Source organism: Ursus arctos, unplaced genomic scaffold (genome assembly GCF_023065955.2).
Source record: "Ursus arctos isolate Adak ecotype North America unplaced genomic scaffold, UrsArc2.0 scaffold_1, whole genome shotgun sequence".
In the NCBI taxonomy this organism is placed as follows: domain Eukaryota; kingdom Metazoa; phylum Chordata; class Mammalia; order Carnivora; family Ursidae; genus Ursus; species Ursus arctos.
In genome coordinates this window covers 103,883,743-104,936,894 of record NW_026622763.1, presented here as the reverse complement: position 1 = coordinate 104,936,894, position 1,053,152 = coordinate 103,883,743, and the positions used below count along the sequence as shown (strand labels likewise).

At 50.0% G+C, this 1,053,152-nt stretch overlaps 4 protein-coding genes and 1 pseudogene across 14 annotated transcripts; 2 read left to right on the top strand and 3 right to left on the bottom strand.

The window, feature by feature from the left end:
• The first annotated feature begins 30,695 nt into the window (after positions 1-30,695).
• ASB18 (ankyrin repeat and SOCS box containing 18) lies at positions 30,696-92,340 on the top strand. The gene is made up of 6 exons (XM_026491628.4): positions 30,696-30,940; positions 50,553-50,672; positions 54,185-54,452; positions 73,308-73,812; positions 90,167-90,280; positions 90,997-92,340. Exons 1-6 carry the CDS (start codon positions 30,724-30,726, stop codon positions 91,180-91,182), a joined length of 1,410 nt encoding a protein of 469 aa, XP_026347413.2. The 5' UTR covers positions 30,696-30,723; the 3' UTR covers positions 91,183-92,340.
• Positions 92,341-110,061: 17,721 nt separating this feature from the next.
• GBX2 (gastrulation brain homeobox 2) lies at positions 110,062-111,697 on the top strand. Its single transcript, XM_057316118.1, has 2 exons — positions 110,062-110,675; positions 111,589-111,697. Exons 1-2 carry the CDS (start codon positions 110,062-110,064, stop codon positions 111,695-111,697), a joined length of 723 nt encoding a protein of 240 aa, XP_057172101.1.
• Positions 111,698-135,377: 23,680 nt separating this feature from the next.
• On the bottom strand, positions 135,378-659,293 carry AGAP1 (ArfGAP with GTPase domain, ankyrin repeat and PH domain 1). Of its 9 annotated transcripts, none has more exons than XM_026491633.4 (18): positions 659,066-659,293; positions 481,917-481,975; positions 474,551-474,638; positions 453,316-453,401; positions 450,394-450,535; positions 445,765-445,899; positions 405,908-406,035; positions 404,591-404,746; positions 397,806-397,898; positions 335,840-335,944; positions 314,719-314,887; positions 295,390-295,548; positions 263,275-263,436; positions 212,254-212,408; positions 208,874-208,964; positions 201,523-201,745; positions 144,684-144,939; positions 135,378-143,178 (listed from the first exon to the last, which is right to left on the bottom strand). In XM_026491633.4, the coding sequence occupies exons 1-18, from the start codon at positions 659,226-659,228 to the stop codon at positions 142,975-142,977; spliced, it is 2,574 nt and encodes an 857-aa protein (XP_026347418.1). In that variant the 5' UTR covers positions 659,229-659,293; the 3' UTR covers positions 135,378-142,974. The 9 variants fall into 9 exon arrangements, with proteins under 9 accessions (XP_026347418.1, XP_057161770.1, XP_026347419.1 ...); XM_057305787.1 differs by lacking the exon at positions 659,066-659,293 and adding an exon at positions 514,098-515,085; XM_026491634.4 differs by lacking the exon at positions 295,390-295,548.
• Positions 659,294-898,616: 239,323 nt separating this feature from the next.
• On the bottom strand, positions 898,617-899,015 carry LOC113247920 (60S ribosomal protein L23-like; annotated as a pseudogene).
• Positions 899,016-968,791: 69,776 nt separating this feature from the next.
• Positions 968,792-1,050,871, bottom strand: SH3BP4 (SH3 domain binding protein 4). Of its 3 annotated transcripts, XM_048214253.2 has the most exons (7): positions 1,050,688-1,050,871; positions 1,013,857-1,013,932; positions 986,108-986,280; positions 984,358-984,603; positions 977,737-980,093; positions 971,582-971,770; positions 968,792-970,859 (listed from the first exon to the last, which is right to left on the bottom strand). In XM_048214253.2, exons 4-7 carry the CDS (start codon positions 984,473-984,475, stop codon positions 970,635-970,637), a joined length of 2,889 nt encoding a protein of 962 aa, XP_048070210.1. In that variant the 5' UTR covers positions 984,476-984,603; positions 986,108-986,280; positions 1,013,857-1,013,932; positions 1,050,688-1,050,871; the 3' UTR covers positions 968,792-970,634. The 3 variants fall into 3 exon arrangements, with proteins under 3 accessions (XP_048070210.1, XP_026347421.2, XP_057161765.1); XM_026491636.4 differs by lacking the exon at positions 986,108-986,280; XM_057305782.1 differs by lacking the exons at positions 986,108-986,280; positions 1,013,857-1,013,932.
• Between the last annotated feature and the right edge of the window lie 2,281 nt (positions 1,050,872-1,053,152).

Genomic DNA, 1,053,152 nt, shown 5'->3' with positions numbered 1-1,053,152 from the left:
CTCATGGCACACCCACACTGAGACGGGATCTCTCCTGGTCACATGGTCTCCTCCCAAACTACAGCCTCCTGCCTCTCATGGTACTAGATTTTCCTTGAGTTCCCCATGGCTTGACCTAGCCCGCTCCACCTCCTGGTTCCCGAGAACGACGATGATGCCTCCCAGCCCAGCGAGTCTTGCCCCGCTCACAGGAGCCCTCTGCTCTGCACGAGCGGACCCCCCATATGTCACTGCCAATTCCACGGAGCCCGGCACGCTGTAGCCCAGCACAGGGGGTATTCGCACCACAGCTCCTGCTTTGGATGTGTGGCAAGATGTGTATGTGCGTGCACGTATGCTCACACGTACGTAACCCCACCGTTTTTACACAAAGGATTATGTATCATATCTATATGGTTCTACCCCCTTGCTCTTTTCACTTAATAATATGTCTTGGCTATTGTTTTATATCAGCACACACAGATTGACTCATCTTATGTCAGCTACACCATGCCCCACCTTGTGGATACAGCATAATTTAGATGGATGGATGGATGGATGGATGGATGGATGGATGGATTGATCAAATACAGCACAGTTACTTATTTATACGACATAACCAGTCTCTGACAGACATGGGGATCATGTCCACCTTTTGCTGGTCCATCAGTGCCCAATGGATACCTCTATACATTCTTTTTTTCAGTACGTATGAGGGGAAAAAAATCTGTGGGATAAATTTGTAGAAGAGATGTGACCGGATCAAATACCTGCACATTTAAATCAGTAGCTTTCACCAGGCTGACCTCAGAAGTGGTGCCCAGGGGCACCCGGGGGGCTCCGTCGGTTAAGCGTCTGCCTTCAGCTCAGGTCCTGATCAAGCCCTGTGTCGGGCTCCCTCCTCAGCGGGGGCCTGCTTCTGCCCCTGCTTCTGTCCCTCCCCCCGTTCATGCTTGCTCGCTCGCTCTCTTTCAAATAAATAAGTAAAATCTTAGGAAGGAAGGAAGAGAGTGAGTGAGAGAAAGAAAAAGAGAGAGAGTGCAAAAAAGCCCAAGTCCCCAGGAAAGGTGATGCAGCAATGAGCCACCTCCCATTTCGAACGGACAGAGACAGGGGAGAAATGACGTGAGGAAAAGGAAAGGGGGTGTGTGCGGTGGAGGGTGGAGGGGCTGGCGGAAAGAAGAGTGATAGGCTCTTCTGGGGAGTTCTGCTGGGGCCCGAGCTATTCCTGGGCCATTATGTGACATTTAGCTCCTCTCGAGCATGTTCTTAAGTGAAGGGGACAGTAATTAATGTCATTAACCCTCATTAAGGGAGCGTTCCATGGAATGGAATCTGATTAAAGTAGAATTAAAGCTCTTGGTGGCTCTGCCCTGAGGAATGAGCGGGTTTCAGGTTCAGGGGCCTGATAACACGGCGTTTCCTAAAAGGTCCCCGAGAGCGTCGGGGCTTGCACAAACACCTCCGTTTAGAACTAGCAAGTTAGAACACCCTCATGCTATTTGGAGACTCTTCCTAAGCCCACGTCCACATGTAACACAAAGGCAGTCATTGAGGTAGGCATCACAGGGCTATTTCACAAGAGTGACACTATTTTCAGCCACTAATGACACCAGGGGACCCGAACCTCTGAGAGAAGTGGCTTCCGATGTCCTTGAAAGCCCAGACTTGAAGAGACGCATGGGGCGATGCTAACGACAGCAGAGGAAGTAAGAGACAGTGGACTTGGAACCGAGCGAGCAGCCGCCGAAGCAGTGGGATTTGGAAAACCAAAAGGACCTCGGCCCAAAGCACTGTCTCCCAGCCCCCGAAACCGCTCCCTTAGAATCACCCGTGAATGCACGGTCCTGAACAATTCCGTCTCATTAGAATTCACAGCTGCAGCAAAGCAGCGTTGCTTTGCTCATCTCCCCAGTCTTGCACGGAGCGCCCTCTATGTGCGGCACCCGGATTGCAAGGCGAGCGAGCCGCTTTGCAGTCGAGCGGGGGAGGAGAGACAGGAATCAAATGGTTGTGCAACGAATGTGCAAGGCCAGATCGCACAATGGGTGTGTGTCACCGAGAACCCGGGCTCGTCTCTGGCATCGGGCTTGCGCTGCCTGGCTTCGTCCCTGCAGGGACTCGCTGGGATGGAGAATCTGAGACTCCAGGCAGAAGTGGCCGGTCTGTCTGATGCTTTAGCTCTTGCCAACGGCTGTGCTTCGTGCCTATGTAATGACTTAAGACAGTGTGTTTCAGGGCCCTAGCACGTGGGATGGCCTCAGTAGGGTTTGCAGCCTTGACTTTGGGGAGGGAAATGGGAGCCCAGGAGTCGGGGGGCGGGGTCATTCTGGCCTCCCCCACACTCTGATTTGTGGTCAGATCACTGTCTTCTTGCCTGAAGCCGTTAGCCCAGTTCCCCCGCATGGCAACCAGGCGCAGGGCCCCACTGCCGTCCAATCTAGTGGTTTAGGGCAAAGGCCCTGGCAGACCCCAGGGCAGAGTCTCATCCCGGCTCTCGCCCTAACTGGCTGTGCACACTCTGAGTCCCCAGTGGGCATGCATTTAGTTTCTGCCTCACTGAACTGCCGGGAGGAGGAAGCCCAGCTATGCACACTGCACCTGCCACAGTGTCCGGAACCACCTATGTTCTCTGTGAGCATTGCTTGCTGTTCAATTGCTTCTGATGCTCAAGCTAGACCTTGCCCAGCAGAGCAAGTGCTGCAGTGGAGGCCTCTACCTTCGTGAGATAATAGTGCTGCGCTGTGCTGCGCTGAAGGAGGGGAGGGGAGGGGAGGGGAGTTGGGAAGCTCCCACCTCCTCGGGCCAGCGTGAAAGAAAGGGTCCTGGGAGAAGCCTGGGACACTCTGCAGGGTCCCCCCCACCACCCTCCATCTCCAACCCTTTCACTCAACTCTGTTTCCCTTGTTGGGGGCCAGTTTTGGGGTCTGGTAGACTTCCGTGCATGGCCTCCCCGGCTTCACCTCTAGAGTCCTTGGCCGCCTCGCCCCAGCCTGCCTGGGAAGGGGCGTGGCTTCTTGGGGAGCAGCCCAGGCCGGCTGGGCTGGGTCCAAGTCCACAAAGCCGCTGCATGACCTTGGGCCAGTCCAGCCACACACGCACATACATATACACAACACATGTACACACAACACACAAACACACGACACCAACATACAGCTCATGGCACACATTAGACATACAAACACACACATAGAGACATATAGACACACTTACACAGATACGTGTATACACACACGCCACACCTATCAACCCATACACGTACCCCCCCACACACACACCCATGCACACACACAGGCACATACACGCTATACACGCACCTCCCACAAGCCCGCATTTCCTCAGCAGGGCTGGTGGCACCCACGCATCCCGAGCCTCAGGCCTCTCCCGGGGCTGCAGCAGGGACGGGAAGCCGCAAATGGGGGAGATCCCCAGGCAGGTGCTCCTGGCCGCAGAGGGGCGGGGGTGGTGAGCTTACACCAAGTGAGTCCGCCATGAAAACATCCGCTTCCTGCTCCTCAAAACAGGAAAGGCTGCGCAGACCCCCGACGGCTCCCACTCAGCGGCACCTGGCGCGGGGAGAGGCAGGAAGGGCCGGCTGCTGCAAGCCAGGAGCACACCGGGGACGGTCACCTGCCGGAAGTGCATCTCCGCTGAAAACCAAAACCGTTATCCCCACTCTGCAAGCAGGGCTCAGAGAGGTCAGGGGTGTGCCCGAAGTCACGGAGATGCGCCCCACTGCCACAAGACCGCGCATGTGACTCAGAGAAGTAGGAAGCTGACTGAACAGGGGGTGATTCCCGGCCCACCCTATGGGCCCCTGCGGTGCCGTGTGTGCTTCCTCATCCATAAAAAACCCGGGGCGGACTCCCTAAAAGATAAAGATCCTTCTAGCTCCAAGTTCCTACTGCCCTTAGGACAGAGGCATCCCAGAGACAGGAATCTGTAAACCCTTAACCTGTGACAGTCATCAAGGACACTTGTGATAAAAGGACCATGGCCGGGTTCACCACGTCTCCCAAACAACTGCCAGATGCTTCCTTGAGAAGGCAGCCAAACCGTCACAGCACAATGTCCTTGGCCCACCACCGAATGGTCAGCGTATGCGCAGCAAACGGCCCCAGGGTGCCAAGGTTTTTCTCCTGAGAGACGCAAGACCCAGTGTTTATGAATAAGGTAAACAGCTAGAGCTCAGAGCTGCTCGCGCCAGAGCACGCTCAGTGTAGGAGGCAGTCCTGATTTCCCCATGCCACTCCACGACCTTCCCCAACGTGGCGTGGCCGGCCCTGTGGGTGGTCACCCCTCGGGAGTGGGTGTCCTGGCACCAATCGGTGCCTTTAGCTGCCTTCTCCCGGCTGACCGCCGAGGTTGCTCACCTTTCTAGACGCTTAGGGACCGTTTGGATCTACTCTGTTGTGCGATGCCCAATAAGGCTCTTGCCCGTTTCTCTGCTGGGTTGTCTCTCTCTTCCTTAACCAGCTTTGGAGTTCTTCCTCCGTTCTAGAGAGAAGCCGTTTGCAGGTACATGGCGGCAATACCGTCTCCCACTCTCCAGCTAACGCTTTCACTGCCTTCCTGGCGTTTTGATGTGACTTCATGAGACTGTAACCAAGCTTATTGATTTTTTTCTTTGTGGTTACACCTTTTTTGTGCCCTATGTAACAGCGAGTTGATTCTTTGTGTCCTTTGCTACCATCTTTCTGTCCCATTTATGTCCCATTGCCACCATGTTATAATTTACTTGTCCTGACACATGGGTAGTAACTGTTGTTTTGAGTGTTAAACTGGCCTCACATTTTCAAATAAAAGGTTGCGTTTGAAGTGTGTTTTGTATAATGATTGTATTATCTTTGTTTATATTTTGCATAGAATATTTCCAGCTCTGTTCTTAAATAAAACTGCTCTATAATTTTCTTCTCTCACAATGTTCTTGTTGGCTTTTCATATCAAGACCTCATTAAATCAGTAGGAAAGAATTCTTTCTTTTTCTAGCTGCAAGAATTTGTGCGAGATTAGCATTACATCTTCTTTAAAGTTTTGGTAGCATTACAGGTGAATTGAGAGGTTTTTTTGTGGAAAAGATTTCCGTTTCCAATTTAACATCTGGAAGTATTATACAGCAATTCAGAATCTATTTCTTCCTGTGTCAGTTTTGTAAGTTGTATAGTTTAAGAAATGTGTATAATTTATCTAAATGTTCACGTTTATTGGCATAAAGTTGCTCCCAGTACCCTAACAATCCCTGAAGTCTGTAGGACCTGAACAGGTTCCCCTGATGTCTGTTATTGATGCCTCTTCTCCACTCCCTCGGCTCGTCTCTTCAGGGCTTCATCATTTTCAAGGAGTTGGCTTTTGTAATGTTTTTATTGTATTAATTTCTGAGCTTATCCTTACCACTTCCTCCTTTCCACACTTCTTAGGGATTAATTTGCTATTCTTTTTCTAAGTTTTTGAGGACAATTATCTCATTGATTTTTAGCCTTTTTTCTTTTAAATATACGCTTTTAGAGCTACAAATTTCCCTCTGAAACCTCCCCTTGGTATTTACCGTGTTTGACAAAATAGCTCCAAGGATGAAATACGATCAAGGGTGATGCATGTTAGGGAACCCGCACATATGCACAGAATGAGAAGAGCAGGTCCCTCCAGGAAGTGGGGTACGAGAATGCTTCTTTTCTTTGTCATTTGCAGTTTTTCCCAGACTTTTCTCATTTACTGCATACCACAATTAATTAACTAATGCATTTGCAGTTAATTAACTAATTCATCTGCAATTAGAATAAAATATTTTTTAAAAGAGTTTTATTTATTTGACAGAGATAGAGACAGCCAGCGAGAGAGGGAACACAAGCAGGGGGAGTGGGAGAGGAAGAAGCAGGCTCATAGCGGAGGAGCCTGATGTGGGGCTCGATCCCATAACGCCGGGATCACGCCCTGAGCCAAAGGCAGACGCTTAACCGCTGTGCCACCCAGGCGCCCCAGAATAAAATATTTTTTAAAAAACTGGGACGAGCAAGTGTAAATTAAAATAAATGAGATCAAAATCTAAACATGGCGGCTCGGGCCTCTGTCGTGCTCTGTGTGAAAGCAGGCTAGAAAGAGAATAGCTCTAAAACGCCATAAATTTAAAAGATTTGGTAAAGAAGATCCTATAGCATCCCTGATGTGTTGTCCATTTTAATTACGATTTTTGCACTAAAAACCTTATCTCTGTCTATGTCCTTAGGGAGCTCATCTGGAATCCTACAGTATGTTTTTAAAAAGCAGGTAACGGGGGCAGCTGGGTGGCACAGTTGGTTCAATATCAGACTCTCGGTTTCTGCTCAGGTCTGACGCAGGGTCTTGGGATCAAGTCCCACTGAGCCCCACACAGGGCTCCATGCTCAGTGGGGAGTCTGCTTGGGCATTCTGGCTCTCCCTCTCCCTCTGCCCCTCCTTCCCACACTCTCTCTCACTCCAAAATAAATAAATAAATCTTTCAAAATCAATAAAAATCAGATCACATTGAACAATGAAAAATGTAAGTTTTTTTTAATGATTTTTTTTTATTTATTTATGTGACAGAGAGACAGCCAGCGAGAGAGGGAACACAGCAGGGGAGTGGGAGAGGAAGAAGCAGGCTCCCAGCGGAGGAGCCCGATGTGGGACTCGATTCCGGAACGCTGGGATCACGCCCTGAGCCGAAGGCAGACGCTTAACGACTGCGCTACCCAGGCGCCCAAAAATGTAAGTTTTAAGCACTCGATTGTTGATGAAAAATATCACGGGAAACAAGCATGCTTGGCTCGGCAGAATAGAGGCCCAGGAGGTGAGGGGGCAGAAGTACCTTGCAGTGTCCACAGAGTGGAAATTCTAGAGGAGAAGAAATAGACATGGGGGGGCTACATTGTTTACTGGTAACCCCCACCTGCACCCCAGGGAACAGCCACTGTCCCCTCCAGGCCTGGCTGGGCATTATGCCGCACTCCAAGACCTGTGGTTGGGCATCCAAGCATCAGTTGGCCTCAAAGAAGAGACCCAGGGAGCCCCAGTGACCACCCCCCACACACACACATCCGACCTGCCAACCCCTCAGTCCCGCTGGTCTTCCTCATTCATTTTGTTCTCCATGTTCTCTTCACTCTGAGTCAAGTAACCTCATATCTGCTAAACTGTGACCACTGCCACCTGCCACGGCAGCCCTTGGGCTTCGGGGACCCCTAGGGAAGTAGGAATATTGGATCAAAGCAGAGCCAGTTCAGCTGTGGTCTGGAGAAATGTGAACGATGTAGGGGAGATGGACAAGCTCATCCTTGGCAAGAAGGCTGGGAGGGAGGGCCAGCCGGGAGGCAGGTGCAAGGCACCCACTCTGAGCCCTCTGACCTGGAACAGAGAGAAACTGGGGAGCAACACTTCACGTTAGGTATGAAGTCGCATGGGCCACTTCCGACCCATCCTCCGTGAGATGTGGCTCTTCACCCCACCAGCCAGACTCCAGTGTTCGTGAAGTTCAGAGGGCGGGGGGCTCTCATCATGCTGTACTCCGGCAGCACCAGGCCTGTGCAGAAGCTGATACCAGCCCAACACCTGGGGCTCCCCACGGCACACACGGGGAGCCCAGACCCGCAGGAGTCCCGGGGGCTCCCAGGGTCCTCTGAACACAGTACGTCATCCCCACAGGTGAGTCGGTGCTTGATCAAACAGCCAGAGAAAGGATGACATCTTCCCTCTTGAAAGGTAGATTTTACTCCGCATGGAAATTAATTGATCCTGCGTGAATTCTGCAGCCGGCAGACCAGCTGATGGGGAATGTTACCTTTATATAAAACAGCCTCCTACTTCAAAGTGTTCTCTAAGGTAAATGCAATTACATCTTCCCCAACAAGACATCCAAAATACCCACGCTTAGCTTTTGTGTGTGTATTTATTCGGAGCACAATGCCCACGTCCTGTGACATTAGTATTTCTCTTCGCATCATTGAAAATATGAGTACTTTGGAACTAGTCGGAACAAATTATAATGCCCCCAGCCAGGCCCTTTTGTTACGCAGCTTTTCAAAGGGGGGCCTGCGTGGACCTCTGAAAGCTGTGGGTCCCCTGGAGTTCATTTGCGAACACTCTTACCCAAGTCGGCCTTGCAAATTATTTCTGCCCTATGCAGAGTTTTTATTTTCCTCCTGGCATCAGGTGACTTTGGATCTTGCATAATACATACGCACACATACACAAGGGAAGGATTATTGTGCCATCGGATTAAATAATGCTTATGGAAATGAGCGGATGGGAAATGGCATGACTGAGGTTTTGTGTCTGTCCCTGGAGCGTGGTGGGACCATGTCCAGTGGGCGGAGAACTTCGGGACTGCCGGGGTGCGTATTGCTCCTACAGAGGCTGGCCTGTGCCATCTTCCAAATGCTCAAAATCTGGCCTTGGTGAGGCCTATTTCTAGTTTTTCTCCTCTCTCCAGGAAGGGAAGGAATGATAGGTCTTCCTGAGCTCAACTGATACTATCAAGATGACCCCAGGATGACAGGATTCCGCTGCTGCTTTTGGGCCTGGCTTCCTAGGCTGGGCCCTCCACCCAGGCCCTCAGCCCTGCAAGGAGGGTAGACCCAGTTTCTGTCCCACCCATCACGGATCAACCTGGGGTTAGCCACCGGTGCACTGGCGGCCCTAGAGAACTGACCACCCCTGCAGAGACTGGACTAACTCTTCTCACTCACATGGCTCCCCAGGCTAAGGACATCCGATGTTGTCTCTGTGCAGAGACAGCGGGCATGCCAGTCAGTGGCCTCAAGGCCTCCATCCTTGAGGAAAATGGAAAATATTCTCATTTCTCAACCAGCACATTGAGGGTTTGATGAAGAGATGGACCAGGTGGTCGCCAGCCCAAGGGCCCAGTTGAAGGGGACACCAAAACAATTCTGGGATCACAGTGCCCTCAAGTGGACATTTGTAAGCACCGCTGTAGCTCAAGGGGCAAGAGGCCCGCGCTAACCAGCCTCCGCCTTTACCCCTCCCCCCACTCCCGGGATGGTGCTCTACGCTCCCACGTGCAGTTATGACTGGCACAGGATAGGACAGAGGAGATGCTGGAGGTGGGTGCTCCAGAGGGTGCCTCTTGTGCTAGATGCTAAAGAGGCAAATCCTTAGCACCAAGAATCCAGGAGTAGATGAATCCATCTTAATGCTCCCCCTTGAGTCCTGAACACCCTAAGGGACCGGATGCTTCATGTAGGCAGCCCTGCATGCACAAGGCGGAAGGAGGACAAGACTCGCCTCTGAAAACAAACACTGCCGATGGCCAAGTGAGGATTCCATTGCAAGCTCAGTCCCCCAGCTTCATAAAGATGCCACACTTTATTACGGAGACATGCGTCATAATGGTGGAGAGAATGGGGTGCGAGATGAGAGGGGGTTACGCTGTGAGGAAGGGGGTATTACCTATTTTAACATCTATGATAATTTACACACAGAGTAAGAGTAGCAAGTTAAGGCTGCAAAGACCCAATATTTCAAGAGATGAATATTAACCAGACAGGCTTAATATTCAAACAGATTTAGAAGAAATGCAGAAGAACAGAAAACTTGACATCTGCTCCTTCTCCTTCTCTCCTCATCAAAACTAGGATTGGATGGGACTTCTCCAGAGCCAAATAACCGTGTTTGCCCACGATTTTCTTTTTGTCTTGGCCATTACATTGGGGTATGGCCACTGCATGTACCTTTATCACACCATCATCACTGCCGAATGTGGACGCATGTGCACACGTGTACACGCACACACGTCTCAGCTGACATACATCATTTGGACGTGCTAAATCCTAAAGACTTCCATCACGTGTGGAGGGAAGAGCTAAGGCCCCTGTAATAGGAGACATTTGTCAAAGCCTTTGTCCTGGTTGCCTTGATGCATCCCTACCAAATGGAGGTTGTCTTGGTGATAAGAAGGGAGCCAAACCGGGAGAGTAGAGGGGATATTAGTATATTGGGGCCAATAAAATCTTCTTGAAAGTTGGCTACTTGGAGACACATAGGAGACTCCACAGTGCTTTCAACCAGGTGTCGTGCTGGCATTATTAGGTCGATAAACTCTCCTAAGATTTCTTCCTGCACATCATCTCCAGAGCCCAGAGCCTGACTTCTGTGAAGGGAGACCTGGGGGTGCTGGCCGCTGAAACTAGATGACGTTGTCATGTGGCTGCTTCCAGGGCGCCTTCGGGTGGCTAGAGGTCAACAAAAATATCCTCAGATCCTGCCACCAGACCCCATCTCTGCCTGGGGTCCCTGGGATTTTAAAGAACATGCATAGTAAGGTGGGGAGAAGGCCCAGTGCACAAAACAGGTGCTTGTTAAGTAGGAAGAGTTCAAGGTGGACCGCAGCAGACTTGGAAAGTGTTTATGCAACAGGAAACAGACCGCCAGGGAGGGGAAGGGAAGGGAGGGGTGGCGGGGGATCAAAGTCACCTGAACGGTAAGGGAGGAATGATCCAGATTGGTCTCAAGGGGCTTGCACAGCACCGGTGCGTGAGAGGGCTCTGCCAGCTGCCCCTGTGTCTGGTCGCCCGCACTGCTGTGTCCCTGAGCAGAGCCCCTTCCTGCTGGCTGTGCGCTTGAACCTCCGATGAATCTTGTTAACATGCAGATTCTTTATCAGCAGGTCACGATTGGGGCCCAAGATTCTGCAAGTATGACAAGCTCTCAGAGGATCCTGACGCAGTTGGTCCCCAAAGACATTATTGGAAATACATCATCTTAGGCTCCACCCCAGACCTACAAATCAGAATCTGCAGCTTATTACATCCCAGGCGACTCAAAGGCACATAAAATTTCAGGAGTTCTGTTCTAGGCGCCACTTACGCCCTGGGAATCAGAAAGGGGGCAAACCAGAGATCATTGTGGGCATTGTTGCCATTAGTTAAATAGTCAAATGACCACATGAGTGGGCCACACCCAGGAGCACCTGATACCAAGTATATACCCACATGCCCTGCCCGCCCGTGTCCAGTTAGATAGCCATCTGACTAGCAGCATCTTCAGGATGATGGACTCACTCCCTGGCAGAAGAAATGCCAAGATAATGGTCCATATGTCCCATAGTTCGCTTGTTTCAAAGGGACCAAGTCACAGTACTCAGGCATTCGCCAGAGTGAAGACAGTAACTGGAGCCCAATGGAGACAGGTCAGTGGCCAAGAAGAAGTGGGTTCTGCCAAGCTTGGCACCACCTGACATTGAAGACAGGTTCTCCAGGTGGCAGGGCCTGCAGGAAACTGACATTCTACTCAGAAAGAACCCTCAGAGTGCTCAGATCTTCCCAAAGATCACCACTGCGGGGAACAGAAGAGGTGGGGCAGTGTTGCAGGCTGTGACAGGTGACGAGGTGCTAGAGGCCACTGGCCTGTGTGGCTGTGGGGACCAACGGCTTAAAGGAGACCCAGTGATTTTGCCTGGTGGAGCTCAGAGCTAATGATTACTTTCACGATTAAGAAATGTTACAGAATGTGCGAAAGAAGCTACAAACTCCCCGGTATAAATGCACACGTCCTGGGGTGCAGTGCACAGTGTGGTAATGCGAGTTACTAATACTGGATTGCGCATCTGAGAGTTACTAAGAAAGTAGATCTTAAAAGTTATCATCAGAAGAAAAACACTTTCTAACTATGTAGGGTGACCCGTGTGTACTAGTCTTACTGTGGTGATCATTTTGCAAACATCAAGGCATGATGTTACACACCTGAAATTAACAGGATGTTAGATGTCACTTACGCCTCATGAAGGTATAAATTCTGCTTGGCCTCCCCCTCAGCGCAAAAGCCGCAGGGCTGGCAAAATGCCCTGTGCACGGAGCCCTGGGCTGCCGGCTGAAGGCCACCTGTCTCCACTCCCATGCACGTTATACGTCATGGTGTGTGTTCCTCCCCCGTCTTTCCCCCAGCTGGGAATACATGAGGTCCAAGGTTTGCAAACAATCGATTGGCTCCTTGTTGAATCTTGATAATGAGCAAGGACACATTTTTTATAACTCAGAGCAAGTATACAATCTTAACTTGCATGTGGCTGATTGTCTCTAGGTAACATGAAAAAATATGGAAAACTTTACTGGAAATAGGCATAAGTTATAAATCTCTTCTTACACACTTCACTCAAAAAATGATACTGTTAAGATCAAACAATGGTTCTATCTGGAAATGGTGCAAATGAAAACCTATTAGGTTGAACCTTATTAGATGCTATCCTCAACCACTTTGACCTACAACACTGATTTCATAGGAGTGTACCGAAGAGGTTCCATAAGCCGCAGCAGAAGCATCTGCTTTTCCCCCTCCCCCCACCTGTCCTCATTGAAGAAGTAGAGAAAAGTGTCAGGAAAAGGCCAGACTTTCATAATACCACCAATTAAAACACTATATTAAACAAGAAGTAACGATGTTGTGAAAGGTAATCATTCGTATATTGTGGTGCCTTTTCTCTCCAATTTTTTCATAATGTTATACTATCATTTATCTATTTATATTAATAAACATATCTCAATAAAGCTGTTTATGAAAGTGAAAGAATGCCACAATACGCCTGTATCTATTTTCTAAGCTTTGAATCGGCATATAACATGAAGAGAAAGGAGCCGTGTGGCTACTGGACGGCTCAGTGAGTGTTCACCAGCCGAAGCCCCCTGTGTAAGCAGCGCCCAGAAGCCCCCTCGTGCCCCTCTCCAGTTACCCCCCTTCCAAGCGTAACCGCTGCCATGATTTCTAACACCGCCACTTACCTTTGCTTAGTTTTGAACCTTACATAAAATCACACTCCGTGTACTCTTGGTTCTGGCTTCTTCTGCTCAAACGTTCTGCAGGATTCATCCATTCTGTGCATGTATTTGCAGACTGTTCATTCCCACTGCTCCAGACTATCCCATTACGTGAACACGTTTATTTAACTGTGCTACTGGTGGTGGGTGTCTGTGTGATTTCCAGCTCCTTCTTCATGTCACGGAGAGCATTCTTGTAGAAGACTTTGGGTTAAAGTGTGTATGTGTACGACGGACATACACCCAGGAGTAGAGTTGCTGCGTGAATGCTTTCTTCTTTTTTCAGTGTTAGTAGATACTTGCCAAACAGTTTTCCAACCTGGTTATTCCAATTTATGTTTGACCAGCAAAGCTTCTGAGTTTCGGGTGCTCCGTACTCTTACCTGCACTAGGATTGTGCGTGTGTGTGTGCGTGTGTGTGTGTGTGCGTGTGTGTGTGTGCGCGCGCGTGTGTGCGTGTGTGCGTGCGTGTGTGTGTGCATGCGTGTGTGTGTGTGTGTGTGTGTGGTTTGTTGTTGTCGTTTTGAGCCACTCTGGTGGCTTGCTATTTGCCATATTCTTTTTTTTAACCCTGTCTTCATCCATCTGGGCTGTTATAACAAAGATATCACAGATTCAATGGCTTATAAACAACCCCCTTATGAGCTGATCACCTGCCAAAGACCCCACCTCCCAATACCATCACATTAGGGGGTAGAGTTCGACGCCGGAATTCTGGGGGGACACGGACTTGCAGTCGATGGCCAACCCCAATCGGCAGAATATTATGAACAACTTCACCAACAACATGAAACGATCCCCAAGGTTCTCCAAGATCTTCCTCTGCGTTAATCGAGTCATTGAAAGGCTGAGTGGACAAAATGGCTCCAGCCTCTGCAGAAATATTTCTCCCTAAACATCTGCAAATCCCGGAGAGAAACAACCCCATTCCTGGAAGTTTTACCCATTGGTGCAAACTGTCCGTAAGTCTTTCCTTGTCTGCTAAGTCAAATGCTGACTCTGACCAGGCTTGTCCCAATTCCTTGGTGACTTTAAGGGCACCGTGAGCACCTGAATGGGCGGGGGCCACCCTCGGGTGAAGCAAACGTCTATCTTCAGTAGAGTGAACGAAGTCTGGCAGCTCAGCCCTCTCCTTTTTTTTTATATATTAACCTTTTCACTCTGAGATCATCGTAGGCTCACATGCAGTTGTAATAAATAATACAGACAGATCCTGTGCGCCCTCCCCCGGGTCTCCCCCAGTGGTAACGTCTTGCAAACTTATAGTACCACGTACCATGTCACAACAAGAACACTGACAAAACAATCCACTGCGCCTATTCAGATTTCCCCAGCTTCACCTGTTGTCGTGTGTGTGTGTGTGTGTGTGTGTGTGTAGTTCTATGCGTTTTTTTCACATCCACACTGCTGCGTCCACCACTACACTCCGGACCCAGCACATTTCCATCGTGACCCTCCCTCGGGTGGCCCTTGTGTGACCCCAGCCCCCTCCCCAGCCCCCTCCTCCATGCCTAACCCCTGGCAGCAAGGGTTCAACAATGACTCACCGCCTGTGTGGACAGTTCGTTCCTTTTCATTGCTGAATAGCACTCCGTGGTGGGGCTGTGACGCCACTTCCTTACCTCCTACCTGTTCGAGGACGTCCGGGTTATTCTATTTCGGGTTATTACCCTCCTCCCCCCAAAAAAGCTGCTATGAATATTTGTGCACAAGTTTTTGTGTGAACCTACGTTTTCATTTCTCTGGGATAAACGCCCCAGGAATGAAATCTCTGGGTTGGTGAAAATGTCATGTTGCGTTTGACAGGAAATGGTCATTCTGGTTCCCAGAGTGGCTGCATCGTTTTAGATTCTCAGCAGCCACGGCTGAGGGACCAGCTTCTCTGCAGCCTCACCAGCATTTGGTGTTGTCACTATTTCTTACTTTTGCCCTCCTGATGCGTGTGCAACGGTATCTCATTGTCACTGCAACTCGCGTTTCCCTGAGAGCTAATGATGCTTAACCTCTTTCCATGGGCTTATTTGCCATCTGCATCTCCTCTTCAGGGAAATGTCTGCTCGCGTCTTTTGCCCACTTTCCCTCCTTTTAACTAAATTTAATTAACTAAAAAACTCAGTGCTGCTTTTAGAGGAATAGCAAGCACGCATCCCCGCCAGGGAAAAAGAATCGGGAAATGTGCGTCCTCAAACATTCACAGAAAGATCTGCAGAAACAGCCTTGAGAATAAGCTGCACTTGAACAACTATTGTCAAGAAGGGCGTCCAAACACACAAGCCAAAACCTCGGTTGTTTCTGCCAGATTTCTGAAGGCTCTGGAAGAATATTTCTGTACAGTGCTCTTCACCAGATTAATGTCTCTACTTACAGGAAGGAGGGTGTGTTCCTCACTTGGCTAATGTGTCCTGGAGGCTCCATTAGGACGCGGTCCTAATCCTAATTCCCAACGCTGACTCTAATACGCGGGGCTATCAGCAGCCTATTAAGACTCTATTTTGGTAGAAATGGACATTAAGGAATTCCTGGCTTACGATTTTCCAGACCACAGTCATTTCTTGTCTGCTCTAAGTTGCAGCATTTTGGAAGATACCTGGGTGTTTGAGAAAGTAAACAGATCGGAATTACTTTGTTGGAGAGAAGCCCCAGCTCTGGGATAGGAACTCCTGCAGCCCCTCTGAGCAGGGGTAAGGGCCCAGGGTGGAAGGAAAGCACAAGACGGGCTCCCAGCATGTCCACACCCGTGTTCTCAACAGCGATATTCATGAGAGCTGAGAGGTGGAAGTAAGCCAAGTGTCTCTCAACAGATGAGTGGATAAACAAACACGGTCTATCCATACAATGGAATATTATTCAGCCTTACAAAGGAAGGAAATTCTGTGCCATGCTACCATATGAATGAGCCTTAGAGACCTGATACTAAGATAAACCTGTTATAAACAGGCAAATATGATTCCACTCGTATGAGATCCTGGCGTAGTCAAAGTCACATAGACAGGGAGTAGAAAGGTGGTCACCAGGAGCTGGGGAGGGGGGATTAGGGAGCTAGCGTTTACTGGGTACAGAGTTTCAGTCTGGGAAGATGCAAGAAGTCCTGGAGAGGGACGGTGGGGATGGTGCATAACGGTAAGAATATATGGGAAGCCACTGAGCCATAGACCTCAAGATGGTGAACATGGCAAATTTTATATTATGTATATTTTGGCATATTTTTTTAATGGGCTAGTTCCTTTCAGATACACTTTGATCTGCTCTTCTTGGTTACAGCCTTGTGTCGATTCCCCGAACCTCCAGGAAAGAGCAAGTGTAACAACCTGGCAGCCGCTTCTCATTACCTTGTGCAGCGAAGACTGTCTGCTATTTGCCAGCAGTTGGGTCCAGCTCGATGAGGTCCACCTGGCAACGCTTCTCTGGCCTTGGAGCAGCAGGAAGAGCTGGCTTTGGAGCAGGGACTTCACGGAAATCCAGGTATTGTTGGCAGGGAGATACTCGCTGATTTTTTTTATCTTCGCCATAGCTGGTGGACGCTGCCGTGGGAGTGCGGAGTACAAACCCTGTGCAGATACCAGGGGCTTCTGAACTACAATGAACCCTAGAGATCCTTCCATCCAAGCCCACCCAGGGAGGCAGGCCACACACCACAGCAGGAAGGGACAGACCCGGGCCACCGCCCGTGTCCTACAGCCACCCTTGGCTATTTTGTGCTGTTTGTTACCCTTCCCCCCCCCCACCCTGCCCCGGTGAGGTTGTCACTACAGCCCAAGAACCCTGGGAAGACAGTGCCTGGACTTCTTACCTGCGGCCGCCCAGGAATAAGTACGGAGCGCTGTCGTGCATTTGAGCTCTTGGCCAAATAAGTCCGCTGTCCCCTGCAAGGAAGCAGAGAGGCTCCCGTAGTCCCAAAGGTCCTGATATGCCCACTGTACAAAGAGGCTGCCACGTTCATGCCTCACTGCACAACGTTCACAGAACCATAAAGGAACATTCACTGAGTCCTCGTCATGGGCCAGCACTGTTCGTGTAACAGAACAAGAAAGGCTACATTCCTCCCATTGTATGGATGAGACAACTAAGGCACAGAAAATCAGTTGACTGCCCAGGGCTTGTGGCTGGTAAACCGCTAACCTGGACTGGCTCCAAACACTAAGACCACAAGGCTGCTGCCCCATCTCAAGCTGACTGATTGAATCCCAGGTCCTTGTGTTTCCAACTCTTACAGCTAGCCCCACTCCCCTTCAGACGGACAGACAGCATCCTGCTGGGTGTGCCCCGTCACCACCTCAAAAGCCTCTCCTACCAGGCCTTCGTGCTGAGCTACTGAGCCTGGGTGTGAGCGGGGCTGTCGGCGGCAGCGGGTCCGTTGGCGGTAGCAGGTCCATTAGAGGACTGACCGCTGGCCCCTGCTGCCCCCTGCTGGGCGGCCTGGGCTCAGCAGCCACGTCCGTGGGGCCCACAGCCCCAGCCAGCGGCTGTGGGCAGGTCTGGGCGTGGCCAGGGATGGGGGTCATCTGTCCCCACTGTTGGCCAGAGGCCACCGGGGAATGGGGGAAGGAGCTGTGAGTGGATTTCAGAGCACCCTGAAGACATCCTCCCCTGCTCCCCACTGAGGCCTGCCCTTCTCAGGGAGCCCTGGACGGGAGCCCTCGTTCTACTCTGGGGAAGGGATTCCATCTCATGTCGCCTCCGTCTTCCACCTGTATCCAGATCCCCAACTCCTGCCGTCTCCTCCACAGCCAGTGTCCCGGTCCACACCATCGGCTCTCCCCTGGATTACCGCAGTAAGTTCCTACCGGTCTCCCTGCTTCCACCCTCGTCCCTGCAGCCTGCCCTGAGCTGCGCAACCGAGGCAGCGAGTCACCTCTCCGCTCCAGACCCTCCAGGCACATCCCGTCCCTCCCAGCAGAGCAGCCGGCATCCTTCCAATGACCGTCAGGCCCCTCGGGGACTTAGCTCCCCAGCACTCTCTCCCCGGGGGCCCGCTGCCCCTCACTCACACCCAGCGTGTTCCGTGCTCAGGGACCTTCGCACCTGCTGTCCTGCTAGCCTGGGACGCTCTTCCCTCCGCTGTCTGCGAGGCTCTGCCTCCCCCCACCCTCCCCCCGCGTTGCTCAATGTCACCTCATCAGAGCCGCTCTCCCAATCACCCACGGCAAACAGAAACCATCCTTGACACCCACGCCTCCCACCCTGTTATTTCCTCCAGGGCACACTGCACCCTCTGTCTCCCGCACTGGGGACGCCCACCGAGGGTGGGGACCTTGCTGCTTTGGTTCGCGGCTGTGCCCCCACCCCCGGGGCTCGACCAGAGGATCACTGGTGGAGTTCATGAACTGGTCAATCAGTGCTGATCCCTCCTATGCCCTCCACCCTGGCCCTGCTTCTGTCCAGGCGTCCCGACCAGGAAGCCCTCCCCTCCGTCTCTCCAAACCTTGCTCTGCTCTCAGGTTAGGTCCACTCTCACCTCCTCCAGGAAGTCCTCAGAAAAAAAACCCAGAATCGCATTAATCTTTCTTCCTGTGAATTCGTTCACTTACATATCATCTCAGCCACCTTCCCCTTTGACGTAGTCTGTTAAAACCATTCTCTAGATTTACGACTAGCTGTCTAGCTGTCTTGTCAACATGTTAGAAAACCTAGGGAGGAGAGACTGTGCGGTTTTACCGTCTCCTTCCTCCTACAGGGTCAGGAACAGAGAGGGCATGGAGTGCAGACTCATGAAAGGTGTTAACTCTTTATTTTGCCCTGACCTCCACACATGGGTGGTCCCAAACTCGGGGGTGAGGGACTCCCACTCAGGGAGAGCTATCCTCGGCAGCGAGTGGCCCGGATCCCTGCAACCCCAGACCATCTGGCTAGACACCAGGAGAAAGAGCCCCCTCTTCTTTCCCAGCACACACGTCTCCCTGCAGTGGTAGCACCGGTGAGGCAACGGGATTCCCACGGCGTGACGGATTAGCCCCTGGCCCATCGGTCTGCAGGGAAGCAACGAATGGGCACAACAGCAAGTTCTCGCACGCACGGGGGGCTCTTGTACATTTATATGAAACCAGTGTCCCCTCCTTTCTGTGTGCCCCTCTGATTCTACCCAACTTTCCCTTCGGGGAGTCTGAACCACCCATAGAAGTTCAATGGTGCTGCTCCTTCCCCCACCCCCCAGCTGGGTATGGATGTCCCCTCCCTGATGGAAAGATGTCCTGGGTGACCTTGGTTGGTGCCCGGAAATCCTTCTTGGTGATCCTGGGCTCCTAATTTCCTCCAGACATGGAGACCCCAGAACCGTACCATGCTCAGGATGGACCCTGTCGTGTTCTCCTCCAGCGCCCTCGCCGGCTGCAGACATGATGGGGGTGTGGGGACGGGCGGAGGGAGTGCCGCTAAGAACACAGTTCAGATCCTGGAATGGCAACCTCTCGAAGAAGGTCGAAATCAGCCAGGATGGCAAATGGCGGGGCCAATTTAGCAGATGCGATGCCTGGGCAATGGCTGAGGCCTTTGGGGCTCTCTGGTAGAAAGTACAGATAATTCTGACTGTTGACTTGTGCTCACCTCCCCTCCGCCCTCCTCCCCTCTCGCCACCAACGGAGAGGGGGCTTCAAGCCAGAATACATTTGAATGGCAAAATAATTTATGCTTAATTAGGGTGCTGGATTTAAAATTAGAAGTTTAAATGCATAATCACACGGATTGTTTAATCTCATTGTTTTGCCACTCATTAGCCACTCTTTCTAGATGTCTCTGACACCAGGGCCTGCCCCCTCTTCCGAGGCTCCCCTTCCTCTCCTTCCTATAAACTATGACAAATTAATCTGCCTAAAGCACCACTCTGGTCATTTCACAAACGTCCTCTAAATAATGGAAGAGCTGCTCCTAATAGCCAATCCCTGGCACTTAGGACCCTGCATGCTGACCCATGCCCCCTGCCCGTGACACCATGCCCACCCACACCTTCCACCCCTGCTGTTCTGGTCTACACACCTAGCGGCCCCCCCCACATCCCTTTGCTCAGTCTCTTCCTCCATCTGGGAGGGAACCTTGCTATCTACCAAAAGCCTCCCCATTCTGTAAGAATCCATTCGGGTGCCAACCCGCCCATAAATTCTCTGATGATTACAGCAAGAAGTCATCTCCCCACCATTACTGGTTGGGCTGATCAAGTTCCTTATTCTGCATTCTATCTAGCTGGCCCCAGAACCAGGAGCCTGGCTCTACAAGCCTTTCCGTAGCCTAAAATAGGGGATCCCTGAGCCAATGCTTTTGGATTAAAGATTACTGAGAGAGACCACATCCCTCCTTAGCCCTTCCTGATAGATCAGAGGAGAATAAGACATGACGAGCTCAGAGCAGGACGCTTCCTCCACTGTAGGTGCCATTAAAACTCACAGGCTTGCAGGGCCATCCACCAACCTTCCCTTTGCTCCTGACCCACCTCTTCCATTAGCCACAACAGATATTTCTAATTTCCACTGCTGTGTTCACACTCCCCCAATCCCCTCTTCCCTCTCTCAGCCACCGCCTCTCACTCTTATTTCACCCAAAGACAAGACACCGTTAGACCTCCTTCCACAAGAATCTGGACTCCAGGGACAAACTTACCTCGTCTTTGGGCATCTGTCCCATCCTCCCTCCCCAGCATCAGGAACGTTCCCGCTCCTCTGCAGCCGAAGCCTTACCCTCACTCTGTCACCAGCCCTTGTGCTCGTCACCGGCCCCAACTCAGGCCCCTCACCAGCCCTTCGCCCTGTCACCAGCGCTAACTCACTCATCACTTACTTCCCCTTTTGGGAGTATTTTCAGTATTTCTCTCTATACAAGGTTTTACCTCCTAGCATATAAAATGCTCGAATCTCTGCATCTCACAATTGCAGATCCAACCTTGTGAAGGTTAATTTTATGTGTCGACTCGATTGGGCCCAGATAGCTGGTTAAACATTACTCCCGGTGCGTCTCTGAGGGTGTTTCCAGAGAAGATCAGCATTTGAATCCAAAGACTGGGGAAAGACTGTCCTCCCCAGTGTGGGTAGGCTTCATCCACTCCGTTGAAGACCCCACAGAGCACAAAGGCACAGGGAGGGAGAAGCTGTTCTCTCTGCTGGAGTGGTTGACCTGGGTCGTTCGTCTTCCCACCATCAGTCTGGAATTTGCCCCAGTGGTTCTCCTGGTTCTCAGGACTGGACACATACCCCCAGCCTTCCTGGGTCTCCAGTCTGCCAACCACAGACTGTGGGGCTTTTCAGTCTCCATAATCATGCAAGTCATTTCCCTGCACCAAATCCAGAGAGCCAATGGGGTGATTGAAATGTGTCATAGCACCAGGCTATGGTCCCATCGAGCTTCCATCTTGAAAAGTAGATGGAATGGCCTATAGGTCTTTAGTATTTGGGGTCCAGAGGCCAGAGGTCTTCTCCCCTGGGCAGGGCTTGGTGTTAGCATTTTGCCTCTTGTCTACTGGTAATCAACCCCCTTCTAACCAACTCCTTCCTGGATGTATTAATTCATCGGGTCATGTTAGAGATGAATCTTGCTGACCGGAAAACCATTCTTCCTTTTTACATTTTTATATAAACTCTGTCTATTGTGTGTTCTCTTCTGAAAGAAATAGATGCTCATTATACCAAAAAAAAAAAAAAACAGCAATTAAGTGAGCAGAATAAAATACGTTCTTCAAGTCTTTAAATGAATGCATGTTTTTATAAATATTGGTTCACAATATGCATTGTTTTGAAACAAGATTTTCACTAACAATAAACTGTAAACAAATTTCCATGCCATTAAATATTCTACCATCACAGCATTTTTATGGCTTTGTACAACTCCCCTGAATCAATGTACCATAATTTATTTAGCCAATTCCCTATTGTTGGGTATTTGGGTTGTTTCCAATTTGCAGAGTTTCACCAAGTGGACCCTCCCAAAGAAAAATCCCACTGCGGAAATGGCTCGCAATCCTCCCAGTGACGGTATTTCAGCTTCGACAGTTTTAAGATCTAACATCCACTAAGGACTACTTCTCCACCATCTTCCCCGCTCCATTGGTCTGTGAATTCCCACACTGCACCGCGCTTCCAGTCACTGTCCTTGTGTGCCTTCTGGGGAAGCTCTTGTCTTTCACTCGTTCCTCAAAGCTTCCTAAATTAGCACACCTGTGTATCCTTTTCTTTAAAAAAAATAGCTTTTTCAGCATGATTACAAAAGTAATCATTTCATTGTGGAAAACAGGAAATCCAGATAAAAATCTAAAATACTGATTTAGAGATAACCACTGTTCGTATTTGAAATCCGTCTTTCCAATCTTTCTCTAAGCATAATATCATACATACTTTACCAAAAATGAAGTCACACTATACATTCTGACCTCCAGAAATTTTATACCTCCCGGAAGTGTTTGTAAATGCCCCTTTTCTTATCGTCACCTCAACACACAAACATGCATGCTTTTGAAACCTTGCCAACTTAATATCTTGTTTTGATTTACATTGTTCTGAATATTTGTGAAGTTTAACATCACTTTAAGCAATTTATTGGCATGTTAACTTATTTTTTGTGAAACATCCGTAATGTTCTTGGGCTTTTTTTTTTTTTGCCACTGGAGATTTGGGGTTGTGCTTATTGACTATTTAGAAGTCCTTTACATATGAAGGTTTGATCGTCTTTCATATTTCTCACAAGTGCTCTTCCCATTTGTTTTTAAGGCTTTTTGATATTTAGAAGTTTAAAGTTATTTGTTTGGGCAAATCTATCTTCTTTCAGATTCTGCCTTTATTTTACTATTGAGAGAGACCCTTTTCATCCCAAGGTAATGAAAGTGTGCATCTATATTCTCCTTTAATGGTTATGCAGTTTTGTTTTCCTTATTTAAATTTTTAGGGTCACTTGGGTGGCCCAATCAGTTAAGCATCTGCCTTTGGCTCAGGTCATGATCCCAGGGTCCTGGAATCGAGCCCCACATGGGGCTCCCTGCTCAGCAGGGAGCCTGCTTCTCCCTCTCCCTCTGCCCTTCGCCACCCCTACTCCCTGCTTGTGCTGGCGCGCTCTCTCTCTCTCAAAGAAATAAAATATTTTTTAATAACTAAATAAATTTTTAAATCATCTGGGATTTCTTTTGGTGTATACTATGACAGATTTTACATCTTATTTTTAATTATCTCAGCTCTATTTATTGAAATCCTTCCTTTCCTGGGGATTTAAATGCCTGATTCCATATTCTAAACCTTCTCACTGGTTCTGTTTCTGAACTTTCTATTCGCTTCCATTGATCTTCCTTAAATTCTTCTACCACAACCACACTTTACGAATTACTATGGCTTCTTGGACATCGGAATGAATTTATTTTTCCAGAATTTCCTCCTCTACACCTTGCCCAATTTTCTAACTTTGTTGGACTATATAAATAAGCTATTAGTTTTTTCAATTTGGGAGGACAACAGGCCAGCTTACTGGACATTTTTTGAAGTTCAAATGAATATTTTTTTCAGTTGATTCACTTAGGTTTTCCAAAGAGCTGCGTCATCTGCAGATAATAATTGGTCATTCTGATTTATTTAAAGATATTTATTGTTCTTATTTCTTTTTCTGCTTATCACACTGGCTAAAACTTCTTGAGGAGTACAGAATACTGTCAGAGGTCCCCTTGGCCTCATGCTTCCACATGTAAAACTTGAACTTTTATCTCGCTCCTGGCCTCCCTCTCATCTCCTATCTTTTCCCTTGGGAACATTTTACTGGTATCTTTGTGGGGGGGGGAGAGCTCCCATGGCTTAGCCCCTTCTCGATTCTCCATGGGTCTGCCCGTCTGGGAGGGTACTCTCTGCTCTCTCTGCTTCCTGGGAAGGGTCAGTGCTAGCAGGGTGTAGGTGGGGAAAGGAGGGTCAGAGCTGCCAGGGACTGTGCATCTTGCCTAATTCAGGGATTGCCAGCCAGCCTCTCTGGCTTCAGATCTGAAGCTTCCTCCTTCAGCGGCTTTATCATAACGAAGCTGACATTTTGGGCCGCATCTGTTCGATGCCTCCACTCAACTGATTCCAAACTGAGACAGGGGAGAAGTGATGATAGTGAGCTTGCCTGGTTTTTTCTTGATCATAGTAAAAACATCTGTTTCAGCATTAAATAGGAGGTTAGTGGTTACTTTTAGAAAGATAACCTCTATCATGTCGGAGAACATCCTTTAATTCTAGCTTACTAGGAGTTTTAATAAGAAGTGGGTGTTGGTGATGGGTAGTAAGGAGGGCATGTATTGCACGGTGCACTGGGTGTTATAAACAAGTAATGAATCATGGAACTTTACATGGAAAACTAGGGATGTAGTGTATGTACTGTATGTCACTAACATAATATAATAAAAATTAAAAATTAAAAATAAAATAAAATAAAATAAAATAAGAAATGGGTGTTAGGCAGCGCCTGGCTGGCTCAGTCAATACAGCATGTGACTCTTGTTCTCAGGGTCCTCAGTTCAAGCCCCACACTGGGTGTAGAGATTATTTAAAATAAATAAATAAGCAAATAAAAGTTTTTCTAAAAAAAGAAATGGGTGTTAAATGCCATTAAATGTTATTTTAACATCTATTGAGATAACTATATTGTTTCTCCTTTGAAATATTATGAGATAAAACATATTCGTAGATTATTTAAAGCTAAATTCTGCAATCCTACAATAAACACTGTTTGGTCACACGTATAATTCCTTCAATACATTGGTGGATTTGATTTGTTGATATTTTGCATGGCATTTTTATAATTGTATTCGTAATTGATGTTGGTCTGCCTCCCTTTGCTGTCCCTGCTATGATTGCTATTATGTTTGTTGTGTTTTCTCTGGGCCTTTTGTGAATATTTCTGTGACGGAATTTTTTAGTTTCATCAACAAAATTGATGTGCTTTGTTTTTCTGCCCTTTCCTTATCTCATTTTTATTTCTTTTCATTTTCCTGAAAAATCACTCGTTTCATTAAGACTTTCAGATGAGTTAAAATATACTTTTCTTGAAGATTGAAACCGATGTCCTTTCGCTGGAGAGAGCTCTTTTTCCCTGGGATTATGTGTGTGTGCTTGTTCTCTTCGTATTTTATTGACCTTGCTAGAGGTTCTTTTAATATTGTCTTTTCAAAATATTGTTGAGTTTTTAAATTATCTTGACTATTTTTCTATTTATTCTGCGTCATTCTTTTCTAAATCTATTAGTCCTACATTCTTGCCTTCTTGGTTTTACCTTTATATTGCTGTTGAGGTGAATGCTTAGTTCTTCTACTTCCCTTCCTTCTTGTGTCATAATAAAAACACTGAAGGCTATGAATTTTCTTCTGAGGATGGCTTTGGCCACCTACGGTAAATTTCATTATACCTTGCCCTTGTTGTCATTCATCTGAAACAATTTCTTATCACTGATTTATAACTTCTGAGCTCCTCATCAAAAAAGGTTTTTGTTTGTTTTTAATACCCAAGTGCTTTGATGATCTTTGCTTGTCCTAATGATACTGTTATATTTTCATTTTATACACTTGTGGTCAGAGAATATAAATACGTTTCTCTGGAAATTTATTAATACTTTCTGTATGGCTTTGGATATGAACAAATGTCTGTGCATAAACAAACATTGCAGAGGCATTTGAAAAGACTATGTGTTGTCAATTTACATATTGCAAAGTGGGCAATACGTATCTACCGCATCTATTTCTTTGTTATATAATAGTGGCCCACCCAGGATGTTGGGCAGTTTCCGACTGGTTACTATCCAGTCTCATCTTGGATCAGAAGTGTTTATCTTCACGCCACAATTCCATCACAAGTCTCTTGTCCGCTTTTCCACTAGGCTGCCTACCTTTTTCTAATTGATTTGCAGGGGCTCCCTTTTCAGTGGGATTGTGAGCATTCGGACCACTAAGAGTGAGTTTCCCACAAGTGACAAGTCAATGAGAGGGAGAGGAAAAAACTGGACAATGTTGGAAACACCAAATACCATCCAAACCAGATGTTGATTGGCTGACAAGTTGACCTTTGAAACACTGGGTCTAGGAGATGGACTACGGGACCCTTCGGCCCTGAATCAGTCCCCATGGAGCTTCCTGGTGTTCTTACGGGAAGTCCAGTTCTCATCTGTCTGGGGGCAGATACTGTCATCCATACTCCACCTCTCCTAGCCCATCATTTTTTGGTTTCAAAGTATGAAGAAAGTCTCAACAAAAGCTCTTCAAACTATTTCTGTCTTGTATCTATGTCAGCTGCTTTTCTCTTTGAAACAGTCTATTTCTATCTTTTTTATATTATAAGGTACAAGGTACATAGAGAAAAGTTCACACACACACAGACAACATCACAGTTCAGTGAATTATCACAAACACCCCTGTAGCCATCAAGCAGTCCAAGAAGTAAAACACTGCCTGAAATTCCTCTATGTCCCTTCCCACTCGCTACCTCCACTTTCTCGGGAAAAAGTCATCACCGTCTGGACTTCCATCCCTATAGTTTACCTTTGCCTGTTTTTAAGTTTTATGTGAATGGTGTCCCACAGCATTTATTCTTTTGGGTCTGGCAACTTTCATTTATTCAACATTGTATTTGTGAGAGCCAAGCACTTGCTGCAAGTAACTGTGGTATAGTCCTCCCGGTTACTCTCTCTTTTCCCCTGCAGGAATATACCAATTTTTTCTATCCACTCTACTGTTGATGACATTTGGATTGTTCCTAGTTTGAAATGGCCGATATGGGGCCCCCTTCCGGAAACATGCATGGCTGTCCTCCCAAGAAGCCCCCGCTGCCTCTGCCTGTGTGTGCCGGGCATCAGGAATGGAATGTGACATGAGACTCTGGGGTTCTGGATGCACTGTGGTTCTCGGGGCCCCTCTCTGAACCTGCGGATGAGGCAAAATCAGCCCCATACTCATCCCAGGACTCCTCTCTGCATTTCCTCCCAGTCACGCCCATGGTGAGCTGGTCAGCCCTTTCTCAATCTTGCCTGCTCTGTTTTCACAGGAATTGCTCAAAATGTTTGTCATGATGAAGCACTCTGCCTTAAGTTCCACCGTGGACACAGATTGTCTCCATTTCTCTCCTTTTCCTTTATTGCTAAGATTATCTGACCTGGGAAGAGTTAAAATTCGAAAGCAGATTACTGCCCTCAAACTGTCCTCCTGTACCCCAAAGTGACTGCGCTGTCTGCTTTCCATCAGGTTGGCTTCACGTTTCTCAGAAGGCAAACTTCTCACCTCTCATCATTGTGCTTGATGGATGCTTCACTGTCACCCAGTCACTGGCAGTGATACACGGAATTAACTGTTAAGACTCCTAAAAAGCCATGACCCCGTGGTCCAGTCTCAACACAATGTCTGGCTTAAGGGAACACAATCCAGCAACCAAAGATTCCTTCTTCCTTTGTCCACTGCCGGCACACATGAAAGATGCTCCTCGTCCTTTTTCTCCCAAAGTTCCCCAAACACTCCCAGTCCATGCCTTGCCCTTGTGCCTTTCTCCTTCCTCCCACTGTTCCCTCACCTTTTCTCACAAGACTCCATCTCAAAAAAGATAAAAGAACAGAAAGGAAGGATGAGGAAGAAACAGACTACAGGAGAGCAGAAGGGGACCTGCAGGGAGGGGTCAGACAGCCGAGAAGCTCGACCCGGAGTGTCAAGGAGCACATTAGGATGCACGTATTTGCATCTTAGTCTTGCCACTTAGCAGCCGTGTGGCTGGACGCAAATTGTCTCACTGCTCAGTTTCTCCGTCTGCCAAGGGGCGATAATGAGAGCACTACCTCGCAAGATTCTTGCTAGAAGGAAACGAGTTTATACATGCAACACCTTTAAAAGAGTGCCTGGTATGTGTCACGAACCATATAATCGTATTAGTTTATAGTATCTTACACTCCCAGCACACGGAGAAGCGCCTGGCGTACGCTAGGGCTCAAAAAGTGTTTATTGCATGAAACTCATTTGTTATTTTGTCTTTGAGGGTTTCATTAATGGAAATGTCTGCATCTGCAACTGTACAACTCCATCCTTGTGCCATCATAAATCATGCCGCAATAGGGAAAAAAAAAAAAAAAACCTTGCAAAAGTTGTAAATGGCTTTCATCACATCTCGTTTGTGCCCACATCCCATTGTGTTGTTTCAAGCCTTCAAAAATGCAAAGGAAATGAAAGGGGCTTCTGTTTTCTCCTTGCTCAAAGAGCTGCCCATAAAGACCACATAACAATGCCACTTTACAAAGTGGCTCCCCGTGGCCTAATAGGTTGATGGACAAGCCAGTCCAGCCACACAACAGTAAATACATTCACACAAATGTCCTGGTTGAAACCATCAGGCCCAAAAAGCTATGAGAGACCCATTAAAAAGGGATTTAGAGGAAACTTTAGCCAAATTAAAAAGCTTCTGACCACAGGGAGAAGCATCTGTGTTGCTGGAGCAGAGAAGTGGGAGACTCTGGAATCAAGATGCAGGAACCAGAGAGAGGACAGAATCGTGAGAGATAGGAGCATGGCCTGGGAAGGGAGCCCCACGGCAGCCCTGAGCTGGGAGGGTCCACAGCTGGATTCAAAGTTGAGGTACGAGCTAAGAACACTCGGGGGCCTACTAGTGGGGAACCTATATGTCAAAGGAACAGCTCTCTAGAACCTCAGGAGACAGCAGAGGCATTTCAGGCTCGAAGAAGTGGATCCACTTCATGGTCACTTTGAGTTAATCCAAATATGCCCAATGCTTGTCCCTTACCCTGAGGTCACAATGGGGTCTGAGTATTTGGGACTGGCCGTTTCTCCCAGACCACGACCTTCCATTGGCAACTGTCACTCACGTTCAACCCTAGCATGGTGCTAAGACTCAATTAGGCCCACACTGTACCCATTTGTTCAACAAGCATTGTTATTTTGCTGGAAAATAATTCAAAACCAAAAATATTCATTTTTTTTGAAAGCTCTATGGCTGGCAGTCTCTGAAGGCCTGCCGGCGGCTCTGCACAGCTCCACCAACTTCTGTGCCAGCCTGACCTCATTTGAATGCAAGCTCGCGAGACATAAAAATCTCTAGATAATGTTTGTGCTCTTCTGTGAGGATCTGTGTTATTAGTTCTCAACTAAACACATTTGTAAACAAATCGACATAAGTCACATACAATATACCACTGAAAATACATGAATTATGGTACCTCTGGTGATTATTTAAACATTAAGACAGAACAATGAAGCAATCGTTATCCGATTTGGAGAAAGCCAGTGTCTGTCTGCCATTGATTGCTTAAATACATTCCGCACCCTTCAAGGACAATCACTGAAGGAGATAGTCACGGATAAGATTTCCAAGAAGCTGGGGGGGGGGGGGGAGGGGGTTGTATCGGTGCTGGGCTCCTTTCTCCTCAAATAATAGTCAGGTTGTAGGGCACTGAGTCAGGGTGGGCAGTGAAGGGGGTGGTTCTCATGGGCTCATCAAAAAAAGGAAAGATAAAGAAATAGAGATTAGAAGATTTCACACTGAAATAAAGAAATTCATGTTGCCTTAAATATAATTTGTGTTAGTTACATTTCAATTCCTAATTTATACATAGCAGGGTTGATAAAGAATTACATTATAACAAAATTAGCCGGAATAATTAGCATAGTATATGTGCTACTGATTAAGCACCCAGCAGATAGCTTGGTAATTAAGATCAGCGAGTGCCATATTTGAGGCTTTGTCATCTTATTATCTGCCTAACAAGTGCTTCATCTTTACCTCCCTTCTGATTTGAAGTTTAGCAATCTCTAATATTTCTCGGGTTTTTTTCTTTAAATTACCTTACCCAAATTCCAAAAATTTTCCTATGGCCACTACCCTCCCTATCTTTGTATTTACACAAATGGTGCTGGTGTTGCTGTATTTCTTTCTAAACATAAGGCATTTGATACAGCCACGCATTTGTGCTGGGAAATTCAGGTTCAAAAATCTCTCTCAAAACTCATAATTCTTTGGCCGAAGGAAGAATCAGAGGCCAACCCCCCTCTCTGCAAGTTGGTCAGACATCTGAACTGAAGACTGATCCATTGAGTTAAGATCTCCCTTCTGGGAAAAACCCATTGCCAGGGATTCCCAGAATGTTTCCAGCGGGGTCCATTTTCAGTTCCTGTGACACCGGGAGGCAGTCGGTCAGGTGGCCCTGGACACTACTGATGACTCTGGCCCGCAATGCCACTGTTCCTCCTTCAAGGATTCTGGGGTTGGCTGCCGTCCAAGCAACATACAGTGGGATTTTATCATGCGAGGCCAGAGCTCAATTGCCAAAGACCAGAAGACTTGGGGAGATCATCCACATCTTTATGACAGGCTGAGCCACTTCTGAATCGCTGTAGACTAACCCAGGCCATTTCCATGATTTTAAAGGTAGGGTGAATACACTTCGAGCTGCAAGTCATCGAAAACTCGTGAACAGTGCTTAAGGAATAAAGACGGGAAGTCTGGTGGTTGCCAGCCCAGAGCTGAAACAAAGGTCCAGAAATATCATTGAGAAGCCATCTCTTCCCCTCCTCGTGCTCCATTCTCCTCAGTGTTGCTCCTTCACTCTTGACTGTCACCTCATGGCTATAATATGGCTGCCACGTCTCCACATATCGTGTCCATTTTCAAGGAAAGATGGAAAGGGGAGCGCCAGCTACTGCTACTTCTTTCAATCAGTTTCGGGATAGAATCTCACTTTTGCTTAAAGAAGGCATTGTTCAACAGTACCTATGAGAGTTCTGTTTTAAAATATTGTCCCCTTTTCTTCTTCCCCCACTTACCGACCTGTCTACTGCCCCATCTCTAGGATAATCCTTAACAGAGACCTTTAGGAAGATTGATTCCCATGGCCCGGTGAAGAAAAAGGCCGCCAGCCAGTGGCCCTCCCCAGCAGCCGAAATGGGAGCCAGGTTTTTTCTATTTATAGCAACGCCCACAGTGCCCTGCGCGGCGCAGCTGCTGCCTTTGGACTCAGTTGAGAAGAGAAGTTTGGTCGAAACACAAACAACAGCACAATGTCCAACTCCGATCGCCTTCCGGATTACCCACTCAACTCCGATTTAGTGAGGAGATTAAAGTCTGCCCTGGACGCCAGGGATGAGGACAGAGTGGGCCACCTGATCTGCACCGAAGTGGGGCACGTGGACGCCGTGATAGAGCTGGCCAATGACGACTGGATGAAGGAGCCCTCGGCTCGGCTGCCCGCCGGCGTGCTCGTAGGTAACCGGGACCGTCTGCCGCCGAATTCCCACCACGAGCGCGTGGGAGGGGGGCCGTTCCTGGAGGCGGAAGGGTGAACGGGTGAAAAAGGCACCTGATGCGCGCTGGCCTGTCCGGTGCCCGCTTATACACGCGGCGTGTACTGCGTGTTGCTATGCAACCGCGCAACCGGGGCGCGTGACGCAACTTGAAAAGAGGAAAGGTATTTCCAGGCGCCGCCGTCCTGCCCCTGCACGTGCACCTGCTTCCATTGCTCCGCTTCTTCGGTGTGTGTAAATACCCCCTTATAGCCGCGCCGTCGAGGTAATGTTGTCTTCTGCTCTGTGGCGTTAATATAGCTAAAGTATTTTCCACGATGCTACATAGTCTTCTTCATTTCAATCACCTATTGAGGTGATTAATCACAAAATACTTAAACCAAATGCCTACAAGAGAGGCCTAGCTGTTTACATTTTTACTACTATCAGTAATGCCACAATTAGCATCTTATTAGCATTCGTATGGCTTCTTTCTTATTCAGGTTATAGCCTTCAAATAAATTCCTAGGAGCAGAATTACAGGAACAAGGACAGAAAAGTTACCAAACCATTTTCTGAAAGGGTTTCTCTTTCCTCTGACAGTGAGTGTGTGTCTCACCACACCCTCAACATTGCCAGGGATGAGTATTTGTCCTTGAGCCACCAACTGAAAACGCGCGCGCTGGTCCTTGTCCACCGCCTACCCACCCGTCCTTCCTTCACTGCTGGGGACAAAGTCTTAGCCACAGGGCTTTGTTTTTCTTTGTAGACCTTTTCACACATGGCTTGTCTATGCAGGTGGGCAGTCTCTCCCCGTTTTTCTTTTCTTTTTCTCTCTCTCTTTTTTTTTTTTTTTTTTTTGGTCATTTTGCAGAACTTCTTTGTATAACAAATGGAACTATTTGCGCTGGTGCAAGATTTACTTTAAATTGCGTGGTGCTGTGTTCTAGCTGTCAGATGTGCTTGGCCCCGACGAAGTGTACAGAGGGCTCTTCTCCACCCACCAGACTGAGTCCCTCCTGACACATGTGTGCGTGCATGTGTCACACACACATGCTCCCACGTGCAGAAAAGTATACCAAAAGGAAGTGTGCATGGGACACTGGTGCTAGCCAGTGGGGCTTTTGTGTGAAGAGGGAGATCCAGATCGGGACTGCAAGGGGGTGACAATCCCTCCGTTCCCTCCTGGTGTGGGTGTACCCCCTGGGCTGCCTGTCACTGGGGACTTAAGCAAGCTGCATTAGGCTTTAGGGAGAAACCGTCTCCTGATTCTTCTTTCCCTTGGTTTTCCTAACACCTGTGGCCACGATCAGGGTGAGGGCCCAGGAGCCGCAAGCCCAAAGAACAACACGTCTTTGTTCTGACCTTAGCTTTGCGTGGACAGGCACTCGGTCTCTCCAAAGGAGGGAATTTCTCATCATAAACTGCAATTTGGCCAGGAGCGTGGAGCTCTATGCCTTGCATTTACCCCGCTGCCCCCTGCACACTGCCTGCCCTGTGCTTGCCTAGGAGGCTGACCTTATGAACAGCATCCCCTGCCGCGAGCTCTCTGACGCCTGTTGGATGCAGCTAATGGGAGGTGCTAAGAGGAGCACGGAAGGTGGGGTGTTTGCTCCAGAGTCCCCTCCCTGCCAGATCTCTGCTGCCATGTGGCTTCATCCTCGTGCCGAAGGCTCAGCTCCTGGCTGACAACTCTCACCTCCCTGCTTGCCCCTTCAAACACAGGGGTGAGGGTTCCCACTTGGGCTGTGCCTCCCCTAGCTGGCTTCCCTGAACCCTGCCTACCTTTGTTGCCCTCTGTTTTCTGCTATGCTTAAAAGCAAGTCCCCCCTATCCACGTCCCCCTTTACGAAGCCGTGGCAGCTGGTTGGGGATCCGTGTATTTGGAATCCCCAATTTAAAGTATCATTCTTTTCGCGTTACTAATTGCCCTGCACCATCTTTACTGCCCCGCCCACCACAACTTTGCTGAACACTGGAAATCAATGAAATCTGTGTTGAGAATTTCATTCCTTCCCACAATGAGCCCATTACATTCTAAATCACGTATGTATATACTTCTCCCCACCGAACTGCATCATCCAGAAAGGCAAGACCTGTTCGTTGCTGATGACATGTTTTAAGGGCTTGGGTTAGTTCGGGGTTGTTTTCCTTTCAGGATGATCGTACCCTGAATGATTAAAACATCTTGTTACCAGTGATTCTATTATAGGGAAAGCAGGCTGGCCTTGAACTTGGGGCAGAGAGTACGGCATGCTCAGTCTTGTGTATGCCGCTCTGGGCACGATGTGAAAGCAGGATTTGGAGGAAACAAGAAAGGGGAGGAGAGCCCGCTTAGGGGGTGACTGAAGGCAGTTTCCAGGTGAAAGGTGACAAGGGTCTCAACCAAGAGAGCAGGATAAATACAAAGATAAATGACCAAGATGAGAACTGCATGGGTGTGTCCATGGGAAGGTCTTGGTGACAAGTAGAGGTGCCAGTGCCACCAACCAAGATTGACAACCGAGGGACTGCTGGAGACTGTGCGGAGCCTGTGCTGTGTGCTTGCAGTACAGAGAGTGGAGAATGCAGACAGGGGTAACACGCGTGGTGCCTCCCAGGCTCGCAGCCCAGGTGACGTCAGCATGGGGAGGTTATCAGGGGTCTGAAGAAGCTCCTGCCGTGGAATGGAATGTTCCGGAAGGAAGCTTGGGCTCTGCCACCCATGAGCTGTGTGACCTTAGGAAAGTCACTTTTCCTTTCTGGGCCAGTGACGTGAGATTCAACGAGGGCTTCCCAAACAGAGGTCCGTGGTGGAATGAGCTCGGGAGATGCTTCCTTTGGGGTCACCTGCTTGGACTTTGGCACAAGTATATTAAAGGCTCGGTGTGGCTTTGCCACCAGGGGACTTGGTCGCTTGTAGGTGCTTTTTGGGAAACGCTGGCTCGGATCAGTGCTGAGGTCCCATCCATCTCTGTGCTTCTCTGAGGCTATGATCCCCAAAACTCATTGTCACAGCCTGCAATGGAGCGTGAGTTCCTTTTTGCTGAGTGTGGGAGCAAACGAGCTCTTTCTCAAGGCAACTGTGAGTCCTTGGAGACCATCCTTGGCAGGAACAAGAGCTGTTTGGGTTTAAATATACATGTGGGATCTTTAGAATGCTGGAAGAGTGGTCAGAACTTATGGCAATACCTTGAAATGTAGCCCATACCGGGAATGGATACTGTGAAGAATTTAAAAACTCCAGGGGAGGAATATGAAGATGGGGAATGGGGCTAGGCCAGCAGGACCAGCACCGGGAATGCCCACTCAGGCTGGGAGAGCCCGGAGCCAAGTGGCATGCTGGCAATGCATATAGGGGAGAGGAGGAAAGTTTCCATCCCAAGGACAACCCTGGTTGGCAGATTTTTGAGTATTGTTCAAAGATGACGATTTGCAAACATAAGAAAAAGAAAAGTAACCATTCTCTCTTGTGTGCTTGTCACTGTGAACACACAAGGACCTTGTATCTGTCAGTGAAATCCCCATGTGTATTGTAGTGTGAACTCATTATTCCACCAAATGGAACACACAAAAAATAGTAATAATTTATTCCAATTCATCCATGTCAGCATCACAATAAAAGCATAGAGAAAAAGAGGCACCGAGCTGAGAAAATGGTGGGAACGGCTTTTCCTAGAGAAGTCTCCCCAGGTGTACATGTCCCCCCTTGAGGAGGGTGGAGGTCAGAGGAACTTGAAATTTTAGCCCTAGAGGATCATGGGGCAAAATGCAGCATGTGTCCTCCCTACACAGTTGGCAGACAGGCAGGGAATGGTCATCGACTGGGATTCTCCTAACGACACAACTCACAAGGCCCCTGCAGAACCACCAGCTGCCCCGCAAGAATGGACTGTGAGTGGGGCATGGCCTCTCTCTCTCTCTCTCTCTCTCTCTCTGTGTGTGATAAGCTGAGCAGGGCTGAGCACGCAGATCCCCCATAACCAGCGCCCCCATCTATCCCATCCACCCCATTCCAATAGGAGCCTCCCCACCAGGGCTGCACCCAAATTCTGAGGCAGTGAGGACCTCCTCTGCTCAGGCCACCCCTTCCTTCCAGACCCTGCTCGGTGGACGGCCTCCGCTGGAGGACCGCCCCTGCTCAGCTGGCCCACAGATTCTCCTCCCTCCACGAGGACATAAGGCCCTCAGTCTCCATTAGTTACAGAAACACATGGCCTTGCTGGGCTAATCGTTATACCCACCAGATATTTAAAACTTAAAAATGACTCCTTGAAGGTGAAATCCTTGCCTAACGCTTATTGGTATCCAGAGCCTCATGGGGTCTCTGCCCTGAGAAGGAGCTCAAAGTCCGTGTGTCCTGCCGGGCACGGACGGGCTAAGCTCCGTTGCTGACCTTAAGGTGGGTTTGCACAGACTGCCTTCCCATGGACACTACTGGGGTTAGTCTTCCTGCGAAGAAATATTTAATTCTACTTTCTGCTAAAACCAAGGCTCTGCTGTGTAATACCAGTGACAGTTGCGTCATTTGTCCTTGCATCTCTTCAATGCCTGTCAGCTCACTAACCACCGAGAACATGGGAAGGAAGAAAGGAGGGCTGGGGGAGGGGTGGCGAGACCCTTCTTGCCCCCAAATGCAGCAACTGTACAATTTGGTAACTGGCGTAATCAAACTACTTAAGAAACAACTGATTACTAATTGCTATTATTAAGGATGTCAGCATTCCATGATTTTGCTGCTGATATATTATATACAAGTCAAGATGCTACTTGAATTCTTGATTGAAACAGAAAACTAGAGACATTATGTTGTGTTTGGGGTAATGGTATTTAAGCATCTGGAGGCAAGTTAAAGAAATACTAATTGGGTTTTTATTAAGAGATCGCGCCGAGCAGCCTGTATATAGGTGGGAACGAGTGTGGGGAGCGCGTGATAGGCATGCGCGTACACGTCAGGATGGGGTCTGTTTGCGGAATTCAGCCTCTCACGCAACCAGCACCCCTGCAGGCTTGACCCTGAGTCCACCATCACATTAGGGCCACATCGGCCACCCCTTCCCCACGCACGGAGGAGACCATCACCCAGGACAAACCAAACAGTCACATGTCAGATGAGCACAGCCCCTCCCTTGTAGGACTAATGACAGAAGCCCGCGCACCGCTGGTGGCTCTGAGACGTGGTGTATCGGGAAGGCGAGAGACTAACAGTGAGATGACCCGGGTTCTTGCCTTGGCTCTAGCACTGCCTCTGTGGCCTTGAACTTGGCAGTCCCTCTCTCTCTGAACCTCCATATCCTCACTTTAAAAAAATGGGATTGGTCAGGTCATCTCTCAGGGTCTTTATAAATTGTGCTAACTAAGGTTTTGAGACCAATGACTTGTGTTTGTGGAGGACGTTATCAAAACCCCGTTGCCTTCATAAGTGCGGTGCACCCTAACAGAGGCCTGTGTAGACCCCACCCCACCTTCAAAGGAATGGCTGTCTCCACACCAACGGGGGAAGGAAGGTATCTCCTGGAGGGGCTGGTGGGAGACTGGTTCGTGAACTTGAATGCACCAAATAAGCAGCAGCTTGGCACAGGGCCAGCCTCTTCTCATTGTTAGGGAGAACACGTCCCCAACCCAGAACATGCTAGAACTGGAGCCAGCCCCAAGTGGAGGCAAGGAGAGAGGAATCACAGGTAGCAAGGACCTTCCTGAGGGCTATTGTCTTTCCCGCTTACCCAGCTGAGGGAAGCGAGGCTCTAAGAGGTTATGTTACACGCCCGAGGTCCCACAGCTGGTAGAAAGTATAAATCCAGTGCTCTTCCCAGCATTCCCTGAGGCCCGTAGTTGTCCGTCTTACAGCTCCATTTTACAGATGGGGACACTGAGGCTCACATTTGTTCTTCCACTGGCCAATAGCCAGTTCGCAGCAGGGTGTAAACAAGGTATGTTTCCTGAGTTTTAGTCAAGGGCCCTTGATACCTCCCCACCAGACACATTTTGCAGGAAGACCCATGAACAAATTTCCCCACTGAAACTGCATACAACCCTTTTACTTTACACACATGTATACTCATGCCCACACGCATCAATAGCATGGAGTCTCGGGCTTCAAATCATTCAAATAAGAGTATTAAGAAAAAACACGGATGAATAAGTGGGGTCCTTGGCTGCCGAATAAAAGAGAAATGGAAAGCATGAGGTCAGCGGCAACAGGGAAGGATAGAGAGGGAAGCACTCCGCCATCTCGGCTGCACACCCTGAGCAGACAGTGTGGGGGCAGGGAGACCCTGCTCGAAGCAAAATGAAATTAAACCTTTCTAAGTACTTATAAATCAGCACCTAATGACACTATCCCACCACCAGCCGGAGCATTGCTCTTATTACTTTGATTCACAAGCCAGGAAAAGATCCGGAATTATGCACAAATTATTGTCCCATCTTCTTAATTAACACTGATTGCAAAATTCTTGCTAAAGTCCTTGCTAACAGACTCAATTATGCGCTGCCTGAATTGATTCACCCAGATCAAGTGGAATTTATTAGAAATACACTTTCCTACAATAACATCAGATTATCTTTGAATATAGTTAAATTATTTAGGAATAAAATGGCTTCAGTCTTTGCTTTAGATACAGAAAAATATCGCCCACCACCTAGAATAAAGATATTTCTTTGCTTTCAAGCAGATACACACCCTAGGCTCTCTTTTTTTCCCAGAAGCAGGTTGAATCACTGTGATGAGATGAGATGCATGTCTTAGAGCTAATGGTCCAGCTTCAGAGCATATGGGGCAGGAAGAAAAATCCTACAGGGTCACGTCTCAGCTCCCCCCAGTATGAATTGTCACTGCCTGTGAAACACAGTGAAATTGCAATTAGACTAAATCAGGATATTTTCAGAATCAAAATTGAGAAACAGGCTAATAAAGAAATAATGTATGCTGATGACATACTTCTATTAGCATCACTCCCAAGCACACTGGAGAGTTTTGAAAGAACAAAAAGAAATGAGGATGATAGCAAAGAGGCTTTTCTCCTTCCCAGGAGGATGATGGTTCCTGCAATGGTGTGCTCTGCTCAGGAAAAACATTCCTAAGGCAGTAATTGGAAGTGGCAAGTGCATTACCTGTAGCCTGGGTTTACTTCACTGTCCCATTGCCCCTTATCTTCCAATACCAAATTCAGCAACTGGATATGAACAGGGACTGGGTTTGTCCTGTTCACCGTATCCTGGCACACGGTAGGTACATAATAAATATGAATAGACCAAATAGCATATGGGGTACACTAAAATTCTCTTGGGTTGGCCCTTGATAGATGGACATGTTGTTAACAGGCTATGATCGAGAGGAAGGGAATCCAAATGGAGGGAGGAGAGTGGGCAAACGTGGAGCACACAGGGGCATACCGCCCTGTGCAAGGAAGAGGGACCTGCCTGGAAACGAGGGTGTGTTCATAAGAGCAGAGGGAGGAAAGTCAAAGCAAGTAAGACCAAGAATTCTAGACAGGTGTTTACACTTATCTGGAAAGGCAGTGAGGATCCATTCAACAATGGAATGAGATCATCTAATTTGGAAAAAACAAAAACTCTTTTTACATAGGAAGGATGGCAGCGGAGAGATTGGTACCAAGGAGGTGCCTCCTTCTTTTTTTTTTTTTTTTAAAGATTTTATTTATTTATTCGACAGAGATAGAGACAGCCAGCGAGAGAGGGAACACAAGCAGGGGGAGCGGGAGAGGAAGAAGCAGGCTCATAGCGGAGGAGCCTGATGTGGGGCTCGATCCCAGAACGCCGGGATCACACCCTGAGCCGAAGGCAGACGCTTAACCGCTGTGCCACCCAGGCGCCCCGAGGTGCCTCCTTCTTTGCTGAGTCCCTAAGGCAATACAACACCCCCACCGCCCTTGAAGCTAGAGTTGGCTTTGTTCTAACCAACAATGGGCTTCACAGAAGAAGGTCTGTGAATTTGAAAACAGATCAACAGAAAGTATCCAACCTGAAGAACAGCGAGTAAAATGATAGAAAATAAAATGAACAGAGACTGTGCGACAACTGAAAAGATCTAACGTATCCAACTGGAGTCCAAGAAAGAGAGCAGGAAGATAATGGAGCAGAAAAAATATTTAAAGAAATAGATACCAAACATTTCCCAAATTTGATGAAAGACATAAATTTACAGATTCAAGAAGTTCAGCAAACCAGAAGCAGGATATAGGTGAGGGAAGTCAGTCAGATGTGTGTCGGGTACCTGGATGCGCTGCTGACTGTGAAAATAGCAGGGTCACTGGAGTGAGGGCTGGGAAAGGCACACGGAGAGAAGAGTGCAATGACAGCTTCCTGTTTGGAGGTGCATGCCTCTCTCCTTCCCACAGACCTGCAGTGGCTCCCTACTGCCTGCAGCAAAAGTCAGCAAACTATGGCCCGAGGGCTGGCTGCCTGTTTTTACAAGTAAAGTTTGATTGACCATGCTCATTCATTTACGCATTGTCAATGACTACTTTCATGCTATCACGGCAGAGTTGAAGAGTTGCCACAGGGACCGTATGACCTACAAAATCTGACACTTTACAGATAATATTTGCTCTCTGGCACTTTACAGAAAAAGTCTGGTGACCCCAGCCCAACAGCTTCCAGTTCATATTTTATAGCAAGCGTTCAAGGGCCCGGAAGATACGCCAGGAGCTCACTTACCCCACCACTTCTGCCAGCACCCTTTCACCCACTCTGTACCCCAGGGAGGGATGGGTGACAGCACTAGCCAGAGCGCGGTGGGAAGCAGATGATGCTCCGCCAAGTGTTTGCCATGGAAATTGACAGTAAGCTTTTAAACATATTGACAGCAACTTGACCATTAATACGACAGCGTGTGATTACTGGACTTTTTTCTATTGTATTTTTTCTTATAATTAATTTTAATTATATTTTTAAGAATTAGCCCATGGCAAATTGAGACCAAAAAAAAAAAAAGTCCCGGGTCCTTTACCAGTGGTTAGAAACTCTGGTTGAAACCGTACCCCAATGACACCATCCGTCCCTTACACTCTTCTTGGCTCTTGGACAGGCCATCTCTCCGCTCTCCTGTCTTCACGTGCTCTAAAAGCACATCCCCCCATCCTTCCGGGTGGCCCGAGAGCCCCAGGGGCTCACGGTCTGATGCTGAGTGGAGTTTGCCTCACAGGGTATTTGCAGGGCACGAACGCCTGAGAAGAGAGGGAGGAAATCAGACTGGCAGAGGAGAAGTTGACCTGTGACGCAGGCCCCATGTGCTATGTGTGGCCTGCTCTAGGGGACCTCTGGCGCTGAGATCCCTCTCACAGTTTTCCCGCATTGGGTCAAGACGGCAGGACCTCTGCACACACCTGATTGGTCATGGGAGGTGTGTTCTGGAGGGAGGCGGCTCTCTGCAGCTGAGTTATACCCCGAAGGGTTGCCATCTGGGGCAACAAGTCCTCCCTCACGTGGGGTCTGGGTGGCCCGTCTCCATGTCCACCAAAGGTCTAGTTCCTGCCACTCACCTCGGCTCTGAGTCCCTGGGCATGCTGGCTGCTGCTTCTTTTCTACCAAATCCCCCCCTCTGCCTGACCCCGCTTCCAGACGCACCCAGGGCCCCGTGCGATGTAGCCCTGTTCCTCTCCCTGGCAGGGATCTGTCCTGCTCACTAGTTACCGGTTGCCTCATCTACCTCTCCTAAAGTGTGACACTTCCCAGAGGCAAGGACTTCGACTCTTGGCCTCTGTAGGCTGCTGGCACCTGAAAAATCCCCCGTACAGATAAGCTCAACATAGAATATTTCCGAATTGCACAGAAATTTACCCTTCCACCTACAAAATAAGAAGCATCAGTTTCGCTGAACTTCTCCAAAATTTGACTTTTAAATAATCTTGTTATTTTAACTTGCATTTGAAATTAGTAACATTGTATAACGTGGATGTCTTTGATAGTCACTCTCATTTCTTTTAATGCCTTTTTTCCTGTCTTTCTGCTGGAAGCCCGACGTTCTCATTTTTCACCAGCAGAAAAATAAGTGAAGTCGAGTTTAAATCCACTAGCTAAAACTGGCCACACTCTGCTCCATGCGGAGCTGCAAAGCAACCGAGCGAGCCCACCAGGAGCCCTCCCTCCTCACTTGCAGGATCAGTCACGTTCTCGTTCCTAGAAGGGATATGAAGGGTGACAGGACATAACGATCAGATCAAAGCAACTTCAAGAGAGAAGTATTTTGCTCCCTGTGTGAGATTCATAAAAAACAATCAGTCTTAACATGCAATTTGTCTCAAGAGGCAGGAGCTGCAATTTTATCATGTAATTAAATCCCCATGACAGTCGTAAAGAAACTTTGTCACCTTTATCAGGGAAAGCTTCCATAATATGCTTTCCAGCAACGTCCCCAGAGTCTATAAATGTCCTTCCAGGGCTATTTACTCGTGGCCGTGCGTGTGAGCGTCGGGCCGCTCGGTTTCCCACTCCACCACGGTGGGTACGCAGCACTCAAGGGCACCTTTGTTTCTGAGCTTCCAAAAAAGCCCTCCTGGGCTATGGATGAAAGCAGCACTTGACCTTTGGATAAGATCGCATTCATAATGAGAAGTGACTTTGTTGTTTTGCGTGATCTGCGTTGGGCTGGGTGGCAATGTCGGGAAAATAGGTTAGCGAGGTGTTCCCCCCGCCCCCCCTGCCATATTGTGTTCTTCCGCATGATGGGAATGAGATTTCTTAATAATGTGAAATCAGTACAGACAATTTAAGTCATTATTAATAGATACACTTGATCTGAGGAAGTAAAATGTTTTAATGTTTTGTTAAATGAGGTGTGCTGTGCTAACATTGTTATTCAGAGAAAAGGTTGAGATATTTTAACATTTTTTATATTAATGTCTGTGTGACTAACTCTGGTAGATGGGTGAATGTGTCCTGGAGCTCTTAAAAGCAGAGCCTTACACACCCGCCTAGCTTATTATTCTAAAAACTTTTTTTTGTTATTTGAAAAGCTACAGGGAGTGGGGATGAAGGAGGAGTGGCCTTTAGAGATTAAATGGGAGAGTGGGGACCAAAACAAGATAAAATGATTTACAAAAGTAGATTCACTGTAAGACCTTAGCTATTGGCCAAGCGGTAGGAATGTGAGTATCCTATGGTCTGATCGGATTTCATACATGGCCATTTACAGAAATGATTCATGTAGGAAGTACGAATTGACCAGGCTAACAATATACATTCACATATTTGAGAAAGTGCTCAGAGTCTCACAACGTCCACCTTGTGGGGAATGACTTGCTGCCCTCGTTTGTCCATTTACCTGGACACTTGACCCCAGAAGGAAGCAGACATTTGCCCAATGGCCCAGGAAAGAACCCACACATTTGGCTGTCCCCAAGAACACAAAGAAATGACAGGGCATCTTCCAGCCTCCACCTCGTGGCCTGAACACACGGAAAGTCTCTGTGCTGGAGAAATAGCAGCCTGACCCTGTAATAAAACCCACATTTCAAGCTCAACTAGATTCTTCCACCGAGTACCAGCAGGGCTCATCGTCAGACACTTCTGAGCAGAAGAAAATCATTCATCAGTTCAATGGCAGGATGCAAAGATCTTGACATCACTTGAGAATAATAACCACCATTCATTCAAACACTATCATTATGATTTTAAGGTGGATTTTACTTTTTCATCCCATTTGATCTCGAGGCCAAAACTCCCTCTCATTAGCTGCCTGCCCTTCAGTTTTCGTGTCTCCTATGGATAAAACATTATGTTTATAATTTAAGTCCCATAAATATTCTTTGCAAAATTACATTCAAATCTGGTGACCACCTGGGTAGTTATTCGAGAGATATAGTTCATTCACTGAGTTGTCCAGAGAGAAGCTGGGTATCCACCCCTATTTGGATCTTTGTCCTTCTTTTCCCAAGATGACTCCACCGTGGGCAATAAAAGCCCACCACAATCAAATTTGTTTAGTACTCTGAAATAGTCCACAGATACAAGAGAAGTTCCTCCATCAAATAGGTGCCGTTTGATAGTTCTTCTGAAGAACTAAAACTAAACAAGATTATTTTCATCAGAATCCCTCTCTTTCAAGAAGAGCGCTGTATTTGTTCAGAAGAATTTCCTGGGGGCGCCTGGGTGGCACAGCGGTTAAGCGGCTGCCTTTGGCTCAGGGCGTGATCCCGGCGTTGTGGGATCAAGCCCCACATCAGGCTCCTCCGCTATGAGCCTGCTTCTTCCTCTCCCACTCCCCCTGCTTGTGTTCCCTTTCTCGCTGGCTGTCTCTATCTCTGTCAAATAAATAAACAAAATCTTTAAAAAAAAAAAAAGACCAGGTCCCTGGACAAGAAGCTGAAACTGGCAGGGCCTGAGAATTCGTGGAACCACAGTGAAGGGGAAGGGGGGGGAGTTAGGTGTCTGCGCCAGAGACAGAGGAAGTGCAGATGGAGGTGGGGTAAGTCTGCACACGGTGCCAGGCCCTTCATATCTTCAGGAGAGTCGCCAAACTGCCTACAGGATGTTGGTAGTGGCCTTAAAAGCAAACAAGTGACACAGAAAACCTAAGGAGTTCATTCTGTGCCCCAGGGTGGGGGCAGACAGGGAGGCCACGGAAAACACCGGGAGACAAAGCACAGGTGCCCTCAGGGTCCCAGGGAGGCCTCCGGGTCCCCTGCAGCCCAGGGTCCCGGTGAGGAAGGGAACTCAAATTAACACCTGACTGACGCAAGTTACTCTGTACCAATGTGCTCTATGAATGGTTTAAAATACTGTCAAATAATCTGCTGTATTTATGTCACCGAAATGTGGCTATAACATCAACAGTAGCCCCACTAACCCCTGACTCTAAAATCAAGAAGAAGAAAACTCTAGTACCGCAAATGGGAGCCCCCAGCAGCATGCAGAGGTCTCAGCCCCCTGACGCAGAGGACCATGGGATCCTATGTGCCTGGGCTTTGAATGTCACCTTGGGGCACTGGCTGAATCAGCCCCTGGCTCTGGCCTCTCGAGATACTTTACGATTGTGATAGGCTCCATGTCACCCACCAATCTGATGTCCACCTTTCCGTAAGTTCACCTCAACCACCCATAAGCATATATCGTACGGGATCAGAATGAAAACCTTGTCTGCACATTAGAAGCGCCTGTGCTGGGGGGAGGGTGTCTAACAGACCCAATGCCCAGGCTACACTCCCCAACCCATGCCACCAGGTCCTTTCAGGTTGGGATCCAGACATCCGTATCTTTTTAATGCTCCCCAGGTGGTTCCATTTTACAGCCAAGATTTGAACCGCTGCTTGGCACATACCATGTGTATTATTTCTCAAGTGGGAGTTTTCAGCAAGACTTTCCTATAAGAAGACCCATATTTTTTCCCACCTTCTCTAAAAGGTTTCCAGGAAGCTTTCTGCCGCAGGTAGAACTATACCCCTGCCTGCATCCCTCTACATAGTCATGAATAATTCCATGTCGCAAAGGAAACTTCTTTTATCCACCGTGACTGGTTCCTAGTGACCCACAGAGCTCCAAGTACCCCACTCCCTTTTCTAAATGTTCCCAAGCCATCTTTTTCATCCTTCTTAGGGGTCTTGCCCAGCATCGATGTCAATTCAGACTTTGAGGAACCAAATTCTTATTTGGAAACTACAACTCTCGTCTTTCTGGTCCTTCTGTTTTATCACAACTCCTCAAGGGTTTGATAATTGCTCAGCAACATCGTATACAGATTCACTCTCGGAAGAAGTCGAGTTTTCCTATGGACTGAAATAGGCAGAGAAGACAAAGTTCAAATTGTATCTTGAAGCTTATGCATTGGCTCTGACTGAGCTGAGAAGGGTGAGGACAATGAAAATGAAATTAAAATGGCCTGACCCAAGCAAGGTATGGTTGGAGAGAACTGTCGTACAATGGGCCAGAAGGAGCCCGGTGCTGGATCAGGAAACAGAGCCGTTTACCTGTCACTAAGAGACACTGTTCAGCTGGTAGGGAGGAGGACTAAAAAACTCCTGCGTGTGAGGGTCCTGTGGTCACTGCACTTTCCTGTGTGATCCTTGGGGGCGGGATTATTGTATTTTTTGTCTCTGTATCCCCAAAACCTAACCACACACCCTAGAGAGTAATAGTCCATGAATGTTCGTTGAAAGAATAGATGAACGAATGGATTGGTTTATAAGTATTTGTAGGGGTTTTGGTTTTTATTTTGTTTTTTAATGTAATAATAACACATGTGGCTATTATTGCTCTTTAAAAAAACGAAAACAAAAACAAGTTGCCTCTGTCGTGCTCCTGAAGTAATCTACACGTCCTACTTGTAAAACCAAAGCTGTCGCCCACGAGCTATTTTTAAAGCTCTCGCAAAGAACCACGTCTGTTTCTGGACTACTACTCCCTACCCCTGAAATCAAGCTTGGATATTTAGGGCACCGTTGACAAATACAATGCATGGAAAGCTAAATTTACCACAGAGCACAGGCCAGAATGGCTCTTATCCCTGGACTCACCTCCAATTTTCCCACCCCTTTTAAAAATAATCCGTGACAAAACATATCAGGAACAATGGAATTCTCCAGTTCAAAGTAAAGTCCAGGTTGGATCATATTATAGTTGTGTATGAGTAAGTCCTTCAGAAGTGGATCTAATCACAATCCATCTGAGAAAAATAACATGGCAAAATGGCTAAGCGGGTAGAAATGCAAAATCCAAAGAACTATAGAGTAACTGCAGAGTCTTTGAATGAAGCGGGGACAGCGGCTGGCTTTATTCCAGTGTACAACTGATAAGGGAAATGGTCACGTAGTGTTGCCTTTCGTCGTTTTCTGTACGCACAAGCCTCTTACGTCTGACGGAGGCTGTGGGTTGCTTGCAAACGTGGTTATGTTCTTTACCACTGCATTGGCCATAGCACCCAGCAGTGTTTTAGGCACACAGGGGGCCCTTGAAAAAAATCTCGGCTGTTCCACTGATGACACTGATTCTGTCTTTGCCGCTGCTGATGGAGACAAGGGAGGTAAAATGTAAAACATGCGAAATGAGGTTTTAAAGAGCCCTCATGGCTCCATTGTCATGGATTGGGAGAATCAATATTGTTAAAATGTCCACACCACCCAAAACAATCTACAGATTTAATACACTCTCTATACAAACAACATTTTTTATAGACCTAGAAAAATCCTAAAATATAGAGAGAACTTCAAAAAAAAAAACACACAAACAAACAACAACAACAACAACAAAATAGCCAAAGCAGTTGTGAAAAAGAAGAACGAAGTTGAAGTGGAGGCATCACAATCCCAGATTTCAAGATACCCTAGAAAATGGTAGTAATCAAAACAGTATGGTAGTGGCACAAAAACAGACACATAGATCAGTGGAATGGAATAGAGAACCCAGAAATAAACCCATGTTTATATGCTTAATTAGTCTATGACAAGAAGGCAAGAATATCCAATGGGAAAGAGAGAGTCTCCACCAAATAATGCTGGGAAAACTGGTCAGCAACACGCAGGAGAACGAAACTGGAGCACTTTCTTTTTTTTTTTTTTTAAGATTTTTTTTATTTATTTATGTGACAGAGAGACAGCCAGTGAGAGAGGGAACACAGCAGGGAAGTGGGAGAGGAAGAAGCAGGCTCCTAGCGGAGGAGCCCGATGTGGGACTCGATCCCGGAACTCCGGGATCACGCCCTGAGCCGAAGGCAGACGCTTAACGACTGCGCTACCCAGGCGCCCCTGGAGCACTTTCTTACACCACACACAAAAATAAACTCAAAATGGATTAAAGACCTGAATGTGAGACCTGAAACCATAAAATTCCTAGAAGAAAACACAGGCAGTAATTTCTTTGATATCAATTATAGAAACATTTTTCTAGATACGTCTCCTTTGGCAAGGGAAACAAAAGCAAAAACTTTTGGGATTACACCAAAATAAAAATCTTCAGCACAGCAAAGGAAACCATCAACAAACAAAAGGCAGCCTACTGAATGGGTGAAGATATTTGCAAATGATATCTCCGATAAGGGGTTAATACCAAAATATATAAAGAACTTATATAACTCGACACCATAAAATAATAATAATAATAATAATCCAATTAAAAATGAGCAGAGGACTTGAACAGACACTTGTTCAAAGAAGACATACAGATGGCCAACAAACACATGAAAAGATGCTCAACATCTCTAATCATTAGGAAATGCAAATTAAAACCACAAAGAGATATCACGTTATACTTGTAGAAAGACTAAAATCAAAAACACAAGAAATAACAAGTGTTGAAAAGGATGTGAAGAAAAATCAATCCTCGTGCACTGCTAGTGGAAACGCAAATTGGTGCAACCACTGTAGAAAATAGTATGGAGGTTCCTCAAAAAATTAAAAACAGATTTACCATTTTATCCAGTAATTCCACTACTGGGTATTTACCCAAAGAAAACAAAAACGCTAATTCAAGAAGATATATATATAGACCCCTATCTTTATTGCATCATTATGTACAAAAAGATATGGAAGCAACCCAAGTGTCCATTGTTGAATGAATGTATAAAGAAGATGAGATATATATAAACAATGGGGTATTAGCTATAAAAACCTTGCCATTTACAACAACACAGGTGGACCCAGATGGTAAAATGCTAAGTGAAATAAGTCAGAGGAAGATAAATACCACATGATTTCACTCATATGTGGAATTTAAGAAACAAAACAAACAAAGAGACAAACCAAAAAAGACTTAAATCCAGAGAATAAACTGGTGGTTGCCAGAGGGAAGGGGGTGGGGAGACGGGTGGAATAGATAAAGGGGATTGGTAGTGCACTTACAGTGATGAACACGGAGAAATGTACAGAATTATTGAATCATTATATTGTACACTGGAAACTAAGGTAACGCTGTGTGTTAATTCTACTAGAATAAAAAAAAAGAGCCCCCATGAAGCATTCAATAGACAGTCATGAAATTTGGTAAGGCATCTTGACATCTGGGGAAAGGTAGCGCATACAGTGAAGCTCCCAGATCTGAGGTAGGACCCCATCCCCAGCATCTGAGTCCCTGTCCTTGGCCAACCAAGGGGCCAGGTTACCCCCTAAATTCCCTAAGGGAAAAAGGTAGCATGTGGTCAGGAACAAGAGGAATTTCAATGCACCTGAGCAAATTTCAAAGAGATCAGTCCATTTGTTCCTTCACCATCTGCACTGAGGACCAGATGAGGACCACAGTGACAGCACTGTGCTAGGTACTAAGTACCCCCGTGCAGATGAAGAAGCAGAAGCTCGTGGTCAAGTAGGCACACAGACAAGAGCAGTACCCAACAGTGAGCCAGGTACCATGGACAGAGTGCCAGGACAGACATCAGGACTAGCCATGGCGGTGAAGGGAATCTAAGCTGAGCGTTGAAGAATGGGTGGCTCCCGGAAGGTGGCAAGGGGAACACCAGAACGCCAGGCACAGGGGACAGCACGCGCATACACCTGGAGGCCTGAGACACTGTACACCATCAGGGGACTACCGACCCCCGTGCTAAAATGTGTCATGGTCGACGGCAGCAGTGAGGGCGAGGTAGGAAGTCCTTGTGCCCACAGTGAGGGGTTTGGGTGCTGACCATCTCTGGATCGAGAAACCTTGTGCAAGTCACCTGAATCTCGGAGTTCCGGTGTCCTCCTCTGCACCTGGCACCTAAGGTGGCCCACCTACGGGGCCCCTGGACAGAGAGCCACTTGCTGGGGATGTGTGGGTAGAAGGAGCCCCCTCCTGCAGCTCACCCTGAGCCCCGCGAGCTGAACTCCACGGCCCTTCTGCACCCTCTGTACTGAGCCTCAGCCCGGGCGTCAGACAACCGCAGTGAGGATAATAAACCCATGGCCCCATGGCAGCCAGCTCAGGCAGCGACCAAGTCCCTCCCACCCCCACGCTCTCGTCACCAATGAGAGCCCTTCAGCTTTGGGGACATGGTCCACACTGCTTACCTGCCTGCATGAAGGTATCGCAGTGGCCAGACATGTGAGCACATCTCCCTCTTCCCAGCACCCGCACAGCCCTCTTCCGCGGAAGAGACGTGAGTTCTGCCACGTAAGGGAGCCTCCAGGCCCTGGGTCAGTCCGTGCAGGTACATTTATGCCGCACATCAGCTCTGCAACCAGGGTAGAAACATATCTTTATTCAATGATAAATGCAGGCGATTTTGCCTCCACTCCTACCTCTTCTGAGGAAGATCAAGGGTACTCCGCTGGGCCCCCTGTTGTTGTGGAAAGTCTTGGTGAAAGGGGCCCTCCAGGGGCCAAATTACTGTTCAAAACAAAGAGCCAACACGGAGAGCCTGCTCAGGCTGGGGGGGTGGTCTGTGCTTAGAAGAACAGAGCGAGTCGAGGGGCGCTTTGAGGCACAGAGATCAAGAGACAGGAACATGGGGAAGAGGGTGCTTAAGAAGTTTGGCGGTGACCAAGGATGTGCTTCCCCTGTGACCTCTATTCCTTGAGTTTCTGTCGTCTCTGTCATGGCTTTGATTGCAACACCACATAGTGACAGGATCCCACGGGTGCGTGTCCAGCGCTGGCGCCGTGTGGACAGTGGCTGCTGTTCTTACCCCTCCCACAGCATCTCTGTGCGTAACTGTCCCAGGCGTGTGCTCCACCGCGTCCCCTTGGCCCCTCAAGGCAGCACCCTCCCGGAGCCTCCGTCCTCCTCCTGGGAGTCACACAGTCACACAGACATGACAAAGGATGCTATAGCCCCACGACAGGGGACCCTCCCAACTTCCCAAGAGGAGAAAAACAAGAATTGGAAAAAAGGGTGTAAGAATTGTGTATTACCTATATTATGAGAAAAAAATGCTTTTATTAATTTTTAGACAATAAAATAAAGCCCTGCACTAAACTGTAACAACTAGTAAGTTACTAATAAAAAGCTGTTACCATCCATTTAGGAAACAGAAATTGTGGCATTTCCCATCTTCAGCAAGGGATGGGCCTTTGGGGATAAGTTCTCAACAACTGCAAGAAACTCAGAGGCCAGAGGAGCCCCAGATGATGCCTTTGGGAATCCCTGGTCTGCCCTGTGGAGCCTCCCCCCGAGGGACCCTTGCAGAGAGCCTGGTCATTTGCAGTGTCAGGCTGGGGCTCCCTTATACGTGCTCAGAGCCCACACAGCCCTCAGAACACACGTCCACCCACCCTTGTTCACAGCAGCAAAGAAAGGGATAGGCCAACAAGACACCCGACAGAGCAGGAAAAGACGGCCCGCCCATTTTCCGTGTCTGCCCTTGTGTGGAGAGCTGTTTTGGAGATAAACAGATGGGTCCGTCTCTGGAAGTCGCATCTATATAATCACAAGGGGGCGGCTGAGCACTCTGGCATGTCAGTGGTCACACGATGCTGGTCATATCAAGTAACCACGATCACATCGGAGCCCGCAGGAGTTATAAATACACCGCCACCGAGCCCTAACTGGATGACAATTGAGTAATGACAATAGAAATAGCTCACCCTCCGTGAGACCATCTTTCCCCTTCCTGAAGAACTTCTCTGAAACCAACAGCATTGCAATGGAGAGATGGCCAGAGCCAGCTAGAGGAAAGCTTCACATCTTTCAGAAGATGGAAAAAGAGCCTCAAGCTGGAGCTGGGTCCCCAGTGCTCGAGTACCATGCTGCCTTGGTCATGGGAGACCTGAGCCGTCTGGAGCGGCTCATGAACCGCTACTTCCAGAATGCCAACGTGGTGTTTGAGATCAAGAAGGACGAGATGGAGTGGCAGGTGAAATCCCCAGCCACATTTGGACTGTCAGGTACCCTTTTTCCTTTTAAGCTTGGCTATTAAGTTTTAAGGAGCTACTAACACGCCTCTGGATGCGTGCCTCGGGTGTGCACACTGCTCACACAGGCGCTGCACTGAGCGAACACGAGCGAGGGACGTCTATAAATGAAATCTGGTCCGCACAAGGTTTGAGAGGATGACATGCGAGAAATCAAATTGCGAAGGCCAAAATGTGCTTGAGAAGTGCCCATCTGATGCTGGAAGGTGCCTCTTGTCTTTAAAAGAGAGCGTTGGTCTGGGTGCTGATCTGCCAGTGGCGGCATTTGGCAGCCAGGGAGGCAGCTCCCCTGGCATGCAGCTCTGCTTGAGGTCCTTCTGTGAACCTGTGAACACCACAGCGACAGCAGGGTGGCCGGGGCACAGCCAGCATCCACAGAGGGAGAGCCCTCGGCAGGTGATCCTCCCGGAACCCAGGGGAGCCTGAGAATGGGGGAGGGAGGGGAAGAAATCGGAGGTCCCGGAGTCATATGTCTGAAGGCATTCTTGCAGCCTGGACACCACTATGTGCTGGGCTGGCAGGAGACCACACACACCGCCCGAGGAGAGAGACAGCCCCGTAACTCCCACCTGGGATGTAGAGACTTGCCGACCACCAGGCTGCAACCAGGGCTTTCTTGGCTGGCTCTCTGCATTGGGCACCCTTCCCCCCGGGTGTCCAGATGCAAGACATTTACCAAGAGGGTTCATGTGTTGGAATCCACCGCCGCTCTGCCAGACCAAAGGATTTGAGACTCTGTGGTCAGTGGGTCAATGGCCAATGTCCCGTGTCCCATGTGCCTGCCTTGTGGGTTAGGGCAGGCAAAGAATGCGTAAGATCGGCTTCCAAAGAACAGACACCATCCCGTTTGTACTCCATGCGGGGAGAAGGAAATAAACCCAAAACTGTCAAAGGGCTAAGCATCTCATAGCAACCAGTGAGGCGGCAGGGGCTTCAGGGAAGGCAAGTGCAGTTGTGGTCTGGGCCACACCACCCCCAGCTCAGTGGGTCCCGGAGCCTTTCTGGCCTCCCCTCCCTCATCTGTCCCAGACAGGGGCACACATTCCTCCAAGGAGCTGGGTGGTGATTCAACCAAGAATGCCAACTGCTTGCATGCTCGATCGAGGATTTTTTTTTTAATCACATGCCTCCCAGCCCTGGACACACTTACCCACGCTCAAATGTTGCAATTTCAAGTAGGTATTAATGTTAACCCGCGGTCTGAGTCCGAAGGCTCCTTTATTCCACCTTAATCTTTCCACCCCTGAGTTCTGCTGTTTTTCTACGGCACACCCGAACCACAGAAAGTTAGGGCGTGCTGACCGCCAAGGCGACAAGCTGTTGTGGTGAAAGGGGCAGACCTGAGAGCCAGTGCTGGCCTATGGCCTCCATGCGGACTGCGAAGAGAGGGTGGGTGGGCTGGGGACTGCTGCATTCCTTGCTCTTTTCTGCTCAGCACTCCACTTTCCCTGCAGCTGACCCAAGCCACAGAAATAACCAAACACAGCTTGGGAACAGCACCTTCTCTCATATGAGGACTTTCTGGTGGCCGGTCCCACCTTCCCTGAAGAGGGCCACGGGCCAGGGGGTAACACTAGCAGGTTCATAGTGCCAGCCCCCAAGTCCCTCTGCACGTCCGGGATGGAATGCTGGCCCCCACCAGCTCGCAGTCTAAGGAGAGTGTTGGCATGAGGAGCTGATGGTTAGAGGGACGTACCCCGTGGGGAGAATCCTATGTCCCTGTTCCTCCTGGTGGCAGAACCTGGACCAGGGAGTGGGGGTTATAGGCAGCAGATTCAAGCTTTCTGATCCAGACAGCTGCCTCAGAAGTCGGGTTTTCCTGAAGGCCTTGTGGAAGCTTATCAGCACCTCCCAGGACCTGGACAGGAGTGCTGACCCTACGCTGTGGCTGAGCTAAAGGTCCACCCGAGACCCCTTCCATCAGTCCACCGGGAAGTCTCAGGAATCCAGGGTGGATAAACAGGGCTGCTGGGGGTGCGTGGAGTTGGTCTGGGAACTTGGTGTGCCCTGGAGAATGGAGCACCTCCTTCCTAGCCCCCCACCCACCCAGTAAGTAGACTTCCTAGCTCAGGAAAGTGAGTACAATGAAAACCAGGAGCTGGCCCCTCTAGGAATGTAGACCACTGCCATCACCAAGGGCTATATGCATCCGTCCCCCACCAAATCAGCCCTAGGCTTCGCTGGCCCACATCCCAGGGCCTCTGGCCACCATCATCCACCGCCAGGACAATAGGCCCCACATCCCCCACCAAGTGTGCAACAGCCCGCAGGCTGGGCCTTGGGGACACAGGGCAGGCTGGAACTCCGCACCACATGCAGCTAGGTAATTATGAGTGGGCTTTCAAAACCTGCTCAGCATGGGTCCCAGCAAGGAGGTGGCCTGTGAAAAGGGTCTCCTCAGCAGCTCATTATAGCCATGGTATCGATTCTTCCATCATTATCAGAAGGCATTCCTGCCATGTGAAATCCTGTCCCTTGAAGTGTATTCACCGGGGACCGCTTCCCCCATTTCCACGAGCGCTCCTGGCCGCTAACAACCTTCCACGGGCCTTTTGAAAACCCAAAGTTTTCAGACAAGTACAATGTATAGCACCTGCTTCATTCATCCACCAAGAAAGAGCAACCCTGTACACACACACACACACACACACAACCCTAAAAAGCGCAAAGAAACAAACCAGAATTGTGCTGAATGTGGACACCACATCAAAGAGCCTCTGAAACCCAGCGCTTCCAAGAGGACTAAACTTTCTAAGGCCTTTCCTTGAGCAACCTTGGCTCGGCGGGTCAGTTTGTTCTGTGTGCTGTCTTCTCCTGTTAATGATAAAGGGACAAGTTTGGGGTTCAATGAGAGAGAGCTGGATTCCAGAAAAATCCACAGCTCACTTTCCTGCCTCAAGCTGTCCCTAATGCAGAGCCTGGAAAATGTGATTTCCTGGCTTCCATTCTCCCACATTCACCCGCTGGGTCAGCCCTTCACTCCTCAAACCCTAGCCGAGTCCCCAGTCACCCCCATATTTGGCAAGGCCCTCTTGCTTCTCAATACCCTTCATTCCCTCTGGCTCAGTGGTGGCCCTATCAATCTCTCTTCTATTCCTTTTCTCCCCCTTGCTTCTCCACCTCCTTCCTCAGGGTGCCTCTCCCGGGCCTGGAGACTCTCCTTCTTCCAACTTCCTACCCCGGTTTTCCCTCAAGATCTCTCTCTGCCCCTCTCTTCCTTCGTCTTCCCACCTCCATCTCCCTGGCTCCCTGCCGTAGGAGATATCCACCCCCTCCCTCATTTGTGGAACTCACTGGGTTTCACTGCGTTTCTTGGTCCCAACCCTCTGCGTGTTTATATACCTCGATATGGTCTATGTGTATCATTATGAATCCACGTGCCCACCTGGTAGCTACTTCTAAGAGACGGTTTCACCCTAGAGCGGCCTTAATGGACACCGCCCCCCACCGGTACCCCCACTCACTTTACCTCTCCTCTCCCCCAGGCCTCTGGACCCTGGAGTACAAGCGCGAGCTCACCACGCCCCTGTGCATCGCCGCGGCCCGTGGCCACACCGCCTGCGTGCGCCACCTGCTCAGCCGTGGCGCGGACCCCGACGCCAGCCCTGGCGGCCAGGGAGCCCTGCACGAGGCCTGCCTGGGGGGCCACACGGCCTGCGCCCAGCTGCTGCTGCAACACGGGGCGGACCCCGACCTGCTCAGCACCGAGGGCCTGGCGCCCCTGCACCTCTGCCGCACGGCCGCCTCGCTCGGGTAAGGACACGCGGCCCGGCCGGCCCCAGACCCGGACCCGACCTGGGCCATTACTCCAGAAGCCGGCCACGCCCCTCCGCCCCTGGCCCCGCCTCCGAGCCGACCCCCAGACCACGCAGGTCCCGGCTTAGCACCTAACGGGTCCCCGCCCCATCCCTGGGCCCTGCACCCTGCCTCGGCCCATGCCCCAGAACCGGGGCACACCCCGCGTCCTCACCCTACCCCGAATCCGGACCCGGGCCGCTGTCACCGCTCCGAGACCCAGCCCGCTCCACCCCACCTCCAGACTCCGCCCCCAGACCCTGTGGGACCCACACCGCTGCAGAACCCAGCTGGTCCCGGGCCCTGACCGCGGACCTCAGACGCCACCTGCGCCCTGACCCCACCCAGACGCCGGACCCCGCCTCGGTCACCGCCTCGCGGTCCATCAGAGCCCCGCAGCGGCCACACGGCCCGCTCCACCCGGTCACCTGCCCTGACCCTGGACCTCGACCCGCCCTTGGTCCCTACACCGGCCCCTGCCTTGCGACTCAGACGGAACCCCTAAGACCCCAGACCCAGACCCCGCCACGCCTCGGGAGAGTACTGCATCCTCCTCCCGGCCCAGGGCCCCGGACCCCGGACCTCGACCCCCCGACCCCCGGACCCCCCGACCCCCCGGCCCCGCGGCCCCCGGCCCCCGGGCGGGTATAATTAGCGCTTGATTGCGAGCGCGAGGCGGGAGGCCCCACACCGAGGTAATGAGCGCGGTGATCACAGGCCTGCAGACGCCGGCGCTGAAGAATGCTAAAAGGCCACTGGCGGGGTTGGAGGCTGAAAAATTAGGGTTTTTAATGATAATTTTATGCAGAATAATTGTCACAGTGTGACATAAATGGTTAGCTCCTCGGGCGGGGCTTCGGAGTCCCACAGGAAGCCGAGCTGTGCCCGGCATTTGCGGGGGCGCCTCGGCCCACCGAGCCCCCCGCCTGCCCAGGCGCCGGGGTTCTGCACGATCTGCAGCTGCCCGTCCAGCCCCGGGGCTGCCCTTGCAGGGTGTCTGTCCCCACGGAGCCCGCGAGGGCCCGGGAGAGGGGGCAGGGGGGCCACCGCGTCGTAGCCTGGGACTTACGCTTGGGTTTCTCAGCTGGCATTTTGTCATCTTGACACTTCCTTAGTCTAAATGTTCTAGTCCCTGCCCTTGGGATTATCGTTTCTTCTATCAATGGGGTGAGGAGTAAATAAAATCACCGTGGTAAGAGCAGGCAGGGAGGGCTGCGGGGCTTTCGGTGAGCGAAGCAGGGGCACCACCCACCAGTGTCACTGGAGAGGAGAACAGGGACTCAGAAAGGCACGAGGACCACCGGGTCTTCAGAGTGACTGAAGAAAACAATATTCTAACACTATTTTTCTAAGTAGCTTGACGCAGGTGTGGTTGGCATACGGTAAACTGCACGTTTTAAGTGTGCAATCGGACAAATGTGGACATACGTATGTATTCATGAAACCAACCCCACAATCAGTGCACACCCCCACCCCCATCAGAAGGTTCCCTGCCCACTGTTACCTCTTCCATTATCCCACTGATCTGCTTTCTGTCACTGTAACTGAGTCTGAATTTGCCAGACTTTTGTATTTTGTCTGGTCTCTTTTATGCAACATAATTACTTCGAGATGCATCGCGTGGTTCCACGGATCCATAATTCACTCCTTTTCCTGGCTCAGTGGTGTTCCATGGTATGGGAATACCACCACGTGTTTATCCATTCACTCGTTGAAAGGCATTTGATTGTTTCCCGTCTGGGGCTATTACAAATACAGCTGCTACGGACATCCGTCCGTGTACTAGCCTTTGTACGGGTGTATGCTTTCCTTTCTTCTGGATGTAGGCAGTGTTGGAATGGCTGGCTCCTATGATATGATTAAAAGACAACCTTTTAAGAAACTGCCAGACTGGTTTCCGAAGTGGTTGTGCCATGTTCCGTTCCCACCTACGGTGTTCTGGTTGCTTCACACACTCACTAGTCCTTGGGGTGGTCACTCTTAAATCGTGGACATTCTAATAGGTGCATAGAAGTATACTGTTGTAGTTTTGATTTGAAATCCCCTAATGACAAGTGACAGTGAGCATCTTTTCATGTGCCTGTTTGACAGCCATATATCTGCTTTAACGAAGTGCCTGTTCAAACCTTGTGCCCGTGTTTTTCAGTTGGGTTGTTTTCTTCTTAAATTTTGAGATTTCTTTATATGTTCTGGCTACAAGTCCCTCATCAGACATATAATTTGTTAATATTATCTTCCAATCTATGGTTATATTTTCTTCTCTTAAAAGTGTGTTTTAAAGAACAGCAATTCTTAATGTTGGTAGAATCCAGCTTATCAATTTTTTCTTTTAGAAATTATCTTAGGTTATCATATCTAAAAAAAAAAATCTTTGGGGCGCCTGGGTAGTGCAGTCGTTAAGCGTCTGCCTCTGGCTCAGGGCGTGATCCCGGCATTCCGGGCTCCTCCGCTGGGAGCCTGCTTCTTCCTCTCCCACTCCCCCTGCCTGTGTTCCCTCTCTCGCTGGCTGTCTATCTCTCTGTCAAATAAATAAATAAAATCTTTTAAAAATAAATAAATAAATAAATAAATAAATAAATAAATAAATAAATAAATAAAAAATAAAAAAATAAAAAATAAATCTTTGCCTAACCCAGGGTCACAAACATTTCCTCCTGCATTTCCTCTATAAATTTAATAATTGTATATTTTACGTTTAAGTCTGTGACCCATTTTTAGTTAATTTCTGGATATGGTGTGAGGTATGGATTGAAGGTTTTTTCTCTGCATGTGAATGTCTGATTGTTCCAACACCATTTGACAAAAGCCTTTTCTTTCTCCACCGAATTGCCTTTGTACTTTTGTCTAAAATCAACTGACTATACATATGCAAGGGTTTCTTTCTGGACTCTCTTGTCATGTACACACAGGACAGGACAAAGGTCTGACTGTTTCAGTTGGACCCAAAGAGCCACCCTTAACTTCAGACCATGTATCACTTATAGAAACAGTGAAGACACGAATAGCCAAAGGTGCCAGCCCCTCCTCCCACACAACGGGAAGGACAACACCTAAATGAAAGGGGCCAGATGATAGCGGTGTGAGTTCTAGGATATCCAGTTATCCAGTTGCCGAGCAGCCCACTATAGACTTCAGCCAAATGGTTCCATAGTTTGCAGCTCTATTCTGAGGAGGCAAGGCAGGAAGTCCCAAACCTCATCAGAACCCAAAATATGATGAAAAACTATCGCATGATAGGGAGGACAATGGACAATGGCCTTACAACAGCACCTTACAAGCTTCCCATCTATAAAGATCAGAGTGTCCTGCCAAGGCTTAGATCAACAACGGGTCAAGACTTTTGCTTGCATGGCCTATGTGGATACACGCAGGGTTGCTGGGGCTCCATGGCAGAGCCATTCCTTATATTCGTACTCTATTCCATTGATCTCTTTGTCAATGTTGACACCAATACCACCTTGTATTGAATACTATAGCTCTAGAAGAAATCTCGAAGTCAGGTAGTAGAAGTTCTCAGAAACTGTTCATTGTCAAAGTTGTTTTGGCTATCCTAGCTCGTTGCATTTCTATATAAATTTTAACACCAGTCTGTCAATTTCTATTAAAAAGGCTGCAGGGTTTTCACTGGGATTGCCATGAATCTATGGATCGGTCTACAGATTTGGAGAAAATTGATAAAACAAACACAATAAAGCTCTCCATTGCTTTAGGTCTTTAATTTCTCTCTGCTGTTTCTTAGTTTTCAGTGTATGTGGCTGGCACATATTTGTCAGATTTATCCCTAAATATTTTTTTTAATTTCTTGGTGCTTCGTAAATGGTATTTTTTCATTTAAGTTTTTATCATATGTAGCTATTATATAGAATAATAATTTATTTTTTTGCATATCGATCTGTATCTTGCAACCTCGTTAAACTCACTAATTGTTCTCATAACCCATTGTAAATTCCGTAAGGTTTCTATGTGGGCAGCCGTGTGATCTTTGAATAAACACAGTTTTACTTCCTTTTCTATTGATGCATTTTATTCCCTTTTCTGGTTTTATTGCATTGGCTAGAACCCCCAGTGCGATGATGAACAGAAGTAGTAAAGAGCAGAAAGCTTTTCTTATTCCTGATCTTAGAGGAAAGCATTAAGTCCTTCCCCATGAAGTATGATGTTAGATGTTGGATTTTGTAGATGAACTTTTTCAGATTCTCCCTTCTATTCCTAGCTTGCTGAGGGTTTTTATTATGAATGGATATTGAATTTTCTCAAATGTCTTTTCTGCACATTTAGAGATGATCATGTGGTATTTTTTTTAGTCTGTTAATACGATGATTTATAGTGATTGTTTTTCAAATGTTGAACCAACCTTGCCTTCTTGAGATCAAGTACACTCAATCATGAATATTATCCTTTTTAATAAATCCTTGGGTTTGATTAGATAGAAAAAAATTTAATCTGTATCTATGCTCATGAAAGACATTTGTCCGTAATTTTCTTTCCTTGTAATGTCTTTATCTGGTCTTGGTGTCGTAGTAATGCTGGCCTCAAAAATCAGTTGTAAAGTGTTTCTCTTCCTTATCTATTTTCTGGAAGAGCTAGTATAAAATTGTTATTTCTTTCTTTAGTGTTTAGTAGAATTCATCAGTGAAGCTATCTGGGCCTAGAGTTTTCTTTGTGAGAAGGTTTTTTAACTATTAATTCAATTTCTTTAATGGCTATAGTGCTACTCAAAATATTTCTTTCTTTTTGAATGAGCTTTGATAGCTTGTATCTTTCAAGAGATTTAGCTCTTTCGTTTACATTGTTGAATTTATCTGCATAAGTTGTTCCTTATTATCCTCTTAATCTGTAGAATCTATGGTAATTATCACCACTCTCATTCATGATATTGGAATTCATTATATTGTTTCTTTTATTTTCTTCCCTGATCAGTCTTGCTTCTGATTTCATTGGTTTGTTTGTTTGTTTTACTGTTTTCTATTTCACTAACTTCTCCTATGGCCTTTATGACCCTCCATTTTTTGATTATCTTGAATTTCATTCGCTCTCCTTTTTCTAATTTCTTAAGATAGAAACTAATGTCATTGATATAATGATTCTTAAAATTTTCTAATATAGGCTTGTGGTGCTATACATATCCCCCCTATGTATTACTTTAGCTAAATCCCACAAAATTAATGTCATATTTTCACTTTCAATTAGTTTTAAATTATTTCTGATTTCTCTTTTGATTTTTTTTCTTTGAACCATAATTATGTAGAAATGTGTTAGTTTTCAAATATTTGGGTATTTTCCAGATATCTAGTATTGATTTCTAATTTTATGCCACGTGATTAGAGAACTCACTTTGTATCACTTTACTCCTATTAAATTTGAGTCTTCTTTTATTATCCAAAATATATTCAGTCTTAGCAAATGTTCCATGTACACCAGAAAGGAATCTGTATTCCACAGTTGTTGGGAGAAATGTTCTATAAATGTCAACTGAGTCAAGTTGCCTAGTAGTGTTGTTTAAGTCTTCTGTATCCTTACTGATTTTCTGCCCACTTATTTTACAAGTTACTGAAAGAGATGTGTTGAAATCTCTGACTACAATCATGGATTGGTCTATTTCTCTCTACAGTTCTATCAGTGTTTGCTTCAAATATTTTGAAGTTTTGATATTAGGTACATAGATGTTTAGCAGTTATGTCATCTGGAAGAACTGACCTCTATCATTATGAAAGATAATCTTTTTTTTTAGATTTTATTTAAATTCAAGTTAGCTAACATATAGTGTATTATTAGTTTCAGGGGTAATATTTAGTGATTCCTCAGTTGCATATGACACCAGTAATATTCCTTGCTCTAAAATCTACTTAGTCTTGGGGCACCTGGGTGGCTCAGTCAGTTAAGCGTCCAACTCTGCTCAGGTAGTGATCTCAGGGTCAAGAGATCAAGCCCCATGTCGGGCTCCACGCTTGGTGTGGAATCTGCTTGAGACTCTTTCTCCTCTCCCTCTGCCCTTCCCCACCCTGTGCTTTCTCGCCCTCTCTCTTTCAAACACATAATCTTTAAAAAATAAAATAATTTAAAAAAATCTTAGTCTCATATTAATATATCTAGTCTGATGTTAATATAGATTTCTTCTGAATGGTGTCATCATAGTATATCTTTTTCCATCTGCATTAGTTCTCTATTGCTGCATAACAGATCACCACAGGGGTGCCTGGATGGCTCAACTGTTTAAGCTCCCAACTCTTGATTTCAGCTCAGGTCTTAATCTTGGGTCATGAGTTCAAGCCCCATGTTGGGCTTGGAGCCTACTTTAAAAAAAAAAAATCACAACAAACTTAGAGACTTGAAACAATACACATATTACCTCAAAGTTTCTGTGGGTGAAAAGTTTGAGAATGGCTTAGCTGGATTCTCTACTTCAGAGTCACTCACAAGACTGCAGTCAAAATCCCATCTGAAGAATCAACTGGAAAAGAATCTGCTGCCAAACTCATAGGGTCATCAGCAGAATTCGGTTCCTCGGGGACTGTGGACTGAAGGTCTCAGGGGTCTATTTTAAGCTTTATTTATTTATTTTAGAGAGAAAGAGAGTGCTTGGTGAGGGGCCAGAGGAAGAGTGAGAGAGAAACTTAAGCAGACTCTCCACTGAGCAAGGAGACCAACACAGGGCTCCATCTCAAAACCCTGAGATCACAACCTGAGCCAAAACCAAGAGTACAACGCTTAACCGACTGTGCCACCCAGGCACCCCTGAAGGTCTCAGTTTCTTGCTGACCATTGATTGAAGGCCAAGCTCAGTTTGTGTCTTTATTTTTAAAGTGGATTTCTTGTAGGCAGCTTATAATTGGATCTTTCTTTAAATCCAGTCCGATAGTCTCTGCCTTTTAATTGGACGCTTAAATCATTTACATCTAATGTAATTTTGACGTGGCTAGGTTCAAATCAAACATCTTGCGACTTTTTCTATCCATTCTTTGTTCTCTTTATCTTTTTCGTACCTTCTTCTGTATTAACTGAGGATTTTTTGTGATTCCATTATATCTCCTTCTTTGCCTTATCCTATACAACATTTTGTTGTGTTATTTTAGTAGTTGCTTTGGTTTACAGTATACGTGTTTACTATCAGTCTGCTCTCAAGTAATACTATACTACTTCACATATAGTACAACAGTATACTTCCATTTCTCTCTTCCAAACCTTTGTGCTATCGGTATCATATATTTCACTTCTACATATAAGTACATATTTTAGTTCTACATATAATAAATTGTGAGTTTTTGTTCTAATAGTCAATAATATTTTAAATACATTGAAATAATAAGAAAAAAGTTTTTATGTTTACCCAGGGAGTTCCTATTTCCAGTTTCTTTCTTCCTTTTGCATAGATCAAAGGTTTCATTTAGTATCATTTTTCTTCTGCTTGAAGGGCTTTCTTTAATATTTCTTATAGTGAAGATATGCTGGTGATGAATCATTTCAGTGTCTATGTTTGAAAAGGTCTTTATTTCACCTGAGTGTTTGAAAGGTGCTTTTTTAGGTAGAGAATTCTGGGTTGACAGAGTTTTTTTTCCTTCAGTGTTTTCAACGTAGCTCCACTATCTTTTAACTTGCATTTTTAAATGAGAAATCTGTGTTGTTTATCTTTGTTCTTTTGTAACTATGTCTTTTTCCTAGCTTATGTATTTTCTCCTTTTCACTGATTATAAGCAATTTGATGATAATGTGTTTCAATGTTCATGTTTCCTGTCCTTGAGACTCAGTGAGTTTCTTGGATCTGTGGGCTTATACTTTTCATCAGATTTGGAAAAGTTTTGGCAATTATTTCTTCACATTTTTTTCTGTACAATCCCCTCGTCTCTTTCAGGGACTCCCATTACATGTATGTGACACCATTTGAAGTTGTTGCATGGCTCACTGATGCTCTGTTCATTTTTTTTCTTCTGTAATTCGTTTATCTTTTGTTCTAAAATACCTGATCTGCCATTATTCCCATCCAGTGTATTTTTCATCTCAGTCATGGTTTTCAACTTTAGAAGTCCAATATTAGGTCTCTTTTATGTCTTCCACACATTTACTTAATATATTCTGTCTTTCCTCTACCCTTTCCAACATATGGAAATAATTGTAATAACTTTTACCTATCTACTAATTCTGTCATCTAGGTCAGTTTTAATGGACTGAGTTTTTTTTTTTTTCTTTTGTCTATTTCACTGGGGGCTGGGTATTTTTGTATCCCTATCAATATTCTTGATCTCTGCTCTGGAATGTAAAGTTACTTGGAAGTACTTTATCATCTTTTGGGGTATTGCTTTGAAGCTTTGTTAGGCAGGATCAGAGCAGTATTTAGTCTAAGGTTAATTTTTTCCCACTACTGAGACAACACCCTTCTTAGTACTCTAATCCATGCCCCATTATTTATGAGGTTTTACACTCTGGGTGTTGAGGACAGGCACCATTCCTGAACCTGTACATACTATGGGTACAATTACCTCTCACCCTTTTGGGGGGCTACTTGCCCAGTCTTGAGTAGTTCCCCTCACACACATACACTAATCAGTACTCAAATGCATACTCAAGGGGGCCCTCTGCAAAGCTCTCTCTCTGTGAAGACAGCTCCTGCCCAGTACTTTGGCTTGCAAACGCCACCTGCCTTGGCTTCCCCAGACTCCTAGATCCAGCTCCTCAATTCTGAGAGTCCACTGAGCTCTTAGTCTAGGACCCCTTCACTGAGCTGCAGTCTGGGAGCCCAGAGGTCCTTTCAGAGGTCAAACAATTCAGTGTTTGCCAATCACATTGGTAAGTTCAAACTTTGTGATCCATTTCTGTCCTCAGCTGCAGGCATTCTCCACTTTCTAGCTTAACTTTAGGGGAAGCTGGGTGAGAGGCATTTGGAAATTCTCTGTGCTACCTTCGCAACTCTTCTATAAATCTAAAATAATTTTAAAATAAAGAGTTTTTAAAACCAAGTTGGCTTCACACCCTAGGCTCCAACCACCCATTTGATAATATTAGAAAAATATTGCTTTTTACTACGAAATGAGATAGAAACACCTACTCAGAGTGCAAATTATTGTGAATCCCACCAGTAGCTCTTCCAATAAGCCCATGAGCTCACATCTGGATGTCATAAAGAGCTGAGATGTATGCGGACCATTAGAGCGACAGCTTATACGCTGTGTGATAGAAACTAATTTCCTGGCTTGAGTTAGTTTTTCAGAAATCATACAGGTCCAGAACATGGTTTAATAAGGACTTTTTAAATGCCTTTGTATTAATGTGGAGCTTTTTAAATCTCTTTTCTTTTGTCTTCCTCTCTCTCCTCCTCTTCTTCTTCTCATTTCTCTTCTGCCTCTACGTGTCTCTGAATGCGAATCTTTCTCCCTGCTGCTTTCATTTGACAGTCTTGACTTATTTAAATCCTGGTTAGTGGAAGAAAGTTTGAGATAAGTGATGAATACACCAGAAGTTCAGGCTGAACTATGCAACAGCTGACTTAGAATCCCTTCGATATCAATGATTATAATGGGAAATGCTGGCGGAGTCCATTGAACACCTGTACAATAACATAGCCAACTACCTTGAAGGATAAAAAGGTAATAGATGTCAGAAAGGGCTTGGGGTTTCGACCACAGCTTTTCAGCTCTAAAGAGTCCCCCTAAAGTTAGACTCCGAGGAGGTCTGGCTTCAGGTAGTATAAACATATTATCACTTTGACAAGAAAGAGCTACTTTCTCCAGAATCTTTTTATACATAGTAGATTTTAGGTCATCCTTAATTTTTTTACCTTACAGTAGAGAGGGGGTCGTTGACCTACATACAGAGCCATTTCATTTTCTTACTCTTGATGACAATGGTCTCCACACCTAGGGACCCACTTCTGCTCCAACCCCTTTTAGTCAGCAATTCACCATGGGTGCAGGACTTTAAAACCTTTGAGTCTCTGAGTTCCTGGGATTAAAAAAGAAAAATTATCTGTGCTTCCTTCCAACCAGCAAGCTTCAGAATTCAGAATTCAACACACAAAAAGGGATATCGAAGCTTTAATCTAGGAGCCTTTTGAAGAGATTTTCCCAAAAAGAAAAGTTCCAGTAAAGTTACTCTCTTCACGTTAGTAGCCTGCATGTCAGCCTCGCCCTATTTATTATCAGACTCCTCTCCTTGACCCTTTTTTAAATTCTGAAATAATTAAAATGAGAAAAGAATTAGTAGAGTCCTGATTCTTTTTTTCATGTAAAGTTATCTTGACTTGAATAGACGTGAGGAGGACTCGCTTCCTTCACGAACGTATTGGTAAAAAGCACACATGTTTACTTTCTCTGTCCCAGCTGGATGAACTTAACTTGATAAAAAATAATTCATAAGCCAGCGTTGGACCTGTGAAAGCAGCTAATTACCTTACCAATCATTCAAGAAAATTATCAGACAGTGCTCTTCTAGTTCAGACCAGGCAGGCTGAAACCCGAGCAGAGAGAAAGAGGGTATTACGTTTTCTGAGACAAGAAAGGCACTCCCTGGTCAGGTTCAAGCACAGATAACTGTTCCAAGTCCCCACACCAACCCCAAAAGTCTCCACCAAATAGCAGGCAGAGTTACCGCATAAGGCACCAGGGTCACGGGCATTGATACATAACCCAGAAATCTGTCCACTCTTTGCACACCCTAGATGAGTGAGGGATGTATGGAGGGGAGAAAACATGTCCTGATCCAACAGGAGTCTGAGGCATCAGAAGGATATGGAAGAGCAAGGTATCAGACAGGGGCCGCCCCCATCGAGTGATAGGATTATTTGTAGAACATCGCTCATTACTGAGCACTTGCACCTGTCTTACTTCCTACAGTCCTCAGGCAGACCTGCAAGGCACGGTTATCCCCAGTCTGCAGATCAGGAAACCGAGGCTCATCAAGGACCCATATTTTGCAGTAAAATGGCACACAGTGGAAATTGTCAAAAGCCAAGTGTTGTAAAGAGAGACCAACGCTGAAAGATCACCTCTCCCTTGTTCACCTAAGTTCTTCTCAAAAACTCGGTATCTAGCCATCCCTTTCAGACATGTACTGTCACAGCTTTACGCCCCTTCCCCGACCCTGGACGGCCTCTCAGGCCGATTTGTCAGCTTTCTCGTCACTTGCCAAGCCCTATTTGAACATCTACAACTCGTTGTCAGGAATGAAAAGAGGTAATGCGGGCCAAATCAAACCTTTACCCTCTGGGCAAAAGCCTTGATCAGACACCTCAAGAAAGATATACAAATGGCCAATAAGCAAATGAAAAGGTGCTCAACATCATTAGTCATCTGAGAAATGCAAATTAAAACCACAAGGAAAAATTCACTGTTTCACATCCATTAGAAAGGCTAAAGTCAGAAACACTGACAAATACTGAACATCAGCAAGAATGCCAGATAACCAGAACTCTTGTACGTTTTTGTTGGGAGTGTATAATAATATAATCACTCAAAAAATGTTTGGCAGTTGCTTTTAAAGTTAAGTATACACCTGCCAACAATTCTACTTCTAGATATTTATAATAGAAATCAGAAAATGTGTCCTCAAGAAGACTTATACAAAGGTGTTCATAGCAGGACACCTGGGTGGCTCAGGTGGTTAAGCATCTGCTTTCAGCTCAGGTCAAGATCCCAGGGTCCTGGGATTGAGTCCTGCATCAGGTTCCCTGCTCAGTGGGGATCCTGCTACCCCCTCTTCCTCTGCTCCTCCCCCTGCTCATGCTCGTTCTCTTTCTCTCTGAAATAAATAAATTAAATCTTTTTAAAAAAAGATGTTCATAGCAGCTTTATTCATAATAGCCAAAAAACAGAAATATCCAAATGTCCATCAATCTCAATAGAAGAGGGAATTTGAAAATTGTGGCATATCCATACAATTAAATATGATTCTGAAATAAAAATGAATGTTACTCATACATACAACAATATGGATGAACGCTGGAGACATTATGCTGAGCAAAAGACATCAGACACCAAAAAGGAGAAACTTCTAGAAAAGACAAAACTAAATCATGAGAGAAATCAGAACCGCGGTTGCCTGCGGGGGTGATGACTGGTAGCAAACACAAGGGGATTTCTTGGCGAGATAGAAACATTCTATATCCTGATTGGGATGTTTCTTACACAGGTGTATTCCTTTGTCGAAATTTATACAACTCTAATCTTAAGACCTGTGCATTCCTCTGTCTGCAAAGTTTCCATCACGTTAAAATCCATCCATGCATTCACGCACGCACGCATACATACGTAAAACTATTCTCTCATCCGGTTCAAAGCCTCCCCGCCTTATCCATATGCCTGCTTCAAAAGGGACTCCAGTCTTGCCGCCTTTTGCTCATTCATTTCGCTCATCATTCTGATCCTCCTGGGTGTTCCTCTCCAGCCAGTGTATTGGGACCTGGGGAGGAGAGAGAGGTTGTCCATTTCTTGTTGAGGAAGGGATCCTAGTGAAGCTTCTAGAAAGTCAGACACTACTTCAGGGGCAAGTGAAGCCAACAGTGGAACGGAATTCCCAGTTCGTTCCTTAATTCATTTCTCAGTTTGCCGAAATGCAGGGTTTCACTAGCAATCTGGGGAAAATTTGCCCAAAATATCATCACCAGCCACAATCATCGATCACTTTAGAAAACATGCAAGTGATGGCCATGGCACCGAGAGGAACCATAAGGATGGAAATGGCGCCGGTTTCTCTCTCAATCTCCCCCTGCCCTGAAGGATTTGTCCATTCACATCAGCCATTTCAGCTGTAAACACGCGTGCTTGTTTAATCTCACAGCTTAGCATCCCTGAAGAAAGAGGCAGAGAAAAAAACCACCGAACAGAAAGGGGCGGGTGGCAGGTCCCCAAAGGAGGGCCTCAGCAGAAGGCCGGGGAAATAAAGTGGAACTGCTCCTCCATCAAAGTCTTGGGGCAGTGGCTTCCCCGTCCTTCATCCGGAGCCAGCTGGGGAGCCGATCCACAGGAGGGAAACGCCTTGCAACGGCTTCATTAGAAAACACGGCTTATTTTCCTCCCAGTCTCAACCCCACGTCCCCTGCCCCCCACGGGCTGGCACTTGCCCAGCGCTCAGACGGTGGCTTCCACCCCCACCCATGGACCCAGCCTTGGGGTTCCAGCCACCCTGCCGCGGGGACGTGTCTCCAGCCCATCAGCCTGCGTGTGGGCTCTGAGGAGCGAACGTCAAAGCAGCGACGATCCAGCGAGACTGGTTCATGACACTGCGCACATCATGGAGCATGAAACCCCTTCTGCCTGTCAGAGGGACTGGACCGCAGTCCTGTAAGGAGACTGGTGAAGGGCAGTCGGGATGGTCCAAGGAGCCCGGCGACCTCCGGCCGTAGGAAACGCTGTGCAGGAGGCAGATGCTTAGCACAAGAAGTGCTCAGAGCCATGTCTGTTTCCTGCGAAAAAGACTAAGTGAGGTTTCTGAACCCTGACTTCCACGTGATTTTGAATAGTTCCTTCTCACGACTGCATTGCTCTCTCAGTGCCGGTTTTTCGGGGTTGCTGAGTCATGCTATTATCCAATGATAGCTGGGGTTCACGCCCCAACAGGATGTGCCAGTGGGCTCACCATCATCTCCCATGTCCCTACCCTTGAGATCATTGCTCAGACCTCGAAAACTGAGCCCAACTGGGAAGAATGAGATCTCACGTGCAGAGTTGCTGGCACGACTGGGTGAGAAGCAGGCTGCTGTCACCTGCCCCAGAGCACCAAGTCCCCAAGGCCAGTGACCTTCCTCTGCCTTGTCCTGCCTTCCGGGTCCTGCCGCGGGTCTGCCCAGAAATTCTTCGGAAGTGCTCAGACAAGGCATACTTCTCCCTGTACTGCACACAGCATGGACGGTGTTCCCCATTTACTGAATGAGCAAGCAAATGCATGAAGCACTGACAGAAAAGTCCAGAAATAACTTACGGAAAAATGCCTCGACCCGTGCCTGGCTCACAGAGAATGCTTAACAGACGATACCAATGGGAGGAGGCGGCAGGTGGGTGGCATGGCTGAGAGCTTTGGAGCCAGAGGAGGAAGACTTTGGCTGTATGGCCTTATGCAAGTCACTGGTCTTCCCAGCCTCAATTTTCCCACCTGCAAATTCTACCCAGAGGGCAGATTTGTTGCGAAAACCACAGATAACATTTTTTAAAAATAAATTAAAAAATCAAGTACTGGGGACCTCTCAGCTCAGGTGCAGAGGCTGTGAAATCCCATTGTTGAGGGCTTTGTGTAAACCGAGTAATGAGGAGGAGGGAGGACGGAAGAAAGAAAGCCTTGAGCAGGCGCCGTCTCACAAGATGTAGGGAGGCTTGGCAGGTGCTGCCAAGCAGGACGGGAGCAAGGAAACAGCAGAAAAGCCCTGGGTGGAGGAACCGTGTGGACTTCCGCACTTGGGAGGTAACCAGGTGGTGCCTCGGGAAGATGCCAGAAGGTAGATGGGAGCTGTGTGTGGGACGTGGGCTCAGAGCCCTACTTCCCCACTTAGAAGTAAGTTAAAATGACACTGATTCCACAGCCCTTGACGTGCTCCTATTAACTCCTGCCTTTCGGCTCCAGCTACTTTTTCTGTGTACTGGGAACCTCGGGCCCCTGTAACAGCCTGTCACCACGATCATTATCAAAGACGGCAATGAGGGATGGGGGTGTTCGCGTTCGCCCCAGCTGCTTTGGATCAGAGGCTGTCCAGACAGCACAGTGTCTCCGTAATCCCTCTAAGACAGAGACAAGTCGTTCTGACATGCTTAGATGGGAATGTACCCTTGCTTCCTGACGTGACCGCTTGACACTGGCCCCAGGCCTTCCTGACTTGCCTGTCTACCAGGATAGCAGGAAACCTGCTCACAAAACCTGCCTCCGAGGAAAGGACTCGGCCAAAGCTGAGTCGCCCACACAGTCGTGCAAAAGCTTGGGTGGGGCTTTCCTTGCTAGGCCATTTCTCCTTCCGCTGGAGACCTTGACACCTGCAAGGTCAGGTCTAGGAGGTCCCCTAGACTGTTGCCACTTATCACTCTGCTTATCACGGCCCCTCACCTTCTCGGGGGTACTGCCACACATACTTTCTGAGAGCGCGGCTTGGACCTGGACAGAGCAGTGGAAACTTTGAGCTCATTCTGGGAACCTGGAAAGCTCAGCTGACATTCTTAGAATCCAGGAACTGTCACAACAGCCGGCGGGGGATGGGTTTGTTATGATCAGCCTCTCTTGCTCCCTTTTCAAACTGTAACTGTGATTCATTATGGAAATTTTGAAAATACAGGCAAGCAAAAAGGAAATCAAAGCACCCCTCACCCCATCAGCCATAGGTAAACACACGTTGGCCTCCCTCCTTCCAGGCTTGCTTGCTCTCAGTGCCTATGTGTCTCTGCTTTTTTTTTTTTTAACAAGGCTGTTCGGTGCTGTTTTGTACCTAATCTTTTCACATAGCCACTGCAAATAGCTTTCCAAGTCATTAAACAGGCTCCCACACCTTCATTTTTGATGACTGCCCAGTGTGCGCCAGCAGAGACCTGCCCCCAGTGAATTGTTTGTGTCGTTTCTCTCGTGCATGTGGTCTGCAACTTACATCATTACCTGCTCGAAGGAAGTGCCAAGGTTTAGCCAATTAGAAGCTCTTCATTAAAAACGAAAAAGGGCACCTGCAGCCCTCCAGAGGGTGGGCTGGTGCCCTCGTTCTTCTGAAGGGTATCCTTGCTGCAAATAGCCACCTGGCCATCTGCCAGTTAGGTTCTGGATGGCGAAAAGAGGCCCGGTTGTATTTCCCGGCAGACTTCTCCAGAGAGGCCGGGCTGCTTTAAAAAAAAAATAGTAGAAGAAAATGTTTTGTGATTGTTTGTGAGAACACACAGGCTCCTCAGCAAAATGAGACAGAGCCCTTGATTTCTCACCTCCTGCTGCACTGTTCAAAATGCCTCCCAGAGAGGCAAAGAGGAAGCAAACGTGAAGCACTGATTGTGAAATTTGCATCCTCTCTTAGCTGGTTATTGTCCCAGAGGACATTTCACATCAAATTGTACTTGTTTGTAAAGATTTTTCACCCAAGACAGACCACTTCTCCAGATACTGCTGTCGGGAGCTGGAGAAATAGACAGAACTAAAAATACTGAGAGACCCAGGGTAGAGATAGGAACGGATTGAAGGGCAGCAGACACTTCCAGCCTGGAAACCCTCGATGGGGGCTCTCGTTCAGAGCCCCAGCCGGGTAAATAACCGGAAAAACAGCAGCCACAGGAAGGAGAGCTGAAAGATGTCCATTAACCAGATGCGTTGGTGCGACGTGCTTTCCGGGAATACCCATGGCAGGCCAGCTCTGCCATGGGCACCAAAGCACAGAGACCAATGAAACCCCCGTTTCGACAGTCAACGAGCCACCCGTCTTCAGGGAGGCATCAGACGAGCTGGTGAACCTGAGAAACGTGGTGTGATAAATGTGAGGCCCGGGCACTTCATGTACGCGGTGTGCGACAACACCGGGGTGTGACCCTCTGCCAGCGGTACCGGGAAGGCATCGCAGAGGAAGAGGAGGGGAAGTTAGGAATGTGTGCTGCCAGGGGAGACACTGCTCCCCAGGAAGGAGCGGCATGCAGAAGGCATGAGGGCATGACACGGCAGGTGTGTTCTAAGACCCGCACCTGGACGGGCAGGACTGACGCACAGGATGGGGGTCCAGGAAGTCAAGCCGGCGAGGCCCACACGAGCTGGGTCAGACCACAGCCTGCGTCCCGGGGGAAAGGAGCACGGGCTTTGTGCAGTGGGCAGAGGCGCCCTCGGGTTCTCAGCTGGCACACGTCTGATTCACACTGCAAAGGCTCTTTCTCGGTAGGATGGAGCTTGTTAGATTAGAGCAGGGGGCAGGGTAGGAGTCCGTGGCTAAGGCTAGGCTGGAAATGATGTGGGCCCCCGCAGGGCGGTGACTGTGGCAGCGGAGGGAGGAAGCATTTCCGGCGGTGATTGACGAGGTGGAGTCCACGGGGCTGAGGGACCTGTTGAAATGTGGGGCAGCTGGGTGACAAGGAAAGGGCAAAGAACAAGTGACTTACAGAACAAGACGTCCACGGAGGCAGAAGAGGATTAAATCTGGGGCCAGACGATCAAGAGGGAGGCCCTTCTCCAGACATATGGGGGAAGGACAGAACAGTGGTCGCAGAAACAGATCCTAGTGGGTGTCAGGGTGGACCCAGGGACAGAAGGCAGGACGGGTGGCCTCTCCTGAGAGAGCCCGAGCTCGGAGTGAAGCAGGACTAGAGGGCAGATGGAGAAGACAGGAGAAACAGAGAGGGAGCAGAGGCTAACGACCCACATTTGGAGTCACCATCAGTGGGCCAGGAGGGAGGAGCTGGCCTTCGACACCGGACTGTCGGGCAAACGCAAGTTCCCCAAGGCCCAGGGAAGCCTGAGGCCAGTCTCCAGGAGCGGTGTTTCCTCCGACGGCACTCAGCAGCCAAGTGGCAAAGAGTAGGTGGATGACCACTGGCTCCCCGTGGAAGACCCCGGCCATCTGGCGTGGGGGATGGCCAGTCCCCTCGGTCCCAGGGAGCTGGGAGGCCGAGAAGAGTGACCACGGTGCCGCCCAGGAAGGAAGGAAGCCAGGAAGGGCTGAGACATGAGGGGCCGACAACTCAAGTCTCAGCAGGGCGGCGATGAGAAAGGGGCCAACAGGCGTGCACGAGCTAGAGGGACCAGAGGCTCGGCCTGAGGCCGGCATGCTGGAGTGTCAGCCTCCACGGGTGAGGCAAGCCCATTCATGGCTTGACCAGAAGGGAGCGGGGGTCTGAAGTGGGGCTGGTGTTTGGGCAGTGTCCACGAAGGACAAGGGCCAGCCGCATGGTGGAGGGTCTGTGTGACTGGCCTCCTGCTTTCAGCTAAGAGTTTCCCACTGGGGCCTGAGGCCCCAGGCCCAGCGTGAGCCTGGCCTGGTCAGCAGCCGGCCATCTGCCCTTAGGTGGGTGTGTGCCGTTCTCCCGGGTGTGAAGAGGCTCTGAGGAAGCCGCTCTCCTGAGAGGGGCACTGGCGTTTGGGGAAGAGGACACTTTGGCATCCAGCTGGTGGACCTGGAGGGCAGCAGAAGACTCCCACCCCTGGGGGAGACCACAGTGCCCCATGAGAGTCTAGGACCCCCAGGAGACCACTGGGGTCTGTACCCAGATGGGCCCAGCCAAGATTCACAGTCTCCAAGGAAAGTCTGATTGAAACAAAGGGAGCCCCACAATTAGATTGTGTGCTCCACCCCTTCTTCCAGCCCTGTCGGAGGACACCCAGTGCCAATCCGTGTCACTGCCTTGAAGGTCCCTCTGTGGGAGCAAGGCAAGCCTTGCCTGATACCATCACCAAAGCCACACAATTTACATCAGAGATACCTGCGGGCTGAGAAAGAGCCTGACGGTCTAAGGGGCCCTCTTTAGAACCAGGACTCCCAGCCCCTCTGTGACTGCTGGCTATGACAAAGGGCCCAGGTAATTAGTGCTTCGAGCACTGTCATTGGAACCACTTAACCTTCTAAAGTAGCACAAAGCAGTTACAAATTCCTCGTAAGGTCCAACTCTGCATGTGGATTCTTAGGCAACGTTCCTAGCTATTTCCACCATTGTAACCCCCAGGGTTGGCCATAGTCTCATTTTCTCCCCCAGCTCAGTCTGAACTGCCATAGCCTGGGCAGGGAAAAGCTGAACTCAGGGCCGCCCCAGCTTGGCAGGGAGCCAACTCGCCCCCCCCCCCAGGGGTGGCAGCCGCAACAACCTGGAAACAGCGGGCGGTGGGGGAGGGGGGGGCCGTTCGGGGCTGTCCGGGGGTCGAGCTCCCGCCTCGGGCTGACGCGCCTTGGCCTCCCCGCAGGTGCGCGCAGGCGCTGCTGGAGCACGGCGCTTCGGTGCACAGCGCGGGCGGCGCGGGCCGGGACACGCCGCTGCACGTGGCGGCGCAGCGCGGCCTGGACGAGCACGCGCTCCTCTACCTGGGCTGCGGCGCGCGCGTGGACGCGAGGAACGGCCGCGGCGAGACCGCCCTCAGCGCGGCGTGCGGCGCGGCGCGGCGGGCCGACGAGCACGCGCGCTGCCTGCGCCTGTGCGCGCTGCTGCTGCGGCGCGGGGCGGCGGCGGACGCGCGCGACGAGGACGAGCGCACCCCGTTGCACAAGGCCTGCGGCCACGCGTGCCCGGCGCTGGCGCGCCTCCTGCTGCGGTACGGCGCCGACGCGGGCGCGCTCGACTATGGTGGGGCCTCGCCGCTGTCCCGCGCGCTGCAGACGGCCGCCTGCGCCCCTGAGCCCGCGCCGCAGCGCACCGTGCAGGTGCTGCTCAACCACGGCTCCCCCACAGTGTGGCCCGACGCCTTCCCCAAGGTAAGAGGGCCCCCGGGAGGGGACGGGCCTGCAGCCCGGGCTCCGTGTGCTTCCTAAACTTTAAGGGGCCCCGCAAGCCCCTGGGGACCTGTCACAATGCAGCTTCTGATTCCCAGGTGCAGGACGTGGGGGAGTGCAGCTCTACCAGGTTCCCAGGTGAGGCCGAGGCTGCTGGACTCGGAACCCCACTTGGAAGCGCAGGGCCCAGAAGCCTCCTGGCCAGAGTTGCTAGAAAATTCAGTTGCCAGGGGACCTCGCTGGTGCCTTCCATGGAGCATGTGGCTCTTAATCCCAGGGTTGTGAGTTCCAGCCCCACGTTGGGTGTGGAGTCTACTTAAATAATAATAATGACAACGATTAAGAGAAAAGGAAAGAAACTGAGTTACACTGGGGACGCGAGGCACTTAGTTGGATGATGCCATCATGGCTCAAAATACTTTGGCAGCTTATCTAATTGGTTAACAATGAAAGTTGGTCCAGTGTTTGATCTGAAACCCAATCTGACCACCTACCTTACTAAAGACATTAATGAAAGCATGTGACACGTTTGCAGATCTCTGTCATTCAGTCCAAACCACGCTCGTGCGATATTCGCCAGGCTCATGACCCAGGCACATGAGGTTCTCCTACCTGGGTTTCAACCAGGTAAAACCCCCGGTTCAGGGTCAGGGCTGTGTCGAGACCTCAGCCCCACTTTGCAGACTTGACTCTGAGCAGCCTGCCACTTTTTCCACATGTCAGATCTACCCTGAAATGACAAAGATGAAGAGTAAAGATTGCCCATCAGAGAAAGTATTTAGAAGATGGAATATGTTTCCAAAAGAAAAGTCCGCCAAATATTGGTTGGAATAAGGGCTTGTCCTCCCAGAAAGACTTGAAGGGAATTGAGTGTGCTCAACTTAAAAATTATCCCCAGACTCACCGATTATATGTCGGAGAGATACTTTGGCCAGGTAGGTTTTGAACAAATAGCTGCAAAGTTTCTACTTTAAAAGGACGGCACTCTAGATGGTCTGAAGTAGTGAAATCCACACATCTCTCTCAAATGCCAACTTCGCCTTGGAGATGCCAGCAGAGTAACGCTCGTGTCTACTAAAACACAGGTGAAAGACGGAAAATCCACCCACAGGACTCCCGGGTGTGTCCTTACCTCACAAACGCTGTGACAGGATTCTTCCCCTCGCTCTCACAGTATCTTTGAATTTCTCCATGGCAGTCCACTAATGCAGGATTTCAATATGGCGGGCTCTTGAAAGGGAACACCCGCATCTGTATATTCTGTGACACTTACCTTTCATAGTTACCATTTACGTTGCAATGTGTCCCAATATTGGCGGTCTTAGTTCATCAGCCGAGACGATGGAAACAGGACACCCCTGCTGCCCCTCCAGGTCACAACACGTTTGCATTAAACCGAGATGCTCACTTCACCCCTCCTGGCACGAAACTGCTCAAAGAAGGAACAAGAAACAAACAAAACAAAACAAATGGCTTTACGTGATGGGCCAAAAGTGAAAAATATTTGGGGCAAATTCTTCAAAAGAAAAAAAAGTCAATATATTTCAATAGTGACTAGTCGTAATCCTTTGTTAGCCTTGGAGTCATGCAATCTGAGTGAACTCTGCAGATTTCCAAGTCCTAGGTGCAGCCCCACAGACATCATCCCTGGGGACAGGACCTCTCGTACCTGAACTCTGTCTTCAGAGCTGTAAGAATTACCCTCCCCTCACCTTGAGATGCAGGAGAAGGCACAGTGCCTCCCGTCTGGGCCTCCAGGGGCCCTCTCCTGGGGCTCCCCCATGCTTCATCAGCCACATGGGACTAGGGCATGGTCAATGAGGGTACAGGCGGCAGGTAGGTTTGAATTTGGAGGCCATTTGTTATAAAGCAGGGACCAAGAAGCCATGAGAAGTTCTTGGCTCCTAGAAGTGACAGTGAGTCAGCAATTTCACACCATTTGGGAAGGGATTGGTGCTTCCTTTAGAAATCTTACTACTTGGAGGCATTCACAAAAGAGCATTGCCACCTTGTCACCCCCACCCCCCCAGTTAGCGCAATGCCTGCACCTGCAATTCCATAGTCGGTGTTGGTTGAATGAATGAAGGGGATTCCAGCCATGCCAGGTCTCAGTGGCCTGCGGGTTAAATCTTAGGAAATGGGATCCGACTTCTTTGTGCCGAGGTCCCCCACACCTCTAGGGGGCACCCCATGAAGGAGTGCTGATGGGGTCCACAGCCACCAGCCCCTGGCGCTGGGGTCTGGAGCAAGTTTCAAAGGGGAACGCATTTACAGCCACGTTAAGAATCCTGTAAACAAAGACATAAGCACGGTGTTTGTTCTAGCCTTGCCCCAGGACAAACAGGGCAAACTCTGGAAATCAGGCAGCAGCCTGCCCCTCCCCCCCAAGCCCCTGCAAGTGGTCCACCAGGGGAGGGGTCTAATCACCACGCAGGACATCAAAGGGACAGACCCGACTCTGCTCAGCAGACTCGCGGAGTGCGCGGCAAACACTGAAACAAGCCACAAAGATGCTCTGCAGGCAGGACTCAGCGCCATGGCGGGGCGTACAGAGAGGCACCAGGGAATGTCGCAGAGCACGCCGTCCGTGGGCAACAGCCGTGCTTTAAATAGATGTAAAGAGACACCCACGGAGCTCAGAATTACTGAGGCAAAGGTTTCACAGCGAGCTTATGACATAAATCACAGCTCCCCCATGCCCAGACAAAGGCACCGTCACGGCGGCAGGCGGACTCGAAGCATCCATCGGAGCCGTGCGCAGTGCTCTGCCCCGGAAATCAAAGTGGTGTCACAGCTCGGGGAGCAAGCGTGTTGACAGTGCCAGGCCTTTCTGCCCGGCTGCCCGCTAGTTAACACCGGAGTCAGCCGTCGGGGCACGAGGGCAAGTGCAGGCGCAGTGGAAGGCTGCAGCCAGGTTTGAATCCTGAAGTTGTCGGCATAGGCGGGGCGGGGGGGGGGGGGGGGCTGCGGGAGAGCAGGCAGGAGGGCAGGGAAACACACACACACACACACACACACACGGGAACCCAAATTTATTTTGCAACTGCCACTCGTTGACTATGGGTCGGATGCTTGGTCTGGAATAAAAGATTTTGCTCACGTCTCTTGCTCCTTGTGCCCCTGGGCTGGGCTGTCTAACTCCTTCAGACCCCCCCCAGCGCACACGGGCTGTTTCCCACTAGCGCGCGCTTACGCGTGCAGCAGACGTTTCTCGGAACTCCTGCGCTCAGTGCTGGAGTCCGTGTTGGACCGCAGCACGCGAACGTCCTGCTCTCGTGGAGCTGCCAGTCACCTGAGTGGAGGACAGCCTTGACTCAGACCACCACACACTCAGTGTGAAGTTGCCATCGTCAGACAGCTGCTCAAACAAGGCCCTTTCCGTCTCGGAAGTGCCAAATAGGGGGCCTGAGCTGGCTGGGGCGGGGTGAGAGGCTCCCCCAAGCACGTGTGGAGTGAGCCCAGACCTGAAGGCTGAAGACTCAGCCTCGTGAAGAAAGGAGGGACCATTCCGGGCAGAAGGAACAGCAGGGCAAGTGTCCTGGGGCAGAGGGAGTGCAGTGATGGGTACAGTTGAAAGATGACCCAGTAGCTAGGAGGAAACCCTAAGAGGGAGCAAGAGGAGGGGCTTCAAGGGTTAAGGGTTTTAGCCTTTGTCTTAAGAACAATGGGAATGTATTACATCATTTGAAGCAGGAGAGGTGACATAATCAAATGAGTACCAGGGATGACTTTTCTGCGGAAGTATGGAGAACGTGCCAGGGCAGGGGACTGGCAGAAAAGCACAGACCGCTGTGGCTATCCAGGCAAGGCACGCAGATAGCTTCAGCAAGGGGATGATGGTGGGCAGCGAGAATGACAGATTCTAGGAGCATCTGAAGAGCTCTGGTCTTGCCTCACCCTCTGGGCACTGACCACGCTGAAAGGATGGACCTTGAGTTTTTGTGTTTTCATTTTACCTAATTACAGAATTAGGTAAAGTGACTTCACAGTACTTCCAATTTCACAAGCTCTTTAGTGGGAGAATCCTGGGGTTGCAGTAGTCAAAAACCAGGCTCCATTTCCTGCCTCGCCAAGCTGCGTGTGCCCCCCTCCCCAGTGGGAGGAGGGAGGTGAGCTCTCGTAAGTGGTGCACCTCTGTTTTTCTTGCTCTTGTTTTATTTCTCCATCTACATATAGAGCAATGTGCCTGTGTGATTTTCCCCCTTAATTTTCTTTCTGCCGCCTCATTAGCCGGGGAGAGTGTGCGCGGACCCTAATGGCGCCAGGATGTCAGGGTAGCGCGGCAGCCCCATCTCCACAGACAGCAAGGAGAAGCGGAGATTTTTAAACTGTGTTGGCATAAAAATAATGAAAGCAGCCAGCTGCCTGGCAAACATGAGGGGGCACAGTGCCGGGGGATTGGGGAGGGCTGGGGAGCCCCAGAGAGGTGGAACAGAGGAGAGACAGGAAATGAATTCCCAGAGACAGGCAATAAGACTTGGTCACAGTCTGTGACCCGGGGAGGAGGGGCCCCAGGGAGGGGGGCACGTCTGCTGAGGGAGAGCAGCTCTTCCTGGGGGGACAGTGCCAGAGAGGCCTCCCTGTCGCGTGCAGTCCCTAGGGACCATTTAACATTTTGCAGAGAGAAGGGGGAGGGCCAACGGCAGGGCCCCTGGCCAGTGGGGGGGCGGGGGAGGTCTGAAGAAGCAGGGATGGCTTAGGAGACTAGATCTGGAGGGGTCCAGTGTGAACCGCTCCTCTTAATGGCGTGGTTTCCTCCCTCTGCCGAAGGGGGACAATTGAAATCAGAGACTGCTATGCTCCAGAAAATGGCACGTTAGTGGTGGCTCGTGGAAGCCAGAACTATCCACACGTGGGGGGCGTACCGTGCGGTGGTGAGGGGATAAGGTTGGGCGAGGCTCGGGTGGGAAGCGCTTGCCTGCCTGGCTCTCCCTCTGCCACGCTGTCTCTCTCCTGCTCTAAAGCGCACTGACGTCTGACTTTGAAACAGTAATGGATTGGGACAAAAAACAAATTTCGGGTAGGGAGGGGCCCAGAGATGATCGTTCTTACAACGGTAATGTGATTACCAGCTTTTGAAGGGCAGCCGTTCCCGTCTTCCTACTGTCATATCTGCAAAGACCGGCAAGAGGAGGAAAGGGAGACAGGAAGGGAGGGGAAGAAAAAGCAAATCCGCAGCAGCAACACGGTGGCCTCTGGCCTCGTGTCTGAGTCCGGGACCTCCCGCTCCTCCGCTGCAGCGCCCTGAGTTTTCGGGCACTCGGGCAGACAGGACAAAATGTTTGTAAAGTCGACCGGGCAGTAGGGGATGCCTTTGGAGATGCTCTCCTTCTAGGAGATGCAGAAAAGTGCAGAGGTGCAAACCGAGGACCCTGGGTTGCATAGCAACCTGCTAACTCTCCCGGAGAGGGTAGGAGAAGAGGCCTGGGGGGGGGGGGGCGCAGTCACCAGGTGCGCGTGAGCCTCCCCCACACGGCCCCTCCGCAGGCTCCAAGTGGAATGAGAACGGCACCACGGACTTGCCATGCATCGTAACAGACCTCGCGTCTGATCCTGCCTTCAGCAGAGATGAACAGGGAGATAAATAAGTGGATCCAGGACGGGGGAAAGGGGGCAGAAAAACGGGGACAGCATCCAGAGAACAGAAAGGAGATCCATACCTCCCATCGGAAGATCCAGAAGAAAATCTGAGAAACTGTGTGCCATGGGTGCCATCATCTACAGAGCGCAAGAAGACATAGCCTCCAAGTCCCTAAAACAGAGCCGGTTATGGGACAAGGCAGTAGAATGACGTCAAAAGGAAGATGGAGGAGACAAGGTTACACGGTGGGAGGGTGGAGAGCACACGAAGGGAAGCAAAAAGCAGAACTGATTCATAAACAGAGCCAGGGACCTAAGTGAGGGAGCCGTGCTGTTGGCACGTGTGCCTTCAGATCCCCTCCCCGGTGTCCCCGTGTCTGCTCTGCATGTGGAGGGGGCGGGGGCAGTGCAGCTCGACCTTTCAAGCTGAGCTCGGTCCCATACTGCTGGCTTCTGGCCGGCTTCAGCAAAAGGAGACACCACGGAAAACTAGGTGTGGAGGGAAAAAGAAGCCAGGATGTTTCTCCTCTTTCTCTGCCTTGGTAGCTTTGCCAGCAGCACCTGTATGTCCAAGGCTCTGGCGCCCCGACGGCCCCTCCTCATGGCCCACTGGACAGCCGCTGACTTGGCTCCAGCCTCCGCTGTATCTCCTGTAACAAGAAACTGAGAAGCAAGGCCGGCTTTGGGATTGGTCGTTTCTGTGTCCCCAGGATGCCATCAAGGAACCAGATTTTTCCAACTTCAGTGAGTCAGCTTTGCCCTCAGAATGGCTCATCTCTTGGTCATAAGACGGCTTCCAGCAACAACTGGGCCAGCCAGCTTCATATCCAATTGCTTTTCTCGGGAAGCCCCAAGGAGGCCCTCCTGTGTTTCACTGGCTCAGACTAACTTAAACATGCACTTCCCCAAACCAGTGATGGCAAGGGGCATGGAGTTACCATGACTGAGTTATACTAATCCTTTGGAGTGTTGGAAAGTCAACCACAGTGTGTTCACTACAAAGGAGGACTAATGTTAAAAGCTTTTCTTAAGTGCAAAAGGAAAAAACAAAACGAAGAAATAGAAGAGAAAGTGGTGGTCATGGAGGGCAGAGGGTAGAGAGCCAACCTACAGGAAAGCGATGGTACTGAAGAAGAGCCTAGAGCAAATGGGTCAGAAATAGTAATCAAAGACATAACAAGAAAACTTAGCTGCACTAGAAGTCTTAACTCCTAGAAGTTGAAAGGATATTCTCTGCAAATCAATGATAAGAGACACATTTGGGGGTTTTTTTTATTTCTTTTTTTTTAAGATTTTATTTTTAAGTAACCTCTATGCCCATCATGGGGCTTGAACTTACAACCCCGAGATCAAGAGCCTCGCGATCTACCGGTGGAGCCAGCAAGGCGTCCTGAGAGACACATTCCTATATACGTTCTAGCCAAAGTGTTCTAAAAAAGCACGGAAAAATCTTGCGAAGTATCTGAGCGGAAAACAGGTTATTCATAAAGGAATAAAACTCAGGCTGGACTCTGATTTCTCTGCTGCCATAGTCTCATGAGACAAGGAAATACCATCTTCAGATTTTTAAAGAAAAAGTTTGGATGCTAGAATTTCAAACTCAGCCAAGATGTTTTCATTTTGATGGCGAAAGTACGACACTTTTAGGTGTCAGGGGATCATAAGATATGCCTTCCTAATACATCAAAAAATACTTCTATTTATTGATTATTTACTCAATAGCTATTTCTTGAGCACCAGCTGTGTGTCAGCAACATACTAGGAGCTTTGGATACATGAGTCAGCAGTTCAAGGGGAAAAAGTATTCCTGCCTTCATGGGGCTTACAGTCTAATGGGAAGACAGTCCTTACACCATGAGTATAAGTGGGCCAATAAAATGATAAGGACTGGAAAGAAAATGGGGGGAAGGGGGGGCAGTCGCAGTCGTACGTGCAGTAGCTGGGGTGGGTGGATTTGAGTCTAGACTTGAGAGAGGCGAGGGTGTGGGCATTGCAGGCATCTAGGGGAGAAGGGGCCAGCCGACCAGCAGCCAGTATGCGGCCTGAGGCTAGAGTGGGCCTGACCTGGGTGCAGAACGAGGGGACCAGTGTGGCTGATGGTGGAGAGAGTCAGTGACAGTAGGAGAAGAGACCAGAGGTGGAGGAGAGGCTCGGATGGTGTGGGGTCTTGCAGGGCACTGTCGTGACTTTGGCCATGCGAGGGCTTTGAGCAGAGCGGCAGGACCTGCTAACATTTGATGGGCACCGTCTGGCCTCCGTGCTGAGGAAATGCGTCAGGAGGAGGAGGGCAGAAGTGCAGGGACAAGCCAGGAGGCTGTGCCAGGATCCACGCGAGGGGCGCCGGTGGCAAGCGCGAGCGGGGGAGGCGCTCTGATTCTGGATGTATCAGGGGGGATGGAGCCACCAGGATATCTTGGCAGATGGGATGTATGATGTGAGAGAAGGAGAGGGGTCAAAGGTGACTCCAAGGCATTCAGCCCGAGAGGCTGGTTAGATGGGTTTGCTGTCAGCTGAGGGAAGGTTGTGGGTAGAGTAAGTAACAGAACTGGGGGGTTGTTTTGATACCAAGGAAGCCCTTGTCTGTTCCAGTCCAGAGCTTGACGGAAGGATTTGACTGACCTGGACACACACTTCTGAGTGCCAGTGGCATGTGGGTGGTATTTATTTATTTTTAGTCAAGTATAATCAACACCCAGGGTTATAGTAGTCTCAGGTGTACGACACAGGGATTCCACAGTTCTGTGCATTCGTCCGTGCTCGTCACGAAGAGTGCACTCTCAGTCCCCGTCACCTCCTTCCCCCACCCCCCTCACGTCCCCTCTGGTAACCACCTGTTTGTTTTCTATAGTTAAGAGGCTGGGGGTTTTTTGTTTGTCTCTTTTTCTTCTTTGTTCATTTGTTTTGTTTAAATTCCACATAGAAGTGAAATCATGGTGTTTGTCTTTCTCTGACTTATTTCACTTAGCGTTATACTCTCTAGCTCCATCCATGTCGTTGCAAATGGCAAGACTTCAGTCTTTTCTATGGCTGAGCAACATTCCATTATGCATACATACCACATCTCCTTTACATACGATGGTATTTAAAGCCAGGAGACTGGACGGGATCACCAGAAAGTGAAAATACAAAGAAAAAGAAAAGGAACAAGGGCTGATGCAGGGGCGTTCCAACATCCAGAACAGGGAGAGATGAGAAGACCATTGAGGAAACGGGAGGGGCCAGTGAAGGAGGTGGAATGAAAGCACATCTTTACTGGAAACCAGGTAAAGAACGTCTCATAGAGGAGGACCCGACTAACCGTGTCAGACGTGGCTGACGCTGCACAAGGCGAGGCAGAGCAGTGAGCACCGGATGCAGCCATCCGTCGATGCTCTCAGCAAGGGCAGGTTGCCTGGAGAGCATGGGGCTGAAGGCCAACTGCCAAAGAGATGAGGTGAAAGACCATCTCAGGGATGGGAAACTCGAGTCCACAGATTCCCTCAACTCCACCTCCTAACTGTCTCTCAGGCTCTTCCTCCACTTTCCATCCTGACTGCCCCCACTGGGTGTTGGCTGCCACCATCTCTCCTGGCCTGTGGAAATGTCCCCTGAGCTGCACTCCGTGTCTCCAATATGGCCCCTGGACACTGTTCTCAATGTTGTAGCCATGGTGATGCTTTTGAAATTAAAATCGGATCCTGTTACTCCCTGATTCGCAATCCCCCGGGGATCCCTTGTGTCCCCAAGGTCATGTCCAGGCTCACCACAGTGGTTGCCGTTCCTCCCGCCCATGCCCTGCCTTCGTCCCCAGTCTCCGACTCCATACCTGGCCAACATTTTCAGCCTCCCAGGCTTGGTCACTGTTTTCTCCCCCTGGAACACTCCTGTCCTCAGAACTCTCCATATTTTTGTAACTCCTCCTCCTTAGCAGGTCTTAGTGCCAATATCGCTCCTGCAGAAATCTTCCCTGACCAACCAGCGCACCACCCACTGCAAATCCAGGTCTCACTTAGGTACCATTTCAGGTACCTTGTGATTCCCCCACACAGTACTGTGGCACCTGTTTTCTATTGTTGTTGGGTTTTTCTTTTACTTGGGACTGTAAAATTCTGTGAAGGCAGATCTTGCCACTGTGTCACGCAGACATCACACAGTCCCCAGCTTCCAGGAGGAGCTTGGTAAATATCTAGGGTGAATGGCTTCATGGACGGGGGGGTGAGTATACAACCCAGGAAAATAGAAACAACTTCAGTAATTGAAAGGTAGGTTGTAAAACTAAACGCTAATACCAAAAGTTATTTCTGGAGGAGATACATAACGTAAAATATGATCTCGTAATAATCATAATCGGGACTCAAACTCCAGATGTTATGAAGGAAGGAGAAGAATTGGTTACGAGATATGGGAGAGAAGAGACAATGGCACATCTAGGACACAAAAGATACAATTTTGATGTTTAGAAAATATAGGCCGTTATTTTTTATTTTGAAGGTAAGCACTAGTAGAATTTTAAATAGGATACATACTTCCAAAATATAAAAATAAACACAAGGGGGGCGCCTGGGTGGCTCAGTCAGTTAAGTGTCTGCCTTCGCCTCGGGTCATGATCGCAGGGTCTTGGGATCGAGTCCCGCATCGGGCTCCCTGCTCAGTGGGAGGCCTGCTTCTCCCTCTCTCTCTCCCCCTGCTTGTGTTCTCTCTCTTGCTGTCTCTCTCTCTCTCTGTCAAATAAATAAATGTAATCTTTTTAAAAAATAAAAATAAACACAAGGAAAATACGAATCTTTATAACAGAAATCAGACAACAAAGGAAACAAGCATAAAAAATCATAAAGAATAAAATGAGGGGCACCTGGGTGGCTCAGTTGGTTGAGTGTCTGCCTTCAGCTCAGGTCATGATCCCGGGGTCCTGGGATCGAGCTCCTCATCGGGCTCCCTGCTCAGTGGGGTGTCTGCTTCTCCCTCTCCCTCTGCCTCTCCCCCAGCTCATGCTCTCTCTCTTGCTCTCTCTCTCAAATAAATAGAACCTTTTAAACGTTTTTTTAAAAAAAGAATAAAGTGAAACAGAAGTAAACCCAAATAGATTATTTATAACGATAAATATAAATTTCTTAAACTGCCCTATTACCAATACAGAGACTCTCAAACACCTTAAAAAATGAATAAAAAAAGGTTAAAATTAAAGAGCAGGCAGAGGTAATTGTAGCAAAAACACACGAAAAATAAAATGATGGATCAATATCAATTTGCAACATAGAAGAATTCCTGGGGGACACACAGACTGAAGGGGAGAGAAGATTCACCGACAGAGATAAAGAAATGAAGAGGCAACATTAGGAACCTACCTGCCAAAGAGACATGATGTTAAAACGGAGAGACTAACTGAAAAAATATTAATTCCAGGTGATTTTTAATTCATATCTCAGTCTTTCACAGATCAAGTGGGCAAAGTAAAAGCTTCAAATGCCAAACGAGACAAGTGCATGTTGAATTTTGAACCTGCAAACAGAATACAAACTTTGGTACTCCAGGAGCAGGCATCGTTTAAAGCCATAATACAACATGCCAGAAAATTAATAGCAAACAGCTAATTTTTTAAAAATAATCTTTTGAAAATTGCATGGCACACACCCAAATAACTATGGCATCGAAAGTTAGGTAATTGCAGAATATTCAAGAAAGAACACTGTGCCTCAAAACTTATGGCTATGACCATACCTATGTTCAAAGGAAAATCCACACCATTTTAAAAGTTGTTTGTATTATGACTCAGAGGGAAAAAGCGTTACTAAATTAACTGAGTATCAATCCAAGGAGTCAGAAAGAAACAAAGGAATTCATAACAATAAACACAGTAATTGATGAGTTAGAACATTTTAAAAGAGAACGGGTCAACAAAAGCCAATAGGGGATGCCTTGAATTAGCAAAATTAGCAAAATTCCAGCAAGACTAAACAAGGAAGAACACTGGAAATACAATTATAGTAAATTATATATATATAATATATACATTCATTTCAAATGAAGAAGTGTGCTTACTTCTGGATATAGTGGGGATATCTCCCATCCAGGTTGGCTCTCCACCTGCGTGACACATTGACAAGGCTCTGGGCCCTCTGCTTTTTTGTATAGTCTCCCAGCAGACAGCCAGAGGACGGTGAGGTCAGAGGATGGCTCCGCTTGGACACCCCCTCTGCCCAGGCTGGCTGCATGTCCCCAACCCAAGATCATTACTCCTGATAGACAGCCCACCCGACTCTCTGCTCTTCAGGCCCAGAGATGGAAATAGCTTTGCTACCAGCTTCACGTTAGTGCACTGTCTCTTGACTTCCCTGTACTCACACCTGGCGATAGAGTCCCTTGGCAATAAAATAAAATAATAAAATAAAAATCAACAAAAAATTTAAAAAATTCCTCCTGGAAGGATCCTATATCAAGGTGTCACCTGCTTCCTACTGGAACCCTGACGGGTACATATGCGATGCTAAATTTCTTTAAAATGAAGATTGTTGCCATTTACAATAACGTGGATGGATCTAGAGAGTATCATGCTAAGTGAAATAAGTCAGTCAGAGAAATCAAATACCATATGATTTCACTCACATGTGGAATTTAAGAAACAAGACAAATGGGGGCGCCTGGGTGGCACAGCGGTTAAGCGCCTGCCTTCGGCTCAGGGCGTGATCCCGGCATTATGGGATCGAGCCCCACATCAGGCTCTTCCGCTATGAGCCTGCTTCTTCCTCTCCCAGTCCCCCTGCTTGTGTTCCCTCTCTCACTGGCTGTCTCTCTCTCTGTCAAATAAATAAATAAAATCTTAAAAAAAAAAAAAAAAGAAACAAGACAAATGAACAAAGAAAAGAGACAGAAAAAAAAAAAAAAGACTCAGCTATAGAGAACAAACTGATGGTTACCGGAGGGGAGTGGGGGGAGGGTGAAGCAGGTGAAGGGGACTGGGGGCGCACTCTTTGTGATGAGCACTGAGTATAGAATTGTTGAAGCAGCATACTGCACACCTGAAACCCGTGTAACACTGTGTGTTCACTGCACTGGAATTAATTTTTTAAAAACAAAGAAGATAAAATGAAGATTGTGTTCCAGGAAAATATAGATTAACAAAATTGATTCAACAAGAAATCAAAGGGCACGTGACTGACTCCATCGGTGGAGCGTGCAACTCTTGGTCTTAGGGTTGTGAGTTCAAGCCCCATGTTGAGTGTAGAGATTACTTAAAAATAGAGCCTTTAAAAAAAAAGAAGAAATCAAAACAAAGTATAGTAATAACCACGGGAGAGAAAGTGATAATAATTTGATATTACCTGTCGCTTAAGGCCAGGCTTAGATAATGTTAACTGCAAGATCTGCTGTGCCTTCTTAATTCCCGTAAGTATGTACTTTTTAAATCTTCCAGGGTGTTAAAAAGATAGAAGTTTTCCCATTGACTAATTTGGCATAAAGTCACATTAAAACCTGGCAAAATTAGCTTAAAAAACTGAAATGTCAAACCATATTTAGTTCTTAAATACAGAAATCTTAGCAAATTGAATCTGCCAAATATGGTCTCTTCCATGAAGACAAAAATGGGTCAGTATTGGAAAATCTTGTATCAACTTGGTTAGAAAAAGGCAAAAAATAAAATTAAAACCTTAAATTTGTAGTAATTCAGGAATAGAGAGATACTTCCTTAACTTAGAACAGATTATCTATCTGAAACTAATATCCAAGGGGAGAGAAGATTCACCAACAGAGATAAAGAAATGCAGCCCGTAGTGAAGAGGCAACATTAGGAACCTACCTGCCAAAGAGACATGATGTATTTATAGTGAAACATTAGAGATAATCTTATTAAAATTAGGAATGAGATGATGATGCCTGCTATCAGTATTTTTATTTAACATTGAACTTTAGGGGCGCCTGGGTGGCTCATTCAGTTAAGCATCCAGCTCTTGGTTTTGGCTCAGGTCATGATCTCAGGGTTGTGAGATGGAGCCCCTGGTCAGGGCTGTTTAAAGATTCTCTCCCACTGACCCTCTCCCCACTCGCACATGTGCTTGGTATCTCTCTCTCTCTCTCTTTCTCTCGTAAATAAATAAATCTTTAACATTGATCTTTAAAGCTCTGGTCAATGTAATAAGAGAAGAAAAATAAATGTGAAATATTTATACTCAGAGGAGAAAATACTATTATTTGCAAAAATGACCATCTGACTAAAAAATAACCTTAATAAAGTGTATTTACAAATCAATGGAAAAAATGAACATTCTATGGAAAAACTGAGCAAAAGACATAATTTAGCAATTTATAAAGGAAGAGAAATGGTCAAACAAAATGTAAATATTCCATATATTATCTATCAAATTTAAATAAATAATGAGATGATTTGGGTAGGGGAGAAAGAGGCACTCTCATACTCATTTCTTCAAAAAGTGTGATAATTTACACAATTACAATTTGACAGTATGTTTTAAAACCTTTGGGGCGCCTGGGTGGCACAGCGGTTAAGCGTCTGCTTTCGGCTCAGGGCGTGATCCCGGCATTATGGGATCGAGCCCCACATCAGGCTCCTCTGCTGGGAGCCTGCTTCTTCCTCTCCCACTCCCCCTGCTTGTGTTCCCTCTCTCGCTGGCTGTCTCTATCTCTGTCAAATAAATAAATAAAATCTTTGAAAAAAAAAATAAATAAAACCTTTAAAATGTACATACTCCTTGACCCTACATTTCTACTTCCGGGAATTCAGTGTCAGAAGGGGACAGAATTATCTTGTTATCTAAATAAGAACGGTTGGAGGCAGAAAGAGAGAATTATATTCAAGAGTGTTCATTGTTTATAACATCTGTTTACAATAGTCACTTCATTGACTACATTATAATATATTCATAAAATATATGGCCCCTGAAATGATGTGAGGTGCTGATTTATAATTTCTGAATTCACAATCGATTTTTTTTTTAAGATTTTATTTATTTATGTGACAGAGAGACAGCCAGCGGGAGAGGGAACACAGCAGGGGGAGTGGGAGAGGAAGAAGCAGGCTCCCAGCGGAGGAGCCCGATGTGGGGCTCGATCCCAGAACGCCGGGATCACGCCCTGAGCCGAAGGCAGACGCTTAACGACTGCGCCACCCAGGCGCCCCAATCACGATCGATTTTGAGTGGACAAAAATCAAGTTTCAAAATAACGGGCAAAGTATAGTCCACTTTTACCGTATATATTAATTTTTTATCTAAATGCATAAAACAGTATTATATACGAAATGCTAATAGTGCTTATCTCTGTACAAAGAGATATTAATTTCCTGTTTTGTTTTAATATATTTAAAAGGGGTTTCATAACTGCAGGAAGCTCAGCAGAATGTGAATGGAGCAACCATACTGGGTGATTTAGGCCTGTCTTTGATTTGACTTTGTTCAGAGAGCCCCAGTGAGCTCAGCTGTTGGCCCTGCCTGTAGATATTTGGTGCCTGATCTTAAGAAAATTGCTTAACCTCAGTTCTCTCAATGAAGAAATACTAATTTTACAACACTTGTTAAATCTTAAACCTCAAAAACAGAAGACTATCTTGTACAGAAGTTGCCCTGCCCCTCCCCAACATCAAATCTGAATTTGATCAATCTCCCCAATCTAGTGACTGATTTACAAAAAGCAGAAGAGAATCATGTTCCAAAACCCTACAGGAATACCAGGAGCAAAATCCCAACACCCAGAAACTCTGCTGGACAAGTAACCCAGTTTCTTCCAACAAATGGATAACACAAAAATGAGAGAACTGATGATACACCATATCAACCAGTCTCAACCCTGTTGGCCTTTATTTGGATTCTTGTTCAAAAAAATTTTTTTTTCATATAATGGCATTTAAGAGAAATTTGTGAATTTAAACACTGGCCATGTATTAGAAGATGCTAAGAAACTTGTTAATTTCTCAGGTCTTATAATGATGTTGTGTTTCCCCTATAGTATCCTTTAAGAGTCACACTGAAATATTTACAGATGAAATGACAGGATACGTTGCATTGGCTTTAAAATAATACTGGGGAAGGTGACAGGGGTGTGGAAGGGGCGGGACTGGCCATGGGTGGATGGTGGGTACATGGAGGTCATCATATCATTGGGGCTTTTGGGCTCATTGACATTCACCATCACAAATTTATTTTTTAAAAAAGCAAATAGTGTTCTCATCTTCATGATGAAACTGATGAGCCTGAATTGTAAAATTTGCTAATAAGAAAACAGGAATCCTTTGCCAGTGGGGATGGAAAATAAAACAGAAAGGCCAAGCCAGGAGGAAATTCAACAACAAAGCAATTCTTCTCCCTCATCGTCCTGACGTGTTAGAAAGTTGAGATAAGAAATTACAAACACCATCCTTGGACCAAACTCCCACCCACCCCACCCCCCACCGGCAGAACCTCCCTCCTTTGCTCTGAGCAGCAATGCAGAGGCCAGGAGAGCCCACGGAGCCATGAGCACGCTGCTCCTGGGCAAAGGAAGGAGCACACCATTCCCAAGCCCAGACTTGGGACGTGCAGCCATCGTGGTGCTAGATGGCTAACCCTCCCAGAGCGCTGCCTGGTGCTTGTTGGGAGCTAACTCCCACGGCCCTGCTGTCCTCTTACGGTCAGGGCTGTCGTTGCCCATGTGCCTGGGGCATAGGGAGGTCCCATGGCCAGGAAGTGACCAAGGTGAGACCCAAACACACCCCCATCTGCTGGCCCTTTCCCCACCTGGACCCAAAACCCAGTCCACGTGAGCTTGGTCTCCCACCACTTCCAAGCAGGTGCTGAAGGCCTGTGCGGTGGCTCCCACGGTCATCGAGACACTTTTCAACGCCTACCCTCAGCTCCGCGTGTCTGAGTCCTGGAGGGAAGTGATTCCCGAGGAAGTACTGCAGGTAGGGGGGCCACCCTTCCTTACCCCTCAGTACGAGAGCCCTGTGTTTCTGCTCAGCCCTGTGTGTGCTTGGCCACGGTCCCCAGGCAAGCGTAAAGCATCTGAAGAAGGACAGAGAAAGGGAGAGTGTGGGAACGTATCTGAGCATCGCTGGTTTTCATCGGGAGGAATGACTGCAGCCCAGAGCTGTTATCACAGTCGGGGCTGCAAGGAGCAGAAACCCGACCCACCGGCTTGGCTTGGGGAGCACCAGGGCTTGAGTAGCACCCCGCCCCCAACGAGAAGGGTGGGCACCTGACTCCACAGGCTCTGCTCCTGTGTGTCCGCTTCCTCCCCGAGAGCTCAGAGGTGTCCAAGGCAGCGGCGGGCACCACCTACGTACCCAACAGAGTCCACGGTCCCTGTCGATTAGGAAACAGGGAAGGCATTTTTTTCCCAGAAGCCTCTGGAAGATGCCCCCTCATGTCTCATTGACTTGAGTTATGTGCACATGACTCAACAGCGAATGCACCATGCAGGGGGGTGGGGGGCAGAGCAGGATGGGAGGAGATTACCTGTGTTGTCTTACCATCCCGAATGGACTTCCCTGGGACCCCCACAGGAACTGCACCTCCGAAAAATACGCACACCCTCCTGGGGGAGGGCACTGCACACACGGGGTCTTCCGGCTGCCGGGTCCCTGTGCGCGGGTTTACGTTCCATCTGCCTTCCTTCCAGATGCACCGGGCCTTCTACCAGTCCTTCTTCGCCTTGGCCCACGCCCCACGCTGTCTGCAGCATCTTTGCCGCTGTGCCATTCGGAAGTTATTCGGCAAAAAGTGCTTTCACCTCGTACCCCTGTTACTGTTGCCGAAGTCCCTGCAAAATTACGTCCTTTTGGAACCAGAGGGTGTTCTGCACTGAAACCAGAGCGTTCGGACTACGGCTCTAGTTGTCACCGCTGCCGTCTGCGGAGGCTGTGTGTTGAGAGCACCAGGGGTGAAGAGGGGCAGACCCGGCTGGCACCTCCCACGTTCCCTGGCGGAGGCACCCGCCTCGCCAAGCTTCACAGTCACTGTGGAATGGAACTGGTAACAAAAGGCCTTTGTGCCCCTGGGGGTTGTTGTGAGAACCATGATTGCGAATATCGTAGTATGTGTATCAGAAAGGACTTTTCAACAGAAGTTGAACTAAAAGGTGCACATAGTCCCCTGGAGCGGGTTACCCGCATCCACGCTGCCCCTCAGCCTTCAGACGGTCTGCCTCCCAGGAGCGCCCCACCCCGCCTGCAGCCTGGCCGCCTAGAAAGGCTCTGTCCCCAACACATGACAGGGTACGTTTTGAGAGAAGACACCTGTTTCCATAACAAGAGCGCCCTTCTGGGCCCACTGGTGCTTCCCAGCACATTACGGTCCAGAACTCCCTAAAGGACATAGGAGGGCTGGCGGGTCCAGCATTGTGGTCCCGTGTGAGTCTTCTGACGCCCTCACCAAACCCCCACGGATTCAGCTGCGGCCAGCAGTCCAGGAAGCCAGATGCCAGGAATAGACAGGCGGGTAGAGGCTGCCATCAGGCCAGCCTCAGCATCACATAACAGGAGAGATGTTCTAACGGTCAAGGACTGTATAAACCATGTCTTTTATTTTCTGTATTCTGGTGCTTTGATATCCGGGGACTTGCTGACCCTGGAGGTACTGCCCCTTCCAGAGTTAGCCAATTCCTAGAGACAACAAACAACTCACCTCCAAGCATGCTTTTCAAATGCAAACCAACCAGTCCAGAGCTCGTAGCCCCCAAACACCCCCTCTATTGGGCTGTCACACTCTGGGCTACCTTCCACCTGCCCTAATCGTCCCAGGGCCAGGTGCCAAACAGGTGGGGACAGCCCTTATACCCCAGAGCCCTCTGACAGATAAGCTTGTCTATCCTGCCTGGCCTGTTCCTTCCACGGAAGCCACAATAAAGGCTTCTGTCGGCATCCCCTCTGCCAGCCTCCTAAGCAGTCCTGGTGCGTCCCCAGGTGGCCCCCCCATATTATCGTGCCCCTTCTCTTGGGAATGGTGAATAATAAACTGTATTTTCCATGGCAATTGTCTCTTGATCTGTTGGCCTTACTAGACCTCAAATTTTCTATTAATACACCATATATTTTTTTGAGAGAGAGAGAGAGAGAGAGGGACCATGAGTGGGGGAGGGGAAGGAGAGAGAGAATCTTTTTTTTTTTTTAAAGATTTTATTTATTTGATAGAGAGAGACAGCCGGTGAGAGAGGGAACACAAGCAGGGGGAGCAGGAGAGGAAGAAGCAGGCTCCTAGCAGAGAAGCCTGATGTGGGGCTCGATCCCAGAACACTGGGATCACGCCCTGAGCCGAAGGCAGACGCTTAACGACTGCACCACCCAGGCGCCCCAGGAGAGAGAGAATCTTAAACAGGTGCCGCTTTCAGTGCAGAGCCCCACACAGGCTCGATCTCATGACCCTGAGATCCTAACCTGAGTCTAAATCAGGAGTCAGACATCAAACTGACTGAGCCACCCGGATGCCCCTGAAACTGGAACTCTTAAAGATCGTCCTCTGTGGATAAGGAGTGAGTCCAGTTTTTCCACTTTGAGCCAGTGCCAGGTGCTGCTGAGACACACCTGGGGGGCAAGGCGTGCCTTCTTCCACTGCCGCATTCTGGAAGGGATCGGACAGCCTCGTGAACAACTGCCGCACAGGTGGGACGGTGTGTGCACCATGACAAGGCCCACAGTGGAGCTGGAAAGGGGGCCGGCGGGCAGGGCCTACCCAGTGAGGGCAAACATCCCAAAGTGGGTAGCCAAGGTGAGCCTTGATTTCAACACAATGGGCAAGGGGGTGATAGGACCACATCCCCCAGCACCTGCAACTAACCCACCCACACCCCACCCTTTTTTTTAAAGATTCTATTTATTTTTATTTGCGAGAGAGAGTGGGGGGCAGGCAGAGGGAGGGAGAGAATCCAAGCAGACTCCCTACTGAGCGGATGTGGGGCTCAATCTCATGACCCTGAGATCGTGACCTGAGCTGAAACCAAGAGTCGGACGCTTAAACAACTGAGCTACCCAGGCACCCCTGCCCGCATCCCACCCTTTCAAACAGACAACACCTGACCTAGAAAAGGCCCGTGTGCACGTGGCTTCAGGACTCCTCACACCCCCACCCCAGGCAGAGGGCAGCATGCTGGAAGCTACAGGGCATGAAGGAGGAACAGAGATTGGTCCGCCTGGAGGGCAAGGTCCCCACGCGTTGGCAACTAGAAGAAAGGACTGGACAGCAGGGGGCAGACTGGGAGGGCCTTGGCTTCCAGACTGGGGATTCCGAACTTCACTGGAGAAACCAGGAGGATCCACGGAGCGGGTGAGTAAATGTGGTCATAGTGGGACTCTGGGGAGATGGCTTTGTCCTGGAAAGGCATACAGCATGCTGTGGCCCAGGTGGGAGCCCCCAGTGACCCCCCAGAGATGGGGCTGCTACCCTGAGCAAGAACAGTCAATCAGATGTGATTTTCTCAGCTGGAAGTGCAAGTATGTGCGCCCCTCTTGTTGGGTCAGGGTCCCGCCAGAGGACTGATGGACGGTGGGGCTTCTCCAACTCTAAAAGGATCTTGTTGAATTGGAGATTGTGACTCTGGGGGTCTGGGGGGGGCAGGTTGAGTGGGTCACAACCGTGGGTGACACCCCTGCTCCTGGTGGGCTGTCCCCACTGAGTGTAGAGATCGCCAAGACCCCAGTCCAGAGCCAGCCCAGAGTAGGAACTCAATAAATGAGTCCTTCTGTTATTGTGATTGCATTATTTTTAGAAGAAAATGGCCTGAGAAAGGGATAAAAAGTAGAAAAGCAAAGTCATGTTATTTATAAGAACAAACAGGAAGGGCGAGAGTACGGGGTAAGAAACACAGCCACAGCAGCTGTGGGGAAGCCCTGTCCTCACTGGATTTTGCAAATGAGAAGCTGAGCTGTCCTTCCAGGAAGGATCTCCAGCCACCCTCTCCATCCCACCCCCCAAGCCCCCCACCATAGAAAAGAGTTCGGTTGTATTTCTGAAACGCACTCACATTTACAGAGGTTTTAGCGTCCTGGAACAAAGTAGAGCTCCCTTAAAACATACTGACCTTCTATTTCTAAAATTCTGATAAGTGATGGTGAATTATTAGGTTTCCCAAAACATGGGTTTACAGCTTAAAATGACAACAGGATTCGCAGAAGGAAGCCTGGATGGTTCCCTATAGCGGCCTGGAGGAATTTGTCCTTTTTCATTGCTTTCACCTCCAAGAACTTTCTTTGAACATGTAGATGTTTCCAGAAGAGCTAATCCTTAAAGTTCCTCGGGTTTATCATTCACTCATTCAGTCATTTGCTCATTGCTTTAACCCACCCGGACTGAGCGTGGGACTGAGGGCCCGTCCTCAACGAGGCAGGCTCACGGGCGCCTCCTCCTGGGGCAGCTCACAGCTGAGCAAAGAAGACCCACTTGTCAGGCAGGCTCCTGGCCAGACCTGGCACGTGGTGGGCTGGGCTGTGGAGAGGAAGGGCTCGCTTCTCCGCCACTCTCGCTCTGGCTTTGCTCTGCATCAAATGAGAGATGCTTATTTATTCCCAGGGCAGGTGGAAGTTCGGCCACGTCCCCATCCCTCACTCTCCCCGCTGTGTCCTACACACCATCGGGGAACTTCCATGACGAGCGCCCTCACCCCACCCCACCGGCCAGTCCCACAAGCTTGGCCAACCCGCACCCGTGCACCACAGGAACCTAGGAGTGACATCGGGAGTACTCCAGCTCATCAGGAGCGTGGCCTCGCAGCTTCAGGAGAAAAGCAGAAAATTGGCACTAGAAATTCATTCAAGCCCCCGGGTTCTAGTGGCCATCCACGGGTCCTAAACAGTGCTCCCAAATGATGGCCACGAATGGGACAAAAGTGCCTCGTGTGGTTGTTTGGAGCGATCTTAATCATCAAATGGCATGGAAGTCATTCGTAGCTTTCCAGAATGCAATTACTGCTTGCAAGTTGCTTTGCTCGGCCAAAAATAAAATACCTATCAAAAAACTTGTTGTTTTGATGACTATGTCTAGCATGCGTTACAACTATTAGGAAGTTCTCAAATCAAGGGGACTTGCATAATTCTAACATAGATAAGAAAGAGAAAGAAGGGGGAGGGGGAGGACAGGACTAAGAGGAGGGAGAGAGGGAGGGAGGGAGAGAAGTAAGCTAGGTGAAATAAATATCCAAAAAGACATTCTACTTTACTTTTTTTAAGTTTTTATTTTTAAGTAATCTCTACACCCAACGTGGGGCTCAAACGTACAACCCCGAGATCAAGAGTCGCAGGATCCTCCAGCTGAGCGAGCCGGGCGCCCCAAGACATTCTACTTTAAAGCTAGAATTATCCTGGCTGACTTCTCTTCCAGTGAACAAAATGTACCCTGGTATTTTTTTATTAAAGGATCTAAAAATGTTTTCCATTCTTAAGCGGTTCCTATGGACATCATTACTTTTCTCTTTGAGTATATTACATAAACTCAATTCCATAAGACCTAAATTGCTTTTTTAACTTCATATTTAGTTTTTAATGATGGATTCACACGGTTCAAAAATCAGAAGGTAACAAAAGAGTAAATGCTGTTTCCACTAAAAAAAGATTAACAGAGGAATAGTTTCCTTCTGCTTTTATTGAGTGTCTTTGACAATACTACTTGTCATCCGACCCCTGAGAATTCAAAAATACACAAGTGAGGTTCTCCATCATCAGTGGTCCTGGAAGGTCCGCCTCCATGCGTCCTGGCGGTGCCCTGCGCAGGACGAACTGTCCAAGGCCCTGGGGTGTGGCCAGACCCAATCCACAGTCCACAGGCGCTCAGTACGTGGACATGGCATCCTAGGACAAGTTCCATCTAAAATTCTGAACACGGGGTGCCTGGGTGGCTCAGTTGGTCAAGCATCTGCCTTCAGCTCAGGTCATGATCCCAGGGTCCTGTGATCGAACCCCGCATTGGGCTCCCTGCTCAGGTGGAAGCCTGTGTCTCCCTCTCCCACTCCCCCTGCTTGTGTTCTTTCTCTTGCGTGTCTCTCTCTGTCAAATAAATAAATAAAATCTTTTTAAAAAAATAATAGAATAAAATAAAATTCTGAACACGGCATTGGGCTGGTCTTTTAGTATCTTTGTGTCTGTTCAATTTTAAGTTACACAATAATCATCAATATAGGATGTTTTGAAGGAAATCGAAACCACTGACTCTTAGGCTAATCCCAGGAACTATGTATAATTGTCACATTTTCCAACCTCCGAAATAACCCTTTAGACACACATCGACGGGGCAGGCTGTTGAACTTTTGCAAAGAACACTTAACCCTCTACAAAAATGGTATAAAATATAGGCTTGGCGAATGAGCTGGTCTGCTCCAGTGACCAGTCCTGATGCAGGGCAGCTGAGGGAAAGCTTAATCACTGCAATCGCAGATCCTATTAGCTGGCCAAGTGCTTTTCATCTCTTAAGGGCTGCCCAAGGACCAAGTGATACACCAGGACTATTGCATCTTTTATCCCATTATCTCAAGAATAAATCATTCCTTCGTCAAATTTTCAATGTGCCCTTGGGATATTCAGAAACCCCAAGGTATCAACTGTGATCAATACCGCATCTTACTTGTGGATTTAAGTATACTTTTCAAACCCCGGGATTTTGTCTTGAGACTGTCAACAGCGTTCTGTTTTAAAACAAAAACTAATTTCACTGAATTGCTAAAACAAGCCTGAGGTTGCATTTCTAGAGCCCAGCAGAGGAGCGCCAAGGGTTGAAACTCATTTTCATAGAATCCTGCAGGTGGCGCCATAAGCAAACGGTCTTACCCACGTCCACCAACCCGCTCTCCCCAGAATTAAAGAAAACAAGATTTTAGCTCACATGAAAAAGGGGAGGAGAGTAGAGAAAAGCTACAGAATTGTGACGTATCATATAGAATTGCACCGCTATAATAAAAATTTCAGTAATTAAAGTATTGATTATGGAATTGCCTACTTCCTTTGTATTAAATATGCACGTTTTATAGGCAACGTGTTTATAAATAAATATAATTTTAAGATGACTCTTTTATGATGCCGTAATGACAGCCAATCCTCATTTGCGTGTTAAACGTGTTCTTTAACAAAATTATACATTCACCATGGAATGGAGTTAGCCTGGCTTCCAGCCCCCATCTAATCTAACAGAATGGTATTTCTGCAGTCCTAACACTCTGCTTAATCACGCCAATAAAAAGAGTAGATTTCTTTGTAATGCAATTTGTAAGCAATAAACATGATTGAGAATGCAGTATTTGCTGTCGACTATGTTTAACGCAGGGTTTTAATCTGGTGTGTAATTATTCATTTAGTAGGTACTTTCTCCAATCACACGCCTTTGCCCTGCTCTGGAGAAAGTTGGGAAGTTTGCAGAACATTGGGAAAACAGGGTTTCCACGTACTTTATGCAAACCAGAGCTGGATGCAGATGTTATGGAAAAAGAATATTTTTTTTATCAGCTAAAGACAGGAGGTCACATTAACTCGTAATACAGACACATAAAAATGTGATTATGGGTTCTAAACTGAACGCAGTAGGCTCCTAGTTAACACAATGAGATTTCTAGGAAGTGATGCATAAATTCTTCAAAAATGACACATTTCTCACGTTTCATTCCAATTAAATTACTGAGGCAGCTAACAGCGATGAGCACAAAGTACCGGGGTAAAATGAGGGTTTCTTCTTGTAACTGTATCACTGTGAAAGTATATTTTTATGAGAAGCAGTTAATATTAAGCTATTATTTTTCAACTGTGCTGGAAGGGATGTCTCTAGCCTTCCTAGCCGAGCTCTCCCCAGAAGAGTCCGCTCCTTTGTTTCTTGGGTGTGCTAATAGGAAGAGAGAATTGCTGGGGCCCGCCCCTGCCCTCCTCTCTGGAGTCAGAGGGGCCAGCCAGGAAAGGGGTCCCGAGTGTCCGTCCCCAGGGTCGGGCCCAGTCGCCGCCCAGAGGCCTGCGGCCACGAGACTCCAAAGTGCGCGCGGTGCCCCACTCGCTCCCCGCGGCGCCCGGCCGGGGCGCGAGCTGCAGGGCCGGGCACCCACCCGCGATCCGCCAGAGCTTGGGGCTCGGCCCCGCGCCCCGCTCAGGCCACGAGAGTCCTGTGCGCCCGGTGGCCGCGCGGGGGGGTGTCGCCCAGAGTTGGGGGTCTCCAAGGCTGGCCTGGGGGGCGCGGGGGTGGAGCTCGCGGCGCGGTGGGGCTCGGGACTGCTCCCCCCAGAAGGAGGACAGAGGGGCGCGCGGGGCCGCCCCGGGGGAGGGGGAGGGGGAGGCGGGAGGGGACGTCGGAAGACAAAAGGATGTGCAGCTTTAAATTCAAAAAGATGTTTTTGAAAGCCTCGTCCTGGGGTTTGAAAGGCGCACCGAGGACAGCGGCAGAGCGATCCCAATCAGAAATGCGATTTCAAGTCCTAATGAACTTGATTGCGTGAACATTTATAATCCCCCATGGCCCTAAATGAAATCAGATATAATCAGAAGATACAGGGAAGGGAGTGTTTACAGCCGACGCCGGGCGGCTGCGGGACGGGGAGATGCGGCCCCGGTATTGATGTCGAAAATGATGGATAACGCGGGAATGGCAAATATACTATTTGTCTAATGGCTCGGCAATTAAATTCCCCTGTAAATGACCCATGCCTCATTTCATCCTAATCTATGGAATTTTGATTGAATTCGTCAGCTCTAATTGAAAAATACTGCACTTTAATGTCTGCATTGCAGTTTCAGGACGAGAGTGGTTTTAATGAGACAGTGCCCCCCTGACCCGGGAATATTTGAGACTTTTATTCGGAATTTAAAGCCAGAAGATTGCTCAACTGAGCGCTGCGATTTCCTCTCCTGTATCCAGGTCCATCTATCTCCAGACGCGATTTAATAAACGCACTTGGGGGATAAATGCACCCCCGACCTTCGCGCCCCTGTGGCATCCAAGGGGCGGCCCCTCCCTGGGACGAGAGCGGGCAGGGGCCCGGGGGCGGTGCAGAGGCCGCAGGCGCGGAGGGGGGCGCTCCGAGGAGGGGCTGCCCCCTCCCGGGGGCTCAGATGCCCGGCCCCCGCTGCTGCTCCGGTCCCCGGGTCCAATAGCGGACCGCGGCCTCCGCCTTCCCGGGCCAAACCCAGGCGTCCTCCCCGGAGAAAGAGGTGGCCCAGCTGCCTGCGACCTGGGCACCCCAAGAGGGGGCCGGCCCCCGGCGCGCTTTATATGCAAATGGCGAGGCGAAGCCATCCCTGAGAAATTAGCTACTTGCTGAAGCATATTTACTAGATTGAAATGAGTTAAAGAGAAACATTTTAAGTCGTTTAAACGAGATAATTGGGCCACATTAAAACTGGAGATGTTTGCTCCTTTCCAAAAAAAAAAAAAGAGAGAGAGAGAGAGAGAGAAGCCGGGGGGGGGGGGGGCGGTAAAAGCGTCCCCTGCACACACAGCCGAAACGAGGACTCGAGGTCCCCGCTGCTCAGAGACCAGAAGTGCGGGACCGCGCGGGACCCCAGCCTGCCGGGACCTTGGCGGGGCGCCCCTCCCCATCGCAGTCGCCGCATCCTGGCTCCCCCGCTTCGAGGGACCGATCCCGACCGCGGCCCGCAGGGGGCGCCCTCGAGCCAGGGTCCTGCAGAAAAAAACCGAGCCAAGGAGCGTGAAGGGGCTGTCAGCCCTTGGTCCTGGTCTCGCACCCGCATCGGGCCCTCCAGCTTCGTCCACGCCAGCCACGTTCAAAACTCCGACGGTGGGAACGCGATGGGAGCCCTGGGGACATGGAGTCTGGGGGGAAGCAAGAGGGCAAAGTGCACGGGTTGCCTATCCCCTCCCCAAAGAGTTGAGGATTTGGGGTTTGTTGGTTTGGGTAGCACGTTAACGGAATTTACAGAGCTTTTATTTAAAATAAAATCATCTAAAATGACATAGAGGCCATCTCCCTGGGAAGATAGTGCTTTATGCCCTTCTGATGCTCAATTTGGTGATGAGAGCCCACTGCAGAGGAAGCTCCCAGGGCCGGGAACTGCCTCTGCGCCTGTCTCGGTGAGTGCAGGGGGGCCGACACCGAGTCAACCCGGGCACTGTGCTTTGGGACCTCCAACCCCCCACCCCCCAGTAGCCGTGTGTGTTAAATACTACACTACATCCTGTTCTGTTGGTGGCCTTTAAATGCTCGAGAGTCTTGTGATCAGAGGTCGCCCTCAAATTGATGTTCTCCCTCTGAGCGCACAGGCTTGCGCCCCACATCCATCCAGCACTCTGCAACGCCCGGGGCGGGCGGTCGGGAGCGCAATTCAGCTACCCTCCGGAGCAGCCACTCTGGGCCAGGCCCCCTGCCAAGGAGTGCTACGCGATCTAATTCGACAACCCGTGGCAGAAGCAGAAGCGCTAGATTAATTACCCCGGATTTAGAAACGCAATCGGGCCGCTGGTGGGAGAGAGCCCGGGTTCCGCCCATTACGCGGATAGGGCAACAGAGGCCCCGATGAGCTCGGCGGTGCGCCCATACCGGTCAGGCCCAGGTGTCAGAGGGTTTCTTATCCATCCACTTCCGGGATGAGACTGCTCGGGCTGAGTCAGTCAGGAAAACTTGGGTTTTAAAGAGAGCCGAGGTGGGGTTTCTATTATCGCATCCAAAATCGGATCATACTTCCTAGCACCGTGTGTCTGATTTTCCCCCTTGTTTGTGACAAAGGCTTCTCTTGTGCCCTAGACGTTTCTAATGAAAAGAAACTGGGAATCTTTTTCTTATGCCATTGTAGGCATGAAAAAAACAGACGTCTCAGCCCTTCTTATTCCCGAGAAGGGGAGCCCAGTATCCGTCTACTCCCCCGGTACCGCGGAGCCCAAACAGGCTCTAAAGCAGATGCCATTACTTCCATGGCCCATAGGGGGCGATGCGGATCCCTGAGCGCGCTGCCTACCCACGTCGCTTTTCAGGCTGTTAATCCCTTGGAAATTGTGACTCCTCAGATAAAAATGTTTCCTGTCATTCCCTCATTAATTTATTAAAATATATAATACACACTTGAATTCTGTTTACAGATAGGAAATAGCCTTGTTACATCATTAAATTGAAAATGTGCAATGTGAAATTTGTGTTGCAAAATACAAGAAAGTATTCAGTTCACTACATTTTAAAGTATAGATTTCCAAGTAACACTCAGTAATACAGAATGAACTGAATTTGAATGTTTTTTGGGTTAGAATGAAGTTGAACTTTAAAAAGTCTCTCATTTCGTACGTGTCCTGGGGTTTTCTTGGGTTTTGGTGGTGGTGGTGGTGGTGGTGCAATTTAAGTGGGTCTGAGAGAAACTTAGAACACGGGGAAATTATAATAAGCAAAGGACTCTCACAGCACAATAACAAACAGATTCTAAAATACTCATCTTCTCAAAAACAAAATTAATGACTAGAAGGAGAAGACATGGTGGGGGAGGGGGCAAGTCCCTGAACTCAGTGAGTGCATCAAAATGGTCACATGATGTCAATCGCCCTCACTCTCTGAGCCATAATGATCAATTTCTGCTGGTGCTGAAGCTTCCCGTTCATTATTGTCCCAGACTTCAGAGAACAGAAGGTATGTCCGGGTGGAGAGGAACAGGATTGCTTCTGGCTTTGGCTCATTTCCCAGCAGAACCTAGTTTTTCACACATTCCCCGGGGGAAGGAGAGCCTGAGGCAGAGGCCTGCAAGAGGCCCGCTCGCCAAGCCCTGCCCCTACCCCACCAAGTCTGTCACCACTCTGGACGGCTGCACTGCTGTGGCCTGGTTTGAACAGGCATCGGACACCCACAGCGGCCCCCAGAAGCAGCCTCCGAACCCTTCTCCTGGTGTCTGTGGCAATGTCCCTGCAGGCAGCCATCACCCTCAGTGTGGACACCCACGCGAATAACTTCCCCTTGAAGGGTGTTTCAAAGTCACTGTGCAGAATAAACACTAAATAAGGTATGAACAACAGGCTTTCTGTAACCTTGAGGAAGGAAGGAAGGAGGGAAGGAAGGAAGGAAGGAAAGAGAGGAAAGGAAGGAGGGAGGGATGGAAGGAAGGAGGGAGGGAAGGAAAGAGGGAGGGAAGGAAGGAAAGAGAGGGAAGGGAGGAGGGAGGGAAGAAAGGAGGGAAGAAGGAGGGAAGAAGAAGGGAGGGAGGGAAGAAGGGAAGGAAGGGAGGCGGAGGGAAGGCAGGCACTCTCAGCACACACACACACAGGAGGCCAACATGCCCCCTCCCAAAAAAATGTTTTCATTTCCTACGAAACCCAGACGTGTCCCCTAGGACAGTCTGGGGACAGCACTGGAGTTTTCTGGGTCTTTCCCACTGGGCCTCACGGAGTTCCTCTCTCCTCAGTCCCCATTTCTCCTGTGTGATCCACAGACGCTCCAGCAGGTTGGCCCCTGAAATTATTTTCAGACATTAGAGTTTGCTCTCTATCCTTGCGGTTGGTCCCTTCTTTCCCTAAAGTTCGGGGACTTCAGGTTACACTCACAAGGGAGATCATTGTTGGCAGGAAAGTCAGGCAAATTCAGTTCCCCTGTATTTTTTCAGATGACAAGGGGGGGGGAAATTCCAAGATTCTTCTGTTTCCAAGGCCTGGTAGGTCAGCATCTCCAACTATTTCTCCAATCACCCCATACAACGAGGGGTTGTATAGTCAGGGAACCTGAAAAAGGCCTAAAAGCAAAGACGCTGTCCTTCCCGTAGGGCTGCGAGCTTGTCAGGCTGTAGCAGAGAGCGATAAAAACAGTGAGTGTGCGGGATGTAACTAGGGAACGGTTTGAGATGGTCCCTGCCTGGCAAATAGGGGTGCCTACCGAACATTTCACTTCTCAAGCCTCACTGGAGGAAACTGGCTCACTCCCTTATGGCAAATGGCCTACAGCTAACCTCAGGTCAGTGAGCAAAGGGGACAGGTGAGTCAAAGAGAGTGGACAGGAGTGCTAAGTCCTGTGGCCAGTCTCTCCTGACCGCCCTCCTTCACTGACTGATGCTCAATGTCTTTCCAGCCCCTCAAACAAGAGTCAAAGGTCTGCACTGGGATCTTTCTCCAGTGTGGAATGCGTCCATCCCAGTGGCTTCGGAGCAAACATGTTTCTTTTCCCTGGTTCTGCAAGGTGGGTGCTCTGTTGTAAGACAAGTGTCCCTGTCTGCCTTTTTAGAAGGGGTCGGCATCTGTCCTTAGCTTCCTCCAAGTGTGGGCTAATAGGAGGGCTCTCCCCAGCCCCCATCAGCACGCAAACCTTCCACCCTCTCCTTGGGAAAGCCTGACATGTAAGGTGGCCCGCCTTGAGTTGCTGTTCCTACTGGTCACAACTGTCCTGGGAAACCTCAGTGGAGCTAGTTTGGTCAAGTACACGCATACCCACCTGGAGTTTTTCTAGATGAGCTTAATTCTAGAGACCTCTCCCCACTCCCAGAAATCCACAGGAGGGACAGAGGCCATTCTCATGCTCCCTCCCCAGTTGGCCAACTTCTCTCCCCTGCGTTTACACCCAAAGCCTTGCCCCAGTCTGGGGACACCTTCTCTAGGTTCTGTTTTCTGATCCGAAGGGGCGGTAACCAGAGCAAAGCGCGGGCTCCGCTTTGCAAGTATTACTCTAAGAAGAGGAAACGGAGTTCCTCCTAAAAGCGACGGCTGCTTTTTGCTCATCCCTGCAGAAGCTAAAGTTGGAGCGACGCCCCTGACGTGGGTAGCTGTTGATCCAAACACTCCATTGCTCCCTCCAGGGTGGTATCGGAAGGGTTAAATGGATGAAGTCGAGGTAAACCGCATCTTTTTAAAAAGACAACCCGCCTACAGGGGTCTGGGCTGTCGAGGGGCGGCGGCAGGGGCCCTGCTTTGCGAGGACCTGGGGGGTGTCACGACTCCCAGCCATCGGGGAGACAGACGCGCGCGAGTCCTTGGCCGGCCTCTCCCCCGACGCACGGTCTCCTCTCGCGGGGCGCACCGCCGAGCCCGGGGCCCTCCGTCGGCGGCCCGACGCTCCCGACTTCAGCATGCATCGGACGCCGGCCGCGTCCAGCCGGGGACCTTCCAGGAGAAGGCAGGCGGGGAGGGCCGCGGGGACGGTAGCGGACCCTGGAGACCCAGGAGGCCTGCTTGTCAGGCGGTCCCCGAGGCCCCAGCCCGGGCGGCGCCCCTCCTCACCCCTGCGTGCCCTCTGCCCGCCTCCCAGGCCGCCGGTTTCGCGGCCCCGGGATTAGCATATCTGTGAAGTCCCGCAAACAATGCCCGCTGTGCGGGGAGATGAAAGTCGGGCGCCGGGTGGCGGGGGGTCGTTTGAAGTCCCTGAAAGGTGGGGCCGCGGGAATCCGAGGGGACAGATGGGAGGAGATAGAGCCAGGTGAGAAACGCCGCGCGGCCTGCGCCTCCCTCCTCAGCGCTCCAGGGCCGAGGTTTCGCGGACCGCACGGCCTCCCGGACCCCGGGAGCAGCGAGCCCCGGGCCGGACCCGAGTGGACAGTCCTCTTGTGCAGCCCGGACCGAGCCCTCGTCGTCCCTTGTTGCCCGCGCCTCAGCCTCCGTCCCCCGACTGCAGCCTGGGGCCCGGCTCGCGCCTGGCCTCCACCGGACGCGCCCTCTTCCCAGGCTGGGAACCCCGGGGAGGCCGGACTCAGTCCCTGCAGAGGATCCCCCCACCCCCACCCCCGGGCTGGGTGCTCCCGGGGCGATTAGCGCCGAGCGCGGGCACGGGGCTTCCCGGGCCATCCAGTACCCAGAGTGGTCACGCACTCCCCACTCCAACCTGTAGGGCTTTCTGAAAAGCAACTAGGACCCCTACCTGAGTCCTCCGACGCCTAGGGCCCGGGCCTGCAGCCGAGCCCAGGATGGAGTGCCAGGTCGGCGAGTCCACGCCTGCAGCCCTTAGGCTCCCGGGCGGTGCAGGAACCCCCTCACCCCGGACCCTAGATCCCACCAGGGCACGGCTCGCAGGCCACGAGGCCGTGGCCCCGCCTGCTCCTCCGCGCTGGGGTGGGGAGGGAGGCGCAGGTGTTAAGGGTCAGGTTTCCGGGCCTTCAGGCCTGCGGGGAACATTTTCCAACTCCCCCAAGAAAATGCACACACACACACACACACACACACAAAGTCTCCTTCCCTTCACATTTCTGGTGTGTGGTTTTGTTTCTCCTACTTTGAGGGTGGGGGACAAAAAAGCAAAACTTTCTACGTAAGAATGTCGCCGCACACACAGTCCCGCCAAGTGTTTCTTCTTCAGGGCGCTTTAGAAAACCCCCTGTCCTGCTTTCTGCATGGTCAAGAAGGAGAATAATGAAACCAAAGACTTTCATTTTATAAACCACTTGATCTTTGCTTGGGAAACTCTATTAATTGAATGGGTTTGCCTTTTTTGCCCGTCCTCTTTATCATTATTTATGGGCTTTAAATTGTTTAAAGTTCCCTTGACGTTCAATTTACAAGTTTGGGGACTTTTTTTGTTCTGCCTTTTGTCCTGGAGAAAGACATCGTGTTGGAAGTGCTTTGAAAAGCCAAACAGGAGAGGTTGGCAATGAAAGGGAAGCGGGCGAGATCCCTTTTAATTCCGTCCTGTTAGTGAATGGCTCTTTTACATAATTGCAGGAGCGATTTCAAAGCCAGCCAAGGGCTGACTTCACTTAGAACCACATGGAGTCTATTTTGGGCTTTCAGATTTAAAAAAAAAAAAAGGCTGAATAAAATAGTTAAAAAAGATGAGGCTTCAATGCTTTCTGCTACTTGCAAATTGGTGTGTCTGATGGGGAATTTTACACAAGCACCCCTTTGTAAGTGCGTCTTGGGCTTGGGAGGGACTGTTGTGGGTTTGCTGGGTGTGAATCCCAATTGCCCTTCCATAAATAAAACCCATCCCAAGCTATTTCCCAACGATTGCCAGGAGCAAGAGCTGCTGCAGTGACCGAATGATCAGGTCACTCAAAGTCTCTATAAATAAAAACAACACGGTTGCCGGAGAAACCAGCCTGTCTCCTGGGACTGGGTGGCGGGCAGGAGCACCCGGCCCGCTAGGTCTGCTGGTGTCTCCGCACCCACGGAGACCTGGAGACCCCACGCTGCCCCTTCTCCACGACCGCCCGCGCCCTCCACCCTGGCGGCCGCACGAAAACGCGCGGTTCGCGCGGCTTCCTCCACCGGGCTGGACTCGGCGGGCCAACGCAAGTTTGCCACATGAATATTCATTGCCTTGGGCATTTAGCATTTCATACTCGGTCTCCATACACCTGCATGCAAACGTTGACTGGGACAGCCCCGAAGCGTGGAGACAACTTAATTACCATCACTTTTACTGACGTCTGAGGTTTTAAGTGGCTGAATACGATCTTGACACCAGCCTGGCACCGGCCGAGGAAAGTGCCCAAGGGGTGGGCCATCTTCCTCCCCGCGGGAGCCTTCCCGGGGGGACAAAAAAAGTTCGCGGAAGTTGGCTGGAGTTGGAGGACCTAGATGTGCCTGCGGTTGTATCCTTCCTTCTTCCTAATCCGAGGGAGCTGGGGGTGGGGGACCTTTTAAGGCAAAGTTGCAAAGATCTGTGCGGGGTGGTTTTCCTGCGCAGCCTGGGCCCGGCCGAGTCACCCCAAGGGCTCTGCAGTTTGAGGCAGTTCCGAGGTAAGCAGGTAGGAATCCAGAGGATGGATAAACAGGTACCTGTCGCTCGCTACCCATAAATCTCTCCGAGGAGACGAGGAAGAACTCTAGGGGCTTTTATTATCCGCAGTCCCCGCTTTGCAGGTAGCTGAGGTGCCCCGAATGAATCTTGTTAATCACGGCGAAACACAAGAATCCTTTTATGACGCGAACAGTCGTTTTCTGAGCAGTTAAGCATTAGATGAGAAAATATTACTGCATTGCATTCGAGAAAAAGCACACTAGTAAATAAAATTCATATTGATGAGAATTCTCTGAACTCACTAATAAAAGAAGATTAGTATTATAACCCCCGCAGTCAATACTTTCCAGAGCAATTTATGGATGCAAATAATATGCCATCAAATTATTTCAAGTGTAGCTATAATTCAACGGACCTAAATCTTCTTGCTGAACTTTAAATGTAGAATTATCACCAAAATAATCAAAGGAATCCCTGTCTCTCGGAGGGTAATCAGGTGACAGAAGTCCCTAGAACAACATTTTTACGGGGAAATAGCAAAGTGGATGGCAAATCTGCCTAGGTAAAATGAGTAACAGCTTACAGAGGCACGCCAGTGTCGAGCGGCGCAGAGACCCGGCTGTAGCAACGTAAATCAAGCAAGGAGTCGAACATTTTTTTCTTAGTATTCAAAAAACAAGGTAACCATACCAGAGACTGTGTGCCTGTAACTATCTCATAATGAGAGGGAGTATTTATTATGCTCATAAAGAAATCAGCCTTTTGCCCTGGGCTTCGATTGTTTTTTTCCTTTTCCTTTTCTTCTTTTTCTTCTTTTGGAGGAGTGGAGAAAGAGGGATAGAGCTTAGAGACCCCACAGACACTTCCTGCCCCGCGCATTCCAACGATTCCCCCTCACACCGCCTAAGCCACCTCAGGGTCTGGGCGTGAAGGGAGTGCAAGCGGTACAGTCAGCAGCGTCCTAATGAATTCCTTTCAAACCGCCTGCCGCCGGAGCCATCTATTACTGCGGCCTGGAGTGGGGAAACGCGCTCGAGACGTCTTTGTCCGGGTGGTGGTGGGGCGGGGGGGGAGGAGGCGAGCAGGAGGAGAGCGGCTGGCGGCGGGGCCAGCGAGTTTTCCCAGCACTCGGGGGCGCCGGGGATGCACCCTCCTTGCTTTCCTCCAGGGCCCTTTGGGTGGGCAGTGGGTTCCTGGCCAGACTCACGGCTGAAGAGGTGGTCTGGAATTAAGACGTCCCCCTGGGGGCCTTGGGGTTGGAGCGGGAGAAAGAAGAGCGAGAAAGAAGAGCTTCAAAGAATAGGGTCGATAAATTCATAAAGATCGATTTATCTTTATCTCCCAATTAAATGTGCTTGTAAGTGATACATAACACACGTCCAACACGGGCCAACTCCCCAACCACTAGCTCCTCGGCGTGAGCTGATTTTTAATGACTGATGTAACAATGCCCTTCTCTCCTCTCCTCGCCAGCCAGGTGCTTGTCAGCCGTTCCCGGCGAACGTCTAGATCCGGGAAGTTGGAGCCGAGGCCCTGGAGGCGCGTGGAAGCCCCGCGCGCGCTGGCGCGCATTGCACGGGCTGCCCTTGCAACGGAAGATTCCATTTTTAAAGAGAAATTCAAGAACTGGAAGTTCTTGTTTTTGTCACAGGGAAAGGGATAAGCACCTCCCTAGCTCCCACTCCCTCCCCTCCAGTTCCCTTACTCCCAAATTCTGGGGTTTTACCATTGTCGAGACAGGGGAAACGTCCTGAGGGAACGGGCTCCATCCTGCTGTAGGCAAAGGGGAACCGCGCGCCCTCGAGTCCTCGCTCAGGAAACCGGGTGGCGGCGCCGGGGTGAGCGCTCCCTCCGTTCTCAACGTGCTTAATTAGCGCCTATTTACAAAACGCAGCTTTTATTTGAGCAAACATCATAAAGCTTTCATCAGGATAATCTCACGTTATACAATCTGGAGGCACAGCAACTCCCCCTTCCTCCCCGAGGATGGAGCAGATAAAGGACTCGCTTTATTATCATAATTATCGTGGTTGTTATTTTGGTGCGCGCAGGCAAAGTGTGTAAATAGGTGCGATGATTAAGAATGTCATGAAAAATGAGAAGGGATCGCTCACAGGAGGGCCCAGGTCGGGATGGGGTAACCAGCAGCCTCCCCGCCCCGCCCAGGAGCGCGGGGGGCCGCGGCGAGCAACCCAGCCGGCTTCCGCCGGTGGCTGGGGCATTCCGGCTCCCGACCAGCGCCCTTGGGGCGGATGTGAAGGGGCAGGACCTTATTCCCAACTCCAGGAACCTCTTCTGGACGACGGGCGCAGCAGCAGCACCCAACGCTAGGGTGAGCCGCGGCCAGGTTTGTTCCAGTGCATTTGAGGAAGAAATAAAACGCCCTTGGCCCAGCCACGGTAGGTCCTAACCCCGGAAGCTGCCCTGGGAGGCGGCCTCGACAAAGCTGTCGGGCCGCGGGTTTCGACCCTTGGAGCTTTGGAGCCAACAGTCCCTTTCAAGTTTGCGCGGCGCGGGCCCGGCGCGCAGGTCCCGGCTCTCGGGCCCGCGCGCTCCGCCGGTGGCGCCCGCAGCCCGCTCTCGGCCAGCCCTGGTGGAAGGGGTGGAGCCCCGTTTTCACCCTGCCCCCTCCTTGCGCAGCCAATAGGCGGCGGCGCCCGGCCCCACGTGAGGTAAGACCGGCCGGGCAGCAGGCAAAATGTGAATGAGAAAGAGGAGCGCGATTTAAAGGTGCTGGCGGCGCCCGCCGAAGACAAGTGCGCCAGCTTCGCGCGCTCCCCAGCAGCCCGCGGGAGGCGACGGACTGCGGATCCGACAGACGGACGCACCGACGGCTGCGAGCCGGGGCCGAGGGTGGCAGACGAGACGCGCGCGGGCTCCGACGGGCAGGCGGCGGGCAGCGGCACCGGCTAGCCCGCGGGGCCCGGGTGCCCTCTCCACTCCGGGGCGCACGGCCTCACCCCTCGCACCGCCCGCACGCGCTCCCGCCGGGCATGCAACCCGCCCAGGACTGAGGGTCGGCGGCGCCTGCTTTCAGGGTCCTGCTCGGCCCCTGCCCGGCGCACCCGGCTGTGCTCCCGGCGCCCGGCGGGCTTCCTGGCGGCGGCGCGGGGACTTTTCGCCTCTCGCTGGCCTCTCCCGAGCGCGTCTATGAGCGCAGCGTTCCCGCCTTCGCTGATGATGATGCAGCGCCCGCTGGGGAGTAGTACCGCCTTCAGCATAGACTCGCTGATCGGCAGCCCGCCGCAGCCCAGCCCCGGCCATTTCGTCTACACCGGCTATCCCATGTTTATGCCCTACCGGCCGGTGGTGCTGCCGCCACCGCCGCCGCCGCCACCCGCGCTGCCCCAGGCCGCGCTGCAGCCCGCGCTGCCGCCCGCTCACCCTCACCACCAGATCCCCAGCCTGCCCACCGGCTTCTGCTCCAGCTTGGCTCAGGGCATGGCGCTCACCTCCACGCTCATGGCTACGCTGCCTGGAGGCTTCTCCGCGTCTCCCCAGCACCAGGAGGCGGCGGCCGCCCGCAAGTTCGCGCCGCAGCCGCTGCCGGGTGGCGGCAACTTCGACAAGGCGGAGGCGCTGCAAGCCGACACTGAGGACGGCAAAGGCTTCCTGGCCAAGGAGGGCTCGTTGCTTGCCTTCTCCGCGGCCGAGGCTGTGCAGGCGTCGCTCGGTGAGTCGGCGGCGCGCGCGACCCGGGCGCGGGGGCGGGAGGGGGCGGGGGCGAGCCAGCTCCGAGTTCCCGCTGGGGCCGAGGGGGCGAGGCCGAGCCCCCTCCCGACCCCCGCCCCGGCTTCCCCCCTCCTGAGCAGCAGGAGGACGCGGCCAAGCTGTGCCGCTAGGCCTCCGGGGGGCATTTAGAGCCGAGCAACAAGCTAGGGGGTGGAGTGGCATTTAGCTCCTGGGGCCAGCTGCTGCGCGGGGCGGCTTATCTGTCTGGCGGCGAGTTTGGATGAGTCTATCCCCCCTCCCGCGCGCCGTGACCTGGGGTCCCGGAGAGGTTTCAGCCTTTAGGGGTGGCGGGTTAGGCTGTGCGTCTCAGCAGTGCGTGTGCTGGGGCCGGGGGCGCCCAGACCTATTAAACCCCTTCACTGGGCTTGCCCGGGAGAAGCGGATTCCTGGGAGGCTGTGCGTCTGCGTGTGTGTTGGGGTGTCTGGTGGGAACTTCTCCTAAGGCTACAAAACTTCCCTTTTGCCAACATTATCTGTCTCAAAAAAAAAAAAAAAAAAAGACACGGTCTGGGATCTGTACCTCCCTGTGTCCCCACTTTGACTGCAATGTAACTGAGGTTCACTAAAATTTCACTGGATCATGAATTTCCCCCTCCATCCTCACCCAGCCCCTACCGTGGGGACAAAGAGGACGCTCTCTTGGGCCTCAGGCCTCCTGTTACTTCTGCCTTAAGCTGCCGGAGGCTGGGAGGGTGCAGACGTGGCTTGGCGGCCCCTTGAGTGATGGTTCTGGGCAAAGGGCCGTTAGTCTGTACTGTCTTTCCTCCTTTGAGCTTTCTCACGCCCCCCCCCCTTCTCTGCCCCTCAAAGGCCAGGAAATCACAATGTGTTAATGTCATAGAAAGACAATCCGCTAAGGGGGGAAAAGGCCCAAGTGACGGTGGGAAGGGGAAAGGAGGGCCAGTGTGCGAAATGTAATAAAACGCCGTTTGGTTTTGCTTTCAGTCGGGGCTGTCAGAGGGCAAGGGAAAGACGAGTCAAAGGTGGAAGACGACCCGAAGGGCAAGGAGGAGAGTTTCTCGCTGGAGAGCGATCTGGACTACAGCTCGGATGACAATCTGACCGGCCAGGCGGCTCACAAGGAGGAAGACCCCGGCCACGCTCTGGAGGAGACCGCGCCGAGCGGCGGCGCCGCGGGCAGCACCACGTCCACGGGCAAGAACCGGCGGCGGCGGACCGCCTTCACCAGTGAGCAGCTGCTGGAGCTGGAGAAAGAGTTCCACTGCAAAAAGTACCTCTCGCTGACCGAGCGCTCGCAGATCGCCCACGCCCTCAAACTCAGCGAGGTGCAAGTGAAAATCTGGTTCCAGAACCGGCGCGCCAAGTGGAAACGCGTGAAGGCTGGCAATGCCAATTCCAAGACAGGGGAGCCCTCCAGGAACCCCAAGATCGTCGTGCCCATCCCCGTCCACGTCAGCAGGTTCGCTATCAGAAGTCAGCACCAGCAGCTGGAGCAGGCCCGACCCTGAGGGCCCAGGGAGAGCCGGGGCCTGGCCTGCCGTGGGGAAGCCGCAGCGCTGCAGGGAAGCGCAGTGGCCTCTGCCATGTTTGAAGCAAACTCAAAGTCACCCCCCCAACTTTGGACATCCCAAGCACATTGAGAGTATATTCATTAAAAAGGCTTACAAGACTGCTTTTGAAGGGGCTACAGCTACACATGAAGATACACTAAATATTTATTATACTGTCCTACTTTGTACATAGATATCTATATAAACTGGATCGCAGCTGCAGTATTTTGAAAGTTATAGGACCAAACTACCCAGTAATATTCTCCACTCACATTCCAGAAGAAAACAAAACCTCTGCTGTAATCCGCCGCGCTTAGCAGCCTCCTTTCCATACTTTTCCAAAGGTAAAAACATGACACTCAAGAACACACCATGGGGCTTACGCTTACTTTTGTTTCTATCTTGTTTTTTGTTTTTTGTTTTAGTTGACCGAAAAGCAGATGTTTGGGGGCAGGCTGGAAATTTGCTTTGCTTTGGTTTTGCCTGGCTTTCTTTCCTGGGGTTGCACATCCTATCTGAGCCATGTTCGAAGCACGTCTCCGTTGTGTTTAATTTATTTCAATGTCGCTTATTTTCTTATAAGTTATGACATTTAAACAATCTCAGTCTTGTGAATAATAAAAAGGAGAGAGAGAGAGAAGGAAAAAAAGACCAATCTCTGGGTCTCGTAAGTGTGTCCAGATTTGACTGTTTAGATGGCACTACTAGGGAATGGCCAGGGGACTGGTCCCGGGCCAGTATGGGATAAAAGTCCCCTGTCCTGGTCTCTGCAGGCTGGCTGGACACGAGCCACCCTGCACCTTACCAGGTTTTTAAGTGGAGAGCAAGAGCTCTAGTTGGGTTATAAATTTAAGGAAGCCTAATTTTCCTCCTAGAAAGCTGGCATCTCCCCTTTCACATGGTCGAATCAATACCTAGGAGCCTGGCAAACTCCGGTCGGAGGAGGAGGCGGGCGCCCCGAAGAGGGAAAGCGAGTGCGGGTATAGGTGGCTTTTCACAAACTCCTGAGGCTCTAAACCCACCACTGCCGGGGAGGAAACGCGTTTCCTTCCAAACGTCCCTGGTCGGAAAAGGAGCGGTGCTCGCTCCCCAAGCTGACCCAAGCGCCCATAAATCAGGCTCCGGGCGTTATCTTGCGACGGGAGCAGAAACCCACCCAACCGGGCTGGGCTCGTCGAGCCGGGAGCGCCGGCGGGCCGGGCACCTCCCTCTCCGGGCGGGGTCGGAGGGGCGGGCCCGGACCACCGCCCCACCCCAAAGGCTCTGGGGCCGGCTGCAGCACAAAGAGGGTAGGGGAGAGGAACGCAGGCGGGGTGGCGGCCGGTCCGCAAGGGTGCCTGAGAGCTGGGCAGCTCCCGGCCTCGGCGGGGCGGCCCCCAGGGCGCGGGAAGGACGTGCCCGGGCCCCCCAGTCCCACTGCCCCCACACCCGGGTACCGCGCGCCCGAGCCCTGCCCTGACGCCGGCTCCTTTCCCGAGCCCGGAGCTCCGGGCCAGGCCCACTGGAGATTGTCGTGGACGGGCCCCGGGCGCTCCAGGGGCGTGGAGCGGGCGAGCCCCAGTGAGCGCGGCCCGCCAACCTGCAGCCTGAAGGGCGAAGAGAAGCCAGAGGCTTCACCAACCTCGGCCTTCGGCTTGGGGAGCAGGTTCCGAAGCAGCCGCGCGCCGTACCCGCCGCGGTTTTCAGCCCTAGAAGCGGAAGCACGTCGCGCCTGGTCAATACTAGTATTGACTTAATTTACACCGCTGACCACCCGTCACCTGCCTGCGGCGGAGGGCCTTGGGGACTGAGGCCTCGGCCAGCACTTCAGGCACAAGGTGAGGGACGGAGGCGACCGAGTCAGCGTTTCCCGCCGTGTTCCCAAGATTTCCAGGGGCGGAAAATGGCCCAGACTCGGTTTTCGAGCACAATGAAACGGAGTGGCCCGTCCTCCGAAGGCCTCAGCCGGCTCTGCGGGGCGCGGAGAGCTTGGGGGCTCCTTGCGGTCCCTCCCCCAGAGCCCTGGGGCCTGCGGTGGGCGCTGCGCCGGGGCCTTTCCCTGCACCCGCACCTGGTCCGCCAGGCCCGGCGGCTCCGCCTGACCCCTCCAGAGGCCCGCCGTGAGCGCACCCGGATCGCCCGCTGGCGTCATCTGCTCGAGGCAGGTTTCCCCGGCCACACGCCGGTACCGCGCATTGGAGGCTAGCGGAGACGCCGCCCCCACCGCATCCCATTCCCCCACCCCCACCCCCCACACCTGAGCCAGTCGGTCCCCGGGCGGGATGGATATGCGCCCCCGGCGGAACAGTGGCTGGTGGTGCAGGGTCCCAGCCGAAGGAGCGGCGGCCTCCCGGGCGGGGGCGCCCCCACCCGGCACTCTGGGCCTGCGGGAAGAACCGTGGGTGTTGAGAGCGGGGTAGATTCTGGAGTCCCCCCGCTTCCCATATACCCTTACACCATAACAGGTGTAACTCTTACGCATCTTCGCCCAAAGCCCATGGTAGGGAGAGAAGGCACTGAGGGACTCAGAGCCTTAGCTACGCAACCTCGCGGGAAAATGAAGCTCCCTAGAAACTGGGGGGCCACCTTCAGGAATCCCCACCCCGGTGGGGGGTGGGACCGAGCTGCCCGGCCCTCCCGCCCTGTGGAAGCACGAGGAGAGGGCCAGGGCTCCCCCAGCCTGCGGACTTGGAGCCACCACCCTAGCCCCCTGCTCTCTCAGGAAGCTGCCCCCCCAACCCCTGAATGCCGGGGCGCCCCCGGGAGCCTGGTGAGGAGGCCGCGGCCCGGGAGACAGGCCGAGGGGAGGAAGATAAACAAGCAGCGCTTGATGGCCGCTGTCATCATGGCCGTCATCATGGCTTTCATTTGGCTGCCTAATGAGTCACATCACAGGCAGAGAGAAAAATTGTCAATCGCCCGGGCCCTAATGAATTTTTTTGCAAATTGTAATCAAGCCAGGCCGTCTCAGCTGGCTGATTAATGAGACCCACGAGGCTCGGCCAGCACCTCAGCTTTTTATTCCATCCCGTCCTCCCTGCACTAAATTAACAGCAACTTGTCTGAGCTTCAAATTAACTCCCAATGATTAATTCTGATGGGGGGGCCTGAAGAATAGCTTCTTCTAATAGGCTCTGGCCTGAGATGCTGCTGGAAATTAATACACTTCCCCTTTGGCTGCCGGCTTTAATCCGAGGCTGGGTTTTGACATCACTATATTTGTTGTTACAATAAATTCCACTTACATCTGCAGATCAAATAATTACGCTTGGGAGCTCCCGGCCCTGTGCCCCCAGCCATCCGCTAGAGCCCCCGGGGGCTGCCAGCACCCCTTGTCCACCAACCTGGGCAGGGGTATGTAGTAGGGGGGTGAAGGAACAGCCACCCTACCGGGGACCCTCTGCCCTAGTTCCCCGGGGAGTTGGGTGCCCCCCCCCCCTTTGGAGACCCAAAGGTGCTTTGAAAACACATCTACACTTCCTTAAGCAGAGCCCTCTTGAGATTGGTCTTGAGCCCCCAAGCAACCTCTCCCGCCCTCCCTGCAGGGGCTGGGGATATCCTTGGGGCAGTCTGGGCCACCAACACTTGGACCCTCCCCAACCCCCACCCACGAGGGGGGGTATTTCTGAGATGCAGCACGTGCTTCTACACCCAGCTTGTGCTTCCTGGTCTTCAGCCCCCTGGGTGGTTCCTTTACAGGAGCTTTTCAGCAAAATAGGGTGGACGGGGTGGGGTGGGGGCCCTCCAGGTCTGGTGCGCCTCCCAAGACCATCCCGAGTCTATGGCTGTCTGAGCATCAGCGGTTCCCACTCGGCCTATGGCTGTGGCCCAAGCACCTGCATTCCAAGACTGCGGTTGCTCTAGGGGTCAAAGCCCGCTTAGCCTCGAGTCTGTTTGTTCGAGCTTAATTGGCTTAATCATTTCAGCTGCGTCTGGCAAGCCTCGCAGAGGGCCCCTGCGGCTGCTCCCTCGGCCCGGTCCCAAGTGGAGTCGTTTGCTGTCCCCTCCTTGGCAGGGGCTTCTGGATGCACTGGAAGTCAGGAGGGGTCACTCCGGTGGACCTCAGGATGTGGTCACCACCTGCTCGGATCCTGAGCTTTCCCAGATCTCATCTGCGGCCCGGGAAGCTGGAGGTGGCTTCCCGAGGCCCAGCAGTAGAATCCACCTCGACTGGCTCTCCTCTAGCCTGCGGGATACTGGAGTGACCATGCAGCCAAGCGGCCTGCCCACGTCCGGCCGTGGCCTCCCTGGGAAGGAGGCTCCTGTATGTGCGCCCTGTTTCTGTACCAGAGACCCCAGGCCTCTGTTCCAGCGCACAGTCTGAGCAGGTGGCCTACTTGGACCCTCTGCAGGGCCCACACTTCCTGGAAGGCCCTGAGGCCAGGGCCTCTTTCTCCCGAGAAGCTCGAAGCTCGGCGCCAGGGCTCTTGGGGAGTCAGGCTCCGGGAGTCTAGGGGGAAGCTTCGGTCTGGGGTCTACCAGGAGCAGCCCCCGAGAAGGCAGGAGGCATTAATCTTCATTTTGGGCCCTTATGGTGTAAACAGGAGAAATATGATCTTGGTAACCTAACATGAATGCAAATCACACCGTCAGAGTAATAAAGCACCTGAAACCCCGACACACAAAAGCAACACCATATGTATGAAGACAACCTGCATAAATTATAAATTACATCATAAAAATTGATTGCCTATTTGAGTAGTTCAGAAGTGAGAGACCTAAGCTGACTTCCGCCCTCCGTGGCTTTGGAGAAAGGTCAGGGAGCGCATTGCCCCCTCCGACTGGCCGCAGACTGGGGTGACTGGGCCTAGAGGCTCCGGCCAGCGTGGCGGACCAGCCTGGTGGCGCCCGGGGCGGGAAGTGCACTTTACGCAGCGCGCGCGCTTTACGCAGGCGCGCACTGCCAGCTCCGCGCCACAAGGAGGGGACAGGCCCGCAACTATGCACGCGAGGCCCGGTGCCCGTGGGGCGAGAGGCGCTACGGGCGCTGGGGCTGCTGCGGGTCATCGCCAAGTCTGGGTCCCAGGAACCCCCGCCTCCGGACCAAGAGAGGTTGCCCCTTAATCCCAGCCCCTGAGGCCGGCCCGTGCTACCGCCGCCCTGAAGCCGCTCAGATTTCTAGCTCCGACCCAAAGGTCCCTGCAAGCGCCTCCCTCCCCACGGAGAGGGCTCTGTGGCGAGCACGGGTGTGAGTGTGTGCGTGTGGGTGGGGGTGTGAGCGCGTGGAGAGGTGCGATTCCCCGCTACGTCTAAACCCGCCTTGCGGTGTTTCTCCGTTTCCCTGGATCCCCAATGGCCAAGAGTCCCACCCCACTGGGGGAACCAAAAACGCCGTTCAGAGGCGCCCACTGAAGTTGAGCGGCCCCCCCGACTTGGGGACCATACCCTCCACCGCCACAAGGCCCTTGGAGGGGGCTGCGCCTCTGTGTTCCACCCTATTTCTTTGCCACTTCGTGGAGGCCCAGAGTCTGGTCTCTGACCCCCCCACACCCCACCCCGTATTCCGTGTCCCCTCACCGCATTTGGCCTCTGTGATCTCCCCACACACCCCCGACCTCTACCGTGCGGGCACCACCATCCCCCTTCTAGTCTCTGGGATGACCCCTCCCGAGGTCCATGTCCGGCCCAGCCCCGCCCCACCCCATCTGGCCTTTGAGCTACCCCCGAGTGTGGACTCTGGGCTGTCCCTCCTTCCCAACCCCGCAGTCCACCACCAACACCCCACCTCCACCAGTGCGCTGACTCTGACCTACCCCTTCCCATCGTGCTCTTCCGAGGGGAAAGCCGAGGCCAGGGCAGCTCAGGGAGGGGTCGTGAGACCGCGAGGAGAGCCTGTTCTGCCCGAACCATCGTGCGCTCCATGCCCCATACCCCAAAGGAGAGAAGAGCAGGTCTGGTCTCACCGCACCCACCCCCCGCCGCTCTCAGCTCGATGGAGGCAGGCAGGCCGTCGGTGGGCGCGGCCTCCCATCCAGCGTGCGATTCTCATTCTCGACCCTAACCGACTTTGCTGGGGTAACTCTCCCAGGCCCTGCGCCCAATATCGCGGGCCCTGCCCAAGCCTAGAGACAGCGGCCTGGTGTCCAGCCTAACGCTTGCGGCAGGGCCCAGCCATGGAGGCGGACGTCACGCTGGGCGCCCACCCTCCCTCTTCACCGCCTTCATCTCCTGATTTCCCGCCACCGGATCCCTCGGGGCCTTTGTCGTGCTGGTCTGTCTCTGGTGTGGCCGCGCGTCGTCTTAAAGGGCCCGGCCCCCCAGCTCGGTCACTGCGGCTGCCCGAACGACAAAGGCTGAAATGGGATTACACCAACATGATCCCATTAAGCCTCCCACCCCCACCCTCACCCCTAACCCTGGCCGGAGGGCCCAGACTCCAGCCGACTCAAATCCGCTGCCCGATCCCCCCACCCCCAGGCCGACTTCGGCCCAAGCACCTGGTGTGGTGACCCCGCAGCGAGCCGAGCGCCTTGGGGGTTTGGAAGTGGCCGCTTAACCCCAGGGTGGGAGCACAGCCCTGGCTTTGAATGACAAAAACCAAGCGCCGCCACACCGAGGAAGGAAACAAGCCGCAGGGGTGGGGGTGACCACACCAGGCCTTGGAGGGGCCTCCCTGCAACCTGCAAGCAGGGTCGATGCAGCCCAGCCAGTCTGAACCCAAGCTGGGTGGTTCAGCATTGAAGCTTCCGGGACCCCTCTTCCACCGCGCCAGCCAAGATAGCTGGGGCCTAGAGTGCAAATAGAATCAGGAATGACAGCACCCCGTACTCAGGGCTTCACCTGCGCACTCAGAGCTCACAGGCGCTGGGGAGGCAGGGGAGAGGCCCCCTGCTGGCGGAGGCAGTAGCTAGACCACTAGGAGAAAGGCGCCTAGGCTGGGTCGAGCTTGCAGTGGGGTCTGTCCTGGATCACTGCGAAACCTGATCTCTGTCTCTGCACAAGCCTTGGGTACTCAGGACAAGACCACTGGCCCCCTGGTGGGGGGGCCCCTAGTGGGCCCCTTGGGGAAAAGGGGGGAGGTGGAGGCCAGTGGAGGGAAAGGGCTTCCAGACAGCACTCTTGCTAGTGGATAGGCAAAGGTGGGGTGGTTGCTGGGGGCGCTTTGGTCCTGTTTCAAGTTTCCCTTTCTCTTCACAGAGTCCAGCATCTTTATTTGGAATTGGCTAGATCCTGTGGTTGACGGAGCACAGGGCATTGCAAAGGGCACAGGAAGAGGGAGGGGCACAGATCCCTGGAGAGAGTCTTGCTAGACTGGATCAAACCAGTTCACCCCACTGAACCGTTGTTTCTTCACCTGATGACCCTGCACAAGGGTCGAACCTTCAAGGTGTCTTGGTCTCTGGGGAGGTTCATGATGTCGCACAGACGAGGTGCATGGTGACGCCCGGCCGCGGTCGCAGCCTCCGACTTGCACCGCCTGGGCTCCCATCCTTGGGCAACCGGCTCTCGGACCTCAGCAGGCTGCCTCCTCTATTAACCGGCTAAGACCATCTCAGCATGTGCGGGGATACCTTAGCCCCTGAGTGGGGAGCCCCCCGGGGGGGCCTGGCTGTCCACGGGAGTCCTGCTCCAGCTCGTTCTCAGTCTTCGGCTGGGCGCTGGCAGGGGAGGTCTCAGGGATGCGTAAATCATGACTAATGACGTGAAGTCTCATTTCAGAAAGGCCTTCATCATTCCTAATATTTCCAGTTACTCCTGTGCACAGACACCCATCTCCCTCCAGAGGTGTCTGGAGGGATTATTTAGAAAGCTAGTAGGAGCCTGAGCATTGAAAAACGCAGAATGCAAACGCATGGTGTCCTGACCCTTGTCAGCGAATCTGCGGGCTGTGTACCATCTGGCTAACTCGCCATTTGGTTTTCTAGTAACGCGGTGCTCTGTGCCGTCCAGTGTTGACCTTCCTGGGGTCGTCGGGAACACACGAAAGCAGCCCCTTCACATGTAGGCATGGGATTTTTGCTTTCAGACTTTAGAGTATGGAACGTTTTTTAAATGTTTGTCAATAGTTTTGAAGTGGATTCCCATTTTCCATGACCATGGCTGGAATTTTCTCGCCAATAATTTTCATATTTCAGCATTTTGAAAGCTATAAATTGCCAGAAAAGAATGATAATCGCCCATCTTTAAATGAGAAATTGTTAATTTGGGATTTATAAAGGACTTTCCTTAATGAATAATAGTGAAGACAGATTTGTCTTCCTGCCTCATTTTGCAAAGTCACATTTGTAAAGTCAGGAGATTTCATTCTTTCCCCTAATTACTCTCTCCCTCCAGAAAGGAGTTCTGCAATGAAGCGGAGGCGGCCGGGGGACGAGATGAGGGGATGCTACTAGTGGTCTGGTTCCCGAGAGCACCTCTGGAGGCTGCCCTCTGCCCACCCCGGCACCACCTGTATGCAGAGCGCCTCCACGCGGACGGCCAGGCATTGGCGGCACAACAGTCTCTGTGGTGGTGTGGGACTGTCCCACGAAGCCAGTGGTGTGACCAAGTCATGTGACAGCCAAAAGTGCCCTCAAGGAGAGGGGAACGGTCCCCGGTTGAGAATACTCCTGTTGGCTCTGTGCTAGGCATGGGGGACCCGACAGGGCGCTGGGGGCTGTATGCTCCCTTGGGCGCTCAGAGCCCAGGGTAAGACAGCCACTTCGATCATGGGGAGACCAGTGTGCCCCGAGGTTTAAGGCAAGGCCCTCATCCCCCGCCAGCGTGGACAAGAGGGGTACGCGGGGTGGGGGAGCCTGGGCAGAGGCCGTGGGATGAGCAGGTCTTCACCAGCCCCTCTCCCAGCTCCCCGGACAATGAGTCTGTGGAGGGGCGGCTCCAGGCCCCCCAACCCACACAGCAGGGCTTGTGTCCAAGCTTCTCCCAGACTAGCTGCCTAGAGCTCAGCGCCCTCGGGGCCACCCGGTTCCTGCACGCAGACGCCCCCTTGACTCCTGTGTTCCCTCTCTGGATAAGCCTCCGGATAAACCTGCTGGGGAAGCTGTAGGAAGCTGTCACCGTCTGAGCTGAGCGGCCCGGCTGGCTCCTGCAGAAACACAGCTCTCAGGGCACCTGGGCTTCGAGCTGACGATGAACCCGCCTTGCGGGTGGTCCCCCTCTCTTCAGAGACAACCCCCACTCTGCAAAGGTTGAGACATACTTACTTGGTCAGCATCTCACTTCCGTGGACTTAGGACAACAGGGCCCTCGGTGTATCTTGGGGACATGAGGGGCTCTGTGGTGGTCTACCCGGGCAGCCCTGAGCTCTTGGGGGCTGTGCTGGCCCTGTTCCCCACTTGGTCCCTTGGGCCTTTGGGAAGTTTTCTAAAAATGAATGAATAATAACAATACTAATACTAATGGTAATGGTCCTTCAACCCCCCATTACCCTGCTCCAGCCACCTGACAGCCAAGTAAATGGAGGGGTTTACAGCCTAATTTGGAGACATTTAGCCAAGTCCTTGGTGAGGTCAAAGCCCACAAATTCTGAGCAATTCAGTAATTAAACCTGTAGCCGGCCAACATCCCTGCAAATTCGGTGATGCTTTCAGGAGATTTTCTCACTGACATGATTTCTTCCTGACAGGCTTGCCTTGGTCAGAGCCCCCCCCCACCCGAACTCTCCCTCCAGGCCGGAGAATTCCCAGATGTTTCACCCTGTTCCCCCCCAACTCTGAGCAGAAACATGGGAGGAGACTGGAGTCAGCTGGAGACCAGCCCATGGCTGGGGAGAAGACAGGAACCTTAAAGCCGCCAGCGCTCCCCAAATGAATTGATTACCTCCATGCAGTCCCAACTGGAGTCCCAGAAGACTTATCGGAAAGTGAGCAAATGATTCCAGTGTACATCTGGAAAAAGAAAAAGATGAATGTGGCTGGGGAGTTTTTAAAGAGAAGCGTGATGAAGAGGGGCACTTGCTCTAACAAGAGCAAACAACTGACGTCCATGGGCGATGGGACGTCCTCTGAGTACTTGACGTTCATTAATTACTTGACTCCTCACAACAACCCGATGAGGCAGGTGTCATGTTTAACCGTAGGAAGAGGCTGGTATTTGCTAGCGTTTTGGACCTACAAGTGGCAATTATTGTCACCCACATTTTGCAGATGGCAAAACCATGGCACAGGGAGGTTAAGTATGGTCCCAAGTTCACGCAGCTAGCAATCGATAGAATCAGGATTTATATCCAGACAGACTGGCTTAGGGTTAGTGCTCATGAGATTAGATTATATAATTGACAGACTAGATACTCGGAAATAGACTCTAGAATATATAAAGATTTAATGTATGATAAAGAAACCTCCACAAATCTGTGGAAAATGAAGAATTATTGCATATATGGTATTTGCTAAAACTGGCTAATTGGGGAAAAAGAGAAGATCTTCACCTCCCACCTTACCATGGATCAATTACAGATGGATTACAGAATTCACTGTATAAAAGGAAACCTTCAAAACCTAGAAAAGAGGATTAGCCAAATAATTATCTGCTGAGTGGGGAGGACACAAGGAAAGAATAGCAAAGCTGTCTACATAAAAAACGGAAGCTCCTGTTCATTAAAAAGATCATAAAACAATTAAAAGTATCAGGAACAACTGGAAAAAATTCTTGTCGGAAACATGTTTCCACATCAATGACTAGAATAAAAGGGAAAGGGAGTTGGGAAGGGGCTTGGATAGGCCTTTCATGGAAGGTTAAAAGCAAACTCATTGATCCCGCAAATATTTGTGGGGACACATTACTTGTCAGACACTGTTCTGGTCTTGGGATGTAGCTGACATTCCAGGGGTGAGAGTGACATTAAAGAAACCAATAAGTGAATGTCCTATAGTACCAGGTGCTATGAGACAAGTAGGTGATAAGAAGGAAAACAAGGCCAGGTAAAGAGGTGGGGGCGGGAGGCGCTATTTTAGATAAGAAGGTCAAGGTCAACCTTGTTGATAAGGTGACAGTGGGTAGATCCCTGAAAGAAGGAGGGAGCAAGAAATGCACAGATCTGGGGGAAGAACATTCCAGGCAGAGGGACCAGCAATGAGACCACTGTGCCTGGAGCAAACTGGTGAGGAGGAGAGTGGTGGGTGGGACACTGGGGTCACAGTGGTAGTAGCCAAGCATCTGATCATGGAAGGCTTTGGAGGCTCTGGAAAGAAGTTTGGCTTTTATTTCAAGTGATACAAGAAGCCACTGGAGGGGTTTGGGCTGAGGAATGCATATATTTTTTTTTCTTTAATTGCTAATAAACATGTAAAACTGGTCAAACTCAGGGGCTTTAGGGTGGCACAGTTGGTTAAGCATCTGCCTTCAGCTCAGGTCATGATCCTAGGGTCCTGGGATCGAGCCCCACATTGGGCTCCCTGCTCAGCAGGGAGTCTGAGTCTCCCTCTCCCTCTGCCTCCCCGCTCCCAGCTTGTGCTCTCTCTCTCTCTCTCAAATAAATAAATACAATCTTTAAATAAAATAAAATAAAATTGGTCAAACTCCCAAGAGATATAAATTAAGACCAAAATGAAGTAACACTTTAATCCTTTAAAAAAGTGTATAATATAAAAATAATATAAGAATTTACACTATAAAATGTTTGTAAGACCAGACACTGATACAGTACAGTGAGGTGGCACTCATTCATGGCTGGAGGAAGCATATCCATTCAATAAATAATGCCTGAGCAGCCACCATAAGCCAGACAGTCTTTAAGGAGCCAGAGAGGTGGTTGTGACCAAGAGAGACAGGGATCCAGGCTCAGGAGGTAGGGCAAATTTTTCTCCCAGTCTACTTTAAATTCGTCAAGCAATAAACTTTACTATCAAAAAACGAATAAGAAAACCACTATTACTACTTTTAGTCAGCATTGTAACCAGAGGTACTAACCAAAGCAGTAAGATAAGAAAAATTAAAAGGTGTAAGGATGAAGAGGGGGAAATGAAAGCATACATTTAAAAATAATAAAAATATAAGGTAATTGGGGAAAATTACAAACTTTTCTTGAGAGACATTAAAGAATATAAAAACAAATGGAGAGAGGCACCATGATTGTGGATGGAAAGATTCAATGTCATTTATAATAATATAACAATAAATGTGTCAATTATTCCCAAACTGGTTTATAAGGTTCAAAGTCATTCCTATCAAAACCCTGGGAGGATTTTTGAAGAACTTGGGTTGAGAATAACCATGATACACCTGAGGAAGAAAATAGGTGGAGTGGAGGGTGTAGCCTATAGGATGTCAAGTCATATAAAGTTCTGGTAATTAAGGAAATGCAGTATTGCCACAGGGACAGACAAATTGAGCAGTGAAACAGAATCGAAGGCCCAGGGCATATCATACCCCATGTATATATGGAAACTTGATTTATCACAGAGTTTTAAATAAGTAGTTCTGAAGCAATTGATTATCTCTCCAGAAAAAAAAATGAAACTGATGCTTCCCTCATACACCATATACACAAATTACAAGTAGATTGAAGATATTGATGTAAAAGACAAAATTTTTTAAAAAATTAGTATCAGGGGCACCTGGGTGGCTCAGTCGATTAAGTGTCTGACTCTTGATCTCAGCTCAGGTCTTGATCTCAGGGTCATGAGTTCAAGCCCCCTTAAAAAAAAAAAAAGACACAAATATAGAAGAATATTGTTTCCTAAAAGATTTCTTCAACAGGTTACAAAATGCACTGTTCATCAAATAAGAGCACTTTTTTTAAAAAATCACAAACTAGAAGAAAATCTTTGTAAGGAATTGGTATAAAGAACAATAAAAGAGGTGCTACTAGTGAAAAAGGAAGAGATTAATCAGTAAGAAATAAGAAAAGTACATATTTCATAGATGAGAAACATGACTGGCAAACAAACATATGAGTATATGCTCAATCGAATTTGTAACCAGGTAAATTTGATTAAGACCACTATGAAATATCATATTACATCTATCCGATTGGCAAAAATTTTAAAGCCTGACGATACTAAGTGGTAGCAGAGGTATGGGGACCTGGAAGCTTCATTTACAGATGGTGGGGATGTAAATTCATACAACCATGCTGGAAAAGGATTTATCTCTTGTATTGTGAGGTCAAACACGCACACAGCAGCATGGTGATTTTACTTTCAGGTATTTATTCTAGAACAGTGGTGCATACAAAGACTTTCCAAGGAGTAATGAGAAACTGATGGTTTTAAGGAAACCTATTTAATCAAACTTCCAAATGTCCTCCTTTCTACCCATTCTGTTTTCACCAAGGCACCCTCTTCCGCTTTCCCTCCACCATACCCAGTTTTAGGTGCATCACCCCAGGTTGTAAAGAATATTCTAGACTGTCAGCCAAAGGTGCAATGAGAGATTCTGGTGCCAATGTTGTAAAAGAGAATGACTAGTGATTGTCTAGTAAACCTCCTGCAAGTCGTTTCCAATTTATTGTCTTCAAAGACACGGAGGAGAGCCAATCCGGTTATTAGCTGGTACGTTATTAAAAATAATGTTTAACAAGTAAAGAAATAAGGTCATGGGAAGTTAAAACAATTAAAAATTTGTGTTATAAACATATCTGCATGGCAGAGACGTGTAATAAGGTGACCAGTAAAGGACCTTTTAGGATACAAGTATTAGGATTAAATTTTGTGGGGAGAATGAATGGAAGGACAACTGCAGGGAGAAACGGGGAGAAAGGGAAGATTTCTGAGCTTCGAAGACCCTAGCCATGTAATTTTAAATGGGATGATGACTGATACAAAATTGTTGAGTTGTTTGCATTCCCCTGGACACATTTCTATTTTTACCAATCTGTTTTTTATTGAACTATAATTAGCATACACTGTTATATTAGTTTCAGGTGTACAAAATAGCAGTTCTACTCAACAATTCTCTCCATTCCTCAGAGCTCTCCAGCATTAGCTGGAAGAGCTATAAGAACTAACTCTAAAACGAAACAAATAACAACGGATTTATTAGCCATTCGCCATCAGATTAGATATATTACTTCTCTGTATCTTCGACAAAATTCCTTATTTTTTCTATTTTCCTTATAAAATAGGAATGATGTCAAGGATAGGGCACTTGGAATACAATGAAATAAAACTACTTTATCTAAAAAATCCTGTCATTATTTTTAAACTTAATATTTGCAATGTACCAAAATTATATCCTTTTCAACTCTTAAACTTATGATAAAAAGTTGAGATACCAACTTTAAAAAAATGGGAGAGGTGGAGTGCCTGGGTGGCTCAGTTGGTTAAGCATCTGCCTTTGGCTTAGGTCATGATCTCAGAGTCCTTGGATCGAGCCCTGCGTCAGGCTCCCCACTCAGCAGGGAGTCTGCTTCTCTCTCTCCCTCTGCCCCTCTCCACTACTCGTGCTCTCTCTCTTGCTCTCAAATAAATAAGATCTTCAAAAAGAAATGAAAGAGGATACATAATTCTTCAAATTCTTTTAGAGAGTAAGAGAGGGAAAACTTGGAAACCACAGACCTGCAGGAACTCTCAAACACCTGTGCTGGAAAAGTGAGAATATTTCGGGCAGCCTGTTTGGTGATGGTGAAAACTGGAATCTCAAATCAGGAGGAGGATGAATAAATAAACCATGGTCTGTTCACATTCTGGAACAGTAGAAATGGATGAACTTCACAACACGCAGCATAGATAAATCTTAGAAAATCAGTTGAGTGGAAAAAAATAGGATTTCAGATTTGTAAAGCTCAGAAACGAACAAAACCAATGTGCTGTATAACTCAAGTATTTTTTTAAAGCAAGGAAAAGATTAACACAAAACTAAAGAGAGTGGTTCCCTCCGATGGAGGCGCTGGGATGGTGGGTGACTTTATTATTTGCTTTCATAGCTGATTCCATCTACTCCATCCCACTATCAGACCTCATCTAATTACAAATGTTCCCCAGTTTTTATTTTGGAAATCTTCGAACGTATAGAAAAGCTAAAAGAACGGCAAGTGAAGATCTGTATACCCTTTGCCTACATTCTCTAGTTGTTAACAATTTATTTTTACTATTCATGGCTGTTGAATCACTCTAAACCTTTGTGCAACTCCTGAGAATAAAGACACTGGCCCACATTACTCAGACCATCACTGACCTAAGAAGACTAACAGGAATTCTCGAACATCATCTAATGTCCAGCCTGTGATTGGATTTCCTCAACCGTCTCACTTAAAAAAAAAAAAAAGATTTTATTTATTTGAGAGAGAGAGAGAGAGAATGCGTGCACCAGGACCCTGCGATCATGACCTGAGCCAAAGGCAGACACCCGATCGACTGAGCCACCCAGGCACCCCCCATTTCACATCTGATAGCTTCGTGAAAGACCAGCATCCGATCAAGGTTCATACATTGCGCTTGGTTATTATAGATGTTAGTCTCTCTTACTCTACAATTACACACCTGACACTGACTTTTTTTTTTTTTAAGATTTATTTATTTTAGAGAGAGAGAGAGGGCGCAAGTGTGAGGGGCAGAGTGAGAAGGAGAGAAAATCTCAAGCAAGCTCCATGTGAGCACAGAGCCCAACACGGGGCTCGATCTCATGACCCTGAGATCCCAACCTGAGCCAAAATCAAGTCAGATGCTTAATCGACTGAAGCACCCAGGCACGCCCTGACATTGACTTTTTGAAGGCAAATATTCTTACAGAATGCCTTCCTGACCAGAATTGTCCAAGTAGTGTTTCTTTCTCTGTCCTATGTGTTTCCTATAAGTAATTAAAATCCTTGGGGCATGGGATGGCTCTAAGAAAAGAAAAACAATGCATTTTATTGTATAAGAGTCTTTCATTTTTATGTATCAAATCTGTCCATTTTTCTAAGCTTTTGGTTTTTATATTTCAATGAGACAAGACTTCTCCAGGATTATAAAAATATTCCATACATTTCTAGTATTTTTGTACCTTCTGTTTTTATGTTTTGCTTCAATCTATTTGGAATTTATTTTTGCATATGGTGGGGTAAGAGTTGAAGTATACTTGCTCCTAAATGCATAGCTGATTGTCCCTCCTCATTTATTAAATGGTCCATATTTTCCACTGATGTGAAGTGGTACTGTTATATTCTAAATTCCCATCTGTCTCTGGTCCATTTCCTAGAACCTAGATAAAACTTGATCTCTTTGTTACAGGACAAGGAACAGAATGGGAGAGGGAATGGCATGTGCAAAGATGGGAAGGCCATCAGAGGGCACATTCGAGAAAGAGCAAGGCCAGGGTGCCTGTGCGAGGGCAGCTTGTGGAGGAGAGGTCAGAGGGGAAGAGGGCCAAGATCTCATGCGACTTTTGCAGGACAAGGTAAGCCACTGGATTTTATTCTAGGGATACTGGAAGCCATCAGCATTGAGAGCTCGAGTTTCAGGAGCTGATCTTCCCTTGTAGGACCTATCTGTCTACCTTATTCTTTTTAACGGCCAATTATTAGTCCCTTACATGGAAATTCCATAATTTATGTGTCATTCATGTAATAAGGACTCTCCTCCTGTTGTTTACAAATGGAATTGGTAAAAGAAAAATGAATGGAATTGGTACGATTAGCTAACCATTTAGAGAAAAATACAATTTTCAAAAACGGACGAGGGATGAGAAGTTTACCTGTGACGAAGTACCAGAAAACAGAGTGTGCTAGGAGAGGAATGGAGGTGAGGAAGGACTTTCTAAGTGTAGCACTAAGGCCAAGAACCATAAAAGTAAATGCTGATTTGAGGTCGCAAGTGTCAAAATTCTGCACACTAAAAATTTGCAAAGTTTAAAAGGGAAATAAAGCCATAAGAAACATTTTATAACATGTGACATGTAGAGGGTAATGCCCTCCAAGTTTGCACATCATTAAGAGAAAGAGAAATACTCCAGAAGAAAAATGAGCAGAGAAGATGCAGGGGAGCAATGACGACATGCCAGGTGGCACAAAACATAAAAAATTGCAAGCCAGTGGTGTTGAAATGCAGAAAAACCAAGAGATCCTAATTTTTGCCTTTAAAATTGGAGAAACGTAAATAAAATGTTAGTCTTGGTGTTGGTGAAGTGCGGGGAACCAGGCAGCCTCATTCCTGGCTGGGGAGTGTTTAAATCATATTAGCTATTTTTTTTTGACATGAAAAGTTGTTCATGCTCATTTAAGTTTAAAGAAGTAGGTTATCGTGACAATTAGGGCTCTGTGTGATTATTGATTGGGTCTTGGATGAGAGGAAAATCAGCTATAAAAGACATTATTGGGACAATTGCGGAGATTTGAATATGGACTGCATATTATATCATATCAATGGTAACTATCTGGGGAGTGATAATGGTCTTGTAGTTACGACAGAGAAAGTCCTTGTGCTTATTTATTTAAGGGTGAAAAATCATGAAGTTGGTAATTTACTTTCAAATGGCTCAGCCCAGTGTCTGTGCTCATTGTCATCTGTGTATCGCCCGTGTATCGTCCGTGTATCGCCCGCCTGCACATCACCGAGATGCGAAAATGGTACCTGGTGAATGCGGATGACGTTTCCCTGGGCGTTCGCTGAAATACTCCATTCTTCCACTTTCCTGTTGGCCTGAAAACCTTCAAACAAACATCTGATGGGAAGAGTAGGCTACAAAATAGTTTGAAGAGTGTTATTTAATGTTTTAGAGATTTGTTTGAGAGAGAGGCGGGGAGAGGCAGAGGGAGGGAGAGTGAAGGACCTTAAGCAGATTCTGTGCTAAGTGTAGAGACCAACGTGGGGCTCGATCTCACGACCCTGAGATCATGACCTGAGCTGAAATCAAGAGTCGGGCGCTCAAGTGACTGCGCCACCCCAGCGCCCCTATTTACTGTTTTAAATAGAGGTACACATATATATGAATGGAGAAGGCTGAAGGACACACATTCAAGTGGGGAGTGACTATCCTGGGGGGTGGTCATTGTTCATTTCATTTTCTTTATTTTAAAACTAGTTACGGAAGTCATCAACGTTCAGATGAATCAGAAAATCCAAACAAGCGGAGAACAAATTAAATTCAAGGTTAACCTCCCCGAGAACTCCCGTGAACACTGGCTGCACGTGCTTCTGGACGGTCTCCATGTGGAAGCATGCTTACATATATGTAATTCTGCATATTTTCCTGCCCAGGGAGGACTCACGCTACCCACGCTATCTGATAACTTGCTCCTGCGTCTTCTGCCTCTGCTTTGTGCACATCTTTCCAGGCTGGGTAACACTTTTTTTGCTCGCACATGGATTAGGGGGAGTTTTAATGTTATATATGACTTTGTTTACTTGGATGTTCCCGATTTTCTGTGACAGTAATGATGATGATGAGTTTTAATACTTACCATGAGCTCCTTAAGGACCAAGCACGGTTCTATGTTCTTTCCATGTGTTATGAACGCATTACGTCTTCACAAATTACACCCATTTTACAGATGAGCGCTCAGAGGGCCTGGGAAGCCCGGGGTGTGTGGGTGCGCAGCCCAGCGTGTGGCTTCGGCGGGGCGCGTGGCCTTCTCCTGATCAGAGGGCACGTTACCTTTTCCACCCGAGAGCTCCGGCACTGGGAGAAGCTGCAACCCCAGCTCCCTGGGGACTCGTTGCCCCCGCCATCGCTCGTCTGCGGGAAGTTGTGTTCCTGAGCCAGGCTTGGCAAAGCCGGGATGGATGGGACAGAATGAAAGTGACAACTGTCTGTGCATTTGGAAGTCTGCACAAGCGGGGCCACTCTCCCCAGCCCGCCCGGTGCAGAGTCACCCCGACAGGCTGCCCGGGGGCCGGCGGCCGCTCTGCTGACTGATCCATTGAGGGTTTCACGAGAGCGCCCCGGACACACACTAGTCACTGAACTCCGCAGCCAACAGCAGTGCGAGGCCAATTTCCCATCATCCCTGCTAGTGTGTGTGTGTGTGTGTGTGTGTGTGTGTGTGTGTGTGAATCTGTGATGTTTGTGGTGTGTGTGTGGGGGGCATGTGGTGTATGTGTGTGTCTGGGGTATGTGTGTCTGTGAGGTACGTGTGTATGTCCAATGTGTGTGTGTGTGTATGTGTGTGTGTGTGTGTCTGGTGTGTGTGTCCAGTGTGTGTGTGTCTGGTGTGTGGGTGTCCGGTGTGTGTATGTCCGGGGTGTGTGTGTCTGTCTGTGGGGTATGTGTGTGTGTAGTGTGTGTGTGTCTGTGATGTGTCTGGGGTGTGTGTCCAGGGTGTGTGTGTGTGTCTGGGATGTGTGTGGTGTGTGTGCGTGTGTCCAGGGTGTGTGTGTGTCTGGGGTGTATGTGTGTGTGTCTGGAGTGTGTGTGTCCGGGGTGTGTGTGTGTCCGGTGTGTGTGTGTCCGGGGTGTGTGTGTGTGTGTGTGTGTGTCTGGGATGTGTGTGTGGTGTGTGTGTGTGTGTCCGGGGTGTGTGTGTGTGTCTGGGGTGTATGTCTGTGTCCGGGGTGTGTGTGTGTGTGTCCGGGGTGTGCGGCGGATGGGTGTGCGTTGGTAGTGTGCTCCGTCTAGCGTGGTAAGTGAGCTTCGCGTCCCTCCGGCTTTGCAAATACACAGATCTTGACCGTGAGAGGGGCTGGCGATTGGTCGATACCATATGCAAATAAATAAGTGGCTAATTGCCTGCAGTGTCTCTGGGTGGCAGGTGCGGTTATTGGGCCACATTTATGGGCCAATTAGGCGCCTTACTGGACTTGCGAGGTGATAAATTGCGGCTCCGCGGCTTCTGGGAACGTGCTGGGGACGTGGGGCCACCGGAGCTCCGTGCTCACCGCTGGCATGCATGGCGAGCGAGGCTTTTGTCCCTGCCCGGGCTGCAGTGGGGGGCAGGCCGGGACCCATGAGCGGCATCTCTGGGGCCGGGCTGGGGGCCTCGTGGGAGGGCACACACACCACACACACACCGGACGCACACACACACACACCCTGGACACCCGCCACGACGGACGTCCCCCCGAGTGCCGTGGGCTGGCTGTGGGGCCGCGACAGGCCTGCCGCCTCCTCAGACCTTTCACGGGGATGACGAGGCTCGGTTTCCTGAAAAGCAGAAAGACTGGAAGGACACTGTCGGCACAAGGGGACCCTGGGCGTCCAGGTGCCCCGGGCGGGGCGGGCCCCGGGCGACTGGAGTTTATTCTTCCTTCATGCACGCCTCGGTTCAGGGGACATCTGGGCGGGACCCGTACCCCAGACCTGGGCAGACCCAGGGCCCTGGAACCAAGCGAGGCGCAGCCGGGGACTGACTTGTCCCACAGAGAAGTGCACCATGAAGGTCAGGGACGGTGCCACGAGCAGGTGCAGGGAGGCCTGAGCCGGCGTTAGGGCGGGGGACGTCTCTCAGAGCATGTTTCATCTAAGACCCCAAAGATGAGAAGGAGCTAGCCACACACAGTGGGGTCTTCCCAGGGCAGGGCAAGGTGGACAAAGGTCCGGAGCAGGAGAGGCCATGAAGCTGGGGCATGGCTGGAGCTGACCTCGAGGGGCAGAGGGGAGGAGGAGGCAGGTGAGGGCGACAGGAGGGCAGAGCAAGCAGACGGTGGGCACCACCTTTAGGACTGTGGACTTGCTGTCAGAAGTGGGGAGCGGGGGCGGGGGAGCGCCTGGGTGGCTCAGTTGGTTACGCATCAGACTCTTGGTTTTGGCTCAGGTCATGATCTCAAGGTCGTGGGATCCAGCCCCACATAGGGCTCCGCACTCAGTGGGGAGTCTGCTTGTCCCTCTCCCTCTCCCTCTGCTCCTCTCCCTGCTCTTTCTCTAAAATAAATCAATCTTAAAAAAAGGAACGAAGTGGGGAGCTGTGGAGGGATCTCATGCAGGGAGTAGTGAGATCGGATCCCCAGGACTGTTGGAGGGGTGACAAGAGCAGGCAGGGGGAGCAGCTGTGGTCCCCTGGGGGCAGGGCTGAGCAGGCTGAGAGCAGAAGGAGAGCATCTGGGAAGGGAGGGGAAGAGGCCAGGGGGCTTGGGGTGGCTGGGCCTTCCAGAAGGTTCTATCTGCGGAGTCAGCAGTGAGAGGTCTCTTTGAACTTTGTTCCTCTGGATTCTGTGAATTATGGTTAGCTCCTAGCCCGAATGCTTCCTAATTTTTAATCAATTTGTTTCAGGCATTTATTAATCAATTAACCAACCATTTCTCCGATTTTAGTATGAGCAAAAAATGTATTAACAAAAAACCCAACCACTTTCTTCAAAGTCAATGGCAAACTATGAAGCTTTAAAATGTACCTCAAAATAACTTTTTTAAAAATACTTATGGAGAAAAGGTGACCATAAAAGGAGGAAAATAGACACCACCCAGAACTCCCCACAGAGGCGGGCGGTACTGCAAACATTTTGGATTTTTTTTTCTCAATGTGAAATAAGGATATAAAAATACCTTTAAGACACCTTATATACATCTTTTATTAATAGAGTCTTATGTATATTCTGTATGCTAATTTTTAATTTACATGGTATCGTTTCCCCATGCGATACACACATTTGAAATGACTCATCTTTCTGTTTATAGATGTACACTGATTTATTTCACTGTCCCCTCCTGTGAGACTTCGGGCTTCTTCCCCATGCGTTGTTGTTATAAATACCGTGGTCACCAATGTCTCTTAGGCAGATGTCCAAGCAGCCACGCTGCTCCTGGGCCAGATTCTAGGCATCAAATTCATTCATGGAACCAACACATATTTACAGGATGGAGGTGCCATCCAGGCCCTGGGCTCCTGGGCCTGAGGGAAGGTTTTCAGAGCCTTAGCACAATTCCACACGGCTTTGCAGAAATGCTGTTCGACTTCGTTTCCCCCAACCGCGCGTTAGCACCAGTCCCCGCAGCTGGGCCAGCGCTGAGCACCATCACTTCGAAAGAATCTTGGCGGTAAAATCCAGAGCTTCAGCCTTGGTTTATTCCCTGGCCGGTCTGACCGGGCACTTTAGGGCGCCTGGTGCCAGCACCTTGGGCTTGCCACCTCCAGGGCCCGGATGGACCCTCTGACACGGACTCAGGGGCGCTGCCTGGAAGGCGGTGACAGTCACCCGCGGGGCCGATGGGAGGTGAGGAGTGGCTGAGCCCCAGCAAGGCCCAGGCAGGCAGCCTGCCTGGCATGTCTCTGGGGGAGCCACTGTTCTGGGTATGCTGGAAGGCGTTTTGGGGAACCACAGGGTGGACGGGCGGGACGGTGCGTGCCTGTATGCACCCGCTCTCCCCCTCTTCCTTACCACCAGACCCTGCCCCCTCGAGCCGCCAGGTCCCCCAGCCTCCTTCGCAGCCCCGAGTGACCCCGCCCAGTGTGGCCAAGGAGGTGGGGGGGTCAATGGAGTCACGAGTGGGGCTTCGGGGAGCGCTGGATAGGAGAGGCCTGCCCGCTGCCTCTCCCCTTGCCTTTTCTCTCCTTCCCGGAGGTAACACGCGCCCCCGGACCGCGGTTGACCAGATGGTCGGGAGGAGGTGGGCCCGGGAGGCCTTTCGGGTGTCCGTGCAGCCCTGGCTCGCTGCCCAGTCCCTTACTTCATGTAAGCCACACGTTACCAGATCCAAGAGAACCAACACGGGTGGAAGTGGACTGGATTCCTCCTCACTTTTTTTGTCCTCTTTTTGCTTTGATTCCCCTGTAAGACAAGGAGCCTTTGTCACATTTCGCATGTGGCCTGCTGGCTGTTGTGGGACCACGCTGCCGGGGGCCGTGTGACCTCAGGTGGCCGGGTGGGAGGCCATGGCCCCCTGTGCCGTGAGAAAATCTCCGCAGCAAATGTCGGTACGGACATGTCGTGGGATCACAGGGCTTTATGTTTATTGCCTGCGGGAGTAGGTGAGGGGGAGGACACCTGCCTGTCTGCAGAGAGAAGCATCTAGAAGGTGTTCACCGAACTGCTGACTCTGGTGATGTCTGGGTGGTGGCAGTTGGGTATTTTAATTTTCTGAGTTTGGGGGTGAGGATACAACCTGTTTTGTGTGAGAAAAGCGTGCTTCTACTCATACTGGGTATTGATAAAGGCATTCCGGAACGGTTTTCCTTCCTGGCCGCCTGGGAGACCTTATCACACATCTGGGGCAGTGTGGTCCAGCGCAAAGACGCTTCACAAGCATCTGGAACTTGGCTGGGCAACCATGGCCCCTCGGAGTGGCTTGGAGACGAACAAGAGGGAAGAAACGCTCGTTATCCCCCCGACACCATGACTGCAGCACGTGTGCGCGTTTCCTCAGGCGAGAGGCGGCCCGGGCCTAGCGCCTCCCTCCGTAAGCGCCTCTCCTCTCTGATTTACCTCGCCCGAGCACACACATCCAATTAGTCGTGACAAATGACCACCACCCCGCGCCCCCCAAACCCCAACAAAACCTCCACAGAAGCAGTGTAGACATATTTTCATTTCTTTATTAGAAAGAGGCCTCTACACTATAGCCACCTCTCTCCGTTACTTTACACATTTTTCTTTTTCTCTTTTTTTTCCCCTTAGAATACTGTACAGCAGACACAAAAAATCCCAATGCAGGAAAATACAAACTGGCATATTTAATCAAAACAAAATCATATGAAAGAACAAGCAAAGTGAAATGTCTGTCAATGGTTTTAATTACAGTACAAACAATATAAATAAAGCATTGTTGAGTCGTTGTGAAACAAACTTGCTGAATGAGGTAATATAAAAACAACCAAAAAGAATCCCCAAAGAAACCAAACCCATCCCTGGATAAAGCCCGGGCCGCTCCTCCGTCTTCTATACATCGCTATTTACAGAAACAGAAAAATGTGCTGAGAGGTGGGCAGAGACTCGGCCTTCCCTGTTCCCTCTGACAAACGCCTCTCGGTTGTCACTTGTGACCCGCTCGGACTCCCGTTCAGAAACACGCCCGTGGCCCCATGAGAACCCTGTTCAACGTCACAGGCAGGAGAGTGGGGGGCTGTCTGGGGGCAGGAAGCACTTCCGGAACCCACGTGGCTGTGCCTGGGGCTGGAGCGGCCACCACCTCCAGCCCTTGCTGGGGCAGCCCGCTCAGGGCTCCCAAGGCTCTGTGCAGGGTCCTTGGTCAAGGCCTCACGGCACCCTCCCCGGACATGGGTGCCCAAACCTGGACAGGGGCTGCAGCCCAAGAGTTTGATAGGTTTTACACAAAAGCCCAGTCGGAGGAGGGAAACCATGATGCTTTTCAAGGTTTGGAGAGGCATTATTTCTAACCTCGAGACGTGTGACGTGCCCGAGAGCAGTTTCTAAACATACCCATTGCCTGTGCCCCGTGGAACAGCGCGGTCCTCGCTCAGGTCTGCCTGTGTGCCCTGGGGCGGGACAGGGAGGGCGTGATGTGCTCCTGTGAGCGGTCAGTGAGGCTGACTCCCCGCTCTGGCTCCGGCTCATGCACCCTTGGTCCCCTCTGTCCTCTGACCCTCGAAGAGCCCGGGCGGGATGAACCTTCCCCCCAGGCCCCTCAGTGGAATGTCAAGTGCAGAGCTGGGTGCGGTGGTCATCAGCTGGGCTGCCCCCAGGGTCTTTGAAAGAGGCTGTCACTCAGGCTTTCCCCATCGGGGTGCTAGATGAGGGGTGGAAGTCCCTGCGACGTCCTTCGTCAAGGCTGGACGCTCACCATCTTACACGAGGAATCACTGACTGCGTGAGCATGCGGGGTTGGGGCCACAACCCGTTGGTCGAGTTTGGGCCAGCTCAGATATTCGCTTCCTGGGCCACTGCGGACACCATCTGGCACGGGGAGACCAGGGCACACTGATTTGGGGGGTGGTTCCTCCCAACACCTGACTGTTCCGTTTGGAAGATGCCCCAGAGCTCCCCCATCTAGTATGGTTCCTTTCTTCCACCTGCGTCTCAAGATGAAGGCCGTGGCATTCTCACTGACCGTGACTGCGGGGCTAGACCTCGCGAGACTTTGACAGGTGGGTCTCGGCCCTATGGCTCCATCCTGACCCTCAGGGGGTGTTCTCCACAGCAGCCAAACCAGGCCCAGATAAAACACAAGCCCTGAGCTGACCTCTCGCACCCGACAAAGGCGGCTTGCCCCACACGGACCTCACAGCCGCTGGGTGCAGGGTGACACCCAGCCAGACCCCGAGCTTGTCAGTCTGCTTGGAAGGGGTGGCTCACGGCGGGTCGCTGCTGGGCACGCCTGCCTCACCCTGCCCGCCTCCGGGCACCGCAGGCCCTTTGGATGGGATAAGGGCCTCGGACAAGGGCGTTTTTACCAACCACGTGCGAACCCCAGAAACAATGCTGTCATCTGAGAGCAAACCCAGCCCCCCCATAAATGAAATGCGGAAAAGAGAGACTTGCAAATCTACGGTCCTGAATCCTTGCTTTGGGAGGGCGTTTCCAACACAAGTGAAACCTAATTACTTCTAGAACTTGGGCGTTTTAAAAATCATGGACTAAAAACCAGCCTTTGTGGTCTTATGGAATCCTGTGCTGATGAAATGTCCTCTACTTTCCACTCTGGCCCACACTGAAAAACTGGAACTGGAAAGAAGCGTCAATTACGTTCCAAAAGCCGCAGACATCCGAAATGAGACGGGGAATCCATTAATATTGCTTAAAAACACCTCTGTTAGGACAGCCTTTCTCCTCTAAGGGGAAGAACATTTGTGTTTTTGAAATACGAGTTCTAAGCCGTCACATGTCCCCTCTGCCTGGCAAGGGGAGAGGGGAGGGTCCGGTGTGGGCCTGCGGACCCCCGAGCGGCACGGCACGGATGCTCTCTCCTCCCGAGCGGCCTGGCTTCCAGGGATCACCCCCGGCCGCGGCGGGAACAGAAGCCTGACGCTGCTGCGGTCTGCTCGGGGCATTAACCCACTCCCCCTTCTCTCTCCTGCGTAACGGGGAGCAAGTCAACGCTTTGGCTGAAAGGCGACCTGCTTGAGATGCTTGAACCACGAAGGACCCATCAGGGCGCAGGGCCCGGAGCAGGGCGGGGGGGCCGACCCCATCCCTCAGCGGGCCAGGCGGGGAGCCAGACCCCTGCCCGCCGTGAGCCGCACACCTGGGGGGCCCGGCCTAGCCGTGGCGGGGGCGGGGCCCACAGCGAAGACTCACTGGCCACAGAGCTTCTGGAAGAAAGCCACTTGGGAATTCAAAAAAGCAACGTGTCGATAATGGCCCAAAGTGAAAAATCCAAGTCTGGATGCCAAAGGCCCTTATTTAGCTTTTTGGTGAAGGATGAGGGTAAAAATCACTTGAAGACAGGACTTCACAATGTGTGAAGCCCACGTTTGACGCGGCAGTTAGAAATAAATTATATTTCCTGGGAAAGAAAGATGTGTATCTTCAGCACATTTCTATTTGAATTCCTTCCTGCTTTTCAATTTGTTTGCTTGAAGGACATAAATACAATCCAGGGGAGTTCTAGAAAGTCATGCCGACCTTGTGGGGCGCGTGAGGGATGGAAATAGAGCAGGTGGGGGAGGGGAAACAGCCCATGGAGGGGTGACGGATCTGCTTTCCAATTATCTTCGCCTTCTGAGAACTTGCGGAGCCCTGATCACACTTACTCGTAGAGGCTCCAAATTGCTGCAAAGCTTCTCAACCTCCCTAGGTGGGAATGTGGATTTCTTATTTCCAGAACATTCTAAATGCAAGGAGGAAGGGTTGGCAGAGCTGGAGCCATGGGGACCCGTGTCACCCTTGAGCACAGCTTGGGCTGGGCACCGGGCAGGACCCAACGGCCACCCTCGAGGGGGAAGCCACGTTCACCGAGCGCAGGCCCAGGACGAGCCAAACGCCAGCCTCGAAAAGGAAAGCAGCTCTGGGGAGGCACAGGCTCACCCTCCGGCCGTCCAGGCTAAGCGAGAGGGGCCAAAGGGCCTAGCGCTCTGCCAGCCAGCACGCTCTTCAGCAAGCTCTGAGGACCAAGAGTGGACAGCAGCCTCCTGGTGGCTCCTGGCGGGAGGGAGGCCTGTCTGAGCCAGTAACACAACAGGGTGTCGGACAGAAGGGGTCATCTTGGGCCTCAAGTGACCTTACTGAATGCACGAGGATAAGACTCAACCTTTTCTTTGCCTCTGGAAAGTCAAACCCAGACTACAAAAATGGGGGATAAGCGTCAGGAAGTGGGCAGTATGGGGGGAGGGGCACAGAGCACCTCTGCCCCCTCCTGACACCGCGCCCCGCCAGCGGCCGTGGGGGAGGGCACCGGCTGGCTCAGCTGGCGGGGGGACTGGCGGGCCTGCTGTCACCAACCCCCCGAGGGCAGCTCTCCGGGCGGCTCTGGCTTTGCTGCCCTCAGCATTCCGGGTCTTCGCGAATACCGGCATTTCCTGAGCATCCAGCCCCTGGCGGCGGGTCCGGCTGGCCGTGGTCACATTGGTTGGAAACCAACCGGTCATCGGAGCCTGCCAGGCCACCCGTTTCAGAGCTGAGGAAAGACAGCCCCGCAGCTGGGTACCTGGCCAGGGCTGCCCAGCAGGGGCAGCAAGGCCAGGTGAAGCCGGGTCTGCTCAGCCGCAGGGCTGTCTTTCTCACCGTGGACCCTGCTCTCCCCTCACGGAGTCAGTGACGTTACGAAACTGGGAAGACTGGTCCCTAGGCCAGACGGCAGAGGCTGGGTAGATGGCACGAGGCTAGACAACACTTCAGAAGACAGGAGGAACAGCCAGGCCCTGCCTCGGTGCCCGGGTTCACAGGCAGAGAATGGCTACTTTCAGGATTCTGGTCAAGAGTAATCCACCGAGAGCCCCAGCGCCTTCCCCTGCTTTCTGGGATAATCACACACTGTGCTCTTCCTGGGAGACATGGACCCGCACCTGCTCGTGGGGCCCAAGACTCATAAACAGCCCCTCACTCACCCTCGAGCGGCTCGTCTCCTGGGACGACAGGAGACAGAAGGGGCCGGGGCCCCATGACTGAGGAGACAGAAGGGGCCGGGGCCCCATGACTGGGGCTCTGGGCTTCGTGAACCACCCAGTCCCGGACGTCTGCTCTCACGGGGTCAGAATCGAGGCTCCTTCCTCTGCAGGGTTCCTGTGGCCACAGAAGGAATCTGGCCAGATCGTGACGCTCCCCTCGCAGGGGACCATGTGCACCTGTGCCTCCCCCAGCGGGTGGTTTCCAGTGAAGGGAAACTGACTTCTGGACAGAAAAGGCTCTGCGGATAATGCAGTGGTGTCTTCTTGTCACTGTCACTTCACAGAACTTTCATGGGGATACACAGTGACGACTCAAGCCCCTTCCCAAGCTGGTCGTTTCTAACACCAGCCCTTGTGGCTTCTGCTTCCCCGCCTCAGTGTTAGCGAGGCTTTAAGCTGGGAATGAGAGCATTATGGGTGAAGAAAGGCCTTCTGCGTTGAAACTGGAATACAAGCAGATTAGCTATCAGCCACCTTTATTTTCGAGGAAAACCCTTGAAACCCACCACGGCCTCTCCTCTGCTGCCGAAACTCAGGCTCAGGAAAGCTGGCCGCCTCCTGGCCCAGAACGATACTGCTACAAACAGCAGGAGGGGGGTCAAGCTGTCTGGGAAGGAATCACGGAAGTCCCCGTGCCGGAGAGAAGGAAGGGAGGAAAACAAAACAAACAAAGAAACCGATCTAGCATTCAGCTTGTGAAAGGCTAAGTGAAGAAAGTCATTTGGGAAAATATTATATTATAGACGCATATAATAATATGTACACCCTCATATACATCTCAGAGAGAAGCCTTACAAGGAATTCCGTTTCTTTTCAAAACAAGGCTTCACTATATGATAGAGCATTCCTATAGTGGGAATTAACTACAATGAAATAATTTAAGAATTTCATTTATACTATATCTGTGTTCACTACGTAAGTCTACGCTAACGGCTGTGCAGAGGCGAATGTGTATAGCTCGATTAGAACAGTAACGCGTTCTTCAAAAATAGGCAATGACATTTTTTTTTCTATTCACATTTAAAATAACTACACAGTGATGAAACACAGAATTAAAAATTGCGGGTGGGGGTGGGGGTGAGGATTAGGGACCTGTTGTCAAGGCTCTCAGCCTCATGGCTTCTGTACCTGCTGTTCCTGGGCCTGCTGGGTTCCACGCAGCTGAATCAAAGTTACAAATGTCCATGAAACACTGACCCATGTAAAAATTCTGTGTAAAGCTTTATTTTTTCCCCACCTACTTAACGTTTTTTTTCTTAGAAAGTAAAAGAAGAGGAAAAACTCTTACAAAATAGAAGGTTTAATATAGGAGAGCAAGGGCCCTGCCTGGAGGTGGCCGGGTGGACATGGCCCCGCTCCTGTGCGACAGCAGGTCCAGAGTCTCCTGCCAAGGGGACCACCCTCTTCTCGGACGGACTTGCTAAAGGGCTCCAGGCACAGCCACCCCTTCCTTTTTAACCTAAGGTGTCGCGATCTGGTTTTTACTGTGTTTGGCCACCACGCGGAAGGTGGCTGAAGTCTGAAGCAGCCCCATGTCACGGGGATGGCAGGTCAGGTGACAAAGGAAACGAGGACATGGCCACCAAGTGAAGCGACGCCCGCGGGCCAGCCGGTGCCGCCGAGCTGTGGGCGGCCAGTCGCAACCTGCCTCTGCCCAGCACCCGGGGCAGGACTGAGAAACTCATCCCTGGCTTCCCCGTTACCCCTTCTCTGGGTTGGCAGAAGTGGTATCAGATCTAAATAATGAGAAATCACAAGCTTCCTCCCCTCCTTCTCTCATAGGCATCTAAGTGTCTTTTTTTCTTTCTCTATTTTAATAAGCAAATTGTACCACCATCTTCTTCTGGTATGTTCCTTTTTAAAAGCTGTCGATCACATTAATGGAAGTGTTTGCTGCTGGGAGTGCTTTCCATGTACAATGATCTGTAACCCTCTTATCTCAACTAGTTGCACGTTATTAGTTCACATCCAGTTCAATTTATAAATTAACAGAGGTGCCATTTGTCTGTACGAAAATCAATGCATATTTATGAACTTCTTTTATTCAAATAGATTTTCACAATCTAAAGACATAACACAGAAGCCTGTGTGACACTCCCGTGTGGCCTGGGAGTGACTGAGACCCAAGACAGCCACCTTGGCAAAAGGAAGTAAAATGTAAAATCTCTCTTATGTTTGGAAAAAAAAAATAGCCTTTTATGCATTTACTGACTTTAGAACATGGCCTCGAAATGTTATTATTAGCTAGAATTCGTGATTTCCTTTTGAATTTCCGACTTACTCTTATTTATTTTTTCCATTTTGTTTTTGTACCAAGGAGACTCCAGTCAAATAATACTCAGCAACTGATTTCCTCTCTTTGGACTGAAAAATTAAACAGATACTAAATTATGACAGTGAATTTAGAAAGGAGGGCTCCAAGGGCTCGAAAGAACATGTCTGGGATAATATGATGCTTCTAAGAAGTATTGCAATCACATCGTGGCAGTCATCAGAGCGTGCTGCGTAACTACCTCCTCGGCTAATACGCCTTCTCCTCGGCGATGAGTAATCATGTTCTATTAAACAGCGGTAATGCGGGAAGAACTCAACTATACAAGTGTAATGAAGCCGGTATTCTCCCCGGACAGATTAGCCACAACTGATTTGACACATACCATCATAGGGGCTTCAGACCTGACAAACTCTGCTTGCTTCTGATTTATGCCGTCAAGCTCCTCGGAGAGGAGATGAAATCCGAGTGTTCCGTTTGGTAGAGGTGAAATGTACTGATGTGCTTAACTGCCAGTTAAGGAGAGTCTCCCTGCTCCCGGCGCCTCGCCTCGCCTCCCCTCCCCCGCCCGTCCCGTCCCGGCGCCTCCTCGGACGGACGGAGGGCAGCGGGGGTCCCTCGCCGTGTGCTATGTCAGTAAACCGAGGCCCACCCGGAGCGCCTGCTCGGCAGCCTCCTGGCCTCGTCTTCGCCCCGGGGCCGGTCGGGCTTTGTGATTGCGCGCGGGGTGAGGGTGGGCGGCGAGCCACCAGCGGGAGGAGAGCGGGGCCGCGACGGGACTCACGTGCGGTGCCTTCGCAGGGCGGTGCCTTCGCAGGGCGGGCGCGGCGCGCGCGGGGGCGTCAGAGGATGGCGGGCGCGCGCCCGCTGCTGTTGTTCCGGTTATTGTTCTTCCGGGACAGGTTGGGCGTGGCCATGAGCACGAAGCGCTCGTCGGGGCAGCCGTACTGCAGCAGGACGTCGATGCACTCCTGGCTCGAGGCCTGCCGCGCATACGCCAGCGCCGTGTTCCCGTGGGCGTCCCGGGCCATGACGTCCACGCCGTACTGCGGAGGCGACAGAGGGCAGTCATTGCACCGCCGGGGACCCGCACTGCAGACCGGCTGCCGGGGGGCGGAGGGCCGGTGCCGCACCTCGCCCCAAGGCATGTTCTTCGAAAGAATGTGTTTTGGGGCACCTGGGTGGCTCAGTGGGTCACGTGTCTGCTTTCGGCTGAGGTCATGATCTCAGGGTCCTGGGATCGAGCCCGTGTGGGGCTCTGTGCTCAATGGGGAGCCTGCTTCTCCCTCTGCCTCTGCCCCTACCTCCTGCTCAGCCTCGCTCTCGCTCTAATAAATAAAATCTTTCAAAAAAATGAAGACTGTGCTTTTTGCAACGTAAAGTCCCTCCTTTCTGCAGCAGACCAAAGATAATTCTCGTGTTGCTATGTCTATTCATTTTTGTTTGTTTTTTTAAAAGATTTTATTTACTTATTTGACAGCGAGAGACAGCGAAAGAGGGAACACAGGCAGGGGGAGTGGGAGAGGGAGAAGCAGGCTTCCCGCCGAGCGGGGAGCCGATGCGGGGCTCAATCCCAGGACCCCGGGATCATGACCTGAGCAGAAGGCAGATGCTTAACGGCTGAACCACCCAGGCGCCCCCGCAATTTCTATTCTGACTATCCAATTGTAAAAACAAAAAATAATCACTTCTTGATCTCAGACATGATTCCTTTCCATTGTAGGAAAAACATGTCCTACATAAGAGCACAGAAAAGTCAGCTACTAGCACGCTGTTTAGTCCGACCACTGGTGAATGTTTCCCTCTGCACCTGCCAGGGACTTCTCGGCAGCAGCTTTCTGCCACCCTTTCACGGGGACCCACAGTGACAGGAACCCACAGTGGCCAAGCCCCAGAGGCGTGCAGGCTGCCACCACAGGGTGTGGGCTTCTCAGAAGCACCCCCGGCAGCCCAGGCAGTGCCCTGCTCCACACACTCTTCCCTGTCCCCATTCAGGCTTCATAACAAATGCTTCCATAGCAATTTAAGAAATAATTTGCCTAGTAGAAGTTAACCAGAACTGTCTAGATGAAATGCTTTGGTAAAGTCCTACCGTATCAAACATCGAACTTTGGGTCCAGTATTTTTGTGTCTGGTAAAGGGAAAACCACATAAACTAGCTGTGTCCTTGCTCTCCACACTTCTCCAAAACAAAGACGCTGGGACTCTGTTGTAAGAGGAACAAGAGGGACACCTCCAGCCACGCTTGACCCAGAGGGGTCATGAGAAATGCGAAGACTGCAGATACTCTGGCCCCTGGTGGATGGACCGTGTCCCGCTCACCTCCTCCCTCCCTTTACTCAGTCCCCTGGGGGTATCCTCACACACCCATCTTCTCCTCTGTCCTCACGCAGGGGACTGAGAGCCAGGGGCTCCATGCTGAAATCCTCCCTGCCCTGCCCGCACTGCTTCCCGCCTTCAGACCCGTGACCTTCCACCGGAAAGATGCCCACAGAGCAGAACAAGGCGCCCCCAGCATCTCGGCGCCACACGGGGCACCTGGGTGACCTACCCAGATCAGGAGCTGCGCCAGGACCACGTTCCCCTTCCGGCAGGCCAGGTGCAGCGCTGTGCGGCCGTCCCCCTCTCCGCAGGTCTCGTTCACCTCCTCCCGGGAGCCGTGCGCCAGCAACAGGATGACGGCCCGCAGGTCCTCGTCGGCGGTGGCCCGCAGCAGGTGCTGGCCCAGGGACAGCTCCGTGCAGGGCAGCGGCGCCAGGAAGAGCTTCTGCTCGTACTTGGCCCGGATCCACCGCTCCTTCTCCTCCCTGCAAGAGCCAGGACACGGGCGCGGTCACGTCAGGAAGGACAGCCGAGGCCGACCCCCACCCCACCCCAAACCTAGGTGGTCTGGAGGCCTCGGGGAGGAAGCTCAGTAGCAGGAGACGAGTGTCTTCACAGAGCACAAGGAAGCCCCCTGAGGGGCAGGGAGATGTGTCCTAGAGCGGAGCCCTGGCCAGCAGCATCAGCACCACCTGGGAACTTGTCAGAAATGCAGATTCCCAGGCTCTGCCCCAGACCTCCTGAATCAGAACCTCTGGGGGAAGGGGGTTCTGACACTTGAAGGTGCGCAGAGGCCCAAGGCCTTGAGTTCTCATGTGATTTCTTTTGGTTTTAATGCAGAAGCCGTGGCCAGGAAGAACCACCTTCCTGCTCGGGGTCCGACGCGAGGCAGGGTGGCCCAGAGGCCCGCTCTACTGTGAGCAATGACAGCTTTTAGTTGGGATGAGAGAACACTGCTGGAGTTCCGGGCCAGGGGACAGGAGGGCCGGTGGGCTCTCCCCCTACCTAGGTGTGACCTTGAACTCTTAGCTCTTAACTCCTCACCCTGGAACTCTTAGCTCTTAACTCATAACCACGACATTAACCATGTTGTGAACTCTCCGGGGTCTCCCTATACTTCCATTAAGGAACATCTTGTTACAGACCCACATATGAAACTACAGAGACCCCAATGGGGAGATCTGGCAAAGATAAGCAAACTAATTCAGTTACTACTTGAGTTTGTAATCTCTCTGGAGACCCGGGGAAGGCTGAAGTGGAGAGCGTCAAGGTGTCCTAGGGCCCAGCCCAGGAGAGACAAGGCAGGTGGCTCCAGACCAGAGCTGAGCTAGGGGTGCAGGAGAGGATGACTCCAGGGAGGACAGGGGAAAGGCCTGGGAGCTCAGATGGCAACATGCTGCAACGGGTGCCCCTCCCCCAGCAGCTTGGCCTGCTGGGAACATGCCTCCTGAACTGGGGGGGGTGTCCTAGTGGGACCGGATGCCGCCTACAACATCTGGAAGGAGGGCTGGGCATAGAGAGGAGGGAGGAGAATGGGAAGAGAAGGTAAAGAGAGGAAGGAAGAAACCAACTGCAAGGCGTGTTCGCGGGTTTTGGTTTCGCAAACGGGGTGCAAGAGACACGGCAAACAGCTCAGAGCAATCCTCACGGCTCTGCGGCACTGCCTGGGGCACGACGCAGGAGCCTGAAGGGAGAGTTCACAGGCAGCTCTGGAGGTGGGCAAGTCTGGGGGGCGCGCAAGTCGGGGGGGGGGGGAAGGCATGCTGCGGCCGGGGGGAGGGGTGGCGCCGCTAGCCGGACAGATGCTTTTTGATGAGGATGATGAGAGATGAAAGGACAGCCCTGCAGAGCAGAGTGACTGTCATTACCAAGACTTGAATAATACACTGCTTCACAACTGCCCCCTCCTAAAATCCAGCGTTTCCTCCCGGAGAAGAATCAGGGTACATAGCTACGCGCTACACAGAGAATCACTTAGGGCCTCCGTGATACTCTAGAAAGAAAACTCATTATCCATGACATTTTTTCTTCCGAAGTACAGAAGAAAGGCCTTGTTTACACCTTTTACCCGTGTTTACACTGCTCCTGGTGATCTAGTGTCGGGTTAGCCCTAATCTGTTTTTAAATACTTAGGCAAACAAATTCTTCCAGGACTAAATCTGGATTAGTTTTGCTTCACTTCCTGGTACATGCGAGTGACCCCCGACCCTTTTCATGCGGAGATTTCCAGGACAAACACTCAGCTACAGCTGAGAACCCACCCCACACCCCACCCGGGACTCTGCAGCCTATAACCTGTCCCCACGTGGGACAAAATACGAGCACAAAAGCAAGGGGCAGGAGAAAGAACACCCCCAACAAACCGTGTTTCTCGTGGTATTAAAAAAACCTTACTTAAAATGTATTTAACATATGTTGATGCATTTCATAAATCAGCAAAAGGAAGGAGCAAAACGTGAACGCAATGAAAAGGGACAGTGGTGAAGGATGCGTCCAGATTTTCAAGTTCCAATTTGCTAACCCTCGTTTTTGGGGGCAGGCATTAAAATCAGAGCTGTTTTATTCTGCTCTGGTGGATTTTAACGCGCATTGCCAAATCGCCCAGGGATAAAACAGAACCGAACACAGTAACTCGTCCTCACTGTAATTATCCAATTCTCTCTTTAATATTCGGATGCCCCAGCCGAAGACTGAGGACGGCCCGTAGCTTCCGAGTCCTGTCCGGCGGCCGGTGTGTTCTCCGGGGCAGTGCGGGTGACTTTCTGGCCAGGAGTCCGGTCAGCCCGCAAGCGAGCTCGCCTGGCTTCATGGGAATTGACGTGCGTGTTTATTAAACTGCTCCTTGCTTTGCAAAGCCGGTGCTGCTCACAGAGTCAGTCACAAGGGCGGGTCCAGACTTCAGGGGGCCGAGTACTATTTCGGGAGCTTCTTCAGGAGAAAGACTCTAATGTTCCGTGTGTGACATCAGCAACAGGGTCTTGGAGAGGGTTTCTGCAGGGAAGGCCCGAGGCTTGACCTCTTCACAGCTGGTCCACCTGTGACCCCGGAGAGCTGGAGGGAGGTGACTATTACCAACAGGCCTTCAGGACCTGCACCCACTCAAATACAGAGAACAGGCTTGCTACGGGGGGCCGTCCCCGAAGGAGCACCGCAAGCACTGGATGGGGACTGCCTCTTCTAGCCCCACTCCACCTGGTCCCCCCAGAACTGTTTTAATGTGTGGCTTTTGTCGTGTGGTGGAACCAGGGCTCTTCATCGAAACTTCTCTGCTGTTTAAAAACAGAAGCTTCCCACGCTGGCTCCTGGGACCCGCAGGATTGCAGGACGTCCGTGTTTTTCTGATACCAGGAGGGACTAGAAAGCTAAGGGAGGCCACCGGGCTTCGTGCCTGCACCAGCACACCCCAGCCGGCAGGAGCGGAGGGCTCCGACAATGCCACGGGGGTTCGCTAACTCAGGAAGCCCCATTCATGCTCGAGCACTTCCCGTTATCTGGAAGCCACGTCCCCTGTCACTGTGCACCCTGGCAAATGGGGGGTCACCTTCACCCCGTGCACATCCATAGTGGCCAAGGGCGGGAGAAGAGAACCACCAGTAGCTAAAAGGCCCTGGTTTTCGGCAATGGAGACTTGGCATGTATGTGCCTGCTTTGTTCCCCCTCCTCGTGGTGTAGACTGCCACACCTTCGCGGACCCCTCGGGCCCTGACTTCCTCGTCTGTAAAGTGGGCATAGTGACGTCTGCAGCAGGCAGGGCGGTGTTGGGGCTGAGGCCGCTGAGTCTGGAGGGTGTGCTGGCCACAAGTGGCAGCTGTTGGCGCTGTCACGATGGAATCAACTAGTGTCTGTAATGTACAACCGCTATCAAGCCCCCGTGAACTCACCTGTGGGAGTGATGTGTGTGACAAAGGGAGGCCGATGGCACAGGGGTCCGTGGGGGTCAAGTGCCTGCTGGATGCTTTAGGTTTCTAAATCTGGGCTGTCAATGAGCTGGGGAGGGTGAGGTGGGGGCCCTCGTCCAGGGGCCCTGACAAACCCATCAGCGCCCTGTGACTCCCCCGCACCCTACCACGGGGCAGGGGGGCTTGGAATGCTGGGCGAGGGGTGCCCAGCTGGTCTGAAGTACCCCGTCTGTGGCTGTCAGGGTGTCCGGGGCCAAGTGTGGGTAGCCTCTGGCCACAGCCTTGAGCTGTCTGACGTCTTCCTGGGTACTACGGACTGAACCATGTCCCCCCAAATTCATATGCCAAAGCCCTAACCCTGATGTGTTTGCATTTGGAGACCAGGCCTGTAAGGAGGTCACTGAGGTTCAGTGAGATCATAAAAGCGGGGCCCTGTTCCACTGGGACTGGTGTCCTTACAAGACGAGGAGGAGAGACAGGGATCTCTGTCTGTGTGACAGCACCATCTGCAAGCCAGGAAGAGCTCTCACCGGAAACCAACTCTGGCACCTTGACCTTGACCTTGCAGCCTCCAGAGCTGGAGAAAATACATCTCTGTCATTACAGCCACCTGATCTGTGGTCTTCTGTTCGGGCAGCCCAGTTCGACCAACATCCTGGACGACCACGGTCTCCATCACCATCATCTGGCTCTCGTGCCCACCATTAACATGTGAAAGACGGACATTCTGGTAGTGACTCCTTTGCTACAAGAACATTCTGTCTAAAACCATTTGCCCCAGGAAAGCAGGACGCCGAAGCACAAACACGCCAATTGTTACTCTGATGTCCCAATCTTACTTCTGGGATCCCCCGCTTGTCTTGGCCAAGCCTTTCATTTTCCCCAAGGAAGGCCAGTTCAAGAGCAGCGTGGCTGGCTGTAGATCACGTCACCTCATTCCAATCCCCTGGAGGCCCGCTGCTCACAGGCTCCGTTAGCTAATGAGCTAAAAAATGACTTATTGGCATGGCCGGCCGTCAGCAGAAAGGAGGCCCAGCTCCTCATTTGAGCCTCGTGCTGACACACCTTTAAATAAATCAACTGCACAGGAGCGAGAGAAAATGAGAGAACGGGCAACGAATTAGAAAAAAGACACTGACCCAATCCCCCAAAATAAAGAGATACAATCAGAGGTGCAGTAGTAAACATTTTCTTCTCTTCCTGTCTGAAATGAAACCCCTTTATGAGCCGGCTGGCCACTTCCTCCTGCCCAGGGGCCAGGAAACTGCCTGGTGCGCGAGCTGAGCCATGGGCCGGCCAGGTACTGAGCACAGGATTTGGGGATCAGAGGACAGGTGGAGCCCCGGTCCCCGGAGTCATGCGTCCACAACATCTTACAGGGTCGGGTGGGCTAGGATGGGCCCTGGTCCTGCAGCCCGACAGACAAAGCGTTGCCACACTTGACCTTGACATGGCTGAGGCTCCACGTGCCCCCCAAAGACCATCCCTGGGACACGTCCCACCTGCAGCCTGCATAGGTGGCACCCGCCAGAGGGAAACAGCTGTCCGCACCAGTAAGGACCGGACCGCCGGGCACAGCAGGTGAGGGGCAGGCTCTGAGTCCCGGGAGCCCTGCTGTGGCGACGCTCAGGGTGAAGATGATATGATGATGACAACGGAAACTAGCTTTCTTGAGAACTCCTGGTCACACTGGGCTCTTTAAGGGACCCTGAGCAGATGACATGTTTTCACAAAGGAGCTACATATCAAACCCTGAGCAAAACGCATGTGTGATGCCAGAGTCGTGGCCGTATTTTGAGAAATCGTGACAAAAAGGAAAGGCCGTTTCCTGAGAAGCTTCAGGAAAAAAGACATGGGTCAGTTTTGTCCCAAGGTTCAGAAGAGGTGAAGGGGTGGACGGTCTGCGATGGACGGCTCTTCCTATTTGGAAGTAGGGAGGCTGGGCCGTGAAGCCCCAGGGAGCCCGGAGTCGTCCAGTAAGGACCGGCCGCAGGACGAAGCTGCCAGCTGGTGGGCCACAGCGAGGCTCCCATGCCAGCCCTGGCCTTCGAGACGGGCTTTACGGCACCCACTGTGGCCGGGACCTTGGCTGGGCCACAGCCCACCCCCTTTGGCCTGTGAGGGGACCGGATGGAGCGAGCAGAAGGGCTTTCCAGCCCGGTGTGCCCCGTGAGTAAGTGCTGACGCTGGTGCCATCCCGCCAGCGTGGCACCAATAACCCCCGGGGCCTACGAATATAAGCCAGGTGACGCACAGGTGGCAGCGGGGGCAGCCAACTCCGCGGACGACAGAATCAAGGCTAGAGGCAAGAAAAGATGATCAAGAAGGGGGCAGGGCAGGGGCAGAGATGAGCACTTCGGCTTGCAAAGGAAAATGTGCGCGGTCGGGGGTGTGGGAAGTAGGGCTTTACTGCAGCGTCTGGGGCCAGGACCCAGGGCTGGGGTCGTTCAACGTGTGTGGGCTGCACTGGGCTCCGTCTTGGGTTCTGGGGTCCAGTCATGGAGGAGGGCCACTGTGCCCGGGGCTGGCAGAACACTGTGGTGCTCAGCTCCGGAGGAGACAGGAGGATCGCTGATGAGCCAGAGGAGACTGGGATAGAAGTGTCTGGAAACGAAGAATGCCACCAGGGCAAGACACGAACGGTGCTGATGACGATGATGGCAAAGACATCAACTGTGAGGGTCACCCGTCCTCGGTAACTGAAGGGGTGTCCTGGGAAGCACTGTGCGTCCCCGGCACCTGGAGCTGCCCAATACCGGGCTGGTGCCTTTCTAGCCACGGAACGTGTCCGCGTGAATCCGCTAGACCGCCACCCTCCACCTTTGCTACGTGAAGCAAACCTTGAGCCCCTCACCCTTTCTCCACCATCGTTTACAAGTCTGCGTGAGCCACGTGGGGTCTTTGTTGATCGGCCTGGGCACACGTGTTTACACACAAGGCAAGAGTCACTACTAAAATGGCTTGACCCTGTTGCCCAGACTAGGAGCGTGACCACTAAGGTCACAGCTACTATTCGGTAAGCACCTCTGGTGTGTCAGCCACTGGGCTGAGCTTTTCATAAACTATCTGGTTCCACTCTGACGACACCTGGTGACGTACGCTGGTCTTACCCTCTTTTAGAAGTGGAAGAAGTTGAGCCCCAGAGAGGCCAAGACATCTGCTCTGCGTCCCCCACCTGTGAGGGCCAAGCAATTGACCCCGGGGGTCACCGCCCGAGCTCCTCCTCCAGGCTCCGCTGCCTCCCGCAGGAGGAGACCTGACCCCGGCTCAGCACCTGGGCAGTGGACGTGCGGCACCACTCTGCCCGCGGTCTCTCTTGGGCCATCTCTGTACCCGCTCCCTCTCCTCGGGGAAGGGTTAGGGGTGAGTCGTGTCACCCCAAGGGGCAGCGTGAGCCACACGCTGGTGTCTAAGTGTAATGGAAGTAAAGCATGGAGTTCTCTGCTCAGTTCCTCTAGACGTCCCGCACCCCCACCAGGCATGCAGCAGCCACACAGAGCTGGCGGCTGTGGTCTTGGACGGTGCCCGTGATCTAGAACATTCCCACAGCTGCTTGCACAGGACAGCACCCTTCTAGACAATCTATACTTTCTTCCCTCCCATTTTTTTCCTTACCAAAACTATTTGGCATTAACGATACAGAATGGAGAAAAGGAAACGACACAGGAGAAAAGTGAGTGCAAACACCGCAGATGCCAGGACCCCCGACAGGAGTGCGGTGAGGTGAGATGCCCCGGGCGGCTGCGTCCCAGAGGGGCCCTCGGTCACTGTCAGCGAGGAGCAGAGTGCAGGGCAAGGCTCCCAGGCCTGTGGGGGGACCCGGAGAGCAAGGGACGGCTAGCCACCGTCCTCAGAGAAGTGTTGTCTTGCCGCGGTGCCCCCGTCTCTGCTCCCCACGCGTCGGAGAGCTGCGAGGACGCAGCCACACGTAACTGGCATCCTGTGCACTTGAAGTCTGGCAGGGAGGGCTCAGCAGGCTGCCAAGGGGGAGCGAGGTTAATGGGTTGGATTCCCAGAAAAGGCAGTTTTTAGCAAATAACCACAAAGCTTCTGATTGGCTCTCGGCACCGTTCTGTGGCACTCACTCCGGGAGCTGAGTCCTGTGGGTCACAGACACCGGCGTGGTGACCAGATGCCCCGCTGGGTCCTCAAGGACCTGCCACCCTTGCAGGATCTGGCTCCGGCCTTCCACTCGGCACGAATGAGACTTTCCCTAAATGCCTCCATAAGACGCGGACCGTCAATGGCCTTTCCCGAAAGCCCCCTCTGTGTCAAGTCTAATGTGTTCATTTTTATGGGAACCCCTCCCCCCAAATGTTAAAAGGCCAAGAACTTTTTTTGGGGCCTGTCACTTGTCACATGGTTCTTTTCGGAAACATCTCTCTTCGGCCTTCGTGGGCTGGGAGAGGATTTGTCCACACTGATTTTAAAGGAGATTCTAGAGCCCAGTATATGGGAGCGAAGGGCCGTCCTTAGCGGTGACGAGGAGATGCGCTCGACACACAGGGGGCCGGTGACAGTGACGGGAGAGGGAAGACAGGGCTCGCTAGCAGCCAGGAATTTCCAAAGTGTCTTTCTGCCTCAAGCAAAGCAGGAACTGGGAGGGAGGCACGGAAGGGGGGCTGGAACAATATGTTAGGAAAACAGGGGGCTTCCTCTCTCTGCAGGGGAAGACCCCGGCCGCTGCAGGCCGGGCACTGAGCACTTGGCTGCCCCTGGCCTGCATGCCTTCTCCCCCGGCCGCGTTGCTAAGGGAGGACGGCCAACAAAGACCAATGGATATTTATTCCTTAATTACCGAAAGCTTTTAAGAAACCGGCCACTGTAAATCCCGCATGCAGAGAGCAGGAGGCAACGGACGAGGATTTATGCTCATGGGGCAAAGACAAAATAAATATCCCGCCTGACTTCTGATCAATATTATGAGTGTTTTTGCCAACCTGCAGGGTGTTTTATGAGCTCGGAGGAACAGAACAGAATCATTATTAATTAAATAAAGTCAACTGTATTAGGCTTATTACTTGTGTGAGTCATAGGTGAGTGTGCCCCGCTGCAGGTGTCGGGGGCGGGCGGCTCCGTGTGCAGGTGCCGCCCCGGGCAGCCCAGGACGCGGGAGCATGTGCTCAGGTGCACTGTGTGCCCAGTGTGCGCCGGCTCAGGCCCACCTCGACCCAGAAGGCAGTGCACGAGAGCGCGAGTCGCCACGAGCAGAGCTGGGTCTCACCCCCACACCTCCGTCTGGGCTTCAGGCTGAGTCCCGGGGCCCCTGTGGCTTTGCTGGCATTAGCACTGGGCACCTCCCAACACCCGTCTGTTCGGAACCTGGCCAGGCTGAGCAGAAATATCAGGGCAGATACAACATCACCCCTCTCAAGATTTGGGACAACCTGCAGGGATTCTCCTTGGAAATCTCAAAGGAGGCATGAAGGAGAGATGTCAGGCTGGGTCCCAAGCTTGCGTTGGCCTGGGAAGGGCCATTCAGCTAATTATGGACCAGACCCAGCTCAATCTTCACAACCTGTTGGTTGTCTATTATGGGCCAGCTGGTCACGAAGAACAGACCTGGGCGTCTCTGGGAGGACCATGGCTGGCCCTGACGCCCTTTACCAGGCACCCACCCTCTCCCGGGCCTCCATTTCCCCTCTGGAGAGGCTGGGTGATTTAAAGGCCCACTGACGCTGAAATTTAAGGTTCCGAGGGAACATCAGCTTGAGAGGTCGTTGTCAGTGATGGGACAAAGGTGGGCATTGCCTCACTAGGCTGGGAGAGCCCCACCTGCTGGGCTGGACGTCCACCCAGGCTTTCTTCCTCTCGCTGTGTCCACTCGAAGGAAGGCCTCAGCCTAGCTTTCCATCTGGACCAATGTGCCTGTGCACCACACACTCACCTGGTGTGGCCTTCTTCCAACCGTCCATCTGGGGCCAGGCACACTCACTGCCACAGGCAGCAGCGCCATCGGGCCTCTCCGGGAACGCTCCCGTACGACCTGCTGATGCCATATTGCTGCCACCAGCCCCGTGGCCTGCGAAGCTTGAATCACCGGCCCAGCCTGCGGCCCTTGCTTTCTCAGGCTCCATTCGTGGGAGATTAATCCCAGAATAGGAGAATATGCTCACGTTTACTTTCTGGTCCCTGGAATTACTGCATGGACCCCAGGGACCATGTCACTCCAATCTTTAACTGCCTACTTGGGGGGCGACCAGTTAGAGAGGGTGGGTGTGGCTGGAAGGGGAGGCGGGCCTGGAGGGGCTCTCTTCCCAGAGTCAGGACAGAGCTGGGGCCAGTTCACTGGGGCTGGCCCTGGAGACAGGAGAGCAGGCATGGGAGCAGGTAGAAGGGCAGGGGGTGGGCACTGAGGGCAGCTCAGAGCACGTTTGACTTTCAAGAAAACCCTTCTGAAAACCTGGGATACTATGAGAGAAAGGCAGAATGCCCAGACTGTTCCAGAAGCAGCCACGATGTTTTTATTTTCAGGACTCCCCCCTATTTTCTCATCTATTATAAAACAACCCAGCAAAATGTGGGAGGTTAAAGGAAAAACCACGGTAGTTACAACCACCTCAACTCACAAACTCTTCCCGTTTCTGTGCTCCCATGTCATGTTCCACTCCCAGACATTTTATCCTGTTGGAATTTTAGCAGACACCTTTATTATTCTGTGCAAAGCTAGTTTGACAAATTAAGTTTGTGAATTAATTTGCAAATCGAGTGAGTGTTTTCACATTGTAATCACAGCTCAGCTACGGCAGCCACACACACTCGATGTTTCCGTACTTCAACATGAGAAAAAATGTGAACTGTTTTAGAGCATAAATCCCGATAAATCTGTGCCAAGCGAGAGGGAGCCTGAGTAGTCAGGTGAGGTGGTCCTCCATCCCACGTAATGTGGCATGAAACGGGACGCGCCTCGGCAGCCCTCGCGGCGGCCCTGGTGGTAGGACCCCCATCACAGCGAATTAAGTTCACCATAACAGTGGCTGATGGGATCCGCTGTGGAACATATCGCATCATAAACAGATAAGGGGAGAGAAATGGCCCTTTTCCTCTGCTCGGAATACTGTAAAACGGATGTAAGCCTCTGCTCCAGTGCCCTTTAAACACCAGGGAGCAGAAACTCCAGGGCTCTTCGTAAACGCAAAACCAAGGGGCAGGACGGGGTAACTGCAGAGGGCCAAGCACGACCTGGTGGCTTCTCAGAGACCCGTCCGCTAAGTGGTCGTTAAACACGGACAGGAACAGGGAAGGCTGCGGGTTACTGACTGGAGACACTCTTGCAAAGCGATGTAGGCTCTGAGCGGGTTTCTAGTGAAAACAGCCAAGTGGCTTTAAGAACTGCAGCCTTTAGCAATATGATGTTTCTGAAGACCTAACACGGATGATTTTGAACAATGAAGAGTCTTAATGTAGTTTTCCTTTTAATTTTGGGGGGAAGGTGGGGATTGGAATAGTCGCGTGGTTTCTCAACAGCCACACAAACAAAACACTAAGAACAAGAACAAAACAGACGTTACAATGGGAAATGCACTCCAGAGGCTACGCTAATGGAAAAGGCATGTAAGGTAAGATGAGTTTGCACGTTAATTTTTTTCAAAACACGAAAATGTAAAAACGTGCTGAAAGATCCTAACCAGATCAGCCGTCGGCTTGACTGACACATGCGGGACAGTGGGGCTGGTCTGCCAGCGAACCTTCACACCAGCCAACGTGGACTCCATTCCAACGTTAACGGCAACTGAAAATCTATTAAAGACTAGATGTCCCTTTTAGAGAAAACCCAACGGAGAGGTAATGGCTGTTCACTTTCTCAACTGATCTTAAATATTGACAATATTAGACCCAATCTACACCCCCCCAGGTACAATTTTTTCCAAGTTTGGTTACATGTGAGGGTAGAGGTGACTTGGGAATGATTCACCGCAGCGCATACACGAATTCTCTAGAGTTAAGGAAAGCATGATTCTTTAACAAGCTAAAGTTAATTCTTTCATGAAAATCACCAAACATCTATCTAACTAATTGGATCGAGGCAGAAACTGGTCAATGTTTTATTTTCCACAATTGACACAGCATTTAACTTGCCCAATGTCATTGTCTTTGCTAATGCCACGTAAACATTCTGCCCAGCTTTTTCCTGGAGACGGAGTCCTAGAACATTGGTACAGGGAAGCCGTCAGGGGTTCACCAGCCCAGTCTGGCTTTGTGGGGTTGCACACTCTGCAGACACACAGGGCCCTCGTCTCAGAAGGGGCCCACGCTTGGTTTAATGTTTCACTGTTTTGAAAATTCCTGATGGTTCCTGAACAAAGGCCCCACAAAATCTCTAGTTTGTCCCAGATAGTCTAGTTGGTTAAGATTGATTGATTGATTGATTTTAGAGGGAGAGAGTGTGAGCAGGGGGAGGGAGAGAGAATCTGAAGCAGACTATGCACTGAGCAGAACCGGATATGGGACTCGATCCCACGACCACGAGATCATGACCTGAGTAGAAACCAAGAGTTGGACACTTAACCAACTGAGCCACCCAGGCGCCCCCTGGATAGTCCCGTTGCTTTAAAGTATCAGTTGGTGGGGCGCGTGGGTGGCTCAGTCGGCTAGGCGTCTGCCTTCGGCTCAGGTCATGATCTCAGGCTCCCTGCTCAGCAGGCAGTCTGCTTCTCCCTCTTCCTCTGTCCTTCTGCCCACTTGTGCTCGTGCTCTATCTCATATAAATAAATAAAACCTTAAAAAAAATAACCAGTTGCTCCAAAGCTATCGCCGGTTCACTGAGAAAAGGCAGAACGTGAACCACATAATGGAGCTTTCATAAAGCTAAATTTACGTATTTGTAGGGCACTTCCTTTTCTGAGGTTATGGCCTTCCTATCTTCTGGCTGCTAACGTCCTTTTATGAAATGATGGTGACAACAAACAATTTATTATGTGTCCTTAATATGACAAAGGTGGGAATCAGCCACCCTCCATCTTAACTGGGAAGCCCTGGTCCACCCAGCCCCTCTCTGCAGAGAGCCTCGCCCACGGAGGAACTGCACACTGATGCAGCCCTGTGCTCCCCCGAGCATGCCCCTCCCCCTCTGTCCTCATGCAGTGGGACGTCTGAGGCCTCTAGGACAGGCTCATAGAAAAAAGGATTTCTATGAGACAGCCAACATTCACCATTTAAATGTGTCAAAAATCTAGAGTCTGGGAAACAGTAAGGTAGTTCCTCAAAAGATTAAACATAGTATCACCATATGACCCAGCAAAGCCACTTCTGGGCACACAGGCAGAAAAACTGAAAGCTGGACGGTGAAGAGATATTTGAACACCCAGGTTCACAAGAGCATTAGTCACAATAGTCAAAACATGGACGCAACCTAAGTGTCTACCAGTAGATGAATGGATAAGCACAAGGTGTCTATCTGTACCATGGAATATTATTCGGCCATAGAAGGGAATGGAATTCCGTCCCACGCTACAGCACTGATGAACACGGAGGACATTATGCTGAGCAAAATAAGCCAGTCACAGAAAGACAAGTATTGCATGAGTCCTCTTCCACGAGCTACCCAGAAGAGTTGCACTCAGAGACAGAAGGTGGAATGGCGGGCACTGGGGGCTGGGAGAGGGCGATGGGGTGTTTCTGTTTAATGGGGTCAGAGTTTCAGTTTGGGAAGGTGCGAGGAAGTTCTGGAAATGATGGGGGTGATGGCTGCACAACAATGTGGACATATTTAATGTCACTGAACTGTACACTTAAAATTGATTAAAATGGTAAATTTTGTCTATTTTGTCTCAATTAAAAAATACTCTAGAATCTGAGTGCTGTCTTGTCCACTCCACCCCCCCGCCCCGGGCACCACTGTGTGAGACTCAGGTGGCGTGCCTGTACCGTCACCGCTCCTACTATGAGACCCAAGAAACTTCACATCAATATAACGAACGCAGTTACCGACGCTATGCGGTCCATACCCCGTTTCCCCCAAACGATCCCCGACACCCTCGAGAGCCGAATGTCTCTTCCAGCCACAAGTCGTTCCATGAGCGTGCTGCACCCGATCGCCCCTCCAACTCCTTGACTCTGGCGGTCCTCCCAAACCCCTCCCCTCTGTCTGGTCTTGAATTGCATGGGGAGTCTTGAGGAGTCCAAGCAGTTTGGATTGTAGCCTGTCCCCCAGTCTCATTTTGTCTGACTCGACTTGGGTCACTTACTTTCAGTGAGGACACTAGACACGTGCCCACTGCTCCCCCCATTGCATTGGGAGGTACAGCCTGGGGGTGCTCCCACTACCGAGTCTGAGCACTGGTGAAACAGTGGCCCCACACCTGTCCTCTGCCCAGAACCTTCTCCCTTTTATAACTAACAAGTGACCTGGGGCTGATCCCTTGACACGCCGAACCTCTGGTTTCTCAAGACATTTCCCCAAAGCCCATGGGCTGACAACACCTGCGGAGTCAGCTGGTATGTCCTTGGAGGCAAGACAGAGGCTTTCCAGTTCTGTCAGTCCTTCTCTGATTATCAGCTGGAATTTTCTGTAAAGAAGAGCCACCCACCCCCCATACCTCCTTTTGGGAGTATCACCACAGACCCACAGGCCTTAAAAAAGTCACCGTGTCCTAGAATCTACGACCACCATTATTCTGACGATTACACTGCTCCAGGGTTGGCCAGGGGCGCCTCCCGGAGCTGCCCTTGCTCTGTACGACAAGCCCCCTCGGTCCCCGACAGCGTCGTGCTTCCTGGCACAGCAGCATGTCCCAGGCCGACCTTGTCCTCTCCCTCATCGGGGATGAGCCATTTCCCTACGGAGTCCTCATCTTTTTACTGATGCTACCATTTATTTTGCTTTATTTTACTTACACTTTGAGATTCATACGTAGTTTCAGGACATAACGTGGGGGGAGCCCATGCACCCCTTAGCTAGCTTCCCCCAATGGTACCATCTTGAGAAACTACAGTCCAGCCTAACAACAGGATATATCTTGATGGCGACACCATCCAGCCACCTCGTTCAGATCTTCCCGCTCCGACGTGCAGTCATCTGTATCTGTGTGCGCACCTGCTTAGTTCCACGCAGGTCCCCCTCACAGTCAAGGTAGGGAACTTGCCCACGACCGGGGTTCCTCTTGTTCACTCTTCCATAACCACACACCCCTCCCCATTCCCTTCATCCCTAACCCCTGGCAACCACGAACCTGTTCTCTCTGTAATTCTGTCATTTCCAGAATGCTCCATAAATGGAATCATACAGCATGTAATCTTTGAGGATGTGCTGTTTTCACTCAACGTAACTCTGGAGAAACCCTCCAGGCTCTTGTGTGTGTCCGTTGCTGAGCTGCGTTCCGTGGTAGGGATGGACCACAGCGTGTCTAACCATCCCGCTGAGGGACGTCTGCACCATTACAAAAACAGCCGCCATGAGCATTAGATAAAGGTTTTGGTGTGAACTTAAGTTTTGATTTCTCTGGGATAAATGCCCAAGAGTGCAGTTGCCGGGTTGTATGGGACTTGCGTGCTTGGTTTTATAAGAAGTTGCCAAACTGTTCTCCAGAGTAGAAGTGATGAGTTTTTAAAAACATTATTTGGTAAAACTAAATTCCATTATGAGAAAGGAACGGAGGGAGCGCTTACGATGGAGAGGAACGCGGCACCGCCTGCGCGCGAACGAGAGCACAGCGTGCACGGTTACCGGGGCCACGGCAGCCTCGGTCTGCAGCCGTCTAAAATTCCTGGACACAGAGGCTCAGAGGACTCCAGTTTTCTTTCTGCAAGTGGACGAGACCTAAAACCGAGTGCAGGTATGCAAGTGTGTGTGTGTGTGTGTGTGTGTGTGTGCGCGCGCGCGCGCACGTGCGTGTGTGTGTGTGCGTGTGCGTGTGTGGAAGGCGTGGCTAAAGATACGGGCACGGAGCTCGGAAACTGTTCCTAACACTTAAACGTGAGGATTGCGTTTACAAGTCGGGCCAGCACAGACGTGAGAAGCCCCATGCTGCTAGATTTTGAGAGAAAAAAGTGACGAACACAGAAATCTGGACGACTGAAAACAGAAGGGTCTCCCACACCTCACTGTCCTGAGGTCTTGGCCAAAACAGGGGCCTCACACCGGCCTGGCAAAGCTGTGTTTGCTTTTCTACACCTTTCTTCCGTTCCTTCCCAGTCTCTTCGGGGCACATTTGGAAATTATTTAAAAAGATAAAATGCCTCTAATCTGTTACCAATTAGAAGACACATGTGAATATTATTTTCTAATTTGTGACTCTTGAGTGTGTGTCTCAAACACCAGAGAGAAGTAATTGAAATAATTAGGTCTGCTCCTGAATATTTCTATTATGTTCCTGAAATAAGAGGGTAGATGTGTCCTCTTTGCATGATGTGCCCGAGGGTTGAATGTATCAATAAGAACATCAAAGCCCTGGATGTGAACGACCACAAAACGGCAATTTCCAGCCAGCCCATCGGTGGCCTGAGCAGCTGGAGCCTGGGGCGGGGGGGGGGGGGGCGGCCAACGGGTCAGCAAGACAGTGCCAGCCAGCGGTCTTTGTGGAGTGCTCGAGGGGAGTGGGAGCAGGGGTGCAGAGAGGCGGTGGGCTTCCTTGTGAACACGGGCTCTTCCCTGCAACTCCACTGGTCCCAAACTTCCCTCTCCCAGTGATAATTGCAGCCGGAGGGCTGTGCCGTACGAGGCATAAGCCTGATTTATAACGTGAGCGGCGTGCACTTTTTTTTTAAACCTAGTTATAGTGCGACTTGAGTGACTAACTCCTGAAAATTGGTAATTTCTTGGTGGTTAACAGTAGAAAGTCCACCAATGACAGGCGAGGCCCGCTAATAAATTTATAGGGCGTTCTATGCCAATTAGACCTCGTCAGCCATTCAAAAGGCAGGGATGCCAATCAGGTCATCATTCCACAAATGCACTCTTTATTGCTGACATTCCTGCAATTCAATCCCCCATTTCTATGTTTGAAAAGCAGCATATTAATGCTGACTATACAGGAATCTGTAATTTCCAGGGAGCCTTTCTGGTTAAACCACCTCCCTCCTCTTCTGTGCAAACTTCTCTTTGTTCTCGAGGGGTCAACAGGGACCCGAAATGACCACGAGATCTACAGAGAACAAGATTCATTCCACACTTTGGGTTTCCTCATCAGGCACCGGCCGGCAGAGAACCTTCTGGTTTACTGGTACGGCTACCTTCAGTGAGGCACCACGTCCTCCTCTGCCAGGCCCCGAGGCCCGGGACGTGCTCATCTCCGTCACGGAGCCGGTAGAAAGCACCTTGGGCTCAGCAGAGCCGGCGTCCCAGCAACAGGCAAACCCAGAGGCACAGTAGTAGTATCGCCCTTTCTGGAACAGTGAGGATACGTGTGGACCTGCCCAAGGAAAAAGTGTGGACGTTTGCTCTTTGCGTCAAAGCAACCAACCAGAGGAACTTTAATTTTGTATGTGTTCTTTGGGGAAAAAAAAAATCACAAAAGAAGCATATGATCTTTAAGAAAAAGTCAACTGTGAAGAAATGGACAATGTGAACTCGGGTGTTACCACCTGCGTGAGCGGTCTGCCTTCCACCCTTTCCTTCTGGGCATTTCCAGCTCTGCACGGCACCCCAAGTATGGTCCCCCCACCCTTTGCATTTCGTTCCTCCGAGGGATGGCCGTCGACATCCCTTCCACCTCTGTACTTTGAAACATATAATTCTTTTTTTCTCTTAGTTGGAGTTCCTTGAATTTGATTTGATTACCACCATCACCCAATGCCCTATTAAGCATTCATTCTTTCAAGAAATATCAATTGAGCACTCACGAGGAGTTAGGCACCGCGCCGAGTTAGGGTCTGGGCTACAGGGTGAACAGAGGCATATGGAAAAGTAAATACAGCACAATGGGGAGAGAGCCGCTGCTGTGATTTCACAGGAACAAAACAAACTGAGGAAGAGAGAGAATCCTTCTCCTCTGGGTTTTTATTACATAGACAGCCCTGGATTTAGTTTACAAAATTCCAAGTGTTGCCAACCCAGATAAGGAAAACATACTATTTCTTGCAGATTAAGAACACATAAGGGGGGCCCCGGCTGCCTCAGTCGGTGGAGCGTGCGACTCCTGATTTCAGGGCTGTGAGTTCGAGCCCCAGCTGGGGTGTAGAGATCACTTAAAAATAAAGTTTTAAAAAAACCCCACATAACACACCAGTCCGTGTTAGCGCATCTACAATCTGCAGACAGAACGACTAACACAAATCTTTTAAGCTCACAGGCATCAATTTCAAGATGCAGCTACCACCCACTGACTTAATAGCACGGGCAGCCTTTCCGGAAATGCCAGCCGACCGACTCGTGTGCCAGAGCGTCTCATGTTTCAAGCTGATGGTCAGAGAGGTGGCACCCGACCCAAACCTCACAGGTGGGCCCTTCCATTTTCCAGCAGAGCTGGAGTCACGTAGCCTCTGCGTCACGGTGCAAGGAAACTCCTTCAAAGCATGGCCTGAGGAAACTCCTCCTTTGCTAATTCCAAAGGGGACATGCTCATGGACTCTCAATGAGGTTAATAAAGGCCACCACCATCTGAGGACAGCCGATGCCCGTGTAGGAATCAAGGCGAGCCACACCGGCAGCAGGGTCACTCTGAAACCACCAAACGCAGGAGGAGGACTTCTCCGAACCACTCTTGCCTGCCTACAAACAGTTCTTCCATCACGAGGAACTCAGACGTGGGAAATCTCTGTCCCAAGAGGTGCATCAACCAGGGAAGGTGAACCCTTAGCACCGGAGAGGCCAGAAGTCGGCAACACACCAAACTCCGTCCCGAGCTATCAAGTCTCCCACTATTCTCCTAAGGGCCTCTTGATCCTTTCCAAACATCAGCTGCTCTCCCAGGAGTGGCCTTTCTCCCCTTCCCTTCCCCTGTGAAGACAGCATATAAGCGCTCAAACCTCCCCATCCCTTCGGTATTTGCTTCTCTCTCTGATGAACCCCGTGCAGGTACAATTAAAAATCCATTAACTTGTGGGGCGCCTGGATGGCTCAGCCGGTTGAGCGACCGACTCTTGATTTCAGCTCAGGTCGTGATCTCAGGGTCCTCAGATCAAGGCCCGCATCAGGCTCTGCACTAGGCATGGAGTCTACTTGAGATTCTCTCCCTCTCCCTCTGCCCCTCCTCCCTGTGCTCTCTCCCTCTCAGAAAACCCCCAGTAAATTTGTATGATTTTCCTCCCATTTATCTGTTGTCAATCTAATTGACAGCAACCCCCCTGACCCCACACCAACCTCAGCCACTGGACCTAAGAGGGTGGAAAAGTCCCCCCATCCCCCACTCTTGGTTCCACTGCTTAGTGGAGTGGCACTCTCTTGAGACCTGGCAAGGCTGGGACTGGTACCCACGAGAGGGGGCATCGCTGGAGACCCAGGAGTGACCAATAGGGGTGAGGTTCAAAATGAAAGGACAGTGGTAACTCTCCTCAGCTTTCTGGAATTGACCATCATGGAGTCCCTCCTGCCCCACTCAGAAGGGAGTCTTGTCAGCCCAGCATATCAACAAACTGGACAACCAGGCCTTTGTGACCTGTCCCTCAGGCCAGCGGACACTGGGCAGGTCTCGTTTGCCTTCCCTAACTCTGGCCTGTGCTTGGTGCTGATGCTGAATCCGACTGGCCATGTCTGGTCACCTTCCTGTGGGAAAGCCGACCAGCTCAAGGTCTCCCCACACCTCTGAGCAGGTGGAGGGTCTCAAGCCCAGTAGACCGTTGTCATGCCCCTCCCAGCAGAGGGGGCTGGCCTACCACGTCCCAGGGCCCGGTCTAGAGTCCTGGATAATGATTAATCCATCTCACTTCACTGAGGCCAACTTGCCCTCAGTGTGGTCCGACGTGGACAAAGAAAACAGCCCTCTCTGGTTGTCTAACAGATCTGCCCCTGTAACTGGCCTTAACTAACTAGCCAGAGCAACACACACACACACACACACACACACACAGAAAAAAGCTTTTTAAAATGCCCGTGATCATACTGTCAGCCTCCAGGAGGACCCTAGTCCGGAACAGTGAACTGGTCCAGGTGGGCATGAGCCATAAGCCGGCCAAGCTGGAGAAGCATGCTCCGCGGTCCTGTCTGGTACCGCAACCCACCATTGCAGCAGGCTCTCTCGGGAAAGACGCTAGGGAAGGTTCTGGTAGATTCGTGACGGGTGGCAAGCAGGATGTGCTATGACAGAAAAGGGACGTGCTCCTGTAAGATGAGGTTCTCTTTTCTTGTGGTCTTTTCTTGGAGGGGGGGTAGCGGGGGTGCACGGCTCTTTCAGTGAACACAGGACGACCCCCCACCTGGGGCTCTGGCTCCCTGGCTCCCACCTCGGCCCCTCAACAGCACTGAATGCCCCGCCCCCTGATGGGCTCCATAATGAGAAGTGCTGTCAATCACAGCTCCATTAGCCTGGACAGACTTTCACTTCCTGAAACAATTTATTGGATCCCCAGAAGCAAACGGGTCTTCTTCCTTTTCAGCTCTGCTTTTAGGGAGCTATTCAGAGGGAGTGTGTGTCCCTTCTGTTCCTGCTGAGCGGCCTTTGTTTTCCTTCATTTACTCATGAAAACAGTTTCCTGACTTTACCCGGCCTCCTCTGTCCCGGTTTCCGAGTGTTTGCCAAAACTGTGTCCCCCACTGCTCCCCCGCTGCACAAAACCCACCAGCTGTTTCCAGCTACTGAACCAGGGAGGGAGCCGCGAATTTTATTTGCAGATGTTTGCAGGCAGGCAGGGTGGGGGGTGGAGGAGGGGAGGGGGGAGGCACATACTTGAAGAAATTAAATTCAGGTGAAGAAATACAGAAATGGGGCAGAAGGGTGAGTGGCCGAGATGCCCTCCTTGGAGCAAGTCTGGGATCTGGCCCTTCCCACAGTCCCCCCTTTCTGGTCAAGAATTTAACCAGCTCTATAGAAAATACTTCAAGACGCCCCGGCTAAAATGTGTCTTCAGCGTCTCTAAAAATTTTTGGACAGTCTTCACACTTGGAAAGTCTATGGAATGAGTTGATGGTTTTACTGTGATAACGTTTCCAACTATTTGAAAAACCGCATGCAACTTATGAGAGATATACGGGCCAACATGCTTAAAGGGTCTGTATATCTCTTAGTCTCTGAACAGAAAAAGATGATCCAAAATTACATAAAATAACATTTTTCCTCTCCAGCTCTTCTTAAAGAATAACATACACCGTGCAACCACACTTGAGCAATAAGGCAGTACCCTTTAAGCATCAATCAGTTTAACTCTTAACCTGGGAAAACAGACTGAAGAAGGCAGAGTTATGTCTCGCCTTCTGAGAATTTCACGTCAATAGCAAACGGGGGCCGAAGGGGGGGGGCGGCAGACGTTAGGGCCTCGGAGATCTGAGCAGGGTAAAATTATGCAGCCACGTAAGAAATAATATCTATTAGGCTAATTTAATCACCGAAGACTTTACAGATGAATTAGAATTTAGAATCCAATTATTTCCAACATTCAGACTGTCAGAGCCTGTTTCTAAGCAGGAGGGAAAAAGGGGAAGATTAGGGCAGGTTTTCAAGACTCAGCGAATGGAATGGACCCTCTCGAGCTCCAAGGCTGCAACGAGAGCAGAGAAATGACAACAGTGATCAGGGTTTTTGCCATCACCCCACCCCACCGGGCCCAATGAACCCAAGGCCAGGACATGGGATTTGTTACCCCTGACGGACAGCCATTGTCCCTGCCAGGAGCCGCCCTCGAGGGCTGGCAGGCCTTCACAAAGGAAGGCGGCTGGGCCACATCCTGGGGTGGCCCACAGAGCAGGGCAGCTCCCCAGGCCTGGAAAACCACAGGGTGCCCTCAGGGGCCACCACAGGGGTCTGGTCATGCTCTGGGCCTGCCTACCCCTCCTCCAGCAGCCTTCCCTGGGCTCTCTTTAGGGCAACATTGCTTTTTAGGGGCAGTAAAGGCCACCAGGGGATGATGCCCTAAGAGGTAAGAAGGGAACAGTCAATATTGAGCCTTCCGGGCCTCTGGGATCTAGTTCTCCCACCTAGGATGCGGTCTGTTGTTCCATGTGTGGGGAAACTGAGGCCCGAGGTTAGCATTACAGACACTGCAGCCAGAACAAAGGTAGCCTTGTAGAGTGTTCTTCTGCAAATAGATTTATCTACCAGCTTGGAGGTGGCGGGTGGCGGGAGGGGGGGGGGTTCCTAGAGGAATACAAGAATTTTCTGATTTGTACTTCAGTGTTCTGAAGGGAAAGAATTAGGTGTTTCTGCCTCCCTTCCATTTCTATGGCTGGTTCAGGCAGTAGTGGACTTGGGCAAACAAAAATTCTTATAATGGATATCCAAGTTATCACTGGAAAGAGAGATTTGTTCCAGGGTTTGCAATTACTTGAATCCAAAGAGGTTTCTCTAGAAAAAAAAATTTTTTTTTTGAGAAGAGAAATCTGCAGAAGACCCTTGCATTATGGCTGTTTCGCAATTCTCAACAATCTCCATGCTCCCAAAAGCAGAGTGGGAACGTTAGGGAGGAACCTCCACTTGTAATTCATTCCAGAACAATCTTTACAGCGTGAAATGAATGCATGTACTGTGCATTTAAATTTTAGTATGCCAGCGGGTCATGGGGCTGGCCGTCAGGACTGAATACACTTGTTTAAGGACCACGAGGACCCCGCCTCTTCAGGAAGACAGGACTAAAGCCAGCCAGCATTAGAACCATCACCGCGGGGGGCCTCCCCAGCCCCGTTCCCTGGAGGAGGGAAATTTGGTGTTTACGGGCCATGGGGGTTTTATGATGGGGGTGCTTCCTGTCTGGCTGAACAGACAGGTCCAACCCTACAGACTTTGTGAGTTCTCCTGAACATTTTCTTTCACCTGGCACACAATGCGTCCTTATTATCCCTTTAATTACTGAGCTGGACCGCCCTGCTCCCTCTCGACTAGAACCTTTGTGTGTGTGTGTGTGTGTGTGTGTGTGTGTGCGCGCGCACGCATTCACATTTGTCTCTTTGATTCATTTAATTGAGGGCAGGGCATTGGGTAGGATCTCAGAAGAGGCAGTCCTTGTTCTAGGATGATTTATTACAGCTCTTGAAAACACCTGCTCATCAATTTCTCCTTTTGTACAAAACTTGGACTTACTAATCAGTTCTTTAAAAAATATCTTCTTATGTAATATATTAAGTTAAAAAAACACATAATTATGAGAAAAGAAAGTCTATTTAAGAATAATCGTAAGAAAGCTTCCCATATTTGGGTGATTATTTCTCTATGTATGTACACACACACACACACACACACACACACACACACCCGATTATGTGGAATCCCAGTGATGATTTCTTAGTAATGGATATTCTCTATGAAGGAAAGGTGAGCTGGAAACCACTTGAAAACCAACAGGCTCTTCAAAGCAATGGGAGAATCACTTGAATCACCGAGGCACCCATATCCATGGGTACAGACGAAAAAAGTCACTTCCTTGTGATGTAACCAAAATAACTCTTTCATCTTCCCTCCAGGGCAAAAGTCGGCCTCCAAAGTCACAGTAACGATGTCATGAGCCCGTGAGGAAGCCGACACTTCCGTGTCACAAACCCAGCTCTGCACAGTGACGTCTGCGTTACTGGCAGCACGCAGCCTGATTGAAAATCCCGAGACCAAAGGTGATCATCGGCTGCCACTTTCGTCCCCTGGTCCACAGGCCAGTCTAAACGGAAGGTGAGGCCTTTGCTTCTTTTCCTGCTCGAGCTTCCCAAGCCTATCACCACTGCGGGTCAGCTCTCTGCCCTGACAGGTCCTTTAGGAGCTGTCTTCCCTTCTGGAGGGGACGGAGCAATGTTTTCCCCACCCCTAATCCTGCCTGGGTGCTTAGGAAGAGCTCTCCCTCCCGGAGAGATCACATGGGCAGCAGCCTGGAAGCGGGACCTGGTCGGTGAGCTACCGCCACATGCCTAATTAATGACCCTGCTGGTCGCAGCTGGAAGAGCTGAGCTGGGGGTGATTAATTAAATTAGCTGGCAGAGGAAATTACAGTGGAAAAGCCAAAGTTTGATTGCTCCATAATTAACCGCAGTGCAAATAATATCTGCATCTATAACTTCCAGCGATGAGATCAGAAGCCAATTGAATTTGGCACTGATTGAAGCTGTAAATATCCCGTGGCGAGAAATGATAGGTTTGTTCTAGAGGGAAAACTTACAGAAATGGACATCTAGCAAATGTGATCAGGGGAAAAGGGCACCAGTGGAAACTGCAGGAAGGAAGCCCTACCTTTCAAGCTGCCTCTTTCCAACATGAAAACAACCCACTTTTTTCCTATCTCTTTTGGATTAGTGACGAGGCGGGCTACCCTATACATCCTGTCTCTACATTTCAGATTTGACTTCCCATGTGTGGAACCTAGGTTAGGGTTCCATTTCCCTTCCTTGTTCCAGGGATTAAAACTCAATTCTACAATAATTTCCTAGGCTGATACAGAGGGACCACTTTCATCTCCCCTAGAAGAGGAATATTCTATGTAGACCTTCAAATGTGAGAGCTATTGCTGATTTTCTGGATAATGACATTTTTTCTCCTTTGTAACAATTTCATGTTCAAAATATGGTTTCATTAGCAACAGGATTCTACTTGTGGAAAAAAAAAGTATTTTATACAGATAATTGCCTGGCAAAAACCTGCAGAACTTTAGGTAGATGGAAACATTACATTTTCTACCAATCACATATTTTTCAAGTAAGTTGTTCCAAGGTGGGAGGCGTGCAACTCTATGACAGAAGCTTTAATTGATGACTTGGTGGCTTTTGACTAAGAGCTGTGGCACCTGCCTGGCGACTGGTCAGCGTTTACCCCACTCTAGACACCCAAAAACTTGCAGTTAAGTGGAGGGAACAGAGCGAGTGGCAACATTTTAAATGCAGTATATAGTTCAGAGATCCATCCCTGGGCATTTTTCATTTGAGCTTCACAAACATCTAGTGGGTAGACAGGGCAAGTAGCGTTACTATTCTTTTTCTTTAGAGGGAGAGACCACGCACGCATGAGCCGCGGAGGGGCGGAGGGAGAGAATCTTAAGCCCAGCGAGGAGCCCGACGCAGGGCTGGATCTTACAACCCTGAGATTGTGACCCGAGCCAAAATCAAGTCAGACCCTTAGACTGAACCACCCAGGTGGCCCCCCCTTTTTTTTTAGTAAGAAAGTCAACAGTCTGGAAGAGTTTGACCCAGCTCTCCTGCCTGGTGCCCTTATTCTAGCCTCGGATGCTCCTTGTCCTGACTCTGCATGGTCTTCCCTGCAACAGACGGTTCCCTCTGCACCCCAGACTGAGATATGTCCACAAGCACTGCATCTGGGTGGAGAGAAACATGCAGACAGGGCCGTGTCTGGGGCGGGGGTTTGATGATGTGGGCCGCAGCGTCTAGAGAGGACAGAAGAATGTGGCAGACAGACACAGTCTCCCCAAAGACGTCCATGTCCTCACTCCCAGGAATATACTAGCCCACATGGCAATCCCACGGGGAGGCGGGAGGGTCAGAGAACAGGAGGATCAGGGCCACGGGGCAGGGGGAGTGGGTGGCCTCCACAAGCAAATGGACCCCCCAGGAGCCTCTACGAGGGACCCAGCCATGTCTCTCGATGGGCTTCTGGCTTCCAGATTTGCAAGATAGTAAAACTGCTACTTTAAGCCACCGAACTTGTGGGAATTTGTCTCAGCAGTGGTGGGAATCCAACTTGCACACTATCAGGAAGAGAAGGCGTGGATGAGCCACGTAGAGGACGCAGGTTGGCTGGCCTCGACGAGCTCGCTCGGAGTGCGGCCCGCTGGACTTGACATCGGGCAGCAGCAGGCCTCATGAAACCCTTTGCCTTCAGCCTGGGGATTCCACAGGCCCCCCGCCTTGTTCGGCCACAAGCCACCCTCACTTGCCCCCTCCTGCCCGAGTAAGGAGGTTCTGGGCTCTCACAGAATCTGGACTGGAGACGTGATGAGAGAGGCAGTCTGACCCTGTCTCCCTGCCTCTGTCTCCCAGCCTCTTGTTGGGAAACCAGTCTTCAGAGGTGGCTGGCATCTCTGCTGGTCTTCCCAGCAGAGGCTCAACGGCCTTTGTTTTCAATTCTCCTTCCAAGAATGTTTGCAGAGGGAGCTCCTTGCACCACAGAGCATCTCCCTCGGAGCCGAGGCCAATGTGCTTTCTGTCCATCACTGGTTTCTCCGAGCTCAGGGCTCTGCCCCTGCAGTGCAGCCCACCGGCCTGCCCAGATGTCCCCTGGCCCTGTCCCATCACCCTACGGGGAATGGGCCAGGAGGGCTGGGGACCCACACAGGTGTTGATACTACGGCTACGGATTTTGCCCTGAGCGATAAGCTTTTCTTTGTCTTGGACGCAGGAGTTGCACGTGCTTGGCTTTGCGGAGCGGACTTGCCATAGTCAGAACAATTTCACTCTCCCCTGCTACTCCTTGCCCAGTCTGCCAGTCTTCAGCAACCACGAAACCCATGTTTGTGTGTCCCATTGGGCCCTCTTCCACACCTCTGTACGGGCAGCTCCCTCTGGCTGTAGCTGCCAGGCCCTGTCCCATCAGCTTCTTGTCTGCCGTTCCCGGCTCTCCTCGGTGAAGCCTCCCTGGACTTCTCTGTTCCCCTCTGCCTGCCTCAGTGTTTCCATGCGTCACACCAATTTTTTTAAGGGGGGGGTACAGAGGGAGAGGGAGAGACAGAATCTTAAGCAGGCTCCACATCCAGTGCAGAGCCCCTCAATCTCACCCTCTGAGACCGTGACCCGAGCTGAAATCAAGAACTGGATGCTCAACTGACTGAGCCACCCAGGCGCCCCATCAAACAATTCTGAGTGCGTCTGTCTCCCCTCCGGGCTGTGAGACCTCAGAGGGCAGGCATGGTGTGCCTGGGCGGGGTATGGCTCAGGCTGCTGTCCTGTGTCACCCCCTCATGGGGACAGGACTCGCTGCCCAAGCCCTGGGGTTACCATGTGTAGCCAGACCTCCTGCTGGAAAGAAGCGCAGGGTGGGGGGTGAGGAAGGAAAGGCGGAGGGTGTGGTCACTTGTTTGAGCTCACGGGATGAGGGGTGCCCCAGGTGGAGAGAAGGACACAGCTGGGCCAACGGCAGGAGATGAGAGCCTCTGCAGAGTGGGGCTGAGTGCAGGATTCCACAGTGAGAGGGGGCTGGCGGGCTGACTGTGTCCAGTCCATGAAAGCACCAAGTCACAGGAGCCAGAAACGTAGGACACCTGTCTGGTATCAGGCGATGCCATTAAGTTGTTCAAGGTGTCATTTAGTGGTCACACTTCTCCAGGGAAATTATCCTTGAAAAGGCAAAAGGGCCAATAAAATGCACTGCTCCAGGACAGAGAGCGTGTGGCTTCTGCTGGGAAGGAATCCTCTGGGCAGCTGGGGCCACGGCAGGTCTAACGGTCAATTTCATGTGTCAAGATGTCTGCACTGTGGCGCCCTGTTCGTCAAACACCTGCCTATGAGTTGCTGTGAATGGCTGACATCATCTCTACTTGGTTGCTATGAAGCAGCGGAGATTGTCCTCGACAACGCGGGTGGGGCCCCATCCACCTGCCTCGGGCTCGGGAGCCAACACCTGCGGTTTCCTGGAGAGAACTGTGCCCCACGCCTGTGGCATGAACTTGTGCCCGAGTTTCCAGCCCGTCAGCCTGCCCTACAACTTTGCCGGAGCTCAGAACCTGTGAGCCAATTCCTTAAAATATATCCTTCTCTCCGCACGTGCGTGTGCACACACACACACGCGCACACGCACTTACACACGCACACACGTGCTGTGCGTTCCGTGTCTCTGGAGAAGCTTGACAGAGCAGACCAGTGAGCGGACAAGCGGCCTATAGAATGCTGTAGAATCATGAGCCTGGAGGTCATACGCAGACCAGCTTCGAGGGACGAGGGGCATCGGGTGCACGGGCGGTGGGGATGGGTGTGTGGCCCCGGGCACCACCTTCCTGGAGGGCGATGCAATGCCCCTGTTCCGTTCCCCAGCAGGCACACAGCCCTTCCTGGAGCCGGACTCCTTCTGGGAAGCCATCCTTAGGAGAGGACCAGTCGTAAGCCCCTGAGACGCACACACAGGGTGTGCTCCCAGCCTGTTCCAGTCCCTCGGGGCGACGGCTCCCAGTGGCCAAACCGAATGACTGAGGGACGGCTCAGCCACTGGATGGGTTAGTGTGACACCATTAAAGAGTGTCTTAAAAGAAAAACATGACACGGAGGGCAGTTCATGATCTACTGCTAGCCTAAAAAGGGCTTTAAATTTTTTTGTTTTGTTTTGTTTTTTACAGATTTTATCTATTTATTTAGAGAGTGTGAGCAGGGGGAGACGGAGAGAGTCTCAAGCAGACTCCCCGCTGAGCATGGAGCCTGTCACAGGGCTCAATCCCATGACCCTGAGATCATGACTTGAGCTGAAACCAAGAGTCAGATGCTCAACCCACTGAGCCACCCAGGTGACCCTGCTTATCAGTGTTTATGAGGGGCGTCTGCCTTCAGCTCAGGTCACGATCCCAGGGTCCTGGGGTTGAACGCTGCTCAGCAGGGAGTCTGCTTCTCCCTCTCCGTTTCCCACTCTACCTGCTTGTGCTCACTCTCTCAGATAAAGAAATAATAAATAAAAAGGTTTTTAAAAATTTACACAGGAAGACTACAGGTAATACCTAAGCCCTGACTGGGGATGAAATCACAGATGGGCTGTATGTGTGCTTAGCTCTCCACAGAGCAGTCACTCCCCGAAACACGGCCCTTGGCCTGTAGTAGGCATCTCTTCAGGAAGTGTTCTGTTGCCGAGTCTGGGAGACCCTGCGCTTGGCTGGGATGTCCTGGCGCTGAGCGTCACCCCTCCCTGGTCTGCGAACTGGCACACGTCAGAAAGAAGCCTCGCAAATTTCATTTACTTCGGTTCTCAAACACAACTCTTCTCCCAGAAACATCTGCTATCATTGGCTGGAATTTACATTCACAGGAGTACATTCTGGAAATTGGGGCTTTGATATGGCACCCTGGCTCCTTGCTGAGAAGGTCTGGACCATTTATGGATCATGTCTGAAACATTTAGGAAATAGATGTTCTCAAGACTTAAAAAAAAAAACCCCACATAATATTCTCCTGATTGTGAAAAGAATCTTACTTTCACCTTCTTGATCCTCCTGAGAAGCTCATACGAGGGTGGGTCTTGGTGAAGAGCAGAGCGGCCCAGGGTCCCGAGGCCTGGGTGATGAAGTTAGGACACGACCACGAGGTTAACTTGACCCTGCCTCCCCAGGCTGCGGCTGGACTCTTCTCATTGAGGCTCCCTAGGAATGCTTTTCTTCTCCAAATACATGTCAGATTCTTCTTCTTCTTCTAAGTTCATTTATTTTTAGTAATGTCTACACCCAACACGGGGCTCACACTCACGACCCCGAGGTCAAGAGTCGCGTGCTCCTCCAACTCACCCTGACACAAGCTTTCAAACCCCGAGCCCGCGGTGGCATCTTCATGACACACCAGACATTTGCATGGCTGCTCCTGGGGCCGAGGCCCCACCGGGAGCCGTGAGAGATGGAGGTGCGTCTGCGGGGCTGGGGACAGCGTGCTCCGCGACAGGCCTGCCTCAGGGCCTGAGGATGGGAGCCCCTGGCGGGGCCCACGAGGGACCTCAGGCCATTTCCAGTCCTGAGGAGGCCCCCAGCAGGTTCCACATTTGCCAGAAAGGCTTTGAAAACCAGGGAAGAGAGGTCCTGCCTTCTCCTTGCAGGCGGGAATACCGGTCACTGTTATGGCGGCAGCAGGGGACCCCTTTGTGGCCTCACCCTCATTGATGCTGCCTCTTTGTTTTGTGTTTACTTCAGTTTTCTTCATAAGCCAGAGCCCCCTGGGGTGGGGGAGGGCACTACGTCTTTTGTTTCTCTCACAGCTTTATTGAGGTACAGTTCACATACCATAAAATTCACCTGTTTTAAGGATGCGAGTCAACGGTTTTTCGTAAACCCAGAGAGCTGTGCGACTGTCCCTGCTCTTGAGAACACCCCCGTTGCCCCCAGAAGATGCCTCACGTGCCCCTGCAGCCAGTCATCGGTCCCACACCCAGGACCCAGGCCACCTCTCATCTGCCTCCCGTCTCTGCAGACTGGCCTCCTCTGGGCAGCTCACAGAAATGGGGTCATGTGCTAGGTCGGTCTTTTCCGTCTGGCTCCTTTCCCCGAGGACCTGAGTCTTTACCTCACTCCGTAGAGGACAATTAAGTAAATAAACACAGGAAATGCAAATGCAAACCACATCTGGGAAAATGTGTGGCACCAGGGTCCTTTGGGGTCACTGTTCAACATGATGATTCATGAACTTTCTACAGGTGTATTTTGGCTCAGTGTGGTGCTACTGTATTTAGGGGCTAGGTTTTGTGTAGATTGTTGTTTAGTAAGATGAATGGACTCTTTCAATATTTAAAATGAAATCCCCAAGTTTAAGCTTTCAAAAGTTAGGAACAGCCTGTGTGGTCCCAGAAGAAACGGACCATGAGCATTCCAGAGTGCAGGATGTGAACGAACAGCTCAGTGTCTTCACACGTGAACCCCACGACACAGCTGTCCCATTCCGAAGTGTGAGGGGACTCCATGGAGAATCGGAAAGTCGTTTCTGTATGGGATATTAGTCTACACTAACTCACACCAAAGAAATGTCTAGGCCTTCTGTAGCTGATTATAAATGGGGAGGGAGAAAAGACAGGTTCACAGACTCTCCAAGCTGAAGGGGTTCCTCGATGGTCTCAACACCTCCCTTTGCACAGTGACACAGAGTGAACGGACCTGTACCAATTTGTGCCCAAGTGGGCCAGGAGTCCACAGATTCTCACCAGAAATCTGGGGTTTCCACGACGTCAGCTGTTCCCTCGCCATCAGCTGGTATGCGAGTACTAGTTTGGAAGGACTTACTGTCAAGGACATCAGGGCAAACCTCTAATGAAAACTGTCACTGGCTCTTTAATGAGAAGGAGGGTCATCTATTCTAAAGGACCGTCTGGAAGTAAAAAATCATGGGCTATCTGTTCCCGCGGAAGTCTATAACCTTCTCCACAATCTCCTCCCACCTTCTTTGAGCACGGCTCTGAGTGACTCTGGGAAGCTGGTGGCTCTGGTTTTCCTGGAAATGAGTCAGCAGGGACTTGCACCACCTGGTCAGTACTGGGGCTGGGGAGCCAGATCTGTGTTTGGGGCAAGGGCTGGGGTTTGAAGGTGGCTGTCGTCAGGGGCAAACAGACTGAGGGGAGGCTCTGCTGGCCCAGGAGAGCTGTGGCCACATAGGGCTTCGCGTCTGGGCAGGTGGCATTGACATGGAAGGTCTCCTAAGAGGTGGCAGTGCTGACATACGTACACACTGCCTATTGACCCAGGTATTATGACGGGGTTTCACTCACTTCTAGAGCTCTGAACAGCCCTGCGAAGCAGACATCTCCTCCCTGGAATCCAGACAAGGACACAGGCTGTGAGAGGCTGACGGCCCTGCCCAAAGCCACACAGCTCATGAGTGCGGCGGGAGGCAGCATTCGGACCTGGGCACTGCGCAGAGGAAGAACTCTCGCTAACCTTGCCCTGACTGCACCGCTCCCGTCGATCTATCCCGACAGCGGTTACAGCTGCGGGGCAATCTCAACTGCAATGAGGCCACTGAGGTCAAAGGACGAAGCTGTGCCTCCTCCAGAGCCGGACGGCTGGGGTGACCTTGCCTGGTCCTCTCGGTGTGGGCAACGCCTCGTGCTCTGCGAACGCTTACTGTATACCGCGGAAACGTGACTTTTTCCAGTTTCACTTAAAACTTCAGAGCCTGCTGCCTTTTCTTTCTCTTGTCACTTAGAACGGGTGGTGTATTTTTTTTTTTTTTTTAATCTCACGGCTTTATAGAGATGCAGTCCACATACCATATGATTCACTCATTAAAAGCGTACAGTTCAATGGTTTTCAGTTGTGCGATGGTCAGCACAATCAAGTTTGGCCCACTGTCTTCACCCCAAAAAGTGACCGCGCTCCCGCCAGCAGAACTGCCCATCTCCCTCTGCATCCCCCTGCCCCTGGCCACCAGCAGCCCACTGTCTCTGCGGAACTGCCCGATCCTGGGTGTTCCATACAAACAGAAGCCCACAATATGGGGTCTCTTGTGACTGGCTCCTTTCGCTTAGCACAGTGTTTTCAAGGTCATTCATGCCGTACCGCGAATCAGTACATCGCTCTTTCTAGGGCTGAAAAGAGTCCATCATATGGACAGACCACATGGTTCCTCGGCTGATGATGTTTGGTTTGTGTCCACTTCTCGACCACTGTGAACAGCACTGCTGTGAACACCGGCGAACAAGTTTTTGTGTGGACGTACGTTTTCGTTTCTCTTGTGTCTATGCCTGGGGGTGGAAATCCTGGGTCCTGCGGGAACTCCGTGTTTACACTGAACCTTTTGAGGAATGCCCCTCACCTGCCAACAGTCCTTCAGAATCAGTCTATTTAACTAGGGCTCATTCTCATGATTAATCACGCAGGTGGGTGGATGTGGCATTCTGGATGCCACCCCTCGCCACCTGCCCTGTGTCAAATCCAGCCCATGGGAACAAAAAGAGAACAGCCAGGTTCTCCTACAAGAATGGAAACGGAGACCCGGGCCATGCTTCACGGCTGCTCGGCTCAAATCCAAGTACAACGCCCTCCCCCCCCCCCCCAGCTTCACTGCTCCTAGCACTGGGCACAGCCAGGGGATGCTGGGGCCCCCAGTGTGGGGGAGAGAGCTATCTGAGGTGCTGCTAGACAGCTGATAGTGTGATACCCTGCTCACACCCGGAGCCTGGACATTTAGAGAAGGACCTGAGCTTAGGATGCCCGTCCCGAGTTCCCACGTGGCTCTTTCCTGGCGCCTTTTAAAATAACCACTTAGAGCTGACCATGAGCAAAGTTAGTGATCTCAGCCCCAAACAACTTATGTAACAAATGCTTGCTACCCTGCTGTCTACCTCCCGCTGCCTTGTGACCTGGGACGGAAAACTGCCCTTCCCCTGGCTCACCGCCACCCCACCCCATTCCTGGGATCTGTAAGTATCAGTACATCTTACAGCTCTACTTCCCTTGTTGGGGTGCACTGAAACTGTGCCTTCAATCAAAATGACCTAAGGTTTTCCCTTCCCCAAAATGGAAGCTTGGATGCTGAGGGAGCCACCTGCTGACCCTGTGTGAGGGTCTCATGCCTCCTCACTCAGCAAGGCTTAATCTGCATACTCTTAATTTAATACACCAGCTACGGGCCTCTGGACCCACCGGGCAAGTGCGCCCTTGGGGTGGTACCAATCTCACACCATCTGAGAAGCATGGTCAACGACACGATGTTCACGTTAGTAACAGAAGCCCAGTCCTTCTAATAAGGCTTCAATCTCAGAAACCTTTTACAAGATAGTCAAAATTAGCAATTTGGGGTACGTTCTAATTATAAGATGCTTTTAATTTAACGCACTGTGACTACCCCTCTGTTACTGTATTTTTAGTGGCATCATTTTTTGAAGGCTTCAAAATGCTTCCCTGTGTATCCTCTGTACTCTAATCATATACGCATTTTAGGTTATGTAAATAGATACCTTATTTGTATACAAAATAAATAACTTATATAATCACCTATTGGAATCCTGCTTCATTTAAAATTTTTAACTTTGCAACAACGATGCAATGAATACCTCTGCCATGAAATCTTTTCTTATAGCCTCATTGTTTAGAATAAATGCTAGAAGTACTGCTAGGTCAAAACGTATGTTGTTTTGAAGGCTGTTTATACATATTGCCAAGTCCCTTCAAAGAAGATTTTGGCAATTTTGCCAATTTTCACTGCCACCAGTGGGGAAAGGCGGGGGGGGGGGGCATGGGCACATTTCTATGAAATCCAGATAACACTAAGCATTATTATTTTAAAACACCTAAATATCTTTTTTACCCGTAGGTTGTCACACATTGATTTGAAGCTAATTATTCGATTTCAGTAAGAGCCGCCCCATCTTAGAGGACAGCACACAGCCCGCCTTCCCCTTTGCTGGCCCAGCCAACCCCAGACAGGTGACCGCGGTCTGGAACAACCATGCCCCGGGGGTGGTCTCCGCTCTCTGGCCCCCGTGACCACACAGGACCCTCACTCGCGGTTCCTGAGGCTTATCTTACAGGCTCGGAACATGCGGGCTGCAGAGGATGAGGAGGAGTTCTCTCCCAGGGACCAGGCTGACTCCCCAGAACTGGAGAGGAAATGTCACTTTACTCTCGTCTTCGGATACGTGGCCTCTTGTAGTCTTAGCCACAGCACCGAGTGCACAGTGATACAGACTATTCTATATCATGTCATAATAACTGCATTGTCTTTTCAGAAATATTCTTCTGGTCTGTCCCCAAGGGGGTGGCACAGTACCGCGCGTTACAGCAGATGTGGAGGAAATGTGCTCATGGCCGACTCAGGACGCTGTAGCAAACAGGATGTGTGCACACGGTCATTTTTAAATGAGGCCGTTGAACCAGACCCCGAAGTATCTGAGTTCTCTGAATTTTTCCCCTTTCCTGACAAAAACTAATACTGACATTTACCTAGAATTCTGACTTTTATTTAGAAGATATGGCATTCAGCCCGCATTACATATATTTCTCATTTACTTCTCAAAATCTTCCTACGGGGCAGGTACTGTAATTACCCCTATTTTGCAGATGGGGCGACGGAAGCACAAACAGCCCAGGACACACGACAGGTCAGTACAAACTAAGAGTCGAACCTCAGTGGGACCTTGAACTACAGCTTCAGAACCCACCCACCCAGAGTGTACCCGACATACACTAAGCTCTTAGGTCTTAGTGACGGAAAATTTATAAAATGGGAAAAACGGTTGATGAGAAACTATATTCTAGATATTCTTTTGGAAGAATAAGGAATGCAAAAAATATATATACCACTGATAGAACCATAACACTTTTCAGTATTTTTTGAGGGATGACTTCTATCCCTCAAAACAGTACATACCCTATAATACTATTTATGTAAATTTCTAGAAGAGGCAAAACTAATCTGTCCTGACAGAGCTCAAATCCATGACCGCTTAACAGAGAGATTAGCTGGAAGGGGTACGAGAGTGAGCTTCCTGGGGTGACTGACAGAGGGATACCGACAGGAGTGTGAGCTTCACAGGGGTATGTGGTTGTCAAAACTGGGGGAGGGGGGGGACTACATCTCTGTTCAGCAGAGATATTGGCCTGTCCTTCTCTTTTCCTGTGGTGTCTTTACCTGGTTTTGGTATCAGGGTGCTGCTGGCCTCATGGAATGAATTTGGAAGCTTCCCTTCCTCTTCTATTTTTGGGAACAGTTTGAGAAGAAGAGGTATTAACTCTTCTTTAAATGTTTGGTAGAATTTGCCTGTGAAGCTGTCTGGTCCTGGACTTCTGAATGTTGGGAGTTTCTTGATTACTGGTTCAATCTCCTTGCTAGTTATGGATCTGTTCAAATTTTCTATTTCTTCCTGCTTCAGTTTTGGTAGTTTATATGTGTCCAGGAATTTATCCATTTCTTCTAGGTTGTCCCAATTTGTTGGTAACAAAATAGGTTTAGAGGGACTATACCTCAACATACTAAAGATGGTATATGAAAACCCACAGTGACCATCATACTCAACGGGGAAAAACTGAGAGCTTTACCCTCTAAGGTCAGGAACACGACAAGGATGCCCACTCTCACCACTTCTGTTCAACACAGTACTGGAAGTCCTGGCCACAGAAATCAGATGACAACAAGAAGAAATAAAAGGCATCCAAACTGGTAAGGAAGAAGTAAAGCTCCATTTGCAGAAGATGTGATATTATATATAGAAAACCATAAAGACTGCACCAAAAAACTACTAGAACTGGTGAGTGAATTCAGTAAAGTCGCAGAACACAAAGTCAATATGCAGAAATCCGCTGCACTGCTATCCAGTAATAACCAAGCAGCAGAAAGTGAAATTAAGAAAACAGTGCCATCTATAATTGCATCAACACCAAAAATATCTTGGAATCCGCTTAACCAAAGAGCTGAAGACCCATACTCTGAAAACTATAAAACAGTGATGAAAGAAATTCAAGATGATGCAAAGAAATGGAAAGACATTCCATGTTCACAGGTTGGAAGAACAAATATTGTTAAAATGTCTGTACTACCCGAGGCGATCTACAGATTTAATGCCATCCCTGACAAAATGCTAACATCATTTTTCACAGAACTAGAACAAACAATCCTAAAATTTTTATGAAACCACGAAAGATCCCAAATAGCCAAAGCATCTCGAAAAAGAAAAGTAAAGCTGAAGGCATCACGATTCTGGACTTCAAGCAACATTACAAAGCTGTAGTGATCAAGACGGGATGGTACTGGCAAAAAAGAGACACAGATCCATGGAACAGAACAGAAAGCCCAGAAATAAACTCACAATTATATGGTCAATTATCTTCGATGAAGCAGGGAAGAATATCCATGGGGAAGAAGTCTTCAACAAATGGTGTTGGGAAAACTGGATAGCTACATGCAGAAGAATGAAACCGGACCACTTGCTTTCACCATTTACAAGAATATACTCAAAATGGATTAGATCTAAATGTGAGACCTGAAACCAGAAAAATCCTAGAAGAGAGCACAGGCAGAAATGTCTCTCACACTGGCTATAGCAACATTTTCCCAGATATGTCTCCTGAGTCAAGGGAAACAAAAGCAAAAACAATTGGGACTTCATCAAAATAAAAAAGCTTCTGCACAGCAAAGGAAATAACCAACACAATAAAAGGCAACCTACTGAATGGGAGAAGATACTTGCAAATGACTTATCAGATTAAAGGGTTAGTATCCAAAATACATAAAGAACTTACACAACACAACAAAACCAAATAACCCAATTAAAAATGAACACCACCACAAAACTAACCTAATTAAAAATGAACAGACATTTCTCCAAAGAAGACATCCAGCTGGCCAACAGACACATGCGAATTTGCTCACTCATCATCAGAGAAATGCAAATCAAAACCACGATGAGATATGACCTCATACCTGTCAGGATGGCTAAAATCCTCGACACAAAAAACAAGTGTTAGCAAAGATGTGGAGAAAAAAGAACCTTGTACTACACTGTGGTGGGAATGCAAACTGGTGCAGCCCCTGTGGAAAAGGACCCTCCAGGGTCCTCAAAAAGTTAGAATTAGAGTTACCCTATGATCCAGTAATGGCACTATTATTTACCACAAAGATACAAAAACATTAATTCAAAGAGATCTATGCACCCCTATGTTTACTGCAGCATTATACAATAGTCCAACTATGGATGCAGCCCAAGTGTCCACTGATAGATGAATGGAGAAAGAAGATGTGGTGCACACACGTACACACACACACACACACACACACACACACACACAAGAATATTATTCAGCCATAAAAAAGAACGAAATCTTGACACTTGCAATGACATGGATGGAACCAGAGTGTATTAGTCAGAGAAAGATGAACACTATATGATTTCACTCATGTGGAATTTAAGAAACAAGACAAATGAGCAAAGGAAAAAAGAGAGGCAAACCAAGAAACCGACTCAAACTCTAGAGGACACACTGATGGTGGCCAGAGGGGAGGGGAAACAGGTGATGGGGAGGAAGGACGGCACCTGTCGTGATGAGCACCGGGTGATGTATGGAAGGGCTGAATCACTATATTGCTACACCTGAAACTAACCTAACACTGTATATTAACTAGAGTTCAAATTCAGAAAATGAAAAAAACCCAGTGGAACCAATCACACACTCAAGATGCGTGCAATGCACTGTGTGTAAGTTTCACCTCAAAGTGTATTTTTAAAAATTACCCCATGCCCTGCCTTACTACAGAATCTAACGATTCCAGGAGTCCGTGATTCACCTCCACAACCTCCAAGGGACTCTCCAGTTTCTACCTGGACTTCAGAATAAGGCATTCGTATTTCTGGCCTTTGCACGCTCATGTCAGCACGCACGTCAAAGCTCATAGTCCCTGCTTTTCGTAAATGGACCTGCAACGCGGGCGGCCTCCCTGAGCTTGGGAGGGTGGCCGTACGATGATGATGAAGAAGGGAGAGGGGACCCCTTTCCCCAGGGGAGAATGCAACCCTGAGATCTCAAGACCTTCCCTGGACCAGGGAAACCACCAAGGGGAGTGGAGTGTTTTAGGACGCACAGCCAAGCCACGCTCGGGAGCACAAGGCCCCTGAGGTTGAACAGCGACACCGACGTTGCTGGATGCGCACCAACCACAGGACGGCCATTCCATAGGATCTCAGCAGAAGAGACACGCGGAAAGCCCCAGAGACTTCAAAGTTCATATTTAAGCGCAAAACGAGTATCACCGCCGGTGAGGAGTTTGATGGACATGCTCCTGGCTTTGGAGGGCCACGCGGACCCCACTGCTGGTGCGGGGGCCCCAGGGCTCTCGCGGAGCAGGCAGCCCCGCTGCTCATGGCAGGGCTCTCAAACTCAATCCGAGGCAACCATGAAAAATCCTCCTTCTAAAAGGATTAGTGAGATGAACCGTTCCAGCAACAATGGGACCCACTCCCCCGACCTGGGAACCAGGACTTCACTGTCAATATGGACATTAAAGGGGTTCCTTTTCTACTCGCTCTGCAGCCCCTGTGTGCCTCCCTTCGATCACCACCCAACTGCCCACGGGCTCGCCAAACCCCATTCCCGTTCCTGAGAGCCTGCCCGAGCGTTAGCAACATGTCAGCAAAGGTTTCCAGGCTGTCGGCGAACAGAACATTTAGGGTAGCTTCCTTTGATGGCTGCTTCACAGCCAGATGAAAACCAGCCACGAGCAGAGCGCGTTTCAGAAATAAAGCGCAGCCAGTGGACGGCAGGTAACAAGCGGGTGCGACAACAGGGCGGCGGGCGCCGGAGGCACCGTGCCGACGCTCCTAACTCAAAGCCAACGCGCTCGACGAAGTGATTGCGCCTCACCCGGCTCGAGACTGCCAAGCCACACGTGCGAACAGCAGGGACAGGGCCTTTTCAACACCGCCGGCGCCAGGGGCTTTTCGGGAAGCCTGTGATTAAGTTGGAATGTTTGCGTCTGTCTCACCTGAACGTTATCCACCTCGATGAGACGACCCGCCTGGCTGTGCGTCTGCAAAGGGTGCCACTGAGGCACGGTAAGCACTGCTGGGTTTCCCCGTGCGCCTCCACCAGCTCCCGCGCCTACGGACGAGGGCTGGTGCTCGGGCCGGGGCAGCTGTCTGTTCCCCGTGTTGAGCGAGTTCCCTGGCCACCCCGAGGGACACATGGGCGTCTGGGGCTGGCTCTGAGGCCCTTCCCGTGGGGACCCGCTCAGTGGGTTTTCGGTGAGGGTAAGTGTCTAAAGGGACGTTGGGAGGTTTCGGAACAGGTGTAATTAGTATTTACAGATGAGGGCAGCCAAGGCCCAGGACTGGGGTCCAGCTGTCCTGTCCTGTGGCTGCACAGCGCACCCCTTCACCCACACGAGCTGCCCGGGGCCTGGGGAGAGCCGGGAAAAGCGGCCCAGCAGCCCCATCCAGCAGCCGCCGCTCAGGCTCTGCACCGGCTAAGCTCACCGTTCCGGGGGTTAGTGAGCAAGGAGAGCAGCGCGCCCCCTGCCTCCCTGGAGAACACACAGGACAAAGCGGGTGTCAATCGAGACTCCCCACCTCTTAGCAAACATGGTGCATTTGGCAACGTAGCTGGGTTAAAGGGGCTGTTTAGGAGGGCGGGAAATGACTCTGGAGCAAGCTTGGTCTTCCCTTGGCTTGAAGACAACTTTTTCCATTCACCCTATCCATAACCAGAGCCACAGCCCCTCCCCTGGGGCTTGGCCCATGACCTGGGGGTGGCCTCCACCCTCCTGGCCCTGCTGGGCCACCCCTCAGACCCTGCAGGGCAGGACAAGGACTCACCCCATGCCCATCCCAGAACTGCAGGTCTGCTGGGAGGGGCTGAGTGTCCCCGAGTCCTACCCACGCAAGGCCATCAAACTGTTCACTGTTTTGGGAGACGGGGCCCAAGGGATGGTCAGGTGGCCTAGATTGACCCCAGGGGAAAAACAGGAGGCGACTTCCACCCCTCAACCAACCAAGCCAGAGACTAGGGTCTGGAGCAAGGCTGGAAGGATGCTTGAAGGCGCCTGATCTACCCCTCATCCCGCCTCAACCCCTCTCCTGCTGAGCCCAGGGCCGGTCCTGCTCCTGCTCACATGTCCTGGCAGGAACCCATCGTGGGGCAGGCGGGCAGCCTCGAGTCCATAGCAACCTGTACGGCAGTGACTCTCCCAGGCTCTGAGGGCCAGCCGAAGTGCACGCGTCTTCCCAGACGACCTCCCACATGCTGCCCGCTTCTGTTCCCTCCTCAGGCCTTGGCACTAGTGATATTTGGGGCCGGATAACTCTCTGGGGTGGGGCCTCTCCTGCGTGCTGTAGGGTGTTCAGACTATCTCCGGCCTCTACGGCTAGATGCCAGAAGCCCATCTCCCCCCTCCAGCCGTGACAACAGTGAACATCTCCGGACACTGCCAAACGCCCCCCACCTCGGACCGCCCCTGTTGAGAACCCCACTCTGGTTCCATGGATCATCTGACGTCCACGTCAGCATGGAAGACAGGCGAGCACCTCTGCACTTTGCCGGCATCTTCCTGCCCCGGGAAGCTGCGTGGACGTTCCCAGATCACAGACGCCAAGCCTGAGGCGTGGGCCTGGTCTGCGCACCTGCCAGCGGGGGGCAGCTTGAGAACCAGAAGCCAGCCTGGGCTTTTCCCAAAGTGACTTACTGCTTCTGTCCCCTTCCAAGCTGCCGTTTAAAGCTTCCATGACACAGCAGAAAAGCCATTATGCTTGCTATCTTGGTTTACCTTTAAAATAACATTCAGAAAGCACCTTTCCTAATCAAGATACGTTGAGAGACTGCTCTGTCAGGAATCAGTGCTCCTTAAGTCACAGCAGCATTACTGTCTGGGCCCAGCGAGTTGATGTATCACCTTCTCGAACCCTCTCCTGGCAACAGGAAGCGCCTCCTGGCCTTCCCTCGACTCCAGCCCTCCAGGCGGCTTTTTCACCTAAGGACCTGCTGTCTGGAAGACAGTCATGCAAGCCTGGGTTGCACGTTGGAGCAAAATCACTATTTCCAATAAGCATCACAAAGCATTCCTCTTTTCTGCTCTTTCCTCCTACAAAGTGCTCAACGGACCTGTACCCCCTTCCCCAAAGCAGACGTGGGTATCCAAGCAACAGGAAGGCCGTAAGCTTCCTAAAGCCGACCTGTGGTTCTTCACCTCAAGGACGGCGGGTACAACCCACCAGGCCTCGGGGGAAATCAGAACCCAGTGTACTGAGATGCCGACTTTCGAGATGAACTGGTTGTGTCTCAGTGTTTGTTACACCTGAAAAATGAAAAAAAATTTTCAGATACTGTGTTTTTGGCCATGTGTTCTCCATAGTGCTCAGACGGTACTGTGGTTGCCAAGCATGGGAAAGAACTGGATGTGTCATGCGGCAGGGGGGAGGGGCGTGGGAAGCAGCGAGCGCCCTGCCCCAAGCGGTCTGTTCTGTACGGGTGGGGCGAGGGGCACAGGCACGGACACACTGCCTTTCTGACGTCCCACATCCTGCAGCCCCCAGTGGCCGCTGTGGCATGTCTCACTGCTGCTGCCCGGCGTCACACGCAGCTACCCTCGGTCATCCATCCAGCAGCCCAGCACCGAGGTGCAGAGCACGCCCTGGGTTCCTGGTCACGGACTCCATGTACCTGCTGTGTGACCTTCGTGTCCTCAGTTGTAACATGAGGACAGAGGCTGCCCCTCTTCAAAGAGTTCTTGGAGACCTAAGTAGCAGGACTGGGCTACACGAAGAGGCCGTGCATCCCTCCTGCTGGGAGGGCCAGGTGCTGAGTGCCACGACTGCTGCTAGGATGGGGTGGGAGGGGTCCCCAGAAGTGAGGAGGCTGGGGATGGCCCCGCACATCTGGCCTTTGTAGCATCCATGGATCTCCCTGTTCCTGGAGGTTGCAGGTCATAGAGGGAACGCCTGCCTTGTCTACCTACTTAGCCAAGTGCTCCTGGTGGCCCCAGGCCTTTGGGACCTGTTCAGCTTACTCCCGGCCCTGATGTCCTCGGTGTGTTGGACCTGAGAGGTGAGGTGCCAGAGGCCAAGATGTGCGCGTGTGTGTGTGTGTGTAGGGGGGGATCAAGACCACCCTCAAAGTCACCTTGCTTTGGGCCACAGATCTTCCGTTGGGAAGACCTCACAGTGACCACGGAAGAAACAATGGCCTTCGTGAATCACTGCACATCCGTGGTCATCACCAAACACGTGGACCAACAGGGGGCACTTTACATCTTCTTCCAACTGTAGGACATTATATGACTGCACAGAACATCCCGGCCCCTCCTGACTTGAGCCGTTTCTCCCCACTGCTTCTTAGCTCTTGGTGCCTTGCCGTCTTGGAAATCGTTTTCTCAGTGTAACCACGATTACATTTCAGTCCCCTGCTCCCTTCCTGGAGGCAGAGACACGTAACCCCTGGCACTGACGTCACCTGGAAAGGGTGCTCTGCTTTGTCACAACTGAGTCTAGAAGAGGCACCCTCACTTCGTACGCGTGGAGCTGTCGCCTCCACCACGATGGCTGGTGACGTCATCCTCAGATGCCACCTCACAGTGTACCACTGGCTTTTGTCACACTTTGGAAAACAAGGTCGATCCCAGCAGATTAAAAAAAAAGCTCACACGTGCTTTGTCAAGATGAAACATGATTGCTGAGGAACAAGACTGTCTTGGACAGGAATGCAACACGGGAATGAGAATTTTCAAATCGTGAGTAATTTTTTTGAACTATATGGTTACTTATGACAGAAAAATGACATGACATCCCACCATTCTTCCTAACGCCAAGTTTACTTTTGATTACGCACTTAAGCAATTTCCTGTTCATCTGTACTTGAGCCGCAGTACCCCTCAGTCTTGTGCTACTGTAGCCCCACGGGGTCCGTTGTTCCCCCTAGATTGGAGCCCCCTGCCTGGGACCTGGATCCCGATTCTACTTCCCACGGTCCCAGAAACACTGTTTCATCCACAAGTCTCAAGATACCCTATGCCTTACACCTGTCTCCTGAGCTCTTCAGTGTGCATCCTACACAGCTCTAAGTCGCTGCGGCACACGGCTCTGCCTCGTCACCTTCTCCAAGGACTGCCATTCACGCTATTTTGCATATGGTTTCGTCCACGGGATGATACTCCCTGGGGCCTTTGGCTGGCCACTTACTTCCACTTCCTTTTTACTGATCATGTATCATAGCCTGAATTTTAGTTTTGGGGGAAAAAAATTAAAAAGCAACGCAGTCTCTCCAATATTTACTGAGCAACTACTATGGTTCCTCTGGAACTTTATGGAGCATATTACTATCCTCACTTCATCTAATGCATTTAGAAAGGTACAGTTAGGCATTCTGGAATGAGAATGCGTTCATCTTTCTGAGTTCATCCACTGCACACACCAAGAAGTAATCTCCCGGGAGGGGTACTGGCTCCCCAGAGGCCTCTGCTGGTCTGGAAGGGTGTGGGCAGTCCACAGGGGAGGGCTGATTCTGCTCCGTCCGAGCAGCCGGGGTTCCCTCCATGGCCGGCTTGACCGTGTCCCTCCGTAGGCATGCTACAGTCACTCTGGGCAAAGCCACTCCTCCTCTCCCGGTGTCAGCATCCCAGGCCCCAGTCCTAACACCTGCCCCACGGTCCACTCCAAATGTCTCTGGGCTGAAAGCCACTGGAGTGGAGCGGTGGGAAGGTGTGGCTCAAGGCTGTGGTCATTCGTCGACAGAATTCCACGCTTGCAAGCCATGTGGCCAACTTTTCTTAGGGGCCCCTAGATGGTAAGTCCATGAGCTAACCCTGCTCCAAGTCTGGGGTAGGTTCCGGGCCAGGCATTCTGCCTGCCTGCGGGTACCCTTCTCTGATTTCAAACAGGTATCTCCCAGGCTCATTGAGATCACGAGGATCCGTGTGAAAACACACAGGGCGGCACCTGGGGGTCCTTGAGGAGAAAGTCACGGTAAGTCATCATGATTATGTATTTATCCCCCAGGGTCATTTGTATTAAATCATGCACGTTAGAGATGCTTTTTATACGAGCGAGTCCCTAAGAATGAGTGATGTGTACTCCAGGTAATGTTCGTCTTCTGGACCCCAGGTTGATGAAATTTGGTGTGGGTGACAAATGACATTTCATTATTTCAAGCTTTAATGGCACTGCCACTGCTGCTCCTACTCTTTGGGACCACAACCAGCTTCTCGGAGAGATCAGGGCTCCGCAGAGGGGGAGGCTCGCTCTGTCTGCTGGTTTGGAGGGTATGGCCCAGAGATCCTACTCCGAAGCCACGACAGGACGGCCACGGCTGCGCCACGGCCACGCTGGGCAGGCTGCGTCACCACCTCGTCAGCTTCCAGTGCAGCTTTTACCTTTACTACCACGAAATCTATCCATCAGGGTCTTGTGACTCGTTGCCTTGTTTGTTCTGCTTGTCAGTTAATGGCCTCGGCCGTCGTCCTGTCTGTCCCAGGCCCCACATCCAGTTTGGGTGAGAGTCCAGATGAAGGGACGCCCCTGGGTCCCTTTGGTGTGACTCTGACTCTCAGGAAGGATCCTGTCACCAGCAGGACGTGGCCTGCATTCTTGATTCTGCCCTCAGGCCGCTTCCCTCACCAATCACGAAGGAGAAGGACGTCGGTCTGGCGTTTGGATTCCGTGACATGACGGCTGGGCTGCGCCTGGCCTTGCACAGGTTCCCCGAAGGCTCTGGCAGGGATGATCACTGATTCAGACTTGATTGTTCGCCAGGACGTGAGGCACTGCCTTCTTCCTGGACGCATCCTCCTCTGCTCTACCCTCCCAAGTGCAGGGGCTCCTGGCTAAAGTGTTCAACGCATCACCCTGCCTAAACTCCTCCACGGTCTCCCTGTGCCGGACGAGGGGCAGGCGTGCTGGCCGGGCCAACCTTCCCCATCACACATGCCTCTGCGCCTTTGCCCAGAATGTTCTCTCTGCAGAATGTCCTGCCCCATCTTCCTCCTGGGAAATTCCTCCTTGTCCTTTTTTTTTTTTAATTGACATAATTTATATGCCATGAAATTCATCCTTTAAATGTGTACAATCCAGTGGTGTTTAGGATGTTTACAAAGTTGTACAACCATTCGCACCGTGGAAATCCAGGTCATTTTCAGTATCCCCAAAACAAAGCCACGCCCTAGGCCTCGCTGCCTGGGCTCGCCAGCCCCCACAGGCACTGATCTGCCTTCTATCTCCACGGATTTGCCTGTGCTGGTTGTTCCGTATCAACAGAATTCTACAACGTGCGGCCTCTTGTCTGGCTCCTTTCACTCAGCGTTTTGATGTCAAGGTTCCCCCGAGTGGCAGCATACGTGGTACCTGATTCCTTTTTATGCCTGAATAACATTCCATTGTACAGAGAGACCCTGTTTTGTTTAGCGATTCATCAGTTGATGGACCTTTGGTGTTTCCACTTTTTGGCTATTATGAACAGTGCTTCCACGAACACACAAGTGTAAACTTTTGTTTGGACGTGTGTTTTTATTTCTCTTAGGTATACACCTAGGAGGAGAATTGCTGGGTCACATGGTAATTCTGTTTCACTTTTTGAGAACGTGCCAGGCTGTTTTCCAAGGCGCTCTGTCATTTACTGTTCCCACCAGCAGTGCAGGAGCACTCTAATTTCTCCACATCCTTGCCAACACCCACCACTGTCCATCTCCTTGATTATAGCCGTCCTAGTGGGTGTAAAGTAGTCTCTCAACATGGGTTTGATTTCCATTTCCCTCGTAAGTAATGACACTTGGCATCTTTTTGTGGTTTGCTGGCTATTTGTACATCTTGCTTAGAAAAATGTCTCTTCAGAGTCTTTGCACATTTAAAACCCGGGTTATTTGTCTTCTTACTGTTGCGTTCTGAACACCGTTTCTATGATCTAGAGATCAGGTCCTTATTAGAGACACAGTTTTTAGATATTATCACCCGTTCTGTGTGTTGTCTTTTCTTTCTTTTTTTAATAGTTTTTTTTTTTTTAAGATTTTATTTATTTATTTGTCGGGGGTGGGGGGGGGGGGAGCGCGCACAAGCAGGGAGAGCGGCAGGCAGAGGGAGAAGCAGGCTCCTTGCTCATGTGGGACTCAATCCCAGGACCCTGGGATCATGACCTGAGCCGAAGCCAGATGCTTAGCCAGCTGAGCCACCCAGGCGTCCCCCGTGTGTTGTCTTTTCACTTGCTTGGTATTGTCCTTTGAAACACTGAGATTTTTAATTTCCACGACGTCCAATCTATTTTTCCTTCTGTTGCTTGTGCTCTAGGTGTCGTATCTAGGAAACCACTGCTAAATCCAAGGTCACAAAGATTTACCCATGTTTTCTTCTAAAAGTATTATAATAAAGTTTCAATCTTTACACTTAGGTCTTTGATTCATTTGGAGCTAATTTTTGTATATGGCATATACAGATAGTGGTCCAACTTCATTCTTTTGCATGTGGATACGCAGTTGTCTCAGCACCACCTGTTGAAAAGACTGTCCCTCCCACCCCTACTGAATTGTCTTGGCATCAGTGTTGAAAATCAACTGACCATAGATGTATGGTTATTCCATAACTCTCAACTCTGTTCTGTTGATCTATGGGTCTATTCTTATGCCAGTATCACACAGCCTTAGATTATACTTTTGTAATAAGTTTTGTGTGTGGGTCCTCCAACTTTGTTATTCTTTTTCAAGATTGTTTTGCCTCTCTTACATTTCCATACATGCTGTAAGATCAGCTTGTCCATTTCTGCAAAACAAGAAAAAAAGCAGCTGAGATTTTAAAAGAGCGATTTTGTGTTGAATCTACACATCAATTTGAGGAGTACTGATATCTTTACAATATTAAGTCTTCCAGTCCATGAACATGGGATGTCTTGTCAATTATTTAGGTCTTCTTTAATCTCTTCCAATGATGTTTTGTAATTGTCAGTACACAGGTTAATGTATTTCTAAGTATACTATTCTTTTTGATATTATACTAAATGGAATTTTGTTTTTAGTTTTATTTTGGATTGTTCATTGCAAGTATATAGAAATACAACTGAGTTTTGTATGTTGATTCTGTACCCTTCAATTTTGCTGAACTCATTTATTAGCTCTAATAATTCACTGTGGATTCCTACAGATTTCTGATATACAAGATCACGTCATCTGCCAAGAGACATAGTTTAACTTCTTCCTTTCTAATCCGGATGACTTTGGTTTCTTTTTCTGGCCCAATTCCTTGGCTTGAACTTCCAGTACAATGTTGAATAGAAGTGGTGACAGTAGATATCCTTGCTCTGTTCCTGATCTCAGAAGGAGTACCTTCAGTACACGTTACCATTCAGCAGGATGCTAGCTGTGGGCTTTTCACAGATGCAGGCTAAGTTCCCTTTTACTCCCAGTTTGCTAAGCGTTTGTGTCATGAAAGGGTACTGAATGTTGTCAGATTTACTTTCTGCATTTCTTGAGATGATTGTGTACGTTGTGTCCTTTATTCTATTAATGTAGTGTTTTACATGGATTGATTTTTTGGTGTTGAACCAACCTTGCATTCCAAGGACAATGATATTTGATCATAGCATATAATCCTCTTATACTGGGGTAAGACACAGAGATGTCCTCTGTGGATGGCAGCACCTGCTGGGTTGACATACTGGATATACCAGTCCAGACAAGCATCTGGTGAACAAAGAGGACCAACACCTGTGTCTCAAGAAATGAGAATGAGGTCCAGGGACTTGGGTTGAGATAGGGAGTGGACTCCAAGAAGGGCTGTGGACACTTGCTTATGCTGCTTGGTGTAGACCAATGCTTCTCAAATTCTAATGTGCATAAGAATCACCTAGAGGGTTAAAGCACATCGTGGGCCCCACCCTAGGAATGCTGACTGGGTAGGTGTAGGGTAGGGCCTGAAAACATGCACTTCTCGGTGATGCTGATGCTGCAAGAAACCACTCTACAGACGTAAAGCAAAATAACAAAACCACATCGCCTACGTCAACAGACTCTCGCCAGCACCAGAGATGGCATGGGCCACTTGTCCCTCTCACCATTAGCCTGCAGCACCCAGGTACACAGCTGATTGTGTCTTCCAGGTAAAAAGGAGCCCAGGAGGGGCGCCTGGGTGGCTCAGTCGGTTGAGTGTCTGATTCTTGATTTCAGATCATGATCTTAGGGTCCTGAGATCGAGCCCCATGTCAGGTTCCATGCTTGGTGGGGCATCTGCTTGAGATTCTCTCTCACCCTCTCCCTCTGCCCATTCCACCCCCTGCTCTCTCTCTCCCTCAAATAAATAAATACATCTTAAAAAAAAAAAAGAGTCCAGGAGACTTCATAAATTGTTTTCTTTGAGAATTAAATCTACAAAATCAAGCAGGTAGAAATAATGGCTAGTCTCATCTTACAAAGGAGAACATACCCTGTTTTTTGTTTTAAATCAAAAATCTCAGAAAATGCTGGTCATGAAACCCAAACTAGAAATCTTCTGGCCTGCCTGTGTATTTCATCGTGTAGATAATAAATGTGATTGTGAGGCTTTTTGGAAATAGAAGCTGAACGTTTTCACCGGGCAATGCTGGGTCAGGACACGGACAGAGGCAGGAGAAGGACATAGTTACGTGAAATGTTGGGGCTCGAACCACACATCTGCGGTGGCTGATCCAGGTACTTAGAGCCCTCAGGATTAGCACCAACTGCAGAGAATTAAGACTTTAGGATCATGACTGCATGGCTTAAAAGATCAGGTCTGCCTCATGAAAGCAAACTAAAACGAATGATGCTTTATTATACCTAAGTTACTATGAGCGAGGCCACTGGATTTCATGAGTGGCGAGATGGTGGCTACGTGATCATCTATTATCACTTTACACTAGTAACACATACACACACAGACACCGTGCGAACAAGAGTGTGAGCTGGGGCCTCGGGGAGGAGAGGAAAGGGACACTGGTATCTCTAGATGCCACAAGCGACTGCTGGATTTGGCCACGTGAGGCTGAGCAGAGCAAGGACAGGAGCAGCAGAAGGACCAAGAGTAGGTTCCAGGGGTCCGATCCTGAATTCATGTGATCTGACCCACAGTCCTGTGTGACCCTGGACAAATGACGCCTAGGACCTGAACTCCACATTCCTCTCGCTTGGAGAAATGGGGGTCATCCTGCATCACAGGATGGCTCCGTGCTAAGGAAAAGCACATGGCATGGAGCAGAAACTTTCCCCAGAAGAGAGAAAGTTTCTGGTGCAAAAGAATCAAAACAACACTGAAAGAAAAGACCCTTTGGAAAACGTTCTACCGTCACAGGAATCAAAACAGAGGCAGTTGTTCTAGAAAGAATTCATAGGCCCATTGTTTAGAATGTCTTCCATGAGAGGTAATTCAAGCCCCAAGAGGTCAATCTTAGCATGACATTCCCTTATATACACTCATAAACGGACAAAGGCCCAGGCGTGCCCAGGACACCTGGAGGCTGTCGGCTCTGGCCACTGGCCTGCATTTTCATCTACCGGTGTGATAAAAATTCTTAAAAATAAAAAACTCCTTAATTGTCTCCATTGCTCCATTTCAGAGAGTAAATGAGAGGGATTTTCAACTCGAGACAGCTCCCTGGTAGCCACACTGGCTCCCAGGACACATCTGGTTTCCTGCAGGATCAAATAAATCCCAGGGTTCGTGTGCAGCAGGCGGCCGCAGTACACCAAGAGTCCTACATCCCGGGGTTCGTGTGCAGCAGGCGGCCGCAGTACACCGAGTCCTACATCCCGGGGTTCGTGTGCAGCAGGTGGCCGCAGTACACCAAGTCCTACATCCCGGGGTTCGTGTGCAGCAGGCGGCCGCAGTACACCAAGAGTCCTACATCCCGGGGTTCGTGTGCAGCAGGCGGCCGCAGTACACCGAGTCCTACATCCCGGGGTTCGTGTGCAGCAGGTGGCCGCAGTACACCGAGTCCTACATCCCAGGGTTCGTGTGCAGCAGGCGGCCGCAGTACACCGAGTCCTACATCCCGGGGTTCGTGTGAAGCAGGCGGCCGCAGTACACCGAGAGTCCGACATCCCGGGGTTCGTGTGCAGCAGGCGGCCGCAGTACACCGAGTCCTACATCCCGGGGTTCGTGTGCAGCAGGCGGCCGCAGTACACCGAGAGTCCGACATCCCGGGGTTCGTGTGCAGCAGGCGGCTGCAGTACACCGAGTCCTACATCCCGGGGTTCGTGTGCAGCAGGCGGCCGCAGTACACCGAGTCCTACATTGTCCACCCAGTTCAAAGGCAAACGGAAGGTACAGTTCTCTTGTAAAAAGCAGATCCTATTTTACTTAACCAAGTAAGGAGAGAATCTTCTTAAATTCGCCTTTCTTACAATTGGAGCGAGTCTGTTAACAAGAGCTTAATCGGAGACCACTACAGCTGAGCATAAATTCCCGCCAAGCTCCCTGACCACGGTTTACTGCCTGAACTGCCGTATCTGTTGTCAACTGTAATCTACAGGCATTATTTTTGAGGCCGTGTTAATGCACTTCTCATTTGTACATTTTCCTAATTGGCTTAATATTTATAGTGGAATATTTCTGATCCGGGAAGAGCTCCGGTAAACTCGAGCATGTTTAGCCATGTGCTAATGAGGACCGGCCAGTCATGGAGGGGCGCTCAGTGAGTTATGGTTCTCACAGTCTGGTTCCAAGCTGGCCTGCGACGAGAAGTTGCTAAAATATCTTGAGTAAAATCTGAGGTCCCCAAGCAGCTGTTGGGCTTGCAGAGCCGTGGCCATATACACTTTACTGGCAGTAAACGCCATTCCTGCGCGCAGACGGCACGCCTGTAAACCCACAGCTCCTCCAGGTCTGCCCCCGTCCCCGCGCACTCAGGAGCCTGTCCCCGCCTGGACGGGGAGGGCGGGCCGCTCTGCCGGCTGGGGGCCAGGGCCGGGGCATGCCCGCTGACAGGCACACCACGATGACAGAAATTCACTCTGAGTTGCAATTAGTGGCACTGTCATTTTCGGGGGCTCCTGCCAATTAATTAAGCCTGTCAAACAGAAAAACCATAGCGCTCACATGATAATTTATATTGGAAGAGACCAGCAGCTTCCTCCACACAGAATTCTCCCTCAGAGCGCTGAAATAAATGAGAGAAAATAAATAAAACAACAAAAAAGTGTGGGTGAAGTGGGGGGGGGCTCCACACGGGGAAGAAGAAAGTTAAGCTGTCCTTGTTATAATTGTTAACTCTGATCGCCGGAGTAGGAGACAGGCTGATTAAAACTCCAAACGAGCCCCCAGCTCCCTGAACCCTCTGCGTCCGTCCGGGATGATAGAATCAGAGGAGTTTATTCATACCATTAAGCCCCAGAGAACTTAATTGAAAGAAGAGCACAGCCCGGACCTTGACAAGCGGGAGGTCACAGTAATTGCTGCCGGACATATTTAACATTAAGATAATCAGGCCATTAATTACCCTTTGGATCATTAAATCAGCCAGTTGCAAAATGAAATTTCTGCCTCTATTACTCACTTGAGAGACCACAGGGGTGGCCTTTAATTTATCAGTGAGCTTGAGATACAAAGGCTGGGGTTGGGGGAGGGCAGGCGGGGAGGGGGCCGCGCGGGTGGCGGCGGTGGCGGGGGCAGGGCATCAATCCGCCATGCTTGGTGATCGTGGCAAATTAACTAGGTAAGATAACCTCCGCTTCCAAAGGCAGAAGCTGGGGGTATGTAAATAGATGAGGGCAGACAGGGAGATCAGAGTCTGCACACCACTTAGCAGGATAATAAAGGAAATCATCCTTGATTATCAGTGCTAATTTGGACACTGCCGGTAGCTTGTTACGCGTGTTCTGAGTAGCATTTAATTAATTCAATTGCTTGTTAATGAGGGAAGTGACATGTGGGGAGCAGATGCCGCCCAACTGCAGATGGGGTCTGGTCATCACTGTAAAGTCCTTCTCCCCCATTCCTCCCCCTGCCCATTTCTTTTTTTTTAAAGAAAGAAAATAGGAAAAGGTGTCAAGCATAGAGGAACACTCAAAAGAGACAAAACACTGACCTCAGCGGGCCAAGAACTGTTGAAAAATAATAAGATGAGATAATCCTGGGGCTGTGTGGGTACTCGTGTTCCCTGAGGCCACATTTGGAACAGTGCATCTTTATGCCAGAAATTTGAGCCTGAGATTACTATATTGTGATCTTATGATCAAACCTAACGAGACAAAGACGTGGCCAAGTGGTACTGCTTTTAATATCTCAGAGTTAACGGTAGGGATCCAATTATTTTCAGTTTGGATACATTTCCCCTTTATCAATATCTCCATGTGCATAAATAAGATGAAAGTGGCGATCCCAAATCAAAAAGGACCGGGACTCGTGTCACTGGGCAGACTCGCTCCATCTGGAAGTGCGCGCCCAGTCTCTCCCACGCAGATTTCTGACGTCCGGCCCCAAATCTTCCTCCCGAAGGTGGCATCTTTTTATAGGTTAAAGACAAGAGGGGAGTTTGGATGTGCAGGTGACAATGACAGAAGAAAAAGAGCGCTCAAAGAGGCAGAAGAGTGTATCCTAAATCAGCAACTCGGCTCCCTTCCAAGTGGGATCAGAAGGAAGGGGATTTCGGTTGGGCTTAGAGCTTCTCCCAAGGGCTCTTCGACAGAAGGGAAAACACACATCCAGGCTCTTTTGATTTCCGAGACCAAATCGGCTGGCTCCCAGACCACCGTGTAAATAGGCTACCTGCCCCGAAATGCCAGCCGCGAGGGGTCCCTGCAGACCCTCGCAGGCCCGATGCCTTGACGCGGAGACCCAAAGGTGGGAGATGGGAAAACGAACCAGGCAGCCGAGTGGAGTCCAGCTTCTGCCAAGAGGAACACAGACTGGAGGCCTCTGCTCGGTCCTGGTAGGAAATTACGGTCACCGCAGGCAATCCGAAAAGCTTCCAAAGTGAAACGGCGACAGGACTGGAGAACAATGCATCACAGTGACACAGAGACACAGAAAGTAGCCCCCCCAAACACCCCCGCGGGGCCGAGGAAGGGAAGAGGTCCGAGGTCTGCCCAGACGGCTTCGCTGTATGCTGCAAATGTGAGAGCCCCGATTTCATCCACGAACACGCGAGTGATCCCCAGGCCCTGAGGCAGCAAGAGCACTGGCACGTGGCTTCCACGCGGCCCCATTCCCGCTTCCCCCCATCGGCTCGCTCCTTCGTTCATTCGCTCCAGAAACACGCTCTTCGCGGTTTTGCTAGCTCTGCCTCCAAGCCTGCTAGTCCTTGATGTGAAAGGGGCACCAAAGAGCTCCGTGACTTCGCCCTATGGTCACAGCGTGCGTCCTAGCACTGGAGCCAGGGCCCCGCATCCATCCGCACACGACACACTGCACGGGGCGACCTGCACACTCACATGCTCCGCGTCATGCCCGCACCCCTCACAGCCCACTGCCCCTGCTTTAGCCCTGAAGATCTAGCACATCCCGTCTGCTGTCCCCACAGCCCTCCTGCTTCAGCATCCCCATTTAAAATCAATATTTTAAGTGTGTGCTTAAATGGTATCAATAGCAATTAGAGAGGGGAATTCTGATTCCACCCCAGATGTAGTTAATTGTTGTAGCATCGATACCCTCCACCGGGCTCCTTTCTCTGAATTAAACCTCCATGACTGAGGGGGATGAAGGGCATCCTCTCCCCTCCTGCGACAATAAATTTAATATCGAATGCACTGGAAAAAAATGGCAGTTGTTGCAGAATCCATCCAAAAAGATTTTTTTTTCTTCCTGGTAGTAATTAAAAGATGCTTTTCTTGACTAATGATCCCGGCTTAGGAATGGGAAGTCAATACTCAATACCGCTTCACCACTGCCAGCTTCGACTGATCGCAACGCTGCTCGAGGTGGAACGGCGGGTCTTGGGGCAGCTGAGAGTCACTGGAACCAATTACGAGCCGTCCGAAGCCGCCCTAATCAGGGGCGCAGGGACAGCAAGCAGAAGGCCAGCCAGCTGGTCAACCGCGCCTGTTCTCCTAACTCACCCCTGGGCCTGGGCGGCACCGACACGCGGTGGTTTCAGGGGACTGGCTGTTTCTTTGGAAAAAGATCTGCTGTGTTCCACTTCCCCACGGTCCTAAATGAGTGTGTGCGCGCGTGTGTGTTTGGGGGAGGAACGGCACATTTCTAATTATATTCCACTGTCAGAATGAATCTTCTGAACAAGATGGAATGGACCGAGCTTCTCGGGAAAACAGCTGGGCCCTTTTCCAAAGAATTAGCCGGGATATATTGCACTTGGCCCTTCCTTGGATAGGAATAAAAATTTATTAAAATATTTCTTTTTAGTATTACCTTAGGGCCACATTAAGAGACCCCTCCAGCTGTTTGTACTAACAATCACAGGTTCTGCCGAGAGACCAGAGGGGGTGGGCGGGAGGGGGCGTCTTTCCTTGTCTTCGAGAGGCAGGATCCAGGCTGCCTAGCCATTCTCACGTCGCAGACTGAATGCCACGTGGAAATTCTAGCCCAAACTTTGGGTTTTTCATTTCTGCTTGAGGAGACCGCATGAGGCAGCGGAGACGGTGGGTGTCTGACTATTGTTGCACTGTTATGCAGAGTTGTTTCTTCATGGTTTTGACAGTGCATTTACAGCCTTCAGAAGATCCACCAGGACCACAGCCTTCCAACTGACCTCCCTGCCTCGTCTCCATCCTTTCCAGCAATGCTGCTGGCTGCCTCTAGTCCTCTTGGGAACAGGCGGATCAGAAGTGAACGCAGAAACCCGCACCCCTGCCCACCCCGTAATACCCTCCTGGCTCCAAGGCTTGGCCGGGCCTTTGCTCTCCTTTGGCCTTACCAGCCCCTACCCCTCCTCATTTACCTGAAGGCCCAGCCCCGTGGCTGGTGACTCCCCAGTTTTTGCACTCCTCCACAGGCTGGGCGTAGCCTAGGCCACGCCCCCCCCCCCAGGCCTGGACATCGCCCCACATTTTAAAGTCTAGCTCAGATGCTGTTCGTCCAGTGCTCCTTCCCTGGATCACACTGGTTGTAAGAACCCCGCCATGCCGTGAATTCTTCAGAGTCCTGGCACCCTCAGCGGTGGCCCCGAGAACATTCACCAACCGCTGGGGGGCGATAATCACCACGTATCATTTCTTTTCTATGAGAAAGTGCTCGATGAATATTTGCTGAATATTAATTAAAAACGAAACTCCCAGAGAGAATGACTAAAGGCACAAAGAAACATGCAATTCTCAAAGGCGTTCACGTTCTCTGGAGCCGGTGACATAGCTCACCGTCGCCACAGCTTTGCGGGGGGGCCGCAACTCGGCACGGCCCCTTAGGACAGCGAATGTGAGCCACGAAGAGCTGGGACTTCGCTGCGATCACCCCATTTGTGAGAAAGGAAGACTCCAACACGTCTCTAAAATATAAAGATGGGACGCGCGTAGTGCCGGAGAGGAGAGAAAGGTACGCACTCCACAGCTTACATGCCCAAGTCAGGACGATCGAGGACCTGTAGGCCCGCAGCCCTCACCCAGGAATGAAGATGAAATTCATATAAAATATTTACCAGTTAAAAATATCAACCCCTATCTTTGTTACCTACACACTCTAAATGGTGGCCAATTATGACAAGATGGAAAAACAAACTTTTTCCAACTCCGGATATAAAAATAATACACACGCTCCTTTTACACACGAACAGTGAACTGCAGGATTAATTTCCCCTAACTTATTTCAATGTTCTCTGCACTCCTACATGAGACTCCATCCAATTTCCAATCATATCTCACGGTTAGGCCTACATGTCCTCCGAGGAAACCACACCCACGGAAAAACAGGTATGAAAACGCAAACTGGTCTTTTAAGAATGCTCCTCGCTGATGGTCTGCTCATTTCTGCGTTCGTGTTAAACAGGTCGAGATAAAGAATTTGAAGGAGTGTATTGTTCCTTCGGTTTGTGGAAAGCTGCCCACACGGGTACTGCGTCGTCGAGCTCACCCAGCAAGCGGAGGCGATGCCAGGCAGACAGGCTCGGGGCGCCTCCTGCGACCCTTGCCCCCTCCCCCCAGGACGCTGTTACACGAGCAGGTTAGGAACACGCCAGCTTCATTCTCTAAAGTGAACCGAAGGTGGCACCACAAATTCATTTTTCAGCGATCATGAAACAGAACCCACCAACTCTTCGCACAGGACCGTGGCTTAGCGGCAGAACGCGACTTCCTCCGCGTCACGGGGGCTGGCCCGCGGACCGCCGTGCGGACCCTCACGCTGCCTCGCCGCCAGCCAAACAAGCCAGAGGAACTGGAGAAAGTGCTAATGACGAGAGACCCCTTGTCTCCCTGCACCTCTCCACGTACCCGAGAAGCCACAGTGCAAAGGGAGCCCCCGGCCCCTCCTCTGGAGGCGGGGACGCGACCCTGGGCCCCTCCTCCTAGGGGCAGCCGCAGGGACCCAAAGGCCCGCTCCGCGTCTGTGAAGCAGGCTTTCTCGGAAGACATGCCATTTTATCACCTCTTAGGTACATTAAATATGTATGTGTACTCAAAAACGGTTTATAATAGCTGTAAATGAAAAATGAGAAAATAAATGGGCTCAAAATAAATGCGTTTTTTACACTGCGTAACAATTAACATTAATGAGGAGTCACCATACGTTACGCGGTACTCGGCTGATTAAATGTGTTGGAAGTATATTTTAGAAAATAAAATATATTGTGTTACTGTAAACTGGCTTATTGTGGGTCTGTGGGGGTGGGGAGGGAACCCAACTGAGTAGATGCTTTTCAACGACAGAAGAATCACAAAATTAAAGAATCAAAAATTCATAATTAGTGTTCACAGCACAGCTTACTCCTATTAGAAATGTATTAATTAAAGTGATCTATTCATAAGGTTGGAAGCTTAATACATTTCTAAGAGGGGGAGAGGAATCCCCAAGGTGTAAAAACAAACATCAAAAATTAAGGAGTCTGAATTATCCACGCCTGCTGAAAACCAATTTTACAAACAGACGTCCCCGTGCCGGGCTCCTTGGCATTCCTACAGGTTGTGAGGCAGCTCGGGGGGAGGCTGTCGTCAGGGTCACTTCCTGAGGTCTAACCACGGAGCCACACACCTGCCCACATCCCTACCTTGTGGAGTCCAGTGAGGGCTTCGTCCGCCCCTGGCTGCTCTCTTCCCAGACGCTGTTGGCCAGCTCGTTCCCGATGGATGACATCACCTTGATAAGCTCGATGGGCCAGTCGTCGAGGTCCAGAGACCGGACTCGAGAAAGGTGGGTGCCAAGGTTCCGGTGGATCCCTGAGCACTCGATGCACATGAGGGCTCCCAAGTTCAAACTGGCCCAGTTCGGATCTGTGGGAAGAGGAACATCAGACCATCATCACTCACTCCCACGGCCCTCAGGATCTCAGGAACAAAAAGGCCGCTTATTGGACTTCACATCCAGCGGTCCTTCCCTAGAATCACTGGGCCTGAACACGCTCCCCGGCCAGTCCTCCATGCTGTTTTAGGCATCTTGGAAGGTCTGACACGCTGGGGACACCTTCTAAACATCTGACTTCAGCCAACGCTTAGGAGTTTCCCACATGATAAACAGGTGCAGGACCGCGCTGGACACAGAAAGGCACGTTCCACCGGAACAGCAGCGTCCTCAGGCGCGCAGATGCACGTGGACAAGAACCGTATGTGACCTGGCATCCACGGTGGATGGCTGCTGACAGAGGGAGAGCGAGGCGGCGCTCGAGAGTATTTCCAAACCTACACTGTCCCTCGTAACCAGCCATCTCTGCAACTCCAGGCACATCCGAGTTTTCATCAGTCATATGATGGACATGCCTGCAAATTTCAAAGCCAAAAGCAGGCACGCCACGATGAAAACAGTTTTCAGTGATCTTACGTGAGGGCAACCAGTGGAGCAACTGCCGCCATCTATCACTGCGGCAAGATGGTGGGCAGGGTCTGCCGGTCAGGTTATGACCCGGCTGGATCAACCCCGCCCTGCAGAATGAGTTAGGTGGTGATCACGTACCAAGGACAACAAATGAGTTTAGAGAACACGACTGGAACCTTTGAGCTGGATTGTTCCCTGTGTGGAAGTGGTCGGCAGCACCAGAACACGGACGACTCAGACCCAAGGTTGGCTTCGTGCCCGAATCCACAGCTGATTTGCAAAGACGGGGCTCACCTGGACAGTCAATGGCTTTAACCACCAACAGACGCAAGGGGATAATCAGTATTTACTCCAGGTACACTTGAAGAATCAACAAAAAGCCAGGAATGGCCTTGTGCTAATTCACCAGAAATCAGCCAGCCACTTTCTTCATATCTAATACAGACCGTGGGAGATGGATACCATGGGGGTACAGGAGAAGAGATGGCTGTGATTCGGAGATATTCTGGGTGGGAAGAGGAAACATATGTCCCAAATAATAATAATACAAATAAACAAGGAAATGCAGACTAAATGCTGAAGGGTAGAGTCAAGGGAATAAATGTGCAGGCAGCGTGAGAAGCAAGAGGCCAGGAGGGCAGGCTGCATGGAGGAGGGCAGGCTGCATGGAGGAGGGCAGGCTGCATGGAGGAGGGCAGGCTGCATGGAGGAGGGCCGGCCTGGGCCTTGTGGGTGATCAGAGAAGAGGGTGGGGCGGTGAACAGTTTGTGGGACACCCCTGCGGTGCCCCTTCATAGTCCAACTCCCACACTGGCCATCTCTGAGGCTGCACCTCTCAACCCCAACCTGGCCCCTACCCCCACCTTTCCCCTGGAGCAGGGCAGGTCAGGCAAGATCAGGACCGTGTTTAGCCATCGTTTTAACTCGACTTCTGGATACCTCTTACAACACAGCCTTTCGATGCCTTTTCGGTCAATACCCTCTCTGGATTTTTCTAGCACTGGTCTGGCTCCCCAACTTGATGTCCTTCCCAATTTTTCCACCTGCTCCCTGCCCTTACCTCAGGGGTTTCTGCAGGCTCATCTGTTGATTCCAAACTCGCTTTCAAGCAAACTCTACCCAACCCATGGATCCCACGGCGACCCAACTACTAACAACTATCGGCAGACACTGCCCGCCTCAGGAGCGAACACGCACCTGTAATCACCACTGTTCATCTGCACTTGGAAATCTTGCAGGTACCTCCCTGTCGCCATTTTGCCCTTGAACGTTGTCTCCGGCAAGGGACAGCTCCGTCCCAGCAAAGGGCACTGATTCCCCCGCTTAATCAAGCCGGGATTCTGCGAATCAACGCCGATCCTTCCATCACCCCCCAGCCCATCACCAAGTACTTCAGTCTTGATGTCCCCCCCTTCTTGTCCCCACTGCTCCCGCCCTGGTCCATGCCACCGCCACCACGAGGACGCAGCAGCCTCCCACCTGCAGCCTCGCCTTCTAACGCCCTGCAGCCCGCGTGCCGCACATCAGCCTGCGGTCTCAGCGAATCTGACCGTGTCACGCCCCTTCTCGACACCCGTACGAGGCTGCCGTTTGCCCTTTGGATCTGACCTACAATCCCAACCACCAGGATCAGAAGCGAGCCTGTCCCTGTGTGCGTGTCTCTTTTTATGTCTGTAAGAAAATGCAAGCAACAGAACTGAGAGATTGAATGTGCTCCTGCTACAGGTTTTGGCTGGGATATCTACAGACTGGGCAAGGGAGAGGGGAGTGGAGTCCCCTGCTGTTGCAGGTCTGGGGTCCACAAAGATAAATAAGACAGGGTCCCGGACATCCAGTGGGACAACAGGAAAGGTGCTTCCAACATTAATACAACATGGTGGGAGGAGTTCACACCAGTGATTTCCACCCAGGGCTTTGGGGACCAGCCAGGAAGGAGGGCTCAGCTCTACCCAGGCTAGCAGGAGGGCCTCACGGACAAGGGGTCCTGGAGCGGTGGAAAGGCTGCACTGTCTCTACGGGTCTGTCCATGAAGGTCAGGCATAGTGGCGACAGCCATGCCAGGGCTCCAAGCTCTTGGGTTCTCAAGAGCTCCGGAGGATGGACTTTTCTGAACCTGTTCCTGGTGGAGAGTTGGCAACGGGTACCCTGAACAAGGCTTCACTGTCCGACGGGTCTGGGCCATGCTCGTTAGCTTTACGCCAGGACTTCCCAGAAGCACAGATGTCCAAAGGCTGTGGCTCATCAAGGGGTGGATGCCGCGGTTCTCCAAACTCTCTGCACCACAGCCTCCCTCCAGAGATGGGCGCCCTGAGCTAAGGAAGCTCAGAGCCCGCTCGGGGGTCTACCAGGTGTGGACAGGCGGCTCCCAGCAGCCTGGTGCATTCTCTGGAAGAACAGCTCCAAATCCCATGTGTCATGGAAATGCCCAAGCCCCACTCCCCCACCCCAGGTGGACACAACTGAACTGGGAGGACAGTGCTCACAAGCCCGTGGGAATCACCCACAGAGGTGTCTGGCATCCGGAGCCTGAGGTTCCTCCCACGTGACCACCAGACACAGGACCGTGAAGCAAAGAGCCCTGCTCTCGAGGGGACAGAAAGCCATTTCAGGAGCCCACACCTTCAAGTCCTCAATCCTCTCTTAAGATCCCTTTATAATGATAAAAGGAATAGGCTCATTTAAGACAGGCGTAAAGTACAAAGAACAAGGAAAGATAATCTTTGGAACTACCACCCACTTCAATCACGGTCAACTTATTTTTTATCTGTGCATATTTACAAGACTCTCTCTTGCTTCTGTTCACCGAACAATCTACATACGCGTGTTCTGTTAAAAATAATTGGTGTTGGACACTTCACTCATTAGCTAATTCCTTCACTGCTGGTGCCGGAGCCGATGGCCACCTTTGTCCCCGACAACGTTAGGGAGGACAGGAGCTCATGCTTTGTTCCTGCTTCTGTGCTGCCCGTCACGACTGCGAGAGCAGTCACTGTGCCCTACCTTGATTCTGTCTCCACAGAGAACACACCAAGAAAGTCATCTTATTCTCAATTTCTCCTTTCTAAAAAAACCAAAAAACGAGAAAACAAATAAAAAAGAAAGCCCCTCAATCAGTAAGAAGGACAAAAACCCGCCTAGGGTACGTACCAACCGGAGGCCCTGGGCCCGCTTTCCAGGACCCACAGGCAGAGGGCGGGGTGCACTTTCCTGCGTCTCGGCTTCAGCAGCAGAGCAGGAGAGCCTCAAGCCCACTGGCGCCCAAGGAAGCACCCCCGCCTTTTGTGGCCTGGTAGGCTCACCCGCTCCTGCCGGAACCTTCTAGAAGCATGAGGGATGACCTCCCAGCTGTGATGCTGGGGGTTGCAGAGGTGTCCTGTGCGCTCTCCAGGAAGATGCAGGCAGGACCAAGTCCCTGGATGAGATCAAGCTCTCCGGGGCCCCACAGAAAGCAGCAACCTCTTCTTGACCGTGTTTCTTCTTCAACACCCAGAAACCAGAGCCTCTCCTTACATTTAATGTTTGACCACTGTGTGTACTTGCACACGATAAAATACAGGCCCCCTCAATATCCAAGTTCTTAAGACACAAGTGCTCCCTACACAACAATTAGACGACCTGCATCACCAGAGACCCTACCACTTTCAGAGATATGTGGGGTCAACATTCTGGAATGCATTCTTACAGATCTTTTCTGCCTGAGTTCCTAAAATGGTTCACTAGGGTCTCTTTGACTCACTTCCTCAATACCTTCTCGTTTCCAATGCATTATAAAGTTTCTCCATCTCAATTAATATATTTTTTTACATAACTATATTTTTTAATTTTTAACATCACTTTTTAAGGTTGCACATTATTGCACCGAGAAGACGTCACCATTAACGGTTCTTCCAGTTTTGCACATTTGGGATGCTCTGTGAAGAGGGCTGTGATGAACACTTCTGAAGCTACGTCTCTGTGCTCCTTTGCTCATTGCCATGGGGTTGGTTCCTGGAGGACATGGCTGGAGTGGAGGGCGTCCACTTGCCCGAGGCTTTTTATGTACACTGCCAAACTGCCGGGGAAGGCCTTATAGGTCATTATCAGTGTGTGGGTGGTGCCCTTCCCAGCATTTGCACCAAAATTGGGTATTTTGATATTAAAAAAAAAAACACCTTTGCCAATGTGTTCTGGTGTCCTTGTTCTCTGTTCCCTGATCTTGCTCTCCGAAAAAATACAGCAGGGAGGCAAGGAGCTCCACTTGCCATTTCTGCGACCCGGGATATGTAACTCAATATAACTTGCCCCTCGACTCCCCATTTCCCCCCCTGTAAGTGGGGCCGACCGCAGCACCAACATTCAAAGTCCCGAGAATTAAAAAAGACTGTGCACGAGCGGGTTTGGCACAGGCCCGACGGAGACAGAGTGTTTAAGGAATGGGAGCTCATGATCTCTTTTTCCTCTGTAATTGTCACACTCGGCCTCTCCCCACTCCCTTCGTCCCTGCGTGTCTGCTCAGGGGCCTCCCTTCCCCACTGCTCCGCACCCCCAAACCCACACCTCGGCACTCGAGCGACCCCTCTGCTCTCAGAAAGGACTCCTGACCTCTGATGTGCCTCGTACCACGAAGCCTATGAGCCATGGACTCGTCCCTCTTAAGGGACCCCAGCTGTATGCTGGAAACAATCGTAGGCGCTTCTCCTAATGGAGGCTCTCAAAGCTTTAAAAATTCTTACTTTAACAACTTTTTGATAAGAACACACACTTAATAAGTACTCTCTTGTAACTTCATTTCATGACACATTTTTAAAGTAAAATTTAAAACTTCAAACCAAAGAAGATACTTCAGAGAAGTTCGTCAAGACACTTGAAGAGGAGACCCTTTCTCTCACCTGGGGACCACAGACACTGGCTGGTGACCTTTCCCGTTCCTGCCCTTCAGCACAATGGCTGCTGAGAGGAGGCTCCCCCTTCCCTTTAATTGAACCACCTGAGTTAGTGCCCGCCTCCTCCTGTTTTCGTGACCGCCCCCACAGTGGCTGCCTCCTCCCTCCACAGCTCTGCTCCAATCTACGGGAGATGGTAGGGCCAGGCTAATCTCCCCGAGCACAGCTTGGATCCATCTCACCCCTGCTTTGAAACTCGGAGGAGTTCCACTGTTTACAGATGAAGGTAAAGGCTCTAATGTTCTCCACTTAGCATCCTCAGCTCCCCCCACTCCAGCATCCTCACCTCCCCCCACTCCAGCATCCTCACCTCCCCCCATTTAGCATCCTCACCTCCCCCCACTCCAGCATCCTCACTCCCCCCATTTAGCATCCTCACCTCCCTCCCCACCACTTAGCATCACCTCCCTAGGCTCCAACCAGCCTCCAGGCTGAGCTGCAGGTGCATGTCCTGCTGCTCCCCTGACATCCATGACTCCTTCAGCCACCTGTTCAGATCCCACCAGCTTCCAAAGCCCTTCTAAACGCCAGCGTCTGCACAAAGTCTGACTGAGTTGCTTTGTGCCCTGTAACAGCCCTTCTCCATGGTGGCAGGTTCTGTGGTCTCTGGGTCCCGCCTTGCCCACTGGGCTCGGGCTCCAGGACGGCCAAGGACCACATCACATGCCTGTGACATTCCCAGGTGGCACTGAGCCTGGGTCCAGTGACTTTCACCTAGTCGCAACTGGATCTTCCTCTCATCAAAACTTTGTGGGTTTTGTTTCTTTTTAAAAGATTTTTATTGATTTGAGAGAGAGAGAGAGAGGGCACAAGCGGCAGGGAGAGCAGCAGAGGGAGAAGCAGACTCTCCACTGAGCAGGGAGCCCGATGTGGGGCTCGATCCCGGGACCCTGAGATCAGGACCTGAACCGAACGAAGGCAGACACTTCACCAATGGAGACGCCCAAGCGCTCCGCATCAAAACTTTGTTTTTTAATAACAAGACAAAAAATATGACTGGGAAAAGTTTACTGAATGAGCCCAGCACTGGGCTAAGGGCTGGGACGTAAAGTAAAAGTCAGTCTTTACCCTCAAGGATGACAACAACATGACTTTCTCAGAGGGAACAGAGTATTCCATTCTGGACAGCAGGAAGCATGAAGGAAAACTGGGTCACCCCCAAGGCATGAAGCAGTCATTATGAAGTCTATTCAATCAGAAGCTTTAGTGTGCAGTGAATTTCACATTAAAAAAGAAAGACCATTTGATGCCAAAATCCAGAACATATGATTTTGAAATTAAAAAAACAAACCCCAAAAATCTCTGGACAGGAATTAACAACCGTGCTGTATTTTTAAGAAAAAGCAAACAAGCACATGATCACTGATGAAGCACAAGGTTAATTTCTGGATACGGCACGGAACATGGGCACGCGGCCGAAGCCTTCGCGCCTGCATGGCTGGTGTGACCGCTGCGGCCGGGGGCCTGAGGCAGAGGGCAAACCTAGGCTTTCCTGTGTGGGGTACTGTGTTGAGATGAAATCCAAACACGAGTATTTCAATTCTTGAAAAGTCATCACGTACATGATAAACCTTACTCGCTGGATGACCGACGTGGGTCCATTGTGCCCGGGCTGTCGCCAGACCACCCCGCCTCCCGCGTCCGGCCCCCTCCCCGGCCCACACTTACTCTGGGTGTCACAGTCCACGCAGTGGGAATTGCCGCGGATGTTTCGTATCGACTGCAAGGCCATGGCCTCACTCTGGCTCGTCAGTCGGGACTGGGCATAGAGGAAGACAGACAAAGGCAAGAGGTAAGAACCCGGGAGACACAACCCAGTAATGTCGGGGCAAAACCCAGCTGTCAGCAGATACGGGATGAGGGCCGTCTGAAGCAGCCGCTCCTCTTCTGAGGTCTTTGGGGAAAGAGCGTAACCGCCGGAGAGCGTGGCCTGTGTTAAGACCTGTCAGGTGACAGGACTCCACCAGGAATGAGGACAGAGGTAAGTTCTGGATCATTCGTGAGGGAACACAGACCAAGCGCCACCCGGAGAACAGAAGTGGTTAATGTGCCCTGTCGTGTCTGCTTGCTCTGAAGATGGAAGAATGGGAAATAATCTGCTTATGAGCCATGGGTCAGGGCTTAATCAGCGCCACGAGACACAGCTCATGATTCCCCGCCAGGAAACCACGTCCACGCCACACTTCATGTCTTAGAGATGCACTTTTCACATTAAGAGTCTCTCAGTTGCTATAGCAACAAAGTCACTGAGGAGGGTGGAGGGCAGGGAGGGGAGTTTGTTCTTAAACTGGAACTTAACCCTGTTCTCTCTACAAGTTAAAGAACTACAGAAGGGGGAAAGAACAACCTAAGACTGTATAAGCTAAGATGTGATCATCCATGCTTAAGTTTTATCAACACTATGATATCTATTCTATGAGCCGGTTTTTTTTTTTTTTTTAGATTTTATTTATTTATTTGACAGAGACAGACAGCCAGCGAGAGAGGGAACACAAGCAGGGAGTGGGAGAGGAAGAAGCAGGCTCCCAGCGGAGGAGCCTGATGTGGGGCTCGATCCCAGAACGCTGGGATCACGCCCTGAGCAGAAGGCAGATGCTTAACGACTGTGCCATCCAGGCGCCCCTACGAGCCTGTTTTTTAAAAGCACACCTGTACACATACGTGTACCTAGAAAAAAAAAGCCGGCCTGTATTGCTTTGGAACCTGTGCTTTTAGCCCCATGACACACGGTCACTTCTCAATGCCAGCCCGCGTCTCCCACGTCATCGTTTTGACTGGCTGCACACTATGCCACTTACAAGAACTTTCTGAAGCTTTCTTTGATGGACATTTAGGTGGTTTCCAATTTTTCTCCGCTGTAGATAGTGCTGTAAAGAACTCACTTATGGCTAAAACTTTGCCTGCGTTCGTCATTACTTTCTGATGACAAATTTTTGGTCTGCAGAGGTGCTAGGTACAAGGGTATGTCCTGTTCTTAAGCTAACTTTTTTTTTTAAGTAAACTCCATGCTCAACATGGGGCTCGAACTCATGACCCCAAGATCAAAACTTTCATGTTCTGCCGACTGAACCAGTCAGGCGCCCCAGGATACGTACTGTTTCTAAAGGCTAACGATGCATACATTTAAGAATGGTTAAACCCAAACGAGTTATCGGAGGACACTTAAAATAAGCTTGATTTTTATGTCAGAATTCATAAATTCAATCATCTCATGTCAAATTGTTTGATGTGGAACAACTGATTGCTTACTACCTAATAATATAAATTATAATTTATTCATTTCTATTCTCTCATTAGCATAATGTATTATTACGATTTTACTCCCTTTGGTCGGATACCCCAGTATTCAAAGTGTATTTAACCATTCACGATGGCATCTGGAGTATGTGGGTATGTGCACACAGAGGGCTGTGTCTGTCTGTCTGACTTTTACAGCATATGTACGTACACGTGATACCCATGCCTGAATTATCCACAGGCAGCCAAAATTTCTTAGAGCTCATTCTCAACTGAGCCTGTATTTTCCCTCCAGCTATTCCTTGGATGGGACTTCCATGCTGTGCGCTGTGACACCTATTCGGCAAACACCCGAGGTGACCAGGTATGAGTGTGTCTTCCCTGGTGCTCCTGAGTCCTCCCAGGGAGAGGGCCCCCTGGGCACACGCGGCTAGCGAAAAGAGACAGCACTGTAGGCCGGTGTTTGCCTCAGGCCCAAAAGTGATGCTGTCTGTCTTCCCAAAGAGCTGGGAAGAGTCCGGCAAGGGTATGGAATGGAAACAAGAGACAGGACATCTAGACCTTCCTGACTCCGGAGGATGTGGCACGGATTCAAGCCTGACGTGAAATACCGTGATCGTGTACAAAATCTGAACGATGCATTTGTCTGTTCGGCCACGTGCTCTCCCCACTCCTGTTCTGCAACTAGATTCCCATGCTTTGTGTGTGGTATGTGTCGCCAATCCCTGTCTGTGGACCCGAGTCAGTAAAGCCAAGGGTCTCTGAAAGGAAAGGCACGGATTCTCCCCACCTTGGGTAAAAAACATCTTTAAAGAAGAGAAGCAAATTACATTATGATAATGACAGCTATGGTCTGGTTTACCCTGGTTAAAGAGGTAATAAAGACACTCCATCTTTCTGAAAGACAGATTCCCTTCTTAATGACGAAGCTGAATTATTGGCAGAGATTTCTTCAAATCATCACAAATGAAGTTGTAGGTTGGTGGGCAATGCTCTTTCTCTCCTTTTCTAGTCAGAGTTTGAAAAATCAAAATGCTCTTTGAGACTCTATGGTGGCCCAGAGAAGAGGGTGAGAACATCCAAGCTACTAAAGTAATGAATGAGAAAAAGGCCATAATGGGAAAAATGACTTTTCAATGAGGAATGTCACCGGCAGCCATCTCGAAAATGCGGCTTACAGTTTCTTCTTTGTTTTGTTTTTCTGGCTAAACAATTGCAAAGAATCACCTCTGATTACCGAATAAAACACACAGTAAGCTTTATCAACGGAGTTTAGAGAATGGACACTGTCTCCTCCCCAAACGCCCGGCATGCTCATCTACGTGCCTCTGCTTTTCCTTCACATCCGTAACAAGAGTCAGTGTTCTAACTTGACACGGGTTTGAATTTTGTGCATTTGTGAGAAGAGAACAGTGCATCTTTAAGTCTCCCTCTCCTCCCCTGACTGTATTCTGTGTAAAACAAACTAAGTGTCAACGCATGAGCCACAAGTGTCTAAAAGATCCCATCATCCACCATAAAAAGGTCAATGCTTTCTCTTTGGGATTAGTTGAGAGAGTCAAGATTTAAAATGGGATGTTCTGACATAGGAACATGGTTAGGCTAGGATACTCTTACTTGATACATATCGACACAAAGTGTTTTTTATTCTTTTCAATTATTTAGCTTTTCGCTCAGGAAGAATACCTGGGTCTTGTCAATCACACACATCATATGATGCTTCCCCTCCCTTGGGCATTCCTCTGGGCCTCCATTTCCCTTTAACGATCAGTGGCTCTTGATTTCGGGGGGCAGCCTGCTAAGGGTCTTACCTTATTCTTGCTGCTCTCACATGACTGTAAGCTGGCTAGGATCTGGCTCTCGATGGCTTGGACCCACGCGTCTCGCTCTTCATACGTGGTGGCTTCAAAGTGCCACGTCTGACCAGTGAGGGACACAATGATAAACTCAAAGTTTTCTTCTTGTTCTGAAACACAGAGTGGTGGGGATGAAGAGTTTAGCTTTCATGAGACCGCAGCCCCTCTGCCCGTCCTCGGTCATAAAAGTGCCTTTGGGTTCAATCGCGCCTGCATGGGGCTGACAGCGCACACAGGACCGGCCGACTACACAGCGGAGATCTGAATCCACAGACCTCCAAACACGCAAGATTTGGTTCCTAAAGCCAGCATGGTTTAGCTGGGTTTCAATCACCGCTCGGGGGATGAGGAAAAATGAAAATCAGTGTGTGCTGTCAGCGTCTCTGTGTTGGGCACAGAGGAAGCCACTCGGGAAAATAACACAGTCACTCACTGCACCATCGAGGTATCTGTGGGGGTGAAAATTAAGTTAATAGCACTAATCTCGGGGTGGAGTCTTGGTTTTCCTCAGGCACCTGTGTGTAGACCCATAGATACCCCAACGGTAAACAGGGAGGCCTGGGGTTTTCTGTTCTTTAACGGCAGAAGACCTGCTCCAGTGAGGAAGGCTTTAATTCCATCATCTTCTGCCTGGAAAGTGAGCGGGACTCCAGGTGATTTGAGGTGACATCACGGTTGCCACAGGGCGACCGTCTGCACGGGGAAGAGTGGGACCTGCAATCAAATGCTGCTGTCCCTCCCACCTGCCACAGTGGGGTCTTCGGACAGATTCTTGACTCCGCCGAGGCTCCCTTCCTTACCCTTAACGTGGGGGAAAAGGCCGCCTACTCCAGTGTTACCCACGGGCTCAGTGATGTGTGCTGCTCAGGCTGACGCAGCCTGGGCCATGGGAGGCCCTCTGTCTAGCCCTGCAACTGCCACAGAGACGAAAGGGACGGGGGCGCCACATACAAACAGACGACCAGTTACCGGTAACCACGGAGGGATTCGAACGGGAGTTTAAGGCACAACATCTCATTTCACCCGTAGTTCCCAGTCCCTGGGCGGTGAAGCAGCTGCACCACGATCGCCCTGTGAGCAGCCATTAATCATATTGAGAACCGCCTATGACCTGCCGAGCTGACCACTGCTTAGGTGACCACTCCACCATCCGCGTGTGGTCACATCTCCCGCACCAAGCCCCAATCTTCCACCCTCTCGGTTCCTGGGCACCCCTCACAGCCCCTGACCTCTGGCCACTGACCTTCATCCAGCTCCCTGCTGCCCAGGTCAGCCCCACGCTTCTCGAGGCTGCTCTCCCAGAGCCCTGCCTCCCCGGGAGCCCTTCAGCCCCGACAAGGAGGCTATCCCGCATGTCAGGTCCTTCCCTGCTTCCCTCTGTCTCAGGAGAGGCGCAGCCTTGGCCCCTGTGGCTGACGGACCCCTCCACCCTGATCCCAGGAATGGGAACGTTCTTAACGCATAGCCAGCTCTGGGGAACCACTTCCCTAAATGAGCGCAAACTGCCAAGGAAACAGGGCCACGCCACTTTGACATAAAATCTTTACGTATTCTGATGATGATGGTATCGTGCTCTACATAAAATCACTACTTTAGAACTTAGCCCCCTGGGGAGCTGGAGCCTGCTCTGAACAGCACCGAAGGAGGGAAGGTGGGCAGGTCCAGTGGCCAAACCACTGCTGAAGGCCTTCTATTAACGCACCGGGTCTCGGGGAACACGAATGACGTCTGTGTGACAAGAGAGTCCAGTGCTTCTTCTCAAAGGTCTACGACAATCCTGGATCTGTTAGAAGCTTCTGTGATGCGGGTGCATTGTGGGGCGTGGGTGCCAAGCACACAGGTCAGGCCTGACCTTGGCTAAACCAAAGCCCCCCCTCCCCTGCTCCAAAAGGGGCCAAGCTGGGCTTATGTGGAGAGGACCTGGCAGAGCTTGGGGCAGGGGCTGAAGGGGATGCCCCATGAAGGGCAAGGGCAGGGTCCCCGGAAGGCATCACGAGACGTGGGGCCTCAGGCGGGGGGTGGTCTCCTGTTTGCTTGGAGGGTACACGTGAGCATTCCACGCTCCCTGACTCTCTATGGCTTGAGTTCTAGAGAGATGGTGATAAGAGTTCAGAAGTGAGGGAGCATCGGAAATTCTACCCCAATCTACTGTGCTCTTGAGCTGGAGAACAAACGACCCCACAGAAGAAGAGCAGTGCACCTGCTGTGGAACCGGGGGTGGGGGGCAAGGCCGGGGTGTCTGATCCGCCCCTACCCCGGGATGCCCTTGGACACTCACGGCCTTGTTGGGATTTTCATTTTAAAAACTAGCTGTGGGGCGCCTGGGTGGCTTAGTCGGCTGAGGGTCTGGCTCTTGATTTGGGCTGGGGTCATGATCTCGGGGTCCTGGGATCAAGCCCCGAGTCGGGTTCCCGGCTCAGCGTGGAGTCCGCTTGGGATTCTCTCTGTACCTCCCCCTCTGCCTCTCTCTCTCTAAATGAATAAATAAAATCTTAAAAAAAAAAAAAAGAAAACCAACCAAAACAACACCACAAAACCTTGCTGTGACTTTCACACAGGTCTCCCCATGACTGACCCACAATCATACCTCACAATTACTGGCTGAGACACTACATCTGTGGATTTTTAAAGGTCTAGCTTCTTGATCCATGGGGTTTAATGTCCGAACACTATAAATTACAATCTCTTCTACACTGAATTTTGTAAGACAGTACCCTGAATTCATGTATTTTATGCAAAACCACCCCAGTGAACTGGTAGGCGAGATGAGAAAGAATGACCTAAGTCACAGTGAGGCCATCGGGAAAACTTGCTAACTCACAGAGGCAATGTGACAACTGTTGAGAACATCTGCCCAACAGGCTCACGTTTTTTTAATCTGTGAAATTCAAATGCACAACAAAAGCTCCGCCTGATCAGGATTTTTTGAACCTCTCAGCAAAAAAAAAAAAAAAAAAGTACAACCATTAGCTTCCCAGTTAAATTTCTGCACAACTGGTCTGCCAGAAAGCTTTCCAGCCAGAATCACGAGCTATATCCCTTGGAACTAAGGGAAAGAATGGAGCTTGCTTTACGCTGATGACGGCTCCGGCACGCAGCTGCCGGTGGGCACCGTGCAGGGGGCGCGCGTTCCAGCACGTGGGAGACATGGTCCACGGGGCACCGGTGCACACATAACCTCAGATGATTCGGCACAAAGCAGCGAGAACAAGGATGGGGTCTGTGGCACGGGGACACTAACAGGTTTTGTTTTGTTCTAATGCAGTAGCTGTTACAGAGCGTTCGCCACTGAAACACTAGTAATAGCTCGTGCAAAGACCAGACTTTCAAATTCAACTGCCAGAGTATAGTTTGGCTTTGTCCTATTAATTATGTACACAGAACTTACCTATGTATGCAAAATCTACTCACGGGAATAAACGTAGTTAAGTGTTCACAGGAACGTCAGACTTCATTTCTTGCAAATCTCCAAATGGAACTCTCCCTACAGCATCTCCTCTGTGGCTTCTCAATCACTTTCAAAGCCAATCCCACCACTTGTCTTCCCCCTCTACTTATACTGGACTCAAGTTTCCTTTTCTAGCATCTTCTATGCCACCAAACATTCCTGTCTGTACTTGCAGCAGATTCTCTCTGCAGACAAAAAGCCAACTATGGGACGCCAGGCCCTTGAGAAGTTAATCCCCTGTTGCGTGTGGTCTTCAGAGGGAGCCTGGAGGAAATTCAGCTTCTCAGAGATGACCTGTAGGCCGTTTCTACCCTGAGATGCTATGGGAGGGACGCAGGACAGTTCTCAACAGCTTTGAGCAGCTGCCAGGAATCCGTGTGGAGGATCCCAAGGCTGGCTTCAGGCTCTTGGAGAATGAGTGCTACACTCAACTAGCAATGTCTGCCCGGGGGAAGGAGGGGTGCACTCGGCACGCTTGCCACAGCCTTGCCATGCTCACCTAGAGTTTTCTTTCTAGCTTGTAAGTCACAGCTTCTTCTCCCTGGCCCTTCCTTCACCGAGTGCTGGGGAATACATACCCCAGGTTCAGTTCACGGCCTCTCCACCCCTCATTGCTTCTGAGGGTTCATTTCCTTCCAAAGCATAGGCAGCCACTTCTAATGTATGTGGACAGTTCTCTGATCTGTATCTCTGACCTCCCCAGACCCAACTATCTGGGGGATTTAAAAAATGCCCACAGATATTCTTCCAATATTTTGTCCTCACATCAAATTAACATGCCTGAAATAGATCCGTTATTATCTCCAAATGCTCTTTGGTTTTCACTACCTCTGTTAATGGTTACAATGCTATTTCTAGTCCTAAACCTTCAAAATCGCCCAGATCCCACCTTTCTCTCCTCTGGCCACGGCCATCTCCTCAGTTACAACACTGCTTACCGATCTCCCTGCTCTGTAGGATTCTCTTCATCCCCTACCTCTGGCTCAGAGTTTACGCCCTAACAACTGTGTGCCACACTCCTCCCAGGGGAGCATCGGCCTGGACATGGCTTCCAGACTCTTCCAACCATACCGCTCTGCAGCATGGCGGACAGACGTGTGCAGGGCTTCTCCTCAAAACGTACTTGTCATCGCACCGATGCCTAATCTCCCAGCCCCTAGCCTACCCTCTCTCACCCTCCCCGAGTCCCCAAGAATTAAGACACCAGGACATCAAGCACTGAGTGTTAAAGGCCTACAAGTGACCACCACCCGAAAGGGCAAATAGCTCCGGTGGCACAACAAATAAGATCATAACAAGGTGGGAGAGAGAAGCTTGAGAGAGACCCCTCCCACCAGCAGTCAGGACGGGAAGGGGATAAGGGCCCCAGGTTTGCAGAGCCTCCTTGGCTCCTGGCATCTCCTCGCAAGGAAAGCATTCCACAAAGATCCATCACGTGTGAACTCAAAACCAAAGACACTGAACACGCAGGAAACGGGGCAGCAGATTAAGATCCAAGGGATTATAGATACAGAATTTAAAGTGACAATGCCTGAAATGTATAAAGAAACACAAAAAATGGAATCCTAAATTTTCAGGCAAAAGGAAATCATGAAAATTGATCAGGCAGATCAGAAAAAAGGATATAGCTCTTTTGGAAATTCAAATGATAACTGTTTTTTTTTTTTTTTTAAAGATTTTGTTTATTTATTCGACAGAGATAGAGACAGCCAGCGAGAGAGGGAACACAAGCAGGGGGAGTGGGAGAGGAAGAAGCAGGCTCATAGCGGAGGAGCCTGATGTGGGGCTCGATCCCATAACGCCAGGATCACACCTTGAGCCGAAGGCAGATGCTTAACCGCTGTGCCACCCAGGCGCCCCTAAATGATAACTGTTAACAGCACCCCGGGGGACAGGGTGAAGGAGGAGCTGTGAGGGGGTGGCGTGGGGGGGGTGAAGAGCCAGACGACAGGACAGACCTGGAGAGACTGAACAGACGAAGCAGTGAGGACGCCGTGGAACAGAAATGACGGGGTGTGTGGAAGGTGTGATGCTTGCCTGACTGCTGGGCAAACGGCGGGAGCCTCACAGGACTGTGAATGATACGGGGCTTTAGACATGGGAAACAGCATCTACCAGGAAGGATCACAGCCATGGAAACCACACCAGAAGCTTAAGAAACTGGAAAACCAAAGACACAGAAAGGCCCTTAAAAACACAAAGCAAAGAAAGGCAGACTGCTCTTAAAAAAATGGCAGCCTGGGGGCACCTGGGAGGCTCAGTCGTTAAAAAAATGGCAGCCGTACGGATGACGGATATCTCAAGAGCAACAGTCAAAGCTCCAAGACAGAGGGATAACGTCCTCGAGTCCTGGGAGAAAGTAATGTCAGTCTAGACGTGGAACCTAGCAAAACCTTCTCTGGAGAAAAAGAGTGGGATATATTTTATGCAGGAAAAAAAAAAAAAAAACAATGGAAAGGGTCTGTTACCAATAGACCCTCGCGAAAGGAGCTGCTAACAGATATGCTTCAGAAGCGTCTAGAAAACAAGGTTGGAGCTAGCGAAGGATTGGTGAACAGACAGAAATATAGATGAATCTAAGCAAAGATTATGTCAAACACGACCTCTGAGAATAAAGTCTCATTTGAAAGTACCAGAGACAGGCTGGCAGGGTGAGGACACTGGAACCGACATGCTCTCGGGTGGTGTACTCTTCTGCCAGGGGGTGAAGGACAAACATTAGGCACACATGACAGAGTATCAGGGCCAATCTCTACAAGAAGTAGAATGTGCACCTTCCAAATCAGGAGGGGGAAACATTTAAATAAGAAAAATAACTGTAACCAAAATCTTTTATCGAACTAGGAATAGAAGGGAGCCCCCTTACGTTGGACAAAGAGTACCCATCGAACCCCAGAGTATCATTACTCTTAACGATGAACTGTTAGAAGCAATCACTTCTAACAGTGAAAGGGTGCTCAAGGCCAAGATGCTCCCTGTAACAGCCTTTGTTCAACCCCGGCCAGCCGCTGGCCAATACAGTAAGACAAAACAGGAACAGACGATCTAAACTCTGGAAAGACAAAAAATTCATGGACTGCAGGACTGTTTACATAGGAAAACACAAGTAATTTAGATTTATGAGAAATAAGAAGAGTTAGTAAATGGACAGTATACAAGGCCAATATGAAGAAATGTTAGCTGTACTTCTGTACATCAGAATAAAACGAATCATACGTATATATGTATATATATCCGTTAACAAATACATTTCTTTCCATCTGTGAGATAGGAAAGGAGACGTACAAAGAACCATGAATAAGCCGAATCAACGTCACTGTGAAAGTGACGTTATGGAGGCCCGCTGGAACGCGCACAGTCACTCATAACAGGTGGCAAAGAGCAGACCCCACCCTGCGTTTCGAGGTGATGAACGAACCAGAGTGTGCAAGTGGCCAGAGCGGGTGGGTCTGCTCATTGTAATGAAACACCAATAAGGCTCAACAAAGCAAAGAGCAAACGGATGCAAGACACCCTGTGACCCAGGCTGGTGGGCCCGGGCTCTGGAGGAGAGGTGCGGGATTGGCCAGGTAAGGCCAAGGGGTAGCCCCGACAACCCTGGAAAGCACAAGGAAGTTTCATGACCCACGGTGCAAACACTCAAAACTCCGATCATGTGAGACACTGTGCTTTGTCCGGGGGAAGGCCTGTGGGGTGACCGGAAAGGCACACAATTACAGAAGTAATGAAGCCACGAATGAGAACAAAGTGTGGTGTCACAGTAAGCGTGGTCACTGTGACACCTGTGTGTGTGTGTGCTGTTTCTAAGGTGTCTGGAAGCACGCACAGAGGCCCCAGCAGTCACAGGACAGGTGTGAGGGTCAGGACCGGTCCCCGATGTGACGCTGAGCCACAGCTCAATATGCAAACACTGACAAAAACTTCTTTGGCGAACTTTTCTCTTTTAGTCCAACCGCTGGGCCTACATGTGGCAGAAGACGGGCCCTCTAGTCTTGCCCATACAGGCTCCAGCAACGGCTCCCAAATGGAGATGATGGTGCCTTTGGCACTGGGCCGGCCTCTGACAGGGGGGCCACGCTGATGGGGCTCCTGGCTGAACTGTGAACGCAAACCTCTGGGCTACGTGGGGGAGTCCAGCTCATGTAGAGAAAGCAGATGGAACCCCCGCGCTGTCCCAGGAAAGAGGCACCCCCACTGGGCGTGCCACTCTGAACCTTCTTTTGGATTTGGGGCCCTGGTGAAGATGTCTTCCTAAGGTGCTGGGCGGCTGGGATGCCCCACTCTCTGAATAAGGGGTTGAGACCTGTGCACGGGGCCTACCTACGGTCCTCGCACGGGGTCCAGCTGATGCTTACGGTATCACGCGCTTCCCCAGAGAGAACTGTCTTTACGCGGGTTTATGTTTTGAGGGAGGGTAATACGTTAACACTCAGAGCTAGTTAGAATTTCAGAACTGAATTATATCTGCCATATGACTTTTCTCTGCCTTCCAAGATTAAAACAAAATAAGAACAAGGACTACAGAGCAACTGCATTTTTAATCATGTTACGTATAATTTCCATGAAGGGATACTTTGTTTTTTGCAATAAATCTACTGCATGGAATAGTAAATATAAAATGCAGTCCTGTTGGGCTCTAATTCTGTGTCAGGAAAAATACTAAGAGCCAACTGGCATCATCTCATTACCTTTAATTATTCCTCTCTCTTTAAAGCGGCCAGAAGTGCTCTTTGTTTCTCGAAAACAAACATCTAAAGGAAAGGAACTCTTGGGGGGTGTCCGGTGGGAGCTGGAAGGGTCTCCCCTCTTCCCAGCGCCCTTCCTGCTACTTTTCCTTGCTACCTACATCAGACGAGCAAGGTGGATGTATTTTAAAAGGAAGTTTCCCAGGAATCTCTACCCAGCTTGTCACTAGTGTCGATTCTTTTAAGCTGGTCACGCCTGGAGAATGTCAGGGGACGGGACGACTGGCATCTGCCCTGCTGGTATCACAGCTCCTGTGACATGATGGCCTGGATGTGGCAGTCGTAAGCTGGGGATGGTCCAGCTAGCACCGGGAGGAGGGACAGTCCCATCTATACCAGGACCAACAGTGCATGTGACAGTCTTGGCTGCGGTGCTCTGTTCTGGTGGTGGTGGGGGGGCACGTGTGTCAAGTTTTCTTCTCCAGGTTTTTACACCTGGGCTGGAGTCACAGAGCTCCTTCCTCTCTTATCTGGGACCTGTCACGACGTGTCCCACAGGTGCAGGCGCCTTTGCCCCCTCCGTGCCGATGGAGGCCCACTCCCGCCCGACCTGCGGGAGGCAAGACAGCTGCTGACCAGCACACTGGAGTAGGACGGGACGCGCCCGATGCCCTTCAGGCTCCCCTCTAGCCAGCTGTAGCCACCGGTTTCCAAACCCAGTCTCGACTCATCCCGGGGACAAAAGACTCTGGTAGGAGACACCAACCTGCTAACTGGCCATCCTAATAGGGTCAATGTCTAGTAAATCTCTAGACTTAACCCTTGCTTATAGAAGTGACTGTTTACACCCATTAAGTAAATAGCAGATTTCTGGACCCAAATATTTTCCCTTCCTCTGTATGGACGGACATGAATATGTTCCTCTTCGTGGCCTGAAATGAACTTCTATCCAACGATAGGGCCTTATTCAAAGCACCAATGGACTGGCAGGATTCCATCCCATAATGAAGTGGCACGGTGATATTTTAGTTATATGCAACTAGATAAAAAATGATAAAAGCAATAATTGGCAGGGTGAGGCCAATCAGTCAGAAAGACAGACCCGAATATTACTCTTCACCGTCGCCCTCATTTAAATGTGAAGAGCGGGCATGTGGACCCCGCGGACACACATTTCCTATTTTTCCTTTCCCTAATACAAACCGACCCTGTGCCACAATTACAGTGGCTTATATTTAATTCATCCTGTACAAACAGAACTCAGGTTGCCAGAAGGCCTGACGGCACGGACATCACGAGTGGGCTTCCTCGTTTCGGATGCACACGTCACCCGCGACCTTCTGTACCCGGCCCTGGGCTGGGAAATCAGAGCGCCGCGGCACCCCAGCCTGCGATGAAGAACTCTGTTGTCGTGCGGCGTGACATTCCAGGGCTGAGCTGTTGAATAAAGTTTTGTGATTGGGCTCGCAGGGATTTGAACAGTTTTCCGTGTTTAACAGTTAGCTGCGGAGAGGTCCACTATAATAGTATTTTAGCGCCATGAACCTGTCGAAATCAACCTGCCCAATTATTCCAAACGACATTAATAACACCGGATATTACACTAATTGCGTCCAGTTTCTATGCAGACGAGGCCCCGTGGGGCTAATTTTGCCTCCTCAGGGGCAAGCAACTCAGCCATCAGACTGATTTCACGAAGAATCCCTCCTCATTACACAAGTCTGGGCTGTCAAACTTTTTTTTTTTTTAAAGGTTAATGGGCCAATCAGTCATCAATTATTTTTGCGCAGTCTTAGCAGACAAAGGGTTAAAGGACTCAAAGCAGCTACAACCGCTCTACATTTGGAAGCTGTTTGCAACAGGAGACGGCTTGGACAAGGGGTGCATTTTGGGCGAGCGGGTGCAAGGGGAGAAGAGCCGGACAGATGTGTGCCTGCCTCCGGGAGTGGACGTGAGCACTGGGCTCTTGCGAAGGCCCAGGCGATCCGGACCCCTGTGCCCAGGGGATGCACGATGGCTCGAAACTGTGAGAGGCAGGTGACACGAGCAAGGACACCTTCTCTTCTGAGTTTAGAAGGGCTCAGCATGTCTGTAGCTGTCGTCACTGGCGGGACAGAGAGTCCATCCCCCGGGCGCTTCTGCCAACCTGGAACCCAGTCCCCCACGCTCAGCGCTACCCATGAGGCTGTGCGTCCTTCCGGACACAGTTCACGACAAACATGTGATGAGAATGTGTTACCTAAACTGTGCAGGGCTGAGATGTTCCGCATGGAGGACAGACATGTCCCCTGGAAGAGGCGGCCGAGAGCGGAGTCCAGGATCCACAGAGCCCGAGGGTTCCCAGGTGCTCACCACTTAAAAGTGCCCTGATAGTAAAAGAGCCAAGACTTGCAAGGAAGCAGCTGTCTTCTCCGCTCCCAACTTCCGCTGATAAGATCTAGGACTTCTGTTTCAGGTTATGCCCGAGTGCCCGGATTAACAGGTTAATAATAGTGACTTCAACATTTGGCCCAGCCATTTTTTCCCCTCTTTACCAAGTGAGCGTAGCAATGGGTTTCTCCCGGTTTCTGCCTGAAACTCCACATTGTCTTTTCTTCATGTCCTTCCAATATCGAGGTCCTCTCCGGAAATGCGTTTCCCTCTCCTGCCCTTCCTGCTCGGCCACCTGCCAACTGGGAGCCACCAGCTACCCATCCCACCCTTTGATCTCAGCTTCAAGTGTGAGGGACGCACGAGGCTGGACCGGGATGACGGAGGCGTGCTGTCCCTCCCTTTCTTCTGCCAGGAAAGACATCCGTAATGGATCCCAAAGAGCCTGACGCAGCCTCAGAATCCTTCCTAACGCAACTCTCCACACAGCCATTGTCAGTTGGTCAAAGCCGGGCGGGGATGCATTTGCCGTTCTGCCCCCTCTCTGTAAGTCTTCCGCGAGCTGCGAGACGACTCCAGGCTGTGCTGTACGCAGCCCCAGGCTTTTATGCTACTTTTCTGAGCCATACATTTGTAAAGTCCTAAGATACTTCTGCTTCCAGAGCACGCATTACATAGGCATGTGGTTTAGTTATTTTACTCCATTACGGAAACCACACGTGTTTAAGGTTTCAGCCAAAATCTACCATAATATAAAAAGTCAGTTTTAATTTATTTTCAATATTTCTCCCATTTTCATAGGACACAATAAACGTGAAGGAAAGCCTAAAGAATACGGTCCAGGACTGCGCAGAACCAAGTGTGTGGCCACTAAATAATACATAGAAAAACACTCCCTCCTCCTGCTCTAGAAGTTAATTTTAAGCAGTAAGGAAAAAAAAACACCCATTATTTCTGGTTGTTAAGAACACACGCAGTTTGTGGTTCTCAGGTAAATATTTTTGCAAGCTCTGAATTTGGTAAATATCTTTGTTTAGCCCAGAGTCCAACAGAGGTGCTGTGCTGTGGCTTTAATTTAGGACAAGAGCAGAATTCATTCTGTGAAGAAGCGAGTCCCCAGAGGGAGGTCACAAAGTTAGGGATGTTTACCGCTGTTGTCACGGGCAGATTCTCATGAAACACAAAGGAGGTTTTATTTCCCAAACACATTAGAGAGAGCCAGGGGAGCCGTCTGAGAGCCGGGCATCACGAAACTCCATTCCAGTAGCTCTGGCTTCCAGGGCTGTGGGGCGCCAGGCACTTCTTAAATTAGGGAGAGCACCTAAGACAAAGCTCCTGAAAAAAGACACGGTCAGATCCAAAACTGCGAATACTTCAGGACGGAGAAGACGGATGTGCGAGCACCTTCTTGGCACCTGCTCACGGCCCAGGCACCATGGCAAAGCCCGAGGCCCAAGCTCTTGGTGTAGAAAGAGGAAGGGAAACCGGACACATCTGTTGTGATTCATGTGGTTCCTGAGCAGAGCTCTGTGCGTTTACCATTTGTTACTCATTCTAACTTACGTCCATCACTTTCCAGGGTCCTCGATCTCCTGGCGGAAGGAGTGTGGGCTCCGCTGTGTTGGGTGGGCCCTGTACTGCCCCGGGGCCGCCCCCCAGCTACTGCTCGCCGCGGGGATGGTCGGCAGTGTCTCGGTCACCCTTTGAAAAGTCGAGGGCTGGAAAGACAAGCAACCCCGCTTCTTTCCCCAGAAACTCAGTTCTGGAGTTACTTTCTGTGAAAGGGTCTCTCCAATCTTAATTTATCTGCATGAGTTCTTCATCTGTGCCACTCACCACTGACCAGCGTCTGCCCTGGCCGACTCTGCCCTCAACAGTCCTAAAGAATGGTGCCAGGCATACTCTCCACAGACTGTGTTCTTGGAGTTGTCCTCCTGTTAAGTAAGTCGAAGAATTTAACAGCGACCCCTGTGGTCACCCCGACCGTGGGCCCAGCTCTGTGGTCAGCCCTTTGTGCGTGTCAACTCATTGCTTCTCCACTCATCCTTCGAGGCAGGTTTCATTGTCTTCATTCTGGAGAAAGAAAACGAGGCAGGGGAAGGAGAGACCCGGCAAGTCATCGGAACCCACACAGCTGGGACGTGGCAGAACTCGGATCGGCTCAGGTGTGTCCATTCCCAAAGTCCAATTTCTGTGCTTTTCTGTGACTCCTTTGAGGACGACAGTGAGTGGAGCTGGGGGAGGGGTAGCTTTCAAAGTCTGGGAAAAAAGAGGTTTGATTTTAAATCCCCTCTTAACTTTCAGGGAAACATGTCTTGCTGAATCTCCTGGCCACGTCAATGTTGCTCAAGCTCTGAGTTTTCCTTGATGACAGGCTCTGTGGAGCTCCTGAGACGAGGCACGGACTGGCAGCGGCCGGTGTGGACGCCGAGCGACCTGCCTCTGGAGATGCGGACACACTGACTCCCCAGCCTGCAAACAGGGGCACCAAGGTGCCGTAGAGACTCCGCAACGGGGCCCAGACCATCTGGCTCAAGAGTCTGGACTCAGAAGCACCGTCCACACCGCCGCTTAAAACCCACAGTCTGCAGAACTTCTGATCATCACGGGGGACGGCAAGTATCCAAAGTGACTTACAGCAGAGCCCTGTGTCTGAGTGTCCAAGGCAGCCTCGGGTGATGGCGCCCGGTCGGGGATGGATCCAGAGATCACAGGCCACAACAATGGGTCACACCCACTACGGCAGAGCAGCCCCATCCCCTCTCTGTGGTGAGCGCAGTCCTCGGAGGTCATGGCCGAGCAGGGTGTCCACACCTCTCTGCTCGAGCCTCCGTGTGCCCCACACCTGTTACGGACCCACGTCCAGGGTTCAGGCTGTGGCCACGACCCCAGTGCCCAGCCCAGTGTCCACCTGCCAGGGTGCTTTCTGGGACCACCTGACTGCCCTGCCCCATGCCTCAGTTTCTCCCTTTGTCAAATGTGGAGGATATGACCACCCCGGGGGTTGCTGGGAGTCATAGCGCAGGACGCCAGGGAAGTGTTCAGTGCTGCAGTCCCTTGTGGCTCCTGTTGAATCCCAGACCATGAAGCCTTTCCGACCCCCTCCACTGCATGGGGCTTCACTCTCCATTAACCCGCAGGGCACCTCGGGCCTCCTCTGCAATGAATCTTCCCTCACTCTGTGCCAGGGTCTTCGTCCAGCATCCCTGGCCTACCTGCAAGCCCTTCCCCTCTCCCTCTGCCCCGGACCCACACAGGGCAAGGACCCAAGACCCCAGCAAGGTTGTCACTGTCTCAGGCAGGAGTGTGTAAGCACGTGCTTGTCATCTATTTGCCTCGAGCTGAAGGAGATGGTTGTCTCAGCACCGCAACCGGGAGCACTGGGTGGTGGACAGGGCAGTCGCAGAGTTAGCCCTGCTCATGTGGACCGGGAGCGCCTTGGCCATCCCGTGCAGGAGGGACACGGATGGAGGTCCAAGGCGAGCAGCTGTGCTGGCTGGTGCTCTCCAAAAGGCTTGTGTTTCTCCACGTGGGGCCTGTTAGCGACCACGGTGCCTGGGACCTCTGGGTCCCTCCGTCTGGCCCACTGTGGCGCAGGGAGGCAGTGCAAACAGGTTTCACAGGCCCGTCTCTGGGGCAAGTTCCAGATACACAGAAATGCGCCTCACGACGGGGTTGAACGAGGTCTTCAGGCTAGTACTGATCCTGGGCTGGGTCCTGGGCTTGAGTTCACAAAATGCGGGTGGGCCTCGCACCCCGAGAAACACCCCTTGTTCCCCAACACATCTCTCCTTTACCCATTTATGCTCTGTCACGTGTCCTGGAAGAGGCCCTCTGTTCCCCGGTCTCGCAGGGGATGATAATCCCACCTGTCTCCGGGTGTGCGGGAGAAGACAGCGCAGGATTCTGTGCGGCCCCGCTCCGGGGTGCTGCTGCTCACACAGTCCGACAGGCCTTCCTTCCGCATCCCTGACATAGCATCCTTCTCTCAGCCCTCGCTGTTCCTCCTCGGAAACACGCTGGCCATGGACCTGAACGTTCCCGAGTCTGGCCTCAGCTGTCCGAGTGGAGGTGGCTCTCCCTTGGGCTCAGAGGCCGCGATGAACTGGAGGATCCATCATCAATAGATCTTCCATCCCATTCACAAACCTCTGAGACGGCAGAATGAAAGTTTGTTCTTGTTGAAGGAACTTAAATTTCACCAACCCTGGCAAAGAGTTGAATTTTTATATAGTAACAGAGATGTAAAAATTAGTCCGATATCATCCATATACATAAAAAATCAGGTTTCCATCTCAGTTTCTGAGATAACTAACCCTAATGGACAGAAAAAAGTAGAAGAGCATATTTTTGCTTGTTTTCTAATCTCGTGTCTTTCCGTCATTAGTTCTGGATAATTGTCTTATCCACTCCCGACTTCTATCCATGTACCTTTTCCATGAGGATCCAGGAGCAGGTCCTGGAGTTGAGCCACTGGGGCGTGCACTCTGCCTCCAGAACTCCAATTTCCCGTCTCCAACAGGATACCTACCAGCAGGGTACTGTGTAGATTTGCTAACATAATGCAGGCCAGGGGTCAGCAAAGAGTGGACACAGGAGAGAAAGGGCTTTGGAGTGAGATCACCAGTTCCAATCCTGGTCCTGCCTGTCTCCCGCCAACCTGAGTCTCCAGGCAAGCCCGTGACACCTGAGCTGCACTCCCTGCATCTGGAAAGGGGGATGTGGGCGCCCCTGTCCCGGGTCACGCTGAGAACCGCTCGGAGGAGTGGACGCGTGCCTCGCACAGTGCCTGGCTCACAGTGCGTGCCCCCTCCCCCAACTCCCGAAACTCAGGTTCCAACTCTCTCCCCAGGGATCTCAGGAGGCAGCTGTGCTTTTGGTGTTTGGGGCACCTCTGAATACATCGCACAAGTGGACTTGATCACACTCTGTCTGGGGACGGGAACATTTAGTGGGACACTCAAGGCCTCAGGTGACGACACACCCTGGAATGTTCAGGGTATGAATTTTCACAGAGGATCACTTCATACACAGAGAATATGTGATGACATCACACAGCAAAAGACTGGAGGTCAGAAAGGCATGTTGATAATTTATAGAACTACACGGATTCAGGAATACACGACTGAAAGTGGTATGAAATGAGCCTGTGTGCATACAGAATTAATCTTAAACCCAAAGTAAATGAAGAACGATCACGTCACTTAATTGAAGATGCACAGACGTAACTCAACGCTGAACGGAAATGAGAGAAAATGGGAGGGAGGACCGGCTTTGCGGTCATGATGTACTCCGATGTCCCCAGGACTGCACTCTGTAGCTGCTGGCAGTTGGCCGAGGGGCCCTGAGACGCAGTGTTCTCTGGCATTTACAGACTCCAGGGAGCAGCGCCCAACACTGTGCGGTCCCAGCCAGGGGAGCTGGGCAGGGCAGACGCCGCAGATTACCTGGTTGGTCAAGGTGAGAAGCTCCCACTTGCGCACATCGTCACACCTGTCGTGGGCTACAGCCCACCAGGGTCTCCAGGAAGGGCCGTCAGCAAGTCCCAGGGGAACTGTCTGCCTGCCTCCTCACTGTCCCCCAACTTTGTATACGACCACATGGAAAACCAGACGTTACTTTTTTTTTTAAAGGCCGGAAGTCAATAAACAAATTTGTTGTGACAAATGCATACACACACACAAAAGAAAAACATATTTGAAAAGGACACAGGGAAAAGAAATGATATGCAGCCTAAGTTGAAAAACTAACACTAAAAAAGTGAACGAGTATATTTAACACCCTTAAAAATACGACAAAAAATGATATTGCGTGTGACTGTTCCTAAAATTCTATTACTTTTCCCTCTCATTTTGTCTTTCTTGAATGAATGCTTTGAAAGAAGATACCAAGGGGGTCAAGCTCCACTGGTATCTTAACAGACAATAATTTCCCCTTGAGGAATGAAAAAAAATTATGATTAAAAAATAGGTCTTTAACAAGCCATCGTGAAAATATACTTTTGTTTTTCAGATTCATTTTTTTTTTTTCTGGCTGAGAGCAGGGCTTTCAGCGGCAAGACAGGAGTAATTGTGGAAGGAAGAAAAAGAGGATGGTGATATAAATCAGCAAAGGTTAATGATCGGGATGTGAAGAGAGGGACTTGTTTACAGAAATAGCGTGCAATTTAAAATTTACAAGAGATTTAATGCCACTGCTTGGCAATCGCTAAAATCAACAGCCCAGAAAACAGTGACATTAAGAAAAATATTACAGTTATAATCATCCCCAAATAAGTCAATTAGTGTTAGGGCACGAGCTTGCGATTACTTGACCCATTTGGCTTGCACTTAAGTGAAAAAAAATGTCCCCCTATTATACCAAGATCGCTGGATTGTGACCTATTTTGCATCGTACACATTGTACACCAGCCTCCCTTACAAGCGCTTGGGCTGATGGTGGTTTTCCTTTGCCTGGCATCAAAATAATTCTGACCCTTGACATTTGTAATCATAAAAAAAAAAAAAGGCAATTTATAATTGTGTTGTTCAAATGAAGGTGGGAAAAATTCAATCTGCTATTATACAAAAGCAGCAGCGGCTGTCTCCGCCGGAAAAAGCAACGCAAGTCAATTTGTGAACTTTGGCACCAGACGACCTTTAGAAACACAACAATATACTGAATTTACAAGCGAGAGCAGCCCATGCAAATGACCCGGGCCTGGCTGCCGCTGGATTAGAGCCGCACAGAGCATTATGGCGTATGCGTCCACAAAACAAATTAAGACTGTTACTTAAATGTCACGGCACACTATTGTATTTGGCTACAGATCATTACACCTGATACTCACACTTTTAAAAACTGTAATAACTTGGGAAATATTACATTGAGTGCCCGCATGTATAAAGGGAAAGAAAAAAGAGGAGAAAATAGGTTTCTAAAGTAATTTAAACATCGCTACTCTAGGACTGAAGCGAAAGGTCAAAATTTAAGTAAGCTGAAAGGAACATGGATGGCAAAACCAAGCACACGGACGGGGGATGGAGAGACGGCGGGGATGAGTCCGCGAACACAACGAGGGGGCATGCGGCTCCGGGCGGCGCGGCGTTACCTTCGGTGTTGGTGCTGCTGCTGCTGTAAATATTTCGCAGGCTACCAACACGGTTTAGTTTCCAAGCCTTGCGTTTGGCTGCATCCCGAGAGCAGGGGGAGGGAGGGGGGGAAGAGAGAAAACAAAAAGGAAAAGAAAACAAATGAAAAGGGGAGAAAAGAAATGTCAAAGCAGCTTGTGACGTCAGCCCCGAGCCGGGCGTCCCGGGAGGCAGGTGCGCGCTGGGCCTCGAGCCCCACCCCCCACCCCCGCTGTCCCCCACGGAGCTCAGGAGGGGGCAGGGGCGGGTCAGCCAGCGTCATTAGGTTTGCACAAAATCAAACCACCAGGCAAGGAAGTCCATGCATCCTTTCTGCCCTGCTGGGTTGTGCACGCGGCTCTTCCAAACGGTGCCACGCCGGCCTTCTCCTTGGCGACAGGCGGCGACTTTGGAAGGACCTAGGACGCCAGCAGCCATAAGCCCTTTGATGTGGCAAAACACTGGGAGCAGGTCAAATCAAGAGACCCCGGTGGCGAGCAGGGCATGCGTATGGTGCAGAAGGTAGGTCGAGAACACCCAGGACCGCCAACGGTGAGGTGGTTTCTCCCCACGCCTACTCTGATCTGGACGGTAGCCTGCACCAGCGAAACTGCTAGCACCATGCTGTCGTCCAAGGGGGGAGTCCCTTCTCCTCTGGGGGCTGTTGGAGGCTCTGAATGGAGCTCCGAGGAACCCAGAGAACACGTGCCTCAAGCTCTCGGCTCACACGAGAAAGAATCCAAGAAAAAAAAAAAAAAAAGACAAATAGCGAGTTACCCACAGAAGAACCCTGGGTTTGGGAATGACGTGCAGAACAAATTTAACACTGTGAGCAGTGACTGGGGAGGCGGGTAGGGGGATCCCCGGCCTTCTCAGACACTCTGCTCCAGGGACGCATTCTCAGCTCACCTGCGCTCCCCCCCGCCCCCGGGCTCAGGACAGCAGACACCTGTAGCAGACAGGCTGGTTCCCGCCAGCCCTGTGGAGAAGACGTTTCATAAACAGCGAGAAGTTAAGTCGGGAGGTCCTTGCGGTGCAGGTCTTCAGGCAACGTAGCTGAAGATGTGGCCACAGACCCAAGGGCTGTGTGCCCCCCCGCCCCCACGCACACATATCAGTGCGTAGGGCCGGTGTCCACCCACGTTCCTGAAGAAGGGACGCCAGACCGTCCCTCTCTCTCCACCACCACAGCCAGGAAAGGAACGCGGTCCAACCTGCCAGGGGGCCCTCTTTGGGTAACTGTTCCACGCGGGTAGGGAAGAAGCGCTCACCGGGGGAGGGCAGGTGTTTGCATTGCCACAGGTGTCTGAAGCTCACCGCGGGGAACTGGCCGACGCCGTGGCCCACGGACCAAGGCAGAGACAAGGTACAAGCTGGTACCCCAGCGCACTCCTGACTGACGACGGGCGGGCTGTGCTTGCCCGCTGTCCCGCCAGAGCTCAAGTGTCCCATCTCAAAGGGTGCACCAAGTTCTGGCGGCAGCAGGTGACCCACGGTGACGACCAGGTCCCCACGAGGAGCTGCGCTATGGATCTGAATCTCAAGCACTTCCATGCGTACTGGATTCATTTGGAGGGACGACAGAAGCTACGTGTAAGAAACAGGGACGTTTAAGGAAGCAAGTGCAACTCTTAAACACATACCACATATTCAGGATGCAAACTGTATGTGAATGATGACACCAAAACACGAGCTGTAACTCAGTTGTCACCTGACTTAAAACCAGAAAAGAGTAAGCCGTAACTAAACACCTAAGAATGACTTTGTAGCTTGAAAACCAACAAATAATTTAACAAGAAAGGCAATCTCTAAAGTCGTGGGCATTAAAGGTTGGTGACTCAGGCCCTTCCGCAGGAGATGGGTCTGGACTTAATCTTGCACGCCTGCAGAAGCCCCCCTCACCGCTACACCCCCAAGGTTATCACCCATTACAAGGGGTTTGTCCCGGGGAACAGCACGTCTGGCAAAGACAGCTAGCTGCCAGCACCCAGCCATGCAAACGCCTTGACCTCGAGACAAGGGACACCAAACCAGTCACGGTTTTCCAATGTTTACTTTAGAAATGTTCGATGAATATTTACCCGCTTCCTCAGGTATAGCCAGTGTTTTCGTAGAATTAATTGTGTGTTTAATTATTTCAATAGACGAAGCCCTGGTGTCTTGGCCCATGTTTCACAAGTTCCGGAAAGTAGTAGCTGCAGAAGAGGCTACATTCCTCAGCATAAAACTTACCTCTTTCTCAAACATTTACATATAAATAGGCAGAGTCTAGGCTGGGCACCCCTCTGGAAGGGAGCGACGCTCTGGTGCGAACCTCTTCCCTCGCTTTATACCCTGCATTTTTCATGCTCCAGTCTCCCATTACCGCATGGAGGTATAAGCAGGAAGTGAGCTCGCAGTCTGGTTTTCTATTAACCTATTGATGAAATAATCAATTTTAATGTATAAAATGTCATGCCTTTTCTTTGCCCGTAAACAAATGGACTTTTTCTGGAGGATACCAAGGTCCTGATACGTGCATTTGTCTCCTGAGGCATTGATTGCTCTGGGTCCACTTGTTTAGAAGCTTCTCAAAGAGAAAATACGATCGTATTATCATCGATAAAATCTCCGGGTATGCGCAGTGCTCCTGCCTGGGCTCCCTTCTAAAGGAAATGGAGATGTTGCGCTGGGCGGATGCAGGAGCACGGCAGCCCGCCCACCGCCGGCCGGGCGTCCCCTCCACGCCAGCCCCCTCCACACCACCACAACACGCCACGGGCACCACCGCTGCAAAAGGTGGTGATGCTTGAGGGCTTCCCGTGGACTAGTTCAGACGTCTAAAGGTTCTGAGTTATCTTTACTTCAATGAGAAAATTTACTTAAAAAAAAATTTTTTTTTATTTTTCAGGGATATAGTTTCTTCCATTAAACATAGGCTGGCTTGTTTGATTTTGTCACTAGCGCTCCTTCACAAAACTACTGTTTGAGCATCAGAGCTTCACGTCACTGGACAGAAGGGCGGCAGGGTGTGAGCCCCCATCGATGATTTCCACTCTGCTGGTGTGCTCACTAGATACGCAAGTGTCTCTTCGCAAGGGTTTTCAGTGCCTTCCAGGGCTGTTTGAACGGCATGTCTGCACACGGTCTTAACTGTTGAGAACAGAAATGCAAATCTCCAAGGCTGTACAGGCCGACAACACGTAATTTCAAAAGTAATGCAAACTAACGGTCAGCCCAAACGCAGACGGTGAGACTGAGCTCTTCTCACTTCGGTCTGCAAATTAAATGGGACGTTCTGAACCCCAACGTGGGTCGGCCCTATGGTGAGAGTTGGCGGAGCCTAGGGAAAGGAAACCAATGGCATTCTCCCCATGATGGCATCAAAACGTGAACCATGAGCTCATAGCGAATACCAGAGTGTGACATGCACGCCACAGCCAAGGCGTGGTACAGGGGACACACGGCTGATGGCTGAGAATTAAAACAGAGAAGGCTGTGGAAGTCATCATTAAACTGGCTGGAACGTGTTTGCTAAGGATGAAAAGATCAACATTTTAAAAAAGAGGGTAAGAGAGCAGGGACTCATCCTCTGAACTCTAAGACAGAGTGCCACCTTTTAATAAACAGTGGCATTGTCAGATTCCCTCTACAATTAACAAAGAGCCCACCAGCAGAGGAGCACTGACTCACATTAGCCAAGGGAATTTTAAGGTAACTTCTGAATTACAAGCAAAGGCAAAGAGCAGTGACTGTGGTAGCTCTGGTACCCAAACCCCAACGCTGACGGTGTACGAACACGCACGCTGGAGGTCGAGCGACACGGCCCGTCCTGAAAGCTGCCCCACGGAGATCCACATTCGGAGGTGACGGATTTTCTTCAGTAGTGGGTGATCGCATGGGTGGGTGGGGTGGTTGGGACCCAGCTCATCCGGGTCTCAAATGCTGCTTATCCTGAGTCACACATCTAAAGAAGGGAGGCTGGCATAAACGTCAGTTCACAGACTATTTCTTTAAGGAAAGGTCTGATAGTTATAAATGACGAATTCTGTGTCCCGGTGTCCAAAATGAGGTATGGCACAATATACTCAACTCGTAATTACTAACAGACAGTCACGATCTTTTCAAAGGAGAGCAAGCCAAAGGGAAAATGTGCAAATTATGGCTCTCTACTAAGTCAGAGTAGCTGGAATCATTTAGAGTTAACAGCTCCCAATTATGACACATCTCCTTATTTTTGCAAACTGTACCTTTTCATAGGAGTTCACATGATCATGAGGGGCTTAAAAATTTTAAAGGAAAATTTGTTATTCTGTTTCTCTAAGAAAGAATTCTTCTTTTTTCCCCCTTAACTACAGCATGTGAATGGCTGGCCGAGAACTGATCACACACAGCAGGAAAACCTTCTGAGTAGCTCTCTACAAGTGGAATAAAGCTACCGCTTAGTCTGTTGGCGTGCTCAGACGAGCAGGGTTTTATCCTCAACTCTTCCTCCATCATTGTACCAGGAGACCACAGACTTATATTAATGTCACCTCTGGTCTCCTTCTGACAGCGCTCTTTGTTGATTAGATAAATATCCCTCAGATAGCTGATTAAAAAATGATGCAGCCGTGAGGCTGTACGTCCAGGCCTTGTCAGCCATGTTGGATGTTCGAGTGCGCATGAATTACATCCCTGGCGTGAACCGAGCAGGGCCCGCTAAATGAGGCACGCGGCAGCCCTCAGAATCAATTATGAGAACTAATAGGATCTTTTTACCTACACGGAGGAAGGGGCTGGGTCGGAGAAGGTGTGTCACTCATTTCTAAGAATGTCTTGTCTCGGAACGAAACAAATAACCCCCTCCATTCATACAAGGGATTGTAAACTTGTACCTCTTAGAGGAGCCAAATGATAACCTTGTCAGATAGCACTGCTCCCCGTCCACACCAGACGTGTATTTATTTATTTTTAAAGAGGCCATCGGTATAAATGCCACTTGTGCAGAAGGGAGCGCCGCTGTTCCTCGGAGCCTTCCGGGACGGGATGCCGGATAAAGAGCATCCCCCAGGAGCCCCCGCGGGCGGCCGTGGGTCTGGCTGGGGTTCTGTGTCACTTCCAGTTTCACGCACCCGGTACCCCAGTGATCTTTTGTTGGTGGCGATTTCATTGTGAGGTTAGAGATTGGAGATTTCTTTTGTGCTGGCCATTTAAACGTTCATTTGCTCAACAAGACTGTGTAAATGTTCTGTTCTCTTATAAAAAGGCAGTGAGGTTTTTTTTTTTTTTTTTCCCATAAGATGCAGCCCCGAAGATTCCTACGCGATGGGGACTCACTCCTTGAGCTGTGAAGGGGCTTGACATAACGGTCGCTTCCTAGAGGCTGCCACACAGAGAAGTAGTCATGTTGAAACGTCCATTAAAAGGGCCTTTGAGAGGATTAAACAAAACCGGAGGCCAGGCAAATATAGGACGTATGTTCAGGAAGCAAAAGAACTTCGTCGTTACCAGTTTCTAGCAAGCCTGGCATTCTTCTCATAATCGGGAGTTATACAAGGTGGAAGATAAAATACCCGAAATCCAGTCACTGACCCTTAATTATAAAATTTTAATTCAATTTCCAATAAGTCATAATGGCTTTCGTTACAGCAAACACAATTTCTGTAGCGGCGGCTTCTTTAACGCGGCTGGGAGAGGCAAGCTGCCGAGGGCTTCCGCATAGCGGGTAATGCAGATGCGCACGGAAAATACCATTAACCCCAGAAAACAGAGAAAATAAAAACTAAGCGAAAGCTCCGGGATCCACCATAAAACCAGAAGTTCCAATTAGGTGGAGAGCTGGATTTCCTCGTGGCCTAGAAACACACTGCGCTGCAGAGCAAGGGTTCAAGTGAACCCAAAATTAATTGGGTATTTCAGTACGATGCCAAGAGGATGACTTTTAACAGGGACGAGAATAAAATAAGAGCTGAAGTCGAACGCACCTTCGTGGGAAATCTGCGTGTAGGTCTTGGGTTTGGCACATTCTCAGATGGAGACAGGAAACACACACGATACATAACGTTAACCCCTTTCCCTGGCTTCATGGAGCAGCTATTCATTTTGAGAAGGAAAGGCTTTTTTTTTGGGGGGGGTGTGACTTGTTAGGATCCTATTGGCAATGGGCCCCTCAGCTTCACTCTCTTCTGGACGGGTGATCGGGCTACGAGAACAGACAGTGGGCACAGTGCACACTGCTGGGTCCCCACCTTTTTCTAGGGCTAGTTACTTAGTGAACGGCATTTCGTACTATAGGACTGGATACCTGGCATTCCAAACAGGAAGAAGCAGCAAACCAAATCCTCACTTAAGATAAAATGAGGCTCCAATGAGTTTTGCTGAGCTGAACGATGTGTGTGTGAAACACACATTTGTGAGGTCGGTTCAGCTGTGCTCACACGGGCAAGCAGTGATAGGGCAAGGGCTGTGCCCCGGCCGCAGCTCCGGCCCCTCTCCGAGGACCAGCCCTGGAGGGCCAGCTCCGGGCTCGGAGAAGTGGGCGGCAGGCAAGGGGCCAGCCACGCGGGGAGGGAAGGGGAGGCTGGGCACCAGGCTGCCTGAACTTCTTGCCACGGAAAGGAGTGATAATGGGAAACATTCATCCCCCCCACCCCCACTTTCCTTTCTTCTTCATTTTTTCTTCTCAATCTCCTCCAAGAGAATGTATTGCGGGCTTTTCTTTGGATTTTTTTTTTTTAAACATACTTTCTCAACAATTTCAGAAAAAATAGTTTTTTAATAAAACTTTAAATTGCACTATCACATTTCAAAGGCGATGACCAGTTGAAGCAACTAATCACAGGCATAATTATTGAATGATGGCTGCTGGCGCTCACTCGCGGGCTGTAATTGAGGGGCTGTGATCACTGGACCGCCAGCCTCCACGAGGGCAGACCCGCATTTGATCAACCATCTTTGTAGTTGACTTCCTGCACCTGCCTGAGTGAAACGGGACACCTCAGGGTGACTCTGTCCGTCACAGTCCCCTTAGACGTGGCCATCTGTATAGGAGAAGACTAGTGTAAATATCTTCCAGGAGACACTTGCAATCTCTGGCATTTCAGGAGAACGTCCCCAGAAATTCCCAACAGAATTCTGATCTGTAGCTTCGGAAACCATGGAAGCTGTGAGACACGAGGGTACCTGTTTCATCAATGGAGTATAAAGACCACGGTGGAAAACAGAAGAATTCTCAACCCTGGATTCTTCTCACTGTTGTGGACATGGCTGCCTTGGAACACGGACATACTGCTTTTCGTGAAACTGCTTCGACCAACTCTACAACTTTGCAGCTTGCCTCCTGGCTACTGTGAGTGAACAAGGTCATGATTACCTCGGGAGGGCCTGGGAGAGGGCTGTACTCACACAGCAGAGCAACCAACAAAGCTCTCATTTCTTTCACAAAGCTCTCATTTCTTTGGTAAGAATAATTTAAATACACCCACTTTTATTCAGCCTCAAGCAAGAACATACTGGAACACTGCTTCAATATTATTGCAGAAATAAAGTTAATTTCATAGTGGTTTAATAGTAAGAACAAACCATGAGCCCTCTGACTATCCTTCCCATTGTCCCCTTAAAGTTCTTATCCATATATGTGCATAATTACCCCACTTACAGGTATGGCTTCTACAGAGACCTGTGTTACTTTTGAACGCAAGGCGTTTGGTTACCATACTTTTCAAAATTATCCTTTTTCACGGTTGCATCATGGTGTAGCATATCACAGTTGTAACTGTTCCTTATTGTTAAGCATTTAGTTTGATGCTACTAAAAATACTATCTTGTTTGATTTAATATAGATACAGATGGTCACAAATAGAAGTGTTTATAGATATGCGTACAGACACGTTAGGATACACACATACATCTCTCTTCTCTGCCGTGTCTGTGGACAGAGCCAAGGAGAAATGACAACTGCCATAACAAGCAAATCTAGCCCACAGCTCTTGGTTCCCAATACCGTTCTCCTACGAAGAGAACCAGCGCTCCTCGGAGAAGTGGCTCATTCTAGCACCGGGGCAGGAAATGCACAAGATGGGCATCTTGTGGTCCGAGGAAGTAAGGAAGCGCTAAGACAGATAAGCAAGGCCCATTCTACATTGCTGGCGGCATGGGGCAGGCGACAAAGGGCACAGAAGCCAGCTGGAAGGACTTCCAATGGCGAAAACTGGGATAATTTGACCACAGAAAAAGCAAATAAATACAGGGGAGAAGAGACAAAGCTTCCATGCAGAAGAATCCCAAATAATTTATGTCGATACCAGAACCTAGAGGAAGAGGAGCGTAACTCCCCACTCCTCAGCGACAGCTGAATAAGAGGCTACTTCCCAGGAGGACAGTGTGGAAGTGGGGAGGGCAGCAGGGGTAACTTCACAGAGGGGCACCCGACAAACACAACCTCAAGCCGGGGATCAAGGTCAGCACTGGTGGTCACAAACGGCAGTGGGGGCATGGACCCTTGAGACGGGCGTGATAAAAATAGCCTTTAAAAAAATCTTTAAAAAAAACATTTTATTTACTTATTTTTAGAGAGAGAGAGAGGAGCAGAGGGGAAGGGAGAGGGACAAGCAGACTCTGCACCAAGTGTGGAGCCCAATGCCGGGCTCGATCTCATGACTGGAGATCACAACCTGAGCCGAAATCAAGAGTGGGATGCTTAACCGAGTCACCCAGGCGCCACCCCCCCATGACCCTTTACCTCCGTGGCGTTCCTCCCCAAAACCACAGCCCCAGACTAATCCTAAGAAAAACATCAGATGAATTTCAACAGCAGGGGATCCCACAGTATATCTGACAGGCACTCCTCAAAACTGTCAAGGTCATCAGCAAGAAGAAAAGTCAGAAAATGTCCCAGCCAGGTGGAGCTTAAGGAGACACGAAAGCTACGTGTCATGTGGTATTCTGAACGGCATCCTGGAGCAGAGACAGCAGCAGGTAAAAACTAAGGAAATCCGAAAAAAAGTACAGACTTAAGTTAATAATGTGTCAATGTTGGCTCATGAATACACCATACTAATTACAGATGTAAATAATAAGGGAACGCACGTGTGCATGTGGGTACGTGCAGAGGTCATTTGGGAATTACCTGCAATAGCTCTCAATTTTTCTAGACGTCTTCTCTAGAAACTAAAACTTTTCTAGGAAATAAAGTCTATTAAAATACTATAATAAGCATTTGTGGGCAGGAATATGAATTTTTTCCCCAGTCATTTTAATTGTTTGCTCAGAATGAAATGCCATGAGTAATATTACCAGGGAAAGGATTATCCTGGAATACGTACAGAGGAAACAATTCTCTCATTGTAAAATATCGCTTATTCTTACTAAATCAACTTTTACAAATTAAAGGCAATTTGAAATCTTTGTGTGGCATGAACAGTATGTGTCACACGTGCTCTGGAAATTCTTTTTAAAGACTTTATTTGAGAGAGAGAGAGAGAGAGATAGAGAGCGAGCACACAAGCAGGGGGAGCAGCAGAGGCAGAGAGAGAAGCAGGACCTCGGGATCATGACCTGAGCTGAAGGCAGAGGCTTCACCGACTGAGCCACCCAGGTGCCCCTGCTCTGGAAATTCCTAACACCTTGAAAGCCTGCTCCCGCTGGCGGTTGTGCCGAGATGTGCTGTTTAATTTCTGATTGTGAACATGAGTTTCAAGGTATGTTTGTGAACTAATGCTCTCTAGAGGAAGCAGTTCACCAAGGCCAGCTCTTCTGGATACTACACTGTCTCCTTGTACTTCATTTGGAATTGCTGACCTTGAAATTCCAGTTTTCTCCCCTTTAGGGAATTACAACATATATTTAACAAAAGTGTACCATGCTTGAACAATTCTCCACTTAATTTTCCGGATTAACTTGTACGAATCAGAAAATGAGTTCAATCCATTGAGAAAAATTGTTTGCTCCCATGCTCAATTTAGATCTTTGCTTGTAATCAGCACAAGAAACTCACCTTTTTAACTAAAAGTGGAAGAGTTTCATAAAATTAAAGGCCAGAGTCATGCTAAGGTGGTTTCATGAAATTCAGGGAGGCACAGCTGGGTAAGTTATCTGCTCTGGGAAGGCCTGAACTCTGATTCCCAAGTGTCAGGAGACAAAATCAGCAGTTTGTAATCACAAGTGCGTCTACAAAATATTGTCCCCAGTAGGCATATTTTACTTGGGCACAAGATGTGAGGTGCAATTGGCTAGTCTCACAGAAGCCCATTTCATATATAAAAACCCCAAACCAACCGCGAGAAAAAGGAATACAAAAGTGGCTCATTCCACAGAAGCACTGAGTTCGTGGCCTTACGGTTTCCAACCAACGGTTTTGTGATGAATATGGAACATAGAAATCTGTACCACAGATGCATTATTTGGAGGTTTTATTTTATTATTTTTTCTAATTCTTTTTGGGAAAAGAAGTGGTATTTTATGGAGTATGCAGGACATGCAAACTGCCAAGAAAAAAGTCTCAGGATGGCAACGGACCGTTCCCTTCATAGAGGAGACATGGTCACAAGGTGTGGCGGGTTTCAGTGGGTCAGTGGCCCAACCAGCTGGCATGGTGAATGCCTGCCCTCTTCCCAGGGGTGCAGGTGCAAGGTAAGGTAATGGACAACAGAAAACAGGGATGGGGCGGGAAAGCTGGTGCTCGGGAACCCAGGCCACCCCATCTGGCAGAGGCACAGGGTGGCCAAGGGGTGAACTGGGGTGGAAGGCCATGGTCCCCTTCCTCCTCCACCCCAGGGCTGCCACGAGGGGTGAAGGGGACACGACACCAAGAGGGGCACAGTCAGCCTCGGTACGCACTGGCGTCCTCCCCTTCCTGCGTGCACGAGACCGAAACCATGTGAAGTACACAGATCCACAGAAAGAAAGCTCAAGCAGCATGAGCAACACGAGTGAGGGAAATGCTGGTTGAAGTGCTATCTGAGTAATTTCCTAGTGACCTTCTGTATTAGTTCTCAGAGCCTCCACTGCTCTCTCCCAGTTAGCCACTCATCCACGAAGGACAGGAGGATGCAAAGAGTTCCACCTTAAAGGCCAAGAACCTCCAATGAAGAGAAAAAGATGAAATTCTTTTTCCCTAAGAAATTCTTTAACAAGAGCCAGGGACCTCGTGGGGGTGGGTGTGCACACACAGTGTCTCACATGCGCGTGAGGAAGACGGTAAGAAGGGCGGAGGAGGGGGATCTCAAGAGACAGGACTGGACTGGTACAGATCACAGGGAAGACCAGAACCTTCCGACTGAGTGGGCTGTGAGCGTTCCAGTTAGCAAGTACGGAGGTTTGTACTGGTTATCTTGCAGACTGACTACACTGGGGAAGCTGGAGAAGTTCTCCAAATTACTTCTTCTTAAACAATAAATTGGACAACGTAACAGGTATCAACATGTGACAAACCACGAATCACACAGTGCATGCAGTTATCCTGACCTGATGCTATGGGGACTGAAGGAACAAGATACAGTCACAGGCCTCACAAAAATGTACAACCATGGAAAAAATACATTAGATTAGTCTTCAGATGGTATGGAAATATTTTTGAAAGTAGTAGAAATACAATTCAGAATGATATCTAAAATTACAGTATTTTAGAAGTCTCGGGGTGCCTGGGTGGCTTGGCTGGCTGAGTGTCCATCCCTTCGTCTCAGCTCAGGTCCTGATGTCAGGGTCCTGAGACTGAGCCCCGTGTTGGGCTCCGTGCTCAGTGCGGAGTCTGCCTGAGATTCTCTCCCTCTGCCCTTCCAGCTTGCGCTCTCTCTCTCTAACATAAATAAATAAATCTTAAAAAAAAAAAAAAAGTCTTCACCAGGGGCGCCTGGGTGGCTCAGTCATTTCAGTGTTCAACTCTTGGTTTCGGCTCAGGTCTCGATCTCAGGGTTGTGGGACTGAGCCGAGCATCGGGCTCTGCACTGGGTGTCGAGCCTGCTTGGGGCTCTCTCTCTCCCTCTGCACCCCCCCCCAACTCATGCTCTTCTTTTCTCTCTTAAAAAAAAAAGTCTTTGCTAAAGTCTTTGCACATATGTGTGCACACACACACAAACTCACACCCTTCCACTCCTGGCCAAATAGCACTCCAACAGAATAATCAAGTAGGGTCTTGCGGATACACAAAGAAACTAAGTGATTTTTTCCCTCTTCTACATTTAGCTAGTGGTAGAATTATATTTTCTGATAGACTAGACTTGAATGAAAAAAGCAAAAAAAAAAAAAAAAAAAAAAAAAAAAAAAGCAAAGATCTCTCTCTCTTTTAGTAGCCCCCAGTTTTTAAAAAAATATGCAGGCCCCTTTGATAACCATGATTTGTCAACATTCTAGAATGTTCCGCAATATCAGCATACACTGACTTCTGTCTGGGCAGGCACAGTCGCGGACCACAGGCCCCTGATATCTCCAGAGGGCTGGTTACCTGCAGGCCTGGGACCGCAGCCCCACTCTCTGTCCTCCCTCAGGATGAACCGGGCTCTGGAACGGGCAGCCAAAGGGCTCTGTCACACACTCATCCTGACATCAAGGACTTAGGCGTGTCAGCATGAACACCAGCACCTGACTTCTCCAATCAAGACTTGACATTTAAATTAAAAGGCAAAAATATTTTAAAGAAAACACCCACTGGGAGGCAAAAGAAAAATGCCCACCTGTTTACCAATCTCACAGCCGCGGCAGAAAGACTGTGGGTCAAAGCTTAACTTTCGGAAGTTAGGAGATGCGCGTCAGACACTAGCTCTGTGTAATCCGTCCGGCGGCGTGACCAGCAAGAGGACAGCGGGGAGAAAGGCCCGCACATCAGGGCCGGGGACCGGGAGCCGCTCAGCCAAGCAGCAGCCCGGAGCTGTGCACGGTGGATGACTGAGTGACGACAGCCGGCTGCTAATCGTTGATTGAATAATGAAACTGAAACAACTGATAAAAGGTTTCAATCTTGAGAAAAATGATTTATCGTTTTTCAGTTTACTGGCACCGCTATTTGTGTGACAAACGGCTGGAAAGCCCCCAGTTAATCTCTGCACACTTCCAGTCCGACGCGGCGGCAGCTTCGGCTTGCGCAGCCAGATAATCAGCAAGAGCTAATAATGCGGCTGCACAGAGGCTGGGGGGGCCACACGGCGGTGTTTTATCAAGCCCCGCTCTCCGAGTCCATTTGCACAATGGAGTTTTTGGGCGACGGGCAAGGGAAAGAAGAGATCGGGGAGAGAAAGAACGAAGCACAACAAGAACAAGGATGGATGAGCCGTGCAGAGAGAGCATGGTCCTGACACGGAGACACGGCATCGTCGGGAGGAGGACAGCAGAGGACCTCCCGCTGGCTCCGGCCAGCTTACAGATCTTCTCAACAGGGACATCGAGGCTGCGTGTCCTCTGCTGGCATGGGGCTGCCGTGCGCGGCCGGCCTGCCTCCTGTCCACGGTGCCCAGAGGGTACGGCTTCTCGAACCACATCTTCGTTCCTTGCCCCCCAACCCTGCCGTCCTCCAAATGGGTGGGTGCTAGGTAGCATGGCTTTAAGTAAATTAAGGATTTTCCTTATAAACAACACTGAAAATAATACATTTATTTCTAAAGCACCATATGCTGAGTATCATTCTGATTCTGAGTATCATTTAGTCCTGATTAAAACCAAATCCATTCATATACTCTCTCTCCCCAAGAAAGTCACATAACATGGAAATCAACACAAACTGGTGTTTTGAGCCCTCTATCCTGCTTAAAGCCGGTGTCATCAGGTCGGGGGGGAGGGGGAGTCAGGATTAAAGACGGTAACGCACAGAGGGCAATTACAGTATAGTTTGGCAGAGAGTAAATAATAAATATGAAATATCATGATGATGATTTCTTTTTCAACTTACAAAACAGAAAGAAGCAAGCTTCCATTTACAATATTCTTCTGTCCATCGATAAATTCGGTATGTACATAAGCACCAGCACTGAAAGACTCCATTATCTCCATCCACTATCACACAGCAATGAGAAAGTCGGGGAACATTCCTAAGTGTAACTAGCTTGCAGGAATACATAAAAAGACACGTGTGGAAAAGCTGCTAAATGCAAGGGGTTCAAGCAGAGACAAGCATTCTCGAAGATTACTTGAAATAAGAAAACGGAAGTACACACTTTTTAAAAGGACACATAAGGAAAGCGTGTTGTATAATTTCAGGTGATCTATAAAGCGAGCCTGGAGCTCTATGGGAATTGGGGGCCAGGGGCCACGGGGAGGGGTCTGCACCAGAGCAGTCCTGGGACTGCAGCTTTCCAGAGCTCCACAAACACCCAAGACCTCTCTGTGCCTCTAGGAATGTCCTGATTTTCACATGGGTGAAATCCCACGTGCTCACTCCCTCTTTCCCAAATCAGCAGTGACGAGGTTTCAGGACTTCCCACACGCTGTTGGATAAGCAATTAAAACACTGTCCTCCTGAGACGCCTGGCTGGCTCAGCTGGTGGAGCGTGAGACTCTTGTTCTCAGGGCCGTGAGTTCGAGCCCCATGGTGGGTGCAGAGATTATTTTAAAAAATATAAAAATCTTAAAAAAACCACACTTACTCTTTGGTTGAAACACTTCCCAAAATGTGTTCCAGAATGGAATAATGGTCCTGAGGACTGAACTAGAGTTTAGATGGGTGTGGCCACACACGGTTGGTATCACAGTTTAAATAAGTTAAATGAGGTCTCTGTTTTCCTTCGTTTCAATGGAGGGCTTCGGAGAGCCTTCAATTTGCGGACGCGCGTCTAAAACTCCCAACAGGGAAACAGACTACGTGATGCTCTCCGAGCTTCTTCCTTCAGACCGTCTTGTTGGATTCATACTCCATAACACAAACTTTTGGGTTTAAATCACATAAAACCAACCTGTACAAAATAAATACTTTGGAAAACCCTGAGTACTTCCATGTGGGCCCATGGAGGTGCCCTCCCTCCTCTTCCCGAACCACCGTACGTCCGCTGCACACCCGCACGTGCATGGTGCGGCGTGTCCTGTGTTTTCAGGCTTTCAGTAGAGTTGCAGGGGCAAGACTGACCCGAGTGAAATGTTTCCAACACACGGGTCATGGACACAGGACAAGCTGCCCCAGGCAGAAAGTAACTGTCCCCCCGCAGTGTAGAAACATGAGAAATCAGTGCGTCCCCCGCCCGCCCCCCATAGGCCCAGTCTTTTCAGCTGTCCCACTGTGACCTGGGGGCGTTCCAGACCTGCTGCGGCCAATGCTGAGGGAAAACAGCCCCACTGGAGTCTCGAAGGCACAGAGTCCGTGCTAAAGTCATTGACAGGCCGTACACAGAGAAATCCACGTCTGAACATTGTCTTTCTTCACCTTTAATGCACTTTTGCCACTGTTTTAATTAGGGCATTTCCAATGTTAATGGCAGCCATGACAGTGCACAGCCGCCAGTTCGCCTCGGTGGCCAGAAAGGCTCCCCGGAGGAGGTGGCGGACGGAGCGTGGCTGTCATCTGGAGATCGACTGTGAGAGGCTGAGCGGAGTCTGAGGAGGGGGGTCCTGCAGCAACACGCCGTCTGCATGTGGAAACAGCTCTGTCCCCCTCACAGGGCCACGGAAGGGCCACAGGAGGGCCACGGGCCGCTCTGTGCTGCTGCCCACCGTGGGCAGGGAGATCGGGAGCAGGCAGGTGCTCTGGGTGTTGAAGAAGCAGCTTAAAATTTTTGGTCAATGTTATTTTGTGGATAATCTCTGACTGTTACTGTCCCTGACACTGGAAAAAGCACAACTGAACGAGTGGCCTCTTAAGTTGGAACATAACAGGGCCCTGGGCCTCTCCGGTGAGTCAGTATCATCTCCAAACACACGGCGAGGAATCTGGCTCCCAAGAGTAATACTGCGGTAGGTAAGAACCGAATCCCAAGGAAGGAAGGAGGGGCAGGCTCTGTCCTACGTACTTGGCCTGCGGGAGCTCGGTGACTCCTGACAGCAGATGGACGGCACGGTCGTCTCATCTTTCGAGAGTGCTGCCGTGGGAGGGGTGAGGAGCCTGCCCCGGCCACCCTGCCAGTAAGAGGTAGACTCAAATTCAAACCCAGCCCGCGTGGCTGCTCGGCCTGAGTCCTTAACCGGCTCCTATCTGCCGGGCCCATGACTTCCACCATCACGCCCTCCCCGTGCACGGCCACCTGCCTGTCCCGATTCACCACGCCCTTGGCAAAACAAGCAAACACCACAGGCGAGCAGAGTGTGGCTGGCACCCGAGGGAAAGAGAGGAATCTGGGCACTTGCCATGCTGTCTGTTTCCCTTTCACGGACACGGAGATTCTAGGCGTTTTTTTTTAAAGTTTGATTCTGTGCAGAATCTTTACTTTTTTCCCCCTGACTCACAATTCAATAAGACATTATAGGAGACAAGCTCAAGTAAAAGGAACATTTTCCAAAGTCGGAGCAATGAGTAGAAATAAAGCCCTTGCAAGAAATAGTTCAGCAAAAGAGAAATTTCTTCCTCATTAGAATAAGGGATTGCAGAGTGAAATGTCTTAATTACCCACGAAGCGAGATAACCTTACGTGATTGCCTTCATTTAAAAGCACTAGAAAGGAGAATACCCACCAGTAAGTGCTCATGTCTTTCTCCCACTGTTGGAAAACTCCCAATGCCATTCTCCCAACTCTGAAAATAATTCTATGCAGAATGAAATACTAAAAAACTTTTTTTTTGTATTTCATCTTATTTTAAGCGGTTAAAGTGGTATGCAAAAAATGATCATTTTTCTTGAGTATCCCCTTGTATTTGGTGGGTGTCTGGATCACCTTTAAACACGGTACACTTTCTGATGCCTAGTGCTGCTTGGTAAGGATAAATCCCATAATACTGTAATATAATTTTATGTGGGGAAGAGGCTAGAAGATAGTGAAATATTTTTATATTGACTCTTCCATTAAAGAATGGAGAAATAAATGTATAACAACTCCTCAAAAATAAAATTCTTTCTCCTGTTATTTTGCCACGAAATATTTACAACATTGAACTCGAGGGACAAGTCAGCAATACAGAACATGACCATACAGAGAGGTCAGTATGCTGACTAGGGACAAGCACTCAGTTTAACAAGGTGACCGTAACTCCAGCGAGAACACGATCCCTCTGCCCGGAACACACTGACCCCAGAGGACCACCTGCTCCCAGCCTCACCTCTGCTGGGTCTCTGCCCCAAGGTCTCCTCAGTGAGCCTTCCTGGCCCCTTCACCCACCTCAGAAAATAATCTTGCCCTCGCCTGGGGGTCCCGAGTCCTCTGCTCTGCGTTCTCTCATTCCAATGCATTGATCACAACCTGACGTATCTCGTACTTACTACCCACGGCAATGTTTCCATAACGAGAACAGCAATGTCTGAGGTTCACATGCTCTTCTAGAACCCTGCCGCACTCCAAGCAAGAGACAGAGTCTACTTCCCTACCTGGAACTCAGGTAGGACTCTATGACCGTGCTGACAGTTTACAGGAGAAGTGACACTGCGTGTCTCCTCTTGGGCACAGAGTGAAACATGGCTTCCCCCTGGCTATGCGCCTCTCCTGAGGTGCTTGGCCACCGCGACGGGAGGAAGCCCTGCCCGTGTGGAGAGGTCACGTGCAAGTGTTGTGGCTGACGGCCCCAGCGAAGGTCCGCACAGGCCGCACCAAGTAACTGACAAACATTCCAGAGGTTTCCAGCCTCTGGACTTAGTCTTCTGGGTGAGGCCCTAGACACTGTGGAGCAGAGACAAGCCGTCCTCGCGGGCCCCCGTCCTAATGCGTGAGCCACGGAGGCTGCTCTGGAGGGCCGACCCCGCGCCTGTTGGCCTGGGTGCCCGGATGCGGGGGCAGGCGGAGTGGAGAGGGAGGGACGAGGGCTTTTCAAGGGCTGTGACTTGTCCTGAAAACAGCAGCTTCTACTCTAATAGTAACTTTGGTTGACAGAACAGATAACAGCATTTGAGCTTGTACAGAGAGAAACATGCAACCACGGAGCTCACAGCAACTGGACGCATTCTTTTGCCGACCTGGACGGGAAGTTTGGAAGGACGCGCAGGCGGACACGCACAGGAACTAGGTCGCCAGCGCCCAGCCCCACGTCGTCTTGAAAATTAAATGACAGGTACCAGGGACCAGAATTCGAGTCCTGGGAAGTGCTGGGAGGTGGACAGGGAAGGTGGTGGCCGGGACACCCAACCCAGCACCCAGGGACGCCACAGCGAGATGAGAGGCAGACAAAGATGAACTGCCAAGGTTGCTAATTTGGAAGGGAAGCGGAAAAGCTCATTTTGGCCAGAGTGGAGTCGGCACAAGTGAGGAGGAGTAATTTCTTGTCTTTAAGGTTTCATGGACCTACCAGGCCGCTCATTACTGGGAAGTTACAGAGGGCATGCTGGTGTTTTGGAGACAAGGGAGGAAGCTGGCCTCTGCAAACAAGTGACCACGCTGAGTAATGCCTGTGCCCAGACGGACAGATGGACAGGTAGGTGGACACAGGAACGCGCCCTCTGGGGACGCTGCCCTGCAGCTCCGAGTCCGTGTGGTCGGAAGGAGCATGTGGGCTTAGGATGCTGGGCGGTGTGACGCAGCCAGGCAGCGGGCGTGGGGAATCCATCAACACTCACACACCAGTGAAAGGAGCTTTCAACTAAAAATCACTTAGAGCTTCTTAAAAAGAAAAATAGAAAAGATTCAAACACATGTTAAAGTCATATACATCTAGCTTTGTAATTAAGAGGGAGACAAAAGCTGATTCACTCAACCGTGGGAGGCTCTTCAAGTCCGTAGTACAGATGAGGAAAAAAAGCAAAGGCAGAGCAATGCAAGGAAGGAGGGACTCTGGCTACTCTCGAAAAGCTAAGTGCGCTCTTCCATACACACCACAGGAAAAGGGACAAGAGGCACTCAGATATTTTATGCCAACGTTCACTGCGACACTATGCAGAAACAGTTCAAGTGTCCATCAACCGGTGAACACGGAAGCCAAACGTGGTCTGTGCACACGGTGGGTTATCACTCAGCCTTAAAAAGGAAGGGAGCGCTGACACGTGTGCGCACGGGTGAGCCCTGAAGACAGGCGGAGTCCACGGAGCCCGTCACGAGGGACACACACTAAATGAGCCCACTTACAGAACATGGCCACCTTGGGCAGATCTGCAGAGCGAGAAAGTATAGGCTAGAGGTCCCCCGGGGCTGGGGGAAGGGGCTGGCTATGGGGGTCTTTCAGGGCGACGAAAAAGTTCTGGAAATCAGCAGTGGCAATGGTTGGACGATACTGTGTGACTGATGTCAACAAACTGTAAGCTTAAAGCGGGCAAATTTTTTTACATACTTTCTTACAATACACAAAGTTAAAAAATTAACAAAACACAAGGAAAGAGAGTAAGAAAGTAAGGGAGAAAAAAAAGTCGATTAAGGTGTAGATGGGAGAAGAGGGAAAGAGAAAATGAGAAAAAAAGTAAGAAAAGTCCCAGATAGAGGACACCTGAGAAAGAAAGATAAAGAGTGAAATGAGAAGAGAAGAACGAGGGAAAATGGGAGGAGTAGCTGGAAGCGAAGGATGGAGCCCAGTGTCACTCGCCCACGGAGCAGCCTTGCCTGGACAGAGCCCCTCCGAGCCCTGGTCCCCCGCAGCATCTCAGCTGCGACTCCAGCTCCCCTGCTGCGGCCCCTAGGTCCCACCCCCGCGCGGCCCCAGCATCCCCGGAGCCCTGACTCTCCGCCAAGGTACACTTGGTCTCCAGGCTTCCTTCCCCGGAGACTGCCCGCAAATGGCCTTGCAGTGGTGAATGCCCTTCCTTGACGCAGACCTTGAGCACTTATGCAATGTTCCATCACAGTCACACAATGTGCTCGTTGATCTCGACGGTGTGGAGGGGGGATTCGGAACACTTGGGGTTTGGGGAAAAAGTTACACCAAGAACTAGATTTGGCTTATAAATGAATGGCTTCAAATCATGTCTTAGAATTCTTCAAGCAAAGGAACTTGGGACAAAGAACCCTCTTGGGTGAACTAATCTGATCAGCTGTGATCAGAAGTAGAAGGTAACAAGTTACTGATACTGGCAACATAGGCATCTTCAAATGTTCAAAACGTAAGAAGACGAAAGGCTCTTCACCACCATTCTGGAACCAAGCACAGTTTGGAGGAGACGGTGGCTAAGGGCTGGCTTCGTGTCCTCCTCTCCACGAGTGCTCATGGTGGGGGCATTTCTGTGCTGCTCAAAACAAAACGGCCAAACCAGGTCTATGTCCCTTCACACCCCCACTGGCAGAACTGGGAGGGATGCATCTTTAGTACTCCCCGAGAGCCAGTGACAGCACGGGTTCCAGTCACTGTTACGAGTTGTTCAAGGAAATGGTCCCAAACCACCAACCACGAGATGCATCCTTCTCTCCCTCCTTCTCGTGCCCCCGCTTTAAGAGCCTGATCTCCCAACACTGCGAGGAACCGATGTTTGTGGGGGTGGGGGGCAGAATTCAAGAAAGCAGTTGGTCTTACATTGTTTACACCAACGGATTGGCCCGTTTACGGTAAATTTCATGTTCATTACAAGAGATATTCTGCATCCACGGAGTAAACCATGCAAGTTTAATGACTCTTTCTCTTTAAATGCGAACATTAGGCTCACCTGTTCAGGTAAAATTACCAGGCTGAAGGAAGATCATTATACTATATGCTGCACCTTTCTAAAATTACAGCCTTTAAAACCTGCATTATTTGCTAACTGTGGGTTTGATATTTTCCAGTTGTTGTACAAATACATTTTGTCAACCTGTTGAAATGTAGCCATGGGTATGATGCCAAAAGTCTTTAATGGCTTGAATAGTAACTTATCAAAATCAAGGAATATCCTTTTGACAGCTTATTATAAAGTCCTTTATTTTATATGAATTTATGCCTTAGGAAACGTCCTAGATAAGCCAAGGTTTGGAGTGAGGATATGAATAAGAGGTACAGGTCCCCATGGGGGTTGAAAGACTGCAAACAGAGCTGAATCGCCCACACCGTGCAAGGGTCAACAATTCTGGGTGTCAATGATTTGATTTTCTGTTTTGTGGTTTTCCCTTTTCAAGAATCATTACTAAATCTACACTGAGAGAAAATATTTTATTTTCACAAAACTGAGAAAGGAAAAAACCCTGTGTGTGCACGCACAGAACATGGAGTTAGGGATTCTGGTAAGTTCTCCTAGGGCTGTTTAGTAACCTTGCCTACAGAGACTCATGGCTTCTGCAGAGAGCCACTGAAGAGGAAAATTATTCCCACCTGCAGAAAGCAAGCAAGCTCTAAATGAAAACCAAGTAAAAGAACAAAGATACCTATTTACTCAATTAAGAAGAGTCAAGTCAGGTTACTGAGGTACCCTGTGGCGAAATGGCACAGTTCCCATTTCCCGTGTCAGTCACCTTAATGGCTGGAGGTGGACTCAAGACAGATTTCTAGAAACATCTAACGAACCCCTGCTTTGGCATATCCAGCTCCTCGGTCTGGCACACAACATTGAACTCCCAGTTCAGAAAAGAACTTTGAGATTTTCCTATTTGATGATTCTGAGACCATCTACACACCAAAAACCTGAACTTTGAGGTTTTCCTATCTGATGATTCTGAGACCATCTACACACCAAAAACCTGAATCCAGAGGATAACGCAAGGAAGCAAAAACCCTGGTTCTTAACCGTGTTCTCTTAGGCATATTATCATTTGCTTAACTGTGTCAGCTTCATAATGGACAATATCAAGTGATCATTCTGGTAGGAAAAATCCCATCCTTTCAAATATCACTAGGCTTCGAGATCCATAATGGGAAGTACACAAGTGCATAAACCATGAGCTAACGGCCCTCTTGGGCATCAGGCAGCGGAGCGCGCCCACCCCGGCCGCGGTGACGCGTGCGCCACAATTACCTGCGACGAGCCAGGGAACTGCAGGACGAGCCCACCACCAAATCTCTCCAGGTAATTAATGCCTTCTGGCCAGCACGGACGCTCACTGACGGGGACCCCCTCGGAGCGTGCAGCCACACCCAGACGGGCCTGGGAACCCGCACGCGGTGGCCACGCACTACCCGCCCTCGACACTCCACATGTGTGCTTGGCGGCAAAGGACGTGGAATACCTTAAATATTATCAAACGTCGTATCATTAAACAGAAATTAGACAGAAACAGGGGAAGCCTCAGGATCGACTGGGAGTTCAGATGCTCTAAATGGCTAATACGTCCATTTTTCACCTGAAGCCCTCTCCAAATGCAGTTTTGCTATTAAGCAAAACCCAAAGAAAGGTAATCAATTCCAACTAAAAAGCACTTATCCTGGGATGATGGTGTGCAAGGCACTTCAAACCCCTGGCTGCCTGCCAAAACCCAGACAACAGCCATCAATGTTTCTGACTATCCGAGAGCACAGGGGCCATGCATAATTGACTAGAAGATGGGCTAAAACTGTGCCCAATCAGTGTGTGATCAAAAACGCGTGGAATATTCAGCACCACTTGATTACACGGAGGCTTGTCCTTTCTCTCTCCTCATGAAATCTCTTCAAGGTCCAGAGTACTGTAATAAGATCATTACTGTCGAGCGCTACGAATCGCAGGCAATGAGTCTTGGGATAGGAAGTCATACTTCACAAGCTCCCCTGGTCTCTCTCTCTTTTTTTTTTTTTTTGTATTTTACTGCATGCAGAGGCAGCAAGGCGACGAGGTGGCAGATAATGATCACATCACTGTGTGGCAACTAGAAAGGCACTTTTAAAGAAAAAGCAGAGAGAAATCAGCTTAAGAGAAACTAAAACATTTTCCCTTTTGCTTTTTCCCCCTTAAAAAAATTAAATAGAATTAAACTGTGTGCAGTTCTCGCTCCTCATGAACTCTGATATAATGTCATTGAATTTAACCATTTGAGAGATTTTCATATCGCAGCAGAGCCCATTACCCCACAGACAAATGGCCAATTTTCTCCATGTCCCGAGTACAAAAGAAGCCCTTGATAAGTTGTGTGTGTGTGACTGGCAATGCCCGCCATGGGGCTCCCAGGGCCTGCTGCTTTCATCGGTGATGACACCCCGGGCTCAGGCCTGGCGCCTACCGCACGGCTCCGACGGAAAGGGATGCACTTGAAAGCGGGAGGGCATTAGTGCAGATTACTAAGCAAACAGTTTACCTCACACCCCACCTGCTCCGGACCCACTAACACACGGCAACACCACGGAGCGTGCCACGATCAGACCCCGCAAGCTCGCGAGGCAGACATTTGATTAATACTTGAATCCAGCAAGGCGGGGCTCGAGCAAATGGTGGGGGGCTTCATCCACCACTTCCGTCCGCCCTCCATCTTCAAACTGTGTCACTCCCCTCACCCCCTCCAAAAAGGGTATCATCCTCAGAACGAACATAAAAACATGGATTCGTCGTGTCTGAGTTAAACATCCCTATCTAAGTTTTAAGAAGTTTCAAGAGTGATGTCCCCTTGTCACAGACAGGAGACAGCCTGTCCTCGAGTCCGGCATGTCCCAACTGTCTGCAGGGTGGCTGATGCAGTGACTCCCAAGTCTCCCTGGAATGTACTGGAGTGTGCACGCACACACGAGAGTTTGCCAAGAAGCTGCACCACCACAGCGGTCCTGAGGTCAAAAGTGGCAAAGGGATCACTACTTCTGAGTTTTTTTTTTTAAAGATTTATTTTTTATGTTAGAAAGAGAGTGCCCTCCTCATTAAGGAGGGCACGTATTGCATGGTGCACTGGGTGTTATATGCAAATAATGAATCTTGGTTTACATAAAAAACTAAGCATATACTGTATGGTGACTAACATAACATAATAAATTATAAAAAAAAAAAAAGAAAAAGTGTGCGCACGCATGAGTGGGGGGAGGGGCGGGAAGGGGGAAGCACATCCCCTCCATTGAGTGCGGAGCCCAATGCCGGGCTGGATTCCAGGACCCTGAGATCACGACCTGAGCCGAAACCAAGAGTCAGAGGCTTAACTGACTGAGCCTCCCAGGCAGCCCACTGCTTCTGAGTTCTTAAAGGCCACGGTGGGGAGTGGCAGGCGTGGCCCCGCCTAGCGCTCCTCCTCCCGCCCAAGCCCCCCGAAGTTCTTGCCAGGTGGCCAGCATGAGTCCCAGAGGCCGGAGGCAGACCCCAAATTCACATCACCTGCAAATCTTGGGCAATTAGTTCACTGAACCTTGTCCCTCACCTGAGAGAACCGACACAACAGTGCCACCTGCCACCACCACCACCAGGTTGTCTGGAGGCTGCAGTGAGGTCACGTTTAAGCGTGGGCACCGAATCAATCCTGGTTTCCTTCCTTTACACCTCATGACATGTCCTAACAAGGGACCCAAGGCCCAGGGAAAGGTGTGGGGAGAACGGACATGGTCTGAGTGACCGAGTCCGTGGAGTATCTTCTTCCTTCAGGGCACAGGAGTGCACATCCCAGCCCAGACAGGAACAGGGAGTCACAAGGTTGTATGGCTTGAATGTTTATGTCCTCCCAAAATTCATCTGATGAAGCCTACGGTGCTGGAGATGGAAATGGTGGGAGGGGACCAGGGTTGATGTGGAGCGGGCAGTGCCTTCACGATGCACTTAGTGGCCTCACAAGAAGACGAAGAGTGAGCGCGCACATAGAGGAAAGGCCACGAGGACACCCTGGAGGGTGGCCTCTGCAAGCTGGAAATCAGGTCCTTGCCGAGAACTAGATGGGCCTTGCCTTGCTCTTGGACTCGCAGCCTCCAGAACTGGGAGAGATAGGCTTCCACCATCTAAGCTGTTAATCTGTGGCTCCATCATGGCCTCAGCTGACTAAGACACAAGGTGCATGCGAATTTTACTTGTACTTCCCATTTAGCAAGTTGTTTTTACAGACCTAGCTTTGCACTCGGTCACCATCTTTATTCCATTTTGTTTTACATCCTTAGGAATGAAGTCCCCTAGACATGTGTGTTTCACTACTGCCAGTGCTGTGATCCTCAGCTAGAATCTTCCAGGGGCCAGTACGCCCTGGGGTCCTCTGGATGGACGCGTCTGGTGCAGAACGCACCCGCATCTGAGGCCCCCGCAAGGCTGAGACACAGGAGGGTCAGACACATTGTCACATCTTTCTTCTGAACGTTACAGTTTCAATTTGCCTCCTGTACTTTTTGTGACAAACTACACGTAGCGAAGTAAAAGTATAAAAAGTACCCAAGCGACCAGAATGGCCAGGAACGCCCCCGGCGGAACCGCGCTGGCCCTGCCTGTCCTGGCTCCGGAGCCCTGGTCAAGCACCATGCAGCACAGAGGGGTCTCCGTTTTCTCACAGACGTTAAGTGGTAATCAAACATCCTGACAGCTCTGACGTTCTGCGAACGTCAAGAATAGGACCCTGAGGGATTATCTTCAGGTGACTCAGTGTCCCCAACTACACAGCATTCCAATCCCAGGGAGCCCAGAAGGAAACGTGCCGTCTCTCGGTCTGGTGACGGACCCTGGAGGCTGTGGGCAGCTCATGCCGACTGAGCCCCACTGCACAACAGCATCCCGAAGTCCAGGGAAAGCAGAGCCACTGAGGTCTGTCCCATCCCTGTCCTTTGGGACAGGCACCTTGAAAGGAGCTTGCACTCTTTGCAGTGAGCCCATCCATGCATGCAGATGGCACGAGACCCTGGGACCCCCGCGCGGCCTTCTAACGAGACTTTTCACCGTTCCCTTTCTGGAGCAGCGGAGATTTCCTTCTCTACGTAGCAGGACGCGAACGAACGGCTCGCCTCTGCAGAGCCTCCCCAGGCACCCCATGTGCCGGGGTGCCTTGGGGTCCCTGCAGAGGCTGCTCGGCGGCTGCGGCCTGTTTACGGACGATGTGTGCGCTCCACCTGACGGTGGGCATCCTGAAGGCAGGGGTCGCCTCCGTCACTTTGACAGCCAGCAGGTGACCAGTGCACTTGCAGGGAACTCAATCTAACTCTTTAGTTTGTGTGTACTTGAAAAAAAACCTATCAGAAACCCTTCTGTTGTTGTCGACGCATCATGACGGGGGTCCTCTGTTCCGGCTCTTCCTGCTGTGGTCAGCTCATCTGTGTTTATTTCTGACCCGCCGACTTCCACAAAGGAGCCGTGGGCGCCTCCAGCCCGTGTGTGTGGGGAGGACTGGACCCTGCAGGACGGCTTTTGAGTCCACCGTGCCCCCTCTATCATGTCAACGTCTAGAGTAAACCCAGAGCTACTCAAATCCAGCAAGTCTGCTCTCGCGGGAGCTGGAGTTACAACCTGAGAACTCGCTTTGGAAAAACGACCTGGTTTGTGGGGGGCAGCAAGTCCCTCTGAAAACGTGGGGTGTCCTTTGATTTCCAGCTCAAGAGCGAAGGAATCCAGCCACCCTGGCTCCCTTCTCCGAGTTCTGAATCTGAGGAGTATCTTCCAGGAAGAAGTTCAAACTCTCGGTTTTTCACAATCACTCTGATTAACTGCTCGACTCAACGATTCAGATGCACTAACTACTTTAATAATGAGGGAGTTCAGTTAGGAAGTCCTTATTGTTATAAAAGATGGCTGGTGATTATGGAGTCTTTGTGGAGTCGATTACGGAGGCTTCTCGTTCCCTCTCTTTTGACTCAGGGCAGCTGCCAAAATTAGAACAAGGAGCAGACACGAGGGGTGCTGCTGGAATGTTCTTGAAGATTAAAAGGAGGAAATTCAAGGTGATGTGTGCTGGTAATGCCTGCTCGGGTTTCATAACCACCCTCCCCAGCCACCTCCAAATAATACGAAATTAAGCGAGAAAACTGCACAGACAGGAAACAAACCGGGAAGACAATTCCTTGGCCCTGACCCCATGCTTGGCCGCATGTGCCGTCACGGGCAACACGGAGTGACTGGCGTGTTGGCTGTGGCCAAGGAGAGAGGAGGGACGAGAGCATCATGGCAATACGACACTTCCGTAACAAAAGAAACACACTGCCCCCCCCACCATGTGTGAAATCCCCAAATGACCCCGCGATGCCCCAAACTGCACGACAGTCAATACAGCCCAATGGTCACAGACTACTGGAACTTGTACTGCCCCCGGATCTTGCTTTCTTGTAACCCTAGGTGTGCGGGAACGAGACTGAACGATGCGCGCACGGACCTTTCTTTCCTCCCCGGACTGCCTTCCAAAACCTCACCTCACGAAGAAAACATCTCTCTTCTGAGGTAGGAGCTGAACTAGCTGATCAGGAACAGCAACAGCTGTTTCGTTCGGAGGAGCCAAGTGAAGGGGGAGACGGAACTCCGTTTCGCAACAAATTCAGTCACCACCACTGGGGTTTTAAGTGGTGCACGGAGGACGTCTGATGAAAATGTGATGCCTTCTGCGGCGTTTTATTAAGTGAGAGAACCGTACGTACTCAGGGTGCGGAAGACAGAGCTCGGCAGCTCGTGACCTTCCCCTAACTCTTGTAACTCAGCGCTCCTCCGTCCGGCTTCACCACGACCCACGCACGCCTTTCACACCTGGGTGGAAAAGGTAGGTCGGCCCTTGGGGCTGACCTTTGCCACTGGACTTAATGAAATTTGTAAACAGGCTCAGGCCTCGCCTCTGATTGCTTATTGAGTGCAGCTGGGATGGGCAATTCTTTTCTTTTTTTTATCCTAACGGAGAGAGGCCATTTGTGACTTTTCTTCCACAAGATATTTCAATATCCATCCAGGATCAACCATACATTCTGGGTTGTATAAAGACCCAGAATGAACAAACCAAGGGATCAGGATAAGAAGGATAAAATAAATTCCCTTCTGAGACCTTTGGAACAAAGCACTGTGAACCCAAGGGGACGGGGTGGGGGGAACAACGGGATTTCTGCATCCCTCTTATATAATAAGATTGGGTAAATCCAGACTGGCTCTGCATTTTTAAAGAAAGATCTTTGCTACACACCTTCTAGATGTTATGATCCATATAAAAGTCAGTATCTTTACATGGAATCTGAGAAATATCAAGGAAGCTACTCTGTCTGCCCCACTCCTAGATTCAAAAGCCGCTCCACATACCTCAAAGACTTGATTTTTGCCTGGTGGAAAGAGTTTGAGGCAGAGAATCAAGAGACAGTTCTGTCACCTACCAGCAACCTGACCCTGGACAAGAAAGCCACTTAACCTCTCTCTACTTCCACCTTTTCACTGGGGAAACAGGGAAATTAACACCTGATGCAAACTTGCATGAATGTTATAAAACTAACGAGACCCACCAGATTTGGGACCACAGAGAATGCAGGGCTTCTTTGTTTCATTTCTGCAATGGTAAGCTCACTACTGGACCCTGGATAAGAAGACGCCTAGATAGTATCTCGATTCAGAGACAAGCCCAAACATGGCAAGTCCTTAAAGATCTGCATTGTTCCCACTGTCCAAGGGTTTCTGGGCACCCGCCCCTCAACTTGGTTCTGGGAGCTAGTGCCCTTCCAGAGCCGAGCTCCACTCCAGCCAGTGCTATGGCCACTGCAGGGGACAAGGTGTCCTGCCTCTTACAAAGTTTTCCTTCTAATATCTGAACCAAAATCCATCTCCTTGAAGCATCTACCCATCGGTCCCAAAGAAATCCACCTTGGCCCCCCAGGACAGGTGAGTTCACATGCCCCCCAGGCCCCTGTCCTTACCTACAGCTCTTCTAGGTACTTCAAAGATTCCCTCCACGTCATGGGCTTCAGTCCCCACGCCCATGCTTCCTGTCCACATCCGAATTGACCTCCATTGGTCTATCATCATCGTACAGAGCCCAGATCTGAACATACGAGGTTTTCCTAAATGTAATTAATTCTGAGCAAACCAAATCCAATTTAAAATCAAGATCACCAATATTTTAATATCCAATGTTCTCAAGGGTCTATTAAATAGAAGTACAAGTAGAAATGGGATACGTGATTTATTTTTTTTTAAATGTAACGACCACCTGCACTTTTTTTATGGTACAGCTAGAGGATGTTGGGTTCTATGAGGCTCGCTCTTCTCCAAACTAAACTCACTGAGAAAGTGTCCTATTCCTGCCCAAAGTTAGCTTCAGAAAGCAGCCCTGGGAGCAACGAGGCAACCATCGCCTTTCTGGAGCACTCTGCTTTCAATGACATATGAAGATATTCTCACAAAGTCAGAGCTCACTGCCCTAGCTTGTACCTCACACTTCCTCCACACCACAAGGAGGGGGCTGGATTATTTTTTTTATTCTTTTTTTCCCCCTAAAGATCCATACATTTATTTTAGAGAGAGAGAGAGAGAATGCACACGTGTGCACACATGCGAGTGGATGGAGGGGCAGAGGGAGAGAGAATTCTGAAGCAGACTCCCCACTGAGCACGGAGCCCAACTCGGGGTTCGATCCCAGGACCCTGAGATCATGACCTGAGCTGAAATCAAGAGTCGGCTGCTTAACCAACTGAGCCCCCAGACGCCCCTAATTTTTGACTCTTTAAATGATACTAACAGTTCTGGATAAGCCCAGTGACTGGCTTGATCACCCAGACATCTTCTCCAGTGCTCACACATATACATACACACCTAATCAAGTTACGACGTTAGAACTCAAAATATCTATAAAGGCAAGGAATTGCTATGTTTCTACTTATAAAGATCACAGTTTCTGCTTCTATAATTTACCAGAGTCACTCCATTCATTTTAAGTCATACATATAATCAAATGACTGTTCAACCTAAGCTAGGTTATAGCATCTGCTGCCATCAGGTGTTGAGTTTAAACACCAGTCTTCAGTGCAAGAGAACAAGGACAACTACCCACGAATGCTGGTACCGCGGGAAACTGGCTGGATGGGATGCCCTTATTTCCGTCAGGTGCACCCAGAGCCCCCGCGTGGGCAGAGTGTTTCTGGCTTGTGAGCAGCACAGATACTGAGAATATTACACTTGCAGCTCGTACTTTCTGGACAAGCATGCCACCAAGGTCAGAATCATCTGGCACCAGAATCCACGCTTGGCAGAGCGTCTAGACAACTGTGTGGCGGGCTCCCGTGTGGCGGGCTTGGCTGGGGAATGGCACAGAGGTGCATTCGGGAAGCTCTGACCACCCCCCAGCTGGGCTCCGGCCAGGCCCCTGGGGGACAACAGTGAAGGCACGCACTTCTGCCCTCTCGAGAGGCTTCTGGTCTACTGCACGTGTGTCAGGGCCCGTGGCACAGACTTCCCCAGGGATGTCTCAGAGGCACCGTCAGAGGCATGGGCGACCACCTTGCTTCTGTGCATCTCTGCCTTGGGAGGCAGACCGTGTGGCTGGTGCCCCCTGGCTTGTGCTTAGGTTTAGTCAAAGAGGGGGGCAGGCAGGAGATCAGAGGCAGGGAGGGGAACGAAGTGAGGGTGGTCCCCCTGGATCCCTCCCCTTCTGGGTCACCACAGCCTAGACAGGTCCCTCTGTTGAAGGCCACAGCTCCTGACCGAGGCCTTGCCCAAACAGCTCTCTCTCTGGGTCCTGATAACTGGCCCCTCTGTTGCCCATTACACTCCTGGGGTTCTGCACCACCCCAGAGCTCTTCCCACACCTCCAAGACGGTCCCATGGTGAACTCCCCTCGATGACCTTGGGAGTGCCATGTTTCCCCCAGGACCCTGACTGAAGTAGCCAACTGTCAATGGAATTTTATTTTTCTTATACTCTGAAGAGGTTTGAATCTAGTCATTTGTTCCAATGGGTTATGTCAAAACCCATATAACTCCACTACTTTTCAAACATCTTCTAGAGAACTTTTTATATCTCCAATTCCAACTTTTCAGCATGAGGTCAGTCAACACAGAATACAGTGGAAGCAACCAGTCAGAGTGCCTTGCAGGAAAGATAAACAGAAATATTTTCTTATAATTAAAATTAAACAATATCCTCTGAAAATAAAACATATCCAACTAGCTTTAATTTCAAGAAGAGATGTTTAATTTAGACGGTTTACGCGGTTTACTTAAAGGAGGTAATAGCCGTTAAGACTATTACAAAATATTGTGTGTCACCGAATCGAAAATGACCTCAATTGTAGGATGTCTTATGACTTCAGAGATGTTAAAATGTGAAAAAAATGTGTACCTTAGAATGAAATACAGTGCGTCTCACAAAAATGTGTACCTTAGAATGAAATACAGTGCGTCTCACAAAAATGACTCATTTACTGTTTTGTATGTAAGTAACCTTTGCTAGGGAAAAATTATACATTTTCTTTTTATAGAAAATCTATTGCCTTCTTTCCCACTGGAAAGATGTCATGGCCATTGGTATTACAGACACAGTAATCTGTTAACTAGGAAGCGAGGGGCAGCTTCCCTTCTGATCACTGGTGTTGAATTTCTGGACACACGTCAACCATTACTCATCATCCATGCTTGAGGTACTGCGGTGATTTCTAATTTGGGTGTCTCTATGGTGCCTGGGAGTCTGTCTTTCTGTCTGTGTCATCACGGCAGCAGTAAGGACTTCTAATGAGAGGGTCCAAGGTGGTTTTTGAGTTGGGGATCTGTCTTAGCCTTATTATAAGCTATTGCTCAGTGCACAGGACACAATCCCAGTAACTCGGGAAACGGGCTGGGAGCTTCTCAGGTGTCCGACAAGCTCATGGACGCCTCTCGAACCTCCTTCAATTCACCGCTGGCTGACTGGGACACTGGCTCGCAGCCACAGTCCAATTAAACACGCAACCACTGATTGACTTGAAGGCTGTAACTTACAGTCTTCGCTCTGTCAGTAGGTGGGTAGCATGTAATTAGAAAGTGTAATAGAGGTGTAATGTACTCACGGGTGGACCTGTGAGTCCAGCAGGTGAGTCCGGCAGGTGAGTCTGAGCACCAAGGGGTGCTTCTGAAAAAAGTTGTCAGCTAGAAACACGACATAGCCAGTAAGATGTTTACCTGTGACACGGACAGGAGGCCTTTCCCTACAGCCAATCTCGCTCTCCCCCGGGGTACGTGTGGCACGTCACCCACCCCAGTGAGGCGCCAGGCTTCTTCCTGCTTTTAACCCAGCCTCCCGTTCGGGTGGGGCGTGGCCGCCGGTGCACGGCTGTGGCTGCGCGCTTTGCTGAAGGGGTGCTGGAGAGTCTCAGCAACGCACGGCCTCTGAGGCTGATTCCTCCCCACTGGGACGGTCAGACATGTCTAGGTGGCTGTTCTGATCCATATCGTCATTTTTCACCACTGATATAATAGAATCATCCCTATTTATCATAATGGGAGAAAATCGGTTTTTATTAGCTAAACTTGTTAGCAGGGAGCCTATGGGAGGCAACACGGTAAGAGATGTAAAGAAAGGCTCTCAGACTCTTCCCTGCGCGGCCACCGCGAGAGCCCCGGCAAGCCACCGGACACTCTGAACCTCCGAGATGCGTGAAACATGCCGCCACTCAAGTCACAGAATCACGTAAAAACAAGCTCCCTGCACATGCCATCAACTGTGTCCCTTCCTTGCTAATGCACGCACTGTGGGCTCACAGGCTCATGGCTCGATACTAGGAGGGAAGAAGCCACTTTCTCCAACACTGCAAACTGTAGTTCTGAACAACCAAGGAGAGGATTCAGAAAAAGCATGGCAGAAACAGAGAAAGAAAAAGGGCATAAGTCAGAGAATTTCTGGCGCGTGTGGAATGTGTGTGGAAGACAGACTCTTACCGTTGATGGTGTCACAACTAACAATTCATGTTAAACAACAATGCTGCCAAATTTTTATTTTCCTCTGACGTATTTCTTGAGCTTGTTTATTACAACTGCATTAATTTCACGTCTCATAATGGGGGGGTGTGTGCACCCACATCTCCACTTTGTGAAACAAAAAAATGTAAAACCACCCAAAGGAGCGACTTCAGAAAGCTCCCGTCTGGCCATTACTGAGAATAAAAACTAAGGGCTCAACAAGGCAAAGGAGCACCAAGACAGACCGTGACAAGCCGTGACAACTGGAACATCAATAGAACCCACAAGACAAAAAGAGCGGGTGGACGCTCACAGAGGAGCGTTTGTCACAATGTGTTGCTGAAAGCCAGGATCGGGGCAGCTGTCTTGTAAGAATTAAGACCAGCTGATACCAGAGAAGACTCCTAGGGTAGGAGAGGCAACCGTCTTTATTAGAATGAAACAATATGGCGCACTTCCCAGCGGGAGTGGACGCTGTGGACCCAGGGTGCGGAGGGAGGGCGAGACCCACCACCTGACCGGGTGGGTGACAGGGAAACCAGATTTACCTTCTACTAGACGACAACTGCCAGAAGGTGAGAGCGCTGAGCTGCTGGAATGATCTCGAGAATCGGTCAGCGAAGAGGCGGCTCCAAGGGCCCCCGCTGGTGCCACCTCGCACACAGGAAGTACACGCGGGGACCTGACTGCTGTGCGTGTGTGGGCCTAAGGGTGTGGGACTTCCCCAGTTTGGAGAATAAAAATCACTTTGCAGGAACGCGGACCCTGACCCTGAACTCCCGGGAAACCTTACCTTCCGCGGTGCCAGAGAGCCCGTCGGCTTTGAAGTTGCTGGTACTTTTCTTTCTTCGGTGCTTCTTTCTGTTGGCGTGAGGGGAGGGGGGCGGGTCGAGCTTGGGGCTGGTGGTGCTGGAGATACTTGGGCTGGAGCACACGGAGTCGCCCAGCCCCGTGTCTGCCATGGGACCGGAAAAGGCAAAAGAACGCAAAAGTTAACACTTACAAAGTAGACGCTGCAGAAAAACGAAAGCAATGCTCCTCCAATATCCTACCAGGCCCCACAGGGACCGTATTAAGCTGAGATCACTGGACTGGAGACCCCAGAGCATCCAGTATTAAAAGTTCACGGGGCCATTTGCTCTAATGTAACACCTGCCATTAAAAAAAACCACAAAAACCACAAAAAAAGGACTTTATTTCTGGATCATCTGTAGGCTGTGGGGAATTTAAAGTTCTCCACTTCACATGATTGGTGTTCTGGAAAAGCAAAGTGAGGAGTCCATGCTTTTTACTAGTTTACTTTTCTCTTCCCACGATTACCCTGATACATTAGGAGGGAAATCAAGATGTCTGTGAATGCACATGAAGCAGGCGTCCTGGGGGCGGCTCTGCGTCCGTGCGCGCGCCCTTCCACCCTCAACATCACATATGACCACGGCATCGGTTTACTGTCCGTGAAAAACGGCACGCCATGTCTCTCTCCATAGCAGACATGCCAATTACTGATTCACCGAAGCTATTTATAAAATTTTAAGGCCGGTGCACACATGTGCGAATTCACTGTGAGTGAAACTCAATTTAGTACGTCCATCTTTCTCTTTATCCAAGAGAACCCCAGAGTCGTGCTTAAAAGAGCAGGGAATGAACATGGACTTCAACCAGAATGAGAAAGTCCTCCCAAAACGTGAAGAGAAGCACCATCCGAATGCCCGCAGGGCCTGAAGAATTCTGTATTTCACGACTCAGCCCCTCTGTAAACTCGAACGACACCGAGCGCTCTGCAAGGCACTCCATTCGTGCAATGAGTGTTTTTTGAGCGCCTACTATGGGCCGTTTCTCTAGGTGCTAGGGATCCATCACTGAGAAAAACAGATAAAGAATCCCTCCGAGTGGCCACAGTCCAGATGCAGCAGAAGGTAGTGAAGTGTCAGAAGAGGGAGCGGGACTGCGTGGAGGCCCGGCCCCCCAGAGTGCCTACAGGGTAAGCTGGTGTCACCGGATGGCACCAGACCCCAGAGACTGGTCAACGGGTCCACGGAAACACGCGTAGCCCTTTTAAGGAGTCTCAGAGTGACAGCTGGGTGTCTCAGGGACCTTCCCTCCCGAGACCGACTAGACTTGCACCCTCCCCCGGGTCAGGCATCTGGGAAACCTCTCTGGGTAACTTTAACCCAGACACAGCAAGCAGGCCTGAGTCCCCTCTCGGCTACTTCTGTGGCTGTCCCGGGCGGGAGACAAAGGCTGGAGATGGCTGGGGATCTAAGAGGAATCTTTATTCACAAAGTCACCATTTCTTTTTGGCCCTGCCTCTCCACAGCTTGCCCTTGCTCTGGTCCCTGACCCCGGGTCTGGACCGAGCAGCCGACGTGTCTGTTTTTCCAGGATTCAACCTTCTTTTCTCAGAATTTTTTTTTTTTAACAATACTAATTCTCTAAAAGTAGCGTTTCTCATACATATTTTAAAAATACTATCCGACTGGATAGCCGATGAAAACTGCAAATATCCCAGAGAGAAGGCTGCACGTCACTGTGCGCGTGAACAGGGGCACACCATTTCTGAGGGTTCCGAGGCCGCCTGGTGTGGCTAAGGGATCTTCGGATCCGAGAGCGTTAGCTGGTCCCAAAGCACCGTTTCACAGCGTTACTCAACGCTCATACTTTAGAAGGGATTATGTTTTGTTCCCGTCAGATATTTTCTGCCCAGGTTGCAAGCCTTCATTCCCTCTCTGACCCATCCTCTCTGACTATTTGGGACCTACCCTGTGTCAGGCACGGTGACAGGTGATGGGAGAACAGCTGTCACAATGACCGTCCCCCAGCCCTACCCTTGAGGAGCCAAAGCCTCACCACGGAGGCGGACGAGGAGAATAGGCAAGGACGACCGGCCTCTGCGACGGCAGGGCTGGCCTTTTGCTCTTTCATTCTGTCCCTTGGGCATCCACTCAATTCAACGCACCATTTTCATTCCCAACCATGCGTCCTCATCCTTAGTCGCCCCACTGCTGTAATGTTCTCTCCCACACGCGCATTTCTCATCTCCGCACTAGGATGTCTGTCAGTCCTCTGGCTCTAATCGGGATGCCTGCTCCCCCGGGCAGCTGCAGAGGCCCACTACCCCGGTACGAGGCTGAGCGCGGAGTGGCCGTGCCATTACCACAGAACAACCCCAGGTCCCTCCCATCACCCAGTACCTCTTTTTTAAGGCACGCAGCAATATTTCTTTGCAAGATGCTACGAATAGACACTTGGGTTACACGGAGTCATGTCCCAGCTGCCATCCACGTGGGGTGGCTCTGCGTATGTGCCCCTATTCCCTTCCAGGACTCTTTCTGTCGGTCTGTCCTGTAACTGCATGTGGCCTCGAATGCAATGGCCAAGGCACCCTGGCGCCTCACACGACAGGGCACGCCCCGCACACTGTCGATGCTTCACGACTGCTTTGGCTATTCATCCTGAACACACACCTTGGGCACCCGAGTCACCAGAGAAGACGTTACACTGGGAGGAGTCAAAACAGAGCCTCCAACTTGCAGACGCAGCGACGCACAGCTGCTCCCGCGGGTCGTGCAGTGACCTCGCAACAAGCGCCGGACGTACCACGTTGTCCGCGCGTCCCGCTCACAGATCCTCGGACTCGCCTACGAGGAAACTGCCCAACACTCTCGTCAAGTTCTTTGCTGAAGGGCTACGTGACGGCCACACGGACAGGTGTATTTGATAATTTTTACACAATAAAGGGGAATCCACTTCGTGTTTTCTCTCCTTATTGAACTACCCTGTTTAGTCGAATCACTTTCCTTCTCTATATACACCTCAGCCTTTCTCTAACAACCTAATTCACAACCCAACCTGGGAATGACCTTAAACTCACTGCAATACTAGTCATAATTCACCTTCCTGGGGAATAAGATGATGTGTGTCTGTGTCTAGGGATCTCCCTCCATTCCAGATGCAGAAAACTGTTCCTAAAGTCATTAACAGGGACTCGGTGATTTCATTCCCAGCTTTTCTGGGTATCTTGGAATACCTGTAATTCAGAGAGAAATCTCTGACTCACTTGAACCAAGTAGATGCGTGGCATCCTTGAGCCAATGACACCCACCTTTCCCCAAGGGACCATGAACAGCCTCCCCAGCCTTCTTGTGCACGGGCACCCTTCCACACCAGCGCATCCACCCACCTGTGGCTGCCGAGTCCCACTAAGACACTGGTTCTCAGCTGGAAACCCCTGCCCAGGGGCAGCTGGTAACGTCCCCAGACATTTCTGGTTATCAGACTGAGACAGCTGGAGGTGTACAGGCATCGAGCAGGTAGAAGCCAGAGACACTGAAAAATAGCGCACGACACACAGGACAGCTCCCCAAAATCGACTGCTCTAAAACGGCAACATGGAGAGACCTGCGGGATCTGAATTGCTCCGTCCTCGTCACCTGCTCAGTCCCCTCCTGGTCTGTCTGTGCAAACTCCCTCATGAGAGCAAGCCTCTGGGAACACTCGCTTCACCTGCTATGACCTGGCTCTCCCCCCCGGGGTGGGGGGGACACACCTCCCAGGTGACAGCACTGGCGTCCCACCCCCAGGAAGCACACAGGTGGGGGCAGCTGTCCTCCCTGCCCCTGGTGCTGCTTGCAGACCACTCCCCCTCCAGGCCCACCCCCTCCTGCAAGCTTGCTCACACCCACTGACCCCTGGCGTCTGCCCCTTCTTTGCTCACTGTTTCAGCAGCAGCTCACCCCGTCCTCACTCAGGAGTGATGACATCCAGCTCCTCCTCGGTGCTCACTTCAGTGTCCTGGCCTCTCGGGCCTCTGCCTCCGCCTCACTAAGCTCCCTCCTTCCCTCCAACCCTCACGGTCCTGACCCAGGCCTGCTCCGGGGAGCCAGCTCACTTACACCAGGACCCACACTCTGACACTCTGAGGGTTAACCTGGGGACACGCTTCTCCCTCTACATATCTTGACCATTAGTCCAACTTGACTGCCAACGTCCACCCCCGACCTGCCTGGCACCTGCACTCAGGCCCTGCTGGCGGAACACAGCCTCATGCCCACCGGGCCCGGACCTCTGGCCTGCCCTTCCATCCACTACATTTCCGGAGTAAAGACGCTCCCCACTCTCCAAGAGGCTGTATCCCACACCTCCTCTGTTCTCCTCAAATGCCCCACGCGTCATTCCGTCCCCCCACAAAGACATCATTTTTCATTTTGCTGAAGACAAAAAAACCCCCCAAAAAGCAGCAATCAGAAGAGAGCATCCTCCTTCCTGTCCCTGGTCCCCACGGACCTGTGGCCTCCTCGCCCTGGGAGCTGGATTCCGACCCCTTTTTGCCCCCAGAACGACTCTGTCCCCAGCCTTTCATACCCTCTCCAGCCTGCATCAAACGTGCTGTATTATTGTACTGTCTCCCGTTTCTAACAAAACCCTCTGTGACCCCATGCCCTTGCCCAGCCACCACCTGATTTCTGATCCTCTTTAAAGCAGAGCCCTGAGCCTCTCCCCTCTTTGCTGCTTGTGTCTGGTCACGGCTGACCCCGCTCCAGTCAAGCTCGCCCCACCAGCTGCTGCCATGCCCTCGCTGTGGCCGCCAGCACTGCCACAGCCCCATCAGTGGACAAGCCCCGGTGGGACTGCGAGGGTCTTGGCAGCACCCCACACAGCTCACAGCGCCCTCCTCTGTGGGGAAGCCACAGTGAGCTTGACGCTTGTCAGATCACAGGGAAACTTGGGAGGTGTGGGTCTTAGAAGACAAATGAGAGGCCCCCAAGAGCCTTCCCCCACTCTGGCCACTGCCCACGGCTGCCTGGCATCCAGTCCCACTGCCTTGCGTGGCAGGTGGTGCTCCCCACGTGTGACGCCCCATCACCCAGGCGTTTGGCTCCCTGTGGACGAACGCCTTCCTGGCAAGTCCGTCCCTTATGGAGGCAGGGACTTGCTTCAGCCTCTTCACCAGGACACAGCCCGGAACACATCTGGGATGAAAATGGGAGTTGTGTGCATATTTGTGGCATTAAGTTTTATGAAGAGTTGCACTCCCTTCGAGAGGTGCTCACACAGGTGGATGGCACTGTTTTCCACTGTGAGAGAGAAGCACTCGGGGACGTCGCCGTAAAAGCACCAGCGTGCAAGTTTCCAGCCGCCCGGGACCTGCTTTAAGGTGAGCATCTAACTCCGTGAACGAGTCTATTTACGCTGAGAGTATTTCCCTTGAAGAAGCCTTAAATACGCCACATACGCCGCGTGAGCGCGGACCGCCCCACGAGCCAGCTCTGGCGAGGCACCTGGGATTCATCACCGCAAAAAGGTCAAAATCCCTGCCCCACGGAGCCGATTTCTGTGAGTGAAGGAACGCCAATCTAATTCCTTGCTCAATGCCTTCATGAAAGACTGTTTTTCTGGGGCCACGCTACTTGAATAGAGAAGGAAGGGAGGGGCTCATGTTAGAGTGAGCACGTCAGCTACACGATGTAACTATGTGTTCACACAAGCGCCCCCCCACATGCAGACGGCAGTAAGGTAAGGCACCGTCTGCACGCCCCCCTTCCTGCATCGAGCTGGCCATGTGGCCGGCCCTATGGACCCCCCCCTTGAGAAACAAAAATGTGACTTGGGACCACTGGTTGGGCCATCAGGACTCAGAGAATGGAAGTGTGAGCGTGACAGGGAGACAAAGTACCACGGAGTCAGGAGAAGGCTCTGGGGTGGGGTGGGGGGGAACGGAACACACGAGCCCTAACCTGGCCTCTGGAGGGAGGGATGGAGACGAGCTTTTAAGGTGACACAGGGTTGTCATAATGAAAACAGAAAAGCAGGATCAGCATTTGTAAGCCCCATAAATTCTATTTCAGACAAGGAGGAAGATGAATAAAGTAACCGATGGGCACAAAGCACGTTGGAATCCGCGAGTCACTTCCTACCCGCTGCCGGATCTGTGGTGCACGAGGCCCAGGACCCACCGAGAACTATCCTTGCCCGGGTTTAGAGGTGACGAGCTGGGGCGGTGACTTTCCAGGTCGCCCTGCAGGTGAACACGGAGCCCCGTCTCTCTGGTCTTCTCCCCGCCCGTGTCCGTGCCTCCACACGCTCTGGCCCTGGCCCTAGGAATTTACTTCCACAGGTAGCAACACCGTGGCCACCTAGAGGCTGGGTGTCTATGGTGGGGGGGCCGTGGGGGAGGGTGTGGAACGGGGACACAAGTATTTGAGAAAACCAGAGGCACCGGGCTGGGGTCCATGGGAGAGGGAGAGCTCCGGAGTTCACGGCCGGGCGAGGAGGCTGCGTGTGCTGGGACCAGGAGGCCTGGCCGTGGGAAGGGCCCGCTGCAGCGCAGGGCACCCACCGCTCAAGGGAGCCACAGCCGTGGCACAGAGAAGGTGATGGTGACAGAGGTCAAGGAGGTGGGCGGGGAGGGGGGGCCAGGAGGGCCGTGGCGGGAGACGGGACTGATCTGGAGGCTGGGGGTGGGCCGTGCGGAGAAAGCTACGTTTCGAGTAGCTGGGTCCTCAGCTGCTGTATTAATGTCCCTGGCTTCCAGATCTTGAGAACTCCCTTCTTAGAGGAGTTGTTTAAATTCCTCTGGTTTAAAATATGAGCAATCAAAACGTACTAGGCTTCCATGCTGTGCTTTTCCATTTCCGACGACTCCTCTCGCCTGACAAGGTATCCCTCAAAGTGAAGAGGCCCGGAAAGCCCAGCCTCCGACGCTGTAAATGAGCTGCAGCCGCAGCCCCCGGAACGCGATCCGCGCCTCCTGACTGAATACAAATAATGCATTTTATTTTGTATCAATTACGGGGCGCCGGGACAGCCGCCGACCGCGACAGGGCCAAGTACGGGAGGGTGGACGCCAAGAGAAGAAAGGCATGCCAAATTAAAAAAGCAAGCACCTCATTACTCCACATCCAAACCGGCTTTGACGGAGGGACTCGGAGTCCCCCGGACGCGGGCGCCGAGCGGGGATGGGCCGGTCTGCTGCCATCCCGCGCGCTCAGTGTCAGCCATTAGTTCTTCCCAATCGGGCATCAATGTTCAACGCACACCCCAAAAAATATATAATATGAGCAATAATGATAACAATCTGCAGTCTCTCCAGGCTCCGGTACGTGAAGTATGAGTCAGAGACGCGCCTCACTTTTCACTCGGAGAGCTGACAAGCATGACCAGAGGGGAATAAAATAACATTCCGTTCGCATAAATATCAAGCAGCCTGCTTGAGACGGATGGCCAGGAATGTATTCTTAGCTATCATTCCGGCAGACAGGCCCAAGGACACTCATAACTTATTTTACAATCATTTAGTTTCAGCTCAAGTGGAAAACGTGACAACTTATCTCTGCTGACAAGATGCCATATCGAACCTTACAATTAACTCTCCTCCGATTATCTGCCCAGCCGATCATTAGCTGGGCCATTTCTGACGAACTGCTGCAGGGAGCTTGCCTCGGTGATAGCCGTCACTGCCAGGTGTGTAGATAGGTTTTTGATATCCTGGCTGATATTCAAATACGTGGGGCTCTATGCATGGGGCTCTCAAGGCCCTGCTGCTCGCAAGCGCCTGGAGGTGCTCTGCCGGGGGAGGCATCCTTTGGCCCGGCGCTGGAAGGGGGCGGTGCACCCCCCCAACCATATGCCAGCAACGGCTACTGCTCTTACTGCAGCTGCTGGGCCCGCTGTCCCAGCACACATCCCCGGCCTCCCCTAAGGTCAGAGGTCAGGCCCTTCCCAGACTCTGGAGGGAGCACCTCCCACCACTCTTCCTTAGTGGGCTTTGGAGAGAGGGGACATCAAGAACTTGGTGCGGGAAGCTGCCCACATGACCAGAGGAGCCGCCAATGTCTGGTAAGTTCCGACGTGTTGAAGACAGATATGAAAACCTTCAAATGCACGTTCGTAGGAAGTATGCATCTATGTAAAACAAAGGGAGCAGGAGAAAGGAGAAGGACAGGTGTGCATACCAGCCCCCCCTATCTCCCGCTGTCACACCCGCCCTAACTTACTCATTTGGCAGTATGAGGTAGCATGTATTCCTAAAAAGCCTTTTTTTTTTTTTGGTATTAAAAGAATACAAAATGATCAAAGACAGGGCTATTTGTCGGTGCTGGGCTGGGGGCAGGGGGCATCAGTTGAGGGCTAAGACCTTCTAAAAACCCAAGATGAGGTCACGTAGGAGCCAGTGAATTAAAACACATTTCCTTCGAGACAAGGCCAACATATAAAGCTCATTTGGATCTTTAAGAAGGGCTCTGTTCTTTCTGAAGCTCAGAGACATGTGCGGGCTGGTAAATAAAGAACAGGCCACCTCTGCCATCCAAGGAAATCACAACATCCCGGCCTCTGTTAAAAGGTGAGTGTGAAGTGAAGTTCAAAACCTCGCCCCTTCTCACAGTCCTTTTGACGGGAGCTTTCAACAGGAGGAGGTTTACTTGAATCCCAATCTCTGAAGATGTTTCAGAGACTGGTATATTGTCCGGTTCCCTTTGCCGCTTGCGGCGCTCACACAGAGGTACACGGTGTCAGAAGAAGGGGCAGCAGGGACACGATGGGGGTTCGAGGAAGATGACAGGTGTTGGGGGAAGGAAGAGACACCACAGTGTTAGACTGAGTTACAAAGTGGGGAGGAAAGGAATACAATAGGAGGGGCCAGAATGGACAGAAAATGTGGGGGAGAACCATCTCCTACCTGGGCCGCGTTCAGTCGCACCAAGATGTCTCTGTAAATAAAGCTGAAGTACTGGAATTGAGCTTCTTTACGTGAAGCCCTTACCTACTGAAACATGTGTCTGTGATAGCCTTAGAAATAGAAGCACAAATGCTGATCACTAATCAGGGTGCAGGAGGTGTTTTTTTTTTTTTTTTTTGAAGTGATGGAAACATTCTAGAAAGGACTGTGGTGATGGCTGCACATGTCTGTGAATCTGCTAAAACTCCTAAATTATACGCTTTGAGTGAGTGAAGCGTATTGCTGTGTGAGTTTTATCTCAATGAAACTGTTAAAAAAAAGAGAAAGAAAAATGGGGGGATGGTCATTGTGTCAAGTGCTACAAAGCAATCAAATAAGGAAGACCGAGACAACGTCATAGTCCAGCAAGATGCAGGGACGGTATCAGAGTGAGGGTCAGAAAGGGGCCTGGGGACAAAGTTCAGCCAAAGTTGCCATTCACTGGACTTGGGCCCCAAACCTGAGTGGGGGGTGAGGGATCAATATGACTGATGGTCTGGGCCTCCAGCCACCTGCCAGGACCTGGATCTACACTGCAGGTGAATGGCAGACCCCGGAATGTTGCGTCCTTCTCTGAGGCAGCTGTCCCAGTCTCCCCCTCTTCCCGCAGAGCACAGCATACGAATGGCCTTGCTTCCCTCAAGTCTCTCTAGCTTTCTCAGGCCGGATGGCCAGCCTGCACTGAATACCATGATCTGATCTCAGGGGATGAAATGCAGAACATGTTGTGGTCGAGTGAGGCCGACAGCCTGAGGAAGTCAATGTGGAACATGCTGGGAAGGAACATATTAGGGAATGCAAGTCAGGATTTCACACTTGAGGGTCAAAAATCAAATTGTTCTCTAGTTGATTTTTAGCGGAATTAATCCAGCATACTCTGAAAAATGTAAAGGCGCTCGGAGCAGGGCCGTTAGGTGGAAATGAAATCATTTCAAGAGATGTCTGCCTTTTCCGGCCTTCTCTCTTTTTACATAATCAGCCACCATTTCTCAAGTTCGGTGCTTATGACTAGTAACTGACAAAGAGATCCAGTTCATGTGGGAGGCTCCACTGGCTGCGCAGGCTGGGGAAGGACTGAGCATGTCTAGAGGAAAACTCAATTAGAGAAGTTAATTAAATGCACGCTCCCTTCTTCGATAATGTAAATTTCCCATCTTTAGGAATTTAGCTGTTTCTTTTTTTTTTTTTTAATGTTTTTTTATTACATTATGTTAGTCACCATACAGTACATCCCTGGTTTCTGATGCAAGGTTCGATGATTCATTAGTTGCGTATAACACCCAGTGCACCATGCAATACGTGCCCTCCTTACTACCCATCACCAGCCTATCCCAATCCCCACCCCCCTCCCCTCTGGGGCCCTCAGTTTGTTTCCCAGAGTCCATAGTCTCCCATGCTTCACTCCCCCTTCTGATTACCCCCCTTTCTTTATCCCTTTCATTTAGCTGTTTCTATTAAAAGTCACATGGAGTCTAATTACCAACTGCTGCACAAGAAAGCATCCTGTCTGAGGCCGGAAAAATCTCGCTTTTTAGGTAGGCGGGGCCACGGGGCTCTGTCTAGGGTCCTGAACACAGTCACTCAGAGCACGGTGTTCAAGGTACGGAAACACACCAAAATAAGGCTGCTTCTTCACGGCACATCCCTGTTCTCAACCTGCTGACATCATGTGGTTTGAAGAAGAAGAGTGCTGGTGTCCTCAGCTTTAAGAAAACCTGACACACAGACATCCACACTGAAAAAAGGGGTAATTTGGTTGTGACATATCCCACTGCTCCAGGGTCAGTTACCGGTTTAAAACAAACAAACAAAGAACAGAATATGTCTCTCACTTTAATTATTTCTCTCCTGCTTAGGATGGATTTCAAAATTTTGACCAAAACCAACACTTCTGCATATATTTTTAGTATTTGGAATTATGGCATTAGGGCAGTTTTCAAGGTGTGGGGACAAGAAAATAAGTCTTTGTGGGGCTCTGGATACACGCTGCCAAGCCACTTCTGGAAGCTCTGTGCCTGTCTCACCAGCAGTGTGCAAGGCCATCCAAACCACCAAGTCCCTGAAGCCTGCATTTTGTCCGCTGGCCAATTTGTATTTCAGCTCCCGCTCTGCCCACCTCCACGAAGCAGCCCGTGGTCCTCGGAATGGCCTACATCACATGGCATAAGATGGAAGCATATCGAGGGCAGGGAGAAAACCACGACGTGGTCCGTGAAGAAGAGCCAGCACAGCTGCAGAGTTCAAAATCCTAGCCTGGACACTTGGGAGAATTCATGTCCATTAGCCTCAATTTCTTCCCATGTAAACTGGGCAGAACAGCCGTCCTGAACACCTGCTCTTGGCCTGCCATGCCCCAACATGCTCCTTCTCCATCTTGGTCAACAGCGACCGCACCCTCCTGCCGCTCAGGCCAGTGGCCCTGGGCCGTCCTGACCCCTCCCTTCCTCTCACACCCCATGCCATCCACAAGGACACAGAGCCACACACTGCTTCGGCCGTGTGCTCAGTGTGGTGGTAGGCCAGCTGCCAGACAGATGGACAGGCAGAACCGCTCACCAGCATCCAGCTCTCTTCTGGAGCTGGAACAACACAAGTACACAGAACACAGCTCCTGCCCTAAATGGCTTACATTCTAGTGCAAAAATGTGACCACCAAACACACACAGAACACACACACATTCACAGCATGGAGGAAGGATGGTGCATGCTGCGGACAGACATGAGGCACAGAGGGCGGAGCGCGGATCCTGAAAACCACGCACACATGGCCACAAAGGGCAGTCAGGTTTTCTAAAACAATAATCATCCAGTAAGTCGAAACTGAGGGCTCTCGACACAGAAAACCACACACGACTGATACCAAAACATTACAGACATAGGGGGAAGTCTGGTAACTATTAGAAAGGATCCTGGGAGATTGACTTTGAGATATGCCATGACCATAGCTAGACAGACCACAGTGCTGTTGACAGGCCGCTCGAGGGTTCCTCAGCGGTGGGAGCGCGAGCACCAGACAACCTTCACTGTGACCTCCCGGCCCCGCTTCCCGCTCCCTCTCAACACAGGGCTCCTAGCACCGCCTTCCTTCCCAGTGCTGATTTCATTTGTGTGTGTTTCTTGTACGTAGTAATGTCCCTCTCGTGTTTTAACTTCTTTGCGTGTGCCTGGTAGCCAGAAGGCACCAACCGGCAAAAGTAGGTGCTCAGTAAAAAGGTCCTTGAAAACAAGAAGGTTCCAAGACTTAACTAGCAGCACAAAGAACATAAACACAAGGTTGTTTTTTTTTTTCTTTTTTCAATGCCAGACGGAACAAAAATCCAGTGTATCTACAATTGTACGTTTAAGACCCGGAGACTTTAAATATTACTTAAATGCCAGCTGAAAGATCTGTATTAAATATCCTCACAGTTTTGAGCACTTTGCAGAATAAATTATTACCACACGAAGATGATAAATTATATCTTTTTAAAAAGATCTCAATTTCCCTCAGGCATCCCATGTAACATTTTGTTATGTTTCAAGTCAATGGTGGTTATTTTCATTTTGAATGAAATCAAATGCTAATTTGCAAAGTCAGAAAAACAATGTCTTGTCATTAAAAATAATACTTGAAAAACTTCTTGTTCTGTGTTATTTCACTACTCTCTCCTAAGCCATGGGACAGGCAGCTTGCTTATGAAAAGGGACCCTTGAGCTTCCCAAGCGTTTATTGCTGGTGGGCGGCAGGCCCCATCAGGGGAGCGAGAGAGCTCCGTGGTATCAGGTGCCTCAAACAGAAGGCCCCGCCACTTGAAAGAGAGTCCCCGCCAGCCTCCGAAATTTCATTCCCTTCCGCCACACCTGGGCCCTAACAATAGCTCCAGTCAGTGGGCTTGAGGTTACTGACTGGGACTCCCTTGCTCCCTGAGCCCCTCGGCCCATGCGGGAACTCTGAACGGTCCATTCCAAAAGCCTGGAGCTGATGGAGGGTGACCCGCAGCCCCCAGGACCACAGGTGACGAAGCCCAGCACTCAGGGGGCACGACCTTGACGATACACTCAGGGAGTGTGTGCACGTGTGTGTGCAGGCACCAGACCCTTCCTGACTCGACAATAACGACCCAGTGCCTGCTTTGCGGGGCGCACTATTCCAGGCCCTGGGGAAAGAGCAGTGAATAAAACAGAAAGATAGGATGGGTTTACAACACAGAAACAATTAACAGTGCAACACCCTCACTGACTAATCCGACTGTAATCCCGAACGGCTACAGACTGACGTGTGCGGTGCTGAAGGTACCAAGGTACGTGAGCCTAAATCTGCATCACGAGCTGCCCTGGGCCCCCGTTCTGTACTGAGTAACCTGCTAACAAAATAAACATGTTTGGGAAAAATATAGAAACTCCCATCCCCATATTTCAATGTGAAGATTTGTCCCATGAATTTTTTTTTTAAGTGTGAAAGGACCCCTTTAACAGCCACTGAAAAGAGAATATTTCTCTTTCCTGCTGTTTCAGAATTTTGCTAACCTGCTGCTGATGACTAACGGCTGTGCTACATATTTTATGTAGATTCCAAGGCTGGGGTTGACCTCTAACTCCTCTGCCTGCAAACTAGATATTATCAACCCACTCATGTCTCTAACTAGTGGCAGGTGAGCGGCCGCAGCACACTCACTTGAATGAGGAAGTTGAGACAGTAAGGTCATCCGTTCATTGAGCACTGGAATCAATCTGGTGTGACGTTAATGAGTAGAGCAGGTTAATGACTTCTTACTTTTGACACACTATTAGGACACTGTATTTAAAATATTTACCGGGTCACAAATAGGTAGCAGGTGCACACGGCCAACGAGATCAGAGTGGGCTGCTTGGTTTCCAGCCAGAATCTGTAGTGAAGGTTCCTCCTCGTGGCGAAGGAGCCTGCTGGTTTCCCACATTTGGCAAACTCTAAGTTCTAGGGGTGGAAGCACAGCCCAGTCCGCGAAGGGGTGGCGGGCTGGCGTGGTGTGACACATCTCAAGGCCAAGATTCTGATCGTGCAACATAAGAGGATATTGTGGATTTTGTGCTAGCATAAAATGAGCGATTCCCGCGGGTGCCACCCGTGAGAAGCCAAGGCTCCCCCAAGCTCAACTAGGGTGACATTCATCCTGCTTTGCCTGGGACAATGCCAGTTTATGCCTGTTTCCCGCCATAAGTATTAACACATGGGCACCTCAATCTTTTTTTTTTTTTAAGATTTTATTTATTTATTTGCGAGAGAGAGAACACACACACACACACACACACACGCACGCACGAGCAGGGGGAGGAGCCGAGGGGGAGGGAGGGGAAAGAACCTCAAGCGGACCCTGCACTTTGTCTGGAACCCGAAGTGGGGCTTGATTCCATGACCCTGACATCGTGACCTGAGATGCCCATGGGTACCCCCACCTCAATCCCACTCCGCGGTCCTTTCCAAAGAACAAAGCTCAAAGGAACTCTAGCGATTAGTACTACTAAGACTTGGGCACGCGAGAGGCTTCCTGAAAGTGGGAGAGCCCCTCTGAAAACCTGCCCTCAATGTTTGTGCTCCGTGCGGCTGGATCTCATGACAATCTTGTGTCAGTCTCAAATCAAGAACCCCGCCCGGACTGCTAAGTACAGGAAAAGTTTGTAACATGACAGATAATTTTAACCTGACTGAAAATCTGTCAAATTTTATACTCGGGATAACTGTCTCCACCAATAACCCCATGGATAAAGAGAACATGAGTAATATCTTAGTTCAGAACCGCAGTCCAAAGATCATTTCATTTCTGAAGCACAGTTTAAAGTACAGCCTTTTTCAATAGATAATAATATTGGTCAAGTGAGTGGCTCTTATTTTGTCTTTGCCACAAAAATGACAAATCACTGTAATCTCTACAATTAATGATGGTGTGTAAAAACTAAGATTAAACTTGCTTCTGACAAAAAGCAGTTAATTCAGCATTAATTCTAGAACATTCTTTTAAAGAAAAGAACAGACTTCACTGCTACTACCACAGTTTTATCGTATTACTTCCAGCACTGTCTTAGAACTTGGGCTTTGTCCTGGCAAAAATAAAATAAAATGCAACACGATAAAGTGTTTGGAGATTCTGAGCGGGATCTGCTTTGAGTTTAAAGCATTTTCTTTATCGTGGCTAAAAATTTTGTCAATATGGTTCAATCGGACACTATGGTTGATCTTTGGGGAAATTGCTGTAAAATAAAATGAAAGATAAGATTGTGTTCCCAAACATAATAACTGACATTTTTCTCTTTTTCCTTAAGCAGAAGCCCAGCCCCCTGTGGCTGACGGAAGGGTCAGTGGAGGGTGCAGCAGCCCCAGCACGAGAAGTGGAATCTGCGGCTTGCTATTCATCAAAGAATCGCTCATTCCCATTCTTCCCTACTGCTGCCTTTTATCCCCTGGGGTGAGGTTAAAAGAAGCAACTACCCACCAGCCTCCCCAACCAGGATGTGGGCCTCCTCCCTGCCTCCGCAGCTCTGCCCACCCCTTCCCTCAGGAATATATTTCTTTTCCTCTTCTCCCCCCACTTCTGCAGAAGGTTCCCGATGATCCACAATTTTCTCCTGAATACACTCTTGCCAGTCGTCCCTACCCACACACCCTGGGATGGCCAGCCATCCGGCAGCGGCCAGGACTGACTGTCTCCAGTCTTTGGGATTCTATGGCTCACGGGGTGCGGGAGACTGAGTGGCCCCCAGGAAGCGGGGCCTTCCAGGTCATCTAGGCGTGAGACGGAAAGGATCTCTCACTCCATGTGTATGCAGACCCCAGCACTCACCCCATTCCCACAGTCTCCAACTCCGGCCTCAACTGGTTTTTACCAGTAAACACCTCCCTCTCCACTCCCGCGGCCAAGGGCTCTCAGGAACGGTCCCATTGCTACTTCGGGTGCCCTCTCTGATTCCCTGGCTCTGGCCAAAAGGAAAAGATGTATGTATTTTCTTCTGTGAAATTCAAGGTCATTTTCTCATTCTAGACCCAGGGACACTTCTTCACAGGGGAAGCTGTCTCCCTCTTTCGAGCACACCTTATCATTCGGCTTGACCCGAGACCCTGACCTTTGGAGGTGCAAGTGTCCGAGGGACGAGGACACCCCACGGGCCAGGAGGGGCAGCCCGGCCGGGGCAGCTCAGTTCTTGTGTGCTGTGCGTGCAGCTAGGGAAACTACAGAGATTTTGCTCTTATTTTATAAGGCTGAGTAGGAAATAGAAAAAAGGAGATGCTGGTATTAGTGAAGATAGCATGCATGTACAAGCTTCATGCAAAATGGGCACAAAAATGGAATTCACTAGGCATGCTCAAAGTAGCAAATCTAGATAGCCTTGGCTACGCGGGGGATTTAAGCGGATCTGCTCAATTGTGAAGAAAGAACAACATGATGACATGGAGACAGCATGCAGAAGAACAGGCTGAGATGAGGCATAATTAGGACTTTCACAGTATTTTCTAGCTCCTCTGGGAAAGCACGGCCCTCTTGTGAAGTGTTACAGCTACGATTCTTACGAATCCAACTTCAATACACATTTGCAGGAAGAAATTAAAAACGCAATCACACACAGAAGTAGGGGTCTGTTTATATCTGACTTCGGTCTGGTACTTCTCAGAAACAGGCATACTTGTTCAAGGCGTGCTTCGCGGCCGGGAGAGGACGGGGCCGGCAAGAGCAGGATTCAGAACCTTGCTCCCTGTCTGGGCAGACAAGAATATTCACGGACTACGAAACCCTGTAATTTGGTCAATATAATTAAACTCTAAGCTGAGACGCACCCTACTGTAGCCAATTCATGCTTGTGAACAATTCTGCTTCCTGTTGGAATGAAGTCTGCCCTCCAGGAGACGGGGCGGGCTCTGCAGAGCATCACCACGATTTGACCCAGTTGCTCTGTATGCAGTTGGGTCCTTCCATATCTCTAATCTTCCTCACTGTGTGGCAAGGGGCAGAATGGGGGTGAGGACTCAGGCGTCCCGGCTCTCCCATGGCTGCCCCCGCCCGGGGCCCCAAACGTCCACCCCCAGCTCTTCCCCCTCCATAGCCAGGCAAGGACCACTTTCTATTACCACAAAGAAAGACTCACTGCTTTTGGTTTTTGCATAAATTAAGGTTTCAAATTGAATATATCTACTGACAAGTGGAAATTTGCAAATGTTAACCTCTTTGTGTCTTCTAACTACAGTATTCATATTTGAAATAACTTTAACACATTTTTCCATAAATAATATGTATTTATTGCTGAAAGATGAAAAGAGAACAGGGAAAAGCATGTACGATTCTGGAGAAGTCTGTACTCGAAATTTCCATTCAGGTGGTTTTTACACATAGGCACGCAGGCGGGGCCCAGGCTGCGAGCCCGGCTCCGCCCCCAGCCCAGCTCCACCTCTAGCCTGGCTCCGCCCCCAGGGCCGGGTTTCCACCTGTGTGTCACATCACACATAACACCTGCCAGCTGTGTGACCCTGGGCAAGTTATTCAAACTCTCTAAGGCTCTGTTTCCTCATTTAAAAATGAGGATAACAGTACCACCTCACAGAGCTGTGCAGTAAAATTCAATGCGCAATATAAAAAAAGCACACAATCTAGGCCCACCACGTGGCAAACAACAACATTCAGCTGTTCATCCCATTACCAAAAACCTGAACGAACGTTCACTGAGCGGATACTGACCTAGGTGGCAGACCCTGTTCTAGGCCAACGACAGAGCCGTGAACTTGGCTGAGTCCTCCCCCTCACATTCTGGTGGTGGAAGGCAACAAATTAAAGGGAGGTAAAGGAGGAAATCACAAAGGTGATTGGGGATACAGAGCAAGTAAGGCAGGGAAGAGGGGTGGGGGCACTTTTAGGTGGGGGTCACCAAGGCCTCATGGATAAGATAGTCTCTGCTGGGAAAGGAGGGCAGGGAGGCCACATGCACAAGGAAGAGGTCTCCCAGCCCAGCAGGTGAAACGGTGCTGAAGTGGGAGGGGCACAGCTGGGGTGGGCTGTAGGAAAGCAAGGCTCAAGCCCCTCCACAGGACAAGGACACCTAGGAATGTCTGTCTAGAGACAGCGACATTTTCATGGCTGCGTAGTATCCCCTTGCAGGGGTTTACTGTGATTTATTTAACCAGTCCTCTACTGCTGGTCATAGAGGTTGTTTCCAATTTCTGAAGTGTTTTTAGACAGAGTGGAAAGTTAATGTATTTATAGTTAAAGTCAGTTACGATATAATCCAACTTTGGAAATAAATAAGAATACAGACACAACTGGAAGGGTGTATACCCCCCCCCCCCAATGGAAAACCTGGTGTTAGAGAGTTTGTTTTTAAAGCAAAAAACTTCTCTGCATTTTCAAGTTTTCTAAACTACCATGTTTTATAATTAGGGAAAAATACAAAGTTATTATTGTAAAAGTCAACGAAGGGAAATGGTAGTTAGCCACATGCCAGAGGGAAGGCAGCAGGCTTACCAGAATGGGGTGACAGGGGTGTAACCGACACCAGGGCGATACCGTGTTCTAGCCACAGGACAGACGTCACATCCATTTACTGGTAGCACTTTCATACTAGTGCATCTATTATCCATGTGTCTAGAAATCAAAGAATCTTTTAAATGAGAAACAGACTATCAGTAACACAATTTTAAGGAAAAAAAAGCAATGTCGAATGGAATAATTTTTTAAAAACAATTACTTGTCCAGGGACTGGTATTAAGGTGATCTGGTTGCTAACACTGTGGTTTAGAGTTTGCCAGTGCCCCCAGAAGAAAGTCGTGTATAAAAACCAGGTGCTGGGGCGCCTGGGTAGCGCAGTCGTTAAGCGTCTGCCTTCAGCTCAGGGCGTGATCCCGGCGTTCCGGGATCGAGTCCCACATCGGGCTCCTCTGCTGGGAGCCTGCTTCTTCCTCTCCCACTCCCCTGCTGTGTTCCCTCTCTCGCTGGCTGTCTCTCTGTCACATAAATAAATAAAAATCTTTAAAAACAACAACAACAACAACAAAAAAAACCAGGTGCTGGCTCAGGTAATAACCCACACCTTGACTGCTTTAGATGGTATCATATGATGATGATTTTTCTAGAATGCGTGGTCTGGAAGGATGCTGTTGCCGTACAAATCTCATCTGGGGGCCTGACCCGTGTGTCTGGCAGGCGCTGCCACTGCCTTCTGATTGATAGGGGCTGACGTGCCCCCAGACTTCAATTTCCCTCTGTCCCCCCACCGTAAAGGCATCTCGCGTGGAGATGCTGAAGTAGTGTTTCTGGACACAGGCTTTCCCGGACATTCTGATGTCAAACGAAAGCAGTTGCAAGGTTTCTGAGGCGTTGTTTTAAAGAGCAGAGATGCTTATTTGACTTTTTGCACTAATGCAAAGCTGGATATGAAATGAGAGTCAACAGCTGGTTGAAAGCTGAGTTTCTGATCTTGGAAAAATGAGCTTGACATTCTGAAGTACATTAGGTAATTCTATTTCTTATTACACTATACACAGAAAATATTTCTTAAGTAGTAATGCTTATTTCAGTTATGATTTGAGTCCAGTTGGGGACTACTTATTTACAAACACTCTGAGAAAGTGGCATCTGAAAACTGGCAAGGCTGTGAGCTCCTGCAGACTAGCTAGAACGGGAGAGCAGAACTCCCGGATGGCAAGCCAGGGTGGGGGAAACGCATACCACGTTCATCGACAACGCGTGCCCCCACACTGGACCTCAAATATACTTACAATTGTTTTCCTGTAAATAAGTATACATTTTAAGAAACTCAACAATATACACAGAAACATTTCCCTGCAACTGTAGTAAGATTTTAAAAACCCCACTGCAGAAATAATGTAGCAATTAAAATAGCATTTATAACTACATATGTTTAAAATGTTTCTTCATATAAAAGAATAAAATTTTAAGTCATTTAAAATAACCATCTGTTTCCTCACGATATAAAATTTTTAGTATCATTGTATAATTAATATTAATATCACTTTCTGTTAATAATCTTTTCTGTCAGATAATAAAGCAAAGATGTAACAAAAGATATATATTCATTGAAAGAAGTTTAAGAATGCAAAACCAAAGCAATATACAAAAGCTAAAGGAGGAAATACAGAAGGTTTGAGGATGGCACTGATCGACCACTACACGGCTGTCAACTGTATCTATCACCTATCTACCTACCATCTATCACCCTACTTACTACCTGCCCATCTCATCCTTCTCCCCAACTGCTCGCTCTATCTATCTATCTATCTATCTATCTATCTATCTATCTATCTATCTATCTATCTATCATCTATCTCCCTATCTACCTACCTATCTCATCCATCCACCCACCCATCTGCCCACCAGTCCGTCCGTCTGTCCGTCCATCCATCCACCCACTCAACCCACCTGATTCATCTCCTTCTAACCAACTCACAATTACTTTTATTTTTATAACAACTCCTTCCCCACTCATACTTCCACTCTTTTCTTCTTGGCACCTGAAATATTTTAAGCCCTTTAGGTCTTTCCATTTTTGCATGTACTTATAAATTCTGTAGTAGGGAGCACGGAAGACACTGAAACAGATCTGACCAAATTTTATTCTGATAATGAACAAAGTCACCAGGAAGATAGTATCACTGAAGTTTCTTAAGCTACTTGATTCATAGGCTGAGAACCTGAGCAAAACACAGAAATATAAAATGAACATCTTCCTGGCTCAAAGGTGATATAAAACCATGAGAAATAGTCTTAGACTGTTTAAAAATATACAATGTTACAAATTAAGATGTTTTAATGTGGCAAATACAAAAGATCGCTGAAAGCTTTCTTTCTAGTTGGAGTATCAGCATATATATTTGACAAATCTTTATACTGCTCTATCTATATATGATTGGACACTGGGGCAGTAAACGATGCTTTCTATATTTTTTTAAAAAATACACTTAAAATTGAAAGTTGGCAACTAAAACTGCATGGACCAATAAGCAAAAATAATAAAACACTAAATAATTTCACAAAATTTTAGACTTCCATATTTTAGGGAGCTTTAAAATTTTAACAACACATTGTTGTGTTCAGGCCAATGTGAAATGATGTTACTAAAAATACCCCACTGACAAACGCCAAGTCTCAGTGTCAATTCCAGCAGAGACGTCTCGACTTCCTGGAGAATCATAGCCTGTCTGGACTTGGGTGTCCCCTCTCTGAGTACACCTCTGCCCCACCTCTCTATATGTGAGCTGTCGAGAGGCAGCTTGTCAAGTCACATCACCCTCCTCCTGAAAACCACAGGGGCGCCCAACTGCCCAGGGTCAATCCCAAACCTTTTAGGACCCTTGCTCTTATCCTTCTTGATGGAACTTGAACTCTCCTTCCAACCTCGATGCCTCAAACTGCTCCCACCCCGCTCTTCCCCATGGTCATACCACGGCGCTCCCTGACGCTGTGCACCTCCTCGGCTTTGCACACACTCCTCCCTCCGCACCGGGTGCACAACCCCTCCAGCCTACTGGTTCTTTCCAGCATTTAAGCTCCGATCAATGAATCTGTCTTCCTTGGGACCACTTCCAAATACACATGGGGCACTGCCCCACGTGGAAAAATGCTTACTGCGTATTTGCTGAATGAATGAATGCATAATTTGCTTTCACAGGTTCTACTGGAAAAATACTTAGTAATTTACACATTAACGCCCGACCTGATTTCAGAACCCAAACATGCATGTCTTAGTCACCCCTTACCCTCAATCTATTCTCACCACTTGACAAAACATATTTCAATATGTTCACTCATTGATTACCCGTCTTTTTCCCTTCCCCTCCACAGACCAGGAATTCTGTGTGGATCCCTGGATCTCCCACCAGGGCCAGGGAAGCAGCCAGTACAAAGTAAGTGGTCAATAAATATTTGTGAAATACATGAAGTTGAACAGAAAATTAAATAATTGCTGTGAAGCACACCTAATCTAGATTATCCCTCCTGAATTCAGCACTGACTTTGCTTGTGATTCTGAAATGGGTTAACTGAAGAGAAGAAACTCAGTTGTAAGCTCTAACTGGTAAGTAATTGTAAGAACGTGCACAACAGGCTTCCAGTGGTCCACTCGGAACGCTCTCTGCTGGCACCTGTGTACGTCTTGGTCCACGTACTCTGTCCTAGGTGAGGGGCATCAGCTCTGTTAGCAAACAGTTTCCAGAACACCATGCTAAGCATCTTGTTTAAGAAGAGAAATCTTAAATACTCAATGAATTTTATCACATGGGATGGGCAGAGGCCTTGGCCCTCCTGCAAGCCCACCATGCTGTCCTGTCGCGTGGGGCTGTTCTTCCCTGGGGGTGTTCTGGTGCCTGTCTGGGTGTGCTCATTCATGGATCATGAGTGAGACCAGCAGTTTGGGGAGAAAACACTGGGACAGCGTGCAGGGCGTGGCCCCTGGTACTGCAGGATGGAGACAGAAAGACTCTGAAGACTCTATCCTTGTGGAGTTTCTTTCTTGCAAGAGAAGACAAACGAGAAAACGAGACAGGATGACTTCACACAGTTTAACACGGTGACTGGTTAGAAAGTGGCAGGGGCAGGGAGACAGCTTTTGATTGGGCAGGAGACAAACAAGCAGGTGCACACTGTAAGCTAGGTCCCAAGAAAGCCAAGAGGAGAAGAAGTCTAGGCAGGGCTTGAGGGGGAAGAAGCAGAGCCATCTGGGGTGACGAGGACATGCAGGGGCTCACCCAGCTCTGAGCAGAGCAGCGGGCAGGAGCCAAGGACAGGGAGATGGGAGAGGCAGGTGGGACATGGGATAAAGAAACATGAGGGGCCAGACCAGCTGGGGCCTTGTCAGCCAGAAATAAAACATCAGGAACACAGGCCCTGTGCAGGGGGGAAGCCACTGCAGTGTCATGTGGGGGGCGTGGCAATCTGATTCATGTTTGTTTTTTTTAGACGATGAGTCTGGCCAACCTCAGGGAAGCAAAAACACACGGCAGGAGATGAAACAGGGTCGACAAGGCAGAGCCGCGGGCAGAGGAGAGGCAGGTCAGTGGGCGGCCTGGTGCACATTCAGGAAGAGCGCAGAGAACCAGCCGTGTGAGCTGATTCAGCGAGGTGAGGGTACGAGAAACTGTGTGGCCTGAGCTCCCAGGAGGATGAGACAGCGGATGGCAGACTGAAATCTGGAGTCCCCTTTGGAAATGCTAAGTGTGAGCTGGTCAACAGGCCTTCGAGAAGGTGGCTGGTTACACGTGTTCAATGGAGGAGAGCGTGGTCCCTGGGGTGTATGAACTTGGGCGTCCTCCGTTTAGACAGATAGCGAGGCCCCCTCGGGAGGACAGGGGGCGTGCACTGAGGAGAGAAGACTGCGTCCAGAGCAACATCAAGGATCTGAGGTCTGAAGGAGAAGATGATGGTTCCAAGAAATAGCCAAGAAAACAGCAGGAAGACACAGAGAATGTTCATGGGAGAAGTCAGGAGAAGAGTTTCCAGCAAGGAGATTATGAAGGGAACCATGGAGCGTCCCAGGGTTGGCAGGGGGAGGGTCTGGCCACGGGTGAGAGCAGTGTTCCAGAAGAGCTGGGATGGAGGATGATGGGGACGGGTCAGAGAGGAAGTGGCTGGGGAGTACAGATGGCAGTCCTGCGCAGCTGTACTCAAAAGCACAGTGGACCCAGGCCCAGGAGCTGCTGAGGGCCGTGGCTGGTGCCAGGAGAGAGGTCAGGGCGAGTGCACTCCCAGGCAGGATCTGGCAACTAGGGGGAGCCTGGGCGCACAGGGAGGAGACAGGATGAACACAGGAGCAGAGTCCTTTGGACATGGAGAGCTGGTGGGTCCAGAGGTGGAAGGGAGGACACCAGCCAAGGGCAGGGACAGCTTGTCCCTCGTGCAAGCGGGGAGCGGAGCAGCCGAGGGTGCAGCTGGGTGGGTCTGGCCGTAGGAGTAAGTGAGCACCTTCCCCTATTTCCTTGTAAAAGGAAAACAGGGTCATCAGGTGAGTAAGAAAGTGAAAGATGCGAGAAGAGAAAGTTGGAAACGATCATTTCCAAGTATTACGCTGTGTCATGCTACCTGATACTACTTTTGTGTCAAAACTGTCACAACAATCCTTTCTGCAACGTGGAGTCACTGTCCCTAGCTCAACAGCCTCGTCTACAGAATAAGGCTCACGTTTCTTATCACGGCCACGGTTCACATGCATTGTTCACTCCCGCCTCAAAGAGTGGATCTCAACCTCGGATGCACGTTAGAAACCCCTGGGGAACATTCTGGTGCTCAGGTTCACCCCTGGCCAGAGGAACGTCACCAGCCCTCAGCTCCAGGAACTGGGGTTTCCAAAAATCATCCTCAAGCCCAAGATGTGCAGCCAGGTTTCAGAACCCCCGTGCCAGGGAGTCCTCCCACCCTCCCAGTTCCTCAGTCCCTCTCTGTCTGATATGGGCTTCTGGAAAGCTGGCCCCACAACAGAACCCGGCAAGCCCGGTGTGATTTGGGGGGAGGTCAGCACAGGAGGTGGTCCGAGGCCTCGCATTCTCTCAGGGCACAGCTACGTGGGTGAGCCCCACCGAAGCTGGACATCCCGTTGCACTCTGGAATTCATGCTATCAGCTCTCCGTTTCACTCCGTGGCCTCTCAGTCTGGAGGGAACCAACATGACACCTGCCCATGAGGTCCACGCATCCTCACCGCAGGCAGCAGAAAGGCCTGCCAACAGCCAGGGCCCTCCCTCCCCCACACGGTGCTCTCGGCGGTGAGGGGGGCAGCACAGTACATGAGACGCAGTCCAGCCCTAGCCAGCTGGGTGGGGATCATTCTAGGTCCTCATCTTGTGGGGACCTTGTGCCCGGCAAGTGGCGAGTGTCTGCTGGATGCCAGGGAACATCAGAGCTGGTGAGGGCAGCAAGACGGAGTGGAAGTGACTAGTCTCTGGCTTCTGCCTGGCGGGGGGGGGGAGGTCTGAGCCGAAGCCCAAAGTTTCGCAGGGACGAGACATTACCTGGGATTGGCTGCAGGAATTCCCTCCAGGAAGAAAATAGACAGGGTTCCTTCTCTCCAGGAAGGATTATTTAATTCATGAGAGAGGACAGTGCCGGTGGCTAGAAGAAGGGACCAGAGACCTGAAGTTGTCACTGCCTAGATCAGGCTTTGTCAACCTTGGCACTACTGACGTTTTGGGTGGGATCACTTTTTGGGGTGGGGGGGTGTCCTGTGGCTCTGAATTTAGCAGCCTCTCTGCTATTAAATCAGCAGCACACCCCTCTGCCCCTTAGCTGTGAAAACCCTAAATGTCCCCAGACATAGCCAAATGTCCCTGGGGCCTAGGAAGAGGGGATAAAATGACCCCTGATTGAGAACCAGCGGTCCAGAAGAAGATACTGAGGGCCAGAGAGGGCTAAGAGACTCAGATTACGTATTACAGCAAATGGCAACAGTATCCCTCTCTGCCATCCGTTTGAAAGGATTTCCAGACTTCTGCTAGGCAAAATGAGAGCTGCTGTCCTTCAAGCATGGAATCCACAGCTCCCTGTTCTGATATTGGGGGCAGTGTTTTCTCTGGTCAGCACCCGCTGCTAGAAATAGCTAGCAGGAAGGAACTAAGGAGATAAAGTACAAAGTAACAACGTTTTGATTGAGAGGGGAAAAAAAAATACACCTTTTCCCCCCTGTGGCCAGTTACCCTAGGAAGCTTCTGCCTTCTCCTTGGCCACATGCAGAGAAAGGAAAGCAGGCTCTGAGCACAGAAGGAACCGGGGTCATCCCTTTAATTAGGCCGACCAGCCCAGGGAGGGGAGCAGACCTCAGCCGCTGAGACAGGGTGTCCGGCTTTGAGAGATGAGAGCCCACGGGCCCTTTAACACTGCGCTAAGCTGAAGGTTGATGACAAACCCCAGGGAATGGTTTTTGAATGCCAGCCAGGATCGGGGAGGAACTGATGATAAAGGGAAAAGTTCAGGAGAAACCAGAGAAGGGAAAACGTTATTTCCTTTAAAAGCAAGCTTTATAAAGATAAACAACTTTTATGATACAGTGTTTTAATATTAAGCATTCACGTCCCCTTAAAAAAAAATGGCAAAGGGGGAAACCATAAGCTTTGGCATCAGAAAGACCCAGGTTTGAATCTTGGCTAATTATTAAGAGTCTTAGGTTTCTCAGCCTTTTTGAACCTCAGTTATCAAATAGCGACAGTGATTCTCAGAAAATGAACATAAGATGTCAAGCTCCCAACACAGAGAGGCCGCTGACAACAAAGGCAGTCCCTCCCTTGACCTTCTCCTTTCCTCCCTCACAAAAATCCTCCTACAAATTAAGCCTCCTGGTCCAAGCGGCTGTGTCACACTACCACCACCTGCTGGCAGCACGCCAAAATTGTCAGCATAATATCCAAGGGGGAAAAAAAAAGCTTGGACTGTAAGCATCCCCATACCCAGTCCCAGCACCCTCTCTGACCATCCTCGGGCCAGCCCCCTGGGGCGGGAAAAACAGAGGGAAGTGGGGAGGCACAACCGGCAGGGCTGAAAATTGTGTGTCTAGCCTCTATCATTAAAACAGCCACGCAAAAAAATGTTCATAGTGAGAAAAACTATTTACAAGTTTAAGAAGCTCAAAGGCTTCAGATTCAGGATCAGTGGTCCAGTAACAGATTCTGGTAGATTCCGGTGGGGAGACACAGGATTAAACTGTTGGAAGGAGATGCACGTGCACCTTCACAGGGAAAGCTGAGCACGGTGTGTGCACTTGGCACTGACAAGGCTGTCCGCTGGCCGGGGGTGGACGCAGGCTGAGGAAGGGTGGAAGAGAAATCCTTTAGAGTCATCTGAAGCAATGCAGTGTTCACGGTGATGGACAGCCAGGGCAGCAAAGACGAGCTGCTGGAACGGAGCAGTTGGGGGATGGGGTGGAACCATCGGAACAACCTGATAGCCGAGGAGTCAGGGGAGCGGGGCTGCCGCGGCAACAGCAGCAGTTGAGGCCCGGGGCCCAAGGCCGGCACAGGTGGGGAGACAGTGTGGCAGGCCTGCCTGGCTTGCTGAGATGCTCAGGGACGCACCCAGACAGATGCCGGGGGTCCACGGCATCGGCTTGCGCCCTCGGCACAGGTGTGATGCATCTAACAACGCATTTTGCCTTGGAGCAAGATATGACAACCAAGTATCTACAAACGACCCCCGGGGGTCCCCCGCCGTACCCGCAGAAATGCAAACTCTTGGCCAACACTTCTAGAGAAAATTACCTATAGAGAAAATGATTAATCAAAAAAAAAAAAAAAAGAAAGAAAGAAAGAAAGAAATTACAGGCTCCCAATAAGACTCACGAAAACTCTCAGCCAATAGTTGTTGCAGAGATAATTGCTCTGAATCTATCAATAAAGCTAAGCTGCCCCTTCATTGACTGCAAACAACAATTTCTTTCACCCAGGATTATAAGTTGGTGTTCACAGGCTCACTGCTGCCATTACGGTGATAAACAGTTTAAACCACAACAGGGTCTGACATGTAGATCAATTCTGGGTCCATAAAGAATCTACACAAGAGGTTCCAGGACGGGAATTTACAGCCACCAGTTTTTATTCCCTCTTGCTGCAAAAATTACTTCTGTCAAACACTTAGGAGAGTGAGGAAAAATGTAAAAAAAATTAATTTTTCATGTACTCCTGGAGCAGCCTCTTCCGATGCCGAAGCTGAAGATGAGTGTGTTTCTGCAGTTAAAACATTACGCCGAGCAGCATGTGGTGCTCAGCCCTTCGGAGCCCGATCCTCCGGGCTGCTCGCGAGCCAGCAGACGGCAATTTGAAACCCCGGACTGAGCTGTCTGGATTTCCTCTAAGGGCAGATGCGGGTCTCATGTTAGCAACGCCAAATTATATTAGACATTTAATTTTAAACCTCAGGTACTTAATGTAAAACCTTACAACAGTAATAGTCATAAAGCAGTGGGGCATTCCATTTCACAGAATGGATTCTTCTTCTCCTCCCCCCTTAATTTAACCAGAATCCCCTGTTTTGTAGTTTTGCACACTACAAAGTAATCTATCTAATTAGGAGTTGCTCACAGCTGCTTGAAAGAGAGAAACCCCCCAGGGTACCTATGCATAGAAAGGGGACGCCTTTCAAAAGTTCTCTGGAGCCAAAGTCTTAATTTAGTGTGGACGAGGGGGCAGAGAAAAATGGAGTCCCGATGTTGTTGTCATTATGTTTTCTAATAAAACCGTATGACAATGGGAAGGCAAATTCACCAATTCAGGGGCATTTGGATTCTTAAAAGCGGCTTCGCTTCTCCCTGTCCCTGCTGCTAGCACAGTGTAAGCTTTTATGATTCTGACATCCAAACCAGATACGGGACCGGGGGAGGGGGGGATAAAATGATTAAAAAAAAAAAGAGGGCGGGATTTGTATCAACCGCAACTTGAAAAGAAAAAAAGCATGACAGAAAGCTCTTAATCATGTTTGTTTCTTTTGTGATTATTTTCCAACACGGCAGGGAACGTTGATGCCCAAGTTGAGGTCTGGAAATCCATTCACGAATGTGTTTTCTTGAAGTCGCCTGTCAGATCCGACGCCCTGATGTTCATTAAAAATTGCTCTGGGTCTGGCTGGTGACTTGCTGGACCACGGAAGGCAGGGATGGTGCTCAGGAGCAGGAAGCTAGGAGGTTACCCTCGCCGTAGGCAGGAACAGGGCTTCGCAACACCCAGGTGGACCAGAGCGCCACGGGTCCCAGGAGCGTGTGGCTCCCACGGAGAGAGTCTTGGTGGAGCCTGGGTGGCTCCGTTTCTAGCCAACGCCCAGGGGCTGCCAGATGCCGGAGCGGTGGTTCTCAAACGTCAGCATGCAGCACTGTCCCTCGGAGGGCTTGTTAACACACAGGTTACTGGGGCCCAGCCCTGAGTTTCAGAGTCAGTGGGTCTGGGATGAGACCAGGAATGTGCACCCATAAGCAGCTCCCAGGGGCAGCGGCTGCTGCTGCTGGTCTGGGAAGCACGTCTCGAGAAGCACCAACGTGTTCTCAGGTTTGCATCCCGGCCCTTCCTGGAGGGTGACTTCGGACAAACGATCTGTACCAGCGTCTCCCCACCGGTCAAATGCAGCTAACATCAGTATCTGCTCCCTGACGATCAAATACGGTCACCCACACGAAGCCCTCCATAAATATTAGCTCCCATCATTATTACCACCGTTGTTCCTCTTTTCAACCGTGTGTTGGCTGTGACGTACCATCAACCCTTGGAGAAGAGAGCAATAAAGAAGGAGTGTGGAAAACTGCAGGAATCCTGCTGTGCAGCGCTCTCCCGTCTTTACAGCTCTTCGCTATTTAAGGAATGCCAGCTCAAAGCCTTAAAACTAAGATGCTAATTAATGTTGCCATGCTGACCTCTTCTCGTCCTGTCTGCACCCATTCTGCTGCGCACGCACCCACGAGCCCCTGTCACGTCTGCTCCTGGCTGTTGCATTTTCCCTTTCCGTCCTCCCCGAGCCCTGTCCAAGTTGCCTCAATGCTTACACCACCTTCCTCTCGTGGTCTGGCACCAAAAAAAAAATCCATCCAGGTCTATAAGCATCGCTCAAGTGTGAATCTCTCTGAGAAGTTTTCCTTGATGGACGACCATCCCTCAACTACCTGCACAATCTCAGCCTGGGCTTGCCCACAAGTTCACCGCCCATGTCCCACGGCATGGGGCTGACACGGGGCCAGACTGGAGCACCTCATCTCCTGTGTTCGGGGTTCAGGCTCTGTGGCATCAGGGAGCCTAACTAGTCTTTAGCGTGCTATATGAATGAAGAATGGACACTTGAGGGTGTGAATAGATGAGAAATCACTCTGTAATATAAAAACAGCATTCATATGTAGGTGAGCGCAGTCTTTTACAGGAACTTTATGAATATGTGTGCAGAGACCAGTGCGATCACCTGCTGTGGAAAGCCGCCTCCAACCACACCGAGTCGGAAGTGATGCAGTCCCAAGCCCTGGCAATGCGGAGACCCCATCGCACACCCGCCTAGCTGGATGCAAAGAGCTGTGACGTGCGGTGGGGGACGGTTATCTAGTGAGTCTTTATCAAAGAGGTAAGTGTGCACAAGGAAGGTTTGCACAGAATGGATTTAGATGAATATGCCACTTCCCATGCCTTTTCTATGAAATCTTTTTATTTTTTTTTAAAGTAGGCTCCACCTCCAGTGTGGAGCCCAATGCGGGGCCTGCACTCCTGAGCCTGAGATGAAGACCTGAGCTGAGATCAGGAGTTGGACGCTTAATCGACTGAGCCACCCAGGCGCCCCTATAAAATATTCTGAGTAGAGGGGACACAAAGATTGGGGGTGATGGTCTCTCAGGAACTTGCTCTTTTATTCCCCTCTTCTTCTTTTTTTTTTTTAAGATTTTTTATTTATTTATGTGACAGAGAGACAGCCAGCGAGAGAGGGAACACAGCAGGGGGAGTGGGAGAGGAAGAAGCAGGCTCCCAGCGGAGGAGCCTGATGTGGGACTTGATCCCGGAACACCGGGATCACGCCCTGAGCTGAAGGCAGACGCCTAACGACTGCGCTACCCAGGCGCCCTTATTCCCCTCTTCTCCCCAAATATAACTCCCATTGCACATACGGAGCAGAACTCCAACACTGTTGCTCTACTCAGGCCGTGCTGGTAGCTCCACAATGTACTGGGAGGAGGAAAGTTCTAGAAGATTCCTGCTTGACAAGGTGAGGCCAAGGCAGTGTGCACAGCGGGCTCTGGAAACCGCTCCGCAGAAAGGCCGCGACAAGATAACCCCGGCTGGCTAGTGATACTGACTGAAAAGGCACCTCGATTCAAAGTCCTCGATGACGCGGTGATTATGTCAACTGCTTGCTCCTCCTAAAACCGTATGTCACTGTGGTAACAGCAGCAGGTACTCAGTTACAGAGGCTGCCACGGACCAGGCGCTGTGCTCACACCTAAACCACACAAGGAGGGAAGCACACCCAGGTCTTGGACAAGACAGGCTCGTGCAGGGGAGGCGGCCAGCGTAAGGCCACCGGGCGGGGGGTGTGGGTGCTGACTGAGCACAGGCCCTTCCAGGGCAGGCGACAGCCGTGAACGCTCTGATGTCGCCTTCCAAGGGACCGAACTCTGGCTGCTTCATCTCAGTGAGTGGGAACCCCCTGCCTTAGGGTTCTCAGGGCATCGCCAGCATCTCAGACAACGGGCGGAAAGCCCTGGAGAGGTGGAAGCGGACACCTGCTGCCCAAGCATCTTCCTGGGGGTGAGGAGCAGGCCCCGGAGGTGGGCGCGTGCCAGGCACGGGGGCCATTCCGGACCCGCGCTGCCATGGCGCCCCTGGGTGCTGCCTCTCCGGACTCGGTTTCTCCTCGGCACCCCGTTTGGAGCTGCCCTTACCGAAAGCCCTCACTCGGCAGGGTCTGCCAGAGGGATGGGAGCAGCCAGAGATAAGGATGGTGTTTACCCACAGCAAACGTCCTGCTGTAGCAGCTGGTGGGTCTTCAGGGAAGACCTGATGCTGAATCTTTTAATTAGAACAAATTATACTAACATTACTTTAAAACCCTGTCTGATAGATGACATACAACAGTGGGAATTCCGCTAAGTACCGGTGAACGGGCCGTAGGAAAAACGCCACAGGCAACCGCGCTGCTGCAGAGCCTCGCAGCCTCGACCCACGTCGCTCACGATTCCGCACACACATCAAGGCAGCGTCCGACGTCCACACGCATTTCCCAAAACGCTGCCCACGCGCACCGAAAAAAAGGGGGTGACGGGGAACTCTCCAAAATTTAGAGGGTACATCAGGAATTTTGGAAAACTGGTAAGGAGAACGAATTCTGTTTTCCTTTGACGGAAAGAGCAAACACACCCCCCCGAAGCCCGACACCGGAACACGTGCGCCGCCGGGGGAAGGGTGGGCGCAGTCCCACAGGAAAGCGTGACCGGAACCTGGGCTCTGCGTTCTTTCTCGCCTCCCTGCCATCAGACCTGTCACACGTGGGTGTGTAGCCTCACTTCCCCAATCTGGCAGGCAACCGGCTCCTCCCTGACTGACAGGAGCACACGGGAGGATGCGAGTGAAAACTCTGTCAAGGACCCAACGCTCCGCAGATGAAAGGTGACACGCGCCCTGCTCACGCGGCTGCCGCACGGGGCCAGCAAGCAGAGCGAGCGCCGACGGTCAGGGCGCCGCATCCAGCCCCTGGCTCACACCAAGGACCGCGAGGGGGCTGCGGGTCCGGGGGGCTGCGCCCTCTCTTACCACTGCTGATGGCCGAGTTTGCAATGACCGTAGCCTCACTCCACTGGTCGGCACTGGAGACAGAGTAGGAGCGCTGCTGCATGCCGTCCGGCCGGCTGCCGAAGGAGCCCAGGCTGACGCCGCTGGCCATCTGAGACCCAGACGCACTAGTGACATTCCCTAGGAATAAACAAGTCAGGTGAACACCACCTCGGACTGCAGACCCCAGAAGCCAGCACGAGTTTGTCTGGACGCCCACATGCTTGCACGCGGTGGACCTCAGCACCGAGAGCAGCTGGCGTCCTGCCTATGTGGAAGATGGAAGCATCCTACAAAAATATTCACGAGGAAAACTAGGGTGACAGCAGATCCTAGGGACCCGCTGACACACTGCCAAGGAACCTAACCACACAACGCAATCCTAAACAAAGACACCGAGGCGACACCGTCTCTATGTGGGGCAGAGGTGAAGATGAAGACCCACTTTTGAGAAAAGCCTTGGTCCCAGCAAGATGGACCCTACAGGAGCCCCCACTGTGTCAACACATCAACGGAAGGGAAAATGACCACAAACGGCAGCCAACTTTCACGGGGAAGTTCCACTTTATGACCAACATAAATCAAAGCTCCTGGATGAGACATGGGAGGACATGCAGACTCTTAACCCGGGTGAGTTTACTTGGACCCTTGAAGGGGCCGAGCGGAGGAACGACGGTCTTCGCCACTGCACGGCACACAGGGTGGTGATGGGAATGGTCCCATCGCGTCCTGGACGATATGCAACAGTTGCTCAACATCAGAATGAATGACTTCTTGGTCCTGCCAACGCCAGACTCAAAATCAAGATTCAGTGCCTTCCTCTCGAGCTCGGCCCATCCTACCTTCTGTGAGTGAATTTGTTTGCTGGACGCAGACCTACAGAGAGATCAGGTCCGTTTTGTTCTACACTTTCCTCTGATTATTTTAGTTTAGAACCAGTTAAGTTCAAATTGTTCTAATAGAAGCCTTTCAGAGCACAAGACTTTAAGTGCACAGACCAGATTCATAGTTCCCAAATCTGGCCAAGTACCAGGATCACCTACGGAGCTTTTTAAAACCAGAGGCTTCAAAATATTTGTAGTGTGATTCCAAAGGCCTGGGGCTGGGGCTTGAGAGAATGCACATCTTCCACAGCACGCCAGCGGTCCTGGTGAGCCGTCAGAGGTAGGAACAGGGCTCCGCTACCCACAACCCACCCGACCGTAATCCCACGGGCACGGGACAGTCACAGGATCACCTACTGAAATGCCTACGTGAGCCATGCAACAAGCGATCCATGGAGAGAAGAGATTTTGCTTCAAAAATATATATTACTACCTTAAAAAACAATACCGATTTTATGCTGTTACCTGAATCGGGCACACTTTGAATGTCATAAGGAAAACTACTCCTAGGCAGCCCTACCCAATCCCAGAAAAAAGCCAAAAGTGACACCTCAGGAACTGAAGTGTGCAAGGGCACAGGTCCTCTGGAGTGGTTCTCAGACCAACGGCAGCAGAAGGCCCAGGAGCACGTTAGGAATGCAGACTCCTAGGCCCCGCCCCAGCACCTGCTTTTCCAGAAGAGCCTCACACAAAATTCTGAGTGCACCTAATAAAGCTCGGATACCCAGAATAACTACGAACATGAAACAATACTGACGGCTGGAACTCCTCACCACCTCGGACGCCCGATGTCAAAAGTGCCCGAGGGCAGCACGCAGGCCTGCAGGTCAGGAGCCCCGCAGGTCAGGAGCCCCGCTCTTGGCTCCCCTGTCAAGCTGCAGGCTCTGAGCCAGCCTAGCACAGAGGTGCTGATTTTCAGACACACTGAGGCCCTCAAATCCTGGACACACACGCACCCTGAATGACAGTGCTGGCTGGTACTCCCACACCGGCTCGGGGGCCGACCCGCAGGGCAGCATGGGGAGGAGGGCCAGGCGTCTGGCAGCTCAGACACAGGGTCAGCGGGGGTGGCAGTGAGGGACAAACCGCATTCTCCTCCTGGCATCCTCCAGTTAGGGCCCCTTAGGCTGCTTCCTGGCTTCTCCTCCGGCAGATCCCGATTACAACAGGGAGCTCGGACCCACAGCAGGGCAGCATTGGGGGAGCGATGAGGTGCTCCCATGGGCCAGCGCAGTGTGGGTCTCCCCCTGCAGCCTATGTCCCTACTGGTGTCTGCCTGCCACACCCTAGGAGGGTACCCATTCGGGCTCAACCAGTGGGGAGCAGGCATGGGAGAAGGGTGTGAAATGGGGTGTGTATTCCCAGGCTCCCTCCGTGAGTGGTCACCTGGGGCTGCTGTCCCTGAGGCTTGCTGGGGGCACCCGTCCCCTTGCCCCACTGGGCCCATGCTGGTCTCTGTGCCACTTCTGCCAGCCCTGGTGCCGACACCTTCAGACCCTGGGCCTGCTCTTCTCTGGCAGGATCCTCATCTCACACACATACAATCAGAGCCACGTTTGGGACTAGACCCCCAGCCCCTGGGGCCCCAAAGCCATTTCTACTTTCATCATTTGAATTTTCAGCAGGTAGGGGCTTCAGGACACCGCTAACCTTTTTATGGTAGGGGAAAGAGAAAGATGGAAAGAGGACAGAGAGGACCACAAGAAGGTCCACACAAGCCGTGACCCCACCACTGAGCCAGCCCCACCCCCAGCCTGAACCACCCACGGGCGCACCTGCCATTCAACAAAAATGTCCAGGAGATGATTCTTTCCTCCCTGTGCAGCCCAATCACACCCGTGACAAGTCATCACCCAACGTGCAATCTGTCCACAAAACCCCATCTCACACCAGCTTTAGGTACACAAGGCACCCAAAGACACAAACACACCTTCACCACCTGTCTTTGGGCCCATGATGCCAGGATGGCACTCAACCCATACTGCGGCTTCCCTTCCGGAGAGTGGCTCCCAGGGAACCACCAGCCTGAAAACTTCCTGCCACGCTTCCTTTGAAAGGCAGAGAGAGTTTTCCAAGTGCATCGTCCCGGACTACGCAAGGCAAGACGCCAGAGGCATCCACACGCACACAGCATAGCCCAGTCGGTCTGAGCGTGGACAGGAACACGTGGAAGGTTCTATCGGAGGTATCGGACAAAGCTCGTCTTAGGTTGACAAACCCTTTGCTGAACAGCCACCGAGGAAGAAGAGCAGGTTCCTTCAGATGTGCACACGGAAGCAAATCCACGTGACGGAGCTGGCCACGTGTCTGCAGCTGGCCCACCGGTCCTCAAGCTTCTAGCTGTTTGTCCAATGAAACGTTAAGCACAGCGAGTTCAATGTATAACGCTGCTGGGGGAGCAGCTCTGGGCTTTGGCTCCTGAGGGGATCCCCAAGGAACCCGACTGGGGCCTGTGGAGTGAAGAACCTTCTGGCAAGACTGTGCTCCTGGCGTGTGACTCCGAATCGGTGCAGGACCCGAAACAGGTGCGCGGAATTCTTCAGAAAGCCGACCCTCGGGGCCCTGCAGCGTTGAGGGTCTCCTCCTCCCAGCCACACCCGACCCCCACCATGGACACACAGTCACAAGTGCAACATTTTAAAACAGAGCCGTAGACTTTCAACCCGGAGTCTGGGTTGAGCTCATAGATGCATTTTTGCTGAGTAGACAATGATTCCTTTTTTAAGGTAGAATTTGGGAGAGGTCTTCTAAAAATCTGTGGTTTCTGCCATTCTTTGAAAAATAAGAAATCCGGCTGCAGTGGGCTTGTGTCTGTGACTCTCCGAAACGGACAGCGTGGCAGCCGGAGCCCACGCCTGCCCGCCCGCCCGGTCCTCATCTTTGCTAACTGCGAGTCACAGAATCTTTCAAAAATACGCTTAAGAAGAATCCTATTTCAGAAGTAGAACATTTCTGATTTTCTCTCGAGAGCAAATCTCGCTTTCGTATATACTCATCTTACTTTCTCAGTTAAAACTTTTCTAAGTATCAAACAATAAAAGATCAACTGCGACATAACAAAAAAATTATGAAGCGCAAAAAAATTCCGTTTTTTGCCCTAAATATATAGCTTGGGGATCCACAAGACAGGCACTTGCCTTTGAAGGTAAACACATGAAGACACAGGTTTTAACTCTGAGGCAGACCAGTGGTCCACGGATGCGGCCATGGCCCCATGAAAGCAGACTCAGTGGCTCGCTGTGGCCCATGGAGCATCTCGTGCCACGCGGGAGCCGTCCTGGGCCAGTGGTCCCACTCTGAGGCATTTCAACTTGCTCTGAGTGAATCCATTGGTCAAAGAAACCAACGCCCCCAAATGCTTCATGAATATCTTAAATAACTACAAATTTATAATCTAATTACAGTATTTTGTGTCAATTTCTGACGATTTTTACACACACACACACATACACACACACACCATCCAGCAAAGGCGAATGCATACTTTCACTTCTATTTCTGAATGAATGTCATGAACTGTCACCGGTCAAGCAACACCGGCCCCTGCTTCCAGCTTGCACACGGACGCATCCAGCAGCGTCTGCCCTACGTGGGACCACACTGTGAGTTGTTCTCACGGCTTCAGAAAATACCTCTAAAGCAGGTACAGGAGATGCTAAGCTGAAAATCACTTGATTTTCTCTCAAAATTCTCTAGGCCTAAATCTTCCAACGAGTGGTAACTCATTTTACATTAACATGTTACTAGTTAAGGCTGAGGATCCGGGGTTGTCGTCTGTGAAAGAAGCCCACGACTGATCTGATTTCCCGGCAGCAAGGATCGGAAGGCCAAGACCATGGGGTTACACGGTGGGGGGCCTGAACACGACTCCCAGTGCAGTCAGGGTCAGCCTCAAGTGCAGAGCAGCTCCGGGCGGCTGTGCCTGGCAGAGGGTCCTCCTCTCCTGGCAGTTGGGCTGAACGGCTCCAGCAGGTGCCCACCCTGAACACACGTCCGTCTTGCCACACGATTTCATTTGTGTGGCTGAGAACCAAGATATGGCCGTGAGGTCTATCCGACTGGGGAAGAACTCGGCACAAGGCTGGAAACCACTTTCTTTGTAGGCATGCCTGTCTTTCCCTAGAGAGAAGAGATTCTAAAAGCTGGATTGGAACGTCCTCTCTCTCGGGGACGAGGAGGAAGGTCCAACACTTGAGTCGAACTCACTAAGCTCTAAGCCGAGGTCAACAGACAAGAGGCCTTAGAAGGAAGCCAGTGGGACACCTGCTCCCCCCAGGGCCGAGCACCAGAGCTGTGACCTCCTGGAGGGTGGGAGTAGAGGTACCTTCTATTCCTTCCTGCTCTTCCTCCTCCTCAGCCCCACCTCCATTCCCTGTGCCCTACCAGAATCCCCACCCCACCGTTGCCGGTGGACTGCTGCATGGATCTCACGCTTCTTCGTGGCATGTGTGGCGTCCTTTTGTTCTGGATGGCCTTTTCCAGAATGTCTATGGTGAACAGACTTGGATGAGAGAATGTCTTCCTCTAGAAGAGGGCAAATCTGTGTACTGTCTGGGGTAACAACATTGCCTTCCATGGCACAGGTCGGGCAGGCTTGTGTGTGTCCCATTAGAAAAGACTGGGGTTTCCTAAACTCGGGATTTCTCTTCTGTAATGCAGCCCAGTGTGTGTGCTGGTTCCCCCGGAGCTTGGGGAACAGGTGCATGACAAGGCTGATACTCTGCCCGCTGGCACAGCGGCAAGTAATGACCTGCTATCTGTCCTGAAACCCGGCTCTCCTCAGCTAGGACACTGGTAGGCTGGCTCGCTAGCTTGCTAGCAGGGTGGAAGTGGACCCTCCACGGGCCCACCACCTCCTCGATCACGGGCCTCCTGGCCCTCCCCGTCTCCCTACAGTGGACCCGCAGCACGCTGGACACAGTGAAGGAGACAGTCTGTGCCCTTAGGGGGGCTACCATCTCGTCCAGCAGAAGCTATGGGATGGGCCCACATGTGGCCAAAACACAAGGCTAAGGAACACAAGAGCCATAGGAAGGTCTGAGGGGCAGGAAGAACGGCGCCTGGAAGGTTCAGGAGAAACTTCATGGAACACTGCAGATTTACTTTAGATTTTGGAAATGGAGGCGCCCCCCTCTCTAGACTAGTATGGAAAGAGGGGTCTCATCCTATCCCAGGACAACCCAAACTCTGACTGACTCACCTGAGGTGAAGCGTTCACTCAACAGTCCGATACGAGCCTCTCTCTCCAGATTCCTGTTTTCCTTTCATATCAGTCCAGAGAGAAGTCACACAGTCGTGCCTAACACTTGTGCCAGGAAGCCTGTACGAGAATGCTCACAGCGGCGTTCCTCGGAACAGCCCCGAACCAGAAAGGGCGGCTGTCTCCCCACCATGGGCGCCCTGCGGCCCGTCCATACGGTGGACTACCACACACCAGGAAGGACGGACAGATGCTGACGTCACAGATAGGACGTGTGGAAAAGACCAACCCAAGCACCCACTGCCCTGACCCCACCCAACGGTTCACCCTCCACAGGCGACTGGTCCTGGGAGTGAGCGACTGCCTGCAGGCGTGTGTGTGTACGGACGGCAGGGGCAGGAGGGGGCCCACGGGGTCTCCTGGGCTGGGGGCCGCCTGCTGCTTCCTGATCTGAGGACGGGCCACCTGCACGCTTGGCTTTTAGGACTCTGCACTTTCTTCGTGCCTGTTCTATTGATACAACTTAGCTCACCCCCCCCCCCCCAGAAGGCTAAAGATGGGTCATCTGAAGAGTGGCACCAGCATGAAGTCTCAAAGAGGGGCCCAGCCCTTCAGGGTAGGAGCTGCTGCTGGCATAGCAAGGGAGTCCTGCAAAGACCTGTTTGTTATTTGTCTCAGTATCTTTTCCGTAAATATTACCAGGCAATATGTGGTTGCCTACCTGGTCCGTTCTGAACTCAGAAAGAGTGCTTCCTCCAAGACCCCATCTCTGGATCAGCTGGCTGCTGGCCTTGATTAGCAGGGGGCGGCTCCATTACCATGCTAATCCATGGAGTCTCGGAGCCATCTCCTTGATATGGATATGTGTGTGCTTACGGGCCGCCCTGATTAGCGCAAGCTTCCATGTGTCAAAAGCGCCAGATTCTTCCCAAAGAATAATTTTAGCTTTACTTATATCCCTAAAGTGTAAGAGTTGATTTGAAAAGGTACTTACCTCCACCATATGCTATTTTTCTTAAAACAATTTGCATTTCAAAGCGACTATGGCATTTATATCTGAATGAATATCAGTATGTTGCCTGAACTGATCTCAAACGAGCGTGAAAAAGATGCTGGTTTTCTATTGAACGCGAGTGTTTTCAACCACCAAATGACATCAAAGACAGAATCCCTCTTTTAAGCTATAGGCTTACTACATAAAAATAGCTTGCTCTCATTTTTAAAAATATAGTCTGAAATAAGGCTTTTCATAGTATTCAAATAAAGATTCATCAACAGTCACTTCTAAAATACAAAATTTTGCTCATCGCCCTTTCCATTCTGGTTCATCTTCACAAACATAGCTTGGCCTTCTCGGAGGCGTAGAGTAGAAAAGGAGTATCTGGCATCTGAATTCTTGGTGAAGTAGTTTGCAAAGGAGCAGCAGCGTGTGGCAACGGCGACAGATCCCGAAGCTTCCTGCGCCCTGCGCGAGGGCGGCGCAACCCAGAGAGGGGTCTACGAGTGCCCCAGTACAACGCGGACATTGGTTTCCACTGTGGAATCTTAGACCTTTCTGAAAACAAACTGTAATTACAACACAGGATTGATGGGAGCTCTCCCTTCCCCTCGGAGGCCTCACCCTGAGAAACACACAGAGATCGCTTTTGGGGGTCGATTCTCATTCCTACCTGGCCTCCAATGTTAGAGAAGTTTGGGGTGCGAGGCTGCCTTCTGCAAACCTCCAGGAGCACAGCCCCCCGGTGAGCGTGCGCAGGAAGGCCAGTTTGCTGGAATCAGAGCAGGGCGACCGAGGCTACTCTAACGGCCACACCACTTCAAAATAGGCCTTCGCCATCTGTTCGTCCTCTAATTATAAACCCAAAAAGAATATAATTCACAACACTACCATAAAAAGTGAGATACGGATGATTTAAGTGCCTATGAGCAGGGCCGTTCGCTGCACTATTTGCATTGGAAATCTGCCCTCCTTTTTGGCAACCAGGACTCGAGGCTAAGAGGATTTTTTTCCAAGGACACACATTCAGTATCTTAAAGACGTAGGCGTCCGGGATTCTGCACTGTTATAAGCTGACACTTGTTCTGTTAAAAAGCGCATTCAACACATCTACTACTGAGATAGGAATCGCGGTGCATCTCTTCGTCGGGCTGTATTTCCACAGGTGCTGACCAGGGAGGAGAGAATGTACGGAGTCCGGACCCCGTGGTGACAGCGGATGTGATCACTACTACATACAACAGCGTGGCCGCGCTCAGAACCACAGTCCTGGGACCAGTTCCCACTTACTTCCTAAAATGCAGAAACAGCTCTTTTTGTTCGGTTCCTCCCTGTTCGGATTATGATGTCCAAGGAAAAAAACAATGGATCGTTCTTGTACAAACGTCTTTAAAACTTACCTTGATGAATGATGTAAATTAGAAGACTTCCAACATCTCACGTGATAGATCAACTCATTATCGAACATGGGCATCAACTCTTCTCAGTGATGACCACAGAAATGATGTAATTTTATATTACACTTCTTTCTTATGACTTCCTAACCCTCTTCACATGCTGTTCCATAGTCTTCATAATAATTTTAGACACACGACATCTTGCTGATTTAATGCAGATAATTCATACTGCTATCTTCCTACTTCTGGATAGTTTTGTTTCCAATTTCTCGTTAGTGTAAACAATACTGCAAAGGACATCTTCTATTTAGACTCTTCCTTAGGATAAAATCCCGGAGAGTCATTACTCAAACAGCATTAACGTCTTTCTGACTAGTAACGTATATTGCTGATTTTCCGAGGCCATTGGCCAAAAGAAGATAGAACCCAGGCATCTTGAAAACAATTCAGTTCATGATTTGTAAAATGGATATAACGCTAACAATGATGACAATAATATGCCCCATGTGGCTGACTGATATAAACATCAAATTGCATAAAGTACTCTGTAAACCGCAAAGCCTCTGTGGATTTTAGCTGTTATTAATTTTACCAATGGTGAGTTTTCCTTTTCTCTATTAAAGTTTATTTTTCAATAAAAGCTTAAAATGGCGATACTGCTAATTTTGTGTGGCTTTAAAATCTAAAAGGTCTGAATGTCTCCCTCACATTTTTCTCGTGACAGGGTTTCCTCGTGTGTCACCTGCTCACATCTGCGTGCTGCTATTGTGGTCGTCCTCACGATGCGTGAGCCTACACCCATGCTCTCGAAGGTTTCCTGAGCACCTACTGCATGGACCTGGGCAGTACTTAGTGCTGGACAACGTGATGACACTCCTACCACTCCAGGTCTTGCAAAATTCTCAAACTATTACAGCCAGTTCTGCCCAAGCTGTCAGAGGCACAATTTACAAGGGGAAAGAAAGAAATGAAACCGTGGGCTTCGAACATGGTGCTAAGAGTGGATGAATGGCGCAACCAGACGGTGAAGAAAGAAAGGGGAGTCGGAGAAGCCGCAGGCCTGCTCACATGCTGCGGCCGGGCTGCTGCTGCATCCTGGACATGGATATAATTTGGTGTTCGGGACAATTCAAGATGAAAACATTAAGCACATCAGAAGGCAGGCTCTCACTTAGGTGATTATATTTAGAAATCAGTCCAAATATTTATTCCAAAGACAAAGTCTGTGTGTTCCCAGTTATCCAGCGCAACACTCATCACTCTGAAAACAATGCCTGCTCTTTGCATCTTGCCCACTTTTATCTGCGTCAGGAACACCTGCTACTACGGACCCTGAGATGCTTACGCACACAGTGTGTACATCACGCTTGTCTGCCTACTGCCCGTTACTTGTACAGGCCATGCGAACGAGTTTATATTCAATGCGGTGGTAACGAGGTATGGCAACATTACACAAAAGGAAACTGAACTAAGGATTTTCTTCTAAGCAACAAAATATGATTACAGTGTGCCCATGTAATGTTTTGTAAAACGTAAAGCCCAGGACGTCTGCATCTTGTCCTCTAGTTTCATAATTTGGTACTATATTCCCAACAACTACATCCAATGTTGAGTTTCTTCCTTTGCTTTTAACAACAGTTCTGTCTTTAAAATGTTCTTTTTCCTTTATATGATATACACAATAGGTATTTTGCCCAAAATCCATTTTAAGAGCAGGTTTCTCTCTGGCTGTCATGTGGGCCTACGCTCAGAAGTGCTCACTTCTTTCTCACCCTTCCGGTCCTACGAGGTCAGCTCTTACACAGAAATCACAGCTGTGGTGTGGAGGTGGCTGTTTGACTGTGGTCAGGATGGCCTTGCCTTTTGCCACACCTCAGAATATTCCAGAAAGACAAATGTTCTCTAAATGAGTGGTAACTACCAAACACCGGGCCGCAAGGTACCGACATGATGAAATTCTCCTCTGCTAGCATGGGATTGGGAACGCAGCAAGGCGGCCAATCGTGGGCTTGGCTCTACCACAGAATGGCTCTTCCCCGACGCCCGGGACGGCACTCCGCCGCCCTCCTGAAGGCCGAGGTCCTTCTCAGGGCCCCTCTCTCTCCTCTAGCTCTTCCCATGCCAACCGTTTGCTGGTCGTGAAGGCATCGCTTGAACAGCTGAAACACTACTCTTCACCAAGCACTCACGTTTCTGAAAGGGGAACAAAGTTTCTAAAGCAACTTCTATTTACTTATGGGGGTATCTGTCCCCATAGTGACAGACAGCTCAGTGTCCTTAGTGTTTTAAACGGAAATCGTCAAGATCAAGGTGGTTTTATCAGTCTTTACAGAAAAGAACACCCCACTTAGAGTTCAATAACTGAAGGAGGTTTCCTTAAACTGGAAAGCACGCTTCTGATTTATCCCTGAACTCTTCCCCAGTGGTCCTGCCCAAGGAGTGAGGTGTCAGGAGGGCAAACGGTGCTTACCCTCGGTGGTTATCCCTTATATTTCACTTGGGGGGCGATGCTCAGTAGCATTGACTTAACGATAAAATAATTGTGAGGTCAGGAAACTAGGAGAGGGTAACAAAGAAAGGGAAGTAATGGTCTCCACCTCAAAGAGCTTACAGTTCCAGGATGGAAACAACAGAACAGAAATTTGCCTAACCCTCAGTGAGAGAAACAATATAAACACAGAAACAGCAAGAAGAATGTGTTTCTCACAAAAGCTGAAGATGTCGCAACTCTTCTAAAGAATAATAACTTTAGTGTCTTTTAGTTTCAGATGTAGCGAACTTCCCAACCTTTTGGTCTGAAAGAAACCCTCCAAAATGTCTCTTCCTTTCCCTAAAAATAACGAGTTATTCAATAGCCATCAAAACTACTCCGGTAAACCCTGGTTCGTGGAAGCAGATTATCATGGGATACTGGTTTTTGGATTCTTTTTTAGCAAAAAATTACCAACCAGGAAGGTTTTTATTTGCAAGCATTCCACCGAGTGGCTAGAAGGGTCTTTAGCAGACCGATTTATGAATCAGAGGATTAACATGGCAAAGGAAGTCCAAAGCGTGCGACAGGAAGGGGTGACCGAGGCAGAAACACAGGGAGAGGCAAGGCCGGGGGTGGCGGGGGTCCCCGGCAAGCGGCCCAGGACCCAGGAGACACACGTGAGCGGCGCGGCTCAGTCCGTGCCCAGAACAGACTCCGGAGTTATTAAAATGTTTTCTAGACCATTTGAAACTAAACAAAGAAAAACTTTGTTTCGAGGAGACAACAACGGATCTAGTTTTGATGTTGCGTTATTTATTTATTTATTTTTTAATAGCTATTACCACTGTAACAGCAGCTTAGCGGCTCGGCGTCTGCAGTGTGAGCAGTTTTGATAAACAGCCTCCGCGGGCCCCACAACGGGGATAATGTACCCTTAAGTACCGCCAATGAGCTGCCATTCTGCACAGCCAATTACTTCTGTGCGTCTGTCACTCAAAGGAAAAATGGCTGAGCCCATTAGATCAAACCTTTGTCACTGTTCCTAATGCACTCTTAGGCCTCATTAATCTCCGGGAGCAGCAACAGAGCCGCCGGTGTCTCATTGCCTCCCCCGAACAGGCCCACGTGAAGCCTCTCATCTCTCCCCCAAGTGCACCACGTTAATCAAGCTCTCCTTATTACCCCAGTCCCTGTCACGGCGGAGAGCGCGCTCCCTCTTAAATGCTCTCATTATGACCCATCTTTAGAGCCGGCTAAGTGGAAAAAAAGAGAGAGGGAGAGAGGGAGAAAGAGGACGGGAGAGAAAGAGGAGAGGAAAAAGCAAGTCCGATCACATTAATATTCATGACAATAATTAGTATTCTAGGTCACTGAATATTCATGCTATTAGTTTGGTTTTTTATGGGTTTGCTGGATGTCCTGATTACTGAAGTGTGGAGGAAAACAGCATGGTTGAGACTTTAGATGTCAACGGCAGTTCAATACTCAAAACACATCGAGATCCCCGCCCCCACCCCCGGAAAATCAGCCTCAACCCTCCGGGCGGCTTTAATATTTTGAAACCGCTGGGGGCCCGAAGCGCAGGGAGCGGGGGCAAGGTTTCCCGCTACAAAGGCCTACGCATTGCTCTGCTGAGGATAAAAACACAGTCACCGTTCCAAATACCCAACAAAGACCCACTTTCGGGACAGGGACGTATCTGGCATCTCAGAACAAAATGGGGCCGTCGAGGAATAAAGAGTAGGGGGGACACGGACCGGGAGCCCGGTGCCCACAGAGATCCTGGTTGGTCCCACAGAGCGCCTCTCTGCCCGCCGCTCCCACCACCGCAGAGGGAATGCTGTTGGGCGGGGGGGACACGGGTTTATTGTGTCTGACCCACGAAGGCTACACACAGGCGATAGAAACAACAGTGTCTGGCATGAAAACAATTCATACAAAATTTCCGTCCCCTCTTGCTTCCTTTCCTTCACCAGTGACAAGCACAACTGCAACGATGGATTTCCAACAGGGTCTGCAGACTCGCCCTGGGCCGAGCTTCGCAAAGGCGCGCCCACAAGAGCAAGGCGGGCACATCGGCCCACCGTAGCGATGAGAAAGCCAACGTTCATCCGCACAAGGTCCTAAGATGGGGAAGGTGGGATTCAACTTAGAGTTTCTGCTTCTCAAGGCCCTACTGTGGACCGTTACGTTTTCCTGTTGTTACCTGAATGTCAGAATAACGTTCCGAGCTGACACACTCCGCATTCCATCCTGAGTGGATACAATTCTACCAACCAGCCTGGCTGACAGCTCATGTCAGAAGATACTGTGGGACATCTGACTGTCTTCTCTGGAAGTATGCCTGAAATTACAATGCGATGGATTCACTAAAAGCGTGGCTTCTGATTAGAATGGCGATGCAGGTTCCGAGATAAAGCAGTGGAGCGGCAGATACCGCCATGGACATCTTGAGTGAGTGACCCTGGAAGGGGGAGATGTGATCAGGAAGGGGGAATTTAACCAGGCCTGAATAAATATCTCCTGGATTCTTCTTCTTCCTCCTCTTTCTTGCTGGAGTAGATGCTTAAGTACACTTTTCAAAAAGGTATTTGTTTCTGTATTCTTGTACATCATGTAAAAAATTTTTTTCTACCTTCATACTTGATTGATAGTAGTTTGGCCCCACACAGACTTCTAGGTTCAGAATGATTTGTCCTTAGAAAGGAATTCTTCCACTGTCTTTTAACATGTGGTGTTTGCTCTGGAGTCCACAGGCCGGAAGAGCTCCTCCCGGTAGGTAAGCACACTCTCCTCCCACCTGGGATGCTTTCGGGGATTCTGTTTGTGTTTACGGAGCCTCCTCTGGGATTCTGTTTGTGTTTACAGAGCCTCCTCTCCCCTGAACTTGACACTGGGCTCTTCAGATGGGAAGACACCAACATGTCCTTCATCACCTCCAGCGTGCTTTCCTCTGTCACAGGTACAATCACCAATAGTATCCTTGGCCGTGTTCTTTATGGCATTGAACCTATCTACTGAATTTTAAATTTTCTTAAAAAATTTTTTTCTTTTTTTAAAAAAATTTTCTTTAATTTGCAAGGACTCTTTCTCCCCAGGTTTTTACTGTATCCTTTGTTTCATTTTATGAACACAATAATTAGCCTCTTAACTCTTCCTCCTTCCCCACCTCTCACTCTCTTTCTTGTAGGATCAGTTGTCCTTTTGTTTATTTTGGCTCCTCTCATTTTTACTGTTGGTTTCCACAAACGTCTTGGCTGCGTATTTGTGAATGAGTGCCCGTGGGTCCATTGGGCAGAGGCAGGAGCTGGCCCTGCAGCCTTTGGAAGGTGTGTGTGGCCCATGCTGACTGGGAGGTTCGGTTTAGGTGAACAGTGCAGGGCTCGTGAGCAGGCCGGTGTGCTTCAGTGATGTCTCTCATGGTCAGAGCTGCCTCTTCTTGCCATTTCTTTCTGTCCCTCTGTGACTGTACAGAGGTCTGAGCTCCCCAAGCTGCTCCCTTCTCTTTCAAGCATCAGCATCCACACGGGATTGGAAGCGGGGACGCCAATGGCCGGCTCTTCCTGAATGCGCCCCTCAGCCCGCCCTGCCTGCCTTCCACAGCTGCCCGACAGAGCGTGGGGCCGCCCCACCTTCACTGCGGCTCTTCTGCTCTGTATGACTTGTGAGCCCCAAAGGGAGACCCGAGCTCAGTTATCAGTTCACAAGGCAGCTACTTGGACGTGTTTTTCCTCCTCTTCCCCAAGCCCAGGGGAAAACTTGATACGGAGATCATCACATTTCCAGCATTTCTATATATAAAATGTAGTCAGCATTCCAAGACTGGTAATGGTAAAGCATTTCCCAATACTAGGAATAACATAAGACCACCACCCCCACCAGTGATTTTCTCTCCAGTTGCCCCTTCGTCCTTTGAGCCTTGATCATCAACCTCAATGGTCTTACCTGTTTATCTTCTGACGCCTCTGCCCCCACCAGAGTGTGAGGCCCCTGAAGGGAGGACCTCATACCGCCGCTGAAACTCCAGAGCACTAACCGGGGCGGCCAGCCCCATAATGATTTTACATGAGTGGTAGCGGAAGCAAAGCAGTGAGGCACCCAAAAGTCAACACTGACATCAGTCAGGCGCTGTCGTATTTGAACCACGAGCTGCATTATGAGCACATACTAGGAAATCAAGAGCTACATCTGAATAAATATCCCCACTAACGAGAGTTCAGTACGATGAGTAGATATAAAATATAAAAACTATGAGCTTTCTTATTTCTTGCAAAGTAGATGAGATAATAGCCCCCTTAACCCCTGCCCCCCCCTCCAAAAGATTAGCCTCACATTTCATCAAAAATTATAAACTAACAGAATGGATCGACATGATACATCTAAATGAAGAAAAGTGTTAAAATTTTACTGAGGGATATATATTAGGTTTGAATCAATTGGGCAAGACTTGTGTTCCATGAGAAGAAACTCAACATAGTAAAGACGTCAGTTCCTCCACAATTAACTGATAGATTAAAAGCACTGCCAATTAGTCACAATGCGATTATTTTTCGGGGGAAGGAGAAAGTTTCAAATTACTCTGAAGTTTATTGGAAAAAATAAATGAGTGGCAATAGCCAAAAACAACAATAAAATGAAAGAGTAATATTACTACCAAATATAAACTGAACCCTAAATCTAAGACACTCTGGTAAATCTGTATGTGGTGACACAACACAGGGACAGCACGTCAACTGGACAGAGCCTCAAGCCCAGAAACACAGTGGTTTTGACTAAATGAGTTAGTTGTGTAACAAAGATGACACACACAGTCATAAGTAAACAGTTTGACCGAGAAAGGACAATTAGTTATCTGTTTGAAAAAGCAGTTTAATTAGATTTCCTGTCGTGTATAATTGACCCAAACGAACTGAAGGTGGACGAAAGGCTAAATATCTTTAAGAAAGAAACAATAAAACCGTAAAACTCAGAAATACATATATAGGAATTGTGATCTGTCTTCAGGATTATTAAAGGCCTTCTAAATATCTAAAGTAGTAACCTCAGAAGACTTACGATTTGATTATATGTATATATTCTTGATTACATATTAAAAAGGGGAAAACCTCTATACGTAAATAAGACCATAAAATTTAAAAAGCAAATAATAAACTCGGGAAATACCTGCAGAACATATTATAAAGTGTTAATATCCTTAACATATAAAGAGTTCTTATATATCAATAAGAAAAAGATAAACCACCCAGTACAAAAATGGGAAAAGACACATCTAATGTAAGAAATACCTGAGCTCAACAAGCATGAGATGGTGACCTTTAGCACTAACTGAAGAAATCCAAATAAACAAAGCATGAAGTAGTTTTAGTGTAGATTCCAAAAATGGTAACAGCAATGCTAGCAGGTGTGTGTGGGTGACATGGGTACTCACTTTAGAGATAGAAGGGTATTTGCATAACAAAACCTTTCTAGAAATTAATTTGGAAATGCGTACCAAGAATCTTATAAATGTTTATATCCACTAACTGAGTCACTTCACTTATGGACGTTTATCCTAAGACAATAATAAATGTTAGACACAAGGATTTAGGCACACGCATGTTATCACGTCTATGTAAATGAAAATGTTACTAGAAGAAAAGGCACAAAACATTGACCTAGTCCAATAACTGAGATAAGAAAACAAATAAACAGGAAAAGCATAAAAAGAAACGAACATCTCCACGTTAACTTAGACCCCTAGGACAAAACAGCAGAATTCAAATGAGTTGAGAAAGAAGAATTAGGTTAAGTAGCATGTTAAGTTCTTTGGCAAATACCTCTAAAATAGCTAAAATAATACCTATTTTTAGGTAAAAGTCCACCACTTAAAATAACATCAACCTACTTCACGTTAAATTTGCTGTGTTGGAGTTCTTCATGTGAGAGAGCACCTATGAACAAGGGGATGGAGGGCTACCCGCTGATGATGTCACCTGCACGCAGAGACAAGGATGCCACGTCCCTGAGCATTGCCGTGACCACAAGGCACTTTCTTTCCCCAAAGCGGCACTATGCTCCTGCAGATGTCATACCCCCACTTCCACACTCCTACTTGTGATCCGAAGAAGAGGAAAAAACAAGCAGGCTCCCTTTAAAAGGAATGAACTTGGCTGAGGGTTGGAAGAACTTGCCATAATTAGCTGAGCGAGTGAGCACGGAAAGGGATTCCAGCACTGCCCCAAACCCTCCCATCCACCCAATGCAAGGGTGTTCAAGAGAAAGAAATGGGTGCTGAAGGAACATTCCTTTAGCCGAGGCCTGGGACGCCAGCTACTCCACACATACGATAAGGTTACGTGGCATTTTGTATTTTCTGTTTACCAAATGTTACATTTTCCAGAGAAAAACAAGGGGCAGTTCAGCACCAAAGAACACCAGTCTCAAGACTAAAAAACTCAAGACTCCTAACATTACATATCCCAAACTCTTCAAATCACTGAAGCTCTTCCCTCCTCCTTGTGCCCGTCAAATTCCCATCCTTTACCCAGCACAGGCGCCCCCAAGCCCTGAGCCTGCCCCACCTCCCAGGGTAGACCGGACCCATGACCCCTGGGCCTTCAGGCCCCTTACGTACTCATACCGTGGCCTGCAGCAGACCACCGCCTTTACCTGTTTGCTGGTCTTTCTTCCCCACCAGAGGGTGAGAATCTCGGGAGCAGAGTTGATGTCTTAATTTTCTGTGTCCCCAGAGCCCAGGACCTTCCCTGGCATACATCAGAAATGCCATAAATGTTTGTTGACTTGAATAAATAAATGGATGAATTTGACATGGTGGGTTAGAAGGAGAAGTAGAAAATTAGCTGGTTTTAAGGTGACGGCCTTGTGTATAAGTTCTGGAAATCAGGGTCTCCACATCCACAGCATACACAGTTCCTGGCACAGGACAGGTGCTCACTAAATATTTTTTTTTTTTTTTTAAGATTTTATTTATTTATTCGACAGAGATAGACAGCCAGCGAGACAGGGAACACAAGCAGAGGGAGTGGGAGAGGAAGAAGCAGGCTCATAGTGGAGGAGCCTGATGTGGGGCTCGATCCCAGAACGCCGGGATCACGCCCTGAGCCGAAGGCAGACGCCCAACCGCTGTGCCACCCAGGCGCCCCTCACTAAATATTTTTTGAATAAATTAATAAATACAAACTAATGAAGACATCAGCTTTTCATTCAATATAGAACTCCCCCCGCCCCCTGGGCACTTCTTTCCTCTCTTCTTAATCCCAGAGTTAGCACACCATCCCAAAAAGGGAAATTTCATGTATGTCTTGGAAGGAAGGTCAGCAGGTCATAAGAGACCTCATCACCGTTCTGGAATGAACTGATGTCTCCCTTAGCAGAAAGCCCAGTTTTCTTTGGATTTTTAACAACAGCTGATATTTGTACTTTATGAGTTTCCCAAAACTTTCATACATGTTATCTTACCTGTCATCACATCTCTGTGACGTATGCAGGCCAGGCAAGATCGACCTAATTGACTGAGTTAGCGGTCTAATGCCACTTGGTATCATGCAGCGGAGCCCTGACGGACCCCAGCTCGGGCCCCTTTCTACCACCCTGCTTTCACCAACCAATGCCGTGTATGCCACAGAACTGTGGGGGCAGCTCCATCCCTCTTTTCAAAGTACCTGACACCTCAGAGGGAGAAAAATGCAGCAAAGACATTTGCCAGAAAGTACCAAAGGACAGTAATTTATTTTGAGAAGACTGGAGTATTTCAGAGAGAAGAAAGGGACTTTTTGCTAGAGAAAACAAATCCGTGTGTCGAAGTGTGTTAGAAGGAGGACTCAGGTCTTTTCTCTGATAAGTAATCACTGGAAGGTCAAAGCCAGAGGGCAACCATTTGCAAAGCCTCTCACAAAAATGAGCCACAATGTTTGGATGGCCTGGAATTGCACGCCTGGAATTTAAAGTCGAGGTCCAACAGTTTCCTTTCAATCTTGCTCCAAATAGCTCTTCCACTTTCATCCACTCAGTCACTACAAATACACACCAGCCCTTGATACTTTCACAACTCATTTACATATTTTAGAAGGCCCTTCAATCCTCAATCATATGCAAAACCCTACTTCCAACTACACATCTCTGCGAAGACCTCATGGATTGGTTTGTGAGACCGAGACTCACCACATGCCAGCTGGCGGTCCCGGAACCACAGGCGTAGGGGAAATGACTACCCACAGAAGAGAACAGATTTCTAAGCCTTAACGTACAACATTAAAGGTTCCAATCTCACTTCACCTCCAAGGCTCCACACTGTCCTGCGACCAGCGGCATCAACCGCTGCGGTCACACTGGATTCTCGCGCAGGTCTGCCATGGGCTTACCTGAATTTGGTGAGATGTGTAAACTGCTCATGTCCTTGGACAGGCCGTTGGTTTTAGGGCTGGAGATGGGCGCGCAGGCTGACGTGGCCCGGGGTGGCCTCTTCCCTGGGACTTTCACAGTGGTTCTCAGAAGATCAATCTCTTTACCATGAACATTCTGCATGTAATCCTGTTCAAAATGTTAAACATCCAAGAGAGATTAAAAAGGAGACCTCGTACAATCTAGGACATAAGGTTCTATCAGACACCACGAGTTGTAATCCTATGACCCTTCCACTGTGGCAAACACTTTAAAAATAATTAGGTTTTGATCTGTCTAGTATCATGGCATCATCATTATACTGAAATCACAGTGTCTGTGTCCTGAACTAACCCAGACCCTAGAAACAGAAGGAGACACAGGAAATGCTTCCATTTGGGGGAAGACAAACCAGCTGGAGAAAATAAGTATCCTTATGAAATCATGTTTTTTAAACTGCTGCTTATTACCTGGCACACTAGGACCCCAGGCTCTTCCTCTAAGTTTCAGGTAAAATTCCCTGCAGTAGGAAACTATTTTGTAACAACTGCTCTGTCTCAGATGGCAACACCACTAAGCGCTTGGACAAGAATGAAGATCTCTGGTGAGAGTTCAGGTGGAAACTAAGTAAAGGTCACGCATTTCACTAAGGACCAGGAAAATGTCTGAGAGGTTGGTGGTACGGTGTTGAGAAAACACGGAGCTCACAGATGGATGTGTACTAGCTGGATGTTGAAAAAGAGAGAACATTGGGTAAGTGTGGCACTTAAGCATCGTGTTTCTCCAAGTGGTTCCCTGTACCCAGAGAAAGTATCTTGCTGTTCTCTTCGTGCTGGAAGTGAACGACTGGCAGCTCACAGGGAACCACAGGGAAGCCTAGGTGGACAGTGATGGTTTCTGTGGAGGTCACCTGACAACATTTCAGTGTGGAGTAAAGCAACACCCAAGAATTATTTGCCGGTGGGGGAATGGGAGAGGCAAATGAGAGCCAGGGTACGCGGCCTACTGGTGAATTAGGAATTACTAGACCTCCAAATGCAATTTTTGGGCAAGGTGCCCCCTTGTGTCTATAGACATATTAAATCGAGCTCACACATTAAGAAAGGACGTATTCTAAAACACTCTTGGGTAAATAACATCTCAAGCGTTTTAAGACTAAGCATGAAATGAAATAAACACATTCCTTTCTTGGCAGAATCCTGGTAGATTCCTTTTAGAACACACGGCAAAAAAGCCAATACATGTGCAGTTAGTATAAACAATTAAGTTCTTAGTCCATGTAATTTCAGAACTGCCAAATGAGCAAGTGTGTGGGCTGCAAGGGGCCCAGGGAGGCTGGAAACATGAGCTGTTTGCTTGTAACTGCTTACCAGCAGTCAAGCGATGCAGAGAGAACCCAAGAAAGTTCCAGAAGCAGAATGCAAGGGACAGAGGCTCCAGTCTGTGGGATGAGGAAAGTCAGCTGAAGTGTATCAAGGAAGCCTGACGGGGCCCAGAGAGTGACAGGGAAGCCGAGATGAGGATTCCAGTGGCTTCTGGGAAGTAGCATCTTTTAATTGTGAGACAATGTTCACATTCCAGCAGATGAAGGGGATAAGAAGCAATCGCGGGTTCATCAAACAGCAGGACGACTGATGACAGACGCAACAATACAAAAAGGAAGCAGAAACATGAGACTCCAACACAGGGGAAGGAACCCAGATGTGGAACCTCGGGACAGAGAATGCAAGAAGAGGTGTCTTCTCTCTGCCATCTACAGCAGAAAGGACCAGCCCTGAGTGTCAAAAGCAGAGATCTCACCCCGCAGCGTAAGCACTTGGGGGCGGGGGTCACATGGGAGCCAATCCGGACTCAGGAAAAGAGGGTGCAGGAATTCTCAGCAGAGGAGGAAGGGCAGAAAGAGAAACTCCAGAATGTGAGTGACCACGATGGGCAGACGTTCTGATGGAGAAACACACAACTCTAGAAGGTTCGAAAAGCACCAGCCCAGGAGGGAAAAGATGCTACAGGGTCTCTAATGACTTTCTAAGGACAGAACTCAAATGGCCAAATTCTTGGTACAGAGCAAACACTCAAAAGGCCATGCAAGGCTGGAGCCAGGAGGAACACGGGACCAAAGACCATCGGAGAAAGAATCCGGAGCTGCACCGAAGTGGGGCAGATACAGACAAGTTCTTCACCGGGAGTGGTGAGGCCGGACATCCGCCAGCAGTTGATAGACCATCCAGAGAGATACAGTGGGACCCACAAATCTGCTCTCAGCCATGGCAGCCAGGAGCAGAGGCCCTGATGCACCCTGACCCCACAGGACAGGCTGGCTGACGTTTGCCTCTGCCATCTTGACAGACCCAAGACTACATGGAAGTCAAAGTGCTCGGGAAACTCCCCAAAATATAACTGACCATGAAAGAGCTATGGTTTTGAAAGGATGGGGACCAAAGACAGAAAGCTGTTACCATTAAATTAGATGGAAGGGTAAGAGACTGGAAAAATTACAGGGAACCTCATGAATGAGCTTGGGGTGTTGAGAAAGGTGAACGAAAAGCACAAGGGAAGTGGTCCTTGGTTAGTGTGGGGCTGAGGGTCAAGGTCATTTACAAAAAAAAAAAAAAGGTTGTTTTTAAACATCTTTAACTTACTTCCATTAATATCCACCAAAAATAGACCAACCTCAGCTTTGACACCAGAGTTAAGGCTTGTACATAATGAATTCACTCTCGCATAGTTACTCTTTCAAAAATATCAACTTGCTATAACTTTCTTCTTTAATGCCAATTCTTAACAAATTAAAATACAATAACAGGAGTGTAATTGAGCATTTATTGCTTATGGGCTCTAAAATGAGGCTAATCAGATAGTGACTAAAGCCTCAGCATGGGCTCTTTTAATAGGCATGTTTTAACATACAATAACCAGGATATTTTATTTAAAATTATTATAGAAATGTACCAAGTGCCTGCTCTTTGGATTTGAATGCAGCAAGGGAACACATTTATCTCTGGCTCAGCATGGGCCAGGGAATCCGTTTTCTCGTTTGAGTTAGGTGCTGAAACTTCAGAGGAACTAGATCTAAAAAAACCAGGACATAAACTTGACAATTCTTACAGGGCAAGCCACTACCGTCTTTACAAACCTTACAAAATGCACTTCCTAATCCATAAAAGCCCTTCCACGTGGCTTCAGAAACAGGTGGAATGCAAAGGCGCGTGCGTATGCGGCTCCGAGTCTCCCCCAAGAGAAACGACACTGAGTTTTCTGTTTTTGAAAGAACCCAGCCTTTTCATCTCTACCCAGCTTGGCACTTGAGGAATTAAAGCTGGGACCACGAACCAATGTCGCCTCCTCAGAACTGGGATGCGTGGCCCGACGGGTCTGAGGTAGGGACCTCGCTGGGTGAAGTAAAGACAGCAAGCTCGATTTTGATATGCAAATGTTATAGATACTACCCTTCTCGTGTTCCTTGTAGAAAATGCTGATCGATGATAAAAGGGGAAAAAACCCTTTAACAAGGCATGAGGGTAATTCAAAGCCAAGTACTTTTAAACAGCACTTAACAAGTCCCTGGGGCCCACTCAAGAGCCAGGCCCCCCAGAGGTGCCATCTCCTGCCCCTCAACAGCTTGAAAAAGTAGTAATTGCAAACCTATTTGCATTTTTCTTCTCAAGTTGTCCATGCTCGTCGTGCGGATTATTTTTTCCAAGCAGGCGCTGGAGCAAAGGGACCCGTTGCCGAACGTGCCGAGAGCTCGGGAACCATGCACAGCGTCCCCCTGCAACCCGCTCCTGCACCTTTGCCATCCCTTGTTTTTTACCTCTCGCTCCTAATTATGTTGCATCTATTGCCGTACACTTAATTAGCTGCATTAATGTGATTTCTTTTCACATAGTCAAGCAATTAAGAGCTATGATTGAGTTTCATTCAATTAGCCTCAACAAACATGCTAATTGATGTCCCAGATGCAAATGAGGTGCAATGAGAGAAACCTGCTAGCAATTGAGAGCTGTGTCAGAGACCCACAGCTTCCAGCTTGCTGACAGAAGCACGGCTTAACGCGGCTCCCACCTTCTGGGGGGCTGCCTTCAGAGAGGGCCGCGGAGTCATTAGTGCCATGGTGTACGGGATCTCTCTGGATACGGAGAATTAATTGATTTGCGGCTGTACAATCTTGTCCTCGAATCTCACGGTTATGCGTCACCAGGACCTGGAGGTCATCGACTGGCTAGCGCAGTGCTCCGGCGGGGAGAGTAAGCCCTCACCCAAATACACATGAGGCTAATGGAACCACCCAGTTCTCCCCAGAACTGCAGAGGGACAGGTGTGGAGGTCTTGGCTTGGCGATCTCAGAGCCCTCTCCGTGTGTGATGGCCTATACGGTTCTCAGTAAATGGTGAGTTCATCTTAGTCAGCTCTGGGGCATCTGGCGCTTGGACTTAAGCTCAAAATACAGCAATCCATCAATAGTCCCTAAAAATACTCTTACTATATTGATTCTCACTGCCTCCCATCCCGACGTTACCTTTGGCTGTCTGCTGAAAGATGGGTTTGCTTGATGTGTTCACGGAGGTACCAAAAGCAGTTAACAAGATCTTAAAGCCAACCCCAAATGCAGAAATGGTAGGACTGGCATCTTGGCATGAGAGCGTCTGAATAAAACACACAGCTTTGAGACTCTACTCTCTCCGAGTGCAGACAATAAATCAACACCGCTGCAATTTTACACATACTTTTTTAAAAAGTATGGAGACTCTTCATCTTCATAATTAAATGATGGAAAAAAAAAATCACAGAAATTTTTGTTCCAATTTGGTTTTCCCAGTAAGTTCTGGTTTCTAATTATCCATAAATGCTTAGAAACTTAATATATTAACATGAAATACATTTTGTCTAGGTCAGATAATCGTCAGCATAAACTGATACTTGTCATGGCCAACAAATCGCATTTTTCCTCTTTGCATGACCTAGCTTGGTGGTCCTCAAAGTGGGGTCCCTGATACCCTATATCCAGGGGTTCACAGGTTCAGGACTATTTTCAAAACATCCCAAGACACTGTTTGCCTCTTCCAGAGTTGAAATCTCTTTTTATGGGGACTAAAACTGCCGACTCCAGGGCGTAAACCCAGGCAGCGGAACCAAACCATACCAGTCCCTATCGTCAGTATTCACTGCTGTGCTCGCTAAATAAAAACAAAAAGTTTCACTTAAGAATGTTCTTGGGCGCCTGGGGGCTCATTGGTTAAGCGTCTGCCTTCGGCTCAGGTCAGAATCTCAGGGTCCTGGTATCGAGCCCCGCATCAGGCTCCCTGCTCAGCGGGAAGCCTGCTTTTCCCTCTCCCTCTGTCCCTCTCCCTGCTTGTGCGCACGCTCTCTCTCTGTCAAATTAATAAATAAAATCTCAAAAAAAAAAAAAGCAGTTATTGATTCTTAAGCATTTCAACCCTGAGTACATACATGTCTTTTTAATTTTCTGGGTAATGACATGGCAAGCATGTGTGTTAGTGCCAACATGGAAGGGGACAAGTGTCCTGCAGAAACACACTTCTGCAGTGGTCTGAGTTGCAAGCTGAACTAGCCCCGCTTTCTTGGTGGGACCCATTTTTACTTGAAAGAAGTAATGTCAGACATCAACTACGAGAATTCTGTCATGGGCCTTCGGCAGGTATTTTCTTGAAAATGACCAACGTGAGCCCTGCAGGGAAAACAGTGGACAGTATCTGTGGCTAGCGTATAATCTGAGCTTCCAGTGAGGATGAGAATCTTGGCAATTGTATCTCTCACCATGAGCTTGACACTTTCCAAATACTGACGCTCTTTCCTGACAAGGTGGGCGGGGATATAAATGAAAACAGTTTCTGGATATTATACAATGACAGGTGTCGCCATTTGGAAAACTGCATATCTCATTTAAACAATTTTTTTTCAATTATTTATTTACTTATTTGAGAGAGAGCGAGCGAGAGAGAGCACGCACGCACATACACACACACACAAACACACACGGCGAGGGGCAGAGGGGGAGGGAGAGGGAAAGGGAGAGAACCTCAAGCTGACTCCATGCTGAGCACAGAGCCCAGTGCAGGGCTCTGGATCTCACGACCCTGAGCTCAAGACCTAAGTTGCAATCAAGGGTCGGACACTTAACCGAATGAGCCACCCAGGTGTCCCTAAGCAATGTTTTTGAAATGACGCACGCAGGTGCACATGGAAGGATGAAAGGTCATTCAACCAGCAAGACAGTTCAATGGCTCTTCACTGAGCAGAGAAGGAAGGAGTTAGTGATACTGTTTCAGATTCCTCGCTGCATTCTTAAATTAGAATAAACTGTCACAGGCTGCATTTTGAAGGAGTATCCAAAAAGAACACCCACAATAACCTGAATGGCTATCAGAACGCTCCTCCCTCTTCCGGCTAAATGCCTGCATAAGGTGAGGTTCTTGGTACACCTTAATCAAGCAGACCCAAGGCAGACGGCAGGTATGACAATCCAGCCTCTTTCATCAAGTCAGACATCAACAAACTGTGCAAACAGTAAGACAATCCTACTCTTCTCAAGATTTCCTTTTCTTGTGGAAAATGTGGTTTTCATTAAAATGTTATTTATGTATAATATTATATAAGGGTGCTTTATTATTCTTATAACCCAAGATGGGGCACCTGGCTGGTTCAGTTGGAGGAGCAGGTGACTCACGACTCGTGGTCGTGAGTTCGAGACCCGCTCTGGGTGTAGAGATTACTTAAATAAATAAAACTTAAAAAAACAAAAAAAACAAAAAAGATATAACTCCCAGAATCGAAAGCCCTTTTGGATTCCTCAGTTATTTTTAAGAAAGTAAAGGAGTCCTGAGGACAAAAGGCTCAAGAACCACTTGTCCAGTTCAATGTTCACAAAATGGCCGAGGGCTATGAACGCCCCACGGCTTCACGCACACCACTGGGGGAAGGGAATGAGAGCTGGGTTTCTGCAGAGATATCAGAAATGTTCTTCAGATTTGTTTGTCTTTTCCTGGAGGAAAGGATTGACTCATTCTCCCGATTTTCACTGTACTTCATGAATGTCCAGGTTCAAAGAGGAACAGTAGTTTGTATAAGTTCTATTTTTAAAAAATCCTTACTTCTGGGCTCGGGGGAAAAAAAAAGTATGTAAGAGAAGCCATTGTTAGATGCACTGCTATTCCCAACTCCATTTAATACTATTTTCAAAGGAAACTAATCTATAAAGACACACATAATACCATCCGTTCAAAGAGACCTAAGCAAATGTTCAAGTCCAGCATTTCTGAATAATAAACAATAGGCTCATATACAGGAACAGGGGCAGACGAAACCGACACCCTAAAAATATTATGAAAATATCGTAAAACTAGGAGAAATCTTCTGGCCATGTCCTTTCAGAGCACATACCTCAAAGAAGACAATTTCTCCTTCTCTCCAAAGGACTGGTCACAATAGCAAGGTAGGAGGCAGCTTCAAAGTGGAAAACCCTATGAGAGATGATTTTTGTTTCCCCAGACAGCCAACAGAATTCTAGGGTTTCGCTTTCGGAGCTGCCTTTGTAAGAACCGCGGGACCAATGCTTGTACGTGCATACGCCAACATGACGTGCGGCCACCCCAGGAAGAAGGTACCTGGCAAAGTGGACGTCTACCAGTGCCTGGGGCAAACGCAACAGTTACGACAGCAAATTCTTTAGTGAAGAAAGGCCTTACTGGGCCCGGTGATCACAGAAGACCGGTAGAAGCAAAGGCGGGGAAGTGTCACGGGGAGTCAGGGGCGGCGTGCTGCACGCACCATGGGCAGCTCCCACAAAGCCAGGGCCAACCTCTCGGGGCCCCTCCGCAAGCGAGCGTCCAACACATGTGGGCTCAGGGCCAACGTCAGCCCTGGGGGACAGGTTATTAGAGTATAAATCAAAACTGCAGAAAACCCCAAATTGAATTATGAACACACCTTGTGCTTCCCGATTGTATCTGTCTTGATTGACCTAGTACATTGAGCTTTACGCTGCAAGAAAGATTTTCCTCATTTTAGGTTAAAATTGAATATTACCCAGCTGTAACCCATGCGTGCTCAAACCCAGCCCATACAAAATGAATGTGTCGGGTATGAGAACGGCTTCCTGTCTTCCCCGTCACTGTAGGCCTCTTCGAAGGCAAGCATGAGTGAAATTTCACTGCGATGAACTTCAAGGAGCCGGCACTGTTCCTTGGCTATGTGAGTACTTTAATAATTAATTATGGCTTGGAACAAGTGGACCAGCAGTTAGATCAGGGAAGTTCTGAGTGAGATGGGGATGTTTGGCATAGCAATATTAGAGCTGAAAATCTTTAAAACTTCAGACTTCTTGGGGTGAATTTGCTAGAACACACAGCTCTTAAAGAAGCAGATTTTTTTTACAGAAGAGCACACACAGTCTGTCCTTGGGGGGCACTAATGATCGCTACGCCTTTTCTTCTGCCATTTGACCCAGTGCAGGACAGAAATCTCCCACGTCCATTGTCGCCCAACAGAACACTGAAGGATTTCTCCTCATGCTGAAACGCTCACCACACCTGTTTGTCTTTTTCTGATGCGTTGCCTTTCCAGGAGTACTTCTGTTTCCCTGCCGCTCCTGCCTCCAGGGTGTCTCGCAGTGATTTCATCAGCTTCATTTGCGAAGGAGAGCAGTCACTTCACGTTCTGATTTCCTGAACTGAAGACGTCTGCAGAGGACAAAGTCAGCTTCCCGTGGGCCAGAGGACGGCCTCAGGGACCATGCCCGGGATCCAACCTCCAGGTTTCAGGAGTTATGTGCTCGGGGCATGCTACTTGATCATTCCTGGTCCCCGTTTCCACATCTTTAAAGACAGGGAGGTGAACGGTTCCCACCTCGTGGGACGGTTCTGAGGATGGACGGAGATCATATATGAACTGTTCACACGAGTGCCAGAGCCCTCCCCAAACGACAGCCCTTCCAACAGCTCTTCTGACAGCTGTCTAGTCAAAATACTGCAATCCTTGTCCTCTGATCTGACGTGGGCATTTCCTGAGCTCGAGGTGTTGCTCCCACTTGAGGTAGTAATTCTGACATGATAAGCCAGGAGGCGTGACCCACCAAGCGACTTTTCACTTCCCAGCGCAGGAAAAAAAGAAATCGTGTCCTTCGCAGAGGTCTGATATGTTCTACTTTTTATTTTTCTCCCCCGCCTCTTTCCTTTTTTTTTTTTTTTTTTGGTGGTTGGGGAGGCATGTATATAGTAGTCAGACATTTTTATTGCAAAATGCCGTCTGGAAAAGATGCAAAACAAAACTGCTAAAATGCAAGGGAGAAAAATACGGGGGAAAAACAAAAGGCCCCCTTCCCTTTGCTTATTGAGTTCAAAGGCATAACATGCAGCACCCTGCAGCAAATGGGAAGCTACACTAATTTTAAAGCCATAAAGCGCTATCAAGTGCCCTGCGGGGCAGGACTACACTGAAGCTAGCAGCACCTAATAAGACGCGGTTCATTTACTCCGCAGCTTAGCCTAATGTAATCGTCAGCGGGTTTTCGCCTAGAGTTGTAACAGGCAGAGGCTGACGCGGCCGAGGTGGCACTCCCAGCCATCGAGGGGGCGCCGCTAGATTGCTGTTGATTAGAAAATTTTTCAGTTTTGACAAGCACTTAATGAACATAAATCGCACCTTGATTGGTTTCCACTTGGGGCCACAGGCACACCTGAGAAGAGGCGGACCCTCCACCCCCACCTCTCTCTTCCTGGCAAGACCTTCGCAACAAGCCAGCAATTGGGTTATGAGCCACAGAAGAAAATATTTATAAAATATAATAATAGAATTCAGTCTCTTGGTGGAAGTGAAGACTATTTCCTCGAGACCCCCCACGTCCATCCTCTCCCGCAGAGAGTTCTCAGTAGTGACTTACTGCCAGGGAAGAAATCCAATGGGTTTGATTTATTTACCTATTTGCAAGAATTCTGGCTACAGTTAAGCAACACTGGAAAGACCAAAAATGGAAAACAAAATGATACAGATTGGGTCAAGGGATGAACTATCATGCTGTGTCCTGATAAGACAATGTCCCATCGACTCTACTAGAAACTTTAAGACTCAAATCCGCAAGCTACACGGTTAAATCTGCATATTTACAGAAACACACGAATACACATATGCTATTTTTTTTTATTAAGAACGCAAATGGATTTTTTCAACGTAGAAAAAATAGGTAGGATCTAGGATATTTGGTGCTTTAATTTTTATAGAAACATGAGGACTTTCTTTGGTCTGGTCACGCCCTACTTAACGCACACTCTGTGTGGTCATCGTGAAGACAACTTGTACCACAGCGAGCAGGCATTTTGGCCATTTTATTTGAAAATCTACACACTTTATAAACCCTGAGGGTTCTATAAAATAAACAAGAATTTCCTTAGGCAAAAATAAGACTTTGATATAGAATCTTTTTTTGTGTACGTATAAAAGGTATGAGTTCTTCAGCAGTCATTCTTCCTAACAAAAGTTGTGGATAACTCCCTGAAAATATTTACACTACCTCAGTGGGATCATCCCATGGGTTAGACAGCATTGATATTCACCACACTGTCTGAAGCTGGGTGAATGCCAGAGACAGCTCCCCTGTTGCCCTAAGCACAGACGGGACAGCCTCCCCAGTGCTCAGAGGGCTCCTGACAAACCCAGGGGCAGCCTAGAGAAACAGGGCCAGGTGGCCGCTCTCATGCCACATGGGTTCCTCCATGATTCGCTCTGGTCAGGACTGTGACCAGCAAATTCCCCAGTGGGCCCTGGTTAAGGTTGGGCATCTTTAAAATTCAGTCATTCTCTAGAGTTCTCACATGTCATAGTTTGGACAATAAAACCCCAAGCTTCAAAGGGACATCTGGACACCCATGTTCTCAGTGGCATGATTCACAACAGCCAAGAGGAGGAAGCGATCCAAATGTCCATCCGTAGATGAATGGACAAACAAAACGTGGTGTAGACACAGAACAGAATGTGATTCAGCCCTCAAAAGGAAACCCCATCCCATGCAACAACACGGCCGGACCTCAAGGACATTACGCTGAGTGGAATGAGTCAGTCACAAGAAGACAAATACGATATGATTCCACTCACACGAGGAACGTGGAGTAGACAAATTCACAGACAAAGACAGCACAACGGTGGTCACCAGGGGTGCGGGGAAGGGGTGGGGGCTTCGTGTTTAATGGGGACAATCTCAGGTTTGCAAGATGAAAAGCTTCTGGACACTGGCTGCCAACGGTGAGAATACACGTCACATCACTGAACTGTTTGTACACTCAAAAATGGTTAAGATGGTCAATTTTATGTTGCGTGTGTTTTACCACAATCAAAAAGACAAAACCAAAACATTGAACTCCTCTCCCACCTCGGAGACCTTTTCTTCCAGGAGCCTGGACACGGCTGTGCCATATTCTGTGTTAAAGCAGCGGGAGGCAGCTTCCTCTGCTTATGATTTCAGGAACTGCAGGCCTGCAGGTATGAGGACAGCCCAAGTGCGTGGCCAAATCGTGCCGCATTCTTTGTTTGGCAAGACTGCGCCGACGTGAAGGACATGCAGCTGACGGGACCCCAGAGGTCTCTGCTCCAAGGGGCTCCCGGTTTTGTGGGAGACGCGGGCCACAAGATACGCCGAGAGAACACAGAAACAACAGACACAGCAAGGGGAGGGCACGCATGGCAGGTACACCCAAGAAGCCTGGTGGAGGAAACTCCAGAGACATGCCCTTCTCGACTGCAAGGGAAGGATGAGCAGAGTAAGTCTGGCAAGGAGGAGGAACAAGAGAGGGCACTCCTGGTGGAAGCAGCTGCGTGTTACAGCCCGGAGGCTGGAGAACACGGCAGATGCGAGCAGCTGGAAGGAAAGTCCAGCCAGGGAGGGATGCGGTGGGTCGGAGGCACAGGGCTGCAGCTGGCGGGGCCTGGCGGACCCTGTGAAGGAGTCAGGGCTCCATCCTAAGCAGAGTGGGGATCTTCTCCATCATCGACACATTTGAAAGAATCAAGTGGAGGGAAGTTAAGTAACAACAGGATGAAAAGTATACAGTGAAGTGGAGAAGAATCATAGGCAGAACTTCCTTCACTGCACAGCGGACAGTGGATGAGTTCTGGAAAACCTGGTGGGCAGGGCGCCATGCCTGCAGAATGGACAAGCAGGCCTGAGGTCCAGGAGAGGCGGGTTTGGGAAATCACCTCTGTCAGTGAGACTTCTGAGATCCTCCTGGATGAGTTCCCAGGGAGGACGGAAGGCAGAGACCAACGTTATGGCGGAGGAACAGAAGCCCGCAGAGCACCCAGAGTCATGGGCCTCAAAGGGGCCTGGTAATCCCTGAAGTGGGCCACGGGGTCCAACCCAGCTACCATGGTGCAGAAGGGCCCTGCCAGACCCGGGAGTCATGAGTGCGGGGCATCAGAAGGAGTCAGCACACGACGCTGATGGAACCCGTCAGACATGAAGGAAGGAAGGAATTTTTAGATGGATGGAGGTGAGGATGTGCTGGAGGCCAGAGACATTCACTCCAGTGTGACTCCCCTCTCTACATAAGACAAAGTAGGTGGAGTTCTGTGCGTGGTACATGAACGGCCTGTGTTCTCGCGTGACTACGCAGGGCGCGTTCTTCATTTACTCTGACATCAACTGTTGCAAACGCCTCTCCTGGAAAGAGGCAGGGCACCAAGTGCGACTGGAAGCACACGAGATCGGACACGGAGCTCCTGGACAGGCTGCTCCCACTGTGGGCCAGGAAAGCACTCGGGTTGGGACAAGTGGACAGCGGTTATTCCTGGGGCAGGCCGAGAACCCGCGCGGACTCGGGGACACAGCTTCTACCCCAACCTCCGCAAAGCCCCACCATATCCCCCTATACAGTCCCCATCACAACACAGTCCCCATCACAACAAACTCGGGGTTTTTCTGCTGCCCCGGGACTGATGCCGGCTACTCTAGAAACCCCCACACTGTTTTCAAACCCATTCCCATCCACCCAAAACAGGCGGTCAGACTAGAACAGAAAGGTTCGCTTGTGGCCAGCGTTCCAGATCTCTGCTCCTCAGTATATGCATATTTTCCTAATTTACTTTAAAATGGATTATCTGGAGATTTCAACAGTGTTTTAAGATTTTATGGCCTTTGTTTAATATTGCACACGTGTGTTCTCCCTCACCTGACGTAAGCTGATCTGCACTCAGGGAGGTCTAAATGTGCAACGTGGTTCATTTCCTCCACCCCAGTCTCACTGGAATTTTCAAAGTAGAGCCAGGATCGTCACCCGTGAAGATCCCAGGCCAAGCAGTGCAGGAGCAAAGACATGGCAGGAACCACACGACCTGACTGCATGTGACCCACAAGTGCTGGCCTGGGTGCCCAGCCTACACTAGCCCCAGGCAAACAGTGGGGAGGAGGGCATGGCCTGTGCTAGATGGGGGGTACACAGATGCTGGAAGTCACCAGGAGAAGAACTGGCTGCCATGCAATCAGGGAGGACTTCTCGTGGAGGAAGGCCCTGAAGGTCCACCAGCAGTGTGGAAGTATAAGCAGCCAGGCTGGAAAATAATGTACAGACCAGAGGCAGAGAGCGTGTGGCACTGTGGCTTACAGAGGGGAGGCCAGATCAAATAGCTGTTCAACATAAAGTTAATTATGCTTCCTGCCTGTGTGTCAGGACACATCTGACATCGTTCTGCTCAGTAAGAAAGCCGGGGGGGGGGGGGCTGAAATCTCAGGGTCGTCCCATGTCTCAAATGTCAGTCCCTATGACTCAAACGTTCTACAGCCAGAAATCTGGGCTTCGAACTTAACCTGCCTAGCAATCTAGACTCACGTGAGTCTGACTTCTGCAGTGTTTTGGGGAAACCAATGAAGAGTTTCTCTCGGGCATAACTCAGTGATCACGACCTCAAGAAATCTGAGGTGCACAAAGCTCGCTGAAGGGACTGATCACAGATTAGCAGTGAGTCATCACGTAAAATGTCCTGATCTCACGTGAGGACTGTGTGCATCTCAGACGATGATTATCAACAGTGGGTACAGGCAAGAGTTGTTCTCACAACAGAAGCATCTTCCTTTTTTTCCTGGTGTTATTTCTTTTGAGATAAAGACCCACTTAGGGAATCATTCCTAGATCTTTTCATCATTTTTGCATCGGTAAAGAGGTGGATTTTCTGTCTGATTTGGAACCTGAAATTGACTGAAATCAGCATCCTGACAGGACAATTCAGAGAGTCCAAGTTTGACTCTACTGACGTGGGAAAAAAACAAGCAAACGTCCCCAGAATCCAGAAGAAGAGGTGCCGTGCAGCAAGGGGGGGCATCTCCACCGTCCAGGAGGGAGGTGCCGTGGGAAGAAGTCCAGCTCTGCGTGTCAGGGCGAAAGGACAGACCCACAGCTGCTTCCAATTCAGGCCACATGCAGAACGGGAAAGAAATCCAAGAAGGAGGTTTTCAACAGTGTGAGTAATTTGAGCCCACGTCAGGCAGGTGGGCTCTGTCCAGCTGCCCCGCGTCCTCATGAGGATGCCCGGGAAAGCCCTCCTGGCCGGGGCCCCATGAAGTCACTGGTCCGACCGCACGGCCACGAGCTCCGGCTCAGGAAGCCCGGCGCACACACCTCTGTCAGCCGTGCCCTCGACGGCGCTCTCCCGACACAGAAGATGAATAGGTGGCGACGCTGGACTGGGAAGCCCCCAGGTGTCAGTTCTTTCTCATTATCCCCTCCGTTTTTCCATCAAGGTGCTCCCTGCGGCTCGTAGTTAAGTCCACAGAACAGGCTGCCCTTCACCCACCCTGACTGTGATCCAGCAAAGTGTCATCGACGAGACGCTCAGACCTATCCCCCCAAGAACGTGACGCAGGGAGGGCTTTCGAGAGGTCTTCTGGATGTGCAAATTCTCCGAGAAACAAAAACCCAGACCACAGAGCAGCCTCAGAAGCCTGCCTCGCATACTTTCATCTTGCTAGTTTAGGGCTGTGTTTGCAGAACGCCAAGTGGAGATGGAGAAGAAGCTAAGCTGGTCCGCCCCGAGTGTGGGTGACCAGCACATCCCGCGAGACCTGGGCCTGCCTGGTGTTGGCACTGATGGTCCTGCGTCCTGGGTGAACCAGTGCAGCCAGCCCACGGGAGCGGCCGCAAACCCAAAGCAGCTTCATGATGTTGGCTGAGCCTGCCACCTGTTAACCTAAACTGAGTTACAGGGTTAACTCACTTAAAAACAGCATCTTGAGAAAGAGGCATCGAGTGAACTGGATTTCCCCGGACCCCAGGCTTCACCTTCCATGTAACTAACTGAGCCCCCCAGCAGTCCCAACCTTGGGATGGGCTTTTCCTCACAAGTCCAATGGACTCCGCTAGCCTCAGTTTGCAGGGGTGCTGGTGAAACGTCTGAAGTGACCTCAGAACACAGGATCAGCGGACTACCCACCCGAAGGACTCCTTTTCCAGATTTCCAGGGTGGACACTATCCAGCCGGTTGCTCGGTGCCCACTGTAAGATGCCCCCCCGAGAAGGAACGCTGCAGACTAGGATGTGTGCCCTGAAGCACGGGTTCTGGCTTGTGTTTGAAAGGCGGGATGGCCCAGGCCCACGGCAGAGCAGCTGCTGCCACGCTTGGACGTGTGCGTCCTCTCTGCCGCCCCCCACCCTGGCCAGAGCCTCCCCTCAGCTATCCTGCTGCCCCTGCCAGCTACCAGGGAGGTGACCGCCCACCCCGAGGAACAGCTAGGGCTGAGACCATCACCTCCTCCTCCTGCGCCCCCCACAGTGCGGGAGACGTGGGGACCTGTCCACCGGAGGCCGTCCCTGCTGGTGGCTCCTGAGCTTCTGGGAACAAGCTGAAGCGGGCGAGGAGCGCACAGCGAGCACATCCGGGCTCGGGAGGCACCGCCACCATCAACGCTAAGGAAACTTTCTCGGTCTGGGTTATGGTGGTCAATCTCTTCCCTATTTCCTCCTGGTTTCCAGAGACACCGTCACTTCCTATGATCTGGTCCCACACGGGCAATTCCGTCCCCTGCTTATAAACACAGGTTCTCTCCGTGAAAAAAAGCGTGTAAGGCTTCCAACAGCAGGAAACACGGCTGGGGTGAAAGGCTTCCTGCCACAACTTCGCTCTGGTGCGGGGAAAGCCGGCACTCTGTAGACGACAGAGCAAGGCCAAGCTGAGTGTCATGGAGACCAGGCAGCTGGTCTCCTAACTCATCTGTGCCAGGCCTGCACTTGGGGCTCAGGATGAACCACAGACGCTTCTGGGGATGATGCCAGCAAACTGGGAAGAATGAAGCCTTGGAAGAAGATGGGGCTGGGAAAGGATGGGAGGGAAGGAAGAGAATCTGAAGCAAAAGGACCAGTGGGAAGTGACACCCTGGGGCCACCACCCAGCAGAGGTCTCTGGCCTGCAGAACCATGACTCAGTTCTGAGACAGGTGGGCAGTCCTCGGAGACTAGCTTCGGGGAGCGTCCCTGGCCGCCGACCCATTCCAAGCACACGGCGAGCTTGCCAGCCTCACGCTAACCTCAACGGGTGCTGCAGAGCCTGGACCCCAGCTCGTGCCCAGCAGCCTGCTTCTGAAGCTGCGGTTTCCTAGCGCTTGGCACTCCGCGGGGAGCCCGTGAGCCCGGTCCGCAGCTGGGGCCACACAACGACGGCCTGGTTTGTCAAGAGGCTGCTTTCGACCACACCAATGTGTGCAAAACTTACGCTCGGAATTGAAACTGGGGGTTCGTGTCTGAAGGATGATCGTTTCATAACCACGGCCATGGACACCTATGTCATAAGGAAACCAGACTGGTTTCTCGAGGATCACAACTCCTCTCTTCCGGGAGAGCTTCTTGACTTCCAGCGCATCCAACTGAGACATTTATTTTTTTATTTTATTTTATTCTATTTTTTAAAAGATTTTATTTATTTGACAGAGAGAGAGATAGCCAGAGAGAGAGGGAACACAAGCAGGGAGAGTGGGAGAGGAAGAAGCACGCTCCCAGAGGAGGAGCCTTATGTGGGGCTCGATCCCAGAACGCTGGGATCACGCCCTGAGCCGAAGGCAGACGCTTAACGACGGAGCCACCAAGGCGCCCCAGCAACTGAGACATTTAAAAACTTCCAAAATTTGTGTGTCTAATTTAGGAAATGGTCAGTGTCCTGCTCCCACGGTGTCCGAGGTGAGCTGCTGCGCCAGCATCTCTTGCAAGCAAAGGTCTCAGGAGACCCGTGGTGCCCGGGGGCTGCAGGAGCCAAGGCGTCGATTCAGCAAGAGTGGGGAAGGGAGAGACTTGCGGGGGCAGTGGGCTCTGCACCTGTCCCAATACACTCGTGCCCTGGTCTGACCGTCTGTCCAGGAGCGCGGGCTGGGAATCTAATTTGGCTAATTGAACCCCGGAGGCATCCGGATCAGCCCCTCTCGGACCCTACCCTCCAATACTGGTGAAAGTCCAGTGGCCGATACTTCTACGCAATCTCAACTTTGAATGAAATGATTAAGGGCCCCACCATGCTGGCCTATTTTCCTCTGAACTTGATTCAATCCCTTACTCTGCCCTGAGTGCAAGAACCCGGCCCAGCCTCCTGGGTTCAGTGTGATTCCCAAACTGAAGGTAGCTGGTGGTGGAGTCTGGATCCAGCCTAACAGGGACTGTGAGCAGCACACATGCGCACAAGAAACTCACGTTTGCGCTCGTGACGAGAGCCACACGGTAACACGCTGGTTTAGAAGGGGCTGCTGTGTGGCTCTGCCTAGTATCTGTTCCAATCCTACATGATTCGTGCCTTTTCAAGCTTGGTGCTCTCAATCCCCCACTGCTCACCCCGTTATAGAAGGCTTGCGTTATCAGACTCCCATCCTCGGAGAAGCACGCCAGGTTCCCTTCTGGTAAATACATTACCTAGTCATTGGAAGTTAGTGGTGGGCACCAGCAGCTGGCCCAGTTACTCCACTACTGAGAAACACTTAGTCTTTGCAGAAAACTCTATCTACAAATATCAGATTATTTAGCCAGGTTCTTCCCCTTTGCTCCTTAGAGAGACGTGGGCTATAGGCTATGCTATTTCGGATCAGTGCAGATGGCCACTGACAGTGATGACCAACGGTAATGAAACCCAAAGCCACCGATTGGGGAAGATTTCCCCAATATTTAAGCACTCACAACAACGCACCCTTGTGGGCTTCCAGGCATAACAGAGCCTGGAGACAACCAAGAAAGTGGGTGTCACAGTGCAATCAGTTTAACTGATATCATGGGTTCTATCACCTTTTGAAATTTCCTAGACTAAAATAATTGGGACATTCTTCATAGTGTAGAATTTTAAGACTTGAATTTGTAGAATTTGTCACTAAAAAAAGTCTGGACTCTGCCCATGGGCATCCCTTTGACGTGTCTTCCCATTTTGAGCCAAAGAATGCCAGACTAACTCGGCAGTTAGTAGCTCTCTAACAACTTGGAAGAGAACACGCTCCAGGAACTCCCTTCGTCTCCAAACTTCCATCCAAAGCTTGGTTGTGAAAATAAAGTCAAAGGAGGATTACGGTGAAGGCCACGCCATCTCTCCACACTCTAGTAATTAAAATCCATCCCTAGATTACACCACTCCTTTAGGGAGGGGTGTACCTGCATCAGTAATTTCAGTTCCCAGGAGACTGGCATTCACTGAATCGCACTTGAAAATGATACTGGCTCTTGCCTGCCATATAATTATATAGCAAAGCCCTGCTGTGCTCCTTTTCTGTACTCCAACAATATCCAGCATACACGCGTGCATGTGTGTGTGTGTGTGTGTGTGTGTGTGTGTGTAAAGAACTGGCAAGCACTGAGGGGCATCACAAGAAGAAGCCCATGTGGGAAAATTTTCGAAGAACTGATTGTGATTATATTAATTGGGCTGGGACGGGAAGTAAGTAGGCATCATCCCTCCTACAGGAACTTTCTGGGACATACTGCTGTCACACCTTTCTCCCTTAGCAAGAAGCAGCAAATGTCTCTCTGGTCCAGCCTGGGCTTAGCAGGCGAGTGCAAGGTGGCCCGAACTGCTCACCGGTCAGACCTCACTGTTTCCCGGTCAGTGAGCCCGAAATGCTCACCGGTCAGACCTCACTGTTTCCCGGTCAGTGAGCCCGAAATGCTCGCCGGTCAGACCTCACTGTTTCCCGGTCAGTGAGCCCGAAATGCTCGCCGGTCAGACCTCACTGTTTCCCGGTCAGTGAGCCCTAGCAAGAAGAATATTTTGATTACACTGCTCTCTCTAAATAACACAAAGCAAATGGGCCAACAGTCCGACCTGTGCTCCTGGACGTGGTCTAAGAGGATGTGAGCCAGCAAGAGGGCAGCTGATGGGGCAGCGCTGGAGAGCGAACCCAGTGAAGGGCCAGCACTGCTTTGCTGTTCTGACGGAGGCTGACGGTGGGCTGCAGATGACGTGGAAACGGCCACGGGCAGGCCTCCCGGAGAAGCGACCTGACTCTAATCCCAAAGCAGCCAAGACAAACCAAGCACAGAGGAATTTCCTCAGTACAACGAAGAACTGACATGTCACAAGTCTACTTACTGGTAAAGTATGGGAGGCGTTCCCATCAACATCAGAACCAAGTCAGGGGTGCCTAACGAAACACCTGTTTCATCACACAGTTCTGAAAGGGAAAGCCATTGCTGCAGGACATGGAGAAGAAGGGCAATTCACCCCCAGGAAGCAAATGAAATGGTAAGGATACCACTTGTTACCTATTATATTGGGAAATGATAGATAAGTTATTCTGAAGGTGAATGTTCATGGGAATGCAGGTATAAGCCCTCCGGTATGTTGCCGGGGGAGAAAAACTGATACATTCTTTCCAGGAATCGGGCCACATAAGCCCAAAGCTGCGAGAGCACAAGCACTCTTCAATTCTGGAAGCGAATGCTAGCAATCAGTCCCGGGAAATGGATAAGGGCTCAGGAATGTCAAAAGAGGACATCGATTATTACTTAAAACATTAAAAATAATTCAAAGTAAATTTATTTGCCACACGTCCATTTTGCAGACATTGTTACACCAATCGGGCACAGCCGCACGATGAGTGTTATGTAACCGTTAACAACGGAGGCACACAAGCCTACTCGCGGGCACGGGCAGGTGCACGTGACCCGTCATCGTCCAGGGAAGCGGGCACAGGCAGCGCGCATGGGGTGGCCTCATGCTCGCGGGAGGAAACAAGCACCTATGTACAAAAATGGCTGGGAGCACACACTCCAAAATGCTAGCAGTCCTGTTCCCCAGGTGGTACTGTGGGAATGATTTTAATTTTCTTCAATATCCTTATGTGCAATTTCTTGTTCATAACTGTAATTTTTAAAGTACTTAAACGTCTATAAATTAAGAGCTTACCACAGCGATACAATCAGATGAGCAGCTAAGACTATATATTCTAATCTACACACTTATCTACATCAAGACCAATAAATATCAAGATTCATGGGATGTATTAGTAGAGAACTGTCATTAACACCCCATCTGCAGATTTTATCAGGCTTCCTAAGACAACTCGTGATGGGGAGAATGTCTGCATTTTCCCCCAAAATAAAATTAATTCTGCTTTTTAATCTACCTTCTATAAATCACCAATATATTACATTTTATTAACACCGGTAGAAAAGCTTCTCTTACCTTACAAACGGATTTGTGTTCTTATCTGACAATAAAAACCGAGTCACGAACTACATTTAACTTTCCTGTTTTTCTCAGCTGCTCAGAGTGGAGTCCTGGCTTCCGAAGTAATTGTTCGGATTTTGTTCTAGATTCTCAGGTATATGCTTGCTTTTCTTTCTCTCTTTTGCTACCTGCTCTTGTCTTTTTACTTGCATTGGAAATTTTACTTCATCTGTCTCTTTTATTATAACTCCTTGCAGAATTAGAGAACCAGAGATGGGTGTCAGGGAGGGGAAGGGAGAGACACGTGGTCTGACGGAGACTGAGGGGTGTATTATTTATCTCGTGATGGAGCAGGAGACCCAAGACAGCTTTAACTTCAGAGACGAGAGGACTGATGCTGTTAGGGCCCCCCGCCTCCGCCAACACACACGGTGTGGGAGCTGAGCTCCGGGCCTACCACCTGTGCCAAGGGGCCACACTCACATGTAAACTCGGGTGGTAGGTCAGCACGCCGTTGTCACACAGGGTGACGTACTTCTTTTTCCACTCCTTGTTCAGCGATTTGCCACTTCGCTTCAGCAGCATGCCCTAGAAGGAAAAAGGAGCCAAATAGCCACTCATAAATATGAATCATAAAGTCTGGTGTAAGTTTTCTTAAGAAGTAGGTACATAGGTAATTTAAGAAATTTTCAGCATTCATTTTTCTCTTGTCATTGTAAAATGGAAATAACACTTATTTTTAGCTTGGTAATTTGGTTTTCTCTTCTATTTTATGCATAACACATATGTTCAACCAATTTGTGTGTGTGTAGATCTTAACTGTGTGATGCTACTGGGGGCTGAAAGATGTGCCCATGGACCTCTCCTCTAACTGAGCAAGCACCCTCGAACTAAGGTACGATGCTTTAAAAAAGGATAAATTTCCTTTTCTAAAAATCACACGTTAACTGAATTCTGAAACTTCTAGTATTTACAGATAAGAGCATTTTATTTCACAGTTTTTCATTACGGATTCTTAAACATTTTATTAAATTTCATTAAACATGAAATTCCACTTGTAAAATTTAGTAACAGCACCTAATAGACAAATCATGGATAATGTAATCCATCTTTAATGCAACCGTATTAGGGCTTCTTGAAAACCACTCAGCATTTGAAGCCAGCACGCCAAAGCACGCTGAACCCAGGCCTCCCTCGACAACTGACGGGAGCTTCTTCCCGCGTGAACTACCCATTCCCAGCAAACCTCCCACGTCACCTCCAGGCTTTCCTGAGGTGAAAACCCATGGCCGGCACTGAGCTCAGCCCTGACTTGGGGCTCTCCTGCCCTGGTGGGGCTCCACGCCCTTCCAGGTCAGACTATCTCACCTGGAGCTCCTGCTCTGGAGTCTTCAGCTCCTGAACAAGGGAAACCAAAGTGTCCCCTGGCTTGTTCTTCCTCTCACTGCCCATTTAGAAACTCACAGGATGGGAGGGACAACTGAGAAGGCACAAGAATGCTATTCACCCAGACCGAGGACGAAGCAAAGTTCTGAGTGTGACAAAGAGCCTTCCAGAAGCAGAGGTGCCCGTGAGTGTTCTTGCGAACTTCACCAGCTTCACTGGACCTCCTAATTCTGCTAATTCCACGAACCACAATACGAGGAAGCACTTTCATGGGATAATTAGGTTCAAGTTCCAAATGCTGTGATAATACTGCATTCTCTACCAATTTTCATGAATATAATGGATGACGAGCCAGCTGGGAAGTCTGACTACCACTGAAACATTGTTTCCGGGAGAAAATATTTCTGAGGTTGAAGAAACTCACACGTGAACCTTTGGAAGGTCATCTCTTTGCACAGCATCACTCAACATACCTTGATTTCTTAGAATCTAAGAAAAACCAATTTAACCAAATATGGCACGGAGACAGACAGAGGCAGGCCCAGAGGAAAATGCTGGTTACAAACCCAGGTAATTCGAGGTCTCCCTGCAGAGTAAGAACTAGGGAGAGCGGCAGTCACCACTGGTGATTCTACAGTAAATAAGCGATCACTTAAAATCACTACATTTCCCTCTCTGGCGGATTTCTAAGATTTTTAAACTTAGCTTAACAAAACTTCACAGACATTCTCCTGTGGGCTCCCATTTTTCCACCATCCGTTTCAGATGGAATTCCAACAATACCAGGGGCCGGGGGTCACCTCGGTGTCACGGGTAGCTGAGAGCTGCTCCAGGCTTCAGAAAGCTTTGTCTGCACTCAGACAAAATCTCAGGCTGCACCCCCACCCAGCCCCGGGGCTCCGTGCAGATGGACCTACACAGCTCCTGGCTAGATTGTGGGTACTTTCACGAGCAAATCCTATATGCACAATTATCCCCTCCCCGGTGGGGGCTGTCAGGACTTAGTCCTAAGGAGATAAGAGGGGAACAGTCCAACCAGGAGGCAACGAGAGGAGATGACATCGTCGGGGAACTAAATCAGGCCGACTTACATCTTGGTGCTGGGAAAACTGAATGCCCAAATCTTGACAGTCTTAAATAAATCCTATGATTCACCTTGCAGGACAGTCTCTGATTACGATTCAAATGCTGTACAGGTCAGCAGGGCTGAAGAACACCCCGACGTCCTAGGCGTCATGCCTCTGCCCTCCAGCCCGGGCTCCTCGCTGGGGGTCATTACTCGACCCCCCAAGATTTCTGTGCCGGCGGAGCCACTGGGCCGCCCTGCTCCCCGCATTGGCACGGCACCCAGGTTAGGGCCCGCCAGTCGCACCTGCCGCTCCGAGACGGAAAGAAAGAGCCCATCCTGCGAGGCGTCGTGAAGAGACGCGTGCGCCCCGATGAGCAGCCGAGGCAGCCGCGAGGTGAAGTTCTGTAATCAGAGGCTCAATCAGAGGACAAATGACAAGACTCAGCAAACAGCTTCTGCGGATTAAAAGTGAGTTATCTTTCTAGTTTCTTTCTTTTCCTTTTTTTGCTGAAGTTCATTCTAAACACCGATTTTTTTCAGAGTATTTGTACCAAGGGAGAACCGGGGAGTTTCGGAGTCTAAAAAGACCCCAGAGCTTCAACCACTCAGTCCCGAATCTGCTAGACTAGGATTTTCTCACACTATGTGCCCAGAGTCCCCCAGTCCTGCCTGGGCAGCCGTGGGCCAGGGAGCCCGTGGGTCTGGAAGGCTCGAGCTGCCGGGGCGGTGGTCTGCTGCCCAAGGGTGAGGACGAGCCTGTTCGTAATTCTGGAGGCACACGGGGAGAGGAGGCCCCCTCCTCCAACGTGCCCTTACTTGGAGGAACCGAGGAGCCACCACAAAGCCCCAGTGAGACATCCCGTCACGTGTCTACATACCAGGAGCCCCTGCTTAGTCCCAGACTCTTCCAGAAGCAAAAGGTCCCAACTGCTCTGCCACGGTGCCCCCCGCCCCGAACACAGCATCCCCCAACATGCCCAAGAAGGAGAGCGAACCCATTGTGCCCCTTTGGGACAGACTTGTAGCAGTGCAGTGAGAAGCCCAGTGTCCTGGCAGCCCCTCCCCGCATCAGGCTGAGCCCCCGGACTCCATCTATGATGCTCCTGCCATCCCGAACTTACACGTTGTCTACTGAAGTACCAAGAAAACGGAAAATCTAAAATCAGTTCATTTTCAACTTTTAAAGGACACGAAGCCATGGTCCCACTCGCCAGAGGATGACAGAGGCCGGAAGGCTCTCTGCCAGACACACACACAGGCGGGCAGTTCCCATCAGCGGGTGCAAATGGCCCTTATGATTCTAAGTCTCTTTGATTCTGTGTTACCCAGGGCAAAACCGTGCGGGAGGATGTCACAACACATACTTGGTCTATCTTTCAGATGCCACTTCTGTATAAGCGAAAACAATCTCTTGCTTGAGACCGCTTCTCACTGACCAGCTATCATAGTGTAGACATCACTGTGGTTAGTGTTTTATTTAGCACAGATGTAGCTTATGCACCTATTTTAAAAATTTTCCATTTCAAAACAATATTGGGCTCACTGTTCTAAGAGCCTTACAAGTATTAATCCACAGAAAGCGTACAACCCGATGTAAGCAGTTACTATGATGATCCCCGTTTTACAGACAGGGCCACCGAAGCACACAGAGTTTACATAACTTTCCCCGCACAGCCAGCACGGCAGCTGGTCTCCGGGGACGGCTCCCCGTGCACCCCGCTTCTAGGTATTCACGTCCCTGGAGATCATCCCACGCAGACTCAGGGATGCCTGCGGCTCACTTTAACCCACAGAAGCAGTGGAAGGGATGCTGTCTACACTGGGTTTAAATGTTAAGAGATTGTGGCAGCGTCTATGGTTTGGGGAGGTCTGAGAGTCAAGCCATGCTATGCTCTGTCTGTGGTCCTCAGCCACCAAATTACGAGAAATAATGACTGTTTTGTGAAATCACTAAGTTTTGGGATAGATTCTCAAGCAATGAGAGATAAGAAACACAGAATTAGCACCCTATCCTGCTATGTTAAAATCCACAAGCACATGCCACTGGCTTGGCACCAGGTGGCTGGCTAGGCTGCAGGAGCTGAACAACTGTTGAAGGACAGGCAGGAAGGACCGGGAGGAAAATGCTACCTGAGTTTGGACAAAGGGCTCCCCAGCCGGGCACTAGCGGAGCCATCAGCCGACCTGTTGTCTGCAGGAATGTGAGGCACAGCCAGCTGGCCTGGGGAGCCCGGGACCTGGAGAGAAGATTTCCGAGCAGAACGCTCACCATGCTACTGGCTCTGATGAGCTTGGGGGCAGGCGGGGATCAAGGGTGTTCAGTTTCAGCAGCATTAGAGAAAATATTCCCAATTTAAACACCAACGGAAGAAAAATCGTTTCTCATTCCCAGCTTCTCCAGCCAGCAGAAAATTCAGGGTTGGAACTGGCCTCAGAACTAAGATCTAATCCAGGGTATGCCAGGAGATGTGATCCCAGAATGAAGACCCAGCAAGGTTGCGGCAGTCAGACCCATGTCTTGAGAACTCAAAGATTTAAGGCAGGGCCTCACAGACCCTTCCAATTAGAGAGCATGTGTGGACCAGAGACAAGGATCTGTGGTTTGGCTTTTGTCTAATGGAATAAATTACAATTTGATACAAAGGACACCCACAAGGGTTTTAAAGGAATTGTACCGTGTTGGACTAAAAGGCTCAGTGCAAGTCTAAAATGAAAAGGCCTCTGACCCTCAAACTAAGACCAGCGGGAAGCAGGCTGAGAGCCACACAGCTGCAAAACCAGGCCATTTCTTAGGGAAAAGGAAGGCTGGTGGAGGCAGCAGAGCCCGGGGCCCTGGAGGATGCCCCCAGAGAGAGAACACACCCCGCCCCGTTCCCTAAGCAGGGTGATTAGCGATGTGTGCCGGGCTGGGTTTGGAGCTGCTACGAACCAGTAACTGTTACAGGCCCCGTCTCTCTCCTCTTCAGCTGCAGGGCTCTGTCCCGTGTGTGTGTGTGTGTGTGTGTGTGTGTGTGTGTGCATATGTGCAGGTCAGGTGACTCGTTTCCGGAATCCCCTGGTCTTCAGATGGCAAGGATCAGATCCAAGGAGCCTCACCCACACGCACCTGACGCAGATGACAATCCTGGGCCTCAAGCCTGAGCTGGATGCCACCACGGGAGGAGATTTTGAGATTCTGAGGCAGGGGGAGGGTGCTGTGCATGCACGAGGGTAGACTGGAGTACCTTGTCTCCAAAGATCTTGCGTGTGCGAGGGCAGACTGAAGCAGCTAGTCTCCAAAGATCACCCTTAAAAAAATCTGCTCCTGTGTGGTCGCCGGGAGCCTTCTGACTCAATTTAACCCACAGAATGTGGCAGAAATGATGCCGGGCCAACTCCAGCTGAGGCCTTAAGAACGTCTGCCAGCTCCTGTTTTTATGCCCTTGGGAGCCCTAAGTGGCCTCGTAAGAATTCCGACTCTCCCGCTGGGGAGGCTGTGAAGAGGGAGACCCCCAGGCTACATGGAGGACAGCCCAGGTGCCAGCTACGGGATGGCCACTGGGCTGCTGGCTCAACGCCCAGGCATCTGAGCCACGTTTGTCGAGGCACCAAAGATGGGAGTGAAGAAAGGATCCTGGCTGCCCCAGCCCTAGAAGGCCTCTGTGGGGCACCAATGTTCCCATCATGCCTGGCTGAAATTCCTGCCCCTCAGAATCATGAGAAATAATAAAATGGTTATGGTTTTAAACCACTGTGATTTGGGGTAATTACCGGCAACAGGTAACCAGTGTGGCGGGAAGGGCCAGCAGCGGCGGTCTATACCTGTAACGCCAACGCCAGGCCGCCTCCCCGTGAATCATTTTGCCCTCCAGACCGATTTTATGCTTTGATATCTTTACCTTGCTTGCATAGTAAACAGAAGGGCTTTGTGACCTCTCCAATGTTCCTCTGATCGTACTCGGAAACGGTCCATGTTGATGTAACTGCTATCACCTAGTTAATTTACTGCTGCATCAGAAGGACGGCGATTTTAATGATCTTCAACCAGAAGACCAGGATTTCAAGCAGGTACTTCCCACTTTTTTGCTCAAGGAACTTTTCCTGTGGTGGAGCAAAGGGTAGAACTGTCTTTTGGCTGCAATCTCTTTATTAGTCGTGTGTATTCTCTGCCTCGTCCCAAGAGGTCACGGAAAGCCAAAAGCAATGTTAAGTGTACAAGCTTTAAAAAACTCACAGAGTTAATGTAACGAATGTAAGTCTATCTGAAATTCATCACTCAGTGCTCGCTGCAGCCCCGAGCTGTGGTAAAACACCACTCATAAATTTATATTAAAACTCTGCTCGATAGCAATTATTTACCAACAAAGATTTACTGACTGCATTAGAGACTGGGGGTCTTAACCAGGCAAATCAGTCTTTGTGTTGAGTTTGGGACAGAGCGGTGCTGGCGTCTGCCAGCACGGGGTTCGTCGAGACACGGGACATTTAATGGCCAGGGTCCTCCGCAGCAAGGGCACATCAGCCGGCCGCAGGCTGCGCCATGCAAAGATCGGACCCCCTCTTCTCCCGGGAGCACGTCTCACGGGCTCGGACAGCGGCTGGAGGCCGTGCGCGCACAGGACTGAACATAAGGGGAGCACACGCCCGACCTTGCAGGGACATAAACTGAATTACCCTGCTGTACTCACTGCAGGCCGTGCCGGCAGCTTCCTCGTTACCAAGCTTAAAAACACAAGTACACAAGTTTCTCCATGGGCTAAACACATCCACCAAGTTCAGAAAGGTTCAGTGTGTCTATACTTGTTAAAAAAAAAAAAATTGATATTTGAGTACTTCTTTGGTTCTGTAATAAACACCTGTTACAGTTCCTCTGTGTTTCCTGATTCACAATCTTCACAGTTTAGAATAAATTCTCATTATAGCAGTTAAAGGTTTCCATGTATTTTGAAAACGTTGCAGAGAAATGCTGGCATCTTTAACAGAGATCCAAAGAGTATGAACTCCAATCAGTCTTCACCTTTGTGTTTATTACTTTCATTCTCATCACGATTTTTCCTGTGACATGTATTAAACTTGTGGTTTACTTAAAACAGAACAAACCAAACCACCTAGAGGGGCGCCTGGCTGGCTCAGTTGGTAGAGCATGCAACTACTGATCTTGGGGTCGTGAGATCGAGCCCCACGTTGGTGTGGAGCTCATGGACAAAAACAAAACAGAAAAAAACACCCCAAAACAAAAAAGCACCTAGAAAAGCACGTTTATGTAGGTGGAAGGTGACAGAATCTCATCATTAGAAATTGGGGAACGCAAAGGGGTGGTACCAGGAGCAGCGACAGTCTTTTCCCACATCACAAGCTTCCTGCTGTCCTTCCCAATATCGTGCTCTTCCAAAATGAAAACTTACCCGTCTTGTTCCGCTCTCCCCTTAGGCTAAGCTCTCCCTCGCAAATAACAAACGCACACTTCCCAAAAGCATGCCTGGACTCTAACGAGTGGCAAGTGGCACACCACAACACCCCTTGTGGGGGTCAAGTCCGCACAGGCCTCGCCCCCACGGCCCTCCATCGCTGACACACGATATCTGACCCTCAGCACTCGTTCCACTGCTGTTACACAGGATCTCCTGTCCAGTGCACTTGAATATGGACCATTGGTGCTGGTTCCCACAGGACGGGGGCCGGCCAAGTCTGGCCTAGGGGCCAAATCTAACCTTCTGCCTCCTGTTGTAAATAAAGTCTAATTGGCACACAGCTACTCTTGCTCATAAGCACGGCTGCCTTCCCCCTGCACTGGCTGAGCTCAGTAGCTACAAGAAAGCCCAAAGTACATGCTATCTGGCCCTTTACTGAAAGCAGGCTGGAGCCCAGCTCCAGGATATGAAGCTTTCCAAAAGCAGCCAGCAGCTATCAATTTTATTTAAAAGTGCAAATTCTATTCTTTCTCCCTTGAATGCCCTCCTCCCATCCTCCCCTTCCCCCCTGCCATCCTAGTGAACAACCCCTACCCTTCAGCCCTGAGCCGCAGGGTCGTGGGCTCCAGACTTCCATAACCTCTACTGAAACAAGCAACATCCAGACCTTTAGATACTGGCTGTCAGGAACTGAATTATGTCCTCCTGAAACTTGTATGTGGGAGTCCTAACCCCCCATGCTTCACAATACGACCGCATCTGCAGACAGGTCTTTAAAGAGTAAGTAAGTGGCCGTGAGACGGGCCCTCACCCAATCTGACAGGGTGTTCTTGTGAGAAGAGGGAATGAGGACACAAGCAAAGAGACGAGGCCATGGGGAGACAAAGAGACGAGGCCACGGGGAGACAAAGAGAAGGCACCATCCACACCCCAAGGAGACACCTCCGAAGAAAACCACCCTGAGGACACCCTGATCTCAGATGCTGGTCTCCAGAACTGTGAGTAAATACGTTTGTCGTCTGAGGCACCCGGTCCGTGGCACCCCGTGTTGGCGGCCCCAGAAGATGAATCTGGGGGAGTGGGAGAGTGCGCCTGGGCCGGGAGCTGCGGCCGGACAGAGAAGCGCTCCTCCCTGTGAGCACACCCCCACGGCAGAAGGCGCAGTGCCGCGCAGGTCCCTGGTCACACCTGTCCCTCCCACTCATGGGACTCTTGCTTCTCAGTCCCAACTGGATGTCCTTCCCCGAGTGTCCATGAGGCACCTCGAATGCCCAGTCCGTGAGTGGACGCACGGGTCATCTCCCTCCGTGACCGGGAATTCTGTGGGGGGCTGGGCTGTCCGGGCTGGCTTGGGCTCCCAGATTTCCTTATCAGTACCCGGTGCATGGTTAGTCCCGACAATAATTACCTTAATTTAGAGCCATTCCTCATTCTAAAATGTCTCCAAAAATCTAAAGTGTCTCCTAATCTGCAAGCGATCCATCACACACCTAGAACCGAACATTAAAACACGGGGGAGGGGTAATATTCCCACTCAGTGAAAATGCCATCGAGTCAAATCTGGGTGAGTGAGCCCCATGTTACAGGGTTTCAGAGAAAAAAAACACCAAGTGTGACAAAAATGATAAGACTGTGGGTCAGAACGGCGTGTCATTCAAGGTGTAGAAAACGCTCTTAAGTGAAAGCAGGAGATCAATAACATAATCATTCACTGTGTGCAAGAAAATAATCCCAATTAACTGGTTTCCCCAGATCCTCCACAAATGGAAAACTTGCGGCAAATTCACCAACGTGACGCTTGAATGTAAGCTTTGGCGGAAGGAACCGGACCAATTTGAGCTCAGCACATGTGAGCTTGGCCGCAATTATACCATCTTAACTTTCTTCCCAGTTTAAAGTGTTTCCATAGAAACAACAGGGAGCCCCCCTCCCCCTTAACTGAATTCTTTTTTTTTTTTTTAAAGTAATATTTGTCTCCCTCTCCCTCCTCCAGAGGATCTATTATACCACAAATGGAGGCTTTTTCTCCCAGCTTGTTCTGTGCCGGGAGGGAGTGGGGGAGGGGGCCGAGGAGCCGATCCTGGATCTTTAACCAGCTCCCTCGTGGCCCCCTCCCCTCGCTGGTTAGTAATATTTCTGTTATTCTGCCAGGCTGTAGGGTACAAAGGGTTACACTTTAATTGAGCTGTCAGCATCTCCGACAATCCTAGAAAGCCCCGATTATGCACGGCAGGGTTAGTGCCACACTTGTTATTGTGGATGCCCTATTTGCGAAACCCAAACCCGCGCCACACACAGGTCAGCTCACCCGCGCGACCTTGCTGTCATTAGCCGCGTCTATTCCTACCTCACTGCTGAGAAAATCACACGGCGCGGGCTTCAAAGCACCGGCCGGGACTGGATTCGACCAGGAGCTAATCACCCACAAATCCAGCTCAAATGGCAATAATTGGCTAAACCGGTCCCCTCTCCAGAGCTCAGCAGTAATTTGGGATAATAAAGACAGGAATTATTCAGCTAACTGCCCCGAAATGTATGCTTTGTGACCGACACACTTCACATTTTAATAATGATGGACACAGAAGCCGATTTAATACCGTGTCCACTGAGTAACAAGCCCAAGAACAATGATGGCGAAGGGAGAAAAGTTTGTTGGGTTTCTCCCCTTCCGGCACCATGTTGGCAGTGAGGAAGGCCGCGGAGACTGACGCTTTACGGTGGGTCTGGCTGGCATTATTAAGTCCCAACGGGAACTGAAAGGATTCTAAACACGCGTGGAAAAAACCCACCAAAGCCGCTCCATGTTGGGCCACTTACGGAAAAACACCTCCCTCCGCCAAAGACAAGCAGAGGTCACTAAGAAAAAAATGTTTTCCCACCCGGACTGACAGATCCCTTCTTGATTCTTCCAGTTAATATTATCTCTTGATCACCTCGTTTTTCTTGCCTTTCTTCCTGCCCCTTCCCTTCAGCAGCAGGGGTGACAACATCTGTACTTAACGGCTGTGGGTGACACCCCTGCGGGCGGGCCCCGGCATGCACCGGGGTGTGGGGCTCCACGGGGCTCCTGCTCGGCGGCGGCCTCTCGTCCCACCCCGGCCAGCCCTATGGGCCTGCACGCCCCCGTCTGCAAAGGGCTCCGTGCAGCCCGGAGGGTCCTCCTTTAGCGACACGAAATGAACCTGACCCCAATCCGCCTGCCCAGGAAGCCAGCGCGTCCAGGCGGTCAGAGTGAGGCCAGGGACGGCGACACCCCATCCCTTCCTGTCAGGGCGGGCACTGCACAAAACTGGGTCCGTGCACTTGCACGGTGACACAGGGACGCGTTAGAGAGGAACTCCTGTACAAGCAACAATAAGAAACCTGCGGCTGCTTCTTTGTTCGGGTAAATGATCCCTGAGGCCATCGTCACTGCAGACACCGCACGGGTCCCGGCAACTGTTCATTAAAGTGCCTCCGAGCGCCAGGCTTGAGCGCTGAAGCTGGATCGAGTGAGAGTGCAAAGCTTGGTAAGCTACGGAGAAGATTTCATGTCTACAGAAGCTGTTTGGAAGTCTTCTGCATGGGAGACCTGTCTTTCCTCCCCGCACCAACACCTGGAAATATGTTCTCCTTGGGAATGCACCTGTTCTCGCTCCAAGTTTCTTTCCTGCGTTTCTGACCCTTGCTCACCTGCTTGACTCTTTAGGGCTGCCACACTTGGAGCTCGTTTCTCTACCAGTTCCACTCTTGCCCTAGAAAATCCCACCACCCTGAGGACAGCACTAGCTTGTGTCCCACAGGTAGAGCAATGTCAAGCAGCTGAAATCTTGAGATCGGAGCTCCTCACCCGCGGGCTCCCCCACGTGCCTGAGTGCCCCCAGCCCAGAGCACCCACCTTGCGGTATCTCCCCACCCCCTCCCTCAGCTGGTGCCGCCCCGTGCACTTCCGTGCCCCCTTGCTCTGGGGGGGGTGCCCCCATGCGCCCCACGTGATAAGTGCAGAGTCCACCCAGGGTCAGTTCTGAAATGTGCCACTCTAAGTGTAAACACTTCCGAAAGCTTAGGAAGAGAAGAAGATAACTTGTTATGTTGATTACATGTTGAAATGAATACATTTTAGGTACACTTGCTGAAATAACAAATTAAAATTAATTTCACTCCCCCCCCCTTCTAATGTGGCCACCAAAAGAAAATTAAGAGTTGAAACTGGACCGGGGGTTCCCATCCTGTTTCTGCCTGACGATGTCGTGCTGGCGATGCCAGCTTCTGCCCCGTACCAGATTCTGCTTCACTGGCTGAACAATGGCAGAGACCGTCCTTATCGTGCCCATTTCTGTTTCCTATAACCTGGCAAAGAACAAATGATCCAAAAATGCCTATTGAGTGAATGAACAAAACAGCTGAACGGTTCTAACCACTGCCACGGATGATAAAAGCTTCCATGGAGAGCAAGTAAGTGAGCAGGGCAGCAAGACCAGTGAGGAGTAAAACCCAAGTCTGAATCCGTGTCATCTGAAGAGCTCTGGTCCTGTTGTTGGAACCACACGCATACGCCTCGTGCTACATGGAAAAATTGATTTGAAATAGCATGCTCATACAGAGATCTCAGCAGAGACCAAATCAACACAGTCTTATTGCACATACTGGAAATACAAACCGCTACTCTGGATATGGGGGGCCATATACAGAGAAACGCTATGTGGGACCTGGACTTCAGGATTCACCTGTCTATCATGGAAATGACGGTGTGGGCAGAGGAAGGCAGTTCAAGCCTGGAATAGAGTTTCTACTAGAGAAATCCAAAGAGCGAACGATTACTCACTCTCTCCTTGGCTAGGACAAGAAAAAGGTTGGTGCAAACAGCCAAGTTTCAATTTGAGGCCACCACTTAAAGAGGCATGGCATCTACTTGGCAAATGGGCTCCTACTTCCCTCCCCTGAACAGACAGCAGGCAGCACTTGCCCTGAAGAGCCTCAGAAGCTTTCTCAACACAGCCCGCCAGCTAGCCTCTACTATCCATGAGAGCCAGCACAGAGAATGAGTTCCACAGCGGCCCCTGACCTGCAGAAACATCCCACAGGCATCTGAGCAGCACAAATCCTTCTTTCTGCTGCTACTGACCCAATGATGACCACCACTGCTACTGCTGCTTAATTTCTTGGAAACTGAATAGCATCACAAACTTATGAGAAATAAAAAAAAAAAAATGAGATTGTGCTTCTGGAAAAACAAAGCAGATCTAATCAGCAACCTGTTCTGGGGCTTGTGTGCGTGGAGCTATCACTGAACACCCAGGACGGCAGGGTCCATGGTGGTCTAAAGATGCTACAGTGTTCGTTTCTTTAATATTCTTTTTTAAAAGATTTTATTTTTTTCGGAGATAGAGTGTGCAAGTGGTAGGGAGGGTCAGAGGAAGAGGGACAGAGGACTCAAGCAGACTCCCTGCTGAGAGCAGAGCCCAACGCGGGGCTCGATCCCAGGACCCTGAGATCACGACCTGAGCCAAAATCAAGAGTCGGACGCTTAACTGACTGAGCCACCCAGGTGCCCTGTAGTCCGAGCTGAAGGGGACACCCATGCTCTTGGTCTTTTGTCTGAAGGGCTAAGTTGCGGCAGGGTTCAAAATAGTCCTCTTCACTGCAAAAGGACCATTTCAAGTTTTGTTACAGCAAAGATGTCAGGTAGAGCTTTTCTACAGATTCCAATGTCTTTCCCACCATTTTCACTTGAGGAAATGTCAGGTTGCTGGAAACTGTGATAAAATGGATATGGATACACAAGCTTATGAATACAGATATACATAAAGAAGGTAAAGGGTCATCCCTAGAATCCTTCCCTTGGTGAGTAAGAATCGGTGTTCCTACCAGTCCGCCAGATGCCCAAAGGGACACCAGTCGGTCTTTTCACAGACAACAACAAGCTGGGGTGTCTGCATATACCTGGAACCAAGGGGAGGGAAGACAGCTGTCAGCACGCACACCCCGAGTCACAGGCAGAGGCCACCAGGCTGATGATATGCAGTGTATGTGGGTGACAGAGGTGATGCTGTATTGAGACAGCCTGGATGTGCTTCTTTTCTACTAAACATCCTCTATGATTATCTTCTCTGTTCCAACTTAGAGGCCCTGAGAAAGATGGAACTGTTGTTGCCATCAACAAGGAACACATTCCCAAATTACGGAGTAAAACCAAATGATGCCTAGGACAGCTTATCAATATAAAAATTCTGGATAAAATTTCTCAGCAGTGGTCAAAAATGCAACTACGGAAATGACCACATAAAACAAGCGATACCTTATTTCACTCCCAAGTCCTCAAACATCAAAATTTAAAATATAAAAGAGGATGAAGTTGTGTTCAACAAATCTGATTCATCACATTAAAAAAAATTACTCTACTGGTCCCACTATAGAAGTTGATTGTTAATCAGGACAATTTAATGATGATAACACGGCAAACATTGTGTCAGCAAGTTAAAAATGGCCTTGTTGTTTCAATATAAGAATCACTTAGTATATACTATATATAAAGTGTTGTATTTCATGCCCCATTTACTGTAACATATTAGTGGGTTCAGTCATCAAGTAAAAATTGTTTCCTTGCGGGGTTCAGATATTGGGGAGGGGGGTCTACAGTGGGAGAACAGCCCCTGGAGTTGCAGATGGCTGTATGCATGTACAGAGATTTGGTACTGCTCGTTTCATAGGCCTATCAACAATATTAAATAATCGCACATCTACATTTTAGCAAATAATAAATCTTTAGTGAATACTTGTTTTTTTTTAAAATGCAATAATTGAACACTATCTGACATGTTGCTCTTCATTTAATTTTTAAGATTATTCAAAAAGGAGACTAGAGCCTTCCTGCAATTATCTGATTGATTCGCTTCACTATTAAAATGTCGGAAATATTTACTAGAAAAAAAAACAGACTGCAATAACTACCACCTCTCTGCAAAGCAAAAACGCAACCAGCCTTTAATTTTAAACTGTCTGGAGACTCAGTCACTTCTTATGTTAAAAAAGAATATCCAAAATCGAGAATAAGACAGATAGGATACTTCGCCTGTTGGGATTCTTGTTTATTTGACACTACCCTAGATATTGCGAATATCTATCTATGATGGGAGAGGAGAAGGTACAAGGAGACAGTAGCGACTGGACACCTGTGCAATCAGAAAATGCTACTCTTATATATTTCTCCTTGAGGTAGAAACCCATGGATTCCAGTCAGTTAAGACGCGGTTATGGGAATGCAAAAAGCTCTATGGAGGCAATGACTTCCAGCAGAACTGGGAGCTATGGCTTCCTTTTTGCCTCCAGTGCCAGGATGCTCAGAGATGAGCTGTCTTCCTGAGTGCAGGTTTTCTGGCATAATGCCTTTTCCTCTGTTGCCTGGCACTTAACTCTCTATTGTTTTAATGAGTATCTGAGTGTCTTTCAGTGTAAGGTACAAGTGGAGAGGAGGGGGAGGAGGAGAATAAAAACAATGCAGAGGCAGGCTGAGCCCCTCAGCTTAGCGTGACTCAGGGCCTAAGAAAGCAATTAGGACGCTGGTTGGAGAGGGGAAGTTGACCTGTGTGGATGGTGATCCCAGCCCAGTGCCTTCCCGAAAGCCGTCCACAGCAGCCACGCGACCTCTGCTCGGTGGTGGTGGACGGCGTCAGTGCGCAGGCAGACCCGCGCTGTCCTAGAACCTCAGCTGTTTGTGACTTCTTGCTGCCCAAAGAGGCAGCGCTCCGGGGCGGAGGCATTCCAGGCTTTTGAACTGCTTGCAGTGCTGTGAAGGGCAGGCAACAGTTTTTCAGACAATAGTTGAGAACTTGTTCAGCAAAGCTTGGTTTTTTTTTCCTTCAAAGGTTGAAATTTGTTCTACAGATAAAAGTAATGCCTTTGGGGAAAATAACTCTAAGGCATTTGTGACAAATGCAAGTCTCTCCAAGCATCAACCTACTATTGTGTCAAGGTACAGTCAGCTATGGAAATATAGTGGAAATGGGAAGCCAGAACTTAAAAAAAAAAAAAAAAAAAAAAAAAAAACAAACCTCCAAAAAAAAAAAATCAGAAACTAGACTAGGCTGTTCCTATCTGAAAGCTTGGCAGACCCCAAGAAGTCTGTATTTAGAGGTCATGTGCTCCCATTTTAAAAGAGGGGGAATCAAAAAAGAAGGCGTTTATAGATTTCAGGATGCAGGCTCTAATAGGAAAGGTAACCGCCATTCTTCCCTGGGAACACAGAATGGTTCCCTGGCCTTGGCAAATAATTCCTCCCATTTAACTTCTTTTAAAACTTCTCATGGGTGGACAGGGAGTTAATAAAAGAAACAATATGTATAAGAAAATGCAAGGTGCCCAGAGTACGGCTAATGGAATTTGATGCTGGCTTTAATTTTAATGAAGAAAGTTGCCAGTAGCAACAAAACTGTCAGCAGCCGCCGAGCACCATTAATAAAGACAGAGACGACATTAGTGCCCGGCATCAGTACAAAAGGTTCCCCTCGCTTCATGCTGTGCTAAATTGGCTGCCCAATTTTTCTTAAGTGTCCATTCTATTTAGAAGACAATTTATTAATTTTTGCCATTCATTGTCAGTTGACAGGCCATCATTTTGTAGCCCGAATTTTAGATGAAAACTAATTGAAAAGACTGGCAGTATTTATGAGGGGTATTATTTGTCAATTACAGCAGCAAATATTCCTTTGCTACCACCAACTTTGATGCCCCTGTTCTCTGGGTGTGAGGACTGTTACTGTTGGCATTAAAATATGAGTAAGGCTCTCCCGGCTCATCAGCTCATCAATTTCATAGGCATGGAAGGAAACCACCTTTCATGTTATATGGACCTTTCATGGTAGATGGATACATTATAATGTTTGACAAAGGGGAAGTACACATCACGTAATGAGCACATATAATTGTGAACACAAAATATAATTCATTGTGAAATAATTCCTATTCATTACTTTGTAGCATCTCTGGGGTAGGAGTCTTAAGAACTCTTTAAAGGGTCTGCTTTCTAAATTTTGTATAGTTTTAACACAATTTCTCCTAAATCACTCTATCTTAAATAAAATCAAGTAGATAGATATACTCTGAGTGTCAATCTACCAATTTGAGGGCTTGATGTCTTTTGAAAAGAAATAAGAAACCTTTTCTTTTATAAGGAAAAATGCTTTTTGTTGGTGAAAAGCCATCTAGACCTTTGCAGCTATAAAGTTAGATAAATAGGTTTCCCCAAAAATGTTATGTTCATATTCTATAGCAGTGTCTTCCCATTTTTGAACTGCTACCAAAACACTCGATAATGTGCGTCGGAGCCAATGAAGAAAGAGTAAATTAATTATAATCTTTTTTGCCCTGCTAAGTTTCCTTTCTGTAGTCATGTTGACGACAGAATTTGTTAAAGATCGCTATAGAGCCTGAGTTATATTCCGTTTAATTTATACAAAGTTAAAGGTCTAACAATTAGGAGACACACTTGCCCCAAATGGCAAAGCTGAAGTAAATGCCTGGACAGCCACGGTGCCTTGTCAGTGAAAATTCCCTGAGATCACCCAGGCAGCAGTGGCGACCGCAGCTACACTCATCTAATGCATTCAAACGGTCTAACAAAAAACATGCACAGCGGAACAGATCAAAAGGCGTATTTCAGGAGGAACTTCAGCAGACTTCTGGGTTTTTCAGTGCTTTTAACTGGAAAACCTGTCTTTATACTCAGTTGATTCCCAAATGACTTCTGTGCTGAATTCCTGGAAATCAGCTACAGACATACACAGAAAATGCTTGTCTATTTGTCTTCCCTTATCACTAATTGACCTTGCGTTTGCTACTATCTGAAGCAAACCGACATGGTGCTCTTCTGCATCTTTCGTGCGTGGCACCTGCGTGGAGAAGCACAAGCTCTGTATGTGATGATAACACACTCAAGTTTCTGTGTGTATCTGCTCATTTCTATTTTAAAAGAAAGGTCTGCAGAAAGGGTGCGTGCTCCTCAATGGATGTGCTCTGGGCAGCCTAGGAGGGTGGGGGACAGGTGGGGGAAGGACAACGTGTCTTGAGGTCTCCTTGCGATGCTCAGGAGGGCTCCAAAGAGCAGCATCCCGGGAATGTACTGCCTCTCCAGTGAGCTACTGACTGCTGAGTCAGAATCTAGGGGGCTCCCAACGAGGGCATGCCACCAGGAATGCCTGGCTCCCACATAAATCTGGGCCCATTAAATAAGGTACAACTGAGCTTGTGTATCTCTCTGCTCACCTACAGCCATGCCCTTTCAGGCACTGCTCTCACACTGATGACACCCAACCGGACTGCAGAAACCGAGTGGATTCTCAGATGCCAGAGCTCACGGCGTGAGCCGACCCTTAGCAAATGGTCTTCAGGATTCAGGCTCCAGCAGGCAGCACTACCTGATGTCATGACGTTTTAATGGTAACTCTGGGCCGGGGACAATTTTTGGTGGCTGTCCTGCACCCTACCCCAAATTCACATGGCTATAGTATCCGACTTTGCATGGGAAGTTAACCCTTTCCCATCTTGGCCTGTGTACTCTGGGCCAACACGAGGCCTCACATCAAGGTCATCGCCTTGCCACTGCACATTTCATCCCCAAAGTCACAGGGACTGGGTCAGCATTAGACTGCAAGGTAGTCCACGTGAGGCTACTCACAACTAGAGTCATTTCTGGGATTTCTGTTTGGGTTTACTGCTGGCTTAGATGTGGAAAGGGTATAGAACCACGGGTGCCCGGGTTTCACACACAGAGAATGTGCAGGGCCCAAACCCAAAAAGATCAGAGCCAAGAGGTGCCTCCTGCTGCCATTATTTGGGGTCGCCCTTCCACTTCACTGAGCCAATAAACGCCTTCCTTGATGACACCAGGTAAGCTGCATCTCTTATACACACAACCCAGATAAATTCTGGGGGGAGCCAATGGGGATCCCAACAAACCTAAGAGAAGGAGCTACAGCCTTAGGAATGCTAAATTATGACAAAAAATTTCAATGCCTTTGTTACTTCTGAGACAAAGATGACTTGCTGGAAATGCAGCAGCCTCTAGTCATCAAGACCCCCAAAAGGTAAAGACCCCTGTGTCTCTACAGTGTGATAGTCAAGGAAGTCTCCTCCCCACCCAGATGCCCGATTGTCCATTTACAACCCCACATCTCCAGCTCAACTGGACATCCTCAGACCTGAACTGAGAGAGGAGGCTCAGCCTCCCGGTGGCCCCAGAGTCATGGAGGCAAGAGAATGGGTACGAGTAGACATGTACTCACAATACAGAAACCCAAAGTTCAGGGCAATGAATCTAAAGGAAAAGAAGACTGAGACTCCATTTATATCTAAATCTGGAATCACTCTATTTTTAATTTAGTATAACTCAACTTTAAGGCTTCAAAAATATATCTAAGATAAAATAAGCCTAGAATTAGGTTCGAAAAGTGATAAATCTGTAACTGATTTAATAACTATGTCTAAAAAATATTGGCACTATTTAAAGAAAGAGTAACAAAGAGAACTTAGAATTCCAGGTGACATCTACTTTTGAGTCAAACATATTAATGATTGAATTTGAAATGCTACCACACTACCATTAATTCCTTGACACATCCAAGCCACTGTTTTGCAGGTAGACTTTCACATCCCATCCCGGAGCTGGCCATACCTCCCACTGCCCCTCCCCTGTACCGCCCCACGAACAGCAGCAGGAGCATTAAGCAACGTCAACTTTCCACATGGCCGGCCTCAGAACATCACAAAGGACCACCTTCATCTTTTCTTCCTAACCTTCTCTGCTTTACCTTCACATGGTTGGAAACTGTCCATTAGTCACCCTCGTTTAAAATAAGGAAGGTTGGGATTTTGGAAGTGACGACCACAGAAAGCAAGACTGAAAGGCAGGACCTCCTCTGAGCCACCCGATCCACTGAGCAAGATCCCAAGGGGAGAGCTGACCACCGGGGCTTCAGCTTTGGAAGTGACCTACACTCTTGGGAAGGCTGCACAGAATACTGGCTCCAAAAATAAGGATGTCTAAAGAATTGTTTCTTGTCATTTGTACAATTAACTTGTAGATGGGAAAGAAAGGGGGAAAAATGATAGGAAAGAAAAGCAGGGGTGAAACCAGCCATTTTTGAGACCCTACCATGAGACTGCCCATCATTCCCCGGGTCCACGGAGGATGCAGGTGAAGCTTGGACAGGGGATGGGACTTCCCTAAATCATGGCTAACATGTGGAAGTGGCAGAACTGGGCACCAGGCTGGCGGGTTCAAAGCCCTTGTTCCCGCCAGTCTCTGGGCCTTGCTGCACCCCAAGCGGCTGGTCACCTCGCACTGACTACAGCAGGTGAAGGCAGAATAAGGAGCTGGTTGGCCCGTCTCTGTGAGGAAGAGCTGAGCAGTCAGCTGGGAGGTGACATCCAGGGTGGCCCAGCTGACCCCACTGAGAACAGACGTCACGTACCACAGGGGGATGAGAGCGGGGCAGGATGGGCAAGAGCTCTCTGCTTTGTACCGTGGGGTCTGCACGGGGCCACGAGAAGGACCATGGATGGGCTCCTGTACGCAGTGCTCTCCATCTGTTGGACCGGAACAAGCAACTGGGTCTGCACTGTCCCAGCTGGGACAGGAGCGGGCAGGGCTTGATCACTGGTTTTCACACTGGGTGTCCTGGAGGGGGCCCCAAGAACTCTGCTCAATAGGGCAGTGCCACTTTCTCCAGCTAAATAACCTGGATTCCTCATCTTGGTGTGGATCATTCCACGAGCCCACGCATCTAACTCCTTTTGCTTCTTCCACAGAACGCCCAGAACTGGCCGATGCACTGTAGCTGCTTCACTTGCAAACTGGAGTCAGCAACGGTGGCTCAATGATAGCGTCCAGCATGTCTATACTGGGAGCTGATGAAGAGAGTCTGCATTTACCAGGACGTGTTTGCTGAGAACAGTCTTTCCCAAACGAATTCTGAGGAGTGTGTATTTCTAACCAAACCCAACACGAACCACCTACCGTCCTCTCCCCATTGAATTAACCGTGCGTTAGTCTGTGGGTTTTTCGTCTTCCTCCCCACAAAAGTGAACTCGTTTGTTCTATAAATTTCAGCACTTGTAAATGCACTTATCACACTTTACTCCCTAAATGAGGTTGAATAATATATTCAGTCTGATTAAATTTTCATTAACATTCAAAATCATTACTCAGTCATATTGTCTGGTAAAACATTCTGGCTTCTCAGTTCCCAAATAATTGCCACAGGGTCTCGAGAAGAGATACCTGGTTCTGCTAAAAGGGCAAAACAAGGCCGTTGCCAGCACTGCCTACAAGGGACAGCAAGTGCCCATGGAAAGAAGGGTCACACCTTCTCACCTGCCCGGCGTGTCAGGGGACTTATCTGTACCTGCCTGGGGATTAATCAGAAAAAACAACTAAAATCACAAGGAAGTTGTTATTGTAAGCCCCAAGTTTTTCCCACTCAGTATCATCAGCACTAAGAGGGTGACAGGCTTGTTCCGCGAAAAATTCCTCACTTCACTTGTCCAAACACAAGATTTCTAACCTTCAAACAGAGAAGGCAGAGGTATCCTTCCCCGCGCAGTCTGCAAAGCGCAGGGAAGACGGGTCCCCTTACACAGTCTCTGATTTCAATGCCTTCCGTGTTTACTGCTGCTCGTACCCCAAACGCGCAAAGCTCCAATAAATGCGATTAAAAAAAAAAGGGGCTCCTCAAAGAAAGAGGGCAAATTCTCATTGATTTCCTTCCTTTGTGGAGTGAATTGCCGGGCTATAGAAATTAAGGGGGCTTTTGTAAGTTGCCCAACTTTCTGGCGAGCGCTCCATTCTTCCAGCTCTACCTTGTTGAACCTCTTTGTTGGGAGGTGTCAAAGGTCTATCAGAGATGCGCCCAAGTGGGCCCGACGGCGGCCGCCTGCGAGCTATCGGCCGATCTGGCGTGCACCTCTGTCGCCTCCCCCCGCTAATTCATCACGGCCGGGACAGCTGGGCTGATTGCCGCCCCGCCAGCACAATGCGGCCCGCTGGCCACCCGCGGCCCTGGCCGGGGGAGGGCGGGCGGTGCGGGCGGCCGCGGCCCGAGATAAGTGCAGGCTGTCAGCGCAAGGACAAAGAAGGGCAGGCCCTGGGGAGAGAAAGGAGATAAAAAAAAAAAATTCCTCACAACTGCTTTATCTGATGAGGGTTATGGCTAATTAATTATAAACTCAATTACCTAACCCTTACTTCAGCAGTCTCTACTCATTAAGAGATAAAACTTGACTGACGGCTAACTTTTGCTTGCCCACGGCCGCACCCCGCAGCCCCGCCAGCGCCCCACTGCCTACCAGCACCTCTAGAGGCGCCCGGCCAATGTCGGGGGGGGGGGTCCCTCGCTGTGCTGGGCCCCCCTCCCCTGCCGCAGCACGGCAGGACGCAGCGGCCCCCAGACACGACACAGTGGCCACGACGTGCACCCCCTGCCCCGGCTCCTGCCGGCTCAGTGGCCTTTTGAGCGGATCTCTGGGTTCGGAGGCGAACGCCAGGGAATGGGCCGCAGGGGCGCTCCTCTTCCTGACCAGGGGTCCAGCTCAGCAGGAGGGAAGGAAGGAGCCCGCGGGCAGGTAACATTTTTAAATACAAATTTCCATTTCCCCTGGAAATTCTGGACAGGCCTGACCTCCTTTTTCAGTTCCTAGCACCTTGTCTCAGAGCCGGCGGCAGCCCACAGGCCTGTCTCATCAATGGGCTCTATTCAGCGAAGGCTGTTAATCTCTCTCGCCCTCTCCGCTTTGCCCCTTTAATGTATTTTCATGTCTATAAGTTCTTTTAATAAGCTGGGAGGGCCCGGGAGAGAAATACTCCAGGTTTCCTTACTGCTTGTCGCCAAAACTGCGTCTGGCGTACTGCAGGCGGGCTGCGCTGGGTGCACCTCCAAACACGCGGCTTCTTCCTCGTCCCACCAGGAGGCCGCCGGGACGGGGCTTGCATCTCAGCACCATTATTTTTATGGAGCACTCGGGAAGCGCCTCCCATCCCCTCCTTCCCCTGGTCACGTGCTCCTGCACTCGCACTTCCCGGGGCGGCCTCCCAGGTGGCTCCTGGCACCGGCATGGACGTGGACCACCCGGGTTCAGAGCCCCACACACGGAGAAGAATCAGGGCCGATCCAGCCAATGCTGCCCGGGAGCCCCGTGGTCGGCTGTGTCGGGGAGAAGAGGGACACAGTGCCCAGTGATGGAGGCTGTGTGAGGCAGAAGACTCTGGGTCAGGGCCCAGCACCGCCAGGGAGCCGCTAAACGCGGTCGGTCACCCCCTGCCCACAGCAGACCACGGGCCCCCACGTGGACGCAGACCTGCAAGGCCACATATCCTCAGGAATGGGATGGACAGGAGTGGCTGGGGCAGGCCCGACTCTGCAGTATATCAGAATCTGAACCGTGCAGGATGGTGTGGGGCCCACTGTGCAGGGAAAGCGAGAAGAAGAGGGTGGCCAGGGACAGGCAGACTCAGCCACGGTGTCACGAATACACGGCAGCTATCCCGAGTTGCCCCGAAGTGCTTCTTTGCAAAGCCCTCCCCGCCAGCAGCCTCCAGTAGAGGAAAACCTCACCATCATTTTTCAAATGCAGTGTCTGGGATGAAAGCTGCCTGGAATGACTCCCCTGCCAGCGTGCTGATGTGTGACGTGGGGAGCTGTGCACGGAGCCCACGACGCACAGGTGCTGGGGGCCCACGGAAGCAGGTCACCGCCCCCAGGCAGGTGATTACTTTTAGAACGTGAGAAATGTCACTCATTTGTAAGTGGGATTACAAGACAGGCAGCAGCGAATAACTCGTGGCTGTTGATGTTTCTATTGTACTTAAAGAAAACACAGAATTTCTCACGTCCATAACCGAATTGCTTTCTGTACAGGTGAGATGAGGTGGCTCTTCCTCCGCTGAGTCTCCGCTTCTTTGGCTCACATGCAGCCACCTGTGCTTTCTCCGTGGTCACGGTACTCACTCCCGTCATGCTCGTGTTCTCTGCGTCCTGACGAGGTGCAGCCGATGGCAGCAGCCCAGGGGTGGGGACAGGGGCCCCTGAAGGCCAGGACTGCGGTGGCAGGAAGCCTGGGTATTCTCAGAGCCTTAAGCTCGTCTTCCCTTCTCCTCCGAGTCCTCTACTGAAGGGGACCGAAGGGAGAAGTGAAGGCAGAGTAGGAAAGGTGCACGTGAGCAGGTGACTGGGTACACTGGGTGCCAAGAACACATCTCCCCTCACCCCAGGAGCAGGGAGTGGGCTGGAACCAGAGGCAGGAAAGACCATGTGTCGTGGAGGAGGGTAGGGCGAGGGACCAGGTACGGGCGGGAGAGCCAAGCCCGACAGGTAATAAGTTTCAGCGGTCGGTTTCCCCCAAGCCTGGAACAGACGGGGCAAAGAAGGGCCTCGTTGCGGTGTATTCAGGGAAACTTCCACCGTCACACGCCGGAAACCTGCCGCCCACGGGTGACGGTATATGCAGACATACGCCAGGGGAAGAAAGCCCGCTAATGCAAAACGTGACGTCAGCTTGTTTACATCATCGACGCCACTCCAGGGCAGGAATCACTTTTAAATCTGATTGGAAACGATGAATACTTGGAGAGACATTCAGAAAAAAAACCAGTTAATTATAGTCATATGTGTGGTCATAATTGGCCCTTGTTGGCCAATAGAAGGACGACATTTGCAACTTTTCCCAGGAAATTATATTCTAAATCCTTCACGAGGTGGACCTCGTCCTTTTTCTGAGAAAACTTGATGGCAGTCTTTAGTATTCACTGGCATAATTAGGACTGCAGTTAATTTCATTAAATTCTCTTGCTGCTAAATGAAGCAGATTATGAGACATCTTTTACTGCAAGGCGTGAAATTACAGCCTGTCAGCTGCCAATGGTGGGGTGAAACTAATGAATTACAGGGTAAATAACACCAGAATTAACCAGCCAATTTAACATAGCGCCATGGAACAAAGTCATTTTTACTTAGAGCTTTAAGGAACAACAGGGCTAGGGTACCCCCAAAACATACACGTGAATGGGGGGGTGATTCACTGTCCACTGAAGACCCCAAGTCCTGAGGGGCAGGTGAGGGCGGGGAGAAATCAGCCATGCACACAACTCAAAACCCTCTCCAATACAGGAAAAGCATTAAGAGCCCAAGTGAGAGAAATGCCTCCAAATACTTACAAAAAAGGGACAAAAGTTCAATGAATTACCAAGATGCAACTCTGAGTTCCCACTCCGTTTGTTAGAAGACCAGTAAAACTTTTCTGTTCACGGTGTGTGATCTCACGTCTGTGCACGCAGTTTGGTGGGGGGGAGTGTAAGAGCTTTGAGAAGAGCACCTTATAAGTGGACTACATTACCAGTATCACGGTCATGAGCAACGAGCTCATCGTGGCCATCACAATCAGTGGACTATTACGTTCACTATGAATGATTGTTCCCTTTTGCTAAATCCAAATCTTCGCTGAGACAATGACTGTTTCTTTCCTTTTTTTAACCACGTTCTGATACAGCACAGACAGGGTACCAGCTCCAGGATAAGAATGCAACTATGGGCCTAGAGTAGGACTTTGCCCAGCATGCACCTACCAGGGGCAGACTCTGTCCCAGGTGCTGTGCTGGGGGTGGGGTTGGACACACGGCGACAGCCACTCTGAGAGGTGAACACACGGTGCAGATCTTACGGGACTGACTAGAAATTGTTTTAAGTCTAAGGTTTTAACACTCCCTTCCCACTGCACTGACCATACTGTGAAACTGTGAGACCGTACTATCCTGGGATGGGAGCTAACTTTAAAGGCACCCGGGGAAGTCCAACCTCTCATACTGACCGTGCAGAATGTATACTGGGAACAAAGTGACTTCGCAGGATTTTGCCCTACTTGGTAGAAGAAACAAAGGCAGAGCCCCAGGGAGGTACGACTCAGGCTGCCCCCTGAGACGAGACGCCACGCGTCAGGCGTAGTGTTCAAGGGTCACCGTCCTGGCCAACAAACCCAGGAGGGCGCGTCTCAGGATCTGCAAACAGAACTGCTACGGTGAAACGATCGCTTCAATGCGCTGGCTGTGTGACTTCAGTTAGGAGTACTCAAAAATACTGAGAATGTTTCTTGTTTGACAAAATGACAAATTAAACTGCTATGGTTAGAACGGTTTGATGGTAAATCGGAATCATCTTAACCCCGCCGCCTTTTCACAGATGCGAAGCGCTACAGAGAGCGGACTTTAAGCTAACGGCTAAGAGGTTCGTGTTACGTGTGAACTTAATACAGCAACGCACACAGTGCAGCACGAGCATCTCCGCTGCGACCCATTGTCCTTCTGGACAAAACTGAAAGCCTGAGTTGTGTGAATGGAAAGAGGGCTCTGAATTTTGGGATCGTGTAAAAAACCAGAACGGCAGCCCTGAGAGCAAACAAAAGATGATCATATGTTTTTTGGTTCCAGCTTCCTTTTGAAAGCAGTTATTTTTTTCTGAATGGAATCCTCATTTCACTTGATCTCTGCCAAAACCTAAAGGCTGAGAAACTATGTGAACGCTCCCTTCTTCCTTGGTTTCCAATTCTGTGAACAGAACCACGACCTTACGGGCACCTGGTCTCGGGAGATGCTCCCATTTCAACACGAGACTCACGATGCCGCTGGGCTCCTGGGCGCTGGCGGCCCGGATGGGTTTGCTGCCTGCGCCACAGAACCCTCTCATTTGGCTCAACATGTTCGGCCTGGGCAGTGCCAACCGGTCTGTGGTTCTCGGGTTCTGGGGAGGCCATGGCCTGCAGGGAAGCTGTGGGATTCCTTCTGAGAAGAGACACGCCAACTCCTACGTTCCGTCCGGGTTTCAGGGGGTCTGTGCACTTCAGGCTAAGAACCCACAAATGGCCACCTTCAAAGCCTTTTTCCTGAGTCCTAGACCCACATCTCCAACCACCCAGTAAAGTGTTGAATAGGCTGCCTCTTTAAACTCAGACAGAAACTCACCTATCTGTATGTGCTCAATAAAATACAGTTAAGTGTGAAGGAAAGTGAGTTTGAACATACAGTGAAATAAAGGTTTCTAGAAAAGAGGGAACATCTAGTCTTGACAGAGTTGGTGTGCTGGGGTTTTCCCAAGGGGTCAACGGCTCGCTAGGAGGACTGCCAGGACTGTGGCTGTGGTTTGTTATGGCACAAAGACGCAGAGCAGTCAGCCAGGGGAGAAGAAGCACGGGGTGACATCCGAGGGGAACCAGGCGCAAGCTTCCAGGAGTCCTGGAACACCCCGAATTCCTCCAGCAACGGGTTGTGACAGCGTGTGTGAAATCTGTACCAGGGACACTCATCAGACACTCAGCGCCGGGGGACTTCACGGGGGGCCGCTCCCGCAGGCACCCTCTGCCTGCCACGTACCCGAATTCCAGCCTCCCGGGAGGCGAGCAGGTGTTCAGCCTGAACCGTGCCGTGTGCACCCAGTGTGGGCACAGTAAGCCTCTGTCGTCAGTCCTGGGGATGCTGGGGAGCCCCCAAAGCTCCCAGACACCGGCCACGGGCCACCTCCCAAGCAGGCTTTCCCAAGGATTAGCAGTCAGGTCGAAAAGTGGGCTGGACATGGTGAATGTCCAGGAATGAGGGGGGAAGGACAATATGAAAAACCAAGAAGACCCTGGTTTCTGACTTGGGTGACTCCACGGATGTCGCTGACAGAGATGCCAAGAAAGCTGACCCAGCGGCTCAGGAACACAGGCATGAGGAGAAAGGTCCACGGTAGATCTGCAGGGCTAGTGGTGACCCGCAGCTAAGAACAGGCGTCCTCGGCAAGCCCAGGCCGGGGTTTGCCCAGCGCCCTCAGCTTCTCCCGCGTGCCACCATCCTGTTCGCGAGCGTTGGGGACAGCCTGATTTTCTGCGTCCTGTCTGCAAACACCTGAATTCTGAGAGGTGGGCACCCAGCCTGTTTTGGTGCCAGGTGAACACGTCCTAAATGTGGTCTGAGCTATACTGACGACAGAATTAGCCTCGTGGCCTGGTCTGACTCAGGACGTGGCTGGGGTCTGCAGGTCACCCTCTGCTCCATGCTGGCCCCCTTCCTGAGATCTGGGGACAGCCTCGCTCTTAATCCCCTACACGCCTGGTCCTTGGGCTGAAGCTTCAGCCTGTGCACGTTTCTGTTCCTGGTCAGGTAACCTGCCTGGCCTGAAGTGGGGCCCATGGTGCGAAAGGTCCTGATGCTGCCAGGCCCGGCCCCCACTAGGTCCCGGGGACACCCCAAACACTACGCTATAATTGGTGCCAAACAAGAAACACAGTCTGGTGGGGGAGCAGGAAAGATCAGGAGTCGTCATCACGCAGCGCGACAAGTGCTATGGTGTCTGCGCACAGAGGGCCATTTAGGGAATTAAGGGATGGGGCACAAAAAAGAGCATCTCCTTGGGCCACGGAGAGGCAGGCCAGGTGGAGTGGTGGTCAGCGGTAAGGCAGCACGCAGGCTGGGACGGAGCCGGAGCCGGAGGGCAGAGACAGGGCAAGCCGGCCTCACGCTGTGTTAGAGGCACGAGATCCTCGGGAAGGCGGGGAGGACTTGTAGCCGAGATCCAGTCCTGGTAGCTTTGAGGCTGTTCCCACTCTACACTGGTGCTTCCAGTAACCCCTACAGGTGCTTACCATTTTTCGGAATCAGTTGCCAACATCTGAAAAGGACAAGATTTGATATGCCAACCCAGATTCCTGGCTTCCCTTAAATATTAGGACCATCTGGAAACATGGGTCATAAAGTAAGGGGTGTGGGAGTGACTGCTGCCCTCCCCGTGAACCAAACCCTTAAACCCCATCCCCAGAATGCATTCATCCAAAGTGCATCTGTCTACCTATAATGCATTGTGTTCACAACTCCTGCATTAAGTATTTTTATTCATTCAACCACAGACAACCCAAGTCTAAGCTGTCCACTGCTATCCTGGGGTCAAGTGCAAAAGTCGTGCAGGAAACAGGACTCACGGGATCAGGAAGAGCTCCAAAGGCTGCGGCTCCTGGAGCGGGCAGGCTTAAAACAGAGGTCTCAGATTCAGGGCAGAGGCGCCGAGGGCTGGGAGTCAGAGATGATGGGGTACACTGGGTGAGACGGGGCAGGAGAAGGCTGCCCCAGAGACGGGCAGCACTGGCTCTGGGAGGATGTGAAGGGGGAGGGGTAGCAACCCCCAGGGCAGAGAGTCATGTGGGGAGATCCCATGCTAGTCACCTGCTGGAGAGGTCGGGATTCAAGAGGAAGGGGAAGGACCATACTTTGCTAGAAATGGGACTGTCGCCCACTGGCCCAGCAAGGACACTTCCTCCTGCAAGAGTGGGGCGTGGGTGGCAATTCTGAAAGGTCCAGGAGGAGAGGTCGGGAGAGACAGTCTGGGGAGGGATGGGAGATACAGGGCAGGGAGAGGCTGGGAGGGGTGGGCAGGCCCTGGAGCCAAGGGGCAGGACCCACCCCTTCGGCTTTGAAGGGCTCCACGGAGGAAAAGTGAGAAGGGGCAGAACAGGACAACGAACATCTCCATTTCGCTTCGAGCACCCGTATCCCTAATTTTACATGAAGCTTTACATATAAGATGAGACACTTTCAGTTTCCTGGATTGACAGGGTAGGAAAACACTGATCCACTGGGAGGCTTGCTCCCAGATGGCTGAGTCTGTGTAAGTTCTTCCCAAAGGACCTCTTCTAAGAAGAGTATCTTCAAATTCACTGAAATACAAAAGAACCAACTAAACTGAAACACAGTAGCCCAAATATAAAAAACATACCTGTGGTAGGTACACAGCACGCCCCTTCATTAACATTTCAAGTAAGATCCAGGGGCAGACCTGCCATTCCTCCAAACACTGAGAGTACGCGGGACCCACTCAAACTATGACACCACCACGTGAGGTGAAATGTTCTCCACGTCCGTGGGGACAAAGCCACAGGCTCTGGATCGCTACTGGGGGTCGGTGCCGACATGGAAGGAAACGCGAATTTCCTTAGAGGCTGGTAGAACGATGAACCCCCCCGCCCCCCATCCCATTCTCAGACCCCTGAAAGCCATCTGCAGAGTTCTCATGAAGGACTCTGGCTCCCGAGCACCGAGCGTTAAGCACCTAGCGTGTGCTCTGCAGCCAGCAATCGCTCCAAGCGCTTTCCAGCTGCAGCCGCGAGCGAGGCGGCAGGACTCCCTCGCTCTCCCGCAGGGAGTCTTTGCTCTTGAACTCTGACATGCAGAACAGAAGGGAAAGGCCGCCTGGGCAGCTCAGTCGGCTACGCGTTCGACTCTTGGGTTTCTGCTCGGGTCATGATCCTGGGGTTGTGGGACTGGGGCTCCTGTCGGGGTCCATGCTCAGAACACAGTCTGCTTGACATTCTCTCTCTCCTTCTGCCCCTTCCCCCGCCCACGTGTGCACTCTCTAAATAAATAAATAAATAAACAAATACTTAACAAAACAAAATAGCAGAAGGGAAGCCAACACCAGAGGAACGTGGCTGGGGGCCAACCACCGGGCAAGCTCCTGCCTCCAGAGAGGGTCCCCTCCCCGCGAGCGGCACCTTGTGGAAGTAGGTACGTCTTATCCGCCATCATCATGGAACAGGGTTCACAAAATTTCTTTTATATACAGAGACACTTCCTAACACAGGGCTCGGAGTTCTTCACCTCACTGACGGGAGCACAGGTGAGACCACAGGTAACAGCGCCTGGGGCCCTGGGGGAAGGAACAGGGCGGCGCAAACACAGATGGGCGGGGACACAGAGAGGGGCGAGGAAGGACCAGGGTGAGCCTGTGAGAAGGGAGGCATGCCTGAAATAATTCACTCTTTCAGCAACGACAGAAGTCAGCAGAAATTCACAGCTGTCGGGGAGACACGGGCCCGCCGTATCCCGATGCCTCGCACATGGTGAGTGCTTCATAAACACTAGTAATTATTCATCAACTGCTAAGTGGTAAGCAAGTAACTATTTAAAAATACATGGATGTCTATTCAAGAGATTCGGAATGAGACTGCTGGTAACTCTTCTGAACAGAAACTCGAGACGCTTTGTTGCTGCGTTATTGTCACGTGCTCATCGAGAACTTACAGACTTATTTTTCTCTTCTTCACCCGTCAGGCTGCTTGTAAGTGTCGTCTACGCTCACATCTTCTCTTCTGCTCATTATTCAACAGCCTGGAAGCCAGCTCCCTCTCCATTGCACCACTGACAGCACCGATGACCTCGTCACCCCCCACCCAACAGCTCTGCGTCCCCCCAACCTTCTCCCTGTCTGCAAAAGCCAAGCTCTGTTTTCCCTCTGATGGCACAGCCTCTTAGATTTTCTCCCACTTCTCTACTCCAATTTCCCAGTTTGGGCTCTCCCTCACGTACCCGTTCCTACAACCCTTGTGTTCCTCTGATGCCACCCTAGCCCTCTGCTCTAGTTCTGTGAGATCCCTCCAAATCGTGTCCTCTCAAGTCTACGACTGCCAGTTCTACACCAACGGTCCCCAAAAGTGCACCTCCAGCCCAGGATTCCCCGGGCTGTAAAAACATCCACCAGATGGCTTGCTGGGCTGTTCCATGGGCACCTCAAACTCAGGATGTCTAAACCACGTGACACTCGCCGCTTCTTCTGCTCCTCCTATCTTCTCTCATCCCGTGACTGGACCATCCTCTGTGATGCTGACCTAGCCAGAAATCTCAACACCATCCTTCCTCCTCATTCTCCAGCATCCTGCACACTTATCAACAGCTGCCATAAAACCTCCCAGATTTGCCCCCCTCCCTCCACTCCTGCAGTCACGGCCTTCACGAGCCCTCTGCAGGCTCCACCAGACTCACCTGGGTCACTGCTCTGCCCGCCTTCTACCTGAGCTCCTGCTCCTTCTGATCAGCCTCCACCCCACACCCAGAAGGGCAAGCTGAAGTACATCATGCTGGAATACTGCTAGTGAAACCTGGGCCGATGAATGCTGAGCTCTGACCCATCGTTTGCAAGGCTTCCAAACGGAAGAATTAGAAAAGGAGCCAAGAGGGAAGCCAGAAGAGAAAAGGGAAGATTCCAACTCTTTCTGGGCCAAGGGGAAAGGAGGGTAGAGGACCAGCAGTGTTATCTCTCTCCCTGCATGTATGTCACTGTGCTTATGTCTCTAAGCCACTTCTTTTCTTAAATGGATGCACAATGGCTGAAGCCTTCAGAAGGGTTGCCAGTGGACAGGCCTTATCGGCATAAAAGACTGGCCATCAACACACCCTGGGGAGTCTGCTTGATGCTTCCCTACCTGTAAGTCCATAAGAAGAAAGACTGACACTGCAGGCTGCAGGGAGATCATGAATTCCCCAAAGATCACACTGTGGTCTGATTACACACATTCCTCTCAAATGTTTTGAGTAAACAGCTAATATACTCTTAGCTGGAAAATTATTTTGCTCATAAATTATTTCAGATTTTAATTTTCCCCTTTTCTGGTTATGCCGCCTCCCTTCATTGACTTTCTCATTTTAAAAAGAAGTTCATAATTCTTTCTAAGTTTCTCTCATCCTGTGTTGGTGACATCTATTTCTGAGTGGAAATCAAGCTACAAAAATATCTTTCAAATGATGATAATCTGCAAATAAGGAACGATTTCATGTGTGAAAGCGCAAATACCCCTTTTGCTAGGAATCCCAGATAGGAGGCACCAAGCAGCCTCTAGGTTTCCCTAAAGCGGTGGTTCTTAATGGGGTAGGACGGCTGCGAAAACTGATTAGCAGCAAACCTCCCTCCCCACAAGCCCCCTCACAAAGCCCGGGCTCTGGCTCCTCCAACATCACACTGATGGAGTGTACCATGTGTCTGTGTGTGCACAGAGCCGCGCACACATACATCTCCAAGATCGAAAACAACTGGTCCAAGGGCTTTTCTGAGTCCCTTGTGCAATATTTAAATGGAAAAGAACTACCTTGTGTTCTCAGACACTTTACTCCAAACTCATCCTGTTGTTTGTAAGCTTTTTCTACAAAAGATTGCTTCATGCTAAGTGTAGATTAAGGTCCCAGGGGAGAGAAATACTCATCTTCTGGCATCTAGACCTGTATCACATTAAATACCCAGCACGGGGAATTCGTTCAATACTGAACCGTCAACAGTGTGTCTCCTGAATAAATGCCACGTTCACTAGAGGTAGTTTAAAGATGCCTTTATATTCCAAACTAACACTCCTGGGTGGCAAAATTTACCCAGAAAGTCTTAGAAACTGGATTTCTACTATAAATCCAAAAAACAGTATTTCTAAATTACACTTTAAAAATCAAGTCTTTAATCAATGAAGTTCCAAGAGAAAAGGCTTTCTGTTCATGAACTGTCATCTGCAGGAAACACTCGAAGGCTAAGGCCAGTGAGTACAAAACAAAGAACCAGAGAGAATGCTTCCTTCTGGGTTCTCCCAGCACTTCCTGTTGTAGCAGCTGGGAAAGTCTGATACATATCATAGTGACCGAGACGAGCTGCCTTTCTTGCTAGGTTGTCAGTTCTTGGGCTATCTCTCATTCGAGTCCCTTTTCTGGTAACCGGTGATGGTAGCTAACATACACACAGCCAGCAAATGCCACCCGAAATTATCTGTAGTTAACTTAATCATTTCATAATATTTTGGAGCCAACTATTTTGAATTAATTAAGTTTTCTTTTTTTTTTTAAAGTAGGCATCTTTATTTTTTTAAAAATATTTTATTTATTTATTCGACAGAGATAGAGACAGCCAGCGAGAGAGGGAACACAAGCAGGGGGAGTGGGAGAGAAAGAAGCAGGCTCATAGCAGAAGAGCCTAATGTGGGGCTCGATCCCATGACGCCGGGATCACGCCCTGAGCCGAAGGCAGACGCTTAACCGCTGTGCCACCCAGGCGCCCCTGAATTAATTAAGTTTTCTAAACTTAACTTGTCCATGGGAAAAAATGCAAGAATGAATACATCAGAAAGCATGGCTCCTATTCTTCTAATATATGAAATATATTCTCCTAATATATAAAATGTTGCAGCAAATGATTTCTTTTTCACTTTTAACAAAATTATTTTGAAGGCATCATCGTGACCAGTGGCGACCCATTCTTGGTACCATTTAAAGACACTCATCAGATGTCTCAGCTGTCCATTAAGCACGTTTACAGCTTTGTAAGATAACTTTGCCCCTCCGTCCTACCACCCCCCTGAAGCTTGTACGCCTCATCTTCCATTTTTATGCTCACTTAAACCTTTTTTCATTTATCTGAAATTAAAAGTAATAAATTTATTGATAAGAAAGAAGACTCTCCTCCCACAGGTAATTACTACCATCGAATGAAGTCGAGTATACGGTGTTTACACGTATTTACTTTTACATGGATGCAGAGATGAGGAGGATGGTAACTGCTCTTTCCAGCTCTATCGCTCTGGGCCACCTGCTGCACAGAGGGAACCTATGCTCTGACGCTCCCAACAACCCCGCAAGGGAGGTATCCTGTCATTCCCATTCTACAGAGGAGTTAACTCTGTAGGTTCAGAGAGGGTGGTGGGCGTTTGTCCGAGATGCACAGCTGGTGTGGGGGGATCTCCCTGCAAGCTTGGATCTTTGCACCTCCTGGAGGACAGTGGCAAGGCTCAGGCCAGCATCGTGTTTCAATGCTTTATACTGAATGTTCTAACTCTGTAAACACTTATTAGGGCTGCTGCTCCCTCTTCTTCTTCTTTTTTTTAATGTAATGCTATTATCATATTTAACCTGCACAGTATTCTCAAAACCCTTGAACCCACTATCCATCCGTCTGCCTGGTTCATGACCTCCAGCTTTGTACCAGCATTCTGAAATATTTGTAGAGGTAACTGTGAAAATAAATGGTCACCAGTGCAACACATTTCTTCCCTTGTTTTTATGCTCACACTTCTCTTGCCTTGGTTCTATTTTTCTGTCCCTTAGCTCTACCCAAGAAGGCAACTGCAGAGAAAACCCCAAGGGGCTAGATTCTTCTGGAGCTGTTAGGATGCAAACAGGCCTGTCGCACCAGCGAGGCAGGGGGCTGCCTTCATCCTCTCCCTGTAAAGTCGATGAGCCCTGAACTGCTGGAATCAGCCATCTAAACTGGTTAATTTTAAATGCCTGCTCTTAAAAACATGCTGTGCTTCCATGTAGTCTGAAACCGGGAGAATCCAAGAATAGGAAAAAAAAATGTGATGGACAACAGATTTCAAATTTCTGGCCAGGGGCCTTGCTGCATGTGGGCTAAACGTCTACTTTGCTACTTTGACACGAAGTATTAAGCGACAGAGTTTTGATGTGAGTATTCGGAGGGACCAGAATGCCCTTCCCGTGGGACCGCTTCCGTGGGACTTCTCCCCTGTGGCATCCCCACTGGGTTCCGCCGGGTCACTGCCACTTGGGGCCCCCTGCGGCGGGGCTCCAATTTGACAATTACTCAATGAGTATCACTTTTGGTCACTGTCCCTTTCCCAAAGAATTAAGGTAACAGGAAATTTACAACAAAATTTGTAGCATCAAAAGTTTGCTTCGTTCGGAAAGCGGCTGAAGGGCTTTAGATGCTTGCTGTTCAGTTTACTCTTTTGATTGCTCTGCCGCTATGTAAATCAATTTGTTAATGTTCCTTACAAAATGCATGAGCCAGTTATCCTGACAAACACACAAAGCTCATTCGTAATTAGCAGTTAATTAGTAAGAAGGAACAGATGCTGTTAGAGTTTCAGCAGGCGAACAGGTTCTGTAAACAATGCTTATAAATCTAAATGAATTTATTAACCACAATACAACTGTCAACATTTTGTTGGCAACCATACAAAATATGGCGGAATCCCCAAAATGTCTTTACAATGTATTAATAATCGCGGTGACAGCCAGGGCCTCTGCAGTCACCGGCTGGCTCTTCTCAGCGACTCTTCCTTTGTCTCCCTGAGATGTGAAGGCTTGGTCATTCCTTTCGACCTTAATACTCTATACCCGCTGATTAGTAAACCACACAAACGTTGTATGTGGTGTAAACTGTCTGCATTTTCGATGTGATGTGCCTGCAGCAGCACAAGCCAAGAACCCAGAGTCCTCCGGGAACTCCCTGTCCGTCGGGAGAGCCCGACACGCACTCCCCACGGTCTCCCCAAGAGGAAACGGATCCAGTGTGCCAGGTAACTTAACAAAGGAACAGACAAAGTGCTAAGAGGAACAGGGAGGGGCGGGGGCGGGGGTATCCATGCCTCAGATAAATATGGAAGGCTTCAAAGAAGATGGGCTTTACGGGTGGCATCTTACGGACGTGAAGTTTAGGCAAGGGATAACGTTGAAGGAGGCAACACACCACCGCCTCAAGACCCACTCCGTGGAAGGTGGGAGGCCTGTCTGCAACCAGATCAGGGCTGGGTGCTGCAGGAGGGCTCTGGACACCTTGGGGCAGGCAGGGAGGAGCCTCTGAAGATAATAAGCTAAGTGATGACAGTATCAAATGGACATTTTCTGAAAGCAAGCCTTGGCCTCAGTGTGGGATCCAGTGCAGGGGGAACATGGGGGCAGGCTGTCCCCCAGGGAGTCTGTCCTGCAAGCCGGGAGGGTAGAGCAGAGCGAATGGGGAGAAGGTGGGGAGGCCGTGCGACGCATTCCCTGCTGAGGTGTGAAGAATGGTCATGGCTGGCTGGAGCGGGGGCAGGGGGGGTGTGGGGCTGGGTGATACCAAGATCCTAGGTGAGTCTCTTCTCCATGGACCTTCTCAGAGTTTGGCCACAATGAATGAATCAAAGACTCTCAAGCAATTATGTAAACGGTTTTGAAAGTGTCATGCCTCAGAGTCTGTCCTGCTTGTTCAAGTGATTTCCATGGGGCCCCCGATGGAGACACGGCACCCTTTGTCCCGCAGCAGAACCTCCACTCCTGCCAAGTCCCCGAGAGTGAAGCCTCCCCTACCAGCCTGCTCGCCCAGCCAGTGCCTGATTTCAGAGCCTTTCCTTCTCAGGTGACCTTTCCTTTAAATAGTATTTCCCTATCCTCTCGTGGAGACCTCCTTCACAACAGTCTGCTAAACCCGTAATTGGTGAAAACGAATTCCAACTCCGCAGACAGTGCCCCCCAAAACTGACACTCCAGATAAAGTAGATGCGGAATTAAGAGCTGTGGTGATGGTGTGGCCTCGGAGAAATACGGGAACGCCGCCCGCCCCGCCCCCCACTGACTCGGTGGGGCTCAGCTAGGTCAACCAGGCCAACCAGGCCCAACCAGCCTGCAGCTGTTCCAATGAGGTGAAATCAGAAGTCAAGGTCGAGTGTGGATCCAACACGGAAAGACCTCACCACGCTTACCCAGGCCATTAGGACGGTGTCGGCAAAAAGTGTGAGTCATGCCAACAGCAGGCCCTGAAACTACCATCGTGAGCTGCAACCAGCCCTTTTTAAAAAACAGGACAGAAGGGAACAGACTGCAGTACAGTGCACCTAGTAAGTATTATTTCACAGAACTTCCAATCACACATACTTGGGGCATATATGCACACTGATACAGTCGCACAGAAGATGGACTTCCTAGCAGGTGTGGTCAGCAAACTCTGAAACATCGGCTAAGAAGAGGGGTAGCTTTGTGAGGACGTCTGTAGCTATTACAACACAGGAACATGGCCCAATGAGCTTATACAATTACTTGCTCTGATAATATTCTGGAATGGTGAATGTACATAAAAATGCAATGTGAGAATCAAGTCACTGATTCCCTCCGAGAGGGAACTTACTTGAAAAGGCAAAGGGACGCGTCACCAGCAGGGCCCCTTCCGTAGCTCCGCCAGCACCTGGCTCCCCAGGAAAGCCAGCCATCACTCCACCTCGTGCACCGCGGTGCTCGGCCCTCAGGGCTGCTGCCCTAGCTCTCGAGACCAGGCGGCTCTCAGCACTTTCTGCCTGGCCCCCGGGACGAGCGCTTCACAGGTCCATGGGGCAGAGGCGGCCACCTCCCTACACAAGGCCACTCTCCCCTCTCTGCCTAGACACCCCTTAGCGTTCAGCCACCAGACTCCTACAGACCAGGTTTCTGGGGCCCCTGCCCAAATAGCATTTCAGCCAAGGTGTAGAGACTCCGGAAGACCAAGGCCACAGGGACTGTGTCCAGACCATGACCCCAAGAGGGGCCCAGAAGACCCCCCCTTCATACACCCCTGTCATCTTGGCCACTTCCCACAGCACGAGCTCACAATGCTGGCCTCGGGGCACTTACGAGCTGGGGGACTTTGGGCAAGTGACCTCGCCTCGTACAGGCGCCTCAGGGCTCTGCAAGACCACACACAGAAGTAAACTGGCCCCAGCACCTGGCCTAGAGCAAGCTCTCCACGAGCACCGCCGGTGATGAGTGTTAACCTCTAGCTGTCTCATGTTCTCCCCATTTTACCCCCTTGGAAACTGACCGCCTTCCTGATCACTGCACCTCCCATTCCCTGGGGACAGAAGGGGTGGGGCAGCACCGGCTTCACTCCCCCAGGTCACCCGCAAACCATTCCTCCCCACTCCCCTATGAAAGCCCCTCTCCTGCCAGATTTTAAAGCTTTATTTCAAAACCTGTAGATGTAACCTGATGGAGTATGGCACGAATCCCACCAACGGAACAGAAGACAAAGTTCCCAAGACACTTTAAGTTTACAGAACATGAAAAAGGTGGCATTTGGATCAGCAGAAAATGGCTAAACTTCTCCATCAATGAAAGCTTAACTAGCTGAAAGCATCAAACAGCTCAACGGTAAAAGGATGCAGTTCCAGAAAAACGGGGGAAGAGAAGATCTTTAAAGCATAATTAATAAAGGAAGAAACACAGGATTAAGAAGGTTTGACTCCAAAATTTTGGGAAAACTTGTCCATGCCAAAAATGACTGCAGATAAAATTGAAGCCAAAAGGTAAACGAGGAAAATGTGTAATGTATAGAAGAGCGAATGGCTAACATGCCTACTGGATATTGAGTTAACAGGCCAATGATGAGAAACCAGTAGAAAAATGAGCTAACAACTAAACAGGTACTTCACACACACAAAATATAGGTAGCCAATAAAAATAATTTTTAAAATTGGTAATAAAGGAAGCTTGTATTTTTCAAACAGGAAAATGTAATTCTAAAAAGTTCTATAAAACTCATTAAGATTAAAAACACATACATAAAATACCCAAATGTAGAAGAAAGTATGTAGAAATATCGCTTGTAGAAGAGTTAATTTTTTTTTTCCTGGAGAACAATTTGGAAATGCATCTAAACACTGAAAATTCCTACGCCCTTTGACTAAGCAAGACTGTTGCTGGAGACTTATGCTAGGGAAGTCGGAGAGAGTAAGCATGAACGTGATCTGGGTGCCTGGATGTCCCTGCGTTCCTTTTGCTGTCCCGTAACAGGAACCAGGGGTGCGAAGGGATCTATGGAGAATGTGCCTCAAAGACCCCCCCGAGGCTCAAAGGCCGGAAACCGGAAGCAGGTTCCAAATGGCCTATACAGCACGCTCCCATTTTATAAATATACTTCAAGACACATCAGTTACTATTTCATCATTCATTCAAGAAACGTTTATCGAGCATCTATTATGGTATTAAACATAACCAAGAGTCAAGATTCCTTCCCTCATGGGGCCCAGAGCAGATGGGACCAACCAGGGTGACACAGGTGTTCTGTGGGGGCCGGGGTGACAGGAGTCAGTCTGCACATGCACAGGGGATGGGGAACAAGGGGAACTCTGGGGATTCCAGTGGGTGGGATAGGAAAAGGTTCCAGAGATCGTGAACTTGAACAGGAGTCTGAAAAAATGTGGTAACCACTGTTCCTCAAGAGTTAGCATCGTGGGTGACTTTTCTTTTTTTCTTTTTGTCCATGTATATTTTCTAATTTTGATACAACGAGCATGTATTACTTTTGGCGTTTTTTGTAGTTTGCAAAACAATTCCATCCAACCCCTCCTGAACTACCCCATCCTGGCCATCTGTGGCTCCTCCCCATGCTCAGGGGAGCCTCTTCTCTGCCCCCCTCCCTAGGCATCGTCCTCCTTGTAGCTCCAAGTCCTGCCCAGCAACCCCCCACTCTTCCTGCCTCCCTCAGTCTTCGAGGCTCACATGGTGCTTCTGCTGACACCCTCGACCTGGCTGCAGGCCAAGGGTCCTTCTGCAGCGCTGCCCCAGCTGAGACCCCCTGCACCCAGCAGCCTGCCTGCTGAGCGCAGCAATCCTTCCTCCCCCTCTCCAAAGACACCTGCCCTTAGCTTTCTTGTTCCCTTTCACTCAGTCCCCCAGCCCACTGGCACCCCCAGGCTCACTACCTTGTGACCATGTCTGTGCCTCAAGAATCAGATGGGACATCGTCTCAGCCAAGGAAAAGCCTGCCTTTTGGGGAGGGACAACTTCCCATAATACACCCGTGAAAAAGCTGGGAGAGCCAGCTTCCCCCACGGCTCAGCTAGGCTTGGTCTGCGCATGGTTACTCCAGACAATGAACACAGAAGCCAAGAGGCAACTGGTTATTCCCCCAGCCGTTAACTGCAGACGTCAACAGTGACATGAGACAGAGAGAATTATTACTCACAGGAACTTTCCACATCTGTGAATGCTTATTAATTAGCATTAAGTTTAGAATGCCTAGAATATGTAACTTATAAAATGTCGCACTCATTCTAAACGTAACACGACATATAAAGCACTTGTAAGAATTACACATGCTTCTGAGCAATTATGTAATCAAGAGATGCTGATTTTGAGGATGCATTTACATACAGTGTATACTGGCTGAAATGTATGCAAGAATTCCAACCTCTAAAGAGAAGACTAACAAAACATTACAGGCAAACCAAACAAGCCCAACATCCCAGTGAAAGGGGCACATCAATACTGATGGCAGAGAACACTACAGGGTAATTATTAGAAGGGAGAGTAGAAGCTTGGATCAAGGGAATGAGAAGGCAAGCCACAGGCTGGGAGAAGGTACCCGCGTCCGACACATCTGGGAAAGGACTGTCATCCAAAACGCACAAAGAATTCTTAAAATCAGCAATAAGAAAACAACCCCACTGAAAAGTGAGTGGATCTGAACAGAGACCTCACCAAGAAAGATACACAGATGGCAAACAAGCCTAAGAAAGCGTGCCCGGCATCATGGGTCACTAAGGAATTGCAAATGAAAGCAATGAGACACCGCTCCACACCTAACCGAATGGCCAAAATCTGAAACACTGACAACACCAAAAGCTGGCGAGGATGTGGAGAACAGGAATGCTCACTGACCGCTGGTGGGGACGCAGCACGGTGCACACGTGGGAAGACAGGCTGGCAGTTTCTCACTAAACTAAAAATATTCTTACCTTGCAATCGAGCAACCACACCTGGTACTTACACAAATGAGTGACAACTTCTATCCACACCCAAATCCGCACACAGATGCTTGTCAGAGCAGCTTTACTCAAAGTGTCCAAAGCTGGAAGTAACCGAGATGCCCTTCAATAGGTGAACGGACACACAGACTGTGTTATGTCCAGGCAATGTGACATTATTCGGCACTAAAAAGAAATGAGCTATCAAGCCATAAAATGACACGGAGGAACCTTAAATGCGTATCACTAAGGGAAAGAAGCAACTTTGAAAAAACAACATGCTTTACGATTCCAACTATACGACACATAGTTCTGGAAAAGGCAAAAGTACAGTCACAATAAAAAGGTCAGCGGTTTCCAGCGGTGGGGAAGGAGGCGTGAGCAGAGAGAGCACAGAGGATTCTCAGGGCAGTGAAACCATTCCGTAGGCCCCCGTAACGACGGACACAGGTCATGGCACACTTGTCCAAACTCACAGAGTGCACACGCCGAGACAGACCCTGACAGAAACCGTGCATTCTGGGTGGTAACGACGGCCCAGTGCAGGCGTGTACCGCTGTGGCTTGGGGTGCTGGAGGAGGCTGTGTGTGTTTGGGGAGGGGGCACGGTGGAACTTTCGTCCTTTCTGCTTGATTTTGCTGTGAATCTAAAACTGTCCTTAAAAGTGAAGATTTATTGGTGATGATGAAGACTAGCAGGAGGAGGAGGAGAAGAGTGACATGCTCAGGACCCATCAAGTTAAAGCCGGGCTGTGAGCCCCACCAGCTCTAATCACCACAAAGAGCGTCCAAGAGGTGCCAGCACCCCCTGAGTCCTGCAGCAGGCTCCTGGGCCTTGAGACATCCTGTAAATGGACGCTAAGCCAGCCTCACACGAACGCCTCGGAGCTCACCTCCTGGGCACCCTAGGTGACAATATCACTTCTCACTGACATTTCATCGAGTCCCCAGGCCTATCTGGTTGTGGACAGTGACTGAGAGTTAAGAGCCACCCGCTGGACTCACTGAGGGGTGTGTCTGACAAGGACGGGACTGTTATCAGCATCCAACGTAGGACAAACGATGAAAACTCCCAAGGAAGAAATGACCTATAGGCGCCTTGCTGACCTGCTGTGAGGTGAGCGGTGCGGGGCAGCTTGTGAACGCGGGAGCGACGCCCGCCTGCACCAGCACACCCTCGGGCTTGCCTGGGACCTGACCCCGGCCCAGCACAGCGCCCCCCAGAAGGAAGCCCAAGTCCCCTGACCTCCAAAGCATCTGGGGAAGAACGTTCATCTTTCCGAACAGTCAACTTCCCCGGTCTATGCCAACCTGAGGAGAAGGGCCTCTTTGTTGGAGGCTTTCCGAATTATGGGACCTCCACTGAAAGGAATCCTTTGAGAGGAAAACAATGAGCGTGTCTGCTGCCTCGATGCCTTTCCAGCCAGAGGACTCCCCGGGCTAGCTCTCACTGGGCCTGACGACACACATTTCGTCACAGGGTTACTAACGTGCAGAGAAAAAGTCAACCTGCTACATAACTACGTGGCCTGGTTCGATACCACTCACTTACTGAACAAACCAATCCACCCTGCCCACCAAAATGGCTCAGTCCAGTCCCACCCACCTGATGTCATCACGGAAAGCTCCAGAGCCAAGGTCTCTCCTGTCCGCGTCTTCCGTGGGCCTCCCCAGTTGATTCTCCCTGCTCTCTCCTGGGTGGGGCCATGATGTCCTTTCTCTGGAAACTCCTGCCTCAGCTCCCTGCCCCTGTCTTCAGCAACGGCACTCTGCCTGCCATCCAGGCTCTACTTGACCCACTCCGAGCCCTTCCTGCTGTTTCCAGAGAGTGTCCAGGCAGCAGTCTGTCACCATAAACTTGTCATTTCCCGCAGTCCCTTCTTCCTCCCCCAGCACACATTCCCTCTCCACAGCACGCTGTTGACGCTGCCCCTTCTGCCTCTCCCCTCCTGGCAGAGCGGGTCCCAGCCATCTGTCACACGTCCCCCACACTCAGGTCTTCCTCCCCACCACACTGCAAACTCTTGGGGCCCAAGGGAGTCTCCATCCTGCATGTGTCGCACAGCCCAGCAGAAAGCTGCCCCGCATCAAGACAAAGACAGAAGTCATCGCCGTGCTCCAACACCAAACCTGCATGTGGCTGGATCTCCCCCAAAGAAAAGGATGCAGAAATTACATACAGGGTCTGAAAAATTAAAAAACATTTATCATCAACATAAAAAAAAATCTCTTTACGGTACAGAAAAAGCTAATGTCATGATTCATCTTCAAGAAGGGTAAGAAAACCACCAAACTGGCCCCACCCAGAACGTTCATGAATTCTCTCAGGCCATCAAGTACCTGTTGGGCCAACATTAACTCAGATGTCCAATCGTGGCCCTTTCTTGCTCAGGGTTCCTATTCAAGTTAGAACTTGGTTAACACCGCACAGTATTTCCATCCTAAAAAGATTTCTGCCTTTGGAAATCAAGGTGACAGACTGCCCATGCTGCCTCTGTGATATAAAGGACACGAAGAAAATTAATCCTTGACCAATAAAATGGAATTCTGACGAAGGTCATGAGTGGCCCAGCTCCCCCTCTTCAGGAAATAAAATGCACCATGAGTATCAGCCAGGCTAGGAACAGGGGCAACAGAAGGCAGTCTCCTGCAGGCTCTGCAGACAATACTAGCCAAGGATGGCCAGGCTCTGGGGGGCAAGCCCCGTGGCACAATGAACCCTTGAAAACCCAGGCTGCAGAGAATGTCCTGACGCCACCCTCCTCCCCCATCCCTGTCCCGGAGGTTGAAACACTATGGGAACAAAAGAAAGATCGCCTTACACTGTGGATCGGGGCCTCAGAGTAATAGGGTCCCCAAAACTGAGGATCGGGGCCTCAGAGTAATAAGGTACCAAAGCATGGTTCTTGCAAATGAGGACACATGCTCCGCCCTTTCTTGGAGGCTCCAGTGCCAGGAAGAACAGCAAAGGTATTATGAGTCCTGAAAAAAGGTACCTGTTATCGTGGCCTGGCCCAGCCTGCTCAGCTGTTCGTCACCCAGTGACACCCGCGTAACACGTGGACTCGACAGTCCTGGGATGCCCTTTGGGAAACTTGCTTAGGTGAGCAGATGCTCCCAGAAGTCTCTCCTTGACCTTCCACCACTCTGAGGGCAACACATGCCAACGGAAACTCATGTTCAAATCCTACCTGGGACTATCCCCTAACCCTCCAGCTCCAGACGTGTATCAGCTAAGGCACACACTCCACTGAGCCTCCCCAGGTCCTTCCAGAACAAACATGACTCTTGAAGTCACACAATGCCTAAGCCCCAGCAATACCATTTCTAAGACATGTGACATTGAGTAAGTGGCTTACTTTCTCCGAGCACTCGTTCTGTTTGTAAAGCGGGAATTACACACTCATCCACATACGGTGGTGGGAAGAATTGAGATTTTTTCCCGCTCAATAAATATTTACTAAGCGCCTCCTGTTCTGGAGGCTTGGGAGACACCGGTTGCCAAAAAGAGTAAAAACTAGAAACCATTCGTAACCATGTGATGTTGATGCCCCGACAGGCCAACCCATGGGCGGGGAAGCCCCAGGGCCTGGCGTGCGGAACACCATCCGTTGGCTCTCATTTCATCATTCTCCAAGTGTTTCCACCTTCGGAAAATCTTGTGCCCAAGAAGGTACCCGAGTTACACCCATTACTTCCTAGAAACCCAAGAACAAACCAGAAAACACTTGTCCCCCAAAAGGCAAAATTCAGGGTGGTTATCTGCAATGACCTTTCTTTGGGACACTTGTCATCATCCTGCCAAAATGGCCCACACCCAGTCATCGGGACCCACAGTGGCCCAGGCAAGCGTCAGCCCGGGGAGGCCTCCTGCCCCCAGCAGGAATCTCACAGAGCCTACCTGTTTCAAACCTCCAGCATTTTCAACTCCTGAAGCTTCTCCTTATGGCCTCTCCTCCCATACACACTAGCAATTCCCCAGCTGTCCCTCTGCCTCCTGGTCAGGGACACGGCCACCGCAGAAGACCGCCCTACCGTTCCAAGGCTTGTGCTTCTCAAGGATTCGGACAGATCTTTTAGTACAGGCAAATGATTTTTAAGGGAAATCCTCCATGACAAACCTTGGAAGGGTAATTCAACACCTCTGACAGTGATGGACTTATTCTCAAAGCTGGCAGCTGGTGTGACCCCACCATTTACAGCTCACAGAGAGCAGAGAGGGGGGTCACAACTCTGGATATGCCGTTCTCACCCTTCCTTTGGGGGGGCAGTGGCAAAGCATCATGGCAGACTAGAGAACTTTTAAAAGTCATTGATAAGGCTCATTAATGTATCAAAATGTCACCTACTCAGTGTGAACCATTAAAAATTATTAGTACAAGTATTAGTAGAAATAGTCATTAAAGTGCAGAAATATCATGAGAAATATCATGGAGAAATAGTCATCACCTTGGAGCTTCACTGCCAGCCCTCGCTGCCAGCTCCCAATCTCTCAGGCCTGCACAGCAGGAGATGCAGCCTATGGTCTACACCCGGGGCGCTCAGGTCAGAGACCCGGTAAACCTAGGGCTCTTGGGTCAGGGTCCTGGTAAACAAGCAAGGCGAGCTTCCGTGGAATACCAACTTGGCTCAAATATTTGGAGACAGTCAGCAATTTAACTAATAACAGAAAACATATTCCAGCATTAGACACACTTATGAAGCAGAAAATAAAAGTCAGAGATAAACAAAATAAAATGTTTAGAGCTGTGTCCTTCCGACCTCTCAAGGGATGCATTTCCTCTCCTCTGCGGTTTGGGGAGAAGCACAGCTCAAGACTACACAACTGCCTGGGGTTGTGAAAGCCCCCGATGGCCCGCTTTAGGGTCAGTGATGGGACTGGATGCTGAATCCTCTAACAAGGGAACCCACAACCATCTACACCACCTGACAACTGAAAGCAGGTTGATCTAACTCCATCAAGGCTGGTGGCATTGGGGGAAGAGGGTTATAAAACCACTGTTTCTGGGGTTGTTAAGCTAAATTTGGGTCATTTTGAAATAATCGGCAGAGGAAAGTGACACAGGTGCCTTCACGAAGTAACTTTTGAGAGAGCTGTTCTATGAGAAAACCTTTAAAATAAGGTAGAGGGGAGTGAAGCAATGGTTATGGAATTAGAAATAAATAAAATCGCAGTGTATGATGATGAGGCTGGAAGTGCACCTGTTACCCTGGTCAGGTACCACGTCGACCCAAGCAGCATCTCCCGCAGGACTGAGCTGTGTCTTATGTGCCCCAAATAAACCATGAGAATGAGGAAAATGCCAGCCACCCCATTTCTGGGCAGCGAGAAGGAACGTGTCTAGAGCACGGAGCACACAGAGTATTCCTCTTCTGTCCACTGAAGCCAACAACTAGCCAGGCAGCTCTTTCCTCAAAGGGCATGCTCGACAGTAGCCCGACTTAGCATGTATCTTCTGGTCCCGGGTGAGGCTAAATTTGGGATGGCTTTCACATTTCAGGATAAACATGACTTTTTGCTGCCACAACTTTGTACTTTTTAATAGAGACAAGGCTAAATGCAAACATTTTCTGCTTTTCCTAACTGAATATAAATCATTACTATACATTTTTAAGAACAGACACTGAAATGAACATCGACTGCCTTGAATTTAACAAAAGCGTAATAATATTTATACAGGTAGGGGATGGGGGGGGAGGGCAACAGAAAATGTAACAGACTGGCCTAAAACTGAGGTCATGATATTTTCCAAAAAGTCTTCGATGTTCCCTTTTGGGCCACAGGCACAGCCAAAAGATGAGAAATGTGTTCTTCACCATGAAGATGGGGCCAGCATGCTGGCAGCTGTCCAAAGGGGGGTCAGTTTCTTCTTTCAAAAACCCAAAAGGACCACAGTTTCTGCCTCCTGCACAGAAGCAGCAGAAATATGTGCGTGGATCCCAATGTCATTTCCCGTCCGTCAGCCAGCAGGAGGGGAGGGTCCGCCCCCACGCAGGGAGTGGGCCCCAGAGGCTCCCCCTGCCAGCCTGGGGTTCACAGTGCTCCTGTCTGACCCACACTTAATCTCGACAGGAGAAACAGGTCTCATTCTCTTCCAATATCATTTCTAGGAGCAATCTGCACTTTTCCACAAATGGTCTTTTGTATGGTTATTCTTGCTGAATTGCAAACAATAAGACTTTCATAAATCAAGCCTGCCAAATCTCCACCACTGTTGATAATAAAATGAGGGCTTCCATTAGGGGAAAAATCAGAGAAACCTCCTCAGACACAAGACATAAAAACACACTTCCTTTCTGCTGAAATTATCCAGGGCCACGAATGCACGCACTGGTTACCTTGATGAGCACACATAAAACAACAATATGCTGGGTGTAGTTAAGGCAGATATTTTTTGGTTCTGCAAATATGAATGTCAGCAGTCTGATGTAAGGACGGATCTAATCTAAGTGTGAAAAATATTTTTATTGCTCTGGGAACAGTCACTGTTAACTGAATGCAACAACAAAAACTGGGGGAAAAAAGAGCATGCAGACCCAAGGGAATTACCAAATCAATTAACAAGTAATTCAGGAACTAATTTCTATATTGCCTCTTAGCACAAAATTGTATCTTTAATTTCTCCTGCAATAAGCATCTCTATGATGGTCCTAACACACACTGCCGCTGTAAATGAGTTTACAAGGATCTCTTTTTGATTGGCTATACAACATTATTTCTTCACAGTTCAATGCTACTGTAGCCAAGTGCTTTGAAATATTTAATTATACTGGTAGCTACCAGTTACCAATTTGCAAGACCCACAGTGAGTACAGTACATTTTAAAGAACTAGTAATCAACTAATTAAAACCACAGTGAATCCCAGATACTCCAATTACCAACAGCCGCTGTGGAATACACTCAGAGGGCTTCTGAAACCGGGGAAGGCGCTCTGATGGGAGGCCTGGCTGTGCCGTGGAGCACGGGTGCCGCCAACCGAAGACCGCTAGGCACGGGTGTCGCTTAGAGCAGCGTCTGGGTGCTGCCCTGTGCCTGAATTTTTACTATAACCGCGGAAGTCATGCTGGAGGCTCGGCGGTAGACGAGGCCATTAAATGCCAAGACTGTGTGTTTTGAAAAGAGGCAGACGTGGGTTTGAATCCTGTCTTTGCCTCTTCCCGGCTTTATGAAATCATGCACCTCATGATTTCTCATCTGTAAAATGTAAAAGAGAGCACCACAGAGTCTCGGGGGGTTGCTGGGGCCTCGGTGAGGCCGCTGGATAAGGAAATGCCCCCAAGAAGGGATTCATCCACCCTTAGGAACCAGATCTTTCCAAATGCAGTAATTTTTATTTATTCTCTTCCTCATTTTTACAATAGCTGGATCAAACAGTATGGAGTGTAAGGGTCCCACTCAGAAAAAAAAATGGCCAGTCACATTACAATCAAGATAGGTGCACACATTATTTATTTCTATATATTTTTTAAGCCCAAGGGAGAAGAAAATGCCCAGGATGTCGGTGTTAATAGTGGAAGGAGCACTGGAATGAGCATCAGAGAAGATGGGACCTGGATCCCGCCCCATAAGGTGTAACCCTGGGAAAGTGACATCACCTTCCCAGGATTCAGTTTCCCCACGTGCAAAACGTGGACCTCCTGCAGCTTTAGAAACAGCACGTTTGCTATGCCAGGGCCGCTGCAGTCCCGTCTGAGCACCAGCAGAACATGTAGTGGTGTGGGCAAAAATGGGACGCTTGGCGGGAAAACAAAACAAACCCTCTTAGGGTTAATACATGTAATTTGTATATATTAATACATCACATACACACACACTTGTATAAATACATACATACACATGTACCCATGTATACTCTCCATTCTCTGAGATAAATTACCTTAGAAAAATAGGTGAAATCTCAAGTAGAACTTCAGTTCTCATGACAAAACAAAACAAAAAAACACCAGAAAACAAATCTGAGACCAAACCCAACAGACCTTGGTTTTCAAGAGAACTGTTGTGATGCTTCCTTCCTGCTTTACACCAACCTGACACAGCACCCGGGCCACGGCGGTGCTCTGAGCATTCAGTGCTCTTAGGGTCACCCAAGAAGCTACCATGTGCCCACCCTTCAAGACCTACAGCCTCAGGTTCCCCTCAGTTTGCAAACTGCCTCTCCATTCTCACCAGGTCCACTCACACTCCCAATGCTCCAGCTCCTCCTCACCCCTCCCCACCCCACCTCAGGGCTCCTCCCCACCCCCTCAAGCTCCTCTTCACCTCCTCCACCCCCCATCCCCTCAGGCTCCTCCAGCTCTTCAAAGGCCCAAGAAGTTTCAAAATTATCCTCCCTTGCCCAAGATAGGAGGGAGGAGAGAAGCACTTACTTGACCGTTCTTAGATGGTAAATCAATGGAAGATTAAAAAAAGAAAGACAATTGCTGGAGGGAGGGGGGCAGGGGGATGCGGTGACGGGGTGATGGACACTAAGTTGGGCACGTGATGGAATGAGCGCTGGGTGTTACATGCAGCTGATGAATCACGGAATTCTACCTTTGAAACTAGTAATACACTATATGTTAACTAAATTCAATTTAAATAAAAATTTAAAAAAAGAACTGAAGAAAGAAAAAAGAACATTGGGACGATCTTAGTGGTCCTTTCAGGCTGTGAAATATTTTTGCATTGTATTTACTACTAAAAGGCCAGTAAGTATTTTAAAGTACTAGTGTCCATATATACAATGGAATATTACTCAGCTATCAAAAAGAACGATTTCTCAACATTTGCTGCAACATGGACGACACTGCAGGAGATAATGCTAAGTGAAATAAGTCAAGCAGAGAAAGACAATTATCATATGGTTTCTCTCATCTATGGAACACAAGAACTAGGAAGATCGGTAGGGGAAGAAAGGGATAAAGAAAGGGGGGGTAATCAGAAGGGGGAATGAAGCATGAGAGACTATGGACTCTGAGAAACAAACTGAGGGCTTCAGTGGGGGTGGGGGAATGGGATAGACCAGTGATGGGTAGTAAGGAGGGCACGTATTGCACGGTGCACTGGGTGTTATACGCAATTAATCAATCATGGATCTTTACATCAAAAACCAGGGATATACTGTATGGTGACTAACATAATATAATAAAAAAATATTATTAATAAAAAAAAGTACCAGTGTACTTATAACTTCTGCTCTTGAAATTTCCTTGATTAGAAGAGGCATTTCGTGGTATTTAGACTTCTAACTCACTCGGTATAGAGGAAAATTTAGCTTTGCTCTATACACACACACACACGCAGCACCCAGGGCATTTTATTCAAGACAATGCACATTTATCAGAAGAAAATTGTCTTCATTTTTTAAAACCTACTTATTGAATACAACTTATATCATTAAAAATATTTTTACAGACTATCAGCACGGTCTCTAAGTATTTCCCCAAGATATTCATCAATTCATTGTCATCAAAGGGAAAAATAATCACTTCTGATAGAGAAACCCGGCAGACCCCACTTGAACCAAATGGCCATGGTTAATGCTACCAACAGTAAAATACATCCGCGGCTACCATGTGCCCCCTGCTGAGGGCACCAAGAAGGACAGAACACCGCTGTGGTCCTCCAGCCCCAAATGCATCCCCTCAACCGGGTCACGAGCAGCAGGCAGTGCACATTGAGGGGCATCCTGCAGTCTTCCTGCAGCATTCCTCAAACAGCATCAAGGTCACGGAATTTAAGACAGAGTGCAGAGCAGTCTCAGGGTGGAGGTGACCAAAGGGATGAAGCGACCCCATGCACGCGGGGACCCTGGGCTGCACCCAGAGATGGAAGCGGAATGAGGTTTGAGGCTGGGCGCCGCCGTGGGCGTCCTGGCTGCCACGGCTGTGCTGTGCTCGTGGGAACGGCTGGCGTCGGGGGGAGCTGGGCGCAGGGCATGTGGAACCCTGCACTGGCTCTGCAGCGTTTGCAAAACTATTTCACAAGAGAGAGTTTAAAATATTAAAGCTGTCCTTTAATCCCCAGCTCATGTCTCGTGTTCCTATTCATCCAACTTTAAACCAAATACACAATTATTTTCATGTTCTGATTATTATACAGTTTTATGGCTTTACTTACTGTTTTATAAACACTTGTCACACCTCTCCACAATCCCCAAAGTGAAAGTTCTAGCGGCTGCCAATCGTAGCACTACTTAGTGACCTTCGCTAATCTAATTCCTCACTTGTTGGACCACCAGTAGTTCCCAGGATTTGGATATTATAAATAATTCTGCTATGAACATTTTTGTACACTTAAGATTTTTTCCCCCTTTCTCTTGGTGAATTATTCCTTGGGGATAAATTTCTAGCAGAGAGATTAATGGGAAAAAGTGAATAAAATTTTTTATACCCTCCAAGAAGACCAGGCCAACTTTTAGTGACATAGCAATCCATTTCTAGAACTTTATTTTTAAACTAACTTTTGCTAAAAGGAATTTGTCATGCTTTGTTAGTTATAAACCTAAGTATAAAATGATTTCTCATTGTTTTAAGTTTCCGATACTTTAGATATCCACAAAGAAAGACCAAATATCCATCCATGTTTATTTGCTTCCTGTGGTTTTTCATTTCCAAATCATCTCTTGCAAGTTACTTATAGCCCCAGTAGTATGTCTGTACAGCAGATATATTTATATATTTCCATAAAAGTTAATGTATATTAAGAATAATGTGAATTATTTTTCTACAGAATAACTTCATGTGGATAAACATATTCTTGTTTTTAGCACTAATTACAATCACGAAGGCTCTGGTTAATGCGGAATGAAGAATGGGGTAAAAATCTGGCAATTACAGACACAGTCCAGTTACTAAAATTTGCAAGTTTGACATAAAACAATTCTTATAAACAAAATTACATAATGAAGATATTTACTTAGATGGAATTTCTTCTGTATGAATATTGAAAATGAGCAGAGAAGTTTTATAAGAAACTGGTTTTCACAAATGATTTTGGTCACTGACAATGGTTTGATTCTTGGGTGGTTAAAAAATGTACCTTTTGTGTTTTACCTAAATATAGTTTCAATGCACATGAAACAGTTAAGTGTAAAGAACACTGAATTAAAATTTATTCCATTTTTTAAAATATAACAACGCTGGGTGCAGCTTCTCCAATGGAACATACTCTTTACAACAAACATGAAATTATACACTAGTGAGCTCCTGTGACCATGCTTGCCTCCCTACTCGACACAGCAGGGGAGGCGCTCTGCCAGTGAGCACCCCTCTGGAAGCGTGGGAGCACACCGGGTGGGGGGAAGGGGGAGCGGACGCATGACGAATGCACACACCGATGAGCATCAGACAAGATGGCAGCAGGATCCCAAGACCTGATGGAGTGTCTTGGGAGGGAGGAGGGGGAAAGACGCCACAATCCTTGAAGGCTTAAGTTTTTCTGGAACAGTAGGCATTTGACTTGGGTCCCAAAGACAGGAAGACAGTGACAAGCACAGACTAAAGGGACCAGTACCAGCCAAAGCTAGGAGCCACGTATGCCCCACGTGCCTAGATCAGGTCAAACTCTCTCATGAGCCAGCCCTGACCAACTGGTCAACCTCCGGGCCATGAGACATGCTGCCACGTGGGTATCACGGTCAGTCCGGGTGCCAGACAGCACACGCTTTTGAGGATGGCCCCACATGACACATGGAACCCCATGAGGAGTGGATACCATTTACCTGATTTTTGATCTGGTTTAGAAAAGACGGCTCTTGTAAGCACGGATTAAATTGGGGGGTGGGGGGTGGGGCACGGAAGACCCTTCTAGAAACATACTCTACAACACTCTTCGATTTGAATCCCAGCTCTGACACTGGTTAGTGCGGGAACCTCATCTGCTGTAGGACTTAACCCCACTGAGCCTTGGACTTCCCGTCTCCTGTTGGCAAAAGCTGTGCCCTAGCCTGACAGAGAATTAAATAAGGGCATACGACTGAAGCATCTAACAGTCACCGACGCACAACAGGCACCAAGGAAGGGGGGCCAGCGCTGCTATGATAACCTAACAATTATCGTCTGTCTGGTTCATCGTGTGGACGTCTGAAGCAGGTGGAAATGTGAGCACTGAAGCACAGCGGTGTGTAGGTCTCCCTGAATTGGGGGAAGACAAGGTTTGGGAAGGCCCTGAGGTGTTAGTAGTACATTTTTAAAAAAAATGTATCCTTTTTGGGACGCCTGGGTGGCGCAGTCATTAAGCGTCTGCCTTTGGCTCAGGGCGTGATCCCAGCGTTCTGGGATCGAGCCCCACATCAGGCTCCTCTGCTGGGAGCCTGCTTCTTCCTCTCCCACTCCCCCTGCTTGTGTTCCCTCTCTCGCTGGCTGTCTCTGTCAAATAAATAAAATCTTTAAAAAAAAAATGTATCCTTTTTTTGCCAATCTACAAACATACTTATGATATTAGGTACTTTATAAAAGCATCTAACTACAAATATATTTCCCATGCCTAAGCCCTTCCCATGCCCATTTTATACTATTCCACCAAATGGCTACATATTTAATTACAGTGTCAGCTTTCATACCAAGGGTTTGAAGATCTGGCCATTGGTAAGTCAGTTGGACCTAAGTCCCCTTGTGAGATGCAAGAAAGGAAAGGGTGTTTTTGCTACTCAAAACTCTGATAAAACCATCACTGCCTGGGGACGGCTGGGCGGCTCAGTCGGCTAAGCGTCTGCCTTCGGCTCAGGTCATGATCCCAGGGTCCTGGGATGGAGTTCTGCATCGGGCCTCCGGCTCAGTGGGGAGTCTGATTCTCCCTCTACCCCTCCCCCTGCTCGTGTTCTCTCCTTCAAATAAATAAAATCTTAAAAAAAAAAAAAAAAAAACAAAAAACACCAAAGCATCACGGTCGGATGTCTTTCCTGAGACAGGGGGTGGGAAGACTTACAAGGTCACCTTCTCTAGGACTTCGGACTGTGGGCAGGGAGCATGCGCAGGGGCCAGGAGCCCCCGGGGAGTGCCTGGGGCACCAGCTGATACAGCCGGAGGCCCACCAATGGTTTTTGGGGAAGTGTTCAGTCCAGCAGCCAAACGGCCCACGGAGTTTCACTGCTGCTGTTTTTATACAGAACACGGATTTCTGATGGCCAGTGTGATTCTTCCTGCCAGGAGGGGAGGCGCTCACTTGTTTTCCGCACTTTCTACTCACAAAGGACAAAAGCCAGCTTGTGAGAAGTCCTAGTCCACGTTCTGCATTCTTACATGTGGAGAACGAGAGTCCTCCAGTGGGAGCTGCTCAACGAAGCCAAGCTGAAATGAGATTGTGATGCTATGATTTTCTCCGGCGTCTCGGCAGACGTCGGTCTGCAGGGTGTACGCGCAAACCTGTGGCCCATGGTTGAGGGTTTACAGCCCCTCACCACCTTCGCGGTGAGGTCACCGTGCTCCCGCCACACCTTTCCTTCAATAATGACATGTTCTCTGAGCGCTTTCTCTTGTACCTGCGATAAACTAACAAAACACACAGCACTGTGACAGGTTAGGTAACTTGTGGACATGATGGATTTTTTTGGTTTTTTTGGAAGGGAAGCCGTGTGTAAGATGAACTCCAGGACGGCAGGCACTTGCTGAATAAACATGCTTTTCCTGGCCATCCCTGGCTCCAGGCCTGAATGTGCCCACGGTCCCTAGGAGCCACCCTGCACAGGGAAGGCCCCAACGAAATCACGGATTATTGCAGCTTTTCTTTTTAAAACCAACCAGAAGGGTCTCCACTGCCTGAATTTCTAAAAGGTACTGCACACGCTTCATGAAAGGGTGTGTTCCCACAAGGTTTATTTCAGATTCTTGCTTTACTGCCACTTCGGAGGATGCATGCTACAACCCTCCAATCAGAATATTCTGACTACTGTATGTTTATCATTCTGTACATGGAGCCTCATAGAGTAGGTTCTTTCGATTCTCAAACGTATGGACAGGAACACAGCGGCCTTCCCTTGTAATATTAGGAAGGCCTAAGGCCGAAGACTATTATAGGAGAGATGACTGCAAGTGTTCCTTGCGGTCACACACACCCGAGCTCCTACCCCGGCTCTGTTATTAATCAGCCCCACGTTATGGGCTGAATTAGGCGCCCCCCAAGTCCAGACGCTGGAGCTCTAACTCCCAGTGTGACCGTACTTGGAGACAGGGTCCTTAGAGAGGTAATTAAGGTTAACTGAGGTCATTAAGGGCGGGGCCCTCCTCCAGGCCGACTGGTGGCCTGGAGGAGAGGAACAGACACCAGGACTCGATGGACAGAGGAGAGGCCATGTGAAGACAGAGCGGAATGGAGCCACACACAAGCCCGGGAGAGTCCTCACCGGAAACCGATGCTGCTAGCGCCCTGACCCTGGACTTGCAGTCTCTAGAAATCAGTGTGGCTGAAGCCCCTCGTCTGGGTTCTTTGTCAGGGCGGTCCTCGCAGACGGACACACCATGTGACGCTGGGCAAGTTACTTTTTCTTCGAACCTTCCTTCCTCATCTGTCAAATGGAGACGGTCTCTGGCACTCAGAAATACTAAGTGCTGGCGACTGCTAATACCCTGACGGATTACATTTACCCATCATCATAAACCCTAGGGGATAAAGTAGCCGGAGGGAAGAAACCCTCTGACGAGGGAGAACAGTGGCCAAGGGTTGCTCTACAAAGGAAAGGCTGCTCTGGTCCTCGGCGACACTGCCCTGCAGGTGCTGTCCCCGGGATGGGGGGCGTGGGGGGGGGCCTGGAGCCCTGAGCTTTATACTGTCCTCAGTCTCACACCCCCACGTTGCCATGTTGTGGAGACATGGCATGGCGCCCCTGGCAGACACGGGGAAACCAACACTCCTTCCAACATCCCCTCAAGGCCAGCCAGAGCCTCTGGCCACGGGACACCCCAGGCTTTCCAGGTTGCCTTCGTCACAGCCTCTCCCAGCACCCCTCCTTCCCGCCACTTCGCTCATTCTGTGCCCCTCCTGCCTCTGACAACGGCCTCTGCCTGCCCCCCACCTCCATGTCACCCTCCCTCCTTAGCCCCACACCTTTCCAGCTCAGGAGAATCCATCTTTCCTCAGCTCCTGGGGCTCCCAGGGTCCCTGCCACACAGCTCCATTCCAACGCTCATCTGCCAGTCCTGGGGTGGGGTCTTCACTGTGTGTGAGCCCAGGCTGGCTGGTAGACTCCTGCGCTTCCCTGAGCCCCTAGCAGGGTACCAGAACACGTCTACATGGGATGAGCACGCGACTGTTCCAAGCTGACTGTGTCTGATGAGAAATAACTCCTGGAACAAATACCTTATTGATTCATCCGGACAAAAATAAACTCCAGTGATTCATGCCAGCGCTGGCTTTGGGGAACTTTCCTCTATTTGTGTGTGAGCTTGCGTTGCTGAGCTCGTGGGGAATTGGGCTTCACCATCACTGTTGAACTTTTAAAGAAAATAAACAACATTTTGCTGAATGAATCACTTAGTCAGATATTATCCCAGCTCCTGGATTACGGATCCACAGAGGACACATTGAGCCTTACTGGGAAGAACATTATGTCTGCGTGGCAGTTCATGGCATACAAAGCACTTGCAAGCACTCCGCTCTGTGTCCCCCTCCTACAGCCTGCGGGATTAAGGGGAGTTGCGTTTTAAATTGCTTTGCAGATTTATATTTAAATGACGGATTCTGTGTTTTGGTTAATGTAGTTTCTTCAGGCATTCTGTTTGGACCGCCCTGTCACCCACCCACGCTGCCAAAGGGGTCCGGGGTGGTGGGGGGTGTGTCCTCTTTAGTCCAAGACAGACGATTGTCAATTCCTACCCAGGCATCCAGAGAGTCTGAACTGTTTTTCCAATGACAGTCTGATATTTGAGGAGTCAAATTAAAAGCATGTGATGCACCCACCTGACCCATTAAATTAATAATCGTAATTGGCTGAGTCTGTCGTGAGCCAGGCCAGATGCAATACTCTCAGGGAGTTGTTCACCCAAGTGAGGTAAATTAGCTTTCAGGGCACTGGGGTCCACGCCAGTAAATTATCTGCTTCTGGGGAACTAAATGGGCCCCCGATGCCCGGGCAGAGCTGATTTGCCACATGGGTGAACAGCGTATTCTCAGGGCGCCTTTCGCTCACCTTGGCTCCTCTGTGGTCAGGCCTGACAGACAGGAGCCGTGATGCCGACACCTTGTAGACACTGCGCTCAGAGGGCAGGACGGACCCCAGGAGGGAGCTCCTGCTGTGCTCCTGGGGGGGAGAACAGGGCGCCCTCCCCTCTTCCAAACCCCCCAGAACTTTCAGCCCGCTCCTCAATTTTATCTCCTCTGCAAAAGCACTGGCTGGCACTTGACCGTGACCAGTGTCAAACTATGAGAGGTTAAAGTGAGCGTCATTAGGCAGTTTTTATTCTGCCAGCACCACACAAGCCACCCCCCCACCGCCCCCCGGGGCTGATCCCAGGTACCAGACAACATGGGTCAGTGGCCTGCGGTAGGCTGGCCAAGGGGATTAACTCCAGAGGTGCCTTTCACTTACTTGACAATTGCTTCTTTCTACTCGGCTGAGAATCAAAATCAAGCACTGCTTCTGCCCAGTGGCAGAGTGCTACCAGAAAGTTCCATGCAGGTGGGCCTGGCTGAGGGCTTTGGGGAGGGTTTTCTGGTAACTTCAGGTGGCTGTTGAAAAGTGTCCACCCTCCTCCAGAGGGGACCATGACATCCAGGTTCAAGGTCAAAGTGAAGACTTAAAGACAGGTGTTCGGAGGACATTTCATGCCTTTGATGCATCCCTGGGGCATCCTTCCCAAACCTAAGTGTGCTGACCTCGGCCTGCAGCGCCCCCTCGCAAGCCCGAGACCGGGAGAGTGCCCAGCTGGATACGCAGCGCGAGCACCGACGCCCCGGTGGCTCCCGAGGGACCGCCACAGTGGCCACCAAGCAGAGGCTGCCCCCACACGCCTCTCTGCCTGCCTCTCTTCAAAGTCCACAGAGACTAGTTTCTCTCAGATATCACCCAGTTGATGAAACAGATTAAAAAAAAAAAAAAAAAAACTTCTGAAAGCAGGAAGCAGATGTTTTGCCCATCAATCTCTCAAAGTTCACAGTGAGGCCTGCTGGCACTTGGAGCTGTAAACACAAACCAGCAGGTGAGGGACCCCTAGTGATGACTGAGACAGGCCTGAGGGGTCTGCACCGATGGGCAGGGGTCTCTGCCGCAGCCTGACTCAGAGGGCGCCTGTCCACTTCCAGAACCTCTCGTTTCTGACCAACCCTGGGATGCCTGCCCCCCTTAGGGCCCACAGCCCATGTGCGAAGGGGGTCATGCTGGGTAAACACTGTTGGCCTGTGTCAAGGGGGAAGACCAGACTCCCACAAGGAAGCATAATGAGGCAAAGACAGTATTTCTTACTCTTTTTCATTCTTCAAAGTCTTCCAGGAGACAACACACTCTCTCCAAGTATTTAGTGAGAAGCTGGTGTGTTTGTCTCACCAAGTGAAATATGTATTCTCAGTTGTGTAAGCATGACAAGACAAGTGGACCAAGAGTCTAAAAGATTCAAATACACCCCAGTGTATGTTAGGAAGCGGGAGGCGAGGTGAGGCCGTCACGTCTGTTTCCGCGGAGCGAGTGCGGCGGGGGCAGGAGGAGGCCGGGCTCTGGCCGGGAGTCCGCCGAGAAGGGGAGAGGCCAGGGCTGAGGCTGCGGATCTGTACTATAATATAGAGATTAAAAAATGCCAAAGGGAAAGAAAGAAAGGAGAGCACACAGCTGCCGTCCCCCAAACAGACCTCCCATCTGCCACCCACGATTTGCATGTCACCTTCTCCGGGCTCATTTGTACTTCATTAACTGCCATTGACTTAACAAGATTTATGCAAATGACACCATAGGAGCTCCCTAACTCCCACTGCAATCAAGTGATTATGTATGTACAACTCTCCACAGCAATGAAAAATTAATACGTGACAAGCCCACTCGCCGCTGAGCTGGGCCTCTGGCTTTTTTTATTTTTCTTGCTTTGCTTTTTAATTTTTATTCGAACAGACCTTATCTTATTAGTTTAAAAAAAAAAAAAAGAAGGAAAAATAGAACTCATTGAACCAATTCTCCTCCAAGGCCCCAGAAAGGACAAAAAAGGAGAGGTGGGCCCCGATCCTCAAAAACGAAGTTATTTTGCAGAAAAGCAGTCATATTCTTGATGAGGAATCTTTAACGGGGGCAAAGGGGGAGAGGTGGAATTCCCGCCTTGCACGCTCCAGCCAGGTCCCACACTGGGGGAAGAGGCCTCCGTTCTCAAAATGAACGAGCTGCGGAACGTGAGCAAAGCGTGGTTAAAATAATCTGCTGGAACACATTCAAGCTGGACAAACATGAGTCTGGGGGCAGAGCGTGTTGCCGGCCGCCTTGTTTGTGTCCTAAACCAGCTGCTACAAGATTCCTGTGAGGAGGGGGAAGAAAGAGTCTGTGATGATCAAAAACACTGGCCGGTCCCAGACCCATCACCATCACCAGCCCCTGGGGGGTCGCTGAGGATCCAGGACAGTTTCTCTGCCGAGGGGCAACGGACCCATGAGCCGGGATATGGGGCTCCCATGCGCAGAACAAGTCCTGAACGTGGCTGTGCGGGAAGGCCAAGGGCCCATGCTGGGGAGAAGGACATGGTAGCAAAGGAAACCAAGGTGGGGCAAAGCGAGCCCTCCCAGGCCTGGAGCACATGAGCGGGACGCCATGGTCCCCCGAGAAATATGTCGTGGCTGGCCATCTTGGAAGTTTCTTCTCTACATAGGCGTAATGTATCTGTCTGAGGTCAGGGCTCACTTGTTTAATTTAAAACACGTAACTCCGCTTTCTAAGCTTTCTGAAGGCTTTTCCCAACTGGCTATGGAGAGAGCACAGGTGCTGGGGCGAGGGGCTAGGGTCCAGACCCTGGCCCCATCGCTTCCCTAAGTGGCCTGGTCTGGAGTGCTCTCCCTGTCCATTTAAAGCAAGGACACCACAGCTACCTCACCTGTGGCAGTGTGGAGGGTTCATGGGGTCGCTATATGAAAAGCACTTAACCAATATTAAGCACTCATCTAACTGTTCGTTTCCTCGACAACAGGTCTGGCCAGTGTCTAGAAAGAACATGCCGGCCACTGGCTCCTTCCTCTGCACTCCTGCTTCTCATTTCCGCTGGTTGAAGTCACCACTCGGGGAGGGTTAGGAATTCAGACGGTCTCTAACGATCTCGATCCTTTACAAACCGGGCACACATGGGCATGTGAGATAAATCTGTAGGACCATCTATAAACCCACATCAATCCCTGCGACCCACAGAAAGGCTCCAACAAAGGTGCCCCGAGCATGACTAATTGGAAAACCCAGTTTTGCTGGAACTTAAAAAAAATCTCTCTGGAATCTCCACATCCCGGTGTTTCAAGGGACTCTGATTATCATCCAGGGCCCATTTCACAGATGAGGAATCTGAGGCCTGGAAGGTTCTTCCACAGGAGACTCTGATCTGACAGGTGTGCACTTCTAGAAGGGAATCTGCCCGTGGCTGCACGTGGGGGAAGCCACGAAGGACAAGGATCTGAGCGTGCTCCTGAACCACGACTCCTTGGGAAATCAGACCATGATTTAGATTTCAACAAGATTATTCTGAACATTCACAATTGAAAGGCTTCCAAAGACTGGATAATACTCATTTTACGCTTGATGGTCAACTCCAGTCGGCGCACATATTGAAAACCTAGCCTGTACAGCGGCCCCCTCTGCAGATGAGCAGGGTATGAACTGAGGGAAGGCTCCAATTACGCCAGGGGCCTGCCCCGCCCGCGTGGAGGGCGGCACCCCCACCTAACAATAGGTGTGAATCAAGGAAACGGTATCTAGAATTAAGTTTTAATATTCCCAACAGGAAATGTCCCAGGACCCATGTTTTAAATGAGAGAAAAGGAGTTAAATGATTTTCATAATTCCAGCTGAAACAGAATCAATAGAAAAATCACACGTTAAAATCAGCTCCTGTAGACAGCTTGGTGTACAAGTAAAGGCACACAAAGAGAAGAATAAGCAATGATGTGTGTGGACCTCGACAGTAAGAAAACCATTTTAGAGTGAGGACATCACCCCCCAGCCAAGCGGAGGGAGAAGGTTTTTTCTCCATGGCGCCCGGAGCCAGTCCGCACATTTGTGGTCCAGGATCTGAATGTTTCCGGAGTCCCCGCTCAGGCCCTGACCAAGCTGTTCCCATCCGTCCACGCTGAAACCACCCGGCCCCAGCCATCGCTGCGTTCCTGCTTGGTTCAGGTGGCTGAGGCCGTATTTGTACACTGACTCCAGCCCTGGAAGGGCGGCCGGTGCCAACCGGAGTCCCGGAAAGGTCCAGAAAACTGTCTGGGTGCCCACGAAAGAAGCCGGCAAATGGGAATCACCCAGAGGGACAAAATGGTCACAGCCATGTTCTTAACAGGCAGAGCTATTATCCTGCCCGCAGATTTTTTTTTCCCTCTCTCAAGCAGAATGCACTCTAAATCAATTGGACTTCTTCCACAAAGTAAAAGATGCTATTTCCAGGAGCCACAGTGCTGGGTCGAAGTCTTTATTTTTATTTTCCTTGGAACTATAATAGCAAAATATGTCACGTGAATTCCCATTTTACTTGAGACATAAAGTAATTTGGTACCCGGTTTCTGGGCTAATGAAAACCTATTCCAGGCTAGCGACATAGGCCAAAACAAATGCTTGAATTCAAGTCCTGTTGTGTAATGAGGAAGTTTAATTAAGGCCCCACATTACAGCTGTAAATGTTCCTTTATATAATAAGGTCTAAATGAAACTGAACGTAATCAAAGTTACAATTCCTTCATTAGCAAATTACAAACAAGAGCGCGCAGCTGACACACCGGCTATGATTATCACAACTAATTGCCTCGTTGTTACAAACCAGCCTGAAACAGTGTTCAGATGTCCGTCTGCGAGAGCAAATTAGGGCCACATCGGGCTATTCCTGTGATCACAAGGGGCTCTTGTACGGCGATCTGATTTACCCCTGTCGACTGGCGGCCAGTGGCCCAATCAAAGCCGAGCTACAAAGGCAGCCTTTGAAGCCAGCTCAGCCTCGAAACACACTCCATATGCAGCGGGCAGACTGCACTTCATTAGATCTGTTGTCACATTTTTCCCTCTTCTTATTCTAATGATCCTATTTTAATACACACAGGAACCTCTTCTAATTGATGTCAAGTGAGTGACTTCTACATTCATCAACAGAGCACATCAAACAAACCTTGGCGCACGAGCCGGCATCACAGCAAGGAGACCCGAGGTGCATCTCCAGCTCCGGGAAGGGAGAAAAGGGGGAAGCTGCGTACCTGTTTAATTGGGATGGCTCGACCGCTCCCGATGCTGTCCGCGCGGCTCTCCAGGCCTTTCTTCTCTTTGTCTGGGTCACTCCCTTTCCGAGACTGCAAAGCAAAAATAAAGTTAGCATTTGGGTAAGGGCTGCTGTGGCTCACGGATCTGCAGGCCTGCCCTTCTCCGGACAGTTACCGCGAATCCCTGTCCAGAACCCACGGACGACGCAGGCGCGGGCACACACATCCAAGAAGCAAGCTGTCGAGTACTTCGTTCCCACCGACCCATCGTTTTACGGAGAATTTTCTAAACTTGTCCCCCTACTTTTCCTCCACAAAATAACCTTTTAATTCCTTCTTACAGAGCTCAAAATTCAATCACTAGAAACCGATGGACCGTATAGGGAAGTAACGCCCAACAGGAAAGCGCAGTCTCAGCTGCAGCTAACCCAGCCGAGGAGAACGGGTCTCCTCGCGGCTGGCTGGGGAAACCTTCCACACAAACGTGTATGTGGAGTTAACGTCTGAAGGATTTTTACATTCTACGAACGGCGGCGTGGAGCAATTTAACGGTGCACCCTTCATTCGTATCAAGGTGCCGTGAACTTTTTTTTCTTCATTGCTTCTGGACGGTTAGAAAGCAGCACATTCAAAGTCAAACTAGCGTTACTACACCACAAAAAATAACAAAGGGGGGAAAAAAGTTGAAAATCTCTTTTTCGACAACACATCAGTACTTGGGGAAAAATGAGCAGCTCCGTCTGCCAGTTCGCAGAACAGTCTTCTTGGCGGCGTTGTTGACATTGTGTGACCCGCCCGGGAGCGGGCAGGTGGCCACGTGCCGCCCAGGGAAGCCACGACCCCGAGTGCACGGCGACTTCGGGAAGCGGAAGGAGCACCACAGCTCAGTCTCCATCTCCGGATGGCATGAGGAAGTGTGAGCACAATGATTTTCTGACAGATTTATTTTATTATGAGAGAAAGATCTGAAACTCGTCCTCCTTAATAACTGTGCTGACAAGTGACAACTTCACTCCATTACTTTTCAATGGGAACATTACTCACGCAATATTGAAAATGGAGAAATATTTTCATGTGCTTTTCAAATCTGAGATGATATATGAAATGAACAGACTTCGTGGTGTCCAGTGCTGCAGCGAGGAGCTAATGGAATCCAGTTTCAAAGGGTGTGAGACAGAGCAGTTGATTTTTTTTTTTTTAAATATTAAAAGGGGCAGTGTCACGGGGTGTAAGAAAGTCCCCACGATGTGAACTCTGACGTGGCACTTCAGGGAGCACGTGTGCTCATTAGGAAACAGCCCACTTTGATGCGTGTGAGAGCCAACATTTACTGAACACCTACTACGTGCAAGGCACTGTCCGTTTTTGTTCTTTAGGGTAGTAGAAAAGCCTGGAACGAGGTAATGGGAAATGAAAAAGCCACAAACAGAAAGTTGCAGAAAAATGTAAGACAGAGTTTGTCCGTTTGGGCTGGGAGAAAATGGGAAATGATTCCTTGTCATGAATTTTAGCTACAGGGTAGGGGCTCCCTTTTCTCTTTAATTAATTCTTTAATTAATAATGTTCAGTTAGAGCTACGAAATACCCCCCTCAAATCTCCTTTTGCCTTATCTTAATGCACGGGCAAGTTGGAACTTCAGGTTTCTATTTGTAAAAGAAGATTCAAGCTCCCAATGATAATACAAAAAAACTGTTTTGTTTTGTTTTTTAAATCAACAGAGGTCATTAATGGGACTCTGGAAATATGATGAATTCCAAATTTCCAAATTTTGAAAATCCACGTTCATTATTCTCTGTTAACCAGAATAATTAACAAAACAAACATAAAAAAAATTAACCTCAGGGCAGCACATCTGCCCCCCCCAATCTCTCTAGTTCTCCGAGCAGGACTCCCAGATTCCAGGGAAGCAGGCTGCCGGAGGACCAAACTGTCTGATCACACGCACTGACGTGAATGACCCTGAAAGTTAGGAAGACTTCACCACTAAAATGGCACAGAAATTCCCTGACGACTATAAGGTTCTGGCGGGGAAAGCCAGGACACGGACGTTTCAGGGCGGGTGCCGTGCTGAGGGGCTGGCAGAAGGGTCTGCCGCACCCCCGCCCCAGGCTGCGGTGCCTGCCAGTGCAACGGACACCCAACTGCACGGAGACAAACCCTACACCGTGGCGCACGTAAATCTGCAGTGAGACCTCCCGAGTCTTCCGCTAGCCCGGAGACCACATTGCCCACAGCACAGCCTTCTGCTCGTGCTGAAACCGCTCCGTGAAATCCTCCGGTACAAAGCGGCTCTGGGCACCAGCTGCGTGTGTCACGAGTGACGGTGCACGGGGACCAGCCAGACGCCCGCAACTGGAAACTAACAAGAGTTGACCGCGCTCAGCGCGGGGGTCAGCGGCGAGCCCGGGGAGAGACCGCGACCCTCGCCAGCCCCGAATATGGAAGAAAGAAAGGTTAAAGATAGTCTCGTTATCACCTCCTTCTTTGCACAAATGTTTACCTTTCCCCACGTGATGCAAGAAGCCACGGAGGGACACGCCATCAACTACCTGGGTACGGGGACAGGAAGCAACGCTGCCAGGAGCCCGCACTATCACACAGAAGCCTGCTTTCCCCCTTCACCCCACAGCGAGCCTTCGACTAGGACACAGCGTGACAGGACCCACGCTCTCCTCCACCACAGACAGAACACAAATGGCGCTGTTCATACCATCAACTTTGCTGTCTTACTTTTACAGCGGGTTTCTGGGGATCTTTTCACACTGTGCTTACCAGGTATGCTTGGCTGTTTAATGGTATCGGTGGGCGTGACCGGGAGCTTTTAAAAGGATCATGTAAATGACAGTGTTATTTTAAATTCTGAAAAGCAGCAAGGCAGTGCCCAGGGATGGGCTTGTACTAGAGTAAGTTTAAGATATGCATATGGATGATAAACACCAAATTCAAGGTGATGCTGACCCTCAGGCAGGGAGCCGGCCGGGCTAGGGGCGGGGGGGGGGGGGGGGGGGGGGGGGGGAGGGTGCATATATTTAGGAGGCACACCTGGAAGCCTTCAACTTTTACCCAAGATGTGTGATTTCTGAAAGTAGCAGCAGCCGCGGCAAAATGAGTGCATTTGATGAGTCCCATGTAAGTATGTGCCTGTGTTTTTTATTCCTGTCTCTGCATGAAAATGTTTTGTAATAAAACATTTTAACCACGTGTACATTAGGGCAACTACACTAAATTAACTGCTCTAAGAGCCTACATTACAAAACCAAAAATTGAATGGACATAGCCTTTTAATATTTCTTTCTCAAAACAGTGATTTTTTCCAAAGAAATCAGCAAAACAAGATATAATTTAGCTTTTGATTAATTCCTACTGCAAATATAACATAATTTGCTACTACGGGAGCAATTTGAAGTTTATTCTAATTTGTGAAAAGTGCATGTGATTTTTGTGTAAAAATGTGCATATATGCAAATAAACATCTGGGACTGCAAAACGTGAGCCCAGAGTGGTACGTTACAGGTCTAGTTTATAAAATTTATAAGCGCAGTATTTGAAAAATGATGTGTGTACTACTTAATTAACTCTGGCCTCTTTATGACGGTCTAATAAATAAGGTGGGGAGTGCTCCTTCCTCTGGGTGTTAGTCCCAGTCTGCACGGATTTTTACTAAGATTATTCGGCCTAGGGCATATCTGTCCTCCTACCAGACGTTTTTTAATAAATACACATTTCCCCAATTTAAGCCAATAATTACCAACAACTGCCAGGGATGAAGAGTCTATGAATTTTACATATTTAAGAATAGGTGCAAACTTGTAATAATGAAAATTTAGTTTCTTAATTGCTACAATTTCAAAACTAATTTGCCTCTTCTCATTCCTTGGATGACACTGACATCTAGTGGAGTTCCTATTTCTAAGATCTTGAACTTAAAAATGCCCACGCATCACCATCAACCTCACCGTCACAGTTTTGTTTAACGTCAATCCTAGTAATGACCCACATTTGGGTCCCGCCCCGGGATTTTAGCCTTTTTCCTTAAATGCCATGATGCAAACCCACTGTAGTGTTTGCTTCTTTCATAACCCCAAATTTGTATTCCCTTTAAGAACAGCTGCATGGCTGGACTCAATTTCTGAGACGGTTTACTCTCAACACTGAAAGAGAGTAAGCAGTGACAACGCACAGGTTTACAGGCAGGCTCTGGCATCATCACACACGTTAATTACGATATAATTAATGGGGATTTTCAATAACCATAAGGATGGGTTTTTATTGGCTCTGTACATCTCCCGCCCGGCCTGGGCAGCTGGGGGTCCTGGCCTCTTTTTGGATGCCTGGGCGCTGCACGCGCACTCAAACTCGGCCTGGAGAAGCAGGGCGGGGGGGGGGGGGGGGCACTTAAGCTTCACTTTGTTCTCCTCTTGCCCCTCCTTCTCCAAAAATACTTTGTCTGGGATGCGGGTTGACTTTGGTAAGAACTACTCCTGACAGACAGGAAAACCCATCTCTGAAGACAGCAGTGGGGAAGAAGGTATTCATTAACGGAGTTATTATTTTTGATTCCTCTTTGCCTTAAAGTTTCTCCTTTGTATGCAACCTGGGTTGTCATGGTTACCTAGTGGGCAGGGTCCAGGATAATGTTTTCTGGCACATTCCAACTCCAGAGCCACCTTCTGAAGAGTAGAAATGGGTATGTGCTGCAGCTCTCTCTCTAAACAGCCCTCCTTTTAAAGAGACTTCCTGGCCACTCACCTCTTTCCTTAGAATAGAAACCAAAGCCGATGGCCAGTACACACGGCCCCTGGAAGGTGTGGTGAGCCTGTGTGTTTTCTCCCTGACAGGCCCTAAGAGGTGTGGCAAAGATAAAGAAGCCCCCCTGGTCCGTGTCTGGAGCCCTCCCTCCGCCCAGGTACACTGGCGTCCCGCTCACCGCTAACCGTCTCCACGCCTTTGGAAATTGGATTCCCAGGTCCGTGAGTCATGAGTGAGCTGGCAGCCCATTGGACGGGTGACACCTCAGCAGGCGGAAGGCCCGGCCTGGGGGCAGAGAAGTGCGGCCAGTGTTGGGCAAGCTGGGAACTGCTGTTACTCCCGGTGTGTGAATCATTTCACGGGAAAGCCTCTTGCATCATGCACGAGTTTAGAACAAGATCACGCATTCCCCGTGCTGTAGAAAGCTGAATACCTCCCTCCCTGTGGGCCACACAGTCCTACAAGTGCCTTTGCTTATTCACACTGTCAGAAGTCCTTTCCACAGCTGCAACGGTGAAGACACAGAATTGAAATCCATGCCACAAAGACACTTCACCCCCATGGGGGATTCTTCCAGCAGCACCACTCACGGAGAATGCTGTGGTTTCCAGCTCAGAGAGGCTAAGGAACTTGAAGGCTGGGGTCTGGGTCTGGTCTGTCTGGTCCTCGCTCTGCAACCCCAGCAACAGCGTCCGTCAGAACCGATGTGGCCAAGGGCAGTCAGCAAAGGAAAGGGGAGGGTCCATCGGCAGCAGATCTTGGCAATTATGATTCTCCAATGGGAAAATTGCCTCGAACACGGTAGGAAAGGCATGGGGGTCTACTGTGCTTGGCAGCCACATACAAGAGCACAGATGCCATCTCTAAATAAGGTGGCTGGTCAGCAGGGGCTCCCAGCCACCCCTGCAGAGCCCTCCCTTAGTTCAACACAGGAAATCCTGGACTCATCTGCAACTAAGTCAGCAGCAATCACCCAAAAGGAGAAGTCCAATGGTTTAAAACAGGGTACTACTGCCATCAGGGGCCAGATGACTGTGCTGCATTGCTGACCCGGGCTTGCAGGATATTCAGCGGCAACCCCAGCTGCTACCCGTGACTCAACCTGGCTCCCAGTTGTAACAACTCAAAATTTCTCCGGAAACTGCCAGGTGTCCACAGGGAGCAAAAGCACTGGTTGAAAAGCATATACTTGTAATGCACGGTCTGGTCCCAGGAGGGAAAACGTTCTTCTGAAGTCAAATGACTCCAGTCACAGGCCAGCAGTTTTGCCTGCAGCTCTGGGCTCAGCCACAGAGCTTCTCATGATTGATTGGTAATGTCTGCTGGGTGCAAGGGAAGGGATGCGGTCGGAGCACTTTTCCCTCCTCGCTAGTTCAGGGGTTCTCTGCATCCCCATTGCCCTAGAGAGCTTTTAAAAACTGCCAATGCCTGGGGCCCATGTGCAGATCCTGAGCTCATAACCCTAAGCCCAGAGAGATGAGCTGCAGGCTTCAAACGCTCCACGAATGACTCTGAAGAAAAGTCCAAATGGAGAGCCTCATGTCAAGGAGCCTCTGAGAAGCACTGAAGGGTCCTGGTGCCGAAGTCACCCCCCTCCCCCCGGGGTAAATCCTCAGACGCCCCAGCCCGAGAGAGGGGGGTCCGTGCATCACAGGAGCTGATGCATCCCATGGGGAAGGTTAGAGGCACATGTCTGGGAATTCTGGCACAGTTTTGTCATCTTGTACACAGAGTGACAAGTCTCTCGCTAGAGACCGGGACAATCACGAGATAATAAGTACCTTCATACAGCCCCTCACTCTTCATTTTGACACATGCATCTGAACTCCCCGCACACGGAGAAATTCACATTTTCCTCAGTACCCAAACCGTTGCTTCTCATCATTTTGTTAGACTTACACAAAAATCAGTGCTATTCTCGTTCATTTAGTCTGCATTCTACAAATAACACTAAACCATCTGGAACTAATAGATGGACAGTGGTTGACGTTCTCCAAATCACTCAAATTTCTTCCCCGGGGAAGACACTCACGGTGAAGAGATTGGAGCGGCGCTTGGACTGCTTCCGGACAGGCGTCGGCGTGTTGGCAGTGGGAGGGACGTCGATTCGCAGTTCCTTCTGGCTGGTGCTTGGCGTCGACGGGACAGAGGAGGAGTAGTCGCTTAAGCTCCCACCTCCGTTACTGGTCTGAAACAATGGAAAACCAAGGTTTTACTAACAATACACTCCAGGACCCTCACGCCACCACCTTTGCGGGGTCATAAGTGACAGGGGAGCAAGTCACACTGAAGGGAGGCCTGCATGACAGGTCGGACTTGGCTAGTTGATTAGCATCAAGTAAAACATGGCCTCGTTCTAGAACATACCAGTCATTTCATAAAGGCATGCCTTTTTATCTACGAAAGTGACTTGAGAAAGAGAAGTCTCTGTCATTTGATTTAAAAATTGGGGGGGGGATTAAAATGTAATTATGTCCTATTTCCTCTGAAAGATGAAGGGGTCGGCTGAACTAAATGGGCTCCAGTGCTCCCTCACGGCTGAAATCAGACGTGGAAAGAGCGCTGTTTGGCTCAACAGAACCCAATGCACACTCTGAAAATCTGAATACTTTTGAAGACACTTAAAGATTCACAGAAAATGAGATGCCTACAGCGGAGACAGCTACCATCCTCCAGTCCACCTTCACAGGCCCCTACTGTAAATGCCATCACTTACTGACTTCCCCAAGGAAAATGGAAGCACCATACCAAACCCTCTTGCTGTAGCCTTTTAAAAAGTCCAATATAACACCTGCCGGAGAAATGTTAAAACACACACGCAAACAAAACCAAGTCAATGGTTTCCTTAGCAGGCCATGAGTCTGGTTCTTTAAAGTGACAATTATTTTGCTTGCTTCCAAATACATAATTTGCCAAAATGTTACTCTGGAAAGATGTAACCTAAGGGAGATGGAGTTGAGGGCTGCTACCGAATTTAAGCACATAGTGGGATTACCGCTGAGGTTTATCCGCAACTGTTCAACCCACGAGTGGACCTGAACCAGGACCGAAGGAGGGTAATTTAAATCAACAGCAAAGACAGCAGTGCACACCTCGAGCCTCCGCCCAAGCCAGCATGCCTCATAACACAGGCAGCATGAAGACGGAAACATTGAAGAATGATTCCCATAAAATCCACTTGGCCACAGCAGTTTCTCAAGGAAATGTGAAGTCAATTACCAACATGCTGTTATTTATAAAATTGAAAAGACCAAAAAAAAAAGAGAGAGCGATCCAGCTCAGAACTGGCTGAGGGCACCCTTGGACCGGCTGGCTCCCTGGTTCTGCCGTGCCTTTCCGCCCCACGTACCTGGCTTATGTGCACGGCGGACACCTGTGCCGAACAGACAGACGAGTGGCTGGGGGAGTTGGGCAGCGACTTGCAGGGCCCGATGGACAGCTGCTGCTTCTTCCTTGTGGCCACAATCTTCTGGGCAACTAGTGGATGGGAGACAAAAGGGATCCATGTGAGGCTGGTTTCCAAATACAGGGAATGTGGCAGAGACCGCTAGCTGTCCCCACGATCCACTACTCCCTTCCTCCGCAGTAACCGAGCTCCTGACTCTGGGCTGGGCACGGGACCGCCAGAATACATATGGCATTTCGCAGAGCCTCCTCCACCTTGTTCTCCTGCACCCCGGCTAAGTGCGGCCACTCAGGCAAGCGCTGGCTGGTAGGATGACAGTCGAGGGGTCATGTGGCAGCTTCCAGGAAGCTTCCTTGAGAGGGCTACCCTTGGCCCGTTTCTTCCTTCCATCTTTCCCTTTTTTGCTGCTGAAAATGCACAGATGAGAGCTGCAGCCTCTGCAGCCATGGTGGGGACAGAAGCCACGCGTGATGGGGACAGAAGCCACGCGTGGTAGGGCACAAGACAGAAGGAGCTGGCCTTCCGGCTCCACCAATGGCCTCGGGAGCCCTGCCCTGACCACCTCAGAAGCCCTGACCATCAAACAAAACAAACAAAAATACACGCCTGTCCTGTTCAAATTATTCTAACGTTATGATTTTTTCCAGTTACTTGCAGCAAAAATAATCCTAAATAAAACAGGGTAATTTAACCAACCCCCTCCCCATTGAAAATCAAAAATCTATTTTTTGCACAGCCTCAAGAATCACTCTTAACTTTATAAGCTACTGCATAAGACATGTAATTATATCAAAGACTTTATTTAAATACATTACTACACACATCGGAAGTTTATCTTAATCAGTACAAATCTAAATTCAACCAGCCATAACTTCTCTTGGCAAATGGGCTCGCTGATAAAGCATGCTGGATTTAATTGGAAAGGAAGTCCACAAGAAGAAAACTCTCCCCACACCAATAGGTGTCACTGCAGAATAACTACAGCTTTTGTCTGAATAGATGTGTGTCTTTGGGGACCGGCTGTAATGAAGTTCGATGGTGTTCAATCCTTGTCTTGGTCCCGAAAGCCGCTATTTTTAAAGACGCCCGTGCAAAGGAACACACCGTCGTCCCCGGCGACAGGCTCTAACATTGAAGGAGCGCCACAGTGTCCGCAGTCTCTTTTCGAAATGAACAAAATTTTAATAGGGAACGCGTTTGTCCACAGCTTATGGCTTTCCTATAAATGAATGATCGTGCAAATATGATGAAGCGAAAATGCAAGATGTAAAAAATGGCTCTCGGAGACGAAGCAGCAGCTTCATTAGTTACACCCCGCCTCCAACGGGCCTCTTACTCCGAAAGGATGATATCAATTAATTTATCTTCCCGCAGTGTATTGATTACAAGCTTCGTCAGCTAATCATGTTTAAATTACAGAGGAATATCGCAGCCTTCTGTCATTTCAAAACCATTGGCGTATCGATCTGGGGTCTTTGAAGACGTATAACATTTTAAAAAACATTTTAAAAATCATTATGTGAACTCAGAAATAAAATCTAAGCTCAGATTCCAACAGCTGCAAAACATGGGTCACGCAGGCAAAGTGAACTCCCAAGCCCAAAAGTCACGACTATCGGGGTGATCGCCAACAGACTTTTATTTTGAGGAGGGAGAGAAAGGGGGTTCTGATGACCAACACAGAGGCGTTTCTGTTCTACCCCCAGCCTCAGAGCTGCTATTCTGCTGGGTGACCGCACGCGCTAGAATCTTCCAGCTCGCGGAGAGCACACAGAGCCAGAATGGAACGCAGCTAGGCTGTTCGGAGAGCTCTGTAGGTATTTTCTGTAGATGTTTTCTGTGTGAAAGGGAGATGTGAGAAACTTTCTAGGACAAGTCAAATGTGTTATAAAATCCTCATTTTATGAAATTCTAAGTGCAAATGAGCATTCCACCTCTCCTGGTTGGAGGCTGGAAGGAGTGAGCTCGTGGCCAAAGAGAACGTTTTTACACTGAGGCTTCTCCCCGAGTGACAGACAGCTGTATGAACATGAGCCACACGTTAAGTACTAAGATTCTTCTGTTTCATTGTTCTACCACATTAATCACATAAATCGAAGCGACAACTTCCAAGAACTGTAGCGTCCTGTTTTTACTTTACTAGAACTTTTATTCATGTTTGTTCTATTTTCCTACCTCCCCCATAATTTTTGTCTTCCTGTCTCGATAAACAATTGGCAAAGGGAAATGATTTACAAATATTTGTCCTAAAATATAAAGACTGCTGGGCTCTGTGCCGGGCATGGAGTCTGCTTAAGGCTCTCTCCCTCTCCCTTTGCCCCTCCCTCTGCTCACGTTCTCTCTAATAAATAAATCTAAAAAACAAACACAGACCGCTTTAGAGCCGTAGGATAACCCATGCAAGTAGGGGACACGTAATGACAAGCAATGCAAGCATGTGACTCCAGAGTAAGAACAGCAAGAGAGGATGGAGAAGACCACGTGACTGTCTTATAAGGTGGGCCATCCTCCCCGCCAGAGTGAAAAACAAAATCTCCCCTCTGGTTAACTGCTGCTGCTGTTCCTTGCTGAATGCCCCAAGGATGTGAAACTGAGGGGTGGTGTCTCTGTGTGTCTCACTTCAACACCTTCCAAGATGAACCGTTCAGCTGTGCAAAGGCTACGGTGACCACTGCCTGCCAAGATGGTGCCATGGTCCATCCCTCAGATGCCATTGCTAAAGCCAGGGTGAACCCATAGGAGCCAGCCCCAGGGTAGCTGGGATGGAGGGATGGACGGACAGAGGGATGGAGGCACAGATGGATGGATGCACGGATGGATGGATGAGTCTCCCTCCCCCACAACAACTCACAGGCAGTGGGATGCCAGAGGGAGGCAATGCTCTCCTGAACATACTATAATCATTAACAACTCATGAGGTTTATAACATTGAAATGTTAACAAGATTTAAAACATGAATATTACCCCAGATTATAATGGCTGGGCGATTTTTAACTACCAAGTTTTCTTCTAAATTTGCTCATTCAACAAATGAAGTATCTTCCATGTTTTAAATAAATACATAGATGTGAATAAATGAGTAACACAATCACTTGAGCTGAGAATCTGGAATCGTTATCATTAAGGAGGTGCTGTTTTCTCAATTTTGGTGACATATTTTACCAATTTTGGTAATGTAAGCTACACCTAAGTCCTAAACAGTATCATCACCTATATAGTGAAATGCTTGCTCTTTTACCCAACACTGCTAATCCAATTTCATTAGCATCCAGATATTTCATACTAATGCTATGCTCCATGTTGTTTTAAAAGTCACTTCCTCCATAATTTGGAAATTTTATTTGGATAACAGATAAAAGATCTATCTATAATCAGGGCATAAGGGGCTTCTGGGGGCTGGCAGTGGCCCCTACTTGATGTGAGTGATGAGTTTGAGATCATTTTTTAAACCACACTTAATTATACTTTCATATACATATTTCCATTCTTCCACTAAAAAGTTTATGCAAGAACTTCAGCAACAAGAAAAGTGAGTTGCACATTTCCTTTCTCCACAAATGTAAAATTTCCTATTGTAAATGGGCCCCTTTAATTAGTGATAAAAATAAGATTCACTGATCGTTCCCAAATAAGACTTCATTAAACCCTGGCATGATGCCCAATTTCTGCTCTGACTTTATTTTTTAAATCATTTGCGCTGAATAAAGAAAGAACAAGGTCTGGTGACAGTGGGAGTCAGGCCTGCCTCTCCCCCCACGCTGTATCCTGTCGTTGTGGCTTATACCTGGACCACGGGCCACGCAGTCCCGTCTACTAACTCGCTTCACCCGCACAGCTCCCAGCGCCACGGGCGAGGCTGATAAAGCAGACAGGGCACTGGGATTTGGGTGCTGTTGGTGTGGCTCTGTCGCGGGGGCATTGCCACGTGGCAACGGAACAGACTTCCCCACCAGCCTCCCCACGAGATTCTACCTCTTCCAGAACAGGGACTATGTATCCTTTTGCTTTGAGCCCTCACTTTCTCCACGATCTTCATGTTTTACTTGGATAACAGGTAAGAGAGCCAGCTTGGTGACCAGCACCCAGGAGATGCTCAGCCGATGCTGGTTTGGTCAAGCTGTTGGCCAACCTCTTGTTTCCAGAAAGGGACTCTCCGGACTGTTCCTCTGTTCTCCTGACCACTGCAGCCTGGCTCCATCTCCACCCCTGGGACAGAGCCTGTCACTGCCAAGGCCACTGGTGACCAACTAGAGGCCACCATCTAACTTGACCTCTGTGCAGCACCTGGCATGGCTGATGGTTCCCTCCTGTCCTGATTCACTCATCCTTCCATGACACTGACTTCTGGCTTGCCTCCTCTTGCTGGAACGCCAGCCTCCTTCACTGCTCTTTACGTGTGGGTGCTCCCAGGCTGCCTTCCTCAGCCTCCCTTTACCTCCATGTCCTCCAGCTGGCCAGTTTGCTCCACCTCACGGCCAGTGGCCCCCAGATCTGGAGGACAGCCTTGTTTTGAACCCTTCTTGCATTCGAGAACCACGTGTCTTCCCTGGGATGGACCTCAGAGTCCACGTGGCCCATGCTGAGCCTCACCTTTCTGCCAACAAACTCCATGACTGGACCCCCACCAGGGATGGCCAGAAGGGACATGACAGATGACTGATCCTACCACCAGAATCTCAAGTTCTGCACTGCCACTGCCTCGGTCCAAGGCGTCATTCTTCCATGGCTGGTTACGGAAACAGCTTCCAAAGCCGACTTGTTCCCTGCAGCCCCCAAAACACAGTCCACTGCAGGCCAACCCTACCACGGCACCATTCCGCTCACCATTCTTCAACAGCTCCTGGCAGTCAGACTTTACACCTGAAACTCCCGAGCGAGATGGCCTGTCCCCTCCTTTTGTTTCCTTCCACAAAGAGACTCCCACCGCCCCAACACTCCTGGCCTCTTTACAAGCCCCCCCTGCAAAGGCGCCAGACCCCACTGTGAGAAGCGACTTCTGTCTGGCAATAGGCTGTCCCTTCTCAACTCTGCAATCTGGGGGCCAGCATGCTTGGAGCTAAGGGGGGGAGCCGGGGGCTCCCGCGCTGCCTGGAACCTGCTGGGCAAGACCGTCTGCCTCTGGTTTCCACAGAAGGAAGCCTAGAAAAGCTTCAAGCACGCCCCTCTCCACCTCCCATCCCTTCTCAGAAGCCCCACCTCCCCTCACCGTCCAGATCCTCAGTGGAGGCCCCGCACCCCCAGTACCCTCAGGTGCCAGCGTGGCTCCCTCGGAGTCTCCCCACGCTGTGAGGTGGCACTGTTGCACGTGCAGGGGCACGCACAGGCACGCACATGGTCAGGGCCGTGCTGAAGGGCTCAGCTCTACTTTCTCCCTGGATCCCGAGCGCCTGGCGTACAGAAATCACTCAACAGACGACGATGTAATAAATACCCCCAAGCCCGATGTGTGACGGTGCACAGCAAGTCTGGCCTCCTGCTCTCTTGCAAAAGATGCCAGGGGCCAGGGGCTGCCTTTGAGCTGCTGTTTGCATGGCACCGCCTGGCTTAGGCAACATCCAAAATTAAGCTTTTATGTTTCATTAAGGATTATGACATTTTTGGCATAATCCAATAAATATTAGTATATTTAATCAGCGAGGTATCTTCTCTGGTTTAAATGATTTGCTTGAATTAATCAATTAACAAGAACTTTTGACGTGGTGCACCTGTGAGGCAGCAAAGACAGGGACAGAGGCAGGGGGAGAAGAGAGGATGACCTGGTCATCGAGCTCCCAACCCAGGAGCGGGATCCTCTTCACCTCACACCAGGGGCTCCAATGTTTCCACCAGAGATCACCGGGCCACTGATGGATCTGCTCAAATGCTCCCCTGGGCAGCCCTCCTCCCCAGTCTCTCCTTCACTGGTGATTTGCTCAGACGCCCTGCACAGACGTCCTGGGTGGCCAGGCTCCGAGATGACCTGTCCCTTCACCTCACCTCATCCCAATTCGCTGCACAGTGCAAGAGAGGTAACTAGCCAACAGATTTTGCAATGTTTCACTATTCAATATTCCACATTATTACATCCTTTACAATGTCAACTTCCTCTATGTTGGCACGACTGTGTACACGCCACAGCCTCTTCTGGAGTAAGTGGGGCTCTGGGGGCTCACCCCCAGTGCACTCGGGCTGCGCTGGGAAGCAGAGGAGTGGCAGGGAGCGGGGAGAAGCCACGGACAGCACTCCGAAAGCACATCGATCTAACACTGAAGAGCCCCAATTAGATGCCAAGTGGACATTTGGTGTAAATTGAGCCAAATTTGAGGAAGATGATTCTTTAGCTGCTGTGGAAAGCTGTATGCAGCACGTTGAGGCCAATAATGGGGGGGAAGGGAGATGAAAAGATGGAAAGCCCAGCCCGAGTAAGCAACGAGAGATGGGACTTTAAGTATAAATGAATCTAAGAAAAATAGTATTTAAAATGTTTATAACACACACACTTGTAAATATCAAGCAGCATGAGACTCTAATTTTACTCCACAGAAATATCTTTAAAGCAGGAACTGAGGATGAGGCCATGGCACGCGTCACCTCTGTCCCCAAAGGTACCGTCCGGCGCGCCTCTCACTGAACGGCTCCTCCCTGGAACCACGGGGAGAACTCCCATAAATAACGGAAGCCACCAGGGGTTGTAAATCTTCCAGTAACAAATAAAAGATCCTCTAATGTCTCAACTCAGTTTTAAATTACAGTTCAGCGATCATTAAACTATCTTATTAATTAAGAAGAAATTAATTACCAAATTATCTATGTAGTTCTGAATTTGTAACTTCGTTAGGAACGGAAAGAAATCTGAGGTGGGATTCTTCTCACCGTGAGGATCTGAGTGAGCCAATGTGAAAGGAGGCGTATTCGGTACTGCTGGTACCCCCTACCCCCTTCTCTTAGATTTGTTTTATTTTTTTTTTAAGATTTTACTTACTTATCTGACAGAGAGCAGCAGAGGGAGAGGGAGAAGCAGACTCCCTGCTGAGCAGAGAGCCGGATGTGGGGCTTGATCCCAGGATCCTAGGACCCAAAGGCAGATCCACTCAGGTGCCTCCAGATTTGTTTTCGTATTATCTAAGTTTTGAGTATAGAGGGAGCTATGCCAAAAAAACAACTAAAATAAAAGAGATAGGGAGAGAGAGGAGGGCAGTGAGGAGAGGTGCAGCCATGATGGTCTCTCGGACTGTCTGAGGCTTGATGACATTAGTGAACCAGAGGGACCCACAGCCTGGCACCTACACACCCATGGAGATCCCGCCAACCGGAAAATACAGTTTGCTCATCTTCTAAGACGATGGGTCAATTCCGTGGAGCTCCAAACCGTTCTGGAAATACTAGATACCAAGCTTTATTTACCTTCCTAGGACCGACATGTACCTGACGCTCCAAGTCCTGGCCAGCCAGGCACACGAGTGAACAGATGAATCTGCGGTGCGGATGCGGGGGGGGGGGGGGGTCAGGAGAGAAGGCAGCGGGAGAAGCAGCTTAAAAGGGGCAACTGGAAACACGTTTTTCAGGATGCAAAGAGGACTGGGCAGCATGGGCTTGATCCTGGGCCAGCAAAACTACCCACAGACTGGTGTGCCAAGACCTAGGCTTCGGAAGGACACCTGGTGTGGAAGGGGAGCTGTGGGTCCTCCCCATCTGGATGTGGGGGAGCATGGGGGGCGTGGGGGGGGGGAGGGGGCGAGGGGCTGTACCAGAGCCGCCATGGCGTGGACGCCGGACCAGAGCTCGGAGAAGCACACGGACCTTTTGTTTTGAGACTCATCTCCAGAACTGCTGCCGCTCTTCCTTGCTTCTTGACTCATACTTCCACGGGGTGTAGAACTCTAGGCTGACCGTGCATCGGTCTATGATTCAAAGCTACCAGAAGGCATTCTCCTACAGTGATGGAACCTCGGTGATGGGATTTAGGTAAACCTCCACAGTTCAAAAACGTTCCAAGCAGAGTTGGACACTTGGACGAGTCTAAGCTACGGTTCCCAAAATCTGAGTATGTTGACCCTCTGGAGAAACACAGGCTGTTCTCTGACGTACGTTAGATCTTCCGGCAGCACGGTGACCCGCAAGGAGAAGCTCCTCACCCTGGATGAAGCAGGGCCCTCACCTTCTCTGCCACCACCTGTGACCTCAGCCCACTGCTCTCATCCCAACCCCGTCGTTCGCATCGACACGACATTTTTCATTCCCTGAACAGGCTTGCTCATTTCCATGTTTCTACAAAACAAACCATAAACCACCAGAACAGTTTCCTAATTATGACAAATATTAATAAAAAGGAAAGGCACCATGTAACCGAACAGGTCGTAAAGATAATTTAGGGGTGGGTACAAAGGCAATGTTCTTCTCTGCATCTGCTTCCTCGTCAGTGAAAACCAGACAGGCTTTGGACAAGAATCAAGTGAGTCCTCAGGAGAGAGGGGTGGGGGGCGGGGAGATCCTTTGATGACGTAGCTTCCATGTACCTAAGCACAAACCATGACGATATTTCTATTATACTAAACAAAAAACCCCTCAAATCCAAAACAGGCCCTGGTTAAAAAGCCAAGCTCGCTCTCGTCTCTTCTGGGGACGCTCTCAAGTTTTCCACGAACTAATGAAGTCTGAATCCTTAATCTGAGATGCAGTTCTTGTCTGTATTTTTTATCTCGTTGTATTAAAACAAATTTATCTTCATTTATGTCGCAGTTACCTATTAGGGCTGTTAATTTGCTGGAAATGAAGCTATTGTTTAATTGCTCCTATTAATCGGGGGATTTAAATGCCGACTGTAATAAACAGTTACCTTCAGGACGGAGCAAAGTCATGGCTGCCGACATTAATTTCAGAACGAGGGGAAATTTCTGCCATGTCCAAGGCAGCTGGATTTCCCATTTCACAGAAAGTGAAAGAACATAAAATTAAGAGAAACCCACGCTGAAATAAATATGGTCTATCCAATATTTTTTATACACATACCTAATTTTCACATGAAGTTATTATCTGTGGCCAAGGGGGGAGGTCAAATCCTCCTGCAGGAAACGCACACCTCTCTTTCACGCGTCTGGCCACAACACAACTGCCCTGAAAGTTGAGTCGAAAGTGCAGCTGCCAACGGGAACGTGGGTCCCACAGTTGCTGCGGACACTGGGCTGGCAGGTGGCGGGAACCACGACGCTGACCGCTTGCTGGGTTCTAGGCTCTGAAGGACACAAGGTCCCCAGATTCACAGAACAATTCACATGTTTGAAAAGTTAAGGGTCAACATACCCCAACACCATACTGTCGAGTGTCCTTCAGCTGGTGCTGCCCACAGCCAGTCTGAGCGCAGGCTGCTGGGGCTCAAATTTGCTTCAGTCAGCATCTCTCCCCCAGGAGAAAAGGAAGGCACTGCGAATGGCACAGCCTGGCGTCCCCCGCAGGACTGCATCTCCGGCTCTGGCCTGCCCCATGTGCCAACGGGACAGGACGGTCAGTTCTGGACCTTCTGGGGGGTCCTCCAGCTGCTCTGCCCTCCCCTCGTCACGTGCCGTCTGGTCTTCCCGGGGCTCCACACTCGCAGCCACATCTGTCCAGCTGATGGACCCCACCAGCACCCTGTCTGAGACCTTCACCACGTCATCCCTCCTTACTGGGCAGGCTCCTGGCTGGTCTATCCTCTCTGCACACTTCCCCAGTTTAAATATTCTCCAGGTCTACTCTATGCTCAGGGAGTAGGAGGGGTATTCATCCAAGTCCCACTCCAGCTGGAATGACCTCTTCTGTGTCTCTGGCTGGCTGTCCAGGACAGGAGGTTCGGAAGGGACACCATCACACCCAGCATCCGGCGTAAATGTGATGCTCGGAGCAGGCCCAGAGAAGCAGGGTACCAGGCTGGGACAGGCTTGGGCTCCAGAAAGCCCCAGCCACCCAAAGTATACTTGTGCCCACCGTGCTGCTTAGCAACTAAAGGCCCCCTGGCTCTCCAAACAGGAAGGGGCACCAAGGACTTGAGTGGTGACTCCCAGGAGGAAACAGAGGGAAGGAAGGAGGCATCCCAGCTCTGCCCCGCCACAGGTGAGGTTAGGATAAAATCCACGAGGTATGCATGGCCCAGAGGGTGCGGCACTGACACCAGTGACCCCAGAAGGCCCCCCGAACACTCCAGGTCATGTCTGAGTGCTACTCATTCTATGTCCACTACGTGGGGCTGGCTGCTTTTACCTTCTGTGTGTTGGGGAGGCATCCTCACCAGGCTTCACGGCATCCCACCCACTCCCTGTTTATTCTTTCATGACGTCATGGAGCGGCCGCATGTGCCAGGCAGCCCACTGGACAAGCGGAGATCGTGAGAAGCTGCCGTCCCCACCACTGCAAAGAGTGACCGAGTAGCCAGGACGCCCAGCACAGCTTTTTCCATGACGTTTTACGGGGGCATCAAGAAACAGAGTGCTCATCGGCCTTGGCCTAGAACCCTCGAGCCCCTCACTCGTCACAGAATTCGACACGATGTTCTGGGCACCAGTGTGGCAGATCCATGACCGGCTGTGGCAGCAGGAACAGCTTTAAAGACAGGCACATGTTTATGGTGGAAACAAAGTCGGGGTAATTCTCAAAAGGGAAACACTGAAAAACTATATATCTTGCGGGAACACTGAAGAACACTTAAAAGCAGGAAGCACTGGCAAAGATGGCCAGGGAGGCACGAACCACAAGAAGTGTCATGCCCACGGAGTGGGCAGTCCACAGCACACGGTGCACACACCTTCCAGCGCACGCGAGTCTGGCGTGAGGCCTCCGCTAGGCTCTGAACCAGGAGAAGGTGGCAGTCTGAGCACTTACAGGCCGGGGGGCAGGGGGAGATGCTGGGTGGCAGGAGCTGGTCCCTCTGGCAGGTGTGGAGACCCGGACAGGGGCTGAGATGCTGGCTGGTCCCCCGGACCTATGCACAGAGGACTTCTCCTTCAGGACTCGCCAGCTCAGACGTCAGAGCCCTTCGCTCTTGTCTTAATAGGCTGCCGTACGATGACAGGACTGGGCAGCGTTTCACTCAGCGGCCATGCAGCATTCAGTAGGATTATTCCACTGTATTGAATAAATAATCATTAAGTCGGCAGAGCTAGAAAGTAGCTAATGTGGGTGAGGTTAATCTGAAATGGAGAAAGATGTGCAGAAAGCATAAATTAAAGACCTTGCAAAGAGGGACACTTTCGGGACTGGGTCACAGGCTATTCCCACCGAGAGCTGGTTATCACGGCGCTGGGCACAGACGCTGAGTAGCAAGCGTTCCAAATGCTACAATTCACCCCCGCGCACACCCGTTCAAAAGGCCACGACATGATTAACTTTCTCTCTCACTTATTCTCAAGTTGGATGCAAATCAGTGTCTTTCAAGACGAGGCACGTGAATATCCCAATAAATTGGCAATACAACTTAGATGGCAGGCAGGGTCTGAAAGATAAATGGCTTAAACAAAGAGGGGAAAAACGAGCCTGTCACTTCTCAACTCATCAAGCTGTCTTGTGGAGGAAGTTGATGATTCCAGAGCAGAACTGTCTCTGACACCCCGAAGGTGAAAGCTCGTCCCAGGATTCTTCCTCGAGCCTGGCGAGGCTCCGCGCCCTTCCCACCGCACCCGGCGACTCGCCGCGTACATTGCTCCTGCTGAGAAGGTGAAGTCCTGGACCACGGAACATTCTAACCCAGTTCACGGGGGAAGGGACAGACACGCGGGGTCACCACAGGACACACGGTCCCATAAACATAGAACTGACGGAAGGATCTTCAAACATGGAAACGGGGAAGGTGCCTCAAAAAAATGACAGACGCTCAAAACTGATTATGCTAAGTTACTCGGGCCAAAGAAATTGCACAAAAATTTAAAGTGAGATGAGTCGAGGATCAGCGAGGAACAGACAGAAAGGGCCCAAAACGAGAGGATGGATGAGCCGTCAGGTTCTGAAACCAGAGAACTGGACCCGGGTACAGTGAGGCGCAGTCCCCAGGTTTCCTTGTCTTTAAAAAGTTAACAGCCTTTGATTAATATTGGTTTAGCCCAATTCATCGGGTCTAATTTGCTTCTTACTTGAAGATACATGTTTAAGGGAAAAAGGAGCTTAGGAATTTCTCTAATCTCCCCGCTTGCCACAAGCACATTCTCCTTCAGAGATCTTCTAACTTTCAAGAAAAATGGACTTATCTATCACAACTGAAGCTGTTTTCCTATTTCCAGAAATAATTATCCTTACAACAATCTCCATAAAAAAGACATTTCCCTCTTAAAGTGGGAGAGAAGATGTCTTGGTTGGAACCGGAGAAAATTATTCCTCTCCCCCGGCTCCGTTAATAATGAGCCAGTGGTGGTGGCCCCCGCGCGCGAGGCCTTTGAACAAGTGACAATGACACACAGGCTGAATTATACAATGTAGTGTGATGCAATTAGGAAGAAGGATGACATGACAAAACAGATTTCCACTTGGTCTTCAACGGGGCTCCGTGCATTAAGTCATTGTAACGCTCTCCCCGCCGCCCATCAATTATTATTATGTAACCGGCACCACCACCCAGAAACCCACCCTCTCAAACGCGCAAGCTTCCTTTGGGCAAGTGTTGCCTTCTGTGGTCTTACGGCGATATGAGGCACTGAAGTTACACGCACTCGAGGGCCTGAGTAAAGAAATGATGTAATAATTTTATTTCATTAACACACAATTCTGGAGAATTCTTTTCCATAGATCGTGGTTACTGAAGAGTTAAGTATATCGCGTAGAGAAACTTTCTGTAAGTTTTTTTTTTTCTTTAACAAGAAATTAAGTTTATCAATTGCCATTGTAATTACTCACAGCACCTCAGGTAATTAAAAAGGATCTAAATCTAATTTTATTTACATTTAGAATACCGGAGGTCACCGCCGATCAAGATTTCACGTTTGTGACTAATAATGTTTAAGTGTTAATTAGAGTCCAGTGGAGAATACGGATTGATTTTGAATTTGTAATCTGCTGTGATTTAGTGACAGTGGGGAAGTTGAGCTCTCCCGATCTGTTACCGCCAGTTTCTATGAATTATGGAAATTCTTAAAAGAATCGTGCATGCATTTTAATTCCAGAAAGCCTCATCTTAAAAAAATTAAGAGCTCATGATAATATTACACCCCTTCCACCTGGGAGTGGGAAAGTCGTTCATGTGAGATTTAGTTTCTCTGGACCCAGTTTAATGTAAAATACCCACAATAATATTTTAAATGGAACAACTGTTTTGATTTTTCCTCCTAAATTTCTATAATGAAAAATTTTAAACCTGCACAGAAAGTTGACAGAATGAGTCAACGCCCACTGACACACAACCTAGGTCTCCTAACCGTAGCGTGCTGTTGGTATGGCTCTTTATCCCACACCCACCCACCGACCCATCCATCTTATTTTTTGATGCATTTCTAATCTGCTGCAGACATCAGTTCCCTTCACCCGATACATTTCAGCACGCGCATAATTAACTCATTAACTGTTCAAGGTTCTTTTGCAGATTAAATGTACATACCATAAAATGCAAAAACCCTAGCTGTACCGTGCCACTGGGAGTTTTGACAAGTCACGGAACTTGTATCGCCATGAAGATTCAAAAGTTTCCGTCCCCAGGGGGACCTCCCTTGTGCCCCCCACCTCAAGCAGTCCTTCACTCTTCCCTGAACCCACCATTCTGGGTTTTTTGGCCATCAACTGGTTTTGCCTTTTGTAGACCTTGACGTCAATGGAATCTTCCACTTCACGGCTCTTCACTCAGAGTCTTGTCTTGTAGATACGTCTACCATCACAAGTTTGCAAACTGACTGCATCACCGGCACACCAAGATACTAGAGTCCTATGGGAGGGACATTACCAAGTCTTTTTCTCATCCTAGTGAAACACGATAGTCCTTCACTGTCTTCCTCATAGGTTCCTAGAGAAGATGGTGATTTCCTACCACAAGGAACATGACACCTGATTATCGTCAACTTCTCTGGTCCTGCCAGGGATGAGAAAGGGACTTAAATACCTCTATTTTTAGAAGAGTAAATCTATTTCTAAATTTATTTGACCTGGGGTACATGCGTTAGCTGTAGATAAAAGGTTATAAAATGACCCACTAGATCATAAGGTTCAACGCCTTTCTTCTTTACTCAACAGTGCTGGGTTAGCCCACCCTCGGGACACGCCATCTTTCACTAACAAAAAACTGAGGAGCGCTGTCCTGGACGACATCACAGTTCCAACCCACCAAGGAAAATGGCGTCAGAAAAACCCATGGTGGACACATTGGAAGACAAGTCAGAGAATCACAGACTCAGCTGTCAGACAGCAACTAGCAGGTCACAAAAAGTTATCATCTGTATCCCAATAGTTTAAGAGAGACGTTAACAACTCAAAGTTGCACATGAGTGACGGCACTCCTGGCTGAAGACAGTCACCTCCTATCTGATCCTGTCTTACTGCTGCAGGAGGGCACAGATCCTACTCGGAAGACCGTAAGCAGAAGACACACCTGAACTGCAACCCATCACCAGGTTTATCTTAGGGTCGAAAAACTATGAAAACTAAATCTGCAATACTGCTGCTTCCACACCATTTAAAGAGAAAGGAAGTGACTGTGACTTTTATTTATTAAAGAAGGTAGATTCTCCTCCTGGGGTCTGAGGTTCCTCCACTGATCCTGCTACACATCCCATCTCATCTAATAACAAGAAATATGTTTACAGACAAGCTTTCCGAGTGAAGCTTTTGGGAATTCATTTTAAGGGGAAAAAAAAACCCAACATGGATAGATAAAAACAACTCAAATGCGTGCTTGTTAATAACTCAAATCATTAATATCTATCTCAGGAATTAAGGAAATTAATTTAAAAGGAATGCTCTCTCTTCACTGCAGACACTCAAAATACCTATGAATGAGACGTCTAAGTAAAAGACAAATTTCAGCCCAGGAAATTTAATATGTTAAAAAACATGTGAAAGGAAGTTTAGAAAATCTGGGTATTTAGGACCTTCCTCCCAAAAAGATACAATGTAAATGAAAAAAGATGCTAGCCTTGTCTTTATCTTTAAAACGGATTTCTCTTTTGATGCACAAAAACACACCAAAAAGAAGAGGGAAAATACAAGTGTACAGGAGCTAAAGCTATCCTTCAAATGGATTATAGGTGCACCCAACTGCGGCTTTGATTCAAGTGCATATGGAACAGAAGAGGACAAGGCTCTGCACCTTGTCCTGGTGTCTGTCCACGAGGCCACCCCGCCCACCCCTGGGGCTCTCCTGGACTGCAGGTGGGCCCTCAGGGAAGAGCCAGTCCTGCTGTCCAGTCACGTGCCTTCAAACATCAAATCCACACACATCAACAGCTGGACAGCAGACAGCCCAAGGAATCTCACTGTATCCCTGGGTCTAGAAAGTAAGGAGAGCATCGCAGGGGCCACGATTCACAAGCAGGTAGCTTGGAGCCTCCTGATGGTACAAGAGGAAGGCCAGAACACATCATAAATTTAAAGCATTCCATCCGGGAAAGAGACATCTGATGAGAAGATTAATTTTCATCCCATGAGCAAACTGGTGATGAGAACAGTAATTTGCTGTTTTTGTATTTTTCAAAGCCACTTCCGTGGGCTGTGCAGTGGGCTCCAAGGAGCACTGGGTACTACCTGTCCTGAGAAAGCTGGCAGGTGTCTGAAGACCATTCACGCAGGAACTAACAAGAGTCCCCTGGAAAGATATCTGCATCCGGAAAGCATGATTTAGTCTCCTATAAAGACTCAACTCTGCATTTGAGACTTTGTGGCCTTTATAAGCATTTAGCTGTCATAACCTCTATAACTCAGCCCAGAAAAGGCATCATAGAGCGTTTATTATAAATCTTACAGAACATATAAGGCCCCTTTGCACTTTAATCATTTGCTAACAGTTACAATAAGATTGTATTAAAAATTTAAACTGCCCTACTTAAGCAATTTACCTTCAAACGGCCATTTCCAGGGAATGAATCCAAGGGATATGAATGTCGAACCCTTGGTCAGATTTATTGCGCCAAAGAATATTTCTCCTGATACAGCTCTGATGAGTGAAGGCTAATGACTTTAGTTTTATTACTTTTTAAGCACTTAATGGGGAAATTTAGACATTTTCACAAGACTGAGCTTAAACAAGAATGGTGCATTTAAAAGTGGCAGGCAGGGAAAGCTGTGAGATTACTTTGGACATCCCCAGATTTAATACAATCCGAGGAAATTTTAAGGCAATGACTAATAGCACAGACTTGCCTCTACCATTATTAGTATGGGCTTTTTTTTTTCCCTACCATCTTAAATATTTCAGAGAATATTTAGCAAAGAGTTAGCCATAGAGAATTTTATTATTATACATGTAAAATTTTAAAGCCATTTAAAAAACTCCACAGTATTTAATTTTTTCCCCCACACTTATAACCACCTACCATAGGGAGGTCACGAAGGAAACGCCATCATTATCTCTGTGTAATTACCCACGCCCTGGCAAGGAGCAACTGTTTCTACCACCAACCATACTGTCAGCAGGAAAATTATCTTTAAAATGTTCGGAAGCACATCTAAAAGTTTTCCTTTACCTGAAGGTAATTTTCCCCCCTAACTTAAACCCACAGCTGTGATCCCTCAGATTCCAATTAATGCCGAGGCAGTAATCCTATCAATCACCAAGGACTATAAATTTCTTATCTTTCTCATTAGCTACACCGTTGCACAGCTTAAATATAAACACACCTTGCCACGGGACTGTAAATTATTCGGCGCGAGCAACTCTACCCGCCGTCGGAAGGGGCAGGATGATTGGAGCAAATCCGCGGTGCTGATTTACACTTCTCAAAAAAATAAAAAACCACCGAGATTCACACTGACAGCGGATCTCTTTGAGTTTGCTTATTTGGCTTAAAACTGGTAATGACCTGTCTTTATTAGTATTACTAAGTTTTATGTGCAAAATCCAATTTTTTGTGGAAATATATTTTTTGCTGCATCTGCCAATAGTATCTTTTGCGGTTACCTGTAGCTATTAATTTTTGTAGACCTAAATTCTTCAACTTACTCTGAAAGCTGTTAAAAAAGGAAAAAAAAAAAAAACCCAACTATCTTCTTGAAATAAAATCGAGCACGACTGTGTCAAGAAACGGCAGGCGTGGGGGTTGGGAGGGACAGCCCCCCAGGGGCACCCACTACCTTCTTTCTCTCAACACCTTCATTCTGAGCCTCCCGGGAGCAGCCTTATCAAGTTCTCCCTACTGAGCCTGCGCGGTCCGGCCCTTTCACGAACTACGGACTACGTCAGTGTTTTTCTGTAAAGGTGGAGACTTTATGAACTGCACGCTCAGAGCAGAGCTGGTGAGGATTTCGCCTGTGGTGCAAAGCAGCTCGCGAGGTGGGCGCTCCAGCAGCCGACCAGGCGTCTGCCCTGAGCTTCCGGCATCCTCTCACATCCACTTTATGCCTAATCTCATTAATTGTGTCTTTCAAATGAAAATTGATGTGGCACATTCACTCACCACCTCTGGCCTGCAAGGCTCCCAGGATGATGACCTCACCTGAAGGAAGCCCCGGTGGGTGCTCCGGCCGGGCTGGTGCTGCCACCTAGCGGCCCCGCGAGCAGCCGGGGGCTCACGTGCTTGAGACCACAGGAAGCCGCTGAGTTCTGACATGGTCTAGGGCAGCCGATAATGCTATTTGAAGAGCTTCAGGAGAACAAGCTAGGATGAGAAATATCTACCTCATATGGCACAAAAAGTAAACTGCACTAATCACAAACTGTTTTCGGATTACAAACACCCCGAGGGAAGCTGTGGCAAAAAGCCAAGACAAAAGTGAAAACCCAACTCTGACAGGCAATGGTGCAGGCAGGTGAATTACATTTCGGTAAAGCTGCTATTTAAAAAGCCCGGTCCTCAATGTTTCTGTAAGGATTTCCTCTCCCAAGTTCTCTTGTGACAATTCACCAAGCTCCCGAGGACTCTTTGCTAATGACTCCATTTGGATTCTTGAATTTACTGATCCCCCTAACAAAGGTGGTGAGTGCAACAGGGAGAGACGTGAGTGTCCAAGCCAGACACCTTGGCCCCCATCTGCAACTGATGACCTGGACAGCTGGAGACGGACGGAGCCATTCTGTGACTCAGTTTCCTTATCTGTATATGCCACATCTGAAGGACCACCATGGAGCTGGGGACATGGATTCGAGTCTGGACATGGTCCCCGCTCCTGTAGGGACATCACTCGGATCATGATCGTAACTAAGCTTGCTGAGCCCCTAAGCCCGTTGTCAAGGTCTGCTCTAGGCATTGTGCCATAACTAACTCACGGCAGGTGCCCTGTCGTCACCTCCGTTCACTGAGGACACTGCACCTCGCCCAGGTCCGGGGCAGCAAGGCGGGCAGTGGGCAGGCCAGCCTGTGTTCGGGTTCCTAGCTAAGAGCTGAATGTGGGAGGAAAGAGACCTTTCCTGAGAAAGTGGCACTGGAGCTGAGGGAAAGCAAGGGTCCCAGGAAAGGAGAGGAGCCCGGATGCAGACTCCACTCAGACTGGGGTCTCCATAGCCAGCACAGTGGGGAGTCTGAAAAGACATCAGGAGGCGACTCTGATTTCACATGAATTTAAAAAGCCCCTCTGGCCACACTGGGAGGACTGGGGGAAGGACACCTACAAAGTGTACAAAGTGACAGGATCCCTGGTGGGGGGGAAGATGGGGCAAGGGCACTGGTGGCGGCCATACGAGACATGTGACCAGACAGCCATGCAGTTAAACCAACACACCCTGATGACCGGTGGACACGGGGAGGAAGGCAGAGAGGGGAGCCAGACCGTGCCCCAGCTGAATATCGGGGTAGATGCACAGGACCCCGAGATGGAAGGGGCATGTGCTGAGCCAGAAGTGCCTCCAAGATGCCCACGAGACACCAAGTGGGCAGCGGATGAGTCGGTCTCAAGCTCAGCTGGCAGAGACCCAGCAGCCTCCGTTACACGCCCACACGAAGCTGGCTGGGTCAGAGGAAAGAGGAGAGGAGCCCAGGATGGAGCCAGCAGGGGTCATGGAAAGCCCCGCCCCCCACACCCCCGCTGTGTTAGGAACATTTTCAAGCATATCGTAAAATGTAATAATACAAATGAACAGCTAAACTACAAACCCACTATCGACATCCGACATATGCAAATACTTTGCCACATTTGCTAACGGAACGAAGTAAGTCACAGACGTCACTGCCCTCAGCCCTAAATATTCCAACATGTACCTTCTCAAAATAAGGACATACACAGCCACTACGCCCCGGGCGACACTGGGGAAGGGTCTGCATGTCTGCACCTGCGCGCAGGAGCGGCTCGGGCACGCGAGGCGACCCGCGGCAGAACAGCCACGGCAGGGTACTGGGCCGGCGGCGGGGGCACCAGCAGCACAGGGCACGGTGGAGCTGGAGGAGACTGGGGAGCTTCCCATCTGAAACAGTGGCTTCTGTGTGTCCCCAAAGATGGGCGCAAGGGTATCTGCTGATGAGGAGGAGGGGGCTGAGGGCTCAACCGTGGGCAGAACTCTTCACAGCTGTTTTTCTGGTTTGTTCCACATCTGCCCTCTCCAGTATGAATAACTCAGGAAATCTGTCTTCACTTGCACATTTCTCTGCAGGGTCCAGGCCGTTCTCCCCAGAGAGCAGACGCTCACAGGATAAAGTGTGTGAGAACTCACCAGTAAGGCACGCCCCCGAAGCTTACCCTTCTAGGTAGGAGCACAGCTGTGCAGAGGAGCGACGGGACAGGAAGGGCCCTCAGTGTCTCACTCCCACTGGACTGCCCCTGGGGGCACGGGCTGGCACACAGCTGGTGCTCCACAGTCCACACGGAGCCACCGGACCAGTGCGTGAATCTCGTGGGGATACAAGGTGCTGCAGTCAGGAATCCCGGCTCCCCTCACTGCCGTCAACCCTGCGTAACAGCCTTCGACTTAGGAAACCCTCCCGGGCGCTTGGGTGGCTCAGTTGGTTGGGCGACTGCCTTCGGGTTGGGTCATGATCCTGGAGTCCCAGGATCGAGTCCCGCATTGGGCTCCTCACTTAGCGGGGAGTCTGCGTCTCCCTCTGACCCTCTCTCCTCTTGTGCTCTCTCTCTCACTCTCAAATAAGTAAATAAAATCTTTAAAAAAAAAAAAAAGGAACCCCCCCCCCCCCCCCCAGAGAGCAGCTCACAGTCCCAACCAAGCATGGAGACCACTGTGGGAGGTGCCAAGAACTCGCCAAGGCCTCTGACAGGAAAGAATCATTATCTGAGCTCTAGTCTAGGCCACAGGGGGACCCAGAGTAGGATCGCCCGCCTGGATTCGGAAGGTGGGCTGGAGGCAAGACCACTTCCCCCACGGGGTTTACAAACCAGCCCCCTTCTTTGTTATTCCCCTTCTTCACTGAACTTTATGGAGAAGTCACCATATGTCAGCCTCTGTGACCAAGATTTTGAAACAGACCCACTTCCTATTCCTGTAGAACTCATTAAAGTAAAACGAACTCTACAGAGGATCTCGAGTCCAAGCATGTCCTCAAAACAAAATGAAACCCAGTCTCCCGAGGAGTCCAACGCCCCGTGTCTGTTTTTTCTAAGAAACTCAGAAAACACTGTAGGAGAACCTTTTAAGGACCGGAGTTAGCAGACATACGCGGCAATCCCAGGTGCTGGGAAACTGAAACACCTAGGAAGAATCAACGGGCTGTCTTTGAGCTGTACGTCTGTATGACACTGAAGGACAGACAGCACCCCCTTGAAAGAAATTATGTCCCAAATTCCTGAAATTCGTTTCCAACACTTTTCTATCTTTGAAATACTTCCAGGAGACTAATTTCTTGACTGATCTCACCAACGTACAATTTCGGCCAAAACCATGGCTTGTCCATTGTCCCAGGTCCCCGGGGAAAACCCGGGTGCGCCAGGGCAGCTAGTGGGTTGGAGGTCAGGCCTGAACAGACTGCCTTTAACTCTCGCTCTTGGGGAGGAGGGAGAGGAAGGTCGGCTGGCCCGGGAACTAGGAAGCGCTTGCCGCTTGGAGGATGGAGGAAGGCAGGCAGTGATGGCAGACGGAGTGCAGCCTTCCCGAACTTTCTGTGGTGACTCGTTCTGTCCTGAAGATGCTGTTTTTCTTGTTCCAACGGAAAGAATGTCATTACAACCACGGTTTTTAGAGAACGGTCCCAATAAAAACAGATCTTCGTTGTTTTAAGATGCACTCATGACCGTTAACGTCAGTCATCAGGGCACCACAAGAAGGCAAAAAGGATACAGATCTCCCCCCACTGAGGGTGACCCCACAGCTCTGTGCCTCGTGGTGGACGAGGACAGCCGGGGGGGGGCGGTATTTGTGCAAGGTCATGGTTCATCAGTGGCCGGTGCCCGTGGCAGGACCCGTGGGCTCCCGCACCCCTCTGACCTCCCTCGTTTGTCCCACGAGGCTGCTGGCAGATGAGACAGCCTCTTCCACCCCCGCAGCACTAACACACGACCATCTGCATCCCGACTACGCGAACCTCCCCCTACAGCTTTCCCAGAATTTTAACGAAAGGAATCTTTTCCACGAAAAAACAAATCTGGCTCTCGGAAGCTCTCAATGTTCCCAGGTTGATGCTGTCACACGTGAACCGTGGCCTCCTCGGGGTGCGGGCGGCCTCGCTCCCGGGGCCCAGGCACCGGCCAGGAGACATGAGGGAAGGGACGAGGCAGGACTGTCCCACCTCTCTGTCACCTTCCGGATTTCCCTCCTGTGGCGCACACATCTCGCGCATCTTGATTTTCTTCCACAGGATGAAAAACGGTTATAATGACTTTCGAACTACATCTGTTTTCTACGGTGAAACTTCACTGAAAACACCAACATAAGTTCATTGGAAAGCTCTGATTGGAATCAAAGCCATAAAGATGACGGCGGCCCGCCGTAGCGAAGGTAATTGGGAGCAGCCTGGCAACTATGTTAATTACTGCATTTAAACCACGCTCGACTTCAGAGCACTGGCGTTATTTCCATTTTAAATGCTTCATTTCTCAATCCTTGATCGCTTTACCATCAGCAGTTCTCAGGCTGTACACTTGAAAGGTCTGGGTTTTGGTTCTTATGTTCCCACTGGTCTACTTGTGGTGCCCACGTCTGCACGGACTGGGCGGGGGCGCTGGAGGGGCGCCCACCCCGCACACGCGGCCACTTGTCCGCAGCACTGCTCACAGTGGATCGGCCAGGCCCCATCTCCACAAGCACACCTGTCCTCTACTCCAGAGAGGGGACCGGATAACACCACAGACTTAGGATGGCTGCATTTCCATTCTATGGGTTTTCCAGACGTGGGTTCCTTCTTAGACATGTGCCACATTCTGGGGCAGGGAAACGTGCAAACTTTTCCAGAGAAAAGCTAGCTATTGTGTAAATTTTCTCTTTAAGACTTAATACAGTAAGTTCACGGACCTGGCTTTTTAATGGCAGGGTCACCTATCAGCGTGAGCCAGGCTAAGGAATTCAGCTTTTGCTCAAGTCCTAACTAGTAACTAACTAGTCTGTCAATGCTGCTTATATTTGCTAAAGGCCCCAGAAAAAGAACTGGGTGGAACTGACCAGCAGATGAGATAAATATTTATCTTCAAGCAGGGGGAAAAAACCTGATAAATTTTGGTAGTATTTTCAAGACTTTTTTTTTAATTTTTTAGGTGCAGATCCAAGAAAGGAAACCAACGTCAGTACTCAGTTAATTAGTGCCGGGCCATCTCCGGGAGCTGTACCTGGGAAGGATGTGATTCAGCACCCACTTTACAGGTCCTGGGGAGCCATTCCGAGTGAGTCAGTCAGGTTAGAGTCTATTTCAAGGTAACCTGCTTCTGGAACAGGAGGGGAAAGGCTGGGTACCAAACACTGAGTGCTTTTTGTCCTCCATCTGGACCGAGGGCGGCCTCTGCCTGTCTGCTCCTGGCTCTTCCTTCAGTCTATGCCGAGCGAATGAATCTGACGACAGACGCTTCTGCTCAGAACCCTGCCACCTTCCCAGAACTTCCATTACTTTGAAACAGGCAGGTAGTTTCTCTCCAAGTCCTTGAAGCAAGAGATAGCTGTTTTTCAGTTATCATGGGCATCCCTAGAAAGAAGTGCAAAGGGGGAGGCTTCCCCATTTCACAGCTGGGCAAACTGAGGAAGCGAGCTGCTGCACCGTCACGCATACGGAGATAAAAGATGGGGCCCAGCTCTGACGGCTGCGTCCGCCTTTATCCACGGGCACCCAGAGGCGATGCTTTCTCGGCGACCGACTCAGCAAGGACGAGACTTGGATCCCATGTCACCGGCCTCACGTGCCGACGGGCGAGCAGCTACTCAGTAACAGCTGTCTCCACAGAATCAAGTAGGAAGTTCAAGAGACACTGAAGTTTCTGTGAGTCACGTCATAGCGACGGCTTAGCTTGTCTTGTCATTCGCAAAGTCACAAAAACATCTGGGCCTTGGGACATTCATTTACTTCAACTACCTTCTCAACAGAACAGCTAAATAATTCCACCTGAACTCTGAGGTTTGTCTCTGACACCTCGGACACGGCTTCCTTCTTCCACAGTGCTGGTTTTGAAACAGGAAAGGCCGAAGGATAAAATACAAAATACAGTAAAGCTAAAATGAGAACGTGTTTTGATTCCTATAGCCTCATCTGAGAATACCTTCCTACCCGTCCACAAAGCATCCCGTGCCAGCTGTACTACTTCGAACACGTTTTTTGTGTTCTGAAAAGGCTACCTGGGGCTGCGAGGCACTGGCGAGGCCGATGGGCAGCGTATGGCCGGCCTCCACTCCAGCTGGTCAGTGCCGCCCAGGGGCCCAGTATCACGTGGCGAGCAGGCTGATGGACACACACAGTTCTCGGCAAACCCCTGCCGTGGGGGCTCAGCCTGACTCCCCTTTTCCTCACTGCTGCATGGCAGAAACCTCACAGTTTCTTGCCCCTTAACTACATCTCCGGTGGCACTGACGTGGATCTGGACCCGTCTGGAGCCACTGCAGAGGGACATGTGGCGGCCTGGGACCAGCTCTCACTGAAGGTCATCGATGGAAGGCTGCACACAGTAGAAACCCAGGGAATAGCAGGTGCACTGAGCTAAAACAAAAACAGGTGTGGGGGTCAGGTGTCACAGGACAGAAGGGTGCATGTGTCCAGGCCACTAGGTGAAGGCAGCATGGGGACTGAACATGGCCCCTGGATTCAGGGAGAAAGGTCACTGATGAGGATGACGAGACGGGAGGGTGGAGCTGGGTGAGGAGCGGGAAGCAGGAACCACGGAGACCCCTGGTCACACGAGGGCTGACGGTCCCAGATGAGGGTACCGGGACTGTGGAAAACAGCCAGCGGGTGGGCCGCCCGCGTCCCTGGACTGAGCTCCCTGGGCTGGGCCCAGATGCGGGCTCTCCCCCCACCTCCCTGTTGTCAGCACACAGCCATCCGCTCCCTGGGGTAGAGAGCGGCTGCTTCTCGCCTGCAGAAAGCCGCTTCTGCGGTCCTGTGATTGCGGTCACCGGGCTGCAGTTACGTGGCTGGCCCACGGGCTCCTGGAGATGCACCGGCTCCAGGTGTGCACAGGTGCGGTGGGGGTCAGCTCCCAGGAGCCCAGGGCAGCCACACCTCGGGCACAGCTGAGACACGTTTCTCCCCGAGATCTCATCCCTTCCCTCTCGAGTCACCTTGCCTCTTCCCATCTGTAGCAGCTTCCCAGGGCTGCTCAAGCAAGGCCCGGCAGGCTGCAGGAGACATTCTCGCCCGGCTCTGGGGACCGAGTCCAGACCTGCCTTGCTGGCCGAAATCGAGGTGCTGGCCGGGCTGTGCTTGCTCCAGACGCTCGAGCGGAGATCTACTGCTTGCTTCACTTGGTCCCTGTCAGCCCCATCTTCACACCCCCACCTTCAGGGGTCCTCTCTCCGTGGGCGGCCCCATCTCTGCCTTCCTCCTCCAAGGGTTCGTGCACTTGCCGTCTGGGCCCAGCCCCATCATCCAGGACCACCCCTTCATCTGAAGACCCTTAACCACATCTACCAGTCCCTGGTTCGTGCTGCAGGCGCCGTTCACAGGCTCCAGGGACGAGGCTGTGCTACTGGGGGGGGGGGGGGGGACCACGGCATGTTCAGCCCACCCACACCACCTCAGGCCACGGCTCGGACACTTCCGGCTCTGGAATCTGTTACTTCAACGCTAATATCCTCGCACTGACTGATAACCCACCAAAGACTTTTTTTTTAAACCAAATCTACTAGCTTTTCTAAGTAGTTTTCATAAAATTCTGAAATGATTCTGAGTTTTAAGATTCGCCCTTCAATTTAAGCCTCAATTTTGTTTTTAAATCTTGTATTTTAGACGACTTTATATTTGGACAAATGAATACATGAGATTTAGAAATGGATTTTTATAGAAACTGGCCTAGTTTTGTTCATTTGCCAGAAAAGGGAGTGGGGGAAAAAAGGCCTATCTGGTCCTTTGTAATTTTTGTCTAATATACATATTTAATGATATCAAGTCTTCATTTCCCATGAGAAATGTACACTAAAGAGAAGGACCCCCTAGGTTTTCAGGCCAGTGGCTTCTGGTGGCAAAGTCTACCCGGAGCCAGCTTGTAGCCCCAAGTTGACTGGTGACCAGGGATACAGGAGAGGTGGCCCGTGCATCCAACAGGGAGAAGCGGTGCAACCCCGTGCACCAGGGGCTCTGGGTGGGCCCGAGGAGGTCACAGCTGACCACACCTGACCTAAAAGGTACAGATCTAAGACGCTCTAAGCAGGAAGTGGGCATTTCTGCCACGCACTCAAGAGTTAGGTACGGAGCAGATCTGGGGAAGGTGAGTCTCAAGACCAGCCTCTGTCTGCAGGGCTGGTCAACCCATGCTGGTATACGCAAGTTTCTGAAAGGAATGCTGTGAGGTCGTAAAAACACAGGCTTTAGAAGAAATGAAATAAAACAGTAACTACTCTTAGGTCTTTTTAAAGCAAGCTATTTCAAAGGACACCCAACGAAGTCCCAATTTTGTGTTGAAAGTATTGAAAGGCAACTCAACAGGCATTCAATAAAATGTTTATTACTAGATGGCGGGATCACAGTTGATTTTAATTGGCTCCTTTATAGTTTTCGGTATTTTCTTTAAAAGATTTTATTTATTTTAAAGAGAAAAAGAGCACACGCATGTGTGCGAGTGGAGGGAGGGGCAGAGGGAGAGAGAACCCTGAGCAGATTCCCCACTGAGCGCACAGAGCCTGACGCGGGGCTCCATCTCAGGACCCTGAGATCACGACCTGAGCCGAAATCAAGAGTTGGATGCTTAACCCACTGTGCCACCCAGGTGCCCCTGGTTTTCTGTATTTTTATAAATAAGTGTTATTCTAATGAGAAAAACTAAACTCCTTTAAGTATATGTAAATAGATAACATATAAAATATGCATCAATGTGTATTTTAACAGAAACAGACACAAAGCATAACTCTGAAAAGCAAAATCCATGCAAAGAATGTGATGCTATTTTAGCGGCCGAGGGCAATGCCCTTCTGCCTCCTGGGGCTGACTCACTGGAGCAGCAACCAAGCTACCTCCCGCCTCAGCCCCGACCAGTTCTAGAAGCCACGGACCGGAAAGCACTAGCAAGGACCTTCTGCTTGTGCTTCCGCACTGTCACCGAACTGGGGGAGCAGCGGCACACGGAGCTGTCCGTACTCATTTGACTGGGGTTTTTCAACGGTCCCTCCGTCCGTGAGCCATGGGATTTTATAGCTTACGTTCATTGTGTATTACCCTAAAGATTTCTTTTGCATAGCACTTCATTTCAAAGGCTTCCTCACTGTTTTCACACCGCACAGCAGGTGAGCTGGGAGAACTACCTGCTTGCGTTTCTTTAATCACCATTTGGGGACAGGGCGTGTCCAGGAAAAAGAGCACAAAGCAAACAAAGACATGGAGCCCACCACTCTCCCCCTAACACCAACCCTAACACCGCCAGAGTGGCCCAAGGAGCCGGGCGAGGGGACTGCCCAGCCACAGACCCAGCACGAGCAAGTCCTACTTCCTGGGAGTTCTCGCTCACGCTTCAGAACGACCGGATTCCATCAGGGATATATTTATAGGTCTAGAGTCAGGGACATGTTTAGGAGATCAATGCTTTTCAGACGAGACCGGGCACGTTCAGGGTGGCATGGCCGTAGACTAGGAGATCAATGCTTTTCAAACTGGACTGTAGCAGCAAGCTTTCCTTTCCTTTCTCCATAAAAAAAAAAAACAAAAAACACCATCCCGCAGCCCTGCGGAGTAAGGATTCCTCCACAGCGGTGCACAACTGCCTCACTTCGGAGCTGCGCTCCCCTCCCGCGGGCCCTGAGCACCCACCTCAGTGCCCAGCAAACGGCTGAAGGCATCCAGAACCCGGGCCAGGACTTCACCTCCACGTCCCTCAACATTCTCAATTTCAGGGGCTGGTCAAACAGCCCTCTCTGGCCCTCGCAGCCCAGTCTGTGAAAGCCGCCCTCCCACGGCGGACACTGCTCTTCGCTCTGATGAAACCGCCCCGCGTCCCTCACTTCTCTCGTTGCTCGGTGTTCTGCCCGTGTTGACACCATTCCCGGGGCCGAACACTGCAGAGCTCTCCGAACTAGATGTTACTTCCTTGTGGAGTCTCAACACTCCGTTTGTAAGTAATCTGATAAAAGACACCATCTGTATAGAACAGGCTGGGATTTGACAGGCTTCCCATCTGAGGCACCAAAAGTGTAGTAAGTCCCACTGTCCACATCAAGAAACTGAGAATGTCACGATCTAAGGCTCAGTCCGTGGAGCGTGCGACTCTCGATCTCGGGGATATAAGTCTGAGCCCCGCACTGGGTGTAGAAATTACTTAAAATCTTAAAAAAAAAAACCCAAAAACATGATCTGAATGCTACAATCTCTACTGGAATTTATGTAGTGGGAGAAAATAAAGGGTAAAAGCAAAAAATAAATAAATGAAAATAACAGGGAAAAGCCCTCAACCTTGGGAAAATACAGGAGGGGGGAAAAACCCAAAACTCAAAAAACAACACTCTTCTATGTGCCCCCAGCCTACTGCTGGGCGCCTGGAGAAGCAGCACGTATGAGCCCTCTGAAGGGTCCTCCGCTCCTTCAGTGATCACAGTCATTCCACAACTCAGCACTTCCAGTACCACGGCTCACCTCTGTGAGAATATCGACATTTCCCAAAACTGATCGACTCCCTTCGCTCTGCCCAGGAGTATCAGCCTGATTCTGCCACTGACCTCTTCATCAACACCAGGCTGCACGAAGAACCCACGGTGTCCCCGCAGGGAGAGCGAGAGCCAGGCAGAGAGGCTGATGGCGAAGGCTCCGCCCTAGCCCTGCATGGCCACCCGCTCGGCCCCAGGGTCGGACCAGGGCTGCACACACTAAAGCAAGGCACCTGGGGTGTCATCGGGCTAAACAAAATTCTTGGTGAGTTCTATGAAAAGAGTATGATGGACTAAATAATAAGTGTTTATTATACGCCAGTAAAAAAAAAAAAAGTGTATCTTCTGTCAATTTTTCTTTGAATCTTCTCTAAAGTTACACACAAGGCAAAGAGCGAGAAGGGATCTCAGTCCCTGTAACCACAGAATATATCATTTCCTCTTTATTTTGTCCCCCTCCCCATCCCAGTGAATGAAACTTTACTTCTGTGTCCCCGTGCTGCTGATCCAGTAACTTCACACGCTTTATGGCGTGTGTCTTATTACAGGTCTAAATGATCTTAAACCACTGTGTTAGTTTTATTATGTCTGTATTCTCCACAGTGACAGCAGAAGGAAAAAATACGCCCGCCAGAACCATCCTTACGAGCGCTTTTGATGCCCCCTAGTGGCTTATCACTAAATTACGAAATCAAGTGCTTGAAAGCAAACGTTTCCTTTATGCCGTATTTCCACTGAATCTCAGAGACCTCGTTAGGGATCCAACATTCTAATGCCCACATATTCTACCATGTGAACACGACCATGTGCGCGATGAGCGTTTAGCACACAGCTCATGGGAAATAATTCACATGTTGAATATAGTGTGACGTTAAACCCCAAGCCTCCCAGTGGTGACATGGCTTAATTTTATTTAAAATAATTCTAACTTAAACGAGCATTTTCACCCACTTCCGGGTTTTAAAATGCAATCTGTGGCTTTTAACGTTTCCAGCACAAACGTAAGACCATACGGCTGAGAGACAGACGTGATCTCTAGATCTCTAGTTTCTGCTCTGTGACTAAGGGTGCTCTCTGGCGGGATGGCCTGGAGGGCCCTGCCTGCTCATCTGTACAGCAAAGGGCCGAGCTAGCCAGGGCCTCACACCCTTGCAGATGCGACATTCTACAGCTCTGCAGTTTAGGCAAGAAAGGAATTTAAATGCAAGAGACACCCTGGTATTTCATTTAATAATGAAATCTCAGTGCTGGGACGGGAGTTACTTCCGAGCACCCAGATGACTGCGACAGCGTTCAGTGTTTTTTCTTAGGGTTTACACGCAAAGTAAAATGGCAGGGGGAAAAATGTGAGGGAGATCCTGAAATTCTAAAAAATCACACACAAAAATTCTCCATGAACAGTGGCTGATCCTGCAGCACCTGTGGGAAGACCAATTACAGAGCCCCCTGCAGGCGCAGCCGTGTGTACGAGGGAAAGAGCTGCAGAGCGCCTCCAGGGGGCGCCACCTCCCAGCCCGAGGAAGGGAAGCTTGAGATGCCCGCCGCTAGGCTTTGCTCATGGCCTCATAATGCAACAGCTAGCCAGACACTCCCCCCAAACGAACTCTTTTCAGGTTCTCTTTTCTTTTAGACAGGACTGTGGCTGAAAGTGGGTGGCAGGTGAATGCGCAGCCTGGAAAAACAAGGCCACCACCATGTCATTACTGACATTGGGGCTCCACCTCCCAGGGCAGAAACACCTGTGCCAGCGAGCCCACTCAGGACATGCCGGCGGCGGCGGCGGGGGGGACACAAGGGGGAATATGCATGCTTATGTTTTAATTCTTTCATTTGCACAGAGACTTCTGTGGGCTTCCCAGATTTTGACATTTCAAACAGGAAATAGTGCAATATGATTTTCATGTTCACCAAAGGGGAGATGTGCGTTGAGCGTCTGGGACTACACTGCAGAGGGATGGTCCCCAGCAGCAGCAGAGCTGTGCCAGGGCTGCAGCCGCGTGGACCTGCCCAGTTAACCAGGGCAGGGGGCACAGCCCCCTCTGGAACCGCTTCTGGGTGGAAACGAGGGTGGGTTTCCAGGGTCCCTCAAGCCCTCCAGAGCACTAACATGACAAAGCTCAGGGGAGGTCCAAACGCCAGGAGCCGCTTCCCACCCCCAGGTGTCTGTCTCTAAGGCAACACAAGGCAACGTACTGGTAGCACCGCGGGTCAGAAGGACGGATGTAGTGCGAGGACACCCCAGCTGAAGGTCATGGCCACACGCGGAACTGGGGACGGTCTCTGGGCCATCTGCCCTCTGGGGAGCTGGGGTGCTCCAGCCGGGAGAACCCATCAGAAACACCGGGGCTACACCTGCAAGAGCAGCAAGACCCACCTGCTCCCACGTGTCACCCAACACGCCAGACCTTTGGCCGCCCAAGGGACTGACTGCCATCTCTTAACAAAATGCCTGACTGCGGAAGATGAGCTAATTTTCACAATAACGTACTGAAAATGATATTTGAGACAAATTTTTAAAAATTGTGATTATTTTCTATTTATAGATGATAAAAGTTTTTAAAATGAAAATATCCATTGTGGTCAGGGTATAGAAGAAGGACACCCACTGGAGGAGACCTGGGGGCAGGAACTGACTCCATGGAACGCCTACGGGCAGAGGACCAAAAGCCACAAGGCCATGCAGGCCATGGAGCCTGCAGTCTCCCCTCCAGGGCTGTCTCCTAAAGAAAGAATTAAGGATGGAGACAAAGATTTAGGTAAGGAGCCAACCACTCAGGCACTGGTCCTAAAACAAACACACAACTGCAGGGGGGTCTGGGGGAGGGGACCCCTCAATGTCTAATAGTGGATTGGGCCAAAAAAGTACTTCTAGTCACTCAACAGAATGCTATGCAAAAATGAGAAAATATATTGTAGAGAAAGTGCTGATGTGAAAAAGCGGGTTGTGCCAGGTCATAAGGCTTGATCATCCACTTTTTCAAAACACATGGGCAGGCACACAGCTGCACACCCCACAGCCACTGGGGGGTGGTGTGATGGGTGATTTTTATCTCTATATTTCACATCCTTTAAAAATCATTTCTTTAGGGGCGCCTGGGTGGCTCAGTTGGTTAAGTGTCCAACTCCTGGTTTCAGCGCAGGTCGTGATCTCAGGGTCCTGAGATCGAGCCCTGCATCAGGCTCCGCGCTCAGTGGGGACTCGGCCTGGGATTCTCTCTCCCTCTCTCTCTGCCCTTCCCACCCCCACGCACGCTCTCTCTCTCTCAAATAAGTAATCTTCTAAAAAACTTTCTTTAGCAAATCTCGCACAATCCAATTTAGTCATCAAAGTTTCCACAGTTTCTTTTTCTTTAGACAAACATGTGTGCAATCCAGCCTTCACAGCTGCCTTCTCCCTAAATCAGGGGCGATCCATCCAGCTGTCTGGACGTCTTCTTCTCTTCACAGAACTTCGATGACTCTGCACTAACTACACAAGCTGACGCCGGATCCCAGAGCCTGCCTTGGGGGACGCCCAGCATCTGCTCCGAGCTGGACCCTCACGTGCTCCTGGCCAGCCGCCCGGTGCTGAGCAGCGTGCAGCAACATCAGCGTCCATAGGGCAAAGCTATGCTTTCTGGTGTCAGAGACTTTCACAACTTCCCTCCTCGGAGGGTTACTCTTCCTTCTCTTCCATGAACCGAACTTACTGGTACTGCAACCCCCATCACTGGAGGACAGTTCCTCAGTGAACGGAGGCCACCAAGAATCTGGCTATGCCTGTATTCTCTACAGGAAAATGTTATAAACAGAAGACATCAAAGTAAGTTGGAAACACCAGCCATGAAGTGTAACAATTTCTGACTATCCTATTTAAGTAATATTTTCATATTGTGTTGATCAGAGGCTGGGGAGGGTTAAGTAGGTCAAAAAGTACATCACCGTTTAATCATTTTAAAAACATTAGGAAGAGCAGTGGCATAGTGAACAGATTATGAACAAAAATAAAAGCCTTTTGTATGCATTAATGATACATCAAGCTAATTCAAGCTGGCTCAAGTCATTAACAGAATCCTGGGGCAAGCCCCGGCTACGATGCCACAGTGCAGAAACGTGTGAACACAGCCGTCTTCGGTGTCATTGATAAAACTAATTCTATGAGCAGAAGACAGAAGTCTTAACATGAGAATCAGAACAGAGCACACTTACTAACAGCGCGTTTACTGATCTCGCGTTGGCAGGGTGAGAGTTAAAGCAGCGTCTATGGGCACGCGCGAGCTGTGGTGCCGCCCAAGGTCGCAGAAAGAGAAGCGCAGCGGGAGAACATTCCCGACTCAGGGTAAGAAACTGCCAGAGACGACCACAGCCTCTCCTAACACAATGGTCTACAAAACTATGAAACGGGAGACTACTCGTTGTCTCTCGTTTGTAGTAATATCAACCTTGCTATCAGGACTTTAAGATCACTTCGTCGGATATTATTTTCAAAAGAGTTAAAATGTCACGGTCCTCTACAGCCCACCGAAACCCATTTAAGAATTACCGAGTTTCACACTTGATTCCGAGTTGTTATGGCCAGGAGCTGCAGTCTGCAACGTATGAATCGCACCCACCGAGAAATCCCCCCTACATGAACACTTTCACTCTGCACAGGTCATTCTAAGCAAATCAACAGATATTCAAAGGAGTTAATCCCTCTATAAGCGTCCAGCCTCTGGGCACACTGATCAGTTCAATGGATGAGAAAGAAACTCTCAAAAGGGGGAATTTCTAGACAGAGAGACTCCAAACAAGAAACAAGCTGACTTCATACCCTTGTGCAATTCATAATAATATCTTAAACATTTGGATTATTCCAGGGTCATCACTTTCAACAAATGCTCAAATGAATCCTGACAATGTTCACTTATAGCCTGGCCATTAGTCCCACCATAACACAGTCCCCATTTCTCAAATGTGCTTGAACACTTGTCTGCAGACCAGCTGCCACACGTCCAGTTCGTCTGTAAGAAGCTTTTAACTCTTTTTTTTTTTTCTTCTAAAAATACTCATTCAAAAGGTTTTTTTGTTTTTTTTTTTTCTTTTGGTTTTATTTTTGTTTCTTAGCCTCTGAAAATACAGCTTACAACAGCTAATGCTGATATTTTAGCTTTGGTCTTAATTCATTATTTCACTTTGTGATTTAACCCTGTTAATAGAGAAAGTTTCTCAGGTTAAGAAATACACTGAATTTAAAGATGCACATCCAAAGGGTCCTGACAATATCATGTTTTATAAAAATAACCAATGTAAATTATTCATGCGCTTTCCCACCCACAGCAAACAGAAAGACCCACCCAAACCCAGGCCTTCTTGCTCATTGTACATGCTCCCTCCCCACCCAGAGGCTCGACCCAAAGTCCACCCCAAAGATACCAGACGTAGGTATCTTTCCAATTTGATGAGAGACTACAAACAATGGGCCAGACGTCGTTCTTTTGGAGGAAACTTGCAGATTCTAATTTCCGTGGGATTCGACCAGGTTAGAAGCTGCCAGGCAGTGTCAGCCAATGACACGGGTGTTTAAGGACGACAGCAGAGCCGGCTGCGAAACCGGGGCCACGCCTGTGTCATACGACTCAACCAAATTCCATCAGAGGAGCCTGGTGAGTGTTTTCCCTTCTCTGCCCTCCTCCTATTTCTGCCACATGTAGGCAACTTACTCATGCCATCCTTGTTCTTAGAAGGTTTTAAACTATTAACCCCCCCGAATAAAATGTAATTTAAGCATATTAAAGTTTATGTTTGCCCCGTCATAACATAAACTGCCCACCAGTCCCATGAAATCTTGAATGTACAACCTTTCAATGCAACGAGGAGGGCACGGTGAGTGTGCGCCCAGGATAGGGGGGGCGTGGGGACACGGGGACAGTGACAGGCACAGATGCACAGAGAAAACCGTGGGCGGAAAGGACATGCGGGCTGGACACTGGCTGTCAAGAAGTCCTATTAAGATCTACGGTCTTACATTAGAAACCTTAAACTGTGCCATAAATAAATATTAGCCGTTATTACAAATGATAAAAGAAATACAAATTAACAGACACTAAATGACTCCATCGGCCTTTTCACTGTATGTATGAAACGCCCAATGTACACATATACATGGTTTGCTTTTCAACGTGGAAAAATCTCATTTTTGAAAGAACTCCTTTGGAAAAAGAATTACACAAACATAAAAAGAAATGGACTCCAGTCTACTCCCTGACACAATAAAGAGAAAAAGAGCAGCAACAAAACAAATAATAAGATAGGCCACCCCGACAATGAGAATTGAGCCGCTTCCAAGCAAGCACGGAAGAGGCCTAACTGACATAGCCTTTACGAGCACAAAGGAGTGCGGTGTCAGCAAAACAAAACGGCCTAGGATGATGCAGCACTCGGGAGCAAAACCCCTCCAGACTGCTCCCACTTAATGATGCTCTAACATATGCAATTAGGTTGTACAAACCGGGCTCATTAATACAGCAACTCTTGTGCTGGACACTCCCGTAATTAGGACGAGCAGCTGCAGAATTTAATGTGAAACGGGATTCTTTATACATCAGGATATCAGTCTTTGGAAGCAAAGGGCAGAAAGCAAACTGAGGCTCCCTGACTTACTGCAAACCCCGGGGCCAGTCGTGCAGCCTCTCCTGGCTCAGCCCTGACAGCACGGGGCGTCCACGCGCGGGCGAGCCATCCGCAGGCAGGCGCGGGGGCGGGGTTCCTAGGGAACAGCTTCTATGAAGGTGTTTTCCAGAATGTGAACTACAGCATGCATGTAAAGAGCTGGCGTGACCGTGCTGGGAGACGGGAGTGGATCCTCCTAGAACGGGCCCATGCCGTCAGAGGGATGCCTGTCCACAGGACGCTGCATGAAGCATGTGGTTACACGAAGCCCGAGCACCAGCCACCAGAGGACAGACCCCTTCTGAGGCTACCGTTCAGCCTCTCCACCCACATGTACCTCAAACTAAACAGTCTCTTTACGATAAGTAACGTAGAACATCTCTCCTAGAGCGAGTGGTCTTCCACGTGAGATCACTGAACTACCCAGTTACTCCTGACAACACAGTGACAGAACCCAGCAGTCTTGGGGAGGGTCAAGCAGACAGATGGTAATTTGTAATTTATCTAGATCTTGGCTTATGTGGATCTTGACCAGGTCTAAACAAGTACTGTCAGAGCAAAATGTTGCACACAGGTTTTCCTACTGTCCTATGAAGACAAGCTTAAGAAGGTAAGAAGTTAAAGCTTTACAGGGGAGTATGCATTGTCTAATACGATGCCTTCAGTTGGGATTGAACAAGTGACTGCAATTTTAGAGTATTCGTGCGAGAATATTAAATTCTGTACACAAAACAGCTGGTGTCAGGATGCATAACAGGAACGACCATATATAAAATAATACTGTTTTACAATACAGACAAATCTCTATCAGCTCATTTTAGGAGAGGGAGGGAGGAAAAGGGCATAAAGTAGCTTGGATAAGGGAAAACTACATATTTGGTAACACCATCAAGTTTTACTCATTCTACATGGAAGGGAAACCACTTTTCTTTATATTATCAGGGATCTTTAAAATATCACAAACCAGTCAGATACCATAATTTAAAAATAAAATATACCCCCCAAAAAACTTAGGGGATCTATTGGCCCTATTCCACAAAACATCAAAACAAAAAGCTGATTCCATGTTGTGCTTCGTTTGAAAGAAAGAACTACACCCTGACACAAATCACCGAGCTCGTGATACATCCGTTACAATCACAGTCGTCAAAACAAAACACGCCGTAAACAAGGGCATTCAACGTGGGCTCAGAAATCTGAAAGTGTCTGGAGAGAGAGAATTCATCATTTCCAAAATTCAGCTTCGGGGAACTGGAATCCCCAATACCCCGTCATGAACGTGAGGCCGCAAGTCCACTTTCCCCCTCCCCAGATGGCACACAAGGGGTCCAAGGGGTCCTTCGACCGCTCACACACGTGGCTGTTCACTACCTTTCAGCACTGCTTGGTCTTCTAGGGGAAGGATTTATTTTTGTCACCAAGTTATAACCATTTTAAGTTGTCCCTGAATATCTAGGTCAATAAATCCCATCACCGAAACTACCCTCCTTTCCCTGCCCAGAGACTCAGCTGAAATGGCAAGAAAGACGTGCTCGCTGCAAGGGCTTCTCCCACTCGGTTGGTTCCTTTATTTATTTATTTTTTAAAAAGATTTTATTTATTTATTTGACAGAGATAGAGACAGCCAGCGAGAAAGGGAAGACAGGCGGGGGAGTGGGAGAGGAAGAAGCAGGCTCCCAGCAGAGGAGCCTGGTGCGGGGCTCGATCCCAGAACGCCGGGATCACGCCCTGAGCCGCTTAACGACTGCGCCACCCAGGGGCCCCGTGGTGGGTTCCTTTAGAGAGAAACTTCTCTGGAATAAACATCATAGCACCAGAGAAACAATGTCTGCAGAGAATGAACTTTATTTTTCCGTAACCCTGTCCTGCACCCTCAGTGAAGATGCAGCCCCGTCGCTGGGTGCTGGCCCCCACCTCGCCGAGGCAGGGCCTCCCCGTACTATCCCCCCTTCTCGACCCCCAACCAGGGGCTCGGCGTGTGCAAGGCTGCTGCTCGGGTGAGGGCATCAACCTGCTTCCCTGTCTCCGGACACCCCTGGTGCTGACGGAGACCCTCCGTCCTGGACTGCTTTCTAAAAGCCATGTGAAAACTACACATCCGAGACCAAAGAAAACAGACATTCTGTTTCTTCATTTATTTTACAATTTGCCTTCAGTTTCAGGATACTAAGAACTGAGTTAAAGAAGCAAAGACTACAGTGTCTAGTATTTTAAAAAATAAACCCAGGGAGCCAGTTGACCAGAAAGCCTGGCTGGCGGGGGGCAGGTGCAAGTGGGGTCTGGCTAGTGTAAGAGCCAGGCCTGTTTCCTTCTTTCAGGGGTAAGTAAAATGTTACATAGAAACTACACACTCTTTCTTTCTCTTCCTACAACGCAAAGGTATAAAAAGCACATAAAAAAGCAAGTCCTAAAGGCGTAAAGGAAGCCAGAATGTCTGAAGAGAAATCTGAACGACTTGAGTCCGTGAGTGGGCGGTGAGCCTGCTGCGTGTGCCCTCCGTCCAGCCTCCCCCAGGGGAGCGGGCAGGACCCACATCACTGCGGTTTTAATGACAGAATGGTCAAGGCTCTGGGCCCCTGGTCCCAAGACAGGTGTCCCATCCAGGCCCGATGTATCTGGCCAAGCTACATAATTTTTCTGAGGCTTGATTTCTTTAACTCTAAATCTTAGGAAGTTTTTTGGTTTTCTCCCCCCCTTAAGGATTAACATGGATTGTTACCATTCCGGATTTCTAAGTACTGGGCACAGTCCCCACTCGGTCAGCAACTACTTCTATCACTAACGATTACAGAGTTCATGACTTCATAAAAAGGCATACCCTATAATTACCCTACAAAATATGCAGAGTAATCCCTGATTTTACTTTTAAAAGTTATCTTCATATACGCAGAAATATTTTAAAGACAAAATCACAACAGTCACAAAAACTCTAGTATCATGGGTATTATTTCCTTTTCTGACCCTGTACGACAATCCAAATATTTAATGGGAATGCATTATTTCTAAAATAAGAAGTAACAAAATGTATCGAAAATCTCCTAAGCCTGTGAAAACTCACGCCACAAGCGTCAAGTGCTTTGTCAAGCTGCAGCAATGGAAACCCTTTAATAGAATAAGGTCACGACGTTTGGGAAGGTCCTTCCTGTTCTCCCTGGCTAGCGCTCCAGCTCGCAGACAAAAGTGCTTCCAGCACCCGAGCCGGCACCTGACCGCCGCGCGCACTCCGGATGCAGGGAAGCACAGTAACGTGGGCATCCCCTAGTGTTAACCCGCTCGTACGATTAGTATGTCTGAGCTCATTTATTTATGGAAAGTTCATGTTTGCGATAAATGCACAAGTAAAGCAATCATCGTGGAGGATAAGCTCATCCATAGGATGAAATCCCAAAAATCTCCACCGGGGGCTGGCAAACCTTCTGCAAAGGGCCAGAGAGAAACTATTTCAGGCCAGGCGGGGCGTCACGTTTCCACATCAACCACTGAACTCTGCAGCGATAACAAGAGCAGCTGCCCGTGTGCCCGAGAAACCGAGAAAACACAGAAACAGGTGGTTGGCCAGATGTGGACCGTGCGCACAAGCCTGGGGACCTTCATCTGTAAGGGCCCCACAGGGTCCGGGCTGCCTGCCCCACTGGGTGCCCTCCAGGAAGCCCACGTGCCTCTGTGCACGGCTCTTCAGGGTGAAGATTCAGGGTGCCGTAAGCATGGGCGTGCATGGACCACTGTGGGCTCCAGCAGGGATGGGGGGGCTGTAAATGTGCAGGAGGAAGGGCCCCCACGCTGTCCCTCAACAGAATGCTGCTGCTTCAGAACGGGAGGCAGTGAGGACCCAGAGGCACAAAGCTCTCCGCAGGACACACGGGCTGAGAAACAGGAAGGGTGGGCCTCTGTGCGGGGAAGGAGGCTCCAAGTTGAGAATGGGACCGGCTCTTATGGAAAAGGGAAGAAAATACGAAGTTTGGAAAGGGACCCAATATATGAAATGTCATAAAAATGGTCAAAGTGTGGAATTCCTCCAATTCCATCTGAAAACTCATCTGGACATTTAGAAGAAGAGCATATACTGTCCGGTTTGGGGAGGTCCCAAATGCAGGTGTGTAATTACTACTTGCACTGGTGGAAACATGTTTTCCTCGGGGTTGGGGCCAGGCAAGGCCAGGATGACAGGCAGCTCGGGTGGTCTGCTCGGATGTCAGCCAGATGGGAGGTGGCCTGGGAGTTACTCCCCTTGACTCCCTGTGGACATCAGGACCCTCTGCGGGGAGCACTGTTCCTTCAGGCCTTCCAGGCTAAAAGAGTCACTTTCCCCCAGACTTTCCTGACCCCTCCAGACCAGAGACCAGCCTTCCCTCCCACCACCTCCCAAGTCTTCATCCATCCCTCTCCCTCTGCCCAAACCGACACTTGGCACCAAGATCATGTACGTGACTGTCTCCGCCCCCCGTGCAACCCTGCATTTTTCCAGGAGAGTTTCCTGTCTGGTGCATGGCTGTTCCGGGGGTGGGTGATCACTAATTAATTCAGCAACAAAGAAACAATTCCTAAATTGTGGTGCTGGCTCTCAGCCATGAGCCTGAATGTGGGATTGGTTTTTTTTTTTGGTCCAAACTTGACTCTCTTTCCTCTTTCGGTTTATTCTCCCCAAAGCTTAACAGCAAATATTTAGACTGTTTTTAGAGACGGGCTTGAATTAAGAATGAGCAGCTACAGTGGAGAAGAAATGGCCAATGAGCGTGACCCATCAGGTGCAGAAATAAGTGTGGGCGACATCGCACCCCGTGCCCAGGTCACCTTGTGCGTGCCACACGGGACTCCCCGCGGACCCGAGTCTGAACACGCACGCAGCGGAGCACCCCCTCTGCATGAAGGGGGCGCTCGGATTCACGCTGAGGCCCGCGTGTCCCCAGCGGGGCCCAGCACCATGGGAAGGGGACATGGGCGCGTGGCAGGGAGCACTTACCATCCTGGAAGACCCGCTCCACGTTCAGCCCGTACGTGGCGCATGTCTCGTAGTAGGTACACCGCTTCAAGTCGCTGGAGAGCTTCCGCGCCCTGGCGTCGTCGATGACCCGCGGGTTAGTGGAACTTATGGCATCTGCAACGGATAGCGACACGGTGACTACAGCAGCTCCGCTGACTTTCCACCACCTCAAGTCTCCAAGGAGCTCAAAACTGGCGCCCTGCTCCTGGGGATGTAATGTGTCTCAGAGCCTGGAGTTTTTCAAACCTAGTTCACCCTCCAAGTAACAATCTCACACATTTAGAATAGTCATCGTTTAGAAAACTGTTCCAGAGCGTCCTTCTCCTGAACCGGAGATAAACGCTGCCTAAGAGTTAAATGCGGCTCCGGAGAACCCTTTAAAAGGAGGAAAACATACCCACGCTCATGATTTGCAGGTGACTTCTGGTGCACAGAGTGCCCTGCTCGCTGCGTCCTAGCCCCATTACTCCCCAGGTGCAGCCACACACCTGTCAGTCTGTGTCCGCAGAGCCGCCCTCTGGTCCTGTTCTGGGCACAGGAATGCCCCAGTGAACAAAACAGACAAAACTCGGCGCTCTCACGGAGGGGCTTTCAGACTGGCCGGGGAGGGAGGCAGAGACCAAGACAGAAACGTGGGACAACTAGGAATGTAGTGTGGCCACGAGAGCCACGTCAGGCAGGGAAGGATGTTCAATGGTCAGTGTGCTCAGTGTGGATTCGCAGGGCAGCCCCACCCGCAGGAAGGAGGTAAAGGCCAACCAGCCTCTACCTGGGGCAGAGGGCAGCCAAGCACCCAGTGTAGTCCAGGAGACTGAGGCAGGAGCGGAAGTGAGGGGGGCGGTGAAGGGCCCTAGGTACCGGGGTGCAAACCGCTTAGGTCTTACTAGAGCCCAGTCCTGGACGCACCCACTTCCCACAGGATCTGTGTACAGATGGGGACGTTTGAGCAGCAAAAGAGATGTGCGGTACTTGCCATTAGGTCCCTAAACAAAGAAAAACCAGTGTTCTTTAAGCTCAGTGTCCACGATGCCTCTATCCCATCCCACCCTGCGCTCTCGTGCCTGGCACACACCAACAGACAAAGGCCAAGACGTTAGGAGCGAGGCTGAGACAACAGGCACTTTTCAGGGACTCTTTCTCCTGGGAAGTTTTCTCCGTGGGCTTGAGGGTCCTGTACCATGGAAAATGCCAACTGCTCTTGAAATAAAAATCCACCAACAGGGTTTTCTCCACCAGTCAAAGGAAGAGCAGCAGCACAAGAGAAGCCACACAAGAGAGCAACAACCTTCTAAATTGTGTTTATTTTTGGGTTCAGGAAGTACATGAGACATTTAATTTTCTAACTATAAAAAAGCAGCATCTTGAGGGAATAGTTTTTTCATTTTCCCCCCTTTCTCTTGCTTCCTGTTTTATTTTTAGCTCATGCAATAGGCCTGACCTGACAGTTTCCCGTAGAGAAATCAAGACTAACTCCGATTCAGGCCTCTTTCTCTGACAATGGCCTGTGCCACCTCAAAAGATGTTCTAGAACATTCCCTGGCAAGGTCCCTTATAGGGATTTCTTCAAAGAGCATCTTGTCCTGTCTTGTCTTTCAGACTAACAAATTTGACTTGGATTTCACAACACTTAAGGAAAAGAAGTATTTTTTAAAGGTGCAAACAGCTTTCAAGAAAACGGTAGAAGGTTGAAATCTGTCATTTTTCAATACTCTGGTGTAATGTGGAAAACACACACCATAGCATCAATCCAGCTTATCCCTGACCTGAGGTCCCCGACAGTCCCACAGCCCCCTTCCTCAGCGGAGGCCCACCCACAGCGCTGTCCCATCTCGACTTCCCAGGTACAGCGATACGTCCCCTCTGTGGCCGTGTTGCACCTGCACCACGCGTCAGGCAGGGCTACACCGCCTGCTCTCTCATCCCACCTGTAACTCTGTACCTGTTCACAGCTTGTGCCCCCCCTCAAATCGATGTCATCTGCAAGCCTTAAAACAGAACCAGCTTAACAAACATTACATAATAGGTCATTCAGAAGTGTCCTGTCCACTTACGGAGCCTTGCACAGCTCCCTGACTACACCCGGAGAGAACACACACTCTCGAAGAGACGCTCCTCCCACCCTTGGATGAGGCCGCACCACATGCTGGGCATCCTTAAAGAATGAGCTTAACTTGTTCGTCTTTCCCATTCCAGAAACTCCTGCCTCGAGGCCACCGACCCCTAACACTTGGGAGGAAAGCTCAGAGTCCCTCATCTGTAACCTGACCCACCTTTTACCTCCAGTATCCCACAAAGCCCATGCAAAAGCACAACACACATGCAGGCTTCACATAAAGCAAGTCTGCAAGCATTGAACAAGTAACTAGAAGTGGAACCTTCCAGAAGCCTAGGAGTGGAACCTTCCAGAAGCCCACGCTCACTCCACCCTCTTGCCACTGGGGCTTCTGTGGAAATGAGAGGTCCGATTAAGGGTTAAGAGGACCCCTCACGTAAGGAACGTCCCTAACTGATAACACTCACGTCCTGTTCATTTGGAACGAGGCTATGCTGAAGTATGAACAAAGTCCCACAGAAGAACGTGAGAAGACTGCCAGCACCCATCTTCCACCCAGCTTCCCTGGCGCAGGAGCTCACTCGCCTGTGGCCTGTCCAGACAAATGCTTAGAAGATCAGCAGGAATAAAAAGGGGTAGGTGCTTCCACTCGGGGAACACACCAGGGCTTCCCCAGAGTCTGTATGGAGCCTTCCACAGGCCTCCTCTACAAACACATGGGCCATCCTGGGGGAAGGCACGGCTCTGCCTTCCTTCAGCTGTGGTGGGACACGGACAGCCACACTTATGTCCAAGGAAGGGAACAGAGAGGCATGCTTCTGACACCCCAACCAGGACCTCAATAAAACTGTCTGTCGAGATATAACAACAGTAACAGCAGCAACTGTTTACATCACATTTATGTGCCAAGGGTGTGTCAAGTGCCTTACGGGAGTGCCTCCACGGAGCCCCGGCCGGAGCCCTGGGGGGTGGCAGTCCAGGTCACACATCCAGGATGCCCTGATGCTGGGGCTGCGTGGCTCCAGCACCCGGGACCAGACACTCCACGCTCTACCACCAAAACCACGCTGTGTAAGAAGACACCAAATGGATCACATAGAGCCTTCTGGCCTAGACAGAAGTCCCTGTGCCCTATCATAGTGCACAGAAAAAAGGCGTTCTGAGTCTGAAATACAAAGCCCTGAACTCAGACAGAGGGCGAGGGGATGCCCTCTTTCAGTCTCTGACTTTGCTCAGAAATGCCCTGGGCTGGCCCGCAGGGAGAGGTGCTTGCTAGAAAGGACTCGCTCCAGCTGCAGGGCAGCTCTAGGCAGGTCTGCTGTAGATCCTGCCACCCACCATAAAACATTACTTAGAATTTTCAGGATGCCAACTCAAATATGCCAGTTCCGTGTATTAGAACAAGAACCAAGCACTTTGTACTGGCGTGCCTTGTTTCCCGGCAGCCACTAGAGGGCGCTCTGGGCATAAAGAACCTCTTTCCCATCCAGTTGCAGGTGGAATCCACCTGCCGTTCCCAGGCTTCAGTTCTGACACCACTGGCCATTACATGCTCGCTAAAAGGGGGGGGGGGGGGTGCTCCCGACCAGAACCCGACTCCAACATTTATACCTGCACACGAATGCTTTCAGTTAATTCCATGCTACTTCTGTTCTCACAAGACACACACCCGCCCCATGCTGTGGCTTATCCACACAGATCCGTGGCAGGGCAGCTGGTTCTCTGCCTGAGCTCACTTTCCACACACTAGACACAGTACACAGCTAGCCGTTTCTACTTCTTCAGCACAGCCAGTCTCTCGTTTAGAAGAGCCTCACATCAGGGCACGGAAATGCAGTCCAGATGTGGACGTTCTAAAGGAACTAAATACAGCATATGAACGACAACAACAAAATGAAGACATGACCCAGCTTTCCTTGACATGATTATTTTTAAGTCAGCCATACTGCTGACAAGCAGTTTTAAAGTTAACCTGCATCTGGTTTTTAAAAACATTCTACATGGCTCTACTGAAGACCCAGACGGTGGACACCAGGGCATTAGGGAATCTGATCGAGAACAAGGACACTTCAGGGATGTCACTTTGCACTCATACAGGATGATTCCAGACTCTGAGGTACCCGCTAGATGAAAAATACAACACAGAGCATAACACATGACGAACAGAGCGAAGTAAAACAAAACTGCTGCGTGTAAGAAATCATGTACCGAAAGTTAAAATCAGCCACCTTTTAAATTGCTTATAAATTATTTGACATAACAGAAAAAATTAAGAGATCCTACTACAGAAAAAGAAAATACATTTTGTTTTCTCAAGAGCGCTTGGGGAGGGCTTTCTTCTGAGGATGCAGACCGACTGATTTCTCCATAGAATCAAATCAGGAAATGGGACAATTTCTGTTTCCTGGATTCTCACTGGAAAAAGCCTTCAGGGGGAAATTATTTCTTCTTTGTACCGTTTTCAAATTCCTCCATGCCAAAACTATGAGCCGAGTCCACTTACTGCTCAACTGCTGGGGCCCTTCACACCCAAGCTCCACGCAGACGGCACTCACCCTGCGTCCCCACCAGAACCAGAGGGATCTCACTCGTGTTCCGATAGTTGGCCATCCGACTGTAGTAGTGGTAAACGGTCTGGAAGCTCAGCTCATCCTCTAAGCTGAAGACAAATATCACAGCATCCACCCACATGGCAAACTAGGGAGAAAAGAGGGTGAAGAGAAGGAGTGAGTGACAAGGCTGTCGGAGACGAAGGGCGGGCACGGCGTCCTTGTGAGCACAGGACGCGTGGCCAGCAGAGCTCTCGCTCAGGCCAAGTCCGACGGATGCCTGACTTCGGCTGTAACATGTGGCCGCGGCATCACTAACATCCTCCTCGTAACACACCTGCAACGGGACCTTCAACCCCTTCCCACCCAGGCCACCCCGGTCTCCTAGGAACGCAGCAGCCTGCACGTGCTTCCCGTGGGACTGTCTACCTCTGTCCCGAGCCGGCCAGCCACAGTCCTACAAACACAAGGCAAACCCAGCCTCGAAGAAGAGCCTCCGAAAATCGGAAGACAGGCGCTGACAGTGACCCTGGAGGTTTCTGTTTCGCACTAACACCCTTCCACAGTAAGTACCCCCAGGGCCTGGCTGGACCCCTCTGAGATGGGGGGGGCCTCCTCCTCTGGGGTCCCGCGGTCTCTCAGAAATCCTGCACCCAGGCTGTGGCCCGCTCCTTTTCATAAGAGCACTTTGTACTGGAAAGATCAGCTGCCAATGAATTCTTTTTTTTTTTTTTTAAGTAATCTCTACACCCAACGTGGGCTCGAACTCAGAACCCCGAGATCAAGAGTTGTGTGTTCCACCAAGTCAGCCAGCCAGGCACCCCTGCCAGTGAATTCTTAAAGCCCCCTCTGAGGATATGATTACTTATCGTTAGAGAAATACACAAAGCCAATTAGCAAAATGAGCAAAACTCAGGGAAAAACATTAAAAACCCACAACAACCTGACTCTTGCCATTTTAATCTTGTTTTACCTGCATCCAGGTGAACCCTCCATCACATCTACTTTGGGGCAAGTACTATCTCATTCAATACTTATAACCATTTGTAAGGTTGGAGCCTAGTGAGCGGGAGGCCCTGGAAGCCCAGCAGCCTCCCAGAGTCACACGTGGTTCCAACAGCAGAGTTGAGAGCGGGTCAGTCTGTCACCAAACACCCTCCTCTTTCCACGTGAAAATGAAAAAAAAAAAAATCCTATTTACTCTCTTTGAGAAGCCACAGTCCCTAGATAAGTTTATCAGCCTAGGCATCAGCTCTGGTACATTTGGGGGAATTTTCTGTGGGTTAAGCTATGACTTCACATATGACGGAAAAGTGTATTCAGTTATAAGTGAAAATTTTACGTGATAAAATTTAAATAAACACGAAGTCCAAATGATAACAGAATTAAATGAGATCAAGATCTTGTTAAGAATGAATCCTGGGACAGGCCTGATGCCCCTGCAAACAGCCCAAGACCCAGGCAGACAGGGGCATCTCCTTTCCCCTTTCTCTATCTCGAGGTCCGTTTTCCCTCTCTCTTCCGAGAGTGCAGTGAAGCTTCCCCACGTGCACGGGCACCCGGAGAGCGCTCCTGGTCCCCGGGACCAGAGCGAGCCTGTGTGAACCCCCATGCAGAGGAAAAGCAAGCCACACCGCACTGTCCCACGGGAGTGTTCTGGCTGCACCAGCACGTGGCGAGCCTCAGTAAACAGCCCTACTCACCCCAATGGCTGCTCCCACCTACTGCCACACGCAAAAAAACCAGTTAATCGGCAGTTTTTACACAAACCTAAGAGGACACTAGTCATCACAAAAGAGTCTTACAATCTCATTCGTGAAGCCATTATCTTAGGGTGAGTTACATGAAATATTCTGGAACAATGAAAACAACGATCAGGCTTCCACATGCCTGAGAAGGGCACCTGGAAAACGGGGTTTTCTCCCCCTTGAATATTCAAGCATGCTCTGCCTAATTTTGTACAAAATCCTGTCCATAATTTTGAAAGGCTGGAGGCTGATATCCCCCTCCCAGCAGAAATCTTTAACCAGGGTATGCTTTGGGCTAAGTAAGGCTCCTCAACGAAGTACAGCTAGAATAAAGGACTGATTGGTCCTCAGTGAACTGAGTAAACATGTTCTCACGGCCAGAGGCCAAGACAGAGATCTCCGGGGCTCCTGATTCCATCCCCAGGTTGGTCCCATCGGCAGGCGGAGCACCTGGGTCTGCGCCCCTCCACCACATGCAACCCTGGGCAAGAGGTCATGGCATCAGTGTCCTCCGTGACGACGGGACTCCGAAGAGCATCCTGCCCAGGGGCGTCTGGAGGATGACACGAGTGGACCCACACAGGGCAGGCATTCACCCACTGCTGACTGGGTGCAGCTCATAATACACACTTCACTAGTAAATTATTACATAAGTAAAATGATAACCTGGACATTAAGTAAACTAAAGAAAGGTTTTCCACACCCAAGCTCTTTTATTTCCAGGATGCCCGGCCTTCGGGAAGCTTCCAAGGAAACCACACTGTGCGCACACTGGTTTTCAGTAGGGCTGACTCGACCGAGAAGCCCGGCGAGCAGCATGGCAGCCCCCATGGGATTTCCAGACTTCAGACCAGCAACTGTCTGAATCATCCTGCTGCTCCAGGTAACAAACCGCTTACAGGGAACCGGCGAGGGCTACGGACATTTCCAGTTGTCACATCAACGGAGGTGACAAATCCATCTTAAAAATACAAAGTGAAAACCAGCCACGGAGACCTAACTTCCCTCTCGGATTTTGTCTGAAGGAGCAGCAGAATTAGCTTATGAGAGAAAACATGTTCGTGGGCCTCTAGTCACCGTCCTTGCACACACCTGATTCTAGGGCCGCCTGATGACCCAGAACCTTAACAAGGAAGCAAAGGCGAAAGGCTGCTTACCCTTTTTTGCTTGTAGTACTCACCTGCGCCTCTGGGGGGCCCCCTTCATCTCTAATCAGCAGCAGGTAGCTCTGTCCATCAACGACAATCTCCTTCTTGAATCTGCCACCTGCCACACACAAAACATCTTGTTACACAGGAAAGACAGGGTGTGAGGAGGGCAAACAGACGTGGGCTTCGCTTGTGGAAAAATACACCCTAGGCTGTCGCCCTGGAGGCAACTCTCAGTAATTAGGACCAGCAACCACTGGATTTTAAAGGAAGTACTGAACTCAGATTTAAGCATTTGTCTTTAAGGACCCGTGTTCACTTCTGGTTAGAGTACACAGCTTCCCAGGCAATGCCAGGGTCACCCGTGGCTGAGAAGGGAAGAATTTTAACGAATTCAGGAATTCTCTCTCACTGGGAACACGTTGATGCAGAGTTCAGAAACCGAGAGCACTGAAATTATCATTCTCTTGAACAGGTCTACCACATTTTGATCAATTCAAGGGCTGAGAACCTGTATTCTCCTCAAGAGAAACCCAGTTTTTGAAAGGAAAACACAGAACATCATGGGAATGGTGTTTCCGTATTCACGGGGCACAGCACGGGAAAATGCTCAACTACCACACACGTGTTAGACAGAACTACGATGGCGTCTCCGCACAGGCCGAGACAGAGCGGGCAGCCGGCTGGCGAGGGGGTTAGAGAGCGCGCTGTGTTAGCCAGAGACCACCAGGGACCCTGCCCGGGCGCCGTGTGTGCCTGCGTGTGTGCGTGTGCGTGCGTGTGTGTGCGTGCACATTTGTGGGAAGGGGGCTGGCCCTCTTCATCTCGGCCCCACGCACGCCCAGCTGGGGAGGGACACGCAACGGTCCTGTGCATCTCCTCGCCGCGCCCCGGGCCACACTGCCAGACCTCTCCCAGACATGGGAGGAACGCCCACTTCTGGGTCCCTCTGCCATCTCCAAAGACAAAGCACTCTCGAGATTCCGGGCTCTGAGTCCACTCCAGCTAACCCTCACCAGGGTTCTGAACTGTTTCCGAGAGAGGAATGCATCAACGCCCGCTCTCATTCTCCGTCCATGGCACGGATGCTTTCCAGAAACACCGTCTAAACCCCGGACGACCGCGCCCTGGAGAACCTCACTGGCAGAGCGTCCCTGCCCGCCCCAGAGGCTGCGGGTGCACCCTCTGCCTCCCGGGGCCACCCCCACGGCTCCGATGGGCGGCCGCTACATGCACTGCAGCGGGCCGGCCAGGGACGAACCTTTCAAAGCGGGCCCACGTCTGCACAGGCGCAGAAGCATGCACACACAGATGCACACTCCTCTCTCCTCCCCTTCCTGGGCCCGCAAAACACACCTGCTCTACTTGGTGTTCAGTCTGCTCAATGACAAAAACTGAAGACAACTTCCCAGCATTCAAACAAAACAGATAAATGCTCATTCTGCTCCCCTGCACAGCCTCCACCGAAGACCGCGGGCAGAGCAGGGAACGGCCACATGGGGGAAGGTGACGGGCGTGTTTGCTCACTGGATCCAGACAAGCCAGGCCCACCCCTGCACTTGCAGGAAGACTGGCAGATGACTCATGGGCCCCGAATCACAGACTCTGTGGAGGTAGAAAAGTACAACATCCTCTCCCAACTGGGCTGCCGTGATTCTAAAATGAGCTAGGAAACCTCGGGCACCAGGGGAGCCCCCACACCCCTGGTGTGACGCAGCCACAAGACGCCGACGCCCAGCCAGCTCTCTGTGCGGATCCCAGGGCCACCACACGCCACCACAGGGACTTCGCCTTCCTTATTCACCTCTCTCTGCCTTGGTGTCTCCAGCTGTAAAATGGGACGCCCACGCCACCCGAAGGGCAGCGCCCCTGGCAAGGATTACTAGCGTCATTCAAAATTTCTGCAAGAGTTACCACTTGCTTTTATAAAAGATACACTTAATTAACATTTAATAAACCTATTTACAATAGAAAAAATTTACATAAGTTGCAACAGTAATCAGTATCATTTCTGTATTTTTTTAAAACCTTTAAAAAAAGAGATGCTGGAAATCTGCTATCTCTTGGCGAGAATGAATCGAATCCAACCTTTCGTGAAAAAACAATGTCAGGTGGGAAACCTATTCTTTACTTTGGGAAAATCCTTTTCCTTCACATCTTGTTCGCAGCGATCTGACGGGTCACACTGAGGGGGACAAGGGAAAAGCGGCGGGAATTTGTGTACACGCTCACAAATCTTCCCTCCGATTCCCGGTGGGCCGATCTCAGCGCCTGAATGAGGGCAGCAGCCACTACAGAGAAAGCCCGGGGGAGCAGAGCACTTCAGATCAAGTCTGCCGAGAGCGGAGCCCATGCAGAATTTCAAGCTGTCACATCACAGGAAAATACTGTGCTCCGAGAGAAGGGATTTCAAGGCAGCTCACATGTCACATAGGCTGGGCCCTCCGGTGGCAGGGACTGGTCTGGGCAGCAACTTGGCAAATGTCCTTTCAGCAACACAGTCCTGCCTGCGCTCAGGAGAAGCTGAGGAAAGGGCTGAGCTCTGGGGCCTTCAAGAAGGTGTGGGAGCCTTGCTGTTCCAGCAGGTATTTAAAAAACCCCAGTTATCATTAAGCTTTCTTCAATCCATGAAGTTGCTAATTATCACGTCCTAAAAGAGTAAGATTAACTTCAGGCAGTGTCCCACCATTATCTCTGTTATGGATGGAACTGTGTCGCCCCACCCCAAATTCATTTGCTGAGGTCCTAATGCTCAATACATCGGAGTAGGATCTTATTTGCAAATAAATTCATTGCAGATGTGCTTAGTTAGGATGAGCTCATACTAGGGTAGGATGGGCTCCTTATCCCGTGACTAGAGTCCTAGACAAGGGAAACTCTAGTGGAGACGCATGCAGGAGCTTTATAAGCCAAGAAGCACCAGAGACGCGCCCAAACCACGAGAAGCCCAAAGACAGGCCTGGAGCAGATCCTCCCTCACAGGCTCAAGGGGAAACAACCCTGTGGAGGCCGAGACCGCGGACTTCCGGCCTCCAGAACGGTGGGAGACTCAATCTCGCTGTTTGGAGCGCCCCCGGCCGGTGGCCCTTTGTTACAGCAGCCTAAGCAAACTAATACAAGCTCTGGTACCGTCTGTCCTCACGCTCCGCCTTCACCTACCGCGAGCTCACATGCACTCACACTCACACGCTCTCTCTCTCCACCTAGCTTATCCCTAGAAAATTTCAAAACCCCCTTTATTCTCTCCATCCCAGCTGTCTGTATTTGTTGAAATCATCCCCGCTTCTCGGCGAGGTTCCTGTAGGAGTTTCCTGCCTGCCTCACGCGCGCCCTCTGCTGCACGCCCACCCCCACAGCACTCCACAATCTGCGGGATCCGCACAACGCCGCAGTTCCGACCCTGACCAACGCTCCTCGTCATCCTGGGACCCTGCCTCCCCCCACCCCCCGCTGGCCCTGCACCCCTGGCAGCTGCCTGCTGCGCCAGTATCTGAGGGCACACAGAGGCCTGCCCTGGGCACACTGGCCACACACACCTGACTCCTCACCAGTCCAGGTGGCCTCCAAGCAGGGGGCGAGCAGCAGAGCCTGTCCCTGGGACCACCCCCGTTCCCAAACTACCAGCACCCCTCCCTGACTCTTCCCTACTCGGGGAGCAGGCATCGGCACCCAGCTCGCCAGGAATAGAAAGGCATGGAGCTGAGCACCTCCTCCTCGCATGTCCTACCCACGGCACTCTTGGATGAATTTCACATCCATTCTTTCGTTTTCTTCCTTTAAAGTGTGTTTGTGGAATCTTGTTTGCAACTTATGTTTCCAGATGCTTCAATCACAGTATTCAAGTCAAGAAGGTTTGCAATGACCTCTCTTTGTTCCTCTCCAATCTCAGGCTTTGTAACCAGCAAAGGACTCCAGACCTAATTTACAGCACCTCTAAAAGGAGGGGCGATCCTTTCTTCCATCTCTAAAGGCCCCTCCCAATTCTAAAATCACTTTATGTTTCCCCTCAAGGTATATAATTAGCATGTCTTTTCAACATCTTACAATTACAAATATTAGACACCTATAACTGGCTTACGAGATTTTTCTGGTACTATACATACATCGGAAAAAGAATTAAATATTCCTATGCAGTTGCCATGAGACCACAGATTTAATAATTAGATAAAATTCAGCCAGGTGCTGAAGCACCCAGAAAGTGAGAAGAACGTGATTAATAAAAGTTACATATAAATAAACTCCTATTGCCCGCCAGCAGGCTCACGGGAACATGGTCGCCGGGCACTGGAGAAATGTCGTCTGGCACGTCCATAAAATAAGACTTTAAGAACTCGTTTTCTACAGTTTAGAAACACAAAAATGAGAGCCTCAGGAGGAAAGCTTGTGATGCACAGAGCTGGTCTGGCCTCAGCAGGGGCCACGGCTCTTGTTACTTCAATGCAAACACTCCGTCCCATCCCAAGCATTACATCTTTGCCTACCTTAAATTTAAGAGGTCACCACCAAACTCTACATGCAGCTGCACTTTTCATGAAGGGTTTTTTGATGCCTATTTTATAATCCAATTTCCAATTATTTTCCTGCAGGTCTCTTCTACCCAACTTTGTGCTCCCCAGCACACGACGCCCAGCCTTCCCCGTGGCCGATACTATACATTTGTGACATGAATGGTTCAACCTTCTCTGCCAGATAGTATTACATAATATTAAATTACTTCTGGGATGATTTTACTTTTAGAAAGTGTCCCCAAACCTGACCTCATCTTGGAAACCGTCAACATGGGCTGGCCCAGCACATCTGTGTACAGGTGTGCAGTGGGCGTGGCAGGCGGGGATGTGCCAACCCACCAGCTCGACCCCAGCACCAGGGCCCCGAACCTGGGATGCCATGCCTGTGGGAATGGAAAACGGATGTCCCTCTTTCCTTATGTCGATTGCTTCCCAAGACGTGGTGGGGCCAGCAGAGGGAAACAGCACCACACTCGGCATACAGCAGACAGACAGGCTGCCCTGCTTGCCTGAACTCAACGTCACGTGCAATTTCTGGTTCACCCAAAAGCAAGTTTTCAGGCTTCCCAGGAAACTTCCATGTTGACCTTTGTGTGCCCTTGAGCTTGCATTCTGAAGTGAGCCAAGGTCTTCATTTCTCCCCAAAATGGAGGAGAGGCGGACCTGGACTCGCCTACCGAGAATAGGGATGCTGACGTGTAGGGGTCATGAACAACACAATTCTGGTCTCCATCTTTCAGGAAGACTTGAGGACATCTCTTACCATCCAACTGTAATGAAACACTCTAAAAGTTTCGAGGTTACTATCCTGAGTCCTGGTCTCATTCCTGGGAACCAGCTTTAAATTTGGGATGCTGGAGTAAGTAAAACAACTGGGTTCCTTCTAATATTCAGCACACAGTCGGTGGGGTCGATCTGCCGCGGAGAGCGGTCCGCAGAGGGGTAAGTGCTCAAATGCACGGTCATTCTGTTGAAGGGGGAAGAAAAAGCAAACTAAATTTTCCTATTAAAAAAAGCTTTCTTGGGAGTGAATACTGCAACAGATGTTTGACATTTCTGTTTCTATCATTTTGGCTAATTGGAATGAAAGCTATTAATGTATGGTTAACAGTTCTCTGAGCAAGAGAAAGTGACACTAATAACAGAGACCCAGAACACTCGAGAGTCCACAAAGCGCTTTTCTTCCCACATGCTCTCCGCCATTACTCACGACACCTGGTGAGGCGAATATCGTTACCAACACCCCCATCTCCTGGGGAGGAAAGGAAGGTCAGGCGCTGAGACCCCCACGCCAGCATGCTGCAGGAAGGAGACCCAAACCCAGATGGCCCACGGATCCCTGCCCCCTCTCTTCCATGAGGGACTCTGTTGGGACAAGGTCCACGCCACACCACCCTGTCCACAGATGAGCCTCACAGCCTTCGTGGAAGTTCCCAGCACCCACAGGGCCGATCAAGAACACAGGGGGCCGGCCTCTTCTTGCTCTGCTCACAACTCCGAAATCATCACCAAAAAGAAACCTACTTATCACGTTGTCCCCCCCACCTTTTTTTTAACTGTGGATTTTCATCTTTACTTTTTCATGCTTTGGCAAAGGATGAAAATTATTTTTGAGTTTCAGTTTGCATTTCACAGCATGTCATTTCCCTTTCCCATAAGGAAGGGCAGGGGCATCATCCTAGTGTCTGACGGAGCTGTGGCTGGTCCCCGGTGCTCACGTGGGGGCAAGCTGGCCTTGCGACCGGTCAGCGATCACGAGTCGTGGCTCAGGCGAGGACACACATCAGGGACTGGGTCTCCTACGCTCCCAGCGCACACATTCTTGGCCATGGAGACCTTTCTGACATTTGCCTAAAATGTTCTCCATATAGCCCCAAGATAAAACAGAGTATCTGTAAATGTTATTGTTCCCTAATTATGTAAGACAAGTGGAATGAGAGGGATACATTGAAAAAGACTATGAATTTATTTCTCCCTAAGAGAATATAAAAAAATTACTCATGAATGTGCCAAAAACTTTTGAATTTTGCCCTTTTAAGTTTGACGAAAATACCGAAGTCAGTAACTTATTAATAAGGAGGTTTTGGAGAAGTTTTGTATTGTGACATTTAAAAGGAATTTTGGACCACGTATTATTTTTTCACTGCGAAAAAAGTCTCATCAGTAATGTATTAGTTTACAAAATTTAATGGAGTCAAATTTCATTTCCTCTGCCAATTTTTTTTTAAACTTACATTGTTTAAAAAAAAACAAAACAGTAACAACTATAAAAATGTACCAGCAGTGCAGATTAATGTGCGGTGACCGCTAAGTGCTTCCATGGGTGAAGCACTCGGGGTTATGACTCGGGTAAGATGAGGGTTCAACATGTTACTTCCTTGGGCAGGCCGTGGTCTCTAATGAGTTCACTTCACCCAGATCTAAGTAAAATAACAAAGGAAGATCGGGAGAGAAGTCAAAGTTCCAGGTTAAGATGGCAGATTTGAACTTCACTGTAATTGAATTTCCTTTCCTTTATTCCTAATAAAACAAAGGGGGGAAAGTAAACAGCAGGAGGAAGAAAATTCATCATACACTGAGAAAAGGGGTGAAGCTCCGCAGACTGAAACCTCAAAAACAGTGGGCCTTAGAGAAAAAGAAGACTCAAGGACTGGGCAGGGCCCTGAATCGCACTCCCGGGGTTAACAACAGCCCCCAGAGGGCAGAGGGAAAAATGGTAGAGGCAGCACAGCCTTATCCTCAACCCTCTGGCGGCAAAGAGAATGCCAGAATGCAGGGGTGGGGAGCCTGGGGAATGACACTATGTATTCCATCCCCTGCCCCATAAATAAAGGGAACCCCATACTTGGACATTCGTAAATTCACAGGAAAAGCAGAGCCCCAGCCTGTGACAAAGAGCAGATCCCTGTGGTTTGGGGGTGGTTCCCTCAGAGGGTGGAGGAGAGGGATGGGTAGGGCATGATGATGCATTTATACTGTAATTCTCCAGGAAAATAACATCCAGCCTCCAGTCCCGTGGCCCAAGCGCTTGCCTGTGGGGGATCTGCATGCGTGACTGAGGTCTGCAGAACAGCAATGCGAGCAGAGCGGTCCAGCCCTCTGCTCCAGGACACTCAAGACCTGGGTTATCACCTACCACGGGAAACCAGATGGCAGGGGGCTCTCCACACCCCGTACCTGACTTGGGACGGGCGAGAGGAGGCTTCTCGGTGGCCCCAGCCAGTATCAGTGGCTGACCCTGCAGGGCCCCAGAGCACAGCCAGGACAGCACCAGTATGAGGAAATGGTATGCAGGCCATGCACCGATGCTTCGGGAGGAAGCAAGAAGGGAGACAGGAAGGGAGCATGCAAAACACAGGAGCCAACGGAGCCAACGGAGAAGAAAACAAAACTCAAAAAGCAGAAGGAAATCCCTTACAATCGCCTCCCTCTCTAATGCAATTTAAGAACAGGCTTTCCAAACAACAAGAATGCCAGGGATGAGAATCTCAAATAGGAAATGAAGTGGAAACCTCTAGAAAGGAGAACCAGAGCGACATGTTGGAACAAATGAGTAAAATTTGAAAAACCAGGAACAGAAGAGACAGTGCTCCAAGCTGAGAGTCAGACACAGAGGGATGGCTTGAAATAAACAGCTGGTGAGATGAGAAGGAGATAAGCCCCTGAGGCAGAAGTTAGCGGACAGGACGACAGACCAACCTGACAAAAGTGTACACGGGGTCGCTGACAACAAGGTCCCCCCAAAAACGACAAGAGTCTTGAGAGATGGAATACAAAGGAATTTTCCAGAAATGCAGAGATCTGCATCTGCAGATCAAAAGACCTCACGATGTTCCAGGAAACAGTGACACGGACTCTCAACATCACTATCAAGAAGAGAAAACAGAGGCACTGGTGGAAACTGCGCCTGCCAGCAAAGGTGGGGTTCTTATCAAGCAGCAGCGTTTCGAAGCTCCTCAAAAGAACTTCTCCAGCAAGGCTGCAGGCTTTTAAACATGGTTGATGTAAGCCTTTTAACTATGGGTAAGTGGTTTTGGAAGTGAATCGTAGTTAACAAGGAACCAAGCATGTGATGCAGTGAAGGAGACCGAGAGCGTGTGGAGTTGGCTGTGCTGGGTAAACTCCTACGTAAATGCAGAAACCCACCTTCTGGCATGTTAGCAGAGTGGCGGCTTTGAACCTGGCCTTTTAAAACCCGTGTCCTGCAAGTGTCTGCACCAGGAATCTATCCAGACAAGCACCTTGCTACGGGGTGTGTCCCACGTTGTCACGACCGACAAGCCAGGCACGTGTGTGGGGACAGCTTTCTGTGGATGTCAGTCAGGGAGCAATAATGATTAGTTCACTAGCTGACTCGGGGGTACGTCATGGTGCGTTTAGTGCTCACCATGACTTAGGGGGCCCCTAACTGAACAATTCCACGGAAGGAGAACAGCTCCTTTCTTTAAGTCAACACGGGAGTTAAAAAAGTCCAGCCACTCCTTTTACTTCGATACTTGTGTGTCCATTTAGTGGAAGGATACCTTGAAATAGCAAACCGGTTGATACTTTTTTTTTTTTAAGTGTCACTCATGCAGCTCACGTTTTCTTGACATCAAGCCAACAAAACCGAAACCAGCTGGACAGAAAGGCGGACACAGCACTGGAACCCGAGAGCCTCAGGCCCTATTCTGTGCTTCCAAGAAGAGCTTCGCTGCGGCCCCTCAGGAGCACCTCCCGCGGAGCACCGCAGTGCCCCAGAGGCCTGCCCGGAGGACTACCGCTCAAACAGAAGGTGGAAAACGAACGTTTGAGGAAGTGGTTTGTTGCTCAACAGTTAGGATTTCTTCACATCTGAGCTTCCAAGAGCTTTGAGGAATATGCAAACCAGCAGTTTAATACACAAAACCTATTGAAAGTTCTCTCCGCCAAATCACCTCTTTCTAAGACTAAAATAAACACAGCAACTCTGGGCAGGTGTGTAGGTTGGTTTATCCAGACCAATCTCCAATTTTCAACATCCACTGACAGACCCAATATCACTCTCATTACGTTTTATGAGTTTCCCCCACCCCCCAAAAAACACTATCTAAAATTGCTGTTAAATACTATTATCCCCCCAAAAGTCATCTGTAATCAGAGCCACAGAAGCTCAGCTACTGCAAAGAGGAGCATATGCTCTGTGCCATCATCAATTCCAGAAGGCAGGCAGGCACGGAGGCCACAGAGCCCAGAGGTGGCCAGGGCTCCACCTGAAATAAGGGCAACCCCATCTGGAAAGACAGCTCTGTGGGCGAACAGCTTCCTACCTGCCTGGCCTCACCTCATGCTGCAGGTGAAATGCTGACCACCCAGGCCACTCGCAGTGGGACCCACCATGGATCATGAGCCAAGGCCTCCCCCGGCCCCCAGATCTACTCGGTCTGCTCTGGTCCCACACACCTGGGATTTCCCTGCAACGCTGTTTTGGAAGCTAGAACCCAAAGCTCAAAGCTCACTTAACACTCCTCCACAGAACTCAGTATTTTCCCCAGTAACTCGGCGGCTGCTCCGGGGTCAAGCCCCCTGTAGTGGATGGCAGAGCCCAGCACTCAGTACGCATGGTGGCCCAAGGCCCTTCCAAGCGCCCGGAGCCCAGCTGATGATCAAGTTGCGATGCTGGGTGGTAGTGCTTCCAGGCAGCAGTGAAGGGGAAGAGATGCAGTACCGCCCACCAAGGTCAACCCTGGGCCCAAACCTCGAATGGTGCCCGTGCCTCCTGGTGCCTTCATTTCCTCGTGAAAACTCAGGTAATCACAGCACCTGACTCAAGCGGCCAAGGTGAGAGGGCAGGAGCTAGTCCCCGTCAGCTCCCTGTCGGGTCCTTAAATGTCACAAGCGCCTCACAGAAATGAGCTAGTAATTGCTATGTTACAACGACGACTTTGCGATTTCCAAATGCAAACTCACATTTAGAGGGAGAGTCTCCAACTGCAAATGCGGTGACACGGGAGCACACCCAGGAGGACGCAACCAGACAGCAAAAGACAGTGCTCCCGTTCCCACATGAAAACCAAGGCTTTGCCTAATACTCGGTCCTAATTCCACACGTTCCGGAAAATCCAGGAGAACAACAAGTCAAAACAGCGTATGAAACAGCAAGTCTTCGACAGTGCGTCCTAAACTGCTCCGCGCAGAAGATTCTCCATGTCTCTGCTAACAGCCTCTCCATACCTACCTAAACCCAAGCTGTGTTCCTAATCTCCAGCCAGGCTTCCAGAGCAAAGGGATAGAACGTATCTGATTTGCACGCCACTGATACTATCCGGTTCTTCCTAGAAGCAGGCAAGAGTGTTGCTATGTGTGAGCCTTTCCCAAGCGCTTCCTGCCAATTCAGCAACGGGGATCCACTCAGATCCACCCCATCGTGGTCTTCTGAACCACCACTCATGTGGTCAGCAAGCACAGTGCTGGTGCGGGAAACAGAGGGAACGAGGCAGAAGCGGTGCCCTAAGGCAGCTCGTTTTCAAGGGCAGCAGGCAGGACAGGAAGCGGACAAGAAGAGCCAGGCCTGGAGTTGGATTGGGGGTGGGGGTGCTGGGCACCATGAGCAGGTGCAGACCCTGCCCCCAGAACCCACTGAGTGGATGGGGTGGGGGGGCAGTCCTGAATCTGCATTCTAGAGGAAACAGTCATACACAGTGATGGCCCCTGCTCAGTAAAATCTGATTTATAACCAAATTAGTAAACTGTTTATTGAAAATGTTCCAATGCCCACCACTGTGGTTGCACTTGAACATTCCAGCGTCTACTGCCGCCCCTGAAATAGCTTGCCTGGTGAACTTAATGAAATATATTTAGTCTTTGACATTTGTTTCTTTGGGGGAAAATACATTTCTGGATGTTTTATTTTTAATATTCTGCACATTTATTTTAAGCATCAAAAAAGGTAAACTTACAAAGAGCTTTGCAAATCAGGGCCCTCACCGAGAATATTTTAACAAGGCTTCCTTGATCAGTGACACTACCTGTGGCCTGACACGGTTGCTGGAGGCCAGAGGGTCAGAACGTGAGCGGGAGCGCATCGGCACGCACCGAACAGTAGCTGGAGGCTGGGTTATTCAGGTACTAGCACGCTGGCAAACGGTCTCTTAGTCCCTCGGATTTATTGTTCTCAACTAGTGCTATCCATGTGAAAATAACTTTCCGTTAAAAAAATAATCTGTGCATGAACTGTTTTTAAATACACAATCCTAGAATTAAATATGGAAAAGTAACGGTTTTCAGAATTCCTCACTCACGGAGCACCTGGGTGGCTCGGTCAGGTTACGTGTCCAACTCTTGATTTTAGCCTAGGTCACGATCCCGGGTCATGGGCTCGAGCCCCACGTGGGGCTCCATGCTAAGCGTGGAGCCTGCTTGAGATTCTCTCTTCCTCTCTGTCTACTTCTCAGCCCCAACTCGCTCTCACTCACTCTCTCATTAAAAATAATAATAACAATAAAATAACGGCTCACTCACTACACCCTGAATATCAATCAGGTATCCACGTCAAGAAATTAAAAAAGGCTGCTCACACTGTTAGATTCAACCCTACAGAGAAAACAAGAAATCCTATACATTGTACTGAGCTGTCATTTCCACACACTGTAGGGTAGGGGTCTGCAAATGGTCAGTAAAGGGCCAGAAAATAAAGTTTAGGCACTGTGGGCCGTATTCTTCTTTTCTGCTGGGTTTCTGTTTGTTGGTTTATTTATTTTTACAAACGTTTAAAAGTGCAGTGACTCTTCAGCTCCTGGGCAGTCAGAGCCCAAGCAGGGTGACGCTGCTAGAGCCAGTCTCCCCTGTGACATTTCTCATGCCGATGCCGGCACATGACTGCTCAGATGGGTATTTTCCACCTTCTCTCTGGAGACTCGCTCTAACTGTTCCAGCCCAATGGAAACAGTGTATTTGCTTTAATGGAAGGAATCCAGGATTTGTCTCCAAGCCTGTGTCCCCATCCTAGAGGGAGCCTTGGTTGGCGAGAATGCCTGAGGCCAGCGCGGAGTGTGAACTGGACAGCCCTGAGCCTGCAAAGCACTGGGGCGTCCTCACGGTGTGTGTGTGTGTGTGTGTGTGTGTGTGTGTCAGTGTCACTGCCTCTCCAGCTGAACCTGACCCTGCACAAGGCCCAGGAAGCTCTTGCATCTGGAACGTTCTGGAACAAGATCAGCTTGCACCAGTCCCTGGTGCACAGGAGGCGTCTGCCCAAGCTGGAGAGCACGCCAGGGCACAGGGCCGGGACAGCACAAACACACCCTGCGGCCGGTGTTTCTCAGAACTAAGGAGCAGCCAGCACCCGACAGGGCTGCGGAGGGCTCAGAGGTCAACGGGTTCCCGCAGTTCCTTCCATCGGGATGTGAATCTGTTCCAACCCCCAAAGGTTGTCTGAGGACTCCTCCCCCATTCCCACATTCCTCTCCAAAGCCAGCTCCTGTAAGGGCCTGTCAGAGGCCGGACCCCCGACTCCCTTCAGAACACATCTACATTAGCCATCCCCCCATCCCTGCCCCCTGAGGGCCTCTTTCTTCCCTGGGCTGTAAGGGAAGACGCACAGAGCAGCGGGCTTGACCCCCTGCCAGGCTATGCGGTTACCGGGCACCTGGGTTCAGACGGTTCTTCCACATGTTCCCCCATGCTTGTCCGGGCGCCAAATCGCCCCTCTTCGTTCAGCCTGAACCCGCTCCCCACCCCATGGAGTGCAGAGGCAAGAACACGCTGCGAGACGGTCTGTGAGCCAAGCCCCCCTCCTCCGCTCTCTCCACACCGTCCACCAGTCAAGTGGCCCTCAAACAGCAAGTGCTGTTTGCTTCTTTTGTCTGTGATGTTACTTTTCAAAATAAGCAAAAAAGCTTTAAAAAAATGGGGCTCGGAAAGGGTAACAAACGCCAGCCACACACGCTGCTCCTTGGGGCCGCGTGAACAGAACACAAGCTGCTTCCGGGCCCACGGCAGCCACCACCTGCTCAGGACACTTTGTATTCTGCCTGGACTAAATCCTGCCTCAGAGTCTCCCAACACGCGTCCTCCAGGAAGCCGCCCAGGATGCACAAAACACGACACTGAAGTGGACTCTGGTTTCCACTTCTGGCCTGGGTCAGCCATCAGCGAATCCATGTGAACCAGATGGAACTGTCACCTGTAGAGGATCACTGGTAGCTCTGCACACACACGATCAGAACGATCCTTCCCACCGCATGTGGCTGGTTCCTGCGGACACCCCGCCCTCAGGCCGGAGGCACCGGCCTCCTGCAGGGTCACATGACCTCTGCCCTCAGGCTGGAGGCAGGGACTCCTGCAGGGTCACATGACCTGGAAGGATGTGCAAGGGCCCTTTCATTTTACCATAGATTCTCCCACAGTTTTGGCACTTGGCCTATTTCACTGCTGCAAACTTTTACCTCCCTCATCACCATGTCCTGGTCCTTGGAGCTGGCCATGACCCCAAAGGGGAGCTTGCACTTGGAGTGCTGAGGTCAAGCAAGCATGGTCTCGTGGGATGTAACATTTTCTTCAATGTCCACCGCTCCATCTCTCATCAGTCATCACTGAAGCGTGAGCTTTATCCAGTCAACTTAACACCCAGCCTCCTCTGGAATGTCAGTCTCTCCACCCTGACCCCGCAGCCACACAGGGAGCTTCTCCTTACCTGAGCCTTCCTCCCCTGCACCAGACGTGGCGTGCCCCTCACCCTCTCCTCTCTCACCCCAAGGCTGGCCTCAGCTCAGTATTTCTCCCTTTCTGTGCTACCTTCCACAGAAAACCTCTCAACCCCAGTGGTCAGATCGCCTTAGCGAAGGCATGGTTACAAGTGTCTGATCTCTCCCACTTCCCAGGACCAGTAAAACAGACTGAGGGGGATGAGGGGTGGTGAGTTAAGACAACAGTGGGGAGGGGGATGCAGAAAAACAGCCCTGTGAGCTGATACTTTAAGATCCAAATAAATGCACGACATTCCAAAGGTTGCAGCCCCTGAAAATCAAGAAGGAAAACATGCCTGAAGAGCCCAAGGTCCACAGTCAAAGTGGGACGGTAGAAGCCAGAGAGACCTGGTAGTGGTGCACAGGGGTGAGTTCAAACAGTGCCCGGGCGCTGCCAGGGCAGGCCTTCAGAGCACAAAGCCAGACAGCAGATCTGCGAGCCAGGGACGAGCTCTGCATTACAAGCCCCACTGGGGACGATACAGAACGGCGCGAGACTCCAGCCAGGCAACCAGAGGGGTGTCTGATCTGCTGCTGCAGCGAGTGAGAGACACAGCCAAGTCTCCTCCCCAGCTCCTGGGAACACTAAGGACCACACGGTCATGAGGCCACCAATGAAATGCCTGCCACCAAGTGGAGAGACCTAGCTGAGCACGAAGCCCACCAGGGCAAGAAGTGGGACAGACCGTTCCTCATGAGCTTACGTGGATCAACAGGGTCTTTCTAGAGCGAAATCCGTCCCCTTAGCTGCTCCCAGTACACGAGTTAATAAATCCCTGCTCTTCTACGTAAGCTCCTTGAAGGTGGTCTAGGCTGACACAATTAACACGCACCCTGTGTTTTCCAGATCAGAGCAGGCCGCTGCCTGGGCCAGTGGTGGATGGCTCTGCTACCATTCAGACTGCCTGGGACAGGAGCCAGCTGCCAGCAAGATGACAGAATCAAGGCCAGAGACAGGGACGGATGTAGCAATGGACCAGGGTGCTTTCACCTGGATGGGGTTCAGCGTTGAGGGATCCAATGACTACTTTTTCACTTGCAATACAGAGCTCATGCATTTAAAGCTCTAAAAACCACCTTCAGTATTAAGATTTCCCTAGTAAAAAATGATCTATAATTGCGAAGATGAAACTTCCTGGACCCTCACCTCCTCTTCCTAGTAAAGAAATGGTTTTGTAGCAATGTGTGATGTCCTGAGAGGTCTTGGGAAAGCTACAGCTGTGTCAACAGCATGCACCGTGCTATTTGGGGTCTCTGTGTCACATGGCCTAAGTGAGCATTTGTGGGCCGCAGGGGAAGCTGGAGCTCTTCCCGGCAGAAGCCAGCAGGCCCTCTTCTGAGTGCTCAGACTCTCCTTCAGCCAGGTGTAAGTCGCTGCCTTGAATTAGAGTTCTCTAAACAGAAGGCTCTTCTCCTCTCTGGAAGGTACCCGCTCTCAGGACGCCCTTGGTTTCTTGTTGACTTAATTATAACAACATGGGAAGATGTGTTCTGAGTTCCAAACGACCAACTCGAAAACACATTTTGTCCTGCCAGCTTGGTCAATGCCAAAAACATGACGACCTTCTCATTCTTATTTTACAGCCTTAGCTTTCTTTTTCTTGTTCAAAACAAGTAGAATGTGCTTCTCTTTTATTGTTTCTTTCTAGCTTTAGGGGTAATTTCAGGGTCCCTCACTTATTCTGGACAACATCACCTGGCCCTCAACATGGCTTACGTGTGAGAGGACAGAGTTAAGAGCAGGTGGAAGAAAGCAAGAGCCAATGAACCCAGAGGCGGGTTCGAAATGATTCAAGAATGTGAAGAAGACCTGACTTGTGCCTGATCTATTAAACCAACCTACCAGCAAGCTGCTCATAATCTCAAGGTTTACAGATAATCCTCATTAAAAAATTATCATGTACTCATAATCACTTGGTTACAAGTAACACGGCAAAATTATGTTAAAACATTAAATGGCTGGATTTCGAAACTACTCAACTTTTATTAGAGTTTACAGATTTTTTTCATTGGGACTTTAAACAGCACAAGAGGACGTGTTTAGAAATAAGCCCTAACATCTGTTGAGCAGTGGTAGCTGACAAAATTTTTTTTAAGTTTATTTGATTTGGAAAGGGTTTTAGGGACTGACAGCTTAAATGCATTTCATGTGTCCCAGAAAATATGGCTAAGTGTTTACCACATGGTTTGTTTCTAAGCAACTAAGTAAACATTCATTAAAAAAAATTTCAGATCCATGTGCTCCTGAGAACGTATCTCCCATCTCCCGCCCGAGACAGACACATCTGCTGGGAAACAGTTGCAGGCAGAGTGCTGAGGGCAGGAATAGGGGAGGGACAGCCTGCTTGCTGGGACCTTACGGTCAGCAGGCCCTGGCTTCTGCCAGGAGCAGTGACCACAGAGCTCTCCACCCACATGGGACAGCGGCAGCCAGGAACGGGGCACCCTGACACCTTCACCCCGTTTAGTTCCCACAGTGGCTTGAAAAATGAGCTAAGAGCAGTTAATTGTACAATCACAGGAGGGAGGGTTGGTGGACATTCTTAAGCTTGTCTCTACCGACCTTAGCATCTTCCACTCAATCCACAGGACAGCTGAGTCTCGTCTTGGAGAACCCGTGGGCCCTTCCCCTGTACCACCGACAAGGCGGCTTCTCGGTGTGAGCTTCTCCGGGCTCCACACCCTCCTGCACGAGCTGTCTGCACCGCTGAGCAGGGCCCACGGCATGAGAGACAAGAGGAGTAACGTGGGGATGTCACAGAGACAAGGTCTCAGAGCAGTGACTCCATTCTACAGCTTAACGTCTCTCGAGGACACCATAAGCCACAACCTCCCAGTCCGCCAGGGGTTCAGCGGCTCAGGGCAGGTGTCTGCCAAGTTCCCACGGACACTGGACAGCTAAGTTTCCTTTCCTTTCTCTTTTTCTTAATTTTGAGGGGAGAGAGTGAAAACCCGGGCGGCAGTCCCACGGGGTCTGTGGTGGGGAAGGCGCGGCGCTCAGTGAATATTAAGCACGCACATGAGGCGGACGCTCAGATCACACGCCCAAAACACCATTCACAATTCTAATTAGTGCCATTAACAGGGCACTGATCGCAAAGGAGTCATTTTCACTGCGTATCGTTACTGAGAGTGAGTGACAGCTGTGAAATCCCCATTAGAGGTGTGACGGTCACAGGCAAGCTCCTCTCCTCTCTGTGAAGTCCCAGGACACCAGCAGGGAGCACCTCCCGGGACAGCGGGGGCAGCTCATGACTCCTCCCGCCCCCACGGGGAGCAGGACAACGTCAACCGTGATAAGCGCAGTTTCTGCTTAAACACCACGTGTGCGTAACACACGCAGGGTCGCTGGTGGGGGGATTCCCTCACGTAACAGAGATGTTCGAGTCCTAGCCCCTCATACACGTGACGTGACCTCTTCTGGAAACAGGGTCTTTGCAGATGTGACAAAGATGAGGTTAGACGAGGGCAGGGTGGACCCTAAGCCCAGTGACTGCCATGCCCAGAAGAGGGCGATCCAGACATGGAAACAAGGCCACCGGAAAACACTGCGTGAGGACTGAGGCTGGGAACAGACCCGTGCTTGGAGCCAGGAAGAACGAACCCCGTCAACACCGTCATCTCAGAGTTCGGGTCCATAGCGCAGGGACAGTAAGGTTCTGGGGACTGAAGCCACACAGTCTGTGGTATTTGTTATGACGGCCCTAGGACTCAGATACACATGCACACATGCGACCGAACGGATATTTGCCTGCATGAAAATGTCACTCCTTGGATGACTTTGATGGAATCACTGGCTCCCCGCTGAGTTACCCACTTTTGCATTGCTAGTTTACTCATTAAAAAACATACATAATATTTAAATCCATCCCTGATTTAAACCGCATCTCTAAAAATTACTGAAATCGTGTTTGTCAACTCTCTTTGCTACAAGAAAATCCATGAGAATTTATCACCCAGTTCAAACACAACAGCTGTTCTCCTCGGAGACCCAGCCACAATCCATCTGATGAAAAGTACATTCCGGCAAAAGTCCGGGTCGTCCCACACCAGTTTCCAACAGAGAGAGAACTCTTCTGGAAACAGAAAGCCCTCCCCACCGTAAACGGCCAGCAATGCGAAGATCCCGCAGCGGGTGAGTGGCGCTAAGGGACATTCACACGTTAAGGAAATCGAGGAACAACCTGTGTGGGCAGGAGAGCTGCAGCGAGCCGTATGCACTGGCCGGTCTCACCGGCACTTGCAGCAGCAAGCTAGCGCCTCAAGTCACTGCCACGTGCGGCCGGGGGCAGCCGGTCTCTCCAGCAATTGTAGGAGGAAAAGAGAACAAGTCAGAGGTGGAGAGGTCCCACAGCTCACTGGACGTGCCCTCCCCCCAGGGTGGCACTGGAGATGCCTGTCATCAGCTCGCTGCCCCCTCTGTCTCTGCGAGTAGTCACAGGTGGGCTGAGCTATGACCGGCTTCACCTGCCGTCCGCGTGCGTGGAGCGGACTCCATGGCTCCGATGCGCTCCACAAACCTTGGCAATGATTTGGGACATTCCGACTCCAGAACATTCAGAACGGAAAGGTTCTCAATCAAGTCAGCACACGTTACTGGTTGATGTTAACACATTCGACAACAACCGAGATCACTTTCCAGCTACAGGCTTCCTGGTAGAATTCTAGTTCCAGAAAGAACTCCACTGTGGCCAGACAGTGAGAAATCGAGGCTTTCCTCATTCACGTCCTTTCAGAAACAACCTGATTCTCCTGCTTTTACGAGACTCGCCCAGGCCAGGGGACAGGAAGTGGGAGTCAGTTCCCCAGCTTCCCTACGAGGCAAGGATGCAGCCACCTGCCTGGTTCCAGGAAGGCACAAGTGGACAGCCCCTGGGAAATAAAGATTCAGGGGAGTTAAGGGGTTTCCAGGCACATGGCAGCACCCACCCACAGTTCTTTCTGCAGCCGCACGCCTTGATGTACGTCCACTCGGGCACCTGGGGGCCCCACCCTTGACCTGAGTTACACGTGAGAGGACAGGTGGGCGGGCTGAGTCCCTGGAAGTCGAGAGAAAAGACAGTGAAGTGTCTTTCCCCTGATCCAGGACACCCTGGGCACAGGCCCCACTGCAGGGGATGAGACTTTGTAGACGAGGAGAGGGATGTCCTCTGGTGTACAGGCGCATGCTTCTACCCCTTAAAATAGTGTATTTTTAAAACTGTAGGCAATGCCATGAAATTTCAGTAGAGTAAAATGTGTTAATCAAAGAAGGGGGTTCATCAGAGATCACAGTTTAAGTCACCCCTCTGTGTATAATTTTTACCTGAAGTATGAACATTAGAGAAAAATGCCTTCAGGCTCATCAAAATATAAGGGCCCCTTGCAGAGAAACCACAGCCCCGAATGTGATGGAATAGAACAAAAATAGCACATGGGAAAAGAGCAAAAAGCCACGGTAACAACAAAACAGCACTACGTAGGGAAGGGATCGGCGTCTGTGATGCAGGGGCTTCCGCACTGAACTGAACATGGGAGAAGCCGGAGCACTGGCAGCAAAACCAGGGGCCCAGACCCTGTCACCGGCGACCCCAGAACGGAATCAGAGCGTGGAAGGAGGGTGCGGGCAGATTCACTCGAAGAGCTGATCACGTGAGGCCAGGCGAGCCCGGCCCTCAGCATGTCGTGTCATCAACGCCTACCCCAACAAAGACCCAGAAAGCCCAAGAGAAAAGCTCCGACTCCGTCGGTGGAATTAAAACGACTACGGCTACAATCCACACTTAGACACCAAGGAACAAACGCAACACCAGCACAGCCGCACGGAAGCAGCCAGAAAGACCCGGAACATTCTCTCCCCCCGCCCATCTCCAGATCGTGCCTTTCCTAGCATGTGTGTATACTCTCCGTTGGACAGCTGCGGCGGCTTCTCTTCAATTCCCAGCTAGGAGCCTCCATGTCTGATCTCCCTATGCCCTCATCTCCACGTGGATAATGAAAAAACGGCCTTCCCCTGAGGTGACCACCACGAGGCTTTGATGACAGGGCTCCAGAACTCTGCAGAATGATGGCAGAGCCCCAAAACGCCAGCCTTCCGTACCCTCCTGAATGGTTACACAGTCTCCAGGACGAGAGTTAAATACTAGAACAGGTGTTACAGGGAGCATGAGAAGCTACTCAGGACTACTGCTAAGAACACATCTAAGGGACAAAACAGGGTGAAATGTGTAACTTAAATAAAAGGATAAAATGAAACAGAATCGATGGCACACAGAACAAGGAGGGAGGGAACACTACAGTGCGAAGTTGAGCCTGTCCTCTCTCTTCAAACAAGACAAGCGCTGCCATGAAGAAAACGTATAGTTACCTGCGTCCATATCTGCAAAGAATGGAACAGCCAGTAAGAAAGAGAAGGAACCAGAAATTCAGTGTCTCAGAATTGGATCTTACAAGGTTACACGGAGAGAAAATATCATTCAGAAAGCCGCCTGTGAACTTGACATTGATTAAAGACACAGGGACTGTACGGCTTCCTGCCATTACCGTAATTTCACTTAAAGCAAAAAAATAAAACATGAATATGTTAACTGAAGAAGCGAAAGCCTAATGGCAAAAGAAATCTCTAACTCTCCTGCAGAATGACTCTTACGTGTCTGTAATACAATATACGGGGAAACATACTCAAACGTACAGGGGTGGTCATCTGAGAGGCTCCGATCCATGACCAGGTAACAGTACGTGCAAGATACGGATAAACTCAATGTCCAGATCAGAGCAATGGACGAGTAATACTTAAAGGGGGTGACTCTGGATTGACATTTGAAACGCCAGGACTATTGCAAAAGAAATAAATTCAACAGCATTTCAAGGCTCTACTCTGCTGTTCTAAATGCCAGTGTAAACATGGTCAGTTAGCTAAAACTACTATGGAAGAAATGACATACCTAAGGATTTTTACTGCTTGGTATTTTACTCTTTTTTGAAATGTGATGCATCATCGTCATGATTTAGAATATGCTACAGAAAAAGTTAATACACTAAACGCTCTCGAGCTTGAGACAGCCTGCCAGACAGCATACCTTCGGGAGACTCCTCCTGGACGTACGTGCCGGTGAGATACCGGTGCACCAGGGCCGACTTGCCGCTGGCCAAGTTACCCACGATCCCCTGAAACACAGAATCGGATGACCGTTCATTACCATCACTCTACTCGTCAATCTGCAAACAGAGAGAGGTTAACAAGTACAGTAAGTCCAAGCACGATCATAACTGAGCATCGGCTAGAAGGCCCAAACCTGGCTCGTTCAACTATCCTCCTGAAGTCAAAGGGGTTCCTGAGCCCTCTCCTTCCACCTCCTGTTCTCATGGGTCTCCTGGGCTCTGAGAGCGTCAACACCGTCTGGGCACACACCCACAGCAGCCTTCTTCCTGATACCACGTGTGGTGGTGCCATCAGCAGAGCACACAGTCGGTCAGCCCACGACACAGAATGTGCACTCTCACACCCCGAGCGAGGTACGCGGTGTTAAATGGGGCCCAGTGCAGTACAGACTCATACAGGAATGAGAATGGTATTCTGGTACATTCCACCAAGACTACGGCGTTGGTCCCGGAGCCAGGTGAGAGACCAGTTAAAAAGAGCCACACGGAGGAAGAACAGTGGGGGAGGGGCCGCAGGGGTTCAGACCCGGGCAGGGAGAAGAGGAAGCCTGCTTCTCTGGAACAAGGATCCCTGCTGCAGGACAGGGACACAGAGCAGAGGCCTGTGGTGGAGGCGGCAAAGGTGCTTGGACTGGGTTAAGAATGCCCATCAAGAGCCCGGGGGGCCACTGCTCTAGCAAGAGAGAGCAGGGTGAAATGGAGTGAAACAGCAGTCACCTGGCCCGCAGTGCTGCCTGTGTGGCACCTTCCTCTGGAAAAGCTCTCTGTTAGCACAGCCAAGACACCTGGACTTGAGGGACGCCGGCCCCGGGAAGCCTGCCCTTCTCCTGTGCCGGGACCTCACTCCCTCTACCCTCTCTGCAAGCTGCCCATCAAGAACTCCCCTGCATATTTTTCCCTTTCCCTTTCCCACCAGAACTTTCCTCTCTGCATTTAAGCATGCCCAAATCAATCAATTAAGAAAAAAGGGAAAAAGAAAAAAAGAGCCTACCTCCCCTTTCCACCGGAGCCAGTTTCTGGGCCACATTCGCGCCCTCCTGGTCCCGCCCTCCATCCTTACAATCTCAAGTGTTGATCCAAGAGCTACAAGAACGCTGCCCGGAGGCCGGCAAGGACTTCATTTCTCAAAGCACTAGCCTTTCTCTTGCTCCTGACCCAGCCCATCACCAGACGCTGCAGACAAGCCACACTTTCTTCAAACTTTCTGCCCTGGGCTTCCTCCTCGAACTTCCTCTCAGCCCACATGGGCCCCCTTCCAGATCTCCTAGTTTCTCCTAGATCCTTGACTCTCATGCCCCCAGTAAGCTACTGATCCCAAATCTCATTCCCCACACCCCCCAGGAGAACTATGTAAGTTCCCCGCATGCACCCCACACCATCCATGCTGGTACTCAAACCCCAGCACGTCCAGATCTCATCACTCTCCTCAATTTGCTCCTCCATCTCTATGGCCACTCCCCACCCGGCCTCTCAAACCAGAAACGTGGACGCCATCCCAGATTCCCAGCCTTCCCAGTCATGGAGCCCCTGCACTCAGAAGCACCTTCCCAGGCACTCTGGGGCAGGCCTGCTATCCACTGGATCACGGGAGCAGATGTCAGGTGGTCTCTCTGCTTACGGGCTTTCCTCTCACCCCTAGAGTACCAGAGAGATTCCTGGAAACTGCCTCATCCTGATAGGCCTTGCTGTCTGTCTCCGGACGCCTGGACCTTTCCTCATCAATCACTTCCTAAAATACTATTCCTTCTCACCGGTCAGCAAGCAGTTCAGACGCCACCTCCTCTGAGAAGCCTTCCTAATGCACAGCCTCAACTGGGCACCTCTCCTCCAAGCCCCCTTCACGCCCTCCTCACGACATTGTCTCATGACCTTTATTTAGCACCGTCACTCCACGGGTCTGACTGGGGATGCTGACGATTCCCAAAGGGCAGGGTCGGGGTCACCCTGTCTCTGGGTCCCAGCGTCACACCAAGCCTGGGCAGACTCCCACCAGTACTGGCCCCGTGAACGAGCCAACAAGTGAATGATCCAGCGTGAGTACAAACAGAGAGGCTTTGTTGCTGAGGCACAAGGCCAGGCGACGTGGGCAGATCCTAAATAAAGATGTTTCCCCTCCCGAAGTGACTCATGTCTTCTTTTTACCTGGGGCCTCTATCATCTGAAAATGTCTACCTATTAATTATTCTTTTGCTCAAGGGCACCTGCTGCTTGTCAGCTTCATGCTGAGAAAATCCAAACCAGTATGCCACAGAATTAAATTTTTAATTAAGATTAGAGTTTCTCTTTCCTGAGGAGGAAAATGCTCAGAATCAACACTGCGCAGTCTCTGCTTTCTGCGTGTGGCAGCATTCCTTCCCTTCCACACCAGTGCTCTGCAAAGAATGAGCTTACCCTTCAGGAGGAGAAAATCAGTCAGTCTTGGGGGCGGTGGGGGAAGGCATGTGCTACAGTCTGAATGGCCATCTCACAGACCTTCTTACATTCACGCCCCATGGGCCTTATGCTAATTTGAAACACTGGCAGGAACTAACAGCCCAGCTGTAAGGAGGAATAAAATAAGGGACGGAAATGCTCTTCAGGCTGTAAAGCTCCACTGGATCCATGACTGCTACCCGGTGTAAAAAGGAGAGGATGGAACCAGCCTGTCCATCGTCTACAGGCTTCGTGGGGAGACGCGTGGGGGCGGCGTCCGGAAAATCACACACAGGCCCACCTATGTCCGGTAGCCAGAGGCTGTCACCATGACCGGGCCACGGGCCCCGCGACCTCTGGGTGAGGCCGCAAATCGTCAGGGCCCCTGCATGCGTCCTCACGTCACACAGGGGAAAGGAGTGCCCTCTCCTCTAAGACTGATTTCTCTGTTGTCCACACCTCACCGCTTACCTGCTAAACGTGCAGTTTGCTGAAAAGGAAGTCAAGGCTGTCAGTAAAAATCTCAGTTGGGAATTCAGTGAAAACCCACAGACGGGCTGTGACCAGAGGCTCCCCCTGCAGGTGGGATGTGCAGGGTGGCTCTACTCTGCCCAGACAGCAGCACTGAGCGCCCACTGCCCCTGAGCGGCGTCCGGATCCAAGAGCAGCCGGTCACTGACGATCTCGCCACAACACAACTTCAGAAAACACGAGGCATGATACCACCACTCTTGAAAGAAAGCAAACGCTGAAATTTTTCCTCTGACAGATTCCAGAAAATCTACTGCAAAATTTCACATAAAGAGTCCACTTGAGACTTGTGATTATGTCATGTACTTGCTGCATTTGTGACAGAATCAGGGATTCTGAAGGCGCTGACCTAAGGGGCCACCTGTCTTGGGGGGCGGTGTCAAACAATGGCAGCCCTATGGACGCCACAGAGAATGCCTCCAAACAAAGGAGCACTTTCTGCAGAGGCTGAGAAGTCCTCGGCGCAGAGGGGGACCCGCTGGTGTGGCCTGCCCTTCCACGGCCGGAGGACGCCCTGATCCGAGCAGAGCTGGCTGTCCTGCGTGGGTCCATCCATCCACACGCAGGTCAGGGGCAGGACATACAGAATTTCCTCCACACGAATGCAGAACCATGTTTCCTTGTCCACCGGATGTGGCCGACCCTTCGGCACATGTGCCCAAACCTCAAGACAGTTACGTTCTGGGAACACGAATCCACGTTGCCTCTTAATGTAATCACCTCCCACACCTCTGGGCATTCGCGCCGGGAAATTACACGCTTTCGAAACATCAGCAGAAAACCCGTTTACAGTAGTGAGCATCCTCAGTTATGGGCTGGTATGAACATGTGGGCTCTAGGAGAACCCCCGACAAACCACCAAAATCGGGTCCAAATCAGAGGGTTCGGTACTCAACGATCACAGTCAGACCGTCAAAATGGGAGTCCCTGGCCTCCAGTGGCTCGTTCAATCTCGATTCATTAAACTTAAATGAAAATTTTAAATTCGGCTCCTCGGTCGCACTGGCCACCCTTCAAGCACTCGGCGGCCACAGGGGGCCAGCAGCTAGCGCCCCAGGCAGCAGGACACAGGAGGTTCCCACAGGTGCAGAAACTGAGTGGGCCGTGCTGATGCGGGAGCGCAAAGCGCAGATTCAAATCCCAGCTCCGCCGCTTGCTGACTATGGCTTGAGGGGGAGTTCCCAGGACGCTGAGGGCACCCCCTCCTCCTCTTGAAACGGGGTCACGACAGGACGTGGCTCGCGGGCAGGCGGAAGCGAGGGGCTTGTGTGACGCACTCACAACATGCCCTGCACGAGGCCGTGGCCCGCGTCCACATCACAACACCGCTACCGCTGTTCCGCTCCGACTGCAGGACAGAAAGGCACTTGGGCTGTTTCAGGAGCGTGAGGCCGCATCTGCACCCGGTAAATCTTCCCGGAAAGCTCCTCGTAGCAGCAGAGCCAAATCTGTAGCACTCCCTCGCAGGCGTTTCCTGGAGGCACCGCCCGACGATCAATCCTGTGTCAGGCACAGCGCTTACAGAACACGAGAGAGAATGAAGCGGCTGTCTCGGGGCCAGTCGTGCAGAACCCCGGCTTCGGGAAGGGCCACGGGACCGACGACCCTGCGTCTCCCACAAGGAAAGCAGTCTCTGGCAACGCTGCGGAGAAAGTCAGAGCTCTGGCAGGAAGGGCGAGGAGAAACGGGAAGGCGGTGGCCCCGACGAGCACACCCGGCCATGGCACCGGGACGGGCATGTCAGATGGGACAGGAGGCCCTGAGGACCACACCTGCAGATCCTGGTGTCCCTTCCCATGTCATCCCTTACTTCTTAGGTTAAAAACATGTTTTTCCTGGTGACTGAAGTCACATAACGCTCTCTTCAAAGTCTGGACGTTCCTTGTGGCTCCATTTCCTCATCTCAGGGGAGAGAAACCTGAAGGGTCCTGCCTTGCCTGGGTCACCCACAAAGCACCACTGAGGCTGGGCCCAGTGGGGGCGTCCAAGGTCCTCAGGGTGGGGGTGGGGGGGTGGCTACTGACAGACAGGCTGGAGTGGCTAACAGCAAGATGGACCTGGGGAGAGAGGGCACACGCAGGCGAAAGGCCGTACATGCACAGGTATACGTGAGGGGCCGGGAGAACCGAGCAGGACTGTGTCCAAGCCACACGTCACTGGAGGCACAAAACAAGGACGACCTGTCTGCCTGCATCCTACGGTCAGGGCCCACCACTGCAGCAGTTCAAATTACACACACACGCCACACACAGTATACACACGCATATGTACACACATGCCACACACAAGTATACACATATGTATACACACATGCCACACACAAGTACACACATGCATATGTACACACGCCACACACAAGTATACACACATATGTACACACACGCCACACACAAGTATACACACGCATATGTACACACACGCCACACACAAGTATACACACGCATATGTACACACACGCCACACACAAGTATACACACGCATATGTACACACACGCCACACACAAGTATACACACGCATATATACACACATGCAACACACAAGTATACACACGCATATGTACACACACGCCACACACAAGTACACACACACATGTACACACACGCCACACACAAGTATACATACATGTATACACACACGCCACAAAGTATACACACATATGTACACACATGCCACACACAAGTATACACACATGTATACACACACGCTGCACACAAGTACACACACGCCACACACAAGTATACACACATGTATACACACAAGCCACAAAGTATACACACACATATGTACACACATGCCACACACAAGTATACACACACATATGTACACACACGCCACACACAAGTATACACACGCATATGTACACACACGCCACACACAAGTATACACACGCATATGTACACACACGCCACACACAAGTATACACACGCATATGTACACACACCACACACAAGTATACACACATGTATACACACACGCCACACACAAGTACACACACGCATATGTACACACACGCCACACAAATATACACACGCGTATGTACACACACGGCACACACAAGTATACACACGCGTATGTACACACACCACACACAAGTATACACACGCGTATGTACACACATGCCACACACAAGTATACACACATGTATACACACATGCCACACACAAGTACACACACACATGTACACACAAGTATACACACGCGTATGTACACACACGCCACACACATAAATGTACATATACACACCACACAGAAGTGTATATACGTATATACATGCATATATACACATATCACACATGTATATATACACCATACACATACATGTACATATACCATACACATATGCACAAATATATAAGTACACACACATCTATAAGCATATATACACATATGTAAACACACATGCATACCACAGATACACATCCATGTGTGCATATAAATGTATGCATACATACATGTACATATACATGTGCACACACCACAAATGTTCATGTGAACACACATATACGTGTAAACATACATATCACAAATACATATGTTTGCATATACACACAGGACACACATGCACATATACATACAAATACACACATCACACAAATATATACATGTGCATATAAATATATATATACATACATATACATGTAAACACACACACACACACACTTCTCCCAAATGCCACCTATACCATGACAAAGAACATGATTATTTAAAATTTATACTGGTCCCTTCCTTCTAACCTAAGGCAGGGAACATGCAGTGGAGAGGTGCTCGAGGGTGTGGTTGCAACAGACCCAGGTCATTTTTTATATAAGGCAATTTGAAGCTTTAAATAATCTCACTGGAAAAATATTTAAACTTTTTAATAAAAACAAAATCTTTTATGTTATAACTTTGTACCATGGTAAGCAACCAGTCACATTTTTTAAATGATGAATTCCAAAACTTGACAGTTCATCAAAGAAAACTCCCATGACATCCTGGCAAAGGATAAAACAATCCACATGTGTGCATGTGTGTGTGACTCTGTCTCTCTCCCACACACACACGGACACGAGAGAGACGATGGTGGATGGACCCTGCCCGGCACGCACAGGGCCACTCCGGCAGCCTGGCTGACGTGGCCGTTCCAGGCACACTCAAGGCTCTGGTCCCAATCTGTCAGCTACACCTGGTCCTTCCCAGGGATACACCCAGAGGTATGCTCCACATCGGGGCCCCAGGGACAGCCAGGCCCCCTCGGGATGCAGGCCTGGGCATGCTGGCAGGCCACCTCCCGCCCCTCACAGAGCCCCGCCTCCTGCCAATGAGGAACCACGGCCACGGGGGCCAGGAGAACCACTCACCACTTTGAGCTCCGGGACAGATCGACTTAATGTCCATTCCTGGCTATTCACAAAGGCATCTGTAAAACAGGAGGTAAAGCAAAGTGAGATGCACAGCTCACTTCAGTGCTGTCAAAATGCCCCCAGCGTGCCACCTCCCTACCAGGAAAACACCGAGGGTGGTGGGGACCCACCTCATCACGCTCCTCCACCCCACTCCTATCCCCGGTCTGTGTCTGTCTCCTAAACCAGGACGTACACTCCGTCCAAGAACCCCCACGGGCCTCCGGAACCTAGCTCTTCCCCACTTCACACGTCCCCGCCTGAGCCCCACAGGCCCACGCTGTCCAGGGGCGAGTTTCGACCCTTGGGCTCCTGCACAGTCGCAGGCGGGGGATCAGGGAGGCCCCTGGCTTTCCAGGAACTGACCCCGAAGCCGGCAGTCAACTTCTCGTCTCTCGGTTTGTCCCTATGAGAGGCTCGTCGGAAATCCCACCGACAAAGTCATGGAGGGAATGACTAAGTTTTGCAAATCCGAATGTTCACAACACAACAGCCGTTTATGGTTTAGGAGACTGTGGAATTCTGACGCTCACGCACAAATAATACACAGGATTTGCAGTCAGGGCTGTAAGAGATGTCAAAAAGACGGGGGTGGGGGGTGCCCAGCTACTGTGTGGCGCTCTGCAGAGCCCAGCCTCCACCCCAGCATGCTTGTGGTGCCCCCACCCCCAGCCGGCGGTCTCTGCCCCTCACCTCACATGTGCAGGTCAGGTGGGCCCACCCAATCCTGATTCCCCACATCTCCCGATCACCCCTTCTTATCAGGGAGACCCCACACCACCCCCCACACTGAGCACTTACGAGCAGACAGAAAGAGGTACCAGCTGTTCCCACCACAACCAGCTGAGGGCAAACACCTCTCATTCGAAATGGGATTCCCTTTCTATTTTCCACAAATTCAGAAATTTCATCACTCCACGTTACGTCTAAGAAGTAAAGCGATTCACAAAATACCTAAAAGTCAAGGAATGCCCATCATTTTCAAAAACATGACATTCTAATACCATGGGTGCAGGAATGGAAGCAAAGGGCGTAACCGTGCGGTTCCCCGGGGCTATCACACAGAAGGACGAGAAACGTGTCTGAAGGAAGCAAGGCAAACACGATCCACGGGGACACCAAAAGGAGGTAGGCGGCCAGCCAACAAACCAGACTCGGGCCCTGCAGGGGTTCGCGCGAGGTGGGACGGCCCATCACAGAGGACTCAGCGGCTCAGGGCGGGTCAGGGGGTTGGGAGAAGACAGGAGGCCCTTAGCGGCTGGGGCAGGCGCAGGGCTGATGCAGACACGTCCAGTCACCTCGAAACCTTAGCTGGAAAAGGGACTGGTGTTCCATGTCAGACACACTGGCCTCGGGGGACCCAGTGGCTGGCCAGCAGGCAGAGTGGGTGGGCAGAGGCACGTCGGCAGGAACTCAGGAGGAAAGACATTCGTGAAAGCAAAGACCACGAGCATCTTCTGCCCCCCACTGAAGCAAGCACGCTGGGGGCTGTCGGGGTGCACCCACTCTTCGGTGAGCCCAACAGCCCCTGATGGGCCACAGATAAGACATCGCCCACAAACAGATAAACAAGGACACTGTCAGGACAGGGCCTGACCCCCGGTTGGCATGGGGCAAATGGTAATGAACATCCTTCCTAGTGAACAGCATTGCTAATTAAGTTGCAACACTTATTTTCTGTCACCAACGGCTCTCTTGAAAAAAACAGCAATGTGGCCTTATAGGATCTTCAGAGTGACCCCAACGATCCAGGGCAGTCAGTGACCATGATGCTCCCACCATGAATTGTACATACAGAGTGTCCCAGGAAGTCACCCTGTGGCTGTCCACATAACCGGCCCAATGCAGGTTAGCTAGATTTAGTTAGTGATGGAATACTAAGCAGCCGAAAAATCACCTGAAGCCTCAATGCACAGAAACACAACCGTCCCCAAGCTCTGGTCAGTGGGGCACGTGTGTGTAAGGGGGCCCTGCAGGAACAAAATACACATATGGGCCTGTCCAGGCTGAGCAGGTTTCCAGTCAAGAGCTCCTGACCTGAGGTTTGGGAACCAGGTGGCTTAGGGACAAAGGCAATGAAGTGACTGTCCTTCCCCTGTTACCTGTTGATACCTTCTAAACTTTATCCCATCTGACATGTAAAAAATTATGTAATACAGTTTTTAATATGAACCATAACAATAAAACAGAGGGTAAAGTGAGAATTAAAACTTGCTCAATTCATGAATGCACTGCTGATTCTTAAACACCCACCACCACCGATTCTGTTTATCACAACATGAAATATTCCTTAGAAATGAAGCAGGGCCCGTTAAACAAAGACACAGGGCTATCTGAACACTGCAATACATGTGTGGTGCCTTTTACTTGCAAATACATCCTCACTCCAATGGCATGTTTGTGTTCGTGGCGATGGGATTAATAAAATAAATGCTTCGCTGACCCCCCCCCCCCAAAAAAAGCTCATCTTTCATTAAAAAGAAACATTTTACAAACTTGCATCACTGGTCAGAACATAACGCCGCCTCAGACAAGGATCAATGAAAAATAACCACAGATTTGCAGAGATGGACATCCCAGGATGTGCCTGGATCCTTCTCTGTCGAGAACGTTCTGAGGGCTGGAGGCTGCGGCCTCTACCTGGGGGAGCAGGCCCATCTCAGGGCGAGCAGCCCAAGGCCAGACCAACTGCCCTATTTCCATTTATGTTCCCAGGGCAGCTCCACTGGAAGGAGGAACGTGCTTCGGGGGCACACACCTGGGAGTGTGTGTGTCTGTGCACGTGTATGCACACGTGCATACGTGTTCTCAAACCACCTAGCATCAAAAGTCACAGAAGATGTGTCTCATTTTCAGAAGAGACCATTCTGTGCTCCACTCAACTCCCCCACTTAGATAGAATATTATTAAGAAAATGCATTCTTGGAGTGCCTGGGTGGCCCTGTTGGTTAAGCGTCTGCCCTTGGCTCAGGTCATGATCCCGAGGTCCTGGGATTGAGCCCCGCATCAGGCTCCCTGCTCAGCGGGGAGTCTGCTTCTCCCTCTCCCTCTGCCCCTACCCTTGCTCATGTTCTTTCAAATAAACAAATAAAATCTTAAAAAAAGAAAATGCATTCTCAGGACTGCTGGGTGGCTCACTTGGTTAAGTCTGACTCTTGGTTTCACTTCAGGTCATGATCTCAGGGTTCTGCTTTGGTGCCATGGGTAATCCCAACACAGTCGAGGAAAATAACACATGTAATCACTTCTTACCGTTAACAAGGCACCGGTCTAAATTACATTACTTAAATTTAAATCACGACATTAGGAAGAAAATCTCCAAGAACTCCAAGATGAGGGACCATGAAGTAATAAGGAACTTTTATCAGGAGTGAAAAACCCAAACTATTAGCTTCTCTGAGAGAGAAATCTGAAGGCCGTTAGAAGATGCAGCCCTATCAGGATGGTTAAAGCAGATTCGTAGGGGTGGGGCCCTGAGCACACAGGGTAGTCACCTGAAGGGGCAGAAAACCAGAGTTAACTGAACACCAGGGGGAAACAACATTATCAATTAAACAAGTTCTTGGCCCTCATTATTCTTTTTTTTTTTTTTTAAGATTTTATTTATTTATTAGAGAGAGACAGCCAGCGAGAGAGGGAACACAAGCAGGGGGAGTGGGAGAGGAAGAAGCAGGCTCCCAGTAGAGGAGCCTGATGTGGGGCTCGATCCCAGAATGCCGGGATCACGCCCTGAGCCGAAGGCAGACGCTTAACGACTGCGCCACCCAGGCGCCCCGGCCCTCATTATTCTTGAATCGAAAGCTATAGTATGTGAAGATGAGGGAAAACACAGCAAATCCCCACTGTCACAGTGCCATGGGTAACACAGTTTTAGGCTCAAGAAAGATCTAAATAACAAAACGCAGAGGCCAGTGTGGTTCCTCCTGAAATTAACCCTGCATCAGGAAACAGAAAGTCCAATAGGCCTCAGAATGTGAAATTGCCCCGTAAGCACAGGTGCACGTGCAGTGACCCCGAGGCCGAGTGGAGTGCTCCCACAGCCACACCCACAGGTGCGGGCCCCAGGGTGTGGGGGATCAGCACCCACAAGAAGGCTGCAATTCAAAATATCGGGGTGGTCACTTAGGGGTGACTTCAGCAGGGCTTTTGGTTTTTGGCTTACCTGTATTTTTTTTTTAAGATTTTATTTATTATGTCAGAGAGAGAGAGAGCACGCTCAAGCAGGGGGAATGGCAGAGGGAGAGGGAGAAGCAGACTCCCCGCTGAGCAGGGAGCCTGATACGGGGCTGGATCCCAGGACCCTGAGATCATGACCTGAGCTGAAGGCAGATGCTTCCCTGAGCCACCCAGGCGCTCCTAACCTGTATTCTTTACAGTCAACTGTAATTAGTTTTAACAGTCTGTTTAAACACGCAATAAAATAAAAGTGGGTCCGTGCCCAAACTCTTCTTCCAAGTGTGGGTAGGCAGCCTGAGATATGAGCATAGTCTGCGACCATGTTTTATTCCCATCTGGTCTCCTGCACTCCTGAGTAAAGGGGTCACCGGTCAGCACATCCACACATCACACGTCTGTGGACAGCGGCTTCAGGGCTGCAGCGCGGAGACCGCCGGTCCTGGCGCTGCCCAGGTGGCATGCGATCCACTCGGCGCCCTCAGGGGGTCGGGGGGACCGTTGCTGCTGCGCTGTGGTCAGCTCTACTAAGCACCCCTAAACTCCTGCTCGTCCTTCCAACGAGCGAGTGGGACTCCGGACTTCCCAGCTCTGAACCTAAACTGCTGCTGGCGTGGAGGAGTGTGGGGATTACAGAGACACCGAGGAGAAAGCCCCCTGCCTCCCTTCCTCCAGGGAAGCCCCCCCTCCTTTAAGGAAAGTGCACAGAGGCCAAAGGTGCCCCTGGACCTGTGTCAATCTGGCTTCCTCCTCCCGCGGCGCAGGGCTGGCCCCGCGGGGTCTGCTGATCTGTAGGCTGAGTCCTCATCCAGCTCAAACAACATGGAAATGTAAACAAAAGCCTCCATCCACGTCAGAGAAAGGAGCGTCCCATTCTGAGCTGCCCAGCTCTCCCGACCCCAGTACCAGCCCGCCTCAATGTCCCTGGCCGCACCCCTGTATTACAGCACAACAGCATGCACCCTGCTCCGCTCTGAAACAAACAGACCAGACGGACCCTGTCCGGAGGACACACACAGACCGAACCCTCGGCGGGTCTCAGGAAAGCATCCTCAGCCCTGGCATCCCAAAGTCCCTCCTTGTTCTTTTAAAGGAGACACAGCTACAGAAAGTCAATTTCAGAGAAAAGCTCCTCTCCCCAGAGTACAAGCTGCTTTTCAAGAAAAGTACTAGAGAAAAGCAAAGGGGCAGGGAGGCTGTCTTTCCAGACCCTTCCCTTCCAGGGACACCTCCAGCCACACACTGAGACAAGACGGGACCCCAAGGAATGCAAATACCCACCAATGCTGACAGGTAGGAGAACAGACCTAAAAGCATCAGGGCCAGGGAGTCCCAGCAAGAAACAAGAAAAAAAACCAAAACCAAAACCAAAGCTATCTAGTTGTTTAATTTTATTTTCACTCCAAAAAGAATGGTATTGTTTCCCTTGCCCGGATTTTCTTGAAATTCATCTTGACTCCTAATTCCCTTCATTCTCTGCTTGCTACTAACACTAATTGAGGAACTCGGCTCTAGGTTTGCCCTCAGAAATATTCACATGCGAACCACAAATGTAAGCAGGAAATTTAAGGCCCTTATTACACAACACACAAAATATATGCTACAACTTGAAAGCCAGAAATGCTCCTCCTTGGAACCCCCCCCCCCCCCAAGCGCAGAAGCAGAGACACAGTGAGGCACAGCGACCCCACCTCCTGGTGGTGGGACACACGTGAAGACAGGCCGGCAAACACCAGGAGCGAGCGCAGGAATTCCCGGTGAAACGTGAGAAAGCCTGTTTCGGTCCTTGTGCTGTTGCACTCTGTACCGTTCCAGCACCGACTCCTCCACGCTCTTGACTTGACGCATTAAAGGCAGAAATTCAAGTCCTGAAACGGACAGAATTTTGCAAACTAGCTGAAAATTACGCCTTGTCCTTCAGCATTTTCCTGTGACACCTCCGAGTTCACTTAAACGCAGGGCATGAGTGCAGATGGCCAGACCACACTGACCTCTTGGCTCCAGCAAGACCCAGGAACGCTGGGAGCAAGACTGACCAGTGCACGGACCTCTTCCTGATGTCCCATTTCTGCTGCACCTGCACCAAGCAGGGATGCTTTGCCACCAGAAAAGCACGCAGCTGGAATGTGACTTCCTAGTGCTGAAAACGAGCACGCCAAGAATAAACACGTGACTCCACTGGCATAACAGTAAATCTCAATTAAAATAATTACGCATAATCTTATTAGCATATCCAGAGGGGAGGCTACGGTTAAAAAGGGATGCATTTGGTTTTCTCCTGGTCCTCTTGCCCCCCACACCTCTCCCACGGACACGGATATCCTCTCGCCCGGAGCACCAGTGGAAGACTTCTTAGGAGCACAGAAATTATGAGTACAAGCACATGTCTTCTTTACAAAATGCAATTAAATTTCTTTGCCATCCAGGCAAACAATGCAGTTTTTCCATCACAACTAATTTGGTTTGGAGACAAATGATTTCGGTAATTAAAAAAAAAATTAGAAGAAAATTGCCCAGAGTACACGTGACTTAAGCACTATCTATTTAATGAGTAACGGCAATCCGGTACAGACGCACCGAATGAGGCACACAGAACAAAAGAAAGGGCTGCACTTGTCAAGACTTGGTTTCTGACTGAACACGTGACACTGAAGACAGTGCGCGCACCAAGCCCCGGGCTCAGCAAACCCCGCAGCGGTGCCTGGCCAGGTTCTCACTGCTCCGGGCGCCCGGTGCAAAGGTCACATGCGCAGTAGCAGATTTTAAATCCCTCCCTCTTTACTTTCCGTGTTCCTCGAAGTCCACTCCCCACCCCACTTGGCCTCAGACCCACCAGCCCAGACATCCTAACAAGTCCTTCAGGATCTTGACAAGAAATACAAGTTGGCCAGGGTGTGGAGAAAGGGGAGCCCTTGTGAACCACTGGTAGGAATGCAAACTGATGCGGCCACTCTGGAAAACAGTAGGACGCTTCCTCGAAAAATTAAAAATAAAAATACCATATGATCCAGTAATTCCACTACTGGGTTATTTCCCCAAAGAAAACGAAAACACTAATGCAAAAGGACACATGCACCCCATGGTTAGTGTAGCATTATTTACAAGAGCCAAGACAGGGACACAACCCAAGTGTCCACAGACAGGTGAATGGATGAAGATGGGGTGTATACACAAAGGAATATTAATAACCACAGAAAAGAATGAGATCTTGCCATTTGCAACAACATAGATGGACCAGAAAGTATTATGCTAAATAAGTCAGAGAAAGACAAATACCACATCATTTCACTTTTATGTGGACTCCGAAAAAACAAAAACAAAACAGAAACAGGGATCATAAATACAGAGAACAGACCGGTGGATGGCAGACGGGACAGCGGCAGGGGATGGGTGGAGCAGGTGAAGCAGTGAGGCCGTACAGACTTCCAGGTATAAAGTACACACGTCATGGGGATGAAAACTGCAGCCAAGGGAATACAGTCAACGGCACTGTAATAACGCTGTCTGGGGACAGAGCGGGGCGGGGGGGGGAGGGCACACTGATCCTGGGAGCACTGAGCAAGGTGCACACCTGTCCAGGTGCTGTTTGTACACCTGAAGGTAACGTAACATCACGCGGCACCGATACACTTGCATTTAAATGAAAGAACTTCAGAATCTGCATTTCCAACAAGCTCCCCACAGGAGCTCTTTACCCAGTTAACTCCAGCTCTTCAGCTGTTCAAAATTTGCTGAGCAGACGTTGCAAATGTGAAATTGCAACCTGGGCAGACGGGAGCCCCGCTTCTCCCACCTGGCCCTCCATGCTGATGTCCAGGGCCCCGCAGCAGAGGGAACTCAGGGCCAGAGCCTCAGGGCCCGGAGTCCTGGTTGGTGGTGGCCTCGACCTTGGGTGACTTTCTGAGTCCGACCCTCAGTGTCCTCACTGGTAAAACGGGAGAATTTCCTTCTACGGACGCCACGAGGACCTGAAGCCATGAGGGAGCCTGTGCCTAGCGACGGGTCTGACGACCCACGGCAGAAGCCCTCTGGCTGCCTTTAGGGGTGGGATAGAGAACAAGGCTTCCGGTGCCCCATTTCTGGGGTGGACACACTACCTGCACTGGGCCTGCAAGGGACAGTGAGCCACAGGGGAGCCTGAAGTGACATGTACCTAAAAAAGCACCAGTCAAGCAATCACACCACAGCTATCGTAGTGCAAAGCAACCCGTAAGGCTCAAGTGAGTAAAACCAGCTAAAAGGTATCGTTGGTTGGTTTCAATCTCAGCCCAATTTATATTATATTGACCCAGGTGTAACCGCTGTTCTGTAGGTCAGAGGTGGTTGAAAAACGGCAATTTTCTATGGTTCAACCTATAGCACATGAGAATGCAAAGGCAAAAATCATATCTACACGGCACGATTACTAATACAGATCGGGAATGCTGCAGAATCCTAAAATCCTGAAAATACCTCCAGTCAAAGAAACAGAGCAAGAGGACTAAGAAGCTTAAACCAAGAGCTTTTCCAAAGGACCTGAACCACAACAAAGCCCCACTCCCGGGTCCTCACCTCCCCAGCCCGTGAGAATCTGGCTACCCAAGGGCCAGGGAGGCCAGCCCAGCTTCCACCTGGCTCCAATTCCTCTTCTGGCCCTGAGCCTTCCTCGGGGCTCAGAGCGGCAGCTAAAGGCTCACCAGCGATCTCATTAGACAGCCTCATCTCACCCCCTCATCTCTCACTACATTAAACTCGCCATCCTTTGGCTGGTGGGCTCAATCCCCAGCAGAGCTATGGGCTCTGATTTCTTCTTCCGAATTATCAACCAGAAGCACAGCATGCAGCCACAATTAGAAGGACTTTATGGTCTCTCCTCCCCTCTGCGATCCCATTTGGCTCCACTGACTACAAATGTACGTTCCAAGCAAAACTCATGAAATTATACACAAGGGTAAAAAAAGGAATCTGAAATTGCAGGTGAAATTTTTAAGACAATGCATAATCTCAGGGACTGAGATGCTCATTTAAAAACCTTAAATTTCACAAGGATTTTATTAAAAAAAAATTTTTTTTTTTTAGCAAGAGAGAAGTGAAGGAGCATTTATTTTTACTTTAAAGCACGCATAATCCCAAAATATAAACCGAAACAATGGGAAAAAGCAAGCACATCCACACGGAACAGGAGCACTGGTGGGGACCCTGGCTCCCACTGTGGCCTCATTTCTGTGCTGAGAAAGGAAATGCACGTCCTTAATAAAATAAAGAAATCAATTTCAATGCAGCAGGAAAGAGCGACACTGCAAACTGGGTAATACGTGATGACTCGCAAAAGGAGGACTTAAGAGAAGCTCGCTGGCACCATCTGCCATAGTATGATTTCATTTCTCATTTGGAAATCTTTGAATCTCTATAGTAAATGGAATAAAGCATAAACTGCTGGGATTCCCGATTCATGTCAGGGTTCCCTGGAAGTTCAGATTGTTTTTCAGTGGCCTCCAAGATCCACACACAAGACAGTCCACCCCCCCCCACCCTGCCCCGTCCCCATGCATACGCCCCTCCCAATGCAAGGTGACCACCAGACTCACACCAGCAATGCAACCCCAAGCATCTCCCCCTGATGAGCCCTGATGTGACCCAGAACCCTTTGCGATGCTATTTGCGGTGAGTCATACCCCTTCTTCTCTCCACGAAGGAGCCCCCAAGGCAAAATGCTGCCTGCCCAGATGAACTCTGGGGAATTTGCTAAGTTTTAACTTTCCAGAGGATGCTGACTCCCTTCCCCACACTGTGCTCAACAGTGTTGCTCAGTGATTGGCACCGCACCTTGTCTCCCAAACCCTGAGAACACCACCATCCTGTCTGGAGTGTAAACAGCTCAGAAGACTGGTGTCTGAGGGTAAGAAAGGGAGAGGCTGTGAGGATCTGGGGATGAGAAAGGAAAGGAAGAAGTCTTCTTTCCTTCTTCAAATAGGAAAAGAGACGGCCACCCAGAGCCTCAAGGAGAGCAGGAGAACCAGCTATGCAGGGCTCTTCTGTGCAGCTCTGGGCCTTCGAAGACCTGCGTTTCCTTCAGAAAGACACGCATTTTCCTGCTGATGCCGCTTCCGACGGTTTATTCATGAACAAGAACTCAACAATCCTAAAGCCCATGCCCTGACTCCATCGGATTCCCGTTTCGTTGTTACAAAACCAGGGTGGTGACCGTTCTCCTGGCAGAAGTCTTTCTGGGGCAGCTTTGGGTCCCCACCTCTTGTTAACCTGAGACACAGAACACGAGATTGCCACATACACAGAGAACAGGTCTGTCCCCAAGGCTTTTCTCAACACCGAGGTCCCCAGAAGAACCGCCCGTGCGCGGGCCCCCAAAATACTTGCTGCTGCTCCCTTGTCTCTTCTGGCAAAACCAAACCCTGTGTTTGCTTACTTCCCCAGGGTCTCACGCCCAGTTTTAACTCCCAAACCCTGACGGAGTGGGGGCAAATTTAGACACCATCGCTGGGAGCGAGATGTTTGCAGGACGAGCAGTCCTCATAAGGCCTTGTCTATTACCCTGTCTGTGGAGAAAGAAGGGCATACCTTCCACGTGGTTAAAGCACCATCCAGAAAACAGAACCTGCCTCCAGAGTTGGGTTTTGAATTATGCTAACCCTTATGGTAGCAGATGCAATGTGGACGTGGCTGTCCACTTTTCGGAGCATATTTCACAGCTGTAAAGAGTAAATTCTGGCCATGAAATGCTCCAGGGATTTTAGAAAGAGGGAGAGACTCAACCAAGTGTTTGGGGATCCCATCTAACCAGTGGGAATTCCAAGAGGTCATGAAACTTTAAGGAAAAAAAAAAAATACATCCAACTTCAAGTATCTATCAGGGTGGCAAGCCAAAATGTTACGAAAAGCCAGCCCAACCTCCCCAGATAAACCAACTGCTGCCAATCAAAACCTTATCTTCTGTTTCAGGCTTTCTACACTGAGGCAACCTCAAACCAAAGATGCGGCCCAAGTCTGTAGGAGGTCTCCCACGCCCTAGGCCCCCAACCAGCTAGACTCGGCCTGTCCCACTCACGGGCAGTAAAACTATGGGGCAAAGAGAGCGGCCGGTCTGAGTGTGGGGCTCTCTGGGACACCTGCCTAACCAACTTCTTTCCTTCTTTCATTCCCACATGAGCCAGGGGTCAGAGCCTGTCGGATGCGCACAGCGGTCCAGGCTGCCAAAACCCACCGCGCAGCCCTCAGACCAGCCTCTGGAGAGAGGGACAGGCCTCCCTCCAACTCCTCTCTACGGCCAGGGCCCTGCCACCCCAGGGTCTCAGCACAGAGGAGGCTCCAAACTGGACTTCAGGAGGACTGGTGGCCGAGTGGACCATGGGGAACACCTTCTGTAACGTGGGACTGTTAACTTCTAAAGTTAACAAGAACTTCAAATGTATGGCTGTTGTAATTAACAGTTCAGACAGTCATGACACCCACTGCATAGGGTTGCCACACGAAGCGTCCCTGACACAGTAACCCGAGCAACACCCGGGCCACGGCCCACGGCAAACACGCCAGCTGTCTCAGCCAAGGGCACACGGTCTCCTGCCAGGGGGCTCCTGGCACGTCTAAGAAGCAGCAGAACCTTGTCTCTCAGATCAGTCAGGAGCTCAGATTTTACAAGACTTAAAACTGTGAACAGGCCTTTTAAGGATTCTTTAAAACATTTTAACACCTAAAATGCAACTGCAGGATCCTTGAAAAGGAAGATGTTGAACTAAGGACATTTTATGAAAAGGTAGGAGTCAGAAATTTCGAGAGAAAACAGATTCAGCAGGTTAAACGCACAGCTGTTTATCTGAGACCGTTTACAAGTGTTTCTCTTACGGAGGTTTGCGTGGACCCAAGATTCCGAGGGAATTTCTACCGCGTGGCTTAGATGCTACCGGTCGGCAACGGCCACGTGTTTGTGGAAGTTAAGACAAAGCTGAAATAAGCAAAGCCCCCCCCCCCTCCCCGGTGAAGTCAAATGCTGAAGAAAACAGGACAGGCCCTGAGATTTACAGTTCACATGCAGACTTCATCAGTGCTGTGCTGGAGATACGCTGGCCAGGCAGTCTGAATTCTACAAAGAATTGTACAGTCAGTAACATTTTTATTCACAGTGCAATGGATGTTTATGATAAAGGATGGCTTGATGATAGAGGATGAGTGATCGGACTTCACCAGCCAGGGACTGGCAGCAGCATAGTGGGAGGCCTGGGTCCCGTGCCCCAGGGCAGGGAGAAAGGCACAGAAAGGCCACTCTGTCACCATCACCTGCAGAGAAACACCCTTGCTCTGGGCTGCGAGGAGCCCCGTGGGTCAGCCCACTTCTGCAGGAGCTCCGTGGGGACGAACTCCCTGAAACACAGGACAGCTGAGCTGAGGCAGGGACACTCTGCACCCAACAGCCAGGCAATTTCAGCAAGTCATTTCAGTTTTTTGGGCTTTAATCCCGTTGTCGGGGGTCCTTCTGGATGCCACATCCTGGAGTGTTCTCTTCTGGGAACGTCCTTCCACACAGACGCAGAGCTGCGAGCACTTGGGGCAGTCCCCAACTCCTTCACTGACAAGGGCCCACCCTGACCCCCAAGGAGGCTTCAGAGACCCCAATCTTTCCTGTGGCCTCATCATGGCTAAAATAACCCTCGACTTAATGTTGATAAAACCAAGTCAAAACAAACTGGAAAAAAAAGGGGGGGGTAACCCTCACAGGGTGGGACGGGGTTCATCTTGAGAGTCAGCTTGAACGATTCTCCTCCCACACGGAACACATCGCAGCCCACCACGCACAGGAAACAGGCAGTGATTTCACGGTGCCACAGCCCATTCTGTGGCCGCGTTACATGATTAAGGCACTGCCTGTGAGCTCGTGATGCCCGGCCGGTGTTATCGTGGTCCTGGCAGCGGGTGGGCTATGCCAGCCGACAAACATGGATCCGCCCCTCCTTCTATGGGCTCGGTCCCAGCCTCAAATCCAGGACCATGCTGGCAGCCACACAGCACGGAAGCCGGAGGGTCAGCTCCCTCATCATGCTTAATGCCCACTGAGCACTCCAGGACTCCGTGGGACTCCTGGGTCCCCCTCTGCTACAGACATCCGGGGTCAGTATGGGTCGTAGGACAGAATTACAAACTGGAAAACAAAACAAGTGTGCCAACTCCCTCCCCATCATCAGGGGAGTGCCCACCACCGCACTGCCAGTCCTGGCCCCCTGACATACTCCTTCTCAACCCTCCTCTGTTCTCAGCACAAAAGAATGACACAGAAAGCGACAAGAGCACAAAGTCCACATGGAGGGGCTGGCGATGGTCACGGGCATCATCAACATCTCAGCCTGACAGTGCCACGTGGCGTCTATGAGCATTCACGTCAGTCCGCTCAGGAAGCCCCCTGGGATGGACAGTCGCCACCCTGCTTGTCTGCTTTGTTCCCCGGGCTTGGCGCTCACACGGTCCTGTGCGCACGTACTCTCCTGGTGCCACCTGTTCGACTCACAGCCCACCTCTTACCTCCTTCCCCAGCATGGTGCCCTAGTGCAGCTGACCCGGTGCCCTGCTCAGCTCACCAGTCACTGTTCTAATGGCACAGAGGCCCGGGAGCAGATCTCACCACCCCCCCTCAAACTACTACGCCCTGGACAAAACCCAGCGGTGCATGAAAAGTCCCATGATAGGTCAGGTGTAACACATTGAGCATAAAAACTGGGTTGCAGAACACATCACCTGAGCCCACGGACGTACACCAGGTCCTTAACGAGCTCGACAGCATACAAACAGCTGCAAAGAAGGCTGCCTGGGGTTCTATCCAACTGATCTTACAGCAGGGGCTTCTCTGAGGGGCAGGATGGGGGGGGGTCTTTATCGCTCTCAACGAGTTGGCACACTTGTTTTAATTCTCTGCCGAGGGCACGTATTATTTCTGTAATAAGAAAAGGCAGTAACACCCTCTCCGGAGTAGCTCCTTTGTATGCCTCTAACAACTATAGTGTCAGACGCCTCATCCTCGTGGTGATCAAGGAGGCAAACCATGGAGGCTTCAAAAGGTCAGCCTCAGTGTCCAGGCATCACAAAGCATAATTGAGAAGGAAACACACGGAGAAGGTCCCCATTGTTTCTGTGATTCTTGGTACTCGACTACGACTGTCAGAGATTCTTACCTGGTTATGAAGTTACAAGGTCCATTTAATAGTAAAATAACAGACATGAGTTCTTTTAATGTATCTATTCCCCAACCCCCGGGTGCTGCTTCACTCTCTCCCCCACCCATCAAGGCTCTCTGCCCACCTGGCACAGCTCACTGCGACTTTGGGAAACACTGCATCAGGAGGCCCTGCTGGGCATCCGTTAACACTGCACAGGAGAAACCAGGCTGAACCGGGAAGAAGGAACGGGCGTTCCGATGCTTCCTGGTGCCGACTCACTCCTAATAATGTGTCCTAGGTCTGAGGTGTGTCTACTGTCTCATCGCACCAGGAACCAAGCAGGTGCACAGAAACGGGCTTCCTAATCTTTGTATTCCTTTTTCTTTACACTACTAACCTTAAAGCTAAATAGACCGTTACCTATACTTCAATATCAGACAGCGATCTGATCTCTTCTACTTTTATGAAATGTTCATAATCTGTTTTTGCAGAATTAGTAGACATCCAAACTCTCACATTTCCAAATGGAAAAGCCATTAATTATCACCTGCTAGGGAGCAACTCACAGGACCTGCTCTTACAGTAGAGGAGCCGAGAATATTTCTGGTAAACAGATGATTTTCTATCTATGAGTAAAAAAGCTAATTAAGGGACACCTGGGTGGTTCAGTTGGTTAAGTGTCTGCCTTCGGCTCAGGCTGTGATCTCAGGGTCCTGGGGTCGAGCCCCGCATCAGGCTCCCTGATCAGGAGGGAGTCTGCTTCTCCCTCTGCCCCATCCCTGCTCAAGTTCTCTCTCTCGCAGTGTCACTCTCTCTGTCAAATAAATAAAATTAAAAAAAAAAAAAAAAGGCTAACTAAAATCGATTCTCAGCTCAGTAGGACAGCAAGTACTACTTCTAATGAGCTTTCAAGGAGTTTTTAGCAATATCTTTGCATGACTGTACGGGCGTGGCCATATCCTTCCTTCCAGCCCTCAGTGCCTGGCTGTGGAGTGCTGGTGGCCAACCACTCCACGCTGAGACCCCTCCAGTGACTGCCCTAGGAGTGAAGAGAGTGGTGCAGCCCAAGGGCATGACCCCCGAAGGGCACACAGATTAGTTATGGGTATAAAGGCCTGGCCCCCTTACCTAACTTGGGACAACTCTGAGAATTGTCCCAGTTCCAGAGTCCCACTCTGCCCACCTCCTCAGGGTGCCCGAAACCCTTTGGTGGCTGCACTGCAGCCCAACGCCACCTCTCCCCCAAGAGCAGGCCTCCAGGAAACGTCCTGCTGCCGGTCTCCTTCCAGAGCTGGCTTCCAGAGGAGCTGACCTCCCACAACGGCTGTACTGCGTGGGAAATGCTGCAGAACATACACAGAGCTCCCACCAGGAAGGTCCTCACACCATAAAGGGAGGATTCGAGTCTGACACAGGTAACAGCACCTCCCCCGTTCACAGCACCCTGCCAGCTTCCTGATGTAGCCGCCCACAGCACGTACTATTCACTTACTGACTCATTCATTCACCCGGGATTCCTGCAGCCAGCCCCACGCCAAGAATTTGTGAGATACCCAAGCCCAGCTCCCACCTGATGCCATCCTCGGGGAGCGTCCATCTAGAGTGGATGACCAACATGCCGACTAAGACATATGTAAGGACAGACCACGAGGATGCTAGGCAGGAATACAAGAGACCTTGGTAAAGGGTACGCGGGAGAGGCTGGGTGGGGGAGGGCTAGTCAGAAAGGCTTCTCCGAGGTGCTGGGCATCTACACACTGGCACAGGGAGGAGGAGGAGGGGCAGAGCCCGGCAGGAGGGCAGTGAGGAGGGGGACAGAGGGGAACAGGATGAAGTGTGGCTTGACATTATGTGGTTGGAGTAGAGAGTTTAAATTTTATCACCGTGGCAGTGGAAGTCACCTGGTGGCTTTAAGGTGAGAAGACGACAAAAGCCACACATTCTGGTGATGTGCGAGACCCGGCTGTAGAGGGCAGGCTGGAAGGCTCCTCCGGCTCCTGCGGACGCAGGCCGTGGCGGTGTGGAAGGAGGGAAGCAGAGGGGACAGGTGTGGAGGTGGAGAGAGTGGGGGGCAGGGGAGGGGAAGGGGTAGGAGATCAGCTCTCCCAGAACCGTAGGGGAGGCCACTGAGGGGCCAGATGAGAGAGAAGGGCAGGTGTCCAGCTGATGGAACAGAGGTGGTGGACACCAAGCTCTGATACGGGGAGAGGTTAGAGGTGCAGGGGTGGGGCTGAGGGAACCTCCCTGGGGGTGTCTACACCTACCCATCATGGTCACTGGCCATGCAGGGGCTGCTTCCCATGGAGCCTGCCAAGGAGGCCCCCTCAGTTTTTAGCTTAGAATACAAAGCCCCTTGTGGATAGATATACAAAATGAAACCCAATATGCATATTTGGTGTCTGAACTCATTCTGTTTAATTGATTTACATCCTCTGAACAAAGCTTTATGGTTTTTGGTAATTTGGTCTGTCTTGCAACTAGCTATCATGATGGCTCAAGTCTCCAAAAAGGTTCCCGATACGCGGCAGGTTTGTGCTGGGAAATTTATTTCTGCATCCCCGCTTTGCCTGGAGCCTCCTGGAGGTCATCCGTCACTGTCCCCAAGCTTGGTGAGTGCTTCACCCCATGGGTGAAAAGGGTCTGGGGGGGGGGGGGAAGGGGCCGCATGGAGGCCGCACAGAGAAGGGGAAAGAAGGGGCCTCTGAACAGGGGAACCCAAAGCAACGGTAACTGTTCCTGAGTCTTCCCTTGGCGTCCACCGTGTAGCACCTGCCACAACTGACCGTGGTGATCCGGCCATTTTAGACCCAGTGCCGCTCTGTGGTGGGGGAGGGAGGAGAAAGACATGAACCAAAGCCAGCCGCAGACTGCTCGATGTCTCCACAGGATGCTAGCACATCTCTAATGACAATCTTTAATTTGAGGTTGAAAGCAGATTTTCAAGATGTGTTCAACTGACTTTTACTATAATGGAAATGGCTGGAAATTCTTGCCTAGGAGAGTCTGTCACCAGCCATCACAGCCTCTGAAAAGGCCCACCTGCCCCCTCCCTGAACAAGCAGCAGCGGTATACATCGGCCAAGACACTGGTCTCTCCTCCAGGGCAGCAGCATATCCCACGGCCCAGGCCCCCAGAAAGGGGGACACTTTCCTGGGGAATCGGACCTGGGGGGAGGGAGAGAAACTAATAAACAGCTCCCACCCCAGGGCTCCAGCTCTCGAATCTGAGCCCTCTGAGACCCCAAGCTCACAGCCTAATCAGAGCAAAACCAGCAGCAAGTGATTTCTCAAAAGGCTTCTGGCATATTTAAAATAGCAGCCGCGACTCCATGCCAAACCCTCGGGCTCAGACTCAGAAGTGTTTACAAGGCTGAATTTAGAACTCTCAAAATAAAACCATCGGTTTGGACTTCTCAAACCAATCTCACTACTGGACTGAAGGGAAGAGCTTCAGTCAGGGGCTAAGAATACACCACACTTTGCTTCTTGGTTATCACTTTTATTTTCCACTAAGCCTGCGCCTAAATGTCCCAAGAGTGTAACATCAAATGCTCCGATTTGGGCTCTGCCTCTGGAAAACAAGCCTGCAGGCCAAGAGGGAGGTGAGGACGTGCGGAACAGGCCCCTCAGGAGGCCTGCAGCCTCAGGAGCCCACCTGGATGCGGCCTTTAAAAAGCCAGGTGCTGCTTTTACCTTCAAAAGGGTAGGGATTAAGGTTGAGAAGTGGGAGGGTCAAGGCGCCTCCTAGCTTTAACTTTCCAGGCTGTTTGTTTTTGAAATGTGCACTGAAGCCCCGTGAGCACAAAAAGTGAAGCCACTGCACTGGCCCCAGGTGTGGGTCAGGCGGCAGGATGCCTCCTCAGCCGGGGACGCGGTAACAGAGGCACCTGGGGGCCCATCAGTGACGGGAGAAGGGACACACGTCAGCACTGCAGGAAAGCCAGTGAGGGGGAGACCAAGGGGTCTCCAGTCACCCATTTACAATCACATCATCCTTATCCAACACATGCCAGCATGAGATCCATCCACCATCACATAAAATTAGTCCAAGGGAAACAAGAAGAAGCATTTTAGAAAACACTGTACACCAAATAAAATGCCTACACATAAATTCACCAAGGAGATGGAATCAAGACAGTGATGAAAGAAACTGAAGACAAAACAAATAAATGGAAAGATATTCCATGCTCACAGACTGGAAGAATTAATACTGTTAAAATGTCCATGCTACCAAAGCAATCTATAGATTTAATGCAATTCTATCAAAATACCAATAGCATTTTTCACAGACATAGAACAATAACCCTAAAATTTAACAACAGCAAACATTCCAAATAGCCAAACCAATCCTGAGAAGGAAGAACAAAGCTAGAAGTATCACAATCCTCAAGTCCAAGGTGTACTACAAAGCTACAGTAATCAAAACGGTATGTACTGGCACAAACGCAGACACACAGATCAATGGAACAGAACAGAGCCCAGAAATAAACCCATGCTTATATGGTCAATTAATATACAACACAAAGACATGACTATACAGTGGAGAAAAGATGGGCTCTCTTCAATAAATGGTGCTGGGAAAACTGGACAGCTACGTGCAGAAGAATGAAACCGGACTGCTTTTCTTACACCACACACAAAAATAAACTCAAAATGGATTACAGACCTAACTGTGAGACCTAAAACTGTAAAAATCTTAAAAGAAAACACAGGCAGTGATCTCTTTGGACATTGACCTTAGCAAGGTAATTTATGGATATGTCTCCTCAGGCAAGGGAAACAAAAACAAAAATAAACTACTGGGACTACACCAACATAAAAAGCTTTGCACAGGGAAGGAAACCAACAACAAAACAAAAAGGCAACCTAGGGAAAGGGAGAAGGTATTTGCAAATGACACATCCAATAAGGGGTTAGTGTCCAGAATATACGAAGAACTTACACAACTCAACATCAGGAAAATAAACAGCCTGATTAAAAACAGGCAGAGGACCTGAATAGATATTTCCCCAAAGAAGACATACAGAAATGACCAACAGACACATGAAAAGATGTTCGACATCACTCATCAGGGAAATGCAAAGCAAAGCCACAATGAGGTATCATCTCACACCTGTCAGAACAGCTAGACTCAACACCACAAGAAACAAGTGTTGGTGAGCACGTGGACAAAAAGCAACCGTTGTGCACTGATGGTGGGAATGCAAACTGGTGCAGCCACTGTGGTAACAATATGAAGGTTCTCAAAAAATTAAAAACAGAAATACCATATGATCCACTAATTCCACTACTGGGTTATTTCCCCAAAGAAAACAAAAACGCTAACTCAAAAGGACACATGCACCCCATGGTTACTGCAGCACTGTTTACAAGAGCCAAGACATGGATACAACCTGAGTCCACACACATGTGATAAATGTACTCTCTCTCTCTCTCACACACACACACACACACACACACAGAGGAATATTAACCATAAAAAAGAATGAGACACTGCTGTCTGCCACAATATGGATGGACCCAGGAACTACTATGTTAAATAAATCATAGACAAATACTATAGGACTTTGTGTGGAATCTAAAAAAAAAAACAAAACAGGGGCTTCTGGGTGACTCAGTCAGTTGAGCATCTGACTCTTGATTCCAGCTCAGGTCATGATCTCAGGGTCGTGAGATCGAGCCCTGTGTTGGGCTCTGGGCTGCAATTCTCTCTCCCTCTCTCTCTGCTCCTCCCCACCCATGTGCACACACCTGTTTGCTCACGCTCTCTCTCAAATAAAATCTTTAAAAAAAAGAAAAAAGCAAAAACAGACTCCTTAGTACAGAGAACTGGTGGGTGCCAGAGGGGAGGGAGGTAGTGGGCTGGATGAAGCGAAGGGGATTAAGAGGTACAGACTTCAGGTATAAAGTAAGTCCCGGGGATGAAGCGTACAGCACAGGGAATACAGTCAGTAATACTGTGATAACGTCGTATGCTGACATGGTAACTACACTCATCACGGCGAGTTGAGTAACGTACAGACTTCTCCAACCACTATGTCGTACTCCTGAAACTAACGCAGCACTGTACGTCAACCCTACTTTAATAAAAATTTTTAAAAACTAAAACATTGTAAATACCACGTCATGTCCTTAAGTGCCTGGTAACAGTCCAGAAAGTATCCAGCCTGACATCTCAGCTCCGGTAACTCCCCGGTAGGGAGGGCGACGCACGAGCTCACGGCCCAGCTGCCGGCCACGCGGGAGAATCTACCACCAGCTCACCTGCGCTCCAGGACTGCTCTGAAAGGCACAAATCCCGGCACAGTGGAAACGTGACCGATCTTTCACTGGGTTTGAGATGGGGGCGGCGGGTTGGGGAAGACCCTAATTGCGGCCTGCCAAGATGAGGTCCATCAGAAATTACTGGTCGGAAATGACAATCGAAGGTGGGGAGGGCAGCGGCGAAACAGACCTGAGCGCTCTGGAACCTGCACAGGGTGGGGCCAGCGCCCCCACACTGGACTCCCCGTGGCTTACAAACACACCCCCATTTCCCCGCACACGCCTCTCCACCTGCTAGTCTCTGAGGTCCCAGATGGAGAGGTCCTGGAGACACACTGCGGTGTGCTCGTCTGTGCACATACGCAAAGGCGTCGATACCGCGTCGGAGACTCGGGGAGCCTATGGAGGGTGGCAAGTTCGCGTGGTGCCACCTGACAGGCATACGGTTAGAACACAGAGCTCACTCCACAGGTCACTCCGGCCCCAGGGCCCCCGGGGGTGACAGGGAATGAAGAGGAGTGTGGGGTGGGCGGTAAGCAGGACAGTGTGTGTGTGTGTGTGTGTGTGTGTGTGTGAAGGCTGCACAGTGGGCTGATCTGCTCCTCTCTGTAGATAACCAGCTCACCCTCCTGACCTATGATAACACTCCACTTCCCAGGGTTGTTGCTGCAATCAACAACAACTGCGCCCAGTCCACAAACATCCAGACGGTGCGGCTGCTGCTACGGTGCTGTCCCTGCTTTCCATGACAGAGCAGCAAAACCAGCTAAACATAGCAAGAGCCAGTTCTATCCCTCAATTGGCAGTTTGGTGGAGGGAGCACCAGACTGCAGGGTAGAGCACGGGACCCAGGCCTGGCCCGGCCGTGGCCAGTCTCTGCTCCCCTGAGCTGTCACCGGAGCAATCCAGAGGTCATTCCATGCATCGCCCAACGCGGCAACGCACCGCCGGGCCCCCTGGAGGGCTGCGTCCACTGAATGAAGGACAGTTTTCCTTTCGGTGGCAACAACTCCCTGTGCTGGTCATGGGGGCCTGAGCCGTCACAGGCATAGTCACGACACACATCCATAGAAGGGAAAACTTCCATCCCCACCGCCAGCCCCACCTGACACTGGGAATGCTCGACAGCAGAGCCCAGCACACCTGGGGTCTGAGCAGGTGGGATGAGAGTTTCCTGAAAGCAGCCTGAGCCAGCAGAGCACACTGAAGACCTGGGGGAGGCAGAAAGTTCCAGAAATGTGTCTGAAGCCGAGGGGCTGGCAACATGAAAGGCACCTGAGCTGATGGGACCCTCACTGACTCCCGGGACAGGAACATGCTTCACACACACACACACACACACACACACGACCCCAGACTCCAACAGGCACACCCAGGAACAGACACCAAACACACAGGCACCAATGACCCTTCTGGGATTTACATGGGATTTATGTGGCATTCTCGACCCAAGTCATGCTGTCACCCCAAGTTAGGCGTACTCCAAACTAGGGTCAGGCTTCAAAGTCCGGCACAGAGAGGGTGCTCCAGAGCACGGAAGGTACCCGTTGGTGCACGCCCCCCAGGAATGCTAACCCGAACTGCTGCCTGATGGAAACGGAGACTAGAATCTCTTGCCGCGGGATCGATATGCACCTTAAGACTTGGAGGAGAAGGAAATGCCACAGAGGCTCTCATGCAAACTCTGCACTGAGCACAGACGCTAGCACGGGGCTCGATCTCACGATCCTGAGATCGTGACCTGAGCCGACACCAAGAGTCCGATGCTCAACCGACCAGGCCACCCAGGTGCCCCTTATTATTCGCTCGTGTCAAAAACTCAAGATCTTAGTTTAAGAATGGGTAGGCGAAGCCTTCAAACTTGAATAGGTCTGTAAAAAGACAAATACCTTCCTGAGTGGCTCTGTGTCTGTGTGTCCATGCGTCCGACTGTCTCGGGGGAAGGGGGGCGGACAAGGCAGTTAGCTGCAGTGGGGCAGAAATGAGCTCAGGCCCAAAGCGCTGAACTGGAAACAGCTCCCTCCCTCCACCTGTGGGGAGACCCACAAACAGTCGTGGTCAGTGTAAAAGGAGCAGAAACTCTCAGACAGTGGACTGAACAGCTGAGAGGAGAAGGTAACCGTGGCCAGCGAGTCCTGAGCCCCAGCCGTGGGTGCTGGTCACATCATCTGATGCCACGGCCCCAAGTCAGCCTGGCATACGAATGGGCAGTGCAACCAGGGTGACGCAGTCAGTGATGGAGTAGGACTCCGAGCAGAGCCTCTGGGGGCCCGCAGCCTCTCTTCCCACTAGCCCATCCTTTCCTGGCAAGGCCTGAAGGGGGGACACTCTGCAGAAGAACTGTCAGAACAAACCCTCCCGATGAGGTGAGGACAGGTGCCAGCACGCTACCGAAGCCACACTGCGAGCATCAGAACCAGTCAAAATATACGTCACCTGCTGCCACACGAAGACAAGGCCTTGGAAAGGCCAGACTTCTGCCCTCAGCGCCTCTCTGAGGACCTGAAGAGGTCACCTGGGTCTCCCTGCCCCAGCCCACGGAGGGCCAGGAAACAGGCATGAGGATGGGCAGCCATCACTACCCAAGACTGGTCCCCATGAACAGGCCCAAGGGCACCTCGTAAGCTGCAGCTTCCAGAGTGGCTCCCGGACCCCTAATGCTCTGCACACTGGCATTCACACTCAGACTCCCGCTCTATCACACCACCTCCGGGCTCAGGCCCCACACTACCCCCACAGCCACACCAAAGCCTGAACTCCTGCCCAAAGCTGCCCAGTTCCTTAATACTTGAGCCCCTGTCCACTGACAACGCACGTGTTGCACATATTCTCAATCCTATGCACGTACCTCTTTACCACCCTTCAGTCTTAAAGGGTGAGGGTCCCTACAAGGAAGCCCAGCCATGGAGTCCGCTCCCTGTGCTCTCATCTCTTACGTTTCAACCCAAAGGGCCTCTCACAAGAGTTTCTTGCGGACCCTAGTGATGAGCGTGTTTTATATTATAGTGAACGGTCAAGCTCGGTACTTTTATCCGAAGCAATAATGCCGTACTGACGGTCCGTGATGCACGAGGCTGCAAAAACGAATGTGTTCAGTAGAGACCGTGCTCGCTAGCAATGTGCAGTCCAATACCCTCTCAGATGCAGGCCAGCAGCGGCTCCCAGGCAGCCAGCGATCATGGGGTCAACAACCGATACGCTCACAACCATTCTGTGTCCGCGGACGTTGTGCCTGTCGCTTCAGTACAGTGATCGACACATTACATGAGAAGGCACTGTATCACAAAATAGGCTTTGTGTCTGGCGATTCTGCCCAACTGCAGCCTAATGGAAGTGTTCTGAGCGCAATGAAGGTGGGATAGGCTAAGCTACCACGTTCAGTAAGTTAGATCTATGAATGCATTTTCGACTTACAGTGTTTTCAACTTACGATGGGTTTATCAGCACCTGACCCCATCGTTAAGCCCATGGAGGATCTGTCCATAAAGAGGGTCAGAACGTCGGCATGAGAGCAACACGGGTCCAATGACACCACTTGGGCGGGTCATTACGTGGGAAAACCTAAACATCATAACATGGGATGCTCCAAATGATCTTTATTACAAAATACTTCACCGAACAAATTACTAAATACATCACACCAGTGCTTATTACTGCGAAGGCTGCAAGTCACTGCCAAGAGGACGATCAGTCACTAACATGGGAAGGGGGCTTCTCCTTCAGGGACGCAGGGTCCTCTGCTCTGCAGCTGAGGCTCTCTGGCTGCCGTCCCTCCAGGAGGAAGCAGGAGCAGGGATCAGGAAAGGCACTGCTAGGAACAGCTTTCTGCAATCAACACATCCTCGGCTTGGATCAGGAAAGACGTGAATCCATATGCTGCAAAGAACAGTTCATCTTCTAGTGACATGAATAAAGAGAGGGGGAGGGGAAGAAGACAGCAAAGAGAAGAGGACTGCTCTCCTGGCTTATAATTTGAAGATACAATGGTCAGTAATTTAAAAAGCAGCAGTTAAAACTGCAGATCATGAGAAATATAGGGTGACATACCGAAAACAAACTACAAGGTCGATTTATACTTGCCGTAGCTTGGGGAGGGCATTTGTCCCACCTGGGCAAATGCCCATCTCGCAGCACACATAAATCCAGGCATATCCATGTATTCAATATTTTCTATCCCCGGGTCTTCTGCAAAATTTCTCAGATGCAATAACTATAAAGCGAAGCCAAACCATTGAGCTACATGGCTTACTGCGTGCTTTCACACTCACGCCTGGCCTTCCTGAGACCAGCCAGGTGGGGAGTGAACCCCTTCCTTATATGCATGAGGCAGACGGCGCTCAGGGCAGTAACGCTGACGCGTCGGGGTATGGCGCTAGCCTGAGCATTGCAGCCAAGACAAAACCTAGCCCACCGACTCGACACTCCGCTTCCTCTACATGGCAACTTAAAATCTCCCACGATACACAGAACGTCCCTTCCTGCCACCCATCATGGTACACTCACACACCTGAGTCAGGGCACCAAGAGGATGCGAGCGAGAAGGGAACGCCGTGACGTCATGCACAGACGACCCCCACCACCCCGGTGCCAAAAGACAAATGGCATCCGTACCCTCCAGCAGCTCAATGGGCGGAACAGGAGCCCGGGAAGCACTAGTTGGGGGGGGGGGCAGCTGCTGGGGAGACAGCAGAGTTGCGGGGGGCAGACTATTTCTGATTGGCAGGCAGAACTCTTACCCTGACTCAGACGAGCCAGCAGAACAAAGCGGGAGCCACACTGGGGGCCAGGTAGGGGCCAGGCAAGAGGACAAAGAAAATGCAGACAAATCTCCCTTTGAGTTTGGGAGAAAGCCACTTTCTGAGAGAACACCAGGTACAAAATGATCAAAATCCTAGATCCTGAAGGGAACTTTTGACCTTAAAACTGGGAGGAGGCTTTAAGAGCATCAATTCTAAGCCCCCAGACAACACAGCACCCCTTCCAGCACTCCCTGACTGGCCTAGGCTTGGACACCTCCAGTGACGGGAACTTTCCACATAAGAAGAAGGCCTGTTGCACAGTGTGAGGGCTTCTGAGAAGTGACTGCCTATTTTTGAGGCAAAATCCCTTTCCCTAGGAGTTTCCCTCATCGGTGCTAACTGCTGGGTCCTTCTTATGTCTGCTTCTCAAATACTGGCAGACAAGTCTCCACACTCCCGGGCTTCTCTTTCAAACTAAAAATCTCCAGCGTCTTCAATGAACTCACTTTCCAGAATCTTCCACGAACCAGATCAAGAAAGCGGACTGGCACCTACTCTTGAATGCAAGAGCGATGAGACTCCCAGGAGGCGGGGACTCTAGTTTGGGAACTAAAGGAATCAGAAGAACAAACTCCAGGTACCTGGGAGCTATCGAAGAGCTCGCTGCAAGGCGTGGAAGCAGACAGAAACAGCCTTGCCCTGGGTCTCCCACACCACAGGAAGCGGAACGTAAGCCGCAGGAAAGCAAGTCACAGGTAAGCATCTCGAAGTCCAGAATCCTGTTTCACCGACTTCACAGATCAGCTGGTGTTTGGTTGTTCTACAGCCCTTGCTAAGCGAGCGGGAAGGTACAGACTGCATAAATACCCACTGTTCCCCACCCCCTTCAACTGAAGAAGTGGGGTGTGAGCGATTCTGATCCGGGGTGGGAACCGGAGACAGCGCGAGCTGCCCCAGAAAGGCTCGTGGCATTGTCCACGGACTCCCCTCTCTGGAGTCAGTCAGCAGGGCCTCTGAAACAGCCCAGGCGATGGCAGGCACAGAGGAAGCACAAGACCCCCTTTGACGACCATCTCCAACAAGTGAGCATCCACTCAAGCGAATGTGTGTCCCCCTGGTACTCAAAGACAATCCACTGAATAAAGGGAGCAGTCCTGCATGCACCCCGAAACGCCGGGCTCACTGCGTCATGCAAAGTCTTGGACCTACTATCACACCAGAAATAGATTCAGCACTTGGTATGGTCCCCAACAAAGGACTGTGTAGGGAAGTGACCCTCACTTTCCCTTTCACTCCTGCCAACCGAAACGCACCTCTTAAAATTATCTGCATTTTTAGATAAGGACAAGCCAAAGGATCCCTTTGCAAGGCTCCCGCTGGGGCAGTGTGGTAAGGAACAGTGAGCAGAAACCCAGGAAAGCTGGTTTCTCCATAAGCTCTCAGTCTTTAGATTCATCAGTGATGTTAGGATGAAAAACCAACTACGAAAACGTAAATAACAAGGGATTATGAGGAAACCAACCAAAAGAATGCACAGGGACTAACATATGTTTAATTATAGAGGCATCTACGTTAATTCTCACTTAACAGGAGAAAAGAGAACCGATCTGAATGCCTCTGTCAACGGAAAAACCTAAAAAGAAACAGAATTTCGAGAGCCGCCACCTACACACAAGTAAACATCAACACCACAGCTGCCTCGGATTTGAGCTGAACAAAACCCAGAGCAAAACTATGGCAGGCAGATGGGACTTCTCTCAAAATGATGCAAAGACAATAATCTCCCTTCTTCTTGCTAATCTGTTGACCTTAATCCCAATTGTGTTCATCACCTGGGACAGAACTGCAGCTGTAAGTACTTTCTCTCAACCACGGTCCTTAATAAATAAAACCTTTACTCTTCTTCATTAATTACTCATTGTGACATCATTTTAAATTAATGATTGTTTCAAATCATTACAGAGAAAAATAACAGCCTAAAGGAGATTTCCAATCAAAAACAAGTAACTTGCGCTAAAAACAAAACACAACCCAACAACCCAACTCATTGTGGAAGCTGTAACGTCCATTCTTATGTTTGACATTGGGGCTAATCATACAGATTTGAGGAACAGGAATGACTCCTTAGACGTTAACTACAGAAATCCCAACCAGCTTGCTGGTGTAGGATCCTTTCCTGTTGTTAAACTCCTTGTGATCCTGCAGCACCCAAATCATTTTATCCCTCTGTAGGGTCTTCACTAACTCCTCCTCTTCCTCAAGGACATTTGCTCCCTTTTTTGTGTCCCCCAGTCCTCTCATGAATTCCTTCCATGAACATTTATTTACTAAAAGTCCAAGAGCCAAGCACAGTACTCATAACTCTGTAGTACAAAGAGGAATAAGACAGGCTTCGCGCCCAGGAGGAAGAAGTGGCAAGTATGTAAACAAGGTTATTGTTACACACTGGGATCAGCAGCGCTCTAACGGAGGTATGCTGTGCAGAGAAGTACACTCGTGCCTCCCCCTAAGTATCCCATGAAGCTGTGATTCCTTGGAACTTCTCCATCCCCCCACAAACTAGTGGGCCTCCAAAGACAGAACGATGCCTTAGCTAGCTCTAGCTCCCTGCTCCTGCTCAGAAGACACCACAGAAACTCAACAAATACCTGCTCATGCAACAGAAAACCAGCCAACTAAGTACTCTCAGTACTTTATAGTTGAGTCTTATGCTTCCAAACAAAACGTATCTGTTAATTGTATAACCAACCAGATTTTGCTGCAACGGGCCGACTGATGTTAAACTGTCAAGACCTCTTTGGCAGATGGACTTTCGAACATTCCAGGCCCAGGCTGACATAAAGGCAGGCGCTAACAGGTGAGTATGCTGATACAGGGGGGGCTCCACATTGAGAAAGTTCATGCAGCAAAACACAGTCCAAGCCTCCAGTGCCTGCCTAAAGCGTCCCTGGCTGACCTTCGTTGGGGCAGCTCTGCCCAGAGCCCAACTGGAATGCTCTGTTCTCCAGGAAAGCAATTCAACCTTGTAACAAAACAACGAAGGTTTTCCTAAATTACTATCTAGAGTCATTTATAAAAAGCATGTGATTTCACAAATAGGGAGTACATAATTAGTTTAAAATGTTTCAAATGAGAAACTCTGAATTATACTGTTTCTTTAAAACCCCGTCTTTTCAGTAACAAATCAAGTTTAAAAATAAAAATGTACCAAGTTATTTCAATAATTTTATTTCATTTAATTACTGCTTCCTCTTTCTCCGCTAAAGGTTGTGTTTTTTTTTTTAAACTATAAAACAGTCTACCAAGCTGCACAAGTTGAGTGATACAAATCAAGGGAATCAGAAATTAAAGAACAAAGCCGCACATAAAAACGCGCTGTCAAAAATCAGCTGTAAATTACTAATTTGAAAAGCTGAGCTCAGGCCTATCCATGAATCACTGTATTGCTGTCATCAATCCTCGCAGACAGCGACAGAACACCCCAAAGACACCTGCAGCCCTGCGTGGGCACTGCCTACAGCTGGCTCCAGGGAGCACTGGGACGCAGACAGCACGTGCCAGGAAGGGACACCCTACAGTGTAATTCGTCACTTATTATGCAATCTTTTTTTGCATTAAATTATACTGTGTCGACAGACTCTACCCTGGTAGGTGGGTGTCAGGTAATAGGAAACTGCCCTTGACCTGACACAGGGCCGCCCTGAAACGTCTGGGCTCCTGATGGTTATGACCCCGAGAGAGAGGAATTGGCCATGGGTCTCTGGGAGGCGAGTGTGTAACAGTCGGAGGAAGAGGAAAAGCCTTAATAGGGATTACAAAGTACACGAGAACCATCCTGCAGAAGCAGGTGCTTCGATCCTCCCATCCTAATGCCTTAAGAACACAGGAAAACCATACGCACATCATGTGTGAGACTGTGTGTGTTTCCAAAGCAGACGATCTTCCTTCCCTAGCACGGGTACCTTGTCTACGACGAAGCCTGTCATTCTAAGAAGCTAAGTAAACGATCTAATATAATACTTAGTCTTTTAAAGTTATTTTCCCGGAGCGAACTGACAATTTAATAGCTGAAAGAGTCTAACAAAAGGAAAACCAGCCTGATAACAAGGATCCTCTACTTTCCTTTCTACTTGAAAGAACTTCGAATTTTAAACCACTGTGGTCCAAGATTCAAAGAAAGCTAGAGATGGTGTTCGTGATGCATACTGCATTTCAGTTCCAGGATAGTTTATCCATAGCTCTGAAATCCAAAAAGGGCTGAAGATGGAAGCTTTATTCACAAATGCTTAGCAGACTCTTAATGGCAAAACGTTTATCACACTGAATGGGAGTATCTCAGGCTCTGCTGCACGTTGTGAGTGTCCGAATGCAGGACGCTGCCCCACTGTGCATGCAGTGTTCTGTAACACACAGCATTTCACCTTCCTAAAATCCAAACTTTCTAAGTCTTGCAAGCCTCCCTGGCCCCATGGTTTAGGCAAGGCTTTGTGGACCTGTGCGCTATGGACACTTACAGGGAAATTGAGCCTGGGTTCCACCGCAACAGAATGTTACCTCAGAGCATTTTACCTTAAATTCAAAACCTCATTTAAATAACACCTAATTCTGAACAATTTACATCGGAGGAAGCAAATACGTAGAAAGTAGAACAGCATAATAAAGGGGCTGCACGTTTACCGTAAGAGCCACTGACCTTACCAAATCTGGAGAACACAGACACTGCTTCAGGCCTTTTAGCCAAAGGCAGGTGAGAACTGTGGCTTTTTCTGTGATTACTTTGAACTTGAGAGTCGAGTGAGATCCTGGAATTGGGACTGTGTGTGCTGTAACCTAGCTCATTCACAGTCCGTTTTCCAAACAACCCACAATGCTAGCTAGTGTTATGTCTCCGAACAAAGTAATTTCACCCTGAGAAGGGTTGGCCACGAGAAACAAACCAACCAACCAAGCATTATCATAATTATTACTGTTATAATCTTACACTGCCCCAGAGGGGAAACAATGCAACACACTTTACACCTCTACTTTTCAAACGCATCAATCCATCTGACCGGATCACCAGTACCCAAACCCCAATACTTTTAACTCTATCAATAGGTACCACAATGAAATGCGTTCATTCTAAACATGTGTGTGCATTTCTACTCCCCTCCCCCCCAACTATGGGTACTTACTTGTCTGGAACCCAGGCAGCTAATTACTATTTTCACCAAAACCAGGGAAACAAAGATTCAAGCCTGCTATTATAGGTAGAACTGGACCCTGCCGATTTGAACCTCCACAGAACATAAGTAAGGGCAAAGCAACTTTACACCAACCAACTTTAACAAAATAACTCACATCATTTTTTTAGTATCTTAAGAGCATGCAGGAAGGGATGGGATAATGGCTGGAGTCAAACACAGTCCCTTCTAAAACATTCCAGGGCAGGTTAGCTAGAAGATGTGCACAGCGAGTTCAACTAATGCAAACCTGGCAACAGGTAACTTTATATTACAACCTCACAAAAAAAAACAAAAAAAAACGAGATCTCATTCTGAGGATCATTAGAAGCACGTTTCAACAGGACAGCACGAGCTTCAGTTTCCCTTAAAAATACTTCGGGGAGGACGGTGAGGTCTGCGCACTGGCTGTTAGCACACATACCCTAGGCACTCTGCTGACCCGTGAAGTCCACTAGGGAGGAGTACTCTCTCCAGGGCCGCTGAGTTACCAGCTGAAAACCTCTAATTAAAAGCCCACACTGCGGTGCCTCAACTACTTCAGCTCTACCAGCAGCAGGGTTGGATAATCCGGAAAAAGGATGTTACTAATGATTTCTCAGTGGTGAAATGCATGGGGACAGTATCTTTAGCCATCCCCTCCACCCCAACACGAGTAGGGTGTAACAATCCAGCCCCTCCACTCCCCCCCCCCCGCCTCTTCCCTTTATGGTGATGACCCCGCACAGGGAGAGAAGGGGATCTGTGTTTTGCAACTTCTGGAGGAGTCTCACCTCCAACCACCACCAGATTACCTAATTCTTGCAAGAGAATATTGTCACATCTGCCTCCAAAACCTTCCCTGTGAGGTCCCTGTTGGAGGGCACAAGACAACAGAGAAGGGAAGTTTCAGAATAGGCTGTGGGGTTGTGATTTTCCTTCCCCTATAGAATACATCACTAGCAAACAGAATCCTGTCCCAGATTTGCTCGCCTGTTGCAATTCCAAACAATGTGGGGGAGAGGCCTGTCTCCCTGACCACTGGGATGAAGCATCTTTAGCAGGAACGCAATAGGTGAGAGCTGCCAAATCAGGGAGGCCACACCACAGCACTCCCAGATGGCAGCGCCTACAGGGAGACCAGGCTCGGGGTGGAGGAAGAAATGAACCACGATGAACGCCGCTGCTTCTGGCCAGGCAGCACCACCTGTGCGGCAGCCCACAGGTATCCCAGTCTGCAAGCGCACAACGGGACAGCGAACTCATGGCTCTGCTTAAGGAGAAGGCTGTGCCAGCGCCCGCCATAGAAACGCGCTGCTGGGCAACGGGATCTCTCCCCAGACTGGCTCACTCACAGTGGCTGAGGAGAGAGACTCTGAATGGCACCACCAGATACAGCTGGAGGCAGGGGCAACCCAGAAATTCCCTACCGCAGCAGCGGTGTTACTGGGGCAAACACGCAGTAAGCGAGAGCTCACATCTGGCGCGGTCACCTGCCGGCTGGAGTCCCGGGCAGGCCGGTCCCTTGGCTACTCCCCAATCCCAGCGTACTCTGCTAAGCAGGCCGCTGCGGAACCAGGCAATTCCCACCACTGCCCTCACCTCCCTGGCCGCGCTGCCCACCTCTGTGCGGAGACCCGTCGATGCTCTCGGCGCTGGACGAGTGCGCGTCGGCTGGGGCTCGCCGCAGGCTGCTGAAGTAGCCGCGGGACCGCGAGGCGCCGCTCCGGGGAGAGGGGCCGCCGCCCGGCGCGCCATCCCTGCGCGCGAAGATGCCGCTGAAGAAGCGCAGCAGCCGGTGCTCCGAAGCGGCGCCGGGGCCCGCGGCCGCCGCCCGCGCGCGCTCCAGCCGCTGCAGGTCGCTGTTGTCCAGCGTGCGGTTTTTGCTCTTGCTGCGCTCCCAGCGCTCCAAGTCCGAGAGCGCATCGTTCTTGCTGAGCACCTCGCCCACGTCCAGGGTGTTGCGCTTCTCCGAGGCGGGTTGAACCGGAGCCGCGGGCTCCACCGCGGCTCCGGGGTCCGCCTCGGCCTCGCCACCCGGCGCCCAGGCCAGACTCCCGGAGCTGCTGTGGCGCCTCCCGCGGCTCAGGGCCCGACTCCGCGACGCCTCGGGCCCGCTCCAGTGCCTGAAGCTGAGGCTCCGCCGCAGAGGCGCGGCCCGGACCCCCTCCACGTCGGGGCTGCCGGGAGCGGGTGAGCCGGGCCCCTCCTCCACGCCCGGGGGACTGCCGGCCAGGTCCGTGGGCTCGAGGCCGCGTGCGCAAGGCCGGAGCCGCCCGAGCTCAAGCTGCCCGGTGCTGCGGGTGCGGAAGGTGCGGAAGTCCCAGGCGCGCGGCCGGCGGCCTTCAGGGTCCTCAGCGCCCGCGGCCTCCTCCTCGGCCTCCTCCACCAGCCGCCCGGGTGCGTCCGGGGAGCGCGTGGGCCGGGGCCTCCAAGTCGGGAGCGGGTCCGGGCCGCCAGGGCCCGGCGCGGCCAGCTGGTCCTTCCTGACCATGGTCACGGAGATGCGGTAGACCGTCTTCCTGGGGGGCGTCCCGCGCGGCATCGCGTCCGCGGGCGGAGACGCGGGCTCGCCGCCGCCGTCCAGCAGGTACATGTCGCCCGGGGCCGCGGCCGCCGCGCCGCCCGCCGGGGCCCCGCCGCATCCAGCGCGCCGCGGGCCGGGACGCGCGGTCGGGCGGTCGCGCGGGGCGAGGCGGCAGAACGGGCACGCCCGGAGTGGGCCCACGCCCCCCGCTGGCCGCGAGGGCTGCGCTCAGGCTGCGACGACGGCACCCCTGGCGCCCGCCGGCCCGTGCGCCGTGCGGCCCGAGTGAGGGGGTCCGGGCCCGGGGCGCCGAGCCATGGGCCGGCGGGGAGGGTGGGCGGAGCGGCAGGGAGCGAGCGGTCAGGCGCGGGGAAGGTCTCGCCGGCAGGTGCGGCCGCGGCGCGCGGGGCCCGGGGCGGGCGGCGGCGCCCGCGGCTTCATTGTCTACGGCGCGGGGCCCGCTCGCATCTTCAGGCCTTTTCTGCACAGTTCGGCAGCTCCACAGCCTCCGCCACTCCCTGCGCGGGGACTCGCGGGCAGCTGCGCCGGCCGCGGCCGAGGGGCGGGCGGGCGGCGGTTTAAAATGGAAATGCGCGCCGGGGCGGGGCGGGCGGGGGCCGACGTGCAGCGACCGCGGGCCGCGCGCCCAGGCCGGCGGCCGAGTCCCGGGAGCGCGGCGGCGGCGGCGGGAGCGCGGCCCGGCGGGCAGGCAGAAGCGCCGGGCTGGATCGCCGCCGCGCGGACCGGAGCCTCCGGGGGCGGGCCTGGCACCTCGCCTGAACCCTTACCCCTGCACTGCCCCTACACTCCCGGGGTTGACCTGCAAAATCAGACATGGGCCATCTCTTACCTGTTTATTTGGAGCTCTGAAGAGGATGCAGCTCAAACAATGACTTCTTTAAAAAGCAAGGTATCTCAGGTACTTGTTATCCCCTCTCAAGTGTACTGGTTACTACACGTGTACTTGGGAGGTACAAGTGCACGCCCGGATGGAGAGAGCAAGGGAGAGACGAGGATGGCAGCTTCCCTGTGACGTGCTGCTCACACAACTGTCCTCCAGCGAAGGACTGTGCAGTTTCACTCCTAAAATAGTTTGGGGGCATTTTCCCTAGATGTGGGAAACGGTCCCTGACAGTAACAGGTAGGAGAACACAGTGGTTCAGAGCAGGAGGAAAGAAGACTTGACTGCCCAAGCCTGTCCACTTCCATCTCAGATTTTACACCTGGAGGGTAGGGATGGAGAAAATTGGACCCAAACTCTGAATAGAGGACTGAAATAGTGAAGACACTATGTGCCAGGCATTCTGTGTAAGTGCTAAATATTGCACACTGAATTTCTCTTCCATCACATTTCCCCCACCCACTACCTCTCTTGGATCTCTAGATCCTGGTTCTTGATATGACCTGTTAACGGCTCAATATTCTCACGTAGTTGATCAATCTATTAGTTCTTAATGATGTCCTGAACATAGGGGTTTCCGTTTGCTGGCTTAGACGTTTCCATAGGAAAATGTCATAAATGTCATAAAATGTCCACTAATCAAGCTGGATGCTTGTACAGGATTCTCTAGGCCTGGAAATGCCAAAGACGCAGGAGAAGCTGTTTTGAGGGAAAGTGCTTGCACCAAAGCATCATTCTGGGATTCCATGACTGTTTGCAAGTCCTGCTTTCCCCTCCTTTCACCAAATACCGTGTTCACAGCACGGAAGGGGATACAAAGATGAATGGCAATCTCTCTTATGAAGGACGTTATAGCTTAGGAAATCTGGATTTTACCTCGGAGGGAAATTAAATATTCAGATTTAATGAGATTGATCAGAAAACTTGCTAGGTGATTCCATTTCTTTTTAAGAAGATACTTCAGAGCAAAGGATTTTTAGAGCAGGGAAAACACTCTATATGGCACCATAATAGTGGACATATGTCATTATACATTTGCCCAAATACGCAGAAAGCACAACACCAAGAGTGAACCCTAAGGGAAACTATGAACTCTGGGTGGTAACAACATGATAACATCCGTTCATCGATCATAACAAATGTACCACTCTGGCGGGAATGTGGGTAGTGGAGGAGGCTATGCGTGTGTAGGGGCAGGAGGTTTAGGGGAACCCTCTGTACCTTCTGCTCAATATTGATGTTCACCTAAAACTGCCCTAAAAAATAAAGTCATTTAAAAAAAAAAAAGTTTAAAACACATTTGACCATCCCCAGTGGCTGCACCTGGACATCACTGCCACCATCGCGTGGTCATCGCAAGCTCTGTCCACCTACTCCTGGCCCTCAAGTGTTCAAGAGCAGTGCCTCTAACACGTCCTCAAGTGCAAAGTTAGGGAACCCCAGGACAGATCAGTCTTACCTTCAGTTTGGATAAAAAGCCCTCTTGGGTAAGACCCAAGAACCAGCAACTTCCAGAGTGGAAGAGATAGTAATCAGCTATCAGAATGAGGTTCCTAGAGCCTATCAGGTTACGTGGATGCCGAGGGCTCAGAGAGGGTAGGTGCTTTCCCCAAGGCTACACAGCTCACTGCTGAACCTGGGGCCACACTGCCAGTGCCCATCCCAATGCCACAGTAGCGTTTTTTGTCTTCGTAAGCATCATTTGCTTTGATGACCATGGAGAGAGAGAAACGTGTGAATACTACTGAGCCTGGCACTAATCAAATGTTAATGATATCAACATCTAGCCAGTTTCCATTTACTCATTCACTTTTCTATTTGTTCATTTATTCTTCAAATATATGTTGGACACCTACTGCAACAGGGTTCAGTGAGAAGGCAGAGTCCCTGTCCTCAAAGAACTCACAAAGTTGTGAAACAATGGTGTTTTCAAGGCCATGTGATTTAACATGAAGACTGGGAGGGAGATGAGAGGATGGGGACAGAGCAGTGCCCTGCCTGCCTGCCCATCTACAGGGTGAGCACAAGTAGCACTGGGTGGGCTCTACCGTTTCATTGCTGTAGCTGTGTGGAAAGGTCAAGTTGGCTTTAAGTGGAGACAACAGAACTCGGTCAGGCCACGAGGAGTGGCAGGGACCTCTCTGCTAGGGGCCATGCTGGGATCAGAACCCAGGGCTCATAACTTAGCCTGGGATCCACTCTCACTTTTTAAGACCAAGGTAACTTTCAAATATTGAGATGAATTTTATTACGAAATTGGCTCATAATTAAGACATAGGTCTTGCTTGTTATCTGAGCCAAAGGTAAAAAGTAACATAGCATTCCTTAAGAGCTGGAATCTTGAACTGCTGCTTGTGTCTTCCCACTCCTGCCGGTTGGGTTGTCTAGAATCCAGCCCAGAGTTTGCACTTTGCCGTGGGAGGACGCAGTCTGCAGAGTAGAAGATTCCATTTGATCCACCTTAGATGACTCCGAATCTCAGATGGTGTTGAATGAGGGAAACTCTTCCAGCCACAGTCAAGAGGTTCACTACCCCTCAGTGCTTTCCCCTCCCGAGAAAGCATTTCTTTTCCACACCAATCACAATGATTCCACCCCAGGCCTGACAGTCTAGGTTGAAAAACAGGGAGAGTCACCTCTCCCCACTGCCCTGGATACATGGGCTCTTCCAATGCAAAGAATCAAGAGGCTCAGACAGATCTTGTCACTCCAAAATCTAAATCCCCTTTTATGCAGCCAGACCTGCCTTTTAAAAATAGAAAGTTATACTATATATGTTCAGGTGGCACTATGCTTTTTCTGCTTTTGAAACTGACCCCTCTAGACAATCATTTCTTAAAATTTTCTGTGCCTCTGACTATATCACCATTTTGGCTTATTAAAAAAAAAAAAAAAAAAAGCCTGTGGTTGATCTCACTACTCCATCAAAACCAAATAGCAGGGAGGCAGGTAAAGCGTCAACACTGCAGGGGAGCCAGGAATGGGAGACAGCCTTACCTACCCCCATTTCATCGCCTCCTGCAGCTGGCTCTCCTCACCCAGTCTGGGTTTATGGGATCTTCCGGCCACCCTCCCATGACTTCCCTGTCCTGGGCCATTTCTAGCTATCTATAAACCACCTCCATGAGAATATTATTTCTCAAGTGTTAGTAGAGCTGATAAGCCTTATTTAAAGGAAATCTCTGGTAGTCAGCAGAGCCATCTGGTGCACAAGCTGACTTTCCAAGTAACAGAACTTGCCAGCCAGTGATCGCATTTACAGTATCTTAGCAGAACCACGTGTGTGGACCACTGCCATGGGCCAACCACTGACCCTGCCAGGCTCTACATGCCTACCCCAGGGGCAACAAAGCACCTCCCCCAGTTCATGGGGTACTTTAAAGACTGTTTTCTGACAGTGGACTGACTGAAAGATACAGATAAAAGCAAAAAGAAAGGCACGTGTGCTAAAGCAACACCTTCCGGATTTACCTTTTGGCACAAGACTCCAGTCCGGACTGATCACTACGGGAGGAATGCTTTCTGATCTCAGACCTACCATGACGTTCAGCCTCTGCAGACCAGCGACTCTGCCATCAGCCCTGCCTGGGCTGAACTCATTAGGGGCCCCGTTTCTCTCATTTTATAAGCTGAAAATTAAAAGAAGAGCCATGAAAGAGATAAGGACTTGAAAAGTCACAGGGCCGCCAGTGCGCTGGGTCCCTAAGGCCGGGATGTTTCTGACCAGCAGGAAGAAAGAGGTCCCCTGAGCACCTGATGCAGGCCCTACCTACATTCTTCCTCAAGGACCAACAATGCCTCCACTGCCCACAGAACCTTTCACGGCCCCACGTGTACGGACACACGGACGTCGCAGGGCAGCACCTGCCCCATACTCTCCAATTTTAACAGAAGGCCCCACAGTGTCCTCTCAGTGGGCAACACCACCAGGCCCCAGACAGAAGGAATCAGAGGAAAAGGTCCGCAACTACTTATCAAAACCAACTCTGGTGAGACTTTACAGGAAGGAAGGGGCTTTTTTAGTCCACACCCCATCTGAAGGTATCTGTGGATCAGAGAATCAGGCAGTTTTGTACAAGGAGGCCAGGAGCCGGGTGCCTCTGTAGGAAGGGGGCAGGCGGAGGAGGCATGAGAGAATGCCCCCCCAACCCTGATCCACAGTGCCCCAAGCCCAGCTCAGTGTCCCGCAAACAAAGGGCTTCTCTGGGCAGCCCTCCCCCGATGCTGGACGACAGAGGAACAGACAAGGTGCTGATGCTCGCGAGCACACCTGTGCGGGGCCGTTTTGCTTGCCGAGGATTCTGCGAGGCGCATCAGAAACGTGGGCCCTGGCACTCGGCGGCCTCCAATAGGACAGCAAGAAACCCACCTGCTCATCCATTTTCTGCTCTCCAGCAGGTACACAGCAGCACAGAGCACCCCGACTGTGCCCAGAGCACTCTGCTCAGGGAGCTGGGAGGTGGTGAGGGGCCTGACAAGTGTCCTAAATAACGCACCATCTAGCAGAAAGAGTTACATGTGAGAGGAAGGAGTCAGGTAAGAAGGCAGCAGAAAATGATTATTTCTAGCTGAAAGATTTAAAAAAGGCTTCAAGAAGGAGGTGGGTTTTGGCATTCGTCCAGGCAGGGTCAACCTCAGTGCCACGGACACTCTGAGCCACGTCCTCCTTCACTGAGGGTCCGTCCTGCATATCGGAGGACGTGGAACAGCATCCCTGGCCTCTCCCTACCTGTGCCACACTACCCCTCCCCAAGTCATGACCACCAAAAATGTGCGCAAATATTGCCACAGGTCTCCTGGGAAGCAAAATGTCACCGGTGGAGGGACAGGCAAGGCAGGCGCACATGAAAAAGGAAGGAGTGGCTCCTGTGTCCTTCCAACTTTTCATTTTATTACTTTATTGATGCAACCATCCTCTCTTGCCTCTGTATGTAATACTAAAAACCTCTAGATGGTCCCTCTATATAAAAAAAGAAAAAGAAAAAGAAGCAGCAATTATTTCCAGTAATCCTTCCCAAAACTGGGAGAACGGCAGTAGTTCCAGAGAGGCCACTACCAGCCCTCATTCTGTGAAAGATAAGCCATCAATTACAATTAGTTTAAATCAGTAAGTACCATGGATGTGATTAAAATGCTAGAAAGGGACAAAAAAACTCAGTTTTGCCAACATTAAGTATTTAAAATTCAAAACAGTGCTGCGTTGTTTTTCATCATAAAATATCCGAAGTATGGTGCTTGAAGACTTTGGGCTGTGAGCCGCGTGCAGAGGAGACAGGCCAGCACCGACCTGGACTCCACAGAGCACCTGGGCACTTGTGATCTCAGGTAAGCTGACCGGCTGGCCCTCCAGGGAGCTCCCACCATGAGCCCCTGCTGGGACATGTGCGTGGGGCTGGAGCTGCCTTAAGACACTGTCCCCTCCTTTGTTCCGTCCGCACCAGGTCAGCCTGGCATTACACACAGACACCACACCTTCGGAGAATGAGAACTCATTCATATTACCACAAGCCAGTGCTAGAAGAAACCTTGATCCAACCCACTTTTCAGATGAAGACGTCTACTCCATGGGGAACAGGAGAGAGACTCCTCCACACACTCTGGTACCGTGAGCCAACAGGGAGCATATAAAACCAAGTTGAAAACTCACGTCCACTTACATAGGCCAAGGAGGAAAAGTCTTGATTTTAAAAATATGCCAGTAAGAATCCCTTGGGAGTGGGTTCTGACTCCCTAACAAAGGAAAAGGTCTGACATTTCTTGGTGGTCTTTCTTGCTAAATGCCAGGCAAAGGTGACTTCAGATAAAATTAAAGCCAAACATATTTAGCATTACTTTGTAGAAACAAATGCAAACGCCGCACTTTGTGGTCTGTGTGACAACCACGGCCTCCGCCACTGACCGTCGCTCTTGAGGTGCTGGGCGTGGGCTGAGGCCCGAGCCCCCCCGGGAATGCTTTCGCTTTCCTCCCCAGCCTTCGGCGCTCTGGGGAGACGCAGCTGAGGAATCAGAAGGATTTAATCAAGGGTAACACACAACTGTGCACCTGTCCCTAGGACAGCTGCAAAGAAGCTCTGGAATCTGTGTGGAGAAAAACCAAGAAATTCCTACCGATTACCTAATCTTCCCAGTCTTCGAGGGCACACAGGACCGGGCCTGTCTGGCAGCGTTTTCCTCCGCAGGATCGACCGGAAGAGATTCTTCGAATGATACCATCTGCCGGAGCATCTTCCTGCAGGCCTTACAGCCAACACACAGGGGCAGTGTGATACGGATGCCCCCGCTCCCCGCCCCCCGATAGCCTCTCGGGTGGAAACAAACACCACGAGCTGTCGAAGTCCAGCCACCTCAGCATGTCTGACAACTCCCGGGTGTTTACCAAGTTTGTCTTCAGATGCACTGACGACCCCCCCCACAAGATTCGTGAAGCCCAGGACTTCTCCGAAAATAAAAAATCTCGGCCACAAATAATGCCCTGGGAACTTCTGTCCATACCATTGGAAAGCTCAGGAAAAGCCTATTTCTGGCAGAGTTATCACTTCTGCATCCCATTTGGGACTTGGCCGCCGAGATATCTGGAAATCTTTTATCTGTGCCCAGGGGACTGGAAGGTTTGATATATTTCTCTCTAAATGGTGAAAACAACATGACTAAGATGCCTGTTCAAAGCGCAGACACACGCACCCCCCCCCCGTCAGCAGTGGGAGACACGTGACCACCTCCTGCCTTTATTAGCCAATGTGTCAGCAGCTCCGCATTCCCCAGGGCGCAGGACACACACACCACAGGCCGCTGGCAGCAGCAGCCACCCCCTTGCTTGTTAACAATTTGCATAAGAGCTCCTGAGAAAGAGGAGAAGTGGGTCACGGGGACTGGTTCTGACACAGTAAGATGAAATGAAACATCCGTGTCTTCTCATCTGCTTGCCACGCAAGGCTCATCAGCCACCTGCCTACAGGGAGCAGGGGTGGGGGCCAGAGAGCCAAGGCAGCTCCCGGGCCGCCTCCCCGAGGTAGGATGTATGCTGTGCTAGGCGGGCCTCCTTGAAAACACCACCGCCTGCTCCAGAATCTTCCACAAGGGAGAGTGGAGGGACGACAAACAACACTGCCACAGTCAAAAGATTTGTAGGGCTCCGACACCGTCACTGACCCGCCCCTCCAGCATCATCTCTGTTCCTAGGAGTGTTGCTGATGACAGCGATGTGGCTGGTCAGGGACCAACACAAAAGCTGTCAAGTCTGGAAAAGGAGGTTCGTGGCCCGATCCACCCAGCTACAGACACCAGTGTCAGTGGATCGAAGGCAGCCCAAAAAGACTCCGAATTACAAAGTCCTAGAACCTTCTAAGACATTGCCAGGGGGCTTGGCAGTGAGCGGATGCACAGAATGGGGATGTACGTGCCAGGCCCCGGGGCACGCGTCCTCCCATCACTGCCTCACAAACACCCCAAAGGAGGTGCCTAGGGGTGCGGCATCCATGTGGAGAGCTAGGCCACACTGTCTCCTGCACGCAGGTGGTCTTTCCCTTCACTAGCTCCTGGGGCCTCCTCCCAAGGTCACGCCCTTGAATTACCTAGGACTGTGCTGCCCCACAATCCTGGCCTCCAACTGTCCCCTCCTGGGCCAAAACCCTCCACAACAGCTGTCCTCTTTCTAGCACGTCCACTCCTGCTGTCAGGAGGCTCGCTTAACACACCCTGTCCTTTCCAATCTGCAGGCCAGGCCCTTCTCTATCCAGCAAAGGTCAAGGCACACCCCTTGTCTTCTCCACCCACTGCTCTGGGGCCTGATGCCCCTGAGACCCCCACCTGCCCCCCCACAAAGGTGGCTCCAACCAAACTCCAGCCCACCAGACCAGTGCTCAAGTGTGGGAGTCCTGAGTCTACAACACGGGGCCCCAGTGCAGATGCTCACACAGCTGGGGGGTTGGGTGCCAGCACCCTACAGGCCCTCCCTGCAGCGCTGGTCCCCCACACTCCCATCCCAACTCTCCAAGCCTGTAGCCTGCCCTGAAAACATGGGGGTACCACACACCTAAAGATGCTGCGCTCTGGGCCTCCCAGCCATACTCGCCTCACCCGCTCAGGGTTGGCAAACCGACCATGTACCATCCATCACAGTCATCTGCTGTCCTTCAGCCAGCACGGAAAATACTCAATTATCTCCCACTTAATAAAAAACAGAAACAAAAGCCTCTCCTCCCTCTGTGTGCCCTCTGGCCCCCTCCCAAGCTCCCTGGCCTCCCAGAGCATGCACTCCCCTTCCTCCCTTCACAGTCCATCCTCTTCATCCTTCACTGGATTCCCAGAGCTAGCGGACAGCCAGCCTCTGCGCCGTGACGGAAGCTGGAGGCCACAATTCCACTCAGAGCCTCCCTGTCACCTGCAGAACAGAATGCCCACTCCTTAACTGGCATGCTAGGCCCCAGACGGCCCCAGCCACCCCTGCTGTGCAGAGTGGCTAAGGGGCTGAGCTCGAAGGCCAGAATGATGCAAACCCCATGTGACTTCGGGAAAGTGACCTTGAGTCTCTGAGCCAGTTTCACTTGGCAGTAAGGCTGTGATGACAGAGGAGACCTGACAATCAAATGAGATGATGTATATGAAGCTTCTGTCCCAGTGCTTAGGACAAATGTGTGCTGCCTGCTGCCTCCCAAGATCGTTCATTCCAACACAGCCAACTCCTGCCCAGTCCCGATGGCACCGTAGCCCGTTTCCCCACAGCCTCCTGCTGGGGCTGGCAGGATCGGTAAAGTCCTACTCATGGCTGGGGCCTGGGCCTCCCTCTCTCCCACCAGGGCACACCTGGGCCACCCCTTCTCAGTAACAGTCCCTCAGCTCTGACCTGACACTTGCCCTTTACGTAACCAGCTCCCCCAGAAGACCAGGGTCCTTGACACGGGATCAGCATCTTTCTCAACCATAGGCCTTATCATGCTCCTTCCCTGCCTCTCCTTAATAAATGCTGCCTGGTGGTTAACTTTACCAACCAGGCAGCTGATTCAAGATCAGTTCTGGAAAGGAGCAGCAGCTTCTCTCTCATGTTGAAAGTAGCAGCAGAGGTCGGCTGACGGCCCTGTTTACACTGCTAGCCCCCCACTCCCCAGAAGTTTATGTACGCAGTCTCCAGCGGTTAGGGAAAGGCCTGGAGAGGAGGGTGATTCACTTCTTCCCCTGGCCACAAAAATCCTCACCGCGGCTGATTTTGGGTGGCCGCCCCTGTGAGAGTGCACCCCTCCTTCAGTGGCCTTGCAGCCTTGCTTGGGGGTGGGGAGTTTCCAGAGTGTGACTGCCTAGGGAAGCAGTGGCTTCACCTCAGAGCTGGTCAGGAGGGAGAGCTCTGGAGCCTCGAGCAAGCCCTCCGAGGAAGGCTCCTGCCCTGCCCACCCTCTAACCTGGGCCATGCTGACTATGCAAAAGCAGCCGCCATCCCAGGATGGGGGTGGTCAGTGGGTGGCCAAGATTCCACTAGCAAGGGCTACCTGCAGGGCACTGAGCCTTCACTGACATAGAAGGAAATGCATGCCATTGATTCCGGGGCTCAGGATACTCATTAAGAACCAGAACACTTGAGGGGCGCCTGGGTGGCTCCGTGGGTTAGGCATCTGCCTTCGGCTCAGGTATGATCCCAGGGTCCTGGGATCGAGTCCCGCATCGGGTTCCCTGCTCAGCTGGGATCCTGCTTCTCCCTCTTCCTCTGTCCCTCCCCTTGTTCATGTGAGCTCCCTCTCTCTAATAAATAATCTTTAAAAGAGAAAAAAAAAAGAGCCAGAACACTTGAAATAACTTAGAACTATTTAAAAGGAAGGCTAATAATGGGGCTACCCCAGAGTTAATGCCAGCATCTAATGGCCTGGCCCTTGGCAGCTGGCAGTTAGAAGTTCTCAAAATCCTGGTTTTCCTTTTTCAAATGGCACCTTCAGGGAAGCTGTCCGGAGCTGCGGGGGGAACCCTGCACATGGCACGCACCCTGGGAAGTCACCCACAAGAAGGGCTGCGCTCGGGTGTGCAAATGCCACCGCACTGTGGCCGGACTGTCAAAGAATTTCCAGAGAAGTAACAGCTGGTACTGGACGTTTCTGGGCAGGAAGAAGTGACACTGGGCAACAGGATGTTCACACAAAAGGACTTTTTCTCCGGAAGAATGCTCCAGGAAATCAGGAGTTTGTATGCAAGGAAATGTAACACTTGAGATGGCCATTTACCCAAGCAAGCCTACCGAGACTCCCCACCGTCGCACACCACTGCTCCAGAACGGCCCAGCATTCACAGGATGCCACGGAATGCCAAGACAAGGGGATAAACATGGGGCCTCCGCCTGCTCACACCACTTGTGCAACACACAGGTCACCTGGGTCCACACTCTGCCAGCCTGGCCAGAGGCAGCCTCACTCCTGAGAAGGAACGCACAGCACTGGTGTGGCCACGCTTTACAGGCCAGGCACATAGCACACCTTCAGCTCACCTACTGGCTTACAGGCGAGAGAGAGAAAAAGTGTTTTACACTGACTGAGAATTCACAGGCCCAAAAAAGCCTAGCTGTGTGAGGCTACCACCTACGGGAGAGGGTTAGCCTGGGCTTAAAGGGCACCAGGTCATCAGCAGCCCCACCATGAACCTAGACCTTCTGGCACTTCTGCCTAGACTCCCCAGGAGCCTGCTTGCCCCGACCCTCCCTCTGCAGTCCTGGCCCCTATCAATGGGCCTCAAGGCTCAGCCAGTCCAACTCTCAGCTCCCCTTTCTAACCTGGCCTAGACCAGGCCTAAGGAGGGCATGCCAAGGCCAGGCTCAGCTGGAGGCACTTCAGAGATATTAATTCAGTTAATTCAGTTTATTCCTCCAATGTTCCTATGAGGTAGGTATTATTATTATACCTCTTTTACAGATGTAGAAAGTTTTCATCACAGACAGGTAGAAAAGGTGCCCTTGGATCTCATGGTAAGAGGTGGAGCTGCACTGGAACCCAGCACTGCCCAGAGCCTCTCAGAGAATCTCAAACTCCACCCAAGGGGGATGGCTGATACCAGCCCCCCCGGCCTGCAGCCCCTGCATGCAGCCTGCCTCTAGGGACAGCCCAGCCAGGTCTCCGGATCCGCAGAGGGAGGCCACAAAGGCAGAGTGCCATGAATAAAACTGTGAAACGGCTTTGCTGGAGAAAGTCAGAGCACGTCCTTCCGCTCTGCTTGAGGGGTGGGGGTGAGGAGGGAGGGAGAGAAGGGGGGAAGGGAAAGGAGAGCAAAGTGTAAAATGCTTTGGGAGCAGGCAGGCAGAAATGGTGGTTAAAACACACACACACACACACACACACACACACACACACACGCTCCTCGTCCTACTTCGGAGGGATGGAGCACTGAAAGATCAAGGCAGACCAAACTGGGGTAAGACAGGCTCCTTTTTTATTTGGATCAGGTACCAGTCCTGAGATTAGTATTATCCCCAAATCCCACCGTCAAGACTCTGCTTTCCTTCCAGAGTTCCTGGAAAGATGAGTAAATCCTCAGCTAACGCCAGCAGAAGCTGGTTTCTGCTTCCCCCCAAGACTCCAGGGCAGCCCCGGCTGGCAGAAACAGCAGTGTGGCCCCAAATCACTGCCCAGTCCATCTGCTGGGCCCACCCCCACCTGGGAGCCCTCTCTGGGCTCTCCACCCAGTGCCCCCAGTGCCCTCCTACCCCTCCCCCTCCTGCCCTTGACCGTGACCCTGGAAGGTCACAGGAAAGTCTGCCAATTTTCCACCTCTCTTCCCTAAAACGGAAATACTCACTTATAAATAAGCCATAAATTCTTACCATCAGACACATTCCGGATATAATTAGATCAGTCCAAAGGCCCGGGCGCTTGGAAAACTGAGCATTTCTCAGAAGACATGCAGACCTTTCAAGGTCCGTCAACTCAGTGCCTCCACACGTAGCGTCAGCAGCGTTAATTTCTAAAGCAAAACCTCGTCATTTCTAGTAACCAAAGATGGTCTGCTAATAGAAGAGGTTGCACAAACAAGCAAAAACCCTTTACAAAAGGGGTAAAAGTGTACAGGAAAATTTTCCATAAATATTTCATTGGCCACCAAGGTTTTAATGCCCTTGACTACCAAGACAACCATTTCAAAGTTCATAGTCTGCTCTGGCTCCATCACAAAGTCTCACAGACTGGGGGGTTTAAGCAACAGGGATTTATGCTCTCAGAGTTCTAGGGGGTAGAATCTGAAGTCAAGGTATCAGCAGAGCTGATTTCCCTCCCTCCGGCTTGTAGATGGTGTCTCCCCCTAGTCTTCTCATGGTAGTGCCTCCATGTCCGTGCCCTACGGACACCTGTCACACTAGATTAGGGTCCACCCTAGTGACTTCATTTTAACTTAATGCCTTCTTTAAAGGCTGTCTCCACAGTCATATTCTGACATGCTGCGGGGGAGGGGGTTAGGGCTCAGACATACGAATTCTGGGAGAACACCATTCAGCTCATGACTGCGCCATCAAGATTAGCAAATACCAATTCTTAAAGTAAGGGGAGCATTTGGTGTGTAACAGTCATATTTGGAGTTAGAAAAGGCATTTTTTTTTTTTTTTTCAGTAAAATCTCAAAGCAACCCCATCATTAACAGGCCTTGCAATGTGCAGCTTAGCTCCCGGGCTGCCCAGAGCCCCAACTGCAAGAACGATTACTAGTCGGTGAGAAGCTCAGGACTGGGAGACCAGCTCTCCCTCGAGGATGACGATGAGAAAGTAGAGCCCCCTCCGAATGAAAGTAGGGACCCTACCACTCAGTCTCCCTGCCATCCTCTCGCAGAAACCAAGAATTAACCGCACGCCTGTGAGCCGGGATCAGTTTGCGTTTCTGTCTTTCACAGGAATACTTCACTGCATTCACCTAAACCAGGCGTGTCTTGCTCAACTACTAAACCATCGTCCGCGTGTGTGGTCAGCAATGTCAACCCCAGAGCTCTAGCCCAAAGCTGAACCCAAGGCTCTGCTTCCTTTACGCCAATATGTTAAACTGCATTATTAACATATACAAATCAAGATTTCAAGCTTGAAACTCTCTTGTTTTTTTTTTTTTTTTAATGTAGCTCTAGAAACAAGGATATGATGACAGCTCTACAGAGATGTGTCTCCTTCAGACCTGAATATCCGTTTCCATGGTGGTAATTAGACACCAAGATAAATGAAAGCAATATCCTCTCCTGCGTGATATCCTCATTAGCAATCATCAGCAGGAGCGCCCCAAACCCCCCCCCCCCCCCCCGGCCAGTGGGAACAGGGGCCGCAGTCTTGGGTCATGCTGGGGTCTTAAAGAACGAGAACCTCCTTGCAGAGAAGGAAAAGACATGCCCGGCAAAGTTTGTCCAGCCTTGCTGGTCCAGATCCAAGACCAGAATCTTTTCCCACCAGAGATTCCCCCAGAGCCTGCAGCACAGAGCCTCACTAGGGCAGGAAAAACAGGAGCTTAGAAATCTCCACCGAACAAACTCAAGCATGAATAAATTATACTTTTTTGAAATGTTTCACAAATACACACACACACACACACACACAAACATATATATGATACTGGAGATCACTTCCCCACAAAGTAAGGAATCTGGCTCCAAGGAGACCAGGAGAGCAACATGAAAACCACCTGCTCTGTGACTGTGAAATGTAGCTGCTTTGCTGGGGACCAGACTCACACACAGCCCCACCTGAACAACATTTTAATTGTTACCAGTTCATCAGCTAAAAGCACTCAGCACTGTTCCATTATCTCCATCAGCTTTCACTTTGGAAACTGGGGGTGGGGAGTTTAATAGTGGTGAAATAAAGGGAAAAGGACAAAAATAACAGAGAAGTGAGGCCATCAAGGCTGGGAGGAGATATGATGCCATGACTTCCGAAGAGATCTCCGGGCATCGTTAGGATTACCGTTCCTAGAAACAAATTCAGGACACGTCATTTTCCGGCTTTATATCTGTCCCGGCTTCCACCTCCTCAGGTTATTAATACACACCATGAAGAAAGCATATACCACGCACCACAGCCACGTATGACGTCCCAGTGGAATAAAGTGCTTTACGGAACAAAAATGGAGGCAGTGACCCTTCTATCTTCCAGCTTCTGCACACTTAATTAATTCCATGTTCACGATTCCAGCATGAATAAATTTTCAAAGTGTATGTCTGCTTTTAAATCTATGTTGACCTTGTATGGAATGCACCAATGTTTCTGTGAACACAAAACTAAAAAAAAAAACAAACACAAACACAAAACCTGGGGATCACTCTGGGTACAGTAATTAATATTCCTTACTCGTGAAATAGCTTTGTTTGAAATTATATGATTCCATCAGAAAGTCATTTTCTTTCCAAGTTTGCTGGGCTTTCTATAGGAATGCAAATCCCAGTGACAAAGACAGAACATTAGAACTGAAAATGCACTGCTTACTCCTTATAAATGTTTCAACTTGCTCCCGAGATAGCCCTGAGAAGCAGCCCAGAGATTCTGACAGAATAGGTTTGGATATTTTTATTCTAATTTTCTTGAGACCATTTGCCTCCATGAAAATACAGTGGAGACGCATGACGGAGACTTTTCAGAGGAAATTACCAACAAGCACTGTCCCGCGGGAAGGAAAGAGAGGGGAAGGTCCTCAGAAAGCCCTGGGGGTTAAGACGAGAGCGGTTCACCTTCAGGACCTGGCCCAGGGGCACGACTGACCACAAATATCCAGCTCCTGTCACTTGTCATGTATCACTGTCCTGAGATCACTTCCTCTCTGCTAAACCCACGCACGGAGGTCTGAGGACGACCTTCAGTTGGGTGAACCACTCTTTATTCTGGTCTCCACATTGGGACAGTGACGTACCTATTAAAATCGTTCTTCTCTTCACACCATCAGCAGTGTACGTGATGTGGTTTATGGTGTCCCTTTTCCCGTCATGTATTAAAACATTCAACTGGAAAATCTGTTTCCTTCATCTTAGCATTGTAGCTACACAGTTAAGCAACCCCAGCTGTCCAGGAAATGCCACCGCAATGAACACATTATTGGGCAGAGAAGAATCAATTGGGGCTCCTGTCAACCACTTCACATGCTATACACGGAGGCCCAGGGAAGAAGAAGAAGGAGAAGGAGAAGAAGGAGGAGGAGGAGAAGCAGCAGCAGCAGAAGGAAAAAGAGCCCGCATGACATTTATTCAAAAGCCCTCCTTTCAGTCCAGATTGAAATATGCAGCTAGAGAACAGGGATTCTAATCTCCTCCCAGTAACTGTTAAGACTTCTCTTCTGGTTCTTCCTCTGTATTTTCTAAATTCGACTGTATCGTTGGGGCGCCTGGGTGGCCCAGTCAGTTAAGCATCCGACTCTTGATCTCAGCTCAGGTCTTGATCCCTGGGGTCGTGAGTTCAAGCCTTGCACTGGGCTCCTTGATAAAAATTTTAAAAGAAAATTGACTTCGGGGAGCCTGGGTGGCTCAGTCATTAAGCGTCTGCCTTCGGCTCAGGTCCTGATCCCGGGGTCCTGGGATCAAGCCCCACGTGGGATCCCTGCTCAGCAAGGAGCCTGCTTCTCCCCCTCACTCTGTCTGCTGCTCCCCCTATGTGTGCTCTCTCTCTGTCAAATAAATCAATAAAATTATTTTTAAAAAATTGACTTGCATTGTTTTTTAAAGGAAAGGTTATTTTTAATTTTTAAACTTGGATTTAGGCTGGCTTTTCAACAATTCTGTTTATGCTCTAATATAACTGATTTAAAAAGCCATCTCTGTAGTCTGCTCTTGCTGACCACCTTTAAAACCCTTCTTGGAAAGCTTCCCCTTTACTACTGAATCCATCCAATAACATGAAAAGTTGGAAGGGATCACATAGAAGAAACCAGTGAATCCACACCCCTTTTCCTTAAGTAACAAAGCTAGAGGGTGACCCGTGCAGCAGCTGGGTCCAATTTCCTTTTTGCAGAGGAGGAAAAGGCTTTGAGAGGTCAAGACTTCTCTCAGGGCCAGAGAGCTAGTAAGGGGACAGTGAGGGATGTGGAGCCAGGTCAGCCGCCTCCAAAGCCAGGCTCTGTTCCTTCTCGGTGCTGTGCTGCCATTCCATGCTTGTCATGGGTGGAGGAACTGGGATCTTTCCTGCTCTTATTCGTTCCTGGAGTTCAGCGAGCTCTATGAAATGACATTGGGGATCTCTGGCATTGCTATGTGCGCCCCTCCCACAACCCCCAGTAGAGCGTTGTTCTCTTCAGGTGTGATCAGTGTCGTCACCCCACAGATACGTGACCAGCTCACTTACTTAGGGCAGTTCCTCAAGGTTGGGTGAGTGTAAGAGGCAGGGAGTCTCAGGGACACAGGGACTCAGGGGAGGGCCTCAGGCTGGGAGGGCAGAACCTCAGCCTGTGGTAGACAGAGGCTGGAGAGTGACCAGATGGCCCGGGGAGTGTCCTTGATAAACGTGGAAGCAGGGCCCAGCCACAGGGGTCAGGTGGGCAGCTCCCAGGGTGGGGGCGAGCTTGAAGCATGTCAACCAGGGAACTCACCAAGACCCTTTCCTCCGCCATCTAGAGAGCGGGTCAGTGAGTCTCTTGCCCAGCCAAGGTATGTTGTAAAATGAAGGTCAGCCAACCCCCTTCGGTATGGCGTACGGTTAGCATCATTCTGTATTTCTTTCCCAATTAAATAACCATTAAAAAATCAAGTTCAAAAAGACAGGGTGCTCTAAACCTTAAGCATTTCATACTAGAAGACAGTCGGTGCGATGTAAGACTAATTGTCATCAAAAGAAGACATTTTCAGAGATGGTATCTTGCCTTTAAATACCCGCCCATCCCTGTAGGCTGTTTTATATCCTTTCTGGAACAAGACAGGGTAAAAATATAAACCGACCCATCAATCACTGTGAAAGTCTCTATTTCTTTAGCTTGGATTCCTAGAAACATAATTCCCAGGTCCCAGTGTAGGAATCTTTCATTGATTCAACATTTCCAAACTGCTTTCTAAAAAAGGTGAACGATTTCAACTCCATCCCTGGGAGGGTGGGGGGGCTCAATGTTGCCTACCCCTGTACCCTTGCCTACAAACACACAAGCTTCTACTGGTAACAGCCCATCCCACCCCCACAATAAGGCCATAGAAATGGGTATTTCTATGTCATTGTCATCAGTGGTGTTAACGTTTGCTTATTTGCTCAAATAACGACATCTCAGATTAGCTGGGTTCTGTCCATTCCATTTTTAACATTCCCTGCAAATATGTTTTCCTTAACTTGTCAAAATGGGGATCAGAGTCCATCAAAAATAAAGAATTTTAAGAATATTGCTGATGTGAAGAATCAGGGCACAGTATCCTTAGCAGTAGCAAAACTCTCTCCTGTTGGCATTACCCATCCAGTGGTTTCATTTCCATCTTGTGTTGGCTGGGGCACAGGCTAGAATAAAGTTTTTCTAGACTTTTAGATGCATTTGAAGCTAAGGTCACAGATTTGTAATTTGCAGAAATCACACTCTTTTTCTACTTTGAAAATTGGTACTTGTTTTCACGTTGAGTATTCTGTGTGCTATATGCCAGGTGCTCCTCAGAGCAGCAGGGTGGGAAGGGTGGAGGGCAAGCACATGTTCAAGAACCCCCAGGACCCCAGAAGGCACCACTGCATGCCTCAGCGTTAACATGCAGAGTTTATGTTCTTTCTCCTCTGTTGTACCCCCAGTGCCTGGAGCTGCCGTGGAGAACAACAAAATATGATGGATGGACGGACGGACGGACGGATGGATGGAGAGATGAGTGGATGGATGGACAGACAGATGGGACAATGAGAGATGGGGGAAGGAGTAGGGGAGGGAGGGGGATGAGTGAATGAATGAACCCACAAACCAACCCAGCTCCCAGAGCAGCAAGGGACTCCCTGCCAACATCCTCACTCCCCCAAGATCTGATCCATGCTTATTTTCATCTTTTTCATCCAAAGATCATGCTCCAATCAAAAAGACATTTTTCTGATTGCCTACCACCATGGTCATCCAGTTTGATTTACTGAATTCTGTTGCTTCAGAAAACTCCATAAATTAACCCAAGCTCGAAATTAAAAAGCCACTACTTTGATATAAGAGGCACTCCAGAATAAATAACAAGGGAAGCTAGCCTATGAGCTAATGGAAGAGCTGAAGTATTTCTAATTGATTTCCTTTTCATCACCCATGATGCCTAGGCACACCCCAGATCCCTAAATGAATGACACATGATGCACTGCATAGTACTCTCTGAAATCATGGAACTTCCAGGCAGTGCTCCTTGGCATGTGGTCCCCGGACCAGCAGCATCTACAGAGTACATGGCATGGGGGTTAGAAATGCAGTCTCAGGGCGCCCGGGTGGCTCAGTCAGTTGAGTGTCCGGCTGTTGGTTTTGGCTCAGGTCATGATCTCAGGGTCCTGAGACTGAGCCCCTGCATTGCACTCTGAGCTCAGCGGGGAGTCTGCTCGAAGATTCTCTCCCTCTGCCTCTCCCCCACTCTTGTGCACAGGTACGCTTTCTCTCAAATAAATAAGTCTTAAAAAAATAATTTAAAAAATTTTTTAAAAGAAATGCAGAGTCTCGGGCCCCAGGAATCTGCTTCAAGAAGCCTCCAGATACTCCTTACGCATCTCTCCACACGTGTACAAAGCACCACTCCAAAGCACAGAGTGTTGATATCTTTTCTGACATTTCAGATGTAACAGATTACATTTTAGATAAACAATTGACTCAAATGTCTTAAAATGACTGATTTAGTAAAAAGCCAAATGTTCTTTTTCCCCACCCTCCCTCATTTCCCTCATTTTTGGAAGAACGGTACACCATACAAAGGATCATTAAAGTAACACGTTTTACAAAGACATATAAAAGTATGAGAGGCTTTTAAAGTGTGACAAAGTCAAGGATGGAATAATGGAAAAATTATAATCTTTGGAAGCAGACACAGAGCTGCACCCAAAAGGTCACTGGGACTTAGTTTGTCATAGAAAAATAAAACCTCTCTGCTAGACTCACTCTCTGGGTTAGGAAAAACTGACGTTCCCCTCCGCCCCACCAAGTCCTCCAGGGAGCCCTCTGCCCATCTCCCTAAACAACAATACAACGAAATTCCAGTACATATCTAGCTCAGGGGTTTTAAATAAACGTTCTCAAAAATGTTTAACTACCCTCCTTTGGGACTCTCACAAAAGTCACGCTGTCCTGTGCCCTCCAAGATCCCATCAGAGGAGCCACTGTACTGAGCTGGTGTCAACACCAGCGACCAGAGCTGGGACCAACAGTAACACGAGGAGAGTCGATGCAGCTCGGGCGCTCAGAGCACCGCGGGCACAGGCCGTGTGCATGTTACACACGCTGGCATTCGGTCCCGGCAGCTTCCGGAGCAGGCACCGCTACCCTCCGACCTTTCCGAACAACAGGCTAGAGGCTTAGCAGGAGTCACTCAAGTCACAGAGCAGAGCAGGAGGGTCTGAACTCAGGTCAGACTGGCTCCAAAACCCGGGCTCCGGACCTAAGAGATGGCGAACACAGAGGAGGAGGGGAGGCTGTTCTGAGGAGGGCTACGGGCACGGGCCAACATGTCCCTCCCCATTTCAGCTGCAGCACGGGGCGAGGGGAGGGTGCGCTTCTCAGGCCCTGGCTGAATTCACGGCGCACATGGAAAACCCTCTTTCCTTGGGAGGAACCATGCCACCAAGGGAGGGAGAAGTAACCGCGTCCACCGACCTTTCAGAGCCTGCCTTAAGGCACTTTAACTCAGGCAAGTTCGAAACCGTCATCTGCAGACTCTTCGCGGTCCTTCCTCTGCAGCTCTCCCTGTGAAGAGAAGGGGGAGGGGCGGGTGGCCGGGGGTGACTGGATGTTGCAGGAAGACAGCAATAGATGGAAGTGGCAGACACCACGAACACAGAGCCAAAGCCTTCTCAACGCCGGCCCACGACTGTGTGGGGCTTTCGAAGAATAATGTGGGAGGGGTTGTCCTCAAGATAGGAAGTCATCTGTGTCAATCTCAGTCACCCTGGTACTGACCTCCTTTTTTGATCATATGGGGGGAAGGGGGGGCATTAACTGAAGGACTGAGTTCTTCTGAAATGACAACAATCTGCTCTCATCCAGACTGAGGGGGTGGGGGGAATGCGTGGCTGGCTGTGTGGTCCACGATGGGGCAGGGGAGAGATGCCAGCCACCCACCACCACACTGTCAGGTCCTGGACAATAAAACAATGATGAGATCAGACTAAACCATGGCAGAACTTCATTCCAGATGTAAGATTCCGCTGTTAACACCAGGATTTCTTCTGCAGACCACTACAATGTGATTCCTCAACTAAAAAGCTCTATAAAGCAGGTTCAAAGGCCTCCCATCTGGGTGGAGACATTCACGTCACTCAGGTGCCCTGGGGTAAGTATTTTCTCCCTGCTCAGCAAGTCACTTAAATACTTTAATGGCAGGCAGGCTGCAATGGGCTGTCAAGACAATAATTACAAAACTCATCTGCATGCACTTGTGACCAAACCCTTAGCTGGCACCTGAAAACACAAACAAGCCACGCCCCTTTGTGCTGCTGGACGACTCACTGTCGGATGCCAAGCCGGGGCTGACGTTCCAGGACAGGACGAACTCGCTCCCTCACCTCCTCTCATGTTGGCTGAGTCTATCTCAGTGAGCACCTCAGCACAGTTTCGTGCGCCCACCTTTTATTTCATGCACAGCTCACGATATTTCACCCTTCACACCACCGTGTGGGCCTCGTGGCAGTGCACACGGCTAAGATTGGGGGCCTTGCACCCCGATCAGCGGTGTCCCACTACAGGTTGGTGTGCTCTGCAGAAGTCCCTCTGCAAAGAGAGAACGATGACACACTATCAAAAAAATATCTCCATATAAGCCAATCTATCAGAAATCTCAATCGACAGGTCACAATGTACTGATGGATGTGATACCACGTGGCAGGACCTCGCCACCACAGTCCACTGTGCTGCATTTCGGGTCATGGGTCAAATCCCAGAGCCCCTTCAGCCAACCTCTTCTCTGAGATCACCTTGTGCACTGAGTGTCTGACCCCACTTCGCCTCCTGCTTATTCAACACGGACTGAATGATTCCCTCCCAGTGGAGAGACTACAGCTGATCTCCAGCTTGGGGGATTCAGGCTCTGTGAGCAGACCATTTATTCCAGAGCCGAACACAATCATGAGCTCCTCTCCGATTAACGGGGCACTCCTCTGTGGCTGCAGGGTGTAGACTCCTTGGAAACGCCTGTGTAAGCATCAGCATGTCCGAGAGGCAAACAACAATGAATGCTCAGGAGAAGTCCCCAGGGACACACACGTATGAGTGAACATGCCACATGACCGTGAAGAGGGAAAGAGAACGCACTGGCAGCGTGCTGTGTCCTCCTTCCCACTCCTCCTCCGTATTATCTCATCTGGAAGAAATCTAACTGTGCTCCAGGATTTCTTCTCCCAGCCTCTCATCTTGCCTCCGAGGATTCCATCCAGTACTCCCCAACCACCTGCAGTGGGAGCAGCCCAAAGAGCCCCGTGACACCTGCAAGGCTGACTCCGCACGGCTTAACAAGCTCCCCATTTCCAGAATGTGAACCCTGCTCTGCAGCCCGGCACTCCGATGTCATGGCTGGGGGAGCCGCCTTCCTGCCCTTTCCAGACCTCCTGTAACACAGCACAAAACCAAGGCACCCTGAAGCCCTGTCCTCTGCTTGCTTTGATTAGATGATCAGTTCTCCCTCAGGGGATGATCACAGGGCGCAGAAGGGCCACATATGCATGCTGGCTCAGACCGGGGACCTACTGGGAAGAGAAGCCGTGTTTAACAAAGTCTATGTCTAAGACATGCTTCAACAGTGTGCTTCTCAGTTTCTGGCTTCCTATCCAAAGTCAGGGAAACAGGATTGCACTCAGACGGATCTGCAACATAACCTGATCTCCTGGGGCCCCTGCAGATGGAGAATGTCAAGTCCCAGTGCTTCCCCAGTAAAGATCTTACTCGGTAGCACCAAAGATGCAGGTTTCCCTTATGTCACACACGGAGTCCCATTTCTTCCATGTCACTATGATCACTCTTCACTGAATTAAAAGACAATTCAGAAAAAATTGTGAACGTCCTTTATACCTTAAGAACCCGTGTGTTCACAGTCATCCTCTCCCTGGGCCTCAGTTCCCTCCCCTGCAGCCGGAAGGCACAGGAAGAAGACGGTTACTAAGATCTTTCCCCAGCCCTCCCGAGAGAATCTGCTGCAAAGCCAAACTGATCCTCGAGTCACATTTTCTTCCTTCTAAAATCAAGAATTACGTCTGTGCTCCCTCATAAACACAGCCCTCCACCGCTGTGTGACTTTTGAAGCCAAAGGACCTTGGCTGCCGGACCAGCAATGATTCACCTCCCAGTGAATCAGCCGAGCGGAGGCCGGGGCACTCCTGCCCTCACTGGTGGGCCTGCCTTTGGACAGCTGGCCCCCGTGGACGCCTTTGCCGACAGCTGCTGGGACACATGGAGGGCAGGGAAGACAAGTTCAAGCATGACTGTGCACTGCAGTCCTGGCAAAACCAAGGCCCGAATCCCCACACAGATGCCCCCTGCTGTGCACCAAGGCTCTCACAGAGAACCCCGGGGAAGGTCTCTCCACATAAACGCAGAAGGCTCTCACGATCTCAAGGCAGGCTTTCCCTCCTTGGTCAGAAGTCTGTTCCACTCGATGCCAGTGGTCACAGCCCTAGGAGGGTGCATGCAGAAAGGGCCCAGCCACGTTTCTTCGTAAATCCTCCCCACCAAATGCCCCGAACCTCAGAGAAGAAAGAAATGCACACCTGAGAAAGAGACCCCACTGCAGCAAGCAGCCAGAAGGTTCTGGAACATAAGTCCTTGGTGCTGGGGCACCTGAGCTGGGCGGGGAGGCGCACACCACCAACAGGGATGCTCTGGGACCCTTTGGGAAGCGACGTGGAAACACAGGGCACCGGATGACGGCAGAAACAGCCAATCAGTGATGAACGACCTACTGCTCGTGGAACGGAAGGGAAGACAGAAATGCAGGTGGAAGCACGGCTGGGAGGACCCTGGGCCACCATGGAGATGCTGTGCCTGAAGGTTAAGTTGCCCTGCAGAACACGCTAGCCATCGTTTCTAAGCAGCGTTACGTGAGGTCATCTCCGCACACAGAAGAACAAGGTCAGAGCAGGACGTGGGTTAGGGAAGAAAAGAACACAGGTAACCTGTGGGACTGGTGAAATCAGACTGGGGTTGGGGGGTCTACTTTAGTGATGATTTCCGATACTCCGCTCACGCTGTAGCAATAATGCTGCTTGCGAAATAAAATGTGTATTTTTTACACTGAGAAGACAATGTCACTCGAAGGCTGAGGGAGAAAAGTGAAGCCTCTGGACGGACAGAGGACAAGCGGTTGTCTGAGGGACGCCCCCCAGCAGGCAGCCCTGTGGGGGGGGTAGCCCACGACGCACCCAGAGAAACACTGATGCACCCAGAGAAACATTGACGCACCCAGCTCAGCGCCTCCAACTTTCTGACATTTACCCAAGTGCTGTTGCACGACAGCCCCAGAATGAAAAGGAAGGCATTCTTTGCGTGGGTGCACACGAGCACACATGCGTGCACACATGCACACACAAACACACGCGCACACATACGCACAAGCGTGCACACGCAAACGCACACACACACAAACACACGTGCACGCAAACACAAACATGCGCACACATACACACACGCACACACGCAAACACGCGCACACACGTGCACACACAAACACACGTGCACACACATGCACACAAACACACATGTGCACACACAGAAACACGCGTGCACACGCACGCACACAAGCACACGGACACAAACACGTGCACACGCACGCACACAAGCACACGCACACAAACACGTGCACATGCACGTACACAAGCGCGCACACGTGCACACGCACGCACACAAGCACACACAAACACACGTGCGCACGCACACAAACACACGTGGACACACGCACACGCAGGAACATGCACACACACGCACATGGTGATTCTTGTCAAATTGAAAGTTTCCCTAAAATACAACCAGCACACATTTAAAAAAAAAATCCACATTTTGGGGACATACACATACTTGTGTATAGTTTGACTTGTCTGCATTTGACAGTAAGATTAGAGAGTATTTTTTTAAAGTTCAAAAGTGCCATTATACATTGTTTCGGGTAATGTGTAGGTCTGCCCGACTGCATTTCTGTAATTGGTTGGTGGGCAAGGACATGTGCTTTGGGTGATTTATGGGAAATGCCCTCCAATCATAATCCAAATTAAACTCCCAGAGGGAGAAAAAGCCCAATTGTAGGCGCAGGCATCAGGCTGGTCATTACACCAACGCCAGGCTCGAGAACGTGTGATTAGACCCGAGAACACGCAGAGGTAGACAGGGCGGCTTCACCACCTGCCTCGACCCCCAGCCCAACAGCCAGGACTTCTCTCATCTCCCAGCGCATCAAATGCCCCGCCAGTTCTCCTTCCTGCAGAGAAGGAAAGAACCCACCTCCGGCCTCCCCCTCTCAGTCAAACTGACCAAAGGGAAGTTCAAAGGCCTTGCCTGCCCAGGTCTTTAGAATGTGCCCCCAAGCCATTCGCTAAAGGTGCCGGGGACAGAAATGGTGGCAGGTACCAGAGCCTGCCTGCTCCGGCTTCCTCTGCAGTCCTCCCCAATTAGACAGCTTAATTACAGACCCGCACTGTTTATGGACTAGAGCAGCCAGCAGACGACCGGGAAACACGACTCCTTGCTAGCCTCTAATTAGGCTGAGCCGGTCCGTCCATCGGTGGGGAAAGTGGTACTTTGGAGTTTTAGGATTTCTTTGCTTCTGGGGGCTGAGACGGGGACTCGTGATCTGGGAGGTAACTCACGGCGCATTCCTTTTCTGGAAGATAATCCTTCTGCCTGTGTAGGGCCGGCCTCCCCCGACCCTTGAACTTCTGAGGGGAGGAACACCACCTTCCCTTCTGGCCTGGGGCCATCATGCCCATTAGGCACCATTTTTCTTTCTTAACTGCACAGTAAACCAGTCAGAATCCTGGGAGATGGGCCAGCTTGAACCAGACAGAGGGCAGGAAATGTGACGGCCATCTCGGGCTCGCAGAGCACAGTGTCCACGTTTCACCTGGGAACCCAGCAGAAAACAGCCGATCCCTGAGTGGCGTGGCTGCCCACAGTCGGCCCCCGTGGTCAGGGCTGATGGTACCGGTGATGGTGTTGGCACACCTCGGGAGGGAAGAGGTGAAGTGCCTGTGAACAGGGAACTGGAAGTAGGTGGCCCTGGAGGCTGATAACCACCTCCCACGGGGACACCAAAAACCCAAGGAGGTCCTCATGTCAAGGAGCAACACTGGGTCCCTGAACCTCATAAGGGACCAATCGCCGCTACAAAGGGAAACTGTCTATTCCTGAGGACATTACCAAGTCCTGGTTCAACACCTGACAAATAATCCAAAAAGAAACCCCTAGAACAGTTTAACCTGCCCTTAAAGAATTTATTTTTCTTTTTTTCACAGCTCTGAGCAGCAGCAATGAATGGCCCGGCAACATGGGGCAAAACACACTATTTTTGGTTTGACAGACAGTGCTGTGCATAGGCCAAGCTCTGCCATTCTCCAAAAGTGAGAGAGAGTCTCTGATTGCTCCTCCAACGAAACACACCTCCTATCCGCCCAGACACACAGACAGCTTAACCTAGGCAGGGAGCACTAGGTGGATGGGGGAGCACATCCCACTGCACAGGAAGTCATCCCACCAGGCTTCCACAGCTGCCTGCGGGCCTCGCCCTCACTGCCCAGCGGTCGCTAAGCAACAGGTCCAGCCAAGGAAACAAATTCTTTCCTCAGCCTCCTCGTCCCCTGCCCACCCTGGAAACACTGGGGTTCCCCGGGGCTCAATCTCAGGCCCACTTCTCATGCTACACAATCCTCCTGGATGAGTTCATCCACCCCCAAGGCTTGCTCTCCAACCCTAGATAACCTTAGACTGCTCCTGCTCGGATCTGAGCTTTGGAGGGCCCCTGGCCAAGCAGCCTTCCGGAACAACCCCACTCAGCCACCCCCACAGGCACTTCACGCTCAACAATGGCGTGGCCAAAGCGGAACACGTCCCGGGCCCTCCCCAAACCTGAGAGCTACCCACGGTCATCCAGCCCCGAGCCTCACTCCCAGCCTGCAGCTCTGCCTGTGCCAAATCCCACCAACCACTATGTCCCCAGGCTAGGAGGGAAGGTGCTGTTCCTCCAGCCTCCCTCTCGAATCTCTCCAGATTGGCCCCCTTCCTTCATCTCCACTGTTGTTCTTAGGACAATGGTTTCCTAACAAGCCATTCTGCCCCACAGGGGACACTGGACTGGACTGCCTAGAGACGTTTTTGGTTGTCACCACTGAGGAGGGGTTCCTACTGGCATCTAACGGGTCCAGAGGACAGGGGTACTGCTACACATCCCGCAAGACACAGGACAGCCTCCTCAACAAAGAACTGTCCTGCTCAAAATGTCTATTGTGCGAAGTTGAGAAATCCTGTTTAGGGCCAACATCATCCCTTTCTTGGATTATTATGAGCTTCCTGGCTGGTCTCCCCTTCCAGTCTCTCCTTCCCCCTAGCCCATGCTCTGCAGGGGAGCCCAGATAAACATTCGACTCCAAGACACAGATAATCACAAGGTTATTTTTCCCCCAATCCTGGAAAGCAAAGCCAATGACCTGTGATCTCCCCACTCACTGATAGCTACTATTAATACTGTGTTTTTCTTTTTGATCTTTTATCTGTGTATGCACAATTTTTTAAATTTTTTAACCAAACTGAGAAGAATTAACCTACCATTTTATAACTTGTTTTTAATTTAATGAAGTGACATAAGCATTTTCCCACATCATTCTGACGTTTATCTTTAGGCTCTTCACAATCTTTTCTGGCAGCACATTCCAACTTTCTCCACGGTCTGAGCCAATGTTTAAGGCACACCTACCAAGTGCAGGGAACCAGACAGGACTAAGACAGGCACCTCCAAGGGCTCCCATTCCCCGAGCTACAGCTGCACCAGTGTCCCACTCACCTGCCACGGTCCTAACATCTTGGGGCTGAACATGGTCATCTAGTCTAACTTCCCATTTTATGGCCAAGCACACTTGGCCCAGAGAAACAGGAGGGGCACACCAGGCCATCTGGCCAGAGTGTGACACAACCAACTAGCTTCTGTACTTCCTGGCCACACCTCTACAACACGGTACTACTTCACCTTCCCATCTGGAAAGGTCTGAAAATGCTGCCTTCTGGCCCAGAGTGCCTAGCTTCCCGTTCCTTCTAAAAATAATGACATTCTGAGATACCACGAGGTGCTGGGAACCTTACAGCCCTATCGGGCAGGTCTAACCCTCAATGTACAGATAAAGGAACGGAGATCAAGGACGACTGCCATATAACACGAGCTGAATCACAGCTGAGTCAGGTGGTGTTTTAGTTCCCCGGGGCTGCTGTGTGGAAGTCCCAGACCGGTAGCCTAAGCAACGGAAATGTACGGTCTTAGTCCTAGAGGCTGGAGGTCCCAGATCAAGGCGTGGGCAGGGTCGGTTCCTTTTGAAGCTGTGAGGGAGACTCTGGTGGCCTGCTGGCCATCTCTGGGGTTCCTCTGCCTTCATCGTCACATGGTGTTCTCCCTGTGGGCATGTCTGTCTCCAAATTTCCCCTTTTTGTGAGAACACCAGTCATACTGGATTAGGACCCACCCTACCCCAGTATGACTTCATCTTAACTAAGGACATCTGCAACGAAGTCTCTTCCAAATAAGATCACATTCTGAGGCAGTGGGGTCAGGGGTGCAACATATGGATTCTGCGGGGACACCACTCAGCCCATAACGAGTAGTGCTAAAGGATTCAGTGAGGCTGACTCACCGCTAAGCCAGCAGAGCTCTGGGAAGACTGACATGGAGGTTCCTGGAGGCTAGAGGAGTGGGCACCTGGGCCTCCAGAAGGGGAAGATTTGAACACGTGTCCTGGCTCTGGACAAGTCGTCTTATGTCCCTGACATCCACCCAGAGGGCTCACAACTGCACCTCCACTGCCCTTCCCACAGCCATGACCATGTCCACAGTCAGCGAGCCCTCCCTTCCTCTTCCTTCTCAGAGTCCAGAGGCCCCACGGCAACTCGGTGAGGGATGTGTTTATCTTTCAGTAGTCACCGCCAAAAGCACAGCGCACGGGACACTACCCTGTTCTCCGCATGAGGCCAAAGTCCTAGAAAGACGCCCCAAAGATGCAAAGCATTCACTGAAGGAAAGAAAACCACAGCTGAGGTGGATGGAAATTTCAGAATCCTGTTCTCCGTAAGATGAGATTTTAAAGCATGGAAAGGGAAAAACTGTGCTACCCAGTACGACGTTCAACTGTCCCTACCTGACACAAGTCCACATCCCCCGCAGTGGTGGGTCCAGGGGCACAGCTCTGGCGGAGGGAGGGTGGAGTTCTGGAAAAGGCCCCACGGACAACGCTGTCACTTACACGAGAAAAGGCACTGATCAAGTTCTTTCCAAAACTAAAATCAAAGTGCATCCTTTCTTCAATCTTGTTTCTTAGAGCCTTAACCCACTGTTGCCGAATCATTTTAAATAATCTCAGAAAATGGAATTTTCTGAACAATGGATGAAAGAAGTAATTCACCTTACATCCCTGAGGTCTATCAAATACTCAGGGCAACCTGTTTTTCCAGGCAGGTCTATAACCAAACATGAGGAAAGGCAAATCCCACAAAGTGGACTTTTTGAAAAGGAGAACTGGAAGGAATAGTATCTGCATTCTCAGGGAGCCTGGTTGTGAGCACAGTGCATTCATGGAAGGGTATCAGTCCCTTCTTGAAATCATGCCGGGTAGGTATTCGGGTGGCCATTCTCATTCCTTTTCCAGACAAGCAGGCAGAGGCTCAGAAAGGTGTAACAACTCACTGACTGCCCTACAGTCGGGCTTCCGGGTCAAGACTCAAACTCAGGACACCTGTTACTTATACCTCGGGTGCCTCTTGACCACCAGGTCCTGGCGCAGAAGGGTGCACAAGGTTCCCTGGCAGGGAAGAAACGTTCACGCTTCCGAGAGCAAGCTGGTCCCAGAGCTGAGGAAGTGCCACGGAAAATCCACGCAGGTCTGAGATCATACAGCTGACCACCACCACGGACAATTCAGACAATTCCAACACTATGGAAAGATGATATTATTTTGATGCACATAAAAACCAGCCTCCTTGGTTTCTGTTGCACAACTAAAGTGGGAGTGTGCAGAAACCGGAGAGGAAAGCCTCACTCTGAATGGGAACGCTGAAGAAGGGCTTGCTGACATTTGCAAACACACCAGAATGATGTCCCGCAGCCCCAGAAGGTTCAGCCTTCCTCTAATGATCCACGGTGTCTCGGACACAGCTGGTCACGGCACAAGGTGGTGGAGCTGATTAGGGATGGGATGAGTTCACAGGCTGAGACGCTCAGTTTTGACACAAGGCCTAACTTTCTGATGGACCGCGTCTGGGCTCCGGTTCCCATGAGAAGCAGGGAAGGCGCTGCTTCTGGTGGGACCGAGACCCATCTGAGAGATGCCCTGGGGGCCTTCCCAAAGCCGGGCTCTCTATTGTTTTCCACAGAACCACACACAGGGTCTGTAATTACTGCAGTGGTATTGCCACTGCTGTGGTTCAAACTTGTAAAGAGGTGAAGGTGACGTGGAATCGTACAGAAACGGTGACCCTGCCCGTGCGCAGAGCTGGCATGGAGCCGTGCGCCCATGCTAACTCAGGCACCGATCTGCAAACACAGATAATAATTATTACCAGAACCGAAAGAAGAAATTCAAGAGATACGTGATTGTGGGAAAAGCCAGTGAAAATCCACAGCTGCTTCTCTCCGTCAGCGTCCAGCCCAAGCGTGAGGGTCCCCCCACTGGAGGATTTCAGAAACTCAGGGCCCCCGGCTACAGCTCCCGGGGGAAGGGGCTCCAGCAAAGCAGAACCCAGAAGCCCACCAAGCTCCCCCAGAGTGAGGGGCTAGACCTCCACACCGGGCTCTGGTTTGGCAGGAAACAGGGACGCCCCTCCCGCACAGGCAGGGCCAGCCGGGTCTGCCAAGGAGGCTTCCTCCAGTTTCCAGCACTAAGCTCCTGCGCCTTCCGCCAAGGCAACTGTCACTCTCGAGAGGAACAGCAAGGTGACAGGGCACGCTCTATAAACCACACACCAACATGCCATCAGGCTCCACAAAGGAAGACCGAGCAGATGAACGGTCCGCTTGCATGCCTCCCGACGGAACGAGCTGGCGCTGGTCTGTAGCAGAAACACGACCACCGAAACAGAGGGGAGGACAGAGCCTGGAGCCCCAGAGAGAAGCAGGTGGCAAGGAAGGCTCTCGACTGCAGCCACACCCTGCAGACGCCGGCCCAATTCCAGCTCAGGAAACCAGCTGTGTGCAACGCGGCCACCAGCCCCCGGGGTGCCTCTGACCGGCCAGCTCTGCAGAGCCTGCGCCGCACCAGCACTCACACGGCTGCAGCCGCATGGGGAGCAGAGGCAGAGGGAAGCCTGGGGCCCCCCAAGACCCCAGGGCCCTGCCCTGACCGTGCCCCCTCAGCCAGAGCACGGCCAGCAGGCAGCTGGGCAGCGGCCCGGCAGTCTCCCCGCAACGCTGCCCCAGAGGGAAGACCCAACTCCTGAAAGCCAGTTTGCCGATTCACCTGAGACATTTACCTGCCAGGGTGGCTGAGCTCTCGAGGCTTGTAGAAAACACATTCTCAGCTTGCATATTAATTCGATTTGGCCACACGTGACGGAAAACCCTCGAGTAACAGTGGCATCAGCAAGGCTGAAAGGTATTTCTCTCTCATGTTAAGGAAGTCTCCAGGTGGCTGTCCCACATGGCTGGTGGCTCCAAATACCCAGACCGTCTCAATGCTGATGTGACTGTCCCTGTCTGGGTCCAATATGCACGAAGGCAGCGGGGGGGGGGGGGGGGGGGGGGGAATGGGGCAAAGGGACCCACCCACTCTTTTGTAATGAAATTTACCAAAAGCCGTCACATAATAACTGCGCCCACCAGGAAGAGAGGCTTGCTCTGGACAGCCCAGCTACACCTCTCTGGCATCTTCCACCTGCCACCTGCATGTCTGCGCACTTGCCCCTGCACCCGAGTCTTCATGACAACTGTGTGTCACAGATATTGCTCCCCATTCTCCAGGGAGGACACCAAGGTAGAGAGGTTGAGTCACCCTGCCAGGGCGGCTGGCACTGGGGGGTTTCTGGTAAGCCCGGGGACTGCTGCCCTTCCGCGGAAGAAGGGGCATGGGGGAGACTCATCCCCCAGGAAGGGTGCTCCGTGAGCCTACGGGCCTTTGGCAGGAACAACCAGGACCCCATGGCTTGCTCCTGGGGCACAGGCCCCCTCCTGACCAACAGTTCCGGGGGGGGGGGGTAGCCCCCCACCCCGGCTCCCCCTTCACCCAGCATCAGTGTGGCTATTTCCCACAGCCTGGCCGAGGCACCATCCCTCCTCACGCCAGGCTCCAAGCGTGGCTTTCCCTTCAAGCCTTCAGGGAACCCCTTTGTAGCCCCAGGATCTGACAGCATTGGAATCATCAAGTTGGCGGTTTACACATTAGAGGGAAAACACTCCGAGGGTTTCAGCGTGTTTATTTGCAGGAGCGATGAACCCTGACGACGTGGGTCGCCCCTTCTGTGGATCGCTCCTCCAGTGCGCCCCCCCCCCAGCGAGGCACCGCCGGCACATTAGCATATGAAGGAGCGAGACTGGAGGCCCTGTCAAAATATTTTTTGACAGGCCAGAGACGCGTTTTATGACACAATCCTCAGTTAGCAGAGAATGTGTTCACAATATGCTTCCCCAATCTGCCCATCTCTCAGAGGCGGGCTCTTTGTTTTGATCAGGCTGTGCGCTGGCTGTCACTCGGTTCATCCATTATGCAGACCCGCTCCGAGCTGGGGCAGCACGCGGGCCGCGGTTCAAATCACCGGGAGGAGGAAGGAGAGGGAGGCGGCGGGCACAGCGTTGCCATGGCAGTGGCGAGGGAAGGTGGTCGCGCGGGAATGGAGGACAAACGTGCCCCACCTACGCCAGTGGTGCGCCTCCAGCCTCGACAGCACTGAACGAGCACCACTACGAACGCGGAGACGGGCGCACGCCGCGCCCCACTCCTTTATCCGACACAGAGCGCGAGACGGCGGATCTGCCGGTCACACCGTGACGGGCAAAGACAACGCTGGCAGGCTCCAAAACCGGCTCGCAAACACCTTTAAAAAAATAACGTATGGAAAAATGTTTAGGAAAAATTTCAGCAAAATGTTAACAAGGGTGTATGACAGGACTCCCGAGTGTTCAAGGAAATAACTTTTCTTTCAATATGTTTCATTTGGCACAAAACCCTTCTATGGTTCTCTATTTTAAAGTTTTATACTAATGTATTACTACCGTAATGGGACCAAAAAATGCAATGAAATATTCCATATAAAGTGATGAAATGGCAAATGTCTGCGTCAGAAGAGGATACCCTGATCAATAGAGTGTCATTACAATCCTCCAAGGGATGGTCACTCTCTGCCTTTCATGAAGCCCCTCACGTCCACTATCAGTAACGGTCACCTCGCTGGACACCTGCTCCCCATGCTTGGAGACACTGCACCTGTGTGTCTCTCCCATCCTCCTCCTCCTGGTCTAGAGGGTCTGGCCGGGGCCACAGCATCTGAACTGGCCCTGTCCTCCTGGCTCCCCAATTCAGGTCACACTGCACCTCACCTGAGAGCCCATCTCCAGCACTTCTGTCCCTTCTTCCCTTGGACGCCCTGCCCTTGAAGGCCGCTGGGCCCGACCACCCGCAGGGCCATCCAGGAGTCCATGCACAGCGTTCCTCCTTTCCAGCCTCTCCCCCAACCCCCCACCCCCCAGCTCCCAGGCCCCTGAACACACATCCAGTGTTCCTCCCAGAGTGCTTTCCTCCATCCGCCCCAAAGAACTCAGCCAGCACAGTCTGGGGCCTGACTCACTCACAAGGGTCTTGTGCTCCCCTCTCCTCCCAGCAGACACAGCCCCACCTGGTGCCAGAGGAGACTCACCTGCAAGCGACAGCGGGCCTAGGCCACTTTCCTGAGCCAGGCAGGGACGTGAAGTACCTACCTGGCTCACCTCCTCCTGCTTTTCCAGCAAGCATGCCATTCCTTTTCCAAGTTCACTACCACCGACCCTCTCCCTCCTCCACTCCAGGAGATTCCAGGGTACTGACCTCATCCTCATCTCCCTTTGGCCAGAATTAAAACAAAACAAAACAAAACAAAAAACAAACATTCAAGCCACTGAGAAAAACTAAAGAAAAAAAAAAAATCCACGCTTAGCAATAAACGTGAGCCTCAATGTGGAGTCACCTCGAACGGCAATCTGCATGGCCAAAGCCTCAATCAGAGAGAGCGCATCCTGCTGTGACCATCCCGGAATTATCAGAGTGCTGCTGCCACCCCAAAATGACCGGCAGAACTGGACTCGGTCCCATGATGGTGAGCAACCGAGGCCACAGAGATCGGCAAACCCAGCCCACAAACCCCACACAGCCCTGTGGCCGCTGTACACACATCACAAGAAAGACTGCTCCCCTTACAAGAAAGGCAGGATACTTTTCTTAAAAAGGGTTCTACAGCATCAAATTAAGGAACAACAACGCACATTATTCCTTTTCAACCGCAGTCTGAAGTTTTGCTTTATGAGAACAATGAAAATAAACCCGGTACGTCTACGGGGTGGTTTGACCCAGCCTTGCTGGATTTCAAATATTAAATCTATTAGAACACGGTCACAAACTCGGGCTAAACCCCACCCACCATGTGTTTTTATAAATAAAGCTTTACCGAGACACAGTCACACCCATGTGTCTCTGTATTTTGTGCTATGACAGCAGCTCAGAGGCTGCCTGGCAGGACGACACAGCCGGAGAAGCCCGAAGCAGTCACCATCCGGTCCTGTCCAGACAGTGCCTGCTGACCTCTGCACTAGAACTTGTTGCCTCAGCCATCCTTTGTCCCCTTGAGAAGAAATTGTTAATATCATTCAAGTTACTTCTCTTGAGTAAACGCGACACCTCATGTGGGGCTCGAACTCATGACCCTGAGATCAGGAGTTTCATGCTCTACCAAAAGAGCCAGGCAGGTGCCCTTCAAGTAACTTCTTTTTAAGTAACTTCATTTACATAAGTAATAGCTGTTCACTGAGGAAAAGAATACATATTTGATTTAAAAAAATTAAAAAAGGAAAAAAAGACCCATAAAACCTACCATCACTACCACTCACAGTCTGTTGTCTGTCCTTCTGGATTTCTGTATATACAACATGCTTTTAAAAAAGGATGGCAATGGGGCGCCTGGGTGGCTTAATCGGTTAAGCGCCCGACTCTTGGTTTTAGCTCAGGTCACAATCTTGGGGTCTTGAGATCAGCCCTGCATCAGGCTCTGTGCTCAGTGGGGAGTCTGCTTGAGATTCTCTCTCTCCCTCTGCCCCTCCCCAGAGCACAGGCTTGGCTCGCTGTCTCTCTCTCTCAAATAGAATAAAATCTTTAAAAAAGAAAAAAAAAAAAAAAAGATGGCATTAACCCCCGTCAGTGCCAGATGCGACACTGCAGGCCCTACCTGGGTCTCCCCACTGAGCCACCAAGCAAACCTACAAGGGAGCGCGTGCACACTGTACCCGGTGATCTCTGGCCACACACACTTTCCCCAGGTTTCACTCTTACAAAATGCAGCAACAGACGCCTGTACATTCTGCTGACAACTGTCTCAGCTAATGTTCTACTTTGCTTTAGTGCCTTTCTCCACACAGAGCTTCCGGATCAAATGTGTGAACATTTCTGAAACACTGGTCACAGGTTGTCACTGGGCCTTCCAGACGGATTGGCCAATGCGTATGCCTACCAACAGTGTGACAGTGTCCTAAATTATTTTAATCTTCTGTTAGACACCACATTAAACCACGACCACAGCGGAAAGTCCTAGCTGAAAGTAAACACGACCACTCCATCTTCCAGATCACACTTTCTGCGTCTGGCATAACACACCACACCCGACGGTGTGTTGGGAAAGTTGTGTGAAGGTGGTCTGAACACTCAGTGCCCTGATTTATGTTGTCAGTTTGTAATTCCCTTTCGAGTTGACATTTTTAACGAATTAATATCTGGTGACTTGGAACTGCAAAAATAGCTATTCTACTGGGTTAGTAACAGCACCTTTTCAAAGCACAGTTTTCTCTCTCTTTTGGACAATTGGGCCTACGATTCCCCCCACAGGTAAGAATACACCTTTGTCCCAGATACACAGAGCCAGCCCTGACCCCAGGTGCAAGGGACACCTGCAACTTTCCTCCAGCTGCCCCGGACAGGCTCTCAGCCACCCGCAGCACACAGGTTATCCCACAACGCACCCTGTGCTCCCTGCTGCAAGAGAGGCATCCATCCCAGAGCCTGAGAGCCTGAGATCTGAGCTGTCTGGATGGTATCCTGAAGTGGCCCAGGTCTGAGTAGTTTACTGCTACATTCAGAGATCTCAAGGTGATGGAGGAAGAGAGCGGCACCCCAAGTCTGGACCCAGTACCTGGGGCAATTCTCAGAGCCCTCCCAACAAATATGCCCACAATGGTCTGGGGCTACAAAGCTGCCCATTCCCTGGGCGGGATGTGGGTCCCCCTCGGCAACTCTCAACAGGCCTACGCAAGCACAAGTCTAACACAGGTGCATGCACACACACGCTTCACAGCACAAGCATACGCAGCAAGAATGTATTTTTGAATATGTAAAATAAAATTCTCTTTCAAGAGATATTTAAATATGAAATAATTAAAGTTCTAAACGGAATACTCTACAGCAGGTAAAATGAAAAACAGAATATGCAATAACACACTTGTTTTTTTCATTCAAACTGGCAGAAGGGCATCTTCAGCATGCTACCACTGTAGGTAACCTCTCACACGCCCAGAATACCAGATGCTGTCTGAGGACACGTGCATCACGGTTTAAAGAGATGTGGATGGTAAGGACACAGCCACCATCAACAGGGTGCAAGACCAGCGATGGCCCTTCCGGTGTGTCTGTAACTTTCTCTTTTAGAAACATACGCACACACCCTCTGCAGAGAAAGCAAATATGGTAAAACTTTAAATCAGGGAGATATATAATAACACCCAACACGGTCTTCTCTCTGGACTTGAGTATTTGAATCATGTAACACTTTCTTTTTTTTTTTTCTTTTTTTAATTTATTTGAGAGGAGAGAGAGAGAGCAAGAGTAGGAGCAGAGGGAGAAGTAGGGTCCCCGCTGAGCAGACAGCCTGACGTGGGACTCGATCCCAGGACACCAAGATCATGACCTCAACTGAAGGGAGATGCTTAACCCACTGAGCCGCCCCGGCACCCCTCGTTTAACACTTTCCGAAACTACAATATAAGGCTGTGTCAACAGTTAAACAGCTTCCTTTCAGCAAAGTGTCACTCGGGATGCAGGCTGCAGAGTTGATGCTCGGCCACTGGCTGCAGAGAGGGCTGGCCATATTTCGGCGCTCTTCTGTTAGTAATTAGTGGTGAGAGAGTCCCCCCGAGGCCCCGCTTATGGACACACTCGGTGTGATCTAACTTATCCATGAGGCAGCTTGCACTGGAATCATCTTTAAAACGGAAACAAAATTTTCCTCTTGGGTACTATACCTTATTAAATATGACCTTTTGTCATATTACAAATACTAAGCATTTCACAAATATTGAGAAACACTACAATACTCAAAAAAAAAAAAATCTGGCACAGGAAAGAATGACCTAGGGTGTCAGAAAGCAGAGATGTGTCATTCATTCAGAGAAAATGTCTTAAGGTGTTGGGGGCGGCGGAGGGAAAGAGCCAAAAGTCAAAAAATTCACCCCAAATGTGTCGTTGGGAGGCATCCAGAAGTGTGAGTTCATAGCCCTACCACACGCACCCTAGCCTTCCGTCCGTGCGCAGCTGTGCTGGGAGGCCCACGTACTTGCAGGGAGCCCTCACGTACCAGTGTGGCAGCTGGCAGCACAGTGATGGGGACACAAAGGGCAGTGAGCAAGGGGCTAAGACAAAGGTCTTGACCCAGGACAGCTCACCACACCCTGAAACCTTGAAACAGCAACTTTCATGCCACCATGTGCAGAACAAAAGGAGTCTAATAACCCACCATTTCCGTATTAGCTCATTTTCTGTCCCTAAAACATGTTTTGCTAATGTTTACACAAGTTGGCATGAGGCAAAGCAAATCTTGCTCCACAGGCTGCCGTCCATAGATTTCTGTGCTGTGCACAGCCCACAGAACATGCACCCATCCCCCAGAGTGGCCCATCAGTTTGGACGCACTGTGTCTGCAGCTCTATTAGAAGTTCCAAAGGAAAGGAGAGGTCCACGTACACAAAAACATCAGAGCTGTGGCAGCCTGGAGAACACAGGGCAATCAACAGGAAAACGAGCAAAACCCTAGAATGCAGTACTAACCAACAGCATCACTGTTTTCTCCCTATTGCCCCCTCGCATCCCTCTGGGGTGCAGGTAGGGAGGACTGGGAGCATGGGTCCCAGCCCACTAAGACCTACGCCCTCCCGGATCCTATACCCCCTGACCAGCACAACAGACTAGAAGCATCACAGTCTACTTACAAGGACCGACCAGTGTGGGTATGTGCAAGAGATGTGTGCATTTCCTCAAAGCCCACCATACCACAGGGGCCGGGGTAAAGGACTGAGTGCTAAGAACGGAGGCCGGCTCATGTAAGTGCTCAGTAAACACTATGGTCCAAATGACTCATAACAGACCCATGTGAGTGGCTTGCTTCTGTCCTGGCCAGGGTCTCTCAGTGTCACAGGTCTGGTTTTCAAAACTGACATTGACCAAGGGGTCAAAGTTGACTTTGGTACCGGTCCACAAATCAGAGCAACTAGACTACTAGAGTTGTTACAGAAAGCACAGCAAGGACCAACACTGTCCTCTCCAGCAACTGCCTTCAGATCATGTTTTCCCGGCTTTGCGGAATGAGTCCAGGAACAAGGCACGTGTGGGCACGCAGACGAGAGGAGAGTGCCCATCTCACGAAGCGAAGAGGGCCCTGGAGAAGGATGCAAAAGACCACTGACTGGCCAGAAAGGACATGAGATCCTTTATTAGCTCTTGCCAGAACCTGCTAACAGTCTAAACCACAACCGACACTCTACAAAGCCAGCAGGAGAGCCAGGGTGGCTGGCAGACACCAACCATTCTGCAAAGTTCCTTTCTCAAGGCTGGGAAGACCATGAAGAGAAACATCAGCTTTTAACCTGAGCTATTTTACTAAATCTTATTTTGTGCAGCAAAAAAACAAAAAACAAAACAAAAAAAAAAACAAACCCACCAACCAAGAATGTACAATCATTTTGGATGGCTGTCTATGTGTGACCTATTCACCAGACACCAAGGGAAGGTGAAGGCATTCTGCACCGGTAAACAGGATTTAATGTCGGACAACAGTAGGCTGAACACACGACAGGATGGGTAGCTTATTTTTTTTTTAAAGATTTTATTTATTTATTTGACAGAGAGAGACAGCGAGAGAGGGCACACAAGCAGAGGAAGCACCAGAGGGAGAGGGAGAAGCAGGCTTCCTGCTAAGCAGGGAGACCAATGCGGGGCTCGATCCCAGGACCCTAGAATCATGACCTGAGCTGAAGACAGACGCTTAACGAAGGAGCCACCCAGGTGCCCCAGGATGTGTAGTTTAAATTCTGCTTCACCTGCTGCAAGGAAAGGGGCAAAGTCTGTAAGAGGCACCAGGCAGTGTGCACAGAGCGGGCCACCATTCCTAAGGGTGGATGGGGCCCACTGCGCAGCACCCTCTCCACATGGAGCCAGCTGTCCCTGGGGGTCACAACCGTGCTCCCTCCTACTACACTGGGAGCACCTCAAAAGGAACAGCTTCCATCTTCAAACACTTGGGATATAAACCCACAGCAAAGAGCAAGCACTCCAATTCCAAGGAAACAAGCCGTCCTCTTGTCACAGAGACCAGAGGGGTCACAGGCATGAAGGCAGAGAAACCTCGAAAGGCACAATCCGGGCAGGGGGCCATCCCTGGTTTCCAGGGAAACCACAACAGAGACATGACAGATCCCTAAGGAGTTGGATGGGATCCCGGATGCAGACGGAAGAATCTGGGGTGCCCACAGTAAGGATGACAAGTAAGACTGAGAAGTGGTTTTCACTCACTGCGTACCTGGCACTGCTCTACGCGCTCACGTCACTGAACCCCCCCTCCCCCCACTCTGAGAAGGAAGGACTAGAACACGCCCATTTTATTGACAGAGGAACAAACTGAGGCACAAAGAAATTAAGCAACTTTCCAAAGTCACCCAGCCAATCAGGAAGTACAGCTGAGATTCAGATGGGGCCCCCGGGGCTCCAGAACTCACAGTAACCCCCAGACCTCATCACCTCTCCATCAGTGAGGAGGGGGTCAACGACTTGTCACCAGTGAAGGTCGAAGGGCTATGATTCAAGAACCATCTACCACGACTGACAGGAAAGCGGAGCAGAGGCAAAATTCATTCACCTGCACACCTAACAAACGGATAAGACACCTGCTGGGGCTGCCCCTCACCTGGGCGCTGGGGACGCAGCACTGGACAGCCCTGGCGGATCTCAGACTCCAACCACTGTGCAGAGAGGGCAACAAGCAGCATGTGTCTGGGGGTACGCTCCAAGGAGAGACATGAGACAGGTGAGGGAGACGGGCTCCAGCAGGGGTGGCTGGCCATGAGGCTTCTCCAGTGACACCTGAGTCAAGGCTGAGAAAAGAGGGGGGCTAAACCCTGAGGGTACTGGGTGGAGGCTGTCCAGGAAGAAGTAGCGGCACACAACACTAACGAGCAGAAGAGTGACTCTGGCATGTTGAAGGGACAGCAGGATGACCAGCAAGGTCAAGAGCAGCAGGTGGGGGGGGGGGCAGGGGAGCCAGAGCGCTGTGTGGGTGACTTGAAGCCAGAGGGAGGTTCTGTTCAGAGGGGATCACACCCTGACTTGGGTTCTGAGGGCTCCCCCCGCTGCTGCGTGAAGCCAAATGTCGAGGAGGGCAGGAGCAGCGGCCAGAAGACTGTAGCAATGACCCACTGGGGCAACACTGCTGCCCGGGGCCAGGACACCAAGAGCGGATTCCCAGAAGGGGAGGGATCTCGGCGTGAGGCATGGCTGGGCTTCAGATGGGATGAAGGAGGTCTCCAGGCAGCCACGGGCAGATGCCGCAGTGGCGCAAGAAGCAGCGAGTACACCATGGTTCTCCTGGACACGTGTCACCAAAGGCAGCCAGGCTGTATCAGAAGGACCCAGGCTCAGGAAAACCGAGGCCAGCACTCAGGGCACACGTCCCGACAGAGCCACACAGAGCGCGGGAGAGCAAGACTCGCCCACATCTGAACACTGACCGTGGAGAGGGGCTAAGGCGACACTGAGCACGATGCCTGGGGACAAGTCCCTGTGCGGACAGCATCAGTTTCCTGTTGCTGCTGTAACACGTCACCACGAACTAGCAGCTTACAACACAGACTTCCTATACCTCACATCCAAAATCAGCTGTGGCTAAAATCGCGGTGTCTGCGGGACTGTGCTCCTGCTGGAGGTTCGGGGGAGGATGATTTCCTTGTCTTTTCCAGCTTCTAGGGAAGAAGCCCCCGTTCCTGGCTCCCCCACTGCTGCCCAGCTTCTGCCCCTTATCTCCTCCTGAGACTCTGACGCTCAGGCCTCCCTCTTACATCACCCTTGTGATGACACTGGGCCCACCTCGATAACACAGGTGAGTCTCCCATCCAAAGGGCCTTAATTTAATCACACCTGCAAAAGTCGTTTTTGACCATGTAAGGTCACATACTCACGGGATTCAGGGATTAGGATGTGGATATCTCTGGGAGCCATTTTTCTGGTTTTGTTTTTTGTTTTTGGTGAATATTAAATGAGATCATACATGCCATTAAACCACAGCTTGATAAAATTTAAATATTACTATCTAGAGCTTATTAGTAATAGTGATTAATAGACACTATTAAAATTACGTCTTCTAATTTTAAACACTTATGGTATATTGTCTAAATATAAGCTTAATGATGGATCTTAAAAATGAAAACAAAGAAAAAATAATTAAAGCCCTTTTATTCCATAAATCCTTACCTTGAAGCTTGTTAATGTGTGCCCGAATTGTGTCCCCAAATTTTTGCAGCAATATAAAATGGGTCTATAGGAAATTCAAAGATAAAAAAGGAAAAGAGCTTCGGGAAGCCAATTAAACTGGACAGATCGGGGCATAAATTGCAAGGACAGACCAGGTGCCCAATAACAATGCATTGGCTCAGCAGAGTAGGGGTGGGGCCCACACAAGCCACTGCTCTGGAAAATCACCCACAAAAACCTACTGAAAATTTTCAGCCCCTGCGGTTCAGTAATAATGACAAAGAAATCATTAGTATCCCATGAATTTGGAGCTCTGGGTCCCAACCAGAACACAGTCAAAAGCCACAGTTACTAATACATATAATGGGTTTACAAATCAAAACTGCAGTAACAGCAAAAAAAAAGAAGGGGAGGGGGAACTGCAGGCATCCTGAAGACTGAATTTATATAATCCTCCAAAATGTATATGTGCAATCAAAAATGTGAGCCTTCCGAATGCTGGTTTTCTCAAAATTAGACAAGTCACATGTGGTTGACGCTCCATGAAATGTGAGTTACTTAACCCAGGGAACTGGACTCCCTCCCCTCACTCCCAGCCCACACCCCCTCCAGGCACTCAGGCTCCCACATCACTGTCTTAGTACTTAGTACTTAGTACTTAAATCCGAAAGGAAGTTCATGCATCTCCTAAAACCAGTCACTGTATTCACTTAGATAATAAAAGAAATCGGATTTGAGAGACTTTAAAAAAATAAGCAAACCTCTTGAAGGTAAAAGACATTTCTACCCAAAACCTTTAGCCAGGTCACAGACTGGAGATTGTGACTCAAGAGGGAAGGATCTTAACAACAAAGCAGCAGCAGCAGCAGGCCGCAGATTTGGAATTCATTATTTCAACCACTATCCTACTGTCCTCCGAAACTCCAGTATCTCAATATTGTACAAAGAGTAACTTTCTGTGCTTTGGACAGAACAAATCTAATTCTCTGGACATGTGAACCTCTTGTTTAAAAATCATTATTTTGATTGCCCTTGCTCATTTATTCACACATATCTGTTCTGGGTTTTAGGAATTTTATTTTTCCCCACATTATAATTAATCCTTAAAATTAAAGTCGCAGTCCCCTGGTAAGGCCACCTCAGCATGCCAAAAAATGAAAGCAAATGTTTCCCTTCTGCACTGCAAATTCATAAAATGTGAGCCCTGCCCAATCCCTGGAGAACCTGTGTGACTTTGACTTTTTAATTCATTCGAAGTTAAAAAAAAAAATTAAACATGCACATTTGTTCATTTTATAAGCATCTCTAGGGAAGTTAATGGCATTTAAAACGTACACAATATATCCCACCTCGCTTCAAAGACACAACAAAAAGGGCATCTTTTCCAAGATTTTGTTAAACTGCAAAGTGGTTTTTTTTTAATTGTATATTCAAAAAAATTTTTTTTTGCCTTTACTGTTAATCTTACAAATCTGTTCAGGGCAAATACATTTATTAAAGTCTCGTCCACGCTAGGCACGGAGTGATGCCACACTGACCACAGCTGGGCAGGATGAGACCCCACGTGGGGCTGGAGGCCATAAACTGATGAGGTCTGCTATATGCTCAACACACGTGTTTTATTTAATGGGTTGAATTAATCCAGGGTTAAGGGTGGGCAGGCAAAAGTGGACCCTGCTGGGTCAAAGGCTACATACATTTTTAAGGCTTTTACTACATTGTGTCAAATGTAATATAAAAGGGATTATTCCAATTTACAATCCTTCCACTGATGCCTGAATGTGTCTCCCCAGAATTTGTAGGCTAAAAACTAACCTATTAGGTATTCTTAGGAGGTGGGGCCTTTGGGAGGTGATTAGGACATGACAGCAGAACCTCATGAACCCTTCTAAGACAGGTCCAAAAGCACCCCTTTACCTCATTCTGCCATGTGAGACACAGCAAGAAGTCTGCTCCCTGGGAGACGGCCTTCAGCGGACCACGCTGGCGCCTTGATCTCAGCTTCCAGTCTCCACAACCGTGAGAGCTGAATTTCTGTTGTTTTTAACCACCCAGCCTGTGTTGTTTTCTCATCGCAGCCTGAGACCAGACTGGGACCCATGTCCGTACGCTTTTGTGAACACAGGGTCTTTCCCTGTTTCAATATTCTACTTCACCAGATTTAAAAAATAAAAATCACCTCATCATTTTAATTATTCCTTAGTAAAGCTAAATATACTTACATACTATTTGCTCCTTTATTTCTTTTGATGAATCTGTGCCCATTCCTTTCGTTGGGGAATATCTTTTTCTTATTGCTTTATAAGAACTCTTTACATATAAAAGACAACCCTCACCATATGCTGTGAATATTTTGTATCTTATTTGCCTTTTAATTTTGGTTGAAGTGTCATGTTCAGGTGTCATTCAGTTGTTTGGATGCCATCAACGTAAACTGCTTTCTTTTTTTTTTTTCCGCTGCCTTTGATGACCACCCCAGGAATATCTGACTTTCAAGATTTGTTTTTGAGGAAAGGATTCTGTCTTTGGAATAGCAATAGGCAAAAAGAGAAAAACAATAATTTGACCTAGTTTCACAATAACCCGGCTCCCCAAGAGAGACAGAATGCATAGTTATCCTGTGAAGTCAGGAGACCACAGCACAGCTGACCCTGCTGCCTTAAAATACTTTCTCTTGGCATAAAAAATAGGGCCACAATGGCTCAGGGAAGAGAGTAATGCCAAATGTACATCTGATCCATGTTTATGGATAAATTTAGGAAAAATGTAATAAATTCTCTGCCTAGAAACACTAGAGAGATAATCCTTTGAAAAAATATCTTGGGCTGTGAGTAAAGAATGGGATCCCTCCAATTTTAGGTCACTTTAGATCATTCCAATTTTAACAATCCTGGCAGGCTCCTCAGTGGGGTCAGCTAAAGACAGCACAAGGCAGAGTGGAAAGAGACTAGATGCTGTCCTCCAATGCCCTGCGGAGACTGGTTCTCTGACTCCCAGTCACGTGGCCGTGGACAAACTAAGCCCAAACTGATGCCACTCCCCACGGCCAGACTGTGGAGGGACCACCCCTGCCTCTGACCAAATGGGGCACCAGAAGCTCCATGTCACCCTCTCGTCATCTTCACACAAGACGCTACAGTCATTTGCATTTTACTAGACAAGCAGCCCACAGAAAACCACTCATCTCACACAGAATTCTTTATGAGAGCACACCACCCACGGGCAGACGCTGACTTGGCCTTGGTTGTTTGGAAGTTGGCCCTAGGATTACGGAGGCCGAGGGAACTGAATGTGTTGTAAGAATATCACATGTGGCATGTGCTCTAAGCAGAGAAAACATCTAGGCTAAACAATGAACAGCCACAAAATCAAATTTATTCCTAAGAGGCAGAGAAAATGGAAAAAGATAGCACCTCATGGTACCCAATGTTTTGTTGTATTTTGCACAAAAGAACTCGTGGTGAGTAGTAAGGCAGCAGATCCAGCCTCCTCCCGACCACGTGGATGCCTGCGTTTGCCCCTGTGCCTGGCACGTCCCAAATCCTATGCCAGGTTGCACAGGGGTGGGGTGGGGAGGCCCAGGCTCCTGCAGGGACCCTCAGCGCTCCCAGTGGGAAGCTGGCGGAAGACCTTACACCAGAAAGCCTTCAGTATCAGTGACTTCTCCCTGCTCACAGACTTTATAAGGAACAAAGTCCCTAACCCCTACTCCGTGTTTCTTGCACTCTCTATTTCCAGAGCAGCTGCAACAGCCTCCTTCCATGTCCTCAAATATGTCCCTCCCACCACAGGGCCTTTGCACACACTACCCTCTTTGGGATGACATGCACTCCTCCCCCCACTAAGACCTCAGAGAAGAGCGGCATCTCACTAAGGTCTCCCATCTCTGTAGAAGCCCATCCCGGTCCCACTTCTGGCACATGTATCCTGCACTAGCCACCTCCCATCTGAGCAGCACTGACCACACTGTTCCCTTTATGGTTACTAGGGTGACTATGGCCAATGCTGCCTTCCCTTCTAGACTCCAAGGACCCTGAGGCCAAAGACCTTGCTTGCTTGCTCACCAGCACCAGCAGGTTGCCTACCTACTGCATCTGCAGGTATTCAATAAATACCCGATGAATGAAGAAATGAAAAGACATCAACGAAAAAAATCTGGGGCTTTCACGATCATCTGGCCGGAACACATATGTGTGTGTCTGAGTATATGTCTACATGCGTATTTTTTTTTAATATAGGAAGAAAATCACAGCACACATTTTGATTCATCCATACATTCCTAAATGACAAAGAACTCTCGCAGGCCACCACTGGCCAGGTGTCACCTCAGCTCCCCACACAGCAGATGGGCAAGGACACCCACTGACCGCACAGCATTGCGATATGCTAATTCGCTGTTAATTACAGCCTCTCCTCACCACTGCCTGAGGAGGGCCTGTCCTATGGGGAGGGCTGTGCCAATTAGACACATTCACAAAGGAATATTTTTAAATGATTGCCGGTTATTTTAAATACTTCTGTTAATTTATCGGTAGATCACCTGGAGTAATAGGAAATAAAGTGGCTCCCTTCACCTGTGATGTATTTTCGTTTTTCCTTTTCCTTAGTCTAGTGGTTTTGAAGGGTGAGCAAGAGAAAAGGGAACATCCATGGGCAAGAATACTTTAAGGTTTAGCTAAAAATTCTTTCCCTAGCGTTTTTTCTCCTTCAGAGGAATGCGGTGATGTTAGTTTCTGAATCCTCAGTTTCTATTCAAATAGATGTAACACTTCTCATTAAAGGAAGCAGAAAGGATTGGGGGACAGGATTTCCAACATATGCATTGAATGGAAACAAGTTTAGACTATTACAAGGCAGGACCCACTTTCTTGTAAGTTGCCAAACGACTAAGGGCCTTGTATCCCTGAGACTCTTTGCCTCAGACTCTCACATAAAGAGTAAACGTAAAGCTATTTCAATAAACCTCACTTTGGGAAACAGGGTCAGCTCCAAAGAACCCCCCAAAAAAGAACACCACGCCAGCCACGCGGAGAGAAGCGTATCGGAAAAACGAAAGACACCACGGAGCGCTGAGCTAGCGGTCTCGCGTGGAGGCAGAATCTGGCATCCAGAGACGCTGGTTTACACGTCCACAGGAGCGCAGAGCTGGCTGGCGGGACGAGCTCAAGGAAGCAGTGGCTACATGCTGTCGGATGTGCACCCGGGGGGGGGATCACGGGGCAGGGCTCTCTGGCCAGCCTGCCACACCACCCCTGGGCACAGTGGCTGAGAACTCCCAAGTTCTGTCCACTGGAGCCCACAGCTCTTCTTACACTGGTTCCGCGCTTGGCAGGTTCTCAAGAGTCAGAGGGAAACCCACACAGAGTCATGCTCTTTTCCCTTAGCACCTGAATGTGATTAGCTATTAAGTGTGTATTTGTCAGTTTGAATAAGCACAAAGGCAAAGACCAATTCGTAGATCATCTGGAGGGGTCTGGGCACTCAAGGCATTGCCCCTGAGATCTCATTACTAGAGGCAAGAGCCCCAGCTGACATGAATTATTTACTGCAGCCCTGGCCCTGAGATTATGCACATGCATTGCAAGAAGGTGCATCTGGGCTCCACTTTAAACAGGCGATCATCCAGAGGCGCCAGCTCCGAGGAGGGAAAGGTGCAATCAATTAACTAGCACGCTGAAGTCCCACGGAGATGAGAAGCGAGTGGTGGGATTAAATTCTCCCAACCCTCCCTCCCAGCACAGCAAACCCACCCAACGCCCGCGCTCCAGCAACGGGGGGGGGGGCGCTTCACTGAGCCAAGGGGAAGTAGGAAACAATAAGCAATTTGGGAAACAAAATCCTGAAATTACGCTCGGATTATGATTATAATTAGAAAGTCAAGCATGTCTGATGGTTCTCCAGTGAGTCGGCAGGCTGCAGACTAGAATAATTTTACATAATTATCAACATCAACACTGACTGAAGGCGAGGGAGGCCCCCCATGCTGGGGTTTCTGATCAGAAGGCCTAAGACGTGGTCCCAGCCCCTGAAGGACATACCCACAAACACGTTACAGAGCAGCGACCACGTGTTCTAAAGCTGGGACAGAAGAGGGAAGCATTTCTTTGTCTACTATGCGCACATATTTATGTGAAAACTCCTACAAAGGTACGAAATTCAAACCACATTTATAATTGATGAATGCTCTTTATTTTTTTTTTAAGATTTTATTTGACAGAGAGAGAGCACAAGGAGGGGAAGCAGGAGAGGGAGAAGCAGACTCCCCGCTGAGCACAGAGCCCAACTCGGGGCTCCATTCCAGGACCCTGATGAATGCTCTTTAAAGAAATGAAGACAGGGACGCCGGGTGGCTCAGTCAGTTAAGCCTCTGCCTTTGGCTCAGGTCATGATCTCAGGATCCTAGGATCGAGCCCCCGTCGGGGGACTTCTCCCTGTCCCTGCTTATGCTCGCTCTCTCGTGCACTCTCTCTCAAATAAATAATAAAATAAAATGAAGATCTTCACACCAAATCACGATTTTAGCAGGAACTCAAGATTGTATCTTTCAGTCTTGCTGTAATGTCTACACGGCTGCTCTTTACCATGCTCATCAGCGAGACGACCCAATGAGCCTTGGACCCTGGTTCAGAGAACACAGGGATTCTCTGGAATTGCTCCTGATCTGTATTCCAGGCCTGAGCACCCCAGTCACGCAGAGAGGCGTGGTAAGTCTTGGCTTTGAACCCCCCACCCCTGCCCCACATCAAGAAAGAAAACCACCGAAAATAAGATGAGAAAGGACAAGAAACCACCAAACCTTCTGTAATAAGCATCCCTCAAAACGACCAAGCTCTGTGCAGCATTACCTCTGCCCAGTGTGACCACTGCTTCCTGTCTCTGGGGTCTCCTGAAGCTGTTCTTCTATTTTTACTATTCTAGTACTACTACTACTACTACCACCACTATGTGAGTAACCGGGGCAGGGGCGGGGGGGCGGGGACCTGGAAAGTAAAGAGAAAGCCAAGAGGCTGGATGCCCCAGAGTGGGCTCTGCCAGATCAAACCTTCCCTTACATTCTAGCATCACCTTCAGTCATGCCCCTGGCTTCCTCGAGACCTCCAACAGACTGACGTCAAGGTGTTCTGATAGCTCATGGAGAATCGCTCTCGGTCTGTGACCTTGAAGGAGCCATCTAACCATGTAACCTCTCTGAGCGTGGTGGTCCCCCACGTCCTCCCCACTGATCCAGAGGGCAGGGCCAGCCACCCTGGGGGAGGACAGACGGAGGCCCAGCCCCACTGGGTGGGGCAGGAGATCTGCTTCAGCTACTGCTGCGAGGCTGCAGACCCAGGCCTGCCACCCCATCCCTGAGCATCCCTGGGGCCCTGGCCTGGGACAGTGCCACCTTCTGAGAACCACACCCAGTGCAAGCCTTGCCAGGCCCTCTCAGTTGGGAGCTCCGATTAGCAGCAGCTCTGTTGCCAGAGCCAGATTACAGGGGGAAAAAACACACACCATGGAATTTTACAGAATACCGCCAGCCAGCCAGCTCTGATTCCAAAGGTCTCCGGCATGGCTGGCCAGGTTCCCCTAGGACAATGAGACGGAGCCCAGAGGTGCACCAGGCAGAAGGGTATCCCTGGGGCTCAACAAGGGGATGTTCCAGAGAAGGCAGCTGTGACGTCAAAAGTACAAGCAAGCAGGGGCGCATGGGGGGGGGGGGGCACAGTCGGTTAAGCATCCAACTTTTTGATGTCAGCTCAGGTCATGATCTCCGGGTCCTGAGATCAAGCCCTGAGTCAGGCTCTGCACTCAGCTGGGAGTCTGCTTGGGATTCCCTCTCCCTCTCCATCCCCCTCCCCCCTATGCTCGTGCTCTCTAAAATAAATAAATCAATCTTTTTTAAAAAGTACAAGCGAGCAAACTAAGAGCTACACAGTCCAGGTGCGGGAGTCCAGCCCCGACCCCACCTGCACACCGTCGGCCAGGGCGTCCCTCAGAGTACAGGCCCAGCCAGCTCTTCGCGGCTCCCCTGCGTCTGGGACACAGCAGGCATTCACACAACTTATTTCTACATCAGGCTGAGATGTGGGTGAGCTTTCAGTCTAACATATTTTCAAAAGATCAGTAATTATCTTGGTGGGACCCAACATCCAGATACTATCTTTTTAAAACTCTAAAATGCCAATAAAGCCTCAAAGAATGTTCCGGCACAGTGTCTCAGAGCTTGAGGCCCCAAACCTCTAGCGGCATAGCCGTCTTCTCTGCCTGCTGCTCCCCCATGTGCAGGAAGACTCCCTGGAGCTGAATTATCAGGGTTTGGGGGGCAAACTGACCCCCAACAGTGTGCCGGCTGGAGGAGGCCTCCGAGTCCAGCCCTTCAGGTGGCAGGTGGAGCAAAGGCGGAGAGGGGCCTCCAGTCATCCTCATTCTCCCCTGGCCTGCGGGCTCCCAGTGAGCCTCCCGACACCCAGCAGGCCCTCCTCCTGGCCTGGCCGCTGCATGTTATTGCCGCAGGAGCACTGAAGGGAGACTGCACACGACAGTAGAGAGACTGACGCCTGCTAGCCACATGGCGTGAGGGGGGCTGACGAAGCACAGCGTCCAGGATCTACTGGAATAACTGAAGCCAAGTGCCAACCATCATGCACTGGTCTTCCAGAAAGCCTCCCATCTCCCCTACCTAGGACCCTCCCCTGCACGGTCTAGGGACAGCCTGGGGGCCGGGGAGAGACGGTTCTGGGCTTGGAGCCATGGGGACTCACTTTGGTGCCAACTCTGAGACGTGGGGACCTGAGAAAGCCCCTCACCCACCTGACCCATTTTCTCATCCACAGGATGTAAACAGGATTTCACACCCACCCTTCCTTCCTCCCAGCCTCAGTGGGCAGACAGACAATGGGTGTGAACAGGTTTGTAAACAATGATCATCTATGGTCAAAAGCGCTGCTCCTAGGGTTCAAGCCCCGTGGCACCAACGACCACTTCTGCCGTTATTCCCAGAGGACGGTTCCTGCAGATCCTTTGGTGATATGCAGGGGTCACGGTGATGCCCCATTACCATCTCTTTTTTTTTAAACAGCTCACTCTGGACGCAACACTAGGCATCAGGAAGCTGGAGCCACTGGCGGCTCAGTCGGAGCAGGTCTTGGTCTCTGAGCCATGTATTGAGAGTCACTCCCCAAATCCCAGAGAGGATGGACAGCTACAGGGTGAATCGTGTTCGTCTTGGGCAAACCAATTTTGCTTTCATTGACAACTAATACACTACCAAGTTCTCAGCCTCCCGCTGCGCCGGAGAACGGCAGCCTGCTCTCTCCTGCCTCCTGCACCAGATTCACCAAGAGGCTGAAAAAGGCCAAGGGCAGAGCAGCGGTAAACACATCTGGACAGCAACGCCAAGCCTGACAGACAGCAAGTAAGCAATTGGCCACAGCTGATCGTGTGATCACTCATCAATATTTACTAGCGTCCAAAGAATTCTCTGCAGACATATAAACATATTTGCTTGTTTTGTTTTCATCATAAAACACATGCTTATTAAAGTCTAGAAAATTCTCAAAAGAAGAAAAAAATCTAATTCGAGGAGGCAAACACATCTTTGTGTCTGCAGTGTTGAAGCAACCTGAGCTCTCGATGGGCCAAGCCCGAGCAGCAGGAGGAAGATGTGCCAGCAGGAGGAAGATGTGCGTGCCCGTTGCCATGGCAACTCGGGGCACAGAGGGTGTGCGCTGCTTCCTCTATGCTCTTCAGATCCATGGCAGAAATTCTAGAGTCATCAACTAATTGCTGGTTGGGAAGAAATGTTGCACAACAAACATATGCCGACCAGGCAGAGCTGGCCATTTTTGGAAAGCAATGTCTTCAGAGACTTCCAATTTCTGATGTAGAGACGAAAATTTTGAAATTTCTGTAAATGTGCTTCCATTTCTTAAAGGTTGCTCCCCTTACGTTCTCCCTGGGGGTGTCCTGTTTTACTTGTCAGGTGTCATGTTTCACAACACGGCAAGGAGAAAATAGCTGATACTGATAAAAATGATAGGTCGCTAAACGACGTACTGCTACGTGGTGCTCCTAAAAGGTGAAGAACAGATTCTAGGATAAGACCACGTGTGGCCAAATTCAGCACCATCGGGTATGAGCTGTACAGCCCAGGGACAGGTGCAGAGTCCCGGAGCCTGGCCAGCCCCATTTGTAAAACAGGGGTTGTGATAATACTGACATTTTTTTTAAAGATTTTGTTTATTTACTTGAGAGAAAGAGAGAGAGCACGAGCAGGGGGAGCAGCAGGCAGAGGGAGAAGCGGGCTCCCCACTTAGCAGGGAGCCCAACGTGGGGCTTGATCCCAGGACCCCAGGACCATGACCTGAGCTGAAGGCAGACGCTTAACAGACTGAGCCACCCAGGTGCCCCTGATAATACTGATATTATTGAGGGTGATGTATGTGAAATGCATAGCACAGAACACGGAAAGCACTTGATGTTAGCCCTGCCTATTAAGTTTTATTGTTATCATAGTTTTAAATATTATTTGCCAGAGGAAATATAAATGTGCAACCTGACACAAAAAAATGGCATAAAGAATAAAGTGACAAGCAATATTCCTTTAACATATACAACTAGGAATGGCAAATCTGAACAAAAACATTTTTTAATTCTATTACAGGTGTCAAATTATACTGTTCGAGATCGCCTCAATTCTGAGGGTAATGATTCTATATATCTTAAGAGAAAAGACTAAATGAAATGTATGGATATAGAGCTTTTAACAGGATTCACTTGCCACGCAACAGTTTTGTATTCTAAATTTTTAGATGAGGGATCTACTAATAGTAAACTTTCCAAAAGCAACAGAAAAATCAAGAGGGGTAAGAAGCACTGGAAGGGGGCCTTGATCTCATGAATGCCAGAAGAAACCAGCGTAACGTCTTCCAAAGGGTGGATGGGTGCGTGTGCGTGTGTGTATGTGTGCACTCGCACTCAGTGGTCGCATACAGCCACGTCTCACTTAGAGATGGGAAACCAGCCCAATGACTCTCTTTCTGACAAAACCCTTCACAGCCGCAGCAGGACTTTGCAGATACAGGAAAATACTTCACACGCACGCAGAGACACTATGGAGAGGAAAAGATACTTTACTTCTTTAAAAAAAAAAATTAATATTTATAGAATCTAACGTTTTTTACACACGAGAGGCGGTATCGGACAAAAACTGCTTTCTCTGGTGTGTACCATGAAGACAGTTTGGAAGCATTCAATCTATGACTCATACACCAACCCAAGCACCCAAAGTGCTTGATATTTACTCTACATGGGAAATGATCCAACACAGTCAGACTGAGCCCCATGAAGCTGGGCTTGCTACACACCCAGGCCCACAGACACAAGAGCCCGTCCCGGGAGCATACAGTCGTCCACTGGAGGACAGCTCAAAAACAAACAATAATGAAGCGTGTTCAATGTTGCTTACTGCTCTGGAAGGGAGGAAGAGAAGCGAAGGCGGTGGGAAGGACGGAAGATATGTCTCAGCGCTGGGGGTGCAGAGGGAGGGGGGCGGCCTAGTGAGCACTGGAAGAAAGTGAAAACCACAGAGGAAGGGCACTCCAGGCACAGGGCACAGCTGGAGCAAAAGCCTGAGGTTGGCATGTTGGAGAAGCAGCCAATTTTCTCTAAGGATGACTTGGTGTTAGGTTTGGGGCCTAAGTGGAAAAATGCAGTGATTGAGGCTGAGATGGGTGGGGCGGGGCGGAGGCGGGGCTGAGGCAGGGCCAAGGCGGGCAGGGCTGAGGCAGGCAGGGACGGGGCAGGTAGGAAAGGTAGGGCAGGTGGGGCTGGTAGGGCTGGTGGGGCTGGTGGGGCTGGTGGCGCAGGAGGCATGAGACCAGGGCCTGAGGCCAGGGCACACTGAGCACATGCCGCTGCTGACCACCACCAGCAGAGCCTCATTAAGGCTGGAGAAAGGTGACCCAGTACAGGTCCCTGAAGGGGCAGGCCCTGGAATCCGGCACATTGACAGGGGCACAGGGAAGCATGGCGATGTTCAGGATGTTCACCTCCGGGGGGATAAAGGGAAGCCACAAACCGCCCACCGTATCAGGTCTTCTGGGCTGACTCTGCTGCCAAATGAGCTACAGAACAGTCCCATTCTCACCGCTTTTTGCACGTGGGACAAGGGACTTGACTCCACAATTGCTGCATGAATAACTACAAAGGGTCGGGGAGCTCCCTGAAGGCTGGTTTATTGCAACTGCAATTTGCACCTAATCCCTACCCGTCCTTAAAGAAAACCATCTGCCTTCGGCTCAGGTCATGATCTCAGGGTCCTGGGATCCAGTCCCACATCGGGCTCCCTGCTCAGGAGGGAGCCTGCCTCTCCCTCTCCCTCCCGCTCCACATGCTGTGCGCTCTCTCTGTGTCAAATAAACAAATAAAATCTTTTTTTAAAAATTAAAAAAAAAATAAACTGTCCTATTTTCAAAGGACAGTTTAACCTCCACCTGGAAACAGGAGCTTCCTTGAGTCAGTTACACACAACGATCGTCCTCACTATCACAGTCCACCATGGCCTCTGCAGCCTCCATGTCCTGGGTACAGGCACTGCCTTGCTGGAGATGTCCCACGCATCTTCCCAGCCTGAGCCCAAGCACGTGTGAGTGCACAGGCTCCGCCAGTCATGGGCCAGGTGATATCCTCAAGATCGATCCCTTTCCACGCAGAGGAAGAGCTCCTAAGCGTTCTGGCCCAAGCGGAACAGTGGGGTCGTTAAAGGGAGCAATGTAGGAGTGAGGTCCACAAGTAACCCCCGGGTTTCTCCTTTATTCCAGCTGCACTGAGAGACAACTGACAAGTAACAGAAGTTTAAGGTTTACAATCTGATGATCTGACACACACATACACCGAGAAATGAGTCCCATCATGGGCTTAGAGAACAGCTTCGCTCCCTCCCATGATTACCTTTTTTGTGCTGGGAATATTTCAGATCTACACTCTCAACAACTTTCAAGTATACAATACAGTGCTGTTAATTATAGTCACCACGGTGCACATGAGATCCCCAGAACTTACTCATCTAGTAACTGAACGTCCGTACCCTTTGATCCACATCTCCCATCCCCGCCCCCCAACCACCGGCAACCACCACTTTCTTTTCTTTTTCTACAAGTCCGGTTTTTGATTCCACACATAAGTGAAATCAATATCTGTCTCCCTCTGACTTATGTCACTTAGCACAATGCCCTCAAAGTCCATCCATGTTTTCACATAAGGCAGAACTTCCTTATTTTTTTATGGCTGAATAATATTCCGTTGTGTGTTTATATCTGCCTCATTTCCTTTACCCACTCATCTGTCCATGCACATTCAGGTTGTTTCCGTATGTGAATAATGCTGCAGTGAACATGGGGATCCTGCTTCCATTTCCTTTAGGTATATACCCAGAAGTGGGATTGCCAGATCATATGGTAGTTCTGCTTTTTAATTTTTTGAGGAAGCTCCACACTGGCTTACATAGTGGCCGCACCAACTACAAAATTAGGACAGGAAGAAAGAAAACATACACATACACACACAGACACAGACACAGACACAGACACACACACACACACACACTCAGTGTAACTTACTCCAGCCCACACACCCTTGGCAGCTAAAAATATACACCTGCATGGGCTCTGTCAGCATATGAGGAAGGGATCAACTGCAGTAAACCAGAATGTCTTCTAGAAACAACTAGAGGTTTCCATTTTGGCTTCAAGTAAGTTTTCCACAAATAAAAACAGAGGAAGAATTTCAAACGGATTTAGGACAAGTATCCAAAGGCATCTAAGTAAATGCGTTTTTACCTGCTCACAGAAAAACAATGAGCTCATCTGTGTATACTACCGCATGGGGAAATATCAACAAAAGGAAGACACACTCCCAGCTCACTGCACCAGCCAAATATTTAAAGCAGCTGAGCCCATCCACAGCCCCAAATATTTGGATCAGTGAACCAAGAATTCATTTTCCGCGTGCTTTTAAAATAAAGGCACTTAATCTGGTGCACACAGCAAGTGAGAAGAGAATGGGGCCCTGGCTCATCCCTCTGCTCACAAATGAGAAATAACCAAATCACTCCTCTCTCCCCCGGGGTGTGGGACTCACAAGTGAGGAACAACCCTCTAGGGACACTGAGGGTCCTCTGGCAAGTCTCTCCCATCCACCCTGCACCACCAGACCCATCTGCCTGAAGCATCCCATAATTCCGGGTGAGGCCGAGGGCTCCCAATCTCATGTCTGCAATGGTGTCACCATCCCAAAGCCCCCACTATCTGCCTGGGCCTCTGATTTAACTACCAGGGGATGCCTCCAATATCTTTAGTTGATATTCACCTGTGTGAGGTTTTCTCTGTGCAAAAGCAGGTCCCTGGCTGCCAAATCTGAGTTTCCTACAACTCTACTTTTTAAACATGGTGCCTTGCTCTTAATGGGCAATGCATGCGCAGTGAAGACTGATTGATACTCTCTGAGAAGCACCTGCAGCACCTGAAGCAGACTCCGCCTCAGAAACCTTCAGGGGTCCTGTGCTTTTTCACTTGGATTAAATATCTTAAAGAACTAAAGACTGTGCTGTGAGAGCAGCGGAGGCATCTGGGGAACTAAGACACCCCAAACACACACAGCCGCGCCCCCCCCCCCCCCCCCGCCGACTACCGCCAGTCACACCAGAGGGTGGCTTAGTTGCAGCAAAAGCACATCATCCGTCACATTTAAATTAAAGTGGTTCCTTCGGTTACTGCCTTTAGTCATTTTCAAACTGTCACTGGATTATCCGAGAGGGATGAGTGTACGAAGGTAAAATCTCGTTTTGCACAGTGCATTAGGTAACCATAAAACAGAAGTACAGACCAGTGGTGGGGCAAGGGCACATTTCCTTGGCAAGCTTTCCTTACTTGCTGCAGTGCTGAGCCAGTGCTCGGCACCAACCGTTCTGGGGTTCGGGGCTCTTGTCCCAGGAGACGGGATAATCACCCCACAAGCAGGAAAGGAGGAAAGGTCAAAAGAGCAGCCATCCAAGGAGGCCCCGCTGGGTGGTCAGGGTGCTTCCTTGTGCATGGACAGTTCACAGGGTGGTGCCAGGGGTCACTGCCCTGGACAAAATGCTCCACGGCCCGAGGAGGAAGTGAGCCTCACCCTTATCTCTGGGAGCCACGTGCGTTCCAAGAGGGCAGGCAGTCCCAGGATACACAGTCATGCTACACCCCACTGCTGGGCTGGCAGTGCGATGATGACCAGGAGCTGTCCCCTGGCCTTGAGGCATGGTATCGGGAGCAGCACCATTCTAAAAGGAAGACCTCTGGCTCTGAGTCTGGAACCCTGATTCTTTTCCCTCCTGGTTCCATCTATCTGCTGTACGACTCCGCTCGAACCACTGTGATAAAATCCCATAGACAGGGTGGCCGTGACAACAGAAATTCATGTCTCACAATTCTGGAGGCTGGGAGTCCAAGACCAAGGTGCTGCCGCTTCTGTTCCTGGGAAGAGGTCCCTCGTGGCTTGCAGACCGCACCTTCCTGCTGCGTCCTCATGTGGAGGAGAGGGAAGGATAGAACAAGGTCTCTGACGACCTCGTCTTAGCGGGGCACTGCTACCACCACATGGGCTCCATCCTCACGACCTACTGCCATCGTGGTGGGGTTAGGGCTCCCACATATCAATTTGGGGGAATCCAATTCATTGTATAGCACTAACCTGAGCAGACATTACTGGTTTTCCTGTCTCTAGGACTGGGATGGGGAGACAAGAGGTGGAGCCAGTCCCTGTTTCCCCCAAGATCTAATTCTGCAATTCCAAATATCAATTTAACAATTAACATCTATTTATACAATCCCATCTAGAACAGCTGTATTCCTGGTCTCCCTGATGCCCCTTCCTAGGTCCTGGCTTCCAGTTAGAGACACAAACCATCTCTTAGGACTCACAAAAGGGTCTATTTCAAGATTCCATAGCCCCACAGCCATCTGAACCCCCTCTCCAAGGCTGCCTCCCATATGAGCACCTGTCCTGAGCTCTGACCTCCTGTTCAACCCCCTATAGAGTAGAAGTGCTCAAAGAGTTCATGCATAGCTGTGTGAGACCTGCACTTGACGTGAGATCAGAGTAAAGGCTGTGCTTGTGGGTAATTTCCAAGGAATCATGGCATCACTCCCCTGTCGAGAGCACAGCACCCATCCGGGCAAACCACTGCACTCACACTTCCAAGAACACAACCTCATAAGCCTGAGAAATGCCAGACCCCAGTGTGCAATGTATACAAAGCAGCATGCCACTGCTTCCTTCTGAAAAGAAAACATTTTGACCTTGTGCTTCTGCATAATAGTTTAATAACCTGCCCTAGTTTATGCTGATTTATTCTTAAATGGTTCTTAGCAAGGTGAATAAAGGTATAGATTTTTCTTAATTTTCAAAAAAACCCAGAAACCTTCCAAAAACAAACTCTGCCACCTCACATTGCTATCAACAGCTAGTTTTTGTTAATTTCACATAAATCATCAGCTATAACTCTGTCTCCACGCTATCCGTGGTGGAGCGCCATTCAGCAATGGATTTCACTGCCCCTGAGCAGGACTGGCTCTCTACTGTTCACACGTCTCACTCCCTCCATCTGCTGGCGGCTGCTGAAAATGAGTCCCCAAAAAGTCCAGGCTTACGTTTTAAAATAATCGGCACTGACAAATCCACATAGCATTGCTCTATTCAGTTATAACTGATAGCACAATTTGGACTGCTTTGCTTATTTAACAAAACTGAAACCATACGAGCAGGCAAATTAAGGCAACAGTGTTCCCATGAGCAAGCTGAATTCTAGACATCGGTAATATGTTCTGAGAATGTATTTTGGGGCTCACATTGGACACGAGGCACCGCGGGTTAATATCACCACTCCTGGCCTTCAGAAGACATGCTTCGCCGGGAAAGGGTCAGCTCTAAGAGCTGGTGATGAGCCCATCACCATGCTAGCCACCCCCATCCCCGACAAATCCACGGTTTCCCATCCACTGCACCTGGGTGCTGGGCTGCCCTTTTGCCCTCTTCCAGGCACTTCTTCAAGTCTGCCCCTCACTCTCTGAGACCCCTTTTCTGGGGAAATTCCACTGGGCTCTCCTCTGGGCTCCACACCCATCTGACCTCACCGGGACCGTCCCCCCACACCCCAGGAGCCTCAGGCAAACAGATCTGCCTCTTCCTCCTCGTTAGTGCTCCAAAGCCGGGGTCCTGCTTCCAGCCGCCTCCTCTGGACAGAGTGAGACTAAATTTCTTTAAAATTATTTTAATGCTCTTAGAATTGTGTTTATATCATGAAAAATAATGATCTAGAAAACTACACGCCATATTCCCAATTCTTTACAAAAACAAAAGTGCTGTTATCTCATGAGATGCCAATGATGCTTCCCGTGTCAGTAAAGGAAGAAGTACGCACGCTGGATAGAAAAATACAATCATTGTAGAAGTCGGGACAGTAGAAAGACCAGAAAGTTATTCACGGGTCTCATGCAACAGGAGAGGGACAGAGGAAGAGAGACCATGGCTGATCCCAGTTTTCTCTTTCAGGTTAAATTATAAAAGTAACACTTAAATAGGAAAAAAATCAGAATGCAATTTTGCTGAGAACAGCCAGTATCGGAGTAAGTTTAATCACCAGAAGGGGGCAGCATCTTAAAGATTATGGAAATGCTTGCTATCCTGTCTCTGCAGGAGGAAGCTCAGATATTAAAAGCCCATTTGAGAACCAAAAATATACCAGATTGCATTGAAGTATCTCAATCTCCAAATCTCCACTTCCTTTATACTGCTTAAAATTATCTCTTATTGGGGCGCCTGGGTGGCACAGCGGTTAAGCGTCTGCCTTCGGCTCAGGGCGTGATCCCAGCGTTCTGGGATCGAGCCCCACGTCAGGCTCCTCCGCTATGAGCCTGCTTCTTCCTCTCCCACTCCCCCTGCTTGTGTTCCCTCTCTCGTTGGCTGTCTCTATCTCTGTCGAATAAATAAATAAAATCTTAAAAAAAAAAATTTCTTACTGCACGTGCACCTACAATTAAAATTATAATAACATAACACACGTACCTATAATATAAATTGACCTAGATAGTGGCTCGCCCTTTTCCTTACGTAACTGTAGCGTTCTCTTATGTTATTTCAATACACATTTTTTGAAAAGCTCAGAGCCAAAGCACCGGGAATATATATATTTAAGCATATGTCTATATGTACAGAAAAAAAATGTTACAAATGCATTTGTGAGACATCGTTTGCTTAGAGACAGAAAAATCTCCAAAATATTTCTTAGCAAAGTTCATCAGAAACATTTAAAATGTAAACCAAGAAGGAAAAATGTGATCAAAAACTAACATGACTTCTGAAGTTTAATAATCTCACTCCATTCTAAAACTAAAACAGATTTTGAAATCTGTTTCTCTGTGTGGTCAGTCTCCTATCAGGACCTCTGTCTTTGGAGGAACTTGGGAACACCATCCAACCCTGCACAAGGGGGCCCATGTTCACCCACCCACCTCTTCCATCAGCTGCACAACAGAATCTTCTAGAAGGCTCTATGAACACACCTGGCCTGGACCGTGCTCAGGAGTCACAATTAACCCCGAGTCCCTCACAGGCTGAGGGAGGCTGACATCAGTACAGAACTACAGACCCACAACTTGCACCCCATCGCCTCCCAGCCATCACACACCTGGCCAGGTGAGGATGCGCCTGAAGCTCATTCTAGAAGCTCGGTGGCCCTCGAGACCACCCTCCTGGCCACAGTCCCCAAACCTGTTCATCTGATCATCACTGACTGGCATGCACAGCCTGCCTCTCCTTATACTGAGTCTCCAGGTGCCTTCCTGGAATCCCAATACCCCCGGGAGTGTGCAAGAGTTATACCCCCTTCTATTTCCCAGCTGGTCTCCTCTTCTCCAGGAAAACAGTCCACCCAGTACCTTCAGCCCTGAGACGCCATGGCTTTCTAGCCACTACCGCCCTGAACAACCTCAGCCAAATTCAGCCTTCTCGACAGACCCCCAAAAGGTGTCGATGCTCACCTGCCCTTGACTCAGCTCTGCAATGATGACCGGTGTTCAGCATCCCTCCTGGGCAAGAAACACCTGAGAAGTACAGGCCTGCTGGGAACACTCACACCCAACAGGGTGGAGGGCCTTGCACGGATTCCTTTTGGAGAGCCCTGCACCAGCAGCCATAAACCCACCATGGTCCTTGTTCTGAAACGTACCACCAGCCTCTTCTGGAGCCCAGCCCTCCAAAATCACCGGAAGACAGGTTCTTCTCCAAAGCAAAGGCCCCACACTTTGTGACGTGGTTTCGTGCTCCTTCTAGAAGCTACGGTTTCTCCTGGTCTTCAGGAGTGCGGTGTGCAGATTAAATGCCACGTCCCAGCAGTCAGAGCTGTGCAGGCTGAACGTTCGCACCTTTGCTGCAGGGCAGGATGACACGCACAGCTCCCGGCCCCCTCAACGACCCTCCCTGGACACAGCTCCCTGTCCTGCTTGGCCTGGGCTCCTTGGGACCGGAGATGCTCCACTCGCTCCCACCTCAGACCTGAGGCAGCATACGTGGCACAGCAAATGGGGCGCGTGCTCCTCCAGAACCACATCCTCTAAGAAAAAGAGGGACTCTCTGAGCCCAGACCCGTCAGCCTGTAGGACATACAGCCAAGATGACAAGCTATTTCCTACTCAGCTCCACCACAGAGTCAATTCTTTCAATCTCTGTTTGCGGAATTCTAGAAAAACGTCTGATCCTACCAGAAAGGAGTCCCCTGGACAGGCTGTGGCTGGGGATGGAGCTTGGCTGGTGACCTCTGCGGAAGCCACCCTCAGGCCCAACGGCCTCTCCAACACTGCCTCCCAGTGTGCTGGGGCAGACACAACTGTCCGGGGCAGGAGGGGGTGGGGGGGCTCTGTTGCCTCCACAGCCCACACAGCCCATGCAGGGGCTCTGCCCCCTTTGCACCTCATCCCGAAACAACAGATAAAATGCATTTTCCAAATTCACTTTTGGCTTCCTTGGCCAGGCTCAGCTTTGCTGACGGTCCTCTCCTTGCTCACCAGTCTTGTCTTTCCACGGGCAGCCTCCTGCCCATCTTGCCCACGGTCCTTCATCAACGGCTTCAGCACTCAACCCACCCACCAGGGATTTGGGGCTCCCTCCTCATTGCCAGGATGGGCCAATGCCCAGGAAGTGCCAGACCCCGGGAGACGCGGCATTCAAGAAAGCGTAAAGAATGAAGAGCAGAGGGTTAATAATATACCTCTTTGAGCAGAGAGGTTATGGTTGCTTTCTATTTATGTTAGTAATTAGTTTAAAAAATTCAAACCTTAAAAATGTTCCCCTTGAGTAAAACTTGGGGGAGGGATGGCACATTAGAGAGAAAGAAAGAAAAGATACTTCCTAATCCCCACCCCCCAACATCTCCCTAAGGTCGTCACACCTCTTTCTTCACCTGGACTCCCCAGAATTCAGTGTCCCCTCATAAGGAGCGTGCCGCCCAGTCCGACCTCTCCTTCCTGGCAACACGGGCAGCACAACGGCCAAGACGACCATCGCTTTCTCCCATCATCTTCACTCCAGAAAAATACAAAATATAAAGACAGCTTTCCCAAAGGGAACAGGACACCGACAGCTGGCTAGTCCTCTTCCCTGTGAAGAGCCAGGAGTTACATCGGGAAACTTTAGCTGGAGTGAAAATTCGAAAATCAGCCATTGAAAGAAAGGTGTCTCTCAAAGTCTAAGGGCATCCACCAGCCTCCCAGAGGCCTTGAGGGCTGGACTCTAGAGGGATTGGTAAAGGGCATTTCCCAGGCCTCTTGGAGAAAGGGGCCCCTGGAAAATCTGGCAGAGATATTACTGTGGACTGAACGTGTACCCACAAAACTCCTACACTGAAACCAAACCCCCAAGGCAATAGTGTTAGGAGGTGGGGCCTGCAGGGGGCGATCAGAACCCACGTGGGGAGCCCTCGTGAGCAGATCAGAGACCCCAGACAGCTCCCAGCTCTTCTGCCATGTGAGGGCACAGTGAGCCAGGAAGCAGATCCTCACCAGACCCCATACCTGCTGGTGCCTTCCTCTCAGCCTCTAGAACCGTGAGGAATGTTCTATAGGCCGCCCAGTATGGTATTTTTGTTACAGCAACCTTAACGAACTGAGACAAATATTTCAAGGTAAAGGAAACACAGCCATATTTCAATGAAGAACAGCAAGAAATCCAAACTGCTGATTACCTAGAGGCTAGCTAAAATTCTGAAAGAAGCTAGGAAAACGGGCCACGTAGGACCCTCCTGCTGGAAGATTCTTTTGAGAGTCCCATCAGTAATAACATGCTCTGTACAGGGAGCCCGGCTGCATTCACAGAGCCCGTCAATATAGTGATGACACGGTGAGCTTGACCTATAATTTACACTAATAATCGCCGAGGAAAACGTGGATTAAAAAAGAAACAGAAAAATAACACCTTATGTCACTCTGTGAATTTAATGAAATCCAGAAATTTTCCCAAGAAGGAATTTAGGTATTTGAACGAATGACCTGGCTGCTGGAGAACTGTTAGTAGCTCTCCTAAAGCCAATGATTATTTTTACTAGGATTTCAGTACCGGGGGGGGGGGGGGTTGAGTGTCAGAGGCCAGGCATGACCAGGTGTGACGGCAGCAGTGAGCCACGGTTCTCCCGAGGCTGAGGTTCCTGCTTGACAGGCTCAAGGACAGGGAAGGGCGGTGGGAAGGGCATTACCTAAAGGATCGGGTGGAGGGGACTTACTTGTAGAGAAGTGCTATTAGGGAAAGATATCCTAGGTTTTCCCTTCAGTTTGTATTTCATCCACAATGAATTTTGAGCACTACCCACCCCCCATAATAATTTTCATTTAGCAGGGCAGAATAAAATTGTCCAAGCAGAAGGCTGGGCTCCGGAGGCTGGGCAGCTGCGGGAAGCAGGAGGACCGGTGTCGACGGCCGGCTCCCCGCGGCCACCGCGGCCTTGGGCGGGTTCCTTCACCGCCTGCAGCTTCCAGTCCCCTCTTCTCTTCGGTGACACCCTCTTGGGTGAGTCAGTACTGCCAGACAAGGGAAATGACCCCCTTCCAGTCCTCTGAAGACTGTCGGTCAGTGATGAGCTCAGAACCTCAACTGTGTTGACACCTACAATCATTCCGAGAAAGAGGCAGCACGGAAAGAAAGCTGCTGTCCCTCATTTTCCTCCCCTCCGGCTGCTGGCAGCTGCGTCTGCTGCAAGGGGCAAGACTCGGTCCTCTGACTGGAAAAGCCTTCCTCCTTCTCCACGTGCTGGCGCCTCGTAGATCACTCTGGCATCATGAGGAGGCAAGAAGTGTCTGCTCACTTAACAAGCGAAAAACGTGATTCTATTATTACCACCAGGTTTCCATGTGGGTAGAACCTTCTCCCTACAAACTGCTCAAAAATCACTCAGTTCAACCACTGACTCATCCAGCCATTCACAGAAGAATTTGGCGAGCATTTCCTCATTAAACCGCATGAGAGTTAACTAATGATGGAGCTCAACCGAGTAAATGTGCCTGTTTTCCCAGGACTGCCCACCCCCCGCCACTGGTCACTCTCTTGTCTTGATCCGATCACCAGCCACACACACACGTGAGCTCCTTCGTGGGAGGTCTCCAAGCCGCACGTGGTGACACTGTGCACCGTACACGCCAACGGAGCACGTGCCCAGGAAACCACCGGGGGACACTTGTGCCTCTGGCCAAGCTCCGCCCCCTTTCCTACTGGGGATGGGGAGGACAGGACAAGCCGACCTCATCTCCTGGTGGCCTCATTCACTTATCAAAACAGAACTCTGCAGAGCAACGAAAGTGTCGCACAGGGTCCTCACACTGACAACACGAATCCTCACGGCAGTGCAACAGGACTCGGATGGCACTCGGATTCTCACCTAGAGAGGCCTCAGCCTGGAAGGGGCTGTGGGCCTGTGCGCGGCGTCCTCTGGGTCCAGCCTGGGCACCGGCCTCTGCACATCAGCCACTCGCCTCACGGCGGCTCCCGACCCGGGCACCACACAGCAGCGGCCCTCCACCGCCTCCCCACAGGATGCTCTCCACACGTGTGGCGGTCCCTGTTCCCCCGCACAGCCTCTCCTCCAGGCTCGCCTCTCCTTCCCGGGGCCACGCCCACGGGGCCCATCAGCTAAGCCTGCCATCTGGGACCTGCTTGCACCCTTCTCGACACGAGTTTGCAAGTCAGTGTGGTGGCCCGGGCCATGCTCAGTGCAGTGAGGTAACATGCATGTAGTAAAGGTGGCCGGAGGGCTCACCCCACCCCACTCCAACTTGTGTGGTGTGTCTGCGCGAGCGTACCCACACCATGACGCTGACTCATACTGAGCCCGAAGTCCGCTAAGAATCCTTAGGTTTACTGTTTTCCAGGTGTTTCTCTTCAGCCACCACTTGCCCCACAGGTGTGTGACTAGCAGGTTAGATTAGCTAAGATCACAAGTCTCCCCTCACTCCAGCCCCACATCGAATCTGTCCTCAGAATCTGTCCAAACACAACCCCAGCACGAGCTGCAATCTGATGAGCTCAGGATTTAACAGACCCTTCCAAACAGTTCTGGTATCCACCACGCCCAGTGTGCACGGGGCTGCAGCCTGCAGTCTCCAGACACTCTCCAAGGAAACAGAAAGTGGGGCATCGGCTTTGTTTTGGGGTATGCAAAAACAGCGAGCTGACCCCGCAGCAGAAATTCAGACAGTGGGGGGCGCCAATGGGTAAAAACTGTGTATGTGACAGACCTGAACACAGCTGTTGCTTTTAATGCCAAGTTTCTAGGAAGGAAAATTTATATTTAGTAAAAATGGACTCACATTTCTGTGGCATCTTTTTAGGTCCCTCCTCCAAACTTACATACAACCATTAATGTATTTCTATGAATTTCACAATCCATTAAAAACATAGATAATCTCCCTACCTCATGATCAGATTCTGTGTAAATCTGGGGTCAAAGCATACGCTTTACATCTCGGCACCTGTGTGCACTCAAAGTCCCAACCTCACTGAGCACCAGTTCCTTGATAAGAACCTCACAGGGTGGGGCGCCTGGGTGGCACAGTGGTTAAGCGTCTGCCTTCGGCTCAGGGCGTGATCCCAGCGTTCTGGGATCGAGCCCCACATCAGGCTCCTCCGCTATGAGCCTGCTTCTTCCTCTCCCACTCCCCCTGCTTGTGTTCCCTCTCTCGCTGGCTGTCTCTGTTGAATAAATAAATAAAATCTTAAAAAAAAAAAAGAACCTCACAGGGTTATTATCAGGGTCAGGTCATTTAACAGTATATGCAAAGTGCTGTGTGACCTGGAAAGGCACAACAGTGAGCGGGGTTGTTCACCGGAACCACATGGGGCTACGCTGCCCATCCAGAGCAAAGGACCCACTGCTCAGAAAGAGAGACATCATCTCACACACGGAGGCTGATTCAGAGGTTCTCTCCTGATTTTTTTCCTTGTCCCCCACAGGTGAGCTGTTTGGTTTTATTCACTACTGCCACTGTTGGCACTTACTGTAGGACCACCGGCAAGATAGTAGAGGCCAGAGAAGCCAAAAAAAAAGAAGAAGAAGAACACAAAGACAAAAAAAGCTATCAATGAACAAAGCAATCCTAGACGAACGACCCACCCAAACGATGCTCGTACTCGAGGACGCCCGTACACGGTCACACAAGTCCCTGCTCTTTACAAAAAAAATATCACGAATTCTAAGAGTCAAGGACCCTTGGGTTCATTTTGTCTCATTTCAGTTCCAGCACAGTTCACAAACAGTGTTATACTGGTTTCAGGTGTACAAGGTAGTGATTCGAGACTTCCACGCACCATCCCATGACCCCCGGGTTCATCAGACGCTGCCTCGGGAAGACACCCGAAGAGGGAGAAAGTACAACCTTCGGCTCCGGGCGCCTACACAGAGGCCACCGCCACCGCGACAGACACAAAACAAAATAAGGAAACAGCTCAACCCTACAGCAGCAGGCAAGTGGACCGGATTTCTATATTCTCACTATTGATATAAAAAAAAATGGGGAAAGTTTGGTGGCTCCTCGAAGAGTTAAACATAGACTTACCACACGGCCAATGACTCAGCTCTTACGTATACACTCAAGAGGGATAAAAATGAGGAACGGGAGGACATACACACGTACACGTTCACAGCAGCACGATTCCTAACAGCCAAAGGCGGAAACAGCCCAAATGTCCAACAGCAGATCGGGGGACAGACAGAGCACGTGCAGGCAGAGGATGGCATGAGGACTCAGCCATAAAAATGAACACAGTCCCGACACAAGCTATGATGTAGAGGGACCTCAAAAACAGCATGCTAAGTGAAAGCAGACAGCCCCAAACGTCCACGTGCTGTAGGATTCCGTTCCTATGAAACGTCCAGAATGGGTAAAGCCACAGAGACAGAGTGCGGACTGGCGGTGGCCAGGGGCTGGGGGGAGGGGGTGGGGGTGACAGCTAACGGGTACAGGGTTTTCGGGGGGGGGGGCTGGAGTTGCTCTGGAACGAGACAGAGGTGGTGGGTGGGTGCACAGCCCTCTGGATGTACTAACGGCCCCTGAAGCGCTCACTTTAAAATGGCCAATTTCGTGTCACCCGAATTCTGCTTCCATCATTTACAAAATGGCAATAACAAAAGGGCCACTCCACCTGCTGGGAAGCTGCCCTGAGCTGGACCGAGTCCCAGGAGCCCGAAGAAGGCTTTTCACGGGAAGAGGTCTGTGGCCACGGGCGCTGGGGTGAAAGGTCATCTCACCAGGAAGCACCAGCCCAGGAGCAAACCGCTGAGTAGGGACAATGGCTGCTTCAGGACTGTGGCCTGACTGCCCCAAAACACTCCTTGTGTGACCTCACAGTAAGACCTTCAGATGCTTCTTGCAAGGAGAAAACACAGACTGGCTCACCAGAAGCCAGCTGGTCCTAACAGAGGACACCCTTCATTTCTGAGGTCCTCACTGGGCACACTGACACAGCGTGCCCCTCCACTGAAGTTTTATTATCGTAAACAAGCCGGGAACAGAAGCACATCACTGTGACAAGAGAGGAGGAAAGCTGGTTCGTGGTGATAATTTTACTTCCTGATTTTCTTTCCAAGATTATTAAACGGAGTACCTTTTAACTTCAGCCAGTAATAATAAAACCCTTCTAATACTTTGACTATCAAAGGAAACAGAAATAAATTATATATCTGTACCTACATATAGAGGCATTGGAGAAATATCTGTTAGAGACATAAATACAAATATATGATAGATGTATAATTCTGACCCGAAACACTGAAAACCGACTGGGCTTTAATACAAATACTTTTAAAAATACAGGCCTATCATCTCTTAAACTGGGGTAAAAATATACATAACATGAAGTTTACCATTCTAACCGTTTTTAAGTGTACAGATCAGTGGCATTAGTACAGTCACATGCTGTGTGCGCACACGATCCTTTTACAGGTCTCAATCCCATCACTGACGTCTCACCAAGACACCAGGAGCAGTAAAGGGAGCAGGCCCCAGTGATCCTGGGTTTGTGATGCAGGCGGAGGTGGGTCCCAGGACAGAGGCATCCTCGTGCTGGAGCCCTTGGAGCTCCAGCCCAGACCACAAGATGACCAGCCTGAAGTCCCCTCTATGGCAGCACCTGGGATGATCTCAGGTGCAGGCCAGGTGCCCTGCAAACGCTACCTGCCCCCTGCTCTGCAATGGGAGCCTCCCCTAAACAGCCCTAGTCACACCAGGCCTGGGTTTTGTTTTTTTCAATCAGTACAAAGGCAATCTATCAGGTCCCAAGCCCGCAGACATGAGGCTTTTGTGCAGGGCTGAAAGAGAGATTACATTTCAGGAATAGCCAACCTACTCTCCCTCCTGGAGGAGGCAGCCGACAAGTCTGTGTTGAATGCACGTTTTGTTTATGGCTCAATTAGCAGAGCCATCACAGGGTGGCGCACAGACTCCCCACTCCGCGAATGTTCAGAATGCTCCGAGTTAACGGGCCACAAAAAAACAACCGGGGGTGGGGGGTAAGGGGATGGCAAATCAGCTGCCTACCCACCAGCCACGCAGTCAGACTCTGGACAGCAAGGACTCAGGGCCACCACTGACCCCAGCAAGTGACGTGGGAGCTACTAACTTCCTACTAACACAGGAGTGTGCTGACCTACTGACTTCCCACTAACATGGGAGTGTGCTGACCCACTGACTTCCCTACTAACACGGGAGTGTGCTGACCTACTGACTTCCCACTAACACGGGAGCGTGCTGACCTACTGACTTCCCACTAACACGGGAGTGTGCTGACCTACTGACTTCCCACTAACACAGGAGTGTGCTGACCTACTGACTTCCCACTGACTTCCCACTAACACAGGAGTGTGCTGACCCTAGCAACAGGCTGCATCTCCTCTGGCGAAGGCATGGGCAGGGGGGCACGGGAACGGGATTAAATCCAAACTCCAAGGCCATGCTGTGTAACACGGAGGCTCCCGGCCACCGCTGGCTCCTGAGCACCTACAGTGTGGCTGGTCCAGACCGGGATAGATGTGCGGGGAGCAAGCCACACACGCTGTATTCCAGAGGCTCAGCACCAAAAAAGAATGTAACACACCTCCTTACTAAATTCCATATAATCGCAGATCAAAAGGGTAACAAACACTTTGGGTATGTTGGATTAAACAGAATGTACTGGTAAAATTAATTTCACCTGTTTCTTTTACATATTTATGTGGCTACTGGAGAATATTAAAGGGCTCGTGTGGCTCACATTCTATTTCCACTGGACAGCTGTGCTAATTGACCTCAAGAAAGTCCCAAATTTGACAATAATATATTCTTTCCCTGGGGGAGATGTCGAAGTAGAGGCCGGCATTCAGGCCAAGGTTGGGAGATGGGGGCTGGTGGAAGGACCGACCAGAGGTCGAGGCCCAGGGACAGCCCAGCCCCACAGGGAGTCCGGGAACACTGCGCGGGTGGGTATCCCCCAGGACGGGCTGAGGTGGCGGGACCTTCGGGCCTGAGTGGTGCAAGTGTGTGCAGAGGGCAGGCCAGAAGGGTCACTTATGGGAGTGTCCTCTAAAGGAGTATCAGTTAAATGGAAAAAACTCAATTTTCCCCTCCTTCTGTGTAGGAAACAACAAGCAATTCTCTGTTTAACAGTTTAACTACAGTTTAACTCAATTCTGACATATCTACCTGGAGACGGTGTCAGATCCCAAGGGCTCAGTCCCCCTCAATTGCCTGCCCGTGCACACACGCACGCACACACACACACATATGCACATTTCAAACACCAGCAATGAGCCCGTGTTGTCATCTGTGCTTCTGACCAACCAGCTACAGATCAGAGGTTCCTGCCACCCCTCCTCAGGGGGTTTGATTAATTTGCTAGAGTGACTCCAAGCACTCAGGGAAACACCTAAGTTTACAAGTTTATTAAAGGATGTGACAAAGGATACACGTGAACAGCAAGATGACACACAAGGCAAGGTCTCAGAGGGCCTAGAGCATAGGAGCTTCTGTCCCAGTGGAGCTGGGTGGGGAGGCTGTCACCCTCCCAGTGTAGCTACATTCACGGAAGCTCTCTGAACCCCGCACTACTGGGATTTTACGGAGGGTTCGTTACATAAGCATGATTAATGAAATCATTGGCTGCTGGCGACTGATCCAAGCTCCAAACCCCGCTCCCTTCTCAAGAGGTGGGGGTGGAGGGAACTGGAGCTCCAACCCTCCAGTCATAGTTGGTTCTCCTGGAAGCCCATCCTACAGGTAGCGGGCACTTCATGAACCCAACAAAGATACCATCAACTCAACACTCTCAAGTAAACCTCGGAATTTCCAAGGGTTTGGGCAACTGTGAGCCAGGAACTGTGCACAATGAGAAACCTATTTTTGGTCATCTGAATGCCCACGTGTCTATTTCTTACAAATCACAATATTGCAGTCAGACTCACAGTCAGACTCACAATATTGCAGTCAGACTCACAGTCAGACTCACAATATTGCAGTCAGACTCTTACAAATCACAATATTGCAGTCAGACTCACAGACTCACAAGTGCTGACCACACTTCTTTACAGGGAAGGTTGGAGGGACAGTGGCAAGGGGTACAACCCTAAATGTTAGCTTGCACGTGTTCCTCCAGACGCCAGAGATGAAAGAAACAGAAAAAGAGGTGAGGTCTGGTGAAGGGAGAAGCACATCACGAGGGTCCTTCCTTCCCCACTGACGGCACCTGCCCGAGCAGCGAGGTGGGACCACACTGTGTACACTCACTTTTCCAAACCTCATGTCTCCCGCATCCTATGGACCCATCAGGGGTGAGCTACGAACCCTGACGGCGCACAGTAGGAGCGAGCAAGCATTCTGGCCTACTTAAACCTCTTCCTGTTTTGCCAGCCTTGGCAGGTTTTCCACGTGCCTTGCTTTACAAAATCCTTGTCCTAAACCATTTTGCATCTAAGCACCCAGCGGGCACTCCAAGGAGGCCTGCAACTCTGCCCTGGCCGAGCCCCTCCTAAACCTCTTCCCAGAGACCCAGCTCACTGCCAGGGTCGGCCAGCACACTCCCACTCTCCAGGGCCACTTCCTGTGGATCCCCAGGACTGTGCCTGGTTGGCCACCTGCCCAGCCGCTCCCCTCTGCCGGGGCCCGGCGGAAGCATCACCCGTCAGCGAGAGCCACAGCCCAAGGCAAGAGCAGGGAGGCTGGATCCCCGAGGCCCCAGTGGCGCCCAGACAGCTGCCTCTGGGGAGACACATCCCCCACCACTGGCCTTGGCCACCGCGGGCACTAGCACGGGCCAGCAGTAACAACCAGGGAGTCTGGGTCCCTCGGACAAAGGAAGAGCACCCAAGAAGCTATGTGCCTCATAAAAAATCCCACTTTTCCACAGCTGCTTCTGTTTCAAAGAGAAGAGAAAGAAGGGAATGTTATCTGAGGTCAACAGGAGAGCGTTCGAAAGAGATGGACTTCCTTCCACAATCTCAGGAACAAGGTAGTTGTTGTTTTATAGAAAGAAAAGGACACCAGAAACAAAAGACACTTAAGATAAACATACATGTGGAAAGAAAAAGCGGAGAAAGACCTTTGCAAGGAAGAAGACTTCCCTAATAGTAACGATGCAAGCCTCCACATTTCCATGCCTCCCGAAGGCGGCTCCACCCGGCAGGTTATAGGGACACAGCCGAGGCACGGAAGGGCGGGCCTGAGGATCACCAGGGTCCAGCGCCTCGGCTGCCACCACACCGAGTGTGCTGCTCGCCAAACCAGAGAGGCGACGGGGACAACGAGGGGGACTTCAATCGTTTACCATAAAACTGGCCCTGAAAAGGCCCAGCCTTGACTCCACCTCCTTGCATCTGGCTCCCAAACCTCGGGCATCACCTCCCACCTTCATGATCCGTCCCACCGTCGAGTTCCACCTGTTCCGCACTTAGCTTCCAGGTGACTGGAGGTCTTTCACACCTGGGATTTAGCCTACGTACTAATCACTCAGGAACGCAAGCTTTTGATTTCTTTCTAACATGCATTAGAATACAAACACAAATGGTAACACCAGTTTAGGGAACAACGACACCACGCTACATTTTATTCAACTCCCGAGCAGGTGAAAAAGCACGGAATCCAACCAGCTCTTCATTCTCTAAGGTCACTTCTCAGAAGTTTAGATCCTAAGCCGAACATCTCAGAAAACATTCAAAATTAGTCATCTGATCCTGTTTGATTTCACTTTATTCCTTCTTCTTGTTCTTTCCGTCCTGGTTGACTCAGCTCGCCACGGCTCTGGACGTGTCTCTTCAAAAAGCAAAAGACCTTCCCCTACTCAATCCACGTGCACGGGCTATTCGGTAACTGTCACGCCAACACAGACCTAAAAGGAGAAATCTTCACTTTCTGAAGAGCCTGATGAGAACTTTCAAATCCAGAAAACCAAAGTCTTCAGTGGTGGGAAGTGTCTAAAGAGATCTGAAGGTATAATCTGATAACGACTATTAGAACGAGAAACTACACGGTCATAAAGGGTTCTTTAGAGGAGGCTGTAATTTTTCTCTATCAGATAATGCATCTTAACTAATTACATTTTGGGTAATAGTTTATGTGTTTAGCAAAGCAAAAACAAGACAAAACTGCACAACACATACAATTAAATCGGTCCATTTATGTCCTCCCATTAAGGTAAAGGAATGTGTTTGGTTTTTCTGTTTAGAAGATTTTAATGCCCACGGCAGGGGATGGAGATTAAAGAGCTGTTTTGAGAATGACAACCCAAACAGGAGACTCAGCAGCCATGTTTAAGAAGAACCGGAAAGAGTCTATCCAGCCCTGAATTCTTAAGGTCTGAGAGTGTGTTGGTGAGAATACTGGACGCCCAGCCTGGACCGAGGGCCACGAAGCAGACTGCAACTTGTAAGTGCCGTAGCTGCAGACGGCAGACCTCCGAGGCCAGGCCCCACGCCACGTGCAAATCAGCGCGGATCCCAAGACTTGGGCCCTGTCTTCATGAGGAGCCAAAAAACAGCTGGGGCTTGGTGAAGCCAGGGGCTCCCGGCCAACACAGGAAGGGTCGAGCTAGACGAAGAGGTTGTGCCAGGAGTGGGGGGAAGCTGAACAGAATGCCAGCTGGCCAGGGGCACCTGGGTGGCTCAGTCGTGGAGCGTCTGCCTTCGGCTCAGGGCGTGATCCCAGGGCCCTGGGATCAAGCCCCGCATCTGGCTCCTCTGCTGGGAGCCTGCTTCTTCCTCACCCACTTCCCCTGCCTGTGTTCCCTCTCTTGCTAGCTGTCTCTCTCTGTCAAATAAATAAATAAAAATCTTTAAAAAAAAAAAAAAAAGAATGCCAGCTGGCCAGATGACCCTGCCTGGAGCCCAGCCTCCAGCCTCTGAGCCAGCCCATCCCAGTGATGAGGCACGGGGAGAACTGGATCTAGAAATTCATACTCCATGTGTCAACAGCGATCTCGACCAACCATGCCAACCTGACTCTCCAGATTCACTGGGGCCCTTACCTCCTCAAACACCCGCCAAGCCCACCCACACCAAGAGCTGGTAGCTGGGCTGCCCACACCCTTCCGCACCCACCAATGGAGACCGTGGTCCTCGAGAGCCTCACTGTTGTTTCCAAACCTCCGTATCCCCACTGTACTTGTAACTGTAATTACATCACTTAATTAAATATTACGCACATCGATTCAATGGAAGTTTTAATAAAAGTAAGTATAATTACATCATTTGATTAAACATTACACAGATTGATTAAACAAGAATTTAAGTAAGAGGGTTTTTTCCTATGAAAAAGAAGTTGAATGTTTTGGGAAGACTTGATGAAGACAAACTGCTTTAAAAAAAAAAAAAAAGGTTTAAGTAGGGGCGCCTGGGTGGCACAGCGGTTAAGCGTCTGCCTTCGGCTCAGGGCGTGATCCTGGCGTTATGGGATCGAGCCCCACATCAGGCTCCTCCGCTATGAGCCTGCTTCTTCCTCTCCCACTCCCCCTGCTTGTGTTCCCTCTCTCACTGGCTGTCTCTATCTCTGTCAAATAAATAAATAAAATCTTTAAAAAAAAAAGGTTTAAGTAAGTATGCATGACAACCTTCAGGACGAGAGGAGGGGAAGGCAAAGGTCTAACAGCAGCCCGCTCGTGGTTTCTTACTTATTCTCATGTATCTGTTCCTGTTCCAAAAGGAGGTCAGGCAGAACATCTGCTCATGGCTCTCAGGACCAGTCTGGGAGCCTGCTCTTGTGCGTTTCTGAGGCCGCAGCCTCTAGCACATATTAGCACACAGTAGGTCCTTGTTAGCACGGCTGACGCCAAGGACCTGATACATGTGACAGTCTGGCTCTGGAGAGAAAGCTGCGGCAGCATTTCGAGGCTGAGAGATGACTGCTAGCTAAGGGGATGAGGAAGGAAGTCGCTATTTCCCCCAGAGAGAGGAGATCTGGGCTGCGGCGAGGTGCAGAGAAGGGGGCAGGAGGCACCCACGAGAGGGAACGCAGCAGCATGTGCTGGGGTGTTGGGGCCCGTGGGGCGAACAGTGCAAAGCAGGGACAATGAGGGAAGTCCGGAGGGCAGGAAGGGGCGTGCTGCAGAACCTAGCTGACGGGCATCACCCCAGTCTCCTGGAGAACTACCCCAGCCTGCGAGCAGCAAGCAGGGCCCAGGTCCTGGGCTCACACGGCCACACGGGTGGCGCTGTGGATGGAGACCGAGACTCCTGCAGGGGAGGCGTCTGGGCCACTGCTCCACAGGTGCTGCAGGACAGCACTGTCAGGGGCACACACCTGGTGATGCTAAGCCAACACCATCTACAGACGATGTCCCGAATGCTGCTCCTAGAACTGCATGACTGTGAAAAGCTGAGTCACGCAGCACACACTCAGCTGCAGGCAGCTGTGAAGAAGGGCCAGGTGACACCAGGAAGATGAGGCAGAACCCAGACCCAAAGGGAGAGCAGAGAAGCATCCAAGAGCAACCTCTCCCCCATCCCATCCCAAAGGTTCTCGGGGAGGCTATGTGCTTTAGTGCCTTTTCCCTGCAGCTGTCAAACAAAGTGCCATGAAGTTCAAATACAAAGAGAGGCTGAGCCCACACCAGTGTTAGAGCAGAGAGCAGACCATGCACCTCTGGGCCGCCAGGCCTCAGGGAGGTCAGTTATCCTTTACCAAGTGCTGACACCACCCTAGGGCCCTGTTGGCCTCTTGAAGCCAATCCATCCTTCTGTCTTCTAAAAAAGTTCTTTAGAACAAAAATTCACAACTTCCCTGTGACACAGAAAGAGTTTTCCAAGTAAAATAAATACTGGAGAAGAGCCCAGGAAATTGGCTTATATACAAAGAAAGTCCAGGTGGCTAATACTTTAACCTTCGCCAGACTAACACTGGTCAACAGAGCTCTGCAATGTTGGCTATGTTCCTTATCTGCACGGTCCAACATGATAGCCACCAGCAACACTTGGCCACGGGACAGTAAAAATGTGGCTAGTGCCACTGAGGAACTGAATTTCTCGTTTAATTTATATTTAAATAGTTCCATGTGGCTAGTGGCTTAACCATACTGGAGCAGGCAGAGCTAGTTAATATAGACACATATTTTGGAATATTTTACCGTAAATAGTAAGACACATAAGATTTCCCGAGTAATGCTACTTTGCCAGGTACTGTCCTAATCACCTACATGCTTCATCACACTTAATCCTGATAAAAATGTTATCAGAGCGTTGCCCTTATCCCCACTGTACAGAAGAAGAATCCAAGGTTCAGTGAAGCTCGAATCTAAACAATCTCTGAACTTAAAAGAATCACGGGATACCCTAACAAAATTAATTTTGAAAACTAGTGTCTAACATAATGGCCAAAGATCAGCCGTAAAACCACCACCAAACTCACCTAGAAAATAATCAAAAGAATTTTCAGTTAGTGAGTCACTTCTTTCTCTAAGCCTTTGCAAAGTAGGAATGATAGGGTGTGCTAACATATAATGTGCTACTTACACAAAAAGGGGACCTGAGTTTGTGTGGTAAGACTTATCCTCCTCAGGAAGGGGCTTTCTCAGACACTCTTAAGAGGAAGGTCTGACTTTGACATTCCTCTTAGCTAGGAAGAGCAAGACCAGCCTTAATGAAGCTGCTCTGCCTTGGAAGAAATATCCCATCCCCATCCAGGCCCCATCCATAGATGGCTTTCAAATGGGGATGGGGCTGATAAGTAGGACAGCTGCCTGTTGGGAGACCAATGCACCTTCTCCACCAGGACAAACAGCACCGACCTCCCTCCAAGGACAAACACTGGACAAACAGCACCAACCGCTCCCCCAGGATGAGCACTGGACGAACGGCACCGATCACTCCCCCAGGATGAGCACTGGACGAATGGCACCGATCACTCCCCCAGGACAAGCACCGGATGAAAGGCACTGATCACCCCCCAGGACAAACACTGGACAAACAGCACCAATCGCTCCCCCAGGACGGACATTGGAAGAAACAGCTCCAGAAAGAACACGAATACCAAAAACCCTTCTCCTCAGGCTCGGCCCAGCAATAAAGCAAAGGCTCAATGGAAGGGAAGTCTACAGACTCGTTCTGGACAAAATGAAAAGTAGCTCCCCATTGGCTTTCTCTTCAAAAAGAAAATACTTTTAAGACATGGAGACAAGGAAGGAGAGGGACAAAAAACTGAAAGAGGCAGGGGAAAGAGGACCGGTTCTCTATGTATCTTTAATCATGGGCCAGGCACACCATTTTTCCGAGATATACAGTTCTGGTTGGAATGTTTAATTCTATAAGCACCTTAAATTGATACTTATCTGATTAAGGAGGCACCAGTCTGAAAGAGGATAGTGTCCATTTGGGGGTATTGATTAGCAATGGGAATGCCAGACACAGGCAGAGCAAGTCATAAATGCTGTACGTGAATCAGTCTCTGAACCAGCTCCAAGACCAGCATCTTCTGAGACCAACACGCCGGGCAGAGCCTCATCCAGGTGGAAGGGTGAGCACAGCACACACCTGCTACTCAGGTCCAACCCTCCAGTGCCCTCCCTTCTCTGAATCACCTGAATCTGCACACAAGGGTTGCTCCCTGACGTTCCCATGTGGGGGGAAAGGCAGAGCTCTGGGTCCAGAAGCCTGAGACACCAGGTTCTCTTTCCAGGCTGTCCTTACTGCATGTGGGCCCAATAGTCAAGCCTCAGTTTCCCTACCTTGGAAGGGAGGCCTACGTTGGAAGGCGGCTCTGCAGCTTACATAACGGCATGCCTGGCCCCAGGCAGGCATCTGTAAGTGGTCGTGTTAGTGCTCTGGGAGCCTTTCTCACAGTGCGAGGTGCACTGAAGAACGGGCCCCAGAGATGTCCACTTCCTAGTCCCCGGAACCTGTGGGTATGTCGTCTCACATGGCAAAGGGACTTCGCGGGTATGATTAAGTATCTTCAACTCAATCTGGGTTATCCAGGTGGGCCCAGTGTTATCACCAGGGTTCCTACTAAGGGGAGCAGTAGAGTGTGGGTCAAAGAAAGGACAGTGTGACCACAGGGCAAAGGCACAAAGACACACACAGCTGGCTCTGTAGATGGAGGAAGGGGCCCAGAAGCTTCCTGGGAAAGACAAGGAAACAGATTCCCCCTTAGAGCCTCTAGAAGGAATGCAGCCTTGTGGACACACTTAAGGACTTCCAACCTCAAGAACCCCTAAAGGATAAACGTGTGTGGTTTTAAGTCACCGTGCGCCTGACTGGTTACAGCAGCCATAGGAAATGCGCGCACAATGGTCTCCCCCTCGCGGTCTGTGCAGTGACGGGGTGACCCACAGCCTCTCCCCCAGTACACACACAGTCTCCTTCCTGCGTGTGAGCCGCAGCTCTGCCTCTGAATCAACACTCATCCAGCACAAACTCACTGGCGCCCATCACCTGCCAAGTTCCAGTGGCTTCGGGACGCGCCCTAACCTGGCCAACGTGCCTCGGCCTCCTTCTCAACAGGGAGAGTGCCACGCCAATGGCTTCCTGAGTCCACTGACCGGGAGAACGGGGTGAGCACACCAGCTCGGATTCCACAAATCTGGAACTGCCCGAGGGTCTGCACCACGGCTTTGCCTCGCGCTTGACAAAGGCCCACTCAGGGATGAACACCACACGGGCCTCAACATGACCACGAGGTGCCTGCAGGCAACCTTCTCAGGACGCCATCGGGGGCCCTGGTGGCACTAGAGCCATCATAACAAGGTCCATACGGAAGTCCCCAGAGTCAGAGCACCAGAGAAGGAACGGCACTGGCGAGGTCATCCACCCCATCCTCCAACACACCTAGAGACAATGTCCCAGGGGGTGTCTACCCGGCCCTTCTTAAATACCAGCAAGTATGCTGGCGTCAAACCGACCTTCCAGAAATTTCTCAGCTCCGGCCTGCAGCTCCCTTCTCCCCACCCTACTCTGGATCTCTGGGTGACAGTTTAGATAGTTAAACAGTCCCACAATATGGTACTGGGCTGGCAAGCAGGTATCTGAGAGTATCTTTGCAAACATGGTGTTGAGAGCCCCCAGAGTGTCTGCTGGCCAAAGACCTCCACCCTGCAGACACGCGACTCAGATGCAGAGCGAGTCGTGGCCAGCCGGGCAACAACCTAAACGTGAGACGTGGAAATGAAGTGCCCCGCGCCATACCTCCGACAACCCCGTCCTCTATAACCTGCAATAAAAAGGTTATCAACACCCATCGAATGGCACACGCACGATCTCTGCATCTCATCGTTTGTAACTGTTTCTCTCAAAAGAAAAAGCTGGTAACCAATACTGAACTCAAGCTAGTAATGATGAAATGCTCACCGCCGTGCTTAGAGGGATCCATACTGAAGTCTGCGAGAGGCTCTGAAAGGCATCCAAAAGATGAAACAACGCTGGGGGGCGGGGGCGGCGGGGGACGGCACACAGCACGAAAGCCCGCACGGTCTGGTGTTCACTGTAGAATCCACGTAGTAGGTACACAAGCACTAGCTGTAAAATCCTTTCCACTTCTCCATGTTTGAAAATTGTAATAACAAAACATTGCAATAAACAGTCCAGTCATATAACATCCTTTGAAAGTTTATAAATAGCAGTAACATGGAAAACCTTGGTATTTATAGCTCCCGATGGCCTTTTAAGTACATTTTCATCAGAAATAACTAAGAAAAGTGTGTCTTCGTAATAACATTCAAATACACGAACGCCTGGTTAGTTCCTTCAAAGAACCACCTTCCACGGTCACCCCCCGAGTACTCTGGGCCGCAGGAGCTCCGTGACCGCACGCAGAACACTAAGGAAGAGTGCTAAACACACAAGCCCTTTAAAAGGATCCCCTTAACTCCCTTCAACTAAATCCCCACAAAGCTCAGCAGGGCTCCTCCATCTGGGTTTAAAACGCTGGCAAGGGGCTGGGCCCTGGATGAGGATCCAGGCCGACACCTGTTCTCAAGGCCGCTCACAGCAGGCAGGCCCTGGACGTGTTACGTGCGTGAACGATGCAAGGACGTGAAGTTCAGGAGTGGCACTTCCACAGAACTGGCAGAAAGCTGGTCTCAGGTATTTGGCCCGAGCAAATGGATTAAAATCCTCCCCCCACCGGAGGCACCAGGAGGCCTCCCTGGGCTACTGCATGTCAGACAAGATCAATTTCTGTGGGAAATAATGCTCAGTAATAGTAACAGCATCCCCCAGAGTCTGACTCCTCAAAAGCAAGGCTCAAGGCTGTAACTGAAACCTGATTCATCAGTCCAAGGAAAGCATCATATGATGTCACATCTTGGTCATTAGGAGCTGGACCACTTTAAGATTCAATGAACACAGGCCAGGGTCAAGATCATAAATAGATTTTAAAAGGTTGTGTGGGCTGAAAAAAGCGTGCAGGATGAAAGGTAATTGCCAAGAGGAAGACCTACTGACTTCTCCGGAGATCATTTCCCTTCAGCAGAGACCCACAGACCAGCAGGAACACACATTCTCTCTCGTGAAGGGGTGTGGTCTTGGCAACCAGAGACTCATACCAATCACCCAGCTTCTCTTTCTGGCCACAGGACCTAAGCAAGCTTCCCAACCGGCCCCAGCCTCAGTTTCCTGATCTGTGACAGGGACCCCACCACATCCTTCACAGGGGTTATAATAACGATTAACTCAAACAATTAACTCACTTTGAAGCAGCTGGCTCCGTGCCTAACACGTAGCAGATACTCAATGCTACTTTCCTTCTCTCTCCCTTCCCAACCCACACCAAAGTTCATTAGAATGAAGAGAATCTGACAAATTCCTAGAATTTACCCGGAAATCAAAAAAAAAAATCACTCAACCAAGAATAGGATAATTTTACTATAACATTCCAAGTCCGCAGGGTTCTAATGTATACAGAGAGAATCCTAAAACTACAACTTCCTGTCCGATTGTAAAAATAGAGCAGTGTTTGTCAAAAACCCTGGATCCAATTAATGCACCAATTTCCTCCACAGAAGGAGCCAGTGCATCTTAGTTTATGGCCATGCAGAGGAAATCAGGGCTGATTAGCAGGGCTCAGGAAGCTGGGCGTGGGGGCAGGGGGCACTGCAGTCGCCGGAGTGGGAGTTAAGGCCAGTGTGGGCTGAAGCTACAGCCCCAAAGCCATGGGCACCAAGGCAGATTCACGAGGGTGCGTAGGGGGAGGCCACAGACCCAGACACAGAAGGGAAGGGACATGACAGTGGGAATGGCCATCCGGAGCTGGGACGAGTGGCTCTAGAGCTGGGAAGCTGGGGGCCAAGGCCTGGCAGCCAAGGGCATGTAGCAGAGGGCTGGTAGAAGGCCCCGGGGCCTGCAGAGCTCAGAAGTACACTAGAGATGTGTGCCAGACCCCACACCCGCATGCACTTACGTATCCCCACAGCGACCCCAGCAGGTAAGTGCATGTACCGCAGCTGTTCCCATTTTACAGATGGGGACACAGATGCACTCTGACTTGCCCCAGGTCAGCTGGCTGCAAAGGAGCAGAACCAGGACGAGAATCCAAGCAGTCTGGCTCCAAAGGCCTTGCTCTTAGGTAAGGACTAAGGATCTTCACAACTGAAGGTACAAGGAGGAGGGTTTCAAGGAAAAAGGGACTGAAAGGCAGCTCCTGGGTCTGACGATGAGAAGGCCCCGGGAAAGCCCCAGGTGCACAGAGGGAAGGCAGATGGCTGGAAGCTGCAGGGTGGACTTCGGGGTTTAGGGGTGGGGTATGGCTGGAAGCCCAAATGAGGACATGCTGGGGGTGGGGGGCAGCAGGAACAACACGCTCTGCTCCAGAATGCACAAAAAGAGGCAGCCTCAACCACCCCCCACCCCCGTTAGTGATCAGCAGTATAACAAAAGCCCTAGCATCCCTTCCTCATTCCTCAATCCCACAGCAGCAAAAAATACACTCGTACACTATAATCACTTGATTACAGGCCATAATATGTTATGATTTGACTACACTGCTTGCTTATTATGGTATGAGAAAATAAAAGAATCGTTTCAGTGACGCCTAATGTAACAGATGAATAAAGGAATCGCTTTCACTCACGGGGAACAGCCTTAAAAGTCAACCACCCATTCCCTTCACGATCACCGGAGATCATCTTTCACGTGCAAAAACGTAATATACTATACGTACCCCAATCTCTAAGCTCAGATACTTTCTCATCTTTCGTTGAGAGTTCTGTGTGTCCACCCATTTCGACAATGTCACGGTATTAGCTAGTTTGTTGAGGAAAGAAAACCCCTCAAGCTAGCCAGTGGAAGAGCCATAAATGTGAGCTAAAATTAAAAGCCTTGTGTGTTACAAAACACGACAAAAGTCAAACTCGGGAGGGATAAAGGAAGTTATGTTTCAACTTGACTGGAAGTCCATGGCTTTCCTCTCAAACAGAAGCAGCTTAGGCTCAAATCTGTCAACAGTTTTTAAATCAAAGGCCTTCGTTTCTGCCTTAAACACTAAGTCAATTACGGTTCTAATCCAAAAAAGGTATCTAATGAGCCTCTATTTAAACTCAGATATTTTTTCCCAAATACTGAATTAGCTATTCAATCCTCTCAACATCCCCCCCACAGAGGCAGATGGTTGGGGCCTCAAGAAGACTGGCCTGGGGCTGTGACAGGGGTCTGCCCATCACCAGGGTGGGGCCAGGGCAGGCCCCGGGCCCCCAGCATTATTCCTTCCTCCATCCAGGTTAGCAGCCAGAGGAAGCACCAGGTAAAGGAGGCACCTGCTTACACACCTGGTTACACACCATCTGGGAGGGATTCAGGAAAATTCCAACATGTGAGGGAAACTCTAGGCGCCACCACCCCCAGCTCCCAAAGCAGCAGCTCTGTAAACCCTCCCCGTGCTCTCCACATACCCTGGCAGCCCTCCAACTACACAGGTCCTAAAGGTCACTCATTTACTGGTGGGTTAGAATTCAGGACACACAGCACTGGAAACAGTGGCGACGTCCACGGCCAGCCCACTGAGGCCCCCGTGGTCCACGATGAGGCTGAAATTCTACGCTCACGCAAAGAAAACAGGCTCACAGGTGCAGCGCCACGGCGAGAGCAGTAAATCCACCACCAGGCGATGGCCCCAAACACACAGGCGCGCAGAGGCTCCGGTCTCAGCTCACTCTCACCCGGGGCCCGCCATCTCCTCCCGCAAGCCTTCCCCACGTGGCCCAGACATCAAGGCAGCGGCAGGCGCACTCCCACGAAACACTCGAGCCCCTGTCTGCATGGACAGTGGGGTCAGCCTTTCGTACGACCTCTTGACAGAACAAGGGGCCCTCGGACGGAGGGCAGAGTGCCCAGCAGTGACCTGAGACTCCAGCAGCATCACCCAGTAGAGAAGTTGAAAGCACCTGAAAAGCTAGCTGTGTTCATTTCCTACTGCTGCTAAACTCAGGGGCTTAGAACAACAACTTAACGTTCTTACAGTTCTGGACGTCGAAGTCCGACATGGGGGAGGGGCTGCATTCCCTTCGGAAGGTTACAGGGGCCAATCCATTCCTTGCCTTTCCCAACAGCTTTTAGAGGCCACACATACTCTTTGGCTCACAGCCCCTTCAACACCAAAGCCAGCAGCGTCACATCTGATGTGATCATTCTTCCAAAAGTACATCTGTCTCTCTCTCAGACTCTCCTCTTCTACGCTTAAGGATCCTTGTGATTATACTGGGCCCATGAGATAATCCAGGATAATCCTCCCAACTGAAGTTCTTAACCATAATCACACCTACAAAGTCCCTCGTGCCATATAAGGGAACATAATCCCAGGTTCTGGGAATTAGGCCATGGACCTCTTTGGAGGTCATTATTTTGCCCACCACAATAGTGAAAGATGAGGCCAATGAACCCCTTTGTTTAAAAATGCATTTCAGGGGTGCCTGGGTGGCACGGTCAGCTAAGCGCCCAACTCTTGGTTTTGGCTCGGGTCATGATCTTGGGGTCATGAGATCAAGCCCCACATGGGGCTCCAAGCTCAACAGGGTATCTGCTTAGGATTCCCTCTCCCCCTCTCCCCCTTGTCCCTCCCCACAGTGCTCTCTCTAATGAATAAATTTTAAAAAATAAAAATGCATTTCAACATATGTGCAAAGATGGTCCCTACAGCACTACTTACAATTGGGGAAAATGGGGAGCAGCACTGAACAGACATCCAGGTAAACCAGTGATGGCACAGCCATACAAGAGAATGACACAGGTCCCTTAAAAAGGAAAGAGATCTGAACACGCTGATATGGAGGGACAGCCAAACGCACTCGGAAGGGGAAAAGTGAAGAACTGCCCTATCTCACTCCACAGACAAAAATTAAAACAGATTGAAGACCTACATGTAACCAGGAGAGGCTTACAAGATAACATAGGAGTAAATCTTCACGACTTTAGGCAGTGTGATTTCTTCCACAGGACACCAAAAGCCCACACAACCAAATAAAAAGTAGGTAAACTGGACTTCCTTAAACACTTCTGTACATCAAAGAACACCATGATGAGAAGACAAGCCATGGAATGGGAGAATATATTTGCACATCATATTATCTCCTACGAGTCTAGTAATCCAGAATATACAAAGAACTTTTACAACTCAATAAAAAGACAAACAGTCCAATTAAAATCTGGGCAAAAGATCTGAATAGGCATTTCTCCTGAGAAGGTATATAAATGGCCACTAAATACATGAAAAAATGCTCAACACCACCAGACATTAGGGAAATGAAAATCAAAACCGCAATGAGATACCACTTCACCTCTAGGAAGACAGCTGTAATCAAAAAGACAGATAATAACAAGTATTAGCAAGGATGTAGAGAAACGTGAACCCTTATACACTGCTGGTAAGAACTGATTCACAACAGCCAAAATGTGGACACAACCCAGCGTCCCTCCATGAATGACGGCTTAAACAAATGCGAGCTCTCCCCCCCCTCCTCGCCCACTCTTTCTATGTGAATTCGGTCTTAAAAAGGGACTGACACACGCTATACCATGAATGAACCCTGGAAGCATTTTACTAAGTGAGAGAAGCCAGCCAAAAAGACCACCCACTCTATGACTCTATTCATACAGTGTCCAGAATAAGCAAACCCACAGAGACATAAATTAAATTAAAGGTTGCCAGGGCCTGGAAGGAGGAAGAAATTGAGAGTGTCTGCTAATGGGTACAGAGCTCTCTTTGGGGTGACAAAAATGTTCTGGAATTAGATAGTGGTGTTGAAACTCTCTGTGAATGTACACAACCCTGTGAATATACTAACAACTGAGGTGTGTACTTTAAAGGGCTCAATTTTACAGTATGCAAATTATATTTCAATAAAACTGTTATTTTTTTTTAATTATATAATGAATTCCATCTGCACAGAAAATCCGTGGAACAATCTTCAGGAAACATCACACTGGTTCCCTCTGGGGATGGGGATGAGGGCTATCCTTCACCATTCTTCTGTGCTACCTAGTTTTCTCCGCAATGAGTACACATTACTCTTGTAACGCAAAAACTAATTTAAAATCTGCCCAGAAAGTAGTACTTATGGAAGACAGGCACTCCCAGCATCCTCATCAAGCCCCCAGCACCAGGCAAGCACACGCCCACCGGTCCACAGTCACGCTCATTGCAAGGCCCGCATTTGCAGGCTGCAGACAAGCACGTCAAGACGCAAAGTAAGACATCCGTGCTCACCTCCCTGGACACCTTTCAGGCGGCCTTAGGACACTCACAACACCCCCATAATCGTATTCTCATGAATTCTAAGCTGGCAAATAATTATAAGAAACATCAATGAAATATGTAATAAACTTCTTTTTTCTAATTACAAACAGACCCATCTGAGGCTACAGTAATGATTTCCCAGAGCCCGTCTGTATATACGCTGGACTTCTACCCACAGCACCTTGGGGCTCCTCAAGAAATCAATTTGTACAGTATATTTATGGCCGAGAGCATAATTATATTATTATAAACTACAGTGGTTCAAAGTTGTTGCATCTTTCCAATCAAACCCTCCAAGGCTGTGTCCTCTGTGAGGAATGCAGTCCCGATCCCATCATCACATTGTTCCTGTGGGAAAACCAGCCGAGGCTTCCTGGAACTCAGTGTGAGGGAAAGTGGGCTGGAATCTCCGGGGTGCTCTTGTTTCTCCTGAAGGCAAAGGCTGGAGGGTAGCTGGGTTAGAGCAGAAAGACAAAGGAAGTTGATGGAGACATGAGAACATTCTGGAAGGGCTCTGAGTAGTTTCAAAGGCTTGAGAGGCTGGATTTCATCAAGACATATGATTTTCCTGGGCATACTTCATTCTTAGAATCCGTCACATCCATTGGAAGTACCCGGAGAGGGAAACTGAGGCAGAGACACACAGAGGCCCACAGAGAACAAAATCCTGTCAGAGACAAATGGCAGACCTTGTTTTCATGGTTAACAAGGAAGAGGTGATAGGAAGGAATTTCAGGGAGAAAAAGTGGTTTAAAATAAGGAGAAAAGTAGTGGCTAAAGTCATTTGATAAAGACACAAAATCAGAGAGAAGTCATGAAATGGGGACTAAGGCAACGTGTGTCTGAAAGAGCCCATGTACAAAAAGTGCGGTGCTTCCCACTGAGAGGAGGCAACAGCGCGGGGCGGGGGGGCCATCTCCTGGGGGCATCGCTCCACATACACACCCAGGCTCATACACAGGCTCTGTCACAGACGCACAGGCTCACACGCACAGGCTCACACACACTCCCACAGACACAGGCTCACACACAGGCTCACACACTCCCACAGACACAGGCTCACACACACTCCCACAGACACACACAGGCTCACACACACACACAGACTCTCACGCACATACACACAGGCTCACACACACTCCCACAGACACAGGCTCGCAGACACGCTCAAAGACACACACAGGCTCACACACACAGGCTCACACATACTCCCACAGACACACACAGGCTCACACACACACACACAGACTCTCACGCACATACACACAGGCTCACACACACAGGCTCACACACACGCTCACAGACACACACAGGCTCACACACACACACACACACACACACAGACTCTCACGCACATACACACAGGCTCACACACACGCTCACAGATACACACAGGCCCACACACACACACACAGACTCTCACGCACATACACACAGGCTCACACACACTCCCACAGACACAGGCTCACACACACTCCCACAGACACAGGCTCACACACACTCCCACAGGCTCACACACACAGGCTCACACACACACACACACACACACAGACTCTCACGCACATACACACAGGCTCACACACACTCCCACAGACACAGGCTCACACACACACTCACAGACACACACAGGCTCACACACACGCTCACAGATACACACAGGCCCACACACACACACAGGCTCTCACACACAGACACACACATACACAGACTCTCACGCACATACACACAGGCTCACACACACTCCCACAGACACAGGCTCACAGACACGCTCACAGACACACACAGGCTCACATACACAGGCTCACACACACTCCCACAGGCTCACACACACACACACACAGACTCTCACGCACATACAGGCTCACACACACTCCCACAGACACACACACACACACACAGACTCTCACGCACATACACACAGGCTCACACACAGGCTCACAGATACACACAGGCCCACACACACACACACAGGCTCTCACACACACACACACAGACTCTCACGCACATACAGGCTCACACACACTCCCACAGACACACACACACACACAGACTCTCACGCACATACACACAGGCTCACACACATGCTCACAGATACACACAGGCACACACACACACACACAGGCTCTCACACACACACACACAGACTCTCACGCACATACAGGCTCACACACACTCCCACAGACACACACACACACACACACACACAGACTCTCACGCACATACACACAGGCTCACACACATGCTCACAGATACACACAGGCCCACACACACACACAGGCTCTCACACACACACACATACACAGGCCGCACGGCCTCCAGGGACCTGAATAAGCACCACTGGGCACATTTCGTGCGTGTCCTCCACGGACAGAGCCGCACCCGATCTGTGCAGGGAAGGCTTCGTCCCCCCACCAGGCAGCCGTTGTGCACCGCTCTCCTCCCACGTAGAGGCTCGTGAGCACTGAGCCCACGACGGACAAACGGCTGACCTGGGGACCCGGCCCGGCAGGTCCGCCTCCACACAGAGCCCCATCTGTCCCCCAAACCCATCACCTTACCAACAGGTGAGCTCACCTGTTCACACCCGAAAGCTCACTCCCCAAAGGGCCTGCGGAAGCACCAACGCAGACCTCGAGTCTCACCGCGGCATCGACGGTTAACTGCACCGAAGCCCCGACGCCACACACGCGGCGGTGCGGTCAGGCCAAGCGGGCCGGAGCTGCTCTGGGGATGGGGCTGTGCACGCCAGTCTCCCTCACGGAACTGTGGTCCCGGATGAGGCTGAGAAGCCTCTGCGCCTCGGTTTCTTCATCTGGACAGCAGGGAATGTTCTGGCATGGGGGTGTCATAGGTTTCTTCGGGTGGAGCCCTTAGAGCTCCTGGCACAGAGAAAAGGCCAACAAGGAAGGGTTCAAGGACCTCACCACCAGCTCCATCACTTCTTGGTTCTTTCACTAGCTGTCAAAAGCCAGTATCTCTGGAATGAGATCAGATTGCACTCCTTTCACGGAATGAAAACGGGCCCGTGCCTCTGCCCATGCCGCTGTCTTGCCGAGTTCCCTGCTCTAGGAGCCCATCACGGGCCTTCCCCACCGCAGTAGACGAGCAAGGCTTTGCAGCTCTAGAAGAAACTCACCACACTGAAGGACAGCTCCCCAGAGGAAAAGGCGCTTGTGAACCGCAAGGAAGGAGTTGGGGCTGGGAGGGTCTCGGCAGCCCCGTGGCAGATCTGGGGACCCGTGGGCACTACACCCAGTGGGCTCCGCTCTGAAACCCCGCAGGAAGCAGACCAGTTGGTGGCGAGTCCTTCCCACCAGGGCCCTGGCAGCTGGGAGACCCAGGACCCCCCTTTTGGCCTCCACGTCCAATCTCCAGGAAGCCAGCGGCCACGACGGTGCCTGCTGAATGCTCAGGGTCGTCGGACCCAAACTCACACACTCCTCGGTTCAAATCTGACTTCTACATTCCCAGCAGAGGACCACACAAGCTTGTGTCAGGAATTTAGCCAAAACAAACTTCCGGAAACGCACTCAGACGGGGGTAAGCACGCATCTACACAGGGCAAGTGCACGGGGAGGCTGGTCTCACGTTCACGTCTAGGCCTAGGCACGGCTCAACGGCACGCCCAAACTCGGTTTCTAGAGTCAGAGTCTTGTGGCCTGGCAGAAAAAAATGCTGGTATTCAGCTTACTATACGTTCTAAGGCAGCTGGATCAATTAGCGTAACTTGGCTGTATTAATTTATACATATTAGTTCATTTAAGCACACATATGCACACATGGAGGGAGAGAACACAGAAGCATTAAAAACAAAGCCCCCTCCCACTGAACTCTGGAGGTCTCGAGACTCTATAGATTTCCTCCCTCCCCAGGCAGGGGTCACTCAGGGCCCAGGCACCCAAGGAGCAGTCTGAGCAGGGAAAAGGTGCAGGTTTTGGCATCCACGGCCTCTCTATGAAAGCCCTTCCTGGGGTTATGTCATCTCAGACTCCCACGTGGCCCATCCACAGGAGGGGCCTGGGGTTGCCGCCTGAGCCACGGCCCATCCTGCAAAGCCCAGGCATGGGTGGCTGGGCCCCGCCTGGCTTGGACTGTGGAGGCAGCACCCTTCCCATCTCATCTGGGGCCCCTGGAGCAGCGGCTGAGTCCTCAAATGCAGAAGGCAGGTATAGGCCAAGGACAAGGGGACCTTGGGCAGCGCAGGAGCTCCTCGTGGTACCAAGTCCCTGAGCGTGTGGCCAGGCTCCAGACAATCAAGTGGGGACCACTTTTACTCAGAGACTGAAATGCAGACCGATGGGCACCAGGGGACAGGAAGCTGAATCCTCACCAATGATTCTCGGCAGAGGAGACCCAACATGCCTGCGGGCAGTCTGCATCACAGAGGGACGGGGACAGACAGAAGGGTGATGTTACAAAGCAGACAAGCCCCTGGCTCCTTTAAGGAGAAATACTGTCCTCATTAACCCAGATTCCTAAGGAAATGACCCATCTGAGAAAAGAACCACGTAGCCCTGGAAGCTCTGCCCAAGGGCACCAGGGCCCCGGGCTCTCCCAGGGCTACCCCAGGGTTCGGAAATGCTAAGAAACCAAGTGCTCACACCAAGGGAAACCACCTCCCGGCACTTCCCTACAATTTTATTGGCTGGAAAGTTTGTTTGGCAAACTCAAAAAATGGTTCCAAATGGCAAGACTTTTATGAGACCCTGGGAACCTCCAACCACAGGCGTGTCAACGGAACGTTCTTTCCTCCCTCCCTGAAGCTGGAGGCCTCCCTGGTGGTCTCCTGAGAGGCACAGGGAGCAGAGGGCCAGGTTAGCTTCTGGTTAGTGGGCTATGATAGGGCAGCCTGGTCCTCCTGGTTTGCTTTCCTTACCAGGAAGGTCCACGTGCTCCCAGGGCACCCCCGAGATGCTGCCCCTCTCCCACCCCAGGGGATGTACTCAAGAGCTCCGGTCGCAAGCAGACTTCCCACATAAGAAACCTAAACAAGTCACGAGGAGCCGCTAAGCAGGCCACACTCTGCTCTGGCATAAACACAGGCAGACCCTGCTAATTAAAACGAGATGCGCCAAGATCAGGGTTCCTAATTACCTGCCAGATTAATGTACTGTCTTCCTGGCTCTCTCCTCCCCCTCCCCAAAGCCTACCTTCCAATACATCTCTCTACTTTTGAAAATCACTTTCCCTGGAGCACTTCTGCGGGTCTCCTGCAGCAACTGGACTGAATGTTTACCACCAATAAGCTTCCCCAAATTCCTGGCCAGAGGTGACTCAAGAGAAAAAAGCCTTTTTGTCCACCCAGTAACAGACCTCAAGGGAAAGTGGGGTTGGGTTGCGGGATGGATGGTGGCTCTCTGATCCCTAAACTGGCTTTCTCACATCAAGTGACCTCAATGGAGACATTTTCAGGGCGATTCTACTGCAGAGCACAGGGAGATCCACGTACAAACCTCAACCATGCTTACAGGTGCCCTGGATGGCTCCTCCACCTGCAGGCCCCACCCACACCTGCTAGACATCCTGCTCTTTGCAGACTTCAAATCCAAAGCCCTGGGGGAGGTGAGCACCCAAACAACAGTCCTACTGTGGCTCCAGACATAAACTGTTAGCTCGTATCTCCAGGGACCAGGCTCCATTTCACACACAGATTCCACTGCCACCAAATGTCACTGCCAAACAGGGCAGGGAGATGTGCTCATACACCAAAGCTCAACCAGTCTTTTTTAAACGGATGAAGACAACAATGATAATGATGATGATGGTGGTGGTGATCGTTACAGCAGTAATCATTTATGAAGAACTTACCATGTACTAGTGTTCTAGGATCTGCTTTTCTTAACTCCTCCTCCAACACTGCAAGACAAGTATGAATGCTACCTGCTGATAAAATTTCACTGAGGCTCACAGAAACTACACATCTAGGGGGATGTCACACTCACATCCATATAAACTGCGTGTGTGTGTCTGCGTGCACGTGCACACTTAGGACCAAAGTGGGCCCTGCCGCTCTGTACTACCTGAGTCACTGCTCTGCAGAGCCAGAACCTGGCTCGTGGCCATCACTTCGGGCAGTACATTCTGCAGCTGCGTTCCTGCGACTCAGCTTTCTGGACTGCAGACACTGCTCTCTCCGTCTTCCCCCACCTCCATGAACCCTCCTTGTCTTCTCTGCCCCTGTTCTCAGGGCCCGAGCCTCTCTGCGTCCACAGCAGCTCTGCCTACCGCAGCCACACCTGTCTCCAGACCTCCGGCAGGTGCTTGCCCCACCCATCATCCCTGCAGGTGGAGGAGCTGCTCCCACCCCACATCACTACCTTCTGGCAAATGCGAGCTGCTCCTCTGACATTTCTGGTGAGTGAATGACTGACTGAATGAAGGAGCGATGGAAGCACTCCACACTTGCTGGAAAGTCCATTCCCCAGGGTTCTGCACTGCCCCAAAGAACCAATGGTTCTACTTGACCAGGCGACTCCACTGGTCTTCTGGCCTCCAAAAACAGCAAGCATTAAACACACAATGAAATCCCATTTGCATTATAAGTACACCAGGGAAGCGTTCCAAGCCTGGTTTCCTAAACTATTTCCAGTTATAAAATGTCCCTTGATAAATTTCTTGGCTCCAACCTCTCTCTTCTCCCTGCAGTAACTGTGTTTCTTAGTGCCAGCAACATGCAGAACTTAAAGTGGATCTAAGCGGAGCCTTCCAGATGCATGTGGCCAGAGGGTAGGTTAACAGCCACGCAGACAGTACTCAAACTCATCCGTGCAACGTGTCTCCAAAGTCCTGCTCAAGTGGGTGTCAGGGTTTATCCTTTCTCTAGAGGTGCCCCACTCAGGAATCCCTGGCAAATGCCCTCCAAGACTGTGCCTAGGAAAGAAAGTCAGTCTCACAAAGGGGCCTGAGCTGAGAACCTGTCTGGCTCCTCTTCCTTCACCTGCTCAGAATCAACTGGGGAGATGGGAGGCCTGGAAATTTCATTCCCAGGAGGGAGGCAAAGAAGCAAATAGGGTTCCTGAGAGAGAGAGAGAAGCCAGGACAGGGCCGACCTTTCCGGAGTGGTCTCACCTGCGCTGGAGGTGGCCGGTGGGGCATCATGCTGCCGTGTCCCATCCCACTAGGCCTGCCACTTTCCTCTGACATACACTCGCTTTTAGGGAACACTGTTTTATCAGCAGACTCAAAGAGCTCACACTTTATATCCACAAGAAGGATCAAGGTTCTAGATCCCATTCCAGCATCCTGTCTACAGCTCCCACTTCTCAGGTGTGGGGCACAACATGGTTGATCCTAAAGTCCTACGAAGTCCTCAGCACCACTGAGGCAAACACACCCGTCGGTGGCTCTCAGATGCAGCACTTAGCCAGCTTCCCGAGCCCTCGGGTGTGGGGTGGGGCCCGTGAACCAGCATTCCCAGCAGCTCCCACTGGTGCTGTCAGTGGCATCTGGGATGAAGAGGCAGAGCCTGATGAACTGAGAAGCCCCTTCACCCTCTCAGCTGCCCTCTGCAGGATGAATGACTGGTGAGAAGCTGCCAGCAGCAAAGGGTTTCAATTTTACAAACGGCTCAAAGGGAAAAACAGGAAACGAACTGCATAGGAGACTCCAACTTCAAGCAGGAACATGGGAACAAGAAGGCTTGACTGAGTGGGGCTGCCTGGAACACCGTGAAGACTAAGAGTGGTGGGCTAACCATCCACTAGCAAAGCCAGCACGGGCAGGGGCTGGGAGTGTGCAGGCCTGCGGGCAGGATGCTGGCCCTGCCCTGCCCTGCCCAGGCCCCACCCACTCCCAGCTGGCACTCCTGAAAATCCGTAGTTCTGTCCCCACTTCCACACAGATGTGGTCAGCTGAGGCAACAGCTGAGGGCCAATCCTCCTGCACCACGGAGGCCTGAACAGGTCACCTCTGGTCACCTGAGAAACCTACAGCCTCTCATCACCCTGCACCCAGGCAACGCTGGCCCCCCGGGGTTCACTCCAGCGGCTGTTTGCACCCCTCCCTCTAACGTGGCAGGTGGGAGCTACTGAACCGCCAGAGCCCAGCCTGGCACAGGGAAACCCCAAGCAAGCATTGCCTACAGCACAAGAGCCTAAAAGAAGCTAGCTAACAAGAGGTAACACTGCAAGTGCCACCACACCCAGGTGACTTTTTGAGGACTGAACTCACAACAAACGTATTATACAAGGTGTCTGCAGAGCACTCTGCATAGAGGCTCTAAGAAGCGGCCCCAGCACACGTCCGGGTCTCACCACAGGGTGGTGGGTGACGGTCCCCCTCGCTGGTGGCAGCCCAGGGTGCGGTCAGGAATCCCTCTGATGAGGAGCTCAGCAGAAGGGAGGGTCTCGGCTGCAGGTAGAAAATGAGCTGCCCATTCCTCAGCCCACAAAGGTCCTCCCTCCTGCCTGGAATGGTGGCAGGATGGCGCCCCCCTTTGCCTTCTAGCAAGGTGATGCCGCACCTGTGGGGTGACTGCCCCACGGACCAGAGAGAACTGGTCCAGAGAGAACGCTTCCTTTCCTGATTCCCTGCACGCAGCGGAACCATGTACAAAGCAGAAGGAGGAGACAGTAATGGGGCAGCCCGGAGCTTCCCTGCCGTAATGTGTCCATCAATCACGTGGGGATCCAAAGGCACTTAATGACTCAGGCACACATCCTGCATTCCCAACATGCTCCCAGGGGACGGGGGTCTTCCAATCACCCTGTGAGTTGCTACTCGGGTGTTGTCCATACTTGCTACCTTATTTCTTGAATTTAACAACTTGGAGTGGCTTGAATGGGGCTTCCACATAGAACAAACTGCTCAGGGCACTCACAAAACAGACTCGCGTGAGTGCTCAGAAACAGCAATACTGTTGATAGGACGCACCAGGCGCTAGAATGTAGGCAGTGTTAGGCTCATTTTTAAAAATTAGATGGTGGAAAAGGGCTTTTAAAAAAATAATAATTTAAAGGGAACAAAAGCTGCCCACAAGGCATGCAGAAAATTAACAGACAAACTCAACTTGTACAAGGAAAGCTAGACAGGCTGGCAGAGCTAAAAATAGAGCATTTCATGCAGGCTGGTGAATACCCTGCATCTCCTCTAAACCTCTACGGCAGCTCTCCAAACAAGTGGCTGGAGTGAGGGCTGTTCTCAAGCCTGGGGCTTGTGCACTCTGCAAACCTGGACGCTGCCCTGCCAGAGGGAGGTGGGTGGCAAATGGACCTCCCGCCGGGTTGCACTCAGATTTTCCCCAACTATCTTGGTCTTCTCCAGCCCTGCCCACTTGACTGTCTACAGGGGCCTATGCCAGACCCCATTTCCTAAATACAAAAGATCTAGAGAACTTCATTTCTTTAGCATCCCTTCCTCCAAGAACGGTGAGGTACACAATGCCAGAGGAACAGGGAAGCTGTGAAATACTCAGTCACCTGGGTGAGCTCCACATACCTGGAGGTGTTTCTCGCTTTGTGCCCAAGCGCCAGAATGCAGTGTGCCCCATCTGAACTGAACCACCGTGCAGACTCCACGGCTTCTCTCTAGGGCAGGGGGCCAGGCACTCCTGCAGGGGGCCAGATGCAAAAGCAGCCAGAGGCAATGCACAAACAGAAGGATGTGGCTGCTTCAATAAAACTTTATTTACAAAAACAGGGTGGTGGGCTGGATTTGGCCTGAGGGATGGAGTTTGCTGACCCCAGCTCTCGAGCACCCCAAATCAAACACATGGAAAATCTGGGAGTGAAATGTGTGTACTTTCCCATGCATAAAGACCAGAACCAGCCTCCCAGCTGAACAGCCCAGGCTTTACCGCAAACTTAGGAGCTTCCTAACTTCTGTATACCCCAGTGTTTCTGAAAGTAAGCTGCAGGAGAAGGGAAAGGAATCTTCAAGTCGAGGAGACGAGCCCACTAAGCACCACCTTGCAGTGTTTCACCACCGGAACCACAGACTGGAAGACGGAGACAGATGTGGAGCAGGTGAGTGCCTCCGGACCCAGGGCAACAGGCCAGGGTCACCACCATGATTACCAGGGAAACAGAAGTCCATTGTCTTGAGTACCGAATCGGTGCCCAGAATTAGCAGGAACCTTATAGCAACCACTCTGTCTTCTCACACTAAAATGGATACAACTATTTCTCATGATGTTTGGAGAGAAAGAGCAACAAGAGGCTAACCTCCCCCGAGGCCTGGCTAACAGGTACTCATCATACCTGCTGCTGGGGTGTATGCGTTCCCATAAAACAGTTTCAACAACAGGCTGTTACATGGAGATAAGCGGAGAATTTTACCGGAGTCTTGTCTTTTCGATGCGCGGACACCCAAGCACCTGCCTGTTGCCTCCACTCCCAAGCACACACCCACACCCACAAATCCAGCTTCTCACAGGAACCACGTGAAACAAGTCCATCCCCACGGCTAAAAGGACTCGCACAAGCTGAGGTTAACTGGGAGGCTGGCATCCTAGGGATTTGCGTATTTCCTAGGAGAAACGGACTCCTTTCCAAATCGAACACGGAAGATACACGTTCTCCAGGCATCGCTTCAAACAAGCCCTGTGTTGAATCTCAGGCACACTAGACACGTCCTGTAAAGGAGGTGGGAGACTGGGGGCAGGATCTAGAAATCATATTAACACAAGCAAAGGGAACCCCAGCAGACAAGAACACCAAAGACCCACTCACCTTCAATCAGAGGTGCTTCTGGGGTTCGCTAGTCTCATCTTAATGGATTTCACTGCACCCACAGGTTCTGCCTTTGCCAGGCTGATCATCTGGCCTCATAAGGCTGTGGTCTCACTCATCTGTATTTAACTTTCCTAGGGTGGCTGATGGAAAATGCTGGAAGAATGTGGCTCGTTTCTCTTACTGTGTCATATATGCTCCAAGCAGCAGAGTGATGTTCACAGAACCAGGACCAGGAGGCTCACGGACAGTTCAAGCTCATTCTCCTGAGCTTCCAAGAGTTTGGGAAAACATTCAAGTTGTCAATGAAAGCAGCATACAACTCCCTGGAGTTTTTCAAGTACTGGGGAGGGGAAAAACAGATACGTGGCAAAGATTTGCTCTGAGAGTTCTAAAAGTCTTCCAGAATCACAAGCGAAAGTACCTAACTTTGGCAGTGGGTACCAAATGACTAAGCTAGCTCCCTGGGGCTGACGACGTGGGGTCTGACTCCCAAGCCTGCTGCTTCTGTGACTTCTCGGTTCTCTGCAGGAGGGTAGAGAACATTCCTCCATGGTGGCATCTTACAGAACAATCCTAAAAACGTATGTTTTCTGTGAGACAGCTAAAGCCTCCTAGACATGAGGTGTCCTTTTTCCTTCAGGGGTTCACCTCTGCACAGCCACATGGCTAACATGGCAGCAGTGTGTGGATCCTGAGCTGATGACTACAGATGGCCCACCTTCCCACTCTGCTTCTGCAAACTGCTTGGTTTCCTTCCACTGGCAGGATTTTCCTTAACTTTCTTTAATCTGTTTCAAGATTCACAGCAGCATCTAAATAAAACCTCCTCATTCTGTCAAAGAAACTGAAGAGCACATGGGTGAAGCAAGCTTCTGGGCAAGGTGAAGCACACTGAGAGGTCTCCAGCCAGCAGGGCATTGTTCAGGTCCCCACGAGGGCCCTCTCGAGAGGTGGGAGCCAAGGACCAGTGGGGAGAGGGCAAGCCATCACCGTCACCCCCCAAGAATCGCCCTCCAACTTCCCCATAAGCTCCCAGTCCATCGTCGCCATCAGCTGCTAAATAACCCAAGTCTTGGACAGAAACCAAAGTCATCTTGGAATGACCCCAGCCCTGTTTCCCAACAGAGATCCGGGACAGACGCGGAGATGCCAGGCATGCTTCTGGAACCATTATTCCTTCTCCTGATAGGATGCCAGGCACCACCAGGAGTTCAACCTAGCTCACTGAAAACCAGGCTGCTTGCAGACTGCAGCCTCCACTTCGCTTGTCCCCTCTGACCCTGAAAAAAGATTTTTAAGCTTCTCATTTCCGTTTCACAGGATAAACGAGGCCCTAAAGAAGCAAGATGGCTCTCATCAGGGTGGGCATGGCGCCTGCTGGGCACTCAGCCTCAGCGTTCCCTGCAGCCCCCAGCGTGGCTCTGAGCAACATTCACACACGATGACAAGACGTCAACTGAGGTATGAGAGACAGTTGTCCCCACGCCCCCAGATTTCCACTCTCTGACCCCCTCTGTCACAGACAGACCATTACAGCCCAGTGTGGAAATCACCGCCTAGAGAAAGTGAAGACTGTGCTGAATCTTCAAGAATGCAGAGGGTCCAGCCAAGACCCTGGTGTGGGGGGAAGGGTGGACATCCAGGCGGACAGGACCCCAGGAACAAAAGCCTGGAGGTAAGAGCCGCACTTAGTATAAAGCAGTGTTTCTAAACCTGTTTCTCATTATTAACCAACCTAAAAAGCCTTTTTGGAATTCTTCTAATCATCTCCCCCGTGAAACTTTAGCAGCAAAGACACCCCGTACACCTGTTTGTGTCCTGTGGCCTTTGAGGGCCACAAACAATTGCAGCATCTGGGATTTTTTCCCTCCCTCACTGAGAAGGCCCTGTATGAAGGGGTTGCCAGCAGCTTCAAGCAGGTGACCTGCTCTACTGACTGGCAGACACCTGCCACCTGTAGCCCACCCTGTCCTCCACTGTCAGGAGGTGTCTCCCGGGCCCTGCCTGCCCCACCTGCAGCAGAAGCCCTACGTCTCCCATGCTCTATGTCCAACAAGGAGGCGGCAAGTGCCAACAATGCTTGGTGCTTTGGCAGATAACGGGGTGCGTCAACGATGGTCCCCGGCCGCAAGCGCTTTCAACAGCAGTAGAGCAGAAACAGCTCAGCTCTGTCCCTCCTAGAGCTGCCTCCACCAGGGCCAGCAGAAGAGCGTATCTGCAGGAGCCATCACAGCCAGCGTCCTAGGGGGGCCTGGAGCTCTCCCCAAGCAGAATCCGCAGCTGCAGGAGGCAAACTGCCGCTAACAATGGTGACGCACCCCTCGCTACAGCCCAGCGCCCCACTGTCTTCAGGGGTAAACGGCTTCAGGACACAGTTACTGGGTCTGACTAAATCTGACCAGGTGCTGAGAGCAGAAAACCCCGCCTCCTCTTGCCCCTGCTTCATTATCTGCAGTCGCAAGAGACCCAGACAGGTTTCAACTGTCTCCAGTTTCCTCTAAATAACCCCCTAACTCGGATTTCCTGCGCTCGCCCTGCAGCACGGTCACCAGGATGGAGGCAGTGTTTCTCAGGAACCTCCCAGCCTTGCAACCATCGTCCCTTCCTTGCAAAAGCAGAATGCTCAGACTTGCTGTGTGGCTGAATGAAGCTGTGTTCACTGATGCCATTCTGGAACGCGTTCACTATTCTCCACATGGGAAGGACGAGAGTCAAAATGACCTTAACCAACAGCACTGTTATCAATAAGCCCTTTGAAGCTGGGTGGGTCACTGGGGTCAGCTTTGGGAGTGCCCACATCGCTGAAAGCACAGAATCCTAATCCCCCTAAACAGACTGTGATCTACACAACAAAATGGCAATAACCCAGGGACAAGAGGAAATGGTCTGATTTGACACCATAGGATGCAAAAGATACATCCGTATGTCGAAATGACTGGTTGTCTTATTACAATATCGTTCAACTCAAGTCAAAATTTAAGAACTAAACTATGAAGAACTTCCATGCACAGAATATAGAGCCACTGAGAAGAAGGTGACATGACCCTGGCTGGGCCAGTCTCACCCACAGGAAACACAGCAATTCTGAAACCTGACACGGAAGGTTTATGAAGTCGACCTTCTAAAAGGAAGATGGATTTTCCCGTTTAATCAACTGGAAATTCAAGTTTGACAGTCACCACGAAAGGGCCTTAAGCAAAGGGCTTCATGTGATAAGGAGCTCCAGGCATCTTAATGGGGGTGGGGTTCAGGACCCCCCCCCCCCCCCCCCCCGCTTCACCGGCCAGACATACACCGTGCCACCCTGGTGGCCAACAGGACGTAACTCACAGGGAAAGGGCTCATGTAGTCAGCCTCCACGCTTTGAGAGCTTGACTTCCAGTGAACAAAAGTCTATTTCCAGCCACAATGACTCTGGGAAGAATCCTATTTCGACCCCGTGGAGGCTGGTCAAGCCCAAAGAGCATCCTTTCCTTCTAAGCTTACATAATACAAACTCCACACAGATCCATCTAGAGGGGCAACAGTTCCCGGGGAAAACTCAGCACCTGGTAAACTGCTGGGGAGCACAGATCCCCCACAGGCTCAGGGATATTCTTCACAAAAGCAAACTGCAGCTTCCTATGTCCCTCCGCCGGCTTCACTCCGTCCTGCCACGGTGCCTGATGGGCCACCGCATGGAAAACTGGCCTGCAGACCTCCACCACTCGCTCCCATCACGTTCCTGGAACGAGCGAAACCCACATCTGAGCAATCAGTCATCACTCATATGGATGGCCATTCAAGACCAAATGTTCAGTAAGCACTAAAGGGTAAGACTCATAAAAAGACACCCCCAGTCACATTGCATTCAAACACTCTTCCTTGAACGGGGGAGAGGGAAGCAACAGGGCAGCCTGAACACAAGCAAAGGGGCACGACCAGAGCCAGAAGGCAGACAGACGAACTGTCGCATCTGTGGCAGCAGGCAAAAGTAGATGCCAAGCCCTTGGTGGGATGTCATCTTAGATCCATCCTGTGATTTTCTTCCTGAGCCTGTGTTTATCGGAGGGCACGCGCCACCACCCCACCACTGGATATCCCAAAGTGCACCTGCTAGCACAGGGGAGGGCTCAGAGTGGCTCCTCCCCCACACCACCTAGCTCCCACCGCTGCTCCTGCAAAGGCGTGAAGCCTGAGCTCACTGCAGGTGCTCCCGGCTGAGGTCACATCTCTGTCAGGGGTACCGAGCAGGAAAATGAATTAACAGGAACTGGAAAAGGAACTAGAGGAGCCTAATAGGATCTGATCAGAAAAATACTTTCTGCCTTCACAGGAGAGTTCTTTCCCTTCCCAGAGGCATCCATCCGGCTGAAAAGTGCTCAAGAAACTCCTAGAAAAAGACACAGAAAATGGAGTCCCTATCTTCTCTCGCTCAATCTGTGTGGAAACAAGATGTCAAATTGTACCAACTGACCCTACCCGGGAGGAAGTGCATCCCTGGGTAGACCGGGAAGGTGGAGAATCTCCAAGGCAGGAGGTGGGGCGGGAGTGGGGGTGCACCCAGACCCCAGTCCTGGAGAAGAGACTGACCTTGCCTTCCCCCAGGGTGGCCATGTTCTGTGCCTTCTCTGTTGTAAAATGGTCTGCACCTCTGGAGCTGGCTGGTAGTTAAGAGAGATATTTTGTTTCTAAAGCAGAAAGAATGACCTTTCCAAGCAGGGATGCTCCAGGAAGTCTCCCAGGGGAGGCAAAGCCAGGGAGGCACTTCAGACTTGAAGGACAGGACAGAGGGTAAACTTTAAAGGGAAACCAACAGGAGGGCAACCCGGGCCAGGCCAGCCCTGGAGAAGCTTTCCGCTGACAGGGTGTGGCTTCACCCCAGACTCAGCCTGCTAGGCAGAGCTCCAGCAGGCACAAAGATCCCTGAGGGACAGAGCTGCTCATGCCTTCAGGCTGTCAGACCCCAGGGCATGGCTCCAGGCCTGGGTGAGGCCCCAAAAACAACCCGAGGCAGCCACAGCCCCTGTCCTGAAGCTCAGCCCAACAATCTTCCTCCAACTTCTCACCTCGACACTCTAAGGGACCTTCATTCCCTGATTAAGATGCATAGCTAGTTAAAAAAAAAAAAAAAAAAAGATGCAAAGCTAGTAATTCTGCCAATGCTCAGGGACACGGAGTCGGCCGGGCTGTTTTAACAATCTCCTATTGAGCATGCTCTACAAGAGTGGAAACTTAATAGCAATGAAGCAGATACCTTACATCCTACAGAATGGCTACATTGTAATTACCCCAACTCAGGCACCTCCCCACTCGGAACCTGTAGGCCACACTGAGCCCCTTTAGCTGTAGTGACAGCCAGCCCGCCTCCTGAGGGCCCAGCCTGCCCCCGGGACCTGCCACAGGCTTACTCCATGTGGAAAGGGGCCAGACAATGCCCAGAGAATGACAATGCCTCCTCTTACCCATCAGGTCCCAAAGAAAAGCCAGCCCTCAGCCAACAGGCGAACAGCTCCAAATCCCAGAACTGAAGGACAAAATCCCAACTGCAATTTGGTGCCCCCTATTCTGGTGGTCTAGCTCCCCGAGGTAAAAATAAAATTCAGAGACTTTCGAAAAGGCTACTAGGGCCATTCGTGGGACAACTGGGAGCTGTAAATACAGCCCACAAAGGAGAGGGTGGTACTGGCTTAATGTTCCATGGCCAGCAGTTACCGAGAATTATTTCCTCATTTCTCAGGACACACAGGTGGCCGTATCTGGTGCTGAAGTGTCCTAAAGCATCCTCCAACGGTTAAGTAAAACAAACCAAAGATCTATTTACACAGACATGGGCAGATAAGGCAAATACAGCAAACTGGTTTTTTTAAAGCCTGAAAAAAATCAACTTTCTTTTTTAAGATTATCTCATGTAAAACATATATAGTTTTATAATCATTTCTAACAATTTGCATGGACACATTAAACTCATGTGTTAGTATCAGGTAGGGGAGAGGGATTTAAGGATTTGGGTCTTACCTGGCGTTGTGCAATTGTTATAACAGTGAAAGACGATGAGATTTTACTTTTCAGTGATAGAGGCTGGGGACTGATAGTCTCTTCTGATCTGACAGAGAAGCTGCCTGAAACCGCAGGAGGAAGTGAGCTGTGTGGATTGCTTCCTTTTCATCTACGGACTCACTTCTGCTCCACATGTCCACACAAGGAAGGCTCCCTGAAGGCCAAGGCCGCGACCCAGGCCTGGCACTGGCCCTTGTGCTCAGGATGGGTCCCCGTGCTCTGGCTTCAAACACCTGACCTCAGGATCCCTGACAAGTGGCACACAGGGCCCCACTGTTTGAACTGCACTCCACTCCCTGGGTCCTACTCTGCAGACTAGTTATGTACGAATGTGACAGACACAGAGCTCGCCAACAGCTGAAGCCTGAAGAGCAGTCACCCTGCTACCACAGAGAACAGCAACCTCTTCCCTGGACAGAATGACCGTTCACAATCTGGGTCCTTCATCCATTTAAAATGCCGCAGAGCATCCAGTGTCAGCAGGAAAAAAAACGATGCATCCATTAGAAAGAGTAAGACAGAGCCACTGTGGCGGTCACGCTGTTTAATGCACAAAATGGACTACTGCACGATGGAGCGGGAACGAAGGAACCACAGCTGCCCGTGCTACCACGACTCGGGAACAAACAGGACGGTCAGCTCCAAAAACAAGCAAGTCAGAGCACCACGTACACAGAAATCGTATTTATGTATAGCTTACAAGAACAGGGATCACCAAGCAATGAGATTTTAGGACACATCTATTAAATGGTAACACTATAAACGAATGAGAGGGAACAATGAGGACAGTAGTTACTGGGGGAGGAGGGAGGACGATCAGTCAATGGAGAAGGGGGTGTGTGTTTCTTCAACTGGATGGGAGTGCAGGTGTCCATGTTATCAACCCTCAAACTGACGTACTTTGTGTTCATTCATGTTTGCGTGAGGTCGACCCTGCCCCACAGTTACTGACACAGTAACTGTGCTCAACTGTTTGAGTAAGAGATACATACTTATATAAGAAGAAAAAATTTCCAGAATATTCCAAAGAAAATTAACTATAATTACTTTTGGTATTTATACTCCTTAAAAAAAATACAAGAGCATATATTACTTTTATTTTTTTAAATAAATACTCTTCAAACCTGTGTCCATCTAGACTTTGTTCAAGCAACTGTATGATCACATAAAGAACCATCCTGGGTTTAAAAAAAAAAAAAAAAGGCTGCAAACATCCCTCCAGGTCTGCAACTTTTTTATTCCATTTCCCCAAAATACGAGGTCGTTTATTTCTCCATGAGGTTCATGGGGCCACCCCGAGTTGCCCCTCACTTCTTACGTTGTCCCAGTCCTAGGACGAGGAGGAGGTAAGCGCCTGTCTCTAGGGGCAGCTCCAATTCCTCCTGTATTTTTAATCCCTTCATAATGGTTTCTGCATCCCACTCTAATTCATTGCAGATTTGCTTATTGTCTACTCTCTTAGACACTGAGAGAAGATTTTGTAGAGCTTTTCTCCCGGCTCCTCTTCCCCTCCAAAGACAGCACACCCAGGAGAGTCAGCAGAGGCTTTCTAAAGTCTTTAAACACATCATTTGCTTTCCTGATAACCAAGCTCTTTTCTTTTTGATCTTATTAAATGAAAATGACACTCGCTCCTCAACACGGATGTAGAGAAGGGCTATGACGAGAACTGGAGCGTCCCCACCCCCCAGCCTCCAGTCTCCCTGCCCACCCAGCTCCCAAGGATGCAGCAGGAGGAAGCGGGACCCGCCCCGGTCCTGTCTGCCTGAACGAAGACCCAGGAGGTCCACAGAGGATCCCCAGGGGCAGGCACTAGCTGCTTCCTTGCCCCGGACTAAAAAAAGGGCTTCGTTTCCAATGCCCAAAACCCCGGTGGAAAGGAAATCTACATTCCCCGGTGGCTCCTCATTCTCCTTCCACACCCACCGTCTTTCCTAGCCGCAACACGGGCCCCCGGACTAACACACTTGCCCGCGGAGGCCCCACGCAATCCCTCCCTCCAGCGTCTTTAAGCTTCTCTCCTCAGCCATGAATGAGGAGTGTCTTCAGGGAGGAGTGAAGATGAGACCTAGCTCCACTGCCTCTCTCCCCGAGCGTGGGCCCCTGGAGGCTGCTGCAGCGACCTGTGCCACCTCCCACCCAGGTCTCCTCCCTCCCACACAGTAGGGGAAAACGCGGGAAGGAGGGTAGAGAGAAAACCTACAAAAGTAGGTGCAACATGAGAATAACCACTCATGGCAGCATGGCACCTAAAATGCCCAAGAACAGGAGGCAGGAGAGACCAGCGTCCTTTACTCCAGTTGAGCCGGGAGCCCCTTGACAAGCAGCCCCGGGGAGGGACAAGATCCGTCTTCCCAGCCCCACATCTCCAGAGTTGGCATGGGGTTACATGTAAAAATCCCTAAAAATCAGCTCCTGGCACAGCTGAAGAAGATTCCAAAGCACTGTTCCTGCTCCACGCCCCTCCCGTCATCTCCTTACACACTGACGATTCAATGCATCATCAATTTCAGCGACAGAAGGGAACATTCCTGATCCCAGGAGAAGGTACACACAGAGTAAGCTACCAGATGGCAGTTGGCTGTTGGCACATCAAGGGTGCAGTGCTGCAGGTGTCCTTCCAGACCCACAGAGATCACCACTGGGGACCAGGGAAAGCAGGTGCGTGCACCCGTTTGCTGTGTGCTCTTACAGCATCCAGAACTTTGTACGTAAAAACACAGATGAAGCTTTGCTGCGAACAAAAACGATTTAAAACTTGCACTTTAAAAAGTAGATGAGACAAGACAAGGTTTCTTTCTTCCATCCACCAGGAAAAAATGGCTTAAAGTGCTATAAGAAAGTAATAATAATAGTTTTCCACTTTTTTAATGGTGTTAAAACACTATAATCAACTAACAATAAATTTAAAAGGAGCGCCTGGGTGGCTCAGTAGGTTCAGCGTCTGACTCTTAATTTTGGTTCAGGTCATGATCTCAGGGTCCTGGTATCGAGCCCCACGTTGGTCTCTGTACTCAGCAGGGAGTCGGCTTCTCTCTCTCACTCTGCCCCTCCCCACCTCGTTCTTGTGCGCACACGTTCTCTCTCTCTCAAATGAATAAAATCTTTTTTAAAAAATTAATTAAATGAATAAGTAAATTTAAAAAACATCTCCCCCCTTATTTTTTTCCAGGGTAATCCAATTCTTCCCCACTGGTATTCCAGACCCTCCTCCAGAATACCAAATCCTATGCTGGATAACACACTTCAAAAATGTTCTCAAAAAGGAAAAGGCATCCAGAGGAGGGAACTCTGAGAAGGTGGGAAGGGGTGCCCTAAGAGGAGGACGAAGGCCCTGAGATGACTCAGGGTGGACCCAGAGGCTGGGATGGCCCTTGCTGTGGGAGGGGCCTCCAGTGATCACCTGCTCCGTGCACCTGACAGGGAGACAACAAGGCACAGGAAACCTGTGCACAGAGAAGATTCCAGAGAACACAGTCCCTGGGCTCAGGAGCACCCCCACCCTCTGCGCAGAGATGCGTGCAAGCGCGCACACACACAATGGCTGAGGCTTCCTCCTAAGTCTGGGGAGGAGGGGGAAGGCCAGTGCATCCTCAACAATCCAAATATAATCCAACGGGCTCTGGGACCAAATAATGCTAATCACGTAAGATGCTCCTTTTTCTTCAACAGCACCACCATTGATGCAATACGCCTCAGCCGAAAACTGATCTTGCCCCTGCCTCCGGAACTCGAGATTTTACTTTATACGTAACACCCATCTGTACCACCATAAACGCTCAAAGCCTCCAAATAAGCCTCTAACCCTATTTTCTTTTCAACAACATGACAATATGGATTAGACTTTACAGTTGTTCTCTGAATTGATCCTGAGAAAAGCAGGGCATTAAGTGGAGACTGAGCACGCATTCTGAACGTGCAACAATTATGACCACACCAGGCACATTAGCTGCTGCAGAAAATATGAATGGAGAGCTGACATGAAGCCACTTAGTGTGGCTGGTACAAAACATTAGAAAAAAGGCTTCAAGCCTGGTCTTTAGGGAAAAGCATGACAGCTTTACTGATGACAGAGGCACAAAGTTTAAAACGTGGCTGACTTAGCTGTGCCAAAAAAACAGGAGGGTAGGAGAGAAACAAAAAAATGCAGGTGCCTGCCAGCGTGAGTCCCGCCCCCCCCCATCACCCAGTGACTCAGGCCTTAAAACACTCATGACCCGCAGCCAATGTATCCCAATTGTTGAGATAACTATTGGACAGGATTCAGAGTTCAATCACCTGAACTTGAAAGCTCCTACAGGTTCAGCAACAGTCATCTTAAAAGTGATCATTAGAATCAAAGTGACAGCTTTCATTCAGAGAGCTGCAAGCCCGAGACTGCTCCTACCTGGCATGGGTAGGTGGGGGTGGGGGGGACCAGCAGGGAGCCGTGGCTGTAACTGCACTGCCCCCACCTGCAGCCACCCAAGGGCCACCCACCCACTGCCTGCTGCTCACTCGCCCTACATGGGGCCTCTTCATCCACCCACACTGCTCCTCAGAACAGGGACAGCTCTCCCTGGCTCCTAAATGTTCCTAAAATGCCTCAAGGCCCCTCCTTCTCAGGGCTCTGCCCAGAGCTCCCACAACCCCCACCGGATGTCTCCACCCCTCCTCACTCCCTCTCAAGGGATGTGGTCAGACGTCCCCTCTCAGCCATGCCTCCTTCCATGACTCCACTGCACCCTCACGCCTCCCACCTGCACACATACACCCCCCACTACTCCCTGCTGTGTTCCGTTCCTTATCCTGTAAATTGTACCGTATACTGTACTCAATTCAGTCTCTCGTCTATCTCTTCCGCCTAGCCCAAACGGGACTGGCTCCAGGAACACCAGTTTGTACCTGCCCACTTCACGGCTAAATCCCCAGTGCCTGGCATGGGGTCAGCACAGGGAGTCACTCAACAGGGACCTGCTAAACTGTGAAGGAGTTGAGTGAGTTGAACAAATACACAAAGGAACTATTCGGGCTCCCATATCTGCCCACCTGTCAGAGAAGCAAGGAGCTCTTCGGAGGTTGGGGGAAGGACAACAAGGGAGGAAAACGAAGTCACTAAAACCTAAGGAAAGCTGACACACTGTCTAAACCAGGCACACAGTTAAAAATATGTATGTGTGGGGGCATCTGGGCCGTGCAGTCGGTTAAGCGTTGGACTCTCGATTTCAGCTCAGGTCATGATCTCAAGGAGATCGAGCCCTGCATCAAGGTCCGTGCTCAGCTTGGGAGTCCGTCTGGGATTTTTTCACTCTCCCTCTCCCTCTGCCACTCCCCCAACTCGTGCGCAAGCTCTCTCTAAAATAAATCAATCAATCTTTAAAAAAAATACATTTATGTGTGAAATTCAGGTGAGGCTCTCCTCCCAGATGGAGCTCCGCCCATGCTGTCCGTACATGCAGCCCTTAAGTACCGAGCTACACAGCGCAGGGGGACAAACAGGACCAGACACAGTGCAGTACCTGCGGGACATGCACCCACACACCCATGCCCACATGCGTGCACATTCACACACGTACACGCCTATGCACAAACATGCCCGTACCTGAAGGCACACTGCACAGCACGCACACACACACGCACACACACACACAGGGCTCCATGTGATCGTGCTGGAATGAGAGCGGGCCACAAAGAAGGCAGATACCAACACCCGTGGGAAGCTAAAGGGAGACAGTTTTCATGGAAAACTGGACATTTAGACCCATTGATCAATCTGTCCTTGAAAGATTACTAGGACTTCCACTAATGGAAATGGAAATGTTTTGTTCTTGATTTAAAAAACCATCAGAAGCAAGGGGAAATGCAATGCAATTTAGCAATATAAGCTCTAAAAGATGAACCACTTTCAGGGACGAGCAAGTAACAGGGTTAGAAGCAAAGGCCTAAGTCCTACACGACAAGCCAGAAAGGCCTCTGTGGCCAGACCCTGGAGGTCTCCGAAGGCCAGCCAGCCAGCCAGGGCCCTGAGCTCCAAACACATGTGACCCCACTCAGAAAGTTCTGAAAAATGGACTACTGCCTGCAGGAGCATGCAAGGGGAGGGAAGGGGAACACCCTCCCACCGTGCCGGCCTCACACTGGACCGTCAGAGCACAGAGCTCACTCTGCACAAAAGCTCACTGATCAGGCAGACCAAGTTTTGCTAAAGGCTGCAGACATTCAAGCCCCAGAGAGGGACAGCCTCTGCACGGGCGACCTCCAGGGCTGCTCCGCGGCTGGGCCACACGGAAGGCCGCCGAGCTCTGACTGCACGTGTAGTGACTCCCTAGAACGGGGCCAGGCACCTGTGACCTCCACTCACACATAGTCCCACCTCTTCCTGACTGCACTTCTCCCTGAAAGTTGGCAAGCATGCTCTATGGGCAGGGAACAACACTGGGGTCACCGCCTACCCCCTCTGTGGAGTGCTCCTGCAGGGACCCAGGCACGCAGTGGGAGGCTTGGCTCCGGGAGGTGGGGGTGTTCACCAGGTGGTGGGTCCTTCTCCATCTGCAGACACACCAGCAGAATTCCAGGGGAGCTCGCAGAACCAGACAGAAGGCATCTGAAGGAAGAAAGCATGCCTGGGTTCCTCCGTTAAGGCTGGCGTTTGCTTCCCACTGTTCCTTGTCTGGATTTCTCTGCACTATTTTGTAGAAAATGTCAAGGCTGCCACTGACAACTCATCCAAGGAACCCTGAACAGGGCAGAATGGGGTTGAAAGCAAATGCCCCAACAACTGGAGAGAGAGAGAAAGCTGCCACCCTTCCTGGGCATTTGTCTGCGAAGGCTTCCCAGGGATTACTGTGCTCTCAGGAGACACTACCACTATCCCAGTGTCACTGGACCAGGAAACTGAGGCACGGGGTGTCGCTGAGGCAGTCCTACATTACGATGAACATGAGGCACAATTTAATTTGGATCCACGTGTATAAATAACCTTCTGATTTAAGCTTCAAACATGTACCCAAAAAGGTAAACTTGGGTTATGGAGACAAAAACATCAGCCCAACAAGGAGCTGAGGAGTGGCCGAGGCGGGGAAGGAGCAGACGGGCAGATCTCAGAGTTCCCACCCGGGAAAAAAAAACCAGCAGATTCTGTGCTGGCCTCCCAACACCATTTTCCCAGCATTCCTTCTCATTAGAGCAAAGGACAAAAGAACAAAGACCCAAACAACATAATAAAGCCTGGCTGATGATTTTAAAAATTAGAAAAGAATGCTTGCCATGTGTTTAATCTGAGCCAGAGTGTAATTTTGCTCAACATTCCAAGCAAAATCTTTGTTCTGATCCTTAGCACAAAATGCCGCCCAGTTTCTCATTATCTGACATGCTTCTATACAATTTTAATTATCATATAGTAAACTAATGAGTAATGGATATATACATTTCCCTAAGACTGTTCTCCACTTGTCTAATCCAGAAAAAATTAGTCATTAAGCTTTCTTACATAATTTCCTATAAAATCCGCCTGATTTCCTGCCTACCGAAAACACCTGGATCTTCATTAATTCTAAAAAGAAAAAAGTCAAAACCTCTTTCATCAGAAGGTGTCTGACTGTGGTTTTTAATGAACTTGACCATTTTTTGATTTTTAATGGACTACCAGTAGAGTGAAAAAACAACTTTTTTGGAACAAACATCCACAGTAGGGCCTATAATCCTACATATCTCGGATGCTCATGAACCCGGTCATGGCTTGCTCTGCAGCCCTTCGCTCTTACCGGACTGGCACCACACATGGTTTGGGGGCGATTTTTCCCTAAGATCAGTAGCAAAGCAAACCATGTTTTTGTTTGCTCCAAACACCAACATGCCCAGTCAGAAGCACTAAGGACACAAACCATATGTTTTGCCAACTTACAAGAGCCGCCGAGTGGAAGGGAGCCCAAAGCCACCACTCACCAGCTCCAGGAGGGAGCAGAGAGCACGCAGGCCACACCGAACAGGGTAAGAGAGGAGGGGTGCACTGAGGGAAGGGAATTTGGTTTTCTTCTTATCTGTTTTAAAATATTAATTTCTGGGGCGCCTGGGTGGCGCAGCTGTTAAGCGTCTGCCTTTGGCTCAGGGCGTGATCCCAGTGCTCTGGGATCGAGCCCCACATCAGGCTCCTCCGCTGGGAGCCTGCTTCTTCCTCTCCCACTCCCCCTGCTTGTGTTCCCTCTCTCGCTGGCTGTCTCTCTCTGTCAAATAAATAAATAAAATCTTTTTAAAAAAATTAATTTCTGTCCATTTTCTTTATTCAAAGCACTCAATTCTAAAAAGAAATCTAGTTCGGGACGAGTCCATTCCAATCCATCCATGATTAAATATCACGCACAGCCATAAGAAACATCGTCAATGAAAAGGTGAGGACAGGGAATGTCACTGTGACAAAGACGAAGTAGCAAAAAAACGGACAACCACTGAGCATGCAACATGTGTGAATGCTCACAGAACAGAAAAGGTAGGAAAACCAGACCTCCCTGCCCCAAGTAACCATGGCCGCCTGCAGATGGAGTAATTGCAGGTGAATTTTTTCTCCTTCTTTATCGGGTCCCACCTTTTCTATATTGAGCAGGTAATAGGTCAGTAACCAAAACAAGAATAGAATTTATTCCCTGCATATTCTACTTTTTGGGGATCAACTCCCTTTTCTCCTATCTTCTCTTTTTCCTGTTTAAAAGCCTAAAGCCTAAACAGGCATCTGCCAGGTGTCCAGGCCAGTGGGGGCACCAACCCCGCAGGGCTGGGGCTCCTGCTTGCAGTGTAGCGGCAAAGTTGGACAGAGAACCAGTCTCCCAATCCCCTCATCCCCCGAGGGATGCTACATGAACAAGGCCATGAACAAGGCAGAAGTCACTACCGCATTTCCAGGCAGACAATGGCAGATGACAGGGACAGGGTCAGTCACAAATCATGGGATTCACAAAGAGTGTCCGAGGTATAAGGACAGGCTGCACCGGGGCCAGAAGGCAGGTCGTATCCCCACCAGAAAGCAGGAGGGGCACAGGAGCAGTCGGCAGTTGGGACTGCTGTGCAGGGGAGAGCAAGCAAGCCTCCTCAGTGGCAGTGAGCAGGGGGCAGGCTGGCTGCACAGGGGGAGGGGAGCCCGGCCGTGAAGGGTGCCAACAGGCATCAGTCCGGACCAGGAGAATAAGCGGGGATTCCAAACTCAGCCTCCCCATACTGAGTCTAGATCTCTGGGGCCCATCCATTAGTCGGCCTGTGCCAACTGCCCCAAATCATTATCTAGTTCCTCATATTCTAACTGTACTTTCTCAACTGTAGTGTAAGTTAGCAGATGGAGCCAGAGAGCCCGATTCTCAGCAGGGCCCCCCGCACCACCCTGAGTGGACAGCTGAGTCCCAGTGATGACAGGTATGCCCCTGACTCTGCACAGTGGAAGAATCACCTGCAGGAACTTCAGAAACACAGAGTAAGGGGACTGTTGTGACTGGCAGAAAAATGCCCCCCCCAAAAATGTGCACATCGGAATCCCCAGATCCCGTGACTATTACCTTACATGGCAAAGGGGTCTACACGGATGTAATTAAGTTAAAGATCTCATTCCAGAGTCCAGATGGGCCCAAGGTAACCATGAGGGTCCTAATGATGTGGCGAGGGGAAGCAGGGGAGAGAGGTGACGTGAGCATGGAAGCAGAGGTCAGAGAGAGACTGGAGGGAGCTCGCTTGCTGCCCTCGAGGCCGGAGGACGGGCCGCGCGCCAGAGAAAGGAAGCAGAGACAAGGGGGTGGGCTCTCCTGTGGCACCACCAGGGCCCTGCCAACACCCTCACTTAGGACACATGCCGTCCAGAAATTTAAGAGGATAAATGCATGCCACGTGCCACATGCCACCCCGTTGGGGGTAGTTTGTCACAGCAGCAACAGGGAACTGACACCAAGGTCACAGGGACCCTGTGTGTGCCCATGTAACTACTCACTACAGGAAATAAAAGCAGTCTAACGGGATCTTTCATTTGGCAGGAGCCAAACCAACAGCGCACGGACTCCCTCACTAAGGGGCGCAGACACGCCAAGACCGGGAATTGGCAGCATTCACTCGGTTCAGTAACCTGGCAATAATATGGCCCGAATTTTATGTAACTGCCTCCTGTGGGCCCCACGTGGCACCACGGTCACGGGGACTTTGTAACACATCCATTTAGCTCGCACCCTTTCTTCAACAGAAATGTCAGACCTCCAGCTCCGCTGGCTTCCGTGACCAGCATCTGCACACAGAGGAGAGGCAGGGGTGGGGGGGAGGGCCGCCCTGGGCCTTGTCCATGCTTGGGGGCCTATTCTTGCCTCCCCAGCCCCAGGATCCCAAAGCCACACTGAGACTTAAGACTCAGCAAGGACCTAAACGCCTCCCCTCAACTCTCCAAGCCCTGCAAGACAAGTATCCTCGACCCGTGCCCATCACCCAGGGAGGTGCACACAGCCTCCGCCCAGAGGCTGCACTGTCACAGCCGAGTGCCCTCCCCGAAGGCTCAGGAGGGCGGGCAGGCCCGGGCCGGAGCGCTGCCTGCCCTGCTTCCTTCTCTCCTCCACGGCTCCACCTCCTGCTCCTGAGGCTGCCAACATCTCACAGGTCAGGCTGCGGGGGTGAAATGCATGATGGTCCCAAAGGTTCTCGTGCACGTGTGCGCCTCACGATTTACTTTGGGGATCACCCCCCAGGTGGGGACAGATTAACACAGGAACGAAAACGCCCTGGATGCAGATGCCCGCCATTCCCTCCCGCTCTCAGGCTCTGCAGGAAGCGAGCTGAACTCTTCGGGCCCGAGCCCTCTGGCTTCTGTGCTAACCCCCTGGAGCTGTCCAGTCTACGGCGGCCTGTGCGCCTCTCGCCCTCGCCTCACCTGACACAAACCATGTGCAGCTCTTGCCAGCTCACTCTCCACCCACGGGCTCTGGGGTCAGGCGGCTTGGACACCAAACCTGGTTTCTCCATTTCCCACCTGGAGGACCCCGCATGAGGTTCATATTCTCTGAGTTTCTTAATCCCTACAATGACACGATAATGTGGATTAGCAGAAGAGGTGGCCAACATACACAGAACTCTTGGCACCCAGTCGATGCCCACTAATTGCAGCTACTACAACCGTCAGCACAGAGCGGCCTCTGGCACACACCACAGAAATACCAGTTCCCTGGAGAGGACTTGAAACAATCACTCCCCACAATACAGAGAACCAGTGTTCTAACTATGACAAGGCAACGCAGGGGCTTTCTGGCAGTGCAGCTAGAAATCCGAGCAGGCAGCAGAGGGGGGGCTGAGAGCCACTCCTCACACAGAGTTAAGATTCCTGGGCAAGAGAACTAGGTGTTTTGCAGCCCTCGGCAAAAACCGGCACTGCAGACACGGAAGGAGAGAAAAACACACAGTAGGACAATCCAGGAGCCACAGATGGGAAGCATTAATCACACCCAAAGATGCTGCACACACCCGAGTTCACAAGTAAGGGTGGAGACACCCACTCTTCCAAAGCTCCTGCAGGAAGGAAGCTGGCCAGGACCAATTGGTTGAGAAGCCCATCTTCTTCCGCAGACCATCTCAGCCATCTCTCCTCTGCAATCTCACACACCTGGTTCTACTGTCCCCAGAGCTTTGGGCATTTCCCTACCCCACTCTCAAATTCCAGACCAAAAATCAACCACAAGTCCATAATCAATATTATTTTTTTTAAGATTTTATTCATTCATTTATTTGAGAGAGAGAGCACACACATGAGCTGGGGAAGGGAGAGAGAATCTGAAGCAGACTCCACGCTGAGCACAGAGCCTAACATGGGGCTCCATACCACGACCGTGAGATCATGACCTGAGCAGAAACCAAGAGTCAGACACTTAGCCAACTGAGCCACCCGGGCGCCCCTCATAATCAATATTCTTATGAAACCTAAGAAACTGAAGGCTGGGTGGAAGAGGGAGGAGGAGGCAGGAGGAGGGAAACTGAGTGTACAGTGGTGGTCCACCCCCGACCCCGGGGCTTGCAGGGTGGAAGGACTAACATCCCCAGCAGCCACCACCTCCCCATGAACGCAGTGCCTGGCGGGCGGAGAGGGGAGGGCATCGTCCTCGCTGGAGGGTAAACTGGTGCAAGCTTTCTGGAGTCAATGAAACAATACATTATTTTTACTGAAGAAAATTTTGGCAGAACAGTGACCCATCTAGGACAACATCACAAAGAAGCACTCAATGCAGTTATTATGAAAACATCCTGTATTGTATTGTTCAGGATACTGAAAAGTCAGAAGGAACTTAAATGGCCAACAAAGTGGCCAACAACAAAATGATCCACGCACTTGAAAGGATGACAGAAGCAGCTCGGCGAAGACACTCCCGGAGGATCGCTACGTCTGAACATCCGGAGAGCCTCAGTCCGAAGATGTGAATGGAAGCAAGCAAACCACACCCAAAATGACAAACGCAAAACCTGTACACGACATCGTGACCTGCTCGGTTTGGGGCTTTTTTTTTTTTTTCCTGTTTCCACTTTGAATCATCCCACAATGAACACAAATCATAAATGTCTAAGGTAACAGTCTGTTTAAAAATAAGAGGATGGCTATTTTTCAGGCATTTTCCCACTTACTAATAATGTCTTCGCTGAGGTCCACTCGGACACACAAAGCTCACCTCCACGCCGGGACCGTGGCCCGGCCAGTGGGCTGCTAGACAAGCCGAGTCCTCGTGCTGCACGCCGCCCGCCACGTCCCGCTCCACGGGGAAGGTGCAGCCTCTGAGCCGAGGCCCATTCCTACCCATCGCCGGGGCACGCGGGACAAAACACGAAGCGGACACAGAAGAATTACTGTTTCATTTTCACCGGATACAGTCTCAGGAAGACTCCAAGTGTGACAGTATTTCCATTCCAGGAAGAAAACAAGACCAGACCACCCCCGTCCCAAAAGTCTGCAGAGAGATGCCTCCCAAAAGGAGCCAGGCACCGTGGCAGCTCCACAGTCTCATTCCATCGGCAGAAGGCTGCCTGCATAATTTCATGGACAAACGCTACCAGAACTCACCCACTTTCACCTATGATGTGAGAGAAAAAAAAAAACAACAGTGTTCCTTTAACTTTTAGGCTCATTATGCATCAAAACTATTCTCAGCCTAAAGAAGCAACACGTGCCTCAAATTTCCAACCTCAGGATGGTGACGGCCTTTCACACATCATTCCTACTGTTCACACCCACATTTGCACCTGCTTCTGATTTTAATTTATGCACAACAATCTCAAAAAGGTCCTACTGTTTGGTTCTTTTTTATTTTTTTAATTTTATTTTTAGGGTGTTTTTTCTTTCCAATAATTCATTCCTTGTTACCCTCACTTATCCACAAGAGGCTTTTTTTTTTTTAATGTAAACCATTTTGTGTAACAGGATTACACGGAGAATGTTCCATATTTTCAAATGATTTTCTTGCTGAAAAAATAAAAATCGAATTCACAGTCTCCAAGTAAACAGAGATTGATTATCAGCAAAGGCACAGCCATGCCCAAGCCTGCCCTGGGGGGCGGCATCCCTGCTACAGCGAATGCCTTCCCAAAGGGCTGCTCTGGGGACGCTCATCATAGCCGGTCTGCAGGTTTGCATCAACCACAAGAACCCAAGTGTGCCTGGATTCATCTCGCTGAGTGGCCCTGCTTCTGAAAAATAGCCATCTAAATATCAGCTCTCACTCAGTCTACCCACTTTATAAACCAGTCCTCTCCATCTTGTTCTGGAGACATTTGCTTATGATCACATCAATATCTCAAAGCTCCAAAGGAGGCACGGACATAAAATACAAATTTAACATGAAACAATGGCCTACCAAAAATGGGGGAAAGTAAATGTAAGTGATCAATCTCAATTTTCTTTGCTAAATCTCAAGCCTGCCCCATCTACTCACCTTAAGAAATTTAACCCTGACATCTTAAGGTGATACTCACATTCTGCAGACTAAGGGGAAATGCAAGATGCATTTGGAAGCTTTTATTTTTTAATGAAAAAATCCTACTCTGCAACAGAGACATTGTACCTAGAATCTGTATGCAGCATCAGTTTATCTAGAATTTAATACCTAGTTACCCAGCAGTATCCAAGAATGGACTCATGAGACCCCTGATCTCTACAGAATGCCTCCCTCCCATAATGTGGGGTCCAAGGAGGTCGCTAAATAAAGGGAAGGGCGACATGCAGCCCACTGTCTCGTTCCCTCTGATGCACATCGCCTCCTGTGCTCAGGGAACAGGAATTGTCAGGCACCTCTCCAGTTACAACCTTCTGTTTTCCTACTCTGTGTGCCGAGAACATTTACGGGAAAGTAAGGTGTGTACTGCCAACCAGTCCCTTGGGAGGGGCCTCTGGGAACAGAGGGGGGGTTGGACACGTCCACTGGGACGTGGTTAGAACCACAGTGGCACTGGCTTCTAAAACAGGTTTCGAGCAACTGTCCACCTGCACCCTCTCCTGTCTAGATTCGCAGCTGGAAGGCTCAAAACTTTCCACCGGGCCAGAGCCTCCTACAAATGTATACTTTCATTCCCACAACATGCAACACCGCAGCTTCCTCACACCTTGCACTTGTACTGTCAAACCCGACAGCCAAGCAGGGCATGTGGGGCCTGGGCCAGCCCCCACCTCATCCCAGTGCAACCTCCTGGTTCCAAGCAGAACTTCTTTTTTTTTTTTTTTTTTTTTTTTAAGATTTTATTTATTTTATTTGACACAGAGAGAGATAGCCAGCGAGAGAGGGAACACAAGCAGGGGGAGTGGGAGAGGAGAGAGCAGGCTCCCAGTGGAGAAGCCTGATGCGGGGCTCGATCCCAGAATGGCGGGATCACACCCTGGGCCGAAGGCAGACGCTTAACGCCTGAGCCACCCAGGTGCCCCCCAAGCAGAACTTCTAATCAGAGCCAATGTCTGTGGGTATTGCTGGGTTCAGGGTCCGCTGCACGCACTACAGGGACACAAGTTCAGCCAGACATCACGTGACAAGGGTGCCCCACGATGACTGTGGTAACAATGTTAAGCGGAAGCACAGTTAACACGGTGTCTATACCGTGCCAAGTTCTGTGCTCAGAGGTGGTACCCCTCACAGAGCTTTTCACCCCTTTCAACACTCAGCGTACGATGCAGAGGAAATGGGTGGCATCATCCCTGTTGGCTTAATGGGGAAGCAGAGCCCGATCCCACAATTTGCTGAGGTCACACAGTGGCCAGTGGGGCATTCAAACCACCATCTCCCCATCTACACTCACAGTAGCTCTTTCCCTGTGGACGTCCAGTCCAGCCTGCTCTGCAACTGGATAAACACTTGCTGTTACTTCCAGGGATGGCATGAAGCACTTCTCAAAATTGGCTTCACGGTGAGAAGAACTAGAGACTTCTAGCTCTTTCCCTGCGGACGTCCAGGGATGGCATGAAGCACTTCTCAAAATTGGCTTCACGGTGAGAAGAACTAGAGACTTCTAGCTCTTTCCCTGCGGACGTCCAGGGATGGCATGAAGCACTTCTCAAAATTGGCTTCACGGTGAGAAGAACTAGAGACGGGGTGGGGGAGCTCAGCAGACAGCTCCCATCCTTGAGCAGGAACTGGGCCACCTCTCCCAGCAGCCAGCTCCAGCAAAGCATATCCACCACAGGTCTGGGTCTTGTCCTCGGTACGGATACACCCGGCTTAGAGGAAACTGCTCCCTTCACCTGAAATGCCCCAGAGGTGGGCAAACACTAGACCAGCATTAGAAAGGTTTTCTTCCTGAGAGCTTCCCAACAAGCCAACAGAATGAATGACAGAATCAAACTCACCATTCTGCAACGTCTAAGTAATAACTGGATCCAGGCCGTGACCACCAGCAGCTGCTATCATCAATAGTGAGACAACGAGGAGGTCTGTTCCTCCTGATGAAGCCCAGCCACCACCCAGGAAATAGTCTACCAAGCAAACCAGAAGTGAAACCAAAACAAGCCTCCAAAACCACCAATTTATGGGAAAACAGAAAAGGCCAAGGGAGCATGTAAGTAACTCCGAGGGGATGCAGTTATTTAAAAAAAAGAAAGAAGGAAAAGAAATCTAGACTAATGAAACACCACCAGACACACAATCCAGCTTTGCAAACATAGCACATGGGAAGAAAGGAAAGACGGCTGTGGGACCCACTCGTTAAAAGAGACCTAGAAGGATCAGGTGGCTGCACTGTGTAGACATTTAATGGATCCTGATTCAAACAAGGTGAAGGACAAAAATTATGGTACTCCATTTTCCAATTGGACAAGAATGGGGTATTTGGTGATATTAAGGAAATATTACTTTTTTTTGTAGATTTATTTATTTATCTGAGGGGGGAGAGAGGGAGACAAGTAGACTCCCCACTGAGCACAGAGCCCAATTTGGGGCTCGATCCCAGGACCCTGAGATCATGACCTGAGTTGACACCAAGAGTCGGATGCTTAACTGACTGAGCCACCCAGGCGCTCCAGGAACTGCTACTTTGTTAAGTGTGATAACGGTGATGTGGTCATGTATGCACACACATGCGCATGTGTGTGTATGTTTTAAGTTCTCATCTTCAGAGACAGGTACTGAAATATTTACAGGTGAAATGACACGATGCCTTGGACTTGCCTGAAAATAGCATTAATCCGTGGCAGGGTACACAGAGGAGATGAGACCAGCCTGGCTGGTCATTACTGAAGCTCACTGACGGCATCCTGGAGGTCGTTACGGCATTCTACGTATTCTTCACGTGTTCGAATTTTTCTCATAAGTTTTAGAAATTAACATCTCAAGGGCACCTGAGTAGCTCAGCTGGTTAAGCGTTAGACTCTTGATTTCAGCTCAGGTCTTGATCTCAGGGTCATGAATTCAAGCCCCACAGTGGAGCTTACTTTAAATCAATCAATCAATCAATCCTCAAAAAGTTCAACTTAGACTTTCTTCTACCTTCTCACACACACACACACACACACACACACACACACACACAATTCTGTATTTTCTATGCATATCATTACACCTTCGGGGGGGGGTGGTGAATTATCATTCCATACCCTTGGTCTCAAGGTTCCACATCTATAAATTGGCAATTATATCTGTCTTTGAGTTGCTGTGAGGATTAAACCAATTAATAAATATAAGCTGATTAACATGATTCATGTCACATAATCTGCAAACTGTGCTCATTAACAGTGCGGGTTTCAAACGTGTCAAGGGTGTTGGCTCTGACAATCCTGCCGCCCTGAACAGGGTGGGGCCCCGTGTGGCCACGGCCCGAACAAGGCCCAGGGCAGAGGACCCTTCAGCTGCAGGACCAACACGCACAAAGAAGGGCTATCACAGTCACCAGCTTGGAAACAAAGTTAACCTAAGGATTATGGTTACTGCTGGCTCTGCCAGTGTCCATCAAGACTGAAGTATTATGGGGCGCCTGGGTGGCACAGAGGTTAAGCGTCTGCCTTTGGCTCAGGGCGTGATCCCGGCGTTATGGGATCGAGCCCCACATCAGGCTCCTCCACGGGAAGCCTGCTTCTTCCTCTCCCACTCCCCCTGCTTGTGTTCCCTCTCTCGCTGGCTGTCTCTATCTCTGTCGAATAAATAAATAAAATCTTTAAAAAAAAAAAAAGATTGAAGTATTATTATTTTGGGGATTTAAAAACTGAATAATCACTCATCTTTTTTCTTGGTTTGGTGTGGGCTGAAGGTTGTTTTCCTACTCAATACTCAAGACCTTATGTGTTCTTCTTCTCTTTGCACATCCGCAGAAAACGCCAGCTTGAGACGTTCTGGAAGCTCGGTGTCCCTCCCAAAGGCTACTGTGGAGACGGCTGCACCTACCGCCCTCACTTCCGTGTCAGGACTCAGAGATCAAAGTCAATTCAAAGGAGCCAGTGGGGGCAGGGCAGACTCACAAGGAGTCTTTAGGACATAACTGAAGGGGCATGGGATTTGGACTGAGAGCCAATTTCGCTTCTGTCATCTTTAAAGTTCATGATCAAAACCCCTTTTGTAAAAGCATTCAAAGATCACCGTCCGCAGATGAAGAGTCAACGCCGTCCGCCCAAAGCTGTGGAGATGCGAGATTGGATTCTTTCAATCAGCTGATAACCAGTATAAACATTCCCACTGTTCCTGCCTGGATTACCTAACACAGCCACAGAAGAAACCGAACGTGGTGAACACAATGTGGCAGGGCAGTGGTCTTCAGGCGAGAGGGAGACGGTCAGCCCTTCCCTCTGTGTCTGCGTATTGTTTCTGGGCCACGCGCGAGGCCCGGGCTGCAGGGTCAGAGCCGCGCTGGAGCTGGGAGCCGAGGCCTGGCTGAGCCCGAGTCTCCACTGCTCCCAGGGGGGGCAGTACCGCTCCTGTGACAACAGCGAGAGGCGCCCTGAAAGGACGCCTCACCCCAGACTGCTCCACTTCTCTTTAAGCCAACTTTTTACCAAATTTCATAATTTTTTCACAGTCTGTTTTATGTTTTTAAAACACTGCTCTGATCTAAACACACATTCTTTCAAATTTTCACAACGTAATACCCTAATGGCTCTTATGTTTTCCCAGTAAAAATGAAATCTCTACAACTTCAATTAAAATAAGATTATAATAAATACGGGCAAACACAGATGTCAGATAAGTACAATTACATATATGAAGTAAATAAAGATATTATAAAAGAAATAAAGATATCATAAGAAGAAATTACAATAAAGATGGAAAGTAAACAGTTTGGTTCGAGTCCAGAAATTCGCTGTTCCCTGGTTCCATTCACTGTGGAAGTCCGTGCCCGAACGACCCACCCACACGGGCAGGATCGGACGCGGCCTGCAGTCCCAGCTCCGATCTGAGTGAATAATGAAGCGGCTGTCAGGCTGTATCACCATGTGACCCGGGGAAGGCAGGGGCAGGGAAGGACACTGTCACCGACTAAGCCACGCTCCCCGCAGTTCCTACGTTGAGGCCAAACCAACAACGTGGCTGTACCTGCAGGCAGGGCCTTCACGGAGCAACGAAGGTTAAGCGAGGTCCTAAGGGTCCTAAGTGTGGGGCTCTAATCCAATAGGACTGGGATCCTCCTAAGAGGAGAGTCACCAGGGACACGAGGACACAGGGAGAAGGTGTCTGTCCACAAGCCAAGGAGAGAGACCTCAGGAGAAACCAAACCAGCCGCCACCTCGATCTCAGACTTCAGCCTCTAGAACTGAGACAATCGATGTCTGTGACAGGACCGCCCTGCAGACTGATGCAGACACCACGCCCTTCCCATACCGACAGCGTCCGCAGCCACCAAGTCTTGCCCTGCAGGATCCTGGATGTGTCTGCCAGCAACGGCCCATCAACAGCATCTGCCTGGCTGACTTTTGGGTCAGTCACATTCTAGAGGGCGAATCCCACCGTGGGGACCCAGCTGGTGGAGGACAGCCCTACTCAGTGTCCTCCCTCAACTGAGCATCCACACCGCTGACCCCTGGAATACGGAGATGACCTTAAGTCTCCTGGGGGAGCCAAACGAATGCGCGTCCACGAGACAGACATCTGCCGAGTGTCTCTGGTGCGACGGGAGGCCAGGGGGAAGAGGATCGGTCAGGAAGAGCCGCAGCATGGACCGTCAGCCCTGGGTGCCAAGCCCTTAACTCACGTCCTCTGAGGAGAGCGGGAAGACCCCCCCGAGGCGCACAGCTGGAAAGCAGCAGCAGCAGACTTCCCTCAAAGACTCTCCCTTCGACGCTCCACCAAGTGCCCCTCCACCAGCAGGTACAAGACAGGGAAGCAGACGATGCCAGAGCAAGGTTCAAATAACGACTCCTGAGTTTGAGAGCTGAAAGGGCACAGCGTCTCTGTTTTGTGAGGCGAGCAGAGAACAGCACTCAGGAAAGGCCTTCCTTCCACAGGGCATTCAGTACTGCCCAGCACGCACAGAAATGGGGTGCCCCGAGGGACGGGGAGACAGGAGGCTACGACAGTGAAGTCTGGAGAGGAAGGAAGCGCGGCCACGTGTGCGCCCGTGGGGACCACGCGCTCTGCTGCCCGAGCAGCAGCAAAACCAAGCCCCGCCACCTGTCCCAGTCCACAGGACCCCTGGTCCACGAAGCCCACACGCAGCCCAGCAATGTCGCCCCACATCCAGCAGGCCCTCAAGACGCCGTGTCCCGGGGCCACCTTCAATCTACAAAGTACCTCACTTCCACTACGGCTTCCAAGGCGACACCATCCACCAGCACTTCCCCAGTTCCCTGTAGGTTTAATGTCTGTCCTTTCTATTCGCAAGGAGTCACTCAAACGTCTGAAGCCACCGATGAGTTTGCCTGTGATGTCTGTACATCTTAAAGATTAGTATCTGTGTCAAAAGTCATCAGTGAACCCATCACATTCTCTTTTAAAACACAAAGTGTCCAGCTCAACAGAATTTCTCAAACGGAATTACGAGGAAGGGGTGGACTTCGGCAGAGGCATGAAATCACGCTCATGACTCGTGCTGCGGACAGGACAGCCCCTGCCCATTCTCCCAGCTTCTGGAGCCGCTTCTCCACAAGCCGTCGTGGGCCTGCCCCTCCTCTCTGCTACCATCCTGGAGGGGCTGTCCGTCAAGGCGGCCAAGAGGTGGCTGATGCTCTCTGGGAACAGGAGGCCCAAGTGGGGACTGAGGGAGAAAAAATGCAGTGTCTCAAAGACACAGGACTTATGCCTGCTCCCTGGACCCTACCCATGGACCTGGCACAGTCCATCCCCAGGGCTGAGTGTCAGGCTGGCCTCCCACACTGGCTTGCCCCTACATCCTTCAGGTACACTCCACATCTGCCTGTATGAGCTAGAACGGAATTCTGACGTTTTCAACCAAGGACCTAACCGGATCAACTTACCATGCTCCCCAGCTTAAAGAGCAAGCAAATTCTGTTCTAAAACGCAAAGACTATTGTTTAGGGCAAAGTCTGCCTAAATTTAAGAACATCTTTTTTTTTTTTTTTTTTTTTTAGTGCACTAAAGTCTGAAGGCAATTCCCAAAATGGCAGCCATGGTGACCTCAAATTCTGGAAGCACCACCTCGCCAACTCATCACTATGACCGTGGGCCTCTCTGGGATATCTGGGCCTGGGATATGCACATCACACGTCAGGAGTGCGCTTTGTTGCTAGCCATGGACTTGGCCAAGGGATAAGGCCTTTGAGGTCCTTCTGCTGGCAGGCGGTCAGGCTCCATGGAGCTCCCACCACCCAGCAGGTCCAGTCGCAATGACCACAGTCCCAGAGCTCTCTGAGCGCACGCTGGGGAAGGACGGGTGATCCCACAATTAGACCAAGTGCAGAGGCCACACGCCGGGCACTGGTGTTAGGGGCCTTCTGAATGACGCTGAGGGAGCAGTGGCACTTGAACTAAGGGGTGCAGGTTATCAGCTGGGTTAGGAGAAGAGCAGCATGCCTGGAGGCAGGACGTGGACTGCCAGGAGCCTGGAGGTGGACGAGGTGGCCCCCAGGGAACTGCTGAGGGGCAAGACCAGGCAGGCCTGTGGCAACAGGCCGTAGGTGCAAAACAAAGTAACCCCTTTTTCTTTATTTACCCCATGACTTGTTCTCAGAAGGGTTAGGGGTGAGGTCGAGGAATTTCAACTTCCTTCTGAAAGCCTGCTGAGCCATTAGAGGCTTTTAAGCAGGGCAAAGCCTGGCCAGATTTGTTTTGGAATCTATTTATGGGTGAGCCAAGCTGTCAAACGCGAATTACCACATCAACATCCTCGGACATCCGAGCACAGATGCACAGACAAGCTGGCACGCACCAAGGGGAGACGTGATGGAATGGCCTGTGCTTGATCACATAAATACAGACACACATTTATCACACACACACACACACACACACACACACACACACACACACGTCCACGATGCAGGGGAAAGCACACAACCTGTCGGGCTGAGCATAAAACATCTCAATAGAATCCCAGGGCTGATCACACTGCTAAGCCTGGAAAGGCTGTAAGATCATTCTTTAGTTGGAAGAGCTCAACGTTCTGTAGGAGGTTGAATGTGGGAGGCTATAGGCTTTTTAACTAAGAAAGGCCTGAAGACTGGCCCCTCCCGGAGGCACGTGTGTGCCCACAGAGACGGCGAGGCGGGGCCTCACGGGCCAGCACAGGGCAGCACAGCACTGCCTTGGATGCGACCATGTGAACACGGCGAGAGAGGAAACGACACCCACACTTCCAAACTGCATGAGCTCCGACTATCTGGTATTGAGAAAATGCTAGTAGTGAAGCCACATCCGAATGAGAAGCATCGACCGGCCCAATAAACTGCAAACTAGATTTGAAGAGAAGTGACCAACCCAACGTGCGATGGCCTGAGGAACGTCCCCGAGCAGGACCGTGAGCACCCAGCTCCACCACCGTGGCCGACAGGCACGTCACAGCTCAGCACCGGGACCCAGACCAGCCAGGACCCCTCACTCCTACTAACAGGACAGCACGTTCTTCTTAGAACATCCAAAAGCACTTCATAACATCTTCGCTCATGTACGTTCCTTTCCTGGCAAGGGAGGCAAAGGGCAGTTCTCTGGCTGGCCCAGAAGTTTGCAGCTCTCAAGGGACATGGGAGCTGCTGAGCGTGGCAGGCAGGACCTCAGCGAGGCCAGCGTAGGAGTCCAGTCCAGAGGTCTGTCCTGCAGCGTGCACCATGGCAAGTCTTACTGGGGAAAGCAAGGCAGGAATGCGGAAGGACGTGCGTGGATTATTTTCTTATTGCTATGTCAAGAAAACCACTTCTCATCCCTAGTATGCTCCCAAATTAAAAGTTAAAAAGTTAAAAAACAGACACCCCAAACTCCCAACCAAGATAAAAGCTGGCTCTCCAACGTTGTGTTGATGTGGCATCAGGGCAGGAAGTGATGTGGACACTCCATCATCCCCCCCACACACTGAACCCCACCATGAGCACTTCCATGAAACTCTGTAGGAGCGAAATCCACTCTTTGAGGAAATTACACAGGGTTTTCTCCCCACCTTGTAAGAACTAAAAGAACTAAACTCTCCAGAATGTGGAGTTGTCAAAAGGACTTACAAATAAAAGTTTCCAGGTTTACTCCTGGCCAGAGAACAAGGGAGCAATTTCCCTGAGCCAAGCAAAGGTTAATAATCAAAGAGGTTCGTTAAGACTGTCCTGAGCTCAGGCTGCCAGGCAGTTAGTCATAAAGAGCGGGGTGGAATTTGCCTACTCCAGCAGTTGGAGGCGGGATGGGAGAGAAAGTCACATCCCCATGGGGAGCCGGTTTCCTAGAAAACACTGGCGAGAAGGAGCCAACAGAGACTCAGGCAGGCCCTCACCTCCCCCTCCGCTGTCAGCCTTCCTCATCGAGAAGCCCTTGATGCCGGTGAGATCCCGGTGAGCACACAGGTACACACACCTGCAGCTGTGCCAGGTAAGCCTTGGTCAGCACAGGGCTCTGTGTGCAGATCAGAGACTGGGAGGAACCGCAGAGGTGTAGCGGGCTGGGCTGCTCGGCAGCATCCCTGGTCACCACCCACAGATGCCAGAGTTGTGACAATTAAAAACTTCCCCAAACACTGCAAAATTGCCCCCTCCCCCTATTAGAAACAACCTATCTTGGCCAAGCACTTGGAGTTACAGGCAGGGAAACTGAGGCCAGGGGTCACAAAGCGATGCAGAGGACGGAGACCTGACTCCAGATGTCTGCCTACAGCCCTCTGCCCGCCTCATCTCAATGCCTGTGCCCCGTGCCTGCTGTGGGGGCACTGGCAAGGCAGCTCCTGGACTTCACCCAGACGGTCTTCATTTTTAATCTCTTGTAAGCACCCAAATGGGTCTGATTTTTACAAACACGGATGAGTATCATCACAGCTCCTCTCCCCTGGGCATCCTCACCTGTTCCACTCCACCTCTACCCACACCTCGGCCTCACCCCCACACCCGCCGTTAGTACCAGACACCTCACAGCCCATGAGACACAGATGGCACACCCTCACAAGTGGGGGGAGGGACAGAGGGAGAAGCTGGCTCCCCGCTGAGCAGGGAGCCCGATGCGGGGCTCGATCCCAGGACCCCAGGATCATGACCTGAGCCGAAGGCAGACACTTCACCACTGAGCCGCCCAGGCGCCCCCACATCCTCTTTCTGAAGGATGGCTGCCACCCCCAAGCCGTCACTGCCAGCAGCCTGCTGAGCCTAAGCCTGAAGCAGAGACCCTCACACTGCTGGTGGGAGCAAAAAATCAAACGACTGATAGGGAAAAGTTGTGCAGTTCTTTAAAAGTTAAGTATATACCATCACATCTCCCAGGCACTTCACTCCTAGGTTTTACCGAGAGACACTGAAAGCACGCGGCCATATGAAGAACCATACGTGGATGCCCACAGCGGCGCTATTTGTAAAAGCCAACCCGTGAACAAGGTGATCAGTATCCATCAACAGGATAAATCCACCTGACAGAACACTAGTCGGCGATGAAAAAGAACATGCCGCCGATACGCCCAACAAGCCGAACGAACCTCCAAATCACCAGAGTGAGTGGAGGAAGCCAAAGAAGGGGTCTGTTGTTGCAGGACTTCATTTCTACTAAATTCTAGAAAACACAAACTAACCCACAGTCACAGAAAGCACATCGATGCAAGCAGATGGGGGCAGGAAGGCCGGGTCACGAAGGGACACGGGGAAATATGTGGGAAGATGGGCAAGTTCCATATCTCGACTGTGGTTTCGTGGGTGTGTCTGTCGAAACTCTTCAAATTGTAAACTTTCGATATGTGCAGTGCCTCTTAGATAAATCTTAACTCTCTGAAACTGCTGAATCAAACGTGTACAGAAAGAGCTCTACTGTAAAGTTCACCAGCAATTTTTTTTCAAGATTTGAGAGAGTAAGACAGAGTGAGAGAGAAAGACAGAGTGAGGGAGCGAGCACATGCATGGGGAAAGGGGCAGAGGGAGAGAGAATCACAAGCAGATTCTCTGCTGACCGTGGAGCCTGATTTGGGGCTTGATCTCACAACCCTGAGATCATGACCAGAGCTGAAGTCAAAAGTGGGATACTTGACTGAGCCACCCAGGCGCCCCACCAGCAGTTTTAACAGTAACTGCCCACAACATTCCATCACATGAGGGCACAGGTCCTGCCTAAGCACATGAGGACTGCACGGGTGGGAACTCTTGGGAAGCAGCACTGCACACCCCCACACCGCTACACTGCTAGGGAGGAAAGGGGGGGCACGGCCTTTCCAATCACCCCTCACTGAGCCTGTGGCCCCAGGCACGGCGCTGCGGTCAGCTCCCTGCACAGGGGGAGAGTCACGCCCAGAACAGGGTAAGAATCCAGACCATCACGGAATGCCCATGGTAGGAATGCTGTGGACAGAGCACTGGACGGGAATCCGAGAACCTCATCCTGGAAAGTCAACCACTGGACAACCCAGGTGAGTCACTGCCTGCTCTCCAGCCCAGGCCCCACTGTGAAAGAGGGATGGTGCCAGTGGACCCATCGGACCCACACCTGTGGAAAAAAAGCAAATCCTGTGCCGAGCTTCCCAAATGGAAAAATGGCTCCACTCCCCCAGTGAGGCAGCACCAGGACCGTGCCCTGGATTCCGGCATGCCAGCTCAGCCACCTCACTTTGCGTGACCTCGGGCAAATCCCTTTGATTCCCAGGGTATCAATTTCTCCCTATTATGCTAATTATAGCCCAGAGGAAAAGTAACTTCTATTTATACGTGTTAAAAATTAACTGCTTGCTAGCATCTCCATTATTAAAATGTCACATAATTCGTGTGGCTTCAACTGAAGAGCTATGCTTTCAACCAACCCAGATTAAAGGTGCTGCAGATTTTCTGGACTTGTGTGAATTTTCAAAGGCATGCCATCTGGAAATTGTCCCTGTCCCAGACCGCGAACCTGTCACTGCAAGCAGCCAGCCTGCCACCGCATCTCCTCCTCGTGCAACCCAAACCACCAGTCAGCATCCCAGCATCACCAAACCTCAGCAACAGAGCCAACGTGGTCCAGCAGCTTTTATTTTCTTTATAACTTCAGTGATAAATAAAACATCGGGTGTATGAGCTTCCAGTCACAAACTGGAACCTGCAGGAGGGGTGCAGACAAGAGGGGAGGCCCCCAGTGCCTCCGCAGACCTTGCTCTGATCTGACAGGCTTCCTTTCTGTTTTATTAAAACATCCTGACTGTGACTCCTGAGTCTGAATCCTAACTCACCCAGCTCCAGGCTATGGGTAGATTCAGGCAAGGCTCTAAACTCTAGGTCTCAGGCTCCCAACCTGTAAAATGAGGGTTCTACCATCTCTGTGCTGGGGGAACCTGGATAAAATGACACAAAGCATGTTCAAGCCCTTACCAGGGGGTCCCATGCATGGCACACACTCAGTAAACAGTCGGGGCTGTTACGGGTTTAACCAAGTGAAGAAAGGGAAGAAACTGGGAGGGAGGGTGTCATGAAATGTTTCATAGAAATTTCTGGAATCCGGAGCAGGAGCAGCTGTCAGAGATGCCTCCAGGCAACAAGCGGTGTCACTTACAAGGCAAACCCGCTCCCTGCCTGGCTTCTGGAGCAGGGCCGCACCCCAGGCCCGCAGGGGACACCCTTGCACCAGCCTCTCCCTGGAGGCCTGCATGGCACACAGCGTTCTCAGATAGCTGTTTCTGTCTTCTCTTCCTAAAAATGAACTCCTAGCTAAGGTCTGGGATGGAAGAGCCTGGGAAGGAGGGTACGGAGGCTTCTGGGCCAGTCGGCTGCAGCGCTGGGCCTGGCACACAGGAGTGCTCCTAACCAGCCTGACGGATTCCCAGCAGCTGCTCCATCTGGGGCTTTCCAGGTACAGAAGCTCGGCATGGAAAAAAGCCATGAGTGATCAACTAATTACCCAACGAAAGAGCAGGAAGTTCTGAGGACAGGCTCAGCTAAGCCTCGGCCCAGCCCACGTATGACCTGGCTGCCTGGGGCTTTACAGAGAAAGAATCAGCAAGTGGCTGTTCCAGCTCCAGCTTCCCTCAAGCTCAGGAAGAAGGCAGAAACCAGCCTGAGATCGCAACGCTCACAGAGAAACCATCAGGAAGACGTACTCTAGCCAACGCCATAAGCAGAAGGCTGGGCTCTCAGTCTAAGTGCCGTCCCTTCGGCCCCTTGTCCACCAGCCCCTGCCTCCCCATCTCTGCAGAGTGTGGAGGGAGGAGTGAGCGGCATGGACATGGGTTGGGGAAAACAAGCGTCAGTGCTAGGGTTGCATTAGTGGCCGTGAGGCTCGGCGGCCCTGCTCCTGTGGACACAGCCTGACAGCTCCTCATCAGGAGTGTTCCCGGCAGCATATTTTCAAGCAATCAAAGAAACTCTTGGTCAAATAAACTCCAGTTTCTGATTACGATTCCTGTTTTCATGTCCAGAAAGCCCCAAAAAGGCAATTATCATAGTCGCCATAGTTTAAATCATGTTTTTCAAATATTGGAACCCAAGCTCCAAAAACCCCAGTATCTAACAGGAGTTATGAAACAAGAGTCAAGGTAACAGTAACCATGGAAAATGGATCTTCCAAACACGAGTCTCTGGAAAAGTCCACTTCAGTTAGCTCTTACATGGTATCTTCCCGCAGAATGCTCAGGCAGGGACCGTCTTCACAGTCAACAGGTGGTTGCAGCAGGGTGAGGAACTGTTCTCTGGCATGAGAAGGTGCAGACCCCCATGCAGACAGTCCGCGCATGACTCCACCGCCCACCCTTCCTGTGAACAAGCCACTGCCAAGGCTGCTGGGCTGCTGTCAGGATAAAACAGGGGAAAGACACCCTCACGCATCCACGTGCACACACACCAGAGACAGAGGGAGACGAGGGAGGGAGGGATGGGGAGTCCGGCAAGGCAGACGGCCCTGGGTCCCCGAGAAGCAGCACTTAAGATAAGGCCTCAGAAACAAGAGGCCTTTCAATACGCAGAGGGAGTCAAGCTGGAAGGAGAATTTGGGTTGCCTGTTATGGAAATGACCAGATGAAATGTACAGGCAACTCTTCTGGAAACGCCTTCCACGGTGATAACACATGAATGAGGCTGGAGCATCCTTTCATAATCGGAGCTGGAAGAACCAAAGTACCCCTGTCCCACCACAGATGACACATTCTAAAGCTAAGCTTTCCCACATTGTGAGAAAGGAAGGAGTAGGGAGAAAGGGAGGGCACTCGAGCCACCAACCTCTTCTTCAGAAACTCAACCCCTCGCTGAGGTGACAAAGACGTGACAACCTAGACACATTCTGCCATCAATTCCCCCTTAGCTCAAAGACTGCTCGCACCGAACACAGGACCGTGACAAAACGGAAACTAAAGCCCAAGCTCCAGCTAGAGATTTTGGACACACAGGCCCATTCAAACCGAAATTTGGCGAAGAAACAAAGGCAGGACCGTGAATAAAGATGCTAGAAGCCCCGGGAAGGCTAGAGGAGAGTCTGACTGGCCAGCAGAAGCTGGGCCCACCTGGAGATGACTCTGTGTGGTGAAGACTTCGAGAGAGGATCTGGGAAGGAATCTGCTGGCTCAGTACCCCGGAGGCCGCCGGTCTGGCCAGCTCTGGGCAGGATGTGGAGAGCACTGCAGGGGGCAGACGAGGAGGAGGCTGGGGACTCCACCAGCCCACTGTGAGGTCACTGCTGGCTCGAGGACAACCCAGAAGACATGCCCCATTTGGGCCCAGTCGGGAGAACAGGAATTTGGGGCTGATAATCAGGTTCTATAATTAACACTGCAATTAACACTGCAGAGACAGGAACCACACTGTAATTCAGCGCCCCCATTCAGGGCCAGGATGACTCCAATTCTGAAGGCTGCTCCCTCAAACTCATGAACCAGGAACGTGATTGAGAGCTTAATTAGACTTCCAGGATCTGCCTTAAAACCTACCGTATAAATCACACACATAACAGATGTGTTCATCACTCCGGCAGCTTCTAACACATGCCCATTACGATGACAATGACACACCATCACCAGGTTAGACAGCTGCACACCTGCTCTTTACTGTCTCTGACTAAGTCTGGGGGACGAGAGTACTGCAGAGCGATGGAGATTATCATCGACGAGGCTCTTCCGCACACCCCTGCACATGCTCAGGGGTTAGAAGGAAGCCTTCAACAGACGCACCCGTGTCAGAGCTAGTTTTTCTATGGACCACACGGGTTACACACACACACACACACACACACACGTTTCCTTCCTTCTGCTGGATATTGCTCTACTGAGTGGGATTTCGCTCTCTGACTTTGTTGGAGGAGGAATACTGTGGATGAAACAATTCAACACAAGGCCCTGAGGCAGTCTGGCCTCATCTGACCATCTCCTCCCCACCCTTCCATCCCCACCTCCACCTCCACCAGACTTGGTCATTTTGGTGGAATAAGGAGCAACGGATGGGGCAGTGGCAGTCACAGACAGGAGGAACCTTGAGATCAAAGCTCAATCCCACGGATTCTAAACGGACACGAGTGTCCCAAGAATTCCATGGCCAGTCACTGAGGCAGGAGCCTGTCTTGGATCCCCAGGCAAGAGGTGTCTGTCCGCTACAGGCCACGCAGTCACCGCGGCTGTGATCTTCCATGACATCATTCTCCTTCCAGGAAGTGATCACAATGTAACTTATTAAACAAGAAAACGCTTGTCTTCCATATCAGCACTTTGTCTACTCCTAAAAACAAAGTCCTTTGTGCAACCCCACCCCCAAAACCACCAAGGCCCGAAGAGGGGCTGCCCTCCCAAACACACTGAAATGGGGAATTCAAGTCAGAGTTCAAGTCAAAGCTTCCTTTTGGGTTCACATCTGAACTGAATCAACATTAACACAACAAAAAGCTGTCCTTCCAAAGACCAAATTAAACCACCTCCCCTGCAGAATGAGACCCCCTCACCTTCGACCCACAGTCAGCACCTTGCCCCCTCTCTGCTGGCGCTGCACCTTGAACCTGGATGTCAGGACATCCTGACGGGCACCGTTTCCAGAAATCCTTTGGATTCCAAGCCAAAAGTGGATGAGCCTTGGAAAACTGCAATCTAGAGAAAAAGCTAGATAACAATCCTCCTGGACGGGAAGATACACAACACTAACGAGTAGAGAGAAGCAAGGCAAAGGGGACAGAAGAGTTCCCTCAAACATTCTTTCTACTCTTCTGTGTGTCTGAAAATTTTCATCACAAAATGTTGAGGAAAAGAAAGATTCCTCAAGTTGTGGTTAATCTGCAAATTCCATCTCTTAGTCACAAAATGCCTTGTTGGTATGATTCCCAGGCCCTAGACTAGTGGCATAGTCCCCCTCCCTAAGCAGACACAGAAGGGGATGCCTAAGACCCCAGTGGCAGATGAGGGCTCTGTCCACTCAGATGAACATTTGCCTCTTACCACACTCTGCTCAACACAAAACATCCCAATATTAATACCAACGAGTGGAGGGGTGCCTGATCTCCCCAGATGAGTAAGGCCGTACCGGTCTATGATTCTTCTATCTCTAAGCAGGCAACCTGCAAAATGAAAAATCTGAGTGCACAGCAACCTGCGTTCCATCAGAAGGAGAAGGTGGAATTCTAGAAGAACACAGGTTCTTATGTCGAACTCTGGAATTCTGAAGCACCTTCAGGAAAAGCCGCCCTGCCAGCACCTGCAGACCTGCCTTGGCATCCAGGCAGGGCCGAGAGGCCTCGTAGAGTGAAGCACAAACCACACCTGCCCATGATTTTAGCACCACTCCAGAGTCTCCTAGCCAGCTGGGAATTTAGGGAAAGACTGTAGGGCTTGGGGAGTCTGAAATGGGGCGGGGGGGGGGGGATCTGTAGATTTAGACTGTGGACAAAAAGAGATAAGTAACTTTTTTATTCCCCAGCATGAGATGACCAGAAAGGCAAACACAGATGGAGAAACCTCAGTAAAACTGAATTTTCTAAGTGAAAAAACAGAAACTGACTTTTTTTGTGTGAAGACAATGAGATTTCTTTGGGCAAAGATGAGAGTTTTCCAAGGCCTCCTGATACAAGATGACAGGCTGCCCTGTCAACAACACCCCCCGCCCCATGTCATTAGCTTCCTGCCTTCTGGGGCTCAAACAAGGCATCCTCCAGGAGCCCCCGGGGCCTCTTCATGGCACCCTCGCTACCTCCCTGGCCCACTACACACCTGGCCCAAAGCACACACCTGTCCTGTTTACCCAGGGCAAATGGCCCATTCACCTCTGTACTCCTGACAGCTGGCTCTACAAGTCTATGGATTCAAGCCATTAAGTGGAAATTACACACACCTAACAGACAAAGCCACAGACTGTTGTACAGATACAGATGTAAAGATATAAATTTAGATGTAGCTATCGATGGACACATCAACCAAGCATCATGGGGTATGCACTCTGCACTGCTCTGAAAAAGGCACAGTTAGCCAGGAGACAAGCAGGACCTCAGGGGCCACCCCCATCCCGAGTCTGTGAGCCACCAGCTCCATCAGGTGAGCCTCCCGTGGATGGATTCAGCGCCTGGACAGGGACACACGCTGGCCATACCCCTGAGGGACCCACGTCTGCACACCTCAGATACCCATTTAAAGTCTGCAGCGGGGAAGAGGCCACAATACATCCTAGATGCCTGGTCTCAGCCTGTTCCACAGACATATGCAAACCAACCCCACAGGGACAGGGCCCTCTTCCACAAATCCCACATACTGTTGTGCATGGACAAGCACCCTCCACCCAAACCTCAGGACACCTATAGATGGAATCCCCTCAACAAGGCCCCACTCTTGTGTTCCCAGGATCAAAGCTCAGTCTCTCATCCCCCTCCTGCCATCCTGAGGCTCACAGGCCTGCACCTCCCTGAGCATCCCTTGGGGCCTGTCTCTGTACTCCCGCCTTCCCCTATAACACCTGGATGTCGCTCCCCATTTTGGGCCCTCCCTGCCAGTCCCCACTACTGCAGATGCCAACACCCCCCAGCCCACGGGGCCACAGCTGAGCATCACGGTGCTCCCCTCCCCAAATGGAAATCCATTATCACTAGTGTCCCACTCCCCAATGAAAGTGCTCCCGACCTGCTCTCTGGGGCTTGCAAGGTTCTTCTCCATCATCCCGGACTCCTCAATTCTCTGTAGGCTGAGATTCAATCCAGATGTGTCAGTTCCGTTACCCAGCAGCCAGAAAGCCCACCACTGCCTGATTCCTACCCAGCTTCCAGGCTGGGTTAGTCCCATTCCCTGCTAGGCAGCCCTCGCTCTCCCACATGGCCTTGAACTACTGTGGCCGGTTATTTCAGTTTGTATTCCTGTGCCCTCCTGAGCTGAATCTAAAGTGTGCGGGGAAAAGGACTCAGGTCCTGCACATCTGTCTACCCTCCCCCACCCCAGATGAAAAAACTGCCCTTTGCCCCATTGTAGGTGCTCAATAAAATCTTGCCCATTGATTCTCACACTGGCCACTTCCCACGCTAGGCAGGGAAGGTAAACACAGCCCTCCCACCCCCATCCCTCAAAATAAACATGTGCCTGTGTGAAGCTACTGGACAAGCTGTCAGGCACGCACACACCCTTCCATCCTTATGAGCTCCCAGGTTTGGCCTCAGTCAGTGTGGCCTTTGTAGGGGAGGATGGGCAGCTCTGGGACACATTAGAAGGAACAAAGAAAATAACCCCTTGAGAGTAACAGACTTGGCAACACTTAGCTTTTTTTCTCTTTCCTGTCTTGCACATAATTGCTACAAACAACAGAAACAGAGGAGTGCTAATATGTACCTATTAGACCACAGAACAGCTTAGGCCCAGAGTAGAAAATGAGTTTCCTTTCAAATGCCAACCCAGATCCAAAGGTTATCTAACACCCGGGATGGGGGTGGCGAGATGGATTCTGGACCGGGCTGGGATCCTCCGGAAAGAGCACCCCAACTGATTACTGATTTGCCAAGAGCCAGGGAGAGCCCAAAGGGGCCCATTCCGGCCTCTGGGGGACTGTGCCATCCACGTTTTAAAGGAAAGTACTTCCCGGTGAAGGATTTCACTCACACAGCTCCCTTTACAGAGCTGTAATTATTCAACTAACAAGGATTTAACAGTCCACAGAAAAATCCTAAAGTCTAAGACAGTGCCGGAAATTTATTAGCCACTTAATTATTTATGAACAAACAATGCAGAGAATTAAAATGAAAGGAGGAAGGCAGTCCCTGAGCCACGTGAACTGAACCTTGAACAGCAACGAAAGGTCTCTCCAGATAGGGGCTGCCCACCCACCAGAGAGACTGGTTTCGTGACCGCTGTGTCCACACAGGTAGCGCCACACAGCTCTCCACTCCCAGGCACCTGAAAGGAACCAGAAGACAGGACGAGAATGTGCTCGGCGGCGCTGTTCATACCAGCTGAAAACAGGAAACCATGCAAATGCCCATCAATGGTAGAACACACAAACAAACAGAGGCAACCTCCTCTCACTACACGCAACCCAGACCCCAGACGGTCCTGGCTGTGCTGACCACCTTGTTTCTTGATCTGAATGCTGGTTACACACATGGGCTCAGTCTGTGAAAACCTCCTCCCTAATGACTTGGGCATCTTTCTATATTTATGCTCTAGGTGAAAACAGAGCTCAAAAAAATTCAGGAGTCTTAAGTAGTCACAGTCCTAGCAATCCCAAACTTGAAATAATAACATGTGGACAATCAGAGACCTGGACTTGGTTGTTGACCCTAAACTGAAACAATACTCTTGTTTGTCTGAAATCAGGTTTACCAGCCTGCGCTACCAGCAGCCGTGTTGGAACAGGAGAGGGAATCACGGCTCACAGCAGCACCCCAGATCCTTAAAAACACCCACGAAGGATGGGTAGGCAGGCTTTGGGAAAGTGCCCTCCCTAGAAAACATGCCCACTCACCCCTCACAGAAAAGGACAACTGGAAACACAAACAGCTGACTCTCAGGCCATCAGCTCTCTCCAAATCAATTTCATTTTCATTACAGAAACTAGCAAGTAATTAGCTCACCTGCAACACCCCATCTTGCCGAAGGCCACCACCCGCCCTCACACAGAGAGCACCTCCTGGCCTCCTACTTAAGACGTAAAAACTCTGCCAGGAAACTAAGGTGGGCCTTGTTTTGTCGCAGGCATTGATAAAAAAATAAATAAATAAAATTCTAACTTCTTCCTTTCCTCAATACTGTTGGTATGTCCCTGTCAACTAAAACTCTTGGAACTTCAACTGAATGGACCTCCTAAAGACGCTATTCTCCCTTGAAGACTATTATCTGAGAACACGGGAACAGGAGCTTCGGTGAGGCTGCGTCCTAAGCTGGAAATCAACATGGTTCTGTTTGAGAGCCTGTTGAATGTTGACATTGCTAAGACCAAACACCAATCGTTCGTGAACATGGCCGGTCATTATTTGAATTCTCCCAGAACCATGAAAAGTGTTTCCCACCCTTGAAAAATAAAAACCAAAAAGCTGCCTCTAAGCCACGACGCTAACGACAGGCAGACGGCATGAGCAGCTTTGAAGACGAGACAGTTGCCTGTGTAGCAACACCGTACAAATACTCCAACACTGCAGCCCAAAAAAGACAATCCCCACCAAACAGCGGGAGAAGTGTGAAATTTGCAAATGAGCCCCTGGTTAAACAAAAACACCAATCTGTTCCCAGACAGCCCAGGGTGGCCACCTGTTCCGGGCTGGTGGCACGTTCTGATTACCAGTGGAAGAAACAATATCTGAGGGATGACAGCCCCCTCCTGGGCCCGGGTCCCCACCCGCGAGCCTATATTTAGCCTGCTCTTTATGGAAAATGTTCCGACCTCGCACACAGACAAGCTATTTGGCTGGTTATTCAAAGGGTCCATTAACAACCTCTTCTGGTGGGGGTGGTATTGCTCTCCTTCCCTCACGACCCCCAGAGGCCACCAAGACACCCCCTTTCTGGCCTTGGGCAGTTGTGAGCAAGAGCGCAGGGAGGCTGGAGGGATCGGACCTGAAACACCCTGCCCCTGGATGGGTCAGCACTGCATCTTGGGAAAGTCACTCCACTCGCAGCCCTGCGTGCCGGCTTCCCACACCATAAAGCAAGAACCCAAAATCCCTCTCAGCCCCTCAGAAGCACAGAACTCCCACAAGAAGGGGGCCCAGGGTGGCACATACAAAGCCTCGCCCTCATCCCCTGTGCAGAAATAACAGATGCTGCACAGATAGCAGATTGACATCTGCAGAGTGCATTCTGCTCCTCGGAGAAAGGTACTTAACAAAGGGAAGGAATTATGTAGCTAAGCACCAGATCAGAACCCCGAACCCTGGATTTTAAAAATAACTAAGCCTGATCCGCTTTGCCAAACTCAATCACTTAAGCAAGGACTCAAAGGATCGGCAGTGTTGAGAAGAGGGGGTGCAGGGGGAGGGCGGCTGGGTTTGTCTGAATGTTGAGAAACACGAGACAAGACCAAATCAGTAGTTAAAACAAGCCAGAGCGAGACTCACAAACCATAAACACCTGCAGGGCACACAGGAAAAAAAGAAGGAAGCAAGCTCAGGGATTTTAGTCTTAACCAAATAAAAAGTCTGGTTTGGACCAAAAAACCCAGAGGTGGTAGTAACAGGGCCACAGGTTTTGTTGTGAAGGTTCCTGCAGCTGCTCGAGCCGCTTCTCCCTTCTGAGTCACTTCCTTCAGGCTCCCTGTCAGCCCTCCCAGGCTGCTAAGAACACACAGCTCGCCTCCTTCCCTTAAAGGCTCTTTTAGCTCCACACCAGTGATGACAAAACGCTATCATCGGACAAACGAGCGTATCAAGTGAATATTGAAGAACCCCATCTAAATACACGGGAGACTCCACGAAACAGCAACTATCTCCCAAAGACTGGAAGGAAAGCGCACAGAACAGCACACTGCGACTTAAAGCTGGTCCTCACTCCCTACAGGACCCCCTTCATCATGTCTACCCCCCGTCTGACCCCTTCCCTCACAGGGCACTCGGCATTGCGGACGTAGAGTGAACACAGACGTGAACCCGTTCGGACCTGGATTTAAATCCCTTCTCCACGATGTTTAAGCTCTGTGACCCTCACCTGTCACCTGCAGGAAAGAACGCGTGCCAGAGAGCCAGCCCAAAGACGCCCTTCCCGCCGGAGTGCCTCCACCCACAGCAACACCTCTCAAAGTGCGGTCCCTGGACCAGCAGCACTGGCAGCCTCTGGAAACTCATTCGAAAAGCACATTCTTGGGCCCCACTCCAGACCTAGAGAACTAGAAACCTGGGGGCTGGGGGCCAGTAGTTTGCTTTCCCAAGCCCACCATGTAATCTGATTGCACGTTCAACTTTGAGAACCACAGCTCTCAATGCTGCAGTGAAGATACATCATGTCTGTCACCCAACACAAAGAAACACCCACATTTTGCAGATAGCCTGGCTGGAAAAGGTTCTAGAATTCAGCAAGCGGATCCTTCCCTTCTCCTACACACACTAAAGAAATCTGATTTCCACCCCAAACATCACATGGTATTCAGTTTCTACCCAAGCTAAAACCCATCAGATCCAAAAGGTGCCCAGCCCTAAGACTGTACTCTTGTGACAAGTTTCAAAACGTCCTCAACTTCTGCCAGAAGACAAACACTATTTATATTACCAACGAGGAGCAAAAAGACTCAAACTCTAGAGAAAATGTCAGCCCCTCTGGAAAGTGAGCCAATCGACAAACAATTCCTGGGCATCCTCCAAGGGCCAGACGTGACACACTGAATCACTAGGGACATAAAAATTGAACGGGACCGTATTTCTGCCCTCAAAAAGCTCCCAGTCCTTCAGGCCAGAGATGAGCCGAAGGACACAGAGCAGGCAGGCCATAATTCTGCCTGGGAGAGGTAGGGGAAGATGCTGCCATCAGCCAGACCAGAAGGGACATCTGCACTGTGGGGGAGCTGGATGCTGGGAAGGTATGAAATTAAACCTGGACGCAAGGAACAGCCAACTAAGAATTATTTTTAAGGAAGAAACTGCAACATTTATATCAATAACTAAAAGGCCCCATACCTGCACCCTTTGATTAAACCTGAAATATTATGAATTCAGTCACTACTGGCAAAAAAAAATTATGCTCATCCACGGCAGGAAGAAGGTATTTGTTCCCTAGACACGTACACACGCAACAACCAGATTAAATAATTTCCTATATGAAAAGCAACTCTTACAAGTTCTGCCATGCTAAGCAACTTTACAGAAAACATAATACTCCCAGTTACCTACAGCATTCTTAAACCCACTTCATCTTGGGTAAAGGAAACACATGCTTGGGATGTTGGCACATACTGCCTGTGGAAACCGTGAATAACCAGGAGCTCCACTCTGTCTCATAAGAAGCTACAGAGCCAGCGCTGAGGTCAGACCAACGCAGGTCAACTCTCCTGGACAAGTCTCCTACACTTCCGGGACCTCAGAGGTGGCATCTATGTCATGGATCACCGCAGGATGAATTGAGATGATGCAGGGGAAGCACTTAGCACTCTGCTGTCCACAGACACTCAACACTGCAGCTGGATCATGGGATTAAGGAGCCCCTCACCCTACCTTCCCAGGTCCCCCACTGCGGGGGCTCAGCCCTAGAATCCCCCCATCAAAGTGCCCTTTCCAGGGGCGCCAGGCAGCAGTCTCTGGCTAAGACCAGGCTCTCATGCCTCTCCAGAAGAAGCCACACAAACCACCGGTGGGGCCAGTGGGGAGCCTGGCTCCCCGAATCTGCCACCTGGTGAGGGTGAAGGCATGAAAGCTGGTTGGGGGCTCAACCACTACCCCAGCAAAGGAGCCCGCTGCCTTGTTATTCCCAGCACAGTTCTGCTACTGGCAAGCTGAATTACAATGTGCGACGGCTAACAGAGGCATTATTCCTGAGAGAAGAACAAGCTTTATTTAACAAGAAAGGCAGTTGACTCATTTACCTCAGACCCATCAAGCCCAGACAGACTTTTTAAAAGAGAACCAGACAAGTTGTGCACACTGGAAGCAGTGGGTCCCAGACTCGTGTCTGGGTATGGAGAGCATCCATGCTACAGAGCTATATTTCAGAGCATGCCACACCCCTGTGGGACACCCCAAAAACCTGATCAGGTAAATCTGAAAACAACTAGTAATGCTTCCTTAAAATCCAGAGGTTTAGGAGAAAAAAATAAATCTCTCAAAGTCTGAAATAAAAATTTGAAAAAAATACTTTTTTTGGATGAGATAATATCTTAATACAAAAACAAAATCCCATTTCCCACACCTGCAAACAGGGTCCACAGAGCCACTCTCACTTGGGAATCTTGGCGAACTCTTTCAAATAAGATATACACAGTTGAGCCCATCACTAAGAGATTTTCCAATCCAGACCCACTTAGAACCACTCTGAAATGAGCTCTGAAAGGATGTTAGCTAAACATCCTTTGACAAGGCCACTCCTCACGCCAACAGTAAAAAGTCCTGAAAACACCAAAAATATAGGAAAATTTTAAATAAATTATGGCACAGCCAAGTGCTGGATGATTATGCCAACATAAGAAATTGTATCTCCAAGATTTTTTGTAACACTGAAAAGTACTCACGATATGCTAATCAAGAAACTGTAAATAGCAATCCAACTTTGTATATGTACCCACAGAAGCAGGGAGAGGCTAGTTGGATAGCCTCTGAAATGCAGACTGTTTTCCGTTTGGTGGGACAAATGATTTTTAAACTATCTGCTATGATGTGCACAGGCTTTCCTGATTAGAAATGGTTCTATTTTAAATTCAGAAAGACTTACATTTGGCCAGTGTGTCATCCTGACCAGCAAGGTGCTCCCTCGGGGCACGTGTGTACATCTGAATTACTAAAACGCTCGGGGCAGTGCTCACCTACAGCCCTGGGCTCCTCCGAACAACGTCTGCAGTCTCTGTACCCCATGGCCACTCTCTTGGTTTCCGTATGAGTGAATAACCCACACGCTGCACAATTACACAAAATTGTTTCTGCAGTGTTCTTTTCACAGAAAAAATGTCACCCTGCCACAACTGAGCAATCCTCTCAATTTCCAGAACATCAACAGTACAGACATAAATCACAACCATATCTTAAAATTGGCACAGAGAGAGAGGACATTTCATTATCACAAATGAACTTACCTTTCGTTAGAAGAGTCAGTGTAAGGTGCTTTGCATGGTACAGACTAGGCTCTCTATTCAAACCATCCTCTGGTTCAGACCAGACTTTGAATGACCTCAGTCAAATGTTCAGGAGGTCATTATCCCTCCCTGAACTGCCATCCTTTACAACAGGAAGATAATGAAGCTGGCCCACATTCTCACAGGGTTGGCACAGCCACACAATGAGATGATGAATCCAAGAGTATTTCTGCTAAAGTTCCATACAAATGAAAGGTGGTATCATTGCTGACAGTAAAGCAAAGAACAGAAACATATTCGAATGGTTCTTAAGCCTCATTAACAGCCAAACACAACATAGACATTCCTTTTTCTAACAGAAAAATAATACATCATCAAAGCCCCAAATAGGATTTGTTCACTGATTCTGAGTCTTATTAAAAATGACAAGGATTCCAGCCAAGAAAGGGCTTAACTTGTCACATGGTAAAGGCAGACATCAAGCTACCAAAAACGATCATCTAGGAACCACATAATATTTTTTTTTAAGAGAGAAAGAAAAGAAAAGAAAAATGTAACCACATCCTCTTGCTAGAAAGTCAGATTGCTTTGCTGGAAGTGCTCGAGACCCCAGAGCTGGGCTTCACGAATGAGAAATGAAAACGAGGGGTCATGAATCACACTCAGCTAGAGGTCTCGGCACAGCCACGAGGTGCACTCGGCCAGGCGCATTCAATACTTGCCACTAGCTTTCAAAGTGTTTCATCAGACTTCTGTGGATACAGCCAGCGAGCTGCAAAGAGACAAGGGAAACAGGCACAGCGCTCCTCTCACTCTGACCACAACAGAGCCAGCACTCAGGCTCTGGAGGAACCTTCGTGGAACATCACCCAGCCATCGGCAGATGCGCGCAGGTCCCATGGCCTCCCACAAGTCTTGTTGGAGGTACACGGGGACTCTACCTCTCAGGGAATCTGGAAGCATCTTAAATTGCCAACAAGGCGGCCATGTGCTCCGACAGCCAGGTCCCACACAGGCTGCAGCACTGCTCAGATCCTCCCAGGGAATTAGCAAGTGCCCTATGGATGCAGCTGGCCAATCGGCAGCCTGGCCGGGACGTGGTTCAAGTCCACGGGGCTGCCAAATGCCAAGAGAATCAGCACCACAACATCCACCTTCCCCAACTAACTGGCCAAGTGTCAAACCAAGACGCTCTGGGGTTAGTAGTTCAGACTGCATGGTGCCAAAGCAAAGCCCTCCTGCGGCCGATGCCGTCACAGATGGAGGGGAGCTGGGTGACTGCCTGTACCCAGGCTTTTGGACAAACTCCTGCAAGGCCTTGGAACATTCTCAATGTTCCTCAACAGCGGCCCCAGTGGCCTTTGGTTAGGACAGTCTGTATCATGGCCCACCCTGCAGGCCTTGTACCACCTCTGGCTAACAGAGAGGAAACACTGCCGACTGAGTGTGGCTGGGGCAGAACTCCACAGTCCATACTGACATCCCACCTTGTCCCCCAGGTGGATCTTGCCAAATGGACAGAGCAAGGAGACAATCCCGAAACCCACTAGCAGAGAAATAAGAGCCACTCAATCCCAAGAGAACACAAGCCCAAGAGAGGCGGAAGTCTGCAGCACCTCTCCTGCAGGGTCACAGCCTCATGGGACAAGCTGGAAGGGGAGGTGGCCTCTGCACCTGTGAAAGTGAGACCCCTGCACCTGTGAAAGTGAGACCCTGAGGCTGACGGACCCCCCTGTCCTCCTGGTAGGGAAGGCTCTGCTTCTAATTTGGCCCAAGACTTTTGGTAGAAAACACTCTACGGAGACCAGCCTTTGCACAGAGGCAGGTGGACAGGCACGTGGACACGACACAGCCTGCAGCCCGGGGCTGGCTGTCTGCATGGGCTCAGTAAAGCGGCCTCCACTGCGCCCCCTGAATTGGGCAAAGACACGAAGGGGGCGGCCCTGCCCCGCCTAAACACGCTGGCCTGAGCCCCTAGCCCAGCAGTTACACTTCCCAAAACGTCTTCAACGTCTAGCAATACGCCCGGCCCTGGCCTGGTAACCTGTCACAGGTTCGGTGGCACCAACCCCTCCAGCTGCCCCCAGGCATCGTTTGGACCGGATCACTAGGGCGGCCCGGGACGCGGCAGCATCGAGCCACCTTCACACAGGCGAGAATCTACTGCCCATTATCAAATTAACGCTGCCGGCCCATCTTCCACAGCAGAGCTGGCGGCGCCCTTGGCCTCCTCCTCCGCAGTCTCCCGGCCTTGCAGGACAAGAAGCACCGCAAAGCTCCCTCCGCGGGGCAGCCGCGTGCCACGGCCCGGCGCGTGTGTATACACGCACGCACACACGCGCGCGCGCGCACCCCGCCGCGCCGGGGGCGCCCGCTCCCCCGCGCTTTCCAGAAGCCCCGCGGCGGCCCGGCCCTCACCTTCGATGGCGATGACGTGCTCCCGGATCTGGTTCTGCAGCACCGGCTCCTCCACACGCTCCAGCAGCTCGTAGATGGAGTAGATGTTGGGGTGGACCGACTCGAAGCGCTGGATCTCGGCCCGGATGGCAGCCGAGTTGGCCAGCTGCTGCTGGTAGTTCATGGTGCAGGCGCCGCGCCCGGAGCTGCGCGCCCCCCGCCGCCGCCGCCGCCGCCCCGTGCCCCGGGGCCCGCGGGCCACCGAGCCCGGGGCGCCGCAGCCCCCGGGGAGCCGGGCCCGCCGGCGGCGGGCGGAGGAGGCGCGAGAAGAAAGGAGCGGGCGGAGCAGGCGCGGGGTCGGCCCGCGGACTCAGTTCATGGCCGGGACGGGCGGCCGGCAAGCGAGCGGGCCCGGCGCCCCGGGTCAGCGGGCCCCCATGGAGCGCGCCGCGGCGGGCGCGGCCGGCCCCGGAGGAGGCTCGCTCGGGCGCCTTCCTGCGCCTCAGCCGCCTTCCACCCCTAGGCGCTGCCCCGCCGAGCAGCCATTAAAGCCAGGCAGCCGCGGCGCTCCGAGAGCCGGGGCCGAGGGCCGGCCCGCGGGCAGTGGCCGCGCCGCTCCGGGCGCCCGGCCGCGGCGTGGGTCCGCTCGCTGCGTGCTGCGCCGCCCGGCGCGCCGGGGCCCCCGCGCCGCGCCTGCCGTGCGCCGCCCGCCGAGCCGGGACCGAGCCGCAGGCGCCGCGCAAGCCGCGGAGCCGCTCCGAGCGCCGCCCGCCGCCTGCCCGGCCGGCCCCCTCCCTGGCACGCAGGGGCTCCGGCCCACGTCGGCCCCGCCTCCGCCCCGCCCGCCCGCGCGCTCACCGCCCTCCGGCCGCCGCCGCTGCGTCCTCCGCGGCGCTTCCCAGCGCGCCGGATCCCGGGGAATTGCGCCAGGCTCCGCCCCGCGCCCGCCTCTGGGCTTCCTGGGACTTGTAGTCCGCGCCGCCTCACGTCCCGCCCCGCCGGGACCGCGGGGAGGGGGCGCACGGCCGCGGCGTGGGGCAGAGGACGCGGGACGATCTCGCATCCTGTGCAGCCTACCCTGCTGGCCCCTGCGCTACCTCAGTGCCCCCGCGTCTCCGGACCGGGAGGCGGGGAGCCACACACGCCCCCCCCCCCCGCGTTTTTGTTTGTTTCCAAGAGGCTGGTTCCAGGAGGTTCTGCGAGTTGCCAGTGTCTCACGACCGCACTTGGTCGGCTTCCCCCAACGCGCATTTTTTAACTTTTCGCCTCTTCCGAAAGTGACATGAGTGCTTCCTCTTAAATGAAATTTCTTCGCGAAGGCGAAAACCTCCTTAGCCGTGGGGGCGTGGAGTTCACACTCCACGAGTGAACTGAAGTTTAGACGGGAATACAAGGGGCGTTGAAATACCACGGAGGCTTCATAGGCACCCTTACCCTTTAACATAAAGAGGTTGAGATACGGATGATACGGATCACACGCCGCCCTCTCCGAGTGGGTTCCCAGCCCCTTGCTGTCAACCCCCAGCCCAACCCCCGCGTCAGCTCAGCCCCAGTACCCCGCGGAGCAGGACCGCACTGCAGCATCGGCCTCAGAGCGCAGAGGGCTCTCCCCGCAGGTTCGAAGCGAAGGGGATTGTTGCAGATGTGCGGAACACCAGGACCAATCGGCGGCCCCAGAGGGCCTGGTTGGTGCGCGCCGGCCTAGTCCCTGGCCCCACACATCCCAGTGGTCTTTTGGAAACAGAAATCCGTTGTCTAGGCGTACCTGAGCAAAACCCGCTGCGCCTTCACCGGGTTCACCTGCAGCCTGCATACTGCACCCTGATATCTAACCTGGGTTAGAGGGTAACCCTGAGCTGGGTTACCCTCTCTGGGCTCACAATTCCTCCAGACAAATGTGCGGACCATCTCCAGCATTCTGAGCCTTTGCTCATGCCCTCCTCCCCATCCCCAAGTCCCAGCAGGATTCTTGACACACTTAGAGTTCATCGCTCCATCTGTGATATGCCTCTGGCTTTACACTTATTGTAAGTAACTATAATAACTGAGATACCGGCATGGGGCCTCATTTTACTCAACCTCTCAGCAGGCATTGGTCACTCCCTCTCCTGGAAACCCCTTCTTCTCCTGGCCGCTAGGATAACGTGCTCATCAGGCTTTCCTACTACCTTCCTGGCTTCTCCGTTCCTTTTGTGACCCCTGCTTACTTCCCTAACCTCTTAAATATGGAGACAGGGTGGGGGGAGGGGTGTTCATTCTTGGGCCTCTTCTCTTCTCTTTTCTATATGCAGTGATCTCTGTCTTTAGGCTTTGAATATCATACACAGGTTAATGAACCTCAAATGTATATCTCCCTCCCAGACCTCACCCCTGAATAACGAATTCATATCCAACTGCCTCAACATCTGTTGGATACCTGCCCCCTGGCAATTTAAATCCAACATCTCAAGCTGAGCTCTTGCTATCCCTTCCCCCTGTGCCCCCTGAAATCATCTCCATCCCAGTTATGGGCAACTTCTGGCTTCTGTCTGCTTGGGCTAATAATTTGATGCCTCTCATCTCGTACCCCGAATAGTGTCGACTCCACCTCAAAAGATCCAGAATCCGGGGCGCCTGGGTGGCACAGCAGTTAAGCGTCTGCCTTTGGCTCAGGGCGTGATCCTGGCGTTATGGGATCGAGCCCCACGTCAGGCTCTTCCGCTATGAGCCTGCTCTTCCTCTCCTACTCCCCCTGCTTGTGTTCCCTCTCTCGCTGGCTGTCTCTATCTCTGTCGAATAAATAAATAAAATCTTTAAAAAAAAAAAAAAAAAGATCCAGAATCCTACTACTGACCACTGCTCTGCCACCACTACTGAGTCCTGATCATCTTGCCTCTGGGTGATTGCTAGGTGATTGACCTAGCCATTGATCTCCCTGCTTCTTACCTTGTGCCCTTACGGTCTATTCTCAATAAGGCAGCTTTGGTGAACCTTTATAAACCTAAGTTAGGTCATGTGACACCTGTGCTCAAACCCTCCAGTGACTCCCATCCCACCCAGAGTAAAATCTAGCTCCTTACTCTGGCCTCTGAAGCCATAGAGGCACCAGTTCAGAGTCTGAGCATTCCCCCTAACTGTAAGCTAACAAGTTAGCCTGCTGCAAGTTCATGGATGCTGCCAGAAGACATGAGACTCCTAGGTCAGAAACAAAGGACTTTATCATTCACAGCAATAGCAGTGGGTAGAGTATCAGCATTTTCACACACCAGTTCCCTGAGCCCCCATTCCCACAGGGCATGAGGTTCAGATGCACTCATAGTGGGTTCCCGTATAGGAGAGGAACCTTGAGCTTAGAGAACTCCAACCTTTTATATGGGAAGTAACCATGTCTGCTCTTCTCTCAGGAGGGAAAGCCTGTCTTAATTATCTTGGACAGTAAGCATATCTGCCCTTAACTGTGAACAGGAAACACTATCTCCATCTCCCAAGGCTGTTTGCCCTACAAAGGGTCTTAAAGAGATGGTTCAGAGTGGGGCGCCTGTGTGTCTCAGTCGGTTAGGCAGCTGGCTCTCGATTTCGGCTCAGGTCTTGATCTCATCGGGCCCCATGTCAGGCTCCATGCTCAGTGGGGAGTCTCCTTGGGATTCTCTTCTCCCTCTGCCCCTCCCCCCACTCACGTGCCCACGCGCGGCACGGACTATCCACTCTCTCTCTAAAATAAATAAATCTTAAAAAAAAAAAGATGTTTCAGAGCACAGATAGTCCATGTCTCTGCCCACAGATGTGCAGAAGGATGAGAGACCAATGAAAGATGGTTTCTCCTCTTCAGCCACACTATGGGTCCCTGTGCTGTCACTTAAATAAGCCAGGCACACACCCCCTGGTGTTGCAGTTGGTACTTCCTCTGTCAGGAATGTGCTTCCCCAGCAACCATGCACAACAATTCTGCGACTTCCTTCACATAGTGATTCCAAATCCATCTTCTCAGGAAGGCCTTCCTGGACACCTTATCTAAGACGGCATCCCTCTGGGGCACCTGGGTGGCTCAGTCGGTTGAGCGTTCGACTCTTGATTTTGGCTCAGGTCCCGATCTCAGTGTCACAAGAGCAAGCCCGAGTGGGCTCTGCACTGGGTATGGAGCCTGCTTAAGATTCTCTCTCTCGCCCTCTCCCTCTGCCCCTGCCCCCCAACCCGTGCTCATGTGTGCCTGTGTGCGCTCTCCCTCTCTCTCTCTCCCTCTTTCTAAAAATAATAATAATAATAAAATGGCATCCCTCTTCACCAGTACCTCATGTCTCACTTCCTTGCTGTGGCAAGAAGGTGCCCACATCCTAACACCTAAAATCTGTAAATATGTTCCCTTACATGACAAAGGTCTTCCCAGATGTAATCAACTTAAGGATACTCAGATGAGGAAATGTTCCTGGACCATCTGTGTGCATCCAGTGTAATCACAAGGGTCCTCATAAGAGAGAGGCAAGGGGGTCAGTGTCAGAGAAGGAGATAGGAGGAGAGATGTGGGGGTCAGACAGAGAAAGAGAGAAGCTGGAAGTTGCTCTGCACTGCTGGCTTTGAAGATGGAGGAAAGGACCATGAGCCAAGGAACATAGGTGGCCTCTAGAAGCTAGAAAGGCCAAGAAAATGGATTGTCTTCAAGGGGTTCCAGAAGGAACACAGCTTTATTGACCTCTTTCTGACTTGTAACCTCCAGAACTATACAATAATAAATTTGTGTTTATACCACTAAGTTCCTGCTCATTTGTTCTACCAGCAATAGGACAAAATACACTTGCTTTGTTTTTTTCTTAACACTTCTCTCTAAGTTAATACATACTTTACTTGTTTATCTTAGGTATAGTCTGTGACCCCCACTGGAATATAAGCTCCACAGAGGCCAGGATTTTTGTCTGTTTTGTTCCCTATTCTACCTGTAGCACCTGTAAGAAGTGCCTGACACCGTGGATGCCCAGTAAATGCTTGTCAAAGGAATGGGTTCCCAGTTAAATTGTAATTTCCATGAAGACAAGACCATCTTTCTTCTGCACAGTGCTTGGTCATTGTAGGGGCAATAAATATTCAATACATTAATAAATGAACAAACACCTCTCAAACGATAAGACTTTTTTCTTGCCACGCCATGCACATAGTAGGTATTCAATAATTGTTAGCTGCATTGAAATGAAAGCTAGTCGTTCTAGCAACATGAGACCCAGTGGCACTCTCCAGAAGGTTCCTTTAGATTCATCTTATGTGAATACAGCCAAGAATTCTGGCCACTTTTGATCTGATAGTCCTTCCAAGGATTTCAATGTATGAGTGAAAACCTCCCTATGAGAGCAAGCTGGCCCTCAAAGTAGTGAATTTCTCCTGTGACCAGAAGTATCAAGTCTAAGGATCATACCATTCGTTCATTCATTAATTCTCTCCTTTATTCATTCAACAAATCTTTTTTTCTTTACCTACTATATCCTGGCAGTGTGCTATGTTCTAGGAACACAAAGATGAGAAAGATGATACCTGCCTTTCACAAGCTGTCATTCCAGGGGACTAACTGAGGAAGAGGCACTGCTTTTAGGGCTCAATATCTGAATGCAAGTCCAAGATCACAGAGAGTGAGTGAGGATAACTACGGGTGAAGGCAGCCTTGAAGACCACCCCTACACACACATGGACACAGGGTTCACACACAAACACATTCAGTGGCTGAGTTAGAGTTGGGTGAATAATTCTGGTAATGTTTAATTAAAAGTGCAAATTAAGGGCAGTTCTGCTAGTGACTAGCGTGGATATGCATGTTCTCCCACAGCACGTCCGTGTGAATTATGTGGTCTGTAGGAATAATTTTACAGCCATAACCTTAAACATCAAAATGCTCCCCATCCCCCCAAACCTACAGCCCTGTCCTTATACATAGCTACGTAGCTATCCCACCTAAATTATCTCTAAGAATTGTTGTAGAAAATTCATGAAGCAGGGGCGCGTGGGTGGCTCAGTCAGGTAAACAACCGACTCTTGGTTTCAGCTCAGGTCATCATCTCAGGGTCCTGGGATTGAGCCCATGTCGGGCCCCCTACTCATTGGGGAGTCTGCGTATCTCCCTCTCCCTCTGCCCCTACTCTTGCTTACATGCTTTCTCTCTCTCTCTCTCATTCTCGCAAATGAATAAATTAAAAAAAAAAAAAAGAAAATTCATGAAGCATTATGTGTCTTTGGATTTTTTGTGTGATTTATCTATTTGCCTGAGTTTGAATTGATCTCATTAGATTACGCACATGGTTGAAGAGCTCTGAGATTATTGTTTGATATGTGTATGGACTGTAATATGACAGAGGTCAGTTCATCTCATGGCGTCGTCTGCAGAGGGAAGTAGGTAGTTTTGGTGAATCAGTGTCTTCTAAAGGCTTTGGATTCCTGGTGGAGGTAGGAAAGAGTCACGTAGGGGTAAGAAAGAAGAGCAGGGACCAGGAGGAGGAGGAATTCAGAAAGTGTCAAGATTAAATTTCTTCATCTTGCATTTGTCCCTGGACAGATTTTCCCCTCTGGGGAAATGACTCTGGGATGGAGACCAGACATACCCACAGTGTTTGCAGTTTGGGCCCTTGGCTGATCTTGGCTGGGCTCTCCATGGCCATTCACCTTTACCCCACGTAGCTCTCATTCTCCACCTGGCACCGTGGGCTAGACCAGGCAGGTACATCTCTCAGTGACAGTGGACGTTCAAGAGAACTATCCCAGTGGGCGAGTGTATTTCAAGCATCTGTACTCCACACCTGCTGACAGCCTGTGGTCAGAGCAAGTCACAAAACTGAGCCCAGGGTAAGGGGGAGGAAGAGCTTCCCACTCACAGTTCCTACCCTGATTTATCATGCCATCCTTGACCATGCAACCAAGCCGTCGTTGTTCAGTCTTTGCCTCCAGGAAGAAAGCAGTGACATGTCACTGGTGGTCGTGAACATCAGATGAGAGGTGTGTCTAATGCTTTGTCAATGCAGTAAAGATATCTTTAAGCCTTGGTTTCCTTATCTGTAAAGGATAGGTTATAACACCTAAAACACAATTTTCCCAAGTTCACATAGCTATTATAAGTGATGGAATCCAAGTCTATTTCACTCTACTTCTCTAAGGGAAGCTTAGAGGGACGGTGTCCCCGTTTTCTCTACGTGCAACTTCCCAACCTCAAAACAGCAGAATCAGTGAAGCAGGATGTCTCAGGGTGCATCATATAAAGCAAGACCACTTCTGCTTGTCTGTTCTTCCTCTTCAGCCCTCTTCCCGCTCCTTCCACTTGCCCTTGGCCACCATGTTGGGAGGAAGCCTAAGCCACATGGAGAGGCCACATGTGAATAAAAGATCCTTCAGAAGATTCCAGCTCCCCAGCTTCAAGTCTTCCTTGCTGAGGCCCCAGATACGGTACAGTGAGAAAACCTGCCCCCTTAGTGCCTTGTCTGAATCCCTGACTCACAGAAACTCAGAAAGATAATAAATGATGATTGCTGTTTCAAGCCACTACATTTTGGAGTAATTTGTACTGTAGTAATAGATACTGATAGACAATCCCTGAGCCCTGTGAAAATGTCTGAGAATCGTAGCACATATGTAAGAGCACATGTGTAAGACATTTTTTTTCTTGGTTTATCATTCATTGAGCCTTTGCCCTGAAAAAGGAACCCCTGAGGGAGAGTCCCGTCCCCCCATTGGTTCTGCTTATCCGCTCCAGGCAGCCCTTATCCGACGGCCATGGCTCATCGTCTGAAGCAGCATAATTAGCTTTCTATTGCTGCACAAACTTAGGGGCTTAAACAACACAAATGTGCTATCCTCCAGTTCTGTATGTCCAAAGGCTGCTATCGGTCTCACCAGACTAAAACCAAGGTGTCAGTGGCTGCGTTGACGTCCGTAGGATCCGTGTGGGATTGTTTCCTTGCCTCTCCAGGCCACTGGCATTCCCTGGCTTGTGGCCCCTTCCTCCATGTGTTTCACAGCCAGCAACAGTGAGCTGAGTTTTGTTCTCATCACATTGCCCTGACCCCCTCCTATGCTGCTTTCTCTTGGTTTTTGGAACACTGGTGATTCTATTGATCCCACTTGGATAATCCCGGATAATTTCCCCATGTCAAGGTCATCTTATTTGTAACCTTCATTCCACCTGCAATCTTCATACCTCTCTGATATTTTAGGTGACATATCCACAGGGTCCGGGTCTTAGGACATGGACGTCTTTGGTGAGGGGGTTCGTCATTCTGCCTACAACACATAATAAACTCTGCCACGGTCCCATATGCAGTATCCAGTATCGAATCGTTTACTATTTGGCGTTGTCACGTGTAATAGCAGCTGCATTTGAACCTACACCTACGAATCATCAGAAGAGCGTTCAAAAGAAACCCTGGGCTGTCAGAATCAGCCTTGCACCCACCACCCCACCCAATGCCTGCTATCTTCTCGGAGCTCATGAGATTCGTGTAAACTGTAAGTTACCTGCCACTAACATGTTCGGAATCCTACCACAGAACCCCATGCCCCCAAGCCAAGGTGATGGAAAACAAAACACAGATGAACACAGCATTTTGTTAAAGATGTATTTATTTGGGATGCCTGAGTGGCTCAGCCGGTTAAGTGTCTGCCTTCGGCTCAGGTCATGGTCTCAGGGGTCCTGGGATCAAGTCCCACATCCAGCTCCTTGCTCTTAGGGGAGTCGGCTTCTCCCTCTGCCTGCCACTCCCCCTGCTTGTGCTCTCTCTCTCTCTCTGACAAATACATAAATAAAATCTTTAAAAAAAATAAAAATAAAGATGTATTTATCTATCTTAGAGAAAGAAAGAGAGAGAATGGGGGGGGGGGAGAGGGAAAGAGAGCCTCTCTAGCAGATTCCCCATTGAGTACGGAGCCTGATGCGGGGGCCTGATCCCACTGCTCTGGGACTGAGCCATCCAGGAGCCCCCAGATGAATACCACTTTCCAAGACTCACACCTTGTTGCTCCTACACTGACACATTTAGTCAGTGAGTGGTTATTCATGGGGTTAGCAGAATATCTTCCTTGGGGCTCCTGGCTTGGCCAGTCAGTAGAGCATGGAACTCTTAATCTTGGTGTCGTGAGTTTGAGCCCCACACTGGGCATGGAGCCTACTTAATAAACACATGAAATTATTTTTAAAGAAGGGCTTTAGAAGAATATCTTCCTCTTATGAAAAGTAAACAAAGTGAGCAGCAGTATTACTTCACTTAAGCTCATTTTAAGAAGATTTTCACATGTAATGGATAGCCTTAAAATTAATTCAATGAATGATACATGGATTTTATCTAGATTTTCAAAATCCCACTGAAAATGCAAATAGTTCCTACTTGAAATCCAAGTTTTATTCCTCCCGTGTCACTAAAATAAGGGTATGGTTGTTCAGGGCTCTTAGAAAGCTTCAGGGATAACAGACGTGGGGCAGGAGTAAATCAGAGTTCAGGGTGAAGGGGCAGATTGAAACTGCACACTGGACATTACTTTTCTCAAAAGTTCTTTGGTCACGGCCATTGGGATCCCTTACCTTTGACCTTCCCCTTAGGACCCTCTCTTGTCTTGGGGGCCATTGCTCCTCTTCTCAGCCATCTTGAACTGCCAGAAAGAAATTTGCCCCAAACCATGATTCTTTATGGTACTCGCTTTACCTCTTTGGATAAAGACCAAGGGGGCCAAAAAAAGTACATCACTATATTTTCCTAAGTTAAGGAGTAATTGTCACTCAGAGATGATTTCTATGGGTCATGATTCTTCGATAGGTTGAGAAATCAGTTCTATCAATGGAGAATAGGATAGAACAGAGCAGAATGTCAGCGTATCACAGGTAGTGGGGGTTAGCACTATTTCAGGGTCATGATTATTCTCTGAACGTCTGCAGAGAATAAGTACCGTGTCTCAGAGGACAAGCATGTAAGCAAAACGCCCACCCTGCTTTCCACCTGGCTGTCTTTGCTAAGCACAACTGTTCTGGAGTCCCCATGTTGTATCGGCTTCCCATGGCTGCTGTAACATATTACCACAAACGTGGTCGTGTGGAGCGGCACCCACTTGTTATCTTACAGTTCCGAAAGACAGAGCTCTGCAATAGGTGTCACTGGCTTAAACCCAGCTGTCAGCAGGGCTGTGTTCCTCCCAGGGCTCCCGGGGAGGATCTGTTTCCTTGCCTTTTCCAGCTGCAAGAGGCCTCCTGCCCTCCTTGGCTCATGGCCCCTTCCTCCCTCTTCAAAGCCAGCAGTGTGGGGCATCTTCTAACCTCCCTCTGACTCTCCCACCTCCCTCTTCCAAGGACTATGTGGTTACACTGGGCCCACTGGGGTGATCCAGGATCCCCAGCTCACGATCCTTAATTTAGTCACACCTGCAAAATCCCTTTTGTCTCGTGAGGCAGTGTTCACAGGTGCCAGTCATTGGGGCACGGGCATCTCTGGGGCCTTTATTCTGATGATCTCTTAGCTGAAAATGCATGGAAACAGACATGGGCTTTGCATGTTTCACTGAAATAATCATGGGATGTCTCTTGGATGTATCGACATCAACACGTAATTAGTGACAGACTAATGAAAAGCCAACCTCTCTGGGGAAAACTCAGGCATTGTCAGCTTTCCTCATTTTCATCTAAAACTTAATTTGATGTTTTTAAATCCGTTCAATAAAATACATACACTTGTGAAAGAAATCAGTTATATTGACATACAGTTATCAAGATATTTAACAGTTTATAGGAACATATGTGCTTATTTATAAACATATTAATTAACAAGATAGCGCAGCCAGTCTACTAACTACTGTAACTTTGGATTACAGAAAAAACCTAAACAATATTTTAAGATATTTGTATTATTTGAACGTGATAGGAGAATATCTGATTCCCCTTGGTGGCAAAGTCTCAGATATTGCTGATTCTGTGATTTTTTGTTTATGTTCACGACAGAAGGTGATACTACATTTCACTTAGAGCTTAGTGAAATTAGAGATGTCAGTGCTTTCCTGTCCAAGTTCACGGACCTTCCTTCCCCCTACTTTCAGGACAGGACAGAGAGGGCAAGCCAGGGTGCCCAGCCTTGGCAGAGGGTTAAGTCTTCTAAGGCAAGTCCTTAATTTTATTGTTTTAATTTTATTATTTTAATTTATTTTTTGAGACAGGGGCGGGGGAGAGGGACAGGGAGAGAGAGAATCCGAAGCAGACTCCATGGTCAGCGTGGAGCCTGATGTGGGGTGACCCCAAAATCAAGAGTCAGTCGCTTAACCGACTGAGCCATCCAGGAGCCCCTTTATTTTATTGCTTTTAAATTGTGGCCAAAAAAAACCCCCAAAAACAAAAACAAAAAACTTACCGTCTTAACCATTTCTAAGTGTATAGTTCAGTGACCTTAAGTATAATCACATAGTTGTGCACCAATCTGCAGAACTTTCTCATCTTGTAAACAGGAATAACATACCCACTAAACAACATTCCACTCCCCCTCCCCCAGCCCCCTCCCCCCCTCCCGCCGTTCTACTTTCTGTCTGTATGAATTTGACTCCTCTAAGTGGGATCCTGCAGTATATGCCTTTCTGTATCTGGCTTATTTCACTGAGCGTGATGTCCTCCAAGTCTACCCATGTGGCCACGTGTGGCAGAATTTCCTTCCTTTTTAAGGCTAAGTAACATTCCATTTTATATGCATATATATATAATGCTGTTTATATCACATTTGTTTATCCATTCATCCCTTGGCAGACACTTGGGTTGCTTTCATCCTTGACTGTTGTGAATAACGATGCTGTGAACATCTCCCAGAGACCCTGCCTTCATCTCCTTTGGGTGTATTTATCCAGAAGTGGGATTGCTGGACAAGCCAAGTCCTTGTAACAGCATGCTGAAGCAAAACTCAAGCCTGCTTCCCGGGGGTCGCCAGAGAAGTAATTGGAAGGCTGCCGGCTTAGGGTGTCACAGAATCGAGCTGTGCGGGGGACCTTGGAGTCCCTTTTATGCGCACATGAGAAAGGCCCTGTGGGTGAAGTCACTTCCCCAACCTGCACTGCTTGTTAGAAGCAGACCCAGGAGCAGCACTGAGCCTGTGAAAGCCACCAGGTCCCAGCCCCACACAGGGATGGGAATCCACACAGCTGCAGACACAGCAGGCTTGTGGCATCCGAGAGCCCGTAGCAGAGGGATTGCTGACCCCAGGGCAGAAATCCACTGCTCGGTAGAAATGCCCCTGCCCCTTCCCTGATGGCCATACAGCCACACGACAACTGTTGTCCTGGAAGGGTTCCATGGCCCCAGCTGCTGTGACTTCTTTCCTTTTCCCAAATGAAGGTAAAAGGCAAAGATGCCTTATTCTCCTAGCAACGCCCCCAAGCCATCTTCCGCATGCTCCAAAGACACTGGTCTGTGCTCCTGTCAGCTACCGGGGGTGTGAAAATGCATCTATCGTTTGCACACCGACTTCACATTTGCAGCGGTTTTTAAAGTGGGTGTTTATGGAGACACCTGCTCACACAATTGTGTAAAGCATCTCCTCTGTGTATCAAGTGCAGAACGCATGATAATTCTGAGTGTATGGATTTTTCTCTCATAACATGGAAGATTAATTTGCTTAGACACATTCTGTGCACAGATTAAATAGCTGGTTTTATACCCATGGCTTTGGCTGATGAACAAATGAGACATTGAGAAATCAGATGCAAATGAGTAGTTTACAGACACTTTTGAAATTATAGAATCGTCTCCCAGATCCTGTGAAAACCAAGTAATGATTTAGAATGGATCTACTGAGGCAGCTAAAAGGACGGTTTCTGTGATGTTTACCAACTGTATCTCTCTCATCACACTTGTGTATTTTTGAAAGCATCTCCACGCTCTTTGCTTGATAGATTACCTGCTACAGTATCTTTGGGGGTTTTGTTAAACTTCAGGATCTCATGCACTGGGTAATCTCTTCCTCTCCGCGAACCCTCTGAATGTATGTAAAACGACATCGACCAAGAAAGGATTGCTTTTTGGTTCTTCGATTTTCACTTGGTTTCCAAATATAGGTCCCATTTAAATATTTATCGAATTGCCACTAGGTACTTGGCACCTTTGGATGTTATCTCATTTAACCTTCTCAGACCTTGAGGGCTGGGTCAGGGGGTGGTAACACACCCAGAATTAAAGACCGATTTTCTGTTTTCTGAGTGTGAGCACGTGGGCCCTCCTTTCTAACCACCGCGTTTCTCCTGATTTTAAAAACACGGCAGAGTTTTCATCAGTATGATTCCAGAGACATTTTCTGCAGGAGGGAAGGCGAGCCCATTACAAAACCTGTCTGGATCGACGGGCACGGTTACTGTGCCACTTCCTGTGAAATCAAAGAGCAGTTTCTTGCCCTAACCGTGCTCTCTCATTCGCACTAGGCTCGCTCTGGGACTGGGAGCTGCTGATTTGCTAAGCTGCTGATTTGCCAAGCGACCCACCCAGCTCAGCGCGCTGGCCACAAGGACCCTCCCCGCTGTGTCGCTGTGTGCCCTCCGTCACGCTGCCCAGAGCGGGAGTGTGCACAGCAGAGGGAGTGCTGGTCCGTGCCCGGCTGGGATCCAGGGTATACCTGGTGTGCAGCGTGCCAGCCAACTTTCCATATGCCTCCCAAGATCATAGGACTGCCTTTGGAAAAGAACAGCAGCCATTTGTTTGAACTCCCTTCCTCCATTTCGGAGACCAGCAGTTGTCAGACTGTGTTCCTTGGAACCCCAAGGAAGTCCTCTGGCAGGGGTGGGGGGATGGTCTGAGTGCACTGGGTTATTCTACCTCCCCTCCTCCCCAATCCTGGTTCCTTCTACATAAAAGCTCCACTTTATCTTAATATATGAGTTTCCCCACCAGATTCACTTTTGGGAGCACCAAAAGTGGCACCAGCACAGGGCATCAAAATGCTTTCTAAGTACTTAAATATTTTCTAGGTGGTAGACACTTCTTCGTTATCATCTGGGGGCGTTATCTGCTTGGGGCATTTTTGCTCTGCTCATCACGGAAGGAGGGAGCAAAGGGATGCTGTGGCAGAAGGGAACCGGTGAAGCACTCCCCTTCGCTTTTCTTTCTGACAGCACCCCACCCCCAGATTCTACTTTCCTTCCGCCATTCCCTCCACTGACAGCAGAGAGGGGCTAACAGAACACAGGCTGTGGGTCTGCAAACTACAGCCTGCGGACAAGATCCCAGCCACAGCCTATTTCTATAGAGCCTATAAGGTAGGAATCATGTTTACGAGATAATGGTTTTTAAAAGGTCAAAAGAAGACTATTTCATAACATGCAGAAATTGTATAAATTTAAATTTCGAGTGTCTGAATAAAGTCTTATTAGGACACATCCATATCCAGTCGCTCACGAGCTGTCTATGGCTGCTTTCACACTCCAGGCTTGAGTAGCTATGACGGAGACCGTAAGGCCTGCAAAGCCTATTTATCGTTGGGCCCTCTGCAGAAAGGGTTTGTTGACCCTTACATTACTTTTGGAGGGTTCTGCCTGGTTTTAGAGGGGTCTTCAGAAGATGTTGCCCTAACAGTAAACCTCTAATGGTAACAGAGCACAGGCAATCACAGGAAGGGTCTGGAATGGAAGTCAGGGAGTCATTAATCTGCACTCGCTTGGAGTTTTAGTTATCCCTGTGGGGGCACCTATGGATACATAAGGAGAGGGTCGCAATGTAAGTACAGAGCTTTCCTCTTGATGCTGTGGGATCGAGTACATAGGAGTTTCATGACTATACTACCAGTTTACACCAAACTTTGGAAGCTCATTTCTACATTTCACTAGTTATGTTGTCCCAACCAGGTCTTTGAAGCTGTTGCATAACCGAGAGCATCGTGCAAAGCTGGACAAGCTTGATGGCGGGCCTTGGCATCCGTCCAAACCAACATTCGCTAAACAGTTAATGTATACAGATGCAAAGCTGGGCTTCCCAGGAGGGTAAAGAAAAAGGTTCCATGGGGATATTGTGAACCAGTCCTTGTCTCCGTTCTCTGTGGCTGTTCAGTTCTGACCCAAACCTGCATCGCTTATTCAGCAAAAAATTCAGCTCTGGAAGGCCCTGGAAATCACTCTCTGTAGAAAGCAGGGTGGCAACTGTCTGGCTGTTTGGGGGCTTCTCACTGCAGTCCAGCTGGACTCCTTCAGGAGAGACCTTGAGATGAAGATTTGAGTGCGCAGAGTTGATTTGAGAGGTGACCCCAGGAAGCCCCAGAAAGGGTGCTGGGACGTGAGAAGGGGAATGAGGGGAAGCCGGTGTAGAGTGGGCCCCCAAATAGGATGCTGCTACAGGCAACTGGGGCTCGGTCCCCAGGGTCCTCTGGGAGACTGCATGCAGTCCCCCCAAAGGATGAGGAGCTGTTCACCAAGCCACTGATTAAGGGCTGTTCTCTGAGGACTCAGCTCCCTGACATTTCAAACTTAGCACACTCCTGTAATCACAGAAATCCCTTGGGTTCCCATGGGGAAAAGCCTTCTATGTGTTTGGGCGGTGAGCCTAGAGCGCAGGGAAAGGCACCAGCCATGTTCTCCACACACCTGTGAGGGTTCTGGGAATCCCCACCTTGGTTTCTTTGGCAGTGGTGTTTTGGGTTCCTTTCAGTCTGCTGCTCTAGGAGGCCCCCCACTGGTCCACCTCCACCCATCTCTGGGGCTCCAGGAAGGGGAAGACAGTCTCACAACCAGGGAGGAGGTGCTGGGGGCACAGGAAGTGGCAGCGATCCTGCCTCAGGCAGGGGTGAGGGGTTGGGGAGGACTCCCCGAGCAGAGCCACCAGCTTCCTGTCCCCAGAGTAAATGACTTCCCCACCTGCCCTTCTGTTTCCCAACTTGAAAAACCTCGGATGGACCTGAGGACCTGCAGGTCCGTGCTTCTCAGATTTTCACATGCTCACAGGTCACCTGGAGCCTAAAATCCCAGGTTCTATTTCAGGAGGCTCAGGAAAGCCCTGAGATTCTTCACTTCCAGCAGATTCCAGGGGAAGCCACTGGGCTTGCCTGCCCATTTCACATGGAATAGCCAGGCTGTAGTGCACCCGTTCACCAAAAATCTTTGGTTAACCAGCATGGTGTGGGGACGGGGGTCTTACAACATACACAGCTATTAGTGGGAACATTTTTGTTGCTGCTGTTCTAATCCTCGCCATTAAATGTCTCTCAATGTTTTAGACTACAGCTCTGTTTTAGGAAAGTCGTGGTATTTTTGAAAACCAAAGCAGCTTCTAGAAGGTTCTTAGAAATGAACACAATCCATGTGTCTTTCACTCAAAGGGCATTACTCTGGGACGCCAGAGGTCCTGCTTATGTCATTATGCCAAGCCACCTGCCTGGTTATTAAAAGCACCAAGTCACTCCCAGGTTTATAGTGTAAAACGTCCTAATTGGGATGAGGTGGGTGTTCCAGCCAATTCTTGCCCCTTCCCCGACCCACCCCCACCAGGGCTGGGGTAGAACTTTGCAGTCCTTGACTTCTGGCAGCAATGCTGGTCCTGGGCAGGTTACCCGCCTCCACCTTGCCAGCAGACCGGATCCCGGCCTGGCTCGCTTTAGGCCAAACTGCTCTTCCTGGAAGTAGCAGTTGGCTCCACCAGTCTTGTGCTTGTGATTTCAGCAGGCCAGACCTGGGCACAGCACCTCCAGATGGCTCTTATTTATGGATGAGAAAACAGTGGCTTAAAGCTAGCCTCCAGTCACCCAAAGGTCAATGGCAGAGGCAGCAGTAGGACAAAATGTCTGGTCCAGCGTGCTCTCTGGAGAACCACGAAACCGACCACAAACAGAACCTTGCATAGGTCAGCCCGCTTGGTTGAGTCATTGTGTGACTCAGGTGAACTTACCTTCATCTTCAGGCCTTGGTGCCCTCATCTGTAAAATGGAGCTACGAAAATACCTACCACATACGACGTTAGGATGCTGTTTCTGGGAATTGACTTAAAAAAAAAAAAGATTTTATTTATTCATTTGTGAGAGAGAGAGCACAAGCAGGGGGGAGCAGCAGGCAGAGAGAGAGGGACAAGCAGACTCCCTGCTGAGCAGGGAGCCCGATGTGGGGCTTGATCCCAGGACCCTGAGATCACTACCTGAGCCAAAGGCAGACACTTAACCTACTGAACCACCCAGGCACCACTGGGAGTTGACTTTACCCGAAATCTTATTAGTAACAGCAATTACTGATTTAATGTACACATGTGCAATTAACAACAATTTCTGATATCCTCAAACTCGGTGTGTCTAACTGAGCTTAGGTTAAACATGCCCTCTGCAATTTTATTTTATTTTTCTGGATATACACATTCATAGGCTTGGTTGGGGTAGCATAAAAATGGGGCCAGTCAGCCAGTCGACAAATGTTTATTGAGCACCCACTCTGTGGGAGGCACTGGGCCACGGATTTGGGACACTGTGATAAACGAAATGGTCACTTCCTTCCCAGTGCGGTCTGGGTGGTCGAAGGTAAATAAACATTGTCTCGTAGCTACTTGACTCATTCCAAGTGCGTGCTCCAGTGAACTTGAGGTAAGTTACACTGTGCCTCAGCTTCAGTGTCTCTGCACCCAGGGTTTGGCCAGATTCCCATTTTCCTTTCTCCCAGCTCCATGTGCTTATCACCCTGTAGCACCTGCACTGGTCTTTGACCTTGGCCTTAATGGCCAAAGCGAGCCGAAGCCTCGATGATGGGCTTGAGCACAATCTGGTCGAGTTTTGGCAAATGATAGGGTTGTTTGTTGTAAGGAGAGAGAGTAAATGTTTGCGCAAGAATAGAGTTGAAAAGCCTCAGACAATAGAAGGTAATTTTTTGAGGTTCTATGGGAAGAGATGGGGAGATGGGGAGATGGGGAGAGTCCCAGTGATGGGTAGTCTGGTCAAAAACCTAGAGAAACAGGGGCGCCTGGGTAGCACAGAGGTTAAGTGTCTGCCTTTGGCTCAGGGCGTGATCCCGGGATTATGGGATCGAGCCCCACATCAGGCTCTTCCGCTACGAGCCTGCTTCTTCCGCTCCCACTCCCCCTGCTTGTGTTCCCTCTCTTGCTGGCTGTCTCTATCTCTGTCAAATAAATAAATAAAATCTTAAAAAGAAAAACAAACCCTAGAGAAACAGCATGACTAATAGGGAAGTCTTGTTAAATGTTATTATATGACGTGATTTTTTTTGAAGGTATGGCATTCTTTTCTTTCCATGGAAAATCAGTAAACTCTACATTACTTGCACATGTGTTGGACCCAGATATGGAGTTTCTATTTTGGATGGAAGGAGCAATGAGTCTGGGTGGGGAAGCGAGCGGCAACACTCGAGGGTTCTCCCCCAGGTACAGGCTGTGGTAGGTAAGAGCAGGGGTTCCTAGTCCTGCCATGCCCCGCTCTGCAGCCTCAGCCACCAGTTCTAGTCTTGGGGGCACCACACGTCCTTTCAAGTGGCCAAAGTGTTGATCCACATGGGGCTGTCCAGTGCTGACTGCCCAGGACGTATCAAAGGTCCAGCAGAGACAAGATGTGGCAAATGGCACATTTGCGGGCACGTTTCTCCATCTTACCTTGAAAGGAACAGGCCCTCTTGTGTGGGATGACGGAAGGGGTTGGGGGCTGAAGAGGGCGGGGCTGGGGAAAGGCGATGCAGTGTGATGCTTACTCTTTGACCTCAGCCTGAGCTCATGCACCACCTGTTTCCGAGGCGCTGGTGATGTCCGGAGGCCACAAATGTTTCCAGAGATCCTCTAACACAAACAAACCTGTCTTCATGAAGTGACCCAGGATGCCAGGGAAGCTGGGGAGGTCCTGGTGGTGGTATTCGGTCAAAGTAAGGTCCCAAAAGATGGCCAGTGGGAGAACCTGAGGCAGGTTCTGGTCTAGAATGTAACGACCTTGTTCCCAATTCACCGCAGCTGAGCTCATGGTCAATGATTATCATAGATTGTAAACACACCAGGTGGAATGACTTTCCAGGTCTCAATATGAAAATTGGAAAGCCCTCCCCACTCCCCTGCTCTGTTGACTTTACCCAGACTCTTGTAAGGTCAGAGCTCATGTGCCCTTTCCACACGCCACACTCTGGTTTTTCTCCAGAGAAGTGGCTGGTGTGACTATGTATCTGTGGATGGAGCTGGGCTCAGTGGTCCAGCAGCTTCCCTAGTGTCCAGGCTACTCCTGCAGATGGAATTGTGTTCCCCCTAAATTCATACGTTGAAGCCCTAACCTCCAGCGTGACTGTATTTGGAGTTTGGGTTCTTGGGAGGTAATCAAGGTGAACTGAGATCATAAGGATGGGGACCTCATGCAATAGGACTGGTGGCCTTATGAGAAGAGGGAGAGTTCTCTTTCTCTCTCTGCCGTGTGAGGACGCAGCAAGGAGGTGGCCATCTATGAACCAATAGGACAGCTCTCACTGGAACCCAACCGTGCAGCCTGGTCTCAGGCTTCCAGCCTCCATAACTGGCAGAAATCAGTTTCTATTTTCGTAAGCCACCCACCCGGGGTATTTTGTCATAACAACCCAGCTGACTAGGATAGCTAAGGCCTTCCTGGGTTTGTGGTTCCATCCTTGTCCCACACGAATACCATCACAACCCTTCTGGAAAGCAATGTGGCAACACGTTGCAAAAATGTTTATGTCTTTTGTCTTGTGATTTTGGTCCTGAGTATTTTTAGGAAGTAATCTGATAGGAGGAAAACACTGGATACATTGAAGATGCTCATTGGAGTATCATCTGTCAGGTTACCAAATCAGAAGGGTCCGGCAACGTGCAACCACCCAAAACAGGAACAGGGTGTCAGCTTGGGGACGTAACGGACTTACAGTCCATTGAAACTGTTAAGTAGGAGTGCTATGCAGAGATGTGGAAAATATATTTAATATCATGTGGCTTAATATGGCAAAATGTGGGGCACCTGAGGGCCCAGTCAGCTAAGCGTCTGCCTACCGCTCAGGTCATGATCTCAGGATCCTGGGATCGAGCCCCGTGTTGGGTTTTCTGCTCAACAGGGAGTCTGCTTCTCCCTCTCTCTCTGCCTGACCCCCTGCTCGTGCTCTCACTCCCTTGCTCTCACTCTCTCTTGCTGGCTCTCCCTCTTTCTCAAATAAATAGAAAAGATTTTTAAAAAAATAAAATGGCAAAATGTTATTTTGGGGGGTATGTTTTAATTAGAAATGTGAAGTATACATATTCCAGTGAAGGATGATAGGAAGAAAATATGTCCAAATAAAAGGAGTGAACTCAGGGTGGTGGGATGTTAGAGAATGTGAGACATTTAAACATTTTCCCGCGTGATGGAAGCCCCATTGTTTCTACAGAGGACAAAACAAGGCTTCTACTTGTCAGCTGACGTCCGCGGCAGCGCCTACCGCCAGCCTGTCTCCTCCAGGCTGCGTTTGCAGACCCGCGAGAGGCCTTCGGAGCCTCGGTCCCAGGGGCTCTGTGTGATGATCGCTTGTCCCTGAACCGCATCCTTCACCACGGGGTGAACTGGCACAGCCGTCCCCAACAGCCTGCTCTGCGCCTCTGCATTAACCTGGCCGCCGAGTTCACCCCTGGCGAATGCAAAATCTTCCGCGAAGCCCGGAGCCAGGACCAGCTCCATTTCCCACGGCTTTCCACAGGCCGGCTGGTTCTCTTACTGGCTTGTCACATGACTTGCTCTTGAAGACAAAATTCCCTGGAACGAGATCCTTCTCTGAGTCAGAGCTGGATCCTCTCACCAGGTATCCGGTGATACCTGGCCTGGCGTGTTGGCACTGAGAAATCAGGAACGGCGTGCTTCGGCTTCCATGGTGACTGACAGCTGACCCGCACTCAGCGCATGCGCAGCGGTTGGATCTCAGCGTCTCCAAACTCACCTTAGTCCCTTTGTCTACCTTACCTTGGGGGAATACCACCCTTTGGGTATGAAAATTAGGCGAGAAGTGATGGCTGTTTTCCATTTATGCAGTGCCTTTAGCATTTTTTGAAACTAAATCCTTTCTAATATAAACAAATGAATGCATAAGGTAAAAAACAAAAAACAAAAAAACTCCAAAGCACAAAAAAGATCTAGAGAGAAAAAAATGAAAATAGAATGATGCCCCTCCCCCAGCCCAGTTCTATTCTTTGGGAGCAATTACGAGCAGGGTCTTGTGTCCCCTTATATCCACCTGTCTTTGTGTGTATGCAGAATCTGGATGTATATTCTGATTATCTGAAAACAGAACAAAACCAAGTTAGGATCATACCATGCACTGTTCTTGTCTTACATTTTTCACTTAATTATGTATCTCGGGGATCTTATCAGCACACATATTTTTAAAGGGTGCATGATATCTTGCTATTCGACTGTAACATGGTTTATTGAAATAGACCATTTGATAGACACTCGGATTTGTTATGCTGGAACAAATAATGCTGCAAGTGACCGTTTTGTGAACATAGCTTTGGACGCTTTTCCAAATGTATTTGCAGGGTAAATTCTTAATGATGGAAATACGGGTCCACAGGTAATGCGCATTTGAAACTTAGATTTCTGCTGACAAACTGTCTCCCAAGAGATTGTTCTAGTTTATTCTTCTACCGACCATGTATGAACCGACCAGAAATTTAACATTCTAACTCACGACACATGCAAACTTTTTAAAAATATTTTTTTTTATTTTTACTGAGATATAATTGATGCACATCACTGTATAAGTCTAATGTGGGCCGCAGAGTGGATTGAATCACATACATTGTGAAATGACTGCCACAGTAAATTTAGTTACTATGTGTCATCTCAAATAGATACAATAAGAAAGAAAGAAAACAAAAAGAAGGAACGAAAAAAGATCCTCCTTGTGATGAGAGCTCTTAGGACCTACTCTCTCCGCAGCTTTCCTGTCTATGGTACAGCATCCCTGGCCACTGTCATCCTGGTGCGCATTTCATCCCTAGCGCTCATTTATCTTGTATCTGGATGTTTACCTCTTTTGACCACCTTCCTTCAGTTCGCTCCCTCCCTGACCCCAGTAACCACAAATACGACCTCTTTTTCCATGTGTTTGGTTGTTGTTTTTGTTGTTTCAGATTCCACATGTGAGTGAGATCATACAATATTTGCCTTCTCTGTCTGACTTACTTAGCATACTGCCCTCGAGGTCCATCCGTGTTGTCACAAATGGCTGGATTTCCTTGTCTTTCATGGCTGAATAAGATCAAAACTTCTTTACCCACTCCTCTGTCAGTGGACACTTAGGTCGTTTCACCATCTGGCTGTTGTAAATAATGCTGCAAGGAACATGGGGGTGCAGCTATCTTTCCAAGTTAGTGTTTCCATTTCCTTTGGGCCTAGTCTCGGAACTGGAATTGCTGGATCGTAGTGTAGCTTTGTTTTTAATTTTTTGAGGACCCTCCATACTGTTTTCCAGAGTGGCGGCTCCAGTGCTCATTTCTACCAACAGGACACGAAGGTTGCTTTTCCTCCACATCCTCGCTGACACCTGTTATTTCCTGTGTTTTTATGTTAGCCATTCCGACAGGTGGGAGGTGTTATCTTGTTGTGGTTTCGCAAACTTTTACATTTTTATCAATTATGGTCATAAAGTGGCCTCTTCCATTATTTAACGATAGACAGCATCATCATTATTTAATTTGCATTCCTTGACTATGAGTGAGGTTAAACGTCTTTTCATATATTTGTTGGCCATTTATATCTTTGGTTCTGTGACATGCCTGGCCCCTGGCACGTTTTTCTGTTGATACTTTTCTTATGATTTAAATAAGGACATTAGCTCTTTATCTGCTTATGGGTTATAAATCTTCCCCTGGTGTTTCACTATATGTGAAACTTAGGTTATTTTTCATACAGAGAAAAAGTTAAATCTTTACTTACTGAGTTGAACCATTTTTATCTGGTGTCTATGTTTTTGAATCATTTTGAGACCCCCCCTTCACTCCAATATTTTTAAATTTATGTTTATTTTTCTTCTAGTGTTTTAACAAGGTGAGTTGTAACATTTAAACATTTGAACCATCTAGACAACCTTGTTCAACAGGACTTTCTGCAATGACAGATGTGTTCCGTGCTGTCCAGGCTGGTGGTCACTAGCCACATGTGGTTCTTCACCACTTGAAATGTGGCTAATGTGATCGAATAAATGAGTCCTTACTTTAATTTAATTTTAATTATTTTTAAAATATTTATTTATTTATTTATTTGAGAGAGAGAGAGTGTGTGTGTGTGTGTGTGCAGGCAGGGGAAGGTGCAGAGGGAGAAGGAGAGTATCTCAAACACACTCCCCATTGAGCACCGAGCCCGACATAGGGCTCAATCCCAGGACCCTGAAATCATGACTGGAGCCAAAATTAAGAGTCAGACACTGAACCTACTGAGCCACCCAGGCACCCCTAATTTTAATTAATTTAGATTTAAATAGTCACACATGGCTAGAGGCTACTGTATTACAAACCATGCATCTAGAATTTGTTTTGGTATTAAGATTGCAGTAAAGATCCCTTCCCCTCTCCCTCTAAATGCCCAACCAGTTGTCCCAATAGCATCTACTGAACCTACCTTTTCCTCTTGATTTGCAGTGTCACCATTATCATATGCTGGATTCCTGTGTGCATTGGAGTCTATTTTTGGGCATTCTGCTTGGCTCCATTGATTATACTGAACCTCTGTATCTACAAAGAACTTTCAGAGAGCTTCTCTCATTACAGTATCTCAGAGCAGTAGAATCACTCAACAGAAGCGTCTATTCCCCAGCCTTAAGACAGCAGATGGCAACTCATTCCTTGGTATTTCCTACACTTTTATATCCCATGTCCATCGATTTTCACCTTCATACTTAACATCTAACAGCTACACTAACAGTGTGGCAGAGAACATAGCAAAAGAGTTGAAGGAGTGACGTGCCATTTTAAGAACTAGAGTGCACGTACACATGCACACCCGAGTGCACACACAGATAGTCCGAGCTTCCATGGGAAGCCAGCTCAAGGCAAACGGGGATGGGTGGAGGGTTAGCTTCCACATCATCAGCTCTACATCTGTGGGTCCTCCCACCCCCAGCAGCAGTCATTCCTCACCATCTTGAGCCTCTCCCAAAGCTCTTGGTCATGACAAGTGTCTGAATGCTGGCTCTGTTGTTGCACCCAAGACATCAGCTCTTTTGAGGGCCTGCACTCTGGCTGACTTCCTGCCCCGGGGTCCACCCCACCGTCTCTGACCGCTGAGGTCCCATGACCTCAAAGGCTGCCTTCTTGGGTGGGTCCCCACAAAGCCAGCTCTCCCAGGCCACCTTTTCAGCATCCACTTGGCCCAAAGAGAACTGATGAATTTGTACCACACCAAATGTTGGGGTTCTGTGCAACTGTAGGGTAGCCTCTCTTCTAGTCTGCCATTATAGGTGTTCCAGTCAGCACCCCACAATGGGCCCTCCCATGGGGAGCAGGTTACAGTTCTCCCAGGCCCAGCCATCTAAGCTCCAACCCAGGGCAGCAGAATGGCCATGAGTTTCTGCAGCTCAGTCCCCATCCAGGCGGGAGAAAGACACAGGCAACAACACTGTAAGGAAGATTATCTTGGAGCTTTTTGAGGTTGGAGGTGGGAGTCATGTGAAACAGCTCCCCCCCAACCCCCAAGCCCCCTAGCTCGACTGTTCTCTGTTCCTACAATTATCTTCAATACGCTCTAGTCTTTGCCTGGAGAGCCTGCTCATGGTTTGAGGAGCAGAGCCTATGTGGTCGACTCAGGGTAAGTCCCCTGGCCATATGTCTTGAAGGTCTACATTAGAACCTGAGGTTACAGTCGCCCTCAGGAATGGGACCTTCCCTGAAATTCTAAGACAACAGAGAAAAACGAATCATATATGATGGCACATGAACACATCCTTCCACTGCTTTGGATCTTTCCTGATTTCCTTTCCCTTCTCCCTTTCTTCCTTTAACATGTCCTATCTTTCTTGTAGAACAAAGTACAAGGACAACAGTCAGGGGCAAGAAGAGAAATTTAAAAAGGTGGCAGGTGCTACAACCCACTGTGCAGTTCTTTTGGGTTTGGGTGTTGTTGGGAGGCCTGCTCCCTCGCTGGCGAAGCCGACTTCACGCCGGGCACCCCAGCTCCCCGCTGGCAGAGCGCTACCTGGCTGGCAGGTGCAGCTGGGTGGACACCAACTGCGGAGAGCAGGTGCGGCGGCAGACACGCCATCGTGCTTAGCGCTGCTGTAGTCTCCCCGCGGAGCAGGCAGAAATGATGCTGCGTTCAGAGAAGAGGTATCTAATTAATAAGAATTTAAAGAAGACCAGTTTGTGCTTCACCGTGCACAAATTCCACAGACCTGTGGCTATGTAGGGACCACGCAGCCATCATGGGCCTAATTGTCCTTTATTGAAAAACCGTAGAGCACAGCTGAGAGGCAGAGAAAAGGGCTTTGGGAAAGAGGTATCGTCTGGTTCCACGTTCGTTTTCCTCGACTGCTTGAGAACAGAAATGGTCCTCACAAAGGAAAAACAAAGGCTTATTTTCCTCTCTGCCAATATTGAATTTTGAAAATCAGGTTGGAGGGCTTTTAGGCTTGTGTTGGAGTACCAGGAGCACAAATCCATAACGGGGCAGGCTGCTCACGCGGTCGGTGCTGGGCCGCCTGAGCCCGGCTCCGTTTCCACATTTGTGTGTTTCAGCGTCCCCTCTCTCCGGGGGGGGGGGGGGTTGGGGATTGTTTTGTTTCCTTCACGCCCCCTGAGGAGTATTGATAATGAGCTCTCAAACGAGTAGAGGCAGTTGGGGGGAAGGGCATTAAGAGATGCGGGTTCCGATCCTGGTCCTGGGTGCAACTCTGAGCCCTTTTGTGTTGGTTTCCTCCGGCTGCTGAGATAAAGCCCCACAAACTGGGTGGCGTAAGACAATAGGAATTCTTGCCCTCACAGTAGGGAGGCCAGAAGTCCCAAATCAAAGGTGTCAGCAGGGTTCTTTCCTCCTGGAGCCTCAAAGGTCAAACCTTCCATGACCTTCTCTAGCTCTGCCAGCAATTCTTGGTGTTCCTTGGTTTGTGGACATACCACTCCCCTCCCTGCCTCTGTGAGCTTCTCCCTGTGTATGTGCCTGTGTCTCTTGTCCTCTTGTAAGGACACCAGTCATACTGGATAAAGGATCTACCCTTCTCCAGTATGACCTCAACCTACCTTACGCCTTAATTGTATCTGTGAAGACCCTATTTCCAAATAAAGTTACATTCACAGGTACCTGAGGGTTAGGACTTCACCCTTATCTTTTGTGGTGGTGGTGGGGTGGCACAATTCAACCCTTAACACCCTTTAACCCTGGCTTCCAGTCTGAATATTTACGGTAGGCGTCATGAGGACCATCGCTGGTGCTAGGCGTGGCTCGTCCAGCTTTACTGGTCATACCCAGTCAGCCTGTGTGTAACTACATGGTCCCCAGCGCTCTTGAAGAGCGTTCTGGGCTACTAATGGCAGACCAATTGTTGTAATGAGTGTTCTTTGCTTGGTCACAAAACCCCCAAAATGATGTCTGAAAAACAAATGCAGGAGGCCACCGTTGGTAATGGAACTAGTAAGAGCTATTTTTGCCTCTTATCCGCAAATCACCAATTCTTTCTAACCACTGGCCTTTGGGCTAATTGAATGACAGTACTGGGACCCTGGGTGTATTTAGCCCCTTCTGAGATCTGAAAAAAATTTCCCTGTGAGTGCACACCCTCGCCACATTTGTTCTGAATTCTGGTCACTGTCCTTCTGGGGCTTTGTCACCAACACCCATGCTGTTTCCTGTGCTAACCGACCAAAGGCTTTGTTCTTATCTTTGTTCCCTGGCAGCACTGACTCCGGGCTGTGTCCCCAGATAGGGTGTAATTTCCACCCGCATTTATGGAACATTCCGTTGATTCTGCCTTCTCCATCTGGCTCTTACTGAGTTCAGTTTGGGAACTTCAAACTGGCCAATCCTGGTGGTCATCCAAGACAGACACACGAGCCAGTAGCCTTCCCTCCAGGGTCACCTCTTCGTTCCGTTTGCACAACTGGGTCACGATCTTCCCACCTGGCCAAACTCTTCCACTGGAGGGAGGTTTTGTTGGAAATTGCTGATGTTGAAATCTTTAGGCCTTTTCCAGAGGAGATGCTGCTAGCATCCTGCCTGAAGTGGAGGGGCCACAGCCCCGTGCCTGGAGCTATTGGGGGTGGGGGGGGGCTCAGGGTGTCAGCATCCAGAATGTAAGCACCTTAGCCTTCCTGTCTTCGAGGTGGCCCTGCCCTCAAGGAAGCCTGGGGCAGCCAGTCTAGAGGCCATCTGCCTCACTCCCTGGAGAGGGTCCACTTCCAGGTCTTGCAGGGGTGGGGAAGAGGCATTCCCCTCGTTGGCGTAGCTCTATACCACCCCACTCACCCCTTTACTGGATGTACGTGGTGCCCCAGTTCCTAGACCTTTTGGGGGCTCTGCTTCTTGGGTCTTCGCTCTCACTGCTTGCTTAAGCTGTCTCAGCCCTGCTAGGTCATGGTCACTCTTCGGTCGGCTTCCCCAGACCGGGTCCTCCAAATCTTACTGTATTGCTTAGACTTCCCTTTGTGCTATTTGTACGCCTTTCAAATATCCTTCCAGTGTTGCATGACTCTAGTGTTTTTTTAAGATTTTATTTACTGGGGCGCCTGGGTGGCTCAGCTGTTAAATGTCTGCCTTCGGCTCAGGTCATGATCCCACGGTCCTGGGATTGAGCCCTGTGTTGGGCTCCCTGCTCCACGAGGAGCCTGCTTCTCCCCCTCCCACTCCCCCACTTGTGTTTCCTCTCTCGCTGTCTCTCTGTCTGTCAAATAAATAAAAAACATCCTTAAAAAAATTGATGTTATTTATTTATTTTTGAGAGACAGAGAGAGAGAGTGCAGGCATGAGTGGGAGGGGGGAGGGCAGAGGCTGAGGGAGAGAATCTCAAACAGACGCCACACTGAGTGGGGAGCCCGACGCAGGGCTCGATCTCATGACCCCGAGATCATGACCTGAGCCAAAATCAAGAGTCAGACACTTAACTGACTGGGCCACCCAGCCGTTCCTGCATGACTCTATTATAATATATTTAATCAACTTTTTTTTATATTCAAATTGTTTCCATTTTGTCATTACAAAGAAGCTACCTTTTATATATATATGTTTATACAGCTCATTGACTCTTTCTTAGAATAAATTCTTGTAAGAGAAATTGCTGGATACGCATATTTACTATATATGATAATGTGTATCAAAAAAGTATGTCTACATATGCTCATATATATACTCGCAAGGTCATATGTGAGCGTGTATATATATTCACAAGTATCATACACAATGTATTATATCCACATGTATTATATATACACCCACGTGTATTTATATATTTATGTATCGTATAATAGATAATATATGATATATATTGCCAGGAAAGATTTTGGTACTACCCAGGTTTGCTTTTCTGTCATTAACTTTAGGATTTGGGGATCAGCCTGCTTGGCTTCAAATCTCAGCTCTTCCGCTGCTGCTCTGTGCCATCTTACCCAGCCTGTCTGTGCTTCAGAGTACTCATCTGTGAAATGGGGTGATAGATTGCCTTCCTTTAAGAGCCGTACTGAAAACTCCATACGGCAATATTGTAATATTCCTGTAGGGTCCTGGCATAGAGCCCAGCATAGGGCCAGGCCTCAGTAAGGGCCACTGGCCTTTGCTTTCAGGGTCAGCAAATGGCACTCCCCTCCCTCCTGATTTCTGACTAATGGTATAAAGTAAGACAATCAGCAGGCAGAGACTTTAATGTCACCTTTATTATTGACAAGGCCTGGTTCGAGATATGGCCTGTTAGCGTTCTGCCTGCAGGTGAGACCTGGCACGGGCAGAGGGAGAGAGCAAACCCAGGCCCAGCTGATACACTTTGCACGGGTCTGGGTGGGGAGAGAGGGGGAAAGACGGACTCTCGGGGGCACAGACCCAGCAATGAAGGCAGTAGAAAGCGGGGTGGGGTAGGAGGCCTGAAGTGTTCTGGAGAAACCCCTCCTCAAAGGGCCAGAGGGGTGGCTTCCCTACTCCCAGCTTCATATCTTTATTACCCACAGAATTTACCTGCTGGGGCAGTGGTCACCCACGCCCCACATCTCCGAGGAGGAGACCAGCAGTGTATCAGGGCCGGCCTGCACCCTGCTCCCTGCAACCAGGCTCTGCTTTTTACTATATTGTCTTAGGAACTTGGAGCACAGTATACTCTGCTCCCAAATAGCTCAGAAATCAGTGGGAACGCTCCATGAGTTAAATGAGCTCAAGGTCACTGTTTTCCCCAAGGCCACACACTCACTCCATTTTCCGGTTCCCTTTCGCATTATATCCAGCCCGGCTGTTTGACATCGCCTGTCAGAGCTTCTGCAATGTGACCGAGGGACATCCTAAAGAGTCTCCAAAAATTGAGGCAGTAATAAGATTCCTCATATGTGAATACAAATCCTGTCTTCATTAAGAAGTTTCTGGGGATAAAATAAAACTAGATTAGGTCCCCTTGCAAGTGAAACTTCAAAGAAGTGAGAATCCAAAGGAATAAAATTTGGAATTAATTTTTTTTTTTGCCCTTGTGAGTTAAAAGTCAAAGAAGTTAAAGACCAGAAATCAATATCCAGTTTCTAATTCCTCTCTGGCTCAGCCAGACCCACTCTTGATGGGCTGCGCAGCAGACGGAGGGTTCTTCGTGCAGCTGGGCTCTCTTCTATTGGAAAGGGCAGGAGTTGCCAGCGTCGCCACGTGGGACGGTCAGTCAGCTGGTGCATGGTCTTCCTGGGGTTGCTGTAACAAAGTGCCACAATCCAGGGGCTTAAAACAACAGAGATCTATTCTCTCACAGTGTTCGAGGCTAGACGTTCAAAATCAAGATGTCGTCAGGGTTGGTTCCTTCTGGAAACTCTGAGGGAGAAACGTTCCCATGCTTCTCCTAGCTCCTGGTGGTTGCTGGAAATCCTTGGCGTTCCTTGACTTGTAGACACTTCCTTCCATCCCATCTCTGCCTCTGTCTTCACATCGACTTCTCTGGGCTCTGTATGTCCCATCTGTCTCTTAGAAGGACACTCTCATTGGATTTGGGGCACACCCTGATCATTTTTAACTAATGACATCTACAAAAACCCTATTTCCAAATAAGGTGACATTCTGAGTTCTGGGTGTCCCACCATACCTGGAGAGTACATACAGCTCCCACACCTGTTCCTTTGGAATCTCTGGGGTGAAATCCAGGCCTCAGTGCTTTCTCAGGGCTGCTCATGCAGGAGGCTGCCCAAGTCTCTCGTGTGTGCTTCTTTTAAATAATCCAAGAGTTAAGAGGACAGGAATAACGGAGCACCCATGTCACACCCACTGCCCAGCCTTGCCGTGACCTGGGCATGTGAACAGATGGTGTGGATGGAGACAATCTGGCTTTCACCTCCTCCCACCACAGGTGCCCATCAGGCTGTGTGTTGGCTCAAGTCCTTGACCTCTGAGTTAAACTTGGTTGGGAGAAATATGCCATTGAGACATTATTACATAAGTGCTGTGTTCATCTCATCTGGGACGAACCCACCTGCACACTTGCGACATGACACTGTCTTCTTGCAGAGCTTAGACATTCGTGGTCTGAGACCCACTCCCCATCTTGTTGGATGCTTACCCCCTCTCTGCATGAGAAAACCTCTGGTTTTGGTACCTTAAGCTCATACTCTGAGCTTCTCTACTGGGAGTGCTCCCTTTCCAGGGCCTGACGATGAAGTGTCGGGTGGCCTGGGAGTCCCTCTGCTATCGCACTCTTTAGAGGGCCCCTTGAGTTTCCAGCAGCTTAAGCCACCTGCTGAATGGCTCCCTCTCCTTGGCTCACGGGTGCTGGGTTAGAACTGGTTGACTAGTCTGGGTGCCTTTTCTCATTCTACTTCCTTGTGGCTTTTGTTTTTCAAACATATTCCTCCATACAGTCTTCTGAGGCTGTCAGAGTAAGAAAAAAGGGGGAAAAAACCCCAAAACTGTTCTAGGTCTGTGGCAAACCCCCTGCTGCCCATCTCCTTACAACTTCCTTCCTGAGCCAGATCATTCTGCCTTTAGATGAGTATCTCAGCCAGGCCTGGACTCGACCTTCGCTGTCCTCCTGGCTCAGGGCATCTTGGTGTCCTTGTCCCTGAGGCTTGTCCTCACAGGGTAGGACACACTGGGACCCCATCGACCGTGTCACCCTGAAATGCACCCGAGGAGGCCGACTTGAGCATTCCATACTGGTCTGAGTGACCTTTTCTTGAATCTTTTCAAATTTTCCCGAACTACCTGGAATGTCTGTCTGACCACTCATGCTGGTTTCCCAGTTGCTTTTACCATTGACTCTGATGCTCTAAGTATCTTCTCCCTTACCTCCTCCAGGAGGCCCACCTGGCATAGCTCCTAAGAGGGCAGATCTGCCAGATTTCACTGGGCTCCATCACTGTTCCTGATCTGTGAACAACCAAGATCACCATTCCCCTGTGAGAGCAGGTAGACCTTTCCTGTTTGTATCTGTCTCTCCTTAGATCTCAATACTTATTCCTTCACTACGGTTTTGGATGTCTGCTAAAATCCTGCCCTTTCTCCTGCCTCTTAAAGAAAGCTCTCTCTCTGGTTTAATCCTCCCAGTCTGCCTTATTTTATTTTTATTTTTCCAGGGCTACTGTTCTGACTATAAGCCTAAAGCTTTTCTTTTTTTTTAATGTCACTCTGACTTCTCCTTGATTTTCTGAGCAAATGTGTTCCTTAGAGGCACCGGTGTTGCTAGCTCTTGGGTTTGTAACGGTTTCGCTGAGCTGCTTTCACTGAACTTAACCCAAAATGACAGCTTTGGTTTCATGAGAGATTCTTATTTCTTTTTATTTGTTTATTACTAAAAATCCACCACCTTGTGCAGGTGAGTCTGCTCTGGTCCCTGAAGGCTAAAGCCAGGAGCGGGGCTTTTGTAACAAACATGTCTAGGGCCAACACGGGGCCCTGTGGGGAATCACATGATTAAAACTTCTTCCCTCCAGCTGCCTCCTCAGCCGTGCTTACAGGATGGAATCAGGCGGCCAGTCTCTCGCTGCCCATCTCCCCAGGCTTGTCAGCCACGTAAAAGCTAGACCTAACTCCCTGCAGAATTCAGCTCCCTCCCAGTTTAAAAGCAGAAAATGTTCTGCCTGCCAAAGTCAAGGTCAAGGTCAAGCCTTAGCCTCACCTATGATACTGGCATGCATGTTTAAATGTCAGCTGTGTCTGCATAGCTCAAGGTCAAGCTGTAGCAGCTGGCACCCTACAGCCGCCCACACAGCTCATATTTGGCTAATGCACTTTCTTGGTCCTAGTGGCACCTGCCTTTGCTGAGGCCTGGGCTCTGTGGCCTCCTACCACCCACCTGGGTTGGCTAAGGCTGGGAGAATTTGCTCAGGTGTGGGCAGCTTGTGCTTGGTCAAGGTCAGGGCCTGCTGTCCTTCCTTTTGAAAAACAGAACTGCCCAAAGCTGCAGTGACTCACCAAGATCAAATCTCACTGGGACCTGCTTGAAACTGTTAATATTCAAAATCTGCAAGGCCTGTCCTCTCTACAACCTCAACTGACCTGTCTTTTGCAATCCAAAAGGTACTCCTGGACCTGATCATGGCTTAGGCTGTGGAACAGCACCAGGATGAGACCTCCCTGCTCAACCACAGGCAGAGACAAGGAGCCATAACCCTCCACACACGTGACTGTGGCCCTGGAGCCCTCGGGGCTGGGAGGAGCAGACCAGAGCATCTTCTCTTTGCGGTCAGGAGGAGGTTGGGCGGGCTATGCATGCCTGTTCTCTTTTCCTGACTTCTCATCTGCTCTCGGACCCCAGCTCCCTCGGGAAAAGTAGGAGGCAGAACGAGGAACCAGAGTGTTTAGGGGAAATTCCTCTTGTGGAAACCAGTGTAGCAAGGGACAAGCTTCCACATGCTATTCCTATTATATTATTAATGAGGAGGACTTGACTGCCTTTGGGAGTATTAGTGCTACGTTGGGGTCATTGTCGATCAGTCTTGTGTTAGCTTGCAGAGCACAGCAGGCATCACTGGCCACGTGAGCACCTAAACGCTGCGACGTCAGTCACCCCTTACTGAAGTGTTAACTCGGATTATATGCAGCTCTTTTACCTGAAATGCAGTGACCTGCTGGGGGCCGGTAGAGCTCCAATGTCAACAGAGTGTAATTTTAAAGATAAAAGCAGCATAATACAAGCATCTTAATTTATCTGAATATTTGCCAGTCATAGCATTTGGAGAACTGACAATTGGAATTAGGTCATTTTAATTTTATTTTGTGTCCTTGGTTTTATGAAGGACAAAGGTGATTTGCTTATTCACAGTGGAAGATGAGCCCTTATATCTGTTTTAAATTATGGCACTATGGGGGGTGCTCAAATAATGCGTACCCCTGAGAAGTATCTGTGAGACCCCACAGCTATAGGATGGACTGGGAGTTCCAGAGGATTGGTTTTGCTGTCACTTTTGTGACACTGGTTGCCTCTTCCATGTATTTACCTAAAGAAAGTGTTGAACTGGGATCAGAAGTATTAGCAGAAACCTATTATTTTCTAGAGATAGGTAGACAGAGATAGTTAGAGAAATACAGATATGGATACACATATGTGTTACTATATTCACATAAATTTTTAAAAAGTTTTTATTTTAATTCAGTTAACATTTACTGTTATATTAGTTTCAGGTGTACAATATAGTGATTCAGCACTTCACACAACACCCGGTGCTCACCACGACAGGTGCCCTCCTTAGTGCCATCACCTAGTTCCCCACCCCCCCACCCATCTCCCCTCCGGTAACCATCCGTTTATGCTCTATAGTTAAGAGTCTGTTTCTTGATTTCTCTTTCTCTCTCTTTTTTCTCTTTGCTTATTTGTTCTGTTTCTTAAATTCCACATATGAGTGAAATCATTTATTTGTCTTTCTCTGACTGACTTATTTCACTTAGCGTTATACCCTCTAGCTCCATACATATTGTTCCAAATGGCAAGATTTCATTCTTTTCATGGCTGAGTAATATTTCTGTGTGTGTGTGTGTGTGTGTGTGTGTGTGTGTGTGTGTACCACATCTTTATCCTTTCATCAACTGGTGGACACTTGGCTGCTTCCATATCTTGGCTCTTGTAAATAATGCAGCTGTAAACACAGGGTGCATGTATCCCTTTGAATTCGTGTTTTTGTGTTCTTTGGGTAAATACCCAGTTGTGTGATTGCTGGATCATAAGGTAGCTCTATTTTTCACTTTTTGAGGACCCTCCATACTGTTTTCCACAGTGGCTGCACTGCTTTGCATTTCCACCAACAGTGCACAAGGGTTCCCTTTTCTCTGCGTCCTTGCCAGCACCTGTTGTTCCTTGTGTTGTTGAGTTTAGCCATTCTGACAGGTGTGAGGTCGTATCTCATCATAGTTTTGATTTGAATTTCCCTGATGATGAGTGATGATGAGCATCTGTTCATGTGTCTGTTAGCCACCTGGATGTCGTCTTTGGAGAAGTGTCTGTTCATGTCTTCTGCCCATTTTTTAGTTGGATTATTTGGTTTTTGGGTGTTGAGTTGTATCAGTTCTTTATATATGTTGGATACTAACCCTTTATCCGATATGTCCTTTGCAAATATCTTCTCCCATTCAGTAGGTTGTCTTTCATATATTCCTTAGCTCTGTCCTCTGAGAGAGCCTAGGAGCAGTGACACCCCAGTAACAATGGGCATACCGGCCGCGCATATCTTGTTTTCCAATAAAAGGAACCAGGGGAAGTGGTTGATCCCAGTGCTGGGGAAGGGGAAATAAAGATGAGCCTACATCTTGCGGTGCCAAAAAGTAAGGAAATACTCAAGAAGGGATGAGAGGCTGTCAAAAGAACATAGGAGTTGACCTGCAGGAACCAAAGCTGAAACTTTTAAACAACAAAATAAACGATGATAGTATTGAATTCTAGCATATAGGATAAAGCAAAAAGCCACCATTATCTCATATTGGTATACATAAATAATTGATTGAATAAGTAGGTAAATGGGGGAGAAGAGACAGCTCTTCCTCAAAATGGAATTTCAATTGCTAAATAAAGACAAAAAAGAAGAAAGAAATAAAGAATAACCATCAAGCAAACACCTCAGTAATAATTGTCGCAGACAAGGTCCCTGACGCTAAGGTTAGAGGGAGAAAGTTTGAGAAGTAGGGTCTGCAGAGTCTCAAAGCATCTCCCCCAAGATTCTTATCCACTACGAAGAAAGGAAAGTTACTAAACTTATGATGGAGAAACCCAGCAGACACCAGCTTAACCAAAATGATCAAGGGAAGTGTCATAATTAGTAACATGTATTGGCGTCATGAACTCCTCGATAGGCTGAACTGAAAGGATGTAATGTCCTTTTTGCCTTATTCTTGCTAAACATGCACCACTGCGCTCCAACCTTGAGGAAACATTGGCCAAACCCTAACTGAGGAACATTGTACAAAATAAGTGACCAGCATCCTCCGGAAGTGACAGAGTCATGAGAGATGGAAGACTAAGGAACTGTCCTAGACTGGAAAGACTACCCGGAACCAACAGCTAAATGCAGTGTGGAATCCCAGCTGGGTCCTTGGAACAAAAAAGGGGGTATTAAAGGAAAAATCAGTGAGATTTTCATAAGGTCTACAGTTTAGTTCATTTCTGGCTGTTGATTCAACCATGGTTGTGTTAACAGGAGCTGGAAGCAGGGTGTCCTACTTTCACAACTTTGCTTTACATCCAGAATGAACTCAATGAGTTCAAAAGGAAAACATTTTCTCTCCCCATAACTTCAAGCAGGGGCAGATCCAGATTTTGTGGAACCTGCAGCTTACACGATTTTGGAGGGCCTCGTTAAGAAGAAGAATACAAAATTATGAATATAAAATTAGGCACAAAAATGAGTGTTTATAAAGAGTAGAGAAAGTGCAATTGATTTTTGACTGCACATAATTTTGTAATTGAGCTGCTCTCATCCCACAAATGCTGACTTATCGGAAAGTACTGCTTTCAATGAGTACCTTTTCTTAGGCCATTTTGCTGTGTGGGCAGCAACTCTGCATTGGCATTTCACCTAGAACCGTCAGACTTTATAAGGACATGATACATTGGATACACGAAAACAGGATGCAGGAGATGGCGTTCATAATATATGTATCTTCATACCCAGATGTGCCTACTATTTCTACTACTGCTGCAGGTTAGTGCAATTTACATAGAAACTCTGATAAATTCCATTAACACAATTCTGCAGTAAAGAAAAAGCTGTGGTCCATTTACAGCTATCTGTGCGCCATTGTAGATACACCCCGAGGGGAGGGAGAGGGCTCCTGTGTGAGCAAGGCATCCATGAGAACTGAATTCTCAGCTTGTCATTTTATATACATAATGATGGAAGGATATTTCAGTCCAGCTCTTGCTCTTATTTTAAACCTAGTGTTGCTCCTTTATATACACCCTTGTGATGTTGGGAACCAAAGGATACCTTCATGTAGGGAAGCGGCCACCGGGGTGGTCCAACAGGGGAGTCACAGAGAGGGTGATAGGATTATTCCTGGCAGCCATTCCCTTGCTGGGATGGCTAGAATTACCATAACTATGCACAAAGGTAACCACAAACCAGATAAATATATCCACTAAACCCCAACTAAATATATCATAGGCAACTTCACCCTAACACCACCTACAGGGGGAGAAGGTGATGGAGGGGAAGGAGAGAAAGAGACAGAGAGAGATCATAAGTCACTGTGGTTAAAACATCTTGCTTTTGCAAAGTTTTCAAAAACATATATGACCACGTCAACATATCACTCGGCCCCTCCCAGGGTCTTGGAAGGAGCCCCTGCAAACCAATGGCCCCAAAGCGTAGACTCATGGACTTCAGCTGAGTCAGCCTCTGGCTGGCCCCCTCAAGTGAAACTATGGCTTTCTCCCACATTTCACTCCTCACTCCCAAACCAGCCCCTCCCAGACGTTTGGCCAGCAAGGCTTTTCTGCCTCTGTTTCCCATCTCTCTCTCTTTGCTAGTCCCACATTATGGGATCCGCCTTCTACTCTTTGTCTTCCTTTGTTCTTCTCTGCAAGACACTGCAACCAAGAATCCCTCCCCCCATGGAATCTAGAAATGGGGAGAAGACTGAGGGTGACCCCGCCGTAGGATTGCTTATCTCCATCCTACACTGATAGTTTAGTGACAGTTATGATCATAAGTTGTTACTGGTGGTTGGTTTGTACTGGGTGCCAGGTGATTCCTCCACATCATTCCAAATAACCCCAGAGACTCCAGGAGACAGACAAGAGTGCCATTGAAGTGATTCGACTTTGTTAAGGCGTGAGCGATGGGCGATCAAAATGGACTTGGCTCTGGTGATGAAGCAAAGGGAGGCCCGCTGATGTGCCAGGCACGAACCCTTTAGTTGTGGGAGAATGGGGGAGAGCCTGGGGGGACGGGCAGGAAGAGCTGATATGCAGAGTTCAGGCAAACTGATGGGGACAGTGGCTATTCACCCACTGGAACAGGAGTGGCTCAGCAGTTTATGGCCTTCCTTGTGCCAATAGCCATGGAGATACCAGACCTGGAGATGGGAGCTGATATTGGCATTCTTTGACTGAGGAGAGAGAGGTTGAGAGAGGTCAGGTAACTTGCTCCAGCTCACACGGTGGTAGGTGGTGGAGGCAGGAGTCTGCTTAGGCTCTTGACCACTAGCCAGAGACTCTAAATGAAGGGCCCCCACCCTCCTGCTGTGTCATTTATTCTTTTTTTTTTTAGATTTTATTCATTTATTTGACAGAGAGAGAGACATCCAGTGAGAGAGGGAACACAAGCAGGGGGAGTGGGAGAGGAAGAAGCAGCTTCCCAGCAGAGGAGCCTGATGTGGGGCTCGATCCCAGGACTCCAGGATCACACCCTGAGCTGAAGGCAGATGCCTAACGACTGAGCCACCCAGGTGCCCCTGTGTCATTTATTCTATCCCTTTGGGTTGCTGCACACGGACCTACGAGCAGCTGGAGAGCTAACCCCATGACTTAAAGGAGCTGAAATGCAGCAAGAATCTCTTACTGGGAACCATCTGGGCCCAGGAGTGGACTCATGGCACCTGGAGGGGCCTTCTCACCAGAGGGACACTACCCACAACCCCTAAGCTTCTGGTCATTGAAGGCCAAACTAGACTTTGTATAATTGTTAAAAAACAAAAAACAAAACAAAACAAACAAAAACACTGCAGATATTCCAAGAGTGCCTGGCAAAATTAGCAAGAGCATCTCTTCAACATGATTCCAGTCAGTCTGAGGACACCTTCCCCCAAATCCTCACCAGCACCGGTGACCTTCCAACTGTTCAGTCTTCGGTGATTAGGTGGGTGGGGAATGGAAGTGCATTAGTGATGAGTGAGGCTGAACGCTTTGAGAGTAAACTGCAGGAAGGTAATTTGGCTATGTTTCTCAAAACTCTCAATGTCCGAACTCTTTCACACGTGAATTTTACTTACAGAAATGTGTTGTTTATTCTTGCAAAAGAACACAGAAATTTATAATAATAATAATATTCACCAATTGCTGAACGTCTGCAACATGCCGGATGCTCTTCTCAGTAATTTATATTATGATCTCATTTTATCCTCACGACAGCCTATTGAGGGGTATTATTTTTATTTCCATTACACAGATGAGAATATTGAGATAGAGATTAATTATCTTGCCGACAAAACGCAAAGTTAATTGATTGCAGCACTGCATACAATCAGAGCACCGAGACATAACTTACATAGCTAACCATCAGGGAACTGGCTGAGTAAGTTTTATAACAGCCGTTCAATGCATACTGAACAGATGCTTGGAATAGGAACAGAGATGCTTATTTACCTACTGAGAAGGAAAGATGTTTAAGATACATACATCTCTATAGATAGAGATATATATCTCTCTATAGATGTGTATACTATATATAAATACATCGTACATACATATATTTGGTGCAAAAAATCAAGTGGCAAATACTGTAGGCCCACATAGACAGAAAAAGGTATATATTATGAAGGTATCATGTAGGGTCTGCTTCTGTATGTATATAAGAAACTTATATAAGACACATAGCCTACTTGTGGTTATTTATGGAGCATAAGTGTTGGGATGGAGGACGGAAGCCTTATTTTTCACTTCATATACTTCTATAAAGTTTGATTTTATGGGGTGCCTGGGTGGCTCAGTCAGTTAAGCGTCTGCCTTCGGCTCAGGTCATGATCTCAGGTTCCTGGGATCGAGCCCAGGGACCAGCTTCCAGCTCAGCAGGGTGTCTGCTTCTCCCTCTCCCTCTGCCCCTCCTCCTGCTGGGGCTCTCTTGCTCTCCCTCAAATAAATAAATCAAATCTTAAAAAATAAAGTTTGATTATAAGAAACAAAACCATGGTACTACTTCAGAAATTTAAAAAACTACAAACTTATGGTTTTTAAAAAATATGTTCTATTTATTTTTAATCCCAAGCAGACTCCACAGAACCCAATGTGGGTCTCCATCCCATGACCCCAAGATTGTGACCTGAGCCGAAACCAAGAGTCAGTGGATTAACTCACAGGGCCACCCAGCCCCCCCCCCCCAAATTATGTCTAGAATGGATATAATGGTCTCTATCTTATGGCACTGTCTTAGGAATTAAATGGGACGGCAATGAAAAAGTGCAGCCTGTGCCCGGCTCAAGGCTGGGTCTCGTGACTACTCGTCCTGAATCTGATATGACGCCTGGCACAGGGTGCACAGCACATCATTATTGATTGAAGAGTGGGGTTCAAGAGCCAGCCTTGCGCTGAAAGGCTCAGTTCTGTTCTTTGAGCAAGGACCCTAATTGCTTGAAAACTAAGCTGCTTTTTAATTAAAATGACATAAGAACAATAGCATCTGGCGTGTATAACTCAGGGCTGTTACAAGGATAAGCATGTCATAGAGAAAATAATCATAGATTTGGCCCCAAGAGCTGGGTTAACGCCTTAGCTCCGCCACGCACGGGTGTGTGAGTCCAGGGACCGCGTGCGAGTCTCGGGTTACGGCGAAGATCATTAGGTAATGCACCCAAAAGAATGCCTATTGCAAATTGTAAAACACTGCTCAGAAATTCCAGGGTTTTGTTTGATGTACGTAAAAGTATCATACATAACAAACCACTCAACCCCTGAATGTTGTTAGATTTATCAAAAGCAAACCAAAACAAAATACACTCAAAATAAACTTAATCCTTTTAACCACTCTTCTCCTTTGCAGACAAAGGAGAGGGGGGACATCCGATTCTGCTTAGGATGTAGGAAGGTGGAGAGAACAGGGCTGCGCCCTAAGAGCAAGAGAGGCAGCCACCAGCCTGAAATCTGGAGAGACTCTGGTGGCTCCATGGGGAGCTGGGCACGAGTGCCAGCTTACGTGGGGCACAGCGCGTGCGGAGGATGGGGCCAGCATACAAGCAGCCGGAAGATTCCACCCGAAGTTCTCACTAATTGTCGAGGCTGAATGTGGGTGCTTCTGAGAGCACAGAACCCCGGGGAGCAGCAGACACCAGAGGAGTCAGCGCCCACTCCTGGTTCTGCTCCTTGGACCTCACCGATGCATGGCACACAGGAAAGACTGCGGCGGGGAGGGCAACGGGCCAAAACCTTCCTAACGGCGTAGGTCTGGGGAGAGCATCAGCACCGAGAGGCCCACCCGGGACCTGCTCACGTGGGAAACAGGAGCCTTAAGCTGTGCGGGTAGGGGTAGCAAACCTTGCTGCTCCCCAGGGCACTGGCCAAGACCCACTGTATCTGGAGGAAGGGAACAGGAGAAAAAAGCCCTCTATGCCTGGGAGGAGGGTCAGGAAGCCCTTCTGGGCCCAGAACAGAAGAAATCTCCGAGGTGGGTTCACCTGCGTGGCTGGGTTGGTTGAGTGTCTGCCTTCAGCTCAGGTCATGATTTGAGGGTCCTGGAATCGAGTCCTGCGTCGGGCTCCTTGCTCAGCAGGGAGCCTGCTTCTCCCTCTGCTGCTTCCCCTGCTTGTGCTCTCTCTCTCTGACAAATGAATAAATAAAATCTTAAAAAAAAAAAAGAAAGAAAAGAGAAAAAAGAAAAGAAAAGAAATCTCCAGGGGAAAAATAGGCCAGATCACACAGAAGCTGCACCCCCAGGGACCCAGGAACCCAAGGCCTGCCTGAGTTTGAGGATGAAAGAGGACAACTCAGCACAGACCTCCGCCTCCCGGGCTCTAGGACTAAGGAATACTGCAGTCCTCACCGGGAGGGGGGCAGGGCAGAGGAGAGCCCCCCTCTGAGCTCACCTCCCCCAGAAAGCCTATCACTGCGGATGGAAACAGCAACACTGAGAAACACTCTCTTGCCCCCCCCCCCGGGGGGGTTTGGAGTCTGGGCAGAAGGATGCCTGGGACCAGCCCTCCCCACCTGCAGGGTATAGACTTGTCACCAGCATACAGCGAGCGTTGTGTTTTACATTTCCCCCCAAACTTCAACGTCTCTCTCTTTCTCTCAGATATAACATGTATGTGCTTATGTAATGTGGATGTGCTATTTTGATGAAAGCTTTTGATAGAACAACCCAGCCAAGTCTCCTTTGCCAACAGGAATAGAAGTGACAGACTCTGATATTTCAAACCCTTCAGGGAAAGGCCGGTGGCGGCTCCAGCCTCCTGCCATGTGCCGGCAGCCAAGCAGCTTTCTGCAAACAAACTTCCTTCACGGAAATTAGAAAAGGTGCCCATGACATTGAACTTTCGTGTTTGCTTGTTTAAGGACAAGTTGGAAGGGAAGACCTTCTTTTTGCCCTTCTGCCACCATTTTGTGACTCAGGGCTCAGCCAGCCATGCCCTGGAAGCCGCAGAGCGTTGGACGTGATCTGGGGGGGCTCTGAGTGGCACTATGAGGAGTGAAGTGCGGCCCGGGTCTGCTGGGCAGGGAGCTTGTTCTCCACCTTAGCTGTGGCCTGAACCTGAAAAAGAGCGAGCGAGAGAGAGGGTGAGAGTGAGAGGGATTCCCCAACACACGAGACATGCTCTGCCCTCAAGGGAAACAGAGGTTTCTTTCTCCCCCCCGGGGCCCAAGCTCTCTCTACCCTCCTCATGCGTCCTTACCTTGGCCCCTACAGACTTTAAAAAAGTTTACTATTATTATTACTTAAAAATAATGCTGGATCCTTTCTGACCACCTGGCAAACTCAGAGGTGACGCTCAGCTCTTCTGGGTCTTTCTGTCTTTACTTTTACACGTCAGTTCTTCCACAAACAGAGAAGTTCCCATCAGGGTTTCCCATCAATAATGCCGTGGGGGAAAAGAGGTGCTGGTGCTAATTTCTGACCTATACGTTGAAACGGCATTTCCCAAACACTGTTTCGTGGAACACTGGGAGGTGTTCATGGCTATTCCATGGGCAGAGTGCCCGGTTGTAAGACAACAACAACAAAATTGGGAAAAAATTGTGAATATTGGTGATTTATTCAGAATGAATAGTAGCATTTTAGAAGCATCTACGTCTGAGTGTTGCCATAGAGAAGTCTGTTTAACTTTGTTACATGAAGAGTTTTCCAAACTTATTCGACTCTAGGAAGAATTTTCTTAAAAAATTCCCATCAGTTTGAAAAGCTCTGAATTGTATTGAATAAATAAAAATGCATCTGTACCTGGTCCTACTCCCTTACAAGCAATATAGACACACGCTTGAGTTCTGCTACAAGAAAAAATTCCAAGCCTCCATTCAAAGGCTTCCTAATGGTTCCCCCTCTTCTTCCAATGTGTCATTTGTCCCTTGGGCCCTAGATGGTTGGTTCCTTAGTTGGTTCATTCATTCATTCATTCATTTATCAATGCGCTAAGTAGTTAGGGAATCTAAATGTTTCCCTTAGAGTCTCTGCCCTTAAGAAGCTATAATCTAGAGATGAAGGACGTGACAAATGGCTCCACTAAAAAGCAGAATAATATGAATAGGATTGATTAGTCAATTAATTAACCTAATAATTGAGTAACTATTTATTGAGTGCCCGCTACTTGCACTCAAATGGAGGCACTGGGGAAATGTCAGTGAGCAAAGTCCTCAACCTCATGGAACGAACACTCCACTGGGGAGACAGAAAATAAACAAGTAAGTAAGACCCGGCTTTGTCAGGTGACAGGTGTCTTGGAGAAAAGCCAAGTTGGGACAGAAGTGCCAGGTCGGGAGGGTGCAAGGTTTGGGGTGGTCAGAAGAGGCTGCACTGGGAGGTGACATTGAGCAGAAATACAAAGGAGGAGAGGATGCAGTTGTTTGCTGTCCTGAAGATGTCCTGATCAACATTAAAAAAAATCCGAAGCCCCTCACTCATTTGCAGGGATGTATTCCTCTTTTAGGGACCTTGTCCCAGTCACAGCTCTTGAGCTGAGATCAGCCAAGGACCTGGCTTTGCGCAAAGCCCTCTTCTTGGCAATCGTGAACACCAAGACGTCTCCCAAGTTCCAGCGTGTCCACTCATTAGCTCTTCTTTGCTGCTTAGCCTGTAATTAGCATGTCAGCTCTTCCTACAGCCTTAGCAGTGAACTTGTTGTTCAAATAGCACTTTCAGAGGTTCTGCTTTTAGCCAAATGAGACATCCAGTGGACACCGAGCTCCTTCATATATTTCATGCCACATTTGTTTTTTTGTAACATACTTTTGATGTCGGATGACTTGGGTGTAGGATGGACTCATACTCAGCCTCTGAAGGCCACACTCCCTGCCATTTAGGGTGTTAGTCCCAGGTGTTCAATCTTCTCTCTGCCTCCTCCCTTCCCCGGATTAGCTCCCGATTCTTTATAGGGACACCTGGGGCCTCCAGATCCTGCCTAACTTAGTCAACAGGGTTTAAAGCAAGGTTAGAATAGCTCCCCTTGGGTTGGAAAGTGAGAATTCTTAATTAAATCGTGGTGGACTATTTAGGGCTAAACTTAAACCTTTTTTTTTTTTTTTGACAATTACACAATTATTTCCCCTATAAACATTGAAACCTGCAAAAGGTCACGGATATACAAGGAAGCACTTCAAAGTCACGGTGGAAATTATGTTCTGGGTTGTGGTTTGATTTTCAACTGCGAGTAGGACACACAGTTGAAGTAATGTCCCTTCTAACTTTGGAAGTTATTTCATAAGTTACAGGAAAGTCTTAGTAGGTCCTGGGCAAGTTCTACTTTTCTCAGTTGTGTTCTCTACCAGGGGAGAGAGCCTGCTTCCTCGGGAGAGAGCCCGCCTCCTTGGATCGAGGCCCATCCTGTGAAGTCAGAGTGGCGTGAGTGTTGTTCTTGGCAAAGTCCAGCTTTTGTGCCCTTAACCACCGTGGTCTTTCCCTCGGGCTCCTTCCAACAGGATGATGTGGGCACACGGTGCCAAGTGACCCAGAAGCAGGCGGCGAGTGGCGTACAGAACGGAAAACTACCTTACATCCTGACATCCACCCGAACAGCCCCACTGCACATGCAGCGGGCTTGAAGAATAGCCCAGGAAGAAAACCTGCTTACGTTCACATCACGGAACAGTGTGAATTCATTCTCACAGTTGAATTTTCTATATTTAGGCTCTTCCTTCATTGCGGGAAACACCTGCAGGTCATTCATGCTCTATCTGAAGGTGCTGATCTCTTTTTCCTCCAGAAATCAACACATCTAGGGGTTGATGGACTATAACAGCATAAAAATAGTCTGACACTTGCAATCACTGAAATATGCTAACGGGGTGGAGAGGAGTTGCATTTGAGATTTGGCTCGTTAGCACATCATTTCCTACTGAATAAAAGCTCCTTTTGAAAATTTTGCATTCCTTTATCGTATAAGTAATATATGTTCACTGCTGAACTATCAGAAGACACAGATAAACCTGGAAAAAAAGGGGGAAAAGGACTTGTTATCTCAATGGTAACAACATTTAATGATTCACTATACATTCTTTTTTTTTAATTTATTCATTCATTTGAGAGAGAGAGAGAGAGCACAAGCATATGAGCAGGGGGAGAGGTGAAGGGAGAGGGAGAGGCTCTCAAGCACACTCCTTGCTCAGCGTGGAGCCTGCTATGGGGCTTGATCTCATGACCCTGAGATCATGACCTGAGCCAAAATTCAAGAGTTGGCCGCTTACCTGACTGAGCCATCCAGGGTCCCTCTTTGGTATACATTCTTCTGGAATGTTCTCTATTTTATGTATGAATCAATCATATGTACTATTGTATAAGCTGCTTTTTTACTAATCAATGCATCATGAATAACTTTCTATATCGATTAATTAATTTCTGCAACTATGATTCTGATTCCAGTTCCAGTGTGTGGATTTTTTTTCCTCCACGTATCCAAGCAACCCTCTGACACCAGCTGGGTATCCCACAGTTTAACTCCATTCCGACACTGCTCACCTGGAGATAGCTTCCGCTCTCAGATCCCACGGGTTAATGGCTCAGTCCCACAAGCCTGCCCGCCTCCCCTCCCCTTCAGATGCCGATCCTGAGTCCACATTGTTACCTGTGCTTCTGATGGACTGGTGACAGGGAGAGGTTCAATGAATTTGCTAGAGCAGCTCACAGAACTCAGGGAAGCATCTCACTTACCAGTTTACTGGTTTAGTGTAAAAGGATATAACCCAGGAACAGCCAGATGGAAGACGTGCCCAGGGCACTCTCTGAGTGCACCATTCTCCTTTTACCTCTGCGAGTTCCCTGACCAGGAAGCTGTCCTAACCCCGTCCTTTATGGTTCCGGGGAGGCTTCATTACAGGGCGCTATTGATTAAATCATTGGCTCTTGGTGATTGAACTCAATCGCAAGCCCTCTTTCCTCTTAGGAGTGGGGCCGGGTGGGGGCAGCGGGTATGGTGTGTTCCAAGCCTCTAATCACAAGGTTGGTTCCCCTGGCAACCAGCCCCCATCCTAGGTGCTCTCCAAAAGCCACCTCATTAACATAATAAAAGACATCTTTACGGCTTTCCTTAGAGGAAATTCCAAGGGTTTTAGGTGTTTTGTGCCAGGAAGGGGATGTAGACCAAGCAGGCACCTCTTAGAAATTGTGATGTCACAATGCTGTGTGCTTTTTAATGGCTGTGTATCATTTCATCATATGGATGTACCGTAATTCGTTTGATCAGTCTGAATTCCCAAATAACTAGCTAGCTTCTAGTCTCTTAAACTACTGGGCAACGGGGCTGCGTGCTCGTCGTTTTCTTGCTGTTTTGCGTCTTAGGTGCACGGAACTGAATGGCTCCTGATATCCACTCAGGGCACTCTGTCTTCATCAATCCATTAGAAAAATTTTGTATTATTTCATTTCCTTCTTCATTCCATCCCAAATTTTATCCCACTGATCCTACTTCTGAGCAATTTATGTGTGTGTGTGTCCTTCCGATCTGTTTTCTAGACCTTTATTTGCACATATATGTCATTTGGGGAAACATATATTATCTTGTGTGCTTGAAAACTTGCATTTCTTAATTTCCATGCAGCACTGCATGTGAAGCTCTTCTCTCGCTGGTGTTTACAGCTCCTGCTCTGCCCTCTCCGTGTCTGGAGAGTATTTAGTTCTGTGCGTGCACTGAGGCTATGTATGCAGTCGTGCCTTTCCTGAGAGCCCCGGGAAAAATCCTGAGGGAAGCTTTGCTTACTGGCTTGCGTCTCGTACTATCCTTAGCAGCAAGGAGAAATGGCTCCTTGATTTGAAGCCACACAGAAATTCCCCAGAGAAGAGATGGCTGCCCAGAAGAGGACGTGCCGGACAGGTAAACATATGTCCATATTTTTAATTTTTCAATACACCAATGATTTCAGAATGGTGAATCAATTTGCCTTCTTAGAAATAGTCATCAATGTCAATTTCTTGGCACCCTTCCTAACAGTATTATCATTTTAAACAATTTACTAGTTTAATAGGCAAAAGATGACCTCGTTACTCATTCCATTTGAATTTGTGTGATTACTACAGGGCTTGAGCGTATTTTCATAGATTTATTGGTCACCTGCTCTGGCAGGATGTGGCCTGGTGGAGTCAGTTCCTTGCCTTTTCCAGGACATTATACCTAATGGGTGCAGGGGAAGCTGGCTGGTTCTCCGGGTGGGACACCCAAATCTGAACCTGGGGGCAGAAACTGGGGCCAGTCTGTATTTCATGAAGCAAAGTGGGGTCTGTTCAGCTGGAGCCTGGGGAAGCTCTTCCTAATCTATTTTCACTTGCCTAATGATTAGTGCCAACTCTTCCCAGAACCCAGTGACAGCTCGTATTGTCATTTGGAAGTTGCTCTGAGTTTCCATAATCTCCATCTTCGTGGAGACTGAGGGCTGTTGTCCCGGCACCATTTGAACTAGAGGCTGAATGTTTTTAGATTCCAGAATCAGGGGAAATTCTCCTTCCTACTCAGTCCCACTTGGTTGTAGGACCACACCCGTGGCTTTGAAGCATCCCACCTGAGACCCTGGGCACTCCTTGCCCCTCCACAGCCCCTAAGGTCACCTGCCACATGCGTCCTGGAGGCTTCTTGCTGCTTTCCTTTAGACAAACTCTTGGAACGGCTTTTCTCCCTGCACACTAGCCGTCTCCTCTCCCATCGCTAGCCACTGCATGTCTGCTTCCTCTCTGGCCAGCACATGGCCACTCCAGCAAGGGCCAGCTGGGCAAACGCCCATTCCGTCTTCCCTTTCTGCCCAGGGTCTACTTTCTTACCCGGGACAGGTGGGGGTCCCTGAGTCAGGGAGTGACGCATGAACGGTCACCCTCTCTGCATTCACTGTTTTAAAATGCATTGCTTTCAGGGCACTGGGTGGAGCAGTCCATTATGTGGCGGACTCTGGATTTCGGCTCAGGCCATGATCTCAGGGTCCTGGGATCGAGCCCCATGTCGGGCTCCGCTCTCAGCACAGAGTCTGCTTGAGGCTCTTTCTCCTGCTTGCTCTGTCCCTCCCCCCTTCTCTCTAAAATAAATCAATATAATCTTAAAAAGATGCATTGCTTTCAAGTGCATCGAAATCATAATTTCCATTGAAGTCTTTCAGAACTATCTTTTTTTTCTTTTAAGAGGGTTCGTTCAGGGGCACCTGGGTGGCTTAGTTGGTTAAGCGTCTGACTTTTGACCTCAGCTCAGGTCTTGATCTCGGGGTCTTGAGTTCAAGCCCTGCCTTGGGCAGAGAGAGAGTTCATGCCAGTATTGAAAACAATGCATAGAACCTACCTAACTATGACAACAAAACAAAAATAGAAACCATCGCCTTATTTATGCTCCTGTGCAAGTCACTCTCGGACCGATGAAGAAGTAGGAGACACGGTCCCTCGGCTCAGGGAGCACACACCCTCGACGGTGAGACAGGAACCACACACAGGCGAAACTCACCGAATCAAGCAAGTTGGTGTGAGTCCGCTGCGTGGTCCTGGAGGCAGAATCTAACTGCGGGCCGATCTTCCTGCGGCCGCTTCACCTCCTGCATCTGGGAGCTACATAGAGCTGCGGGAAGGTCACTCACGTTAGCGCTGCACAGTCCTGTGGACCCACCTCAGCTGGCCTCCCGATCCTGCTCCGGCCCCGCGATGCTGACCAGAGGCACTTGCCCGGCAGGTAAGCCGGCCCCCACCACGGGGCCTCGTGGCACCTGCACGCACCCTCCCGTTGCCCTGTTCCCCTCCTGCCCCTGGGGTGAGAACTTCCTTCTGAGCATCGAGCCACCAGGGCAGGTCCATCTTCTGTGCCTTCGCAGGAGACTCTCACTGCGGTAGCCGCCTTCTCCAGCACCGACAGCTTCTGCCCTCCACACATCCCGCCCTTGGCACCAAACAGAGGATTGGAGCTGCTTTTGTTCCGAACTGGCTCCCCCAGCCCCCTAAAGTGGAGTCTAGGCAGGCTGGGCTCCCTGACAGCTGTGCTCTCCCCTCCCCCAACTGCCAGGAGACCCAGAGATGCTAGAGGAGGCCCCTGCCATGGGGTCCCCAGGGGACCTGACCAGGCCAGGCATCACCCAGGAGTCCTGGGCTCGGCGCACCTGATCCACGCTCTGACTTAGGGCTGGGTTAGCTTCTAGGTCACAAGACTGATTCTGCGGGAGTAAGCTGAAGGTTCGGGGGGGTGAGGGCGGAGGCCAGACTGTAAATGCAGCATAAGGTACAACTCGCCAGTATTTAGACTTGGGGTGGCCCTCCTTTTCTGCTGTGTGTCCACAGACGTAAGGGGATTGCTGGATACAGAGATGCCTGGTTCTCCTCACGCTCTGTCTGACTGTACGGACTCGGGACACCCACACCGGCCTTCACTGTGGCCCAGGGGTTGTTTTGTGCAGACAGAGAAGTCAGGGCCACGGGCCTGCTGTGGTTGTCTCATGGCTGGGCTGCACCCTTCTGGGGAATGATGGAAGGAAGGAGCCCGCCGGGGAGAGAATGTCCCGCTGGAGAGCTGGTCCCTGGGCCGTGGGGCATGTGGGGCAGAGCAGAAAGCCTTGCATGAGACAGAAGGTGGGTACCTGCCAGGTTCCCCAGAGGAGCTCACAGCCAGGTAATGGGCATCACGGCCCGGGACGCCTGGAGGTGCAAGGAGAGAACTCAAAGCAAACTGTCTGCTTGTTTCCCTGGGCGGGAGACAGGCAAGGCATAAGGAGAGACCAAGGTTTGCCATGCATGACAGATGCAGCCATGTGAGTGAGGGCCCGCAACGCCACCCTCGTGTTCCTGACGTGGCAGGAGGCGTGGGTACGGCGGTGATTCTCAAATGTGCATTGTGAACCTCGGATGTTGAGCAGGTCCAACTGGTGGACCTTAGATGGGTCCCCGCAGGCAAGTTACTGTTTGTCTCGTGGGCTAAGGAACCCACATCCAAGGACTCCTAGTTTATGACTGCCCACTCTTACTAACGAGGTATCGGCAGCTTCTAAGATGAGTCTTTATCAACTAAAACTGATGTGTCACTGGCATGTGCTGAGATTCATTTTGTCGGCTGCTAGGAAAACTGCCTGCCATGGGGTGTTAGAAATTTCTACCAGGCTTGGGTACATGGAGATCACGAAGATTCTCATTTTGGGGGCAGCCGTTTTGTTTTCTTCTGAAAATGTTCTTATCCGTGCATAATCCATGTGACCCTCAGCTGAGCGTAGTGATTAATTTAGTTATTTTTTTTTTTAAGCAGCTTTAAGCCTAATTTATGTCTGGCATAATGTGTCTGTTGTCTACTGTACAGTTTGATGATTTCTGGCAAGTGCATTATCTGCACAACCACCTTCCCAATCACAATATAAGATCTTTTTTTTTTTAAGATGTTATTTATTTATTTGAGAGAGAGTGAGCACAAGCTGGGAAAGAGGAAGAAGGAGAAGCAGACTCCTCACTGAGCAGGGAGCCCAACGCAGTGCTCCATCCCAGGACCGTGGGATCCTGACCTGAGTCGAAGGCAGACACTTAACTGACTGAGCCACCCAGGCGCCCCGGACCATATAAGATCCATCCATCATTCCAGAAGGTTCCACTGTACCTCTCTGCAGTCGAACTCCATCCCAACCCCCCACGCCTCCCGGTGACCCCTGATCTGATGCCCATCACCCCAGGTTAGTTCTTGCTGCTCTGGGTTTCACAGAAAGGGCACCATCCAGTACGCACTGTGGCGTGTCCAACCCCTGGTGCTCGGGATCCAGGCTGTTGATCTTCTCAGAAATTTATTCTCTCATTGCAATAACAGCTATTGTCACTTCTAAATTACACGTTACAATTATCCAAGCACTCTCCTAATACATTTGGCAAGCTGTGGGCCGAGTGGCGATTCTCTCTGCGCACTGATAGGCATTTCCTCAGTTTTTCTTTTGAGTTTTCCAGCAATTTTAAACACGCCTGCATTGCAAGAAATGGGCTCACCCCACCCCCATTGCTAAGGCAGACGTGGTAACATTCCGCAGGTATTCATGAAATTGTGATGTTAAAGTAATTTGTAATACACAAGGCGAGCGCACTAAAATGTCTCGGCTGTTTTAGTTTAGGCCGTTAGTTTATACTGGAAAGTCCTGTGTCAGACCACATAGGCTTCTTGTGTTTGGTAATAATACTGACTTTCCTCTCTCGCTTTCTGTACAGGTGGAGAGGCTGGCGGAGTCCCTGGGTCCCTTGGGTGTTAGAACGGCCCTCCTTCCTGGCCACGGAGAGCCCCCACACGGTGCTCCCGCCCCGGCCCGCATCCCCCGCCCTTCACCTCCACCCGGTCTCCGACCATTTGCTCTCCTGCCGCATAAGGCACCTGATGCCTAGACCTGTTTTTCATGTTATGGGTCACGACCCTCCAGGGGGTCATGAAATCAATTTGGAGGGCTATGATCTGCATTTTATTTATTTATTTTTAAAGATTTTATATCTTTATTAGAGAGAGTGAGAGCAAGAGTACAAGCAGGGTGGGGAGGGGCAGAGGGAGAGGGAGAAACAGACTTCCCCCTGAGCAGGCTCCATCCCAGGACCCTGGAATGATCTGCATTTTATTTTATTTTATTTTTTTTAAGACTTTTTTTTTTAAAGATTTTATTTATTTATGTGACAGAGAGACAGCCAGCGAGAGAGGGAACACAGCAGGGGGAGTGGGAGAGGAAAAAGCAGGCTCCCAGCGGAGGAGCCCGATGCGGGACTCGATCCCGGAACGCCAGGATCACGCCCTGAGCGGAAGGCAGACGCTATAACAACTGCGCTACCCAGGCGCCCCTGATCTGCATTTTAATACAATGAAACAAGTTAGAGAAAATATCAGAGCGCACTGTCCTAGGTAATAATAAATCACGGTTTATGTGTGAGTCAGGATGGAATCTGTGAACAGAAGGAGCGCATTGGAGACCTGTTGCAGTGTGGCCTGGACGCCTCGGGTGGGGACAGACTGGGCGGCTGGAAAGAGCCGCTGTGGGCCAGGTGAGCTGGAGGTCCTCTGGGCCCCCTTCTGGCCTCCCGCCCGTCAGAAGCAGGACAGGAGGAGCCTCTTGGGCTCTGCGTCTGCTCAGAGCTCCCTTCCTCCTCCAAGCATCCTACCCAGGCCTCTGTGAGGTGCCCATCTCCTCCTGCTGCTTTTTAGGCTTGGAGCGTCTGAGCCTAAATGCAGGCGATCTAACCTGAGCTCCAAATCCTCCTCCAGGGCCCCCTTCATGGTATTCGGAGCCTCCTGCACAGACGAGGTTTCAGAACATCCCAGAGTCCCTGAATCTGACCCCAAAGGAGAGCCCCAAGTTACACCGGAACAATGGCCACGGAATGTTGGGAGAGGGGCGCGGCACGCAGGTGGGCCCTGCCCTGTGGATTCGGCGTGTTCGGGGCCTCAGGGCCTCATCCCGCTCTCCGCAGACCCGGGGCTCCACCCTGCAGACAGAACACGGGCTCTGCACTGGTCTTGGAGGAGAACACCTCCCGCCGCCCGTGAACAACCACGCTGCATTTGGATACGTGTTTTCTTCCTTCAAAACGGTAGGCTCTCCAAGGCCGGAGATGTTACCTCTTTCTCTCTCGTGTCCCGACCCCGCCAGGGATCTGCCCGAAGCAGGCGCTACCTGAACAGCTGTTGAATAGAACGGGAAGGTCAACGTGGGATGTCCCTCTGTCTCACACTGGACCGTTCTGTTCTCTCTTGAAATCTCCCTCAAGACCGACGCCAGGATCGTGCACCAGGATCGCAAGTCCGTGTTAGCTCCCACTCTTCTGGATGCAGTGAAACCACTCTTTTTTATTTATTTTATTTATTTATTTTTAAAAGATTTTATTTATTTATTTGAGAGAGAGAGAGAGAGAGAGACAGCCAGCGAGAGAGGGAACACAAGCAGGGGGAGTGGGAGAGGAAGAAGCAGGCTCACAGCGGAGGAGCCTGATGCGGGGCTCGATCCCATAAAGCCGGGATCACGCCCTGAGCCAAAGGCAGACGCTTAATGACTGAGCCACCCAGGCGCCCCAAAACCACTCTTTTTTAAATATAGCTGCACCTCCTACTTTGAAACTTGCCTTCCTACGGGGAAAACAGCTCAAATTCCTACAACACTGCCTTGCTGGGGCGGTGGCTGTGGGTGTTGGGTGGAGCAGGGGGAGGACCAGGTGTTAAAACACCACGGGAACAGGATGCCTCGAAATAATGACGGGCCAGGGTGGTGGCTGGGTCTTCCCATTCAATTAGGTGACTAAGAGCACTGGCTCAATGGAGCTTCGGGCCGTCGCTCGGCTGCGGTCGGAGCGCAACGGGAGCACCAGGGCCTCCCACGAGGGCGTCTGACGGCGGCCACTCTCCTGTGCACGCCCGAAGGGGACGAGGCAGGTCACCACGAGGCCACTTGAGATGGGGGAAGGGCCTTGGCGTCGAGAGAGTAGGAGGCAGCCTGCGTTCAGCCTCTGACTCACTGAATGACCATGGCGGTCCCTTCACATCTCTGCATCTTTGCGATTCAGTGTCCTCACCCATTAAAGGCAGGCGCTTGAGTCTGTGATTTCCAACCTTCTCTGCTTCCGAGGCAGAACAGCGAGGGGCAGGACACAGGCTCTAGGGCTCGGCGGAGCTGGCAGAGGCTCAGCCGCAGCCCAGGTCAGGTGGGCGCTGCTGACGTTGCCTGGGCCCAGGGCACAGGCGCGGATGGAGGTCTGTCCTGCCCCTCGCGCTCTCAAATTCTCAAGCCATCAGAGCGGTTGATGGTACAATTTTTCCAGTTCTCTCACAACATAGTGAGGACATGTATGGACATCTCCGCAGGTGTGAGCAATTAGGCCAAAGGCTTTCCTCCTGGGGTCCGGCATGGCACTTCTCACATCTAAGCCCCTGTCCCAAATGCAGCCGTGCCTCAGAAAAGCAACAGGTAAACTTGACAGCGGCCTGACTGAAGTGGCCTGTTACCAGAATGGAGCCGAACAGAAGGTATGTTCAATGAGGACAAATGAGATCATTCACGCTCACGTGATACGCAATGCCTGTGGGAAAATATTTTGACTCAGGATAGCCTCACAGAGGACACCTGGTTCCACCCTGCCTCTCTCCCACCTGATGTTCCAGTTTTCTCCACAAGGGGTGAGCTGAGCTGGTCTCCAGCTACACGTGCATTCCTCAGACCTGCTGGGCAGCAAGCAGACTCACCATGGAAAACATTTTCTTGTTTTAAAGACCCTCACCAAAAGTGAGCGCTCTTTGGAAAAATGCATGTCCCAAACTAGAAAATCAGTATAGTGCTTTGGATGTTAGTCTGAAGTTGAAAACGGTGATGAAATATATTGAGTGTGGACATATTCTCACACAGGAATAAGGACAAGCGCAAGGCTTCACGGGGTAAGAGCTTCCAAAAATGTTATAAGGTATCTGTGTTCTTTAGTCACTTAGGGCACCTGGAGGACTGCAGAAGCAGGGAGCTGTACAGACGTGTGAAATCACCTCACCGAGTGCCGTGGTCTCACGAGACATCTTTACCGTGAGGTACACGGGGTTCTTAGAAAACACCTGAAAGAAAGGAACTGTTGCTTTAAAAGCCCATAATCTGTAAAGAGAAAAGCAGGTGCTTTCGTACAACTGCGACGGGGCACTTCAAGAGCTTTGCCCAGAAGTAAACATATTTGTATATGTTCTCTTAGCCTGGCCGCCCTAATGGAATACCACAGACAGGGCAGCTTAAAATGAGAGAAATTTATGTCTCACGGTTCTGTAGGCTGGAAGTTCAAGGTCAAGGTGCCAGCAAGGTGGGTTGCAAGCCTCTTCATTACATTCTGGGTAGCTGCCATCTTGCTATGTGTTCATGTGACCTCTTCCCTATGCAGAAGTGGGGAGAAATCCAAAACTCCAGTACCTGTCATTGCATCATGGGGCCCCCCTACCCCCCTACCCTCCTACAGACCCCTTCTCCAAATACCATCCCACTGGAGGGTAGGGCTTCAGTATATGAATTCGGGAGGGTGACACAAACATTCAGTCCATAACATATATTTTGGATATTCATGGTATAAATATATAGACTTGCATACACATATTTACTCAAAAGATAGACATCTTTAGACTGTTGCCTTCTAGCCAGCAGCCAGAAAAGTCAGGAATACCCAGCCAGTGCCAGGGGGCTGCCAGAGAGGAGAGTGGAACGGAAGGGACAGATCCCACAAGGAGCCTACTCTGGCCTGGTAATGGGAATTGGCAGGCCCCAGCTCCACGACCAGCTCCGTGGGGATCTGGGAGGCAGGGGGTCGATGGTACTGGCAGGACAATGCTCTTTCCATTTGTCCATGAGCTGACTATGGACGAGAATGGTCACACAAACCATGAGACAGCCATCTGGGAGAGCTCTGACAATCACATTTAAAGAGCCATATATGGTAGAAGAGGAGGAATTCGGAGAGGCTGTTTCTTACTGCTAGATTTCCTGCTTCATTCCATGTGAATTCTGCTCAACCAAAGTTTTGCTCACTTCCTCTCAACCGCCAGATACTTTGCCAGCCGAGGCCTGCCTCACATATCAGTTTCCCTTTGGAGAGAAAGAAGTTAAAGCTCCTCTTTAACCATCTACTTCTTCCTCCTCTTCCCACCCTTGGCTCAGGGAACAACTTCTCCACGACCTTCCCAGAAAACTCAGCCTTCCAGGAATCTGTTGACGGAGCACACAGCACGTAGTCCCCGTACCATCCAAACCACCTTGCCAATTCCATCCAAACCACACTGAGATTTTGAGGTCTTTAAGGTGAGGGGAAAACATAATCAGATCCTTCTCTGAGCTTGCTCAGCTGTGGAGAACCAGGCTGGGGGAGGCACAGCCGTGTTTCCTGACTGCATCTGGCCCTAGGTCTCGGCCTTTGCCAAACAACCAAGCCGATGCAGTCGGAAAGTCCTTTCCTACATCCAGGGGCATTTTATCGTTGTTATGGAACACTAACAGTTATGAAATTCATGACGATGTGCCATTGCAAAGCTGTCCCCCGTCAAGTATTAGAAGGAAGAGGAAGAAACCAAAATTTATTGACCATCAAGGGATAGGTTTCTTTTAATATATTTTTTAAATTTTCACAATAAGCCTATGAATTAGGTATTTGTTTTCCCATATTACAGTCGAGGAAGCTGAGCCTTATGGAGATTATGCAAATTGCACAAAGCCACACAATTAAGTGACAGCACAGGAAGTCAAGTTTAGGTTTGTCTGACTTCTATGTTTTTTGTTTTGTTTTGTCTTTTGTATATTAAAGAGCCTTCCAACACATTGTACAGATCCAGCTATATTTAATCATGGTAAATCTCAGATGAAAACATCCTCGCTGTTACCAGGAATTAAATAGATTGATGGGTTCTCAGAGCTTCCCTCTTTCACACGGTGCAGTGGGTCTTTACCCAGCTTGATAGCTGTCACCGATGTCTGTGCCCTTTCTGGGTCCAGCAATCTTTTACGTACCCGATCAGAAGTGATGTCCCTTGGCTCCTTCACATCACTTCTTAAGCCAAGAAGTCGTGCATTTATTGAGCTTTAAGAAAGAGCTTTAAAAAAGAAAGAGTGCATGAAAAGATGATCAGTGTCTTTCGTCACCAGGGAGATACAAACGGAAACACCGTGTGGTATGACGTCACACCTGCGAGGACGGCTTTGATCAAAAGCACAGAAAATAATAAGTGTTAGCGAACATACAGAGAGATTAGAACCTGCATGCACTGCTGGAAGGAATGTGAAATAGTGCATCTACCTTGGAAAGTAGCCTGGGGGTTCCTCGAAATGTTACGCAGAGTTACCATGGGACCCAGCAATTCTGCTCCTAGGTATGTACTCAACAGAAATAGAAACAGACGTCCACACACAACTTGTATGTGAATGTTCACAGAAGTTGAATTCATAGTAGCCAAAAAGTGAAAATAAACTAAATGTCCCTCAGTGGATACACGAAATGTGGTCTATCCATGCACCGGAATGTTATTTGGTGGTAAAAGAGAACAAAGTGCTGATCCGTGCTGCTGCCTTGTAACCTTGGAAAACGTGATGCTCGGTGAAACGAGTCGGTCACAGAAGACCCCACGTTGCATTATTCCATTTACATGAAATGTCCAATATGGGTAAATCTATAGAGATGGGAACCAGATTAGTGGTTCCAGGGGTTGGGGGAGGGGGAAGGGACTGCTGAGCACAGAATGTCTTTTTCGGGTGATGGAATTTTAAAATTAAATGGTGGAGATGATTGCACAACATTGGGCATGTACTTAAAACCATTGAATCGTACACTTGACAGGTGAATTGTATGGCATGTGAAATACACATATATAGCTGTTATTACACAAAAAACAACGACAAAAAAGGAAAGAAGTAAGGAAGAAATAAAGACCAAAGGGTATTTCTACTTCCTGTACTTATAGGGCACGGACGGGGTCTGGGTCATTCAGGGAACAGGCCTACTAGCTGTTTCTCGAGTCCTCCTAGTGCCTTGTCAACACCATGTTTCTATCTGTCCTTCTCTCCTTCCTGGAGTGCTCTTCCCATTCCTGCCTGGCAGACCATCCAGTCCACCACCAGGGCCCTGCCCCTCCACGCCCACACTGCTCTGTGCTTTTCCTGGATCAGCCTGGCATGTTGCCTCACTCTGTTCTCTGAGTGCCCAAAGACTGTGCTCCTTTTGGACCTGTCACGTGGCATCGTGGTTCCTGGCTACCTGTCTGTCTTCCTGATGACCTTGTGAGGCTCCTGGAGGACTGAGACACTGTCCTGTTTGTCTCTGAGTACCCGGCAGCTGGCACGGGGCCTGGCAGACAGCAGGGACAGGATTGATGTGTGTGGAGGGGCACTGCGCATGCCCACACAAACACAAGAAGAATTCACTGAATTTCTTTTTAACCAATTTCCTCCTTCCTATTACATTTTGGACCAGCAATCAGATATACACGTTCCTATTATGGCTGAAAAAACAAACAAAACAAAAACCAGGTTTGAAATTAAGGCAACTGGAGACTTGGCCACCCGGGGCCAAGAAAGACTGGCACATTCTGCAAGAATTTCAGAAAGTCAAAAAGTCAAAGGCAATTTACCATAAAAATAGCAACCTACCTTGTGCAATCGGTCTGTGGTGGCTTGTGTACAATAAACAAAATAGATTTAATTTACCAATGTGCCAATTCTGAGAAAGCTGGGTCAGAATAGTAACCATTTCAAGGAAAATAAATATCTGCTGCTTGGCCACCAGATTAATTTGTTCATAATTTAGATGCATTCTATAAAAGTTCTTGTAAGTGTTGATGGGAAATTCTGATTGTTAATTGATCAATGCTGGTCTTTCTCAGTTACACCTTGTATTACTGAAGAATTTTGGCGGCAGAGCCCAGAAAGTCACATGAGCTGCTTAAGCAACAAAGGAAACTCACAAGGCATAGGAGCCTCTCTGAACCCAAGGCCCGGAGGCTGCTGGTTTCAGGGTGGGAGGGAATCGGGCCCTGGAGCTGGATGTGACCCTCCAGGAGACCCCTCCAAGGACTCCAGTTTCTCCTTCTCTTGGTTTATGTGTCAGGCTTTCCTCTGCTGCAGAAGGCCCATCTCTGTATCCCACTCAAGCGAGTTCAAAATGGCGCCCCCAACAGCTCCATGTTAGCCTCAGCTCCTCCACTCAAAGATCATTGTCAGGCTGAGGTGTAAAGCCTCACTTCCAAATCAGGGTTACATTAGACTTAATCTTGGTGCATTTTGGATTAAAAGAATCCTTTTTAACACCAGGAATGAAGTGCACTCCCTGGTCCTCAGGGTCTTCCTCCCCACACAGAGCTCTGTAGCCTGCCTCCGGTCAGCCTCCCAGGGTCATGATTGATGAACCTGGATGCTCTCAGGGGGCCATGCAGATGGACAACGTGGGGACGGGTAGTCCCAGCAGACGGAAGGGGACGGGGCTCAGGGCTCTAGCTCCTCCTTGGCCGCGTTCAGAACGCCTCCTACAACCACAATGGTGTTTTTCCACTCAGCTCTGTCCTTAAAAAACGTGCTTTGCTTCCCTAGCAATTTATAAATCCTTACATTGCAATAAGGGTTATTTTATAGGCAACACTTGGAAAAATAGTTTCCACGGAGACGCTGGAGGTGCAGGGCTCTAGCTAGGGGTGGGGTACGGTGGGAGTTGAGACCTCAGAACTGCTGACAATATCCAAAGTTGGCCTCATTTCCCACGGTGATCGATGCTGGAGTCAGGAGTCGGGTGGGATACTTGGTCAGTAAGACAGAGGGCGGAGAAGGGAGACAATTGACTGCTTCCTGACATGACTGGGGCTGGAGTACTGGAACCCTGGGCTCAGATGGTTATGAGGTATAGGCCACACCCACAAGGGATCGGGAACCGTGCTCTCCTGTGAGGCCATCTGAAGAGGTAAGGTGTCGCCCCTGCAGCCAGAGGTTAAGGGAGTGCTGGGCCAGGGAGTCCAAAGCTTGGCCTTCAGCCTGTCTGAGATGAGAGTTGTGGTAGGGGGCTGGCAGGGAATAGACTGGCAGATCTTTATAGGCTTTCAGGCCCTGAGACCAGATGGGACTCAGATATGGGCCCAGGACCCAGCAGGGAACTTGAGTCTGAATCAAGAAACCAGGGTGCTGAAGGGCTGGGGGTCTCCTGGGAGAGTGACAACAGCGCTGGCCCCCTCCCCCTGGTAGGGCCGAGGTTGCCTTGGTCCCTACTGGGACTGGCTCAGAAATGGGGGTCACGGGGGTGCTGAGCTGGTTGCAGGCTGGGTAGCCGGTTACTTGTGTGGCTTCTGGGGTGGCTTATGGTAGAGGAACAGAGGACTGGAGGGTCTGCAGGGAGCTGGTAGATGCAAGGTGAGTGGGGGCGGGGGCTGGCCACTCAGACTGGCAGATAGCACTCAGACCCAGGGTCTGAAGACCTGGGCTCTCTGGACAGCTCTTTCCTGGGCACTCTGATTTGGAGGAGCGGCCGGCCTCCAAGCATGCTTCCTCACCTGTCAGATGGGAGAAACACTAACACCTGTGAGACCCAAGGTCACAGACATCTGGCACCTGGCACAGAGCGCTTGGCGCATGGTACAGGCTTAATCAGCGGGAACACCCTGCCTGTTGGCTTCTCTGTGATGCTGAACAAGCCATTCATCTGGTTGTCTCGTAAAAGGGGAAAGAGGACCTTCCCTTTTTTCTTCCCAGGGATGTTCGCAGGTACCAGTGTCACAATACACATTAGGGTGCCCGGGCTGTGACTATCAGTGACTGCCCCACATTCCTCTTCTCTGCCTTTCCTGGTCTCCCTTGAAGTTAGGATGTGGCTGGGTTCCAGCTTGCAGGATGTGGGCCGAAGTTACGGGAGCCACCTGCAAGCCCGGCGTTCAGAACATCCCTCTAGATTCTCCACTTCTGTCTCTTCCCCAGCCATGACCACCTGGGAAGCCACCGAAGCAAGTGGGCTGCCCAATCGGCCTTGGGCAACATCAGCCTTTATGGAGGGTTTGTTACTGAGGCGTAGCTGAGATTATCCTGAGGAGCTCAGGTGCTTTAAAATTCCTCAAAGTTTATCCTATCTCTTACCCCCAAGCCCTCTCCCAAACAAGACATCATCTACAGTAAAATGAATGCTTGAGAAAAGGCAAGGAGGTGGTAGCAGAAAAGGGAGCAGAGGAGAATCGTGGAGCGACTTCTAGGACACACGCGCGCGCGCACACACACACACACACACACACACACAGCCTCTGGGTTCTAGAACAGGAATTCTGGAGGTGTCCAGAGGGGGATTCTAAGTCATGTACCGCTCAGGAGTGTGAACCTCTTGCCTGAGGACTATAAAGACCACCTAGCTTGAAAACGAGAAACCAAGAACGAGCGGATCCATCTTCGAATGCCCAACAGTCTGTTATTTCCGAGGAGATCTGCTGATAATTCTTAGGTTGCTCTGGCCCGACGTGAAAGACAGGATAGGAAGAAAAAGGCCAGTGCTTGATGTCCGCGCTGAGACTCTCCTCTCAGTTCAGGTGAGTACTGTAGGTAATTCCAGAAGGAAGACGGGCCAAGCCTGAAGACACGGCTCGCACGGATCCTGCTGTTCGCATAAGAACCTGGGAGACCGTGAAACGTCCCACAGGCAGGACCATTGGCAGGTGGCACGACGCCTGTCCCGGGGCTGCAGAGAGCTCCTCACCGTGCACGCATCCTTCTGGAGAAGCAGCTCCAACCTCCGAAGGGAGGCTGCTGCCTGGAGGTCCCTGGGGGTCCCTGCAATGGTAAGGAAGGCTCTCTGGGAGCCTGAGAGAGAAACTGGCTATAAAGGTGATGTCGCAGATAGTCTGCGGCGGGAGGTATGCATGGAGATGATGCCGACAATGGGAGACCTAAGCCAAAGCCAGCAGGTGGAGAATTCATTCACTGCAGTCATCTCCTTCTCAAAGAAGGACCTGCTGCGGGGACTCGATACTCCCATAGCCAAAGAACATCTAACAGTGGACGCCAGGGTCCGGTTCTCTGCTCTGTCCCTGAAATGCAAACATGAAGCCATCTGAGGGCCCCTTCCTGAAGTTTAAGGCCAAAGGACAGTAGTGGTGTTTTTATGAACAAGACCACCAGGCCTCCTTCGCTAAGACTTTGGATTCAGCTTAGCTTAATGTAGATTTGAAATTAGCCTTTTCATTAAATAAAAGCAACACAGAAAAAATTAGATAAAACGAAGACTTTAAACCCTTCCTAGAACATGTCGTTGATGTGACCTCGGAGGCTGATGGCCGCCATCAAGAGGCTCGGTTTTCGTTGTTGGCCAGCCTGGCATTCAGGCAACACTAAAGTAGTTTCTCGCTTACAGAGATCCTTTGCGTAAGCATGGCGTATCGAGAGGATGCACAGTGTCCTGACTTTCAGTGGATACATCTCTATGACTTCATGTTCTAGGCTAGAGAATTGTTTTATACTAGTTTTCGCATTTTAAAATTAATACCTTTTGTGGTATAAAATAAATCAGAGCAACGAAGGGCATCACTTGAAAAGGAGAAGTCACTCTCCCCATCTTAAACACACTTCTATTCCTGAGACAGCTTTCCTTATAGAGCTTCTCTTTACGTAGAAGTATGGGGGGAAAAAAAAAAGATCGTCATCAGGATTATCCTGGGTATATTCTTCAGCAGCCTGCCTTTGAAATTTGAAACTAGATTTTAAATATGTTACATGAAGATATATTTAAAAAATTACTACATAGATCCCATCAGGTGAATGCATATGACTAATTTCCTTAGACACATGGTTTTCAGAATTTTTCAGTTACAATTAGCGCTGCCGTAGACATTCACGTTGGCGTCTTCCCACCCTTGTGGACTTTATCGACAGGATACGTTTCTGGGAGGAGAATTTCTGAGTCAAAGGGCATGTGCTTTAGAAGTGCTTAGAGATTTTGCTGAATTGTCCTTCTAAAACATAACACCAATTACACTCCCGAGAAGGGCACGTCAATGCAATTTCTGTATTCATTGATGCAGGCATGCACTCACTCAATCAAATAATCCATCAGTCAGTCAACAAAGTATTTATTGAGTTGCCTTTTATGTGTTGGACGGTCTGTGGATACCACGCTGAGGGAAACAGAGGTGACCCCTGTTTGGATGCAGTGACACTGTAGTGGGGAGAGAGATGTGAATCATTTTATTTACTTTGGTAGATGTGACCAGAAAAAGTGTGGGGGACCACGAAAGCACAGCGTAGTTGGCAACATCTCCGCTGCGGGCGACCGCAAACATGGCTTGTAGGAACGACGATCTGGCGTGCAATATTTCGATCTTCCAAAAGCTAGCAAGGACGCTCTCGGTGGTCTGTTTTCCTCCCCCTTCTTTTTTTGCTTTGGTTCATGTTTATTCCCTTCATTCTTTATCACTAGGCGCCACTTAGCCTTTCATGTTTCTACCTTTCCTTCTTTATTAAATAGGACCAACTGTTGATGACGTGTGTTCTCTTTTACTGTAAATCATTGTGTCTTTATCTTTATATGACGGTTAGACTTTGGCTTTTTAAAAAATTGTTATTTAAAGAATTGTAATGGTAGGAAAACACACATTACATTAAGTATGCCATCTTGAGCATTTTTAAGTGTCCAACGGTGTTGAGTAGATTCACGTCATGGTACAACGTCTCCAGAACGCTTCATCTCCAGACTGAAACGCCATCCCCACGAAGCAACAATGCCCCATTCCCTGTCCTCCAGCCCCTGCAACCACTCTTCTACTTCCTGCCTCTGGAAATGCCGCTCCTCTAGGTCCCTCATATACAGGTGTCATACAGAATTTGTCTTTGTGTGATGGGCTTATTTCACTTACCATAATGTCTTCAAGGGTCACCCATGCTGTAGCGTGGGATGGGCTTCCCTTCCTGTTCGGGATGGAATAGCATTCCATCCTATGGATATGCTACGTTATCCATTCATTGTCAGTGGACACTTGGGTTGCTTTGAACTTTTGCTTATTGTGAATAGTGCTGTTGTGAACACAGGTGTGCAGATATCTCTTGGAGACTCTGCTTTCCATTCTTTTGGGTGAATGCCCAGAAGTGGGGCTGCTGGTTCATACAGAAATTCTCTGTTCAATTCTTGAAGGAGACATCATATTCTTTTCAGTAGTGGCGGCACCATTTTACATTTCCAGTGACAGTGCACAGGGATTCCGATTTCTCCGCGTCCTCGCCGTTGATAGCGGCCTTCCTGATGGCTATGAGGGGATGTCTCATTGTGGTTTTGATGTGCATTGCCCTAATGGTTGGGGATGCTCAGTATCTTTCCATGTGCTTGTTGGCTATTAGTATATCTTTGGAGAAAGGTCAACTCAAGACATTTTCCCATTTTTAAATTGGGTGGTTTGTTTTTTGTTTTTATTTCTTTTTAAGATTAAGAATATGCAGAAGTAAGTAGATGAATTTTGAAAGATGCCATTGGAGCTTTTATTCTGAAATGACAGTGTTGACTCCAGGCCTTGGGCAACATTCTCAAGCTAAGAAGAGTCATTTCTCCTACTCAAAGTTCAAGGAATTCAACACCCACAGAGTTGTTTTCAGAGCATTGGCCGCAAGCCAAAAGGGCCAGCATTATGTTCCTCTGAGGGCTTGATAGATGGTGCCTCCTACAGGGTCTCCTCCTGGTTGGGAGGCTGGGAGGAGACCATTGGGCCTGTCTGCTTGGGCTAGAGGGCAAGTGGTTTGGGAAAGGGACTCCTGACAAAGTGCTCCTTGGCTCCCCCCCATCTCCTAAGACCCTCCCTCACAACCCTGCTCCCCAGTGCTCCCTGGCCTCACCTTCTCCCACCTTTCCTTCTCAAGAGTCCTTGGGAGCAGTTTCTTCAAGGACTTTAGGGTTTACCCAATGGTGTCACTGACCTCAGTATTCCCAGCCTTCCGTGTCAGGGGGCTGCTTGGAACTTGGGATCTGGAGGCCCTAGTTAGCGGTTTGACTACTGTGTTCTCTCGGCAACCAGAGCAGCTGGGCTTCTCAGTTCTCATCTGTGACCCTCTGGTTGTGACCTCAATCTGGAGAGGAATGGAGGCTTAGTTCATTATGAGAAAGAAACCTAACTGTGAGCTGACCACGGGCACTCATGGAGGGGCTGAGAGTGGAGGCTGGGCTGAGAGTGGAGGCTGGGCCTTTTCCCCGGGCTCAGGGCCAGCCAACTCCTCTGACCCCCAGGTGGCGACAGCCTCCCTGCCCCCCCCCCCTCCCTTTCCTGGTTTTCTTCGCTCTGTTCCTGCTGCCTCCCTGTTTGGTCCTCCGGGCTCGTGGGTCCCCGGAGGAGCCCTCCCATCCTTTAGGTTCCGTAGTTGGAAATATTGCCGGGGCAAACAGCCCTTTTCCTTACAGTTATTGGCCAGAGCTCTCAGCATAACTTCGAAGTCATGACTTAGGCCAACAAGATTTCTGTTCTGTTCTGATACCCCGTTCTGGCCAGGCTGTCCCAAGGCTTCCCCTCCGCCGCTCTCGTAATCATGCATCATGTTTAAACTGCGCTTTCGAGACGGAGTACTTCACACACCTCATACCAACCCTGTGATTTCAGGAGGTTCAGATTATCTTTCTCATTTTACAGTCGAGGAAACTGAGACCCAAAGAGATTAAGTGACTTGCCTGCGCCAGATATGAAATGAGTGCCAGAGCCAGGATTCGAGATAAAATCCTATCTGTTCTCTTCCATACGGGGGCTTTTCAAACTCATGTACCTGCTTCCACGAGAGCGGGGTGTTTGTATATGCTTTGTATTTTAGCATCTGTACCTGAAAACTTGGTCTAAATATTCTGTGTCTCAGACTATCCCCACCCACCCACCCCACCTGTGCTCTGCTCCCTCGGGGCAGCGAGGCCTGGGCAATCCTGCCACTGCAGTTGATAGCACAGGGCTCCGAGCAGAGTTCTGAACTTCGTGTTTAAGATCCAAAGGAAAGACTCTCAGAGATGGTAACATTCCAGGCCCGAGACAGGTGGTGTTACCTGCAGGGACAGGGCTCGGACCTTTGGTTGCTCAGAGAGTCAGCCGTACTTACCTTCGTACGGTGCTGTCGTCGCGGGCAGCCACTCGGCCAGTTAAACCATATCATTCCGGGCCGACCACGTGTGGATACTCACACCAGGATTGCACCCCACCTTTTAACGGTTGATTGGATAGAAGCAGCGTTCAGAGCAGATCTGCAGGGTCGCGTATCCACGCGCCTCTGACATTCTGGTCATGTCCTGACGTTCTCAAAGCTGTGTTGCTTTTCCGCAGGCTTGGTGAGGCGGTGAGCAATTCCAGGCGATGAGCCTGGGGCTGCGCGGTTCCTGGAACACCAGAGGTATAGCACGGAAGCTAGAAAGATCCGGGCAAATGGGGCTGGTTGGTCAGCCTGTGATAGAAACACAGCTCAGGCCCAGAGGCCTCCTCCCTCCTGAGGCCCTAGTTTTCAGGGCCCGAGTTCTTTCGGAGAATTAGCTGACTTTAAATGGATCATGGTGGCTCCTCACTCTGGAAGTATTTCCGTGCGTGAGAAATGTTTCAAATTAAACAAAGAACTGACCAAAAATAGATCGCAAGCTTGCTTGCCTATGAAGTTCAGATGGCAATTTGAAACAAATGCGCCCTTCTAACGGTTACAAAATGGTACCCGGTAGAACAGGGTTCCCCCAAATTAATGTCCATGGAACCTGTGAGTGTGACCTGATTCGGAAATAGTCTTTGCCGACGTAATTGAGCTAAGGTGAGCTTCTACTGGAAGAGTGAGTGTGGGCCTGCATCCAATAGGAGTGATGTCCTTGTAAGAGCAAGGCTGTTCGGACCCAGAAAGCCACGCGGAGATGGACACAGTCTGAAGTGACCCCTGTACGAGCCAGGGACCGCCAGGACCGCCAGCACCACCCGAAACCGGAAGCGTCGAGGAAGGAGCCCCAGCTAGAGGCTTTGGAGAGCGCATGTCCCTGCTACACCTTGACTTTGGGCTTCTCCCCGCCTGAGCTGTGAGAGCCTACACCCCTCTCGCCTAAGTCCCACAGTGTGCGGTCGTTTGTCACAGCAGCTCTGGGAAACTAACACAATCTTTTCTTTTTTTTCCCTAAGTGAAAAATTGCTATGTGGGTAATTTGAAGAGGGGCTTGAGCTGTTCCTAATGAGAAACTGTTCCTCGACATATTTGAGGTTTTCACATTCTCTCGGTGTATATCCCTTTAGGATATACTCCTCACCCTGGCAGGTGCTCTCAGTGACCGCGGCGTGCATTTTGCGGTGTTAATAGTCGAGTCCTTGTCTCTTCTTATTAATCCTGGCATCTTTAAAGCCGAGCAACGGGGCCGGTCAAGAATTTATTCTTTCTTTTGTTTTGCAAGATTCATGCACATATTATTCTCAGACATCTGGGTGACGGGTTTGACATAAAAATTCACACTTCATAAAATTTTTTGAATAAATAGACGACTGTCAAAATGCAGGTTTCTTTCTTTCTCTTGAGTAATGTACGATCATAGAAGCATTATTTTAGTCTTGTCTAGGCCATTGGATAAATGACCTTATTTTAGGATACCGACTGATTTTGGATGCAGAAAATTGGAATTAGGATGCTAAGCTTTTCTGAAGACAGAGGCCAGACCCCAATATATTATACACATTTCCATAGGGCCAGTGTGTATAAAATCCTGCCGGCTCAGACTTCCCACAGTTAGAGAAAGAACAACTGGACTGTTTTAGGATGTGTGCGAGGTCGACGTCACTTATTTTCCTTTAAAAAGCACCTTGGTTATTTTCAGGTACAGATGTTTCCAGCTCATCTTACTGGCGTGATCGCTGGTCAATACCACCTCATCTTTGTCCTTCACGTTAATTATTTCAGTGTCTATACCTCACAGTATAACCTGGTTTATCCGATTGGGTGAACTCACTCAGTGTCTTTTGATAGAGTCTGTGCTGTCATCAATTTCATCCCAGTCTATCCTCATTCAATACAGTGGCTAGAAAGCTGAAATTCAGGATAAAGGGAATTTTTATTATTTAGGAAAGAAAGGGAAACATTGCAGAACTGGTCCTCAGACTTAGAGAAGTCAAGGTCAAGAGCTAACTTTTTTAAAAAGAAAGGAAAGTCATTTTCTATTTTTGACAGTTTTGTTACTTATTGCTGAGGAAAGTAACTTGAACTCTGTTTAAAAACAATAACTAACCAACCTTGTTTAATAACATTTGTTGGGAGATGTTCTTGGTGGGGGGTGGCGGGCAGGGACAGGAGTAGTACCAGCCAGGAATTCTTACTTTCATATCTGTATATTGCTTGAATTTTCTAAAGCAAGTTTGTATTACTTTTATGATCAGGAAAAGCAATAAAGAGAAATTATTTCCTTGAGGGTAAAAATGTTGGGAAGGAATAAGTCCTTTTAGAAAACAATTTCTGGAAAGCTTTATGAAATTTCAGGTGAGGTTTTGTTGCTAGGGAGTTGCTAAGGAACGTCAAGTTTCTAATAGAAATCTACCAAGCAGTGATCCGTGGGTGGAAGAAACGCCATACTCCTTTCATGGGCAGGAAAACATTCTTTCCTTCTGATTGGAAATGACCCGGGTAAAGTTCACAGTTACTGTACCAGGAGAGAATGTCTACTTCCCCCTTTGGAAGGCCAGTGAGAGGGGTTAGTGCCAACAGAGTGGGAAATAAACCAGAACTCATATGGGAACACACTCGGCAGAGCCTGGCGAAAGGCAGACACTCACGTATCTTCCAGCTCACCACCAAAATGGAAAATCCTTGGGGGGTGGTTTCTGATAAAGATGAGAGTGGTGGGGCTGCAGAAATGAACCGAAACATTTGTACTCAGGCAGGATAAGCTCTTTGTCATTAATGGATTCTGAGGTCACAAAGCCAGGTGTAGCCTTGGAGCACTGGATTCAGGAAACAGAGAATTACAGAGATACATTTTACAAAGATACGTTTTAATCTATGTCTCAGAATAGGGTTGGAATTGGTTCATGACAATTTAGGAATAATGATAAAAGTACCAAATTAAAATGAGACATTTTTATAATTTTAAGCATTATTGGAGAAGGAGAAAAAAGTAGACGATTTTGTATTTGGGGAAATTTTTCTTTAATTTTTCTGAGGGTTTCAGGAACAGAGGTCATGGCCAATATCTGCATCAAAGCCAATCTGTTACTTCATTTTGCAGGAGGGCCAGGCTTGCCTGACTGGCACTCCAGTGAAGCCACGAGGAGGGCTTTGGGTTGGGGAAGCAGAGAGATTCTCACTCGAGGCAACACTGCAGAAAGCCAAGAATCAGATGATGGGGTGGCCAAGTACTTAAACTCCAGGCGTTAATGTTGAGAGACAGTATTGAACTTGGGGTGGTGACGTCGAGAGTATAGGGGTTCAGCATGAGATCTGCATCATAATAAGCAAGAAAGTAAGTCAGGGTGAGTGTCAGGGTCATCTCAGAATGCTCTCAGTTTTCCTGTTTTTGGCTGGTGTCTCTGTCCTATGCGAGCTGAACAATGAGAAAATACAAGGGAGGTATAATTCTAATAGTTCTTAACTGGGGCTCAGGCACTGGCTTCATGGAAGAGCTCTATGGGAATGTCTTAAATTTGGTTGCAAGATTTTGGGCACATGCGTCCTCCTCATTCTTTTCCCATTCTGCGGAGGCCCCCACCTATCGGCTGCTCCTCCAGGAAGATCTCCTGGCTCCCTTAGCTGACCGTCTCCATCATGGTAAGAGACATACCAATGCCCAGGCTTCCACTTTGGATGTTTCCAAAGCAGATGGCTCTTCATGCGCCAAGAGTAGAAGGGGGTTGAAAACAAAGGTGAGGGGAAGACCCTTCCCCACAGATCAGCGCCATCTTTGTCAGGTGGCCCCTTAATGCCTAGAGGTTCATGGGGCTCTTTCTTGAAAGCAATTCCAGCAGCTCCCAGTCCAAATCCCCCAAACATAGAAGCTCAAGCCTCTTCAAGGGGCACGGGCTGCAGAAAGGAGCACGGACCCTATTACTCTTCCTGCTCTCTTATCTGTTTCTCCCCAAGCCAAAATCTTCCCTACAACCCCGTTACTGCATGTGTTAGCTTCCTGTGCTCTTGTAATAATGATCGCAAGCTCAGTGGTGTAAAGCAACACACATTCTCTATCTTACAGTTCTGGAAGTCAGGAATCCAAAACGGGTCTCACTGGCTAAACTCAGGTGTTGGCAGGGCTGTGTTCCTTCTGAAGGCTCCAGGGGAAATCCATCTTCTTGCCCTTTTCCAGCTCCCGCAGGCCTGGCACGCTTGCCTCGTGCGTGGTCCTCATCTGTCTCCAAAGCCTGCAATGTCCGATCACGTGTTGCTCACATGGCATCGCTCTGGCCTGGACTCTCCTGCCTCCCTCTTTCACGTGTAAGGATCATGGTGATTATATTGGACATACTGATAATCCAGGATAATTTTTCCATTTTAAGGTCAGCTGATGAGCAATCTGAATTCTCCTTTGCTGTGTGATGTAACAACCCTAGGTGCTAGGGATAAGATGTGGACATCTTGGGGGTTGGTTATTCTGCCCACCACAGTATATAAAAGTCTCCAGACATAATTCCAGATGCAAACAATTCAGGTGGAAAGCACTGCTGTCTACCCGAGGAATCTGACCCAATATTCCCTGTGATGCTCATAGCCATGTTTGCTATTAGTACACAGAAAGTGCACTTTTGTGTGGGATGCCTACTGTTTTGTCTGTCCAGCTCTCTCTTGTGATACCATTTCCTTTCCAGTATAAGGTGGACTTGAGTCCTCAGAGTTAGAGAAGTCAAGGTCAAGAGCTAACGAGCATCGACTCACAGACCCAGTCTGCTGTGAGAACCTGACCCAAGCCAGGCCATCCAGCACACCTTCCTGGGACTTTCCACACTGGCCCTGAGGGAGTCTGTCTCTGCTGGTGGGGGACCCAAGATACCCAATGTGCTAGGCGCTGACATCGTGTTTCTAGCTGCGTGGGGAAAGCAGCCCAGGGTGAGAGGGCATGAGGCTGGGCAGCAGACAGGCTGAGATGACAGACATGTGACTTCTGAGCCTTGGTTCTGGTGATTTCAGCTGTGCCCCGCCTTTCCCACACTCGGGCTGAACCCTCTCGTCCGATGACTCAAACCATCACGCTTCCCCAAATTCTCCCTTTGGCCGAAGTTCGTAGGTGTGCACAGCTAACGAGCACACTAATCTTCAGTAATACCACTTATATGTAGAAATAAAGACTCGGGGTGTAAAAGGGGTGCAAACTGGGGTTCCAGCCGAGAGAATCTGGGCGGTGATGTCTCAGGTTGCCTGTGTCTCTGAAATCCTCTGACAAAGATATTCCAATAATGTTGTTTTCTGTCTCCCTTTCTCTCCAAATTCCATTCCCTGGCTTCTAGTTCGTAAAGATCGATTCCAAACCTAGATAAAAGTCATGAACTAGAGGGGAAGGAAGCTCTACCAGATGGTGGTAACCTACTGGGTTGCCCCGAATGTGACTCCAGAAAATTCTCATTCTGGGGCTCGTCCCCCGAGTTGAGCAAGGTTCTGTAGGATGACGATGTTCCACGTGGGACACCGCACGTGAGGACCTAGCCCAGATGCGGCGGTATCCTGATGGCCATCTTCAGAATTGTAGGGCTGGAGAGTTTCAAAATGAGGGAAATCAAGTCACAGGACAAAGGGTAGGATGGGTGTTGGTTATAGGGGAGCTTAGTGGAGTGAAAACAGAGCTTTTATTAAGGGGCTGGAAGAGGGGCACAGGACTAGGAGACCACGGGGAGGAATGCATTCAGATATCTTCTTACCCCAGCTTCAGGCAGGGTGGGTGTAGATGGAGCAAAAGGGGAGTCATTCCAGGTCTTTTGCTCACATGGTGGTGTTCATTGGCCAAAAGTTTATGAATGACTTTGACCCCTTGCCAAGTGGCCTGCAGGCGCTCCCAAAAACAAAGGAGTCTCCCCGATCTCTGGTTCACGTCTGACCTCACAACAGCACTTCGTGGCGTAGAACGTGTGGGGGTGGTGAGGCCGTGTTGTGGGTAGAAGTGCGGGGAGACCAGGTCGGGTGAAGAGCTGGCTGAGGGACAGGGCAGCACGTGATAAAGCTGAAAACTATTTGCATGGAAGCAGTTTGAGTCAACAAGGCCATTTGGTCGAGACAGCGATTTTGTTGATAATGAAAGCCCATGATGTTTTGAGTGTTGATAATCTTGTGCACCACAAAGATGGTTTTGCAATAGTTTTTTTGGTTAATTTTTTCCACATTTCATTCCTCATTCAATTTACTTAACATTTCAAATTCACTTCCAGTGCATTCTTCTTGGCCAGATTATCTGGAGCTGGGGAATACAAGTGATCTTGACCTTTTGCTCCAAGGGGTGGTAGCATCTGAAACTGGGGTGAAAACAAATTCCAGAGCTTGGAAAAGAGGATGGGGTTGGAATGCTGGATTGAGAATGAAGCGCCAAGAGGGCCTCTGAGAGCTGACAGTAGAGATGGAGAACCCAGAGCACAGGTCATCACAGGCTGGTGTCTGAAGGTTAAATGGTCAAGGCGGAGGCTTTCCCAAATCATGGCATTTGGAGACATTAATTTCTGCCCCATGGGGAGCATCCCTGAGTCATAAGGTGGTGGAGAGAGAGCCTGACCACTTCTAAATCCCAGGCCAGTTGAGGCTCACGGAGGTTGTTTCTGCTCTCTTTCTGATTTCTGGGAAAAGGGCAGACAAGGGCTGATGGAAACCAAAAGGAATCCGCCAGTGGAGGTTTCTTGTAAATAGGACAAGCTGGCGGTGGCCACGCTGTCCACAGCAACATCCCCTCCTGCAAAGAGAATCATCCCTTTTTCCCATCAGCAGATTGCAGGATTCTCCACCCCATTTGGATGGCTTCAGTCACCGCTGCGAGTTAAGCAGGCCAAGGGCCTGTCGGTGCACGCGGAGGTGGCTTTCTTCAGATGTTTTAGAGCTTTCTGGTTTTATTTACTTCGATTCTATGAATTCTAAGCAAATCCATCCCTCATACCTTCCCCACGGTTGTGTGATACGTGCAAACACATCACGACTTCTCGGCAAAACATTCTGTGGCAAAGAACTTCTTATTGCCAAACTGAGCACCAGGGCTTGTAGAATGGTTGGAAGTCTTAGGAGAGTGTTTTTTAATTTAAAAAGATACATGTGCGTAAGTCAAAGGTTTAGACAGAACTGAAGGATACATAGTGAAGGTAGAATTCTTCCTCCTACCGCAAGACCTCAATTTTCCTTCCCAGGGGAACTCCTATTATTTCCCAGGGAATACACTGTTGCCTGTGTGTTCTTCCAGAAATTTCCTTGCATGTATTCATTTTGAACTAACAACCAGCCCCTTTCAGATAATTTTTGTTATTCTCCTCTCGAAACCTGGCCAGGGCACCAGGAGAGGGTCGGGGCTGTCCTCACTGCAAGGACGAGGAAGGAGCCGTCCCACTGGAGTGAGTCGAGGGGGTGACTTCTAGCAAGCAGAGAAGCCAGAGCTAAGGGTGGCGGGTTCATGGCAGAGTGTCTGCCATGGGCACAGCGGAAGGCTGACTTCTGTTCTGCTCTCTGGATGCATCACAGTATTTTCATTTGTTGCCAGTGGCTGGCTCTTTCTGTTCAAAGGTATTATTAGACTATCAGCCAGATGGAAAGAGCGTTGTGCTAGCGACTGTCAGCTGCCACTGCCGTATCTGGGGCACGAGCTGGGAGGCTTCATCTCACTCCCTGTCCCCGGGGAGGCCTGCGCTGTGGGGGAGCCCAGGGGCCTTGGCGGAGTCTTCCTCGCGTGCACGCCTGCACGGTGCTTGCTGTCTGACTCCTCGATGAATTTATGGCTCGGAAGGAGAGAAGGCTTCTGTGAGAGTGCCCTGTGTTCCCCAAGCTTCATTATTTTTATGACAGCTGTCCATGTAAAGAATTAAATCCCAAGGAAGTTTGAACACCCCCTCCCCAAATCAGACCAGACCGAATGCTAAGATATGCTCTTATTTGTTGATTTTCCTCTTAACTCTGTGCAAGCCAGCTATGAGTTACGTGTGCTGAGGGAACCCAGCTGATATATTTATACATAGTGGTGCCTAGAAAGCCACAGCTTCACAGTATTTTATATATTTACAGAAAGCAAACATATGGCTTGGCGGCGTGTTGAATATAGATCATATCTCTCTATTTCTACTTTATGTCTGTATCTTGAACCATAGATTATTAAAATAGAAATGAACGGGGGAGGGGCGCCTGGGTGGCTCAGTTGTTAAGCGTCTGCTTCAGCTCAGGGCATGATCCCGGCGTTCTGGGATCGAGCCCCATATCAGGCTCCTCTGCTAAGAGCCTGCTTCTTCCTCTCCCACTGCCCCTGCCTGTGTTCCCTCTCTCGCTGGCTGTCTCTCTCTCTGTCAAATAAATAAATAAAATCTTAAAAAAAAAAAAAAGAAATGAACGGGGGAGATCATCCTTCAACCAGTAGACTCCAGTTCTCTGATTTGTTTTTAGGTGAGGGAAACAAAAACCCCGAGCCAGGGAGTGACTTGCTGGAAAGTTGGCTCTCCGTGGTTCTCTGCATCCATCCACCCTAGCAAGATCCATTTGCTGCTTTTCTCTGCCCTCTCTGTGCCCCCAGAGACTAACCCCCATAGCTGCATCTCCTGGCGTCCCTTCTGGTTGGCCTTGACCGCTGGCATAAGACGAATGGGCAGGAAGACAGAGGGGCTGGGGTACTTCTCGCCACCCACCCACTGTCTGTTTGACATCTTGTCTCTGACAGTAGCTCTGACCTTTCATGATGACAGCTCCTGCCCCTGGGGTTCCAAGTCTCATCTGGCTCCCTTATCCCCTTGGCCCCAGAGGTGGTAACGGTGCCCATTGTGGCAAGGCTCTGGGTTCCCCACCATCCCTTGGGTGGTCCTCTAGCCCTGCTCACATCTCCGGGCAAGGCAGGAATCTTTTCACTGGAGTCTCTTCATTTGAACTGTGTTTCCAGCCATCTTCAGAATTGAAGGTGTCCTGAATAGTTACGAGTCCTTAAGTGATCTAATGTCATTATCATCATCTATCTTTTTATAGATGAGGTATCCAGGTAACAGGAAACAGGTGTCCTGAATCCCCATCGCTTTTTTTCTTGCTTCCACATGTTGACTTACACAGGCATCCACGCAAAGTAGCACAGTGCTTGGTACACAGATGTTAGGAAACATTTGTGGAATGAATTAATGGATGCATACACAGTCTAATTAATGTCTGCAGAAAAAGTGAGAAATTCTGAAAGATGCAATGCTGTCTAATACTTGAACAAAATGTATTCATTTTGGTTTTCCTAAATTTGGAAAATAATGTTGATGAGCCAAAGTGTTAACACAGAGGGTGTTCTAGGAAAGAGGAGAAATGCCACGACCTGACAGGTATATAACCTCAGTTGTGCTCCACGCTAGGGAAGCATGGCCAGCAGATGACAGGTATATGTGAAGCAAATCAGAAATTGCTCTTCCGAGCAGCCTAACCACAAGCCACAGCGGGAAAGAGACTGTGAGGGTCTTAGGAATCTTTTTGTTCTACTTCCTCATTTTATAGAAAGAGATATGCAGTCTAAAGGAGTTAAGTGAACATTGGGGGCTGAATAATTCCCCCCAAAGAGCTCACATCTTAATCCCTGGAACCTGTGAATGTCATCTTCCCTGGCAAAAGGCGTCTGCAGATAGGATTGAGTTAAGGATCTAGGGATGCTAATGTTATCCTGGACCATCCGAGTGGGCTCAGGGTCATCATGAGGTCTTTATACAAGGGAAGCAGGCGATCAGTCAGGAGAAGGCACTGTGAGGACAGAGCACGAGGCTGGAACGACAGGAAGGGCTAGGAGCCAAGGAGCACAGGTGGCCCCTAGGAGCTACAAGAGACCAGGAGATGGCTTCTCCCTGGAAGCCTCCAAGAAGGAATGCGGCTCTGCTGAAACCTGGTGAAGCCTTGACTTCGGCCCTCCAGAACCGTGACATAGTACAATTGTGTTGTTTTCAGCCACGGAGTTTGTGGCGATTTGTTACAGTAGGGCCACGGACAGAATCGTGTCTCCCCCAGATTCACATGTTAACGAGTAAGACCTCCAATGTGGCTGTATTTGGAGAAGGAATTTTTAGGAGGTAATTTAGATTAAATGAACTCATGAAAGAGGGACCCTGCTCTGATAGGATGTGTCCTTATAACAAGAGACACCGGAGCACTCTTTCTCTCTCTCCCTTCCCCGCCCATGCACCTTCAGAGGAAAGACCACGTGAGGACAAAGTGGCCAACTGCAGGTCAGGAAGAGGGCTCCCACCAGAAATCAAACTCTGCTGGACCTTGCTCTTGGACTTCCAACCTCCGGAACGGTGAGAAGTCAATGTCTGTTGTTTAAGCCTCCCTGACTGCAGTGTTTTGTCATGGTGGCCCTAGCAGACCAAGACAGGTATGTAGTGTAGGTGAGAAAAGCTGGGGTCTTTCCTAAGCTCTGCCCATCCCTCATGAGCTGTGGGATCACGAGCAATCACATATCACCTCTGTACCTCAGTTTCTCCACGTCTGAAATGGAGCTAACAATACAAGGCTTTGAATACTTCATCAGAAGGCACTAAGGGTCTAGTGCAATATGTAGATGTTCTTTTAAAATTGTACAGAGTGACACAGTTGTAAAGTATGATATTTTCAAAATCTGGAGGCTTAGGTGGTGTGCTATCCTCAACTGCCCATCCAGGTACGTCCTTGCACCTGGATACCCCATCCATAAAAAGACAGATGATGCTAGACCACATGGGGACCCGTCACTATCCGGACTGTATATATGCAGCCCTGTCCTCTGATATCCACACCAGGCGGGGACCCCCAGGACCCCCAGGAAGAGCGTGGTGTCAGGCTCACTGGAGGAGGGCATGAACCTCTGCGACAATGAAACCAGAGTTGCCATCTCAAGGTGCTAGTTATTGAAGTCACGCTTAACGGAAGTCCCTAAACAATGACTTAGGAACCCAGCCGTTTGAAGACAGATTTGGCGCAGTCAAAAGCCACAAACTCAAAGCAGTTTATCCTAGGCTAAATTATGGGATGCCTAGAAAACTGGAGGGCACTAAAACCAAGTCCTACAGGAACTCCAAAGCAAATCATTACAGAGGCCCAGATCGAGAAGAGAAGAAACTTTCCAGGGATCGGATCACAAACAGACCACAGACTATATGTAAGGCACAACCCAAACCAAATAAGCCTGATGTGTGTACATCAAAATAACGGTTTATCTTTTTGGTCCAAAAAGTACACTGAACTTCTACAACTCGATAATTAAGAGATAAATAACCCAACTTGAAAATGGACAGTGGATCTGAATAGACATTTCTCCAATGCAAATATACACATGGCCAGTAGCACATGAAAAGATCCTCAGCATCATCAGTGGAGGTAGCACTCCATCCCCATTGGATGGCTGTCATACAAGAGACAGATATAACAAGTGTGGGTGAGAATGTGAAGAAATGGAGACATTCCTACATTGCTGGTGGGAATGCAAAATGGCGCAGCTACTGTGGAAAACAGTTTTGCAGTTCCTGAAAATGTTGAACACAGAGCCACCATATGATTCCACTCTTAACATATACACCCAAGAGAAGGAAACCCCTACGTCCACACAAAATTCTGTAAACACAAATGTTCACAACAGCATTGTTCATAGTAGCCACTAAGTGAAAACAACCCCAAATGCCCATCAACTGATGGATGGATAAACAGAATGTGGTCTAGCAATACATACTGTTTGGTCATAACACAGTACTGACACACAGTACAAGACAAATGAACCTTGAAAACACGATGTTAAGTGACAGAAGCCAGACACAAAAGACCATGTGTTGTGTGATTCCATTTACATGAAATATCCAGAATGGGCAAACCTATTGAGACAGAAGGACATCAGTGGTTGCGTAGGGTTGGGTGCTTGGGGGGCGGGTAGTGGGGAGCAACTGCTAGTGGATATATGGCTTCTTTTGGGGACAATGGAAATGTTATTAAAATTGATTGTGGTAATGGTTGCACAACACTGTGAATACACTGAAAACCATTGAATTGCACACTTTAATTGTACAGTATGTGGTTTACATCTCAATTAAATTGTTAGAAAAGTACACCATTGAGAATAGATTGGTGGTTGCCAGAGGCAGGGGTGGGAATGGGCAGAAGGGGTGAAGGAGGTCAAAAAGTATAAACTTCCAGTTGTAAAATAAATATGGCATGAAATGTAATGTACCATAGTTATGAAATGCAATGACTATAGTTAATGATACTATATTGTATTTTTGAAAGTTGCTCAGGGAGTAGATCTCAAAAGTCCTTATCAAAAGGAAAAGAGTTTTTTATAACTATGTATAGTGATGGACGTTAGCCAAACTTACGGTGGTGATCACTTTGCAATATACACAAATATTGGATCACTATGTTATACACCTGAAATTAATATTATATGTCAGTTATACCTCAATAAAAACATTTAAAAATATGTAATTTAAAAAGTGACCATAAAGTGAGAAAAAATATATAAAAGTGAGATAGAAGTTTGTAGTGTCTACAACTGAAGAGGAAGTAATATTTAGAATACATAAGGAAATACCCCAAATCAACAAGTAAAGGGTATGAACTGGCAATTTATAGAAGAGAAAACTCAAAGAATAGTGATCATATGAAGAAATACTCTGCCTACTTTGTAAAAGAAAAATGCAAATTAAAACACACTGAGACCTCACCTTAAATCTATTAGATTGGCAAAAATTGGAAAAATAGAAGAGGGATGACACTAATCCTGGAACATGGGGCATGGGGGCCCTTGCACGTTGGTGGTGGAAGCGTAGACGAACATATCCTCGGGGAGGGGGCGATCCGGCAGAGTTCAACTGAGGGCCTCTAGGTTCATCACCAGATCTGGGTTCCTCAGTTAATGAAGCTGGGTTATGCCCAGTATGACCAAGGAATGTTGCTTCTGGGTACACACACACACACACACACACACACACTCACTCACACCCTTGGGAAGAAAGTGTGTGTGTGTATGTTTACATGTATGTATGTTGGGTGTGTGTATACGTGTGTACATGTGTACATGTGCGTGCGTGTGTCTGTGTCCGTGTGTGCTGGGTGTGGGCGGGGTGAAACCATCTGGAGCACTGATCCCTTGGGGGGATGACGTAGAACGTGAGGGGCACACGCATGCGCGGAGCTCCGAGCAGTACTTACCAACAGGAGAGATGCTCGCTTAGTAACACGGGGTATCTCAGACCCTCGGCGCAGCCTGAGCAACAGAAGAGGCAGCTTTCCAGGCAGTCTTGTCTATAGACGTCAACATAGGGGTACGCACCAAGGAATACGCACTTTTCAAAGATACATTTAAATGAAAAGATGCGTGGTAACCCGTTGGCATGGTTGCCTCGAGGGGGTGGTTGAAACAGGAAGGTGAAGGGAACAAATTAAATAAGTAAAATGAGAGAAGGACATAATTTAAAAAATGATGAATGCGGTTCTACTCTCCCTACTCCCCAGAAAACGCAGCTGGTGAAGATTTTCTAGGGCCACATGCCCAAGTGGCCTCGCTGGAGCTCTTTCCACGATGCAGCTTCCAGAGTTCTGGAGCTTCTTTTTTCCATTGGTTTGGGAACCAGGATTGGGCATGAACAGACTCCCTTTGCGACGCCCCAGCTCAAGCTGAGAAACTGGGGGAGACAGACCTCACACTCCCCGGTTCAGACACTTCCTGTCCTTGACAGCTGCTGTGGGGTTTGGCTTTGGTTTGGCCTGCAGGTTCTTAGCTGCCCTTGCTCCGCTGGGATCGGCTGCGCGCTTTGTGCTACCGAGGGCTGGCCTGGCCCTGACTCTGGCTTTGTCTGGCGGGTGTGGCATTAGCCCTCCCCACCACTTGTCTCACTGGTTTCATTGTGGCCACCATCCCAACTTCATGCCCACAGCTCCCTTGGCCTCCTCCACAGGAACCAAGACAGGGTGACATCTCTTGTCCTTACGACAGGTGAGAGCATGTCATCTGGGCTAGGGTGAAGAGCTGCCACGGGCCCCGACAGCCTCCAGGAGTCCCTCTGCCCGCAGGGGAGAGCCTGGCGTCCGTGGTTTGCGTGGCCTGGGGGAAAGTGCAAATCGGGGCCCCTCCCTGCGCGTGACACACACCATCTTGGCAGAAAAGCAACGGGCCATCCTTCGGTCACGCAGCCACGGAGCCAATTGGGGAGCGTAAGGGAACGCACAGAGCAAGAGATGAAATGTCCCCTCTCAGAGCTGCCAGGCCAGATGACATGCCCCTAACAGTCCCCACTTTATTTTTGAAGTTGGAGCTGCATAATGCACATCCCGGAACCGCGCCCCATCACCCGGGGAAACAGAGGGCTTTTCTTTCACAGGCTACTGACTTCATTATACATTCCAGGACCGCGGGAAGCCTCGGGGAAGCTCTCTTCCGCCAGGCCCGGGACAATGGCTGGGAAATGAAGGAAGCGAGAGCGGGCGCTGGACCAGATGAGGCGAGAGAATTAGGTGGGAGAGGGTGAGCTGCACGTCGAAGCCCTGATTGCCATGCTGGTCATGTCCGGCCTCAGCAGGGCACAAAAATGCCCTCTGTGTGCCCGAACCAGCTGGGCTGGGGGCTGGTTTGCCTTCGCCTCTCCCCTGAGACAGAGAACAGCAGGCTGGGCTCAGCAAGGTAGGGAGGGATGGGGGCAGGCTTCTGCCGGCCCTGGAGTTTGCGTGACCTCGTTCCGGAAGCTCTCAGAGACTCCCACTGTACGGGGAGACCACATGTGCCCCGCACGGGATGGCTATAGCATTCAATCACATCAAGTGCGCAATAGCCCTCATTAAAATCAAAGTTAGGCATTAACGATCTCTTCCCAAGCGCGCTACGCAGTTGGGTGGCGGTGGTCAGACAATTAGGCCTCAACACCAGTGGATACAACGTAACAATCGTGTACACAGCCAATCCCTCACGTCCACCTACCACTGCTGTCTAATGTACAGTGCACATCCGGGTTCCACCAATTGTCCCAGTAAGTCCTTCCATGCAATTTATTTTTCTGATTCAGGGTCTGGTCCAGGGTCACTCATCTCACCTGGCTGTCCTGACTCTTTAAAGCCTTGAATCTGGAACTGTCCCTCATCCTTTCTTGGTGTTTCACGACATTCACATGTGGCAAGGTGTGCAAGCGGGATGTTCTGCAGAAAGTCCCTCCAGCTGAGTTTGTTCGGTTCCTTCCTCCCCAAGAGGGCCTGGCAGTTTAACCCCGCAGGAGCGCTGTGTAAGTGATGCTTCACCTTGGGGAGCCCCTGGTACCAGGTTCTTTAGTCCAATGACATCCGCTCCTGTGGCTGTCACATCATGACTCCACCCCTCCCTCCATGGATGGGCTTTTAGGTTGTTCCCGGTGTCTGGCTAGAGAAATCAATCCTGCAAGGAGTGTGTTCAATGTCAGACAGATCAGAACGAATGTAATCAAAGAACAAGAGAGAAGAAAGAACAATGCAGGAGGTGTCTGAGTGAAGGGGACCTAGGTGTGAAGACTGGAGGGAGGGCCGTTGGCTAACACGTGGAGTGGAATGTGTTTGTGAAATATACCATCACCGCGGCTGCAGTGGGGAAAATGGGTTGGGGAGGAAGGGAGGTCACTTCGGAGGCTGTTCAGACAGCCCAGGGAAGAGATATTGAAGCCCTGAAATCAAGCACTGGTGTAGGGGATGGAAAGAAATGGAATGATTAACGAAAACCGAGAAGGACTGACGCATGCTATGGCTGGGATGAATCTTGAAAACCTGATGCTTAATGAAAGGAGCCAGACACAAAAGGCTGCGATTGCATGATTCTTTTGCTATGGTCCGTTCAGAATAGGCAAATCCATGGGGACAGGAAGCTGATTAGTGGTTACCAGGAGCTGGGAGGAGGGGGGAATGGGGAGTGATTACTTAATGGGGACAGAGTGTTTTTCTGGTGTGATGATGGAGAACTAGAGGGAGGTGGTGGTCGCACAAGGCTGTGGATGCACTAAATGCCCCTGAATTGTACGCATCAAAATGGTTATGTGAATTTCACCTCCGTAAAAAATGTGGGAGACATAAAACATCAGGAAACAGAACTTGATGTCCCTGCACAGTGAGGGAGAGGAGAGAGAACTGGCTGTCTCTCAGCTTTCTGCTTTAGGTACTTGGGGGGAAGGGGACGCCATCACTGAAATAAGACTTTCAAGAAAAGGAGCAGCTCAGAATAGAAGAAAATGATGTGTCAAGATGTTTAAAAAGCTTTGAGATGGTAAAATGTCACATACATACGAAATCACACAGAGGAGGGTGATGAAACCCCTGTGCCCATCACCCAAATTCAACAATGACCGGTCACGGCCGATATAGCTTTTCCTGTACCTCCATCCCCCTCTCGCTTTCATATTATTTTGAAATAAATCCCAGACATTATATCCCACCATCGTTAATAGTTTAGGAAATCTCTCTAAAAGATGAGAAATTAAAAAAAATCAAAATATGACTACTATAAGAAAAAATTAACAATGATTCCTTAATATGATCACAGTCAGCTACTGATCAAATCTCTGTTTCCTTATTTTTAAGGATTTATTTATTTATTAAGATTTCTTTATTTGAGAGAGAGAGGGAAAGCATGAGTGGGAGGGACAGAGGGGGAGGGAGAGAGAACCTCAAGCAGACTCCATCCCGACCATGGAGCCTGATGTGGGGCTCCATCCCCAGACCCCGAGATCATGACCTGAGCCAAAACCAAGAGTCAGACATTCAACTGATTGTGCCACCCAGGTGTTGCCTATTATTATTATTATTTTATGTTTTCTTTGAGTCAGGATCCACATAAGATCTGTATGTTGTGGTTGAATACTGTGTCTTTCACATCTGTTTTTACCTATAGATGTTCCCTACATCTCTCTCTCTCCCACTCTCTGTCTCTCTTTTCTTTACAATTTTCTTTACAATTTGAAAAACTAGATAATTTGTCACATAGCATCTCCTGTGGTCTGGATTTTTCTGTTTCCCTATGATGCCCTTATGATGTTCTTCTGTCTTCTGTAGTTCCTATAAATTAATTGGTAGTTCTTGATCAAATTGAAGTTCAATTCTTTAACAGGTGGTGATATATGCTTCCATCAGGAGTTGCATAATACTCTCCTGTGTGTGTGTGTGTGTGTGTGTGTGATGTTAACAGCTGTTGATTATTAATGTCTAGGTAATATGGACAACCTGCTCCCCAATTCCTGAAAGGAATTCATACTTCAGAAAGTATGAGAAAATAGGGGCACCTGGGTGGCTCGGTTGGTTGGGCGTCCTACTCTTGGTTTCGGCTCAGGTCATGATCTCATGGTGGTGAGATCAAGCCCTTGTCGGGATCCACATTCAGCAAGAAGTCTACTTGAGATTCTCTTTCTCTCCCCTCCCTGCCCCCACCCCCCACACGCTCTCTCTCTTTCTCTCTCTCAAATAAATAAATAAATCTTTCAAAATAAAATTTAAAAAAAAACAAACTATGAGAAAAGTAAGTGTTCATTGTTATTTTAAGCCATTAAGTTTTGGGAAAATTTGTTACCAGCAATAATAATTCAACTAATACAGTGAGGTTGAATCTGTATTAAGAAATATAATTTGTTAATTATAATATAATCCATTAATATATCCATTAATATAATCCATTATATGAATAGAAATAAGGGTAAAAATTTTAAAGTCATCTCCAAAGATGCCATAAAACAGAGCATTTGACAAAAGGCAATATCCACGTAATAAAATAGGATTTCATGGGTACATTCTTAATAAAAATATTGTATCTCAGCCCCCAGACTAGCACCTTATTTAATCAAAAAACACTTGAGGATTTCCCATTAAAGGGAAAAATAAGGGCATAAGACAAGTATGCCCTCTGTTTTCACTGTTATCTCACAACAATGCTATGACTTAGCCTGTGCATTTTGACAAGGGATTAGCACTGGAAGGAGAGACTGAAACGCTCTCTATTTGTAAATGATATGCTTATGTATCTGGAAAACACTAAGTAACTGATGGAAAAGCCATAAAAAAGAGAACTTAGTAAAGTAGCCACTTATGAGATGAATGTATATATGTATCAATCCCTTTATATACAAACAAGGCAATTGATCTGATGGGAGAGAAAATCCAACATGACAGCAAGGAAGAAAATAAACGTAAATGCCTCAAACCCACCCAGAGAAAGCTGTAAGAGCTAAAACAGGAGCAGAACTCAAACACATGGACACACACACACGGGCTTGAATAGAAAATGAAGATTTTACCTATTAATTTATACTGGTCACATAATTCCAGCAAAAATAGCCACAGTTATTGGTTTGTGTCTTTTACGGGAGTTACACTATTTGATCATAAAGGTCATCGGAAAGAACAATCCGGCGGGAACAGTCAGAGCGGGCTTTCCCAGGAAGAACGTGAGTAGTGGGCTGAGGCCCCAGGAAAGGCTGGTGTTCAAGAGGTAGGTGAGAAGTAGGCGATGAGGCTGGGGGGCTGGAGAGGAAGGGCTGGGGGAGGCCAAGGAGGACACGCCAGGGAGTAGGAAGAGAACCGGAAGGAAACAAGAGAGTGAGTTCCCAAAAGGAGGTGACGAGACTCAGCAGCCGAGATTCTGGACGTAGCATTCCATCTGGGTCTGGCAGGAGGGCGTGACCGGTGGCCCGGTGCGGCTGCTTGAAACCTGGGTGCGGGAGGTGCAGGTGGGAGTGAGATCACCAGATGGCACTCATTCAGATGTCTTGGTGACTTTCCTCCTGGATGTTGCTGCGTGCATCGCGTCTCCGCACACGCATTGCAAATACAGGCGATCTTACCAAGCACAGTGTTCTATCATCTACTTTCCACTCAGCAACGGATTGTGAAACTCATGGAGTCGTGCCTTAGTCATCTTTCTAAGTCTGACTTAACACAACAAAAATGTGGGGGGAGTGGACTGAATTAGACGGATTCATTCGTTCATTTAAATATTTAACGACTGCTTCCCACGGGGTCAGGCATTATTCTGGATGCTTGGGGTACGCAGTGAACCAAACAAAGATCCTTCCTTCATGGATATTCCATTCTAGACAGGCAGCAAACGCTAAGCACAGCGAACAGGTGAACAGGTAGAAGGTGGTAGGTGCTATGGGAAAAACGATCGGCAGGGGAAGGGGATTCAGGAGAGGGGCCAGGTGCGTGACAGGTGGCAGTTTGGGGAACAGGAATGGGCAGGACTCATGGGAAGGTGAAGTGTGAGCAGAGCCTGGAAGGAAGTGCCAGGCAGGGGTGCTATCGTGGAGTGAGGTAGTGATGGAGGTGGGGGGCAGGGGAGGTCTGGGGGACACAAAGATGACATTATTTCCGTGTGTGGAGTCAAGGTCCCCGTTCGGCGTCAGAAAAGGGGATGTCCTCTGGAGGGTTAGTGTGTGGGTCTAGAGCTCACAAGCAATGGTTGGCCCGGAGAAAATGATTTGAACATTTTCATGAGATGACGTAAAACAATGGTCTCCAAACTTTAGCACATGTGGGCCCCAACCCCAGAAATTCTGACTCAAAAGGTCTGAGTTGGGGCCTGAGAATTCGCATTTCTAACAGGCTCCCAGTTGATGCCATTGCCCCAGGGACCGCACTTTGGGAACAACTGGGGTAGAGCAAAGGAAGCCGAGTTTGGAATTCTTAGAAAAAAGGAAAGTGGATGAAGAGGGCCTTCAAAGAGAGAAGGCCAAAGATTCTACTAGACTGACTGGCTTAGGCTTGTGTTCTTTAATGACAATTGTTGTAGCTGTTGGAAGGGACGTTTGAGTTGAGCCTGCCTGTAAAGTAAGAGCCAGTTTCTCATTTTGTAGGAGAGGTTCCTCTGGGCACCAACTGCTTCTTATACAGTCCCGAGAAATTGATGCCCTGGACACGGCCCTTTAAGAACAGATTCAATCAGTGTGTAATTACACTACGTACAGATAGAACATAAAATATGGGACCACGGAGCAGAAGTTATTAAATACATAGCAGTTTACAAATGTAATTTAGCAATGAGATACTACCATCCAAAGCAGAATCATAAAGCAAAATATTGGTAGGCTTTACCATGCAAAAGAAGACTTTAGTAACCCAAAACACATCATATTCAAAAATAAAAGGTGAACCACAAATTAAGAGAATTCAATATATATATTTTCTATATGTAATAAAGGGTCAATAGCTCTACAAGATTAAAAAATTCTTTGAAATCAGTAAGAAAAAGACAAACACTATAATAGACAAAAGACAAGTAGAATTCTCAAAGGAAGAATTAAAAATTGCCAATAAATGTATTTTTATAAAGATTTTATTATTTATTCATTTGAGAGAGTAAGAGAGAGCGTGTGTGAGCAGGGGGAGGGGCAGACAATCTCAAACAGACTCCGCGCTGAGAACAGAGCCCGACATGGCGCTTGAGCTTAGGACCCTGAGATCAGGACCTGAGCTGAAACCAAGAGTCAGACATCCAACAGACTGAGCCCCCCAGGTGCCCTGCCAATAAATATTTTTTAAAGTACTTCTTTATTAATATTCTTAGGAATAGACATTAATCAAATTTTCACCTTTAAAAATAGACACAATTTTTTTTTTAAAGTTAAAACCCAGTATTCTGACAGGGCAATTGTGTATTGTGGAATTTTCCTAAGGGAAATATTTTCAGTTCTTCAAGACTGCAGTAGGTTTACAACAGGAAAATATTGGACTAAGTGTGTAATAATGGCAGATTGATTTTATAAATTATGGGGCACCCATAATTAAAATGGCCACCCTCGTAATCCTGGAGACGGATGGTATAGAAGAAAATGGATCGGGGTGATGAACGACCCCTCTCTTATCTGTTCGGTCCGCTGGTCCTGCAAGATGTGGCCCTGGGCAACCATCTCTGACTCTCAGGAAGGATTGGCCTCCCCTTTGCTCTGATGGAACCTGGATAATCATTTTAATGGAGACCTGTTCACAGTGGACAGCAGTGATTTACTCATATTTCTGTTATTTGTAGTGGACGATGAGCTTTCTCATTCCAGAGCTCGTGTCTTCTTAATTTCTCATAAACCCCTCCCGCCTCCCCTCTGCACCCAGCACTGCCCCTGGCCCGAGGAAAGTACTCAGGGCATAAGTGTTGAAGAAGGAAGGAAGGAGGTCGTGCTGCGGTTTCTAGCAATGTCAGAGGGCACAGAACACAGAAGCCAGGATCCACAGGGTGGCCGGTGTTCACAGGCTCCACTCAAGGTCAGAATCAGCTGGATGCTTCTGAAAGAAATGATTTCCAAGCTCCACCCCATACGCAGTGGGGGCCTGGAAATCTGCATTTTATTTTATTTTAATTTTTTTTAAGATTATTTATTTATTTATTCGACAGAGACAGAGACAGCCAGCGAGAGAGGGAACACAAGCAGGGGGAGTGGGAGAGGAAGAAGCAGGCTCCCAGCGGAGGAGCCTGACGTGGGGCTCAATCCCACAACGCCGTGATCACGCCCTGAGCCGAAGGCAGACGCTTAATCGCTGTGCCACCCAGGTGCCCTGGAAATCTGCATTTTAAACTCCTGGTGCAGGTATGGGTGATGCTTCCAAGCCAGTTCAGGGTCGAGGGCTGCCTCGGGGAAGCCCTGGGCCGAGCAGGTGCCGAGCTGAGCTGGCTGCAGGTGGAAGAAGTCAAAGCAAGCATTCACAGGGGCGCTGGGTGGCTGTTTGGATCTGCAGGAGGGGGACAGTTGAGCTTCTGGGAGATTCTCACCTGGGGCTTAATCTTGCCCTATGACTCTAGGAGGAGGGTTTCCAAGGAGGCAGGACTGTGGGGGCCAGGTGGCATTTCTGCTACAGCTGAGATGTTGATGGGGGGTCTGTCCATCCATCCTCACGAACAAGCTCGAGTGAGACAAGAGGAAACCGGTTTGTTTGGAAGCTGCAGGACTGAGAGTCAGGGCAACAGACAGAAGATCTGCCTGCTGGCACTTATGTTACACCGCACACGTCCCACCTCCCGGTGACTGCCCGTGCCTAACGTGCTTTAGAACTGATTTTTGCCTTTGGGTTTCATGTAAGTGACAATTTTAAGTATAGCAATTGCAATGCTTACCCGCAATTGCAACACAGTCTTGGAATAATTAGTTTTACTTTACTTGAAAATGTTGATCCGGTGTCACAGGTTAGTCTGGTATCATCGAATAATTTGTTGCAGCAGAAGACAAGTCGCTTACGGTAGTGGCTGTTCCCATCCGGGCTGTGCCACAGCCCCGCGTCCTGGGGTATTAGGAGGAGCAGAGGATGTCCACGGCTGGGCCCACACTTCTCTGTGGATGTGCCATTCCTGGGGAGAGTGAGGGCCCACCGTGACTTTCATTGGAGTCTGACACCTAGACATAAAAGGGTCAAATGATTTGGTCACGCCTTGAAATAGGATGACTCACAGTTTTCGGAGGAGAGAGGCTGATTTCTGCTCAGTTGGAGTCTTGCTCAAGAAACTGCTGCACGCCCCTGAGCTGGGGTCAGGGTGAGCCCAGAAATGTGGCAATGGCAGCCTTGCCAGAAGATGGGGTTTTCTGGAACCTTTGGGTCTCACTTCCTGGGGAGAGCAGTTCTGTGATGCTCAGAGAGAAGTTGCCAGAAGGATGAGGCTTGTAGACTCTGACTCACGTTCAGACTCTAATAGAATGCCGTTCAAGGCCTCCTCTGCCTTGGTCTGGCCTTGCTCTAGACCCCCTCCTCTTTCTCTCTCTCTCTCACTCTGCGTCTTGCACTCCCCAGCAGCCAGGCCGGACAACGCCTGTTCCCTAAGTGTGCTTTTCTACCCCTGGCCTTTGCACATGCTGGCCCAGCTCCCTGGGAACCTCTCGTCCTCTCTGGAATTCACAACCCTTCACAGCCCAATCCAAACGTCAGCTCCTCCAAGCCATCGGCCTGTATCCCGGGAGCTGAGCACAACCTCCCCATCCTCCAAAGCCCCACGGAATTGTGTCTGTTCCTCTTTCTCACCCTGCTCTGCCAGGAGGAGTAGGGGCTGCCCTGCCTTTACTCCAGGACCCAGGTGCGCTCTCTGACGGCAAGGACTCTGCCCAAAGCCTGATGAGAAAAGGAACCGCCATTTGTAAGATGGTGGCACGGGATGATGGGCAGGCTGGTGAAGGTGGGCTTTGGTAAGACGAGGCTCTTGAAAGGAAGGTTTGCAAATGCTTCCTAACTTTTACCAGGCTAATTACAAGACCTCGTGGACGTGGTCTCCTGAGCCCTGCCCACACGGGGAAGGACACAACTAGATCTCATTTCCCCTTTTTTATTTATAAACTTCTGAGCAGAGAGACAAATTGTTCATTCTAAACTATTCACACATTTATCAGCTTCCCTCTACTTCCCACTGGTGATGACTCTTGAAAATGTGATAATTTGCTTTGCTTGGAGCCCACATTTGAGCTCAGGATGTGTTTAAACTGTGATTTTGGACTCTTCGTGATAACACTCTCTTCCTTGCTCGTGAAATGAGCAAGAACCTACTTTAGTGAAATTCATTTTCTCTTTTGCTTCAATGCAAATTCTTACAGATTGGGATCGTTGCTCCTTTTCTTTGCAAAAACCTGATGGGGAAGCCTTAAACATGCCTCTGTTACTGAGCTCCAGAAATCGAAGCACTGTCTCCTGCTTTAGCAGGGCCATGGATATTGACAGATGCTTTTCCTTGTGGTGTTTCTAGATTTTCTCTGCCATGTGATAAAGCATGTTTCCCTTAGGTGCTTTCCTTGTTCCAAATCACTTCGTAAATGGTGAACACACAAGAATTCCATTATGAACACGTCAGCTCTCTTGGCCTCCCTCACTTTCCAGCAGATACGCCAACAGGGGATGTTCCCTGGTGGGCTTGCTGGTCTCCTCCCCTAGCGCGTCCTTACTGAGACACCTCGGCGGCTGTCCTAAGGACAAGCACCCACGTGTGACCATGCCTTGCCATGGTGCTGTCACCAGCACGCCAAGCTGAGACTTAGACAGCCTTAGGTCCTTCTGTATGTCCTCTGCTGCCCGTGTTCCCCTGACCCTTTTGCATGGACAGAACATAGGTATGGAGGCACCGCAGGTCTGGGGGAAGCGAGAGTGTTTCTGACCGGTGTACTAGCGGTGGGGTGACAGTGCTCACATTCTGGATGTGTTTGAAGGTGGGTTGACACGATCTCCTGGTGGATTGGATGAGAGGAGGGGGAGGAAGGAGCAATCAAGGGGGAGGCCGTTGCTTTGGCCTGATCCAACTGGTGGACAGTTTGGCCCTCGCGACTGTGGGCTCGCTGGGGGAGCAGCGGGTGTGAGGCCCCAAAATTAGAGCTCTGTCTGGACCGGTGAGCTTCAGGTGCGTAGGAGACGTCCACGCAGAGACGAGGAGGGGCTGTTCGGTCTACGTAGAAGGAAGTCCACGAATGAGACTGGGGCAGGACAAACACACTTAGGAGCCAGCCGGCCATTGGAATTGGCAATGGGAGGTCATCAGTGACCTTGAGCATGGTGGATTTGGTAGAGTGGTGGGGAGATGGTGGTGGTATGGGGTGCAGAGAACATGGAGGGTGAGGTCTAAGAGGTACATATATGGACAGCTCCTTCCAAGAGCTTTGCTGCAAAGAGCAGGAAAATGGGGTTGGGGGATGTGGGGTTGAGAGGTCTTTGGGTGCATTTGGACAATTTCTAACATTTTGGCTCACGACCCTGCCCTGCCTGCTGCTTGTTCCCTCCAGTGCCCCAGAATGGCTGGTGCCCGCAGAAGCCCGGCCCAGGACGGGTGTTAATGTGCATCCTTGGACTTAATGAGGCACCTCATTAAAGCTGACACAGCCAACCATAATGAAGCCTTGCGTCACAATTCAAAACCCCCTGACTAAAAATAACAACACTGCAGAGCCCTTGCCCAGCGCTTTGCCAGCTAATGAGCTCATCCTTAATGTGGCCCTTAATGGCTGATTTACGTGTCTCGTGAGGCAAGCACCGAGCTGAGGAAGTGCTGACATCTGGTGACAAGGAGGGGTCATACGGAGCCCCGGGTTTGCAAAGCCAGGTCCTGGCCTGCCAGTCCCAAGTGCTGATGCCCCCTCAGGCCACAGAGTGGCCCCCATTGCTGTTCTGCTTCTGGCTGTGTGGTTGAGAAGTTGTCCTTCTAGGGGAAGGAGGTCAGGGACAAGAAGGTGCTTCCAATAGTCTGGGTGCACACAATTGGGAGCTAGAGCCTGGGGCGTGGTTGGAGCACAGGAGGAATCTGGAAGGCTCCTTCAGCGTGTGTGGGGGGGGTGGAGTTGCAGTGGAAATCCGGTGTGAACACGCTCTGCATATTCTTGTCCCTCCCCTGGTGCTTTCACACTTCACACCAGCCAACACTTCCTAATATGACCAAAGGATGAGCTTGGCTGCTGGTTTAAACTTTCACGTACTCATTATTTGGTTTTAAAGCAGTGTTTTGAAGGCAGTCTCGGGGTGGTTTCTCTGTGTCGGGGCTGTGAAGGGCAAGGTGCACCCGCCAGGAGCGTGTTCTCCTGACCACCAAGCCCCTCTGGACGTCGTCATTCTCAGTAGCTCGGGCCACAGGGCTGTGGTTCAAGAGGAAAATGTCACCGCTTCCGGTGAGCCAAGAGCTCACCGCTCTTGCTGGACGGGTCAACGGCCGCTGGACGCCAAGAGAAGGGGATGCTTGTGGAAGACCGGAGATCCTTTCCCCGTCCTGCTGGGAGAACTCTTCCCTGAACAAAAGAGAACCCTACTACTATTATTACCTTCCCAGGTTCATTGCTAATGGCAAATAATTACAGTCCTATTGCCTTGAAGATAGAGCTGAGAAACCCTTCTATTCCAAGTGAAAAGGGGCCTCCACCGCTCCCCATGTCGTCCCTGAGCCTTGGGGCTCCCTTTGCTGAGAGGCCAGTCCTGCTTCAAAAGCTTCTTGGAGAGGGAAGCTGAGACTGCCTGCTCCTGGAGCAGACCCTGGCTTTGGCTGCCAGTGCTTGCTGCCACCCTGTGCAGCTGGAGGAGGGGGCCTGCCTCCCCTGCGGTGTCTGTCCCCGCTGCAAGGAGGCCCTTGGCTGTCCCGATTCCCCACCCCACCAGACGGGTCCAGCTTGCTTTAGTGTGTACTTCCATGCTCTGCTCTTGGGCTGGGGTGGGGGCATCTTCCAGCATCAGCTCTTTCCTGCCAGGTAGCCCTTCCCTTGAAAGGTGGCCTGCTGGCCTAGACCCCCTGCCCCATGGTGACTCCTCTCCTTGGGCCTGGGAAACTTACCTGCCAGTGAGCCTCAGATGGTGGTAAGGGAGATCCTTAGGGGACCCCTGGAGTATAAGATTTCACCTTCTAAACAGACAGGTGAGACGAATACATCAAGAACTTCTTAGGCAAGTGATGTCAGGCTTGCTGTGCTTTTTCAGGCTTTATGCTAAAGATTCCAACCAAGGTCAAACAAGGTCATTCCAGAAATGGAGTGCTTCAAGCAGGAAAACTTATCAGAAATACTGCTTCCCTCCCTTCCACTGTCTTGCCCTCCCTCCCTTCTCTTTCCTGCTCTTCCTCCTTTTCTTCCTTTCTTCCTCTTATGTGTATATCCCCATGGACAGGTGATAAAGAAACTTATCTTTTGCCTCCCAAAGAGGGAAGAAGGAAGTTAAAATCAGACTTTTATCCTGGCCTTATAGCTTTTGTTCCAGGGTCTGGGTAGAAAGCTTTAGAACCTTCCCCACCCACCTACTGGAAGGGACCCTGGTGGTCTGTGCAGGGCTCACTGGTGGGTGGGTCACCGATGAGGCCCTGGCTCACCCCATTCTCAGACACAGAGCGACACCCTCTGTGACTCTCTGAGACACTCTGGGTCTCAGGCTTCTCCCAGGTTGAAGGTCCCTATCTTCAGGCGGTCGTTGGGTGGTGCGACAGCTTCGGGACAGAGCATGAAGCCGTACTTGATAGGGGATGGCAGGCAGAGAAAATCCTTTCCCTGGTTTCTGTCCGTGATGTCAGGAAAGGTCCGTTTCACTGCAATGAGCACCATCGATATGACGGGCGCTCCCGAGAGGTGGTAAGGCCTGCTCGGGTGGGTCAGATCCGTCAGCTATGGCAGGAGGAAGCCTAGGTCTCGGGACCTTTTAAGACACCAGAGAGGGTCCTGCTGCCCCTTCCCCACGGCGATGGCTAAGTTAATGGCATAGGAGAGGCCACTCAAGTGATTCTTCCAGGTCACAGATGTCACTCCAGGTGACCGAGGTGGCTGCTGACCCCAGGCCAGAGAAGCAGCTGTTGGTGTTAATGGCAGTCCTCTTGCTGGTCATTTCAAGCCCCCTCCCCCGACCAGGACCCCCCTGAAAAGACGGTGGAGAGAGGAATATTGCTAACTTCCTACCGTCGGTTGACAATTTGACAGAGACAAACCATTGAAATCTCAGATCCGTGGTCTCCAAAGGCAAATAGGAGTTTGGTAACTTAGTGGAAATATTCACAATAGTCACACAGGTGGAGAGCACAGAGTAGTTAGTGCTTATTATTTTCACCCCCCTCCCTAAGTCATTTTCTGGCCGGTAGAAAACAGGCTGTGATGAAGATATTAAGATGATTTAGTCAGTGACTGATGAGATTGGGCGTCCGTCCCTCCACCAATCCTCCTGCAGCCATTAGGTCTGATCCTGAGTGCTACTGACCCGGAACAGGGACATCACATCGCTGCTGCTTTCCCAGGAGCCTCGTAAATTCTGCATGCACGCTCCCACCACATCTCCAGCTTCTCTTGTTGCTAAGGGCTCGTGTTCCCCGTGGTGGGCTGGTGAGGCAATCTCACCGTCAGTCCCATGCAACACTGGTTCTGTGCGGTGGGCAAGGACAGGATGGAAAAATACAGTTATTGGGGGAATGCTGGGTTAGACAGGTCTTCTCATTACATGACTACGCAGGGTCCTCTGTGTGAACGTGCATCTTTGAGGGAGGGAGGACATAGAGGGCGCCTCTCAAACTCACTTGCCCAAGGCGGGGAAATCTCTTGGTGGAGAACACACCCTGGGGCTCGTGTTCTCAGATGCATATTCTGGGAAATGTTGCCGCCGAAGGAATGATTCTCAGTGAACTTCCAGGCCTTCGCTGTCCAACAGCAACCTAATGTGAGCCACAAAGGCAAGCCACAGTTGTGATCTTAATTTTCCAGGAGTCGAATTAAAACATAAAACTAAATGGGTGAAATTAATTTTAATAATCTACTTCATCCTGTGTTACAGAAGACGAAATGATGTCTAAAACTATATAAACTCTATGTTTGGATCTGTAGCACATACACAATTACGTATTACAGATGTAACCCGTAGCAACAGTATTAGCCTTTCAAGGTAGAATCAATATAAGAGTATTGATGTTTACCTATTTTTCCATCAAGTCATTAAAGTCTGTTGTGCATTTGACTCTTGCAGCACATCGCAGACTGTCCGCCTTTCAGAGGCTCTGTAGCCCCATGGCGCTGGTGGCTGCCGTATTGGGCAGTGGAGCTCTGCTCCCGTCCTGGCCCAGTGCGGGCTTCCCACCCCATGCAACAGCTACAGAGGCCACGCAGACTCCGTGAGACCCCGTTAGAGAGCGATGGGGGCTTGTTGCCAAAAGGGTTTATGCTGCACTGGTCGTTGGCACACCCCTCGCCCATCTGCCTAATGTCCCACGAGGATCTGGAGACTCTGCCACGAGGTCGCTGGAAACAGATACATTTGTGAGTGGGGGTGCAGGTGGGGGGGTTAGAGCAGGGTTCTCCCTAGAATCTGATCTCCTGTCCTAGCTGGGGAGAGCGCTCACACAAGCCGGAAGGAAACCACACTGTAAATGCCCCTTGGACATTGGGGTCTGGAGCCTGGAACTTCCAACCCTCGGCAGTCCCCTCCTTAGCCCCTGGTCCCTGCTTCTCCCTCCTGACAAAGCCCCCCCCCCCCCCGCCATGGCCTCAGCCCACACTCCACAGTGCCACTCAGGAGGGAGGCTGCGGGCCGAGAGTGGAAGGGGCCATGGCCATCCTTTCCCTTCACCCGCCGGGAGGCTCAGCCCTGGTTCTAGGACCCTGGGCATGTCCCGCCCCCTGATCTGTCCGAACCTTCCATTTCTTCCATATCTGCTTCGATGCTAATGCGCCTCTCTAAGGAAGTTGCGACAGAGCCTGGGTCATGACATGTAACTCGCAGGTCACCTCCTTCTACCTAACTTCCGGTCCCTACGGAGCGTGTGCGGTCTGCCTCCGTAGGTCGGTGCCTCGGCGCATCGGGTCTTCGTGCCTGGCAGCGTGCTGACACCCGGCGGCACGATTCTGTTTCCTCTGCAGCAGGGCCTGAGATGAGTATTGCTGCCACCCCTCAGGTTGCAGACGAAGTCACTGAGGCTTAGAGGCCAGGGACACGGCCGGCGGACAGCGGGGGTTTGCGGGGAGCCTCAGCCCCATCGTGTGACGCTGGACAGATGCCACATTGAAACCCTCTCCTCTCCGGCTGCTCCTGTCTTAGCTCAGCCTCGGGGACGCACGGGCCAGGCCGTGGCCTCTCGCAAAAGACAGTCCTTGGGTGTTTGAAACCCGCTATCAGGCCTTTCTTGCATTTTCGCTCGTGTGCCATAGCTTTCCTCCATTTGGTGGGAGACAGGAAACGATGGGAGGACAGGTTGCCGGCCACCATGAGTTCTTAGAGCTGATACCCACGGCCACGGTGCCTGGAGCTCAGGCCGGCACAGCGGCCCCTTCCCACCGCACAGGGGGCACTTCTGACATTCCTGGCCCAAAGGTCAGCTGTGGTGTCACCCCCACGGAAGCGCATGTGTCTACAGCAGGTGCCCAGGGGTGGGGCTGGTGCACGAGGCCGATTCCCTGCACGAGGGGTGAAGGGAGGACGCGTCAGTCTCCAGAGCACATGTGTCCTGAGACTAGATCCACAGCAACGATCCTCTGGTCTGTAAAGAAGTCTCGCACCGGACGCAGGGTGGCGAGGCATCGGAGCAACTCCACATGCCGCCCAGGAACCGCAGACGGCGCAGGGCGGGTCACTTGTGTCCTCAGCTGGGGTGGGGGTGGGGGCGGCGCTGCACGTGGACGTGTGCGTCACCAGGCCTGTGCACCTGACCTCTGTCCAAGCGGCTGAGGCTGTGCGTGCGACACCAGGACCTCGTCTCGCTTAGAAATAATGATAGCTAATGCAGTTAATGCGCTGGTTTGACGTCACTGTTTCTCCCCACCTGTTGCCTCTGACGTTTCTCTAAAGCAGCAGCTCCGAGAATGTCCCCGGGCAGCAGCATCAGCAGCCCTGCAGATACTCATGTTCTCGGGCCCCGAGACCCAGACCCACCAAACCAGAAACGCTGGGTCTGGCACCCCGTAACCTGTGTTTGAATAAAGCCTCCCAGGCCTGCGCTGTCCATGTGGCAGCCACTAGTGCTGCTGTGGCAAGTGAACGTTTGAAACGTGGCTGGTAAGGGACCCTTGACTTTGCCACCTGCTATGAAAAAGGTACGTCGAACATGCATTAAATTTTTTTATATTGATGACATGTTGAAATAGCAGTATTTTAGGTATACGGAGTTAACTAAAATATTATTATTAAAATGAATCTTACCTGCTTCCTTTTACTTTATTTTTAGCTTGGCTTCTAGAAAATTTCAAACCACCTAAGTGGGTTGTTCTCGGTGATTCTGATGCACGTTGACATATGAGGACAGCCGCCCCTAAAGTTTAGGGCTGAGAGAAACTTGAGAAATGCCGAGAAATCATTTCTAGGAGAAGGGGGCCATGAGCCACAGGCCAGGAAAATAAACTGATTATTTGCTTTTTGTCATTACCCTCCTACAAAGCTAAATAAAACTAACCCAAACCCCACAAACAGCCCTCGCCCCTCAAAGCCTCAAACAACCAACAAATGAACAATTCCTAAATCCCAGTTAACAAAACACAGCACATAGCACCGAAGCAGGGGATTCCAGGGCTGGGGACGGGGATCTGCAGCATCTCATTGAAAGAGGAGAGGAAGGAAAGACTGCTCTCCTCTCTGCGGTCTGCAGATTCCAATGCTCAGTAGCTGACCTGCCTGCAGGGACCACCGTCGTGCTTCCGCCATGCAAATTGGCCCTCTTGCTTTAAAACAAATCCTTTGGTGCGTGTGTGGGAGCAGGGTGACCTTGGGCAGTCCGATCCTTCCTGGCGGTCAGCATCGCAGCCCCAAGCTTAAAAGGAGCAGCTTTGTTTGTTTTGCACTTTATGTTGTTTCTTTCTGGCATTGGTGGGTGAAGGAAGCGCAAAGGATGGTCAACTGAGTGCACGCACAGCTAAGGGTGGAAATCGTCGTCGGCGATGAGTTAAGAATAAGGAAATGGACAGATGGGATCGGATGCAGAAGGAAGCAGTGAACACTTGAGACGGTCTTTTTGCCTTTACGTGATTCTCTCCGTCGAACGCAGAAATTTCAAGAGCAAGTCTTGCAAGCTTTGGAAGAAAGAAACCCAGACTTCCGTAGCTATGAACGTGCTCAGCGTGCTTCCACCGAGGTCCCAGATGGAAATGCAGATGACCGGCCAGCCTGGGACAGCTTATTTATTTACTGATCTATTTACAAATGATTTCATTTGTTTACTTACCTGAGAGAGGGAGAGAGAGAGAGAACGTGCACACACGAGCAGGGGGAGGGGCAGAAGGAAAGGGAGGAAGCAGACTCCGCACTGAGCATGGAGCCCGGAGCCCGGAGTCCCACGAGGGGCTCGATCCCACCACCCTGAGATCACGACCTGAGCCAAAATCAAGGGTCAGATGCCCAACTGACTGAGCCACCCAGGCGCCCCAACTGCTGCTTACTTAGACCCAATGTTGTAAAATCTGGCTGCCAGCATTCCATTGTCTAAGGACAGCAGCTGGGGCGGTGCAGGTCCGCAGTAAGCCCGTCGTCCAGGACTGAGGTTCTGCCTCTATGAGGCTCCGTGGTGGGACACACGTTCCCAGCTAAGCCGAGCCTGCAATACTGGAGAGCCTTCTGGGTTTGTATTGTCTCCAACCCTACGTATCAGAGTTTTCCGGAGAAACAGACCCAGTAGGATGTGTATTTATAGAGAGATATATTTTGAGTTATTGGCTCGTGTGATGATGGAGCCTGACGGGTCCACAGTCCTCAGGGTGGGCTGTTGGGCTGAAGACCCAGAGTGGACCTTGAGGTTCAAGTCCAGAGGCGGTCTAGTGCAGAACTCCCTCTTCCTCCCGGGAGGTTAGCTTTTTGTTCTATCCCGGCCTGCAGCAGATTGGAGGAGGCCTGCCCAGGCTATGGAGGGCAGTCCGCTTTGCTCCAAGTCCACCGATTAAATGTAAACCTCACCCCAAAACCCTCGTGGAAACATCCCGGATGATGTTTGACTGCATATCTGGGTACCCGGTGGCCCAGCCAAGTTGCCACATAAAATTAACCGTCACAGTGTATGAGCTGGTGTAACAGGAGCGGGGCTTCCCGGGCAGTGTCTGGTTTAATCCCTTGTGTTGGAGGGAAGGGGACTGGGAGCAGTTCAGATCCTGGCCCAGGTGCCCTCCGCTTGACCTCCCACGGCTCGTGTTCTGCCCGCACGGGGAGGAAGCCTCCGGTGACCCAGCTCTCCCAACAAATACGGACTGCCAGGGAAGGGGTCCCCGGCTTTGCTTCCGAGCTGGGCTGAGGGCTTCTGTTGCAGAAGGGAATGGTGGGAGCCTTCTCCCACTTTTCAGAAAGCACGATATCCATGGACCATACTTTCTCAATTGTGAGCATTTTTCTACTTTAAGTTTGCTGCAGGGTTCGAGGCCTGCCTCTGCTTCTCTGCTAGTCGGGGCCAACGGGCCATGTGGGCCATCCTGCAGAGGTGAGCCCGCGGTGGAAGCTTCTCGAAAGGGTAAGCCGCCTCTGTAGCTGGTGTCTGGTGACCCCGGACAAGTTACCAAGCCTCGCTGCACCTCACTCTCCTCACATAAAAATGTACCCCTTGAGAGGACTGTTGGGAGGAGTCAGTGCCTTCCTACCCCGCTCAGTTCGGGAGCCCTTCACGTTTCTACCTTTGCCTTGCTTTCTGGCCCCAGGGCCCGGCACTGGCTGTGGTTGGGAGCCAGGTGGTAAGAAGCACCCACAATGACAGCCCACCCTGACCCCTCATGTGGTGGCAGCCGTGGCCTGACAGCTGTTCTCCTAGGGTCTTGTGTCCCACCCGTGGTTCTCCTATATCCCTGAGAGGTGAGACCCCACTGGACATGCTAGGTACCCGTGCATGCACAGTCTGGCAAAGGCCAGTGTTGAGCGTGGGTCAGAAGGCTCCTGGAGGCTGGTGTATTAGGATAGACTTGCAATGTCGGATCTGATGGTTCAGAGCGCCAAGAGAGTCTTCCCCTTGTTAAATAGAGAGGAAATGCACAAGGAAGGGTCTACGGGCATCTCTGAGGAGTTTGGAGGTGGGGTTCACCCAGAGAGGCTCCCATAGAAGTGGAGTGAACAGAGTGGGATAGAGTCCTGGGCACTTAACCAGCAGGGACAGGTGAAGGTAAACTCAGTGATGGGTACCAAGGTCATTGTGGCAAGCGGGAGGCATTGGCCCTGGGGGATCTGTGTCCATGATGACTCGAAGGATGATGGCTTTCTTGTGGGAGAATGAGATGGACAGCCTTCTAGAGTGGTGCTTGATTTCTATGATAAAACACTGTGGGTAGACTTGTGTCCTCCAGAAAGACAAGTAGAAGGCCAAGGCCTGACTCCCTGTATGGTTACTTGTGAATGTGACCTTATTTGGAAATAGAGTCTTTGTAGATGTAATCAAGTTGAGATGAGGTAATACTGAATTGGGGGCACTCCAAATCCAATGACTGATGTCCTTATAAGAGGTAGCGATTTGGACACAGGGACATGGGGGAGATATACTCCCAGGGAAGAAGGTCACGTGATGACTGGGGCAGAGATCGGAGGGACGCAGCTACCAGCCAAGGGCTGCCAATCACCACCAGGAGCCGGAAGAGGCAAAGAAGGATTCCCTCCAGAGCCTTCAGAGGGAGATGGCCCAGCCGACACCTTGACTTCGGGCTTCCAGGCTGCAGAGCTGTGAGAGAAGAGATCTCTGTGGTTGCAAGCCACCCGGTTCCTGGCCCTTGTTAGTACCTGAAGGAAGCTGAAGCGAAGTCAAGAGCTGGCAGCAGAAAACGGCTGTCTGCTGCGACTCGGGGAAGTGCGCCCTCAAGCGCTTTCCAAATCCAAGTGTGCTCACAGTGGGTCGTGGGTGTGCAAAGCACCCTGTTGTGACTTCCCCAGCCCCCTGATCCATACGCGGGAGAGACAGGCCTGGAAGCTGTCCCTTCGCTGAGCTGTGCAGTGCCCGTAGGACAGTTGAAGGTGTCCCACGGGAGCCCCCGAACCGCCCCCTCGGCCAGGCTGGGGCTCGGGTGCTGCTGCAGAGCCTCTGAGCCACGGCTGGGCCTGCTGTGGTGGCTGCTCCTGGTCCCACGAGCCGCCGGCACGCAAGACCCCACTCACGCCTTTCTCTTTGCTTCCCTGCCGTGGCTGACGTGTGCCGTGCCACGGGCCTCCCAGGGCCAGCAGGGCGGGCTATGCCCCTTGGGCAAATCCAACCAATGGGAGACGGGGGCAGGAGGCACACTTTCGTCCCCTCCCTGACTGGGACAGGCACTTGTTTTTAGAAAGTCGCCCACAACATGGAATGGGCTTTGGAAATGCCCCCGCCTGGGGCCAGCTCCCTTCCCCGCCGCGTCCCCATCTCTGCTCTGTCTGTGCGGGGGTGCCTACCTCTCCGAGCCTCATGAGCACTATTTGCTGGCAGTGGTCACCCCTGGGGTTGTTGGGGGCAAGGAGAGCGGCGGGGGACACCTGTGAGGCTCCTTCTCTAGGGTCTGCGCAGGATGGACACACCGGCAGCTCCTCCCCTCCTCCTTCCCTTGGGGATCCCCGTCCTCCTGCGTAGGGAGTGCTGAGCCCTTCAACACTTCCCTTCCCCACACACTCTAAGCCCTTGAAGGCAGCACCACAGAAAAGCATTAAATTGAAGTAAACTGGTCTCGTGCATTTGAAAATTAGGACTCTCACTAGCAGAACTTTGGTTTTTTAAGATTCGTCTGCGTTCCCGCGACCAGCGATGGCGTCCTATTCAGTCTTTTCCCCCTCCCGATGCCCTGCCGTTTCCTCCATCCGCATCATACGTGCCTGACGTAAGGGGAAGTGGAAAGGTGTCGATCAGTCAGGGACTCAGCCGCACCTGAGTCTCAGCGAGGAAGCGCGAAGCTTCGGTGCCGCGTGCGTTATCTAGTGGGTTGTGTCTCCGGCACACACTCTTCCACTCTGTGGCCTGGTTGGTGTTCTACGCGCTGGGTGTTGTTCAAGGGGGCTCCTCGTGGGACCTCATTACAGCTCTTGGTGAGAGAGCCCACCTTTGGTAAAACCAAGGCCACGGAAAATAAGTTACCTAAATCAAACTTACTGGAGACGTGGCACTCATCCCAACAGCTCAAAGGAGGTAATTGCTTCTGTGTCTGTTCATGTTACTTCCTATGGTCGACATCATCAAAAGACAAAAGCCACACACAATCGGCGAGCCTAAGAAAAACCCCTCAAACCACCAGATGTGGGGTATAACCCTCAGAGTCTACACCAGGAGGCCTACCTGCTGTACCCGCAGCGAGACGAACAAAGAGAAGCAATTTTTATAGCCAGAGACCCTCTTAATATTTTACTACATTGTCTATAGTTTGGGGAGGCAGGAGCCTTCAAGAGAGCTACCCTTTCAACACAGAAGGCAGTCGTAATGTAAAAATCAACTCTGACTTTGTATCTACTTGAATTTAGGTTTCCGTTTATTATGGAAGTAATAAAACACTCCAAAAAAACCAAGCTTGACACCTGATTAGAACGTCCAACCAATTTCTTTGGCCGTTACTCTATGTAAAACATGAGTCTGTGTTTTTACTAATGCTTCAAAGAATTTCATTAGCCCGCTTCCATTGCCTTTTTCCTTCCAATACCCTCACGGTCCCAATCTGGGGAAATGTTGGTGTTCGGGTGGCAGAACTGTCTCTGGTTCCACCGTGAGATGAGATGAAGTGGAGGCCGAAGAGGCAGAGGTCTGCATAAAAATTCTGTGCCGTCGTGCGGCGAGGTTAAAAAAAAACTAAGGTTTGCCAGCCTCTCATTTTTCTCCTCACATGAACGTCTGCTGTGCCAATGTGATGGCGTCGAGGTAGAAGAGAAGACAAGACATGGGCGTCGTGCTGCTGGCTCCGCCATTGGTAAACGCAGCATTCGTGGGAATGTTTCCTCAGGACAGTGATGAAGGTTTGCTTTGATCTCTCCATAGTATCTGGCTTCTTCACTTTGGACCAAAGTTTCTCTCCTTTGGCACTGTTGACATTTTGTGCGGAGTCCTTCCTTGTTGTGCGGTGGTCCTGTGCATGAAAGGAGGGCTAGCAGCAGCCCCAGACTCGACCCCCAGACCTCCCTGTGAGTAGCACCTCCCCACCCCCATTGAGATAACCAAAAATGTCCCAGATGTTGCCAGATGTCCCAGGCCGGGGGAGGGGAGTCGTGACCCACCGCTTTGGACTGTCGTGACTCGCATGCTCTTGGAGAACACCTTCAGGTACCCTCCTCTGAGAGAAAGTAGGTTTCAAGGTCAGTAGGGTCAATTCAATGGCTCCCTTTTTGCAGGATTTTCATGGAAGAAGTGGGGAGGAGGGACCAGGGGTCGAGGAAGGGTGGTATAATTCTCCTTTACCCTTTGCTCCCTAGTTGGAACCGGCCAATGCTGCTCTCTTGTCTTCCAGGACTAAAAAGTCAGGGTGAAGCCAGGGATGGAGAGGTGGCGGATGGAAAGAGAAGAAAGGGGGTCATGTTTTATCTCATGTCTGCAGCGCCCCCACAGTTTCTGGCACATGGCGGGTGTTCAGTGATTGGTTCGTCCACTGAGCTTGAGTGGAAGTTATCTAAGTTCCATCTGGAAGCCTTCGCTCTGCAGCAGCAATGACGTCCCTCCTGACCACTCACGGTGGCGTCCGTCGTCATTGTGAGCAGAGGGGACTGGAGCCCTTGGGTTGGAATCACCCAGCAGCTTGATGTAACTTGATAAAAACGTTCCATTCTCGCTGACTTCCCTTCTCACTTATAGATGTTCCCACCATTTTGTTTCTTTGGAATCACTGACTGCCTGATGGTTGGGTTTGGAGGTTGGCGGGCTCGCTGGAATGACCTTGCTGAGTACCAACTGCGCCCTTTTCCTCGTGGCGCCACGGCTCTGAGTATCAATTGGGGATACAGTTCAGGTGGGTGGGCTGCAGCTGTCACTCCCGCAGTGAGGTGACACTATGGCATTTAAAGCATTATACACAGCGCAGAATTCTTTTCTGTAAATATGTGGTAATATTCGATTCGAAGGAGATTGCGAATGACTCCTTTGAGTATACTATGTTTGTGTATGCTAAGTTTATACCACGTTGTATTAATAGGACAGGGTCACGTAACACTGCAGAATGCACATTGCTGATCTGGGCCAGGTGTGTGTCTGCTGACGTTCGTCTTGAGACGGAGACTCTATGAGTACATCTCCAGTGTTGACCTCTCTCCCGAGTATCAGCCTTCAAACTTGACTCCAGAATGTCCGACAGACATTTCCAACCTCTTACGTTTAAAACTGACTTCTGGATACACTCCTCCAGCTTCCTCCTGTCTCAGCCGATGGCAACTTCAGACTCCCAGCATGCCTGCCAGAAGACTGGAAACCTTCCTTCCTCTCTTTCCTTTGCTCTCCACATCAAGGCATGAGGAATCCTATTGGCACTGGGTTGGCTTCAGAATTTCTGTAGAACCTGACTTCCTCCTGTCACCGCTCTGCTACTGCCCTGTTTTATGTTGTTGCAGTCTTTCTCCTCTATTACTGGACTGGTCTCCCTGTTCCCATCCCTGTGTCCCTATCTCTGCCCTCACCCCTGTTCTTTTCTCAATGCAGTGGACAGAGTGATCCTTTTAAAATTAAATATGATCAGGTCACTCTGCTCAAAAGCAATCTCCTTGGGATGGTTTCCCATCTGATTAGAATAAAAGCCCACACTCTCCCAGTGGCCTCCAAGACCCGCCCATTACCTCCTGGCCTCGTTGGCCCCATCCTCCCCATCTTCCCCATCACTCACAGCCATCCTGGGTGCCTGCTGTTCCTTGGCCATGCCTGGGCTTCTCTCCTTGGGGCCTCTGCACACATTCCTCTGCCTGAGATGCTCCTTCCCCGATAACCCCACGCTAGGACCCACCCTGCCAGTCTTTGTTCAGAGAGCATCTTCCCAATATGGCCCAGAGTGACCACCGTACTGGCGCCGAAACCTGCTCTCACCCCGGGGACTCCCAGTCCCCGTACCCGCCCTTCTTCCCCTGTTCTGTAGCATTCAATGCCTCCCAGCGTGCATGCAGCCTCTAGTCAAGGTCCGCCTGGCCCCTAGAATGTGAGACTCTCAATGGCAGGCATCTTGCTGCCTTCTGCCCCCTGATGCGTCACAGCAGCCCAGTCCGGTATACAGCAGGTGCCAACAAGTGCTTGTTACATGAATATATGTGATTGAATTAATTTCTCATTTTCCCTCTCTCAGTTTCCGTCTTATCTTTTCCCTTATAGTTCTGGAAGCATTTTCCCATCTGCTCTGTTAGGCTACTGTTTGCTCCCTGCAACATACAATCTACTGTTTCCTGCCCCCGCTAAGTGAAAATATTCAGTCATCTAGTCTCCACGTGGGTCTCTTTTTGATTTGAGATGGTTTTTTTTTTCCAAGATAGCTCGCTTTGATTTTAAGGATGTAAACTCTTTTTGAAGAAAAAATGTGTGTGCTTCTTGCAGTAACTCTTTCCCTGGGCTTAAGTCTGATTGACTTACTCTTTCCTTTGGAACTGGCAAATCTGGCTAGCCTCCAGTTTTCTCCAGTCCATTCCAGCGGTGCCGAAGTTCTTCCCTCCTTCTCCTCCTTCCTGCCGAGGCTGTGTTTACATCTTCAGTGCTTCTCTTCCGGGCAGTTGTGTCTTCTTTTACGTGGCCTGCCTGCTCCTGCTCTGGCCCCCCTCCAACCTACGCATGCAGCAAGCCTTCTGTTTGACCTCCCCAAATCATAGCTCAGATCATGTTCTTTCCTCTGTTCCAAACTTTCTTGGCAGTAAAATGAAACTCACATACCCTAGTTTGGTGGACACCTGATGGGGGTTTGCTCCTTCGAAGTCCTTTCGGGGTGTCCTGGCCTGCACACGCTGCCTCCGGCTGAGCTGGGAGCTTGGTGGATCTCAGCTGTGCCCTGCACGTCCCCAGTGTTGCTCTGTGTCCCCTCTGTCGGGGGTGCCTGGCGTCCTAACTTGGCGTGTGTCCACCCTGCCTCCCCCGTTCCTGTTCTCTGCTCACCTTCTCACTTCGCCCATGATTTCCTAACCTGCACACTTACTGGACACTCTGTTCGTTCAAGTGTTTATGTACATGTCTTTTTGCCCCGCCACTGCCTCTTAGCTCATTGTCTTCACGTGCATGGCTCATTGCACAGCACAGGGCGCAAAGAAAGGTTTGTCGAATGAACGACGCTCACATAACCGCTGTAGGACGCTTGACGCCCATGGGGACTGCATCTTCAGACCCAGCAGTGGCTAAGAGCTGTGGTTACGAGCGTGAGATTTACAGTTAGACCAGTGTACCAGTGGTGTCACTAGCTGTGTGACCTTCTAAGAGTACTTAACCTCTCTGAGCATCAGCTCCCTAAAAATAACCACTGCCTCACAGAGTTTTCGTGAGCTGAGGCAGGAAGGTCTTAGCACAACACTTGACATGTGACAAGTGCTCTGTAATGGTAAGGACTCATGTTACAATATTGTCCTTCCTTCTAAACACAAAAACAGTCCAAGGCAACTGACCCCTGAGGCCTGCTGCATCCAGTGGGGAGCACAGGACCAAGTACGGCCAAGAGGCTGACACCAGCTATCTGCCAGCTTTCCTTACTGGCCAAGGGACCTCCCTGCACATGCTCTGCAGGGTGCCCCGTCCTTGCCCGGTTGACCACGTACTCACCTGGCCTGGAGCTCTGGAGCCCCATCGGGAGTATCTGAAATTGAGGAGGGTACACCAGGGCTGGGCTGGGCACACACAGGTGCCTCACTGGGGAGCAGACCAGCCCATCACCCACTCTGCTCTCCGAGGGCCCTGGCAGGCCGCTGCTGCATGTGATGTGATTTGGTCTCCTGATGATCCACATAGCCAGGGGCCCAGGCCAACTCTGGAGACTTCGGTCTCTTCTGTGTTCATCTACAGTACAACGCTATCTTCCCAGAGGTCCCCTTCCACGAAAAAGAAGCAAGTTTGCTCTCCTAAGACAAGGCATTGGTTTACCAATAATATTAGAATAAATCAAGGCAGGCTGTGGTCATGGCAACAAAGCTAGAAGCCATTGTTCTGTTCATCTTATTTTGTTCTTAAATGCAGCACCATCCCTAATAAAAAGAAAGGCATTGACTTTAAATCAAACTCAGAATGACTGCCTGGAATCGGGGAAACGCTAGTAGCTGAAATGCCAGTCTGTCTCCCGAACTGTAATGTGTGTCTCATTTCCGGTTCTTGAGCAAGCCTTGCACTCTCGCCTGGATCCCACCGACGCGAGGGTTTCTCTTGTTTATGCTTCACGCAGGGTCTCAGCTGGCCCTTCTGAAGGGGGATGCTCATCGCTTTGGAGCCTCCTGGCTGGGTTTCTGAGTCACAGAGCTCGGTGAGGTTTGAAGGAGCAGTGACTCATCATCTTCGAGAACACAACTTGCAAGGTTTCCTAACAGATGAAGGGAAGAGTAACAATTTGTTGGAGAGAGGTTGACACTTGGTGATAAAGACTAGGATTAGGGAAAATGCTAGAAGGTAGGGCAGGTCTTAAGGGGGGGGAACACTTGGACTTGGGTTGCTGTGTGCAGGTGGGGCTGGGAGTCGCTTCTGACGGCTTCTGTCCGCGCGTGGTGATGCAGTGCTCCGGAAGCCACTGGGGGCATCGGGGAGAGCCACTCTCCCCCCGCATCTGGGGGCTCTGCGGGATGAGGAACACCCCCAAGAGGGTTATCACCCAAGCAGTGTCCTTGACGGGGAGCCAGGAGTGGTCGGAGCATTCTGTGAGGGTGTGGTGAGGTTAGGGCATGGGTGTTTTCAAAGGAATGAATGTTCTAGGAGGCAGAACAGAAAGGTCCTGAAGGAGGAAGAAGGTTGAGGGAGCAAGGACATGGCAGAAAGGGAGCAGAGCTCGGGGTCGAGTTGGCTGGAGCCTCTGGCATCGGGGTGGTGCAGGCCAGGCTGGGAGGTGTGGCATGCAGGCCGCCTTGGGGGGTAGCAGGGGTGCAGGCGTGACTGGCCCACTCAGCATGCTTTCCTGGAGCTTGGATGGGATGGAACTTTAAACGTGGAGAGATGAGAAAGGAGGTTTGTATGACCTGGGTGTGTCAGGGGGGTCCCGGCAGGACAGGTGTGCATGCAGGTTGGGTCGTGCAAGGGGAGTTTGGTAAAGGGCCATTTACAAAGGTGTGGGAAGGACGCAGGGAGAGCACCAGGAGGAGGGGCACAGTTCCGCAACAGGTGCCAGTCAGAGGGCCACAATTGCTCCCAGGCCGGAGGGACAGAGGATGGGAGTGGGACGGGAGCCCTTCCATGAGCTCAGCTCTTGGGTCATCAGGTGAGGTGGGCAGCCAGCCCGTGCTGACCATCCAAGGGAGCAGGGGGAATGCCCAGCCTCACTGTGTTCCTCCTTCCCACCTCCTGCCTGGGCTCCCCTTTGGCCCAGCCCATCGGAATCCAAATGCCAATGGCCCCCCCAGAGGGGGTCCATGCCTGCCAGCCTCCTGGGGCCGAGGGTGGGGCAAGGAAAGGAGGAGACTGGATGGGGGAACACAGTGGGTCTCCGCTGGCTGAGTACCCGCTGGCTGTCCTGCGGCGGCCGTCATCAGCCACCTTGGGCCACCTCCTTGGATATTTTGCTCAGGGTCGGCTCTGTTTTTTCTTTGTCAGAAGAGCCCCAGATAAACACGCTGCCATCGGCTCTGCTTGCACCTGCCCCCGTCCCACTGCTCTGCCCCCAGGGGAGCTGGTGGGCGGTGACACTCAGGAGTGCAGTGGGGGTGGCTCCACTGTCCCAGGGCGTGGCCTTCCATCCTCTGTGTCTGCAAAGCTGGCAAAGTGCCTAATGCCCCAGGGTATCAAGCACATTCATTTCTGGACTTTCCTTTGCAAAGGAAAATGTGAATATGAGCCTCAAAAGACGCAACTGGCAGGAAAAGCCGAAGCTTGTTTGGGAGAAGAACGGGCCACGTCGGCTGTGTGACCCGCATGAAGGAAGGGCTGCCGGGCGGAGTGTCATGTTCACGGCGCGGCCCGCGCCTGCCTCTCCTGGCCCAGTTATGGAATTCTTCCGCTCCAGGAAAGGAGAGGGGCTTCTTGTGGGGAGGCCGCTGTTCTGATATTTCAAAATCTAATGTGTTTCTAGAAAATTGATGAAAAATTTTGAACTTTAATCTGCCCTTAAATTGCATTTGCTGATGTTGCTCAGAAGTGTACTGATAAGAGAATTTCTATTTCCAGAGAAGATATTCACCTCGGAGGCAGGTCCAGTCTGGGAAAATGACATTCAGAAAGAAAACTTGAAAGAAGTGGGAAAACCTGGAAAAGAGGGTTTTCGGGCGAAAAATGCTTCTCTGTCATTGCACTGCTTCTCGGGACGCTGTCTCCGCGTGTACACACACAATCACACACACACACACCATGCTGCGCACACCACACCACACTCTCCCCCACACGCCAGCACACACACACCCCTACACCACATCAGACACGCCACACACACCACCACACGCCAGTGTACACCAGTGCACACCATACCATAACACACCCCGCACACGCACCACGCCACACTACTCACACACCTCGTCACATATACACACACCATATGCCACACACACCACGCCCCATGCACACTCACGCCACGATACATACACATAACACACACCCCGCACAACACAGCACTTAAGCAACCACCACTCCCTGCCTCCCCCTTCTCCCTGAAGTCAGGCTGCCTGACAGAAAATTAGATTTTCAATATGGAGGTGAATGATTTTCTCTTGTAGATGAAGATGGCCGCAGAGGAAGCTGGATGAGCTGGCTGCAGTGAGAGCCTCGCAGCCGTCCCCGCGCCCCCGAACTAGACGACCCATCGTGCCGGGACAAAAGTGTGAGCCGATGGCGGCTGGACCTTCCCTTCTTCCTCAGGTTCTGCAGCTGTGAGCGTGTGTTTGCGTGTGAACCCGTGTGAGTGTGCGAGTGACAGTGTGAACACATGTGTGTTTGTGCGGGAACACATGTGAGCGTGTACACATGTGTGTGGGAACACATGAGTGTGTAAGCATGTGGACATGTGTGTTTGTGTGGGAATGTGAGTGAGAGTATGTACACGTGTGTGTTTGTGCAGGGACACGTGTGAGTGTGAACACATGCATGTGGGGGGATGTGTGTGAGTGCGTGAGTGAGAGTGCGTACACGTGTGTGTGAGGGATGTGTGTGAGTGTGTGAGAGTGCGTACACATGCGTGTGTGTGAACATGTGAGTGTGTACGCATGCGTGTGTGAGGGATGTGTGTGAGTGTGTGAGTGAGAGTGCGTACACATGCGTCTGTGTGTGGGAACATGTGAGTGTGTACACATGCGTGTGTGAGGGATGTGTGTGAGTGTGTGAGTGACAGTGCGTACACATGCGTGTGGGGGGGGAATGCGTCGCCCGCCGGCAGGGATGGGGAGAGGCAGGACTCACATGTGTGGGAGGGGAGCTGGGTCGAGCCAGCGTCCTAAATGATCTAGTTAAACTCTGCTTTCCAGGATATGTTTGGGTAAATTGCCGCAACCACATTCCTTTTGAAAATCTGGGTTTAAAGGCTAAGAAGCAGCCTGGTATCAGATGTCCACACTTAGAACCCTCCTGCACCCTCCAGCCCAATCCAGGGTCTCTCCTGTGGAGACTCTTTGCTGCTCCAGTGTGCGTGGGAGCCGCAAAGCCCCCGCAACACATCATTCTTGTGGCCACGGGCATCTGGCAGCTGTGGGAACTTCCAGTGGCTGCTGCTGGGAGTTTTCAGTGGGAAGAGCAGAGAGGTCACCGCCCACATGCCATGGCTTTTTCTGCCCCTGGAGCTGGGCTGGTGTGACAGGCTTAAGGGGAGCCTCCTCCAGGCCTCCTGGGTCACAGGAGCAGCACGGTAGTCAGTAGAAAGGAAAGGGGGGGGGCAGGCTGGATGAGCTTTTTACCAAGCAGAGTGCCTGGTCCATTTCCAAAATGTGCTAACTCAGAATTTCCAGAAGTGGGTCCCAGCATGGGTATTTCCATGCAGCTCCCCAAGGGAGAGTGAGACAAACACTAAACTGTCTTGAGGTTTTGCTGTGGTTTAACCCAGCTCACTAGGGGAGGGAAGCAGGGATTTGGGGCAAGAACTCCATCTTGAAAGATGGGCTTTTGTTGGCTTGTGCCCTGTTTCTTTGCTCTTGGTATGAGATGCTTCCTCCCACTCTTTGCCTTATTATGCCTATTCATTTTTTAGGTCCCACTTTATGCTTTCACCCCATTACCTGAGTCAGGTGTCCCATAGCAGCCTGATGTTTTTCTATCATAGTCTCTAACCTACAGAGTTGTTATTTGTTGTTAATTTATTGATGTTTCTCATTAGATAATAAGGGGGCAAGGATAATGTTTTGTTTGCATTATATCCCTAGAACCTGGCAGAGCGGTATTCAGTGAAGATTTTTCTGGCAGGAAACACCTCCTCCCCCCAAGCACAGAGCACTAGAAAGGAAGCAGATACAAGGAAACAAAGCAGGACAGGAAACATGATTGACACCTGAAAGGTTTCCCTTATGTCCAGGCTTTGACCAACAATGACATCACCTCAATGTGTATCAGTCAGCTATTTCTATCATAATGCTGTGTAAGGAAGCAAACAACAATCATTTACCCTTATGCTCATGCATTCACTGCAGTGTGGCTGGGCCTCAGACTCAGGTCAGTTCTACATGTCTCATTCTGGCTCCCTGGCTGAATGGGTATTGGCTACCTGGGGCGTTCTCCTCCTGGTAGAGATCAGAAGCTTCCAGAGACCACACCAGGTGAGGGAAGCACATTTAAAGCCTTTGCTTGCATCATGTCCACTAAAATTCCATTGGACAAACTCAATCTCAATGAGGCAGGGCGGTATATTTCATCCACAGTGTGAAGGGAAAGAATGAACATTTCCTGAAAAATGGTTGAAACTACCAAATAACAATTCTCACTATCTTAAGATTTTGGTCACTTCCTGCTAAGTAGGGATAACAGTAACAAGATTTAAGATTTTTTGAGTCCTTATTAAGTGTCAAACATAGTTCTGCGGACTCCGTACACATTTTCTCAGTAAATCCTCATAAAAATCCTGGGAAGTAAGCACAGTGCATGTGTGGCTTGCCTAAGACACAGCCCTGGAAGAAGCAGATGTGACCTCAACTTGCCAAGCCCCACGCACACTAATAGTCTCCTCTTCTTTCTTTTTCAAGCCTGAGGTTGGATAAAGCTTTCATTTGCTGCCAGCACTTTAATCTTGGGGCATATGATCTGACGGGGGTTACGATGAGAGAGAGGGAGAAAGAAGTTCTAAGGGGAGACCAGGGGAGTCGCTGAAGCACAGACAAAGCTCAAAGCCAAAGACCAGCTCTCCTGTTTCCTTACCTGTTCTTGAGTGAACCCAAAACCAACATGCATATTTCCCAAACAACTAATGGCCAGGTACCAAGAATGTAGGATGGGACAGATGGCAGGTACCGGGATGTTTGGTCCAACCTCCTCATTTTACAGATGAGGAACTGGAGCCTGAGCAAGGGGAAGAAACTTGCCCAGGACATAGGGTTCATTAGTGGCAGGCCTAGATGGAAACTAGGTTGTAATTCCTAATGGACCGCTTTGTTTTCCTCCTTGCTCTGCAGGAGTTCGGAAGGTGGTATTGAGCACCACTGGCCTGGGAGGCTTTCCTGCTTAATTGATCATGGCAGAACATTCAATTGATCCTGAAGAACCAGTCAGAGCATTTGCAGAGTTAGGTCCAACAAAGCAAACAGACTGAAAATTTCAATTTGCAGCTGCTTGCTTGGCATCCTGTGGGCACTGCCTTGATGAGTTTTACATAACATGCAGCCACCTGGCATTTGTATATTCCCACAAATTGCTTAGTGGCAGTGATGTAAATATTAACTGTCAGTTGATCTGCGTTATTTAACAATGAAGAAATGCAAAACCAATTGAATGATAGGCTTACAGGGGCAAAGTTACGGGGCCTTGTTGTTAATATATTTTTTACATATTTAACATCTGTTCTTTTCAATAGCTGGTCTGTATTTATGGAGAGTGAGATTGTTGGGTTGCTTTACTTGTGTTTTTGTTTTAAAGATTGATTTTATTTATTTTAGAAAGAGAGAGACTGTGTGCATGAGCATGGGAAGGGGCAGAAGGAGAGGGAGAATCTCAAGCAGACATCCCCTCCCCAGCTGAACACAGAACCCAATGCAGAATCAATCTCATGACCCCGAGATCATGACCTGAGTCAAAATCAAGAGTCAGATGCTCAACCAACTGAGCCACCCAGGCGCCCCTGCTTTAATTGTGGGTTGTAAGGGCAAAGGAGATATAGGGGGAAATAAGAGAAGAAGTATGCAAAGTTTTACACACTTGTACAGGTGGCAAGATTCACGTTGCAGAAAAACAGGTGATTAGAAAAGAAACATTAAAAATGGCATTGAAATCATGTTGAAAAATCACTCACTTCCAGCACAAATCAGATTCGTTAGATTCATAAAAACTTGCTCTGTAAAGTAACAGTTCTTCCCACTGTTTTCAGCTGATCTGGAAACACTAGTGTGGCATTCTGATGTTCTGGTCTACAGTTCTGAACTGTATCCTGAGCAATGGGCAGAGGGTCTGGTACAGATTAATTTATCAACATATATTTGTTAAATGGGAGTTTCTTTTTCAACTTAGAATGCAAAGATCACAACAGGACATCGGTTGCACCATTAAAACTAGAAAAAACTAAATGAAGTAAAATAAAAGAGTATATTTTAAAAAACCATCAAAGAGCTGTGATGCAAAGAAGTCCAAAGGAACAAAATTTGAGACAGAGACAAGTCATTCCTAGGGGAAGCAGGATCAGCAGACACCTTCCTTTCTGAGGCAATTGCCAAGTCTGGGCAAGAGCAGATCGAGAAAATGTTCTGGGCTAAGAAGAAATCAGAGGCATTTTAATAACCATGTGGACTGGTCACACGAATGGAAATCAGAAGACCCAAATCAGCAGGCTAATTCTCTTTGATCACCTCTTATCTCTCATGGGATTGCTGAGGGCATGGTCTGCAGAAAGCTAAAGCAGGGGGTAGGTGACGTGGGAGGGGGGTGGGGAGGAGCAACAACACCTCCCCAAGTGGGGAGAGAAGGTGGAAAAGTTTTGAAAAAATACTTGATTAACCCAAAAGAATATAGGAAAAGAAAAACAAAGGGATAGAATAGATAGGAGAAATAGAAAACAAATAAGAAGATGATAAACCCAATCATGTCCATACTTGTACTAAATATATGTAAATGAAGCAATTCAAATGAAAGATGGAGATTGTCAGACTGGAGCAAAATCAAGATCCATTATATATATGTATGTACATATATATGTATATACATGTATATATATGTATGTACATACATATACATATATATTTTTTAAACAAGATACACACTTTAGATATGGACAGAGATACACAGAAAAGTAAAGATGGGAAAAGATGTACCATATAATCACTAAGCATAAGAAAGCTAGAGTGACTACATTAATGTTAAAGCCAATTTCAAGATAGTATCACCAGAAATAAAGAACATCATATAATGATAAAAGGGACAATTTATTAGAAAGACATACTAATAAAAAGGTGTGTTCACTTAATAACAGCTACAAAATACATTAAAAAATTGCCATAACTTTAAGGAAAAACAGAGAAATCTTCAATTACAGTTAAAGACGTTAAAACACCACTCTTAGTAACTGATGGAAGAAGCAGAAAAAAGTCACTGTGGATATAAAAGATTTGAACAACTCTATTAAGCAAACTAACCTGGTTGACAGTAACAGAATGCCACTTTCGACAACTTCAGAATGATTATTCTTTTCAAATACAAAGTCAACACTCACCAAAACAAACCCTATACTTAAACCACAAAGTAGGTTTCCACAAATAGTTAAGGATTGAAGTAGGACAGAATGTGTTCTCTGATAAAGATGGAATTTAGCTAGCTATTAATAATAAAAATAACTAAGATTCGCCTAAATATTTGGAAATTCATCAATACGCTATTATAACCCATGGGCTAAAAAATTATGGAAATTAAAAACATAAACTTATTTTCAAATGAAGAATGATATAAATACAATACATCAAAATTTATGGAATGTAACTGGAGAAGGATTAGAGGGAAATATATAGCTTTAGATGTAAAGAAAAAGGAAGTTTAAAAAATCAATTTTTAAGCATTCATCTCTAGAAAGTTTAGAAGTAGAAGCATATTAAAACCAAAAACGAAAGAAATTAACAGAAATAATAAGGGTAAAGACAGAAATCAGTGACGGAGAAAAGAGAAGACAGACTTATGGTGGAGAAGATGAGTAAAATGTCGGATCCTTGGAAATATTCATAAATTGATATACTTGTGGCAAGATTGAGCTTGGAAAGAAAGAGCAAAAACATAATTACCATGATTAGGAATGGAAAGGGAAAATTAATACCAATCCTGACATTTAATGGATAATAAGATATGATACTATGTTTCTATGGATTTTATAAATAACAAATTTGACAGATTTAGGTGAAGCAGGAAAAATACTGAAAAAGACAATTTATTAAACCCAAGACAGAAAAAATACAGAAGATACTTATTGAACAAATGAAGGTTTCATGATGAGTAGATGGGAACTTTTCCCAGAGCTTTGACCTAGCCCTTACTGGTTTGAAGTACAATGCCTCTGACACTTGATTTTCCCACGTTTATAGGTTTCCTCAAAAGGCGTATTTAATATTCGAGCATTCCTTGTAACAGTTGCGGACCTTCAGTCTACACAGTTTTGAGCCTGGTCTTCATCCATACATTGCACAGGTTGGACATCATCATTTCCTTCTTTCTGCATTATTCCATAGATACAACCTGGTGGTTTATTTGAGATGCTGTGGGACTGCTTGAGGTTCTGTAATATTCTTGGATCTGTAGTTTAGAATCTTTCATTATTTTTGGAAAATTCTCAGCTATTTTCTCCTCAAATATTGTTTTTGCCTTGTTTTTCTTCCTTTACTCCTCTAGGATGACAATTATATGTATATAAGGCCACTTGATATCATCCACAATTCTTCAATGTTCTGTTGTTTTTATTTTCTTCCTTTTCCCCTCTGTATGTCAGTTGGGTATTTTCTATTGACTTGTCTTCAAATTTACTGATTCTTTCCTTAGCCTTATTATTAATAAGATCTTAGTAGACTTTAGCCAAGTTGTGTCTACGGATCAGCTTGATGAAGACAATTTCTTTGTTTCTGTTACCATGGCTTTTTCTCTCCTGTTCCTAATATTTTCATTTGGCTTTTATAGTTTTCATATTTCTCTTGAAATTCCCCATCTGTTCATATATATCATTCACCTTTTCTGCTAGAGTTTTGACTCACTAATCATATGCATTTTAAATTTTCTGTCTGATAGTACCGTATGTGGTCATCTTTGAGTCTGATTTTGTTGATTTGTCTTTTGTAATAAGCTTTCTTCTTCTTGCTTTTTTTTTTTTTGTCTCAGAATTTTTGTGTTAATGCTGGACCTCATGTGTAAAAGAGTAGAGATTGAAGTAAATGGTATTATGTCTGATGTGGGCACACATTTTCCCGTACATTGTCAGTGTGAGTTACTCTTGTCAGTGAGAGTTTTCTTGTTGCTGTGGCTATGTTCACTGCACCACCATCCCCACTGAATTCCTCCAGTGTTCCCTTATACTTACAGAGGGACCCAGGGTGCTGGATGATTTTTCTCAATTTCTCAGCTCCATATTTAGCTTTAGGTTTTGTCTCTGTGTGATGTGATTACAGACAGAGGTCTCTGTTCATATTCTTGCTCCTTTCCCAGTGGGAGGCTCTTATTCTTAATTCTTGGTGCTTGGTAGCCTGGTGATTGGGGTGATTGGGTTCTCCGTTGACATGTTCAAGCCACAGGCTTAGGACAGCTTTGTGCCAGGGTCATTAGTCTGGTGCTTTCTAAGTGGTGCTGTCCCTCATCCCTGTGGTGGCCACTCTCTGCCTTGTGTCTTTGGTAGGAAAGGCATTCAGTGGTATTTGTATAGGAATTGCAAGCGCTGTTTGCTTTCCCAGCCCGGGAGAACAGAGTTTTTATTTTTACTCTCTCTTAATCCCCAGTGGATCTTCTTTTATGCTCTGTAGGAGACTGGGTTTCCTGTCCCTCTCCCAGAGGCTTAAGGCTTTTGTTTCTGGTGGAATAAGGTTCAGGTAGGGTTACCTGTCTTTCCTGCATCTGTGACTACTCCATTCCTCCAGGTCTGCATCACTAAGGAAGCTATTTCTCATCTCTTCCCCAATCCCTAACCATTTTTTGGTAAACATTTGCTGCAAGTCTGTGGAAAAGAGCCTACCAGTGGGTGCAAATTCTCCATGTGTCCGCTGAGGTCCAACACTCTCGTGCAAGCCCATGTTCAAGCTTTTGCTGTTCCTTACAACTGTAGCTGGATTTGTCTTGGCTGCTTCTAGGTCTCAGTATCTCCTCCTCTCATGCTGTGCTTCAGATGAGCTGGTGATTGCAGCCTCCCTTGGAGCTGCCTTCATTTCTTTGGATTTTAGGACACTTGGTTGCCCTGCAACTTCAGATCTCTGATAGGTCAAAACATGTTATGATTTTGCAATTTGTCCTGCTTTCTCTCATCATTAGGGTAGGAATGATGTTTTTCCCAGCTTTCTGCATCCCAGATGGAAGCAGAACATCACTTCCTTCTTTCTCTATTCAACTTTAGCCTTCTTTTGGGATTTCCCTCTAAATATTTCTGAAAAAAATCTTGATTTCTTCCCAAAGTTGATGCTTGGGGCTAATGGAGCTTCCAGAAGCAGCTTTAGTTTTGCAGGCCCTCTGAGTCACTGTGAAGAGAGGCCCCAATGATTGAATTTAATTTTAATTTTTAAATTTATAGCACATTTAACCTTATAATTAAAGGCCTTAGGATAACCTTAAATTTCTTTTAAACCCATAAACCTGACCTATTTTATTGCCTCACTGTGACAAGATCTGATTATCAAATATCTGAAATTGTCTTCCTACCTGTCGTTCCCCATATCATACAAAAGAGTCCTACTTTTCTTTTCTAAATATGTCCTGGAAATAGATATTCAGGGAAACCTAGACCAAAGTTAAGTACCCAGAAATCACAATTCAGTGAGGCCTCATTGACCTAGGTACTCTGGAATTCCATGTTCTTTAAGAGAAAACTGCTTCTCCTTGCAATTTTCTGTGTGCTGTTTTCTCTGTTGTTATAGCATGGATTACTTCACTCCATCTTCAAGCTGGGAGTGCAAGAGGGGAACACTGCCCAAGCACTCTCGTGGGCTCACAGCGGTCCCAGATCCTCTGATCCCCTCATAAACGCAGACTTCGATGAGCCTCACTGAAGTCTGAATTTAATGGCCACTGGAGTCATTTCCAGAAGTGACTATTTGGGGTGGCAATTAATTTATGGTTAATTAACTTTGGTGTTAAGCTTAGTCTTGGCAATGACAATTGAAGTTTAAAGAAGGGGAAAAAAACGGAAGAGGAGGAGGGCTTCTCCAGGCAAATGACAAAAACATAACTGGACGACTCACAAGGGTAAATATGAAGAATTTATGCAGGAGTATTTTATACCACTACTTCTGTTCCAGAATGCTTCATTTAAGTTAATGCCCACAGTTAGAATAAAGTGGCAAAATAAGCTTCTTTTGTTTGACTAAGGGTATTGGCTTTAATTAGCAGTATTATTAGGAGCCAAGCAGTGTTCTTCATTAGGCAGCGAGAACCACTAATAACACCATTCATTGTTCTAGGGCTTCCTCTGTGGGGAGGGAGAGAGGGATGGACTTTTCAGTGCATGCATTCTCATCTGCATGGCTCGTGGAGACCCCACAATGGCCTGGCAGTGCTAGACCAGGCATATAATCCAGGGCACAAAGGGGAATGTGCAGATCTCTCCCCCAGCTCCAGCAGGGTGTGGAGGGAAAGGAGCCAGCCTGCAGAGTTGATAAGATGACAGCTAAGCCATTGAAGACTCAGAGGTCCTTCTACTCTCTCATCTGACACTGGTGGGAAGTGAAGAGCCTCACAATATGAATGTTTTAGATGGTGGTGGAAAACCATAGCCAAGGGCCAAATCTGGACTGCTACCAGGTTTTAGAAATAAAGTTTTATTGGAACACAGCCATGCCCATTTGCTCAGTGTTGCTGATAGAGATTGTTACTGCTGTAGAGATCGTACAGCACACAAAGTCTGCCAAGTCCTATCCTAGATGACTGAGGCACTCGCACGTTTTGATGCTTTGACCCAGAATGCAATGCATGTGTTGTCTTTGTCTTTAAGATGAGAACGCACGGGCAATAATTTGACTTCCAAGAAAAATGGCAGCCACTGGCCATTCCCTGGAGGGATGAGCATCTTCCCCCACTCAGAGCCCTGAGGGCATTTTCCAATGATGATATCAAGCCATCAAGAAAATCAAGGAAAAAAAATTGCCTTTTTTTTCTTGTTTTAATTATTTTTTTCTTACTGTCAGGCTACTAGCTTTGATTCTTGCTGCTGTCCCTTCTACTTGCCTCTAAATGTCTTAATCCTTCTGTGAGAGGGCTAATTTGATCTTTTAAGAGAAAAAAGGAAATAATCCTGTGGGAATTGTGTGTGAAGTAAGTGTGAAAGGGCTGCTTCTAGTTCCTTTATTCCAGGGCCCACAGTGAGGGCCAATGTGCCCATTCTCTCATGTGTACTGAGGGAGGGACACTCTGCTTTTGTCCTTGTTCTCACTGCCTTGTGGGGGCCTGTCATTTACCTGCTGCCTGGGTGTTTGATACACACTCTGGAATAGGCTCTGACAGCATGGAGCCCAAGTCTGACCTGAGCATGTAAATGAGGACCCTGACTTTACCTGGAGGGCTTCTGTGGGGAGGGAGGAATTGACCTAAAGAGAAGGTTGGGGTAGCCATGGGAACTGCCTACAAGGCTCTGTCAGGGGAGGGGTCTATGGTGGAGTGGAGGCCGTGATGCTGGGCTTGAGGGAGAGCACTGTGATGTGAGGCCAGGTGGGGGTTGTGTCAGGGCGACATCGGGGAGGGCCCTATAGACCACGGAGAATGGTTTTGAGTGGTCTTAGCTGAGTCTCCCCAGGGATGGCGGGCAGTGAGATTGATAGGGTTCCATTTGCATTTTGCCAGGAAGGGTGAGAGGGAGTCCAGTTAGGGACCCCAACATTTTAAAGAATCCCTTCAATTCCTTGAAGGCCCTGAGACCCCATGGCCTGTGCTGGAGGTGGCACCTAGTCACATGACCTTCCTTGCTAGCATTCAGAGGCCAAGAGAAGCCAGTGGGAAGGTACTGATCCCCCATTCTGGTCTCAATGTGTCAATGACTCATTGTATAAAACAAAGACTACCACATGTCTGAGACCCCATCCCCAGAACTCTTGAGACTAGAAGATTCTCAGGGTGGGCCAATTTTGCTCAGTCCTCAGGACTCAGTAGGAACCCAGATGTCAAGGCTGACCTAACTCCTCACAGGCCATATACCACAGCCCCTCTCTATCAGCTTCCTTGAGGCCTGACTGAATCTTTAAATCATTACTGCTTTCTGCTTTTGAAAAGCAAAGAAACAAAATCTCTAGTTTGCATTGGTGGTGTTGCATTCCCAAGAACACAGGGGATAAATTAGAGGAGTATTACTTGAACATCACCTTACGGCTACCTGAACAGTCCCATAAAATGGCATAGCCTTGGCCATTCAGTAATGTCCACGGTCTGGTTCTCAATTCTGCATCTTTAGAAACCATCTTGCCCGTGTACTGAGGCTGAGGTTTCCTGTGGCCTAGACCCACCTGTCTCCCCTAGGCTGTGCACATGTCTACCTGCAGCTATGGTCATGGGGTGCAGATTCTGGTAGGTGTGCGTGCTAATACACATGTACACCTGCATACAGGGGTCAAGACACTTCCTGGTCTGTCACCTTTCAGGAGAAATGTGCCTGTGGAGTAAATGCTTGAGAAACCCGACTTCAAGGGAAGGTGGTTTCCTGGGAATGCAAAGTCAACACAAAGGAAGCGGGTTGATCTCAAGAAGGTGGCCTGAATCATTGTCACTCCGGGGTGGCCTTGCCAGATTAGTCATTATGGTCTGCATTAGTGCAAGCTTAGGCCTGGCAAGGATAGTGTTTCGTTCCAGCTGCCATGAGAAGGGCACAGACCGAGGGGCTTACACAACAGAAATTTATTTTCTCATGGTTTGGGAGGCCAGAAGTCTGAGATCAAGGTGTCTGCAGGGTCAGTTTCCTCTAAGGCTCCTCCCCTTGGCCTGTATACAGCCGTCTTCTCCCTGTGTGCTCACATGGCCATCCCTCTGTGTGTGTCCACATCCTGATCTCCTCTCCTCCTAAAGACACCAGTCATATGGGATCAGGGCCCACCCTAATGACCTTATTTTAATTTCATTACCTCCTTAAAGACCCTGTTTCCATATATAGTCACATTCTGAGATACTGGGAGTTAGGACTTCAGCGTATGAATTTTGAAGGAACACAATTTAGCCTGTCCAATGGTCAAATCTAGGACGCCAACAGTGTTTGCTTCTAGAATCTCTGTTTTTGGTATTTATTTTTTATTTATTTGTTTGTTTGTTTGTTTATTTTAGAGAGGGAGAGAGGGTGGGGCGGGGTAGAGGGAGAGGGAGAAAGAGAATCTCAAGTATGTTCCACCCCCGGCACAGAGCCCAACGCGGGGCTCGATCTCACAGCCCTGAGATCATGACCTGAGCCAAAACCAAGAGTCAGACGCTTAATGAACTGAGCCACACAAGCATCCCACTTTTTTGTTTTTTAATATTGCCACTGCTGGCCCACCCTTTCTTTATACAAACAGGCTATGATACAAATTAGTATATTTCTGCTTGTTACATGCCAATCATGACCCAATCCTGTCTTCCTGAGATTTCTCTTGATTGGTCTCTTGGATGTGCTCAAACTTTTCTGTCTCACACTAGCAACCTCTCAGTTTCTTCCTACAGATGGCTAATCACACCCACCATGTGAGAGTTTTACTACCTGAGTTTGAAGAGACGGTTTATGTGCAAGTTCTTTGGGGTTTCTGCCCTCTCCTTCAATCACCCTCCCTGAACTGCCAACAGATACGACTGTATTTCCAGAAAATAAGACAAGGAACATAAGGGGTTATTGGACTAGGGTCATGGGAATTACAGGGAGAAAAATCTGAGCAAAGAAAACATCCACTTCTGTGGGTGACAGTACTGGGAGAAATCCAAAAATTCCTTTGACAGCTTGGAGTGGTGGCCTGACTCTAAGATGAAGTCTGATTGGGGATAATTGTGCAGTCTGGAACTTGCATTAGGATGATTCTGTGGTAAAACATACAAGGAGGAGACATGGCTTCACAGCAGGCAGGTAACGCACAGACTTTGGTTGGTGGTGAGTTTGCCATGAACCAACCATGGGTCAGCTCCCAAGAGCCAGTGCAAACAGAGCCCGCAGGGGTAGCACTTTGTCTAAGGGAGGGAGGAGACAGTCTCATCTTTCTTGGGACTGATCAGATTACTTTCAGGCTCGTTCTTTCCGACGTGGGCACCACACTGTAAAGGAGTGACAGCAAAATAGAATAATGGTCCTTGAAACTATGTCCTGGGGACAAAGGTGAAGGAATGAGGGTGTTTTGGGAGATTCAGGAAGGGAAGAGCATGCCGTGCAAATTAGAGATTTGCAATTCTGGCTGGTTGGACATGGATGGGACTCCTTCTGTGTGGATACAACGTGGAGACCACCGGACGGGGATTAAAGGGAATTTTGTATTCGCCAATATAGTGTATACCAGATCCATCAGGTTGGAGATGGTTAAGCAGAAACCAGGCTTGGAGAGAAATTCGGAAGAGGCATTGTAGAAGAGATTCAGTTATTGAGAATGAAAACAAGTCATAGTTTAAAAAAAAGGAAATGATATGGAAGAAATAAGTCCAAAAGACAGCAGTAATTACAACAGACATGAACGCATGAGTGCAACCATTAGAAGATGTATAATTCAAATATATGCTGTTTACAAAGGTAAAACATGGGCCTACACAAAAAGATTGAAATTAAAGAGGTAGAAAGATATACCAGAGAAATATTAACAGAAAGAAAACCAGTACTTATAGCTAGAAAGTAGCAATATTAATATAAAAGTATATATATACAATTTAAGATCACATTGATGTCTCTATTTTAATTCTCTGTATGGCATTTGTCATTACCTGGTATTTTCTCTCCCCCCTCTGTCCCATGCTAGACTATAAATTTCATGAGAACAGGGACCTTGTTTATTCTGTTCATTGCTGAATCTTGAGTGTCTGGGATATTTCTTGGATCATAGAAAATATTCAATAAATATTTGTTGAATGAAGTAATGACTTCTAAGACTTTTTTGAGTACTGACATTCTAGGAAGGAGGATATGCAAACTTGCCTTGTTTTGGTTGCTGGGTAGCAAACCACCCAACGCTTAGTGGCTTAAACCCCAACTCATTTTTATCAACTGTGGCTCTGTGGGTTGACTGGGCTCAGCTGGGCAGTTCTCAAACAGGCTCTTTCATGCAGTTGCAGCCTGAGTGGCTGGAGCTGGATATCCAAGATGGCGCACCACATGGCTGGTCTTGATGCTGATTGTCAGCATCGGGCTCAGCTGGGGCTCTCCACCAGAGCGTCTGTATGTGGCCTCTCCCTGTGGCTCAGGCTTCTTATAGCCAGATGGCTGGAATCCAACAGCAAGTGTTGTAAGAGACAGGAAGTGGAGGCTGCCAGTCTCTTAAGATCTGAGCCCAGAAGAGAACACAACCCTATTTCTGTCAAAATCTATTGGTCAAGCAGTCACAGAGCTGTGTAGATTCAAGGGAAGGGATGCAGATCTCCTCCTCGAGCCACTTCTCAATGGGCTACGCATCAGGAATCTGTGGTCATCTTTGATCTACCACAGATACCCAACTGAGGCTGACTTTGTTTTCATCTCCACAAATGCCAGTACTTGGTAGGTATGATTTGCTGGGCTGAGGCATATCTCTTCCCAGGGAAGGAAAATTCCACCATGGAAAAAGAGTGCTATTCTAGAATCTCTGCAGGATGTGTGGGCTGGATGAGATGCCCTCTAAGACCTTTTTCCAGTGCTGACATTCTCAGACGGAAACTTCAATGAACAGACCGGGGAGGAAGTCATAGTGACTCAGTTAAACATCAGAGGGCTGCGGGTTTCACTGAGGGAAAGAAACTGAGGTCTGCCCCTAAGGATGACACACTGCCTCTTCTCTCCCTTCACACCAGTTAAGCACTTTTGTCTAGAGCTGCCCATCTGGAATTCGATGCCAAGGACAGTACTCGCAATACGACACCTGTGCTGGGGACTGTAACACCTCGGGGAGGTGTGGAGTTACACTGGGTGAATGCTGACCCCCAGATAATCCTCTGTGGACAGAGCCGCACCTGTAACTCATGGTACTTTTCCTCTCAAAAAGCAATGGTAAAAAACCAAAACAAAACACTAATAGTGGTCTTTCCAATGCTTTTGGTGATGGTTAATTTGTAGATATTGGATCCGTGTTGGAAATTGCTTGCTAATTTCTCTTGTTTGCTTACCACCTCTCAGAATTACTAGCAATGTGTCCTTAGGGCTGTTACTTGACATCTCCGTGCCTTATTCTCTCATCTGAAAAGAAAAGTAGAATACTAGTATATACCTCATAAGGTTGTGGGAATTCGATGAGCTGATACGATATACTGGGTGGTTCTTTAAGGAAATTTCAAGGCGGTGCTTAATAAATTCAAACTATGACAATTTTTCCTTTAACACACATTTGAATGATTGCATAATAACACACGACATGAATGTTCTATAAATTATTTACCCATCTGTGAATTTTGTGTTTCTATGTCTTTGCCACTGTAAAAAGGATATAACAAATATCTTTATAGGTGGTAGCAAGATGCCTACCACTTACACAAAATTCCTAGAAGTGGAATTTGGGGAGCATGGTTTTTTTTTTTTTTTTTTTTACTACATAATGAAGTTTAGATAAAGTTCAAACTAATCAAGCATGTGGGTATTTGAGTCCAACAGAACTGGTGCCTCGAAGTCCATAGAAAAATCTATTCATTGCATCAACAGAAGTCTCCTGTGATTCCCAGTGAGGCCCGGCTGCCTTCTCCGGGCCACATGTGGGCTCCCTTCTCCCAGGCCCCGGGCACAGCTGGGCTTCCGGCTCTGCGCGGCAGCCTTCCGGTTGCTGGGACCCCGTGGAGCACGTTCATGTCTCTCTGGCCCTCACGACACCCCGATTTAGCAAGTTCCCTAGGCTTTCTAGGGGCTTTCCCTCTGCCCCCCACCATATTTCAAGGCTCTTGTGATTCTGGAGGATGGGAGTCTGTCCTTGCCTTTTCCAGCTCGTGGCCTCCTTCTAGCAGGAGCAGCATCAGACCTCTGCTTCTGTCGTCACCCTAAAATCCACTCATACGATATGGTTAGTTCCCTCACCTCCATCTCCCTCCTTTCTCCACCTCCCATCCTGACCAGACGTTTCCTGGTGGAGGGAGAGGACAGGCGCTGCATTATTGCACAGAGATGTCGGTGGTCTCTTCCCACTCTCCCCAGACGCTTACTCTGTGCCATCCCCCGGCTTCCTGTGATGCCAAATCCTTTTTCCCCAGAAGCCAGCCTGTTATGGGTTTCGCTTTCCGGAGATCCAGGAGCCCGCTCAGCTGTGGAGCAACATCTGGGCTTTCAATCCATTGTCAGGCTACACTGCTGCCAGTGGTTGATCCGTGGGGAGCCCGGGAATGGCCGAGCAGTAGGATCCCCTGCTCAGCCTGAGGGGGGCCAGCAGAGGCTGGGCTGCTCACCCAGGATCGTCTCTGTATGTGTAATAGAAACAGCGACAAGAGACATTACCTTATGCCTAGGTTACTGTTTACACCAGAAATGACAAAATCTATCAGCTTTGTGGGCATGAAACCCAACAAGAAAAGCAGGGAGATGTATGCTTGTTTTGGGGAAATCTGTAATAGGAAAGGGTAGGTCATGGTTGCCTTTGCCGACAGGTAGGGCAGCATGAAGAGAATCTATGTTTTTTCTTCATAATCCTTACCACTCTCAACTTACGAAGTCATTTACTTCTCCTCCTCCTCTTCCATCTTCTTCTCCCTCTTCTTTTTTTTTTTTTATTTTATTTATTTGACAGAGAGAGAGCACAAGCAGGGGAGCAGCAGGGAGAGGGAGAAGCAGACTCCCCGCTGAATAGGGAGCCCGATGCGAGTCTCCATCCCAGGACCCTGGGATCATGACCTGAGCCGAAGGCAGACCCTTAAGCGACTGAGCCAGCCAGGCGCCTCTTCTTCTCCTTCTTCTCCTTCTCCTGCTCCCCCTCCTCCCCTTCTTCTTCTTCCTCTTCCTCTTCCCCTCCCCTTCCTTCACCTTCCCACTCTCTCCTCCTCCTGTTCCTCCTCCCCTCCTCCTCCTCCTCTTTCTCTTCCTCCACCTCCTCTTGCTCCTCCTCCTCCTTCTTCTTCTTCCTCTTCTCATAAATGCAAGCTCCTTAAGGCCCGTGTATTTCCCCTATGGGTTTGTCCTAAACACTTGAAAGAATAGATGGTACATGGCAGATACTCAATAAATACTTGCGGAGTGAATACATGTTGGTGGGTGAGTTTCTTAGAAACCAACAAGGGATGTTGATTTAAAGGCGACCAAATCCTCCCCACCTGTCTGGTCCCATAAAGATGTGGCTGACTCCAGAAGGAAGTGGGACAGGAACGCAAGGAACTAAGTCTAGAGGGGAACCTTGACAAGAAATCACAGCATACACAGCTTTATACAATTGGTTGCCCCACCGCATGAATTGACCAACACATATTGCTACAGCAAGGGCCTCCTGCTGCTCGGGGGAGCATGCAAGCTGCAGTCTTCCGTGTGGAAGAAGGGTTTGCTTCTGCATAGTGGTCGTTGGCCCCACAGGAAGGACACCTCTGGATTTGTAAGATTATTTCAGTGAGAGGGTCAGACAGCTCTTAACTTTGACTTGTTATTCTTGGCTCTGAAGTAAAACTTCTCTGCTGGATCGAATCTCTTTTTACAACCCTTCTGTGGAGTTTTGATTTTCGGTAACTGTACCTTTAAAACCGTACTAGCCAATTCCGTTTTTACAAAGCTGTCCTTCTGTATTGACTCTTGCTCTTTTCTTGCAATTTCCAACCTTCTTGCTGTGTTAGCGTCTGCAGTCTGAGGCGGGGTATTTGATGCTCACTGGCTAGGTTTCCCTCATGGTCGATTGCTTTGTTAGTTTTGGGATTTCAAGCTCCTTTTCAGCGTTCCCCCCGCCCACCGCCCGTGGAATCGCAGGGATTTTTAACTCACCAGTGCCTCAACTGTGTTACTGTCCCTCTACAATGTTTTTGGTTTTTCTACTAACTTCAGAGCTTGGAGATTCCTGCAACTATGAAACCAAACGTCAAACTATCGGGAAGCAAAGGGAGACATTTCTCCCCATGCAGAGTCTAATGAGCTATCCAAGGGTCTTTTCCTGGGGCTGGCTGGCAGATTTTTTCCCCTCGCCCCCACATTAAGAGCCCTTGGCTTCCACTTCACTCCCGTAAAGATTCTTCAGAGCGAGTCCTCTGCTTCCAGTGTTTTGTTAATAGAGGGCATGGTAGTAACCCCATTTGATGTACCAGATTGTCTGTCATCTCTGTCCTGTGTCCCAGCTACACTAGACCCAGGCGGGCCCATCAGCCATAAGGGGACCTCTGTCCCCTGACAATATAGTGATACAACAGCATCTATCAGTTTTGTGCTTTATGTATGCTTAAAAATTTCCATAATAAAACTTAAAAAAAAAAAAGTCCACCAAACATTCTCTACTCAGTTCTCAGCTCCCTCACGATAATTGGTTAAGGGCTCCAACATGGGATGGAGCCTCCATTGGGTTTAATTCTCAGCAACACGAGGTCACACTGTCCTGCCCCAGGTTCCGGAGTAGAAGGAACATCCCGGCTGCAATCTGCCGGTGCTGAGTCTGGGTCCAAGTCTGGTTCCTTTATGAGAGCAGGTGCACAAATGAGCGGCCGCTGGGTGAGCTCGCTTTCAGGGAAAGTGAGGGCTGCCTTCCTCCATCTTCCCTGGCTGCAGGCTCCAGGTGGGGTGAGGATTCCAACCCCAGGCATTTACTTGGGAGCTAATCCTAGCAAGCACTGGTGGAAAATGGAAAAACGAGTCAGGGAGGGGAGGAGACCCTACGAAAAATGCATTATTCTTACCATGTGGAACCCTGGCATGTAAACTGCCGGGGAGTTTGGGCGACCCGTGGACTTGACTCTGCCATCCTACCTTGGGTACTGTCAGTCTTTTGTTCTGAGTTGTCCCCTGGGGGCTTGAATTCTCAGCAGAAAGGCCCCAAGCAAGCGGGTGGGAGGCCAGCGGGAGGCTCCAGGGCTGGGGAGGGAGGCGCAGACGGCACCTGTTACAGGGGCCGCACACACCCCATGGTACACTTAGCTGTAAGGCGCCCCCACCACCCCCCAGGACCACATCGAACCCTGTGCGTCTTTGCAGCCTTCACACAGACATTCACCTCTTTCCCAGGAAATGGAATCTTCTGGTCTTAGTAGCCACTGCCTTCCACCTCACCTCTTCTTTCAAGGGCATCCTGTAGATTCCCAGAGAAGCAATGTTGAAAATGGAAGAAAAGTACGATGCAGTCTTCCGAGCTGCCCCAGACATCTATTATGCAATCTGGCTCAGTGAAAGGCAACAGGGGTGACTCATGCTTTCAAGGCTAAGCAGAGGAATAACTGCTATAACCTCTGGCTTCAACCACACTTTCTTCTGGGAAGTCTGCTCCCTTGGCAGCACCATCTTCTAGAGCTTTCCAGCAGCCTGAGAAAGCAATTAGGAACTGTACGTCTGGTCTCCTGGTAGCCAAGGGATAACCTGGCCCCGTGGTACACTGATGAATGTTTAACCACCGCCTCTAAGCGGGGAAAGAGCCAAAGCCCGGATTTTTAACGTGTGCTCATTTCTGTGGTGTAAATGGCCCGACCATGGCTGACTGATTTCAAGCCACGGCTGCTTGAACAACTGGCTTGCAAAATTCCGAAAACCTTACTAATTGTTTCTTGTGAGCTGTTACCAGCTGGTTCTGGCTCACCAGGGCCGCTGAGGACCACTCCTCTCCCGGATCCCTGGAGTTCAAAGCCAGTCTCTGCAAATCCTGTTGGCAGCTCCAACAGCACGAAGAGGACCAGCCCTGCCTGCAGGGACCAGAGGGTAACTGACTGACGCACACCCTCCGCTCAGGGAACCAGACCCTCACAGCAGCCCCGTGCAGACGCTTGCCAGCTCTGAAAACCAAGAAAGGGGACACCGTGAAAGCTGGAAAGACACCTGTCACTGACCAACAAAGACAACAATGCAGGAGTCGCAGCCACAGGGACGACCCTTGTGGGGCCAAAGGGGAGGTTGGTCATGCGGACTGTTCTGCATTTGCCCCTGCAGGTGACACAGTCCCCCGCACGGAGGTGACCAAGCCTCACTTTACTACTTGCCCTGAGCGTCATAATCAAACACGCACTCTCCACGGGTCACCTTTTGCTTCTTTAACAGAAACCAAATTAGTTTCTGAGCATTGCTCAGAGCCCAGCATTTGGGGGGACAGCGAATAGAGCTAACGACAAATGTCCATTTGCAAGTGAGGGTGGGCTTTCGTACCCAGAAAAGCAGGAAATTCAAATTTTGGAAAACGTCCCCTTCGACCTAAATTTAACCATAGCGTTTTAGTTCCGTGAGTTGACTAATTAGATTAGTTGACTGTCTAAATCGATGTTTTGCTAGAACTCTAGGAAAATGTAGGTTGAAGGGGAAAACTGGATTAGGAGATATTTTAAAAATACCTAAATTTAGGATAATTTGAGAAATTATTTTTGGAGATTAACAGAGAAATGTTATAATAAAAGAGCATTTTGTTTGCGGTAACCAAGGTATTTGGGCTACAAGACAGTATTTCTCCCTCATGTTAAACTAACGGGTCAGAGTATTGCGTGTTTCTGCTGCTTGTGGAAAGAGCTTAGCGTCAGACAGAAAACCCTCAAAGCTCAGTAGTTCCTAGTTCTGGGCTGAGGAAAGATCTCAACCAATAAAGCGAACTCTGCCCTGTTTACTAGCGCAGAGCTGAGGGATTACGGTTTTATTAGCAGGTTTCCACGCCAGGAACGAGCAAGTAGTCCTGTTCCTTTTTTTATCTATGCTATAATATCTCAGTGCTTCAGACTGGAACAAAATAATATAGTACAATAATGAGAAAGTAATAAATCCTCTTCACTTATCCTACAAAATCCCTAGAGATCATAGTTGTGCTGTTGATAGCAAATGACACACAGATAAAGGACATTGTATGCAAATTTAGCTTGGGGTCTCCCTTAAATTCATCTATTTTTAAGTTGATTTTAAATGCATAAAGCATCCTTTAGGGGCGCCTGGGTGGCACAGCGGTTAAGCGTCTGCCTTCGGCTCAGGGCGTGATCCCGGCGTTCTGGGATCGAGCCCCACATCAGGCTCCTCCGCTATGAGCCTGCTTCTTCCTCTCCCACTCCCCCTGCTTGTGTTCCCTCTCTCGCTGGCTGTCTCTCTCTCTGTCAAATAAATAAATAAAATCTTTAAAAAAAATAAATGCATAAAGCATCCTTTAAAAGCAGTCCCTCTTGCGTATGTGGTCTGCTTTATCGATTATCGCTAACAAATGAAACCTGTTGTAGACGATTCAAAACAACTAATATCTCCTCTTCAAAAGCTCTGTAGCTTGTCTTCAAGTACATGCATATTTGCTGTCAGCAGACTGTTGAGAGGGAGGGAGGTTGGGGTTGGGGGGGGTGGGGTATGGAGATGGGATATGGGAGAAACTGAGTTACTGCAGGCTCGAGAAACAGGTGCCCTGTAGAACGGGCCTGTCATCTTGGAGGAAGGGTGTTTGGCAATGGCGTGCCGGGGGCTGCAGGTGGCCATGTACAGGACAGCCTGGTATGGTGGGATCGATTCTCCGAAACCAGATTCTGCTCCCAAGTGCTCTCTCTCCTCCTTCTCTCCCTCCTCCCACTCTCTCTCCCTCTCTCCTCCCTTTCTCTCTCCCTCTCTCTCTCTCAGCAGGTGTGGGACAAGGAGAAGGTGTCATGGGGACATATGTTTTAAAGGAAAAGTGATGGGGTGTGGGGAGGAGAGGGGACAGAAGCCAGGCTTTCTACCCGACCTCACCCCTGGACGAGACCTGATGCCCCCAGTTATCGCCAGACCCCTGCCCCAGCTTGTGACTGGCCCCCTGCTGCCACATTCACCCATTGCCGCCCTCTTGCACGCAGCGGCTGGAGGGAGCTGAAAATCCGAGGGACCCTGTCACTGCCCCTCCAGGGGGCTTTCCTGCTGCAGTAGGACGAGCTTGCGTGAGGTCCATCCTGGCCTCCAACTTCATCTCACCACACTCTCCCTGTAGTCATGGGCCTTTTCTCTCCCAGGGCAGCCACGGCTGTCGGTCCACTACCACGTCCGTGGTGCCGAGCACAGGGCCCAGCACTCAGCAGGCATCGGGGGCTATTCATAGAATGAACAGCTGAAGAGAGACAGGATTTCTACAGAGCAGGACACTGGGTGGAGTCTAGTTTGAAGGGAAAGACACTGATTTCAACTCTGAACAAAGTGTTGGCCTTGGCTTTCAATGCTCACCCAAGCCAGCAGGGACGGGCTCATCATCCCCACTGCTATGCGGGGAAAGGAGGCTCAGAGAGACCCCGGGGTGCCCGAGCTTCTTGGCGAGTGGGTGATACAACCAGGCTTTCCGCAGTGTGGGCTCCTCTCTCCAGCTGGCAGCCTTTCCACTCTACCTAACTCACACCGACCTTGGGGTAGCTATGGACCGCCCAAGTTCACGTGCAGGTCAGGCAGTGTGGAGGGTGGGGATCCAGGCTTCAGGCCCATCGAGCTGGTGGCAGTGGCCGAGTCTGGGAGTTAATGAGAACACTGGGGGAGGGAAGACATGGACCGGAAAAGGCTCCAACTTTTCTTGCGCTCCTGGTCCACCCTTCACAACTCTTCAGGATGTGATGCAGGGTGGGCTGCCTCCACAGCCCATTGTCAGTGAGTCCCCTGCTTCTGGCCCTGGCTTGCAGAGCAAAGTATCAGTAAATAGTGTGAAATTCAACATAGGATCAGTTTTAGCTCTTTCCAGAAAATAGCTGTTTGAAATCTCTCTTGGCTTATGGGTCACTTTGAGAATCCGATGAAAGCTAAGAACTTCCTAGAGAAATCCACGTAACGTTTCATACCTAACAGCAGCAGGGTCTTGGTTCCGAGGATCACCATCCTGAAGTCCCTTGGGGGCCAAAGATTAAGATTAAGAGCTCCCACCCTAGAAGGTCTTCCCCAGCAAGAAAAGAGAAGGGCTTGGAAGAGAAGGGTGTGGAAACCTCTCCATCAGAACTCCCAAAGATAAACTGTGGATTGGGTTAAGCTCGAAGCAATTCCATTTGCTAGAACAGAGTTTGGAGTAGCATTGAACACGTTTTTCCACTTTGGGAATGTGCCGCCTGGCTGCCAACCCAGAGACAGTGGTGGGGGTCGGAGGTGCAGAACGGACGGCGGCTACGCGCATCGGGGCGGTCACGGGACGTTATGAACCTCGCGGTCTGCTCCGTGCGGAACAGCGCCAAGAGTGCCCTACCGGCGCCAATTTCTGAGTGTATCCTTTGAAGTTGCTCCTTTCACTGATTTTGTGAATTCCTTCATTCCATTGTTCACGACCTCTACCAGACTTGTGTTTCCAGGTGACAGCAAAGAGTCCGGGGAAGGGGAACGGGCCCAGGTGGCGGGACCCGCTCCTTGGGGCCCTCTAGCTGTCATTCACAATGAAGGTATTATTTTCAAGAGGTATCTGAGCCTCAATTTTCCACGTGGTACCTTCTTCACAGTTCATACAGTGATGCCCTAGATGAGAGGAGCCTTGGAGAAACTAAGCTTCCTTTAAATTAGTTATATAAATATAGCTACTTATAGTTAAGGGGCTGGAGGAACTTGGTTTGGTGGATATAGGACCTGAGGAGCAGGAGAGGGGAAGGAGAGAGGAGTTCGGTCCACCCAGCACAATTCCCAGCAATTTGGGGGAACTTTGCTCATCTGTCTTCAGTTCCATTTCTTGCTCCCCACGAGAGCTGCCCTGGGAGTGCTGTGTGACCCACTGCTGGCTGCAGGGGACAGGGTCTAAGGTGTGCACCTGACTCAACACAGGCATGAGTGCTTTGTGAGGTTTTGGGCTTTGAATTGAAGAAAAAGAAGCCTCCTTCAGGGTCCCAAAGTTTAGAGCTGCAGTGGTTTCTGCCATGTGGTTTAAAGAAGCATGGGAAGCTGATCCCATTCCCCCACCCCCCTCTCCTCTGAAGCCCTCAGTTTGTTTCCCGGAGTCCATAGTCTCTCGTGGTTCATTCCGCCTTCTGTTTGGGATAGGCTGGTGATGGGTATTGAGGGCTCGTATTGCATGGTGCACTGGGTGTTATAGGCAAGTAATGAATCATGGAACTTTACATCAAAAACTAGGGATGTACTGTATGGTGACTAACATAATTAAAAAGTAATATAAAAAAAAGAAGCATAGGAAGCTGAGTAGGGAGATGGGGATGAAAGGCCCCCAAGACTGCTGTCCCCCACCAGATTCATTTGCTTCTGAAGTCTTGATGGATTCTTACTATTGATCTCTTAAGACCCCCCAAGATTTTTTAAGTACACCCCCTCTTTTTGCTTATACTACTTTGAGTTGGGTTTCTGTTCTTCGCAACCCAAAGAGTTCTCACTGTGGAAATCTCGAGAGATTCAGAGGTGGGTCTGTCCAGGGCATAACGCCCGCTGAGGGGAATGCTGCTCAGGCAGGGCTCATGGCAGAGGGTCAGGCCTCTGAATCATTGAGGGTGGGACAGGAAAATTGGAGACGAAATGTCCCACAGAGGATACAAAAAAGAATGGGTCTGCCATCTTGCCTGGAAAGGTGGTTAGAAAATCCTACCTCGGGAGTCTTGCCAGTGAGAGGAGCTTCAGCCTGGGGCACAGCCCTCAGACTCTAGTGTTCCTGTTTTGGTTAAAGAGTGTCCGATTAGACACAATTCCTTGGTGAATCAACATGTCCTTGTGTGGTCTACATACCAGGAATCACATTGCCATATGTAAAGAATGGATGTAAAACCATGGGCTGAAATTTCTTCAATGAGTGCCTTTTGAATTCATGGAGTTAGTTAATGACTCATTAACAGAACCAGAGTTGATGATCACCTGAAAGCCTTAGCTATGAAGATCGAAGTGATAAGAATGTTAAGTGGGCATGAGTTATAGGGGCCAATTCAAGCTCACATCAGGAAAAAGGAAAAACAGTTTCAAAGCATGGAAATATTTGTGGTCTCAGAAAAAAATGTAAAGTATGCCCAGCATCTGACCGTACCCAGTGGCCTTTTCCCTACTGGCATCAAAGCCTTTCTTTCCCACAAGTCTATTGAATGAGACCCAGAAGAGGTGTGACAAGGGCAGGCTGCTCTTCAGGGGAAGCTGGCAGCTTTGCATATCCCCATCTTTCCCTTCCTCCAAAGGGCACCTTCATCTTGGAACTATAAGACTTGTAAGCTTGGCGAGAACTGAGAGGTCATCCAGCGTTCTTCAGTGAGGACTCTGGAGTGGGTTTCCCTTGTTCCACAATCCCCCTGAGGCTGTACATGAACGTTGTGTATTACATTTTTCTTGGGAGGAAGTCCATAGCTTTCATCAGGTTGTCCTAGGACTTGTGACCCCAAACTGGTTAAGATCCACCATCCAACCCACTCATTACAGATGAAGAGATGGAGGCCTGGGAGTGGAGGGTTTGGTGATGATGCTGTGGGTAGGTGATAGCAAAGCCTGGATGAGGAATGAAACCACAAGTTCCAGAATGCTCTCCTCCCATTATTGTGCTTTGTTAAGATTCCATCCTAAGTTCTTACGGACATTTAATTTGCTTCAGGGAAATGTGACATCTGTAAGCCATGCTTTCCTTAACTGAGAATTAATGAGTAAATAAGGGCTCTCCAGCTTTCAGAACATAAGAGGTTATTATAATGCTTCTGGTTATGACTTGTATTAAAAAAATACTACCCACCAATATTCTCAAAAGTCTGTGTAAATATCAACTCATTAATCTTCATATCGGCTTCACAAGGCAGAATTTTTTTTTTACTTGAGAATTACACTTTTCCTACTCCCATTAGATTGAAGGTGTCTTAAGAGTTAAAACTCATAAAGCAAAACAAAACACCTAGAAATGAATTTAAAAATCTATCTAATAGGAGGGAAAGGATCTTAGATGAATTATTTTCTATAATGGAGCATTGAATTTGGCATTAAGATTCCCAGTCACAAAGGCACAAAGGAAACATAGCTTTCAATTTTCATTCATGCACCCAAGACAAACTTGTATTGATTCCATTTTGCCATAAAAGAAACACAGGAGCTTATTTAACATGTGTTGTCAAGTGAATATCTTGGCATTTCACCTTGGTTTACCTGTTTACAGAACCAGGGCAGTAATGGGGATGCCCCTTTCCCAGAGAAAGCAGGATGTACTGTGATGAGAATATAGGAGGCTTCACTAGCCCAACGCCGTGCAGATGAGCCCTCCAGAGAGGCGAGGGCAGGTGGGAAGGTTTGGAATGATTGTTTTCAGCAGCTTATATTATTTCCATCTTTTGGCATCTCCTGCAGAAATCGTCCCTCATCTAACTTCAATTCCTCATGAACACAGTGCCTTTGGCAGAACCCACCCTTTCAGCTTCGTACCTTGTCATGGTAGATGAATCATCACTGAGATAACTCCTGGGTCTCGCCAGTTCTGTGGCCCAATGGCCCAAATGCCATGACCCCCACTACACACCTATCACGTGTCTGTCATGGCACAGGAAGTCAGTGCAGATGTCTGAAGGGCATCATGAAGACCCCATGATGAAATAATTTAACAGCCGGGTTACTGGTCAGGGACCTTATACCCAACTACTCCCTTATTTCCCTTAATCTGTCATCCATTCTTTCAACTCTGCCTTTTCTAAGGTCACCAATAACCACAAGGTATGGTGGGAAAAGTGCCGAACTGATCAGTTAATTTTTACACAACACGTTTATGGTTTTTGTGAATATAACCATAATCTGGTTCTTTGAAAATATATCAAAAATATAAAAAGAATACAGAAAACTCTGAAGTCACCTTTCATCCTATTGGAGATATAGCAACCGTTGACGTATGTTGTTTTAATTTTCCTTCAAGAAAGAACTTGCCATTCAGCTACAAGAAGCGTAGTTAACTGCTGGCCTCCAGTAGTTGGTGCCTCAGCAACGGAGAAGATGCCATGTCCTTTTTGGGCAGCGCCTTGCTAGTGAAAGAGCATGGTCAGAATATTAGAACCTGGTAATTCCTGCTCAATAACTCTTCTAATGGACAGTCTTCACTCCAGAGCTCCCTCCTGTGTTGGCAGAGGCCAGAAAACTCTCTCAACTGTTGTTTTCTGTGTTCTATGGGAAGGCCTGGGGACTCACTGTTCACCAAGGCCATCAGGGGACGTCCTGGTAAGAGGGGCACCAGCATCACCAAGAAGTTTAAAGGAAGATCTCCCACTTTGCCCCATTCAAGTATGCCCACTCCCCTGCGCCTTTCAATCCCTTCTTCCACCATCTGCCATCACGCATGTCCTCTTTGTTCCATGTGGGCTCTTGGTTTCTCCTTGGAGCTGCGCTGGGGCCAGGGCTGATAGTAGGAGAGACTATCATAGAATCTGGCTCATTGACAGTGAGGTTTAGGGACTTTGGAGACCCTAAAGCAACAGAGACCATGGGCTAGCACCTGACCACCAGAAACCAGACAATCACAATGATCAAAACAACTGGAAAAATCGGATTGGCAGTGAGGGGTATGAGTTGTGGCGGTAATGTAATAAAACATGGTATTCCAGGGGGAAAACTGGTGAGCCTCCAACAGTGGTATTTCATACATAAATTCAAAAGGAAGTGAGACTGGGTGAGCAGGAGGCTGAGGGCAGTCATTCCAAATAAAGTCGCAAATTGTTGCCCAGGTCCTAGACCCGAGTAGGTTTCGGACTGGAAACCCATTTGATAGAAGAGCTCCCTGGGTTCCCAGAAGCAAAGGCCCCCCACATTGTCCTAACTATGTGCTGTAACAATACCCTCAGTCTCTCCCCAGGGGTCCCATGGCCATTTACTCAAGTGCCTAGACACCATGGAAAGGAGAATTCCAGGACTTTTTGAGGACTAGTATTAAAAGAATCTGTGTTGACATTGTTACTCTGAGACCTCAAGTATCACATGGTCTCCTGTTGGAGTGAGGGCATTTGGAGACCAGGGAAGTGGTATCCTGGTCAAAGTACACCTTAGAATGTGTCAAGTGATTCGGTGAATCCATCTGTTGGTCATGTCCTTACTTCCCCATTATACAGTTAGGATCAATGTACCTCATAGTTGGAAAAACCCCCATATTGGTTCATTGATTCATGAAATGAGAGCTGGCATAGTGGGGGTGGTTAAGTGGAAACCCTGAAACTGTCCCCTCCCCTGCCAAAGAGAGTAAACAAGAAATAAGATTACAGGGCCGCCTGGGTGGCTCAGTTGGTTAAGCAAACGACTTCGGCTCAGGTCATGATCTCATGGTCCTGGGATCAGGCCCCATGTCATGCTCTGCACTCAGCAGGGAATCTGCTTCTCTCTCTCTCTCCCTCTGCCCCTCCCTCTGCTTGTGCTCTCTCTCTCTTTGTCTCTCAGATAAATAAATAAAATCTTTAAAAAAATAAGATTACAGTTTATGAAGGGAAATAAGGAACCGTAGTGTATCATCAAAGGCCTAAAATGTAGGCTCTTGGTCCCAACTATAATCACATTTAATTTGCCAGCTTGGCTCCTGCAGAGAGCAGGTGGACCTGGAGAGTAAGTCTGGACCACTGCAATTTCAGCCAAGTAGTAACCCCACTGTAGCTGCAGTGCCAGACGTGGTGTTGACGCTGGAGTCGGTGAATACGCCATTGATTTGGTGAGTGTATTCTATCTCACTCAAGCAAGAGCATCGGAAACCATGCATACTCACCTTTTATGGACAATAACACACGTTCTTAGATTTTTCAGGAACTCTATTGGTCAGAGAGCTTTGGCTTCATCTGGGCATCCTGTAGAACTTCCCATTCATCCGTTTCATCCATGACAGCATGCCACGATGAGCAAAAGGTGGCTGGTATCCCGGAGGTCTTGGCAAGGCGCATGTGCTGTGTACGATAAACGCTGTGAGGGTCGAGGACCTGTTACTCAGGACAGGGTTTAGGGGCTCAGTTGTCAAGGACATGTTCAGAATGCCCTCCAAAATAGAAGGCAAATTGCTACAGCTCATATCCTTTTCGGGAGGGAGGGAGGAAGGGAGGGAGGGAGGGAGGGAGGGAGGGAGGGAGGGAGGGAGGAAGAAGAAAGAAAGAAAGAAAGAAAGAAAGAAAGAAAGAAAGAAAGAAAGAAAGAAAGAAAGAAAGAAAGAAAGAAAGAAAGAGGAGGGAGTGAGGGAGGAGGAAGGAAGGGAGGAAGGAAGGAAGGAAGGTAGGTAAGAAGGCAGGCAGGCAGGCAACACCTGCTGACGTTCTTTCCGTTCTGGGGACACCATATTCCACACCTAGAAACATTGCTTTGGTGTTTGCCTGGTGACAGGGAAGGCTGTCGGCTTTGAGGAGCTCAGAGCGGTCAGCACAGGGATCTTCCACCACCTCCATAATCTCCACCAGCTGGCTCTTTGAGGAGCACCTGATCCACAAGCCTGGAATCTCACACAACAGAGCATTTGCCCAGAAGGGTCGAAGGAAGGTGAGTAGGAGCCCATGAGGAGTGCTGAGACAACACTCTGCAGACAGGTGCCATCCCCCAGGATGCAGTAGTCAGCCCGAATCAGACCATGCCCCTGTAGTAAGAAGATGCGTCCTGGAACCTAGGGCAAAGCAGGAATGCCGTTGCTTACTCTGATTTCCAATGACCCACTGGGGACTTGGTGATTCCTGTCCCTATAATTCTGAGCTTTATAGGATAAGCTGTTCTGGCCCCTAGATGGGTCACGCTCTTGCCAGGGGACACAGCAAGAGCCCCACTGAACCACAAGCTGCCCCTCCTAATTTGAACTCCTTGCATCCACAGGTCAGCAAGCAAGAGGAGTCTTTTTTTTTTAAAGAAAGATTTACTTATTTATTTATTTATTTGAGAGAGAGTCTCTCTCTCTCTGGAAGAGGGGCAGGGGGCCGAGGGAGAGGGAAAGAGAATCTCAGGCAGATTCTGCACTGAGCATAAAGCCCAATGCGGGGCTCGATTGCACGACCCTGAGATCATGACCTGAGCCCAAATCAAGAGTTGGACGCTTAGCTGACTGAGCCACCCAGGTGCCCCAAGAGGCGTCTTTATGTTGTCAGGAGCCATCACCCTGGACACATGGGGGCAGGGGAGGGCACGTGAGGAACCCAGGTGATTCACCAAGACATCTCTGGGTGGTTCCTTGGAGGAAAAAATATTTCATCTTCCACTAAAGTTAATTTCTAAATGGATTAAAGAGTTTTAAAAAAAATCAGTTATAAAAAAACTGTAGGAAATTGAAATCGATACTGTAGAGAAGAAATAACTTTCTAAACTTAAAAGTGATAAAAGCAATCAACACATGTGTATAAATAAAAATGGGAAATTGTGAACGCAAGAAAAATGCTAAAATAAAAAGGCCAACAGCAGGCTGGAGACAAACAGTTCTAACAAATACCAAACATTCATTTCCTCACGTTGGGGCTGTGGATAATATTTTATGTTTTCTGTGTTTTCTCCAATGTGGCTATGTAACCCTTCTGAGAGGTCCATACATTCATCTTAAAAAGAGAGGAAGAGAAACACAGCATTTTCCCCCTCTTTTCTGAAATAAATAACACTTGCAGAACAGGCAATTTAAAGAAGTATTGAGATAAAGAACTTTAGAAATCAGTTTGGACACTACCTCTGAAATATATTTATGTTAAATTAGAGAACGCAGGGGTGCCTGGGTGGCTCAGTCAGTTAAGAGTAGAAACTTAACCCTGCCCATGACTTTGGCTCAGGTCATGATCTTGGGGTCCTGGGATCAAGCCCCCTGTTGGGCTCTGAGCTCAGCGGGGACCCTGCTTCTCCTTGTGCCCCTCCCCCTGCTCGTTCTCTCTCTCTCTGTCTCCCTTTCTCTCTCTCAAATAAATAAATAAAATCTTTTAAAGAAAGGAGAAAAACTTTTAAAAAATTGAAGAGCATAAAATTTAAGTGTTGAGGACTTTCTACCGTCCAGAAAGAAAGCACTGCTGTCAGACACACACATCGTGTCCGGTTTTCCCTCTCCTGGAGAAAACGATGCGGAGAAAACTCTGGATGGATAAGTGGGCACATAAACATTTCAAAAACTAAACATGGGATTAGGATCTTTGTAGCCCTCTAGCTAAACAGATGTTAACCAGCCAACAGACAGAAGGTAGAAATTTTGATTTCAACAGTCAAACCAAAACAAAACCTGCACCCTTCCTTGCAGGGACAGCTCTGCGGCTTGTGAGACACAAAGATGGTTGAGCAGAACGTACACTTTCCATTTCTCTGTTTTCCCAGTTACGGTGAAGGGAGTTTGCTCTTCCTCAAGGGTGGCTCATTAATCCATTCCCTACTAGGCTGAGTTCAGAGCTGGGATTAGCAGTGGGGTTGCGTATGGTTTACATGATTAAAATGATGGAGTCAGATCTGGAAGAAGGTCATTATTCTCCTTAGCATCACTCAGAGACAGGGAGGATACCCGTATGGTGCCCACCCCAGGACTGTCTTGATATGTTTCATCTGAACGATGACAAGGAACATCCAACGTAATAAAAATGCCTCAACTCTTGGAGACCCTCTGTGTGCGGGGGCTCAGAGCCTGCAATCTGAGAATTGTGACTGCATGCTTTTTGAAGAGGCAAGGCTGCTGGTGCTGGTGATCCCAGCGGCTATCTCCAAGGAAGGGAATCGGCTGGAGACTGCTTAAGCCCCACCAACCCACTGGCTTGGAGAAGAACATCACTTCCCTGCCCATCAACTTGCTACGGAGGCTTACAGCGGCAGAGCAATTCTGCTCGTCTGCAGCTCCTAGTTAGTGCATGCCTGCCTCTCTCAGACCTATGCTGTTTGATGTGGCCAACAGAGATGAGGCTGAAGGGACACGGAGCGCCCAGGGAACAAATAAATCTCTTGTTCCCTGATCAGACGTCAGGCCTAAAGTCCATCCCAATCCTCATTCTCACAAGCGATAAGCCTCCTGGATCGGTACCTCTCGGTCAGTCATCTTCTCTCTTAACAGGTTGGGCAGTGCTCTGGTCCCGTCCTGACAATGACACATGGTTGTCAAAGTCACTGGTCACATCCCGCCTCAGGATTTACTATGATGGTCTCTGAATGGAGATTTTTCCAGTTCGCATGTATTAGCCGGCATTGTACTGTTAGGGGATTTGTTTCTTCTCCCTCTGTTTGTGTCTGTCAGTATTTTGTCATGATTTGTTTTAATACTCAGATTGTCCCAGATCTGGCTGGTGGGTGTACCTTCAACGGCTCTTGTGTCCTTTGACACGTGCCCATCGTTCTTGGAGCAATCCTTATCTTCAGATGCAACAGTGTTTCAGGCTCTTCTTCAAGACCTTTTCCATCTTCAGATCCCAAACCAACCATTTCTTTAAGAAACCCTGATTCTCTTTATTGGGGAATGGTTTTTAGAAACCAAGATTGAAGGGATAGGTGCTTATTACCACTTGACATCAGTGATTCTATGGCCTCGCAGAAGACAGAGAAAAAGAAATGTATCAATATCTATCTATAACCTTTCTTTCTTTCTTTCTTTCTTTCTTTCTTTCTTTCTTTCTTTCTTCTTTCTTTCTTTTTCTTTTTTAAAAAGATTTTATTTATTTATTTGACAGAGAGAGAGACAGCCAGTGAGAGAGAGAACACAAGCAGGGGGAGTGGGAGAGGAAGAAGCAGGCTCCCAGTGGAGCAGGGAGCCCGATGCGGGGCTCAATCCCAGGACCCTGGGATCATGCCCTAGGCCAAAGGCAGACGCTTAATGACTGAGCCACCCAGGTGCCCCTCTTTCTATCTATCTATCTATCTATCTATCTATCTATCTATATCTATCTATCTATCTATCTATCTATCTATCTATCTAATCTATCATCTATCTTTCATCTATTTCCTTCCCTCCCTCCTTCTTATCTTTAAAGCCATGTGTTCATACTGTGATCTCCCATCACTTTGGGATCACTCTAATCTTTCTTCTTTCCATATTTTTTAAAGATTTTATTTATTTATCTATTTATTTGAGAGAGAGAGAGAGGGCAGGGGTGGGGAGAGGGACAGAGGGAGAGGGAGACAGAGAGAAACTCAAGCAGACTCCCCACTGAGCAGGGAGCCCAATGCAGAGCTCTATCTCACAACCCTGAGATCATGACCTGAGCCAAAATCAAGAGTCGGATGCTTACCTGACTGAGCCCCCAGGTGCCCCTTCTTTCCATATTTTTAATTTCTTTCTTGGATGAGAAATATGGCTCCCATGATCCACACTACACTTCCTTATTTCCTCAAAGCTAGAATACACAAAGTAGTTTCATAAATGCTAACCTATGCTACTGAGAAAACCAAACCTATCGTTAGAGTTCAATTTCTGTTTACTCTTTTTTCTGCCTCTGGCCTAAGGACACAGAGTCAAAATATTGTTTTGAAATGTTAATTTGGGTTTGTTCTCCCTCCTAGTCCTCCAGTGTGGTTTTGCTATTCATTTGAAATCACACAATAAAGGGTCATTTGTAAGGTGAGTTCCGTGTGCACTTCAGTGTTACTACTGGTCTCATTCTTATTGATTTTAAGTCTAGGAGACATTAATGTGCTTCCATAAGTCCGCACTAGGCTCCCAGATACGCGCCCTTCCTCATCCTTTCAACCTATTATGCCATAAGTTTCTGGCTTATCTTTTTTGCACAAATGAGCAGAAACAGACACATATATTTTCTTCCTCCCTCTTTCCCACACAGGAGGTAGCACACCTTAGTCCTCTTTTGCACTTGGCCTTTCTGTTTTTAACTTAATATCTCTTGGAAATCCCTCCATATCATCCGACCGTTGCCGTCTTTGGATAGCTGCACAGTGCCCTGGACACCATGGGGATGCGCCAAGGTTATTCATCCACTGTCTTAGGTGTGGGCGACCTGATCGCCCCTGATTTTAACTGTTGCTGCAGTGAATCACCTTGTCTTCATACGTCAGATTGTTAGATTGCATGACAGACACAGATGTAGTTTGCCAGATGTTGTCAAATTCCTTTCCAAAAGGGGTGTATTCACTTGCATTCTCGCCAGCAACACAGGAGAGAGCGTGTTTCTCCATAGCTTCACTGATAGAACATGTTGTCGTACTTCTGAATGTTCGCCAATGTGATAAGCGAGAAATGGAATCTCTCTGTAGTTTTAATTTACATTTCTCTTATTATGAGTGAATTGGAAAATATTTTCATGTTTGTTGGCCATTTTTATATCTTTTTGTGAATTGCTCATATCTTTTGCCCAATTTTCTATTAGGTTTTTGGACATTTTCCTCTCCATTTTAAAAGAATCCTTTCTATTGGAGATATTACCCTTTATCCCTGATAAGTGTTATGAATACATTCCCCAAATGTCATTGTCTTTTAACTTTACTTATGATGATTTTTTTCTGTACAAAAGTTTTCGATATATCTTTATGGAGTCAAGTTGATCACCCCTAACTTTTATTGTTTTTCCCTTTGGGATCATATTCACAAGCCTTTCCTACCCTCAGGTGAAAGAGAATTCACCCCTGTTTGCATACAGCGTGTACATGCCTTTACATTTCCTCATCAGACCACTGGTCCCCTTGGACTTGATTGTTGCATATGGGGGGAGGTGTGGATCTAATTTTATCTTTTGCCAAATGGTTACCTAGTTGGCCTCATGTCATTTATTAAAACATTTGTCTCCACTCTGGTGATTGGAAATACTATCTTTACCATATACTAAGTTTCCATATGTACTTGGGTCTATCTTGGGATTTTTTTTATTCTATTCCACCTGCCAGAGGCCTTATAGGATGTTTTCCTATCTGGAAGAGCTGGACCCCATCCTACATTTCCCCCCTCTGACTCCCTAGCTGTTCTTTTGTGTTTCATTTTTCACATGGACATCAACATCAATTTTTCTAGCTTCACAAAACTACTTGTTGATATTTGTATGGGAAATTTGATGAATTCATAAAATAGTAGGGAGAGATTTGAGGTCTTGGGGTTGAATCACCTACTTTAACCCCATCTTTCAGCGGCTTACTCAGATACCCTGGGTACGACTGCGTGAATCGGGTCCTAAGGAAGCAGACACTGAGACAGATCAGGAGTGCAAGAGGATCGTGGGGACACAATATCCATGAAAGTGACTAAAAGCAGGGACATGACGCTATCAGATGCAGGGAAGTGGGGGTGTCAATGTCACAAGACACAATAGACCGCCAATGGCTATGACTGGTGGATAAATCAGAACTGAATGGTAGACACGTAGTACTTAGACACATGGAAGAGCCATCGGACAAGAGGGACAGAAAGTTGAACGCTGCTGCCTCTGGAGCAAGAGCCATAGAGAAATGAGTGGAGCGGGATTTGCTGCCTTTCACGAACGCTCTTCCTGAATTATGCCTCTTGTTTGGACCACGAGCAGGTCTCATTTTGTTCAACAACAAATCAATGAATGACAAAAATTCCAGATTAATAGATATAAATTCCAGATTGATAACGGTCCTAGACAAACCCGTCATAGATAACCTACGAAGGCCTACATGGCAGCCTGTTGGAACTCAGATTAAAAAACGCAACAGGAAAGCAGACGAAGAGGACAAATGAAGGCAATGGTTTAATCTGGAGGCTGGCTGACACGTCAGGAGTGAGATTTAGTCCGTGCATCAGCGTTCTGCAGCGGGAGAGGGATTTGTCAGCCGGCATCAGCTGGCTCCTTAATTATACCCTTGCCCATCCAAGACCCATGGAGGCGTCAATCACCCTTGTCCAGGACGTCACTCTGAGCACAAAAAACCTGTCCTTTTCTAGGAAGGCTCTTTCCCTAGTTGTCAGGGGACAAAACAAGCAGTTGAAGGTGAAAAAACCCCACAGTTGTTTAAGCAGCTGTTTTGTTTATAATTGTTTTGCTTATTATTTTTTGAAGCAGATGGGTTATTTTGATGTCGGGTAGCTCTGGTCTCAGCATCCCTGAAGGGCTGGAAGTCACGCAGCGTCGGCGGAGCTTGGCAGCTGCGGCTGGTGCCACGGGAATCAGATGCTCCCAGCCGGGGCGGCAACAATCAGGCGCGGTCAGACGTCTTGCAGAAAGACACCGTGTGGGCTGCAAGAGCTGTTTAATCACCATCTTCCATCCTGGTGTCAATCTCCTTACAGTTGACCCCAGGAAGAATCAGCATCTGAAAGTTCATGCTGACTGGAGGGTGCCCGTAGAGTGAACTTACCGTACCATCTATACTTTCCAAATGCACACGATAGATTTGTTTCAAGCTCCAGCATCAATCAATTTGCTCTGATCTCCTGGAAGGCCGTTTGAAAAGCATTTGGCTTATTTCGCTTAGCATAATGTCCTCCGGGGTCATCCATGTTGTTGCAAATGCCAGGACTTCCTTATTTTATATTTTTAATGGAAATCATACACATTTGAAGTGTACATGATTCGGTATCCCTGTACATAGTGAAATACTTGCTAGGGTCAAGCTAATTAACACATCATTTCCTCGTAGAGTTACTGCCTATTTTCCGTGTGGTGGGAGCATCTGAAATCTACTCTCTTAGCAAATTTCCATTATTTGATACAGTATTAGCAACTTCAGCCGTATGCTGTACATTACATCTCTAGACCCATTCATCCTACGTAACTGCCACTTTGAACCCATTAACCAAGGATTTCTGTCTTTTTTTTTTTTAAGATTTTACTTATTTATGTTAGAGAGAGAAGGAGAGAGCAAGTAGGGGGAGGGACAGAGGGAGTGAGAGAGAGAGAGAAAGAGAGAGAGAGAGAATCTCAAGGAGACTCCGTGCTGAGCACTGAGCCTGACTCGGGGCTCAATTCCATGACCCCAAGATCATGAGCTGAGCCCAAACCAAGATTCAGATGCTTTACCAACTGAGACACCCAGGCACCCCTAAGAATTTCCTTCTTTTTTTTTTTTTTTTTTTAAGATTTTATTCATTTCACAGAGATAGAGACAACCAGCAAGAGAGGGAACACAGCAGGGGGAGTGGGAGAGGAAGAAGCAGGCTCCCAGTGGAGGAGCCTGATGTGGGGCTCGATCCCAGAATGCCGGGATCACGCCCTGAGCCGAAGGCAGACGCTTAACGACTGAGCCACCCAGGCGCCCCTAGAATTTCCTTCTTTTTAAAGGCTGAATGCTATTCTCCCATAGAAAGAAATGATTACGTTAACAAAGGTACAATCCAAAAGCAATTATCATAGAGACCTTTACATACCAAAAACAGATGTCTAATACAAAAAGTGTGTGAGAATCAAAGGAGAATCTCACAGAAGCTATACTGGAGGATACATATCGTTCTCATGATTCAACAGATCAAACAGGAAAAATGATGCAAGACCTGAGTAATACATTAGCAGTAATTAGCAAGCACACAAATACATAATGGGGTTTAATTAGTTACTTCCATCAGGTTTTGCTGAACACCTGCTTTTTTTTCTGTACTGGGAAATTAACAATGACTAAGACAAATGTTTCTAGCTCTTGGGGAGCTCCATTCAGCCAGTCAGCAGGGCTGGCCACCTCTGAGCCTCGAGGGAGGCTGGGAATAGAGTTTGAGGCACTAATGGCCAGGGCTGGCCACATCATTCTCGAGATCCCACGTCAAATGAACATCCAAGACCTCTGTTCAAAAAGCAAGGGAAAAGCTTTTCCTTTCTTCTGCGGGTTTTCTCTCTAGCTGCCGTGGTGGGTTTTATTTGCTGTCTGATGTCAGAGATGGGATATTCATGAAGTGCAGACGGACACTCACCAGGTGTCTCAGCCCTGCCCCTAGACTCAGTGTCTGAGGGGCACCTGCTGTCCCACCCATGCCCATGTCCCCAGTTACGGTTGTTGGGTCAGTGGCAAAGGTGGCTGAGAATGGGTGGTTGGTGGAGCAGAGGGTGGGCGGTGAGTCGAGGCTCTAGGACCCCAGTGCACATTCCATCATCCCATGACTCTTCACTCATAAAACACCAATTCAAAGAGAAAACTACTAAGAATTTTAAGACTTTGGCCACAGTGACTTAAACTCCAGGTGGGGCCTCCTTCTGAGGGGCACATCCTTGTGGGATGACAGGCTCATGAAGCCAGCTCTGCTCATGGCCTCTGCAGGGGAGACAGGTAAAGGAGGAGGAAGCAGGAACAGACATCAGGGGAACCAACCCATAGCCTCCACCACCTCGTCATGTATGATGCTCTGAGCTGTCATCAGCAGAGCGAGCACCTGATTTCCCTGGCTGGTTCGAACTCAGAGCCGAGGGGCCCAAGACCTCGGGCTGTGTCTGAAAAGGCAGTGTTAGCAATTCCTTAGCGCTATCCTGATATTTTCAGCCTTATTGTTTTATTTGGAAATACAATGGAGAGGTAGGTGGAAGAGTAATTTTGCCTAAAATATTAAACAGGAAATATGAATATGAGTGTAATGGGCCCTTCCTATCTATGTCGCATTTGGAGGACTCTTGCATCATCAAAAATGTATTACTGCTGATCTAAGAATGATTTTTTAAGGAAATATTGATGTATATTAACCAGTCCTTTCAATGTCCCTGAAAATAACTTGAGCTTTTTAATTCTCTCCTACAATTCTTATGATTCCAGGATTCTAGGATTTTTTGTTCTCCTTGTTTCTTTTCCTGCCATTGTATCCCCAGTACCTAGAACAGAACCTAGAACACAGTGTTGAGTGACCGTATGAATATATTCAGAATTATCACCAGGGTTTTATAAGGTAACTTAATATTCCTTATAAGTAAAATCAACACAGAAGGGCTGATGCCTCATGAGCCTCATTAGAAGGGTTTTCTCTTCCCTGTTGCTTTGTAATGGATGAACAGAATTTGTTTTTCAAGTTGCTTAAACATGGGTTTATCAGGAACTCTCATTTATTTCCAATCTGGGTTGGGCTGAAAACAGTACTTTTGACAGCAGAGTTACGAAAAGTGTCAAGTCAGGTATCTCAGGTGCTTAGTCTGAAAGTCCCATCTGGACTGAAGCTGAGACAGAGATTGGAACCGGAGCCTACAGTCCAAGTACTTCTACGTAAGCTTCCAAATACTCCTTCTTTGGGAGGATGGCGAGCAGGTGCGTGAAAGAAACAGGCCACGTGCCCTTCTAGCATGAGGTCAGAGATCAATATAAATAAAAGAATGAACTCCATTGTGAAGCCTGAAGGTCTATCTATTAGACAAAAGCCAAAGAAGGCCATTGTAACCAATATGTCTAGTTTCCACAAGCTTGGGGTACAAAGTCACCTTTATAATGAAAACCCAAATGCCATGCCAGGGCTCTACTATCCCTGATGGGGCAAGTAAAGGGATCTTTCATCCTGAGGTCTGGTCTAATGCTTCTGGACCTACATCAATGGAACAGAAATTTGGATATGCCCTTTGGCCAGAGTCCTCCCTGACTCCTGGCCAGGATGCCAGTTATTTCAGACTCGCCCTTTCTCTCTTCATGGCCCATTGAAGATTATGTACCTGAAGATGAGTGAGCCTGGTACAGAGTCATTGTACCTGGGACAGAGAGATGCCCAAGGTTACCCCAGAGTGTGGAGTACATCTCTCTCAAAGGCTATCTTGTTAAGGGTGTTGACAGTGGGGTTGGGGAGCTCAAGATACCAAGACCCTCAGTCCAACAACCTGCAAGAAATTGATTCCTGCCAACAATCATGTGAGCATAGAAGGAGATCCTTCCCTACTAGAGCTTTCTGATGAGACCACAGCCCTGGCTCACACCAGGCAGCCTTGTTAGACGCTAAGCAGAAGACCCAGCTAAGCCATGCCCAGACTCCTGACCTACAGAGACCGTGAGATAGTAAATGCATATGGTTTTAGGCTGCTAAATGCATGATAATTTGCTACGCAGTAATGGGTAACAAACAAAGGGGTTTAGTCCATCTTTGAACAAGAGCATCTAAACCCTGAATTCCCTGTATATATTGGGGAAAGATTACCAGATGCCCTCCACCTTAAAAATATGAGGCCATGCCTGATTCCAGCAAGTACTTTTTAAATACAGCATAGAGTTAATCACTGATTATATGAATAAGTATTCAGAGCAAACAACCTTGTTATCATACCAGTGTTCTAGGAGCAATTGCAAAATATGACCAGGAGCAAATCCTGCTATGACGCTGTGAATCAGTCAGGCTTGGCACGTGTTTAAGGGAGAAAGCCTGCCCTACGGGCCAAGTGTGGGGAGAAGCAACACAGTCCCTGTTTGTCAGCAAACCTGAAGAAATAAATCAGGTTAGACTCTTTAAGATCTCCAAGCAAGGGAAAGAGGCTCATGGCATCTGGACAATTCTGTGTTGTGTGTGTGTGTTTTTTAAAACTAGGCTCCACGCCCAGTGTGGAGCCCAATGCGGGGTTTGAACTCATGAATCTAAGATCAAGACGTGAGCTGAGATCAAGCGTCGGACACTCAGCCGACTGAGCCACCCAGGCGCTCCCTGTGCCGTGGTTTTATCCTAAGTACACCTTTGTCTAGAAAATGGTTCATCCTTTTTCTGAAATGCGTACAGTCCTCAGAAAAGGCTGGCTTCCCAAAGATCTTTTAAAAAGATTAAAACACTACAATTTTCATGAAACATCCCAGATTTAAAAAAACACCTGTAACCCAGTTCCTAAAAATAACTTGATTTCAACATCAGAACTGTCATCTCAAAAGGCTTCATTCTATGCAGGAATTAAAACCGAGAAAAGGTGAGCTCAGAATACCAAAGCTTGGTTCTAGGAAAAGGCGTCTGTGTTATAATATGCATGGGGTACAACTAGCATGCCGGTGAAGGACGAATGTTATGTAATGAACAGGCACTTCACAGCGGAAACACACAAAAACGACTACATTTCCTATACTGAAGAAGTATTTAATTGGTCCCAAATTTCTTTCTTACATACAGAAAAAGCCCTGCAAATAATTTGGAGCCCTTCCTGTGATTGCATTAAATGCTCTTGCTCACCACGCAGTCCCCATGGGTTCTTGTCATTATAGAATAGTCTATGAGGAGGACACTGGATCATTTGTCTACAAGTCCAAGAAGGAAGTAGAGGCAAATGTGGGAATGTCAAGAACCCCTGTGATAATCTGAAGGGAGCCACAGACACTGTCTCCAGACGAAGGCATACTCACACAGGCCCGTGTTTTGCAATGATTTTTTTCACATGTCCTCAGTCAATGTGAACTTCAGAGTACATGCGTCTCAGAGCCAGAAAACCCCAAATTAGGGAAAATCTTGCTCCTGGTTCACACCCACTCTCTAGGTGAAACTTTTGGGCTCTCAGGTTTATCATAAGACCTAGGAACCTGTGCCCTTTCATGTCACTAGACTTTATTAGGTTTGGGCTAAACAGCTACAGACTGGCCTGGGCATGGCTTGTCAAGACGGCAGCAAGAGGAGGGCCTCCAGCTTTTCCCAGATACCAGGTCCACCCCTCACCTCCTGCTTCCCCTTTCCTTGCCCCTTCCTTCCTCCCTGCCTCCCCCCAGTCCTGCACCCCTTCCTTCTTTCCTTCCTTTGTTCTTTCCTGTTCCAATTCGTTTATTATGCAGATCTGCGTAGAAAGAGAAAACACTGCTGATGTTTGTTTTATGATTTATGATACCATTCAATTTAATAAATAGTCATCATTATAAATTAATAAATACACATTCTGGCCACACAGATCACTTCCTGTTTCATAGTTTGGCATTTTACATTTAGGTCTGTGATCCATTTTGGTGGAAGGTCTGTGTCTAGATTCATTATTTTGCCTGTGAGGTCCAGTTGTTCCAGCACCCTTAGTTGGAAAGACTAACCTTTCTCCACTGAACTGCTTTTGCTCCTTTGTCAGAGATCTGTTGGTGACATGTGTATGGGTCTATTTCCAGGCTCTCTGTTCTGTTCCAATGATCTATCTGTCCTTTCTCTCACCGATGCCACACTGTCTTGATTACTGTAGTTTTATAGTAAATTTTGAGGTTGGGTAATGTCAGTCCTCCAACTTGCTTCTTCTTCTCCAGTACTGTATTGGTTATTCTGGGTCTTCTGAATTTCTATATAAACGTTAGAACTTATTTGTCCACATCCACAGAATATTTCGCCCCTCATCAAAATTTTGCCTATCCTTTATTGACTCTTTTCTGATCCAGTCCTTACCAAGATATTTGCAAAATGATGAATTTTTTTTTCAACCCATCTCTCCCTCACAGCTCTCGACTTGGTCTCAGCATTTTACTGTGAGCAAGACACGTCCTATCCATCTCTCTTCAAGGATCCATGTAGGATACCATATTATAGTTACTTATATATCTCCTTAAGATCCTCTTGGCTGACACAGGGACAGTTTTGAGGAGTACTGGTCAGGCAGTTACCATGTGTGGTCCATACTTACGGAGTAAGGGCCTTATGCACGCTCTCCCACCCCCTCCTTGACAGAATATTTACATAACTATTTAGAATTCTTCTCCATAGGAGATTTGTCTATTCTCTCCCATTCATTTATTTATTGAATTGTTTATTTACATCAGTATGGACTCATGGATATTTATTTTATATTGGGTTATAACCCAATACTACTATGTTTGATCGCTCAAATTGTTCCAGCTTTGGTCATCGGAAGTACTTAGAATTCTTATGGAAGAATTCAGGCTTTCTCAACAATAAGCCAGCGGCAATAAGCTAAGACCAAGGGATCTAAAGCATTGGGAATGAAGGAAAGAAAATGCCTCTTACGTGCTCCATTCTTCTAGAATTTTAAGATAAATGCATAAACAGATCATCTGATTTCACGTGCATTCAGAAGAGAGCAATGATTTTGGACAATGACTCACAGGCCCAAAGAAAATCTGCTTCTTCGTGGATGCATCACAACCATATGGCAACTTGTGATAACAAGTTTCTGTGGTTGCCTGTAACCAAACCCTAACTTCCTCCAAGATTCTTTGTGTTTCTGTGGCTGGCCACTGAGGTTGTGTTGGGTTGTGGCCACCCACAGTTTTTGCTCTGTAGTTCCTCTGGCATGCCAGGTTATGGCACAATACCTGCAGAATTTAATACTCACTGGTCAACCCACATTCTTTCCATCACCCAGGACTTTTAACATGAACCAAAGAATTCGGAGACATCAGGAGGAAGTGTTCCTAATAAATACCCAGCTGTACCAAAGTTAAGGAAGGAATATGACCTTAAGTAGCATTCAGTGACACGAATGAAGAAAGTGCTAGTGAAATCACTTCAGTATTCAATGTTGGTTTGCTTTTTCCGATCCTACCCACAGGCTCATCCGAGGACCCCTCCTCCACATCTCCAGCGAGGTGGGTAGCACAGCAGGCATTCCTTCCTCATTGTGAGAATGAGGAAAGAGTTGGTACAGATGGAGTAAGAGTCTCTGTCCCAGATAACTCTGGTTAGTGCGTCCTCCATCTTTCAAGGCAACACAGAAGGGAATGGAGTGATTGAAGCAGAAAACCAGGGGTCAGGAATGGAGTCCTGCTCCAGTGAGATATCAGCCAAGTCATATAATCTCTTTGGGTCCCAGTTTCTTCTTTTTTCAAGAGTGAGGAGATATAGACCTTAGGATTCTGTAAAATGAAGACCCAGGCTTACATCTATAGAGGAATATACTCATCCTTATTCTACCATGCTATTCTTTCTTTCTTTCTTTCTTTCTTTCTTTCTTTCTTTCTTTCTTTCACTTAATACATTTTGACTGTCAAAACTGGATTACAAGTCATTGGCATGTATATATAGACCTATGTGGGACGGTGCAAAGACACCCACCTGTTGTGGCTGGTAGCACAAAAGAAACTGTTTATGAACTTGGTACCATATCACCTAAATGCCACTTCAGTGGAAGACACAGAATTATTCAAGTCCTGAGCAAAACTCCCAGCAGCTTAATTTTCAGGGCTCTGGTTTCACCTTGCTGATTTACCCGGCCCTACAAAGAGACTTCTGTTTCCAAGCTGAGTTTTTCCATTGTTTTCATTCTCTTTCTTTTTTTATTTTTAATTTATAAAGGCTTTTATTTTAACTTACAAACTGGAGTAGTTAAGAGACCAGATAATAGCCACTTTGCTTTTATTTTCTTGGCACCAAAGCAATTTACTGATGTGTTCATGCTCTTTCAGAAGGAAAAGTAAGGTGCTACATTCCTTAGAAAGTTGACAGTAATTGACCATGAATGCAGAGTGGATTATGGACGGACTTCATGGCAAAGAAAGACATCAGCTTATTTGGAGCATGAGGCATCTCACAGACTTCTAGAACCCCAGACTTGACAGAGCCTTGGCTGTCCACTAGCACGAAATTCCACTGGAGGCATGGATCCTCATTCCCTTTTACAGCATCTTGAAGGTGAGTCTTTCGTGAATGCCATTGGAAAGACCAGGTGGTCATTTAACACGTGTGTCCATTTACCAGTTTTCAAAACTGGATTTGCATACGTAAGAACAGGAATGCTGTAGCCCTTCTAAGACATTTAAACAGAAATGTAATGAATGAATGAAGCTCTTATGAGCCCAGGCAGAATGGATTTATTACAAGGAGGCAATAAGATTGAATACATCAAATGGACAATGAGACTCTGAGAAGTGGACAGACTTCATATATAGTTCCATTCATTAAGAAATTCTTTGCAAAATGATATTTTGATTTTTTGCAAAGTGCTCTGTCCCCTTAAAGTAAACAGAAAACAAAAGCAGAAGGATGGAGAAAATAGGGTGAAAATGAAAAAAAAATGTATGGTTGAAAAGGAGTCTTAAAGTAATGTTGAACCAGTTGAAAAAAAATCTCATTTCTCAGTTTATAAAAGCAGAAGAGGAGATGGGCATAAGTAATGATGATAAATGTAAATCTGCTAAGTGAAAATATGTTAATTAAGGAAATATATTTAGCCAAGAGAAGAAGAAAACTGAAAACAGAGAAAAGTCACCTTAAAAATAGTAGCTGGAAGTGGAAAAGCAAAAATCAACTGGAAAATGTGTTTGTAACCCTTCAAGGACTTCTGAGTGGGCAAGACATTTCAGCATCATGCATTTTATAACAAGACATTAAAATAATGCTCATATTTTCTCTTCAGAACCAGAATGTAAACACAGGTTTCTTACCATAATAAAGTCTAGCAACTTCCCTCTGAGCCTCCACGGTCTTGGACCAGAAGCTTCGAGAAGCTGATGGGGTCCTACTCTGGTTGGCGACCAAGAGATCTGGAGGAACGTGTGCCGTGCCAACTGTTGTCACCATTACAGTGAACGAACTCACTCCTCTTTGTGACATTTCAGGCAGGGCTCCCACCTGCAGATACAGAGAAGGGGAGGAAAGGATCAAAGGGAAGTAGACTTCCATTACCTGAGCACCTACTATGTGCCGCTCGCTGTGCTGAATACTTCGCCCATGTTTTCTCATTGAATCCTTACTCACGTCCTGATGGTTGGTATCACCTACATTTGGAAGGTGTGGTATTTGAGGTTCAGGGGGGCTAAGAAATTTGCCCAAGGATATGCAATTTGAAAGTGCTCTATAAAACAAGTTATGTTACCTTAAGGTTCTGAGATTTGGAATGTGTTCATGCCAACTTGGGAATATTTTTAATATTAAGTCCTGTTGGTTGAAATAAAATATACTGATTCCACAGAATAAGACGAATCTACCTAGATTATCAAACACATGTCTTCGTCACAATGTTATTTGGACACATAGAGATGATGAAGGGGAAGTGACTGTGTGGTTTTGTTGGTGAGAGGAAGTGAATCAGGGGTGGAGATGCCAGAAGGTGCTGTGAGGACAGCATGTAGTTTGGGGCAAGAGCAGGGGGCTGGTTGAGAAGAGACGGAGCTTCAGCCATCGTGCCTTCCTGCCACTGATTTCCTGCCAGTGGGACGGAACCAGCATGAATACGCCTGTCCTGCTTGCCTTTGCTGCATGGAGGGACCCCGAGCCCCGAAGAGCATGGAGTTGTGAGAAACACGGGCAGCCCGGACAGCTCTCTCTGTCCTCACCACCATCAAAGAGGGTTGAACCCGCTCAGAGAGAGGGAGGGTGGGGCTTTGCAGACGGGAATGTAAGCATTGGAGACCGGATTCTGTTTTGAGGCATGACATCAAGACCAGAATAGAGAAGAATTACGCATTTTATAAATGTTAGGTCTCTGTTTTTAATAAGACGGCACACTCATTTAAAATGAGATTAAGTGAGGCTGTTTAGAGCCCATGAGTCTCATAAGAAATGAGAGCAGATGACACTGATTGATGCCAGTGGGATTCAGCTGCACAAACTGCCAGATCCCTGCTTCTTCGCCCAGGAGAAGATGTGGCTGGTCGTCTGTCATCCATGGGCATGGGCTGGGGATTTCTTTTCTAATAATTCTGGCAGGTTACACCGATTCGTCTTAAAGCGTCCATTTACTCATTTAACAAATATAAATGGATTGTCTACTGTGTGAGTCATTGTGGGTTGTGCTGGGGCTACAGCAGAAAGCAGGACAGCCAAGGAGAATGTGTGACAAGGGATATGAAGGGACACTGGATAATTGCAAAATCTGTTTGTAGTATGCCAGTGCTATGACCCAGCGAGAACGCGGAATTCCTCTTTGGAGAAAATTGCTCTTTGTTTAGGCAAAGAACCAAAATGACCGCAAAAGGTGAGGGCCCCTTTGCTTAGTCTCAGTGTGAGAGCTTTAGACAGAGAAGGGTGCAAATAATCTGCCTTTTGGGAAACTGGGGTTCACAGGCACGAGGAGTGGCCCCAGAACACAGGAAGGAGGAGGGTTAGGGAAAAAGAAGGTCACCCCAATAACACAACAGGACCTGGTTGTGGGAAATTTCCTCCGGTGAAGGATGGATTTTGGGCAGTGTTGGCGGAAAGAGGGGGGGAAGGGGGAAGGGGGCAGGGGGCAGGAAAGAGAAGGGGAGGGAAGGAGGGAGGGAAGAAGGAAGGAGGGAAGGGAAGGAGGAGGGACAGAGGGAGAGAAGGAAGGAGGGGAGGAAGGAGGGAGGGAAGAGGGGAGGAAGGGAAGGGAGAGAGGGAAGGAAGGGAGGGGGAGGGAAGGATGAGGGAGGGGGAGGGAAGGAAGTGGGGAGGGAAGGAAGAGAAGAAAGCAGGAAGAGGGGAGGAGCTGGAGGTGGGTACAGTGCTCTGTGAAAAGCGGGAGGGCAGGTGGGGAAGACCAGGAGGGGCTGGAGCTCCCAAGGAGACAGGGTGATGGCGGGTCAGCAGGTCAAGGTCCAGGTTAACTTAACCCAACCACCACAGCACATAGGGACTAGAGGGCTAAGGCTTTGATGCTCTCAACCCAATTCCTGGCGGTGCCACCTCCAGCTCCGCATTTAGTACAGGTCAGGTGGAGCACACGGAGACAGGAAGGATGCTGGGCTGGCTGTGTCCAGCTGAAGAGGGCACAAACCAGGTCTCATCCCGGAGAGAAGGGGTCACTGAGACATTAACTGCCACCACTTTCGGGTAGGAGAGGACAGCCAGGCAAGGGAAGCGGTGTGGGGACGGCCGATGAGCTGGTGGGATGTGCAGACCTTAGCTGGTGTTGGAGCGCAGGACGCAGAAGGTACGGGGGGGGGGGGGGGCGGAGGTTGAACAGATGAAAATCACAGGTGCCCAGTGAGGGGCGAGAAACCAAGAACACCCTGGGTTAAAGTGCAGAATAGGAGGGTGGGGCCGGAAGTGGGGACTCCGAGCGCTCAAGCGCTGGGGAAGCTGCCGTGACAGTGGATTAGCCCGAAGCTCTCCGCCACCTGTCCCGCCTGCTATGGCCTCCCCTTGCTCAGGTGCACGATATGCTCTCACTCATCCTTTCCCCAGGCCCGGGGTTGAGGAGGGCTGAGGAAGGTCCCCAACAGCTCACCCTGCTCCAGAGTGGACCGGGAGGTCTCAGAGGAGGAGGGGGTGGGTCCCAGCTGCTGTTTCTGACTCGAGTTTGGTGTGAGCGGCCAAGGGGCTCTCTTACCGGCCAACGAGCCCTGAGCTGGCTATTGGCAGCCTCTCCTCCCCAGGCCAGGCCTGCATTCGACTGAGCCTCTCCACCCCATGTTGAATGAACACCGCTCACCTTACAAATGAGGAGGATGAGGCTGGGTGGTCACATGGGTGGCCCCAGACTGCTGGGCTGCAAACTTACCCTCCCCCGCCCCCGCCTGCACACCCTTCTGTGCCCTGTCCCCTCCTGGACTCTGCACAGGGGTCTCCTCGGTGCCCTGAAGTCCATGCGTGCTGGTGTCGTGGTTTGCCTCTCCTGGTTTCTCTCCCAGCTGTTTGGGGCACGGTTGGGGTCACCCTCAGGTGGTGTGTCCTTCATTCACTCTGTGCTCTCATCCACTGGGGTGGTTGTGGCAGGGCAGGGGCGGGCACTGGGGGATGTACTCAAAAGGGATCAGCAAAGAGAGCCTGCCAAAGCTAGTTTACAAGCAGTGGGCAGCGCTCGGGGAAAGCGACAAGGTATGAGCCCCCTGGGGCTGGCGGAGGGATTGGTCCCGAGAACTGGCCGTGGCTGTGCAGTGACCATCTGGCAGGAGCTGTGGTCTTGGCAAGAGAGCCACAGCCACGCCAACCCACAGACCAGCAAGGTGTGGCCAAGAGAGCCGACACCCTGGCCTCTCTCCACTCTCACCCTTTGAACTCCTGCCAGCGCCTCCCGTGGGCCAAGCCTACCGGCCGTGGAGGCTCAGCCCGCTGCACCCACTGAGCAGAGCACAGGGCCGAGACAGGGCTGCACCTGCAGGGGCCATCGGAGAGCGCCAGCGCCTGCTGCAAGGCCACAGCATTGATGCCATGATTTCACGGCTGTAATTAGCTTCCAAAGTTAATCATGCATTTCATCCTCTTGCTACAGATCCTTACTCATAGCCTTATGAACATTATACACGGAACACTCTGTCTGGATATTTAAGGATTTCATAAAAGCATCTATTCTGTCCTGAAGGTTCCTCCTTCTGAAATTTCCTCTTCCTATGGCCTGTAACCTTCCAACCCTCGGAAGATTCTGGTGGTAGTTACGCTAACTTGCGTCAGGGCGCTTATCTGTCTGGTCCAGTCTGTCAGGTAGCGATGGCATGTGGGTCTCAAATGGGGCCCACGTATGTAGTTTAAAATGTACTGGTAGCCACATGAAAACTGTAAAAGAAACAAGACGAATTACTCTTAAAATCTATTCTATTTCACCCAGTGTATCCCACATATTGTCGTTTCAGCATATGGTCAATGCTGATGAGACATTTGGCATTCTCTATGTCAGACCCCCTGTTGGAAGCCTGCCGGGTCCATGACACAGACAGCACAGCCCGCCCCGGGCTCGCCGCACCCCGCGTGCTCAGCAGTCCCAGGCAGCGAGTGGTCTACACTCTGGTGTAGACAACCCAGGTCTACACTCTGCCTGCTGAGCTGCCTCCAGTCCTCACGTTCCCGTTCTTATCTAGTCTCTGCTTAGGCTACTTCCCAAAGTCCCCAGTCCCCGCCTGCTGCACAAAACAAAACACAGCCGACCTGCTTGAGAACTTGAAGATGCAGCTTTGGCTTCTCTGGAACAACAATCCAAGAGGCCGAGCTGGGGGGAAAACGAGGATTCTTCCTTTGCTGCAGAGGGGCAGCTGGTCTCCCTGTTCTCCATCAGGGGCCACTGGAAGGCAGGGCTGGGTTCTAGTCCTGGCTCCGTTACTTCTGAGCTGGGTGATCCTGGGCAAGTCACTTCCCCTCTCGAGTCGCAGTGTCTTAATCTGTAAAGTACAAAAACATACCTGCCCCATATGTGCTTGGGGATAATTAATTGAATGACTGTAATGAAGATGCCACACGGTGGTTCGAGCTCAGCAAGGGGGGCTGCTGGTCTACTTTAGTGAGAAGCAGGTGGGAGAACGAAAAAGGAAAAGTGCCCACGAGACCCATCGCTTGCCTCTTCCAAGCAGCACAGATCCTCCAGGTCAAGGCGATGATGTCAGGCTGATCGGAGCAGGAAACGTTTCGGGGTTCCACATGGTGATGCAACGTGGGAGAGCTGGCTCGGCACCCTGATGGCTCGCCAGCCTCATGACAGCTCGGGGGGCGGGGGGTTTACGAGCAGGAGCTGCCAGGCTGCGTGCGGATCTGGCGGCTCTGCGATCACAGCGACAGGCCCAGAGGACGTCGCAGCAGAGGCCGGGACTGAGAGCTGCAGGGAATATGAGTCACAGGCAACCAGGGTGCAGGGTCATCTGTTCCTCAGACGCTGGGCTCTGGAGCCCACCCCAGCCGCGCTCCCGAAACCCAGGGTCGCTTTTCTCTTTCCCTCAATCGGCTGGATATACACCACACGCCTGGTTACAAAAGATGAAAGGACAATCGTCTTTAAAATCGGTCCCTGTTTATAAGGAGAAATCCATTTCGTATGATTTTAACGACAGCGGTAAGGAAGCCATGTATCCTTCTGCTTTTTCAAAATAAGACAAAGAGACATGAAATGTGGTTGGAAAGCACCTGCCAAATAATGACTTGGCCCCTACAACCCCTGTGCTATGATGGGCAAAGGAGACAAGGCGGCCCGGGGCAGGGGAGGGGGAGGGAAGAAAGGAAACTAGAAGGAGGGAGAATCATAAAGACCATCTAACCCAGTGAGTTCTAACTCGTCCAGCCCAGTGTGCAAATAAGGGCACGTTGTTTTTTTCTCAAGGGGTAGAAATCCAACTTGAATTTACTTAAGTAAAGAAACATATTCTTTTAAGTGCATTTACTGGGGAGTCTGAAAGTCAGCTGACTTTAGAGGCTCAACCCCCGCTGTCAGGCTGGGCTGGTTTCCTTTCTCCTCCTCCTCGCTCTCCCATCTCTTGGCTCCGTTTCCCTTGGCGATGGCGTCATTCCCAGGCTGGAGGTGGCCGATAGTACCGCCAGACAGAACAAAAGTGGCTCTCCTTCCCAGGCTCCCTCTTGTGCACTAGAGGACTCTGCCCACCGGGCTGATTACTGAGGCAGGAGAGGGAGGCCAGGGCCTCGATGAGCCCCAGTGGGTCAGATGCCCCGCGCTGGGCAGCAAATCTGTTTAGTGGAAGCATGTGGCAGAATAAGGGAGAAGCAGCTCTGCGACCAAAGGCACGGTTGCCACAGGGGAAAGGGAGGAGTGGCGGCAACTGCCTTCCCCGCACCGCAGCTCGCAGCTCGGAGGCCTGACCCCGATTCTTAGGGTCCCCAGGGGGCACAGTTTGAAAACCAGCCAACACCTCCTCTGCTCCCTCCTCCCCCAACATATTTTGCAAATAAGAAAACGGAGACCAAAGAAGAGAAACAAAACACAGACGATCCTTATTATTTGAAGATTACGATTTGCAAATTTGCCTACCTGGGAAAATTTTATTTGAAACCCCCGAATCAGTACTCCTGGTGTTTTTGTGGTCGTGTGCAGACATGATCAGAGCCTTGAGCAATCAGAGTCACTCTGCTGCCCATCTGTTCCCGGTAAGGTGGCACTGGGAGCCACTCTGCCTTCCTGCTTCCACACTCACACTGTAGGAAAGTGTCCTCTTCACGGTCCATGAAGGGCCACGTTTTTCACAGTTTTGTGCTTTTGGTTGGTGGTTTGGCTGTGGAAAGTGGCCCCTGTGCACAGTGCGAGCTGCCGTCTGGTGCTCTCGAGGCAAGGAGGCCGCGATGGGCCTCGCGGATAAATGGGAGCGGAGCTCAGGGTGCGGCAGGCTGGAGTGCAGGCGCAGCCGGCTGTGCGTTCAGCACTAACAAATCCACATGTGTGTTAGATAAGTGGTCTGGAAGCATAAATGCACCTGAAACAAGGTCATGTATTGACAGGTTGACGAAAACGTTGGAAAACGTGACCAGAGGCCAGCAGGAACCTAACAACCGTGCATTTCCCTGGGGGCACGGAGTTGGTCCTCCCCGATCCTGTGTGTGCGGTGACTTTAAAGACCGTAACTGCTGGGAAGAAGAACTGACTGCAACCCCTCTGGGCCACAGACAGTCACCACACACGCCATCCACTGCCTTCTCATTCCGCCATATGCAATGGGCGGACGTCGATAGAGGGGAGGAGAAGATAAAGCAAAAATGTGAGAAGACGTGAGGACGAAGAGAGGGAAAAGAGGGAAGTGGATTAAGCACGGTTACTGTCTAGGAGGCGAAGTTGTACGTTCAAAGGCATGCTGGGCTTGTCGCCCCAACCACTTCCAACGGCCTTGACCATGGGTATCAGGTTCGGGTCTGGGGCTGAGACTCTCATTAGCCCCAAACACCATAATTGAGCCTTGTCTAAAAGTTGTGTGAACTGGCCACAAGTCTCAGTAGAACTTGGTGACAAGTTCCTTACGGTATGTTTACAAAAACGCTTTTGAGAACGTGAAGCCTCTGGTTTGTAACACCTCCTGGCCTAGAAGAGTGAGGGGGCCGAGAGGATGTGAATACAAACCATAAAATGTACACTAAATATGCAATTGTTCTCTCTCTTCAAAAATATATTTCTGAGTCTGCTTAATAAAGGGGCAAGGAACTTTCCTGTGGCATTCGGAGGTTCGCACCAGCGCTCGTCCTCGAATGAGAACGCTCAGTAAACTCGAGCGGGGGTGGGAACATTACAGACACCGCGTGTGTTACAGCGCTTGGAGCAGAGGGCAGCATTTATTAACTTCCAGTTGTAAATTCCACGTGTCACAGCGGAGTGACCGTACTCGCCAAGCTGCTGGCGTGATTAAATCACGGACTTCACCTTCGCCGTTTCTTCCACGTGCGACCCAGCAGGACCTCAAACCTCCCACGAAAGCCTCCTCCCTTGGGAGAGTTCTTTTGACACGTAAATGAGCGATACTAGCAGACTAATATTGAAGTATAATTTACATGTTCAAAGCACTTTCTTTCACACGTATTTCATGGAATTCTCTGCTCTTTGAGACTGTAACTCCAAGTTTGAATTTCAGTATCTTATAAACTCTCCTTTCTTCACCCCAAGAAGATCATCTGCTTTTATTTTGAAACTTCAATATTCGTTTTTTGAAATAAATGTTCATTGACTTTGTTTTCTCCAGGAGTTCTCAGAGAGTTGAATATGTGTGAATGGAAAACTTAGGATTTCAAAAGGTCTTCTGTGGCCTTGGCACGATCCAGAGATTTGGTGGATAGATTTGCGATCTCCCGTCTGTGTACGTGCACCGTCGGACGGCCTTCACTGTGGCTGCTGCTGGGTGTGTCCTCCGAGATTCACACCTGCCTCAGCTCAAGATGCTTGCGGGTTATCTGTGGAATCAGTGTCTAGTTCAATTCATCAGCCTCTTTCTTCCAAAGCAAACCTTGGTTTTCTCAAATGATGGTCTTCGATGACAAGCATTTGGAAAATTGCTGATATTGCTATTTTAAGCGTTCAAGAGCCGCGTTATAGAGAGCTTCTAGTATACCCATGTACCCATGGTGCAGATGGTAAGGCTGGAGAGAGCATGTTGCCAGCCCTGTCGGCTGGTGGCTCGGGTGATGTTTCTTTCTTTTATTTATATTTTTCTGTATTGTCAAACTTTTGTGAAATGTGCAGATTTACTTTAAACATGAGAAATACATATGCTTTGCTTTTTTTTTGGAATCTGTTCTGTTCCAGGAATGTCAGCAACTCCTGTTTCTTCTGCCAGCCCCTGCCTTCCCCTCTCGTGGGCTTTCTGCTTGGGCTCCTGTTCACACACCTGTTTGGAGCCCAGAGAGGACCCTTGTCTCACCGGTGGCTGCCCTCCCCTTGAGGTTGGCACCCTGACTCTAGTGTGTTCACCTCTCCCATGGCTGTTGTAGCCCTGCTTTGTTTTGCCCATCACCCACCCACTTCCTGACCAGGTGCCATGCCCATATGGGTGCACCATATTTGTTGGCTGGGATCACCTTCCAGAACATTCCAGAACAATTAACATATCTATCACCTCACATAAGTTAACTTTGTGTGTGTGTGTGTGTGTGTGTGTGTGTGTGTGTGTGTGTGGTGAGAACACTTAAGAGCTATTTTGTCCTAGCAAATTTCAGAGACACAATACATTATTGTTACTTATTGTCACCATAGATCTCTGGAACTTATTCATCCTGCATAACTGAGACACTACTCTCTGCCTCTGTGAGTTTGACAATTTCGGATTCCACATAAGTGAGCTCATGTCAATGAATGTTTATGAAGTAAACACACATGTAATAAGCATCAGGTCAAAAAGAACATTTCTTGGCCCCAGAGCTCCTCTTGTGGACCCCCTCAAATGCTATGTCCTTCTTGGTCCCCAAAGGTAACTACTATCCTGATTTCTAAAACTATAAGATTAGTTTGCCTATTTTTGCATTTCATATAAATGAAATCATAAACAGGCATTCTTGTGTGCGTTTTGTGTCTTGTGTCTTTTTGTCAACAATATATGTTTTTAAGATTTTATTTATTTATTTGTGAGAGAGAGAGAAAGTAAGCATGAGTGGGGGAGAGGAGAGTGAGAAACAGACTCCTTGCTGAGTAGGGAGCCCAACTCAGGACTCAATCCCAGGACCCTGGGATCATGACCTGAGCCAAAGGCAGACACTTAACCGACTGCGCCACCCAGGTGCCCCTCAGTGATATGTTTCTGAGGCTCATTCAACCCAGGGCACGTAGGTTAGTTTGCTTTTCTCACCAGATACTATTTCATTGTATTGTTATACCGTAATTATTTATCTATTCTATATTTAATGGACATTTGGGTTGTTACAGTTTGTGACAATTATAAATAACACCGCTATGGAGATTCTCGAATATGTCTGTCCCTGCACATATATAAGCATTGTGTTGGTTATAAATCTAGGGATGGAAGTGTTAGATTTGTTCAGTATTGCTAGATACAGCCAAAGAGATTTCCACAGCGGTTGTAGAATTTCTATTTCTTTCTAGCAATATGTCAGAGTTCCTACCATTTCACATCCTGCCGTCACCAGCTTTGTCAATCTTGTTAATTTTAGCTGTTCTGGTGGGTGTCCAGCGATCTTTCACTATGGTCTTCATCACATTTCCCTGATGACTAATGAGGATAAACATTTATTTATGTTTATCGATCATTTGGAGAATTTCTTTTCCTAAGGGCTTGTTAAGATTCTTGCCATCTTTCTTTTGGTTTGTCTGTCTTTTTCTTATTAATTTGTAGGAATACTTTCTATTTTTCTAGAAACAAGGACTTTGTCAGTTGTATGTCTTACAAATATTTTATTTCACTCTGAGGTTTGCTCTTTAAACCTCAGAACAATGTCGTTTGTTGAACAGAAACTCCTAATTAAAATGCAGTATAATTTATCAACCTTTGCCTTTATGATTAATACTTCTTGGTTCCTGTTCGATACATCTTTGCAGCCTCAAGATCATGAAGATATTTCTTCTGGAAGTTTTATTGCTTATCTTTAGTCCTTCAGATTGAAATTGTGGTGGACAAATGAGATTCAGTCCGCTCCCTCAGAATGGCTAACCGGCCCAGCACATTCAGTGAAGGACCCATTTCCCTATTGCCCTGTCATGCTCTTTGCCGTAAATCAAGTATCTTTCTATGTGTTCGTTTTTGGACTCTCTGTTTGGCACCATTTTCCTATGTATCTTTGACTCCACACTGGCTAGTAGTATTTATCTTCCAACTTTGTCCATCATCTTCAAGATTATCTTGTCTATTCCTAGGCCTTCGTATTTACATATATATTTAAGAATATACTTGCCAATTTACACACGCGTGCACACACACACGTGGGCTACTAGACCTATAGGGGGGATGGCATTGAATCTGGAGATCAGTTGGAAGTAAACCAACATCATTATAACATTGAACCTTTTAATAAATGAACATGGTATATCTCTCTACTTATTCGGGTTTTATTACATTTTTCTCATTAATATTAATAGCTTGCTTTATAAAGGCCTTACACATCTTTGATAAGATCCGTTCCCAGGTATTCGATAATTTTTGATGTTACTGAAAATAGTTTTTAGATTTAATTTTCCAATTGTTGTTGACATGAAGAAATAAAACTGGTTGATAAAGATTCACCTTTTCTCAGTGACTGTGATATATTGCTCACGAACTGGGACATTTAACCTAGCTTTTCTAAACAACATGTTGTCAGCAAGCAATGAAAGTGTTTCTCTTCCTTTCCAATCCTTATGTCTTTTTGTTCCCTTAATTCATTGCCCTGGTTGGGACCTCCAGCATGATGTCAGCAGAAGGGGTGCAGGTGGGGCGCCTGGGTGGCTCAAGTCAGTAAAGCATCTGACTCTTGGTTTTGGCTGAGGTCATGATCTCAGGGTCATGGGATTGCGCCCTATGTCAGGCTCCACGCTCAGCAGGGAGTCTGCTTGAGATTCTTTCTCCCTTTCCTTCTGTCCCTCCCCCCACTCATGCTCTCTCTCCATCTCTCTCTCTTTCAAATAAATAAAGAAAAAATAAAGAAGAGCTGCTAGCTGGCATCCTCGTCTTGTTCTCGGTCCAAAGGAGAAGCTTTCAACAATTTACATTTAACCACGAGGCTGAGAAGGGTTTTTTCTTTTCTTTTCTTCTTTTGTGGGTAATCTTTATCAAATTAAGAAGGTTCCCTTCATTGTCAGGTTGATGCTAACCTTGAACATGAGGAGTGTTGAATTTTGTCAAACGTTCTTGCTGCCTCTTTCGAGATGACCATTTATTCTGTTGATGCAGTAAGATGTGGTGATGTGTTTGAAAATGCACTCCTGGAATAGACTTCACTTGGTTATGACGTATAATTCTTTTGAAAACCACTAGATCTGATATGAAAAGAAAACATTTTTAAAGTGTTTTTCTATCCATGCGCTTGAGTGGGACGGACCTGTAACATCCATTCTTTATCACATCCTTGTCAGGCTTTGATAGCAAGGGTATGCTGGACCCATAAATGAGTTTTCCTAATTTCTGGAAGATTCTGTAAAACAGCAGTATTATTTCTTCCTTAAATGTTTGGGAGAATTTGTGACACCGCCTGAAAATAAGTTTTCTTTGTGGTTGGAACAGAGAACTATTTATATTTTCTGTATCTTCTGTTGGTTTGGGTAGTTCCCTTCTCTCTAGAAATTTTAGTGTCTTTCAAAATTCTAAAATAAATCGGCATCAAATGAAAATAAGACTGTTAACTTCTCAACAGAACTGATAACATCCAGGAGACAGTGGATAAGCTCGAAAGTATGGAGATAGGGTAACTAGCAACCTGGAATTCTAAGCACATGGCTTAAGGGCAGATTAGGTACTGTGAGGACGGAATTAGCACACAGATAATAAATGATCAAAAACATGAAAAAAAGTTCTAAGAAACACAAAGAACACAGTATAAAGGTCGTGCTTAAGTGTAGTCTCTTCAAATACGGTAAATACCCCTGCAAAGCAAAGACAAAGGTATTTTCAGATGAACAAGATCAAGAGAACAGACGGTAAGCAGCCGTCCACCAAGGGATTGATAATCGATGTCCTCAGGCTGTTAACGAGGTGAAGGGTTTACTCTCCTAACAGAGAGGTTTTTTTGGTTGATTGGTTTGTTGCTTCTGGAAGTCCACTGAGGGGCAGATCACCTCCGTTGGTTGCAGTGAAGGAAGGGTCATTGCTGGCTGGCTGTCCTGGCGCTGGCTGGCCCATTTCCTGTTCACGTTTCCTGCTGGGGTACAATCTTCAGCGTCCCACTGAAAGCTTGGTGTGTTTCTAAGGCCCTCCCTGCTGTTGGGTCCAGAACACCAATTTGAGCCTCCAGATAAAGGCAGGAGAGACTGCTGCAAGCTCGTACAGAAGAGGAGGTCCCTCAGTCTGTCCTTTTGGAAAAGAGCAAATGCACCCCGAATGCGGGGGTCCCACCTCTTCTGGTTTCATTCTTCTTCTAAATCTTCCTTCACATAAATAGTTTCTATATTTTGTCCAACTTTTTTTAGTCTTACTAAGTGGGATGCTTGGCCTAAGACCATCTCATCAGAATATGATGGAAGCTGAAATCTGTGACTATATTTTAATCTATTTACACACAGGTAATTGATATGTAATGTATGTAACTTAAATACATGGAAATTTTAATATATATAATCTCATAGATGATATAGTAAATATGGTATAAAGTTCATAGACATTTCGTTGTGTTTCTTAATTTTCACCGTTACTAAGAATCACCCTTAATATTAAATATTCTTCTCCTTGATGCATAACATGCCAGAGAACACATGCATCACCTTTTTTCTATGCTCTGCTGACAACGGGCACTTGAGTGCCTCCAGCTCACTGCCCCCATAAATAACACCATGATGAACATCTCCATGCATGCTTTCCCGTTCCCCTGAGGATGGATTTCTTTGGCATAATGTACCCGGGCACAGGATTTCTGCCTCAGAGGGTATGCTGCTGTCTAACTGGGCTGCATGATGTCCCATCATTTGGGATGGCTGGTCTACCTTCCCTGCAGCAGTGTTTAAGGGAATCCTCTGACTCCATATTTGTAGCTTTAAATGTGTGCTCATCCACAGTGGCAAATTTCTTGTAGTTATTTTAATTTGCATTTTTTTAAGATTATATTTATTTATGTGAGAGAAAGCAAGAGTGAGCACAAGCAGAGGGAGCTGCAGGCAGAGGGAGATGCAGGCTCCCCGCTGAGCAGGGAGCCCAATGCGGGGCTCAATCCCAGGACCCTGGGGTCATGACCTGAGCCAAAGACAGACGCTTAACCAACTGAGCCACCCAGGTGCCCTTAATTTGCATTTTTCTGATTGGAACTAATGAATGTGAGTAATCACCATATATGCTTGTTAACTTTTGAATGTTCTTCTAATTTGCTTGTCCATATCCTTTTGCCGTTCTATTGCTTTTTGCCACATTTTTCCAGTAGATCTGAAAGAATTTCTCGTATGTTCTACATGTCCATCCCTTGTCAGTTTTAGACATTGCAGTTCTGCGCTCTAATAACATTGTCCAATGTATCCTTCCTTGAGTAGAAATCCTTAATTTTAGTGTACACCAATGTATTGATTTTGCCACATAACTTTGCCCTTGGAGTTTTGTTTCACAAATACTTTCCTAACCCAAGTCCCCAAAATGTCCTACAACATTTTCTTCTAGTTACTTGACAATTTTACCTGTCACAGTTGATTTTTCACCTAAGTAGAGCCCACTTTCAGATGTAGTTTGGTATAGGCATCGAATTTGATTTTTCTTCATAGAGTGAGCCAGTTTTCCCAAGACGTCTGCTCACTGATTTGCCCATTCTTCTTGGACATGTGCGTGAATGCGCCATGAATTCCCACAACGCCATGTTTCCTGAGCTCTCTCTGCCTCACTTCTCCATTTGACTCTTCTAGAGCCCATGCCATATTCCTACGACCTTGAAGTATGTCTCAATACAGGTAAGGGAAATCCTCTTTCTTTTTTTGTAAGGTTGACTTACATGTTAGTGGACTTTTATTTCTTCACATAATTTTTAGTAAGTTTCTGAGTTTCTAAAAAAAAATTGGACTGAAGTTTTGATTGGGATTGTATTGAATTTATGTACTAGCTGGGTGATCATTGTCATTTTCATAATATTCAATCATCTCTCCCCAAAGTATGTAGCATTTCCGTTTACTCAGATCATCTAGGATGTTCGTCATGATTAGGAAGCTTCAAGACAGAAACTCTGCATGTTACTGCTTACACTCCTTTCTAAATTGAGCTGATTTCTGAATTTCTACATACTTAAGAAGGCGCTGTTCTTGTGGATGGGTTATTACTTTTATGACACTTTCTGTTGTTTTTGCTGATACAGAGCAATGAGATTGAAGGTGGATCTTGTGACCCACGTGTTCATGAATAATTGTTTTTAGTTTTGATACTTTGTGGAGCCGATCAGCTTTTCCAGGTAAACGATTGTTCAGTCTGTAAATGATGATGCTTTTATTTCTTCCTTTTTAGTCCTTATATCCTTTATTCATTTTCTTTCCTTTTACCATTGGCCAGGATCTCTGACAGTATCTTCAACAGCCTTGGCAATAATAAGCATTCTTGTCTTGTAACTAACCTTAAAAGGAATGTAGCTAAGATTTCTCCATCAGGAGTAGAGGACTGGCTGCAAGTGACTGGTATACAATTATATCACATTATGGAAGTTCACCTCTTCTCCCAGTTTGCTAAGAACGTCTTTTATTTTTTCCATTATAGCCATTGAGTATTACAAAATACTTTTCCTCTATCAGTTGAGACAATCACATGCGTTTTCTTCTTTAATCTATTATCTTTCTAGGTTACTGTCTGAAGCTAAATCCACAGCTATGTTGAATGGCTGAGTTTGGCAGCATTCTTCCTTCAACAGAGACTTAGACATGCAATTTGGTGAACCGGTCTAAACTGTTTTTCTTTTATCGTTTCCAAGGTTACGACATTCAGCCTGTGCTCAGAAGAGCGCTCTCTAAGATGAGTTTATGGTCTGATCTGGATAAAGTGCTCTTGAAATTCTCTTAACTATGGTCATTTTTTTTAAAGCTGTGTCATTATCTTTATCTCCCAGAGCATTTTAGCAATTCTACTTACTGCTGATCGGCAGAGAAAAAAAAAAATCAAAGAGGGAAATGATGAGGAGTGTCCATGCCAACTGTCTCCTCAGCCTCCCTTTGTCACGGTGCTCTTTCCAAAGATGCGGTTCCTAGAGTGAATCTTCGTGTTTATTTCTCGTTTATCTGAACCCGCTTTACAAACCATTTCCCAAAACACCCGAGCTGGTGCTACTTGGCCACCAGGACTATAATGTGGGGTTCCCGTCTTCACAGCAGCTCAGATCTCGGCGGGGACAGTGTGTCTGCTCCCGGAACCACCCCGATAAGGAGCTAGAAGTAAATGTGTGGCTTCTGAGATATGTTAAATCTCCTACAGGACTAAATTTAAATCTAAGGAGTCATGAAAAGAAACAAACTCTGTTTAATTTTTAGTACCTAAAGGTCACTTCTTGTCGTGTCCGTCGTCAGAGCTCTGGGCCACTCTCATTATATTTCACTGTGTTCCCATTCTTAATTATCCTTTGTGGCAAAGTCTCATAAACACTGAGTTGCATTATGACACAGACTGGAGGCTGGCGGGTCACCCCATTTGTCTCTTGGAAAATGAGTGTGTTTTGTGACCGTGGGAACAGCCTGTTCTCCAGAGAGGCACCCTTCACTTCCAGCGGAGGGTCGTCCTCTGTCTCTTTTATGAAAGGGGAGTCTCGTCCCGCCCCCCCAGCCCACGTTTGGCGGGAAGCCTTCTTCTGTCACATTTGTTCCTGCTGTGGTTTTTGTGGTTTTTCAAAGAGAGCAGAAATGTTCAGCCATCCTGCTTTCCTCTTTTTCTGAAAACCCACTATTATCTCCTCAAGGACTGGCATTTTGTGAAATGTGTCTTTAAGAAGCACTCCGTGTTGTGAGATGCTTATACCCATGTCTGGAAAGATCCTTCTGTAACTTCTGCCATCGGGAAAAGTTGCTGTTCGTTCCATTGGCATGAGCTCCTCACTGCAGCTCCTCACCGGTGGGCATGCAGACGGCTCTGGGGTTGCCTGGGGGCACCCCTGGGGAGGCTGGTGGAGGGGAGCGGGGCCCTCCACGGACCCTCGGCCTGGACAGATCGTTTCATTGTCCAGGCCCTTGACTTCATCCATAACAGGAAATCCAAGGCTCCTCCAGCTCTCAGCTTTCTAACTTCATTTCCTTCTTCCCACTCTTGCTTTGTTGGCTGTGGGACACACTGGCTCGTGAAGGAGGCAGGCTGCCCGCACACAGTGCCTGTGACAGGCACCTCGGAGTCACCCCCACAGGGAGATGCTAGGGCTTTGGGAAATGGGGTTTAGGTCACAGCAGTGGGTCCTGTTTAAACCTTTCTCTCTGGAGGCCATCTTGAGGAAATCCCGAGAACGTTCCAGAAGAGCACTCTGCCATGGGGCAGAACAGCTTTTTGAGATGAATATTGAGGCTTTCCTCCGCTGTACTTGCCCACTCAAGGCGAAGGCAGCTGTGCAGGCTGCAGGCCTCGGACCGGGTTTGGGGCAAGGTGTCCCGGGCCCGGTTTCCAAACACCTCGGCAGTCATGGCAATTGAGGGCAGGCATCCTCACATGAAGTCGTACCCTGTGCCTCTGGGAAAATGTGGAGAGAGGACTATCCAGACCAGAGTCAATTCCAGGAGCCTGGGTAGAAGGGACTGAAGTTTCCAGAAGTGGCTGACTCCAGAGTGTGGGCCGTTAGGGGACACAGGGCACACGGGTGCTGAGCCAGAGTTGGGCAGAGAAGACCCCTCAAGGCTGGGCAGCTGTGGGCATGGTGAGGATGATGGCGGGGACCTCAGCCTCCATGGTGCTGTGGTCCTGAGGCCCCCTGCATGGCCCCTGCCTGCCTGAAAGTGTGGCCTACAACCCATTCCATCCACAGCAATTTCCAGCAGCCTGGAAGATTAGCACCGGTTTATTTCAACAAACGCCACGGAAAATTCATGAAAAAGTAGGTGCAGAGATAGGCAGGGGCGTGTGTGAGCCACAGACATTGTGGTGAGGTGCAGAGCATGGGGGATGGGGGCCAAGGGGGGAGACACCAGAAAGGCGGAGAAGGAGGGGGCAATACAGCACCCACGTAAGAGATAACCGTTAGGGCAGGTGGAACCCAGCAATGGCCCCCATGGAGACACTGAGTGACTTCCAGAGAAGTTCCTGAAAGTTCCCTGCCTCCTCAAAACCGGAAGACATCCCTCAGCAGCAGGGTTGAGGGGAAGAGAGGGCTGTAGGGGGAGAGCAGGAGGGCGGAGAGACCCCCAGGGAGGCTGTCATCCTTCAGCAGCTCATCTCTGCTGGCGTGAAGAGGGGGCGTGGTCTCAGCAGAAGCACAGCTAGGCGCTGTGCTTAAGTGGGGTGTGTGACAGGTGGTGGAGCATGGGGTAGAGGGTGGCCCACGGAGCCAGACTGCCTGGGCTCAAACAGCAACCCCATTTCACCAGGGGCCGGTGACGCAGCTTATCTGTGACCCAGCTTCCTCACTTTAAGAAAGGAAGTTGATGATTCAGGGCGCCTGGGTGGCTCAGTCAGTTGAGCATCCGACTCCAGGTTTCGGCTCAGGTCGTGATCTCAGGATCATGAGATGAAGTCCCTTGTTGGGCTCTGTGCTCAGCGAGGAGTCTGCTTGATATTCTCTGTCTCCCTCTCCCTCCCCCTCTGCCCTTCCCCCCATCCTCTTGCTCTAAATAGATAAATAAATAAAATCTTTTTAAAAAAGGACGTGATGATACATAGTCATGATGCTCAATGTTACGTGTCAACCTGGCTGATCCATCGTGCTCAGGTATTTGGTCAAACATTATTCTGGATGTTTTTGTGAGGATATTTTTTGGATGAGCTTTACATTTAAGTTGGTGGCCTTTGAGTAAAGCAGAGTGCCCTCCATAATGTACGTGGGCCTTATCCAATCAGTTGAAGGCCTTCATAGAGCAGAGACTGACTCTGCCAGTAGACGGCCTTGGGACGTGAGCTGCAGCTCTTTCCTGAGTTAGCCTGCTGGACCTGTCAAGGAGACTCATCAAGCCTCCACAACCACATGAACCAACTCTTTAAAATAAAGCTCTCTCTCCCCATATATACACATGCTGTTGGTTCTGTTTATCTGGAGAACACTGATGAATCCATAGTATCACTCATCCCCTAGAGCGCTGTGAGCTCTATCTGGGACACTCGGGTGAAGAGTTCAGTGATGGGTCAGCGTAAGCTCAGTAGACTTAAAAACATCCTCAAAGAACAAATCCCTAAATTGGTGGCTGCCGGGGCTGGGGGCAGGGGGAATGGGGAGAAATTGTTTGACGGATACAGAGTTTCCTTTTGGGGTGCTGAAAATGTTTTGGAACTAGACAGAAGTTGTGGTTTCACAACATGGTGAAAGCACAAAATGTCACCGAATTATTCACATTAAACAGTTAATTTCATGTTATGTGAATTTCACTCCAGCTTCACAAAAACTATTCAAAGTTTTGGGAAAAACAAAACAAAACAAAACAATAGCCTAGTTTTAAAAAGCCAAAACCCAAGTATGGTTTATGTCGGAAAAATAATATTTGTGTTAGGACTTATCATCGGTTGAATCATGTCCCCAAAATAGATGTTGACGTCCCAACCCCCAGCACCTGTGACTATGAGCTTAGTTGGAAATAGGGTCTTTGCAGATGATCAGTTTAAGATGAGGTCGTTAGGGTGGGCCCTACTGGTGGCTGGTGTCCTAATAGAAAGGGAAGTGTGGACCCTGCGACAGAGGCGTGCAAAGGGCAGCCGATGTGAGTGTATCTAAGGTCAAGCATACCTGAGGCCACGAGAGGCTCAGAGAGAGGCCTGGACCAGATCCCTCCTCACAGTCTCAGAAGGAACCAGCTCTGTCAACACCGTGGTCTTGGGCTTTGGGGATCAGAACTGTGAGACAGGACATTTCTGGTGTGAGACCATCCAGCTGTGTGCTTTGTTAGGGAGCCCCTGGACCCTAACACAGCTCTAGTGGCTTCTTGATGCCTCTGTTGGCACCATGCCAGGTCTGCTGCCCCCAGGAGACTCCACGCCCGGAAGGGTGGAGGAATGCGTCGTCTTCCACCCCCTTGTGGGCTGCATGGGGAGACTCGCTCCTGACCAGTAGGATGTGGCAAAGGGGAGGGGATGTCATCTTCATAATTAGTTTACATAAAACTCTGGCTTCTCTTCTGCTGGTAGACCCTCTACCCCTTTCCAGGCTGCCCACATGGATGCCGCATGCTGTCATGTCGGAGGGGTCCAGTGGGAAGTGAGGGCCCCCTCCCTGTGGCAGCCAGCAAGGAACTGAATCCTTCCAGCAATCACCTGTGCTTGGAAGCTGACCCTTCCCCAGTCTGCTGTCCGTTGCTAATACCTCACTGATGCCTGGATTCTTGCCTGTTAGACTCCCTAGGCAGAAGGCAGGGGACCCAGCATAGCTGAGCTCAGATTTCTGACCCACAGAAACCAGGAGACGTGAGCTGTCTCAAACCACTAAACTTGGGGTAATTCGATATGCAGCAATACATAGCCGATACACGCTCCTTAGATCTATTGATTTTCTTCCGAACGCGTTTTAGATCTATTTTCCTCCCCTAAAATCCATGGGGTTCTGTCTCTCTAATCTCCACCAATATGTCATTGTGATTCAGGGGACGGCATGGCTCTCAGATTTCTCTCTTCTCTCCCGGGAACCTGCACTCCCGCCCCTCGTAATCAAGCAGGACATGACGGTATCCTCCGTGCAAAAAAGGCGCTGAAGTTCAGAACTCATAAAAGAAGCACAGAATATCAGAATTAGAAGGAATTAAAGCCCCTCTAGCCCCACTTCATCGTTGTATAAAGAGACATGAACAGAGAAAATGGATTTTTCCCATCCCGCTAGCTAGTGGTCATGCTGGTATAAAAGGACAGGTTTCTGGATTCCGGTCCAGCCTGCTTTGAGTTGCTAAGTAGAATAAGAGGAAGCCTTTTTCTGAGCAAGCTCCTGATTTGAAAGCCCATGTGGGGGCTTAGGCAGGGGCGGCAATCGGGAGGAAGGCTGGCAGAATAGGTCTTGTCCTGGGTTGTGCTCACTGAATCATGTCAGCTCGAGGAAGCCCGAGCAACTGCATTATAGGACAGGCCGGGCCATCACCATCAATCCCATCCACATTTCCTAGCTAGGCTGCTGGTTCACGGGAATCCAGCTCAGAGATGGTGCTCACCCACCCAAAGACCATGGCTGCAAGCAGCAGTGTTTTTCCATCTGTGATATCTGCAGCTTCGTTTGTTTTACGGCTTTTACTGAGCGCTCCTAACGCTGCCACAAATACCAACTCTCCCACACCCCATGGACTGTGTTTCCTTTTTACTGTGATCCTAACATGTTATGCAGCCAAGATTATTGGTAAGAAGTACAAGAAAGGACTGGATGCAGGTGACCTAAGTCTCCGCTTTGCATGGGTCTCTGCACATTGGAAACTGAATATTAGTAAGTGTGTAAGGGGATGGTGTTAATTACCGGTGTGTTTCTGGTCTCAGAGCTATTCTTAGTAAAAGCCTGGCTTAGTGTGCCTTCGGTTTGGGCCTGTAGGTCAGGGTGGCTCGGAACACTCTTGCTGGAGGAGGTTTGAGATGCTCCAGCCCGACCAGTCTGTGAAGGCCGCTCATATCAGGCTCATGCTGTTGCCAAGATTGGAATGCCTTCAAGCCCCCGTGTGCCCATGCGTTCGTTTGCTCACTGAGAAAATACTGAGTAGGAGAGGTACGTGCAACAATGCGCACAATGGGACGAATTTTCGGGCCTCGTGATCTTGCCGTGAGTTGGAAAGACGGACATTAACCGCACTACAAATGCCGCCCAGCTCAGGCCCAGGCGCCGCAGGGAAGGCTCCAATCAGGGAACGGAGCTTGGACTGAGCTATGAAAGTAAGAAGGGGTTTAGCAGGCAGAATGTAAAAGGAAGAGTGTTTCTGGCAGTGGGAGGAGCATGGGCAAAGGCCCTGTGCGAGGAGAGGACCAAGTAAGTATACGAGGATGCAAGGCAGCTGTTTTTTTAGGGAATGGAGGGAGTGTGTCTGGACACACATCTGGGATAAGGGAGGAGCCTATTAGGGAATTCTGTACAGGTTTCTGGTTAGAAGTGGCAGGCTTAACACATGCATTGAGCGGCCCTTCCTCCTGAAATAGCACTGAAACAATAAAAAAAAAAAGGAGTTTATAAAAGGTATAAGCCCACAGAGATAGGGAGAAAGAAGAGAGAAGAGCAGGTGACGCTGGACGGGGAGAGCAGGGGAGCAATCCCACTTGCACTGCCGCCCAAGGAGGCTCCATGGCGAGGTTTTCATACAGGATGCCCACACTCCAGGCTTACTGCCCACTTGACCCATGACACCTCCCTGGAGGAGATCAGGAGAACTTACTGTGGGGGCTCTGACCAGCCAGAGATAAACCCCTACTGCTCATCTTTTTTTTTTTTTTTTTAAAGATTTTATTTATTTATGTGACAGAGAGACAGCCAGTGAGAAAGGGAACACAGCAGGGGGAGTGGGAGAGGAAGAAGCAGGCTCATAGCGGAGTAGCCCGATGTGGGACTCGATCCCGGTACGCCGGGATCACGCCCTGAGCCAAAGGCAGCCGCTTTAACGACTGCGCTACCCAGGCGCCCCATCCTACTGCTCATCTTAGGGCTCCGACACTTGGAGTACGAACATGGAGTCTCCCCAAAGATGTGGGCCAGGCGGTCTCCCAACAGTGAAGACTGACCCCTACGGTAACCCCACACATGCTCCCCGCCCCCACACCCAGAGCTTCCTGTCCACTTTTTCGGGCCAGGCTCTGGAATTACAAACCGATTGCCAGAGATTATCAGATAGTCTGTGGAAACAGCCGTTTGGCATCTGGGGAATTTTAAACAAAGGCAGTGCCTGGCACTACCCCCAGAGTCCGACTTAATTGTCCTGGGGTGGGGTCTACACAAGGTTTTTTGTTTGTTTCTCCGTGGTTTTTTTTTTTGTTGTTGTTGTTTTTGTTGTTAATGAGCTGCTTTCAAACTCTCCAAATGAGTCAGTGTTCAGGAGGGATTGAGCACAGCTGGCAGAGGACGGAATCCAGTCAGAATACCTGGATTTGAGTCCTTATCCCACCAGTTAGTAGCCACGTATATGTGCGTGCTCATATGTGTGTATGTGCGTGCTCATACGTGTGCACGTGCGAGTGTCTACGTACATCCACACAGAAGGATGAGAGCGCTGAAATCCCCCGGGGCTGGCACAGACTGCTGGCCTCCACCCCAGAGGTTCGAATGCAGAATCCAGAGGGAGGGGGGACCGAGAATCTGCGTCTCTGACGGGTTCCCAGACGTTGCTGCGGCTGCTGCTCCGGGGACCACACTTTGAGGATTGCTGCCCTCGGAGCTAAGGGAGCTGGCTGTGGGTTCAGGAGCAGAACGGCTGAGGTCAAGCCCTGGTTTTCCAGTCGCTGGCTGTGCAATCGTAGTGGTGGTACTCAAATTCCCTCACCTTGATTTCCTGTGTGTATGCAGTTAGCATCCCAAGGCACCCGCCCCTCTGAAGGAGCCATCTGGGGGTGAGAGGAGAGAGGTCGCAGGTGAGCCGAGAGCGGGACCGTGGAAGGCTCCGTGCTGTTAGTGCACGCACCTCTCGACCTCTCAGCTTCATTAGGCCCCGTCAGATAAAGCCCACGCAGCCCCAGAAACTTCATAGGGCGGGAATAGAAAGCAGGCTGATACCTTCAGAGCTTTGGAAATGACACCGTGCTGTGCACACGTGAGCCACCGCACTTTTAAATGCTTTTCCTGGGTGTTGTTCAGCGTGTCCCCAGGAGGTGGACTTGTGTTAGCTGGACGACTGCAGGCAAAGACACCACCACAGCAGCTCCGCCCTGCGTAGGCAGATGGAACAAATGAAGACCTTCCTTCCCAGGCCCATGGTCAAGATCATGCAAATTCTCATCAAAGTCTTTGTACGGTGAAGTACATTATCTAGAAAAATGTGCAAGTTTTAAAAGAATTGTTATTACAGTGGAGCTCGTGGAATGAAAGTTAAAAATTAATTATCTGGCATCTCAGCTGAATAGTATATATTGTCCCACATTCCCTTTTCAGTTTGAAAGATTACCTAGCACTCCTCCCGTGTATGGTGTTCTGGAATGCCTAACTTACAATACAAATTCTGGGTCAAAACTTACAGTGTTCTCAGAGAGAAAGTTTGCATTTTCTGATGCATGTGATGAAGCCATTGGAAATTCCCCTGCAGCACTAGCTGTCAGTTCTTCAACAGACATACCTCTGGCCAGGCTCGGTGGCAGGAGCGGGGGCTACCTGGCCACACCCTCTAGGGTCTGGGGGCTGCAGGCAGGGAGGGGAGACAGACTCGCCAAGTGGGGAGAAGCAGGCTGCAGTGGAGACCCAGGACTCCCGAAGCCAGGTTGGGCGGGACGCCAGGGAAGTCCCCCCAAAGGAGGGGAGGAGACTGAAGGATGAGGCACGGGGAGCGGCCAGGAGTGGAAGGGCAGGGACCTTGCTGTGCCCCAGTTAGCCCTGCCAGGAGCCAGGGTGCTGTATCTGGGGCAAGACTAATGCCATCATCTGACACTGTGTGACAATTTACAGCCATGTCCTCTGTTTTCACCCTCCGGGCAGTGTTCCCGTGCTAGTCTATGTGCACACGTGTTTTCCATCACTGCAAACATTCATGTGCCTGCAACTGACATTCTTTTCACTTATCCTATCTTTCAAGTAGCTCAGAGTTGGTTTAGCTACAAATTTAATGATGGTGTCGGTTCTTCGGTGGCTGTTGTTTCGCATTGTCACATTGTTGGATGCTTCTGTGTTCTAACCATGATTAATCGTACTGCATCCACACTTCTGCTCACACACCTTCTGTTCCCTCCACCTTGGTGAGGTGGTGACCAAGATAGAATATACCCTGGGGAGCGCCTGGGGGGCACAGCAGTTGGGCGTCTGCCTTTGGCTCAGGGCGTGATCCCGGCGTTCCGGGATCGAGCCCCACATCAGGCTCCTCCGCTATGAGCCTGCTTCTTCCTCTCCCACTCCCCCTGCTTGTGTTCCCTCTCTCGCTGGCTGTCTCTATCCGTGTTAAGTAAACAAATAAAATCTTAAAAAAAAAAAGAGAGAGAGAGAGAATATACCCTGGGCTCTAATCTCGGCTTTGCCACATCCTGGTGGAGTGCCTGGGGTGAGCCATTCCACTTCCCCGGGATTCCTTTCTCCATCCATTAAATGAGAACAACACTATCTCCCGTACAGGGTGGTGGCAAGTGAAATGAATTAATAGGTCACTGCTTAGAAACATGTCCAGCATATGGGAAAACTAGATTGGCATTTAATTCTGTGTTCTTGTTTATTTTCCCATCTATGACATACAAGTTCATAATGACGGGTGCACTGTGGGTTAAAACCCTTTGTCTACTTACCCGCTGGGCCTTTAATTCTTTTTTTATTCCATTTCCATGAGCTCTTTATGGAGTCTGGATATTTTCTGGGAATATTATCTCAGCCTGTCCTCATTTATATGATTTAAACTTTTTTATTACCAAATCTTTTTTTAAGATTTATTTATTTATTATTTGAGAGAGAGAGTACGTGTGTGAGTGGGGGGCAGCAGCAGAGGGAGAGGGAAACAGAAAATCCCAAGTGGGCTCTCCGCTGAGCACAGAGCCCGAGGTGGGGCTAGATCTCAGGACTCTGAGATCATGACCTGAGCCAAGACCAAGAGTCAGCTGCTGGGGCGCCTGGGTGGCTCAATCGTTAAGCATCTGCATTTGGCTCATGGTGTGATCCCAGGGTCCTGGGATCGAGCCCCACATTGGGCTCCCTGCTCTGCTGGGAGACTGCTTATTCCTCTCCCACTCTCCCTGCTTGTGTTCCCTCTCTTGCTGGCTGTCTCTCTCTTTGTCAAATAAATAAATAAAATCTTTAAAAAAAGAAAAAGAGTCAGCTGCTTAACCAACTAAGCCAAGCCACCCAGGCGCCCCTATTACCAAATCTTTCCAATGTCTGTTTTGTGATTTTTTTCAAATTATGTCAGAGCTCATAAACCAATCCTGCATTCAAAATCCAATATTAAATTATCTCTTTTAAGGCATGGTTTGATTTATTATTCTAATTTATAATTCGATTTTAATATATAGTGTTGTATTTTCCAAATCAGTTACTATTACATTCTTTATTTCATTTGTTATATATAAGTCTTATTTAGGAGAGCACTTAAAAATGTTGGAGGGGTTGGAGTTTCTCTGGTTTAAATATAAATGGCTAATAATAGATATTGTATTGGGGTCATAAACACGGATTGCAAGATTTCTTTAAAATTTATTGAGAATTTCTTTAGGACCTTGGAAAAAATGTCATCACTCCCCATAAATATTATTTTGCATCTTGAAAATAACTAACACCGTTATGCTGCTTTGCGGTTTACAGAACCCCTCAGTATCTCTCATGATCCCCCAGACAACAATTTGAGGTGGTCGCTATTATCTCAGTTTGGACAACAGTGAGTTACAATCTCATCTGATAGTTACATTTCTGTCTACTTCCCTTGAATGTATAATAAATTTTCCTTTGCATATTTTGCTGCCATGCTGTTCAGCACATGACATGAAAAGGAAATTTATCAAGCAACTACTTAGGCACATTATTGCATGAGTGCTTTCAACACAGCTGATCCCATCCACAGCTGCTCCGTGAGGTTGCTGCTGGTGTTTCCGCCATTAGGTACAAAGAAAATGGCTCAGAAAGACTGGTGTCCAGTCAGTGCAGAAGTCTGAGGACGATCTATAATTCATTCATTAAAAACGATAAGGTTTTGGGGGGCGCCTGGCTGGCTCAGTCGGTTAAGCATCCAACTCTTGATTTCGGCTCAGGTCATGATCTCAAGGTCATAAGACTGAGTCCTGTGTCAGGCTCCGTGCTCAGCGGGGAGTCTGCTTGAGATGCTCTCTCTCACCCTCTCCCTCTACCCATCCTCTCCCGCCATGCGTAAGCTCCCTCTCTAAAATAAATAAATCTTTTTTAAAAATGACAAGGTTTTCCACAGTGCACTTTCTTAATAAATCTCCACTTTGTCTTATGTCAATATTAGATGCCTGTCTTCTCTTTGCTTTCCTGCTCTCTCTTTCCCATCACCTCTGGTCATTTTCTTGTGGGTCTATCAGATTTTTCTGTTTATTTGTTTGTTTTGTTTTTAATCTAATGTTATTAGAACATTTTCTTTTTAATATGGGGATCCAGATTCATGGCTAAACACGTTTTTATTTTAATACACAAATGTGCACTGGAAATGAGCAGAGTGCGATTGCCAGGGGTATGGAATGGAAGATGCTGGTCAAAGGGTGTAAACTTCCAGTTAGAAGGTGAATACGTTCTGGGATCAAATGTGCAGCATGGTGATTGCAGTGAACAATACTGGATACATACTTGAAAGTTGCCACCAGAGTAGTTCTTAAATGTTCTCATGACAAAAAAAAAAAAAAAAGAGTTATGTGAGGTGATGTGTTAACTAAACTTACGTGGTAATCATTTTCAAATACGTGTATGTGTATCAAATCACGTTATACACTTTATGCTCATACAATGTTATATGTCAAATATATCTCGATAAAGCTCGGGAAAATAAATAGAAATAAATACATAAAATATAGCGAATCCTACAGAATTTTATAGATTCTCTTACAAAATTTCATTGTAGAGATTTTGGAAAATACTATAAACCACCAATGATCCTTCTAGTCAGATAGAATCATTTTAACATTTTTGTTTTAGTGACATATATATATAATTATAAATATGTATTAAATATACAAAATATAAACATACAAAATTGATATGCTGAATATAGTTTTGTCTTTTTTTCCTACCTAACATTTCCTCACGAGCAATTTCACATGCCATTGAAAATAGATTTTGATGACTGCATAAAGGGATGAATTATCATTTCTCAATTATTCCCACCCTTTGACGTATTTATGTTTCCAATTTCTGCTTTTATAGATAAAGCTGAAATAAACAACCTTGAGTTTGAAGCTTTTATCGTATCTCTGATTGAGTCCCCTTGACAGATTCCTGGAAGCGGACTGGAATATTCTCAAGGCTCTCATACGTGTTACCTCATCACTGTTCATAAAAATGCTGGGTTATGATCCCATTCTGTGCGCATGAGGAGGCACCCTTCCCCCGAGTCCACCCCTCCCAACTCCTACACACAGCGTCTGGAAATGTCCTAATTGTTTGCTGCCATCAGCAAAATGGCACCAAGTTCCAAACCAGGGAGGCCCGAGATCCAGGATCAACTCTGGTTCTGCTCCTTAAAACGTGCAAGTCACAGAACCTCTCAGAGCTTCATTCTCACGATGGGCACGTTTAACAGCCATGCAAAAAAATAAATAAATAAATTTTAAAAAATGCTGTTTCCCTCCCTGGGGAAGCACAGATGGAGGGAAGATTTAAGATATGTCTGGTAGTAGTTAGCCTACACAGATCTGGTTAATTCTTTGCAGAAGGCACTCTTCACTGGGTCCCACAGACAAGGGAGGAACGTGAGCAGAATTTGGTGGGTCCGTGAAGATTGCAAAATCTTGAAAATTATCTTTGTAAAATGCAGTCGTGTTACAGGATAAAATTACTGGTTCTCTCCAAACAACATAAGATGGTTGAGAGGCTACTGTACGTAGTAAATGGTGGGGACATCCTAAGAACAGGAGCCCCGGCCACTGAGCCTCGCTGCGCACGAGCCATGATGTCCTCTCTTCTTTCCACGACGATCCTGGGAGCACCGTCCCCACCAGCACCCTTCTAGAGACACAGACATCAAGGCCCAGCATCTGGGCCTTCTTGCGTCCTGCAGCTCCGTTGGGATGTAATGGGGCCAACCTGCCTTCCTCCAGAGGCAGCTGTGTCCCCCCAGGATGTCCACACCGCTTTCTACTACGTGGGGATGAAGAGACGTTCCCTTCCCAACTTTACATTCACTATGAGTGACCCCATGTTGCTCTGAACGTGGTGAGCGGATCGGGGCATTTGGGGCACCTCTGGCTGGCTGTGGGGAAGAGTTCAGGGACAAGGCAGGGGGCAGCCCCAAGACTGGGCTGGGAAACAGGCTGCAGGGAAGCCGGATTGCTCAGGGCCCACAGCCACCGCCCACACACAATATGGGCTGGCAAGGACCCCACACTGGGGTGGCTGTAGCAACCCGAGCCCTGGATGCAGCTGACGCCCATTGCCACAAGGGTCCACATTCCGCTTCCTGTGTCGCGAACTCCCCAGGCCAGCAGGATGACGTATACTCCCGGTTGGTGGAGCCTGGTCACATGATCACGCCCTACTGCAAGGGACGCTGGGAAAGAGAGGATGCCAGGGATGCTGGGAAAGCAAGGAACTGGCGGGTCGGCTTGCTCCCAAGATTCTCAAGGTGCAACGTTCCTGAATAGTCAATACGGGTTTTGGAGTTTGGGAACCAAAAAGAAATGACAAATATTTAATTCCCTGACAAAATTGAAGAACACTTGAGTATCTTTAAAATATATCAGCCAGTGTGACCTGAAGTATTTAGGGGGATATAAGGTCTTCAACTTTCGAATGATTCAGAAATGAGAGAGAGAGAGTGAGAGAAAGAGACACAGACAGAGGGTTGTGAACGCAGACACGGCGTTGTTTGCGACTGTGCGTTCAGTGTGTCACGATGATTGCCTGAACTCAGCCATGCGCAGTATTGACACCATGGGAATTGGCAAACATTTCTCCCCCCAGGCAACTGGTTCCTTACACTTCTCCAGCACTCCACTAAAAAGGGTCCTTCCTCTGCCTTTCCAGGCCTGCAGAAATCACCGCAAGAGGTCAAGGTCACCCATGTCCTCAGCTAAATCCTCAACTGAATCCTTTCCTTTCCCTTGTCTCTCCTTGATTGAGTTTATTTGGTCCCGCCTTCAAGTCCAGAATGACTGACTTCTCTACTCTTTGCGAATAGAGATCGGTGAGTATTTAACTTGTAATAGTACTACCCAGATGCATTTTAAAACGGACACCAGTTTTCCAAGTAGCTGCCAGTTTGTTCCAATGTCACAATTACCTTTTTAGACACGATGTGCATCACTTAAAGGGTTAAAAGTTATAATGTAGACAAAACGTTTAGTGTTGTAGAAAGCTGGGGTTTGGGTAAATAGTTAACAGTGAAGAAGATTTGTAGTTTTCCTTTCCTCTGATCCCAGAGAGCAGATCTGTAAGTGAGGGACGCGGGGGATGGGGAGTAAAAAAAAATGGGGAGAAAATAATACACAGATCTTTGGGATTCAGGGCCACTTCACTGCTCATTAGTGCTAGTTGTGCTTTCTAGCCTGAATTGCTTCACATTTAGAGCAGAAAGAAAGGAGAACAGTTCCAAATAGGACTGTCCAAGGAGAATCTTGAATGAGGCTCCGGCACCCACCCCAGACCCCTGCAAAATGCTCCCTCTTGTCTCTGTAGACTTCATTGTCCCACGGGAGCTGATTGCACAACAGGGACTGTTTTCCTAAATATGTCTTAGAACATTTTGTAAAACAGCCTCTAGCTGAGTTTTTGACTGACAGCGGCTGTTTCTTTGGGCAACGTGAGTGCCCGGATGTCTTGGAGAGCGTGCTGGCCGTCTTTGTCAAAGGCGGGACACAGCTAGGAGAGGCAAACGGCCACCCCTCTCCCATGTGAGCGCAGTCTTTACATTTCACAGCGGCCGCGGCCCATTGGCTACTGGGTCCCCCCCTCATTACTACTGAACGCATAATTGCTATACAATTAAAATGTAATTATACTGTCAAAGAATAATCCCACGGTGACTCTAGCATAGTGGTTTACGAAACTGGAGACGTATTTTTAAAAGAATTGTGAAAGTTCCTTTTCACACGGCGTTGCTAAATCCTGTAATAATTGGTGCCTTTCTGGGCATCGCTCCAAGAGCTTCTTAGCTGTCACATTTTTAAGGTCAACTGTACAAATATTAGCTTATCATCTACTCAGGGCTTCTGAAAACATGATATTAGTTATCTGGAGTGATCTAATTATTGCTTTGTTTGGAAAATAGATAATAAATTCTTTGTGCTTCTGAGACACTGCACATTCCAAGAGCTCTAAACCTTGTCATAATTCCTTAAGGATGAAGAATTACCAACTTTCCCTTGAGGCTCTGAAGAAAAATTGGAAGGGAGGGAGGGAGGAAGGAAGAAAGAAAGGAAGGAAGGAAAGGAAAAGGGGGGGAGGAAAGGAAAGGGAGGGAGGAGGAGAGGGGGGAAGAGAAGACACAGGGAAGGAGGGAAGGATGGAAAGGAGGGAAGGAGGGAAGGAGGGAGAGAAACTGGTTTTGTTGTTCAGGCTCCAGGGAGAGCTGGGACCTCTTGGGCGTGCTGAGAGCCTCCTAAGAGGCTGAGAGCATGCCGCCTCTCTGCTCCCCTTCCATCTTCACACCTGCCCTTCTTCCCTGTTCTAGTCTTCCGTCCTCCCCCTTCTTCCTCTGCATTTCTCCTTTCCTTCTGTCTTTGCCTCCATTAATGCTGTTAGAAGGGCAGATACAAGGCTAGACTGGGAGCAGCCTCATGTTTCAGAGTGGCTAGTAATGTCGCTGGACATAGATTGCTGCTCCTTATTAATTTTCCTGGACCCACAACAGCACATCATGAAAAACTGGCGTCGTGAGCAAAGGTGGTCTCCATCGTGGACAGCAAGCGTTCTCTGCACACCGTCTGCCTGTGCTGGGCTCCTGCTGCCTGGCATTTGACCTCAAGCTGGGCCCTCCTAGAGGAGACGCCTGGCTTCTCCCTCCCCTGGGACCCTGACCCAGACCTTGGATGGCAAGGAGAGCCGTAGGAGGAGGGAATGATGGTGCTTCCATGGTCTGGTTTCATTGTTGTTTTTAAATGAAGCTCATATTCCACAGAAGATGACGTAGCAGAAGAGTGGCTTAGTAGTGATAAAATTTACATTCTTGTGTTCTTGTTTGTGCTTTTGGTGCAAGTAAAAAACAAACAAAAAGTCAGGCAAACCACAGAAAAAGCTCGGCAGACCTGCTGCTTCTCCAGATCCCCGGGGCAGGTGGGGCCTCTTTGCTGGCCTCAAGCACACGCACGCCGCACCTCCTCCTGTCCTCCCCTGGCAGCCTCCCCCACCCCAGGCTCAGCTTCTGGTCTGTGCCATCGGGTATTTGAAATCAGATCATTCTAGAACATTCGGCACCATGCATCTAGCTGTGGGTAATAGGAACGGCTTCACTCACATGACAAGGCAGGGTTTGCTTGGTTTATTTGGTTGTATTTGCCAGGGGGCAGTGCCGCCTGAACACCCATTTTTCTTTCATAATCATCATTTCCTAAGCGTCGGGTATCTATATTTTTGTGTGAGAGGGAAATTGAGGAATGATGAGTTTGAAGCACTTTGCTGTGATATATTCTTTGTGGAAATGGAATCTGCTGAACCTGACCTCTTTGTCACAATCTCAGATATTCCGTATCACCCAAGTGCCATCTAAAAAATCTCCATTGAGTATCTTGAGATTTGAGCCTGCATATCACGTGGAACTAGCAGATTGTCCTTGCTCAGATTCTTAAATTGTAAGCAACAGACATAAAATGAGGGTACATTAGGGTGAAAATGTGAGATTCTTGACTTACAGTCTGCAAAAGTGACATTTGCATGGATGAAGAGAACGTGTGCCATGGGGTATGGGTTCTGGAGTGTCTCCCGCAGCTAAGAGCAGAGCGAGGAGATGAAGGACCAGGAGGCCGTGGGACTGTCTCCTCTGCTGCTCCCTGTCCCCTCGAGGGCCATACCTTTCTCTTTGCAGACTCCTCCCCTTTGCCTCCGTGGCCCACCTGATGGAGTGTGGCCTCCCCGCTTGGCTTTCCAAGGCCCCTTGCCCGACACTCCTTGACCGACCGCACTAAGTTTCCCTAAAAATTCCCCAGGTGAAAATCTGGCCCAGCTGTGGTCCAGTGTCTGCCCTGGAGACACCCAGGGTTGGCCAGGATGGGGGTCAAGTAGAGCAGAGAGGGTGTGCCGTGCTGGGCCTGCAGCTCAGGGCTGCTGTGTGGGAAGGAAGAATCCTGGTTAACTGACAGTCAGCCCTGGCGTCACGTGGATAACGTCTTGACCGAGCGCCGTGGTATAGAAACAGCCCAACCAGGTCATCCCCTTTCTAGCTCATGGCCCTCCCCAGCGCAGGCTCTCCTCCCTTCGTTTCTCTGTGTGTCCTGTTTATTCCAGAGAGACTCAAGGGGATTACATACATAAAACTCCAAAACAAATAGGTGGTGATTTTGTTTTACGGATCCGAAAGCGTCGATGTGTTTCTCTAAGGAGGAAAATGATTGCAGGGCAGCTGATGTGTGTCGGGGCATGAGGACAGGGTGGGGCTCGCCATCATGTTAAATGTGGCCTAGAACCAATGGAGTCTGCGGGTCATGCACAGTGGACACTCAGGGCCAGACGCGAACCTCGAATACAAATGTGAGCAATAATTCACGGTAGTTTTCATTTAAAGAATGTTAACACTGAGTGGTAACATTAAGACAACCCAATTGAACTTCTCAAAGAGAGAAAACTGAGCTCCACAGAGACTAGAATATAATGACTCTTTAAATCCTGTTTCAAAAAAAAATCTCTACATCATATAAAAAAAGATGTAATAAATGTTTATGATCTTTTTTCAAAGATATGATAATATATGTAATCATCTCAGCCAAGTACTATGCTATGTGTTTTTCTTACGCTATCCTGAATTTAATTCTCAAAACAACTCGAGACATAATAAATGCCATCTCGACTTTGTAGTCAAGGAAATTGAAGCTCATGGATCACGGATCTCAGGATAGGTGGGTGAAAACTCACACCCAGGGCTCACTGTTGGATCCAGTGCAAGAGCTGTCTAAAGGGACACGGGCTTGGGGAGCCTGGGTGGCTCAGTTGGTTGGGAGACCTTCAGCTCAGGTCATGATCCTGGAGTCCTCGGATCAAGCCCGGTGGCAGGCTCCCTGCTTAGCAGGAATCCTGCTTCTCCCACTCCTGTTCTCCCTGCTTGTGCTGTTTCTTCCTCTGTCAAATAAATAAATAAAATGTTTTTTAAAAATTAAATAAAGGCACACAGGCAGGAATCAGTGCAGCCAAATGCTGGACAATTTGTGCTTCTAAGAATGTTTTCTTAAAATGAACCTACGTGTAGCAGACAAGACAGGGCTGAAGTCTTTTAAAAATATTCTGACGTTGGAAGGAAACGTTTGCTCTGAAATGGCAGCTGGAAACATCCCTGATTTACTGAGTTTGCAAAAAGAAAACCAAAAGGACAGCAGAGGTCAGCATGGGTTTCTGGAAGGATGGCTTTGTCAGTGCTGAGAACTGGACATTTACTCAGAGGTGGGACTAATGGTCCTTTCTGGCAAGCTCTGAGTGGAGAGGGGGCTTCACTGAGACCCATCAGCCCAGAGACAAGAAACCCCTGGACTGTGAAGTTCAGGGTCTGTCTTTTCAGGCATGGCTGAAGGGCTTGCTGGTCAAAGGAGGCCACTGTCCTGAGTCTCCGAGGCCAGGGGCTGCTTAATTACGTTGGCCAATGATTTTATTAAGTCTGGGGTCACAGACTTGAGATTTGTCCCTCAGGGATCCCCAGTTGAGTAAGGACAAAGTGTCTTTGACTCTGAACACACAGAAAAGCCCAGTGGACGAACTCAGAGGTAGGAGAGCCCAGTGTAGGGCGAGGGGGCTGCTGAGACTCCCCTCTTTGCTGCTCTGTGCCCCGGCTCCTGCCGTTACCTACTGCTACTTGCTTTGAATCCTTCCCTCGGCTGTCCTCCTCCCCACCAGCTTTCACCTGTCTAATGCCTTCTGATCCTTCACATCTCAGGGTATGTCCTCCAGGAAGCCTTGGCAGCCCCTCTGAGTAAACCTCCACTCACACTCGAGCAGGCTTCCTGCTTACGCTCATCACATGACCCTCTCGACTACTTAGGGGATGATCTTGACCTTGGAGCATAAGTTCTTCAAGGAATTATATCCTATTTCTTTGTTGCCTCTCCAGCAACCAGCATAGTACCTGGTAACTGTTCAAGAAGTTTGTTGACTTGTATGAAGCCCCAGTAGCAGGGAGAGCAGCTGTAGTGACACTCGGTGGAAGGAAGCCCTTGGGGAAAGCACGTGCTCCTGAAGCTGTGGGCCCCTTTATGGTCTGTGTAATGCCAGACTAGAACCTGCTCCCTGTCTCCCACTCCCCCCAGGAATTCAGGCGTGCCAGCCCACCTGTGGACATAGAGCCACCGGGCGACAAGGGCAGGAACAGGGTTTCAAAGCCTTCCAGCTTGCCTGCCTTACAATGATGTGATTCTCAATATTTTGACTTTAAGGAATTGAATTATTTCATATCTTTTGCATCTAGTTAAAATGCATTGATTTAAAAATATTACGCTATTTCAGATATGTCATTTAAATTCACAACGTGATATTATATTGGATTGTAAGCATAACATTGAGGTGGTCTGAAGGCCCCTGACACCGGCGTTGGACTGGGCAGCAGGGAGGGCCAGCTGCAGCTGGAACGCAGGTCCTTCCCGGGGTCCACTCCCCTGCACCTGCATTGGCCTTTCATAACTGGGCTCAGATGCTTGCCTCCCAGAACGCAGATGTCCGTTCGCCCAAGAGCAGGGGTAGTTCTGCCAGAAAAAATGCTGGATTTGTGCCATGGCCGAGAAGCAGGACACCGCATGTGTCTCAGCGTTCCCTTGGCTCCTCCCCGAAGCAGTTCAGCTGGCTGGCATCTACTAGAGATCGCTAATAACATGATCCATCCACAGGCTCAACCACAGCCTCTGGGGGAAATTGGCAGGGAAGGCTCTGGGATGACGATCAGAGTTCTCCAGGGTTTGTGGCGAATACCAAATGGGAGGCAGACTTGCCTCAGAACAGGCTCCATCCACAGCACTGCTCTCTGGTTTCTGAACACAAGATAAACCCAAACACAATCACACTTTCCCCTTGGACTGAACACAGAGATGCCTGAAAACTGGAACTCCGTGAATTTAAGGAGGCAGAACTTCACACTGAGTTGTTCCTAGTTTAGGATTTTGGGGGTGAGGGAAAGGGCATTAGGGGTTGTTCGGGCTGAGACGGCATGTTTCTGGGTCAAATAAATGGAATTTGGGTGCACTGTCTGCAGCCCTGTAGCGGTAGCCGTAAGCCGGTGGCAGCTCTGGCAACAAAGTCACATGATGAGCCTTCAGGAGATTGAGGACAAGGTGTGGGTGGAACTTCAGATCCCCATCCCAGGTTTTAGTCAGTTCATGAGCACTGAAATCTCTGAGTTCTCTTCTCAGCACCTGTTGAATGGGAATAACAATAGCGATCTACTTTGTGGTGTCTTTTTATATGAGCAATGATTGATAAGAATAACTCAGCTGGGTCAGACATGTCAAAAGATAGAATCTACGGTGTTTTAAAAATCTCAAGATGGTGGAAGATGCAAACCCCTCCACACAGCTCTGAAAGATAAAGAAGAAAAATACAAATAACCCAATAGAAAAATGGGCAATGAATAGGAACAGGCAACTAACAGAAGAAATACAAATGTCCTTTCATTTGAGGTAGATGTCGTACAACGTGCTGACTGTCGTCAGCTGTGTTGTGTGCTTGCGGGTTGCTAAGAGAGTAGATCTTAAAGGTTCTCCTCACAAGGAGAAAACCTCTGGTAACTATGTGAGCAGATGAACGTTAACTGATTTTACTGTGGTGATCGCTTTCTAATACAGAATATATCAAATCATTATGTTGTACACTTTAAACTTAGACAATATTATATGCCAATTATATCTCAATAAAACTGGGAAAATAAACAAATTTAGGAAAATGGTAAAACTTGCTAGCGACTGAAGAAATGCAAATTGCAGGGTTGAAACATTTGTTCTGCCAGGTTGGAAAGATCCGAGACTGATACCATCTGGTGTGGTGAGGGCAATGGGCAAATAGGCATTGTTCCACACCAAATTGTGTGGATCGGGACCAGCTTTGCAAGAGCAATATCAGATTGCATATTAAAATCTTAAGTTTCTCATCCTTTGATGTGAGAGTTTCACTTACAGGAATTACTGTTAATGAATGGTAGCATAAGTGCATAAATGGATAGATAGATAGATAGATAGATAGATAGATAGATAGATAGATGATAGATAGATAGATAGATAGATAGATAGATAGATATTTAAAGTAAGATTTTGCCAGAAAGATGTCAAGAGGGGAAAAAATCCCTCATATTGCCTCTCCAAATTCCATGAGATATCAACCCCCAAATATGGATGCATGTGAACTCAGGACTAGGACATGTGTTTAAATTTCTTCTCTATTGCAATAAGGTAAACTTTATTTAGGAAGTCAAAATGTGAATTATAGCTTAACTTGACGTCACTTTGAAAATCCCACAAATTGTGGTAGAGTTTTTCATCTTTACAGTAAATTTTCTGGGATGAAATGGAGCAAGTTTTGCCAAGAGTAGAAACTTGTGTCTGGGTACAAATTAGCCCCTGCTTATTTTGTTATGGTGACCCCATGATTTAAGAAATCGTAAACTAATACCTTGGGAGAGCTAATGAGCTCCATAAAACGGCTGGAGTACATTCAGGGAAAAGATACTGGCTGAGTTTCTGAGAATATCAATAAAATTACTGAGCAAACGGATTTCTGTGCACTCTGTGGTTTGGCCAAATTTGGTGGTTAAAGAGATTCCACAGGAGGCAGGAAAGTGGTTCCATAGCCTGCCCTATAAATGAGGAAGAACTAATGCAGCTCTTGGGAGCTTATTTTCTACTCCATAAAAAGGCTACAAGATGTGTAAAGTCATGAACGTGTTTGATGCACAAACAGCATTGCATTGAAATGTGTAACGTGCAAATTCCTAGAATTGCTAAAAGAAATAATCAAGACACAATAATAATGGAAGACATTAAGGCACCAACTCAGAATTGGCCAGAAGGAGACAAGAACTAAATAAGGAACGAAGAGGATCACACGTTACAATTAACATATTTATATATCTTAATAGACACATATTGAATTTTGTACCCTGCAAATAGACACAAGGCTCCCCTCCCAAATAACCATAGAATATTTACAAAAGTTGGTTATATATAGGCTAAAGGAAAACTTGATTACATACTCAAAAGTTGAAATTACGTAGGTCACATTATTTAACCAACAGGCATTAAATCTAGAAACAGACTCCAAATAAAAACATGAAAAATGAAATTTAAGTACTAGGACATTCTGAAAGAACTCTTTCAGATAGTTTTGAGTCAAAGAGCAAATCAATTATTGTCAAAGTAGATTTACAAATGAATTAGAAGTAATAATGACAATAAAATTCAGACCAAAACTGTATGTTGTCAATTAAAATCATAGCTCTACAATTCTTTACTACTGGAGAAGAAAGATTAAAGAACTAAGCATTCAACTCTAGAAATTACAGAAAAATAAGTCCCCCAAAATCAGATTTTAATCATGATAAAGGAACATGATAAGGTAGAAATAAAATGTGTAGACATAATAAATAGAGCCAAGATCAGGTTCTTTGAAAAGACAAGCAAAATAGAAGCTTTCAGGAAAGAGGATCAAGGGGAAAAAAGAAAGAAATTATAACCTACAGCCTTTGGATTTCAAAAGAGAGAATATGCCCACAGAGATAAAACAAACTAAAACTTTCAAGACGAATAACATGGTTTTTTCCCCCATAGAAGTGTTCTTAATAGTGACAAATAAGTAAATGTCTGTCGATAGGATACATCAAATGTGGCGTGTCCCCGCCATGTAGTACTGTGCTGCCACGAAAAAGAATGAGACGGGATCGTACGTCCTAATATGGAAAAATTGTGTGTATATAGAAGGCTTTAATTTGTGTAAAAAAGGGTGGATACACTTTGTCTTTGCTTCCATATGTCTTACAGGCTCTGGAAGAATGCACTGGAAATTGGTGAGCCGGATGTATGCTGGATGTCCTGCATGGTGGGGACGACTCAGATGGAGACAGAGGAGGGAGATTTTTATCATATACGTTTTTACGCGTTTAGCTCTTCAAAACTTGTGAATGTGCTACCTACTCAGCAAATTAAATAAATAATACCGCGAGCAGAATTTAAGCTAATAAATTAAGGAATCTGGATGTGGTCCATATCTTTCCAATATATCTATAAGTTGCCAAAATTGATCAGAGAAGAGGTATGAAACCCAGATAGGCTGACATCTCAACCTCGTCTAGTTATGTATCTTTTTTACCCACTGCATCTACTTACAGACAGTGCTGTGCAAGTTCTCTCTCGGAAGACTTTTCCAAAGCCTTCCCTTCCTCTTTACCGCCTGCCACTGCTCTGGGCTGTGGCACAGAACCACGGAACAGCCCTCTGCCCTGGCTTCCTACCTCGGCTGCTCACCCTGGTCATGGTTTGGTGTCACGGCTAAGACCACTGGCTCTAGACATCGAGAGGTGGGAGTTGCCATACTGCCTCCGAGCTAATGTTGCCTTTCTGAGCCCCCATTTTTCATCCGGAAAATGGGACTAATTATAATAGTACCTCCATTACATCCTGCTCTGGGGGTTCGACGACATAGTGAAGGTAATGTACTTGTAAGAGAGCATATCACGCACCCAATAAACATTAAGTCTTACTGCTGATGCCCTGGACTCTCACTGTGGCAGACACGGAGGGGCACTGCTGAGCCTCACCCCCTAGAACAGGGTGGGATGCTAATGGCCTCCCCCTGCTGGCTCCTTCAGCGGGCACCTCAGCTTCCGGGTCCAGTCTCACTGTTCTCGGGGACGTCCCAGACCATCACTGGTCATGTCTGTCCCTGTGGGCCTCCTTTCGTGGGCAGCCCCTATGGGCAGCAGGGCTCCAGTCTGTTCTGTACCACAAAGTTTCCTCTCATAGTTTGGTGTTCTCTCTTCTGTTCACAGATGTCACTCCTCAACAAACCTCTCCACCCTGTCCTCCTCACTCCGTCTCAGCATCTGCTTCTGGAGGAACCCAACCTGCAGGCTTCTCAGTTCACTTGACCAGACCCCTGGCGGCTGCAAGATAAAGTCCGAACTTCAGAGGTTTGGCGTGTATGCTAGAGCCTCGCCTCAAGAAGCCACTCCCTCATTTCTTCCCTTACAAGTTCTACTCAACCTTCAGGAGAAATACCTCTTGCTAAAGTCCGCCCTGCGACGTCGGACGGCCACCTCCCTCCAAGCCCTTGGATCACTCCATTGTTCCTAGGGTTGCCTGGGGTGACAGGCAAAACCTGGGACTGTCACGGGCCAGGGGGACACCTGCCCACTACGGTGCTGTAAATTCCGTGGCAATCGTTTGCCTTAATTTTCCCCAGGTTCTCTACCTCCCCAGCAACGGTGATGGCACTGTTGAATTTCAATGAGAAATTCTGTGAGATCAATTTCCCTCCTCTTTTAAAAACAGAATTATCCATTTAATAGAATAATATATGTATCGGTCAATACATTTCCCCTTGTGACTCTAATAAATGGAACCGTCCACATCCTTTAAATGCTCAGTTATGCTGGGGGTGGGGTGGGGTGGGACCGTGTTTTTTTTTACATAGTATATTGATTAAAAAAAATCTGACATGAATCAGAATTCCCTCATACAAATACTGGTACGTATATTCACGAGGTCATCGTACACAGCTGAGGGGGAAGCGTGTAGGGATCATAACCGTACATCGTGTCCGGGGTGTCATTTCCAGGCTAATTAACACGGCCAAATGCTGGGAAGGACACTTGGATTTCCAGTGTGTGACCAACAGGGTAGGGAAGGTCCGGAGGGAGGTTTACATCGATCAAGCATGAATGCAGAAATCGGTGCGAACTCTGTGGCCTGGCTTTAGCTGGGTGATGGATGGGTTTCCTTTCATTGAATGTCTCTACACGGAGCTCTGAACTGAAAGGAGGACGAGGAAGGGGTGTGATGTAATGGGGCCAGCACCCAGCTCCACCTGCCCTGTTCTCCCACCCGGCGAGCCCTGTGTCCTCGCTTGCGACAAGCAGACTCGTGAGCACCCACTCTGGTGGGTCCTTCAGAGGGTAAATGAGGCAATGGCATTTGGAAGGTGTTTGGCCGAAGGCTGAGTCACCAGCCTAGGATTTGGGAATTGGACGAGTCTTGAACGTCGTGAAGTCTAAGGTCCCGTAGGTGAGGGGGCTGCACCCCCGAGAGGGCAGGAGCTTTCCTTGCTGTTTCTGGAAGAGTAAGACTTAGGATTCATGTCTCCAAACTTCTGTTCCTGAGCCTTCTGTCACTCTCTGCCTCGTTAATGAGACCTCAAATGGTAATGGTGAGAGCCGAGGTTTCTCACTGTTTAGTCTGTGCCACGTGATTTTCACTCATTATCCTCATTAATTCCGCCAACAACCCTCTGAAGCTGGTATTATTATTATTACCCTTTTATAGATGAGGACACCCAGGCTCAGAGAGTTTGGAAGCTTGCCTAAACTAGTACGTGGTGCTGCAGACCTGGGACCCAGCGGTCACGCTCAGAACGCTGCCCATGCCCATGACCCAGTCCCACCCCCACCCCCAAGGGCTCTGTGCACCACCCAGCCCTCAGTAGTAATGAGAACTCCGTCTCATTCTCCAAAGTACACCGGGTAATAGACTCCATGCATAGAAATAACAACAAATGTATTTTGTCTCCAGAGAATGCGTTTAAAAAGTGAATGTAAACAAACGCGTCTTTTTCCAATATGTGTTTCTTTTATGTTAATAGTTTTCTTTTTTTTTTTTAAAGATTTTATTTATTTATTTGACAGAGAGAGAGACAGCCAGCGAGAGAGAGAACACAAACAGGGGGAGTGGGAGAGGAAGAAGCAGGCTCCCAGCGGAGGAGCCTGATGTGGGGCTCGATCCCATAACGCCGGGCTCACGCCCTGAGCCGAAGGCAGACGCTTAACCGCTGTGCCACCCAGGTGCCCATGTTAATAGTTTTCCTAGTTTTAAGACCCAGGAAAGAAAACAGAAGACTTAAGCTATCCACACACGTATCCACACACGTCCCTGTGTTTTGCTCCTCACTCCCTTCTACTTTAAAAATATCTAACTTGTTCTGTCTCCAAAATATTTATGCTTCAATTAAAACGGCCTAAGGCAAAGTTGATTTTCATGGGACATGGCTCCTCACTGATCTTCAATTACAGGTAGTTGCTATAGTGACATCTGAATTAAGCAAGATCCACGATATGATAACTTTGCAATATAGAGTCTCTCCCCGACATGGGCACCCCTCCCATCAGTTGGGTACATTCTAAGGCTTTTCAGGGCTCCTTCACTCAAGTCAGCTTCAAGAAAAGTTGGACATTGTAATAAACATGAGCAAAGCAAGGGGGTGGGTATCAAAGGGAAAATTAGGTCATTGCAGTGGTCCTATACTTCCGTGCTATCTCTGTGTCTTCCGTGAAGGTGTTGAATAAAACAGTGACTCTTTAACAAAGTCTATGAATTAGTCACTTCATTGGCAGCAACAAAAATTTCTGCCAAGGCTGAAGTAGGAGGGTCTTTCCCACTGTGTAACTTGGAACCTCCGTGAGGGGCATGTTTATAGCGAATAAGGACGAGACCACAAATAATCTCCAATTCTGTAGAGACGGCAGTTGGAACAACAACAAAGTGCATGTGGTATTGGCTTCCATATATCTATAAAAAATAACTCCTGCTGACCTTGTTTATCAGAGTAGAAAACAATTATATGCAGAATGTTGAAATACAAACCTCAAAAAGGAGGATTTCTTGAATCCTGAGAAATATTAACCGTAAGTTAGAATCAAAGATACGGTTGTTTTTCTTTAATGCTTAGAGCATATTTGTATTTTCAAATAAATATTCAGTAATAGAAATATTTGGAATATGTGTGTTTAGAATTCATTTTCTAAATATGTCTTGGGAGATTCTTAAGGATTTTTCCTAAAAAGTCATAGATCTTTTTTTTTTTTAAGATTTATTTATTTGAGAGAAAGAGAGAGCGTGCACACACATGAGGGGGGAGGGGCAGAGGGAGAGGGAGACAGAGAACTTCAAGCCAACTCCTTGCTGAGTGTGGAGCCCGATGTGGGGCTCAATCCCAGGACCCTGAGATCACGACTTGAGCCGAAATCAGAAGTCAGTGCCCCAAAAGTCACAGATCTTGAGTGAGTCTGGATCTTGTACTGTCCCTGTCCCATACTTTTCCTTCCACGCAAAAAACTGGAGAGAAGAAGGGACTAGCATTTAGGTGCTCCATCTGCCCAGCTCCCTGTTGGGCCATGTTCGGGACCCCCCAAAAGGCAGGCTTCGTGACCCTTGCTGGGATCAGGAAGTCAAGCTCCCCAGAGGTCAGGGATTTGCAGGAAGGTGGGTGCCAGGACTCAGACCTGGAGGCCCGGCAGACAAAGCCCACCTCTGCCCCCCCAGGGGACATGTGTCCTTCCCCTTAGGGAGCCTAATGGTGACCTCAAGTTTCCTTTGCTTTTACCCTGCTGTCATAGTGACGCACACAGGCAGACATTCTGGGAGCGAAATCGGGTCTCTGCCACACGTCTGATTGGGATGATCGGTCAGACTTCTGAATATGTGTTTGTTTTGCAGCATTTTTGCTTTTGTGTTGCCTCAATTTCCTAATCTTTACGTCACTCAATTTCTGTCTTTCTCTCAAATGCTATTTTTTTTTTGTTTTTGTTTTTGTTTTTTAAAGATTTTATTTATTTATTCAACAGAGATAGAGACAGCCAGCGAGAGAGGGAACACAAGCAGGGGGAGTGGGAGAGGAAGAAGCAGGCTCATAGCAGAGGAGCCTGATGTGGGGCTCGATCCCGTAAACGCCGGGTTCACGCCCTGAGCCAAAGGCAGACGCTTAACGACTGCGCTACCCAGGCGCCTCTCAAATGCTATTGTTATTATTAACTACAGATCATTTTGAAATGCATTCAAACTCTTCTCTCCCTTTGAGCTGTGGTTTCACCCCATGAGAGCTCTGTCAACACTAATTGGTAATCGATGGTGGGGAGTCTGGACCCCCTCGATTGGCCCTGATCATGTGTTTTTCTCCCACTTTACCTACTACCCAGGTGGACAATGACTAACCTTTTAGCAGAATATAAATCCCATTTTTTTTTTACAGATTTATTTATTTGAGAGAAAGAGAGAGAGGGAGAGCACAAGCGGGGGGGGGCAGAGAGAGAGGGAGAGAGAACCTCAAGCAGACTCCCCGCTGAGCGTGGAGCCCCACAGGGGGCTCGGTCCCAGGACCCCAAGATCATGGCCTGAGCTGAAACCAAGAGTTGGACGCTCAACCAACTGGGCCACCAGGTGTCCCTAAATCCCATTGCTTGATTTGTTACTTCTCTCTAAACCAGATCCAGCTCCTTCAGGAAATAAGAACACATCTGTGTCCTTGAGTTATCAGCCCAGCGGCAAGGCTGTGCTTCCCAACATCCATAAAGCTCTGGCCCGGTCAGCAGCCTGAGAGGGGAGCTCCCTGGGACAAAATGCCCTCGAGATTCCTGACTTCCCTGCCATCCCACAGGGAACTTCACAGAGCATGGCCAGGGGAGCTGAGACAGATGTCACCCGCTGTCCCTCCCAGGTCCTACCTCTTGTCTGGGGACTGGGCACCAATAGATCCAAACTCCTCCATCGCAACAGCAATGTTCTAAAATAGACCCATGGTGGCTATCCGTTCTTCTTTCACCTGTTGCCAGTGGCACTTCCAAAAAAACCGGGGAAGAGGCCATGTGTATCCTTTGACCTGCTTGCCTCCCCCTCCTCCACTCAAGATCCCCAGCCACCATGCCCCCCAGCCCCGCCTTCTCATGCCCCAGATCATCCATCCATCTCCTGAGCACTTACTTCTGAGCACAGACCCAGCAGAAGTCTCTTCCTTAGGATTTATGCAGGAAGTAAGGAAAGCGCTTCACAACAGCAAACAGAAGAAAGGGCAGGAGGCCCCGCTCCCCCAGGGGAGATGCTCAAGCCTCCTCTGTTGGTTCCGTGAAGAGGACACTGTTGAAGAAGGAGCCATGAGGACAGGCCACGATGGGACCTTCCCTATGCTCCAGGCATGGTTCTATGTGCTTCAGTTCAGAATCTTTGAATCTTGCCAACTCCTGGACCCTTGACGACGAGAGGGAGCTGGAAGGACTGTGCTGGGACATCAGGCAGAAAGGAGGACAGTGAGCAGAGGAAGTAGGTCATGAACTTGGGTGGCTTGGCATCAACAGTGATGTCCTTAATGGTGTAGACCCTTCCACTGCCCACTCTGCTGTCATCATTTCAGGACCAGAAAAACAGTATCAGGCCCCCGGTGAGAGGCCAGGGCATGTGGGGAATGTCGTGGGCTGAGCTCCTTGAAATACTCTGGTATCTGCAGGGCCTTGGAGGCTCGCTACACACCAGCGTGGCCAAGTGCTCATACAAGGCTGTGAAGTGCTTCCCCCTGGAAAAGATTCGGAAGCACAGCCACAACACCACCTGGGTGATCCTGCACCACGAGGAGTACGATTTGACCACGTTTTTGGAAGAACATCCTGGAGGGTGAGAAGTCTTACGAGGATGAGCTGGAGGTGATGCCACTGAAAATTCAGAGGCAGTCGGACACCCTACAGATGTAAGAGAATTGTCCCAAACATACATCCCTGTCCAAAACCTATGCCGTTGTCCGAAACAAATGTCATCCCCAACATATTCATCCCGATGGCAGAGCAAAGACAATCAAGCCCGAAAGGAAAGTCACTACTGCTCTTGGCTCTGATTCCAGCTGGTGGGCCAACAGGTGAGCCCGGGCATCTTGATGGTTGGGACCAGTAGCCACTGGTTGGAGTCCTGATGCTTTGCCTCCACGTGGCAGAAGACAGACGACACTCTCAGAAGCTGAGGAAAGAAGATACCTCTTCGGACAAGGGAAAAAAGAAGCCACCCTTGACTACTTCGACCAACAGAAAATGTCACCTGAAAAATTAATTGTCATGTGCCGCCATCTTTTTCCTCCTACACAGAAACAAACCAAAGCAAAAAGAACTGTTCTGTTCTTCCCACTCTTGTGATCACCAGGACAAGAGCCCCGATTCGTGACTACCATGTACAGCCTGCCCTCTGACCTTCTGAGCCGTCTCCTCCTTACAGGTGGGCCCCTGGGCCTAGTGCTTTATTCTGAACCCGTGCTAGAGAAAAGGGTCAAGTGTTTGGTTTCCTCAGTGGATATAAAATAAACTGGAAAAAATAAGCCATCCTTTATCATCTGCAGCCTGAGCGGCTGGGCTTGGCACTTGCTTGGGTTTCTGCTGGGGATGACTGACTGCTGTGAAGGACAAGGCTTAATGGGAACCCCGAATAAATGAAGCTGTTAAATCAGATATTCATCCTACAGACGACCCAGAAGTCCTTAGTGCTCTTCCTCCAGTGTCCGCGATTCACTCGGCACGAAGAGGAAGGCGACAGGTGAATGAGCTGGGACTTCAGGGGGGCAGGAGGGAGAGGGGTCTCTCCATTTCATTTCTTCTCTATAACCCAGGACAGTGCAGCCTAGAGCCCACGACATTCCAATGGGCCTCTGAGAATAGATTTACAACTACCCGTATGAAAGTCATTTTTGAGGCAATTAGGGACATTTCAATATAAAAAGGGATATGGGCTGATATCAAGGAATTAAGATTAATGATGTTGGTTTTGTGATCAGGTAAGAAAATGCTCACATTTTAAAAAGAAATGCAGGCTGAAGAGGGTAAGGAAGAAATGATCTGATATTCAGAATTTGTGTTAAAATATTTCAGAAAGAAGGAAGGGAAGAGAGAGGGAGGTAAACATAACTGATATGTCAATTTCTTGCTAATTCTTGAATCTGGGTGATGGGTATATGGGGTCATTGGAGAAATACTTTTGTGATGTTTGATAATTTTCATTATAAAAACAAGCGGGCCTTCAATATTCCTGAACTACAAGAATAAAAGAAAACATTATCAGTTTTAAGAATGAGGCAAGCAGAGAGTAACAAGAAACAGGGATCTGGGATGAACATTTAGAACATAACAGATCATTGTTATAACTAACAACCAAGAGGAAAATCTTTGCCCTAAAATAAATTAATTTCACTGAACAAAGGGATGATTGATCAAGGGGCGGTTTTCTATTCTTAAAGAGATTTTTTAAAAGGAGCATAATCTTTTAGACAAAAGCAGGATGGTGCAGAGGGAGAATAAGATATATAATAAACCGAATACCATCATTCTTGGAAGAAATTTAAAAAAAGAAATAGCGCTTCACAAAGCTGAACTAGCAACAGGGAAAACAAAAGCGCCATATCTTCAAAAATGGTGCATTTATTAAGAAATAAGAAGAACATGGATAAAAACAAGAACACATTTTTTTTCTCGTTAGAGTTCATGCTTTGACCCTGGCCGCCAGGGCATCAGAAATGAGCACACTAGTCCAGGACCTGGGAGCCGGTTGGCATGATCTGTCCACGTGTGGTCATGGCCCAGTGGCTCTCCCTGCTGACGGAGCGCCATCCCAGCCCTCCCTGGTGGGTATCTCACTAGGTCTGCCTGGGACTCGCACTCAGTTCTTAGCCTGTGTGTCCGGCCCTGTGGCTGCTTGCAGGGTCATTTCTCCCACCCCCTGGTCACTCCTCTGGGAAACTTCCTAGCCAAACAGCAGAGACCTCTGTGTGCCCCCACAGGTATGAACAGAAATTTCTACCTGCCCTCCATAGCTGGGAGGCACCTTGGGTCTCTTCCTGACCATGCATTTTCCTCCCCAGGTCCTTAAGGGGGCACAACATAAAAGCCCTTAAGCTTTTCATTATACTTTCATGAAAAGTTTACTAAAAAATGAAAAAAGCATCCCAATGCAGAGGGGCTTGTTGGCGTATAGGGTGCTAACTAATCATAAGCCCTAAATCTCCTCCGAGTTAAGAACTTGCTGAGAAATAAGACTCCAAAGCCATAGAGATTGAGCTTTAAAACCAACAGAAGGAATTTTGTTTGAGAAATAAACTTCTGTTGAAGAGCTCCATTTGGACTGATGGCCCCAACGGGGCTTCTCGTCAGCTTCTCTTCGAGGCCAGCCCGTAGGCTGACTCACACGGAGGAGAGTGGAGGTCTGCACAGCGGGAAGACTCACAGTGCCCTCCGTATCACCCACCACCCAGCCCCCTGCCTGGGGACAGAGAGGGTCAGGTGGCCTGACCTGCACCTGACCCCACTGTGCTTAGGGCTGCAGATGGGAGCTGAAGTCATCTGCTGATCAGCCACTGTGCCTGTCTCCAGTCTTACCAGCCAGAAAAGTCTTTGGGAGGTGGGAGTGAATGAGAAGGAGGAAGGAGGCCAGTGGAGGCTCTCCCAGACTCCCTTCTGCAGAGAGAATTGGGAATCCTTCCCACAGAGGTTCTCAGGGCTATTCCCAACATTCTGGTTCTCTCCCTCCTGGGAGCGTAGGAGGACTGTACTTCCCCACCACGTGCAAGGTTGGTGTGACTGTCTTAGACCAAGGAGGCGGGAGCAGTGTGTGAATTTCGGCTGGAGGCCTTTGAGATTGAAAGTCCCACTATGGGATGGGCAACACCTCACTCAGGGGAGAGTCCTCCAGCATCCTGGGTGCCTGAGGAAAGGCAGGGTGGGATAGAGTAGCCCGCAACCTGTGATGGTCATGTAGACGGTAAGTCAGACATAAACCCCGGGATTGTGAACTTGTTACTACAGCGTCGTCCAGCTCACACTGACGGATACCTCTCCCCTCCGCCAAAATGTGAGATGTGAAGGCTCAGCGCTCACCCTGCACTCTGTGCTGTCGGCCTGTTGGACTCAACCGTCAGGCTTACCGTCTGCTGGGGGTTTGTGGCTGGACCCTTCAGGAGAGAAGAGCTGGCGGTGCCCTCCATCTTCCTGAGGTCCCTTCCTAATCTCACTCCCTGCTCCTTCGTGCATCCTCCAGGAACCCAGGGACCACGGGTGAGCTGTTCAGCCTCCTCCCCAGGATGGTTCTGAAATGTGCAGCCCAGAACATTAATCAAATTTGCCTCATGCCATATTGTGCCCGGGGCTGAAAAAATACTCTCTGTTCCAAGAATTGTCTTACGTGACGTCCAGCTAGTTGTGCGATACAGCTCACCAGAGGCCTTGCAAGCGATCGGGAGACTGTACAAAGTCTGCAGCAAGATGCTACAACGCGCAAAGCCAGCACCATTTCCAAAACCGCCCTAGAGATGTGTGTATCTGAAAGAGAGGCAGACAGAGGCAACGTGAGAGAAAGATCTTCTCGATTTCACTCTTGCGAGAAGCATTGCCTATAACCGTCATCTAGAGCTCGACGCTCCTTTGAGAGCGGTCTCCCAGCAGGAAAGCGATGGGTTGGATGACCGGTCCCGTCCTTACTCCTCTCTCTAATAGATCGAATGTCCAGACTTTTCCCCAGGTGACTCTGCAGTGCCTCCCAGTGGAACGTATCTGCAGTTGACTTAGAGCTCTGTCTCATGACTTGCTTGTGCTGGCCAATGAGCACACCAGATGCTGACAGAGGCCTCAAGAGTGCCAGCGTGGCTTGCATTGGCTCCTTGCACATCTGCCATGAAAGGACCATGCCATTCCTAGCCAGTCACTTTCTCTAAGGACAACGAGGTGAATGAGCAAGTCGGAGCTAAGCCCATGGCCTGGAGCCCAGCCCAGCCCAGGCCAGCTGAGCCCAGCAGAGCCACTGCCTGTGCACAAACCTAGAACAAGAAACACAACGGGAAGTTCTGGGCTTGTTTGTCAAGCAGCGTTATTGCAGCAAGAGCTGTTTGATAAAAGGAACGAAGTCAAATTCCCATTTTCTTCCATCAAAGAATAACATGTCAGATGTCCCATATTCTTGAAAATTTCAGGACCCTGAGTGATGACACTCCAATCACCAGGTCTTAGAATTGGGTTCCTTTTTGCACATTCTATAGAAAGTATAGAAAGACTTTTTAAAATATTTTATTTATTTATCTTAGAGAGAGAGCGAGAGAGAGAACGTGATGGGAGCAGGGGGAGGAGCAGAGGAATAGAGAATCCCAAGCAGACCCCACGCTGAGCACAGAGCCCAACTCGGGGCGCCATCTCAGGATGCAGAGATCGTGACCTGAGCCCAAATCAAGAGTCGGATGCCCAGATGACTGAGCCACCCAGGGACGCCTTAAGTATAGAAAGACTTTAAATTTCCACTTCCCTTGGAGCCCTGAGCTCCCGACCCCTGGGCACCGCACTGAGGGTGGGCCGTTCCCTGAGAGTCTGCCTCTTGCTGGGGAATTGCTCTGGCCAGTAAAATCTAACTCCTAGTGGGTAATTTATTTCTCCTCTTCAGCATTCGTTTTGTCGAGACAATCACCCTCAACAGATCTCCGAGTAGCAGGTGCCGTCGATGATTCTGAAGTTCTTAGTGGCCCGGTGGGATCAATGCTTCTCCTCTCCCTGAATCTATCTTTGCTCAACATTTAGCTCTGCAGACGGGAGGCCCAGTGTGGGAACAGGCTGTGTCTGGACTTGCCTCTCCTTGTTCAGTTCCATCTCTTCCAGAAACGTCTCTAGCTGCTGCCCTAGATCTCGGCAGGGTCCGTGGATTGGAAAAACCTCCCATCTTTCCTTTTTGTGTGTGTCCTTTACTTTTACACAGAACAGTTTACTTCCGACCCTTCTGGTCACCAAGTGTGTGGGATTTCTTTTCCCCACCAAGAGATTCTGTGACACCAGCTGTGTGCCCACAATTCGGCTCCATTCTGACCCTCTCCTCTGGGAGATAACGTCAGATCCTGCCAGGCAAGGGCTCAGTTCTAGCAGACTGCTCCTACTCCAGGCACCACCAGCAAGCACTGGGTCCCCAAGTTACCCACAGCCTCTGTCCGACTTGGCTACAGGTTGGCGCCCATGACCTCCTCTCCTCTTGGATCAGACTGTTTGTTAGAAAAAGCTCATGGAACTCAGGGAAACATGTTGACCGATTTACTAAAGGATGTGGTAAAGGATAAAGACGAACAGCCCGCTGAGCAGACACACAGGGCAAGGTGGGGGAAGGCCCTGAGTTCAGGAGCTTCTGTCCCCGTCAAGTTGGAGAGCCTCACCCTCTCAGCACGGATGTGTCCACCAACCTGGAAGCTCTCTCAACCCCCTACCATTGGGATTTTTCTGGAGGCTTCCTCACTTAGCCATGTTGGATTGTAAACTCCATTTCCAGCCCCTCTCCCTTCTCTGGAGAATAGGGGGGTAGGCTGAAAATCCCAAGCTTCTCATCATGGTTTGGTCTTTCCGGTGACCAGCCCCTCACCCAGGAGGCCAGCCAGAGTCACCTCATTAGAGCAAAAATCACCCCTATCACCCGGGAAATGACAAGGTATTTAGGAGCTTGGTGTCAGGAACCAAGGTCAAAGACCAGATATTAGAACAAAAGATTCTCCTGGTGCTCTTATCACTTCGGAAATTACAAGAGTTTGAGCAGCTGTGTGGCACAGGGGGCGGAAGCCAGTGACTATTCTCTATGACCCCCGTCTGGGACATCCCTCCAGCTGTTCCTGCTACGAGGCTCATGTCAGGCTCATTTCTCCCTTCAGATTCACGTTAACGTCATTCACCCTGACTTCCGTTTCGCTCTCCCACACCGGGCTTTAAGCACGTGCCTTTGTTGAAAGACCGTCGGTGCCTTGTGTGTAAAGCCATCTCTGATCTCCCAAATCCAGAATCATCACAGTCTCATGGCCGGATCTCAGGGCTCTGAGAGGTTAATTTAGCTCCCCAGGGTGGGGAGACCGCACTACCGCTGGGTAAACCTGCCTTGACCTTAGATAAAGGCCAGACACGATGAAGAGGAAAACAGCAAAACCGTCTGAGTATAAACACCGAGCTGGCTATAAAACTGGAGAAAACCAATAAAAATGCCCGCCTCTCTGACCTGAGCAGCTGTGCCCGGCTTCTCTCCTTGGCTGGGGCTGCAAAGACTCACTCTGGCCCTGCGGTCCCTGCTGTGACCCAGCTGGCCCGGGTGAGTCAGGTCAAGGTGACTGCAGAGCCCTGGGCCCGCCTCTCCTCACGTCCTGGCTGCTTCCGTGCCAGCTCTGCCCCTCTGCACACCGAGCTTCCTGAGGCTTCAAGCCGCTGCCCAGTCCCAGCCAAAAGCTTCCCTCTCCCCACACATGAATTCTGGTTCCCAAACGCCAATCCTTTCCAGACACCTCTCTGATTTATCTGACTCCCAGAGCCCAGACTACTTGAAGGTCAGACACAGGATTCAGATAGACAGACGTAATAGATAAGCTTTTGTGCTGGGGGAAGCTGGGGACCACAAATCAGCACCTCAGGATAACTGCGCATAAAAGGGTTTGGGTCTGCTCAGCAAAGCGACTTAACCAAGACCTCCAGAAGGCAAGAGGGGGCCTGAGTCCACGTGCTGAGCACAGGGACGGAGGGACACAGGGGAGGACCACTGTACAGGCACAGAGAGGGAAACGAGAGCGCCCAGAGGGGCTCAGCCACCCCCGCAGACTCTGTGCTTCCTCTCGCCCCGCCCAGGAGAGAAGAGCCTTTGCAGATGAAATTACTGAAGATGAGCTCATCCTGGAGGGGGTGGGCCCTTCATCCAAGGTGCCCCGTGTCCTTATAAGAAGAGAAAAGACAGAGGGGAGCTTGAGAGAGTAGCCCGCGACGAGCAGGCAGAGGTGGGAGGGATGTGTCTCCGAGCCACGCAGAGCCAAGGATTGTTGGCAGCACCGGAAGTAAGAGAAAGGCCTGGAACAGATTCCACCCGAGAGCCTTCAGAGAGCGTGTGGCCCTGCCAACATCTCATTTCAGACTTCTGGCCTCCAGATTTGTGTGAGAACAGGTTCCGATGCTTTGTTATGGCAGCCCTAGGAAACTACGGCATGCGTTTCAGCATCGTGGCTTAGACCCATCGAACTGGAGCTTAGCGCAGGCCCGCTCAGGGAGGCGCTGAACAGAAGAGGCGGGGCTGTGACTTGTCCGGAGGATATTCACCTGTGCCCTGAAGGCACTCGCAGTGTATATGGCTCTAGGAGAGACGGATGGATCTGGGGAACCAAGCGGAGAGCTCACACACTCGTGCGTAGTTACACATGGAGGGTCTGATGGAAGCTCACGGTCGGCCCAGGCTGGACGATGGGCTGCGGCCGCCCGCGTGAGTTTGCTGCTGCTGGCTGGCTAGAGGCATTGGCGAATCAGCAAACCCCTGGAAGCCTCAGATCCCTCTTCTACCCGCTGGGATAAGAGCATCTGTATTGAAGCTGGTGGTGTGAAGTAAAGGAGAGGCTCAGATGCAGTTGTTAGCACAGTGTTCAGCACACAAGAAGCATGCAGCCACGAAACTAATGTGGCGGAGCCACCACTGGGCATTAACTGTGGTCCTGGGAAAGTCACAGACTCCGACGCACCATTTATAGCAAAGGAGCTTATGTAAGCGTATAATATCTGATAAAAGTGACATTTTGACTTGATAAAAAAGGGAGGGATTGTTCAAACAACTGTTGGGGGAAAATTAGCTAGTGATTTGGAATTTTAAAACTATTTATACTTAACTTTAAACCCTATATTTGAACAAATTCTAGAACCATTCAAAAGCTAAATATAAAAATTCAAAAAAGCAAACCTATTTCTTTGGATTACAGTGTAAAAAAGGATGGGAAAAAAAAACCCAGATCAATTTGACTATTAAAAAAAAACCTATATAAAAAACTTAAAGAATATCCTAAATTGAGGAACACATCTAATACATTATTGGCAAGTGAATAGCTAGTAATTACGTTAAATTCTCATATGAAGCAATTAAATACCATAATACCTACCAATGAATGGGCAAAATGCAGGAAGAATTTTGTGGTGACCATGGAAACGCACCTCTCAGATCTCCAACTGCAGGGGTGCAGACTGACCAAGGGTCCAGCTGGCGCTCAAACCCATCACCATGTTCCCACCTCTGCCAGCTTCCCATGGGCTGCTCCCAGCCAGGCAGCAGGGCAGCAGGGCCATACAAAGGCCATTCCTGGGGGAAGTGGGCTGCACTCAGCAGAGGACCTCTTCCAGAACCTTCCCTCCCGCTCTCCTTCACATGGTGTCAAACCCTCATCGCAGTCTGCCAGCTTCCCATGTCCCCCTGCCAGCTTCCCTCGCAGGCCAGTGTCCTCGTGAGTCTCTGGCATGGCCAGTCCTATCTTAGCACCTGCTCAGAAGTGCACATTACCGGGGCGCCTGGGTGGCTCAGTCGTTAAGCGTCTGCCTTCAGCTCAGGGCGTGATCCTGGCATTCTGGGATCGAGCCCCACATCAGGCTCCTTCGCTGGGAGCCTGCTCCTTCCTCTCCCACTCCCCCTGCCTGTGTTCCCTCTCTCGCTGGCTGTCTCTCTCTGTCAAAATAAATAAATAAAATCTTTTTTTAAAAAAATTTAAAAAATAATAAAAAAAGAAGATGCACGTTACCAAATTTTTAAAACCACTACTGGTTTAACTACAATTGCAAAAAAATGTCCAACTCCCACACCACTCAAAGATCCCATTCAAGTTGCAAAAACTAAATACCAGGATGAAAGTTGTTTTTTTTTTTTTTCTTTTAACTAGACCACCCTAAGATGGCCTTTTTCGAGAAGCTAAGCGTGTTCTTATATCGCTGAGTGAAACACAATGGTTCAGAATAAGCACTGTGTACCAAGAATCTTAAAAATAATCATACTTTTGGCCCCGGAATTTCATTTTGAGAAAACTCTCTGAAGCAATATAAATACTTGTAAATAGGCACTAAAAATAGTTCACCTGTTTTACTCATTCTAAAGAAAATAAGCAGTCATTTAACAATGTTGGCAATGAAACAGAAACTGATCACGTTAACGCTGAGTGCGGGGGTCCTGGAGGTACGCTGCTTGAATCACCCACAGAGACAGCGTGCCCTCCGGCTTGAGGGCCACGTGAGCTGTAGGCTCCAGCTCCTGGCAGCTTTGAAGCTGACAGCAGGGCTTCCTGGGGAAGGGGCCCTCCTTCTGGAGACACCCCCCCCCCGCCCGGTTGCCCAGGGTCCCCAGCCCATCCCACCTCCCCCTTGCACAGGGTCTCGTCTCCATCACTGTGGGAAGGCAGTCTTAACCAACTCTTCTAATGGTGACTTGGATTCAAGCGGGCTGGGACTCTTCCCACCGCTTCTCTCTCTCCTTCGAAGGTGCCTGGGTTGCCGGAGCCTGAGGTTTTCCCACACCTGCTGCTCTCCCCCTTCACGCTCACAGCGCTTGCAAGGGAAACTCTCTCGCACGCCTACTCCCATGTTGGCATCTGCTCCTCAGAGGACCTGAGCTGGCACACCATCCTTCCAGAAGATTCCACGGGGAGCCTTCTACTGCAAGTCAGGGCTCTTCAGGGTTTCTGGTTTCCAAAGGGGCTACTCTGCTGCAGGAGGAACAGCCAGGGCTCCCTGAAGTCAAGTACCAACTACAGCTCCTTCCAGAGCTCCGGGGCCTCGGCACCTGGGCCTCAGCAGGTCAAAGAGGACTCACCATCTCGGCAGGGGTAATTGGATCTGGTCACCAAGAAGGGGCAGAGCTGCTTTTACAGAGTCAGTGGGGCTGGGGAGGTGGGGAGTCCGTGTGGAATGCAAGTGACCCCCTTCAAGCTTCTCGGTGCCCCACAGTGACTATGAATGGGTCTCGTGTGCTAACCTCAGCCTGAGAAGATGCTAACCAGGGGCTCAGCCTGCTGGCGAGAGAGTCCGGGTCACGGCCCCAGGTGAGCCCCCAGACCTGCTGAGCTGATGCCCTAGGGTAAGGGGAGCTCGTCGTGGACAGTGGAGGAGGGGGAGGGGAGGGTCAGTTGCCGCCTCCCCCGGAAAGAGGCGCACCCACTGGCAGCCTGCAGGTCCAGGCCCAGAGCTGGGAGTGGGGGGGGTGTTGGGGGGGGTTGAGTGTGCTGGTCACGGGCGGACACTGCTGCCTCTCTGTGCCACAGAGGCCTGCGGGTCAAGCAAGAGTGCAGTGAGCTGCTATCCCCCGGCCCTTAGTGACTTCCGACTCCATCTTCGCTTCTGGAAGAGAGCACAGCCCTTCAGGGCTGCCCCAGACAGCGGATGTGCCGAGGACGCTGGGCTCTGGACGCTTCTGCCCAGTGCGGGGACCCCTCCTGCTTGGTGGCTGGGACCTCCTCAGAGCTGTTTTGTCGTCGGCAGGCTCTCGTGCCCGGTCCCAGTCCTTCCCTCTTCCCTTCCCCAGAGATTGGTTCCAATAACCTTCCTGTCTTCCTGACTCCATCTCAGCGTCTGCCCCTTGCAGGACCCAAGCGGCACATGATGTGACATCAACGAAGGACGGAGCAAAGGAACGCGTGAATTAGACCGACAAGCCAAAGGCGGGCCCCAGAATGGTGACCAGCACGTCTCTGGGAGACCTTTCGAGGCAGTGCGATCTGGGTCAAATTTCTGTGTTGGAGAAAACAAACTTTTTTAAAAACAACAATCCCTACCTGCCAGGCACCGGGCATGGCCCCGAGTGCTTTATATGAATCAACGCACTTAAAGTTCACACCATCTTTATGCGGCAGGTGCTGTGTTATCCCCATTTTACAGGTTGGAAGGCAGTGCTTCCAGAAGCGTCAGCCGTGTGTCCAGGGTCACAGAACTGGAAGTAGAGATGGGGACGCAGGCGAGCCTGACTTTAGCCTGACTTTCCCCCGCGCCTCATCCCGCCGACCGCACGCTGCCGGCTCTGGCCCCGCGGTGAGGTTGTAGCTCTGGGCTTGGCAAGCCTTGTGTGCAAGGGCCGGGTCCGAAGCAGTTTAGGCTGGGTGGGCCACACATGATCCCTGTCATCTGTTCTTAGTTTTTTGTTGTTTTTTTTACACCCTTAAAAAAGCATTAAAAAACAAACATTCTTAGCTTGTGGGCCGTACAAAACCAGTCTGGGGGCCAGCTCTGGCCCATGGTCTGTGGTTTGCCTACCTCTGATGTAGCTTATATTTTTCTAGAAATAGACTTTTTAGATGAATTTTGTGTCTGTCTTCTCTTTCTTCTTTAGCCTTCCTTAAGCAGCAATATCTGTAAAGCCCCAGGTTGGACACGCTGGTCGTTTATGTTTTCAATACACACCCACATAAATACGTGTCTCCGAATATAGCAGTATTTGGGACCCCTGGAAGCCTCCTCCACTCCCTGGTTGTGCAGCCCCACGCTTTGGGTGACACCCTGACCGTTCTGCCCTCTGACCGAGGCGGGTGCTCGCCCTGCCTGGGGACCTGGAGCCGGGAAAAAGGCTTAATGCGGCCAAAGGTGCTTTGTGATTGAGACAGATCCTGGTTAAAAATATAGACCTTCTGCCTTAAGGACTCCTCATGGCTGAGCTTGCAGACCCTCGGTGCATTGCACTGTGGAAAAATCCACTCTTGCGTTGGGGTTGTGTAAACTGTCAATGTTCACAGATTCAGAAATAAAAGTGACATCTATTTACATATTACATCTCATTTAATGTTCAAAATACCCATAAAGTTTGCACTTAATAGATTAATAAGGTTTTTTCCCAGCTTTATCAAGGTATAATTGGTGTACAAAAAAAATCTGTATAAAATTAAAGCATACAATTTGGGGAGTCTGGACATGTGAATACACTTATGTGCCCATCACCATAAACAAGGTAATAAACATATCCATCACCTCCAAAAAAAAAAAATATATATATATATATAGACCTTTTGGAGAGTTTAACAGCTGTATCCCTGACTGGAAACAGGAGGAGTCCAACTTCTAATCATGAGTCGGCAGCTTGATGGTCAGCGGGTGTCCTGACACCACTAACTACTCGCCATCGTTCTGGGACCAAGGTAACTGACACTCAGCCTAGATTTCTTCCTTCAGGCCACAAGTATCTGTGTGCACTCACCACGTCCCAGATGCTTGCTAAGTGCGGGGACACAATGGTAAGACAGCAGGTGTGGTTGTGACTCTGTCTTCATAAAGCAGGTGGTCCACAGGGAGACAGACATTCAACGCTATTCTGTAAGAAACTATAAAATGGGAGCGTCTTACTACTTGGTGGGCCGGGCATGGAGTCATAGTCCAAGGTGAAATGGAGCGTTGACTTAAGACGATGGAGAACGTTCTTGGGGAGGTGACAGGTGTCCTAAGATCTGGGGGTAAGCAGGACTCAGTCAAGGAAGGAGGGAGGGAAGGGGGTCCGTGCAGGAGGAACAGTCTGTGCAAAGGCCCTGTGGGGAACAGCCAAGGTGAGGATGAAAGTCAGCAGTGGAGGCAGAGAGGGTACAGCAGTAGAGCGGACAAGGCCAGGGAGGCTGATGGGTCAAACCACGCAGAGACAGAGGCCACGTCTAAGGTGTGTGTTTTTAGCTTGAAGGTGGGGTGCTGCAGAAGTGATTCAAGCAGAGGGGGAACACAAGCATAGTTGTGTTTTCCAAGGATCCCTCGGGTGGGAGGACATGGGGGGATTATATTGCGTTAAGTGTGACAGCGGGCAGGTGGCAATGGTGCGACATTGTGTTAACATTGTAATTGTCCACACAAGCCTGATGGAAGGCTGGAGAGAGGCAGGTTTGAGAGCTACTAGGCCGGGGGGAGGGGCATAAAATTGGTAGGACTGGATGAGAGATGGACACAGGGCTCAAGCGAGTGAGGACAGGGTCACTGACGATCCTCAGGTGTCTGCTGGGGCACACACTGAGAGGGGAACACTTGGAAAGAAAAATCAAGAATTAAACGTTAAGCTTTCCTTACGTGGAGAGCCAAGCCTCACACACCCCAGCTCTCCTATTTCGCTGTGCTGGCCTTGCTCCGGCCGTGGCTCTATCTTTGGTCTCAGATGAGCATCTTTTCTTTGTCCAGGTGTATCCCTTCTCCCAGACCAGTTGTTTGCTGCCCAGGACAAGTTTTCCATAATCAGCCTGCATATCCCTGCTGAGGTCCAAGGCGCAGTCTGGTCCCCGGTGCTCAGTTCAACCCAGATAGGCGGTCACAGAGCTGTGTCTACACCTGCGTGGCCCTCAGAGATGTGGGTTCACATTCACTGAGCTCCCCAACTAAAATTTCAATGTGAGGGAGGGTGACTTCCACCTATGGTCAATGTCTTTATGAGAGAAGGGATCCTAAATGGTGGGGATGCAAACAGGTATTGACAGGTGCTTGCTTCTAAGAACCGGTTTATCTCACAGCACAGGTCCTTGGTGGTCAAGGCATCAGCACATACCAAGCAGAGCTGATGGTGGGAGCAGGCCTACAGGCGTTACAGTCAGCAACGGCTCAGCACACTCATGCACACACACACCGGTGTGCGTGATAACCTATCCGACAACCAGACAGAGCATGGCCATCATTGCAATGGCCCAGGAGGTGATGCTTCTGTCCCTGATTACCGGTGTCTGTGTTGTCGCTCTGCTCCCATGGAGAATCAATGGTCATTATGGGCAGGGTATGATGCCAACGCATTACTGATCTTCCCCGTGCGGTCTAGGTGTCTCTGCTTTGTACGCGTGAGATAGGACAGAGATACATAGTAACGGACCTGTAATTTCCATGCGAGGCGCTGGGTGTTGGATGCTCGTGAACCTTACTGTAAATCCTAGCAGGCACTTCATCGTGGGCGTTTCCCGTCCCTCCTCGGGCCCCTGGAAAAGGATTCTGGCTCCGTGGAAAGAGCGTGAACTTTTGATTCAGGCGCACCTGCTCCAGGACCTGGGGTTCTGGGGGCCTCGAGCAAGATCCTCATCCGCTCTGAGAGTCTGCACCGTTGTCTGTCCAATGGGTCTCAGGCCACCTGCTGTGGATTAGGGACAATCTTGGATGAACTAAAGAAGAAATTGGAATATACTTTCGTGTGTGTGCACGTGTGTGTGTGTGTGTGTGTGTGTGTGTGTGTGTGTGTCTTCCAGAGTGTTGTGTTGGACGGGTAGGTGTCAGGAACGGTAAGTTCTTCAGAAATGAATGTTCGTTCCTAGAATGAGTGTCTCAGGATAGGTACAAATATCTTAATAAAAAGTGGCTCCACTGGTTTTAACTTTTGGAGGAGGGGGAGCTATGTGAAGTAGTCGAAGACCTTTCCTGCTCCACACTTGATCTTCGGAAGCCGATTTTCCCCTAAAAAACCGTATTTGGCTTGGCTGCTGCCCGGGCACCCAGTAACTGGCTCTCCTGTCCTCAGAGGACACTTCTTTCCTTCCATTGCACACGGTTCCCCTGAGCCCTGGGGGCCTTCACCGAGAGACAAAAGTTACAAGCCAGAAGCAGCAGCCGGTCCCCCATGCCTGGAAGCCCCGTTATGTAACCCGACTTGCTTTCATCATTGCTTCAAATAGGGAAACTGCCCAAGTGGCATCTTGAAAGCGAACAAATATAGAACAAATTAGAATGAAGTAGCACATCATTAATTAAAGCGCAGCCCGTCCGCATCGACACTGGACTCCTGTACATCAAAGTGCGCGGAGCATCTTGAAAGGGAAGCAGCAGGAAGAGCGAGCCCAGCGGTGTGCAAGCCACAGGGTTAACTCTGAAGAGCAGTGGTGTTTATCCACTAGCCTCGCTCCTTGGGCTGCTGCGGTTCAGCTCGAGTCTGCCGCCTGGAAAGCTGGGCAGGATGGCTGGAGGGTTGCGGTCTGGGAGGGGGCTGGCAATGCAGCCCAGGAGAGAGAGGGCGTGGTGGGGTGGGGGTGGGCCCCCGGGGGGCACAAGGGCCACCCTAGCCCTTCTTTCTAGTTCATCTGTTTATTTTCCCTTGAAAGGGACTGAAACCAGTAACAGTAACATTCATGTGCAGCTGACATGACAATAAGAAAACTTATTTATTTTTTCAACAGCTTTATGGAGACAGAGACCCATCCCATACCATCCACCCATTTAAAGCATACAATACAGTGGTTTAGGGTATATGAGGTTATTTTTAAAAATCGTGGTAATAGCCATCCATCTATATATCATATGATATAAAATTTGCCATTTTAACCATTTTTAGCATACAGTTCAGTGGCATGAAGGGTGCTGACGATGTTATATGGTCTTTATCATATCTTTCCCCAAAACTTTTTCAACATCCCAAACCGAAACTCTATACCTGTTAGCAATAACCCCCCATTCTCTCACCCCCAGCCCCTGGTAACCTCAAATCCACTTTCTTCCCCATCGAATTTGCCTCTTCTAGCTGTTTTGTATAAATGGATTCATATGACAGGTGTTCCTTCGTGACGGGCTCCTTTCGTGGAGTATCCTGTCCTCAGGGTTCATCCACATCACAGCAGGACCAGGATTTCACTCCTTTTTATGGGTGAATAATATTCCATTGTTTGTATATACCACATTTTGTTTATTGATTCATCTGTAAATGAAAGGAATATTTGTTTTAAAGATATTATTTAAAAAATTATCATTTTAATCAGTAAATTTGATGAGCTGAGCTGGCGGTGCCATTGTCTACATCTTTCTGTGTTTTGGAGACAGGAAATCAGTTTGCCTGCTTGCCCACTCTTAGCTCATTTAGACACAACGGCACTAAACATGAGAGCGGGCTCAGTGCACATATAATATCACCGATAAACATGCGTGTTGCTGAGAGCCCTTGAGGAGTATGTCCTGGAAATGGCCATTAATGCTGGGTGCCCGAGGATGGGGCTCAGTTATCATCAGACCCTCAGAGTGATGGGGTCAGAAATGTGAGGGTCAGACACACTGCCCAGGGCTGGCAGGTAACCAGTGGACCAGGAGGTGTCCTACAGCAAGCCAGAAAGAGTCAAACATAAGCTGGGTGGGGGCAGGAGTCTGGAACAAACGTAGTCATTGAGGTCCTTTGACGCTTAATTTCATGTGTCAGTTTGGCTCGGCTACAATGCCCACTTGTTTGGCCAAATACTAGCCTAGATGTTGCTGTGAAGGTGTTTTGTAGACGTGATTAACTTTTAAAGCCACAGACTTTAAGCAAAGGAGATGACCCTTTATAATGTGGGTGGGTCTGATCCGATCAGTTGAAGGCCTTAAGAGCAAAAGTGTTTCCAGTGGAAAGAACTTTGTCTCAGGATGGTATTATTAAAAACCCTGCCTGCGCATCCATCCTGTCCACCTGCTCTGTGGACCTTGGACTTGCCAGCCTGACAATCGCGTGAGCCAATGCCTTAAAATAAGTGTCTGTCTATACATCCTAGTCATTCTGTTTCTCTGCGGAATCCTGACCCATATAAGCGCAGACAGGTAAATGTTTGCAGAAATCAGATCAGCAAACTCAGGCCAAGGGAGAAGGGCCATGAATACACCTGGAGGACAAGGGAAGAACTTGGTCTCAGGAACAAGCCAGTGGTTCAAGACAACTTCACCCAGAGCGTCTTTCTCCCCTTGGGCAGGAGCCAGGCCAACCCTGGGAAGCTGACCTGCCGTCCCACTGGGTAATGCGGGGGAGGCGTGACAGTTACTCTCAGACACATTTACCTTCAAGCCAGCTACGCTCGGCCTGGGAGCCTATAAGCTAATCAGACCCAGGTCCCAGGGGCCCACTCCGTCTTGCAGGAAAGCTCTGCCACTTACCTAAACCCCTCACCCAACTACCGAAGGCTCCGTCTTTCCTTCACTCACCTCTGAGAGGGCAACAAGAACACCCCCCCCACACACATCTGGGCCACTTCTCAGGCTTCTTAAAAGACATACATGAAAACGTAGGATATGTCAGTGTTTTTGAAAAGAAGAACCATCTAATTAGCAATATGCTTGGAATGATGTGGCCTGTTCACCACTTGAACCACCAGGAAGGGGTGGTCCTTCTATGGCCAGAACTAGGAGGGCAGGGAAGGCCTCCTAGGTAAGAAAGAATTCACCGTGCAAAAACTAGTACTCAAATATGTATCTGGGTTTGTGTGTTTGTTTGTTTGTTTGTTTGTTTGTTTTGAGAGAGAAGTTGGGGAGCAGAGGGAGAGGGAGAGAGAGAATCTTAAGCAGGCTCCATGCTCAGTGCAGAACCCGATGAAGGGCTCGAGCCACAACCCTGAGATCATGACCTGAGCAGAAATCAAGGTGCTTAACCAACTGAGCCACTCAGGCTCCCCATTGTTTGTTTGTTTGTTTTAAGAGCGGATAAATACACCAACATCCAGCCTCATAAAACCTTAAAGTTAAGACCTTTGTGCCAAGAAATTTTTGCAGGATTCCCCCCAAATAGTAAAGTCACTTAAAATAATTCCACCCATTAAAACTTGATTCATACTCAAATCTTTCAGAAAGCGTTAAACTGTGGACATAGGAACTACCAAGTAATCTAGAAATGCTGTCAAAACGCAACTTACGTGATCAGTTTCACCCATCAAGGGCTGATCCACTGGCCAACAGAGCACATGGGGAGACCACCTCAATCTCTTTAAAATGTTCTTGTGGGGGATCCTGAGGCAGGACAGGGACAGTGTCTCCCTTGGCGGGGGGGTGGCTGATACTGGTGGCCCCAGTAACTGTTTGCAAAGGAAAGAATGTGCTGGGATTATTCCTGACTGCTGCCGTGGGCCACCCACGGAAGATGGAATTATGGAATTAGAGAAGGATGAAGCTTTCCACGGAATCGAGAGGCCTGCAGTCTCAGCCCCCCGCCCTCAAGCAAGACTGCGTTTCCCAGAGGCTAGAGAGAGAGTCCTCTCTTGATTCCCAAAGATCCTTCAGGGAATCAAATCCCACAGACTTCCTCGGTAGCCGGTCACCTTTGAAAGTCTTCTCTGTCACAGATTTCTTGGATCTGACATGTGTTGAAATGTGAGTTCATAGGATCAAGGAATCCCCTCCTATCAGTGCAAGGAGGAGCCCCAGGGGTCAGCTAGTCTTGCTCAAATTTGACAGATTAGAGACAAAGACCCAAAAAGACTCAAGAATGTTACGAAAATCACATGGCTAATTGGGGGCAGAGCAGAAGGTCTGCTGGATGATGCTTCCTACCTGTTCTCCTGCGTCAGCTTCTGGTCCTGCTGATCCGGCAGCTCCGTGCGTTTATTTTAAGCCTGGGGTCACTCCTTCCTGCCAGTACATCAATATCGATGGAATGTGCGTCATGCCTGAGGCCCCGAGTGGCAAGAGCACCCTTACCAGTGTCTGGGGGCATCACCCCAGATGTCACCTTGAATCTCCATGTCGGCTTCCTCCCGTTCCACCCCTTCAATCTTGCTTGCCACGTCCTCCTGTCTGCCCTGTGGCCGTCACAGGAATGCAGGGACTTCCTTCAGTGCTGCAGGTGTCCCGGAGACGGGCTCCCACAATGAGCAGAATGTCCCTCTCACCACCCCTTGAGCTCTGTGCTCCCTGCTGGCCTGGGCCCCACAGATCATTCTGCATGCCCCATTTCTATTCGGGGAGCATTTTTTTCAAGATTTTATTTATTTATTTGACAGAGAGAGAGCGCCAGAGAGCACAAGAGGGGAGAGAGGCAGAGGCAGAGGGAAAAGCAGACTCCCCACTGAGCAGGGAGCCCAATGTGGGACTCGATCCCTGGACCCTGGGATCATGACCTGAGCCCAAGGCAGACGCTTAACCTACTGAGCCACCCAGGTGCCCCAGGGAACATTTTTATTCACATGAAGAAGAAGTTCTTCTTCTTCTTCTTCTTGTGAACCTCAACGGTGGCCACCATGATGTGGGACCCAGATTTCAGGAAGGGCACAAACCCACAAGTGAGGGGAATTTCTCTTTGGAGAAGGGGAGAGAGGGTGTGGCACTTGGGAGCAAGGATGCCTTTCTCCTGAAGCCTCCAGCATCATCTGCCTCCTCGCCCACTTTTTAAAAATTATGGTAAAATAGGAGCACCTGGGTGGCTCAGTGGGTTGGGCGTCGGGCTCTTAATCTCAACTTAGGTCTTGATGTCAGGGTTGTGAGTTTAAGCTCCACCCAGCGTGGAGCCTACTTTAAAAAACAAAACATGGGGCGCCTGGGTGGCTCAGTCCTTGAGCGTCTGCCTTCAGAAGGGGTTATGATTCCAGGGTCCTGGGATCGAGCCCCACATCAGGCTCCCTGCTCAGCGGGAAGCCTGTTTCTCCCTCTCCCACTTTCCCTGCTTGTGTGCTCTCTCTCTCTCCCTCTCTCTCTTTCTGTCAAATAAATAAAATGTTTTTTTAAAAAGTTTATATATTTGTTTTTAGTAATCTCTATACCCAACATGGAACTCGAACTCACAACCCCGAGATCAAGTCGCAGGCTCTTCTGACTGAGCCAGCCAGGTGCCCCTCATCTTATCCATTTTTAAGTATATTCTCAGTGGCACTAAGTACATTCACCCTGTTGTTCAACCGTCACTTCTTCCTCTCGCAAAACTGAAACTCTGGCCCCATTGAACAGGAGCCCCCATTCCTTCCTCCCCCGCCCCTGGCACCCACCATTCTGCTTTCTGTCTCTACGAGTGTGACCCCTCTAAGTGGACTCATCTATGTGTAGGCAGGCCAAGATTTCCTTCCTCTGGAAGCTGAAAAATATTCCAGTGTACGTATATGCCCCGTCTTGTGACTTATTCATCCATTAATGGACACTTCCTCTTTTTGTCCATTGTGAATAGTACTATGAACATGGCTGTACAAATATCCCTTCATGTCCCCACTTTCAATTATTTTGCGTGTCTACCCACAAGGAGAATTGCTAGATCATATGGTAATTCCATTTTTAATTTTCAGAGAGAACTCTTTTCTCCACAGTGTCTGCACCGTCTTGCATTCCCACCAGCACTGCTCAGGGATTCCGCTGTCTCCACGTGCTGGCCAACACTTGTTGTTTGCTTGTTTTATGACAGTAGCCAACCTGATGGGCGTGCAGTGGCATCTCCCGGTGGTTTTGATTTGCATTTCCCTCTTACGATGTTGAGCTCGTCTCTCCATGTGCTTATTGGCCACTTGTTTATGGTCCTTGTACCTCCCTCACTTTTAAAATGAGGAGCTGGTGGGAGCTGAAGGGGCTCCGTCTCCCATCTCCCCATGGCAGCTGGGCGTCAGACCTAGTCTGGGCTGCCCCAGGCCGTTGAGTCTAGATGGTCCTGGTTGGAGTGATGTCCTTCCACTCTGCAACCTCTGCTTAGCACACCGACTTCTGCTTTAGACAGGAGCCAACGTGAGGGAAGCAATGGGCCTGCCCGAGGTCGTGTTTCCGGCACCTGGTCCACGAGACACAGCCAGGAGCCACTTCTAAACCAGTCAGCCTGGGTGTGACCCCAGTCCTTCGGCTCACTAGACACAGGGCCAGGCTAAGAGTAAACCTCCCAAGGAAGGACATGCCTACCAATAGGCCCAGCTGCTCCATTTTCTGCTTCTTTATTCCTGTGATTATATTCCAGAACACCTCCCAGGTCAACTTTCTCTCCCTTCTCTCTGTATCTGCTGTTTAGCCTCAGATGTTCTGAACCCAGGATGCTAGAAGAAACACTTCTTTGCAGCTCCTCAGAAGAGGCTGGAGTCACCTTGTGTCTTTCGTCCCCACAGCATCTTCGTTCACAAGCTCCCCCTGTCTCTCCCTCCACTGTGAGCCTCTCCTCCCATCCCCAGACCAGTGCTTCGAGAACAGCCATGGGCAGACCTAGCTGATGTCCTTTCCTTAACACCAGTTAGGAAGGTGGGACCCGGGAGCTGAGGTAATCTGAGAAAACTGCCTTTTCTCTTTTTCCCCGTGCGCTCTTATCTTTGTATTTTTCTTCGCAGAGAATGGGTGTCTACTGGACATGCCCCCACCACGGGCACCATCAAGCGTGGATGCCTTGAAGACTCAACGCTGGGTTTACTGCTGTTAAATTCAGCACAATCCAAGTGCCGCCTTCTTCCATCCTCGTGTTCAGGAATCGCATTTAGAGCTACTCTGTATGCATGGGAAAGTTCTCCCAAACTCTACCCTCTTAGAAACATCTCATGTAGACAAGCTGGCTGTAAGTTATCTTCACTTGAGAAAAAGAAAAAAATGGGACCAATACCTGCAGTGTCACTGGAACGATGACACTAAATCATGCACTTGAAGTAGGTTAGTAGCACCTCGGTAGAAACTTCTTACACAAATAGGATTTCGATACTCTGAAAAGAACGACGCCTGATGTTGGCAACACACTGCAGTGTCCCGGGGGCTTTCGTGCGCTTCCCCTCACTTACTCTCTGTAGCAGCCCCGCGAGGCAGTGGTTGGACCCCAGGAGAGTGCTGATGGCAGGTCATCGTGAGGCTACATGTACTGCCACACCAGACCGTGGCCATCAGTACGGTTTCAAGCTCTTCAAGCTGGTGTTCTGTCCTTTCCCAGACATCTTGAATGGTGAAGCCTGAAGGAGCTTTCCAATTTATTTATAGCCGAAGGCATCCGGTGCTCTGTATCGTCTTCCCGTTTCCCAGCCATATCCCAGCCGAGCCGGTTCTGTTTGTTTGGGATTCTGCTCTGTTTTTCTTGCCCCTTGCCTCCTCCGCCTTCCGCCTCGTCTGGGGCAATCACAGTGTCCCCTGGAGCCCCCTCCCCTGTCTGCTCCCATCTTCCGGGGGACACAGAGGAGGGCTCAGTTACCGACCCACAGCACAAATCCACGCAGCCCATGTTTTCTTGAGAGGAAACTAAGATCGATTTGATCACATGGCACTCATTCAGTTTGGATTCCTGGGGGAATATTTTAGGACATACGAGGAAGATAAATCTTTCACATCACGAGTCTACAATAGGGGCACCTGTGTGGCTCAGTCGGTGAGGCGTCTGCCTTCAGCTCAGGTCATGATCTCAGGGTCCTGGGATCGAGTCCCACATCGGGCTCCCTTATCAGCGAAGAGTCTGCTTGTCCTTCTCCCTCTGCCCCTCACCCCGGCTCGTGCTCTCTCACTCTGCTCTCTCTTTCAAATAAATAAATTAATTAATTAAATCTTTTTTTAAAAAAGAGTCTACAACAGATACAGAGCTACTAGAAGGAGCAAGGTGTTCTGGTCAGGCTGCTTCTCTGGAGGAAAAGGCTGGAAGCGGATGGGCTTCCCAGTCCTAGAGTAAGCGCGGGCGGGCCGCAGTCGGGGTGACGAGACTGCCCTTCTCTGCTCCTACGAGGGTTCTGCTGTGGGTGTACATGCTCTCCCCCCTCCCCTTTCCCTTCCCTTCCCCGATGTGCGTGAAGAATCTTTCCAATTCCAATCTGGCTCTTTCTTTCAGCGTGTCCAGGGCCAGTGGATGCCATGGAAACAGCTGCCCGGTGGTCAGGGAGGCTGGCTGGAGCCTCTGCCGTGTGGAGCGACCCATCTCTGAAGAAAGAACTATGCTCCCTCCCGCGGAAAGACCTCACGTCTGCATGGGGGCCAACCTGCCCTATGGGATTGCCCTGATGTCTGAAGGTCATCTCTGTGCTGTGAGGAACAGCAACCCGACTACGCTATTTTGAAGGCATGAAAACATTCAAAGATTTCTGCTTAAGACGCCAGCCGAGCCTGAGTTCTTCCTTCTGGGTGTGGATGTCAACAGAGGCTGAAGGGTCTCGTGGGCTGTGTGCGCTCGCTCTCTCTCACCTCCCTGGAATGTTTTCTTGCATAACGGTTACCAGGCCCCTAGAGTTTCTGAATGGTTTCGAGAATTCCAGAAAGCAGCCAAATGACCGAGAAGCAGAACAAAGTCTAGATCAGCAACGTCAGAAAAACGAGGGAGCCGCTCCCAGAGCCCCTGGATGCCCAGCTCCCAGAGGGAAGGGGGGTTTTATTTGATGTTTTCTTCTCAGGCTCTCTCCTTCATTTGACCATGAAATTAAATCAGCCAAGGTGTTTTCTCTTAAATGAATAAAATAGGCTGATATTGATAACGTGAGCGGATATTTAGCACGTGCCCACGAAGCCATCCTGTGTGGGGACCGTAAGAATCTCATGAAGGTACGTGCGAAACGTTCAGATTTGTCCGACCACACAGATCTGAACAGAATCCCCAGAATTCCCGTGACGGGGTGCATTTGGGATACCCGGTCGGTACCCCTATGCCTTCGCCTGCTCCCCTGCCGAGGGCACAGCATGAAAGACCTCGTCTGCCTGTTTGTACTGACCCTGACCTCTACAGTCTGATTAGACCAGGGACGGGCACGTGGCAAGGTCAGGTAACCTATCATCCGGCCACTACCCCACAATGTGGCTTCACGCACAAAGGACCAAACAGGGGAAATGGTGCGTTCCCAATCCCACAGAATGTTTTTCCAGGAATGCCAACTGGATAGAGAAAGACACACACTGAGAAATGAGCTGAGTCATGGTGATGATGTGGGGATGCGTGCTTACCCCTTTGTGAGGAAGCCTCCTCCCTGAGCTCTCGGTCGGCATTCAGTTCATCTGTAGGACCCTTAAAGCTATTGCTCAAGCCTAACATGGTCCAGCCTCTTGGCAAGATGGTCCCGTGCTCCACATTCCTGCCATTCTTGCTTCCAAGGCTCTCCTTACCGCTTCTGGTGTGACCTAAAAGAGGTTCTGGATTGCAACCAGAAGGGGATCATTCCCATTTGACAGATGAGAAAACTGAGCTTCAGATCAGTTCAGTACTGGGCCCTAAATGTAGATGGATGCCCAAACTCAGCATCATCCAGACAGCAACATCTGGAACAAGGTTGGTCTTGGTGGGGGCTGCAAAAGGAGAAGCAACGTAGGGAAGAGGTTGCCAAGCTTTCTTGGTGAATTGTGTTCCGCCCCTGAGGCCAGGAAGCAGGAAGCCGATCACTGATCACTACCCCGGCTCTGCCACCACCTCCTCGCTGGCTCCTCCCCCGCCCCTTCCTGGCTGCTCCCCTCCCCCCACAATGCCTCAGCCTCCAGGGGCCCTGGAGGAGCCTTACAAGTAACCTGAGACAAGGACAGCACAGCCTCACCTGAACTGCTGAGAAGGAATCTGCTTGTTCCTTTTCAGTGATCAAAAGTGGGACAGGGCAGCCCGCAGGCTGTGCCCATAGGCCAGGACGGGCGTTGGCACCCTAGGCGGGCAGATGGGAGGGAGCGGGCCTCTCACATGGGTCCCTCCCCTCACCGCTCCGATTTTCAGGGCTGTTTGTGGTTCAGGCATACAGACGCCCAGGATCTTTTCAGAATTATTCATCCCCTGCAACTCTCCCCCTGGGGTTTGGCAGGAGCTGCGTGGTTTGACTTTTAATAACATTCTTAGCAGTAAACGCTGTTGACCGGGCTTCACTCCGTGCGGGTGGGAAGTGATTAGTGGGATTTCTGACACGAAGCCCTGAGGGCTTGTCTTAGGAAAGGGTTTCTATCAATTGCTGGAGTCTCCTGCCCCGGTGGGGAGAGCTAGTCCACACGGAAGAGAAACCTTCCTGCCTTCCCACCTGTCATCTCTGTGAGATGCTGGCTTGCCCTAATGGCTCATGCCGGGCCGTGGGGCATTTGTTTCTAATTCTCCTTGACTGAACCTGTCTTAGAAATCAGATTATGTGGACTACTGCAGAAGTTCACCGTTGTTCCGATAAACAGAAAGTATTCAGGCTCCAAGGGATGACCTTTAAAAGATCCAATGCCCTTGGGAAAATAAAGTTGCTGAATAAGACCCCAAGGCCTTGAGAATTTGCCTTAAGAGGCCTTTGGGGATTAAGGGCAGTATTTTTTCTTGTCATAAGGCTCCGATTTCTAGGACAGAGGTAAAAGGATATGACTAAGTCAGGGGACTGCTCACAGCTTTTTACTTTCCATTTCCCTCGGCTAAATGGAGTTCCCTGCTCAGGAACATGCCATGGACGGTTGCACAGGGCTGTAAGAAGTAGCGTAAGTTGGCCTTGCCCACCAGGGAGAACGGCCGATGGGGCTCGTCCCTTGAGCCCACCAGGTCAAGGACTTCCTTCGGAAGCGCTAGAGGTAAGAGGTGGATGGCGCCGAGGTAGTCCTCACTCTTCCTTCAAGTGCCACGTGCAGGCCCCCGTATAAAAAACAGAGGGTCGGTGAGCAGTGGGACCTCTACACTGTGACAGACACTAACATCCAGGGAATGGAGCTGCTCTTTCCACGTTTATCCACCAGTCTCCTCTTGGTTATGGCCTCAAGGAATGTATAAGATAGTTGCGCAACCAAGGACCCCCCTTCCACCGCCCACTCCCGGGGGTCTGGCCTATGGGAGCAAGCTGGGCAGTGTGGGGTGATGTTCGCCTGGGGCTGAGGGCCATCCTGGGGAAAGGCTCACACTTGCCCTCTGCCAGGGACCGGACTAGCCTCCCCTGGGAGGGCAGATGCATGGGCTTCCCTACAGGTACCTGTGGGTGGGAGGGGCCCAAAGAGCCTGGGGGAAGAGGCTTACTCTCAAGGCGGGAGGAGCCATGCAGGATGAGCTGGACCAGATCTCGCTGGTCAGTAGGAGTGGGGATTCTGAGGACAGCTTCCTTGGCTTAAACAATAGAAACGGAGTGTTTCATAATCTGCAGGTCGAGAAGTCCAGAATCACAGTGTTGGTGGGGTTGGTTCCTTCCACAGGCTGTGAGGGAGAAGCTGTTCCAAGTCTCTCTTCTTGACCTGTAGGTGTGTGTCTTTGTATCGACTTCCCTCTGCATGTATTCTCTGGGTCCAAATTTCCTTTTTTTAATAAGGACACTGGACATATTGGGTTAGGAGCCCACCTTACTCCAGTATGACCTCAGCTTAACTAAGTACCTTGGCAATGACCCTGTCTCCAAGTAGGGTCACATTCTGAGGTCCTGGAAGTTAGGACTTCAAAAGAAGCAGCCAGTCACACACTGGGACATGGGCACAACATAGCATGGCCTCCTCCCTTGGAAAGGATGCATATCACATTGCTCCAGCCTGCAGAGCATTCTGCGTCCCAGGAGTTTAGGAAACCATCAGGAGAGACTTCTGCACCCTGTGAAAGTCGGAGGCCAGCATGGAGGAGGAAGCACCTGTCATGTCCTGAGAGTGGTTCTGACTGGTCCTGAGCCGTGCAGGGAACTTGGTGCCAGGAGCTTCAGGGAAAGCAGGGTAAAGCAGAACCACACCTACTGCATCCCTCAGCCCGGAAGCTGGAAGTGTTTCGTGTGTATGTGGAGCCCCCAGAGATGCCCAGCAGGTGGAGAGATCTTGGCATAAGCAGAAAGAAACCAACCACCGGGTGACTTACAGCACATGCCTCCCTCTCTTAACAATTTGCAAGATAACAAAGGTGTTTTCTATCTTAATTCATCTCTGTAATCCTAGAAACCAGTACAGTGTCAAGGCTTAATATACTTGTGGAGGATGAATGGGTGAACCGATGAGACGAGGCGTTTCGGACCTCTTGAAGGAAAACCAATCCATCAATTAATCATTCTATTAGACACTGTCTCCCCGTAGCTGTGCTGGGTGCTGTGAAGAGCACCCAGAAATAGATGACATGGCCCATTAATTCAGTCATTGGCTCAGTAAACAATTTATTGGGTGCTTTCTCTGTGCCAAGAGCTCCATGGCTGCTTGGGTTACGAAGATGGCACTCAGAGTAGCCATCCTGAAAAAATCCCCAATAAAACTGGAATGAGGCATTCGATGCCATGCTGACCTGTGTGGTCCCGGTGGCCAGGCTGCATCAGAGTTCAGCAAAGGAGAAACTGAGGGTGCGACTGAAACCACCAAGTCTTCAGGAAAGGAGAGTCCAAGGAGGGGTGAGGGGTGGGGGCACGGGAGACAGGATGGGAGTCACACAAGTTGTGGGATGGGGTGACGAGGTCAAAGAAGGAGGTCATGTTTACACTTTCCTGGGAACGAGTGTTGGAAAGTCATGGGAAATAAGAGATGAGTTGGTGGCATCTGATATTACAGATCAAGGCTAGACAAACCTTTCCCATAAAGGACAAAATAGTAAATATTTCGGGTCTTGTGGGCCACGCGTGGTCCCTGTCCCAACTACTCAGCTCTGCTGTTGTGGTGTGAAAAGAGCCATAGAAATACATAAAGGAGTGAGCTTGGCTGTGTTCCAATAAAACTTTATTTAGAGATGTTGAAATTTAGAGATGATTTCATATAATTCTCACATCATGGAGTATTTTCTTCTTTTATTTTATTTTCCAGCTCTTCTAGTCTGTGGGGGCTGCTTTAACAGAACACCATTGGGTTGGGGTGGCTTTTAAATAATAGTAATGTGTGTCTTACTGTCCTGAGACACCTGTGCACATTCTGTGTCTGGTGAGACCCCACGTCCTGGTCCATAGATGGCTGTCTTCTCACTGTGTCCTCACATGGCTCTCTGGGCTCTCTATTTTTCTTCCTCTCAATCTTGTTAGAATATAATTGACATATAACTTTGTATGAGTTTCAGGTAAACAATGTGACACTTTGGCATAGGTGTATATTGCAAAGCGGTTACCGCAATAAGTTTACTTAACATCTGTCACTTCACATAGTTACAATTTTCTTTTTTATTATGGTGAGAACTTTCAAGATCCACTCTCTTAGCAACCTCCCAATAGACGATACAAAATTGTGAACTAGAGTCACCATGTTGTACGTTACATCCCCAGGACTTATTTATCTTAGAACTGGAATTTTGTGTCTTTTGACCGCCTTCACCCATCCTGCGGACCCCCATCTGTCACCACTGGTGACCATCATTCTAGTCTGTTGCTATGAGTTTGAGTTTTTCTTTTTAGAGTCCACATATAAATGAGATCATATGGTATTTATCCTCCTCTGTCTGACTTATCTCACTTAGCGTGCTGCCCTCCAAGTCCGTCCATACTGTCACTAAAGGCAGGATCACCTTCTTTATGACTGCATAATACTCCATCAGGTGGGGTCTCTCTTAGAAGGGGCACTGATGCCATTCATGAGGCTCCACTCTCATAACCCAATCACCTCTGAAAGGCCCCACCTCCAAGTACCATCACATTGGGGAGTAAGTTTCTACATAGGAATTTGGGGGGGGCACAAACATTCAGTCTAGAGCACAAACCATTTAAAAACATAAACCCCGTTCTTACCTTGTGGACCACGCAGAAACAGGGGGTCCCCAGATTTAGCCCCGGGCCATAGTCCGCAACCCCTGGCAAACATTGGCATGTCTCAGGTTCCAGTGTGAGGCTGTAGGCGCTGACCAGTAGGGCTGAGGTGGGACCTGAGACTCTCGGGGTCTAACAAGCCCTCCAGTGCAGCCAGCACAGCCAGTGAACCCCCTCTCTCCAAGAACCCCTGGGGTCGAAGCCCAAAGGTGCCCCAGAAGCATCTGGGCCAGGTGCACAGGCCCTGAAGGTGCCGGGCCTGCAGAGGGATGGTGGGCACTGTAGTTTTCTGTGCTGGGGAGGGGAGGCCCCACCTTGAGTATAGGTGGAATATTCCACAGTGAGCATGTTTCCAGGCAAGCGTTGCCAGACACATTGACCTTTGCCAAAACCCAAACGTGGCGTCTTTTCCTGATTTGCACATGTAGCCTTTGACAGGGGTGGCATTTGGCCCTGTGGTATCGTGATTTATGACAAATATGTATTTGGTCTGCACTCCTATTTCTGGCACAGGGCTCCTAAAAACCTTGGGATTTCCTAAGTGTCGAGAGCATCAAGGTATCTTTGTCATGTTAAGGAGGTGACTTTTGGAAAGCACCTAAAAGTGGCGACTCATTGACAGAAGACCCAACCGTGTAATTAAGGGGTTGGAACTTTCAGTCCCATGCCCTGACCTCTGGGGAGGGGAAAGGGGCTGGAGGTCCGATCAATCGCCAATGGTCAATGATTTAATCAATCCTGTGTAATGAAGCCTCCTTAAAAATGAAACAAAAGGATGGGATTCAGAGAGCTTCTGGGTTGATGAACATAGAGGTGCTGGGAGCATGGAAGTTCCATGCCCTTCCCTGCGTCTTGCCCTGTGCCTCTCCTCCATCCTGGCTGTTCCTGAGTTAGATCCTTCTATTTATTTTTATTTTAAAAAAATATTCATTTATTTATTTGAGAGAGAGAGTGTGAGAGCGCATGGGGGGAGGGGCAGAGGTTGAGAATCTTCAAACAGACTCCCTACTGAGTGGGGGTGGGGGGTGGTGATGTGGGACTCGATCTCATGACCATGAGATCATGACCTGAGCCAAAACCAGCCGACTGAGTCACCCAGGTGCCCTGAGTTATATCCTTTTATAATAAACCAGTGATCTAGTAAGTTCTGTGAACCACTCTAGCAAATTCAGTGCAACCAGAGGACCAGGTCGTGGGAACCTCTGTTTTCTATCCCATCAGTCAGAAGCCCATGTGATGACCTAGGCTTGCAGCTGGTGTCGGAAACCCAAGGCTGGGGTGTTGGAGCCTCTGATCTGCAGTGGGTAGAAACACGGGCCGAGATCTGAGCGTGCACCTGGCATCTGGGGTGGGCGGACATGAGGGATGGAGGCAGGCTTGTAGGACAGCCCTCAAGCCGCTGGTGTCTGAATTGCCTGTGGGTGTGGGGAAGACCCGCCAACCACCTCACACATGCGGGAAGTGGGTCTAGCAACCCACAGAGCTAAGTATCCAAAGAGCTCTCCCCTCTTTATAGCACATGCAGGTGACAATGTGCCACCTGTCTTGGGGGGCTGGGGCGCGGTGAAGAGCATCAGCCAGCGGTCCGAAGAGAGAAGTTTCCTGCTGAGGGTTGGGGAGGCAGCAGAGCCGAGGCCCCGCTCTCCCATCACTATTTGTAAGGTTCCCTGACCCGAGACAGCTGGCAAGCCAGGCCCAGGCTGCAAGGCACAGTGTGAGGGCAGGACTGGAACCTTCCCCTGTGAGCGCTCCCGGGCTCTCATCACGCATGCGTGTCGGAAATGAAGCCTAAAACAAGTTGTCTTAACAACAGCCAATATGGATAATTTGGCTCAATACATTTAATAGACATTTAGTAACAATGAAAGCCTGGGATAAAACAAACACTTGAAGTAGCAGAGAAACCAGCTTGCTGTTCTGGGCACAGCAGACCCAAACAATGAGTTTGTATTTTTAAAATAATATGAATACCAATATTTTTTGTAGAAGAATGAAAATACAGAAAAGCAAGACTACAGCTTGTCCCGAAGGGCTGTCCCCAGACGCTGGCGACATACTCCAGGTCCGGGCTCTGGCCCAAAGCGAGCAGCCCCGATGGCCTCCAAGTCCTCCGCCTCTCACGCACCCCTGCACAGGACTGCAGCCTGGCCCTGGTGTGAGCAGGCATGGCTGGTGTGGACCTGGGTCTTCAGAACATATGTCTCTTGTTTTTTTGTAATTTGTTCCCATCTCTGGGTACAATTTCTTCTGGCCAACTTCTTGAGTGCCCTGCCCGAGACACCAGCATCTCTCCACATGGTGGGGCGGGGGTGGGGGTGGGGGGTAGCCCTCCACTCCCGCGTCTGACCTTCCCTGCTGCACTAGGGGACTTTGTGCAAGACCCTGCCCAAGCCTTGTCCAGGGGAAGATGCCTGGTTTTCTTAGCTCTGGACGGAGTCAGCTCTAGAATTCTGGGCGCTGGCACTTACACACCTTCCAGCAATTGGATATGCATTTGGAGAAGAAGCTCTCCTTTAAATGCTAATATCCCCCAAGGTTCACGCCTGGGGGTTCTCATGAGCTGATTGATTCCAATATGCAAAGATCAGCGGGGCTGCTGGATCCAGCTCCAACGGAGGCGGGAAGGAAGCTCGCTGTGAGAAGCCAGAGGGCAGTTCAAGGGCACTGGCACCTCGGGAGATGGGCCAGGGCTCGCCCTCCCACCATGATCCGGGCTGTGGTGGCCGCAGGCGGCGGGATCTGTGCCTGCACCTGCCTGGCCACGGGATCAGTTAGCTAGTCGGTGCCGAATTAAGGCAAAGGGCCGTGCGCCCTGAGCCTCTGCCCCCCCGGGGCGCCCCTCCGCCGAGGTTCGGTATCCGGGGTTTTCCTGCCCCGGGAGAACTCAGGCGCGGGCACACACCGGTAGAATCGACACAGGCTTGCTGAGCGCTCACATTGTCAGGTGCTGTCTGTCGGTGTGTCCGTCTGTCTGCGGCCCCCCCAGCACCCCGCCCCCCTGCCGCGCCGCGCCTCTCCGCCCCCGCCCCGTCCTTCCCTGCTGCTTGCTTCCCTTGGGTTCCGGACAGACAGCATCTTCTGTTTGGGGCGCTGACGGTGATATCACTCGGAAGCCGCTGGTGTCCACAAAGAAGGAAGTTCTTTCACATGCTCCCCGTTGCCAAGGCGACCACTTCCGCAGGATCCAAAACATTAATATCTCTTCTCCTCCTTGCATCTGTTTTTCTGGTCAGATTTTCTCCTGCAGTGACATCTAGTGACCACAGGCGGAAAAAAAACCGATGATTTATGCCTGGCCTTGAGGGTAATTTCAGAGCAAGAAAGTGCCGGGGACCGGCAGCTACTGACACCCCCCCCCCCACGGCTGCTGACACCCCGCGGCCCCCCTCCCCCGCGCAGCCTCCTATCCCAGCGCAGGTGCCCCTGCAGCCCCCGGGGGACCCCGCAGCCTGCGTTCTGGGTGTAAGGTGGAGCAGCACATGGCCGGAGCGGCTTCGCACATCGGACACGGCTTCTCCCACAGCACACTTTTAAAGGCGCTCCTGCGCTTCCTCGGCTTGTGGACCGTAACCTTGCGTTGTCCACGCGGATATTTTTATTTTGTGACTCATTCTGGACCCCTGCTTGACTTTTTCTGACGCTCAGCAAGAGTCTGGACTTCCTCTTCCAGCTGCCAATCCCTGCCCCTCGGGGGGGATGCGGACAGGCCTGAACAGCAAGCTGAGGCCCCACGCAGGGACAATAGTCCCAGGACCCGTACCAACGACGGTGTTGCGACCCTTCGCTAATCAGGGCCCTCCAGGGACCTTGAGCAGGGACGCCACGCAGACAGAATTTCCCCACAGGCCAGACGCCTCTTGTCAGGGAGGAGCAGCAGGGTCATCTCTCATGGGGACCCAGGAGGCACCGATGGCTAATCCAGAATGAATTCAGGACTTGGAAGGTCCTTCTGTTTCTGGGGAGATCATGGGACCCAATTCCCCGGATCAGCCCCGTTTCCATATTATCCTCCGCGTGGGGGAGTCCACCGAGGGCCACGGGCCCTCATTCCTCCTGGGATTCTCACCCTTTGCGAGATGAGGCTGCACCTGTCCCATGAAGAGGTGCACCCACTAGCTTCCCACTGTGTTGAGAACTGCGCTCAGCACTGGGTAACCCAGACGGAACAACGGAGCCGTGTGAACACACAGGGAAAGGTCATTCCAGGCATGGGATATCAGTGAGAAGGGTGGGAATGGGGTTATCAAAAAGTGGGGTGAGCGAAGGCAAGAATCCAGTTGGCAGGTATTGACGAATTCTCTGTGAGGCAGTGATGGGATCCGACCTAGGTTTATAAAATATCTCTCTGGATGCTTGGAGACACCACTAGAGAGGAGAGACGGAGGGGAAGCCGGAGGCATTCAGAAGGCCATCATCGTGGTCCCGGTGAGCGAGGTGGTGGTGCCTTGGACGGGACCGGTGTCCGCAGAGATGGAAGAGCAAACAAGAATCCCAGTCTGTCGTGGAGGTGGGACCTGCGGGGACACGGTAATGAACTGGAGGTAGGATCCGCAGGGATGGCGCACTGAATGGTTTGGTGGGTATGGGGAGGTTGTTGAGATATGTCGGTGACAGGCTGACTTCCAGGTTTCCAGCCTGTGTGAACCATTGGGTAGTGAGGCTGTTTGATGGACAGGAAGCCTGGGGAAGGAGCAGGTGGGAGGCAGGAAAAGAGAAGAGATGGATTTTGTCACACGAGCTTGAGGTGCCTACGAAACAAAATGAAAATGCAAATATCCAAATGGAAATATCACATAGTCAACTGGACACATGATCTTGGAACCCAGAGAGAAGAAATGGACCAGAGATGTCAATCTGGGAGTCATTAGCATATAAATGATTTTGAAAGCCTCGTGCAAGTTCTCATGGTAACTTACTCACAGCGCCCGGTTGTATGGGTCAGGCCCCAGCAGGCGCAGACAGCATGCTCGAAGTGCAATAGTTTGAGGAAGGTGTAACAAGGTGGCAGTTTGAATAATAGCCCCAAAGAGATTGGGTCCTAATCCCTGGAACTTGCAAATGTTACCTTCTATGGCAAAGACTTCGCAGAGGTGAATAAGGCTCTTGAAATGGGGAGACTCTCCTAGATGGTCCTGGTGGGTCCTCAATGCAGTCACCGGTGTCCTTGTAAGAGAGAGGTGGAGGGAGACCAGATGGAGATGGGAGAAGGCAATGCCATCCTTGAGGCAGAGAGCCGAGGTGCACAGCCCTGAGCCAAGGAAGGCTGGCCAAAGCCAGAAGCTGGGAGAGGCAAGGAACGGATTCTTCCCTGAGCCTCTGGAGGGAGAATGGCCCTGAAGACACTGTGACTGCAGCCCAACCTCCAGAGCTGTGGGAGAGTGAAGTGCTGCTGGGTGCTCCTGGTTTTGTGGTGATACCCCCGCTAAAGCAGCAGAGGAGCTGTTTGCAAAGGTTTGGGCCCCGTGTGGGGAAATGACAGGGCCCAGAGCTGTATCCTGGACCCTGGGGCTCATCACAGCATCTCCAGGCCCCATGGGACCAGGGGAAGGAGCAGCACCCAGAACTTGGAAGAAGGGGGACCGAAAGAGGTCTGTCCTGAGAGGAGCCGTAACAGCCAACTGAGGAGACCTGCAGGGAAGGCTTTGGGGGGATAGATACCCCAACTTGACCCCCTCTAGCATCCTGCCGGGTGTCCTGTAAGCTAAGCCTCCAAGCCAGAACACCCGGTTGATGTATAGTGTATGGGCGGCCTTGCAGGACCAGAGCAGGGGGAGTCAGGTGGGGTGGACATGTAGGGAGAGAGCCCCCCAGCTCCTGACCAGCGAGGGGGTAGTCCAGGGGGCTCTGGGATGTCTGTTGGCCTGTCTGAGCCTCCAAGTCCTGGTCTTTGAGAACAGTGATCGTGCTCACCGACTTGGAAGGGGTATGTGGGAACTAAGTCAACGTGCAGTGCTCCTGACACGTAACACGTGGGTGCTCAGAAAAAGTCAGTAATAAAAAGCCTGGAGCCTTGAGTCATATATCACTTGACCACGTGTGGAACTCGATGCAGCACAAGGAAGACGGGCAGATGGCGGCGCAAAGTGAGGGGATGAGGGGCGACCTTTCCAGGAATTTGAAGCATTCTGTGGAGATGTTACTTTGAAATAATCAATTGGGAAATATCTGTCAGGTGCTTTATTAGGGACGTTGTTTGTGTTCTCATGCTACTGAATCGATTTAATGAATGCAACCGGGAAGCAGGTGAGCCGCGCCCTGTTCACGCGCATGTCCCTGCCCTGGCTCTCCCCGCTTCCCCTCTGTAGCTGCTTCCACGCCGATACTCCGACTCATTGCCAGGCTGCAGGTGTGTGCTCGCCTTTCAAACGAAGAACCATCCGCCCTGCCCCCTTCCCCCCCCCCCCCCCCGTGATCACACCATCACCTCGGCGTGGCGTGAATGGGAGACACCACTGAAGATGAGGAACGAGGGAACTTGACACGATGCACACATGGCCTTACGCCCCCCCACCCCGGGCTCCATGCCCCACTTGGGCTGATATTGTGACTTGTACTAAGAAATATATATTTGGTCTCCACCCGGGTCTGGTACAGAGCTGCTAAATACCTTGGGGCTTCCTGAGTGGTGAGAGTCACAAAGGTGTCCTTTGTCATGCTACTGAGGGGACTTCTGGAAAGCACCTAAGGATGGGGGCTGGTTGCCAGGAGAACCCCCCCGTGTGACTACAGGGCTGGAAATTTCAGTCCCACCCACTCCCACAAGAGGAGAGGTTGACCAAATCACCAACGGCCAATGGTTTGATCAACCGTACCCATGTAATAAGGCTTCTGTAAAACCACAAACACAGTTTGGGGAGCTGCTGGGTTGGTGAACACGTGGAGATGTGGAGAGATTGGGGCTCTCAGAGGGCGTGGACGCTCCGTGTCCCTTCCCCATACCCTGTCCTATGCCTCTCCTCTATCTGACTGTTCCTGAATTATACCCTTTTATAGTAAACTGATGATCTAGGAACTAAAAAGTTTCTCTGAGTTCTGAGAGCTGCTCTAGCAAATTAACGACCTCAAGGATGGGGTCGTTGGAACCTCCAGTCTGTAGCCAGTCGGTGAGAAGCACTGGTGACACCCTGGGCTGACCATCGGGTCTGGAGTGCCGGGCAGTCCTGTGACACTGAGCCTTCAACCTGTGGGACCTGATGCCATCCCCAGGTAGACAGTGTGAGAACTGAGTTGAATCGTAGGACACCCAGCCGGTGTCTGAGCATTGCTCGCTGGTGCGGAAACTGCTCCCTCCCACCACGTCATGACCGGGTGCAGAAACAGCGGGTTGATGGATGCCCAAGCCAGAAACCATTCAAACCATTCACGGAAACGTCATCACATGGAATCAGGTAGCTCGTTGCAGGAAGCCCTTGCTGGTTAAGCTGGCCAACGCCGGTCAAATAAAAGTAGGAGGGCTAAAGGCAAGAAATTTGGGGTCTGAAAGGTTTCCTGAAACACAGATTATGAACTCTGTGTGTATGTGTGCAAGTTTGTGTTTGGTTGTGGTTGTGTGCATGTGTGTGTGTGTGTGTCTTTGTGTGTATGTCGGTGTTTGCATGTGTCTGTGCATATATGTGTGTATTTGTGTATGTTTTAGTGATCGGGGAGTAACACATGTGTTTCCTCCCTTGTGCCTCCCCTGGTATGTAAGTGGTCCTTGGAGTGCTGTGTTGAGAAAGGATCCCAAAACAACATCAGGGGGAGTGGGGAGGGAGAGGGGTGCAGCGGGCACAGAGTGAGAAGTGCCAGAGAAGTGCCGGCAAGCCAGCTGCACATCCTAGAGCAAAACTCAGAGGCAGGACTGGGGAGAGTTCAGCTCCCACGCCCCACCACCAGCAGGCTAACCCAAGGAGGACTGCATTGCATACACAGCTCTTAACTTCTATATTTATTGCTGATGAATTGATACCTTGTGCCAATTTGAAGATTAAAGTTGGTGTATTGGATTTAATCCAAAAACCGAACTTGGATTACTAATTAGTGGAACGAGATCTTCTGATTCTCTTATTGGAAGTTCAAATGGAGAGTTTATGTAAGGAAAGCTTTTGAAAATGCATTTGGCATCTTTTCCAGCTGCCCTCTGGCTGCATGGTCTCTATCCTCGTCTCAGATAAGTACGTTTCCAGGAGTCAGGGTGACCAAGGCTCTTAGTTTTTTTCTGGACACTCAAATAGCTCTCTACTCAGATCTTCCAGAAATTCAGAAATAAGGGATACGTGCAGATCTCTATGTTAGAATCAAGGCCCAACTTGACCTCTGCGAGGGGTACTGGGAACAACTATTTCCCCAGAATCCTTCTAGAACATTCTAGAAAGTTCTCCGCTTCCCCCCACAAAGACTAAGAAAGAATCAGAAGTCCACTTGGGAAGAGTGGAGAATTGAGATTTGGGTGTCGGGCACCATGGCTGAGAAAGGACTTGCCATTCACCCCCCAAGGACTGTGCAGGAAATTGGGGAACTGTTCCACAGAAATGTTTAAGAAAATGCCGACTTTCATGAGTTTGCTCCCCTCTGAGAGCCACTCAGAGGTGTACCGAGCCTTCAGTGACTTGGACTGGTGCATAGGAGCAAATTGCTAAAGTTTCAGGAATTTTTTTGAGCCAGTTGTTAAACACAGCTGTTATTAAAAATCAAAGCATATAAACTTAGAAATAAGTTGAAGTAAAAAAGAAGTAATAAATATTCAAAACTCATCACTTCCCATTTCTTTTACTAACCTCAGCGCTTTTGAGGCTGTTTATGTCTATTGTATGTGTGGCAGGAATCCTATATAACGGCGGTGGTGTCCGTGCCTTTCTTCCCAACTCCGAAGTTAGTGACATCATGTTGATAGCTTGCAGTTGGCCATGGAGGGAATATTATGCCCTGGAAGTCCCTAAGCGCTCATCAGGGCTTCCTCCGGGGAGCTGGCTGGCCAACATTGACCAGCTCACCACTGCTCGGAGTCCTTGCTACACAAGGGGAATGAAGAAATGGACAGGATATGAATTCTGCAGCCCGGGCAGGGGGAGGGTGCAGAAGAGAAAGCACCCATGCACACACACACATGCACACACATGCACGCGCTCCTTCTTCCGGCTGCAGGAAGCCCTTTGAGACAGATGGCTTGTGCTGGGCTTGTTTCTTGGCTGCCGCGGAGAAGTCATTACCGGGCACGGGGACGGGCCCACAGGATGGCATCCTGGGCAGCAGCCAGCACAGGCCCTTCCTCTGCAGAATTCTAAGCCCTCCATCTGCAGCGAGTTCAGTCTGGCAGATGCTCCGCCTGGCAGTGCGGACCGAGGATGGCGGGCACAGGCCAAAGAGGTGACGTGTGACCTGCCTGTCTGTGCCCCAGGGAAGTGCTCACCAAGTGAGACCAGCATCTAGCAGCAAGGCTGCGTGCTGAGCCGAGCACTATTTTTAGCTGCTAATGGGGACACACCAGCCTGGGAAGAAAACAGGGGCAGAAGCAGTCCTCTGGAATGAAACGGGATGGAGCTTTGAGGTCGGTCCGCATCCAACTTAAATCCTGACATTTAAAGAACACGTAGGGGCAGAAACCCAGAACAGAGCTCATGTGAAGGAAACAGCAGGCTTTCGTGGGGTGTGATTTCAGAATGAGGTCAGGAAGGGGCATACCCGAAGTGTTAAGATTTAAAGGAGCAGGAGCTGGGGGCATTTGGCCTCATCTGCCTGATCTAAATACTTAGTTGTCTTTGACCCAGACGTTCCTTGGGTAGATACACTCACACAGATGCCGACAACGACAGCTACGACCTCCGTGGTCCACAGTTAGGACAACTCTGCAATTGTGGGAAGAACGCTATACAGTTGTGACTCCAAATGTCTATAATAAGTTTTTAATTGGCTAGAGAAAGCGAAAGTACAAGAGAGTGACAAAGCAGGTTTATATGCATAGAAGGTTCTGGAATGAAAAATACCTAACTGCTAGCAGTAGCTGCTTTGGGGATGTAAGATTGGAGAGACAGACTTTCACGTCTATTGTATACATTTTTTATAATAATATTTTTTAATTATATTGTGTTAGTCACCATACAGTACATCCCTGGTTTTTGATGTAAAGTTCGATGATTCATTAGTTGCGTATAACACCCAGTGCACCATGCAATACATGCATTTTTGTATTGTATATGTTTCTTCTTTATTTACAAAACATTAAAGAGCAAGAAATGGTAGCTGGTGTCCATTCACTCATTTGGTAGGTTGTCCGGTGTGCTTGGCCCAGGAAGGAATCAGGCAAACCCACAGATAAAGGACGCAGGTGAAGATCCATCCACCCCCAGCTGAGCTTTCTCTCTCTTTTATAACCTGGTCCCCACCCCCTGGAAACTTTAAATCTTAATTTTTTTAAATAGGGCACTGGCACAATTTACCAGCTCGAAGAGACAAACTGTCCAGAGGCGGTTGGAGGGACAATTTGCATTCCCGCTCCCCAGGGAGGGTGCGCAGCCCTGTGGGGTGATGTTGCCGCTTCGCTCAGAAGATCCTAGTGCTGCCCTGGGAGGGGCAGAGCCGTGCAGAGGGGAATCCCGCATTCTAAATCCCTAGCCTCCACTTCCGCACACATGTCTTGCGCATATAGAAGAGTATTAACTAACTCAACATCGCCGATCTCCACCTATATAAATCACTTGCATCTAGAAACTTGTCCAAACATGGAGTAGGCTTGCCGTCGTGGGCCAGATGGAAGAGTATGCAGACGCAAGAAAAGCAGCGAGAATCTGGGCGCCTGGCTGGCTCAGTCAGTGAAGCATCTGTCTTCGGCTCAGGTCATGATCTCGGGGCCCTGGGATTGAGTTCTGCGACTGGCTCCCTGCTCAGCGGGGAGTCTGCTTCTCCCTCTCCCTCTGCCTCTCCCACCAGCTCGTGCTCTCTCTCTCACTCAAATAACTAAATAAAATCTTTAAAAATAAATAAGAAACATAAACATTGAAAATTTAGTGGTGAGTTTATTTATTTGTTTATTAGCAGGGGGGTATTTGTTTTATTTTCTCAACTTTTGCATATGTGCAGAAACAGCCACATTGCACATTAAGTAGAAGGAGGAAAGGAGGAGGAGGAGCTCCTAGCAATGCTGGGAAACAGGGAAGGGAACCAAGAGCAGAGGAGGAGTTCTTGAAAATCTGTAAGTGATGCATAGTAGACAGGACGGGAGTCGTACAAGCTTGGTCAGAGCCCACACAGCTCACACCAGGGACGCTGCAGGAAGACTGAAGATACCACTTTGTCAGGGACCTCCCGAGCTCAGGGAGCAGGCTGGGGCTGCGAGTTGGCAGCCAGGTTCCAGAAGAGCCCCAGGCCCCTGCTGCAGGCAGGTTTGCTGCGGGTCTGTGGACCTCAGGAGAATGAATGTCAAGGCTATAAAGGAGTGAGGTCCTGTCCCGAGCAGCTTCCGGCCACCACGTCAGCAGCATGGAGGGGTCAACAGCCAGGAGTCTTCGCACCGCAGTGAGCTCCCCTAATCCAGTGTTTCTTAAAGTGCCAACCTTGGACCAGCATCGGCAGAAGCATCCACTGGGAATGCGCTAGAAATGCAAATTCTCAGGCCCCACCCCAAACCCTCTGTATCAGAAACACAGCCACAGGCTTTCCAACGCACCCTCCAAGCAATTCCGATATACACCCACATACTCTGCTCCCAGGGTAAATGCTCTCATTCTCCACCGAAGAGAATCTCCAGTCCACTAGCCCTCTCCCCATCCCCCAAAACTGTAGAGAATGCCCTGCTGGCCATACTCACCTTGCAGGCAAGGACAAGCCCACCCTCAAAACACACAGCCAAACGTTGCGCTCTGGGAATAGCCATGACAAGAGAATTAAAACAGTGACCTTCGTATCTGTGAAGGATTTTCACAGCAGCAGTCAATACTGATGAATCTAGATCTTCATTAATAAGTACAAATCCACTCTCGAGGATCCTAAGACACTGAAGGAGAGCCACGTGCCAGAACGTGGCAAACACAGGAAACACAGTTAACACAGGAAGGAGAGAAACAGGAAAAAAAAATAACAATGATTATTTACGGAATGAGATGGTGTAAAATGTAGATGGGTTGCTTATCTGATTTTTCTAACTTATCAGTTATTTTTGGAATATATTTTAAAAGATGGGGGAAGGAAAAGAAAGAAAGAAAAGTCCTTTAGAAGCCTGATTAATATCCTTGGAGAGTTTCGGGAACCAATGCTATGTTCATTGAACAAGGACAGGCTGCTGTGAAAGCAATCAATCCGACAAACGGTTCTTGGAAATTAAAAACAATAAACAACAAAAACTGCTAATACCGAAACAAGAACCTCAGCAGAAGGATTGCATAATGAAACAGACATCACTGAAAGGCAAGTCCGTGTTCCAGAACACAGGACACAGAGCCAGCTTACAGAGAGGTAATGTTATGATAAAGGTGCTGAAAGAGATTCACGAGCCTGTCATTGGCAGTTACGGGGAGGGGAGGACTTTCATAACCCACTTTAGATGGTCCCTAATGGTTTTTTTGAAGATTTTATTTATTTATTCAGAGAGAGAGAGAGTGAGCAAAAGCAGGGGGAGCAGCAGAGGGAGAAGCAGGCTCCCCACTGAGCAAGGACTCCGATGCAGGACTCGATCCCAGGACCCTGAGATCATGACCTGAGCCGAAGGCTGACGCTTCACCCACTGAGCCACCCAGGCATCCCTAGAGGCTCCCCAATTTTTAAAATTAGTTTTAAAAAGAATTGTTGCGTTGTTATTTGAATGACCTACAAAGGGCAGGTGATAGCTTGTCATTTTAGAAAAGCCATAAGCCTACCTCTGCATGACAGGAGCCCGTCTGTGAGAGTCACATGGGTGTGTTTCGAGCACGCCGCCATGGTCAAAGGATGTCCACCAGCACGTGAGCAGCTCTCTTCTCTAAGGGAGGGGATTTTAGTCTGCATCTGCTTCAGTAAATATCATTATTTTGGGGGGGGAGCAAATACTTTTTTTGAAGATTTATTTATTTTTTTAGAGAAAGTGTGCATGCAAGCGGGGGAGGGACAGAGAGAGAGGGAGAGAGAGACTCTCAAGCAGACTCTGTGCTGAGCACGGAGCCCGACGTGGGGCTCAATCTCAGGACCCTGAGATCCTGGCCAGAGCCAAAATCAAGAGTTGGGTGCTCAACGGACTGAGCCACGCAGGCGCCCCACAAATAATTTTTAATTTTTTTTTTTTAGCAAGTGCACCAAATTATCCTGCCCTCCTGCCAGCACTGGGTGCAATCCTGGGCCCCAAGTCTGCACACTCCTTTGCAACTAGTCCCGGATAGCAGAGCCTTTCACCTTTTTGTTTACTATGACCCTTGCATTGTCTTCAAATAGGAGACATACCAGCTTTTCTCCAGTCTGACTTTCGTGGGTGAATTCCCATTGCTGGATGTGCCTTCTTTCCGAGATCCATGGCCACCACTGTGTCACCCACTCCAGCAACAGGAAGTCTGTTCAGTCGTCCCTTGATCCCGTCCACAGAGATGATAGACAGATTCTTGGCTCCTGTGCTGTCAGCACAGTTGATCACAGCTCCTACCGGAAGACCCCGGGAAATCCGGAATTTCACACCGAAGAGGCCACCACATCCTTGCTTTGACATCTGGAACCTGCAACAGGACAGAACGGACATCATTCTTAAAGTAAACTCTAAGTTTCCAGCTTGCAGGTGACCGGCTATGGTACACGCGGTCAGAGATGGCTCATTTCTGGAGCAGGGCTCATCCATGAGTGCTGAGTGCGGGCTTTTGAGTTGGGAGCTGACTGAGCTGAGGGACCTGGAGAAGGCACACCAGAGGAAGCTTGGTTGGGAGGCCTTGTGTCCCTTGTGCCAGCTGGGAGGAGAGCCCATTGCAGGGTTCCGCTTCATCAGTAACCGCAGCTCGTGCATGAGCCAGGGCTAACTGTCTGGGTTTTATCATGATTTATATTGCCTGTCATCTCTTTGCCCTTTATGACTCTCAGTTTCTAAAGAGTTACCAGCTATGTTATTGCTGTGTAACAAACCACCCCAAAACTTATTGGCTTAAAAAAGCAATCATGTGTTACTTCCTTTTCTTTTTAGAGATTTATTTATTTATTTTAAAGAAAGAGAGAGAGAGAGCGCACGCACCTGAGAGGGAGGGGCAGATGGAAAGGAAGAGAAAATCTCCAGCAGACTCTGCACTGAGCGAGAAGCCCGACACAGGGCTCTATCTCACCACCCTGAGATCATGACCTGAGCTAAAATCAAGAGTTGGATGCTTAACTGACTGCACCACCCAGGCTCCCCAATCATGTGTTACTTACTTCTTACAAACCTGGGGTTGGCCTGGCCAGGCTTGGCTTGGGTGTGCGTCTGCAAGCTGGCTGGAGGCTCACTGGGCTAGGATGGTCTCAGCTAAGAAGACTCAGCTCTGTTCCATCTGGAGCTCATTCTCCAGCTGGTTAGCCCAGGCTTGTTCTCACAGTGGAGGCAGAGGTCCAAGAGAAAGAGCAGAAGAGCATGAAACATCTTGAAGCCTGGGTTCAGACACTTCCACCACAGTCATTGGCTAAAGCAAGCCAAAGACCAGTCTGGATTCAAGGGATGAGGGAATAGACTCCAACTCTTGATGGAAAGAACGTAAAGCCACATTGCAAAAGGCATGAATATAGGAAGGAGTGGAAAAATGGGGTCATTTTTGCAATCAATCTACTGACGTCAGCTATGCTTCCTTGCTGGTGTGCCCTACAGTCTCGGCAAGGGCACAGAGAAACAGACCATCAGTAGTCACACTAGTGGCCCATTTTGTGACCTGTATTTCACCATTGAGGTAGCATTTGGTGTACGAAACGTGAAATCTTGACAGGTGTCCAGGAGTCCCCTCTCTGTCAGGTCTAGTACCCTTCCCTTTTCCTGTCCCATCTGTCTTCTCGTTCCCTCCCTTTTCCGCAGGGACCCTTCCTGACAAGGCCTTGGCGATTTGAATTTCTCAGAATCATCCTGGAAGAGCAGCGCCGAGCCTTTACGCTCCTCCCAAGGACATGCTTCTGACGCCGTTCGGCATCTTCACGCAGAGTATCTGCAGACGACACCATTTCCTCTTGCTAATGCTGACCACCTTTCCTAAGATAACTTTATTGCTTTATTGCCTAAATGAGTTTGTCTGCCCAAGGTGAAGAGAGAAAGGAACAATAGCGGGAAGGGGGAAAAAACATTCCACCAGACTTACCATAAAAAAAAAATAAATTGAGCTCTTTTTATCTGGGAGTGAAAAGAAAGCAGATGACAGATGGGGGAGCCTCTTTGGAAATGTTGAATCACTTCCACAAAGACAGACATTCCGGCAAATTCTCCCAATGTGAAGATTCCAGCCATGTTTATTGGTGGTCAGCTGCAGATGTGCCCTCTTCTTTCTGGAAAAGAAAAAGCAAGCACAGCTTCCTCTTGAACCACCCTGTCAGGGAAACAATGGTGTCCTTTGGTTCCATTGGTTCTGTTCCTAGCCAACTGATGACGTCATCGAGGCATCTGATTTTTCCCCCTACACAAAAGAAGATTAATGGCTAAGACCACAAGAAGGACTATTGTTTTGCCAGCTTTGTTCAAATTGGTGGTTAAAATACTTTCTTTCACAAAATGCAACATTGCCCAAGAGGTAATAAAACCCCCTTCTTCTGTGCCTTCCCTTCTCTGAGAAAGACCACACACAAGGGACCGAGCCATGCCCACAGTCAATGCCCCTGATTGTCCCGAGTCTAGATTCCCCACCATGAGCCCCAGCTTCCAGGAAATCAGAACTTCATATGGAAAAGCCAAGGTGAAACATACCTATTTGGGCTGTGGTCAGAAAAAAAAAAAATTCTATTTGTTAAATCGCAGGCTGTTCAAGGATGCTGGAGCTTGAAACCGAGAGTGTCAAGGCTGGCCGGTGACCTACGCTCTATCCGTTGGGTTTCACGCCCTTATTTTTTTTTTTTATTAATGATTTTTTATTATATTATGTTAGTCACCATACAGTACATCCCCGGTTTCCGATGTAAGGCTCGATGATTCATTAGCTGTGTATAACACCCAGTGCACCATGCAATACGTGCCCTCCTTACTACCCATCACCGGTCTATCCCATTCCCCCACCCCCCTCCCCTCTGAGGCCCTCAGTTTGTTTCTCATAGTCCATAGTCTCTCATGTTTCATTCCCCCTTCTGATTACCCCCCCTTTCTTTATCCCTTTCTTCCCCTACCGATCATCTTAGTTCTTATGTTCCATAGATGAGAGAAATCATATGATAGTTGTCTTTCTCTGCTTGACTTATTTCACTTAGCATTATCTCCTCCAGTGCCGTCCATGTTGCAGCAAATGTTGAGAATTCGTTCTTTCTGATAGCTGAGTAATATTCCATTGTATATATGGACCACAACTTCTTAATCCAGTCATCTGTTGAAGGGCATCTCGGCTCCTTCCATGATTTAGCTATTGTGGACATTGCTGCTATGAACATTGGGGTGCATATGGCCCTTCTCTTCACTACGTCTGTATCTTTGGGGTAAACACCCAGTAGTGCAATGGCTGGGTCATAGGGTAGCTCAATTTTTAACTTTTTAAGGGACCTCCACACTGTTTTCCAGAGTGGCTGTACCAACTTGCATTCCCACCAACAATGTAGGAGGGATCCCCTTTCTCCACATCCTCTCCAACAATTGTTGTTTCTTGCCTTGTCTATTTTTGCCATTCTAACTGGCGTAAGGTGGTATCTCAGTGTGGTTTTGATTTGAATTTCCCTGATGGCTAATGATTTTGAACATTTTTTCATGTGTCTGTTAGCCATTTGTATGTCTTCATTGGAAAAGTGTCTGTTCATATCTTCTGCCTATTTTTTGATTTGTTTATTTGTTTCTCGTGTATTGAGTTTGAGAAGTTCTTTGTAGATCTTGGATACCAGTCCTTTATCTGTAGTGTCATTTGCAAATATATTCTCCCATTCCGTGGGCTGCCTCTTAGTTTTTTTGACTGTTTCCTTGGCTGTGCAGAAGCTTTTTATCTTGATGAAGTCCCATAAGGTCATTTTATCTTTTGTTTCTCTTGCCTTTGGACATGTGTCATGAAAAAGGTTGCTTTGGCCGATGTCGTAGAGGTTGCTGCCTATGTTCTCCTCTAGGATTTTGATGGATTCCTGTCTCACATCGAGGTCTTTCATCCATTTGGAGTTTATTTTTGTGTATGGTGTGAGAGAGTGGTCAAGTTTCATTCTTTTGCATGTAGCTGTCCACTTTTCCCAGCACCATTTATTGAAGAGACTGTCTTTTTCCCACCGGATGTTTTTTCCTGCTTTATCAAATATTAGTTGCCCAAAGAGCCGAGGGTCCATTTCTGGGTTCTCAATTCTGTTCCATTGGTCTATGTGTCTGTTTTTGTGACAGTACCATGCTGTCTTTGTGATCACAGCTTTGTAGTACAGCTCGAAATCCGGCATTGTGATGCCCCCAGCTTTGTTTTTCCTTTTCAACAGTTCCTTGGAGATTCGGGGCCTTTTCTGTTTCCATACAAATTTAAGGACTATTTGTTCCAGTTCTTTGGAAAATGTCCTCGGTATTTTGATCAGGATAGCATTGAAAGTGTAGATTGCTCTGGGTAGCATGGACATTTTAACTATGTTAATTCTCCCGATCCATGAGCATGAAATATTTTTCCATCTTTTTATGTCTTCTTCAATGTCTTTCAAGAGTGATTTGTAGTTTCTAGAATATAGGTCCTTTACGTCTCTGGTTAAGTTAATTCCAAGGTAACATATGGTTTTTGGTGCTATTGTAAATGGGATGGATTCCCTAATTTCTCTTTCTTCGGTCTCGTTATTCGTGTATAGAAATGCAACTGATTTCTGAGTATTGATTTTGTATCCCGCCACATTACTGAATTGCTCTATAACTTCTAATAGTTTGGGAGTGGATTCTTTTGGGTTTCCCATATAGAGTATCATGTCATCTGCGAAGAGAGACAGTTTGACTTCTTCTCTGCCGATTTGGATACCTTTGATCCCTTTTTGTTGTCTGATTGCTGTTGCAAGGACTTCTAGTACTACGTTGAATAATAGTTCATGCCCTTATTTTAAAGAGCGAGGAATGAAGAGGCCAGACTGTGATTCCCATCTGTTATGACATTATCTGTCCTGGAGCCTCTGGCGTTCTCCCAGCTACGAGCAGAGCCCGCTCTCCATTCGGTAGGATCCCTGGGTCTTGCCGCTGTTTACAGGACTTTGCAGAGGCTGGGAGGGCAGTGGGTCTCCATGGGTGGCTGCTCCACGCGGACAGCCAGCTGCTCCAGCATGAACAATAACTTCTTCAGGCTGTCGGACTCTTTGGTCCTTGGGTAGCTCCAAACTTTAGTTCTGCCAAATGAATACAAGATGGGAGTGTTCCACTTGTAAGTAGATTTGGCAAGGATATTACCATTTATGTAAACAATGGTGAGAAAGAGTACCCCTGGCCTTAAAAATCCTTTTGTCCAAATCAATGAAACACTTTCTATTCTGAAACTCGAGGTTTGAAGTTCGATGCCCGTGCTGTCCAGCGGTATTTTCCAGGGTGGTGGAAATAGTCCGGGTCCACGCTATCCCGTACGGTGGCCGCTGGTCACATGTGGCCATTGAGCACTTTGCCAAGTAGCTACTGCAACCGAGGAACTGCTCGTTCACTTCTATTTAATTAGTTTAAATGTGGCTAGCCACGTATATCTTCCAGACACCTTGTGTAATTATGTACTTCTCTTATAAAGCATAAGGGACACTTACCATATAACCAGCAAGTCTGCTCCCAGGTGTTTGTGCAAGAGAAAGGAAACATATGAACACACAGAGAAATGTATTCAAATGTTTGTAGCAGCTTTATTCATAATCTCCGGAAACTGGAAACAACTCCGGCATCTATCAACTGATGCAAGGAAAGGCAAATTGTGATACGTCCATACAGTGAAATACGGCCCAGGGATACAAAGGAACACATTGCTGATACACAGCAACGTGCCGCTAAATGAAAGAAGCCAGACTGTATAATTATATGATCTGTTTATCCAGAAAAGGCAAGCTCCAGTGAGGAAGAGCAGTCAGAGGTTGCCTGACGGTGGAGGATGGGAGATGAGAACAGGGGGAGACCCCCGAGAGAGCACAGGGAGACCCCCCACCCCGTTTCCCGGGGATGGAAACCTCCTGTATCTTGAATGAAGCTGACCACACACAGTTGTCGCAAAGCTCACTGTGCTGTACGGCGAGTTTTATTTTATGTAAGTTATATGCTGGTTTTTAAAAACTCTCTACAGCTTTTCAAACAAAAATTATGGAATTTATGTCCGACAGTTTCCTTGCTTCTCTACTGACCTACTTAGGTGACTGCGGAAAACAGCACGGGGCAAGTCGGTGGTGGCAGCATCAAGCCCGCTGGTGAACTCCAGGCTCCGAACTCTCTCCGGTCGTAATGTGAAAGGATACACACGATTTTTTAAGAAACAACTTACACGCTCAGAATCGAGCTTCCATGAACATGACGGGGAGGTCAAGCCAATGTCAGACATGATGCTTTCACTAGCCACCTTTGCGCTCCCTGAACACGACTGCTTCCTGCTCCGTGTAGACCCCAGCCCAGAGGCAGAGACTAGCACCCTAGGGGGGACATGCCACGCCTGCTGGACCACAGCACAGAGACCACACCGGTTCCAGACCATCCCTGCTTCTCCGGGGCCGGGATTGACTGGCTCTGCTGCGAAGGCTCACAGCCCCCAGCATCCTGAAGCCACTTTCATTACAAGGAGGAAGCTCCCTTTGAGGGATGGGGCTGAGGGGCCAGTCTCTGGGGGAGGCGCATTCGGAGCTGAGGGTGCAATAGAGGGGTTGGGTGTGCAATCCAAGCAATCCTTCCTTTGGAAGGAGACTTCCTGACGCCTAGACTTGCTTCCTAACCTGCAGTGCTCTCCTGCCAGGAAGAGTGTCCTTACAGAAGCCAGCCTCCCTTGGGAGCTCCGGGACACGGGCTGCTAAGGGAACAGAAAGCACGTGAAGGACACATCCTGTAAGAGTCCAAGACCTGAACACATGTGTCTACCCCCGGTTCCTGTCTGAAACCCCACTGGGATAACAGGGAAGGTTTTTACTTTGGTTGTTTGTTCTAGTCCTTAAATGTGAGTCTCTAAGGGCAAATGGAACAGAGAGATTTGAACATTGAAGAGCACAGGGCCAGGTCGTAACTGACGCAGCCAAAAAGCACACAGAATCCTAAACCAGCTGCAGAGGAAACCAAGCACCAGCTGGATTGAGCCACGGAGCCGAGATACTCCAGGAGGGGGGCACCCAGGACCCACCAAGAGGGCTGAGGGTGGATTAAACACAGGAGGGTGGGTTGGAAGTCAATCACAGTATTGAGACCCCCAAATCTCGTCCCCCTGCCCCCTCAGCCGGGTGACCCCTTCTCCCCCCATCAAAAGACTGGAGGTTAGTCTCCGGAGGATGGAAGACACGGGTGCTGGCCTGGGGGGAGCAGCACCTCCCCGGTCAAGGTCACCACCCTGAAGTCCCCCAGGGGGTCAGTGGACACCCGTCCTGCTTCTGTGATGCAGCTTCCAGAACCTCAGGCTTTCAGCCTCCAGGAAAGAGGTTGTTGGAGTCTGGGAATCTGAAGCAGTACAGAAAGGATCCCCCACACTGAGCAGCTCACCCAGACCACCCCACACAAGCCCACCACCCACACACGGTCCGGTCGGCTTGTTAGAGTGTGCGTGCCGATGGAAGGTTACGGTAAATCCGTAAGCTGTCAAAATCCCCGGAAGGACTAAAGAGCTATTCTTCCCATGAAATATAAACATGACGCTTTAAAAGTAATTGTAGAAGATGAATGTGGGAGAATAACAACAAAGATCTTGGAATTAAAAGGGGGGGTAAAAAATTAATACCCAATAAAAATTTTGAAACTAAAGTTGAAAAGCAGAAAGCAAAGCAGAAAGAAAAGGGTGAAATCAAGGGGAAAAAAAATGAGAACATGAGAGAACAGACTCGAACGGACCATGGTCCAAATACTGTGAGTTCCAAAGGGGAGACTGGAAGGGACTCTGGAGGGTCACCCCGTTCTGGAACTGAGGGACCTGACTTCCCACATGCAGGACTGCCAGCGCCCAGCTGGGTGGATCCAGGTAGCCCCCCCGAGCCACAGTGTCAGGACACTCCAGAGCATCGTGGACAAAGAGAACCCCTTTCAGAGAACAGGCAACAGCTTCCTCACAGGGGATCCAGACCAGAACACTGTAGGACTTGCCAAGAGCCATGCTGGGGGGCGCCTGGGGGGCGCAGTCCTTAAGCGTCTGCTTTCGGCTCAGGGCATGATCCCGGTGCTCTGAGATCGAGCCCTACATCAGGCTCCTCCACTGGGAGCCTGCTTCTTCCTCTCCCACTCCCTCTGCTTGTGTTCCCTCTCTCACTGGCTGTCTCTCTCTGTCAAATAAATAAATAAATAAAATCTTAAAAAAAAAAAAAAAAAAAAGAGCCACGCTGAGAGCTAGCAGACAACGGAGCATGGCCCTCGAACCCCTGAGGACAAGTAGTTTCTAGCCTTGAAGTCCCCACCCTTCAGTCGGAGGAGAGAAAGAGACATTTTCAGATATTAAAGATTTCGGAAAAATTATTTTCTGGTCATCAGGGCGCGATGAAGCTGTGCTCTGCTGAACTGAGGGAGGAAGGCACAAGAAGGTGTGAGTTCAGGAAGGGGGTCCCCAGGAGAGGGAGAAGGGGGTTCCCAGGAGAGGGAGAAGGGGGTTCCCAGAAGGCCAGCCCTGTGGGGCCCAGAGAACAGCCTCAGGGGTAAGTTGAGGTTTTAGATGGCAGCACCGAAGGAGCGGTAGGAGAGGACAGCTGTGCTCCTCAGCGGGTCGGGGGCAAATGAGTGTTTTCTTTTTTTTTTTTTTTTTTTAAAGATTTTATTTATTTATTCGACAGAGAGAGAGACAGCCAGCGAGAGAGGGAACACAAGCAGGGGGAGTGGGAGAGGAAGAAGCAGGCTCATAGCGGAGGAGCCTGACGTGGGGCTCGATCCCGTAACGCCGGGATCATGCCCTGAGCCGAAGGCAGACGCTTAACCGCTGTGCCATCCAGGCGCCCCATGGGGGCAAATGAGTGTTAACTAGTCCCAAGCCAGGCAAACAGAAACCAAACTATCAGTAACTCCGAGAAAAACAGAATGATGTCGAAAAGGAAGCATTAGCGTCGTGTGCTCTAGCCTTAGCATGGTAGAAGTCAGGGCTCCAGAGACGCAGCTAGGAGGACAATATTTTCCTTTATGGGCCAATAAGCAAACAAACTTACTATTTATTCACTTAAAGGAACGGGCTTGTGTGGTTGTGGAGCTGGGGAGTCTAAAACCTGTAAAGCATCTACTAGAAGCTCAGGCAGGAGCTGGTGCTGCAGTCTGGGGGTAGAAGATCTGCTGCCTCAGGGTAACCTCAGTCTTGATCTGAAGGCCTTTCACCTGATTAGACGAGGCCCACCCACATCTTTGAGAATTATCTCCTTTCCTTAAAGGCAAGTGATAGCAAATGATGTTTACCGTCACAGCAACACCTCCCTTAGTTTGGATTGGATAACTGGGTACCATGTTCTAGCCGAGTTGACACAAAACTCACCATCATAGCTGGGAATTGCGTTTATGAACTTATATTAATGCAGATACCAGTGATCTCGCCAAAGTTAGCGTATCACCTCATTGGGAAGGCTGGAGGAGAGGACGTGGCACGTGCGTGCTGTACATAGACTCAAGTCCTCAACCACCGAGGAGGGTCACCAGCTGACCTCTAGGGTTAATAGACCCCACACAGTGTGATTTCAGACATGGAGGCGGATACCCAAAGAATCGGCTACTGTTGGTGAGGGTCACTGTCCCTGGGTGGTAGGACATGGGGAGGCAGGGAAGGGGACCGTGTTATTTATGATAGGACTTGCAGAACAGCTGGACTTTGCAAGCTGTGGGCATGTGAGACTTTGATCGTGTAAGGACTAAGTGAGAAAAAATGAACTATAAGCCATGACCATGATCTTGCCCCCAGTTCCTCTAGATCCTAGTGTTTACTGATCTGCTCTGCCTCTCCGGGGCCGGAAGTGAGCTCCAGGTATGGCGACCTCTCCGTTTTCCCAGTGTATTAGAGGTCAGCAGGCACTGCCCACCCCCAGCACCCCAGGGATCTCTCTCTACTCGGAGCCATGCCCTTGGCAATTCTTAATTGCTCAGGTAAGGAGGCTGACCCTCTGGCCAGATGCAAACAGCCTGTTAGACACACCTCTGTGCGGGTTTATCCCAGGGTGTCTCCAGGAGGCCCCGCTTGGGTAAGAAACAGCAAAACAGCAGGAGCTCCTTGTACGGGGACAGGCCAGTCCACCATGGGTTTCTTCTTTTACTTCTTGTCTTTTCTTTCCAAGCTGTGACCAGTGGGGTCCAGGCATCCCCCATTCAGGTGTTGAAGGGGTCAGCGAGGCCCCTGTGATGATGCCACTGCACCCGTGGGCCCAACATGCAGAGGAGGCTCAGGAAGACAGTGACTTTCCCCCAGGAATTCGAGAGCGGGTCTTCTCTGGCTTCACTGCGAGCAACAGCAAGCCCCCCTGGGACTGACCGTTGATCCTGGAGACATTGTTCCATAAAAGATCATGGAAACGTTTATTTCTGGAAACCTTCTATTAGAGTTTAGTTTAAAACATTGCCATAAATATGACCCGACACCGTCACGAGGCTACCTATGTACTTGATGGCGTCCCAGTCATTCGGGGTCCCCAGGACCCGGGGCATTGCCCAACACACAGGAGCTGGGCTAGAAATGTTTTTGCACAACACAAAGCGGGTTACTTCTCATTACGTCCTTCCAAGGAAGGTGACATCTGAGAAAAATAGGACTTCCCGTTGTTACGACAGAAGTCAGAGACGTGTTCAGTCCCACCATGACCCAGATGCTAGGAACGGAGAGGTGAAGAACCTTTAAAATACAGCACGTGCAGGGGCCCCAGTTGGCTCAGCCCATGAAGCGTCTGCCTTCGGCTCAGGTGGGATCGAGTCCTGTATCCCGCTCCCTGAGAGTCTGCTTCTCCCTCTGCCTCTGCCCCCACCCTGCTCATGCTCGATTTCTCTCAGATAAATAAATAAAATCTTAAAAAATAAATACATAAAATAAAACACAGCATATGCGTCCTCTCTTTGCCTGCCAGGCATTCAGGGAGTTGGAGCAAAATCAGTCAGGGAAAGAAATACTTGCCGTGCCGGGTGATGTGTGTACAAGACCCCGAGTCTCCAGGGCAGCGGGGGGGGGGGGGGGGGGGGGGGGAGGGGACGGACTCCATTGCGGGCTTTTGTCCATGAGGTTGGATGCAGGGACTTCAGAGAGAAACGCAGGTGGCACCTGGGAGGGCAGGAAAGGTTTGGAACAGCACGACTCCGTGGGGCGTAAATTGCTGCAAGGCCCAGGGTGCTGAGATGGGGACAGAGACCAGGGATCGCTGAGCTCCTGTGAATTCCTGCAGCGTCGCTCTGTGGTCGCTGTGTCGGCGTGGGAATGGGGCGCGCCTGGGAGCACCGGGCAGAGATGTGAGCCGCCGGGTGGACTGAAGCACAGGGGCTGCCCGGGGTGTCCCCGAGGTAAGGTGATGGCGAGAATCCCCTGAGCGGGAAGGTGGGCCTGTGTGTCAGCGGCAAGGGAGGGCATGGAGACAGCCTCCCAGGAGTGGACTCTGTCCTTGCACCTTGCAAGCTTCCAGGCGGTGGGGGGTGGGGAGTGGCACCAAGGTGGGGGCTCGAAGAAGAGTCTGGGATCTGCGTGTACTTGACCACGTGACCAGGAAGCATAGTGAGCTCATCTTTTAATCCAAACAGTGACAGACCACCAGCCAGACCACCCTGAAGATGTCCCAGGTCGCTCTCTGCTGGTGCCTGCTTACCTCTCTAATTGAGTCTTATTTTGGTTTTAATTTAATTCATTCTATTTAAGTTCGTAAACTACCTCAATCGTTTCTAAGGACTGATACACAGCCTAAATCAAAATAACGAATGAATTTACCAAACACCTTTTAGTTCAATGAACAAGTATAACAAGTCCCAAATCATAAATTAGCCTAATAACTAGTAACTATCTGTTACATATTGAATTTCTTTGGGACTTAAGCTAAACATAACCCGGAGAAATTGCTTTAATTTAAGAGACAGAGAAAGGTACAGACCAGAGCTAATTTTTGAGATTATTTTTCAAAAATGGCAAGCAGGCGACCCCCCCACCCCAGGCCCACATCCTAACCCCAGAAACCTGATCTCTGACGGCCTTACTTGACACTTTGGACTTTCAGGATATGATTAAGTGAAGGATCTTGAGATGGGAAGATCTTTTCTGGATTATCTGGGTGGGTCCGAGGCAATCGCAAAGGGTTTTAGAAGAGGGAGGCAGGAGGTCAGAGTCAGATGGAGGAGGAGAGGTGGGGCCTGGAGCCAGGGAAGCCGGCCGCCTCTCGGGCAGGAGAGGGCAAGGACAGATTCTAACCTAGAGCTTCCAGAAGGAGCACAGCTCTGCTGACACCTTGTTTTTAGCCCAGTGAGACCCACGTGCAGACTTCTGGCCTCTAGAACTAGAAGACAACACACGTGAGTGATTTTAAGCCCCTGAATTCGTGGTCACCTGTTACGGCAGCAATAGGAAACCGCTTCGAGCCCATACGCCGTTAGTATTAAAATATTAAACCTGAAAAGTTAGAAGTCTCTGAACTGACCCTGAACTTAGCCTTAAGGCAGACCAAGGTTCCTCTCCGGCCCAAGTTGCTGGTGTGTTATCTAGACTGCAAGGTACGAGAACATTCCATATGAGACTGGTCACCGCCTTAGTGAAGGGATGATGGCTTCCAATGGAAGGTCTTCGGTCCAGCTCTCTCCGGGAGCTGTGAGGTTGGAGGGACCCACGGCTCTGGGGGACCCACTGGTGACAGAGGTCCTCGGAGTCGGGTGTAACCTGTGGTTGGGGCGCTCCTTCCCCGCACGGCAACCCCTCTTGCTCTCCTGGTGCTGGCTGCTGCCCTCCTGAACCCGCCCACCCTTTGCAGATCCACAGACGTAGGCATCTTTGGGGAGCTATTACTCTGTGTACCACAGGACTCTAGTGCCAGTTTTAAATAACTTTAATTCACTTTTAAAAAATGTTCTATCTGGTCTGTTTATTTCCCTGTCGCCCATTTTAGAACAATTTATTCCAGTTTATGTTTTGCTTTAGTTCCAAAGAAATTCAATATGCAACTGATGATTACTAGTTATTAGGATAATTTTTCATTTGAGGTTTGCGGAAATTGGAGACTTGGTGGAGGCGTGAACACACTTTCAGCAGGAAGGTGAGGACGCCAGGCCTGGGGGTTCAGGGAGGGAGAAGCAGGAGGAGCAGAGGTCTCCAAACACGGGAGGCCTTTCTCTGCAGAGCGCTCGCTCCAAGCGGACCTCAACCTTTGCTGAAACCCTGCAAAAGGAACACCTCCTGCCCACATTCCTGCGATCTCAGGAGCTCAGGCATATATTAACCACTGTGGGGCTGTGGTCGTGGAAGTTTCTGTGCCTGGAAGGTTCGGGAAGAGTTTTTTAAGACCAGTATTTGGAATAAGCAGGACTCCTCGTGAGACAGGGAAACCTGAAGGACTCCATAAAAATCTGCTTTCTGCTCCTTTCCCTGATTCTGTTCTTGCTCTGACCTGCACTTGCACTCCCCCACCCCGCCCCTGCACATGCCTCAGAATGCCCATAGTGATGAGGGAACAGAAGGCAAGCTGAGGACAAAGCAGAAACTGACGCCCTGCAACCCCCCCCCCCCCCCATGGGATGTATGTGACCCTCCTCAGGCACTCCTGGCTGCCCTAAAGGACAAAGAAATAGTTAACCTATAGACACCACAATCCTGCAAGGCTTAAGTCTCCCTCAGTTTACAAATGTCTTAGCAGTTTACAAGAACAAAGCTTTTCTATCACTAACCTAGCTTCCGGAAGGGAATGTAGATACAATTAAATGTCCTTATAATCTGCAGCCTCCAGGAAGTTCCCAACCATCTTCATGTTAATGCCTTGCTAGAGGGAAAAACTACCTTCACTTGACAATGGCAAGGCCTCCGGTATCTTGTGAATCTTCTTTAACATATGAAAGTATTTCGTATTTCCTCAACCTCCCTTTTTCCTTACTTCCCCCAACCCCATGGTATATAATCAGCCACCCCTCACAACCCCGGTGCAGCAGCTCTTTCTGCCATGGGTCCTGTCCCCGCGCTTTAATAAACCACCAATTTTGCACCAAAGACGCCTCCAGAATTCTTTCTTGGTCGTCGGCTCCGGACTCCACCCCACTGAACCTCACGTGTATTCCGTATCCTCATCATTAGCATGTGCTCCTTGTAAGGGACAAGGAGTTCACGATCTCTCTAGAACAGTAACATCTAGGGAGGGACCAGGTGAGAGCGACCGGAGGAAGCCGTCCTGTGCGTATTCCAGATCACTGGTGCCAGACCCCCCAATGCCAAGACCCTCAGCTCCAGGGAATGACACCTGGGCCTTTGTTCTAACCACTTCCAGGACGCTGAGGTCCCACGGACACCAGACCACCACCCTCAGTAAAAGCCCCCAGACTCAAAGTCGAGACTCATGCTCCTTTCCTCTCCAAGTCTCCCAGACGCTCGGTCTGTATCTCTCTCTCTCTCTCTCTCTCTCTCTCTCTCTCTCTTCAATAAACTCTGCTTTCACCTCCGGCTGGCTCACGTTTGATTTGCATCCTGAGTGAAGACAAGGACCCTCTTGATTGGTCCTGGGGGACCCCCTCTGGGTTTTTAGCCGGCCTGCCTGCATCGATTGCTTGCAGACATTCCCTCTCCTTCCCAGATCTTAGAGGTGGGGTTCGTGTTTTTTTATTTGTTTCTTTGTCCTAAGCTGGAGCCACATTCCCCAGGCGGTGGGAGGGTCCGTCTGGAGCAGACAGTAAGGGGAGGGGATGGCATTGTCTGAAGTACTCTGAAGAGAATAATAAAACCAACTAAATGCCGGTTTGGTTTTTGTTGTCTCTCTGTGCGGGCAGTTCTGAACAGCGGCCGTGATGGCAATACTCCTACGTGAACCGGCATCTACTTTGGTGTAAGCTGCAGACAACTGCTACATCACTGTCTCAGTAACAGATACAAAGCGCCAGGCCGCACATCAGTAACATTGTATTGCACCTGAACGTTACGCAGAGTAGCTGTCGTTTCGCTCCCTGACTCGAGCTGCACATCCTCCTTCACCCCGAGCCACCAAGCAAGCGGAGAGGAGACCAGGAAGAACCAGGCTCTGGCCATGGCCCTTCTTTCCTGCTTAATTTCGTTCCTACCAGCAGCTGTGCACTGAATTTGAATATCTTGAAAACGAAACGTATTCTCTTGTCATTGCTTATTTTAGAACTAAAGAGTAGATCAAGAGCGTAAAATGGACAAAAGTGGCGTGATTTCATAGTTGCCTGAATTGTGCCTTTTGTAGATCCTTCCATTTTATTAAAACCCGCTTATTGGTTACTGGACAATTATTGACATAAACTGTTATGTCAGAGTGTCACCGACATCTACGGCTAAGAGAGTAGATCTTAAAAGTTCTTAAAAGTTCTCATCACAAGAAAAAATTTCATAACAGGTGAGGTGATGGATGGTAACTTACCAGGTAAGCATTTTGCAACATGCACATATACGAAATCATGACATCGTACAGCTGAAACTCAGACCATATTATATGTCAGTTGGGCCTCGAAAAAACTGGAAAAAAATAATAACGTAAAAAATTAAATATTCTACCAGACCACAATCGAAGGATTGAAGTTTAAACTGTTACGTAGATTTTAGAACCATTTAAAAAAAAGGGAAGTGTGCTTAGTTTCCTTTTTTGTACCGTAATATTTATTTTATGTTTATGATTTATTTTTACTGGTATGATTATATCTATGTAATTCAAAACAAGAAAATTTTCACCAGTTATGTTTCTTTTCTGGTCATTGTTATTGTTTGTTTTATTTTGAGACAGAAACTGAAGGGATTCCATTAAAAAAAAGCCTTGTTGTTGTTGTTTTTTTTCCTTTGCTCCTATTTCCGGCACCTGCACCCCCACCGGACTCTGCACAAGCCTTGTAATGCAAATAGCATATGTCCTCCTTGTAACAGACAAAGAGATAATGGTATCTTTGGAGGCTTCCAGCACAATAGCTAACATCTAAGGAGTAACCGGGTGGGGTGGTCCTTAACATTCTCTGAGACCTCTGCTCTAAACACCTCAACTGACACCAAGACCCCTGGCTTCAGGGAATCAGTGACTGATGGAGGACACCTGATCCCTGTCCTTGTTCTGACCAATTTCTAGATACCTAGGAGGACTCATGCACCAGAGCACGACCTCCAGTAAAAACCCCAGACCCCAAGACTTGTGCACTTTTCCTTTCTGAGTCTGAGTCTCCCAGATGCTCTGTCTGCATCTCTCTCTCTCTCTTTCTCTCTTCAGTAAACTCTGCTTTCACTTCCTGCTGGCTCACGTTTGATTTCCATCCTGCGTGAAGCCAAGGACCCTCTTGGCTAGTCCTGTAGGACCCCTTCTCTGGGTCCTCGGACCCCACCTACCTGCATCAATTTCATAATTATTATGAGAAATTATTTTGTTGTATAAAAAGGGAGGTGTTGAGATGCAAACTGCTCCCGTGGTCAAACATGCTGGCTACTCCCCCGGGACTGCCCTACGTCAATGTCCCCCAGGTGCCCGTGACCCTCAGGGTTAGATCCCTATGCCCTGTGCTGGATGGGTGCGTGTTGGCTGAAGGGAGAAACCGCTCTGAACACTCCAGCTCATCGTGTGTCCTCTCAAGAAATGAGCATCTGATGGAACAGGCAGTGTGGTTGCCCTATTACCTAGCGGACCCAGGGCTCCTGGCTCCCACTGATACTTGAATTTGGGGCTATTATCTTTACAAGGGTGGAATTACCTGAGGGCGACTCCCTCCCCTTGACCTCAGGCTCAAAAAAACAATGAAACCTGCTCTAGGGGGGTGGGCGTGGGGTGCTGGACTGGCCCTAACGGGAGGGATTGAAGGAAATGACCCCAAGTCCTTCCTGTGGGACACCCCAACTCTATATCTCCCTTCTCTCCAGGAGCCCTCACTATCTGGACACAGAGGGAAGGTCTACTCCTCGGCGGAGGGGAGCAGGCAGCTATGGGGCAGCTCTGATGCTGGGCTGATTCGTGGCTTTGTACAACTCCGGGATTATTTGGTAATATTTGAGCAGGGAAATATTCAGGAAAGCTCAGATCCATTTCAGAAGTGCCAGTGGGGGCCATTATGGTCTGGGCATAAATGTCAGCATGGCCTCATTCGTATTCCAGGCTGGCGAAGCCTGCAGCAAAGTGCGGGTCGCAAATTGTGCAGCCAAACCCCAGGGGAGATGGGATCCCATAACATCAGCCTCCCCAGGGCTGAGCTGCTTAGAGAACTGATTAATTTAGCCATATGCTCGGGCCACTTCTAGAGAAACTGCTGTGTCCAAGTGTTACAGGACTTTTGTCCCTTTAGTGCCCACGGTTTTTGGTCACGCCGCTTCCAAGAATGAAGAGGTGGACCAGATGAAGAGTAGCAAAGCAAAGTTTATTGAGCACGAGTATAAAGCTTCCAGGGAGCAAGAGGAGTCTGAGAGGGTTGCTCCAGAGTTTCTAAGTTTAGGGGTTTTGATGAGCTCTTTTGCAGAACTGTCTTAAGCAGTCGGGATACGCTGAGTCCTGCCAATCAGGGCTTTGGTCAGGTATCCGTCTACCTGTTAGGCTAATGTCTCTGTGCTGCTGGTCTTTTTTTGCTGACATCTGCAGACTTAGGTCTTAAGTGTCCCTTGCCCATGATATCGACAAAAGCTTTGTGGTTAATTGTCTTATTTTAGGACATTTTGCAGAAGTCATTGCTGCAAAGCAGAAGGTTACTGCGGTCCTCCTGCAAAACAGGATGTCAGTGCAGTTTGATCTTAGCTGTCCTGACTCTGTATTTTCTTATTGGGGACCCTGGCCCTGACTCCCTAACTGTCCAACTCGCCCTTAACACAAGCACTGGGCTATACTTAAGCTGTAAACACACTTGATTTTCAAAAGAGACGCAAATATTTTTTACCCATATAGACTGCGTTCAGAAGAGCACAGCAGCAAGAGGCTTCCTGGTGACAGGTTTTCAGAGATCAGAAACGGAGGAGGTACAAGGAGGGGAAGAGGAAACAAAGAGTAAACCCAGCCCAGGGAAAGCGCGTGCTGAAAATCCAACAAGCGAACATAGAGCCGTGGTTGCAGCGTCCCGGGACAATAGAAGAGGAAGAAACTGCTGAAATGCCCCCAACAGCCGAACCTGGGCTGGACCCCACATTGCCAGGACGGGGCTGGAGGCCCTGCTGCACCCCAGCCCCCCGCCACTGCCGGTCTGTTGTGGTGCCAGCAGTGCCAGCAAAGGGTCCCCTCCCTCCCTCTATCATCCCTCTGGCTCCCCACAGCCCCTGCTATGGTCTCAGTCCCTATCCTCCTCACAGTGACCGCTCCACAAAGAAAAGTTGTACCGCTTCACGGCATCCCCCAGCAGTGCGCGCTGCCTGTTCCCACCCCTTGGGCTCCCTCCTGGATGTCTCCGATCCCAGGGACTCAGGGAGCAGAGGGGCAGAGCTGGTGGGGGCGAGGGGAGGAAGGAGGTGCTCTCAGCAGGTGAGTCGTGGGGGTCTCTCAGCGGCTCCGACAAAGCTGCAGGTGGAGAAAAGGAAGGCCCCCAAAATTTGTCAGGCATGGATTGACTTGAACCCATAGCAAAAAAATGACAATTAATGAACATAATTGTAAAACAAGTGTCTTGTAATCACCCTAAGCCATAACGAGGGAAACAAATACTGAGCGTAGTTTAAAGTCCGGATGAAGACGTCGGATAACTAGATAGTCTGTCGGAAGATTCTGGTTTTGCACACTAAAAGCGCTCTTTAACCATGTTAAGACCCCGGAGGAACAAAACTAAATGGACCATATCTCTTTAAAGAAAAAATACTTAGTCTCCTGAGGCCTGGACTTCCCCAGGCCCGTGATGGCCTCTGACCCCGAGGCATCACCCATTACCCTGCGCTCTGGAATCTTCCAGGGACCTGGGCTCCCCAGAGACTCCCTCAGAGGGAAATTACGGACGTGGAAAGAGAAGAGACAGAAAGGAGGAGCATAAGTCACGTGCGCTCCGGGGAAATCAGGGAGGCCATAAAAGTCACCCTGCGCTCTGTTCTGGATTCCTGCGGGGGCAGGAAGCTGCTTGGAGCAATTCACGACTTTAATATAGAAAGCAGTTACTGAGTTTTCTTTCCCTGCCTGGGGAAATCGCTTTATTAACGATAACCCAACAGCAGCCCAAATACACTGACCTACTCTACGAGAACCCACCAAGTGCGAATTCATAGTCCCCCGCGAGCGCTTGAGAAATCACAGGCGTATTGGAAATAGTGCGTCAACTCCAACTGGCTTCAGAATGTGTAAAATACCAGTCCTGATACTCCATGAAGAAAGCAACTGTCCTCAAATAGTTTTTATAAAAAATAAACGCTTAAATAAAAGGCATATCAGACCCACATCCCTTCAGACTCTGCGGTACAACAGTTCCCACCTGTGAATCTTACTGAGAGGGGGTGTTTTGTAGGAAAAAGAACACCAGGGTCATTGTCATCCTAACCATCTTTAGCTAGGTGACCATGACAGATTCTGTTTTCCAAAGAGGGCCCCAACGGTGTCCCCCATTCCAGATGTGCTGTGGTGTGACCACGTCATCATGCTCCCTCAAGAGGGGGAGCTAAGTCCCCTCTTCTGGAATCTGGGCTGGTCTTAGTGACTGGTTGGCCAATGGAAGGTGGTGGAAATGATACTCTGGAATCTTTGAGGCTCTTCCGGAAAACGTGCCCCTTCCGCCTTGTAAGGCTTACTTCTCGTGGTCTCTCTCTCTATGAATCTGCCATCCATGCTCCCAGAGGGGCTTGTGTGAGTCCTCGGGCCAGGGCCCAGCCAGGCTCCCAACACACAGCCAGCATCAACGGTGGCCATAGGAACACACCATCCTGACCGCCAGCCCAACCTCCAGATGGCGGCAACCCCAGGAGAGACCCCCAACATAGAGCCATCCAGCTGAGCCACTGGGTTTTAAGCAAACAGATAATGGGAACAGTGACCATGGACTAGACCCTCAGCTTTTTGGATCCTGTTTCCCCATCTGTTTAAAAGAGAAAGAAGACGGTCTTCTGGAGAAGCTGACACATAGGCTTTTGGAAAGATCAAATAAAAGTATTTTAAGATCTGTAAAGTACTATAAGTTATTACTGTTTTGTTTATCACTTCTTCCTTTCCCTACTTTTAATTTTATTAGTACTTCTTATGTTTTCCATTTAAAAAATCTCCCCTCTGGTTACGAGAATAACACAAACTTGCCATAAAATATAAAATATAAAAATATATAAAATATAAATCTATATTTTATATAGAAAATATAAAATATAAAAAATATATAAATATATAAAATATAAAACATAAAAAATATATAATATATAAAATATTATAAAATATAAAACATAAAAATGTGTCAAGTACACGGAAGCTGCGGGAAGACGCAGTCCTGTCAGGGAGCTGGAGCTACAGTTACCATGTTAGCATTTGGCCATCGATCTTCTGTTACAGACATCCTAGTATTCATATGAATAATATGCGGTAGATGCCTTTTTATCCAACACAGTTAAAAAGATTAATCGAGGGGCGCCTGGGTGGCACAGCGGTTAAGCGCCTGCCTTCGGCTCAGGGCGTGATCCCAGCGTTATGGGATCGAGCCCCACATCAGGCTCCTCCGCTATGAGCCTGCTTCTTCCTCTCCCACTCCCCCTGCTTGTGTTCCCTCTCTCGCTGGCTGTCTCTATCTCTGTCGAATAAATAAATAAAATCTTAAAAAAAAAAAAAGATTAATCAGTGAGTTAATCAAAAAACTAAAAGCAGGAGCCACAAAAATTACATATAAAATTTAAATATTTTATTTTAATTTAAAACCTACCCTAAATAAAAAAGGACGATGTTTGCCTATGATGCCTTGGCCCTGACTGGAGTTCTGAGTCATCTTTCCTACATAAACTGCACCTGGGATGCATTGTTTAGGACGGATCATTTTGTTTCCTGTGAAGGCAAGTATGTCCTTAAGGGTACCCACGCAAAATCTAAGTGTAGAATCCTCCTAGACGTTACTCTTTTTTCCCCAAGCTTTACAGTGATCTCGCTAATACTTTATCACTGAATTCCACGTGCATTTTTAAGCAAATTGCTTTTATTTTCCTTTCTAAAGGATTCTTCGATGTCCTAGGAACACAGTTGAGGTGGTCAAATTTCCTTTGTTTACTTTGGTCATCATATTTCGTCTGTTTGCCGTAATTAAGCATATATAAATTGCTTAATTACAATAACAAGTACAATAAGCAAGAACAGATTTGGCAAAAAATACCACGCGCTGGTCAAATTTAATTCTAAGAGCCGGAACAGCACCATTATTGAGCTTGAGACCTACCCCAACACTAGAGAAAACACGTTGTTTCAGGCCCACAAAATATCCACAAAAACCTGTTTTAGACAAGAAGACTTCTTTTGTCTAAAAAAGTCTTCATAGGGGCACCTGGGTGGCACAGCGGTTAAGCATCTGCCTTCGGCTCAGGGCGTGATCCTGGCGTTATGGGATCGGGCCCCACATCAGGCTCCTCCGCTATGAGCCTTTTTCCTTCTCTCCCACCCACCCCCCCGCTTGTGTTCCCTCTCTCGCTGGCTGTCTCTATCTCTGTCAAATAAATAAATAAAATCTTTAAAAAAAAAAAAAGTCTTCATAAATTCTATAATAGAATATATTTTGAAATAATTAACAAAACCTAAAAAATCCCATGTGACTGGAAACTAAACAAATTTTTCTAAGTAAAGATCAGATTTCAAAATAAGCATCCTTAAAAGAATGAAGTACTTAGAACCCAATAATAATGAAAACCCCGTGGGTTAACACGTTTTGGAAAACAGAGAAATCAGTACTTATAGAAAAATGGATAAATGTACTTACTACAAAATAGGAAAGATTGCAAACAACCAAGTGAAGCATTGTGCCTGGAAAGTTAAAAAAGAACATCAGATCTAACACAAATCAAAGGAAATGGAGTAACAGAGGTAGTGCTGGACGTCTATAACAGAGCCAAAGCCAGAATAGGAGGATAGAAGTAGAGGTGATTAGCAACCAATAGTTGGTTTTATGGGAAAAAATGAGAGAAACCTCTAGCAAGAGAAATTAAGATAAGAGATTAAAGGGGCGCCTGGGTGGCACAGCGGTTGAGCATCTGCCTTCGGCTCAGGGCGTGATCCCAGCGTTATGGGATCGAGCCCCACATCAGGCTCCTCCGCTATGAGCCTGCTTCTTCCTCTCCCACTCCCCCTGTTTGTGTTCCCTCTCTCGCTGGCTGTCTCTATCTCTGTCGAATAAATAAATAAAATCATTTTAAAAAATAAATAAATAAATAAAAAGTGCAAATAAACTATATAGAGAGAGTGGATAGGTGGAAAACCACAGATTTTAAAACAAGAGAATATTTTAAGCAACTACATTCTAATAAACTTTAAGAGGTAAATTTCTGGGAAAATGTAGAAGGTGAAATTAGACACAAGAAGCAATAGAAAACTTGAAAAGAAGAACAAAAATGTCAAAACTTGAAATGGTAATTAAAGACCATTCACTCCCCCAACAGGCCCTAGGTTCAGTTGGACAGTTAATCAAGCTTTCAAGCAACAGATAATTTCTATTTTATAGAAGTTATTCCGGAAAACGGAAAGTTGTTCAATTAATTTTATCATGCTGTGTAACCTTTATTCCAAAATTGGATAAGGCAGTACTGAAAACGGTGTTTTGTAGTCCTGTTTCACTTCTGGACAATCATGCAAAATCTCAAATAATACGTTTGTCGGTGTAATAATATATATTGCCAACGTCCCTGGAGACTTACGCTATCCCTAATCCCCTCCCAACTTGAACGTGTAGCATCAATCACTCCTCAGGACCCAGCGCGCTCTTTCCGCCTGTGGGTCCTGTCCCCGTGCTTTAGGTAAACCACCTGTTTTGCACCAAAGGTGACTCAAGAATTCTTTCTTGGCCGTCAGCTCCAGACCCCAACATCTTTGCTACATTATTATCATCTGCAAACAATGCAGCTTCATATCAACCCTTCCAATTCAATGCTACTACTTTTTTATAGTTATCTTACAGGTCAGTACCACCAACATTTCTTTCAGTCTAATTAGGGACAGCGTAAGTCTCTAGGGAATTTTGGAAGCAAGGTTTCCAGGACCTTGACGGGGCTGGCTGCTGTTAGGAAAAGGTCATTTAGTACTGTCTAATAAAACTTGAGTCATGAGACCCTTCAGAAGGATATCAGCGGGTCGTATGCTTGGGGATGATTACTGCCATGTATCTTGAGGGGTAGAGATAAGGGAAGTTTCCAGAGGAATTGGTATATGTTATGGTAGACTCACAGAATCCTGGGGTTTGGGCTAGTTGCTTTTTTCCCTTAGCAAAGTATTCACATTGAGGCAGCTGAGTTCCGAGAGGAACGTCACTCTGTCAGCTCCAAGGACTTGTCAATGGGCTGTACGTAGTAAGGAAATTTAATTTTCTTTTGCCTTTGTTTCCCACATCAGTTTGGCCCTATAGACAAAGGCGCTTTTCTTGACCAAACTCTCAGGCCTTCTTGGGACCTTGGCCCATCAGAACTACAAACTCCCGTCACAAATGGTCTCATGTCTGCCTCCCAGTCTCTGGGGAGGGTAGGAGCCTAACTTACTACGCGCCAGCTAGTAGACCCAGATGGCCTGGTCTCAATGACCACCCCCCTCCCCACTCTTTGAAATTGTCTACTTCCCATCCTCCTCCTCCCTTTGAAATACTGAGTCACGTCTGTGAGACTCGCCCCTACAGCAGTAGTCTCAATCAAACCTATCTCCCTATTTTTAACGAGAGTCTGGGGAATAATTTCTCTTTGATCCTCTCTCTCTAAAACACACATAACTATTTAGAAGTAATGGCTTTAGGAAGGTTTCTAGACTCCAAAACAAATTATAAAAATTCGATGACCTTTTTGTACTCGAAAAAAAAAGACAATTCATGATGGTATTACAACTATACCGAAGACTTTCCTTCTACAAGAGAGCTCTATGAAAGAAAAAGTTTGGAAGAATACATAAGAAAATTGAAACCATAAAGGGGAAACTGTTCTTTGGAAGAGATTACGTCCCTTTATAAACACATCAATTTTTCTGTAAATTCCAAGAAACTACATTCAGATTTTCAGATAGATTTTTTTTTTCAAATTTTAACCTTCTTCCTCATTTAATAATACATTTCCTGATCTATGGAAGAACAGAGATTCACAACAGTGAAGGAACCTTGACAGACGAGTCCTACCCAATTAGCACAAAGACACAGTGATGTGGCAGGTGTGGTGTGGGGCTGGCTGTGGGCAGAGAGTGGCTGATGGGACACAGAGATCTCTTGCCCCATAAATTGAGAACCTGATGTATTACAAAGATGGCTTCAATGGGAAAAGACAGATGATTCAGCAGATAGTGCTGGGAGAACTGGCCCGTTACGTAGAAGAAAACAACAGTGGCTCTTACATAACAGCCCACATAAAGGCCTACCCTAGAGGGATTGAAGACCTAAATGTAAAAGGAGAAATTATAAAGTCAATTCAGTGAGAACACCTGAGTCCAGACAAGATGGAATAATACCGGGGATCAGATTCCCCCCTCCCATCTTAGAGAACCAAAAAACAGAATAGAATATATGAAACGATGGTTCAAACATTGGCCAACAGGAAACAGAGAATAACAGTCCCCAGGAAAGGGGGAACACATGGGGTGACCCCAAGATCTCCCTGTCTGCTGCTGTCTGGACATGGCGAGACTCAGGATGAGCCCCGAATCTCGGACACCTCTGAGCCAGGACACTCTTAGGTACTGACCCAAGAAGAATGGAAATGTGTCCACACACAAACTTCTAAGACTCATAAACAAGGTCAAGCACTATTATTTATAATAATATGAATTGAAAGTTATAAACTATTATACATTATTATTTGTAATAGTCCAATGACTTGAGACAACACAAAAATGTCCAACGCTAAGTGCTTGGCTAAACAAATTGCAGAATGGATGATGGAACACCAGTCGTAATTCAAAGAGAAGGAAGAAACTGACCTACGACAATGTGATTGAATCTCAGCATAGTTACGCTGAAGGGAAGAAGCCAGACCTAAAAAAGTACACACTTCTGCTTCCATTTATAGAAAATTCTAGAACATTCGAAATTGTGGTGACAAAAAACAAAGCAGTGATTTCTAAGGATGGGGGTGGGATACTAAGGGTTGGATTACAAAGGGTTGTAAGAAAATTAGGGTGAGTGGTAGATAGGTTCATTACCTTCACTGTGATTATTTAATAGGTGTATATATTGCTTAATTTATCAAATTGTACCATTTAAATATGCACAGTGGGGCGCCTGGGTGGCTCAGTCGTTAAGCGTCTGCCTTCGGCTCAGGGCGTGATCCCAGGGTCCTGGGATTAAGCCCCACATCAGGCTCCTTCGCTGGGAGCCTGCTCCTTCCTCTCCCACTCCCCCTGCTTGTGTTCCCTCTCTCGCTGGCTGTCTCTCTCTGTCAAATAAATAAATAAAATCTTTAAATAAATAAATAAATAAATAAATAAATAAATAAATAAATATGCACAGTTTATTATACATTAATTATACCTCAATAAACCTATTTTAAAAAGTCAAAGAGACAAGAGAGATCTGAACCTAGGAAAAGAAAGCCAAAATAATACAAATATCAGGGGGAAAATGATGATTTGATTACATCAGAATTAAAGATTTACATTCACTGAAGTACCACGTAGATAATGTCAACAGGCAGATGAGACATTGGTTACAGATCTTTGCAACATGCGTAATTGGTACGAGAACAACATCATGATGAAATTACGATCTTGTTTATTCTGTGAATAAACAAGAAGACAAAAAGCCCAATAGAAGAGTGGGTGTAAACATAAAACAACTAATTCATACAAGGGGAAATCCCCTCCCCTCCTCTCTACCTCCTTCTCTAAAACAAAAGCAAACAACGACAATAACAACAAAACACCCCAGTTGAACTTAAATAGGATAAAAATCCAATTCCTCAATCACACTAGTCACATTTCAAGCGCTTCCTAGCCACCTGTGGCCACTGGCCCCGTATCGGACAGCTCAGATGTCGAGCATTTCCGTCACCGCAGAAGTCCTCTGGATAGTGCTGGTTTGGAAGCTTCCTCGTTTGCCTTTTTATATAGATCTATAATCTATCAACAAGTTACTTGATTTTTTGTATACAGTGTAAGGGAGGGGTCACTATGTATCGTTCCAATTGAGTAGATACACAACTGACCAAGCACCCATAAGACAAAAACAGTGTCATCCATCCATTGCTGTATTGGGACAACTTTAACATAAGTCAAGTGTCCACATACGTGTGGGTCCCTTACTGGGCTCTACTTTGTCAGTTTGGTCTATATTTGTTCGTTGCAGTTTGGTCTGTTGTCTAATTTTGTACCTATGCTCCATAATCTTAATTCCTGTAATTTTATAATAAGTATTAATAACCAGTAGAGTATATTTTTCAACTTCATTATTCCCCTTTGAGATTATCTGAATTATGTTTGGCCATTTGCGTTTCCATAGAACTTCCAGTGACCTCGTCAATGTGCACGAAAATGACCTGCTGATCTTTTGCCTGGGATGGCTTTGGATCTCTAGATTAATTTCAGTAGGTCTGACCTCTTAAGACGTTGGATCTTCCAGTCCACGAACACGTTTCCGGTTTTATGTGGAGAAACCTTGCAAACCTTTGGTAGATAAAGTTCGGTATTGTTAAAGAAACAAAATTCGCCTGAGTAAATGTAAAGATCTCATCAGCTTTATCCAGTGATTTATGAATCCAGCGGCATCCCATCCAGCAAGTAGGAAGGAAGCAATGCATCAAATAGAGGATTTTATAGTCAGAAAAGAAGTAGAACAACTAACAAAAGAAAAGAAAGGACTGCTTCAGACCAGGTCACCTTCCCTTAGGGGGAAGGAAAGAGGGTTTTATTAGGCGGATCTTCTTTGGGGGGATAGAGAGGGCCCATGTGACTTCTCTCCCTCGCACTGGTCGGAAAATTCCTGACGGACCAGTTAAGACTACAGCTCTGGGGAGACTGAAACTACAGTTAAGTATTACGCCCTTGTTTGGTATCTTGGCCCAAGTGACTCCATTTCTGACTTGTAGTTTCTTTTTAACACTGTGTTTCATATTTTGATGCTATTATAAATTGTATCATTTTTAATATTTCATATGGAACAAATTTGTTAGTTTTTTCAAAGAACCAATTTTTTAAAAAAGATTTTATTTATTTATTTGACAGAGATGGAGACTGCCAGCGAGAGAGGGAACACAAGCAGGGGGAGTGGGAGAGGAAGAAGCAGGCTCATAGCGGAGGAGCCTGATGTGGGGCTTGATCCCATAACGCCGGGATCACGCCCTGAGCCGAAGGCAGACGCTTAACCGCTGCGCCACCCAGGCGCCCCTCAAAGAACCAATTTTTGACTTTTGAGCCTTTTTATTATCTGGTTATGATTTTATTTCTTTCTGGTTTTAGGTCAACTTATTGAGATAGAAATATATATACATCATTGATTTTTTTCTACCTTTCTTCTTTCCTAACGTATGTATTTCAGGTTATAAAGTTCCCTTGGAACATGGCTTCATTTGCAATCCACAAGATGTTTTTGTTTTTGAATCAAACAGTTCTAATGAGAGATTTCGAGGGAGGGTCGAAGGGCTGGGAAGTTGATGAGATCAGAAGTCCTCGGCTGAGCAAGGGTCTCCCCGGGCTCACAGTCACAGAAAGCAATCACAGGTTTCATATGTATTTTTTTTTCTTATATCGTAGTTAAAAAACATTTCCTACTTCTTCCTTGACCCATGCATTACATAGAAAAATAATGCTCCGAGCGCCTGGGTGCCTCAGTTGGTTAAGTGTCTGTCTCTTGATTTCAGCTCAGGTCGTGATCTCAAGGTTTAGGGATCGAGCCCCAAATTGGGCTCCGTGCTGGGCATGGAGCCCGCTTGAGATTCTCTCTCTCCCTCCCCCTCTGCTCCTCCCCGCCCCGCCTCCCCACCACCCTGCACTTGGGCATACTCTTTCTAAAAAAAAAAAAGGAAGAAAAAAGAGGGGCGCTTGGGTGGCTCAGTCTGTTAAGCATCTGCCTACAGCTCAGGTCACGATCCCAGGTCCTAGGATCATCGAGGCCCATGTCAGGCTCTCTGCTCAGCAGGGGCCTGCTTCTCCCTCTCCTTCTGCCCGCCACTCTGCCTGCTTGTGTGCTCTCTCTCTGTCAAATGAATAAATAAAATCTTTTTAAAAAATTTAAAAATTTTAAAAATTAAAAGAAAGAAAGAAAAGAAGAAAAATAGTGCTCAATGTTCTAGAATTGGGATTTTCTAGTTATCTTTTTGTTTGCAGTGTTTGGCTGAAATCCACTGTATCCAGAGAATATACTTATCTAATCCAATCCATTGAAATGGGTTGAGATGTATTTTGCGGCTCAGCATGAGGTCAGTTTAGATAAATGTTCCCTTGCACTTGAGAAAACGAATATTTGTCAGCTTGGCTGGAGTGATATACATATTAACAAATAACCTGATTTATTAATTTTCATACATAAATTAGGTCATTTGTTAATTGCATTATTCACTCCCTCTCTATCCTTAGCGAATTTTTAGTCTGCTTTTCCTATTTTTTATTAAAAGAGGCAGGGAAAACCTCATTCATCATGGATTTATTTATTTCTCCTTTTAATCGGGTCTACTTTTGCTTCATATATACCGAGGCTGTGTTAATTAGTAAGATGTCTCTAGATTTAAGATTCTTACGTCTTCCTGGACAAGGGCCCCTTTTGTCAGTATGAAATATTCCTCTTTTTATCTAATAATGCTTCTTGCCTTTAATGTTCTATGTTTCATAATAACATAAACAATTAATTTTTGGTTAATGTTTGGCATATATAAATATATATATATATTAGTTTCTAAAGGTAAAAACATCATTAATTCATACATGGAATGTGGGGAGATAAAAATATCTTTCGAAAGATATACCGTTTCATTTGTATAACACTGTGAAAGAATTTCAGGACCGTACACGGATATGTAAATACAGCAGAGGAAATCCGGTCAATCATATTGTAATAACGTCCTGTGGGGAAAGATGGCGACCAGACTTACGCTGGGGAGCATTTTGTAATGTATACAAGTGTTGAATCATGGAGTTGTGTACACCCGAAGCTAATATAATATTGTCTGTCTACTCTGATAGGAAGATAAATTAATTTAAGTAAATTGCAAGACTGTATCCAAGATCATAAGTAGGGAGGAAAACAAAGCACAAGAACATATTTCAAACATGGAACCGAAAGAGATGAAATGATGAGTTTTGAGGGGGTAAAGTCTGGAAATAAACAGACTAGATTTTGCTCCCTGGTCCTTCTGTCATCTGCCCATGGATTCAGGAAAGGGAAGATTACAGTTGTTATAGCTGGTTTGTTTCCACCAGGGGGCAGTATAGTATTGCAGATAAAGCAACATAATTTCCCACACGGGGTCATGAAATGGCTAGGACGCGGAACGTCGTGTTTGCTGTTTTGCTCAGAGAATGCAGGGGGAGAGTAACTGCGAAACTCAGTGGATGGGCCTTTCATGCTTCATTCTTGAGCCCATGATAAGGATTAGGGAAACTCCCGTGGAGAGATTTGGTACAATTTGTCCTGTTCCTTCAGAAAAAGACATACCATGATTTTTAAAAAAAATGTATTGATAGAATCCTCACCATTGTATTATTCTCTCATATGTATCCTTTCTAGTAACATCGATGACAACTTTTTTTTTTAAAGATTTTATTTATTTATCTGACAGAGATAGACAGCCAGCGAGAGAGGGAACACAAGTAGGGGGAGTGGGAGAGGAAGAAGCAGGCTCCTAGCGGAGGAGCCTGATGTGGGGCTCGATCCCATAACGCCGGGATCACGCCCTGAGCCGAAGGCAGACGCCTAACCGCTGTGCGACCCAGGCGCCCCATCGATGACAACTTTGATCAAGGCTAACTGAAGTGTTGCCAGAGTTGAATGATAATAATAGTGGATTTTACATGCTAATTTAAACGATTCAGAACTTACGAAGCACCTCTCTGTAAGGCACTGCGCAGAAGGCACCCGCATTAAAGGCTGGGCTAGGTAGTGCTACGGGAGATCTCAGGGACAGGGGAAAAGCTCCCAAATGTGGGAGCCAGATTCCCGGGGGCTCCAGAGCCCGGGCTAATTCACCAGGAATGGGAGCAGCTGCAAGGGGAGGGGGGTGAGGGGCAGGCCTGGGGAAGTGCTGAGCCAGCACGGAGGATGCAAGCCTCTGGCAGGACCACGGTTTCACTGTCGGGAGCAGGGGTGGAGGGGTGGGTGAGACTATGGATGACCTTGAAGGCCAGGCCAAGGAGGAAGGATGCGGCCCAATGTGGCCGGGAAGAAGCAGGGCTCGGCAGGAGTGTGGGTGGGCAAGGACTATGCACAATGTTTCTGAGTCTCACCCAGAGAGCCAGGCTCAGTCAACACTTTCTCAGGTTCACATCTGATCAAGTTGAAAAGACCTCACGTATATAAGTCTCAACAATGGACAGGTGACTTTGAATGCAGACTTTCTTTGCCTTGTGAAACTCGAGTACATCTCAGAGCCCATGTGGCCCAGTCTGGCCAGCCGTGGTGTCCTCCAAGGCCACCAACCACGGTGTGTCTGGGAAAGAGCATGCAAGGTCATAAATCTCACACACTCCAACACTTCCTTTCTTCTTTTCTGTTTGCTCTCCCTCTCTACAGACCCCAAAACTTCTCAAACACCCCCCCATCTGCCTTTCTGCTCTTCGTCCCTCCTGCACTCCAGTTCCTTATAAGTCAGCTTGGTCTCTCTGCTTTCTCTTAGCTTCCCTCTGTGACCGTCACCAGCTTCTCCACAAACCATTGCAAGCTTGGATCCGACTCAAGGCAAGCCCGTCATCTGCCCTGCGGCTGACACTATTCACGTTTTTCATCGCCCTTCCTGGATCATGTATTTTAAATGGAAGGCATCACCTGTCTCAACACCCAATATTTTCCCGGCAGCATCCCTCATCTTTCACAGTGGCCTCTCCTAAAATAGTAGCAAGGCTTACTGTCATGTTTTAGCTTCCTTCGTCCCCGCATCCCCGTGACTTGTTTTAAGGGCATGGATTCTCTCCTTGTACCCTTCAGCGCCGGGGTCACCGCTGGACGGCGGCTCAGACGGCATGCCGACAGGAAACAACAACATGAAACGGAGGTCCGGATGCAGATGAACAACAGTGCGGTCCGCGCAGTTCTGTAAAAGGGTGACAGGATTGCTGTTGACAGTTAAATTGTCCCCACTGTACGTACGACAACAGCCCGAAGACAAGCTAGAATTCACTCTGCTCACCAGCTTTGGAATTACAGAGTGCAATTCTCAGTGATTTTTTTTAATTTAAATTTTATTTTTTTTATGTTTGGGGAGGATCGCTCTCCCTTGGAGTGGGGTTTTATCCATCCTTTCTATATCCTTTGCTTTTGCTTCACATAATTTGAACACCAGAAGAGCACTGCATAGACGGCTTGGCCTTTGCAGCGTAAAGGAGGTGGTGGAAACAGGTGAGGATGTGCTGGACAAAGCCTAAAGCAATCTGGAATCTGATCCCATTGATGACCCATAACACGTGGGGCTGGGTGGAGGCGTGGACTCTGCCTGGGTGGTGGAGAACCAAGAGAAGGGCCAGCAGGGAGTGCTGAGTGCCTGAGGGCAGCGTCCTCACCTCCTGTTACCACCATCCCCTGCCTCCAGTGGGGCCAGGGATGGGCCAGGAGGGTGCCAGGCCATCCTTTCCACAGCTCCCTGGCCAGAGATATCCCAGCTCTAAGGCTGACTGAAATTAATGGGTATTTATTTTAAGGAATTGCCTCACACAATGGTGGGGGCTGGCGGGTCTGAAATTCTCAGGATAGACCAGCAGGCAGAAGTTCTGGCAAGAATAGACATTGCAGCTCAAGCCCAAAGGCCATCTGGAGGCAGAATTCCTTCGTCTTCAGGGGATCTCCGTGTTTTCGCTTAAGGCCTTCGACTGATTGGACGAGGCCCGCCCACATTATGGAGAGGACTCAGCTTTACTCAAAGTCTGCTGATTTAAATACTAATCACATCTAAAGAGTACCTTCAAAATGACATTTAGATTAGTGTTTGACCAAACATCTGGGTGCCATGACCGAGCCAAGGTGGCACATGGAATTAACTAACCATCCCACCAAGCAATTCACTTTTTGGTACTTTTTAATTTAGTGAGTCTCATATTCCCTGTCTGAATGCTCACAGCTTTCATTTTGGAAGGACATGAGAGAAGAATTTTGGAAAGTACCAGGAGGGTCACGGCGCTTTAAGACGAGCCTACCCCCAGCTATGGCCTGCTGATATGTTTCCCAGATTTCTAGTTCAAAAGGATATAAAGCCTCCATTTGCATTTTTATCCTACATACCAGAAAAGCTCTGCCACCTCCAGAGAATAAAAGGCCAGTCTCAGTTTTATTAAGATCACAAATCTATGCTGGAGGCTGGGTCTGAAATGGTAACTTCACCGTGAAATGCCTTTCTGTCACGGAGCTGGAAATGGGACTCATGAGAGAAAGGCTGCCCTGGCATTAACGGAGTTTCAGCATCTGAGGACTCCGCGGGGTTTAGCGTCCAGGAAGCGCGTGGCCGGCCAGCCCAGGTTATCGCCACGCATGGCCTCACTCCCGCGGGCTAGCGCTCTTCCCTAGAAATCGGAAGACCTCATTTCACTGGACATTCCGCCAGGTGACGTTTACTTCTCCACTGACAAGCATATTGACCACAACATAGGAAAGAAAGCTTCACAGAAAAATATAAACTACTACTGCGTACCCCTTAAAATAGCTAAAATCTCGAACACAGACAACATCAAATGCTGATGAGGATGTGGAGCAAGGGGAACTCTCCCACACTGTTGGCGGGGAAGCGAAATGGCACAGCCACTTTGGAGGACCCTTTGGGAGTTTCTTCCAAAACTACACGTACTTTTACTGTATGATTTCAGCAACGGTGCTTCTTAGTGTTTACTTGAAGGACTTGAAAACTTACGTCCGCAGAAACACACGCACACTGATGGTTATTGTAGCCTTATTCACAACTGCAAAAACGTGGAGGCAACCCAGATGTCCTTCAAGGGGTGCATGGATATCACTCCACTCAGAAGAAATGGAGCATCAAGGCATGAAAAGACCCCGAGGAAACTTCCATGCATGTTGCCGTCGGAAAAGGCTACACACGGTATGATTCCAACTGTGTGACATTTCGGAAAACGTACCGACTTCACCATTTTTAAAAGCACAATTCACAGGCATTAAGTGCATTCACACTGTTGCGTAACCATCACCACCATCCATGTCCAGAACTTTTCATCTTGCAAAACTGAAACTCTGTATCATAGCCCCTCCCCCCCACCAACCTGCAACATCTGTATCTATGAGTCTGACTACTCTAGGCACCTCGTGGAAATGGCATCAGAGTATTGTTCGTTTGTCTGGCTTATCTCACTTAGCGTAATGTCTCCAAGGGTCTGTGCTATAGCGGGTGTTAGAATTTCCTTCTTTTTAAAGACTGAATAATATTCTGTTGTCTGTTGGTTTATTCAGTTGTCATTCGATAAGTACCTCAGTCGTTTCCACCTTTTGGCTGTTGTGAATAATGCTGCTATAAACACGGTTGTACACATATCTCTTCAAGACCCTGCACTGAGTTCGCTTGGGTATATGCCTAAAGGTGGGAGGGCTGGGTCAGATGATAATTCTATTTTTAATTTTTTGAGGAAATGCCATACTGTTTGTAGTGAGTGACTTTGGACTACTCCGTGAAGGGGCACTCCTCTGTAAAACTGGACCCTGAGAGTCCTTCATCGGGAGGACAAAGCCCCCATCTCTTGTAGCTTTGGAGTGTGATGCATGACAATTGTCATTGTCACTGTCATTGTCAAGGATGGTTTCCACATTTCCACTAGGAGAAGAGGAGGAAACTTTCCAGAAGCTGATTTGGGAACCCCTGGAGTCAATCAAGCTTCTACAGCAAAGCTCATGTCACCCCTGCATAGCATCCAAACAGAGCTGCTTTTTTTAAATTATTATTATGTTCAGTTAGCCTCTGTAGAGTACATCATTAGTTTTTGATGCAGTGTTCAGTGGTTCATTAGTTACGTATAACACCCAGTGCTCATCACAACACGTGCCCTCCTCAACACCCATCACCCTGTTACCCCCTCCACCCACCCTCCTCCCCTCTAAAACCCTCAGATTGTTTCCTGGGGTCCATAGTTTCTTGTGGTTCATCTCCCTCTCTTTTTTTTTTTTTTTAAAGATTTTATTTATTTATTTGACAGAGATAGAGACGGCCAGTGAGAGAGGGAACACAAGCAGGGGGAGTGGGAGAGAAAGAAGCAGGCTCATAGCAGAGGAGCCTGATGTGGCGCTCGATCCCGTAACGCCGGGATCACGCCCTGAGCCGAAGGCAGACGCTTAACCGCTGTGCCACCCAGGCGCCCCTCATCTCCCTGTCTGATTTCTCCCCCTTTGATCTCCCTCCCTTCCCCTATGGTCCTCCGTGCTGTTGCTTATGTTCCACATATGAGTGAGACCATCTGATAATTATCTTTCTCTGCTTGACTTACTTCACTTAACATAATCCCTTCCAGTTCCATCCATGTCGATGCAAATGGTGGGTAATCATCCTTTCTGATGGCTGAGTAATTTTCCATTGTATATATGAACCACATCTTCTTTATCCATTCATCTGTTGAAGGGCATCTTGGCTCCTTCTGCAGTTCGGTTATTGGGGACATTGCTGCTAAGAACATTGGGGTGCATGTGCCCCTTCTTTTCACTACATCTGTATCTTTGAACACAAAAGTCCAGGGCTGGATGGCTTCCCAGGGGAATTCTACCAAACATGTAAAGAAGAAATAATACCTATTCTACTGAAGCGGTTTCAAAAATATAGAGAAGGAAAACTTCCAAGCTCCTTCTATGAGGACAGCATTACCCTGATCCCAAAACCAGGCAAAGACCCCATCAAAAAGGAGAATTACAGACCAATATCCTTGATGCACATGGATGCCAAAACACTCCACAAGATCCTGGCTAATAGGGTCCAGCAGTACATGAAAACAGAGCCTCTTCTCCAGGACCCTACACTGACTGAGCCTCCTTTCTCTTGAAGTTGTCAGCCACGTTGCTATGTCTTGCCAGCCTCCCCTGACCTCCTGAGTGTATATGCGAAGCTGTGATTTAAAATGACTGAAAGGCAGGGCACCTGGATGGCTCAGTCCGTTAAGCATCTGCCTTCAGCTCAGGTCATGATCTCAGAGTCCTGGGATCGAGTTCCGCATCGGGCTCCCTGCTCAGTGGGGAGTCTGCTTCTCCCTCTCCCTTTGCCTGCTGCTCCCCCTGCTTGCGCACTTTCTCTCTGTCAAATAAATAAAAAAATCTTTTAAAAAATGGTAAAAGCTAGTGAAGTATGGGGCACCTGAGTTTGTTATTGTGTGTGTCTGACTGTCCTGTGGGCGGTTATGCTGTTGGAATAAGTAATTAAGTAACAACATACATAATTCATAAGTCATATATTGTCCATACATTTCTATCTTTTCATCTCAGCAGAACACACTCATTATGCCGTTATAATCAATATTTTCATATCATCTGCATTTTATTGATAGGAATGACAAAGTAGACAAATGTTCTTGAGTCACTGGGGTTCTCAGATCTTTTTTCATTAGTTTGATTTTTAGCAAACTGCCATCTGCCAAAGCTGAAGCAACTGGAATTGTGAATAAAAGTCTTAAAGTGATACTTTACTTCAGGAACAAACCGGGAATTTACATGCTCCATTCAGACATTGTAACAGGACTTCATAGAATAGATCATCATTGTAGCATAAAACACTGCAAATGTTTGAATCTGACCATATAAACCATCATGTGCCTCGTATTATTTCCGCCACCCCTTAAAGCAATGTCAAGATTCATAGAGAAAGATAAAGAAGTGCTTTTAGCTTCGTATGTGTTACATCGAGGACTCCGTGTGGGCAAATGAAAAGTGAAACAAATGGTTTGATACTGAAAATTGCTCCTCTCCTGCCATATGCAAGCGCTCTGAGCACCTGCTTATCCAGGAATGTTTCCAGAAGCACCAACAGGAACACAGGGAGAAGAAAACGGATGCTCAGTACTGTTGGAAATGGTGCTTGGTTATGCAAGAGGCGCTTGGATCCCTGCTTCTACAGCGGAGAACGTGACGGGGGAATTATCTTGTATTTTCTCTCCTCAACGCTCGCGGTGCTCCCCGCCTGTCACAGCTTATTTGCACAGCCCGCAGACCTTCACCGCTTTGGGATAAAGTCACCTTTGGTCTCGAGGCCAAAGACCTACAGAGAAGCGATTTCCTGGGACCTGGACGGCATTATTCACAAGAAGAGATGTTTAGGGCTTAGGGTTGCTCTGTGCCAGAGCCCAGTACTGGTGTCTGAGCAAAAGGGGAGCCTGTGTGTTCTTTACTCTATGTATTGGGTCGGGGGGAGTGTTTGTAATAATTGCGGCCCTCTATAGCTGGGGTCCAAGGACGCCGCTCCCCTTGCCTCCAACGGAGGCAGAATCAATCAGCAGCTTTGCTAAAGAACCAGAGGGGTGGGGATCTTATTAGTACTCTGGTCCCTAAGCAGAGACTGGGTAAAAAGTGGGCTTTGGGGCCGGCAGGTGGCGCCCTCTCCGCACCGGGACCCCAGGAGTACAGAGGCGCAGGCTTCTTAGTGCAAAGGGGAAGGGGGACACCATCCAATGACTGACTCTTGTGAACCTTGCTGGACCCCACTGCCCAGAGGCTGTGGGCACACTCGCGAGATTCCCAGCAGCCTATTGTGAGAGGGGCCACACAGACCTGGCTCACTGCTGGGCCCAAGACAGGCTCCAGTAGTGGAATTACCAGCCAGCGATTCATTGAAGAAAAATGTCTTTGGAAAAACAATTTGTAAGAAGGCAAGAGGGGGAGAAAGTAGAGTGGCCATATTTGACGGTGATAATTCAAGCACAGAAATCCTAAGAGCTGTGGTTTGGCTCCTCTGCTCGGCTCCTTGGAGCAGGCGCGGTGTCGGGTGACCCGTCGGACAGCGGGTCAGTGGAGAGCCAGCAGCCTATGGCCCGTCCTCCCCCCTGCAGCTCTGGGCAGCCACACACACGGCTGTTCCCTCTGAAGGGAGTTTTCCCAGGACCCAATTTTCTTTTCCCATCCGAATGTGTTGGTGTCATCGGCATCCCCGGCCCTTAAGTAGAAAACACTTATCTTTGCCCAAACTTCAGCGAATATTGGCTTGAACCTGACCGCCCATTGTGGAGGGCCAAGGAAATAGCGGAATGATATCGGCCCATATTGTAGGGGACTGTTTCAAGTAAATGCCCTGGTCAGATCTTCTTCTCCTGTTTATCGGTGCAGGGTAAAACAAAATAAAGACAAGAGAAAGCCAGAGAGCAGGCTGGTGTGAGGACTGTTCCAGGGTAATGACGGCCGGAAGATGGCCCGATGAAGCATCACGGGAGGGCACAGAAGGACTGAGCCGTCTGCGTCCTCGGGGAGCATGAATTCAGGCCACAGTGCCTCCGAGGACAGAGGTGTGTCCCCCAGCCCCTCCCTGCTCAGAGGGAAGCCTCCCCCAGCCCAGCCTGTGCCTCTGGCAAGAGGTGGTCTCCGTTGGGTCACGCTGGCCCTTCTCCGTGTGACCCACCCTGTCTTTCTCATCAGAAGAGGCAGGAGGGCCCAACGGGAGGAGTCTGAGAAGCGGTTTCCCTCCTTTCTTCCTTCTCGGACTCCGGTAGGTGCAGAAATCAGGATTTAAGAGCCCAGACAGCAGTTTTTTGACCCGCTTCTGATAACTTTTTTTTTTTACTAAGTTGTTTATTTTAATTCCAGTATAGTAAATACATAGTATTAGATTACTTTCACGTGTACACTATGGTGATTCAGCACGTCCATACATCCACTGGGGCTCATCGCAAGGGGACCCCTGAATCCCCATCACTGGTTTCCCCATCCCCCCTACTCCCTACGAGTAGCCCTTAGTGTGTTCTCTAGAGTTAAGAGTCTGTTTCTTGGTTTGTCTCTGTCTTTTTTTCCCTTTGCTTGTTTGTTTTGTTTCTTAAATTCCACATATGAATGAAATCATATGGTATTTGTCTTTCTCTGATTGACTTATTTCTTATAGCACAATGCTCGCAATACTTTCTAGCTCCATCCATGTTGTTGCAAATGGCAAGATTTCATTCTTTTTTTACGGCTGAATAATATTCCATTGTACACACGCACACACACCCCACATCATCTTTATCCATTCATCAGTCAATGGACACTCGGGCCTTTTCCGTAGTTTGGCTATCGTAAATAATGCTGCAGTAAACATCGGGGCGCATGTGCCCCTTCTAATTACTATTTTGTGTTCTTTGGGTAAATACCTAGTAGTGCAATTGCTGGATTCTAGGTTATTCCTATTTTTAACTTTCTGAGGGCCCTCCATACTGTTTTCCAGAGTGGCTGCACCAGTTTGCATTCCCACCAACATGTCCACATCCTCGCCAACACCTGCTGTTTCTAGGGATGTTGACTTTTGTCTTTCTGACAGGTGTGAGGTGGTAGCCCACGTGGTTCTGATGTGCATGTCCCTGATGCTGAGTGATGGTGAGCGTCTTTTCATGGGTCTGTTGGCTCTCTGTAGTGCTTTTTTGGAGAAGTGTCTATTCATGTCTTCTGCCCATTTTTAAATTGGATTATTTGTTTTTCGGGTGTTGAGCTGTGTAAGTTCTTTATATATTTTGGACACTATCCCTTTTTTAGAGATGTCATTTGCAAACATCTTCTCCCTTTCTGTAAGTCGTGTTTTAGTTTTGTTGGTTGTTTCCTTTGCTGTGCAGAAGCTTTTTATTTTGATGTCGTCTCAATAGTTTATTTTCCTTTTGTTTCCCATGCCTAAGGAGACATCTCTAGAAAAACGTTGCTACAGTCAATGTCAAAGAAATTATTGCCTATGCTCTCTTCTAAGATTTTTATAGTTTCAGGCCTCACATTTTGGTCCTTAATCTACTTTGAATTTGTATTTGGGTGTGGGGTAAGAAAGCGGCCCGGTGTCATTCTTCTGCACATAGCTGTCCAGTTTTCCCAGCACCATTTGTTGAAGAGACTGTCTTTTTCCCATTGCATATTCCTGCCTTCTTTGTCAAAGATTAATTGACCACATAAATGTGGGTTTATTTCTGGGCTGTCCAGTTTACCCCGTTGATCTATGGGCCTGTTTGGTGCCAGTATCATACTTTTTTAATGACTACAGCTTTATCGTATAACTTGAAATCTGGAATTCTGATGCCTCCAGCTTTGTTTTTCCTTTTCAAGACTGTTTTGGCTATCCGGGGTCTTCTATGGGTCCCTGCGAATTTTAGGATTGTGTGGTCTAGCTCTGTGAAAAACGCTGTTGGCATTTTGATAAGGATTGCATTAAATCCGTAGATTGCTTTGGGTAGTACGGACATTTGAACATTTGACATGTAACATTTTATTTTTTTAACTTTTTTCTTTTTTAAATTTTATTTAAATTCAATTAGCCAACATACAGTACACCCTTAGTTTCAGATGTAGAGTTGAGCAATTCAGGAGTGATGTGTAACATTTGAATATGGCGTCTTCCCCCTGCAGAACTTCCCAAGAGCCGGGCCCCCCATGCCTGTCTCCTGTGAGCTTTACCAAGCCCCCTCCTCTTCCTCTGGTTTCCTTGTCTTCTCTGGGCAACTGTAGGAACAAAGCTCACACATGCACACAGCCCACGTATGGACACACACGCACACATACGACACATGCACACACACTACTATATACACACAACTATACACACACATGTACACACACAATGCACACACAATTGCACACATACACGCACACACCCTGCAATGTCACACATACACCCCCAGGGCACATGTACATATAACTACATACACACACATACAGCACTCACACTCACGTACTCACACACATTTGTACACATACATGCATAGCTCCATATCCACACGTACAGTACTTGCACACGTAGACATGTGTGCCTCCACGGACGAGCACGGACACGGCACAGACACGCATCTCGGAAGAGCAGTAACTCTCTGAGACAGGACAGTCTCCAGTTCCCTTTAAGGAAGAGGAATGTTGGGGGCGCCTGGGTGGCACAGAGGTTAAGCGTCTGCCTTCGGCTCAGGGTGTGATCCCGGCGTTACGGGATCGAGCCCCACATCAGGCTCCTCCGCTGGGAGCCTGCTTCTTCCTCTCCCACTCCCCCTGCTTGTGTTCCCTCTCTCGCTGGCTGTCTCTCTCTCTGTCAAATACATAAATAAAATCTTTAAAAAAAAAAAAAGGAAGAGGAATGTTTTTCTTTTCTTTCTTTTTTTTTTAAAGATTGTATTTATTATTTGACAGAGAGAGAGACAGCCAGCGAGAGAGGGAACACAAGCAGGGGGAGCGGGAAAGGAAGAAGCAGGCTCCCAGCGGAGCAGGGAGCCCGATGAGGGGCTCGATCCCAGGACCCTAGGATCACGCCCTGAGCCGAAGGCAGACGCTTAACAACGGAGCCACCCAGGCGCCCCAAGGATGTTTTTCTAAAAGCAGCAGAAACGCTGAGTATCTCTCCCCGCAGAGGCAGCGCGCCGTGTCATTAAGCAGGAGGCCTGATGGACCTTTTCTCTTCCTCAGGCCGCAGACCAGGCAGGGACCACGGGACAGCTACCTGTACGCCGAGGGTCAGTGCCGGCCTCGCCCCGATCACCCCTCTCCATTACACAAAGTGCAGTGAAACTCTGAACGGCCCTCTGCTTAACCGGGGGCGCAGGCAAACGCTCGGAGCGACACGGCTCCTTAGGACGCGTTCTCTCTCCTGCACTGCTTGGTTTGTGGTCCTCAGAGCTCCAAGTCCCCGGGTTGGAAATCACTGGCTGAATCCAGCTCTTTCCTCCCATGAATGAGAGAAAGGAGGTCCAAGGAGGCAACGTGACTTCCCCAGGGTTGCCCAGCAAGCCAGTGGCAATGGCCACAGCTCACCAAGAATGGGCTAGAACTGTCATCCCTAAACCACACCCCGTGATCTAGCAAAGCTCTCTGACCCCCTTGGAAGAGTAAACCTTCTTCACATCTCTCAACAGAGTGAACTACTCATGGATCTGTTTCCTTTTGGGTGATGGCGCTCTCCCCAGGGACAGTCCCCCCAGTGCTCAGGCCTGCCAGAGCCATCTTGGTTCCTCCAAATCACAGGGGTTTCTCACCAACCCCAGCCCAGCCTCCCTCTGCTCCAACATGCACAACCCGGCCTCCGGCCTCGCAGCTCCCTGTGCCTGATGCCCTCACCCCAGAAAACTGCACGGCTGTGGCCTCGCTTCATTCAAGACTTGTCCCAATTTCATCTTATCAGAGAGGCCTTCGTGGACCACTCTGTACAGAATGTAAGCTCCAGACGGCAGGGGTTTTGTGTGGGTTGTTCATTGTTGTGACCCCGGCACCTAATGCGGGAGGTTAGGTCCCCAGTCAATAATTGTTGGATCACTGAACGACCTACAAGGAAGACAAGGCGGTATTATTACCTGCATTTCTTGGACAAGAAAAATGGGACACAAAGAGGTTAGGTAGCTTGCCCTGGCCAGGGCCAGGTGTGATGCCCAGGTGTGTACAGGTGTGCACACCTGTATGAGAAAGGGGACCTCCAAAGTCTGTTGGCTGAGCTGGCACGTAGGTGGCAAGGGAGGGACAAAATACAAGCTGGAAATACTGATGAGGCTACATAACGTGGACTCCTGAAATGTAGCAGAGAGGCCAACTGCTGTGGGGGTTCAAGCAGATAAAGAAATGCTCCTATATGTAATTTTAATAATGAAAGAGACAGACTTAGGAATGACAAGCATGGTGTTTTCAAGCCAGAAGAAAACTTAGGGAGCACTTTTGCTACAATTCATCCTTTAACACGGTCTGAACTGAACCCCTGCCATATGCAGTTATTGGTCCCAGTTATCCTGCCGATACAGACAGGGTCAGAATCACATTTTTTGACTCTCAACATGGTGCTCTTTGCTCTAAGGGATGCGCTGAGGTTTCTCGAATTTTTAATCAATGTCAGTAATCCGCTCCTCTATGATAGATGGGTAAAATTCTTGCTAAAAGTTCTTCCTAAGATAAATTATACTGACTTTCTGATATGATGTATATTAGTTTTCCATGCGGTGTCACAAATTGGCCCAAGCTCAGCAGCTTAAAGCAACACACATCTCTCATCTCATAGTTTCTGTGCGTCAGGAGTCCCTGGATGGGTCAACGGGGTTCTCCACCTGCGGTCTCCACGGGCTGAACTCAAAGTGTGGCTGAAAAGCCTGTGGTTCTCATCAAAGGCTCGGGGTCCACTTCCAACTTCACCTGGTTGATGGCAGCGTGCAGAAGCCGGTGGCTGTCGCCCGGAGGCCCCGTCTTCTTGCTGGCTGCCTGCCGGGCTCAGTCTTAGCTCCTGGAGTCACTCCTAGCCTCCCAGGGCTGCTAGAGGTGTGGCCTTCATAAGACAGACATGACAGCTCACCCCCCAGCTGTCTGCTTCTTCAAGGCCACTCAGCGTGACAGAATCCTGGATACGGTCACATACTCACAGGAGTGACTATGCCGTCACCTGGTCACGTGATGTCACCTCATCCTGAGTGACTAGTTCCTGCTGTTCATAGTCCCCCGCGTTTCCCAGGAGGGGACTACACACGGGGCCCACACCTTGGGCTGGGGGGTGGGTAGGCTGGAATCTTGGGAACTACCTTAACATTCTGCTCCCACACACCTGTCCTACACAGTCTTTTCCATTGTATTGCATTGGGATTCTTTTTAGTTCAATTCTTACGTGATTTCTGAGAGGAACTTCTGTTCACATGTTTGTGAAGACCTCCCAATCGGCTCTCAGAGTGTCCGCTGCTCTTTAACAGTATTTCATGCAGATAGTATGCAGACCCTTCTTTGAACCTGGTTTTACCGAATGTATTTACTCCCCACCAAAGATGGAATGTTTGGAATGTGATTTCGTTTTGTATCATCCACATCCCCAGCTGCCAGCCCTGGCGGAGACAGCTCTCGGGGCTGCTCAAAGCTCTTATTTAAAAAACAAAAAAACCCTTTCAACCACATTTGCCGGAGCCACTGTCCCGGAAAGCTCTAGACTGTCCTCCCTGGTCACAGGGAGTCCCCTCCTCTGGGGTTGACCTTTAGTCCCCTTCACTGGTAGACACCCAGAGTGGGAGGAAGATGGGTGGAATCAAAGAGCTGCCGAAAACTTCTTTGTGCCCTTTGATGTTTTGGAAATTCCATGATTAAAGAATACAAACTTCTTTTGTTTCTAGAGCATGTAATTAATGAAGAATCACCAGGGGTCAGAACTGTGGGATTAAACCAACAAATCCCAAATCTAGGAAGCAGACCTATTTATTTATTCAGATGTGTGGTGTTTGGGAGTTGGCTCCATAAACGCAAAGACAGGAGGGGAAATCCTTCTCCCAGAAGGTTTGCTTATACTTTCAAACAAGAGAAGGAAAGAAAAGTCTACTTTCCTGACCCGGCTTCGTAGGCGTTCCTTTGAGGCCTACCACCTGTCCCCACCCCACGTGCTGGTGCCTCGTGACCTACAGCTGACAACCCAACTTGTCCCAGCAGACTTCCGGAGAATGGCCACCAGCTGCTGAAGTCTGCGTCCGTCCCCGCGCGGAAGCCATATTTCTCCATTAAAGAAAAATGGCCTCGCACTGAAAGGCTCTTCTACCATAAACCATTGCCAGATAAGTTTTACCAGAATAATCGGTAATGATTTTAGAAAGTTTAAGGGATTGTAAAGGAGCAATCACTATAAATCCACAAAAGAATGACTTTTATTTGTCTAGTTCAGGATTTCATAATAAAATAAAACTCTGATTCTTGGAAGACGTGGGGATTGGATGCTCTGGTTCATTTAATTTTCTGGTTGCATCAGAGCCAATCTAAATGTTTGCTTCAGCTCCTGTTGCTGAAAGTTTTTCTAAAATGTAACGTTGGAAAAAGAACACGGGGTTAATCCTACGGCTCTAATAAGTTCATTGGGCTGAACATAAGGCGCGTTAAGGACTTTGTGACCAATGCATTGTGAAATGTCGGCCCAGCTCACAGGGAGCCCCTCAGACTGTGGCACTCTGTGGGGCTCTGGCCAGGCCCGTGGAAAGTGGCCCTGTGTTGCAAGCACCCGGCCCCAGCAGATCCAGTCAGAACTTTCCCCCGAGGATTTGGGAGCAAGGCCAATAGCAAGAGGTCAGTTTCTCCCGCAGGCTGGAATTACCACACATGAACTTAGGAGCCGGGACAACCTTTCTCGACACAGCGTGTAGACCGAGGCACAGAAAGAGGCAGTCTATTAAGGGAAAAGACTGAAATAAAGGCGGAAGACAGAGAGTGTGTTCACCCTTGTCCTGGCCCTGGCTCTGCCTCGGGCCCAGTTGCATTTCTGCTTTGGTTTCAGTGGGTCTGCCTTCCAGCCTTTGAGGAAATGGCCCATTTCTGCTTCAACTGGCCCCAGCGGGCTGATGTTACTAGTGCCCCGAAGAAACAAGCGCTTCCAGGCCCCGAAGCCCATCCCCCTGACCACACTTCCCCTAGCCTGGCCCTGGGTTTTGCTCTTCCTTTTCCTGTCCTTGGTTTGTTTCTGGTTCCACCATCTCCCGTCATCCCTCCATGAAATTGTGATGCCATCTTCAACCTGTCATTTCTGCCCACAGCCAATCAGATGCTAAGACCCTTGGATTCCTCCTCCCTCAGTCTCTCTGCCTCGGCCAACTCAAAAAAAAAAAAAAACACCCACAAATTTTTAGTTTGAGATAATTGTACTTTCCAATACAGCTGTAAGAAATATTACAGACCTTCCACCCAGTGTCCCGGAAGGGAGCATCTTGCCTGGTACGGTACGCTATCACGGCCAGCAGAGTGACGCCGGAACACACAGAGACACAGAGAAGACAGCCACGCGGGGACGGTGGCAGAGATGGGAGTGACACAGCCACCAGCATGGAAGCTGGAGGTGCCTGAGGCTGGAAGAGACGTGAGAGATGAGAGCCTGCTCTTTCAAGCCACCCAGTTTAGGGTAAGATAAGAAAGATAACATAGGGGCGCCTGGGTGGCTCAGTCGTTGAGCTTCTGCCTTCAGCTCAGGGCGTGATCCCGGAGTCCTGGGATCGAGCCCCACATTAGGCTCCTCCACTGGGAGCCTGCTTCTTCCTCTCCCACTCCCCCTGCTTGTGTTCCCTCTCTCGCTGGCTGTCTCTCTCTCTGTCAAATAAATAAATAAAATCTTAAAAAAAAAAAAGAAAAAGAAAGAAAGATAACCTAGTTTTTGACTTTTCCCTAAAATTTTATATTGAAAATGTTCACACAGCGAAGTTGAAAGAATAATCTACACCCTGATCCATTAACAGTTTGCCCCGTTTGTTCTTTCTCTGTGTGGGAACTGTACTGACATGGCGGCATTATGTCTCTATGCACGTGCACGTCGTGTCCGTGATCCCCCCTTGAGCTGCCTGACGATCTGGAAGTTACAAGTGTCTGGCTTTTCACTCTTAAGTACTAAGAATGAGCACATCGTCTTTAATAAGCGTCTCTACCACTATTGTACCCAAGAAATGTAACTCTAATATAATCATATTACCTAATAATCAATCCATATCCAAATCTTTCCAATTACATCCTTCCTGATTGTTTTAAAGTCCAAGTCTTGATCAAGGACCACGACGTGTGGTCAGTTGTCATGGATTTTCCTTCATCTTTAATCTTAAGGAGGCCATCTGTTTACTGTCTTTCGTGACCAATATTTTCAAAGAGTCCAGGCCGGCTTTTTGTTTTTTTCCAGTGTCCCCTAATTTGGTTTGGATTTGTCTCACTGTCAGCTCAAGGCAGACTTGAGGATAGACATTTCGGCAGGAATGTCACACGGATGACATGTGGATCGGTGCCCCCCACCAAGAGACACGCATGATGGGGGCACCTGGGTAGCTAGTCAGTTAAGCATCGGCCTCTTTGTTTCTCGCTCAGGTCATGATCTCAGGGTGTCAGGATCAAGCCCATGTCGGGCTCTGCACTCAGCGGGGAGTCTGCTTGAGATTCTCTCCCTCGTCCCCTCCCCCCCAATCAGTAAATAAATCTTTAAAAAAAAGATATACATGACAAACATGACTTTATCCTGTTACGGGGATGAGAAGTTACCATTTTTAAATATACATTATCCTTTAATCTGTGGAGTGACATCGTGAGCCCATCTGGACATGTTCCACAAAAACCTTCTACCTAATGATTTGAAACATCAAGTGCGATCCTTACCTGAATAATTAAATCTGTGATTTTTCTAGTCTATTGTTTCTTCTCTATTTAGGAGTGCATTCTTTCATCATAAAGAGCACCTGTCCCCTTGCCACTTTTTTTTTTTTTAAGATTTTATTTATTTATTTGACAGAGACAGAGACAGCCAGCGAGACAGGGAACACAGGCAGGGGGCGTGGGAGAGGAAGAAGCAGGCTCATAGCGGAAGAGCCTGATGTGGGGCTCGATCCCAGATCACCGGGATCACACCCTGAGCCAAAGGCAGACGCTTAACAACTGAGCCACCCAGGCGCCCCCCCCTTGCCACTTTTTAAAGTCTTATTTTGGATCATGAATATCTTTCTAAAAAATTCACTGTGTTTACAACAAATTTTTTTTAAAAACTCAAATCAGCTCAAATTTGTACAGGGCGAGGCCCCTCAAGAAAGCTGTTTTCACACACCCACATCAGTCTTGGGGCTCCTCCTTCTTTCTGACTCTGTAAGATATTCCAGGCTGACCTTGCACTTTCCTTGCTGCAGGCCTAGAGTCAGGCACCTTTCCCTTTGGTGGAGAAAGGAATTTAGAAACCCAGTTATTGAGTGTGCTCATTGCAGCCAAGTGTCCTTGTTTCCATATCTTGTCAGTGGAGAGAGATTCAAAATATACATATTTTTATTTATTTTTTTTTTTAAGATTTTATTTATTTATTCAACAGAGACAGAGACAGCCAGCGAGAGAGGGAACACAAGCAGGGGGAGTGGGAGAGGAAGAAGCAGGCTCATAGCGGAGGAGCCTGATGTGGGGCTCGATCCCATAACGCCGGGATCACGCCCTGAGCCGAAGGCAGACGCTCAACCGCTGCGCCACCCAGGCGGCCCAGAATGTACATATTTTTAAATTCCGAGTTTGCACAGATGATGCATTACTGCCAGCCCAGCATCAGAGGGTTCTTGCTCACATGCCCACAACTCCTATTAGTTTCTCCCCTCCCACAGCAAGATGCGTTGTTTCCAACATTTGCATATTGACTCATGTGCCCAATCCTAGAATACACATGAAACAGTATTTTGTAAGTACTACACCAGTGTCACTACTGAAAACAAACCTATTACATAAATGTTAATATTTCTTTGCAGCTCTTTTGTCCTCAAAATATATCCCACTGGCGGGTGTACAACCAGAGTAAATTTTTCTAAAGTTACTTGAATTTTATTTGTCTGCATGGTTATGATATTAATTTGATATATAGTTAGGGTTATCGGTTTCTTCTCATAGTCATTGACTTTGATTCCAATAAGAATAGCCAGGGAAATAGAAGAAGGTCACTTTGTGTAAAGAATGTACATGGCACCATGACAACGAAAAATATTACTTAGGAAATTAAAATATGAATTTTAATTTTAATTACACCAAAGATAATTCTCAAGAGAAGTGGAGACGGGCGGTTGCCCAGACTTAGAGCATGTTGGCATTCTGCTTTTCCATCCCTGTTCCTTTGAGCAGCCTTCAGAGAGCTAGGGAGACTTCCAAAATAGTCACACAGTAAATGAGGGTAAAGGGGATTTGAGATGCGGGAGTGGGATGATACGAGAGATGACCACGGACCGAGGGAAAGACGTCGCTTGCTGCAGGAAGGGACGATCTCAGTGGACGCAAAACCAAAACCCAAACCAAAAGTGCATTAGAACCCAATGTCCAGGGACACCTGGGTGGCACAGCAGTTAAGCGTCTGCCTTCGGCTCAGGGCGTGATCCCAACGTTATGGGATCGAGCCCTATATCAGGCTCCTCCGCTATGAGCCTGCTTCTTCCTCTCCCATTCCCCCTGCTTGTGTTCCCTCTCTCGCTGGCTGTCTCTATCTCTGTCAAATAAATAAATAAAATCTTAAAAAAAAAAAAAAAAAAGAACCCAATGTCCATGAGGGCACCAGACTTGCCAGACACGGTTTTGGCTGGTGAGTGGGGTCGGAGGGTTGCACGAGACAGAGTCACAGCCAGGACGGTCTGGGCGGAAGCAGCCAGGGCCGTGGTCATTTTCCACTGAGCCCATTGGTCATCGCACCATTCGATTACAGAGTGTTCTGCCCAGAATTTGACACCTGAGTTGCTAACTTTTTATTTTTGTTTTCCCAAAGTGTAATATATACTGTTAATTAAAATTTCAAGTCCCATGTGAGTCACAAATTTCATGATTTTTAAACTTTGCCTCATTTCTTACAACGTGGTCCAAATGATGCTGACCTCCCCAAGGAGTTACTTCACATTAGCCTGAGCTGGCAAAAAAATTAAAATGTCAGATGTGAGTGAGATCTATAGTTTTCTGCTTTAATAAACAGCTGAGTCCTTGCATTCTGTGAGTTCAGATACGTCCCCCTGCACCTCATCTTAAACTTACCTAGCAGAGCCTCGAGGCCTCATCCTGGTTTCCCTGGAAACCATTGATAAGATTTCAAAACACTTCAAAACAACATAACTGCTCTCTCGAGATGTTTCCTCGGTTGCTGAGGAAACCCATCTCTTATTTTGGCTTGGGAGTGGAAGGAAGGGAGACTCCGGTGCCGGGAGCAGAGCGGGATCTGAAAATTCCTGAAAGGACCATCAGCCCTGAGTACGAGGGCCCTCAGCTGTTTCCATCCCTCCAGCCACTGGATGTGGTCCCCCGCCCTCCCACAAGGGCCCCCCACCCCCCGCCCCGCACACGCCCCAGGCTGGGAATGCTATGAGAGACTTATGCTCTGAAGGCCCCAGCCCTGCTTTCTCAACTCCCCCTGCACAGCTAGAGAGGCAAACTTTGGGGAGACGTATGGGCTGTGTAGTGTGCAGTACGCTGGTGGGTCCCTCTGCTGGGTTCCTTGCCGCTATCCAGATCATTCATAGAAACCAAGCATGCAAAACCAGGTCTCACCCTCTCCTGCTGCTCCAGCCCACCTTCCTAAGTGTGGGGAAGGGTCTGGGATGGCAGGCAGGCAGGAAATGGAAGCTGGCCTGGAGAGAGGAGAAATCAGTTAGAGCCTTTCCTAGCCCCTCCAGACAGGGTTCATTCCCGCCCCAGCTTCCCAGGGAGCAGAATGGAGTGCGCGGGATCAGCCTCCACCGCTGGTCTGGGCATATGGTGCAGGGGGGCACCTCTCACCGGGAGGAGTAGGCAAGGGGGAAGTGCAGGGAACTGTAGGGACACCCACCTGGATCCAGGCACGGGCATAATGGGGCGTTGGGCCAGGGCAGGGTGAGGCCTGAAGTAGGGGAGTCCAGCCCCACTGGCAGGAGACTCCATGGGGGAGGAGGCGGGAAAGGGAGCTGAGGAGGGCGTTTCCAGGATGAGCCCTGGAGGAATGTTCCAGAAGGAGTCGGAGGTGTTTCCAGCTTCGGGTTCAGAACCGCCTCATGAACAGAGAAGTCCACTTTTTAAAGAACAAAGATTTTCAGGAAAGTAAAACTATGGGTCACTCAGGCTCCGTTTTGACTGATGACTTTGACTGAGGGTTAGGCCTGATTCCCGGCTCCCCCAGCCTCTCTGAGGGGGAGCATCGGGATCCCTCCTTCTCAGGAGAGCAGAAGAGGGCCTTGGGAGTCTGGCTGCTGGCCAGGACTCAGAGCCATGGGCGGCAGGGGAGAGGCCGGGCGGGACGGGGCGGGGAGGCTGGGGAAGCAGCTTTTGAACTAAGCCTAACATGGTGTGCACTGTTTCTTACAAATGAGAAGGAAGAAAGATCCTCCAGGAGCAGCATGGTGGAGAAATTTGAATGCCTAGCTGCCTGGAGCTCGGGGTTTGTGAATGGGGAGGTTGCAGGGGGGTCTGCGCCGGTACAGGGAGCCTGGGGGCCCCTCTGTGCACGGATCGGGGAGCCCACAAACTGGGTGCTGGCTTAACGGCTGCTGAGCGTGCTCCCCTGGGAAAAGGGGCAGGTCTTCCTTCTCCCAGGAGGCTGCGGACAAAAGCAGGATTTGGAGGAAAGGCAGGCAGGTGGAGGGGGAGAGTTTGCATCTGTGGCTTTGCAGATCCGTGCAAAGGAGAAAATGCCTCCTGTGAGAACGGCCGGCTTGGAAGCTGAGCTGCGTGGGCATGAGGGAAGAGTCTCAGTTAACACTCCTGCCGGAGCCCATGCCCTGCCAGCTGGGGAGCAGGCTCCGACGCGGTCGCGTTGGAAGGAGAAGAATTTGCTCCAAGGAGGTATGCTCACCTGGCACCAGGTCACAGTCCCTCCTGCCTCCTCAAGGACGCCAGTCCTGAACTTTCCAGCTGCGCGATTCTTCCCGCTAGCCCGCAGACTAAAGACGGACACACGCAGAACCACCCTGCGAACTTGTGCACTCCCCTGGCGACCGTCCTTGCTTTATTCCCCCCTCCAGGGCTCAGCCTCCTGAAAGAGTTTTCTCGACCTGCTTTCCAGCCTCCCTCCTGCCACATTCATGCTCTCTTTTTGCTCTGTTGGGCCTCACACACGCAGAAGTGGAGAAACCTCAGCCCGGCTCCCTGATACACATTCCGCCTTGGCCCACGGGTGACCCCCCCCTCATTTACTTGCTTATTTAGGGATTTGTAAGCACCTGCGAGCTCATGGCCAAAAACACCAGCTGGTGTGTCAGCCAGACCTACACGGACTCTGTGGTTTTGCTGCCCTTCGCGTCCTGCCGCCAGAGGCTCTCATCACCCGAATCTTGCTTTTGCTTTCGGCGCAGTTCTACCGCAGCGCTACGACTAACGGAGTCCACCTGTCGACCTTCCACCGGCTGGCCTGGGGCTGTTTCCACGGCTTCGCGGAGGCCCCAGGGCGGCGGTGAATATTCTAGTCCAGATTTTTGTAGTGCATGAGCACCTGTCCTGGGTTTGTCTCTCTTCTACAACTGTTCTTAGAACTATTTTCAGTGCTCCCGTGGCTGGTTTGCTCAGGAAGTGCAGAGCGCGACGTCCCATCACGGCCTCTGCTGTCCCCACGCCATCATGTTAAGTGGTTGCAAACTCCGTCGCATGGATGAAGCCATTTCCCTGACAGCCACCTCTAGGCATGGCTCATGGAGGATGCGGATAAATCCACCGCGAGCGTCCTGAGGGCATAACTTCCCTCGTATTCGGATTCATTTCTTCTTTTCTTCTATATCATCTCAGATCATTGAAAACGAGGCTCAGTGAAGCAAATGGCCACACACGGACCTTCCCTCCCCCATTGATCACCTGTGCCCCTGTGGGCTCACTCTTCGGCATATTTCTACAGATTTGTAAAAGATCAACTATTTATAGTTAAACAATTGAGAGATGCTCCTTTGGCTTTTCTAGAAGGGACCGGAAGCGTTCAGGATTTCTGCAGGCATAATGGATGCTAGGTGAAAGAGAGGGAAGACACAGGAGGAGACGATAACAGGGAAAGACTGTCCCCGCATGTGAGGAGACCAAGGAGCACAGCCATCCAGCGGCGTTCTCGTTATTGGCAGCCATAGAACAAAACTCCCAAAACGTTGAGGTGGAAAACAACAGCCACTTTATTAAGTTCTTGGGTTTTGTGGGTCATGAATGCTCAGTCAGGATGGCTCGTCCCTGCTCCACAGTGAGAAAAGCTTGAGTGACTGGAACCTTCTGGAGTGTTGTTCACTCACTTGTCTGGTGCCTGGGCTGAGGGAACCCAAAGGCAGGGCTGAGTGGGGACTGTTGACCAGAGCCCTCCACATGGCCTCCTTGTGACATGCTCCTGCTCAGAGCACGGGGGCCTCAGGTATAATAGGACTTTTTACATGGCAGTCAGGACTTCAAGAGTGAATGCTTCAGAAACCATTCTTGTCCTGGTTTCAGCTGTCACACAGCCTCCCTTTTGCCATATTCTACTGGTTGAGGCAGTCACTGTCCTTCCAGCACCAGGGGGCAGGTGCCGAGAATGCACGTCTGCTCGGGAGCAGCGGCAAAGGGCTCTCGACAAACTGCGGAGAGCAAGAAGGGGAGGAAACGGAATCTGGGAAAAGGGGTAGCTCGGCCATCCTGGGAGTCCCAGGAGAGAGCAGCAGTGGAATGGAGGTGGGGTGTGGTAGCCCGACCTGGGGAACTTGAAGACTTGGCGCCCAGGGTCACGTTCTCCCAGAAGACAAGAACTGAGCTGCAGAGCGCCCCAATCCAGCCACATATGGCCAAGGGCCGACCATCCAGACATGAAATTGCTCAGCGGTCCGTGGCTCGTACTCTTCAGATGTCCTCACCAACTGTCATTTGGGCTTGGCAGCTCTTCCCTGAGTGAGAAAAAATGAGCTGAAATTCAACTGGAATAAATTCATTTTAATGAGAAAGAGGAGGCTCTTCGCCAGCTGTAGTAAAATAGTGTTTGGGATCCCCTGGCTTTTTAGCTGCAGAAAGGAAGCAGCCTGGGGTGCTGGCAGCAGGTGAATAGACTGTGGAAGGAGCTGTCCGGTGGTCTTGATGAAGCTGTGGGGCCAGGAGCACAGTGAGCACTGATGGTCTCTTTGTTGCTAAGATGGAAATGAATGTCTCCACTATTCCGAAGATAAAATAAAGTGTTATGTGAGTGACTAGTAAGAGAGTCTTGTATTCTTCATTTGACGGGTTTGCAGGTGTGAACATTTCCCTTGGCGCAGGGTGGCTGGAATCAGGGCCTGGCACCGCCTACCTGTTTGCGAGAGGTGTCTCTGACCCAAGGCCGGGCTGGGGACAAAATTCTGACTTAAGGTCATGCTGATCTCGCCACTCTCCCCCTGGGGTGCTCTGTGAATGCTTAAATGTCACTGCGACCATGGCCGTGGTCGTGGCAGCGAGTGACCTTGGGTCCATCCTGGCGCCCCCACTGTTCCAATGGCGACTCTGCGTTGGAATTCCCCCAAAGCAGCAAAATGACACAAACAGGTCAAAAATACCCCAAACTCAAAGCATGTTTTGATCAGGACCTGAGGCTTGAGGGAATTTCCCATGGCGGTGGGGGGGTGGGGGGGGACACAGAAGCAGCTGTCTATGGGGGTCCTGCAGGGTCCCAGAGGGGAGTGCCCCTTGAGTCTTGCTGGCTTCCTAGGGTGATTCATAGGAATTCCTGGGGGGGGGGGTCAACATTTTTCACAAAGTAGCCTGGATTACTGAAAAGATTTTTTACATTGTTTTCCTTAAAAAAAAAGAAAAGAAAAGAAAACCTTTTGGAAAAGCATTCTTTGGGCAGCACATTGCATGTCTCTGTGGGTAGTGACCTCATTGTTTCCTGTTACTGTGTAGCTGCCGGCAGGGCCCCCGCAGGCCAGCCTAACCTGTGCTCATCCGAGGATTCGGCTAGATCTTGGCTTGCCTCTGTGGCCCGGGTATATGCCCTCTGGAGTGAACCCTCCAAGGATACATCTGGAAAGAACACATCTTAAGATGAAAGAGAGTAGAAGAGCACAGGGTGGCCCAAAGCCAATGACCCACCTGGGGAGGGGAGGCCCTTTCTGATTCGGGACAGTGTCTGTCCCACCAACTGGTCCATGGTCCAGCCTGTGCAGACTCATACCTGTATCTTAGGAAGAGGATCTGGAAATTAAAAAGTGGCTAGGAATGAACAGACTTGCTGCTTCACTGAACTTCCCCCCCTGAAGTATTGACCCTGAGGGGGAAAGGGTGTGCGGTTGGTGGCTTGGCAGCCTGCCATGGAGGTTTCATGGTGACCTCAGTGGCTCTCTTGCAGCCCCATTGGCTTCAAAGACATTAGTGACCCCCCACTTGCACAGCTGAAATCAAGGCCTCACATCTCATACCTCGCGGTGGCCTGGGACATGGAAACAACCCCTAGGAGCTGAGCACAGAGTGATTTCTGCATCAAGCAGTCCAAAGGGCCTGATGACATGGGCAAGACAAAGAGCAGCCCGGAGATGATGAAGACCCAGTGAGGAGGCCTGGCAAGGGTTGGGGAGCCGAATCAAGCACGAGTTCTCCGAGTCAAAAAAACAGGCAATGAATCAACATTGACCAACTAAAACAGGTCCAATTTCTCAGCTATCAAATTGTCAAAGATATTTTAAAATTATAATTCCAAGGGAGATCTAAAACTGGAGTCGATGGGGAACTTTATAATGGATGGAGCAGGCTGGCAACAGCTGAACCCTCTCATCTATCTTAATGTCACCAAAGAAGGGACAGCCAGACATCCTGCGCCTCCCACAGTTCTGCAGTGAGAGTTTGCAGCACCACCTGTGAAGTATTATTATCCATAAATTGAACTTGAACCTAATCAAGCCTCTAGATCTACCCATTCACAGAAAATATGAGGTTTAGAATAAATTCAAATGATGCCCCAATGATTCAGCCAGCCAAATGGGGAAGTAAGACATTCTGTCGGGCAAATGACCCGGAAAATGATCACCTTGTTTCCAACAAATAACTGGCATGGAAAAACCAGAGGAGGAGGCGAAACTGTTAAGATTACAAGAGAATTAACAGACACATCAGCTGAAAGCAATAAATAGAGCAAATGAACCATAAAGGTCCATTCCAATTTCCTAAGACAATCAGGAAAGTTGAAGAGAGATTAGTTATTAGGTAACATGAACAAATTACTGGTAATCTTTTCAGTAAGATAATGGTATTGTGTGTACATTGAAGCTTTGATCACTTATTTGTTAGACGTAAATATTGGAGTATTTATGAGTGAAATGACATGATATCTGGGATTTATTTTAATTTCTCCAGAAAAAAAATTTTTTAGGAAGACAGATAAGCACAAAGAACAGAGTGTGGGTGATTGTTGAAATAGGAGATGGGAGCCGCACTGTATTCTTCTCTCTATTTTTTGTGTTTTTGAAATGTTTTCATATTAAAAAATAAAATAATATTCCCTGGATTAGCAAAGATATGGAGAATTTTTTATTTCAGATAGTGTATTCAATTGTATTGAAATTGCCTGGCAATTTCCTATGGTTCTATGCTCTATTTCTCGCCTCATTATATTCTTGCTTTCCTTAAATGTTGAGGCACAGTTACAGTAACTGTTCTAAAGTCCTTCTCTGCTCAGTCCATCATTTCTCCATCATCTGAAGCATTTCTGGTTCTGTCTCTATGACTGATTTAATCCTGACCACGTGTCACCTTTTCTCACACCTTTGTATGTCTAGTAAGTTTTGATTGGGTATTGGACATTGTGGATATTACATTATTGAGTGTCCAGATTTTGTTGTCTTCCTTTAAATAATATTCGAGGATTTTTTGTTTGTTTGCTTTTTGTCTTCTGGCAGACTTTTAAATTATTTTTGCATCAAATTGAGCTTTCTGAGTCTTGTTTTTAATTTTTTGTAACAGGTTTAGAGCCGTCTTTATGGCTGGTTTTGTCTGTGACTAAAGCATGACCATTCTGAATTCTTTTCTGAATGCCCTGTATCTTTAGCGAGGCCTCTCCACTGGACTAGTTGGAACTGTGTGAGCCCTGGAAATTGTTTGGCTTACAAGTCTCCAGAGTTGCTCTTTATATAAAGGTTTTTTACGTGGCTCTACTGGAGACATAGCTGCAAGTTATCACTTTGTGGGTGATATTTCTAGGGAGGAGCAGATGGGAGTCTGAGGGCACAAATTAAGGACGGGGCCTGGGTGCGACTCTGTAGTTGTTCTTTCCCTGAAAGCCCTACTTCCAAATGGCAGGGGTTCTTCATGTACGTAGTATAGTGTTTACCCACAGACACAAGGACCCCGAAGACCTTCCAAAGAGCAATTTTTCTGTTTTTCTGTGTAGCTAACTCCACTCCGATGCTCTGCTCCACACGTCCTGAGCTCCCCGAGCTCCAGTCCCCGCCCCTTAACTCAGTGGGGTCTTTATGATTCACTTGGCTTTCTTCTCCTGGTGCGGAAATCTGGGGTCACGGTGGCGCTCACCTTATTTGTTTTTCTTCTCTGAAAATCCTGAGCTGACTTAGGTCCAATGTCAGAACACTGTTGTCTCCTACATTTTGCCCAGTTTTATAGTTGTTTAGTTTCTGCTAGGTGGGCAAGTTCCATATTGGTTACACTTCATGGCTAGAAGCAAGAGACCAACTTTGCCATTTCTTTCTTTTTTTTTTTTAAGATTTTATCTATTTATTTGACAGAGAGAGACAGCCAGCGAGAGAGGGAACACAAGCAGGGGGAGTGGGAGAGGAAGAAGCAGGCTCATAGCAGAGGAGCCTGATGTGGGGCTCGATCCCATAACGCCGGGATCACGCCCTGAGCCAAAGGCAGACGCTTAACGACTGCGCCACCCAGGCGCCCCTGCCATTTCTTTAAAACACACACACACACACACACACACACACACACACACACACACACAGACATCTAACCAGTCTACAAACTTCTTCAACTAAACGAAACAAGGCAGAGATGAGGTCTAGACAAAAATACGATTAGTGTTTTATGGCCAGGATACACTTACGAGAATAAGTGACCATGACTCATTATATTGTCTTATTCTTAAATTGCATTTGTTATCTTTGCAGGAAAAAGAAGGGAAAAAAAGGACAAATAGAAAAACGAAACAACCATAAACCAGAATAGAAAAGGGAACCAGTTCCTATGGGCCTCAAAGACTTTCAAAGGAAATCCGGTCTTTAGAGTAAATAATGAACAGGCCAACCTGCAAAACCCCGGAAGTCTCCTTCCTCCTCCGCAGGACACAGGCACCACCCACATATAAGACGGTCTGGATCCAACACGTTATAAACACACACTGGTCTCAGTGGCACGCAGAAAGCTTTGGATTTCCAATAACGGTCCTTGAGTGGACAGATGTTGGTATAAACCACTTTCATTATGAGGGTGCGTTCAAAACAAATGAGCCTATTGAAGAAGAAGGACAGAGAGGAGGGGCAGTAGAACCCCACACATTTTCTCTTCAGAGCTGCCCACGCTGCTCTCTCAGGCCCTCAGGTCCGGGGCAGAGAAGGCTTCTCTGTGCTGATGGCGTAGTTGGCCTGGTCGAGGTCACATCTGACCCTGCTGGGTGAAAGGGGGTATCCTCCAACGCGGGCAGGCAGGATGCCAGCCAGCAACAGCCACTCACGTTCACGGATGTGGCTGCATCTCCAGGCTTCGGAGCTGACCTGATTCCCATGTGCACCACGGAGGATCATATTTCCCTTGATGTGAGGTTTAGGTTGACTTTGCAGAGGTGAGACCTTATTTTGTCTTTCTTCATTTAACTCTGGAAAGTGTATGGATAACTCGGGAAGCAAAAGCAGCAGTGGAAATTGTGTGTTGCAAAGCAAAAGGTGGTTCAGTGCAGGTAGAGGCCATAAGTTTTCCCAGAAGACTAAAAGGGACCTCTACGGAGCTCCTGTTCATGGATGGCAGCCCTTCATTTTGACAAAGTCGAGCTATAAAGCCACGGGTAATGACATTAGAACCAGACGCCTGCAGACAGTTTCCGGGAGCCTACCCTCCATTCAGATCTCTGGGTGTGAAATGGTTTTATAAAATGTGATAGCAGTTTTGTCCCTTTAAGCAATTCGAAGTACAATAGAGGATGCCACTTAAAAGTGAACGAGTAGCAAGGAGGTGGGCTGAGTTCTTCAAATGAAGGAGATTCTCACCGTGTGTGTGGATAGAAACAAAGTAACCAGCAAATTAAATGCTGCGCTCAGCTTCAGTCTGGGGCTCCGCAGGGTTGTCAGGCCAGACCCTGTGAGAATTCCAGCGACTGGGCAGTGGGATCCTCTCGTCCCCTCACTTTCCCTTCCTATCACAAGTGTTTGTTGTGCTGCCCAGTGCTGGCCACAAGGGGCGCAATGGGGAGCAGAGCCAGAAAAGGCACCTGCCCAGAGGCCTGTAGGAGAGGCAGACGTCGCAAGTAGTTACTTTAAAGACATGTAAATTACAAAGCGGGGTAAGCTCTCTGGAGGAAAAGGTCATGGATCTATGAGTGGTTCACGAAAAAACCTGGCCAAGGCCAGGGATTGGAAGGGACCCCTGGGGAGGTGCTGGAGAAGAAGCCTCCCAGGGGAGGGCCAGGAGGGGAGCAAGGGAGAGAGCCATCTCCAAAGAGGGGAGCCCGTTTGTGTCTAGGAGGGGTCAGAGAACGGAGAGCAGGTCTCACACATGACATTACTGCTCCACTTGTCCTCAGAAGATCTCTGCTACGGTTTAGTCTCCTCCCGGCTGACCAGATGCCATTTTGATCCTCCCACATCTATCCAGAGAAGAGTTCTGGCTACCTCTTCTCAGAGTGAGGGGACCCCCATGCAGACCCCCCATAAATGTTTGAGGGTGGCCCAGCAAGAGCACTTACAGCTCCCTACATTTTTTTTTTTTTTTTTTGGCTATCTCTTTAATTTTTTATGCAGCCCCCACAGGGACATTTTAAAGATTCACAAGCTGTCACAGAATGTTTCAAAATATTCTAAAGAATCAGACTACATGAAATCTACCTCTTTAACATATCTTAGAGCTGTGATAAACAAAGAATATTTATGTTAGAGAAACACAGATTTAAATTTATCTTCGGAAACTAAAACTAAATGAAACTAAATGAAAGAACTGATATTTCCCCAAATGACAGCTTTTGAATCACCTTACCATTATTCCTTTGGGTGTGTAGAAAACATAAATCAAAGGTGCTTTGTATGATTTCAAAAATAGCATCGTGTGTGACCACGGAAGAGGAGCTCTATCTGAACTCATTCCCCAGTCATTTCTCCAGAAGACGGAGCGCGTACCATGAAACTGAGAATGTATTTTTTTCTTTTGGAAAATAAAATCTTACTCTTTTTCCTAAACTGTAGTTATCTCAGCAATTTTTCCCAAACAATTTTTCCTCCTGTATTAAATCTGGATCCAGACAAACCCTTCACGCGTAAGACAAATACTGCATTGTAACGGACAGGAGGGAAAATCTGAAGACTTTGCTTTCCAATCGCATCTCTTTAAAATACAAGGTTTTCAAATTAAAGCTTCAGAGTGACTGCAAAGAAAATGGAAGATTTCCACGGCGGAGGAGGGCTTTAAGTCTATATTCATACTTCATTTTCTGGTGAGATGTTATTGGTCCTCAGGGGTTCTTGGCCTCCGGAGAAATGCCACATTGCAGACATTTCTTAGTAAAACATCCCCGAAAGGCAGCTCAGCCGAGAACTTCTCTGGCTGTTTGATGGTGCAGCTTGGACTGTAGGCGGCTGGGGTCGGGAGAGAGATCGGGGTGGGAGGTGTGATCCCAGAAGGCTGGCTGCTAGTCCGCAAGGAGATGCTTCTGCTTAAAACTCAAGACCATATCACAGTAATGATAAGTCAGTATCAGTTCATTAGACTCCAATCCTGTGTGAACGGAGATCTATTGCTTCTGTGGACAGTCACTGTCTGTACCTTTAAAGACCTGTTTGGTCATTTGGTTCAAGACAACATCACGTCACTTCTGGCTCCCACTTTCTCCGAACAACCTCACTGAGCACAGGTTCCTTCCCTGCGGCAGCCCCAGCCCCAGGCCTCCTGCCCTCAGTTAGGAGGAGCTCTGGTATCTGGCAGTGTCTAGGAGAAGAGCTCAGATAAAAGGCATCCTTGCTTTCTCTCCCAGTGAAGAATGTGAGCAGAATCTGCAGACGGGCGGGGCTCCTAGAATGTCTGGTTGGTAACAGGTGCACTCAGTTTACTCCGAACTGGAGCTCTGGTTGTGACTTCAAGGGAACCAAACCCTCTTGGCTGTTTCATTGTGTGTTGGTTTTATTAAAATGCATTTGGCATTAAACTTAAAAACTTAACTCATTAAACTCATAAGCCTTTCACGTATACAGTCCTGTGTGTCAGTTTTGTCTCAATTAAAACTTAAAAAAAAAAAAAGCATTTTGCTTTCATCAGGAATCCTTTATGGTGTCCCCGCTGTGTGAGTCACTGTTACAGAAATTACATTGACTAGTTAAAAATCATGTGATTATATTCATCTTTGATTCCAATGGCACTAATAAATGCAGGTCCGTAGGTTAGAACCCCTGGTTGCATGTGAACAATGAGGCCATTAGGCCAGTTTTTAGGGCCAGTTGACCAACTAAGCCACACTTGCCGGCTCAAGGCAGAGCAATCGGTCCGTGCACGCACGCTCTGTGCACACGTGGGAGCTCCGCTTGGGGTCTCCCCTGGTGCCTGTGCTTCTCCCTGACAGGATTTCTGGTTGGTTTATGGTTACTGAAACCAACTAGCCACCCCCAGCCTCCCTCCTCCAGAGGCAGCCATGTAAGATGTTCCAGTTAATGAAACGAAGGGAATTCTACCGAGCGCTAGTGCTGGGAAAGTTCTCGTTTCCCTTGTACAAGAAGACAGGCTTAGCTGGATGACCCCATGCCCTTTGCCCTCTCGCCTTAGGGCTGCTAGCAAATGGACCTGGTGCCTAGAGATTTGAGAGCTGTCTTGACCAGGGGGCAGGGCCACATGAAGGATGGCTGTGCGGGGAGAGGAGGAGGCTGGCTCCCTGAGCAAGTGCACCAGCCCCCAAGCGCTCACCCACCCCGACCACTTGTCAGGTGAGGAAAATGAACCCCTTCCCCCACACAGTCGCTCGCAGGTTCTGTGGCACGCAGCCAAGTGCGGTCCCAGCAGATGGGCAGACGGATGCACATCGTATGTGGGGCATGCGGTGTGGGGCTGCTGAGAGCCTCTGGGTGGGCTGAGCCCTGGGCGCAGGCTAGCAGGCTGCACGGGTCCATGGGCAGAGTGCTGGCCTCTCCTCCCTTACCCATCCTTAGCTTCACGCTGCTGGACCCCTCTGGGATACTCACTAAAGCTCTGAATAGTATATAGTCTTTTACACGGACGTCATCTTCTTCCACGGCTTCTAGACTAGTGTTTGTTACACTTTTGTGGATTACCAGCCTGTAGGACCATCTACTAAAAACTCCAGATATCGGGGCGCCTGGGTGGCTCACTTGTTAAGCATCTGCCTTCGGCTCAGGGCGTGATCCCGGCGTTCTGGGATCAAACCCCACATCGGGCTCCGCTATGAGCCTGCTTCTTCCTCTCCCACTCCCCTTGCCTGTGTTCCCTCTCTCGCTGGCTGTCTCTATCTCTGTCAGATAAATAAATAAAATCTTAAAAAAAAAACCCTCCAGATACCCTCCTCAGAGGAAGCACAGAGCAGAAGGAACACTACCGGAGGGTCTCCTGGACGCCCCCGGAAATGCACCCGGGTACCCTGCCTGAAAACATCCAGTTCTAGGCTATAAATCAGTTTTGATTATCTGCCTATCTATACCCACTTTACTGATTAACAATATGCAAATTAGGTACTTGTTTGATTTTTTAATTTTGCAAATTGAGGTATTCATTCTCTCCCCGGAGCCAATTCTAAATTACTCTCATTTCATACATTATTATCTGTAGCAAAAAATATATGGAATTGTGAAAATATCAGCAGTACAGAGCAAGAAATCAAAAGGCACAAAAAGATGCAACAGAAAGTTCTCTCCCCAAAATGCAGATCTCCAGGCCCCAGTGACCCCCCACCCCCACCCCCACCCCATCCCCCCACTAGCCATAATTCGTGGGCATCACTCTAGGAGTGCTTTGTGGTCCTATTTTTTTACTTTTAACATAAACGAGAGATTTTTGTTTCACTTACTGTATCTTGGAGACCCTCTCACACCAATAGTTCTAGTGCCTTTTTATGGTTGGACAGAACTCCCTGTATAAATGTACCCCAATTCATCTCACTGTCCCATTACTGATGGACGCTCATATTCCGCAAATTTTTAAAGTCACTCTTCCTTCAGCAGGCCTCCGTGCTGTCTTCATGCCAGCCCCTGATGTATGCGGGTAGAATGCAAACCAATTACATCTGCTAGACCCGAGGAGATTAAAAACGAAGAGCCTGTTGCAAACGCTCTCTACCTTTTATCGTCTCCACATAAAACATTCTGAAGTCAGAAATACAATTATTGCTATTTACCACTTTCGATGATGCAAGTGACAGTTGCGGTCTCCTGCTAGGGTTTTTGGCTCATAGGAAAACATCACCTGGGTGTGGCAGGAACGGAGGACAGTAAGGACCTTGGAGCCAAGCTTCCAGGGCTTTGGATCTCAGCTCCACACTTCAGAGCTGTGTGACCTTGGGGAAGCTACTTAACCTCTCTGCGCCTTACTTTCTCATCTGCCTAGTAATTGTACCTATCTCACAGGAGTGTTGCGAGGATCAAATGAGTTAAAATCTCTAAAGTTCTTAGGACTATGACAGGCACAAAGGAAGGGCTAAGTGTCAGCTGTCATTAGTCTTGGTGGCCTTGGTGTAAAGCCAAAGGGCCAGTTACTTCCATAGAGCTGATGTGACGCCAGGTAAGCAATGCCAGGAGGCCTGCCTCAGAATCCTTCTGGCCGTCTGTGCGGATACAATGGACACGCTCACACGGTCAGGGACAGGTGCACACATGTGAGAACCCCCTGCACCTCCCAGCTACAACTGAGCCCGCACTGGCCAGCAGGAGGCACTTCTCCAGAGTCCTTGCCTAAGGACCAGCGTTAACCAAATGAGAGGACTTGCCTCTGCCCACACGGGGCCTGCCACGGAGGTAGGAGGCAGCTGGGAATCCCCACACCCGGCCGTGAACATTAGCCCCTGAATTCGGAACACTGGGTGAGTCCCAAACCTTAGGCAGGGCCGCGGAACACAGTCTCCAGCAGGGATAGAAGTCCCGTCTGCCAAACAGGAAGCCCCAGGAGGCACAGGGCAGCGAGGGCGTGCCCGCTAGCACCTGCCAGCGGCCCCTTTATGCCTCTCGGCGGGGACAGTCCAACAGGTACCTAGGACATGGTTCATATCAGAGAAACCTCCCTGAAAACAACGGCCTGGATTTTAATTAAAGTTCGGCAGGAGGCAGATGAAAGTGGGGCAGTGTGTGGAGTCCAGCTGGCTCAGGAGTCTGGAGCTGTGGCTGCAGAAATGACGTGGACATGACAACACCGAGTCCACGTCCATCCGCTCCTATCCAGAGACGGAAACCACGTCCATTTCTGTTCTGCCTAGTGTTTTACCATACAACTAAAAATTGAGCCTGCCCTCACACTTCAGCACCTTAGACTCAGACAGAAAGCTTGGTAAAATGCTGATTCCTGGGCCCCCACAAACATCTGCTTCTAAAAGTCCGGGAAGGCCTTGGAATCTGCATTTTTAAATATGCTTCTTCCTGGCGAGTCTCCTTCAGGTGGTCCGCGGACTTCACTTAAAAAAAAAAAAATCAGGTGAGTGGTCACGGCAGTTACGGTTTAAAAAATGACCTTATATAGCTGAACTCTTTCTCAAGATCGCTAGGCTGGTACCGCTTCCCTTCCTCCCAGAGCTCGGTGTGGAAGAAGACATACAGGAACCCAAACCACTAATGATACTTTAACCAGATCTCTGTTGTAATCTGAAGGACTTGCAAAACACCCAAACAGGAGTGAGTATTAAAAACGTTTGAATAGCACAAAGTAAAGTTTTATGTTTTGAAGACATTTCGAAAATGATGGTAATCGTTATTTTTGGAGGGCGGTGGGAGTACGGAGCAAAGGTCTTTCATTCGGGAAGAAGTGCTGCCTGACCGTATCAAAGATATCCAATAACATTTTAAGCATAATTTTGGGATATATTACATGTCACAAAGAGAAAACAGAGTTGCTTTTACTTGGGTATGAATTTCTGAATGCAAAGCAGGTTTATTTTTGTTTTGAGAGCTCCGGATATCCTGTGCACGGCATCCTGACACCGGCCATTGGTACCTCTCTCTGTATTTTGCACAAACCTAATATTTGAAACATGAGAGCTATCTCCCAGGGCCTGGGAAAAAGACATAAATCTCCAAGGTCTGTATAAATTATTTCTAACTAGGTCAAGTGCCCGCATCCCTCACCCATATCCATTACCTTTTCTGTCTTTAATTTCTCGACTCATCTCTCACATGGAAAATGTGATAATGAGGTATATATAAAGGTGTTTTGCAAAATGACTTGGAGAACTGGAATCTGATTTTCCAAAGAGATTTTTTTTTAACACATCAGTGTATCCGTATGAACTGACTAGCTGCACGAACAACAGACCCGCGCCCGGCACGTCCGTCCGCACACAGGATGGCATTTGTGTATTTCAGTGTCAAGGCACAAAGCTGACTCGTCAGCCTGGATCCTACTGTGAAGTCTTCATTCCGTAGACGTTGATTCTAACCAGGCTCAGCATCAAAAATGCAAGTGAGTCACCTCTCCAGACCCCTCTCTTCTGGAGGAGGAGGACGGCCCTGGGAGAGCCGGGGTTGCCAGGCACCCGCCGCCTGCCCCCTGCTTGCTCAGGTGTCCAGGCAGCCTGACGAGACCTGCTCCCCGGGGGCTACAGATGTTCAGCAAGTGTCTCCACGTCTGCTATTCTCACCTACGTGCGATCATCTGCACCTCGGGTGTGCAGTGACTTTGCATTTGGAATGTGGGAAAAAACGCGATGTGCGAACAATAAAGCAAACCCTCGATATTCCAAGTGCGAGCTTCGGCTGAGCTGAACACACGTGATGCTAGAGTGGGAAGACTGGTGAACTAAAACGAGGAGAGATAAAAATTTCTAGAAAAATATCCAGAAGAGGCTCCCTGTAAAACTTGTATTTGTTTGATAAGAAGAAATCCTTACAGGGGCGCCTGGGTGGCACAGCAGTTAAGCGTCTGCCTTCGGCTCAGGGTGTGAGCCTGGCGTCATGGGATCGAGCCCCACATCAGGCTCCTCTGCTAGGAGCCTGTCTTCTTCCTCTCCCACTCCCCCTGCCTGTGTTCCCTCTCTCGCTGCTGTCTCTATCTTTGTCAAATAAATAAATAAAACCTTTAAAAAAAAAAAAAAAGAAGAAATCCTTACAATTACACGCAAAGCTAGTCAGGCACTAGTGGGTAGCCTCCGCTCCCCTGGATGGTCTGCAGCGGCCCCTGGGGAGTTGTTCATTCAGCCAGCCGCGCACCGAGAATTTACTGAGTGTGAGCTGGGCACCGTGGCATTGTCCTCGTTCAGTTTATGGTCTGTGGGGCACAACGTGCAAATGCCTGGAAAGATTCGGATTATACTTGTAGTAAGGGCAGAGGGCTGCAGGGAAAAGAAGCAGGAATTTTCTTGGTGCGTCCAAGAAGACTTCCCAGGGGAGTCTGATGATCAGAGCAGAACCCTGAAGGAATAAAACTCGTCAGAAGCCCAGGTGCTTGTGTGCAAGAAACAGAAATTGGCCCTGGCAGATGCTTCCGGAAAGGGGACTATTGAAAGATAATTGGGTCATTCACCAGAGGGCTGGGAGAGGAGCCACACTCCACACTGACGTCCAGAACCGGCCTGATGAGGAAGGTGCCCCTACATCGGGCACGCCAACCACGGGAATGCCACCTATGTCACAGTGGGGCAAGGACCCGGGACCACTGCTGCCCTGAACGTTCTGCCACACCCCTCGCCTCCTACTGCAAGTTGCTGGTCTCCGAGTCAGAGATCCACTAGTCACGTGCTGCATTTAGCTGCAAGAGAAGCTGCGAGTTTGTTTTCTGGGTTCCAAATACAGCCAAAGCGTTCTCAAGATGCGAGCACCTAGGAAACGTGATAAAGCCATTATTACCACAGTGCGACGGTGGTCTGGGAGAAACAGCCACAAGGGCAACGGGCCACGGAAATGGACGGTCTCATGCTGCTTCTCCCTTATTTGTCCAAAACTTCAAGTCTTAAAAAATGCATGCATGCCTGTCATCGGCCAACATTTCACTTTGCCAAGAAAGGCATTAGAACCACAACTCCTACAATTCACTACCATAATCAGTTACCAAAGTAAAGGACATTTTGACACCAAAAAGGAATGGAGGGCCTAATCTCAGGACCAGGAGCGATGATTTGATTTGCATAAATTTGGCTGAATGGAATCCTCAGTCCACTGTGCTTATTTCTCTTTGTGTGGACAGGTGGAAACCTCATAAGGGCCAACGATGATCCATGGGCAGGCCTGGGGGAGCCCTCCCTCACCCCCCATTCATCTGCTTTAAACACAGGGGCTGCTGAAGGTGGGCGTTAAGCAGGAAGGAACATGGGTTTCTATTTTAGAAGGACTGTCCTGGTGGCCACGTGGAGGATGGTCTGAGGGGACCAGCATGGGGTTGTGGGTCCACGGGAGACACGGCGGTTGCCAGATTAAAGGAGAAACGCCCTAACAGAAATGGAAGGGGTCGAATCAGAGCCTTCATTAATGATCAATATAACGGGAGTGGGTGTGTGGGGGAGAGGGGAAAGCACTGTGGCCTCTCAAATCCTTTCCTGGTCTCCTCTGACAATAACGCTTCCATCTCCCTTCAATTTCCAAGGTCTGCATCTTCCTTCCTGGAATCCAGATCCGGGAGGGCCAGGAGCTGGCTCTTCTCTCCCTCGACGCTCTGTGTGCCCAAGACGGGCTTCCAGGAGACACACCGGGAGAGCAGCCCTCCCCTCCGCCCTCCCGCCCAGCCGCCCACATCTCACGAGGCTTCTGCCGCATGCACGCTCCGATCTGGCGGTCTCTTGCAGACCCCTGGAGTGAAGAGTACAAAGAGAGTTGTGCTGCATACCTAGGACGTGAGTATACAGATACTCTTCTAAAAAGGGAACCAACTGAATTGGGAAATTAAGAAAAATGACTTCAGATATTCAAAAAGTCACAGACACGACCAGTTCATGTCTTCAATTCCCTTCTCCCTCGTTAGGCAGAGTGTCAGCTCAGAGAAGCAAGGCTTTAAAAATACTCTTCTGGCTGAGCTGGAGCAGAAAACATCATGCAAGCCATTCGAAGCAACTGGCAGAGCAAATCTGATTTCAGGTTCCTTAGGATGAGCTCCTATTTCTTAAATAAGGAAAAAAATTACATCTTCATTTTCATTAACCTCTCACTGAACATTAGCATCTCCTCCGGGCATGCGTGGAGGCAAGGGACCTCTGAGAGAGATTCCCGCGATTTTGTCAACGATTTCTCCATGTCAGATGCCCGCAATGCTCATTACGATTCCGAGTGTGGGGTGGATGATACCCGCTACCAGGTTGTTGTTTAGCGCATAAAATAGCACGTGTGTCCCCACGAAATTAAAAAGACCTTCTGCTAACTGTATGTAGACATAACTGCATTCATTTGTGAGCCCAGGTTTCTTTATGAGTTTACCCAACGGCGAGAACTCTATAGCTTTATCCAACTGTCAGAGGGGCCCACGACCCAGGAGGGGTTAAAGCTGCATCGTACCTGCCGCGATCCGCTCCCTGGTTTCCATAAACGGATGCTGGGCTTGTGGGCAACCGGGGCTCTTTCTTCACTTAAAAAAATTGTGGCAAAAGACAAATAACACCAGCCTTCTGTCTTAACCATTTTTAAATGGTTCAATACAGTTCAGTAGTGAGGCCCATTTATATTAGAGTGCAACCCACCGGGATGAGCTCTTTGATGAAAATGACTGGGTCTTAAAACTAGAAGACGTTTGTTTCTATGTCAAGTACACCTCAATAAAGCCGAAATTTTTTTTTAAAAAAGGAATATTTGGGCTAAGTGCAATTATTTTAAATACCTGAGGTTTTAGGGAAATGGACACAAAATAGTAAGGTTTAACTACTGGGCACACACGTTCCAGCAGAGGTTTGTGAGAGGTGGAGGGACAACCCGGCTTGCTGGCCCCCGGCCCCCTTCCCGGAGCTCAGCCGTCAGAAGCACTCCCCACTCCTGGGCACCTGCTTCTCAGGCTACGGCCTGCGTGCTGACGGATTTCTCTCTGCTTCTGATGTGGCAGCAGGGCTCAGCTGGGGCTAGACAAGAGGGCAGGAAGGCACAGCGGGGGGGGACAGAGCTCGCACTGGCCACTGCACCCCACCCCCACCCCCAGCTGCTTTCCTCCTCTCTGAAACCAAGGTCATCACGAAGATTTAATGGGGCAAACCTTTCATAGACCACAGGTTTGAAGCCAAGCCTGGGCACTTGGCGGCACTCTCTTTTCTCCCAAATTCAGGTTACTGTTTCAGATGATGCCATATTCCATCTATTTTACATAAAACTGAATTTTACTACAGCATAAATCACGGACCAAACTGACAGTGTTTCCCTCGTGCCTAGAAATGCTATTAGGGAAATTAATTGCGTTTGGTGTACACGAGTTCCATCCCTGCCATGTTCTCCCCTTGGAACACTTCGAAAACTAAGCTGGGTCCGATGCCCTCATCGCTGGCCAAATAGGTTTTACATTCGTGGTAAATACGAAGCCCGTTCTAGCCCCTCCAACAGCCAAGCTATCCGCGTTCAGCGATCCATTTCTTTTTTTTTTTTTTTAAGATTTTATTTATTTATTCGACAGAGATAAGAGACAGCCAGTGAGAGAGGGAACACAAGCAGGGGGAGTGGGAGAGGAAGAACCAGGCTCATAGCGGAGGAGCCTGATGTGGGGCTCGACCCCATAACGCCGGGATCACGCCCTGAGCCGAAGGCAGACGCTTAATCGCTGTGCCACCCAGGCGCCCCTCAGCGATCCATTTCTATCAGTCACGGTCAATTCCCTGCCACAGGACATTTGTGGCACCAGGCTCCGGGGATTCAGCGACGAGCTGGGACACTTGACGAGCTCAAGGAGCCCAGTGTGGCTGATGGAGGAGGAGGTGTGCAGCGTGGGGGACAGTTCAAAGGCAGGGAGGAGGGGCGCCTGGGTGGCACAGCGGTGAAGCGTCTGCCTTCGGCTCAGGGCATGATCCCGGCGTTATGGGATCGAGCCCCACATCAGGCTCCTCCACTATGAGCCTGCTTCTTCCTCTCCCACTCCCCCTGCTTGTGTTCCCTCTCTCACTGGCTGTCTCTATCTCTGTCAAATAAATAAATAAATAAAGTCTTTAAAAAAAAAAAAAAGGCAGGGAGGAATAAGTGTGGGGGATGGTCCAGGGAGCTCTGCAGCTGATGGTGCCTGGGAGACGCAGCCCAGGGCGAGCGTGAGCCCGGAGCAGACCATACAGGGGGAAGCAGGAGGGGAGCGTGTCTAGGTGGCTCAGGTGGGGGGAGGGTGTGGAGCAGTGAGCAGTAAGGAGAACAAAGGGAGAGAAGGCAAAGCTTGTAGTCCCATCGAGGCGGTAGGAATGCTTAGGAGTCAACAGGGTGCTGATCTGGTGACCACTCGTTGGGAGGGTCCCAGGACCAAGCCTGGGCTTGGCTCCTGCACCAGGTGACACAGGGGGTCGGGGCTTGGTGATCACAAGCGATTTGGCACATGTCCCATGTGACATGACTGTATGATGGTCAAATGAGAACCAGGGCAGGAATTTATTATGCACAAAATTGTCTTCTTGGGAAGCTGGTTTTTTTTCCTTCCCAATCAAATCCTTTTCCTGAATATTTGGTCCTCAAAAAACACCTGCAAACACCATAACTTTATATGCAAATTACTATTACTTCGAATATCAGAATTAACATCAATAAAGAACTGGAGATTTTTTCCCTATTTTTTAAATTTTAAGTAGGCTCCATGCTCAGCATGGAGCCCAACGCTGGGCCTGAGCTCATGACCATGAGATCAAGACCTGAGCTAAAATCAAGACCTCAGACACTTAACTGACTGAGTCACCCAGGCACCCTAAGAACTGGAGATTTTAACCGAGCTTCTTAGACCGGCCTACAGAATATTCAGTAAATATATAAAAGTCATCTGCTAAATCAACGGTCACACTGTCATGTAGGGGTGGCTCTTAGGGGAGGAGCCATTATTCACAGATATTTTCACTAGGTTTTATTTTATTTAAAGTTTGGTTGGGTACAGAAACACACACACACACACACACACACACACACACGCACACACACTAAATAGGTTAAAATATCCAAATAAACTTTACTGCAACTTTTGTAGAATTTAATTTGTGCTACAAGACACGTTGCATAGGAAACTATTTAAAGCCCCTGAGGAAAAATATCCACGGTTTAAGGTGCAACTGGTTTTGCTGCTTCTTTGCGGAGAAGGCGAGAGATGATCTCTGGAAAGAATGAGGTGGGAATGAGAAGCGGAATTTAAGGTTATTTGGTGTGATGATTGGGGAATTGCGTGTCCTGGTTCTTGCAGCATAAAAAACATAGCGTTTTTCTGTGTGGTGTTTTTTTCCCCTAGCCAGTTGGTCTTCAGGATCTGAATCAATAGATACATAAGAATGTTCCAGCCCAACAGGGATCACCCCCTGATTACACTAAGTAATTGACATAACATGTTTCAAGACGTCAGAATTAGAGAACGCGGTCCAGGAATCCCAAGTGGCCCAACATCACTTCATACAAGCATACCGCGTGTCCTGGCACACTGCCGGGAATCAACTCTCCTGATTTGCCAGATAATTCCGTCCTGCCCCTCCCTCCCTCCCTCCCGAGCTGCCACCACCACAGTGCGATCATGGAGCCCAACACCGAGCGCCCACACAGCCATGCCGATCTACATCTGTAAAGGTCATCAGGGCAACAACATTCTGCCAAGTCCCTGACTTTAGGTGGGAAACATTTTCATGTTTAGAAAACGTTCATCCTGCTCAGATAATCTTTCTGCGGTACACAAAAAAGATGGTGTCCCCTATGTTATTATTTCCTAGGCCACAGGGGTGTAGCAGGAAGGGAGAGGGGTTGATTTCATATGGAATGAAGAGGAGGTGGCCAGTGGCAGCAGGCCCCTTTGCACACACGTTAGCACAGGGCATCCCTCAGGGTGAGACCTCCCTCATGCGCATGGAGGAGAGGCCTTGAGCCCTACAGGGAGCCCTCCCCTGCTCCCAGGGACAAACAGGACAACAGTGGCTGAAGGCTGCAGGGACCACCACACGGCAAATGGCACTGTTCTCTTGAACGACCAACTGCACACAGGTGGGGGCCGTGAAGAACGCCAGCTCCCGGCTGCCCTTCCATCTCAAGGGCACCTGCTTGCTCATGTAGGACTTGACTCTGCCCACCAAAGCCTGAAGAAGGTTCGCATGTGCCATCGCTGGTCATTTACCGTAACGCGAGGCAAAGGGACAGAAGAGAAGGCAGGTGAGAGGGGACAGCACGACCTAGGACACTCTCAGAAACGATGGGCAAGAGCTGGACTCATCTACCGAAAAACCACATTCCTATTTGATTTACCCTTTTTACAAGGACAGAGCAACAGAGGTCCAACACCTGAACAAGTGTCTCTCCGCACACTAAGTGTTGAAATGCAAAGTGTGGCTGGGAATCAGAAATGCCCCCAGTGACCTTAAATACATACATACATCTGTAACATAACTTAAAAAGGTCTTTACAGAACATAAAAGCCTCAACAGCATCCTCCCCTATTAAGGTGTTTTTTTTTGTTTTTTAACCTTTATGGTCCATTAAAAAAATCAGATACAACCTTTTTCATATGCCTCCCCCCATACTTTAAAAAAAGTGATTTTAAATTTAAATTTATACCTAACAAATAGAAAGCTATTTGATTGGCAATGACCTGCAGTAGAAATTCCCTTCAGTTCCCCCCCCCCCCCCCCCCGCCCACGACGGAGGAGGGCGCTGGAGCGTGCCTGTGCTTGGTCTTTGGGTGTGGGTCCGGCCCGAGAGCGACCCTGCGGGTCTGAGCAGCCGGCCCTTCCTCCCTCCCCCGCTCCACGTGATGGCACGGGTATCCAGGACAGACGGAGGGCGCGGGGCCCAGAGCAGCAGTGGGCGCGAGGGAACCCTCTCAAATCACGAAGTCGTCGTGGTCGGCAGGACTGAAGGCAGCTGCTCTCAGAATGTCCAGGGAGTTCACCAGGATCAGAGTCCCCGTGAGGTGTTTCCAGCGCTTGGTGATGGGGTTTTTCATCTTGTCCAGGCCTATGTGCAGTTCCTGGATGACATCCCGGTAGCTGTCCCCGACCTGGTGGCTCCAGGTTAATAAAAAGTCATAGGCGGGTTTCCACATGGCCTGGATGGTAGAGTCGTCCAAAATAAAAGGAGGGAGGGGGGAGAGAAGATTAGGGGACAGTAAGAGAACTGATTCTATTATTCGAGCCTATTAACTCCAGTTCCTTTGCTCATTGTTTATGTTTCTCACTGGAGAGCGGGACAAATGCAGAGAAGCAGGTGGCACGGACCCTGTCCAGAGCCCGCATGTTCCTGAGGGAAGATGGGGTTTGGGGCAAGAGCAGGTAGAGCTGAGGGTGACTGAGCGTACAGGAAGGACTTCTCTCCTTACAATCTCTGCAGCACTTTCTAGGTGGGCCATTTCTTTAGAAATTCACGGCATTAACAAAGGACACCCTTATTCTGGGATTTCCTCCTTCCTAGGTCTCCCAGGCCCAAACCAGCTTTCTGGAAGCTTAAATCAACCTCCGCCACCAAGAGAGACTATCAAGAACCCCCGAGCAGGAACCCAACTGTCTCTGGGCAAAGTTCCACAACACACCAGGTACTCAGCCAACAGAGCCCGGGTCAGAGACTGAGCAGAAGAGCCCACAAAGGGCTCCGTTCATGCGCTGCTCCGTCTGACGGAAGGTCACTGAAGATCGGGACGCGCAGCCAACAGTCCCGAGAAGGACACTCACCCCACTCACGGAGAGCCTATGCTTTCTCACGGCAACTCACCCACCCCCATCCACACGCTGTCGGGTCGACAGAGCGGTGATGACTCTCACAGCCCGGGCTCACCTCGCTGTCCACGACCCCGTTCCTGTCCCGGTGCGGAGACTCGTACGCGTCCATTTGCTGCCTGGACACCTTGGCGAGCTTCTCGGCCAGCTCCCTCCAGCGCTGCGCCACCTCGACCGCTGTGGTCAGGAGCACGAAGTCCTGGATGAGTCTGACCACCAGGCCCTGGCAGTCCATTTTCAGTAAGGCCTGAGGAGTAAGGAGCAGAGCACGAGGCAGGTCAGAGGGCAGGCTCTGGTTTCCTGGGGCGTTCCACATGGAGACAACACGTTCTTGACCCCGAAAGTTCTAGGGCCTAGAAAGTGCCCCCTGAACTCCAGCATGGCTGACACCCACAGGACGGAAGGAAAGCAATGAATTTTGCAGGGTGGACTGGGTTTGCCAGCACTCTCTCCCCAAAGTCATGTCCACCTGGACACTCAGAATGGCTGTATTCGCAAACAGGGTCTTTGCAGATGTCATTAGTTAAAACCAGGTCATGGCAGCCCCTTGTCCAATGACTGGCTATCTTTACAAGGAGAGAGACAGAGACAGAGGAAAGAAGTCTGTGTAAGGACAGAGGCAGAGACAGGGGTGAGGCAGCCACAAGGCAAGGAGCGCCAAGGACGGTGGGAGCAAGCGGGAGCCAGAAGCGACGCCTGGACCAGACTGTCCCCCGAGCTACCGGAGGAAGCAGGCCTGCGGGGAGAGAACACGCGTCTGCCATTCTGGGCCACCCCGTCGGTGGCACGCTGCCTTGGCAGCCCCGGGATGCTGACCCACGGGGTGAGGGCGGATGTTGGCTGCTGGCCCTGGTCCTGCTCCCTCGGAGCAGCTGGACACAGTGATGATGTTTCACCGAGATGGACCGGAGGCCTGGGGCTCCGAGGACAGGACGTAGAGCTCCAGGGGCAGACGGGCTCCGATGGGGGCTGAGGCGCACACCGACATCTGGGCTGTCAGGTCTGGAGGGCGAAGTGAAGACCCCGTGTGGAGGATAAGGAGAATGGAGAGGCCCAAGGCTGAGCCTGAGGGAGAACCATCAGAAAGACACTTTCTGGAATCAATAGGATTGCTCCCTTGCCAAAGCTGAAAGAACTTTCTAGTGTGTCTTCAGAACAGGAGTCACCAACGGTGGAGAGACTTTGGGAGGGAAACGAATGCTTGCCACCCTAGGAAGGAAGGAAGGAGGCAAGGGGACCGAGCCCGGCCCAAAACCCCGCCTGGCCCCGAGCCAGCAGGTGACAACCTTGGGACTCGCTTCCCCCTCTAGGAAAGGGGCCGGATCAGGCAGGCTTCCAACACAGAGCTCAACAGTCCAGTGTGTTCTGTGAGACCCCGGGCGGGGGTCTTAAAGAAACGTAATCACATCAGCGAGCACAAACCAGCAGGCCCCCGGGTCTGCCCACCGTGGGATGCAAAAGGCTTGCCACCCAGCTTTCGTGACGGCTGCTGGGTGCACGTGGGCCTGGCACTATCCACGGAGGCTCTGCCGCCCAGCAGTCTCAGATTCCACCCCAACAGTGGGAAAAGTGGGGCTCCGAGGCCCCATGGACACGGTTTCTCGGTCCTCGGCCAGGTGAGCATTAAGACCGGAGAGGCTAGAAGCAGGAAAAGTCATCTGGTGTTCTTTCTGTCCTTCTAGGCTCTATTGTCTATTGTCACCCCAAGACTCCAAGAGCATATGCTAAAAACAACCACCCCACCAGCCCCATCCCGACTGAGCGGAACACGCAGCTCCTGTGAGAACTCTGTCCATTGTCCTGACGACGGCAGGTGGCCTTGGCCGCGTGCAGCTACGGTCTGCTGGGTCGCTCACTTTCAAGGGCGCAGCTAATTTAGACCGAGTGTCCTCACCTACACTTCATGTTTATATTGGGGGAGCTAAACAAGACGGAGGAATGGTGACTTTTTTGGCAATTTGCTGAATGCATTGGCTGGACGCCCCAGCAGGTCACTCTACAATTTACAACAGGGGTGACGGGTCACTCTGGTGCCGCCCCGGGTCCGCAGGCTGGCAGCTGGCTGGAACTGCGCTTCGCCAGAGAGAGCTTGAGGGTCCCGTGGTCGTGTTCTGGTTTGTTCCGTTGTGTTCTGGAATAAGCTACCACAACTGACCGCTTACTGTGAGCCGGGCATGGACTCATCCGGCCCTCAGCACCCCCACGGGGCAGATGCTGAGCTCACCCCAGTCTGCAGATTAGGCCGAGAGAGTGATGGAGACCCCCCATGCCCACAGGTGGCCTGTCCAGGGTCCTTCGAGGTGACAGAGGTGGAGGGAGGCCTTAGCGGTTCCGTGAGCACTCAGTCCTCGACATCACGGATGGAACAAAACAAAACACAGATCTGGATTACGCGACATGTCAACTCTATGTATTTCAGAAAAGGGTCTGCTTTCACTTGAATTTTCATACGTTCATACATTGTTTTAAAAAAATCAACGTTTAGTAGGTCTGTGCTTCAGAAGACATAAATACATCTACGTCCCTGCTTATGGCAGGGGGACATGTGATACATCGGTCGAATTCTGGATTTAAATTTTTGTGGGGTGGTGCTGCTGAAGCCCCGAAAGCACTGAGGCTGGCGGGGTCCCCCCCCCCCTGCCGCACGGTGGACGATCAGTCCCTCCGTGTCCCTGCTCAGCCTTGGCCCCCGGTTTCCCAGCACACAGGGTGAACGTGTGTCCGTGTGCCCAGCTGCCCAGCTCCGGAGGCGGCCAAGTTTTCCAGGTAACAGAACGCACGAGAGTCATGCTTTCTGACTCGGGTCCTCCCTGGCAGGAGCGAGGACAGTGGCTCTGTCCCCAGGGGCCCTGGGCGAGGACCGGGGCTCCATCGCGAGGAGCATGGAGAATGCAGGGACGGAGGCGTCTTCATTTTCTAACTTCAGCCCTGCTCACGCCTGGATCAGCCAGCGCAGCTTCAACGGTCACAGAGCAGCCGCACTGCCACCCAAGGGGCAGCCAGGCATTTTTTTAAGGGCACATTTTGGGAACGGGGAATGACCAAACCTGCTCAACAAAGGGCTACATGGGGAAGATGTTTCGGCTCTGCGGGCCCTGCGGTCTCTGTCCCAAGCCCCCGAGCCCGCCAGCGTGGAGAGAATGCGACACAGACGCTGTATGAAGCGACGGGCTCGGGCTCGGTCCCCTGTGACCTCACTTACAAGAGCAGGCGGCCCAGGGGCCAGTCTGCCAAGCCCGGTTATAGGAGATACTCTCAGGAAAAGACGACGAGGTGTCACTGGGTTTTGCCACACGTTCACCCACCCATGCTGCTATTCCCAACACGTGCAAACATCAGACGGGCCAGCCTCCCCGTGTGAGCTGCGGGCAGCAGAGCCTCGGCTTTGGGGCTCCTGGAGGAACCCCAGGAACCGCCTAAACGTGCAGTGGTTGGCTAACTGCCCCTCTCGGGGGGGATAAGGGGGCTTCTCTCCCGACTCTCAGAGAATCACTCCACACCGTCCTCCCCAGCCCCACCCCACCCCCCGAAGCTCCCAGCTCACCCTTCATTTCCATCAGCTTTGGCTTTATTCCACTCCTGGAAACAGCTGCCCTTCCCTTGATTTGTATCCTAGACTAACTTTCTCTTTCTCAGAGAACCTTCTCCAAAGAGCCCGCCCCTGGACTCAGATGACCCTGGCCACAGCCACCACCAGTGACCCCTGGTCACCAAGCCCGGTGGCTTCACCCTGGTGGCTCCAGCATCAGCTCCGAGCGCCGGTCTCGGCCCCTTTGGGAAAGTCCGCCCACGGCCCTGGCTGTCCCCTCCCGGCCCCAGCTGACTGCCTGTCCCTCCCCACCATGAGGAGGGACCTGCGTCTTGTGCCGGAGGGAATCCCAGGTATCAGGACTAACCTCTCATCTGGGAAACATGTCGCTGAACCTAGATGCCTCCAGTCTTAGACAAACGGGTCCCTGAGGTTCCGTCTGCCACCCGCCATGCACACGCTCCCGGGTGGTGGCCACTCAGATCTACTCCCGTCTCCAGCTTGAGCCAAGCCCTTTCTTGCAGTGTTGTCACAGTTCCCGGTACAAATACACACGAGTACGTGTTCGCCACACAGCGCACCCCAAGACGCAGTCAAGAACTGCACCGTGCCCAGAGCCCCAACGGGGAACCCAAGGTTGGCAAAAGGGAGGAGGGGTCTCCTGACGGTCCATCGCCACGGTAACACCACCTGCCACTCGCTGCCTGTCACTCCCAGCTGTGTACTCCCGGGTGACAAAACCATTTTTCATTCGGGACCAAACAAAACCTGGCATGAGCCAAGACAGCTGTGCAAACGCCAGACCCCAGAGCTCTGAAGGTCCACAGGGCTGTGCACGCGCCAAGGAAACAGAGCCTGTGCCCGATGACGCAGTGAACAGTGGTCGCAGGCCCCCGGGCCAACCAGCCAGCTGACAACAACCCGCGGGGGGTGGGGAGGAGCGAGCTGCAGCCAGATTCGAAAGGCCTGGCTGCAGAAGCTGCCCCTTTGCTGCTGTGGCTGCAAAGTGTGAGACTCAGATGGAGGCTAAGTGGCCAAGGGAATCTGCACACACGTGGAAGGGTACTCCCAGCCCGGCGTCCTCGGATCGGCCGCACCTCTTACCTCTGATAAAAAGCTGTTACCCACCCGTTTCCTTCATGCTAGCAGATCTAGAAAGTTAGGTCCTCCACCCCCAGACGACCTCCTGATGTTCTGCAGAAATGACTTTCGGAGTGGGGCACCCCACTGACAGCTGCTTCTGAGTAGCTCAGGGGCGGTGGGGCGTGGCAAGGGGCAAGGACACGCCTGGATCCAGCCTGACTCCCCTTTCCCCCTGAAACACTGTACCCCTCTCAGTGCCTACGGAACAAAGCACTAGCGTGATCTGGTACAGGTGGCTCCACGCCCCACGTACCCTCTTCCTGCATCACCTCAGCCTCTGGTCTGCCCCCATTGATGCTCTTCCAAACCCTGGCCCTTGCCCACGCTGTGCCTCCAACCTGACAGCCCTCCCTCCCCAGCGAGTGGGCTCCTGCACATCCTTCCGGCATCAGCGCCAGCCCCCACCCCCAGCCCCGCTCGCCTGTCCCTAGTCTACCAAGGGGGGCCCTTCTCTTCAGGGCTCACGGCAAGTGTGTCATGCACGCATGTTCACTCCGTGCCTTGCTCAAGTCAAGGGCCTGCATTCTCGGGAAGCCCAGCAGCCGGCATCAGCCCTGAGCACACTGCAGGCAGCCCAGAAACAGCGAGTGAATACCGAGTACAGACACTCCCCCTGGCCGTCTGTGGTGGCTCTTCCCTGCTCTGTGTCAGAAGCTTCGGTCCCGTACCTCCCACTCGGTAATCCCCAAGTGCCCATTCCGACATTGCCCCAACCCGCCCTCAAGTCCCACCGGCAGAGGTCCCCAGGGGGCTCCGTCCACCCTGGCCACTCTCCTCGCTCAGTGCCAGCCACGCCCACTCCCTGTAGCAGCCCCACGTCACCCCTCCCCTCTCCACCGCCTTCAGTCCGGCCTGGGGGGCGCGGTCGGGGGGATGGCCATCCTCTTGCCACGGACAGCGGGGGGCTTCCACCGCAGAGCAGGTCCAGCGAATACTTTCCCCATTGGCTAGCAGCCTGGGCTGGTCCTGTAGTGTGACACCAACCTCCCCCTTTCTACTTCTCAGGATGGCTATTCCCAGTTGTGCCGGAGAAACAGAGGCCGTCCTCAATCCCTACTCACATGCACAAAAAGGAGGCAGACGAAGAAACGCAGAGGCCTCGAGGAGAGAAAAACTCTTACCAAAATGAAGCTAGACTTTGGAGCAGCAGTTCTGAAAACTTCAGAGTCACAGATCCTGGTGGGAATCTGATGAAACATGGATCTCCTCCCAAGGGACCAAAACAGAGGCAACTGGGGTGTGAGTCTCCCTGTGCCCCTCACCCCCACCCGGCACTGGGGGATCCATCGGAGACCTCCGAGGAGCTCGCGAATCCAGCAGGAGACCACCTGAACGGTGCTCTCCATGGTGGCTCTGGAGCTGTTTGGGGCTCCCTGAAGACCCCACATCAACACCCATCTCCAGGTGCACATGCACCGGTGCATTTTGGGGAGCGAAGATGCACCCGGACGCCGGCCCGGTGGTTCGCCAAAGCCACGCCCGAGTGTGCACGGAGAGGCGGGGAGACTGGCCTCGACCCCAGGCCCCTGCTGAGCACTTACCATCATGAGCTCCTTCTGGAAGGATTTTCGGTCTTTGTTCTCCGTGTTGTTACAATCCTCCTTCAGCTTTTCCAGAACAGAGGCCACCCGCTCGGGCTCGCTGTCCAGCTCCGCCCGGCAGAAAAAGGTGAGCGGCAGATTCCCGTAGCCCAGGGCGTCGGCAAAGGAACGCCAGCTGCTGATGTTCTCCATGAGCAGGGTCCTGACGGAGGCGTAGATGTAAGTGAGGAACTTACACGGCCGCAGGATCTGCTCGAGCAGCACCGACGTGCTCAGCTCGGGCCCCGAGAGCAGGCTCGGCCTGGCCTTGCCCACCACCAGCACGTTCTTGGCATGCACGAGGCCGACCTTGCCCTGGTGGTAGCCGATGTACCACTCCTTGGTCCACAGCTGCCCCTTCAGCCGGATCCTCTCCTCGCTGAGCAGAGCGATGGCGTCGCCCTTCTTGTACTCCAGCAGGTAATGGTTCTTGCTCTGCCGCACCACGGTCTTGAGCAATTTGCCGAACTTGAGGCTGGACACCGGGCGGTCCTGGAAAGTCGGGTATTTGGAGGTGGCAGCAAACGGGGACAAAATGATTTTCCCGACCTCGTTCTTCTTGAGGAACCGTCTTTGCCCGGAAGGCTTGATGGCACTTTTAGGGGGCGGCTGGGGAGTCTGGACACAGAACTGGGTCAGGATGGCCTCCTGGTCGCCTTTCACCTGAACCCGCAGGGTGAAGTCGGACAGCTCGCTGGGGTTCTGGCAGGTGATGGGGAAGATGAGGCGGCTCACCTTGCCCAGCTTCATCTGGAATCCCCTCACCACTTTGGCCTGCTCACTGCCTCTGACCTCGTAATTGGTCATGTTGGAAAACATGCAGACGTGCAGGTCCTGGGGCCTGGACAGGACGAACTGGTGCTTACCCCAGAGCTGCAGGGCCACTGGGGCGGGGCTGGGGGCCTGGCGGGTGACCTCGCTGACCAGTAGTGTCTTTGGGGCACAGTCGTGCCCAAAAATGGTCACCACGGTCTTGAAGGACGGGTGAATGTGTTTGGGGCCATAGAGCCCCACGGTGATCTTTTTATTGATGAAGTCCCACACCGTGGAAGGGTAGAGAATGTTCGGGCCGTGGGCCACGATGGCCAGGTACATACAGGGCTCCAGGCTGTCCAGCTGTACCTGGACCGTGTCCCCATAGCTGTAGGTGAGGGGGATGGGGACATAAGGCCCTTCCTTCAAGTCACTCCGCAGGCACTGGAGGCCCACTGTGCTTTTGCTAAAAATGTCATTTTTCACCTCGGCGGAAACTTTCATCTCCAAGATGATGTAGGTCTTCACCTCCAGCGTGCTCAGCTTCACCTCCAGCACCGGGCTGACGCTGCTGCACCGGTCACTGTTGAGCTCCAGCGGGGGGTCGAGCAGCGCCTTCATGGAGATCTGCTGCGTCTCGCCAGGGGCCACGTGGCCTTCGGGCACGTGGATGCTGATGTTGGTGTCAGGCAGCTGCACCGCGCCCCCGGAGCTGTCCAGCTTGCACACGATGCTCGTCTCCACTGCCTGGGTCTGGCCCCAGCCGGGGCTCTGGCCCAGCAAGTCCAGATCATGGCAAGAGCGGGCCAGCTTCCGGTGGCTCAGCCAGGCGGCACGAAAGTCCTCCCGGCTCTGGAACTGCTCCGGGGCCGGCGACTTCAAGCCCGTGAAGAAGCCCGATGAGTCGGGAGCGTCCGACTTGGCCTGCAGGACCGACAGCTCCGACAGACTGTAGGAACGCTTGCTCCTGAAGAACGGGCTGTCCCGTTTGCCCGGCGCCTCTGCCTGGAGGCGGCTGGTGGCCGGCAGCTCATCGAAGATGTTGCCGGTGCTGTTCGTGGTGGCGGAGCTGGACTCCGTGAATGAAGACGCGCCTGTATCGAAAAGGAGCAGATCCACGGTACTCCTGGGAGCCAGCTCGCCCACGCCGGGCGTCACCGGCACGTTCCCATTCAGAAATGGGTTTGTCTGGGCCCCGTTCCAGAAAGGGTTATTACTGTAGGTTTTGCTGGATCCCTTGTCATCCGCCCACCCCCCGAGCAGGTCTAACTCCTTGGCCACCTCGTCTGGGCTGTCTGGAAGATTGTCGATCACTCCGCTGTCGCTCAGCGTGGAGTTCCGGTAGTTTAAGGGCTGCACGTAGGAGGAGGGGATGTAGCCCATCTCCGTGGTGTTGTGCGCGTACCACCACTCCCCGCCGGACGTGTCCAGGACGTACAGGTGGTCGCCCTTGGAGAACTTCAGGGTGGTGAAGTTGGTTGGGCAGTAGTCCTTGATTGCGATCACTTCCTTTGCATTTCCAAAAGGTGTGGGATTGTCTACTAGCAAGGCACTGGGGGAAGGCACTGCACAAAACACAAAGAGACAGGGGGTGAGGGCGAGGCCCACGGGCGTGCAGAGCACTGAGAGCGAGCGAGGAGGGCGTTCTTTGCGACGTGCACAGAGCGCCAGGCGATTGGCAGAAACAGCGGAAGCAAACCCTGGCTCCGCTCACTAGTGCCCCTGCAGCTGCCCTCTCACTCAGCACAGCGGGGCAGTTCACACGACCCTGTTTCCCCGGGATCGCTAAGATGCCGTCCCATTTTTCAAGTTCTTTAATTTTTAATTTATTTTTAAATAATCTCTACACCCAACATGGGGCTCAAACTCCCAAATTCGAGATCAAGACCGACTGAGCCAGCCAGGTGCCCCAAATACCGTCTCATTTTGACCCATGTTCTGTTTATAGTACCTAACTTCCCAGAGCTGCCACTGGGCAGAGAGAGAAAAGCTGAATGTGACTGACTCAGCAACAGTGACGTTCTGAGCAGAGTGACCCACGGCCTGTACCGGGGACGGGCAATAATGAGCCGCCAAAGCAGCTCTCGGTGTCACTCAGAATGACCACTTGGAAACCGCGTCTCCCGCACGCCTTGAAAAGCAACGGTTTCATGTCTGGCGTCATTCACGTTATTTCTGAGCAAATGATGAAGTCTGAAAAACCCCAACACTTTAAATGGTGACCCGAGCGCATTTACAGTTCATCATGACCTATGTAGGTCACGGATGCAGACAGCGGTCGGAGCGGCCCAAGTCAGTCATCCCGACCAGGGTGTGTGTTTTGAAAAGTAACAGATAATTAAATACCAAGTGTTTCCTCTCCCTCCCATACACAACGAAGTATATCCAGAGCATGAGGAAAGTTCCTTCGGGAGGAATAAGCCCCCACCCCAACTGCACCTTGTTTCCCAGAGTTTGTGAATATTCTCACGTCTTGTACCCAACACTGTAAGGAAGGACCATGTTTACTGGAACTACTCCCACATCGTCTCTCCTACATGAGTAAGTCCACACGCATTCTGTTCCATCAAGCCGGCCCTCCAAACACACCACCTGCCGGTTTCCTCTCCCTTTGAAAAGAAATAATGACAACTGAATTGCGTTTCCTTAGAACAGTCTTGGAAAATAAAGCAGGAAGTTTCTATCTATTTCCATGAACCAGGTTAGAGGGATATGCTTGGTGGAAAGCTCACCTGGGCCGTGAAGGCCATCACCTCCCACTCTCCGTGTAGGGTGTCGGGGGGGAATCTGGCCCTAGGTTCACTGGGCCTGGGATGTAACCCAGGCCTTTAGAAGCCATGTGGCCTCAGAAGCCTGAGATTCTTTCCTCAGCGGGGTCTGCTAAAGAGAAGGCTCTGATTGTGTCCTTAGCATAACGATGCTTAGCCCAAGGTAAGGACTCACAAAGGGTTACGTTAAAGTGGACATCTCCACCCCCCCCCTCCTAATTTTATTTTCTCCATGGCACTTATCATTAACTGATATATCATATATATATATATATATTTTTCTGTGGGGAGGGCTGTGTCGCCCTCTTAGGGTCTGTTTTGCTCACAGTGGTAATCCTGGAAGACAGCCTGTCACCTAGCAAGTGTTCAACAAATATTCGTGGAATGAACGTTCATCTCGCATGCACATGACAGAGGCCATATCCACGTTATGGGGTCAAGGTGTTCTCCCTGGCTGTGACCTGCTATAAAATTAGCCCAAAGAGAAATCACTTAGAGTGAAGGGAGGGAAGTGAATAAAACAGCCAAGATAAAGAGAATGCCTTTGAGGGAGAGGTGGGGGGGGGGGAATGGCTCAGACTGGGGTCAGGGGACAACAAGATCTTTCTCGCTTTGTTTTCCAGGTACCGTCTCCAATAATATAAACCACTTTTTGTTTCTTTGACACATTTAATGAAAATGTCACATAAAAATTAAAACCAAATGAAAATCAGAGAGCCTGCCAGCTATTAAAATCTTGTTAGGATTCTTCAGAAGTTATATCCCTATTATGTTCCCCGGAACAATTCCCTTAGGGTGATATTTTTAAAATTAAAAACCAAAAGCTATTAAGCAGGCTTTGTATATAGCCTAAGAAAATGTACCAACGCAAATTATCACTTTAGTTTCACCAGACTGAAGAATAAACATGGGTTCACTTAAAATTCCAAGCACTCTCCTTAGCAGAGAAGCAGTAACACATTTCACTCAAGGGTCAGGCTCATCCAGTGGGAAACGGAGCTCCTCCCGGCCGGCCGCCCCATGCAACAGGACCCGGGGGTAAGCTCCTCCCACACGGGTCCCTCCACCAGTCACCTGTCACAGGGCACTGGGGGACACCAGGCAGGGCGGCCATCCAATCAAATGCAGGAGAATCCTTATCAAATCCCATCTTAATGAATTCTGGGGAGCGCTGCCCAGATTCACGCTATCCTTGATTTTAATACAAAAAAAAAAAAATCCCTGCGTGTCAGGAAGTTGAGTGCACTGAGTAATACAATTTGTACCCCTCTGCCTCAGCTCTGGTGCAGGTGGAACATGAATCGGGGGGCGGAGGACTTCGCAGCGGATGTTCCGGCTGGAATAAATCCCCACCTTGAAGCCTGTTGACCATCGGGTCGCAGGTGCAGCTGCCTCGCTGCAGAGCTGCCTTGGGAAGGGGGTCCCGGGGCTCCGTGGGCATCACGCCCTCGGCACACCGGCCCAGCTCGCGTCCCGGGCTGTCTCGGTCTTTTTCCCGCAAATGTGGTGTTCTGTTAGGACCCTAACACCTCTCAGATCACCATCGTTATTTAAAAAAATTCAGCTCTCTCATTTCAAGACCCCAGCCCAAATCCCACAAATGACGCTCCCATTTTCCAGCTTTAACCATAATTAGCTGGGCTATAAAGAAAGAAGGCGATGCCCATTACTGGACTGTGAAAAACGAAGGGTCCCATTATGTAAGGCAATACCTGGTAACTCTGTTGCTTTTACTGGTAAAATCTCATGACTTCCTTTGCTAATCGGTTCATGTGAAGAACATTTAACGCAATGCTCAGGGCTCTAAGCATAAAGCACAGACCGGAAGAGGAAGAAGGCGAGGCTACAGTGACAGCAGAAGAGATTAGGAAGAGACAAATGGGGTGCGTATGGTCTTTAGGACATCAGGGAAGAGGGCCACAATGTTACCTGGGAGACAGCAGTTTGGTTCAGGGACTATTTATTTAGCACTGACTTTGTGCCAGGGGCTAAAGATATAAAGGTCAAGAGCAGCCCCCATGGCGCAGCTTGTGCTGCGGGGGGGCCCGGGGGGTAACTTCAACACATTGCAGCCAACACCGTAGGGAAGGTGCTAGATGTGGCTGCTGCTGCTGCATCAATCACATGGGGCACCAGTAAGCACCTGCTCGGGTCAGAGTGGACTTCTGGGAAGAAAATGGCCCACGGGTACCCATCGCCCATCTCACTGACCCAGCTGTATGGGGCTGTTAGAGGAAACCAGAGGCTCGGGGTGATTCACCCCAGGGCCACCTCGAAAGCAGGCATCGTCAAACCACGGCCCCTTTCATGTTTTTGTAAATAAAGTTTTATTGGAACACAGCCGTGTGCATTGCTTACTGTCTTCTCTGACTGCTCTCGAGCTGCCACAGCACAGTGGAATGGCTGTGAAAGAGCCCTTAGGGCCTGCAAGGATTATAATATTTCCCGGGTAAACCTTTACCGGAGAAGCCTGCTGACCCCAGTCCCAGATCCCCTTTTTCTCTCTAGCGGTTCTCATTATTTCATTGGCTGACCACACTCTCTCCTTCCCTCCAGTATCGTGAGCACCCAGCTCCCTACCTTAATGTCCCCAAAACTCTCAAAGAGAAAATACAAACACATTCTGTATGGAGAAGTTGCATTACCAAAGGGAACCAAAAAACCAAAACAAGACACGTGGTTACTGTTGCAGGGCTGGATTTATCGTCGATGAAGTCGGAGAGCTAAAATTTAACTGTCTGGATGGGAACTTGGCAGCCTTTAAGGCGGAGAAGTCCTTGGGTCTCAGAGCACCTGCAAATCACGATCTTCCCCCCACCCCCAGCCACGTTTCTGTCCCTGTGAGCTCACCTTTTTTTTCTTTTTTAAAGATTTTATTTATTTGACAGAGAGAGAGAGCATGTGTGCACAAGCAGGGGGAGCAGCAGAGGGAGACGGAGAAGCAGGTTCCCCGCTGAGCAGGGAGCCGGACGCGGGGCTCGATCCCAGGACCCGGAATCATGACCTGAGCTGAAGGCAGACATTTAACCGACTGAGCCACCCAGGCGCCCTGCAAGCTCACCTTTGACGTCATTAAAGCTCGCTTCTGAAAACCCTTCGCTCAGGTCGATCAGGGCCCCCTCGGACTTGCACCGGGGGAGGCCGCTGGAGTTGGCCGCTCGGATACGCTGAGCTGCCATCTTGAACTCTCTTCCCGGGGGCACAGCTAAGGTTTCATCCCTCTTCCTCCGGGTATCCCAGGGCTTGCTGAAGCTCTTCTCAGGCAACCATGCTGCACGATGGGGTCAACTTGGCAATGTGCTTCTTCCTGAAAGCGGGGAAGAAAACATGAGAATTTCCCTTGAGCAAGTGAAACATGGGTTGAATAGTGATTTTTTAGGAAGTGAGAATCCTCTCTCTTCCAGAGGCTGTTCCAATAAAGACAGACCCATGTCGCTTGTCCTGGCCCAGGAGAGCAGAGTGGGGCTCGTTCCCTGGATTCTCTGTGCCCCTTACGCTCATCTCATTGGTTCTGTTGTTGCACAGAGCCAGGCTGCGTCTCCTGGCCTGCTGTCTGCACCCCTTCTTCCTGAGGCACGATGGGGCTTGGGAAATTTGTCCTAGCACCTGGCCAGACTGCTCACCACCGTGAAAGAGGAGGACAAACAGGATCTGTACAGCCCACAGAGCCAGTTTCAGGGCTCGGGGAAGAAAAAATCTGTCTGCCCAGACAGTGGCTGGTCCCATTACTGGTCCAGCCCCAGCTGAGCTCCCACACCCGGGAGAGGAGCGCTCGGCGTGGTCAGAGCGCCCACACTTGCCCTGAAATCCTCCCTGGATCCCTAACAGACAACAATCCTAAATAAAATACACACGCAGCCATTTCTGCCTCTAAGTCATCCCTGGGTACCGTGTGCAGGTGAAGCCATGGTATAGGGACTCGGCCAGCGGAGGAAGTTTCTATGGACAGAACGCAAGAATCATCGCTCCAAGGCCTGTTTCTTTCTAGAAGGGGCACAAAGGGGGGTTCTGGAGACTGTGACATGACTGGCTGTGGGAAGACCCTCACCAGCCCATGGGCAGGAGCCAGTTTCAAAGCAGCGAATTCCCCATGCCCTTCAAGGGAGATGGGCAGACACAGTAGGGCTGGCCCAGCACTCAGGGAGGGTTTAAAAGAAAAGCCGAAAGGGGCACTGTCATGAGACATGACTGCAAAGTGGTGCCTTCGCTCCCACGCCAGTGTGGCCCCGAGGACCCCAAGGCTGGCTGGGGGAGCCCTGTGCTGTAACACCCAGGGTCCACAGCGCCGGACTAGCTGCCTGGCCGAGGCCCGTTGTGGGGGGCAGGATGCAGGTGCACATGGTGATGGGCGGGGGCCCCTGGACGAGCCCCACCTCCCTCAAAGTCCTGTAAGGCACGTTGGTGGGGTCCCATGGGGCTGATTTTATCCAGGGCGGGGACAGCAGGAGCCAGCAGCTCACCTGAGGCACCTACAGAACGGGACAAGGCTTCCCAACGAGCAGCTGGAAGAATCTGGAGGTTGGCAGATAAAACTAGAGATAAACACGCTACTAGCAGAATTCTTGCATTCCCTATCACGACCCAGAAGGTAGCTTGGGGGTGAGGCAGGGCCTCAGGGGTGGGCAGAGAAAGCATCACAGGACACCACTGCAATTTTTGGAGACTGATCACTGAGGACAGGGACATAGTTTCTGCCCCAAGCCAGTGGAGAGCCCACGAGCGCGTTAGCAGTTACATAAAGCGATCTGCAGTCCTTTAACACACGCCGCCCCGACGGAGGGTGCCATTCAAGGAACAGAGAAGCCACTAACCGCACCGCTCTGACAAGCTCACTTCATCAGCCGGAGCGGAGCCACGGCTCCGAAGTGATCACCAGGCAGCCAGAGGCATCGCGTGCCCCCGAGCATCAATGCGTGCATTCACGGACCTCTTCCACGGACCTCTTCCACGGACCGGCGGCGTTTGTCCCGCGGTGCTCAATGCCCTGTGTGAAGCCCAGAATGGCCACCTTTCTTCAGGGGCAGTGGGAGACCGTCCTTGGATAAGGCCTGCCCCTCACCCCTGCCCCTCGGGGGTGTTATTTTACAACAAATCAGGCAGCCAGCACGCCCCTCCCCGGACAAGCCTGGCAGACTCTCTCCCCCTGGAACCTTCCCTGACCAGATACCATCAGCGTGAGGGTTCGCAGAGCAGCTCTGCACCTCCACCCCTCCAGAGCCCGGCGTGCAGAGATCTCGGCAGTAACCTGCCCAGGAGGCAGCGGCCAGCAAAACGCTCTGGGCTCCACCTCCTTGCTAATCATTTCTTTCCAAACCCAGAGGGCACCGGCCTTCACTGCCAGCGGCCGCGGGGTCCCTGATTCCTCCCGCCGTCCCTTCCATAGGGAGCCCTTTGCTCTCAAAGCTGTCCTTCGAGGTCAGGCCACTGCCCCGCTTAAAACTCTGCAGCTGCTTTTCAATCAGCAAAGTCTGACTTCCCTGCCCAGCATTCGGAGCCTTCCATGACTCGGTTTCCACCTGCCCTTCCAGGCTTGTCACTCACCTCCACACCCATGTGAGTCGGTGACCACACGCGGACCTGCTGCCTCTCAAGTGTGCCCGGCGCTGTTTCACGCCTGCTCCCAGAACACACGCCCCTCACCTGCACCTCCAGGAAAACGGTCCTCTCTCCACCCTTCCCGCTCCACCCTCCTGCCCATAGGCCTGCACGCTTCTCCGGTGACTCATGCGCTGGCCTCAGATTTGCAATGTCCCCGAGCTCCAAGTCCAAGTCACTGGGGCTCAAGGTGCAGGCCCCTGGAATTAGCCCCCACTGTATCAGAAAGGTTCTACTGCGGGAAATGACACAATGCTCGGATTTGCTTTATAATGAGTTCATGAAGGTGCGAGACCGTATTTTATGGCACATAAGACGACTGCTGCATGTTACTATATTTACTATACGTTATACTATCTTCCTATTCATTTCCTCCCGTTTCCCCATTTTTAAAAAATTATTTATGACTTTATTTTTGCTATTTTCTTATTTACATACATGTTTTAAAACGCTTGCAATCCAACCAAAAAGCCCCAGAAAAGCAGTATCAGGGAACATTTATCACCTGCCTTCTCAGACACGGGTCAGGAATGGGGTGTATGCGTCTCCTGCTGACTAGGAAAAGCTCGGAGGAGCCACGGGTCAAATGCCCGAGCAGCTGGGTCCCCTCGCAGCACAACGAGATACGGCCAGGTTCCTGCTCGGCTGACAAGTGACCCCTGGACCCCAGACCCAGCTCACTGAGGGCCCCTTAGGACTGATGGGTGTCTGTCCTGAACCTCCCAGGTCCAAACCCAGCTTGGGGGCTGCCCCAAGCCCCCTCCACGCTTCACCAACTCAGTCACGGCTGAATGCCACATTCACCCAGCTAAAAGCCCGGTCTCCGTCCCCAGCAGCCCGCCCTCCGTGGAGGGCGGTGTGCATGCAAACGTGTGTATACTCCCCTGCCACGCACACCCCGGCCAGAACATGACCTCCGCCTGACCTCACCTCCACCATGACAGTAACAGCTCCTTTCCACCAAGTCCACTGTGTCCAACTCTGCCCTCCGGGAGCCTACCCCTCAGTTAGCAGTCAGAATGTTTTTAGAAGTCAAGATCTGTTCGAAACCCTCCGAAAGCTTCTTAGCCCCTAGCGCGCTTACAGTGCCCTCAAGGCCCCATACTGTGGGTCCTCGACAGCTCTGTGGACCCTTCTGTTCTTCCTCAGGGCCTTTGCACCTGCTGTCGCCTCACCTGGGAGGCCCATGCCTAGATATTCACCAGACTAGAACCTTCACTTCATTCAGGCCTGCTCAATGTCACGTCATCAGCAGGGACAGGCGTCTGCCACCGCAACATCCCTAACTCCAGCCTCTTTCCCTACTTTCCTTATCAATGGGACATATTATGTGCTTTCCCGTGTGCAGCCCAACTTCTCCAAGAGAATGTAAGCTCCACGAGGCCACAGGATTCGCTCTGCTTCCACCCCGACCTCTGCTGTGAGACCCGACTGACCACGAATGAGTGAATTCTACTTTAATAAAGACAAAGGCGGGGCCCTGGATGGCACAGTCCATGAAGTGTCCGACTCTTGATTTCAGCTCAGGTCACGATCTCAGGTCGTGGGATTGAGCCCCGTGTCGGGGTCCTCGCTCAGTGTGGAGTCTGCTTGAGATTCTCTCTCTCTCTCCCTTTGCCCTCCCCCTGCTCTTGATATAAACAAACAAATACATACATACATAAAATATTCTTAAAAATAAAGATAATGGCTTCAGAGATATTCTGACAGGTATCCCTGGGATAATCTCCTTTTTTAAAGAGTCAAAATCCCCAGTGAATGTCTAGTGTCCCCCAGATAGCCTTGCGACTTGATTATACAAGGCAGGGTGAATTTAGGAATCCTAGCCTATTCTGGAAATCTAAGCTACACATTCCTAATCACCGATGGGTGCCCTGGGTGGCACCTCCAAGTCCGGCCACCCTCCACTAGGGCAGGTCACTTCTCCAGGACAGCCTGCAGCTGTGTGCACCCGTGCCTGGGGTGGCTGGCCCACGACCTCCGGAGCTCTCTGAAGGGTAGGGGGCAGTCACTCCATCCCCACAGCCCCCCATCCTCCCCACGCCATGCCTACACCCGGGGAAGCCACCCTCCACCCCCCTCTTGGTAGAAGTCAGGCCTGGGAAGACAGGAAGGAGCATTAAAGCTTACTTGTGTCTGACTCACAACTAATGAGTTTTTCTTTGCTTTAGTATAAAGGCTGATTCATGAGGGGAGAAAAGCGCCTGCTGCTGGCTCCTCCCCAGGACCGAGGAGGCCGGCCTCCGAACAGACAACAGTGTTGTGCGCGCACGGAACTATTTACAGACTCTGGTGGCAGGCTCGGAAACCTACAGACAAGCCCCCAGCCACCCGCGCCGACTCGCTGCTCGCCTCGGACTCCAGACTCAGAACGATCGTGCAGGGGCCAACCTGCCAACGTCCCGCCCGAGATGTTTCCAAACACAAAGCCACCAAGAATAACCGGGGAACATGAGCATCTGTGGGGCCCCTCACTCAAGGCCTGGGGTGTACACAGTGACCCCCCAGGGTTCCCCGGGGGCCCCGACCTGAAGGTGCAGGAAGAACAGGGCACGCAGCCTGCTCTGGGTTCCTCCCTGGTGAGTTCTGTTAGAGCCTCATTTGAGATGACTCATCCCCACATTTGATTTTAATTTCTGGAGTAAGAGTATGGTGTTGATTGCATCAGATTTCCTCCGGGTTAAAAAGAAAGCATGAGTTTCAACCCGCTCTGCGTGCTTTCAGCCACCAGACTGTGGACAGAGACTCCATCCTGTCTGCTCACCTTGCTCACTCCCCAAACAACAGCGAGCTCTGGAAAATCAAAATAATTCGAAGACACCCTCCCTGGCTGACCTGTCTCCTTCTAAGCAGCTGCCTGGAGCCCCAACACCCCGGGCCCCTGACCCCCCGAGTCAGCTGCAGAGAAGCCCCCCAGCATGCCAGCGAGCCTGCGGGGCGGGGCCTGTGGGGGCAGCAGGAACTCCTAGCTCTCACACAGTCACGCTGAGGACACCGTAAGGGGGGGCTGGCAGTGACCCAGTGAGGCCAAGGGGGAGCCTCTGTCTTTCTGCCTGCAAACGTCTCCAGCACCTCTTCCCTCTGAAGCCAACAGCAGCCGATCCCTCAGCCTGCAAACCAGCTCCCCAGCTCTCTGCATCTTGACCCTTGACCCGAATGGTCTGGGCAATAACCCAAGTGGAAAGCCAACACGTGACTGGTGTCCCCTTTCCAGGTCTCCCTCTGTGGGCAGGGACGGCCCGGGCTCCAGTTACGAGAGAGGACCAGCCCGGCCCAGCGAAACCCAAGCTTCCACTCCACGGTGGCGGGAGGCTTCTTACATCAGAGTCTCATCTCCAGAACCCTGCCTGCTGTGGGCACCTGCAGCACGAGACGAAAACGCTGCCCTGCAGCCTCCAAGGAGGGCTGCCTCCTTCTGGGGGTGCAAAGAGCATGGCTCCCCTGGAGGGGATCCTGGGGTACTAGCTTCACTTACCAGTGTCCAGAGTGTGCTTCAAGTTCAATAACTGAGTTTAGTTTAGGGCAGCGGGCTGCTGCCACTCAGAGCCCCCCCAGCAGGCCAGCTGTGAGCATCACGCACCCCAGTCCTGAGTCCGTCTGAGAAACGTGGGCATCTCCCTGGCATGGGCCCCATCGCCTCCGTGAAGACCCACTGAGCTCAGCCTCTAGGGACAAGGCCGTGCGCTCAGCAGAAGGAAACGTAGAGCAGACGTGTTCAGGGAAGCCATGCCCGAGACAACACTGCGAGCCTAAAGCTTGGACAGCGAAGGCTCTGCGCGCCGGGCACTGGGCTGGGGACATGCTGCGCTCAAGCCCTTACTGATCCTCTGTAGTTCAGGGGCCACCCCCCAGGGCCCCAGGCACGTCTGCACTTCTGACCCGCTGTTTCTGTCATCCGAGGAGTAGGCCGGGGGACAGACAACACCACGTGCTGTTTCACCAGTCAGTGACAAAGAGGACACTCTGGGTCAGCAGCATCACTGGGCTGGGCCTCCTCCTGCCAGCGACCTGCCGGATCCGTCCCACCGGTTCCTTGGGTAAAATCCATAGTCCCGGCTCTTCTCTCCACAGTCTGTAGGAGACAACGAACCCCCCGGCTTGTCCTTCCAGACCCTCCGCACGCTTACCTGCCGACCACATCTGCATCACACAGCCCTCTGTCCTTCCCGTCCTCTCGCCAAACCCAGGTGCTGTTCCTTCCTCTGGCTCCAAGACCCCTCCCAGCCAGCTCCTGGACTCTGCCAGCTTCTCCCCCAACCCCGTCTCTGAAGACCCAACAGGGCTCCTACTTTCTCCTCCATTAAAACCTGCCCATTGGAGAGGGACCCCCGTCCAACAGCGGCTTTGCCAATGGAAATCCATCTCCATTCTGGGCTCTGCGGGGCCTCCCCCACTGTCTACTCTGGGCGCTTGCCACTTTGGTCCTGAGCGCCACAGCTGTTAGGATGCGCGGGATTTCTTTGTTCCCTAACAACCACACTCGTTTGCTTGAAAGCTGGATGCGTGGCTTCTCTAATTCCCCAGCGCTACACAGTGCTTGGCCTACGTTGTGTCTGATGCCAGCTGCTGAACGGACAAATGTCTCAGCCAACCCATTCTTGAGCCCCACCGTGCACCAGGGGCCACCCAAGGCACAGAGGATGGAGGACCTGGTGCCTTCCCTCTACTGCTGATCGTGCAGCTGTCGGGAACATACGTGACACCGACAGCACAAGGGGAACGAGGTGGGTTCCACCATGTCTTCCTGGGGAGCAAGAGACCCGAAGCTCACAGACCTCTCGGTTTGCCCGTCACACCATGTACGCTCTGACTGCCACGTCTGGTCTGTCCCGTGACCCTGCTGCTGCTGACAGTTCAAAGAGTAACCCACGTGTGCCACGTTGAGTGCTCCCCCAGCGTGGGGTTCAGGAGGTCTGGTGGTTTGCGGTCTGCCCCCACCCCGGAGTCACATGGGAAGGCCAGCCCGCCGTGTGACAGGACGGGCGGCAGACAGGCTGTGGGGGGGGGGGGGGGGTCTTGTGACCAGCCCAGATACTTCCCAACCCCGGTCCCCAGCTAGTGACCAGGAGGAACGAGTGTGATGATCTCTGAAACGTGCTAACAGCAATGAGAAGAGAGACCCACTCACTGGACTGGGGCTGCTGGTCAGGGGGCAAGACTCCCGTCTGACACACTCATCAAAACGGCAAAACACCAGCATTCTGGGGGTGTGACGTGTAAATGATGGTCATTGATTCATTGTCTTCTTAAAAAAACAAAAATCAAATGGATACTTCTCTTTAGAGCAACACCCTTTTTATAACTGAAGTTTATTTAAGGAAGTTATTTAAAGAAGGCAGCTCTCTAGTGCTTTAAAAGGGAAGCCTGTCCATCCTTTAAAAAGATTTTCCTTAGATACACTGCTATCTTCTCTAGTATACATTAACTTGAAAAGGCTGTGTGAAAGTTCATGTTAGGGGCGTCTGGGTGGCTCAGCTGGTGAAGCGTCTGCCTTCGGCTCAGGGCATGACCTAGGGGTCCTGGGATCGAGCCCCGCGTGGGGCTCCCTGCTCGGCGGGGAACCTGCTTCTCCCTCTCCCCCCCCTCCGCTCATTCTCTCTCTCTCAAAAGAAATAAAATGTTTAAAAAAAAAGTTCATCTTAGATACCGCTCTGGGACAAGAACACCTGGGCAGTGTCACTCATTCTACAGATGAGCAAACTGAGGCTTATTTGGTTTTAGTGAGAGGGCTGTTCCCCCGAGGTTTACTCCTGAGACTCAGATTAAAATGCCAGATTCACACAAGGAAGAGACGGGCCGCAGCTTCCAGGGTTTCGTGCTGGGCCGATCCGACTGACCGCGCTCGCTAATGACACACAGACGCCAGGCCCGAGGCTCAAGTTCAAGACGGGAATTTCATACCCTGAAGACACGGCAGCAGCCGCGGACACCAAAAGGGTGGTGGGGATGAGTGACAATGTTTGCACGACTGCAGGGCCGGAGAGCGGGGCCAAGCCCCCCAAACAGCACAGTTGGAAAGCAGCCCCAAAGGCACGCGGACGCCAGCCCTACTCTACTGGTCCAGCGCATTCCTGATGGCCTCCGAGCCGCGCCAAACCAACAAACACGGGCCGCATGATGGAAAGGGGCGTGAGAAGGCCAAGTCAACGCAGCTTCATGAACGGGCCGGCTCGGAGCGGGCCAGCAGCCGAGAACAGCCCGACCCCGCTGCTGCGGGCGGGAGCCCGACGGTGGCTGCTGTGAACGGCCCGTGCAGTGACATCTTTATACCCCATCTTCCTCCGCGTCGTGGATTACCCTCTTAGGACGACTTTCCAGCAGAGTACGAAGCATTGCCAAACACTTTCCTGGAAAGTCGTAGCCATGCAGACTCTGGGCAGCGGTGGGTGCCCATCCCCCCGCCCACCCCGCCGGCAGTGCAAGAAAAGCCTGGCTAAATAGGACAAGGAGGGAACGGAATACCGAAGTTCACATGCATATTCCTGGGACTGTGACAGCCAGAAATTTCTCAAAACTCCTCCTTCTGACTTCCTGTTTTATGAGTATTATTTTGATTCCTTTGTTCAATGCGATGCTGACATTTCATCATTTCCGCGGCAAATATCTTCCCCACTCTGTCGCTCGCACGTGCTCAGATGCATTTGCTTAACTTGATGGAGTCTCAATTATGCAGCTGTGTCAATCTTTCCTTTGTGATTCTGCCTTGAAACACAGAGAGCCCTATCTTCATGAAAAATCTGATAAATACTCACATCTGTTTTCCTTTATTTAAGAAAACGGTCTATCTGCTGACATTAATGTACAAAATTTATTTTGCTGCTCAGTGAGGAACTTAACGAAATTCATTACCAAATGGCTAAGCAATCACAGGTCCCGAACAATTCATCCCCTCCTGACTGACGTGATGTCATCTCAACGCGTTCTGAACGTGTGCAGACACGAGGGTTTGAATCTCGTTTATTCCGTGTCACTAGCCTGCATATTTTTAAAACCACATCGGCCTGATGCACTATGCTAGTCTGATTACATTGGGTTACCTGGAAGGACTAACACTTCTCTATTTCAAAGTCTCTTATCAGCTATTTTTACCCATTTTTTCCTTCCAAATGAACTTTAAAATAATTTAATACGATGTCTTCCCACCTTGTGATTCCCTCACAATGGGAACCCCACTGGGATTCTGCTGGCATGGCACTGGTAAGAAGTGACACCTTTATATATTTTATTCTTTTCTTCCAGGAACATGGTAGGGCTCATTTATTTAAAAATGAGTCCCAGGGCAGTGTAGATGAAAGACTGGCAAAGTCTTTCTGTAAAGGAACAGAGAATAAATTAAACTTTGGGGACCACGCATTCTCTGTCACAAAGAGTCAACTCTGCCCTCAAATCCAGGCAATTCTGCCTCTAAAGTGAGTGGATCTGACCCCTTCTATTAGCTGCTTCTACCTGGGCGCTTTACCTCTCCCCTGGACTCACTACAGCTGCCTCCCACCTAGTCTCCCACATCCCATGCCCTTCAGCCCCCCAGCCCCAAACGCACACAGCTAAGCCACGCTCCGTAGAACAGCTGGGGGCCTCTTCACAAATTAAGTCTCTCCAGCAGCATCTCCCTGCACTTAGGATAAATCTATCCCTCCTACTGGGACTCCATAAAATCTAGCCTCCTTATGGGGACTGAATGATCTGGCCCCACCCAGCCCTCCGTGACCTCCATTCCTTCTTGGTACATTCATTTTCCAAGTGTGACTCATTTCTGCCCCAAGACCCTTGCACTGGGAGTTCCCTCCGGCAGGCAAGCTCTGTCCCCACAAACCTCACTTTGCTGACAGCTTTTGCCACTCAAGTCTTGCTCGCTGCTTCAGGAAGGCCCCATCTAACCACTCCCCAATGCAGCTACACGCACCCTAACCTCTCGGTGCCTGACTGTCCCCACCCACAAGAGGAAGGGAGCACAGTATGGAGAGCTCGCATAACAGACAATGCCTGTACACAGTGCACGGGGCCTGGGGCACAGTAAACAACCCAAAGAGGCAAGAAGTGATGCTGTTATCATGACCCAGTGCCCACACAAACCTTGTACTTTCCATCAGCAAGTGCTCGGAGTCCGTGTGAAACACATCTTTTTTTTTTAACCTGGCCTCACCGCTTCCTACCTGCACCACGGTGGTCCAACGCCGCGATTTTGCCGCGGCAGAGAACTGCACGTAGCTGGGTTCGTAGGTGTGTTACTAAATGAGCCAGTGTAATTTCTCCGTAAGCCACTCATCGCTTCGTGAACCTTACCGCCGTTGCTAGAACCAGGTTCCGTGGAGTGAAGGTTTGACAGTACTCACTGCACCTTATTTCCACTGCCGGAGCCACCTCAGGCCCAACCGCGAGTCGGGGTTTTGGATAACAGCAAGTCACGCACAGGAACAAATGTCTTTTGGTGAAACCCTAAATGCACCCACCAGGCCAGGGAGGGGAAGACACTGGGGAGCATCCACGTTCCCATTTTTCTAACACCCTCTGGAAGAGCCTGACCTGCATACCCGCCCCTGCGAGATGCCTGCAAATAGGACCTGATATGTAAACAGGACGTTTGTGGACGATCAAGTTCGGATGAAGGGATGAAGGTGGGCCCTCGTCCACTACGAATGGGGTCCTTATAAAAAGGGGAAATTTGGGCACAGAGGGGAGACCATGTGAGGACACAGGGAGAAGGGGGCCGTCCACACGCCAAGGAAAGAGGCCCAGAACAGCTTTTCCCTCACAGCCTCAGAGGGAACCAGCCCTGCGGGCACCAAGATCTCGGACTTCTGGCCTCCAGAACCGTGAGAGTGAATTTCTGTTGTTTTCAGCTGCTCAATCTGTGGTACTTTGTGGCCCCAGGGAGATACACACCCCAGCCTATCTCTCTTCATGTGTCTCTGTCACATCTAATAAAACTGGACAGACAACAAACAGAAGTCAAGCTCCCAAAACAGAGAGTTACGGACCCTACTGAAAAATGTCACCTTGCCTCCACACTTCCAGAACATTCCATCCTAGGATCCCAAACTACCAGGCCATCCCTGATGACCGCTCACCAAACACTCCTGAAGACATCTGATGTCTGCAGGCAACGGGTAACTAGATTTCTACATCCTAAATGTTATTGTAAAATTCTTGCCAAGTCACCCCAGGGGACTTGCAAAGTCATTTCTTAGTGGCAACCAAGTAATTGGGGCTTTACAACAAGCTGCTTGCACTAAGACGACGGAGGTGCTTGGGCATCGTGGTTAACCGAGAACACGCTCGGACCACTGGAAAACAGGAGGCGAGGAAGAAATAGCAGGGCGGAGTGGGATGGTGGCCCCTCACAAGGTCAGGGGAGCCCCCCTCGAGGGCACCACCCCGGAGCTGGTGGCCCACGTCAAGTGCCTTCTGGTGGGTCCGGTCAGTCTGGCGCAGTCCACGCACCGAGACAACATACAGAATACAAATCAACACCCCAGGGACTCTCAGCACTGAAACCAAACACACAGGCAAAACCCCCAACAGAAATTTCCAGCAGCTGCTAGAAGGGGCGTAGAACAGCAGCTGGGGACAAGAGAAAAGGCAGCGGGAGCCACTGGCCCTCCCCAGACACACGGAGCCGGACGGGGCAGGAGAGCCCCGCTCATGCTGGACAGTAGCAAAGATGCTCCGGGGCCCGTGGTCTGGGAAGGAGAAGGCCTGGCAGCCACACGCCCGCGCAAGCGGGGAGGGCAGAGGCCCGGAGGCCACACTGTGCAGGCCAGGCAGCCCCTGCGAATCGGCATTGAGGGTTTGAACGTCTTCTGGCCCAACCTGGATCTCACCGTTATTGATGCATCAAGAGAAAGTAATTCTGGAAAAAGACCAGGGAAAAAAGGCTGTTCTGGGGCCTCTGCTGTTCTAGCGAGTTGATCTGCCCTTGCCTTCTCCCTGGAGGGCCCCACTCCCGGCAGCCTGGGAGATAAGCAGGCCCTTTCCCGCCCTCTCTCTCAGAACAAGACCACAGCGTGCACGCTGAGCCCCCGGCCTCCAGCCCCACGGCCGGCACGCACAAGCCCTGCTGAGTCCCTGCCTGGTCTTCTGTCACTGGCTGTGGTCTCCTCCTGGTGCTGGGGAAACTATTAAATGATCACCCATGTCTTCCTCCTGCTCGCCCTCGGACCACAGTGGGGACGAACTGCAGAGACGGCATGGCACAAAGGAGGAAACACGGGGCTCCAGGGTCGATCCGCGTGTGTACATGCCAGCTCTAGCTGTGCGCTCTTGGCCAAGTTACTTACCCTCTCTGAGCCTCTGTCACCTGCAGGAGGTCCGTACACCTGCCCTGCCACATGAGCACACAGTGGGCACACAATGACTATCGTTCCTCATGGCCTTCCCTGGAGAATGAGGACGAGTGGGCACAGCACTGGTGGCCCCAGATGCCTCTGAGCCAGGGACTCAAATTTATGGTCTCCACGAACCACGAACTCTCTGCATTTCCACTTGGAGATGTCATCGTTTATTCCAAGTCATGGGCTCTACTGGTCCGAAGTCACCCCTTTCTCACCTTGGATGCCCTCCCCTTTAATCAGTGGTGTCCCTGCTCCAAGCGTGAAACTGCCCAGTTCGGGCAAGTGCCGCCAGTTCCTGTCTGTGAAACGGATAACACTGCCCACCTCCTCCAGGTGTGTGGAGAAACTCCGCTAATATGCGCCAAGAGCCAGCTCCCCTCGCTCGGGGTCCCCAGTCCCGGCCCATTAGCATCCTGGACGGGATCACGCCCGTTCATCAGCACCCCTGGCGTCTTCCCAGGAGAAGCCAGGAGCCTCACGCCAGGCCCACACGCCTGTGGCCCAAAGGGCTCCCCTCAGCAGCTTCTTGACCTGGGATGCTGCTGACAGCACTGTGGAGGCTTTGCAGCGACACGTGCCAATCCAGAGAAGTGTCGCAGCTCTCACGTAACCCTGACGCACAGACAGGACAGGTAATCGCCACAGCCTGGACCAAGCACCCACCCACCGAAGCATCGCAGCAGTTCCTCTACATAGACCCCAGATCCCACTTCCCCCAGCTCGACTGCACACGGCAGGTCCCCCGCCTGGCCTCCTCGAGGCCCAGGCAAACGCTACCTGGAAGGACCTGGCCCTTCTCCCTTGGCCTCTAAACCCCCATCTACGTAACCTCATTACTGGGAAAAAATCCTCATTAGTTCAACCCCCAAGAGACCATCCTCATCCCCACCATCCCCCACCGGCCTCTCAAGTGTGACTGTCCTCATGACTCACGCTGCCTGCCTCAGTCTACCCTCTGACACTCAGCTGGGCATGCTGTCTCCCTTGCTTGGAAGGTTCTCCCTGCCTCTGCTGGCCAAACCCTTCAACCGATGCTCCGTAAATGGCTCTGCTGTCACTGACCCCCCCCCCCCCACTTTAACCCCCGTCACGAAGGCACCCAAAAGCAGCAGCACTTTCTGGGTGTTACACACCGGTCCCGAGTCAGCACACCCACCACAGTAAACTCTTGGGGGTGAGGCTCCTTCTCAGTCATGCACAAGCCACACACAGAAGGACTCTTGAAATGACTGGTCCCCCACAGGCTGCAGACCCCAAATGCCCAGGTGATGTGAGCTCTGCTAATCAACGGGCAACTCTGTCTTAAAGACCACTTTGACCTTGAGAAGATCAAGGTGCATCCTAGGAGTGAAGTGACACAGTGGCCCCAGCAGAGCAGCCCGTGCGGCCTCGGAACCCGGGGACCGTCTCCTGCGGTGGTCATTGCCGTGCGCAGGTAAGCCTTGCCACCTGCCTGCAGAAGAGAGCGAGCCAAACCTCCCTGGGTGTGAGTCTGACCTGAACTAGACGGTATACACACACAGTCAACAGTGGGGGAAACGGGGTGTCAGGAGGCCCGGAGGACCCCACAGCACATGGCGTTTGATTTTTAGAAGGCGAACACACTCTTCAGGTCTTTGCAGAAACCCCAAGCAACGGCGAGGCCAATACGAAGCAGCTCTACTCGAGGGTGGAAAGGGGGCACGGGAACGGGTCTGCAGGAGGAACTGGGTCCCACCCACTGCCCACCTGCTGTCCCAGCCTGGCGCCGCCCACTCCCACCCCGACCCGAGGACCCACGGAAGAGCCACCTGCCGGAAGAGTGAACAGACCCACCACGTTGAAACACTTCACACACGCCAGACCCAGCAATTCCACCGCCAGACACGCATGTCCAAGAGAAAAGGAAGGTTCTGTCCATAGAGAGGCTTGTAGAAGGATGTCCGCGTTGGTGTTATTCCTAATAGCCCCAAACTGGAAACAACCCTGTGTCCGCCAACAGGAGATGTCCGCACAGAACCGATGGTGGGACATCCAAGCACCAGTGACAGGAAACGCTCATCCGCGCACAACCCAGAGGAACCCTACAGGCACGGTGGCGAACACAACGCCAAACACGAGAGAGCACACATCACGTGACGTGCGAGAACAGCTGGAAGGGACCTCTAGAAACCAGAACAGGGGTTAAGGGGAGGAGGCAGGACTGGCAGGGCAGGGGCCCGAGAAGGCTCTCCGGTGATGGGAATACAGCTTGATGGGAGCGGATGACGCAGGTGGCAGTGTGTGTCCAAACTCATGCACTTAGGACCTACGCACAACACGTTTAAGTACAGTAACAACAGCGGGCCTCTCTCGGCGCATAATGAAGCAACCGAGCAGGAACATGGAGCTTCTGCCCGAGGTCAGAGGGCTAATGAAGCATGCAGAGTGGGGTGGAGAACCCAGGGCTCCGGGGCCCAGCCTGGGGCTCTTTCAGGGGGAGCTACATCCCCCCGGCACCTCCAACGCCGAGAGAGCTTCTCTGCAGTAGACAGAATCCTCTGGTATCACCCAGAATCACCTGCAGCTGATGCCCCGAGCCTGGCCCCGACCAGCCCACATTCACCCAGGAAAGCGGGTGACGGGCTTTCCTCCCAGTCAAGGTTGAGGGCTGAAGGCTTCCTACTGCAGACAAAGGCTTATCTGGCCAGCGCTAGGCATACCCCACGTCTCCCCACAGCCCACTCCCTGAGCCCCGCTGCCCAGCTGTCCCGTGCCTCCTGGAGGCACCCTGGGCTCAGTGAGGCTGGGACACAGGGAATGCGTCTGGAACAAATTACCACGCTAAGGGTGACTTAAAACAAAGGAACTGCTCTCTCCCAGTTCTGGATGCTGGCAGTCTGAAAGCAAGATGTCACGGGGCCACACGCTCTCAAAAGCTCTAGGGAAGAATCCGTTTTCTGTTCCAGCCTGTGGTGTCACGGGCAAGCCTCGTCTCTCCTCTGGGTGCTCTCCCTCTGCTCCAGCAACCACGCGGCCTTCTTCCCTGTCTTCACACGGCTCCCTTCCAAGGCCACCGCTCATGGGATTAGGGCCCAGCCGACTCCCGCATGACCTCCTCTTAACGGATCGGATCACCTCTACAAAGACCCTATTTCCAACAAGTTCACATTTTGAGGTTCCTGCTGGACACGCCTTTTGAGGGACACTAGTGCGCCTTGTACATGGAGGAAACGGTGAGAGAGGGGACCTCAGGTTGGCTCCTGCAGAGCAGCCTCGTGGGCACCTGCGTCCAGCAGGCCTGGCCGGTGACAGAGGAAATCCGTGTGTAGCCTGGAGTAGGCCAGGCCTCGTGCGCACAGGGGTCGCCGGGCGTAAAAGCAAGAACCCACTTTCCTAGTGAAATGACTCACGCCCCACTCAGACGCGAGAGGGGTAAACCCATCTCCGAGCTTTCTTTACGTAAGACACACGTGTTTGGGGCTACAGTAGAAGGCGACACTTGACAGGTTAACTCTGGTTTCTCCCTCAGCTCCCCTGGAAAGAACTTTATGGAACCCGCTCCTACCGGCACCCTTCCAACCCGGCAAACAGGGCCCATCCTGACGACCGCCTGTCCGGCAAACCAGGTCATCCGCCCCCGTCCTCAGTCCCTGAGCTGTGCTGTGATGCCGGCGGCACACCGCGGGACCCGTCTGCAGGGGCCAAGGAACATTCCCGTCCCACCCACCGTCCTCGCCGTCTCCTTCGGCCAGCTGTCCCTGGGGGTGCTCGGAGCCGCTGCCAGTGCTCTGCGAGCCCATCCTAGGGCCCAAGGGAAGCTGCCACGGGATGTCCGGGCTCTTTAAACCAGAACGCGTCTCTCTGAGTCGATGCCACATTCGCGGTCACCAGCCCTGGCGCCCCGGGCTCCACTACCATAGGACCTCATCACTTGACTGTGGCTATATTTAATTGTGTGCCTCTCCAGCCAGGCTGTCCCCCTGGGTCAGCAAGGACGGTGTCCTTCAGCGGCCCCCGCAGGGCTCTGCACCCAGCAATGATCACTCAGTAAATACCCAGACCAGCGAAGGGTCTGTGGGCGGTCCCAGCCTCACCGTCCGGGAACGCGGCTGCTTCTCCAAAGCCAAGACTTCTTATGTTCACAGCCTTCCTGATGTCTGTCTAGAGCAGAACGCTGTTCTGAAAACAATAAAGGTTATGGGGGGGCGTCTTCCTTAACTTAAGCCAACCACGTAGGTACAGAGCATCTGCCACGTTTCGGGGCAGCTGGGGCAAGAACGCAGCAGAGAGAAGACCTTTCCTGCTCGGAGCCGGTCACAGAGATGCTGACAACAAGGACGTGAGCTACAACAGAAGCCGTTAACACAGGTAACACACATCACCACGCCCGCCGCCACCGGCTGAACGGCCTTCCCCCAAAAGATACATTAAATCCTGACTCCCAGTGTCCGTGAACTTGACCACGGGAAACAGGGTCTTTGCAGATGTGATCAAGTTAAAATACGGTTATTCTGGCTTCGGGTGGGCCCTAGATCCAATCACAGGTGCCCCCATGAGAGAAGGGAAATCTGGACGTCCAGACCCAGACACACACGGAGGACAGCTGGCCACATGAAGACAGAGACAGACTGGAGACGCAGCCCCTGGCCAATGATCGGCGAGACCACAGGGAAACTGCCAGACAGCAGGAAGGGGCGAAGATGGGCTCTTCCACAGGCAACGTGGCCCTGCAGCCTCCAGGCTGGAAGAATGGATTTCTGTTCTTTAAGCCATGCAGCCACTGCTCCACCGCCCTGGGAAACTAGCCCACACATCTGCTGGACGCTGCGTGTGCGTCAGGCACGTTCTAGTGCTTTCCGTGTACTCATTTCCTGAGACAGACGATTACTGCCTCCACCGTGCAGTTGATAAACCTCGGAAACCGAGGTCTGGAGAAGCTGAACACCTGGGCCAAGGTCTCCCAGCTCCCGAGAGGCAGGGCCTACAGCATGAGCCTGCATGCCCTCCTGCGGAGCTGGCATGAGCCCACCACCAGGACCAGAGGGATCAGCTCATTTCTAGACAATTCCAAGAACATAAGCTGTGTCTCCACCTGCCCCCCTGGGCAAACAGCAGCCCAGCTCCTGGAGACCAGAGCAGGATCCCCAACGTCCTGCTGTTTCGGTACAGCTAAAAAAATGGTCAGATGGTTGCTCCCATTTTTTTAAAAAAACTTTTTCCTTAAAAAAAAATCAAAGCATACATTAGCAAACCTCGTGTGAATCATCTGTCTCTCCATACAGCCTCTGCTTCAAGTCTGTACCAGGCACAGATGATATGGACTTCAACTGACCTGACAGTCTCCTACCGGAGAGAACTCACCAGAGGCTCTGCAAGCCAGGTCCATGCCCCTTTGGTAAATCACGGCTTGTTTTCCCAGCAGTTCTGATGGGGACACGAGGAGAGGTGCTGGGATGGGGAGCAGGCGACCAGGAGCCGAGAGCACCTGGGAGAAGCTTTTCTTTTGCTTCCAACTAAAAATGAAAAGTACTTGAGGATGATTATTCCATACAGAGGCTCAGAAAGGGCCAGGGGACGAAAGAAACTGCTCCCGAGCAGAAAGGGCACCGCCAGGAACGTCTCTGTCCTCGGCTTCGTCTGTCGTGGTTCGTGCCCAGACGTCCAGCTGATGCTTGGTGCCAACTTCTCCCCGGCCCCCGCTGTCCTCTGCAGGGAGGCTGTGCTGTCCACTATCCCAGAGCCCCGTGCAGCACCGGGCCTCCTCTCCTACGGGATTGCTGGCCCCATGTCAGGGCTCCACGCTGGCTGGTGCCGGGGGACGGGGCTGGAAACGGGCCTCCCTCCTCTCAGTCTGGAAACCTTCGTGCAGCCCCCACCTGCCCCGGGCTCCTCGTGGAGGCCCTCCATCCGCCCTGCCCTGGAAGTCGCTCCCGCCCACAAGCGCAGACGTTGTTCTCGCTGGGGTTGGCGTGAGGCCACACGGAGCCCCAGGCCTAAGGGTGGTTTCCTGCGTGTCTCATCTGGCAGCTTTCTAACCGCTGATGCACCGGCCTCCCACACGCGTGACTGCTTTCTCCTCTCCCTCTGGGCTGGCCTTCGAGGGTGTGTCTTGACGGGGTCTCCCCAGCCCCCCCATGGCTGGTCCTCCCGCCCCCCTTCACAGATATCTCCTCCTCCGCCTGTCCAGAGTGTCCAGTGTCCCCACTGTCTGTCCCTGGCCTTCTGCTCTTGTCGCTTGGGGCATTCTCCTTAGGGCGGCTAGCTGCCCCCTTGCGACGGGGTGCTCAAATTCATGTCTCTCATGGCCAGCTGCCTCCCACGCCCACTCAGGACAGCCCACAGCCACCTTCAAGGCAACACGCTGGTCTCCTCTCCCCCCGCACCCCTGCATCCCCATCCTGGCAAAGGGCACCGCCCAGAAATCACCCATCCTAGATTCCTCCTCCCCCCAACCAGTTGGTTCTCTAGCTGGAACAGAGAACTGTTTCTGGAAAGCAGTGTTTCTCAGCCTTGCTACTGCCATTGGGGGCCGGGTCATGGTTTGCTGTGGGGCTGCTCTGTGCCTCGTGGAATGGCTGGCAGCACCCCAGCCTCTACCCACTAGATGCCAGGAGCAGCCCCAAGCCCAGCTGTGACCTCGGCAACGTCTCCAGACACTGTCCCATGTCCCCAAGCCGGCACCGCTGTAAAGGGCCAGATGGTGAGCTTTTCAGGCTCCGTGGGCCTCTATCTACTGCCCCCGCTCAGCTCCGCCTCTGAGAGGCCAACACAGCCACACACCGAACAAGCAGGCATGGCTGCTTCCAATAAAACCTTCTTTACAAAAACAGGGTGCACGCAGGGTTTGGTCCCCCGTCCCGGGGCCACACGTCATCACGGCTCCAGACTCCACCTGCTCTCTGGCCAGCTCCCTCTCCTTCCCCTACCGCCGGCCTTCCTTCAGCCACTCCCCACCTCTCACTTGAGCCCCACCCCCAACTGCCCGCAGTCTGGCCCCCCACTTGATTTCTTGGGTGTGGGTTCACCCAGGCCCCAGGAAAGCGGAGATCATGTCCATTCTAACTAGGAAGACTGTATCACCAGTCAGGCCCGGTGAAAAAAGCCTTAACGACGCATTTAAATCTCCAGGTTCGATGAGGAGAGATGATGAAACTGATTTGGAGAACCAGCTCACTCCAGGACGCGCGGCTGCTGCGTGGTATCCGAAACCAAAACCCAAACCCAAACCTTCACCTTGATGGTACACAAGCCATTTGCTGCTGTCGCCGCACCTGCCCAGAGCCCTCCCCCAGTACCTCCCTGTCTCTGTCCTTCTCTGGGCCCCGGGCACAGCCGCAGGATGGAGGGGTGATCCTGGATGCCTCCGGTAGCACAGACCAACACGCGCATCCCCAGAGGAGGTCCGCTCGCTGGCTGAGCAGACACCCAGGCTGGTGGCCCCAGGGGCAAAGCAGAGTGAGGTGGGTCCTGAGTGCGGAGACCGCCGGTCCTGAGAGTCCTACAGGACTGGGTGCCTTCATCCCACAGGTTCCTTTCTGGACTGTTTTAGAATCGCACTTAAAACCCATTAAAAATAAAAGGGAATACACATTGTTTCCCATAGAAATGCTACTCTGCAGATTTCTGATTGATCTATTCTTTACCAAAACCTGAGAATGTTAGGTAGGATACTGCCCAAAGCAGCGAGGAGCCCTTCTGAAAGGAAAAAAGAAAAGGAAAGGAAAGGGAAGGAGAAGAAGGAGGAAGAAGAGGAAAAAAACTCTGTTGGCACGAAGAGAAGACACAAAGGAGGCGAAATCCAAGGCCACATGGCCCCCTGCCATCCCGTTTCCGTCTACACCTGCACCCTCGGTGAGAAGAACTGGTGCCCAGGGCGCTTCCAATACAGAGAGGGCGGCATTCTCTGGTTTCCTCCATCCGGCCAGCCCAGGACAGGATGAGTGCCTGGAGCTGGTGGGGGTGGGGGGAGCTGGACAGCTACAGGGGCTCTGCCGGCTTCCCAACCCCCCGGGGGCCAAACCCCCACCGTCAAGGACACGGGGATGCAACCTTGGAATGCCGAGTGCAGCTGCTTAACGGAAGCTAAGTGCTCGGGCACACGGTGACCCCACGGTGGCGCATCGTTCTGAAAGCCAACAGGCTGTGGCTCCCCTTCTCCCTTCTCCCTTCCCACCCCCACCACATCTGGCCAGTAAGATATGTGCTCAACCTGCAAAATCCGGTTGTCAGGCAGGGTTCAGCAAACACCTGGTGCTTCTGAGGTTCTCCGAAAGGCGGTGATGGGACCAGTGCGGACATGAGGCAGCAGAGCACGGTGGCGACCCACCGTCCATCAGGGTCTGTGAGATGCAGGTTCCTGGGCCCTGCCCTGGCCGCCAGGAAGGGGACGCTGTGCTCAGATCAGCATCATTTGAGGGGACTTTCATCAAGAGGCAATTAAGTAAAGCCCTGGCTCTTGGAGGTTTGATAAACACTGGGGACCGGGTGGGGACCGGGTGGGGGAGCTGGAGTCCAAAGCCAGGGGTCTCTCCAGAGCCGGCAGACCAGTGAAGACAGCTCTTAGAATTTAGTTAGAACATCAAAACAGAGTGAGTTTCAGCACGACACACAATCGCCACAAAGCAGAAACAGTCAGGCGTCCACAAATGGAACAACAGACCAACAAAACATGTGTAGCCACACACACAATGGGGTCCTACTCTCCACAAAAAGGAGGAAATTCTGACCCATGCCACATCGTGGAGGACCCCTGAAAACATCACGGTAAATGAAGAAGACAGTCACAAAGAGTCACATACCGTACGGTTCCAGAACAGACATATCCAGAGACAGAGCAGGTCACTGGTTGCCGGCGGCCGGGGGCAGGGAGGGCTGTCGAGTGACTGCTCACAGGTCTCTGCTTGCAGGTCTCTTTTTGGGTAAAATGTTTTGGAACCAGATAGAGGGGGTGGTTGCACAACTTTGGCAATCTCCTAAATATCGCGGGATCGGAACACTTTAACACGGGTCCATCACAAACCCATCTGGGGCTAAACTGTGTGTGTGCAGACTGAACAGTCAGAAAACGTACCTTCACCAAAAACTGGTACACACGGAGACACGTCTCAGTTATAATCAGCAATAAACCACTAAGGGACCAAAGGAACATACGTGCCATCAGGAGAAAAGAAAGGAGCTATCAAAGGAAAAGCGGGCGGAGGACGAAGCCTCGAACAGGAGGGATGGAGGTGGTGCTGGTCAGAGGCGCTGACCAAGAGCCCGGAGCACGCGTGCCCTCTGCAGCAGCGACCCTGCACAGGGACCGGCTGGGACCACCTGTGTGCTTTTTAGGGCTGTAAAGACCCAACTCCAACTCACTAAGCGAACACAGGAACAGACTCCCGCAGGCAAGCTGAGGGAGGCCAGGGGTGTGGAAGCAGACACTCAACGCCTCCCAGCCTCCAGCCTGAGTCCCCGTCCCCGCGGGTCCAGCTCTAGCCACAGCCGCGCTTCTGCACAAGGTGGAAGCGCAGCCATAGCCGTGAAGGCGCCACACGCGTCCAGCTGCAGCTTCTCGTTCCTATTTTACAGATGAGCAAACTGAGGCACAACAGAGGGTCAGTTAGTGGGGCCGCATTGCTGTTAGCCACCCAGACAGGTTCGCTCCAGAGTCCGGGCCACACCCCTCCGGAGCCACACTGGTCAAGTGGGAGCAAAAGGCTCTCCCCAAGAGGGCTCTTCTCCCCAGCGATAAAACGACACATAGCTGCACCATCCCACCCCCCATCTGCACAGCCAGGACGCGCTCACCGAAGCATCCGCTGTTCTCACATGGGATCCATCAACTGGTAGCCTGGCCTCCGTGGCCTGGGTCTGTAGGATCCAAGCCCGCCCCCGAGTCCAGTGTCTGAGGGCCAGACCCTGGCCAGAAGAGACTGTCTGGGTCACGCTGGCCCAGTCTCATTGGGGGATTGCAATGCAAGGGTGCTGCCAGCTCCTGCCACCCAGCCACACCCCGTCCACGGGGCCCCTCGCCGGGCCACCCACAGGCTCACTCAGATTCACTCTGACGCCCACTCACGTGTGGTACCCTGAAGAATTTCCACGGTAACTTGGCATCCCAAGGTGGGCAAACTGATTTCCAGTGACTCATACCCAAACCTGGCCCCTGACAAATATTTAGGCCCCGGCAGACGGAGGCCCGATTCTGAAGTCACTTTAAACCCCTCTGAAATCAAGTGATCCGAGCCAGATGGGAATCTGGTGAGCGACATTCCTGTCAGGTCCATCCAGGCGCCCCTGGCCTCTGCAATAGTTGGGCAACTTCTGATGGACAATTCTAGAACCCTGCTTAGCCTCCCACCATTGGACCCCAGATCTCCTGCTATGGGGCCCCTGTGTGATGGTGCTGAGGTCTGACCTCGCTTTTAATCACTGTTCGCTTCTCCGAGGCACGAAGCTCCCTCACCTGTACGATGAGGTTACTAATTATTATCAGGCTCGCCCTACCTCTCCCCGAGATCAGGAACAAATCTCAGGAGAGCTTTGCAAACTGTAAAGTGCTGTGCAAAATTTAAATATAAAACGAAGCTACAGAGGAGCTCTTCAAACACGGCACAGTAACATTTCTCTCCCTGAAGCTTCCTCTTTGCCAGATCTGACTTGGGCCCTGGAACCTCGTGCACCATTCATTAAAAAACCAGCCTCCTTTGAAAGCCAGTTCATCAACTCCTCTTCAAATGCCACTTCAAGACCTCAACACCGTGCAGCCCGAACAACTCAGGAAGACCCGTGGACAGCCTGGTAGTAATGTGGGCGCTAGGTTCCCATTAGCCACACGCAGAGCGCCTTTGATTTTCAGGTGTTGTTCCGAATAAGCCGAGTTCAACTAAAATCCAAAGGATTTCCATAAGCCAAGTCTCCCTCCTTCTGTAAATGAGCAAATAATAGCTGGATTTAGCAAAAAGCGAAGAATTAATGAGATAAAGGAAAGCACAGATTTAACTGGTTTCCGTCTGGTCTGACGTTGGTCTCGCTGAGCACTCCAGCCCAGGGGAGACATTCGGGGCCCCCGTCCGACCCTGCCCCCGCTCCTCTTACCTCCCACTTATCCCCAAGCCTGTCTTCGGCCTTCTTCCAAGTCAGGAGCTGTTGCCCTTTTTGGGGGGTGCAGATACTTAGAGAAATGCGGTAAGGGCTAGGGGCCTTCTCTGCAGAAAACCACCTGTAGCTATAAATCCCGCTGCAGAGCCTCTAGAAGGACCAGGCTAGGAGGCCACGGGCCCAGGTTAAACACACCTGCTCGCTTCACGATAAAAATGACGTTGAACAGAACAAGGCCCAAAACAGGGTGGACACGATCCGAGGACATCGCAGGCCAACTGAAAGCCTCCACCCATGATCATTCATGTCACCGACAACTGAAAGCAGAGAGGGGCTGCACATTCCAGCTCCCACAGGGAGCAGCGCGGGTAAACAGGGTTTATGGTGACGACAAGGAAGAAAGGAAAAAGGATCAAGTTGTGTTTACTGAGCAGAGTCCGGGGCGGCCCAGGGGTGGATGGGGGTGGGGGCGGGGTCCCTGCTCACAAGCGGCCAGGGCGACAGGCACACCACACAGGTGCCGAGCATGGCAGACCCTCACCAGGGGCGGGCAGAGGCGTGGGCAGACCCCGGACCTGCTGGGACGGCGGATGGCCAGGTTGTAACGGGAAGACCCTGTGACCTTGGGAAGACACTGTGACCTTGGGAAAACGCTGAGCTCGGACAGATGCGGGCTTTTTCAAAGTCTCTGCTTCCTCTTCTGCCAAATGCAAAGCTTTCCCCGCCGTCGACAGAGTGGAAAGGAGGTTCCGGGTGCATCACAGGAACTCCGGACCTGTGTCTGCCTGATGGCGACAGGAGCCTAAAACACACGACCAGAGTGTGCCAGAAAGATCCAGCTGGTCCCTCTGCACAGCCACCCCGCAGGCCAGCTGCTCACCTCTGGGAAAGAGGCGCCCCATGTTAGTCACTCCGGCCAGCGAGTCATGTGAATCCCTCTTCTGACCTCTGGGACCCCCGGGACGGCGTGAGGAGGGGAAGGCAAGGTGCCTGACAAACGGTGTGAACCGCAGTGTCAGGGAAGGGCCGCCCCCCTGACCACATCAACCCCGTGTTCAGAGAAGCCCCATGACGGATGCCCTGGGGGGCCCTCAACAAAGACACAAGAAGGTCCAGAGAGGCTAAATGACTTGCCCAAAATGATGGGGTGGTGCCAGATTCCGAAGGAAGGAGGTGGGGAGGGAGAGGGCAGGACGGAAGGAGAGAAGGAGGGAAAGGAAACTGCATGTAAGCCCAGGTAAGGATGCACGCAGGTCACCTCCTCGCCGGCCCAGGGACACCCCCACGGCCCTGCACGCTCCCCCGGATGGATCAGCAACGGACACCTCCACGGCGGAGCCGATCGGCAGCCCACCTGCTGACCCAACCACCGAGGACTGGCTCAAAAGGCTGCGCTGGAAGCAGGGAAATGCGAAAGCGGCCCGGGGCAGGTCTCGCCAAGGACTGCTGTGCACTGGCTGGCGGCCATCCCTGGGCCAGGTGCACGCTGGGTGAGCAGCACAGGCCAGGTGACGGGGCAGAAGCACAGGTGTGCGTGTGGGGGGACATGGCGCATGCAATTCCTGAAAAGCAGCTTCATTTCTCAAATCCTGTTCTCAGGTCCTCACGACCCGCTGTGCTTGGTCTGGATCCTTCCAATCACCCTGTTTCACCTGAGCAAGTTTGAGAGCCTATTTAGTTCCTTCTAATCTTTAAGAACTTTCTAGACACTGGCTCCATTTTTACAGACAAGGAGACCGAGATCCAAAGAAATTAATTTACGCAAAATGCTCACGGATTCGTAATTGAAATTCGTCTACCCTTAGAAAACAGGAAAGTGCTAAGCTCTTTGCAGAGACACTTTTCTGACCCACAAATAAAATATATTCACTTTGCCCTTCCCATCGCCCTGTCAGCTTTAAGTAATGAACTAACAAGGGGAAAACGCAAGCCGGAGAGATAGGGAGATGTGGGGTTTTCTGATTAGATTGGGGAGTTCGCTGCAGTCTGCGCAGGTTTCAGCAAGAGACTGGGAGGCTCTTGAGATGAACAATGGTGGAGTCTTCATTCACTCACACCTTTATTTCCAAACCAAGTATGTTAAAAATTTCTCATCTGTCCTCAAGACTTCCCCGCTTGAAAGAGGCTGAAGAGGGCCGGCCGGGAACGAGGCTAACATACCGGGCTTTCAAGAACGCAGAAGCCGCTGAGTGTAACTCAGCGCCGGGAGCGAGGCTCGGCTTTCTCATCTGCCCACATTCCCCAGGTTCCATGGAGCTGGCTCATGACCTCACTGAGCTCTAACTGCACTCGTTACTTAATGAGGCAGCCCTGATGGGAGACATCTGCAGGCAGAGGTCTTGAAATAAGCTGAGCCCTGTCTCAGGTTCGACGCACGGCTGGGGGGCTGCCCTCGCTGACAATCTGAGGTCCGACCTTGCCCCTGGGGGTGTCCATGCAGGCCTCAGCAGGTGCAGAATCACGGTGCCCCTGGGTCATCTGGCCAGTGACAGTCCTGGGTGTCCTGCCGTGAAGGATGCTGGGCTGAGCAGCTCTGTCCTGAGGACATGTGAAAGCAGGATCCCCCTGCACACAGACTGGAGCCCAGTCGCATCCTCAAAAGTCACCGCTCAGTAGTTTCCAGGGGATGGGGGCGGGGCAGTGGGAATAATTACTTCCTGGGTACAACGGATTCTTCTGGAGTGATGAGAGAGTGGGAGACCAGACAGAGGCAGTGGCTACACAACGTTGTGAAGGCACTCGATGCCACGCAATTGCACACTTTAAAATGGTTCACTGGACGTGATGTGAATTTCCCTTCAAAATAAAACAAAAGCCCCCAAACCCCACCCAATGAGAAAGGGCTGGAGATCCCCAGTCTGAAAAGCGGCCCTTGAAAGGAAGAATTCGCTGGTGCTCCTCCACGTGGTCCACGCCGAGGGTGCCTGGCCAGACGGACCCCACACAGAGAGGAAGAGGGGTCCAGGTAGCGGAATGGCAGCTTCCTTTAAGATCAACTCATTCCTGAATTGTGTCCTTGACTTTCGAGTAAATTGACAGCTGGATGAGAAAACGCTGATTTCACCTCTAAAAATTAGCTCTGTGGCTCACGTGTGTGGCTTGTCATTTGTTTTTATTGGCCAGCACTGGACTCGGGGATCCTTGCCCGCGTGAGGCATGTGTCCTCCCAGGACCCAGGTAAAGGAGGGTGGGCTAGGAAGGGGGGCCTTAGGGCATGAGCCTCACCTCTTATCTGTAAAATGGGCAGGGCAAGGGCTTGAGGAAACAAAACAAGGGAGGTGGTTAGCGGAAGCCTTCCCGGGCATTGGCAGAACCGTGGGAACGAGCCTCAGCCTCAGAAGGAGGAACTGGGCTCTGTCCTTGGCTGGCACGCTCCCCGAGGAGCTGGGAGGCCAAGTTCTGGTATCTGCCGGTTACACGGTCATTCACACGGGTCTTAAAGTGAAGAGCAACAGAGTCAGGGCTCCTTTCTGCTCCCCCGCTTGGTCCGTCATCTGAGCAGCAGCCTTGAAGCGGGTGCTTCAATGAACTACTTCTGGTGGTAACAAGAGGGTCACTAACAGGTTGAGACTCTAACCAGGGCTTGCTGGAATGACATGCAAATCACGAAACCAGGCAGCAGCAGAACTCTGGACGTAACACTGAAGCCCTGGGATTCAACCACCTCACGGTGAACTTGAGATAAATCAGATCTCGAATATTAAAGATGCACAGAGAAAACTGCACTTATGTTCCTGGGCGGGGGGGGAACACAAAAACTGGCCGCATGGATGATTTCTCTAAATGCTGTAGGACACACGTCCACTCCCCTAAAATTTCAGTCTGATGGCACGTCTGCCACCTGCCAACACAAGCAAGGGTGAACCTCCCTCTCCAGGCTCCTAGGAGTCCCACAACCTGCTTCCTCCTCCCAGACATCTTGCTGCCCCCGGGAACCCTGGTTCAGTGCCAGAAAAAGCAAGCCACATAAATACCGCTCAGGTTACTGCTGGAGCAGGCGAGGGGTCCCAGGCAGAGGCCCCCATTAATCTCCTCCAGCCTTATTCAGGAGGGGCTGGCCCACACTTGCCCAGCTGCACCCTAAATCCAAGCCCAGAGGGAAGACCACGTGGGGGGTCAGACAGCCAGTCACGGTGCACAACCCACTGGTGTCTATCAGGTTGATCTCGAGAAAAGGACCGAGCTGCGTATTTGCTGGTTGATTTCTGAAACCCGGGCATTCCTGCCGGTGCCAGGCCAAAAGAATGCGAGGAATTTGGATGCCGTTCACTGGGTCTCCCCGCAACCCAAACAGACCACAGCCTCCAGGGCAAGGGGCTGTACTTATAAGGCGAGGGCAGAAGTATTTTAAGTCCCGAGACCTCAGTGTGGGGAGGACTGACCCTGGGACCAGAGAGCTCCCGGATTCCTCACGTCTCTATTGAAAGCCCCCAGGGTGTAACGTGCAGGCATCCCAAACATTCTTTCTGTCGGAAAACAGATAATGGAAAACAATGAGACCTGATAGAAAAGGGGGGAGAGAAGAACACTGGAACAAAACCCAGTCATCCACCCCCAAGTTGAACAGAGGACACAGAAGACTTAAGGAAAAACCTGGCATAATCCAGGCGGCCGCCCACTTTATGTGGAAGGACTTTTATTATTCAAACGTGATCAGGAAGGAAGCAGCCTCTGAGCTCCTTGTGAACAACCCTTCTTCCAACCCAGTGTATGCAGAGGATCCATTTAATTCTACCCGATCCTTTCACCTGGTAAGGACACAGGTGTGGCTTTTCAACCCAGGAAAGCCGTGTAGACAGCCCCACAGAGCTGACTGTTCTATTGCTGGCCAAGGGAGTAAGAATCAACCGCTGCTAAGATCCCACCTCTGGGTGCAATGAGATGGGGACCACACTGATCCCGGAGCACCGAACCTGTTCAGACCCGTCCCGTCACCATGCTGTACACCTGAAACCAACGTAACGCTGTATGTCGACTGCACTTCAATAATAAAAGTTAAGAAAAAGAAGGAAAAAGAACAGCCAAGAAAATACCTGAGAACATTCTACGAGGACACCATTCTTCCCTGGCTGCTGCAGAATGCCCGTTCTGCCAATGTGTTCCCAGGCCAAACGCCCTCCCGAGCCCCAGCGTGGGCGAGCCGTAACTGCGGCCACATGGAGCTCTTTCAACCTGCACCTCGTCACTGGCGGCCACTGTTTGGGAGCTCATGACCTCTTCCGTTGTAAGAATAACTCCTTTGTGCAAACACAAAAGGGACAGCCAACCTGGGCTCTCCATCTGGTTTCTGGGTAGAGCCAGAGTGTTCCTTTCATGGAACCAGAAAGGGAAGTCGCCGGTACCATCTGACCTTCCCGGGTTGGGGACACTGAGAACTGACGAGGATATGAAGACAGAGCAGGGAGGGAGATGTTTGCAGAGCAGTAAAAGGCCAAGAAGCTTCTGGAAGTGACTCCTCCCTCCTGAGCTGCTCTGCAGGCGTACGAGGCCCATCTCCCTACGCGGGTCTGTGTACGTTGGCTACAACGGTGGTCTCCACGCAGGAGGCCGGGGGCAGCTGCTCTTCCCAACACCCAGGCTGCCCGGCTTACCTCCGACAGGCCACCAGCTTCCTGACGTCAGAATGAAAGTCCCAGGACCCAGCCTCCCGTCCACAGAAGGCAGATGCTGCAAGACAAAAGGGGAACGCAGGATTCAGAGCCTCGGTCAGTGAAACTCAGGATGGTGCTTTCCCTCTTCCACGTCTAGGGTGAACTGTGCCCTGAGCCGTGTTCACCCAGTAAGGTGGGGACAGTGGCGGGAGCTGCAATGCGGCCCCAGATGGGCCTTCCATTCCGGCTGCTGGAGCGGGGCCTGCAGAAGGGCCCTGGCCTGGAACCGCCCTCTGGAGACCCATCCAGCCCCTCCCTCCCCTCCCCTCCCCTCCCCTCCCTGGGCAGCTTCTCACCCCTGAGAAGCTGCCTCCTCCCCACTCCCTGCTGCTGATAACATCAGGCAGGGCCCCCAGGGGGGCTCGGAGCTCCTGTGGGGTCTCAGAGCTCCTGTGGGGTCTCAGAGGCCCACCCTGGCCTTCCAGGGGTGCTGACCCCAAGCACACGCCCCCGGTAAACCTCGAACGCAAAGACCTGGGTCAGAGTCGGCTCCCCGGGCTGCCCAGCCTACGACAAGGGCTTTTACTTGCTGTGTCTTCCCTCACCTGCTGTCACTTCTCCTGCAGAGACTGGCAGTCGTAGTTCAACAGAATAACCTTATTGGCTGAACCCCAGAGACACATCCCAGTCTCCCTGCCAGCAGCGGGCCTTCCTCCTCACACACCACACCCCACCACTGAGGACAGGGTTCAAGTCCCACTCACCCAATGCGATGCTACAAAGCCCATATCCGTGAAAGATTCCTTAAGCCAGGACCGCGTGACAGAGGAGCAGACTGAAGGTCCCCATGGCGGGACTCCCCCTAAGCCACTGCCTCCTGGTCCCCGCTGCTCTGGGGCTTTCCAGGCATCCCACACCCCTCACATCGTGATATGTGAGGCTGAAATTGCATTCTGGACCTTCCTAAATCAGGGCCACCTGGCCTGAGACATTCCCACGCCCTCCCCGCTCCCTAGACCAGCCGGTGGGGTACAGACCCTCTTCCGTGTGACATCTCACATGCGATGGCAGGGAGCACGTCCCCCCCCCCCCCCCACCTTGGGGCTTCAACAGTAAAATGAACTCCAGATGTACAGAACGGCACGGAAGTAGGGAAAGAAATCAATCCGAGGCCAAAAGAAAAATGCGGCACAGATACAGTTAATCCCCACGTAGACAGAACTTCCTGCAAGGGACGTCCGAAATCGCAAAGGCAAAGGGAAAAGCTCCATCAAAGTCAACCAACACTACGAAAAAGGCAACAACCTGAGAACATTTATTCAAACACAACAAAAGATTGAGATCCCAAAGGAGACAGAAAAATGCAGGCTGGGGACAGGATGTTCAAGACACGGGGAACAAGAGACCGCTGTCCAGCCAGCACATTGACTGTGGACGCGTCTGCCTCGCTACCCGCGGCTCCAAGAAGACTCCCGGGACTCCGGAATGTTCGTCCAGGTGCTCGCCGTACTCACAAGAGCCCTCAGTGTGCTAAAAAGGGGAAACCGTGCGGAAAAGGGGCAGGAGGCAGTGACAATATTAACAGATGTGGCTTCTCAGAAGGGGGTCGGTGGGGGCTTCTGCGTCTTTGGACGTCTCCACTCTTGCTAATCCGTGCTACAGAGAGCAGAGCATGCACTTCTCGTTTCCTGATTGTTAAATGGTCATTCCCCCAAGTCACAATACCAGCTGGGGCGCCTCCTCTCCTATTCCCCGCCCCACCCCCAAATCTTGGCTGGGGTCGTGGGAATCCCTCCCCTCGTCCGGGCCGGGTGCCAGCTCTGCTGGGCCTCGCTGCTCCCCTGCTCTGGTCCGTGTGCGGGCCCCTCGCACCAGGCCAGGGGATCGGGAGGCTGGCAAGACCCAAGCTCCCTGGAAGGGCACCTCACATGAGCTCTGCGTCAGCCTCCTGCACCCCTGCTGCTGCCCACACCACCCCAGCTGCCCGAAGCCCATCTCGCAGCCATGAAATACACGTTTGCTGAGAAACCGCAGACCGCTACCTCATCTGAACGCCAAAAAGTCACCAGGTTTTTTCTTTATGAAGAGCTTGCCACAACACTCGTATTCAGTGTTGCTTTAAGGGCTGAGTCAGTTAGCATTTTTGGGGAAGGGCCTTGCAAGCTCTCTGGGGCTTGTCATTCGCTCCTTCCAGAGGCTCATTTAGGTAGAGTTATTTCATCACATGAATCTCTGGAAGGTTCCCCAGACTGGGGGTGACTGGGTTAACTCCTACCTCATACCTAACATGGGAGGACCCAATGCTGCCCAACCAGCTGATCAGAGATGGCCAGGCTGGACTTTGGGCAGGTAGAGGAATGCGGGTACGCGCGCGCGCACACACACACACACACACACACACACAGAACCCTCAGCAATCGGTGTTGGGAGTGTGGGGGGAGGGGGATCTGGCTGTGAATGGTCCCACTGGTAAGGTCCAGGGTGGATGGATTAGGTGGACAGGACCTGCTGGCCCCTCTCCAGCCCCCTAGCTCCATGATCTACCTCGGAAAGCCCTATGTTTCTGCACGAAGACCGGCGTTCCTGAGAAGAGAGCGGGCGTGACCTTTTGACCAAGCACTGTTGTCCCCAAGGAGCAGCCATACACCTGTGTGGGCTCCCCAGTCCCCAAGGCCCCCAGAAGAAACCACAGGACTTCATGGAGGTTCATCAAGTTGGCAGCAAGTTCCGAAGTCTAGAAGGTGCCGAACTCCCTGATTTTGTGTCAAGAAACGTCAGTCCTGTCGTTGGACAAAGTGAAGGGAAATCTCCAAGAACCACGGAGCTGTCAACAAGGAATGCGGAGAACACAAGATTCTGTGGTTTTGGGGAGTCTCCGGACACAAGTGTCCTCACCCACAGTCCAGTGTCCCCTGTGCAGCTGTCAGCAGCCGTTTTAACAGCTTAGAGCCTCAGCTGAAGGCCCAACTATACAGGCTTACCCTACGTGAGGAGGTCTGAAGGCTGGGTGCACACACAGTCAGGGGCTCCTGACACTAAGACAGGAAACTACATTCACACAAAGACAGAGGGGACAGCTTTGTCCTACACTCTCACTACAGGACAGTCACCAACGAGACGTGCAGCCAGGCTTTCCACATCCCCTGCTATAGACGGAATTGTGTCCCCCCAAATTCCTATGTTGGAGTCCTGCCCTAACCCCCAGGACCTCACAATGTGACCTTATTTGGACATAAGGTCTTTACTGAGGTAATGGAATGGAAATGAGGTCCTTAGGGTGGGCCCCGATCCTTTCTGACAGTGTCTTTACAAAGGGGGGGATGTGGAGGCATACACACGGAGAAGAACGGCGGGCGAAGATAAAGACAGAGACTGGGGGGAACGCCACGGGCGGCCGGCAAATCACCAGGAGGAGACTCACGGAGCAGAGGCTCCCTCGTAGCCTCAGAAAGAACCAGGCCTGCGACACTCGACCTTAGACTCCAGCCTCCAGACGGTGAGAGGACACATTCCGGTGCTCCAGCCACCCAGCGTGGACGTCACCAGGGCAGCCCCAGGACACTATCTAGCTGCAAAGTAGGAAAAGGAATTCTCAGGATCCCGCCCATCTCAGGGGCTGCTGTGAGCGTGACAGATTTGTTTAAGGTTTCCGAGCCACCATGATGGACATGTACGGATCCGTTAGCCAAAGAATCGCTCACACCCCGTGTCGCCCCTCTCTGGAGTCTCTCCGTGGCAGGAACTGGCTTTCCCTCATCGCTACTCCGTATCCCGAAGGGACCCAAAGTAGGAGACCAAGAGTAGAAAGGAGAACCAGATAAATTCTTGTCCTCCACAGGAGGCAAACTTTGGCCCAAGGCCCAAATCTAGTGTGTCATCTGTCTTTGTATGGCCCATGAACAAAGAATGTTTTTATATTTTTACATAGTTGGGGGGGGAGAGAAAAATAAGACTATTCTTATTTTTATCGTGAATATTATATGAAATTCAAATTGCAATGTCCGTAAGTCAGGTTGACCAGAACCATGCCCGTTTGTGTACACCCGGAAACATTCCATCTGACCTTTTACAGAGGGAGTCTGCTGACCCCATTTCCATACCAGCCCTACTTACACAATGGGGCAAAGGGCCAGGCCATGGTCGGCTTGGGGCAAAGGGAAGCGGGCACGTACCCACAGGTGCCTGGTTAAATGCCAGACGCGCTGGCCAAGCCGGCAGGGAGGATGAGAGGAGGCAGGGAGGAGGGAAAGAGGACAGTGGGCGTCATGGCTCGAAACGCAGAAATGGCCCTGAAGACAAATTCCGTCAACTCACAGTGGGTATCTAGAGCTGCTACCCCCGACCTCAGTCAGGGAGGCACCCCCACCCCCAAGAGCAGCTGAGTACCACGAGTCTTGTTGCAAGTGGCCCTCAGACAAAGTGGGACCGCACGGCCTGACTTCACCCCACGTTCTTCATTGTTATGGGAGAAAATCAGTGCACCGGAAGAGAGCCAATTAATAAAACTAAAATAATAATAATAATAATAATAATAATAACACTTTGGTAGACTGGCAATGGCTTTTATATTTAATGTTATCAAAACCACACACATAACACCGTTAACTGGAAACCTATTTAGGCAGGGGGGGGACGACTACCGCCAAGCGCAAGTGTCTGGAATCTCACCTGATTTAGGTGGTGACATTTTCTCACCCAGACGCAGAGCTGGTTCACGACGTTTCCCATAATTACACAACATTTCGAATTTCACAGAGCCTGTGATTTATAGAAGATGTGCTCTTTCCCCCTCTCTGCTGTGAAACCTGTACTGAATATTAAGCACAAACCGAAAGGGGTTTATTGAGACAGACAACCGGACACCGCGGTGGCTGATGTACGGGTCTCTCCGTTCACGCTCCCGGCCTGGGGCTTCCTACGGGGCACCTCTCGCAGGAGCAGGCCGGTGGCGGCAGGCACTGTGTGCGGCTGGCCGCGTTTCTGGCTGTCCTCCCTCCCTGGAGGGAGGCTTCTGTTTGTCTCTGTGCGTGACAGAGGGACTCGGTGCTCCCTGTCCCCTTTCTGTCTCAGACACAAGGACACCCACACCTGCGGCCGGACGCGGCTTCTCCTCCTCTGGGTTTCTGCCCCTCTGGCTGCAGCTGGTGGGCCCTGTTCTGGAAATCTCCGTGTATGTTATGATCACAGAAACAAACGGCCACCCGTGGGACAAGAGCGGCTTCCGTGGCAATCGAATGGGGCATTTTGCAGACTCCATCAAGGCCAGTCGCTTAAAAACGGGCTGCCAAGTTAGACGGCATTCAACCTTTGAGGAAAATTAAAAAACTGGACACAGACGGCTTCACCAGTGTCTTTGTGCTGTTACCCGATTTTAAGGTGAAAAACACGAGGATGGGCCGTGGTTCATGCCACATGTTGCTCTCAAACTCACATCAGAAGAGACCTCCCTCCACCCAACGGAAGATTCTCGGACATGGCGTTTTACATTTTAAAAAAGCAAAGTTTGGGGGCTCCTGGATGGCTCAGTGGGTTGAGCATCTGACTTTTTGGCTCAGGTCATGATCTCAGGGTCATGGGATCGAGCCCCGGGTCGGGCTCAGGGGGGAATGTCCGCTTGTCCCTCTCCCTCAGCTCCTCCCCACCACCCCTTCTCTCTCAAATGAATAAATAAATAAAATCTTAAAAAAAAAAAAAAAAGGAACGTTATTCCTCTTCCAGGATTTGACTCACTTTTCCAACTAGTGGGGGGTCACTTAAGGACGTCTGCAATCTGACGCGGCTCACAAGCCTGGGCTTCCCCAGTGAGACCGGAAGTTTAAGTCCAGAGTCTGGACAATGAAGCAGAGTGGCCCAAGGGCAGGGACATCCTGGGCTTTTTGATTCTGACCCCGTAACTTTGCCCGTGAATAAAGGGGCGACGGCTCCAGTCAGGGAGGGTGTCTGGGAGCGGCCGCAGGGCAGGAGGCAGCCAGGTAAATGCGGGGTTTCTGTGGGTTCACATTTAGCTCGGGCCTTCACTAGCTCCACGGCCTTGGTTACGTGGCCTTGAGTCCGGGCCTTGGTTTCCCCAAGTGTAAAACCAGGCTCTCCATATCATGCAAGAGTCTACCCAGTTAGACTTCTCTTTTTCTTCTTCGGAACGTGAAAGACCAAATACTCTGTGCCAACTACACAGGAAAAACCGCACAAAACGCGCGGGGAATAAATAAAAGGCTGAGAACGTAACTGCTAACATTTGCAGCAGGGGGCGGTTCCCACCTTAGCACGGGTCAGACCCCTGGAGGCCTCACTAGAACAGACGGCTGGGCTCCCCCCCTCCCCCTTCCCCGGGGGCTGGCCTGAGAGCCTGCTCTTCGCGCTTGCTTCCAGGCGATGGCGATGCTCCTGGTCCCCGAAACACACTTTGAGGACCACTGGTACAATGCATGGCAGCTGATAATGTACTTCCCCACTTGGCCTCTTGGCTGTTTCCCACAAGGATGCTGTGAGGTGGGCAAGCAGGTGTCGCTGTGCCCATTTCCGAGATGAGACAACTGAGACTGGACACTTTCTGCCACGACCTGAGGTCAGGAAGTGGAGAGCCAGGGTCGCCAGGCATGGTGCCAGGGACTGATAGAATAATGGTCAAACACAAAGTGCACAGAGGAAGACAAAGCAGGTTGTGGTAAGACCAGGTATCTCCCAGTGACGGCATAAGATGCCATGGCTTTTAGAGTAGGAGGAAATTAAATATCCTGCCTGCACCGGGCGAAGGGAGTTCAGGTGTGAGTCTTGGGAGAGGGTGCAGAGTCAAGAGTCCCCCAACAAATGCTGGGAAGGCTGAAAATATTTCAGACGACGTGGTGTGTTGAAGGCTCAGACCCTGTGAGCACCGGAACTCGAGTCCAGGCTCCGTCCGAATGCTGTGCTGAATGCCCTGCCTTAGTGGCAGGCAAGGTGGGGCGTCACCGGGCCCCGGGGAGGAGTGCTGGCTGCTTTCTTCCAGAGCCCCACGGCCACCTCCTCCCTCTGAGCGCCCTCCCTGTTGGCTCGCTCCTCGGTCAGGGCCACCAGCCATGTGACCTCTCGGATGCTCCTTCCTGGGGTCAAATCTTCACCCTGGCAACCTGTCACCTTGGCAACAGTTTAAGAAGCAAGAGAAGGAGACACGCAGCTGGAGCCTCGGGGGTCAGCTTTTCCAACCGCTTTCAGTTCCCTTCCACGCCTGACTCATCCCCAACTAAGACCCAGGGAAGCCCCCCTCCCTATTCAGCTTTGTAGAAGGGCTGTTGGGAGGGAGGGGGGAGGCACCGGCCTTGCTATGGGACTGTGGTTTAGAAAACCCAGCCAGAGCGGTGGAACGAAGGGCAGAATATTTACTTTCTAAGAGCAAGAAATGATTCATCATTCATTAATCTGGCTACGTATCACAGACCGCTCCCCGCCCCCTGCCTCAGAGAACAAGCCATACCCGCAAAGCATATACAGAAACTGGGTCAGAAACAGAATCGCTGGGACACACGCTTTCTGAAGCCCAAGACCTGAATAAAGTAACAAGGGGACCATCCTGTATTTTTAAATATTCAGCCAAAATGAATCTGCAGTTTCTAAATCTTTGTTGAGATAAGCACGGTGTTACCCAGAAATGCAAAGCAGTCCCCAACCTCAGGGAACATCCTACTTTTAACCAATATGTAAAATACAATCTGCAAAAAAAAAAAGTTCCGAAAACCCTGCAAACTTGAAAAAGCCACTGGAGTGGTGTGCACCTTGGGAAATGTTTCCACTGATGCCTGCAGGGCTGGGGGACCACCCTCCTCCTGGGTCCCCCCAGCTGCCAGCTACAGGGTCAATGTGTGAAATCGGGTTCTGCTCAGAACACAGCAGGCCAGGTGGTTACTACGGGACCTGAAAGGTGGGTTCTGTCTGCCATCTCTCACTTCCCCACAAAGCCACCTGCCCCTGTACCACCCGTCTCTCCGAATGCTGGCCCTGGATATTTACTTACGCTTGCCTTCATCATAAGCAACCGAAAGCTAGGCAGGCCAGGGGAACACGACTATAAATTCAGCTCGAGCTTCTGTGGCTGCTGCTGTTCGGTTCGGGGGGCAGCAGGAGGTTAGTATCAACGGGCCACTCTTGTCATCTCACAAGTCCCCACTGGGCCTCTGCTCCTTGTAAAGCACAGAGGGACAGCAAGGGAAGTAAGAAACTCGGGTCCTGCATTCTGGAACTGGAAAGAAGAGAGAGCAGGCACGGAAATTCAAGCCTGGGAATGGAAGACACCAAAGGACAAAATGCTCGTCCGAGCGCAGAAGAGGGTGCGGGGACTCCAGACGGGGAAGGCGCCGGCCAGCAGGTGCCCAGGGGGGAAGCCAGGTGCACGGGCGAAGTCCCTTCGCAGGTGAGCGGCCTGTTGTCTCCGTGCACCCTCACTGCCACACACCTGAACGTTCTCCGACCATCCTCAGAACACCGCCCGCCACACTGATAGCCAACAGTCATTAAGCCAGACCCCACTGCCTGTCTCAGCTCTTGCTGGATGGAGCTGAAATCGCGGCCTTTCTCATTCCCCAGCGAACAGTCGCCACACACTCCCCAGGGCAGTCCTGGGGTCAGCGCCCCAGCCTCCCGTCCGCCAGAGGGATGAATCTCCAGCGCATTCACACGGATCCTCGGGAGAGTCCCAGGCACGGAGGAGCCCAGCGTGACGGTGACCGTGAGCTCAGAAACTCAGCCTGCACTTGCTTTTCCCGGCCTCGTCTCCTGGCTCCCCGCTCCTGCTTCCAGGGATCATCTCCCCGCCCACACCAGCCCCCAAGTCCTTACGTCAGGCTCTGCATTCAGGGGGCAAACCAGAACAGATGGGTTCACAAACGTGAAACTGGCAGCTGACCACCAGGCCTGTTGGCCAAAGCACAGACACACTGGGTGATTCGAACGAGCACGTGCCGTCAGCTCCGGTCAAAGCAGCGGGCTGTGCTACAGTGCCAGAAATGCCCTGGTTAGAAAGCCAAGGAAATATCTTGTCCCATTAATTAGATAAACGGGCGCCTGACTGGCGTCTGACTCTTGATTTCGGCTCAGGTCATGATCCCAGGGTTGTGGGATGGAGCCCCGTGTCCAGCTCCGTGCGGAGCATGGAGCCTGCTTGAGATTCTCTCTCCCTCTCTAGCTGCCCCCCCACCCCGGCGAGCTCACATGTGCTCTCTCCAAAAATAATAATAAAAAGATACATTTACACTCCGCTAAATTGGAAAAAAGCAAGGGTATGCACGCTCCAGCTGACATTTTACGTTAACAATAAATACATGTGCCGTGGCTCAGGTCCAGCCTGAACAAGGCCAAGGCCATCCGCGTCACGACTCCCATGGAGTTCAGACCCTAGGCTGGGCCTGGACCCAGCTCAGGCCCCGCGGTCCCAGGCCACATGTCAACAGGGAGGCCCACCCCCGCCTTCTGAAGGCACGAGGAGCCATGATCTTCAGTCCCTGCATTTAGGGCTTTGCTCAAATATCGCTTCCTCAACCCCTCTCAGGAACTTGGGGGCCTGAAACACCAACTCATTCTCTTTTCGTCTGGGGGCCAGAAATCTGAAACGAGGCTTCAAGTCAAGGTACTGGCCAGGCTGGTTTCTTCTGGAGGCTCTAAGGAGAGAAACCGCTTCCCAGGCTTTTTTGGCCTCTAGTGGCCACCTGTGTTCCTGGCTCGTGGCCCCTCCTCCATCCTCAAAGCCCACCACCCTGATCTCTGTCTCCCTCATCACAAGGCCTTCCCTGAGGTCAGACCCCCTTTGTCTCTCTCTTAAAATGACACCTGTCATACGGTATTACCTTACACTCAGGAGAATCCAGGGTCACCTCTCCTTAAGTGAATCACATCTCCGAAGTTCTTCCTCCGTATAAAGAAAGTTTCACAGGTTCTAGGATTAAGATGGGAGTATCTCGGGGGGGGGGGTATTATTCAGCCGTCACAAATCCCATCCAAACCAGCACACTTTCACCCCCCAATCCCGCAGCCAACTTCACTTATCACCCCTGACATTCTCTGTGATCCTTTCATTTCCTTTCTCGTCTCCTCGAAGGAAATGCTCTGTGAAGGCAGGGACTTCTCCTGTGCAGCTGGAACCCCGGAACACAGCAGGCGCTCGCTCAGTCGACCCTACAGAAGCCCCCAGAGGAGTCAGCATCCGTGTCTGGAACAAGCCAACGTGCTCCGTCCGTGGGGGCAGGAACCCGCTTGTCTCGCTCACTACTGTGTCCCCAGCCCCAAGCCTGTACCTAGCACACGGTAAGGCGCTCCGTTACCAGCACGTACCTGTCGCCTGCACGTACCTGCCACCTGCAGTTGGATTTTGGAGCAACTCGTCAACTCCCAGGGGGTCCCAGCTGCCCTGCTCTGCCACCAAACCTACCCTCCCACTGCTGCACCTGCTTCCCCTGCCACCTGCCCACCTGAGGCCTGGCTTCCCCGAGCCATTCCGAGGCTCTCCTCCATTCCGAGGCTCTCCTCCATTCCGAGGCTCTCCCCCATTCCGAGGCTCTCCCCCATTCCGAGGCTCTCCCCCATTCCGAGGCTCTCCCCCATTCCGAGGCTCTCCCCCATTCCGAGGCTCTCCCCCATTCCGAGGCTCTCCCCCATTCCGAGGCTCTCCCCCATTCCGAGGCTCTCCCCCATTCCGAGGCTCTCCCCCATTCCGAGGCTCTCCCCCATTCCGAGGCTCTCCCCCATTCCGAGGCTCTCCCCCATTCCGAGGCTCTCCCCCGTTTGGCCCTATTCTACCTCCAGCGTCCTTAGTACCCACTGCCAATTCCCTTCACCAACCAGGTCAGCCATCCGACCCCAAAACTCCTGCACACACATCCCGCCTCCTCCTGTAGGGAATGCCTCCTCAGTCCCCTGCCTGCCCATGCAAACATGACCCAGGGTCCAGCTCCTACCCACCTCTCCCCCCAAAGTCTGTGACTTCAGCTCTTGGCAACACGCCCCACCCCTATTCAGAGGCGGGCACTTCCAGGCTGGGAGCCCAGGTGAGCTCCTCCGGGTTCGCTGGGGGTGAGTTTCTGATGAGCACTTGTGCTCTCTGCTCTCCGGAGATGATGCTACATTTCTCCAGTGTCCTCCAGCTCCCGGGCCTTCCATCAGGCAGACGGCAGGTCAGGCCCCCACTCTGCGTTTACGAGCTATGCCGCAAGACGGGCTGTGAGCCCTGCAGCACTCTGCCCGACGGCCAGCCCCACCTCAGTGCCGACAGCAGCCAGCCCCGCGCCCGCACCAGGCACGGAATAAAACTGGGGAAGCCGCCCGTGTGTCCCCAAGAGCCAGCCAGCCCAGAGCCGGCGATGCCCCTCCTCACCCGGGAGAGACCCAGAATGAGGACTGCAAAGAACAGCTGGGGCTGAGGGGGGCAGTGGCTCTCCAGAGAAAATACAGGACACCCAGTTAAATCTGAATTTCAAATGCAGGACAAATAATTGTATTAGCGTAAACATGCCCCCAGTAGTCAAATATACCTGGATGTCGTGCATGTTTATTTGCCAACCCAGCATCCGTACGGGGGTGGGGGCACTACAAGGGTGGTCACCCCAGGCTGTGCCTCACCTCCGGGGAGAGTGGGGGGGGGGCTCCCAGGAAGGAGGAGGGGCGAACAGCCACCAAGCCCGCTGTGGTCCACTCCTTCCGGACCTCACTAACAAAGACAGTAACTTCCCACTAAAGAACTTAAAAGTAATAATAATAAAACAATTCTTGCTGGCTAGAGAAAAGGGTTGTTTCGGTAATATTTTTCCATCCCCGCATAATCTTCGAGAACTCACAAACAAAGCAGCCACTCTCCAACAACAAAGATCGCCATGGAAACAGATCACCTCCATCCCGAAACTCATGACTTCACCTCACATTCCACCAGAAACCAACTACGGACTGTGACCAGAAGAATCCCTGTGCAAACAAACACAAGCTAACTACCACTGAATGGCAGGAAACGGAGCCGCTTTTTCTAATTTTAACTTTCTCTAGGAATGCACTTGTGCTAAACACGCAGGGCACAGTCTCCCCGACCCACATTCCATCCGTGGGGCGATCACCTCCAGAGCAAAATGCAGACAGAGAGTGGCTGTCGGGTGGGGCGCGCCCCGAGCCCCAGGCCCAGGGCTGACTCTCGGATTTCTCCCAAATGACGGAGGCTGACACCAGCCCCTTGAACAGAAAAGTACTCCCAGGCCAGGGGGGGGCCCACAGGAGACCCAGCGGACAGACTCGCCGCAGACACACAGCGTCAAATAATTACGGTAAGCAGGAGCCTAATTTCACGGGGACAGCCAAGGCCGCCCAAAGACTGGATGTCGTCGGGCCAGAACCCTTGAAAGTAATTCTGCAAATGACCCCCTGCAACAGGATTCGGCATGGGACTTAATGGGACCGTGAAAGTCTGCGTGGCCAGGTGACAAACGAGGAAGCTTTCAACAGTCCAAGCCAAGAAAGGCCTGTTTTCCAGAAAATTCAAAAAACCTCCTGCAATTCAATAAGGAAAGGAGTTAAAAACCATGAAAAGGCCCTTTACCTTGGAAGCACCGGGAGAGCTGATAAACATTAGTTTATGGTGATCCGTCCAGAAGAAATCATAAATTAAAACAAATCAGATACCTTCTCCCTTCCATCAGACCTCCACCCAAAATGAGAAGTGTGACCACAGGGAGCGGTGGTGGGCATGCGGAACAACCCAAATGACCCGAGCACTGTCTGTGGGACTCCCCGAGACAGGCTCCCCGAGACCGGCGTCTGCGTGCAGGCGGTGACAGCAAGGGCTAGGAACACGCTCTGGCCCCCGAGAGCAGAGGGAGCAGAGGGAGGTAAGAGCGTACGGTGGAAAACCAAACTGCAGTAAGTCAGTAAGCTACAGCCCTACCCCATCCACACGGGGGAAAACCAGGGACACCACGTGCAGCCAAAAAGGAACTCTCAGAGGATTACGCATCAGGTACCCCGTGCTGCGTAACAAGACGGCCACACACACCACAGTTCCTTCACGGCTTCTGTGGGTCGGGGATCCGGATGTGGCTTAGCTGGGTCCTCTACTTCAGGCTACAGTCCAGACCTGAGCCAGGCCTGGCTTCATCCGAAGGCGCTCGGACTTACTGGCAGCCCTCAGTCCGTTGCTGGCTCTCGGACCACAGGCCTCAGGTCGTTGCCAGGGGGGACTCTGTACGGCATCTCGCCTGATTGAAGCAAGTAAGGGACAGAGTCTGTCATCAAGAAGGAAGTTATCATCCTATGTAACCTAACCATGCAGGGACGTCCATCACTGGACTCTATCAGAAGTGGGATGCCAGGCTAGCCACAGCAGGGGGAGGGATTACGCAAGGGTGTGAATACCAGGTGCGGACCACTGGGGACCGCAACAGGGCTGGGCAGCCACAGACAGAAAGTGCATGCTTCCATGTACACGGACGTTGCAAACGTGAAAAACAATGGACAATGCTTAAGGACCCCACGTTTATTGGCTGTGTGGAGAAACTATAAATAGCAGGGGAAAACCACCAAGTTCAAGTTAGGGGCTACTTAAATGCTTAGGCCAGAAACGCTAGACTGGAAAACGCACACTGGGGGCGGGGTGAGAGGACACGGGCATGGAGGGGGGCAGGAGTTCAAAGGTGAAGTTCTACTTCTCGGCCCAGGTAGTGGCTACAAGTCTCTACAGGCGTTTGTTGTTCTCCTGATTTTTCTGTTCATCCCCCAAAGTGTTCTTTGTATCTACTCAAGTTTTAGGGACCCCAGGGCTGGCCTTCTGGCACCTCGTGGAACAGTGAGGACAGGCACCCGGCACACTGCAGCCACCTCCCGTTCACCCTGCCCCACAAACAAAACAGACCAGCTTCCACCCAGAAACAGGGCCCACCTGAAATCCTCTCTCCTAGCAAACCAAGTTCAAAGGCCTCCAAGCTTTACCTGGAAGCCTTCTCCTCCAGGGCTGGATTATGACTCAGAACTCGCCCCACCTCTTCCCCGACTCCCTTCCCTGCAGTTAAAGGTGGGGTCAGAGGTCCTGCAGAGTTCATTCCTCCTTCATCAGGCCAGGGGCTCCCCTCCAGGGCCCAAAGTGCCCTGTGCCCATGGTGATGGTGGTGGTGGCAGTGAGTGTTACCTCTTGAGACAACCGAAAGCAAGAACCATCCACGGCTGCAAGCTGGGAGTCACCCAGACCACATCCTGTTTGGCTGAAGCATTGATTCAATCATGCCAATATTGCCGAACAAAAGAACTTTCTACACAGGCTTACAGAAGAGGGACGTGATGTCTGTGGCACGGAACCAGCCCAGCCAGCTCGGCCTCCGAGGTTTCCGGGGGGGCGCAAGGACATAGCATCTGGGCCCTGAGAGGGAAGACAGTGCCTGGGACCTTGCATTTTGCCCGGCCCTGCACACTCTGGTCATAGCAGGCTCCCAAAGAGTTGTTGAGTCAATGAGTGAACGAAGCTCCTCTCCAGATGGCATGAGGAAATGCACACTATGAATGGATCATCGGAGGGGGCCGAAACTGCTGGCAGCAGAGCAAACCCTCCCCGCACCTCCCCCGCCACTCCCCCTCCCCCACCAGGCCGGTGGTGGCAGCAGCCACCCTGCTCTCCGGACTCCTGTCCCACAGCCAGGCAACGTCTTGAAAGGGAGGAAGGAACACAAAGGAATAAAGAACTCTGGGAGTCCAGCCCCCTAAAGACCAGGCCTTCCCTGGGAAAATCTTCCACAAACCACACAGCCTGTTCCTACTAGAGAAGGGACCAGAAAATGTGTTTTCTCCAACGTACCTTAAGCACGTGAGGAATCTGGACGAGGTTCCTCCACGACCGTATGGGGAAAGCTGTGGTTTTTAACTGAAATGTGCCGTGAGTCTAGGCTGGGGACAGAGAGACACACACCCGGGTTTGAGAAGCAAAGGGAGGCCAGGGAAACCTTCTGGAGAGCCTGGCCGGCCATGAGGGGGGTCCCTGGTGCAGTCAGGACCCTAAAAAAGGGGCTCTCCTGGCTCTGGGTCACCTCACGTGAGCCCTTGGGGCCCCAGAGCTCATCCTTGAGAAGGGTGGACACCAGGGGCTCACAGGTGGCTGGCGCTCCTCCAGCGCAGGGCCCATACGTAAGCTCTGGTTCGATGCACGTGAGTGTGAACACATCGGCCAGGAACCCGTGGGCTGGGAAACGCCACCTGTCCCACCTGAGTGCTGACTCGGGACTGCCCAGGGTTCAGGACCCGGTTCCCAGCCTCGCCTGCCCGCAGGGCCTCGAGCAGGCAGGAGAACCACCCTCCTCTCTGAAAAGGGGCAAAAAGGGTGTCCACCTCGCACAGCTGTTGTGGGGAGTGAATCGTAGGTGTGGAGCACCTTGAACAACGCCAAGTCCACGGTCAGAGCCACCTCCAAGCTCACAGGACAGAACCCCACAGGTGCACACACACCCCTACAGGCCACCTCGGACGCTCCCTACCTGCCGCCTCCCCGTCTCTTTCTAGCAGAATCTCCTCCCTTTACTCAGGCTCAGGCTTATCTCCCAATTCAGCCTTCCAACAACATTTCTGACAAGTTGGGAAGCATGAGTCCTCTCCTCCCAGAGGGCACCACCACCACCAGCCCAGATCGCAGAGGCTCGGCCACCTACCCCAGACCTCCTGTGCCCAAATCTGCATTTTAAGAAGATCCCAGGTGATTTCTGAGCACAGAGATCTGAGAAGCGCTGGGCTGGGGGATGGCAGGTGCAGCCGGAGACCAGCGTTTGTCCACACGCCTTCCTCACGTCGGGTCCTGTAAGAAAGCCTTCTCGCCTGAGATTCCGAACCCGGGGCCTGCGAGTGTGTGCCTGCTTGCCCTTGGTGGCTTTCCCAGTGCTGGGCGTGTAACAGTGCTCGATCCCTGTGCCCCGACTCACTGCATAAACCGGAAACATCTAGAGGAACAGAGGCCTCAAAAGCAGCCGTGTGTATTGTGTACATACTTTAATCGGCTGTCTTCGGACAAGACGATCTCATTCTGTTGTCCATGCATCAACCTCGCGTTGCTAACAGGATTAGCGGGGCCCCTGGGCCGCCACCCCAACACCTGCTGCCTCGCTCTGAAGCCCAACATTCTGGACTCTGAATGTCAGAGCAGCTTATAAATGGGCCCATTGTCTCGGCTGCTCTGCTCCCTTTCTCAAGTTCACCTGGCAAAAAGATGATCCGTGTTTGCATTTGGAAGCCAGCTCCCTCACTGGCCAGGAAGGCGGCTCACCTCCAAATGCCTGGTCCAGGAGAGAACAAAGAACGTGCTGACAGAAAGAGTCGGGCCACGGCCTGACCCGGAGTGGACCGGGCCCACTGCACCTGGCTTTGTAGAAAAGGGCTGTTTCTGGCCAGGGCATGGGGGCCCTGGGCTCCTCCTGGCAGGGGGCGCCTGGTGGTGCTGGCCAGCATTGGCAGGCCACCCGCACCCCACCACCAGGTGCGGTGGAGCCTCGTAACGCAGACACGCCTGCCGAGGGCCAGCCCGGCCGAGAGCCACGCCGAGGAACCCCACTGCCCACTCACTTCCCTGCCACTCTTTTGTCTATTCCTAAAGACAAACTTTCTTTTAGAACAGATGCAGGTTTATAGAAAAGCTGTGAAGACAAAGCAGGGAGTTGCCATATACTCCTGATCCCAGCTTCCCTATTACTAACCTCTCACATTGGGATGACACATGTGTCCAGATGAATGGACGCAGGCGCGTTATAATTCACTAAAGTGCAATCTTTATCCAGATTTCCTTGGTTCTCCCCTGACCCCCCCCCCCCCACCGCCCCTGCTGTCCTTCTTCGGTTCCAGGATCCCATCACGGACACCACGTGACATTTAGTCTGGTCTTCCGAGGCTCCCTGTGGCTGTGACAGTTCGATTCCTGCCCCACACCCCCAGCCTTCACCTGTTCAGGCCTCGAACCCTGCAAAGCGCAAGGCAGCTGCTGGCTGGGCCGCGCTCGGCCTGCTCCCAGGGGCAAGGCCAAGATGTGTGCCAGGCGCATGTCACACACGCCTGTAATCAGGGTAAGTTTTATGATTATCCCCATTACAAATCGCCACGTGTCCCAGCCGGGCAGGCCTGCCATGGTTTGAGATGAACTGTATCCCCCTCCAGTGTGGGCTCAACTGTCTGGCTCGGATCCACCTAATTCTCTCCCTCCTCCCACTCTTCGGCCAAAAAGCACCCAACACCACCCAGTGAACACGGGAACGCCATGGGGAGGGAGGAAGTAGCAAGAAGCCCAAAACTGTGCCCAGCAATGATTCCCTTGTTTATTTCTGAGCTAGGGAAACCTGTCCATGCCAGCAACGGCAGGAGCCCCCGGTCTCCCCAAGCACCGAAAGGGCAAGCCCATCACGAAGGGCAGGAGCCTCAAGGCCGAGACAGGCTGAAGCTTCCAGAAGCTCCCACCTCAAAGTCGTGACTCAGGATTGCTGTAAGCCCAGAGCCCTATGTCCACAGGGTGAGGCACCCCACCCACTCCGCCCAGTGCGGTATCTTGCGGGGAGCATGTGGGGTCAAGTTCGACACGCTCAAGGATCTCTGAACGAGTTTTTCCGCAGCTGGCGAGCAGCTGACCCACAATAAAGGAAAACATTCCTTCTCAGGGGTTCAGGAGAAGCTTCCCAACCAACCTGTCAAGCTAGACCCAGGAAAGCTCTTCGCAAGGCGCTCACATTCCATGTGGGAGGTGCTAACTGCAGGGCCCCCAAATACAGGCTTCAGGGAAGGGAGCAGGGCTCAGGGAAGTGAGAGAAAGCATTCACCGTCTGTTCCAGAGAGCCTGAAATGTGTATTTCTTTCCCCAAAGCTGGAAAGGCTGCTAGACTGGTGTCTGCCCCATGAAGGGGGGTCGATAAGGCTCCGCTGGCTTGATTTCGTAATAGAGGGAGCACTGCACTGTCTCTGCTGAGTGAGGGTGTCTATCTAGCTGGGGGCGCTTGCTGAAATTGCAAGGAGGACTGGCCGGCGTGCGCGAGAGTGTGTGCCCTCCTGCTACGGTCAACGCGGGGGGCGGGAAGAGGTCCCACCAACCACGTCCCCGGGAAGACAGCATTCCACCGCACGCCCGGATGGCGATGTCACCGACCACGTGCAGGGGACGTCAGTGTGGCCAGCCAGCGCTGCTGCCACCACTGCTGAGTGAAAAAGCAGGCGTGCAGGACTGAGCGTGAATGACCCCATTTCTCAAACAACGTCCAAGTGCTATTTATCTCGCAGTGATGGAGCTACAGGCCGTCAGATGACTTTTAATTTCTCCTATAGCCTGCATTTTCTGAGTCTACGACAAGCATGGATCGCTCATACACAGACCAGACAATGAACGGCCAGCCTTCACAGGCACTGGGCAGCTTCGAGTCTCAGGTTCCAGGTCCCCAGGGCCATGTGGGTGTTTTAGATGTTATTTCTCACAGTGGACTTCCACTGTATGGGTTCTTTAAACAACCTGCAAGGGGAGAGGTGGCTTTCTGGGAGTAATGCCGGGAGAGGGCATGTTCCCTGTTTTCAAGACGAAACTCCTTCTTCTAAATGGTCTTTTCAGAAATAAGCTTCCCAGGCAACTGTGCAATGGAGAAAACCCCGGACACCTAGAACAACTCACTAGAGTCTTCATTTTCACCCCAAGCCGTGTTTGTACCTATATAGTAAAGAGAAAGGCTTGTCGAAAAGACTTTATGGAAAATCAAAGTACATAAATGCCATTTAGAAGGAACAGACTTGGCCACAGGCGTGAAAAGACACACCCCGATAATCACTGAATGCAAATCAAAACCACAAGGAAGTTATCGTCTCACCCGCGTTAGGGTGGCTACTATCAAACGGACAGAACACAGCAGGTGTTGGGGACCCTGCGGAGCCGGAACCCTCGTGCCTTGTAGCTGGGAATGTACAAAGGTGCAACCTTTGTGCAAAGAGCTTGGCAGTGCTTCGAAAAATTAAACACCACCAATATGACCCAGCGATCCCACCTCTGGGTATATATACCCCAAAATAATTGAAAGCAGGGACTCAGAAGATACTCACACACTCACATTCATAGCAGCATTATTCACAACAGCCAAGAAGTCCAACCTGAATGTCTGTGCGTAGATGAATGCATAAAGAACACGGGGTCTAGCCTCACAATGGAACATGATCCTGGAGGTCCTGTCATGCTCTACCACGGACGCACGTCGAGAACATTATGCCGAGTCAAAGAAGCCAGTCACAGGAGGACAAACACTGCACGATTCCACCCGTACAGCGATCTAAAACGGTCACGTTTATGATAGAGCCAGAAAGCAGGACGGTGGTTACCAGGGGCTGAGGGGAGGGAGGATTGGGGAGATGTGGTTTGATGGGTAAGTTTCGGTTTTGCAAGACGAAAAAAGTTGTGGGACGTTGCACAGCAATGTGCATACACTTTACACTATGGAACTGTGCACTCTGAAAAACCATCAAGATGGCAAATTGCATATTATGTGTTTTTTTACAATTAAAAGTAAGTAAAATTTTTAGGGGCGCCTGGGTGGCACAGCAGTTAAGCGTCTGCCTTCGGCTCGGGGCGTGATCCCGGCGTTATGGGATCGAGCCCCACATCAGGCTCCTCTGCTGTGAGCCTGCTTCTTCCTCTCCCACTCCCCCTGCTTGTGTTTCCTCTCTCGCTGGCTGTCTCTATCTCTGTCGAATAAATAAATAAAATCTTTAAAAAAAAAAAAAATAAGTAAAATTTTTAAAAAGAGACGGAGGTCACAGGGGAGCCCGGGTGGCTCAGCTCGTGAAGCGTCTGCCTTCGGCTCAGGTCATGATCTTGGGGTCCTGGGACCGAACCCTGTCACGGTCTCCCAGCTCCTCGCGGAGTCTGCTTGTCCTTCTCCCTCTGCCCCTCCCCCATCTCGCGCTATCTCTCAAATATATAAACAAAATTTTTTTTAAAAAAAGAGGGAAGTCATATACACAGTAGCCTACTTTGTTTGCTCAGGTTGTTTCTGATCAAATGTGTGTCTGGCAGGACCTACAGCAACACATACACTCCTTCCGAGTCCGGCCTGGTCCCCACAAGACAGGTCCGCAGCAGTTAAAAAAAACACAAAACCTCCACTCCAATTGTCTGTGTGGCAAAAAGTGACCCTGCTCCCTCAAAGCTAATAAACAAAAAGGTCAACGCTCCCTACATGCCCCTTGGGAACACACAGACACAGAAACCCGAACGGTAACGGTCCGCAGAATCCACTGTGGCCCAAGGTCAGTCAAGGTCACTTGACCAAGGAGAGTGGTCTAGACCCTTGGAGACAGCCCGCTCCAGTGGGAGAAGAGAGACGGACTTTCACCCTCTCTGTGTCTGTAATACTTGGACTGTTGCAAAAGCACTTGTTACTCTTACACTAGGGATGTAGGTACACCAAGAGCTTAGAAAATACATCACCTTGGGAACGATAACCAAGACGTGTATTCCAATGGGGTGCGAAGGTCACTCTAACCTGGTGCTTTTCCGTCTTGGCTGGGCAGAGTCACCTTAAGATGCTTGTAAAATTAGAGATGCAGAGGCCTCAGCCCCAGGCCAACTGACTCTCTAAGGGAGGGACTGTGCGACAGTTTTAACCCTCACAGGTGATACTCTAAACATGCTGAGGTTTAGAGATGCACCAAGACCTCCCTTACGGTCACAAGAGAAGTAAGGACGCTGCCTGTGCCGGGTCTCGGTACTGCTGCTGGAGACTGCAGGGTTCTGCCGGAGCAGCCAGAACTGAGACACCAGACGCCGAGGCTCACTGTGTGTGTGTGTGTGTGTGTGTGTGTGTGTGAGAGAGAGAGAGAGAGAGAGAGAGAGAGACAGGCAGACAGATGGACAGACAGATGGGGGCAGGGGAGACTGCGGAGTTCTACCTGGAGCAGCCAGAACTGAGACAGCAGGACACCGAGGGTCACTGTGTGTATGTGACAGACATACAGATGCAGCAGGGAAGGGGGAACACTTAGCCTTAAGGCCTTGGGAGGAGAGTCCCCCCCAGGCAGGAGGCAGCAAAAGCAAAGATCAGAGGTACAAGCACACATCACTTCGGGGACCAGGGTGGCATCTTCAGGGCTGGCCTGGGGATGTAGGGAGGAGCAGGCTAGAGATAAAGTTGCTCAAAGGCCAGGCTGCCAGTCCCTGTAGGCAGGCCACACCGGCAAGTTTAGGCTTACTCTGCAAAGCCAGGAAGGCCTCAGAAGTCTGCAGGCCACAGCGTGTTTTCGGTTCTTGGCAAAGAGCAGAGGCCACGGGCGAACCGTGTCTAGCACGCCGAAGGCACCGGTGTGCGTAAAGGAATCAATGAATGAATGGGTGGTAAGAACAAGGGGGGAGAGGCCAGGGTCACAGAGGCACGCCACTCACGGCTGACGTCAGCACACACGCGACGTGACATGACTGTGGAGTCCCACACAAACCCACCAGTCCACATTCCACCCAACATCCCAATACAGAGAAGGAGGGCTCTGAGCACTGGGGTGGGCACGGGGTCCCCGACCCTCGCCATACCCCACAGTCACCCCCGGATGAACGCATTAAACATACACAATGAAAAGCATATGCACACGAGCCTGCAAACCCCCCAATTAGATATCCCCATGCAACAAAAACTGGGTAATGCCAGACGCAAAAACACACGCGTCAGACTTCTCAGTGAAAACTGGGCCATGGGAAGAGGAGGGATGGAGGACGGGAGCCTGGCCAGGAGTCTCACGTGGCCCGGGGAGCACAGCCCAGGAGCACCAACCCCGCACACGCTCCTGACACTTGTCAGGGGACTCCCGCGGGCACGCTCTCCGTCACTAACCCCAAGTCAAGAAGGAGCTCACCAAGAGGGCCGAGAAGCAAACTCTTCAGATCAGGTGGCGACAAAACCAATGGTAGCACCATTACACCGAAGACGAACAGTCCAGAAAGGGGGCTTTCAGCCACTGAAAAGAATCGCTTACACACGGCATGAAATCCAGCTCAAACAAGGCGACCCACAGAGGGGGACAGCGGAGCATCAGAAAACAGGACCAGAAACGTTGAACACACACCAAAGAGGATTTTTCCACTGACAAAACTGTAAATTGACAAAAAGATCTGACTGTCACGCTGAAGACACGGTCAGTGGTAATCCGCCGAGAAGGACGTTCCCCGCAGTCATGTGGGGGAACGTGAGCCCAGTTCCCGAAATCCGATAGTCCCACAGATGGAACATATGGCGCCCAACACAAAACACAACATCACCGATGAGCTTAATTTAATCGACCTACATCAAACTTCCTGTCCTGGAGAAAATGCGATTGCCGAGCGAGTATCCAAGGAATACGCAAAAACACTGGAAGCTTTCCTGAAGCCTTTATGAAGCCCCAGGGTAGTCATACCAGAAGTTAACTAGAAAATAAGGGGAAGAAAGATGGAAAAACAGAAAAGGAAAAACACTACACACTTGAAAAAATTAACTCCTGGGTTAAAGAGGATATTAAAATTGGAGCTAGGGAGTCCTCAGAGAGAGCAAGAATAGCTCAGGGTCCTGCTGGCTCCAGGCAGTCATCAAGTGAAGATTTTTGGGGGGCCCCGCTACGAAAACACAACTGTAACCATGCATCCCCACCGGGGTTATAGTGGTGCTGCCCCTTCCCTTTATGCCGTTTGGGTTCCAACATTCTGGAACCTTCCATCAGTCATCAGCTTTACCACAAAGCTAACCTGAGTTCCAGACCTTCTGGGTGACTACAGCCCAGCAAAGGGCTGGGGTCCCCACCTGCCATTCATTCCATCAGCCGTGGCCCAGTTATGAAGGACCAGGTGGCCCTGGGCATGGCCACCCTCCCCTGATGGAGGGAAGGCCCAGTGGGGCTTCTCCACGGGCGGCAGGAAAAGCAGAGGGGCTTCTCATACTTACCAATTCCTAATCCAGTAGATAGCGGCTAAGCAGAAAGGCACCGCAAAATGGGAGATACTTGAAGACAAACTTCTTAGGTATGAAGACTTCTCTCTGGGGGCGCCTCGGTGGCGCAGTCGTTAAGCGTTAAGCATCTGCCTTCGGCTCAGGGTGTGATCCCGGCGTTATGGGATCAAGCCCCACATCAGGCTCCTCCGCTAGAAGCCTGCTTCTTCCTCTCCCACTCCCCCTGCTTGTGTTCCCTCTCTGGCTGGCTGTCTCTATCTCTGTCAAATAAATAAATAAATCTTAAAAAAAAAAAAAAAAAGACTTCTCTGTGAACATCTACCGCTCAGGGTCGTGCGGATCCGTGACTCCAGGTAATCTCAAGCAAGAGCGCTCTACGGTGCCTGACGTGGTGTACATCTCGACAAATGACAGCTTGGATGGAAACAAGAGGGACGTGGTCACACGGCCACAAGTCACACGAGAAGGCTCACGTGTGCTTGTGTGAGGGCGCAGGGGGGAGAGAGGACGAAAACTCTCTCCTGCCCAGCTCCCCACCCTCTCAGCATTAGGGTCTCCTCCCCCACCACCCCCCATCCTCAAGCCTTGGCTCCTGCTGGTGGACTGGAATCCTCCAGACGGCTCACGTGGCCATCACCTGCCCATTCCCATCTCACATGAGACCTCACCTTGCCCGCCAGCTCACCGCACTGCCCCCCACACTGCTCCCTGGTCTGGTTCTGGTTAGCACCTCATTCGCCCTGGGGTTTCCCTGCCCTGGGGGAGACTGGGCGCCCAGGGTGGGGCTGAGCGGTGTAGCAGTTGACAGCCTGGACTCAAACCTGGCTTCTGCACACACAGCTCAGACGAGTCCCCTACCCTCCTGGTGCGTTAGTTTTCCCCCATTCCACAAAGACCCTAAGAGTCCGTCCCCGCACCGGTTGTAAGGACAAAGCCAGGGAATGCACACAGCAAACGTCAGTGACGTCCTAACTACCACTATTAGCCATTACTACTATTATAAGCATTACGTATCTGCGTTCTGCAAGAACGCCCAGGAAAAATCCGAAGAGGAGAAAGACTACAGAAACACGATCTGTGAGCAAAGTGGCATTCCATAGTTTTTTAATACTTCTATTATCGAGTATAATGTTCACTTAATTAAAGAGGATGTTTATACTTTCTCTGCCAGACAGACGACATTCACATTAATTTGACACCACGACTATCTGCCGTCGACGAACACGACTTTCCTTCCCAAGTTTCTCAGGGTCCTTACAGTTCAAAGCAAGACCCGGGGGTCAAGGACGCAGAAGCCCCCCAATGTGGGAAGCGAGATGGAAAATGAGACTCTCGTCAAACTGAGTCAGCCCCACTGCGGTGCTGACCCGAGACACGTGCTCAAGAGCAAATGCCATTCGGGGACACGTCTGGGATGGAGTCATTCTCGGTGATCTTAGCCCTTCTGCACCGACGGTCTACATACCCACAGCCCACTGCTGCACGCGCAAGCCCCACGTTCACGGTCAAGTGTTGGGTACACAGCCCCATCCCTTAGCACCCAGGTGTCAGTGCCACATGAGACTCAGTACTCCCTGGTATTCCAGGTATGCACTGGGTCTGTGGACACATTCATGAGCCTCTTGGCTTCAGTGTCATCAGGGGTAGGATGGGAACGATGCCACTTGGCCCCTGGGTTTCCGCAAGGGTCGGCCAGGCGAGAGGCCCCAGGGCACTGGCTGCCTGCAGGGGCCAACGGTATTAGCTACCACCTCTGCGTCTCCTCTGCTCTCCCCAAACATTTTAAATGTACACATGACTTTGTTTCATTGAAGACAATGGGGGGGAGGGGCGGATGGGTGGCGACCACCCCAATCCTCGCCCGCCACGTTTCACATCCAAACAGCTATGATTTCTGTGCACTCCCTTCCGGGCCTGTCTGCAGGCTCCACGGAGCTGTCTGTCTGCAATTCCCAGCAGTAAAACCTAAAGGCAAAGGACACCGCAAACAGCCTGACGCACGCAAAGTCACCCTCGCTCAGGTTTTTCCCGTAGCGCCTAATCTACAGTCCTCCGAGAAGCCATAGATCGGCATTTTGGCCTGCACGCCTCGTTCACCTGTTACTCCCGGCCTCCAACACCGCACTCCCCTCGGGGGTCACTGCCACTGTCTCTATCCTCCTGCTCATCGGACTAACCCGGCTCCTTCCCAGAAAAATCATCAGGCTCCCAATTCAGCAAGCAGCCAATTTCTCAACAATTCCACTAATGACAAAAAAGCAGTGTTTATGACATCATGTTCCAGCTCCTAGATATGTTCTTTTAACCTTGAAAAAGTCATGGTTTTACTCTGAGCCTGCTGAGGACAGCTGGTTGTCCCCCCGAGGCAGAAGGCAGCACGGAAGGTCCTCCCCAGGAAGAACCGGGATTAGCCGGGTCAACGTGGGTGAAACACAGAAATCCGCTGGATGGCCAGCAAAGCCTCCACCTCCCAGCGGCTCAGGTTCCTACGGCCCGAGAAGGGGGCTGTCGGGTGGGGAAGGATGGCCCAGCCTGGTGGGTTTCAGAACCTGACAAGGAAAGCCGGGGATCGGCTGTGTGCCATGGCCTGGGGGCACAGATCAGGGACAGCCGACCCAGAGAGGTGCTCCAATCTATCTCTCGGGGGTCCCTCCAGTGTTGCTTTCACGGGAAAACCTCCCCTTCTTTCTCAATACCTTTTCCTTTCTGGAATATAAAAATGCCGTGGCTCTCTTAATCATCTGACTGCGGGCTTAGTTTCCGGTGTCATTTTGTTAACAAAGGTAACTCTCAACACTGTGCAGAGCGGCCATTCAACCAGATGATTTTATGCGACTCTCTTAGTAAGCTGGGAGGGAGACGCAGCAGGTGGGTCACAGGGTGGGGTTACAGGACCGCCCCCCCCCCGGGGAGGGGTGGTAGGAGAGATAAAGGGTGTGAGGAGGTGTCCAGGCTGAGGAATGGGGTGTCAGGGCACCTCCCCGGTCCCTTTCAAGTCATGCTTATACGTTTAATCAAGTTCTTCCAGAGCCTGAAAGTTCAAAGCTGAATGAAGCCCAGAAGGACTGTTCCATCCAGCCACCCGCCGCTCGCATCCCCTGACAGGTGCTTCCAGAAAGCTGTCACTCCTTTGGTTCCTGGCACTGACCCAACCACCCACTGCTCTGCAAGCCCCCTGCAGGTGCCCGACCAATTCTTTCATCTCTCACTTAGTGGGGCTCCTGTAGGAAGCCTGTCTTGACTCCCCAGTACACCTCGTGAACCCTGACCTCTCCTTGTGGGTACTGGTGGCCACCTGCCTGGAAAGAGGGCTTCCCCAGTGGTTTCGCCATCCCCCGCCTGGAACCCAGTGGGATCAGAGTGAGCGAAGGAATGAAGGCTTGTGAGTCCAACAGCTCATGAGGAGGAGAAGAGGGCCAGGGAGAGCGTCCCAGAGAGTTACAGAAGACTCAGCTCTCAGACCCAACCTAGGGGCTCCCTGCCCCCCGAAACAAACACCCAGAGCGAATGAACAGCCCTCCGGCCTTCCCGGCAGCCCCCAAAGTGCTGCCTCACGTCACAGTAGGTGAGCAGTGACTCATGGACACGGCAGTGCCAAGACCAGAGGCGGCAGCCAAGCCACGCTCAGGAGGTGGCCAAAATATATTCCACCCATAATTTAGTTTTCCTCTCTTGCCAGAATGAAGAAGTCCTGTGACACCAGACCGCAGTTAGAAATCAAAATGATGGCTTCACTGTCCGGGGAAGGGATTAAGCACTTTCTCCTCTTAATGAACCTGGAAGTTGTAAACCAAGTCTGGGGCGCTGCCCTGCGTCAGATCCAACTGCAGTCCCCCTCACCAGAGCGGGGACACGACCCCGGGGGCGCGGACGGTGACAGTTCGTGCAGCGGACCGAAGGGAAATCATCAGCCATTCACTTCTGAGGGGGCCCTGAGGACCTAAGGACAGAAATACTTGCTATGTTCTAAGACACACGCCTTCCCCATATGTTGATGTTTTTGAAACTGGCGTGTAAGTAGGGGCGCCTGGGTGGCTCAGTGGGTTAAGCGTCTGCCTTCAGCTCAGGTCATGATCCTGGGGTCCTGGGATCGAGCCCTGCATCAGGCTCCCTGCTCCGCAGGAAGCCTGCTTCTCCCTCTCCTTCTGCAGCTCCCCTGCTTATGCACAAGTTATCTCTCTGTCAAATAAATAAAATCTTCAAAAAAAACAACAGCAACAAAAAAAAACTGGAGCGTAAGGGCACATCCTAAAATTGAGCTGTGCTTTCCCAGCCGCATCCCAAAAGTTCACGGTGCAGGGCATGAGCTTTTGGACAGCCAGGAATCAATCCCCGCAAATGGGGTACAGGCATTTCTAAGCCTGGTCTTAAAGTTCACCCAGCTGTATGCAACAGTCGTAGAGACCCTTCCCAAGGTGCCTTTGGAGACGCCTTTTCCGAGGAGCGACCACACATTCATCCAACTATTAATATAATTAGAAGTTCTTTGTATCAAGATGTTCACTGCAGCACTCTTTATAATTTCAAAATGACTGGAAACTGTCTATGAATACAAATTTGTTAAATAGGGTGCATCCGGGTACCATCTAACAGTCATTCGAGGATCCGAATCTATGTTTATTAATGTGAAAATATGTCCACAACAATTTTAGATAAAAAGCATTTTTTAAAAAGTGCAGCATTCATTCGAAAGATCCGTATAAAAAGAACTGCTATGCACGGTGCACAGAACAAGACCCCACTCCATGATCCTGCTCTGTTTGGAAGTTTCTAGACTTACATGTGACAACACTGGAAACTCAGAGAAAAAAGTCTAGTTCAGACCAGACTGGTTCTCATGGGTGGCAAACTTCCAGCGATGTGAACTTTTTTCTCCTTTTGCATTTTCTAATATTCCTAAGATGAACACATAATTACTTGGGTAATTAGGAAAAACTCAAGTGGAAAAGTTTTTCTTTTTTTTTTTAAAGAAAAGAAAAAGGAAAAAATATTCCCTAAACAATTCATTTATCTAGAAAGTACTTGTATTGAACACAACACGCTTCTCATCCCCTGCTCACGGTCAGGCCCTGGAACACTTAGGCTCAGGGGCCTCTAGCCACTGGCTGCGGTCCCCACACACTGCCAGCCAGAGCCACACTCGATCCCATGTGTGACCATGGGCCACAACGTGCTGAGTCTATCCCTGCATTTCCCCCTGCTCCCAGAAATTTAAGTAATGGGGCAAGGACTGGGGGAGCTCAACCTTACTGAGACATTTACCAATACACCATACGACAAACTTGCACCCGTACACATTTCAAAGGTCAGAATGAACACCCGCATTCCTGTTTAACTCGGATGGTGAAACCTCACCAAAAAAAAAAAAAAAAAAATCTCTATTTACTCAATTTTTAAGAACAATCCAGGGTGCACAAAAGACTCACAAAAAAACTCCCCAGGATAGGTATGGGGCCCAAAGCCCAACACAGGGGGACGATGCAGTAAAATCCGCATCTGAACGTTGACATCTCCCAGCCCCCAGAAGTAAGGACTACTGCCACCATGTTACAGATGAGAAAGCTGGGTCTTGAAGAAGTCCAAAAAGTTGTCCAATGTCAAAACCGGAAGTAAGGAGAAGCCCAAAATTCGAACACAGACAGGTGTGTGGGATAGAGAGAGAGAAAGAGAGTGAGCATGCGCAGAAGTAAGCCGAGGGGCAGGCAGAGGGAGAGGGAGAGGGAGAAGCAGACTCTCCACGGAGCTAGGAGCCCGATGCAGGGATCAATCCCAGGACCCCGAGATCATGACTTAAGCCCAAGGCAGACGCCCAACTGACTGAGCCACCCAGGCGCCCCGAGCCACTTAATTCTTAATAAGGATTTTCCTTGAAGTACATACGACTTGGGGTTGTGCAAATTGGACTATTTCATCATGGACTGATTGAAAAGAAAGAGCCATTTACAGAAGCCTCCAGCACATGCCTGACATCGAGGAAAAGCCCCATAAATGCATTTAGCCACAGAGAGAAATCCCTAGTGAAGAGGTGGACAGGAGTATTTCAAGTGTGTGTGCGCGTGTGTCCTCACACAGTAACTGTGATTCCGAGAGATTAGCATCTAAACGACAAATTACCTGAAACTGAATTTCTCCAGCTCTTAAAATATTTGTAAATAAAAGACAAAGTCAAGGAACCGACAAAGCTCCTGCCTGGAGAAAAGGAACTCCTGGTGGCCGTTTCCCTCCTTCCCCAGGACTGGCGGTACCAGCGTCAGCCGCAGCCCGGATGGAGCAGAGAAGGTTCTCCATGCATCTGTCTCCGAGATGAACACACGCTCTTCCCCAAATGACCAGCCCCGAAGTCACAGGTGGTTCTAATAAAATACAAGCAAACTACGTGCACTACACAAACTCTAAGGAACTCATTTTTGATGTGTGGCCAGTGTCTCGTCTCCCGTGACGTCACCCAGAGTCTGCACCCTCTGACAACGGCCTGAAAGGTGAGCGAAATGGGCAATTCGGGTCTCCTCGTCCAGCACTACCCGAGTAAGATACCCGACAGCTGCCTACCACCAGCACTACCCGAGTAAGATACCCGACAGCTGCCTACCACCAGCACTACCCGAGTAAGATACCCGACAGCTGCCTACCACCAGCACTACCCGAGTAAGATACCCGACAGCTGCCTACCACCAGCACTACCCGAGTAAGATACCCGACAGCTGCCTACCACCAGCACTACCCGAGTAAGATACCCGACAGCTGCCTACCACCAGCACTACCCGAGTAAGATACCCGACAGCTGCCTACCACCAGCACTACCCGAGTAAGATACCCGACAGCTGCCTACCACCAGCACTACCCGAGTAAGATACCCGACAGCTGCCTACCACCAGCACTACCCGAGTAAGATACCCGACAGCTGCCTACCACCAGCACTACCCGAGTAAGATATCCGACAGCTGCCTACCAACACAACACCAGGACCCTGAGGAATAGGGCTCTCCTCTTGGGAACGTCCGGAACACTGATTTCTGAAACCACAAAGGGGAAAAAACATCCCAACTTCTGCAAGGGGTATTGGGATAGGGAAGGAACAGTGAGACCAGACCAGAGCCCACGACCCGGTTTACCACCGTCGACTAAGTGATTCTGGTCTCAGGCCCCAGGCCCAGCACTTTACGTGAATTATTTATATGTATCTTATCAGCTCCAGTAATGATTTCCAGAGAAATTTCAACCCAGTGCTTTTATTTCCCATTCACACAAAGGACACATACAAATACTTGACACCACTTCTCAAAGCGACGATCCTCAGGGTAATAAAAAATATTTGAATGCATGTGCATTTCTTAGGATATTCCACTAACGTCTTTGTACCCAAAACCTATTAAAAATTCAAATCCTTTCAAAGCGGGCAGCGGCGTAAAATGGGTAAACAGAGGTGGGGTGAGCCTCACTGAATGAAACGTTAAATGTCAGAGTGACGGGGAGTGCCACGTGACAGCATTTATGAGTAAGCTGATTACTATTCACAGGCCAGAATTCTTAAAAGCCAGAAATTACTTCTGTCACATATTGTGTGTTTGGAACTGCTAAAAAGTCTAAGAAGAGAATATTAATGCTGCCTCCGAATGGTTATACGGTAAGTCACCACCCGAAGTGTTCACCTTGGTCAGCCCCTGTCTCCACCTGTCAATTGCCTCTCCATGGGATGGGCTGTCTGTGCGCTGAGGATGTGGCCATCAGTACAATGTAACTGGTGCCCAGCAGCGCCCGGGCACGAAGCAACGGTCAGCTCCCGGCCTCAGGGAGTCAGGAGAGGCTTCTTGAGAAGGAGCCTTAACCGGGTCTTAGGGACTAAGGAGTTCCCCCAGCCACAAAAGTCTGAAAAGGCATTTGGGGGAGTCTTTTAATCTGTTCTTGCAGAAGACAACCACCCACATCCGTCTCCTTCCGTCGCAGGGCATGGGGCCACTCACGCCCTCACTGCCCCGTACCACGGTGGGCTGGCCCCCAGCATCCCAGGCCCTCCGACCGACCCAGCACTGGGTCCCTTCTGCCTCAATGCCATCAAATGACAGTCCTATTTCTTTTAGTGCTAACATTTTCCCATGTTCTCTATTTTTTCCAGAATCTTCCAGCTACCACAATCACAGGGTTCTAGCAAGCCAAAGTGAGCGGCCCCCTGTCTTTCCGTTGTTGCTTCTTTGATCAACCCCACAACTGTCCTTTTTGCGTTGGGCTCCCAACCACCTTCCTCTACAACCCCCACCTTCTCCTGCCTGGCTTCAGAGACACACCCCCAGCCTGTTCTCCCGCCTCCAGCTGCTTCTCTAGCTTCCTCTCTTCAGCCTTCATGCCCCATTTTCATGAGGAGAGCCAGAGGCTTATGCTCAAGTCTCCAGGGAGCTCTTCCACACTCCTGGGCTCAACCCTGAGGAAATGAGGCCCAAGTCGGCCCTCTCAAAGGGTTCTCGGTCCTCCTCTGATCAGCAAGGCAGACCCTGCATGTGAACAACCTCAGGGACACCTCCTTCAATTCTGCACCCGGGGGCCTGGCTTCCCTCCTGCTAGTGCCAGACCCGCTAACGAGGCTGGCTCAGACATGTAGGGACACTCCCCCCTTCCCACGTGCTTGCTGACTCCCAAGGAGCTCTCACATTTTAAAATAATTTCACTGCTAATTGCGATAGAGAAAAAATAATCAGAGTTATGTGTGCAACCAAGTTCCGACTGACAAAGCCCTTAACCAGTGAAGTTTCTCCTGTCTTCACTTGGGTGGTCCCGGGGAAGCCCCTCTAGACTCCAGCTCTCTGCTTTAACATCAGAGATCAGCTCATCGAACCCACCCAAGGAGCGGCCTCTCCAAGGCCAGATCTCCTGGCTTCATCCTGACCCCCTCCTTCCACTAAGACCCTTCTCTGTTCTAGACCAGCAAGAGCAACCAACGCAGAAAAAGTATGTCGATCACCACCCAGGGAGGCAAAGGGTCAATGGAGTAAGGTCTCCAACTGGCAACCGGAAAGGTCTGGGCCTCTGCCTGCCTTTCCAAGAACGTGGCCCTAAAAACCTTCCCTGGCCCCACAAGGGAAAGTTGCAACTCCTGGCTTCAATACAGGGTCCGCTGTCCCTAGTCCCCAACCACACGGCCGGTTTCCTTCCGACAGACTCCCTACCTCAGCATAGAGCAACCTGGATACATATGAGAATGGGGATACCAGTGGGGAGTTTCTAGAACCTGCCCACGTCTGGGCCCGACTCTCAGAGGTGTGCATTTCCTGGGGATCAGGCTGGGAAAGGTGGAGTTTTAAAAACCTCGCAGGTGATTTCAACATACAGTGTGTGTTGAAGCTGGCCAAAGCAGGCCACCGATGCCATCCAACCCTCTCCCAGCCCTGCTGCGGGCCAGACATGGTCCCCGCAGACGCCAGGCAACCATGTGGCCCACTCTGTAAGGGGCGCCGGCTGGTGGGCTTGGTGCGGTGAAGGGCGAGCCGCAGCCGGCTCTCAGGGGCTCGCACGGGTGGTTCAACGATGCCAGCCCCGGGAGCTTCCCGGCGGCCACCGTGGGGATGTTTAGACCACACCACCGAAAATGGCAGGTGCAACGGTCAAGGCTCTTCGCTCCTCGTTCCTTTCCTCGGAGCAGGTTTATCAGCAAACCACAGGCACACGGGCCTCCTACACTGGGAAGCCAAGAAAGGACATCTGCATTGCCTTCAGGCCTGGGGCCTAGAGCAGGCTTCCACGTTCTAAAAATGGGGCAGGGTTTCCCTCAGTCCCACAGCCTGGGGCAAGGGGGAAGAGGGAGAGAGGAGAAGATGAATCACAGGAGTCTGGAACCACAAAAATCCTTCCGCAGGAAGTATTCTTTTCAATTTGTTCAGAAGTGTTGGGCTAACAGGAACCAGCAGAGTTTCTCCAGAGAGGAGCTTTGAATGAGCAGATAAGAATAATCTCCTGAGTGTGTCATTTATTTCGTCGTGAACTGGAAGGTGGAATCCTTATCTTACACTTACTCGAGAGACTTCCCATAATCTTTATCTTATTCTCGTGACCTCGTCCGCCCAGAATACCCTCGCTTCATGGTACAAGGACAGACTTCACGGGAGCTCCTGTCCGGGTGACCCCACCTGCAACACCTCAGTCTTCCCAAGAAACCAACGTCGACCCTGCAGACAGGGCGCAGACACAGACCCCCAGGAATAATGGTGCAACCCGACTGCCTCCCAGTTAGGCTGCAAACGGTTTACAGGTTATTTCGTGGCCTTCAGAGTACAAGTTCTCTAACTGTGTAAGGGAGGCTTCCCACGCCTGTCTTCAGCCACCAGAATGCGTGAGTGGCTAACCTCCGCACGCTGGGAGATGTGAGCAAGAGCGCTGGCTTGGGTAGATTCAGGTTCGATTCCCGGCTCCGGCACTTTGGGACCACTGTGCGGGAGGGACTGCTTAAATCCTCACAGCTTCCTGTCTGATGGCACCGCGCCACGTTGTGGTGCGTGCGCCACGCCTGGGGCTTCGTAAGCCCTCAGCAAATGGTACCTCTTACTACCCCTAGAACATCCCAAATCTCAACTTCAATGAGGTGAACTCAGTACACCGTGCTCCTTCCTGAAACCCTCTCAGCTTACGGATTCTTCAGTCTGGGCAGGCACTAGCTCACCTGGCAGCTGGGGGGGCCGCTGATGCGTTCTGTGGGATTCACCCTTCCCTCCTGGAAACACACCGCCCAGCCCCTGATTTCTGAAATACCTTCTGCGTGCTCCGGCCTTCGGAAGGCCGAATACGGACATCCCTTAAGACGCTTGGCCAGATGGCATCAGGTGCTGTTATGTAACATGAGGATGCCCCCAGGGCCCACTGAAAAGCAGGCTCAGGCTTCCTGAGAAATCCTAAGTAGCAGGATTGTTCCCTGGGTTTGGGGACTCGGTGAATTATTTTTCCGTCACTCCTCCAGAGGGTGATGGCGGACCGTGGGCTTCTAAGAAGGCAGGCGGGTCCCCGCGCAGGGCAGGTCCGTCAGCACCAGATGGCCCCGGGCTCCCCTCCTGGCCAGGAGCAAAGCTGGCCAGAGCACTCGGGTGAAGTCTCTGTAGCTGTTTGGTGACCCTTCCCAGTTACGGCTTGTCAGGCAGTGACCTCAGGACACAGAAGTCCTAGTGCCCAGCTCCAGGGCCTTCGGAAATATCGCAGGGGCGTGCCTCGAGTTCTCAGAAGAGACATCACAACACCGTCCAATTCAGGTGCTGGATTTGAAAATAACAAGGCTGAGGAAAACCCACGTGGCTGGCCCAAGGCCCACTTGCTAAACAGCAGCTTCTACGCAGTCAAAACAAGGCTGATACCCGAAACAGGGAGCCACAGAGGTTTGCCTGGAGCCAGAGAGGAGGTCAGCAAGGGTCGAACTCCGGGGCTCTTAACCGTGTCCAGGCCAAGGACACCCCCAAGAAACGGAGGGAAGCCAGGTGGCCTCCTTCCACAAGTAACTGGCTGGGACCGGGAGATTTAAATGGCGGACTCCAGGGACCCAAGGGCATAAACCCCATTCACATTAGCATACCTTATCAACAGACCAGAAACCACTAGAATAAGAAAATGTCTGTTCCCGCAGCCACAGGAAAGCACTTCCAGGCTGCTGGGTAACCAGAAATCAAGTTAGCCAACAACAGCAAAGGAGAAAATCCAGGAAGACTCCCTCTTCCTCCCTCCACCGAGAAAATTAAGAGCATAATACTAACTGGCAGACTGCCCAGTTAAGGACACTTAGCAGCAACTTGTCCAGCCCCCCTTCTGGGTCCTTCTGGAAATTCCCCTGTGTCTGGGCTGGGATCAGCCACTAGACCTCGGGCAGATCAAAGTGCCAGTGGGATCAAACAATAAAAAAATGAAAACTATCAAATGACAGACTGAAGCCCCGCAGACCTGATGAGGGGAGGCTCTTCCAGCACGGTTCCTTCCCCAGGGGAACAAAAGGCGACCTGTGTGCGCCTCTCCCCACTGGGCTTTGCATACCTGAAATTAACAAACGGTGTGAGTCCCTGTTAAGTGTTTGAAAAGGCCACAGAATGTGGTGCGAGTCCTGGAACAACAGGAAAAAATTAAAGCTCACAGAAGCTTCTCAGGCACCGCGGATCTGAGCTGCTCATTGTTCATTTAGTAAACAAGTGAGCCATAAGACAAATTCCCTAGGAAGCCAGGTCTGTTCACTTTCCGAGTCCTCCCAGAACTAACTGTTCCCTCTCGGATCCGCATGGCCTTGGCATTCCACAGATGGACAAGCACCGGGCCTGGGCAACGTGAGACCTGTCCCTTACCCTCTCTACGTCTACCCAAATGCAGAAAGCATGGGGGTGGGGGGAGGCGACTGGGGAGTGTGGTCTCCTTCCAAGCCCATTTCTCGGGCAGAATGCATAGAACCGGGAACCAGGAACGTTCTCCAGGTTCCACCGGACATTCCCGGAGTCTGTTTCCTGGTGAGGACGGCCAGGTGGGAGGTAGACTGTGTAATCTGATGACCACAACAACGTGGAACAGCAAATGCTCCCTAGCCCCTTAAAGTACAGTCGCTGTCCATCCAAGGATGTCAAAACGCTTCACAAACCACCCATTAATTTTTATGGTGGCCTGAGAAGCAGATTGAGAATCATTACCTTCATTTTTACAAGGCAAGGAACCCAAACCACAGGGGAAGGTGGAGAGGCACCAGGCCAACGAAGTCTTGCGCAATGTTCTAGGCTGACTGCTTCCTTCTCTCTGCACCTCAGGCCCACAGAAAGGGAACTGGTGGCCAGGTGAGAAGGGAGCCAGACCAATAAACCTAAACTTAGGTGTTCAGAGACCACCACTCTTGGAAGGGTGGGGAGGAGAGAGTTGCATAAAGGGATTGCTTTGATTTAGGCAAAAGAAGCTCCAGTTGTAACTTACTCATTAAAACGGCAAGCCTGTGCCCCCAAGAATGTAAATATTAAACGCCGGTAGGAACAGTGGGATCACGGATGGCTTCTGTTTTACTGTTTACATTGGTCTTTTTACCACGTTTTCGACCCAAAGCATATACTGCTTTTGTGATCAAAAGTTATACGAACTTATTACTGATAAAGGACACAGTGCAAATCTGCTGGACTAACTTGCCAAGAATAAGCACGAATAAAATCCAGACCAGCGTCCCCTTTCGAAATCTCACTAATGGTGAGGCTCCGCCAGCCTCTCCGCACGTAGAGGGCCCGCCGCTCTCGCGCCGCCCAGCACCCCGGGGAAGGGCCAGCGCCGGCCTGGTCCCCCGGCTGCAGGAGCGGCCCCGGGCCAGGAGCCGCCCGCACTCCCGGGCACCGCCAATCCGCAGCGCGGAGCGGGCTTCCCGGGAAACATCACTTAGAGAACAACGTGCCTCTCTTCCAGCCGTCCCCACCCGCCGGCAGCCCGCGCTGTCAGCTCGCGGCTGCTCGCTCACCGGACGGCCCAGCCAGAACCCGGGATTTGCATTTCCATCCTAAAACCAGGCATCTCCGAAGTTGAAATATGCATTGTCACCAACAAGTTTAACCCGGGACCGCGCGCCCCCCTCTCCTCCCCAGAACCGCGCGAGGGGGCGCCCCGGGGACGCGTGCGGTCGCCGCGCCTGGCCACCCCGCAGGGCCTGCCCCGGAGGCGCCAGGGCCGGCGAAGGGGGCTCCGCGGGCGCACGCGGGGCTCCGACAGGGGTTCGGCGCGGGGAACCCCGGCCCGCCCGCCTGCGCCGGGGTGACCCAGGCGCCCGGGCGGCGGCGAGGGGAGCGAGGCTTGCCGAAGCCCCCGGCGCCAGCCGTGCCCTGGCATCCGGAGCCCCGAACTCAGGCGGCGGGGGAACGATCGGCGCCCACGAGGGTGCGAGCCCGCCGAGCCCCGGCAGGCGCCGCGGGAGCGAGGCCGGGCGCTGGGCGGGAGCGGCCCGCAGGGGACCGCCGGACTGCCGCCTGCCTACCTGGCTCGCATTGCGTCCCCGCCGGCTCCTGCGGCTCTCCTCTCGGTCTGGGAGCTCGGCCCGGACGGGGGCGCGCGCCGCTCCGCGGGAATCTCCGCGCGAATCTCCGGGCGGCGGCGGCGAGCGGCCGGGACCGCCGAGAGTGCCCCGAGCGCTCGGCCCGCGCCTCCGCGGGCGGAGGGTGGTCCCCGCGCCGGGGCGGGGCCGCGGGGGCGGGGACGGGGCGCGCGAGGCGGGGCTCGCGAGGCGGGGACCAGGGCGGGAGGGCAGGGGTGGTCTCCGCGGGGGTGGAGCCTGGGGGCAGGGCGGAGCCCGAGCCGAGGCCACTTGGGAGACCGGGGGCGGGGGAGGAAGGGGACGGCGGGGGGACGAAGCGCAGGCCCCCCGAGGCTGATTGGGCGGGGGCGGGGCAAACGCGGAGGGGGCGTGGCCGATCTGGGGCGGCCCAGAGGCGGGGGCGGGGTGTGGACTAGTTGGAGGGTCTGGGGCGGGGGGGTGGGGGGAAATGTCCAGGCCGGAGGGGGGCGGGGTTTAGCCAAGGAGGGGGCTAGGCCGGGGCGGGGTGGGAATAATTAGGGGGCGGGGATAAGGGGCGGGGCTTAGCTGCGGCCGCCGACAGGCCGGAGAGTGGGAGAAATGTGGATAATTAGGGGGCGGGGCCGAGCCGTTGTTGCCCGGAGGCCGGGAGCGGGGGCCGCGAGCGCGAAGGGGCGGAGCCGAGCCGGGGCCACCCGGAGGCCGGGCGGGGTGTGGTTTGCAGGGGCCGAGCGAGCGCGCAGGGGCTAGGCCCAGCCGGGGCCGCGGAGAGGCCCGCCCGGCAGCGAGCGTGCAGGCAGGGGGTGGCGCCGCGTCTCCCGGAGCCCCAACTGGGACCACGCCTCAGTGCCTCCTCCTCTTCCTCCTCCGGCGCCAGCTGGGGAATGCGGTCCTGGCCGCCGGGCGCCCCGGGGTCGTGGTCCCTGGAACCAAGCAGATGTAGATACGGCAGCTTCGTTACCTTTTGGTCGCGCCCCTGCGTTCCTTGCACCGACCGCCCAATCCTCCCACGCCTGCCCGGGGAACCCCACGCGGAGACTCCTGGGTGAGGTACGACTCCGCGAGCTTCGGCCAAGACGCAGAGGGTGGTACCTAATGCTGAGAATCCTGCTTCTAACACACGGTCGAAGAAAGGCAGTGCAGGGCTGTGGGGGCAAGCGCAAAGTTGAGAAGCGAGGTGAGAAGAAAGGCAGTCACATTGAACATTACAAAGAACTGCCTGCCGAGCAGAGTGCGGATGGAACACCCGGCATCTTAACCATTTACACTTCGTCGAGCTGTGTCCCCAGGCCTGGCATCTAAGAAGCGTTCAACAGATGCTCAAGAAAAGCTCCGTAAATTGAACCGCCAGCTTACTGTGTGGCAAGCACTTTCCATGGAATGACACACTTAAGCCTCAAAAAATCCCATACTTGGCTACTCTTTTTAGTCCATTTCACACATGAGTGAACTGAAGCTCTGAGGGTTGATTTGACAGCAAGAAAGTAGTAGAACCAGAATTTGACCCGAGGCCACTCTGGAGGTTGGGCTGTAACCACTTGGGGGACTGCCAGCTGCCTTACTGCAGGATAGTCCCCCCTGCAGGACCGAAGGCCCCCTATAATGCAGAAACCTGGAGGAAGCACAGGTCTTCCCTGGGACAAAAGCTCTCATTTATTGATCCAGATCCAGATCTAGACATCCCTGGTGGCGTTTCTCACCATTAACCTAGCCAGGCAGATATTCTTATTTTCATTTTATAGGTGACTTTAGACCTTATGTGCTGTATCATGATCTCATGGGGCACATGAATCTAAATTCAAACCCTGGATTTTCCTAATGCCAAGCCTTTGCTGCTCCCTCTGTCTTGGAGAGCGCCCTTTACCTAGGAATCTGATTTTCTTGATTTGCAGTCCATGTTGCATTTTCAGGAGGATTCGCAGGAAGACAGATAGGTGGTTCAAGAAGGGTGGAGATACGGGTTCTTACTTGGGTGTGGGCAACTGAATTCCGAAAATGGATACAGTTAGCCCTAAAGTATGTTGCAGGCTTTGAAAGGAGCTCGGAGAGGAAGAGGACGTCCAAGGGGCATGGCATGGGGCCCAGGGAATTCCCCTGATATAGAGACATGTGAGGAGCACTGACCCAGGAGCCAGCCTGCTGGGCTCCATTCTCTGGCGAGTTATTTTACCTCTTTGTGACTCAGTTTCCTAAACAAGTATGAAAATTCAATGCCGCTTGTGAAGTGTTTAGCAGATTAGCACAGATAAGCATTCAATAAATTTCAGCTACTGTTATTACCCGTATTCCGAATGACATCCTTACTGTGTAAAAAATGTCTGTACTGCATTGGAAAAGACAAACCAGTAGAAAATTAGAAAATAAACAAAAGGTATGGGAAGACGACGCCCAGAGGCACCACAAATGGTCCAAAGCGTGAAGAGCTCCGC

Coding starts and splice junctions, on each gene's coding strand:
- AGAP1 (XM_057305787.1), bottom strand. CDS start 515,070: ATGTACCTGCTGGACGGCGGCGGCGAGCCCGCGTCTCCGCCCGCGGAC. Junction 474,639..481,916: donor CTGTCCCGGAGCTCAAAGTG/GTGAGTGGTTCT, acceptor TCTGTGTTTCAG/GGGATCGTGGGTAACTTGGC. Junction 144,940..201,522: donor CCCTCACTGGACTCCACAAG/GTAGGGATGTGG, acceptor TGGCTCTTGCAG/GGAGGAGAAGGAGCGGTGGA.
- SH3BP4 (XM_048214253.2), bottom strand. CDS start 984,475: ATGGCAGCTCAGCGTATCCGAGCGGCCAACTCCAGCGGCCTCCCCCGG. Junction 980,094..984,357: donor GAGCTTTAATGACGTCAAAG/GTGAGCTTGCAG, acceptor TGTTTTGTGCAG/TGCCTTCCCCCAGTGCCTTG. Junction 970,860..971,581: donor ACGGGGTCGTGGACAGCGAG/GTGAGCCCGGGC, acceptor TCTACCATCCAG/GCCATGTGGAAACCCGCCTA.
- ASB18 (XM_026491628.4), top strand. CDS start 30,724: ATGTCCAACTCCGATCGCCTTCCGGATTACCCACTCAACTCCGATTTA. Junction 30,941..50,552: donor GCTCGTAGGTAACCGGGACC/GTCTGCCGCCGA, acceptor TGGTCATGGGAG/ACCTGAGCCGTCTGGAGCGG. Junction 90,281..90,996: donor TTCCCGAGGAAGTACTGCAG/GTAGGGGGGCCA, acceptor CCTTCCTTCCAG/ATGCACCGGGCCTTCTACCA.
- GBX2 (XM_057316118.1), top strand. CDS start 110,062: ATGAGCGCAGCGTTCCCGCCTTCGCTGATGATGATGCAGCGCCCGCTG. Junction 110,676..111,588: donor GCTGGGGCCGAGGGGGCGAG/GCCGAGCCCCCT, acceptor TTTTGCTTTCAG/TCGGGGCTGTCAGAGGGCAA.